Consider the following 1153433-nt stretch of genomic DNA (forward strand, 5'->3'; position numbering starts at 1 on the left):
GATGCTCGTGCCTGTATCAGAGCTGAGACCTGCACATCAGCCCGAGAGCAGAAAGAGAGTTTATGGAAAACTTTCTGCATCTGCGCTGTTAAAGCAAAGAGGAGGAGGTGGCACTCAAAGAATTTGGTACTTGGTAGGTGACAGACTGGCACAGGTGCAACTTACACTTCCATGGGAACCCTGCAGGAACTGCTTCCAACCCTATGGGAACCGCGCAGGAACTGCTTCTGTCCACATGGAAATCCTGAAGCCTTGGAGGGGGTTCCCGCAGATTCCATAGGACTCCTGCAAACCTCACTCCCCTGCAGGTCTCTATTCTATAAAGGGCTTCCACACTTTAAAAAATAACACCTAAGTGCCTAACCTGCGCCTAACTTAAGTCACCTGCATTTACATCTGCAGAGAGCAGGTTTAAATGCCAACACCTAAATTTGGTGCAGATCAAGCGTATTCTATAAGAATGCATGTAATTCATAGGAATGCCCCCAAAACACTCCCACGCATGCTCTCCCAAAAATACTCATCCTGGGATTTACACACAGATCGTTATAGAAAACGATCTGTACGTTAATCACAATTAAGGCCAATTAACACCAATATTTATTTATTTGTTACATATGTACCCCGCACTTTCCCACTCATGGCAGGTTCAATGTGGCTTACATAGTAGTAGTAGAATTACAAAGTATAATGCAGTAGTAGAATTACAAGGTATAATATAGAGAAAAACAGGCTAAGCTTAGCGGAGTAATGGGGATGTGTGGATAGGTAATACTATAAGGGAGAAGGGATAGAGGAAGTAGGAGGGGGTGTTAGTATTAGGTTGTAATTGGTTAATATTGGTTGTTAGCAGCCAATTATTGGCACTAATTGGCTCATTAATCAATTAAATTACATTCACAAATCTGCAATGCCCACTCATTTGCGTGTGCAACTTTAGTTGCCATATATAGAATCCGGGAGAAAGAGCCTTTGTAAAAATTACCTCCATACCATCTTCCCAATTTGAAAAATAGTTGGTCCGAAACAATTTACAACAATAAAAACATAACAAAAGTGGTATCCAAGAAAGAGAACTGGAATCGTGAGAGAAAATTCCCAGTCTGTGCTGCATTAAATTTCACAGCTTGCGATATTGGAAAGTGCCGAGTGATACCAGTGGCACACAAAAAAGGTCAGCTCCACAGAATATTGGCGTATGAAAAGGAAAACAAAAAGATGAAAGTGCTCAAAAAAACCTTTCACATATTGAAAATGTGACATTTCCAGAAGGCAGAGTTTCCCAAACTGTGGGTTGGGAGGGGTCAGACCGAGATGAGCTCTGCACGGGTGCATCATTATTCTGCATCTCCAGGAGGTCACACACTTTTATTTGGCCGCAATCATGGGGTCATGGCCACAGAAAGATTGGGAAGCACAGCCTTAAGGTCTTCAAAGTAAATTAATATTTCCTCAAACTGTATTTCATGTTGATCGCTAAAATTCATATAGGTAATGTTAAAGTTTTAACTCTTACTGCTGTGAGGTCAATAGCTTCTCAGGATCTCAAAATAAGATATGTCCCAATGGGATTATTTGTCTATAATCCAAGGCTATAATATTGTAGCTATAATATTTACTCTGCAGCTCCTCAGTACCTCTCCACTCTCATCTCTCCCTACATTCCTCCTCGGGAACTCCGTTCACTGGGTAAATCTCTCTTATCTGTACCTTTCTCCTCCACTGCTAACTCCAGACTCCGTTCCTTTTATCTTGTTGCACCATATGCCTAGAATAGACTTCCTGAGCCGGTACGTCAAGCTCCATCTCTGGCCGTCTTCAAATCTAAGCTAAAAGCCCACCTTTTTGATGCTGCTTTTAACTCCTAACCCTTATTCACTTGTTCAGAACCCTTATTTTATCATCCTCGCTTTAATATTCCCTTATCTCTTGTTTGTCCTGTTTGTCTGTCCTAATTAGATTGTAAGATCTGTCGAGCAGGGACTGTCTCTTCATGTTCAAGTGTACAGCGCTGCGTCCGTCTAGTAGCGCTTTAGAAATGATAAGTAGTAGTAGTAGAAATATTGTATATGTATAAAAAGAGACAACAGAGGCAGAACTGATATTGGTATCATAGAGTAAGAACAGATAATGATATGCATTATCTGTTCTTACTCTAAGATCTCAATATCAGTTCAGTACTGATGTAGGTATATAGTATTAACAATGATGTGCATTGTTAATACTATATACCTACATGTGTAGGGTACTGCCTAAGCTGAAGGAAGACTGTTGGCACCTGGAGGCAGTTGAAAAGATTACCAAGAGGGTGGGTGAAAGACAGGAGGGAATAAGAGGCTGGGGAATGGGAAAATGGGAGGGCTAGGGGAGATGGGGGCTGGGCAGGAGAAGGAAGAAAGAATGGAAAGTTGATAGGTAGGTAAAAAGCAAAAAAAAAAAAGAGTAGCAAAGGAGACTAACAAAATTGTAGGAAAGGATTGCCTGCCTGCCAGCTGGCAACACCTGATCGGTGAGGCTAAACTTAAATTGCAATTCTGAAAGCAATAGAAATACTAGTCCTCTGCCACGTATGTTGTATTAATTTTTTTTTCTTTTATTTTGTGACATTAAGAAATGCTTAAATAGTTCATCTAGGGCTGTCTATTCACAGAGAACAGCAACCGGGGTTTCTCTGGTATTTAATTAGCTTATAACATTACAAATCTTTTTATCTTATAATCCATTTAATGAAAAAAAAAAAGTTTTTTTTTAAAAAATGCCCCAATTTGTGTTTTGTTTTGAGTGCGAGTAATATTCACGTCTGCATGAGGATGGCATGTAATTAACATGTCATAATCAAAATGACTAAGTTTGACACATTATAATCACTGCATGGAGATTATAGCATAGCTGCAGGCAAGCTGCGCAGCCTATCTTAATATCATTTGCATAATGAAAGCACGGTGGCGGTAATAGCTTTTTTTTTTCTCTCTTGTTATCATAATTTCACCCAGGGCTGTGAAGGCCTTTGGTACTGTCAGATGCCTGCTTGCTAAAAGTCATTGAGACTTAAAGACTCCAGTCAAAGTGACGCATTCTGATCCAGTCGTGTGTGGAAAAATAGGTCTAAATGTCTATGTACAAAAACTGTTAACCGCATGCATTTACAAGTATAGGTACAATGCATTAAAAGTTTTGTGGGATATCTCCTCATGGCATTTTTTCCCACTGTTATCTTATGCATGCTTAAAATATTTCAATGCAGAAATGTTTACTCAGGGCCGGATTCTATATAAGGTGCAGCGAGTAGCACTTGTTAAATTTAACACGTGGCCAATTTGAGTAGCAAGCCAATTAGTCATGATAATTGGTCTATAACAACCAATCATCATCACTAATTGGCAATAATTGGAATTTATGCGCTCTTCTTTTTAGGCGTATTCTAAAAAGAGGCGTATGTAAATTTCAACATGCCTAGCTGAAAAGGGGATGGGGCCATGGGAGGAGTGTAGGCATGTCAGAGGTGACAATCATATTTATTTATTTAATGTTTCAATATATTTATTAATTTTCAAATTCAACAAGAATACACTTGTTTTGAAATACAGCCATAGTTAGATTAATTAGGAAATAATAACATATACGTAAGTAAACTTAAAAAGAAAAGTGATAACATACTTTTCAAAAATAATCTTTCTTGATTGCGTCATATTCTATTATGCTTTCTTAGACCTCGTTAGTTTGGGAGGGCGATTAGAGTTAGGAAGGAATTATTACAAAATCTTAATCAAAAGAAACAAGATGCCGTAAATATTCCCATTAATGCTTAATTACTACAGTTGTTTTGAATCCAGAAATGATTCCAGAAAAGGTGTATTTAATCTGACCCAGTCTAATAAGACACTTACACGGATAGGCAAGGAAAAACATCCCTCCTATCTCAACAGTTCTTGATTTCAACGCCAAAAAGGCTTTCCTTCTCTGTTGGGTCGATTTCGTAACGTCAGGGAAGATTTGCACTTTTATCCCTCCAAAACAGGTTTGTAAATTCTTAAAGTATAATTTCATAATATTATTCAAATCCTGTTCAAAAATTAAGGACACAATCAAAGTTGACCTGTCTGTAGTTTCGTCCACTGATTGCTCTAATATAGCTGAGATGTTTTCAAGATCTAGGTTAGCGTGTTGCACATCCTGTTTTTTCCCAATTTCTCCCTTAGAAGTTGAAATATAATATAATTTATTAACAGGCGACATTGCTTCCAGAGGCATTTTCAAAACTTCATTTAAATATCTTTTGAATAGATCATGTGGGTTAATCCCTGGGAGTTTGGGAAAGTTCAATAGACGTAAATTCAATCTTCTGCTAAAATTTTCGATTTGTTCCACTCTCCTTCGAATATCAACATTATCTTTCATCACACTACTCTTAAATTCTTGAAAGGAATCTACTTTCTTCTGAAGAACAGTTAATTTTTCAGCTATCTCCCCCTTTATCAGGTCTACCTTTGAATTCAATTCTTGAAATTTTTTATCAAAAGTACGAACTTCTCCTGAAGTTTGTTGTAAAGTCACATCCATTTTATTCAACATAATCCATATCATTGCTAGATTCACCTTCTTCCCTTTTTCTGAGGAGCCAGCCTCTGCTCTCAGCATCTTCTCTAACGCTTCCTGACCCTCACGGGGAGTCTCACCCACTACACTTCCGGCAGGGCGCCGCTCCTCTTTGGGATTCGTCATTGATGCCGGGCACGGAGGAATTGTAATTGATGGTGGAGAAAGAGATATTTCCTCTCCCAGCGGGGCCTCCGCTTCCTCAGAGAGCCTCGCTATGGGATCCGTATCTCGAATTGTATGGGAAGCCGGCGCAAAGAAGCACTCGAGACCCGCTTGGATCGACTAGGGAGTCGAGGTAGGTGGGGGAACTATCCGCGTCATCCCCTTTCTTTTGGTATGAGGCATTCTTTCGCAAGAAAATTCTTTTTCCAAATCGGGTTTCAGAGCTGCCTTCCGTGCGACCTGTTACGGCGCCATCTTGAATCGCCTATTTATTTATTTGTAGCATTTGTATCCAAACAAAAAAGCAACACTGGGCCTTCAAGACTGAGACAACAGGAGTGTTTATTAGTGAATGACCTGACACGGGCCGTGTTTCCTGCCTCAGGGGTCAGAGTTTGGGCATGAATTATGTGAATTGTATATGTATCCAATGCCTCCGAGATTGAACGGAGAGAATCTGTGCAGCCAAAAAGGCTGTCACAACGGACAGCAGTAATTTAACAGAAACCACCTGTTTCAGCCTCGTGTTCTGCAAAAACAAATGTTGAAAGGCATACATTTTAATACAATTTATGGCTGTGTCACTGTAAATCGTACAGTACAGATTTTAAGAAATATGATTATCAGATTTAGATAAGATTTCCTGTCCTCTTAAAAAAAGGCCTTTTTTGCAGTCAGAGACATTCACATTAACACAAAAGCATTTCCAAATGATATACATCATACATGTTTAACCACATGCCTATGCAGTTAAAGAAAGTCCATGGAGCAATGTAGTTTAACTTCATTGCTTAATGAAACCAAATTTTGATCAGTTGTGGGTTGTGGAGCAAATACATTGTAAATAAAGCTAGGGGAAGGGAAAAAAAAGATTTTATAGTGGTGCTGCTTTATTGGGCCTTTTACTAAGCCACAGTAGCGTTTTTGGTGCACACTAAAAATAAGCGTCTCTAGCATTTAGCAAACGCGAATCATTAGCGCACACTAAAAATGTTACCGCAGGCATATACAGTTTTTGTGAATAAGTCACTGCTAGTAACCTTAAACCCTATAGAATTTCAGGTGGCGGTTTATGTTTTAAATTTTAAACCCTCACATCATATTGCCACTTTAATGAGTGACATTTTAAAACTATAAGCGGTATTGATTGTTATATGTAAAGGAATTGAACTATTAAATGCTACCTATGAAAGAACATATGATATGATACATATGATACATATGATATGATACAGACATTCAAATATTTGAAAGGTATTAATCCGCAAACAAACCTTTTCCTGAGATGGGAAGGCGGTAGAACGAGAGGGCATGAAATGAGATTGAACGGGGGCAGACTCAAGAAGAATGTCAAGAAGTATTTTTTCACGGAGAGGGTGGTGGATGCTTGGAATGCCCTCCCGCGGGAGGTGGTGGAGATGAAAACGGTAACGGAATTCAAACATGCGTGGGATAAACATAAAGGAATCCTGTGCAGAAGGAAGGGATCCTCAGGAGCTTAGCCTAGAATGGGTGGCAGAGCTGGTGGTTGGGAGGCGGGGCTAGTGCTGGGCAGACTTATACGGTCTGTGTTGAGGCTGGTGGTTGGGAGACGGGACTAGTGCTGGGCAGACTTATACGGTCTGTGCCGGGGCTGGTGGTTGGGCGGTGGGGATAGTGCTGGGCAGACTTATACGGTCTGTGCCAGAGCCGATGGTGGGAGGCAGGGATAGTGCTGGGAAGACTTATAAGGTCTGTGCCAGAGCTGGTGGTGGAAGGCGGGACTGGTAGTTGGGAGGCGGGGATAGTGCTGGGCAGACTTATAGGGTCTGTGCCAGAGCTGGTGGTTGGGAGGCGGGGTTGGTGGTTGGGAGGCGGGGATAGGGCTGGCCAGACATATACGGTCTGTGCACTGAAGAGGACAGTACAAATAAAAAAGTAGCACATGTGAATTTATCTTGGGCAGACTGGATGGACCGTGCAGGTCTTTTTCTGCCGTCATCTACTATGTATGTATGTTTACTATGTTTACACAGTAATTCAAAGAATGTGTTGCTTTCAAAATCTGCACCCTGGTTCATAAGATTATCTACGGCGAGGCCCCGGGATACATGACAGACCTCATCGACCTCCCAATAAGAAATACATCCGGATCAACACAGACATATCTAAACCTCCACTACCCAAGCTGCAAAGGACTCAAATACAAATCAACTTATGCATCCAGCTTCTCCTACATTTATTTATTTTATTGCATTTGTATCCCACATTTTCCCACCTATTTGCGGGCTCAGTGTGGCTTACAATACATTGTGAATGATGGAAATACAATTTGTCGCAGTACGGTTATGGGTTACATTGTGAAGAGTTATGGGAAGACAAAGTCAAAGTCAAGATATCATTTGGGAATAGAACAATGGAAAGTAACAATGGGGAAATGATAGGGCGATAGAACAATAGCAAGAGAGCATTAGGGTATAACAATTTTATCTGTGGGTAGAGTTTTAAGTGTGGTGAAAGTATGGGGAAGAGAAATTCAGAAAAGAGTGTATTGATGCAATTCTATTAGTGTGTATGTGTTTCATGTGTTTTGATCCTTGCAGTAAATTTTCTCAAAGAGAGTCTTCAATAGTTTGCGGAAGTCGGTTAATTCGTAGATCGTTTTCAGGTTGCGTGGTAGTGTATTCCAGAATTGCGTGCTCATATAAGAGAAGGTTGATGCATGCAGTACTTTGTATTTTATGCCTTTGCACTTAGGGAAGTGGAGACATAAGCACACAACTATGGAATGCACTACCAAAAGCCGTGAAAACAACCTATAACCACCTAAACTTCCTGAAATCACTAAAAACATACCTGTGCAAAAAGGCATACCCTACCGACCCTACGTAAATAACTGAACTTTGCAACACTACGAAACTAAAGAACGTAATGGACATAACGTAACTCTTCCTCTATACGATTCCTAATATGTTGTTCTACTTGAAACTGATTCTACCATAGCATCACCGTGTAACTGTTTACACCGGAATTGGCAAACGCCTTTACGGTACTATGTAAGCCACATTGAGCCTGCAAATAGGTGGGAAAATGTGGGATACAGATGTAACAAACAAACAAATAAATAAATAATTCTAAAGGGTTTAAGGTTACCAGTGGTGACTGGTTCATAAAAACTGTATAAGCCTGTCAGTAGTGCTGTAAAGGATATGAGTTATTGGATGAATTGTTAAGAAGATATTGTTTTTCAGTTTCAGTAAATTGTTTTGAATATTGATATTTTTCTAAGTTATCAAAATGTTTGAGATTGTTCTGAATAAATAGTTTTAAAATTGTCAGTAAAGATTAATTTGAATGTACTTACTTAGAAGAGAGACCTCTTTGCCATAAGATATTGTACTATTTGATCTCTCCATTTTTCTCAAGTGAGAATTTGTACTTAAAATTACAAACACTTGGAAACTATAATGCAAGTAATCTGTTATATGTAAATAGGAGGAAAAACTTCAAGAAGCACCTTCCCCCTGAATGAACGGATGAAAGGGCTAGGGCTTCTTCATCATCGGAAAAAACCTCCAAAACTTTAATTTCAAACATTCATTAAACATTCGTTAAATTTTATAAATTTCAGGGCATCATTAAACTTGCAGATGTCAAAAAAACTGAAAACTCGAGAAGGTACTTAGCTTCTCTTAGGCTCCTCCATGTACTTAGACCCGTGGTTAACGTTGGCCTCCGTTTCGCCACAGCTGCTTCAGAACCTCCGGTCTAATAATTCTGCCAAGAGAGCAAACACGAGTCAATTAAACCTGATATCATTCCTCGACATCTCTTCATAAATCTTTTAAACAGCATACTTTCCATTCAGGCTGCCGACGGAAGCTTGAAGAGCAGCAAACATTAGCAACATGGCGATTTAAGAATACCACAATTAAAGCAAATTATGAAGGCAGTCCCCTCCAAATACTTCTGTCTGAACAACCATATACAATAATGGAGAAGAAAGATAAAGAATCGACTAGCAATAAATCTGACCATACAATAAATTTATAGATACAAGAGGTGACGCCTCAAGAAGCCCCCGGCTAAATAATTTAGAAGCTCGCAGGGGCTGGGCTGCTTCATCATCGGCAACCACCTCTACAAATTTTTCTCTTATTGCTTTTCCTTTACTTAGAAATTTCACTATACAAATCACTTAACTTTCATTCCATCTGAGCTCTCAAGACGCTGAATATGACCATGACCGATGGTGGCCAGCATTTCGTCACCTGCCTCAGGGTCAAATGGTCTGCGTCAATCTGTAAAGGAAAAATAATAATGAGAACAGTAAACTAAATAACATAACACTATCCTATCATTTTCCATTTGCTCACCATTGCGATGCAATGCAGCACTCCTTCTCTGAATTGAAATGCTTTGTTTTACAACAGATTGAGGTCTCTCCAGTAAGGATAGGAGTTAATAGGAAACGTATTTTGTTCCAGTATGAACAGAAATGGATACACCGCTTGAACTCACTGGTTCCAGTGGGTCTGAACGGTAAAATTGAATGGGGTCATTTTTTCTAGTTTGAGAGGCGGGGTCACTTTAATAAAACAGATCATGAGCTTTGTTCGGATGATGTAATGGACTGTCCACAAGCTGATTGGTCAGGTTGTATCCTGGCGTCTGACGTAACTCAGTATTTAAGCTAGAGAGGCCATTTTCTTTTGCTGGCCCGCTGAAGCTGAGTATTCTTCGAGCTAAGGTCTTTAAAAAAATTTTTAGGATGAGATTAGTGTTATGTTATTTAGTTTACTGTTCTCATTATTATTTTTCCTTTACAGATTGACGCAGACCATTTGACCCTGAGGCAGGTGACGAAACGCTGGCCACCGTCGGTCATGGTCATATTCAGCGTCTTGAGAGCTCAGATGGAATGAAAGCTAAGTGATTTGTATAGTGAAATTTCTAAGTAAAGGAAAAGCAATAAGAGAAAAATTTGTAGAGGTGGTTGCCGATGATGAAGCAGCCCAGCCCCTGCGAGCTTCTAAATTATTTAGCCGGGGGCTTCTTGAGGCGTCACCTCTTGTATCTATAAATTTATTGTATGGTCAGATTTATTGCTAGTCGATTCTTTATGTTTCTTCTCCATTATTGTATATGGTTGTTCAGATTTAAGAATACCCTCATGACGTCACACGCCACTACAGCCCCTCCAATGAAAACTTAGCATAGGTGGGGTCTATTCACAGACTGACTTGTCAAAACACTTGAACTGGCAAGAAATTACGTATTTAGATGTCAAAGTGGTGAAGAGAGCTAATCAGTTTCATACGTCAGTATTTAAACAGGCGACTGACAGGAACACACTTCTCCACTACTCAAGTTTCCAAGTGTTTGTAATTTTTGGATGTTCCTGTTTTTGGAAACTTCCCTTTGATTTTTCATTTAGTTGGATCTACAACCTATACTCCAGGAGGATGAATTACTGAAAGAGATATTCCCATCCCCACCAGTACTGGCCTTCCGACAACCACCCAACTTAAAACACAAGCTAATCAGAAGTAAACTTCCATCACAGACTGAAAAGGAACAGAAGGGCACACTTCCCTGTAATTTATCCAGTTGCAAACTATGCCAAAATATTTCACAGGACCCCAAAGTCATCCACAAAGGAAAGATATTCAACATAAAGGGATCTTTCACTTGCTCATCTTCCAATGTGGTATATATCATTCAGTGTAAAAAATGTAACGAAGGATGCTATATTGGAGAAACAGGCCAGATGCTTAAGACAAGATTCAATTTACATAGACATCACATGAACAATACAGCCAGTAGGGCCCCCACCCCGGTGGGACAGCACTTCACAGAACCAGGACACTGTACCAGTGATTTCACAGTGAGAATACTGAAAGGTAACTTTAAAACCATTCAAGAACGTAAGACCTTTGAAGTCAGAATGATTGAATATTTTAACACCCAACAGAAAGGACTTAACAAGGATCTGGGGTTCCTAGCCCATTATAAACCATAAAGCTGTATGTCTCTGTTGATCACCCCACCCCTCACCTATCCACACCCATCCTGTTAGAATATTAATGATATGCTTTGATGTCCCCATGCATACCTCCGACTCACCCCCATCCTCCCACCCTGTCAGACTGTCATAGTAATGCTTGAATGTTTTCACTTATATACACTGTCAGCTAGCACATTTGCTTATTTCCGATCTGACGAAGAAGGGCAACCTTCGAAAGCTAATCAAGAAATGTATTAAGTTATGTCCAATAAAAAAGGTATCATCTTATTTTCTTTTCCATGTTTTATTTTGTTTGATTTCTATTGATGATCATTTAGTTGGAGAATTTGTACTTAACCAGAGAGTACCTCAACAGTCTGTGTTGATATTCACTTGCACTCTCTGGTTAAATATTGCTGAATGTCAGTGCCAGACCTGGTCAGCATGATTTAACTCAGTAGGAGCCTCTTATCTGGTTAAATCGTGCTGAATATTGACCCAAAATGCCCAGACATGAAAGGTGAAAAGGAAATAAAATGTATTCAGGCCAGCTGTATTCAGAAGCCCTCATATAGGTAGCAGGGGTTGTTGTCTGGATAAATGTTGCTGACCGGAGCCGTAACCAGATTTTCAGTGGGGTGATCTAGATTACAAAGCTGTCCTTAGTTATTCAGATGGTTACTGCTGTTACTCAGGTAACTCCTGGCTCTACCCGTTGTTCCGAATATCCAGGTATAACTTAACCACAGAAGCTGGTTTTTAAACACTGGCTGCCACAGCTAAATATCAGGCTGTAAATTAATAATTTTAATCAGCTTTGGAAAATGTGGGACCCAATTTTCAAACAACTATCTGTGAGTCCTATATTTTGGATTTTTGGTGGAGCATTGGAAAACGTGTATCTCTACTAGTTTTGTATTTTGCACTGCACAGAAGGAAATGCCACTTGGTTTCTTTATTCCCACTATTACACTGTTCAGAGTCTAGGATTTTTTTTTTTTTTGGGGGGGGGGGGGGGGGGCAGTGCAGTTTTTGCCTGTATGTTTATTTCTAATTTGTAATCCATTGTTCTGTATTAGCTGAGGGTATCTCCAGACTTTATGTTTCTGACTGAGGAGAAAGTTTCTGCTAGAACTGTAACCCTGCTTGTTATATTTTACAAACAGGAGGTGTATTGGTGCTCTAGGACCTAGTGTAATATGTACAATATTGTCTTTTAAAAGGTAGAGTTGTTGCAGTTTGAGCTTTGGGACCTAGGGCTGTTACAATATTGGTGAGTTTGCTATATAGATGCTGAGTAATTTTGTAAGGTTTTATATTATTTTGAAAAGTGTCTGGTGGTGAAAGGACAGAGTTAATGTTCCTGCGGTGACACCACAATGTAGAGATAGACAAATTTATTGTATTTTATATTTGTTTATTTATTTTCCATGATTAGCTGTAAGGGGACATATCCTAGGTAGGTTAAGTGTGTATAGAATCCAGACTTCACTTTCATATAGTAGTTCAATGATGCTATCATTATATTGGTAGTTTTACTAGATGACTGATAGCAGCTGGGGGTTTTTTATGCAGATGACTGGACATGGACTGCACTTTGCAATTGGCACAATAACTTACTGCAAGTTAACTGTTAACTACAGCAGATCACTTGATGCCACCTCATTAGGATTCCCACTGCTGCTCCTTGTGATCTTGGGCAAGTCACTTAACTCTCCATTGCCTCAGGTACAAACTTAGATTGTGATTCCTCCTGGGACAGAGAAATATCCAGAGTACCTGAATGTAACTCACCTTGAGCTACTACTGAAAAAGGTGTGAGCAAAATCTAAATAAATATTTGAGATTCTACATGGAATGTTGGTACTATTTGAGATTCTGTTGCTACTATTTGAGATTCTACATGGAATGTTGCTACTATTGCATATCAGTTCAGTTGGAAGTAGCAGATAAATGGAACTAGATTTTTGGAACTACTAGTGTGTATGATATATTTACATACACTTTTGATAGTTTGTACCCCTGACGCAGCCTGAGGGCGAAACGTGGCCACGTCGGGTATTGTTCCAATAAATGAATTTGATTCCACTGCTTTGTTGTTTTTTATCTACTGTTTTGTAAGCAGTTGTGTGCCTTTTTGTTTTTTTTGTTTTACTATTTGAGATTCTACATGGAATGTTAATGTTGCTATTCCACTAGCAACATTCCATGTAGAAGCCTGCCCTTGCAGATCAGCAACACGGCTGCGCAGAAACAGGACGTCAGACTCACAGAAACAGAAGCCTGCGCGGCCGCATTGCTGATCTGCAAGGGCAGGCTTCTACATGGAATACTGCTAGTGGAGGAGTAGCCTAGTGGTTAGAGCACTGGTCTTGCAATCCAGAAGTGGCCAGTTCAAATCCCACTGCTGCTCCTTGTGATCTTGGGCAAGTCACTTAACTCTCCATTGCCTCAGGTACAAACTTAGATTGTGAGCCCTCCTGGGACAGAGAAATATCCAGAGTACCTTTATGTAACTCACCTTGAGCTACTACTGAAAAAGGTGTGAGCAAAATCTAAATAAATATTTGAGATTCTACATGGAATGTTGGTACTATTTGAGATTCTGTTGCTACTATTTGAAATTCTACATGGAATGTTGCTACTATTGGAGATTCTAGATGGAATGTTGCTTCTATTGAGATTCTGTTGCTACTATTTGAGATTCTACATGGAATGTTAATGTTGCTATTCCACTAGCAACATTCCATGTAGAAGCCTGCCCTTGCAGATCAGCAACACAGCTGCGCAGGCTTCTGTTTCTGTGAGTCTGACGTCCTGCACGTACGTGCAGGACGTCAGACTCACAGAAACAGAAGCCTGCGCGGCCGCTTTGCTGATCTGCAAGGGCAGGCTTCTACATGGAACACTGCTAGTGGAGGAGTAGCCTAGTGGTTAGAGCACTGGTCTTGCAATCCAGAAGTGGCCAGTTCAAATCCCACTGCTGTGATCTTGAGCAAGTCACTTAACTCTCCATTGCCTCAGGTACAAACTTAGATTGTCAGCCCTCCTGGGACAGAGAAATATCCAGAGTACCTGAATGTAACTCACCTTGAGCTACTACTGAAAAGGGTGTGAGCAAAATCTAAAGAAATAGGAGGTGTTAAGTGCATCTACATTATCTGTCATCACTGTAAACATTTTTTTAATCTGCATAAAGGGCTGGATTCAGTAAATGGTGCCCAAATTTGGGTGCTGGAAAATACCGGCACCCAACGCTATTCTAGAAAGGGCGCTCCAGGGTAAGTGTTCTTTTATAGGGTAGCGTTGAACTCTGGCAAACTTTGGTGTAAATTCTGGCATGCAAGTTGGGCATGCATTTGCAGTATTCTATAACACGGCCCCTCACCCACCCACGGTCATGTTCCCTTTGCAGTTACACATGAAAACACTTGGCTGCTATCCTATAACTGGATGCGTAAGTGAATATGAATGCCGATCTGCCATTTCAGACCCGTTTTGGCAGGGCTTCCGGGGGGGTGGGAGGGGGCAAAATTCCCTGGGTCTGGCCTCCAAGGTGGGGGGGGGGGGGGCTCGGTGCAGGCATCTTCTTGCTGCCTGCTTCCATGTCTGCCCTCCCCTGCTCCTGCATTCCACCGGATGATTGCATTAGCATGATATTGCATTAATGCAATCATCTGGGTCCTGACTCCCAGCACAGACAGGAGCAGGAAAGGACAGACCATGGGAGCAGGAAGTGACTTGCTGGCATCAGGCCTGGCCCCCACTTGGAGGCAAACACAAAAGGGTAAGGGGCAGGCATGAGTTGAGGGTTGGCTTGCAGCAGTCCAATTCTGCCCCTGGCCCAGCTGTTTTTCTCAGTGGCCCTGTATTTTGGCATCTTCCATCCATTAGAACACATTTCTGCACTGAAAGTTGGGTGCATCATTAGTTCCTAACTTTATTTATTTGTTACATTTGTACCCCGCATGTTCCCACCTATTTGCAGGCTCAATGTGGTACCATTTAAATGAGGTACCATTTATAGAATTCCCTAGTAAGGTAGGAAGGAAGGGAAGGGGATGGGACTTGATATACTGCCTTTCTGTGATTACAATCACGGCTGTGTGGAGGAGTGGCTTAGTGGTTAGGGTGGTGGACTTTCGTCCTGAGGAACTGAGTTTGATTCTCGGCACAGGCAGCTCCTTGTGACTCTGGGCAAGTCACTTAACCCTCTATTGCCCCATGTAAGCCGCATTGAGCCTGCCATGAGTGGGAAAGCACGGGGTAATGTAATAAAAATACTTATTTTGTACCCGGGATAATGGAGGGTTAGGTGACTTGCCCAGTCACAGGGGGCTGCAGTGGGAATCAAACCCAGTTCCCCAGGATCAAAGCCTGCTGCACTGACCACTAGGCTACTGCTGGGGATTGGGGATGCCCCTCCCCACCCAGCAGTTCATGCAGAGGCTTTGTAGTTACCATGCATTAATTTTGACAACTAACATTCAATAGCTACAAATTCTTGTCACACTGTAGTAAAAGGGGTTTTTTTTCCTCTCTCTCTTTGGTTGTATGGAATCATGTCCATTTTCTTACAAGATGTAATATCTTGCTATGAATGAGAAATGGCCTGTGTGATGCTGTGGGACGAAAGATAATCAACAAACACAGCAGAAGGAATCAGTAACAGATGAAAAGCCACTAAAAAGTGCCGTTGACCCCAGATGGAATAAAAGAGACAGTAAAAAAAAAACAATTTTCTTGAGCAGGGAAGCAATGTTATTCAGGAACCCCGTATTTTGGCAAATTGCCTGCATCAGGGGTCTAAAACATACAAATACCTCTTTCAAGTAGCTTTTGAATGCTAGTGGCAGGGGAGACTGAGCATAGAATACAGATTATTGTTTGACTGGTTGTGAGTTGTGGTGTTCTAATGACCAGGATTTTGTTGCCTGGTGTATGACTAGCTCTACTACTACTACTATTAGCATTTCTATAGCGCTACAAGGCATACGCAGCGCTGCACAAACACAGAAGAAAGACAGTCCCTGCTCAAAGAGCTTACAATCTAATAGACAAAAAATAAAGTAAGCAAATCAAATCAATTAATGTGTACAGGAAGGAGGAGAGGAGAGTAGGTGGAGGCGAGTGGTTACGAGTCAAAAGCTCTGTGTGATTATCTCTGTTTGGACTGCCTGAGCTCTCAGGGGTCTTTTGCTAAGACACACTAGCATTTTTAGCATGTGCTAATAATTAGAACACGCTAAATGCTAGGAACACCCATATATTCCTATGGGTGTCTCTAGCATTTAGCATGTCCTAATCATTTAGCGTCTGCTAAAAATGCTAGCGTACCTTAGTAAAAGACCTTCTACTACTACTACTAATAGCATTTATATAGCGCTACCAGACGCACGCAGCGCTGTACATTTGACATAGAGAGACAGTCCCTGCTCAAAGAGCTTACAATCTAGGTAAAAAAGGTGGACAAGACATTACGGGCAAGGGAATTAAATCTTTTCTATCAATTAATTGAGTTTTTTCCTTATTTCTTCTTATTGATGTAATATAAACCGCTTCGATATTTGGTAATTTAAAAGTGGTATATTAAATTAATAAATGATCAATATAGAGAAAAATTAAACATGGCAAAATCAAATTTAAGGGAAGGGAATTGATATACCACCTTTCTGTGTTTCTGGGAGCGCTATAGAAATGATTTGTAGTAGTAGTAGTAGTAACTATATTCAAAGCAATTTACATAATATATACAGGTACTTATTTGTACCTGGGGCAATAGAGGGTTAAATGACTTGCCCAGAGTCACAAGGAGCTGCAGTGGGAATGCAAACCCAGTTCCCCAGGATCAAAGTCTGTTACACTAACCACTAGGCTAGACTCACATGAATACTGTGAGGAATTAAAATGAAATCCTATAAATATCCATTCTACAATATATAAAAATATTCCATCCAAAAAATAAACAAATAATATTATGTTAAAAACAAATACCATGTAACAGTCTCACAAGCAGAATGCATTCTATGTTACATATGAGAGTCAATCAAACAAGATATAAACACAATTATTGTCAACAAAATAAGGATAATAAGTGAGACACAACCACTATTTACCAAGTTATTGGTCCATCTTAGCAAAATCAGTTAAAAAATATCAATTATGTCACCAATAGAAATTACCAACCTCCGGATGACAATACAATCATCTGCTGGCTCCCAAAATCAAACCTTGTTCTGATATTCACCCAGTTATGCCAGTGAAACCAGCCTCATAGAAAGTATAATTCTTTGTGTAAGACAGTGAACCCCAGTCGTGCTGCTCAGCGTATATGTTTTATCATTGACTCTTATGCACGCGTATAGTCATTGGTCCAACCTCTTCCACCTAAACACTGCAGCCAGACTCATATTTGGTAAAACAAAATACGAAAGTGCCAAACCCCTAAGAGAAAAGCTACACTGGCTTCCACTTAAAGAGCGTATTACGTTCAAGGTCTGCTCTCTGGTTCATAAAATCCACCCAGGAATGCTAAAAGATCAGCACGCACATTCCTGAATCTTCACTTCTCCAGCTGTAATTAAAATATAGATTAACACATGCGTCCAGCTTTTCCTACATGAGCACGCAGTTGTGGAATGCATTGCCACTTGACCTGAAAACAATCTACGACCTAATCAACTTTCGTAAATCACTGAAGACATCTCTTTAATAAGGCATACCACAACAATCCATTATAGGAACTCTAACGCATCACCACTTACCTGATGTTCTGAATGTCATCTCTCTATACCTGATTGTTTAATTCTACCATATTATCCATGTTCTTTATGAAATACCAATTGTTTCTTTTACTCTGGATTGGCGATTGCCATGACGGAACATTGTAAGCCACATTGAGCCTGCAAATAGGTGGGAAAATATGGGATACAAATGCAACAAATAAATAAATAAATATCTTCAATAATGTTACTTATGCGTTACTTATTTTATAACGATAGAATTTAACCAATATTCATCTTGAAATGAAAACTTGATCTACAGTCAGCCATAGAGGTATAGTACTCCCAATAGAAATTACAACATATATATGCAACATATAATAATATGTGCTGCAGTACATCCAAAATGAATTAAGAAAATGCACTTGGACCCCTCTACTGTTATTTGAACAATTTATTTTCTCATTTCCTTTGGTCCCGGTGTCTCTTTTCTGTTTTTCTCTGTTTCTTCTGCCTTTACAGGGTCTTTTGCCCATCTGACATTTCTTCTGTCTCCAAGTGCACCATCCTTCTTTCCTCTGCACCACTATTTGTTCTGTCCAGCATCTCCCTTCTGTGTCCCTTGTCCCTATCCTACCCCCAAGTTCAGCATCTGCCATTTCTGTGTCCCCAACTCCCCCCCCCCCTTTTCAGTAAAAGCCTACCTGGTCTCCTCATCTCCCCCTTTTCTAGCATCTGCCATCCAGATGTCCCCATCTCTCCCTTTTTCTAGCATTGCCCTGTGTCCCCATCGTCCCCCTTTTCCCAGCACTACCCCTGTGTTACTACCTTCTCCCTTTTCCAGCATTACCTCTTTCTCCCCATCTCACCCATTTTTCACCATTGTCCCCATATCTCCATTCCCCCTTCCAGTGGTGTCCCTCTGTGTCCCTATCTCCTCCTCCCCTTTTCAGTAGTGCCCCTCTGGTATCCCTATCACCCCCCCCCCCTTTCAGTAGTGCCCCTGTGTCCCCATTTCTTCATTTCCAGCACTGCCTCTTGCGTTCCAATGTCCCTCTCCTCTCCCTGTCCAGTATTGACTCTGTGCCCTTCTCCCTCCCTGTCCAGCATTTACCCTTCTCTCTCCCCGTGTTAACCTTCTTCCCCATCTCTTTCAGCGCTCCTCATCCTCCTTGGGGCCACATATCTCTGGCAGCTCCAAGGAGGTTTAATAGACAGGAGACCAAGTGACATCAAAATGTTGAAACCAATTAGGCCAATCTCACTTTCCCCTTCCCCATACAGCTGTCATTGCTGTACTCTCAAAACAAAGCAAGCAAACCTATGAGCCGCTGCATCCAGGTTGTCACTCTTTATTGTTAAAGAGGAGTAGCCTAGTGGTTAGTGCAGTGGGCTTTGATCCTGGGGAACTGAGTTCAATTCCCACTGCAGCTCCTTGTGACTCTGGGCAAGTCACTTAACCCTCCATTGCCCCTGGTACAAAATAAGTACCTGAATACATATAAACCACTTTGAATATAGTTGCAAAAACCTCAGAAAGGCAGTATATCAAGTCCCATTTCCCTTCCCTTTTAAGACACTGCCTATCCTGCTGGATAGTGATGGCACTAGGAAAGCAAGTTTGGTCCAGTGAAAGACTAACTCAAAATAACCTGTTTCTTAGCTGGGCCCTAGTATTACCATATTAAAAATGCAACCATACCATGCCTCTGTGGCTATGCTCCACTAATGTTAAACAATTAACTGGATTTCTTGAAAGGATTATATTAACGTAGGATGCATGACTAGGGGCACAAACATACACTTATTTATTCAATATCACAATTCCTCATGTACAGCCACAAAACAACTTTTTAGGGCAGGTGAGTGTTCCTTTTATTATCGACCAGAGAGAGATAAGAGTTTTCAGTTTTGGCACAATATAAGTCATCATCGCAAGAACAAAATATAAGAAAACCAGTGGACTGAAATTAGGGGCTTATATAGCCCATTTATGTTTAAACAAAAGAGATCTGCATGAAACAAAATATTTATTTTTATTTTGACTTATAAAACTACTTGCCCCTGAAACACGTTCTAAACAGAATAATCCCTTTGTGTATCTAAAAGGTAAACTTCTACAAAACAGATGAAGATGTGATTCCATGTGCCCCAATGAAAGGAGAGTTTAATTCTACTTCCATTTAATTTCAGTATATTCTATCATCTTTATAACACCAGGCTTCCGAAGACAGATTACAACAACAGTTAAGATGAACCCATCAGGAAACAGGGTAGCCTCACTGAAATCTGGACATTTTTTTTATTATTTTATTGCATTTGTATCCCACATTCCCCCACCTATTTGAAGGCTCAATGTGGCTTACATAGATTTGTTAACATTATTTCATGATATCAGATACAGTTAGTAATGTGTAGCAATCAAGGAAGGGAAGAGAGAAGAGGGAGGAGAGTGATTAGGGTAGTTATAGAAGGTGGGCATTCATAATTGAGTGGGTTGGTGAGGTGAGGCTATATGTTCTCAATACATCTATATATAAGAAGTGAAGAAAAATAAGCACAAACTATAGAGTTTATAATTGCAGTTTATACCAGCTACAATCATTTTTGAAGCTGTTTTAGTGATATTCAATTGTTATTTCTCTTCTCCTCCACCTTTTAAGATGGAGCAACAATAAAGAATGACAAGGTGGATGCAGTATCTCATAAGTTTGTTCGCTTTATTTTGAGTGAACTGAAATGACGGCTGTGAGGGGAGGAGGGGGTGGAAACAGATTAACCAAATTGGCTTCCTTGCTTACAGTAGAGTACTAGTAGATAGGTTCACTTCCAGTCTGGTCTTTGGCAGCACTTTCTCCCTTCTCCATTCCCCCCACCCCCCAACATTTACTTCCCTGATGCGTTCTCCCTCCGGCACCGGCGATTCACAGTCAGCCTTCTGCCAGCGTCGGGGCCTCTCCTCAGGCGCGTCCCGCCTACTCTAATGCAACTTCCTGTTTTGCGCAGAGGTGGGGCACGCCTGAGGAGAGTCCCCGACGCTGGCAGAAGACTGATTGCAAATTGTCAGTGCTGGAGGGTGAACGGCGCTTCAGGGCAGTAAAAGTGACTGACCACACAGGGAGAGCGGGCAGAGGAAAAGATTGGAGACTCGCTCGGGAGGGGGCAGAACAAAATATTGGCAAGAGGCGCATAGGTGCCATTTTTTATAGAAACCTGTTTGGGGGAGTGACCGCTCCCCCTGCACCCCCCTAGCTACGCCACTGGTCCACTGGACTACCCCGCCCTCACATCCTTGGGGAGTGGGGAGCCTGGAAGCATGTAAATGCATGCTGAACAGAGTCTCTCCATTCCTCCCCAATGCCCTGGCAAACCCTAACACCAGCTCTGAGCTTGCATAGGGTTTGTCATGGGAGCAGCACCCTTGTTTGGTGCTCTGCCTACTGAGTATTGGGGAGCAATATTAACGGTCCTGTTTAGCATGCATTTGCATGCTATTATCATTGAGAGCCAGCAAGCTTATGATTTGACACACTCACCAGCTCTGAACATTTTGCAGTAGCAAATGCAGGTGCCAGTCGGGTGCTAATAGCCTCTAGCACTCGCATTTGCTTCTGAGCATCTGGGCCTCGGTTTTGGTCACCATATCTCAAAAAAGAATATAGCAGAATTTGAAAAGGTTCAAGGAAGAGCAACCAAAATAATAAACATGATGGAACTCCTCTCATATTTTTTTTGTTACATTTGTACCCCGCGCTTTCCCACTCATGGCAGGCTGAGGAAAGGATAAAGAGGTTAGGATTCTTTAGCTTGGGAAAAAGACGACTGAGGAGAGAAATGATTGAGGTCTACAAAATCCTGAGTGGTGTAGAATGATTAGAGGTGAATCGTTTTTTTTTACTCTTTCAAAAAGTAACAAGACTAGGGGACACTCAATGAAGTTATATGGAAATACTTTTAAAACAAATAGGAAAAAATATTTTTTCACTCAACAAATAGTTAAGCTCTGGAACTCTTTGCCAGAGGATGTAGTAACAGCAGTTACCATTTCTGTATTAAAAAAAAAAGGTTTGGACACATTTCTGGAGGAAATGTCCACAGTCTGCTATTAAGACAGACATGGGGAAGCCACTGTTTGCCCTGGGATTGTTATCATGGAATGTCGCTACTTTTAGGGTTTCTGCCAGGTACTGGATTGGCCACTGTTGGAAGCAGGATACTGTGCTAGATGAACCACTGGTTTGACCCAGTACGGCTATTCTTATTCTTATGTTCTTCTATGAGGCTTCTGCTTGCCTGCTGCACTATTTTTGATGGGCAGGGGTCAAGGGAACAGATAGTTGGTCAAAGATCTGTCAGGATTTTGTCAAGGCCCTCCTCTGTTATTGGGTTGAAAGATTTTGATATGTCTGTGTGAGGAGGGGATGAGTTTGGTGGGACATCTGCATGTCCTGGAGAAGACTATATGCTGATACCTTACATGATTGGTCTATCCTTTATAATAATTCTCACCTCCAACGTTCTGAGGCTGCCTGGAACCGTGGTTTCCGGCCACAGCTGCTCAGGAAAGTGGAGTAGATAAAAGTGACGTCATTCCTGAAGTGCCACTGATTGGCTGCTATGACATGCTGCAGAATGTTCAATAGACAGGAGTGGAAGTGAACAAAGCAAGTCTATGGTAAGCAACGAAGCCCATTGGTTAATCTCTGATTCCACTCCCCAAAGCAGCCGTCATTCCTATACACTCAAAAAAAAAAAAGGAAACCTAGGAGCTGCTCCTCATTGCCGTTTTTACAGCTGTTTCCACTGGACAAAAGGAGGGGAGAGACACACAGACCCTGCAACTGGGAGCGGGGAGGGGGGACCCTGCAACTGGGAAAAAGGGAGGATGGGAGGAGGGGGGACCCTGCAACTGGGAGGAAGGAAGGGAGGGAGGGGGGGGACACCCCTGCAAATGGGAGACATACCGGGGATGACGACACTGGAACTGGGAGAGAGGGGGGACCCTGGCACATACTCTCATTCTCACACACATACTCGCACCCAGTCTCACTCTCTCTCACACATTCACACTCTCTCAAACATACACACTCCGAGGAAAACCTTGCTAGCGTCCGTTTCCTTTAAAACAGAAATGGGCCTTTTTTACTAGTATATATAGAAAGCTAGATATATGATATAGATATAGGAGCCCATTAGTAAAGTGTGGTAAATTTTCGCACTTACTATGTGTTAGATCAGAGAAGGGCAACCTATATACACAGAGGGCCACGTGAATGGCAGTACTATCTCTAGCGAGTTAAACACTACATCATGTCGGAATCCGAAACGCACAGACCTTCTGTGATAAATAAGTAAACGTTTAACTAAAAACCATGGAAACAAACCTCTAGAGTGGCTATTTTGAAAATATTTGCAAAATACAGCATTTAAAATCTCCATTAATCTGCTTAATGATATTTTCTGTATATACTTCCCATAGTCTCGCGGGCCACATAAAATTAAATAGCGGGCCGCAGGTTGCCCACCTCTGCGTTAGATGCTGTACCTCACTTTAATAATTAAACAAGTACCAAATGTGACTAACAAAAGGTAGCTTGGAGAAGGAGTGCTCTCTGATTCTATGTACTCGGCAGTAATATCGCTGATACCAACGTGCTTCCATGAGATGTCAATTCCTAAACGAGAGAGGGGAGCCTAAGGATGTCCACTGTTTCCATAATCCCTAATCCAGTGGTTCCCAAACCTGGTCCTGGAGGCACCCCAGCCAGTCAGGTTCTCAGGATACCCACAAGGAATATTCATGAGAGAGATTTGCATGCACTGTCTCTACTCAATGTGGAAACTAAAAAGAGTAAGACCTTTCTTCCCAAGTACCGTCTTTCGTAACCTGGTACTCAGCCATCTAGACTATTGCAACGCACTCTATGCTGGCTGCAAAGAGCAAATAATCAAGAAACTTCAGACAGCCCAGAACACTGCAGCTACGAGAAAAGCTACACTGGCTCCCACTTAAAGAACGCATCACGTTCAAAATGTGCACCCTGGTTCACAAAATCATTCACGGAGATGCCCCAGCCTACATGTCAGACCTGATAGACTTACCACCCAGGAACGCTAAAAAATCATCTCGCACATTCCTCAATCTTCACTTCCCCAACTGTAAAGGTCTAAAATACAAACTAACGCATGCGTCAGCCTTTTCCTACTTGAGCACACAATTCTGGAACGCACTGCCGTGCAACTTGAAAGCGATCTATGAACTAACTAACTTCCGCAAACTACAGAAGACCCATCTCTTTAACAAGGCATACCACAAAGATCAACAAAAGTGAACTCCTACACATATACCCAGAATTGCCTTACGATATTTGCTTGTTATACTACTAACATGCTTTATCATTATCATGTTACCCAAGATCCTTATACAATACTAAATGTCTATTTTCTTATATAGTTCCACTAATCATGATGTAATGTAAGCCACATTGAGCCTGCAAAGAGGTGGGAAAATGTGGGATATAAATGCAATAAATAAATAAATGCTATATGCAAATCTCTCTCATGAATATTCATTGTGAGTATCCTGAAAACCTGACTGGCTGGGGTGCCTGCAGGCCAGGTATGGGAGCCACTGCCCTAATCCCTTTTTTCCTTTTGTATACATTCACTTTATATTACACAGTGCATAGATGTGTGCGAGATACACTAAGAGACACGTAGTACAGAAAGGATACAGCCTTGGAGTTACAGAAGGCTATATTGTCTTTTAAGCAAATGGGCTTTAATGTACCATGCTGCTAATTAAGAAGTAACTTAAACTCCTATTACAATGACTACTTGTGTTGTCACTTTAATAAAATATGTGTTTGCAGAATTAGCTTCATTATCCATTTGCATACTCACGAACCTTGACTATTGTATTTTATCCACGGAGGACAATGATATTCGACTCCAAGGGATTTCAGATAATGATAATGATGATGAGCACCACAAAAGATTAACTAAGTAGCTAAGCCCCAGAATGACATGTTTTTAAACATAGGTTGTGATTATTTTTATTTGCAAAAGTCAGTAAATAACATTCAACTGTAAATTATTCTTAATCCTAAACTAGCCGAATCAAGTCAGTGAATTTTAGGGACGTATGTTTGTCAGGCTTGTACTGAAAATCACAGAATCTAAGATCAATGGTTTTTTTTTTCAGGGCTTTCTGCTACAAATTGTGTAATTTTCTAAGGCACGTGTGTGTCTTTATTATTTTTAAGTTTTCAATATTTTTTTCATATATTTTGCAATTTTACTGGATTTATCAACTGAGTGCTCATACCCCATTTTAAAGTTTCCAAGGCAAAACACCCATTTAGGTACAGCTGGCAACATGAAGGAGGGTTTTAATTGCAAAAAGATTCCTTCTACACAAATATACAAAAAAAACCAATCTATATAAAGCAAGATCCAAGCTTGAAATACTCCGTCTAATTAGTAGAAAGAAGCCCAGAAAAGAATTTATGCTTTTATGTTTAGATTATCAAACAGCTGGTTGTATTGCCAGGATGAGAAATCTCAGAAGACCATTACACTAAAAGCACGTATACACCATGAGCCCCATCACTTTTAGATATTGATCCAGTAACGCAACTACTCAAGTTCTCCTCCCTTCTCTGTCTTTCATTTCCACCCCAGGGGCAACTGTTCCGAGATGTAACCCTTCTGCCTGACACATCCAAATGGTCCATCATCCTTGGTCTGGCAAGTCATTGTAAGGAATCAAAGTGCAGGCTTGTGATCACAGCAAGCCACACCACAAATATTTCAGCCACCTGCCTCTTGGCATGATGGATTGATTTCGAAGTGTCCACATTTGAAATGATTTTGAAGACTAATAATGTCTATGCATGACTAAAAGAGATGTATCCTTTCCAATGGATTTATTTACATGAGCAGAGTCAGGAATACAATAACTATATTCTTCTTGAAAAGCAAACTGTATATTTATTTATTTAGAACATTTATACCCCACTTTTTGCCACTGAAAGCAGCCCCAAAGCGGTTTACAATGAACTGAGAAAACAATTACAATGACAGGAGAGGAGAGGAGGTAGAGGAACAGAGGAAGAAGCGAAGGGAAAAGAGTCTAAAATGGACTGTGGAAAGCCAGGTGTTGAGATGTATCAAAGTGGCTGGAACAGCTCCCAACAAGGCCCGACGAAGTGCCGAAGAAGCAGCATGCAACAAGGAGAGTGGAGGCAGCCACCAGAGGCAGATGACAGCAGCCAACAGGTCCGGCAATAACACTGCTGAGGAACAGAGGGCGCAGTCTACCGGAGCCAAAGGCAACATCTGGTGACTCAATAGGAGGCAAGTCTCCCTCAAGATGCAGCAATGCGCAGTATATCTCCCCAACGCGATGAAGGCCTCGATGCACAGCAGCCAGCCACAAGCAGCGCAGACGACCATCGCAGACCGGAGCATGCCGATTGAAAGGCTGAGGGAGAGCTGGGACGAACAAACACTGGGAAAGAGCCAACCAACAGCTTCCCGCGACGTAGTTAATATACTAAGGTGTGGGGTCTGTCTGCTGGTAACTGACAGGGTACACACTCCACCAACAAGTGTGTGCCTGATGGGCCTTGAGCCATTCCTCTTGATTCCAGCAGCACCCCGAAAAAAAGTATTCCCACTTGCTTCTCATTTATTCCACTGTAATTCCATTGTCCACACAAATGAAAGGCGATCCCACACAATGGGATCACAATGATCATGAAGAGTGTAGGAAGGTCTCGCATGGTCAGCATAGCTGTTGACAATACAAAGACTGCATAGGGAGACCTCACATGGTCAAATACAAGACAAAGCAGAGCACAAAGCACAAATGGACCTTCAGGAACAGGACAAAGGTAAATTGTTTATCGAAAAGACCCGACACGGGCCGTGTTTCGGCGACTATGTGCCTGCATCAGGGGTCGCAACAATTTGCAGAAATCTTTGTAAAGTTTTGGCGTTTTTTTTTCTGACAGGTTTTTGCATTCACAGGACTAAGGGAATTACTCTCATTATATGAGCGTACACTTTGCAATTAGTAGCAGGATTACATTGCTGTGCCCTGTTAGTGACAGATCTGCGAATTCCTTTACAAAGAATTCTGCAAATTGTTGAGACCCCTTATGGTGGCTTCTGGAGTGGGGAGTTCAGATCCTGGCGCTGGTACCTGTTCACCTCCTCCCAACCTGTAATTAAATTGGTGTTGCTTAAATACTTTAAAAAATGACAGATAGGAAGAAAAGACTCAGAGCTCAGTTTGGGACACAGGCATCCTCACAAACGTTGGAGTGGAGGAGTAGATTAATGGTTAGTGCAGCAGCTTTGATCATAGTGGCCTGGGTTCAATTTGTGACCCTGGGCACCTGCCATTGTCCCTCTAGGGACAGAGAAAAGTACCTGCATATAGGGCTCCTTTTACTAAGTGGCTGTAAGCCCAACGTGGGCTCACTGCTCACTATATAGGAAGTACCGCCAGGCCACCGCAGCAGCCTGGTGGTACTTCCCACCCCTAGCCAGATATGGCGCAGTATTGAATTTACAGATTCAGTACTGGCGGATTGTTTTTACCGCACTGCCCGTTGCTCGCTGAATTTCGGCCTCTTCAAATTTTAAGAATAACTTGTAAATATTCTTTTCCATCAGAGGTCCAGCTAAGCAAATTCGTTCTGTCTGCGAAACCAACTTTGTGGCACTTGCAGAGAGCTGAACATTGGACCATTGTGCCATTGAACGTACTTATGTGACTATAGATGTACCTGGACTTTCAGTCCTCCTCACTCTTCACATACAGGAGGAGCATAGGAGCATATGATTGTAATAGCTCATCGTATCCATAATGCCATGCTCTTAGAAACTGATCACCTTCGACTAAAACACAAAGCTCTAACGACCTTTCTTGCAGAGGTCATGGCTATCTTAAATGCCAGACCTGTAGTACCAATGTCTTCAGATCTAGAGTTGCCATCGATCTTAACTCCAGTTATCCTTCTGATACAAAAGACTAAGGGGCCCTTTTACAAAGGTGCGCTGAAAAATGGCCTGTGGTAGTGTAGGCGCGTGTTTTGGGCACATGCAGAATCATTTTTCAGCGCACCAGTAATAATGCCTTTTTTAAAAAAATTTCCGAAAATGGACAGGCGGCAAAATGAAAATTGTCGCGTGTCCATTTTGGGTCTGAGACCTTACCGCCAGCCATTGACCTAGCGGTAAAGTCTCACATGGTAACTGGGCGGTAATGACCTAAGTATGTCAAATGCCACTTGTCGCGTGTCCAATATGGGCGTCCGAAAATAAAATTATTTTTCAGGTACGCGTATCAGACGTGTGCCAAAAATGAAATTACCACAAGAGCCACATGGTAGCTGGGTGGTAACTCCATTTTTGTGCACGTTGGACGCACGTAGATGCTTATGCGGCTTAGTAAAAGGGCTCCTAAAACCATTCCTACTCCACCAGGAGAGTTCAAAGGTAGCAACATCTATAAGCAATAATGGAAGCAGGTTAAAAACCTCACAGTCATCTTTTGGAAATGTTGGAAGAGGGAATAACTTCCTACTCTGCAGTATCAAAATAAGTGGCAGAATAATCAGCCTAACCTACAAGAAGGCAACCTCATATTACAGTTGGCCTTTGGGGCTCATCAGTAAAACCTTTCCAAGTGAGGATGGGAAAGTTCACAAGCTAGAGATCACGACTATGAATCAAGGGATGGTGAAGACTTTAGTTCAACCAGTCACCAATGTGCTACTTCTCTTACCTCATGAAGAGACGTGAACTCTGTGAACAGTTATCAACCCCAGAGACCTTTCCTCTCTTTCATATTGTTTATTGTTTGTGTTGTTTGTCTCTAATTTCAACTCCTGTGAGACTGCAAGAGAAAAGTCACCTGAACTACAGAGAACTTGAGACAAGCAAAGAGTTGTCAACCTTCAAGATCCAGCTTTATTAATGGGCTTTGCATGCTTATAATGTTGATAGTTTGGAAAATTACATTATCTACCGATACTAGGTGGGGAGTGTTCTGCCTCCATGCATGGAGGCAGGTGGTGGGGTTGTGTAATAGGACTACAAGTCCCTGTAGTCTTGTAGTTCCCTGTAATAGGTTCTTCCAGAGCACATGTCCAGTTCCCTGTGTCTTATGGAACTCTTATGGGGCTTGCCTTGTTCTGTGTGTATGCTGGGCAAGTAGGTTGCCTTGCCCCCCCCCCCCCCCCCCCCCAGCTGTCTCTTCCCTCGGGACTGTAACAAGGTTGCAGCAAGGCAGCCTATTTGCCCAGCATGCACAGAGAACAAAGCAAGCCAATAGAAAGAGTCCCATAAGACACATGGAACTATATGAGTACAGGGACTTGTAGTCCTATTACACAACCCCACCACTTGCCTCAATGCAAATTGGGGCAGAACAGCTAGTATTTTATAAAGACACATGGGTACCTATGGTCAGTGGTATCCTGGTAAATTTTTAACAACAGGCTTAACAACAGACTCTGTCTCTGGGCATAGTCAGCCCTGCAATTTTGGGGGGACCCAGCGGTCGACTGAGCGGTGCAATGTATTCCTCCCCCCACCCCCATGCTAGGCATTCCTTTGCAGGCAAGGATACTGAGCCCTGCAACCTAATAAATGGATTGCCACCACTCCCTATTGCTTGTTTCTGGCTGTGAGCAGCATGCCAGGACTTTTCATGCATTCTCATAAAATGCACATGAAGTCCTAGCATGGTGCTCAGAGCCAGAAACAAACAGCAGGAAGTGGCAGAAGTCTATATATTTGGCTGGCGGGGCTTGGCAAAACCAAAAAACTGTATACATGTATGTAACTTTATTACACACTAGTAAAAAAGGCCCGTTTCTGGAGCAAATGAAACGGGCGCTAGCAAGGTTTTCCTCCCCAACACCCCCCCCTCCCCACCTACCCACCTGTTCGTCGTTCTGAAGCCACTGACGCCATTGCTCCGCACCTTGTGAACGCACCTTCATCACCTTCTTGGTTCTGAAGCCACTGACGCCATTGCTCCACCCTCGATGCGTGACGCCATTGCTCCGCCCTCGACGTCATCAGGTTTGACGCGAGGCCGGGGCCCAGTGACTTGGTTCTTTCGGTGGCTTCACCACCAAGAACCCTTCATGAAGGAAGTGACGTCAGTTGCTTGGCTTCAGTGGCGTCAGTGTCCTCAGAACGTTGAGGGTGAGTTTTATTATATAGGATTATATTGATACAAAGGATATGTGTAGCAACCAATTTACAAAAAATATTACATTTGTAAATTTAATATTACAATATTCTTTACTATAAATTCCATGTGGCCAATTGATTTTTGCAGAATGCTTTGGTTGATTTTTCCCACACTCATGTATCTGTAGCCAACCTATGTTTGCTATTCATCCAAGATTTAACAAGTGGAGTTGCATACCAATCTGCGAACTCTTTTCCCAATAAATGTATTGATATTAAATGTGATATATGATTTACTGTAGATTATTTCTCACCCTCATACAAACTACAAAAAATGAAGCCTCTTTCAGCTTCAGCACTACTGACTGCAATAGTGCTAATTATCTTTATAGCTTTCTGGATGGTTGAAGGAACTGGAACATTTTTTTGATTCTAGACTACTGTCTACAAAATCTCAAAAATCATTAATGCCTGTGTTTACAAAGGCATGCTATAGGCGCGTTAGTATTTTTAACGTGCGTTAAACACTAAAGCGCATCAAACGCTAACGTGCCTATAGGAATATATTGGTGAGTTAGCGTTTAACGCTCCTTAACTTTAAAGGCACATTAAAAACGCTAATGCACCTTAGTAAACATACCCCTAAAAGTCAATGACACAATTTAAATTTAAATGACACAATTTCTCTTCACCAGCTATCCATGGTGAAGTTATTTCTTCATAGGGCCAAGTAGATGGTTCTAGTACATCAAAACAATCAATATTAACAATGCTTTCATCATTGTTTCTGTATGGTAAAAGACGCAAGTTCATGTGTTGAATTACATTTTCTAATAACACATTCCTTGGAAGAACAATGAATTTACTACTTTTAGTAAATGGAATATCTTTAAACTTATCTGACTTAATCAAATCCTCAACTTGACATTCATGCTTTCCAGTACCAATCCTTAAATTTTCTAAAGTTCTTATGGTATGTTTGATCAATTTGTGTGCTTTCTGGATTTTAGTTGATCTTGACTGAAATGCCATTGAAAGTAATGAAAATTCCTCAAGAATGTCAATCATTAAAGCAAGGTCTTGCAAGAAATTAATGTTAGCCAATCTCGTTGCCAAACCAGAACAAACAGAATTGGAAAAATGCACATATAATGCAGGATATACATGCTACACAGCAGTAGCAGCTTGTAAACTACATGCTGCCTATCTTGGCCCTAGTACTCGTCCAATTTTAATAATTTCAATTTCAAGTTCTTTAATTTATAGCTCTGTTTGATTTTTATTAGATTGGTGATAAATAGAATATATTTTATCTAAAAATATTTGTAAATGATTTGCTTGCTTTATTTCAGATATTGAATCATCAAGTGATGGTTGCAATCGATTATTTAAACAATGCCAAATGATGATTTTAGGAAACTTTGCTAACAACATCGCAGCTACTCCAGACTTTCTTCCCATCAGAACAAAATGCAATTAAGGGCCCTGTTTATTAAGCCGCGTTATAGGCACGTTAGCGTCTTTAACCTGTGTTAACCATATATGCGCATTAACCGTGTACATGCCTACAATATCCCTATAGGTGCCTACACAGTTACTGCGTGCAATAATTGTAGGCATGTTAAAAACGCTAACACACTTTAGTAAACATGGCCCTTGCTTGCTTTCAAATATTTATTATCAAAGCCATAATCATTTAGGGGTCCTTTTACAAAGCTGCAGCGTCAGGCAAAGGGGCCTGATGCATGTTTTTGACGTACGCCGAGGCCTCCTTTTACCACAGCGGGTACAAGGCAGGTCTTTGGTTTTTGGCTGTGCGGGAAGTGAAGCACTTGCTGTGTGGTCATTTCTGTGGGGAGCACTTATTGCCAGCGACGAAGGTGAGATGTACTCAGATAGAAAGGAGATGGATGAATGGAAGGAAGGAAATGTTGAAGGTTGAGAGCTGAGAAAAAGGAAGAGGAAAAAAGAGATGGTGAGATGATAAATGCAGAGGGTGGATAATATGTTCCTGCAGTGTACAGTGATTTCAGATGGAGAAACAGATTAGGAAGGGACAGTACCAAGAAGAAAAAGCATACTAGAGCCATAAGTAGCAGCTGGGAGAAAAATACATGTAAAGAGAAAAATGACAGCGCAGGGCACCTAAAGCGAAGGCCCTGAGTGGATCGGAGTGGACCTGGGAGTCACCCCGGAGAAGGCTGTAAAGGATATGCAGATGAGCTGCAAGTCCTCCACAGCACCTGAAAGGCAGCCGGTGGTAGAGCTGGGCACCTCTCAGCTGAGGAAAGGCTTACCAGGGGTCAGGCTGAAGCCAGCATTCCGCCCCCTGAAGGTCACCTGGTCCTAGCCAAAAAGCACCTGGAAACCCTGGGCACCTGGAGCGGGGGCCCTGGGAAGATCGGGGTGAACCTGGGAGTCACCCGGATACAGCTATGAGGATATGCAGAAGGCCTGCAAGTCCTCCACAGCACCTGATGGGAGCTCTGGGCACCTAGAGCAGAGGCCCTGAGTGGATCAGAGTGGACCTGGGAGTCACCCCGGAGAAGGCTGTAAAGGATATGCAGATACCGGTGCCAGAAATGGTATTCGAAGCTGACGAGTTGGAGATACTGAATGAAATCTCCATAGACCTAGAGGATGTAATGGGGAAATTTGACAAATTCAAGAGTAGCAAATCTCCTGGACTGGATGGTATTCATCCCAGAGTACTGATAGAACTGAAAATGAACTTGCAGAACTATTGTTAGTAATATGTAGTTTATCCTTAAAATCGAGCGTGGTACCGGAAGATTGGAGGGTGGCCAATGTAATACCGATTTTTAAAAAAGGTTCCAGGGGAGATCTGGGAAATTATAGACCGGTGAGTGCCGGGCAAAATGGTAGAGACTATTATAAAAAACAAAATTACAGAGCATATTCAAAAGCATGGATTAATGAGACAAAGCCAACATGGATTTAGTGAAGAGAAATCTTGCCTCACCAATCTATTACATTCCTTTGAAGGGGTGAACAAATATGTGGATGAAGGTGAGCTAGTTGATTCTGAGGCTCATTTTCAAAGCACTTAGCCTCCCAAAGTTCCATAGAAACCTATGGAACTTAGCCTCCCAAAGTGCTTTGAAAATATGCCTCATTGTGTATCTGGATTTTCAGAAGGCGTTTGACAAAGTACCTCATGAAAGACACCAGAGGAAATTGGAAAGTCATGGGATAGGAAGTAGTGTCCTACTGTGGATTAAAAACTAGTTAAAAAAATAGAAAACAGAGAGAAGGGTTAAATGGTCAGTATTCTCAATGGAGAAGGGTAGTTAGTGGGGTTCCCCGGGGGTCTGTGCTGGGACCACTGCTTTTTAACATATTTATAAATGACCTGGAGATGGGGGTAACTAGTGAAGTAATTAAATTTGCTGACAACAAAAAAGTTATTCAAAGTAATTAAATCGTGGGAGGATTGTGAAAAATTACAAGAGGACTTTACGAGACTGGGAGACTGGGCATCTAAATGGCAGATGACGTTTAATGTGTGCAAGTGCAAAGTGATACATGTGGGAAAGAGGAACCCAAATTATAGTTATGTCATGCAAGGTTCTACGTTAGGAGTCACCGACCAAGAAAGGGATCTAGGTGTCGTCATTGATGATACATTGAAACCTTCTGCTCAGTGTGCTGCAGCGGCTAGGAAAGCAAATAGAATGTTAGGTATTATTAGGAAAGGAATGGAAAACAAAAATGAGGACGTTATAATGCCTTTGCATCGCAGAGTTTAAAAAAGGTTTGGACGGCTTCCTAAAGGAAAAGTCCATAGAGCATTATTAAATTGGACTTGGGGGAAAATCCACTATTTCTGGGATAAGCAGCATAAAATGTTTTGTACTTTTTGGGGAGGATCTTGCCGGGTATTTGTGACCTGAATTAGTCACTGTTGGAAACAGGATGCTGAGCTTGGTGGACCTTTGGTCTGTCCCAGTGTGGCAATACTTATGTACTTATGAGTGCACACCAGAGCTACAATAGCCCGGCAGTACTTCCTTTTAAGCGAGTGGTAAGCCTGTGTTGGGCTTATCGCTACTTTGTAAATGAGGCCCTATATGTCACAAACCCATACCAGATTTTTCAACCTAAGGAACGCCAACTAACAACCAGTAAAACAGTATGCAGGCAGCTTTAACAAAGCACTGCATCCTGTCTTAAAGCAGCTGAAAAATCCAGCCCATAAAAATCATGCAGCCTTAGAGGGGTGCTTCGAGTATACAACAGAAAAAGGACAAACAGGTGAAGGATCATGGATCCTTTCAACTTATTTGATGCATTACAGTATTTTCATGTTATGGCACATTTTTCTGAAGATGACACCTCAAGAACGTCACACAATAACACATAGCACTTGAACACATTAAATGCAGAGCTTCAAAACTAGAACTGCCCTTGAAAAATATATCAAAGGTTTACCAAAGGACTTTTAATCTCTTTTCTCTCCCCCCTCCTCCCCCCAATGGTGGTCTAGCACCATCTTTTTCTCTTCTCCTCCTCTGCTCCGGGATTCAGCACCATCTTTTTCTCTCCTCTCCCCCCGATGACCAGCACCATCTTCTCCTCCTCTCTCCACCCCTCCCCCTTTTTCTCTTCCCCTCCCCACAATGATGATCAGCAGCACTATCTTTCTCTCCTCCCCCCCCCGATGACCAGTGTCATCTTTTTCTCCCTTCTTCACCTCCCCCCTAGATGACTGGTACCGTCTTCCTCTCCTCTCCCCCCCCACCCCCCCCGCTATGACCAGCACTGTGACTTTCTCTCCCGCCCCTGCAGTAAACATGATTCTTACCAGTATGGAATGTATAGTATCCCTGTCGAGTCTGAAGCTACCGCTGACACATAAGTTAACTACAAGCTGGGCTGGCAGTGAGGAACCTTGAGCATCTGTACATACTCAAGGCCTGTCCGATCCTGCAGGCCTTGAGCATGTGCAGTTTCGCAAGGCCCCGCACCAGCATAGCTTGCAGTTACTATACTTCTGTGACAATCGTAGCTTCAAGTTCAGAGGCAGCTGAGAGCCGGTAAGAAAAATCGGGGTCACTGAAAGGGCCCTAACATAACTCCCTTTTAACACCAACAGCTGGGGTTCAGCATGTCCAACATGAATATTAATGGAAGGGATCAATGACCCCAATATAAGATATCCCTCCCTCCCACACACACAAAGAGTAAAAATGATGGCAGCCTTGATATGCGATTTTCCTCCCTTATAAACAAAAGGGCAATGATTGGAATTGGCAACTCCTTCCCTCCCCATACACAAAAGAGCTATCAAGGCTCAATTTTCCTAACATAACACTTTCCCACTGAGAACAATGATGGGGCTCAGTGTCCCTAACATAATACCCCCCCCCCCCCCCCACACACACACTACTTTTCTTTCTTCTCTCCCTCCACTTCTGCTCAACACTAATATCCCCACAAACCCCTCTCTCTCTCTCTCTCTCTCTTTCCTCAAGACCCATGATCTCTCATCTCTCCCCCCCACTTCCCTGCCCAGACAGCCATCTCCCCCGAGTTCTTCCCTCTCCTTCAGTGAGGACTCAGCTTGAGGGGACACTGTACAGGCTAGCACCATCCCTGTGGCACCCATTTACCGGGTTCTTCTATGATGTGAAGGATTCTCCTGCATTATGCTATAGGCTGGTACAGTTGGCTAGAGACCTGTATGTTCCCTTTCAGCACCATTGATTACCTGGTGGAGAGGATGCGTGGAGGGAGGGGGAGGTAGCATGCAGCTGCATGCTTAGAGACTGGCCGAACAATGTGAGCAGGTGGGAAAAGGGTACTGGAATTTAGGCCCCAATGCTCAAAGCTTCTCGTGCTTGCAACGTTTGATTTAGACTGGTTGTAGCCAGTCTAGCACATATGTTATCCAGCGTCTAATGCACAAAGGGATTCCGCGTCGCTTTTACTGTTCCCCTTAACAGCTACTGATAATCTAATGCAAATGTATTACAATGAGCTCATTAGTATTAAAATGAGCATTCTGTGCAGCACACAGAAAAGAGCGCCTACCTTCAAAATTTTCTAGCAGGTCCGGAGCTGTCTTTGCAAGAGGGTGATTTCTTGGTGGAGCAGTCTGTTTGCATTTTTTAGTAGCATGTGCACTTCAAGTTTCAAGTTTATTGAGTATTTGCTATCCTGTCTATCAGCAATGCTAATAACGGAGTGGAGGAGTGGCCTAGTGGTTAGAGCACCGGTCTTGAAATCCAGAGGTGGCCAGTTCAAATCCCACTGCTGCTCCTTGTGATCTTGGGCAAGTCACTTAACCCTCCATTGCCTTAGGTACAAACTTAGATTGTGAGCCCTCCAGGGACAGAGAAATACCCAGTGTACCCAAATGTAACTCACCTCACCTTCAGCTACTACTGAAAAAGATGTGAGCAAAATCCAAGTAAATAAATAAGCAGCTTACAGACTAAAATAAAATGAGAAAAAGAGAAAGAGGTAAGGGCAACACACCAAGCAGAGGGAAGGAGGGAGAACTACAATAATCATGATAGTAAACAGGGGAAAGGGAAACACATTAGGATTAGGGGTACTCTCAGAGCCTTAGCATGTGCACTGCTACTACTACTACTATTTAGCATTTCTAAAGTGCTACAAGGCGTACGCAGCGCTGCACAAACATAGAAGAAAGACAGTCCCTGCTCAAAAGAGCTTACAATCTAATAGACAAAAAAATAAAGTAAGCAAATCAAATCAATTAATGTGAATGGGAAGGAAGAGAGGAGGGTAGGTGGAGGCGAGTGGTTACGAGTCAAAAGCAATGTTAAAGAGGTGGGCTTTCAGTCTAGATTTAAAGGTGGCAAAGGATGGGGCAAGACGTAGGGGCTCAGGAAGTTTATTCCAGGCGTAGGGTGCAGCGTGACAGAAGGCTCGAAGACTGGGGTTGGCAGTAGTGGAGAAGCAAAAGTGTAAGCAAAACAGACTGACTGAAAAAATAGGTGCTGTCAGAAGTCTGTTTAGGGGAGCGGTTGCTCCCCTAGAGCCCCACCTAGCTATGCTTCTGGGTGAAATGTGCAGTATGCATGTATATCCTGTACATAACCATTCTGCAGGATATGCACACATACGGCACATTTCACACATATACACAATTAAAAACTTGTCGTGGAACAAAAAAAAAAAGGAAGATGTTTCCTGAGCATGCATAGAACATTGATGCTTACCAAGAAGCTGTTCTGCACATGAGCTAGGTGCTTTCCCTACCGTGCTGCTTGCAGAATTTCCATGCATCTCATTTACATACGATTTCTTTTGAGCTTCGATCGCTGTTTCAAAATCAGTAAATTCAACTGCAGTTATAAATACACATGGTATTTAATGTTAACTTTTGAGCATCGGGGCCTGAGTACTGGCACATACTGCCTTAAAAACCCTGGCTTTGGAAAAGCAATGACATCTTATGAGCAGTCACACTCTATGACTGGCAGCCAGCATATATCTTTAGCAGGAATAAGGAGTAAACAGGCAGAGTGGATGGGTCAGAATGTCTTTTTCTGCTGTCATCTACTCTGTTACTGTGTGATTTCTTTACCTTCACCGCCAAAATGACCAGTGAAGAAACCTCTAACATTTGGCCTTGATGAACTACAACAGCTATAGAGAAGCAGATAATAAACACCTCAACCGCAGTCGGACTTTGATATTGGCAGAAGAAAGCAAAATAAACCAATTAATACCGTCAGTTGCTAGTTGTTTCTGTAGAAGACTGTGTGGCTCAGGAATGTGTGTGGTACAAAAGATGTGTGACCAGTGAGCTATCGACAAAAGCATAGATTCACTGAAACTATGATAAATATTTAATTCCGACAAGTCTTCTGTGATGCTGTGCGGATGTAAATAAGTGAGGAGAATGTGATAGTTATCCCATTATAAAAGATTCATGAGTACTCAGCTATTTACCAAAGCTAAATACGACACTGTATTTACTATGGGTCACCTCCTAGGGATAGAGATGAATAGTTTCTTGTCTAATAGAAAGTAACATAATATACTGTAATAATGTAACCACTCTCTGATCTGCAAGAAATTGCTCTGGGGTCTGGCTTTCTGTTGCAGTTACAGGTGGGCAAAGGCAGCTGCTCTTGAATATACAAAAGAAAATAGGGGGACAGGCTGACTTAAGGAATGAGCCTTCTTTGCAAGGTTTCAGTGGAAACTTGTGCTGAGGCTCCTGGAAAGGAGAAACAGGGGTGATATGATACAGTGTTCAAATATTTGAAAGATATTAATCTGCAATCAAACCTTTTCCAGACACGGGAAGGTGGTAGAACCAGAGGGCATGAATTGTGTGCTGACTCAGGAATAATGTCAGGAAATATTTTTTCACTGAAAGGGTGGTAGTTACCTGGAATGCCCTCCCACGGGAGGTGGTAGAGATGAAAACGGTAACGAAATTAAAAAATGCATGGGACAAACACAAAGGAATCCTGTTTAGAAGGATCGAATCCAAAGAAGCTTAGCGGAAATTAGGTAGGAAAGCCAGTGCTTGGCAGGTGTCTATAGTCTGTGCCCTGATCAAGGCTGAATAGATTTGGATGGGCTGGAATGGAGCTATTCAGGGGTTCTGATAAGAACTTCAGAAATTTTAGAACAAGGCCAGTGCCGGGTAGACTTATATGGTCTATGCTGTAAGGATAAATCAAGATCAAGTATACATATGATGAACCACTTCATACCATATACAATGAGTTTATCTTATTGGGCAGACTGGATGGACCATACAGGTCTTTATCTGCCATCATCTACTATGTTACTATCAGGCTCATTTTCAAAAGAGATGGACACAGTGCCGTAGCCGGGGGGGGGGGGGGGGCTGCGACCCGGGGCGGGGCGGTTCGCCGTTGCACCCCCCCCCCGGGTGCAGCACGATGACACCCCTCTCCCCCCCCCCCCGGACCAGCTCCCGCACTCTACCTTTAAAAAGAATATCGGGAGGCGAGGCGCAGCGCCTCACACCTGCCCTGCATGTAAAAGAAATGTGGCCCATCGGGCCTTCTCTCGCTCTGTCTGTCCCGCCCTTGCGGAAATAGGAAGTTGCGTCAGAGGAGGGCGGGACAGATAGAGCAAGGGAAGACCCGATGGTCCACATTTCTTTTACGTGCAGGGCAGGCGCGAGGCACTGCGCCTCGCCTCCCAATATTCTTTTTAAAGGTAGGGTGCGGGAGCTGGTCGGGGGGGGTGTCGATTCGCCGAGGGGGGGAGCTGGCAGGGAGCACCCCCCCCCCCCGAGCTGACACCCGGGACGGACCGCCCCTCCCGCCCCCCCTTGCTATGCCACTGGATGGACGTCTATCTTCCGACATAAATCGGTACTTGGACGTCCATCTCTCAGAGACGTCCAAATCGGTATAATCAAAACGCGATTTTGGATGTCTCTAGCGAAAGTCCATCACAAGGATGTCCAAATCTCAAGGGGGCATATCAGAGGCGTGGTGAAGCAGGACTTGGGCGTTCCTAAGACTTGACCGTCTTTGAGCCATAATGGAAAAAAGCAGAAACATCCAAGACTAAAACTTGGACGTTTTCACCCAGACCTGTTTTTATTACGAATAAGGCACAAAAAGGTGCCCAAAATGACCAGATGACCACTGGATGGGATCAGGAATGACCTCCCGTTATTCCCCCAGTGGTCACTAACTCCCTCCCACCCTCAAAAAACATAATTAAAAATATTACGTGACAGCCTCTATGCTAGCCTCAGATGTCATACTCAGGTCCATGACAGCGCATGCAGGTCCCTGGAGCAGTTTTAGTGGGTGCAGTGCACTTCAGACAGGTGAACCCAGGCCCATACCCCCCCTACCTGTTATATTTGTGGAGGAAACAGCGAGCCCTCCAAAACCCACCAGAAACCCTTTGTACCCACATCTAGGTGCCCCCTTCACCTGTAAGGGCTATGGTAGAGGCGTACAGTAGGGGGTAGTGGGTTTTGCAGGGGGTTTGGGGGGGCTCAGCACACAAGGTAAGGGAGCTATGTTCCTAGGAACATTTTATGAAGTCCACTGCAGTGCCCCCTAAGGTGCCCGACTGCTGTCCTGGCATGTCAGGAGGACCAGTGTACTACAAATGCTGGCTCCTCCCACGTCCAAATGGCTTGCATTTGGACATCTTAGACTTGGATGTCTTTGGTTTAGAAAATCGCCAAAAATCAAAGACATCCAAATCCAAGGACATCCTTGGTATTTTCAAAACTAAAGATGGACGTCCTTCTTTTTTCAAAAATGACCTTTTCCCCGCCTCCAAATTTGGACGTTTTACAAAGACGTTCAAATTCCAACTTAGACGTTTCTTTTGAAAATGCCCCTCTATGTATGTTACTGTATATGTTTTGGGGGTAATTTCTCCATGACAAAAAATGAACCTCATGCCTTGGACGTCTAGGTAGGGGAGGTCATCCTTCCTCTGGAAAGAAAGAATTGTGTATGAAAGGCTTGAACAAATGTTGAGATTAGGTTTGTGCAAAATTGTGTGCAAAAGTGAAAAAGTATTTCAAATCAGATGGGGCCAAAACAGCAAAATCTGTTAAAAACACATCAATCATCTTCATTATTATTTGCAATGAGGGCCTCATACCTGTTCAGGCAATAGCCTTCACATAACTTCTAGCAAGCTTTTTATTAGTAATATTATTATATCTTTCCCAATCTGTGTAGTGTCCATCCTATCCTTGTCATGGGATTTTTTAACATAATCTATATAAATAAAAATGTAAATGTTCGTTTGTTCAAAATCTCAAATCTCCGAAAGTTCTTCACTGATTGCTTTTAAATTTGGACACAACGTTGCATTCGAATACGCGCATGTTTTTATATACCTACTATTATATAGATGTCACAGCTGTCGTACTCGAGGAGCGCAAGCAGTGCGACAAATAATTTCAAATCAAGCTGAGGAAGAACGGCCATCACCGAACGACCAAAACAGACAAAGAATGGCTGAAATACATGCCGAGGAAGCAGCAGAGCGACGTGCAGCCAGATTTGATGATGCACGGTTGCGAGCACGGCGATCGCGTTCTGCAGTTTCAGATCTACTTCGTTCTCAACAGAATCAACGCGACAGGCTGAGAGTGGCTTAAATCTCCGAAAGTTCTTCACCGATTGCTTTGAAATTACGCGCATGTTTTTATATACCTACTATTATATAGATGTCACAGCTGTCGTACTCGCGCAGCGGAAGCAGTGCAATGATTAATTGCAAATCAAACTGAGGAAGAACGGCCATCAGCGAACGAGCTAAACACACAAAGAATGGCTCAAATACGTGCCGAGGAAGCAGCAGAGCGATGTGCAGCCAGACTTGATGATGCACGGTTGCGAGCACGGTGATCACGTTCTGCAGCTTCAGATCTGCTTCGTTCTCAACAGAATCAACGCGACAGGCTGAGAGTGGCTTAAATCTCCGAAAGTTCTTCACCGATTGCTTTGACATTTCGACACAACGTTGCATTCGAATACACGCGTGTTTTTATATACCTACAATTGGAAATCAAACTGAGGAAGAACGGGCATCAGCGAACGAGCAAAACAGACAAACAATGGTTCAAATACGTGCCAAGGAAACATCGCTTGAGGCTCTTGATTGATCATTGCAAGATTTGCGTGGAAACATCAGACCATTTGGGAACACATTAATATTGCTTGCAGGACATTTCAGGCAAACATTACCTGTACTTCCTCGATCGACACCAGCGGACGAAATAAATGCTTGCCTAAAATACTCTACTTTGTGGCAACACGTAAAGACGTTAAACTTAACTACAAATATGCGTGTCCAGCTGCAAAATGATCAATCAGCTCAGATACTCTCACATCAATTGCTGAAAATTGGGAATGGAAAGGTGCCAGTTGATCTGACCTCAGGACGAATTTCATTGCCTCATAACTTCTGCAATTTACTGACCTCAAAACAACAATTGGTTGAAAAAGTATTTCCCAATATTCAAACCAATTATAAGAATCACAATTCGTTGAGTGAACGAGCTATTCTTGTGGCCAAGAACAAAGACGTCTACGAACTGAACAATATTATTCAGTCTAACATTCAAAGCGAGCCACTCACATACTCACATACAAGTCTGTCGACACTGTTCTGGAAGCAGATGAAGCGCTTCCAACAGACTTTTTCAACTCACTCAATCTGCCAGGGATGCCATCACACGTACTGCAATTGAAAATCGGCATGCCAATTATCATGTTGCGAAATATCAACCACCCAAAGCTTTGCAACCGCACGCGGCTTGCAGTAAAAAAATTAATGAGCAATGTCGTACAAGCAACAATCTTGACGGGACCTTTCAAAGGTGAACATGTCCTCATTCCTCGCATTCCTATGATTCCAACAGATATGCCATTTCAATTTAACAGATTGCAATTCCCAATTTGATTGGCGTTTGCTCGGGGCCAGTCTTTAGAATTCACCCGTTTACATCTACACACAGATTGCTTCTCACATGGACAATTATATGTTGCATGTTCTACAGTCAGCAAACCAGACAATCTGTATCTCTGCACACACAATGGAACAACTAAAAATATTGTATACCCACAAGCGTTGTGAAATTAAACATATTAGAAACGTGCGGCTTCCTCTTTTCTTTCTTCTCCATTTAACCAGACTGAGCCACAGTAACGCGTGGCCGGGTAGAGCTAGTGATAAATAAGTTTCTTATTACATTTTCTCATTTACTCAAACATCTCTTTAACCCTTAACCTTTCACATGCATGAATTTTACTTCGAAATCATTTATCCCCTTCATAGCTTTACTGCATACAACTCAAAATATAATTGTAACCCTCTGATATTGTGGTTTCCTGAATTAAGCAACTGTACATAGGAAGTATAACAAACAAGCAACACATTAGAGAACTTTTAAACAACAAAAATTTTAAAAAAGGCACTGAATCCAGAATCAGAATATAAAGATAACATCTTTTCTAGAGCCAAACACTTAAATCTTTAAATCACTTTTTTTTCCAAAAGACCTCCATCTTAAAGCAGGAAACTATAACCTTAAATTTAAACTAGCATATTGCACAAAAGTATTAGTATCATATCTATGCTATTTGAATATTCTAATGTGTGCTTATTAGATGTTTCATTGGTATTATTCTAACATCATATCATATCTGTTATTTGAATTTCAGTGCTGTTAAATGTGTATATTTCTTATCTTGTTTCATGGTAGTCAATTATTAGGTCTCAATTTGCTGTTTTCAAGTTTACTTCATTTATTGTATTTATGTTTATACTTGGTCATTTTACTATTAACAAAACTGAAAATGTTATATGAAACTGTACCTGCTGTACACCACTTTGGGTAAATCTCTGCATAAAAGTGGTTAATAAATCCCATATCCCAATAAATTCCTAAATACATTTAGGGAATAAACAAAAAGGTTTAATTTAAGATACACTGGCGTACCGGGGGGGGGGGGCGGTGGGGGTGGTCCGCCCCGGGTGCACGCCGCCGGGGGGGTGCCACGCGCCAGTCAGCTTCCTTCGTTTCTATGCTCCGTCTGCCCCGGAACAGGTTACTTCCTGTTCCGGGGCAGAGGGAGCATGGAAACGAAGGAAGCTGACCGGCGCGCGGCACCTCCCCAGCGGCGTGCACCCGGGGTTTTTTTTCGCCGGGGTGGGGGGTGTCGGGGGGGGGTCACGCTGCACCAGGGTGGGGGGGGCGCTGCACCCGGGGGGGAGGGGCACATCGGCGATCCGCCCCGGGTGTCAGCCCCCCCAGGAACGCCACTGTTAAGATACCATCTCATTTCTAGAACAGCAACATGAAACAAAACAACTTGCTGGTGTAGTACTATTCATCACTTACACATTTCACACACAGGACCTTTAAAAACAGTTCAGTGTGAGCCCCTCCCCCTTTCTTCCCCATTCCCTTACTGCAGTCAAGAGAAGAGGAAAAAAAAGGACTTGTTCAGATCTGCTCCAAGTAGTACATTCACTCAGTAAATAAATGCATAAGAAAAATACAATCACAGGATGCATAATCCCAATTATTGAAGTTTAGATGACAAGAGAGATAGAATACCTTTTTCTTTTCAAGCAATTCCCTGTTAAAGCAATCTCTGCAATTTTACAAATCTCTCTGGCTCTTAGCCCTAGAAACAAAACAAAGTTTCTATTTGTCAAATGCAAGCAGATTCAATGAACAATACACAATATTTGAAACTCAAATTACCATACACACCCACTCACATGCAAATACAATATTCTAAATTATGAGGTTCAGGGATGCAATCCTAATTTACTACAGTGGAAACAGGGGTTTCGTTAGACAGAATAATTTTACAGCACCCATAAATCAGATTTCTTTTTCTCATGTGCCATTACTGAATTTATCTGCAAAGCAAAGCATTCAACAACTGATTCATGTCTGCCAGTGTGGGATTGTATGTTGATTCAAATTCACTATCTTCTTTTCGTTTCGGTCCCACCATTGTAGCACCAGACAGAACAGCCTTGACTAGCTGGCCTTCCTCCTCATAAGTGGGATGAGCACTCGGTGTCAATTAGGGTGGCAGTGAAGTTTGCCTGGGGCTGACTTTCCCTTTTCATTCAATGACATAGTAAACTGTTGGATTTTATCTTCCAACTTTCTAACTTTGGTTCCTTCCTCAGACCAGAACTTAAACATTATCCTATACTTTTCCTGTGAGGTCTCTTGTAACCAGCGTAAAATCTGTCAGAGTCGCTAAATTACCCTCAGTAAGCCAATGCCATCTAGGGATGGGAACAACTGATAAGGTGGTCACCTTTACCCATGGCTTCCCCTATTGTCTTGTAACAATTCTTTATCATTATGTTCTTTTGAACAAGAACCCATGGTCCTACCTGAGTATAGAGGGGGAAGCAGCAATGGCTGGACTGATGGAAGAACAGAGAGTCAAGCAGCCAAAATACACAGCTTGTCCTTATAAACATGCAGAGTGGTAGGTACTGATGGCACCTCTGAATCAGACCGGGAAACCATATTCCCTTGATACATTTGTTTTTCAAGCTTATGGACAGTTTCTCTTAATGCCTGTATATTGTTCTGCTCTGTTTTTGCATTCTCTTTACAGGCCATATTGTTCCACCAAGATAATATGATCCTCTCATGACTAGTGTGTGGCTATCCTAAATCAGATAATGCCATCTGGAATGAATATCACTGCTAACTGGTTAAGTGCTTCCCCCCCACCCCCTCACTCCAACACCAGACTGCTCCTAACCTAGCCAATTAGTACTTTGGCAGCCAGAGGGGATATTTATTTTTTTTTATTTTATTTTAGTTACATTTGTACCCCGCGCTTTCCCACTCATGGCAGGCTCAATGCGGCTTAGGCTTACATGGGGCAATGGAGGGTTAAGTGACTTGCCCAGATTCACAAGGAGCTGCCTGTGCCTGAAGTGGGAATTGAACTCAGTTCCTCAGGACCAAAGTCCACCACCCTAACCACTAGGCCACTCCTCCACTGTTGCTACTATTTGAGATTCTACATGGAATGTTGTTATTCCACTAGCAACATTCCACGTAGAAGTCGGCCCTTGCAGATCACCAATGTAGCCACGCAGGCTTCTGCTTCTCCGAGTCTGACGTCCTGCCACAGAAACAGAAGCCTGTGCAGCCTTCTACATGGAATGTTGCTAGTGGAATAGCAACATTCCATGTAGAATCTCCAATAGTATCTATTTTATTTTTGTTACATTTGTACCCTGCGCTGTCTCACTCATGGCAGGCTCAATGCGGCTTACATGGGGCAATGGAGGGTTAAGTGACTTGCCCAGAGTCACAAGGAGCTGCCTGTGCCTGAAGTGGGAATTCAACTCAGTTCCTCAGGACCAAAGTCCACCACCCTAACCACTGGGCCACTCCTCCACTAACAGGATTAGTGCCGCTGAATATCTTGCCATGGCCAGCTCAGTGGGGTTTAACTGGGCAAGAGTATCTCCTGCCTGGTTAAGCCCTTTTGATTATCGACCCACCTGTGTTTTTAGGTTTAAGTACTAGTCAAAGTCTGATTAGTATTTCAGGTCAGGTCCATCTCATGCAGAGCCAACAGAGAACTGCATCAGAACATAGTACTTCTGAGGCAAGAAATGCATTAGAAACAGTTTGAAAAGCATAAAAACCATTTCATATGGGAGTCTCAGCTGGATCTGATATATAAACACACACACACAATTCCACTTTGCTTTATGAAGCAGCTAAATAATATATTGGGTTTTTTTTAGGAAATTCAGTTCATGCCTGATGCCAACTCATCATTCCTGGAAGGAGTTCTGGAATTCAAATACTAAAAATACACATGCACGTAAAATTTAAGCAATGTGAAGAGGGTCACGATTTGTGTCTCACATTTTCTGATACTGAAAAGCAGGCCAGCAGGTGATTTACAGCAGGGACGTAGCTATGTGAGGCCACGGGGGCCTGGCCCCCATAGATTTGGCCCTGGACCCCCCCTGCCAACGACCCTCTCGACCCCCCCTCCCGCCACCAACCCGCCGTCGCCATCTGCTACTTTTACTGACGGGGGACCCCAATCCCCGCCAGCCGAGATACTCTTCTTCCTTCGTTCTATTTCTGACGTCAGACTCAGAAATAGAATGAAGGAAGAAGAGGACCTCGGCTGGCAGGGGTTGGGGTCCCCAGTCAGTAAAGGTAGGCGATGGCGGGGAAGGGTTGGCGGCGGGAGGAGGGGTCCAGAGGGTTGTCAGCGGGAGGGGGGGGGGGTCAAAGTTGTTGTTGTTGGTGGTGGTGGTGGTGGTGGCAGCAGTAGTGGGGGGGGGGTCGACAATGGAGGGGGGATTGACAGCGCCAGAGGGGGGTTAAAATGTGCCCCCTCACCTCGGGCTCTGGACCCCCCTCCCGTCGAAGTCTGGCTATGCCCCTGATTCACAGAAGCATTGGTGAAGAGAATTACCTTCAATGTAAGCTTCTACCACCAAGCCATTGTGCCAGCTTTTTGCGCTTTCAATGTACCTAATTGAATTAATAATGGTCTTCTCCCTTCTACAATTTGAAGCTCTCAATCTATCTAGGAACCAGAAACGGGCTGTGAAGTCATTCACTCTCAATGTGTCTGCATGAACGTTTCCAAAATGACAATACCGAAATATGCTATCAACATTTATAAAGGTTTAAGTCTGGGCTATTGTTTTTTCAGTTTCGTTGAAAGATATTAGCTACATTTACAAGTGAAGCATGATTTTGGAGGTAATACAAGCTCTGATGAGCAAATCATATGAGTTTGCTGCTCTAAATGAATGAGCTTAGCATTTGTGAAGCAGAGCATGGACACAGTATCACGAAATATGTTTAGCACAATTGTATTTCTTTGATATGTGCTGTTTTGATGTTTGTTTTTGATTTATGCATTTTTATGTATGTTTTATTGTACTCCACTTAAGTTTTTTAGGCATAATATAAATCAAATAAATAAGTAAATAAATAAAATAATGGCAAATACACACATATGTATGCCAAACCCCTGCCTAAGTACTATTCCATAAACAAGTGCCTAAGCACAATAGCATATACTTGGAAAAAGGGGAAGGGCAGTGGGCAGACTTCTACTGTCTGTGCTTTGAGAATGGCAAGGACAAATCAAACTCAGGTATAAAGTATCACATACCATATAAAATGAGTTTATCTTATTGGGCAGACTGGATGGACCGTACAGGTCTTTATCTGCCGTCATTTACTAAATTGTAAAATACCATCATTTACACATTCATTTCAGCAATTTAGGTGGAAGCACTTCCATCGGCTCTATGGCTAGCATAAGTACTTAAGTATTGCCATACTGGGAAAGACCAAAGGTCCATCGAGCCCAGCATCCTGTTTCCAACAGTGGCCAATCCAGGTCACAAATACCCGGCAAGATCCCAAAAATTTACAAAACATTTTATACTGCTTATCCCAGAAATAGTGGATTTTCCCCAAGTCCATTTAATAACGGTCTATGGACTTGGCATTTGGAAAAAAAATTTTAACGGCCTTTTTTACAGGCATGCTGAAAAATGGATTGTCGCACACCCAAATCCTTGCCTACACTACCGCAAGTCATTTTTCAGCGCACCTTACTAAAAGGATCCCTATGTGAGCTGCAGGGGCGTAGCTACGTGGGGCCACGGGGGCATGGGCCCCCACAGATTAAGCCCTAGCCCCCTCTACATTTGACCCCCCCCCAGCCGCCGACCCCCCCCCCCCAGCTGGCCGCAGCCTGTCCCGCTGCCGCATCAGGTACCTTGTCTGCTTCTGTTCTGTTTCTGATGCCATACGTCCTGCACGGGGCTACATACAGGATGTGCACGGTGCAGGACGTCAGGAGTTTGAAACAGATCATCATACAGCGCAGGCGCCAGAGTCGACTGGCGCTGAAGAAGACTCTTTGGCTGGCAGAGGTTGGGGACCCCCGCCAGCAAACAAGGTACCTGGCGGCAGTGGCAACGGGGGAGGGTTTTTGTGGTGGAGGCAGGGGGGGGGTCGTCGTCAGCAGGGAGGGGGGTCCAAGGTGCTGGGGGGTAGGCGGTGGGGGGAGGTGGCTAAACAGTGCCCCCCACCTCGGGCTCTGGCCCCCCCCCCCCCTCCCGCCGAGGTCTGGCTACGCCCCTAGTGAGCTGACAGGTTTGTATACATGAAAATTCAGTAAAAGTGTTTGTGGTTTGCTTTCACCTCCTTTGTCTGGCTGCATTTCTGAGGGTTCCAAACTTGGCCACACAGGGCCACCCTACCACAGATTCCCATGGTAAACAAAGTGGTGGTAAAAAGCCATATTTTACTGCTGCTCAATAACTCTTCTCCCTAAAAAGTTCTACTGAGGGTTAAAAAATGTTAAGTAACTCAAACAGGTGGAACAGACAAACAAAAATCAGGGAAAAACAGCTAAACTTTCCAAACTAAAACATTTTTGGGGCTTATGTGCATCCTTAATTATTCACATGCATTGCATCATCCTGAAAGTACACCCAAATTCTGATTGAAACCTGGTTAGTCTTTATTATAACCTAGAGGCGAGTCTTTCAGTTGGGGGTTCACAAATTTAATACTGGTGAGGATTACGATTATATCAGTGAGATTGTGAAAGTGCTACGTAATTTTGCTTGCATAGCAGAGCAAGTTTAGGTTATCTATGTGTACGATGTTATTGTGAATCACTTCGAGTCTTGTGAAAGAAATGAATAAAGTGAGACCAGGGCCGGTCTTAGGCAGAGGCGACCAAGGCGGCCGCTTAGGTCCCCGCGCCTAAGGGGGCCCCGCTCAGCGTGCCTCAACTCTGCCTCGTGCCTCCGCTCCGACCCGGACCGGGACTACATCGAGTCACTCAACCTCTCTCCAGCCATAGGCAGATAAAGCATTCCTGGCATATCTTGTATACTGTGCTGGATCTTTTCTTAATATTTTTCCTTATTTTCTCCTTTGTTATGAGAATTGGAACTACTAATTGTAGTGGACTTGAACTGAATAATTTCTGGAGAGGGGAGGTTTCATGATGATAGCATTGTGCTTATTATTTCAATCAGTTTTTTTGTACAAGTTTAGCTTCATTTGTCTTTATTTGAAATTTCATAAATAAAAAATTTCTAAAAATGGAATAATCTTATCAATAGGGTGGAGCTAGGGTGGGGGCGGAGCTATGGTGGGGCGGGGCTAGGATGGGGCCCCACCAAATTGGTCTGCACAGGGCCCCGCACTTGCTAAGACCGGCCCTGAGTGAGACACTGGCAAACCGAAGGAAGGACATGTCATCCATTTATCCCTTGCAAGTTTATCAATGCTTTTTCCATGATCTGAACAGCTGCTACTACTACAAATCATTTCTACAGCGCTACCAGTCGTACGCAGCGCTTCACACACAAATGGTCAGTCTTAGGCTCCTCTGAAAATACCTGCCACAGCCTTAAATCTCACAGAACTGTAGCTCGCCATCTCCGTACTCCGTACATACTCTTTTCATACTGTACTTCTTTCATAGAGAAAAAGAACATGGAAAAATCAGCTGAAACTTCATTACCTTCCTCAAAGCTCCGAGAAAATAGAACAGATGTAACACCTGTTTTATATGTTTTTCCAATTTAAGCATAAACTCCACGGACCTGATTCAAGCATTTGAGTCTACCGGGAAAAGCCAGGAAATAAACATTTTTATTATTATTATTGCTATATAAGAGAATATACAGCACCTTGCAAAAAAGCGAAAGAAAACAAAAATGCTACAGAAAGTTATTAAAGGAATACAAAAAGCATATAGCTATGACGGACGTGTGATCCCTACCTTAAAGAGTTTATTAGCTAGACAACAATAAGTGTGATAGGCAAGAATACTATAGTCTGAAAAGTCAACAGTTTTAGATTTTTCTGCCCAAGTGCCTTGATTTGTATCTAGAGAGCAATTTCATTGCTACAAAGTCCACAGGTACTTGTGGATTTTGCATCAGTTTTCATAGTAAAAGAATACTGGCACACATACGTTCATTTTGAAAATTGTCTTAGGAAAATTGCATCCCCAGGCACTTTCTTACATGTGCTTCTTCTGCCGGTAATTTTTACAGCTAAAGCAATATGCTTATTTTGGAGATACACAAGTATGCATCTTGCAGTCTGTGCCCTAGTCCCATTTTGGGGAGCACCCCCACTCGATGAAGGAAATTTTTTAACTGGGCACCTAGCAGGAGTGGACTGACCATTCGAACAACCGGACTGTGCCCGAGGGTCCAGAGGCTCTGCCCGGATGCCCACCGCACACTACAGCCCTCCCCGGTCCTACCTTTAAAGGTGCCCCACTGGTGATCTAGTGACTTCTGCGGGAGGGGGGGGGAAACATGTTCTTTCCTGCCTGTTGTGCTACTATTCCCCCTGTCTGACACCATTCTACTTTAAAAATGGCAGCCGAGATTCCCTGCAGAAGTCTCACGAGACTGTCAAGACCTGCCGCGGGAAGTCTAGGCCGCCATTTTGAAAACACAGTGGCGCTGGCAGGCGGGGGAATAGTGGTAGCACAGCAGGCAAGAAATAACATGCTTCACCCCCCACAGAGACCACCAGACCACCAGGACCCTTCAGGTAGGAGCGGGGCAGCAGGGGCGTCGGCTATGGCAGCAGTAGGGGGTGTCAGGCAGTGGCCAGGCAGTGGCCAGGCAGGGAACCCAGACCACTCTCAGTGCCCGGGGGCTCAGACCACTCTCAGTCTGCCCCTGGCACCTAGGTTTAGCAGCACTGTTCCCTCTACGCTAAACGGGAGTCCTCCATCTACAGTCTTGACAGTGGGGGAGGGGTGCTGTTTCACTATCACATTTTCAATAGTGAGGGACAGACAAGCTCTTCAGGACTCCAGGGAACCTGCCTATCTCTAGTCATTGAAAACACAATATTGACCCCCCCCTCCCCCCCCCCCCCCCCCCCCCCCACTGGTAGCAATGCAATTGGAGGACTCCTGCTCAGCTTAAAGGGAACAGTGTTTAGCAGGCAAGAAAAAGCTTATTTTGGCATATTTTTTAAAGGCATATAGGTACTTCTGTGTCTTTATTCAGTATTCGTGTAACTCTAGCAGCAAAAGCAGCTATGTTGAAGGTACGGACATTACACTAGCTCAAGAATAGGCATACATATCTGAAGATAAAGGGGGCCCTTGTACTAAGCTGTGCAAAAAAGTAGCTGCACTATTACTAGCGCGCTGAGGTCACTTTTAATGCAGCTGTAAATTGGCCGCATTTTCCATTTGTTCAATTAATGGCCACACACTAGTTCCCTAATTAGCATGTGGTCATTAGCATGGAAGCCCTTACCAACTCCTATATACTAGACAGTAAGGGCTCCTGCGCTAACCACACACTAAGGTTAGCGATTAAGCACTGGGCATGCCTACTCTGCAGCCCTAAACACGCCCCAACACCGAAAAATATTTTCAATTTTTTAGCATGTGGGAAGTGCGTACCGATCCCCAAACTACCGTGGGATGCCTCTGCGCGCCCCAATGCTTACTACAACTTAGTAAAAGGATCCTAAACTATACAAATATACGTACTTTGTCTGCAGTCCTCCCAGAGCACTCCCTCAATCACGCCAACATTCATGCTAACAAGCCTACTTTTACACCTGACCTGTACATCAATATCACTCTCGCATATCACCAGGGCTTACCCATTTTTCCTTTTTTTCCTTTTCTAGACACTATTACTCACCTCCCCCACCTTTTTTGGGACATATCAGTCTATCTTTCTCTTTTTGAAATAATGATGTTTACACAGCCCCTTCAACAGGTCTCGTTTCATTCTGCTTCCATTATTCCACACACTTATATGCAATAGTATCCTTTCTTCTTTTCCATCCTCTCCCTTTCAGTAATCCATTTACATGTGTTTTCCTCATCAGCAATGTGACATTATTGTTTTAACTGGCTGTATAGTCATTTAATATTATCTTTTTATGCATCTGTGCCTTTATTGATAATTTTGAAACCTTGTATTTCATACCATTAAACAGACTCGATCCTGTTCATCTTTTATTTTCACCGTCTTTCCTCCAGTCAACACAACACATAGGTCAGTTCTTTTTCTGGATCTCCACTGACATGTCTGTCTGTAATATTGTTTCTACCACTGTGGACTCATTTATTGTCCCATGTTTGAGATTCATTGTTTATTGTATATAAATATACAGAAATGTGCATTCATGTATAATTTTTAATGTTTTTAGTTTCTTTTATTAGTTTTTTTTATATTTCACATATTAATTACATGTATTGCATTTTTTATTTGTGATGTTTTAGACTCCTGAAGCAGGCACTTTGCCAAAACAAGGTGCCATTTCGAGTCTCATTTTAGAACTGAATAAAGACCTCTTTTCTTTATTATGTCTCCTCGGATTATTGAAAGAGTCCTGTTGATCATGCTACTTCTTTCTTCTGAATTTATAAAAGCCATTTTATGTGGATGTGCTGCCACAAGCTAAAATGATTTTATAAAATTACCCTCGACGTGGGTAAAAGTATGCATGTTCTACCCACAGGGAGTGTGGACACTTTTCAAATAGAAACATAGGGGTCCTTTTACTAAGGCACGCTGAAAAATGGCTTGCGGTAGTGTAGGCGCGGGTTTGGGGCGCGCTCCGATCCATTTTTTAGCACGCCTGTAAAAAAAAGGCCTTTTTTTATTTTTGCCAAAAATGGACGTTTTCAAGTGTTTGTGGCAATGTGATGACATCTTGGCATGTACTCGGATAAATTTGATATTCACAATGTAATGTGCAAAACCTTAATACAAAACGTTTGGGTTGATAACATCAAGAACCTCAGCAGTGGTACTTGGCGCCCCAAACTTCTGTCATCAAGCTTTATCCACCAACCTCATCATCGACTCCTTAGAATGTATATTTATTTATTTATTTATTTATAAACTGTTCTCAATCAGTGTATTCAAAACTCGGATTATTTTTAAAAATGAATGTTTAACTTATAACTCTCCCCTGAACCGACATTCATTCAGATTTGAGTAAAAACTGAGAACAGTTTGAAAAAAAAATATATATATATGTATATATATATAAGCAAATTCTAACACAACTATTAATGCTTATAAATCTTTATTCCATTATTGCACTTTACATATTCACATTATTGTTCATTATTTGTTAAAATCCACAAATAACACCATTCATTCTTCATCCATTCATACAATACTTATGCATATATCCCCACATTTTAAACCTATTCAAATTACCCGTATAAGAACGTATATTTTCTCAAAACTTGCCAATCAAGTCCGACAGTGGTTAATCTGACCAGATAGCAACATACTCAATGCGATTATACACAAATATAGTACTAGAAAGTTCTTCCAGGTTCTTCCAAGAACCCAATCACTTCGAGGTTATCCAAAAACTGGTATCATTCTGTTGTAAACAAGTTTTTCAATTTACAAAAAATCCACTGTTACTTCACTTAATAGGCAAAATTGTCCTTAAAATATTTTACTCCAAGACCATATACATCCTGGAAAATTCATGTAATCTTCACCATCTTGATTCAGTCAGCTATTATCACATAACTGCTTGCACTGTTCCTCGTAACTGAAGACATGAAGACATCACTGGTCCTGGTCCTGGTGAAAAAGAGAATGTATCGCTAAAGATCTAAACCAGTGATGTCTTCATATATACATTCTATGAAGCCAATGACGAGGTTGGTGGATGAAGCTTGACGACAGAAGTTTGGGGCGCCAAGTACCACTGCTGAGGTTCTTGGTGTTATCAACCCAAACGTTTTGTATTAAGGTCTTGCAAATCACATTATGGTCTTTAAGTGAATGTTATTTGTATTTTTGACTTCAATATATATTTTTGCTACCAGTACTAAGTTTGCATATATTTGTATACTCCATAAGTGGTACAGAGGCTAATTTTTGTGAAAGCATTTTTTTATCTGACCATTTGTAGCGTGTTAAATCATAAATCATAGCTGTTACATGCATATTAATTTCTGGTTTGGAGCTTGCCTTTTCCTTTTAAAAGAGGATAAATATTTTAAGTAGAAATACAACCTGCAGTTTCCTCCAGGGCTACTAGAGCTAAGCAGTTTAGATCAATTATTTGCCTATAAACTATCAAACATATAAACAGCAAGTGACCGTACTCATTCGCAAATGCGCAGTAGAGACTTCCCTCTCTGCCCCGCCCCCGCTTCAATACGTGATGATGGGGGCGGGACAGAAAGGGAAGTCTCTACTGGCATGCTGCAGACGTCGGAACCGCTCCCCCTCCCCCTCCCCCGGAGTCGCCGCCGCCCCTCCATCTGGCCTGAGCACTGTGAACTTACATCACCACGCAGCAGCAGGCACATCAGCAAAGCTGCCATCGGGCTTCCTTCTCTGCCTTTGTCTCGCTCTTGCCGACGTTACGTCACACGAGGGCGGGACACAAGCAGAGAAGGAAGCCCACCCTGACGGCAGCTTTGCTGATGTGCCTGCTGCTGTGTGCTGATGTAAGTTTACAGTGCTGCTCGGGCCGGGTGGAGGGGCGGCGGCGGCGACTCTGGGGGGGGGGGCTCGGAAACCCCCCATTCCAAAAGTAGCCCGTTTTCACGGGCTCAACGGCTAGTAAAATATAATCTACAAACTACATTTTCACTAACAGTACTAGTAAATATAACAGTTTAGTATGAGTAATTTGTACAGTGATGAAATACAGCTTACTTTATCATCTCTTATATTAGAGTTTACATTGCTATTTGTGGATTGCTTGATCATCGTATTGTTTGCATGAGTGAGGTCAGCTGATTGCAGACTGTAAACTGTTTTTATGATGTTATTTTATTGTTCTGCTGTTGTAATGCACTTTGAACTCCTTTGCGGGTTAAGTGAAATAGAAATGATGAAATTAAATTAAATAATATTATTGACTGCAATTTGAAAAAAAGGATACAGTAGCTAGCTTGATCATCCTGTCCATAGAGCTCTAATGTTTAGAAGGAACTTTGACTCTTCTGAACGGAAGTAATGAGTTTGTCATTGCTAAAATAGATAGAAAATGAGAGAAACAAACATGAAAAAAGGACTTTGATAGCATTACATCTTGATCAAGGAATGACTGATAATATTGTAGCTCACCATCTTTCAGGCCCCTCGTTTGATGACAAAGCATGGCCACCATCCTACATCTATTATCTGCTTCTGTCCCTGAGGCAAGAGCATCAATAATGCTCCCTCTTCCTGTTGATGCCACCCCCTCCCCCCACTCCTCATATGTAGCAGAAAGGACACCGCATATAGCTGGTGGGCATTTCCACACAGCAAGCGTACATCATTACAGCCTAGCAATCTTTCACAATCCTCACTGCAGATCCTGCTGTTACTTAGAAGACCTCTCGTTAACTATTTTGTGGCATTAAAATTCCATTTTGGCATACTTTGGTGAGGCATGTTATTTACTCTGACATTGCTGCTGTCTGCGTTTTAAGCTCAAGAGCCATCTCTCTGCCTGAACAATTGTATTCAGTTGCACTCCACCACTGGTAGCAAAAGCACTCATGATTTGTCGCCATAGGTAATTTTCTCAATTAATAAGGAGAATGCACTTTATTCAGCCCAGCCCCACCCTGGAAAAGAAAGTCTAACAAATTGAATGTCAAATGTAAACATGTTCCACGTATCTGATGCCATAACTTGGTCGATTAATAGCCTTTCTTCCTTAATCTTCTGCTCTCCTGAGACATCCAGTCAGGTTAATCTTTTCTGTCTACACTTTAGGGGTAGATAGATTCAAGAAAGAGCTCTAAAAATTAGGAACAAAAATATGGGCCCCTAACGTCAATTCAATAACAGCAAGTGCACACCACATTGCTATTAGAGAAAAGAGTGTGTCGGCATGCACACACCTAACTCTGGGCTAAATGATTAGTGCTGAGGTGGCCTGGGTGTACAATTAGGGTGAGTTCTTAAGTTATCCAGGTACCAGTGATATTCAGAGCCAGTACCGGGATAACGAACCGCCTTTATGACTTGCTGCTGGCGACCTTAGGGACATATTTGAAGGTCTCCTTGCTTCTGCTTGTGTTTCTCTGAATGCTGTCCCCTCTCCTGAGCCGTCCTCCTCACGAACCCATCTGATCATGTGACCCCCGCAAGGCTTCTCAAACTCAGAACTAGAATTTACCTGAACTATATTAAGCCTTCCTGTCTCCCAGCTCAGGAGAGAGCGTGTGCCAATATTACACTCTCCTCTTCTTTGGGATTATTTTTTCTCACTCATCAGGCAGCATAATTCCTCCTGCGTGAGAACTACTACTGCTGGTGAGTTTTCTACTCCTATCTTGGTGTTCTCAAGTTAGCGTCTCATCTGCTATGAACTCACAATCCTTATATTTCCCTATTCCTGTGCTCTGGGGCAATTATCCTTCCCTACTACTACTACTTAACATTTCTAGAGCACTACTAGGGTTACACAGCGCTGTACAGTTTAACAAAGAAGGACAGTCCCTGCTCAAAGGAGCTTACAATCTAAAGGACGAAATGTCAAGTTGGGGCAGTCTAGATTTCCAGAATAGAGGTAAAGTGGTTAGGAGCTGAAGGCGACATTGAAGAGGTGGGCTTTGAGCAAGGATTTGAAGATGTGCAGGGAGGGAGCCTGGCGTATGGGCTCAGGGAGTTTATTCCAAGCATGGGGTGAGGCGAGGCAGAAAGGGCGGAGCCTGGAGTTGGTGGTGGTGGAGAAGGGTACTGAAAGGAGGGATTTGTCTTGAGAGCGGAGGTTACGGGTAGGAACATAAGGGGAGATGAGGGTAGAGAGGTAAGGAGGGGCTGCAGATCGAGTGCATTTGTAGGTTAGTAGGAGAAGCTTGAACTGTATGCGGTACCTGATTGGAAGCCAGTGAAGTGACTTGAGGAGGGGGGTGATATGAGTATATCGGTCCAGGCGGAAGATAAGACATGCAGCAGAGTTCTGAATGGACTGGAGGGGGGATAGATGGCTAAGTGGGAGGCCAGTGAGGAGTAGGTTGCAGTAGTCAAGACGAGAGGTGATGAGAGAGTGGATGAGAGTTTGGGTGGTGTGTTCAGAGAGGAAAGGGCGAATTTTGCTAATGTTATAGAGGAAGAAGTGACAGGTCTTGGCTATCTGCTGGATATGTGCAGAGAAGGAGAGGGAGGAGTTGAAGATGACACCGAGGTTGCAGGCAGATGAGATGGGGACGATGAGGGTGTTATCGACTGAGATAGAGAGTGGAGGGAGAGGAGAAGTGGGTTTGGGTGGGAAGGCATGGAAGTGCTGAGATAGTCACTGAGGTGAACCATGCTAAATGCCGTGAATAGGAGGATGCTACTTGTTTTCTCAACATAGGAGCCTGACCACATTAATGCTGGGTATAGTTATTTTATTTATTTATTGCATTTGTATCCCACATTTTCCCACCTTTTTGCGGGCTCAATGTGGCTTACAATACATCATGAATGGTGAAGATGTATAAGAAATAAACATTTAGTATTACATAGGATTTTGGATAACATGATAATGATACAGCATGGTATTAGTATAACAAGCAAATTTTTTATTTACTGTGGTTCTGCGTGATGGTGCAAGGGGGTGAGAGTTTGGAGTCGATGGAAGGCGAGAACAAGAGGGAGAGGGAGTACAGGGATCCAAAGCATGACAGGGCAAGGCCTTTATGCCTCCAAGGAGTTTTATCTGTTGGGGGGGGGGGAGCACTAGATGAGAGAAGGGAGGGTAATGATAGGAAGGGTCATGGGGGTAGGCGTGCTGAAAGGGGAAAGGATATTATATAAGAGAGGAAGATGAGTGAGTAATGAGAGAGATCTGAGAGGGCAGTGGGGATGTGGGTATTGATGGAAGTTGGGAAGGGGTAAAGGATAGAATCATAGTGGTGTGAGAGGATAGGTTTGGGCAGTGGGATTGGGGGGGGGGAGCGTTGGCAAATTAATATGGGTTCCGTGTACATTTACAACAATGAATATAAATGGCCTGAACTTGGGTAGTAGGCGGAATATGGTTGTCAGGTAATCAAAGAGATTAAGAGGAGACATTGTGAAGCTAATACATGAATTGGCAAGGATGTCTAGTCTTTGTAGACTGAATATAAATGGAGTTTAGAAATTTGGATTGTTATAGTAAGCCAACCTTTCGCGGGGGGGGGGAGGTTACTTCAGTTTATATTCAGATGGGTTTATAGTTTGCGTATATTTATTTTATATATACTTACAAACATATAGATATACATACATACATATACACACCCCTCCTTAGAAACTGCCTGATAGTAGACATATTTAAACTGATAAATACTAACACAAATATCAGAGAGAACATAAGCAAATAGAACTGTAGCTTGGAACACTTCTGGAACACAATTACTTTAGAGAAGTGGTTCGCAAACCTGGAGGTACCCCTGCCAGTCCGGTCCCCAGGATCACCACAATCAACGTCCATAAGAGAATCTCTCACATGAATATTCATTATGAAGATCCCGAAAACCCGACTGGCTTGGGCACCTCCTAGAACCCCCTTTGGCACAGGCTATGCTCTCCCCCACTGATTTTTCAACTTCTGACTCAAGCTCTAAGGCTGCCTTCTCTACCCTGTAATATCTCAACTGGCCTTTTAAATTGCAGATCTGTGCAAACTAAATCTTTTCTTATCTGTGACTTAATTAGGGAAAACAAACGCTCTCTTCCTTGCCTCACAGAAACCTGGATTAAAACAGGGGAAGAAGCTCATCTTTATGACTGCCTTCCACCAAATATTGATGTTCTTTTGGCCTCCAGTTCCTCCAAGCTTGGCAGTTGGCTAGCTATTATTCATGAGGACACATCAAGAGTACACCTTAAAAATAAATATTACTTTTAGAGAAATTTACAGGGAAATAGCACCCTTATAACTATGACTATATCACTATTAAGTCCTTAGGTCTTAAGATTTTCTCTGTTCCTTAACAAATTTTTCCAAGTGTGAAGGATCAAAAAATATATACTTTCTCCCATTATGGTGTACAAGGCATCTACATGGGAAGCAAAGAAAAGTGTGAAACTCTTTTAACCAAACAGGGTTTATCATGTCTTTTCCAAAATACTGGAAGAAAAAAGGTGTATTCATTCAATATAGATCATTTAGGGGCCCATTTACTAAGCTGCAGTAAAAAGGGTCCAGCGCTAGGGTTGGGAGTAATTTTTGCTGGGCGCTGAGGGCCTTTTTACTGCAGCAGGTAAAAAGGCCGAAAAAAGACATGGCCATGTGGTAAGATTGCTCTTCCCTTGTGGCCATGCGAGAGGAAGCAGTTACCGCCACCCATTGTGGTGGTGATAAGGGCTCCTGCGCTAACCCAGTGGTAACCGGGTAGTGTGCGGCGCTGCCCAATTACCTCTGGGTAACCCCCTGTGGAAATATTTTTTGAATATTTCCGCCAATGCCGGAAATGCCATGTGCTGGGGTGGAACTACCACCGGCGCCCGTGTTGGGCCGGCGGTAGCTCGGATTGGCATGCGGTAAGCTTGCATGGACTTACCACCACTTAGTAAAAGGGCCCCTTATTGCGTTTTTAAAACATAATCATCAAATACAAAAAAAAAAACCCAGGACATTAACCAACATTCATATGAAAGACATGTTATGTTGACTAATATGTTCATATATCCATTCGACAAATCAATTCAGTCCTTCAATCAATAACTTCAATGCACGAGTACTCGTCCATGAGGCTCAAACCTCAAAGAGGCCCACACCAGCGTCAAGGGAGAAGCTGAATTTCAACATTTTCAAAAAGACTGCAACAAAAGAGATGCAACCTGGGATTCGTATATGTTGCCTCGGAATTTGTGAAGCATATACCTGGAATAGTGGGAACCCAGTACATAAACAAAATTGTTTTCTTTTTAGGATCAGGGTTGGGACTGGTGAATACCAGGAGGCAGATAAGCAAGACTTTTAGGGGGAAATTTATCAAGCAGTGTTATGGCCTTAACGCACCTTAACACGCATTAAAGGAATAAGTGGGCCTAAATGCTAAAAGCCCATAAGTATAGAATGGCCTTTTATCATTTAGCGTGCACTAATTCCGTTAATGCATGTTTAGGTCAAAATGTCACTTGATGAATTCCCTCCTTAACCACATCCACTCAAGAGCTCAGCCAACTCCAGTTATGTTATTCTGACTCAACAATTTATTGAGGGGCATAGTTATCAATGTGAGCTACTTTTAAAACATGTTATTTCACCACTAACTTGTGCTATTTTAACACAGTTCCCACTTTATTCCATGAAACCTAGTTACTAATTACTGGGGTTAACAGGAAGATAATGTGTCTTAAAGTAGCCCAAATTGATAAAAGGAATTCATCATTCAGCGTTATGTCCTTAACGTGCATTCAAAGAATTAGCGCATGCTAAATGCTAAGAGGTCATTCTAAACCTATGGGCTTTTAGCATTTAGTGTGTGCTAATTCCCTTAATGCACTTGAAGGTACATTAAGGCCATAACGTTGCTTAATGAATTCCCCCCTCAGTCACTTAAAGGTATTCACAATGTCAACAGTAACAAACATATATACAAAGTCTCTGAGATTCTTTACTCTCAATTCCGTCCCAGAAAATGTCCAAATTTCCCTAACTACAAAGTGTAGCAGGAGATTAACCACAGTTCCCTTTACTATTTGCCTGCTGCAGTGGGCAGCAGAATATTGGAAATCACTTTAGGATTTCACTTATAGTTCAGAAGCTGGTTACCTTGAGACTCAGGGTCATCCGAGGCTCAGGTGAAGGGTCTTTAAGCTTGGGGTCCAACATACTATGCTGCAATCCTCAGGAACACTCTATTGTTATAGATGGTGCCAGTCCTTCAGTCTTCTGATGTTCCTAGATCAGTAGATATGATGGACTCCAAGTCACCTTCTGTAACAGATACACACAAAGACCAGTCTCCCCTTCTCCACAGAAGCTCAAGAGGATAGTGAGGGTTCCCCATTTTCTCTGCCATCCAATAGGGCAGCAGCTTAGTGGTTTTGTTTCCTATGTGCTCTTGACCTCTCCCTTGACTGTTACCATACTGAATTGGGTAGCCCAGCCCCAGTATATATAATGTCTGACTTATGAGGCTACAGCTTAAGCATGAAGGCTTTCCCCTAGTAACCAGGATCAATGGCCAGACATGGGAAAAGCCAAAGACAGGTTTTCAACGACGAATTCCTCCCTCTGAGTACACCGTGACACTCCCAGCTTCTTCTTCTTGCTAGAGAGGCCAGAAAGTCCAACTGGTCAAATATGGCTCTGCCTCTCTACTACTAAAGGTAAAGTAAGAAATATTATTCCATTGGTTCAGGCAGTGGCACTGTGAATCTGAGCAGGCATCCCTCACTGTTAGATTAACAGCTATTGCTACAGAAACAAAATACACTATAGAGCATCTTTAAAAAAAAAACAAACACATATACTCAAAACTATTTAAAATTTGTTAAAACAAAGGGACACACTTTCCCCTCTAATGTACCTGAACAGCTCAGCAGCAAACTCCAGAACTTCTTCAAGAGATCAAGAGGCCCTTTTACTAAGCCGCGTAGTCACCTATGCACGCCCAATGTGCGTCAATTTGGAGTTACGCCCGGCTACCGCGTGGCCCGTGCGGTAATTCATTTTTGACGTGCATCTGCTATGCATGCCTGAAAATAATTTTTCTTTTCGGGCACACAGCGAAAATCGGGCAGTAACACATGCAAAGGTGATTACAGCACGGTTAATGCGAGAGACCTTACCGCTAAGTCATTGGCTGGCGGTAAAGTCTCAGACCCAAAATGGATGCGTGCCAATTTTAATTTTGCCGCACGTCCATTTTTGGCAAAAATTTTAAAAAGGCATTTTTTTACAGGCTCGCTGAAAAATGGATCTGCACGTGTCCAAAACTCGTGCCTACACTAGCGTAGGCCATTTTCAGCGCACCTTAGTAAACGAACCCGTTAAACTTTGTGGTTTGTCTTAAGAACCAAGCAACAATTAGCCAAAAGGCTAATGTCATCCAAACCTATTCCTATGCCAATTAAAAGATGACAAGAAAGGCTTCACTTCAAATATCTTACAATCCTCTCCCTACAAAAATGCTATCCACACAATTTCTTGCAATATCTTGCTCCACCTCACCTAGCATGAATCTTCTCAGTAACAAAAGCAAAACAAAAAATAAATATCTGATTCTGAATTTTGAAATTCAGTCCATGTCTTCTGCACACCTATTTATTTGATGCCCCGTCTAGCTCAGATGGTCGAAAACGTGTGTTTTAATCATATGGGTACTTTTTTAAAGATCCATGGACAGGGACAGGTGAAGAGATACACTACCATTTCTGGCTAACAGAATGGAGGGGGGGGGGGGGGCAATAGATAAAATCATACAAATCTCATTTAATGTCATGCTTTGTACCAGAATTTCTTTGCACAATTTTTCCACACATCTGTACATGGTAGCTATATAATTTTCCAGATGAATCTGCATGCTATTGAGACAGAAATAACAAAAAGAAAATTGTAAGAAATTCAACTGAATTGAGCTTGTGGATCGCTTTTGCTTCTCTGTCTCAGTAAACACCGTCTATGTGCAAGGCTGGATATGACAGATGACCCGCTGAACACCTGTAGCTTATTCCCTTGCACTATAAGGAGAAAGGAAAATTCTTATCAAAGAAGTGAGCCAAGTAAGACAGTAATTGAGAACTTGTCTGTAATTGCTTGATGTATAATGTGCATACATTCAGCCACCTGAGACCACCAGAATCTCATTCAAAGCTCCACTCAGCTTCACGGCTTATACCCAATACAAACCTTTCATGTTTCAGTTTGGGCATTGTGCATATTGATTTCAATTATTACACATGGAAGAAAATGAATACCCCTTTTATTCTGCATAAGAAGGATATTTTACGATTTCTTGCTATATTCATACCTTCTCTATAAGACTAGTTACAAAAAAGAAAGAAAGATAGACAAGGTTTCTTTCTGTTTGCATGCCTGTTTTCTGTGATGAGAGACTTATGAAATTCTTTTGTGCCACAATTTCTTTTCTTTTCTTTCTGTTTATTTATTGCATTCTGTACTCCAAAATGTTTGTTGGGATTTTGGAACAGATACAGGAGATGCCACAATATAAAGTATTACTGGGCTATCTAATATCGTTAGCTTTATCATCTGCTTTCATCCTTGTGGATCATCACCTACTATTAAGTATAAATACAAGAAACAGATGTATTATGGTTTTCCTCTTACCTGTCAAACCATTTGAACATCGTCTTCCAAAATAATCACAACTCTGACACGTACTCTCTTGCCTGTGGTGTTCTTCAAGGAGCCATCTTAGCTGCAATGCTAATTCATATCTTCTTTGCTCTACTTGCCACTGTGATACAATCCCTAGGCATTACTGTATTCATATATTTTTCAGCCTACAATTTAACTTACTACACTGGTACCTCTCTGTTCCTTTCCGCTGCTATATTGATTATTTGCTGTAAGCCACACTGAACCCAAGATTTCTTGGGATAATGTAGGATATAAATGTCACAAATAAAATAAATAAAATAAATGTATGCTGATGACATACAACTCTTAGTTGTCAAAGACTGTGCTGACTGTACCACTATTTCTTCTCTTAATATCAAACTTAACATCATCCCCACCTGGCCAGAAAAAAACCATTAAATGAAACAATGCTAATAAAATGAAAGCTTTTGTTTTCCAGAACAACACCATCATCTCCCTCAATTCTTTTGATGATGTCCAAGAAAAAAAGTTGAGATAGTTTTAACAATAAAAATTCTAGGTATTATCCTTGACCATGACCTCAATTACCAAGGACATATCTCATCATTATCTCTAAAATGCTTCTTCAAATTAAGATACATTTGTTCTATTAAAAGTCTTCTTGACCAAAATGCCGTTAGGAAACTGCTTCATGCTTTTGTCTTAAATCATCTAGATTATTGTAATGCTCTTTTCACTGGTTTTAGACAAAAAGATATCAAACGACTTCAATTAATCTAAAATATGGCCGTAAAACTAACCCTGTGTTAAGCGAAATGATCACGTCACACCTCTTTTGAAGAGTGAACACTGGCTACCAATATCAGCCAGGATTCCTAACAAAATCATATTCCTGGTATATGGTACATATCAGGCTTTCCTCTATTTTTATTATGTCATTTAATCCCTTATCAACCTGCATGACTTTTGAGCTTGTCAACAAAAGTTACTAACAGGACCCTCTTATCGCCAACTTTGCTTTGAATCTATTCGTTCGACAATCTTTAGTGTGTTAGGGCCTACTCTATGGAACACTTTGCAACTGGATATAAGACTTGAATCTCCTCTTATCAAAAATTCAAGTCTAGGTTAAAAAGTCACTATTTTAGGAGAATTTATGAATGTAACTAAATATTTTAGGCAGAGTACTGTACGATGCTGTATTTTGAGACATGAAGTAAACTTAAACTAAAGGTCCATTCTTTTCTTTTTCATTATAACTTTACTGTACCTCTCTTTTACTAGTTGTTATAATCTTTCATGATGTAACTTCTTTTCTATAAACATATTTTTAATGCACATCATTCTGATGGCATTTACTGATAAGCAGTATATCAAATGTTAAATAAACTTGGAAGCTTGGGAAAGTATAGTAACATAGTAAATGACAGCAGATAAAGACCTGTACAGCCCATCCAGTCTGCCCAACAAGATAAACTCATTTTACATGGTATGTATACCCGAGTTTGATTTGTCCTTGCCACATGATCAGGGATTCAGTTATGATGTTTCAATGCGTCTTGAGCATTCAAACATTGTGGAGCAGAGAACATCTTCCACCAGGATAAGACCCTCGGCAGAGGACACAAGTGAGATTAAACCCTGGAATTTGTTGCCAGAGAATGTAGTAAAAAGCAACTAGCTTAGTGGGGTTTAAAAAAGGTTTGGATGGCTTCCTAAAGGAAAGGTCCATAGACCATTATTGAAATGGACTTGGGGAAAATCCACTGCTTATTTCTAGGATAAGCAGCATAAAATGTATTGTACTTTTTTGGGATCTTGCCAGGTACCTGTGACCTGGATTGGCCAATGTTGGAAACAGGATGCTGGGCTTGATGGACCTTCGGTCTGTCCCAATATGGCAATACTTATGTACTTATGAGTTGAAGACTTGGATGAGGGGTAAGCATGATGACCAACCCATTCACAGGCCCTGCCTCCTTAGGTAAATCAAGGACCAACATGAAACAGCTGATTGCACCAGCTGACACACAGTTGATGAGTGAGTAGCTCAGGAAGAAGTGTGGGGGCTGGGATATTTGTCCCACTCGTCACCCCCTTAAAGCCAGCCCTGCCCCCAGTTGGTGAATTTTGGCTTATGTAGCCATCTTCTGGCAGACTTGTGTTTACAGCTCCAGGGGCTATATGAAAGATATTTTGGTTTGCATTCTGGGGGGGGGGAGGGGGAAGAATTATCTTACAGGCTCTATTTTTTGGATGGCTCACTTATACCTACACAGTCTTCTGGCCTTTCACTTAGGCACTCAGTTAAAAAAAGGCACTTCCAGTAAACATTGATTATAACATTGCAGATCAATATTCAAAAGGATTTATGTGGTCGCCAGCACCCAGACACCCGGTGACCATATAAATCCTCTATCCGTATATCCTCAAAAACTTAAAATCAAAACTAAAAAAGTAAACACAAATACATGAACTAAATTTGATCACAAATTATCACAAAACCAATGAAATATCAAGCATCTGAAACCCTATAGAGACCCTTGGGTACCAGGGTAGCCAAAAAATGAATCCAACATCGTTCTCTGTATCGCAGGTGGACGTCTAAACCACCTCCCCGTGGTGATTGAATTACTTGTTCCAAAACCACATAACGCAGTTCTTCAAAACACAAAAAGGCTGCCATGAACATTCCTGAACCTCCACTACCCTAGCTGCAACGGACTAAAATATAAATCAACATATTCATCCAGCTTCTCATACATAAGTACGCAATTATGGAATGCATTACCAAACGCCATAAAATCAATGCATGACCTAACAAACTTCCAAAAAGTACTAAAAACCAACCTGTTCAAAAAGGCATACCACAATTGATCCATCCTAAATACCAGACAACGAAACCGATACTAGAAATGGACAAAAATGAACTCTCAATACTTGACTACTTCATCTACTCTGTCAATTACTGAACTTCAATGCAATACCACTTGATTTCTTATCCCGGAAAAGAATCTTTAACACTTGACTGCTTAATTTACTTTGTCATGTACGAACTTTACTACAATACCACTCTGTATTTCTTGATCCGGAATTGGCGATCGCCATTACAGTACAATGTAAGCCACATTGAGCCTGCAAATAGGTGGGAAAATGTGGGATACAAATGCAACAAATAAATAAATAAAGATATGATGATGTTGTATACAGTACTCAACAAGAGGAGCAGCTATTTCCTGATGTTTTAATCTGCTCTTGTGTTTCATCAACCTCACTTTGACAGCCCGCATTGTCTTGCCTACATAGACTAGGGCACATGGACACCATATGGCATACAACTACTTGTGTAGACTGGGAAGAGGTGTGTGCTCGAAGGCTGATGAAAAAAGCCATTCAGCACTACAGTGATGCCTGAAAAAGAAATGACATACACACTACATGAATTGCAAAGAAAATGACCTCACATAGCAGGTAAACCCAAACCAGCGTTATTTTCCAAAGATAAGAAGGAACTAGTAAATCTTTTAAATTCTTGCCTTTCCGAAAAGCAAAAGGGGGATGGGATACCAGACTGGGGTGAACACACCGACCAGTATTTGAGCACTGCCATGAGAACTCTATTTATACCTGGTGAGTAAGGGAGTACACAGGTGACACGATCAGTAGCTTCTGATGTGGCCCATCTTGCTCGTATGTAGGCTTTTTCACAACAGAGTAAGGATAACCTCGTTGGATAAATCTCTCAAATAAAAGTTTTGCTTGACATTTAAATTCCACTGTGGATGAACATATTCGTTTAAGTCTCAAAAATTGGCCAGTCGGGATACTTTCTCGCAACTTACGGGGGTGACCACATTGAAAATGAAGGAGAGTATTCCTGTCAGTTGGTTTCCAAAAAAATAGTATACTAAAACCAACACCCACCCTGGATACTGACAGATCTAAAAAAGAAATCTGATGAGCATCCCAGTGGTAAGTGAATTTAAGGGTCTGGGTAGGAATTTCTTCTCAAAAGCACAAACGTTACTGCTAGTTGTGCCAGTCCTGCCCCCTTTGTGTTGGAAGGGGGTGCAATTGGCAGATCTGGGAGTGGTGCGCACAGGAAAATGGTCCTGCACCTGCATCTTTTCTGTTACTATTACCATTGTCAGCATAGCACTAAAAAGACAGAGGTTGTAATGGTGGTAAAGGGAAGTTTAGATTAAAAACATAAGAATAGCCATACTGAGTCAGACCAATGCTCCATCTAGCCCAGTATCCTGCTTCTAACAGTGGCCAATCCAGGCCACAAGTACCTGGCAGAAACCCAGTTAGTAGTAACGTTCCATGCTACCAATCCCAGGGCAAGCAGTGGCTTCCCCCATGTCCATCTCAATAACAGACTAAGAACATTTCTCCAGGAACTTGTCCAAACTTTTTTAAACACAGATAAACTAACCACTGTTACCACATCCTCCAGCAGCAAGTTCCAGAGCTTAATTATATGTTGAATGAAAAAAATATTTCCTGCTATTTGTTTTAAAAGTATTTCCATGCAATTTCGTTGAATGTCCCCCTGGTCTTTGTACTTTTTGAAAGAGTGAAAAATCGATTCACTTCTACTTGATCTACACCACTCAGTCACAGAGTGGAGGAGTGGCCTAGTGGTTAGAGTGGTGGAATTTGATCCTGGGAAACTGAGTTTGATCCCCTTCAGGCATAGGCAGCTCCTTGTGACTCTGGGCAAGTCACTTAACTCTTCATTGCCCCATGTAAGCCGCATTGAGCTTGCCATGAGTGGGAAAGCGCAGGGTACAAATGTAACAAATAAATAAAATATCCGCCCTCAACCATCTCTTTTCCAAGCTGAAGAGCCCTAACCTCTTTAGCCTTTCCTCAGGTTGGGGCTGGGAAGGCTCAGTAGGAGACTTACCCACTTTGGTAGGAGTGTGAGAGATGGCACTCCAAAGTGGCCTACTTTGTAAATGGATAGTGTTGCTGTTTACGGGGGCATAGCCAGACTTCGTGGTGGGAGGAAGCCAGAGTCCGAGGTGGGGGGGCACTTTTTGGTCTGCCGCCCCGCCGCTGCCCCCCCCCCCCACTGCTCTGCTGTTCCCCACCCACTGCCGCAGCAAATACCTTGGCTGGCGGTGGTCCCCAACCAAGTGTTGTCTAGCGCTGGTCTCCAGCACCATCACATTGCCTGCCCTGCTCTGTCTTCCCATCACATCCTGCATGCTCCTTTTAGTGAAATTGAGCCAACCCTCCCTCACCGCTGCCATCAGGTACCTTTGCTGGCGGGGGTCCCCAACCCCCGCCAGCCGAAGTCCTCTTCTCCGGCGCGGCCGCATTGCTGATCTGCAAGGGCAGGCTTCTGTTTCTGTGAGTCGACGTCAGACTCACAGAAACAGAAGCCTATGCGGCCACGTTGCTGATCTGCAAGGGCAGGCTTCTGTTTCTGTGAGTCGACGTCAGACTCACAGAAACAGAAGCCTATGCGGCCACGTTGCTGATCTGCAAGGGCAGGCTTCTGTTTCTTTGAGTCGACGTCAGACTCACAGAAACAGAAGCCTGTGCGGCCACGTTGCTGATCTGCAAAGGCTCCCCTTCCAGATCAGCAACGCGGCCGCGCTGGAGAAGAGGGCTTCGGCTGGGGGGGGTTGGGGACCCTTGCCAGCAAAGGTGCCCAACAGCGGTGGGGGAGGGTTGGTGGTGAGGGGGGGGGTCGAAGGGGTTGGCGGCGGGGGGGGCCAGGGCTAAATCTACAGGGGCCCATGCCCCCGTGGCCCCACGTGGCTATGCCCCTGATGTAAATGCTTAGCACACTTTTGAAGCAACACTTCCTATGCCCTATTGAACTCTTTGTGGCATAAGTATTAGACATAGCTTTCTACTTATTACCAGGGCATTTTTTGAGGGGGTACTTGGGGGGTACTGAGTACCGGCACCTTTTCCATTGTCTGCTAAAACTGACCCATGGACCCCAGGTTTTAATGAAAGAGCTCAAGCTTTACACACCAATTCAGTCTTGTCATAGATTCTGTGACTGGTTGCAGGGGGCCTGGCTATTATGGGGTGGGTCCCACAGTGATCACCCCACTCCTGAAGGGTGGCCTAGCATTTGAGTACCGTCACCTTTTTTGCTAGAAAAAACACACTGCTTATTACAAATGTGTTTTTTTTTTATTAAAAGTGGGAATGCCAAAAATATATTTCTTTAGTAATAATTTTTTGTAAAAGATAGGGCATGAACTCACCCTGTGTCTGGTTGTTAGCTTGTACAGACTGTTACATGAAAAAGGAGAGAGAATGTAGAACACCGAGGGGTGGGAGGGAGGAGAGGTTGTAATAGCCTATTTTATTTTTGATTCAGGGTTGGTCTAATAGCTCGCAAGTGGGTTAGATAAGGTCATCAAGAACAAGTGAAAAAGAAATTACTATGAAAAGTTCATTTCCTTGTGTGTCGAAATGAACCCACCCAAAACAAAATGCTTATAACTGTATTCCACTGAGACCAACACTGATTTCCCATTTCTGATTTCTGACCCATCCTTTCAGGCATCCATGTTTGTGGTTTTCTCACAATATTTATGAGACTGCAGTTAAAGGAAAACTTGAAATGCACACAGAAACCTTTTGTTCTAGGAGTTGTGCTAAGCTCTTCACAGGACCATATATTAGTCTGGTATGAGGTAAATGGGAATCAACTCGTTCAAAGGTTGTTTTTTTTTACTGGTTGACACCAACATTGTGAAATCATCTTCAAAGAGAATTAAGAGCAGAAGCAAGGTTTTAAAAAGTTGAAGATATTATTAAACACTTTTTTAATAAAAAAAAAACCAAGCATTTAATTGTTACGGGGGAGTTTACTAAAATAAATCTGCAAAATATGATTTGGTTTAGATTCTGTAACATAGGATTTCAATTGATTGAGACCTGGATGTGTGTTATATATGTCCTATCTGAAGTAAATGGAGTTTTTTTTTTCAATCACTTTATTATTGATTATTTTGTAAACCGCTGTATACTGTGAAGATGTAGCAGAATATCAAGTTTTAATAAAATATAAAACACTCCTGGAGTAAACTAGATTTTTGTTAAGGTTGGCGCCAGTTATTGGAGTAGAATAATAACCAAAGTAGCCTAATGGTTAGTGCAGTGGGCTTCCATTCTGTGAATTGGGGTTCAATTCCCACTGCAAACCCTTTATGACCTTGGGCAAGTCCCTTAACCCTCCCTTGCCCCAGGAACAAAAACTTATATTGTGAGCCCTCTAGGGACAAAAAAAAGTACCTGCATATAACGTGTACAGTGCTGGGTAAGTAGTGCTATAAAAATATTAATGATAGCTGTGGTGCATGAACCTTTGAGACTGTACAGGCTGTTCCTTACATAAAAAGAAAGCCTACAAGCTGACACGAAATGGCATTACAATACAATTGCTTTTAGTACAATGTTCCAGTGGCGTACCAAGGGGGGGGCGGTGGGGGTGGTCTGCCCCGGGTGCATGCCGCTGGGGGGGTGCCGCGTGCCAGTCAGCTCCGCTCGTTCCGTGCTCCCTCTGCCCTGAAACAGGTTACTTCCTGTTCCGGGGCAGAGGGAGCATGGAATGAGCGAAGCCGACAGGCGCGCGGCACCCCCCCAGCAGGTAAAACTGCACCGGGGGGGTTGTCCTTTTGCCAGGGGGGAGGGGGTGTCCTTTCACCAGGGGTGGGGGGGTCGCGCTGTACCCGGGGGGGGGGGCACATCGGCGATCCGCCCTGGGTGTCAGCCACCCTAGGAACGTCACTGCAATGTTCTGAAGACTTTAATAACACTTTAATCTTCTGGGCACCACACAATCACAAAATCTAATGGTCAGACTCAGGGGGAGCATTTACCGCCTAATTCTGTAACCTTTAGAGGTCCTTTTTCCAAGCTGCGGGGAAAAAGGGCCCTGTGGTAGTGGCGGGCATTTTTCCCAAGTGCCAGGGCTCTTTTTACCACAGTAGGTGAGAAGCCCCAAAAACAAAATGGCCACACTGTAAGAAAGCTCTTACTGCGTGGCCATGCGGCAGGGAGCCCTTACTGCCACCCACTGAGCATGCAGCGATGCCCTGCCGGGTTACCACCATGCTAACCATTCTAATTAATGCCAATTAGTGCTGATAATTGGTTGTTAACATCTAATTATCAGCACTAATTAGCTTGTTAACCAAATATACGCATTGTTATGGAATATGCTTCAATTTCCATGCGAAAATCTCAGCACTATATATAGAATCCAGGGGATAATATGTAAATGCAAAGGGACACGCATAGGGGGAGGTGCATGGGTACAGCATGGGTGTGTCAAACATTTACACATAGGATATAGAATACTGTCATTTGTGCACTACAGTGCTAAATTTAAACACATGCATTTATGCATGCTATTGACATGGCGTAAGTGGGTAGGCCTAAATGTTGGCATGTAAATGTTGACATATGCTAGTATTCCATAATGGAATCTGAGCAGCCAGGTGCTGTTCCAGAATTTTCTCTCAGCATGCTGCATTTTGGCACCTATTTTGTGGCACTCTTTATAAATCTCATCCCTTATCTGGCAAGTTGCGGACCGTGTTTTCTCACTAAAGATTCTCACTGAGATGACGGGGATAGATGATGGGGGGGAAAGGAGGAGGGTTGCAATCCTGGGTACTTGTGAATGAAGGCTCATGGCGTGACAGCAAGTATGAGGAAACTGTTAGATTTGTTTTCTTCATATATTGTAAGCACCTAACCCTTACCGTTCAGTGAATCCAGACTGCCCCAATTTGACTGCCCCTATCGGACCGACCGTTCACTTGTCTATTAGATTGTAAGCTCTTTGAGCAGGGACTGTCTCTCTTTGTTAAATTGTACAGCGCTGCGTAACCCTGGTAGCGCTCTAGAAATGTTAAGTAGTAGTAGTATAGTGCTTAATGTCAAAAAATGCTAACAATCTACGGCTGTACTGTGGAAATGTGGCAAGCTACTTCAGTCACCCATTGCGGTTCCATGCAAATTAAAGATAACATAGTAGATGATGATAGATTTTTATTATTATTATTATTATTAATACATTTATATCCCACATTTTCCCACTCAAAGCAGGTTCAATGCGGCTTACATAGTAATAGGGAATACAGAATATTGTTAGAGAAAGTAAAAGTAGAATATATCAGAAAAATAGAATAGAAGAGATGAGTAGGGGGAGATAGGTAATGGAGAAGGGAGTAAGTTGGGAGATATAGATTGGGTCAATGTCTTTATCACATGGTTAAGTGTTAGATAGATGGGTTCATGAGATTAGTCTGGGTCATTTGGGTAGGCTTGCTTGAATAAATAGGTTTTTAGTGCTTTCCGGAAGGGTAGATAGTCACAGATTGATTGGATAGGTCTGGGGAGGGCATTCCAGAGTTGGCTGCCTAGGAAGGAGAAGTTGGTTTTGGTAGAACAAACATCTTTATAGCATGAATACATTCCCTAGATGATTTGCACCCTGAAAAACTACTACTACTAGTACTACTACTTAACATTTCTAAAGCGCTACTAGGGTTACGCAGCGCTGTACAATTTAACATGGAAGGACAGTCCCTGCTCGAAGAGCTTACAATCTAAAAGACAAATGTACAGTTAATCTGATAGGTCAGACAGATTGGAAATACTGTCAGCTGAACTCTTGCAAAGTTATTGTTGCTCTTTATTTTCATCTTTACATGCATGTTTGACCTCCGTTCACAGGATAAATCCCTCCTCTCAGTACCCTTCTCCACCACTGCCAACTCCAGGCTCCGCTCATTCTGCCTCGCCTCACCCTATGCTTGGAACAACCTTCCTGAACCCTTACGCCAAGCCCCCTCCCTGTCCGTCTTCAAGTCTGTGCTTAAAGCCCACCTCTTCAATGCTGCGTTCGGCACCTAACCCTTGCCGTTCACTGAATCCAGACTGCCCCAATTTGACTGCCCCTATCGGACCGACCGTTCACTTGTCTATTAGATTGCAAGCTCTTTGAGCAGGGACTGTCTCTCTTTGTTAAATTGTACAGCGCTGCGTAACCCTAGTAGCGCTCTAGAAATGTTAAGTAGTAGTAGTAGTGATCTCAGGCAAGGGGTTCCCAAACGTTTTCGTTTCACAGCACACACACACACACCCCCGGTCACATGGGTCTCCGCGGCACACCCCTGGCCACATGGGTCTCCGCACCCCTCCATATAGGTCTCCCTTTCCTTGCAGCCTCCTCCTCTCATCCTAGCATACCTCTGCCTCCCTACAGCCCCCTCCTCTCACACTAGCACACCGCTGCCTTCCTTCTTGCAGGTCCAAGATCACTGCCGCTTGCCTCTCCTTCCCCCACCGCCACTGCAGTGCTTGCAGCTTACATTTTCGGGCCGTCTGCAGTTCACACAGGCACTCCGGGGCCTTCCCAGTCTGCCACTTCCAGTGCTCTCTGATGCAACTTCCTGTTGCGAGGGCCGGACATGGCAGAGGGAAGTCCCTGCAGTGCCTGTGTGAATTGCGGATGGCCTGAAAATGTAAGCTGCAAGCACTTCAGCGGCAGCAGGGGAAGAACCAGGAAGCGGCAGATGCCAGACCTGCGGGAGGAGAATGTAGGTAACGATACGTTACGGCACCCCTGAGAGTTCACTGCGGCGCACAAGGATGCTGCGGAGCATAGTTTGGGAACCGCTGTCTTAGGCAAAACCAGGCAGATGTGTTGTGTATAAGACATGTAGGAGGAACTATTCCAATATAGAGAGTGCAATATACAAGCCAAAGACTCAAGGGCTGATGTACAAAGCTTACCATGTTTGGAACATTTGCTTTAGACCATTTGTAACCTATCTAAAGCAAACATAATTTACCGTGTACTGCACAAAGGGGTTCTGTGTCCTTTTCTGTGTTCCCCGTAGCAGCTACTGAAAACCCTACACACTTGCATTGCAATGAGCTCATTAGGATTAAAATGAGCATTCTGGCCAATACACAAATCTAAGCACCTACCTTTAGCGTGAAAACGTTTACAGCAAGTCTGTATAATGCAAGCAGACTGCTCCCCATGGTAGGTGCTCATGGACCCCCAACCTAACCTGATCCGATCCTGCCCAAGACCTCTAAAAACTTCCCTTGTGGTCCGGTAGATCCTAACCCCCCCCCCCCCCCCCCACCTGCACCCTATCCCATCCCCCCAAGCCAAAACTCCCTTGTGGTCCAGTGGACTCTGACACCCCCACGTACCTTCTCCCAGCTCCCCCAAGCAAAAATTGCCATTGTGGTCTAGTGACCCCCCCCCCCCCCCTCCTCCTGTCCACATATCTCTGTCCTCCCCTCCTGCCGATGGAACCGCCTTCTCCAAAAGGAAGCATTCAGCCCCTGCCCTCTGCATCCTGGGATACACTAGGAGAGACTAAGAACCATATAAGGAGTTTTTTCTTATATGGTGCTTAGTCTCTTGCAGTGCATTCCAGGATGCACCGGACAGAGGTAGGATGCTGTCATTTTGAGAAGGCAGGCCCAAAGGCAGGAGGGAGGAGGCAATGCTCCTGCCCTCCTGCCTCCAAAACAGATACGTTGATGGGACGGGAGGGGGGTCACTAGACCACCATGGAGATTTTTTCCTTAGTGAAGGCCGGGAGGATTGCAGGAGGGGGGTTGGGGTCTACTGGACCACCATGGATTATTTGCTTGGAGGGATCGGGATCCACTGGACCACCAGGGATTTCTGGAAGGGGAAGGGGCTCACTAGACTGCCACAGAGTTTTTTGAGTTGCACGGGTGGAGGCTCAAGAGGGGGTCCTCTTTCGAGCCCCCCCTCGTGCAACTCAAAAAGCTTTGTTGCATTTGACAGCAGTGTCAATTGCAATTGACAGCTTCGAGTCACAAATAGTGACTGATCCACAAAGGGGGATCCATGCATCTCATTTGCATGCAATCCCCTTAGTGCATCAGTTGCTGTTTGCAACTCGGTATTTTCTCCCGCGGTAGCCGTATTTTATGGCCACCTTTCTGCATCGGCCCCTCAAACTGAGCAGAGCCGCCGAGAGGTGGGGCATTGGGGGGGGGGCAAAATTCCAAGGGCCCGGCAAGCTTCTTCTTGCTGCCTTCTTCCGAGTCTGTCCTGCCCTGCTCCTGCATGCCGTCGAAGACCCGGATGATTGCATTATCAAGATTATTATTATTATTATTTATTGCATTTGTATCCCACATTCCCCCACCTATTTGCAGGCTCAATGTGGCTTACATAGATTTGATAACATTGTCGTAGCTGGATATCAGATACAGTTAGTTATGTGTAGCGATTAAGGAAGGGGAGAGGGAAGAAGGAAGAGAGTTGTTAAGGTAGTTTTAGAGGGTGTGCGTTCATAATTGAGTGGACTTAGTGAGGTTATAAGTTCTCATTGTAGGCATTGTTGAAGAAGAATGTTTTCAGAGATTTTCGAAACATAGTTGTTTCTTTGATTGCTTTCAGGTCTGTAGGTAATGCATTCCATATCTGCGTGCTCTTGTAAGAGAAGGTAGTGGCGTGCATCAGCTTGTATTTAAGTCCTCTGCAGCTGGGGTAGTGCAGGTTGAGAAATTTGCGGGATGATCTTGTGGCGTTTCTGGGAGGTAGGTCCACGAGGTTTAGCATATAGATTGGGGCGTCTGCATGAATGATTTTGTGTACAATTGTGCAGATCTTGAACGCAATGCGCTCCTTAAGTGGAAGCCAGTGAAGTTTCTCTCTTAGGGGTTTTGCGCTTTCATATTTGGTTTTTCCAAATATGAGTCTGGCGGCTGTATTCACATTAATGCAATCATCCGGGTCCTGACTCCTGGCACAGACAGGAGCAGGAGAGGACAGACCATGGAAGCAGGAACAAAGGAAGCGGCTTGCCAGTTCTAGGCCTGGGCCCCCTTTTGGAGGCAAAAACAGAAAGGGTGGGGGGGCGGCTTGCTGCGGTCCAGTTCTGCCCCGGGCTTGTCTATGCTTCTCAGCAGCCCTGAAGCTGAGATGAAGAATGGGGAATGCCATTCCCACCATTACCTGAATGAAAAATTCATCTGTAGTTCCACAAGTCCCATTAGTGCCTTTGCCTCCTTTCTTCCCTCGTGGGCCCTGCTGGCAGGTGCCCCAGATCATCCAGAGCCGTGAGAGGTGGTGAAAGACTCAGAGGCAGAGGTGGGCTGTAATGAGGAAAAAGAACCATGGGCTGGAAGGGCTCCCTGGACTTTCACAGCTAAAGAAGTGAGATGGGAGCCTGAAGCAGCAGTCACAGGCCTATGGGATTCAGCAGACCCCAGAATCAAAAGAACATAGTAACATAGTAGATGACGGCAGAAAAAGACCTGCACGATCCATCTAGTCTGCCCAACAAGATAAACTCATATGTGCTACTTCTTGTGTATACCTTACCTTGATTTGTATCTGCCATTTTCAGGACACAGACCGTAGAAGTCTTGCCCAGAACTAGCCCCACCACCCAAACACCAGCCCTGCCTCCCAGTCTCGGCTAAGCAGAGCAACTGGCACCTGGGGCTGCAGGGCCTGCCAGACTCTGTGTGCCAAAGAGGGCAGGAAGAAGCTGGCACTTGTATACAGCAGGGTAAGAGCCAGCAAGCAGAGGTGTAAGAGATGTGAACACTAAGACTGGGGGACTGGGGCTGAGGGTGAGAGACAGGGAAGATAGAAAGAGATGGGCTGCAGTTGAAGAGGGTGAGAGGCAGATGGCAAGAATCAGATGGCTAGATGAGGCAGACAGATGGGTGATAAAGCATAAGGGGAACATGGAAAAGAGAGAGACAGAAAAGCAGACTATGAAGGAAATTATTTGCAACTTAGTACTTATGTGACTGCCTATGAGAAGAAAACAAGAGCAGAACACTAAGCACTGCCAGGCAGGGTAAAGCACAGGTGGTAAGCTGCTCCTGTCTCTTCCTGCAGCCTAAAAATGTCAAGTTTTAATATAATTTGATATACTGCCCATAAGAAAGACTTTCAGAGCAGTTTACAATGTCAAAAATATAGTAAAAGAGGGAGAAGAAGAAAATAAAAGAAAAGGAACTATATTATGGGTTAACGTACAAATTTTACTACAATACCACTATGTATTTCTTGATCCGGAACTGGCGATTGCCATTACGGTACAATGTAAGCCACATAGGTGCAAATAGGTGGGAAATGTGGGATTTAAATGCAACAAATAAATAAATAAATTTGTCTGCATTGACAGCTTCATTCCTCGCTGGAGCCGTGTCATGGCAGGTATAAATATATTGTTATATAGGATAGGAAGGAGAGCTAGAAAGGCTGTAAAGCAGGCACCCACGCTGCACGTCAGAGATCAGTCTCAGGTTGTGGGTTCTGAAAGGGCCTCCTAAATTCAGCTTTTCATGGATGGAGTTTCTGCCTCACCTCACCCCATGCATGGAACGGACTCCCTGAACCCATACGCCAGGCCCCCTCCCTGCCCATCTTCAAACCATTGCTCAAAGCCCACCTCTTCAATGTCGCCTTCGGCACCTAACCACTACACCTCTACTCAAGAAATCTAGACTGCCCCAACTTGACATTTCGTCTTTTAGATTGTAAGCTCCTTTTAGCAGGGACCGTCCTTCTTTGTTAATTTGTACAGCGCTGCGTAACCCTAGTAGTGCTCTAGAAATGTTAAGTAGTAGTAGTAAGTCAATGACACTAGTAGGAAACGACATTTTAAGCCTCTGGCCCTGAAGGGCAGGGGTCCTGATTCCCTTCAGGCCATTTTTGGCCCTTATTTTTTCCATTGGTGGCCAGTGCTGTACTTTTCCCTGGGATCTGGGGTCCTGGAGCTGGAGCCACAGTGACTGCGACCTGCCATGACGCGGCTCCAGCAAGGAATGAAGCTGTTAATGCAAATTAACCCATAAGTTTCAGGAGGAGGGTGGACCAGGTGTGTGAGTGAGAACAGCTGCCGGGCTTGTTACTGGACTCTAGAAAGCCTGTGTCCATCTCTGCTAATAGTTGCTACACCCTAGACAAAGAGGAGTGTCCTAGATCAATGGTTCTTAATCCAGTCCTTAGAGAACACCTGGCCAGTCTAGTTTTCCTTATATCCACAATGAATATGCAAGAGATATCTTTACATGCAATGCCTCTAGTGGATCTCCTGAAAACCAGACTGGCTGGGTGGTCCTTACAGACAATGTTGAGATACACTGTTCTAGACCATGGGAGTAACTAGTGAGGTAATTAAATTTGCTGATGACATAAAGTTATTCAAAGTCGTTAAATCGCGGGAGGATTGTGAAAAATTACAAGCGGATCTTATGAGACTGGGAGACTGGGCGTCTAAATGGCAGATAACGTTTAATGTGAGCAAGTGCAAAGTGATGCATGTGGGAAAGAGGAACCCGAATTATAGCTATGTCATGCAAGGTTCCACGTTAGGAGTCACGGACCAAGAAAGGGATCTAGGTGTTGTCGTTGATGATACGTTGAAACCTTCTGCTCAGTGTGCTGCTGCGGCTAAGAAAGCAAATAGAATGTTAGGTATTATTAGGAAAGGAATGGAAACCAAAAATGAGGATGTTATAATGCCTTTGTATCGCTCCATGGTGCAACCGCACCTCGAATATTGTGTTCAATTCTGGTCGCCGCATCTCAAAAAAGATATAGTGGAATTAGAAAAGGTGCAGAGAAGGGCGACAAAAATGATAAAAGGGATGAGACGGCTTCCCTATGAGGAAAGGCTAAAGCGGCTAGGGCTCTTCAGCTTGGAGAAAAGGCATCTGGGGGAGATATGATAGAGGTCTATAAAATAATAAATGGAGTTGAACGGGTAGATGTGAAGCGTCTGTTCATGCTTTCCAAAAATACTAGGACTAGGGGGCATGCGATGAAGCTAAATTAAACTCTGGAATTCGTTGCCAGAGAATGTGGTAAAGGCGGTTAGCTTAGCAGAATTTTAAAAAGGTTTGGACGGCTTCCTAAAGGAAAAGTCCATAGACCGTTATTAAATGAACCTTGAGATTGAGCAGTAGCTGGTTCCAGAGTTCAGGAACTTGAATTCCCCATATGCGCCTTACATGATGCTTATTTCCAAGACAACCCACATAACAATGGACAACATGTTCGGACACGTCGAGAGGCTCCAGTCAGTGTCATCAACACTAAATACTGCATTAGCCTTATACCATTACCTAACTTCTTTGTTCTGTTATTTAAAATGTGTAACTAGGCCATGAGAAAAGGATATCATTTTGTTTTAATAATTAGCAATTACGATAGCTAAATTATTAATTGCATATTTCTTTTGCAGTCATTCCTCTAGGGGAGAAAGTGAATGGTGGTTAGAGACCGTTGAAGCCTGAAGCTGGAGTTCCTCAGAATGAAAAAAAAAATGAAAGAAAGAAAGAAAAGAAAATGAATTTCTTAAAGAAAAGAAAATGAATTTCTTGTATTCAAGTAAATGACTACATGGATTCCTATGAACCCTTTAATTAGTCCTGTTCTGCGGTAGCATTGATTGGCTTTGTTCAACTGAAAGATGCCGTTCTAACCCACTAGGGTGATTCTTTTTCTATGTAATAGGTAAAAGAGAAGAGAGACTCTATCACAGTTTGTTTGAATGGCAACAGATAGAGCTCTTAAGGGCCCATCCCTCTGGAACATGCAGTGTGTCTCGATGTACCTGACATTCACATCATTTAAACTTAATTTATTTATGGCAAAAAGAAAAAAAAAACCCTTGCCATTCAATTCATTGCTTTCTAAATCACACAACTAGACACATATCTTCCCAAGAGAAGAGAGGAGGAGGTCAATTACATTTGGAGTTGAGAAAAAAAAAAAGAAATTATCAAATTAAGAAGTTTCTCAGTGGAGGTGCATTTGATGTTACCTGTGCGTGTTTCTCCTCCAGTCCTTCACTTTCTAATTCAGGACTGTTATTCTCAATTTTTTTTATATAATTTACAGAGATTGCTGTTGGAATCTCCAGCTACTGATTTTACCTGCTGCACCCTAGCAGGCTCAATGTTTCCCCATATTCCAAGTCAAAGATTGCATGTTGGACTGTAGCTACCCCACTTGCTTTGCTGCTCACCTGCTGTTAGAGATGCCCGAATCATTGGAAAAGTGTCTTGCACGCAATTTAGATCATTTTGTTTTAAAGAAATATGAATATGTTTTCCTTGAATCCGTAGATTTGCTTTGGATTTCAGTAGATGGACTTCAGATTATCAGGACAAATCACTCCTATCTGTACCCTTCTCCACCACCGCTAACTCCAGACTCCGCCCCTTCTGCCTCGCCTCACCTTATGCCTGGAACAGACTTCCCGAGCCCATACGCCATGCACCCTCCCTGCCCATTTTCAAGTCCTTACTCAAAGCCCATCTCTTCTCCCTTGCTTTTGGCACCTAGCCACTCTACACTGACTACATAGCTTGTTACCTTTAGATTGTAAGCTCTCTTGAGCAGGGACCATCCTTCCCCATGTTTAAACTTGTACAGCGCTGCGTAACCCTGGCAGCGCTATAGAAATGCTAAGTAGTAGTAGAGGTAGTAGATTTTCACCAGATCTACTGGCAAAAATCGAAAGTTCATAGCAAATTTTAACCAGGCAGAAATCTACTTGGGTCAAGCTGAACTTCAAATCATTCACCCATCCGTAGTTATGGGGAGAGAAAATGCAAGGAAAGTAAGAGAAAGACGAAATAGAAAACAACTCAGCTACATATAATGAATGACAGAAGAAAAATAGCGGTGACATTCTAAATAAAGTATGATATGTGGAGAACATTATTTTAGGTTGTTGTTTTGAAACACGAAAAAATGGAGATGAGTGGGGGGAGAGAGAGAGTAGAGGTTGTTCTTTTACATTTAAGCCTGTTCTTTACCATATTAAACTGAGGGCCCTATTTAGTAAGCCGCACTGTAGATAATCTAGCGTTTTTAGCGTGTACTAAAACTTAGTGTGCACTAATGCTAGAAACACCCATAGGAATATATGTCTGTATCCTCATTTGCATTCAGGCAGAACTGTGGGACTCATCCCCATCCTGCAAAAGGAACAAAGTTCAGCACATTTCTGGGCAGCTCTACCAAAGCAAGCAAACAGACCATTCACCTTAGAAAGAATAAACCTGTTTGTGTTTTAAAAGTACTTTAACCAGATTTTCTCTCTCCCCTTTCTCTCTCCCCTTATTCTCATCAAAACCCAGCTATGGGGGGGGGGGGGGGGGGGGTTCACACACAAATCCATCAAATCCATGATCCTTTATCCTGTGAGGACAACTCCAGACTGACACGTGTTACAGAAGCATTCAAGAATAGGGAAAGAATGTCAGGCCGCATGGAAAAAGACATATGTAACATCCTGAGAGATTCAGCAGGTTAAATCTACCTGAATTTCTCACAGCTTTTCCCTAAAAGTCATGTTAGTGTCTTTGCCCTCACTTCTGGCTATAGTAGGAAGAAGCCAGCTAGCCAATGGAGAGAGATGCCCCTGTATTTTATTCCAACAGTGTTCCTGAGGTCCATTCTAATTGTGGCCTCTTGCTGAACTCTGTACATCCTACACTTGTCAGGAAAGACTCCAGCTAGTTTATAGAAAACTCCGGTTTAGAAAAGCTCTGGAACTTACATTTTAGAAGGTGCTGGCAGTTGGTAGAAACCTGGGAAGGCCCTATCATGTTAGAAGAGAAGGTTCTTGTGGCAGTGGGGCCATTCCCTCTGAGTATTTAAGCCCATTAAGCCTGTTCCCTACTATCCCACTTTGTCTTAGGCTCCCCTCCCGCCTCTGATCTTGCAACTACAGGGAAGTCCCTTCACATAAGCCTGAAGAAGCAGCCTAACTGAAAGAATCTGCCGGTTCATACCTTCACACATTGGCCATTAAAGGCACTTGCTAAAGGAGCAAGGATTCCAGAAGGATCAGGGATAAGAAACAGAGCTAAAACAGTTGCTGCCTTGTTTTTGTGGACAGCAATGGGGAACCTATCCAACCAGGGCTGGCCCAAAGTAAGATGCCACCTGAGCTAGGATGCTGTCCCCCTTCCTACCTCCAGCCCATTCGCAACGTTGCCCTGCTGCTGGCACCTGCCTCTTCCCTTTACTGCAGTTGCCTGAGCCTCTGATGAAACAGGAAGTTACATCAGAGGGGCGGCTGCAGTAAAGGGAAGAGGCGGGTGCCGGCGGCAGGGCAGCATATGGGAATCACTGCCGCTGCCGGGTAACACCATGAAGGGGAGATGCCGCTCCTGAAGAGTGCTGCCTGAGGCCCCCACCTCAGATGGCCTAATGGTCGGGCCACCCCTGTATTCACGGCTACACAATCCTACAAGAAAGGAGCAGGAGGTCAGTTTGTGTTTCTGCTACAACAACCAGGTACCCTTTTCCATCTATACAGGGCTGAAGGGTATACTAATCTGCTATTTATTACCATCTTATCTACTGGAGCCACCTGCCAACGTCTCGAGATTGGGGAAACTATAAGTGAATAATAAATGAGTAGTGATATATGTTTAACATCTGTCAATAAGAACAGCAGATAATCTAAACTGTGTGCTTGAAAGACCCTCACCAACCCAGTGAGTAGATTTACTCATCTAAGGGAATTAAAGTAACCATTAATTGTATTTTCATGTACGTCTGGAGAGAGGAGAAAAGAACTGTAAATAGTTACTCCTTGATCAGTGAAGATAAAAGTGTACTGTGCCTAAATCATTTAAACGACAGACAGCAAAGACTGTGTGTGGGGTGGATTTCTGACTCAAAGTCTGGTGCTACATGCTGCAGCCTCCCAGGATAAATCCTGGTCCCAAAGCAACAAATTTTATGTGTGCCCCTTCTACCCAGCTTCCAGGACTTACACCAAGCATCTGCCTAGGTGTGCATGCAGACAAGGAGGTTATACATGGCTGTATTCCAAGGAGGGAAGGAAATAGCAAAGGGCAGCAGAAGCTTACAGATGAGAAAGTAATTGATATGTTTTGTGTTTTTATATAATTAACTTTATATACATTTTAATATATTTTTATATTTAGTCATCGTTTTTATGAATAAGGTTTTCTTGGGGGTCCCAGCCATGCCTAACACTTATTCTTTCCATATCTAACACTAGTTATTGCAGAGGTACATTCCAAAAACTGACATAGCCTAATCAATAAATAGAAAATAAAATTCCTTTTTCTTTGTTTGTTATCTGGTCATTTTATTTTTCCAGCAGTGTTGGTCCCATTCTCTGCTTTCTACTGTCTTAAGTCTCTTACCAAGGACTCCTTGTACATTTGGTATTTCTTCTCTATGTTCATCATTCATCTTCCCTTTTCCTTTCTATCCCCCTATTCAGCTACTCTCCTTTGTGCCCCTGTCCCTACCCTCTGGCTGTGTTGAGCATATCCCCTCTCTATATCCATAGCCCTCCCCATCTTAGCCAATTTTGGACCACTGTGGGAGGAGCATGGGTGGGGCAAGGGGAGGAGTATGGGGCAGGGCAGGTGTCAGGCTTTTCTCTGTTAAAACAAGAGGTTGGCAATCCTAGTGTAGATCCCCTATGCAGTGGCGTACCAAGGGGGGGGGGCGGTGGGGGCGGTCCGCCCCGGGTGCATGCCGCTGGGGGGTGCCGCGGCGCGCGCCTGCTCTGAGTTTGCTGACTTCGCGCGTTCGCTGCAGCTCCCTCTGCCCTGGAACAGGAATAGGCACCATTTCACACTATTTTTATCTAATGGAATTTCCCCAAAATTTCCACATATGTGAGGCGACATGTGCGCTCCTAAACCCCATCGTCGGATTTTTTAAAAACGCAATTAGAGCAGCACCAAAAATACCCCCCAAAACCCTAGACCCCCCGGTAAGCCCCTTTAAGGGGGACACACATCTTTATTATTTTTTAATACCCCATTTACACTAGAAACCCCCAGAGTTTGAAAACAGCCCCTGGAGATTAACTCTGTCACTGGTGGGAGAGGCTGAGTGAATGAATCCAGAAACTTGCTGTGGGTTTCACTGCCCGGCCTTAATGGAATCCACTGCAGGATTTGTCCTGCAGGTTGTTGAGTCCCAAACAAGCAGCAGGGAAGGAAAACTCCAGAAATCTGGTAAGTTTTACACTTAGTTCATTGTAACCTTAAGGAAACAGGAACCTCTTATTATCGAAACTCCCCTTACACTTGTGTCAGGCAAATTCTCAGTTGATATATTCACTTCACAATCCTCTCCGTCCACTGGCGTAGTTTGGGGAGGCAATGGGACATTATCCCTCCCCCCCCCCCCCCAAATGAACTGCTCTTACCTGGGTTGAAGGCATGCAGCACAATTATGCAGGTAACATTGGAAGGAAAAGAAGCAGTGTGCTGCAGTGTTAAAAGGAGTAGCTGGAATCTGCAAGCTGCTACATCCAGGGTTGCCAGGTGGAAAATTTTTTTCCCACCCAAACGAGCCCAAATCCAGCCCAAAACCCGCCCAAACTCAAACCCCACCCCTGACACCCCCACCCCCGCGTCATCACCCCGCCCCCACCGTCATCAACCCCGCCCCCGCCGTCATCGGCCCCGCCTTCCCGTCATCGGCCCCGCCCAAAACGTCACTAAGCCCGCCCCCCGCGGCCGAAAAAAAACGCCCAAAAGACACAAAACAAGCCCAAAAAACCGCAACCCGCCGGGGGCAAAAATTTCCTGCGGCAGGTCGCGGAAAACCGCCCACCTGGCAACACTGGCTACAGCAGGAGAAAACAGGAAATGACTCATGCGGGGGGGGGGGTGCAAAGCAGAAGCTGAATGGGACTCAGGGGGAAGGGAGAAGAAGCTGGAGGGGTGTCAGGAGAGGGAAAGGGAGTAGAAGCTGGATGGGACTTGGGGGAGGAGAGCAGAAGCTGGATGGGTTTTGGAAGAACTTGGAGTTGGTGACTGAGTGGGAGGGTATTGGGGGGGCAGAGAAGGGAATTATGTATGGGAGAGACTGAGTAGAAATTTGGAGGGAGAGACGTTAGGAACTGTTGAAACTTATGTGAATTTAGAGGGGATATGAGGAATAAATGGGGGGATGGGGTAGTTCAATGGGCTGGCAGTATGAGTGTGGGTATGAAATGGGGTAAGTGAAGGGAAGAAGAGCAGGAAGAGGTTGCAGCATGGATGTGAATAACTTGAAGATCTAGAGTGGTGTACAGTGCTGCGTATGCCTTGTAGCGCTATAGAAATGATAAGTAGTAGTAGTAGAGAGCAAATAAAATGTATTGAAAAAGAATGGAGGTGCTGTGGAAGGGTATGAGAGAGGAAGGAGGTGGGTCTCTGAAGGGGATGAATGAGATGGATATGGGTTTAAAAAGATGGTGAAAGACAGGCAATAGGAGATGGGGTAGAGGGTAAAAGGTAGAATGGGCTAGAGATAAGGGAAGAAAGGAGAGACAGGAATGGAGCTGAGGCTGATGAGAGCAGTGGAGAGTAGATTCTATTCTATTGATATTTTATATACCACCGTTTTTCCAATTATGATTCATAGCAGTTAACAATCAAGATAATCTACAACATGATGAGAACAAAAGATGGAAATGGGGGACTGAGGAGGGAGATAGGAAACTGGGGAAGGAGAAAGACAGAGGGGGCAATGGGATTGCTGGAGAGGGAATGAGAGGGAAATGGGAAAAGCTGGTAGGTAGATGAGGGGTGAAATGGAAACTAGACTAGAGGATGAAAGAAAGGGAGAATGAGGGATAAAAATCATATATAGGAGGATATAGAGGCAGAGAAGAGAAAAGAAACATAAAAAAAAATAGAAAGAGAAGTGCGAGATGAATATAGAGAAAGAAGAGTAGAAGGGCAAGAGAAGAAAAGGAAAGGCAGATTGGGAAAAGAATTTAGGAGCAGACCAACACAAAAAGTGGAACATATTGGGAACAACCCAATTAGAAAAGAGCCCAGACAACAAAGATAGATGCAAAATATGTTTATTTAATACTTTTCAAGGATTGGAATGTGTCCATTTTGAAACATGTACATCTTATCTATTTTTGTATGTAACCCTGGTCCCACTCAAGACACTGCAGATCAAGATCACTGAGGATGATTCAAAACACCGTTGACAGAGAAATGTTGGTTGCTCAACTAATTTGACCAATGGACTTGTGAGGTATAGGCGCATCTTCAACTGTTGTGATGTTTTCTTCAGTGTGAACTGAACGGGCCCTGCCGCTTTCTGACCTGCAATCAGTTGAGCCCATTTCTTGATATTTCTTCAATACATATTCTAAACCTACCCTCTTACACCTCTTTTCTGGAAACTCTTGCCCTAGTCTATGAGGACCATAATCTTTCTCCAGATACAAATTTCTAAAAAGGATCAGATCCTCCTGACTGAAAATAATGGTAACTGTTTATGTTTAAAGCAAAATGGCATCTATGCGTATCATTTATTTAAAAACTTACCCCCCCCTCCCCCGATATTCCGCTAGCAGTGGTGAGCGTTTGGCTACCTGCCACCGGCGTTGTTCCTGGATATTCAATGCCAGGCCCTATCCGGGCTTCGACATTGAATAACTGGGTGTTTTTAAGCCGGCTGACATATAGCCAATCTTCAACCCTTGACTACATAAGCCAAAATGCTTAAAGATAATGTGGACAGAAAACCAAAACGTAGGGATGGTCCACCCTTACTTTTTGATTGTCTGTTCCTATTTCACGTAGAGGTTTTTGCCTTTACCTCTGGGTTTTGTTTTTCGTATTTGGACGGTTTAGACCATGTCTTTTCAGCCTTGGGATATTTTGTGGTCCACCCCTACTTTTTGGTCTTCTGTCTCTATTTTAGTAAGGGATTTTGCCTTTATCTTTGGGTTTTGTTGGTTTTTGCCTTGACCTTTGGGTTTTGTTTTCTGCATTTTAAAGATAATGTGGCCCAATTTACGTGGTTTACTTATGCAGTGAGGGGACGAATATTGGCACTTAACCCAGCTCCACCCCTAGAACACCCACAAGTTAGCCACTTTTGAATTCAACTCTAACCAGTCATTTTCAATGAAGATAACTGAATAAGTGCCACTGAAAATGATGGGATAGATCCTTGGAGTAACAATCGACCGCCACCTTACACTTGAGACTCACGTGAACAACACAACAAAAAAGATGTTCTTCTCCATGTGGAAGCTGAAAAGAATAAAACCATTCTTTCCAAGATCTGTCTTCCGCAACCTGGTACAATCACTCGTATTAAGCCATCTGGATTACTGCAACTCATTATACGCAGGCTGCAAAGAACAAATAATGAGAAAACTTCAGACAGCCCAGAATACAGCAGCCAGACTCATCTTCGGAAAACCAAAATACGAAAGCGCAGCACCATTACGCGAGAAACTATACTGGCTCCCACTCAGGGAACGTGTCACCTTTAAAATATGCACGTTAGTGCACAAAATCATTCACGATGAAGCCCCTGCATACATGTCTGACTTGGTAGACCTGCCACCCAGAAACGCCAAAAAATCATCCAGAACTTTTCTCAACCTCCACTTCCCTAAGTGCAAAGGCATAAAGTATAAAGTACTACATGCATCAACCTTCTCCTACAAGAGCACGCAACTCTGGAACGCACTGCCACGCGGCCTGAGAGCGGTCTATGAGTTGACAGACTTCCGCAAACGATTGAAGACCTATCTCTTTGACAAAACATACTGCAAGGATCAAAACATATAAATCCCATATACATCATAACAATGCCTCAAGATAGTACCCCACGTACTCCACTTCCCTGTACTCTCTCCCATTCAATAATTTACCCACAGATAAAAACTGTCTACCCCATCGCTCACTTGCTATTATTCGATCAGCGTAGTAATTCCCCTACGTCATATCCTTTAGTTTCTACGCCCCAAAGGCGATTGATCTGACTCTGTCTTCCTTAACTATTCACAATGTATTCCATAATCGTAATGTAACAAACTGTATTTCCATCATTTACAATGTATTGTAAGCCACACTGAGCCCGCAAATAGGTGGGAAAATGTGGGATACAAATGCAAATAAATAAATAAATATAACCAGACAGCAACAATGCCCAACTGGTTAAATCGTTTTGAATATCAGTCAGTTATAGTCCACCTACAACCTAGGTGGATTGCAAAAAGCATACTTAATAAAAGCAATCAACAATAAAACAACACAACATAATTTCAAATCTATCATCTTCCTGAACAACTGCCCATTCTTCAACTGTTCGCAAATAAAGACAATTAAACTTGAAAAAAAAAAAGCCTGCACACACAATGTGTTTTCAAAAGCTTCTTAAACTGATTTTACTGCCTATGTTGCCTCACATTCTGAGTGGGGATTAGTTTGGCTAGCCTCAGTAGTTCATATGTATGGGTGGTACAACACACTACCGAAGTCTTCCAGCCTTAGAGGGCAGAGCAGAGGTAATTTTAGAAATTCCTCGGGCTACATCCCATTTCATGAACTTAAAGACTCCGCCCCTTCTGCCTCGCATCACCTTATGCCTGGAACAGACTTCCAGAGCCCATATGCCATGCACCCTCCCTGCCCATTTTCAAGTCCTTACTCAAAGCCCATCTCTTCTCCCTTGCTTTTGGCACCTAACCACCTTCCCCAGTCATGATACCTACACTGACTACATAGTTTGTTACCTTTAGATTGTAAGCTCTTTCGAGCAGGGACTGTCCTTCCCCATGTTTAAACTTGTACAGCGCTGCGTAACCCTGCAGCGCTATAGAAATGCTAAGTAGTAGTAACTTGAGTTATCTGCAGCAAGGCCTATTTTATTCCTATGGGCCCTGCTGCAGATAACTGAAGCTCAGCTTTAGTAAAAGACCCCCCCCCCCCCCCCCCCTTAGTGTTTAAAAAGCTATAAGTCTAAGTGTAATCTGTCTTTTCAATTTACGTGTCTCTAAAGGACAAATTAACTGATATTTTCTTTCATGCATAATCCCCATTGGAGAAGGGTCAATGGAAAAATGAAACATGAGACACTAGTACCTATATCTATGTATGTTTATAGGCAACATATGTTATAGACTGCTTATCCTTCAGAATTTACTTTAAAATTGGCAACTATGGCATAATTCCTTGGATTTTATGTGTTGGTTAATGGTTTAAAATGTGTTCTACAGTCTCATTAAAATCAGCCAAAATATGCTTTTAAAAAACAGCATATGCTTGTTGACAGTTCATTAACCTACATTTTCCAGGATTCTGATGTTAGCTAAGCCTTTGTAACTGTTATGTTATGTTGGGTCTTGTAGTCTGTCACTACCTAAACAGTTCAGGGCAGATAGCAGTCAAGAAAGACCAGAACAAAAATATCTGTGAATTATAATACCAACAAGGAATACAAATTAATTCCAAACATATGCAATTCAGTACCAGTTAGAGTCTGGAAGTATAAAACCAGCTCGACCAAAAAGCAAAGATTTCCTGAATCTCACCTGATGTCTACAAGACAGTGGTGTAGCCACAGGTGGGCCTAGGTGGGCCAGGGCCCACCCAGTTTGGACTCAGGCCCACTCAAAATTGTGACAATCTTGCTGTGGCTGGTAGGGATCCCCAAACCTTGCCAGCTGAAGATTTTCTCTCCTTGGGCAGCCAGCACTCTTCCAAATATCAGCCAGAAGCATTTGCCTTAAGCTGACGCTGAGACCAGCCCTTCTGCACATGCTCAGTTTTCGCACATGCAAAAGCACTGAGCATGCACAGCCTGCTGGCAGCAGCCTCAGTTTCAGGCAAGTGCTACCAGCTGCCGTTTGGAAGAGTGCTGGTTGCTTGAGGAGGAGGAGGAAATCTTCAGTATTTAATATTTGGGGTTTGTAGGTAGAGAGGTAGAGAGGGGTGGAGAGAGGAGCAAACCAGAGAGGGACCGGGGGGGGGGGGAGCAAATTCCATGCCCACCTACCTTGAGGTCAGGCCCACCCAAAATTGGCCATCTGGCTATGCCCCTGCTACAAGATTTCAAAGGTATAGGCAAAGAATTCCAGAGTTTAACCAGTTGGTCGTGTATAGAAGAAGTACGCCTTGTAGCGCTATAGAAATGCTAAATAGTAACTGATTTTTATCTTAGTAGTATCTGGGAACCGTAAAAGAAACCGATTCCTGGTCTGATACCAAGAAACAACACCCTCTAAAAATACTGCTAAATTTGACATACAGCAAGGAGCATCCCAGATACAATTTTACTACTACTACTACTATTTAGCATTTCTATAGCGCTACAAGGCATACGCAGCGCTGCACAAACATAGAAGAAAGACAGTCCCTGCTCAAAGAGCTTACAATCTAATAGACAAAAAGTAAAGTAAGCAAATCAAATCAATTATTGTGTACAGGAAGGAGGAGGGTAGGTGGAGGCAGGTGGTTACAAAAACCATTATATTCAAATTAAAATGGATAAGAGCTAATATCGGTAGCCAACATGCACACAAGAAAATACTGGATGCAATGTACGTTGAGGGTGGGAGGAAGCTTGCGGGAGTTTTAGTTTTCTGGATAAAACTAGAATCCTACGGAACAGAAAAAAAAAAATGAAACTCATCCATAATGCATTAAGTGTAGTGTACTAACTACTGAAAATGTAGGCCACATGCAGTTACACAGTAGGCAATAGTGACATTATGGTCATGAAATATGATTAGACGTAGACCATAGACGGTCGGTAGCCCAACTTTTTGGGGAGGCTAAAGGGGGCGGAGCTTACCTCCATACGCTCCGTGGCAGCGACGTCAATGAAGAAAAAGACTACAGGCTCGCCGCCAGCTTCTCCCTTCTCTCTGCACACAGTGTCCCGCCTTCTGCGGTGATGCATTTCCTGTTTCCGCGAGAGCGGGACACTGTGTGCAGAGAGAAGGGAGAAGCTGGCGGTGAGCCTGTAGTCTTTTTCCTCATTGACGTCGCTGCCACGGAAATAAAAGATGAAAATGCGCGGGGCGGGAGGGCAGGCTGCACCACAAGCGGAAGTCGACGATTGGGCTGGGGAGGCTTAGCCTCCCCAAGCCTCTTATACGGGGCGCCTATGACGTAGACCAACTCCCAGGCTGAGAAGGACAGGCTTGGCCAGCCTTCATTTGCTTTATGAATAATGACTGTGACAGTATGGACTTAAGCGCTGGTCCTCATATCAGCAATCTGTGAATGTGTTTTCATAACGAGAGCACTGCATGCAGCCTCCTTTAGGGTAGTTAGGGCAGTAGATAGTAATGTAACGTCAATACCCTAATGAGAGGAAGTGACTCGCAGTGTTGTATAGTTAACTGAAAGTAAATGTTAACTAGTTACTGTACTTAAAAAAGTTTTGTCACTTGTAAAGAAATACAGGAAACATTTTGTTATTTTTACTAAAGTAATAATTTCACCCGTTTTTACTACTTTTGCTCCGTTACATCTGATGCTTGCAGTTAAAAATAAAAGCAGAAGTGAGACGTAAATAAGAATTCCTCAGTAAACCCAATAAAACGGCAAAACCTACTACTACTACTACTTAGCATTTCTATCGCGCTGCCAGGGTTACGCAGCGCTGTACAAGTTTAACATGGGGAAGGACAGTCCCTGCTCGAAAGAGCTTACAATCTAAAGGTTACAAACTATGTAGTCAGTGTAGGTATCATGACTGGGGAAGGTGGTTAGGTGCCAAAAGCAAGGGAGAAGAGATGGGCTTTGAGTGAGGACTTGAAAATGGGTAGGGAGGGCGCATGGCGTATGGACTCGGGAAGTCTGTTCCAGGCATAAGGTGATGCGAGGCAGAAGGGGCGGAGTCTGGAGTTAGCGGTGGTGGAGAAGGGTACAGATAGGAGTGATTTGTCCTGAGAGCGGAGGTTACGGGTGGGAACATACGGGGAGAGGGGGGTAGAGAGGTAATGGGGGCTGGAACATGCAAACAGTGAATGATCATATCTGAAATTTTGCTGTTCAGAGAATATAGCCCATGAGAACAGTGTGTCTGTTGAACTGGTTACTGGTCTCCAGCCAAACAGAACAGTGATGATTTGGGTTACTTTGAAACAGAGATGAAGCTGAAGCTGGTTGCAATTCTTGGTGAACAGATATATACTGTATCTCTACCACAACAGATTGCTGGTCATCCGATGGAAAAGTTTACAGTGGGGTGACTGTCCACTTGATTGTCTTTAGAGAGGAAGTCTGCTTGTCTGGCCTTAAGACTGAAGGGTTCCCGCAAATCTGACGTTCTTGCATCAGTCCTTGAAGATATTTAAACAAAGTTTGTCATCAGATGCAAAGTTGTTAGAACCACAGACAATGATTCCAACTTTGTGAAAGCCGTCTCTGTAATTGGACAGTATGACGATAATGAAGATGAAGATGCAAATGATGAATCAGACCACACTACTTCTAACCAGGAGCGTAGCCAGACAGCATATTTTGGGTGGGCCTAGGCAAGAAGTGGATGGGCACCAAGTGTTCTCTCCCACCCCCCCCCCCCCCACCCCCACCAAAAAATATCTCAGCTGGCGGGACAATGCTTCTCTCCACCTTGGCAGCCTGCAGCAAGCATGCGCTGAAAAATGAGAAAGCGCAGGTGCCAGTATCGTGGAGAGCAGCGTTTTTGTTACCATCAGGATGAAGTCTTCAGCTGGCGGAGCTTGGGATCCCCAACAGCTACCGCTAAACGTGTGCTACTGTTGGGTGGGCCTGAGCCCTAACTGGATGGGCCTTGGCCCACTCAGGCCCACCTGTGGCTACGGCCCTGCTTCTAACATAGATGATAATGGCAATGATGATGATAAAGTATTCTTTGCTATTTAGAAGTCAAGTGTTTCAGAAAGGGATTCTCTTGATCAATATCTGCAGACCCAGTCAGAAGACATCAGTAGTATTGCAGCCTGACCTGACTTGAAGGAACTTTTTATCAGACTGAACAATCCACTTCAAGCTAGTACAGTCGTTGAACACCTTTTTAGCTGTGGTGGTTTAAGGGGGAAAGGGAAATGGGACTTGATATACCGCCTTTCTGAGGTTTTTGCAACTACATTCAAAGCGGTTTACATATATTCAGGTACTTATTTTGTACCAGGGGCAATGGAGGGTTAAGTGACTTGCCCAGAGTCACAAGGAGCTGCAGTGGGAATCGAACTCAGTTCCCCAGGATCAAAGTCCACTGCACTAACCACTAGGCTACTCCTCCACTAGCAACATTCCATGTAGAAGCCTGCCCTTGTAGATCAGCAATGCGGCCGCGCAGGCTTCTGTTTCTGTGAGGAATGGTGAGGAATTTAGCACCTAAGATTTAATGCTAAAAAATACAGGGTCATGAATTTGGGCTACAAAAACCCAAGGAAACAGTACGATTTAGGGGGTAAAGAACTTTTGTGCACAAAAGAGGAGAGGGACTTGGGTGTGATCATATGTGATGATTAGGAAAGGGATGGTGAATGAGACTGAAAATACTATAATGCCTCTGTATCACTCCATGGTGCAACCGCACCTTGAATATCGCGTTCAGTTCTGGTTGTGTATCTCAAAAAAAGATATAGTGGAATTAGAAAAGAGCAACCAAAATGATAAAGGGGATGGAACTCCTCTCATATGAGGAAAGGCTAAAGAGGTTAGGGCTCTTCAGCTTGGAAAAAAAGATGGATGAGGGGAGATATGTTTGAGGACTACAAAATCCTGAGTGGCGTAGAACGAGTAGAAGTAAATCAATTTTTTACTCATTCCAAATGTACAAAGACTAGGGGACACTCAAGGAAGTTACATGGAAATACTTTAAAAAAATAGGAGGAAATATTTTTTTTTTCAATCAACGAATAGTTAAGCTCTGGAACTCTTTGATGGAGAAAGTGGTAACAGTGGTTAGCGTATCTGGGTTTTAAAACGGTTTGGACAAATTCCTGGAGGAAAAATCCACAGTCTGCTATTGAGACAGACATGGGATTTGGATTTCTGCCAGGTTGTTATGACCTGGCTTGGCCACTGTTGGAAACAGAATACTGGTCTGACCCAGTATGGCTACTCTTATGTTCCTATGATCCTAAGATGGCCAAACAGGTAAAAATGATGAAGGCAGAAGCTAGAAGGATGCTTGGATGCATAGGGAGAGGAATGGCCAGTAGAAAAAGGAAGCAATGATGCCCATGTATAAGACTCTGGTGACGTCTCATTTAGAATATTCTGTACAATTCTGGAGACTGCAACTTCAAAAGAGGAGCAGGACGTGGGTGTGATGATATGTCATGATTAGGAAAGGGATGATGAATAAGACCGAAAATATTATAATGCCTCGGTACCATTCCATGATGTGACCTTACCTTGAGCATTGCATTCAATTCTGATCGCCGTATCTCAACAGAGATATAGCAGAATTACAAAAGGTTCAAAGAAAACGACCAAAATGATAAAGGGGATGGAACTCCTCTCGTATGAGAAAAGGCTAAAGAGGTTAGGGCTCTTCAGCTTGGAAAAGAGACGGATGAGGGGAGATATAATTGAGGTCTACAAAATCCTGAGTGGTGTAGAATGAGTAGAAGTAAATCAATTTTTTAGTCATTACAAAAGTACAAAGACTAGAGGACACTCAAGGAAGTTACATGGAAATGCTTTTAAAAAAAAAGGAGGAAATATGTTTTTACTCAACGAATAGTTAAGCTCTGGAACTCTTTAATGGAGGATGTGGTAAAAGCAGTTAAAGTATCTGGGTTTTAAAAGGTTTGGACAAGTTCCTGGAGAAAAAGTCCATAGTCTGCTATTGAAATAGACATGGAATGGAGGAGTAGCCTAGTGGTTAGTGCAGTGAAATTTGATCCTGGTGAACTGGGTTTGATTCCCACTGTAGCTCCTTGTGACTCTGGGTACAAATGAGTACCTGTATATACTATATAAACCACTTTTAATGTAGTTGCAAAAATCACAGAAAGGCAGTATATCAAGTCCAATTTCACCAAAAAGATATAAAGAGGAGTTGGTCCAGAGGGCAGCTTCTAAAATGGTCAGTGGTCTTTGTTATAATTTTGTTACAAAGCATATGGGGCAGACTTAAAAATCTCAATATGTATACTATGTATGCACAAGAGGCGAGTCTCTTTCAATTGAAAGGAAGCTCTGGAACGAGGGAGCATAGCCTGAAGGTGAAAGGGGATACACTAAGAAGTAACCTGAAGAAATACTTCTTAAAGGAAAGGGTAGTGAGTTCATGGAACAGCTTCACAGTGGAAGTGATAGAGATGAAAGCAGTACCTGAAGAGAGCTGGGACAAGTATATAGGATCTCTAAGGGGGTGATAGGGAGAGTAGATGGCATGGATGGGCAGACTGGATAGGTCTACATTTCTCTCTTTTTTTATGTAAAAATATTTAAGTGATGTGTAGGGGCTCATTTTCAAAGCACTTAGACTTACAAAGTTCCATAGGTTACTATCGGGCTCATTGTCAAAAGAAAAGGACGTCCATCTTTCGACATAAATCGGAAGATGGACGTCCTTCTCACAGAGACTTCCAAATCGGTATAATCAAAACCCGATTTTGGGCATCTTCAACTGCAGTCCATCGCAAGGACGTCCAAATTTCAAGGGGGCGTGTTGGAGGTGTATCGAAGGCGGGACTTGGGCGTGCCTAACACTTGGACATCTTTGACCCATAATCGAAAAAAGCAAGGACATCCCTGACGAACACTTGGACTTTTTCACCCGGACCTGTTTTTATTACGAATAAGGCACAAAAAGGTGCCGGAAATGACCAGATGACCACCGGAGAGAATCAGAGATGACCTCCCGTTACTCCCCCAGTGGTCACTAACCCCCTCCCACCCTCAAAAAACATCTTTAAAAATATGTTGAGCCAACCTCTATGCCAGCCTCAGATGTCATACTCAGGTCCATGACAGCGCATGAAGGTCCCTGGAGCAGTTTTAGTGGGTACTGCAGTGCACTTCAGACAGGCGGACCCAGGCTTATACCCCCCTATCTGTTCCATTTGTGGAGGAAACAGCAAGCTCTCCAAAACCCACCACAAACCCACTGTACCCATATATAGGTGCCCCCCTTCACCCATAAGGGCTATGGTAGAGGTGTACAGTTGTGAATACCCAGCAGATCGATCTTGGACCAACTTTGACACGCTCTCATCAGACGAAATCTCTCACTGGCTCGGAAAATACGCCAAATCGCAATGCAAACTAGACATTTGCCCTACTAGTTTAATAAGATCTGCACCCAAACAATTCAAAACAGACCTCACGAACCACATAAACCACAGGCTTCAAAATGGGCTCTTTCCCACGGAAAAAGGAAACATCCTACTTACACCGCTGCCAAAAGACGCGAAGTAAAGCACATTGGACCTAACCAATTATCACCCAGTAGCATCCATTCCGCTCATAACCAAACTCATGGAAGGCATAGTGATGAAACAACTTACTGAATACCTAAACAAAGACTCAATTCTGCATGACTCTTAATCAGGATTTCGGTCAAATCACAGCTCTGAAACTGTTCTAGTGTCCACAATGAACTCACTCAGACAAGCAATTGCAACAGGTAACAACATACTCCTCCTACAATTCGACATGTCCAGTGCCTTCGACATGGTTAATCATAGAATACTATTACATATACTAGAATACTTAGGAGTAGGAGGCACAGTTCTCAAATGGTTCAAAGGATTCCTGACCACAAGATCATACCAAGTAATAACGCATGCAGACAGATCACCCCTATGGACACCTGAATGTGGAGTTCCTCAAGGATCCCCCCTCTCACCAACCTTATTCAGCCTAATGATGATATCTTTAGCCAAACTTCCAGCCAATCAAATCCTCAACCCCTACATATATGAAGACGATGTCACAATCTACATCCCCTTCAAACATGATCTAAATGAAATCACCAACGAGATCAACCAAAGCCTCCAAATCATGCACACCTGGGCAGACGCATTCCAACTAAAACTTAACACAGAAAAAACACAATGTCTTGTACTCACCTCCCAACATAACACAAAAAAACTTCTCCACCATAATCACACCAAACTGTTCTCTTCCTGTCTCACAAAACTTGAAAATTCTTAGGGTTACTATTGATCGAAACCTCACTCTTGACACCCACGTGAAGAACACGACGAAAAAGATGTTCCACACCATGTGGAAACTCAAAAGAGTAAAACCTTTCTTCCCGAGATACATCTTCCGTACCCTGGTATAGTCAATGGTAATAAGCCATCTGGACTACTGCAACACACTATATGCTGGCTGCAAAGAACAGACTATCAAAAAACTCCAAACAGCCCAGAATACTGCCACCAGACTCATATTTGGAAAAACTAAATATGAAAGTGGAAACCCCCTAAAGGAGAAACTACACTGGCTCCCACTTAAGGAACGCATTGCGTTCAAGATATGCACGATTGTACACAAAATCATCCACGCAGACGCCCCTATCTACATGCTAAATCTCGTGGACCTACCTCCCAGAAATGCTACAAGAACATCCCGCAAATTCCTCAATTTCCACTTCCCCAGCTGTAAAGGACTTAAATACAAGCTGATGCATGCCACCACCTTCTCTTACATGAGCACGCAGATATGGAATGCATTACCCAAAGACCTGAAATCAATTGTCGAAACAAATAACTTTCGCAAATCTCTGAAGACACACTTCTTCAACAAGGCTACTACTACTACTACTACTATTTAGCATTTCTATAGTGCTACAAGGCGTATGTAGCGCTGCACAAACATAGAAGAAAGACAGTCCCTGCTCAAAGAGCTTACAATCTAATAGACAAAAAATAAATAAAGTAAGCAAATCAAATCAATTAATGTGAACGGGAAGGAAGAGAGGAGGGTAGGTGGAGGCGAGTGGTTACAAGTGGTTACGAGTCAAAAGCAATGTTAAAGAGGCAGGCTTTCAGTCTAGATTTAAAGGTGGCCAAGGATGGGGCAAGACGTAGGGGCTCAGGAAGTTTATTCCAGGCGTAGGGTGCAGCGAGACAGAAGGCGCGAAGTCTGGAGTTGGCAGTAGTGGAGAAGGGAACAGATAAGAAGGATTTATCCATGGAGCGGAGTGCACGGGAAGGGGTGTAGGGAAGGATGAGTGTGGAGAGATACTGGGGAGCAGCAGAGTGAGTACATTTATAGGTTAGTAGAAGAAGTTTGAACAGGATGCGAAAATGGATAGGGAGCCAGTGAAGGCTCTTGAGGAGAGGGGTAGTATGAGTAAAGCGACCCTGGCGGAACACGAGACGGGCAGCAGAGTTTTGAACCGACTGGAGAGGGGAGAGGTGACTAAGTGGGAGGCCAGCAAGAAGCATATTGCAGTAGTCTAAACGAGAGGTGACAAGGGTGTGGATGAGGGTTTTGGTTGTCAGCCCTTGACCCTCAGAAAGTGAGCCCCTGTGCCGAACGGAGTTAGGCAGCCGGACAATCCTGATCTTACCTGGAGAGTGAGGCAACAACTCCTCAGGAAGTCAGGGGAGTGTAGACACAGGTGAGACTTCCAGGGCAGATGAGAAGCAGGAACAAAGTCCAAGACCAGGCAAGCCTCAGAGCAGGGGACGAACAAGAGCACAGTCCAGGTCCAGGCAAACACAAGGCAGGTGGCAACAGAAGCAAAGTCCAGGTCCAGGCAAGTTTCAGGGCAGGCTGCAAACAAAAGCAAAGTCCAGGTCCAGGCAAGTTTCAAGGCAGGCTGCAAACAAAAGCAAAGTCCAGGTCCAGGCAAGTTTCAGGGCAGGCTGCAAACAAAAGCAAAGTCCAGGTCCTGGCAAGTTTCAAGGCAGGCTGCAAACAAAAGCAAAGTCCAGGTCCAGGCAAGTTTCAAGGCAGGCTGCAAACAAAAGCAAAGTCCAGGTCCAGGCAAGTTTCAAGGCAGGAGCAGTCCGAGAAAAACCCAACGCCACAGAATCCACACAGGTAGAAGCCGAAGCAATGAGAGTTCTGCCTTGCTGCTCTTAAATAGCCCTCCCCATCAGGAGGACCGGTAACAGCTGAAAAGGGGGCGGAGCTCCCCACAACCGTGACTCAACAGCCCCGGATTGGCCAGCCAGAAGCAGGAGGCGGAGTCAGCCGTGATCGGCCAATCTGGGCGTTGTGGGGAGTGACATTGTTCCTCTGAGGCTCCGCGCCTGCAAGGGATCCCTTTCTCGGGGAACGCCGGCCCTGTCCACCTGGCCAGCGTCTCCCCGCCGCCACCGAAGCGGACCGGAGGGCCGGAGCAGCCCAGACCGCCGACAGCACTCCAGCGGTGCGACGCAGGAGCCCGGCGCCCGACCGTCTCTCTTGATCAACACTCCCTGCGGCACCCTGACAGCGCGGCCCTACCGACGGAGAAGCGGCACAGGTGAGGGACGCGACAGTACCCCCCCCGAAAGCCCCCCTCCTCCGTCTCGGCCTAGGTCTAGAAGGATAACGAGAGTGAAACTCTCGAACCAAGTCAGGTGCATGGACATTCTTCGCTGGTTCCCAAGAATTATCTTCAGGACCAAAATTCTTCCACGAAATCAAATAAAGAAGTCTTCCCCTTTGGAGCTTGGAATCCAGAATCTCCTGTACCTCAAACTCAGGATCCGGCTCAGAATCAGGAACAGTAATCCGCTTCGGTTCAGGATGCCACTGTGAGGTCCGGAAAGGTTTGAGTAACGAGACGTGGAAAGCATTGTGGATATGCAGGTTACTAGGTAAGTGAAGACGATAAACTACCGTCCCCACTCTGGTTTGAACAGCAAATGGACCAATAAATCGGGGAGCAAACTTCAAGGACGGCAGACGAAGCTTCAGATATTTGGTGCTGAGCCACACCCGTTGCCCAGGCTGGAAAACAGGAGCGGCCCGACGATGGCGATCAGCAAACCGTTTATACCGGACCGCCGCCCGCTGCAAGTGGCGTTGTACTGTTCTCCATGTGTCCTGGATAGTGGAGAGGGTAGGCTGAACTAGTGGAGGAGCGTGATCCAAAGGAAGCGGAGGAGGAAGACAAGGGTGACGTCCAAAAACAGCAAAAAAGGGTGAAGTCTGGGAGGCCGAGTGCACACTATTATTGTAGGCGAACTCAGCCCAAGGCAAAAGATCAGTCCAATTATCCTGACGGGCGTTAGTAAAAGCCCGGAGGAAAGCCTTAAGCGTCTGATTAGTCCGTTCAGCCATACCATTCGTCTGAGGATGATAGGCTGAAGAAAAAAGTGTGGCAACACCAAAAGCTGAGCACAAGGACCTCCAGAATCGAGACGTGAATTGCGAACCTCTATCACTGATGATCCGCTGCGGAAATCCATGTAATCGGAACACATGCTGGACAAAATGGGAGGCCAAAACAGCAGCAGACGGTAGAGTTCGCATAGGAACAAAATGTGCCATGCGGGAAAAACGATCCACCACCACCCAGATGACAGTGTTACCCTTGGAGGGAGGAAGATCCGTAATAAAGTCCATAGAAATGTCTTGCCACGGATGCTGAGGTATGGGCAAGGGTTGCAGAGGTCCATAGGACTTGCCCGGAGGAGACTTGGTATGAGCACAGGTGGGACAGGTAGAAACAAACTGTAGAATGTCCTGAGCCATATGAGGCCACCAAAAATAACGGGAGATGAGATGAAAAGTCTTCCGGAACCCAAAATGTCCCGAAAAAGCCGAAGAATGGCCCCACTGTAGTACCTTGCGTCTGGAGTGGGGAGGGACCGGGGTCCGCAGAGAAGCCGCAGCCACCACCGACGCAGGAAGACAAACCGGATTAGCATAGGAGAAACCTCATCGGGTTCTGCGGGCTCCTCAAAGGCTCGGGAGAGCGCATCAGCTTGGACGTTCTTCTCAGTAGGTCGGAAGATCAAGTGAAAGTCAAAACGGGCAAAAAAAAAGAGACCATCTGGCTTGCCGTGGATTGAGACGCTTGGCATCCTGTAAATAAAGAAGGTTCTTATGATCAGTGATCACAGTAAAAGGATGTGCGGCCCCCTCAAGAAGATAACGCCATTCCTGAAAGGCAAGCTTCATGGCTAGCAATTCTCTGTCCCCCACCGTATAATTGCGCTCTGCTGGGGAAAACTTCTTAGAAAAGAAAAAACAAGGATGCCGTTTACCAGAATCAGCCACTTGTGATAAGACAGCTCCAGCTCCAAGAGCAGATGCATCCACTTCCACCACAAAAGGTTTCGCAATATCCGGAGTACGGAGTACTGGCGCCGACACAAAAGCAGTCTTTAAAGTAGAGAACGCCTCCAGAGCTGTGGGGGACCAATTCCGCACATCGGCCCCTTTTCTGGTCAAGGCTGTCAAAGGAGCCGTAAGCAAAGAATAATGTGGAATAAACTGTCTGTAATAATTGGCGAAGCCAAGGAATCTCTGCAAGGCCCGGAGTCCTTGAGGCAGGGGCCAATCTTGGATAGCCTGAAGCTTAGCAGGGTCCATCTGAAGGCCATCGGCGGAGATAATATGTCCCAGAAAAGGAATAGTCGACTGGTGAAAAGCACATTTCTCCATCTTGGCAAACAGTCGATGAGCCCGAAGGCGTTGGAGCACCGTGCGCATGTGCCCTGGATGGTCCTGAGGAGAAGCAGAGAAGATAAGGATATCATCCAGATATACAATGACGGATGAATACAGTAAATCCCGGAAAATGAAATTAATAAAGTCCTGAAAAACAGCTGGAGCGTTACACAAGCCGAAAGACATGACTCGGTATTCAAAGTGGCCTTCGTGAGTATTAAATGCTGTTTTCCACTCATCCCCCTCACGAATGCGGATCAAATTGTAAGCACCTCGGAGATCCAACTTGGTGAAGATAACCGCTCCCTGAAGACGATCAAATAACTCAGGGATCAGAGGAAGAGGATAGCGGTTCTTAATCGTGATAGTATTCAGTCCTCGATAGTCAATACAAGGTCTCAACGACCCGTCCTTTTTGGACACAAAAAAAAAACCCCGCACCAGCCGGGGAGGAGGAGGGTCAAATAAATCCCTTGGTAAGATTCTCATGAATGTATTTCCGCATAGCAGCCGACTCAGCTCTGGACAGAGTATATAATCGTCCCCTAGGCGGCATCTTGCCCGGCAATAATTCAATAGAACAGTCAAAGGGGCGATGGGGAGGGAGGGAGTCTGCCTCCCGTGCATCAAAAACATCTTGAAAATCACTATATTCCTCAGGAAGACAAGCTTCACAAGGTCGAAGAATTCCAGGTAAGGCGGCAATGCTCCTAGGAGGAGGTTCCACAGGAGTCAGGCAGACCTCAAAACATCGTTTGCTCCATTGACTGATCTCCCCAGCCGGCCAGTTGATGCTGGGTGCATGAAGACGTAACCAGGGTAAACCCAGAATAACAGGATGGATAGCATGGGGCAAAATAAAAAATTGGATCTCTTCATGGTGCAAGAGACCCACTTGCATCCTCAGAGGTGGGGTGAGCTGGGTAACAAGATGAGGCAGAGCCGAGCCATGAATGGACGTTACCTGCAGCGCAGGTCTGCAAGGCACTGAAGGTTCTCCCAGCTTCTTAAGAAGAGATGCATCAATAAAATTACCTCCCGCCCCAGAGTCCAACAGAGCTAAAGTGTTCACCCTGAAGTCCTGCCAAAGGAGAATTATAGGCACAGAAATCAAGTTATCTGGAAGGGTATTCAAGTGACCCAACGCCACCCCTTCCTCAGGGCTTGGGTCTAGGCATTTCCCGGCTTATTGGGACACTCCTTCACAAAGTGACCAGGTTTACCACAATAAAGGCAAAGTCTATTGTTACGTCTATGGGCCCTTTCCACAGCTGAAAGACGATGTCTGCCAATCACCATAGGTTCTTCAGACCCCTCTGCGGTCGATCCTGCAGCACCCTGAGGAGACATGGGCCGCCGCCTAGGAGGAGAAGTTCTCCGAGGCGGACGTGAAGTTCCCTGTTCTCGTGCTCGCTCCTGGAATCGAACATCAATCCGGACACATAGGGAAATAAGAGCATCCAATGTACTAGGAACCTCCCGGCCGGCCAACTCGTCCTTGATACGCCCATTCAGGCCTTGCCAAAAGATCGCCGTGAGGGCCTCCTGATTCCATTTCAGCTCTGCCGCTAGAGTACGAAATTGGATAGCATAGGCTCCGACTGAACTGCTTCCTTGCTGAATCCGCAGCAATTCACTAGCTGCGGAAGAGGGGCGTCCCGGGACGTCAAACACCATGCGAAACCTTCGCAGGAACTCTCCCAGATCAGAAAGAAGAGGGTCTTGTTGTTCCCACAATGGCGAGGCCCATGCCAGGGCTGACCCGGACAGTAGCGAGATGATATATGTAATCTTGGATCTGTCTGTAGGAAACGAAGCAGATTGCATCTCAAAGAGCATTTGGCATTGGTTCAAAAACCCGCGGCAGGCGGCAGTAGTACCGTCAAACCGGGGAGGCTCAGGCAGGCGGAAAGCAAGCTGGGGAGGAGGTGCCCGGTTGGCTCCAGTAGGCGGACTCCGCTGGGTCGACATCTGAGAGCATACATCTTGAAGGACTCCTGAAAGTCTATTAAGCTGGGCCTGCTGTTGTTGAAGAGCTTGGGCCAGGTCGGTCAAATCAGGCTTATCCAGCGAGCTCATGGCTTCGGCTTACTGTCAGCCCTTGACCCTCAGAAAGTGAGCCCCTGTGCCGAACGGAGTTAGGCAGCCGGACAATCCTGATCTTACCTGGAGAGTGAGGCAACAACTCCTCAGGAAGTCAGGGGAGTGTAGACACAGGTGAGACTTCCAGGGCAGATGAGAAGCAGGAACAAAGTCCAAGACCAGGCAAGCCTCAGAGCAGGGGACGAACAAGAGCACAGTCCAGGTCCAGGCAAACACAAGGCAGGTGGCAACAGAAGCAAAGTCCAGGTCCAAGCAAGTTTCAGGGCAGGCTGCAAACAAAAGCAAAGTCCAGGTCCAGGCAAGTTTCAAGGCAGGCTGCAAACAAAAGCAAAGTCCAGGTCCAGGCAAGTTTCAGGGCAGGCTGCAAACAAAAGCAAAGTCCAGGTCCTGGCAAGTTTCAAGGCAGGCTGCAAACAAAAGCAAAGTCCAGGTCCAGGCAAGTTTCAAGGCAGGCTGCAAACAAAAGCAAAGTCCAGGTCCAGGCAAGTTTCAAGGCAGGCTGCAAACAAAAGCAAAGTCCAGGTCCAGGCAAGTTTCAAGGCAGGCTGCAAACAAAAGCAAAGTCCAGGTCCAGGCAAGTTTCAAGGCAGGAGCAGTCCGAGAAAAACCCAACGCCACAGAATCCACACAGGTAGAAGCCGAAGCAATGAGAGTTCTGCCTTGCTGCTCTTAAATAGCCCTCCCCATCAGGAGGACCGGTAACAGCTGAAAAGGGGGCGGAGCTCCCCACAACCGTGACTCAACAGCCCCGGATTGGCCAGCCAGAAGCAGGAGGCGGAGTCAGCCGCGATCGGCCAATCTGGGCGTTGTGGGGAGTGACATTGTTCCTCTGAGGCTCCGCGCCTGCAAGGGATCCCTTTCTCGGGGAACGCCGGCCCTGTCCACCTGGCCAGCGTCTCCCCGCCGCCACCGAAGCGGACCGGAGGGCCGGAGCAGCCCAGACCGCCGACAGCACTCCAGCGGTGCGACGCAGGAGCCCGGCGCCCGACCGCCTCTCTTGATCAACACTCCCTGCGGCACCCTGACAGCGCGGCCCTACCGACGGAGAAGCGGCACAGGTGAGGGACGCGACAGTACCCCCCCCCCCCCCCGAAAGCCCCCCTCCTCCGTCTCGGCCTAGGTCTAGAAGGATAACGAGAGTGAAACTCTCGAACCAAGTCAGGTGCATGGACATTCTTCGCTGGTTCCCAAGAATTATCTTCAGGACCAAAATTCTTCCACGAAATCAAATAAAGAAGTCTTCCCCTTTGGAGCTTGGAATCCAGAATCTCCTGTACCTCAAACTCAGGATCCGGCTCAGAATCAGGAACAGTAATCCGCTTCGGTTCAGGATGCCACTGTGAGGTCCGGAAAGGTTTGAGTAACGAGACGTGGAAAGCATTGTGGATATGCAGGTTACTAGGTAAGTGAAGACGATAAACTACCGTCCCCACTCTGGTTTGAACAGCAAATGGACCAATAAATCGGGGAGCAAACTTCAAGGACGGCAGACGAAGCTTCAGATATTTGGTGCTGAGCCACACCCGTTGCCCAGGCTGGAAAACAGGAGCGGCCCGACGATGGCGATCAGCAAACCGTTTATACCGGACCGCCGCCCGCTGCAAGTGGCGTTGTACTGTTCTCCATGTGTCCTGGATAGTGGAGAGGGTAGGCTGAACTAGTGGAGGAGCGTGATCCAAAGGAAGCGGAGGAGGAAGACAAGGGTGACGTCCAAAACAGCAAAAAAGGGTGAAGTCTGGGAGGCCGAGTGCACACTATTATTGTAGGCGAACTCAGCCCAAGGCAAAAGATCAGTCCAATTATCCTGACGGGCGTTAGTAAAAGCCCGGAGGAAAGCCTTAAGCGTCTGATTAGTCCGTTCAGCCATACCATTCGTCTGAGGATGATAGGCTGAAGAAAAAAGTGTGGCAACACCAAAAGCTGAGCACAAGGACCTCCAGAATCGAGACGTGAATTGCGAACCTCTATCACTGATGATCCGCTGCGGAAATCCATGTAATCGGAACACATGCTGGACAAAATGGGAGGCCAAAACAGCAGCAGACGGTAGAGTTCGCATAGGAACAAAATGTGCCATGCGGGAAAAACGATCCACCACCACCCAGATGACAGTGTTACCCTTGGAGGGAGGAAGATCCGTAATAAAGTCCATAGAAATGTCTTGCCACGGATGCTGAGGTATGGGCAAGGGTTGCAGAGGTCCATAGGACTTGCCCGGAGGAGACTTGGTATGAGCACAGGTGGGACAGGTAGAAACAAACTGTAAATGTCCTGAGCCATATGAGGCCACCAAAAATAACGGGAGATGAGATGAAAAGTCTTCCGGAACCCAAAATGTCCCGAAAAAGCCGAAGAATGGCCCCACTGTAGTACCTTGCGTCTGGAGTGGGGAGGGACCGGGGTCCGCAGAGAAGCCGCAGCCACCACCGACGCAGGAAGACAAGCCGGATTAGCATAGGAGAAACCTCATCGGGTTCTGCGGGCTCCTCAAAGGCTCGGGAGAGCGCATCAGCTTGGACGTTCTTCTCAGTAGGTCGGAAGATCAAGTGAAAGTCAAAACGGGCAAAAAAAAGAGACCATCTGGCTTGCCGTGGATTGAGACGCTTGGCATCCTGTAAATAAAGAAGGTTCTTATGATCAGTGATCACAGTAAAAGGATGTGCGGCCCCCTCAAGAAGATAACGCCATTCCTGAAAGGCAAGCTTCATGGCTAGCAATTCTCTGTCCCCCACCGTATAATTGCGCTCTGCTGGGGAAAACTTCTTAGAAAAGAAAAAACAAGGATGCCGTTTACCAGAATCAGCCACTTGTGATAAGACAGCTCCAGCTCCAAGAGCAGATGCATCCACTTCCACCACAAAAGGTTTCGCAATATCCGGAGTACGGAGTACTGGCGCCGACACAAAAGCAGTCTTTAAAGTAGAGAACGCCTCCAGAGCTGTGGGGGACCAATTCCGCACATCGGCCCCTTTTCTGGTCAAGGCTGTCAAAGGAGCCGTAAGCAAAGAATAATGTGGAATAAACTGTCTGTAATAATTGGCGAAGCCAAGGAATCTCTGCAAGGCCCGGAGTCCTTGAGGCAGGGGCCAATCTTGGATAGCCTGAAGCTTAGCAGGGTCCATCTGAAGGCCATCGGCGGAGATAATATGTCCCAGAAAAGGAATAGTCGACTGGTGAAAAGCACATTTCTCCATCTTGGCAAACAGTCGATGAGCCCGAAGGCATTGGAGCACCGTGCGCACGTGCCCTGGATGGTCCTGAGGAGAAGCAGAGAAGATAAGGATATCATCCAGATATACAATGACGGATGAATACAGTAAATCCCGGAAAATGAAATTAATAAAGTCCTGAAAAACAGCTGGAGCGTTACACAAGCCGAAAGACATGACTCGGTATTCAAAGTGGCCTTCGTGAGTATTAAATGCTGTTTTCCACTCATCCCCCTCACGAATGCGGATCAAATTGTAAGCACCTCGGAGATCCAACTTGGTGAAGATAACCGCTCCCTGAAGACGATCAAATAACTCAGGGATCAGAGGAAGAGGATAGCGGTTCTTAATCGTGATAGTATTCAGTCCTCGATAGTCAATACAAGGTCTCAACGACCCGTCCTTTTTGGACACAAAAAAAAACCCTGCACCAGCCGGGGAGGAGGAGGGTCAAATAAATCCCTTGGTAAGATTCTCATGAATGTATTTCCGCATAGCAGCCGACTCAGCTCTGGACAGAGTATATAATCGTCCCCTAGGCGGCATCTTGCCCGGCAATAATTCAATAGAACAGTCAAAGGGGCGATGGGGAGGGAGGGAGTCTGCCTCCCGTGCATCAAAAACATCTTGAAAATCACTATATTCCTCAGGAAGACAAGCTTCACAAGGTCGAAGAATTCCAGGTAAGGCGGCAATGCTCCTAGGAGGAGGTTCCACAGGAGTCAGGCAGACCTCAAAACATCGTTTGCTCCATTGACTGATCTCCCCAGCCGGCCAGTTGATGCTGGGTGCATGAAGACGTAACCAGGGTAAACCCAGAATAACAGGATGGATAGCATGGGGCAAAATAAAAAATTGGATCTCTTCATGGTGCAAGAGACCCACTTGCATCCTCAGAGGTGGGGTGAGCTGGGTAACAAGATGAGGCAGAGCCGAGCCATGAATGGACGTTACCTGCAGCGCAGGTCTGCAAGGCACTGAAGGTTCTCCCAGCTTCTTAAGAAGAGATGCATCAATAAAATTACCTCCCGCCCCAGAGTCCAACAGAGCTAAAGTGTTCACCCTGAAGTCCTGCCAAAGGAGAATTATAGGCACAGAAATCAAGTTATCTGGAAGGGTATTCAAGTGACCCAACGCCACCCCTTCCTCAGGGCTTGGGTCTAGGCATTTCCCGGCTTATTGGGACACTCCTTCACAAAGTGACCAGGTTTACCACAATAAAGGCAAAGTCTATTGTTACGTCTATGGGCCCTTTCCACAGCTGAAAGACGATGTCTGCCAATCACCATAGGTTCTTCAGACCCCTCTGCGGTCGATCCTGCAGCACCCTGAGGAGACATGGGCCGCCGCCTAGGAGGAGAAGTTCTCCGAGGCGGACGTGAAGTTCCCTGTTCTCGTGCTCGCTCCTGGAATCGAACATCAATCCGGACACATAGGGAAATAAGAGCATCCAACGTACTAGGAACCTCCCGGCCGGCCAACTCGTCCTTGATACGCCCATTCAGGCCTTGCCAAAAGATCGCCGTGAGGGCCTCCTGATTCCATTTCAGCTCTGCCGCTAGAGTACGAAATTGGATAGCATAGGCTCCGACTGAACTGCTTCCTTGCTGAATCCGCAGCAATTCACTAGCTGCGGAAGAGGGGCGTCCCGGGACGTCAAACACCATGCGAAACCTTCGCAGGAACTCTCCCAGATCAGAAAGAAGAGGGTCTTGTTGTTCCCACAATGGCGAGGCCCATGCCAGGGCTGACCCGGACAGTAGCGAGATGATATATGTAATCTTGGATCTGTCTGTAGGAAACGAAGCAGATTGCATCTCAAAGAGCATTTGGCATTGGTTCAAAAACCCGCGGCAGGCGGCAGTAGTACCGTCAAACCGGGGAGGCTCAGGCAGGCGGAAAGCAAGCTGGGGAGGAGGTGCCCGGTTGGCTCCAGTAGGTGGACTCCGCTGGGTCGACATCTGAGAGCATACATCTTGAAGGACTCCTGAAAGTCTATTAAGCTGGGCCTGCTGTTGTTGAAGAGCTTGGGCCAGGTCGGTCAAATCAGGCTTATCCGGCGAGCTCATGGCTTCGGCTTACTGTCAGCCCTTGACCCTCAGAAAGTGAGCCCCTGTGCCAAACGGAGTTAGGCAGCCGGACAATCCTGATCTTACCTGGAGAGTGAGGCAACAACTCCTCAGGAAGTCAGGGGAGTGTAGACACAGGTGAGACTTCCAGGGCAGATGAGAAGCAGGAACAAAGTCCAAGACCAGGCAAGCCTCAGAGCAGGGGACGAACAAGAGCACAGTCCAGGTCCAGGCAAACACAAGGCAGGTGGCAACAGAAGCAAAGTCCAGGTCCAGGCAAGTTTCAGGGCAGGCTGCAAACAAAAGCAAAGTCCAGGTCCAGGCAAGTTTCAAGGCAGGCTGCAAACAAAAGCAAAGTCCAGGTCCAGGCAAGTTTCAGGGCAGGCTGCAAACAAAAGCAAAGTCCAGGTCCTGGCAAGTTTCAAGGCAGGCTGCAAACAAAAGCAAAGTCCAGGTCCAGGCAAGTTTCAAGGCAGGCTGCAAACAAAAGCAAAGTCCAGGTCCAGGCAAGTTTCAAGGCAGGCTGCAAACAAAAGCAAAGTCCAGGTCCAGGCAAGTTTCAAGGCAGGCTGCAAACAAAAGCAAAGTCCAGGTCCAGGCAAGTTTCAAGGCAGGCTGCAAACAAAAGCAAAGTCCAGGTCCAGGCAAGTTTCAAGGCAGGAGCAGTCCGAGAAAAACCCAACGCCACAGAATCCACACAGGTAGAAGCCGAAGCAATGAGAGTTCTGCCTTGCTGCTCTTAAATAGCCCTCCCCATCAGGAGGACCGGTAACAGCTGAAAAGGGGGCGGAGCTCCCCACAACTGTGACTCAACAGCCCCGGATTGGCCAGCCAGAAGCAGGAGGCGGAGTCAGCCGCGATCGGCCAATCCGGGCGTTGTGGGGAGTGACATTGTTCCTCTGAGGCTCCGCGCCTGCAAGGGATCCCTTTCTCGGGGAACGCCGGCCCTGTCCACCTGGCCGGCGTCTCCCCGCCACCACCGAAGCGGACCGGAGGGCCGGAGCAGCCCAGACCGCCGACAGCACTCCAGCGGTGCGACGCAGGAGCCCGGCGCCCGACCGCCTCTCCTGATCAACACTCCCTGCGGCACCCTGACAGCGCGGCCCTACCGACGGAGAAGCGGCACAGGTGAGGGCGCAACATTGGTAGAGTGCTCGGAAAGAAAGGGGTGGATTTTACAGATGTTGTAAAGAAAGAAACGACAGGTCTTGGCAATCTGCTGGATATGAGCAGAGAAGGAGAGAGAAGAGTCAAAGATGACCCCAAGGTTTCGAGCTAAGGAGACAGGGAGAATGAGAGAGCCATCAACAGAAATAGAAAACGGGGGGAGCGGGGAGGTGTGTTTGGGGGGGGAAATGAGAATCTCGGTTTTGGTCATATTTAATTTCAGGTGGCGTTGAGACATCCAGACAGCAATGTCAGACAAGCACGCTGAAACTTTGGTTTGGATGCAAGGTGCAATATCAGGGGTAGAAAGGTAGATTTGGGAGTCATCAGCATAGAGATGGTAGGAAAAGCCATGGGATGAGATTAATGAACCAAGGGAAGAAGTGTAGATAGAAAAGAGGAGGGGACCAAGAACAGAACCCTGAGGTACGCCGACAGGCAGAGGGATAGAAGTAGAAGAGGATCCACAAGGCCTACAAAGAGAACCAATAGCTTCATTGATCCACTTTACTAACCCACCCTGCTATGAAAATCCACCTCTACAATGAACCGCCTAATCACTTCCTCTTTCTTCCCTTACTCAATCTCTGCACACTACTAATTGTATCTGATATTCTGGAATGACAATGTTATAACAAAACTATGTAAGCCACATTGAGCCTGCAAATAGGTGGGATAATGTGGGATACAAATGCAATAAATAAATAAATAAATAAATAAATAAGCTCTCCAAAACCCACCACAAACCCACTGTACCCATATATAGGTGCCCCCTTCACCCATAAGGGCTACGGTAGTGGTGTACAGTTGTGGGTAGTGGGTTTTTGGGGGGTTGGGGGGCTCAGCACACAAGGGAAGGGAGCTATGTTCCTGCTAGTATTTTATGAAGTCCACTGCAGTGCCCCCTAGGGTGCCCAGTTGGTGTCCTGGCAGGTCACGGGGAGCAGTGCATTACAAATGCTGGCTCTTCCCATGTCCAAATGGCTTGCATTTGGACATTTTTGACATGGACATCTTTGGATTTGAAACATCCATGTCTAGGTACGTCCAAATCTAGGGACATCCAAATTTAAGGATTTGGACATCTCTGATGGTATTTTTGAAACAAAAGATGAACATCCATATTTTTTTTCGAAAATACGGTTTTCCCCGCCCCTGGATTTGAACGTTTAGCAAAGACGTCCAAATCGCAACTTGGACGTTTCTTTCGAAAATGCCGCTCCACATAACTTTGTAAGTCTAAGTGCTTTGAAAATATGCCTCCACATGATCTTATATATGCTCTTCATGTCGCACTGCTCTTCATAGCTAATTGAACAATCACTTTGATTAAGCTCTGACAAGTAGCCATGCTGAAAATTCAGACTATCTCCAGGTGCCCCTTAAAGCTTTACAAATGCCCAACTACAGGTTTCATTATTCACAACTTTCTCAAGGACTCGGTGGCAACCTATGAGCTTGAGTGTCCTTCCACTGTGCATTTGGGAAACAGGCAGAGAGGGAGGACAGGCTGGCCACGTATAATGGGAAGGGCAGAGAAGAGGACAGTTTGGCTGTATTTGTGTGAGGTGGACAAAAAGACATTTTGCCTGTAGGCGCATATGGAAAGAGGGGCATAACATAGACAGGTGTGCATTGGGGGGGGGGAGCAGAGGGAGGAATGGGCTCACAGTATATGTGTGGGAAGTGGCGTACCAAGGGGGGGGGGGCGGTGGGTGCGGTCCGCCCCAGGTGCACGCCGCTAGGGGGGTGCCGCATGCCTGTCGGCAATGCTCGTTCCCTGCTCCCTCTGCCCCAGAACAGGTTACTTCCTGTTCCGGGGCAGAGGGAGCATGGAATGAGCGAAGCCGACAGGCGTGCGGCACCCCCCAGCAGGTAAAAATACACCCAGGGGCATCCGTCCTTTCGCAGGGGGAGGTGTCCTTTCACCGGGGGGGGTCGCGCTGCACCTGGGGGGTGGTGTCCTTTCGCCGGGGGGGAGGTGTCATGCTGCACCCGGGGGGGGGGGGGCGCATCGGCCACTGTGTGTGGGGAGGACAGAGAAGGAAATGCCGAAAACCGCCCACCTGGCAACACTGTGTGAATGTGTGGGGCAAAAAGAGGTGGCAGTGTGTATTGGGAGGGGAACAAGAGATAGAGGCAGTCTGGCCAGGTGATATTGAGGAGGGGACAAGAGAGAGGGATGGGTTGGCTGTATGTATGTGTGTGAGGAAAGAGCAGAAAGATGTGGCAGTGTACACTGGCAAGAGGTGGCGGATAGATGGATAGAGTGACTTTGTGTATTGGAGAGGGATAGAGAGAGGAACAGCCTGGACATGTGCACTGTGAGGACAGAGAGAGGAACAGTTTTGTTCTTCTCCTTTATGTAATAATTTCCGCTATGATCCTTATACTCTTCTGTATCTCTGCTTTTTTAATACTGTACATTTCAGTTTAACGTACATTTTCTGGTACTTCACAGTTATGTGGCCAGTAGCCAATGACTAGCAAATATGACAACTTTAAAATTTGGTTTGGTGTGCCATGAGGATCAGGCAAACTTATAAGTGTGTCCCAAAATAAAAAAGGTTGAGAACCACTGGGTCCTGTTTACTAAGCTGCATTATAGGAACGTTAGCGTTTTTAACGTGCATTAACCATGTACGCGTGTTAATTGTGTACACACCTACAATATCCCTTTAGGCGCTTACACAGTTAGCGCGTGCGCTACTTGTAGGTGCGTTAAAAATGCTAACACGCCTTAGTAAACAGAACCCTAAAAGCCCCTTTTACTAAACCACACTAGTGATTCCCAGCATGGCAATGCCAACAAAGCCCGGGCACTGCTGCAGAGGCATTGCTTGCACGGTTTTGTAAAAGAGATCCTAAGTCAGCACAATACAATGAAACTTTTAAAAACTTATTTATATGAATGTCAACAATTTTAGAAGTAGAATCTTGGTTAAAAATGCCTAAAGAAAGAATATTAAATGAAATAGCACCCTTACGAACAAGAACCTCGCATAAGCACAACTTGATACCATGGTTCAACGAAGAACTGAAAAAACTTATACAGGAAACTCGAACGAGCATGGAGAAAAACAAAGATGATCATACACACAACGCTTGGAAACAAATACAAAGAAAATACAAAAACGCAATAAGATGGACTAAAAGATCATACTATAAAACCAAAATAGGGACTGATTACAAAGACACAAAAAAACTATACCAACTCGTGAACAAACTCCTAGATACCAACTCGGTCACTACAACAAATATAGACATCACATCTGCAGATAAACTTGCCAAGTATTTTAATGAAAAAATTATAAACCTATGCAACAGGCTACCTCAAGACAACACTGACATCGAAAACTTCCTTAATGAGTTGGACCCAACCTCTGGTGAATACCCAGCTGACTGAACCTGGTCAAACTGCCCTTCTGACCGTCGAAACAGTCACTCAGGTGATCAGCAAGTTCTCCAACTCTCACTGCAAACTAGATACCTGTCCCAACTACCTACTGAAATCTGCCCCTGATTGCTTCATAGCAGACCTCACATCCCACCTAAACTACATGCTCCAAGGTCTCTTCCCCAAGGAAAATGGCAATATCCTACTCACCCCGATACCAAAAGATACCAAGAAAAAAAACAAATGAAATTACTTACTACCGACCAGTAGCGTCTATCTCGTTGGTAGTCAAACTGATGGAAAGCATGGTAACCAAACAGCTTACAGATTATTTAAGCAAATTCTCAATATTACACAAATCACAGACAGGATTTCACCCCCTCCATAGCACAGAAACAGTACTACTCACTCTCCTAGCCAAATTCAAACAAGAAATAGCAATAGGCAAAAACATCCTCCTCCTCCTACAATTCGACATGTTGAGCGCATTCGACATGGTAAACCACAATATATTAATAAGACTACTAGACAAGTTCAGGATCAGTGGAAACATACTCAGCTGGATCAAGGGTTTCCTAAACACAAGAACGTATCAAGTAAAATCAAACTCAAACATATCATCACTGTGGAAAGCAGACTGTGGAGTACCACAAGGATCACTGCTATCACCGACCCTCTTCAACTTAATGATGACCCCACTAGCCAAGTCCTTTTCCAACCAAGCCTTAACCCTTTCATCTACGCAGACAATGTCATAATATACATCCCTTACAAAACCAAATTGACAGAAATTACCAACGAAATCAAGCTAAGCTTGAACATCATAGACTCATGGGCAAATGCATTTCAACTAAAACTCAATAAAGAAAAAGCACATTATCTCATCCTCTCATCCCAACATAGAACGGACAACTCCACAAGTATCGACACCCCAGATTACACCCTCCCTATCTCAGACAGCCTGAAAATCCTCGGCGTTATAATGGACCGTAACCTAACACTGGAGAGCCAAGTAAAACCCACAACAAAGAAAATGTTCCACTCAATGTGGAAACTCAAACGCGTGAAACAATTCTTCCCGAGGGAAACATTTTGCAACTGATACAATCAATGGTAATAAGTCACTTAGATTACTGCAATGGAATCTATGCAGGATGCAAAGAACAAACCTTAAAGAAACTTCAGACCACTCAAAACACGGCAGCTAGGCTCATATTTGAAAAAACGCAATTTGAAAGTGCAAAACCCCTCCGCAAAAAACTACACTGGCTCCCAATCAAAGAACGCATTGCCTTCAAAATCTGCACCCTGGTTCACAAAATTATCTACGGCGAAGCCCCTGGATACATGACAGACTTAATTGACTTACCAACCAGAAACACATCCGATTTAACACGAACATATCTAAATCTACATTACCCAAGCTGTAAAGGACTTAAATACAAATCTACCTACGCATCCAGCTTTTCCTACATAAGCACACAACTGTGGAACGCACTACCAAAAGCCTTGAAAATGACGTACGAGCACCTAAACTTCCGGAAAATACTAAAAACCACCCTGTTTAAAAAGACATACCCTTCCGATCCAACTGAAATGTCTGATCTCGGCTACACAAGGAAACTAAAGCACATAATGAACATAACACAACTCTTCCGCTCTACGATTCCTAATGTGGCTCTGCCATATGAACTTTATCTTACCACAACATCACATTGTATTTGTTCACCCCGGAATCTGCAAACGCCTTCCGGTACTATGTAAGCCACATTGAGCCTACAAATAGATGGGAAAATGTGGGATACAAATGTAACAAATAAATAAATAAAGCCAATTTCAAGAAAACCAAAAGAGACACATCCTTCGGAAAGACCTCTGGAGGGGGAGAACCAAGAAAGAACTAGGTCTTTAAAAAGCTATGGAAAAACAGATTTACATGCCTGTCACCTCTATTATATGCAAACATCTCTCATGCATAGTAACTGTTCTAGACTTTTTTTCATCAATACAAAATGTTTTATTACATTTCCATAAACACATTAAAATCTCCTATCCTTAATATCTGTCACACTCTCCTCGTTCATCCCAATCTAACTTAAAATACTTTTTCATACTTATCCTCTACTGCTAGAGAATGCATGCCTGGAACTCAAATGGGTACATGGCGTAATACCAAACAGATCTAATACTTTTCTTAATTTGTTAACCATATGATAGAGTCTTTCATGTCAAATGCTTCAAAACATCATATATTTATTGCTCAAGGTGTAAGTTCTCTAGGCAGCCTTTTCACTTGCTTTATCAACTTTCTTAAGCAAATACTTGTCAGGGCTGGGTTCCACAAGGCGGCGGTGGAAGAGGAGGGAGTGTACTACTACACTCCCTCCTCCACCGTTAAGGTACTGGGGGTGGGCCGCTAGACCATCATGTTTGGGGGGTGCTTGAGTTTCTGACTACTGGGCCACTAGGGCCTTGTTGGGGGGGGGGGTGAAATTGTGTCAGGGGGGGTTGGGAGGGCCGGAGATCCGCCCCTGTGTCACCGGCTTATGTCAGGGGTTCAGAGGGACTGGAGGTCCACTGGACCTCGGGTCCCCATGTTGTCAGTTTGAGGTGGGGGCTCGGGGCTCATGCAGGAGAGAATGGGATGGGGGGTCTGCTAGTATGCGAATGCATACTGGAAAGGGCTCCCATTCCTCCCCAATTTTTCACAAACCTTAACGTCAGCTCCGCCTACAGCGTAGCTTAGTAAACAGTGATTCAGAAACGTATCCTCCCTCTAGGTACTATCCTACTAACAGTGGGTATTCCTGCTTAGGTGAGTTATAACTCTGAGAATACACCCTAAAAATTTCTAAATATTTTAAGAAATTTGATGAAATTTGAGCTCCCTATATATAGGAAGTTCTTTCTTATATATTTGAATTACTGATATTTCATTGTACATGACCTTCAAGGAATTTTTGAATTAAGTACCCTGGCTTATTACTAATGCATGTAGTTTGAGTACCTGTGGATTATATTGGGATTCATATATTTAAATATTTGCTGTGCAGTTGTAGCAGAATGAGAGTAATAACATTAGTATGAGTTCAGCCAGGAGAGAGAGCACACTGGGGTGGGGGTGGGGAGATGTGTGGAAGGGGGAGAAACCCGGAGTGCACGTAGCTGTGCAGCTAGGGGAGAGCATTAGGTGAGGGGGAAGATGGCGTGAACTGGGATAGAAAGACCTTGGTGTGGGTGAGTGCAGCCAGGAAGGAGCATGGGGGTATGCTGTGGGAGACAGCTTATAGAGTGGGTGAAAAAATTTGGTGGGAGAGAGCTTAGAAATGGACAAATCTGATAAGTCTGGGGTGAGTGCAGCCAGGAGAAAGAGGAAGGAGGGTTGTGGAAGGAATATGTGGGAGAGAGAATATGGTGAATGTGTGAGTAGGAGTAGAGAAAGCATATATAAGATGAATAATGGCATGGCGTAAATGAGGAGGAAGTATTTCATGAGGATGTGAGGATGATGTGGACAGAGCACAAGAGGGGTGGAGAAGTGGGATAGAGAGCCTGGGGAGTGTCATGGTGCAGAGTGAGTAGGTGACTGGGGATTGGGGGGGGGGGGGTGGAGCAGATGAGGAATCAGCAAGTGAGAAAAGGGTATAGAGTAGAAAGAAAGAGCCAGTGTGGATGTTCTTGGATTGACAATCTCTTGAAGAAGCTTTTTCATGAAAACGCAGATCCATGTCGTGAATTTGAATACACATTGGTCTTGCACATATTCAGGGAAGGCTCCCTTTTGAAATGCCTGCTGCGACACACAAGAATAAAGAAATAAGACATCAAAGAACATCCACACCTAAGTGGGAACTGATGCCCAATTCAGTTCCCACTTAGGTGTGGACATTTTTTGAATTGACAATCTCCTGAAGAAGCCTTTTACTCTGGGATCTAAGGTAAACATATTCTAAACTAGACTAAACTTACAATTTCTCTTTAAAACATTAGCTAGATGATACATATGAGAATTCAAAGATAAGGAGATTTAAAGAATCAAAGAAAGCTCCCTTGTTCTGGTGAGTGGTGTAGTTGGCAATCTTGGCGTAGATTATGGAAGAGAATATAATGAAAAGCAAATGCCATGCAGTAGAGGAGTAGGGGCAGTTCAGCAAACTGAAGAGTAGCAAATCTCCTGGACCAGAAGGTATTCATCCTAATAGAACTGAAAAATGAGCTTGCGGAGCTACTGTTAGTGATATGTAATTTATCCTTAAAATCGAGCGTGGTACCAGAAGATTGGAGGGTGGCCATTGTAACGCCGATTTTTTAAAAAGGTTTCAGGGGAGATCCAGGAAATTATAGACCGGTGAGTCTGTCGGTGCCGGGGAAAATGGTAGAGGCTATTATCAAGAACAAAATTACAGAGCACATCCAAGGACATGGATTACTGAGACCAAGTCAGCACGGCTTTTGTGTGGGGAAATCTTGCCTGACCAATTTACTTCAATTCTTTGAAGGAGTAAACAAACATGTGGACAAAGGGGAGCCGGTTGATATTGCGTATCTGGATTTTCAAACGGCGTTTAACAAGGTACCTCATGAAAGGCTGCAGAGGAAATTGGAGGGTCATGGGATAGGAGGAAATGTCCTATTGTGGATTAAAAACTGGTTGAAGGATAGGAAACAGAGAGTGGGGTTAAATAGGCAGTATTCACAATGGAGAAGGGTAGTTAGTGGGGTTCCTCAGGGGTCTGTGCTAGGACCGCTGCTTTTTAATATATTTATAAATGATTTAGAGATGGGAGTAACTAGCGAGGTAATTAAATTTGCTGATGACACAAAGTTATTCAAAGTCGTTAACTCACGACAGGATTGTGAAAAATTACAAAAGGACCTTACAAGACTGGGAGACTGGGCGGCTAAATGGTAGATGACGTTTAATGTGAGCAAGTGCAAGGTGATGCATGTGGGAATAAAGAACCCAAATTAGAACTATGTCATGCAAGGTTCCATGTCAGGAGTCACAGACCAAGAAAGGGATCTAGGTGTCATCGTTGATGATACACTGAAACCTTCCGCTCAGTGTGCTGCTGCGGCTAGGAAAGTGAGTAGAATGTTGGGTATTATTAGGAAAGGTATGGAAAACAGGTCTGAGGATGTTGTAATGCCGTTGTATCGCTCCATGGTGCGACTGCACCTTGAGTATTGTGTTCAATTCTGGTCGCCGCATCTGAAGAAACATATAGTAGAATTGGAAAAGGTGCAGCGAACGGTGACTAAAATGATAGCGGGGATGGGACGACTTCCCTATGAAGAAAGTCTAAGGAGGCTAGGGCTTTTCAGCTTGGAGAAGATACGGCTGAGGGGAGACATGATAGAGGTATATAAAATAATGAGTGGCGTGGAACAGGTGGATGTGAAGCGTCTGTTCACGCTTTCCAAAAATACTAGGACTAGGGGGCATGCGATGAAACTACAGTGTAGTAAATTTAAAACAAATCGGAGAAAATGTTTCCTCACCAACGCATAATTAAACTCTGGAATTTGTTGCCGGAGGACGAGGTGAAAGGTGGTTAGCTTGGCAGAGTTTAAAAAGGGGTTAGACGGTTTCCTAAAGAACAGTCCATAAACCACTACTAAATGGACTTGGGAAAAAATCCACAATTCCAGGAATAACATATATAGAATGTTTGCACGTTTGGGAAGCTTGCCAGGTGCCCTTGGCCTGGATTGACTGCTGTCGTGGACAGGATATTGGGCTCGATGGACCCTTGGTCTTTTCCCAGTGTGGCATTACTTATGTACTTATGTAAAGATAAATGTTAAATATTCCAAGACAAATTTTTTTTTAGATAAGGACTGTGTGCGATGATAGAAAAATGGATGCCTACCTGTTACCACTTTGGCCACATTCTAGTTTTTCTGAGCACACATCGTTTTTTTTTTTTCAAGATGGTAATATATAAATGTCATGATAGGAATCTGAACCAGTTATGTTTTTGTCTTGTTTAAATTTGGGTTCAGTGATATATGTGGATTACACTCCCAATTTAATTGTGTTTGTGAGTCTAGATGATTAGAAACAAAATAAGCCAAGCCTGATTTCAGCTATTACCACTCTGTTAATTCTGAATTTCTAAGAGAAATAAGAACTTCAGGTTCCTAGATAGCAATTGGGCAGAACTGAGATAGACTCGGCTTGTAACCAATGAGCTGCAGTCTACTAGCAACCCTACAATAACTGCAGTGTCGGTTTGTTATACTTATTTCAGATTGATTTCAACCATTCAGCAATCCTTTGGCCCCTCATATCAGGTGTCCAACAGAATTCTTTTTACACATACTTACTTACTTACTTATTTATTTATGGTTCACTTGTATCCCACATTTTCCCACTCATGCAGGCACAATGTGGCTTACAGAAAGTTAAGTAAATTTACAATGTAAGAATCATAGAAAAGTGTACAAAGAATAGGGGGAACAGTAGCTAACAATGTGAAACTAAGCAGGGTGATGGTCAGGGAGGGTGCATCAATCAGCAGTGTAAACAGGGGAGTAAGTCTTGGCAAAGAAGTGGGTCTTCAGCAACTTCTTAAAGAGGGTGTGGTCCATTTGAGTTTTAAGGTGTCGAGGGAGAGCATTCCAGTGTTTAGGGCACCAATAGCGGAAGGAAGAGGTGAAAATCTTCTTATACTTGACACCCTTACAGTCAGGGAAGTGTAGATGGAGATAAGACTGAGCAGCGTGATTGACATTCCTGGGTGGAAGGTCGATCAAGGGGAGCATATAGTCCGGGGCAATCCCATAGATGATTTTATGGGTTAAGGAGCAGAGCTTAAAGGTAATACGCTCCTGTACAGGCAGCCAATGGAGTTTGAAGCGCAGGGGCTCGGCATGTGCAAAACGTTGTTCCATCCATATGATGCATCCAGTGCTACTTCTATTGTTAGGTGGTCTTGGACTACAAGCAGCAAAATTCCTTGACTTGTGAATTTAAAATGAAAACTTCATTTTGATCTAGAGAACAATCCCTCAGTGCCTACTCTGTTTAGAATTCCTAAAGTTTTTCACCCATCCCAACTGAGCCACCTGTCCCTTATAGATGGAGTCATGTCAAACAGAGATCGTTATAGACTAAGGTAGACTTTTCCAGTGGCAAACGAGGGTTATTTATTGCACGCTCTCTTAAGCTGCAAGGGACTGTATTCTAACAACTTTTTTTTAATGTGTGTTTCAGGATGTACTAGATTTAACACACCAGCTTTCAAGGAAAACTTACAGCTGATGAAAATTTAATGCTATATGTAACAAAGCAAAATGAATATTTAATCAATGCTTTTATGAGAAACCACATAGCAAAACAGTCAGAAAAAAAAACTCAACTGTTAGACAAATTCTGGTAGTGAATCAGTTAAGTTATTGGCAACAAGCAGCTCCTAATAAACACTCAGCTAATTCTGCAGGAAAAGCACTAATTAGAAAAACAATAATAATCGGTGTAATTGCTCTAAATTACCCTACTAACAGCGAAGCTGCTTCTACACTGAAACGCAGCTGCTCCTGGTCTCACGACCTGCAAACCTACAAAGCAGTCCTTTGCATTGCTGCCATCTAGAGGTCACTAGGATGTACTTCGGTTCTGACCAAAAAAAAAAAAAACAGTCCAATCCAATCTAGCAACACCCCCATCTAAACAATTCTATTTAAAGGATAAGAAAGGCATTCAAGAGCTCCAAGCCATAGGAAAAACAATTTATTTACTTTGATGCTTTTTACTCGTCATATCACATTTCATACAATTACAATAAGTAAAATCAAATTATTAATGGAATAAATATTTCAAAGCAGCAAAATAGCCATTAACATTAATACACACAATTTAATTAAACAATATAAAATATCAGCAGAAATCCAGCAAAATAAGATAATATTATATTAATTAATAAGAAAATAAAGATTGGGTGAGCGCAATTCTCCATAACATAAAAACATAAGTGTTGCCATATTAGGGAAGGTCCTTCAAGCCCAATATCCTGTTTCCAACAGTGGCCAATCCAGGTCACAAATACCTGGCAAGATCCAAAACAGTAAAACAGATTTTATACTGTTTATCCTAGAAATAAGCAGTGGATTTTCCCAAGTCCAGCTTAAAATCTTATGGACTTTTCTTTTAAGAAATTATCCAAAACTTGTTTAAACCCTGCTAAGCTAACTGATTTTACCACATTCTCTGGCAATGAATTCTGGAGTTTAATTACACGTTGAGTGAAGAAATATTTTTGCCGGTTTGTTTTAAATTTACTACTTAGTAGCTTCATTGAGTACCCCCTAGACCTAGTATTTTTGCAAAGAGTAAACAAACAATTCACATCTACCCATTCCATTCCACTCATTCTTTTATAGACCTCTATCATAACTCCCCTCAGCTGTCTCTTCTCCAAGCTGAAGAGTCCTAGCCACTTTAGCCCTTCCTCATAGGGAAGTCGTCCCATCCCCTTTATCATTTTTACCACCATTCTCTGTACCTTTTTTTAATTCTGCTATATCTTTTTTGAGGTGAACTGAATTGCACACAGTATTCAAGGTGAAGTCACACCATGGAGTGATACAAAGGCGTTATAACATTCTCATTTTTGTTTTCCATTCCTGTCCTAATAATGTTATTTGCTTTCTTAGACCCACTGCACACTGAGCAGAGGGTTTCAACGTATCAACGATGACACCTAGATCCTTTTCCTGGACGGTGATTCCTAATGTTGAACAATGCATCACATAGCTATAGTTCGGGTTCCTCTTTCCCACATGCATCACCGATCTGGAGTTTTATGTGCCTTTAGATAAAGATCCAATACCAGATCTATAAGATGATATCAAGAAACTTATTGACATCTCCTCAATGATGGGTTTTTTGACAAAAAAGGAGAGAGATTTCTTCCAGGTAAAACACCCAGTCATTCCCACTATATACTTACTACCCAAAATACACAAATATATTATTTATTTATTGCACTTGTATCCCACATTTTCCCACCTATTTGCAGGCTCAATGTGGCTTACAAAGACCTGTTATGGCATCTCCATATCCAGGTTAGAGAAAACAATTTGTGTTACAAAGAAGTCAGGAAAAACAAGTGGTTTGGTCAAGCAGTAAAAGATACATTCTGAGTAGAGTCGGGTAGGTGATGTGTTATAGTTAGTTATGGGATTCCGTGGTAGGCTTTGTTAAAGAGGTAGGTCTTTAGGGATTTGCGGAAGTTAGTTAGATCGTTGATGGTTCTCAGGTGAATTGGAATTGAGTTCCAAAGTTGTGTGCTCAAGTAAGAAAAGCTGGTCGCATGTGTTGCTTTATATTTTAGACCTTTACAACTGGGGTGGTGTAGGTTAAGAAAGGTGCGGGAAGATCTCTTAGCTTTTCTTGGTGGCAGGTCAACGAGGTCCATCATGTAGGTCAGGGCCTCACCATGAATGATCTTATGAACATTCGTGCAGATTTTGAATGTGATACGTTCTTTGATTGGGAGCCAGTGAAGTTTCTTTCTTAGTGGTTTTGCACTTTCATATTTTGTTTTCCCAAATATGAGTCTGGCTGCGGTATTTTGGGCTGTTTGAAGTTTTTTGATGGTCTATTCTTTACAGCCAGCATATAGTGCATTGCAATAGTCCAGGTGGCTTAGTACCATTGATTGTACTGTTGGTGGAGGTGTACTTTGTACTTATGAAGGCCTGAACCAAGCAGTTTCAGTGCTGCTAAGTATCTAATATCTAAGAATTAATGTACAGACGATGAGAAGTGGAAATTTCTCTTTTTTCTGTAAATCACAATGATATTAAGCAGGCCAGGTGGAGCAAGTACCCCCACCTCTTCGCCCCACCTTCCTCTGACCAAGCAAGTGAAAGACAATCCATTTGCTGTTTACATGAGTGTGTTTATTAGCCTTTGAGATACTTTTAGGATGCAGATCAAAGGAAGTTCCAGGTGAAGGGGGCAGGGCTGACAGAGGAGAGAGAGATAGAAATCCTGTAGTCAGGACAGGATAAGAAAATATTATTACAGAGGGGGGGAAATCTCTCCCATTGAATATGGCCAGGAGACAGAATTCTTTCCCATGCCCTTGGAAGTAAGGCTACTATCCAGGAGAGAATTACCCTTTTTTTACAACCATGAGAGGAAGACCAGGTAACACCTTATTTCCTTCTCTGCCTAGAACAATTCAAACACTATCTCCCTGATCCCTGGAGTCAATAGCAATAGTTCTATTGACAAGAGAAACCTAACACCTCTATAACAACTCTATAAGGAAGCAGGCTGTAAAGATGAATAGAAGAGGTCCAAAACATTTGGACAACAGACCAAATGCATCTTCAAAAGGAAATATAAACAGATGCTATATATTTCTTTATTGTCAGGACATCCTGCCTGACTGTAAGATGCTAATTAAGGGGGTAAGAAGAAACCCTTCCCCCTTCTTGTGCTCCTCTGGTATTGAAAGGGAAAAGAAATCCTATATAATATCTCTCTGCCAGATAGGAAGGAGGTCAGTGTGCAGTGCTCCTGTCTCATGCCAGAGAACTGGGAGACTGCCCTGGCCAACTTTCCATTGTGATTTCTATTTCTATAATATGTTCTTATTTCTGCCATATTCTAGACTATTTTTATGACTATTTTTCTTAATTTTTTTATCCTAATCTTTGGATAATTAAATAAACCAGTGTTAACCCCGAGAAGTGCTTCTCTGGTCCTTTTTTCTTTGTTTCAGTCTAAATAAGTTTTATCCGCTGTCCAGCTCTTAAGATATCGGTTGAGAGGATTGTATTGTGTAAGTAGTGCTGACCGTGATTAGAGACTCTGGAGGTGCAGCACGAAAGGCACAAACAGTACCAAGTTCCAAAAGATGGCCCTTGGGAAGAATGGCTTTACTCTTTTGAGTTTCCACATGGCATGGAACATTTTCTTAATTGTGTTCTTCACGTGATTATCGAGTATGAGATTTCGATCGATGGTAACTCCCAGAATTTTCAAGTTGTTTGAGACTGGAAGGGAGAAGTTAGGGGTTGTTATGGTGGTAAATTTATTTGTATTGTATTGTGAGGTGATTATAAGGCATTGTGATTTTTCTGCGTTGAGTTTTAGTTGAAATGCGTCCGCCCAAGAGTGCATGATTTGGAAGCTTTGGTTAATTTTATTGGTGATTTCCTTTAGGTCATGTTTGAATGGGATGTAGATCGTTACAACGTCTGCATATATGTATGGGTTGAGATTTTGATTGTCTAGTAACTAAGCTAGGGGTGTCATCATTAGGTTAAAGAGGGTAGGTGAGAGGGGTGATCCTTGGGGAATACCGCATTCAGATGTCCATTGGACTGATGTTTCTGTTTTGATTGTTACTTGATATGTTCTTGTTGTGAGGAATCCTCTAAACCAGTTAAGAACGTTGCCTCCAACTCCGAAGTATTCCAGGATGTGTAATAATATTCCATGGTTGACCATGTCGAAGGCACTGGACATATCAAATTGAAGAAGAAGTATGTTATTGCCAGTTGTGATTGTTTGTTTGAATTTGTTCATTAAGGTTATTAGTACTGTTTCTGTGCTGTAATTTGAACGAAATCCTGATTGAGATTCATGTAGAATTGAGTGTTTATTTAGGTAGTTAGTGAGCTGTTCAGTCACTACTCCTTCCATAAGTTTGGTTATCAGTGGGATAGATGCTACTGGGCGGTAATTGGTCAAGTCATTTGTACTTTTCTTTGTGTCTGTAGGTAGAGGAGTGAGTAGTATATTTCCTTTGTCTTTTGGGAAAAGTTCATTTTGTAGCATATAGTTTAGCTGATTCGTGAGGTCTGTTACGAATTGTTGATGGGCAGATCTTATAAGATTGCTAGGACAGGTGTCTAGTTTACATTGTGATTTGGTGATTTTTTTTTGAGTAGTTGAGAAACTTTTTCAGGCAGTAGTGAATCAAAGTTGGTCCATGATCAGTCTGCTGGATAGGCCCTGTGTATTGGGTCTAAACAATCAAGGAGATTTGTGTATTCCATTGTGTTATTGGGTATCATAGATTGTAATTTTCTGATTTTCTCTTTGAAGTAATTCACAATATTATTCGCTGATGGGGTATCACTGTTGTTAGAGCTAACCGGCATAGTGTTCAGTAGGTTATTTACAAGTTGGAAGAGTTTGTGTGTATCATTGCATCCTGGTCCGATTTTAGTTTTATAATATGCTCTTTTGGTTTGTCTGATGGTGTATTTGTATTTTCTTTGTAGTTGTTTCCATTCGTTGTGAGCTAAGTTGTCTTTTTTCTTATTCCATGCTCGTTCTAATCTTAGATAACCCACCAGGTAGACCCATAGTGTCTGGAAATGGCTCCATTCTCGAGCCACTTTCCACATTTGTAGATTTCTTCCTTAGACCCTTTGTCCCACAGATTCCTTAATATGTATGTGACACAACAGACATGATAAATATTCTACAGGAATATGATGGCCCTCTGACAGATACAATAATGGTTACTCTTGGCATAGAATCTCTTTACATGAATATTCCCCAGTTCGAGGCTCTTAGGATAATAGAAAGCACACTCCAGAAAAGGACTACACATAGAAGAATTCCCAAACACCTCATATTAATCTGCGCCACCTTTTTTTTTTGTTACATTTGTACCCTGCACTTTCCCACTCATGGCAGGCTCAATGCGGCTTACATGGGGCAATGGAGGGTTAAGTGACTTGCCCAGAGTCACAATGAGCTACCTTAGCACTCACCAAGAATTATTTTCTGTTTCAAGACACTTTTTATCAACAGATCAAAGGCACTGCCATGGGGTCTACAATGGCCCCTGACGTCGCTAATTTATATGTAGGCAATTTTGAACACCAACATTTGGAATCTAGTATTTTTTTCAGACAAAATCAGGATCTATAGACGATATATAGATGTCATCTTTATCCTGTGGCAAGGTGATACCGAATCATTAGTTTCATTCCACACCTGGCTTAATTCCAGAGATCCAAACTTGAAATTCAAGATGGAATTCAGTGAAGATTCCGTACATATTTTAGATTGGAATATTTCGAAGGGCCCAAACTTTTTCAAAACTACAGTTTACCGGAAGCCAACCGACAGAAATGTTTTCTTACACTATTCAAGTCATCATAATCCATCTCTCAAAAGTAACTTACCGTTAAGCCAGTTTCTTTGGTTACACAGAATTTGCTCAGATTTTAATGTACAATCAGAGACTTTAAGTAAGAGATTCCTCAACAGAGGTTATCCAACTATATGCATTCAAGATGAATGCAAAAAAGCATTGTCAAAAGATAGATCTTCTTTATTACAACCAGCGGACCACCGTGAAATGCCAGATATTGTATGCACCCTCAGGTATTCCCATCTTGCGAAAGACATACAAAAAACAATCAGACACCATTGGCATATCTTGAATGGCCTTGAGTGCTTTAAAGAGAATAAACTAGTAGTGGCATACTCAAGGGATAGGAACCTGAAAGAACGTTTAGTACCCTCTACTACCAGAACTAGAAGCATGTCGAAATGACAATGGCCACCGCCACTGTGGAAATTGTAGTGTTTGTAGTCATTCCATTGTGAGAGAAAATCCGCTGGCAAGCGGAGAACTCAAACGCCCCACGGTAAAGACAACAGAGAACAGAAAGTGGGAGAGCGACCAAGGATATCAGAGACTGGAGGATGTTCTTAAAATGAAAGTTTATTAAGAGTTTCGAAGACTCGACACAACGTCATGTTTCGGCCGTCAGGCCTGCATCAGGAGTCTGCTGTGCAGGGTGGTTCAGAAAAATGACGATGGGAGATTCTTTGAAGATGTCACAACAGTCTCTTACACAAAAGATGACTGGATAATGATGTAATTGATTCTTCAACAGTGGTATAATAGTCTTGAAAAAGACTGTTTGGAAGATAATCGAGTGGTCTCGTCGAACCGCTGCACGCGCTGCTAGATAATTGAAAGGGGGCACCTACATGTGGGTACAGTGGGTTTTGTGGGGGTTTGGAGGGCTCAACACTTAGCACCACAAGTGTAACAGGTAGGGGGGGGATGGACCTGGGTCTGCCTATGTGAAGTGCACTGCGCCCACTAAAAACTGCTCCAGGGACCTGCATACTGCTGTCAGGGAGCTGGGTATAACATTTCAGGCTGGCATAGAGGCTGGCAAAAAAGTGTTTATTTTTATTTTTTTAGTGTGGGAGGGGGTTGGTGACCACTGGGGGAGTATGGGGAGGTCATCCCCCATTCCCTCCGGTGGTCATCTGGTCAATTAGGGCACCTTTTTGAGGCTTGGTCGTGAAAATTAAAGGACCAAGTAAACCCGGCGAAATACTGCTTAACGCCGCTTTTTTTTTTTCCATTATCCGCAAAAGCCAGCTATCTGGTAGCCACGCCCATGCCCACCCATGTCCAGCCTTCGCTTCGCCGCTGACACGCCCCCTTGCACTTTCGCCGGCACAGCGACGGGAAAGCGGTGATGGTGTAAAAAAAGCGGCTTTCGATTATACCAATTTCGCCGCTTTTGCGAAATCGCCGGCCATCTCCCAATTTATGTCAGAAGATGGCCAGCGATCACTTTCGAAAATAAGTGTGTTTAGCACCTAAGGGGCTCAATAATGACATAGATTTTACAGTATTTTTATGAGAGACTGGAGTTTTTTAGGTGCCTTATATCTACTGGGACCTGCATGCGCTGTCATGGACCTGAGTATGACATCTGAGGCTGCCATAGAGGCTGGCACGACATATTTTGAAAGATGTTTTTTGAGGGTGGTAAGGGGTTAGTGACCACTGGGAGAGTAACAGGAGGTCATCCCCGATTCTCTCCGGTGGTGATCTGGTCATTTCCGGCACCTTTTTGTGCCTTATTCATTTAAAAAACACGTCCGGGTGAAAATGTCCAAGTGTTCATCAGGGACGTCATTGTTTTTTTCGATTATAGGTCAAAGACGTCCAAGTGTTAGGTATGCCCAAGTCCCGCCTTCGCTACACTTCTGATACGCCTCCTTGAACTTTGGACATCCTTGCGACGGACTGCAGTTGGAGACATCCAAAATCGGGTTTCAATTATACCAATTTGGACGTCTCTTGGAGAAGGACGTCTATCTTCCATTTTATGTCAAAAGATGGACATCCAATAGTGTCCTCTCAAAGAGCTTGAGGGCACTGCAGGAATTACTGGAGTGGAGGTACCTTCATTTGCAGGTCTGATTAGCACTGAACAGCAAGACGAAGTAGCAAGGAGTAACAAAGGTGAGGTGGAGGCTGAGGTGAAACTCACAAGAGCCTGCACAATTGTCAAGCATAGTCCAATGATTAGAACAATGGGAACTGATTGACTTGCTATGTTGGCATTTTTTAACAATGGACAGGAAGACAAGCAATCTTTGGTTACAGAAGATTTTAACATGACTTTTGGGCTCATTTTCAAAAGAGAAAAATGTCTAAAAAGTGGCATAAAGCAGCATTTGGAATCTTTTCTCACAAAACGTCCAAATCAGTATTTTTGAAACCTATTTTTAGACATTTTTCTATGAAGCGTGTCAGAAGTGCATCCAAATCTCAAGGGGGCATGTGAGGGGCGTGTTCAGGGTGGGACTTGGGCGTTCCTAAGACTAAGACGTTTTTCAGCCATAATGGAACAAAACAAACATGTCCAGGACTAACGTTTTGTGCTAGACCTGTTTTTATAACAAACTAGTAAAAAAGGACCGTTTCAGAAACAAATGAAATGGGCACTAGCCAGGTTTTCCTCGTAGTGTGTACGTTAGAGTGAGTGTGTGTGAGAGAGAGAGACTGTGCGATTGTGAGAGAGAGATTGAATGCTTATGTATCTGTGAGTGAGTGTGTGTGTTTCAGAATGAGTGTGTGCGAATGCGTATGTTGGACACAGTGAGTGAGAGAGACAGAGTTTTCCGAGAGCTACAGTGTGTTTGACAGAGTGAGAGTCTGGTTTTCCCCTCCCCCCCCATCCTACTTTTGCCTTTTGTTGGCCCCCCTCCGTTTCGTCCCTCTTTCCCCCTCTCCTGCCTTCCCCCTCCCCCCTCTGTCTCTTCCCCACCTCTACTGAGTCAGTAAGTGAGTGAGTGAGTGTGAGCTCCTCCCCTCTCACAGGGCCCCCACCCCCACCTCTCTGGTGTGAGGAGCCCCTCCCCACCTGCTTTTCCCTCTGTTAAGCGGTTCTGTCTTCCTTCCCTAATGTACTCCTTCTCCATGCCAGCATACCCTCCCAGCCTGAGTTGACCCTGTTGCTGTGAGGATAGGTTTTGTGTGTTGATGTCGGTTACTGAGGGTGGCTCCGGGATCTCGGTGCAAGTTCTCTATGTGTGACGCTCTCTGTACCGCCCCGCCGTCATCGCTTACCGAGGGGGGCTCGTGGATCTCCGTCCAAGTTGTGTATGTGCGACGCTGTTTGTACCGCCCCGCCGTCGATGTAATCACGTGTTGACGTGAGGGCGGAGCTACACGTCCCTGCCCGCAAACAAAAATAACTCGGCGGCGCCTCCCTCAAGTCTTCTTCAAGCTGAGTGAAGTTCCTCTTTTTTTTTTGTTTGTTTACCCGATGGATTGACGCGAGGGCGGGACGGGTGAGCGATGCGATTGTGTGAGTGTCATTGCCCCGCCCTCGATGTCATCACGTGGTGACGCGAGGGTGGGGCAGACACTTAAATGATCTACACAACTTCAATTTAGAATGTTGGAAATTTAGAATGTTGGAAATTTCTGAGACTTCATTAGAATGTTGAAGGTGCGTTTTATATAGAGAGATAAGGCCCTAAATAACCAGAAGACCACTGGAGGGAATCAGGGATGACCTCCCCTTATTCCCCCAGTGGTCGATAACCCCCTCCCACCTCCAAAAAATGCGATTAAAAACATTACTTGCCAGCCTCTATGCCAACCTCAGGTGTTGTACTCAGGTCCATTAGAATAGCATTCAGGTCCCTGGAGTAGTCTAGTAGCGGTGCAGTGCACTGCAGACAAGTGGACCCAGGCTCCTACCTCCCCCTACCTGTTACACATGTGGAAGAAACTGTGAGCTCTCCAAAACTCACCACAAACCCACTATACCCACATATAGGTGCCCCCCTTCACCCATAAGGGCTATGGTAGTGGTTTACAGTTGGGGGTAGTGGATTTTGGGTGGGTTTTGGGGGGCTCAGCACACAAAGTAAGGGAGCAATGGTGAGATGTGTACCTGGGAGCTTTTTATGAAGTCCATTGCAGTGCCCCCTAGGGTGCCCTGTTGCTGTCTTGGGATGTCAGGGGGACCAGTCTACTAAAAATGCTGGCTTCTCCTACATACAATGGTTTGATTTTGTGCGTTTTGCACTTGGACGTTTTGTTTTCGATAATGGACCAAAAAAAACCCCATCCAAATCACAAAACGTCCACAGTATTTTCGAAAAAAAAAGATAGACATTTTTCTTTTTTGTAAATGACCTTTTTTCCTATTCGGATTTTGAATGTTTTGCAAAAAACATCCAAAGTCGGACTTAGAGGTCATCTCAAAAATGCCCCCCTTTGTCTAGAGATTTGGATAGCTCAGAAGGGCTCCCCAATATCTACTGTACCTGAATTTTCACTACTTTGATAGCTTTCAGGCTTACAGGTGGTATATAAGAAATTAAATTGTCAGAATACAAGACTGAGCTAAGGTTTTCAAAAAAACGTTATAGATACTCGAAGTGTTTTGGACATTTGGCGTATATTTCATCCTTTGTCAAGGAATTATGCTTTCTGCTCACTCCCATGCTCCCAATAATCAAGGAATGTTTTTTCCTAGTAGATATATCACTGATAGAGAGGATGCTGATATAAATGATATTTCCAGGTCTGATCAGGCACCAGTATGGGTGATGCTAACAATATGCCTGGAACAGAGGGGCATACAACTTTGGCACTTAACAATAATCTGCTAGGATGAGGTGATTAATTATTAAGGACCTGCAGGAATATTTTGAGAACAATGATGTAGGAAGAATGATTCCAAGAATACTATAGGATGCAATGAAAGAAGTCATTATGGGTAGGCTGATTATTTCTAAACCACTCTATCCAACAATGCTAGACAGGCAAAACTTGGTACTTATGAGACTTGATTTTTCTAACTCACTTTATGTAGGTTTGAACTCAATTAAAATACAAGCTTTACAGATTGTTCAGAATGCAGCAGCTCATTTGATTGGGGGAGTGAAGACGTTTGAGCATGTTTCTCCCACTCTGAAATGTTTACACTGGTTACAGGTGAGATTTTTTTATACCATATAAGATCTTGACTTTGATACATCAACATATATATGGTAAGATTCCACAATATTTTGTGGATTCTTTACTTATGTATGAACCACAACGAGAATTATGTTCTGTGGTAAAGAAACAGCTACAAACCTCTGTTTGTTGTTTATCTGAAACAAGAAATCATGATGGCACAGGGGTTCTTCTCTCAATTAATGCTATAAAAGTTTTTGATAGGGCGGAGTGGGGGTTTATATTTAAAATTCTGGGGCAGTATGGATTTGGGCCAAACTTCTTAAGCTGATCTAGCTACTGTGGGCCTGATATTCAAAACTATTTAACTAACCAGAAACGGCTCATAGCCGGTTAAAAGGCATTTTAGCACCTAACTGTGAATATTCAGAGGGAGATATCTGCAGGCTAGCTGCTAACCAGCTATATCTGAAAATCCAAGGTTGGATCAAGGAACGATCAGATGAGGTTGTTATAGGCCTGGAGGAGGGGACCAGGAGTCGTCCATGAAGAACAGAATTCCAGAGGGAAGCTTGTGTATCAAGGGAAATTTACAGTAAATATATGTTTTAAAAAACATTGAATCACTAGGTTCAATTATAGGCTGGGGAAGTAGCCCCACTACTTCTAATAGAGGTAAGCAATTTGAATATTATCTTCCATTCAAAACTTTCTATGAGATCACACATTAGGCCAGTGGCTCGGTCAGATTTTTATAAGTTTAAATCGGTTCACAGGCTGACATATTTTTTCCTGCAGAGCTGAAAATGGTAGCATAGACTACTGTAATTCAGAATACTTAGAACTTCCTACATCATTGATCCATGTTTTGCAGTCAATTTAAAATGCAACTGCCTGTATTATCACCAATTGAATTCATTGTGTCTGTATCACTGCAATATTGAAGGACCTCCAATGACTGTGTATATCAGCGGTTTCCAACCCAGTCCTTGGGGCACATCTAATGGGAATATCCTCAAAACCCCAGCTGGCTTACAACTTTTATTTTCAAGGCCTTAAGATGACATGCTCTGGTCTACATAAAAACAGTGGCGGAACACAAGAATTCCTCATGTACTAAGGTCTTCTGGAAGAATAATCTCAATATTATTTAGTCAGAGCAGTACTCCTGATGTAGACTCACAACTGAATATTTCATGTTACTAGTTCTCTTTTGTAGAATACTCTTTCTCATGATATTCTAAAGGACTTTCTTGTGATTCAGGTAATAAATAAAAATAAATGAAAACAAAGAAGATAATATGATACCATTTTTATTGGACTAATAATATGTTTTTTTGATCAGCTTTCAAAGACAATACCTTCTTCTTAGGGTCAGAAATAAGGACAAGATAGCAAATATCAGAATATATAAGTGAAACATAAAAGCATTCCAATGACAGTTTCAGGGGGGAAAGTGGGGATGAGGGGGTAAGAAACAACGAGATGGATTGATGATCAGAGCGTGACAAAGCAGTATAATTTTATGGTTTATAATATTATAGGAAACCAAGACATTTGTTAAGTCCTGTCTGGTGAGTGTCAAAATATTTCATCATTTTAACTTCAAAGGTCTTATGGTCCTGGATTATTTTAAAATTTCCTTTTTAGTATTCTAACGATAAAGTCATTGATTCAGTGCTCTGGTCTTGCAAAGGGCTCTACTGCAGAAGTGTCACTCTGGCTGGCTTTATGGTATTTATGGTGATGCCTGTATAAGTTGATTCTTGTCTTAAGCATTTGGGACTAGATTCTATATATTACACCTAAACATTTGGTACCAAAATGAAATTCGTCTAAGTGCATTCTACAAATACACCTCAATTTAGGCGTACTTCATAGAATAAGACTAAATTTCCATGTGGTTTATAGAACACGCTGAGCACCTATACGCACAACTAAATTTAATGGTGGTGGGCAGTTATGCCGAGTAAAAACTGGTGTAAATACTCCTAAAATTAGGCGCAGGCCGGGTGTATTCTATACAATGCACATAGATTTTAGAAACACCCAAGACCCGCCCATTCTATGCCCACACCCCATTTTCAACTATGCGACTTAGAATTAACATGCAGCACGTAAATTCTAATTAATGCCAAATAGTGTCAATAATTGCTTGTTAATTGGCAATTATCAACGCTGATTGACTTATTAACCAATTAGGTTATACGCATTGTTATGGAATTCACTTTGATTTCTGCGCAATATATAGAATCTGGGCGTTGACCTGTCTCTCTAGCATAGCATCCTTATCACATTTTTTTGCACTGAGTGATATATATACTACATTTGAAGAGGAGCATGAGAAAGATCCCCTTATGCTGAATGTTTTTCCCATGAGAGTAGTGGTTGTGGATCTTTTATGATTTTTCTCAGATTATCAAGTTCTGGATTATATGTCAGAAGAAGGACTCTCTCCTTGGTTTTCTTTCTACTGAAATAGGTTTTCCCTGGGTGTTTTAAGGGAAGAGGCAATCTTCTTGGAGATTATTTTGGGGTTGTAGCCTTTTTGTTTGAAGAATTCGGGAAAATAAGCAAATATTTTTGCACAAGTATTTCAAGTGGGCTAAATTTGTTTTTAATTTCTCTCAAGTGATTGCTAGTTACTTAAGTTTTAGTTTTGTTTGTCATCAGTGTTATGTTGAAAGTAATTTGTTTTTTTATTTTGTAAGTTGGTGAGAGCAAGCCCCTCAATTTTGAAAGCTATTTAACAGGCCAGACATGGCCGCTGACCAGTTAAATAGCATATCGGCACCTAACTGGCAATATTCTGCAGAGATAACCAGTTATTTCACACTGAATATTGCCAATTAATGCCTAGTACATAACTGGCTATATTGCTTGACTTATCTGTGAACAAAGCAGGAGATCCCTCTACGACAAAGAGTCACAGCAGACAAAAGTAGAGGCTGACCAAAGACGAATCACCACTGGAGATGTAGTCCATTGAAGCAAATAAGGAAAGGACCCAACACGGTCCATGTTTCGGCGCATGTAAGCACCTACATCAGGGGTCAAGTAATAAACTTTATGAGTCAAAAGATAAATAATTGAAACATATATAATACTGTTCAAAAATACAATATGATTAAAAACATTTGACAAAATAAAAATAAAAAACAACCAATTGGCAACATATACATAAATTAAAAGTATATTGAAAATGTATATAAATACGTACATACATTGTTAAAGAACAATAATAAAATCTATATTAGTAAAGCATAAAATAAAAACATAACATGATGTAAACCTTGATGAAAAATAATAATGAGTCATATTTATACAGAAACGATGTTGTAAAAAACTCAACACATATAAAATAATATAAAACAAGCATGTTTGCTAGTGTATTGCCAAATGTGTGAAAAATGTGTGCTAATAGTAGACAGTAGAGTAACAGAACGATTCAAAAAATTTAGTGTAATGTACTTAAGTACTTGCATATTTTTCTCACTATGTTTAAATACTATTTTATTTAATATATTATGAAAAAAATAAGCTATTACTTTTGCATCATTTTGAACATTTTTGGTTTATAATTCTCTGGGGTGAAAAGGATACTCCATGCATTTACCCTTTCCCTTCTGGGAAGAAATATTTTCTAATGTTTCTTAAGAGGTCATTGTTAAAGTCAGGCTTTTACAGCACCTTAATTTCTTGTGGGTGTGAATAACCTTCCATATCTCAGTGCCACAGGTTAGTCACACCCATAGTACAAGAATAACATTGCTTAAGATCAACTTTACAAGCAGCATTATTTTTCCATCTCAGAAGCTTTGGGCCACAAAGACACTACCCAATGCTCCTGAGCTGCTCCTTAAAGGGACCAGGCTGAAGAATTCTCCCCTCAAGCTCTCCCTTTACTAAAGCCACCCTCCCAATGGCCCTCAAATTCAGAACACCCTCCCCCTGTGGCCCTCTTAACTCTAATTAAGAAATCCTGGGATATGTATTGGAGTTGGGGCAGAAGCAATCCCCAATTACTCCTGCCCCTTCCAGTGCCGAGTTCAAAATGGTGTCAGTGATCCCTAGCAGTAGTTTTATGGTACTACTGCTAGAGGGTCAAGCTACCATATAAGGGTTCTTATACTGCATTTTGACCCCTGGGTAATATAATACACACTATTATCCATTAACATAAGGCCATAACATACCTTAATAATTAACTCCTAAGTCTCATACTTTAACCTTATACCATGACATTTTGTTCTGTTTAAGTACTGATTTGTTTTCTAGTTTTAGCACCCGTAGAGGAGCATTTTCGAAAGAACATCCAAGTGAAAAAAAAAAGGTCCAGCTTGATTTGTCCAAAAAAAAAAGTCCATCTCGTAGGCATTTTCAAACAGGAAAGACATCAATACACGCAAAGAACATTTTTTGCGCTGAGAATGTCCAAAGTGAGCACCCATTTTCCAAAATGAAATGTCCAATTTATGAACGGCAAGAAAACAGAGAAAAGAATGCCTGTCTGGCAACATTTGTACCAGACAGGCAGAGCAAAGGGGCAACTTAGTGGTCATTGCAGTGGACCTTAAAAAAAGGCACCCAGGTAAGAATCCCACCTTAACTCCTTTATTAGGTATTGTGAGCCCTCCAGGAACAGAGAAAAAAACCTAATGTACCTAACTACACCACTACAATAGACTTCAAGCTTGCAGGTGTCTCCTATATGTAGGTACAGTAGACGTTTGTTGTATTTGAAGGACTCACAATTTCCACCAAAACAGAACGAGTTAGAGTGGGATTTGGACTTTGGTTCCCTTCTTTATAGACCACTGCACTGACCACTAGGCTACTCCTGGTACCTGCTTGCGGCTTTGTTGGGTATGACCATAGGAGCTGGCTCTATGGGTGCTGTGGGTGCTTGAGCACCCCCAATATTGAGAAAATTCCTTGTATATGTTCAGGGATGAATTATTTCCACTGAGCTTAGCACCCCCAAAAAAATTGGGAAAGTTGGTTCCCATGGGTATGCCTGATGCTATCATAGTGCCTGGTATCCCCTTTCAGTTTCACTTCTTAAGGGGGTGGGAGAGCGATAGCATCCACTGGGGAATTAAGGAGGGGTCAAGCCTTAATCCCTACAGTGGTCCGCTGGTTATTCAGAGCTCCTTGTTGTTACTTGGATGTGACTGAAACAGGTCTAGAGTAACTTTTTCCCCTTTGGACATTTCTTCCTGTTCCATTATTGCTGTTGGACAGCCTAATTTTGTTCTGTCCTAGTCCTGCCCACAGCACGTTTTCAACCTGCCCCCTTACAGTTTGGATGCACTGCAGTGTAAAACGTCCTATTTCTGGCTTTTGAAAATTGCTATGTGGACGTTTTTGGTAGATAGGCATTTTTCCCCCCTTTTTAAAATGTCCATGTGCTTTGAAAACGAGTGCCATAAGGAAGTAAATTTGTAGCATACTTATCAGTCATGCTGTAGGTCAGTGATTCCCAAACCTGGTCCTGGAGGCACCCCAGCCACTCAGGCTTTCAGGATATCCACAATGAATATTCATGAGATATTTGCACGCACTGCCTCCACTGCATGCAAATGTCTCATGAATATTCATTGTGGATATCTTGAGAACCTGACTGGGCTGGGGTGCCTCCAGGACCAGGTTAGGGAATCACTGCTCTAGGTTATGAATATCCACAGTTAACGAGATGTAGGGTTTTGACTTGTGCGTATACTTGGTGTAGCTAAGTTATTTATTTAGCTATAAAGTTTCAAAACACAATGCCTTTCAAATACAAGAAGCCAATTTAGGATATTTTTGCTGCAAGCTGATAGCTATATCATATGCTTCTGTGTACTTCTTGTGACTAAGACAAAAATAAGATTGCATTATGTGCTTGGTGAATGGCACTTACAAAAAAATATCTCGTTTTTCCCATTATTATGAATATCTGGAAAGGGCACACTATTTTTTGTCCTTTCTTTCTTCAAAGACCTCTTGTCTCTTAAGATCTCCTTTATTGTGCTTGATCTGGTAGAGTGGAAAATTAATTTTAAACTAATTAGTTCGGAGTTGGTGAATATCCTCAAGTTACCAGTCTTCACCTTTACGAAAGGACAGAAGAACCTAACTCTCTGCATCCAACACTTGACACTGCAAGGATCAACAGAAGAGAAACAAAGGAGCCAGGATCAGTTATTGTGTTGATATTAAGGTCAAAATTAGTTTGTGAAACAGTCCTAGTTAATAGTTGATGATCTATAAATGGCCAGCAACTCACTTATTGGTCTTTATTGTTATCTAAAAGTCTTCTTTGTGTAGCTCTTTTGTCCAAAAGTACTTCTTGTACAGCCGACGTGCTTCTATTCACTACAGAAACCACAGAATAGAGCTGCAGCAGTGAGTGAATCAGAGGTCATGTGCTGTAGGATAATGTGGACCCAATTTTCAGAAATAATAATAAATTGTGAACCAACAATGTAGAATAGGAATACTGTCCCGCCGCTAGTAAAAGTGTTTTACTCCACAAACAAACCTTTTCCGGAGATAGGAAGGCGGTGGAACTAGAGGACATGAATTGAGGTTGAAGGGGGGCAGACTCAGGAGTAATGTCAGGAAGTATTTTTTCACAGAGAGGATGGTGGATACATGGAATGCCCTCCCGCGGGAGGTGGTGGAGATGAAAACAGTAATGGAATTCAAACATGCGTGGGATAAACACAAAGGAATCCTGTTTAGAAGGAATGGATCCACAGAATCTTAGTGGAGATTGGGTGGCAATGCCGGTAATGGGGAAGCAAAACCAGAGCTGGGCAGACTTCTACGGTCTACGCCCTGATTGTGACTGAATAGATAAGGGATGGGCTGGAGTGTAAATTTAAGGGGCTTCGACATTAGCTTCAGAACTTTTAGTACAAGAACAGTGCTGGGCAGACTTCTACGGTCTGTGCCCTGAGAATGGCAAGGACAAATCAAACTCGGGTATACATAGAAAGTATCAAATACCATGTAAAATGAGTTTATCTTGTTGGGAAGACTGGATGGACCGTTCAGGTCTTTATCTGCCGTCATTTACCATGTTACTATATTACTACGTTTTGTGGGAAAAGAAAAAAGTGAACGACTCAGTGTGCCCTAATATAGGTGCCTAGAGGGGACCTTGGAGAATATTCTATGAAGGAAAGCAGGTGCCTAATTACCTTTATAGAATACTAATGTATAAGGTTATATACATATACATTGGTTACCTATAGAACAAAGGATCTAGTTTAAAATTCTTTGGGCCCTGATTACAAAGGTGCGCTTGTGTTTTTAGCATGCGCTAACCTTGTAGATGCCCATAGGAATATTATGGGCACCTACACAGTTAGCACGTGCTAAAATCTCTAGCGTGCCTTTGCAAACGTGGCCCTTTGTGTTGTATTTAAATCTTAACTACCAGAGTGAAAACGTGGCCTAGTGGTTAGTGCAGTGGACTTTGATCCTGGGGAACTGAGTTCAATTCCCACTGCAGCTCCTTGTGACTCTGGGCAAGTCACTTAACCCTCCATTGCCCCTGGTACAAAATAAGTACCTGAATATACTATGTAAACTGCTTTGAATGTAGTTGCTAAAACCTCAGAAAGGCAGTATATCAAGTCCCATTTCCCTTTCCCTTAAAACAACAAGTATCAGAAATATTGGTAGCTAGCTTAGTTATTTACCAGCCAAATCGATCATTAAGATCAGGGACTAAAAATGTATTGGATATTCCAACTCATCAAATCATTTGATTAGATGAATTCAGAGACAGGATTTTTTTTTATATTGCTGGACCTACTTTATGGAATAAGTTACCCTTAAGAGTTAGGAACATCACAGATTTCAAAGAATTTAAAAGGGAACTTAAAACTTTGCTGTTTATGCAGGCTTACAGCTAGGGAAGTGTATAAAAATTTGGTTTCAGGTTTACAGCTGGGGGAGTATGTAAAAATCTGGGCTCAGTTCAGAGAGGGGCCCTTTTACTAAGGCGCCGGAGGGCTAATATACGGGTAACGCATTCCAAATCGACACCACTGTCAGGCTAGCATGTGCACCCAGCAGTAATTGAGTTTGGCGCGTGCCGAATCCCGCATTAGAAAATAATTTTCTATTTTCTACCGCAGGGAGCGTTCCCAGTGGTAATCAGCAGTTGGCGCGTGCTGCATAAGCCCTTACCAATAAGTCAATGGGTGATGGTAAGGGCTCAGACCATAAATAGGCGTGCATTAGTTTTAATTTCAGCCCACACCCATTTCCTGGCCCATTAAAAATAGCCCTTTTTCCCAGCCGTGGTAAAAAATTACCCAGCGTGCGTCCAAAACACGCACCCACACTACCACAGGCCACGTATTACTACGGCTTAGTAAAAGGACCCCTGAATATTTGATTGGTTATGTACATTGTTATTATGCTTTGTGATATCTGTCTTGCTTTATATTATGAATGTTTTTGTTATAGTCCGCTACGAACTGTAGATTAAGTGGAGTATACGTTTTATAATCCTATGGGCTGGGAGGAAATACGAGAAGTGGAAGGACAGTGGTCCAGGCTGAAGGAAGCTATAAATAGGACCACAAACCTTTATGTAAGGAAAGTAAATAAAAGCAAGAGAAAAAGGAAACCGATATGGTTCTCCAAGCAAGTGGCTGAGAAAATAAAGGCTAAAGAGTTGGCGTTCCAGAAATACAAAAAAACTCAAGAAAAGAAACATGAGGAGGAACACCGGATGAAAATGAAAGAAGCCAAGAGAGAGATACGTCTGGCGAAAGCGCAAGCAGAAGAACAAATGGCTAGAAATGTAAGAAGGGGTGACAAAAATTTCTTCAGGTATATTAGTGAAAGAAGAATGACTAAAAAGGGAATTGTGAGACTAAAAGATACTGCGAACCGCTATGTGGATAATGATGAAGAAAAAGCAAATTTGCTAAATAGATACTTTAGTTCTGTTTTCACAGAAGAAAATCCTGGAGAAGGACCACGATGGAGTGCAAAAAGTACAAATGAGATTGAACTGAATAGAGCACCGTTCACGGAAGAGAGTGTGTATGAACAACTTGAAAAGCTAAAGGTGGACAAAGCCATGGGACCGAATGGGATCCACCCCAGGATATTGAGGGAGCTCAGAGAGGTTCTGGCGGGTCCTCTTAAAGATTTGTTTAATATATCCTTGCAGACGGGAGAGGTTCCGAGGGATTGGAGAATGGCGGAGGTGGCCCCTCTTCACAAAAGTGGTGATATGGAAGAAGCTGGAAACTACAGGCCGGTAAGCATCACTTCAGTTATTGGAAAAGTAATGGAAGCGATGCTGAAGGAAAGGATAGTGAATTTCCTGGAAGCCAATAAGTTGCAAGATCCGAGACAACATGGTTTTACCAAAGGGAAATCGTGCCAAACGAATTTCATTGAATTCTTTGATTGGGTGACAGGAGAATTGAATCAGGGACGAGCTATGGACGTAATCTACTTAGATTTCAGCAAAGCTTTTGACACGGTTCCCCACAGGAGGCTCTTAAATAAACTGGATGGGCTGAAGATAGGACCCGAAGTGGTGAACTGGATTAGGAACTGGTTGACGGACAGAAGCCAGAGGGTGGTGGTGAATGGAATTCGCTCGGAGGAGGGAAAGGTGAGTAGTGGTGTGCCTCAAGGATCGGTGCTGGGACCGATTCTGTTCAATATATTTGTGAGTGGCATTGCCGAAGGGTTAGAAGGTAAAGTTTGCCTATTTGCGGATGATACTAAGATCTGTAATAAAGTGGACACCCGGGAGGGAGTGGAAAACATGAAAAAGGATCTGAGGAAGCTAGAAGAATGGTCTAAGGTTTGGCAATTAAAATTCAACGCAAAGAAATGCAAAGTGATGCACTTAGGTAATAGAAATCCTCGGGAGACGTATGTGTTAGGCGGAGAGAGTCTGATAGGAACGGACGGGGAGAGGGATCTTGGGGTGATAGTATCTGAGGATCTGAAGGCGACGAAACAGTGTGACAAGGCGGTGGCCGTAGCTAGAAGGTTGTTAGGCTGTATAGAGAGAGGTGTGACAAGCAGAAGAAAGGGGATGTTGATGCCCCTGTATAAGTCGTTGGTGAGGCCTCACCTGGAGTATTGTGTTCAGTTTTGGAGGCCGTACCTTGCGAAGGATGTAAAAAGAATTGAAGCAGTGCAAAGAAAAGCTACGATAATGGTAAGGGATTTGCGTTACAAGACGTATGAGGAGAGACTTGATGACCTGAACATGTATACTCTGGAAGAAAGAAGAAACAGGGGTGATATGATACAGACGTTCAAATATTTGAAAAGTATTAATCCGCAAACGAACCTTTTCCGGAGATGCGAAGGAGGTAGAACGAGAGGACATGAAATAAGATTAAAGGGGGGCAGACTCAAGAAAAATGTCAGGAAGTATTTTTTCACGGAGAGAGTAGTGGATGCTTGGAATGCCCTCCCGCGGGAGGTGGTGGAAATGAAAACGGTAACAGAATTCAAGCACGCGTGGGATAAACAAAGGAATCCTGTTCAGAAGGAATAGATCCTAAGGAGCTTAGCCGAGATTGGGTGGCACAGCCGGTGGCAGGAGGCGGGGACAGTGCTGGGCAGACTTATACAGTCAGTGCCAGAGCCAGTGGTGGGAGGCGGGGCTGGTGGTTGGGAGGCGGGGATAGTGCTGGGCAGATTTACACGGTCTGTGCCCTGAAAAGGACAGGTACAAATCAGGTAAGGTATACACAAAAAGTAGCACATATGAGTTTATCTTGTTGGGCAGACTGGATGGACCATGCAGGTCTTTTTCTGCCATTATCTACTATGTATGTTACTATGTATATAATAATTTGCACCTCCAACGTTCCATGTCCGGCTGCCTGGGTTTGTAACATCTCCTGATGTCAGCCAGCCTCCAGCGTTCCATTCCCCCTCACTGTCCCCCCCCTCACAGCAAGACGTAATGACGTCAGAAGGCAGAACAGTGAGAGGGAAGGGAACGCTGGAGGCGACCTGACATCAGGAGGGATGTTACGAACAGAATGGAAGCCAGTGCCAGCCAGCCAGAGAATGTTCAGGTACAAATTGAGGGGAGGAGAGAATCGCGGGACATCGAGGGTTGGGAGGGAGGAAGGGAAGGGGAGGGGAGAGCAGGGCAGGGCAGAGGAGAATTGATAGACATGGATGGGATGGGAGGACAGTAGAGGAGAGAATCGGGGGACACGGATGGGAGGGCAGGGAAGAGGAGAATCGCTGAACATGGAGTGGAAGGGAAGGGAAGAATTGCTGGACATGGAGGGGAGGGCAGGGGAGAGAGAAAAAAAAGCTTACATGACAGCCTTCCTAGGGCCCATTTCATTGTTGAGGAAACGGGCATGATTCCACTAGTAAATATACAAATAAATAAAATACACAAGCACATAAGTAATGCCACACTGGGAAAAGACCAAGGGTCCATCGAGCCCAGCATCCTGTCCACGACAGCGGCCAATCCAGGCCAAGAGCACCTGGTGAGCTTCCCAAACGTACAAACATTCTATACATGTTATTCCTGGAATTGTGGATTTTTCCCAAGTCCATTTAGTAGTGGTTTATGGATTTGTCCTTTAGGAAACCGTCTAACCCCTTTTTAAACTCTGCTAAGCTAACTGCGTTCACCACGTTCTCTGGCAACAAATTCCATAGTTTAATTATGCGTTGGGTGAAGAAACATTTTCTCCGATTTGTTTTAAATTTACTACACTGTAGTTTCATCGTATACCCCCTATTCCTAGTATTTTTGGAAAGCGTGAACAGACGCTTCACATCCACCTGTTCCACTCCACTCATTATTTTATATTCCTCTATCATGTCTCCCCTCAGCCATCTCTTCTCCAAGCTGAAAAGCCCTAGCCTCCTGATAGAACTGAAAAATGAGCTTGTGGAGCTACTGTTAGTGATATGCAATTTATCCTTAAAATCGAGGTGGTATCGGAAAATTGGAGGGTGGCCAATGTAATGCCGATTTTTTAAAAAGGCTCCAGGGGAGATCCGGGAAATTATAGACCGGTGAGTCTGACGTCGGTGCCAGGGAAAATGGTAGAGGCTATTATCAAAAACAAAATTACAGAGCACATCCAAGGACATGGATTACTGAGACCAAGTCAGCACGGCTTTTGTGTGGAGAAATCTTGCCTGACCAATTTACTTCAATTCTTTGAAGGAGTGAACAAACATGTGGACAAAGGGGAGCCGGTTGATATTGTGTATCTGGATTTTCAAAAGGCATTTGACAAGGTACCTCATGAAAGGCTACAGAGGAAATTGGAGGGTCATGGGATTGGAGGAAATGTCCTATTGTGGATTAGATCTGGTTGGAGGATAGGAAACAGAGAGTGGGGTTAAATGGGCAGTATTCACAATGGAGAAGGGTAGTTAGTGGGGTTCCTCAGGGGTCTGTGCTAGGACCACTGCTTTTTAATATATTTATAAATGATTTAGAGATGGGAGTAACTAGCGAGGTAATTAAATTTGCTGATGACACAAAGTTATTCAAAGTCGTTAACTCGCGACAGGATTGTGAAAATTTACAGAAGGACCTTACGAGACTGGGAGACTGGGCGGCTAGATGGCAGATGACGTTTAATGTGAGCAAGTGCAAGGTGATGCATGTGGGAAAAAAGAACCCGAATTATAGTTACGTCATGCAAGGAGTTACGCACCAAGAATGGGATCTGGGTGTCGTCGTCGATAATACACTGAAACCTTCTGCTCAGTGTGCTGCTGCGGCTAGGAAAGCGAATAGAATGTTGGGTATTATTAGGAAAGGTATGGAAAACAGGTGTGAGGATGTCACAATGCCTTTCCATTGCTCCATGGTGAGACCGCACCTTGAATATTGTGTGCAATTCTGGTCACCACATCTCAAAAAAGAGATATAGTGGAATTAGAAAAGGTACAGAGAAGGGCAACGAAAATGATGAAGGGGATGGGACGACTTCCCTATGAGGAAAGGCTAAAGCAACTAGGGCTCTTCAGCTTGGAGAAAAGGCTGAGGGGAGATATGATAGAGGCCTATAAAATAATGAGTGGAGTGGAACGTGTAGACGTGAATTGCTTGTTTACTCTTTCCAAAAATACTAGTACTAGGAAGCACACAATGAAGTTACAAAGTAGTAAATTTGAAATGAATCATAGAAAACGTTTCTTCACTCAACGTGTAATTAAACTCTGGAATCTGTTGCCAGAGAATGTAGTAAAAGCAGTTAGCTTAGTGGGCTTTAAAAAAAAAGTTTGGATAGCTTCCTAAAAGAAAAGTCCACAAGCCATTATTAAAATGGACTTGGGGAAAATCCATTGCTTATTTCTAGAATAAGCAGCATAAAATGTATTGTACTATTTTGGGATCTTGCCAGGTACTTGTAACCTGGATTGGCCACTCTTGGAAACAGGATGCTGGGCTTGGTGGACCTTTGGTCTGTCCCAGTATGCGATACTTATGTTTGTATGTGCTTACCACATTCTGGGGTGGAAGAATAGCCTAATAGCTAAAGCAGCAGGCTGAGATCCAGGGGAGCCTGGTTGAAATCCCACTGCAGCTCCTTGTAATCTTCGGCAAGTCACTTAACCTTCTATTGACTCAAATACAAATTTAGATTGTGATCACTCCAGGAACAAAAAAATACCTATACACCTGAATGAACGCGACTTTAATAGCCTTCTCGCTACTACTAAATGTATGCAGTGCTGTACACATTATATGCAGTTTTTGTACCCGGGGCAATGGAGGGTTAGGTGACTTGCCCAAGGTCACACGGAGCTGCAGTGGGAATCGAACCCAGATCACCAGGATCAAAGTCCACTGCACTAACCAGCCTGTTGTTAAGGACGCTAACCTGACTGGTAGGTAGCCATATTGAATGTTTTTTACCCTGTGAACATCAGTATTTGTGTGCATCAGTGATCACCCTAACTCATCCTGCTGCATTAAACCTAGGGGTCATTTTTGAAAGCAACATTGGGCATTTTGCTTGCCAAAATGTTCAAATCACTATTTCTGAAACCTATTTTGCAGATGTTTATATATGCAGTTCATCTGCAGTGCATTCAGATTACAAGGGGGCGTATTAGGGGGCGGGATTAGGGTCTTCCTAATACTTGAACATTTGTCTGTCATAATGGAACAAAACAAAAACTTCCAAGGCTAAAACTAAGATGTTTTGAGCTAGACCTGTTTTAATAACGATTAAGGCACAAAAAGTGCTCTACATGAACAGATGACCACTGGAGGAAGGAATGACCCCCCTCTTTTACTTCCCCAGTGGTCACTGACCTCCTTCCAACCCCCAACGATGTGAAAGGAACAGTAGATACCACGCGTCTGTGAGAGCCTCAGATGTTATAGCCAGTCCTCTTGGAGCAGCAAGCAGGCTGTTGGAATAGCCTAGAGATCGGTGCAGTGCACTGTGGAGAAGGGGACCCAGGCCCATATTCCACTCTAACGGATACACTCATGATGGAAAGTGTGAGCCAGGGGCGTATCTGCGTGGGGCCACAGGGGCCTGGGCCCCCACAGATTTCGCCCTGGACCCCCCTACCACCGACCCTCTCCACCTCCCCCGCCCGCCACCAACCCGTCGCCAATCTTTGCTGGCAGGGGACCCCAAGTTGCAACGCTTCCTGTTCTTCTGACGTCCTGCACGTTAGACTCAGAATTTGGAACTTAGTCTGACGTCCTGCGCGTTGTACGTGCAGGACGTCAGACTCAGAAGAACAAGAAGCATTGCAACTTGCAGCCTGCATGGAGGAGAGGACCTCGGCTGGCGGGGGGTTGGGGTCCCCCGCCAGCAAAGGTAAGTGACAGCAGCGGGGGAGGGTTGGCGGCGGCGGCGGGAGGGGGTGGAGAGTGTCATTGGTGGCGAGGGGGGGGTCTGGCAGTGGCGGGGGGGGTCCAGAAATGGCGGGGGGGATCGATGGCACCGGGGGGGGCTAAAATGTGCCCCCTCCCTCTGGCTCTGGCCTCCCCTACCGCCAGAGTCCAGATACGCCCCTGGTGTGAGCCCTGCAAAACGCACCAAAAACCTACTGTATCCACATATAGCTGACACCTGCGGCCATAAGGGCTATTGTACTTGTGTACAGTTGGGCATACTAGAGTTTTGGTGGATTTTGGAGGGCTCCCCATACAGTATAAGGGGGTAACAGTGAGATGTGTACGTGGGAGCTTTTATGTAAAGTCCACTGCAGTGCGCAACTGATCTGCTGGGATGTCTGTGTGGCCAGTCTACTAAGAATGCTGGCTCCTCCTACATCCCAATGGCTTGATTTTGTGCATTTTTTTACATAGATTTTTTTTTTTCAAAAATGAACCAAAAAAGATAAACGCACCGAGCACAAAAACATCTAGCAAGTGGCCATTTATTTTTTAAAAAAATAGATGTTTTGCTATTTGCCACTTAGATTCTGGACATTTTGAGCAAAACATTCAAAGTGGATTTAGACAGCATATCAAAAATACCCCTACTGGTGTTCTGAGGCCTTAGTTTGCCAGAGTTTATTTTCTAATTACATATTTTCAGTTACCTTTACTTCTTGTAACTTTATTGCATTTTGTGTAAAGAGAACCTGAATTCCTTATGCTACCCCCATCTGTTCTGTGTCAATAAAGTTATTGTCCATCAATGTTTATGTGGCCCTTAATTCCTACTGGGCATAATAGAATTTCCCAGGGGTATAGATTAGAGTGTTTCCATATTGGCCCCCTAATGAAAAACTGAATAATTTAGAGTTTGTGTTATCTTTTATTAGAGTATCCAAAAATATATTTGAATGCTTTTGTGTATTAACTCCTAGGTACTTTCTTCAGATATCTTTGCAGCACTTAAGAGGTCTTTTACTAAAAGTTAGAGCATGTTATCTGCCAAAGGATCCATTTTTTTCCTATGGGCCCTGCTGCAGATAAAAGACCCCTGTACCGAGAAGGTAGATTTTATGTTTGAAGTGCTGGGGGGTTTTTACTACATAATCTGTACTCTTCAGATGAGGTAGAGTTATGTTAATGAGTATATATAGAGAATGAGTATGAATAGTAAACAGAGCAAGAATAAGTGGTAAATAGGCAGAGAAGGGGAAAAGAAATTAGCGTAAGAAAGCAAGGTGTCTTTTATCTGTGTAGATAGCATACAATGAGTTAGTAGCCATGATAGGAGTTAGCAGAAAGTGTGTATGTGGTAAAATAGAATTGATTTTTATGGTTAGAGGTAAAGATAATAAACAGGATTCACAAGGCTTTATTAAAAACTAGTAGAAAAGGCCCGTTTCAGATATGATATGCAACTTATCCTTAAAATCGAGCGTGGTACCGGAAGATTGGAGGGTGGCCAATGTAACGCCCATTTTTAAAAAAGGCTCCAGGGGAGATCCGGGAAATTATAGACCGGTGAGTCTGACGTCAGTGCCTGGGAAAATGGTAGAGGCTATTATTAAAAACAAAATTACAGAGCACATCCGAGGACATGGATTACTGAGACCAAGTCAGCATGGCTTTTGTGTGGGGAAATCTTGCCTGACCAATTTACTTCAATTCTTTGAAGGAGTGAACAAACATGTGGACAAAGGGGAGTCGGTTGATATTGTGTATCTGGATTTTCAAAAGGCGTTTGACAAGGTACCTCATGAAAGGCTACAGAGGAAATTGGAGGGTCATGGGATAGGAGGAAAAGTCCTATTGTGGATTAAAAACTGGTTGAAGGATAGGAAACAGAGAGTGGGGTTAAATGGGCAGTATTCACAATGGAGAAGGGTAGTTAGTGGGGTTCCTCAGGGGTCCGTGCTAGGACCGCTGCTTTTTAATATATTTATAAATGATTTAGAGATGGGAGTAACTAGCGAGGTAATTAAATTTGCTGATGACACAAAGTTATTCAAAGTCGTTAAATCACAACAGGATTGTGAAAAATTACAAGAGGACCTTACGAGACTGGGAGACTGGGCGGCTAAATGGCAGATGATGTTTAATGTGAGCAAGTGCAAGGTGATGCATGTGGGAAAAAAGAACCCGAATTATAGCTACGTCATGCAAGGTTCCACGTTAGGAGTTACGGACCAAGAAAGGGATCTGGGTGTCGTCGTCGATAACACACTGAAACCTTCTGCTCAGTGTGCTGCTGCGGCTAAGAAAGCGAATAGAATTCTGGGTATTATTAGGAAAGGTATGGAAAACAGGTGTGAGGATGTTATAATGCCGTTGTATCGCTCCATGGTGCGACCGCACCTTGAGTATTGTGTTCAATTCTGGTCGCCGCATCTCAAGAAAGATATAGTAGAATTGGAAAAGGTGCAGCGAAGGGCGACTAAAATGATAGCGGGGATGGGACGACTTCCCTATGAAGAAAGACTAAGGAGGCTAGGGCTATACAGCTTGGAGAAGAGACGGCTGAGGGGAGACATGATAGAGGTATATAAAATAATGAGTGGAGTGGAACAAGTGGATGTGAAGCTTCTGTTCACGCTTTCCAAAAATACTAGGACTAGGGGGCATGCGATGAAACTACAGTGTAGTAAATTTAAAACAAATCGGAGAAAGTTTTTCTTCACCCAACGTGTAATTAAACTCTGGAATTCGTTGCCGGAGAAAGTGGTGAAGGCGGTTAGCTTAGCAGAGTTTAAAAAGGGGTTGGACGGTTTCCTAAAGGACAAGTCCATAAACTGCTACTAAACGGACTTGGAAAAATCCAAAATTCCAGGAATAACATGTATAGAATGTTTGTACGTTTGGGAAGCTTGCCAGGTGCCCTTGGCCTGGATTGGCCGCTGTCATGGACAGGATGCTGGGCTCGATGGACCCTTGGTCTTTTCCCAGTATGGCATTACTTATGTACTTATGTACTTATGAGCGCTAGCAAGGTTTTCCTCGGAGTGTGTATGTTTGAGAGAGTGTATGTGAAAGTGACTGTGTGTGAGAGAGAGAGAGAGAGAGAGTGAATTTGCGAGTGTGTGTGCCTGGGGCCCCTCTCTCCCACCCAGTTCCAGTGTCCCCCCTTCCTCCGAGTTCCAGGGTCGTCCTCCCATTTTTTTTTGTACAGGTGGTTCATTCCTCCCCTCTCGTCCCCTCCTCCGAATTCCAGACCCCCGTCCCCCCCAGTTCCAGACCTTCCTCTGAGTTCCAGACCCCCTCCCTCTGAATTCCAGACACCTCCTCCGAGTTCCAGACCCCACCTCCCTGCCTCCCTCCCTCCGATTTGCAGACCCCCTTCCCTCTCTCCGAGTTCCAGACCCCACCTCCCTGCCTTCCTCCAATTTGCAGACCCCCCTCCCTCCGATTTACAGACCTCCTTGGAGCTCCTGACCCCTGGACCCCCCTGACGTGACCCTCTTGAGCCCCCTTTCCCGCTGCCAACCCTCCTCCGCCGCCGCCATCGCGTACCTGTGCTGGCGGGGGACCCCAACCCCCACCAGCCAAAATCCTCTTCTTGGCCACGCGGCGTGGACGAATGATGTGATTACGTTTGAATCAGTTTGTGTTCGTGCATGTTTGGGGGGGAGGGGCTTGGGTGATGCGCCGAGGGGGGGGTTGATGCACCGAGGGGGGGGTTGTCTGCAGTGCCGCGCTTGTCATGTTGCAGGGAACGGCGCACTCACAGCTGATTCCCAGGCAGGGGGAGGAGTAGGGAAACACGCGTGTTTCCCTACTCCTCCCCCTGCCTGGGAATCAGCTGTGAGTGACGTCAGCCTGGCTACAGAGCCTAGCTCAGGAACCACAGACACAGGCAGCTACTTTAGAACGTTGATGGTGAGAATTATTATATAGGATGATTTTTTTTTTCTCATATGATTATGAAACAGCATTAAAAAAATCTTCATTGCATAAAACCCACAGAGTAGAAAGGGCTTACAAAAATCTTAAGAAGGTATGACTCAGTTCAGCTATGCCTAATCTGGAAGAAGTCATCAGGACCAGAATGGTGCCACAGAATACCAGCCTTTTCAAGGCACAGACATTTTCAAACGTTTGTCAGAGTAGACCTCTCAAATATTAATGGTATATTGGTGACATTATGATCCAGATAAAGGAAGAAAATATTCTCAAACAAGGGTTTGTTTTGGCTTGCATTTGATAGTAATCCAGCACTTTTTAAAAAAAATCTCTACCCCTATAAAATGATAGAAGGGGATGGGCTGGATTATGGAGCAGGATAAATCTCTGCTCACGTTTGTCCTCCCTTCCTAATCTGCTGCCAAATCTACTTCCACAGAAAGGTCCTCCACCTGTAAAGGAGGGAAGAGATGAACAGTTGCCCAGCAGAAGAGAAAAGGAAAGGGTGATGACAGAGTGAGGGGTGTGTGAAGAGGATTCAGGATAAAAGAGATGGTAGGGGAAGAGAAGGGAGTGGGAAATGAAAGGATGAGGAATGAGGAGGAGGCAAGAGCACAACAGGATAAGGGAGAAGACAGCGTAGGCTGAACAGATGGGAGACAAGTGGAAGGAGGCACAAAGGAGTTTGACACAGTGTACAGAGGGAAAAAAAGATTGAGAAAGAATATGGGTGGTGGTTTTATGGGAGTGGAAAGTATTATACTGGGATCAAAGGGTCCCTTCTGTTTCTGTGGGGGATAGAAACTGTCATAGAACCCCTCGCGTTGTTTTAGTTGGGGGAAGGTGTGACGTTGAGGCCGCCAAGCCCCTCTTTTGGTCTTCATTGCAGTGGGATGTGCTATATTTGGGCTGCCAGGCTCCTCTTGTTTTTGGCCCATTTACTGAATCCCTTACTGTAAATGTTACTACATGCCATTGTGCAAGAGGAAGCCCCTTACAGGGCTCTTTCCTATACAGACAAACCAAATAGGCACTGCCTTCCCTCAGAGCTATTGTACTGAACAATAATAACTCATGTATTACGTTCAAGATGTATGACTGCAATTCTAGATACCTTGTACCCTAGCCACAAAATTGCCCACTAAGGAATAAACTGGACATTTCTCAACAAGATGTTGAGCTTTCACACTGTTAATATCTCAAGGCTTTATTCCCCTCTCAGGTTTCCTTGGTTCCTCAGTCTTCTATCAGGATACCCCAGGCTCATCCTTCTGCTTCTTGTTGCAATTTCTCTTATTGGAATCCTTCAGGTAGATACTCAAAATTCATTGGCCAAGAACAATCTCAACTAAGACTCACTTCACAGAGCAAGTGCAAAATCTAATGATCAGAGTGAAGAGGAGAGGATGAATATGGCTTGGACATGTATCCAGTAAATGCCACCTGACATTAGAAATGTGCATTCATTTAAATCAACAGGAGAAATAAAGTCAACATTTCCCTTGTTATTTCAGATTGTTTCAACAGGAAATGACAGGAATAAATCCCAAAATGGCAGGTTCCCCTCCAGTGTTGTTAAATTTCAGCCTTTTTTTCCCCCAGTGTTAATAGCTATGAGGCACCTGCCAGCCTTGAACCTCTTGACCTTTGAGTTGGAAAGCAGCTGTTTTCTAGGAAGATATATTATGGCTCCTGAGAGCCTGCTGTCGCCAGCCCTTAGCCATTTTGTATTTTTTTCTTTCTTTCTCATGATTTGGCTCAAGTTGAGTTATATTCAACTAGTTCTGTATAGGTTCAGTAATCCATATGTGCCCTTTTGTACCGATGAACTTCTTGGAGTTATAATGACATTAAGACTTACCTTGACCATTTCTAGTTCTTGTCTTGTTCTAGTCTAGTATTCAGGACTCAAGTGTCAGTGCTGTTCATGTCCAGTTGTGCCCTAAAAAATGTATATAAGAAAAACGAAAAAAAATCTTATAAAAACAAAATGAAAAAGCCTACAAATGGATAGGAAACTACACAAAATGAAAACTTTACCTGCACATCCCTACCTTCCATGCTACCCAAAACAGTCCCATGCTGGGCCACAGAGGAAGACAGGAAGCATGAAAAATGTCACAATCAAAGAAAAATTGTTTTAAAGAGTAGAGAAAGAGGTGAAGGCTTGTGATGTAATATTTATTTTTTAAACATTTCTAAACTGCAATATCCAGTTATCCTAGGTGGTGTACATCTGGGACATACAAGACACAAAAAAAAACATAGCAGAATACACACAACTACAACAAAGGAGATAAGTACCTTTTTGCATCTCAAATAGAGAATTAGGTGCTGAATATTTCATATACATCAAAGAAAATCTTTACAAAACTCTATAAAAAATATCCATTCATGGAGAGGTTTTTCTGACTTATGAAGAACCTCGCCAGTTCGCATCTAGAAAAAATAAATTTTCAAAAGTGAACTCTGTGCAGCAAGGCATCCGCATAGAGACAGTTATATGTGAATACCGAGCATCTGAAGTCTTTTCCTCCCATATAAATACTTTCGTGAGAGAGATTTACTTGCTATACGTAGACATTGGAATTATGTTCTTTAGCGAGTACCAGGTGGTGTTTAATTTTATATTGAACAATCTGATGACCCCTGATGCAGGCAATTGCTGAAACTTGGCCAAGTCAGGTCCTTCTTTAATTAGGAGTCCTTTTACTAAGCAGTGGTCTGCGGTAATGTGGATGGATGTTTTAGGTGTGCGCTGAGCCATTTTTTACTGTGGTCGATTTTTCAATGGGGACAAATGTCTGTGCACTAGAATAAAAAGTAGCGTGTGGCTATTTACTGCCTGAGCCCTTCCTGCCACCCAGTGACCTTGCAGTAAGGGCTCATGTGTTACATGCGCTGAACTCATGCAGTACGCGCTAATGTAGCCGTGCTGCTGATTACCGCCGGGAATGCCCAGTGGTAGAAAATAGAAAAAAGTGTTCTACCACGGGAAACAGTGCACGCCAACTTCAACATTGCCGCCAGGTACTCATTCTAACTGGGTAGTAGTGTCGATTTGGCACGAGCTACATGCACGGTAGCTCTACTGCAGCTTTGTAAAAGGGCCCCTAAATTTGATGGCATGCTACTGGTTGTCCTCCTTCAGTGGACCACCTTTAATATTGGTGCTTCATCTGTCAATTTTGCGGAGGTTATTCTCCTGCTTTTTTCGTATGCATGCAGGCACTTAGGAGTGCATGGCAAGAACCATCTACACAGTGGACAAATTTAGTATTTTAGTATAATATGTTTTTATCTGATGGATAAATGAAACCATGGATATTTGGTATTATCTCATCTTGTTCTATATATCCTGGATGAAAGGGCAAGTAAAAAATCAATAAATCAAATTTATTTGTGAAGGAAAGGGTGACCAGGACAGAATAAATGGATGAGTCTATCACCTACTCTCTTTAAGAGAGAACTTTTTATCTACTTTGTATGTTGCCAATGTTGGCAATCTACAGGAAGTGTAGATTTGAGTCACCAATCTGTGAAAGGAATACAAGGTATCACCACCTGCAGTGGTCAAGAATATCTATCTCACAACTGGCCCTGCGGTGTAACTGTGGTAACGTTTAGTTTTACTGAACACGGTGGGAAAGTAAAATGTACATTCTATTCTGCAAACTCTTAGCAGGGTTGCTTCATAGATCAAGGCTCTGTTACAACACTACTATTTTCCTTCTTTACCTCTGCAAATTTGACCAAGGATAAGAAAACAAGCAAAATAAATAGGTTTTCTTCCAGTATATATGCTGCATTTGCAATTTATCCACTAGCTGGAGTTTAGCACCATCTAGTGGTACTGTTTAGAAATGAGTCCTCATGACATTCGAGAGTGAATGTTGGTGGAGACTGAGGGGGTCTTTTACTAAAGCTTAGCTCGAGTTATCCGCAGCCGGGCCCATAGGAATAAAATGGGCACTGCTGTAGATAACTCGAGTTAAGCTTTAGTAAAAGACCCCTTGAATTTAGCAAGGATTATTTTTCATTACCCCTGAGAAATATACATATTTTTTAGTAGTCTAAGGTATTCTTTTTATGTTGATTTAGTTTTTCACATATCAAAATAATATTTTAGGAACAGAAATTATAAGATAGCTGGCAGCAATTGATTTGTTCGTCAATAAAAACTGCTTTCTGCTGTAGCTGTCAAAATCTCAGTACCAGAAAATATGCAACATCTCATTTCAAAAGTACAAAGACTAGGGGACACTAGCGGATGCTACATGGAAATACTTTAAAAACAAATAGGAGGAAATATTTTCATTTTGCCGCACGTCCATTTTCAGCAAAAATTTTAAAAAGGCATTTTTTTACAGGTGTGCTGAAAAATGATTCTGCGCGCACCCAAAACACGTCTACACTACCGCAAGCCATTTTCCACCACGCCTTTGTAAAAGGGCCCCTTATTTTCTGGCATGCAGGTGGTATGCAGGTGGTATTCGCGCGGTAATCAGCATTTTACACGCGTATACCATTACCGCCCGGTTACTGCGTGAGACCTTACCACTAGTTCAATGGCTGTTGGTAAGGTCTCAGACCCTAAATGGATGCGTAGCAATTTTCATTTTGCTGCACGTTCATTTTCAGCAAAAATTTTAAAAAGGCATTTTTTTACAGGTGTGCTGAAAAATGATTCTGCGCGCACCCAAAACACGTCTACACTACCGCGAGCCATTTTCCACTACGCCTTTGTAAAAGGGCCCCTTATTTTCTGGCATGCAGGTGGTATTCGCGCGGTAATCAGCATTTTACACGCGTATACCATTACCGCCCGGTTACCACGCGAGACCTTACCACTAGTTCAATGGCTGTTGGTAAGGTCTCAGACCCTAAATGGATTGCGTAGCAATTTTCATTTTGCTGCACGTTCATTTTCATCAAAAATTTTAAATAGCCATTTTTTACAGGTGTGCTGAAAAATGATTCTGCGCGCACCCAAAACACGTCTACACTACCGCGAGCCATTTTCCACCATGCCTTTGTAAAAGGGCCCCTTATTTTCTGGCATGCAGGTGGTATTCGGGCGGTAATCAGCATTTTACACGCGTATACCATTACCGCCCGGTTACCGCGTGAGACCTTACCACTAGTTCAATGGCTGTTGGTAAGGTCTCGGACCCTAAATGGATTGCGTAGCAATTTTCATTTTGCTGCACGTTCATTTTCAGCAAAAATTTTAAATAGCCATTTTTTTTACAGGTGTGCTGAAAAATGATTCTTCATGTGCCCAAAGCATGCGTCTATACTACTGCAGGCCATTTTTTAGTCTGCCTTTGTGAAAGGGCCCCTAAGACTTCAAGTTCACTTATTCTTCTAGTTGGGGTTACTGCTATTAGAAAGAGAACTATCTAGGCAGTAGGCTTGAGTGAATCAGACTATATTGGCTCAAGTGATGACATTGAGAACCCATAGGACAAGAGGCTTCTGCAATTGTGATAAGAGGATGCTGGAAAACTGGAGGTGTATCAGCTGGAGTTTGATAGGCCGAGAACACTGAGATGTACTCTAATGGAGGATGTTTGGAGTCACAGATGATAGAGATGGCATAAGTAATGCAAGACGGTATGAAGATGTGTAGGTATGCCTGGTAGATAGGGTTGGGATTTATTTTTTTAAGCAATAAATAAATCCTGAATAGGCTCTGTGAGGCCTAGAGTGGAGGCTAAGCACTGCTTAATTTCTATGCTGTGAGGGCTAACCATTTCTGACTGGAATTAACACCACAGCTTTCATTCTTAGTGGAAATATTTGAAGCTTGCATGGGGACAAAATTGCAAGCTTGTTTAGCAGAAGAAACCAGTTCTGATGGACTGGTGGTGCAAGGAGAATCATGGTGCTGGGTCTATGTTGCATCTTGTGTAGTCTTTGCTATGAGCAAGATAGGGAAATACGTTAAGGCCCCAAATCCAGGGGATTGCTAGGGCATCCTTTATTTGAGAACTGGGTGATAGGAGTACCAAATAATATTAAAGGGAAGGGAAGAGAATTTGGATTTAGCTCATGCCTTTTTAGTAGTAGCTCAAACTGAGATGCATTCATGTACATAGGTATTTCCCCATCTCTGGAGGAACTACAGTCTGTTTGTATTTGAGACAATAGAGTGTCAGCTTTGCATTTTCCTTACTGGTGAAGAGATCTATTTATGGGATCCCTTCAAACATGAAAGATGTCATACAGTGTTCTTTGATCCATGAGCTACCAATTTGATAGAAGAACTATACAGAGCCTTACAGCTCTGGTTGTAAATGCCAGAGAGATCACTTTCTTGTATTTGGATGTGCTAGGCAATGACAAAGTCCCAAATCTTTGTTATTTCCCAGCATAACTGAAGGGATCCCATACATCATGATTAGGTGATATAAAACATGGCAACTTAGTTGTCTGTTTGAACTAACACTGAGCTGTCTTGGGGCAGATAGACAAAGACTCAAAAGGCCATATGCTCTGGGTAAGGTAAGAATCTATGAGCTTCCCACCCTGAGTTGGAAGCATCTGTTGTTATGACATACTGATACTCCATTAGAACAAAAGAGATACCTATAGTCAGACTGGATAAAGATGTCCACCACTGTAGCATATTTCGCAGATGAGCTAAAGGATGAAGAATAGCAGAAAGAGGCTGGGTATACAGGCTGCTTGGGAACTTGAAATCCCAAGACCTTCTCATTTTCAGGCCAGCAAAGGGAGCCATATCTATAGCAGTGGCGGGCATATTTTCAAAGCACTTTGGGAGGCTAAGTTCCATATGTTTCTATGGAACTTTGGGAGGCTAAGTGCTTTGAAAATAAGCCTCATGGCATGTGTCCCAGCATTTGTAAGTAGGCCCTGGCCATGACAATCATGGAAGTCTGAATGTTGCAAACATGTACGGTCAAGAATCATAATCTATTTGATTGCAGGAAAACTCTTGCCTATATGGTGTCCAAAATTGTATCTATAAATAAAATCCTATTTGTAGGGCACAAGACCAGTTTCTGAAAGTTGGCAGTAAAACCTAAACTTTGTAGCAAGCACTTTGAGGGCTAGAACTAGGTTTTCTAGAGAAGTTGCCAGGAATCAATTGTCCAGGTGGAGAAAACCTAGGTGGCCTCACTTGTGTGGATAGGTAGCTACCTCCACAAGGAATTTCAAGAAGTGGAGTGGAGGAGTGGCCTAATGATTAGTGCAGTGGGTTGTGGACCTGGGGAACCAGGTTCAATTCCCTCTGCAGCTCCTTGTGACCCTGGCCAAGTAACTTAGCCCTCCATTGCCCCAGGTACACTATATACTACTTAGATTGTGAGCCCATTAGGGACAGTAATAGTACCTTTATAGAAAATTGTACTTGTTACTGCTGTATGCCTATGTGAAGGCCTCAGTGGTATATCAAATGCACTAAATAAATGAGACTCTGGGAGCTAATGAGAGACTGAAAAGGAGGATGTTATAATGGTCAGCATGAAGTAGGAACCAGAGTTACCTTCTGCAATAAGGATGGATAAGGACATGTGTATAAGCATCTTTGAGATTCAGTGCATACAACCATTCCCTTTTTTTTTTTTTTTTCAAAAATTGTAGAATGGAAGGAAAAAGGTTGAGATCCCTGATGTCCAAGATGGAGAATAAGCTTCTTGGGAATGAGTAAGTACCTGGATTAGAAGCCTTGGATCCCTTTTTGTGTTGGGATTGGTTCAGAGATTGACCTCTTCTGATAGCAGACATGTGCAGATTTAGGTCAGCTGAGCCCAGAGGCATAGCTAGACAGCCAATTCTTGTGGGTCGGAGCCCAGAGGCGTAGCTAGGTGACTTGCCAGGAGAACGACCACTCCCCCAAATGAACTTCTGATGGCGCCGGTGCCTATTTTTGATGTGATCTGTCACATTTAAATTACGAACCAGTGGCAATCCGCTCTCCACTACCCCTGTGCCCTCAACCTGGCTATGCTTTTGCCTGAGCCCAAGCTGAATGGGCACATTTTCTCTGCCCCTGTCCTACTCCGGCATCACTCAATATAAATACTTTAGCTAATTAGGATCTCCAAGCTCCTACGGCTGAAGACTTCCTCCAAAGGTGACCAAAACTTCCTTGTACTAAGTTTGACAGCCAGAAGCAATGTCCCTGAGTCACTGATGCCGGCACGCCATGCATGCTTAGTTGTTGGTGAATTAAGGATATTGCCACTGATTGCAGAACTTGGTAGAAGGGAGTTCTGGCCACCTTTGGAGAAGATCCTCAGCTGATGATGCTTGGATATGCCCACCAGCTACAATAAGGGTCAGGGTTGGTGGTAGACATGCTAGGGGCCCTCACGATCCCCTCTCCTCCCTGCCTTCCCTCTGATCTCCCCATCTACCATTAATATCACACCGACATATTTATTTATTTATTGGTTGCATTTGTATCCCACATTTTCCCACCTATTTGCAGGCTCAATGTGGCTTACATTGTTCCGCCATGGCTAAAGCCATACCAGAGTAAAGGATACAATTAGTAATTACATAAGAATATGGGTAACGTGGAGGGGCATAATCGAATGGCGCCAAAGAGCAGTCCCAAACCATATTATCAAAAAAGATGGTTGTGGAAGTAGCCAACATTTGTAGTGCACTGGTCCCCCTGACATGCCAGGACACCAACCGGGCACCCTAGGGGGCACTGCAGTGGACTTCAAATATAGCTCCCAGGTGCATAGCTCCCTTACCTTGGGTGCTGAGCCCCCCAAATCCCCCCAAAATGCACTCCCCACAACTGTACACCATTACCATAGCCCTTAGGGATGAAGGGGGGGCACCTACTTGTGGGTACAGTGGGTTTTGGGGGGGTTGGGAGGGCTTAACATTTACCACCACAAGTGTAACAGGTAGGGGGAGATGGGCCTGGGTCCACCTGCCTGAAGTGCACTGCACTCAGTAAATACTGCTCCAGGGACCTGCATACTGCTGTCAGGGAGCTGGATATGACATTTGAAGCTGGCATAGAGGCTGGCAAAAAAAAAAAATATATATATATATATATATATATATATTTTTTTTTTTTTTTTTGTGGGAGGGGGTTGGTGACCACTGGGGGAGTAAGGGGAGGTCATCCCCGATTCCCTCTGGTGGTCATTTGGTCAGTTGGGGCACACCTTTTTGAAGCTTGGTCCTGAAAAAAAAGGGACCAAGTGAAGCCGGCAAAATGCTCATCAGGGCCGGCTTTCTTTTTTCCATTATCGGGTAAAGCTGGCCATCTCGTGACCACGCCCCTGTCCCACCCCGTCCCGCCTTCGCTACCCTACCGACACGCCCCCTTGAAGTTTGGCCGGCTCTGTGACAGAAAGCAGTTGGCGATGGCCAAAATTGGCTTTCGATTATACCGATTTGGCCGGGTTCAGGAGATCGCTGGCCATGTCCCGATTTGTGTCGGAAGATGGCCGGCAATCTTCTTTGAAAATAAGCAAGATAATGGAATAAAGCATCAGGTATAAAGAGATCAGAATCGAAATGACAGTTAAAGCAGTAATGCGCTAAAGTTCAGATGATGGATCGTTGTGGTATGGTCTGTTGAAGAGGTAGGTCTTCAGTGATTTCCGAAAGTTGATTAGGTCAGGCATTTTTTTCACATCAAATGGTAATGCATTCCAAAGCTGCATGCCTATGTAGGAAAAGCTGGATGCATGTGTTAATTTGTATTTTAGTCTTTTGCAGCTGGGGAAGTGAATATTCAGGAATATCCTCACCAAATTCAGAACAAGGGATCACAAAACTTGAACTGGGCAAGAAGCATTTACTACAATACTGGAGAAATAAAAGCAAAAATGCATTTCCTTTTCTACAAACACCCGTCTGATTTAAACAAGGTGTCTAGCAGTGGAAGGAATGTGTGTACTATTCCTGAGGTGATGGTCACAATTTGAATATTTTTACTTTGTAGTTAAGAAGACAAGTTACCTGCTCTGGCCAGTCCAGGGATCTCTTCTGTGCCCTGCCTCTTGATGTAACTTACTGTTTCCTTGTAGGCAGGACGCAACAGAGACAGCCTGTATTAATCAGTGCCCGCTACAGCCCCTGAGCAACAACACAGACACTGCTGTGTAACTGACACCAACCGGCGCCTATTTTATAAAAGTCTGCTCCCCCTGAGATCAAAACCTGGCTACACCTCTGCTCTAACTGTTACACTTATGGTGGAAAGTGTGTGCCCTCCATAACCTACCAAAAACCTACTGTACCCACACATAGGTGACACCTGCAGACATAAGGATTATTGCAGTAGCGTACAGTTGGGTACAGAAGGTTTTTGGCGGGTTTTGGAGGGCTCCTTATACAATATAAAGGGGTAACAGTGAGATGTATACCTGAGACCTTTTATGTGAAGCCCACTGCAGTACCCCCTAGGGTGCTCCACTGCACTGCTGGGATGTGATCTACTAAGAATGCTGACTTCCCAGATGTCCCAATGGCTTGTTTTTGTGTGTTCTCACATTGGACCTTTGTTTATTTTTTCCAAAAATGATCACAAAGGTAAAAGGCACTGAGCATAAGATATTGCCATTTTCGAAACAAAGTTGGATGTTTTCTGGTTCAAAAGCCACTTGCTTTTTGGACATTTTCAGCAAAACATCCAAAATTGGATTTGGACGTCATATCAAAAATACCCATTTTCATATTCTAATAACTAACCTCTGTATTTTGGCATTCCTTAAATATGATTTTACCTGTTTTGATTATATATTGTGAACCACTTTGTTCTGTTTTGATTATATATCGTGAACCGCTTTGTTATTAGTTTCAGGAAAAGCTATAATATTCAATTTATACAATCAAAATAAAATGCTCTTTTTCTACCTTTGTTGTCTGAACATTTTAATTTTCCCTCATGTTGGTTCCAGTTTCTCTTTTCTGTTTTCCTGTCTGTCTTCTGTTAATTATTCTTCAAGAGGCTGCTCTCCATTTGTACTTTTTCCTCTCGCCTGAACTCACTACACCTGTGTCTGACATATCGATCTTTCCCTTTTAGCTCTTTCTTCTGTTTTTTTTTACTCCCTCTCTGTTCACACAAGTTTCACCCTTTTCCTTCTTTTTACTTTTCAGCTACCTATCAAATTCCATCTCTTTCTCTCACCTGCATGCTCTCCCATTCTCCATCTCACTCCTTCTCCAGCCTTCCATTCCCTACTCCCCATTACCATATTTTTACCCCTTGCAATTATTAGCCTCTTCTCATTCATTTGCTTTCCACCTTCCCCTCTCTCCAACCTCTCTCACATGGTTCCACAATTCTCAGCATCTTCCTCCCTCCACCCTTCTAGCCCAGCACCTGTTCCCTCTTTCTCCCCTCCCCACCCTCATACCCTGACATCTCCCTGTCCCTTCCACTCCCTCCCCCCAACATATTTCCATCCCTTCTTTCTTCCCTCCTGCCCCTCCCTCATGGTCCAACATTTTTCCCTTTCTCTTCCCTCCATCCCAATGTCCAGCATCTCTTTCAATCCCTTATGCTGCTGGATCCAGCATCTCCTTTTTCTCCCTTCTCCCTCCTATGCATCTCTCCCTCACTTTCCTCCACCCCCATGTCCACCATCTCTACCTTTCTCCCTCTCTCTGCCCATTGTCCGCCATCTCTCTCCTTCTCTCCCTTCTTTGTGCCTCAGGTCTAACATCTCTTTTCTCCCCCCCCCCATGCAGCATTTCTCCCTCCCTCCCCTCCACTCCTATATCTAACATTTCTCCCTCTCTTGCCCCCTTCCTGTGCAGCATCTCTCCCTCCCAACCCCTCTCCCTTCTTGCAGTATTATCTCCCTCCCACCTTCTCCACCCCCCTGACCAACATTTCTCCCTCTTCCCCATGCAGTATCTCTCCCTCCTACCACCATGTCCAACATTTGTCCCTCTCCCCACCCCATGCAGCATCTCTGTCCTTCCCTCCCCTCCCTCTGTATCCAACATTTCTCACTTTCACCATGCAGCATTTCTTTTCTTCCCTCCCCAAATCCTATTCGCCTCTCGCCAGCCATACCAATTCACAACATACACTGCAGTCCAAGAGTGGCTACCCACCAATCTCCCCCCCCCCCCCCACACACACACATACACACAAACACCACACACACTTATAAACAAGCATACAAAGAGAACAGCACCCTACAACCAGTACTAGCAAAACCAGTCATACGCATCCAAAACACAAAAAGAAACAGACATTCTCAAACAGTCATAGTCATCACTCCCACAAACTGACAGCAACCAGAAGATAGCAACCCATACAGAATTTATAGTAATATAAAGGACAAAACTCTCAAGTAGTGCCAATCTGGCACATTCTAATAAAAGCTTTGAGTTCATTAGTGAAGATCGGGAGGCGGGGCTGGTGGTTGGGAAGCGGGGATAGTGCTGGGCAGACTTGTACGGTCTGTGCCAGAGCCGGTGGTTGGGAGGAGGGGCTGGTGGTTGGGAGGCGGGGATAGTGCTGGGCAGACTTATAGGGTCTGTGCCCTGAAGAGCACAGGTACAAATCAAAGTAGGGTATACACAAAAAGCAGCAAATATGAGTTATCTTGTTGGGCAGACTGGATGGACCGTGCAGGTCTTTTTCTGCCGTCATCTACTATGTTACTATTAGGATCCTCAAAATTCTAAGAGAAATTATGATATGCAACCTTCATCAACACAAGGTAAAAAAAAAGTCCATACTTTGCGCCCAATTGCTGAAGTTGTAAATGCATTGAGAGAAATTGCTTTCTTATTTGCGCAGTATGTCTTTCAAAGTCAGGTACACCATTCCACTGTAGGTTTTGCATTGCCCGTGCTTTCGCAAAAATCTCCAGAACTTGAGCATGTCGAAGAACTTTCAAAATGAAGGGATGCACACATGTATCATGCTCAGAACGGTGTATTGGAATCCGATGAGCATGCTCCCCTTCAAAAAGGTGGTTTATAAGGTGTCCCTTGAAGAGATATTAGCTGCAATAGCAGAAGACTGTTGCTTTGGTTGAGCAATAATAGCCAGCTTTGGTTGTCCTCTATCTCTCTGTCTGTCAGGACTTTACAGTCTGGACACTACACCAATTGAGGTTTATTCTAGAATGCCAAGAAGATTCTTTTACAGTAATATTAACTTCAGTGGTGCCAAGATGAACCTATATATCTGAAAGAAAAGATAATTGGTAGAATATTGGATAGATGTTGCAAAGTAAAGCAGTGGTCCTTAATGATATCTGATGTCTCTTTCAATTTTTCTCTATATAAGGAGAATTCAATGCATAGAGCATCTTCCAGCCTGGGGTGGAAATCCTCAGGGTAGAAGCATGTGACCAAGCCAATGGCTGATGCAGAAATTCTGGAGGAAGTGAAACATGTCATATGCTATATGTAGGAGTTCCACACTCATCTGCCTCTGAAATATTGCAGGAAAACCTTAGGAAATTGGAAGACTGGGCATCCAAATGGCAGATGAAATTTAATGTGGAGAAATGCAAGGTGATGCACATTGGAAAGAGTAATCCAAATCATTGTTACCTGAAGCTAGGGTCCACCTTGGGAGTCAGCACTCAAGAAAAAGATCTAGGTGTCATTGTAGATAATACACTGAAATTTTCTGCTGTGTGTGTGATGGTGGCGGCCAAAAAAGCAAACAGGATGCTAGCAATTATTAGGAAAGAGATCATGAATAAGACCGAAAATACTATAATGCCTCTGTATCGCTCCATGGTGCGACCACACTTTGAGTACTGCATTCAGTTCAGGTTGTCATATGTCAAAAAAGATATAGTGGAATTAGAAAAGGTTGAAAGAAGAGCGACCAAAATGATAAAGGGGATGGAACTCCTCTTGTATGAGGAAAGGCTAAAGAGGTTAGGGCTCTTCAGCTTGGAAAAGTGATGGATGAGGGGAGATATGATTGAGGTCTAACTTGTGACCTGGCTTGGCCACTGTTGGAAACGTGATACTGGGCTAGATGAACCATGGTATGACCCAGTATGGCTACTCTTATGTTCTTACCTCTCTGCACAGCAGTTATTCCAGTGGACTGAGATTGCATTGCACTGGTTTGTTGATACTGGACTTTTGTCAAGTCCTTGCAATATCTTTTAACAAACCCATTAAACATATTATTCAGGAATGAATGAGGTTATTCCAGAAGGACTAGCAAAAGAGACAAAGAGGATTCATCTGTTAACCATCACCAGGATGTGGAGCTGGTGACAGCGAATGCTGAACAGCCAAGTGCTGTGGAGATGAAGTCTAAAAAGTAGGTGTAGAAGAGTCCTGTGCTGGAACTGAACTGTCTGCACGGAACACATTTTGCACGGAGTTATTCTACTGTATCTAGTCTGTGCTGTGCTTCCACTGTAAGGGCTATGCCAAGTCAGGATCTTGACAGTGACGCTTTGATGCAGGACCTTGCAGTAGAGGCAACTATGCAGGTTTGTACTTGAGACATACCCACTGAGGATCTGTAACACTAATATGTCTCTGCTTTGGAAGGGATTGAAGATTATGCCTTTTCCTCAGTCCTTTGTGAATGCTCAGAAGGCAGCTGTGCTTGGGCCTGAGAACATTTGAAGAACCACAGACCAGTTGACTGGGTCCTTGTGGTGATCCTCTGTGGCTAGACTTTTGAAGTCGCTGCATAATGAGGTAGATGGAAGTTCTGCTGAAGAGGCTTCTGTTTATATGTGGAGTCATCTAACTGCTGCACAAAGGAGGCCCTCTTTTCTTTTTTCTATACCAGAGGAAACTTTCATAATGGTTCTGAAAATGGATTTGGCAATCCTTTCAAGCTTGTAGAGGTATGTGAGTACAATACTTGCATTCAGCTTGATTGTAGTTAGAACCAAAGTAAATTAGACGCTTATAGGTCAATACTCAGCCCACAGCAGTCAGTTTAAATGCTGACAGCTGTGGGCTAATTTATGCCAGGATTTTCAATGCTAGGCCCTGTTCAGTCAGTGACATCAAATAACAGAGACTACCACTAGAGGTCACAGCTGTCATTTTGAAACCCAGCACTGGCATGGACAGAGCAACTGGGCATTGCTCCTGCCCAGACTACTCACTAGAACACCAGGGAAGTTTTAAGGTATGCTGGGGGGGGGGGGGGGGGGATGATTTGGGGTAGGAGTGCAGGGAGTAGGGTGCTGCTCTTGTGGGGGAGCACAGGAGGTGGTATGCAAATCCTTGGAGACGGGAGAGGTCAGCGGATGTGGTCTCTTTTCACAAAAGTGGTGATAGGGAAGAAGCTGGAAACTACAGGCAGGTAAGCCTCACTTCGGTTATTGGAAAAGTAATGGAAGCGATGCTGAAGGAAAGGATAGTGAATTTCCTGGAAGCCAATAAGTTGCAAGATCAGAGACAGCATGGTTTTACCAAAGGTAAATTGTGCCAAACGAATCTCACTGAATTCTTTGACTGGGTAACCGGAGAATTGAATCATGGACGTGCTATAGATGTAATCTACTTAGATTTCTGCAAAGCTTTTGACACGGTTCCCCACAGGAGGCTCTTGAATCAGGGGCGTATCTGGAATCCGGCGGTAGGGGGGGCCAGAGCCAGAGAGGGGGGGCACATTTTTGCCTCCCCCCCCCCCCCCCCCCGCCGCCGCCGCCGCCGCCTCTCTCCACCCCCTCCCCGCCGTCAACCCTCCCCCGCTGCTTACTTTTGCTGGCGCCGAGGTCCCGACCCGCAGTCTCCGTTTTTCGTCTTCCTCCGTGGCCATGCTTCCAGGAAGTAACGCTGCAGTGCTGATTCGTTGACCCCAGTTCGACGTCTGACGTCAGACGCCGAACTGGATTCAACGAATCAGCACTGCAGCGTTACTTCCTGGAAGCATGGCCACGGAGGAAGACGAAAAACGGAGATTGCGGGTCGGACCTCGGCGCCAGCAAAAGTAAGCAGCGGGGGAGGGTTGACGGCGGGGAGGGGGGCCAGGGCGAAATCTGCGGGGGCCCAGGCCCCTGTGGCCCCACGCAGATACGCCCCTGTCTTGAATAAACTTGACAGGCTGAAAATAGGACCCGACGTGGTGAACTGGATTAGGAACTGGTTGACGGGCAGACTCCAGAGGGTGGTGGTTAATGGAATTTGCTCGGATAAGGGAAAGGTGAGTAGTGGAGTGCCTCAGGGATCGGTGCTGGGGCCGATTCTGTTCAATATATTTGTGAGTGACATTGCCGAAGGGTTAGAAGGTAAAGTTTACCTATTTGCGGATGATACTAAGATTTGTCACAGAGTGGACACCCCGGAGGGAGTGGAAAACATGAAAAAGGATCTGCAGAAGCTAGAAGAATGGTCTAAGGTTTGGCAATTAAAATTCAATGTGAAGAAATGCAAAGTGATGCACTTAGGGTGTAGAAATCCATGGGAGACGTATGTGTTAGGCGATGAGAGTCTGATATGTACAGATGGGGAGAGGGATCTTGGGGTGATAATATCTGAGGATCTGAAGGCGACGAAACAGTGTGACAAGGTGGTGGCCGTAGCTAGAAGGTTGCTAGGCTGTATAGAGAGAGGTGTGACCAGCAGAAGAAAAGAGGTTTTAATGCCCCTGTGTAAGTCATTGGTGAGGCCCCACCTGGAGTATTATGTTCAGTTTTGGAGGCCGTATCTTGCTAAGGATGTAAAAAGAATTGAAGCGGTGCAAAGAAAAGCTATGAGAATGGTATGGGATTTGCGTTACAAGACATATGAGGAGAGACTTGCTGACCTGAACATGTATACCCTGGAGGAAAGGAGAAACAGGGGTGATATGATACAGAAGTTCAAATATTTGAAAGGTATTAATCCATAGATGGGAAGGCGGTAGAACTAGAAGACATGAAATGAGATTGAAGGGGGGCAGACTCAAGAACAATGTCAGGAAGTATTTTTTCACGGAGAGAGTGATGGATACTTGGAATGCACTCCCGCAGGAGGTGGTGGAGATGAAAACGGTAACGGAATTCAAAACTGCGTGGGATAAACATAAAGGAATCCTGTTCAGAAGGAATGGATCCTCAGAAGCTTAGTGGAGATTGGGTGGCAGAGCTGGTGGTGGGAGGTGGGGCTAGTGGTTGGGAGGCGGGGCTAGTGCTGGGCAGACTTCTTCAGTCTGTGCCCTGAAAATGGCAGAAAAAAATCAAGGTCAGGTATACACAAAAAGTAGCACATATGAGTTTATCTTGTTGGGCAGACTGGATGGACCGTGCAGGTCTTTCTATGCCGTCATCTACTATGTTACTATGGAGGAGTTGAACAGGTGGGCTATCTTGGAGGGGGCTGATCTTAGGTGGGGGTTTGGTAGATGGTGGGTCTATTTTGACGTGCTGATCTTGGGTGGGAGGCCAGAAGGGGGGCACTACTCTTGTTAGAGAGGGTTTGGGAGGGGGCTGATAGAATTTTTTCTGGTCACTACCCAGAAGTTATCTAGGTACCAACCAATATTTTGTGCCTGTACTCAGATAATTAACTGGGCAAAACTAGGACTGCATTTTATGTGCTCCTTATCTGCCCAGTTAGCAATCTAAATACCAGCACTGAATATCGCCAGTGTCTGGATGAGTGCTGGCTTTGCCCAGACACCGGTCTTGGACTGCCCTGGCACTACCTGGATAATGCAGAGACAGTCAGTATTGATAATTCAGTGGATGATTTAATCAGGCAAGAGCTTCACCTGACCAATTAAATCTCTTTCAATGTCTATCCCTTAGAATGTATGTAAGAAATTCTAGATTTTTCTACCACATTTTAGAAAAAGGCTGGAAGCCTGACTTGAGTGACATGACAAAAAAAGTTTTTAATACAGACTTTTTTTTTTTACAATAAAGAAAGAAAAGAAAAGAAAAAAATGATGAAAATAATGTTGGCTGATGCACAGGTAAAAGGAACCTCTGACAAAAACATTCAAGAGAGTTATTTTTGTGTCCATTCCACAGAGAGGAGAAAAGAAAACTCAGGATCTGAGGAGACTGCATTGCACAGGAAGAGTCGCGCATGCTGTTCCATCCCACTGATGTGTAATGTTGTCATTCAACTGCGACTCAGTCCCTATCCAGATTCTCCACGTGTGATGCCATACTGTTACCCAAGAGGTCCTTTTGCTAAGCTGCGCCTAATGCAACTTAAAATGGCGAACCACGCAACATATTCAGGCATCTTGTGGTAACTCCAAAATGTATACGTGCTAACTGTACACTAAAAAAATATATATATATTTTTTTTTTAGAGGGGGCATGACAGGGAGGTAGAGAGTGGATGTTCTTGTACTAATCAGCGTGGCTATATTACCATGTGCTACCTGGTTACCGCAGGATTATCAAGTGAGCTCTTACTGCTTACAAAAGAGGTGTTGGTAAGTGCTCACGAAACAAATTTTTTTAATGTCCATGCGCAAGGGTGCGCTAGGGTCAGTTTTTGCCACAGCTTAGTAAAAGGACCTCTGAATTCACAGATGCATACAGGGGTGGAATGACCATTCAGACAACCGGGCAGTGCCTGAGGGCCTAGAGGCTCTAGGGGACCCAGAGGCTCTGCCCGGTTGCCCACCGATGCACATTACAGCCCTCCCTGGTCTTACCTTGAAGGACCCGGGTGGTCAAGTGGCCTCTGCAGGGACAGGAAAGAATCCCACTCTTTCCTGCCCACTGACGCTACTCTGCCTGCGGCGCCATGCCACTGTGTTTATAAAATGGCTGCTGAGACTGCCAAGACCCACAAGACTACCGCAGTAAGTCTCAGCAGCCATTTTGAAAACATGGCGGCATGGCATAAGGAAGGCACAGTAGCGATAGCGGGCAGGAAAGAGTGGGGTTCTTTCCTGCCCCCAAAGAAGCCACTAGACCACCAGGGAGGACCACTTTGGCTCAGAGTGTGTGGTTGGGGGGGTGGGAACTGCGGTGGTGGGGGCAGCTGTAGTGTGCGGGAGGGGGAGTGGCAATGCAGCGGAGAGGCAGCAGGCAGTGACCAGGGGGCCCCCAATGACCATTACTGCCCAGAGGCCCCAACCATTGTCAGTCCGCCCCTGGATGCATAGTTACCAAGGAAAGAATATAGAGAGATCAACTAAGTCCTAAGGCAATACAAAAGGAATTAAATTGGGAAACTATTGAGGGTCTTAGGTCCATATTTGTGATCATATTCTATGTTTCCAACCACGAATACAAGGCTCCCGAAGCAGTCACTGTGGCTGTCAGCCAAGAACTATCATTGTGATGACTGGGATACAGAAAGGGAGGGAATAGGAAAGTGAGAGGGGGAACAAAAATATTACTAATGTTTCAAAAAGTTATGTTTTGTCTAGAAATACTCTTGCTCGTCTGTTACTCTTTCCTTTATAACAGTCACAATGCAGTACTTTCAAGACTTTCAGAATTTATTGTTGGGTAAAGTATGCACAAAATAAAGTTTATAGTTTATGTCTGATTTAGGAACATTAAGATGCATTGTTTAACCGGCATCCAATCAGTGGAACAATTGTACAGATATAGAACATAAAAAAGAGAAACAAATTTATTTTATGTTTCTCGCAGCTTTCTACATCCAATCTTTTTTTTTAAATTGACTTTGCAAAGAACAGATTTTATGGAGGGAAAGAGGATGACTGCCTCAGATCACTACCAGTCAGGGAGACTCAGGAAAGAACTTTGCCCAAGCAAAGGTATTTTGCTACCAAGATTTGGGCAATTCAGAGTTCTTTTGACTCTTTTGTTTTATATCTTTACATATAAATGGAATGTTGAAATGTGGCCAACGGAGAAAGACACACACGCACACGAAAGAAAAGGAAAAACGTCCAGCAGCTTGAAGTTTGTCTTGGGTTCGGGGATAAAAGATAAATTAGCCCCATAATTCCCCGGCTATAGCAGGCATACAAATACCTCTGTGCTGGGAGATTAAGCTGTTAGGTTTCTATTTGGATTCTTATTTAACCATGGATACTCAAGTGCATTTTATGATAAAGAAAGTGCATGACTAGTTATGTCAATTAAGGCATATTAGCTCTTATTTAGATGCACAATATTTGTTGATTCAAGCAGTAATTTTATCCACATTTGATTACTGTAATAGTGTGTTAATCAGATAACCCGATTACCAGCTATCCTGCTTACAGGCTCTGCAAAATGTTGCAGTAAAGATGATCTTTGGGGGGATCGGAATGATCTATGACTCCATATATTATAGCACCTTCACTGGCTTCCAATTAGGGCCAAGTAAGAGTTTGTTGTTTATCTTTATGTTCAAATTTTTGCATGGTTTAACAGCTGAATACATGGGGAATTAGATTAATTGGTATGTTCCATCTCATATCTTGTGATCACAGGATCTGTATAAGGTGCAACTTACCTTCTGCCCAATCTTTTAGATTGGCGACCTGGAAAAGGAGATCTATACGAGGTATTGGGATGAAATGTTGGAAGTACCCTTTGCTCTATCTTTATGTAAACAGACAAATTACTTGCAATTTCATTGTTTAGTTAAAATTTGCCTTTTAGGAAGTATTATAACCTGAATGAATTATAATAACGTGGTTAGGGTGGTGGACATTGGTCCTGGGGAACTGAGGAACTGAGTTCAATTCCCACTTCAGGCACAGGCAGCTCCTTGTGACTCTGGGCAAGTCACTTAATCCTCCATTGCCCCATGTAAGCCGCATTGAGCCTGCCATGAGTGGGAAAGCGCGGGGTAGAAATGTAACAAAAAAAAAAACATATAGCTTATATATATATATATATATATATATATATATATATATATATATAAAAGCAGTACTTCTACAGTGGAATTTATGCTGATTGCCGTAATTTCATTCTGAAAAAGCTCCAGACCGCTCAAAACAGGCAAATCATGCTTTGATCATGCTCAGCCTCTTCGTTTTAACCTACACTGGCTCCCCATTTCAGACCGTATTACCTTCAAAATCTGCTGATTGACTCACAAGATCATCTATGGGGAAGCCCCTGCTTACATGCAAGATTTAATTGATCTACCAATCAGAAATTCTTCGGTGACCGCTCGATCCTACCTTAATCTACACTATCCAAACTGCAAGTCTGTTAAATATAACCTGCTCTTTTCATCATCTTTCTCCTATGCAGGGCTTTTTTTGAGGGGGTACTTGGGGGTACTAAGTACCGGCACCTTTTCCATTGTCTGCTAAAATTAACCCATGGTCCTCATATTTTAATGAAAGAGCTCAGGCTCTACACACCAATTCTGCCTTGTCATAGATTCTGTGACTGGTTGCAGGGGGCCTGGCTATTGTGGGGTGGGTCCCTCAGTGATCACTCCACCCTTGAAGGGTGGCCTGGCATTTGAGTATCGGTACCTTTTTTGCTGGAAAAAATGCACTGCTCCTATGTCAGCCCAAAGTCCTGGAACGTTCTACCAAGACATCTAAAGGAGATTGATGACCACCAGCTATTCAAGAAGACCTTAAAAACATTTTTATTCAAAAAACCTTATCCTACCAATTAATTCTTAATCCTCACCCTCCAAATATTGTCTTTACCATTTACTACTTCAACCCAGTCAAGCATCCTTGTATAATCCTCCTATTCTTTCCTGTCCTTCTGACTTTTCGTGTCATTACCCTCCTTGCATTATAAGTTTTTGTAACATTGTAAGCCACATTGTGCTCGCTCTAGTGGGAAAATGTGGGGTATAAATGTACTGCAAATAAATAAATAAATATACACTCTTATGTTTTAGGGATTGATTGACTGTAATCTGCCTTGAGTCAATGTTTTTGGTTAAAAGGACTATAAATGCGTAATTAAATGAAATGTTCATCTCTGCATTAATTCAGGAAGTCTCTGAAGTACATTTAAGTACTTGTGAATGGTGCCTGACTAACATCAGAGTATGTACAGCACTGCCATAGCACAAGTTGCTGCAGAGTCATTAGTCTTTCAGGGAGCAATGTATTCAAATGGGTTAGTTTTGTGCATATACACACCATGACGGTAACAACCCTCACTCCAAAGCAACAGTGATTTTCATTTCTTTGAAACATTTCCCCATTTCATGTCAGTTTCACCCAGAAATTCGGGGGTTCTCCATGTGTCAGAAACTGAGCGTTCTCCACAATGAGCGTGCACTATTTCCTAATAGCGCATGTGTGTACGCACTACCAGAAAACAGTGCACTATCTTTGCAAACCGAGCCCACTCTTTGCAAAGAGTCAGCACTCTTCCCAACTTGCCTCCAAAATGGAAGGGAAAAAAAAAAAGAAAAGCAAATGAACTTTCTTACGAATGACACGCAGAACTAAAGCAAACAAAAAATTGTGGGCTGTACACCACTAGTGTAGGGTATCATCTGAATCTCTCAAATTTATTGCTAATGCTCGGTGAAATAACACCAGCACTAACCCTTACTGTAGCTGGTGGGAATCTCCAAGCATCGTCAGTTGAGGATCTTCTCCAAAGGTGGCCAGAACTCCCCTCTATGAAGCTCTGCAGCATTACTGGCAGATTTAACAACTACGCATGCATGGCATCAGTGGCTCAGGGACGTTGCTGCTGCCTGCCACACTTAGTAAAAGGGAGTTTTGGCCATCTTTTGAGAAAGTCTTCAACTGACGGAACTTGGAAATCCTAATTAGCTAAAATATTAATATTGAGTTGCATGATGCTGGGGGGCAGGGCAGGGGCAGAGAAAATGTTGTGCCCACCCACTTTGGGCTCAGGCCCACCCAAAATTGCCTGTATGGCTATGCCACTAAGAGGGAGACACTGAACTTGACTGGGGGGGGGGGGGTCAGGAGAGACCCTTGATTGAGGATGGAGGTCAGGAGGGTTATGCTGAAATTGATCAGGGGAACTGGAGAGATCACTGATCAGGGGTGGGAGGTCAGGAGTGGGGGCGCTGAACTTGACCGGCCAATATTCAGAGCCGGCACTCAAATAGATAAGCAATCAAAGATAGAACAGCCTTCTCCGTGGTCCTATCTAATCACCTAGCTATGTGGGCACCAGCACTAAATATTGTTGGTACCAGCATACTTCCTGGCTCCAATCTGACTCCACACCCAGAATGCCTCTCCAGAGTCTCCACTATCCAACTTTGGTTCTGTGGTTAGAGCCAAAAGTTCAAATGTATTTGATATCTGCATGGCACTAAGCATAAGAACAAATACTGCCTTGGGTGAATCTCTTTATAAAGGCAGTTAATAAATCCTAGTAAATAAATAAAAAGGCGTTGCCATACTTGGACAGACCGAAGGTCCATCAAACCTAGTATCCTGTTTCCAACAGTGGCCAATCCAGGTTACAAGTACCTGGCAAGATCCCAAAACAGTAAAATAGATTTTATGCTGCTTATCCTAGAAATAAGCAGTGGATATTCCCCAAGTTCATCTTAATAGTGGCTTATGGACTTTTCTTTTAGGAAGTTATCCAAACCTTTTTTAAACCCTGCTAAGCTAACTGCTTTTACCACATTCTCTGGCAATTAATTCCAGAGTTTAATTACACATTGAGTGAAGAAATATTTTCTCTGATTTTTTTTTAATGTATTACTTTGTAGCTTCATTTTATGTCCCCCGGTCCTAGTATTTTTGGAAAGTTGGATAGTGGAGGAGTGGCCTAGTGGTTAGGGTGGTGGACTTTGGTCCTGAGGAACTGAGTTCAATTCCCACTTCAGGCACAGGCAGCTCCTTGTGACTCTGGGCAAGTCACTTAACCCTCCATTGCCCCAGGTACAAATAAGTACCTGTATATAATATGTAAGCTGCATTGAGCCTGCCATGAGTGGGAAAGTGCGGGGTACAAATGTAACAAAAAAAAAAAGAGTAAACAAGCAATTCTCGTCCACTCATTATTTTATAGACCTCTATCATATCTCCTCTTAGCCCTCTCTTCTCCAAGCTGAAGAGCCCTAGTCGCTTTAGCCTTTCCTCATAGGGAAGTCGTCCCATCTCATTTATCATTGTTCTTGCCCTTCTCTGTACCTTTTCTAATTCCACTGTAACTTTTTTGAGATGTGGTGACCAGAATTGAACACAATATTCGAGGTGCGGTCGCACCATGGAGCGATACAAAGGCATTATAACCTTCTCATTTTTGCTTTCCATTCCTTTCCTAATAATACCTAACATTCAGGCTGGTTAATTGCTGCTGAATATTGGTGGCAGACCTACTCAGCTCAGTTTATGTGGGAAGGAGCCTCTCCTTCCCACTAAAATTGCTTTGAATATTGACCCCCTTAGTTTTCATGCTATTACCTAGCAAAGACCAATTATATGCAAATATGCAAATATTCCTGAAAACCTGACTGGCTAGGTATGCCTCCAGGAGAGGGTTGAGATACAATGGTCTGTCTAGCCAAGTCCCAACAGGCTTTCTGTTTTGGACGTACACAAAATAGTTTTTAGTACAACCAGTTTCTTTTCAAAGTTTCGCACGGCCTGCTTTGTTATTGTTTTACATCAACTCAAACCGTTTTTGTGAATCAAACGAACATGGCCACATAAGTGCCATCGACAAGAGCCATACCTGGATTTTCATAACCATTATCCAGATAATACTGCTGAAAACATAATACAGACTGCCTTGACTGCTCCTTTTAAGTAAACACAGAATTTATCAGTACAATGCACAATCTCTCTTTCCCCTAAGTCTTAAGACAGTTTCCCAGTGGGAAAATATGCACAAGTGCAAATTGCTTATCCTTATTGGGAAAGCATTGCCTTATTTGGCAAACTTACCCCTAGCAGTGAGTGCTTCCTGATGTATCTCTAGGAGCCATTTTGAGGAAGACTCCACTGAATGCCTTCCTGGATCAAGTAAGAATAATTGGCGGGGGGGGGGGGGGGGGGGGGGGAGCGGCAGCAGTGTGGTGGCTTTCTGACTGAGGGCCTCCCTGACCCAGGGTGCCAAGTTAGGAGTATCCCATCTGGGGGGTGTCTTAGCCATATAGCCTTGAAGTGGGGTGGCTACTTAGCCTACTTGAGCCGTGAGTCTTCTCAGGTGAAATGTTGCACTTCACCTCAGATAAACTTGCTGTTTCTGCATAGGATCTTTGCTTCAGCCCCGAGCTGAAGTTAAGATTCTGCACTAAGGGCTAGATTCTGTATACGGCGCCTGAAAAATCCATGTGGAAAAAAAAATACGCCCAGGCGTATTCTGTAAAGTACGCCTGCATTTTGTAGAATAGGCTTAAATTTCTGCACGGTGTATAGAATACACAGAGTACCTCGCCATGCGACCAAATTTGGTCACGTCCATTTAGGTCATGTTTTACATGGCATAAATCCTGACACCTAATTTAAGCGCAGAGTGGGTGTATTCTAGAATAATGCCCATAGATTTTTAGAAACACCCATTCCATACCCATAACCACACCCCCTTTTCAACTATGAGACTTGGAATTTACATGCATCACGTTACAGTTGTGCCTATAAATCATATCCTTTTTACAACACGCTTTTCTATGCTTCCCCCCCCCCCCCCCCCCCCCCCCCCAATCTTTGAATGCTGAAAGCTCACAACACTCTCTTTCTCAAAGCTACTGTTAGGTCTCAGTTCAACACATGCTACCATTTGAATTCCTGTACAAAGCAGGCTGTGTACACAGATTAATATTATTTGTAGCATAGTAATTATCCCATTTATCTGTCCAGCGCCTGATTTGATAGCTTTACATTTTAAAGAGCGGTTTACTATCAGACCTTTCCCCTTCATTCTCTCCTACTCTTCAGACCAGACATGTTCTCTGTATAATTTTTTGGCATCGTCATTGCTTAACAAGGTCATGAAAATCCTAGACAAAACTATCTTCTGATACAAGCAGTCTTTTTTTGAGAATAAACTAAGCCTATCATGTTTGAATTTAACAATGCTGAATGGTTCCCATGTAGAGAGGAAACACTTGTATATTTAGACATCGCCATATTTCAAAGTGTCCACATTCTTACTGTACTGTATAGTGTCGTATTACAAGTGGGTTCCCAAAATTGTCCTGAAGAACCCCAGCCAGTCTAATTTTTAGGATATACTCAATGAATATGCATAAGAGAGATATCCACTGTGTACAAATTTATCTCATGCATATTCATTACAGGTATCCCAATCATCTGCCTGGCTGAAGGTCCAACAGGATAGGTTTGGGCTCTTCTGTTTGAAGCTATAATGCAGGCGTTCTCAACCCAATCCTCATAGTAACATAGTAAGATAGTAGATGACGGCAGAAAAAGACCTGCACGGTCCATCTAGTCTGCCCACGATAAACTCATATGTGTATACCTTACCTTGATTTGTACCTGTCTTTTTCAGGGCACAGACCATATAAGTCTGTCCAGCAGTATTTCCCGCCTCCCAACCACCAGTCCCGCCTCCCATCACCGGCTCTGGCACAGTCCCTGTAGAAGTCTGCCCTCCCCTATCCTAGCCTCTCAACCACCAACCCCTCTTCCCCCCGCCACCCAATTTCAGCTAAGCTTCTGTGGATCCATTCCTTCTGCACAGGATTCCTTTATGCCTATCCCACGCATGTTTGAATTCCGTTACTGTTTTCATTTCCACCACCTCCCGCGGGAGGGCATTCCAAGAGTTCACCACCCTCTCCGTGAAGAAATACTTCCTGACATCTTTCCTGAGTCTGCCCCCCTTCAATCTCATTTCATGTCCTCTCGTTCTACTGCCTTCCCATCTCCGGAAAAGATTAGTTTGCGGATTAATACCTTTCAAATATTTGAACGTCTGTATCATATCACCCCTGTTCCTCCTTTCCTCCAGAGTATACATGTTCAGGTCAGCAAGTCTCTCTTCATACGTCTTGGAACGCAACTCCCATACCATCCTCGTAGCTTTTCTTTGCACCGCTTCCATTTTTTTAACATCCTTCGCAAGGTACGGCCTCCAAAACTGAACACAATACTCCAGGTGGGGCCTCACCAACGTCTTATACAGGGGCATTAAAACCTCCTTTCTTCTGCTGGCCACACCTCTCTCTATACAGCCTAGCAACCTTCTCGCTACGGCCACCGCCTTGTCGCACTGTTTCATCGCCTTCAGGTCCTCAGATACTATCACCCCAAGATCCCTCAGGACATACCCATCCAGTCAGGTTTTCAGGATATCCACAATGAATATGCATAAGATAAATTTCTGTGCCTCTATTTTATGCAAATCAATCTCATGCATTATTATTGGCACCCTGAAAACCTGACTGGCTTTGGCTAGGTGTGTCCCGAGGACTGGGTTAAAAACCCCTACTATTAATGTCACAAACTGATTTTAGCATCTCTTCATTAAAACAGGAAGGAAAAAATATTTTAGCATGCATGCTAAAATAGTACTTAAGAGGCATTGCAAGGGTCTCTCTCTTTTCCTGAACATTTTCGGGACTTAGTGCAAATGGTTACTTTGTCTCATATCGATTATTGCAGTGTTCTACATGCAACAGTTCATAAAAGGTTGCTGAATAGATTGCAACTAATGCAGAATACTGCAGTGAAATTGATCCATAAAGGAAAAACATTCGATCAAGCAGCACCTTTATTAAATGTTTTGCACTGGTTGCCATTGGCCCAAATTGAGTTTAGAGTGGCATGTCTTGTTTGCAAGATTATTAATGTTTTTTTTGCACATTCTCTTGTCCAGTTGTTATCCATTCTTTCTTTTTGATCTTTGTCTCGTTTTTGTACCATACTACTACTACTACTATTTAGCATTTCTATAGCGCTACAAAGCATACGCAGCGCTGCACAAACATAGAAGAAAGACAGTCCCTGCTCAAAGAGCTATGTAATAAAAGTGAGCCAAGTATAGGACAATCAAGCCATTGTGACATCACTGATGAGGTTGGCTCTTATTGGTGGACTGAGGCATTATGACATCACAATATTAGCTCTGGTTACAAGAGACTACTACTACTACTATTTAGCATTTCTATAGCGCTACAAGGCGTACGCAGCGCTGCACAAACATAGAAGAAAGACAGTCCCTGCTCAAAGAGCTTACAATCTAATAGAATCTAATAGAAGAGCTTACAATTTCCATACTGAGACTAGGCTTTGCTATTGTTAGGGACATTTTGCTTTAGCGTTTCCATGCTAGTTCATTAAAGGGGTGTTTTACTAAGGTGCGCTAGCCTTTCTTGCTTGCTGTAAAAATTAGCTGGTGCTAAACGCTGGAGGAAGGAGTGGCCTAATGGTTAGTGCAGCAGGCTTTGATCCTGGCAACCTGGGTTCGATTCCCACTGCAGCTCCTTGTGACCTTAGGCAAGTCATTTAACCCTTCATTGCCCCAGGTACAAAAACTTACACTGTGAGCCCTCTAGGGACAGAGAAAGTACTGCATATAATGTGTACAGTGCTGCGTATGTCTACTAGCGCTATAGAAATGATAAGGGAAAAGTAAACCCTCAAAAAAAAAAAAAATGATTATTAGTAGTACACCCATCCTATATAATAATTCTCACCTCCAACGTTCTGACTTGCTAACTGGGACCGTGGCTGATTCCGAGTTGGTCTGCTAGGCTCCGTAGATCAGGCTGGCATCACTGTAGCCATTATAATGTCAACTTCAGAACCCCAAAACATGTCTCATAGCTGATCCATGTCCAGAGGAGGGTCGCTGGACATGGGTGGCTGGGGGGGGGTAGGGGAGAGAGGAGGGTCGCTGGACATGGGTGGCTGGAGGGGGGGGTAGGGGAGCGTGGAGGGTCGCTGGACATGGGTGGCTACAGGGGGGGCAGGGGGTCGCTGGACATGGATGGCTGCAGGGGGGCAGGGGAGAGAGGAGGGTCGCTGGACATGGGTGGCTGCAGTGGGTGCAGGGGAGAGGAGGGTCGCTGGACATGGGTGGCTGCAGAGGAGCCGAGGAAAACCTTGCTAGCACCCGTTTCATTTGTGTCAGAAACGGGCCTTTTTTACTAGTAGGAATATATGGACATCTTAGCGTTTAGCACTAGCTGATTATTAGCAGGAGCTAAAAATGCTAGCACACCTTAGTAAAAGACCCACTTAGTTATCAATCCAGTAGGATTTGGAAATTGATACCTATATACCAACATGGACTGTATTTAACTGTTTACCATTCAGAAAATTATCGAAGACCTATCTTTTCAGCAAATATTTCGGCACCGATTTATAAATAGTGTTTCAATTAGTACTTTATTAAATGTGAACTTAGGGAGTTCTTACTCTTTGTATCTAATGGATATGGGCGGGATATAAATACAGGAATGGAATGGAATTAGAAAGGAGGTATAGTGAGTGCACAAATTTTAGCCATATTGTTTGGAGGCATTTCCAAAGCCAGGATTAGGCCAGGCGAGAGAGACATCCATGCATGTGGTTATCAATTTTCAGAACTAGAGATATTCTTTTGGCTAGAAAAAGTACCTGCAGATATAGCATTCTCATGCATAAGTGCAAACTACCTGTGGAGTTTTGCTTTGATTGTTGATATAAATAGCATGCATAAAAGGTACCCACGAATTTTAATCATGCCTGTAATATGTAGCGACCATAATGCACATGCAAGAATCATGCATACCAGCACCCAAACATATACACCTGGATTCTATATAGTGTGACTTGAGTTGCGTGTGCAAATCCGGTTGTATTCTGGATTTGTGCACACAAATACAACTTAATTGACAAGCCAATCAGCGCCAACAGAACTTAACAAGCAATTATTGACGATAATTGTCCTAAATTAGCATTTATGCGCACAGGTGTCTCAGCGCATTCTATAAAATGATATATGTAAATCCTAAGGTGCAGATCCGAAAAGGGGGCATGGCCATGAGAAGGGTGAATTATGGGCTTTCCTAGAATCTACATGCACTGTTATAGAACAAGCCCATTCCGCATATAATTTAGGTGTCAGCATTTATACTAGGTTTTCATTGAAGTAAAATGGCTGCGACTGAATATAGTCGCAGAAGATGTGTGTTGGGTATATTCTATAAACTGCGCCTACATTTAAGCATGGTTTATAGGCGTATGGTTTATAGGCGTATTTTCTTTTGGCGCCAATTTTTTAGGCGTGATATAGAATCTAGCCCATAGGGGTCAATATTCAGTGGAACTCATTTGGGTAGAATCAGCTCCTACCTGAACACTCTACTAACTCTGGAGGCTGAAAAGTAGTAATAGAATTACGTTCCAGGCCAATCACCCAGAAATTAAGCCCTGGTTTTTAACCTTGCTACTACTTCAACATCTGCATTTGGATAGTTAGCATGAAGTCTGGAGGAATCCACAGACCAGATCAGTAAACTATAGTTTAATACAAGTATCTTGTATCAGGTCAATATGCAGCCAACACTAGTCAGCAATTTTTTAAATGCTGACCATCGATGGCCAAATTAACTTTAATGCTGGCCATGTTCGGGCACTGGCACTAAATATCCAGGGCTAATTGTATTGGTGCTGGTTGCTGGAGTTTATGCAGGTCCTGGGCCAATATTCAGCCAGGGTCCACATAAGACATATATGGATGCCCTGGCTGAATATCAGCCAGGACCCATGTTAAAAAAAAAAAGCCCTGTGCTCCTCCCTATCCTCCCTGCACAAGACAATCCCTCCGCACACAAGAGTAGCCTCCCTGACCCCCTAACCCCAAGACGGACAGCCCCTACAATGCATGATCTCCCCTCCCAACCCTCCACCATTCAGAATAGGCCCCACCTCAGCATACCTGGTGTCCATGGTGATCCAGTGGGGTGATGGAGGCAAAAGTGAAACCCACTTGCTCCTGCCCCTAGCGGCTGTGACTCCAAAATGCCTGCCACGACATCTCGCGGCAGCTTCGCAGTACTTCCAAAGTACCACAAGGCAGCTGCAAGAGGTCGTAGCAGCCATTTTAGAGTCACAGATGCTAGGGGCAGGAGCAAGTGGGTTTCACTTTTGCCTCCATCACCCCACTGGATCACCATGGACACTCCTCCCAATTAAGAGGGGAATTTTCCTTAATCTCCCTCCATTCTTTTCTCAAAATTAAAAAACTTTTGTGGGGAGATAGGGTGTGACAAGATGGCGGCATGAACTCTGCCAGCTGAATGGGTCTGTGTTTGTTGTTCTTGCTTGTTCTTTTCCTTGGAGAAATGCCTCATACCAAAAGAAAGGGGGTTATCAGGGTGGCACTGCTCATCGTGAGGACCTCCTCGCAGCACAGCAAACTATAGATTGTTATGCTGTACAGAATCCTGTTCATTCTGGAGTGTGGACTCAGTTTCACGGGGAGTAGGAGAGCTCTCCATGTTTGGGTCAGATGGTTCACTCTCCCTCTGGTTCCCGATCCTCCGCCACAGCTGACTGGTGAACAGGCAATCTCTGGAGTCTCTCAAGTGGAACTAACGTGAAAGTTGGCCCCAGGACGGGGTGAGATTGTCAAGTGAACTGGTGATGTTTCAGATCCTTCAAAGAGGACTGGTGCCTTTGGATCCAGCAAGAGCTCCCGCTGAGGTGTCTCTGGACAATTGAATGGAACTGCGGAGAAGTCTGCGGATGACGTTGCTGCTTTTGTGAGTAAAATAGACAATTTAGCTTTGTGTTTAGATTCTACTAAGAAGGAGTTTTCTATACATATTTCAACTCTTAAAGAAGTAGTTCTTGGACTTAAAAAAGTGACTATGGCTATCGTGAAATACAAAATGGTATTGCAGAAGAGCTATTGAGAACTTTAATGGAAGACTAAATCTGCATATTCTTAATTTTCCAAGGTCTTTTGGGACCTCTCCTATAGAAGCTTTCAAAAGATATTTGGTGGACATTTTGTGTTTTTCTTCAGCAGCTTTGCCTCCTATAAATAAAGTTTATTATATATTTTCCAAAAATCCACCTCATGAAATAAGTTTGGAGCCTTTGGATATGTCTGCAGTTTGGGAGGCCTCTATATCCGTGGATTCTGAGAGACATACTTCTTTTTGTTTCGTTTGTCTTTGAGCAAGACCTGAATTCAGTTCTGAAGTTTTATTTTCATAATTCCCAGAAACTTTTCTTTGGAAAAAAATAGATTTTGATGTATCCAGATATAATACGACAAACTCAAGAGAGAAGAGAAGCTTTTTTGGCTTTAGGGAAATATATTTTGTCACTTGGTGCATCTTTCTTTTTGGCTTACCTTGTAAAAATGCCTTGTTAAATATGTCTATTATAACCCAGAGCAGTTTCGTGCCTTTATAGACTTAAAGAAGATCGTGAAAGGAACCTAACTCAGTCAAGATTCAAGATATTTTGAAGTTAATGGGGACTTTTGTTTCATGTTATTTCCGATTTGGTAGCTAATGCTTTAATCTTTCCTTTGTATCTCCCTACTTTCTCCACTTCCCCCAAAATTTGTGGTCTAAGGAAGATGTTTAAGTAATTATTTTCTGCCATCTTACTTGCTTAATTTGTCTTCCACTTGATACTCCAGAGGTTGCCTATTCACTGGTCATCCATGGCAGAGGATCTGTGTTTCTAGGTCAAGTGTTTAACTTGTGATATGGTTTAAACATTTATAAATAAATAAATAAACTTTTGTGGTTTCACTGGTGAATTGGCAGCACTTAAATATTTTTGGAAATCAGGTTCCTAGACATACAAGAGCTAGCACTTATACAAGGAAGTGGCAAAATGCCCACGTCCACATTTAATTGCAAGCACTTGCACCAATGGAAGCTGCCCAAGTGATACCGCTCCTGTTTTCAACATGAATTTTTATAAAATTGCTGTGCCTCTTTATTTCACAGCATCTTTATACAGGTCTTCATTTATTTGAGAAGACTGAGAAGAGTCAGACACTATTTTACTCCTGCGCAGTTTAGACTGATTGTTCAAGCTATGATTTTAAGCCAGTTTAATTATTGCAACATTCTTTTTCTGGATTATAATCAAACACTTTTTAAAAGGTTGCAAACAAAATATGGAGATTAGAGTAGTTTGTTTGGTGGGTAAGTTCGATCGGGTGACCCCATTATTAGCCAAAGCACACTGGTTGGTGGTTCAAGTCAGAGTCTATTTTAAAGCCTGTATGATTAGTTTTAAAATAAGCATGGTTTGGCACCACAGTATATGCTTTCTTTGATAGTTTTCCCTAATTATGATAATACCATATGGCTAAGGGACACCCTGGTTTTATATTTGCCTTCCTTTCAGTTTATTAGATATAAGAAGATCTTTCAGTCTTCTTTATCTATTTTTTTTTTAGGTGTTAAATTGTGGAATGATCTTGCTTCTCTTGTTAGATATCTTAATAGCCTCACTCTATTTCGGAAGTCATTAAAAAAATGGCTAGTTTAGACATTTTTTGTATTAAGGAATAGGATGGATCATTTTATTTTAATGTTTTGTTAGATGTTTTTAATGTGTCTTCCCAGGTATGCCTGGCTTCTTTTATAACTAAACTGCATAGAACTTGCAAGGTATTTGCAGTATAAGAGTATTTTTTTTTAGATTAGATGCTTCACAAAAGGCTCTGAAATAAGCAGTGGATTTTCCCAAGTCCATCTTAATAATGGCTTATGGACTTTTCTTTTAGGAAATTAGCCAAACCTTTTTTAAACCCTGCTAAGCTAACTGCTTTTACCACATTCTCTGGCAACAAATTCCACAGTTTAATTACACATTGAATGAAGAAATATTTTCTCTGATTTGTTTTAAATTTACTACTTAGTAGCGTCATTGCTTTCCCCCTGCTCCTAGTATTTTGGAAATTGTAAACAAGCTATACACGTCTACCCGTTCCATTCCACTCAGTATTTTATAGATATCTGTCATATCTCCCCTCAGCCATCTCTTCTCCAAGCTGAACAGCCCTAACATCTTTAGACTTTCCTGATAGGGAAATCATCCCTTCCCCTTTATCATTTTCATCACCTTTCTCTGTACCTTTTCTAATTCCACTATATCTTTTTTGAGATATGGTGACCAGAATTGCACACAGTATTCAAGGTGCAATTGCACCATGGAGTGATACAAAGACATTATAACATTCACAACATGCATCAGAGCAGTGGCGTCGCGAGGGCAGCTGACACCCGGGGTGGGACGCCGCTGCGCACCCCCCCCCCGGGTGCAGCGCAACGCACCCTCCCCCCTCCGTAGCGCAACACCCCCCCCCCCCCCGCCCGCGAGAAAATACCTGGAAGGCGGTAGAGGGGCGGGTGGGCGGGCCAAACCGCCGAGAGCACGCCGCTGGGAGGGTGTCGGCGCCTCGCTGGTTCCTTGCTCTCTCTGCCCCGGAACAGGAAGTAACCTGTTCTGGGGCAGAGAAAGCAAGGAACCAGCGAGGCGCCGACACCCCCCAGCGGCGTGCACCCGGGGCGGACCGCCCCACCGCCCCCCCCCCTTCGTACGCTACTGCATCAGAGGTGCCAAAATTGTCAGATATGTGCTTAGCACACTAGATACTATTGTATAAGGTCACAACTGAGCAGGGTTGCCAGATGGGGAAAAAATTGCGAGCCCAACCCACACCCAAAGTAAGCCCAAACAGCCAAACCGGTATCTGATGAGTGGGGGAGGAGGGGCTCTGCCTCCTCTCCTCTCCTCTTTCCACGTGGCTGCTCTGCTCCAGCTGCTGTGCGCAGTGCTCTCTCCTCCTGATGTGCTGCTGCTCTGCTCCTCCTCCCCAGTCTACTCTGCTCCACCCTCGCTCCTCCTCCTCCAGAGAGTGATGAGTCATTATCAGCAGATAACCTCACCATGCACCTCACCCTCCTATCAGTCAAATTTGGAACCCTGCCTCATTCCGGCTCCAAATTTGGCCAATAGGGTCACAGTAGAGAGAGGCAGAAGGAGGAACCCCCCCCCCCCCCCAAAAGCAAAACTGGCTCAAAAAGTCGCAACCCACGACTGCCGGAAAGTGCCTACTACCAACAGAAAAAACCCCACCCAACTCCAAAGGAAAATCATGGAATTGGCAACCCTGCACCTGAGTGCCTTAGCACATAACTACAAGGGGGGCGCATACATGTGGTGGAGTATGGGAGGGGCATGGGTGTGTCCCTAACCTAGAAATGACGCACTTAGGTACCCCATTTAAGCATGCCATTAATATGGCAATTCAAGTTTTCATTAGCATTCTATAATTGCATCATGGTGCACAGATGCCGCTACAGAATTGGTGCACACAGTGCTTTTTTTGTAGAAAAAAAGGTGCCGGTACTCATTATGGGCGGGGCCATTACATATGGCCCCACCCCCTTTTATAGCCACACCCCTTATACCAGCCATGGCGCATATAAACAGGCATCCTTGAAAATATTATACTAGTATAGGAGAAAAAAATAACGTGATTTTTTTTCCATTATAAATAATTTCTGTAAGTTGTTACAGCTCCAGTATACCCAGTGCAAAATACAACAGCAGATGTAAATTCTCAAATTGGTCATATTCCAAACACTAAAATGAAAATAAAATGATTTTTTTTCTACCTTTGTTATCTGGTGACTTTGTTTTTCTATCCATATTGGTCCGAGTCTCTGATTCTGCTGCTCTCTATCTGTTCTCTTAACTCCGTTTCCAGGGCTTTCTTTCTATTTATTTCTTTACTTTTCTCCTTTCTTCTTCATTTCTTGCCCTACATCCACAAGTAAAAGCTGTGTCCTCCTCCTTGGAATTGACTGGAGGAGGTATAACGTGGATCCAGCTTTTGCCTATTTTCTCCATCCATGTGCAGTTTTTCTCCTCTCTTCCATTTCCCTCATCTCCATCCATGTGCAGTTTTTCTCCTCTCTTCCCTTTCCCTCATCTCCATCCATGTGCAACTTCTTCTTTTTTCTTTCCTCCCCTCCATCCATGTCCAGCACTTCTCCTCTCTCCTTCCCTCCATCCATGTCCAGCATTTCTCCTCTCTCTCTCTCTCTTCCCTCCCCTGTATCCACATAAAGCAATAATTCTCTCTCCCCTCTCCTCCATCCAAGACCAGCATTTCTCCTCTCTCCCCGCCAACTCCTCCATCCATCCATGTCCAGCAATTCTCCTCTATCTCCTGCTCTCCTCTCCATCCATTTCCAGCATTTTTCCTCTCTCCTCTGCCCTCCCATCCATGTGCATCTCCTTCCTGTCTTCCCTCCCCTCCATCCATGTCCAGCATGTCTCTTCTCTCCCCTGCCCTCCCCTCCCATGTCCAGTGATTCTCCTCTCTCCCCTTACCTCCCCTCTCATCCATGTCCAACAATTCTCCTCTCTCTCCTGCCCTCCCCTTCCATCCATGTCCAGCGAATCTCTCTTCGCTGACCTACCCTCACATCCATGTCCAGCATGTCTCCTCTCTCCCCTGCCCTCCCCTCTCATCCATGTGCAGCGATTCTCCTCTGCCCCGTCCTCCCCTGCCATCCATGTCCAGCGATTCTCCTCTCCCCTGCCCTGCCCTCCCCTCCCATCCATGTCCAGTGATTCTCCTCTCCCCTACCCTCCCATCCCATCCATGTCTAGCATGTCTCCCCTCTTCCCTGCCCTCTCCTCTCATCCATGTCCAGAGATTCTCCTCTGCTCCCTGTCCTCCCCTGCCATCCATGTCCAGTGATTCTCCTCTCCCCTGCCCTCCCCTACCCTCCATGTCCAGCAATTCTCTCTTCCCTGCCCTCCCCTCCCATCCATGTCCAGCATGTCTCCTCTCTCCCCTGCCCTCCCCTCCCAACCATGTCCAATGATTCTCCTCTCTCCCCTGCCCTTCATGTCCAGCGAATCTCTCTTCGCTGACCTCCCCTCCCCTCCATGTCCAGTATGTCTCCTCTGCCCCCTGCCCTCCCCTCTCATCCATGTCCAGCAATTCTCTCTTCCCTGCCCTCCTCTCCCTTCCCCTCCCCTCCATGTCAAGCATGTCTCCTCTCTCCCCTGCCCGCCCCTCCCAACCATGTCCAATGATTCTCCTCTCTCCCCTGCCCTTCATGTCCAGCGAATCTCTCTTCGCTGACCTCCCCTCCCCTCCATGTCCAGTATGTCTCCTCTGCCCCCTGCCCTCCCCTCTCATCCATGTCTAGCAATTCCCTCTTCCCTGCCATCCTCTCCCCTCCCCTCCATGTCCAGCATGTCTCCTCTCCCTCTGCCCTCCCCTCCATGTCCAGCAATTCTCTCGCCCCTGCCCTCCCCCCTCCATGTCCAGCATGTCTCCTCTCTCCCCTGCCCTCCCCTCATCCATGCCCAGCAATTCTCCTCTCTCCCCTGCCCTCCCCTGTCCATGTCCAGCATGTCTCCTCTCCTCTCCTCCCTGCCCTCCTCTCCATGTCCAGTGATTCTCCTCTTTCCCCTGCCCTCCCCTCCATGTCCAGCAATTCTCTCTCCCCTCCCCTGCCCTCCCCTCCCCTTCATGTCCAGCATGTCACCTCCCTCCCCTGCCCTCCCCTCTCCTCTCCAAGTCATGGTGAACCGGAAGTGAAGGCAGCACAGCAGTGCTCACTGAGGCAGGCACACAGGCAGGTTCGTCTCCTCTCAGTGCGTCCCGCCCTCGATAATATATATTTTTCAGTGTGGGATTAGCATGCGCTAAGTGGAAAACTACCACGGGATGCCTCAGCGTGTCCTATGGTAGTGCTGTTTTAGCACGCAGTAGGCCTACATGCTGTATTTCTCTTGCATGTTTTATATCCACCTCCAGCTTCTGGAAAAATAATGTATAAATTTGCAGAGAAACAAATTAAAAATAAATGTATGGTGTTGTCTCTTTAAGAACAGCTTAACAACATTACTCTCTGTATGGCTGAGTCACTAATATACTCCTGAAGTGGGCTCTTGTGTAGTAAAATTGCTTTATAAAGTATTTAGACTTTCAAATTAAATGGAAAATTGAAACCACACAATTATCCTTGTGAAATTCAATTTGTCGTAAAACATGCTTAAGAGTGATGGCTGCAATGCTTTGCATCAATGGCAGTAATAATGTGGTGGCATCATATGCTTTTAATCATCTCCAAGTTGTTTTTCTTCCATTTGCGTTTGTTTTGCAAAACCTGGAGACTTCAAGCCTTTTGGACAGGAAGATCACCGATCCATGCATTGAATACTAAAGCACAAGGCTGTTTTGAAAAAGCTGCTTTGCTTTGCTCTCAGATAACCACCTTGCAGTCTGTATCACACCTAAAGGTCCTTTTGTGTTTTTGGTGGTGAGGGTGAGGGGGGAATCAGCTTTGTGTAAGGGAAAGGGAAATGGGACTTATATACCGCCTTTCTGTGGGTTTTCCAACTACATTCAAAGCGGTTTACATATTATATACAGGTACTTATTTGTACCTGGGACAATGGAGGGTTGAGTGACTTGCCCAGAGTCACAAGGAGCTGCAGTGGGAATCAAACCCAGTTTCCCAGGATCAAAGTCTGCTGCACTAACCACTAGGCTACTCCTCCACAATTGAACACAATTGAACCAAAAGCTTCTGTAATATTTTTGACCAATGCCACTGCTACATATGAATATTAAAATAGCCATACTGGGTCAGACCAATAATCCATCTAGCTGGTATCTTATTTCCAGCAGTAGCCAGTCCAGGTCACAAGTACCTGGCAGAAACCCAAATAGTAGCAACATTCCATGCTACCAATCCCAGGGCAAGCAGTAGCTTCCCCTATGTCTGTCTCTTAGCAGACTATGGACTTTTCCTTCAGGACCTTGTCCACAGTGGCGTTCCTAGGTCGGCTACCGCCCGAGGAGGATCGCCGCTGTGCACCCCCCCCCCCCCCCCCGGGGTGCAGCAGCATCCGTTCCCCCAGGGTGCAGCATGACACACACACCCCCAAGTGCAATGATACCCTCCCCTCTGGCGCATCAAGCCCCCCCCCCCCCCCCCCCCCACCCGGGTGTATTCTTGGCTGCTGGAGGGTGCAGAGAGCAGCCGCGCGCCTGTCGGCTCCACTGGTTCCCTGCTCCCTCTGCCCCGGAACAGGAACTAACCTGTTCCGGGGCAGAGGGAGCAGGGAACCAATGGAGCCGACAGGCGCGCGGCTGCTCTCTGCACCCTCCAGCAGCATGCACCCGGGGCGCATCGCCCCCACCGCCCCGCCCTTGCTATGCCACTGCTTGTCCAAACCTTTTTTAAACCCAGATACTCTAACAACTGTTACTACATTCTCCAGCAAAGAGTTCCTAAGCTTAACTAGTCATTGAATGAAAAAAATATCTTCTCTATTTGTTTTAAAAGTATTTCAATGTAACTTCATTGAGTGTCTCCTAGTCTTTGTACTTTTTGAAAGTGCAGGAGTAGTCTAATAGTTAGTGCAGCAGGCTTTGATCCTGGCATCTTGGGTTCAATTTCCCACTGCAGCTCCTTGCGACTTTGGGCAAGTCACTTAGGGCCCCGTTTACTAAGCTGCGCTAGAGGCATGTTAGTGCTTTTAGCAAGCGCTAACCATTAGTGCGTGCTGTGTCGGCGCCCACAATATTCCTATGGGTGCCTACACAGTTAGTGTGTGCTAATTTTGTGCACGCGCTAAAATACTAGTGCACCTTAGTAAACTAAGCCCTTCACCATCCATTGCCCCAGGCACAAAATCTTTGATTGTGAGCCCTCTAGGGACAGAAACAGTACCTGCATATAATGTGTACATCACTGCATACGTCTGGTAGGGCTATAGAAATGATTAGTAGTAGTAGAAGTAGTAGTCTACACTACTCGGGATTTTGTAGACCTCAATCATATCTCCCCTCAGTTGTCTCTTTTCCAAGCTGAAGAGCCCTAACCTCTTTAGCCTTCCTTCACATGAGAGGAGTTCCATCCCCTTTATCATTTTGGTCGCTCTTCTTTGAACCTTTTCTAATTCCACTATATCTTTTCTGAGATATGGCAACCAGAACTGAACGCAATACTGAAGGTGAGGTCGCACAATGGAGCAATACACAGGCATTATAATATTCTCGGTCTTATTTACCATCCTTTTTCTAATAATTCCTAGCCTGTTTGCTTTTTTGGCCATCACCACACACTGGGCAGAAGATTTCAGTGTATTGTCTACAATGTCATCTAGATTTTTTTCTACAGTGCTGACCCTCAAGGTGGACCCTAGCATCAGGTAACTATGATTTGGATTGCTCTTCGCAATGTGCACCACTTTGCATTTGTCCACATTAAATTTCATCTGCCATCTGGATGCCCAGGCTTCCAATTTCCTAAGGTCTTCCTGCAATTTTTCAGTTTTGTGTCATCTGCAAATTTAGTCACCTCACTCATCGTTCCGATTTCCAGATAATTTTTGCTTATCTGTAACTTTTTTCTCTAGCTCTGAGGAAAAGTTCATCTGCTTTAAGGCTACTGCTTCTTGGAAGGGGCAGAGCTGAAATTCCCCTGTAAGTTTTGTTGCTAGCTAGAGTGAAGGGGTCACAGGTGGCAGCCACAGACCGTATTGATCTCACACAGTGTGAAAAAGCAAGCAGCAGGCTACAGACCCTGATCTTAGCAGACAGAGAATAGTTTGCTTTGCTGGACAAATAAGCAAACAGCTCTGTTGTTTTTGAAAAGCAGACGACCCAGCTTAAAAAGGTGTCCTTTTTGAAAGAAAATTAAAAAAGAAAAACAAATACCTATTTTTTCTGTGTCCTTTTTTGAAAGAAAAAAAAGATAAAACAAATGCCTATTTTTCTTTCCTGTGAGAAAAAAAAAAAAAGGTTAAGGTGTGCTTGCACAACTAAATTCCGTCAAGGCTGTAGGGGTGGGGGGGTTTTGACATCACTTCCTATAACATGACCCCATCCAAGACAGCGGCTAGTAGTGGAAACAGGAAGTGATATGATGAATGCAGTATTGCCTGCCATCTTGAAAAAGGGGTGTGGCTATGTCAATTTCTGTGATATCACCAAAAGGGGTGGGGTTTGGGGGGGCTGGGCTATACAAAAAAAGGAGTAGGAATTTGGGCAAAGTTGCCAGGTGGGCGGTTTTACCACCCAATTGGGCGGGTTTTCGCCAGCGGCGGCGGGAAAATTTCGCCGGCCGCGGAATGCGATTTTTTGGCCGGTTTTCCCGTCGCCACTGTGCGAGTTCGGCGGTTTTTTCCAGGGCTTCTATTGGTCCAATTTGGTCCAATAGAAGCTTTTCCGGGGCTTCTATTGGTCCAAATTGGACCAATAGAAGCCTTTCAGGGGCGGGGTTGACGTCAGGGATGACGTAAGAGGCGGAGCTAGTGACGTGGGGGGCGGGATTCGGTGACGCAGGATTTCCCAGCTGGCAACCCTGGATTTGGGGCACAGCTATGCAAATAAGGCGGGGCAAGGGGCATGGCTATGTAAAAGGGGTGGGGCTTGGGCAAGATCGACATCATATCCAGTGATGTTATCCAAAGGGGTGGGGGAATGAGCATGGCTTAGGCATGTCCTCGCTTCTGATTGGCTGAAAACACAGAAGTAGGCAAGTCACCTGTCAAAATCAATTAATTTTGACAAATGCAGGTGAGGGACACTACTGAGGGAGATGAAACGTGGTGGGGAGAAGGGTAAGAGATGGCCAGCCACAATGTAGGTGGGGAGATCGGGAGAGGGGGGAGGAGAGGGGATCAGGGACCCCCTCCTTAATTTCTGCCCTGGGCCCCACCATGTCTGGATACAATTACTATCATTGAGTGTTGTTAACCTAATATCTACTAGAAACAGGGAATTGATGAGTAAAGGGAAGTATTTATTTAACTCAAGGCACAGTAGAAGTCCAAAAATTCAGACTGCTCAGGAATCAGGTCAGTTTAGATTTAGATTTAGATTTTTGGATTTTCTGGATTCTCAGGCAGTACTTTTTTCTGGTGGAAAAAAATTCTCTTAGTGGAGGAAAAAAAGGGCATCTTTGCAGAGAATCCAGAAAAAGAACAGATCCCATTTTGGAATTCCATTTGTGGGGAGGTGGGCAGCTTATAGGTTTCAGTTTAGAATTAATCATTTGGCATCTTATCAATAACAACAATAAAGTTACGCCTTCACTCCTCAGGGAGATTTTTCACACATCATTTTATGTAATTCTTTCACACTTGCTGAAATCTTCCTCCTTTCTTCCCTCCCTGCACCATAGGCGTAGACTGGGGGGGGGGGCGAGGGGGGCAATGCCCCCCCAAACGACGACGAGGCACCGCCGCGCCATTAGTTTAAAAAAAAAACACATCCAGGCACGCGCTCCTCTCCATCCGCTTGGTTTCCCTGCCCTCTCTGTCTGCGTCCCGCCTTCCTCTGACGTCAGAGGAAGGCGGGACGCAGACAGGGAAGCCAAGCGGACGGAGAGGAGCGTGTCCGTCTACCCCTCTCTCTTCCTCCCTCCCTCCGGCGCAGGCAGCAGTCTTTTTCAGCGTTCCTGGCAGCGGTAGCGATGTACACACTGCCTTCGGCTCTGCCCCAAAGCCTTCTCTTCAAGTTCCTGTTCCCGCATAGGTGGGAACAGGAACTTGAAGAGAAGGCTTCCGGGGCAGACCGAAGGCAGCGTGTACATCGCTACCGCTGCCAGGAACGCTGAAAAAGCTGAAGACTGTTGCCTGCGCCGGAGGGAGGGAGGAAGAGAAGGGGTAAACGGAGTCACGATCTTGGACCTCGCGGGGGGGGGGGCAGTAGAAGGAAGATGGATGGAACTGGGAAGGGTGGGGAGCAGAGGGAAGATGGACAGAACTGGGAGGGGTGGGGAGCAGAGGGAAGATGGATGGAACTGGGAGGGGTGGAGAGCAGAGGGAAGATGGATGGTACTGGGAGGGGTGGGGAGCAGAGGGAAGGAGCAGAAGATGGATGGGACGGAGGGATGGTGAGCAGAGGGAAGGAGCAGAAGATGGATGGGACTGGGAGGGGTGGGGAGCAGAGGGAAGGAGCAAGAGATGGATGGGACTGGGAGGGTGGGGAGCAGAGGGAAGGAGCAAGAAGTGGATGGGACTGGGAGGGGTGGGGAGCAGAGGGAAGGAGCAAGAGATGGATGGGACTGGGAGGGGTGGGGAGCAGAGGGATGGACCAGGAGATGGATGGGATTGGGAGAGGTCAGGCACAACAGAGGGAAGGAGCAGAAGATGGATGGGATGGAAGGTTGGTGAGCAGAGGGAAGGAACAGAAGATGGATGGGACTGGGAGGGGTGGGGAGCAGAGGGAAGGAGCAAGAGATGGATGGGACTGGGAGGGTGGGGAGCAGAGGGAAGGACCAAGAAATGGATGGGACTGGGAGGGGTGGGGAGCAGAGGGAAGGAGCAAGAGATGGATGGGACTGGGAGGGTGGGGAGCAGAGGGAAGCCTACTGGAAAGAAGACACTGCATAAAACAGAAGACACTGGGACCAAAGCGAATAGAAAAACTAAATGATCAGACAACAAAGTTAGATAAAAGTATTTTATTCATAATTTATTAATTGAAATGTCACCTTTTTGAAATGTGCATCTGTGATATTTTGCCTGTAAATTTCAATTCCTTCCTCCATATTAGCATATTCATTTGCATATGTATATATGCAAATGATATGCTAATATGCTCCACCCATTCTTTGCCCCCCCCAAATGAAACAGTCAAACTACGCCTATGCCCTGCACAGTCTCGTATCTTATCCCCTGCACCCAGGTCTGCCTGTTTACTCTCACCTTTTCCCCCTTAGTTTTCATGCTGCAGCAACAGCCTTACTCACAGGCTGCCTCCAGTATTCACCGTGCCTTTCCTCTCTGACCTGTCTCACCCACTTCTGATGCAACTTCCTCTTGCTGGAAGGGCAGAACAGGTCAGAGGGAAACGGGATGGCGAATGCCGAAGGCAGCCTGTGAATAAGGCTGCGACTGGTGCTGCAGCATGAAGACTTCAGGAAAAGGTGAGAGTGCAGGCAGAGTTGGGTGTAGGAAAAAGACAAGAGACTGTGCAGGGAGAGAGGGAAGGAAGGAAGGAAGTAGGGAAGCATAGTCATGGGGGTGGGGGCTCAGAGAGGAAGCAGGGAAAAACAGAGATGCCGCGCGCTAGCGCTAAAGAAATGATAAGTAGTAGTAGTAGTATATTTGAGGGAGGGGCAGGAGGGAGTCCGGATTCTCGGTCAGTCTGGAGCCCGTAATTTCGAGAGGTCTGATTCTTAGGTGGTCTGGGTTTGCGGAATTCAGATTTTTAGAATTTTACTGTAATGATTAAGCATACATTTATTCTTGGATCAGTATTCATAAAACACCTAGACATATGCCCCCTGATTCTACAAACGTGCACACAATTTAATACTTAGTGGAGAATTCTATATATCAACTAAAGCTGCGTGTGCAAATTTGACAATGCAGCCAAATTATGCATGCAACTTAATTGATTAACAAGCCACAGCTTTTTAAGCATATTCTGTAAAGTGCTGCACGTAAATTCTAATACACAGATCTTAAAATGAGGTGTGGCTATAGGAAGGGCATGGGCGTTCCTAAAATTTACGTGCACTGTTATAGAATATGCCTGATCCATGCCTAAGTTACGCATGGGCATTTACACCTAAGTTAGATGTGGGCGTAAATGGCTGATATAAATTCTAGTCCCAGGAATAGAAGCTACGCATATTCCATAAACCGTGCCTAACTTTAGGCAAGGTTTATAGAATAGCGCTAAGCAAGGGTTTTTTTTTAGTGCTATATACAGATTTTCCCCCTTAGTGTGCAAAGTTGTGTGTGCAAGTTATAGAATACTGCCACTTATGCACTGAACTTGTTAAACTAGATGCTAATTGGCTTAAACTGCCAACAATTGGTTTTAATTGGTGCTAATTTACAGTTATGTGCATAACTGCCCTTAGTTGGGATTCTACAAACTGAGAGTGTGATATCCATAGAGCGCAATGACAAGGGGACATGGGCGGGTCAGGGGTGTGGCTAGCACTTATTCACATAGGTTATAGAATACTATCAGTTATGCGCCTGATAGCATTTAGACTTGAGAATTTACAGTTAGCGTTAGTGCTCTCGACTAAAAGCTAGGCACTTAACTGCAAATTTACGCTAGTATTCTGTAACTGCAATTACACGTGCAATTACCAATAAAGAATTCACACTAAGCGAGCATCATCCCAGTGCCAAACTTTTAGAGACCTGTAGAGAATTACCACCATAGATGGTAATTTTTTTAAAGGGGCACCTAGTAAAAGCACCATTTAAGGTGTCTACATGAAGCCCATTTTAGAACATAAGTGTTGCCATACTGGGTCAGACCAAGGGTCTGTCTAGCCAGTATTCTGTTTCCAAAAGTGGTCAGTCCAGGTCATAAGTACCTGGCAGAGTTCCAAAAGGTAGCAACATTTCATGCTTCTTAACCTCAGTGATAAGCAGTATCTTTCCCAAGGCCTATCGTAATAATGGTTTATGAGCATTTCCTCCAGGAATTTTACAAACCCCTTTTAAAACAGAACTACATTAACTGTTTTTAACACTTGCTCTGGCAATGAGTTCCAGAGTTTAATTATATGTTGAGTAAACAAATATTTTCACCTGTCTGTTTTAAATAGGCTATTATATAACTTCATGATTTGTCCACTTAGTCTTTCTACTTTTTAAAATATTTTTACTTTTATGCATTATACCAGTAATCTCTAATGTTTCTCATACTTCACACTAACACTATTTGCTTTTGTCTCACCTAGAACTGTAAACCGCACTGAACCCTGGAAAGGGAATATTAGCAGTATGAAACAATTGATGTGAATAGAATTAAAAGAATAAACAATCAATTTACACTTACCCATTCAACATTGTCTGGGATTTTATAGGCCTCTATCATATCTTCACTCAGCCACCTCTTCAGCCAACAGAAGTCTTGCCTCACCAATTTTTTCATTTCTTTCAAAGTATGAATAAACATGTGGATAAAGGTGAGCCGGATGATGTAGTGTATCTAGATTTTTAGAAAGCTTTTGTCAAAGTCCCTCATGATAGATTCCTGAGAAAATTCAAGAGTCATGGGAGAGGAAGCATTGTTCTGTTGTGGATTAGGAATTGGTTGATGGATAGAAAACATAGGGTAAGATTAAATGCACAAATGGGATCACATGCAAATGAGTTGCAGGAATCCCCTTTTATGCATCCTCACTGTTTGCAAATCCATTTGACAGCTCTGATGCACTGAACATCTCTGACCCCACACTTTTTTTTTTTAATTTACCCTGGTTGTCCAGTGGACACTGACCACACCAATCTTTTTTCTAGTGGGCCACAACCTCCCCCTGCAACCCTCCGTGACACAAAACTATTGCAGGAAGAACATAGGAAATTGGAAGACTGGGCGTCCAAATGGCAGATGAAATTTAATGTGGACAATTGCAAAGTGATGCACATTGGAAAGAATAATTCGAATCATAGTTACCTGATGCTAGGATCCACCATGGGAGTCAGCAACTAAGAAAAAGCTCAACAAACATAGTTTGAAATGTCTATATGTGAATACCAGAAGCCAAAGAAATAAGATGGTAGAGTTAGAATATATTGCACTAAATGAAAAATTAGATATAATAGGCATCTTTGAGACCTGGTGGAAGGAGGATAACCAGTGGGACACTGTCATACCGGGGTAGAAATTATATCGTAGTGATAGGGTGGATCGAATTGGTGGAGGGGTAGCATTGTATATTAAGGAGACCCTCGAATCAAATAGAATGAAAATTCTGTAGGAAATAAAGCACATCTTGGAATCACTATGGATTGAAATTCCATGTGTAAAGGGAAAAAGGATAGTGGTAGGAATGTACTACCCTCTGCCTGGCCAGGATGAATAGATGGATGCAGAAATGTTAAAGGAAATTAGAGACACAAACAAACTGGGCAACACAATAATAATGGATGATTTCAATTACCCCGATATTGACTGGGTAAATGTAACATCGGGGCATGCTAGGGAGGTAAAATTACTTGACGAAATCATTACTACTACTACTATTTAGCATTTCTATAGCGCTACATAGCGCTACATAGAAGAAAGACAGTCCCTGCTCAAAGAGCTTACAATCTAATAGACAAAAAATAAATAAACAGCTGGTACAGGAGCCAACGAAAGAAGAAAATTCTAGTCCTTAGTGGAGTGCATGATCTGCTGCAGGAGGTAATGGTGCTGGGACCACTTGATAACAGTGATCATAATATGATCAGATTTGATATTAGCTTTGAAGTGTACATAGGAAATCAAATACGTTAGTGTTCAACTTTAAAAAGGGAGACTATGATAAAATGAGAAGAAAGGTGAAAAAAAACTTACAGGAGCGACTGCGAGGGTCAAAAATTTACATCGTGTGGATGCTGTTCAAAAACACCATCCTGGAAGCCCAGGCCAAATATATTCTGCGTATTAAAAAAGGAGGACGGAAGACCAAATGACAGCCAGCATGGTTAAAAAGTGAGGTGAAGGAAGCTATTAGAGCTAAAAGAAAATCCTTCAGAAAATGGAAGAAGGAACCGACTGAAAATAACAAGAAACAGCATAAGGAATGTCAAGTCAAATGCAAAGCGCTGATAAGGAAGGCTAAGAGGGGCTTTGAAAAAAAGATTGCGTTGGAGGCAAAAACACATAGTAAATATTTTTTTAGGTATATTAAAAGCAGGAAAACGGCAAAAGATTCAGTTGGGTCGCTAGATGACCGAGGGGTAAAAGGGGCGATCAAGGAAGACAAAGCCATAGCTCATCTGCATATCCTTACAGCCTTCTCCGGGGTGACACCCAGGTCCACTCCGATGCTGTGGAGGACTTGCAGCCCTTCTGCATTTCCTCACAGCTGTATCCGGGGTGACTCCAGTTCCACCCCGATCTTCCCAGGGCCTTCGCTCCAAGTGCACAGAGTTTCCAGGTGCTTTTTGGCTAGGATCAGGCGACCCTCAAGGGGAGGAATGCTGGCTTCGGCCTAACCCCTGGTAAGCCTTTCCTCAGCCGAGAGGTGCCCAGCTCTACCACCAGCTGCCTTTCAGGTGCTGTGGAGGACTTGCAGCTCATCTGCATATCCTTACAGCCTTCTCCGGGGTGACACTCAGGTCCACTCCGATCCACTCAGGGCCTCCGCTCTAGGTGCCGCGCGCCTAACGGTGCGTGGGGCATTTTTCTCTTTCCATCTAATCTTCTTCCCAGTTGCTAAAGTACCTCAGTCATTTATGGCCCCTATTCACATTCTCTTCCTAGCCCTGTCCCTTCCTAATCTTTTCCCTCACCCCCTACCTCTCTCCGCTACAGGAACTCACTGCCCATCCATCGACTTCATCACCTCACCTTCTCTCCTACCCTCTTCCTCCCTCTTGGCTTTTAATCTCCGCCTCTTTCTTCCGTCCATTTTGCCTTCCCCATTCCACATAAATACCTCTCGCCTTCGACGCCTTCGTGGCCACACCTCTCCTACTCTCCTCCGCTCTCTTTTACTCCTCTTACTCTAAGCCGGTGACATCAATCCCAATCCTGGCCCCCCTCACCAACTATTATCCCAACTCTACAGATCTCACCGCGACCTCTCTAACCTCATCTCTATTTCTCTACTCCCCTCCTCTTCTCTGCCCTTCTCTTGCATCCTATGGAATGCCCGCTCTATCTGTAACAAACTCGCCTATATCCAGGACCTCTTTATCTCGCGTCACCTCCATCTGCTCGCCATAACAGAAACCTGGCTCTGCCCTGATGACTCTGCTTCAGTCGCAGCCCTGTGCCATGGCGGTTATCTATTTTCACATACTCCTCGCCCTGCTGGCCGTGGGGGCGGTGTTGGACTACTTCTCTCTCCCTCCTCCAGATTTCAACCCCTTCTTCCACCTCAATCTCACTGTTTTTCCTCCTTTGAAGTCCACTCTATCCGCCTTTTCTCTCCTCTGCCTCTTCGAATAGCGGTCATTTATCGTCCCCCTGATAAGTCCCTTTCATCCTTTCTCAGTGACTTTGACGCCTGGCTTGCCTTCTTCCATGATCCTTCCTCCCCCTCTCTCATCCTTGGTGACTTTAATATTCCTGCTAATGATCCTTCCAACTCTTATATTTCCAAGTTACTCGCTTTAACGTCCTCCTTTAATCTCCAACTATGCTCCACCTCCCCCACTCATCAAAATGGTCATTGTCTTGATCTCATCTTCTCCTCCAACTGTTCACCCTCTAGTTTCCTTGCCTCTGATCTTCCCTCCTCTGATCACCATCTTATAACTTTCACACTTAAATCTCCTCCCTCCCAGTCCCGTCCTATCTTATCTAATTTATCTAGGAATCTTCATGATATTGACCCTTCATCTCTATCCTCCCATGTTTCAAACCTCCTCTCTACTGTGGCACCATCCACGTCTGTCAACGAGGCTGTTTCTTCTTACAACAATACTCTATCCTCTGCCTTAGACACTCTTGCACCTTTGATGACCCGCCCTGTAAGGCGTACAAAACCCCAACCTTGGCTGACTTCTAATATCCGCTACCTACGTTCCTGTACCCGCTCCGCCGAATACCTCTGGTGGAAATCTCGGGCCCTTGCTGATTTCTTACACTTTAAGTTCATGCTGACCTCCTTCCAATCTGCTCTTTTACGTGCCAAACAGGATTATTATATCCAACTGACCAACTCTCTTGGCTCTAATCCTCGACTTCTCTTCACCACATTGAACTCTCTCCTCAAGATGCCCCCTCCCCCAACTCCCCCTTCATTATCTCCTCAGACCCTTGTTGAATTCTTTCACAACAAGGTTCAAAAGATAAACCTTGCTTTCTCTACCTCACCACCTCTCCCTCCACTAGTCCGTTCCCCTCTTTCTCCTTCCCCTCATTCCCTTTCCTCCTTTCCTGAAGTTACTATTGAGGAAACTACACTTCTCCTTTCTTCCTCAAAATGTACCACCTATTCCTCTGATCCCATTCCCACCCACCTTCTTAATGCCATCTCTCCTGCTCTTATTCCTTTTATCTGTCACATTCTCAACCTCTCACTTTCCACTGTGACTGTCCCTGCTGCCTTTAAACATGCTGTGGTCACACCTCTCCTTAAGAAGCCTTCACTCGACCCTACTTGTCCCTCTAATTACCGACCCATCTCCCTTCTTCCTTCTCTCTCCAAATTACTTGAGCGTGCTGTTCACCGCCGCTGCCTTGATTTTCTCTCCTCACATGCTATTCTGGACCCACTACAATCTGGTTTTCGCCCTCTCCACTCAACCAAAACTGCGCTTACTAAAGTCTCTAATGACCTATTACTGGCTAAATCCAGAGGTCAATATTCCATCCTCATTCTTCTTGATCTTTCCGCTGCTTTTGACACTGTCGATCACAGCATACTCCTCGATACCTGTCCTAACTTGGATTCCAGGGCTCTGTCCTTTCCTGGTTCTCTTCCTACCTCTCCCTCCGCACCTTTAGTGTTCACTCTGGTGGATCCTCTTCTACTTCTATCCCTCTGCCTGTCGGCGTACCTCAGGGTTCTGTTCTTGGTCTCCTCCTCGTTTCTATCTACACTTCTTCCCTTGGTTCATTAATCTCATCCCATGGCTTTTCCTACCATCTCTATGCTGATGACTCCCAAATCTACCTTTCTACCCCTGATATCTCACCTTGCATCCAAACCAAAGTTTCAGTGTGCTTGTCTGACATTGCTGTCTGGATGTCTCAACGCCACCTGAAATTAAATATGACCAAAACTGAGCTTCTCATTTTCCCCCCCAAACCCACCTCCCCACTCCCCCCATTTTCTATTTCTGTTGATGGTTCTCTCATTCTCCTTGTCTCCTCAGCTCGAAACCTTGGGGTCATCTTTGACTCTTCTCTCTCCTTCCCTGCTCATATCCAGCAGATTGCCAAGACCTGTCATTTCTTTCTTTACAACATCCGTAAAATCCGCCCTTTCTTTCCGAGCACTCTACCAAAACCCTCATCCACACCCTTGTCACCTCTCGTTTAGACTACTGCAATCTGCTTCTTGCTGGCCTCCCACTTAGTCACCTCTCCCCTCTCCAGTCGGTTCAAAACTCTGCTGCCCATCTCGTCTTCCGCCAGGGTCGCTTTACTCATACTACCCCTCTCCTCAAGACCCTTCACTGGCTCCCTATCCGTTTTCGCATCCTGTTCAAACTTCTTCTAATAACCTATAAATGTACTCACTCTGCTGCTCCCCAGTATCTCTCCACACTCATCCTTCCCTACACCCCTTCCCGTGCACTCCGCTCCATGGATAAATCCTTCTTATCTGTTCCCTTCTCCACTACTGCCAACTCCAGACTTCGCGCCTTCTGTCTCGTTGCACCCTACGCCTGGAATAAACTTCCTGAGCCCCTACGTCTTGCCCCATCCTTGGCCACCTTTAAATCTAGACTGAAAGCCCACCTCTTTAACATTGCTTTTGACTCGTAACCACTTGTAACCACTTGCCTCCACCCACCCTCCTCTCTTCCTTCCCGTTCACATTAATTGATTTGATTTGCTTACTTTATTTATTTTTTGTCTATTAGATTGTAAGCTCTTTGAGCAGGGACTGTATTTCTTCTATGTTTGTGCAGCGCTGCATATGCCTTGTAGCGCTATAGAAATGCTAAATAGTAGTAGTAGAGATTAAATGAATTCTTTGCTTCGGTCTTCACCGAGGAAGATTTGTGAGACATTCCAGTTCCAGAAATGAATGAATTCTCTATAAACCTGTAGGATGTAATGGGGCAGTTCTACAAATTGAAGAGTAGCAAATCTACTGGACCAGATGGTATTCATCCCAGAGTACTAATAGAATTGAAAAATGAATTTGCGGAGCTATTGTTAGTAATATGTAATTTATCCTTAAAATCAAGCATGGTATCTGAAGATTGGAGGGTGGCCAATGTAATGGCAACTTTTAAAGAAGGTTCCAGAGGAGATCTGGGAAATTATAGACTGGTGAGTCTCACATCGGTGCCGGGCAAAATGATAGAGACTATTATAAAGAACAAAATTACAGAGCATATTCAAAAGCATGGATTAATGAGACAAAGCCAACATGGATTTAGTGAAGGGAAATCTTGCCTCACCAATCTATTACATTTCTTTGAAGGGGTGAACAAACATGTGGATAAAGGTGAGCTGGTTGATATTGTATATCTGGATTTTCAGAAAGCATTTGACAAAGTACCTCATATGAAAGACTCCAGAGGAAATTGGAGAGTCATGGGATAGGAGGTAGTGTTCTATTGTAGATTAAAAACTGGTTAAAAGATAGAAAACAGAGAATAGGGTTAAACGGTCAGTATTCTCAATGGAGAAGGGTAGTTAGTGGGGTTCTCCAGGGGACTGTGCTGGGACCGCTGCTTTTTAACATATTTATAAATGATCTACAGATGGTAGCAACTAGTGAGGTAATTAAATTTGCTGATGACACAAAGTTATTCAAAGTCGTTAAATGGCAAGAGGATTATGAAAAATTATAAGAGGACCTTATGAGACTGGGAGACTGGGCATCTAAATGGCAGATGACGTTTAATGTGAGCAAGTACAAAGTGATGCATGTGGGAAAGAGGAACCCGAATTATAGCTACATCATATGCAAGGTTCCACGTTAGGAGTCACAGACCAAGAAAGGGATCTAGGTGTCGTCGTTGATGATATGTTGAAACCTTCTGCTCAGTGTGCTGCTGCGGCAAAGAAAGCAAATAGAATGTTAGGTATTATTAGGAAAGGAATGGAAAACAAAAATGAGGACATTATAATGCCTTCATATCTCTCCGTGTGCGACCGCACCTCAAATTCAATTCTGGTCACTGCATCTCAAAAACGATATAGTGGAACTAGAAAAGGTGCAGAGAAGGGCGACGAAAATGATAAAAGGGATGGGACGACTTCGCTATGAGAAAAGGCTAAAGCGGCTAGGGCTTTTCAGCTTGGAGAAAAGGTGGCTGAGGGGAGATATTATAGAGGTCTATAAAATAATGAGTGGAGTGGAAAGGGTAGACGTGAAGCGTCTGTTTACGCTTTCCAAACATACTAGGACTAGGGGGCATGCGATGAAGCTACAAAGTAGTAAATTTAAAATGAATCGGAGAAAATTTTCCTTCACTCAGTGTGGAATTCGTAGCCAGAGAATGTGGTAAAGGTGGTTAGCTTAGCAGAGTTTAAAAAGGTTTGGATGGCTTCCTAAAGGAAAAGTCCATAGACCATTATTAAATTGGATGGTGAAAATCCACTGTTTCTGGGATAAGCAGTATAAAATGTTTTGTACTTTTTTGGGATCTTGCCAGGTATTTGTGACCTGGATTGGCCACTGTTGGAAAGAGGATGCTGGGCTTGATGGACCTTAAGTCTGTCCCAGTATGGCAATACTTATATACTATGTACTTATGAAGAGAGGATTTCTGATGATTCTTTCTTTAAAATCTGCTGGGTTTTATATAATTTGAAAGCAGAAGGAAGCCTATGCAATACCCCTAAATGCTGGTAGTGATAAACAAATGTGCATGAGTCAGAGCAAGCCCAAAAGTGAAAGCACACATTGGCGCCCATTTCACGCATTTGAATAAAAGCCTTCCAAGTAAAAAAAAAAAAAATTGAAACGCTTATATTTAAAGGCACAGAAAACATAGTCACATGACACTATGGCCGCAGGAGGATGTTAGATCGAGCTCCTCCAGCCACCTAGCTGAATCCCCTAAGTTTTACAAGGTGTGGGGCCACAGGAATTTTACACTCTAGCTCAATAAAGTGAGCGGAACAGAACTGGAATACAACTGAGGTGAAATTGATCACATGGCAGCAAGAGCGACGCAGAAGGAGAAGACGAGAAGCAGAGTGGCGGAAGAAAAAATGGCGGCGCCCGTGAGCCCGGCTGGACTCACGATTTCTTCAGTGTGGGTCACAGAAATAACAGCAGAGATGAAGGTAGTACTGAAAGAGCTGCTGGAAAGGCGGTTGTCACCTATTGACTCCAAATTAGAAAGATTACACATGCAATTAGGCGATTTGTTGAAAGAGTGTGCGGCGTTCCAGTCAAGAACAAGTGCAGTGGAGGACCGGGTAACAGTCGTTGAGGAGGCCTGGAGGACTTTGCATAAAAAGATATCAATGCTGGAAGCCAAGGTAGAAGACCTAGAGAATAGATCTCACAGAAATAATCTGTGTCCGGTGGGTCTCCCTGAAGCTATTCTGGATAGAAACTTGGTGGGCTTCCTGGAGCAGTGGTTTGTGAAGGAGCTTCAACTACCTGATATTATGAGGCCGTTACGAATTGAGAGTGCGCACAGATTGGGGCCGAGGCAATCAGGATCACAGAGACCTAGAGTGGTCATTTTCCATGTACTGAACTTTGTTCATAAACAAGCTATATTACAAGGACTTCGTATGGGGGAAAGCATTGTACTATGAAAACCAAAAAGTTCGTTGTTTTCAGGACTATTCAGCTGGAGTGGCAGCACAGCAAAGAATGTTTGCCCCCATCCGCTCAAAGTAAAGTTCACGCTGATTTACCCTGCCATCCTAAGAGTTACACACGCCCGATTAGTTAGATCGTATACCACAGTGGAGGAGGCGAGGGAGTTCCTTACCCGACTGGAGGGAAACGAGGCAGAAGGCAGGGGGGAACAATGGATGAAGGTGACAATTTGGAGTGTGATTATTGGCTGATATGGATCAGGCTAGCAGTTGGAAGCTAGCAAGGCGTTAGAATCATTAAGTTTTTTTTTTCCATCTATCCTAGCCCTCCAGGCTGACAGTGACAAGGAATGGAGAAGGAGGGCGGAAATGATGGAGTGACTGTGTCAATTAAGACAGACAAGAGTGGTCTCTCTACCATTGTAGGATCTATTTGACACTGCAAAAGCAGGAGTGAGATCATTTACAAGCTAACAAGGGGGCACGCAAGAGTTGTGGATGATGTGAAATATCTTTTTTTGGGGGGGGGGACCTTCTCTGCATCAAGGAGCAGCAGAGACTCATGGGATGCTGATGGTGACATGGTTGAAAGAAGGAAGGTGGAGTTGAATTTGAGAATGTGAGGATTAAAGCTGGCAAGAGGGCCTTCCTACCACCACAGAACTGTGACCTGCAAGACAAACAGAATCAGGCGAGAGTTTGAAAATAAGCCGCTGCGGGGCTACCCGAGTAGCTGCTGAAGCTGTGGGTTTGTTTTTTTGCTGCTGCTGTCTGGTTGTTATTTAGCAAGATTGGGGTCTGATGCTGTTATGATTGTTAAAACATGTTCAATGCGGATGTTGGGGTGACGTTAAAATGTGACTGTTCCTTTGGAAGGAATGGTATCTGTGGGGAGGGGTGGGACAGGGAGGGGGAGGTGGGGAATGAGGGGGAGGGGAAGGGTTATGGGTGGGAGTGGGAGCTGGCTGTTGGGTTGTATAAGATAGTAAAGAAGCTGGAGCTAGAGGGAGAAGCAAAATGGGATGGGGAAATTTGGGAACATACTGTGATATGGATGGAGAGGGTGGGGGGAGACGATGGCTGCCCGATCTATGCTTGGATAATCTTTCATATGGAAGCCTTAATCGGAATAATATCATGATGAAACTGGTAACTTGGAATGTGGGAGGAATCAATTGACCAGTAAAGAGGTCCAAAATCTTACAGCATTTAAATAGACATAAAATTGATATTGCCTTGCTACAGGAGACGCATCTTAGTGCTTCGGAGCATGCCAAGCTGAGGACTTGGTGGGTGGGGGAGTGTGTGGCAGCGGCAGCCCAGGGTAAAAAAAGGGGGGAGTAGCCATTCTGTTTAGGAAAGGGGTGACAGAGAGTGTACAGACTCTGGTGGTGGATCCTGAGGGGAGATACATTCTGGTTAAAGCGCAGGTCAATTATAGGGCAGTGTTTATCTGCAATTTATATGCCCCAAATCAGTACGATAGGAAATTTTATCAAAAGGTGCTCAATCGGTGTCATGCCGGTCAGGAATAGTGAGCCCTTGGGCCACTGCTGAGGAGCGGCAGCGGCAGGCGAATCACCCAAACAGGAGGCAAGGCAGAACAGACTGGTACCACCAGAACTGGAACAGACGGACTGAAGCTGCTGGACTGGAACAGAAGCAATAAGCAATAAGCAGGAGAATAGTCCACAAGCCAAGCAGAGTCTTACGGGCAGGCAGCAAAGCAGAAGGGAAACCAGGAATCAAACAGAGTCTATAGGCTGGCGAAAATCAGTAGTAAACCAGGAATCAAACAGGGACTTGGGCAGGCAGCAAACCGGAGAATAAGCCAGGAAACCAGCAGGGTCAAGGCAGGCAGCAAGCAGTAGAATAATCCAGGAAAACAAGCAGGGTCAAGTTGACAAAGAAAGCTTTCAGAGCAGGAACCGCAACAGACCAACAGGGACAGGAACAGGAACACAACTCAAGACCTCTGTTGCCAAGGCAAAGCAGAAAGTTTCCAGGTAGTTAATAAAGGCAACATACAAGGGAGGTCACCAGGTAAGGGTGCTGCTTAGTTCCAAAAATCCCAAGACAGTCTGGAAGGCTGGAAAATCCAGACCGGACCGGCATGACTTCTGGAACATGGGAAAAAGCAAACAGACAGTCCATCGCAGCCACCAGGTCTAACCACCAGGTGGTGAGATGCATGAGAGCATGAAACATGGGCACAATCGTGACAATCGGCTGGTTTCCTTAGATTCTTCTTCTTTGGTGGTGGGGGGGGGGGGGGGGGGGAGGATTTTAACGCTGTATGGGACCCAGGGATAGATAAATCCATGCCGGCACCCTCCACTTCCTATCATACTAACAAAAGATTACTACAGATGAGTCATTTATTGGACCTTGTTGATATTTTGAGAGAGCTGCACCCTTCTGATAGGGATTACACTCACTTATCGAGGGTACACAGCACCTAAGCATGTATAGATTATTTGCTGGTATCTTGGAAAGAGTTTGGGCAGGTGCATAGAACGGAAATAGGGCCCTATGTCATATCAGATCACTCTTGGGTATGGATGGATTGGGTATGTGGGCCCATAGAACAGAGGCGAAAGCGGTGGATGTTTCCCTTAGATTTTTATAAAGACTGTGTGTTCCAGGAGCGGATTTTGGGCTGTTGGAGGGATTACAAGAGGGCTAATGCAGCACACAAAGACAAACCAGATATTATATTGGGAAACGGCAAAGGCAGTGCTTCGTGGGGAGATAATAAGCTATTCCCATTATGTTAAAAGAGCAAGGGATAGGGAAATCTTGAGACTGGGGGCCCTTCTTCACCAAGCCCGGCAAAGGTTTGGCATTTCTCACACAGATAAGCATCGGCAACAGCTGCTGGATTTACAGATGGCACTAAACACTCTTCTACATCAGCGGGCCCTTAAATCACAGACATATTTTAGATATATGCTATACAGACATGGTAATAAGGTGGGGAGACTTCTGGCATGGCTGGTCAGACCAAGGGGTGGTCAGCAAAAAATAACTACCATCAGAGATGAAACAGGCAGTAACGTTCACACAGATGACACCATTAATGAGGTATTCCATAAATACTACAGTAGGCTTTATGCAGCGCCCCCAGATGTGGGCTTGCTGGGAGAGCTATATTTAGACACAATAGCCATACCAACCATAAGTCCCTAGGCAAGAGCATCTTTAAATGCATTGATAACAGAGGACGAGATAGCACTTGCAATCAATGGTAGCTCTCTTACTTGTGGCACCTGGGGAGGATGGTTTCAGAGTGGAATTCTACAAGGTTATGGGCGTGGATATCATACCCTCTTTAACAAATTTTTCTAATAAGATTGTGGAGGAGCAAACATTGCCAGCTTCTATGGAAATGGTGCAAATAATTGTATTACCTAAGCCAGGAAGGGATCCCATACGTCCTGAGTCTTATCACCCTATCTCGCTGTTGAACTTTAAGGTCAAACTGTTAGCAAAAGTAATAGCCAATCGATTAGCTCGGGTTCTGCCTGACCTCCTTCATGATTCACAAGTGGGATGTGTGGGGGGGGGAGATCTGTGACCAAGAACCTTCAGAAGATCCTGACAACATTGGCATATAGGCGGCAGAAGGGTTTCAAGTCCTTACTAATTAGTTTCGATGCCGAAAAAGCTTTTGACAGGGTACACTGGGACTTCCTCTTTGCCTCATTGACAGCTTATGAGTTTACAGGTTGATTTATTTCTGTTATTAAAGCACTGTACTCAACACCATGAGCAAAGGTACTAATTAATGGCAGGGAATCTCAGTCATTTCCTGTACTTCGAGGGGCCCAGCAGGGTTGCCCCCTCTCACCTCTTCTTTTTGTCTTGTCTCTAGATCCTTTGCTGAGGGATATTATGGCAAACCCTGATATTCAAGGGATCTCACTGTTTTAAGGTGGCAGCATTTGCCAATGATTTGTTAGTACACACTGGAACACCGGAGAGGTCCCTGGGGGCGTTACTAGATAAATTTCGAGAGTATGGAGACTATGCGGGCTTTTGCCTTAATTTAGAGAAATCAGAGGCAATGCTATCTTCCCAGCAGGTACAATGAGACTGGGGATCCGGGTTCCCCTTACGTTGGGCAGATACTTCATTTCAGTACTTAGGGATTCGGTTGTCAATGGAGACTAGGGAACTCTACCGTCTTAATATATCAGTTCTCATGGAAGCCACGTGACAGCAGCTGGGAAGCTGGAGGGACCTACCTCTGTCGTTACTGGGTAGAGAGAGTCTGATACAGATGGTCCAGTTTCCGCGTTGGCTGTATGTGCTTCAGACGTTGCCTCTGATGATCTTACAGAAGGATTTGAAGACTCTGTATAGTTTGTTAAGTCATTTTTGTTGGGCAAATAAGAAACCAAAAATCAAAATAGCCAATTTGCTAGGGAGTTGGAGGCAAGGAGGTATAGGGCTGCCTAATTTAAAAAAATACAGTCACGCGTGTCTCATGTGCCACTTGGGCGATTGGTTTGGGCAGACTGAGGTATATACACCTGTGGAGATGAAGTGCTCGTTTTATGTTCCTTAGAACTTTTACTCCCTGTTACATCAGAATTGCCCGAAACTACCCAGTCATTTGAAGGAAAATGTATTGTTGGGGCTACTACAAGATCTGTGGAGAGTATTGGTGGGGAAATTGGGGGGAGATGCACGCAATTCGGATCAGATTTCCATCAGGGGCAACAGTGATTTTGGCCCGGGATTTGATAACCCTACATTTAGGTACTGGGAACAGCGGGGCCTAAGCAGACTAGAACATTTGATAATACTAGATGGAGAGCTTATCCCCCTAGAGGAGCTACAACCCCGGATAGAGCCCTCATGCACAAATAGTTTTGCATATAAACAAATCAAGCACTACGTCTCTACTTTGAACAGACCGGCTTTAGGGAATCAGTTGGGAGCTAGGATCAGAGACTTTTTCGGGAAGTGTCAGATCAGGGAATGTCTGTGTCGCAGCTTCGTAGGGCTTTGGATGGGGAAGAATCTGACTTCTCATTAGTGAGGAATAAATGGGAGGAGGATTCTGGGGTGCCTTTGGGGAATTGGGATGTCGCTGCCACACTTCGAAGCCTACCCCTGTTGGTCACAGATGTGAGACTAAGAGAGTGTGGGTATAAGGGTGGTGCTACGAGCATATATGACAAGGTCTCAGTTGGCTCATATGGGGGGTTCAGGGGATCCGGGGTGTCTTAAATGTGGCCATTCCCAACATACTCTATTTCATACCTTCTGGATGTGTCCCAGGATACCGTGCTTTTGGGAACAAGTGAGAGGGATTTTGTCTCACTTGTTAGATCATGAAATCAATGGGTCAATGAAACAATTTTTGCTGGATGTACAGGGAGCACATTTCCTATTGTCCAGATGGGTTAGCCTTTTGTGTCGTAAATTGAGCCTGGTGGCTAAGAACATCATATTACAATACTGGACTTCACCAGCACCCCTGAAGTACTGGCAGTGGAGGAATCAGGTACATCTTTTGGCCTCTTGGGAGGCTAGAGAAGTAAGGGGGTCTCCTAAGCGTAGGAAATTTTTTCTGCAGGTTTGGAATCCATATATACAAAATCTATGGCTTCGGGGACGCAGTCTTCTCGTGAACACTTTATAGGGGCGATGGGGGTATATCAGGTCGGGATACTTATATCATCTCAGTGCTGTAATATCAGGTCCAGCCAGCTTCCGGAGAGGGAGGGTGGGATAGTTAAGACAACAGGTCCAGGTGCTATAAGAGTCAAAGCCCTGGGCGAGATATTGTGTCAAGAGGGAGGAAGGGGGGGGGGGGAACAGGGGGAGGGTTTGGGTAGAGGGTTCGTTAGGTGATCACTTCAAAGGTGGGAGGAGGGAGGGGTGGGGGAACTTTTAAAAAATGTACTTGATGGTGTAGAATGATGTCAGTGTGTAATCTCGCTTGTTATAGTGTTTGGGTATTATCATTGCTGTTTCAACTTGATGTTTTTGTATCTACTCAGTTGCCATCAATAAAAAATTATTGAAACATAAAGGCACAGAAAACAGACGCCAATGTGTGCTTTGCATTCAGGTTTGCTAGGCACATGCGCACAAGAGCCAAGCTTACCGCAAAAGACTTCTGTGTGCGCGCCAAGGACGACCCCCTTGCTTTTGCTTTTTACAGAATGCATATAGTTTGAATATCATTTCCTTTGAGCATTGGTGAGCTAAGTTTCTGTGTTGTTCCGGCGGTATGGTTTCTGAGCTGTTGGCTCACTGCGGGAATTTTGAGCATCAGCCTGACAATGGACTTGTAAATTTTAGCACCTGTGTTATAGAATTGCCCCCTACAATATTTATGAAACCAAACAATCCTCCCTGCAAGCTCCATTTTCTTGCAAGAATTGTGTGCCAACATGTTCAAATACAGTGCAGAGGAATGATCTGCCAAGCAAGTCATGATTAGGTGAATATTCCAATGAATTTTTTTTTCTCCTAATAAACTAAACAAATTTATCAAATCTAAAATTAATAGCCATTTAGTTTTAATTTGCTTGAATTACCAAACAAATAGTGATAACGATTCAATCAGAATGTGCATAACCCCGGGGCTTGGCAAGTTAATTTGATTGGCGCACTCCAAAGGCATTTGCTAAAGCCACTTATCATCACAGCTTCTCTTTAATGTTTCAAAGGAGACCCTTCTGCTTGTGGTGAGAGTAGCATGCGAAATGTGCTAAAAATATCACTACAAAATCGGATGAAAAATTTATAAAAGCCTTTCAAGGTTTATTATGATTATTATTATTATTATTGCTACTACTTCGCAGTCTAAAATAAATCTAAACCTAAAAAATGTTCTAAAACAAAGATTTAGCAACATGGACTGTTTAACCTGGATTAATCAGGAAAATCCATATCTGTGCAGATTTTGCTCATAGCCACTCTGCAAAAGAAGCATAAGCCATTAAAATTCAGCATGCACAAACATTTTTGCAGAAAGGTTTTCGAGTATGGGTAGGAAAAATAATAGCACCTATGTTTAAAAACAGAGATAAAGGGGTCCCTTTACTAGGTACTCTAATGGATGTAGAGCACGCTAATAAGATGCCCATTATATTCCTATGGGTGTGATTTCATCACGTTAGTGGCTTTTCTTATTTCACTACATTTTTAGGGAACTCATTACCACAGGAATTAAAAGGTATAAATAACCTATAGGTTAGGGGTAGCACCTAAAAGCATGGCTGTATTACCAGAAGAAGACCTCTTAAATTTGTGTGGTCCAATAATATATTAAAAGTAGCAGCAGAAGCTTAAGAACTGTGGCAATACAAAGCAAACAGAAAAAAAGAAATATGAAAATAATCTGTTTAGAAAGAACCCATAAGATTTCTACAGGGAACTGGGAAAGGACTTCAGTACAGTGAAAATACCACAACTGAACCAAAATAGAAAGGTTTTACAGACATTTACACAAGGACCCTATAGAGCGAATGGCTACCTAGCAGATGAGAGAATTTAGAAAAGGCAAGACATCAAAGCTATGGAATTGCCTATCTGGGTTTAAAAAAGGTTTGGACAAATTCCTGGAGAAAAGTCCATAGTCTGCTGTTGAGACAGACATGGGGAAGCAACTGCTTGCCCTGGGATTGGTAGCATGGAATATTGCTGCTAATTGGATTTCTGCCAGGTACTTGTGACCTGGCTTGACCACTGGTTGGAAAACAGGATACTGGGCTAGATGGACCATTAGTCTGACCCAGTATGGTTACTATTATGTCCTTATGAACCCATCTAAAAGAGAACTGCAGGACCCTCCGATCATAAAAAGAAACATTTTTAAACAATTCTAGAAGGCCCAAAAAACAACCCTTCAAAAATGGCTAAAATAAAATTAAACCAATGCCCAAAGGCCTCCTACATTGCTCTTCAGATGTCCATCATGTAGTCCATCAAAAGGGAAAAACTGTGAACCTCACCAAAAAAAAAAAAAAGACAACTTGAAGAACTATGCTCTGATGCAAAACGTTGGGCACCAATTCTATAATGGCTTCTATGCACTAAGAATAATAGAATAAGTCAGAATGGGGACACAAGTTTAAATGTGACCATTATGTCATGCCCATGGAAGGTGTACATGGGCATACCTAGATGCACCAACTCATGTGCGTTAACATAGTATGTTATAAATTACATGCGTCAGTTGAACACATGCCCATGCTCCACCTGTGTATATTCCACCCCCCCCCCCCCCCCCCCCCCCCACCACACACACACACTGCTTATTGCAGTTGGCATTTCTTAATGAAAGGATTTCTGTGTGGATGCCTTTGTATTTTGTTCAGTACAGGAGAAAATGCATTTCTGTGTCTACTCCCAGTGTTGTACTGCATGCAGAATCTGACTTCTTGGGAATTCATTTCTATTTTTGTCTGCACATTTCTAATTATGGTCCCTGGTCCTCAGTTTGTTGAGGGTCTGTCTGTGTTTTGTATTTGTGACTAAGATGAGTGATTTTGGTAGGATGTCGTTTCGATGTAGAGATCTGGAGCAGTTTTGCTTTTTCTATTTTCCCAGTAAGAAATGTACTGATCTTCTAGGGCTTGGTGTAACACAATTTATGTTTATTGCGCATTTGATATACCACCTAATCTGAACAGGCAAACCAAGGTGGTTTACAAAACAAAATACATACAATCAGAAAGGAACTCAATTTAAAATAGAACAGATACAATCACACAAAATAAACCATGTCTTCCATGAACCAAAACCTGCAAGAACACAAATAATTATATAGCAACAGGTTGAAATCATTTGAAGAATGTGTTTTAAGCTCAGTTTAAAATGTTTTGAATGCCAGATTCCTACAAATGTGAGATGGGAAGTTGTTTCATAATTTAGGACTGAAGAAATAAAAAGCAAAGTGTCTGGTATACCGAAGTGAGCTTGTTTGGGAGCTGGAAGTACTAGCTGATGAGACTCTAATGATCTGAGGGATCTTGTGGGAGAGTAGGGAATAGTGAGAGAGGCCAGAAACAGGGGAAGGCCAATGTGATAGGCTTTATAAACAAGGCAAAGGACCTTGAAATAAATAGGATAGAAACCAGGGAGCCAATGAAGGCGAATGAATAGCGAAGAGATATAGTTCACTGTCTTTGCATGACAAAGAAACCACGTGGCAGAATTTTGTAAGGTTTGAAATGTTTTAAGTTGAGAACTTGAGATCCTGGCATAGATGGTATTACTGTAGTTGAATTGAGAGGTCAAGAAAGCATGAACTAGAGTATGCAGCATCAAAAAATCTATATATGTATGGACAGTGTGAAGTTTCTGCAGCATATGGAAGCCTTGTTTTAAAACACTGGAAATCTAGTGTTGAAACGATAGCTGAGAATCAATGATCCCTAGATAGCAAAAAGAAGTGACTGGAGAAATAGACAAATCAAACTGATGAGGAGAGAGGGTAAGCTGGGGGAGTGAACCAGTATTCTAGCAAGCTGTGGTCTTTTCAGGATTAAGGACTAATCTATGGTCTGTCAACCAATGAGCAATAACATCAAGACAGTTCTGAAGTGGATAGGGTCAATATGAAAGGGAGATGATGGAGATATCAATAGAAAGTTGTCTGCATAAAAATAGAAGCTAATGTTGAAATTTTGGGTTAGTATGGCCCAAGGACTTAAGAAGATGTTAAAAAGAAGTGGGGTTAGAATAGAACCTTGAGGGATCCCACAAGAAAGAGATTTATAGGAGGTAGATTCAGAGCAGATAGAAAACGTGTGCCCATGAAAGAAGGAAGAAAAACATTCTAGTGCTGGACCAGAGATCCCGATCTCTGTCAAATAATAAAGAAGAGAATGATCAACAGGATCAAAAGCAGTTGAAAGGTAATGTGAAATGACTAGGGCTATGTTGCCCTTATCTAGGACCGAGTAAGGTTCACTATGAAGTGATGACAGGCTCAGTGCTATGATGCTGGCATAGGTGAAGGATCAGTGTGTGTTCAGTAAATGTAAGAAGTTGTGAGCAAACCACCTTTTCTTCTAGTTTTAAAAAGAAAGCAGAGATTTGAAACAGGACAGTTGAATAGGGCAAACCATAGACTTCTTCCAAATAGAAGAAACAGATCCAGAAGAAAGACTGCGATTAATCAAAATAAGAACTAAATGTAGTAGACTGAGAACTGGAATATTCAGCAAAAAAAAAATGGAACTGGATCAAGAGGGCAGATTGTAAGTTTCATGGAGGCTAGTGTTGCCAAAAGAGAATCTAGTAAAGGGGGGGGGGGGGTGCTAGAACTGAGTTAAGAAACATTGGATATTAGAGAACCACTCGAGACATCAAGAGTTGGTGGTGAAGAGGTAGGATCAAGGGGTATAGTGTTATAAGGGAGAAGTCTGTGCAAATGAGTTGCAAAGATGCTCTCAACCTTTGATACAAACAAAAAGTATGATGTGCCTTCAGGGTGGGAAATGTCAATAAATTTATTAAAGGGCCAGACACGGGTCGTGTTTCGGCAGTTGTCTGCGTCGGGGGGATCTTTCAACAAGATATACAATACACAAATTAGTACAAAAATAAGTACAAAACTATATTAAAAATGTATCGACCAAAAAACCCCCCACCACTTCAAGTTCAAAACATGGCTGTGTCGAGTTGTCTTATTTCTTGTGCCACAGACCTTTGTTGACGAATACAGTGTTGATTACAGATTTTAGCTATTGGATTGGACTTCTCTTGGTTGGTTTTTCCTTACTTTCTCGCCTTCCTGAATGCTCATAAATTCCATCCATCACCTCTTTTCTCACCACCTTCTCAAACTCTTTCACACAATCCGGACAACAACAGAAGTTGAGAGGAGTCAGTGGTATGGCAAGCCGAGTGCTTCTCCATCTCCATTTTTCTGTCACTGGCATCTTTTCCAGGGTGTACTAGAAATCTGTGAAGTACTAGGCATGTCAGACAGATAATCTGAGCTGTGAACTGCATGGATAGGAGAGGCACCAATGGAAGGAAGAACAAGTTAGAAGGTCAGAGAAGATGTGGCCAGGGGGAGGGTGCAAATGGTAACATTGGCTCCTGGTCACTGGAGATTCACAGTATGCCACTGCCCCAAACAGCTCCTCTAACCACCTCCCAAAATTATCCTACCAAATTGCCTCAGTTCCAAAACTATACCCCCCAAAACTATTCCACCAACCCCAAACTGCCTCCACAATATCCCCTCTACCACTCCCATACTGTTCTCTCAAAACTATCCTTCCACACACCAAACAGCCCCCTGTATCACTACCCCTGCTATTACCCTAACACCCTACAAACTACTCCTTTCTTCCATATCTACACATCTGTCCCCAGCAATTCTATACTGTCCACAAAAACCTATCCCCACACCTACCCCCAAGCATCTCTATTCTGCCCCTATATGCATGGATAAAGAAAAAAAAAAATCCCACAAAAGACTAAAGTAAATAACTACAAAAAACCAAAACAGAGTAGAAGAATAACAAAGCTGAGGAAGAACTTGATATTTAGAAGGTAACCCTTTCTTTCTATATCCACTTATTAATCCGTTTATTTACTTGTTACTGTTGTTTTTGTACCCCGCACTTTCCCAGGCTCAATGTGGCTTATATGGGGCAATGGAGGGTTAAGTGACTTGCCCAAATCTTGTTGTACGAAAGTAGGACCATTGCAATATTTAAAAGAGGATATATAATACTAAAAAATGTTTTAAATGAAAGGAGCTTCTTAGAGAATATATGTCCTCTCCACCCCCTTTCTCACCCTGCCCCACCTCCTCAAGTTGTTCCCCTCATCCACACACATTTAAGTTAAAAAAAAACAACCCACACACTAGACTATAATTTCGTTTGATAAAGGCAAAATAAAAATTTAAGAGCTCGTAAGAAATGAGAAAAAAAAAAGGAAGAAGAATCCAGCAGTCAACTGCAGGAGAAAAAGGCTTCAACAACAGTTTTGATTGGCACTTCACTTACCCTGACCCAGAGAAGAAAAACAATTTTGGAATGTCCCCAACACTGGTACTCTGCTCATATGCAAAAACTGAACATGCACAGAGCACCGGTATCGGCGGCTCAGGAAGCAGTTGCTGACTGCTGAACTGTGCTTAAGAGCTTCTGGGGACATCTTCAGCTAGCTTGGGGATCCCTGCGGCATACCTGTAGACCATCCACAGCACATTGGTTGAAAATCGCTGTGCTATTCTATAAAGTGGTGCATAGATACTATGGCAGAGCATGTTCAGGCCATGGGCGTGATGCCATGCAACAAATCAAACTTATACCCTCCCCTCGACTAGATTAGCCCCCAATATTCAGTGCTGGGCCATGTCCAGGCACTGGCACGGAATACTGAGGGCTGAATTTGATAAGGATGGTCACTGGAGCTTATGTGGGTTCCGGCCGATAAGACAGATATGCGGCCTTGGTTGAATACTGGCTGGGACCTACATAACTATGTGTTACCTTTAAAGCTCCCCCCCCCCCCCCCCATCTGATCCCCTACCTGTCTTCCAAAATAACACCCTCCTCTATCCTACCACCGCTCCCCAGCCTATGGGAATCAAAACAGCTCCCCCCAAATTAGCCCTCCCAACCCCAACCCGATGTCCCTGGTGGTCCATGGGGGCAGGAGCAAAACCTCCTTGTTCCTATCTCTTGTGACTGGCATTTGCAAATGGCCTACATAGATCAGTGGGTAGGAGCTCATTCGGGAGAAAGAGGAGGGCCTTTGATTCCCATGGGCTTTAAAGGTAAAACATAGTTTGTTGGCTTTTAATATACCACCTTTCAGGTGAGCATCAAAACACTTTACAAAAACACTGGAAACATAGAAAAGGAAAAGGAACTACAATTAAACAACAGGAAAGAGAAAAGGAAAAGGAGAGAGAAAGTGGCAGGTGCTACTGAGAAACTGGACTCAGTCTGGGGTCTGAATCCCATGGAAAGTAAGTAGGGGTTTTAAACTGGTCTTCAAATTAGTACAGAAAGGCTCAGTCCACAGCATCAAGAGAAGGGCATTTGAAAGTGAGGGGGCTGTGTGAAGGAACATGGAATGATGGGTCAGTTCCAGCTAGGAGCAGTTATGAGGGTCCTGGCTGATATTCAGTGCTGGGACTAAATTAACCCCTTAGCTTTGTGTGTCCCAGCACCGAAAATTGCCAGCACCTGTATAACTCCTAGCTCCTCCATAACGCCACCCCTATACCTCCCCCGACCTGCCCACTTTTTCTGGGGCCAGTCAGAGGTGATATTCAGCGGCATTGTCTGCTTTAGTGCAGCTGAGTATCAGGGGTTAGGTGGTGGTAAGTAACACCCACCAAAAAACAAAGAAAAATCCCCTAATGAAGAAGAGCAACTGGAGTAGTAGGGAAAGGATATAGCCCAACCAATCAAATCTTCAGAGGTTGATTGCACTGAAAATGTATTGAGAAACCAGATACCTACTAACCTACAAATGCACTCGATCTGCAGCCCCTCACTACCTCTCTACCCTCATCTCCCCTTATGTTCCTACCCGTAACCTCCGCTCACAGGACAAATCCCACCTCTCAGTACCCTTCTCCACCACCGCCAACTCCAGGCTCCACCCTTTCTGTCTTGCCTCACCCTATGCTTGGAATAAACTCCCTGAGCCCATACGCCAAGCCCCTCCCTGCCCATCTTCAAATCCTTGCTCAAAGCCCACCTCTTCAATGTTGCTTTCGGCACCTAACCATTATACCTCCATTCAGGAAATAGAGACTGCTCCAATTTGATTGACTGCACTTTTTGTCCTTTAGATTGTAAGCTCCTTTGAGCAGGGACTGTCCTTCTTTGTTAAATTGTACAGCGCTGCGTAACCCTGGTAGCGCTTTAGAAACGTTAAGTAGTAGTAGTGTATTTCAGCAATACATATAATGCCTGCCTCATGAGTCAAGTATCTGTTATAAATATCTGTTTTTTTCAACATGGTAAGAGTAATCAAACTAAGAAACGCTTTTAGCCTTAGAATCGTGACAATCACTATGTTCATACCAGTCAGAGCGGGAAAGTCAGCTAGGTCACAGTACATCAAAAACAAGCACCACAGGGGTGCATTAGAAGCAAAAGTGTCCCATCATAGACCTCGTATTTGCTCACAACTCAGATCTCCACTGTGTATGAATATTTCACCTAAGCCACCTAATATTTTTGCACTTCCCTTAATGGTTCTGCTGTTTTACATAGCTTAATTACTTGCACATTGATATCATCCAAGTCTGATTTTAATTTAAATATTTGAAGATCGTGCTTAACTCAGTACAGTAAGTTTTTTTTTTGTTTTAAACACATTATTCACAAAATTGTATAAATGATACCCAAACTTAGGTGCGCGATTGGGTATGCAGTTGTAGGACCGGTTATGCGGGCAACTCAACACCAAGCAGGCAAAAAAATTAGTGATAACTTGCAGTAATTGATGTTATCAAGCACTAACTGGTGCTAATCTGCAGTTGCACATGTAACAGACTGACACCCCTATTCTATAAATAAACACATGTAGCTTCTCTCGTGTGCTAATGGAAAGGGGACATTAATGCAGGAGGTGCATGGACATGTCGGAGGCATTCTGATTATTCTTGTGCGCGCTTTATAGGATAGCTGTATTTATGCTCCCAACAGCCGCATTAAGGGGCCCTTTTACTAAGCTGAATAATCGTCTATCAAGCCCAATGCACGCCAAAATGGATTTACGGCACTGCTATTCTTGCTGTAATTTCATTTTTGGCGCACGTCTGATAGGCATGGCTGAAAATTTTTTTCTGTCATGCGCAAAGTGGCATTTGGCACGTGTAGGTCACCCCCACCCAGTTACCGTGCAAGACTTTACTGCTAGGTCAATGGCTGGCGGTAAAGTCTCAAACCCAAAATGGATGCGTGGCAAATTTGATTCTGCCGCACGTCCATTTTTGGCAAAAATTTTAAAAAGGCCTTTTTTTTTTTACAGGTGCGTTGAATAATGATTCTGCACGTGCCTACACTACCGCAGGCCATTTTTCAGTGCACCCTAGTAAAAAGACCCCACCATTTATACCAGCCATAGATATGGCATAAATGGTCTCACCTAAAGTTTGGCACATAACTGCAGACTTACATTTGTATTCTATAACAGATTTGGTACACAGCTCTGCTGTTGAAGAATGCTAGCTTAGTGCCCAGTTTATTTGCCCCCCCCCCCCCCCCCAAATTTTAGCTCTATTTATAGAATTGCCCCCTATACTCTTAAAAATCCAGGAAAACGTTCATTTTTAAAAAAGATTTTGCCATATGGTCTTAGACTCAACAAGACAAAGTACTTTCTTTATGTTGCCCCTTCTTTAGGGAACTCTCTTCCTCCTCCACTGCAACCTCAGCTGCCATATCCTAAATTCAAGTCTGCCTTGAAAACAAGTATTCTCCAAGGTCTTTCTGGAATCAGCAGGCCCACAGGTGCTCACATCAGCAGCAATTAGCCCTTGATTATGCCTGATTTTTTTTCCCCTCTCCCATCCTCTATTTCTCTTTCCTATCTGTGAGCTGTAGTTTCTTTCCCACTTTTTATATTTAGTCTGTAAACCGCTTTGATTGTCCCCACTGAAAAGTGCTATATAAAGAACCAATAAACATAACAATATGATGTTTCCAGCATTTGCAAATGAGTGTTTTTTGTTAACTATATTGCATTTATAAAACCTTTGTCCAAAACAATTTACAGAGGTTCTATATAATTATTACTAAATTACTGTTTGTACTCAATTTACACAGTACACTGTAAGAATAGAGTCTAAGTTGGGAGATGAATCTCTGAATCCAACAATGCAGAGATACACACAATTATCCCTAGGGCCAGTTATTTCCAAATACAGAATGACTGATGTAAGATCACTTTGTACTTTTATGTTTAAAAATAAGGGACATTTTGCATTCAAATGAAGACTGTTCATGTTTTAATCAGTAATAGTCTGCTTCCAGCGTAATTGTATTTGCATATTTGTTTTACAGCTTCATTACATCAGTTGTTCAAGTTAAAATTCTACGAAATGTTATTTCCTTTTCTTCACCCACACCAAGTACTTTTTGTACTTGATAGTCTTTGTACTGCCTCTTGACAACTTATTTTACATTGCTCTTTGGTCAACAAAACAAAGAAAGTAATTTTACAAAATGTATAGCCTTAAGACTCATTACCCCTTTAAAACTGATACCATTGTTTTCGTGTTAAGGTGGGTTTGACGGGCTATCCTGTTGTGGAGGAATTGTGATTGCTTTGAGCATTTTTATCAGTACATTTACTTCTGCTTGACAAAGCAAAAGAAGTAGCCCCCATGCTTTGGAATTTAGTCTCAGAGGAGCTACTTATAACTCAACACTACCTCTATTTCAGGAAGCAGGTAAAAGCCCATTCTACACCTGGACTAGCTTGCGTCACACACTTAACTTAGACCAGTTCCTTATATGCTGATTATTTTTTTTTCTTGTTACATTTTTACCCCTTGCTTTCCCACTCATGGCAGGCTCAATGCAGCTTACATAGGGCAATGGAGGGTTAACTGACTTGCCCTGAGTCACAAGGAGCTGCCTGTGCCTGAAGTGGGAATTGAACTCAGTTCCTCAGGACCAAAGTCCACCACCCTAACCACTAGGCCACTCCTCCACCCATTTATTTATCCCAACTGACTCTGTACCACACATCTTGCCCCAGTAATATGGTAAGCTGTATTGTAGAAAAGAATTAGTATCATAGAAATGTTATTTGAATGTTCTAATTGTGTACTTATTAGGTATTTCATTAGTATTATGCTTACATCATATGTTATTTGAATTTCAATACTGTTAAATATATATATTTTTGATCTAGTTTCATGGTAGTCCTATTAGGTTTCAGTTTGCTGTATTTATGTTTATACTTATATATATTACTATTGTAATTCTGTTAAAATTGTAAGGTTGATGTTAAACTGTACCTACTGTATACCACCTTAGGTGAACCTCTTCATAAAGGTGGTAATAAATCCAACTAAATAAATAAACAAGACACATCTTCCTCACTCATTTGACCAGCAGAGTACCAAGCAATTGTAGATTTGCAAAGGTTCTAGGCTTGATTTTGATAGTTTATGAGAACGCTAAAGTCTGTAGCATTTCAATGGTTCCTCAGAGAGCCTCTCATGCTTTTTACAGCCAGTTGTCAAAGTATGGTTCAAAGATAAGCAATTGGGCTGTACCATGGCACAAGGCAGGTTGGAGAATGCTTCTGGAGTATTAATATTTCTTTCCCTTCTTGTCTTATTCTGCTGGAATTACAGCAAGTGCAAGGACAAAGTCTTTGTGTATCCCCCACAGATGACTTTCAGGCTTATTTTTGAAAGAGAAGGGCGCCCATCTTTCAACACAGATCAGGAGATGGGCGTCCTTCTCCCAGGGTCCTCCCTTTCCTCTCCAAGATACTTGAACGTGCTGTTCACCACCGCTGCCTCGACTTCCTTTCATCTCAAGCTATTCTTGACCCGCTCCAATCTGGCTTTCACTCTCTTCACTCGACTGAAACGGCACTTGCCAAAGTCTCCAATGATCTGTTACTGGCCAAATCTAAAGGTCTCTACTCTATTCTCATCCTCTTCGACCTATCTGCTGCTTTTGATACTGTTGATCACACCTTACTCCTTGATACATTATCCTCTCTTGGATTCCGGGGCCCTGTTCTTTCCTGGTTCTCTTCCTATCTCTCCCAATGTACTCTTAGCGTATACTCTGGTGGTTCCACCTCCACATCTATCCCGCTAACAGTCGGTGTACCCCAAGGATCTGTCCTAGGACCTCTCTTCTCCATCTATACCTCTTCCCTTGGTGCTCTGATCTCATCCCATGGCTTTCAATACCACCTTTATGCTGATGATACCCAGATCTACCTCTCCGCACCGGCTATCTCAGCTGAAATCCATACCAAAGTAACGCCCTGCCTGTCTGACATCGCTGCCTGGATGTCTCGCAGTCACCTGAAACTAAACATGACCAAAACCGAGCTTCTCCTCTTTCCCCCTAAACCTGCCTCTCCTCTCCCCCCGTTCTCTATTTCGGTAGATAACACTCTCATCCTCCCTGTCCCATCTGCGCGCAACCTTGGAGTCATCTTTGAGTCCGCTCTCTCCTTCTCTGCTCATATTCAGCAGATTGCCAAAACCTGTCATTTCTTTCTCTATAATATTAACAAAATTTGCCCTTTCCTCTCCGAGGATGCTACCAAAACCCTTACCACCTCTCGCCTAGACTACTGCAATTTGCTTCTCGCTGGTCTCCCGCTCAGCCATCTATCTCCTCTTCAATCTGTCCAAAACTCTGCTGCACATCTTATATTCTGCCAGAGTCGCTATACTCACGTTAGCCCTCTCCTCAAGTTGCTTCACTGGCTCCCTATCTGCTTCCGCATACAGTTCAAACTTCTCCTTTTGACCTACAAGTGCATCCACTCCGCAGCTCCTCAGTACCTTTCCGCTCTCATCTTTCCCTACACTCCTCCCCGTGAACTCCGTTCGCTGGGTAAATGTCTCCTGTCATCCCCCTTCTCCCCCACTGCTAACTCCCGACTCCATTCCTTCTATCTCGCTGCTCCCTATGCCTGGAATGGACTCCCTGAGCCAGTACATCAGGCTCAGTCTCTGGCTGTCTTCAAGTCTAGGCTTAAAGCCCACCTCTTTGCTACTGCTTTCGACTCCTAACCATGACTCTCTTACTCAACACCCTCACTTATCACCCCTACCACTGCAATTTCCCCACCCCTAGCTGTCTGTTCATCTGTCCAATTTAGATTGTAAGCACTGTTGAGCAGGGACTGTCTTTTCATGTTAATTTGTACAGTGCTGCGTAAGTCTAGTAGCGCTATAGAAATGTTTAATAGTAGTAGTAGTAGTAGGGTCGCCCAAATCGGCATAATCGAAAGCCGATGTTGGGCGTCCCCAACTGCTTTCCATCGAGGGGACGAGCAAAGTTCACGTGGGCGTGTCGGAAGCACAGCGAAGGTGGGACTGGGACGTGCCTAATACATGGGCGTCTTCGACAGATAATGGAAAAAAGAAGGGCATCCCTGATAAGCACTTGGACGACTTTACTTGGTCCATTTTATGTTACGACCAAGCCTCAAAAAGGTGCCCGAACTGACCAAACAACAGCGGAGGGAATCGGCGATGACCTCCCCTTACTCCCCCAGTGGTCACCAACCCCCTCCCACCCTTACAAAAAAAAAAAAACCAAAACTTTTAAAATACTTTTTGTCAGCCTCAAATGTCATGCCCAGCTCCATGACAGCAGAATGCAGGTCCCTGAAGCAGTTTTAGTGGGTGCAGTGCACTTCAGGCAGGTGGACCCAGGCCCACCCCCCCCCCCCAACCTGTTACACTTGTGATGGTAAATGTGAGTTCTTCAAAATCCACTGTACCCACATGTACATGCCCCCCTTCACCCCTTAGGGCTATGGTAGTGGTGTACAGTTGTGGGGAGTGGATTTTGGGGGCTCAGCACACATGGTAAGGGAGCTATGTACCTGGGAGAAATTTATGAAGTCCACTGCAGTGCCCCCTAGGGTGCCCAGTTGGTGTCATGGCATGTCAGGGGGACCAGTGCACTACAAATGCTGGCTCCTCCCACGACCAAATGGTTTGCATTTGGACTTTTCTGAGATGGGCGTCCTTGGTTTCCATTGTCGCCAAAAATTGGGGATGACCATCTCTAAGGTCAACCTAAATTTTGTGATTTGGGCATTCCCGACCGTATTATCAAAACGAAAGATGGACACCCATCTTGTTTTGATAATATGGGTATCCCTGCCCCTTCGCCGGGATGTCCTGCGAGAACATCCTCAGGAAAACTTGGGCGCCCCTTTCGATTATGCCCCTCTATGTCCCCTACTTACCCATACTACAGTCAATGCTTTTCTATAGTCAGCAGAGGAAAAGAAAGTAGGGGTATCCAGTGGTGGAAGCCAAGCACTAGCAGTTGGAGGCACGGAGCTTTGCCTTAGCCCCAAAGATTGCCAAATTCCTGCTATTTCTTCACTTGAAAAAAAGTCTGTTGCTGGGGCAAATATGGAACTCACATTACTGCAAGGAGTAGAAATAGGAGCTGCTTGCAAAGGCTCACAGGATGGTCAGCTGATTGCCAGTGGTGTTACAAATTCTAGAGAAGAATCTGCAGTGAATAATAATCAGCAAGAGGAGAGAGGCTTAACCCTCAACAAGAGGTGCAGGTTTGGTGCTGAAGGTCAGGGACCATATGGCTGGGCTTGGAGTTCATCGCCTAGGACAGGCCTTCTCAACCCATTCCTCTGGGCACACCAAGTTCCACTGGGTTTTCAGAGTATCCACAATGAACATAGAATGCACTTCCTCCTTGGTATGCAACTATCTCATTCATACTCATTGTGGATATCCTGAAAAAATGATGGAACTTGTATACGACCTTGAGTGAATTCTTTCAAAAAGGCGGTAAATAAATCCTAATGCATAAATAAATAAACTTGGAGGAAAATAAGTTAATAAATATGTTGAAGATCATAGACTGACCTTAAATCTTAAGTATCACAGCAACAGCTGTGCTTAACCAAACAAGCATGAAACAATGGGCAGATAGAAGAATTAGGTTCTAACTTACTACTCTAGTTAAAGACCAGTCGGTTACAATGCTTGAGGCACTAGATAACCAGAGGAGGTTTAATGTGCATTTTCTCAATTTCCCAGACTCTCTAGTGCCCCAGGAAGATATGCTCCACAGGTATTTTAGGGAGGTTTTGAAAATACCAGCTGAATCCTTCCTATTTCAACAACTCTCTAACTGCTCCTACCTCTTGACAAGTAAGATCAGGAGTGGTGAGGTAAAGTGGATGGTAAGGGAGCACTATCACCTGACAGCATGAATGTGACCTAACTATTGTGGCATCTGGAAGGTGATTGGGATTTGCACCACCATCTTAGCCTCCTTTGCTTTGGAATATGGCTAGAACTGGGTTATGAATCTTTTATTGTCACAAGGATACTTTATTTCTTGGCAATAAAACCAAGGCTCTTGAAGGTCGTTCAGAATGTGGCAACATATTTGATTACTGGGGTGTCAGGATCAGAACACATTACTCCAGTATTAAAAAAAAAATTACAGCTGCTGCCTGTTACATTTAGTTATGTTTAAGGTTCTTGTGTTGAAACATCAGCACGTATATGGATTGCTCCTGATTATTTTTCTAATGTTTTAAAAATGTACAAAAATCCAAAGCTAAAGGAAAACCCCCCGCATGTAATCCAAAAGAAATCCAAAGAGTAGAGATTGACCAAGAAATCTTTGCAGCCAAATAAAAACGGCAGTAATCTTTATTCAGCACCACAAATATATAAGACCCGAAATGGGACCATGTTTCGACGGGACAAGCCCATCTGCTTCAGGGGTTATATACTCAACATTGAAACCTGAAAAGGATAAGTGGAGGAGGATACCACAGTATACTGAAACTGCTATATTGTAGCCAAATTTAACAGGATGCCATAAAGCTCTCCAAAGTAGGCTACAAAGCAGTTGAAATCCAGAACCTCTAGGGAAGAATTTTCAAAAGTGCTCCCCACGCAGGGCCCAAAAGACAGGCAAAGCTCTGGAGTCTCAATGCATGGAAAAGACAATGCTACAATAAGGAGGGTTTTAGATTTGTTAGAAACTGGGCAACATTCTGGGGAAGGAGGAGCCTATTCTGGAATGATGGGCTCTACCCTAACCAAGGTAGGACCAGGATGCTGGCATCAGCATAAAAAAAAAAAAAGAGATAGAGCAACTTTTAAACTAGAAACTGGGGAAAGGCAGGCAATCATTCAAAAGCCCATGATCTTTCAAAGATATCCCCAAAACAGACAAGATGGGTTCTCTCGATAGTGAGGTTGCAACAGGTGTCTTTAAATAAAAAGCAGAAACATTTTCAAGATTGCAAATTACTACTGGCAACTGCTCAGCAGGATGCAAATGGGAACAACAAACATAGTTTGAAATGTCTATATGCAAATGCTGGAAGCCTAAGAAATAAGACGGGAGAGTTAGAATATATTGCACTAAATGAAAAATTAGATATAATAGGCATCTCTGAGACCTGGTGGAAGGAGGACAACCAGTGGGACATCGTCATACCAGGTTACAAATTTTATTGTGGTGATCAGGTGGATTGAATTGCAGCTGCAAAGGTTAAAAAATTTACAGCAGGCGTGGATACTGTTCAAGAATACCATCCTGGAAACCTAGATCATTTCAGGTATTAAAAACGGAGGAAGGCCTGGCATGGTTAAAAAAAGTGAAGTGAAGGAAACTATTAGAGCTATAAGAAAATCCTTCAGAAAATGGAAGGATCTGACTGAAAATAATAAGAAACAGCATAAGGAATGGAAAGTCAAATGTAAAGCGCTGATAAGGAAGGCAAAGAGAGCCTTTGAAAAAAAAAATTGAATTGGAGGCAAAAACACATAGTAAAAACTTTTTTAGGTATATTAAACCCAAGAAGCCAGCAAGAGATAATCAGTTGGACAGATGGATGTCTGAGAGGTAAAAGGGGCACTTGGGGAAGACAAAGCCATAGCGGAGAGATTAAACAAATTCTTTGCTTCATTATTCACCGAGGGAGATTTGGGAGAAATAATGGCACTAGAAATGGTATTCAAAGCTGACAAGTCAGAGAAACTGAATCAAATCTCTGTAAACTTGGAAGATGTAATGGGGCTATTTGACAAATTGAAGAGTAGCAAATTTCCGGATCGGATTGTATTCATCCCAGAGTTGACAGAATTTAAAAAATGAACTGGCAGAACTATTGTTAGTAATATATCATTTATCTTTAAAAATCAAGCGCGGTACCAGATGAGGTTCCGGAAATGATCAGGTAAATTATAGACCTGTGAGCCTGATGTCTGTGCCGGGCAAAACGGTACAGACTATCATAAAGATCAAAATTACGGAGCATATTCAAAAGCATAAATTAATAAGAAAGCCAACATGGATTTAGTGAAGGGAAATCTTGTCTCACCAATCTATTACATTTCTTTGAAGAGGTGAACAAGCATGTGGATATAAAGGTGAGCCGGTTGATATTGTGTATCTGGATTTTAAAAAGGCATTTGACAAAATACTTCATGAAAGACTCAAGAGGAAATGGGACAGTCATGGCATAGGAGGTAATGTTCTATTGTGGATTAAAAACTGGTTAAAAGATAGAAAACAGAGTACGGTTAAGTGGTCGGTACTATCAATGGAGAAGAGTAGATACTGGGGTTCCGCAAAGGTCTGTGCTGAGATCGCTGCTTTTTAACATATTTATAAATGATCTAGAGATGAGAGTAACTAATGAGGTAATTAAATTTGCTAACGACACAAGGTTATTCAAAAGTTGTTAAATCACAAGAGGATTATGAAAAATTGCAAGAGGACATTGAGGCTCATTTTCAAAGCACTTAGCCTCCCAAAGTTCCATAGAAACCTATGGAACTTAGCCTCCCAAAGTGCTTTGAAAATATGCCTCATTGTGAGATTGGGCATCCAAATGGCAGTAGACGTTGAATGTGAGCAAGTGCAAAGTGATGCATGTGGGAAAGAGGAACCCATACTATAGCTGGGCGTCACCGACCAGAAAAAGGGATCTAGGTGTCATCATTGATGATACATTGAAACCCTCTGCTCAGTGTGAAGCGGCGGCTAAGAAAGCAAATAGAATGTTAGGTATTATTAGGAAACGAATGGAAAACAAAACTGAGAATGTTATAATGCCTTTGTATCACTCCATGGTGCAACCGAACCTCAAATACTGTGGGTAATTGTGGCCACAGCATCTCAAAAAAGATACAGTGGAATTAGAAAAAGTACAGAGAAGGGTGATGAAAATGATAAAACGGATGAGACGAATTCACTATGAGGAAAGGTTAAAGCGGCTAGGGCTCTTCAGCTTGGAGAAAAGGCGGCCATGGGGAGATATGATAGAGGTCTACAAAATAAATGAGTTAAGTGGAACGGGTAGATGTGAATCGCTTGTTTATTCTTTCCAAAAATACTAGGACTAGGGGGCACACAATGAAGCTACAAAGTAGTAAATTTAAAACAAATTGGAGAAAATATTTCTTCATTCAACATGTAATTAAACTCTGGAATACTTTGCCAGAGAATGTGGTAAAAACAGCTAGCTTAGTGAGGTTTAAAAAAAGGTTTCCATAACTTCCTAAAAGAAAAGTCCATAAGCCATTATTAAGATGGACTTGGGGAGAATCCACTGCTTATTTCTTGGATAAGCAGCATAAAATGTATTGTATGGCTTTGGGATCTTGCCAGGTACTTGTAACCTGGATTGGCCACTGTTGGAAACAGGATGCTGGACTTGATGGACCTTTGGTCTATCCCAGAATGGCAAAGCTGTTAATGATCTCTAACCTGTAGTTAACATTGGCCATAGCACCTGAAGATTGGAGGGTGGCCAATCTAATGACAATTTTTAGAAAGGGTTCCAGGGATGATCTGTGAAATTACAGACTGGTAAAGCCAGACATTAGTGCCAGCAAAATTGTAGAAACTATTAAAAGGAATAAAATTATGAAACACATAGATAAACATGGTTTAATGGGACAGAGTCAGCACGGATTCAGCCAGGAAAGTCCTGCAACGGGGAAGTAGACTTAGGAGTTACATCAGGAAATACTGAAATGTGTTCCCAGCAGAAAAAGTGGAAATAAACAGTAACAGAATTGAAAAATACATGGGATAAACCCATAGGATCCCTAAATAGAAAGTGGATGGAATCATAACATGGTAGTCAAGATTTTATGATAGCGAAGACTGGTACTTAACTCAGCAACTCCAGTAGCTGGGAACCAAGGTTAGTGCAGGACAGATTTCTATGGTCTGTGTCTCGTAAATGGCAAAGGCAGATCAGGATGGGCTGGAGTGGGCTTTGACAGCAACTCCAGTAGTTGGAAAATAAGGCCGGAACCGAGAAGAATTTAAGGTTTGTGTCCTGTAAATGGCAAGAGTAAGATTAAGACTAAGTCTGTATTTTATATCACATTAATAAGATAGTCTATGGGAGTATAAGCTGTAGGGAGGATTTGGAAGTAGTAACAGAGAGCTGTGAGGGCATGTGCTGGAGAAGGGGAGTCCAAGAGAGCCCTCTAGGTGTGTGTGTGTTTTTTTTTGGGGGGGGGGGGGAGAGGCAGAAAGTCATCAGGGATGTGTAGGTATGTCGGACAGGGATGGAGAAAGATGGGATGGGGGTGAAAGAGAACACTGTGCATGCAGGCCAGACTTCTACAGTCTCAGTCCTGTAAATGACCAAAACCGATCCGGATTAAGGTTGGAGTGGGCTTTGACGGAAACTCCAGTAGTTGGGAAGTAGGACTAATGCTGGGCAGACTTCTACAGTGTGCGCCCTGAAATTGGCAGGGAGAGACGGATTATGTATACCAGTGTTTAATCATGAAGTGGGACCTGTGAGAGTGCCAGATTCAACTACAGCCATCTTGTTGGGCAGACTGGATGGACAGTGCATGTCTTTATCTGCCAACACTTATTATGTTACTATGTTGTTGGGGGTCAGGGAGAGAGAGAGCGCAAAAAAAGAAATTTGGGCAGGAAATGTACACCCTGGAAAGGCAGCTCCTATGGAGACATCAGGAGGAGATTCAAAGCAGTAGAAGGGGCCCATAAGCACATTATTTAGCAGCCCTGCTTGATAGGATCAATTTAAAATTTTTAAATATTGATTTTTATTTTTTTCGGGGGAGGAGGGATGAGGAACAAGAGGGATTGACAGAAGTTACTATTTATGGGGATAGAGATAGGCTACTTCTACTTCTGGGGGAAGGGACATGACACAAAGGCTGTGCTGGGGTAACTAGGCAGGTGATGCAGAGACTTTAGTCTGTGGCTGCTAGGCGCAGGTGGATGAGCAGTGGGGAGGGGTTAAAACCTGCAGCTGCTGGAGGTAAGTGAGCAATGAAGGGAGGCTAAGGCTGCAGCTTCTGGGAGTAGGTGGGGCTGGCTGCAGCTTTAGCCTCTCTCATTATCTCTGCAAACACAGCCTAAAGCCTCTCTCCGCTGCCAGATATGCTCCAGGTGGGTGGGGCAATGGCGAAGAGCAGTAGCCTCTTATCCACTCCTTCCCTACTACTGTAATATATAGCGTGCTGTACATCACGTTGAGAACATTACACATGTGTGATTCATAAATGCCCATAAATATATAAATAAATCCAGTCATTTGAAGTAGATCCAAAGAAAATTTGTCAAGGCCTATTCTATTGTGTTATGAGTCAGTGTTTGTGAAACTCATTTTTCACCTAGAACTCTACCCATGTACTGCTACTAATCATTTCTATAAGAAGCATAATTCACCTAGTGCTTTAGTATAGCAATTTGGCTACCAAACTGGTCTGATAATAGCAAGTATAGCTATAGTTATGGAACTTTGAACTATCTTACCCACCAATTCTGCCTCAGGAATGAAATAAAATGCATAATGAAAGTAATCTTAATTTTGCATACTGAACTGTTAAAATACCGGAACTCCTATAAAAAATGTTTAATTCCCTATTTGTCACTTCACAAGACTACCACTGCATCCTGCACCTTTGGGCTCCCAGCTCAGTCAGAAGTGGAGCTGAGATCTAGCACCATGAGTCTTCATTCTCAACTTGCCATGAATTTTCCCCCTAATTTCATATTCCCATCTAGCTTACTTATCCCAGTGTCATCATGACAGCAGTCTTTAGCCAATAGCTTTGTATCAGGCTGCTCCTACAACCCTACAAATCACCAGCCCTAAAATCCAGCCACTAGGTATTGTTGCTGAATCAGTGTGATTCCTCCCCATCCACCCCATGAGGCTATTAATGCTGTCTCTGTAGCATCTGCAATAGCACATTAATAGGCCAAACTATCTTAGTGGTGGTGGAGTATATAGCAATCAGAAAAACCCTAACCCTCACACCCCTAACCCTACCTTTCACCCTCACCGGCATATTGTTCTCCACAACGACAGCACTAACTACAAACATTTTTCAGATAAGTTTCAATTTATTGATTTGCAATAAGAAAAAATGCACAATATTAAGTTTTAAAAGATTTTGATAATATAATTTTTAAAACTGGACTGATGAGGAAGCTTGACATGGAGTGTCTATTTAGGCACAGTTGAAGAAACAAGCTGCTACTGATGATCCCAAAAAGTATTTAAAAATTGTTAAAAGAACACTGGTGAATAGGTTATACTGAATGACATATGAAATTGTTTGGTGTGGGCTTTGATTGTTCTGTAGCATCTTCAGATAGAGTAACCTGAACAAAAGACCTGACCCAGGAACATAGCCCAGATCCTCCACATGGCACACTCTGGATAACCAGGAACAGATTGCTGGGAGGAGTGGCCTATTGCAATCCAGAGGTGGCCGGTTCAAACCCCACTGCTGCTCCTTGTGCATCTAAATTACCTACCTTAGCTTATTATCGACTGTATCTAAGATTATGTAATGACTGCATCATAACAACACTCTGTAAGCCACATTGAGCCTGCAAAAAGGTGGGATAACGTGGGGTACAAATGCAATAAATAATAATAATAATAATCTTGGGCAAGTCACTTAACCCTCCATTGCCTCAGGTACAAGCTAAGTTTGTGAGCTCTCCTGGGACAGAGAAATATCCAGTGTACCTGAATGTAACTGACCTTGAGCTACTACTGAAAAAAGGTGTGAACAAAATCTAAAATAATAAATAAATACATACAGGTGATGAGAAGACAAGGTTGACCCTGAGCTGCTTCAAGGTGTTTTCCAGGGTCTGGCATTACCCTATGACACTTTTTAATATAAACATATACAGTGGTGGAAATAAGTATTTGATCCCTTGCTGATTTTGTAAGTTTGCCCACTGACAAAGACATGAGCAGCCCATAATTGAAGGGTAGGTTATTGGTAACAGTGAGAGATAGCACATCACAAATTAAATCCGGAAAATCACATTGTGGAAAGTATATGAATTTATTTGCATTCTGCAGAGGGAAATAAGTATTTGATCCCCCACCAACCAGTAAGAGATCTGGCCCCTACAGACCAGGTAGATGCTCCAAATCAACTCGTTACCTGCATGACAGACAGCTGTCGGCAATGGTCACCTGTATGAAAGACACCTGTCCACAGACTCAGTGAATCAGTCAGACTCTAACCTCTACAAAATGGCCAAGAGCAAGGAGCTGTCTAAGGATGTCAGGGACAAGATCATACACCTGCACAAGGCTGGAATGGGCTACAAAACCATCAGTAAGACGCTGGGCGAGAAGGAGACAACTGTTGGTGCCATAGTAAGAAAATGGAAGAAGTACAAAATGACTGTCAATCGACAAAGATCTGGGGCTCCACGCAAAATCTCACCTCGTGGGGTATCCTTGATCATGAGGAAGGTTAGAAATCAGCCTACAACTACAAGGGGGGAACTTGTCAATGATCTCAAGGCAGCTGGGACCACTGTCACCACGAAAACCATTGGTAACACATTACGACATAACGGATTGCAATCCTGCAGTGCCCGCAAGGTCCCCCTGCTCCGGAAGGCACATGTGACGGCCCGTCTGAAGTTTGCCAGTGAACACCTGGATGATGCCGAGAGTGATTGGGAGAAGGTGCTGTGGTCAGATGAGACAAAAATTGAGCTCTTTGGCATGAACTCAACTCGCCGTGTTTGGAGGAAGAGAAATGCTGCCTATGACCCAAAGAACACCGTCCCCACTGTCAAGCATGGAGGTGGAAATGTTATGTTTTGGGGGTGTTTCTCTGCTAAGGGCACAGGACTACTTCACCGCATCAATGGGAGAATGGATGGGGCCATGTACCGTACAATTCTGAGTGACAACCTCCTTCCCTCTGCCAGGGCCTTAAAAATGGGTCGTGGCTGGGTCTTCCAGCACGACAATGACCCAAAACATACAGCCAAGGCAACAAAGGAGTGGCTCAGGAAGAAGCACATTAGGGTCATGGAGTGGCCTAGCCAGTCACCAGACCTTAATCCCATTGAAAACTTATGGAGGGAGCTGAAGCTGCGAGTTGCCAAGCGACAGCCCAGAACTCTTAATGATTTAGAGATGATCTGCAAAGAGGAGTGGACCAAAATTCCTCCTGACATGTGTGCAAACCTCATCATCAACTACAGAAGACGTCTGACCGCTGTGCTTGCCAACAAGGGTTTTGCCACCAAGTATTAGGTCTTGTTTGCCAGAGGGATTAAATACTTATTTCCCTCTGCAGAATGCAAATAAATTCATATACTTTCCACAATGTGATTTTCCGGATTTAATTTGTGATGTGCTATCTCTCACTGTTACCAATAACCTACCCTTCAATTATGGGCTGCTCATGTCTTTGTCAGTGGGCAAACTTACAAAATCAGCAAGGGATCAAATACTTATTTCCACCACTGTATGGGTATTAATACTGTTGACAGTATTACGAATAAAATGATTGCTTTTGCTTTGGAGAAGGGCATTGATCGGCTGACAAAGGTACATATGAAAATAGATCATCGTTCATGGAAGAAAGTATTTATGAACTTTAAAACCTGAAGGTGGACAAAAGCCATGGGACCGGATAGGATCCATCCCAGGATATTGAGGGAGCTCAGAGAAGTTTGTTGGGATTGGAGAAGAGTGGATGTGGTCCCTCTTCACAAAAGTGGTGAGACAGAAGAAGCAGGAAACCACAGACTGGTAAGTCTCACTTTGGTCATTGGAAAAGTAACGGAAGCACTGCTTAAGAAAAGGATAGTGAATTTTCTGGAATCCAATGAGTTACCAAAGGCAAATCATGACAAATAAATCTGATTGAATTCTTTGACTGGGTGACTAGAGAAATGGATCAAGGACATGCAATAGATGTAAACTACTTGAATTTCAGAAAAGCCTTTGACACAGTTCCTCATAGGAGGCTCTTGAATGAAGTGGCAATTAATGAAATTCACTGTCCGGCTGCCTCAGGGGAAAATATGTTAGTTCAACACCTCCAAGAACAATTGACTCGCCAGCATACTGTCCCCTGGCTTCTATAGAAGCCAGAGGACAGTATGCTGGCGAGTCAATTGTTCTTGGAGGTGTTGAACTAACATATTTTCCCCTGAGGCAGCCGGACAGTGGCGAAACAGGGTTTCCCTGTCGGGATTCATTAAAGGATAATATAAGTTAAAGAGAAATAGAAGAAAATACTTCGTGAAGTTGTATAGACGGAAACAACCACCGTCCAAGATAAGTAATTTTTATACAATTGGACTTTTTTTGATATGAAGCATTGCGTATCCGCCCTACATGAATGTTTATAAGGGTGAGATGGTATGATAAATATGAAAGTTAATAATGTGGAGTTTTTTTAAAAGACTAATGATTAAGAGGTTCCCTCTCTAATTAAAAGGTGTGTCCTTTACTAAGAGGTGTATCCGGTTTTCACTGAGGTCTTTTTTTTCTCCACCTTTTTTCAATTGATTTCCATCTACCCTTGAACACTCAATTAATTGTAGAATTATTTTTGGATTACTGTGGATTTAATATTCTACCTATTCCGATATTTTAGAGTGATTTCAATTATCCCAATATTGACTGGATAAATGTCACATCAGGGAGTGCCAGGGAGATAAAATTTCCAGATGTAATAAACAACTGCTTCTTGGAGCAACTGGTACAGGAACTGACACCAGGGGAAGCCAATTTGGATCTGCTGCTTGGTGGGGTGCACGATGTAGACACTGAAGGAGCAAAAGGGGCACTCAGGGAGGATAAGGCCATAGTGGAAAAACTGAATGAAGTTCTTTACTTCGGTCTTTACAGAAGATGATGTAAGGGATCTGCCTGTACCAGAAACGGTTTTCAGTGGTGATGATGCAGAGGAACTGAAAGAGATCTTGGTGAACCTGGAACAGCCAAATTGACAAATTACAGAGTGGCAAATCACCTGGACCGGATAGCATACATCCAAGGGTACTCAAAGAACTCAAGCATGAAATTGCTGATCTGCTGTTAGTAAAGTGTAGCCTGGTGTTAAAATCATCCGTAGTACCTGAAGATTGGAGGGTGGCCAATGTGACGTCGATTTTTAATTACAGACCGATAAGCCTGATGTCAGTGGTGGGCAAAATAGTGGAAACTATTATAAACAATAAAATTAAGGAACACATAGACAAACATGGTTTAATGGGATGGGTTCAGCCAAGGGAGGTATTGCCTTAGAAATCTGCTTCATTTCTTTGAAGGCATGAACAAACATATGGATAACAGTGAGCTGGTTGATGCAGTGCATCTAGATTTTCAGAAAGCTTTTGATAAAGTTCCTCATGAAAGACTCCTAAGAAAATTAGAGAGTCATGGGCTAGGAGGCAAGGTTCTAGTGTGGATTAGGAATTGGTAATTTGACAGAAAACAGAGGGTAGGGTTAAACGGTCATTTCTCTCAATGGAGGATGAACAGTGGAGTGCCGAAGTGATAAGTACTGGGACCAATACTATTTAATATATTTATAAATGATATGGAAATTGGAACAAGTGAAGTGATTAAATTTGCAGATGGAGGAGTGGCCTAGTGGTTAGGGTGGTGTACTTTGGTCCTGGGGAACTGAAGAACTGAGTTCGATTCCCACACAGGCAGCTCCTTGTGACTCTGGGCAAGTCACTTAACCCTCCATTGCCCCAGGTACAAATAAGTACCTGTATACAATATGTAAGCCGCATTGAGCCTGCCATGAGTGGGAAAGCGCGGGGTACAAATGTAACAAAAATAAAATAAATAAAACTACAAAACTATTCAAAGTTGTTAAAACACGTGCGGACTGTGTAATATTGCAGGAAGGCCTTAGGAAATTGGAAGACCAGGCATCCAAAAGGCAGATGAAATTTACTGTGGACAAATGCAAGGTGATGCACATTGGAAAGAATTTGAATCAGTTACCTGATGTTAGGGTCCACACCTTGGGGGTGGGGGGAGCACTCAAGAAAAATATCTAGGTGTCATTGTAGATAATATGCTGAAATCTTCTGCTTTGTGTGCGGCACCAGCCAAAAAAACAAACAGGATGCTAGAAATTATTAGGAAAGATCAATAAGATGGTGGACCACTGTGTAACTCAAGATGCCTGCCTTTTTTTTTTTTTTCTGTGGAGCAGAGTTTGCCCGACTCTGTAAAACAGCAAGGTAAGGTCAGACAGTATAATCTTATCTTAATATTCCACTTGCAAGCACAGCAACAGGGAAGGGTGAAGGAGGTTAAACAAGCTCTAGGACTATTCTGTGAAAAGATTTGTAGTTGGAGATTGTGAGACTGGTTTTGCTGGAACAAGTAAATCAAATGATGGTTTTAGATAAGGGGGCCATCAACTGAGACAGCAGGAGCTGAGACAGCAGACTGGGAATTGTCACATACACACAGAAAAAAAAAAGGTATAAAAGGAATGGTTTATTACAACAAAAACAGAAATCTTACTAGCACTGTGTTTTGCTCCAGGCTGGTAATTCCTCCACAGGAACATAGAAAGGAAAATGACTATTTGTATGTACTACTTATGAATTGTAATTGGCAAAGCAGCAATTAGATGTCTACTTTACTATCCTATATAATAATTTCCACCTCCAATGTTCCATCGCTGTCTGGCTGACTGGGTTTGTAACATCGCATTACATCACCCAGCCTCTAGCGTTTCCCCTCACTGCCTCTCCCTCGCGTCAAAACGTAATGACGTCAGAGGGTGGAACAGTGAGAGGGAAGGGAATACTGGAGGCGAGCTGACGTCAGGATGTTACCAACGGAAGGGAAGACAGCCAGGCCTGCCAGAAAACGATGAGGTACAAAGGAAGAGAGAATCGCGGCACATTGAGGGGAGGGCAGAGCAGAATCGATGGACATGGATGGGATGGGAGGAAAGAAGAGAATCACGGGACAGGGATGGGAGGGCAGGGAAGAGGAGAATCACTGGACATGGAGGGGAGGGGATGGGAAGGAAGAAATCGCTGGACATGGAGGGGAGGGGAGAGACAAAAAAATCGCTTACAAGAGCGCCTTTCTAGGGCCTGTTTCATTGTTGAGGAAACGGGTGGGTTCCACTAGTTTATAATAAATAAGCTTCTATGATAAATTTATGATTGGCTAATGGTGTATCTCTTCCTGTGATCTTTAATCCAAATTATTTTATCCAGGGAACAAATGTCTGAAAGTTTAGCCTTGCATCTTGCAGCCTGTCTGATAGGAAGAAGGTTAAATACAGTCTAGAAGTTTTTCTCCAAGAAAGGAGAACTTCTCTAAGGCTGGTGTAGTCCCCTCGCTGGGCAGAGGTCAGGATTACAGGATGGTGAATAAGACCGAAAACACTATAATGCCTCTGTATCACTCCACAGTGCAACCGCACTTTGAGTACTGCATTCAGTTCTGGTCACCAAATCTAAAAAAAGATATAGTGGAATTAGAAAAGGTTCAAAGAAGAGCAACCAAAATGATAAAGGGGATGGAACTCCTCTCGTATGAGGAAAGGCTAAAGAGGTTAGGGCTCTTCAGCTTGGAAAAGAGATGGATGAGGGGAGATATGATTGAGGTCTACAAAATCCTGAGTGGTGTACGAGTAGAAGGAAATTGATTTTTTATTTATTCTAAAAAGTACAAAGACTAGGGGACACTCGAGGGTAATTACATGGAAATACTGTTAAAACAAATAGGAGGAAACATTTTTCACTCAACGAATAGTTAAGCTCTGGAACTCTTTGTCGGAGGATGTGGTAACAGTGGAAAGGGCAAGCATACGCCACTAAAGACAAAACAATTTTAGCAATATCAAGTAGAGGGTAAAATGGATATAAAAAAGAAAAAGAAAAATTCATATTAACTAGGTTCAATACAATCATAACCTGCAGGCAATCATTAATTACCCATTCAATCTCTGCATCACTCTAACCAACACATTTTATATGAAGTAAAAGTCTTTCCAGGTGACTAGAATCATAAAATATTTAGTTGCCAGTCTGTTAGGTAATTATGCACTTGCAGGGAAACATTAGAATAAAGGTGTAGCTCCCACAGTATGGACCTTACTCTTTAAACCAAGAGCAGAGTTTCTACACATTTCGATAGCTCTAGCTACATCAGGAACACACTTGGACAAAATTGTTTTTAAAAGTAAGACTTCATCTATATAATCTATCCTTCTCAACTGCAAATGTGACTAGGAAAGCAGCTCTTTATGAAAAATTTCTTGAGAGGTTTCAAGAAAGATGTCAAATCCAAGTTACCAGGAACTAAAACATCAATAGCATCCCACGGCATGTTTGTCAGATGTAAATTCCTAGATAGGTAGTAACATTTTAGAAATAAAAATAGCAACATTTAGATATAAAAACAGGATTAGTGATGTTTATTGCCTCCTTAAAAACTTCAAGATTTCAGCTGCAAGTAATCTAATAACAGAGAAATTCCAAAAGTGAAGATTACTTATATTCAGCAAATTTTCCATGGTCTTAAATCTGCAATGGCAAACAAGGCTGTCCTTATGATGTCCCAGCAGCCTGGATAACCTGCACCTGGAGCTGCTGGGTTTTAAGTTTAGTATCCACAGAACTAACCTAGCTATAGAGATATTTTAAATTAAAGAATTTCTTAAATTTACACAATTGAGTTAAGGTCCCTTACATCACCACTTCAGTTCTCAAGACCAAATTCCAAAAAGACATGTCCCAACCATGGATTGTAATTCCCTCAGAGCCAGAAGTTCCAATGGGGTGGGTGAAGAGACTATCTTAGGCATTAAAGAAAAGTGAGACACATGAACCTCAGAAAGCATTTGAGGCAAAACCAAGGAATCTACTAGCTGGGAATCCGAAAAGGAGGTTGTAGGAGGCAGAGGTGGGGAGGCCCACTAACGGTTAAAGCACCACCTGGAATCTGAAGGTGAAAGTGGATTTTAACCCAAGGTATCCATTCAACCTCGAGCCACTGTAATAAGTTGGTCCATAGACACACTCACTTTGTGAACACTAACCTGTGGTTCTGAGCTTATTCTTCCCTTTTCTCCATATTCCTAATCACATGGACTCTGGCTAATTTCCAAGCAGTCCTCCACTGGGATGTTCCCTTTTGGTCATACCCCTTTGGGTGCATGCTTGTCACCCACTGGGTATTGATTTGGGATGGTTGACTAACCTCTTTTGCTCAACGATGATTCTGGAATGCTCCTCTAGTACACAGTGACAGTTCCACCTTCACAAGCTCCAACAGCAGTGTTCCCCTCTCTCCACCCCATTTGACTTTTAAATTTCAGGTTGTCCAAAACTGTGTATAAATCATTTAAAGTTCTCCAAAAGTTAAAGCCCCATTTAAGACAAAATGATTTTCAGAACTATTTTACAACAGTTAGTTTTGTCACTGATATGATATTGCAATTTGAGCAAAGAAGCAGATACATGAAAAATCAAAATCAAAGTTTATCTGATGGCAATAGAAAATGTTAGTTAATTTGTCAAAAAATGTATGCACATACATCATTGACATACCTATTACTAGCCGTTAAGCCCGTTAAAACGGCCAAGATTTCCAGCTACCCTCCTCACCGCCGCTCCGATACGGAGGTGGGCGGGAGCAGCGGCGGGGATGAGGGTGGAGGTTGGTGCGCGCGATGTTTGTTTCCAGGCTCCAGCGACAGCGTCCGACAGTCCGACTCAGTTTCCCTCTCTTTTCCGCCCTCTGATGTCATCATGTCTTGACGCGAGGGCGGGACAGAGAGGTAAGTCTCTACTGCGCATTTGCAGGTGAGTCGGTCACTTGCCATTTATATGTTTGATATTGGTTACTGTTTAAGTGGCATATCTGTTTTAAAGCTGTGTTGCTAATTTTTAAAGCTATAAGATCGTTTACCTTTAACTGCTCCTTTGTCTATTATTGTCCAGTTTGGGTGTGAAGGTCACAAAATCAAGAACCATTATTTGTCCCTTTACTTCAATATGCCTGTGGAATAAACATAATAGTAACACAAACAGAGAGAAAAATAACTGTGGTTCTAAAAAAATCAAATTAGACAAAAATGTTGAAGAGTCCATTTTTATTAAATTTTAGTCCTTAATTTAAAACATTTGTTTTTTGTATATTTGTTTCAGTTTCTTACTGCAAATAACTTTTATTCCAAAAACACTTATGTTAGTCTTATTTCTAAATGACTACGGGCAGAGTAGACATGCCCTGAACTAATCGGGTAGCATGGGCTCCACAAGCTGTTTGATTACTGCAAGGTTAGCGCAGGAGCCCTTAGCGCCAACAAAATAGGTGGCAGTAAGGGCTCCTATGGTAATAGCCATGCACTAATAGGGAAATTAATGTGTGGCCATTAAAGAAACATACAGAAATGCGGCCATTTTACCACCATGCTATGTGGCCACAGTGTTTAGAAAACCCAGGTGCTGACAACAGCACCACTCACTTTTTAGTTTGTCTTGGTAAAAGGGCCCTTAATACCTTACTCAGGTCTTGATTTTTTTAATTACTTTTTTTTTTTTTTTACTGAGATTAGGTTTACTGGTTTCAATGTATAATGGGACCTAAAGTATTTACTGTAGTATTTATACTGTATTTAATTGATCTTATTTATCTGCCTTCTGCCATTGTGCTTGCTTTTACTATCAAATGTGTGTTTTGATTCTGATTTATGTAATTGTATTCTCAAGTGTGTTTGGATTTTGTTTTTTTCTGGTACTACTGCTTAGAACCACCTTAGAACCACCAGTGATTAATGGGAAAAATATTAGGACTGCATTTTAACATTTTAATTGCACGATTAAAGGTATGTTATTTTTTTCTTACTGCAGGTCCTTGTGACATCATACCTTTTTAACTGCGCGATTAATTACAATGACAAATTTTAACAAAAATGCAGCCCTAAAAAAAAAAAAAAAAAAAAAAAGAATTAAAAGCAATGAAAAGATAAATACAAAATGAAAAATTATAAATTAAAGAATCTAAAACAGAATGCAGAATAGCTATAAACAATCATGTTCACAGCCAACTTCAGAAAAGCAAGCCTAGAAAAATATATTTAGAAACATTTTTATACCATTTGAAAACCCAGTTTGGTATTCTGCCTTTTCACACACTTAACACAATAACACTCTACAATCAAACCAAGAATTAGGCTTCACTCAGAAGCCAGGAATTTGCATAAAGAATATTTGAAGAAAAAAAAAAGTCAAACAAACCTGCTCAGAAAGCAGAAGTTATAATAAACCCCCTATTATATCTTGGCAGGGAATTGAATCATTTCAAATGGTTGAGAAAGCCAATATATTAGTTTCAGACACAGTTTGACCACATTCATACTGTAATTCAAAGAAAAAAAGCAACTCTGCAAACAAAACCCAACCATGAGAAAAAAACCCCTTTTATTAGTGTATTCACATATTAGGCAACTGCAACGCACATTAAGCTTATATCTTAGGTTTATTACAAGTCCTACCAATACACTGAACTCTACTGGTAAAACTAGCTCACAAACTGTTAAATGCTTTGCCAATATTTTTATACTCTAGCTCATTTTTATTCAGAACGGTTTTATTTTTGGTATTGCTTCTATGCTCTAATCTTTATGGCATATAAATCACTACTGTCCATCTCAGCCAACAGGTGAAGCAGCTTTAACACTGGCCATATTTTTGTTCTGAAAGCTTATCATTTTCACTAGCCTGTACTTACAAAGTACAGTACCAGTGCATAAATGAAAAATGGGAATAAAGAAAGATTGAGAAGACAATTTTGTTACTGCCACAATAAAATGACAGCTAGCTGAATAAAAAAAAAAAAAAAAAGTTACTAAATGCACAATTTGAAACCGGAAAAATAACCCTTTTCAGCAATCTTTCTGCAAACCTTTCCCATGCCCAGACACATTTAATATGGTTCAAAATAATGTAGTGTCCAAGGGTTCACAATAACATGCACTGAAAAAAAAGAGAGTGTCAAGTCCTTCCCTAACAGTCAGACTTCATAAAACATTATCTCACAAGGTTTGGCAGAAGCAACTACTCTTACACAAAGTCTGGCATTTAGCTAAGTCATATAAAGCCACTCAAATGAAAAGCTCTCAAGATTACAGAACATTGTGAAAGATTAAAAAGCTGTCTGATATATAGATTTCAAAGTCATACGTTCAAAACTAATTGTGAAATGGAATCAACCTCAAAAATTTAAGGAAATAACTAACAATATATGAAAATATAATTTAAAGTTGCAAACCCATGTTTGCAAGTGAATACATAATTATAGAATTCTGATCCCATCTTGGTACAACTATTACATATTCAACCTTCCATCAACAGAATGGGTCATCAATAAACTGAAAAGGAAAAGCACACTAGAATTTTATTTACAATAATGAGAATTCATATTTCAGGTATCACAGAAAGATATACTAGCTTTTGAAAGTTAAACCCTTGATGCCTGATCCACAACTACCTCTTCTGACCACAATATAACTTTGTATCTGTTATCAACCGAATTGGCTAACGCCTCTACGGTACTGTGTAAGCCTGCAAATAGGTGGGAAAATGTAGGGTACAAATGTAACAAATAAAAATATTTAATTGTAGCCACTGTTCCTTAAAATAAAACAAACCCAGGCAGCATAAAATGAGTTATGTGACAGTGAATGTATGTCTTTACCAGGACAACTTAAGTGTTGGAGAGAAATATCTAATCAAACGAAAGGAGTAAATTCATATTTGTAATGTTATGAAAAGACTTGCCTTATTTAAGCAGCAGTACATAGCTGTCAGAACCGTAAAACAGCACAATACAAAGATTCTGGAGAACACGATACACTTTTGAACATGGACATAAGAACTTCTCATGTTACTGATAAAGGACACTCAATTTATGCCCAGTAAAACAAAACAGCAAAAAGTCTTTAAAATAGTCCCTCTTCCTCTTTAGGAGGCAATCTTTTTGCGCTAAAAGGTAATCTAAAGATGTCAAGAGCACAGGAAAGAAAATCCAACAAGGTGCTTTAGTTCACAGGACCTCAAGTGCTGCTATTTTCTTCTGACTTTGAACAACAAACAGTTCATGGGAACCACACACAAAACACTGATGACAGATGAATTGTTAAACCAAGTCTGATGGGACATTATATTTAGTCCACTGGTAACATCTGAAGGAGGAGCTTAGGACATGCTTGAACAACGAACTGTAGGGGAGCCCATCTGAGTTAATACTTTGTCCAACCACTGCAGAGGCCCATTCAGATGAAGTTCAATCCAACATGGAGTACTTGTCACCGTTTGCCGTCTAGGTAAGTAAAATAAAAATAAAAAAGTTATTTTACACAGTTTAACAAAATTATATCACACCAAAAACAATACCTATTTTATCTAATGAATCGAGTCGTACTAATTCATCATAAATGTTAACCCCTTCCTCCCAAAATCCTGAATGTATTCTCTCTCTGTACCTATCCAACCCACTGCTTCTATCACCAATCAGTTCCTCATGTCCTAGGCTTTTTACTTTACTTGTAAGAATTGTTTCATCTGATTTTTCTGAAAGCCACATTGAATCCAATCACGTTGGGAAATGTGGGATCAAAAAAATCCACTGCTTCTATCACCAATCTGTTCCTCATGTCCTAGGCTTTTTACTTGTAAGAATTAGTTCATCTGCTTTTTCTGTAAGCCACATTGAATCCAATCACACTGGGGGCATGTGGGATAAAAATGGCAAAAAAACAAACAAAAACAGATAATGCCACCACAGGAGAGAGCACAGCTGAGTAGTCACTATGATTCTACAAAATACCGAGTGCTGGAAAGAGAAAGGCTTCCCAAACTTGTCCTATAAGCCAGTCTTGTTTTCAGGATCTATACAATGAATATGCATGAGAAATCTGTATGCATTGGAAACCCTGCATATGCAAATTTCTCTCATGTATTTTACTTGTGGACATTTAGTAAACACCCAACTAGCTGTGGGGATGCCCAGATCAGATCTAGGAAGTTCTGGGCTAGATCCTAAAAATTTTTATTACTTTCTACAGTTGAATGCACTGCTTATGTCATGCCAACTCACATGAGGATGAGTTGAAAAGGGGCTTACTAACTTTCCACGCTGCACATTTATAACTCAGCAATAAAAGCAAAATACATTCCTACAAAATAATGTACTGCACAAATGGTAACATAGTAAATGTTAGCAAATAAACACTGAAGTGGTCCAATCTGACTAGTTGAAATTTTTGCACTTGTGTAGATGAGTGGACAAAGAACTTGATAAAGACACAAAAAGTGTCCTTCCTCTCCGAGCACACCACCCGAACTCTCATCCACTCTCTCATTACCTCTCGCCTTGACTACTGCAACCTACTCCTGACCGGCTTCCCACTTAGCCATCTATCCCCCCTTCAGTCCATCCAGAACTCTGCCGCACGTCTTATCTTCCGCCTTAACCGATATACTCATATCACCCCTCTCCTCAAGTCACTTCACTGGCTCCCAATCAGATACCACATACAGTTCAAGCTTCTCTTACTCACCTACAAATGCACTCGATCTGCAGCCCCTCCTTACATCTCTACCCTCATCTCCCCTTACGTCCCTACCCGTAACCTCCGCTCTCAAGACAAATCCCTCCTGTCAGTACCCTTCTCCACCACCTCCAACTCCAGGCTCCGCCCTTTCTGTCTCACCTCACCCCATGCCTGGAACAAACTCCCTGAGTCCATACGCCAGGCCCCCTCCCTACCCATCTTCAAATCAATGCTCAAAGCCCACCTCTTCAATGTCGCCTTCGGCACCTAATCACTACACCTCTTCTCAGGAAATCTTAACTACCCCAACTTGACATTTCGTCCTTTAGATTGTAAGCTCTTCTGAGCAGGGACAGTCCTTAATTGTTAATTTGTACAGCGCTGCGTAACACTAGTAGCGCTCTAGAAATGTTAAGTAGTAGTAAAGTTGCAATTAAGAGGGATATGTTGCTCAGATGTGAACTGGAATACCCTGTTAGCAGACCAGGTTAGAAGTGGAGAGATCCTGGACTCCTTTCAGGTAGTCTCCTCAGATAAAAATGGTAATAGAGGCTATGAGAGAGTTCATATGTGTTAATTTCTTTTCCTTGAACTCTACTAGACCAGTCCAATCAGAATGTATCCCCCTACCAGCGATGGAGGCAGATATTCTAACTTGTTCCTGTGACATCAGCAATATAAACGCTGGTGCAGGCTGGAACCCTTCAGTATGCTATGACCCACGCAGAACAGGGTGTGTGTGTGTGTGTGTGTGTGTGTGTGTGTGTGAGAGAGAGAGACTAACAAGTTAGTTACTTCTTCCATTAAAGGCTTGGTTGAATAGCCAAGCTTTCACTTCCTTCCTGAAGTACAGATAGTCTTGTGTTAAGCGGAGCCTTTCAGGCAATGCATTCCAGAGTGTGGGGGCTACTTTGGAGAAGGCTCGCTTGCGGGTATCACATCGTGTAATGTCTTTTGGAGAGGGTGTAGTTAGTGAAAGTCCTTGGGAGGACCTTAGTGACATCGCTAAGTACCAACATAAGTTATTTGCCATTCTTGCAGAAAGAACTGCACCTGACCTTCTACAGGTAGGGCAGGCAGTGCCTTTTGAAAAAGACCAGTCAGAGAACATTTTCAATTGCAGGTTCGGTTTTATCGCATAAACTTCTAGGACAATAAATGACACCAGTCAATTAAAAAAAAAAAAAACTGTTAAAAACATATCTCTTTTGTGAATTGTTTTAGAGTTATAAGGTAGTAGGCTTATACAGTATATTTCAAAATTGAAGACAGGAGTACAAGGTAACATTTGATGAGCAGTTTATAGTTGTGTCTTTTTGATTTTGCTTTTTATTTTTTGTTCAAATATTTTTATAGAAATATCAAAGAAAGATGGTCAACAGTTTAGTGCGAATACAAGACACCAAGGAAAAAGGCACAAGGCCACAATACCAATAACAGTTCAGAAAATACAAAGAGACAACCCAACTCAACCCCACACTCCCAACCACTCTCTAGTGTCCTCACAATATGTGCTAGTGTGCTAGCCATTCAATATTCTACTATGAGCAAGTGAGGTCAAAGTGTCCCAAAATGGAGACCAGTCTGAGGTATCAGTCCCCTTTAACCAAAACAGATCACAAATATCCTTGCGCTCTAGTGTGCTCAGTATGATCATATAGGACCTCCAATGTCTTACTGTAGGGGAATCTGGCGTAAGCCATTTGCCAAGAATAGTCTTTTTCCTCATAAAGAGACGCATGCTTTAAAAAGTCTCTCACAGCAGCTGGGGCAGGGCCCCATAACTGACACACTTCAAATACATAGCATACATAGTAACATAGTAGATGACGGCAGAAAAAGACCTGCACGGTCCATCTTTGTCTGCCAAATAACAACAAAGGAGTAGGCTTCCAAGCTAATTGCCAAAATTGAGAAACATAAGTGCACAGCTGGCTCCAAAAGTGTAATACAGTATGGCAAGTCCAAACCATGTGACCTAGGTGTGGCTCCAGAGTCGGAACACTTGGGACAGTATTCCACACAGCAAATAGAAGCACGGAATGCTCTGTGTGGGGAAATATAAAGTCGCGTGACAAACTTGAATTGTAATTCCCAAAGAGTTGCACTCGCTGTAAATTTGTAGACAACGAGCAAACACGCTTGCACTTGGGCACCCTGTAAAGAAAAATCCAAATCCACAGACCACTTCTAAGCAAGCAAAAGTAGGTAGGATTTTCCACAGATGACCATGATAATACTTGAGTGGGAGTAAAAGTTGAGAACCTAAACCAAATATTTCCAACAAAGTCTCCCACACTTCTGAGAACAAAGAAACCCTTGGAAGAGTAGAAACAGTGATGTAGCTGGATGTACACATATTGATCAGTGAAAAGAAAATTATGGCCAACTCGCAGATCAGCAAAGGGTTTAAGAGTGCCTTCCTCAGTCAGCAAATGAAAGACAGAAAATTCCTTCGCCTTTCCAACGATGAAACAATGGTTAGGAACTCCCCGCTGTAAAAGCCTGATTACCCGACAGGGACAAGAAAGGAGATACCTGTGGATTTAAAATTGTAAAATTTCCATATCCAGCTTCATGCCCTGCGTAAAGGTAAAAAAAGGGGAGCAAAATACATTGGCGTCCGAACAGCATGTGGAGGGATCTGAAGCCAAAAACTGAAATGGAGTGGCAACAAAAGGCTGCACTTGTAAGTAGTGCCTGAAAACAAATGTGGTACCCCTGAACCAATCAGTCAAACGTCGTGAGCAGCTAGCTACCAAGAACAGTTTAACATTCAATATCCCCAAGCCCCCCTTAATACAAGGTAAATATGTGTGGGAGATGGAGAGACAAGAACAACCTCTCCATAAAAAGTATACGAGCAAATGATAAGGCCATTTCATCATGATGTAACAAAAACAAAGGGAGGACTTCTAAATGTAGATCCATTTAGTGATAATCATATTGTAAAGGGTGATCTTACCCTATAGAAATAGGCAGGGCCTGCACTTTTTATTGTTTTTTAATTATGAATGCGATTAAAAAAAAATTATATATGTGAATTTTTGGTATTCGCATAGGTAATCAGGCAGAATATAAATCAAACTAAACTAGTGTTTGGAAAATCCAATCAAAAGGAATAGGGCTATATGGATTAACAGTGGCAGCTTCTTACTTTAACTAAGATGTACATTTGTTGCATTTGTATCCCACATTTTCCCACCTATTTGCAGGCTCAATGTGGCTTAAATTGTTCCGTAATGGCGATCGCCATTATATACCGCAAAATCCCCCCTCCCCCCCCCCTCAAAAGGGTCCTAGGTGGTTTACAAAACTGAATTATAAAAGACAGACAAACATCCTATACAAAGTATAAACTTGCTTTATCTTCTCTGTCTAATGAGGCCCAGCATAAGTTTGATACGGGGCCTGTTGCAGTTGTCTGGAGAAGGGTAGAAATCTTTTTTTTTTTCCCCTATAGCTGAAACTTCCTTTATATTGGGTTGTGCCTATTCATCTAAAGGATAATGTAGACTCAAGCTAAAGCAGTGCAATATTGCAAAGAGGTACAAGTATCCTTAATTATCTAAATTTTCTAGCAATTTAGTATGCATGCCTTCCTAAAGCCCAGCGGCTCTCAGTCATGCAAGCCTTTCAGCAATGGCAGATGCTGAAATTCTAAATTGTGTGTCTAAGGCTTATATGTAGAATGGATAAGATAGGGACAAAGCTTGTCCTCATTCCTACAACAGTACAAAATCTCATTCCTACAAAAAGCAAGTGACTATCTTATCAAAAATGATGGAACTAGTGCAGTGGAGTTTGAGTTTGCTGGGAAGGGGTAGGGATGGGGGTCAAAGCTTGTGGAGACGGGGATAAATAAAACAGTTTTGCCATACTGGTGTTCTCCATTTCTGCTTGAGTCCATCTTTTTAAACACTCTTCACCTTTTTGAAAAGATTTTGAAATCCTTCACCACCTTTGGCTCAAAATGAAATTCCATATAAAACATGTTTTCTACCTGAGATTTTTTTTTAATGTGTGTTCCAGGATGTCTTTTTTTGTTCTACAGCAAGCAGCAGAACCTAGATCTGATCTAGGTTCTGCTGCTTGCTATAGAACAAAAAAAAAAAGTTAGAGGGAAGTGGACCAATGACTCCAGGGAGACGGGATACTGATGTATAAAGTACCACTTTATTCACAGACTCGACACAGTACCGTGTTTCGGCCACAGGCCTGCCTCAGGAGTCTTAAATGATTCTGGTACTCGAAATCGATCAGTCTGCAGGTTAAATGGTCTTTAGAAAGACCCTTTTAAGATATATAACCCGTTAATGATACGCCTCTCTGTAGTCTATGGAAAAAGAACAGCGTGTAAACTGCTGGTTAGTTGTAGACAAAAAAAAACCATCTGATGGCAAGCCATTTGAACCCTCCTCTTCAGAGAATACCTCTGGCTCACAAAGCACCCCAAGAGTGCTATAAGCTAGTCTCATTAATACCTCTACATCATCATTACTTTGGATAAACCATTGTTGGTTCAATTTTCTCTGAAAAGTTACATTTACCTATATAAATATTAAGAATGCTACAAAGTACAACTGAAGAGAACAAACTTTAAATGCCCCTCGGGACGAGTCAGATTTATCCTTAGAAAACAAGGGTGGAGAGATGAAACATGGTATTTAGATCTGCCTATAATACCTTAGCTCCAGTAGGTACATGTAGTATTGAAACAAGAGGGCTCCTTAGCATCATATAGGCTATGTATTAAAAGGAGTGAAAATGGAGCAAGTCTCAATCTGTATCTGATCTCAGACCATTTAAGACCCATATCACCTTTTACCATTAACGCCAAGAATTTTTTTTTTTAATGTTCTAGTTCCCCAAACCAAATCAAGGATCACAGAGACTGTTCAGACTTATCAGACAAGCTATAAGCCACCCAAATTACTACTTCCATGACATCTGATCAACCTTATCCTGAAAGAATTTAGTAAGGAGATTTCCAATATGTATAGATGTGCTTATTATATTGCTTCATCCAGCTATTTACTCTTGCCCTGATACTCAGAAGCTAACACCCACAGCTAGAGGCGATAAGCACCAGAATAGCGCCGGTGTTAAGCCACAAAACACACTTAGAGGGCTCCAGCGCCAGAAACAACCTACCTGCCAAAAATGAGCGATGATATTTAAATGCAAACGGATGTTTAAGGTGGTCATTAAGTACTCATTCTTATGCTCAGAGAACAGCGCAGGAAAGAAGGCTGCCCCTAACGCTGGAAACCTACCACCAGCTCGGAGCTGGCAGTAGGGTGTTTGAACGGTCCAGAGTCTAAGTGTTTTCACTAGACAAGGGTCTTAAAACAATGGTGGTGTTTTGTTTTATTATTTTTGTTTGTACACTCCTTTGATAATCCCATACCCTCACCGCTGATAAAATAAGTGATTTGGGCTGTTGCCTCTTGGCTTAATGTTGTGAATTCTTTACAGTTAGGTCAGATCCCTGGGAAGCTGATACAGGCCTATTTTACAGTCCTACCAAGACTTCAGCGTTGCCGTGCCCTGTGTGCCACTTCCAGGATCGCTCAATGCGTCACTCCTAGGACGTGTGAACATGCCTTGGCCACATGTGCGGGAGCATGGAGCAACCGTCAGCAACCGTCAGGAGACGCACTGGGCTGACGTCACGGCTCAAGTCACACTTACCACCACCTTGAGGCCCGTCTCCCTGCCTTCGCATCTGAACCTTGTTCCTGCGACGCTGAGCCTTGTTCCTGAGTCGCTGATCCCAAGTTGCACTTGCCTTGACCCTGAGAACGTTTGTCTTCTTCAAAGACTTTTCTCTGGCTGTTCCTGAGTGACTTCTTTGAGCAAGCACACTCTCCAGGCAGAGACTTGTCAACCACAGTCTACCTTCCCACTGTGGTCCAAGGTCTCACAGCTCCAGACATAACATGAAGATGATACACTAGCAACAAACTGTCATCTTATTACTAATGCCACGTTTTGAATACTTTGCTCTTCAGAGTAGAGCAGCTTTTCTTTCACAGGATCTAAACGTTGGAATGCTTAACCAATAGAATGTTGGAATGCTTAACCAATAGACTTGTGTAATATTTATCCATTATCTTGTTTTTTGCAGGGACCTAACAAGTATTGACTTAAATGTATCCTTTTAAGGTTTCGATTTTTTTAAAATATTGTTTATATGTTGTACAGTTGGTTTTGTTAAAGTTTTTTTAAAATATTTTATTGTATATTGCATCTCTCATAGTTATAAAAAGCGAGCTGTCAAATTTAACAAGTAACTAAGCTTGCATTGATACAATGCCTCTAGGCATTACCAGTTTCCAAGATTGGCTAAATCATCATCTACATCGCAACTGATGCAACCAATATATAGATATCTCTAAGATGGCAATTCAGTGATTCAGTGCTTCCTAGATTTTTTAGTCCATCTGCTCCTCTATTGCCAAGGCTAAAGATATAGGGGTGAGGGCAGGAGAGGCAGAGAAGCTCTGCCTATGTGAACCAGGAAGATGTCAAATTACCCAATTCCAAAAGGAAGATTTCAGGCCAGTCCTGGATTTCTTACAAGCCTATTATGATCTGTTATGGAACCTACATTACTGAATTCATCAAGCTAGAACAGGGGCTCCCTAGAAGTGTATCGGTGTCTGCGACCTGGACTCTCAAATGCTAGCATGATCCCCCAGACTCAAGGCGTCTTTCTCTATGGAGATGCAGATGATCACCAAATCTCCCTGATCTATCATTAACAAAATAATGCTTTTTCAACTTTGCTTGTCGCTCTGCATTGTTATCTCTCAGTGACCAAGGCAGAATGAAGATTATTTGATGCTAGCATCTACCACAACTTCAAGACCTTGGGAGGCCAAGGGACTTGTATCAGACTCAGGGAAGTCCAATTGCTTCTCCATATTCAAATATATGACAAAAAAAAAAAAAAAAAAAAGGCACAACTAGGGATACCAAACTTAGGCCCCAGACAGGGAAGACATAATCCATGGTTATCCAGCACTTCACTATACTGCTGGACTGAGTGCACTTCATGAAGCCACTAGCCTTTACTTATGTTTTTAAGACACAAGAAAAATAGCCATGATGAAACCAAGGTAGGTTAAAAAAATGTAACCAATGCTTTTTGATACACCAGTATCACTTCAAACCACGGCTATGCAAAGTAAAAAAGTTTAAAAACCAGGGCTTTTTTTGAGGGGGTACTTGGGGGTACTGAGTACCGGCACCTTTTTCATTGTCTGCTAAAATTGACCCATGGATTGCAAGTTTTAATGAAAGAGCTCAGGCTCTATACACCAATTCTTCCTTGTCACAGATTCTGTGACTGGTTGCAGGGGCCCTGGCTATTGTGTGGTGGGTCCTTCAGTGATCACCCCACCCCTGAAGGGTGGCCTAGCATTTGAGTACAGGCACCTTTTTTGCTAGATAAAATGCACTGAATGACAAACCTGACCAGTGTAAAAAAGGAGAGGGGGGGGGGGGGGACTCAAAGTGAAAAATAACAGTAAAGCAATGACAAACCTGACCAGTGTGAAGGGAGGGGGGGACTCAAGGTGAAAAATAAGGAGGCTTTTAAAACAATTTTAGAATACTCAAGACACCAAAACATTAGCTTGTATTGATGCTGCAGAAGAAAAAAGGAGGACCCTACACAAAGGTACTGGCATGGAAACTCTTGCACATGCTCAATTTCTGGAGTCCCAACATTGCTCTGGCCTTGGGCTCCACTGAATGACATCACTCCACGTAAGGACTGTATATATTGCTTGTCCTCACAAAATATGCATTTCGAAAGGAAGCTCTCACCTTTTATCATTCCTACTTTATCAATTTAGTGCCTCTCAATTTGAAAATTAAGCACCCTTTCTGATCTTTTACTATCATACCCCATATAACATTGTTACAGTCTTCATTCTTATGTATGCCTCTTTTCTGCTTAGAAATTATTTGCCTATATCTCAAGCATGTTTGAAGTTTATAGGCAGACACCTCCTCTGTGCTGTCTGGAAATGCACAAGATCTCCAGAGAAGTACCAGCTCAAGAATTTCATCATTGTTTTCATGACTACAGAGTTCCCTGTCAGAGGGATGATAGATGTGGTCATATGCTAGGGAGGGGAAAAAGCAAGGGATCCTATATTATTTCAATTCTGATAAATATAGAAATGTTGCTGAGATTCCTAGGAATACTGTCCCTATCCCAGCATCATAAAATCCACTCGCTCATTACCTCTCGTCTTGACTATTGCAACCTTCTCCTCGCTGGCCTCCCGCTTAGCCACCTATCCCCCCTTCAATCTGTCCAAAATTCCGCCGCACGTCTCATCTACCGCGTGAACCGATACTCTCATATCACCCCTCTCCTCAAGTCGCTTCACTGGCTCCCGATCCGCTACCGTATACAGTTCAAGCTTCTCCTATTGACCTTCAAGTGCACTCAATCTGCAGCCCCCCATTACCTCTCTACCCTCCTCTCCCCGTATGTTCCCACCCGTAACCTCCGCTCTCAGAACAAATCACTCCTATCTGTACCCTTCTCCACCACCGCTAACTCGACTCCGCCCCTTCTGCCTCGCATACCTTATGCCTGGAACAGACTTCCCGAGCCCATACGCCATGCGCCCTCCCTGACCATTTTCAAGTCCTTACTCAAAGCCCATCTCTTCTCCCTTGCTTTTGGCGCCTAACCACCTTCTCCATTCATGATACCTACACTTACTACATAGTTTGTTACCTTTAGATTGTAAGCTCTCTTGAGCAGGGACTGTCCTTCCCCATGTTTAAACTTGTACAGCGCTGCGTAACCCTGGCAGCGCTATAGAAATGCTAAGTAGTAGTAGTAATAGCCCACTGGGAAGGCTCACCCCCTCTCTCCACCACAAATGGGTCCTCTTAGCAATTTAAAATGTTTTTATGTAGCTCTTCTCATGAAAAGTTTGAGAACCCCTCCGCTGTAATGTATATGTTCTTTATGGTGAAAATCTGTTCTATTGTACTTGAATAGCTGAAATCAATTGCATGCAATAATGAATAAGCATTTGTAATCTATTAAAGGAGGAAGTACATAGAAAACATTATTATTATGATATGGCAGGAAAATTAATATAAATTACACTTGAAATTCTCATTTGAAAAGAGAACATTATACCTGTATTCAGCACCCCAGCCTTTAACAAAACTCATTCTTATGGTGCACATTCTAGTTAACTGGTAAACTGCTTCAAAGCCTTGATTCACAGACTGTGCCAGAAGTGCAGCAAATTCCTGGTTATTAAAGATCTTCAGGTTACAGCCTGCAGTAATGTAACAAAGAAACACGAATGAAAAATGATACTTTCAAATGCAAGTCTCACAGGACAGACTAAGACCAATCAGAAATGTCTAGAGCTGTAACAGTTTTTTCCCACTTTTTATTTATCCAAATTTTTATAAACATCAAGTTTACACTTGATTACAGAACACACCCTACTTCAAAAGAAATTTCACAAGGAAGAAAAAAAAAAAAAGAATAAAAAAAACCCAAAGACATCTATATTAGAATAAGAGTATGATAAACCATATTTCAAGGAAAAAGGAAAGAAAGGGGCAACAGGAAAAATAAAAAAGGTGGGGGAAACCTTCCATTATCAGGGAAAAAAAAAAGGGAAATCTCTCAAACAAGTATCGGCAGATAAACATACAAGAGACAGCTTACTTTACATCAATTACTGATATAGGTGAGGACATAACTATAGGCGCAGAGTCCTTGCTTCCAGAGAAAATTCTTTAGATGAATTGGGTCCATAAACACAATTCTTAGCTTCAATCTTTACAACACACTTACTCAGATATTGAAGGAAAAATGTTCCTCCCAGGGCCAAAACATATGGCTTGAAGGCCTTTATCCTCACTTGTGTGGCCCTGGCTAGGTCAGGAAATACAAGAATTTTATGTCCCAAAATCCTCCAAGCCTTATAGTAGAAATATATAAGTAGAACCCAAGCCCTGTCAGGTTCCACAGGAAAGGTGAGGTTGGGAGGGGGGGCACCCTCTTCTGAACTTCAGCTTTACACCTAAGCTATTCTGAAGTGTTGTTAGTAAAAGTGTTAGTAAAATTACATTTTTCGTCCCCTATCCATCTACTTCTGTTCTACTGACCACCTGCGATGCCCACCGCTAGCGAGACTCTGTTACAATCTTTGGCAGACACCGTGGTCCAGTACCTGAATCTTCTAATTCTTGGTGATTTTACTGTACATATGGATGACACTTCATCATCAAGGTGGCACTTTTTAGCATTATTAAATTCTTTAGATCTTAAGCAATTTGTACAGGTTCCAACATATATTGCGGGACACGCTCTGGATCTTGTACTAGCGCCCCGGATTTCTTCTCTCTTTCCAATTTTGCAACATTACCTGTTTCTTGGTCTGATTACTTGATTTCCTTCCAAATGACTCCGCCTTCCTCCTTTGTTCAAGGTGGCTCTACCTGTAATTTTCAGTCCCGTTTTCTACATAAGATTGATCATTAATCGTGTACGCCTTTATTTACTTTTTTCTCTTCCGATTTCCTTAATTTGCCAATAACTGAACAGATAGAGAGTTAGAATTCCACTCTTCAGCTGGCTTTAGATGAAATTGCACCAATGCACTCATCAACCCTTCTCATCGCGGAAGTGAACCTTGGTTCCATGCTGGTTTCTGTCTCCTAAATCGCCAGGTCAGAAGGGCAGAGAGGACTTGGCTCAAATATCCTTCACACCTTAATGAATGGGACTTCTGAAACCAAAACGCTGCTTCACTGCCCACAAATAGGACCAGGATACAGTGTCGAAAAGACGGTGTTTTAAACTAAACCTTTTGCTTGCTCTCTGTCAGTTTAGATTTAAGGTTATAATGTCCTGCTTTAGTGACAGAACATAAGAAAATTGTACCATTGACATGGAGGTCTTTTGGGGGAAAAAAGATTTAAATATTTAAGTGTTAGCTTTACAGTCTGATTCTAGATTCAGTGCCTTGTTTTATTTTTCTTGTTAAAAAAAAGTTCCCCAATGTATTTCTTGCTTGTTACACTTCCTGTGTACAGTTGCTTAATTCAGGAAGCCACAATATCAGAATTAAAGTTGTATTTTGAGCTGTATGCAGTAAAGCTATGAAGGGACTGAAGGATATGTTAAAAGTTAAGGGCTAAAGAAATGTCTAAGTAAATGAGAAAGTGTTCCTGTAATGAGAAACTTAATTCAGACATAATAATAAATAACACTGTGAACAGTCCAAGACAAGGATAAGATGGACACTATATAGACTGGGAAAGATGAGAGGGGTACTTAATCTCTCTATATAAAATGCACCTCCAACGTTCTAATGAAGCCTCCAAAAGTTCAAACGTTCTAAATGTGTAGTTGTGTAGATTGCTTTTTCGCCATGAGTGTCTGCCCCGCTCTTGCGTCACAACGTGATGACGTCGAGGGCGGAGCACTGACACTCAGCAAATCACATCGCTCAACCGTTGCTAAGTGACGAAACATGAGAGTCAAAATGGTACTGAGTGAGTCTATTGTCCGCTGCTGCTAGGGTGCCCAAGGCCCGCCATGCCATTGTCCCAGGATGCCATGGGGGACTCTCCTCTCAGTTGTACCCCAATCCTCGTGCCAGCCTTTTTCAAGGACGCACAGTGCAGCTTCTCAAGGAAACAGCAAGGGCGCCCTCTCTGCTATACCCTGCCTCCCCGCCCACCAGACAAGAGTGCCCCACCCATCAGTCGCATATTCCCACATCGCTGCCAGTCTTGGAGTCAGCCTCGACCACAGAGCGTATCCTTCCGTAGTCCAGAGCGACAGCCGCTATATAGCCGACTCTATGATGAGAGCAGGAGGGAGATGTTCTTTGAGCAGTTTCTCCAGAGAATCTGCAGGTTAGGATGAGGCTCCTTTGGGGAGGTTTACAAGGTAACAAGAAGGTGCTACAGTATCTGGCTTCTGTATTTAGAATCTTTTGTGCTCTGTCACACTCATCAAGGAGACCTTTTGTGCACCCCTTCTGTCTGTGTTCTCTTCCATTTGTCAGTTGTAATATCTATGGGGATGGGATTTGATAAGCTACCTTATGGAAGCGATGCTGAAGGAAAGGATAGTGAATTTCCAGATCCGAGACAACATGATTTTACCAAAGGTAAATCGTGCCAAACAAATCTCATTGAATTCTTTGACTGGGTGACTGGGGAACTGAATCAACATGCGATAGATGTAATCTACTTAGATTTCAGCAAAGCCTTTGACACGATTCCTCACAGGAGGCTCTTCAATAAACTTGACAGCTGAAGATAGGACCCAACGTGGTGAACTGGATTAGGAACTGGTTGAGGGACAGACGCCAGAGGGTGGTGGTTAATGGAATTCACTCGGAGAAGGGAAAGGTGAATACTGGAATGCCTCAAGGATCAGTGCTGGGGCAGATTCTGTTTAATATATGTCTGAGTGACATTGCCGAAGGGTTAGAAGGTAAAGTTTGCCTTTTTGCAGATGATACTAAGATTTGTAACAGAGTGGACACTTCGAAGGGAACAGAAAACAAGAAAAAGGATCTGCAGAAGCTAGAAGAATGATCTAATGTTTGGCAATTAAAATTCAATGCAAAGAAGTGAAAAGTGAAGCACTTAGGGAGTACAAATCCAAGGGAGACGTTATGTGTTAGGTGGTGAGAGTCAGATATGCATAGACAGGGAGAGGGATCTTGGGGTGATAGTATCTGAGGATCTGAAGGCAACGAAACAGTGTGACAAGGCGGTGGCCGTAGCCAGAAGGATGCTAGGCTGTATACAGAGGTGTAACCAGCAGAAGAAAGGAGGTGTTGATGCCCCTTGTACAAGCAGTTGGTGAGGCCCCACCTGGAATGTGTTCAGTTCTGGAGGCCGTATCTTGATAAGGATGTAAAAAGACTTGAAGCGGTGCAAAGAAAAGCTACAAAAACAGTATGAGATTTGCATTACAAGATGTACGGGGAGAGGCTTGCAGACCTTAACACATATGCCCTGGAGGAAAGTAGAAACAGGGGTGATATGATACTGACATTCAAATATTTAAAAGGTATTAATCCACAAACAAACCTTTTCCAGAGGCGGGAAGGCTTTAGAACTAGAAGACATGAATGTGAGGTTGAAGGGGGGCAGACTTAGGAAAAATATCAGGAAGTATTTTTTCATGGAGAGAGTGGTGGATACTTGGAATGCCCTCCCGAGGGAGGTGGTGGAGATGAAAACGGTAACAGAATTCAAAAATGTGTGGGGTATGTGTACATCTACCTGAGCACAAAGATGTGGAATGCACTACCAACAAATTTGAAAACAATTAATGAAATCTCCAACTTCCGCAAATCTCTGAAAACCTCTCTCTTCAACAAAGCCTATCACGAGAACCCATAGAGTCATCACAACACCTCACCACTTCACCTTACGCTGAACGACACCTTTCTATGACTGTTTGCTTATCTCTTCTATGTCATCCATGAACTCGCTGTAACACCAAATGTATCTTCTACCCTGAAATGGCGATGCCATTACAGGTCTCTGTAAGCCACATTGAGCCTGCAAATAGGTGGGAAAATGTGGGGTACAAGTGCAATAAATAAATAAATAAACAAACAAACACAAAAGAATCCTGTTCAGAAGGAATGGATCTACAGAAGCTTAGCAGAGACAAGGTGGCAACACCAGTAATTGGAAAGCAAAGCTAGTGCTGGGCAGACTTCTACAGTCTGTGTCCTGAAAATGGTAAAGGGGAAAGGGAAGGGAAATGGGACTTGATATACCGCCTTTCTGAGGTTTTTGCAACTACATTCAAGGCGGTTTACATATATTCAGGTACTTATTTTGTACCAGGGGCAATGGAGGGTTAAGTGACTTAACCCTCCATTGCCCCAGGTACAAAGACTCGTCTGTAAGCCCTCTAGGGACATAGAAAGTAGTGTGTACAGTGCTGCGTACACCTAGTAGCACTATATAAATGATTAGTAGTAGTAGTAAGAAAGGAGAAATCCTGAGGGTTGAGCACTGGTGGAGGCTGGGGATGGAGGAACACCGGAGTAAGAAAAGGAGACCTTGTAACCAATCATTAAAATCTGCATGAGAGAACCCCCCCCCCCCCCCCACACACACACATGTATAACAGAATACTTTCTTTCCAATTACTCATTTTGAATAAGAAAGCATAGGATAGGAATAAGGAATCCCTATATGCATAGGAAAGCCAGAGATCAACTACAGTTCATGAAACAGGAATGAAAACTGAAGTATTTGCCATAATTTTGTGTTTGTATTCTATCACAAAACTTATGAGATAGGGTGCAAATACTTAGCTTTAGGATGGATATCAGTAGAAAAGTTTTATGCATAGGCCTTAGCTAAAGTTTCCCTGTAGTCACACACATATTAGTGATAATCCCTCTAGTTTCTTAGGATAATAGAATTAAAAGTGTGCAGCTCTATTCTATCAAGATCTCTTCAAGATCAGAATTTCAGGACAGTCAAAAAGATATAATCAGTTTCTCTCTCTGATATTGTTTTTGAATAGGTTTGAACCTATACGCTTATCAAGGAAACACTTTCCCGTAAGACCTTGATTCCCTAAACAAAAGCTATATACTAGTACATGGAACATTTTGAGAAAAACAGAGAGAGCACTTAGTTACAGGAAAGCTTCAAAGCCATTAAACACATCCCTTCTTCAAGAAACCCAACAACACTAGACAGACATCAAGGAAAGTTAATATCAACCAATGGAAAACATTGAAAATAAATTACAAAAATTGAACAGAATCCAAAGAGGAGCACGAAGATCAAGAGAGGCACATGTCAAGAGAAAAATAAAACATGCATTTAACGCAAGACTTACCAGGTGGAATTTTACATACAGTTGCAGGATGCCAACCATATCTCTGGTTACAATTGGGGCTCTGGACAAAAATGGCACTGTCACTTAGGCATTCGGCAAAAACTTCTCCACCAATATAATACAGGCGCACTCCTCTCCCTAGAATATATAAAGGAATTCATTAAATTATCACATTTGTAAACAGCTTATCCCTACTGCTCAATGAATACATCTCAACATATATAGCAGGCTTATATAGAGTACTAAATTCTAAGGCTGCAGCTTACCTTAGACACACTCTCTCCCTGGTATTACCCCACTGTTTCTGGGTCACGTGATCGAGACCTCAACTCTCAGGCAACAGTTTGCCCTAGATGCACTTTCCCCTATCATCCTCCTGCTGTTTCTGGGTCGTATGATCAAGGCCTCAACTCTCAGGCCTCAGCTTACCCTAGATGCAAACTCTGTCTGGTATTACCCCGCTGTTTCTGGGTCACGTGAACAAGACACGTATGCATCTCCCCAAAGGATTCCTCATAAGGAACACATTGGTGTAGCCCTGCGCCACGGCGGTGTGCACCCAAGAAGCAGGTAATGCTTCTTGAGGCGAGCTCTTTAAACTAGTTATTCTATTTCTTTCTGTTTTGGTGCCTATTATGGTTACTTTATCTACACCACAGTGTATCCCTGTTATTTCTGGCCGCCGTACTGCCGATAATATTCCAGCGCAGTTTCCTTCCTACCACTACCTGATAGATTGTTCAGCTGTTAGCCTGCCCTCCTTCCAATCTTCTCCAATTTCATTTGGTCTTCTACATTACTGTGCCTTACGTACGAAGGCAACACTTATTTGAGATTCAATAGTGGATTATTCTTTGCAAGTTCAAGGTCTCACTGAGATGTGGTTAAAGCCCGGTGAGGAATGTTTTCTTCACCAGGCTCTTCAGTTTTTCATAGTGCTTACTCCTCTCGGAAAGCTCTCATCTTCCCACCTCTTTTGTAACCATCGAGCTGGATTCTTCTTTTGCCTATCCTGAACTTTTTACTGCACATCTCCTCTCCTGTCCCTTGTTATCTTTTTACTACTGAATCACCCTCCTTCTTCTGACTCATCCCTCTGGGATTTGCTGCTTCTGACTCTTACGGAAGTTTCTTTTCACTTCCCTAATATTCTCATACTGAGTGATTTTAAAGTCCATGTGGACAACCTACTCCCATCCTTTATTGAAGTTGTTTTCAACTTTTCTTAGGGATTTGAACTTACGCCAACTTGTTTCTTCCCCAACTCACGAAGGCGGTCACATTTTAGATCTAGTGATTGCCTCCCTTGCTCTGTTCTTTTCATGTAGCAATTTATTTTTCATACCTTTGCATTAGTAAGATCATTATTTGGTCTCGTTTCAAACCTGGTTTCCACTCAGTCACCTACAGCATTCATGCATGGCACCTATGGCTACCCAGAAATTTTCTCTCTCATCTCAACCAAGACCAATGTGTCCCCCCCCCTTGACTTCCTTTTACTGACTCCCAAGCCCAAACATGGAACAAGGCTATTGATAGCAGTCTAAATTCTTTTGCCCCATTCCAGTCATCACTCTGCCTCATGGTACCATTCTGGACTCCGCCTCCAGAAATGGCGTCTTCGTCCAGTGGAGCGAATTTGGTATAAATCCCATTCTAGCGATGCTCTTTCAATTCCCAACTTAGATTGGCAAAGAATTAATTCCTCTCAAAACAATCTGTTTCCTCCTCCAACCTGACAAACACACTTATCCACTTCAACAAAAATCCATTCACCCCACTCTACAAGCTCCGTCTACCACCCCCACAACCAGACATTCTAGCATCCTCGTTTCTATCTAAGACTGATTCTCAGTTACAAACTTTCACTCTTTCGACTCCACAGCAATCAACGGTTATACTCTTCGTCTTCTACTAAGACACTTTCCACTTCCTGGTCAGCCTTTTCTATATCTTCCATTACTACTCTTACTACTACCCTTGCCTCAATGTGCCTCACAACCTGCCCTCTTGGTCCTGTACCCTCTCTTTGGCTAAAATGTGCTTGGCAAGGTCTTCTTATTCTTGCTCTGGCTATCTTTACATTCTGGAATAGTTCCAGAGACATGGAAAATAGCTTGGATAGTCTCTGAACTAAAAAAAAAGCCCTCTTTAGACCCCTCAAATCCACTCAATTAACATCCGATCTTCAACCTTGGTTTCAAACTAATGGAAAAAGTAGTTTATTGCCAACTTTTAGATTACACCGAAAAAAACTTATCTTACAATCAAGGCTTTCGATCTAGGCATAGTACTGAAACTATCATTACTGTTTTTCTTAATGATCTCTACAGCTCCTTGGATAAGAGCTATATTACTCTGTTTCTTTGACTCTTTCTGTGGCTTTTGATCTCATAGATCACGCCCTTCTCCTGTCTCATCTTTCAGATATAGGTCTTTCAGCCACAGTTCTTGATTGGCTTTCTTCATTTTTGAGCAACCGTTCCTTCGTAGTCCAACTCAACATCTTCTATCCCCCCAAATGAGGTGTCTCCCAGGGTTCAGTGCTATCGCCACTACTTTTCAACATCTTTATCAGTCCACTAGCAATGTTAATTAAATCTTTCAGCAAAGTTTCTCATTTATCCAGGTGACAATCTTACTGATTTCCCAGTCTCTCTTCTTAACATCAATCTCCAACTACTCCAGGATTGTAACATCAGCAAATTGGCTTAATAGTAATAAATTGAAACTAAACCCTGAAAAAAACATGGCTTGTTGGATTTCTGGTTCACATTCTCAGCCTACTTCTCCCTTAACTCTCTTTAATCTTCCTATTCAACCAATATCTTGCTTTCACTACCTGGGTGTGTGGTTCGATTCTCAACCTTTTCTAAAAACACCTCTGAAATGATCAGACATGGTTTTATGACACTATATATGTTACGCTTGGTTTGCTAAACCTTAGACTTTAGTACTTTTCTTAGACTTCAACTATTTATACACTGCCATGCATGCTTTCCTCACTTCGACTGGACTACTGTACCATAATTTATGCTGGCCTTACTGACAACCCAATTAAACATATACAGACTGCAGAATTGCACCAGAGCAAAAAGATCTGATCATGCACCCCCATTACTTTCCCATTTACATTGGCTGCCCATCACATATTGTATCCTCTTTAACGTTGTCATGCTCACTCAAAGCCTACTTCACTGGGAACCCTGCCTATTTATCTACTCTGATTACTCCTTACATGCCCTCATGCAACCTTCGCTCCTTAGACATAAACAGACTTGTACTTCTGAACCCTAGGCAGACCCACTTCGAATGAACACAGCATTTTACCTTTTATTGCCTAGCTCCCATACTATGTAGCAGTTTACTAAAAACTATCCGTAGTGAAGAATTTAGTTCAAATCCCTGCTGAAAACCTATTTCCAGCAAGCTTTTGGTCATGACTTCTGATAGCCTGGGGCCAGCCCCCGACACATAGTGTGTTTGGTTATACTTATGTCTCTTTGTATGAATGCTTGCCTTCTGTCTTAATACTACTGATGTTCCTTTCTTAGTATTTTGTATTAATGATTTTAATTATACACTGCCTAGACCCATTATTTTGGAATAGGCAGTATAGCAAATTTTAACAAACAAATATTACTAAACCACCCTTTATCACTAGTAACCTGAAACAACAAATGTCGCCTGTACATGAAGAATCTTTTCAAAAACTACGTTTCAGAAATGGTGGCTTAGTTGTGTTACAGAAACAGAGAAAATCGAGCTACACAGATGAAGTTTTTATTGTATTAAAACACATTTGTGACTACTTCTAAGACCTGTACAACCTTTGTCAATGAACATGAAAGAGGAACAGCATTGCTGCTCACCTATAATAGCTGTTTTCTATAGATACCAAGATTGATTAGGTACACAATGTCTTTGCTAACAACAATGTTTTTTCTGTCAACAAACAGGACTGAGCGACACAGGTGGGTGGCTCCCTAGCTTATGACTGCTCAGTTTTATATACTGTCCTATAATTTGGAGCCACCTACACAGAAAAGAGCATGAGAGTTGTCACATAACACAGCTTGACTGAAGGTACAATCCTTATCATTTGGACCAAGCAGTTATACAACGTAAAGAGAAACGTAAAGTCTGAGGAGTAGCCTAGTGGTTAGTGCAGTGGGCCTTAAAGGGGCCCAAGTTCAAATCCTTTCAACTCTACCTTTTCTAGAGACGGGAAGGTGGTAGAACTAGAGGTCATGAATTGAGGTTGAAGGGGGGCAGACTCAGGAGTAATGTCAGGAAGTATTTTTTCACGGAAAGGTGGGTAGATACGTGGAATGCCCTCCAGCAGGAGGTGGTGGAGATGAAAACAGTAATGGAATTCAAACATGAGTGGGATAAACACAAAGGAATCCTGTTTAGAAGGAATGGATCCACAGAATCTTAGCGGACATTGGGTGGCAATGCCGGTAATTGGGAAGCAAAAACAATGCTGGGCAGACTTCTACAGTCTATGCCCTGATCGTAACTGAACAGATATGGATGGGCTGAAGTGTAAATTCAAGAGTCTTTGACATTAGCTTCAGAACTTTTAGTACAAGAGCAGTGCTAAGCAGACTTCTACAGTCTGTGCCCTGAGAATGGCAAGGACAAATCAAACTTAGGTATATATATATGAAGTATCACATACCATCTAAAATGAGTTTTCTTGTTGAGCAGACTGGCTGGACCGTTCTGGTACCATGTATGTATGCACCTTAACGCAATACCATTTGTAATTCTGTTACTCGGAAATGGCAACCGCCATTACGGCAAATGTAAGCCACATTGAGCATGCAAATTGGTGGGAAAATGTGGGATACAAATGCTACAAATAAATAAATATCTGCTGTCATTTACTATGTTACTATATGAAGAGAGGACTATGTTGTTGATGTACAGACTTAAGAAGACTTTAAGAGAGCTCGATGTAGAAGTGTAAAGGTATAGGGGTGAGTGTGTGTGTGTGTGTGTGGGGGGGGGGGGGGGGGGGTTCTTTTTAAATAGCACACCAACATAACTGATTGGGCTGACCCTGGATTTCTCATTTACCATTTCTCTCTCTGGCTGTCTTAATATATTGCACATATATTTTCTTTTGACCTTCTAGCTTCCTGTGGATTTGGGACATCTGTCAGGATGGAACTGTCCAATTAACCTTTTTACATATCTTTATAGCTTTTGCTGTTCTTTCCACAAACATTTAAAACATTTCACTTTTAGGCAATCCTAATGAAGTCTTCGTAGAAATTATGTGTTGCCTACATTTTTGCACATCTTGCCAATCGGGGGGGGGGATTAGTTTGATTTTACTTTGTGCATTAATGTGCTTTGTATACTGTGTGCTTGACTGAAGATGCTTTAAGGAGGAGCCTGTGGGCCTTTAATATCTTTGCATGATATTCTGTACATCAGTCGGCCTGCAGCAACATCACTGAATGCCCTCTTGCAATAGCAGCAACTCAATGAAGCAGTGATTTTCAACCTTTTTCATCCGTCACATGACAAGGTTAAAAAATTATCTAGGCACACCATCAGTTTTTAAACTATACTTATTTTATCATTTAACATGAGTATTAAGATTGTGTTTAAAGTTCAATGATTAAATTTGTAATCATTGTGTTATCTTTATAGTTGACTATTTTGATTGAAGACACAAGTTGGCAAAAGACCAACAATACACTTCAAACATAATGAAATTAGCCACAAAACATGCAATCAAAAACAACAATTTTAAAGCGAATACCCTCCTCCCACCCACTACAATGCTGTGGTGGTCACATCCCTTCACTGCATCTGATTTGTAGGACTAAATTCCTTTAAAATCAACTCCCGTCAGGCACACATTTATAGAACTACCCTCTCTAATGACAAAGTAATGAGATCAAACCAAATGGACACAAGCTGAATGTAACAATTTTCACTATATAATAAAGTGAACTAGAGCGCAAGCTGCGCTCCACCATGCTTGTGTGCCTTCCTGCCCGTCGTGCGAACAGTCTCCTCAGTATAATACTAAAGCAAAAAAAAAAAAAAAATCCCAAGGCGACTACTCCAAGGGGAGGTGGGCGAGATTGTGAGACTACGAAGCCCTTGGAGAATACCTGCTACAAGCTCACCCAAAACAACAAACAGTGGTTAATTGGGCCTCGCAATGGCGAGAACATAACACAGATTAACTTGAAACGATATACAAACTGAGTGAGAGTGCAGCCTGGAACTGAATAAAACGGGCCTACAACGGTGGAATTGGATTCTAGACCCCAAACAGATTCTGCAACACTGACTGCCCAAACTGACTGTCGCGTTGGGTATCCTGCTCAAGGCAGTAGTGTGATGTGAATGTGTGGACTGACCACATCGCAGTCTTGCAGATTTCTTCAATGGAGGCCGACCTCAAGTCGGTTACCGATGCAGCCATGGCTCTGACATTATGAGCCGTGACATGACCCTCCAAGGCTGGCCCAGCCTGGGCATAAGTGAAGGAAATGTAATTTGCCAGCAAAATTAGCCATGGAGGAACAACAATATTATTCTGTCTCTCTGTAATTTTGGCACAGTATACGTCATCACAAGGACAAAATACAAGAAAACCAATGGACTGCATTAGGGGCTTATAGCCCATTTAGTTATGTTTAAACAAGTGAGAGATCTGCATGAAAGAAAATATTTATTTTTATTATTTTGACTTATGAAAACCACTTGTCCCTGAAACATGCTCAAAACAGAATAATCCATTTGTACAAAAGAGATGAGGGGAAGATGAAATTCCACATGCCAAAATGAAAGGATAGTTTCATTTTAATTCAATTTAATTCCAGTATATTCCTTCTTTATAACACCAGGCTTCCCAAGGCAGATTACAACCACAGTTAAGATGAACCCAAAATCTCCAGCCTGGAACTGGGTAAACTTGGCATCTCTGTGGGCTGATGCCAGGCCACAGATCATCATCAAATTTTTGGTCCATTCTGATGAAGGTTGTCTGTGTTCTGCATGTGACCGAGGTTAGAGATTCTGCTGGCATGTGGTTTGTGCTGGAATCTATATCAGTCTGACTTTGTCTGGTTTTTCCAATGGGACCTGTATTGCTGTTGTGTATATTCACTGCTGCCTTTTTAAGGTACTGTTATTGGTATTTGTGTGTTCAGAATTGGTGTTAATGTTTGCTACAGAGGATCTAAGAAGAGTCTTTATAAGATTTAGTGTTAATTAATGAAGAATCTGGCAGTGAAGGGATTTTGTATTGCTGAGATTCTACCAGAATTTGAAAACATTTTTTTCTATGGGCAACTTAAAGAGGACACGTCTTAGCTGTGGACTATGACAGATCTGTCAATTAATTTTAGGCCACTGTCCAATTTGCCATTTTAGAAAAGGTGGTTTTTAATACTATTTAATCATGCACTTACGTTTCATATAAAGCAAAGTTTGAAGGATATGTGCCATTGCTGTTAATTGTTTTTGCAGGATACTGTGATGTGTGTTTAGATGTTAGCCATTATAGCAGACTTATGTCTGGTCAAGTTTAAGTGTTGCTTGTCTAGTAACTGACATGTAAAATTTTATGTATGTTCTATACACTATTAATCAGAGGGTAGAAGCCACCAATTTAAATCCCATGAGAAGAGACCTCTCTCCTGGGCGTGCCAGCTACAGCATACACTAATAAGACAACAGCACATTTAAAGCTGCCAAATTACACAGGTATGTGTATACTTACCTGTGAAAGTGATGCTTTTCTGTCCATTTACAGACAGAAAGTGGCACATACTCTGAAGTTTTGGGTGTGCAATTGGTTGGGTGGTGTGTGCTTTGGCTGGCACTTTTGGGAGAGGTTTCTTCTTCTTGTGAAATGTTATGTATATAACAGTTGTAACCTGCCTAGAACTGTGGGATAGTGCACGATTGACATTTTAAAATGTATTTAAAAAATCTCTGTTTTCCATAAAGTATGTATGTGGTTTATGCTGCTGTTTAATTTCTTTTATTGGATTTCAATACAATACAATAAAAGCAAGAGCTCACCACAGAACAAGCAGCAACATTTTACAAATCATGGCAAAACTGGAGCTCACATTTAAGAAGCAACTATCCACAACTACAATCACATTAAGAAAAAGGGGACGAAAGAGGAGAAGGAGAGGGGAAAAAAAAAAGGGGGGGGGGGTAAGGGCTGGAGGATACAAATCAAGGTATAAAGCATGCATAGGCCACAAAATACATCAAAACTCAGTGCTTATCTCTGTACCAAATCAAAATAAGATACCAGTGGTAGCCATTTTTCCCTATATGAAGCGAAGCGAGAAGATTTCTTCGCCAGATGTAATTCGAATTTGTACATTTGGAGCAATAGGTTCCACCATTCCAGATAAGTGGCCTGGTGTAAGAACTTCCAATGAGTGAAGATCACCTTCAATGCCAAAGAGACCATGGCACTAACAAGAGCCCCTTCACTAGGAGTTAGCCGACCCCCAAAGAACTGCTCCCGAAGAATCACAAACTGATAAGAGATGGAGTCAGGGAGGTGAAAAATGGCTACCAGCTGTGACCAGACTTCTTGCAAAGGCACGAACAATCAAATATAAGATGCCTGAGAGTACCCGTTTGGGAGTGGCAAGACCAACAGACATCTGGACTAGAGGAATCAATAACATGCAACTTATACGGCGTCCAAAGGGATCTATGCATAAAGAAATATATAGACTGTGTGGTGGTAGAAGAGTTAGAGCACCTGAAAAGGGACTTCCAAAGCAGTTCTCACAGCCTACCAGAAATAGGTTGCTGTAAATCTTCCTCCCAGAACAGTCGCAATCCAGTACATTTAGTGCTGGATTTATGAAGAAGATATTTGTAAATGTGGGAAGCAGCATGACCAATGTGCTGAAGCTTCAGACTAAAATCCAGAAGCTCTGGGGTTTGGAAGAGGAACTGGGCTTGTAAGCCACCCTTGTACTGCTTTTTACCATGGAGCCAAGCTGAAGCCACTGGTAAAATTGGGTGTCAGAAAGGGCAAAGTCTAGTTTCATTTCTGCAAAGGTTTTCCAAGTCTGCCTGTTTGCATGTATCAACTCCTCTAAGGTCCAAATGCCGATATGCTGCCACTGAGACCATGAAACCTGCTTATTGCCAATTTTAAATTTAGGGTTATTCCAGATAGGGGTGAGAGGCGTAGCAGACCACGGGATATCCATTAATTTATCAAGGAACACCAGTAAATTAAAGGTTGCACGAATGAGCGGATTAGACACGAGGCTCCTGGGAAGATGCATGCCCAGGAGATGGGAGCGCTGCAACGGGGCAATAAGGGCTTGCTCAAAGACCAACCACCTGGGCGGGGAAGAAACACTTACAGAAGCGAGTCATTCCCTGTCCAGCCGCATAATAAAGGCTTTATGGTAAAGCAGGAGATCAGGAAATTTCACACCTCCATGCCTTTTTGGAAGCTTAAGTTTGCTCAGGGAAATTCTGGGCAATCTAAGATTCTACAAGAAGTTGGAGAGCATCCTTTCCAGACGCCTTTCCAGGACATCTGTTGGGCAGATTGTTTACTTTGGAATCTGTCATCAAGTGCACTCTAAGGCATTATTTAGACTATTCCATGAAACACAACTCATACCTATATACATAGTGCCCACCCAAAATGTCAGGTCTGGCTATGCCACTGATTGAAAAGCCAGGGTCCATTGAGCTGATCTCATGTGAAGACATGCCATGGGCGAAACCGTACACTGTGGAAGCCACAATAATCTCAACATCTGCCGAGCTGTGACCTGCCGAGAGGCACACATCCTTGATGCTAGTGAGACAAGATTGTCTGTTCGCATCTCCAGGAGGTAGGCTCGAACCACCTGTGTGTTGAACAGGGCTCCTATCAACTCCAATCACCAAACAGGGTGGAGAAGGGACTTTGGGGTAGTTTAAAACGAACTCTGGTGCAACACGCAATACTGAAAAGTAATGTGTTCCCAGTTGAAATCGAAGATACTTTTGGTGGGCTGGAAGTATCAGGATGCGAGTATATGCATTCTTCAAGTCCAGAGAGCACAGCCAATCGTTTTTTGAATCACTTGGAGAAGGTGCCCAGGGAAATCATCCTGAATTTTTCTTGGACTAAAAATTTGTTCAGGGCTCTCAGGTCTAGGATGGGATGCAAGTACCTATCTGAGCTGAGAGCTGAATGAATGAGCTCTCTGTGGCAATTTGGAGGTTTGGAGAGCCAATTGAGGGTGTATCCGAGACGGACTATTTGAAGAACCCACCAGTCAGAGGTTATGAGAGGCCACCTTTGGTGAAAAAATTTAAGCCTCCCCCCTGACCGGCAAGTCATCTGGGATGGACACATTTACTGCAGCTATGCTCTGTTGGAGCCAGTCAAAAGTTTGTCCCCTGATTTGACTAGGGAGCAGCAGGGGCTTAGGCGCACGCTGCTGACATGAACGAGCGAGCTGGGGCTGAGTCTGAGTAGGCTGACAAGCTGAAGGAGTGTACCTACACCTAGAATAGTAGTAGAGACCACTCTGTGGCTTGCAAAAAAACCTCCTAGATGAGGAGGTGGATACAGAAGGTGCCCAGCGGGAGAGAGAAGAGATGGTATCAGTGTGTTTCTTGATTTGGTTAGTGATCTCCTAAACCTTCTCTCCAAAAAGGTTATCTCCCCCAGCCAAGGGGCATCCGCCAACCTCTGCTGAACAGAATGTTCCAAGTCAGAAACATGCAGCCATGAGAGACTGTGCATTGCTATACTTTGAGCAGATATCCTGGATGCCACATCAAAAGTGTCCTAGGTGTACCTGGCCAACAACTTTCAACACGCCTTCTGCTGCTTAACCAACCGGCGAAAAGGCTTGGACTGCTCCGGAGGGAGCGTATCAACCAAGTTAGACAGCTGTCTCACCGAGTTTCGCAAGTAAACGCTTGTGAGAGTGTATATGAGAGATCAGCATTAAAGTCTGGTACATCTTCCTACCAAAAGAATCCAGGGTTCTAGCTTCTCTGCATGGGGGTGCCAAGGCATAGTCCCTAGTACTCCTGGCTCTTTTTAAAGCAGATTCCATCACCAAGGAATCATGAGGCAACTGAGGCCTTACAAGTCCAGGTGCAATGTGGACCTGATACTGGATGCCAATCTTCTTGGGCACGACAGGGACTGACACAGGGGACACCCAGTTCCTGATGAGGACTTCCTTGAGTACCTTGTGGAAAGATGTGGTCACAGCCTCCTTAGGAGGAGATGTATAGTTCAGGATCTCAAACGCTCATCCTCCACTTCTAAAGGAAATGGAGTGGCCTCAGCTATTTCCTTGACAAAAGTTGGGAATGAAAGGCTCTCCGGCAGAGACGGTCTCTTTTCAGGTGGTGGAGAGGGTTCAGAGGGGGTCCCATAAGACTCATCTGAGGAAAAGTATCTGGGATCTTCCTCTAACTCCCAGGAGCGCTCCTCCTCGGTGTCAGACAGTATCTCCCTATGGGATGTCAGAGACTGAACCTGCCTCGATGCCAAGGAACCATGTCCTTGGAAGCAGCGTTGAGAAAACGGCTCCCAGCTTGTCACTGTTGAAGCTTCCTCAACCGACATCAAGGGAGTACCAGCTTGGGTGGCAGTCAATACGGGACCGCAAGCGGTGCCACAGGCCGCAGTGCAGGCTGAGGGCCGGGGGGGGGGGGGGGGGGGGGGGGGGGGAGGCCACAGCGGGAGGTATGGCAGACACAAGCACCCCAAATACCGATGCACATTGCTGCATAAGGCCATCCAGCAGCCGGATAAACTCATCGAGGGCAGATACCTGGAAAAGCTGAGGTGCCGCTTGAAGCGGAGATTGCAGAACCGCTGGGGCAGATACGGGAGCAGGATCTTGGCTGCTTGGAGACAGTCACATCAGCACCTCCTATATGGAGGGAGAGCAGTCCTCACGGCGCCAATGCTTCTCAGGTGCAGAATCTGACACTCCTGGCACCATGTATCGAGGGTGACCGATAGCGATGCTTCTTGACCTTCACCCGAAGCACGTCACACAAGCTCATCGATGCCGATAAGGATGACATTGAATCCTCACGTCGCCTCAGGGTTGGGGGGTTGGGTCCAACGACGGACGGTCCCGGGGGACCTGCACAGCAGGAGGCCTCAAGACAGGTGGAGACCCACTTGACACCTCACTGCTCCCAGTGTCTAAGGGTCTCGAAGCAGCCATGCTTATCAACGCTCCTGATGCGATGCTCGACGTTGAGGAACCGGACTTTGCTTCAAAAATCTTCTCAATGAGCCTCTCTGGAAACCTGGGTCCTCTTCTTCATACAAAGACAGAGAACATAGTTAGTAGGGCTATCTTCGGGCCCAAGACCTAAAGACACCGTGTCCTTTCCTGAGATCGTCCGATTGCACCGGGCACAGCGCTTGACGCTGGATGGGAAAACCTCATCAGCCAAATTAAAAGACTCGGTGGTGCCTAAAATGGAGCAAGGCACAGAGAAAAGAAGGGAAGAACCTAACCAGAATCAAGGCCTAAACAATGGCCCTATGATGTTGAAAAGAAAGGAAACAAACCCGGGCAAAAACTAAGAAAATAAAGGATGGATATAAAGGAAGAAAATAAGAAAATCACAATACAAATTGAAGGGGGGGGGGGGGGGAACAAATCGCCGAAAGGCACGCAAAGCTCTTTTGAACTGGGCAAGCGAGGAGAGGTTAAAAAAAAAATTAAAAAAATCGCACCTTCTCTTCATGTGGAAAAAAAGAGAACCGAGACCACGTTCGAACGACAGGCGAGAAGGCATTCGTGCATGTGCGGTGGAATGCAGCTCACGCTCCACAAAGCTCTACTTTCTTTTTTTTTTTTTAATTTGGCAAAATGCTGGACCGGGCGATGCAGATCGGTGTCACCCACTTGTGAGATTACAGCCTGATTGTCCTCGGAGAATCTAGTTAAAATTTGTGATGAAAACTAGCAAACTGCCATAGGAACACATACACACACATCAAACCCAAAGGGACTCACTACAACTGAGCCAGTTAAAGTATGGCCAAGTTAACAGATTTAGTATGAAGGTTCCATTAACTTCCTCATAATATCTGACCACACAAGTTTCTCCTTCACATTTTAGAGCTCGGCGGTGGCAGCAATTTAGACAGCCTGCTGGCATCAACCCAAGCCCCCTCTCTGATGCTTCCCACCTATGCAGAAGCAGGAAGTTATGTCAAAGAGAAGGCTCGGGGGTTGGTGCTAGTGCTAGCAGGCTGTCTGATTTGATGCCCTGCTGTGACCAAACGCCACAGAAGAAATCTTATAAAGCAGGTCCCTGGCTGGGGAAAAGACAGCAGTGACAGAAAATTCCCACAGCACACCTGGGGAGCAGCCACGGTACGATGGTTGAAAAACACTGCAATGGAGTCACACATTGGTTCCGTTCAACATGTGTGGCCAAATCATGAATTGAATTCAACATGACACTGAGGTTGCTTGTTATAAGAGAATGTGCTAGTGCAGTAAAGTTTTATGTTTTCATTATAATATCCATGGAGTATTTCAGTTACTGTTGCTTTCTGTAGGAACTTATTTATTTATAGGAAAGTGTCTATAATTTTTAGCTATAAGCTATACAGTTTCACTGCAGGTATACTGCGCTGTTTCCCATCCCCCATCATTCTTTTCCTATCAGCCACATGAAGGGATTTCTGGCTGGTCACATGCTCTGATGGGGTCTCATTGCTGCTAAGGCAACTCAGATACCTCGTATATCCTGTTATGAAAATAAGTTACTGAGAAGAGGAATGGCAAGGACCAATTGCAAGCTTCCAGCACATATGAAAGTCCCAATTACAAGTCTCCAGCCCATATGCAGCACCTATGATTGGTCCAGGGTAGAGGAGAGGTGGATGCTCACAACAGCCTATAAAACCACGCTGCAGACAAAGGAACTCTGAAAAACTAGGCTTGAAGAGAGAATTTCAGATCCATCCAATGGCCTATGCTTTTCCCGAAGGGGTCTGCTTCCCCCCCCCACCCCCCCCCCCCCCCACCACCTTCGTACCTGGTAAAATCTAATTCTTTATAGCTATGAATCTTTCTTTTATTCTTTCATTCTCTGCTTTCTCTCTGTTCTATGACCTTTGTATGAGGAACAAACTTTCTTCCTCAAAGGTACTAATGTAGAAGATGTATAAAGCTTGGCAATCAACTCAGTACAATTTATAAAGTGGTGTTGAGACCAATCCAACCATACCTTCCTTTACATATACTTCCCATAATGAAAATATTAAGACTAAAGAGGTCCTGAAGGATAAGCACACTGTACCTATATGTCGTCTTGTCATCTCCACAGTGGCATTTCTGTTGACATTGGAGAGCAAACCTAGACAAAATCGCTCTGAATTTGATGGATCAGTAAAGCCATCTACAGTAAGTGATGGTTGTGATGCATGGAAAGTTTCACCCACTCTCTGATTCAATTCATAATATGCTATTGAGCACCAAAATGCAGGTTCAGAGTAAGTAACAGGTTGTAGATCTAAAAATTAAAAAAAACAAGTTAAATAAGTCATCTTAATACATCGTACATGTAAAGTTCAAACCATGGAAACAAGAATATGTACTATCAAGTATGCCTTGAGAAATAGGTTGTGACCATTCACCAACAGGTGGAGAAAGAGAATTTATGAGCTGTGCCTCATAAGCTTAGCAACCAAGCCAGTATTCGATAAAGAAGTGAAATTGTGAAAGAGTAACTTCCAGAGAAAAAAATTCCAGCCTCTAGATACTATGAAATAAAGGGCAAAACTTGTGCCTTAGAAATAACGGAACCAGAATACATATACCCAAAATTACATAGAACACAGAAAAACCAAAACCATCACAGAAGGGCAGGCTCTGGACTGACCCTTTGTCCCAAGGATCAATCCAGACAAATGGGATGTACAAAACCTATCCTTAAGAGGGGAGGGACTGATATCCCTGCAGCGAAAACCATGGTCCCGAAGCAAGCATCTGCTCGAGCAGACACATTCAAACAGTAATGCTTAACAAAGGAATAAGACGACCATATCACTGACCGACAGATCTCTGCCAATGAAATTGCCCTAGACTCTGCCAAAGAAGTCGCCAAAGACCTAGTAGATTGAGCCTTGATGTGCACGGGAGCAGATCTACCCCTTAGAATTTAAGCCAAAGAAATAGTCTCCTTAAACCATCAAACCACTGTCACTTTGGAAGCCAGCAAACCCTTCAAGGGTTCCACAAAGAGGATAAAAAGATGATTAGATCGATTGACATCAATGGCAGCAGTAAGATAGCGAATAACAGTTTTAAAAACTCATTTATTTTTTCAGGCCTTTGGTTCCTTTGATGTATGATATTTTGTAAATTACATTTGAATTTAATATGAAGTATGCTTTATTTTAAGAGTAATATAGCAAATTATTGTATTGTTTTTTTGAGGAAAAAATTTATGTTTTATTGTATTTTGTATGTGGTTTGTTCCCCTCTTAGACTTTTATAGATATAGAGGGTTATAAATAAGGTTTTATTATATTATAAGGTCATGCTTCATATCCAACAGTTGCAGGGAAGTGTATTTTGCAGAATAGACCTCCCTAGAAAAATAAGGAAGAAACAGTCTGACAAGAGACACAGTTTTCGTCAAAAAGGATGGAACTGTCCCGTATGGAAACTCCCAAGTCAGAAAAGCGGAGAAAGGGATCCCTGCAAGAGAAGAGCTTGAAGCTCTGAAAACTCTCCATGCCAATGAAATGGCAACTAGAAATACTGCCTTTAAAGTAAGATCTTTGATAGTTGCCAAACAAAGGAGCTCAAAGGGAGCCTACTACTACTACTACGAATCATTTCTATAGCTCTACTAGACATATGCTGCACTGTACACTTGAACATGGACAGTCCCTGCTTGACAGAGCTTACAATCTAATTTGGACAAACAGGACCAACAAGGAATAAGGGAATTACTTAAGGTGGGAAAGATAAAACATGGGTACTGAGAAAGAGAGTAAGGGTTAGGAGTTAAAAGCAGCATCAAAAAGGTGGGTAGATTTGAAGTAGATTTGAAGATGGCCAGAGATGGAGCTTGACGTACTGGCTCAGGAAGTCTATTCCAGGATTATGGTGCAGCAAAATAAAAGGAACGGAGTCTGGAGTTAGCGGCAGAGGAGACGGATGAAGATGAGAGAGATTTACCCAGTGAATGGAGTTCCTGGGGAGGAGAGGAGAGAAGAGAAAAGAGTGAAAAGTACTGAGGATCTGCAGAGTGAATGCACTTGTAAGTCAATAAGAGGAGTCAGAACTGTATCTGGAAACAGATAGGGAGCTAATGAAGTGGCTTGAGAGGGCTAATACAAGCATAGTGACGCTGGTGGAATATAAATCGTGCAGCAGAATTTTGAACAGAGTGAAGGGGAGAGAGATGGCTTAGTGGGAAACCTGTGAGAAGCAAGTTGCAATAGTCTAAGTGAGAAGTGATGAGTTGACTGAAGAGCCTTAAGAACCACTTAAAGACTCCATTGAGGACAAATACTGAGGAGAGGGGGACGCTGATGAGCGAGTCCCTTGAAGGATTGCACTATCAGGGTAAGCAGCCTATTAGGTATTCTGTATCTTGTCTCTATGACACACCAATGCTGCCACCTGAACCTTGAGCAAATTGAGAGCCAGAACGTTTTTGAATCCCTACTGAAGGCAGGATAAAATTTGAGACGAAGCACGAAATGGAGAAACACCATTCTGTGCAGACCAGCTCTCAAAAGTTGTCCACACTCTAGCTGAAGTAGAAGTGGGCTGCTTTCGGGCTTGTAGAAAGGTAGTAATATCATCCGTGTAACTCTTCTTCCTCAATCATGCCCTCTCAAGAGCTGGGCCATAAGACCAAAGCTGGAGGGATCCTCCATAAGTAATAGACCTTGGTGCAATAAGCCCATCTGTGGAAGAAGAGTCAACAGAGATCGATTTGAAGCCTGAGCTTGAGGGTGTGAGAGAGCTTGGTGAGGATCGGAGCCTCTGAGTTACAATATTTGTTTTACCTTGAAGAATTCCAAATGCCACACACTAAGAGGAAAGGAGTGGTGAAGGCCGTGCTGCCGCCAGCAAGAACCTCTTCTCCTGTCCAGCAAACTCTTCTCGCTACGCTACTAGCTCCCCGACTACAACCGGTTTGGTGAGTCCCGCAGTGACGGTTGTCGGAGGAGTGACGGCGTAAATTGGGACTGAGACATCGCTATCACCACCGGAGTCCGTCGAACCTCCCTGTCCTGCGACCCTTCGAGATGCAGTGCAACAGCTATCGGAGCCGGAAGTTGACAACAGTATAGCAGAGAGCGGCAGCTCCTTATCCCAGGGCGCAGAAGGTATAAACATGGAAGCTGAGACTCCCGGGGAGGTAACATTAAAGTCTATTTGGTCTGCTTTACAAAATTTAACATCTATGGTTACAAAAGTTTCACAAGAAACAACTATTTTGGTGAACAAAGTAGACTCTCTAACCTTGGATCTCCAGGAAGTTAAACAAGATATGACAACACGAGTAACACAAATGCAATCTGATTATCAAGCATTGAAATCTACTACAGAATTGTTAATAAAAGATAAAATGGCGATTTCTCGCAAAGTAGAACAGATTGAGAATTTCAACAGATGCCTAAATCTTAGAATTTTCCTTTGGCCAAGGGGATATCAGCACTTGATTTCTTTAAAAGAATACCTAACTGAAATTCTTCAATATCCACAAGCTGTGATCCCACCGGTCAACAAAATATATTATCTACCTTTACCAAAAGCTTCAGATAATAGATTACCTACTACTACTAAACATTTCTAGAGCGCTACTAGGGTTACGCAGCACTGTACAAATTAATAACTAAGGATGGTCCCTGCTCAGAAGAGCTTACAATCTAAAGGACGAAATGTCAAGATGGGGTAGTCCAGATTTCCTGAGTGGAGGTGTTGTGATTAGGTGCCGAAAGTGACATTGAAGAGGTGGGCTTTGAGCAATGATTTGAAGATGGGTAGGGAATATCAAACTCCAGACAAAGATATATTCAATATTTCAGACTTGCTTGAAATATCTTTATTGGACGTCAAGGAAAGAAGAACTTTATTTATATCTTTTGTCTTCGAGCAAGATTTAAATTCCTTAATGAAGTTGTACTTTAAAAATTCATTGAAAGTTTTTTGTGGACAAAAGATCTGGATTTTTCCAGACGTTGTAAAGTCTACTCAGGAAAGACGTAAAGAATTCTTGGCTTTCAGAGAAGAGATCAAGACGATGGGAGCCTAATTTTTATTGACCTACCCTTGCAAATGTGAAATATCAGGGTAATAAATATGTTTTTTTCGAACCTACTCAATTACGGACATTTATAGAAGCTAAAAAGATCACCAAATAGACGCAGAGACGTAGAATTTGAGAATTAGTCGGATGAAGGCTAGGCTAGGCTATAAATATAATTTTCTTATTCTTTTTTACTCCTTTTTTGTTAATGCCCCCACTATGTCTTAGTTGTGGTCTAAGAAAGCATGCGACTTTAATGATTTTCTTTAATTAATTACTATGCAAAGTATTACTTGCTGTTTTTCTGGTTTATAAGTGAAGCTTGTAAATTTAAAAATAATTAAATAAATTAAAAAAAAAAAAAAAAAAAACACAGAGATCGATTGGAAGACAGATGAGCTCCACATACAAAGGATGTCCAGGCCAGTTTGTAGCTAAAAGAACGGCCTTCCCAGGATGATTCACAACCCTGTGCAATGTCCTTCCCACGAAAGGCCACAGACGAAACACGTAAAGGAGAATGTCCGACAGCCAAGACTGCACCAGTGCATTCATTCCTAGGGAGCCTCTCTCTCTCTCTGAAGCGGCTGTTGAATTTGTGTACTTGTGTATTGAGTCTGGATGCCATAAGGTCCAGAACCGAAGACCCCACTGGGTGGAAAATGAGGCTAAATGCAGTCTGACAGTTGCCATTCCCCCGGGTCCAGAGACACTCTGCTGAGGAAATCTGCTTGCAAGTTCTGTGAACCCACTGTGTGAGACAATGAAATCATTGGAATGTTCAATTCTGCTCACAGAAAAAATAAATAAATAAAAAGACGCACCTCCTGTACTAGAGATACACTCTATGTTCCTCCTTGTCTGTTAATGTAAGACACGGCTGTAACATTGTCAGAGAGCAAGCGTACCAGCCTCCCACGAAGAAGAGGCACAAACGCTTGTAGAGCTTTCTGGACAGCTTGAAGTTCCAATCTGTTACTGGATCAGGAAGCCTCCACTCTTGACAGCCCTGTGCAAAGTGGTGGATATAATAGGCTCCCCATCCGAGAGGCTGGAATCGGAGGTGAGAACACACCAACTGGGAGTGTATAAGGGCAACTCCGCCTGAGTGTGCACAGGGAGAAGCCACCAAGTCAGACTCAGTCTGGCTTGAGGCGTCCACGGCACCAGCTGGTCGTGTCCCAGAGACCACTGGCTCAACAGGGACGACTGTAGGGGCCACACGTGTAACTTCACCCAAGGCAGAACATCCAAAGTTGCCACCATAGGACCGAGAAAATGAGCCAACCATCCAGGTAAGGATGTACCTAGGTCCCTTGCTCGCGATGAAAGGCTGCCGCCGCCAGCATAACTTTTGAAAATGTGCGAGGTGCAGGGATGAGGCCAAAGGGCATGGCCTTGATTTGAAAATGATCTCCCAGTATCGCAAACAGGAGAACTTTCCTGTGAGGAGGCCAAACTGGGATATGAAAATAAGCTTACTTAAGGTTTAATGAGATAAGAAGCTCACCTGGCTGGACCAAGGCTTTGACAGAACAAAGAGTCTCCATGTGGAAGTGCAGCACTCACAGACTTGTTCAGAACCGTGCGAAAAAACAGATGGAATATTGGCCTGTGCCCCTCTCTGCCAGAGGAATGAGCTGAATGGTTCCCAGTCGCCTTAAAGAGGCTAAGGTAGTTAGCACTGCCCAACTCTTTGCAGAGCTGCCACAAGGGGACAGCATTAAAAGATCTGCAAGTGGCTTTGAAAATTCTAGCTTGTAGCCATGGAGAATGATAGAGGACCCACTGGGCTGCAGTAATGGTGGTCCACTCTTTGTGAAAGTAGGAAAGACGCCCAGCTAAGTCTACAAACAAGGAGTGAACCTTGACCCCGACATTGTGAGGGCTGCGAAGAGGGAGAGGTTCTTGAGGAAGCGGAAAAGGGCTTCTTGCTTCCTCAAAAGGAAGACCTAGTCTGAGGAAAGTGAAGCTTTTTAAGTGGAAGCACTAGCCTTCCCTGGTTTATACCTCCACACTTCTCAAAAACGAGACTTGGCTGCCCGGAGATAAGGCTTAGGCTTGCCCTCAGGTAGACGCTGGAAACTCCCAGGTCTAACCTTCTCCAAATCTGCACAAGAGAGTAGTTTCCTCCGAAAGGGCAACTTAACCAGACGAGATTTGGATGCCACATCAGTGGCACAATGCCTCAACCATAGCCAGTGTCGCGCCAAAATGGCCAAGGCCATACCCTTCTTAGCTGACACTCGAAGAATATGAACATCTGACAAATAGAACACCACCACTTGTAGTGGTAGGGAGAAAGTCTGGAGACGAGTCCAACATGGACAATTGTTGAATCCATGATAAAGAAGCCCTGGCTACAAAAAGAAAAAAACATTTCTGCCTGAAAACTTAATGGATCCTCAGGAGCTTAGCCGAGATTGGGTGGCAAGAGCCGGTAGTGGGAGGCGGGGATAGTGCTGGGCAGACTTATACAGTATGTGCCAGAGCCGGTGGTGGGATGCAGGATTGGTGGTTGGGAGGCGGAGATAGTGCTGGGCAGACTTATATAGTCTGTGACCTGAAAAAGACAGGTACAAATCAAGGTAAGGTATACACAAAATGTGGCACATACGAGCTATCTTGTTGGGTAGACTGGATGGACCGTGCAGGTCTTTTTCTGCCGTCATCTACTATGTTACTATGTAGTTGAAAGGCAAGTTTCAAGGAAGCCTCAAGCTTGCAGTCATACATATCCTATAATGCAGTGCTACCTTCCACAGGGATAGTAACCACTGTAGTAAGGGCATCCTTAGACAGAGCAAACTGCTCTAAATCAGATGGCAGAAGGGAATATAATTTGGACACAGCACAGGCCACCCAGAGATTAGACTCATGGGTCTCTCACTGAGCTGCAAAAAGCTCCTGCATATCCTCATGAATATGGAAAAATACAGGTCTCAGTACCTAATAGATGGAGCAGGACCAGAGGACTGAGAAGCAGAGGAAGAAATATTTAAAGCCTCCATAGATTTTGTGATCAACAGAGGCAACTCCGCTCTCAAAAACAGCCTAGATACAGTAGGATCATCAGCCCCATTTGCCTCTGAAATGTTCAAGTTAGGGCCATCAGCAGAACTAGGACAGTCAGAATACACAGATGAGTCCCAAGGAAGAACATTCTCCAAATCCTACAAAACTGAAAGTTGTTGTTTCTTAGGCAGCTGCTCTTCAAAAGCAGCATGAGGGGAAGGAGAGACAGCTTGAGCCAACTTTATTAAAAATGCGTGATGTAATAAAAGCACGTCAAATACTTCTACCTCCGCACAACCAACATCCTGGGACACAGCTGTAGGAGAGAAACCTGTTGACAAAATGGCCACCAAAGCCTTGTGGAGCGCACGAGCAGTTGCCGCTAAGCCTGCCAAAACCACCACAGGAGCAGGGCCAGATTGAACACTCGGAGGCAGAGCACTGACGGCCAAAGTAGGCAAAAGCAGAATGTCCACAAAAGTAAAGCAAAGCGTGCAGGAACTGGTTGATGAGAGCTTACCCCCACAGCATGCACAAGACTTGCTCAGACAGAGAATAATAAATATACTCACAGAAAACAGCCAGCCAGTCTGATGACCTGTAAGGTACAGAAGCCCCACAATCTTCACACAGCACAAGCGCTCTCAAAAAGAACTGCTTTCTTGGCTCTTCGGCCTAGATTAGCAGCTTTAGGAGCCTATTTTGTGTTACGATTTCCTTGTTTATGTTTTGAATGAGGGTAAACAATTTTCATTTTTTTTTTGTCCCAAAACAGTCAATTGATTTTCTAGAAGCTAAAGAGGAATTTAATGTCATAACTAAATCCTGAATGCATTCTATTGGAGTCATGCTACAGATAGTAGTCAGAGGGAGCTTCTACCTGTATTAGGAATCACAATTTTTTCTGGAAATAATATATTTCTTATAATCTTGGGTCTTTATTTTCATGACTTGTGGACAAAAGATCAATATTTATTTCCTTACAATATTTGACTGTTTCTTTTTCTCTGCTTTCTGATTATCTCTGATATTTTTGAGATGTGTATTTGAAAACTGGAACCCCCCCACCCCCCCGCGGTGGATGCCTTTTTTTTTTTTTTTTTTTAAGAGATGCAGGACAAAAAGAGAAGGGAAGACTGAGATAAAGAGGTAGAAAGTGACAACAGGGGAGAAAGGAGGGACCTAGCCCATTAAGGTTTACACCTGAAGCACAAGATATTCTCAATCCCAAACCCAACTGAATCTGCAAGCAAGACAGAAGGCCACATAGAAGTCACCAAAGCATACATGAGCTGGACATAGAGAATACTGGATTGGTTGCTAAGCGCAGGAGTTTAAGAGGCACAACTCAAGAGTTCTCCATCTCTACCTGAAGGCGGATGGTCACAACCCATTTGTCTGGACTGATCCTTGAAACGAAATGGAAGCATCCTATACTTACCATCATAGTCTTGATAAGCTAGCCAGCTAGATATGATACATTTGGCAGCTATAAATAACTTTTCTTCCCATCCCACTGGCTATAAGCATTTTACAGGAAGATGCCAAAAACCCATAGCGACAAATTAGATGTGCACTTTTTAACACTTTTCCCTCCATGTTCAACAGGACTTTCCCATTTACATACTGCATCTCTCTGCCCCCTCCCCAAACTTCACTACTTTAATATGTTCTCATGAACAACTTACCCAAGCTATGATTAACTGGAGAAAGGGTACTAGGAGAAAGCTCTGCTGGAGAACCTGTGCAAAATACAGATTTTTCACACAAAGGGAGAGATAAGGGGAAGTTATTTAGTTTTAATTCTTTTTACTAGTAATCAAAGCACAAAATTCATCAATTCTATTAAATGCTTCAAGAAATGCACCTTGAAAGATGCATCAACTTTTACTAAGAACTTTCATACTAGATCAGACCAACGTCCATAAAGTTCAGTACAGTAGGATACCAATAAGTAGACAGATTCCTTGCTTTCCTAAAATCTGCCTTGCTCGTAACTTGTTATAACCTCTCTTAAAAACAAAACAAGCAACTTTGTTATGCTGGTTTTTACCACATCTTCCAGCACTGAATTGCAGAGCTTAATTATAAAGCACTTTCCCAAAACTCAGTCTTTTTTTTTGTCAGTTTTGACCAATATGATTAATTTCATTCATCAAGGCAAGATTCATTTACTGAGTTTTGACACAGAATAAGCTACAGTAAATGAATCTTGCCTTGATGAATGAAATTAATCGCATAGGTTTAAACTGGAAAAGAAAAGAAAAAAAAAAAGGACCGAGTGAGTTTTGGAAAAGTGCTCTACAATTAAGCTCTGCAATTCAGTGCTGGAAGAGGTGGTAAAAACCAGCATAACAAAGTAGTGTTCAGGTTGATCCTATGATAAAAGGGGATCGGGTTTTGGATAGGCACTTATATTTTACTGGTTACCGAATCAGAAAATTTTGAAAGTAATGACTCAGTTGCGTTCCACGGGTAGTTCATTAGATCCTTGCCCAACTAGCTTGTTAAAATATGGTAAGGCTGATATTTGCTGATCGTTTTTATAGTTTGGTGAATCTGACTGAAGAGGACAAGGTTCCTACTGAGTTGAAATGTTCTACAGTGCAAACTGTGTTAAAGCGAGTGGCTGTGGACATGCCTTATTCACCAATCTTATTATTTTTAGTAAACTGAAGACTGTTTTACATCAGGATCATTTCGACAGGGGGTCATTTTTGCACCCTTACTAATTCAGCTTCCAAAAGGGACACAGTATGGAAATCTGGTTGGTTTCATTACTTGAATCAGTTACATTGTGTCCTGGATAATAGAGTTAGGTTTCTGATGAGGTCCTTAGATAGTAATTCCACTTTTGACACTATCATCATGTTTTGTTGAGCCGATTGTGGGCTAATAAGATGTAGAGGGAAGGTATTAGAATGGCTTGGGTAAGAGCCATCAAAAAATAAAAGTCCCACAAGAGAAAGAGGCAGCAACCAAAAAGTGGGAAACGAAGGAAAGCTGGATAAACCTCGAGATCAACTGAAAAAGTTTATTACTGCAATATATAAAAGACAATACACTATAACATGAAAGAAATAAAGACTTGACATTGCACTGTGTTTCGGCACAGATGTGCCTGCCTCAGGAGTCTGATAAAATAGGAGTAAAAATGAAATTGTGCAGTTGAGTGGGAATTATATTAGCATAAATGCCGATACCCCTTGGTGAAGGTCTGAGAATCTTAATTGTTATGTCTTCAAAAATGAAACTTTGTGGTCTTTACCGTTGAAAGGTGTTATGAATAATATCACTACAAAAAAACAGTCTCATTTTTACTCCTATTTTATCAGACTCCTGAGGCAGGCACATCTGTGCTGAAACACAGTGCCTTGTCAAGTCTTGAGTATTTCTTTCATTTTATTGTGCATTGTCTTTTATATATTGCAGTAATAAACTTTTTCTGTTGATTTTGAGGCTTGTCCAGCTTTCCTTCATTTCCCACTTTTTGATCACAGTCACTTGTACTATCCAGATTTGATTATTGTAATCTTGTTCTTTTTAGTTGATCTGTTACAAGTTGTGCAAAACATGGCTGTTAGATTAATTTTTGGCTTATCACGATATGATTCAGTCAGGAGATACTACTTAAAACTACATTGGTTGCCAAGTATGTAGCAACTTCGAGACACTATCAGAGGATATCATCTCCCAAACGCTCAAAAAGATTTGCCAAATCTCATTGCAAACTAGATATATGTCCAAACAACCTTATGACATCTGCTCCTCAACAATTTATAACAGACATAACAAAACACTTGAACTATATGCTACAAAATGGGCTCTTCACAAAGGAGAAAGGAAACATTCTACTCACCCCCATACCCAAAGATGCAAAAAAAAAAAAAAAAAAAAGTGCCAGTGAATTAACCAACTACAGGCCAGTAGCATCCATTCCCTTAATAACCAAACTAATGGAAGGGTTGGTGACCAAACAACCCACAAATTACTTAAACAATTTCTCAATACTCCACGACTCCCAGTCAGGATTTCGGTCTAACTACAGTACTGAAACAGTACTAGTTACCCTCATGACTAAATTCAAACAAATGATTGCAACTGGTAAGAACATACTACTTCTACAATTTGACATGTCAAGCGCTTTTGACATGGTCAATCATGGAATACTACTACATATCCTTGAGGTAACGTTCTCAATTGGTTCAAGTGATTCCTAACCACACGATCATACCAAGTGACATCCAACTCGACTACTTCAGCCACATGGATACCTGAATGCGGAGTACCACAGGGATCCCCCCTCTTGCCGACTCTATTCAACTTAATGATGACACCATTGGCCAAACTATTATCAAACCAAAACCTTAACCCATACATATACGCAGACAACGTAACGATCTACATCCCATTTAAACAAGATCTAAAGGAAATTTCCAGTGACATCAAGCAAAGTCTCCATATCATGCATTCATGGGCGGATGGTTTTCGGTTGAAGCTCAATGCAGAAAAAACCCAATGCCTAATACTCACCTCTCAGCATAACAAGAACAAATTCACAGCCATTAAACACACCAAATTTGAACATTCCAATCTCGGACACCCTAAAAATTTTTGGTTACCATTGATCGAAACCTAACACTCGAGAGCCATGCAAAAAACATAACCAAGAAGATGTTCCACCCAATGTGGAAATTAAAAAGAGTAAGACCTTTCTTCCCAAGGACTGTTTTCCGTAACCTGGTACAATCAATGGTGCTAAGTCATCTAGATTACTGCAACACACTCTACGCCGGCTGTAAAGAGCAAATAATCAAGAAACTTCACACAGCCCAGAATACTGCAGCTAGACTCATATTCGGCAAAACAAAATATGAAAGTGCTAAGCCCCTACGAGAAAAACTACACTGGCTCCCACTTAAAGAATGCATCACGTTCAAAATTTGCTCTCTTGTCCACAAAATCATTCACGGAGATGCACCAGCCTACATGTCAGACCTGACAGACTTACGACCCAGGAATGCCAAAAGATCATACCACTCATTCCTTGATCTGCACTTCCCTAACTGCAAAGGTCTAAAATACAAATTAATACATGCGTCAAACTTTACCTACTTAAGCACTCAGCTATGGAACTCACTGCTGCGCAAACCTAAAAACGATCTACGAACTAACAAACTTCCACAAACTACTGAAGACACATCTCTTTAACAAGGCTTACCACAAAGATCAACCAATGTGAATATACGTAACTCCTCCACACACAGTCAGAACTGTCTTACAGTATCTGCTTGTTATACTATCATGTTTTTTCATCATCATGTTGCCCAAGATCCTTCTGTAACACAAAATGTCTATTTTCTAATGTCTTTCCACCACTTATGATGTATTGTAAGCCACATTGAGCCTGCAAAGAGGTGGGAAAATGTGGGATACGAATGCAGTAAATAAATAAATAAATTTTAAGGGGACAGTAATGATACTTAAAGTTCTATCTAGTGATGCTCAACTGCCACTAAATTAAAATCAGTTAAGTATGTTTCTTTGTTGCTCCAATATCAAATAGCTATGATTTGGAATTCGTTATCCCTATTTTTGTGATGCTGTCAACACTATCTATTGTTTAGGAAAATTCTGAAAATATTTTTTTTTTCCCACAGCTAGGGATCTAAATTTGGCTTATATATGATTTTTTAGGTCATTTGCTTATGGTTATAGCAAATCCTAGACATATTGGATCTGGTCTCTTAATTAGTGTTATCCGCCTCGAACTGAACAGGTGTTTGGCGGCCTACAAGACATGATGTAAGATAACACATTGTTGAAGGATTAGCGACTGCAGATAAGGGGAGATCATGTTTCTGTTAGCTAAATAAAAGGTCTTACTGGCACCAAACTACACAACTATCTTTTTTAAACAAATTCTCTGAAAAGTTACAGTGTATTTTCCATCTACCTATATATGCAGATATTTAAAACTCTACTACTGCATAATGTTCTATTCATGAAACCAACACATTGAATACCTTCACTACCTAACAAAAACCTCAAGAAATGCTAGATTCTAATAATAAATGGTATCCTAGCATTTGAATAGTAAACAGCTCTTCAGATTTTTCAGCTTTGCACCTTGTATGAAAAGCAGTACTGCACTGCAAGGCAGAATGTTTTTCTCCCCCCCCCCCCCCAAAAAAAAAAAAAAAAAACCCATGAACTTGAAATAAGTTTGTTTTAATCTTCAGATGAGAACTTGTTTCACTTTTTTCCTGTAAAAGCAGATCATAAAGCTGCAATGTAACAGTGGTGTTGAGCTTTAATGGTCCTAATTTTGGACTGCAGCACTCAGCAGCACTAACGTCTGGTCACCATCACTGAACTTGCCTATTTCTATCAATTCAATCAATATTATAATATTTAAAGTCTAATAAATTAATTTCAAACAATCGTTAAAAAAAAAAAAAAAAAAAGATTTTAAGATCAAACAAGAATTTTGATAAAGTAAATTCATCTGCTGATTTATACCATAAACCAAGGTTATGCAGTACCTGTGTCCATGCTCTGGTTCAACTGCTGATCACTTGTTTCTCCATCTTCACTAATATAGCCAGGTGGTGGTGTTTCTAAAACATCAAAAATTTATCCATATGGTTAACAGTTGCATACTTAGCAGTAAAATCAACAAGCAGGCTATAATGTTAGCTCAAAATAGAGTAGTAGCATTCAGTTTCATCAACCAACCTTTTAACTGTCAGAATTCCCTGGCCCTTATGGGGGTGGGATAAGAGTTCAGACTTCATAAGCAAGTCCATATAGTGTATTATAGTGTGCCCACATTTCCTGAAAGTGCCCTTATTTGTTACATTTTTGTATTTCACACAATGTTAGACTTATATTGGTCAACAATTTCTCTGTACAAGCAGTGCCTCTACAAATTAATAGGAATTTGACAAAATCTTCTTTAAGATCATATTGCTGAATTGTTAAAGGACAGTAAGAATTCAAAAACTAAAGCTTAAATACACCTCTTCTCCTATGAAGGTCACTAAGAAAGCTCAAGATGTATACAACAGTTCCTAAGTACATAAGTATTGCCATACTGGAACAGACCCAAAGGTCAATCAAGCCCAGCATCCTGTTTCTAACAGTGACCAATCCAGGTCACAAGTACCTGGCAAGATCCCAAAAAAGTACAATACATATTATGCTGCTTATTCTAGAAATAAGCAGTGGATTTTCCCCAAGTCCATTTTAATAATGGTCTATGGACTTTTCCTTTAGGAAGCCATCCAAACCTTTTTTTAAACCCCACTAAGCTAACCACAGAAAGTGAGGGCATTAACTATTCCTATAGAAATATGCAGAAATTTAAAGACAATGTTTGAGGATATTATTTTAAAGTCCTTCCCTCCAATTGCCACTACACATGCCTCCAGTAGCTTATGTGGGACCTTTACTGGTCTGAGGCATGTCTCCACCAAGTTGCATCCTCAACGCTGCTAGCTGGCCTGCAGGGGCCACCACCATAATGGCTGCGTTTTGCTTGTTTGTTGTTTTTATTTTTTAACAACTCTCCCTAGCCTGAATTCATCATATCCATGCTGCATCTAGGCCTAACCAAGCCAGATTTAAATTAAACCAAACAGATTTAAATTACTACACAGGAAACAAAGTGACACTTAATTTACATTTATGTCATAATTTAAATCACTAGTTATGAAGAATCAGTAGAAATAAAAGTGACACTGTAAAAGGAGTATCTGCCTGTGTTGCATTAACTAAAATTAAATTAAAACTGAGTTTGTGGTACTAAATACTGCATTTTTGTGCAAACAAGAAAACAGCTTCAGAAGTTGATCCAAATATTATGGCACAGGAACACAGCAGTCCTTACAAATATAGTACTCGATATTTGTTGACCTGAAGTTCGTGAACGTACAGAGTCGCTCCTTTCAGAATCTTTAAAGCTGGATCAATTCTCATAATGCTGTTTCATTTGGGCAACTAGGCCCTGCATATCTGTTACTGTACATGAATTTTATATGCATGCTGTGTTACCCAAGGTACAAAACTCGTTACATTACCAAATTAGGTCTCTTAAGATCTGCAGCCATGATAAGATTTGCCCTTATATAATTTTCTTAGAAGATCTAAAGAACATTAAAATCGATGGAAGGTACGTTCACAAACTTATTCCTCAGGACTGCAGGGATATGTGCCACTTGCTCACATTTGGTTCCACTTTCTATTATTCTCTCTTTCTCTGGAATTTACAGACTCCCCCCTCCTTGCCAAAATCTACTCCATTCTCTAAAATTTCTCTTCTAATTCACTGATTTTCTTCATCTTTGTAATTTTAGACCATTGTAATTCTCTATATAATGGTCTCCCACAATCATCTCAAACATACTCACTTACTTCAAAATACAGCGGTTAAAACACTATATATGGAAATTGGGGTGATGGTTGTTAAATTTTTCAACACTTGAAAAATTTGACAAGCATCACCTCAATTTCCATATATAGTACTACCTGTGGTTTCCAATCCATTTTTGAATTACATTTAAAAATCTGATTCTCATGCATAGGATCTTACATATAAGTTTATTATGATACCTCCCAACAACCAGCTTCCATGACCTCAGCACCCTCTTTATGAAATGCCCTTTGCCTAGACCTCCACTTAGAGTACTCAGTTTCTAAATTTCAGACAGACCTTAAGATACAAGGTGGACCTTTGGAACCATGGGGCAGGGCGAGTGTGTGTGTGAGCTCCCTAGCTAATTTACCCCCCCCCCCTTTTCCCATTACAGTATAAAACAGAAAAAACAACCAGTAAATCAACTGAAAGCTGTATGCCAACTTGATGTCCACTGAGGTGAAGACAGTTTAGCAAATACTATTTAAATATTATAATTATGTACAAGAGCTGATTAGGTCCTGCACCCCCCCAGAAGTTGTGCTTATCTTCAAATACTCTGTTAACATGGAAGTTATAATTAAAAATTATGATTATTCAATCAACTGAACTATGTTACATTAAAAACCGAGACACCTAATTTTTAAAATAAAAATTCCAATTTAAATTTTTTTTAAAAATCTAATTTTTTTTCTTTTAATCAGATTTATCAATTATAGGTCTGACTTTAAACAGGCACGTGTCCTAAAGAATGGTTATTTTAAATAAATCCCATAAGCTATATTATAACTAGAGATTCTGATTTTAGGTTTTAGCCAAACACCAATAGAATATTTATTTTGCCCGATAAACCACATGAGCCAATGCACTTTGTTAACTCTCCCTTTGCCTGCCTTGCATCTACCACACTGATTGTTCTGTGCTATTGATTCCATGGAAAAGGTATTGTGCAACATCAGAACTGCAATCATCAATATACATTGATTTTTGTACTCTCAACCACCATCTAAGAACAGAAGTCGTAATTACAGCAAATCTGTTACATGATTTTAATCCAATTGGATTATTGCAACTCTTTATTAGTGGGACTGTCTCAGACAGTGATTAAGGCATCTTGATGGGTGACATGCCGTCATATTTTCTCTCATCAATGGCACTGGATACCTCTAAGATTGCTAAGAAGTGACAACACTAGGAAACAATTGCCTGCTAGTCAACATATCGGTTAGTTGAATCACAAAAAAAGTAATTTACTTTACATGGGCCATTTGAATGAAATGCTTTGCCACTTGTTGTGAGAATGGCAGACTCCATTGCTGCTTATAGGAAGCGACTGAAAACTATTTTCACAGGCCTTTGATATAAAGATGTTTGAAGTGCAACTATGATCTATCATGATGGAAGTGGTATCTGTGTATTGCTTTGATCAAAAGTCTTGTTTTTATTACAACAATTGCATATGTTTTTATTGTAACAATTGCATTTGATAATTTGTTCTTCGCACTGAGCTGTGGTAAGTGCAGCTTATAAATTTCTTAAATAAATGCTAAAGCGTTCTTGCACTATCAATCAGGCTCACAGTGGTATCACATTACAAAACTTACAACTATTGTGTAAACAAGACAGTCCTTATAGTTCCATATCAGACACAGGTCCATTAACAAATATTGAGCAAATCTGCACGATATCAGTACCTGGTATGTAATTGCTCTGTGGTTCAATTCCCGCAGGAAAATTAGTGTTTTCAGGAATGGAATGAGTATAATCATCAAGAGGAGGCAATTCTGTTAAGATCTCAGTATGCCGAGGCACCAACACAGGAGGCAAAACTATAGAGGAAAAAAAGGGTAGAGAATTAGACTACATTAAAATTTACCCCTTTGAAAAAAAAAAAAAATCAAACAGAATATTATGTTTTAGGATGGAACACTGTAGGAATACTCCTGAAATTCAAGATAATTCTAAAGCAAACCAGAGAAGAAACAGTACAGTATGACTCAGATTATCCAGACTATCCTCTGCAGGGGGTGGTCCGGATAATCATAAACTTGGATGATTGAACATACTTACTTTTCAAAAAGAGCACACAATCAGAGCATCGTTTGTTGAGAATTAGTTTTATTTTCAACAATAAATGTGAAAAAATTACAAACTACAAGTACTGTATTTGTAAATACTGTATTTCCATTTAAAAAGGAAAATACAAGAAAATGCGAGAGAGGCAAGATGGCGACTGGGAGGGAGGGAGTGTTGAGAAGACGCTCCAAACCCACTTACCTCAAAATTCCTCAGACAAAAATTTTCCTTCTTTTATACAATGCCCAAGAGGAGGGGCAAACAACGAGCAGGTCCCGCGGCTTCTGTTTCACCGTTAGTGGGCTCTTTGGAACGCTTCTTCGGTCCGGAAACAGTGTCAGGAGCTGGAACTCCGATGCCGGAGAGTACAGGGAGAGGTGAGCCGCCCCTCCACCTGGAGACAGAAACATCTCTAAGCCCTGAACAGCGGTCAGCTCCTCTCATGCTGGCAGACACGCTGAGAAGGGACTGGGAAACCCCTAGTTCCCAAGAGGCGACGGGCCTCCCGCCGCGGAACCCAACCCGGACGGAAATCCGCCGATGGTAGCCGCACATGAATTGCTGGATTCAAGGGAAGGGAAAGTCCTGACTGGGAACCGGCTGACGAAGGAAGCAGGGCTTATGGAGGAAATTACACGTGTAGATTTACCAAGTAAGTCTTTTCTGGGGGAAAAACCAGATAAAATTACTTTGGAAGCTATTTGGGAAGCTTTAAAGAACCTGGAAGCTTCATTCTCACAAAACGTTTCCTCACTAATTGATCAGTCTCAGACCTTATTAAGTAAAATACCAACGTTAGAAGGAAAGTTACAAACTTTGGATAAAACCATGGAGAATAATATGAGAGATATACAAAATTTCTAACAGGCACAAGCCAATTTAATTAAAGAAAATTTATATCTTCAGAACAAAACAGAAACTTTGCAGAATGCACAGAGGTCTAATACACTTAGATTGATAAATTTTCCAAAATAGGCTTTAATAGCCCCATTAATAACTTTTAAAAGATATATGAGTGACGTTCTGAAGATACCAGAGAAGGCATACCCCTCCAATATCAAAAATGTATTACCTGTTACCATATAAAAAAAAGGAGAAGGAACAAGTGAAGGATCAGGGGACTGAAATACCATTTGATACCTTGGATTTGAATTTAACACAGACTCTGGAAGACGACAATTTAGGCTTAATATCAATGACTAATAGTCTCCTTTGTATTACAACCGGACAGAAACTGGATCCTTGAACAATTTTTCCTTCGCAGAGAACAGCTTTTCATGAACTATAAAATAAGAATGTTGCCGGATGTTTCCAAAGCAACCCAAAAGCGGCGTAAAGAATTTCTTAAATTATGTCCAAAGATAAAATTGAGTGCTCTTTTCTGGTTAAAATTTCCGTGTAAATGTGTAGTAAAATTAAATTCTGTAAAATACGTGTTTTTTGACCCTAAACAATTTGATTCTTTTTGGAACTCTAATAAAGCCTTATTACCTTCTGTACAGTCAAGGCCAATTATTACATCTACTCCGTGAAATAGTTAGGAATTCCCAGAACATCCCCTCAGTCCTCAGTTTCCTAAAGGAAAGAATTTTTTTTTTTAATTCTTTGTAATTCTTCAGATATTGTGCTATGCCTCTCATTTTGTGGACTATAGATGAAAATATAATGGAAGTTTTGTAAAATTTTCATTTTATATTGTAAATTAGCTTTAATTAGCTTGTTTTTTCCTTTTTTTGATATGTTACCTGTCAATATAAAGATGGAAGTATAGAATTATATTATTCTTTTTTTCCTGTTAATCATCTTTGCTATATCAAGATGTATTCTTGAAATTAATGTAAAATGGTAAAAAAAAGGAAAATAGACTGTAATAAAGTATTTCTTGTATATTTACTACTGTATTTCTATATAAAAAATGAAGTACACTAACAGTATTTAAAAGTAAAGTACAGTTGTACAGACTACTGTATTTCTATTTAAAAAAGGAAGTATTTTTTAATTGCTTCAAGGCTGATTTTCGTTTCTCTGTTGCAAGATCACAAAGCCTTTTCAGACACAAAGGAGCTGGATTGCACAGCTTTCTTCCTGTTTAAATACATTCAAATGCTTCAGCATATGTCGGTTCCACATCAGCATTAACCTGGTGATCATCATCAGTTTACGATTCTTCGTGTCCTGTACCAATTCCATGATTTCATCATCTGTTATGATCCGGTACCCTGGATCATTCACATCACTGCTTATCCATTTGCTGACACTCTCAACATCACAATCAGAGCAACCAGGAATCTGTAGAAAACCTCTGGCAACGTTTTTAAGGGCATCATCTTCTTTTCCCTCTCCGTGTCTCTCTGATGTGTTTAGAATTATGTTCCACACATTTTTTCAGGGTTTGGTTTTTAACCCGATTCCAAGTGTCAGCAACCACGTAGGAACAATCTTATGTTCAATTCTCTTATAAACTAAATCGTGCCACATTTGTTTTCTATGTCAGCCAAAATAAGTTTTTGTAGCAGTTTCCTGTAAAGTCGTTTCAATGAAACGATAACACCTTGATCCATTGGCTGCAATACAGATGTCACATTTGGTGGCAAAAAAAGCACTTTGCATCTAGCTTCCTCTCACTCTAGACTTTCTGCTGTAAGATGGGAAGGTGCACTGTCCAACAATAAAATGACGTTTCCATCTTTCCCTGTACTACTACTACTATACACTTGAACATGAAGAGACAGTCCCTGCGCGACGAAGCTGAAATCTTTTCACCTCCAGTATGAAGTGTTTTACCAGTCAAGGAAAACCTTGCGCATCCAGGCTTTTTTTGGCTTCTGTACAACAGCGAAAGGTTAGGTATGTTTTTGAATGCACACGGAGTTTTAGATTTACCAATCAGCAATAACTCCAACCTACAACGAACAGTTGCATTTCCCTCAACCAACAGTGTGACAAGTTCTTTAGATGACTTAAATCCAGGAGCAGATTACTCTTTGCGACTAACCAGCAACGTACTGGTGAAAAGCACACCCGAAAAAGAAAGAAACGACCGCGCGGCCACAAGGCCACGACGACGCGCCCTCGCAACTGAGGACGAGGAAAACCTTTTTTTTTTTTTTAAACGAGAAAAAAAGATAAGGGCTAGGCCGCAATCCAGTTTCCGGGGCTGACTAAGAGAGGGACGAAGACACGTCTCTCTCCAGCGCGGAAAGGAAAAAACTGAGCGGGAACGGTCGCGCACGGGCGGGAAGACGCCCGCGCATGCGCGGTTGGCGTGCCCTGCATGCGGGACCTCCCGCGAAGTTTTTTTTCCGGTCGGAGGGGGCTGCCGTGGACGTCAACCCAGTCGTGAGAACAAGCAGCCTGCTTGTCCTTGGAGAAATTTCAAAACCATCCAGTGCTGGCTTTGAAGTCTGAATCCCCAGAAGTTGCTTATTGAAAAACATCTCCTTTTTGCCTAAGAGGCCCAGAAATTGGATGGCCCAACGATCTTTTTTACAGGAACCAAAGGGAGCTTTATCTACCTGTTCAATAGGTGACCGTATCATGGTTTTTCTGGAACTCCCTTCTTTTTTTTTTCAAGAACTGAGACGTAGTTTACAATAGCATTGCTTTATCTTTTTATGTCAGATATTGTTGATATTCCTACACCATATTTTTCTGCCAAATTCCCCCCCCCCCCCCCCGACATTCCCTTAATTCTCCACGATGTCAATTTTGTCTTTTAATGACAACAGTGTTTTTTGTATTTTTTTTAAACACTGCTATGTCCCCTCTCTCGTTGTGTGAATCTGAAAGGGCAAGGCTTTCCTCTGCCATGTCCTGCAAGCTGAAATGGCAAGGCTTCTCTGCTGCATCCCCACAAGCTGAAAAGGCAAGGCTTTTCTCTGCTGCAAGTCAGGAGGACAAGGAAAGGGCAGGGCATTTCTCTGCTGCTTCCCCGTTCCCGTTTACATCATTTCCTGCAGCAGACTGCTCGAACCGTGAGGATGATTAGCTGGGAAGGTTCTACATGGTAGACTTACAAGTGTGTGTGTGTGGGGTGGGGGGCAAATAATGGGCCACAGGCGAGAGAAATGAGACAGGGAGTGATGTGGGTGGACATGTTCCCACTCTGGCCGAACTGGTCCACATAATTAGACATGCAAATAATTCAAACTAATGCAGATGCAGTCTTATAAACTTAAGTAAAAAATCAGTAGTTCTGGGCTAGCTCAGAGGCAGTTGTATGTTATGTGGAATTTTAAATTTGATTTCTTGATCACGTATCATGTTCAGTGGGTGAGCCAGAGCTGGAGATGCTGCAAAAGCATACATAACCCCTGGACAGGGGAAGTATTTTCAACTAATTTTCAACAGTGAGAACAAGTGGCCCAGACTTGTGTAGCGCCTAAGAATAGTCACTAGAATGGTTGGGGCTAGTAGGCAGAGCTTGTCTAATTAGTGAGAAAATTCCCGGTGGTTATGCATGTAAGCTCATAATGCTTTAGTTCAATAAACCCATCTTCCATCTAAGATGAAAATCCTAACAGTGGGCATAAAGAAATAAAATATTAATTGGGCTAAGTTTACAAAAAGCTGCTTACTTATGAGCATTCTCAACATAGAAATTCATCAGTTACATAGATAGCTCATGATGCCAACGTGAAACATTTTTCAGATCTTTCTACTGAATAGTTAAGAACCCTCTAGGTCAACGCTTCTCAACTTGGTCCTTGGGGCACACCCAGCCAGCCAGTCGGGTTTTCAGTGTACCTATAATAAATATGCATGCAAAACTCTCACACAATCATTGTGGATATCTTTGAAACCCAACTAGCTGAGCGTGACCCAAGGACTGGATTGAGAAGCACTGTTCTAGATATGCTGTGTAGAACTACCAATGCCTAATTTCTGTAATTTAGGTGAGCTTCAACTCCACAAAAGGGAAGGAGGCTGAGCATATGTGTGATCAGTAAACTGTCTACATAAAATTTTGTACATATGTAAGCACACCTTTGTTTTAAGACCACAGTCACAAATAGGGACTTCCTATTGAAACGCTATCTTCAACCAGAGAATGTTGAAAGAAAGCACCCATCAACAACCATCCGACAGGATGGAACAAATGTTTGATGAATGGGCTAACTCCCTTTGAAAGTTTCACATCAATCTGTATGTTGTACTTCCCATTTCATTTCCTGAAGATTTTTCCTTGTATTACAAATATGCTCTACAGAACAGAGCTATCATCAAACTAAGCTTACATATCTCAATAGGCTGGAAGTTCCAGTTGCAAAGAGAACCTTATAAACTGGCTAACAGACTGAGCAGCATGCACTGCTGCAGTTAAGCAAGACTGCAAGTAACTGATGCTATAAAAGTGATATAGAGATAGCCATTGCCTCTTTCAGATCTCCTGCAGTCAAAGAGTTTGTAGGGTTTCAACATGGCCTTCCATTTTTGTCACGTCTCAATACTATCTGGACATGTCCTGAATAGTGCATTTAGATAAGCAGCTCTACAAAATGTCAGTTGAAAGTTTATATCCCCATACTGTCTTTTCTACATTGCTGCTCATAATCCAAAGCTAATTCACGCTTATGCAAACTCTCAGCCAAGGTAGACTCCCCCCCCCCCCACCTAAAGAGAGAAAGAAAATCATATTGTCTTTTCTACTAATATCTAATTTGCTCATCCAGACCAACAGAAAAGACTCTATAGTCCCTTCTCCCTCAAAGATCTCTGCCATTGTTTATTATGTTATGCTATATATGTTATGATACTGTCCTTGTTTTCAGCACCTGAACTGGGAGGCTGTTTTATACATCCACCATCACTCCTGAGTCTAACCCATTCTTTATCCTCTGACTCTCATTCCAAGGTCTCCTTTCCATTGAAAGATGACAGATTCCTCTCTATTTATACCTTGGACATATTTACATGTCTCTAATCTCCCCTTATATTTTATTTAAGGGCAAGGGCATTTGATATACTGCCTCTGTGGTACAACCTGGTTTACATATATACAGGTACTTTCTCTTTCCCTATTGGGCTGATAATCTAAATTATTTTGTTCCTGGGGCAATGGTGGGTTACGTTACCAGTTTCTGGAAATGTTCTCCTTCCTGAGATTCTAGGACAAGAGTGACAAACTGCAATTCTGAAGGGCCATAAACCAGTCAGGTTTTCAGGATCTCTCTAATGAATATGCACTGCATCCATGGTGTGCAAAACCCTCATACATATTCATTAGGCGTATCCTTAAAACAAGACTGGTTTGTGAACCTCCAGGATTGCAATTTGACACCCATGGTATAGCGCCCCTACGTTTAGGCCAATGCTTGTCAACCTCATGGCACACCCAGCATGTTGGCTTTTCAGGATATTCACAATGAATATACATGAGATAGATTTGCACAGTTGGTGTGCAAATCTCTCATGCATATTCATTATAGATATCCTGAAAACACAACCAGTGGGTGTATGCTGAGGACTGGGTTGAGAACCACTGTTCTAGATGATACTGCAGTAGAGGCGTACCTACCATTGAGTGATCCTGGCAAAATATCCAGGGCCACTCACTGGTAGAGGCCACCACTTGCTGCACCAAAGAGCCCTATTACCAGGCATAGGCACCCAGCTCTCCACTCTCTACCCTCATGAAATGGTACCTTATCTCCCCCCTTCTGCTCCACCCATCAGTCCAGCATCTCTCCCTGTGCCACACACCCCCATCCCTCCAAACCTATGGTAAGTTGCCAGTAGTAGAAGCGCTGAAGACAAGTCTCCTTTGGCCAACCAAAAGGTCTTCCCTCTGTTGCGTCTCACTCACATAAGGAGGTTGGATATGGCGAAGAAAGTCTTCCTCTGGCCGGCCCACAGGTCCTTCAGTGCTTCTGCTGCCAGTGACCAAGTTTGAAGGACTTTTAGGATGAAGGGAGATATGCTGGATCCATAGTAGGGAGTGGGTGAAAGGGAGAGATGCTGGACCAACGGAGTGAGGGAGGGAGACAGACCCCAGATCAAAGGGTGCCGAGACTGGAATAGGGGGGTGAGAGACTGGAGGGAGGGAGAAATGCAGGACTGCAAGAAGGAACAAGGGTGGCAATGGGGGGGGGGGGGGGGGGGGGAAGAGAGAGAGAGAGAGAGAGAGAGAGAGATGCTATTGTGGGGGTGTATAAGGAACAGGAAAAGAGAGGGATGAAGCTGGATGCAGAGCATGGAGAGAGCATTGGGACAGGGACACTGAAGGGAAAACCTGGACACAAGGGGAGACGCTAGACAGAGCAAGACACAATGTGGGGAAGGGAAGGGAGGAACAGAGAGGACAAACGTTGACCACTGAGGGAGAATAGGGGCACAGTGAGGGAAGATGGATGTCCTCTTTGTCTGTCCTAATTAGACTGTAAGCTCTGTCAAGCAGGGACTGTCTCTTCATGTTCAAATGTACAGCGCTGCGTACGTCTAGTAGCGCTTTAGAAATGATAAGTAGTAGTAGTAGTAGTCGACACAGTAAGAGAAGAAATGCCAAATGGACAGGAGGCCAATGGAACAGAGTTAGAAAACAGAGAAAAACAGAAGAGAGATAATGGGACCAAAACAAATAGAAAAATAAATGCTCAGAAAACAAAAGCTTAAAGAAGGTATTTTATTCAGGATTCATTAGTTCAGCATTGGGCCATGTGCATCTCTGATAGCTTGCATTTCAGTTTCTATTTTTCTCATTTTGCTGTACATAAAGAACTAATTCTTAAAGTTTCTAGTTCATTTTTGTATTACAGAGTTGTGGCCACTATCCCCCATCCCCCCCCCCCCCCCCCCCAATGTGGGAGAGACAGTGTTTTAGGGGCTCCTCAATTTTTATGCCTAGGGCTGATTCAATCCTAGCAACATAAATGCACTGCAGCCTAGATGTTCCAAATATCCAGTAGATTAAGATCACCTAGCAAGAGCACCTCCCCCTTTATGGCAATTTTGTGACAGTTTTCATCTACAAAGGAAAACTGTACTAATATAAATAGGCGTTTCATTCCTTGTTTACAGATTAACCTAAAGTTCTCCTTACCTCATAAGCACTGCAGCTATTGTTGCTTTAATAATTTTATATATAGCACCATTGTTCCTACCTGATCCTTTCTGAGTAGACCGAAGCTTGGTGTAACCATATCCCATTCATAAGCCAATACACCCAAGTTAGTCTCTTCCATGATGGCTTCCAGATATGGCAGTGTTGGGTCCCCTGGGAAACGGTGATCATAACATGATCTAGTTTGAGCTACTATCTGAGATGAACCCACAAAGGAAGTAGACTGTAGTTGCATTTAATTTTTGAAAGGGCAACTATAATAAAATGAGGAAAATGGTTAAAAAGAAACTAAAAGGATCAGCTGCAAAGGTTAGGACACTAAATCAGGCATGAACGTTATTCAAAATACCATCTTGGAAGCCCAGTCCAGATGCATTCCACATATTTGCAAAGGTGGAAAGAAGAGAAAACGCCAAACAGCGTGGTTAAAAGACTGCCCCTATTTGACTGACTGTACATTTGTCCTTTAGATTGTAAGCTCCTTTTAGCAGGGACTGTCCTTCTATGTTAAATTGTACAGCGCTGCGTAACCCTAGTAGCGCTTTAGAAATGTCAAGTAGTAGTAAGTAGTAGTAGTAGTAGTAAAGTAAAAGAGGCTATTACAACCAAAAGATTATACTTCAAAGAATAGAAAAAGGACCCAAATGAAGAAACATAAGCACTGGCAAGTCAGATGCAAAGCATTAATAAAGAAGGCTCAAAAAGAATATGAACAGAAACTTGCCGCAGAGGCTAAAACTCTCAGAGTGCTGGCGGTCCAGTGCCTGGCTTGGATTGGGGGTGGTGAGGAAGGAAAGAGAGGAGCTTTAACCCCAACGCCAGCTCTGAGTTGGCATAGGGTTATGGCAGTATTCTGCCCCATGATCAGAGCTGCAGTATTCCCTGGCTCGCTTATAATTTGCCATGCCAGGGCACCATGTTCATGCTGCGCTGCTAAATGTGGGAGCTAGTGGCCTCTAGAGCCCACATTTACCTTTGATCGGCGCCCTGAAGAAAATCCCAGCATGGCAACACGTTCCCACTCTTCTGTAGTAAGCTTCTCACAGAAACATGGAGCCAATAGTACTAAGGTTGACTCTATACTAAACTCCTTTGTGAAGATGCTGAAAAGAGGAATACTTGTACTGCCAATATAAAGAGAATTTTGGTAACAAAAGTTCCACAGATGAAGCGAGGGAAACAATCAGGGTGTTTTGGTTTGTTTTTTTTAAGTAATTACCCTGCGTCAAAAAACTGAGGTGACTCAAAAGCTCTCTAAATAAAAAGGTATATAAGAATATGAAATAGGCCTTTCCAGAGGACCTAACACACGTGCACTGCCCTGATGCTGTTCGCTGGATCCCAGCCTAGGAACAGCATTTAACCAACTCAGAAACTATAAGTAAAATCTTAACTCACCACAAGCAGAGTGGTCTTTTTTTTTTTTGATGACTGCTGCCATCACTGAATCCACTTTAGGCAAATGTAGCTTTTCTAGCTCAGGTGTGGAAATGGGGTAAAGATGCAACATAGTCTTCACCACCAGAAGGGCAGCATCCAGGGTGACCCATTGAGCAGTGATGATTTCCTGCATAGCCTCATGCACTGAAGAAGATTTAAGGGTCTTCTGGTGCTTGCCATTTTAGGATTAGCAGATACAGGTGTAGCAGGATCAGAAGAAGAAATATTAAGAACCTGGAGAGCTTTAGGTATTTATAGGAAGGCAATTCTTCCTTATGAAACACCTGCACCGCGGTGGGATAATCTAATTTGTCTGTAAACAGCTCTCCCTCCCTCCAATTCTTCCTGCATCTGTGCCGAAAGAGAGACAGGGGAGCAATAGACCCTACTTCTGAGTTGGAGTGCAAACATCTCTTCCTCGGGGCAGGGACTATCAGGGGAAAATGAGGGAGTAAGAAAACCAGAAATCTCCATAGGCTGAGCTAAAAACTGTCAGTTCCCCTAACAGACTTCAACATGTAGGCATTATGGAGCAGCAAAATGAACCCGGGGGTGGGGGTAGGGGGATAAGGTCAGAAGACCCCACACAGACATCTGTGTAAGGGCCTCCGAAGCAGTGCCGGGTAAAACAGGTCATCAGTAGCACTACTCCCAAATTGCATTGCTGTAAAATGGCTGCTAGATCAATTTTAGCCCCATAAGAATGAGCTTGCATCTCTCCCACGCAGGAAACTAACAAAGCCTCCCTCGAACACGGCCCCCTCTGCCAGAGGAGAGCCTGCACAGCCACCAAAACACTGACCTGATGCTGCTCTCTGCTTCCAGAGTGGGAGAGCGTTTAATAACTGTTTGCCAGTGTGCGAAAGTGGCAGAAGCTAAGAAAGCAAATAGAATGTTAGGTAGGAGGAAGACAGAAATATGGCAACTTATAGGAGCCAGCAGCTCTGCAAGTGAGAGGAAAGGATGTTTGTTTTTTTTTTCCTTCTGTATAGGATAGGAGGTAAAGTCTGCAGATTATCAAGGAAGATATTAGGAAAGAGGGACACACAGGTAAGAGCAATTTGGATTGATTCATATATTCTAAAGACAAAATCTGAAAATATATAAATTCGGAAAAGCTTAGCTTTTAGGTATACAGTACACCAAATCAAATCAAAATCCTTTTAGACTCTTCATTGTGGACGTGTCCTCACTCCTTAGATCAATTATTAAAACTGACCCCCCCCCCCCCCAAACTATGCCTTACTAGAAGACAGAGACTCTTACTCCTGAAAGCTTCAGCTTGGTAGTCCAAATTTTATATTGCCCCTCTGAATTAGTTCTTTATTTTTGGGCTGACCTGCTTTTGTTTTGCGTGTACAACAAGAAGCAGCAAGGTTGGTCTCAGGATGATCCAAATGAGCATATTATGTTTTTATTATCTAAATTACTGGCTTCCTGAAGTATGGTGTATGCAGATTCAAAGTTTGGTTGCTTATATACAAGGCTTTAACTAACAAAGCTCCTCTGATCATTGTTGCTACCTTAAGGATTTGTCCTTTGAGATATTTATGTTCAATGAACAAAATTTATTAGATGTTCTATCTTTCCATGTAATTAGTTTAAAAAAAATGAGGAATAGTACTTTCCAGGTTATGGAACTCTCTACCTGATGAGCTCTGTAAATTTGATCAGCTCTTATCTTCTTGAAAGAATTTAAAAGCACATCTGTTTAAACTGGCACTTAATGGCATGTAAACTACTGAACTGTTTGATAAAAGATGGAATTATGCATAATATTGATACACTGCTTGGTACATGGCTGGCAAAATCTTAAATGTATTATACATTAAAGGTTAGTCTTGTTTTCTAAATATTTTATATTACTTGACTATGTATGTTTATTTTGTTAACTCCCTAGAATTGTAGATAGAGTAGAATAGAAACTATTTAAATAAATTAATAAATATATTTCTAAATTTCCTGAAGGGTAGAAATGAGAATAGTCCGGCCGTTGACCAAAAAATAAGTGGGTAGATGATCAGTGGGGGAACCACATAAAAACCAATCTCTGTCTTTTGCGTGTTCAGACAGCTTCTTAGCAAACATCCAAGTTTCAACAGTTTTCAACTATAATGCTACAACCTATATGATAGGATTGTAGCACCAATGGGCAAGAAAAACTGTCATCTTTATAAATTCTGATTCTCCTAAGACTGTTAACTGACAAATTGGCTGCACATAAATGTTTAATGCAGATAATGATGAACCTTGGGGATCTCTGGTGTGCAATGTAGATCATGTAGAACTCTCACCACACACGCTCACTTGCTGCATATGGTGAAGAAAAGAATCAAACCAATATTACCAATGTAAATAGCAGCTAACTGATTAACAGGAAGACTAATGTTATGAAATGCGTCCAATATATCTAGCAGCACTAAGACATAAGTAGCACCCAACTCAAATCAGTGTTATACAGTATCAAAAATTCAAAAACTAAAATGAGACAAGCCCAAGACATTCTCAGAACCTACAAAGTCCTGTTGTGGAATACTAGTTTCTCACTACTTTAGACAGAAAAGGCAAGGATGAAATAAGTCTTCAGTTAAGGTCCAAAGGATCGATATCGTTCTTCAAAACAGGTTGGATAAAGGCTCAATTCAAGGAGGCAAGCATGCAGCCTGGACTTATTCACATTTATGATAATAGACTCTGCAAGAACCAACTAATGCTTTTAGCACAGAGATGGAGCAAACGCTCAAGAGGACTTGTAAGCTTGTAAGCTCTTTGAGCAGGGACTGTCTTTCTTCTATGTTTGTGCAGCGCTGCGTATGTCTTGTAGCGCTATAGAAATGCTAAATAGTAGTAGTAGGACTACATGAATTTAGGCCCAAAATAACCTCAACCTAAGGAGAAATTATCTATTTTACACTGAGAACAGGTTCAGAAGATATAACCTTAAGAACAGACCGAAGATCCATCAAGCCCATTATCCTGTTTCCAATAGTGGCCAATCCAGGTCACAAATACCTGACAAGATCCCAGAACAGTAAAACAGATTTTAATGCTGCTTATCCTAAATATAAGCAGTGGATTTTCCCAAGTCCATCTTAATAGTGGCTTATGGATTTTTCTTTTAGGAAATTATTCAAACCATTTTTAAACCCTGCTACGTTAACTGCTTTTACCACATTCTCTGACAAAGCATTCCAGAGTTTTATTTACATATTATAGGCACAAATTTGACCACAAATTTTTAAAACTTTATTTTGAAAGAGTATACCTGACATTTTCAGGCTTATTTTCGAAAGAGAAGGGCGCCCATCTTTCGACACAAATCGGGAGATGGGCGTCCTTCTCTCAGGGTTGCCCAAATCGGCATAATCGAAAGCCAATTTTGGGCGTCCCCAACTGCTTCCTGTCGCGGGGATGACCAAAGTTCCAGGGGGTGTGTTGAAGGCGTAGTGAAGGCGGGACTGGGGTGTGCCTAACAGATGGGCGTCCTCAAGCGATATGGAAAAAAGAAGGGTGTCCCCGACGAACACTTGGCCGACTTTACTTGGTCCTTTTTTGTTTTGTTTTTTTTAGACCAAGCCACAAAAATGTGCCCTAAATGACCAGATGACCACTGGAGGGAATCTGGGATGACCTCCCGACTCCCCCAGTGGTCACTAACCACCTCCCAACCTGAAAAAAGACAACATTTTTTTTTTTTTAAAAGAGTATGGGTGAAGGACCTCCTTCGCTATTGCCTCCGGTCCCTGCGACGGCAGTTGAGGACGTCCCTCGCTATTTATTTATTTAGATTTTGCTCACACCTTTTTCAGTAGTAGCTCAAGGTGAGTTACATTCAGGTACACTGGATATTTCTATGTCTCCGTCCCTGCAACTGCAGTTGAGGATGTCCTTCGATATGCCTCCTTCCCTGCGACAGCAGTTGAAGATGTCCAAAATGCGGATGTTTATTGGTTATTAGTTTCATAATAGTGTGTGTTTGAACCACTAAACAACAGTCATTTAACAGTTCCATTTCACTCAAAATTCTATAAACTTCTGTCATTCCCTCTCAATTGTATTTTTTAAACTTTATTTTTATTAACCCTCCATTGCCCCAGGTACAAAAAAGTACCTGTATACAATATGTAAGCCGCATTGAGCCTGCCATGAGTGGGAAAAGCGCGGGGTACAAATGTAACAAAAATAAAATAAAATAAAATATAAACAGTCTTACAAGTATTCACTTGATTCAGAAATGCAACCTACTTACAGGGTAAGAAAAGAAAAATACAACCTACTACAAAGAAATCAGGATCCCCCAAGCATATCCATCAGGCCACCAAAAACCCATTTTTGGGGGGGGGGGGGGGGGGGGGAGGGGTGGAAGAGAGAAACAAAAAGCTGGTGGAAGTAAATGTGGAAGTAAATAACATTCTATGAAAAGAAATCAGTCACTGGCATGATAAACTACCAGATTATGAATATCATGAACACTAAGTAAACAGTTAAACTAAGAGGCAGAACCTCTCATTAGGAACTTTATCAAAAGCTTTCTGAAAATCTATGATACACTACATCAACCGGATGACCTTTATCCACGTTTATTCACGCCTTCAAAGAAATAAAGCAAATTTGTGAGGCAAGATTTCCCTTGGTTGAACCCATGCTGACTAGTAAACTATTAAACCATGTTTATTTATTTATGTGGTCCGTAATTTTACTCTTTATAATAATTTCCATTATTTTACCTGGCACCAATGCCAGGCTTACCTGTCTGCTATTTCCTGAATTACCCTAGGAACCCGTTTAAAAAAAAAAATCGGCCTTACATTGGCAACCCTCCAATCTTCAGGTACTATGGATGATTTTAATGACAGGTTACATATTACTAATAGCAGATCAGAAATTTCATGTTTTAGTTCTTTGAGTACCATCCGGTCCAGACGATTTACTACTCTTTCATTTGTCGATTTGGCTCAGTACGTCTTCCAGGTTCACCAAGATTTCTTTCAGTTCTGCCGCAGCGCCACCCTTGAAAGCCATTTCTGGTACAGGTAGATCTCTTACATCTTCTTCCGTAAAGACCAAAGCAGAGAGTTCATTTAGTTTCTCCGCTATATCCTTTGTCCTCCCTGAGTGCCCCTTTTGCTCCTTCGTGATCTAAAGGTCTCATGGATTCCCTCACAGGCTGCTTCTGATGTACCTTAAAAGGCTGCTACTGTGAGTTTAAGCCTCTGCAGCAAGTTTCTCTTCATATTCTCTTTTATCCTTCTTTATCAATGCTTTGAATCTGACTTTCCAGTGCTTATGTTGCTTATTTCCTTCATTTAGATCCTTTTTCCATTCTTTGAAGGACATTCTTTGGCTGTAATAGCCTCTTTTCACCTTTAACCATGCTAGCTGCCGTTTTCTCTTCTTTCTACCTTCTTGGGGTACTTTTCCCATGTGGATAACTGACCATTTAGTCTTACTGACCATTTGCCTTTTGCCCAGCTTGCAATCCACAAAAGAATTCTGCCTCTTAATTTCCTAAGGAGTCTTTGTTGAATGCCTTCTGATAATCCAAGTACACCACATCAACTGGCTTATTATCTACTTGTCTGCTTACAACTTCAAAAATAAGTATTTATACAAATAGTAAGAAAACTTGCCTTAGATATGACTTAATGGGAATGAGTCAAAAGTTCATCAGTTTCCTGTCTTTAGTATCGAATCCACTGTTTTCCATTGCTAATTCATTACTTAGATTGGAATCCCGTAATATTGTTAAAAAGAAAGATTACTCTGCAGTAGATCAGTTACCTTTATATTTTCAAGGAAAGATCAAAAAGTTGAGATCTGTTTTTTTAACTCACACTAATACTCCTACTGAATTAGTTCAAACACAATTCCAATACAAGGCAGGGGATTTCTGTAGATAGATCATGGATGGAATTTAATAGTATCACATGGAGTGCATTTTCTAATTTATTTCAAAAATATTCTTCATCCTTTTGCATACTGGATACTTGACCTCCTTACATCATGAAAAACTCGTGTCCTTTCGTTTACAAGTCTTTTCATGAATAAGAAAAAAAGAAAAAAGCTGATGGAATTTTTTTTCCAAACAATATAGCTGAAATCACAATTACAACTATTCTAAAAGATTTGAAGGTGCCAAAGTTCAAAGTTGCCAACTATAGACTGGTGGCTTCTATTCCATTTCTTAAAAGCTTATGGAGGGACTAGTAACACTACAGTTGAATCACTATCTGTTCCGTATATCCTTTAGTAAAAAGACAGTACTAGCTTCATTGCTAGATCATGCAAGGTCACGCAAGGTCACTACTGAGCGAAAGAAAATGTGCTCTACTTCTTCAATTTGATTTATCCTTGGCCTTCAATCTGGTGGATCATGCTCTACTGCTGCAGAATCTGCAGGAGTTGGGAATTGCGGGCAAGGTTCTTGGGTGATATTTTGTGCTGTAGATCCTATAGAGTCAAGCTACATTCAGAATTGTCATTTAACTGGAGTAATCCCTGCGGAGTTCCTCAGGGCTTTCCATTGTTCCCAGTACTATTTAATATCTTTCTGTGATCCCTAAGCACATTGTTAGACAAAAACAAGTTTCACCATTACATCTATGCATATGACATTTCTGTAGTTATTCCTTTTCAATCCAATGGTGATATAAATATTTCTAAAGTCCAGAGTTGTTTCGAATTTTTAGAAGGATGGATGAATAGTTAAGAAGCTGAAATTAAACATGGAGAAAACTATATTTTTATGTTTTCACACTAGACTGGATCAAATCCTTCAGATACTGACTATCAACAGAGTAGCTTTAGAGATCTTTCATTTTTTAAGTTTTTGGAGGTTTACATTGATAGTTCAATTTCATTGGAACCACAGGTTAAATGTATAGTTAAAAAGTGCTTTTTTTTTCTAATGAAAACTGTACAATAAGGAAATATTTTGAACCTAACCAATTTGAACGGTTAGTTCATTCTTCGTTATCCACCTTGGACTATTGTAATCTGATCTATCTAGGTTGCATGAAGAGCACGTTGAGAAAATTACAGTTGGTGCAGAACATGGCTGTTAGATTAATTTTTGGTTTATCCAAGTACAATCATGTCTCCCCTTTCTATTTAAAACATCATTGGATGTCAATTGCTGCCAGAATTTTATTTAAAACTAGTAAAAAAGGCCCGTTTCTGACACAAATGAAACGGGCGCTAGCAAGGTTTTCCTCGGAGTGTGTATGTTTGGGAGAGTGTATGTGAGAGTGACTGTTTGAGAGTCAGAGTGAAAGTGTGAGTGTGTGTGAGAGAGAGTGAGTCTGGGTGTGAGTGTGTTTGTGAGAGTGTGTGTGTGAGAATGAGAGTGTGTGCAAGTGTGTATGTGAGACACAGTGTGAGAGAGAGTGTGTGTGTGTGGGCGAGAGAGAGAGTGTGTGTGAGACACAGATTCTCTGTTTGAGTGAGTGTATGAGACCAAGCGAGTGTGTGAGTGACTGTGTGGCACATAGAGAGTGAATGTGATACAGTGTGAGACAGAGTGTGTGAGAGTGAGAGTCAGAAAGACATTGTATATCAGAGAGAGAGTGTGAGCCGTGCCCTCCCAATCCATGGCCATCTGTCCCCTGGCCCCTCCATTCATCCTTTTCCAGCAATTCCCCTCTCTCCCTGAGCCCTGCCCTCCCAATCAATGCCCATCCATGCTCCTCTGTCCCCTGCCCCCTCCATTCATCCCTTTCCAGCAATTCCCCTCTCTCCCTGAGCCCTGCCCTCCCAATCCATGGCCATCCATGTTTCTCTGTCACCTGCCCCCTCCATTCATCCCTATCCAGCATTTTCCCTCTCTGCCTGAGGCCTGCCCTGCAATCCATATCCATCCATGCCCATCTGTTCCCTCCATTCATCCCTATCCAGCATTTCCCCTCTCCCTGAGTCCTGCCCTTCCAATCCATGCCCATCCATGCTCCTTTGTCACCTGGCCCCTCCATTCATCCCTATCCAGCAATTGCCCTCTCTCCCTGAGGCCTGCCCTGCAATCCATATCCACCCATGCCCATCTGTCCCCTCTATTCATCCCTATCCAGCAATTTCCCTCTCTCCCTGAGTCCTGCCCTCCCAATCCATGCCCATCCATGCTCCTCTGTCCCCTGCCCCCTCCATTCATCCATTTCCAGCAATTCCCCTCTCTCCCTGAGCCCTGCCCTCGCAATCCATGCCCATCCATGCTCCTCTGTCCCCTGCCGCCTCCATTCATCCTTTTCCAGCAAGTCCCCTCTCTCCCTTCCATGACCCCCCCCCCCCCTCGCATCCATGCTCCTCTCTATCCCATGTCCCCGCCTGGCCCGCCCTCTTCTCCTCCCCCCCCCCCCCCCTTCGCATCCATGCATCGTTTTGGTTTTTTTTTTCTTCTTTTTCAATTTACCTCCGTGGCGTTTCCGGCAGCGAAGCGTCAGAGAAGGAGGCGGCGCTCCCGACGTGTAGCTTTCCCTTCGCTGTGTTCCGCCTTATTTTGAAGGCGGAACACAGCGAAGGGAAGGCTAGACGTCGGGAGCGCCGCCTCCTTCCCTGACGTTTCGCTTCCGGATTTGTTTGTTTTGTCGCGAGGGCGGGGCAGAGACGGCTGGCTGGCTGGCTTGCTTGCTGGCTTGAAGGGAGGCTTCACACCACGAATCCACGAACCCTACAGCTTCAGTGACGTCAGATGGCTTCAGGGCTTCAGGGCTTCACAGAACGTTGTCCTCATTAGAACGTTCACGGTGCGTTTTATTATATTAGATGGTTCGTGTTCTCTACAAAGTACTACAATGGCAGGTTCCAAATTATATGATTACACGCTTTTGTTTTGTACCCTAAATAGAAGTTGGAAGCACATTGGTAACAATTTTTTCACATTCCCGAATGTGAAAGGAAGGAAAAGATTAGTTCTTTTTGATGGGTTACTTGTAGTTCAGGGTGTACGATTACAGAAATAGGCAGCAGGGCTGTTTTCATTATCACAGTCCTATATATCACATGGAGGGGCATTTTCACTATGACATCCAAGTCCAACTTTCGACGTTTTGCAAAAAAACATCTAAATCTAAACAGGAAAGAAGATCATTTTTGAAAAAGAAAAACATCTATATATTTTTTTTCGAAAATACTGTGGACGTTTTGTTTTTGGTCCATTTTCGGGAAAAAAAAAATGTCCAAGAGCAAAACGCACAAAATCAATCCATTGGGATGTAGGAGGAGCCAGCAGTTTTAGTAGACTGGTCCCCCTGACATCCCAAGACAGCAATAGGGCACTGCAGTGGACTTCATAAAAAGCTCCCAGGTACACATCTAACCATTGCTCCCTTATCTTGTCTGCTGAACCCCCCAAAACCCACTACCCCCAACTGTACACCACCACCACCATAGCCTTTACAGGTGAAGGGGCACCTATATGTGGTTACAGTGGTTTCTGGTGAGTTTTGGAGCGCTCACAGTGACCACTGGGGGAATTAAGGGGAGGTCACCCCTGATTCCCTCCAGTGGTCATCTGGTTGTTTAGGGCACCTTTTTGTGCCTTGTTATAAAAACAGGTCGTCTAAGTTTTAGACCTGGACATTTTTTTTTTTCTATTATGGCTGAAAAATGTCTAAGTCTTAGGAACGCCCAAGTGCCACCCTGAACACACCTCTCACACGCCTCCTTGAGATTTGGACGCATTTCTGATGGACTTCAAAGAAAAACGTCTAAAAATAAGTTTCGAAAATACTGGATTTGGACATTTTTGTGAGAAAAATGTCCAAATGCTGCTTTATGCCACTTTTTAGATGTTTTTGTTTTGAAAATGAGCCCGTTAGTAAACTTCTAAAAATTTCCTTTTTAGAAAAAAATTTTAACTTTTTAACTATTGTTCCCAGTATGTTCTGTCTTTTTTAGATTGGAACCCACTTAGAACTATTGAGGTATTAGCAGGCTATAAGCCTGACTGTAATGTAATTTCACTAGGGACTGGCACCAGGATCAATGGTCTATAGTTTTCCATATCATCCCCGGAGCCTTTTTAAAAATCAGTATTATATTGGCAACCCTCCAAATCCTCACGTAGTGTGATAATTTTGAATGATAGGGAAAATTCAGTTCTTACCTTGGTAATTTTCTTTCCTTTAGTCATGGCAGATGAATCCATTACGAGTGGGTTGTGTCCATCAACCAGCAGGGGGAGATAGAGAGCACTGAAAAATCCTATTGCCTCATGGCCAGCTAGCTCCTTCTGCCTCTTCAGTATTTGAAGCTTCCAAAGCAGTGTTACACCGCAAAGCATAATAACATGAACTTTCCTCACAGCGGACGAACGCCCCAAAACTGGAGCTATAATTCAAAGGAGGGGATGAACTCATCCTCCTGGAGGGAATGAACTCATCCTCCTATAACTGAACAGAAATCCTGAAGACTTTTTCCAACTTCTCCCAATGAGGGAACATATATCTACAGGAAAAACTGAACATAAAAGTAACATAAATCACATAATGAACCACTGAGAGAGGGATCATGGATTCATCTGCTATGACTAAAGGAAAGAAAATTACCAAGGTAAGAACCTAATTTTCCCTTCCTTGTCATCAAGCAGATGAATCCATTATGAGTGGGATGTATCAAAGCAATCCCTAGATAGGGTGGGAACAAGCCACACCACGCGCCAGCACTTGTGCTCCAAAATGCGCGTCTCTCCTGGCAGCCACATCCAGCCTGTAATGTCAGGCAAACGAGAGCTTAGAAGCCCAAGTAGCTGCACTACATATCTCTTGAAGAGAGAGTGTTCCAGTTTCAGCCCAAGAAGAGGAAATCGCTCTTGTGGAATGTGCCTTAAAGGCTTCAGGTGGAGGCCGGCCAGATAGCAGATATGCTGAAAAGATAGCTTCTTTGAGCCAACGGGCTATAGTGGCCTTAGACGCTGGAGACCCTCTGTGCGGACCTGACAAAAGAAAAAAAGATGGTCAGAGGTCCTGAATGCATTTGACATGCGTAGATATTGCAAGAAAGCCCTTTGCACATCCAGAAGATTCAACTGCCCATAGGCTTCTGGAAACTCCTCTTTAAAAAAGGAGGGCAGGAAAATAGGCTGGTTTAGGTGAAACGCTGAAACCACCTTACTCTGGAAACGTACCATTACTCCGGACTCTAAGAATTGCAGAAATGGGTCTCGACAGGACAGCGCCTGGAGCTCAGATACCCGTCTCGCCGATGTCATGGCCACCAAAAAGACCGTCTTTAAGGTCACATCCTTCTCCGAAGCTCGCCTAAGTGGCTCGAAGGGCGAACACTGAAGGGCCTTTAAAACTAACCCCAGGTTCCAGGCCGGACACGGAGCCCGCATGGGAGGACGGAGCCGAAGCACCCATCTAAGAAACCGTGTCACATCCGGGCAAGCAGCCAGAGAGAGGCCAGCGACCTTCCCTCGAAAATATGATAAGGCTGCCACTTGAACACGCAGGGAATTATAGACCAAGCCTTTTTGTAAACCATCCTGCAGAAAGTCAAATATCGGCAAGACAGAAGCCCGCATGGGTGTGATCGCTTTAGAAGCACACCAAGCCTCAAATTGGCGCCAAATCCTGGCATAAGCCACGGAAGTGGAACGCTTGCCGGCCTGTAGGAGCGTGGAAATGACTTTACTGGAATATCCCTTGTCTCTCAATTGCGCCCTCTCAATAGCCATGCCGTAAGACCAAAGCGGCAGGCGTCCTCCATGGTCACCGGGACAACAGGTTCGCTACCAGAGGTAATGGCAGGGGATCCTCTACCAGCATCCGCTGGAGGTCCGCATACCACGGCCTACTGGGCCAATCCGGGGCAATGAGAACCACCTCTCCTTGGTGGAGCCGAATCCGCAGGAGTACTCGCCCTATCAAGGGCCACAGAGGGAACACATACAGGAGGCCCTGAGGCCAGGGTTGAGCCAAGGCATCCAACCCTGCCGAGCGAGGATCTCTCCCGTCTGCTGTAGAAGCACGGGACTTTGGTATTTGTGCTTGACACCATAAGATCCATTACGGGCTTTCTCCATTTGGCACATATCTGCAGGAACACTTCATCTTCAAGTTCCCACTCCGCTGGGTCGATCTGATTTCTGCTCAGATAATCTACTTGCACGTTGCTCTGACCTGCAATATGAGCTGCCGACAGAAACTGCAGATGAAGCTCGGCCCAGTGGCAAATCTGCACAGCCTGCGCTGCTAGTGCTATGCACTGAGTGCCTCCTTGGTGATTTATGTAGGCCACTGCTCTCATGTTGTCCGACAGAACTCTGACAGTCAATCCTTCCAGGGTCACTTGAAAGGCCAGAAGCGCCTGGAAAATCGCTTTCAACTCCAAGCGATTGATGGACCACTTCGACTCCTCGGGTGTCCAAAGACCCTGGACATGCCTTCCCGGCAATGTGCACCCCAGCCCTTCAGGCTGGCATCTGTTACCACTAGGCACCAATCTGGGAGCACTAGCGGCATTCCTCGCTGCAGCATGCTGTCTGAGAGCCACCACTCCATACTAAGCCGGGCCGCAGGGAGTCTGCATTGATAATCCTGAGATATTGGAGACCACCGTTGAAGCAGGGAACACTGCAGAGGTCTCAGGTGCGCTCTCGCCCAAGGCACCACTTCCAAAGTGGCTGTCATCGACCCCAACAGCTGGACTATTTCCCAAGCTCGCGGGCGAGGCATCCTCAGGAGCAGATGGACCTGGTTCTGAAGCTTGCACCGCCTTTGCTCGGGTAGGAAGACCATCCCCGAGGCTGTGTCAAACCGGACCCCCAAATATTCTAGAGGGATTGAGAGGGGGTCAGGTGACTTTTGGCTATATTGACGACCCAGCCCAGAGATTGAAGTACTGAGACCACTCTGGCTGTAACCTGATGACTCTTCTACAGAGTCTGCTCTGATGAGCCAGTCGTCTAGGTACGGGTAAACCCGAATACCCTCTCACCTGAGAAAAACAGCTACCACCACCATTACCCTTGGAAAAGGTTCGGTGAGCTGTGGCGAGGCCAAAAGGCAAGGCCCGAAACTGGAAATGTTTTCCCATCACCGCAAAACGCAGAAATCTCTGGTGCGGGGGCCAAATTGGTATGTGCAAGTAAGGTTCTTTCAGGTCCAGAGACGTGAGAAACTCTCCCGGCTGTACCGCCGCTAAGACGGAGCGCAGGGTTTCCATGTGAAAATGCCGCACGTTCAGAGACTTGTTGACTTAAGTCTAGGATAGGCCGAAAAGACCCTCCTTTTCGCGGCACCACGAAGTAAATGGAGTAACGGCCAGAGCCGCATTCGGCGGGAGGCACGGGGGAAACCGCCCCTATATGAATCAAGCCTTGCAAGGTCTCCTCTGCCACTGCCCGTTTGGCAGCAGAACCGCATCGGGCCTCCACAAACACGCCTCTTATCGGGGCATTGAATTCTATACTGTAGCCTTCTCTGATCAGGTCCAAGACCCACTGATCTGAGGTAATCTTGGCCCACTCCTCGAGAAAGAGAGAAAGTCGTCCTCCTATCACAGGAATCGAGGAGGGGGCCGGCGCACCATTATTGAGAGGGTCGCCCTTTAACTCCAGGTCTTGAGCCTGCTGCTGCGGAACGTTTGTCCGAGCGAAAGGCGTTCCTCTGGTGAAAATGGGCACGCGAAGTGAACCCAGCAGAACGCCCCGGGCGGTACCTTCTAGCTTCACGGAAGCGAGGTTTGTAAGAGGAGGGAACCGCCTGACCCTTGGAAGAAGGCCTCGGCCTATCCTTGGGTAAGTGCTGGGGTTTGGCATCCCCCAGGCCTTTCACAATTTTCTCCAACTCCTCACCAAACAGGAAAAGGCCTTGAAAGGGCAACTTCATCAACTTTTGCTTAGAGGCTATGTCAGCTGCCCAATGCCGTAGCGACAGAAGATGGCGAGCCGCCACTGCTACAGCCATCTGTTTAGCCGTCGCTCTGACCAGATCATAAAGGGCGTCAGCCAAAAATGACAAGGCCGACTCCATCCGCGGTGCCACCTCCAAAAGGGGCTCTGCTCCATCTCCAGGCTGTTTCACTGCCTGTTGTAATCACACGAGGCAGGCTCGGGGCAGCGTAGCAGCTGCATGCAGACGCCCGTAAGGATAGGCCTGAAATTTCAAAGGACCGTTTCATAGCTGCCTCCAGGCAATGGTCCTGCATGTCCTTCAGGGCAACTCCTCCTTCCACTGAGAGGGTAGTTTTCTTTGTCACAACCGTGACTAGGGCATCCACTTTAGGCACTGCTAGGCGCGCCAAATGCTCCTCACTTAGAGGGTATAATTGCCCCATAGCCCTGGTGACTTTCAAAGGCCCCTCGGGGTCAGCCCATTGAGCCGTGATAAGCTCTTGGATGGAGTCATGCAAAGGAAAAGCTCAAGCAGGCTTCTTAGTACTTGCCATCCTCAGATTACCGGAGGAGGTCTCAGTACTCCCAGGATCTTCTATAGAGAGGACCTGCAAGGCATCAAGTAATAAGCGCGGGCAGCTCATCGCGGTGGAAAATCCTCACCGCGGAAGGATCATCTGGATCTGGTGACAATCCTGCACCTTCTTCTGGCTCTCCAGACCACGAAGGCCTGCCAGAACCCTCAGAGTCCTCACATCCCGACCATGGGGGGGGGGGGGGGGGGGTGCCACTCTTTGAAGGGGAATCCACCCTTCTGCGCTTGTCTTGCGGCCATCTGTCAGGGGAAAACGCGCCTGACGGTAATCCAAGGCCAGGCTCCACTGGAGGGGAGAAAGAAAGCAGGGCCATAGAGGACCCCTGCGGAAGAGCTCTTTTTAACATGTATGCATTATGCAGCAATAAAACACATTCAGGGGAAAATGGCTCACCCTGGCCTCCCGGTTCCAGTCTGGGGGAAACAGCTCTTTTATTACCCTCTACACGAGGTGCCCCTCCAGGCTCAAACCCCTCCGCCTCAGCGGGGGTTGCGCCATGCTGTTCCAAAATGGCGCCCGCTGCCAGCTCCACGGAGCGGGAAGGAACATTGCTCGCCATGCTCGGGCCGGCTCTACCATCTGAAAAGCACGCCTTACAGAGCCCCGCTGCAGATTTGCACTTGCCACAAACAGAACAGTGCTTTACTTTCTCAGCAGCCATCGCCGAAAGCGGCGGAAATTCAAAATGGCGGATTCGTGCCAAAATCGTCATGCTCGCGGGCCCTCCCCGGAGGAACTACAAGGTAAAATTAGGTTTCATACCTGATAATTTTCTTTCCATTAATCATAGCTGATCAATCCATAGACTGGTGGGTTGTGTCCATCTACCAGCAGGTGGAGATAGAGAGCAAACGTTTGCCTCCCTATATGTGGTCATGTGCTGCCGGAAACTCCTCAGTATGTCGATATCAAAGCTCCATCCGCAGGACTCAGCACTTAGAGAATTACACCCACGAAGGGACACTCTGCCCAGCTCACCACCGCCGAAACGGGGGAGGGGAATTAACCCAGCTCATCCCCACACAAGTGGGGGAGGGGAATCCGTCCAGCTCATCCCCGCGGAGCGGGGGAGGGACACCACACCCGCCGATGCGGGGGGATCTGGCTTATCCTGCAACCGCAACCGCGGGAGGAGCTGACTGACCCTACCACTGCCGAAGCGGGAGGGGTACAAAGCTGCCCTACAGCCGCACGAAGCGGGAGGGAGTGCCGGCAGAATTTAAGTCTCAATCCAGCCCCGTAAAACGGAGGGGAGAGGAATGCAGCAGCTCACTGTAACACAAACTCGTCTCAACTCTTGAAGAATCCAACTGAAAAAACTTGAACACGAAGTCTTCCTGAAGTAACTGAAGACTAAACTTGAATCTGAAATGCAACCAGAATATAAAGAGTACAGATATCTGGGAGGGGCTATGGATTGATCAGCTATGATTAATGGAAAGAAAATTATCAGGTATGAAACCTAATTTTACCTTCCATTTCATCATGCTGATCAATCCATAGACTGGTGGGATGTACCGAAGCAGTACTCACCCAGGGCGGGACATTGAAATCCCTGAACTCAACACTGAATCTCCAAACCGGGCCTCCGCCCGTGCCGCCACAGTCAAGCGGTAATGCTTGGAGAATGTATGGGCCGATGCCCAAGTTGCCGCCTTGCATATCTCTTCCAAGGAGACGGACCCGGCCTCTGCCATCGAGGCCGCCTGAGCTCTAGAGGAGTGAGCCTTCAGCTGTATAGGCGGCACCTTCCCCGCGGCCACATAAGCCGCTGCAATGGCTTCCTTGACCCATCTTGCCACTGTAGGCTTAGCAGCCTGCAGACCCTTACGAGGACCTGCAAACAGGACAAACAGATGATCCGATTTCCGGAAATCATTGGTCACTTCCAAGTATCTGATGATGACTCGTCTCACATCCAGATATTTAAGAGCAGAGTACTCCTCTGGGTAGTCCTCCCTACGAAAGGAAGGGAGACAGAGCTGCTGATTCACATGGAAGCGAGAAACAATCTTGGCCAGGAAGGAAGGCACTGTGCGAATAGACACTCCTGCCTCAGTGAACTGCAGAAAGGGCTCTCGACATGAGAGTGCCTGGAGCTCGGAAACTCTTCTGTCTGAAGTGATAGCTACCAAAAAGACTGCTTTCAATGTCAGGTCTTTCAGAGATGCCCTCAACAAGGGTTCAAAAGGCGGCTTCTGTAATGCTCTTAGCACCAGGTTGAAATTCCACGCAGGCACCACTGAGTGCATAGGAGGGCGCAGGTGCTTAACTCTCTTGAGAAAACGCACCACATCTGGCTGCGAAGCCAGGGAAGCACCCTTCAGGCGGCCCCTGAAGCAAACCAGGGCCGCTACCTGGACTTTAAGGGAACTGAGCGACAGGCCTTTCTCCAGACCTTCTTGCAGGAATGCCAACACTGAAGAAATTGGAGCAGTGAATGGAGAAAATGAGCCTGCTTCACCAATCTGCAAAGGTACGCCAAACCCTGGCGTAAGCAGTAAAAGTAGAGCGCTTCCTCGCTCTCAGCATAGCGGCGATGACCTTGTCTGAGAAGTCCTTCTTCCTCAGACGCTGCCGCTCAATAGCCAGGCCGTAAGACCAAAGGGGAGGGATCCTCCATCACCACGGGACCCTGATGTAACAGACCCTGCTCCACTGGCAGCCCCACCAGGATTATCCGGCCCGGATGCTTTGCCAATCGGTCTAGCACCCTGCCCAACATGGGCCAGGGCGGGAACACATAGAGAAGCTCTTGTGTTGGCCACTGTTAGAGGAGAGCATCTACTCCCAGAGATCAAGGGTCCCGTCCTCTGCTGAAAAAGCGCGGCACTTGGCAATTGGCCGATGACGCCATCAGATCTAGGCTCGGCTGGCCCCAGCGCTTCGTGATATCCAAGAACGCCTGAGCCGATAACTGCCACTCTCCGGGATCCAAGGTATGGCGACTGAGAAAGTCCGCCTTGACATTCATGACTCTGGCAATGTGGGCTGCTGACAGCTGCTCCAGGCTCGCTACCGCCCACTGGCATAGATTCATGGCTTCCTTGGCTAGAGGGGTGCTCTTGGTACCTCCCTGGCGGTTGACATAGACCACAGCCGTGGCATTGTCTGACAGGACCCGTACTGGCTTCAACGCCAGTACCGGGATGAACTCCAAAAGCGCCAACCGAATGGCTCTGAGTTCCAGGAGGTTGATAGACCACTTTGCCTCTGCAGGAGACCAGAGCCCCTGCGCTGTCCTTCCCAAGCAGTGGGCTCCCCAGCCCGACAAAGAGGCGTCCGTCGTGACGACAATCCACTCCGGGGTCACCAGAGGCATTCCTGCAGACAACTTGTCTGTCTGCGTCCACCAGCTCAGCGCCTTGCGCACTGCTGGGTCCAAGGGAAGGCGCACAGCATAATCCTCCGACATCGGAGTCCAGCGCTGCAGCAGAGATTGTTGTAGTGGTCTCATATGAGCCCTGGCCCAGGGCACTACATCCATCGTGGCCGGCATAGAGCCCAACAGCTGCACATAGTCCCAAGCCCGAATAGGAGAGGCTACTAGGAACTAGTCCACCTGAGCCTGAAGCTTGACAATCCGATTGTCTGGCAGGAACACTCTGCCCACTTGGGTGTCGAATCGAACTCCCAGATACTCCAGGGACTGAGTCGGGCGCAGCTGGCTTTTCTCCCAGTTGATGATCCACCTCAGGGAGCTCAAAAGAGCAACCACCCGGTTCACAGCTTTGCCGCACTCTGCATAAGAGGGGGCTTGGATCAACCAGTCGTCCAGATAAGGATGGACTTGAACTCCTTCCTTCCTCAGGAAGGCCGCGATGACCACCATTACTTTGGAGAAGGTCCGCGGAGCAGTAGCCAACCCGAACGGGAGGGCTCTGAACTGGAAGTGTCGGCCCAGTACTGCAAAACGCAGAAAGCGTTGAAGAGGAGGCCAAATGGGAATATGCAAGTACGCTTCCTTGATGTCCAAGGATGCCATGAACTCTCCTGCCTTCACTGCCGCTATAACAGAGCGGAGGGTCTCCATGTGAAAGTGCCGAACTTTCAAGGCCCGATTGACCCCTTTGAGGTCGAGTATAGGCCGTACAGAACCTCCTTTCTTTGGTACCACAAAGTAAATGGAGTAACGTCCCTTGCCAAGCTGATTTTCTGGCACCGGAACGACCGCACCCAGGCGGATCAAATTGTCCAAGGTCTGCTGCACTGCCACAGCTTGACCGGAGACTTGCAGGGAGAGAGTACAAACCCGTCTCTTAAGGGTCGGCAGAACTCTAGCTTGTAGCCGTCTCTGATGACTTCCAGCACCCAAGCGTCTGAAGTTATTGTGGTCCACTCGCCCAGAAACGAGGACAGCCGTCCTCCAACCTGCACTGGGGTGTGGACCAAGGCCCCGTCATTGGGTACGAGACCCTGGGGGAGGACCGGAGGGAGCACCTCCGGGACGGCGGTCTCTGCGAAAGAAATGCTGCTTGGGGGAGAAGTTCCTCTTGAAGGAAGAGGGGGCAGAGGAGCCCGACCTGCCCGGGCGGTCCCGACGGGCTTCCTGAAACCGTCCTCTGGAGGTACCAGGGCGAGTACTAGCCCAAGCCCTGACCTCTGGTAACTTCTTGCCCTTAGACGTGCCGAGATCGGTCACGATCTTGCCAGCTCGACCCCAAAGAGCAGCTTGCCTTTAAAAGGCAATCTAGCCAGGCGGGATTTAGAGGCGTGGTCAGCAGACCAATGCTTCAGCCAAAGCCACCGCCGCGCAGAGATTGTCTGAGCCATGCCTTTAGCTGAGGCTCTCAAGACATCATACAGCAAGTCTGCCAAATAGGCTAAGCCTGATTCCAGGGCCGGCCAATCAGCCCTCAAGGAATGATCCGAGGGGGAAGCCCGCTGCACCATAGTCAGGCACGCCCTGGCCACATAGGAGCCGCAAACTGAGGCCTGCAAACTTAAAGCAGCCGCCTCAAAGGACGACCTTAAGGCCGCCTCCAATCTTCTGTCTTGGGCGTCCTTTAGGGCCGTGCCACCTTCCACTGGTAACACCGATTTCTTAGTCACCGCAGTGATTAAAGAATCCACGGTAGGCCACAGAAAGGCCTCACGTTCACTTTCAGGCAAAGGATAGAGGCGGGACATAGCCCTAGCCACTTTAAGGCTCGCTTCCGGGACATCCCATTGAGCCGAAATTAAGGTGTGCATGGCATCATGCACGTGGAAGGTTCTAGGCGGGCGTTTCGTCCCCAGCATAATGGCAGAGCCAACAGGGGCTGAGGGAGAGACGTCCTCCGGAGAGGAAATCTTCAAAATGCCCATGGCCTGCACTAACAGGTTGGGCAAATCCTCTGAGCTAAAGAGCCGCGCTGCAGAGGGGTCATCCGCTCCATCCGAGCGGGGATCCGTCTCCTCCAAGGAATCCGCAAAGGACCGTTGGGAGAACTCAGATACGCTGCCCTCATCTACATCGGAGGAGACAAAGTCCTCCAAGGCCAGGGAATTAGCCCGAGGGCGTTTACCTCTGGGAACCTCAACCTCTTTACCAGACGAGGGAGCAGCGGCAGCGTTTTGCATAAGGAAGGCCTGATGCAGCAGCAAAACAAACTCGGGGGAGAAACCCCCCAGACTGTGCACTTCCGCAGCCTGGGCAACAGCCCTAGACGCACCCTCAACCGGCGCTCGCAAGAGCGGGGGAGAGACATGCTGCGCATCCAAAATGGCGTCCGGCGCGACACTCCGCAAAGGAGCCGCGCGGGAAGAGCGGCGCTTAACTTTAGCCGCTTTGGTGCCGTCGCCCAAACTAAGGGCGTTCATGGCATTGTCTCCAACCTCAAGGGCGGCCCAAGAAGAAGCCGTCCGAGCCGCGTGGCCGGCCAAGATGGCGGAGGCGAGGAGCGGGGGATGGGCGTTTATGGCGGGAAAAACCGCCACGCCGGATGAAGGACCGGGACATTCATCGGTCACGAAACTGTCACCCAACAAGGGCGAATCAGGCTTTAAGACCCCCGCATCCCCTCTAGAAGCGCTCAAGCGATCCGGGGAGCGACTCCTTACGTCCTCGCCCTCCGACGCCATACGCCACGTGGAGATAAATCGGGGAACCCCCTGCCCGCTATAAAAAGGTAAAAATTACCTGCTTTCCGCTCCGAGCTGTAACGACCTGGTGTCCCAGTGAGTAGCTGCAATGAACGTTTAAATAAACGTCGAAATAAACGCCTTTAAGGACGTTCAAAATTTTTTTTTTTTTTTTTAACGGAGCCAGCGGGAGGGGGGAGAAAAGGAGGGACCTGGCACCACCAGGTTTGCACTTGCTCAAAAGAGCCCTCAACCCCAGGCACTCAACAAAACCTAAGACTTAGGCTTGGAGGCCTAGCCAGAGCTGCTGCTGTGTGTGACCACCACCTGCTGAGATAGAGAACATACTGAGGAGTTTCCGGCAGCACATGACCACATATAGGGAGGCAAAAGTTTGCTCTCTATCTCCACCTGCTGGTAGATGGACACAACCCACCAGTCTATGGATTGATCAGCATGATGAAATGGAAAATGCTCTTACCTCACCAGACCGAAGTCTCCGAGCTCCGGTCACGCTGCACAATCAGAAGAAAACCTCTTTTCTGGGATTGCAGCACCAAAACGCGACTCACCCTTTTTTTTTTTTTTTTTAACGCTGTGAGGAAAGTTTGAAGCAACAGCGAAAGAGGCAAATTTCCAACTCCGGAGGATCAGTAGCGTGGGAAAGGCAGGAAAAGGGCGAACCTATGTGCCTGCATCCACAGCGTGGGCAAAGACAGGGACAGGACTAAACTATTTGCCTTTAAAGTGGGCACCATCAGCAACAACACCCCTGCTACAACTGACAAAAGCACAGGAGCCACCCCAGGCAGATTTTCTGAAGGAGCTTGAACAAGCTGCAACCACCCTGCTTGGGAGATAGAGAATACTGAAGAGGCAGATGGAGCTAGTTGGCCATGAGGCACTATGGTTTTTCAGTGCTATCTCCCCCTGCTGGTTGATGGACAACCCACTCGTAATGAATTCATCTGCTTGATGACAAGGAATTATTGATTTCCTTTTATTTTTTTTCTCCTATTTTGTTTCCATCTTGGATTAATTATTCTTGGCCAAGTGGATACTTGTAGGCTACATTTTAAATTTCAATAAATTTCAGCTTCCTCTATCAACAAGGGACATGCTTAAAATGCAGCCTACCCTCAAGCTGACAATTATGCTGATGTAGTATGAAGCATTTCTTCCTTTGTCCCTAGGAGAAGGATCCAGGGAGCAGGGAGACATGTAATAGGAAAAGCCACATGTTTCATTCTCTCTCCTCCCTACCAATAGGTTTTAACATTATGTACTATTTGCCTTCATTCTAAGGGGAACAGTCAATTTTGTGGCAAAGGCCAGATTTTGTAGTGGTTGTCATGGCAACATAGGAAACTAGAGTTCTCAATATGTGCTGTAATACATAAAGAAGAAATGCATAGGAATGTTCTTCTATTAATGCTGTTAATGTTGAATTTACCTAAGGTAAAGAGACTTAAGATTGAAGTTATGAGAAAGATCTTTTTCAAAAAATGCCTCAAAACATTTACAAATTTAATCACTCCAACTTTTGCATAATGCCACCAATGTGCCTTCCAATATGAAGGTAATGTGAGAAGCAGCTGCTAGAACAGGGGAACATAAACAACACATACCCATAAATGAAGTTCCTAGCATCTTAAAAAAAAAAAAAAAGTAAAATATAACTCATTGTCATGAAAGTTTATAAAGTTTAGACCTTTACAAATATTTAGCCTTTTAGAAAACAGAACTGTTAAGTAAACATTTCATACTGTTATCACCAGTGATCTTTCTTCTTACCTGGTGTTTCTACTCTCTGGTAGTGGTAAGGGTTGACACATACTTCATCTTTTTTAAGATTAAAAGCATATTCACAGTTTTCAATTGCTTTAAGTTCATGATGACTGTGAAGATCAGGCCAGCGCCACAAGCGGCAGTATATAACATGTGGTAGTCCTTTACGATGAGATACTTGAAGACGGCCATCAAGCGACCTATACAGCAGAAGAGGAAAAGTAAAAGGAATTTTCACATTGCTCAAATCTAACATAATTCAATACTTAAAAAAAAAAAAAAAAAAAAGGCTATCTTAAGCTTAGCAAAATGGAGGAATTACCATTAAAATAAGCATCTGAAGAGAAACAAGGACATTTTTTTCTATTACTTTGACAGACACAAAAATAGAATTAGCCCCTTTTATTCTGAAAGCATGGCTCCATTGCCAGCACCTATGTGTGTCCCAAAGTTTGATGCCAAGGATCCAATGCACTACTGTACAAGTAAAAAAGCTCAAAGTTTCTATTTCAATTTTTTAAATACATAGTGAACTTCTACAGCTATCATGCACAAAGCAATGAACGCACACATCAGAATATAACAAAGAAAACTTAGTTGAAACCAAAGATGTGAAAGGCAATTCTATAACTGGGTGCACAGTTATAAGAACCTTGCGCAGATAAGTGCACAGGAAAAGCAGCACTTACACACAAGTAAACTATGTGCTGTTTTATGAAAAAGCACATAACCAGTATAGTGTATAACTGCAAGGGGAAATACATAGGGGCAAAGCATGGGGAGGGCCTGGGCATTTCTCCAACTTATATACGCAACTTATAGAATACTGTAAGTTATGCACATTGCATTGAGCTGTTAGGCACATTCATTTTATGCCAGCCACAGACCTGGCATAAATGGTAATGCCTAAATTTAGTTTTCTGTAATGGAATTAGGGCATCCAGATGACGATATAGAATAGGTGTTCCCTGGAACCCTATAACAAACTTGCTCCATAGCAAATAAGAAAGTTAGACAAATTATTCACAGATATTCAAAAACATTTATTCATTTGTCAATGGTGCCAAAGACCCTTTTTAAAATAATAGATTTACAGTACTTAATACATATAACTTTAGATGTCTAAGTCACTATACATCCAAAGCTATACATCTGGAAAAGGGGAGGTTTTGGGGGGTATGAGAAGGCATGGAAAAAATATTCGACAGAAAAATTCAGTCACTGAACACCTAAGTTATACTTGTGCCGACGCTTAAATAGCAGGTATTACACACAGATAAGTGTATGAATTTTCAGCAGAGCACTTAAGACATCTTGCCCTGCTGAAAATTTATATGAAGCCACAAAGTAACCATCTCACTGAATATTGACCTGTATATCAGTAACATTTTACTGAGGGTTTTTTTTTTTTAAACCTCCAACACATCAAGTCATCAATTCAGCTATACAGATGTTTAATCTCAGTAGGGATACAACTCTCAAAGTCTTCTAAACAAGCCAATCAGCACTCAGCTGCCCAGGAGATTCAGATGTCAGAATTCTAAAGAAAGCATGTGAGCCCAAAAAGCACTGAGAAACAAAGTTCTACAAAAGGAAACAAATTACTGATTTGATCAACTGATTTGCCAAATGACTATAACTTATTGCCAGTTTCAGTCTTTGGGCCTCTTGAAAGAGACTGCATATGTAAATACACAAATGCAGATGTGTATGGTTAAGATGGGATGAGAACAAAAACTTATGATACCAAGAACTTAAGTGTACAAAAATGCCTAACAGCAGCAATTATTTTAAATGATGATATTTTATCATGAATTGCTCAGAGCAGATCTTTGCAAAATTCTAGCTAATCTAGAATACATTCATGTGTGTGTGTGTGGGGGGGGGGGGGGGGGGGGGGGGGGGGGGGATTGGTAACTTTTTAAAATGAATCTGCTCCCTAAATGTTAATCTAGAACTCAAAACACTAACTAGGGGTTCTGCATCTTCCTACCAAACTTCAACAATAATATTTTAAATGGTCTGGCATACCATTAAAGGGTGTGTGGGATATTCTATTTATATACTTGCCTGCCTTAGACATAGTTCAAACCAAAGAGCAACAGCCAGCTTCAACAAATGTCATGTATTAGTATTCATTTTCCTTCCAGCTCTGTTCCATCAATGCTGAAACATGGAATCAGTCATGTGATGCTTTGTAAAACTAAGGGAGAAGCCGCCGAAGTTACTGAAAACAAAGCCGAGTCTGATGCTGTCCTTCAGCTGCTGTGCACCAAACCAAGGGCCTAATTCAATAAGCTTTTATTATCCATAGACAAAACAGAAACCCAACATGAATCTTACTTAATAAAATTGGCCAGAAATTTGATTTCTAAATAATATTTTGCAGCACCTGGCCTTACATAAAAATGTTTCAAATCAGAACTAGCCTTTTAACTTACCCCTGAATAGAAAAATCTAAAAGTTTTAATGAAAAATATTAGTATACAATGTCAGCTTATCAAATTTCATTTTATAAATTTCAATAGCAAGAAAAAATAATCTCAGAAGCCAAATTCCATTGGTTAAAAACATGAACTTGAAATATTTAAAACAGTCTGAAAGGCAGGCAAGCAGTAGGGTTTAAAATGCTGTGCCATAGACTATTGATTTTATATTTCATAGTCTATACCGCATTCCACCAAGGGTTGCTATGAAAATTAGACACAAATTAATTTATGTTTAGGAAGCATCTTATTAGTTACTAATGCATCACACTATAGATCCTCCAAATCACCTCTTAGCCCATTAAGACCTCTATGATGTGACAGAGTGCAGAATATTCACCTGGTTTGTTCAGAGAAGCTGTAAAGGCCTGTTGTATCCCACTGATCTATCGTATTTGGTGTACTCAGTCCCCAAATTTCAGAGCAAGTGCTGTGCATAAATTGAAAAACAAAAATTGATGTGAACATGGAAGCATGGTTATTCAAAATACCATGATGTAAAACATGGAAAATGTACAAACTACTTCCTTCACATAGAAGCAATCATTTTGTAGGTCCTCTTTTTCAATATGTTCTATGTGAAGGCCAATAAAATGGAACATGTGATTTAAGTATGATCATGTACAGAAAGCTGAACACCAAGGAACTTATTCTGAAACATTGTTGCAGTGTTCCTTAAGAGAAACCAATGGCTTCAATAGTTAATACATTTCAAGCTGAAACAGGCCACATGCATTAATATCTTTCTTTAGCAAAGGATTTCATGAAATGGATATGGAGGTTTTTGTTTTGTTTTTAAGATGAACAGAAGCTACCAGTGTTGTGTCAGACTTTCATGGTATGGCCAGCTTATTCTGATGTTATATTGGACTGTTAAGTGGAAGATAATCATCAATGTATTGCAGGTTCCATAAATACATAAAAGGAAATACTTATAAAAATTGGCACTTTGCTTCTAAAATTACATAATTTTCTTAAACATTTTCAGCTCAGTTTTCCTAGAATTACTATGCAGTTTTTAGTATACATGGAGTGGTATTTTAGAAAGGATGCACAAATCAGAATTAAGAAGTCCAGTTAGGGACGTCAAATTCTGGTAGTAATTTAGAACAAGATCTGCTGATGTAATGCTGTTCTAAACTACATCAAAAAAACGGGCATTTACGTGCCAGTTAAATATGCAGCAAGAGCATCCATTTTAGATTCATAAACTTCTAAAATACCAATAAGTCACAACACAACAAATTTATTATGTGCCAGGATTTGAAAACACAGTTTGTGTACCAGCACATAAACATGTATGTTAACCATTTCAGGAACATACACCTTTACATTTTCAACACCATCACAGAGCCCAATATCCATAGCTGGTATTACTGGGGGAGGGGGCTGGAAGAGACAAATAACAGGGGATTAGGGAGCCAACCTCCCCTAATCCTTCCAATGAAGCAATATACAAGAAAGAACTCTTCTAAAACCTAGACATCTTGGGAAGCAGGTGGTACCATCCTCACTGATCCCTATGGACACAGATATGCAACCAGTAACTACATAACTTTCATACTACTACTAATCCTTCTGAATAATGAAGATCATACACGTTACAAACTTGAAGTCACTTATCCAAAATGCTCTAAAAGGTTCCTAATTCAAGCATCCTCAGTTGAAGAAAAATAAAACAAAACGTAACAATCCTCAAGCGCAGTCCTTAAGCACTGAACCAAATAAAGATTGGATAATCTCCTTTAACTAATCTCATACGCCACAGTTCTTTTGGTTGATAGTCCCAACCTTACATGGATAATCAGGCACATAAAAGTTGATGAGCTTCCCACCTGCAAACATTAAATACTGCCAGGTGTTGATTCATAAACTTTGCTCCTTAACTGTCAAGGATTTGTCAGCAGGGCTGGCATAACCTTTGGTAAAACTAGGGGGGCAGCAAGGAACAGCTTTGATTAAACCAAAACATTAGGTCCTGATAGTCACACAAATTCAAAGAATCAACACATACTTTACCTACTCAGTGGGTGGACAATTTCAAATAGCCCATTTCCCTGGACAAAATGGCTGTTGGAAACTGCCCTCATCACAGTAACATAGTGGTTGACTGCTAAAATGACCGTTTAGACTGCCTGTTAAGGTGGTTAGGATTTATATATATGTACACACAAAGCAAAAGTAAATTTATTTGTAAAGTTTCAGATTAAAAAGCCAAGAAAACATGCTTTGAGAAAAAAAAATGTAGACATGAAGAATACATTTTAACAAACATAACCACAAATATAACCCAATGAGTTTACATATCACATCCGCTCATTAGAGCACAATGAGAGAGGGGCTAAAATAAAAATACCATACCAATCCCAGCTGATAGCCTAACCTAGGCTTTAAAGAAAGGTGAGGTGAATGCAACAGCAATAAAAGAGATCCCAGTTTGCACCTATCACCCAGATGTTTTATTGAGTCTCCTAACTCTGAGCTAAATGCTCACCCAGGAACTTTATTAACTGAGAAGCCCCCCCCCCCCACCAAAAAAAAAAAAAAACCATATTCCCTGATATTTAACTATACATTTCACAGAAAATTTAAAGAAGTCTACAGCCCACTGAGAATTTTTTGCATAAAGTTTCCTCTTTTCCTGGTTCAACACAGTAAGTCCAAACACACCCAAATCTTGTGATTATAAAACAGAACACCCCTATTGAAGGTTGCACACTGGCTCCCCCCCTCTCACCGAATCTCCTACAAAATGCTTCTCCTAGAATTCAAAGAATTTCTTCAGAAGAACCCAGTTATCTCGTCTGCCATCTCATACAATACACTCATCGGGCTTTCAGATCCCGTAGAAAACATCAGTCGATTATTCCTAGTTACAAAGAAATCGTCCATGAGAACAATAGAGTTTCAATATTTTCGGTGAAGAGCCCCATTTATGGAATTCATTGCCCCCCCCCCCCCCCCAGATTACTAACCTCCCTGCCTCAGTTTAAATCAGCCCTTAAGACTTTTTTTGTTTAATGACGCCTACTGCTAAATTTCATTCTTTTCATCTGAAGACCTCCAGGGGCCTCTCTTGTGAAGACCTGCCTATTGTTCTTTCCCCTTCCCCACTGTCCTATTAATAATGGAGTTCTACCCAATTCCCTTACTTTGTCTGTTGTTTTTTTGTTTGATTTATTCTTCTCCCTCTAATTGATATTAGATTGTAAGCCGCCTAGATAGCTTGGCCATAAGGCAGGATAGAAAATAGGAATAAAACAAACATAAAGGGGATGGGACGACTTCCCTATGAGGAAAGGGTGAAGCGTCCAGGGCTCTGCAGCTTGGAGAAAAGATGGCTGAGAGGAGATATGATAGAGGTCTATAAAATGAGTGGAGTGGAACAGGTAGATGTGAATCATTTATTTACTCTCACCAAAACTACTAGGACTAGGAGGCATGCAATGAAACTACATATCAGAGAAAAGTTTTCGCCACTCAACAAGTAATTAAACTCTGGAATTCGTTGCCAGAGAATGTAGTAAAGGCAGTTAGCTTAGCGGGATTAAAGAAGGTTTGGACAGCTTCTTAAAGGAAAAGTCCATAGACCATTATTAAACTGACATGGGGAAAATCCACTGCTTATTTCTAGGATAAGCAGCATAAAATGTATTAAACTTTTTAGGGATCTTGCCAGGTATGTGTGTCCTGGATTGGCCACTGTTGGAAACAGGATGCTGGGCTCAATGGACCTTTGGTCTGTCCCAGTGTGGCAATACTTATGTACTTATGCATTCTGCTTCTGCAATGTGGAATGCACATTTGTTTTTTTCACCCACTGTCTTACTCCAAACATACCCAGATCACATCCCCTTGTCATATGCACATTGTTGAGTTTTAGATATGCAATATCCTGACTTTGTAAAACTGGGATTTAGATAGGTACCCAATATACATCTCAGGTTATGCATATCTAAAATGTGCATAGAGCTTCTAACATAACTACCTATGCTCTTACTCCCCAATATTCAGCGCTATTTAACCAGCCAAAAATGGCTCCTGGCCAGTTAAATAGCAATTAGTGGCTAACTGGCTATATCGCGGGATATAACCGAGAAGCCATGAATATTCAGTACTTCACTGGCTAAGTTTAGTGGTCAAATCAGACCACATATCGGCCTTATCTTTGGCTGCTACAAAACTTAACTGGCCAGTGCTGAATATTAACTTGATCGGTTAAATTTAAGCCAGACACAGACACACACACAAAAAAACACACACACAAAAAAAACGACATTCAAGGTTGGTCACCGAAAATGGCCCGGCACTGAATATCTAGGCTCTGCGCCAACTGTGGCACTAAGTCAACCTGCCACCTGCGGGCTGAATATCAGCCAGTTAATGTATAGTATTGAGTTTTACCACACTATCAAATGGGAGAAAATAAAGCTACTGAACAACCCTATGCATTCTCTATAGACAGAGAATGTTCTCTAGCAAAGTCACAAAACGATTGAATGGGGTTTTGAGTCAAACAGCTTATTCAGCAGGACCAGCTTTTGGGACGCACAGCCAAGAAGGGGTGGGGAATAAATCACAGGAAGAGGCTACATCAGAACACAGCTTATATTCAGACCCTGACATGAAATGATGGTGAAGAACTGTACCTGCTAGTGTCTTGCTTACAGCCTATGGTAGAGCTGTGGAGAACAGGCAGGCCAAGTCCCTTCCTACTTAGGAACTGCAGAGTCCATAGGCTAGAAATGGGGGGGAGAGGATGAGAGGACATCATCTAATCATGGATACATAAGTTGGAGGAGAGGCTTGTTGAAAGAGGAGTACCTCAAATAATTGACTTAAGAAATATATGAACATATTATGGCTGTAGATTTTGGAGAGCAGTATGGTTTAACTTACTCTCCCTCTGCCAATTTGTTTTGAGGTTCCATGAATTTTCAAGTGCTAAAACTACTAGGGTCATGTCAATTAAAAGTTTGGCAAGTACTGCTCTAGCACTTGCACCTGTCGGCCAACACTGCATTGGTAGTACAGAAAACAAACAAAACATACTTTGTTCAAAATTCATTTTAAAGAGAACTATTGTACTGGAGTGGAAGAGTAGCCTAATGGTTAGTGCAGTAGCCTTAAAACCAGGGGAACTGAGTTAGATTCCCACTGAAGCTCTTTGTGACTGGACAAGCCACTTAATACTCCATTGCCCCAGGTACAAAATAAGCACCCGTATATGTGAACTACTTTGATTGTAAGCACAGAAAGGCAGTATATCCATTCCCTTTCCCCCTAAAACATATGTTCTAAAATGTTTTTTTCAAGTATTCCATTCTGAAGAATGCTTTCACCAACTCCCTCCTGTAAGACTTATGATATTTACAATTTTTAAACAGGGGCCGCAGCATTTTAGAGGTGAAAAAAAGAAAAGTTTCTATAAATCAGTGTTTCCCAAACTAGGTTGGGACACCAAAATGGGGTCACACTTCAGTAGATGGAAATCACAAACATTATCTTCTCGTCTCTCTGAATCTCCTCTGTGACCCATGCCCAGTGGTGCCAGTCAGCATGGGGCCTGCGAGTCAGTAAATCTTCACAGGCCCTTCTCCCTCCTCTCAGCTAGGCTGTGAAACCATGCAGAGGACTGCTACTGCTTCTACTGTTACCATTCCTGCTGCTGCCTTCATGCTTTGGAGAGTATGAGGAGTGGATAAGAAAGGGAAAGGGAGGGGGGGGGACCATATTTTGTCTTCACATTTATAAGGTCATATGAATTTTCTGAGTATTAAAATGGAGTCATATTAAGTAAAAGTTTGAGTTACCAGTGCTCTAAAAACGGTGAGATGCCTCATTTACCTGCTGCTCTTAGGCTCTTTGAAAATGAGCCAACATTAAACAAGTTTATTGATAGTCTAAAACAAATCTGATTAAGTTACATACAAACTAGAAGTCTAAATAATGGCAATGTATAAAGTAAAACAGCTTACCTGTAATAGATAGCCTCCATAGACAACAGTATTAATGAGGCACATCAGTGTGTGACAAACAGTGCCATGAAGGAACAGCTCTCTCCCAGAGCTCAGAATTAGAGAAAAGTTCTGAACCTTTCCCAAACTGTCACCTCAGTTCCACTGCTCGAGTAATGCAGCTCTTGAGATAGTGGGATGGATGGCATGCCTGTTAAATCCAGTCTATAGAGAATACCTGTTACAGCTAAGCAACTTAGTTTCTCTATGGACAAGCAGAACTGAATCAGGCATACAAGTGGGTTCTCATGTTGTGTCACTCCAGTCTACAAATAACGTTCACAGTTCATGAGTGACCCAGTTAAATGACTAAGAGAGCGCTGAATAAATCAGTACTGCTTGCCAAAAGCACTCAATTAATTGCTGCTGCAAGCAATATTGTGAAGTTAAAGTATGCAATCAGAATCAAGTAGCTGCTACATACACACCTTCCAGAAAAGCCAATGGTTTGTAGCTCAGGAGGCTTAAATACACTGGTCGCTGAGGGTTACCAATTTGCTCATTAAGGAAACTAAACTCAGAATGCTAGGTAGTTTGCAAGTGTATGCATTGCTACTGAATTTCAAATTGGGATTGAAGGAAAAACAGCTGCACTGACTACTATTCTAAAACAGGCTTATCCGAAGTTCAGTCCTCGAGGGCTGCTTGTAGACCAGGTTGTAAAGATATCCCTAAGGAATATGCCTGAAAGAGCTGAATATAATGGATGTAGTGGGGATGCAAAGCTTTCTTGTATATATTCTTTAGGGAAGGGCTTCTTAGCCTGCCTAGGATACCAATATATAAATATATTTTTTTTTAATCCAGTCCTCAGAGCACACCAAGCCCAACTGAGTTTTCAGGATATGCACAATCAATATGCATGAGATAGATTTGAACACCAAGAAGGAAATGCTTACCAGTCTCTCTCATGCATATTCATTGTGGATATTCAGAAAACCCGATGGGATTTAGTGTGCCCGAGAACTGGGTTGAGAAGACCTGCATTAGGGATATCCTGAAAACCTGTCTGTAGAGCTCGAAGACTAAATTTGGACAAGCCTGCTCTAAGATAGCATTTTCTGAAGTGCTACCCATTCCATGCGCAAGGTCCAAAAGACAGGCAGAGCTCCGGAGTCTCAATGCGTGGATGAGACGATGGTGCAGGGAGGATGGTTTTAGATTTGTTAGGAACTGGGCAACATTCTAGGGAAGGGGGAGCCTATTCTGAAAGGATGGGCTCAACTTAACCAGGGTGGGACCAGGCTGCTGGCATCGGCATATAACAAGAAGATAGAGCAGCTTTTAAACTAGAAACTGGGGGAAGGCCGACAGTCGCTCAAAAGTGTATGGTTCAGAATAAGGTATCTTTCAAAGATATGACCAAAACAGGGAAGATAGGGTATCCTGATAGTGAGGTTGCAAAACAGAACGTAGTAATCAGGTGTCCTTAAATAAAAATCAGAAAAAAAAATTGCAAATTAATACTGTCAAATACTGAGCATGATGATGTAAATAGGAACAACAAACATCGCTTGAAATGTCTATATGCAATGCCAGAAGCCTAAGAAATACAATGGGAGAGTTAGAATATATTGCACTAAATAAAAACTTAGATATAATAAGCATCTCTGAGACATGGTGGAAAGAGGATAACCAGTGGGACATTGAGAACGGTGGGGGGGGGGGGGGGGGGGGGGGGAAAGAGGAGTAGCTGCGAGGGTCAAAAATTTACATCAGGAATGGATACTGTTCAAAAATACCATCCTGGAAGCCCAGACCAAATATATTCCGTGTATTAAAAGAGGAGGAAGGAAGACCAAACGACAGACGGTATGGTTAAAAAGTGAGGTGAAGGAAGCTATTAAAGCTAAAAGAAAATCCTTCAGAAAACGGAAGAAGCAACAGACTGAAAATAATAAAGAGCAAAGCGCTGATAATGAAGGCAGAGAGGAAAAAGGTTGAGCTGGAGGCAAAAACACATAGTAAAAAATGTTTTTTAGGTATATTAAAAGCAGAAAGCCGGCAAAAGAATCGGTTGTACCGCTAGATGACCGAGGGGTAAAAGGAGCAAATCAGGGAAGACAAAGCCATAGCGGAGAGATTAAATTAATGCTTTGCTTCAGTCTTCAATGAGGAAGATTTCGGAGAGATACTAGTGCCAGAAATGGTATTCAAAGCTGATGAGCTGGAGAAGCTGAATGAATTTTCTATAAACCTGGGAGGATGTAATGGGGCAATTTGACAAATTGAACTGTAGCAATTCACTACAACCGGATGGTAGCCATCCCAGAGTACTGACAGAATTAATAAATGAAATAGCGGAACTATTGTTAACAACTAGAAATATGTAATTTATCTTTAAAATCGAGCGTGATACTGGAAGATTGGAGGGTGGCCAACGTAATGCCGATTTTTTTTTTTTAAGTTTCCAGAGAGGATCCGGGAAATTATAGACTGGTGAGCCTGACGTCGGTGCCAGACAAAATGGTAGAGACTATTATAAAGAACAAAATTACACAGCATATTCAAAGGCATGGATTAATAAAGGAATGAAGTACAAACAGGCGTATGCTACCACCTTTGAGTACAAAAGTACACAGTTTTGGAACGCACTACCCAAGGCCCTAAAAACCATGACCAATCTAACCAGCTTTCGCAAAGCTTTGAAAATGCATCTCTTCAACAGAGCCTACATAAGTCACCCTCAATGAAACAAATCATTCCTTAAACCACCCAAGTACACCAAATCACCTGTCTCACAACCTTACCTAACACCTTCTACCTAAATTCCTCTTTCACCTCAGCTTATGATCGAACAACTGTTTTCTTAGATCACGTAATGACGTTCTCATTTCCACACTCTGTAAGCCACATTGAGCCTGCAAAAAGGTGGGATAATGTGGGGTACAAATACAATAAATAAATAAAGACAAAGCCACCTTGAGTGAATTCCTTCAAAAAGGTGGTAAATAAATCCTAATATATATAAATAATAACAATAATAATAAAAGCAAACATGGATTTAGTGAAGGGAAATCTTGCCTCACCAATCTATTACATTTCTTTGAAGAGGTGAACAAACATGTGGATAAAGGTGAGCCAGTTGATATTGCGTATCTGGATTTTCAAAAGGCGTTGAGAAAGTACCTCATGAAGGACTCCAGAGGAAATTGGAGAGTCATGAGATAGGAGGTAGTGTCCTATTGTGGATTAAAAACTGGTTAGAAGATAGAAAACAGAAAGTAGGGTTACATGGTCAGTATTCTCAATGGAGAAGGGTAGTCAGTGGTGTTCCCCAGGAGTCTGTGCTGGGACCGCTGCTTTTTAACATACTTATAAATGACCAAGAGATGGGAGTAATTAGTGAGGTAATTAAATTTGCTGATGACACAAAATTAAGCAAAGTTGTTAAGTTGCAAGAGGATTGTGAAAAAATACAAGAAGACCTTACGAGACTGGGAATCTAAATGGCAGATGACGTTTAATGTGAGCAAGTGCAAAGTGATGCATGTGGGAAAGAGGAACCCGAATTATAGCTACGTAATGCAAGGTTCCATGTTAGGAGCCACTGAGCAAGAAAGGGATCTAGGTATCGTCGTTGATGATACGTTGAAACCTTCCGCAGTGTGCTGCGGCACCTAAGAAAGCAAATAGAATGTTAAGTACTATTAGGAAAGGAATGGGAAAACAAAAATGAGGATGTCATTATGCCTTTGTATCGCTCCATGGTGTGACCACACCTCGAATAGTGTGTTCAATTCTGGTCAACACATCTGAAAAAAGATATAGTGGAATTAGAAACGGTGCAGAGAAGGGCAACAAAAATGATAAAGGGGATGGGATGACTTCCCTATGAAGAAAGTCTAAAGTGGTTAGGGTTCTTCAGCTTGCAGAAAAAACGGCTGAGGGGAGATATGATAGAGGTCTATAAAATAATGAGTGGAGTAGAAAGGGTAGATGTGAAGCATTTGTTTACTAGGACTAAGGGGAATTCAATGAAGCTACAAAGTAGTAAATTTAAAACGAATGGGAGAAAATTTTCTCTTCACTCAACGTGTAATTAAACTCGAATTCATTGCCAGATAATGTGGTAAAGGAGGTTAGCTTAGTGGGGTTTAAAACAGGTTTGGATGTCTTCCTAAAGGAAAAATCCACAGACCATTATTAAAATGGACTTGGGGGAAATCCACTGCTTATTTCTGGGATAAGCAGCATAAAATGTTTTGTACTTTTTTGGGATCTTGCCAGGTATTTGTGACCTGCATTGGCCACTTTTGGAAACAGGATGCTGGGCTTTATGGACCTTTGGTCTTTCTCACTATGGCAATACTTACGTACTTATGTAAGATAACAGTGGCTTGCTAGAGTCCAAAGCATGAAGACATTTGTGCAGTTTAAGATAAAATATACACCTGCAGGAAAATGGGTGACCACCCTTGACAAAACTTAGGATGACTGCATTGAACTACTTTATTATGATGAAACCGAGTGTATGTTCATACATTTTATGGACTGAGACTTTAATTTAACCTTCTAACACAGGTGGCCACTACCAAGACTTTCCAGGTCAGATTCTTGAAAGATAAGCATTCAATTGGGTTAAATAATGATTCCATGATAGATGCAAGGACGACATCCAAGTACCATTAAATAGGAGACTTCTGTATTGGTGGTTTAACATAAAAAAGCCCCTTCACAAATCACAAAATGATAGGACATAGAAGCCAGGGCTCAATCTACAAAGACATGATAGGCTGAAGGTGCATTGACAATGCATAGCAGCTCCCTCCATAAGCTTGCAAACATGGGCCCTGAACCTGGCCACTAGGTTTCGCCTTAAAACAAGGTCTTGCACACCCCGTGGGTGAGTACTGCTGCTACAGCATATCTCCAGCTGACCTGAGTAGAACCAGGGTCAGTTAATCTGAAAATATTAAAAGGGAAAATTAGATTCTTACCTTGGTAATTTTCTTTCCTTTAGTCATAGCAGATGAAGCCATTACGTATGGGTTGTGTCCATCAACCAGCAGGGGGAGATAGAGAGCACTCAACTTTTCACAGTGCCTCATGGCCAGCCAGCTCCACTGCCTCTTCAGTATTTGAAGCTTCCAAAGTAGTATGGCAAACCGCAATGGGAATAACATGAACTTTCCTCACAGCGAACGATGCCCCTTAACAAGGGCATGAACTCAAAAGGAGGAAATGAACACATCCTCCTGGAGGGAATAAACTCGTCCTCCAAAACAAACTGGAAGGAATGGACTCATCCTCCTGTAAGTGAACATGAATCCTGAAGACTGTTTTCCAACTTTCTCACAAGGTTGGAACTTCAGGAAACAAGAACAGAACCTGAAACAGATTCACAGCATACAGACAATCATACAGGGAGGGCTAATGGCTTCATCTGCTATGACTAAAGGAAAGAAAATTACCAAGGTAAGAACCTAATTTTCCCTTCCTTGTCATCAAGCAGATGAAGCCATTACGTATGGGATGTAACAAAGCAATCCCTATATAGGGTGGGAACAGGTCACACCACGCGCCAGCACTTGTGCTCCAAAACGCACATCCCTCCTAGCAGCCACATCCAGCCTGTAATGTCGGGCAAAAGAGAGCTTAGAAGCCCATGCTGCTGCACTGCATATCTCTTGACGAGAGAGTGCTCCAGTTTCAGCCCAAGAGGAAGAAATCGCTCTGGTAGAATGCACCTTAAAGGCTACAGGCGGAGACAGGCCGGCAAGCAGATAAGCTGAAAAGATAGTTTCTTTGAGCCAGCGGGCAATAGTGGCTTTAGACGCTGGAGACCCTCTGCGAGGACCTGATAGCAAAACAAACAGATGATCATAGATCCTGAAAGAGATAGTAACTCGCAGAAACTGCAGCAGAGTCCTGCACACATCCAACAGGTGCAACTGCCCAAAATATTCTGAAAACTCCTCCTTATCAAAGGAGGGCAAGAAAATAGGCTGGTATAGGTGAAACGCTGAAACCACCTTAGGTATGAAGGAAGGCACGGTCTGAACCGTGACTCCGGACTCTGAGAATTGCAGAAATGGGTCTCTACAGGACAGCGCCTGGAGCTCAGACACCAGTCTCGCCGAAGTAATGGCCACAAGAAAAACGGCCTTTAGTGTCAAATCTTTCTCCGATGCTCGCCGAAGCAGCTCAAAAGGAGAAGCCTGCAGGGCCTTCAAAACTAGCCCCAAGTTCCAAGCTGGACAGGGTGCTCGCACGGAAGGCCGGAGCCGAAGCACCCCACTAAGAAACCGTGCCACATCTGGATGAGCAGCTAAAGACACGCCTTCAACCTTACGACGAAGGGAGGCCAACGCTGCCACTTGCACCCGCAGGGAATTATAGGCCAAGCCTATTTGTACACCATCCTGCAAAAAGTCCAGAATCGGCGAGACAGGAGCCCGCATGGGTGTGATCGCTTTTGAAGCACACCAAGACTCAAACTGGCGCCAAATCCTGGCATAAGCCACGGAAGTGGAATGCTTGCGGGCCTACAGGAGAGTGGAAATGACTGTGTTTGAATAGCCTTTGTCCCTCAATTACGCCCTCTCAATCGCCATGCCATAAGACCAAAACGGCAGGTGTCCTCCATGGCTACCGGGCGCTGTGAGAACAGGTTCGGTACCAGAGGTAAAGGAAGGGGAGCCTCCACTAGCATCTGTCGGAGGTCCGCATACAAAGGCCTCCTTGGTCAATCCGGGGTGATGAGGACCACTTCTCCTGGGTGCAGCTGAATCCACAGGAGCACGCGCCCTATCAAGGGCCACGGAGGGAACACATATAGTAGGCCAGGAGGCCAGGGCTGAGTCAAGGCATCCAACCCTGCCAAGCGAGGATCTCTCCGTCTACTGAAGAAGCACGGGACTTTGGCATTTGAACTTGTCGCCATAAGATCCATCACGGGCTTGCCCCATTTGGCACATATCTGCAGGAATACTTCGTCTGCTAGTTCCCATTCTGCTGGATCGATCTGATGCCTGCTTAGATAATCGGCTTGCACGTTGCTCTGACCTGCAATATGAGCTGCCGACAGAAACTGAAGATGCAGCTCGGCCCAGTGGCAAATCTGTTAGGCCTGCACGGCCAGTGCTCTGCACTGAGTGCCGCCTTGTCGATTTATGTAGGCCACTGCTGTCGTATTGTCCGACATCACTCTGACAGCCAATCCTTCCAGGGTCACTTGAAAGGCCAGAAGCGCCTGAAACACCGCTTTCAACTCCAGGCGGTTGATGGACCACTCCGACTCCTCGGGTGTCCATAGACCCTGGGCATGCTCCCCCTTGCAATGTGCGCCCCAGTCCTTCAGGCTGGCATCTGTCACTAATAGACACCAACCGGGGAGCGCCAGCGGCATTCCTCGGCGCAGCATGCTGTCTGAGAGCCACCACTCCATGCTGAGCCAAGAAAGTCTGCATTGATAATCCTGAGAAACTGGAGACCATCTTTGAAGTAGGGAATACTGTAGAGGTCTCAGGTGTGCTCTCGCCCAGTGCACCACTTCCAATGTGGCTGTCATCGATCCCAGCAGCTGGACAATGTCCCAAGCTCGCGGGCGGGGAATCCTCAGGAGCAGACGGACCTGATTCTGAAGCTCGCACCGCCTTAGCTCAGGTAGGTATACATAGCCCGAGTCTGTGTCGAACCTGACCCCCAAATATTCTAGAGATTGCGAGGGGGTCAGGTGACTTTTGGCCATATTGACGACCCAGCCTAGAGATTGAAGTACTGAGACCACTCTGGCTGTAGCTTGATAGCTCTCTGTTACAGAGTCTGCTCTGATGAGCCAGTCGTCTAGGTACGGGTGAACCCTGATACCTTCTCGCCTGAGGAAAGCAGCTACTACCACCATTACCTTCGAAAAGGTTCGGGGAGCTGTGGCGAGGCCAAAAGGCAAGGCCCGGAACTGGAAATGTTTTCCCAACACCGCAAACCTCAGAAACTTCTGGTATGAGGGCCAAATTGGTATGTGCAAGTAAGCTTCTTTCAGGTCTAGAGACGTGACAAACTCTCCTGCCTGTACCGCAGCAATGACGGAGCACAGGGTTTCCTTGTGGAAATGCCGCACTCTCAGGGACTTGTTTAATTCTTTTAAGCCCAGAATAGGGCGAAAAGACCCACCTTTTCGTGGTACCACAAAGTAGATGGAGTATCGGCCGTAACCGTGTTCGGTGGGAGGTACCGGGGACACGGCCCCTAACTGAATCAGACCTTGCAAAGTCTCCTCTACCGCCGCCCATTTGGCGGCAGAACCGCATCGGGCTCCACAAACACGTCTCTTACAGGGGCGTTGAATTCTGTTCTGCAGCCATCTCTGATCAGGTCCAGAACCCACTGATCTGAGGAAATGTTGGCCCACTCCTCGGCAAAGAGGGAAAGACGTCCTCCGATGACAGGACTCGAGGAGAGGGCCGGCGCACCATCATTGAGAGGGTCGCCCCTGAACTCCAGGCCTTGAGCCAGTGGCTGTGGAACGTTTGTCCGAGCAAAAGGAGTTCCTCTACTGAAAACGGGCACGAGAAGTGAACCCAGCAGAACGCCCCGGGCGGTACCTTCGAGCTTCACGGAAGCGAGGTCTGTAAGAGGAGTGGACCGCCGCACCCTTAGAGGAAGGCCAAGGCCTATCTTCGGGCAAGCGCTGGGGTTTAGCCTCACCCAGGCCCTTCACAATTTTCTCCAACTTCTCACCAAACAGGAGAAGGCCTTGAAAGGGCAACTTCACCAACCTTTGCTTAGAGGCCATGTCCGCCGCCCAATGCCGTAGCCAAAGAAGACGGCAAGCCGCCACTGCTACTGCCATGTGTTTAGCCGAAGCTCTGACAATATCATAAAGGGCGTCAGCAAGAAAGGACAAGGCAGACTCCATCCGCGGAGCCACATCTGAAAAGGGCTCTGCTCCATCACCGGGCTGTTCCACTGCCTGTTGCAACCAAGCCAGGCAGGCTCTAGCAGCATAACAACTGCATGCAGATGCCCGAATAGCGAGACCTGCAATTTCAAATGACCGTTTAAGTGCTGATTCCAGTCTACGGTCTTGAATATCCTTCAGGGCAACACCTCCTTCAACAGGGAGGGTAGTTCTCTTTGTCATAGCTGTGACTAGGGCATCCACTTTAGGCATAGCAAAGCGAGCCATATGCTCCTCACTCAGAGGGTATAATTGCCGAATAGCTCTGGAAACTTTCAAAGGTCCCTCGGGGTCAGCCCGTTGAGCTGAAATAAGCTCTTGGATGGAGTCATGCAAAGGAAAGACTCGAGCAGGCTTTTTGGTACTAGCCATCCTAGGATTCACAGAGGAGGCTGTGCCACTGGCAGGGTCCTCAATAGAGAGAGCCTGCAGGGCATCAGAAATAAGCACTGGCAGCTCATCACGGTGGAAAATCCTCACCGCAGCGGGATCGTCCAGATCCTGAGTCACTTCTGCACCAGACTCTGACTCCTCAGACCATGAAGAACTGCCAGAGTCCTCCGAATCCTCGCAGCCCGACCACGGGGGGGGGGGGGGGGGGGGGGGGGGAGGTGCAGCACTCTCTGAAGGGGAATGAGCTCTTCTGCGCTTCATATTCTGCCAATTATCAGGGAATAACGCCTCAGAGGGCATACCGAGGCTAGAATCCACCGGGGGCATTAGAAGAGGCCCGTGCCGGGCTTTGTGGGAGAGCTCTTTTAAGCATGTATGCTTTATGCATTAATAAGACAAAATCAGGGGAGAAAAACTCACCCTAGGCACCCGGATCTCTGCCGGGGCTAGTAGCTCCCATATCAGCCTCACTCCGAGTCCTCCCCCCGGGCTCAGGACTCTCTGTCTCAGTGGAGGTCGCGCCATGTAGTAAATTCAAAATGGCGCCCGCTGCCAGCTCAGAGCGCGAAGAATCGTCGCTCGCCATGCTCGGGCCGGCTCTAACGTCTGTACAGCACGATTTACAGATCCCCGCTGCTGATCTGCGCTTGCCACACTTGGAACAGCGCTTTACTGTCTCCGCAGCCATCGCCGAAAACGGTGGTAAAATTCAAAATGGTGGTTTGCGCCAAAATTGCCCCGATCGCGGGCCCACCCCGGAGGAGTCAGAAAACACTCTTACCTCACTGGACCGAGTATCACAGCTCCGGTCCCACAGAAAAAGGCAAGGAAAAACCTCTGTTCCAGCGTCTAAGCACTTTTTTTTTTTTTTTTTAAACGCTGTGAGGAAAGCAGAGGTAAATAGAACTCCGGAGGCTCAGGTGAGTGGGAAAGGCAGGGAAAGGGCAAACCTATGTGCCTGCATCCACTGTTGGTGGGGAAGGACAGGGAAAGCTAAGCAATGTGTCCACATTCACGGAGGTATGGGTAAGGCAGGGAAAGGGCGAACCTATGTGCCTTTAAAGTGAAGCTGCTATAGCCTCCAACACCCCTGCTAACAACTGGCAAAAGCACAGGAGTAACCTCCAGGCAGATTTTAGATGGAGCTCGAAGAAGCTGCAGCCACTCTGCTAGGGGAGATAGAGAATACTGAAGAGAGGCAGTGGAGCAAGCTGGTATGAGGCACTGAAAAAAGTGTGCTCTCTATCTCCCTCTGCTGGTTGATGGACACAACCCATCTGTAATGGCTGCATCTGCTTGATGACAAGAAACCCCAGATATTACTCGTCTAATTCATTATGCCACATTGATCATCTGGTTGGCTTCTTCAAGGCCAATACGGTGTATAGTCAAATCATTTCATTGAAAACATACTTATTGTCCAATATTAGTTAGAAATAATACATCTGATTACATTCTCTCTCTTTTAAAAATCAGAAGTTATTTAACAATACATATACTCAAGTCTCTAATTCAAATCCCACTGATTAAAGTAACCCCAGTTTTCACAGGCTTCACTCCTTTTAAAGTAATAATTGAGAAAATATTTCTGAGGAAGACTTTAGGAGTCATACCCAGAACTCTAGGGAAAAACAATCTATACTAATGTTCATTTTATTATTCAAAGTTTCTGGTCTATTATCATTTTCAAGATCATAACCACTTCTTACTCGTGTAGAATCATTTGTTATATCAATTTTTCACTCTCAAAGGGTTCAGTTGAATTGTCCATGTAACTCTCTAATAAAATTATATCTGAAACAAAATTATTTACTGCCGTTAGGTCCCGTAGCGCCTTCCAGATGGTATTCAATGCAACCTCCACAGGAGCCAAAAACTCCAAGTTGATTTCTCTTAGGTGTTTAGGAGTGGTACCGCCGATTCGGGTTCTGCTGTAAACGTCCTCCGTTTCAGCATATGCCACTAACTCACTCCTCCACTCCTTTGGACATGGTGGTTGAATAATTTGGGAGTGATGGAGTTGTTTTTTTCCAGGTCCAAGAGCATCAACATTCCTTCGCCGGCGCTAATCAAAGGACTCGCCAACCCTCTTCACCTCACTTTTAACCATGCCAGCTTCGTTTGAACTTTCTTCCTCCTTTTTTAGTACATGGAATATATTTGGCCTGTGCTTCCAGGATGGTATTTTTGAACAGCATCCACACCTGATGAAAAGTTTTGACCTTTGCAGCTGCTCCTCTAAGTTTTTTTTTTTCACTGTTCTCATTTTATCAGTCACCTTTTTGAAAGTTAAATGCCAACGTATTGGATTTCCTATGTATACTTACTCCAGAATTTATATCAAATCTGATCATGTTAAGACCACTATTATTAAGCGGCCCCAACAACAACCTCCTGCACCAGATCATGCGCTCTAATAAGGACTAGGTCTAGAATTGTTTCTCCTCTTGTTGGGTCTTGAACCAGCTGCTCCATACAGCAGTCCTTGATTTCATCAAGGAGTTTTACCTCTATAGCATGTCCTAATGTTACATTAACCCAGTCAATATCAGGACAATATCAGGGTAATTGAAATCACCCATTGTGCTTCCCAGTTCATTAGCACTGCATTTCACTACCATTTAAAAAGGTAGCTCAGCCCAGCTGCCAATATAGAAGAAATCCATTTTCCTCAAGTGAGCTTTTTTAATAGGAGAACATGAAAGATCAGTATGCTCTTGTGAACTAGAGGAGCAAGACAAGAAAACAGTAGTCCATGTGGCCAGCAAGAGCTCACTTATCTCTGAAAACACAAAACATACATAAACTTTAGGAAACTGCTCAAGACCCACCTATATGATAAATAACCCCACGCTTATAACTCTACAAATTTTGCTGAAATCCTCCCCAATATGACATCTTCTTTATAGTAACTCTTCTCTCATATGATGAGGCCTCTTTATTCTAAACTGCCATGAATCTGCCCAGTAACAACTGGCAGTATATAAGAACCTGCTAAAATAGAATGGGAAAATTAGGTTCTTACCTTGGTAATTTTCTTTCCTTTAGTCATAGCAGATGAAGCCATTACGTATGGGTTATGTCCATCAACCACCAGGGGAGATAGAGAGCACTCAAACTTTCACAGTGCCCTCTTGGCCAGCTAGCTCCACTGCCTCTTCAGTATTTGAAGCTTCCAAAGCAGTATGGCAAACCGCAATGGGAATCACAAGAGCTTTCCTCACAGCGAACGATGGCCCATCACAAGGGCATGAACTCATAAAGGAGGGAATGCACATCCTCCTGGAGGGAATAAACTCATCCTCCTTATTGTATAAGTGGAGGGAAACACGCGCCTCCTGGAGGGAATCACACATCCTCCCAACACACTGGAGGGAATGAACTCATCCTCCTATTTATAGAACTGGAGGGGAACACACGCACCTCCTGGAGGGAACCACACATCCTCCCAACACACTGGAGGGAATGAACTCATCCTCCTATTTATAGAACTGGAGGGGAACACACGCGCCTTCTGGAGAGAATCAACACATCCTCCAAAAAAAACATGGTGGAGGGAATGAACACATCCTCCTAAATTTAAACTGAACATGAATCCTGAAGATTGTTTTCCAACTTTCTCCCAAGGAAGGAACTTCAGGAAATTAGAACAGAACCTGAAAAACAGATTCACAGCATACAGACAATCATAAAGGGAGGGCTCATGGCTTCATCTGCTATGACTAAAGGAAAGAAAATTACCAAGGTAAGAACCTAATTTTCCCTTCCTAGTCATCAAGCAGATGAAGCCATTACGTATGGGATGTAACAAAGCAATCCCTAGATAGGGTGGGAACAAGCCACACCACGCGCTAGCACTTGTGCACCAAAACGCGCATCCCTCCTGGCAGCCACATCCAGCCTGTAATGTCAGGCAAAGGAGAGCTTAGAAGCCCATGTTGCTGCACTGCATATCTCTTGAAGAGAGAGTGCTCCAGTTTCAGCCCAAGAGGAAGAAATCGCTCTAGTAGAATGTGCCTTAAAGGCTACAGGCGGAACCCTGCCGGCCAGCAGATAAGCTGAAAAGATAGTTTCTTTGAGCCAGCGGGCAATAGTGGCTTTAGACGCTGGAGACCCTCTGCGAGAACCAGATAGCAAAACAAACAGATGATCAGAAGTCCTGAAAGAGTTAGTAACTCGCTGCGCACATCCAAAAGGTGCAGCTGCCCAAAAGATTCTGGAAACTCTTCCTCTGAAAAAGAGGGCAAGAAAATAGGCTGGTTTAAGTGAAAGGCTGAAACCACCTTAGGCATAAAGGAAGGCACTGTCCGAACCGTGACTCCGGACTCTGAAAATTGCAGAAATGGGTCTCTACAGGACAGCGCCTGGAGCTCTGACACCCGTCTCGCCAAGGTAATGGCCACCAGAAAAACGGTCTTCAGTGTCAAATCTTTCTCCGATGCTCGCCGAAGCGGCTCAAAAGGAGATGCCTGCAGGGTTTTCAAAACTAGCCCCAGGTTCCAAGCTGGACAGGGTGCTCGCACTGGAGGTCGGAGCCGAAGCACCCCTCTAAGAAACCGTGCCACATCTGGGTGAGCAGCCAAAGACACGCCTTCCACCTTACCACGAAGGGAGGCCAACGCTGCCACCTGCACTCGCAGGGAATTATAGGCCAAGCCTTTTTGTACACCTTCCTGCAAAAAAGTCCAGAATCGGCGAGACAGGAGCCCGCATTGGAGCAATGGCTCTGGAAGCACACCAAGACTCAAACATGCACCAAATCCTGGCAAAAGCCACGGAAGTGGACCGCTTGCGGGCTTGCAGGAGAGTGGAAATAACTTTATTGGAATAACCTTTATCCCTCAATTGCGCCCTCTCAATAGCCATGCCGTAAGACCAAAGCGGCCGGCGTCCTCCATGGCTACCGGTCCCTGAGTCAACAGGTTCGGTACCAGAGGTAACGGCAGAGGAGCCTCCAGGAGCATCTGTCGGAGGTCTGCATACCAAGGTCTCCTTGGCCAATCCGGGGCGATGAGGACTACTTCTCCTGGGTGCAGCCGAATCCGCAAGAGCAGGTGCCCTATCAAGGGCCATGGGGGAAACACATAAAGTAGACCCGGAGGCCAGGGTTGAGCCAAGGCATCCAACCCCGCCGAGCGAGGATCTCTCAGTCTGCTGAAGAAGCACGGGACTTTGGTATTGGCACTTGTCGCCATTAGATCCATTACGGGCTTGCCCCATTTGGCACAGATCTGCAGGAATACTTCGGCTGCTAGATTGATCTGATGCCTGCTCAGATAATCGGCCTGCACATTGCTCTGACCTGCAATATGAGCTGCCGACAGACACTGAAGATGCAGCTCGGCCCAGTGGGAAATCAGTTCGGCCTGCGCGGCTAGTGCTCTGCACCTTGTTCCGCCTTGTCGATTTATATAGGCCACCGCTGTCGTGTTGTCCGACATCACTCTGACAGCCAATCCTTCCAGGGTCACTTGAAAGGCCAGAAGCGCCTGAAACACCGCTTTCAACTCTAGGCGGTTGATGGACCACTCCGACTCCTCGGGTGTCCATAGACCCTGAACATGCTTCCCCTTGCAATGTGCGCCCCAGCCCTTCAGGCTGGCATCTGTTACCACTAGGCACCAAACAGGGAGCGTCAGCGGCATTCCACGCCGCAGCATGCTGTCCGAGAGCCACCACTCCATGCTGAGTCGGGCCGCAGGGAGCCAAGTAAGTCTGCATTGGTAATCCTGAGAAATAGGAGACCATCTCTGGAGTAGGGAATACTGTAGAGGTCTCAGGTGCGCTCTCGCCCAGGGTACCACTTCCATCGTGGCTGTCATCGATCCCAGCAGCTGGACAATGTCCCAAGCTCGCGGGCGGGGCATCCTCAGGAGCAGACGGACCTGATTCTGAAGCTTGCACCGCCTTAGCTCGGGTAGGAACACATAGCCCGAGACTGTGTCGAACCTGGCCCCCAAAAACTCTAGAGATTGTGAAGGAGTCAGGTGACTTTTGGCCATATTGACGACCCAGCCTAGAGATTGCAGTACTGAGACCACTCTGGCTGTAGCTTGTAAGCTCTCTGTTGCAGAGTCTGCTCTGATGAGCCAGTCGTCTAGGTACGGGTGAACCCTGATACCTTCTCGCCTGAGAGAAGCAGCTACTACCACCATTACCTTCAAAAAGGTTCGGGGAGCTGTGGCGAGGCCAAAAGGCAAGGCCATGAACTGGAAAAGTTTTCCCAACACCGCAAACCTCAGAAACTTCTGGTGCGGGGGCCAAATCGGAATGTGCAAGTAAGCTTCTTTCAGGTCTAGAGACGTGAGAAACTCTCCTGGCTGAACCGCCACAATGACGGAGCGCAGGGATTCCATGTGGAAATGCCGCACTCTCAGGGACTTGTTCACTTCTTTTAAGTCCAGAATAGGGCGAAAGGACCCACCTTTTCGCGGCACCACAAAGTAGATAGAGTATCGACCGCAGCCTTGCTCGGCTGGAGGCACCGGGGTCACTGCCCCTAACTGAATCAGACCTTGTAAAGTCTCCTCCACCGCCGTCCGTTTGACGGCAGAACTGCATCGGGACTCCACAAACACGTCTCTTACTGGGGCGTTGAATTCTATTCTGTATCTATCTCTGATCAGGTCCAGAACCCACTGATCTGAGGAAATCTTGGCCCACTCCTCGACAAAGAGGGAAAGCCGTCCTCCGATGACAGGCATCGAGGAGAGGGCCGGCGCACCATCATTGAGAGGGTCGCCCATGAACTCCTGGTCTTGAGCCACCGGCTGCGGTATGCTTGTCCGAGCGAAAGGAGTTCCTCTGCTGACCACGGGCACGTGAAGTGAACCCAGCAGAACGCCCCGGGCGGTACCTTCTAGCTTCACGGAAGCGAGGTCTGTACGAGGAGTGGACCGCCTGGCCCTTAGAGGAAGGCCTCTGCCTATCTTCGGGCAAGCGCTGGGGTTTTGGATCACCCAGGCCTTTCACAATTTTCTCCAACTCCTCACCAAATAGGAGAAGTCCTTGAAAAGGCAACTTCACCAACCTTTGCTTAGAGGCCATGTCTGCTGCCCAGTGTCGTAGCCACAGACAACGGCGAGCCGCCACTGCTACTGCCATTTGTTTAGCCGAAGCTCTGACAAGGTCATAAAGGGCATCAGCCAGAAAGGACAAGGCCACCTCCATCCGCGGAGCCACATCCAAGAAGGGCTCCGCTCAATCTCCGGGCTGAGCCACTGCCTGTTGCAGCCAAGCTAGGCAGGCTCTAACAGCATAACAGCTGCATGCAGACGCCCGAACAGTGAGACCTGCAATTTCAAAGGACCGTTTCAATGCTGTTTCCAGCCTATGGTCTTGAACATCCTTCAGGGCAACACCTCCTTCAACAGGGAGGGTAGTTCTCTTTGTCACCGTAGTGACTAGGGCATCCACTGTAGGCATTTGAAAACGAGCCATATGTCCCTCACGCAGAGGGTATAACTGCCCCATAGCCCTGGAAACTCTCAAAGGTCCCTCGGGGTCAGCCCACTGAGCCGAAACAAGCTCTAGGATGGAGTCATGCAAAGGGAAGGCCTGAGCAGCTTTCTTGGTACTAGCCATCCTGGGATTACCCGAGGAGGCCATGCCACTGTCAGGATCTTCAAATCGAGAGGGCCTGCAGGGTATCTGAAATAAGCGCTGGCAGCTCATCACGGTGGAAAATTCTCACCGCAGAAGGATCATCCAGATCCTGTGGTAAATCCGCACCTGACTCTGGTTCCTCAGACCAAGAACGTCTGTCAGAGTTCTCCGAATCCTCACACCCCGACCACGGGGGGGGGGGGGGGGGGGGGGGGGGGGGGGGGGAAGGTGCACCACAATCTGAAGGGGAATTAACCCTTCTGCGCTTATCTTTAGGCCAAGCATCCGGGGGAAAAAAACCTCACTGGGCAGTCCCAGGCCAGAATCCATCGGGGGGGCAATCAGAGGGGCCTCAGGCGACCCTTGAGGAAGGGCTCTTTTCATCATGTATGCTTTATGCAGCAAAAGCACAAAATCCGGGGAGAAAATCTAACCCTGGGCACCCAAATCCTGTCCGGTGCTAGCCACTCCTGAAATAACCTCATCTCGAGGTGCCCCACCCGGCTCAGGTCTCTCCGTGTCCCCGGAGGCCGCGCCATGCGGTGTAAGCAAAATGGCGCCCGCTGCCAGCTCAGAGCGGGAAGAAACATCGCTCGCCATGCTCGGGCCGGCTCCTACGTCAGTACAGCACGATTTACAGAGCCCTGCTGCTGATTTGTGCTTGCCACAAGTGGAACAGCGCTTTACATTGTCCGCAGCCATCGCCGAAAAACGGCGGTAAAATCCAAAATGGCGGTTTCGCACCAAAATCGCCCCGATCGAAGGCCCACCCCGGAGGAGTTGGAAAACACTCTTACCTCAAAGGATCTAGTGTACAACTACGATCCTGCTGAAAATCAGGTCAAAAACCTCTGTTCCAGCGTCTCTGCGTTTAAAAACGCGACGCGACTTTTTTTTTTTTTTTAAGCTGTGAGGAAAGCAGAGGTATTGAAGACTCCGGAGGCTCAAATGAGTGGGAAAGGCAGGGAAAGGGCAAACCTTTATGCCTGCATCCACTGTTGGTGGGTAAGGACAGGGAAAGCAAGGCAATATGTCCACATCCACAGAGGTATGGGTAAGGCAGGGAAAGGGCTAACCTATGTTTCTTTAAAGTGAAGCTGCTATAGCCTCCAACACCCCGGTTAACAACTGGCAAGCCAGGAACCACCTCCCGGCAGATTTTTCTGGAGCTCGAACAAGGTGCAGCCACCCTGCTAGGGGAGATAGAGAATACTGGAGCTAGCTGGCCAAGAGGGCACTGTGAAAGTTTGAGTGCTCTCTATCTCCCCTGCTGGTTGATGGACATAACCCATACGTAATGGCTTCATCTGCTTGATGACAAGGAAATATGATTACACTGTATTGCGAAAATAGACTGGACTGTCCCAAATATACGTTGATGTGTCAATACGAGAGTCTTGAATTGAACTCTGTATGTTTCAGGAAGCCAGTGCAGGGGGGTTTTTTTGCTGTTTTTTTTTTTTTTTTAATGTTGGAGTGATGTGTTTGATATTTCAGTGATAACCGTGCAGCTGCGTTTTGGATGAACTATAGAGCTTGGATTCAGGATGATGGTATGCCCAGAACTGGGGAGTTACAGTAATCAAGTTTTGTCAGTACCAAGCTCTGTACAATCATCCAAAAGTCGCATGGTGTGACCATACCTTTCAAATCACAGTCAAATCACTTGGTCTATATGTTTATGCATTGTTAAATTGCTGTCTAGAAAAACTCCTAGACTGTAGACAAAGGACTTCACGATCACTTTTTCACCTTGATATTCAAACATTTTTAATAGAGATGAGTTAAGGGTCTTACCTACATACATTATTTCAGTCTTTGCAACATTTAGAGACATCTTTGCCTGTTTCATCCAATCAACAATTCTGTCAAAAGTATTTTTCATTTGTACAGATAAATCCTGATGATGGTTTTTAATAGTGATAATAAATTGTACATCATCTGTGTATATTTTATAAGATATGTGTAAATCTTGGTACACATCACCCAGAGACACCATAAGTTAAACAGTACTGCCGATAGTGTCAAACCTTGCGGTACACCACGCGTTATTGAAAAGCTTGTGGAGACAGTCCTGCACTTCCACATGAAATTTTCTTTTCTGTAGGTACGAAAGAAACCAGGATAAGACTTGACCCCTTATGCCGAAATCTAACAATGTGTTAATTAGGAGATGATGGATTGCTGCGCAATCTGTCCACCATCCGCTTGGAGACAGAGAAAATAGTGAGTAGTCTATGCTGTGTGATACCCTTAAGGGGCAAATCACTTGGAACTACTTTGTCTCTATACACTGGTAGATGGACACAACCCATTTGTCTGGAATGGTCTGGACATAATGGAGAAGGTCCCAAACCTGAGCTCTTACCAGAGCAACTGTGCTGTTCAGACAGTCTAGCTGATCTAGTTCCTCAGTTGAAGGCATCTAGCTTCAGTCCTTCATCCTGCATCAAACATTAGCACGAAGCTTTGCTCTGACAGGATCATCCTCCTTAGGGCCATGAGTAACGGGAATGCTTGTGGAGGCTACAAACCCCCCCCCCCCCCCTTGTCTAACTTTGCCACCAAACAGAAGATAGAGGAAAATGCCACTCTTTACCCCTTAAGGAAGGGATCCATCCCCTGGGGAAGGAGCTCCTTGATCATTAAGGCTTCCAATCTTCTGCCAATTAGGAGAATGCATAAAATGGGGCCTATCCATATCAGTAACCCTTAGGCCCCCCCTTGGGAGTTCAGGGCCCCTTACACTTGTAGGAATTGGTGGGCAACCCTGAGCTCCTGATCCCCTTGGCTGCCACTGTTTATCCTGCATAAGATATAGCAAAGCAAAGGCTCTATGTATGCAGCATAGTATCTTCTTGCACAAATGCTGAATCTGATACACCATCATCTTGCTTTGCGGCAAACGCTACAAAATCAAAATGGCTGTGTTCCGACTCACAGGCAAAAGGCCTGACTTATGGTAACATTGGCTCTCCACACCTCCCTGGAATTGAAAACTGGTGACTGTGGTAAAAGACACTGCCCCTACATGACAGGAACAGCCTTCAGGAGTCAACTATGCTGTCAATGTGGTGGCATCACCAGCCCCAATGACTGTCGAGAATAGCAAGACCAGCCAACAACCCCACTACTACTACTACTCTTTAGCATTTCTATAGCACTACAAAGCGTACGCAGTGCTGCACAAACATAGAAGAAAGACAGTCCCTGCTCAAAGAGCTTACAATCTAGTAGACAAAAAATAAATCAAACAAATCAATTAATGAGTAGAGGAAAGAAGAGAGGAGGGTAGGTGGAGGCGAGTAGATACAAGTGGTTATGAGTCAAAAGCAATGTTCAAGAGGTGGGCTTTCAATCTAGATTTAAAGATGGTCAAGGATGGGGTAAGATATAGCCGGGGGTTGCGTAACCTAATCAGCATTCACCATTGCCAACATGTGTACTCCACACATCTGCTGCTAGCACAGATAAATTTGCTCAGCAGCAACCTCACAGTAGCTTCTTTCTGCTTGCACTCTTTTTCTGTAAAAGTTTTATCAAAGCAAACAAAGCATATGCAGCTAAAATCAGTATTCTAAGGGTACAGAGCAGTGGTTCCCAAACCAGGTCCTGGAGGCAACTCAGCCAGTCAGGTTTTCAAGTATGCCCACAAAGAATATTCATGAGATTTGCATGCAGTGGAGGCAGTGCATGCAAATCTCTTCCATGAATATTCATTGTGGATATACTGAAAACCTGACTGGCTGGGGTGCCCCCAGGACCAGGTTTAGGAACCACTGGGGTAGAGGCTTTAAAAAAAAAAAAAAATCTATCGTATAAAATTCTAAGATCACAATTCATACACTTGAAGCAGGTCACATTAATGGCAACCAACCTGCTAATATCTGAACTTAGCAAACATATTGGGGGGATGCCAGCTGAGTTCCCAGACTTAATTCAAACTTGACAAGGGCCCCACAAGGCCACTACTGTCCTCCCTCCCCTCCCCCCCCCCCCCCCGTGACCTTCCATTCAGAGAGTCTTAGGAGAACAGCCACATGATCCACAAGAGTCAAGGCCCTTAAACCAATCTTTAAGACCCACGAGCCCACCGAACTCAAATCTAGAGGCCACAAACCATAACTCTGTACACAAGAGAGTCAGGCCTAAGAAGAAAGGGCAATTGTGCTACACTAGTCCAAGCTACAAAAATCTACTGAAGAAGACTGGTTCCAGAGCTGCACTACTCCTCATACTGAGATTACTGAAAGTCAGTGTCCTCTGTCTCTATCTGCTGGTTGAATGGAATAGCCCACTTATCTGGTCCAGCAGAATTCATAAGAATATATATACATATATATATATATATATATATATATATATATATATATATATATATATATATATATATACACCAGTCCCAGTACAGATCTGTAAGGTACTCTACTATTCAGGTCGGAATTTCAGTTTCATCAATCTTTGGAGACAAGCAGGATACCCTAGTATTCCCCCCCTGTATTCTCTAATATTGGAGTTCTTCCCTCACTGTCAAAGTATGTCTTTACATCACTCGTAATGATATTACTGAAATTGTAAGTGGCCCAGATGGTGCCTCAGACTGGCGGGTTAGTAAAATATAATAAACATGCAATTCAGGCTATAAGGGCCAACCACAGAGATGCAACAAGCAGCACAGCAGGAAGAAAGCCTGAGCAAACTAGCAAGAGGTGCAAAAACCAAAACAGAGAAGGCCAGTGCCATTGGTCATTTCAAAGGAAGGGAGCGTGGCAGTTTGAGAGGGAAAAACTGGAAACAAGATACAGGAAAAGACAGTATTCATTCTGTGTGTGGTAGGATAGAACAGGATGTTTCACTTGAGAGAGAGGGAGGAAGAGAAAATTTGGAGACCAGTGTTTTAATCACTGGCTGTCTAGGATTCTTGACTGTGTTAAACCACAGAGAACACACTAGGGAAAAATTTCAGGGTTGTGTTTTTTTCCCCTTTTCCAAATCTGTGGTGTCTGGGGTTTTAGGAGCCGTACTGGCTGGATCTGCAGGCAACAGGGAAATAAAACCAGACACTGGGTAGATTACAGAGGCTCTAGCTGTTTGTATACCAACAGTGTCTTGATATACAAGACTCACAAACTTAATTCAGTACTGGGCATCAGTGTGTGTGTGATGTTCCTGCCTTTTGTTTAATGGGTTAGTGGTATTCTAGGGGTGCTCTGACCCCCAACTGTCTCTGGTTTAAATTGCCAGACCCCATAAGCTCTAAATACAAGGTCCCTGAATCCTGGATTTCTAGGCAACGGGAAACAATCACACACTGGTACCCCTAGCCCTGTGTCCTCAGATCTACCTCCTGATCAGATTACCCTGTATCGGGGGCCTACAGGGAGGTAGGGGGTTATATCAGTTTCAAATTCAATCACTAAAGACGTAGGCTGTATTGCAAACCACTCGATGAAGGTACAATGGCAGACAAAGATAACACAGCAAAGAGATGTGTTTTTGATGTAGAAAGGAGCAAAACATACAGAGCAAGGCACAGTGCAAAAGTTGAAAACAGAATCAGGATGCAGAAACAAAGAGAGAAGGACAAAATTAGCATGTGCAAGTGATGCACGGCTGAAGAAAGAATTCAGTGTAAAGGAAATTGAAAGAAAAATGTATCGTGCCATACAAGCAGAAATAAAATCACTAGGGGCTGGTGAAATAGCACAGCAAGGACCTCATACGCGAGTCCCCAGTCCTTTAGAAAAGCTATTAAAAAGGTCAATTTTGCTTTGCCAAATCACCTAGCAAGAAACGAGCTGTAACTGAGAAACAAGTCACAGTCTGGCATTATGGTGCAGCATCTAGCATTGCAATCCAGTAAGGATGTAACAGATCAGCAGAAGACAATTGAATTTTTCACATGGGCTGATGTTGCGTATACATTCCCAGGACTGAAGGGCAAAGTAACTATCTGGAAAGATGGCAAAAAAGCAGAAACTTTGTAAAAAAACTTACCTTACTGTGTTTAGAATTCTCTACCAAGATCAATTAAATACACAGTTGATTACTTGTCTTTTAGACATCTATTGAACACTTCCTTTTTCAATTTAGCCTTGCAGATAAAGAATTCTGTTTGAATAGAATTCATTCATACAATTAATTCCACTTCTTTTCCCTCCCTAATCCTATCTAGACCTAATCAATTGTACCCATATCCTTTTACCTTCACTTATTTGTAAATGTCATTGTGGTTTAATCTTTTTCATCCATCTACTCTTATGAAAAGTTGCAGCTGGGTTAATTAACCACATATATTAACTCTGATTTATTAAGCTAATGCTGTAGTATTATATGTTGTACTTTTTACAATCTGTTTATGTATTCTTACAATGTATCTTTCATTTACTTGTTTACTATGTAATCCACAACTGAACCTGAGTCACTCTTGGGCTAATGTGGGGTAAACATGTCAAATACAAAATAAGCTACTGCATGAAATGCCTGATCAGTGCAAACGTTTGATATATGAAAATGTTTTCTTAAACCTGACAGCCTTGAACAGTTAAAATTCAGTATGTTGGCAAGGACTGTATTCAAGCTGTAGCAGTGGTCAGAAGATACAGGTACCAGATGACAAAACTGTGCGAGAGGTAACGTGGAAAACCTAGATTAAAGATGCAAGCAAATGACTTATGTGCACAGTCCACCAAGGTTCTATTGGTAAACTTGTTGGAAAGCTTCAGGAAGAGTTTGCTGCTACAGTGAAACATAATGTAAAATGGATTCAGGCTGAGAAATTTTCATCAGATAAAGCCGATGATGAAAATCGCATATTACAAATAGATTTTGCCATGAATTAAAGCTGTGAATATCAGGCTGAAGTTCAAAGTGCACCGAGGAGCTGTGGCAGCATGATGCTGTTTACAGCAGCTGCTATGCACAAGGGATAGAATAAAGTCTACCTGATCTGTTTAGATACCAATGGCCAGGAAAAGATCACAGTTGCAGTATTTGTACAACATCTATACGAAAAGGAACTCAAACCAAACTCTCCTGAAATGCGAAATATGTCCAAGGTTCTATGGACCGATAGGCCATCCTCAAAATTCAAAAATAGCTTCATGGCCCATATCTCCTTCATATCCTGAGTAAACAGTACAACAAAACATTTTCCTGGAAGTTAAGTGCAACATCTCATTGCAAGGGTGTTGTGTATGGCATTGGGGGCCGGGCAAAGTCATTAGTGAAGTCTGCTGTTATGAGCGGAGGTGAAACTGCTCCAACTGTAGAGTGCAAAGGACTTCTGCAAATTGGCTGCTTGACTCATGCCTAGCACAACTGTAATCTTTATCAGCGAACAGGATATTCCACGTGATGATTTGTTTTGGGAAAATGCGTCACCCCTTCCAGGTATCAAGAAGTTGCATGTCCTCAATGCATTTCCAAATGGTGAATTGCAGCTTTTCTACAACACAATGAATGTTTTACGTTCAGCAGATGAAACAGGCACTGTCCACAGTTCCAGTAAGACTAAAGTGATTGGAAACTGGGTTTTAGTACAATATGATGAGGAACTGTTTCCTGGAGAAATCATTAAGATCAATAGTGAGGAATATGAATGAAGGTCATGGATAAGTCAGCAGGAAATAAATAGAAGTAGCCAGCTAAAGAGGACAAGTTGTAGTACCTGCCAGAAAATGTTGTGAAAAGGATAACGTCTCCAGATGTAGCTGGTTCATGTGGACAGTTTGTATTCCACGATGAACTACGTTTGACGTTGCAGCTCTTGATGCATGGAACAAAATATTTCATGCAGCACAATGAAAAATTATGTCTCACCTGAAAATTTTACTTCCTTTAGTCGTAGCAGATGAATCCAGAGACTTGTGGGTTGTCACCATCTACCAGCAGGTGGAGATAGCTCAGTTCAGCGCTATCTAGCTTATAGGATGGAATGCTTCTTGGTCAGTCAATATTTCTCATAAGAAAGCAGAAGGAATCAATCATATTTCTCGTTCCCCACAGGGAAAAGTGATAAAAATTGCAAACACATAGTAAATCAATTACAAAAGTCCATCTAAAATGAAAAAATGTAGCAACATGGTCCAACAGACAGAACAGATAGGAACCGCCAGAAAAAAAAAAACAGGGTAGGCTTCTGAATTCATCTGCTGTGACTAAAGTACAGAAATTTATCAGATAAGAATTTTTCGTTTCTTAGCAACAGCAGCAGATGAATCTAGAGGCTTATGGGATGCAGCAAAGCAGTACTTAACCAGGGTGGGAACCTGGAGCTCCCACAGATACTCCAAATGATGCATCCGACCAAGCAGAGACATCCAAACAGTAGTATCTGGAGAAGGTGTGAAAGGAAGACCATGTTGCCGCCCTACATATTTCCTCCATATTTCCACCCAGGAAGACACAACAGCTCGGGTAGACTGCACCTGGAATCCAGCTGGGTTTACCCGCTAGTAAATGCGTGGATGTGATAGCCAGCGAGAAATCATGGCTTTGGAAGCTGCATTACCTTTTTGAGGTCCCGAGCAAAGTATGAACAAATGATCTGACCAACAGAACTCGTTGGTCAATTCCAAAAAGTGCAGGAGTACACAGTGAATGTCAGGCAAAAGGTTGATTGAGATGAAAGGCAAAAACCATCTTAGGAAGAAAAGACAGAACTGTGTGCATCACCCGCCCCCCCCCCCCCCCCTCCCCTTCAGGAGAAATCCAGAGGATCTCATCAGGACAAAGCCTGGAGTTTTGAAAACCCACTTGGGCTGATACCTGGATCTCAGATTAAAACTAGGCCACCTCGGATGATAGCACCTAGTATCTTTAAAACATGGACCAGCCTGATCCGACCGGAAAGAATATTTAGATTTGACCTCAGAAAGATGTTAAGTCTGAGTCACCCAGATCTTTTACCAACTTCGCAAAAATGCTCACCAAATACTTAAAAGGGAGCTTAACCAGCCACTATTTGAAGCTGCATCCGCTGCCCAGTGGCACAAACACAGCAAACGAAGGGCTGTGACTGCTAAAGACATCTGCTTGGCCAATGCCCAAATCAAGTCATACAAGGAATATGCCAAATATGCCTGTCTCCACATCTGTCAATTCAGTAGGAGGCTGACCATCGGACTCCTGGAAGGAATTCGAAATCTAGTACACCCACCTAAGGAATGCTCTAGCAGCATACAAGCGGCAGATAGCCGCCTACAGAGAAAGAGCACATCTGAATTGTCAGAGGAAGGCTGCACTAAATCCACCAGTTGAGGATGAGTTTGGCTTGGAGGGTCCAAGAGAGATGGAGATGAACAGCTGAGAAGGGACCTCTGATGTGGTCCGATGTGGAATCTGGCCCACGGAAGAACGTCCAAGATAGAGACCACTGAGCCCAGAACTTGAACATATTCCCAGACCCTAGGACATGGTGGAAAAGTAGAACCTGATGGGTGTGAATGTTTTGCTGATAGGCTTAAGGAAAACATTTCTTCCTGTCGCTCAGGTCGAATATTACCCAAGAAATAACTAACTCTAATCCTAAGGACAGAAGAAGAGTAGCTATCTTCGATGAAACTTTTAGACTCTCTTGATAGGAAGAGTCACAAGTCAGCCAATCGTCGAGATATGGATGAACCTGAAAACCATCCTTGCAAAGGAAGGCTACTACTAGTACCATGACCTTGAAAAAATGCCCTTGGCGACATGGAAAGGCTGAACGGAATAGTCATAAATTGATAATGTTCTCCAAGGATTGCAAATCACAGAAGTCTTCTGTGGGGAGATGAAATGGGAATATGAAAGTACGCCGCCTTGAGATCCAGGGAGGTTAGAAACTCTCCCTGCTGGACTGAAACTATTACAGACTAATGTTCCTATTGTGAAATGTTGAACCTTAGCACTCTTGTTGATTCTTCTAAAGCCCAAACCCAGGTGGAAGGAATCCTCATTCTTTGTAACTACTAAGTAAATGGAACAACTTCCCGTTCCTCAATCGCCAACTGGGAACTGCCTCTACTGTGCCTAAATGAAGAAGCATTTAGATATCTAGACCCCCCTAACCCCCCCCCCCCCCCCCCCCGCAAAAAAAAAAATCTCTGGTAGCCCAACTGGACTGCCACACCAAACCCTCACCCACCCAAGTGGTATAGTGGAGCCCTCCCTCCTGTACCTCCATGTAGGAAGAGGGAGTAGCACACTACCTCCTCTTTTCAGCACCATCATCAAAATGGCGACACCCAGCCCTACCCAGTGCATCTTGTCCAACAAGTAGGTACGGGGGATGGGTCAGCTACACCACTCAGGCAGCTGCGGGGTTAGTGTGGCAGCCAACTTAGGCCACTAGGGATTTTTGGGGGGTTGAGGGGCTAGAGATCCACTAACCCCTCCGTGTTGCTGTTCGGGGGGGGGGGGGGGGGGCGCAATTTAGGCTACCAGGGCCTCACTTTTGACAGGTCAGGTATTGACAGTGCAGACCTGTCAATCAAGTGTGGGAGGATTGTGCTCAAGTGCATGCCCAGGCACAATGCTCCCGCACTACAGACGGATAACGTACATAAATTTGCATGTTATTAGCGTTGATCATTGGGGAGTTAATTCCCTACACTATTGTTTGGGCACTGTTTGTGAACAATGCGGCAAATTGATCACTGGGGAACTGGAGAGGTGAAGTAGCGGACTTTGATCCTGGGGAATTGGGTTCGATTCCCATTGCAGCTCCTAGGCACTCTGAGCAAGTCAGTTAACTCACCATTGCCCCAGGTACAAATAAGTATCTGTATATACTATGTATACCGCTTTGAATGTAGTTGCACAAAGGTGGTATCTCAAGTCCCACTTCCCTTTCCTGCTATTATGAAACCTGAAGAGTGAACTGAAGCCCCATCATTGAGAAGTGCAGGAGGGTAGACCTGGCGCTTGAGCTGCACAGAATATGTCTATCCACCTGCTGAGATAGAGAGAATACTGAGGTTAAGATGGCTGCACAGAATATGTCTATCCACCTGCTGAGATAGAGAGAATACTGAGGTTAAGATGGCTGCACAGAATATGTCTATCCACCTGCTGAGATAGAGAGAATACTGAGGTTAAGATGGCTGCACAGAATATGTCTATCCACCTGCTGAGATAGAGAGAATACTGAGGTTAAGATGGCTGCACAGAATATGTCTATCCACCTGCTGAGATAGAGAGAATACTGAGGTTAAGATGGCTGCACAGAATATGTCTATCCACCTGCTGAGATAGAGAGAATACTGAGGTTAAGATGGCTGCACAGAATATATCTATCCACCTGCTGAGATAGAGAGAATACTGAGGTTAAGATGGCTGCACAGAATATATCTATCCACCTGCTGAGATAGAGAGAATACTGAGGTTAAGATGGCTGCACATGTCCACATATAGCAAACCTCTGACGTTCTCTCTATCTCCACCTGCTGGTAGAGGGACATAACCCACTCATCTCTGGATTGATCTGTGGGACGCTATGGAAAGAAGGCAGTTCTGGTGCATTCAAGGAAACGCTCTCGGAGGACGTCATCATGGCTTGGAATTTTACTGTGAGAATTTCAGTGAGAAACTGATCTGCTTGAATAAAATGAGAACTGTGGAGCTTGCATTCAAGTCTGTAAGCAATGGATATGTACAGATTTCAGAAGCCATGCTGACAGTGCGGTGCCGACTTTCCCTGCTAAGTCAGACAAATCTGTATAATTTAGTTGAAGCTGCCTGCTTTCCACCGAAGTTCACCCCCCCCCCCCCCCTCCCCACTGCCTGCAACTTACGAAGAAAAGGAATTTCCATATTAGGGCTTTCTAATAAAGCTGCTGTGTGCAACAGAATAGAGCTGCTTGCATCCTGACCCCCCCCCCCCCCCCCCCCCCCCCCCACACACACCTGTGGATTCTACCAGTCAACATTTGGCACAAAGCCATGGTTCACTCTGCAACAGTTTCTAAGAGAGCAAAAAAAAAAAAAAAAAAGTGAGAGCGAGAAATGTGATTTTATTTTATTAGTGCAAGGCTATGGAAGACTCTAAAGAAGTTGAGCAGCCTGGAACAGGGGGTACAGCACAAGCCAATATGGGCAGTGAGAAGGGGTCAGAAAGATCCAGAAGACCACATATACCTATGAAAGCAAGAGAGACGAATGAAATGAAAGGCACAGTTGCATATTGGTAATTAAAAACAATATGCAGCTCCTGCAGGGGAAAATCAGTCTCAACATTCAGGTAACTACAGACACAGCTCTAGAAGTTCAAGAGGTTCCAGGTTAGAGGTCCGCAGGGACGGAACGAGACATGCGGGAGTCCCGTGGGGATGGAGGGCATTCTTACGGGAATCCCATGGGGACGCTCGTCATGCACATACCTTTTTTTTTTTTTTTTTTTTTTTGAGCGTCCGAGCGAGCGTCCATTGGGAAACAGCAGTTTCTCTGTCTCCTAGCAATAGTCGCTACAAATACTGAAAGGATTGAGAACACACAGACCCTATCTCGGCAGCTAACTTCAAGGGTTATGAGCGAATACAAAAAGATTGGCTGCAGGCTATTAAAGACGTTAATTACCTGTCACGCTGACAATAGCAACAAACTGTCCCAGGTGGTCTGATTAAAGTATTCTGCAAACTTCCTGTGCAAGTTTGCATTCCCTCCAGCCACGCACTTGAAACTTTCATCTGCTGCGAGAAACTGTGAGCAACTACCGTATTTAAAGCTGTTCCTGTCAGAGAGCTCAGAACTTTTTTTTCCCTTTACCCCTCAGCGCCCCCACCCCCTGCATATCTGGGCAGTACATTTCATTCTGAATCACAGCTGGTTTGTGGTCACTCCTTGGTCAAAAAGAAAACACAGTACTCCTTTCTTTTACTCTCTTCATGTTGGCTCCTGCTGCCTTGCATTTTTGAGGTTTGCTGCTCAAGCTTAGCTCTTACTGATTAGAGGTGCAGTGCAGGGGAACATGTCTTCATTGCTGGTCAGATGTCACACAGCTCTCTCTACTGGTGTCTGTAGTTCCATGGAAAACAACTTCTTGCTCCAGCCCAGAAAGCCTGCCTTGACGAACCCCTGGAGCTCACCTCTGCTCAGGATCACGACCATGGCGCACACAGCTCGTTGCAAAATCGCAGCGGCGATCCATTTAAGCTACAGGGGCGGTCGCCCCTTCCTTGGCTGTCACTTCCACCTCCGAGTCCTGCGCTTTAGGCTCACACTCGCAGCGGCATGGCTAAAGAACACCACACACGCAAGCAAAGCTCGTCCGTACCTTCGCGAGCCGACTACTAGCACACTGTAACCCTGGTAATATCAGTAGAGCAGGAGCAGCAGCAGAAGATTCAAATTTCAAAGCATGGTTACACGAAGATTATTTCAAACAAAGCATGCCATGGTTACACTTTACTTTCTGTGCTGCTGGTTCGCCCCTTCTTCTTTTAGTGGGCGGAGACACCAAGCTCTCCTCCAATGAGGCGCCACTCAGAGTCAGAGAGCAGGAGAATGAAACTTTCTCGTCTTATTATTAGTTTTTTGCCAGCCAGTTGGACTTGTTAATGATGTCATACTGCTGAGAACAGCAGGCTCCAACCAGGTCCGTGCTACCAGTAAATAAAGGCAGACTCTGACCATGCTTTATCAGACTCGTCATTAATCATCTTAGAGGAGGAAGCACTTGGATCAAGCACATGGGCAGCACAGCAGCAGTGCCAGTGCTGTAGGAGGACAGCAGCAGCAGCACAAGGAGCACTGCAGGAGAAGGACTTCTCTCAGAGGCAGCAGGAGTTCAGCAGTTGTGGTACTGTGACCACCAGAGAGCCAGACCAGAAGAGAAGGGGCAGTGAGTACTACTAGTGACATCCACAGAAAAGAACTGCACAGAGGTAAGCTCAGCTGACTATTTATTTTTTTTATATGTATAGGCAGTTTATTTCTCTCATGGTGGGAACTGGCTGTTTGTGTGCTGTTTTACTGCAGCTAAAGCATTAGCATGCCCACTTGTTTCTTTTGTTGAGGGCATTGTGCTGTTTGGGTGACCAATAATTCTCTCTATCAGAGTGGAAAAAACTTCAGTTTCTTTTATGTATTTATTGCCCTTTTTCAAAGATTCAGTATATTAATGAGTGAAGAGCCCAAGCCATTTCAGCCTCTCTTCACAGGGAAGTTGCTTGTCCCATCCCCTTTATCATTTTCATCAACCTTCTCTGGACCTTTTCTAATTCCACTATATCTTTTTTGAGATTCGGTGACTAGAATTGCACACAGTATTCAAGTATTCATGGAGCAGTGCAAAGGTTTTTTTTTTTGTGTCAAAAATGTTGGGCTACTTTCTGGAATGAATTGGGCTAGAAAATGTTTCGCCATATGGCAACACTGGCCCTCAGATCATGGAAAGAGAAAAGGGTGGCCCAACCCCTCCACCATGGTCTTTCATGATGGCATTTTGTTTAGTACAGTAGTAAATACATTTTTCATTTTTATTTCTTCTGTGTTGTATCGTTTTATAGAGGCTGCCACTCGGTAGGTATGGTAACGGAAAAGAAAGCCGACATTCAAAAACTTATTGATTCAAACAGCGACCATGTTTCATATACAAAAAATAAGGGTAAGAGTGGAGTATGGAATCTCTTTCAATCGGTATTGATCGATGCCAAAGAAGTGCCTTTTGTGCTTTGTTCGAGATGCAAGACAGTTCTACCTTGGAGATCACGTGATGGCACCAATGGCTTATGGGCTCACAAGGACTACTGTGCAAACCGTATGCCAGCAACAAAGATTACATCTATACCAGGCTTTTTTCTATCAAGTAATACCAACAAAGTACCTGCAAGCATCAAATCTGAAGTGGCAGTGTGGTCACCATGTGTGCAACAGATGTGAGGCCTTTTTCTATTGTTGAAGGAGACGGAGTCAGGAATTTAGCATCAAAGCTCATCTCCATTGGTGCTAAATATGGGAACGTTGACCTGGACCAAGTCATGCCCTGTGGGTCAACTGTGTCTCGTCATCTTGATGGTGTTGTTGAGAAAGAGAAGATCACACTCATCGACAAGCTAACTTTGGTGCCACATTTTGGTGTGACAACTGACCTCTGGAGACACAAAGCAACCACAGCTACATAACTGTGACTGTACAGTATATTGATAACTGGCAAACTGAATCGTTTGTCTTGGCTACTTGATTACTGGATGAAAATCATACCTCAGAAAATATAAAACTGACAGTGAAGTCAATTCTGGACGAGTTTTGTGTTCAACGTCAAGACAATGTGTTCACTACAGACAATGCCAATAATATGAAGGCTGCCTTTCGAGAAAACATGTGGCTTGGATGTTCATGTCATAATCTAAATCTTGTTTTGTCACATGGACTACAACAGCAGACAAGTTCGTATGGCACTGGTTTGCCACCTGAGGTTGCCCAACTTATTGACACTTCGAAGAACTAGTGACATTGGCAAAAAGAACAAAAATTAACAATCAGCTAGTAACAACACTTAAACAATGTGTAGTAACACGATGGAACAGTATCCTGTTAACACTGAAATCAGTGGCAACAAATTTTTCAGATCTCCATACTCTGAGTGCCGAGCCAGGTTCTAATAGAAATTTGTTTCGTCTCCTGGCTCATATCAATGAAGACTTATTGGCTGATGTCATTCAAGTTTTGGAACCAGTTGAAGTGGCCACAAAATGCCTCTCTACTGACAAAAGCCCTTCATTGCATCTGGGTGTTACCTACCAAAATAAAGCTTCAAAAACATTTCACTGAAAAGTCTTCTGACAGTACCATCATCTCGCAACTAAAAAAACATCTACTTAACATGCTGAATAAATACTTCACAATTCATCATTTGCATTGTACCGCTGCTTTGCTGGATCCACGTTTTAAAAACAACTTTGCAACATTAGCACCAATTGAATATGCATAGGCACTGTCCAGCTTGAAAGAGATGGTAGATAGACTGCCAGCAGAAGACATTTCACTTCCAGATGACTCTGTCTTGCAGCAACCCAATAAAAAGATGAAACTAGAGGAACATTTCTTGGAAGACCTCTATTCTTCTTCAACTTCAAATATATCTGAGGTATGTATATATGTTCTTTTGTTAGCTATTTCAATACGTTCTATCTATTTGTAATGACAATACTACTGTCATTGCAAAATATGCCTTCACACAATCACATTCAAAACGATACCATCTGCTTTTTCACAGGTGGATGCATACATGACTACCACTGACGGAATTACTGATATCTTGTCTTACTGGAAGTCAAAAACAACTAAGTGGAGAAATCTTTCTAGAGTTGCCAGACGAGTCCTTGGAGTGCCTGCTGCCAGCACATCATCTGAACGGTCATTTTCATCAGCTGGGCGTGTTCTTGAGGATAGACGATCACAGCTAGGACCACACACTGTTTGATGGACTTCTGTTTCTGAATGGACTAAAAAAATAACTGCCAAATATTCCTGACTGGTTTGGGTCCTCTTACTTGGTGGATGTTTGCATTTTGTATTTTCATTAAAACTCAATAAAGACTAATTAAAATTCAGAAATACATACTTCCTTTTTTTTATGGGGACGGGCGGGGATGGAGGAGATCACTCACGGGGACGGAGGAGATTACTCAAGGGGACGGGTGGGGATGGGATAGATTCTGGCGGGGATGGGTCGCATTTCTGTCCCCGTGCAACTCTCTATTCCAGGTCCCAAAAATCACACAGGACAAGTCATTTCAGCAGGTCCACACGGGCTCTATTGCTCTTAAACTTCAAAAGGATGCAGTGGCTGCCAAATCAAAAGTTCTTTATAGTAAGAGAGAGTAGTGGCTGCCATAGCACACAGAAAGGCAGCATTAGTAAAAGAGGTGAAAGCCACTGCTGAAAGAAGGAAGGCAGAGTTAGATATCACCTTGAAGCTTATCTAAAAAGAAAAAGCAGCAGAAACAATGCAGCCTGAAACCAAGGCACAGGAAAACGGTATAAGGCAGGATGGCGGGGAGAGTCAGCTTAGCCATATTACTGCCAAAGATTCTGCCCAGCGTACCACAGAATATGTGAAGGCTCATACCCTGGCTGACAAAAGCACACAGTAACTCAGAAGAGTACTCAAGATTCTGAGCAAGCACATTCCTCTACACCAGAGTCTAATTCACCCGAAAAAAATAAGCCTAAGTATGCTACAGAGGTGAACCACCACCACAGTGATCTACATGCTCATACATATGCACTACCACTGGCTTTCGCTGCAGGAAAGTGAACTAAGGGAAACGTTTCATTTCAAGCACAAACTCTGGTGCTACCCAGGAACTGAGCTCAGACAAAAGTTGAGCAGTTACACCCAGCAAAACATCCTGTGATTAAGCAAAAGCCACACTTCTTGCCTCACTGCTGATAAACCCTAGCAAAGAGCCAGCCACAGGTATCTGCTACCAGTGTGCTAGAGACTTCAGCGAGAGAAGATCTAGCAACATACATAGCTCACAAGATGATGCTGAATATGGGGCTTACACAGTTCAACGACCGTCCGAATAGTATAGAAGATGAGTTTCTACCAGGTACTTGCGACCAATGGGCTAGATGGACCATTGGCCTGACCCAGTATGGCTTTTCTTATGTTCTTATGAAATCTAACTTTAATGATGCCTTGACAAATTATGACCACCCTGAATCAAGAAATATAACTGATAATAAAATGGCTGAGAACAGAGTCAGCTGAGCGTGTGCAGGGTTTACCAGATGCACATTTGCACGACACCTCCAGAGGATTGAAAGGAATGTGGGAAAGACTTTACCAGTGCTATGGCAGCCTGGAAACTATCCAACAGGCACTGATGAAGAGAATAAGGGGTTTCCCAAAGGTACAAATAAAGATACCAAGTTACAGGAACTGTGAGACTTCCTCCAGGGAAAGGAAGCACTCGAGGCTGATCTAAACCTTCCTGGCCTGTTGGATACAGCTTGGGCATAAATGAGACTATATGACATAAGAGAAAAATTGTCATCAGTAGGCGCAAAGTATAAAAAGACAACCATGAGGTTTCCCCCATTCACAGTCTTTGTGAAGTTCATCCAAGCTTTAGAAAAGAGGAAGAACGAACCCCAGCTTCATTTTGATGTACTTGAAGCAGTAAAAACAGGATACTTACCGAGTGAAAGGTCGGTCAAAAAGCACGACAACACGAAGAAACCTATAGCTGTACACGACAGATGTGTAACCACAGTCATCCTCCTACCACAGGGACAGCAGAGGATCACAACACAGTGTCCTATACATAAGAAACCTCATCCTCTCCAGAAACGCATAGAGTTTAGGTAGAAACCCTTAACAAAACGTAAAGATCTGTTGGAAAAATACAGAATCTGCTACAACTCTTGCTGTTCATCCAAGCACATGGCTAAAGCAGCCATCAAGTATACAGAGTGCAACAGTATACAGCATGTCAGCACCTTACACCCTGACAAGAGTAAGCCTACTTCCACAGGAACCCCAGCCTCAAAGTCAAGCCATGGCAGAAAGAGGTAGAGCAAGTGTCACTACCGAACATTACTCCAAACTGTACACAAGTGTGCGGAGAAGACCACAGTGGACAGTCATGCACAACATGTGTAGCTAATGTAAATCCAAAAGTGCAACCAGAAAAGGTAGTAAAAATTTATGTCATCACAGATGAGTATAGTAACCAGTCCGTGGCAAGATCGGAGTTCTTTGACCTATTTGACATCCAAGGAGCTCGCAATCCCTACCACCTAAACACCTGTATAGGGATGACAAACGGGGGGAGGGGGGAGATACGCAATAGAAGCGATGGATAATAGCAAACCGATCCATCTACTGAATCTTATTGAATGTAATCAGATACCTGATAACCGAGAAGAAATTTCCACACCAGAGGTTCAGCAACATCATCATCTCCAACCTACACAGCAGTATTTGCAGCCTTTGGATCCAAATACCAAGATCTTACTCTTCTTGGGAAGAAATGCACCAACACTGACCAGAATTCAAGGGTCAGGTGAAGGTCCTCTTGACACCCCATATGCCTGCCAACTTAACCTGAGATGGGTGATAGTAGGTGACATCGTCTGATTTAACAGACCAAGGAGACCAAGTGTACATGTCCACAAAGCGTGTGTCTTGGAAAATAGGTGCACCACCTTGTTCAAGCCTTGTCCTAACCATCTGCATGTGAAACAGGTTTACAGCTGAGAAGATCCAGACCCCAGCTCAACCATTTGTCCACCATATTTAGGAGAACATCTAAGGAACTCTGTGTTCCAAGTCACCAAGAGTGACAACAAACCAACTCTTTCAGTAGAAGGCAGTGTTCTTGAAAATTATGGATAACGAATTCTACAAAGACGAGTCCAATAGATGGGGGACTCCACTACCATTTTGTGACACCCAAAACATGGCTACCTAACAGAAACCAAGCCCTCTCTTGTCTCACTTCAATATAACAAACCCCAAGAAGGAAACCTGAGAGTACTGCACTTTACAATGTTCATGCAGAACATGCTGGATAATGGCCATGCAGAGCCAACTCCCTGTTAAAAGACAATGAAGAACGTTGGTACTTACCTACCTTTGGTGTGTATCATCCATAAAAACCAGGCCAGATCAGGATTGTGTTCGAGTCCAGTGCTCAATGTCAAGTTCTGTGGTTCCTGCTGCTTTCTGGGCCTGACACGATCAACAATCTATTAGGAGTCTTAGTCCAATTCAGAAAGGACCCTAATGCCATGAAAGCAAAAATGCAGCAAATGGTCTACCGTTTTGTTGTATACTAAGGCTGCAGAAACTACTTCAGATTCCCGTGGTACCATGGCAAACTATATCAACCAGGAAATAGTGGAATACAGAATGAGAGTTCATGCCTTTGGTAATAGTGCATCACCTGAAGTAGCAACCAACGGGCTTAGGACAGACCAAGAGAGAGAAAAAGAATATGGCACCAATGCTAGATGGTAAAATTATTCCTTATCTAATAAATTTTCTTCCCTTTAGTTGCAGCAGATGAATCCAGAGACTGGTGGGTTGTGTTCATCTACCAGCAGGTGGAGATACAGAATGCTGTACTGAAGACAGTGGTCCTGGACGGCCAGCCCCTTAGTCAGTCAGTTTGCATTGCATCACAAAGGAAAACCACGGAAAACCTTCCTCTCAAACACACAAATAGGCACGGAACCAAACTCCCAACACAGCTGCAAAGGATGAGATCATACCTCCCCCCCCCCCCCTCCCCATCCTAAGGGAATCAGCAGACAAGAAAGATCCCTGTCATCAATCATAAATGCAATGTGGCTAAATGGAGGAGTAGCCTAGTGGTTAGGGTGGTGGACTTTGGTCCTGGGGAACTAAGGAACGGAGTTCGATTCCCACTTCAGGCACAGGCAGCTCCTTGTGACTCTGGGCAAGTCACTTAACCCTACATTGCCCCATGTAAGCCGCATTGAGCCTGCCATGAGTGGGAAAGCGCAAGGTACAAATGTAACAAAAAAAATGTGCGGGATCCTGCTGTGACTAAAGGAAAGAAAATTATCAGGTAAGGCATAATTTTACCTTCCTTAAGCCTCAGCAGCAGATAAATCCAGGAACTAGTGGGATGTACCAAAACACTCCCTGAATAGGATGGGAAGCTACAGCTCCCCAAAACAGGTCCCGCTGCACCAAAACTGTCATCCGCCTGTGTGGCCACGTCCAATTTGTAATGCTTTGAAAAGGTATGCAAGGAAGCCCCCCAAATCGCCGCTCTACAAATCTCCTCGGAAAAAAAACCACCCGTCTCCACCCACGAAACCACTTGAGATCTCATAGAACAGGCACGCACCAAAGTCATGGCCAACAAACATCCCGCCTTTAAGATCAGATCTTTGTCAGAAGCCTTGTGCAGCAGTTCGAACAGCATCCACTGTAATGCCTTAAGCACCAAATTCAAATTCCAGGTCAGACAGGGATGACCAATTGGAGAACGCAAGTGAACAGCACCCCATAAAAAAACAAACCACATCAGAATGCGCTGCCAGAGCCAAACCGGAAATGCAGCCTTGGAAACAGGCAAGCGCCGCCACCTGAACCCAAAGTATTATACACCAAACCCTTCTGAAACCCTCCTGCAGAAAGGCCAACATTTGGGGCACCGCCACCTGCAAGGGGGACCAGGCGTGTTCCACGCACCACAACTCAAAAGGTATGCCACACTCTAGCATATGACGTAGTAGTAGAACGTTTCCTGGCGCAAAGCAGAGTAGCTATCACCGCGTCAAAATACCCCTTCTTCCTCAATCCCAATCTCTCAAAAGCCAGGCCCCTAAGACCAAAGTGGGAGAGATCCTCCATCAGCACCGAACCCTGATGAAACAGGTCATGTGAGGGAGGAAGTCGAAGAAGAGAATCGACCAAAACATGTACCAAGTCAGCATACCAAGAATGCCATAGCCAGCCCGGGGCCACTAGGATGACTGTTCCCCAATGTTGTCATATCCTGTGTAAGATCCGCCCTATTCGGGGCCAAGGGGGAACAATGAACAGGAACCCCGCCTCTGGCCAGGGTTGCAGGAGCGCGTCCAACCCTACGGAGCTGACGTCCCTTCGTCTGCTGAAGAACTGGGGTACTTTGGCATTCAGATGCATCACCATGAGATCGATCTCCAGCGTTTCCCACCTCTGCTGAATCAGGAGAAACGCTGCCACCAAGAGGCGTATTTTCAAAGCACTTAGACTTACAAAGTTACATTGTAATCTATGGAACTTTGTAAGGCTAAGTGCTTTGAAAATGAGCCCCCAAGAGCTCCAATTCTGCCTGATCCAGGAGATTGCGGCTGAGGAAATCAGCTTGCACATTGTGCTGACCCGCTATGTGTGCCGCTGACAAAGGGAGTGGTCCTCTGCCCATTCCAGAAGGCTCCGAGCCTCCGTGGCCAACTCAACACTGTGCATGCCGCCTTGCTGAGAGAACCCCAATCACCTCGCCCTCCAACAAATCTTGAAAAACCCGAAGGGCGTTGTTCACTGCTCACAGCTCCAGCCAATTGATCTGTCAGCTAGTCAGACTGGCATCCATCACAACAACCAACCATGATGGAGATGCTAAAAGGCATCCTCCTTCACAAGGTGGAGTGGTGAAGCCACCAGCTCATGCTGCGCCTCGACTGGGGCAACCACAGGAGCCGGCGCCAATACTCCTGGGATACAGGAGACCACCTGCTCAGCAATATTGCAGAGGGCGCATGTGAGCACTCGCCCACGGGACCTCATCCAGAGTAGCCACCATGGACCCAAGCACCTGAATATAATCCCAAGTATGGGCCATCGCTACTCTTAATAGGTGGCGCACCTGCCTCTGAAGCTTGTCCCGGCGTAGCTCCAGTAAGACGACTCTGTCCTGCATCATTTCGAAGTGCATCCCCAGATACTCCAATGACTGGTACAGAACCAGATGACTCTTGGCAAGGTTGATCACCCATCCAAGGGACTGCTACAGGGACAAGACTCACCAAGTGGCCTGACTACTCTCATGGACCAAAGTTGCACAAATCGACCAGTTGTTTAAATAGGGATATAGCCGAATACTTTCCTTCTGCAGAAAAGCCACCACCACCACAACCTTGGAGAAAGTCTGGGGGGGGGGGGGGGGGGGGGGGGGAATAGCCAGGCCAAAAAGCAGAGCCTGAAATTGGAAGTGGTAAGCGAGAACCACAAAGCAAAAAAAACTGCTGATGGGGAGGTCACATAGGAATGTGCAAATAAGCCTCCTTAAGAGTCAATGCAGTCAGGAACTCTCCGGGCTGTATCACAGCTACCAGTGACCAAAGGGTTTCCAAGCGGAAATGTCTGAACCTCAAAAACTGAATGACCTTTCTAAGGTCCAAAATGGGTCAAAAGGAACCACCTTTCCAAGGAACCACAAAGTAAATGCCCTGCTACTCTTCACCGAGTGGGCCTGGCACTACAGCTCCCAGGTCCCGAGACTGCAAGGTGACCTGTACTGCCAGCCACTTGGTTTCCATGCCACACTGCAATTATCTGCGATAGGAGTGGAAAATTCTAGTTGGTAACCATTTCAGATAATATTCAAGACCCACTGATTTGTGGCATTTCTGGCCCACTCATCCTAAAAGAGGGTCAACCATATCCCTACCTGAAGCAGTGACAAGTGGACCAGGGCCCCATCATTGGGAGGAGTGCTCTGTGGCTGAAATCGAAAACACACCTCGGGAGATACTCTCTCACATCCCGGAGCCGGGGTCTCGAAACTCCGGACCAAGGGCTGGGCTTAGGCTTATCCTCTGGGAGACGCTGAGATTTAGAGTCACCCAAATCCTTAACCAGCTTCTTGAGATCCTCCCCAAAGAGCAGTTTGTCCCAAAAGGGTACCTTAGTGAGACATTGTTTGGACGCTATGTCAGCCACCCAATGGCACAGCTACAATAGATGGCGCACCATGACTGCCAAAACTATTCCTTTGGCAGTGGCCCGGACTAAATCATACAAGGAATCCACCAAATATACCAAGCTCAACTAACTGGAAACAGACATGACCAAGGCAGAAGAAGAATCACCATCTTGCTCCAGCACCTGCTGAAACCAGCTAAGGCACAACCTGGCCGCGTAAGAAGTACAGAAGCTTGCAAGGCAAGAAAGGACACCTCAAAGGAGCACTTGAAAGAAGCCTCCAGTCACATATCCTTCAACGCCACAACACCCTCCACCAGTGGTTTTCTTAGTGACTGACACCGCCAGGGCGTACACTTTAGGAAGGGAAAACTGTTCTGCTCAATCTTGAGCCACCGGATAAACACGCAACATAGCCTTTACCATCTTCAGACCCGCATCAGGAACAGTTCACTGAGCCATAATATGCTCTTGTATGGCTTCATGCACCGGAAACACCCTAGAGGGTCTCCACATACTTGCCATCTTTAGGTTAACTGAAGTGGCGGCTTGAACTTCTGGATCAGCAATATTCAGTGCTTCCAAAGCCCCCAAGATAAGAAGACAATTCCTCTCTATGAAACATACAAACAGCCAGGAGGTGATCAGGCTCCTCCTGAACAATCTCCCCTTCCTCCAAATTATCTAAGCGCGAAGGGCGCAAAGACTACACAAAGAGCCGCCAAGGAAGAGGCAGGAGAAATAGAGTCCACTGATCCCACATCCGACAAGGGGTCACTACGACAGTGCTTAAGCGTTGGATCCCCCAAGGGGGAGGGTAAAGACTGCCCCAATACCCCCAGGGAGTCAGCCAGAAGAGAAACTGATTGGGGGGTGGGGGGGTGCTGAGATAAGGCCCCTTGCAGCAGATAGGCCGGTGCAATAAAAGAACAAACTCTGGGGAAAAATACTCCCCAGAGGACAATGTCCCAGGAAGCACAACAAACCCCAACCAGCCCAGCCAAAGAGACACTGGCAAGGGCTACAGAGTGCGAATTATCAATAGCAGGAAAACCAGCCACTGTCTGCTCAGCCTGCACCACGTCGTAGGACGAAACAAAGATAGCATGTGCACCCTGCACATCTGCTCAAGGCGGCACCACGTCCACTGAAACTAACCCGCTAGGACCCACGAGACTCTCAGCACAGCCCATGGGGCAGAGACCTGCCACCGAAGTCCGCTTTTCGTAGTGGGACCAACACTTGACAGTCTCAGCTGCCATGCTCCCCTGAACGGCCAAAAAGTCCAGCCGGTAAAAGGGAAAAAGTTGAGGCACTTACCACTTGCTAGACAGGACTTGGGTCTCCCCTGCCGTGGTCCCTCCAAGGCAGGGTTAGCAGCACACAACAGAGTGCACCAAAATCCTCCATAGCACGGTCAGAACTCTGCCCCAGCAGCCTGAATGTTTTTTCTTTTCTTTTTAAACTAGTAAAACATGCCCGTTTCTGGAGGAAATGAAATGGGCGCTAGCAAGGTTTTCCTCCCGAACCCCCCCCCCCCACCCACTCCTTCGGCGTTGTGAAGCCACTGACCGCCATTGCTCCGCACCTTGTCAACGCTTGCCACCTTCATCCACTGACGCCATTGCTCCGCCCTCGACGTCATCACGTTTGATGCGAGGGCGGGGCCCAGACACAGTGATTTCGGTGGCTTCACCACCACGAACCCTTCAAACCCGAAGGAAGTGCCCGCAGGAAGTGACACTGACGTTAGTGTCCTCAGAACGTTGAGGGTGAGTTTTATTATATAGGATAGGCTTTTTTTTTTTTTTGCTATGTGAGGAAGGCTATAGAATGAGAGACAAACACAAACCAGAAGGGAAAAAAGGGGAAAGAATGGGGATGAAGCAAGGACCCAGACAAACACGTATGCCCTCAAGGATGGTGCCTACTGGCCAAACATCCCCTTCCTCAACTGACCAACTTGGCCCATGAGGTCCCCACAGAAGAATCCAGGAGCTGGAGAGAACTCATCCACTGCCTGCTGGAGATAGAGATATACTGACTAACTAAGGGGCTGGCCAACTAGGACCACTATCTTCAGTACAGTATTCTCTATCTCCACCTACCAGTAGATGGACACAACCCACCGGTTTCTACATTCATCTGCTGCTAAGGCTAAGGAAGCTTCATTGAGAGAGAATTTTCTGTAGATGATGGTTTGACGTCCTTACCTACCAAAGGAGAAGTCACTGACTTGCTAAAGAGAACACAAGCAATGCTGGCAGAGGTCAATCTGAGACTTCATAAAATCAACTCCAACAGTAATGAGAGCATTTCTTGCAGAAGATGCCAAAGATTGAAAGGATCTAGATCTAAGAGTAGAGACCCCTCCACTTCAGAGAAGCCTTGGATTACACTGGAATCTGAAGAGAGACATTCTTCACCTTTCAACCTTTCAAGTCTCCACCCAAGAGAAACCATATACACTTAGAGGTGTCTTGTCTACAGTAAATAGTCTGTACGACAACTGGTCTCTGTGGCTCCAGTCACCATTCAAGGAAGATCCCTACTGAGAGAACTTTCCCAAAGTACTGATGAGTGGGATGTTCCATTACACTAAAAATGTGACAAGAATGGGAAAAATGGAAAGATTCTTTAAAGACTCTTGAACAACTGCACTTACATACCTGTAGCACTCAGTACTGCCTCTCACAAAGAAATCTGCATCTTCTCAGACGTATCTGAAAAGGCCATAGCAGCAGTGGTCTACTTGAAGGCTACAGATGCAAATAGGCTCTCTCATCTGGGATTCATCTTTGGCAAAGTCAAGTTAGCACTACATCCCAATCGTACCATTCCACGCTTAGAATTCTGTGGAGCAGTGCTAGCAACAGAAATAATCGAAGTCATCCTGGGCTACATTTACAACCAAACCAGGAGATTTTACATTTATGTTAGGAAACAAATGAAGTGTATTCTAAAGTTAACACAACAAGAGCAGTGGCATTACGCGTTAACTGACCAAAATTCAGCAGATTGTGCCATCAGAGCTGTCAGCATGTCGACTAATGGAAACCACGTGGCTATCAGGAGCAGACTTTCTTCTAAAACCTGACCACACATCTCCAGTAACAGAACTCCTTTGAACTTATAGTTCCTGACTGACACAGAGATATGTCCAGAGATTACTAGGCTTGCTACCAACATTGCATCTTCATCTCATCTACCAGCTGAGTCCAGACACTGACCAAAAAGCCATGAAAGAAACAGATCTGCAGATCATCAATTACAACTTAGCACCACCTGGGAACTTCGATACAAGACTTCCCTGGAAGACAAGGAACTTCTTCAGCAGAGCCATCACTCAACCAGTGATCCACACCACAAAGAGATGAGGACTCCATGGACCACTGTCCACTCCAGAGACTCAGACTTTTCTCTCTGTTTTGTGTTCGTTGTGTTGTCAGTCTCTCGTTTGAGTGCCTGCAAAACTCAGAGAAAATTCGCCTGAGCAACAGTGAACCGGAGACGAGCAAGAAGTTGCCAAGTTTGGCATCCAGAAATGAATGAATGGACTTTTGCCTGTTTATGATGTTTATTGTTTGATGAGTTAAATAGTGGTATCTACTGAAACCAGGCAGCGTGTATTCTTCCCCCATATTCATGGAGACAGGGTGTATTATGTATATTTAGTATGAGTATTTGTTTTTAACTGCACTGTGTTCAATAGATAGGTTTGGTGTAATAGATAGAACTGGGCTAGGGCTAGGGCTAGGGCTAGGGCTAGGGCTAGGGCTAGGGCTAGGGCTAGGGCTAGGGCTAGGGCTAGGGCTAGGGCTAGGGCTAGGGCTAGGGCTAGGGCTAGGGCTTCCCCCCCCCCCCCCCCCCCACCCCACTATAGTTTGTAGTATCCTGAAATTGACTCCTTGTGAGCTTTCCCTATTAGCTGAGCTAGGGCCAGCCCTCCCTCTCTGCCTCTGCAGGCTGTGTGAGACAGCCCAGTCTTGTTAGCATGCTTTGTGATCAGCAGCTGTTCTAGGGCTAATCCCTCCTTAATCTACTGTAATTCCATGAAGATTTGTAACCATTTATTTTCACAGAGTTTCTCCCCCTTATTCTCCTTTGAGCATTATAGCTTTCCCTCTCAGCTGGGCTGAGGTTCTGGTCATCTCCTTGCCTCTGGGGCTAGATAGAGAAGGCAACAATTCTCTTCTAAGCAACTGAAATGTAAATTGGATTTTCTTTATTATGACTACTACAATAAAGAAGATTTGCTTAAGAATTGAGAGTCTACTGGCAAAACTTCTACATGGGGATGGTTTAAGCTGGCTGTTCCGCTACACTATACTTTGCCTAGCACAGTACAGTACTGCCCCATGATGACCTTGAGTGTCGCCGTATCTCAGAAAAGATAGCGCGGAACTAGAAAAGGTTCAAAGAAGAGTGACCAAAATGATTAAGGGGATGGAACGACTCTCATATGAGGAAAGCCTAAAAGAGGTTAGAGCTCTTCAGCATGGAAAAGAGAAGGCTGAGAAGGGATATGATTGAAGTCTAAAAATCCTGATTGGTGTAGAATGGATAAAAGTAAATAGCCGTTTCACTCATTCAGAAAGTATAAAGACCAGGGGGAAACAATGAAATTGCAAGGAAATACTTTTAACACATCAACATTTTCATCAGTCACCTTGTGACATTACTACAAAACCACAATATTCAATTTTTCATTATGCAGATTGTATTTTATCGATTTACCCTGCTTCTCCATTTTCTCTAGACTTAGCAACACTTCTCGCTGCCTTGCTGGGTGTATCTCAATACAATTCATCACAAAGACTCGTTTTTCAATCCCACAAAAACTGTTGTGGGTTTGGATGGTAGTCCAACAAGCAAGTTCGCTTTCGCTCTTATTTTTTCTTTTACCCCAGTAGATTCATTAAGGTCTTGGCATCATCATTGATTCCAGGCTAGCATTCAACAAACAAATTTCACAGGTTGTGAAAAACGTTTTTTTCTGGCTCCATCAATTATGCTCCATTAGACAATTTCTGGATTTCTCTTAACTGAATGTGTTAATTCACAAGTTCATTATATCCCAGTTATATTACTTTAACACAGTTTATGCTGATCTCCCTCAGTCCCAATTTAGTCTTAAAATATTGCAAAATTCAGCTATTCGCTTATTAAGGCACAAAATTTTTTATCGGTTACCCCTTTCTTAGCATAAATACACTGACCCCTCTCTTTCATACCACATAAAATTTTAAGTTCTTCTTCTTGCCCATAAGACTCTCAAATGCAGTAGCTCTCCTTACCTACCAAAGATAATTAGCGCACTAAGATCTCTGGACGCTAACCGACTGGTATTACACTCTCCCAAACAGACCCACTATGAGTCTACCCATCACTCTGCCTTTTTTTTTTTTGAAACAGCATACCTACAGACATATCTGAACTTTCCTTCCCTAGATTTAAATGAAGCTGAAGTCCTAAAAGGAGAGCATCACCAAGTAGTACTCCTGTAGCCAGGACCTGTTTACCAGGGGAGCACTATCCTCTCACACTGAGGATATGCCTCCAAGAGCTTCTGCCCAGGCGGGAAGTGTTAGGATAGCTGTTGTAGTTGGTGATTAGTTCATTAGGCATATAGTTGGGTGGCTGGTGGACATATCACCTAGTTACTTGCCTGCCTGGTGCAAAGGTGGTGGACCTCATGCATCGTCTAGATAGGATTTTAGATAGTGCTGGGGAACAGCCAGCTGTCTTGGTACATGTGGGTATCAATGACATAGGAAAATGTGGGAGGAAAGTTCTGGAAGCCAAATTTAGGCTCTTAGATAGAAAGCTGAAGTCGAGTCTCCAGGGTAGCATTTTCAGAAATGCTCCCCATTCCACACGCAGGACCCAAGAGGCAGGCACAACTTCAAAGTCTCAATGCATGGTTGAGATGATGGTGCACGCATGAGGGATATAGATTTGTTAGGAACTGAGCAACATTCTAGGAAAGGGGGAGACTGTTCAGAAAAGACGGATTCCACCTTAACCAAGATGGAACCAGGCTGCTGGTGCTAACTTTAAAAAAAAAATAGGAGCAGCTTTTAAACTTGTATTTTTGGGGGGAGGGGGGAAGAGGGGGAAGCTGACAAGTTGCCCAGGAGCGAATGGTTCGGTGTGGAGTATCCTTGAAGGATACTATTGAAATAGGACATTCAGAGAATCCCAAGTAGAGAGGTTTCAACAATTCTGAAAGAAAGCCAGGTGTACTTAATGAGAGAGCAAGATAAAGGATGCACATTATCCTCTTCAACTTCTAAGCAGCTTGTACATGCAAAGAAATAAACAATTTGAAGTGCCTGTATATAAATGCTAGAAGCCTAAAAAATAAGATGGGAGGACGAAGGAAGTGATATCACTATACAAGATGGCAGCCTAGGTCTAGTACTCCTCACCCTGACATTCTATCAGTACGCTTTTCTCCAGTTTTAAGTGCTTTTACATGTGGATACAGCGCTGGGGCTCTGTATGAACAGTGGGCATGAGTAAGATGCCAGTGACTGCGGGGAAGAGAGTCGGTACAGCTCCCAGGACGCTCTTCTAGTAAGGCTAGGGTCAGCCACGTGGCGACGCCATCATCGCATTCGGACTCAGCTTTGTCTCTGGTCGAGTCGCGGATACCTCCATCCCAGAGAAAGGGTGTTTCCATTGAATTAAAGAAAATCCTCTCATTGATCCAAGCTGATATTAATACCTCCAGAGTTGAGATACTTGACCGTATTGAATCGCTCAGCTCGGATCTTCAAGAACTAGGAAGGAGAGTGGAGGACATCGAGCTTAAGATGGAGGAACACTCTGAATCCCTGTCTGCCCACGAAACAAAAATTATGGACTTGGGAGCTCATTATGAAGAGCTCCTGATAAAAGTGGATGACATGGAAAATAGAGGACGCAGACATAACCTTCGCTTTCGTGGTGTGCCGGAAGGGGATGCGATGCAAGATGTTCCTGCTATCGTACAATCTCTCTGTGCTAACTTGCTGGGTTCCGACGCTGGTGCTCCCAAGATGGACCTGGACCGTGTACTTTGGGTCAGCTTTCGGATGGGAGACAGAGGGATATTATAGCACGTTTCTCTCGCTACGTGGATAAGGAGCTGATTTCAACGCGTGCACGTCAGACTCAGGACCTGGAATTTAATGGTGCTCAGGTGTCAGTCTACCAAGATATCTCACAGCTCACGTTGCAGAAGCGGAGGGAGATGAGACCTGCATTGGAGATTTTGGCAAAAGAAAAATAGTCGATACTGATGGAGGTTTCCGTTTGCCTTAATTTTCACCTGTCAAGGAAAGAATCATCGGGTTCAATCGCTGACTGGTGCATGGAAAGTTTTACAGTCTGCAGGATTGTCAACTGCACCTATCCCTCAACCCGGTTTGGCTCCTACTACGAAGGCCAAGCTTCAGAGATGGCAAAGAGTCTCTGGGGCTTCTTAGAAGCATTAATATACTGATTTTGACTTGTTTTGAGGGGGTTTAGTATGACACCTCAGTTGGTTGGGAGGGGGGTTCTTAGAGATGCTTACTCTTTAATAGATGCCCTCAGGAAGTGCAAGTGTAGAGTTTAAGGTTTGAACTTTGTAAATGGCTATATTTGCACATGATGTGGAGGTGGGATGAGTTGTTAGTGGTTGAGTGGGATGATTAAAATGGAGGAGGGGTGCATATTTGTTAGGGGTTGTATGCATGTGAAAAATGTGGTGTGTGTTGGGACTTGTTAGTGTTTAGGGGAGGATATGATATATATGGGTCTGGAGAATTAAAAATTGAGATTTATATAGTAATGCTGTGGAGGGGGAAGAGTTGTTGGGCTGGGCTGTCGTCTGTGTAGGAGGTTAGTTTCTCCTTTATTTTTCTTTTCCCATATGGGGGTGGGAGGAGGTTCTATGAAATGAGGGGGGGTGGGAGGGGATGTGTGGGGTTTTTTTTTTTTCTTTTCTCATTTTCTCTCTTTTCCCTCTCCTCTTGTCCTCCAGCCTGTTTGGATTGTTTGGGTCCCAGGATCTTTTGCTGCAGACAGCTTTGAAGTTTGCTACGTGAATGAGTGTTGACTTAAAGTTCTTAACATATAATGTTAAAAGCCTAAATTCTCCTCAGAAGCGCCAAACGTTGTTTAAAGAACTGCAGTACCATAAACCACATGTGGTCTTTCTACAGGAGACTCTTTAAAAAAGGCTCACAAAAAAGTTTTGAATCATCATCATTATCCATATGTCTACCGTGCTTTTGCAGCTGCTGCACCGAGGAAACGGGGAATTGCTCTGTTTTACATTTCTTTACAGGTTCAAGTGCTGAAGATCAGGCGGGATCCGGCGGGAAGGTTTTTGATTATGCAGGTTTTATTGAATAATTTAGCCTTTACATTGACTACTGTTTATGCACCTAATGAATCGCAGGGTGAATTTTTTGCTAGGCTTGCTAAGGCTGTTCAATCTGACCCTTATGGTAAACTGGTACGGGGGGGGGGGGGGGGGGGGGGGGGGGGGGGAGAGAGACTAACGCCTACTTTGATACAATTTTGGATAGAACTGGGATGGCGTCCGGGACGGATGTTAAGCATTCTAATGCGCTGGCTGACATGGCTCGGAGTACGGCTATTTCTGACGTGTGGAGACTATACTATCCTAGAGTTAGGGATTATACTTTTTACTCTTACCCACACGATTCCTATTCTCGTATAGACCACTTGTTGTTCAGGGGGGGGGGGGGTCTCTTTCAGGTATTGGTCCTATCACCATATCGGACCACTCTCCAGTCTGGGTTCAACTTCCTTCTTTGTGTGAGGAGGATAAGGATAGTAAGTGGACTTTGAATGTATCCTTGTTGAAGGAAGATGAGACCATAGCCAAGTTTCGATCCCTTCTGAGAGTATTCTTGATTTTAGCTTGAATTCAGGGCCCTCTTTGGGTACTGTTTGGGACGCTTTAAAAGCAGTGACAAGGGGGTTTTTCTTAAAGATTGCGAGTACTCGGGCTAGGGCGAGGCAGCAGGAAGTTTCATAGTGTATTTCACAACTGTCTCAATTGGAGGCCCTTCATAAGTCTTCTCCCTCGACTACTGGTTTGCGACAGATCCATTCTCTCAGGTAGAGATTGGATAGCATTTATTCGGATCAACTGCATTTTGCCCAGAGGCAACAAAAGCAGCTTCATTATTATAATCATAAACCCAATTGTTCTTTGGCCCTTACACTGAAGCAACGAAGATTTGATCGTACTATCTTGAGGATTGGAGATGGTAAGAATGAAATGCTGACCAAGTCATCTCTGATTCGAAAGTGTTTTCAGTCCTTCTACCAGTCTTTATATTCTGCTGACTCTAAGATTAAGTCAGAGGCGATTGAGGCATTTTTGGCAGTTCAGAATCTTCCCTCTTTGTCAGAGGAACAAAGTAGTTTTTTAGATGGCGTTATTAAGCTGGAGGAAGTTAATAAAGTTATAAAGAAGTTACCTGTTGGGAAGGCCCCTGGTTTGGATGGTTTGCCAAATGACTTCTATAGGACTTTTAGAGGAGCGCTTGCTCCCATTTTGGTAGAAATTCTTAATGGTATTCGAAGTGGGGAGGTTTTGCCCTCCTCAATGATGGCGGCTTGGATAGCGGTGATTCCGAAGCCTGGGAAGGACATGAGCAAGTGTGCTTCATACCACCCCATCTCCATCCTTAACTCTGATGTAAAAATAATAGCTAAAGTTCTCGCAAATAGGTTAGCAAAGTTACTTCCGGATCTGATCAATCCTGACCAGGTAGGATTTGTTCCCCAGAGGCAGGCTAAGGATAACATACGTCGTATGGTCAACTTGCTTCACATTGCTAATAAAACGAAGGTCCTCTTGTGTCTCTTGGGGTTAGATGCCGAGAGGGCATTTGACCGGGTTCACTGGCCTTTTATGTTAAGTGTTATGAAACGCTTGAGTTTTGGGGTTGAGTTTCGGGGGTGGACTCAGGCTCTCTATAGCTTACCTAAAGCCTGCGTCCGAATTAATGGTGGTAACTCACCTATGTTTCCTCTGTCTCGGGGTACGCACCAGGGTTGTCCTCTTTCACCCATGCTCTTTGCCTTAGTTATGGAGCCTCTTGCTATTGCTATACGCTCTAATATAAACATCTCTGGGGTGGTGGTAGGTGATCAGGAGTATAAGTTGGCGTTGTTTGCGGACGATATTCTGCTTTCATTAACAAAGCCGCTACTTTCCTTGCCTAATCTAATTCAGCTGTTAAAGGAGTATTCTTCAGTTTCAGGGTTTAAGCTTAACATGACTAAATTGGAAGCCATAGCCATGGGAATTCCTAGCCCGATTTTAACCTCCTTACAACAGGCTTTTTCTTTTCGTTGGGTTACCAGGGGCATTAAGTATCTAGAGGTTCTCCTTACTAAAAACTTTTCTGAATTATTTTCAGCTAATTATCCTTCCCTTCTGCAGGAACTGTATAAAGACATGGAGGTTTGGGGTTCCATGGAGTTATGGTTTGGCAGGATTGCTACTCTAAAAATGAATGTGATGCCGTGCTTGCTGTCTTTTTCAGGTTCTCCCTCTTCGCCTATTTCGTGATTTTTTTCTCTGGCCTGCAGAATCGATTGTTTCGCTTTATTTGGTCTAACAAGCGGCCATGAATTTCTAGGAATGTGCTATATCGTGACCAGAAAAAGGGCGGCCTGGGTGTACCGAATGCATTTTGGTATTATAAAGCAGCTCAGGCTTTGGCCACTATTGAATGGTTTCATGCTAGCCCCCAGAAGAGGTGGATTGGGTAGGAACAGGTTTCCAAGGGAGCGTGTCCTTTGCGTTCTGCTATGTGGCTTCCTAGGAAATACCGCTCCTTAAATAGAGATATTTGTCCTTCGATACTTACAACTTTCTACTATTGGGATAGTTTATTTGCTAAGCCAGATATGGTTCTCTCCAAACTGATGCCGTTAAATAATCCTCTTTTTCCACCTGGTCTCGAACCGGGGCCTTTTTCCAAGTGGTTTTCTGTGGGTTTGGAGACCTGGGGTCAATTTTTTGACGAAGATGAGTTTATTCCATTTGCTACATTGGTGCCAATGGACATTTTTGCGTATACCCAGGTGAAGCACTTTCTTTCTGCAGTTGCAATAAAGGAAAAGGTGATCAGAGAGGATTCTTTTTTGGAAGATTTGTGTGCTGAGTCTAGGAGAATGAGGGGTCTTATTACTTGCCTATATACTTATCAGTGCTTGCAGGTGCGGCGCCCCACTGAGCATCGTTTGCTGTGGCATCGGGAGCTGGGTGTGACACTGGATGATGATGATTGGAACTTAATGGAGTTGGCCTTATTGAGAATATCTATTTCTGTTTCTTTTAAAGAAAATGCTGTAAAAGTCCTTTATAGGTGGTACTTAACTCCAGTACGCCTACATCATATGTTTCCAACGATATCCTCTCTGTGTTGGAGGAAGTGCGGGCAAAAGGGTACTATAGGTCATCTCTGGTGGTCCTGTGTTAAGGCCCGGGCTTACTGGAAAGCCATTCAATATAGACTCCAAAAGGTGGCTCTCCAAGCTAATAAAGTGGTCCCCAGAATTTTCTCTTTTCCCAAAAAAACCACCTGGCCTAACTACATTTCAGTCCCTGTTGGTTAGGCATGCCATGTCGGCAGCGAGGGTTACTCTGGCTGCTCACTGGAAGTCTCCTCAGGTCCCTTCTGTGGTTCAATGGTTAAATAAGTTGTACTACATCTGTGAAATGGAGAGGCTTTGGCCCATAAGTCGTAAAACTCTGTCTAAATGGGAACCAATCTGGAAACCCTTTACGTCACATTGTTCGTGCTGAGAACTGGTGGTTGGGGGGGGGGGGGTGGTCTTCTTTCTCGTCTATTTTCCATGGGGTGGGAGGGTGTATTGATTAACACTGTTATAAAACCTAGAAGTGTTTTCTTAGTGAGCTTACTACTTTGATTACCTGTTTTTGTTGTTTGCTAAAAAGATTTTTTTTTTTTTTTTTTTTTTACAGGGCTTGACCCTTGTAATGTACTAGCTAAAATTAATGGAGGTGATTTCTTTGCTTTTGTATTGTTTCTCAAAACCTAATAAAGACTTCTATAAATTAAAAAAAATAATAAGATGGGAGAGTTAGAGTATATAGCATTAAATGATGAGGTAGATTAATAGGAATCTCAGAGACTTGATGGAGAGAGGACAAAATCAATGAAACAGTTAACAGGGTACAAATTGTATCTCAAATACAGACAAGATCAAATTGGAGTGGGTGTTGCGCTATATGTTAAATGGAATTAAGTCAAATAAAATAAACATTCCAAATGAAACAGCGTGGAATCATTATGGATAGAAATTCCATGTGTAAAGGGAAGGGCTGTACTACCGTCCGCTGGGACAGAACGAGCAGACAGATGTTTAAAGAAATTAGGAAAGCTGCAAATTGGGCAACAGTATAATAATGAGTGATTTCAGTTACCTCAATATTGACTGGATAAATATTACATCAGGTAGTGCCAGGGAGATAAAATTCCTAAACGTAATAAATGACTGCTTCTTGGAACAACTGCTCCAGGAACAGACAAGAGTGGGAGTCATTTTAGATCTAGTCTTTGGTGGCATGAAGGGCATAGTACAAGAGGCCCTGGGAAACAGTGATAACAACATGATCAAGTTAGAGCAACTATCTGGAATGAAGCCACAAAAAAAATCTACTGTAGCTGCACTTAAATTTCAAAAGGGCAACTATAATAAAATAAGGAAAATGGTTAAAAAGAAACTAAAAGGATCAGCTGCAAAGGTTAGGTCACTAAATCAAACATGGAAGTTGTTCAAAATTACCATCTTAGAAGCCCAGACCAGATGCATTCCACATATTTAGACGTGAAAAAAAGAAAAAAAAAAAAAAAACAGCTTGTATGGTTATAGTGGATATCCTCAAAACCCGACTGGCCAGGTGGTCCCTGTAGCACCCTGTGGACTGAATCAAAAACTACTAGTCTAAACAACGACCCCACTCCTCAGAACGTGCCCCGACTCCTGTACTCAATCCTCAGGAAGGTGTTGGATCTTCAAATCAACTAAGTCTTTTGCTAGTTTTTCCAAATCTTTTCCCTCAAAATGGGAGTTTATAAAAACATGTCTTAGAGGACTTCTGGTGGAGCTGCCGGCCAAGATGGTCGCCGCAAGAAGAGCTCTGTAAGGTCCCGATCAGGAACTCCAGAAAATCCGATGATTTAAACCCCATCCAGCACAGTTAGATGACAAGCACCAGTTGAAGAACAGAGAAGGTTCCGCCCCCGGAAACATAGAAACGGAGAAGGCAGAGCAGAGTGAATCGGCAGCAGTGTACCACCCCTCCCCCACACCACGAGGCAAACGGCCATTACCAAAGAAAACCGGAGCAAAGAGCACTATCAGGTCAGAAGCCAGGCACAGTTCAGTACAGTTCCAGCATGCTGAACGAGTGAGTGCCAGACCGAGCAAGTGGGTATAGGTAATGAAGGGTAAATTCATGACTGGAGGAGTGGAGCTGGAGCCCTAGCAAGCAAGAATGTAAGAGGGGGTTGGAGAGAGGAACAGTAAGCACTGAAAGCAGCATGGACTTTATCATCGATTATCAGCAGAGATAAGAGTTGGAACAGCTGATCTAAATTGGCTCAGTAATAGCAAAAGAAGCCATCGAAAGCAGGGCAAACTGGTGTCAAATGAACAGCCCAGCAATTCAAAGAGACAGGGACACTTTTTTTTTTTCTTTTTCTCTCGACTGATCTGAGTTCAGCAAAGCAGGGCAAATTGGTGTCAAGTGAACAGCCCAGAAATTTAGAGAGACAGGGGCATTTTTTTTTCTCTGGACTGATCTGGGTTCAGCCGAGGAAGAGCTGCAAGAGAAGTAAAACAACTTAAGCCCCTCGCAGGCAGGCTACATTACAGGTGCAGACCTTGCCTTATACTTTCTGGGTAATAGTAAAAGAAGCCAGCGAAAGCAAGGCAAATTGGTGTCAAGTGAACAGCCCAGAAATTTAAAGAGATAGGGACACTTTTTTTTTTTTTTTTTTCGACTGATCTAGGTTCAGCCGAGGAAGAGCTGCAAGAGACGTAGAACAACTTAAGCCCCCGCAGGCAGGCTACATTACAGGTGCAGAACTTGCCTTATATTTTATTACAGAAACAGCAGTACTTGGGACGATCTCAGGCACAGAAACCAGATATCTCAACAGCGCTACTTTACTATACAGTGTATGGCGACCCAAGGGTCTAAAAAAGAGCTGGACAAATCCAAAGGAGGGGGCTCCAAGATGGCGGAGAAAAGCTCACCGCCATCGCCATCGGTGAGCTCAGTTTGCGCCTCAGAAATCGTGGCGGAGGTTAAAATGGCGGTGGACGAAACTATGAGTCACCAACTTCAACAAATAATAGACAAGCTGGACGGCATGGATCATCGATTTACAACCTTCACAAAAAAGACTTTCAAGAGGTTCAGCAGAGACTAGGAGAAGTGGAAACATCGACGCAGGAAGTCTCTACAGCTATAGTAGACCTTACAAAAAATGTAGCAGAATTAGAGGATAAAGTGGACGACTTAGAAAACCGCTCTCGACGGAATAATATCAGATTGGAAGGAATACCAGAATCCATAAAGGACGGTGATTTGAGAGAATTTCTGGAACCCTGGCTAGCTAAGATACTGCACACCGCAAACACAGCGGGCCCCCTCAAAATAGAGCGGGCACACCGTCTGGGGCCCAGGAAAGCGCCCAATGAACGGCCGAGGGTGGTCATAGCGCGGCTGCTCCATTATCAACATAAAATGGAGATCCTTACTGCTATCAGGAAAGGAGCAGCACTTGAGATAGAGGGACGCAAGATATTATGCTTTCAAGATTATTCCACTAAAGTTTCTCTTCAGCGCAAGCAATATTCACAGGTCTGTGGGAGACTGCATAAACTGCAAATCCGTTTTGGTCTGTTATATCCAGCGAAATTATGTGTCCAACACAATGGAGCTGTGAAGTTCTATGAGACTGTGGAGGCGGCTGAAGCGTTTGCAGACCAGATGGAGAGAGAAAGACAGAGTCCGTCTAAAAATAAATAGACTATGTTGGTGAGATGGGAATCATATGTAAATGCGAGAAAAAAGTTGAGATGAAACTATTTTAGGCTGATATTGAGCTAATTCTCTCTGAAATGGTTAAAGATGTTCATGCTGTTATAGATGTTATGTTGCACAAAAGGGGGGCAAATGGACACATATTTAGAAAAACATTTGTAACAAGGAGCTCCCGATCAGAGACACGGAGGTTGAGCACCTTAGGTGCTCAGGAGGTTTATGAGTAAGGGGAGGGGGGAACGAAGGAGGGTGGGAGGAGTAGGAGCGGGAATAGGGGGGTTTACACTGAGTAATAGGAACTTCAGGGTTCAGCTGGAGGAACTGCACATAGGTAGCAGCCTAAGGGCTGCAATGAGGGAACTAAAACACAGAGTGTCAAGTGAAGTCAAGCAGGGGGGGTACAGGCTGGGACGCCCTCACTGCTCCATAAGGGATGATACTAATTCTGCTTACCTTCTGCCGGATGATAACACGTAATGGCACTTAAGATAGTGACATGGAATGTGGGAGGTAATTCCTCACCGATCAAACGGCAAAAGATATTACAAGCACTTCACAAACAAAAGGTTTCTATAGCCTTATTGCAAGAAACACATTTGAACGCTAAGGAACATGAGAAACTTCGTAGGTGGTGGGTGGGATCATACTACGGACCTCCAGCGCAGGCTAAGAAAGCAGGCGTTATAATTTTAATCAAGAAAGGGATCCATGTTCTTACTCATAAAATTATAACAGATACAGCGGGTAGATATGTGATAGTACACTTAACAGTAGACAGTCAACCAGTAGTACTGTGTAATCTGTATGCCCCTAATGCACACAATAAGATCTTTTACAAGCACCTAACAGGGTTTGATGGGCTTCCAATATTGGTCGGTGGGGATTTTAATGCAGTGGATGATCCTAGTCTGGATAGGTCCCATGGGGAAAAGAGAGGATCGGATTCGCGGGGGATCAGGATACCGAGTGAGGTTTTGGACATGGTGGATGTGTGGCGAACTATGAACCCATTGGAAAGGGACTATACCCATCTGTCTCATGCACATGCCACCATGTCCCGTATTGATTACATCTTTATATCCACAGCCCTGCTCACAAGGATTCAAAAGACTGAAATAGGCCCCATAAAAATATCAGATCACGCAATGGTACTAGCAACTTTGGGGCCCCTAAGGTCTGATACGTGCCAGTTTCAATGGAAATTTCCAACCCGACTATACAAGGATACAACCTTTCTAGACTATATATCACAAAAATATAAGCAGTTCCAGGAAACCAATCAGGAGCATAAGGACACTCCAATATTATTCTGGGACACGGCTAAAGCCGTATTACGGGGGGGGGGGGGGGGGGGGGGGGAGATAATAGCATATACAAGCCAACAAAAAAGAACGAGGGAAAAGGAGATGCAGAGATTGGAAAAAGAAGTAACACGGTTGAGGAGAGCATATGGCCGCAGGCATAGTATACAGTTAAAAGCCCAACTTTTACAATTGCAACAGACTTTAAATGAAAAGATTCAGCAACAAGCCCAGAAAAATTATGCATATTACAGATATCAATTATATAAATATGCTAACAAAAATAGCAGGACGTTAGCAAGATTGTCAAAACCCAGACAAGGTCCGTCTAAAATAGCTGCCCTGTATTCCGCTGATGGGACACTAGTGAATGAGGATGCCCAAATTAATAAAATCATGCTCGAATTTTATAAACACCTATATTCAGAACCGAACCCGCCCCCGCTAGATAGTGAGATGTACTTCAGTGGCCAAGACGTAAGGCGAGTGGACCAGAGGAGCTTGGCTAAGTTAAATGCTCCCATTACATAAGGAGAAGTGTCATGGGCAATACTGCAGAGTCCCTTGGGAAAGGCCCCGGGCCCAGATGGTTACAGGGGGGAGTTTTATAAAATGATGAGGGAAGAAGTGGTGCCACCTTTGACAGAAATGTTTAATGTTCTAGCACGGGAGCAACAAATGCCGGCATCACTACGCCTGGCGCAGATCATAGTACTACCAAAGCCGGGAAGAGATGTAATTAAACCAGAATCATATAGACCAATTTCGTTGCTCAATTATGAAGCTAAGCTATGTGCCAAGGTTTTAGCGAATCGACTCTCTAGGATACTGCCAGATATAATAGAGGAATCTCAGGTAGGATTTGTACAGGGTAGAAATATTACAAAAAATGTACGAAGGATACTTACAACATTAGAGGCAGTGTCAAATCAAGACATCCCATCGGTGCTAGTCAGTTTTGATGCCGAGAAGGCTTTTGATAGAGAGTGGTCTGGGACGTTTTGTTTGGGACACTAGAAGCTTATGGGATAAGTAGGTTCTTTCAAGAGGCGATTCGGGCGCTTTACTAATCAACCACAAGCACAGATATGGGCCAATGGTATACTATCTCCCCCCTTCTCTATATTTCGTGGCACCAGGCAAGGATGTCCACTTTCGCCTTTATTATTCATTTTAACATTAGACCCCCTGATTAGAGATATTCAGCGGACACCAGACATACAGGGGGTAAAAATAGGCGATAATATTTTCAAAATTGCAGCTTTTGCCGATGACTTGCTAGTTCATGTGACCCAACCCAACACCTCACTGCCTGCTCTTTTGGAATGTATGGAAGAGTATGGAGATTTTTCTGGCTTCAAATTAAATTTAGAAAAAAGTCTGAAGCATTACAAAGACAGGAGTGGCAAGAGGAGAATTGGCTAGAAAGGGTGCCTTTAAAATGGGCAGGTGAGTCTTTTCGTTATTTAGGAGTGAGACTGTCCATGGATGTAGATAAATTATACCAACTAAATATAGAGAAGCTGTTACGGGATACAGGATCCTCCTTGGAGCAATGGAACCATCTGCCTTTGTCATTGATGGGCAGAAATCAACTTATTTAAAATGATAATATTCCCAAGATGGCTTTACATTTTACAAGTTATGCCAATACACTTATTACGAAGAGATGTACTACTACTACTACTAAGCAGCATTTCTATAGCGCTGCTAGGGTTACACAGCGCTGTACAATTTTAAACAAGGGGAAGGACAGTCCCTACTCAAGATAGCTTACAATCTAAAGGTAGTAAAACTATGTAGTCAGTGTAGGTATCATGAATGGGGAAGGTGATTAGGCGCCAAAAGCAAGGGAGAAGAGATGGGCTTGAAAATGGGCAGGGAGGGCGCATGGCGTATGGGTTCGGGAAGTCTGTTCCAGGCATAAGGTGATGCAAGGCAGAAGGGGCGGAGTCTGGAGTTAGTTGTACGGAAATTGAATAGCATATGTAGGAAATTCTTATTGGGGGGGGGGGGGGGGGAAATCAAAGATGCGATTAGAATATCTATATGATAACTGGGAACAGGGAGGATTGGGTCTCCCAAATCTTCGACGGTACAATCAAGCATGTCTACTGAGGCACCTTCGGGATTGGATACTTAATACAGAACAATTTACTCCAGTCATTTGGGAACAGGCACTATATCGCCCTTGGCATGTAAACTTTCTAATACAGGCCCAATCACAAAAGTTTACCGCCAACATGCAAGAAAAGTATTCTGTTACTACCTTTAAGACAGGTTGGAATCAAAACCCAAATATTAGCGATCAGCTTCCGCTCCGGGGGAATGGAGATTTTCCACCTGGACTGGAGGCTAGGTTAATTAAGAGATGGGCAGACATGGGAATCAGCCTAATGGAACACATAGTAAATGAGGAAGAAGGTTTGTATACATTTCAAGACCTAAGGCAGAGACTCTCTCTAACTAACAAAGATCACTTTACATACAGACAATTACATCACTATTGGTACAGCTTAGATCAAGAGGCATTGGGCACAAAATTAGGACAAAAACTCAGAATTCTTAAAAGGGGATGCACATGGTCACGTTTCCATATCTAGTTTGCACCGGGCCCTGCTGTCGCTCTGTCCGCCACGAAACTATGGCGCACTCAGAGGCTTGGCGCAAAGACCTGGGATATGAATTGAAGGGAGTAAATTTTGCAAAATTGATAAAAGACATCCCCAGGCAAGTTAGCGGGGCAGAGCTACAGGAGAGCCAGTATAGGATATTACATAGGGGATACATGGCACAAACAAAGGCAGCAAGAGCGGGCTGTGCACCGGATGCTCAGTGTGTAAAGTGTAGACAAGGGAGAAATACACTTCTGCATGCATTTTGGAGTTGTATCAAAGTGAAAATATTCTGGAAAAGGATCCATAATTACCTTGAGACTCTCATAGGCCACAGACTAATTCCCTCGTGGAGAGGGGTGTTATTAAACCAAAGGGGGGGGGGGGGCCTATGAGCTATCAGACAAGAACATGGATCTATTACTGGGTAAGGCATACACAGTGGGGAAAAAATGTATACTGAGGCATTGGTTGCAAGAGGAATCACCCACCATCTGGTTTTGGAGGAATAAATTTCATGAGTTGATGTTATGGGAGGCTAGAGCGGCACGCGGCATCCCAAAGAAAAGAAAAGCCTTTATTTCAATTTGGAACAGATATGTACACAGTATCTCACATAAAGCGAGAAGCGCAGTGCTCAATAATCTGCCCCTAATATAAGAGGAGCACAGTGCCAAAAGAAGCAAGACCAATATTTTACACTCTGGTAGGAATAGCATGTGCAGAGGTAGAGGTAACTAACCATGATGTTTAGAGAACATTTTAAGCGAGTAGAGGGGGAGGGGGGTATAGGAGTGGGAAGGGTAATGTTCAATGCATAATAGAGGGACATGTGTATTATTAGATAGGAGAACAATCCTTTGAAGGAGCACATTAAGAGGACCCACCAGTAAATATTGTTGGGATAATACACTGAGTAAAACACGAGTTATAAATATTGGAGTTTCATATAAAAGTTTATTGTTAATAGTTATGCAACTGCACAGTAATTATACATGTACACATTATAGATATAGGAGAAGACAAGAAGGAAGGGATAGGGGAGAAAAGTTTGGAAAACATTGATGGATATTTCAGGCTTAGTAACATGTACTAGACTTCGCTGTTATACGATTTATATTGACTGAGATGGACTTGTATACCATGTGACCTCATCAATAAAAAATTGTTGAAACATAAAAAAAAAAAAAAAAAACACATGTCTTAGAAGCCATGTCCACCAAATAATGGTGGAGCCTGAACGACATATGCACAGCCCTAGCATTTATGCACACCAAATCATGATGTGTATCTGAATAAAGCCACCACCACTGATTCCAGGCACAAAATTTCCTTTCACACTAAGAGCTGCTGAACCCACAGTAGTAGGCTCAAGCCACATAACCCCACAAATCACAGCTTGCACCCTAAGCAAGGATGAGGCAAATGTTTGGTTCAACAAATTCTCCACCTTCTGGCTGTGAGAGACTCCTTTAATGTTAAGCTGTCCTCCACTGCTATCAGAGCATCCATGCAAAGAAGCGGATTAAGGGCTGCCTCCTGCAGAATCCACTGCATTCAGTGAAGTGCTCTGTGAAGGGGATAAGACTTTGGGTCTTTTTGAAACAGCTGCAACAAATAAGGGTGCCATGATCTAATCATGGGCAGCTGACAGCTGACCCAAAAAGGAAGTCCTCACTGCTCCTCGGACTGCTGACATCTCCAAGGCTGAGTCTTCTGATGTGCCACATCCTTCCAAAAAAGAGCTACCTGCTAGTCCTATCAGCCAGATGCCTCCTTCAGCCAATATACCACTCTCTGAAGAACCAAAGCTGTCAAGGCCAAAAATGACGACACCCAGACAATTGCAAGTCAGGTAGAACAACCCTACTGCAGTGCTAATGCAGCAGGTACCACAATTGCCAAAGTACCAGTTCGTTAGGCATCATGATTTGGGGAAGCCAAGATCTCTCATCACAGCTCTCTCAGCCCAGTCAACTCAGGCGTCCAGGCCCTCCACCGCTGGAAAATCAGCCTTTTTTCTCTTTCGTGTGGGGTGAGGAGGAAGAAAAGAGGGAGAGAAAAGTGGTGCAAGGCAGAACATAAGGGAAAGAAACCACTACTCACCAAACTGGGCCTCCCCACTGCCATATTCTAGCCCCCTCAGAAGCAACCCTTAGACTAAACTCCTGGAACCTGTGTAATCCCCTAGCTTAACCACGAGTTGGCCCTTAGACTAACCTCAAAGAGCAGCAATGTATCCCCTGGACTCCGACCACAGCCCAAGTCCTGGAAGCCAGACCCAAAATATAAACTGGCCACAAGAACACAGACTGCAACCCATCTGCTGAAGGCAGAGAATACCTGCAAGGTTCAGTCTCCACCAATCCTTACAAGGGTAATAATGGAAGCAGAGCACACGGACTTCATGACATATGCTAGCTGAGGAGCACAATCCACTTATCTCAACTGGTATTTATCAGGCAAGGGTAACTTTTTGCTTCTTTTCCTGGAGTCCTGCTAGATCAGTCCAGACGAAAGCTGTATGGAATTGCATATTTTACTATTTGGCTAAATACGAATAATGGGCATTGACCTTTAACATAAATAATAATAGAAGCAACGTGAAATCGAAGATCAAGTGTTTATTTCAGTAGGATTTAGCCCAGTAGAGCCAAAAAAATTATTTGTAATAAATTTAAATCACTATTCGGCAAAATATGAATAATGTATTTGGGGCACTATTCGGAGCCGAAACGAATCCGAACATTAAGCACAGCCCTAGTCCAGACTGAAGAGTTATGTCTCCCTATCAAAAGATGAGTCAAAAACAAAGATTACCATGACATCGGTATAAAAGGTGGTGTAGCCAGTGTGCTACAGCAAAAGTTAAGAATTAAAAAAAAAAAAAAAAACACACACACACACACAGAACCCAATCAATAATCAGGAAACTTTGCAGAGATCAGAACATTAACTCTTCAGTGTCCAATGTTCCCGTAATAAGCCATATGGGAACAGATTGATGGGAACAATGGACACTAAAGGGAGAAAACTACATATTATGAACAGTAAAAGGCAGGTTGAAGCTAAGGACTACTAGGACTTAGCTATTTCCCTGGGTTAGTCCTAGGAGGGCTAACAGGAATTAAGGCAAGAAAATCATCAGGTAAGGGTCAATTTCTCCTTCCCTATCATCCTGCTAGACCAGTCCAGACTAACTGAGTGTACCGAAGCTTTAACCCACCAGGTTTGAAGACGGTAAGACACCCTGCAACACAGCTCTGCCAAAGGTCGCATTTCCTCTGGCCTGAACATCAATCTAGTAATGTTTCACAAAGGAATAAAATGAGGGTCAAGTGGCCGCTCTGCAGACAGCCACACAAAATCACCTGAGTTCTAGTTGAGTGAGCTCTGACATCTACTGATCCCTCCTCCCAATTGAGGTATGCTCCTCTCTTGGCCTCCTAAAGCCAACAGGCAATAGCAGATTTTGAGGCCACTTCACCTTTGTGTAACTCATAAAATGTTATGAATAGCTTATCTGGCTTATGAAAAGAATGTGTGATCTCCAAATAACAAGAGAACTCTGCAGAAGTCCAGCCTATGAAGGATTCAGGAACCAAACATGTTTGACCGAGAAAGTTAGAAACACGATCACCTGATTTTGAAAAAAAAAAAAAAAAAAAAAAAAGAGGGTAACATTTTAATGGAGATGGAGTCAGCTGTGAAGGACAGGTAAGAATCTCTGCAAGAAAGAGCCTGCAAGTCAGATACTCTCCTGGCTAAATAAATATAAATGGCGACTAAAAAGGGCTGCTATGACAAATACTTCAAGCAAAGGGGAAAAGTGTGTGTGTGGGGGGGGGGGGGGGGGATGGCCCTCGATATATTTCTGTGGTTACAATCAAAGCAGTTTACATATTATATACAGGTACTTATTTTGTATATGGGCAATGCAGGGTTTAGTGACTTGCCCAGAGACACAAGGAGCTGCAGTGGGACTGGTACCTGGTTCCCCTGGTCCTCAGGCCACTGCACTAACCATTAGGATACTCCTGCAAAGGCTTAAAAAAAGGGCAGACTGAAAACGGATGGCAAATTTCATGCAAAAAGCCTTCAGTATAGTGGCAATCACAGATGAAGTACATAAGTAATGCCATACTGGGAAAAGACCAAAGGCCCATCGAGCCCAGCATCCTGTCCCCGACAGCGGCCAATCCAGGTCAAGGGCAACTGACAAGCTTCCCAAACGTACAAACATTCCATACATGTTATTCCCGAAATTGTGGATTTTTCCCAAGTCCATTTAATAAGGGTGTATGTACTTATTTTTCAGGCACCATTTCTCAGGGGCCAAGTATGAACCAAGGGGATCCAGGTCCTCCATGAATGCTGGGCCCCAACTCAGACATCATCCTCATGACAGCTGGAGCACAGCGCATGCTAGGAAGCCAAATCAGATCTGCATACCAAGATCATGGTGGCCTGCCTGGTGCCACTAAGATTACCAGAAAAAGGATGAGCAGCCACTCTGGAGACCTCTGCTGATTAGTGACCAAGGAGGAAAAACATACAGGGCTGCAATTTGACCATCCCACAAAAGCACTCTAGTGGAGCCCAGTTCTCTTCTGCAGCTGAAGAAAAGGGAATATCTTGCATTCTTCCATGACACTATCAAGCTTCCTAACCATGGTTTGGAAGGCCACAGGACTCAGTTCTCACTCCCCTGAATCCAAGACATTTCAGCTAAAATATGCCTGTACATTGGCCTCTCCCACAATGTGAGCTGTCGAGAGATGGGAAAATTAGGTTCTTACCTTGGTAATTTTCTTTCCTTTAGTCATAGCAGATGAAGCCATTACGTATGGGTTATGTCCATCAACCAGCAGGAGAGATAGAGAGCACTCAAACTTTCACAGTGCCCTCTTGGCCAGCTAGCTACTACTACTACTTAGCATTTCTATAGCGCTGCTAGGGTTACGCAGCGCTGTACAATTTTAAACAAGGGGAAGGACAGTCCCTACTCAAGATAGCTTACAATCTAAAGGTAGTAAAACTATGTAGTCAGTGTAGGTATCATGAATGGGGAAGGTGATTAGGCGCCAAAAGCAAGGGAGAAGAGATGGGCTTTGAGTAAGGACTTGAAAATGGGCAGGGAGGGCGCATGGCGTATGGGTTCGGGAAGTCTCCACTGTCTCTTCAGTATTTGAAGCTTCCAAAGCAGTATGGCAAACCGCAATGGGAATCACAAGAGCTTTCCTCACAGCGAACGATGGCCCATCACAAGGGCATGAACTCATAAAGGAGGGAATGCACATCCTCCTGGAGGGAATGAACTCATCCTCCTATTTATAGAACTGGAGGGGAACACACGCGCCTTCTGGAGGGAATGAACACATCCTCCTAAATTTAAACTGAACATGAATCCTGAAGATTGTTTTCCAACTTTCTCCCAAGGAAGGAACTTCAGGAAATTAGAACAGAACCTGAAAAACAGATTCACAGCATACAGACAATCATACAGGGAGGGCTCATGGCTTCATCTGCTATGACTAAAGGAAAGAAAATTACCAAGGTAAGAACCTAATTTTCCCTTCCTTGTCATCAAGCAGATGAAGCCATTACGTATGGGATGCAACAAAGCAATCCCTAGATAGGGTGGGAACAAGCCACACCACGCGCTAGCACTTGTGCACCAAAACGCGCATCTCTCCTGGCAGCCACATCGAGCCTGTAATGTCGGGCAAAGGAGAGCTTAGAAGCCCATGTTGCTGCACTGCATATCTCTTGAAGAGAGAGTGCTCCAGTTTCAGCCCAAGAGGAAGAAATCACTCTAGTAGAATGTGCCTTAAAGGCTACAGGCGGAACCCTGCCGGCCAGCAGATAAGCTGAAAAGATAGTTTCTTTGAGCCAGCGGGCAATAGTGGCTTTAGACGCTGGAGACCCTCTGCGAGAACCGGATAGCAAAACAAACAGATGATCAGAAGTCCTGAAAGAGTTAGTAACTCGCAAATACTGCAGCAGAGTCCTGCGCACATCCAAAAGGTGCAGCTGCCCAAAAGATTCTGGAAACTCTTCCTCTGAAAAAGAGGGCAAGAAAATAGGCTGGTTTAAGTGAAAGGCTGAAACCACCTTAGGCATAAAGGAAGGCACGGTCCGAACCGTGACTCCGGACTCTGAAAATTGCAGAAATGGGTCTCTACAGGACACCGCCTGGAGCTCTGACACCCGTCTTGCCGAGGTAATGGCCACCACAAAAACGGCCTTCAGTGTCAAGTCTTTCTCCGATGCTCGCCGAAGCGGCTCAAAAGGAGATGCCTGCAGGGTTTTCAAAACTAGCCCCAGGTTCCAAGCTGGACAGGGTGCTCGCACTGGAGGTCGGAGCCGAAGCACCCCTCTAAGAAACCGTGCCACATCTGGGTGAGCAGCCAAAGACACGCCTTCCACCTTACCACGAAGGGAGGCCAACGCTGCCACCTGCACCCGCAGGGAATTATAGGCCAAGCCTTTTTGTACACCTTCCTGCAAAAAGTCCAGAATCGGCGAGACAGGAGCCCGCATTGGAACAATGGCTCTGGAAGCACACCAAGACTCAAACAGGCACCAAATCTTGGCATAAGCCACGGAAGTGGACCGCTTGCGGGCTTGCAGGAGAGTGGAAATAACTTTATTGGAATAACCTTTATCCCTCAATTGCGCCCTCTCAATAGCAATGCCGTAAGACCAAAGCGGCCGGCGTCCTCCATGGCTACCGGTCCCTGAGTCAACAGGTTCGGTACCAGAGGTAACGGCAGAGGAGCCTCCAGGAGCATCTGTCGGAGGTCTGCATACCAAGGTCTCCTTGGCCAATCCGGGGCGATGAGGACCACTTCTCCTGGGTGCAGCCGAATCCGCAAGAGCAGGCGCCCTATCAAGGGCCATGGGGGAAACATAAAGTAGACCCGGAGGCCAGGGTTGAGCCAAGGCATCCAACCCCGCCGAGCGAGGATCTCTCCGTCTGCTGAAGAAGCACGGGACTTTGGTATTGGCACTTGTCGCCATTAGATCCATCACGGGCTTGCCCCATTTGGCACAGATCTGCAGGAATACTTCATCTGCCAGATTCCATTCTGCTGGATCGATCTGATGCCTGCTCAGATAATCGGCCTGCACATTGCTCTGACCTGCAATATGAGCTGCCGACAGACACTGAAGATGCAGCTCGGCCCAGTGGCAAATCAGTTCGCCCTGCGCGGCTAGTGCTCTGCATCTTGTTCCGCCTTGTCGATTTATATAGGCCACCGTTGTCGTGTTGTCCGACATCACTCTGACAGCCAATCCTTCCAGGGTCACTTGAAAGGCCAGAAGCGCCTGAAACACCGCTTTCAACTCTAGGCGGTTGATGGACCACTCCGACTCCTCGGGTGTCCATAGACCCTGGGCATGCTTCCCCTTGCAGTGTGCGCCCCAGCCCTTCAGGCTGGCATCTGTTACCACTAGGCACCAAACGGGGAGCGTCAGCGGCATTCCTCGCCGCAGCATGCTGTCCGAGAGCCACCACTCCATGCTGAGACGGGCCGCAGGGAGTCAAGTAAGTCTGCATTGGTAATCCTGAGAAATAGGAGACCATCTCCGGAGTAGGGAATACTGTAGAGGTCTCAGGTGCGCTCTCGCCCAGGGTACCACTTCCATCGTGGCTGTCTTCGATCCCAGCAGCTGGACAATGTCCCAAGCTCGCGGGCGGGGCATCCTCAGGAGCAGACGGACCTGATTCTGAAGCTTGCACCGCCTTAGCTCGGGTAGGAACACATAGCCCGAGACTGTGTCGAACCTGGCCCCCAAAAACTCTAGAGATTGTGAAGGGGACAGGTGACTTTTGGCCATATTGACGACCCAGCCTAGAGATTGCAGTACTGAGACCACTCTGGCTGTAGCTTGTAAGCTCTCTGTTGCAGAGTCTGCTCTGATGAGCCAGTCGTCTAGGTACGGGTGAACCCTGATACCCTCTCGGCTGAGAAAAGCAGCTACTACCACCATTACCTTCGAAAAGGTTCGGGGAGCTGTGGCGAGGCCAAAAGGCAAGGCCCTGAACTGGAAAGGCAACTTCACCAACCTTTGCTTAGAGGCCATGTCCGCTGCCCAGTGTCGTAGCCACAGACGACGGCGAGCCGCCACCGCTACTGCCATTTGTTTAGCCGAAGCTCTGACAAGGTCATAAAGGGCATCAGCCAGAAAGGACAAGGCCACCTCCATCCGCGGAGCCACATCTAAGAAGGGCTCCGCTCCATCTCCGGGCTGAGCCACTGTCTGTTGCAGCCAAGCTAGGCAGGCTCTCACAGCATAACAGCTGCATGCAGACGCCCGAACATCGAGACCTGCAATTTCAAAGGACCGTTTCAACGCTGTTTCCAGTCTACTGTCTTGAACATCCTTCAGGGCAACACCTCCTTCAACAGGGAGGGTAGTTCTCTTTGTCACCGCAGTGACTAGGGCATCCACTGTAGGCATTTGAAAACGAGCCATATGTCCCTCACGCAGAGGGTATAACTGCCCCATAGCCCTGGAAACTCTCAAAGGTCCCTCGGGGTCAGCCCACTGAGCCGAAACAAGCTCTAGGATGGAGTCATGCAAAGGGAAGGCCTGAGCAGCTTTCTTGGTACTAGCCATCCTGGGATTACCCGAGGAGGCCATGCCACTGTCAGGATCTTCAATCGAGAGGGCCTGCAGGGTATCTGAAATAAGCGCTGGCAGCTCATCACGGTGGAAAATCCTCACCGCGGAGGGATCATCCAGATCCTGTGGTAAATCCGCACCTGACTCTGGTTCCTCAGACCAAGAACGTCTGTCAGAGTTCTCCGAATCCTCACACCCCGACCAGGGGGGGGATAAAGGTGCACCACAATCTGAAGGGGAATTAACCCTTCTGCGCTTATCTTTAGGCCAAGCATCCGTGGAAAAAACCTCACTGGGCAGTCCCAGGCCAGAATCCATCGGGGGGGGGGGGGCAATCAGAGGAGCCTCAGGCGACCCTTGAGGAAGGGCTCTTTTCATCATGTATGCTTTATGCAGCAAAAGCACAAAATCCGGGGAGAAAATCTCACCCTGGGCACCCAAATCCTGTCCGGTGCTAGCCACTCCTGAAATAACCTCATCTCGAGGTGCCCCACCCGGCTCAGGTCTCTCCGTGTCCACGGAGGCCGCGCCATGCGGTGTAAGCAAAATGGCGCCCGCTGCCAGCTCAGAGTGGGAAGAAACATCGCTCGGCATGCTCGGGCCGGCTCCTACGCCAATACAGCACGATTTACAGAGCCCTGCTGCTGATTTGCGCTTGCCACAAGTGGAACAGCGCTTTACATTGTCCGCAGCCATCGCCGAAAAATGGCTGTAAAATCCAAAATGGCAGTTTCGCGCCAAAATCGCCCCGATCACGGGCCCACCCCGGAGGAGTTGGAAAACACTCTTACCTCAAAGGATCTAGTGTACAACTATGATCCTGCTGAAAATCAGGTCAAAAACCTCTGTTCCAGCGTCTCTGCGTTTAAAAACGCGACGCAACTTTTTTTTTTTTTTTAGCTGTGAGGAAAGCAGAGGTATTGAAGACTCCGGAGGCTCAGATGAGTGGGAAAGGCAGGGAAAGGGCAAACCTATATGCCTGCATCCACTGTTGGTGGGTAAGGACAGGGAAAGCAAGGCAATATGTCCACATCCACAGAGGTATGGGTAAGGCAGGGAAAGGGCTAACCTATGTGCCTTTAAAGTGAAGCTGCTATAGCCTCCAACACCCCGGTTAACAACTGGCAAGCCAGGAACCACCTCCCGGCAGATTTTTCTGGAGCTCGAATAAGCTGCAGCCACCCTGCTAGGGGAGATAGAGAATACTGAAGAGGCAGTGGAGCTAGCTGGCCAAGAGGGCACTGTGAAAGTTTGAGTGCTCTCTATCTCCCCTGCTGGTTGATGGACATAACCCATACGTAATGGCTTCATCTGCTTGATGACAAGGAAGTGTTTTGACATCCTGCTGCACAGCAAGTTGCCTCCACGTGCCTGTTGATATAGGCCAATCTCATGGTTGTGTGGTTCATGCTGCAGTGCTAGGTGAACTGGTCTACAAACAGCCGAGAACAGGTTGGCCAAAATTGTGGGCTCCCAAGCCGAACGACTCGCATCTGTCATCACCATCAGTCAGTCAGCTGGGACCAAGAGAAGAGAACACTCAAAGCAGGTGGTCTGGCTTGTCCTACCATGCCAAGTTCATCTGAAGGGCCCCAGGAACAGGAAAGCCCACCTCCAAGGTTGCTGCCATGGATCCATGCAACTGGACGTAAGACAAAGCCTGAAGAACCCACTTCAAGCAGGACACCATTTTGCACTTGCAACTTAAGCATACATTCCTCTAGAGGAGATACCGCTTCAAGTCAAACCGTACTCTAGATATTCAATGCATGCATTTGGTTGTACCATCGAAAGGCAGTATATTACATGCAGGTACTTTCTCTGTCCATATTGGGTTCACAATCTAAGTTTTTAGTACTTGGAGAAAATGGGGGGGGGGGGGGGGGGTTACAAGAGCTGCAATAGGATCCAAACCCAGTACCCCTGGTTCTCAGCCCATTGCAATAACAATCAGGCTACTCCTCTACTACTACTACTACTAACTAGCATTTCTAAAGCGCTACTAGGGTTACGCAGCGCTGTACAATTTAGACATAGAAGGATGGTCCCTGCTCAAAGAGCTTACAATCTAAAAGACAAGAGAACAATCTAAAGACAAGTGAACAATCTAGAGGACGAGTGAACAGTTAATCTGTCCTCTCCAAACCCTGATTAGGCACTGAATAACTCTTGGCAAAAGTTCACCCATCCAAGCTGCTTCCAACAACTGGATTACTGTCTCCAATGCTGCCCTGGAGTTCGCTTCTGAACTGGCCCAAATGAGCCAGTCATCCAGGTACATGCACCCAGAGGCTCTGTTTGTGAATGTGCGCTGCCAGCACCACTATGATTTTGAAGAAGGTGCAGGGGGAGTCATAGTCAGCCCAAAGGACACTGCCCCGATTTGAAAATCCTTGGCCAGCACAAAACCAAAAGGAAGGCCAGCGAGCTTCCCAGATTACAATGTGCAGATAGACCTTCATCAAGTACAGGAAAGTTATATTCTCCTGACCTGACAGAAGTTATTTATCAAATTATCAAATGCAGGGTCTTCATGCAGAAGTGAGGACCCACAAGGAGGCACTGGCTCAAGCGTAGGATCAGACAGAAGGACCTGTCCATTTTGGAGATGACAATGTAAATGAAGACTTAATATATTAATAACAAATGGGGATTTTATCAAAAGCAAAATTTTAGAACACAGAGTGATCGACTAACAATGTTTCAATGGAACACCACATTTTCTCTCAAACTGCAACCAAAAAAACCATAACAGATTCAGAACAGACAGGCAACAGGTATATGAAATATTATAAAGTGTTTCCAACTTTGCTCATGAAAGCAGAAATAAGTACTCACTTTAGCCAAGCAGGTTAGCATATGTTGGAGGTTGCTGTAACAGAAGAAAGTACTTTGTCCTGATAGTTCCCTTGGCTACATTATGTACAAGGAAAATATCCTGCTCTTACATTACATAGACACTACAGAGGGGCTTTGGGTTTCTTAACAGTAACAAGTGTCTAAGCATTTAATCAAAGAATGTCATGAAAATCTGTACGTGTAACAGAACAGCACAACACACTAAAAATTTGCACATCTTTCAATGGTTATTTTGTTTTCATGGAAGCTTTCGGAAATGAACACAACTTGATTCAGAATGCAGCTTATTCAAATAAATCATGTTTATTCAGAGAACAGCATTACCTACCTTGGGATTGTAACACATTTTGTATTGCAATTCTGTGTCGTGATTGCTTTTTCCAGTTCATCCAGCTGTCCTGTTTTTTTGAGTTTCTTCACTAAACTTTTTACCGCTTTCTCACACCATTTTTCTTCTTGTCCATTCTGCTCCCCACCACCAGCTCCTCCAGAACCACCAGCGGATTTCTTCCAACCCAGGAGTCGTTTCACAACAGGTGGTGTGAATGGCAAAATAGATGACATGTTCTCTACAGCTGTAGTACCCCGTTGTGAAGATGCCTAGTCCTGATCCATAAAAAATAAAAATACCAGAATCATTTAGTGCTACTTTTACCAATTCATCAAATCATTAGAATACTATTTTCTTCTAAAACACTGCACTATGCTGTTTCCTCTTCGTGTTGTAGCCTGCACAACACAAACCAGCTGGCAAACATCACTACTCTCCAAAGCAACTAGGGAAGTAATTAAGACGAATAAATATTTAGCTACCGTTAAGAACAAATCAGAAAGAACTAGCATCCACTTATTATGCACCACTTTACTTCCCATCACATGGCAAATCTGGAGAAAATTTTGTTAGTTGCTTCAGAGAGCAAGAAGTAACTCAGTATCAAATAAAACTAAACTCTGGGTAGCTAAATTACTTTAAATACAAGAGTATTTGTTTTTCCCAAAAAACTGCAACATTTAAAGTATTTATAAACTGGATTATAATTTAGATATGCACTACTGTTACAGTTATATATAAACCATGATTCTTTTTCAAATGACTTGTAAATTATTATGTTGGATTTGTTTTACATTCCAAAACTACAAAAAGTAGTCATTCCTTTAATACAAGTGTTTTCCCTACTGCAAACAGTCCAGTTATCATATTCTTTCCAAATTCCTCTTTCAAATGCATTGTAAACGGGATCTGAATATGCATATTACAAAATCAACATTCATTTTTTTTTATGACTATGGTAAGCTTCAAATCAACACATGGATTTTCCTCAAAACTTTCTTTCATAAAAATTACAAGTCAGCACAGCAATAATGCTGATCACACCAGGAAATGTAACTGGCATCCAAGATAAAAACTCTTTGAATTTGCGTTTTAGTATTACGATTCCATACTTAATGAAAAGTAAGTAGATGGAGGAAGAAAACTAGTTTATCGACAGCATTTTATAATCATATTAGTGTACCACATTACATACGCTTGACTGAAGACAAAATAACAGTCATTTCATTACAAAAAAAAAAAAAAAATTTCTAACCACCAGGCTGCTTAAAAGTAAAGTACAGCAAGTTGAAGGGACACAAAGCGCCATATTTTCAAAGTACTTACAAAGACTTACAAAGTTACGTGGAGGGGCATTTTCAATATGATGTCTAAGTCTGACTTTGGACGTTTTGCAAAAAACATCCAAAATCTGAATAGGAAAGAAGATAATTTTCAAAAAAGAAAAAAAAATGTCTTATCTTTTGTTTTCAAAAATACTGTTTTGAACATAAGAACATAAGCACTGCCATACTGGGAAAAGACCAAGGGTCTATCAAGGCCGGCATCCTCTCTCCGACAGTGGCCAATCCAGGCCTCAAGAACCCGGCAAAAAACCCAAAAACAAAAGAAAAATTTAAATTAATAATGTTCAATGGACTTTTCCTTCAGGTTTTGTGATTTGGATGTTTTGTTTTTTTGGACCATTTTAGAAAAAAACAAACGAACATCCAACAAAATCAAGCCATTGGGATGTAGGAGGAACCAGCATTTTTAGTAGACTGATCTCCCAGACATCCCAGGAAAGCAATAGGCCACCCTAGAGGGCACTGCAGTGAACTTTATAAAATGCTCCCAAGTACATATCTCACCACTGCTCCTTTATCTTGGATGCTGAGCCCCCAAAACCCACCACCCCCAACTGTATACCACTACCATATCCCTTACAGGTGAAAGGGGCACCTATATGTGGGGAAGGAGAAATTCGATCTTACCTGCTAATTTGCTTTACTTTAGTTCCTCCGGACCGGTCCAGGGATTGACTGATGGGTTATGCACCTCCTCCAGCAGGTGGAGACTGAAAACTCCGAATCTAGAGAGCCCATAAAAGCCCTAGCCACGTAGCCCTAGAGCCAGTATACTAGTAAAAAAGCAGGAAAAGAGGAAATAAAGTCAAGCGTACCCTTCTGTGCCACCAAGCATCCGAGCAGCCACCCCATGATAATCACAATGGAAAAAGCAGGACTACAACACCTCCGTGTCGGTCCACTAGAAACCTTGGGGTTTTTTTGTTTGTTTTTTTTTCAAACAGAAGACAGCAAAGAACAAAGCAGCTCCAACTGACAACTCGAACTGAAAAACACTCAAAATGAACATACCTACCAAATTTCTACATTATTTAGCAAGAAAGGGTGGGACTTGGACCGGTCTGGAGGGACTAAAGGAAAGCAAATTAGCAGGTAAGCTCTAATTTCTCCTTCCTTAGCGTCCCTCCGGACCGGTCCAGGGATTGACTGATGGTAAGTAACAAAGCAGTGCTCTTAAGGGAGGGACCCCAGCAAACCAGCGGAGAGAACACTAGCTCCAAAAATAGCATCCTGGCGACACTGCACATCCAACCTGTAATACTTTGAAAAGGAATACAATGAAGACCACGTCGCCGCTTTACAAATCTCCAAAGGAGGAACCAAGGAGAGTTCCGCCCACGAGGCCACCTGTTCTCTAGTAGAGTGGGCCTTGATTCCCGTCAGAACTTGTTTGCCCGATAGAAGGTAAGCCGACACTAACATTTCTTTCAGCCACCGAGACAAGGTTGGTTTAGACGCTGCCAAGCTTTTACGAGATCCTCCAACGAGATCAGACTGTCCGACCGCCTGAACTCCTGCATAACCTTGAGATAGCGCTTCAAAACTCTTCCGACACCCAGAGTCCGAAGCCTGCATTGTTCCTCAGAACCCGAGGAGGAACTGAAAACCGGTAGGACGACAGATTAAGACACATGAAAACGGAAAACGACCTTAGGAAGAAAAGAAGGAACCGGCCGCAGCACTATCCGTTCCCTCGAGAACTCCAAAAACGGGGACTTACAGGAAAGAGCCTGCAACTCAGACACACTGGGCCGAAGTAATGGCAACCAAAAAGACCGTCTTAATGTTATGACCCGGTAGTAGTGAGCCCCTGTGCCCCAACTGAGCACGGCAGAGATGGAGTGACGCCACACTTGGTCAGGCAGCCAGACAACCCCTAGCTTCACCTGGGAAGCGACCACCGTTCACCAAGAGTTGAGCTCCCAGCTGCAGGTGGCCACCAGGACTTCTGGAACCGGCGGGGTTGCACAGCCGCTGACCAGGCTGACAGGAAAGCAGACACAGTCCAATAGCCAAGTAATCCGTAGGACAAAGAATAGTCAAACCAGTCCAAGGTCTAGGCAGGCAGCAAACATTCGTGGTCAGGAAAACAAGCAGGAGGTCTGGTACACAGGAAAACAGGAAATGAGGAAAGCCGGTGAACAGAACTCCAGTGTGGACCTCTGAGACAATTGAGGCCGAAGCAACGGACTGAAGGCAGGGCCTTAAGTAGTGGAGGAATTAGGCTCAAGCATGTGCAGCTGATTCAAGATGGCTGCCCCCATCAGCAGAGGTGACTACGTCCAAATATGGGCTTCCTTCCTGACCTCGTTACTCCAAGATGGCTGCCCCCTCCTGAGCTAGCCAAGATGGCTGCTGTCCTTGATCCAAGATGATGGCTGCCAGAAACAGGAAACAGAAACAGACCCATCCTGGAGAAACTACATCCAAAATAGCCGGCTATCTCAGCCGGACCGCACCTCGCCGGCGAATCGGCCACGCAGGCCTGGAACCAGGTGAGGAACGTTAACACTTAAGCGTCAAGTCCTTCAGAGAGCAAGCAGATAAGGGCTTAAAAGGAGCTCTAGTAAGGACCGAGGGGACCATATTAAGGTCCTAAGCCGGAAAAATGGATCAAGAAGGCGGATGCATTAGGTTTACCCCCCTTCTAAAACTAGATACATCCGGAAAACTAGCTAAGGACCTGCCCCGAATGAGACCGTGAAAGCAGGACAAAGCCGCAACCTGGACCTTAACAGAAGCACGAGCTAAGCCCTTATCAAAACCATGTTGCAAAAATTCCAACAACTGCGGGAGAGAAGACCGTAATGGAAAAATGATCCGGTCCGCAAAGTCCTGATGTAATTAAGAGAAGTTGACCGACGACGAAAATGAAGCATGGTGGAAATGACCTTTGCAGAGTAACCCCTCTTTTTTAACCATGCACTTTCAAGAGTCAGGCCATAAGACAAAACCAAGCCGGGTCTAGATGACAGATTGGTCCCTGAAAAAGACGACCGGGATTGACCGGAAGCCGGAGGGGAGGAGCCACAAGACAACGCATGAGATCCACATACCATGGTCTGTGAGGCCAATCCGGAGCCACCAGAATCACCGAGCCTCCGTGCTCCTCGATTCGCTGTAGGAGGCGACCCAGCAGCAGCCACGGCGGAAACGCATAAAGGAGACCCGCTGGCCACGGCTGAAGAACCGCATCCACTCCGTCCGCTCACGGGTTCTTTCTGCGACTGTAAAAACGAGGTACTTGGGCGTTCAGGTGAGTGGCTAAGAGATCCATGACTGGCAACCCCCACTGACCTACTATTGCTCGAAAGGCCTCCTGACCGAGAGCCCATTCCCCTGGATCTAGACTGTGACGACTTAGGAAATCTGCTTGCACATTCTGTCCCTGCTACATGAGACACAGAAAGAGCTACCAGGTGAGCCTCCGCCCAAGACAGGAGCTTTGATGCTTCCCGATGCAACAGCTGGCTCCTTGTGCCTCCCTGCCGATTGACATATGCCACCGCTGTCGCATTGCCCAAAAGAATGCGAAACGACTTGCCCTGAATCAGGACCGAAAAGGCCTCCAGTGATAGGCGAACTGCCCTAGTCTCCAATAGATTGATGGATAAGGACTTTCTCCAGGGGAGACCACCGGCCTTGCGTAAACTAACGCAGGCAGTGAGCACCCCAGCCTGAAAGACTGGCATCTGTCGTTATCAATGTCCATTGAGGCAGATGCAGCAGCATACCCTTGGTCAAGTTGGACAATCTTAGCCACCAAAACAGGCTGGCGCGGTCCGGCATCCGCAACGGTAATCATCTGTAAAGAGTCTGTCTGAGGAGACCACAGGGACAGCAAAGACACTTACAGACACTTCATGTGCACCCTGGCCCACGGTACCGCTTCTATCGCCGCGGCCATGGACTCTAACACTTGCAGATAGTCTCGGGCACAGGGAACGCGTCTGCTCAATAAGGTCTGAATTTGCGACTGCAGCTTGTGGATTCTGGTGTGGGGAAGGAAGACCTGACCCTCGGCAGTGTTGAACAGTACTCCCAAGTACTCGAGGGTCTGGGAAGGTACCAGATGGCTCTTGGCAGAGTTGACCACCCATCCTAGAGACTGCAGGAATTGAACCACTCGCTCTGTGACCTGTACGCTCTCCTGGTAACGCCCAGATAAGGGTGAACTAAAATTCCTTCTTTTCTGAGAGCTGCCGTTACCACTACCATGACTTTGGTGAACGTACATGGAGCAGTGGAAAGACCGAACAGAAGCGCTCGAAACTGATAGTGGTGGCCTAGCATGAGAAAGCGACGGAATCGCTGATGTGCCTGACGAATTGGAATGTGCAGGTAGGCCTCTGTCAAATCTAGAGCAGTTAAAAACTCTCCTGTATGCACCGCAACAATGACTGATCGAAGGGTTTCCATCCGAAAGCTGGGGTTTCTGAGCGAGCAATTTACCGCCTTCAGGTCCAAAATCGGACAAAAGGATCCCTCCTTCTTTGGGACCACAAAGTAAATGGAATAGCAGCCCTGCCTGATTTCTGCATGAGGGACCGGACAAATGGCCTGGAGCTGAATTAACCTGCATAGAGTGTCCCGTACCGCCCCCGCTTTGATATGAGAGCAGCAGGGAGACTCCAGAAAAGTGTCGGAGAGAGGTCGAGAAAATTCTAAGGCGTACCTGTCTCGAATAACCTCCAAGACCCACTGATCTGAGGTAATCTGGGCCCACCTCTGATAAACCTGAGCTAGGAGAGCACCTACCGGAATCAGAGGAGTGGCCCCGACACCTTCATTGAGCTGAGGATTGGAAGGACGAGCAGGCATCTCTACCCCCTCTCCGAGACCCTTGAAAGGACTGATTTCTCTGCCAATAACGAGACCGTTGCGTCTGAACCCCTCTGTCTGAATGAAACCTGCGGAAATCTCGGCCCCAACCACGACCCATAGCAAAGGATCATGGCGGACTCCTAGGGCAATCCTCCGGTAGGCGAGGAATTTTGGTATCACCCAGGCTACGAAGCAGCTCATCCAATTCGACTCCTAACAAGAGGGCACCTCTGAAAGGAAACTTTAACTTAGAATTAAACGCTGCATCTGTGAACCAACTTCACAACCAGAGAGAACGGCGAGCCACAACTCCTAGGGCCATGGATTTCGAAGAAGCCCTCAGTAAATCATACAGAGCATCCTCCAGAAAAACAGAGCCCATCTCAATCTTAGCTACTTCGACATCTACAGAACTCAAATCATCCGTAGACCTGTCTAGGACTTTCTCTGCCCACTGGAAACAGGCTCTAGCCACCAACGAGCCACAAATAGCTGCTTGTACAGCCAGAGATGAGACATCAAAACTACTCAAGGGCTTCAATCCTGTGGTCTTGACCATCCTGAAGGGCTGTACCTCCATCCACCGGGACTGTATTGCGCTTTGTAACCACCGACACTACTGTATCCATGACAGGTACTTTGAGCAGCGATTTGTCCTCATCTGGAACTGGATACAGTCGAACCATAGACCTGGCCAGCCTAAAGGAAGAGTCAGGAGCATCCCATTGAGCCTGGATGATATCTCTAATGTCTTGATGCATTGGAAAAGTCTTACCTGGACGCCTAATGCCTTTAACCAGCATATCAACTTTACATGACTCCATAGTAAAGTGGAGGAGTGGCCTAGTGGTTAGGGTGGTGGACTTTGGTCCTGGGGACGTCCAACTTCTGTTCAAAATCCTGATCCTCCTCCAACCTCCATCACTCACTTGGCCTCTTAGCAGGAACTTCCTGCCTAGATCAACTCTCAGCAGAAGTAACACACGAATGACCTGCTTGCTTCAAAAGAAATGCCTGATACATTTGTAATACAAATTCTGGAGGGAATCCTCCTTCCTGCACCCCCCCTGGAGCAGGAATTATTACTGCGGACTGCGCTTGCGCAGAAGCCACCGGTCTATCCTCCATGCTGGACGGAGCAAACAAAATGGCTGTCGTTCCAGCCCCAACCGAAGTGATCCCCATTTCAGGCCTCCGAGCAGCAAGCACTGGGACAGGCGGAGCCACCGGAGCAAACAATGGGGCCGCGATCGCAACTGACCCTGCCGGAGCCGGAACTGAAGGAGCCACCACCCCCACATCTTGGATCGCTGTGCAAAATTTACACGCGCTGGAGGATCCAAACACCCCCCCCCCCCCCCCCCCGCGCAGCTTTTCGCTCATGACTCCCGCTGGTCTTAACTTTCTGAAAACAAGCCTCTGCCCGATCGGGAAACCCAGGGAGAGAGAGACCCAAAATGACCATTTCCGAAGAGCTGCAGCTTTTTTTTTTTTTTTTTCACATGGCTGCCTTCTCCCTAGGCTGAACTACTCTCCCGCTGGAGAGAGTGAGCTCTCCCCAACCCACAGCACGAACCGCTGGCTGGAGGCAGTAGGAGGAAAGTTGAGGGAGGGACCCGGTACCTCAGTGTGTAGCACCTCTGGGCTGACTAGAGAGTGCACTGCACTCAGTCCTACCAAGCCAAAATACTCTGGGCACAGAAGGGAAAGCAGGAAACAACATAAAAATCTTCTCCTATTCTATTCTAACTATAACTAAAAGAGGAAAAAAAATTCCTGTAGAGACTAAGGGCTCTTATCTCCTTCCACCTGCTGGAGACTGAGAATACTCTTTTAGGGCTACATGGTTAGGGCTTTTATGGGCTCTTTAGATTCAGAGTTCTCAGTCTCCACCTGCTGGAGGAGGTGCATAACCCATCAGTTAATCCCTAGACCGGCCCGGAAGGACGCTAAGGAACAGTGGGTTTCTGGAAGGCTCACAGTTTCCTCCACAAGTGCAACAGGTAGGGGAGGTATGGGCCTGGGTCCACCTGTCTGCAGTACACTTCACGCACCACTAGACTACTCCAGGGGCCTGCATGCTGCTCTAATAGACCTGGCTCTAACATCTGAGGCTGACAAGTAATGTTTTAAATCACATTTTGGGGGGGTGGGTGGGGGTTAGTGACCACTGGGGGAGTAAGGAGAGGTCATCCCTCATTCCCTCCAGTGGCCAATCTGGTCATTTAGGGCACCTCTTTTGTGCCTTATTCATTATAAAAACAGGTCTAGCTCAAAACATCTTAGTTTTAGTCTTGGACGTTTTTGTTTTGTTCTGTTAGGGCTGAAAAACGTCCAAGTGTTAGGAATGCCCAGATCCTGCCCTTAACATGTCCCTGACATACCCCCTTGTGATTTGAATGCACTTCTCACACCTTCATAGAAAAATGACTAAAAATTGCTTTTGAAAATACCAATTTGGACATTTTTGTGAGAAAAATGTCCAAAACACAGATTTGTGCCAGTTTTTGGACGTTTTTATCTTTTGAAAATTAGCTCCGTAGTAACCTAGGGAACTTTGCAAGTCTAAATGCTTTCAAAATGAGCCACATAGTCTATGTAGAATGTGCTTTCCCTCAGATTTTGATGCAAAAAGCCCAGTCAGAATCAGAAAAATTCTGGACATCAAGTCACCCAAAATCTAACCCCTGCTTGGGTGAAGAACAGATGCTGCTGTAACTGAGTTGAGCAGTAAGAGCTGTTGAACCGAGGGCAGAGTCAAGTCAGAGAAAGGAGAAAAGAAAAAAAAAAAAGCTAAAGGAAGACCAAAACCAGGCAAAGGTAGCACAAAAATAGACAAGTGCATAATAGGTGGTCTGTAGGACGTAGGAACTGAGCCAAACCGTTGCTTCTCAGACGGCATGCAGTGCCCTTGGGCCAACGATGGCCAGCGTTTGGCTTTGCTGCGTCAGGGTCGCGAATGGGATGTGTGCAGAAAACTGTGATGAAGTCTAAGATTTCTTGCCATTTGGGACCCTGACGCAGCGGCCATCGTTGGCCCAAGGGCACTGCACGCTGTCTGAGAAGCAACGGTTGGGCTCAGTTCCTGCGTCCTACAGACCACCTAGCCTTTTAAGATAAGTGCTTGTGATTTGGACTGTTTTTTGTCTCTGGACATATTTTGTTTACCCACTGAAACAAATTTTGAATATAAAAAAAATGTCTGCAGTTTTACAGTATTTATATCAGAAACTGGAAAGTTTTATGCCAATGATGAAAAACTAAGAGATCATTTAGATCTTTTCAGCTCTGTCACTCTGCTCAGATTCGAGCTCTTTGAGGCTTTTTCCTTCCTTCCCATATAAGTTATTTTTCAGTTAGTGGATTTTGGTATATAATTTGCGCAGCAGTCCCTACTCATTCAGCAATTTCAAACAACATTTCACTAATATTAAAGATACCATCAGCAGGCCAGTAAAGGGTGGGGGCTCAGCTTTCTAACCTCTTGCACAGAATGCCACATGTAAGGATTATCTCCCAGATAGTGACAGATCATATCTGTGCCACTCTGTGCAGATTGACTGACTGGAGAGCAAGGAACTCTGGAAGCTACAGTACCAAACTTGGAGGAACTGAGGTAGACAGAAGTACACAAAGGGAACATCCATCATGGATATAATAGAGCAATCTCACTTCCAGTCCCCTATGCTTCCTTGGAACAAAAGCAACAACTGGAAGGAGATCACCACCTGAGTATGGCAGAAGAGATCCCATAGCCAAAATCTGTTCTCCAGGTGATTCAGTACACTCTTGTAAGAAGGATGCATCTCTGGGGCATGAGCCCAGCAGGGAGTGTTAGGAGGGTTATTGTAGTTGGCACTGCACATAGCTAAGTGGCTGATGAGTATCACTTGGCAACTTGACTGCCTGGTGTAACCATGGTAAAACTATATAGATAGCTTAGTTCTCCTTGGCATCGTCTGAAATCCTATCCTTGTATATGTGGATACTAGTGCTAATTCACTAAAAAAAAATTTACCATTCAAATCAATTCAATCTGCTCATATGAATTGTTTTGATTTGATTCTATTCAGCTTAACTGAAATATAGGGGGCTCATAGCCTCAGACCTATGCTAATATTGTGAGAGAGTAACACAAACAGGCAGCACCAATTGAACATTCCAAACATTCAAGCAAGCATTTGCACCAGTTGTTAAACTGCACCAGCCTCTACTTCTCTAAAATGTTTATACTATCTCCACAATTGTTCAGTATTAAAAATACACCACTACCACCAAAAAGGGCCCTCTGCACGAATATAACATGTGCTAGGGTGTCCCTGTAACCATCCCCTCCGAATGATACACCAATTACGATTTATAACAAATTATACTAGTCTACCCATAAAACGTTATTCCATTATTATACTTCCTCTATGTACATCCATATGCTACATATAAGTACATAAGTATTGCCATACTGGGAAAGACCAAAGGTCCATCAAGCCCAACATCCTGTTTCCAACTGTGGCCAATCCAGTTCACAAATACCTGGCAAGATCCCAAGATACACAAGCTGGCATGTTTGAAAATACAAGTGAGATGAAATAAAAATGCTACCAGCAATAAAAAATGACGACGTGGATGCAGCAGCTCATAGGTTGTTTGCTCCGAGTGTACAGGGATGACGGCTGCATAGGGGAGGGGAAACAGATTACAAGGACTCTCCATTGGCAGTTTGGCACAGCTGCCGGTCCCACACTTTTGTTGTCACTGCCTCCTGTTCTGGGGCAGAGCCGTCAGCCTGCGCCAATAGAGACCAGCACTGAGTTAATCTTCTTGTCGTCGCTGCTGCTGAAGGAAGAGGCGGTTGCGGCTTGGATGACAGCGAGCGAGCAGGAGGGAGGAGCAGGAGGTAGCAGCAGCTTGGTGACAGTGGGAGGGAGGTGGGGAAGTCCTGAATCGGGACTCTAAATTTTTTTCTGAATCGAATCACCCAAAACGAGTCGACAAATCGATTCAAATTGTGAATTGGACAGCACTAGTGGGAACCAATGACAAAAGAAAAGTGTGTGGGGGGGGGGGGGGGGGAGGAGAGAGATTTTGAATTTAAAATTTAAACATTTAAGTAGAAGTTGAAATACAGAAACTCCAGGACAAAGTTTCTCATGAGATACTTCTGAAAAAAATTAAAGAGTCATAGGACAGGAGGTAATGTTCTGTTGTGGATTAGGAATTGGTAATTGCACAGAAAACAGAGGGTGTAGTTAAATGGCCATTGTTCTCAATGGAGGAGGGTGAATAGTGGAGTGGCTGCAAGGATCAGTACTGTGACTAGTACTATGGGAAAATTCGGTTCTTACCTTGGTAATTTTCTTTCCTTTAGTCATAGCAGATGAATCCATTACGAGTGGGTTGTGTCCATCAACCAGCAGGGGGAGATATAAAGCACTGAAAAACCATAGTGCCTTCTTGGCCAGCTAGCTCCATCTGTCTCTTCAGTATTTGAAGCTTCCAAAGCAGTGTTACACCACAAAGCACAATAACATGAACTTTCCTCACAGCGGATGAACGCCCCAAAACTGGAGCTATAATTCAAAGGAGGGAATGAACTTATCCTCCTGGAGGGAATGAACTCATCCTCCTGTAACTGAACAGAAATCCTGAAGACTGTTTTCCAACTTCTCCCAATGAGGGAACATATCTACAGGAAAAACCGAACATAAAAGTAACATAAATCACATAATGAACCACTGAGGGAGGGCTCATGGATTCATCTGCTATGACTAAAGGAAAGAAAATTACCAAGAACCTAATTTTCCCTTCCTTGTCATCAAGCAGATGAATCCATTACGAGTGGGATGTATCAAAGCAATCCCTAGATAGGGTGGGAATAAGCCACACCACGCGCCAGCACTTGTGCTCCAAAATGCGCGTCTCTCCTGGCAGCCACATCCAGCCTGTAATGTCGGGCAAACGAGAGCTTAGAAACCCAAGTAGCTGCACTACATATCACTTGAAGAGAGAGTGCTCCAGTTTCAGCCAAAGAAGAGGAAACCGCTCTTGTGGAATGTGCCTTAAAGGCTTCAGGCAGAGGCCGGCCAGATAGCAGATATGCTTCTTTGAGCCAACGGGCTATAGTGGCCTTAGACGCTGGAGACCCTCTGCGCGGACCTGACAAAAGAACAAAAAGATGGTCAGAGGTCCTGAAGGCATTTGACATGCGCAGATACTGCAACAGAGCCCTTCGCACATCCAGATGATGCAACTGCCCATAGGCTTCTGGAAACTCCTCTTTAGAAAAGGAGGGCAGGAAAATAGGCTGGTTTAGGTGAAACGCTGAAACCACCTTAGGCATGAAGGAAGGCACCGTACGTACCATTACTCCGGACTCAGAATTGCTGAAATGGGTCTCGACAGGACAGCGCCTGGAGCTCAGATACCCATCTCGCCGATGTCATGGCCACTAAAAAGACCGTCTTTAAGGTCACATCCTTCTCCGAAGCTCGCCTAAGCGGCTCGAAGGGCAAACACTGAAGGGCCTTTAAAACTAATCCCAGGTTCCAGGCGGGACACGGAGCCCGCATGGGAGGACGGAGCCGAAGCACCCCTCTAAGAAACCGTGTCACATCCGGGCAAGCAGCCAGAGAGAGGCCAGCGACCTTCCCTCGAAAACATGCTAAGGCTGCCACTTGAACACGCAGGGAATTATAGGCCAAGCCTTTTTGTAAACCATCCTGCAAAAAGTCAAGTATCGGCGAGACGGAAACACACCAAGCCTCAAATTGGCGCCAAATCCTGGCATAAGCCACGAGAAGTGGAACGCTTGTAGGCCTGTAGGAGAGTGGAAATGACTTTACTGGAAAATCCCGTCTCTCAATTGCGCCCTCTCAATAGCCAAGCCGTAAGACCAAAGCAGCAGGCGTCCTCCATGGTCACCGGGCCCTGTGACAACAGGTTTGGTACCAGAGTTAAAGGCAGGGGATCCTCTACCAGCATCCGCCGGAGGTCCACATACCACGGCCTCCTGGGCCACCGAGAGCCACCTCTCCTTGGTAGAGCCGAATCCGCAGGAGTACTCGCCCTATCAAGGGCCACGGAGGGAACACAAACAGGAGGCCCTGAGGCCAGGGTTGAGCCAAGGCATCCAACCCTGCTGGGCGAGGATCTCTCCAGCTGCTGTAGAAGCACGGGACTTTGGTATTTGTGCTCGACGCCATAAGATCCATTACGGGCTTTCCCCATTTGGCACATATCTGCAAGAATACTTCGTCTGCAAGTTCCCACTCCGCTGGGTCGATCTGATTCCTGCTCAGATAATCGGCTTGCACGTTGCTCAGACCTGCAATATGAGCTGCTGACAGAAACTGCAGATGAAGCTCGACCCAGTGGCAAATCTGCACGGCCTGCACTGCTAGTGCTATGCACTGAGTGCCTCCTTGGTGATTTATGTAGGCCACTGCTGTCGTGTTGTCCGACAGAACTCTGACAGCCAATTGTTCCAGGGTCAATTGAAAGGTCAGAAGCGCCTGGAAAATCGCTTTCAACTCCAAGCGACTGATGGACCACTCCGACTCCTCAGGTGTCCAAAGACCCTGGGCATGCCTTCCCTGGCAATGTGCACCCCAGCCCTTCAGGTTGGCATCTGTTACCACCAGGCACCAATCGGGGAGCGCTAGCGGCATTCCTCGCCGTAGCATGCTGTCTAAGAGCCACCACTCCATACTGAGCCGGGCCGCAGGGAGCCACGTGAGTCTGCATTGATAATCCTGAGATATTGGAGACCATCGTTGAAGCAGGGAACACTGCAGAGGTCTCAGGTGTGCTCTCGCCTATGGCACCACTTCCAAAGTGGCCGTCATCGACCCCAACAGCTGGACAATGTCCCAATCTCGCAGGCGAGGCATCCTCAGGAGCAGAAGGACCTGGTTCTGAAGCTTGCACCGCCTTTGCTTGAGTAGGAAGACCATACCCGAGGCTGTGTCGAACCAGACCCCCAAATATTCCAGAGATTGAGAGGGGGTCAGGTGACCTTTGGCTATATTGACGACCCAGCCCAGAGATTGCAGTACTGGACCACTCTGGCTGTAACCTGATGACTCTCTTCTGCAGAGTCTGCTCTGATGAGCCAGTCGTCTAGGTACGGGTGAACCCGGATACCCTCTCGCCTGAGAAAAGCAGCTACTACCACCATTACCTTGGAAAAGGTTCGGGGAGCTGTGGCGAGGCCAAAAGGCAAGGCCCGAAACTGGAAATGTTTTCCCATCAACGCAAAAACCTCTGGTGCGGGGGCCAAATTGGTATGCGCAAGTAAGCTTCTTTCAGGTCCAGAGACATCCAGGTTCTCTATTCGAGACCAAATTTCGTCAATATCTTCCTCAGGAGAACCAAAACTCGCAATCCGTGGGATTGCTTTCCAAGCCTGTAATACCAGAAATGACGCTCAACCACAGATTGCGAGTTTTGGTTCTCCTGAGGAAGATGTTGACGAAATGCGGTCTCGCATAGAGAACCTGGATGTGTTAACAGCATTTAAATTGACGCAGTGGTGGCATCCCCAGCAGCCTATCTCTAGCCCCTCGCCACAATCTTGAAGACATCTGAAAGAGACATTAATGTGGCAGAGAAAAAGAAAGGGCTGTAACGATGGACTTGACGTTAGCCAATTGATCTATCATTGGTTTTTAAAGCGATCATATGCAAACTCAGAAGGAGTTGGACTTTGACACACAAGTGGTTCATTATATGTTCATATGTTGAGATTATATGGTAAAATATGTACTGATGTATTGAGACATATGTTTTGTAAAAATAGGGGGTTAAAACGGATAGTATATGGATGACTTGTGTGATTGTGAGTGAATAGGGGTCTAGTTGTGAAAGAATACTGGGGTTGCTTTGTGGTACATGGTACATGTGTAGGTTGGGTATATCCTCTGAACATAATTAAATAAAAATCTTGTAGACAGCTAATCTTGTGCATTCTGTCCTCCACTGAACAGGTATTCTCTGCTGTATTGGTTCTGGCACACTCCTCAACTGAAATCCAATCCACAAACAAATGTATTATTCATAATTATGTGAGAACAAACTGATCTTCTAAATCCTGGTTCCATTCCCAACTTACATAAGTATTGCCATACTGGGACAGACCGAAGATCCATCAAGCCCAGTATCCTGTTTCCAACAGTGGCTAATCCAGGTTACAAGTACATGGCAAGACCCCAAAACAGTAAAATACATTTTATGCTGCTTATCCTAGAAATAAGCAGAGGTTTTTCCCAAAGTCCAATTTAGCAGCAGCTTATGGACTTTTCTTTTAGGAAGCTATCCAATTTTTAAACCCTGCTAAGATAATTGCTTTTACCACATTCTCTGGCAACAAATTCCAGAGTTTAATTACACATTGAGTGAAGAAATATTTTCTCCAATTCATTTTAAATTTACTACTTTCTAGCTTCATTGCGTGCCCCCTAGTCCTACACCACTCGGCTCCAGCTGCTGCATGGGCCATATTTAAGTAACACACAAAGATTTCATTGAGGCAGAAGAGGTAAACAGAGCTGTGGGTACTACTCAACTGATGTACAGAACATTTACTGCATCAGAAGATGCAGCTTGAGCAGGAACTTTAAGTGTGGTCTGACTCAACTGAACAACAAAAATCTCTCCAAGTCAGTAGAAGTGTTCTGACTTGTTACATGTAGTGTGGCCCATACCCAACTGATATTCAAATATTTCACCGTGTCAAAAGTGTCTGAGCTGTAACATAAAATGCGGCTTGACTCAACTGACAGATGTGTGACTGAGTCAAGAGATGCATTCTGACTGTAATGTGGCCCAAACTCGACAGACATTTCCCTAAGTCATGAAAAGCATGACATCAAATAAAATAATTTGGTAAGCTGAAGGACATCCACACAAATTCAGAAGCTAAGCAAAAACCAAATAGAGAGGGTCTGGATGGTGTGTGTGTGGGTGGGTGGGAGGGAGGGAGTTGAAGCCAGTTAGGTCCTCTGTTTCACCTTCCTTGAGCAGCCATCACCACCGTACACTCAAAGCAAAAGCATACAAATCCACACTATTTATTTATTGTTGGTAGCATTTTTATTTAATCTCACTTATATTTTCAAACATGCCAGCTTGTGCAGCACACGGATGTACACAGAGGAAGTATAACAACAGAATAACTTTTCATAGTTATAAATCGTAATCAGTGTGTCATTTGGAGGGGTTGGTTACAGGGACACCCTAGCATGATATATTCGTGCAGAGATTTTTTGCTCCTGGTAATGGGCCACTAAAACAGACATGTTATGAGAATCAGGTGCTCAACATTCAGAGTTTCTATCTATTTACTTATTTATAACATTTATATCCCAAATTAAACATGAATTAGCTTTAAATTAGGAACATTTAAAATCTTTTTTTTTCCTGTGCCAATATCAAAAGAAAAAGATGACATGTGGGAATTTGCCCCTTTTGGTTTTTTGTTTTTTTTAAATTTTACTTATTTGACAGTTTTTGAATTTGTTTGAAAGCTTCCCATATGTAAATATAAATATCATGAAATAAAAACTGAATATCGCCAAAACAACTTCAAAAATTATTGCTGGTAGAAACAGCACTAATATACTGCAGGAACACATTGCCCACCTTCTGCTTTCATCATTTCACCATCTCTCAGCTCTCAACCTTCAACATTTCCTTCCTTCCATTCAACCATCTTCATTCTGACTACATCTCGCCTTTGTCGCTGTCGTCATGCCTCTCCTACTATTCTCCATACTGTCTTGCTCCTTCTCCTATTCCCTGCTGGGGATAGCAATCCCAATCTTGGTCCTCCACATCAGCTCTCATCCTATTCATGCAGGTCACACAGTGATGTCTGCAATCTAATTTCTGTTCCTCTCCTTCCCCCTTCTTCCCTGTCTCTCTCAAGTGCTCTGTGGAATGCCCACTCTAACTGCAACAAACGTTCCTACATCCATGACCTCTTTATCTCTTGTATTCTCCATTTGCTTGCCCTGAAGACTCTGCTTCAGCTGCAGCCCTAGTCCTGTGTCATGGAGGTTACCTTTTCTCCCATACTCCTCGCCTGGTAGGCCCATGGAGGTGATGTTGGGCTACTTTCACCCTCCTGTAGATTTCAACCTCTTCTTCCACCTCAGTCTCAATGTTTTCTTCCTTCGAAGTCCACGCCATCCATCTATTCACTCCTCTGCATCTCCAAGTAGCAGTCATTTATCGACCCCCCTGATAAGTCCCTTTTCTTCTTTTCTCACTGACTGACGCTTGGCTTTCCTTCTTTCTTGAACCTTCATCTCCTTCCCTCATTCTTGGAGATTTTAACATTCATGCTAATGATCCCCCTGACTCTTATGTTTCTCAGTTTAACATCCTCTTTTTTTTTTTGTTACATTTGTACCCCGCGCTTTCCCACTCATGGCAGGCTCAATGCGGCTTACATGGGGCAACGGAGGGTTAAGTGACTTGCCCAGAGTCACAAGGAGCTGCCTGTGCCTGAAGTGGGAATCGAACTCAGTTCCTCAGTTCCCCAGGACCAAAGTCCACCACCCTAACCACTAGGCCACTCCTCCACTTCTTTCAATCTTCAACTGTGCTCCACTACCCCCAATCACCAGAATGGCCACTGTCTTGATCTTTTCTTCTGCAACTGCTCACTCTCCAGTTTCTGCACCTCAGCTCTTCCCCTCTCGGACCATCATCTGATAACTTTCACACTTAAACTCCCCCCCCCCCCCCCCTAGTCCCGTCTAATCTCAACCAATACATTTAGGAATCTTCAGACTATTGACCCTTCTACTCTGTCCTCCAGTGTTTAAAATTTCTTCTCAACCACTATGTTATCCAAGTCTGCCAATGAGGCTGTCTCTTCCTATACTACTACCCTCTCCTCTGCTCTGGATTCTCTCAATCCTCCCACTCCCCGTTCTGTAAGGCACACCAAACTGCAGCCTTGGCTGACCTCTAGAATCCGCTACCTATGCTCCTGTGCCCACTCTGCTGAATGCCTTTGGCTGAAATCCCGTGCCATGCTGACCTCTAAAATCCGCTACCTACATTCCTGTGCCCGCTCTGCCGAATTACTTTGGCTGAAATCCCGTGCCCATGCTGACTGCATACATTTCAAATTCGAGCTGACATCCTTCCAGTCTGCGCTCTCTCTTGTCAAACAGGACTACTACGTCCAGTTGACAAATTCTCTTGGCTCAAACCTTGTCTCTTTGCCACACTGAACTCTCTGCTCAAAATGCCTTCACCTCCAACTCCCCCATCACTTTCTCACCAGACTCTGAGTACTTTCATGATAAGGTTCACAAGATTAAACTTGAATTCTCAACCAGGTCACCTCCACCTATCCTTCCCTTAGTTCATTCTCTCAACCCGCCTTCAACCCCTGCCTCCTTTCCTACCTTTTCTGAAATCACTGAAGAGGAAACTGAACATTTTCTTTCCTCCTCGAAACTACCCGTTCCTCTGATCCTATTCCCACCCATCTACATAGCACTCTCGCTCATACTGTCATCCCTTTTATATGTCATATCCTCAATCTTTCACTTTCCACTGTGCTCGATGCCTTCAAACATGCCATTGTCACAAAACCTCCACTGAACCTACCTGTCGTTCCAACTATCGCCCCATCTCCCTCTTCCCTTAACTATTCAAGATACTTGAACGTGCTGTTCACCGCCACTGACTTGACTTTCCTTCATCTCAAGGTATTCTTGATCTACTTCAATCTGGCTTTTGCCCGCTTCATTCAACTGAAACAGCGCTTGCTAAAGTCTCCAAGGGTAAATTAGGCCTTACCTGCTAATTTGCTTTCCTTTAGTCCCTCCGGACCCGCCCAGAATGCGACTGATGGGTTGTGCACACCTTCCAGCAGGTGGAGACTGAGAAAAAAAACTGACTAGCGAGCCAATAAGTGCCCTTGTCAGCTAGAGAAAGATCCAGTAATAAAGTACCAAAGCAGAAGTAAAGCCACAGAAGAAATATATAACCTGTGCATCCAAAAACCTGAGCAGCCACCGGCACATTGCCAACATAGGGTGAGTGCCTGCAAACGTAACATGCTCCTGCATTACAGGAAGTTCAGTAAACCAGAAAACATTTTTTTTTAATACATAAACAAACCAGCAACACTATCGCATACCGAGAAAATACTGATATCTGAAGGGAGGGATCTGGGCCGGTCCGGAAAGACTAAAGGAAAGCAAATTAGCAGGCAAGGCCTAAATTTACCCTTCCTTAGCGTCCCTCCGGACCGGCCCAGAATGTGACCGATGGGAAGTAACAAAGCAGTGAAATTATGGGAGGGACCCTAGCAGCCCCGCCGATAAGACGCGCACTCCGAAAGCAACCTGTCGACGACTGAGGACATCCAGACGATAGTGCTTAGAAAAAGAATGCAAAGACGAACAGGTCGCTGCCCTACAAATGTCTTCTGGAGGCACCAGACGTTCTGCCCAAGAGGCTGCCTGACCTCTTGTAGAGTGAGCCTTAACATGTTCTAAAACAGGCTTCCCTGAAAGAAGATAAGCCGAGGCATTTCTTTAAGCCAATGAGAAATAGTGGGCTTAGAGGCCATCAACCCTGTACGCGAACGTCCAAGCAGAACCAACCGATCAGATCACCAAAAGTCTTCCGTAGGACTTGAGATAATGTTTCAACACCCGTTTGACATCCAAACACTTCAAACGCCGCTGCTCTTCTGACCCAGAGAAAGAACCTAACACAGGCAATACCACCGGCTGAGAAACATAAAACCGCGACACAATCTTGGGGAGAAAGGAAGGAACAGGCCGCAAAACCACACGATCAGAGCAGAACTCTAAGGCCGTAAGACAATCGATCCGGATGAACAACCGGACCCTGCGACAACACATCTTGCATGACCGGTAGTCTGAATGGAACATCCACTTTAAGACGCCAAAGGTTGGTGTACCACGGCCTTCAAGGCCAATCCGGTGCCACCAAAATCAGACGTCCCTTGGGATCTTTGCGACGACTGAAGAACAGAGGAAGTTTTGCATTGACGGTGGAGGTAAACAGATCCATCCTAGTAAACCCCCAACGATTGACCAGTTGCCGAAATGCCACTTTGCTTAGCGACCACTCTCCGGGATCGAGCCAGTGAGGACAGAAAATCTGCCTGAACATTTAGTACCCCTGCCACGTGAGCCGCTGATAGAGCCACTAGATGGATCTCCGCCCACTGAAGTAACTGCGACGCCTCTCGCTCCAATGGCAGGCTCCTCGTCCCTCCTTGCCGATTGATATATGCTACCACTGTGGCATTGTCCAACATCACTCGCACTGAGCGTCCAGTCAGAAGATGCAGAAACCTCTGGAGTGCCAGACGAATCGCTCTGGTCTCTAACAGGTTGATTGAGAAAAACGTCCCCTGATGAGACCAGAGACCTTGAGCAAACTGCCCCCGACAGTGAGCTTCCCAGCCCTGGAGACTGGCATCTGTCATCACCACAATCCAGCTGGACTGATCTAGAGGCATACCTTTGGTCACACTGGCCTCTCGAAGCCACCATCGAAGACTGGACTTCACTTGGAGCGAAAGTGGCAATCGTTGATGAACAGAATCCGTCTGGGACGACCATCTCGATGGGAGAGACCGCTAGAGAGTCCTCATGTGAGCTCTGGCCCACAGAACCACCTCGATTGTTGCCGCCATGGCTACCAGAACCTGAAGATAGTCCCTTGCCGACGGACACGGCAACTGCACGAAATGACGAATCTGAGTCTGCAACTTGAGGACACAGGCAGGCGGAAGAAACACACGACCTTGCTTTGTGTTGAACAGGACTCCCAGATACTCCAACGACTGAGAAGGCTGAAGATGGCTCTTCTGCACATTGACCACCCAACCTAGGGACTGCAAAAATTCTACCACCCGAGCTGTCACCTGAACACTCTCGTGGAATGACTTTGCCCGGATCAACCAATCGTCTAAGTAGGATGGACTAAAATGCCTTCCGTTCTGAGAGCCACAGCTACAACTACCATGGCCTTGATAAACATGCGAGGAGCAGTCGCAAGCCCGAAGGGAAGAGCCCAAAACTGAAAATTGTGACCCAGCACTGCAAAACGAAGAAAACGCTGATGTGGAAATAGGCTTCCGTAAGATCGAGAGAAGTGAGGAACTCCCTGGACCGAACCGATGATGGATCACAAAGTCTCCATTCGAAACGAGGGCACCTTGAGCGCTTGATTGACCGCCTTGAGGTCCAAAATAGGTCAGAAGGCGGCCTCCTTCTTGGGTACCAGGAGGGCTGTGATTTTTGTTAAAAACGGGGCTGCTGAAAAGAAGTTGTGCAGACAGGGCGATACCTCTTTAACTCTCTGAATCGGGAAGCTCCAGACCATCCCCCAGATCAAGGGTTATCCTCGGGAAGATGCTGACCTTTGGTGTCACCAAGATCTTTAACTTTTTATCTCCAATTCATCACCAAATAATAGTCTGCCTTTAAAAGGCAATTTCGCTAGATGTGACTTTGAAGCAATATCAGCCGCCCAAAGGCGTAACCAAATCCAGCGTCGTGCCGTGACCGCTAAAGAAAGCTCTTTCGCTGAAGATCGAAATAGGTCATAAAGGAGATCCGCTTTAAAAAAGCCAAACCAGGCTCTAGGGCTGGTTAAGAAATTAGAAGCTCAACAGTTCAAGATACTTTCTGGACACAAGACAGACAAGCGTGGGCAGCGAAAGAACAGCAGACTGAAGCTTGTAAGCATAAAGCCGCAATCTCGAAAGACATTTTAAGAGAAGATTCCAATTTTCTATCCTGAGGATCCATCGGAAGGGTGGTCTTCTCTGTCACTGCTGTAATTAAGGAGTCTACAGTCGGAAGACGCAAATTCACTAGTCTTCCAACAGAAGCTGGTATAGACACCCCATAGCACAAGCTACCCTAAGGCCAGAATCAGAAGTATCCCATTGAGCTGAAATGAAAATCTTCATAGCCTCATGAATATGAAAAGTTTTAGGGGCCTCTTTGTGCCAGACATAATAGACTGAGTCGCAGAAGGACCTGCCACTGAATCAGGAGACGCAATGTCCAAAATTTCAAGAGAATGAATAAGCACCAGGAGCTCTTCCTTCCTAAATAATATGGCTGCTGTGGGGTTATTCCCTTCATCTGCTGGCAATTCTCCCTCAAGAGGGTCTGTGCGCGCAGCAATTGAGGCTGCAGCCTCTGAATCATCAGAAGCGCCAGACTCTTGGAGAAATTCCAAACGGTGTCTCTTAGGAAGTGTGCTGGTGGGGGAGAAAGAGATTTTTGAGAAGCGAAGTGGCCAGAAAAACCCTGCGGGTTTGCTGCTCCTTTGATTAAAAAAAGCCTTGTGCACAGGAATAACAAATTCTGGAGAAAAAGGTAGCTGGTCTGTTAATAAAGCCCCTGCAGAATCTCCCATAGGCTCTAAAGGTAAAGAGCACGGCAGGACAACTTATTTCTGTAAGTCTAATACTGGCTGGGGAGCTGTTTGCTGGTCCAGGGAAAAAAACCTTGGCCGCAGAAGCTCACATCCCTGAAGAGACTGATTTTCCCACTGAAAGGGCCTCCAACTCTGCAGATGTATGAAGAACGCTCAGCTAATTCTGTCGGACCCCGCACACAAAATTCTCATGTCCAGGAAGCTGTTCACCGGGTCCCACACCGGGAACAGCGTTTAACAGAATCAGATGGGTTAGACATTAGCCAAGGCGGAGTAAATAAAAAAAAAAAAAAAAAGGCAGACAAACCTAAAGCTAAAAATGGCGCCAAAGAAAAAACGGTCCCCACAGAGTCACTCCCCCCCCCCCCCCCCCCCAAAAAAAAAAACGTTGATTCTTACCTCTGGTGCTTACTTCCCATTCTTAGTTTTTTTTTTTTTTTTGACAGGAGAGGAAGACAAAAACAAAAGGCAAGTTCTTCAAAGGCAACAGTGGGACTGGTGGGGGGGGGGGGGGGGAGGAAAGGGAGGGATGCGGCACCACCGGGTGTACCCAATAAACCATCTCAATCCCAAAACCAGGCTGCTACAACTCCCTGGGGAAGGGAAAGGAGCTGGTCAATTCAGAGCTGCACCATTCTGCTAGATAGAAAGAATACTGCGGTTCTGGCAGCTGCACGTGACATATTCCAAATCACTGTAGTTTTCTCTATCTCCACCTGCTGGATTGATCTGCAGGATGCTATGGCATTTCCGTTTTCACTCTACTTTACTGTTGGGATTTCTATCTGTCAAAAAAATTTGCTATAAGATTTCACGATACATAAAGTATTGCCACACTGGGACAAACCAAAGGTCCATCAAGCCCAGCATCCTGTTTCCAACAGTGGCCAATCCAGGTCACAAGTACCTGGCAAGATCCCAAAAAAGCTCAATAGATTTTATGATGCTTATCCCAGAAATAAGCAGCAGATTATCCACAAGTCAATTTAACAATGATCTATAGACTTTTCCTTTAGGAAGCCGACCAGACCTTTTTTAAACCTCACTAAGATAACCGCCTTTACCCCATTCTTGAGTTTTTCAATAATTTAAAACTTGCTAAAGTATTAAGGATTCCAGACCACACATCTTCAAAAGGGGCATCGGCTCAGGGGCATGACAAGAAGTTACATGCATGGGTTAGAGAAAACAATCAAATCACAGGCCTATCTGCCTATATAGTTAGGCACAAGAATTAAGTGTTCACACCTAAAGTTATGTGTGTAACTGCAGACTTATGTTAGTTGACCACACAACTGCCATACAGAATATGAACTAAGCAGACCATCACCCCAGCACTTACATTTCAGCAATTTTTAAGAATTTATCCCACTGCATCTACAAAAGGCTCAGCCATAGAAACTGTCAAATTTTTTAATTTTTTTTTAAGCCTGCTGCCATGAAAATATAATCTTATATATGTTTTCTTATTTGTTCGGCCCATTGATAGGCTTACCCATTAATGAGGCAGCATGGTTTCTTACTATGGATATTGAACCTTTCTATACTAAAAATTTCTCAGAAAGAGGCATTAGATACCAGTAAATGAATGTTGCTTACAAATAGAATGTTACCTCTGATTCCAGTAGAATGTTTACTTTTAGTAGAATTGGTTTGTTCCAGATTTATTTTTATTTCTAGTGGAACTTTTATCATCAAACCCAGTCTCTCTCCAGTCTATCTGTGCCATGCTTGCAAAGTACTGAATATTGAAGACTCTTTGATGACACCATTTAACAAGTTCTATTTTCTTCCTGGGAACAAAGAAATCTTTTCAGAGAGAAGCTTTGGATAATAGCAGCAATCCTCAAATCTTTGGACTTGTAAGTCCAGGAAAGAGCAACTCTTTTTTTAAGCTGTTTCCTTTTAGGGACAAAAAATATGGATCTACTCCGATGTGGCCAGATCCATGCAAGAAAGGCGTAAGCTATTTTTAGCTATGCGCCAAGAAGTTTTGTGTTTGGAGGCTAACTGTTCTCTTAGATAACTCAATAAAACGTTTAGTTTTGTGGTGTTAGATATCAGTTCCTTGTCCCTGATCAGTTGTGGGGTTTTTTAGATTTTACTTACTATTCTCCTCCATTTTTTACCTTTTCCCTCCTTTTATGATTGTGGTCTAATGTAAGAGATAATTTTGCATTTATCCTGGTTTCATGTACAATATAGACTTCCTTTTTCATGTACCTGTAAAATGAAACTGTAAACTGCTTAGGTCTAAGCAGTATATAAATACTTGAATTGAAATGTGCTTGTTCTGGCTTACAAGCTTCTTTAATCAATAAGCCTTCCTATTTTATATTTTCAAAATATTTAACAAATGTATAGAAGTATCAACTTGTGCCAGAAACAAGAAAGTAAAACAAACATAATAAAGTCACAATCAAATTTTCCAGCATGAGAAAACACAGCTATATTATGAATAGTCTGCAAACATATATTAGGACTACTAAACACCAATATTAAAAAAAAAAACATTACAGTAATCTAGCTGAGATATAGCATACACTTAAATCAAAGAATGCTCACCTGTTGCATCAAGATTATAGTGTAATGAATGAAATTGCTATAAACTATAAAATCATTTCTTGACAACAAAGGAAATCTGGTGAGGGAAAGTAAGTTCTGAATCGAGGATCCCACCCAGATATTTAAAATACTCAAAGTTAGAGAATCCAATAGTAAAGGAGTCACAAATGGATATAACTACCTATTCTCAAACTCATACAGATGCTGTTCAGATGAAATAGTCCCTAAGGCAAGCTGTAACCAAATCAGTGTAAGTGAACAGCAAGATGTCATTTGCATAGATAAATGTACTTACTCCCTGATTCTGAATGGTGTTTGCTAAAAATATATTAAAAAGGAGGCGGCAACACAGATCCTTGCAGACCACCATAAGGCAAAGAAAAAGAACAGATAAACCAAATGCCACCTGATAAGAGGGGATGCAAAATGCCTGAACCTTCAACATGACTACAAAGTTGAGAAAGACCATCTTCTCTGTTAACCTTTGAAAAATAAGCCAAAATTATTAACCAGTCCATAATGAGACCACCAAGGTTTCCAAAGACTTCTTCAAAAATAGGATGAATAACGGCCTGCTTTAGCACCCCCCACAAAAAAATACAATGCTAAAGGTAGAGTGGAGGAGTGGCCTAGTGGTTAGGGTGGTGGACTTTGGTCCTGGGGAACTGAGGAACTGAGTTCGATTCCCGGCACAGGCAGCTCCTTGTGACTCTGGGCAAGTCACTTAACCCTCCATTGCCCCATGTAAGCCGCATTGAGCCTGCCATGAGTGGGAAAGCGCGGGGTACAAATGTAACAAAAATAAAAAAGAAACAAAACCAAGGGTTGATTCTTGAGACTGTCTAGATGAGACAGGGTCCATAATGCAAGCAGTAAGCCTTGTTATAGCTAAAAGTCAAGGCTCTACAATTATTATACAATAATTGAAAAAAAGTAGCTAGAAACAACAGATTTAATAGTCACCATCCGTATCATTTGAAAATTTGTTAACCCATTATCCAATATTTACAATTGGAAAGAATATGCTCATCCATGACTGATTAAGACACAAGCAAAGAAACTCACAGATAGGATTTTTACAATAATACTAATCAGCCAATATTCAAAGTGATTCAACCAGGCAGGAGCCTCTACCGCCAAGTCAAATCTCTTATCACCAACTAAGTTGCGATATTTAGTCGCTGAATATCACCACAGAACATCAAACAAAAAAAGTGGTCAGATCAGGGGCGACGTTGGGGAGGAGCTGTGGGTTATGCGGGTGCCAGCAATAAAACACAAAAAATAAAAGCAGGAAAGGAATTCCATTTAAGTAGGCAAGAATCCATTCACTTACAAGATATAAATTTCAGACAAAAGTCAATCATAGACAGAGGACAAACACTAGGGTTAAAAGTATAGAAGGGTTCAGTGCTCCCATGCTGTAAACAGGCATAAGATTGTGTGTAACCTAGTTAGGGGAAGTGTTAAAAGCTAATTGAAAAAATGTTTTTAGTAGAGTTTTAAACAAAACTAGTGAAAGATCTGACCTGATATTAGGAGGAAGATTATTCCAAAGATTTGGAGCCAGGAGACAGTACAACTAAATCAAGAGAATGAAGGAAACCAGACAGGGGCTATAAGGAATACCAACGAAGAGAGACAAGAGAATTTACCTATATGTGACCTCTTGTATGTAAGAAGGATTTTGAACTGCATACGAAACGTTATAGTGAGCCAGTGAAGATGCACAAGGGAGTGTGATGTGACCTGACGTTTGACTTTTTTTTGCATGAAAAAAGCAAATCGAGCAGCTGTTTTGTAAGGTTTGTTATCAGCAAGCAACACGCCAAACATTGGCACGCTGTCTGTGGTAAACCCTACACCAGCTCCGAGCTGGCGTTAGGGTTTACAGACCACTGGGGAGGAATGGTGAGCACTGTCCAGCATGCATTTGCATGCTAACAGACCTCCATTCTCCCCAATGCAACAGATCCCCCCCCCCCCCCGCAGGAGCAGGAACCCTGACTCGACCCCCTAGTGACATGGGGGTTGGAGGTCCGGCGAACCTCCAGTTCCCTTGACCCCCCTCCAACACAAGTTCAGGGGGGCTGGAAATCCGGTGGGTCTCCAACCCCCCCTTAGCATCCCCTCAAATAGTCTGGTGGCCCAATGGACCGCGAGTCAACCCCCCTCCCGACCTGGTGGTCTAGCGGCCCTCTTCCCCACCCCCTACAAGGGAGAAACTGAGAAGGGCTGGGCGTCGCCATTTTTGAGGCGGCACTGATGGAAGAAGAGGGAGGCCACCTCTCTCCTCCAACAAAGATAGGGGTAGGGAAGAAGACCGCTAGACCTCCAGGTCGAGAGGGTTGACTTGCGGCCCACTGGGCCACCAGGGCTCTATTTGAGGGGATGCTAGGGGGGCTGAACTTGTGTAGGAGGGACTGGAGGTCTGCTGGACCTCCAGCCCCCGTGTCACTTGGCTTGGGGTGGGGGTACTAGGTCACCAGGGCCATGGACCTCTAGCCCGTGTTTGACAGTGGAACGAGTAGACGTGAATCATTTGTTTACTCTTTCCAAAAATACTAGGATTAGGGGGCATGCAATGAAGCTACAAAGTAGTAAATTTAATATGGATTAGAAAAACATTTTCTTCACTCAACTTGTAATTAAACTCTGGAATTCATTGCCAGAGAATGTGAAAAAGGCGGTTAGCTTAGCAGGGTTTTTAAATAGGTCTGGACGGCTTCCCAAAGCAAAAGTCCATAGACCATTATTACATTGACTTGGGGAAAATCCACTACTTATTTCTGGGATAAGCAGCATAAAATGCACTGAACTTTTTTGGGATCTTGCCAGGTATTTGTGACCTGGATTGGCCACTGTTGGAAACAGGATGCTGGGCTTGATGGACCTTCGGTCTGTCCCAGTGTGGGAATACTTACGTAGGATAAGGCACAATCCTCCTGCACTTTACCATATGATCAGATATAATAGCGTGCTTAAATTTGGATGCTATTATCTCTGATCATAGGGGTGGTAAAGCCCCACTCTGTTCCAGCCCTATTTTTAGAGTGTTGTTTGGAACTGTGCAGGTCTTTGGCCCAAGGGGCCAAATTAAAAAAAAAAAGTATTAACGATGGTTTTTGAGTGTACTTTTGTAATCCAACAAGTAGGTTTTTTTTTTTTTTTTTAAAAGGATTAAAGTTTATGGGAAGATAACCATGCAGAGACTGAGATAAGAGCATTCTGAAGGGGAGTTTAAGTCTGGAAAAATTATACAAATGTCATCTGCATAGATTTAAAAAATTGAATGTTTAAGGTCTTACAATGAAAGCTGCTAATATGCTGATAAAGATATTAAGAGAGGTGATGAGATTGAGCCATGAGGGACCCCACACAGAGAGGGATTTCAGTTGATACAGAAGTAGGTGTGTGAAGTGTAACTAACAATTAGTGAGAAATGATGTGAATCATCCCAGCATGGTACTCGCTAAACCCACATCTTGTAGGCGCCTAAGGAGGAGCGAGTGATCTACAAGTTCAAAAGCTGCGGATTGATCTAATGATACTAAAAAAGTAATGCTGCCCCCATCAAGAATAGAATGGAGCTCACTAGAAAGAGCAGTGGTAGTAGTTTGGTGCTATGACTAGACCTGAAACTCATCTGCTGAGGGTGAAGTATTGATAATTGTTCAACTCTCAGTGCTAATTGATTGAAGACAACTTTCTCAGCCATTTTAGAGATAATGCTAAGGTTGAAGTGTGATGGATTTGAGGGATCAAGGGCACAATTTTTAAGTATTGGCTTGACTAGCATTTTTCTAGGCAGAAAGAACTGATGTTAGACTTAAGGAAAGCAAGCAAAAGAAGTGGAGTAAGTCTGTGGCGTGCTGCCTTTAACCAACTGGAAGGCATGAGGTTTAAGACGACACGTGGTTAGACACATATGAGATATAGTGGCTTCGAGAGCTAACAAAGGCGGTACAGTGAAAGAGCTCCAAGTCAAGGTACAAGTGTGCAACGGATCAGGGACGGCTGTCAGAGGCAACAATCTACAAAAGCTATTAATTTTGCTTTGAAAGTGGGAAGCTAATCAATCTGCCGATGGAATGAGTTCTTTATCGGATATGGGGTTTCGAGAAATAAGGCGCCCCACATCTAACTCTTCTCCAGCACACAAGACTGTAAACCCTACTCTCCCCAATCAACCGAGATGTAGGTAGGCCTCCCTCTATCCCTGGCAGTCTTAGTGGGGGAGGTAAGGACAGGAGCAAAACCCACTCACTCCTGACCCTTGCAGCTGCCTTGACCTCTCTCAGCATTATACAAGTACCTCAAACTTCAATGAGAGGTTGCAGAAGCCAACCACAAGGGACAGGAGCAAGTAGTCTTCAATACTGCCCCCTGCCCCATTAGGGCCACCAGGGATACTGGTAGCCGGGGGGGGGGGGGGGGGGAGGGGGGAGAAGAGGACCTTGAACTGTACAACACATCATACGGGCTCTGGCTGAATATCGACCAAGAATCGCATGACTGTCTTATGCAGGCCCCAGCTGAATATCAGCCAGAACCCACATAGGCTCCAGCAGCCATCCCCAACAAATTTAGCCTCTGATATTCAGTGCCGGTGTCCAGACATGGCCCAGCACCGAATATCTGGGGCTAATCTATCTGGCAACAATCAGCGTTTAAAAATAACTAAACAAATAAACAAACGCCGACTGCCACCAGTTGAATACCGGCCGCTACATGTCTATATTACAGCAGATGTACAAGAGAGTCAAGTATGTCCATCAAGATCTAGTAGTAAATTATAGACAAGATCCTATAAACACTTATTTGTATTCTACAACATGTCAGTTGTACATGCCGTGTAATCAGAACAATGCAAAAGTTTAGGATAATTCTGTCTAACCATACTGTTTTCAGGAAACCACTGATATTTCAGCATGGAAAAAATTTAAGAGAACTTTTATCTTCTAAATTTATGGCCATAAAAGATATGATAGTTGTACCTAGTATCACTCTGACTATAGTGAGCTTCCCCTTCAAATAATTACACCTTTAAGGGTACACACAGTCATCTTTAGGCATTGACATACTAGCACATGAATAACACAAATATATGTAGATGGAATAAATGCTCTATTCAGTTGCAGGTCAATGAACACAATACCTCTTTCTTAAGAGGCTTTTGCATCTGCATCACTAATGGTTCAATGGACTAAAACCTGTTGGTACTGAATATCTTAGTTGGGATATGATTGATGTTAACCCATTGAACACATTGGGAGATCACTGGGATCAACTTTTAAATCTGCACAAGCATTACTGGATTTTTGCTTTTAGCATCGGTCTACCCTGGTGGACTGAATGAAGAAATGCCTACTACACTTTGAGCTACCACTAAAAAAGGTGTGAACTGAATTACAAAAAAAAAAGTCTGAATGAATGACTGACTGAAAACTGATTGATAGTGAATGGGCAAGAAATCTGATTTGCTAGTAATGCTGTTTGAACAGCTGGATTCTGACTGAAGCTGTCATAAGAATCAATGATGCCAGTTTTTTCTTATAGAGTAATAAGGGACAATAATGGACTAAGATTTTTTTCTGAAGCTCTGTCAGAGGATAATTTATTAAGTTTTTCCATGGTAGGGCACGAGCTCAAAACATGTCCGTGATAAGGATGGTATGCATTATATTTTTTAAAAATGAGGTTCTCCTTTGACAATTCATTTGATGTTATACCAACAATTGCAAAAACTGCAAAGAAAGTTATTTAGAAGGTACTATAGAAAAAAAATATTTTTCCTGCAATTAATGACCAGATGATGTTAAATGAGCTAATTATTTTTAAGTCTTGATATGATAGTCCCTTAGGGCTAGATTAAGTAACTGATGTCAAAATAAAAAGGTGCTGAACTTTCTGAGATTGGCACCTTTTATAGAATAGCAAATAGCACTGGGATCCGTGCTGAACTCGGGTGCAAGGAGTTACAGCATCTGAAAACAGGTATAAGTCCCAGCGCACAGGCTGAGCACAGATCTGTACTATTCTATGACACTGACCTGGCCATGCCCCTCCCTTGACCATGCACCCTTTGCAGACCCATGCAGAAACACTTAGGCGCTATTCTATAAATGGGCGTGTAAAAGCGTTTTCACTCAGATCTGCCATTTCTGCCCCATTTTAGTACTTTGCATCTGTTAGGATGCTTTTCCACGCCAAAAACTGTGCAAGAAAGTAGCGCCTAACAGCACCATATATAGAATTCACCTGTTAGTCCTAAAAAGTAATTTTCTGTGGGGATACTTGTATATACCCTTACAAAATTAAGTCTTTTTATATGCAATTTACATACACTATTTATACCCAGAATTACATTCTAAAGGAACAACATGTCATGATTTTAAACCAGTTACCTGAAAACATCTGAGGAACTGCTCTCCTAACCCTGTACCTTATAAGTTATATAGTTCAGAAAAAAAATGTAATCCAGATATACAATCCAGTAACTATGTATCAACTCCTCATCCACACTGCAAAACTTCTCAAGAAGACATCAAAAGAAATCACGTTGGCCAAGGTGTAAACTAACCATTTTACCCTAGAGACAACCCAAGGAAAACCTTCCTTTGACGACATATCTCCCTTTCATTATTTTTCCCTCAATGAATTGGGAAAGGACATATTCAAAAAGAAAACCAAAATTCACACACTTCTTTACCTTCACTATCACCCCCCCCCCCACACACACACACACACAATGTTCAGCAATATTTCCTCACACAAAAGCTATGAACCACCGTCTCCCCAACCCAAAACATCTTCCAATTACTTTTGTTAAATACAAAGTTTTACCAGAATGAACCCCCCCCCCCCCTCTCATACTTCAACTGTCCCAAAGAGGTCAAGATGTTTCAAAAACACATTTTACATAAAAATGATCACAGACAAAAAAAAAAAAAAACACAGAAAACGTGATAAAATATTGTGCTACTAAAATACTCAGTGAACAGAGAGGTATCTTGATCCAGATCATCCCACAAACTACCAAAACAACCAACAACAAAAAAAAAATACATACATACAATACATAAACACAATCGATTTCAAAAAGATACATCCATCCAGTTACAAGCGATCATTAAATACCTAATCGTTTAAAAGAAATACAAGTCCCATTTTTTACAGAATTCAGCACTTAAAAGCCTTAATTAAATAAAGCAGCGCTTCTAAGGAACCGCTTTCTGCGGACGAAAGGGGGGGGAGGGGGAACAAAAATAAACCACATTATTGGAAAGCAAAAGGAGCAGCAGAAGCCCGTACACGAAGGGAAGGGTTGGTTTGGTTACCTGGAGAAGAGCGGGTCCACCAAACCCAGCAGCGATAGAGGAAAAAGGGAGGTTAGGACGTCACCTCCGAGCAGCCCCCGGTTCACTCAGAAGCACCTCCCTCCCTGCACACGGCGGGTACAGCCGGCCGCCACCAACCATAAAGAAAACCCGCGGTCCGCTCGCGAGCACACACAGAGAGGAAGAAAGGTAGTCGGCCGCCGCTAAACAATGGAAAGCGGCAGCGAGCAATAATAAATACCAGCTACACAGCAGAACCCGACGTGGGTATCCTGAAGCCGCAGCTGTTAATACTACTGTTGCCCCGAGGGCCTCCTCGGCCGAACAAACGGGGAGAAAGAAAAAAAAAGCACAGCGAAGCCCGAATCCAACAAATAAGGCCGAGTGTACTCAAGCCTAAACTGCTGGCTGATACCACTGAACTCCACTCTCTCTCTCTCTCTCTTCTTCGCAAGACGCAAATAATAAATAAATAAACTAAGAAAACAAAGAAAATTCCGTTTCCAGCTACCGAAGAAGCGCGAGATCCAAAAAAAAAAAAAAAAGAACTCCTCCGAGACACTCTCTCTCTCGACACAGACGGAAAGGCTGGCTTAGCGCCCCACACACACACACTCTTCTGGCCAATCCCTACCTTTCAAGCATCCTGCTGCCCGCCCCTCTTCAAAGCGTATTGGCTGCTTCAGCGTTCTCTCCTTTCCCCCTATGCCAAGTCTAAGCCAGTCACCGCTAGAAGGCGGGGGACGGCTTTGCGAGCACGTCGGTACGAGGGGTGGGGGATGAGGGAGACACAAATCGTACACGCTGAATAATTTACAATCCTGCCAGTGCGAAGTCGCTATTGCCTGTCAATCCTCAATTCCCCCCCCGCCCCCGCCCAATAGGCTTTGCGCCATCGTCCCTCCCCAGCGCGTGCCTCGAGAAGGTGGGATTTTTTTTTTTTTTTTTTAGGTGACTTTTTATGGTTGCATCTGATTGGCCAAGAAATTCGTCGGTCATTCGTGGTTTTTGTAATTGTGTGTTAGTGCTGCTGCGCTGCGGCAGTTAGGGAGAAAAGAGAGACAGTGATTGAATGTGGATGGGTTTTGTGGCATGTATGAAAGACTTATATGGTGGACCGGAATTGTATAGTCCTCATCAAGGAAAAAGAATTGCATTACACGCGTCGTTCTTAGTAGAAGCACAAACAGACTTACCCGACGTCTCCAATTTGCTTTTATAACACGATGGTTTAAATAAGAGAGTAGCTGTTATCGTGCTTTTTTTTTTTTTTTTGCATTGTTTAAAAACTGTAGGAAGGAGAAGTCGTGTTTAACTCTCTGGAAGTACAGTGAATATGGGCGTGGGTGTTTTTATTTTGTTTTAAGGGGTAATGGTTGAAAAGAGAAAAGACTTGGCTTTCTATTTTCAGAGTAACCAAAGCTTTACAGTTTTCAGAGCCTACTTCAGAAAAGCAAGCCTAATTTTTAATAATAAACCTGACAAATGAAAGTTTGGTATTGGACCCAAGACACTGGAGTTGACTTTTTAAAAATACTGTAATTTTCACCTTCGAATAGGTGGGTCTGATCTATTTTTTCATAACATAACATAGTAACATAGTAGATGATGGCAGAAAAAGACCTGCATGGTCCATCCAGTCTGCCCAACAAGATAAACTCTCACATGTGCCATTTTTTGTGTATACCTTACCTTGATTTGTACCTGTGTTTTTCAGTGCACAGACCGTATAAGTCTGCCCAGCACTATCCCCACCTCCCAACCACCAGCCCTGCATAGGCATACTGGGACAGACCGGTGGTCCTTCTAGTCCAGTATCCTGCTTCTAACAGTAGCCAATCCAGGTACCAAGTACCTAGCAGAATCCCAGATAGTAATATTCCATGCTGTTGATCCCAGGGACAGCAGTGGCTTTCCCCATGTCTATCTCAACAGCAGTCTGAAATAAACAGGGACAAATGGCATTGCTGTTGTAAAATCTTTATTTTTGATATGCAGCAAAGGAAATTGAGAAATAAATTTCAGGAACAAAGTATGAAAAACAAAACATAAAGGAAAACAGAAAAAAATGAGGAAGAAGGTCAGAATATGGGCAGTGTGTAGTGGGCTGGGTATATACAGCACTCAGATATTTTTATCTTTCACTTTGAACCCATGCTGCCAAATTAGAAAACTCTCCACATGAAGGGGTAGAATGGACAATTTAGGATATACAGTGGAATCAAGGGAATGGCTTGAAGAAAGAAAGCAGGGTTATGATTTTTTGTTATTTTATTCTTTGTAGAAAAGAGAGCATTTTCTTTTACAGAGTGAAAGTTAGTAGCTGACTTCAACCTGAAGGATCAACTCAAACCTACACTGTAACATTAAAGTGTCACATAGGCCTCAATTAGGCAAAAATTCCTCAGCTGCTTAAATGGTTACATCTGGAGATACTCAGGCTGTGGCAATTTTTTTCTCATGCTGCAAAAAAAAAAAAAAAGATGTTGGGCTGACTCAGGGAATATTCAGTGCTGTCCCACAGAGATGTTCTCCTGTGGGAAATTTTTTGCACCCCTCCAGATTAAAAGGGGGGAGGAGTAAGGATAAACTAAGCTCTCCAAAGTTTCATTCCCACTTTGTGCACTGCTAAGTGTGTTTTGCTCAGCTGCACAGTGGATCTAAATACATCAGGCTAAATTTAGTTACATTTACAGTCTATTATCCAAAGTTCAGGTTTTCACCAGGATTTTAATGCATAGAGAAACTTACAGGGTCTGGTTGATATTAGCATTACAATCCTGCGAATCTAATCTTATGCTTTAATTTCAGCTATATTCAAACAATTATAATGGATTTTCACCCCTGTTTTTTATTCAGATGTTTTATAATATTTTTACCAAAGGGATACAAAAAGATTGTACAAAAAAGAAAAATACGGACCTCTTCAATGCTTCCTTAGAAACTGGAGTGGTCCCGGTGGACTGGAGAAGGGCGGATGTGGTTCCTTTGCATAAGAGTGGAAGTAATGGAGGAGGTTGGGAATTACAGACCTGTCAGTCTGATCTTGGTGGTGAGTAAGCTAATGGAAACGCTTCTAAAGAGGAGGATTGTGACATTTCTTGAACTACATGGAATGCGTGACCCGAGGCAGCATGGCTTCACTAGTGGCAGGTCGTGTCAGACAAATCTGACTGTCTTTTTCGACTGGGTGACCAAACAGTTGGATGTGGGAGGGGCGCTTGATATGGTATACTTGGATTTCAGCAAAGCCTTTGACACGGTTCCGCACAGGCGACTGATAAATAAATTGAGTGCCCTCGGTGTGGGACCTAGAGTAACTGATTAGGTAAAAAATTGGTTGAATGGTAGGAGACAGAGGGTGGTGGTAAATGGAGCTTGCTCTGAAGAAAAGGATGTCGTCAGTGGAGTACCGCAGGGATCGGTCCTAGGGCCGGCTCTTTTTAACGTCTTTTTGAGCGATATTGCGGAAAGGCTATCTGCTAAGGTTTGTCTCTTTGCAGATGATACTAAACTCTGCAACAGGGTGGACACCCTGGAGGGTGTGAATGACATGAGGAAGGACCTAGCGAAGCTAGAGGAATGGACCGATATTTGGCAACTAAGGTTTAATCCCAAAAAATCCAGGGTCATGCACTTGGGTCGCAAAAATCCGAGGAAACAGTACAGTATAGGGGGTGTAGCGCTTCAGTGTGCGAAGGAAGAGCGGGACTTGGGGGGTGATTGTGTCTGACGACCTTAAAGCTTTCAAACAGGTAGAAAAAGCGACGGCCAAAGCCAGAAGGATGCTTGGGTGCATAAAGAGAGGCATGACCAGCAGGGAAAAGGAGGTGATAGTGCCATTGTATAAGTCTCTGGTGAGGCCCCATTTGGAGTACTGTGTGCAGTTCTGGAGACCCACCTACGGAAAGATATAAACAGGATGGAGTCAGTCCAGAGGGCAGCTACGAAATTAGTAAGCGGTCTTGAATGCAAAAATTATAGGGACAGGCTTATGAACCTCAACATGTATACGCTGGAAGAGAGGAGGGAGAGATGAGACATGATTGAAACATTTAAATATCTCAAAGGCATTTATGTACAGGAAGACAGCCTTTTCCATATGAAGGAGAGCTCTGGAATGAGGGGGCATATGACAAAGTTAAGAGGGGATAGGCTTAGGAGTAACCTAAGGAAGTATTATTTCACAGAAAGGGTGGTGGAGGCGTGGAATAGCCTCCCGGTAGAGGTGGTGGAGTCGAGTACTGTTCCAGAATTTAAAAAGGCATGGGATAAGCATGTGGGATCACTTAGGAACAGGAAGAATTAGGGGTTACAGAGGATGGGCAGACTGGATGGGTCATATGGCCTTTATCTGCCGTCATGTTTCTATGTTTCTATAAGTGGGGGGATGTGAGGAGTTACACCCTCCCTATCTCAGACGCCCCTGCTGTGAACCAACAATCCTCAGCAGCCCTTAAAAGGGCAGTACCCCTGGTAGACATGTATTGATGACATCATTAGCCTCCAGGTTATAAGGACACAGACATCTGAGGTGCTTATCATCATTCTGAAGCCACTACCCACCTGCTACTGTCAAGAACTGAGCTGTATCAATCTGAATTACAGCTTTTTTCATCTGTGTTTTCATCAGATCAAAGTGGGAGCAACCAACACCCGCTCCCGGTAGGCATGCCTTGATGACCTCTTTAACCTCCAGGTTAATTCTTTGTCTTATTTATTTTATTGGGTGGGTGGGAGCATATGATCAGGACAGTCTTTATAATGCTTTTGAATTTAATCAAATCAAAATCTTGTATTTTGTGAGCTAGTACAGCATACTTCCCCCTTCCCTAAACCTATTGAGACCATTATTGGTCATCGGCCATTTAACAGAAATAGGAGGATTACAGGGCCCAAACTACATTTTAGATCTCTTTACTTTCCGCCTAGAATAACTGAACAAAAGAAACCTCCAGTCCTCACAGCTCCGTGTATATATATTAATGCTAGGTCAGTATGTAATAAAATTATTTTAAGAGACCTAATTGAGGAACTTCAGGTAGGGTTTGTTTTTGTTACTGAAACATGGCTTACTTATTTAGATTCATTTACTTTAAATAAGCTTTGTGTAGGTTATAAGATTTTGAGGGGGTCCTTTTACTAAGGTGCGCTGAAAAATGGCTTGTGGTAGTGTAGGCGCAGGTTTTGGATGCGCGCCGATCCATTTTTCAGTGCGCCTGTAAAAAAGGCCTTTTTAAAAATTTTGGCCGAAAATGGACATGCAGCAAAATCAAAATTGTCACACGTCCATTTTGGTTCCGCGACCTTACCACCAGCCATTGACCTAGTGGTAAAGTCTCATGCGGTAACCGGGCGGTAATGACCTACGTGCGTCAAATGCCACTTGGCGCGCATCTGATACGCACATCCGAAAAGAAAAATTATTTTTCGGCTGCGCGTATTGGAAGCGTACCAAAAATGAAATTACCGCAAGAGCCACACAGTAACCAGGCGGTAACTCCATTTTGACGCACGTTGGGCGCACGTAGACACGCGGCTTAGTAAAAGGATCCCTATTAGTCCCTTGGGTGGGAAAAAAAGATGGAGACCTTGCTTTGGTTTTTAAGAGGTTTTTTTTTTGTTTGTTTGATTCTATTATTGATTCATTGCATATTAATGGCCTGGAAATGCTTTTCTCTAAATTCTCAGATTCACCTTTCTCTGGTTCAGTGTTCTATTCTAGTTTATAGATGTCCGAGTTCCTGGAATGAAGTGAAGCAGTCATTTATAGATTTTGTATCACAACACATTGTTTGAACTGATTCTTCAGTACTGTTAGGAGATGTAAATCTTCACTTAGAACATAGTAGTAACCAGAAGACTATTGATTTTCTCTCAATAATACACTCCTATTCACTTTCTCTATTTATTTTTCAAATCTGCACATAAAAAGGGGCATTCATTAGACTGTATATCAGCTTATACAGGTCCTCTAGTACAGTTGGGAATTAACATGAAAACAAGTTCCCTGGACAGATCACTTTATAGCAGAATTTATTCTTTCACTTTTTATACCTTCAATTCTACCCTGCCACTGTTTCCATTAAGGTCAGACAAAAAATTAATCTTTCTGTGTTTTGGGAATCAGTTCTTACCCAAGTGGATTTTAATAAAACTTCAAATCATCTAGATTAGGTGGCATAGTATTCAAATTGGCTCCTATGACTTCCCTCTGCGAGTCCCGCCTATGTGGAAACAGGAAGTTGAAACAAAGTAGGCGGGCCTTGCAGAGGGAAGGCCCCAATGCCGGCAGCTAGCCTCTCTTAATTGCTGCACTGGCTGATGCTGGGGTCCGGACTCGCAGGCAGGCAGCAGGAGAAGGAGGATGAGCGGGGGTAGGAAGAATCGCTGGATAGCAGGGGAGGACAGGGGGAGAAAAGAATTGCTGGACATGGATGGCAGGGGAGGATGGGGGAAGGAGAATCGCTGGACATGGATGAGAGGGGAGGGCAGGGGAGAGAGGAGAATTTCTAGACATGGATGGGAGTGGAGGAAAGAGAAGAGAAAATTGCTGGACAGGGATGGGAGGGCAGGGGAGAGAGGAGAATCGCTGGACTTGGATGGGAGGGGAGGGCAGGGGAGAGAGGAGAAATGCTGGAAATGGATGGAGAGGAGAGCAGGAGAGAGAGAGGAGAATTTCTGGACATGGGTGGATGGAGTGGAGAGCAGGGGAGAGAGGAGAATTGCTGGACATGGATGGATAAAGGAGTGGACAGGGGAGAGAGAGGAGAAATGCTGGACTTGGATGGAGGAGAGGGGAGAGAGAATTATTGCTGGTTATGGATGGAGGGGAGGAAAGAGAAAAAAAAGAAGATGCACATGGATGGAGATGAGGGAAAGGGAAGAGAGGACCAAAACTGCACATGGATGGAGAAAATAGGCAAAAGTTGAATCCTCATTATACCTCCTTCAGTCACCATGTTTTCTTTTCTCTGTTTATTGTTTAATTGATCTCCTTGTCTTATTTCACTCTCCCTATTTTTCTTCACTTTGTGGTCTAAGAAAGAGAAAGATTGTATATAATCCATATGTCTAGTTGGGATTGTTTTCTTCTTATATTGTATTAATGTGCAATCATCTCTGTATTTCTGTTTGCAAGTGACCCTTGTAAAATGAAAAATTATAAATAAATGATTTAAATACCTCCTTCAGTCAATTCCATGGAGGACCCAGCTTTTAGTTATGGATGTAGGGCAAGAAATGAAGAAGAAAGGAGGAAAGTAAAGAAATAAATGGAGGAAGCCCTGGAAACAGAGTTAAGAGAACAGATAGAGAGCAGCAGAATCAGAGACTGGGACCAACATGATCAGAAAAACAAAGTCACCAGACAACAAAGGTAGAAAAAAAACATTATTTTCATTTTAGTGTTTGGAATATGTCCAATTTGAGAATTTACATCTGCTATCTTATTTTGCACTCGGTATACTGGAGTTGTAAAAGCTTACAGAAATTATTTATATTGAAAAAAGTCACAAGTTATTTTTTTCTCCAGTTCTGGTATAATATTTTCAATGATGCCTGTTTATATGTGCCATGGCTGGTATAAGGGGTGTGGCTAATGTGGGTGTGGCTATCATAGGGGTAGAGCCATATGTGGTGACCCCGCCCATAATGAGTACCGGTACCTTTATCCTATTAAAAAAAGCACTGGATAACAGAGAGAAGGGTTAGGGGAAGATTCTATATATATGGCGCCTAAAAAAATCGGCGCTGAAATCAGTGCCGACTAAGCGCATCCATTTACACCAATGAAAATGTAGTGTAAATCTCGGTGCTTAGATTTAGGTGCAGTGGGCCATCCTATATAATAATTCCCACCTCCAACGTTCTATGGGTCTTGCTGCCTGTGTTCGTGACTTCTACGGAGTTGGTGTGCTAGGCTCCGTAGCACAGGCTGACGTCACCGTAGCCATTATGATGTAACCAACAAAAAAAGGAAAAAAAACACATGCATGCCTCGCAGCTGATCCACCCCCCCCCCCCAAAAAAAAATGGCTTGCGCATATTTGAACCACCATACAGCTTGACAGCAAAAGAAAAAAAAAGTGGCTTGAGCCTGCCTGATGCCACTGACGCGCTCAACAGCCTCCCTCCCGACTTCCCGCAGTGGCTCAAGCCTGCCTGCCTCGCGAATTAACCGCCCTCCTGGTTAATGAGTGACGAGACACGACCCGACGAGGTAAGTGAAGATGACTTTTAAAATTTGTAGGGAGGGGGCCTGGAACTGGAAGGGAGGGACGACGATCCTGGAACTGGGAGGGAGGGAGGGAGGGACGGGGGGATCCTGAAACTGGGAGGGAGGAAGGGAGGGGGGACCCTGAAACTCAGAGGGAGGGACCCTGAAACTCGGAGGGAGGAAGGGACCCTGAAACTCAGAGGGAGGGGGGACCCTGGAACTCAGAGGGAGGGGGGCCCCTGGCACACACTCTCATTCTCACACACACTCTCTCTCTCACAGACACACTCGGACCCAGTCTCACTCTCTCTCTGTCACACACACACACACACACACTCGACATTCACTCTCTCTCTCACACAGTCAGTCTCACACACACTCTCTCAAACATACACACTCCGAGGACAACCTTGCTAGCGCCCGTTTCATTTGTGTCAGAAACGGGCCTTTTTTACTAGTATTCTATAAGTAGGCACATAAATTTTGGAATGCCCAGAAAATGCCCATTTTCTCACCCTTAACCATGCCCCTTTTTGCCTGCATGCATTAGAAGTTCGGTGCATATCATTACTGAATATGCTTAACAAACTGTGCGCCTAAGTTCTAATCAGTGCCAATTAGTGCTCATTATTGCTTGTTAAGTGTTAACAGTGCTCATTAGCTTATTAAGCCAATTAAGTTGCGCACATTGTTATAAAATCACTCTACGCGCACTACATAGAATCCAGGAGTAAATGGCCAGCTCTCTAAGTGGAGGAAGGTGAATAGTGGAAAGCTGCAAGAATCTGTACTGGGACTGGTGCTTTTTAACATATTTATAAATGGTCTGGAAATGAGAATGATGAGTGAGGTGTTTAAATTTGCAATTTCCTAACTTTTACAAGTTGTTAAATTGCAGGTGATCTGAGGGAAATTTCAGGAAGACTTTAGGAAACTGAAAGACTGAGCATCAAAATGGTAGATTAACTATAGGACTAAATTCTATAAATAACATAACATAACCTACTGTATCTCATAGGAGCCAACGTTTCAAAATTATTGGGGGTACTAAGCCCAGTGGAAATAACCCCTCCATGGACACATTCAATGAATATTCTCTATATTGGGGGTGCTCAAGCACCCACAGCACCCACAGAGTCGGCTCCTATGCTGTATCTGTCATCTGAAGATGTTTTTGAGATCAGCATGTTCAGGTCAGAGGGTGAGTTTGCAAGTATCTAATCTGAAAAAAAACACACTGTAAGACATCTATCACATGCCAACAACACCAACTCCCTCTCCCTTTCACCCTCACACCTCGTATCCATACAAACACAGGACTTCAATATGGCACACCTAACCACAGATGGTTCTCTTGGAGACCTCTCACAGGACCTCTCCCACACCCAGGAGGCACAGTAAACAGTCTCGGATTTCCCAAACACACATTCTCCATGGGAAGACCTATCACTGAGACAATAGGGTAGCACCCGATGGTCTACAGCAGTGGGGGCCCTGGCTTTCATCTAGTTTCTTTCTTTTTGGTAGGTGGTGAGGGGCCCATGTCCCTTTGTGCCCTGGGGGTCCAGCTCAATGTCAGTCACCCCTGGATGAGTCTGTTCTCCAAAGCAACATCTCTCTCTCTCCATTACTGTAGCCAGCTGACTTGGGTAAGATGTGTATGCTAACCAGCTGCTACAGTGAAACAATTCTGTAAACAATTTAAAAAATAAAAGAAAAATAATAATACATCATGTAACAGTTCTGGGAAATAAAAATGTTTTTAGCCTCTTCCTATAGCTAAGATAGCTATTATCTAACCTAATAACAAGAGGTAAAGAATTCCATAAAGAAACTCCTAATACGGAAAATAGAGTTAAATAGCTTCTGAAACCAAATTCCCTTACAAAATGGAGTAGACAGAGTCAATTGTTCTCGCAGTCTTTCACATCGAACCATACATAATGATGTTATAGTGATCAATAATTCAGAAGTAAAAACCATATAAAATTTGAAAGACCAGACAAGCAGCTTTACACTTGATTCTTTCAACTATTGGAAGCCAATGTAATTTAGCAAGATATAATGAAATACTACTATATCTATTCAGTTTAAAAATCGATCGTACTGCTGTGTTCTGTATTAGCTGCAATTTTCTCTATTTCTTAATATCAAAAAATAAAACATTACAGTAGTCTAAATGTGGCAAGATTAACATTTGAGCCAACCATACAAAAGCCTTCTGGTCATAAAATGACCTAACTAATCATAACTGCCTAATTTTAAACAGGTTTTTTTCCCCTATAATTCATTAATATGGGAGGAAAAATTACAGAAGAATCAAGGAACACCCCTAACACTCTAGCTTCAGATTCTACTGCAAAAATTGTTATCATTATACAATGTTAATGAAGATGGAATATCAACCTCCTGATTCCTAAACCACAAAATCTTAGTTTTTTTGTGTGTTCAATTTTAATGTATTTATTAAAGCCCAGTTGTGAAGTGCATTCATCCCAGCTGTTATAGACTGAATCATATCTTTGCTGAGGAGTAAAGTTAATCTTGTACACTGTCAAGCCTCATCATAAAATACCTATTCATACCCATTCAACAAATCAAGATGACTTTTATTCTCTGTAATAATTGTGGAGCTTTAGTTTCAAGGCCAATCATCTGGAAACTTAAGGATTGTCCTATCTGTAATCAGCTCGCTAGTTTAAAACAAGAGGTCAGTAAATTAAAGCAGGAATTAGATGCACTTAAAGCAACTTCTAAGACTGCACAAAATCAAACCAAATTCACACCACTGCCTCAAAGGATAAAACCTCCTAAGAATAGTTGGTTCACAGTAGGCTCAGGCAGATTTCGTCATGTGACACAGAGGCATACACCCTCACAAGTGTTACCCCTACAGAATTCTTTTGCTCCATTAGAGCTCTGTGAGGTTCCTAAAAATAGAACTGAGCCAGAAGAAACAGCAAAAGAAATTAAGGTGGAACAAAAAGATATGGAGGGACCCAAAGACAGAAAACACACCAAAATATCAAATGTTGAAACACATACCAGGAAATGTAAATGGAAAGTGATGACCACAAATGCTCACAGTCTTGGCAACAAAGTTCATGACCTTCAAGCCCTGATGTTGGAGGCAGACTTGGACGTTGTTGCAATCACAGAGACATGGCTCAATGGTTCCCATGAATGGGATGCAAACATACCAGGCTATAATCTATTTAGGAAGGATAGAGAGGGTCGTAAAGGTGGAGGATTAGCTCTATATGTGAGAAATGATATCACAGCAACCAAAATGACAGGGACCTGGGGTAAGGAAGAAGCGATATGGATCACCTTAAAAAGAGATGATAGAACCTCTGTCCATGTGGGTGTTGTCTACAGACCTCCAACGCAATTGGAAGAATTAGATAAAGACCTGATCGCAGATATTCAAAAGTTGGGAAAGAAGAGAGAGGTGCTGTTGCTGGGAGATTTCAATCTGCCGGATGTAGATTGGAAGGTTCCGTCTGCGGAATCGGAAAGAAGTAGAGAGATTGTGGATGCTTTCCAAAGTGCTCTGCTCAGACAAATGGTCATGGAACCCATGAGGGAGGGAACGACGCTGGATCTGGTGCTCACAAATGCGGATAGCGTGTCAAATGTCCGAGTGGGTGCCCACCTGGGCAGCAGTGACCATCAAACGGTTTGGTTTGATATGACAGCTGAAGAGGAGGGTTGCCACTCAGAACTCAAAGTCCTGGATTTCAAGCGTGCTGACTTTAGTAAAATGGGGGAATACCTAAGGAGGGAGCTGATGGGCTGGGAGGACGTACGAGAAGTGGAAGGACAGTGGTCCAGGCTGAAAGAAGCTATAAATAGGGCCACAAACCTTTATGTAAGGAAAGTAAATAAAAGCAAGAGAAAAAGGAAACCACTATGGTTCTCCAAGCAAGTGGCTGAGAAAATAAAGGCTAAAGAGTTCGCATTCCAGAAATACAAAAAAACTCAAGACGAGGAACACGGGGAGGAATACCGGAGGAAACGGAAAGAAGCCAAGAGAGAGGTACGTCTGGCGAAAGCGCAAGCGGAAGAACAAATGGCTAGAAAGGTAAGGAGGGGTGACAAAAATTTCTTCAGGTATATTAGTGAAAGGAGAATGACTAAAAAGGGAATTGTGAGACTAAAAGATACTGCAAACCGCTATGTAGATAATGATGAAGAAAGGCAAATTTGCTAAATAGATACTTTTGTTCTGTTTTTACTGAAGAAAATCCGGGAGAAGGACCGCGATGGACTGGCAAAAGTTCATTTGAGAATGGAGTGGATATAGCACTGTTCACGGAAGAGAGTGTGTATCAACAACTAGAAAAACTAAAGGTGGACAAAGCCATGGGACCGGATGGGATCCACACCAGGATATTGAGGGAGCTCAGAGAGGTTCTGGTGGGTCCTCTTAAAGATTTGTGTAATAAATCCTTAGAAATGGGAGAGGTTCCGAGGGATTGGAGAACGGCGGAGGTGGTCCCTCTTCACAAAAGTGGTGATAGGGAAGAAGCTGGAAACTACAGGCCGGTAAGCCTCACTTCGATTATTGGAAAAGTAATGGAAGCAATGCTGAAGGAAAGGATAGTGAATTTCCTGGAAGAAAATGAGTTGCAAGATCCGAGACAACATGGTTTTACCAAAGGGAAATCGTGCCAAACGAATCTCATTGAATTCTTTGATTGGGTGACCGGAGAATTCAACCGTGGACGTGCTATAGACGTAATCTACTTAGATTTCAGCAAGGCTTTTGACACGGTTCCCCACAGGAGGCTCTTAAATAAACTGGATGGGCTGAAGATAGGACCCAAAGTGGTGAACTGAATTAGGAACTGGTTGACGGACAGGCGCCAGAGGGTGGTGGTGAATGGAGTTCGCTCGGAGGAGGGAAAGGTGAGTAGTGGAGTGCCTCAGGGATCGGTGCTGGGGCCGATTCTGTTCAATATATTTGTGAGTGACATTGCCGAAGGGTTAGAAGGTAAAGTTTGCCTATTTGCGGATGATACTAAGATTTGTAACACAGTGGACACCCCGGAGGGAGTGGAAAACATGAAAAAGGATCTGAAAAAGCTAGAAGAATGGTCTAAGGTTTGGCAATTAAAATTCAATGCGAAGAAATGCAAAGTGATGCACTTAGGGAGTAGAAATCCAAGAGAGGCGTATGTGTTAGGCGGTGAGAGTCTTCTAGGTACGGATGGGGAGAGGGATCTTGGGGTGATAGTATCTGAGGATCTGAAGGCGATGAAACAGTGTGACAAGGCGGTGGCCGTAGCTAGAAGGTTACTAGGCTGTATAGAGAGAGGTGTGACCAGCAGAAGAAAAGAGGTGTTGATGCCCCTGTACAAGTCGTTGGTGAGGCCCCACCTGGAGTATTGTGTTCAGTTTTGGAGGCCATATCTTGCTAAGGATGTAAAAAGAATTGAAGCGGTGCAAAGAAAAGCTACGAGGATGATATAGGATTTGCGTTACAAGACGTATGAGGAGAGACTTGCGGACCTGAACGTGTATACCCTGGAGGAAAGGAGGAACAGGGGTGATATGATACAGACGTTCAAATATTTGAAAGGTATTAATCCGCAAACGAACCTTTTCCGGAGATGGGAAGGCGGTAGAACGAGAGGGCATGAAATGAGATTGAAGGGGGGCAGACTCAAGAAGAATGTCAGGAAGTATTTTTTCACGGAGAGGGTGGTGGATGCTTGGAATGCCCTCCTGCGGGAGGTGGTGAAGATGAAAACGGTAACGGAATTCAAACATTCGTGGGATAAACATAAAGGAATCCTGTGCAGAAGAAAGGGATCCTCAGGAGCTTAGCCTAGAATGGGTGGCAGAGCTGGTGGTTGGGAGGCGGAGCTAGTGTGGGCAGACATATACGGTCTGTGCTGGGGCTGGTGGTTGGGAGGCGGGACTAGTGCTGGGCAGACTTATACGGTCTGTGCCGGGGCTGGTGGTTGGGCGGCGGGGATAGTGCTGGGCAGACTTATATGGTCTGTGCCAGAGCCGGTGGTGGGTGGCAGGGATAGTGCTGGGCAGACTTATACGGTCTGTGCCAGAGCTGGTGGTTGGGAGGCGGGGTTGGTGGTTGGGAGGCGGGGATAGGGCTGGCCAGACTTATACGGTCTGTGCACTGAAGAGGACAGTACAAATAAAAAAAGTAGCACATATGAATTTATCTTCTTGGGCAGACTGGATGGACCGTGCAGGTCTTTTTCTGCCGTCATCTACTATGTTACTATGTAAGAGGATATTGGTAGAAGAAGCATAATATCATCGGCATAAGATAATATAAGTTCACCTAACCCCAGTTGTACAGTACAAAGAGAAGATATAAAAAAAAATGTTAAACAGAATTGGAGAGACCTCATTTAGAATATTGTGTACAATTCTGGAGACCACACCTTCAAAAATATATAAACAGGATGGAGTTGGTCTAGAGGGTGGCTAATAAAATGGTTAGTGATTTTTCTCATAAAGTGTATGGGGACAGTCTTAAAGATCTCAATATGTAATTTGGAAGAAAGGCGGGAGAGAGGAGATATGACATTTAAATACTTATGCAGCATTAGTGCACAGGAGGAGAGTCTCTAATTAAAAAGAAGCTCTGGAATGAGGGGGCATAGGATGAAGGTGAAAGGGAATAGACTCAGAAGTAACCTGAGGAAATACTTCTTCATGGAAAGGGTGGTGAATTCGTGGAACAGCCTCCCGGTGGAAGTGGTGGAGATGAAAACAGTATCTGAATTCAAGAGAGCTCGGGACAAGTACATAGGATTTCTAAGGGAGTGATTGGGAGAATAGATGGCATGGAGGGGCAGACTGGATAGGCCATTTAGAGGGGCTTAATCGAACATCGCCGGTGAAATAGAACGCCGGTGATGTATTTTGGCGGCGGCGCAACAGCTGGCTGGAACCGTATTATCAAAAAAGATGACCAGCCATCTTTTTTTTCGATAATGTGGTTTAGTCCGGCCAAATGCCAGAGTTCGCCGGGTTTGAGATCACTGGTTTTGTTTTTCAGCAATAATGGAAAAAAAATGCCGGCCATCTCAAACCCGGCGAAATCCAAGGCATTTGGTCATGGGAGGAGCCAGCATTTGTAGTGCACTGGTCCCCCTCACATGCCAGGACACCAACCGGGCACCCTAGGGGGCATTTCTAAACATTTTTTAAAAATACCAAAAAAGCTCCCAGGTGCATAGCTCCCTTACCTTGGGTGCTGAGCCCCCCAAATCCCCCCAAACTCACTCCCCACAACTTTACACCATTACCATAGCCCTTATGGGTGAAGGAGGCACCTACATGTGGGTAGAGTGGGTTTTGGGGGGGTTTGGAGGACTCAATACTTACCACCACAAGTGTAACAGGTAGGGGGGGGATGGACCTGGGTCTGCCTGCCTGAAGTGCACTGCATCCATTAAAAACTGCTCCAGGGACCTGCATACTGCTGTTAGGGAGCTGGATATGACATTTGAGGCTGGTAAAATAAGGTTTTGATTCGTATATTTTTTAGTGTGGGAGGGGGTTGGTGACCACTGGGGGAGTACGAGGAGGTCATCCCCCATTCCCTCCGGTGGTTATCTGGTGAGTTGGGGCACCTTTTTGAGGCTTGGTCGTGAAAATAAAAGGACCAAGTAAACCCGGCGAAATACTGCTTAACACCGCTTTTTTTTTTCCATTATACGCGAAAGCCGGCCATCTGGTAGCCACGCCTATGCCCGCCCATGTCCTGCCTTCGTTACGCCGCTGACACGCCCCCTTGAACTTTCACCGGTGAGGCGACGAGAAAGCGGCGATGCTGTCAAAAAAGCCGCTTTCGATTATACCGATTTCGCCGCTTTTGAGAGATCGCCGGCTATCTCCAGCTAGTTCCAGCCGCCGATCCAGCCTTCCCCCTGCTGTCCATCAACTCCAGTGTGTTCCAGCCTGCCTGACCCAGCCTCTCCTTGCTTACTCCGATTCTTCTGCTCCAGCGTGTTCCAGCTCGTTCCAGTCTTCCTGATCCCAGCTTGTCCATCTGCTCATCCTGACACAGTTCATCTGTTCCTGCTTGTTCCAACCTGTACATCTGTTCCTGCCTGTTCCGGCTTGTTCCTGCTTGCCTCAGCTTGTTCCGGCTTGCTCCAATCCATCTGCCTGTTAACAAATCGAGTAACCTGCCTGCCTGCTTGCGAGCCTCTCAGCCATTGACTTACCTACCTGCCTGCTAGCCTATCAGCCATTGACTTACCTAATCGCCAACCCAAAACCTAGTGTCAAGCCCTATCTATCTGCTTAACATCTCAATCATTACATAGGCACCCATTAACACCTGTTAACTGCTTAACACCTCATTCACTATACAGTCACCTGTTACACCTCAGTCACCACCTATGGCCCCTGTCCATGTTCTCTTCCTTGCCCTGTCCCTTCCTAATCTTCTTTTCCCCCCACTCCCACTGTCTACCATTAGAACTACCTGCTGCCCTCCCACCCTGCCTGCCACCGCAATACCCTATTCACCTCCATCCCTCACCTCACCATCCCTCTTGTCCCCCTCCTCCTTCCTAGCTCTCAACCTTCGGCACTTCCTTCCTGCCATTAACCCATCCCCTTTCCTCCTAAGTACACCCCGTCTTCGTCGCCTCCGTCGCCCGACCTCCCCCACCCTCCTCCGCTCTCTCTTGCTCCTCCTCCTGCTATCCGCGGGAGATATTAACCCTAATCCAGGTCCCCCTCACCTGTCCCCGTCCTATCCCTGCGAACGATCCCGGGACGTCTCCAATCTCGTCTCTATTCCTCTCCTTCCCCCCTCCTCCCTCCCCTTCTCATGCGCTTTGTGGAATGCCCACTCAGTCTGCAACAAACTGTCTCTCACCCACGATCTCTTTATCTCTCGCTCCCTTCAACTGCTCGCCCTAACCGAAACCTGGATCTCCCTGGAAGACTCTGCCTCAGTTGCAGCCCTCTGCCATGGAGGCTATCTCTTCTCCCACACGCCCCGCCCAGTTGGCCGCGGCGGAGGCGTTGGGCTACTACTCTCACCCTCCTGTAGTTTCCAACCCCTTCACCTTCCGCAGTCTCACTGCTTCTCATCCTTTGAAGCCCATTCCATCCGGCTATTCTACCCATTACCACTCAGAGTGGCAGTCATTTACCGCCCCCCTGATAAATCCTTCCTTTCCTTCCTTACCGACTTTGATGCTTGGCTCTCTGTCTTTCTTGACCCCTCATCTCCGTCCCTCATTCTCGGAGACTTTAACGTACATGCTGATGACCTATCCGACCCCCATGCTTCTAAGTTCCTCACCCTAACATCCTCCTTCAACCTCCAGCTGTGCTCCACCACCCCTACTCACCGTGACGGCCATTGTCTTGATCTCGTCCTCTCCTCCTCCGGCTCACCCTCCAATTTCCACGTCTCAGCTCTTCCTCTCTCCGACCATCACCTGATCACATTCACACTTCTTCACCCCCCCCCCCTTCACCCCGTCCAACTTTAACCACCACCTCCAGGAACCTCCAGGCTATTGACCCCTCCACCTTATCATCTACTATCTCTAATCTCCTCCCCTCCATCACGTCTTCCACAACTGTCGACAAAGCGGTCTCCGCTTACAATACCGCTCTCTCCTCTGCATTGGATACCCTCGCACCATCAATCTCCCGTCCCACAAAACGCACCAATCCCCAGCCCTGGCTGACTCCTTGCATCCGTTACCTTCGCTCCTGCACCCGATCCGCTGAGCGCCTCTGGAGGAAATCTTGTACCCTTTCAGACTTCCTCCACTACAAATTCATGCTATGCTCCCTCCACTCCTCCCTATTCCGTGCAAAACAGGACTATTACACCCAATTGACCAATTCTCTCAGCTCCAACCCTCATCGTCTCTTCACCACCCTTAACTCCCTCCTAAAAGTGCCCCCCACTCCTACTCCCCCTTCTCTCTCTCCTCAATCACTGGACGACTATTTCCGCGACAAAGTGCAAAAGATCAACCTTGAGTTCACGACCAAGCCACCACCTCCTCTTCACCCTTTAACCCTCTCCCTCATCCAACCTACCCAGGTCTCTTTCTCCTCCTTCCCTGAGATCACCGAGGATGAAACTTCCCGCCTTCTTTCCTCCTTGAAATGCACCACCTGTTCCTCTGATCCCATCCCCACCAACCTACTCAACACCATCTCCCATACTGTCACCCCCGCCATCTGTCGCATCCTCAACCTCTTTCTCTCCACTGCAACTGTCCCTGACACCTTCAAGCACGCCGTTGTCACACCTCTCCTCAAAAAACCTTCACTTGACCCTACCTGCCCCTCCAACTACCGCCCCATTTCTCTTTTACCCTTCCTTTCCAAAATACTTGAGCGCGCCGTTCATAGCCGCTGCCTTGATTTTCTCTCCTCTCACGCCATCCTCGATCCACTTCAATCCGGTTTTCGCCCTCTGCACTCAACTGAAATGGCACTCTCTAAAGTCTGCAATGACCTGCTCCTGGCCAAATCCAGAGGTCACTACTCCATCCTCATCCTCCTCAATCTTTCCGCCGCGTTTGACACTATCAATCATGATTTACTTCTTGCCACACTGTCCTCTTTTGGGTTCCAAGGCCCTGTCCTCTCCTGGTTCTCCTCTTATCTCTCCCACTGCACCTTCAGGGTACACTCCCATGGATCTTCCTCCACTCCCATCCCACTATCTGTTGGAGTTCCCCAGGGATCTGTCCTTGGACCCCTTCTCTTCTCAATCTACACCTCTTCCCTGGGCTCGCTGATCTCGTCTCATGGTTTTCAGTATCATCTTTATGCTGATGACACCCAGCTATACCTCTCCACACCTGACATCACTGCGGAGACTCAAGCCAAGGTATCGGCCTGTTTATCCGACATTGCGGCATGGATGTCCAACCGCCACCTGAAGCTGAACATGTCCAAGACCGAGCTCCTTGTCTTTCCTCCTAAACCCACTTCTCCTCTTCCTCCACTCTCTATCTCTGTTGATAACACTCTCATCCTCCCCGTCCCATCTGCCCGCAACCTCGGAGTCATCTTCGACTCCTCCCTCTCCTTCTCTGCGCATATCCAACAGACTGCCAAGACCTGTCGCTTCTTCCTCCTCAACATCAGCAAAATTCGCCCTTTCCTCTCTGAGCATACCACCAGAACTCTCGTCCATGCTCTCATTACCTCTCGCCTTGATTACTGCAACCTACTCCTCACCGGCCTCCCACTCGGCCATCTATCCCCCTTTCAATCCATTCAGAACGCTGCTGCACGTCTTATATTCCGCCAAAACCGATATACTCATATCACCCCTCTCCTTAAATCACTTCATTGGCTTCCGATCAGATATCGCATACAATTCAAGCTCCTCCTTCTTACCTACAAATGCACTCAGTCTGCGGCTCCTCACTACCTCTCCACCCTCATCTCCCCCTATGTTCCCGCCCGCAACCTCCGCTCACAGGACAAAGCCCTTCTCTCAGTACCCTTCACCACCACTGCCAACTCCAGGCTCCGCTCATTCTGCCTTGCCTCACCTTATGCCTGGAATAATCTTCCTTTACCCATACGCCCTGCCCCCTCTCTACCCATCTTCAAATCTCTGCTTAAAACTCACCTCTTCAATGCTGCCTTCGGCGCCTAACTGCTCGAGAAATATAAAATACCCCAATCTATCCACCCTATCAGATTAACTGTTCACTCGTCCTCTAGATTGTTCACTTGTCTTTAGATTGTTCTCTTGTCTTTTAGATTGTAAGCTCTTTGAGCAGGGACTGTCCTTCTATGTTTGAATTGTACAGCGCTGCGTAACCCTAGTAGCGCTTTAGAAATGGTTGTTGTTGTTGTTGTTGTTGTTGATTTATGTCGGGAAATGGCCGGCGATCACTTTCGAAAATAAGCCTGATAGTCTTTATCATTTTTCTATGTTTCAATGTTTTACCCATGACCCTCCCATGTCCACTGCCCCTTTTTGGAACCACACCTAACTTTGTACACATAAATCCAAATGAATTACAATCAGCACCAATAATTGATTGCTATGGCCCGATTATCAGTGTTAATTGACTATTCAATTCAACTGTGTGTGCATATTGGGCACATACCCAAATTTGCGCATGCAATTCTTAGCGCTTTATATAGTGTTCTGCCCTTTCACTGGTTATGATTGGCATGCAGCTTAAACCAGAGTATAGGAACTATGATAAGACTCAGAACTCTTAAACCAAAATCTTCTTTAATGCAGTAATCAAACAAGGAAAAATAACTCACAGTTCAGATGTATTGGACAAGAGTTTTGCCTTGCAAACTGGGAGTCTGTTCTCCACCATCTTTCTGTCCATGAAAGAGAAAAACTGGGAGTAATTCAACAACACGCTGAGTAGCGATGCTGTTTATACTTTTACACTGGTGAAATCTTGATAGCATCACGGTAGCTTTAAGTTAGTCATACAGCAAAATACAGCATAGACATTTTCAGTTCACGGAGGAGATAAGCCGCAGACTAACTCTTCAGACCTGATGGAGAGAGAAATGGGGGGGGGGGGCATCTAGCCCAGTATGTACAGAGAACAATGCGATCCAATAGAAAGAGTCTCATAAGACACGGGGATCTGGGACATGTGCACTGGAAGAGCCTATTACAGAGACCTACACGATTACAGGGATTTCTAGTCGCCCTTCGCTGCACCTTTTCCAATTCTACTATATCTTTCTTGAGATGCGGCGACCAGAATTGAACACAATACTCAAGGTGTTGTCGCACCATGAAGCAATGCAATGGCATTATAACATCCTCACACCTGTTCTCCATACCTTTCCTAATAATACCCAACATTCTATTCGCTTTCCTAGCCACAGCAGCACACTGAGCAGAAGGTTTCAGTGTATTATCGACGACAACACCCAGATCCCTTTCTTGGTCCGTCACTCCTAACGTGGAACCTTGCATGACATAGCTATAATTTGGGTTCTTTTTTCCCACATGCATCACCTTGCACTTGATCACATTAAACGTCACCTGCCATTTAGCTGCCCAGTCTCCCAGTCTCGTAAGGTCCTTCTGTAATTTTTCACAATCCTGTCACGAGTTAACGACTTTGAATAACTTTGTGTCATCAGCAAATTTAATTACCTCGCTAGTTATTCCCATCTCTAAATCATTTATAAATATATTAAAAAGCAGCGGTCCTAGCACAGACCCCTGAGGAACCCCACTAACTACCCTTCTCCATTGTGAATACTGCCCATATAACCCCACTCTCTGTTTCCTATCCTTCAACCAATTTTTAATCCACAATAGGACATTTCCTCCTATCCCATGACCCTCCAATTTCCTCTGTAGCCTTTCATGAGGTACCTTTTCAAACGCCTTTTGAAAATCCAGATACATGATATCAACTGGCTCCCCTTTGTCCACATGTTTGTTTACTCCTTCAAAGAATTGAAATAAATTGGTCAGGCAAGATTTCCCCACACAAAAGCCGTGCTGACTTGGTCTCAGTAATCCATGTCCTTGGATGTGCTCTGTAATTTTGTTTTTGATAATAGCCTCTACCATTTTCCCCGGCACCGAAGACAGACTCACCGGTCTATAATTTCCCGGATCTCCCCTGGAAACTTTTTTAAAAATCGGCATTACATTAGCCACCCTCCAATCTTCCGGTACCATGCTCGATTTTAAGGATAAATTGCATATCACTAACAGTAGCTCCTCAAGCTCATTTTTCAGTTCTATCAGTACTCTAGGATGAATACCATCCGGTCCAGGAGATTTGCTACTCTTCAATTTAGTGAAGGGAAATCTTGCCTCACCAATCTATTATATTTCTTTCAAAGGGGTGAACAAACATTTGGATAAAGGTGAGCCAGTCGACATTGTATATCTTGATTTTCAAGAGGCATTTGATAAAGTATCTCATGAAAGACTCCAAAGGACATTGGAGCGTCATGGGATAGGAGATAGTGTTCCATTGTGGATTACAAACTGGTTAAAAGATAGAAAACAGAGTAGGGTTAAATGGTCAGTTTTCTCAATAGAGAAGGGTAGATAGTGGGGTTCCCCATGGGTCTGTGCTGGGACCACTGCTTTTTAGCATATTTATAAATGATCTAGAGATAGGAGTAATTACTGAGGCAATTAAAATTTGCTGTTGACACAATATTCAAAGTTGTTAAATTGCAAGAGGATTGTAAAAAATTACAAGAGGGTCTTACAATACTGGGCATTTAACTGGCAGATGATGTTTAATGTGAGCAAGTGCAAAGTGATGCACGTGGGAAAGAGAAACCCAAACTATAGCTACATGATGCAAGGTTCCATATTAGGAGTCACCGACCAGGAATGGGATCTAGATGTCATTATTGATGATACAATGAAACCCTTAGTTCATTGTGCGGCGGCAGCTAAGAAAGCAAATAGAATGTTAGGTATTATTAGGAAAGGAATGGAAAACAAAAATGAAGATGTTATAATGCCTTTGTATCGCTCCATGGTGTGACCCCACCTCAAATATTGTGTGCAATTCTAGTCACCGCATCTGGGGAAGGGGGAGCCTATTCCGAAAGGATGGGCTCCATCTTTACCAGAGTGGGACCAGGCTGCTGGCATCGGCGTTTAAGAAGGAGATAGAGCAGCTTTTAAACTAGAAATGGGGGGAAGGCCGACAGTCGCTCAAAAGAGCATGGTTCGGGATAAGGTATCTTTCAAAGATATCACCATAACAGGGAAGATAGAGTATCCTGATAGTGAGGTTGCAAAAGAGATTGTAGTAGATCGGGTATCTTTAAATAACAATAAAAATCAGACAAAAGATTGCCAATTAATACTGTCAAGTACTAAGCATGATGTACTTAGGAACAACAAACATAGTTTGAAATGTCTATATGCGAATGCCAGGAGCCTAAGAAATAAGATGGGGGAGTTGGAATATATTGCACTAAATGAAAAATTAGATATAATAGGCATCTCTGAGACCTGGTGGAAGGAGGATAACCAGTGGGACACTGTCATACCGGGGTACAAATTATATCGTAGTGATAGGGTGAATCGGATTGGTGGAGGGGTAGCATTGTATATTAACGAGAGCCTTGAATCAAATAGATTGAAAATTCTGCAGGAAACAAAACACTCCTTGGAATCACTGTGGATTGAAATTCCATGTGCAAAGGGGAAAAGGATAGTGATAGGAGTGTACTACCGTCCGCCTGGCCAGGACGAACAGACGGATGCGGAAATGTTAAAGGAAATCAGGGACGCAAACAAACTGGGCAACACAATAATAATGGGGGATTTCAATTACCCGCATATAGACTGGGTTAATGTAACATCTGTACATGCAAGGGACATAAGATTTCTTGATGAAATCAAGGACAGCTTCATGGAACAGCTAGTTCAGGAGCCGACAAGAGAAGGAAAAATACTAGACTTAGTCCTTAGTGGTGCTCATGATCTAGTGCAGGGGGTAACGATACGAGGGCCGCTTGATAACAGTGATCATAATATGATCGGTTTTGATATTGGCATTGAAGGAAGTGAAACTAGGAAATCAAGTACGCTAGCGTTTAACTATAGAAAAGGTGATTACGACAAAATGAGAAAAATGGTAAAAAAAAGACTGAAAGGAGCAGCTCGCAGAGTAAAAAACTTGCATCAGGCGTGGATGCTGTTTAAAAACACCATCCTGGAGGTTCAGGACAAATATATTCCACGTATTAGAAAAAAGGGAAAAAAGACTAAACGTCAGCCGGCGTGGCTAAACAGTAAGATAAAGGAAATCATTAGAGCCAAAAAACAATCCTTCAGAAAGTGGAGAAGAGAACCAACTGAAAGTAACAGGATAGATCATAAGGAATGCCAAGCCAAATGCAAAGCGGAGATAAGGAGGGCAAAAAAGGACTTTGAGAAGAAATTAGCGTTGGAAGCAAAAATACATAGTAAAAATTTTTTAGATACATTAAAAGCAGGAAACCGGCCAAAGAGTCGGTTGGGCCGCTGGACGAAAATGGTGTTAAAGGGGCGATCAAGGAGGACAAAGCCGTAGCAGAGAAATTAAATGAATTCTTTGCTTCGGTCTTCACCGAGGAGGATTTGGGGGGGACACCGGTGCCGGAAAGAATATTTGAAGCGGGGGAGTCGGAGAAACTAAACAAATTCTCTGTAACCTTGGAGGATGTAATGGGTCAGTTCAGCAAGCTGAAGAGTAGTAAATCACCGGGACCTGATGGTATTCATCCCAGAGTATTAATAGAACTAAAAAATGAACTTGCGGAGCTACTGTTAGAAATATGCAATCTGTCCCTAAAATCGAGTGTAGTACCGGAAGACTGGAGGGTAGCCAATGTTACTCCGATTTTTAAGAAGGGTTCCAGAGGAGATCCGGGAAATTATAGACCGGTGAGTCTGACGTCGGTGCCGGGCAAGATGGTGGAGGCTATTATTAAGAATAAAATTGCAGAGCATATACAAAAACATGGACTGATGAGACAAAGTCAGCACGGATTTAGTGAAGGGAAGTCTTGCCTCACCAATCTAATGCATTTTTTTGAGGGGGTAAGCAAACATGTGGACAATGGGGAGCCGGTTGATATTGTATATCTGGATTTTCAGAAGGCGTTTGACAAAGTGCCGCACGAAAGACTCCTGAAGAAATTGCAGAGTCATGGAATCGGAGGTAGGGTATTATTATGGATTAAGAACTGGTTGAAAGATAGGAAGCAGAGAGTAGGATTGCGTGGCCAGTATTCTCAGTGGAGGAGGGTAGTTAGTGGGGTCCCGCAGGGGTCTGTGCTGGGTCCGTTGCTTTTTAATGTATTTATAAATGACCTAGAGATGGGAATAACTAGTGAGGTAATTAAATTCGCCGATGACACAAAATTATTCAGGGTCGTCAAGTCGCAGGAGGAATGTGAACGATTACAGGAGGACCTTGCGAGACTGGGAGAATGGGCGTGCAAGTGGCAGATGAAGTTCAATGTTGACAAGTGCAAAGTGATGCATGTGGGTAAGAGGAACCCGAATTATAGCTACGTCTTGCAAGGTTCCGCGTTAGGAGTTACGGATCAAGAAAGGGATCTGGGTGTCGTCGTCGATGATACGCTGAAACCTTCTGCTCAGTGTGCTGCTGCGGCTAGGAAAGTGAATAGAATGTTGGGTGTTATTAGGAAGGGTATGGAGTCCAGGTGTGCGGATGTTATAATGCCGTTGTATCGCTCCATGGTGCGACCGCACCTGGAGTATTGTGTTCAGTACTGGTCTCCGTATCTCAAAAAAGATATAGTAGAATTGGAAAAGGTACAGCGAAGGGCGACGAAAATGATAGTGGGGATGGGACGACTTTCCTATGAAGAGAGGCTGAGAAGGCTAGGGCTTTTCAGCTTGGAGAAGAGACGGCTGAGGGGAGATATGATAGAAGTGTATAAAATAATGAGTGGAATGGATCGGGTGGATGTGAAGCGACTGTTCACGCTATCCAAAATACTAGGACTAGAGGGCATGAGTTGAAGCTACAGTGTGGTAAATTTAAAACGAATCGGAGAAAATGTTTCTTCACCCAACGTGTAATTAGACTCTGGAATTCGTTGCCGGAGAACGTGGTACGGGCGGTTAGCTTGACGGAGTTTAAAAAGGGGTTAGATAGATTCCTAAAGGACAAGTCCATAGACCGCTATTAAATGGACTTGGAAAAATTCCGCATTTTTAGGTATAACTTGTCTGGAATGTTTTTACGTTTGGGGAGCGTGCCAGGTGCCCTTGACCTGGATTGGCCACTGTCGGTGACAGGATGCTGGGCTAGATGGACCTTTGGTCTTTCCCAGTATGGCACTACTTATGTACTTATGTACTATAGTGGAATTAGAAAAGATACAGAGAAAGGTAACGAAAATGATAAAGGGGATGGGACGATTTCCCGATAAGGAAAGGCTAATGCAGCTAGGGCTCTTCAGTTTGGAGAAAAGAGTGCTGAGGGGAGATATGATAAATGTCTATAAAATAATGAGTGGAGTGGAACAGTTTAACCTTATTCGCTTGTTTACTCTTTCCAAAAATACTAGGACTAGGGGGCACACAATGAAGCTACAAAGTAGTTAATTTAAAATGAATCGGAGAAAATATTTCTCCACCCAATGTGTAATTTAACTCTGGAATTCATTGCCAGAGAACGTACATAAGTGTTGCCATACTGGGACAGACCGAAGTTCCATCAAGCCCAGTATCCTGTTTCCAATAGCGGCCAATCCAGGTCACAAGTACCTGGTAAGATCCCAGAACAGTGCGATGCATTTAATGCTGCTTATTCCAGAAATACTGGCCAACTGTTCACGGCCTCACTCAGTATTCAAATGATATCACAAAACTGCTAACAGAGTGTGTTTAACGAGTTGGCTGTATAGTTCTCAGTGAGGTAGAGTCTCATATAACTGACACGGCTGTTTTCATTTCACTCTAGGGTGAATCACGTGCTCGTGTTCTTTTATTAATCATAGACTCATCCCACACCTCCTAATCCATTCAATATTTAAACTCTTCTATCTGCTTCTGACATCTTCATATTTCAATTAACCATAGCCATTCTTATAACTATGCACCAATTTGCATAAGATAAGTGCTGTGTGCATAGATCCCACCTCTAGGTGTCTTCAGTGAGTAAAGAGGCCACCATACATGAAATTACTGCATTTTAACCTATCCTTGGCAGCTGCTGACTTTAAAGGACGACAACATGACCCTAGTTTTTCTAAAAGATCAAATGTTTCCTTTAGTCTGGGTGGAAGCATCTACTTTGAAGTGTGATGGTTTTATGGTATTATATCACAACATTGCCACTGCCATTGCAAACCTCTGTCACAGCCCAGAAAGTGCCTTAAGTTTTATATGGAAATGCTTATGGCTTGTTTCTCAATCCAGTCCTTGGGACACACCCAGCCAGTCAGCCTTTCAGGATATCTACAATGAATATGTATGAGATAGATTTATTGTACACTGCCTTCTTTTTTTTTAAATCTTTATTTATCATTTTAATATGAAATACACAAAGAATAATTCTTTGATAAGATAAACCAATCTGGGAAAAAATATTCTAACTTAATAGATAAATTTTAACAAACAGAAATATATATTCAGTTGGTTATTATAGTCCACAAATTGAGGGATTCAAGATATAATAATACCAAAGGAAGTTGGTGCTAAAAAAACTATCAAATTAAAAGAAAACAAGCAGTGGTTATCCATAATTATATAGGACACATTTATCTGGATTTAGACCTAGTCTCGCTTCATATCAAGGAATGACCTCAATTGATCTGGTTCGAAAAACACATATTTCTTCTCTTTAAGTATCAATATACATTTACATGGAAAACGTAATTGGAAGATTGCTCCAATATTTAATGATTCTTGTTTCATAAGCAGGAATTTTTTCCGTCTTTGTTGAGTCCATCGAGCAATGTCTGGAAATACAGAAACCTTGCTTCCTTTAAATTCAGGACACAAGTTTTTAAAATAAAGTCTCAATAAAGATTCTTTATCTTGTAGAAAAACAAAAGATACAATCAGGGTAGCTCTAGTCTCTGTATTATCCTTCGATTGTTCTAGAAAGTTTGTCAAGTCTAGCGTTTCAGATGGTATATCCTGTGCAGAATTTTCTTGTAATGGAGGAGTCTTCACATCCAAATAGTAGATTTTTTGAATTGGGGGAATTGTTTGTTCAGAATATTTATATATTTCCTTCAAGAATTTAGCAAACATGTCTTTAGGAGGCACAAATTGAGATCTTGGAAAATTTAATATTCGCAAGTTCAGATTTCTTGAGTAATTTTCCATATTTTCAATTTTTCTATAGATTAATAGATGATCCCCGGAGATCTGAGCTTGTTGCCGATTCAGTTTTTCAACTTGTGTTTCTAGACTGGTCTGCTTTAGTGTACACTGCCTTCTTGCTATAAAAATCTCTCTCCTGCAAATTCATTGTGCATATCCTTAAAACCTGACTGGCTGGTTGTGCCCCGAGGATTGGGTTGAGAACCCCTGTCCTAAGGCACTACAATTGTGCATCATCATCTGAAGAGTTGTTAGTTCAATAACACTGGTGCTATTCTAATTCCATGTGGTACGGGTCCCATTGGGTGAATATTCAGCTGAGGTGTCAGGGTTTTGTTTTGTTTTTTAAACTGGCCACTGCAGCTGAATTAAAAATCTGGATATTCACCATCAGCATCTGGATAATGGCTGGTGCTGCATAAGAGGTTAGGACCATTAGTGTTAGCACTGTCTAAGTAGCAGAGATAGTAACCAGATAAACTTAGGACAGTGTTTTTGCTGTCCTACCTTTCTCAGTATAGTTATCTGGTTTGCAGACTGAATATCACCACTAAATGGATAATTCCAGGGATTATTTATTTGTTACATTTGTATCCCACATTTTCCCACCTATTTGCAGGCTCAATGTGGCTTACATAGTACCGTAAAGGCGTTCGCCAATTCCGGTATGAACAAATACAATAATGTTGTGGTAGAATAAGGTTCGTGTGTACAGACACATTAGGGAATCATAGAGAGGAAGAGTTGTTATATGTCCATTACGAGCTTTGGTTTAGTTGTGTTGCAGGATAAAGGCATTTAAGTTGGGTCGGTAGGGTATGCCTTTTTGAACAGGTTAGTTTTTAATAATTTCTGGAAGTTTTGGTGATCATAAGTTGTTTTCACGGCTTTTGGTAATGCGTTCCATAGTTGTGTGCTTATGTACGAAAAGCTGGATGCATAGGTTGATTTGTATTTGAGTCCTTTGCAGCTTGTGTAGTGGAGATTTAGGTATGTTCGTGTTGATCCTTTTGTGTTTCTGGTTGGTAAGTCTATGAGGTCTGTCATGTATCCCAGGGCTTCGCCGTAGATAATTTTATGAACCAGGGTGCAGATTTTGAAAGCAATACATTCTTTCATTGGGAGCCAGTGCAGTTTTTCTCGGAGGGGTTTGGCGCTTTTGAATCACATTTTTCCAAATATAAGCCTGGCTGCCGTGTTTTGAGCGGTCTGAAGTTTCTTTATAATTTGTTCTTTGCATCCCGCATAAATTCCATTGCAGTAGTCTACATGGCTTAGTACCATTGATTGTATCAAGTTGCGAAATGTTTCCCTCGGGAAGAATGGTTTCATGCATTTGAGTTTCCACATTGAGTGGAACATTTTCTTTGTTGTAGATTTCACTTAGTTCTCTAGTGTGAGGTTACGGTCGATTGTAACACCGAGAATTTTCAGGCTGTCTGAGATAGGGAGGGTATAATCTGGGGTGTTTGTTTGTGGGTTTGTTCGTATTGTATTGGGATGAGAGGATGAGACAGTGTGTTTTTTCTCTGTTTTTAGTTGAAATGCGTTTGCCCATGAGTCCATGATATTCAAGCTGAGCTTGATTTCGTTGATGATTTCTGTCAGATCACATTTGTAAGGAATGTATATTGTACCCCCAAACTGCTCTGTCACTCTCTACATAATACTGGGGTGGTCTGTAATCATTTTATGTGGCATTAAGGGCAATTCTATATAACCTGGTTAGTCTAGGCACTCCAATGTCATATGCTTAGCATCAATTCTACTCCACAATTTTTGAAAGTTCATGAGAGTTTTTCTTGGCGGGCAATTTCTACAAATGGGTTAGTTTTGCGCAACCAGGACAACAATGAATCTCACTCCTATTTATTTATTTATTTTGTGTTACATTTGTACCCTGCGCTTTCCCACTCTTGGCAGGCTCAATGCGGCTTACATGGGGCAATGGAGGGTTAAGTGACTTGCCCAGAGTCACAAGGAGCTGCCTGTGCCTGAAGTGGGAATCAAACTCAGTTCCCCAGGACCAAAGTCCACCACCCTAACCACTAGGCCACTCCTCCACTCCTATGCCAAGGTATGTGGAGTATGATCTCAGTCTCTCAAATTTAATGCTAACACTCACCGTAGTACATGCATTGTGCCAAAAACAGGTTCTTTCTGGAGTTCATAAGATATAACATGTATAGGCAGCTTATCCAGGTGTGCTTGGAACTTTTTTTTTTGTTATCAAGACAGTGGCATCCAAAATGATGGGAAATATTTCTGTGTCTTTCTGCCACATTGTTTTTTGTTTTGGACTGCATTTTTTGGTACTTGAAGATCTTCTCTCTCTCCATGCGATTCACCGAGTAATCTCTTGGGACAGACACCTCTCACAACGCAACAATGATTTTGCTACTGAGAGAAAAACATGTGATTTATACTAAATTGAATCCACCTATTCCAAATATGAACTCCGAATTTGCCTGACACGTCTAGATTTTAAGTTATACATGCAAAGCCTATTCACTTATAATATTAATGCTTGGGATGCATTTGTGCTAGTAGTGCAGAACTTCCTTGGGAACAGACGAGCTGAAAACTACGCTGAACTAGTAGACAACATGCTTAAAGCATATGAACAACTTGGCTGCCGAATGTCATTGAAAATGCATTTCTTATTTATTTATTTATTTATTGTACTTGTATCCCACATTTTCCCACCTATTTGCAGGCTCAATGTGGCTTACAAAGATCTGATATGACAGCGCCATAACAGGGAAGAAATACAATTGGTGTTGCAAAGAGATAAAAGAAAACAAGAGTATCTGGTTATACAGCTGTACAGTGAGACATTCTGACTAGAGGAGTGTAAGGGTTGTGTTCAAGTAGTTATGGGTTATTGTGGTAGGCTTTGTTAAAGAGAGAGGTATTCAAAGCTTTGCGGAAGTTATTTAATTCGCTGATCGTTTTCAAGTGAGTTGGTAGTGCATTCCACATCTTCGTACATTCCCACCTTGACTTTTTCTCACCCAATTTGGGACACGTAAGTGACGAACATGGAGAGAGGTTCCATAAAGACATTTCTACAATGGAGAACAGATATCAAGGCCGCTGGAATCCCAACATGATGGGGGACTACTGCTGGTTTTTGCAACGGGAAAATTTGAGTGGTCACAAACGCAAAAGTAGATGCCTGAAACACTTTTAACAGTACTGGGCCTTGCTGAAGTAAGACTTTTAAACTGGAATACGAGACCTTTTTGAAATGTTGTTATTCCATTACATTTTCATATACTGCTTACTACGAAAACTTTGATGTACATCAGGTAATTGTTGGAGTAAAACTCATTCTGTAAAAAATTATTCAATGCTTTCCAAGTGCTTAATTCATTTGGGCAAACTTATGCATAACAAAATTTCCTGACGTGTTACAACAATTCTGACTTCGGATTTGGAATACGCACACTGAATTTAGTATAGGACAAATGGTTTTTGCCCATTAGCACACGAAAAGTTTTTTTGTTGTTGTGCTGTGCAATGCTTTTCTGGTGTTCTTCTCTTTCACCACTATGGGGAAGATGCACAATTTTACCATGCTGGGAACGTTTGCTTTAGACTGGTTCTAGCCAGTCTAAACAAACTTTTAGGTAGCTAGTAATGCACAAAGGGGTTTTCCACGACTCTAACGTGTGCTGTTAGCAGCCACCGAAACCCCCATGCAAATGTGTTACAATGAGCTCATTAGTTTTCTAATAAGTGTTCCAGGTGGGTGTACAGCTCCAGCGCACCTAGCTCTAATGAAAAAATTTTGTGGCTGCTCTGGAGCTGTCCCTACTTCTCCCTCCTGCTGCTGACCCCCTACAAGCAATTCCCTTGTTGTCCAGTGGACCTCGGATCTCCTCACATCCACGACAAAATTCCCTGATGCTCCAGTGGACCTGAACCTCTCCCCTTGACTCCCGACCCCCCGCCACACTCTTGACAAAATTCCCTGGTGGTCTGGTGAACTCCGAACCCCCCACGCCCCCCTGTAACAATCTATTGGTGGTCCAATGGACTGCACCTCCCCACACCCCAGCAAATGACCTTGGTGGTCTAGTGACCCCTTGCCCTCCCTCCTTGGTACCTTAAAAAAAATGGGCAGGAGCAACTCATCTTTCCTCTTGCCTTGGGCCCAGCCACTTTCAAAATGTCAGCATCCATTACAGAAAAATATGGAAATGTGTCCATTTTACCACCACACTAAAAGTGGTTGCAGTGCATAGAAAACCAATGCGCTGACAACAGTGCTGGCCACTTTGTAGTATAGCTCAGTAAGAGGGCCCTGTGGCAAAATGGTGAATTTTCCAGCCTATGAATTAAAAGAATATTTCATGAAGTGTATTTCTCTAATTTGGCCAGCAGGTGGTGTATGTTTTATGTTTAAAGCTGTTACAAAGAAGGTAGCCTGCAGTGATGTGGCCAGCTACTTTTAATTTGCAGTTCTGGGCTCTGATTTGCCCAGGAGCTCAAATTCAGCTGGATATATTGGCTTTTTCTCCAGTCTCAGCCAGGGAGAAGAGAGAGAAAGATCTCTTTGCTGAGGCCCTGTGAACAGTTATATTTGTTAACCTGTGAGCAGCTATATGTCCTGAACTCCCCAGGTACTATTTAGATAGAAAACAAATGTTTAGATAGTGTTATAATTAATCCATATTTTAGTTACCTGTTATTGTTTGCTGATTGCACCTTTTCTGTTAATTGTTCTAATTTTTCATGATAATAAAAATTGTCTGGCCTGACTATGAATCCTGGTGGTTTGTGTGTTGGGTCTATGAGTGCTTTCTAGAACTGTGGGACCACTGGGAGTGTGGCCCCACTAAAGTAGAAATCACTGGGAAACACCTTGAGAGCGGGAGATTCACCCAGAGGTGGTTGGGACCCAGTCGGTGGAAGGAGGGTGCTAGTGTAGAGCACAAGTGGCAGGTGCAGGTGGACCTGAGCTGTGCTGGTGGCCACAGGGTAGCCCCAGGTGGGTGGCTAGGCGTTCCATGACAATCCGTTAAGGCACTTGCAGGCAGATGATCAAAAGCAAACGCCGGTGCTAGAGGCTGTTAGCGCCATACTAGCACCAGCGTTTGCTACCGCCCCATGATCAGAGCCATTGAGCGCATGAAACAATGCGCTCGAGGGCTCTTAGCGCAAGTAGTATGCAAATGCATGCTAATCAGCGCTTAATGCATTCATCCCAAATGATCAGCGTCCAGCGCGCCAAAGACTGGGTCGCTGGCCACGACAAACCCTACGCCAGCTCCGAGCTGGCGTTAGGGTTTGCAGATCATTGGGGAGGAATGGTGAGCCCTGTCCAGCAGCCCCCATTCCCCCCTACAGCAAACCTGCCAGCGAGGGCAGTTGAGGACGTCCAAAATTTGGATGTTTCTGTGACGGGGCAGTTGAGGACGTCCAAAATTTGGACGTTTCTGCAATGGGCAGTTAAGGACATCCAAAATTGGATGTTTCTATGAGAAACGTCTTTCTCATAGAAACATCCACTTTTGGACGTCCTTAACTGCCCATTGCAGAAACGTCCAAATTTTGGACATTCTCAACTGCCCCGTCACTATACCTCCGACACTCCCCTTGAAATTTGGCCATCTCTGCAACAGGGCAGTTGAGGACGTCCATCTTCCGATTTAAAGATGGGCGTCCTTCTCTTTTCATTGGTGTCCAGCCCAGACCTGTCAAATAAGTGCGGGAGGATTGTGCTGAGCGCATGCTCAGGCACAATTCTCCCGCACTTCTACCCCATAATCAGAGATAATTGCGCTGCTTAAATTTGCATGCATTATCTCTGATCATAGGACTAATAGTGCCCTGCGCTGTTCCAGCGCTATTTCAGAGCGCTGTTTGGAACAGCGCGGGGCTTTAGATCATCTGCCTATTAGGCACTACCTTATTGAATAATGCCTGGAGCACATAGGCATCTGTCAACTTAATGGCACCTTTGATGCACATACTTGGTGTGTAGCACACAAATATCAAACCAGAGGGGTGAAGTAAATAGCCACAAAAATCTTTATATATCTTCACCAGGTCAGTGTAGTATGGTTTAATTAATATCCCCTTAAAGCTCTCAGATCTCATACTAAACGGAGAAAAAAAGCCTTAGAACTTGATGAGTGTTCTTGTTGTGTGCACCTCAATCTATCAATCACTGGTTTAAAAAAAAAAAAACCTCCAACCAATGTAATTCAAATCCATTAATTTTTATAATTTTTTGAAAAAAAAATTTTTTTTTTTAAAAAGGTCAGTTAACTTCTGTGTCAATTCAATTCAGCAAGATCTACCTGACACAGGCCACCGTTTCATGGTGCTTGATCCCGCTGCTTCAGGGGGTAATGACCTTCAGGATGTGTTCAAAGGTGGTGTGGAGGTCGAACCTTGAACACATTCTGAAGGAAAGTCACAGGATCAGGCACCGCAAAATGGTGGCCAGCGTCAGGTAGACATTGCTGAATTGAATTGACACAGCAGTTAAGTGACCTTTTAAAAAAAAAATTCAAAAAATTATAAAAAATTAATGGATTTGAATTAAAATGTTTGAAGAAAAGCAGATGATTGATAGATTGAGGTGCTCGCGAGCACTCATCAAGTTCTGAGACTTTTTGCCTTTGTTTAGTATAAGTTCTGAGAGCTTTATGGCGATATTAACTGAACCATACTACACTGGTCTGGTGAAGATGTATTAGAATTTTTGTGGCGTACCTGTAGGTGCCATTTTACAGAACTGTCCTGTATGGATAATGCCACTGAAAATCCTCAACTGGCCCCAGTCTGTGGCACTTACCTGGATAACAGATGCTGCTGCTGCAGGAATAATTGCTTTGAAGTCCTGGGCCACACGTTTCTAAGTTTTGCTTCTGACATACAAATTGTTGACATATGGCTAGTAAGAAATGTTTGATAAAGTTTAATGTGAACAATATGAAGTGTACATCGGTGAAGCTATATAGGGCCTGAAACAGCACCATTTTAAGGGTCCCTTTTACTAAGCTGCAGTAAAAAGGTCCGGATGCTAACAGTGGGGACTGTTTTGGCCACGCGCTACGGCCCTTTATACCACAGCGGGTAAAAAGGCCAAAAAATGATATGGTCACGTGGTAAGATTTCACCCGGCGTGGCCATGTGAGGGGGAGCACTTAATGCCACCAATTGAGGTGGCGCTAAGGGCTCCCATGTTATCCCTGCGGTAATCTGGTATCATGCGACGCTGCTCGATTACTACTGGATTAGCGTCTGCAGAAATATTGTTCAAATGTAGGAAATGGTGCGGGCTGGGGATGAACTACCACCAGTGCCCAAATTGGGCTAGTTGTAGTTCCAATAAGCCCCTAAATCAGGGGCGTAGCTATGTGGTGCCACGGGGACATGCCCCCCCCCCCGTAGATTTGGCCCTGGCCCCCCCGCGCCACCAACCCCTTTGACCCCCCTCTGCCGCCAACCCTCCCCCACTGCCGTCGGGTACCTTTGCTGGCGGGGGTCCCCAACCCCCACCAGCCGAGGTCCTCTTCTCCGGCGCAGCCGCGTTGCTGATCTGCAAGGCTTCTGTTTCTGTGAGTTTGATGGCGGCGGGGGGAAGGGGGGTCGAAAGGGTTGGTACCGGGGGGGGGTCAAAGGTGGTGGTGGCGGCAGTGGTGGCGGGGAGGTCGGCGGCGCCAGGGGGGCTAAAATGTGCCCCTTCACCTTGAGCTCTGGACCCGCCTCCCGCTGAAGTCTGGCTACGCCCCTGCCCTAAATGTTGTTCTACAGAACACAAATTAACTGAATTTTTTTCAATTGCATGAGATAGGGCAATATTCATACCAGCCATTGCTCCGAAATGCTTCCGTTATTACATTTGATAAAACGGACGTTTTGAACAGTTGCGAAACAAAGACAAAAACAGATATGTTTTCATATTTTACTTGCTTTTTCAAAGTTTTGCTCTTCAAGCCTAAACAGTAGCACATGTCAACTGTCTGAGGGTGTTTCATTGCAACAGAGGCACAGTCTTTAATATTAGATTCCAGCAGCTGTTAACCCATCCGTTTCATAATTCTAAAAGTCAACCCAACCAACATGTTATCCTTACTGCAAACAATAGAAATAATACCAGACATTCCGAAGGACAGTTCATGATAGAAAAAGACTTTTAGATACTTCCTTCTTAATAAATAACATGAAAATCCATATCTGCCTTCTGATGCTGTGACATTATGAGTACTGCATCAAGGGGGTGGAGGGTGGATATAGGTCAATGTGCCAGCGTGAACGCTGTACAATACTATTTCAGAAACCTGCTTACTGCTCCTTTGGACAGCTAGTGATGGGGATTCTCTATTATGAGGGGAGAGCTGAACCAAATATTTTCATAAAGCTACGTCTAGTGGTTAGCCGAGAAACAGTGGTGGAAGGAGTTTCTAAGAGAGCTGCATCCTTCACTCTCGGCCCCAAGAAATGACTGTGGTAAATGGAAACAATCATGGTTAAAAAAACATAGAAAATACTAGTGATCAACAAGTGCTGATTGGGGAGAAAGGCGTATAGGTAAAAAAAAAAAAAAAAAAGCCTTGTAGGGACTGAATAAAATAATAAGTCACCCGATATTGTCAGCGGTTTTTAAGCCTTCGACTGCTGCAGGCTGACTCTAACCTGGATCTAACCTGGATCTTCAATGCTGGGAAGGTAACAGAAAGAGGCAGGCCTTGTAGAAAACACAAAGGGGCTGATATTCAGACTGCGGGAGTTAGACCGGCTACCTCCCACGGGCTGTTTCCAGTGACCGGCATTGACTATCTGGCTTATTTTTGGTCGGTTTAAAGATAACGAGCTAAGTCAATATTCAGATTTAGCTGGTTATCTTTAAACCGGTCAAAAATATACCAGGTTTTCATGGCTGCTAGCCAGCTATATTGGCAGATATAACTGAGTATCCACTAGCCATTAACCAGGGATATTTAGTGGGGGATAACCAGTTATCCTCCGTTGAATATTGGCGGATAGCCAGTTAAGCACAATTTAGCCGGTCAGCAACCGTTCTGACTGGTTAAATAGCGCTGAATATCGGGGGGGGGGGGGGGGTCTATTTGTTAACTAAAGGCTCCCAGGGATTCAAACATTTGTGCCCGACTTGGCCATGTTTTGCCTGAAAAACTGGCTGCGTCAGGTGTAAGATGACCAGCTGGTATAAAACTACAGACTTCACCTCGGCTGGTCCAACCGATACAAATGAAGCAAGTAATGCTCCTGTTCCTGGGTGTGTTTGTGCTACTACAGCCGAAAGGAAGGGAACCTAGTAATAAAGTAGAATGCGCACTGCCATTTATACATTTATCATGAGACAGCATCATGATTTTACGTAAACACTGGCACATCATCCAGGGGATAGACCATTTTCAGAGCATTGTTAAAATGACTTGGGGGAAAAATCCGCTGCTTATTTCTGGGATAAGTAGCATAAAATGTATTGAACTTTTTGGGGATCTTGCCAGGTATTTGTGACCTGGATTGGCCACTGTTGGAAACAGGATGCTGGGCTTGATGGACCTTTGGTCTGTCCCAATGTGGCAATACTTATGTACTTCAAGGACATGCTGATTCATTCTGCCCTCCCTGGATCTAGTCATCAGCTCCATCAGAGACCTACAGGACACCGTAAGTGTAGTACGTGTTCCGAATGCATGGTTAATATTAACATTAAGACCTTGCTCATCCCACCACTGGAGAGAAGCACCCGAGCTTTACTAACTGCAAGAGCTTGGGTGTCATTTATATTGCAATGTGCCCATATGGATTGCTTTACATAGGAAAGTAACTCGAACCGTGGAAGGAAGTCCACTTCAAAAATGTTTTTACAGCACTGAAAAATGTTCACAGGCAATAAGGTGGGAGGAAAAGACCTCAGAAATTTCAGAGTTTTTTGACCACCGATTAAAACGGGAACCATGAATAACTGCTTTTAGTGATGACTCAATCACTGGTCTGAAAATCCTCCATTTTCACCAGCCAATGTAACTTTTATCATGATGGTCAACTTCAGAAGGCAGCTCGAGTGAACGTTAAGTGTTAACAGTGACAGCTGGATAGAATCCCCTAAAGAAGCCTTGGTGAAACGGGTGCCTGTTGGGATCCAGCACGTTATACATAAGTTAAGTGTCGCTGAAAATCAGTTGCTGCTTTCAATTGAAGCTTTTGCAATTTACAAAGTTTATGAAACATATGAAGGTTTAAAAAGATTTTGAAAAATGTAATATAAAAATCATTTTAAAAAACATGGTTAAGAATTTTTTTAGGTTAACCAACATGATTAAAGGTACATTGGCTCATGAAAATGGAGGTTTTTCAGACCAGTGACTGAGTCATCGCTAAAAGTAGTTATTCACGGTCCACGTTTTTAGTCCGTGGTCAAAAAACTCTTTGCGATTTCTGAGGTCTTTTCCTCCCACCTTACTGCCTGTGAACATTTTTCAGTGCTGTGAAAACATTTTGAAGTGGAATTCCTTCCACTGTTGGAGTTACAGTATTTGTTTTGATATTTGTGGAAAACTACTTTGCCAGTTTTTGGATTACTTTTACAAAGAAAAGACCTTACAACCTCTCAATAAAAGGATTCTGGAACATAAAAGTGCACTCAAGAGAAAGGTATTGGGAAAAAAAACACTTGTGCAGCATTCTATAGAAATGAACCATGTGTTTGAAGATTACTGTTTCTTTGTTCTCAGTATGCCACGTCCCTCATGGAGGGGGGATGACCTAGATAGACTACTTCTACAGCCAGAACAGTACAAACGCACCAAGGAACAGGAGCATTGCTTGCTTCATTTTTATCTGTTGGACCAGCTGAGGTGAATTCTGTAGTTTTACACCAGCTAGTCATCTTGCCCCTGACGCCTTGTTGCTTTCTCACTATTCAAGGCTGGGGCCTTGTCCGAGCTCTGCATTGACTATCCGGGTCTGTCGCCAATCTGAAAGTTATGCGGATGCTGATATTCAATGTTGGCATCCACTACAGGGGTGTAGTCAGACTTCCGTGGGAGGGGGGGTCCAAAGCCCGAGGGGAGGGGCACATTTTAGCCCTCCCCCTGGCGTCGCCCCCCCGCCACCATTGCCGCCCCCCCATGTCTTTTCCGACCCCCCTTCCACCGCAAACCCTCCCCCGCCGCCGTCTACCTTCACTTTTGCTGGCGGGGGACCCCACTCCCCGCCAGCCGATGTCCTCTCCATCCTGCTCCTGCTCTTGTTGCATGCTTTGCTGACGTCCTGCACGTTGTACGTGCAGGACGTCAGACTCAGAGAACAGAGTTCTGTTCTCTGAGTCTGACGTCACACGTACAACGTGCAGGACGTCAGCAATGCATGCAACAGCAGGAGCAGGATGGAGAGGACGTCGGCTGGTGGGGTCCCTCGCCAGCAAAAGTGAAGGTAGGCAGCGGCGGGTTTGCTGGGAGGGGGGTCCAGGCTGGAATCTATGGGGGCCCAGGCCCCCTCAGGCCCCACGTAGCTACGCCACTGCATCCACATAGATAAACTGGCAAAGATAAGACTGCCTTTTATGCTGTGCTATCTGCCCGGTTGGCTAGGTGGACGCTGGCACTGAATATGGCTTCCCACCGACTCTGCCCGTGGACCACCTCAGCACTAACCACACAGTGCTATGGAAGTCAGAAGGGATATTCAACAGTACTGTGTGGTTAAGTGCCACTGAATACCTGGGAACGGCCCACTGAGCGGGGTTTAAGTGGCAGGGCCTCTCCTGCCCACTTACACATTCACCCCAAGGAAAATACTATTCATATGAAAGTTAAAGTAACATTTTTATTTATTGAACATAAGAATAGCCATACTGGGTCAGCCCAATGGTCCATCTAGCCCAGTATCCTGTTTCCGACAGTGGCCAGTCAAGGTCACAAGTACCTGGCAGAAACCCAAACAGCAACATTCCGTGCTACCAATCCCAGGGTAAGAGCCAGCTACTGAAATATTTTATGACATGCAAAAACATGACCACGTTCCCCGCCTTTCCCCTTCACCTTTTTAGACTGAGCACTGGCTTCTGGTTGCCTACAGAAATTCCTTCATGATATTTACTATTACCCATCAGTTCTGTGTCGGCCTTCCGCTATTCTTGCCTAGCATGCTGATTCCATGTTCCCCACAGAGAATGCTCTGTTCCTCCCAACACAATCTTTTTACGATCCCTTCCAGTGGTCAGGATCAAACTTATGTGTTTTAAAATACTAGCTCCTACTTTGTGGAATGACCTCCCTTTTGATATCAGAACTGAATCCTCCTTTAAGAAATTCAGTTTCTCTAAGTGGAGGAGTGGCCTAGTGGTTAGCATGGTAGACTTTGGTCCTGGGGAACTGGGTTCAATTCCCATTGCAGGCACAGGCAGCTCCTTGTGACTCTGGGCAAGTCAGTTAACCCTCCACTGCCCCAGGTACAAATAAGTACCTGTATATAATATGTAAGCCGCATTGAACCTGCTATGAGTGGGAAAGCACGGGGTACAAATGTAACAAAAATAAAAAAAAAAAACCTTCCCCAGGCATTTTCTATAGTTCCTCCGCTCTCCTTTTTTTAATCTCGGCTTCGCATGACTTGGGTTCTACTCCCCTACTTTTATTCCTTTAGATTCTATGGCTTGTAACCTTAGGTCTTATGTTTTGTTTTCCCCTTCTGTGGCTTGTTTGTTCCGTGGCCTTGTACTCCTGCTCTTGTTTATGTGTACGTGTAACTCTGTGATCCCCGTTTTCTTTTTTTTTTTTACTTTGGAAACCACTTTGATGTCTCTTAATGATTTGCTGTATATCAACTAAAAAATAATCCTTCTGTCCAGCTATCATGTCAAGTGTTGTACTACAAAGTCATAGAAAAGAGCAGCTCTTCATAGGCTGGCAGAGATGCAAGCACATTTTAACCCTGATTTCCTGCAACCGACATCAACCTCAGTGAAAGCAACTTCTCCAGGGGGAAAGAAAAAGTGAACTGGCATGCATTGGTGCAATGAGAAACCTTAAGGCTGCTATAAGGTATGGTAACACAGACTAAAGAAGATATACATACATAAAAAAAGGTGACTTATTTTCTTTGGAGTAAGGATGACAGAGATACAGGATGTAAGAACTTTTTTTTTTTTTTTTTTTTTTAAACAAAAGGTCCAGAACCTACAAAGTTCATCACTGGGACACACAGTCTTCGTGCATGTGTTTCTTTCGAATGCAAGTTGGAACTTTCAGTTGCTTGCCTCTGAAATTGAGGCAGCATTGTTCAGTCCCATGTTCCAAGGGTCGGCAGCAGGAAAGTACTGCCTGGACGAGATGTTCTCACTGTGGGCTAGGGCAAAGGCAAAAATGCCCGCATTCCTTTCAGCCTCCAAATGCGTCCTCCCTACCAGCTTCATTTGGGATTCACCAAACTGATGCTCTAGATCTTGCAGACCAAATACATTTTTAGCTTCCTCCATAAAGTGCTTGTGACTGGGGCCTGGAAGGCACATAGCTCCACTGCTAGGTTGGCTGCCTCTGTCTTCAAAAGTTGGTGGCATCATCATGAAACCTTTCTCATCGGGCTCGTTGTTTTGTGCAAATAATAGGCTGGCTGCCCTCCAGGCTGCCGGCTTACGCCCCCTCCTTGGCCTGGAGATTCGACAACTCTGCCGCTTGATGTGTCTGTGGAGGTGGTCTGACCGTGTGAAGCTCTTGTAGCAGAACTCACACTGGTAAGGTCGAACCCCAGTGTGAATACGCAAGTGGTTCTTCAGGTCATAGTTATGAACAAATTTGGCATTGCAATGTACGCAAATGTATGGACGCTCCCCGGTGTGTTTCCTCATGTGGATCTTCAGCTTGTCCTGCCTGGAAAAGAAACAGTGAAAGACATTTTTTTATTTCTGTTTAAGCAATATACATGTACTATATGAATACTAGCAGTTGCTTAGAATGGCATCCGAGGATACTATTGATTTCAGATTTTCTGACTTTCTTTTGCTAGAGGAAGCAGCTTCAACTAAATGAATCAACCCCAATGAAACAACCCCCCCCCCCCCCCCAAAATATTCAACTAAAGTAAAAGCTGTTGAAAAATCAGGTAACAGAGGAGGCCCTCTAAAGTGACCCTAAACAGACTTAAAGAGTTAAGGTGTAAGTCTAGAAGAAAGGAGGAAAAGCAGAGATATGATGTAAGTGTTGAAATAGCAAACGTCTGTAAGTTCCAGAAGAAAGCATTTTCCACACAGTGAAAGACTCAAGAAGATGAGGTCTCCAAATGCAGCTGAAGAGAGGTTATTATATTTGCAACCGAGAGAGGGGGGTTTCCTCAGATTGGGGGGGGGGGGGTTAAAAAAGTACATACATATATATGTAAACCACTTTCATTTTACCACAAAAGGCAGTATATCAAATCCACACCCCTTTACCTTTTAAAAGTGTTAGCAAATAAATCCACCCCAAAGCACGGGAAAAATATATAGAGCCCATTATGTTGTCTCTCAGGAAGGAGGAAAAGACCTCAGCTACTCAACTTTTGCTATTGCAAGCTTGCAGTATCAAGCTTTTGACACATGTGATGAAGAAACTCAGCTAGGTGGATTTCAATATATTTTGCGTAAGTGGTAAGCCTGATTGGATATTAGTTGAGTACATAAATTCCTCCATAAAGGGAACATGAGAAATTGCTTTGGTTTATTGGTTTATTAAGAAGCTTACTATACTGCCTTGTTTTCAAAGCAAGTTAAGGTGGTTTACAAACCCAGATAGTAGCAGTAGACTTTCAGCAGAGGTGGTAGGAGCCAAGTTAGTAACAGTACTCAAGCATTTGTGAAACAGACAGAATGGGACCTTAATAGCAGGACATACCCTGGTTTAGGAGTGAGGTTCATTCTTGTCATGGTATGTGAAACACTAACCCATTTGGGAAAATTGCCCCAGGACAAGATAGTAAGAAGATCAGAGACTAGGAGGATCTGTGGTGGTACCATAAACAGGTACAACCGGTCAAACAGAGTGGATTAAATGGTTATTGTCTGCTAAAAGTCTACTGCTACTATTACCTGACACCTACGTCATAATGAAACCAAAGACATTAATGAACATTACCTGACTCTTCTTCCCCTCTCCCTCTCTAAGACCCCCAATCCAACTACCATACATGTACTTCACCCCACCACAATATCACTTTCTATTATTCACGCCATGTGTTTGTTCATACCGGAATCGGCTTTCGCTGGTAACCGTAATATGTAAGCCACATTGAGCCTGCAAATAGGTGGGAAAATGTGGGATACAAATGTAATAAATAAATAAATACAATCAATTAAGTCTTCAAAGCCATTGATATGGCCAGCGCTACTTAAGTGATGTATTAAAAACTTTTTGCCATGCAAAAAATATATACATTTTGGAGATATAAATCAATATATGCCAACATGTATTGGTATAAGTATAGGAGGGGCTGAGGTGTTCCAGGGCTGGGGTTTAGTTAGTTGGATAGTAGAGATATTCAGCTATCTGGCTAACAAGCAGGCCCTTGCGGTAATTTCATTTTTGGCGTGTGTCTGCTACGCCACGCCTGAAAAATATTTTTTTATTTTCTGGCCCACGTCAGCTATGCGCGCCAAGTGGCATTTGGCGTGCGTAGGTAATTACTGCCCAGTTACCGTGTGAGACTTTACCGTTAGGTCAATGGTTGGCGGTAAGGGCTCAGAAAGAAGGGCAAAACTCCATTAATCATGGGGGGAGGGGGTGGCGGCGAAAGAACAATAGGTAGGTAAGCTCAATATCTTCACAAGGGAGCTCCCAGGATGGTCCTCTAATATGTGGGAGGAAGTTAACAAGAAGTGTCATTGAAAAGAAAGAGCTTGAGGGCAATTTTGAATTGAGGAAATGATGTCGGCAACCCCTGTGGAGTGGGTAGAGAATTCCATAAGTGAGGCCCTTGCACAGAAAATATGGATGCCCTAAAGTGCTCATGGGTAATTTCTTTAGAGCTAGGAATAGTCAGCTGTTTTTTTTACTGGATGGGGGTGGGATTCTCATGCCTACCCATAAGACAAACCATACAAACATTATAAACAAGTGAAACAAAACACAATAAACAAAAACGTCTTTAAAAAAATTAGCAGTGTGAATTATTTTTCCCTATCATGCATGGGTTTGTTTGGCGTTTGGAGTATCTCAGGGCTCCACACTATGGGGTAATTCTCTACAGTGGGTACCAACATTTAGGCATCAAGCATGTACACAATTGACCAGCATGCTAGCATACATGAGCCCATGTACACACATTTATTTATTGGGATTCATTAACCGCCTTTATGAAGAGATTCACCCAACCAGGTACAGTTTAACATAAAACTTACAATTTTGCTACAGCATCAATATATATAAATGGCGAGTGTCGTACTCACTCGCAAATGTGCAGTAGAGACCCTCTCTGCCCCGCCCCCACGTCAATACGTGATGACGGGGGCGGAACAGAGAGGGTCTCTACTGCGCATTTGTGAGGGACACCGCCGTCGCTAACGCTCCCCCCACCCGGAGTTGCCGCCACCCACCTTCCACCCGGTCGGGCCCTCGCTCCGCTATTCAAACAGCGAGGGCACGCAGCACACAGCTCTGCTGAGCTGCCGTCGGCCTTCCTTCTTCTTCTCTGCCTGTGTCCCGCCCTCGACGACGTTACATCACACGAGGGCGGGACACAGGCAGAGAAGAAGAAGGAAGGCCACGGCAGCTCAGCAGTAGAGCTGTGTGCTGCGTGCCCTCGCTGTTTCAATAGCGGAGCGAGGGCCTGACTGGGTGGAAGGTGGGTGGCGACGGCTCCGGGGGGGGGGGGGCTTTCAACCCCTCTTCCTATACTAGCCCGTTTTATGGGCTGAAAGGCTAGTAACAATAATAAAATGACCAAATATAAACATAAATACAAATCAGGTGAACTTGGAAATTGTAACTTTAAACCTAATAATAGGACTAACATTGAACAGCATCAAAGCATCAAAAATATACATTTAGCAGCACTGCAGAACAATTTTCTGTAGCCCCCTGGGGAAACCGGTAATGGAGTGAAGACTGGGTGAGTTTCCCCCAGGGGATTTAAGGTTCACAGCTGGCTCCTGACCAGGGAGTTGGGAGGAGTGATGGAAGTGGTTATTGACTGGGGGGGGGGGGGTAGGGATATACCCAGTCAATTCATCTGTGGAGAATGTGTATGGGTACAGATCTGTTGAGGAGATATGAGAGAAAATGATACATTAATGACTGACAGGGAAATGTAATTGGGGGGGGGGGGGAGGGGTGATGGAGAGTGCCTGCTATTTTAAGTCTTCAGTTGCCCAAACTCCGGTTAAAACCCATAGTGAGAGGGCATCCTGCTTGGCATCAGAACCAGAAGCTTCAATTGGATATTGACTTCTGCCCTGAGGAGGCTCCAGGGAAGGGAGAGAAAGAAAATCCCCCCCCCCCCCCCCCCACAAGTGGAACAGGGAAGAGACCTGTTTGATCCAAAGGCAGATGAGAAGAACCATGCTTCAGAGGGAAGGACGGAAAGGGAGATCTGGTCTTGGAATCAGTCCAGCAGCTAGGGAAAAGCTCAATGAGACGCACTGAATTTCAAGGTATGCGGATCTGGCGAAAACATAGCCAGTTAAGTGCGATATTTGGCAGTAACCAGCTATGAAGAACTGCATAACAATAGGACTGTGTTTTATGCTGACTCTGCCCCTGGAGCACTCCCAAAATAGCCAGTTGAGGTTTGGGTGCAAATCGGGCATTTTCAGTGGCACTATCCGGTTTAGTGCTGCTGAAAATGCCCAGTTAGCCCAGGACAGGAGATTTGAATATCAGACCCATGGTACAGAAACAGAAAAGGTACACCGTATTAAAAACAATCCACATTAAACATTGTAACAGACACACCATGAATTATATGCACCCAATCCACATTAAATTTATAAAAGAAAATCAAAATCCAAGAGACTACTCGGGCATTCAGTTTGTCTTTTACCTATTGTGATGAAACAGTGGGTTTTCGGGCCTGTGAATTGTAAATAAATAATTTCATGAAAATGTATTTCTTCTAATTGACCAGCAGATGGCACTGATTTTCAGTTTTAAAGCTGTTACAGGAAGGATTAGTTTCTCTTTTTCAATTTAGCCTTGAGAAAAGGGGAACTTGGGCTCTGATTGGTTCTGGACTTCAAATCTAGCCTGGAGGCAGTGTTGCCAGGTGGGCGGTTTTACCGCCCAATTGGGCGGTTTTCCGCGACCCGCTGCGGGAAATTTTTGCCCGCGGCGGGTTGCGGTTTTTTGGGCTGTTTTTTGGGCTTCAGGGCGGTTTTTTGTGCGGCTTTTTCGGCCGCGGGGGGCGGGGTTAGTGACGTTTTTGGGCGGGGTTAGTGACGTAGGAGGCGGGGCCGATGACGTGGGAGGTGGGGCCGATGACGTGGGAGGCGGGGCCGGTGACGGGGAGGCGGGGCCGGTGACGGCGGGGGCGGGGTTAATGACGGCGGGGGTGATGACGCGGGGGTGGGGGGTGTCAGGGGCGGGGTTTGAGTTTGGGCGGGTTTTGGGCGGTTTTTGTGCTGGATTGGGTGGGAAAAAAATTTTCCACCTGGCAACACTGCCTGGAGGTACTGGATTTCTTTAATCTCAGTGTGTGGGGGTACAGAGGAGATCCTGTTCAAAGCTTGTGAACAGTTAAGTTCCTGAACTTCTCAGGTGCTACCCAGGTAGTAACAAATATTTAGATAGTATTATAGTTAATCTATATTCAGTTACCTGTTATTATTTGCTGGTTTCACCTTTTTCAGTTCACTGTTCAAGTTCTGTGATAATAAATCTATAGTTTATTAGTTCTGCTGTCCTGGACTGACTAAGAATCCTGGTTTGTGTTTTTTTGGGTCTGTGGGTGTTTTCTAGAAACTATGGGCCCCCTGGAGTGTGGTCCCAGTGTCCTAGAAATCAACAGGGAATAATAACCTGAGAGTGGGAGACTAGCCCGGAGGCAAGTAGGACCCAGTAAGTGGGAAGAGGGTGCTAGTATAGAGCATGTGTCCAGGTGCAGGCGGACCTGAGCAGTGCTGGGAACAGACCCTCCAGGTGGCCACAGGATTAACCCCCCAGGTGGGTGCTAGATGTTTTGTGACGCCTCTCATTCGCTAAAAACTCATAGTACTGCATGTCAATTCAAAATAAAAAGTTGTGAGATGCGATTTCAATCTAACAAATGAGAGTTCTGATCAAATATATGGTGGAAGATCATTCCATAGTTTTGGGTCTAAAAAGAAAACTGTAGACCCCCCCCCCCCCCCCCCCAAATATTCATCTGGCGACAGTCAGTGTTTTTTTAAACGCCGACTGTCACCAGCTAGGTTAGCCCCTGGATATTCAGTGCTGGGCCATGTGCGGCACTGGTACTGAATATCCAAGGCTAATTTGGGTGGCTCTGGCAGCTGGAGCTTATGTGGGTCCCGGCTGAATATCGGGCCAGCACCTACATAACTATTTTTAGCTTTTAAAACCTTCCTGATCCTCCTTCCAGCCTCTCAAATAGATCCCCCTCCCTCCTACCCCCCATCCCCAGGCCAAGCCCCTCCCTTCCTCCCTGAATGAGCCCCCCCCCTTGGGCCTACCTGTCTCCCTGGTGGTTCAGTGTGTGTGTGGGAGGGGGGTCATTAGGGGCAAGGGCACAGCACCCTCACTCCTGCTCCTTAAGGCTCCACATTAAAATGGCCGCTGCAGTCTCTCACGGCAGCTCGTGGTACTTCGTGGAGGCTGCTTAGCTATATGGGTGCTGGCACTGAATATTGCCAGCACCCACATAACCCTGCACTCCTCCCCAGTGCCGCCCCTGATCTGCCCAGTTTTTGGTTGAGCGGTCTGTGGAAATATTCAGTGGCATTCTCAAGTTAAGTGCCGCTGAATATCCCCACTTAGGCTGCAGAAATTGGGTATTATTCCTCCTCCACATTCACAGTCGGTATGGGGGGTAATTCTATAAAGTGGGCACTACTGATTATGCACGTGAATGATTAGAATGCCAGCATATACAAGCATATCTGCGCATATGCATGTCAATACTTACCGTATTTTTCGGACTATAAGACGCACTTTTATCTCCCCAAATTTGGGAGGAAAATGTGGGTGTGTCTTATAGTCCGAATGTAGCGTACCTGCTCGCTGTGGGGGGGGGGGGGGCGGCCAGGGCCAGTCTTAGGCCGAGGTGAGCGTTGCGACCGCATAGGGCCTCGCGCTCAAAGGTGCCACGCGTGGTGCGCCTAATCTCCGCCCAGTGCTTTTTTTGTGAGGTCCGGCTCACCTGCCCGCTCCCTTCCATTCGTGCACCCGTGCTCCCTGTTTTGAAATCTTTAATTTACCTGAAGTCGCAGCGAACCAGCAGTAAAAGCAGCAGGCAGGCTTGCCTTCTCTTCGCTTCCCTTCCCTCTCAGCGCGTCTTGCCTTCCTCTGATGTAACTTCCTTTCCGCGAGGGTGGGACGCGCTGAGAGGGAAGGGAAGCGACGAGGAGGCGAGCCTGCCTGCCTGCTGCTTTTACTTACTGCTGGTTCGCTGCAACCGGGTATGAAAATTAAAGATTTCAAGGCAGGGAGCACGGTTGCACGAATGGAAAGTCAGGGAGCTGAGGGCAGACAGGCAGGCGGGCGGGGGATTGAACGAATCGCTGGACATGGGGAGGAGAGGAGAATTGCTGGACATGGAGGGGAGGGGAGAGAGGAGAATCGTTGGACATGGATGGCAAGGGAGGACAAATTCCACTGCAGAGCCACACAGGTTGTGCAAAACCGTTGTCCCCATACAAGAGTGTTGCACAACCTGTGGTCTTCCAGCAGATCTCCGCCACACTTTTTGCTTCAAAACTTTTTTTTCCTATTTTCCTCCTCTAAAACCTAGGTGCGTCTTATGGTCCAAAAAATACGGTAAATTCCACCTAAGTGCTATTCTGTAAACACATACATCTTACATAACAAATATTTGACAGGTAGGTGTACCCATTGGCAGAGTTTGGGCAAAGCACAGACAGGACTGACACTCGTAACTTATAGAATGCTATGTGGTCGATATTCAAAGGGGGTGCCCAGGGGTGGACAACGTATTACTCTCTCATCCCTCTTCCCCCACCCCCATGCATGGGACAAACACAAAGGAATCCTGTTTAGAAAGATCGGATCCAAAGAAGCCACTGTTAGAAACAGGATGCTGGGCTTGATTGACCTTTGGTCTGTCCCAGTACGGCAATACTTATGTACTTATGAGATCAGTCTGCTGCCCCTCACTACCTCTCTACCCTCATCTCCCCTTATGTTCTCACCCGAAACTTCCGTTCACAGGACAAATCCCTCCTCTCAGTACCCTTCTCCACCACTGCCAACTCCAGGCTCTGCCTATTCTGCCTCGCCTCACCCTATGCCTGGAACAACCTTCCTGAGCCCTTACACCAAGCCCCTTCCCTGCCCATCTTCAAGTCTTTGCTTAAAGCCCACCTCTTCAATGCTGCCTTCGGCACCTAACTCTTACTTTCAGGATATCCAGACTGCCCCTATCGAACTGACTATTCACTTGTCCTTTAGATTGTAAGCTCTTTGAGCAGGGACTGTCCTTTTATGTTAAATTGTACAGCGCTGTGTAACCCTAGTAGCGCTTTAGAAATGTTAAGTAGAAGTAGTAGTAGTAGTAGTAGTATTAGGTAGGAAAACCGATGCTGGGCTGACTTCTACAGTGTGTGCCCTGATGGAGGCTGCGTAGATTTGGATGGGCTGGAGTGGAGCTTTTTGGGTGCTTTGACAACAACTTCAGAAATTTTAGAACAAGGCCAGTGCCGGGCAAACTTCTACAGTCTATGCCCTAAAAACAGCAAGGATAAATCAAGAACAGGTATACATATGATGTAACACTTCATACCATATGTAATGAGTTTATATTGTTGGGCAGACTGGAATAGACCATACAGGTTTTTATCTGCCGCCATCTACTATGTTACCATGAATTAACCGGGCAGAAATGGTTCCTGGCTGGTTAAATTGCCTGTTTGGAGCTGATTTTCAGCGGTATTTAACCAGTTAGTGCCACTGAAAATATCTGGTTAGTGCCACAATGAAAACCAGCTATTTTGGGGGAATTCCAGGGGCAGAGTCGGCACTTGGCAGGTTAAGTGGTCATCTTCAGAACTTAACAAGCCAGGTTAACTGCATAAATAGGACTTCATAAAAATCAGTCCTATCTTCGGGGCCCTTTTACTAAGCTGCGGGAGGGCTACCGAGCAGGTAGCGTGCGCCAAAATGACACGACAGCTGGAGTAGCGCAGGTGCCCGGCCATAATTCCAAAGTTGGTGCCTGCCGTTTCCTGTGGTAGAAAATAATGATCTATTTTCTACAGTGGTGTCCAACGGAAATGCCCCCCCCCCCCCCCCCCCCACTGTATGCAAATAGATCTCATGCATATTCTTTGTAGAAATCCTGAAAACCAGGCTGGGTTGTGGACCTTGAGGACTGGATTCGAGGACCCCTGTTCTGCCCTTTCAGTGAGGTGCGACAAGAATGCAGTTTAAACCAGAGTTGCACAAGCTAGGTATTTTACAGGCTGAACCAAGGAGTTTCATTTAGCCAGCCCCGATTTGCAACATGGTATAAGCATGACAAAAGCCACCAATTCAGTTTCCAGTCACAAGAAAGATAGTTCGTCTCTGGCTCTGAATTAATTCTTGGCTGTATCACCCACTCTTTTTATTTTTCTCGATTTTCATGTGCTTCCATTTTAATCATGACTTTCTACTTACGCAACCATTTATTGTTATTACTTTAATCTCTATCCAAACTCCCCATTAAGGGCTTGATTTCCTAATATAGGAGGATGCCAAAATGTGCTCTCAAGCAGTTACAAAAAGAACATGATGGACCCTGCTCGAAAAAGGTGTCAATCAAACTGGAATACTGCCCTAAAAAGCCAAAACACAGTAACCGTTGAGAATATAAATATGAGAAAAGTTCATAAAAACTGATTTTTAAAAAAATAAATCTCCATGATGTAATTTTTGACCAAACTTAACATAGTACTGTATTCTGGCTTATCATATCTCCCATTTGTGAGAAGATAATGTTTAAACTTTTACTACAAGCTGTTAAATAGAGTGGAGGAGTAGCCTAGTGGTTAGAGCACCGGTCTTGAAATCCAGAGGTGGCCAGTTCAAATCCCACTGCTGCTCCTTGTGATCTTGGGCAAGTCACTTAACCCTCCATTGCCTCAGGTACAAACTTCGATTGTGAGCCCTCCTGGGGACAGAGAAATATCCAGAGTACCTGAATGTAACTCACCTTGAGCTACTACTGAAAAAGGTGTGAGCAAAATCTAAATAAATATTTGAGATTCTACATGGAATGTTGGTACTATTTAAGATTCTGTTGCTACTATTGGAGATTCTAGATGGAATGTTGCTCCTATTGAGATTCTGTTGCTACTATTTGAGATTCTATATGGAATGTTAATGTTGCTATTCCACTAGCAACATTCCATATAGAAGCCTGCCCTTGCAGATCAGCAACACGGCTGTGCAGGCTTCTGTGTCTGTGAGTCTGACGTCCTGCACGTAAGTGCAGGACGTCAGACTCACAGAAACAGAAGCCTGCGCGGCCGCGTTGCTGATCTGCAAGGGCAGGCTTCTACATGGAACGCTGCTAGTGGAGGAGTAGCCTAGTGGTTAGAGCACTGGTCTTGAAATCCAGAGATGGCCAGTTCAAATCCCACTGCTGCTCCTTGTGATCTTGGGCAAATCACTTAACCCTCCATTGCTTCAGGTACAAACTTAGATTGTGAGCACTCTTGGGACAGAGAAATATCCAATATACCTGAATGTGACTCACCTTGAGCTACTACTGAAAAAGGTGTGAGCAAAATCTAAATAAATAAATATTTGAGATTCTACTTGGAATGTTAATGTTGCTATTCCACTAGCAACATTCCATGTAGAAGCCTGCCCTTGCAGATCAGCAACACGGCCTCGCAGGCTTCTTTTTCTGTGAGTCTGACATCCTGCACATACGTGTGGAGCAGTGGCCTAGTGGTTAGGGTGGTGGGCTCTGGTCCTGGGGAACTGAGTTCAATTCCTACTTCAGGCACAGGCAGCTCCTTGTGACTCTGGGCAAGTCACTTAACCCTCCGTTGCCCCAGGTACAAATAAGTACCTGTATACGTAAGCCGCATTGAGCCTGCCATGAGTGGGAAAGCACAGGGTACAAATGTAACAAAAATAAATAAATATTAAGAAATATACAGTAACTACAGGTCATCTGGCAAGGTAGCTTAGTTTTGTCAAAAATTTGAGTTACTGTGTTCTAGCTTTTCAGAGCAGAATAAAAGGACGGTCTGTTCCAGAAAAGTAGCCCAACAGAAATGAAGCTTTAACTTTTGGAAGGAAATATAAAACTGAGTTAAGGGAGGAGCTTTCTTTGTCCCTCCCTGCCAGGAGGTGATCCAGCAAGCAGCATACAGAACAGCCGTAGTTGAGCTACTCCACTCTGGGAGCTTTAGCTCCCTAAACTAGGAGTTAAAAGGAGAAAGAAAAAGCACAGGGATTGCAAGTCTGGTCTACACATGTCCCCTAGTATCTACTAAAAAGAGAGGCCTGTCCCTAATCAGGAGTAGCCATACTGGGTCAGACCAATGGTCCATCTAAGCCCAGTATTCTGTTTTCCAAACAGTGGCCAAGCCAGGTCACAAGTACCTGGCAGAAACCCACATCGTGGCAACATTTCATGTAGAACCCCAAAGAATAGCAACATTCCGGAATCCTAAAGAGTGACAAGATTCCATGCAGAATCTCAAAGAGTAGCTACGTTCCATGATACCAATCCCAGGGCAAGCGGTTGCTTCCCATGTCTGTCTCAATAGCAGACTATGGACTTTTCCTCCAGGAATTTGTCCAAACCTTTTTTAAACCCAGTAGCCAGCATACCCCACAGCTGTCTCCTGAGCAGTATTGCCAACCTTGCTTTTTTTTCCCCACAAGTTTGGGCTTTTTTTTCTTTTTTTTTAGAACTTTAGGGTTTGTTTTTTTTAATTCACGGGTAGCTTATTTTTGGGCTCGTTGGCACTGACAGCATATGTGAGAAGAACGACTCGCATACTCTGCCAGCAGCCTGAGCCACAATTCTGGCATCTTGCGATTGGCTGAGCTGTGGTGTCCTGGGGCGGGACACCAGGCGTTAACGGTGCAGAGCCAGCATGCAGAAGAGGGTCAGGGTAAGCACCGGTTCAGGTCCGGTTCCTCTAATGTCTGGCAGTTGGAAAGAAAGTAGCTGGGTAAGTGTTTTAGCATCAAACCTATAAATGGCAAGTGACCGACTCACCTGCAAATGCGCAGTAGAGACTTCCCTCTCTGTCCCGCCCCCGCGTCAAGACGTGATGACGGGGGAGGGGGGCGGGACAGAGAGAGAAACTGCGCGGAAGGGGAGGGAGGGAACCGCTGACGTCACTACCGCTCCCCCCCCCAAGGTAGCCGCTACCGCCCCCGCCTCCCGGAGTAGCCACCACCCCCCCTTCACCCGGCCCGGGCCCTCTCTTCGTTATTCAACTTACAGCAGCGCCGAAACAGCAGCAAGCAGCTCAGCTTCAGCTCCCGTTGGCCTTCCTTCCCTGCCTGTGCCCCGCCCTCGCCGACGTGACATCACATGAGGGCGAGGCACAGGCAGTGAAGGAAGGCCAACGGGAGCTGCTGTTTGCTGCTGTTTTGGCGCTGCTGTAAGTTGAATAACGAAGAGAGGGCCCGGGCCGGGTGAAGGGGGGGCGGGGGCGACTCCGGGGTGGGGGGGCGGTAGCGGCTACCTTGGGGGGGGGGAAGGGGACATGGGAGGTCTCAGAAGGAGGGGGGGCCTTGGAGCTGGGAGGGCTGGACTGAAGGGGTCTTCCAGCTGGCTGGGAAGAAGGCACGGGGGGGGCCCTTACAGTTGTGAGGGAGAGCAGGGGGCCTTGGAACTGGGAGGGAGGGAAGGGGGCCTTGGGAGCTGGGGGGGAGGGCCTGGGGCCTTGGAACTGGGAGGGAGGGAGGGCGGGCAGGGGGCCTTGCAGCTGGGAAGGGGGGAGGACTGGAGCCTTGGAGCTGGGAGGGAGGGACAGAAGGGGCCTTGGAGCTGGCAGGGAAGGAGGATGGCAGGGGGCCTTGCAGCTGCAACGGGAGGGGGGCCTTGGGAAAAAAAAACATTCCAATACGCGCCCGTTTTAACGGGCTTAACGGCTAGTATGATTAAATTTCACAGTATGTGTAAAAAAATGTGCTTATTTTTTTTAGGGAAAACACGATTGTTTTTCCATGACTAGAGATAATGTTGATCAAATCTGTCTGTTCGAAAGAGGAGCACTGGGGCACACAGTCATAAGGGGGCGAGAGAGTGGATAGAAGTGTGATTGGAACACTGAAGATCTGTTCGTCTACCAAGAGAATGTGGGGGAATAAAGAACAGGGCTTAACCCAAAATACTGATAGAGGCTACTACTCAGTTTAAAGGAGACTAAAGGCAGCATAGAGAGGAATGAGGGAGTTTTTTGTTGTTGTTTTTACAGTTGTCCATGTTGCAAAGAGGTGTGAATGATGTATGAGGCTGAAGCGGAGAGAGTTGCTCATAGGTGAATTGATCTTCACCTATGAGCAACTTTTGAAACCTTTTGATACCTTTTGTAACTATTCAGCTTTGTTCTTCTTTCTCTATAACATCAGCAAAATTCGCCCTTTCCTCTCTGAGCACACCACCCGAACTCTCGTCCACTCTCTCATTACCTTTCGCCTTGACTACTGCAACCTACTCCTCACTGGCCTCCCACTTAGCCATCTATCCCCCCCTTCAATCCGTTCAGAACTCTGCTGCTCGTCTTATCTTCCGCCTGGACCGATATGCTCATATCACCCCTCTCCTCAAGTCACTTCACTGGCTTCCGATTAGGCACCGCATATAGTTCAAGCTTCTCCTACAAACCTACAAATGCACTCGATCTGCAGCCCCTCCCTACCTCTCTACCCTCATCGCCCCCTAGGTTCCTACCCGTAACCTCCGCTCTCAAGACAAATCCCTCCTTTCAGTACCCTTCTCCACCACCGCCAACTCCAGGCTCCGCCCTTTCTGCCTCGCCTCTCCCTATGCTTGGAATAAACTTCCTGAGCCCATACGCCGAGCCCCCTCCCTGCCCATCTTCAAATCCTTGCTCAAAGCCCACCTCTTCAATGTCGCCTTCAGCACCTAACCACCATTATACCTCTATTCAGGAAATCTAGACTGCCCCAATTTGATTGACTGCACATTTTGTCCTTTAGATTGTAAGCTCCTTCGAGCAGGGACTGTCCTTCTTTGTTAAACTGTACAGCGCTGCATAACTCTAGTAGCGCTTAAGAAGTGTTAAGTAGTAAGTAGTAGTAGTTCTTATGGGCTATTTGACTAATTGTTTTTCTATCCCTTTTTTTTTTTTAATATACATTTGCATAGCTAACTAGCCAAAGCTAGAACTGCCTGGTTAACTACGCAGGTTCAGGCCCTTAATATTGCTGGTGTGCCCATAACTCCGGAGAGCTCAGAGGTGTTCCTCAGTCCTGCTAATATAAGAGGGTCCACTACACAAAAGCTTTTCTTTCATTCTTTGTCAATGAACAAAGACCTTCATAAACCTAGACTTACTCATTGCTTCTTTTGTTCAATCTCTTTCATGTTCTGTCTGCTCTCCTTCTTATCTCCTCTGTCGCACTTCTCTTAGTAGTACCAGTTTCCTACTTTGTCTCACTCCTGTCCGTCTCTAATAACGTAGGCAACCGAGACCTCTCGTGCCTGCCGAGGACTTCATGATGACATAAATGAAAATAGGACTCAAGGTATTTTATGAACGTGGCAACAACTTGGCCGCAGCTTTATTTAAGCAGAACAAAACTTGCACTGAGTATACCCAAGCCAACCAAAGCTGTCCAGTTTTAAAATGCCAACACAGTCCGTCGCCGTTAGCAAGACCGACACAAACAGTAGCCAAAGCTCCCTGCCGCGCAGCAAGGGGGCTCAACTGTAAGCGCAGCTGTCCCAGCTGCCTAGCTTATCTCCATCAGGCTTGGGTACACCCGCCCGAAACTGCGACATAATACCTGCATGCTCTATCCGACAATTAGGAAGGGAGGGAGGGGTGCAGGCTAATGGCGTTTGGGCTCTTCCTGGGGATTTTAAACCCCACGGCTTCACTGTTCCTCTCACAGCGGGGTGCCGATGCGCGGCAGGAAAACTTTTCCTACCGCCCAGCGCCCATCCCGCTGCATCCCTTGCGCAGGCTCATTGAGGCATGGCGCCATGTTATAGGCAGCTCCGTGCACCCGAGGGGCACTATGCCTTGTTTATATCCACTTTGTCTTGATGTCCCTTGTATCTCGCCTGTCTGACTTCCTATTTACCTTCTTTCCTTCATTCTCTCCCTTCTGCCCCTTTCCTGTACAACCACTCTTTCAATAATCGCTCTACCTTCTGTTTTTCTGCTGGACTTCTTTTGATGTGGTACCTACTCCTACCCTTTGAAGGTGCCCTAATGCTACTGCTCTCAATACCACGGGACCAACAATGGCCTCACTAGCTGGCACAGAAGGGGTGTGATTCATGTTTGGATTTTTCCTAATTTGCAATTTTTGGGCGGCGCTTTTTTGATTTGTTTTATTAATGAAAAGCCAACCAAAGTTGTACGATATCTACGCCAGAAGGCATATGAGAGGAGACTTGAAGATCTGAATATGTATACCCAAGAGCAGACGAGAGATGGAGGAGATATGACGCAGACTTTTAATTACTTGAAAGGCATTAATAAACAAATCTTTTTCAAAGATGGGGGAAGCTATAGAACTAGAGGACATTTATGTATTTACTAGCCGTTGAGCCCATAAAAACGGGCTGGTATTGGGGTTTTCCTTCCTTCCTTCCCCCTCCCTCCCTCCCTCCCCGCGAGGTCGCCACCGCTACCGTCCCCCCCCCCCGGAGTCGCCGCCATCCCTCCACCCGGCCCGGGCCCTCTCTCCGCTACTAAACTTACACATCCATTCGCCGGAACGCAGCACGCACATCAGCTGAGCTGCCATCGGCCCTTCCTTCTCTGCCTGTGTCCCGCCCTCCTGTGACGTAACGTCAGCGAGGGCGGGACATGGGCAGGGAAGGAAGGCCGACGGCAGCTCAGCTGATGTGCGTGCTGCGTTCCGGCGAATGGATGTGTAAGTTTAGTAGCGGACAGAGGGCCCGGGCCGGGTGTGTGTGTGTGTGTGTGTGTGGGGGGGGGGGGGTAATGGTAGCGGCGACCGCGGGTGGGGGGGAGCGGTATCAACCTCGGCGGCGCAGTTTCCCTCTCTGTCCCGCCCTCGTCATCACGTATTGACGCGGGGGCGGGACAGAGAGGGAAGTCTCTACTGCGCATTTGCGAGTGAGTCGGTCACTTGCCGTTTATATGTTTGATTGGAATCTGATATGAAATAAAGCTGCAAGGAGATCAACTTAAAGAACTATCAGGCAATACTTTTTAATTGATAGGGTGATGGATGCCTGGAATGCCTTCCCAATGGAGGTGGAGTTGGTGGTTGGAATTCAAGAAGGTGTGGAATAAACCCAGAGAGTTCTTGTGCAGCAAGAGGATGGAAACAAAACAAAAACAAATGACTTTCACAATTCAAAGAAGGCATAGGCGGGTATAATGTGCACAGAACAGCTGATACAACCCTAAATAAAGGCATAGAAGAGGCATGTTGTACACAGTGGCAGGTACACCTTTAGCCAATTTATTGGCCAGACTAGGTGGGCCATGCTGGTTTTGATTTGCATCTCTTACTATATTTACATACTAGCCGTTAAGCCTGTAAAAACGGGCGACTATTGCAGCCCTCCTCTCTCCCCTGGCCTCACCCCGTCCACCGATCCTCGAGGCGCTGTCAGGTCAGTGCAGGGGGCCCGATACGGGGGGGCGGGAGGGTGGAGGTTGGTTCGCGCGATGTTCGTTTCCAGGCGGAGTCCGACTCCGTTTCGCTCTCTGTACCGACCTCTGATGTCATGACGTCTTGACGCGAGGGCGGGACAGAGAGGGAAGTCTGTACTGCGCATCTGCAGGTGAGTCGATCAATTTCTACTACTACTACTTAACATTTCTAAAGCACTACAAGGGTTACGCAGCGCTGTACAATTTAAACATAGAGGGACGGTCCCTGCTGTTTATATGTTTGATGTGCATAAAAAATTAACATGTGCAAATCAATTGTACACATAGTAAAAAATTTTTTAGATACATTAAAAGCAGGAAACCGGCCAAAGAGTCGGTTGGGCCGCTGGACGAAAATGGTGTTAAAGGGGCGATCAAGGAGGACAAAGCCGTAGCGGAGAAATTAAATGAATTCTTTGCTTCGGTCTTCACCGAGGAGGATTTGGGGGGGACACCGGTGCCGGAAAGAATATTTGAAGCGGGGGAGTCGGAGAAACTAAACAAATTCTCTGTAACCTTGGAGGATGTAATGGGTCAGTTCAGCAAGCTGAAGAGTAGTAAATCACCGGGACCTGATGGTATTCATCCCAGAGTATTAATAGAACTAAAAAATGAACTTGCGGAGCTACTGTTAGAAATATGCAATCTGTCCCTAAAATCGAGTGTAGTACCGGAAGACTGGAGGGTAGCCAATGTTACTCCGATTTTTAAGAAGGGTTCCAGAGGAGATCCGGGAAATTATAGACCGGTGAGTCTGACGTCGGTGCCGGGCAAGATGGTGGAGGCTATTATTAAGAATAAAATTGCAGAGCATATACAAAAACATGGACTGATGAGACAAAGTCAGCACGGATTTAGTGAAGGGAAGTCTTGCCTCACCAATTTAATGCATTTTTTTGAGGGGGTAAGCAAACATGTGGACAATGGGAAGCCGGTTGATATTGTATATCTGGATTTTCAGAAGGCGTTTGACAAAGTGCCGCACGAAAGACTCCTGAAGAAATTGCAGAGTCATGGAATCGGAGGTAGGGTATTATTATGGATTAAGAACTGGTTGAAAGATAGGAAGCAGAGAGTAGGATTGCGTGGCCAGTATTCTCAGTGGAGGAGGGTAGTTAGTGGGGTCCCGCAGGGGTCTGTGCTGGGTCCGTTGCTTTTTAATGTATTTATAAATGACCTAGAGATGGGAATAACTAGTGAGGTAATTAAATTCGCCGATGACACAAAATTATTCAGGGTCGTCAAGTCGCAGGAGGAATGTGAACGATTACAGGAGGACCTTGCGAGACTGGGAGAATGGGCGTGCAAGTGGCAGATGAAGTTCAATGTTGACAAGTGCAAAGTGATGCATGTGGGTAAGAGGAACCCGAATTATAGCTACGTCTTGCAAGGTTCCGCGTTAGGAGTTACGGATCAAGAAAGGGATCTGGGTGTCGTCGTCGATGATACGCTGAAACCTTCTGCTCAGTGTGCTGCTGCGGCTAGGAAAGCGAATAGAATGTTGGGTGTTATTAGGAAGGGTATGGAGTCCAGGTGTGCGGATGTTATAATGCCGTTGTATCGCTCCATGGTGCGACCGCACCTGGAGTATTGTGTTCAGTACTGGTCTCCGTATCTCAAAAAAGATATAGTAGAATTGGAAAAGGTACAGCGAAGGGCGACGAAAATGATAGTGGGGATGGGACGACTTTCCTATGAAGAGAGGCTGAGAAGGCTAGGGCTTTTCAGCTTGGAGAAGAGACGGCTGAGGGGAGATATGATAGAAGTGTATAAAATGATGAGTGGAATGGATCGGGTGGATGTGAAGCGACTGTTCACGCTATCCAAAAATACTAGGACTAGAGGGCATGAGTTGAAGCTACAGTGTGGTAAATTTAAAACGAATCGGAGAAAATTTTTCTTCACCCAACGTGTAATTAGACTCTGGAATTCGTTGCCGGAGAACGTGGTACGGGCGGTTAGCTTGACGGAGTTTAAAAAGGGGTTAGATAGATTCCTAAAGGACAAGTCCATAGACCGCTATTAAATGGACTTGGAAAAATTCCGCATTTTTAGGTATAACTTGTCTGGAATGTTTTTACGTTTGGGGAGCGTGCCAGGTGCCCTTGACCTGGATTGGCCACTGTCGGTGACAGGATGCTGGGCTAGATGGACCTTTGGTCTTTCCCAGTATGGCACTACTTATGTACTTATGTACTTATGTACTTTTAATTAGCTGTATACACAAACAACTGAGTGTGTGTGCTAATGAATGCACATCCCTATATGCTGGCGCTGTCTCATAGTACCAGTGTGCCGTAGTACTGCAGTACTTTCTACCACAGTACCAACTCTAGCTCCTAGAGCAACAAGAACAATGAAGTGCTTTACATTGTGATACCCTCTGTTGTCTCCTCCTAGTAGGTTAAAACAATGACATAGCCGAGGGAGAGGGCCTCGGGGGCCTGGGTCCCCCTACTTTGTGCTCAGGCCCCTTTCAAACTTGTGGCACCAGATGTATGGTTGGCGGGGATGTTCAATCTCTGCCAGCCATAGAGATTTGCTGCCGGAGCCCCTGCCCATGCTGCCTGAGCAGCAGGAAGTTGGCAGGTACTCCAGCCACCGATGCTGGCACTTCCGCGCACGCTCAGTTCATGCGTTAAACTCGGCATGCATAGAAATGTCGACTTTGGAAGCTAGAGCGCCCGCCGGCTTCTTTGCTGCTCAGGCAGTACAGACGGGGACTCCAGCAGTGAATCTCATCAGCTGGTGGGGTTTGAACATCCCCACTAGCAAAGGTATGATGTGGCAGCAGCAGTTGGGGGGGGGGGGGGGGGGGGGAAGAAGATGCTTGGCCTCCGTAGTCCACCCTCCAAAATTAAGTATTATCTATGCCCCTAGGCTAAAACAGAAAGTAAAGCACCTTGACCCTTGGTGAACTCTCTCTCTAGGCTCAGGTCAAGGTTGGCTCCTTTGTCAGAAGATAAGAGTTGCCCTACTGGGTCAGATCAAGGGTCCATCTACCCCAGAATCCTGTAACCAACAGTAGCCAGTCCAGGTCACATGTACTTGGCAGAATCCTATAAAGTAGGAAGATAACATTCCACGCTACTTAAACCTCAGGGATAAGCAATAGCTTTTCCCAGGTCTACATTAATGTTTTATGGACTTTTCCTCCAGGAGTTTGTCCAAACCTTTTTTAAAAAATCCAGCTACATTAACGGTTTTTAGCACTTTCTCTGGCAGCGAGTTCCAGTGCTTAACTATGTTTTAAATCTACTAATTAGTAACTTCATGGTGTGTCCCCCTAGTCTTTGACTTTTTGAAAGAGTAAACGACTGATTGCATTTACTCATTCCAGTCCATTCAGGATTTTACAGGCCTCCATTATATCTCTCCTCAGTCTTCTTGTCTCCAGTTGAAGAGCCCTAACCTCTTTTCTTTCCTCATATCAGAGTTGCTCCATTCCCTTAATCATTTTGGAGTCAGATCAGAGCTAGACCCTCGGTACCTTAATTCTAACTAAGCTGAATAAGTTCTGAAAGTACCATTATATGGCACACACATAAAAAATGAGAGTTATTAATATTCTACTATATACTGTAGTACCCTTGCCTCTGCTAACAAGATATATTTCTGAACTAGCAAACTGGATTAACTTTCATTAGTAACATACATGGAGGCATATTTTCAAAGCACTTTGGGAGGCTAAGTTCCATAGGTTTCTATGGAACTTTGGGAGGCTAAGTGCTTTGAAAATGAGCCGTATAGTAACATAGTAGATGACGGCAGAAAAAGACCTGCACGGTCCATCCAGTCTGCCCAACAAGATAAACTCATATGTGCTACTTTTTGTGTATACCTTACCTTGATTTGTACCTGTCCTTTTCGGGGCACAGACCGTATAAGTCTGCCCAGCACTATCCCTGCCTCCCACCCAACAGCCCCACCTCCCACCACCGGTTCTGGCACAGACTGTATAAGTCTGCCCAGCACTATCCCCGCCTCCCGCCACCGGCTGGCTCTGCCACCCAATCTCGGCTAAGCTCCTTAGGATCCATTCCTTCTGAACAGGATTCCTTTATGTTTATCCCACGCGTGTTTGAATTCTGTTACCGTTTTCATTTCCACCACCTCCCGCGGGAGGGCATTCCAAGCATCCACTAGTCTCTCTGTGAAAAAATACTTCCTGACATTTTTCTTGAGTCTGCCCCCCTTCAATCTCATTTCATGTCCTCTCGTTCTACCGCCTTCGCATCTCTGGAAAAGGTTCATTTGCGGATTAATACCTTTCAAATATTTGAACGTCTGTATCATATCACCCCTGTTTCTTCTTTCCTCCAGGGTATACATGTTCAGGTCAGTAATAGGCTCATTTTCAAAGCACTTAGCCTCCCAAAGTTCCATAGAAACCTATGGAACTTAGCCTCCCAAAGTGCTTTGAAAATATGCCTCCAAGTCTCTCCTCATACGTCTTGTAACGCAAATCCCATACCATTCTCATAGCTTTTCTTTGCACCGCTTCAATTCTTTTTACATTCTTTGCAAGATACGGCCTCTAAAACTGAACACAATACTCCGGCCTTGCTAAAGGCATTTACTTCATTCAGCTTCCATAAATTGTGCCTAGTTTAGGATCCCAAATGCAAAGAATTGATGTATTCCATTGCCCTGTCTTAAATCGGTGCTCATTTTTCTCTTTTTATTTGTAACCTCCATCTTCCACTAGATGGCACAAGAGCTTTTATTTCAGGTTTGATTCTCAAAAAAGTTGCCTTCGAGTTCCTCAGAACAGTCACAATAAAGACTAAGAAAAATCACGTTATGGGTGACAAAAATGTAGTCTGCAAAGAAAGAAAAAAAAAAAATGAAGGTTCACACCCATGACTGAAAATATCATTTTTTTGCAATCGTACAAAATAAATTTGGGGCGAACCTCCTCCCAAGTGATTTTGATTCTAGCTTTGAATCTGCCTATATCTACTCAGATTTCAGATTTAAACAAATATTGGCAGATTTCAGAGACAGAGCAAGTTCTCAAATGCTTTAAATAGATATGCAGTCTATTGCCATCCACACCTGGTCAAAAAGATCCAACTGAATAAATATGAAGATTTATACCTATTCAGGAAATCTAGACTGCCCCTATTTGACTGACTGTACATTTGTCCTTTAGATTGTAAGCTCCTTGAGCAGGGACTGTCCTTCTATGTTAAACTGTACAGTGCTGCGTAACCCTAGTAGCGCTTTAGAAATGTTAAGTAGTAGTAGATTCCCATAAAGCCACAAAAGGCTCTGGTTTCTTGTTGATTTGTGGCCTGTCCCACTCCAGCTCTGATTATTCAAATCCCCTGTTTCGGGTGTGGTTTGGATTTTTTTTCCAGCCCAGTTTGCCTACCTGATCCTGCTATTAATTTATGCTTATTTCACAACAATTCAAGACCAAACATAGGGAAAGGGAAGGGATTTGGATTAGCTCACACCATTTTCAGCAGTACAGTGAGTTATATTCAGGTGCAGATGCCAAGTTTCCCAGTTCCAGGCTGAAGATTTTGGGCCAGTCCGGGTTGAAACTTACATTCCAAAGCCCTGTGTGGGATTTGTAGTGCCTGACTATGCCCTTTGAAACCAGTCCCGCAAGTTCCATAATGCACCAGGATGGGGTGGTTAGAAATCCAGAACTGGGCCAAAATCTCCAGCCTGGAACTGAGTAACTTGGTATCTGTGGGTACAGTAGGTATTTCCTTGCCAATGGAGGGAATTCAATCTAAGGGTCCCTTTTACTATGCTTAGGGTTACCATATTTTGTCCTCTTAAAATGAGGACACATGTCCCGCCCCTGTCCCCTCACACCCCACCCCTTTCGCATCATCGCCCCGCCCTATCACATATTCCCCTCCCCCCCGAGTCAGATATTCCCCTCCCCTCCCCCGGGTCACATATTCCTCTCCCCTGCCCCCCATCACCTCCCCTCCCCCCGTCACCTCCCTCCCCCCCCCTTGTCACATATTCCCCTCCCCTCCCCTTACTTACTATCTACTGCCCTGGTGGTCTAGTGACCTCTTCGGGGCAGTAAAGAGCCCCCCTCTTTCCTGCCCAGAGCGCTGCCTTGCCCTGCATCCTTCTCAGTCACGGCTCGGGATTCAAAATAGCCGCTGAGAGTTGAAGTCTCGCGAGGCCGCTTCAACTCTCGGCGGCCATTTCGAATCCTGAGCCGAGTCTGAGAAGGATGCAGGGCAAGGGCAGGCAGCGCTCTTTCCTGCCCCAAAAGAGGTCACTAGACCACCAGAGCAGATAGTAAGTAAGGGGAGGGGAGACCCACGGCGCTGCTCGCCTGCCCGCCCGTTTGTCCAGAAATCCGGACAAACAGGCGGGTGGGCAAAACCCACCCGGACGCCCTGGACATGTCCTCAAAAAGAGGACATGTCCGGGGAAATCCGGACATATGGTAACCCTAACTATGCTTTGCTAGGTGCTAATACAGGCCAAATGCACCAAAAAAAATGGCCTAATATATGATGCACTAATGCGTTCTGCATTCGTTTTGCCATCTAAAGGTCCCCTTTTACTAAGCTGTGGTAAAGGTGGCCTTTGCTAGCACCAGCGCATGTTTTTGACAGATGCTGAGACCACACTGTTCGGCCCCTTTCTTTTGTTTTTCCATTGCTTGTGGTTTGTTGTTAGGGGGGACACTTCTGCTTTTGTTTTGCTCGGTTACTGATGTCATCAGGAGACAGATGGATCCTTGGCGCATATGTTTTTTTTCTGCAAAAACGTTAGAGCATACTGGGGACTTTTTTGGGCGAAATTGTGTATTATTTTTCATCTGCCTGAGACCGCAGCAATCTCCTATGAGGTGCCTCTTCCCCTACTATTTCCCTTCTTGAGTCAGATAAGAAACTGTTTAATATTCTGTTAGCTGTCGCTTTGCATTTAATTGTTACACATTGGAAAAATAATGCGCATCTGAATTATAACGAATGGTGGAGTTACGTATGTGTGATCGGAAAATATGAAGCACTTCTTGCCCATAAGCATCACAGAGTGCAGTCTGTCTTGAAGACCTGGGCTCGCCTAGACTTATTTTGTCAGGCATCTCGTAGCACTACTTGATCTTGGCCTCTAGGTATTGTCCTGGAACGTATATGTATTTGCACTTGGAAGCCAATACCTAAGTTCTAACTCTAAGCACAGTTCTCAAGCACTATTCATGCTAACGTCATTCATCTTCGTGCCTTATCATCTTTTTAATGCAGTTCAGTTCAGAGACTATTCTCCGTTTCAGTGCCCCTGGTTTTGTGAGTATCCATTCTTCACTTCGTTTACTGTTAGTTAAAACCGGAATGCTTTAGTGCCCACAGGCTTTGGCAGAACAATTTGATATGCAAAATATCACACAATTGTTTAAGTGCAATGTATGTCACACGTGCTTTTCTATTTCTTTGTAAAGCACATTTATTTTTCATTCAATTGAGCTTTTCTATAAGCTGAGTCCAATACCTATCGTGGAAGCGCTTTAATGATTTTCTGCTATACATATTTACTCATTATGTATGTGAAGCTTTTTCACCTTTTTTCACCACTCTGGATTTGCGTTTATGGATATACACTGGTGTAGTACTTGATAAGTTTGTTCTTTTTTCCTTTTCTTTTTTTCCCTTCCATCTGACCCCATCCTTTCCCTCTTTCTCTTTTCATTCTCCTTTCCCTTTTTTCTCCCCACCCCATTCCACTCCCCTTTTTTCTCATTTTTTCTCCTTTTCTGGTTTTCCACCTTTTTTTCTCCCCTCTTTTAACCTTTTTTCTCTTCTTGTTTCTTTTTTTTTTTCCCCCTTCTGTGTTGATGGCATCATATGCTTTTTCTCAGTTTGATTCTTATCTGGATTTTTTTCAAACTGATGGCGTGTCTCAGTGACCAGCTACTGTTGAGCCTTAACTCGGCATTTGATAAAAAATCTAATTAAAATAATGATGTGTCCGACTTGTTCAATAACCTCAACAGACATCACACTTCATGTGTGTGTTTGTGTGTGTGGGGGGGGGGAGGGGGGATGACAGATTCTTGGCCAGCTTGTTAAAAAGCTATTAAACTTGAAATTTCATTTATTATGTTTCTGTTCCATTGTACCCTCAGAGATCTAGAAGATCACAAGTCGATATGTATATATTCACAATACAGTACTGCTGCTTGTAAACATACTAGATTCTGTGGGCCAACTTGTTAAGAATACTTTTTACTTTGTAGTAAAAAAGTAGTTTTAAGAGCTGTACTTTATTACTTTTACTTAAGTATTTTTTTTGGATAACACTTTCTACTTTTACTTCACTACTTTTATAACCAGTACTTTTATAAAATAATGAACCCATCTCTGCTCTGGGGTGTCCACTAACATTTATGTCATCTGCACAAAGGCATACCTTTCCTTTTAACTCTTCAGCAATGTTACAAATGTATTGAATAGAAGCGGTCCCAAAACTGATCCCTGAGGCACTGTGCTACTCATCTTTCTTCTGAGTGAATTCCATTCATCACGACTCTATACGGTCTATCAGTCAACCAATTTCTGATCCAGCTTACCACCTTGGGCCCAATCCCCAAGCCGCTCAGTTTATTTATGAGCCTCCTCTGAAGAACAGTCTCAAGACTTTGGTGAAATCTAAATAGTCTAGTGCTTGACCTTGATCCAGTTCTCTGGCTTCCCCGTCAAAGAATTCAATCAGATTGTTTTGAGAAGAATTGCATTTGGTAAAAGCCATGTTGCCTTAGATCTTGTAACTCATTGGATTGTAGAAATGTGGCTATCCTTTCCTTCAGCAGAATCTCATTACCATACTGACCACCGAGGTAAGGCTCGCTGGTCTGTAGTTTCCCATATCTTCCCTGGTACCACCTTTGTGAAGAGGGATCACATCTGCCTTTCTCCAATCTCATCCTTTAGTGGGCCCACCAATGCCTTTCTAAGTTTCTTTAGTATCCAGGGATGTATCTCATTGGGTCCCATAGTTTTGTTCACATTCAGTTATACAAGTTTTTGATTAACATTTTCTTCTGTGAATGGAGTGGTATTAATGCCGTCCCCATGAATAACATTGTCAAACATTTGCAGACCATTGCCTGGTTTTCTTCTGTGATTATTGAACTGAAGTAATGGCCCAGTAGTACCATTTTCTCTATCACACACTGATGATCAGTATCTTTGAATCTCGTAATTCCATCCTTGGCCTTCCTTCTTTCACCAGTATATTTGCTGGGGCTTTTACTCTGTGCTCTCTCTAATCATTTTTCCTTGTAAATTCAGGAGCAAGTAAATGTCACTCTCATGCAAAGAAAAGACCCCAGTCCAGGCTTTTATGCAATCAAACAAGTTTATAGCTTATTGATATTTACTATGCCACTCTGACAAGCAGAGCGGTGTACAATCATAAAACTACATAAACAGAAAATAGAAAGGAACTCCAATTAGTGATAAGACAGCACTACACTAACACCAAGAAAAAAGGAAACCAAAGGGAAAGGAACCAACAGGGGGGTGGGGTGGAGGGAATAGGTAGGGGAAAGAGACATGGAGGGGCATAATTGAACGAAAACGTCTATCTCCATGGGCGTTTATCTCCGAGAACGGGTCCATGAAGGGGCAGACCGAACCGTATTTTCGAAAAAAAATAGACCATGTTTGTCCATGTTTTATTCGACAATTTGTGAGCTGGGCGTTTTTGTTTTTCAGTGATAATGGAAAATGAAAGCGCCCAACTCAAAAACGAATAAATCCAAGGCATTTGTTCGTGGGAGGGGCCAGGATTCGTAGTGCACTGTCCCCCCTCACATGCCAGGACATCAACCGGGCACCCTAGGGGGCACTTTTACAAAAACAAAAAAAAAGGTAAAAGAGCTCCCAGGTGCATAGCACCCTTCCCTTGTGTGTTGAGCCCCCCAAATCCCAGTCAAAACCCACTGCCCACAAGTCTACGCCATTACTATAGCCCTAAGGGGTGAAGGGGGGCACCTACATGTGGGTACAGTGGGTTTGGGGGGTTGGATGACTAATAAGCATTAAGCAGCACAATTGTAACAGGTAGGGGAGGGATGGGCCTGGGTCCACCTGCCTGAAGACCACTGCACCCCCTAATAACTGCTCCAGTGACCTGCATACTGCTGCCAGGGAGGTGGGTATGACATCTGAGGGTGAAAATAAACAGTTGTGAAACGGCATATTTTGTGGTGGGAGGGGGTTTGTGACCACTGGGGGAGTCAGGGGAGGTCATCCCCGATTCCCTCCAGTGGTTATCTGGTCATTTAGGGCACTTTTTGGGGCCTTATTCGTGGACAAACAGGGTCCAGGAAAAGTGCCCTAAATTCTCGTTAAAAACGCATATTTTTTTTCCATTATCGGCGAAAGGCGCCCATCTCTGATCGGCCGATAACCACGCCCCAGTTCCGCCTTCACCACGCCTTCAACACACCCCCGTCAACTTTGTATGCTTCCGCGATGGAGTGCAGTTGAAAACGTCCAAGTTCGGCTTTCGATTATACCGCGTTATTCGTTTTTGGGAGATAAACGCCTATCTCCCGATTTAGGTCGCAATATAGGCGTTTTTGTCTTTCGATTATAAGCTGGATATTGTCTTCAACTAGTTCCAACCATCATAATGCTTCTCTATAAGCTCGTTTCAATATCCAGGTCTTCAAATTAGCTTTAAAGCTTTTAAGCTGTGAATTGCTATGAAGAGATGTAGGAAGATTATTCCAAGTGTGCGGTGATAGAAAGAAGAAGGCACTACACCTGGTAGACTCTAAGTGAGCATGCCTAGGGCCAGGTAAAAGAAGACAACGGTCATCTAATGACTAAAGAAACATGCTAGGTAAGGAACAGTAAGAGTATTGCATTCAATTTTTGTAACCTTAAAAAAAAAAAAAAGATGTAGTGCCCTCGAGGGCGGGACACTGAGAATGAACGAATCAGGAAGCTTCTGCTAGAGACGTTGGGACTCGGGAGGGGAGTGCTTTCAGTGACGCTGCTGCCCATGCGGTCGGACTCAGACAGAGGTTAGGTAAATTTAAAATAATTAAAAAAAAAGGATCCTTGGGGGGGGGGAGAAGAGGGCGCCAGGGCGGGCAGATAAGTGGCGGTAACGCAGGGCAAAAAAAAAAAGGTGCCGTACCGTTGCGTACCGGCACAAAAAAAAAAGCACTGGACTTAAATCAATTTGTAATCCAGCTTGATATCTTGTAACAGGAAATCTAGAGCCAATCTCAGGGATATGGTGTATCTTCCCAAGTTAAATTTATAAATCCTATATTACGTACATATTTACAACTCCTCCTGCCCATACTCATCCCTTCTGGGTGAAATAATCTAAGGCTGTGCCTGCAGCAAGCAGATCTTCCTTTGGATCAGGCCTCCCGGTCTGTCCACACTCCTCTCACAAAGGAGCACCTCTCCAGGCTACCACCGTTGGCTTCAAACAGGCTCTTTCCTACTCCTGCTCCCAGGCTGGGATCCCCTACTTCCTACCTGGAGCACTCCTCCACTTCACGATTAATGCTTTACCAGCATTAGTTTCCTTTGCCAGCCTTAGTTTCTTGAACCCATCCACCAGGACTCCCTCCCTCTTCACAAGGGTCCTAGCAGGGGTAAAGGCAACCAACCACCTTGTGCCCAGTATAACAGCAATTTTTATAACCTCGAAACTTCTCCCCTTCTGTCATTCAACAACTAGAAACATTTCCCTCTGCAACTTATTCCATAAACACTCCCCTTAGAGCCAGGGCTGCTGAGAGATTGGGCCGGGCCCGGGGCAAGGCCGCTCCCGGGGCCTCGCCGCTGCCCTTCGTCCACCACCGGACCTGGCCCCCCTGAATTCAAATCATAGCGCCTCACCTGGACCTTGCGTCGTATGAAGGAAGCGCAGCAGCGGCAGTCTGCAGATCGCCTCCTTTTGGGCCTTCCCTCCCTGTGTCCCACCGTCGCGCAAGTTATGTCAGACCAGGGCGGGACACAGGGAGGGAAGGCCTGAAGGAAGGCGATCTGCAGACTGCCGCTGCTGCGCTTCTTTCACACGGAGCGAGGTCAAGGTGAGGTGCTATGTTTTGAATTCAGGGGGGTCTGGCCCGGTGGTGGACGGAGGGGGGCAGGTGGAGGGGACTGCGGAGCCGCGCCCCCCTTGGAGGCTCGGGCCCGGGGAATTTTGTCCCCCCTGCCCCCCCCCCTCTTGGCAGCCCTGCTTAGGGCTGGATTCTTTTTCCACTCACTGTGCTGTTCTCCCTCCCCCCAGTAACTCTGGAGAGTTCTACAGCAGTCTAGTAATCCACTTATGTACTGGGGGATAACACTTATTTTAGACCATATAGCAGTGTGAGCAAGGGTGGGGCCTGGAGCCTTGAAAACCACAGCCACACAGAGGGTTGAATGTATAATAACACTATTTATTTATATACAGAAAAACAGGTGACCTGTTTCTTTCACAAGTCAGGAGACAATAAACACACCAAAAGTCAGTTCCTATGTTCAAAGGTTTCCTCCCCCGGCTTGCTCCTGCAGGGCCATGGTGTGTACTATAGTCTGTCTTTCAAAAGGCAGCACAACCAGCTTGTCCCTGACCTGGAGACCCAGAGTTAAAGTTCTGTCATTCAAAATTCAACACAAATGGGCCAGACTTGGCCCTGAGTTCCAAAGACATAGTTTCAACATGGTTCCAAGATAAACTTGGCATACCTGAGTAGAGCTTCTACAGCTTACACTTCTGTGGTAGAGGGCTTCTCTCTTCAGATCCTCCCAATTCTGTTCAACCCTAGGGCTTTTAACTTCCTCATTACATGAGCCCCACCTTCCTGACTCAGCAGACTATCTAAAGTCTTCCCTGCCTTCAAGTAGCTCAGTTCTTTAGCCTCAGTGAGAGAGTGTCCTTAAGGAAACCCTACCTAGTACCATCCATTCCCTCATAAAATAAATATCAAAGCAGTGCACATAATAGTAATAAATAACTGAAACATTAAATACCAAACAACAACACAGTGGCATAAAAGATAAGCCACAAAAGGGAGGGAACAACAATATCAAACCAGATGACTTATTAAATAGCAGAACACAAAGAGTCAGTTCCCATAAAATAAAGCTAATAATACCACAACTTATTCCAAAAAAATGAACAAAGAGACAAAGTACAATTGTCCCATCCCAAACATTATAACATAAACTTTGAGAGTAAAACATGAATGGAGTGTGGCTGGAATGTGGGCATGGCTTGCACTCACATAACCTATGTACCAGAAAAAAGTCTTGTCATCTCGCTTATAAAACAAAACAAAGAAAAAAGGCACAAAACTGCTTGCACAAAAGCATAAACAAACAGAAAAGCAGAATAAGGTCAAAAAGGTTTATTGGAACAATACCCGACGTGGCCACGTTTCACCCTCAGGCTGCGTCGGGGGTAAAACTATCAAAGGTGTAGATAAATATATTATATACTGTTGGAGTAAGAAGAAGGTATTGATTGGAACTTGGTTTTTGAACAATTTTTGGTTTTACCATAAGTGTGTATAATATATTTATCTACACCTTTGATAGTTTTACCCCCGACGCAGCCTGAGGGTGAAACGTGGCCACGTCGGGTATTGTTCCAATAAACCTTTTTGACCTTATTCTGCTTTTCTGTTTGTCATCTCGCTTGATATCTTTTGCTACCCTGATTTCTTTGTTCATCTCTCTCAGCTTTATGTGGTATTCTTTTTTGTATTCATCCTTTTACAATCTTCTGTATTTTCTCCTTTATTTTTTTCAGCCACCTCTTTGGAGAACTATATTGATTTTCCTATTCCTCTTGCTTTTACTTACTTACTTTCCTTATCTGTTGCTTTATTTATAGCCCCTTTCAATTTAGCCCATCATCTTTTCCACTTCCTTTATCTCTTCTCATCCTGCCAGCTGCTATTTCAAGTATGGCTCCATTTTGACAAAGTCTGTATGTTTGAAATCCAGGACTTTGAGTTTGAGGTGACCAGACTCAACATTACTTCTTAGATCAAACCATACTGTGCAGTGATCACTGCTGCCCCGGTAAGCCCCCACCTGAACATTAGACACACTATCTCCATTTGAGAGTATTAAATCTAGCAACGACCCTTCTCTGGTAGGTTTAAAAATGGTTTGGACAATTTCCTAAAAGCCATTATTAAGCTGGACTTGGGAAAATCCATTGTTTATTTCTAGGATGAGTAACATAACATTTGTTTTACTAGGGATCTTAGGCAAAGAAACCGGGAAACAAAGTCTTCCACAGATAATCAAAGACAGTTCACAAGAGTAGAGGAAGTCAACCACAATCTTCAAGATGATCAATAAAATGTTTATTGTGAAATAAACGTTTTATTGATCATCTTGAAGATTGTGAACTTACTTGGGATCTTACCAGCAACTTGGACTTGAATTTATCACTGTTGGAAACAGGATACTGGGCTTGATGGACCTTCGGTCTGTCCCAGAATGGCAATAATTTTGTTCCACATAAAGAGGAGTAATGTGACCAGCAAGGCTCTTCCAAAAACACCAGGAAGACGGATATATGGTTGAAAAAAAACTTTATTCTTGTAATACCCATCCTAACGGCGTAATGGCTATTACAAGAATAAACTTTTATTCAACCATATATCTGTCTTCCTGGTGTTTTTGGAAGAGCCTTGCTGGTCACACTACTCCTCTTTACGTGTTCCCTCATACGTAGTGGACCTCAGTCCTCCACTTCTGCAGCTTTCCAATACTTTTGTTCATTCACTATTTGTCTAGGAAAGTCCCTTGTGGGCATCCACTACTTTTATACTTCTTTCCAGATGGGATACTCTAATCCATGTCCAGTAAAGGGGAAAAGGATAGTGATAGCAGTGTAATATTGTCCACCTGGCCAGGACGAAGAGACAGGTGTAGAAATGTTATCAGAAATTAGGGAGGCTAACAAACTGGGTAACATGATAATAATGAGTGATTTCAATTACCCCAATATTGACTGGATAAATGTAACATCAGTGCATGCTAGCGAGGTGAGATTCCTTGATGAATCAAGAACTGCTTTATGGAGCAGCTGGTTCAGGAGCCAACAAGAGGAGCAACAATTGTAGACCTAGTCCTTAGTGCAGTGAATTATCTGGTGCAGGAAGTAATGGTGCTGGGGCCTCTTGATAACAGTGATCATAACATGATCAGATTTGATATAAGCTCTGGAGTAAGTACACACAGGAAATCCAATACTTCAGCATTTAAGTTTCAAAAAGGAGACAATGATAAAATGAGAAGAACAGTGAAAAAAAACCTGAGAGGAGCTGCTGCAAAGGTCAAAAAAGTACGTCAGGCTTGGATGCTGTTTGAAAACACCATCTTGGAAGCCCAGGCCAAATATATTCCATGTATTAAAAAAGTAGGAAGGAAGACCAAATGACAGCCAGCATGGTTAAAAAGTGAGGTGAAGGAAGCTATTAGAGCTAAAAGAAAATCCTTCAGAACATGGAAGAAGGATCCGACTGAAAATAATAGGAAACAGCATATAGAATGGCAAGAGAAATGCAAAGTGCTGATAAGGAAGGCAAAGGGCGACTTTGAAAAGAAGATTGCGTTGTAGATAAAACACATAGTAAAAACTTTTTTTTTAGGTATATTAAAAGCAAGATGCTGGCAAAAAAATCAGTTGTACCGCTAGATGACTGAGAGGTAATAGGGGAACTCAGGGAAGACAAGGCCATAGCGGAGAGGCTAAACAAATTCTTTGCTTCAGTCTTCACCGAGGAAGATGTGGAAGAGATACCAGTGCCAGAAACTGAATCAAATCTCTGTAAACCTGGAAGATGTAATGGGTCAATTCATAGGAGACAACTTTTGAAAATGATTGGGGGTGCTGAATTTTTCTTTTTTTTACAAGTGGTGCATTCCCCTGCCCCCCTCCCCCCTGTCCTTCCCTCCGAGTTCCAGCCCCCCCTCTCACTCTCCCAGTTCCAGACCCCCTCTTCCCCCCCTCCCAGTTCCAGATCCCCTGCCCCCCGAGTTCCAGGGTGGCCCCCCATCTCCCTCCCTCCTTCCAAATTTAAAAGCACTCATCTTACCTCCTCGTCGGAGGAGTTACATCTGTAGCAGCAGCCCAGGAAAAAGCGTGCAGGCAGGAGACTCAGAGCTGTTCCGTCTGCTCTCTCTGAGCTCTGGTCTCGCCCTTGCGTAAACAGGAAATGAGGGCGGGACCAAAGCTCAGAGAGACCAAACGGAACAGCTCTAAGTCTCCTGCCTGCACGCATTTTCCTGGGTTGCTGCTACAGATGTAACTCCACCGACGAGGAGGTAAGATGAGTGACTTTTAAATTTCGGCGGGAGGGGGGACGCCCTGCAGGGAACTTCCGGTGGGTGACTATTGGGGGTGCTCGAGCACCCACAGCACCCACGGAGTCGGCGCCTATGGGTCAATTTGACAAATTGAAGAGTAGCAAATCACCAGGATCGAGTGCTATACATTCCAGAGTATTGATAGAACTGAAAAATGAACTTGCAGAAATATTGTTAGTAATATGTAATTTATCTTTAAAATCAAGCATAGCACTGGAAGATTGGAGGGTGGCCAATGTAATGCCAATTTTTAAAAAAGGGTTCCAGAGGTGATCCAGGAAATTACAGACCTGTGAGCCTGACGTCGGTTCGGGGCAAAATGTAGAGACTATTATAAAGAACAAAATTACAGAGCATGTACATAAGCATGGATTACTGAGACAAAACCAACATGGATTTAGTGAAGGGAAATCTTGCCTCACCAATCTATTACATTTCTTTGAAGAGGTGAGCAAACATGGATAAAGGTGAGCCAGTCGATATTGTGTATTTGGATTTTCAAAAGGCATTTGACAAAGTACCTCATGAAAGACAGTCATGGGATAGGAAGCAATGTCCAAATGTGGATTAAAAACTGGTTAAAAGATAGAAAACAGAGAGTAAGGTTAAATGTTCAGTATTCTCAATGTAGAAGGGTTAATAATGGGGTTCCTCGGGGGTCTATGCCATGACCGCTGCTTTTTAACATTTATAAATGATCTAGAGATGGGAATAACTAGTGAGATAATTAAATTTGCTGAAAACACGAAGTTATTCAAAGTTGTTGAATTGCAAGAGGACCTTACGAGATTGCAAGACTTGGCATCCAAATGGCAGATGGCTTTTAATATGAGAAAGTGCAAAGTGATGCATGTGGGAAAGAGGAATCCAAACCATAGTTACATGATGCAAGCTTCCACATTAGGAGTCACCACCCAGGAAAAGGATCTAGGTGTTATCGTTGATGATAGGTTGAAACCCTTTGCTCAATGTGTAGCAGCAGCAGCTAAGAAAGCAAATAAAATCTTAGGACTTATTAGGATTAAAAACTGGTTAAAACATAGAAAACAGAGAGGGTTAAATGGTCAGTATTCTCAATGGAGAAGGGTAGATAGTGGGGGGAGGGGGGGGGGGTTCTCTCATCTGGGGTAAACCAGCTCAGAGAAGGTACAGCAATGAAAGATACAAAGAGTGAAAGTTTCATAGGAGTTAAGAGTCCTGAAGAAACAAATACGAGACTGTGATATTATTTTGTTTTCTACCTTCTGTAAGTATTGCCATACTGGAAAAGACCAAAGGTCCATCAAGCCCAGCATCCTGTTTCCTTCCAACAGTGGCCAATCCAGGTCACAAATACCTGGCAAGATCCCCAAAAAGTACTAAACATTTTATACTGCTTATCCCAGAAATAGTGGATTTCCCCAAGTCCATTTAATAATGATGTATGGACTTTTCCTTTAGGAAGCCGTCCAAACCTTTTTTTAAACTCCGCTAAGCTAACCGCCTTAATATCCGGGTCAGCAGCTGACCTGGAAGTTATGTGGATGCTAGCACCTGCATAGCTAACTGGTTAAAGCTTGCCCAGTTAGCTGTGTGGACACAGCACTGAATATCACTGATGCTCCCCCCTCTGCCTACCGCAGAGTCCTACTGTGGTCAGTGGAAAAATTCAGGGGTACTGTCCAGTTAAGTGCCGCTGAATATCCAGGGACAGATTACTGATCAGGGTTTAAGTGGACAGGAGCCCCCTCTTGCTTTGAAATTCTACACCTCTATTTTAAGTAAACCCTTTTGTTTGAGAACCCCAGCTCTGGTCTGGACTGATTTATCGAATGCAAGTGGAGTGAACAGAGTGTGGATTGTTTCTGCTCCCCCCTCTCCCCCCCCCCCCCCCCAGTGAATACTGGTTCCCGAGTTGGACCCACCAACAAAAAACAAATATATTTTAAGTAATTACTCTGTCTAATATTGATTTGGCCAAGAAGAGGGTTACACATCCTTATTGGACTTTCTTATACCATGGCATATAGATTCTGTTTCAATACTAGTATATTATAGATCACAATTACAGTGGTGGAAATAAGTATTTGATCCCTTGCTGATTTTGTAAGTTTGCCCACTGACAAAGACATGAGCAGCCCATAATTGAAGGGTAGGTTATTGGTAACAGTGAGAGATAGCACATCACAAATTAAATCCGGAAAATCACATTGTGGAAAGTATATGAATTTATTTGCATTCTGCAGAGGGAAATAAGTATTTAATCCCTCTGGCAAACAAGACCTAATACTTGGTGGCAAAACCCTTGTTGGCAAGCACAGCGGTCAGACGTCTTCTGTAGTTGATGATGAGGTTTGCACACATGTCAGGAGGAATTCTGGTCCACTCCTCTTTGCAGATCATCTCTAAATCATTAAGAGTTCTGGGCTGTCGCTTGGCAACTCGCAGCTTCAGCTCCCTCCATAAGTTTTCAATGGGATTAAGGTCTGGTGACTGGCTAGGCCACTCCATGACCCTAATGTGCTTCTTCCTGAGCCACTCCTTTGTTGCCTTGGCTGTATGTTTTGGGTCATTGTCGTGCTGGAAGACCCAGCCACGACCCATTTTTAAGGCCCTGGCGGAGGGAAGGAGGTTGTCACTCAGAATTGTACGGTACATGGCCCCATCCATTCTCCCATTGATGCGGTGAAGTAGTCCTGTGCCCTTAGCAGAGAAACACCCCCAAAACATAACATTTCCACCTCCATGCTTGACAGTGGGGACGGTGTTCTTTGGGTCATAGGCAGCATTTCTCTTCCTCCAAACACGGCGAGTTGAGTTCATGCCAAAGAGCTCAATTTTTGTCTCATCTGACCACAGCACCTTCTCCCAATCACTCTCGGCATCATCCAGGTGTTCACTGGCAAACTTCAGACGGGCCGTCACATGTGCCTTCCGGAGCAGGGGGACCTTGCAGGCACTGCAGGATTGCAATCCGTTATGTCGTAATGTGTTACCAATGGTTTTCGTGGTGACAGTGGTCCCAGCTGCCTTGAGATCATTGACAAGTTCCCCCCTTGTAGTTGTAGGCTGATTTCTAACCTTCCTCATGATCAAGGATACCCCACGAGGTGAGATTTTGCGTGGAGCCCCAGATCTTTGTCGATTGACAGTCATTTTGTACTTCTTCCATTTTCTTACTATGGCACCAACAGTTGTCTCCTTCTCGCCCAGCGTCTTACTGATGGTTTTGTAGCCCATTCCAGCCTTGTGCAGGTGTATGATCTTGTCCCTGACATCCTTAGACAGCTCCTTGCTCTTGGCCATTTTGTAGAGGTTAGAGTCTGACTGATTCACTGAGTCTGTGGACAGGTGTCTTTCATACAGGTGACCATTGCCGACAGCTGTCTGTCATGCAGGTAACGAGTTGATTTGGAGCATCTACCTGGTCTGTAGGGGCCAGATCTCTTACTGGTTGGTGGGGGATCAAATACTTATTTCCCTCTGCAGAATGCAAATAAATTCATATACTTTCCACAATGTGATTTTCCGGATTTAATTTGTGATGTGCTATCTCTCACTGTTACCAATAACCTACCCTTCAATTATGGGCTGCTCATGTCTTTGTCAGTGGGCAAACTTACAAAATCAGCAAGGGATCAAATACTTATTTCCACCACTGTATATTTCTATTTACTTTAGTACCTGTAAAATCTTCAGTATGAGCCAAGTTGGTATAAACAGCCACTCAAGATTTCAGAACCTTTCCCCACCTACTTTAAGAGCATCTTTTGGATAAAGTAAATTGGTTGGATTCTCAGATCACAGCCATTCAAATTGTAATAACTACAATTTCAGTTTGCCACACCTTTCTGCAGGCAAAGTCCATACCTAAAGCATGTTAGTATAGGCCTAATAATATCCATACACAATGTAACAATATAAATCTTCATAAAATATAACACAAACTTCATCAGTATAAACATCCCTACTATGGTCTGATTCCCAGGGCCGTGCCTAGGGTCTCTGGTGCCCCCCTGCAGACTATCAGTTGGCGCCCCCCTTCCCCCCATGTGGCACAAGATGCAAAGGAAATAGAAGCTGAAAGATGGAGTGCATCTTTGTGGGATTGCTGAACAAATAGAGGGTTTACAACTACTTAGCTTTTCGTACTTTCATGTTCACGAAATTAGTAATTAAATCTTTGATATCTAACTGGGCACATATATCATTCTCTATAGCAATCATGGCAAGGCTTACAAGCCTTTCTTGTGAAATACTTGATCGCAAATAATCCTATATAATAATTCTCACCTACTACTACTACTACTACTATTTAGCATTTCTATAGCGCTAGAAGGCATACGCAGCGCTGTACAAACAGGATGTGCCTGGGACCGTGCCTCCCTCGGAGGTGGTCTGCTAGGCAGGCACGCACTGACGTCAGTGACAGCTGATACCAACGCAAGGGAAGGCTACCCCTCCCCCTGTGTTACAGCCCACTGCATCCCCCTTCCACGACCCAGTAAACCCCCCCCCCCTTCTTGGCGAAAACCGTCCCCCGCCGCCGTCCAGTACCTGTGCTGATGGGGGACCCCAACCCCCGTCAGCCGAAGTCCTGTGCTGGCCTTCGCACCTTTGCTTCTCCAATGATCTTCGATTCAAGTTCCTCTGCGTGCGTCTGATGTCAGACGCACGCAGAGCAACTTGGACACAAAATCATTGAGGAAGCAATGCCTCGAAGGCCAGCACAGGACTTCTGCTGACGGAGGTTGGAGTCCCCCATCAGCACAGGTACTGGACGGTGGCGGGGGATGTTTTTCGCCGAGAAGGGGGGTTGACTGGGTCGCGGAAAGGGGGGTGAAAACGGAGGGACGGCAGTGTCTGGAACAGCGAGGGAGGGAGGGTGAGGGATGGCCTTGCTATCACCCGTTTCCTTCCCTTTTGAAATGGGCATTTTTTACTAGTTTTTTATGATTTTTAACTGTGAAAATGATCGCTCACCATTTGCCACACTGACAGGAATTGTCAGCGATATTCTTAGAAACAAATTGCTATACATTGCAAAATAAGATAGCAGATGTAAATCTCAAAGTGGACATATTCCAAACAGTAAAATGAAAATAAAATGATTTTTCTCTACCTTTGTTGTCTGGTGACTTTCTTTTTCTGATCATTGATAAGTCTCTTGACTCTAAAGTTTAGCAATTTCATTAAAGCAAAATATATTTTCACATATCACAGACTCTTCCTGTCCAAGGAGAATCTTTTATATAAAAACAAACACCAAAAAAACAAATCAGATTTTTCACTTACCAGCTATTATACACTACACGTTAGCTAAACTTCCTCTGGTACTGTTGGAACCACCAGCCAATGAAATGGCTTTCAGCTGTAGCTATCTGGTTACCTGATAATTATGCAGTCAAGCCCTCCTCTGGGTGTACAAGCTCAGAAAAACCCCCCCCAAAACTTTGAACCACTTACAGATTTTAACAATTACACTATTTAGTTTTTATTTCTCCCTAGTCTCAGTTGCACACCTCCCTCCAAACCTGGCTGTTCTCTTTAATTTGTATGTTGTTCAAGCTCACCCTGAATGAGGAGTTCTTTCTACACCAACGGCATATATAGCACTCGGTGTATCCTTTCAAACAAGTTCAGCAGAGCCTACCTGTCTCAGTGAGCACTGCTGTAGGAGAGGGGACAGCAGAGAAGAGAATCACAGCTTCAAGTCAAACATTTTGCAAGTGATCTGACCTCAGGAAAAAGGTGCCGGAGGGTAGGCGCCCTCCAGAGGTCAGCGCCCCCCTGCGCACACGCTTACTGCATTGGCACGCACGGCCCTGCTGATTCCTCATCTTCAAATACACAACTCTCATTAGGAATTGCAATAAACTGCAACACTGACAATGAGGTTACATAGTATCACAACTAGCTGACCCCTCCCTGATAGGCTTCTTAATTATATATATATATATATGTGTGTGTGTGTGTGTGTTTATATATTTATATATGTATGTGGTGGGTAGGTGTGATTTAAAAAAAATATGGAGACCTTTCTGGCTTGTATAACTTACCCTCCATGAGTATGGCTGCCTCATTCATTCATTGTTGCATGGGTGCATTGTACCTCAGACCACATGACTCCAATTGGAGTGCAGAAGGGGATTTGGCCAATGAGAAGATGGAAAGGACAATGCAATGACTTCTAAGAAGTGCTGCCGGATTCTGCCCTTATAGGCACTCTCTATTCTGTTTGTATAGTGCTTCTGAGAATAGCTGCCCACTCCTGTGATCCATGCCCCAGCCTATGAGAGGAATGCAAAGGCCCACAAAGTGGAGGGCAGGATACTATCTGAGAGAGATCTTTGGGAACATGAATAACACCTTTTCACCCACACATGGAGGAAGAGATTTGTGCTGGAATCTGGTGCTAATTAATGAGTCCTCAGATTTACTCCAGTGAAATCCTTCCCTAATCCAAAGTAAATTACAGTTAGTCCTCTGCTTCCTAGGGGGAGCTCGTGGTTAATAGTTTGACCCAAATTCTGGGCTGTTTCCTTCTTTATACCAGTGAATCCTTGATTCCACCACCACACCTTAGGGGCCGAAAGGGCCTCCTTTTTCATATCACAGTTGGACTCCGTGCATTTTATGAATTAAGCTGCTTTCAGGAGGACTGGGGTTAAGTGTATTATCTGTGCATGTATATTAATGAGTCCTGTCATTAGAGTATTTAATATATACCTTTGAGGGTTATAATGAGATCAGTGGTGATTTAAAGTATATTAGGCCTTGATAAATGTAAAGATAAAAACATTATTTTTATTATACTGTCATCTGGGCAGAGTATGACTGAAACAGATTTACAGTGTGTATTATGGTTATATTTGTCTGTGGTTAACCTTTCATATACAGCTCTCTTACTACAATCATGGTTCCAGAAATAATAAATATTTTGTTTTTGGTGTGGTCACTGGCTCATAGTTAAAAGGGTTGGGTGCACTGTTAGAATACTTCAGGGACAGTTCCCCTCAAAACTCTGTGCACAGAGGGGGGAACCCATCACCATATACAGGTCACACCCTCGTCTGGGGCTACTTTAAAAATAAAACTCAACATATACAAATATCATATTTTTCTGCAAATGATGTCTGGAAGCTAAATGTAAGTTAAATGGTGCTGATTAGGTTTATTTTCCCCCTGTGCCTTCACACTCTCAGTGGAAATGTTGTAGATGATATTAATTAAATATCATTAAAGTGCATTTGCAGTCTGAGAAAAAAAATGTGTGAAATTCAAAACCCAATGTCATCATTATCCAGGGAGTTTTTAAATAAAGAATGAGAATAAATTCATGTTCAAGTGTACATAAGTACATAAGTGTTGCCATACTGGGAAAGACCAAAGGTCCATCAAGCCCAGGATCCTGTTTCCAACAGTGGCCAATCCAGGTCACAAATACCTGGAAAGATCCCAAAAAGTACAAAACATTTTACACTGCTTATCCCAGAAATAGTGGATTTTCCCCAAGTCCATTTAATAACGGTCTATGGACTTTTCCTTTAGGAAGCTGTCCAAACCTTTTTAAAACTCTGCTAAGCTAACCGCCTTTACCACATTCTCTGGCAATGAATTCCAGAGTTTGATTACACGTTGAGTGAAGAAAAGTTTTCTCCAATTCGTTTTAAATTTACTACATTGTAGCTTCATCGCATGCCCCCTAGTCCTAGTATTTTTGGAAAGCTTCACATCTACCCATTCAACTCCACTCATTATTTTATAGACCTCTATCATATCTCCCCTCAGCCACCTTTTCTCCAAGCTGAAGAGCCCTACCGCTTTAGCCTTTCCTCATAGGGAAGTCGTCCCATCCCCTTTATCATTTTCGTCGCCCTTCTCTGCACCTTTTCTAATTCCACTATATCTTTTTTGAGATGCGGCAACCAGAATTGAACACAATATTCGAGGTGCGGTCACACCATGGAGCGATACAAAGGCATTATAAGATCCTCATTTTTGTTTTCCATTCCTTTCCTAATAATACCTAACATTCTATTTGCTTTCTTAGCCGCAGCAGCACACTGAGCAGAAGGTTTCAACGTATCATCAACGACGACACCTAGATCCCTTTCTTGGTACGTGATTCCTAACGTGGAACCTTGCATGACGTAGCTATAATTCCGGTTCCTCTTTCCCACATGCATCACTTTGCACTTGCTCACATTAAACGTCATCTGCCATTTAGACGCCCAGTCTTCTAGCCTTGTAAGGTCCTCTTGTAATTTTTCACAATCCTCCCGCGATTTAATGACTTTGAATAACTTTGTGTCATCAGCAAATTTAATTACCTCACTAGTTACTCCCATCTCTAGGTCATTTATGTTAAAAAGCAGCGATCCCAGCACAGACCCCTTGGGGAACCCCACTAACTACCCTTCTCCAGCGCTGCGTACGTCTAGTAGCGCTTTAGAAATGATAAGTAGTAGTAGTATTATCTGTTTTCTAACAATGAACTGATGATGCTTAATTCCTCTACACTGTATACTGAGACTGAGGTATTCAACTGTGTTGTCTGTTTACAATGTTCATTAAACTCCACTTATCAGAATTATTTCTTTACATATACAATTGTCTACTTTATCCTTGTTCATGGAGGCCATTTTATTTCTAACTTACCCAGGCAGCCCCTTCTGGTGCCTCAGATTTTATCCCAGCCAGAATTTACTTCAGCTCCATCATCAGAGTAACTAGGTATTTCTCTATTTAATCCTTAGTCCCCTCTACTTATTTACTATGATCATCTTCTAGTCATGGAATATCGATCATGTCTCCATCGGAACCTGGTACGAGTGTGCCCATTAGTCACCCTGCAGTTTAGCAATATTCAGGTCTCCTTCCTTCTCAGGAGATGATACATGGAGAACAAGTTGGGTCCATGAGTAATACCCAAGTTAGTTGTTATAATTTTAATTATAATGGTTTTGTTTATATTAGACTGTACACCCAAAAGTAGACATGCTCTAAATGCCAAATGCATATTCTTTGTGGTTACTTAATACCCTTCCCTTCCCAACCCTCTCACTAATCAGCCATGGCATTGAAGCAGTGCTATGCAAGTTTAGGCAACGCAACAAGCAGAAGAAGTAACAAGTCATAGCATGGCAGGAACTTTCCCAGTGACACTTCCCGAGACTACAGCCTGTTTGGAGTATAAAAAACCATGTATGGCTTAACAGGAATCAGCATTATTTTAAAGTGGCCTCACTTTGTACTGGTTTGTTTGTTGTTAGCAATATATCTCTTCATGTAGACATATTTTTGTCTTAGAGAGTAGTTTGAAGTCTCCAAACCAATCCTCAAGTTTCACATTGCAGGTCTGGTAGCTCTACCTACCTCCATTCCACGCAATATACCACCTTTTTGTAGATACAGTGCTCACAAACTAAGGTTATTTGTACCTGGGGCAATGGAGGGTTAAATGACTTGCCCAAGGTCACAAGGAGTGGTAGTGGGAATCAAACCCAGTTCCCCAGGATCTCAACCCACTGCACTAACCATTAAGCTATTCATCCACAAGTAGAACCTCATATTTTGGGGAGGGTGGGAAAATTTCAACAACCCCTCCCACCTTATAAAATTTTAGAAGTTACTTAGTACAACTAACACTTTGTTCTGTGATGGGGATATGTTTATCCTACTTTACATCCATCTCTTCTATCTCCTCTCCTTGTCTAGGGACAGAGAATGTACCGGCATATCCTATATAATAATTCTCACCTCCAACGTTCTGTGCTTGGGACCGTGGCTCCCTGGCTGGAGGTGGTCTGCGAGGCAGACACGCACGGACGTCACTGACGTCAAGACAGCTGATTCCAAGGCAAGGAGAGGAGCACCCCCCGCGCTACGGCCCCCTTGAACCCCCCCTTCCACGAACCTGTCGATCCCCCCCCCGGGACCACCAAAAAACGCCCCCCCCGCCGCCGTTGTGCAGTACCTGTGCTGACAGCCCAAGTGTTGTTCTGCCATTCGCATAGGTTACTCAATCATCTTCACTGAAAGTTTATCTGCCTGCGTCTGACGTCAGACGCACGCAACGCAGAGGAACTTCCAGACAAGATGATTGAGGAAACTACACGAAGGGCAGAACAACACTTTGGCTGTAAGCACAGGTAGCACAACAACGGCGGCGGGGGGGGGGGGGCGTTTTTTGCCGGCACGGGGGGGGGGATCGACAGGTTCGTGGAAGGGGGGTTCGAGGGGGCCGTAGCGTGGAGGGGGGGGGGGGAAATTTGCCTGCCTAAGGCCCGTTTCCTTGCCTACAGAAATGAGCCTTTTTTACTAGTAATAAATATAAAACCGCTTTGGTTGTACCTCAAATACATGACCCTGACCCCTTCTGGTGCCTCAGATTTTATCCCAGCCAGAATTTCTTTCAGCTCCATCATCAGAGTAACTAGGTATTTCTCTATTTAATCCTCAATCCCTTCCACTTCATATTTACTATGATCCTCTTCTAGTCATGGAATATCAATCATGTCTATACATAAGCCCTATCCCCCGGATTCTATATAGTGCCTTGCTTCTGTGTGTGACTCATTTGCCATCTGTCTGGGCCTCCTGGCTTTTAGGTTGGGAACCTGGCGGTGGTCCAAGGGCTCACCACCTGAACCACTGACAGATTGCAAAGGCCATGAGCTTGACTGAGTCACCAGCCCTGCAGCAACTTCAGTAGCCGGCTCTGCAGCTATCTGGGGCAGTTCAGGGTTTAACCCTCTGGATGTACCATCTTCAGAAGCCTGCAGCTCCCCAGACTGCGAATCCATCTTCCACGGCCACCAGTTCTGGAGCAGCCCAATTCATTACAGCAGCCGTATTGGGGACTGCTTGGCACCTTCCCCCAGTATGATGGGAATCTGAAGACCTTCAGGGGTTTCCTCTTTCAGTGCCAAATAATCTTTGAACTCCATGCACAGGACTTCATTTTTGATAGGGCTTGAGTAGTGTATATCATTTTACTCCTCTCGGGTCCAGCCCTTGCCTCAGCTTCTCCCATCTGGGAATGAACAACCTTATCGAGTTTCTGGAACACTTCCGAAGGATTTTGAGAAACCTGGGAAGACCTCGTCGGCAGTGTCTGAATTGCAGAACTTGTGACAAGGGTCGAAAACTTTGGGTGCCTATCTAGCTTATTTTCGAAAGGGAAGGACGCCCATCTTCCGACACAAATCGGGAGATGGGCGTCCTTCTCCCGAGGTTACCCAAATCGGCATAATCAAAAGCTGATTTTTTGCGTTCTCAACTGCTTTCAGTCGCAGGGACGACCAAAGTTCACGGGGGCGTGTCGGCAGTGTACCGAAGGCAGGACAGGGACGTGGTTAAGAGATGGGTGGCCTTGGCCGATAATGGAAAAAAGAAGGGCATCCCTCATGAGCATTTGGTCGACTTTACTTGGTCCCCTTTTTTTTCACAACCAAGCCTCAAAAAGGTGCCTGAACTGACCAGATGACCACCGGAGGGAATCGGGGATGACCTCCCCTTACTCCCCCAGTGGTCACCAACCCCCTCCCACCCTAAAATAAAAATTGAAAAACATTTTTTCCAGCCTCTATGCCAGCCTCAAATGTCATACCCAGCTCCATCACAGCAGTATGCAGGTTCCTGGAGCAGTTTTTAGTGGGTGCAGTGCACTTCAGGGAGGCGGACCCAGGCAATCCCCCTCCCCACCTGTTACACTTGTGGTGGTAAATGTGAGCCTTCCAAAACCCACCTGAAACCCACTGTACCCACATGTAGGTGCCCCCGTTCATCCCTAAGGGCTATGGTAGTGGTGTACAGTTGTGGGGCGTGGGTTTTAGGGGGGGTGTTGGGGGGCTCAGCACCCAAGGTAAGGGAGCTATGCACCTGGGAGCAATTTGTGAAGTCCACTGCAGTTCTCCCTAGGGTGCCCGGTTGGTGTCCTGGCATGTGAGGAGGACCGGTGCACTACGAATGCTGGCTCCTCCCACGACCAAAGGGCTTGGATTTGGTCGTTTTTGAGATGGGCATCCTCAGTTTCCATTATGGCCAAAAACCAGGGATGACCATCTCGAAGGTTGACCATCTCTAAGGTCGACCTAAATGTTGAGATTTGGGCATCCCCGATCGTATTAATGAAATGAAAGATGGAAGTCCATCATGTTTCAGTAATACGGGTTTCCCCGCCTCTTCGCCGGAACATCCTTAGAGATGGACGCCCTTTATAGACGGTCGTCCCCGTTCGATTATGCCCCTCCACGTCATTCAGTTCTGGACTATGGTCTCTGAGCTGGAGTGGAATAATGAGAGTCTGGTTGCTGTTTTTTGACAAGGTTTATCGCCCCAAATCAAAGATAAACTTGCCGGTCGAGATCCTTCCACAACATTGAATGATTTTATTCTTTTGTGTACCCGGGCAGACATCTGATTCCTGAAATGGGCTCAGGACAGGCAGTCCTTTTGGCAAAGAGTACACTTGGGACCCAGTTTTCTGCATGTTCCTTGCAAGTCAGCCAAGCCTCCTGCTCCTGCTGAAGCCATGGAACTCATGCAGGTGGACCAATTTACCCTTTCAGACCAAGAAAAACAGCAACACTGGTCTCAGGGCCTATGCCTGTATTGTGGGGAGAAGGGCCACTATGCTCATAAGTGCCCTAAGGAACCAGCAAACTATTGGGCCTAGCCCTAGTAGGAACACAGAGTTAGGCCTACATGTTAAGAATTCCTGTAAACAAATCCTGGTTCCTGCTACTCTAGAACTGGACCAGACATCACTCATACTGAGGCCTTCATCAATTTTGGAGCTGGAGGGAGTTTCATCGATGAGGCATTAGTCCAACACTATAATATTCCAAGCCTATACCAGTCTCGTCTGAATATGGGAACATTCAGGGACTTCCTGCAGCATTTCCGTGGAGCCATCTGAGTGCGCAGTGAGTCTGGGCTGTCCCCTGGTCCAGCATCCCATGAGTGGTGCTGAGAAGATGGGAGGTCAGCTTCCGTAGGTGTGCATGCATTATGAAGATCCCTCTTTTGATACCAGCCATGGGAGTATTTGTGGGGGTGCGCTATAGTTTGCTTCCGGTCTGAGGGGGGTATTTTAGGAGACTTTCGACACTCCTTCTGTATCTTTGCAATGGATCATCATTCCTGGTCCAGCCGAGGTCTCCTGCCTTGCTTCAAGTGTCTCCAGTTCCTGCCTTGCCTCCAGTGTCTCCATTTCCTGCCCTGCCTCAAATGTGTGCAGTTCCTGGTTTGCTTCAGCTTCTCCAGCTCCTGCCCTGCCTCAAGTGTCTTCAGTTCCTGCCTTGCCCCAGCATCTCCAGTTCCTTGCCTGGCCTCATCATCTTCAGTTCCTGCCTTGCCTCAGTGTCTCCAGCTCCTGCCTGGCTTCATCATCTTCAGCTCCTGTTCTGCCTCAGTGTCTCCAGTTCCTGCCTTGCCTCAGTATCTTCAGGTCCAGTCCACTGGGTCTCCAGTCCCTGTCTTTGTCTTCCACCCAGCGTTTCTGACTGCAGCCTTACTTCTGCATGTGACTCATCTGCCACCTGTCTAGGCCTCCTGGTCTTCAGGTTGGGAACCCAGCAGTAGACCATGGGCTCACCACCTGGACTATTTCTCTTAAATGTATTAAAGAATAGACTAATCATTAAGTTTGAAGTTGCTGATACCATCAGTAACAGCAATAGAGATTATAGTAATATCAGACTATGGTCGGATTTCATTTATACTGAGATGGGAATCCATGGTTATGAATAATCTAGTCTGGGGTTTCTACTTGTGCTTACTTGAAGATTAGAAAAAGCATGACGAGACCAATAAGTCCTTAAATAAAGGTTAACAAGTACAAACAAAAAAAACCATGATAAGGAGATATCTTTTATAAATGAACCATAGAGAGCATTCCATTGATAATCTGAAGGGGAAAGGTGTGTATGTGTGTGGTGAGGGTGGAACGAAAGATTTATGAAAAATCAGACAGCAATACAAGTGTAGGGCTCATAATATGTTAGAAAGCCCAGATTCTTGGCCAATTATTCTTTTGTCAGCTCCAAAGTGTCTCTTTTTTTTTTTTTTTAACTTCAAAAGTTTTGTATTCCTGGATCACTTATCCACTCCCTCCCTTTCCCTTTCAGACTATCATTGAAATGCATTTTATGACTCGCTTATATTTTCTGGTAAATGCCATCTTTTACTCTGTCTGTTCTGACCTGAGGAAGGGGCTGTTAGCTCCTGAAAGCTAGACTAGAAACAAATTAAGTCCAATAAAAATGTAATAAAGTATCACCTTATCTTTTGTTAACCTTTATTTCTGTGCATTCAAGTGGAGTTACATGGCAACTACATTACTTTATCCTGGATTAATAAGGCAATTGAGGAGTCTATTGAGTTTAATGGAGTATGTGAGGCATCTGCTACCTCTAGGTGAGATGTATTCAGGACTACATTAAGGAGAGTGAATTTAAATAAGAGTGCATGGAAGAATAAAGGGAAGAAGCAAGACCTATATAATTTGGAGAAGGGAATTAAACACATGAAGCTGAAAAACATTAAGAGGAAATACGATAGTTTATTGAAATGGTTGCATTGTCTGAAAAGCATAATACAGTTCTTAACCAATAGGCTAGAAAGATTGGGGGTAATATTAAACAGTGGCAGATACTGTTTTAATTTAAATGCCAGCTGTGGTGCTAAGTACTACTACTACTACTATTCAGCATTTCTATAGCGCTACAAGGCGTACGCAGCGCTGCACAAACATAGAAGAAAGACAGTCCCTGCTCAAAGAGCTTACAATCTAATAGACAAAAAATAAAGTAATCAAATCAATTAATGTGAACGGGAAGGAAGAGAGGAGGGTAGGTGGAAGCGAGTGGTTACGAGTCAAAAGCAATCTTAAAGAGGTGGGCTTTCAGTCTAGATTTAAAGGTGGCCAAGGATGGGGCAAGACGTAGGGGCTCAGGAAGTTTATTCCAGGCGTAGGGTGCAGCGAGACAGAAGGCGCGAAGTCTGGAGTTGGCAGTAGTGGAGAAGGGAACAGATAAGAAGGATTTATCCATGGAGCGGAGTGCACGGGAAGGGGTGTAGGGAAGGACGAGTGTGGAGAGATACTGGGGAGCAGCAGAGTGAGTACATTTATAGGTTAGTAGAAGAAGTTTGGACAGGATGCGAAAACGGATAGGGAGCCAGTGAAGGGTATTGAGGAGAGGGGTAGTATGAGTAAAGCGACCCTGGCGGAAGACGAGACGGGCAGCAGAGTTTTGAACCGACTGGAGAGGGGAGAGGTGACTAAGTGGGAGGCCAGCAAGAAGCAGATTGCAGTAGTCTAAACGAGAGGTGACAAGGGTGTGGATGAGGGTTTTGGTAGAGTGCTCGGAAAGAAAGGGGCGGATTTTACGGATGTTGTAAAGAAAGAAACGACAGGTCTTGGCAATCTGCTGGATATGAGTAGAGCTGCAAAGGTCTTAAATACAAATCAATCTACGCATCCAGTTTCTCCTACATAAGCACGCAATTATGGAATGCATTACCAAAAGCCTTGAAAACGACGTACAACTACCTAAACTTCCAGAAATTGCTAAAGACTAACCTGTTCCAAAAGGCACACCCTACCGACCCAACTAAATGCCTGAACTCTGCTACACAACAAAACTCAAGTAAGTAATGGACGTTACTCAACTCTTCCATTGCACGACTCCCTAACGTGACAGTGCTACATGAACTCTATCCTATCACAACATTACCTTGTATTTGTTCACCGGAGACTTCAAAGCCTCTCCGGTACTATGTAAGCCACATTGAGCCTGCAAATAGGTGGGAAAATGTGAGATACAAATGTAACAAATAAATACAAATAAATGAATATGTTTTTTCAGCAGCACTGAATGTATATATTGGCTGGTGACTGCTGCCGCCACTATCCATATTTAGCAGGCCTAAACTAAGGTCGTTATTTTAGAAACATCTCCTTTTCAAAATAGCAGGTCATAAGTACATAAGTATTGCCACACTGGGACAGACCAAAGGGCCATCAAGCCCAGCATTCTGTTTCCAACAGTGGCCAATCCAGGTCACAAGTACGTTCAACCAGTGGCGTAGCTAAGGGTGGGCCTGGGTGGGCACAGGCCCACCCATTCTTCCCTCTGGCCCACCCAGTCAGCAGCCCATGAGGCCCCCAAAACTCTTCAGTGGCAGCGCCTCACTACTCTCTCTCCCTCTTCTCCACTCGTGGCCTAGCATTTGCCCATCTCTTTCTAGAACCACCCCCTCCTGGTCTACCTCAGAGCTACTGCCGGCAGCAATTCCTATAGGCATCCTGTGCCAGCCCTGCAGGCTTCTCTCTATCATGTCCTGCCCTCAATGATGTCAATTTCTTGTTTCTTTGGTGGGGACGTGGTAGAGAGAAGCCTGTAGGGCACCGCAGGTTGCCTATAGGAATTGCAATGGCCAACGGCTCTGAAGCAGAACCGGGGAGGAGGTTCAGATAGAAATGGGCAGACGCTGGGTCATTAAAAAAAAACCAACTATATTATATGTATGTACATGGGTAGGGATGGGGGTTGGAAGGGCCCACCCAGGTTAACTCTGGGCCCACCCAAAATGGCAGGTCTGCCTACGCCCCTGCGTTCAACATATTTTATGCTGCTTATCTCAGAAATAAGCAGTGGGTTTTCCCCTATTTAATAATGGTCTATGGACTTTGGACATACAGGTGTAAATGCTATTTCAGAATGGAGACCATTTACCCATGGCGATGCTCACGTTGGCAGGAAGAACAATCTACTCGTACTTACTTTCCTTCTTTGCCAAAAATGTTCCCCTGAAAATATCTCCTCTGAATGCAGCCACAGTGAGGGAAGGCAATGTTCTGATGAACCATTTTTGTCCATATAAATAACTTTTCTCTGTCAATGTTCCTATGGAAGGTTGCCTACGTAAGCTTTAAAAAGCTGACAATGTCCGTGGATAAAGGAATGTTTTTCAGTTCCCATGTGTTAATACATATCGGCTACATATGATCAGGCATTCCTAGGCTTCAGGATCAGGGTATAATTGATATCCCTAGAAGGTCACTTTCCTGTCCTCTTGTATCATCTTCTGGGGCTGAGACTTCCAAGCAGAATGAAAACAAATCCAATATTATTGTCCAAATTTACAGCATTAAAAAGGATTCCTCATGATATTAGAGTTAAATGGAAAAGCTTGATTGGCCAGGGTGAGAGAAGAAGAAGGGTTATAGAAGACATACTGAAAGGAAAGGAATATATATATAATTTCAGAACCTATAAGAGATATATCATTTGTCCTCAACTCAAAATATTAAACAGACACAAATTACAAGTTGTGTTCTTAAGGTGAATATCATTCTTTTGCTTCGTGTAATGTATCAGAATGTAAACTAATCTGTGATAAAATAATGCCGTCATCCAGAACTGCAGGATTATATCAGTATTTGAGAAAGGCAAATACTGTTTGTTTCAAGGGTGTGGGAAAGGTATGGGAAAAAGATTTGAAGCATGTGTTTGCATATATGGATTGTTCCTATTTCTGGGATAGGTCATTAAGTTTGTTTTTGTTACATTTGTACCCCACGCTTTCCCACTCATGGCAGGCTCAATGCGGCTTACATATTGTATACAGGTACTTATTTGTACCTGGGGCAATGGAGGGTTAAGTGACTTGCCCAGAGTCACAAGGAGCTGCCTGTGGGTCCTTTTACTAACATGTGCTGAAAATTGGCCTCTGGTAGTGCAGGTGCGTGTTTTGGGCGCACGCAGATCCATTTTTCAGCGTGCCTGCAAAAAATGCCTTTTTAAAATTTTTGCCGAAAATGGATGTGCGGCAAAATCAAAATTGGTGCGTATCCATTTTGGGTCTGAGACCTGACCACCAGCCATTGACCTAGCAGTAAAGTCTCACGTGGTAACCGGGCGGTAATGACCTATGCTTGTCAAATGCCTCTTGGCACGCATCTGTTAGGCGCGCTGAAAATAAATAGTATTTCTTGGACGTGCATATTGGACATGCGCCAAAAATAAAATTACTGCAAGAGCCACGCGGTAGTCGGGCGGTAACTCCATTTTGGCGCGTTGGGCACGCGTAGACGCTTATGTAGTTTAGTAAAAGGGCCCCTAAGAGCATTATTGCCTGTTTTTCTTTCCTAGACATTGTATTTTAAACCATAAGGTGATTTGGATCCCAGACAGACTGTCATAGATAAATGCTCCAAAGGACAACAGATGTTGGTTCCGTTGGTTAGAATTGGGTTCTTTTGTCTTTTTTTATTGTCCCCAACAGGGCCAGTCTTAGGCAAGGGTGGTTGTACAGGGCCTCACTCTCCTAGGGGCCCCACATTTCTGGCACATCTGTTCTCCTGTCTCGGAACACCTCCCTGCTCCATACCTTAATGTGCATCCACATTTTAATAGAGAGCATCAGGCAGCGGCAGCGATGTTCATATCCTGTCAGCTGCCGAGCCCAGAGCCTCCTTGCTGCTGCCTCCCGCCTCCTTTTGATGTCACTTCCTGCTTCCACAAGGGTGGGATGCAGCAACAAGGAGGCTCTGGGCTCGGCAGCTGACGGGATATGAAAATTGCTGCCGCTGTCTGCTGCTCTCTACTGAAACTTGGTGGATGCACATCAAGGTATGGGGTGAGGTGGGGTTTCGAGAGATCTAAACCTCATTTTAAACTGATAAATTATGGCTTATGGTGGCGGGGGCAGGGGGGCGGGCACAGGCATGGGGGGCCTGCTGAACTGGTCTGCACAGGGCCCTGCAATTGCTAAGACTGGCCCTGGTTCCCAAATTGGTGGCAAGATATCAGGATAAGTATTAAGGATGTAGTAAGCCTTAAAGATGATATATTGCTCAGAGTAGTGATATGGAAATCTATAATGATTAAGATATATCGCTGTCTAAAAGGAATTTAAATGGATCTTTTGTTACTGTAGCACTGAAATTGATTCTAAATAATTAGAAAAGGAGTGATTTAATAAAGTTACACTCATTTTGGAACAAGTATGGAAAAGCTGTATCAGAAAAATATTTATAGACTAAAATATCTTAGACTTGTATTATTTCGACAGAGTGAAGATGTATGTCCCAGATGAGTTAAATCTTATTGATTTTATTTGATGTTATATCAAATTGAAAGTTCCTAAAAGGTAATTAATGGATCAAGGTTAATAAAAAGGGCTGAACTACAACTGGGTAAAGCATCTTGAAGCAAGTAGATGACATGAGTCATAACCGGGAGGTCTTATCTAAGGCATGTGACTGAGTCCTCTGAGGTGACAAACTTAATGGATCAGGCCAGAACAATGGATTAGGTAGGAACAATGGTTGTAACCTATATGGATTTTGATACAGCTTTGAACGACCCCCCCCCCCCCCCCCCCCGCGCCTGCTTGCTTGTGCCGGGACCACATTAACTTTGCTCTCTCGCACAGGTCCTTCTTCCTGCCGCATCCCCTTCCATACTTGGGGAAATAGGAAGTACTTCACACAGGAGGCGGGACGATACAGGAAGAAGGACCTGTGGCTGGCAGAGCACAGTTAAAGCGATAACGCAATAACCCGGCACTGCAGCACACAGGAGTTGGAGATCAGTCAGCCATGCCAGCACCGGGCAGGTACCTCTTGGAGAACGGGCCCTGGGGAATCTTGCCAACCCCTTCTCGGCAGCTCTGCATAGTTTTGCTTTAATTATTTACATTAAACCTTAGGTCCAAAGTACCCACAGTGTTAGTGCTAAGGTGAGCAGTTTAGTTATTGCCTTCTCAGTGTATAAATGTGTAAAGTCTCATATTTAGGATGCAGAAATCTATTCGCCACTTATCTTTTACAAGAACAAAAGCTAGAAACTTGCAAAACAGGAAAGAAATTTAGGTTTATTCATTTAGGCGCATGCTCAGAGGGGTAGATTCTGTAAAGAGCACCCCAAAACTGAGCATTCAGCGCTAATTCTATAATGGCAGCTATGTACGTATGTAATTGCTATTATAGGATAGCGACTAAGCCCGCATTTACATGCACACATTTAGTAATCCGCACTTACGCCAGCTGAAATGTGGCAGATGTATGCATAAATGCATGTATTCTATAAACTACACATGCTAATCGTGGGCACACCCTTGACCTGTCCATGCTTCTCCCACATTAATCCTAAATATGGTGATAATATTTCAGTAGAGGGGGTATATTAGAACATCATATACATATAACCCAGCTCATATAAATATCAATAAATTCCATTTTAATCAAAGATATTTAAAGATATCTATTCACAAATATAGGATCCTTCAGAATTCCCCCAGCATCACCACACAGGCTTATTAACGTGAGCCAGGCACTTTTATGGTGAGCTAGTATTCCTCATTTGATCCATAAATTTAATCAAAAAACTTTTTTCTTTTTTCTTTTTACTTTTCTTTCTATTCTCTCTCTTATATAGCTTAAAACATAGGCACTTAGCTTATATCCGTGGTATCACTCAAGAACTTTCTTTGTATGAAAGACTTTAAAGAAGTATATTATTCATTTGTTCATCTCGGAGATCCTCCTACCGACATGAATTCACGTTTCGCACATAAGTGCTGTATCAAGGCATATCTCCTCTGATTTTCACGGAGAAAATTCCCCATTCTTATGCCTGGCTCATGTTAATAAGCCTGTGTGGTGATGCTGGGGGAATTCTGAAGGATCCTATATTTGTGAATAGATATCTTTAAATATCTTTGATTAAAATGGAATTTATTGATATTTATATGAGCTGGGTTATATGTATATGATCTCCCACATTAATGCCACTTTTGTAAATGTGCACCCTAGAATTAGCGCATGCAATTTAGAGAACAGTGACAAAGCGAACTTGCACACACTACTGCAAACTGGTACCAATTACAGCCAGAGAAGTTCAATTAACAACCAATTATTGAATTAACTTGCATGTGCAACTGATCCTATTCTATAATAACTCCAGATTCTATATAAGGTGCCCACAATCGTGCATGCAAATTTAATTGAGTAACGAGCTGATAACTAGCAATAATTGGGCACTAACAACCAATCATTGCAGTTAATTGGCTCCAATTAGGATTTAGTGCGTGCGTGGGGAAGCCACTGCTTGCCCTGGGATTGGTAGCATGGAATGTTGCTACGATTTGGCATTCTAGAATCTTGCTACTCTTTGGGATTCCGGAATGTTGCTACTATTTGGGATTCTGCCAGGTACTTGTGACCTGGATTGGCCACTGTTGGAAACAGGATACTGGGCTAGATGGACCATTGGCTTGACCCAATATGGCTATTCTTATGTTCTTATCTTGCTAAGTGCTATTTTATAAAGATGCATGCATAAATCGTCTAGCATGCAGCAGAACAGGGGGAATGGCCATGGGAGGACTATGGGCAGGTTGGGGGCATTCACTAAAGATGTGCGCAGTATTATAGAATTTGGGGGATCCGTGCTTAACTCATGTGCAAGGATTTACCCCAGGTTTCAGTTAGTGTAAATCCTTGTGCCCAAAGTTGGGCACAGATCCTGGTGCTATGCACTATTCTATAAATGGTGCCCAACTCAGAGCACCGTTTATAGAGCAGCGCTCAGCATGCATTTTTTTGGTGTCCAGATTTGGGCGCCATTTACTGAATCTAGTCCCAAGAATTAATTTGCACACTCTATTTTATAAAATTTGGGGGAGAGCAGTGTGCATACTGGGCTGATTAATACTGCTCCAAGTTGAACTATCTCACCTCTCTGCAAGCATATCACCCTCTGCCCCAAATTCTTGTACATTACTTCTTTACAGATTTGAAAACCAACATCACCATGCCACCATTGTAATTGTATATCTGGGCAACTTCATGCATACCTCATTCTGCATTAACACCCTTCAAAAATGAATTAAAAGGCATCACCAATGGCTTATTTGTTGACCTTTTATTTCTACAGTATCACTTGCAGGAAAAGCAGACCCCTACCTCAGGTGCTATGTTCAGTTCTAGAGGCTATTAGGGATGTGCGTTTCCTAGCATACAACAGGTTCATTCACTTTAATAATTTTAGCACATGCAAACTCGATTGTGCACATGAATACTGGTGAATAAATGTGTTATACAGTTCTAACATGCATACAAAAAAGTTATTAAAACAAATGTGTGAAACCACAAAAATACCCTAAAACTGCGAAATAAAATGGGGAAAAAATGCAAACATGAACCTGAAACCTTTGGGCTGTGCGCATTCCTAGGCATTATCTCCAAATTCTCTAACAGAGGGTCCACATCAGCATGGAGATGTACAGAATACTTAAGTAGACAATAGTAAGAGGATTACCATACAGGACTCCAAGATGTAAGATCACCAAACATATAAAGAGGAATCCAATAAAATTTATATGGAAATATAATGTTTGATTTTAACAAAATATTTCTAAAAAGCAAGGAAAAGACCTCAAAACGCCCGACCGCTTACTTTCAGTTTTCAGCGGCTTTAACTGGGGGGCGTGGTGTTCATCACTGGTCATAAAAACCTTGCTTGGAAAGAATTATTTTAACTTTTAATTTATTTCCAAATAGATTTGAACAATTTTGCTCTTTTTACAAGAAAACATTTTTTTTAAATATATTGACAATATCAATGCTAACTTCAATTTTTCTTTGGTTCATAAAAACCTTCACTGATTCTCATGAAGTGCTCTAAAGCAGCTTTACAAAGGTAAAGTAAAGTCGAGCACTTATCTGTTGCCCGACGGTGGCCCCATCCGTTTCGCTTGTGGGTTTTTTCAAGGGCTTAAATATATTGACAATATCAATGCTAACTTCAAATTTTCTTTGGTTCATAAAAACCTTCACTGATTCTCATGAAGTGCTCTAAAGCAGCTTTACAAAGGTAAAGTAAAGTCGAGCACTTATCTGTTGCCCGACGGTGGCCCCATCCGTTTCGCTTGTGGGTTTTTTCAAGGGCTGTGCTTCGACAGAGAAAGCATTGAGAAAATTTTTTTCTGAAAAATATTTACCATATATTTTTCAGGATTCCTACAGTGAATATCCATGAAATAGATTTGCATACATTGCCTTCACTGCATGCAGATCCTTATCAAGTATATTCATTATGGATATCCTGAAAACTTGACTGGCTAGATGAGCTGTGGATTGAGAACCACTGCAGAAGTGGGTTCAAAATTTTTTTTTTCAGTTGGGGAGATAGTTGGAAAATGCCAAGATTTCTAAGTAATGGGTAGGCCTGGAACAAGACCAAGGGCTGTCCATGCGCTAGTGCCGACACAGCCTATTCAAAGTGTATGGACCGTATCGGCACTGGTGCATGGACAGCCGCTAGCGCTGCTTAGTAAATCGGAGTGCAAATTTTTGGACATGAATTGAGGTTGAAGGGGGGCAGACTCAGGAGTAATGTCAGGAAGTATTTTTTCATGGAAAGGGTGGTGGATACGTGGAACGCGGGAGGTGGTGGAGATGAAAACGGTAATGGAATTCAAATATGCGTGGGATAAACACAAAGGAATCCTGTTTAGAACGGATGGATCTACGGAATCTTAGCGGAGATTGGGTGGCAACGCTGGTAATTGGGAAGCAAAACCAGTGCTGGGCAGACTTCTATGGTCTGTGCCCTGATCGTGACTGAATAGATAGGGATGGGCTGGAGTGTAAATTTTAAGGGGCTTCTACGTTAGCTTCAGAACTTTTAGTACAAGAACAGTGCTGGGCAGACTTCTACGGTCTGTGCCCTGAAAATGACAAGGACAAATCAAACTTGGGTATACATATAAAGTATCGTATACCATGTAAAATGAGTTTATCTTGTTGGGCAGACTGGATGGACTGCTCAGGTCTTTATCTGCCATCATTTACTATGCTACTATGTTATATTAACTGCCTTTGAACACTACTGCCCATTGGTGGAAATGATGCAACATTGTTTTGTGGATCCATGTTTAACTTGGATGTCTACACGCAGCATTTTATCACAGAATACTTTGAGTTTTATTTATTGCTTTGAATGGTTATTGGATTATGAAAGTGGTACACAATAGGTTTAAATAAATAAAAATAAATATATAAATAAAATACTCTACAGATGATCAAGCTGTTTGGCTGATAAGGCAGTTTAGCTAGGGGATATCCTCAACTAGAGTAGGTTAGACAGAAGCATATTAGCAGACTGTGAATGGACCGAAAAATCTTTCTCTCTTGACATCTAGGGTGTGAAAAACCTGTAAATATTAATAGATTAGCCTTTTATATGTTATGTAAGGGTAATGCTCACTCAGTTGCCTAGCAGCAATGTACATTAATAGTTTGTGTCTGCATAACTTTTGCCAGGTGGTTTCTCTTTGAAAATTCACTAAATTTTAAACAACTATAAAGCTATTCGTGCACGTCCTATGAGGTAAATGTGCGGGTAAGGTTAGAGTAGGGAAAGTATCTGTGTATATTTGAAAATTCAATATGTGTGTGTAGTTTCTCCCTGACTCAGGCCTGCATCCTGAAACGTCTTTTATTTCTGATGGCTTTGATAATTTTCAAATCCTCTGATCTACTCAGCTAACTTTTATTGTCTTTTTTTGAAAACTGCACTCTGTGGGGATAATTTTATAAGTCATGGTGCACATAAAACAGAATTTTACACACAGAAATAGGCACTTACAGAACTGAACATAACACTATATGCTAGCAGAGGCATTATAATATTTTTGCTCTTATTTTGCATCCCTCTCCTAATAATTCTTAGCATTCTGTTTGCTTTTTTGGTCGCCACAGCACACTGAGCAAAAGATTTCAGCGTATTGTCTACAATGACTACTACTACTACTACTACTTAACATTTCTAGAGTGCTACTAGGGTTACGCAGCGCTGTACAGTTTAACAAAGAAGGACAGTCCCTGCTCGAAGGAGCTTACAATCTAAAGGACGAAATGTCAAGTTGGGGCAGTCTAGATTTCCTGAATAGAGGTATAGTGGTTAGGTGCCGAAGGTGACATTGAAGAGGTGGGCTTTGAGGAAGGATTTGAAGATGGGCAGGGAGGGGGCCTGGCGAATGGGCTCAGCGGAGCCTGGAGTTGGCGGTGGTGGAGAAGGGTACTGAAAGGAGGGATTTGTCCTGAGAGCGGAGATTACGGGTAGGAACGTAAGGGGAGATGAGGATAGAGAGGTAGGGAGGGACTGCAGATCGAGTGCATTTGTAGGTTAGTAGGAGAAGCTTGAACTGTATGCGGTAGCGGTACCTAATCGGAAGCCAGTGAAGTGACTTGAGGAGAGGGGTGATATGAGTATATCGGTCCAGGCGGAAGATAAGACGTGCAGCAGAGTTCTGAACGGACTGAAGGGGTGATAGATGACTAAGTGGGAGGCCAGTGAGCAGTAGGTTGCAGTAGTCAAGGCGAGAAGTAATGAGAGAGTGGATTAGAGTTCGGGTGGTGTGCTCAGAGAGGACAGGGCGAATTTTGCTAATATTATAGAGAAAGAAGCGACAGGTCTTGGCTATCTGCTGGATATGCGCAGAGAAGGGGAGGGAGGAGTTGAAGATGACTCCGAGGTTGCGGGCAGAGGAGACCTAGGTCTTTCTTGAGTGCTAAATCCTACTACTACTTAACATTTCTAAAGAGCTACTAGGGTTACGAGGCGCTGTACAGTTTAACAAAGAAGGATAGTCCCTGCTCAAAGTGGACCCAATGTGCATCACTTTGCATTTCTCTATATTAAATTTCATCTGCCCAGTCTTCCAGTTTCCAAGTCTTCTTGCAATTTTTCACAATCCGCATGCATTTTGATAGCTTTGAACTTGGAATGTCCTCGGTGGTGTACCTACCTAATTTATAGAAGGAAGCTGTGGAGGTGGACTTTAAATCTTAATAAACAAGTTTCTTTACTAGAGATTTGGACTACTATTACAAAGCTGGAGTTGACACTCCATGGCTCCATCTCACTAAGGTACAGGATCAAGTTAAGAGGTTATAGTCTTAGGAGTAATCTAAGGAAATACGTTTATATGGAAAGGGTGGTGAATAAGTGGAATAGCCTCCCAGCGGAGAATTTGGAGACAACGACCGTGTGTGAATTCAAAAAAGTGTGGGACAGGCATGTGGGATCTCTTAAGGAGAGGAGGAGATAATGGATGCTGTAGATGGGCAGACTGGATGGGCCATTTGGCCTTTATCTGCCATCATGTTTCAATGCAGAGGAGTGGCCTAGTGGTTAGAGCACCACTCTGGCAATCCAGAAGTGGCCGGTTCAAATCCCACTACTGCTCCTTGTGATCTTGGGCAAGTCACTTAACCCTCCATTGCCTCAGGTAGAAACTTAGATTGTGAGCCCTCCTGGGACAGAGAAATATCCAGAGTACCTGAATGTAACTCATCTTGAGCTACTACTGAAAAAGGTGTGAGCAAAATCCAAATAAATTATTTGAGATTCTGTTGCTACTATCTAAGATTCTACATGGAATGTTGGCTACTATTTGAGATTCTGTTGCTATTATTTGAGATTCTACATGGAATGTTGTTATTCCACTAGCAAACTTCCATGTAGAAGCCTGGAAAAGTATACATGTAATGATAACTGTAGGATTTTGGGTGGTATGATAATGATAGAACATAACGGTGTTTCAACAAGTTAAACATATTAAGAAATATATAAGAATTGTATAGGAAAGTATACATTAGTAGTAATTACAAGATCTTGGGTATCATAATTGTAAAAACATGGTGATGTTTTGGCAGTATGATATAGTAGAGGTAGTTTTGGATATGCGTATAGGAGTTTATATTTGTCGATCATTGTTGTATGCCTTATTGAAGAGATGATTCTTCAGTAGAATTCGGAAGTTAGCTAATTCATGGATCATTTTTAATTTGCGCGGTAACACATTCCAAATTTGTGTGCTCAGGTAGGAATTATTATTCTACTAGTGAAAAAGGCCCATTTCTGAGACCAATGAAACGGGCGCTAGCAAGGTTTTCATCGTAGTGTGTATGTTTGAGAGAGTGTGTGTGAGAGTGACTGTGTTAGAGAGAGAGACAGAGTGAATGTGCGAGTGTGTGTGTGTGACAGAGTGAGGCTGTCTGTGTGAGAGTGAGAATGAGAGTGTGTGTGTGAGAAAAAATGAGAGTGTGCGGCAGGGCCCCCCCCCTCTGTCTCCTGCCCCCGTCTTCCCTCTCCCCCTTCCTTCCCCTCCCCCTCCCAGCTTCAGGGTCGTGACCCCCCTCCCTCCGCCTTTCAGGGTCGTGGCCCTCTCTCCCTCTGCCTCATTCAAGCTGCCTCCCTCCCTCCCTCCCACGTTCTGGCTGGCTGGCTCCCTCCCTCCGACGTTCAGGCTGGCTGCCTGCCTTGTGACATAGAGTGAGGCTGTCTGTGTGAGTGTGTGTGTGAGAATGAATGAGAGTGTGCAGCAGGGCCCCCCCCCCCTCTTTCTCCCGCCCCCTGTCTTCCCTCTCCCCCTCCCTCCGTCTTTCAGGGTCGTGGCCCTCTCTCCCACTGCCTCATTCAAGCTGCCTCCCTCCCACGTTCTGGCTGGCTGGCTGGCTCCCTCCCTCCGACGTTCAGTCTGGCTGCCTGCCTGCCTCCCACGTTCAGGCAGGCTCGCTCCCTTCCTCCGAAGTGTCAGTGCTCCGCCCTCGTTGTCACCGCGTTGTGACGCGAGGGCGGGGCGATGGTAGTCCTCCCTTTCTTGCGTCTGACATCCCTTTTTTTCGCGTAGGAACGGGTGGGCGATGCTATTCGTTGAGTGTAAGTGCTCCGCCCTCGACGTCATCAAGTTGTGATGCGAGGGCGGGGCATACATTCATGGAGCAGCATCGATCTACACCGCCTCATTTTTAGAACATTTGGAAAAGTGAGGCTTCACTAGAACGTTGGAGGTGCATTTTATATAGAGAGATAAGTTATGAGCATAGGTTTGTGACCCACCTTCTTGCCCCGCCCATATGAACACCCACCTGCAAACTACTCACTATCAAAGATATGAGCATAGTTAAAGAATAGCCTTAGCTGGATTTCTGGTATTTACATGCGTGTGAAACAGTGCTGTAATACAATTTAATAGTAGTGTAAAAAATGGGAAGGAAAAGCCTCAAAGTAGCTCAAAACCAAGGTTTAAAGAGCTATACAGATCTATGTAGGTCTCTAGAAGGATCTGTGTGGATCTGTACTTCATCATAGGCAAAAACCTTCCCGAAGCTGCAGTGGCTTCCCCTTCTGGAGATCTACATAGATCCGTATAGCCCTTTAAAGCTTGGGTTTTGGTTTTGAGCTACTTTGAGGCTTTTCCTTCCTATTTTTTACACTGTTATTAAATTGTATTACAGCAGTGTTTCATATTGCTGCATTTTGCGGATGACTTTGTTTGTGTGGCTACTTGCGTTTGTAATTCCGCGCCCATTTTTGTTATTTACATGCGTGTGTGCATACATGCATATACGCCGGTATTCTAGTCTTTCATCTGCACATTTGCTGCACAAATGTTAGCATCTTCTTTATTTAAATCACCCCCTTATTATCTAAAAATGTTACATGCTCAGTGTAAGTGAATGATTAAATTCAAGTTTAGAATCTTTGAGTTGCTTCTGTCTTTCTATAGCTCGTTTTAATTCTGTTTCTCCAAATAGCAACTATCTGCATGCACCCCCCCCCCCTTTCCACCCTCAACAGTAAAGCTGACATGACACAGATGGGGCGGGGGGGGGGGGGGGGGGGGAGAGAGAGACATGTACTGTTTTGTAACATAAAGACTGGCTGAATATTTTGCCAACCCGAGCAGTGAATTTAAATTGGTTTTGTGATTACTGTGGTTTTGCTGACTGGGAACATGAGATAACTCCCAGTACCACGTTTCATGGTCTGTTCTGTTCTACATAGATTTTGCTGGCTGTTGGTCACTAAATTCCTGCAAATGCTTCCTGAAGATGTTACCACAGGGAAGGACTCCAGCAGCTGTAGGCATGGGGGCTGCCCTGACATATCCTTCGCATAACCACAAATTAAATACTGAAGATGAACATGCAAAATGTTCAGATCTCTGCATAAATATTATATTATGGACAATCACAGTGCATAGGTCTTATAAAGGGGTCCTTCTTTATATATTTTATTTCAGTATGGCTCATTTTATGCTTCGTACCTTGGATCACCTTTCACAGAGCTGTTCTTTTGGTTTACAGACAGCATACGCTGTGATGGGAATGGGACTGAAAGAGGGATTAGATCAATGGCATAGCCAAGGGTGGGTAGGGGCCCAACCACTTTGGGCTTAGGCCTGCCCAGCAGAGGCACACCCTTCCTGTAGCTGGCGGGGATCCCTAAGCCCTGTCAGTTGAAGACCTCCTCCAGTCCTGCCAGGTGCTCAGAACGGCATGTAGCCAAGCTCGGCAATCAGAGTTCCTGAGCCCGAGCCAGCACCTAGTGTTCGCTCACTTCCAACGCATGCGTGAAAACTGAGCATGCATGCATGAAGCGCTGAATGCACGGGAAGCGAGCCTGAGCTAGGTGTCACCTTTGGCTCAGGAACACCAACTGCTGAGCTTGGCAGCATGGTGTTCTTACACCTTCGGAGAACTGGAAGAGGTTTTCAGCTGGTAGGACTTGGGGATCCCCACAGCTCAGATATTTGTGGGTTGGGGGGGGGGGGGGAGGCAAAGGTCAGAGAATACATTTCATGCCCACCCTTTTTGTCCCTAGCCCTTTTCAGAATTTGCTGTTTGGCTACACTACTGAAATAGACACTAGACATAATTTTGAATCAGCAAAGGATGGCCGTAATTTCCCTTAGCAACATAGTAACATAGTAGATGACGGCAGAAAAAGACCTGCACGGTCCATCTAGTCTGCCCAACAAGATAAACTCATATGTGCTACTTCTTGTGTATACCTACCTTGATTTGTATCTGCCATTTTCAGGACACAGATCGTAGAAGTCTTGCCCAGAACTAGCCCCACCACCCAAACACCAGCCCCGCCTCCCAATCTCGGCTAAGCTTCTGAGGATCCATTCCTTCTGCACAGGATTCCTTTATGTTTATCCCACGCATGCTTGAATTCCGCTACCGTTTTCATCTCCACCACCTCACGCGGGAGGGCATTCCAAGTATCTACCACTCTCTCCGTGAAAAAATGCTTCCTGACATTTTTCTTGAGTCTGCCCCCTTCACTCTCATATCATGTCCTCTTCCATCTCCGGAAAAGGTTCGTTTGCGGATTAATACCTTTCAAATATTTGAACGTCTGTATCATATCACCCCTGTTTCTCCTTTCCTCCAGGGATACATGTTCAGGTCAGCAAGTCTCTCTTCATACGTCTTGTAACGCAAATCCCATACCATTCTCGTAGCTTTTCTTTGCATCGCTTCCATTTTTTTTACATCCTTAGCAAGGTACGGCCTCCAGAACTGAACACAATACTCCAGGTGGGGCCTCACCAACGACTTATACAGGGGCATCAACACCTCTTTTCTTCTGCTGGTCACACCTCTCTCTATACAGCTTAGCAACCTTCTGGCTACGGCCACCTCCTTGTCACACTGTTTCGTCGCCTTCAGATCCTCAGATACTATCACCCCAAGATCCCTCTCCCTGTCCGTAACTATCAGACTCTCCCCGCCTAACATATACTTCTCCCGTGGATTTCTACTCCCTAAGTGCATCACTTTACATTTCTTCGCATTGAATTTTAATTGCCAAACCTTAGACCATTCTTCTAGTTTCCGTAGATCCTTTTTCACTCCCTCCCCGGTGTCCACTCTGTTGCAAATCTTAGTATCGTCCGCAAAAAGGCAAACTTTACCTTCTAACCCTTCGACAATGTCTTTTACTAAAGTTTAGTTCAAGTTATCTGCAGCAGGGCCCATAGGATTAAAATGCGCTCTGCTGCAGATTACTTGAGCTACGCTTTAGTAAAAGACCCCCTTAATGTCCTGTAATATCAAATTACATGATGGCGGTGTGCAATCCATAACATCCAAGAATATCATGTTGCAGGGAAAAAAGCATTTTAGTTCTTTTATCATGGTGCAGCAGCAGAAATTTCTGCTTAAATAGTCAGAATTTGCATGTATGAACTTATAGTACAGGCAGAAGTAGATTGATATACTGCATGCCAGGTATCTGTACTCTCCCTGACATTGTAGTTTGCCAAATTACTGTCTAAAGGGGTCTTTTACAAAGTGGGCTTACCGCTCGCTAAACCAGAAGTACCGTCGGGCTACCGCAGCACTTGGCGGTAGCTCCCAACCCCCAGCGTGCACCATTTCCGGAGCTACAAAAAATGTCTATTCTCGTAGCACCAGTGTGTACCCTGAGGTAATCAGGCAGTGCTGCATGCTGCCCGGTTACCACCGGGTTAGCGCGGGAGCCGTTACCTAAGTGCTCCCCCCCCCCAAAATGGGCGCGCGGCAAGTGCTTCACTTGCCATATGTCCATTTCTTAAAAAAAAAAAAAGACCTGCATTTTACCCACTGTGGTAAAAGGGGGCCTCGGCATGCATCAACAACATGCGCCGATACCAGCGCAGGCCCTCTTCTGTCGCAGCTTTGTAAAAGGACCCCTAAATGTCTCCTTTTCCTGGGTATGCATGAATGTATACATCTATTTATCTACTATAATAAAACGCACCCTCAACGTTCTGAAGTCACTCCAGTTCGTGAAGGGTTTGACAGTTCATGGTGGTGAAGCCATCCCACTCACCATGTCTCTCTGCCCTGCCCTCGCGTCAAACGTAATGACGTCGAGGACGGAAAAATGACAGTGAAAGGATCGCTGAACGACCGGAATCCAACTCACCATGTCTCTCTGGCCTGCCCTCGCGTCAAACGTGATGATGTCGAAGGCGGACCAATGACAGTTAAGGGATCGCAGAACGCACTGAATGCAGAACCCAGGCAACAGAACCACACATAAGACGCATGACGGACCAATCAGACTACTGAACCGTTGCCAGGCAATGGTAAGGCACATAAGACGCATGACAAACCAATCAGACGAAACTATATGGCAAGAAGGGAGGAGCATTCAAAAGCAGAAGGGATCATTATCTGTGCAGCACGGAGCAGAGGACCACCGCAGAAACAAGAGAAGAACAATCCTGCTCTGGGTATGTCCCATAATAGACCTGGGGGGGGGGGGAACCTACTGTAGCTGGACGGATTTAAACTGCCTACTGCATGAACTGAAGAGTGCTGGAGGGGTAAAGCGCCGAGTACATTCATGTTCGCTTAACGAGTTTTCCCTGCCTGCTGCTGGTAATGAACACCGGAGCAGGGGGTATAGCTTACAACATATTGGTGTCGTTCACATTCTCAACAGGTTCCAATAAACATTTTTAAGCCATTACGAATTGCGCAGCCGAAACAGTGGGACCACAAAAAACAAAACAAAAACATAACCGGGGGGGGGGGGGGGGGTGGCTGGGGAACGAAAACAACAACGGCGCTTAATTCAGTGCTTTAGTACCTGCTCATTTCGTTACAAGGCTATGCCGTCATTCATTTCTTTTACTTTCTTTACTATTGTTGTTTACCCGACATCTACCCCCTACCTAACCCACTGTTCTTGCGGCCCATTTTCAGTGCACATAAGAGAAGGCTGCCTGCAGTTCAGCACAATGTGCTCTACAGAGTAGTACTGCTTTCAATACAACTTTAAAAAAAAAAAAAAAAAACCTTTGGCCCAACTTTGCCCCAACTTGACATTTCGTCCTTTAGATTGTAAGCTCCTTCGAGCAGGGACTGTCCTTCTTTGTTAAACTGTACAGCGCTGCGTAACCCTAGTAGCGCTCTAGAAATGTTAAGTAGTAGTAGTAGTTTTAAAAACATTTATAACCATTAAAATCAAACAGAAAAACAAACAAAAAAATGCTAGCGCCCGTTTCATTTGTTTCTGAAACGGGCCTTTTTTACTGGTTTATTTATAATAAAATTCTCCTGCACCTAGAAACCAAATGACAAACTCTGGTCAGTAAGACCTCTTGACCACCTCTTTACAATAAGATCTACTCATTGCAACTATTCGCTGTCCAGCAACAAACGCTAAGGTGATGAGTAACAATGAGGAGCCATCTCTGATATGACACTTTGCTCACGGGCTCCTCCCCCTTCCTCTGATATATCTCATTCCTGCTCAGCCCTTGGTTAGGAACTGTAGGGGGAAAGCCTAGTGAGAGAGGTAGGGGTAGGAGCAACCATAGCTAAGGGATGTGTGCAGGCAGATGAGTTTACCTGGAGAACAGTGGCTTTCACAGCATTCTAACCAAACCGACCTCCCAATAGCAACAGCAACAGCAGCGACACCTTGACGTGGTGGAAATCTTGCTCCTCAGCTGCCCATCCTATTCTTAAGCACAATGTAACCAGGGGCGTAGCTAGACCTTACGGTGGGAGGGGGCCAGAGCCCGAGGTTGGAGGCACATTTTGAGTGCCGTCCCCCTCCCCACCGCCATGCCTCGCCTCCTCGCCCCCCCCCCCCCACCTCGCCTCGCAAATGAATACCTTTGCTGGCGGGGGTCCCCAACCCCTGCCAGCCGAAGCCTTAATCAGCACCGGTCTCCGGTGCAGCCGCATTCCTGCCCTGCTCTTCTTTCTTCTTGCTCCTCCCGTTCTGTGCACGCTGACGCTCCTTCTCAGTTTCACGTAAAGGACAGTCAGCGTGCACAGGAGGAGCAAGAAGAAAGAAGAGCTGGGCAGGAACACAGCTGCGCCGAAGACTGGTGCCGAAGAAAGCTTTGGCTGGCTAGGGTTGGGGACCCCTGCTAGCCAAACCATGGGCCCATATGAAATTTGTTGTAGCTACGCCCCTAAATGCAACTACTGAAGCGCAGGGCTACACAGCTCACTTATACCCCGATGCTCAAAAGCAAACATGGGCGCTAGAAGCCATTAGCGCCGAACTAGCGCCCGCATTAGTGAGGACAGACTGCTCAGACACTCTCGCGCAGGAGACGACAAGCACGTCTGAGTAGCATGTTAATGTAGTCAAATTAATGTTAACAAGGTCATGTGCTACTCCCTCCCAATGCTCAGAGAACAGAGCACAAAACAAAGCTGCCTTACCGCTGTAAAAAATCACGCCAGCTCAGGGCAAGCATTAGGGTGTTTGAAGAGAGGATTTCTCATGGTTCTTTCTTTAAAAAGTCTGCTGCTTTTTATACAATTTGGATGCAGAATGAAGCCCGCGCAAGTCCCTAAGCACCAGTAGTGACAAATAAATGTGCGTGAGTCCGAGTAAACCTGAAAATGAAAGCACACATTGGTGCCTGTTTCCTGTGTTTAAGTATAAGCCTTGTAATAAAAAAAAAATTGAAAAGCTTATATTTAAAGGCGCAGACAACAGAAACCAATGTGTGTTTGTCATGTTTGGGTTTTGCCTGTTCACAAGTGCTGGGCTTACTGCACTGATTCTTCTGCACATGTGCCAGGCACGTCCCCCTCCTTGCTCTCGCTTTAACAGTGTGCATATAATTTGCATACCATTTCCTTTGAGCATCGGTGTGCTAATGTTTTGCGCTGTTTGGTGGTATTTTTTCTGTGCTGTTGGCTTACCACAGCATTTCTGAGCATCAGGCTGTGACAACTCACTTACAGCTGTGAACCTCCCCAACTGCCTTGAATGGGAAGCCAAGGAGTTCAGAGCCACGGCAACATTAGTGGCATGCAGAAAAGGATGTGGTTTGGGAAGAAATCAGCAGACCTGGAGGGCTGCTCTTACAGAATGGAGCCAACAGTTTCAGTAGAATTCCTGAGGAGTCATACAGTATCTCCTGTACACCTGTGACAAATGTTCCCTCTAAGGACTGGCGTGGGCGCGTGCAAATTTTTTTTCATGGGAGAGACAATTTTTAAAAATCAACAATTTTTGAGCGCCAGTATTAGCGTGATTTTTAAAAAAACGTGTTTAAATCAGGTCGTTTAAAGATGTACTCCCCTGTTTACTAAAGCTTAGCTCGAGTTATCTGCAGCAGGGTGCATTTTATTCCTATGGGCCCTGCTGCACATAACTCGAGCTAAGCTTTAGTAAACAACCCCTTAGTTTTATAATTTCATTTTGTTTGAAAGTGGGGTCTGTATTTTTCTGTTAGGTGAGTCTACGCCAACCATACTGCCACATCTGTTGCCCATCTTCCCACCTGTGAAATTATTCATACAAGGGCTGTCTCCTTCTAAAAAAATCCCATAAATTCACCCCCTCCAAATAGTCCTTAAATCCCCACCCCACCATCCCCCCCTTTTTCCCTTATTCCCACAACCCTCTACCCACTGTTGCCCCACAACTAGGGACTATCACGTAATAACACCCTCCCCTTGACCCCTCATCCAATCTTCCTATCATAAATAGAAAAGAAACTCTGATGTATCAGACAACAAGGCATTAAGGGGAAGGCAGGCAAGGCTGGCAGGGCTCAAGGCAGGAATCAAGAAGGCAATACTGAAGTCAGGCAAGGCAAGGCATTGAAGGGAAGGCAGAGTCCAGTGCTTCCTGCTGCCAGTCCATAATACAAGTTGGTAAGCTGACACTGAAGAATCTGCACAGACGAGGACCGCCACCCTAAGGAAGGTCGAAGGACCCGACAGAAAAGCTTGTCCAGGTTTAATGATGGATACAGATTCTGAAGTTTACTTTTCATCGTATTTTTTCTCATGCATTAGGTTTTGTGTCCTGACTTTCCAGGTGCTTCATGGCGTCGGGAGGGGTACATGGGGACGGACGTGACTGTGAGCAACCGTGTGAAAAAAGTGAGCAAAGCTTCTGGGATATATGAGCGATCACTCACGGGCTCACCTTAGAGGGAACACTGCTGTGACTTGCATAGTTGGGAAGGAAGGGAAGGGATTTTGGTTTTAACTCCTGCCTTTTCCAGTTTAAATACAGAAGAAATTTTCCTGTCCCTAGAGGGCTCTATGGTTCAACCACACCTTGAATACTGTGTGCAATTCTGGTCACTGCATCTCAAAAAAAGATATATCAGAATTAGAAAAGGTACAGAGAAGCTGATGAAAATGATCAAGGGGATGGGACAACTTCCCTATGAGAAAAGGCTAAAGCAGCCAGGGCTCTTCAGCTTGGAGAAGACATGGCTGAGGGAGGAGTGGCCTAGTGGTTAGGGTGGTGGACTTTGGTCCTGAGGAACTGAGTTGAATTCCCACTTCAACGCAGCTCCTTGTGACTCTGGGCAAGTCACTTAACCCTCCCTTGCCCTATGTAAGCTGCATTGAGCCTGCCATGAGTGGGAAAGCACGGGGTACAAATGTAACAAAAAAAAAAATATGAGAGAGGTCTATAAAATACTGAGTGGAGTGGAATGGGACTAGGGGGCACACAAGGAAGCTACTAAGTAGTAATTTTAAAACAAACCAGAGAAAATATCTCTTCACTCAACGTATAATTAAACTCTGGAATTCATTGCCAGAGAATGTGGTAAAAGCAGTTAGCTTAGCAGGGTTTAAAAAGGGTTTGGATAACTTCCTAAAAGAAAAGTCCATAAGCCATTATTAAGATGGACTTGGGAAAATCCACTGCTTATTTTTAGGATAAGCAGCATAAAATTTGTTTTACTCTTCTGAGATCTTGCCAGGTACTTATGACTTGGATTGGCCACTTTTGGAGAAACAGGATACTGAACTTGATGGACTTCAATCTGTCCCAGTATGGCAACGTTTATTAAAGGGTGGTCAGAGAAGATGTTCTGAACCACGGTCCAGTTAAGTGATGTTCAGTATTGGCTTCCTGGTCTGATCAGTGCGATTTAACTGGGCAGGACCTCATCTACTCGGTTAAATGTCTTTGAATTTCGACCTCTAAGTTTCTACATGAGGCAATGGAGGGTTAAGTGAGTTGCCCAAGATCACAAGGACCTACAGAGGGATTAGAACCTGGATTCCATGGTTCTCAGCCCACTGCTCTAACCACTAGGCCTAGTAGTAAGTGAGTGGGATGGGATGACAAAGGGCAAAGAGAGGTAGCAGAGTAGTCAGAGCCTTCTGGCCTGGATTAAATCCAGCATACAACAGGCTCCTAGAGGAAGAAGCAGGAGTCATGCTCAATTTAGATTAGCGTGGGGCAGTACGGCTCAACAGTGGGTCAGGAATCACACTGAGAAGGCCCAAACATCATCTTTGCCTGATCATTCTCTTAGTTTGGAAGCACAGGGCAGCAACAGTCTAGCAGACAGCCTAAGAGGCAGAAGCCACATCCTGAAATCACTGAAGCCATCTGGATGTTGTGAACTGTAGGTAGACAGGGTGATATATGCACAGCATAGCCTAGAAACACACGCTTGTTCACTTGACTTAGGTCAGGCAAAGCCAAATAGTTTCTCCAAATAACAACTATCCATGTGCCCTCCCCTCCTTCTCCACCCTCAACAGGAGCTTCTGACCAGCAGCTACCTGAAATTTCAATTTCAGATTATCAATAAAAGCTTGATGGCACTCTGTTGAAGGAAACTGGACTGCAGCAATGGAGGTCACAGATGTGTTACTAGGAAATAGGGCCTCCATCAGCCCGGGCAGGAACAATTTGGCTGCTCACACAAGTATGGACCTAGGAGCAAAGCCTCGGGGTCATACTTGTGAAAGTTAATTTTTTAATGGGCAATTTGGAGCTATATGCCTGCACATGGAGGGGGCCTATTTGAATGCCTACCCTAGATATGCCAGGTATGCATATTGGCTCCCCCGCCCCTGCCTTAGTTTGGTCTCTCTGGCCTCTACATGGGTTTTCTCAATGCTCCTGTCCTCCTTCCCTGGGTAAGCAATTTTAACTGTGGTGGTGGATGTGCAGAAAATCACTCAATAGGGCACAATGTGAAGTGATGGGATAATATCATAGTACACCATGTCGATATCTATCAGGAAACATGCAACTTAAACAAGTTGGAGAAGAGTAGGGAATATATAAAAACAGTCTATATGGGGAACTCAGAGTGGGGCATCTCAAGGGGTAAAAGTAAGGTCCATCAACCAGGATGTGCATCCCTAACTCATAGAGGTGTGCACTGATTTGGGTCATGGCCTAACTCAAACTGGACAGTTAGAAACTAAAAAGAATTATAGAAGGCATAAAAGTGAATGCAGGGCAAAATCTGACAGTAGTTTGAGTGACTCCTTGGATAAATTTGATTTGGACAGTAGTGAATCGGAAATGATCACCAAGTTGGGAAAGAAGACAACTAGGACGGTTCCAAGCCTGACAAATGTAATTCAGCTCTGGGAAGGGGTCTCTAAGTAGACATGCAGTTTTAAATTGTTGGATGAGAATTGCAAAAAGTGGAAGGGAAAGAAGAAGGATGAAATGACTGGAGAGGGCAAGGATATTCTCAGAACACCGTCAATTGAAACAGGGCATTCTTGTGTTTAGCAAGATCTTGGGGTATGAGGACCTAATGCACAATGAAACCATATTAAGTTGTGCTAACATCACTGTTGAGGTTTTTCTGAGTTAAAATGGTGAAGAACAGACTCATGTCTTGGAGCTCATTTTGTCAGGGCAGGACACCTAAATGTGACCTTCAGTGGTGATGCAGGTTATCTGCTAGTGCTTCAACAATTCTAATTGCATTTTTCAAGACTGTAATTCAGGTATATCTGCTCCCACTAGGCAACAAAATGTCCCCAGAAGGGAACTGATAATGGTAGACCACACACAATACAAAAGAGTAACATTCCAGAATGCCCTTTCTCCAGTGATAGGACTCACTACATATTTGAATACCATAAGTGATTCACAACCAGGTATCTTCTAGATGGTTTCATGCATGGATTTATATGTAGGCTCCCAAGCCAGTAGAACTAGTGTCCCCAATCACCCCCAGCCCTGATTCCCCCTGATGGAACACATCTGAACCCCTCCCTGACTCCTCCTGATAGTGAACCTCCAATGAGATCTGATCCCCCAAATCAACCTCCACAGCAACAATGAACTCTCCCGAGCCTCAGGTCGAAGTGGCTAAATTGTACCTGGGACTGTATGAGTAGGAGTCCCCCTTCTCCTCCACTGCTAACTCCAGACTTCGTTCCTTTTATCTTGCGGCACCTTATGCCTGGAACCGTCTTCCCGAACCCATACGTCTAGCTCCATCTCTACCTGTTTTTAAATCTATGCTGAAAGCTCACCTTTTCACTACTGCCTTTGGCTCCTAACCGCTACTCATTTGCCCTCCTCCTCCCCTGTTCCTCTTTACCCTGTATTTCCCTTGCCCGTAATGTCTTGTCTGTCTGTTTTATCTAGATTGTAAGCTCTTTGAGCAGGGACTGTCTCTCTGTGTCAGGTGTTCAGCGCTGTGTGCGTCTGGTAGCGCTATATAAATGCTATTAGTAGTAGTAGTAGTATAGCTCCCACTCACACTAGAAACCAGGGACCACATTAAGGCTGACGGTGGGGTTCAATGGGTGGGGGTGGGGGATCTGGTCAGAGAGTTCATTGTTGCTGGGGAATAGGTTTGGGTGAGGGGGGTCTTCATGTTGTGGGATGGATGGGATCAGATCTCATGAGAGGGGTTCAGCTGTCAGGAGGGTCAGAGAGGGGATCAGATGTGTTTTGTGGTCATCAGGGGAGGGGGATTGCAGTTGGGGGATGATAGTGGGTGGTTCTTGGCATGGCCTTTATAGCTGTTCCTTCCAGCAGGCACTTATGTGTGCTTCAGGGTAGCTGCAAATGTTGACGTCTACCTTTTTTCTAATTGACGTGGATTCCCTTGTAAAATAGGGAATCCATATCAATATTATACGCCCGTTCTAAGCACTCCCTCTCCTCGCCCTCTCTATGTCTCCAGGAAGTCTAAAGATGGTTGAGAGAAAGTCTAGGCTGTTGAAAGGTGTTGGCTGGTCAATCCTACTGTAGGAAAGGTAACAGAGTGAAGACACAGCCAAGCTGCTCCCAGAGTGAGCAGATGGAATTTTCTAGTTAAGGTACATGAAATAGGATATTACTGTTTTGTTAAACACATTTGAAGCCTTTATTACTCCATCAAAAATTGTTTGTGTTTTGCTGTGTCAGTCTTGGGAGTGGAACGGGAAGAGTTTCTGGGAATGTCACGGCTGCCTATGTTAATGATAAGGTGATGAATCAGAGTGCATTGCACCATCTTTAGCACGATACCATGCTCCTGGTTTCCTTTGCCTTGCCCTGATATGGTTCCCTCCTTTGGCCTTTTATGTAATCTGAGCCTTGAGCATCAAAACCTCTGCTTAGGGCTGGGGAATGCTGGAGTGGGTGGAATTATAGGTGAGGGGTATAAGCAAGGTAGGTGGGTTTACAAGGAGGTTGACTAGGTGACTTCTTTCTTCCTGCTCTGTAGCTTTCTCTCCACTCACCCTCACTGCAGAGGACAGAGAAAACATATGGCTGTTATTGTCTGTTGTCTTTATATTGCAACTTTGAGGGTGGGGGTGTGGGTAGGAGATGAGAGGGAAGAAGGAGAAACATTTGGGTACCTGAGTCATAGGCATTATGGCATGCTAGTGGCAGACAGGGGATAACTTTGAGATGTTGCTGTTCAAGGTGGAGTAAAAATGAGATCCTTTCCCTAGATGACCTGGTGAAGGCAGAATAGGGGCTGGGGTACTGCCATCGGCTACTTGCATGGCTGGTGTGTGCTATGGTGTGGTGCCAGGGACAGTCCAGCCTAGCTGGAAATATGTCAGGAACGAATTTGAAATGTAGCAGAGCATTTGAAGAGGGCAGCAAGACAGAGATTCCAGTGTAGCCAGTATTAAGCTGCCATCACTGCTAGGGCCTGGGGAAGCTATGATACCATTGCCACCATCAGTACAACAGTGGTGGAACCCAGCTCGTGCAGCCACTTTGGTGCAACCTGAAGGACAGTGCCAGTGACTATATCAACAGCAGAGGACTTCTCCCTTTTCATGCCATTGGAGGGAAGATGCCCTATCCCATCTAGCAGTATTGTCTCATCCTACTCTTTTGCAATGCAAAGCCCTGTAACACCCTTATGTATCAGCCTAGCTCTTTCTATGCTTGGCATGGAGGCAGAGAGCAGACACAGTCCAGCTGGTACTATGGTAAGCAAATGACTAGGGAAGTGGTTTTACAGATTGAAAACATGCAATAGGATATTGCTGTTTTGTTAAGTAAAGAATTGTTCATGTATTTCTGTGCCAATGTGTGATTCTTGGGACCAGGAGGGAAGTACTTGCTGGAAATATCACGGTGGCCTATCTTACTGATTATGTTGAGGTTTCTAGGAAAATACAACTATGGACACAAAGGGGTTCTTCCATGTTTTGTAGAAGGTTTGCAAATTTTCTATTTTGTATTCTTTCTATTGACTTCTGGTACCTGAATCTATTCCCAGAAAGCTCTCATTGCATTGTGAAAGCAGTCAAAGGAGCTGAGCAAAGAGCTGCAGCCATCACATAGGCTGGGGAACATTTCTCTCTGCTGGCTCTCTTGATAACTTAATCTCTACAAATTCACTTTCCTCCTATGCAAACAGAGACTAGTTTCACACTCACCTTTAATCATGGACAAAGGTGAGGCATTCTTTTACCTCCCCACCTTTTCTCATATTCTCTCCTATATCTCATAAGAAATGCATTAATTTTACCCATAACTAGTAGTGTGATCCATGACCTGATTGGCTTGTGTACATCCACACATTCAATATTAGATTACCAATTCTATGACACAATGATAACTCCTGTTTTCTTGATACTATTAAATGTAAATGCACACCTGGTAAAGCGGACTTCACAGATACTGCACATGTATGGCTTTTCTCCTGTATGGGTCCTCATATGTCGTGGCAGCTTCCCTGCTCCCATGATGACTTTATTACAGATAGGACACTGTTGAGAGGCTTTGGGCTTTATCCTTCTCTCTTCTTCCAAAGGCCATGGAGGAAATACTCCTCCCAAGTGGGTAGCACTTAAAAAGTTGAGATAAGCAGTATAGTCATTTTCTGCTTTAATATGGCCTAAATGACTTCTTGAGTTGTCGGCAAACATTTCCTTGAAGAAATCATGATGAAAAGCTACTGCAGGAAGCTCCTCATTTTCTTCTTCTTCCTTAATTTTTCTATCTTTGATCACCAAATCCAAAGGCGCATTGTCCGCTTGCTGTTCTTGCAGCTGAGGAAAGGTACCAAAATCTCCATTCCATATATGAGGAAAGAAACCTGGTGCAAATTGAGATAAAGCTGGCCTTACTTCCGGAATATTAGACTTAGGGTACAGGTTTTCTTTCAGTAATGATTCAATAGAAAAGTCTCGTATCACCCCCAAATGATTAGAAGAACTATTAACGGGGTAATGGTTGGGAAAGTCTCTAGGTGACTCTTGATATGTGTCTTCTGTAAGGTCAGACAATGAAGGGCTTTGGTGGCAGCTTTCGTCTTGAACATCTGTTTGGTTTTCCTGGTTAATAAAATCTTCAGCTTCTTCTTCATCATCATCATCGTCATCATCATCCTCCTCTTCCTCCTCATCCTCTTCCTCTTCTTTCTCATCATCTTCCTCGTCTGCTTCTCTGTTGGTCTCCATGATTTCAAGGCATACGCGGATGATGCACTGAATCTCTAGCATCTCAGCTGCACTGAGGATGTGCTTTACGTTTGAGGTGGTAATGGTGAGCGTTGAGGTGTAGGCAAACTCCAAAATGGCCGAAAGTGCTTCAGGTTTGACAAAGTCAATCTCGTAAACATGGGGCTGATCTGCTAAAGTGCTTGCAGTGAAGAGTTTTTTAAAGTACTTGCTGCACGCAGCAAGAACAGACCTGTGGGTCCTATATTCCTGATCCTGAACAATGAGGATGACATCACAGAAGAGACCATCTTGACGCTGCTCATTTAAACCACACAGGACCTCACTGCTATGGTTTGGGAATGGGATCCCAATAAGGTCATCAGCTCCACCAGCCATGTTCTCATTTAAAGCCCTGAAACAGAACAAAACAAAAACAAACAAAAAAAATGAACCATATGGTAGATGTTCCTCAGGCCCAACATAAACCTCAAACAATGATTTAACTATTCTGCTCCAGATCTTTCTCCGTCCTATTTGTGCTAATACAAATAGGTCAGCATTTAGTTACCCAGTTAACGTATACTGTAGGTATTCATTTTAAACCCATTACCCATGATATCTGTAAGGCACAGAGGAATGTGGCGTGTTTCAGTGAAAAAAAACTGCTGCACTGTATGAACACTGATGCACTGGTAATTTTAAGGAGAATGTTATTTGCCAGGAAAACTTCACCTTCATTCGACAGCCTAAGTCCCCAGGTAAAAGGAACTAAGCTCAAATGCAAGGTAAATGTGGTTAACATTTCTGAGCATTTTAAACATATCATATAGTATGGCTATAATATGGTTTTCATGTTTTTCAGATTCGGATTGATAATATGTTCTGTTGATTGAAAGGATACTCCTATAAGATGTTTTTTTCTGGGATAAAAAAGATCTCCACTGTAGTCAGTATTCAATTAAAATGATTAGGAAATAATTCACTTAGGACAGATGCTTAGTGAAAACTAACATGTTTCCTTAGTCACAGAAGGCAAAAGTAGAGACTAAACAAAGACGATTCACCACTGGAGACGTGAGTCCAACAGTCTTTATTATATCAATGATAACGACCAAACACAGGCTGTGTTTCGACGCTAAAAAGCATCTGCATCAGGGGTCAATAAATACACCAAGTAGTGAATGCAAAATGAGAAGTCCTACTTGTATGTGTGTTGTCAACTCACTGATCACGTAGCACTAATCAGAAAATGCTGGACGCAAACTATCGGACTTTTGCTCCGATAGTTTGCGTCCAGCATTTTCTGATTAGTGCTACGTGATCAGTGAGTTGACAACACACATTAGCGTCGAAACACGGCCTGTGTCGGGTCGTTATCATTGATATAATAAATACTGTTGGACTCACGTCTCCAGTGGTGAATCGTCTTTGTTTAGTCTGTACTTTTGCCTTCTGTGATTCGTCATCGTAGAGAACTTCTCCTGTTCTATATTTATGTTTCCTCAGTCACCTGATCGAGCCCTTCTGTAATACAGAAATATAAAGCAGAGGTATATGCAACTATTGCAGTGTCCTTTTGCTATTTTAGTCGCTGAGGCTGCTTCTGTAACTTTGTGGTTGATATTCAAAATACAGTGAAACCTCGGTTTTTGTCGATAATTCGTCCGAAAATAATCGACGAAAACCGAAAACGACGAAAACTGAGGCAATTTATTTTAAATTCTTTTAAATGAATAAAAAGACTAATCCTACTATATAAATGATGATGCGGCACGTCACACAGCGCTTCAGATATTATAACAGGCTGTAACAGCGCCAACAAGCTACTAAGGGCAAATCAGCGCCCCGATCAAGAGGACTCCGGATTCCCCTGCCCCGCTTACCTCCGCCTACCCTCCCTAGTGCACGTCCCCAACCAGCAACTACTTACAACGCACCACATCCACAAATCGCTATCCTGTTCTGCCCTCACAGATCTCCAACACACACCTCCTCCACCAGTTCCTCTCTAATGATCCCACACACTTAAACACACCCACCTCCTGCTCCCGCCCTTCAAAAACGCTAAACAAATGCAAACAGGAACAAGGGGAAGGGGGAGTGGCACTAGAAATATCCCACGCCTTCCACACCAACAGCCAGCCAATGCAATTAACGCACATGATGTAAAACACGCTCACCTCCTGCGCACGCCCTCAAATCACTAGCAATAAATGAACATTTAACATGGCATTTACCAACGAATTCTGAGGCGACCGACGAAAACCGAGACAAAAATTTCGCGAAAAAAATCGACGATAACCGAAAACGACGAAATCCGACGTCAATGAAAACCGAGGTTTCACTGTATGTTTCGAAATCTTCCTCCTGCCCCTTCCTATTCAGCTAAAATCACTCCAAACAAAATCACCTAAAAAAAGAGATCCCAGGTTGCAGTATGACCAGAAGAGCTGCCAAGGTCCAGAAGTAAGATTGAAGTCCAGTCCTGGATTTCTGACAATCCTATCCTGATGCATTATGGGTCCAGCAGCATTGGTTTCAGTGGGTAAATTCCAAGGACCACAAATACCCATACTGCTTTGGGATGTAAGTTCAAAACCAGGCCTGGCCAAAAAGCCTTCCTTCTGGAACTTGGCAGCTCTGGACCAGGGCAGGGTTTTCAAATTTAGGGGAGAAGTTATCGACGTGGGCTACCATTAACATGGGTTATTTTACCACTGGGTCCTAATTTATGCAATGAGACCCTGTGCAAAAATAGCACAACTTGTGGTAAACTAAGCCATCTTAATGGAGGCCCACAGGAATAACTTTCCCCCTTAGTTGGTTAGGTCAGTAGTCAGCATTAATTGGTACCATTTGTTGGTAGAAGTGCAGCTGTGCAAATGGCTGTATTAAATGTAACTGTACAACTCTAGCTGGTTACCTGTGGCTAAGTATCCATGCAGAGTTAACTGGTTAAAATTAATAGGTCAGCTTAGCCACTGAGGTCCTCTTTGCAAATCTACCTCTTAGGGCCCCTGTATAATAAGCTTTTCCCTCACATATATAAAATAAGAGAAATTGTGAATTAAGCTCTTTAGAGAAAAGAGATCCTAGTTTACAAATTCTGAGGTCCTCAGTTACATATGTAGCTTGTATTATTTCAGAGTGTGGGACCTTTGAACCCTTAGCACCCGACTAGGGGCTCCTTTTACGAAGCTGCGGCAAAAGGGGGCCTGCGCTGGCGTCGGCAAGTGCTTTTGACATGCCCCGAGCATAGCCGCCGAGGGGGGGGGCAGGAGGGACAAAATTCCATGGGCCTGGGCCTCCAGGGGGGGCCCGGAGGCACAGTGCTTTTGACATGCCCCGAGGCCCCCTTTTACTGCAGTGGGTAAAAGGGAGGTCTTTCTTTTTTAAAGAAATGGCCATGTGGCAAATGAACTACTTGCTGCGTGGCCATTTCGGTGGGGGGGGGGGGGAGTACTTACACTGAGGTGGTGGTAAGGGCGCCTGAGCTAACCCGGCAGTAATTGGGCAGCATGTGGCACTGCCTGATTACCGCCGGGTATATACCGGCGCTAGAAATTTCTGCAGTGCTGGAAAAGGCGTGTGCTGGGGGAAGGAACTACCACCGGGTTGCTGGGGTAGCTCAGCGGTACTTCTTTTTAAGCGAGCAGTAAGCCTGCGTTGGGCTTACCGCCGCTTCGTAAAAGGATCCCTAGGTGACTCTGAATGACGGGAAGGCTTGCTTTAGTCGTAGGAGATAAGACAAGCAGCCACAAACGGTCACATTTGAAGGCTTTCAAGGAAGAACTGTCATCAGTTTGGACTGTGCTCAGGTGTGTTGTCAAATAAATCAGGCACGTGATTATGGAACATACTATATGTAATCTTTATATATGATCCAGACAACATGAAAGGAGCCACTTTACATTTATTTATTTTTTTTTTAAATTTGTACCCCACCTAAAAACTAAGCAGATTCCAAAAAGAACACACATAAACTTTGTAAAAACTTAATAACAGACCAACATAAAATCAAATGACTGTCAAACACCACAGAATCATAAAATAAAAAACTGCAATCAGTTAAATCCTTGAAAAAGCTTTCAAAAATAATTATTTTTTATCAGTTTTTAAAAAATGCTTCATCGTGGGACAAAAATGGATAGAGCTCGGAAGTCTATTCCTTCCCATCTATCCTCTTGAATTATTCCTCTTCCAACCTTCATTATTCATTCTTCCTTAATTAACAGCACTTCCCAATATACACCTCTTCCCACTCCATACCTCGCCACCTTCCTCCCTTACCTGTTTTACTTTTCCAATTTTATTGTCCACCTCTTTATTCACTATATTACAGTTGTTATCCATTTTGTATTATCTTGTAAACTGTTATATTATGTAAGCCGCATTGAACCTGCTAATAAGTGGGAAAGCGCAGGGTATAAGTGTTACAAATAAATAAAGAAATAAATACAGGATTAGAGCTGCTGAAAAACACTCGCTGTTGTGCCTGCATAATGTTAAAAACTCGTGGGAGCATAACTGAACAAAGTTTTATAGAGCTGATCATCTCATCTTATTAAACATCCATTTCTTAATTCTCAAAATGCTCTCCCATTTAATGAGCCAAAAGTACTTCCAAAACTTCAAATAATACTTATGGAATACAAAAAAAAAAATCTTGAAAGGGAAAAAGCCTCAGTATCCTCACTTCCTCCATTGCAAATGCTTACAGGGTGAAAAGGACTTTACCAGGGTAAACTCTCATCACAGGCATAAAAAAACCCTTTCAAAACAATTGTTAAAACTCCATTTGTATACAATTTCTGGATCAACAAACTATAGGCGTTATAGGCGCATTAGCGTTTTTAACGCACGTTAGCCATGTACACGCGTTAACCGTGTACGTGCCTACAATATCCCTATAGGCGCCTACACAGTTAGCGTGTGCGCACTAATTGTAGATGCGTAAAAACCGCTAACGCGCCTTAGTAAACAGGGCTCAAATGTGGCAAAAATCAAGAAAGAGTCTGACAGCTTAACTTTCAAAAAAACAGAGTGCCCTTCCACTTCTGTAAATCACACCAACTGTGGACAAAGTTTCGCCATAAAGCTGTCTCAAGGCATGACCAAACTTCAGTGTTTCTCAAGCATGACTGTTTCCATGCCACTTGGATCCCTCCCTGAGGGAATATTCAGTGGCATCTACCGGATAATGAAGCTGAATATCTGCTCTCACCGCTAAAATCAAAACCAGCTATTGTGTGAGTGGTCTTGGGGAGGAGTCAGCACTTAACCAGAGAACTGCCATATTCATCCCTTAACCGGTTATATTAACCGGCCAAGAAGGACCTCATAAATACCAGGTCTATCTTTGGCCAGTTCAACTTAGGGGCTCTTTTAATAAGGCACGTAGGCGCCTACGCGCATGCAACTTGCGTCAATTTGGAACTACTGCCTGGCTACCGCGTGCCCGGGCGCTATTTCCATTTTTTAGTCGCGTCCGATATGCACCTCAGAAAATATTTTTTATTTTCTACCACACGGTGCTAACTGGGCAGTAATCATCAGTGTACGCGCACTGACGATTACCGCCCGGTTAACGCATTAGACCTTACCGCTAAGTAAATGGGTGGTGGTAAGGTCTCAGGCCCAAAATGGACGCGCGCCAATTTTAATTTTTCCACACATCCATTTTCGCCCCCCCTCAAAAAAAGACCTTTTTTTTTTGCAGACGCGCTGGAAAATGGACCACTGTGCGTCCGAAACACGCGCCTACTGAGGTGGTGATAAGGGCTCCTGTGCTAACCCAGCGGTAACCAGGCAGCACGCACCGATGCCCGATTACCGCCGGGTTATCGCCACACAAGCCATTTCCCGGGGTTTTCTTTTTCCCCACCAAAACAGCGCGTGCTTGGGGTGGGACTACCGCCGGTGGCCACGCTGGGTCAGCAGTAGTCCCAGAAGAGCAAGCGGTAAGCCCATATTAGGCTTACCGACGTTCTGTAAAAGGGCCCTATAAATATCAGGTGCTTAGTGCACACAGACAGCAAAACTAATGCTTTAACGTATCCTGCGTTAGGCCATTAATGCTGTGTTAGGCACACAGTCTTATGCCAGTGGCAGCCACAGTTGGGCCTGGGTGGGCCCAGGCCCACCCACTTAGGGCTCATGCCCACCCAACAGCAGCACACATTAGTGGCAGCTGGTGGGGATCCCAAACTCTGCCAGTTGAAGACCTCCTCTGGATGGTGCTGAAAATGTTGCTCTCCACTTCAGCAGCCTGAGCTTTTTAAGCTGCCTGATACCAGCACCTGCGCATGCTCAGTTTTCAGTACATGCCTGCTGCTGACTGCCAAGGTAGACAGCAGCATTTTCCCGCCAGGGAATTATTTTTTAAGTTGGTGAGGGAGGGGTAGAGAACACTTGGTGCCCACCCATTTCTTGTCAAGGCTCACCCAAAATCTGCTGTCTGGCTACGCCCCTGTCTCATGCAGCTTAGTAAAAGGGCCCCTTTATGTGGCGAATTAACAGTGCACCAGTCTGAATATCGGACAGTGCCTGGATAACTTCCAAGTCAGCAGACATACCCAGATAGTCAAAGCTGGGAGCCACGTATACCCCGGCATTGAATATCTGGGGTTAGGTCAGCCCGCGACTAGAAGTGGCTTGCAAGCTGCTTACTGCTACGGACTGAATATGTCCCCTCAGAACTACCAAAAAATAACTCAGAGAAGTAACAAACTCACAAAATTGTTAACACAACAAATTGAAAAATGAGGGGCCCTTTTACAAAGGTGTGCTGAAAAATGGCCTGTGATAGTGTATCTGATAGGGAGTGGGAAGTGGACCAATGACTCCAGGGAAACAGGCCTACGGTGGTAAAGGAAACAATTTTATTCACAGACTCGACACAGTACTGTGTGTTTGGCCACAAGCCTGCCTCAGGAGTCTAAAATGTGTAAACAGAAAATATGTAAACAGTGGTAGTGTAGACATGTGTTTTGGGCGTGTGCGGAATCATTTTCATCGCACCTGTAAAAAATGCCTTTTTAAAATTTTTGATGAAAATGGACGTGTGGCAAAATGAAAATTGCCGCACTTCCATTTTGGGTCTGAGACCTTACTACCAGCCATTGACCTAGCAGTAAGGTCTCACGCGGTAACTAGGCGGTAATGGTCTACATGCGTAAAATGCCTATTACCGCCCGCCCGCCAGAAAATAAAAATATTTTCTGGTGTGTGTAGCACACACGTGTCAAAATGAAATTACCGTAAGGGCCATGCAGTAGCCAGGCGGTAATGTAAAACTGACGTACGCTGGATGCACGTAGACGCCTACATGGCTTAGTAAAAGGGTCCCTCAGTCAAGAAAAACATATGTGCAGTTAATCACAGTGATAACTGCGAAGGAAAAGAACTCGGAAGCCTTAAGACACTTGTTGAAAACTTGTCTGTTTCTGACTATTGATTTTTTTCATTGATCAAAACCCTCCGTTTTTTAAATATTACACAGATTTTATATATTTTTCTATTTTCAAAAATGCAATCCTTTTTAAACCATACGATTAGAGCTTAATGATTAAATATCCTTGCTGGAACACTGATCAGGAAATAAACTCAACTGATCAAAAAATGATCAGGACCCTGATAAGAATTTTGAGCAGTTGAGATTATTTTGTGATCAGCATTACAGCAAGGTTAATTATAAATATGCCACATTTCCCTCCAAGCAGCCTAGAACTACCAAAAGCAAACTTTACATGAAAATAAAGGAACAGAAAAAGTAAATTCTCAAACAGCATTAAAAAAAATCATCTCATCAACCTTGAAACTGACAGGTTATTGTGTTTGTGAATCTTTTTTTACTATGGTTAGATATCTTGACAAGTTTTTAAGATGGAAGAAACTCTTCTCTCGTTGCATTTTGATCTCTGAATATTTTTTTCAAGGGAGAGTTAGTCTTGGTGTGTTTTTCACTTTGCTAAGCAGTGGGATTTCTCATGCTGTGCCAGCTTCCTCCTACCCACTGAAGATCAATAACTGGGTGGTGACCTTGCTGTTATCTCTCCCCACCTCATCCACCCACAGACCCACACCCAAACAGTTCCTATAAAAATGGTTAGCGTGTGGGAGCAGGAAGAGCCAAGGCCATGGGAAAAAGAGAAATTTCTAAAGAGAGCAGAACAGCTGTTTCAGGACCACCTATATCTGCATGTCACTTTTTGCAGAAGCCAGGCCTCTCAATGTCTCTATTTTTTTTTTTTTTTTTAACAGCAGACCTTTCTTCCTTTTTCTTTTCAAAACTGGACGGTTGATTTTCCCAGCATTCTACCGTCTGGATGACACTGTTCATATTTCACAATTCACATGGAAAACTGACAAGGACAGAGTAAATATGAACCAGGCGATTAATAAAACATCTCAGAGAAAAAATATGTCAGAATTACACTCTAGTACCTCAACACTACACAATTTCTGAACTGATATTTAGCCTAAAGCTCTTTATTTTTGTCATGCTGCATTAAGATATGTGAACTAGCTTATGGAATCCTTAGTTTTCCCCCTACAAAAACAGTGTACCTGACATCGTGTTCTGCACACCTCACAATTTTGCAGAGAATCGAGTTTTCTAACAGAGGGGTCGATGTACATAGGCTCGTGGTAGAGCCACATGAAAGATGTCTGACCGTGTGGCTTCTATCATAAGTGTAATACCACAGAATGCAGTTAGTCAATTATACACAGATTTTATATATGGAAACCCTATGGCAAATGTGAAGGGAGTATTTTGGACGCATGCCCACAAGGTTTTGCGGTAAGCGCAGCTTCTGGGTCGCATGCCCAAACCCAAACCGAAAGTGTCAGCACGCGTCGGCGATTGTTCTTCTGAGTCTAAATATGAGCCTTGCAAAAACTGTTTGCACTTGGAATACTTTAACAGTCCTTTTACTAAGCAGTGGTAGGGCTAATGCGCAGGTAGTGCGCGCCAAATCGATACTACCTCAGGGATAGTGCAGGTACCCTGCATTAGTTTCGAAGTCGGCACGCTCCCTTTCCAAAGGCAGAAAATATTTTTCTATTTTCTACCACGGGGCGTTACCGGTGGTAACTGGCAGCACAGGCACATTGGCACGTGCTGCCTGATTACCACACGAGTAGCACGTGAGCCGTTATCGCTAGGTCAATGGGTGGCGGTAAAGGCTCAGGCAGTAAATAGCCGCACGCTACTTTTTAATTTTAGTGCACGGACCATTTACTGCCCCATTAAAAAAAGCTCTTTTTCCCATCCATGTTAAAAGATGGCCCAGCGTGCACCAATTTCATGCGTCCACGCTACCACAGACCATGTTTTACTATTGCTTATGCTTTTGATTATACCAATTTGGACGATCCTGGGAGAAGGACGCCCATCTTCCGATTTGTGTCAAAAGATGGGCGTTCTTCTCTTTCGAAAATAAGCCTGCAAGGCACCGCACGTGTCTTTATAAAATAGCACCTATTTGCCCTCTAAAACCAGGCACCCTGTTATACAATTACCCTCGAAAAGCTAACATAGAAACATGATGGCAGATGAGGGCCAAAAGACCCATCCAGTCTACCCTTCCTCAGCAACCTCTAACTCAACAGGTTTGGCTCTAGTGGTTGTGGGTATGTGATCTGGTCAACAGTAAAATGTTTATTCGGAATAGAGTAAAAAGGGTTGGTTAAGATTAGAAATTTAGGGTCCTGTTTACTAAGCAGCGTTATAGGTGCGTTAACGTTTTCAACACGTTAACCATGTATGTGCCTACAATATCCTTTTAGACGCCTACATGGTTAGCGCACGCACTAAGTATAGGCGCGCTAGAAACACTAACGCATCTTGGTAAACTGGGCTCTTAGTTTTACCTCTGTTAAGTTCCAATTTGAAAGTTGTAGCCCATTTTTCCACCAAATCTAACCCAGATTTAATAGTACTCTGTATGTCATGAATGTTATTGTCAAAGGGGAGATGACTGCGTTGAAACCAGATAACTCCAATTTTCTTCCCAATGGAATAGTAGTTTATAGTTTATTTGGGTTTGTTATCTGCCATTAACTAACTTGCAGATCACAGTGGTGTACAATTCTAAAACCAAGGAAACACAAAAGAACAGTTAGCAAGGCGTGATGCAGTAGGTTCAAACACTAGTGTCTCAGGAGAAAGCTTGGAGGCAGTGTGGAAAGTAGTCCATTGCTGGAACTGCATGCCATTCCTAGGAAAGAAGTCAGCAGCAGGGAAGCTGCAGCAAAGGTTGGACCTATTTCTCGATTCCTACCCTCAAGGCTTTATTCAAGTTCCAGGGACTGGGACTAAGGTCCAAGGCAAAGAAGAGCCATGGGCCGGGGAAACTGTTCCTTCTCCTCCCTCTCCCAGTCAGGAGGAAGACAGAAACATGGCAACTTGTAGGAGCCAGCAGCTCTGCAAGTGAGAGGAAAGGAAGTTTTGTTTTTTTTTCCCCTCCTGTATAGGATAGATGGAGGAAAAGTGCAGATTATCAAGGAAGATATTAGGAAAGAGGGACTCACAGATAAGAGCACTTTGGATTGATTCATATATTCTAAACACAAAAATCTGAAAATATATAAATTCAGAAAAGCTTAGCTTTTAGGTATACAGTACACCAAATCAAATCAAAATCCTTTTAGACTCTTCATTGTTGACGTGTCCTCACCTTAGATCAATTATTAAAACTCTTCTTTTCCCCAAAACTGTGCCTTACTAAAAGATTGAGAGACTCTTACTCCTGAAAGCTTCGGGTTGGCAGTCCAAAGTTTTATATTGCCCCACTGAATAAGTTAGTTCTTTATTTTTGGGTTGGCCTACTTTTGTTTTGCGTGTACAAGAAGAAGCACAAAATACAGCAGCAAGGTTGGTCTCAGGATGCTCCAAATGAGTATATTATGCTTTTATTATCTAAATTGCTGGTAATACTGATGATTTTTGTGTATAGTATCTATCCTGCTTATTTTCAGAGGAGATAGCCGGCCATCTTCTGACACAAATTGGGAGATGGCCGGCCACCTCTTAAACCCGGCCAAATCGGTATAATCGAAAGCCGTCTTCAACTGCTTTCCATTGCAGAGCCGGCCAAAGTTAAAGGGGGCATGTTGGCAGGGTACGGAAGGTGGGGCGGAGGCGTGGTTATGAGATGGCCGGCTTCGGCCGATAATGGAAAAAAGAAGGCCGGCTCTGACGAGCACTTGGCCGACTTCACTTGGTCCATTTATTTTTAGGACCCAGCCTCAAAAAAGTGCCCCAATTGACCAGATGACCACCGGAGGGAATCAAGGATGACCTCCCCTTACTCCCCCAGTGGTCACCAACCCCCTCACACCCCCCAAAAATGTTTTAAATATTTTTGTGCCAGCCTCTATGCCAGCCTCAAATGTCATACCCAGCTCCCTGACAGTACTATGCAGGTCCCTGGAGCAGTTTTTAGTGGGTGCAGTGCACGTCAGGCAGGTGGACCCAGGCCCATCCCCCCTACCTGTTACACTTGTGGTGGTAAATGGCAGCCCTCCAAAACCCACCAGAAACCCACTGTACCCACATCTAGGTGCCCCCTTCACCCATAAGGGCTATGGCAGTGGTGCACAGTTGTGGGTAGTGGGTTTGGGGGGGGGGTTGAGGGGCTCAGCACACAAGGTAAGGGAGCTATGTACCTGGGAGCTTTTTCTGAAGTCCACTGCAGTGCCCCCTAAGGTGCCCGGTTGGTGTCCTGGCATGTGAGGGGGACCAGTGCACTACAAATGCTGGCTCCTCCCACGACCAAATGCATTGGATTTGGCCGGGTTTGAGATGGCCGCCATTAGTTTCCATTATCGCCGGAAACCGATGGTGGCCATCTCTAACGCGGTCGGGTATGCAATAATGCGGTCGGGTATGCCACTTTTCGGGGCCAGCCACCTAGATGGCCAGCCCCGTTCGATTATGCCCCTCCACATTACCTAGTCTCTGTGTACTTTGACCTAATATGGTTCTTTTAGCATAGGACGGATGTAGTCACAATGCTTACAAGCAAATAACAATCTGGCAACTATGTTCAGTATTAACTGGAGTTTCCACGTGGGTTTTTTTCGGTAGCCCCAATACAAACTGCTACATTAGTCTAATGTCATAATAAATGCCAGATTGAGAATCACCATCAGAATGCCTAACCAAGACAGGGGTTCACCTGTCAAATCATTCAAAAATGGTATTGCAACCATAACTAGAATCTGAGAATCCAGAAGTATTCCTAGGCTTTATACTTGGGCAGTTTACAGTTAATGGTATGCTATCAATAATCAAAAGAATACTAAGGAGGCAATTCTATAACTTGGCGCTTCGATTGAGGCACTACAATGGTGCATGCTTAGTGCCAATTCTATAACACGCTAAAATTGTTACCCTCGTTGATGTACCAAAACCTAGGCATGACCCTTTGCACCATGTCAATGGCAGGTGTGAATGGCCATGCATATGTGTGCCAAGTGATACGCATAACTGATAGTATTTATTTATTTATTTTAAGTTAGGGATTACAGTTTTTAGGATATTGTGGGGTGAGGCACCACCTTATATGGCAGCTGTAATGAATGTATTTTTAGGTGGCAAACCATATTGTTTGCATGGCCAGCTCTTATTGACTTTTCCTTCAATGAGGAAGGTTCGATATATTAGAATTTTGTCATCCTCTCTTTTTATCAAAGCGATGGTGCCTGATGGATACATTCAGGGTACTCAAGGAACTCGAAGTTCTGGGAGCTGCATTGTCTGACCTTTTCGTTGCTTTCTTAGAGACTAGAGTGGTCCAGGAGGACTAGAGGACAACTGCAGAAGTAAGGAGGAGGTTGAGAATTACAGGCCTGTTAGTCTGACCTCAGTGGTTTTAACATCTTTGTGAGTGATATTGCAGAAGGATTGTCTGGTAAGGTTTGTCTCTTTGTGGATGATGCCAAACTCTGTAATAGGGTAGACACCCCAGAAGGTGTGGATAGCATGAAGAGGGATCTAGTGAAGCTTGAAGAATGGTCCAGAAATTGACAACTAAGATTCAGTGCTAAAAAATGAAGGGTCAGGCACTTGGGTTGCAAAAATCCAAGGGAATTGTATAATATAAGGGTGAGGTACTTCTTTGTAGAGGTCTATAGCATAATGAGTGGAGTGGAACTGATAGTCATGAATCATTTGTTTACTCTTTCCAAAAATACTAGGATTAGGGGGCATGTGATGAAGCTACACAGTAGTAAATTTAATACAAATTGGAGAAAAGTTTTCTTCACTGAACGTGTAATTAAACTCTGGAATTCGTTGCCAGAGAATGTGGTAAAGGCGGTTAGCTTAGCGGGGTTTACAAAAGGTCTGGACGGCTTCCTAAAGGAAAAGTCCATAGAACATTATTAAATTGACTTGGGGAAAATCCACTGCTATTTCTGGGATAAGCAGCATAAAATGTATTGAACTTTTTGGGATCTTGTGATCTGGATTGGCCACTGTTAGAAACAGGATGCTGGGCTTGATGGACCTTTGGTCTGTTCCAGTGTGGCAATACTTATGTTCTTATGTAACCACTTTGAATGTGGTTGCAAAAACCACAGAAATGTGGTATATCAAGTCCCATTTCCCTTTCCCTTTCTAGCCACTCCATTATTAGTGTAGTGTCCACTCTCTGCCCTCCAGACATGCCCCCTTAAATAAAAAATATTTTTTAATGCACAGTTAGCGCATATTCGGAAGAACAAAATATGATAGTGCCAAGCCCTTACGAGAAAAACTACATTGGCTCCCAATCAAAGAGCGAATTGCGTTCAAGATCTGCACCCTAGTTCATAAAATTATTCATGGAGAGGCACCAGCCTACATGGCAGACATTGTAGACCTCCCAACCAGGAACACAGAAAAATCAGCATGCTCCTACCTAAATCTTCACTTCCCAAGCTGCAAAGGACTAAAATATAAAAAAACGTATGCAGCCAGCTTCTCTTACATAAGCACGCAATTATGGAATGCACTTCCAAACGTTACGAAAAGAATGCACAACCTAACAAACTTCTGGAAATCGTTAAAAACTTACCTGTTCACAAAGGCATACCAGAAAGAACCAACCTAAACTCCTGAACTCTACAAAACAATCGAAACACCTACAATGAACTGGACAAAATTGAACTCTCTCTCCTCTCTTTCCTGATTACTTAAAATACTCTATCATCTATGAAGATTAACACTAAACCACTCTGTATTTCTCCTACCGGAATTGGTGATCACTACCATGGTACTATGTAAGCCACATTGAGCCTGCAAATAGGTGGGAAAATGTGAGATACAAATGCAACAAATAAATACATACATTTGACACTTACCATAGTGTATCCTGCAGGTATGCCATTTTAAACTGTGTTAGGTGTATGTTATTTTATCATAGGCCCTAATTTGTGCAATGGGACCAGGCTACTAATAATACAGGTTAGTGAAACCTCTGGATAAAGTTCACTTCCCCAACTGTAAAGGTCTAAAATACAAATTAACACATGCGTCAACCTTTCCCTTCCTGAGCACACAATTCTGGAACGCGCTGCCGCGCAACTTAAGAACGATCTACGAACTAACTAACTTCCGCAAACTACTGAAGACCCATCTCTTTCACAAGGCATACCACAAACATCAACAAATGTGAACTCCTATACATATATCCAGAACTGTCTATAACACTTGCTTGCCAAACGACTATCATGTCTCATCATTATCAAGTTACCAAGATCCTTCTGTTACACTAAATGTATACTGTCTTGAATATTTCCACTATTCATGATGTATTGTAAGCCACGTTGAGCCTGCAAAAAGGTGGGAAAATGTGGGATACAAATGCATCAAATAAAAAAATAATAATTAATAATATAAAGTTCATTCAAGTATTTGTTCCAGCAATGCTGTCAGACACCTGATCACCATGTACACTCTTTTCTTAACTCTGAATTTATCGTTTCCACTTTCTATGTAACAAAGATTAGCCCTTAATTCAGTAAGCACTAGGAAATGCCACAAACCCATCAGCAAATCAGCTTTGCAAACAGTTTATGCAACAACAACAACAACAACAACCAAAAGAACTGCAGGAATTTTGCCAAAATGATTTAATTTGAGCCCTCAGATTAAATACAAAGACAATACATTTTTATCACCACGCCGGGGGGGGGGGGGGGGGTCTTCTACTAATGTGCGCTAGTGTTTTTAGCTCGCGCTAGAAATCAGCTGGCACTAAACTCTGAGATGCCCATTATAGCCAGACTGTGGAAAGACATTGCCGGATCGTTTTCTCCTTCACAATCTTCCCTCGTGTTTCGAAAAAGGAGAAAAGCTCTTTTATTCAGAAAATATGTGCTATAATCGTTTCCCCCCTCACAATCATACCTCAGGTGTCTCTTCAAACAAGCAAGCAAACAAAACCTGTCTTATCTAGGAAATAGGTACCACAACCACAATTCTGCCTCTCCCCAAGCAACCCCAGGGCAAGATGCACTAAACTAAACGAGCCTTTAACGAACAAGTTTTTAACCCTGACATGTATTAAAGCCCAAATTCTGACAACGGTAGCAACAAACGAAAACGGAATGCAGATGAGCAAATTGTGTAGAAACCCTATTGAAATGAGATGCACCAAAGTTTACCGCTTGCCCTAAGGCTGGAAAACTCCGGGAAAGCTAACGAGAGGTCTGTACCTCTCGTTAGGGCTGCCTGGCTTAAAAAAGTAAAATGTAAAAAAAAAAAAATCGCGGAGGGACAAAAACGCTCGTCAGGAGCGTCCTTTATGGACGGCCTTGCCCCACCAGAGGTCACCGCTGCTCCCCGCTCCCCCCTGCATTAAAAAATCATAACTTTAGGCAGCCCCGGCAAATGTAAAAAAAAAAAAAAAAGGATCGGGAGGGGGCAAAAACACTCGTCAGGAGCTTTACGGGCCGATTACCGACGGTTTTAACGAAGGGTTCGTGAATGCAAGTGAATTTGCATTCCCTTTTCTTCGTGCATAGCCATTCCGTACCGATTCGTTATGGAATTCGGTACGGAACGGCTCTAACGAGGACTTTTGTGCATCTTGTATCCAGTGACGCTCTCAGAGGAATGTCCTGATTTTCACACCCCCCCCCCCTTAAAATGTTTGTAAGCCGCTTAGGTGTTAGTGGGTCAAAAGCCGAAATGCAATGTAATGTAATTCCTGTGCTTGACTGCATTTTCAAAATGGCAAGAAACATTTTCTTGGGGGTTTTTTTTTTCTCCCTTATCATGTGCTGGTCACTACGTAAATTTAATTTGTGAATGAAATGCAAAATTACCAAAGAAATCTGAGGACGTGCATGCAGATATAATTCATATCTTGCCTTGTAGTGCTTTGCATTCCATAAATACACAGTGCTACAAGCTAACTGAAAGGTACCTGAGTATGTGTGTGTGTGTATCTGTCTGTCTGTCTGTCTGTCTCTCTTTCTCTTCATATATATTGCTCAATATTTTATGTACTTTGTCCTCTGAGTCTCTGTTGTTCTTCTTGTAGGTTAATATAAAGGTTTTTTATACATGTGTTGTTTCATGGATCACTTCTTAAGCTGTCTCTGTAGTTGCAATTAAAATCAGATTTCACATATTCTATAAGTAAATATAAAACATTTTTTTTTAAATATACCTTTCGGTAAAAGGTCTGCCTATGAGAGAATGACTTTCAAGACCATGAAACTAACATGTGGTAACATTTTTTCAAACCAATATAAGATATATTTAACATATCTTTTATTGTTATATTGGCCCTGAAAATATATCATAGCTCCTATAATGTCTTGATTTATATTAGGCTAGTAAATATCTTATAGCGTCTGTAATATTGTGTTTTGTAGGACCAGCACAAATGGAAAAAGAAATGGTCAGTGCTTGTAGGATAGAACTCTGACTTTTAGTATCTGTTTTCTTACACTATAAAACGTAAGTAAGGTATACATTTTCAAATGACATGTACCCATTTATGTGCACTGTTCAAAGATCAATACTGGCATTCTCACTGACAGTATTCTTTCAGATAGAAGAACCCTACCTTTACCACATCTTCCCTGCCAGTCCTGACAGGAGATGGCTGGATCAGGGCCTCCTTGCTCCCAGTGATTTCTGGAGGAGGAAACGAGGATGCTTTGTATTCTGAACCAAGGTAAGCCAAGCAGAAACCTGCACCCAAGCTGGCCCATAAAATAATGTACTGTAACTCCACAGCAGATAGAAAATGATCTTCCCAGCAGGTGAAATTGCTGTAGCTCCTTCCAGTCTGTGTTGAGGTCTGACTTTCTTTCCAGTCCACGTCTGAGATCTGAGAGCCAGGGAATGAATCCACTGAGACACCCAGTCCCCTAAGGTTTGACAGCATTCCAAAGGGGCGGATTTTTGGCTCACAGGCCTGCTGCACCACCTAGAAGCAATGGCAGTGCTAAATCTCCCCCCACCCAACAACATCAACACATCAGATCTGAAGGTAAAGACTGACTATTGTGTCTTCTTTCAGCAAGTAGGATCCTAGCCAAGACTCTGATTGTTAACCAACCTGCCCTGACCACACCCTAGACTATATTCATAAAACCACAGCCAAACCCAGGCCTTGCCCCTTATGATCACTGCTGTGCAAATTGTAGTTTAAAAAAAAAAATCTTTCTTTGCTTGCTTCCTGCTTCTGCTTACAGGTTTGCAAACTGCACAGTGAATTATGCCACAGACTTAAGAAAGGCATTTGACAAGGGACAAATACAAAAAAAAGGAATTCCAGTGAGGTTTCTATATTTTATTCAACAAGTCAACTTCATTTTCTGCTAGTGAGCATTTCGACAGCACTTACCAGATTTAAACAACAAAATTAAAGCATGCCATCAGGGTCTGGAAGATGGACAGCATGAGACTGTTCTCTTTTCTGAAATCTGCCATTCTGATGTCCCCATCTCCCCTCTTTTCCAGCATCAGCCCTCCTGATGTCCCCATCTCCCTTGTTTTCCAGCATTATCCCCCAGTGTCCCCAGCTTCTCCCTTTTCAGCATTATCCCCCAGTATCCTCATCGTCCCCCTTTTCTAGCATTTCCCCCAGTGTCTGCCATCTCCCCTCCCTTTCTAGCATTGTTCCTTTATATTCCTATCTCCGTCTTTTCCAGCATTGTTCCCTGTATCCCCATTTCCCCCCTTTTCCAGCATTGTCGTTATATCCCTATGGCCCCCCTTTTCAACACTGTGCCTATATATCTATCTCCCCTCCCCCTTTCCAATAGTGTCCCTCTGTGTCCTTATCTGACCCTTTTCCAGCTCTGCCTCTTTGCGTTTCACTGTCCCTACTTTACCCCAGTCTACTATTGATCCTCTGCGTCCCTGTCCCTCCCTGCCCAGAATTTCTTTTCTAGTTCCTATCTCTCCCCATGTTCATCTTCCCCCCGTCTCTTTCAATGCTCTCTACTCCACCTCAGGGCCACATATATCCCCGGCCTGCTCCCACGGTCTGGCATCTCTTCCCATTTCTTTCCCTCTTCCAGTCCAGTGTCTTACTCCTTTCTCTGCACTCCTCCCCCACACCATACGAGTCCTGTATCTCTCCCTCTTCCTTCCATCCTCTCTCTCCCATCTCCAGGGTCCTCCATAGTACTTCGGCACCAGCAATGTCAGACTCTTGCTGGCATCCTGGCTTCTCTTCAGGTGCATCCCGCCTACACTGAAAACAGGAAATTGCATTAGAGTAGGTGGGAAATGCCAGAAAAGAGGCCCCTGGTGACAGCAGAAGGTTGACTGTGTTAATAACCAGTGCTGAATTACTACGGAGGACCCTGGAGATGGGAGAGAGTGGAGGGCTGAGAAGGGAGAGAGAGATACCGGACTCAAGGATGAATTTACCAATGGGCAACTGGTTGGTTGGCTGGGCCCCCTTATATGCAGGGGCCCGGGGCAGCTGCTTCCTTTGCTCATTGGTAAAAGCGGCCCTGGCTCTAGTACAGAAATAAGGGTCAATAAAAGTTTTAGGTGATGTCTTTATACTGGATCAACTCAATATCCCTATTACTAGATCTGAATGACGGTGCTTGATCAGTTAAGTTCAGTTCAGATTGGATTACAGCACTGGGACTTGTTTTCAAAGTTGGAAATAGTTGCTAAGGAAAAAAGGATTGGGGGATGGTGGAGAGTAAGGAACAGGGGGTGGATCTGATTAGAGGAGAGGGATTGAGAAAATTTGGGGAAGGAAACAGAAGTATTACCCAACTCTGAAATGAGAAACACAGAGTGATATTGCATTTTCAGATTTCACTGTGCGACTCCTTCCAGCCTTCTCCAAAGATCAACCTCCCTACTCTCTTTAATATTTCCCAATTTAGATTTTAAACCAAAGGGCTCATAAGCTTTATGTAACTATATCGTGCTATGCATACTAATGATACATTATAAATAACACTGTAAAAGCATTTGAGGTAATTCTGGTCGGAGAGGACTCTAATACCAGTACAGGTGGCTGAAAAGCAGAGCTTTGCCAATACTACCCACTGATCAGCTGTTTGTATTAGCTGAGCCACACAAAATCATTTTTGTCATCCTCATGTATTTTCCCTATCTTCGTCTTCTTCAGGGCCAATATTCTAAAGGAAAAGTATAAAAAGGAAAGAGCTAGCTTAACACCCCCCCCCCCCTCGAATCAATTTTTTATAACTGGCCTTCTTCCCCCCCCCCCCCCCGGGTAATGCACGCTTGGTCTCCTTGCCACTAGCATGATGCTTCTCAATCCCTCTCTCGCAGGACACCTAGCCAGTCAGGTTTCCAGGATTTTCACAATGAATATGTGTGAAGTAGATTTGCATACAATACATATCCAATATGCAAATTTATTGTGGAAATCCTGAGAAGAATCCATGAGAAGAATGAGAAACACTATATTAGGATAGTAAGCATAAATACTCTCTGTACCTTGCACCCCAGAAGCTACTTGGTCTTCATCTCCAGAAACAATATAAATAGTGCTAAAAAACTGACCCTGGAAAAAGTTGGCGCTTAAGCGCTATTCCAGAAAGGATGCTCTGGGTTGAATGCTGAGGTCTACAAAATCCTGAGTGGTGTAGCATGAGTAGAAGTAAATCATTTTTTACTCATTCTAAAAGTACAAAGACTAGAGGACACTCAAGGAAGTTACATGGAAATACTTTTAAAACAAATAGGAGGACATTTTTTTTCACTCAACAAATAGCTAAGCTTTGGAACTCTTTTCCGGAGGTTGTGGTAACAGCGGTTAGCGTATCTAGGTTTAAAAAAGGTTTGGACAAGTTCCTGGAGGAAAAGTCCATAGTTTGCTATTGAGAAAGACATGTGAAGCAACTGCTTCCCTGGGATTGGTAGCATGGAATGTTGCTAGTAATTAGGTTTCTGCCAGATACTTGTGACTTGGCTTAGCCACTGTTTGGAAAAAGGATACTGGGCTAGATGGACCATTGGTCTGACCCAGTATGGCTACTCTTATGTTCTTATAGAACAATGCTTACAGCTGATTCACATACCCAAGGTTGGGCACCGGTATTTATGCCAGCTGAAACCTTGTATAAATGCCAGCGCTCAAGTAATTGCATTTGGGTGCGGAAATGGCGCTATTCTATAAAACCGTGTGCAACTTTTCAGAATGCCTCTGCCCCTTGCTTGACCACGCCCCCTTTTGAGTAGTGCACTAGGGGATTTAGGAGCGCGGTCTTATAGAATAGCATGCAGGCAGATGTGCATGCAAATCCCAATTATTGCCAGTTAACTGCAATAATGAATAAATTTCTAGTTAATGGCAACTGAAACAATTTATTTGTGCACGCATCTTCACTCTGTGCCCAGCTGTGATGGCACCCTCAGAAGTGGTTCATGTTCTACCTGTTAAGATACTTTTTCCACTGCTGCTTTATCTTCTGCATATATTACTCAGGAAGAGACATGGGGACAGAGACTCTCAGATTTCCTTTTCATACTGCACTAGGAGCTTTGCCACCTTACACAAATTTAGGATGTGTGAGAGATGCTGCTGCTCTGGGAAAAGGCACCAGAGACTCTTTTCAAGAGTAACCTCCCCACCTCCATACACCAGAAAATAAATACCAGTATTGTGTATCAGGAGTTTCAAAAGGAATTTGACAAAGTACCTCATGAAAGACTCCTGAGGAAATGAGAAAGTCATAGGATAGGAGGTAATGTCCTATCGTGCATTAAAAACTGGTTAAAAGATAGAAAACAACTTTGAATAACTTTGGGCCTCTTTTATAAAGCCGCACATATCTCACAGGTGCACAGTGGAGGATAGCACAGAGCACTCTTACCTGACCATCTTCATGCTGCGTCTTGGTCGCAGGTGGCCAGCCTTTCCCTTTATAGAATATATGTGTATATTCCCCTGATGAAGCTCTTGTTGGGATTTTGCTCTTTTTTTTAGGATGCCACCAGTGATGATCTACACAGTTGGATACCTCAAAAATGCAAGTGATTGGATACTTTATAAGCTAAGGGGCCCTTTTACCAAACTGTGAAAAAAAGTGGCCCTAGTGCATCCTTACTTGAGTCATTCCCACACACTAAGGCCATATTTTTACGCTTCGTTCTCTTTCTTGCGTCAAATACAACAGTCGAGAAAATCCCACGGACCCTGATGCAGGAGGCGAAACTTGGGCCGAAGTCGGGCCGTGGACAGGGTTAAGAAGACTGAACAGCATAAAACGGCAAAAAAGATAAGTGATCCTCACAATATCATTATATGAAATTGAATTAGTTGAGGGTCACATCAACAATTAGAGGAGGTTTTTTAGCCAGTGATGATTGGGTAGTGCTCCCTTAGGTTGGATTCAACAAAGGAAAGTCTATCTGTGTTTGAGGCTTTTCCTCCTAAAAATTAAGTTACACCACATTAAAAGTTTCCATAGTAGAGATCGTTATACATGATTTGTTATTGACTAACGAGGAAATACTCTACAAGCTCTAGATTGTTTATAGAAGTTATTCTCACACACTAATTTTCCCATTAGTGCATGAGCGCTTACCTGCCACCTGTTTTGTAGGCAATAAGGACTCATGTGCAGACCACATGAAAATCAATTATCACACAGTATTATAGCTACACTAACCAATTAGTGCAGAGCATGCCTACTCTCCATCCCAGACCCGCCCCAGCACTAAAAATGTTTTATTTTTTAACACGTGGGTAGCATGCTGATCCCAAAATTACCACTGGACGCCTGAGCACACCTTGCGGTAAGGCATTTTTAGCTGCGCTACACATGCATTAGTGCTTTCTGCAGCTTAGTAAAAGGGACTCTTTAGTACTGTTTTCATTTCTGTAGATTGGTAAGTATCATTGAAGATCGTTACATGAATTTGCTACTGAAATGGTCAGAAGTCTTCGTTGTAAAGCGTATCGGGACAGACTTAAAGATCTCAATGTGTATACTTTGGAAGAAAGGCAGAAGAGGGGAGATATGATTTAATTACCTATATGGCATAAATGCACAGGAGGCGAGTCTCTTTCAATGGAATGGAAGCTCTGGAACGAGGGGGCATCGGATGAAGGTGAAAGAGGATAGACTCAGAAGTAACCTGAGGAAATACTTCTTTATGGAAAGGGTGGCGAATTTGTGGAATGGCCTTCTGGTGGAAGTGGTGGGGACAAAAACAGTATCTGAAAAGAGAGCTCGAGACACGTACATAGGATCTCTAAAGGAGTTGTAGGGAGAGTAGATGGTAGACTGAATAGGCTATATGGTCTTTATCTGCCTACATTTTTCTATGTTTCTATGCGTTATCACCAATATATGCAGTTTTTTGACCAATGATGGTGATTTTTGTTGGAGGTTAATTGTCCATATTTCTGTAAGGTCACTGAAGTCTTTTTTTTTCCATATTTATTATATATATACCATAAGGTGCATGAGATACCTGACTTTAATATTCTTTATAGATTGGGTTTTGGTTGTTGATGATAGCTGACCTCATCTATCCCTTATTTTGCTATTTATTACATATAGATTTTGATGCTGTCATTTAGGCATGCTCCTATTGAAGTGAGCACCTTTTATTGACTTGTCCACATGCTTCAGCTAGCAATTTAAGTTCAGGTCACTGTTAAGAAAATGGAAGCTACATGGAACTTCTAAGGTCAAAGCAGATCTGGAAGACTAAGAAAAATCTCATACAGAACTGCCCGAAAACTGATCAGATTTGCAAAACAGAACCCATGGGTCCCTAAAAATGACCTGCTGATAAGTTTAGTTGACAGTGGAGTAATTGTCCTCAGGTCTACAGTACAGCATTGGTTATGTAACAGTGATCTCCATGGGAGAGTTGTCAGAAAGAAATCTTTTCTGCAACCTCACCATAAAAGTTATCATCTAAGTATGCTAAAGAAAATGTGATAAGCCTGAAATATTTTGGAATAAAGTGCATTGGATTGATGAAATCAAAACAGAACAGTTTGACCACAGTTGCTCACAGTAGCCTAGTGATTAGAGCAGTGGGCTAGGATCCAGGAAAGTCAACATTCAAAACTCTGCAGATGTTCCTTGTGACTTTGGGAAGTCACTTCACTCTTCATTGTCTCAAGAACAAGCAGATTTACACTTGGTTTCAGTTGGTGCAAATCCTTGCACCCAAAGTTGAGCACCGATCCCAGCGCTAAGCACTATTCTATAAAGGGTGCTCATCCCAGGAACACAGTTTATAGAATACCATTCAGAGCCGAATTTTTCAGCATCAAATTTTGAGCACCTTTTACAGCATCTTGAGGCTACCGGCCAGCTACAGTGAGCCCCGGGCGGTAATTCCATTTTTTACATGCGTCCAATACGCGCAGCAGAAAATACTTCTTATTTTCTACCATGTGGCGCTAACTGGGCAGTAATCAGCGGTGTATGCGTGCTGAGGATTACTGACCAGTTCATGCATGAGACCTTACCGCTAAGTCAATGGGTGGCGGTAAGGTCTCAGGCCCAAAATGAACACGTGCCAAATTTTTATTTTGCAGCAATGTTCATTTTCAGCCCCCAAAAAGGCCTTTTTTGCAGGTGCGCTGAAAAATGGACCTGCGCGCGTCCAATACATGAGCCTACAACAGTGCAGGCCATTTTTCAGCGCACCTTAGTAAAAGGACCCCCTAGTCCTCTTTCTTTACCCTTCCACCCCCGGCGCACGTTTTCCCTCCACCTTTCCTGGCACTTACTCTGTCTTTCACACTCCAACCTTTCCTGGCAAGCCCTTTCTACTCCTCCAGGCATGCTTCCCCTTTCTGTCTTTTCTTTTGCCTCTCAGCACCCTGGTTCCCTCCCCCTGCCCTTGGCATTCTCTCACCATTGGTGAAAGCATTGAAGACAGATGCAATTGTCTTTAGCTGTTTAGATCCATTAGTCTGTCCCTATGAACTATTGTGTAATCAGATGTACTATGCTGTTCTAATTTGATTGTCTCTGTTGTTATGTCCTTTAGATTGTAAGCTCTTTTGAGCAGGGACTGTCTCTCTTCATGTTTGATTGTACAGTGCTGCGTAAGTCTAGTAGCGCTTTAGAAATGTTGAGTAGTAGTAGTAGCAGTTTAGACAACTTCCTAGAAGTCCATAAATCATTATTAGCTGGAGTCAAGATGGCATGCTGTAGAGAGCTCCTGGTACTGCTGAAAACAGGGGGAAGAAAAAGGTTAAGCCCAGATCTTACCCTTTGGGTTCGGGCAGAACCTCCTGGCTGGTACAGGCTACTTTGGAGACTTGTGAAGTTACAGTAAGCAGCAGTTTCCACAACTTCAGGTGGCTCTGCATTTCTTACAGAGCTTAGTTTGGAAGCAGCGTCAATGAGTCCTAATGCCTGTGCTGTGCCCCCACAACCTGGGAATGCTTTGGATGGTGTTGCTGGCAGCTCCCTGATGCCAAAGAGCCCCCCATGGAGAAGTTACTAGTGCAGGGTCACCAGTGGCATGAATTAAAGACCTTTGCGCAGCTTAAAGAGAGGGTTTCTTTATTAAGAAGAATGGAATATCTGGAAAATTTGAGGAAGCGTAATAATTTAAGATTCTTGAACTTTCCAAAATCCCCACTTGTTTCTCCAGTGGAAAAGGTAAGGGAAGTGTTGGGCTTCCCAATTGATAATCTGTCACGAATAGTGTAAGCTATTGATTTAAATTTACCATCAGCTAACATTCAACTGACAGTGACTGGGCTCAAGGGGGGGGGGGGGGGGGGTGCTCAGATTTGAGTATTTCCTGACTTGTCACACTTTATTCAGGCTTGAAGACATGATTTTCTGGTCTTAGGGTTTTGGCACTAGGGGATAATTTCATTTTGAAATTTCCTTGCTATGCTTTATTATCTGTGGTGGCAAGAATTTTCTGTTCAGTGATACTAAGCAGCTCAGAGAGATTTAATTAGCGAGAGAAACTCTGGGGTCCTTTTACTAAGGTGCACTGAAAAATGGGCTGTGCTAATGTAGGCGCATGTTTTTTGGCACGCGCAGATCCATTTTTCAGCGCGCCTGTAAAAAAGGCCTTTTTAACATTTTTGCCGAAAATGGATGTGCGGCCAATTAAAAATTGGCACGCGTCCATTTTGGGTCTGAGAACTTACCATCACCCATTGACTTATCAGTAAAGTCTCACATGGTAATTGCAGGGCCAGCGAGAGGGAGGGACAAAGTTCCCCGGGCCCGGGTCTCCGGGGGGGGGGGGGCCCGGCGCCACCACCGCAGTCCGGCCCGCCGCCCTCCATCACTCCCTGGCATTGAACTTAAGTGCCTCACCTTCGAAAGCGCAGCAAGCAGCGGCAGACCACTCCTTCCTTCCGTGTCCCGCCCTTGCCTGACATAACTTCCGCGAGGGTGGGACACGGAAGGAAGGAGTGGTCTGCCGCTGCTTGTTACTGCGCTTTCGAAGGTGAGGCGCTTAAGGTCAGTGCAGAGGTCCCGGGGGTGGAGAGAGGGCCCGGTGGCGGGTTGAGGGGGGCCCGGCGACCTCGGGTGGTTGGGCCCCAGGGGCGGCCTTGTCCCGGGCCTGGCCCAGTCTCTCGGCGGCCCTGGGTAATCATGCGGTAATCATCTACGCGCATAGAATGACGATTACTGCCCGTATTCCAGCGCGCATAGCGGACACACGTAAAAAATGAAATTACCACCTGAGCCACACGGTAGCCAGGCGGTAATTCCAAACTGACGTGCATTGGGCACACACACGGCTTAGTAAAAAGGTCCCTCTCTTAGTAAGTGGCTTACCTACTGCAAGTTCTTTAGGGCCCCTTTTACTAAGCCGTTTAGGCGCCTACCCACGCCAAATTGGTTACCACGCGGCCCTTGATGTAATTTCAATTTTGGCACGCATCCGCTACGCGCGTCTGAAAAGTATTTTTTATTACATCTAACACACATAGGTCATTACCGCCCATATTCTTTACCGCTAGGTCTATGACTGGCAGTAAGGTCTCAGAACCAAAATGGATACGCGGCAATTTTGATTTTGCCGCACGTCCATTTTCGGCAAAAAAAGAGGCAATTTTTTGCAGGTAGGCTGAAAAATGGACTAGCGCGTGCCCAAAACCCGCGCCTACACTACCGCAAGCCATTTTTCAGTGCCCCTTTGTAAAAGGACCCCTTAATCAGCTAGTAAAGCATCTGTAATCCTTCTCAATATTTTTCTCTTTTTTCCTTGATTTATATTTCGTTTTATTGGCTCTTATATATTGTGGGCTAAAGTGTTAAATTGTTTGATTGTCATTATTTCTTTATTTCTGGGTCAATAATGTGTTTGACTGAAAATGTATGATAATTGCTAATGAAAAAACAAAATCATTATTAGCCATATAGATGTGGGAAGCCACTTCTTATCCCTGCATACGAGCAAGAAGGAAATAGTTCTATTTTTTGGGCTCCTGCCATGCACTTGTGACCAAGATTGGCCACTGTTACAGGCTCCTGGGTTTGATTGACAATTGGTTTGACACAGTATGGCATTTCTTATGTTCTTATGACCTTGGGGTCCTTTTACTAAGGTGCACTGAAAGGTGGCCTGCACTGGTGTAGACGCGTGCATTGGATGCACACAGGTTAATTTTTCAGCGCACCTGCAAAAAGGCCTTTTTTTGGGCAGAAAATGGACATGCAGCAAAGTAAAAATTGGTGCGCGTCCATTTTGGCCATGAGACCTTACCGTCACCCATTACTACTACTACTATTACTACTATTTAGCATTTCTATAGCGCTACAAAGCATACGCAGCGCTGCACAAACAGCGTTAACTGGGCAATAATGGTCTATGCGCGTACAATGACGATTACCGCCTGGTTAGTGCCACATGCCGGAAATTTTCCGGTTCACTTAGGGGACGCACGGAAAAATGAAATTACTGCCCAGGTCACGTGGTAGCCGGCTGGTAGTTCAAAATTGACACGCTTAGGATACGTGCACGCGCCTACTTGGCTTAGTAAAAGGGCCCCTTCATGTGCAATTCTACTATTGCCTACAGCTTTGATGGGGTCTAACGGTACTGTACAGATATATTTAAGTAAGTTTGTATATTTACTCCTAACTTGTCACTTGCTCATAACCTTTATCTTGTCTTCCTTTCTTCAATAGTCCCTTCCCTATGTGTCCTATCTGTCTGTCCTACCCTTATCCCTTATTTGTCCTGTCTGTCTGTCCTGATTTAGATTGTAAGCTCTTCTGAGCAGGGACTGTCTTCATGTTTAATTGTGAAGTGCTGCGTACAACTGGTAGCGCTATAGAAATGATTTATAGTAGTAGTACTTAGAATTGGCTCTATTATACCACAAAGGAAGATGATATTTTGCATACCTCCCTAAGTTCTATTCTTATTGTTCTTGGTTTCCTCTGCTCTTTTCCTCTCCTGTTCCTGATTTGAGCTCAAAGTTTTCTTCTTTGAGAGTTACTACTGAATGCCAAGAATGCAGGATTTCACAGTGGAGCTCTTCCTGGTTTTGAACGGGGGGGGGGGGGGGGGGGGGGGGGGGGGGGGGGGGGGGGAGGGGAGTTATCTATTTGTTTCAAGGGTGTTTTGGACTCTGTCACTTTCCGCAAAGAGCCTAGTACAAGAATCTCCTTAGCTGGGTTTCAGATTTCTGTTCACTGATAAATCTTATCAGTGCTTTGTTGAATTATGTATTTTTAAGCTTTGTGTGGCTTCTCCACCTCCTGTCTTCCACTTCTCTGGTAAGCAGCCTATTCTCCCAGCAGTAGCTGCCACATTACACAAGAATTTCGGCAGTGTTTCAGGTCCTGACAGATTCACAAAAAGCCACAGTTATTTATACCCACAACGTGTCAGCTGTGTGTTTAATAGAAACATAGACACAGAGAAAAATGAAGGCAGGTAAAGACCATGGGGCTCATTTTCAAAGCACTTAGACTTACAAAGTTCCATAGGTTGCTATGGAACTTTGTAAGTTTAAATTCCTTCAAAATGTGCCTCCATATGGCCTATCCAGTCTGCCCATCCATGTCATCTGTTATCCTTTCCTCTCCCTTAGAGACCCCATTTACTTGTCCCAAGCTTGCTTGAATTCAGATACAGTCTTTGTCTCCACCACTTCCACGGGGAGGCTTCCACGAATTCACCACCCTGAGTCTGTCCCCTTTCACCTTCATCCTATTTCCCCTCAGTCCAGAGCTTCCTTTCAACTGAAAGAGACTCACATTTTGTGCATTTATGCCATGTAGGTATTTAAGCGTTTCTATCATAGCTCCCCTCTTTCGTCTTTCTTCCAAAGTATATGTAACTGGGGTCTCACCCGTGTGCTAGCTCTGGTCCCGGGCTACAAAACGGATCTCAATTCAGTTTAATTTCACATTCAGGGCTAATCTCACCTCACTCATCCATCCCAGTTCTCCTGCAGTCGAGCTTGGGAGTGGGTAAATGGTCTGGAATAGAGATCTGGGGGGGGAGGGGGGTATGAGAGGCTATGCTTTATCCTCTAGAGCTGACCGGTTCCCTCAGCTCCCGCTCTCCCACAAACCAGGCAGTACTCAAAAAGTCTCAAACAAATTCAAACTCTTTATTTGAACTCTTGCAGCAGGCAAATGGCAACTGGCAAATTATCAATCCAAAGTGTTCCTTGTTATTCCCGAAAGGGAACTCCCTTTTCTACTTCTTCCCTGAATTATATTTACAGGAGACTTGGTATTATATTTACAGGTATTTACGGCTTCTCCTGTCCGTGCCTATCCTGTAAGGTAATGCTATTTTCAGTGGCTGTTTCTCCTCCTCTCAGCACAAAATCAATCTCTGTGAGCTCAGACCCTCCTCTGGTCTGACCCTCTTCCAGTGGTGATCCCTCTTTAGATCCACCCTGGTCTTGGGACCGAGCTCTCCCTGGCTCCAATCCCTTGCTCTCAGGCTGGGTCTCTCTTCTGCCCACCCGTAGCACACACAAATTCCCAGTTGCCGCTTTCAGGAGCCACAACCATCCTTTAAAGCCAAGGGTCACACTTCTCACTCAGGATTCCCCTTTTCCTCCTCCTCATCTCTTGGCAGGGACCATCAGACAACCAAAGACCCTTCTATGGGCATAATTCCAACCGTTATCCCCTTTGCAACTCCTCCCCCTTTGTCATTCTCTACAAGGACAACTCTTTCCCCCTGCATTCTATTTCAAAACCACTTTCCATGGGCTGGAACTCCTCCTACCCAGGGACATCCGACCACTCCAGCACTCTAGCAGGGACCCTTCCCCCCCCCCCCCCCCCCCCCCCCAGGGCTCTGAAATTTTTTTTTATCACTTTAGTAATACCCATTCCATGGGGTATTACATATACATATTGAGATCTTTGAAGCTGTTCCTATACGTTTTATGACGAATACCAGTGACTATTTCAGTAGTTGTCCTCTGAACTGACTCCATCCTGTTTATATCTTTTTGAAGGTGCAGTTTCCAGAATTGTACAAAGTACTCTGAAGTCTCACCAAAGACTTATACAGAGGCATTATCACCTCGTTTTCCTGCTGGCCATTCCTCTCCCTGTGCACCCAAGCATCCTTCTAGCTTTTGACATCACATTTTCTAGGTGTTTGGCCACCTTAAGATCATCACATACAATCACACCTAAGTTCCACCTCTCTGTCATGCAAAAATAAAACATAATAATGTATAAATGATTATTCACTACAATAAGCTCATCTAAGTTGCTATCGTTGGGGTGGGGACTAGAAGGGTATAAACTAAAAAAAAGTTAGAAGGAAGGGCAAAGGGGGCATATATATGTTTTTAAATGGTTTCATCTTGAAAGTTGTATTATGTTAAGGTTATGTAATCAAGTGTGTACGCTGACACATGTAGTCAATGTATTCAAAGTATTTACAGGTTATTACCGGCTGCTAGATATTGGAAATAGTTGGCTTCATTGAGCCGGAATCTGATGTTACATGTTAAATGTTGAATGTCTTTTCTTCTAATAATAAAGATATTTAAAAAAATAAATAAATAAAAAATAGATAAAAATATCATTCCAGATTTTAGTTCTTTGAGAAATAAGTGAACGATCCCAGACAAAGCTATATTTTACATTTTTCATGGACAGAAAATCAAGAGTTAACCTTTGAGCACTTCTTAGATGAAGCCTATTAATTGGAAATAATAACAATTGTGTAATGGTTTTTGGACCAAGACCAAGAAAGCATTTAAAAATCAGGGGTCCTGCTTACTAAGCCGTGCTGTAGGTGCGCTAATTTTTTAGCATGCGCTACAAATTAATGCGCGCTAATGCTAGAGACACCCATGTCTCTAACATTAGCGTGTGCTGATTTTTAGCGCGCACTAAAAGGTTAGCGCCCCTACAGAGTGGCTTAGTAAACAGGGCCCTAAACATTCTATTTTAAAATAAACCTGTGATTCTATCTTAACCCAATGCAACTCATTCAATAGGAGAGAAGCTTCACAAAATTTTCCCTTCCTAAAATTAATCTCGCAGTTGTATTCTGCAGCAACTGCAACTTCTTTTTTCACTTCTGACTAACAGAGCTATATAAGGAATTACAATAATCTAAATTGGGTATTAATATTGCTTGAGCTCTAGTCCTAAAACTTACAGGACTCAAAGAAGATCTTATTGATTTTAATTACTGAAGGGGAGGAGTAGCCTAGTGGTTAGGGTGGTGGACTTTGGTCCTGGGGAACTGGGTTCGATTCCCACTTCAGGCACAGGCAGCTCCTTGTGACTCTGGGCAAGTCACTTAACCCTCCATTGCCCCAGGTACAAATAAGTACCTGTATATACTATGTAAACCCCACAGAAAGGCAGCATATCAAGTCCCAGTTCCCTTTCCCTATTTCAGATTCTACATGGAATGTTGCTACCATTGGAGATTCTAGATGGAATGTTAATGTTGCTATTCCACTAGCAACATTCCATGTAGAAGGCTGCGCAGGCTTCTGTTTCTGTGAGTCTGATGTTGCACGTACGTGCAGGACGTCAGACTCACAGAAGCAGAAGCCTGCGTGGCCACATTGGTGATCTGCAAGGGCCGACTTCTAGTGGAATAGCAACATTCCATGTAGAATCTCAAATAGTAGCAACAGTGGAGGAGTGGCCTAGTGGTGGTGGACTTTGGTCCTGAGGAACTGAGTTTGATTCCCACTTCAGGCACAGGCAGCTCCTTGTGACTCTGGGCAAGTCACTTAACCCTCCGTTGCCCCAGGTAAGCCGCATTGAGCCTGCCATGAGTGGGAAAGCGCAGGGTACAAATGTAATAAAAAAAAAAAGATTAAAAAAGAATTTCTTCACAAGTTCATTAACCTGAAAGTCAGATGACAGATTGGAATCCAATATCACTCCTAAAACTTTAGATTTATTCTCCAATTTAAGCAGTTCTCCAGAAGGCAAAGAAATATCAGTGGAAGAGATTCTTGAATTATCCCCAAAGCAAACTAATTTGGCTTTTTGCTTATTTAACTTATGGTAATTAGATTTTGTCCAATTATCAACTATCGCAATATATTGCTTCACATAAAAAAGGGTCTCCTCCATTGTACTTCGCTCCAGACAAAGAAAAAAAATATCATCCACCTAAAGCAGAGAAAAAATATCTAAACTTGCCAAGTGTCTACCCCATGGGCTCATAACCACATTAAGGGCCCCTTTTACAAAGGCGCGCTAAATGCTAAGATGCCCATTATATTCCTATGGGCATCTTAGCATTTAGAGCATATGAATTTTTAGCATGCACTAAAAACACTAGCACACCTTTGTAAAAGACCCTCTAAATAATTGGGGAGACAGGGGTGAGCCTTGAGGGACTCCACAAACTGATGGCCAACAAGCAGGATCCTCCTTATTTTTTACTATAACACTATTATATCTTCGGTTTTTTCAAAAAAAAATCTAAAAAACAGTCAAACACCTTATCTCTAATTCCTGACTCACTAACTTATACAGTAATAGATGATGGTCTACAGCATCAAACGCTGCTAATTTCTGTAACCAATACAATCAGTAAAGTTTCTATGCTATGCATTGGGCAGAACCCATGTTGTGACTGATGTAGAAATGATGATGAGATAAGAAAATCTGAAAATAGATTATTTACAATAAATTCCAGAAGCTTAGCTATCCATAGGATACTAGCTACCAGTTAAAAATGGTCCCCACCACTGTTAAATCTGCTTCTGTACTCTTTGGAATTGGAATCAATACAATTCTGGCAACCTCCAGAGGATAAGAACCGGCAGACAGTATTTCATTAACGAAACCTGCTATCCAATACATTATTTCTAAGGGCACATCTTGAAGATAAAAAGCTGGACAAATGTCTAGGAAGCAACCCTTATTCATTAATGTTTCGAGAGTCTTTTATACCATATCTTTCCAAATTGGAGCAAATCTGTCCCAAATTCTATCAACTGGGACATCCATCAATTGAGCATTTCTATGCAAAGATAGCGTTACTATTATCTCATCTGATCTCACATTAAAGAAAGCTCTAATATTATTTACTTTAGATTGAAAAAACTGCGCTAGAGTTTCAGGAGATGGCTGAATTGATTCTGAAATTGCCATTACCTTATCTGTACTTATCAGAATCCGATAGATCTGAAACAATTTCCTAGATGAGGTTTCTGCATCTTTCACCAATTGATCATAGTACATCATTTTGGCTTACTTAATCACCATTTTATATTGTTTAATCTTATCTCTCCGATTATTATAAGAGCTGTCATCTCTATATTTCATCCAATGCCTTCCAAAGACCTAAAGGATCACTTTAATACTAATAACGCATCAGTATACCATCGGTTGTCAATTTTCTTCTGTTTTTTTTTGTTTGTTTGTTTGCCATGTTTTCTAAAACTGATATTGTAGTAGAATTCCAAACCTGAGTCAGTAGTTCATTAGTTAAGGATCTTGGACTGTAAAATCTAACTTAGATAAAACCTCCTGCCAAAAACTAGCAGCAGGTGGACATTTACACCCCAAATAATCTTGTGGATCCTCTCAAGTGATAAGAGGAATTTATAGATACTTTTAAATAAAAATTCAAGAGAAAATAATAAGACCAAATTAATGATTCCCATGAAATATTATCTACTAAAGGTTCCTGATTGTTTCTTGCAGTAAATGCTATAAAATCTGTTGTAGGACCCTTTTCTGTAGAATAAATTGGTCCTAATACCAAATTTAAAGAAAACAAAACTTGGTGAAATTTCAATACAGAAGGTTCCATGATGTTCTCTAAATTCAAATCTCCCAACAACACACAATCATCAAATATCATACAATAATGAGTTACTCCTCTAATCTAGTCTGAATCAGATTCCAGTTCCATGGTATAATTAAATAAGTACAAGAGCCCCCCCCCCCCCCCCCCCCCCCAATTATAATGATAAGAACACAAGAACATAAGCATTGCCATACTCGGACAGACCAAAGGTCAATCAAGCCCAGTATCCTGTTTTCAACAGTGGCCAATGCAAGTCACAAATACCTGGCAAGATCCCAGAACAGCAAAACAGACTTTATCCTAGAATATGCAATGGATTTTTCCAAGTCCATCTTAATAATGGCTTATGGACTTTTCTTTTAGGAAATTATCCAAACTTTTAAAAACCTTTCTAGCTATCTGCTTTTACCACATTCTCTGGCAACGAATTCCAGAGTTTAATTACACGTTGAGTGAAGAAATATTTTCTCTGATTCATTTTAAATTTGCTACTTAGTAACTTCTTTGCGTGTCCCCTAGTCCTAGTATTTTTGGAAAGGGTAAACAAGAGATTCACATCTACCTGTTTCACTCCACTCAGTATTTTATAAACCTCTGTCGTATCTCCCCTCAGCCATCTCTTCTCTAAGCTGAAGAGCCTTAGTCACTTTAGCCTTTCCTCATAGGGAAGTCGTTCCATCTCCTTTATCATTTTCATTGCCCTTCTCTGTACCTTTTCTAATTCCACTATATCTTTTTTGAGATGCGGTGACCAGAACTGTACTCAGTATTCGAGGCGCTGTCGCACCATGGAGCGATACAAAGTCATTACAACATTCTTAGTTTTGTTTTCCATTCATTTCCTAATAATTCCTAAGTAGAGGAGTGTGGTAGCCGTGTTAGTCCACTCTTAAGGTTATCAATAGAAATCAAACAAAATAAAACATGGAAAAGAAAATATGATGATACCTTTTTTATTGGACATAACTTAATACATTTCTTGATTAGCTTTCGAAGGTTGCTCTTCTTCGTCAGATCAGAAATAGGCAAATGTGCTAGCTGACAGTGTATATAAGTGAAAACATTCAAGCATTACTATGACAGTCTGACAGGGTGGGAAGATGGGGGTGGGTCGGAGGTATGCATGGGAACATCAAAGCATATCATTGATATTCTAACAGGATGGGTGTGGATATTTTGTTTGATTTCTAATAATTCCTAACATTCTATTTGCTTTCTTAGCTGCCACTACACATTGAGCAGAGGGTTTCAACTTATTATCAACGATGATAAGTGACTCCTAATGTGGAACGTTGCATCACATAACTATGGTTTGGATCACTTTGCACTTTATCACATTAAAAGTAATCTGCCATTTGGATGTCAAGTCTTACAGTCTTGTAAGGTCCTCTTGTGGTTTAACAACTTTGAAGAACTTTGTGTCATCAGCAAATTTAATTACCTCACTAGTTATTCCCATCTCTAGATCATTTATAAATATGTTAAAAAGCAGTGGTCATGACACAGACCCTTGGGGAACCCCATTATCAACCCTTCTCCATTAAGAATACTAAACATTTATCTTCACTCTCTGCTTTCTCTCTTTTAATCAGTTTTTAATCCACAATAGAACACTGCCTACTATCCCATGACTTTCTAATATCCTCAGGAGTCTTTCATGAGATACTTTGTCAAATGTCTTTTGAAAATCCAGATACACAATATTGACTGGCTCACCTTTACCCACATGCTTATTCACCCCTTCAAAGAAATATAGAAGATTGGTGAGGCAAGATTTCCCTTGACTAAATCCACGTTGGCTTTGTCTCATTAATCCATGCTTATGTATATGCCCTGTAATTTTGTTCTTTATAGTAGTCTCTACCATTTTGCCCGGCACTAATGTTAGGCTCACTGGTCTATAATTTCCCAGATCACCTCTGAAACCCTCCAACCTTCTAGTACCATGCATGATTTTAAAGATAAATTACATATTACTAACAATAGCTCTGCAAATTCATTTTTCAATTCTATCAGTACTCTGGGATGTATACCATCCAGTACAGGTGAGTTACTATTCTTCAATTTGTCAAATTGCTCCATTACATCTTCCATGCTTGTAGAAATTTGGTTCATTTTCTCTGACTCATGAGCATTGAATACCATTTCTGGCACCGGTATCTCTCCCACATCTTCCTTGGTGAAGACTGAAGCAAAGAATTCATTTAATCTCTCTGCTATGGCCTTGTCTTCCCTGATTGCCCCCTTTTATCCCCCGGTCATCTAGCGGTCCAACTGATTCTTTTGCCACCTTCCCGCTTCTAATATACATAAATAAGTTATTATTCTATGTTTTTGCCTTCAACACAATCTTTTCTTTGCCTTCAACACGTCTCTCTTTGACTTCCTTATCAGCGCTTTGTATTTGACTTGTCATTCCTTATGCTGTTTCCTATTACTTTCAGTCAGTCCTTCTTCCATTTCCTGAAGGATTTTCTTTTAGCTCTAATAGCTTCCTTCACCTCACTTTTTTACCATGTCAACTGTTGATTGCCCTTCCTTCCTTCCTTTTTAATACATGAATCTTTCTGGTCTGGGCTTCCAGGATGGTATTTTTGAACAGCATCCACATCTGATGTAAATTTTTGACCTTTGCAGCTGCTCCTCTAAATTGTTTTTTTTTTGAACGTACTTCTCATTTTATCACAGTCTCCTTTCTGAAAGTTAAATGCTAATGTATTGGATTTCCTGTATGTACTTACTCCAGAGCTGATATCAAATCTGATCATATTATGATCACTGTTATCAAGTGGCCCCAGCACCATATCTTGTGCTTCGCTAAGGGCTAGGTCTTGAATTGTTCCCCATCTTGTTGGTTCCCAAACTAGCTGCTCCATAAAGCAGTCATTGATTTCATCAAGGAATTTTACCTCCCTAGCATGCATTGATGTTAATTTACCCAGTCAATAACAGGGTAATTGAAATCACCCATTATTATTGTGTTGCCCAGTTTGTTAGCCTCCCTAATTTCTGATAATATTTCTACTTCAGTCTGTTCATCCTGGCCAGGTGGTCGGTAGTACACTCCTATCACTTTCCTTTTCCCTTTTACACATGGAATTTCTATCCATAGAGATTCTAAGATGTGTTTTGTGACTTGCAGAAATTTTAGTCTATTTGATTCAAGGCCCTCCTTAACATATAATGCTTCCCCGCCAACAATTCGATCTACCCTATCACTGCAATATAATTTGTACCCTGGTATGACAATGTCCCACTGGTTATCTTCCTTCCACCAGGTCTCAGAGATGCCTATTATATCTATCTTTTCATTTAGTGCAATATATTCTAACTCTCCCATCTTATTTCTTAGGCTTTTGGCATTTGCATATAAACATTTCAAACAATGTTGTTCCTACTTGCTCAGCAGTTGACTGCGTTAATTTGTAATCTTGAAAATTTGTCTGCTCTCTATTTAAAGACACCTGATCTACTACGGTTTCAATTGCAGCCTCTCTGTTTTACAACCTCCCCTACCTTCCCTGTTTTGCTAATATCTTTTAAAGATACCTTGTTCCAAACCATGCACTTTTGAGTGACTGTCGGCCTTCCCCCAATTTCCTTTTTAAAAGTTGCTCTCTCTACTTTTTAAAAGTTGATGCCAGCAGCCTGGTTCTTTCCCGGTTAGGATGGAGCCCATCCTTTTGGGACAGGTTCCCCCTGCCCCAGAATGTTGTCCAATTCCTAACAAATCTAAATCCCTCATTCCTGCACCATCGTCTCAATCATGCATTGAGACTTTGAAGCTCTGCCTGCCTCTTGGGTCCTGCGCTTGGAATGTGGAACATTTCTGAAAATGCTTCCCTGGAGGACCTGGATTTCAGTTTTCTACCCATGAGCCTAAATTTGGCTTCCAGAACCTCCATACCACATTTTCCTATGTCATTGGTACCCACATGTACCAAGACAGCTGACTCCTCTGTCTAAAGTCCTATGTAGGTGATGCATGAGGTCTGCCACCTTTGCACCAGGCAGGCAAGTGACCAGGTGATCCTCACGTCCACCAGCCACTCAGTTATCTACATGCCTAATAATCGCATCACCAACTACAACAGCTGTTCTTTCCTTTCCCTCCTGGGCACAAGCTCCTGGAGACACATCCTCAGTGTGAGAGGATATTGCATCCCTGGTGGGCTGGTCCTGGCTACAGGATTACTTCCAACTTCTCCAGGGTGATAATTATCTTTTTAGGAAACCTCCCTCCTCCAAGGAAGCACAGGGACTGCCAGACTGGAGGTGGGACTTCTCCACAACATCCCTGTAGGCCTCCTCTATGTACCTCTCTGTCTCCCTCAGCTCCTCCAAGTCTGCTAGTCTAGCTTCAAGAGAATGGACTCATTCTCTGAGAGCTAGGAGCTCTTTGCATCGAGCACACATATATAACCTCTCACTAACTGTGAGATAATCATACATGCAAAAGACTGGATAGCACCCCTCTCTCTGCCGGACTACTGTCTGCATCTTAGTATTAGAGAGTTATTTAATTAAAACTTCTTAAGGTACTAGGGATATTAGATGATTATAAAGAGCCTTAAGATTATATGGTATAATATGTAATTTATTTAGTGTTTGCTTCTCAGAACCAAATTAAATGTAATTAAAACTCAAATGACAACTCTCCTCTTGTAATCCTAATTAGAATAATTGACTATAAATGAAGAGATGTGCTAGGAGTGGGTGGGATTGGGTGTGGGAATGATGGCTGAACTAGGCCCTGCTGTGTCTTCTAGAGGCTGTCTGTTAATGCTTTATGACACAAAGATCTCTCTAAAACTATGGGGAAAAGAGTATAAAATTCTCTCACTTTATAAAACTTGGTCCTATATCCATCTGGACCAGGTGTCATATAGAGGGAGTTTCTGTGGATGGCCCAAAGCACCTCACCCTCCCCAACATACCTATCTAATTTAGCAGCTTGTGAGGAACACAGACAAGGTAATTCTAGAATCTGTATCTAACCCATTAGTCATTTCAGAGCTATAAAGACTCTTGTAATATTCTTGAAAAATCTGATTAGCCTCTTAGTCAGTATTAATCAAGGACCCTTTATGATCCTTCAAAGTCAATACTCTGGAGGAAAGAGTTCTAGGTTTAGCTAATTGAGCCAGCAATTTACCTGTAGTATGACCGTATTTGTATAATTGGTACTGATAATAAATTGCCATTTTTTTAGCTGCCTGTGTAGCTATCAATTGGGTCTTATTGTGAGGGGTAGGGGCAACGCCACAGCTGTGATGCAAGTGTGTTAATTGATGTTCCAAGTGAACTGTCACAGTCTTACCGTGACTCTGGGGCTGGTACCGTCCACTGGTGTTGGGCAGTGGGGAGAGCCCATCCTCTACTATCCCAGGGAGCATCATGGGGTCCACACAGGCGAGTCACTAGCGTATACCCTGCAGTGATGCCAGATGTTGGCCAGACTTTGTAGTGGTGGGGCATTTAACCCGCTGGACTTGGATCTTGGCACTTTTGCATCACCAGCTGCCCTAGATGCTGTCTTCCTTTCTGTGGATCCTGACACACATCTAACTTCTCACCTACACTGGATGGATCTCTGACACGCCTTTACGTTCCAGCTACTATGTGTGAGTGGATTCCTGTTACACTGCCTGCTCCATGTCTGTGTGTGGGTTCCTGAGAAGCTTCTAGCTACTGCATGTGAGTGGGTTTCTGTAAAACTGCCTACTCTGTGTCTGTCTGGGTTCCTGAGAAGTTTCCAGCTTCTGTGTGTGAGTAGGTGTTCACTACCTGCTCTGGGTCTGTGTGAGTTTCTGAGAAGCCACCAGCTTCTGTGTGTGAGCGGGTTCCTGAGAAGCCACCAGCTTCTGTGTGTGAGCGGGTTCCTGAGAAGCCACCAGCTTCTGTGTGTGAGTTGGTTCTGGATAAGCTTTCAGCCTCTGTGTACGCATGGCTTCTGGCTGCCCAGTTCCTGGGCTATTAGGGCACTGTTTCATTCCTGCCTAGGCTAGTCCCATTATTGTTACTGGACATAAGACCCTGCCTGGTTCTAGCCATGTTTTTCTGCTTGCCAGAGATGGGTCTATCGTAGTGTTCCACTACGAATGAAGGGCTCACAACCTAGAAATAAAACATGAAGTATCGCATGACCTCTATGTTTTTTCTTTATACTACCACAAGTTATGATGTTGCCCTTCAGAACAGCCTTGGCTGCATCCCTATATAACACTGCATCTGATACATGTTGTGAGTTGAAATACTTATAATCAACCCACTTAGGGCCGTATTCTATAAAGGTTATGCTTCTAAATTTAGACTCCTAAATTTAGAAGCATAATTTATGCTCCAAAAAGTATGCTAAATCTATGAGCGTAATAGGCCCTAAATAAAAATTAGGAGCATAAATTTAGGAGCATAGATTATGCTAGTAATTCAGTAGTGTAAAATTAGCATAAATGTAAGAGCGTAAATTTAAGAGCATAGCCTTTATAGAATAAGGCCCTTATTGTGAAAATATTCTAAAAACTTATATAAATCAAAGGGAACGCACCAAGACCTATCACGCTGCATTCTCCCGTCCCTGAAATAGGTGCATGATCGGATATTGCAATAGAATCAATAGTGGCTTCCATCACTGCAGAAAAACAACTCCTCTATCCGTTAGTATACATTCAATTCTGGAATGTGTCATGGGAGCCCTTGACAAACGGGTGAAATCTCTATCTCCAGGGTAGAGAACTCACCAGACATCAATTACACCCAAAGTTGTACAAAGCAAAAGAATCCCCTTGGTACAGTTCATTTCTTTCTGTATGATGATTAAATGTCTTGTCCATGTCTGGATCTGCCACTATATTAAAATCTCCCACTATAATATTAGCTGCATTAGCTTTTAGCTGTATCTGAGAGATAGGTTTATAGAATAACTGTTTATTATATACTAGTAAAAGAGGCCCGTTTCAGAGCAAATGAAACGGGTGCTAGCAAGGTATTCGTCGCCAACCCCTTCGTTATTCTTCCATTGCTCCGCCCCCAACTTCATGACGTTTGATGCGAGGGCGGGGCCCGGAGCGATTCCCCCCTGCCTCCCTGCCTCCCTCCCTGCCAACCCCTTCGTTGTTCTGCCATTGCACCACCCTCGAGGGCGGGGCCTGGAGCGATTTCCCACCCCCCACGCCTCCCTGCCTCCCTCCCTGCCAACCCCTTCGTTGTTCTGCCATAGCTCCGCCCTCGAGGGCGGGGCCCAGAGCGATTTTGGTGGCTTTACCACCACGAACCTTCGCACCTTTTTGAAGGAAGTCAGGGGCTTGGCTTCACTGACGTCAGTGTCCTCAGAACGTTGAGGGTGAGTTTTATTATAGTAGATGTTGGGAGCATAGGTATTCCACAAAAGCAAGGGGCATCCTATCCACTATAACCTGGGCAACTATATATCTACCCTCCAGATCAACACCTATGGAACGCTTATGAACTTGCAAGGATTTGTGAAACAAAATAATGACCCCTGCTTTTTCTCTATAGCTGGAGCATCAATATTGTCTCCCACCCATCAAGGTTTCAATTTTTTATGCTCCTCTGCCATCAAATGAGTTTCCTAGCTTGTTTTCTATGAAGGCTCTGTAAAATCTTTTTCCATTTAATAGCGGAGGAGATTCTCTCTACATTCCAAGAAAATAATTTTATGGTCATCAAGTTATTCCCATGGTAAAATAGCCCATGTAATAAATACCTGAAACTTTACTACTGAGATGTCCCTGCCTCTGACATCCCAAATATATCGCCTCTATTAGCAGATACCAAGCAAAACACAGACCAGTATAGTTAGGACTAACTTGCCAAGTATTTCATGGAAAATATCCCTCCCCACCAGCAACCAATACCCTTACCTCCCACACCCATCCCCCCCCCCCCCAACACTTTCCAAAACCCAATACCATGAATAAGAAACAGAAACCAAAAGTAAACCTCCCTTCCCCATCTTATACCCCCAGGACATCCCTTAAAGGGTGGAGGAGTGGCCTAGTGGTTAGGGTGGTGGACTTTGGTCCTGGGGAACTGAGTTTGATTCCCGGCACAGGCAGCTCCTTGTGACTCTGGGCAAGTCACTTAACCCTCCATTGCCCCATGTAAGCCGCATCAAGCCTGCCATGAGTGGGAAAAAGCATGGGGTACAAATGTAACAAAAAAAAACAAAAAAAATTAGTCTCTTAATGTCACCTCCTCCTCCCACCCGCGTGTACCATAACAAGATTCTGCATAGAGTACCATGACTCTCTTAAGTTTCAAAAATATGGTGTTTTAGCAGGGGTTCAATTCAAATCCAATTCCATGCCTAAATCATAAACATAAATAATATCTCCCCCAAGATGATCAAATATCTCTGTAGGCAAAAACACGGTATCGATACCTATTGGGGGAGAGTAGTACATCCACCACTATTAATCAAACCAGGAGCAAACTGATAAAGATATATAGAAAGGTAATAGATGGTCAAAATAGTCCCAGTAATGAATGTATGCCATGCCAGTACAGCAGTTCTTAGTGCGCTGATGCAAAATAATTCAAATGTCCAGGTTCACCTCGCAATAGTGGACCAATCAAACAACTAAAGAGAGGTTGGAAAAGATGCAGAAAGTCTTGACACAAAGTGATATCTTCCATGAGATAAGTTCTAGAATATTTATTTTGTAGTTTCCCCGGCAGATCCAAAGATGTATCTCCCGAAGTAACAGTTGACGTAAAAACAAGGGCTGGTTACACCCTCCAGGACCAAGGCCCTGCTGGGATTATCTGAATCCCAATAAAGATCCAGTAAAGTAACCAGCACCATTCAAGTGGTAGACGAATCTTGCTCCAAAGTCGTTAGAAAGGCTTGTGCGTCATTCGCATGTTCAAAAAGATGTTTGCATCCAGCGTGAATAACCTGCAGTTTTGCTGGGTAAAATAGCACAAAACGGATATACTTTTTAAACAGTAATGTACAAATTGGTGTAAAAGATTTGTGTAGTTGTTGCACATGAGGAGAGTAATCTTGAAAACACAATACAGTTTTGTTCTGATAAGTGAACGACTGACCACTACTGATTACAGAAAGGATTCATTGTTTATGTTTAAAGTTAAGCAATTTCAAAATCACTACCTGCGATGAATGCCCAATCAGTGGGCCCGCTCCACACAGAAGTGCAGCAGCAAACTATCTTCAAGATTAAAAGATTGAGTCATCCAAGATTCCAGAAATCTAGGTAAATCTTTGTCTGATATCAATACTGGCAGTCCAAACAGCCACAAATTATTACTCTTCTCTCTCTCCTCCAAGCCTACACTACTTGCTCACCCAGTTCTAATCGCCACTACGCTACTCGCCGCCACTCTCAAACCCACAAAATGGCATGTCCTGGGGGCACGCTATTTAACTGGGTGGTTTGCAGTGGCGGGCAGTGTAGCAGCAGAACAGGCCAATCATGGTCCTCCTCACATGATGATATCATGCATGGGGGCGGGGATGAGGAGCAGCAAGACCATCACTGGGAGATGGTGCATCAGGGAGGAGGGACATGCAGCAGAATGGGAGGTGGGTGGGTGGCTGGAACCCAGTGGTAAATCCTCAGTAAAGTGGTAGTTTTTACCAATGTTTACCACAGCACACTTGAGCATGGCTCAGCTGTTCATCGGAGCACATATATCGTGGCACACTTGAGGCGGACGTTCTTCATGGCACACTTGGGGACACCGGTTGAAAAATGCTGGTGTAGCCTTTCAGGTAAGGTGCTAAACCAAAATCCTCAGGATACAAAAGTTCACAACACTTTTGGCAACAGAAATAGCCAAATTTCATCACAAGTTTATACAATATGCTCTACTCCCTTTTCATTTATTGATTTATGTAGCAAAATACAGTACTTTGTATTAAGCTGCCATCGAAAAGTGTATATTGCCTTCTTCCTATTTCTGCCTTTTGTTCAGGTGGATAACTTTGAGATGAGCAAATACTTTATGGACTCTCCAGAACATATTTTTAGATGACAAGGCTTGTTTCTAAATGTAAATATATGAAAACTGATGGGTATTCACAGAAGGTCATCGTTGAAAGGAAAATAGATTGCTATTTACAGCCTAAGGGATTCTCCTACTAAGGGGGCCCTTTTACTAAGGTGCGTCTAAAAGTGGCCTGCACTGGTGTAAGCGCGTGCTTTGGACTCGTGCAGGTCCATTTGCTCAGTGCACCTGGAATAAAGGCATTTATAAATTCTGCAGCACGACTTATTTTCCGCCAGAATCGTCATACCCACACTAGCCCACTCCTGAAGTCACTTCACTGGCTCCCTGTCCGCTTCCGCATTCAGTTTAAACTTTTCGTACTGACCTTTAAATGCATCCACTCTGCAGCCCCCATTACCTCTCCACTCTCATCTCTCCCTACATTCCTCCCCGTGAACTCCGCTCACTGGACAAATCTCTCTTGTCGTCCCCCTTCTCCTCCACTGCTAACTCCAGGCTTCGCTCCTTTTCTCTTGCAGCACCTTATGCCTGGAATAGACTTCCTGGACCTATACGGCTAGCTCCATCTCTACCTGTTTTCAAATCTATGCTGAAAACCCACCTTTTCACTGCTGCTTTTTAGCTCCCATTACTTCCCTCACCCGTAACTGTCTTATTTAACTGTATTATTTAGATTGTAAGTTCTTTTGAGCAGGGACTGTCTCTTTGTATCAGGTGTTCAGCTCTGAGTGCGTCTGGTAGCGCTATACAAATGCTAATAATGCTAATAATAATAATTTCTTTGTGCCTGCAAATGGGCGTGCGGCAAAATTAAAAGTGGCGCGCACCCATTTTCGGGCTGAGACCTTACTGCCACCCGTTGTCTTAGCGGTAAGGTCCCATTGCACTAACTGGGCAGTCAGCGGCCAGCATGTGTAAACTGCCAATTACCGCCAGGTAAGCGCCACACGATAGAAAATAGAAAATATTTTCTACTGCGTGTTTTGGGCGTGTCATAAGTGGAATTACCGCCCGGGGCACGCGGTAGCTGGGTGGCAGTGTCAATTTGATGCACGTTGGACATGTGTAGGCACCTAAGGGCCCCAAAGTGTGTGAAACACTTAACATGTGGAAACAGGCTACCACACATCTGTGTTAAAAAGGTTTTGTGGAAGTTTGCCTGTTATTGCGTGCTAATTCTGGATGGACAGATTCTGGATGGAAGGGGGGCACGTGAGGGAGGGCAGACCCTGGACAGATGGGAGAGGGAGGGCAGACGGATTGAAGGGGCAGAGAGAAAGGGCAGATGGTGGGTGGACGGGGAGAGAGAAAGAGGGCAGACTGGGGCAAATGGTGGATGGAAGGGGCAGAGATAGAGGGCAGATGTTGATGGAAGGGGGAGAGAGAGATGGCAGACTGGGGCAGATGGTGCATGGAAGGGGCAGAAGTGGATGGAAGGGAGAGAGGGCAGACAGTGGATGGAAGAGGCAGAGAGAGAGGGCAGACACTGGATGGCAGAGAGAGAGAGAGAGCGAAGACAGATGCTGGATAGAAGGAAGACAGTGAAAAGATGAGGAAAGCAGAAACCAGAGACAACGAACTGTAAATATATATTTTTATTTTTTTGCTTTAGGATAAAGTAGTATTGTAGCTGTGTTAATAAATGTTTATAATAGAACATGTAAATAAGGTAATCTTTTTATTGGACTAATTTTAATACATTTTACTTTCGGAGAACAAACCCCCTTCCTCAGGTCAGGATAGGACACTGTAACAGTACTATACTGAATTGACCTGAGGAAGGAGGTTTTGGCCTCTGAAAGCTAAATGTATTAGTCCAATAAAATGATATTATTTGTTTTATTTCTATTTGTTAATTTGTAAAGTGGTGATTGGTATTTGTTAGTTTTTTCAAATTTACATCTGCTGTCTTTATATTTTGCACAGTACTAGAGGACATTTTCTGTTTCTGTGGTGTTGCATTGTATGCAGAGTCTGGCATCTTGGGGGTTCAGTTTAATTTTTGTCTAAATAGAAAGTTTATGATTACTTATTCTATAGTGGATTAGGGTGTATCTATTTGTGAAAAAGACATGGCTTTCGGTTGGCATTGACTGTGCAGGATCGACGGCCCCGGGTGTCAACTACCCTAGCTATGCCACTGGTACGTGCTTCTGCGTTATCAGGGAGTAGGTACTGCACATTAATCCGAATGTTAACTCATGATCTGCAATAAAAAATAAAAGGGAACACCCCTTTCCTGATGCAAAGTTAATTTCGGGTTTGCTGCACATTTAAATCCTGCATTATAATGCGTTAAGCCTAAAACTTAACATACTTTAGTGGAAGGTCCCCAATTCTCGGCGGCCATTTTGAATCTCGCCGAGACCGTCAGGCAGCAATGCATACAGGAGGATGGAGAGCAGCGCGCTGGGCAGGAAAGAGGGGGCTCTTTCCTGCCCCGATGTCACTAGACCACCAGGGAAGATCACGTGAGTAGGGAGAAGTGGTGACAGGGCCGGGGGGAGGGCGATCCCGAACTCGGAGGGAGGGATTCGGACAAGATGCACCGGAGCACCTAGGTTTTAGAGGAGGGAAAAAGCAAATTTTTTTTTCCTATTTCCCTCCTCTAAAACCTAGGTGCATCTTATGGTCCGGTGCGTCTTATAGTCCGAAAAATACGGTACTTCTTATCGCTTACAAGGACATTTACTCTGTAACTGAATGCTACCTGTCTCTCTTTTCTCCTTCTTGGGATCTCCTAATGACTTCTGTTTGGGATGGAAGTTGTTCCTCTCTGTGTTCTTCTCCTCCATTTCTAACTTCAGACCCCATGTTTTCTGTCATGTAGCATCATGTGCCTGGAATGACCTTCCTGGGTTGGTGTGTCTTGCTCCATCTCTGCTACATTCGAGTTGCCTTTAAAGACCCACTTTTTTCAGATTGCTTTTAAATTTACAAAAATCATGACTCTTCCTGAACTTTATCTATTTTAGAGTAAACTTATGTGGCTGATAGAAACTGTCTGTCTGCCTCATCAGGATTAAAATGTGTACAGTGCTGTGTATGCCTAATAGCCCTATAAGAATGTTAAACAGTAGCAGTAGACGGTAACCTAGTAAATATGAGTAACCTGCTAAATATCCATTAGACTATTAAAAAAAAATGTACATCCCTGTGTGCAAACCTCTTGATTCTAGCCACAACCGATATTTAGTTACAAAAGGGGTGACTTCAGTACCCTTAATGCTTGCGTTCTTTACAGTACCTCTACCTTGAGAACTTTACAGACGGAATGAACTAGTAACACAAATCAATAATAATGTCTACATTGTTATGCATTTTAACTACATCAGAAGGATGGAAGGCTGAGTTCAACCTGCCAAGATCTGTGCTTTGGAATTCTCATTTCTCTACAGCTGTTAGATGAAGGCAACGCCTTAGACAACAGACCTGTCCCAATGGGCTAAAACACAAATATGCAGTCCTTTATATTGCATATTGTATTTTTTTATGTGTACCTTTGAAATAAGCAAAAAAAATGAAAAAATAAAAAAAACAAATTCCCCTGGTTATTTTTACAATAGTCCACATACATACATATTTTTCCGGCTGATATATTTTAATAACTCAGAGACCAAAAAAAAAAAGTTTGAATTCAAATAGCTAAACATCCAAGTACTTCTTGGAGCACACCTATCTTTTGAACATCTTGTCTCAGGATAATGTGTTATTAAAACCACCCACCCTAATACCAGTGTTTTTCCTGAGGCAAGGAGGAGGTGCAGCAGAACCTGCTTATATCACTTAACCAATTTACGACTGAAGTGATGCAAACACCAGAGGAAAAACATCTTTCAAACCTCCTTTGTTGATGCACAGTAAAAACATCTGGATACACAGACCAGAGATGCACAAAATAGCACCATCTGGTTCACAGGCTCCAGGCCTGTGCTTGTGCATTACCACTCTTACAACAAGGTGGACAGATTAGTAGTAATAGTCCACTCTCAACTACAGGACACGCTTTCTGTGGTACATAGAATGTCAGGGCGCAACCAAACAGCTAGCTTCCTGTAGGTCAAACAAACTAAAGATTTCTGCATTAAGGCAACATGGCTACCAGTCAGGAAGATGTATTTATTTATTTAGATTTTTGCTCATTCCTTTTCCAGTGGTAGCTTAAGGTGAGTTGCATTCCAGGACACTGGGTAAGATAAATATTGATAATGATAAACTAACATTAACGAGCTCAGAGAGAAGGAAAGGCTAAATGAATGAATAACAGAAGGAAGAAAGAGTAGAATACCTTCCCCCTAATTTTATGAAAGTCACTGAAAATTGTGTGTGCAAATTTAGGCACAATCTAATCTAATCTATATCTATATTCTCTTCTCAATCTACACCTCTTCCCTGGGCTCGCTGATCTCGTCTCATGGTTTTCAGTATCATTTTTATGCTGATGACACCCAGCTATACCTCTCCACACCTGACATCACTGCGGAGACTCAGGCCAAGGTATCGGCCTGTTTATCCGACATCGCGGCATGGATGCCCAACCGCCACCTGAAGCTGAACATGTCCAAGACCGAGCTCCTTGTCTTTCCTCCTAAACCCACTTCTCCTCTTCCTCCACTCTCTATCTCTGTTGATAACACCCTCATCCTCCCCGTCCCATCTGCCCGCAACCTCGGAGTCACCTTCGACTCCTCCTTCTCCTTCTCTGCGCATATCCAACAGACTGCCAAGACCTGTCGCTTCTTCCTCCTCAATATCAGCAAAATTCGCCCTTTCCTCTCTGAGCATACCACCAGAACTCTCGTCCATGCTCTCATTACCTCTCGCCTCGATTACTGCAACTTAGTCCTCACCGGCCTCCCACTCGGCCATCTATCCCCCCTTCAATCCGTTCAGAACGCTGCTGCACGTCTTATATTCCGCCAAAACCGATATACTCATATCACCCCTCTCCTTAAATCACTTCATTGGCTTCCGATCAGATATCGCATACAATTCAAGCTCCTCCTCCTTACCTACAAATGCACTCAGTCTGCGGCTCCTCACTACCTCTCCACCCTCATCTCCCCCTATGTTCCCGCCCGCAACCTCCGCTCACAGGACAAAGCCCTTCTCTCAGTACCCTTCTCCACTACTGCCAACTCCAGGCTCCGCTCATTCTGCCTTGCCTCACCCTATGCCTGGAATAATCTTCCTTTACCCATACGCCATGCCCCCTCCCTACCCATCTTCAAATCTCTGCTTAAAACTCACCTCTTCAATGCTGCCTTCGGCGCCTAACCGCTCGAGAAATATAAAATACCCCAATCTATCCACCCTATCAGATTAACTGTTCACTCGTCCTCTAGATTGTTCACTTGTCTTTAGTTTGTTCTCTTGTCTTTTAGATTGTAAGCTCTTTGAGCAGGGACTGTCCTTCTATGTTTGAATTGTACAGCGCTGCGTAACCCTAGTAGCGCTTTAGAAATGGTTGTTGTTGTTGTTGTTGTTGTTGTTGTTGTTGTTGTTGTTGTATACTGCTCTAGGCCATCAGGATGTTCCAGGTGGTTTATAGTAAAACAGGCTCAGCCAAAATGAGGAATTATAAAATTTATAGAGTTAATTATACAATACAACAGAATATTAAACATCGTATTTATCAAATAAAAAACTTTTCAACCTCTCGCAAATGCATATAATTCTGATCCAGTTGTATCATATTTGGTAAGTTATTCTAGATAGCAACTGCTTCAGAAGAAAACATAGAGCCAAGCTGATGTTTAAACTGAATGTCTTTGGATATAGGATATCAAAAACTTGAAAAAACGTATAAAAACAGTGAGAAAGAAATGAATTATTAATATAGAAGTATTACCCTATAATATCTGAAAAACTAAACATGCAACTTTAAAAGTAATCCATGGACCTACACAAAGCCAATGAAGTTCTTTAAAATAAACAGATATCCTTTCCCACTTCCTCACCCGAAAAATCATCCGAACCGCTGTGCATAAGTATATAAGTATTGCCATACTGGGACAGACCAAAGGTCCATCAAGCCCAGCATCCTGTTTCCAACAGTGGCCAATCCAGGTCACAAGTACCTGGCAAGATCCCAAAACAGTACAATACATTTTATGTTTCTTATTCTAGAAATAAGCAGTGGCCTTTCCCAAGTCCATTATCTGTCTTTTAACCAGTTTTTAATCCACAATAGGACACTACCTTCTATCCCATGACTCTCCAATTTCCTCTGGAGTCTTTCATGAGGTACTTTGTCAAACACCTTTTGAAACTGAAAATCCAGATATACAATATCAACCAGTTCACCTTTATCCACATGTTTGTTCACCCCTTCAAAGAAATGTAGTAGATTGGTGAGGCAAGATTTCCCTTCACTAAATCCATGTTGGCTTTGTTTTATTAATCCATGCTTTTTAATATGCTCTGTAATTTTTTTCTTTATAATAGTCTCTACCATTTTGCCCGGCACCAATGTCAGGCTCACTGGTCTATAATTTCCCAGATCTCCTCTGGAACCTTTTAAAAAAATTGGCATTACATTGGCCACCCTCCAATCTTTCAGTACCATGTTCGATTTTAAGGATAAATTACATATTATTAACAATAGCTCCGCAAGTTCTCCAATTTGGCGTGCGTTGACCGCGTGTAGGCGCCTAGGCGGCTTAGTAAAAGGGGCCCTAAATTACTTAATCTAGTTAGTAGTAGAGCATGGTCCACTATGTCAAAAGCTGCCAAAATGTCATATTGAAGCAAAACAATCTGTTTGCGCTTACTATAGTTGCCAATAGCGGTTATAACTAATAAAAAGGATTCAGTACTATGTTGAGGTCTAAAACCAAATTGTGAAATCTGAAAACATGAAAAATTATCGATATAATTGGACAACTGATGACTAACCAATGTCTCTAGCATCTTAGTGAACAATGGAATTCCTGCTATTGGCCTAAAGCTAGATGGAAGTGATAGATCTAAATTCTGAGCTTTTGGTATAGGGGTAAGAGCAATACAGCCCATCTCTATTGGAAGTTTCCCAGATGTCAACAATACATTAAAAAGACACAATCCAAACTATTACAATACCAGGTGGATTTAACTGAATAACAAGCCAATTAGTGCCAATAATTGGCTTTTTAACAAACATTTATTGGCACTAATTAGATTTAACTGGGTGTTAAAATGACCCCTTACACTTGCAAAGCTTGTATGTTCCCTCTGTCCTTATGTTCTGCCACTTGTTAGGTATGTCTTAGACTTGCCTATCCCGGAAAGGCATAAGTACATAGAAAGCATGTTATACTTAATACCTTCCTCTTGGCTTAGTCTCTCAAATGACTGCATGTAAATATTAAATAGAACCCTCAATAAAATAAAACTGTGGGGGATAGTACAATTTAAAGACCAGCAAAATAACAAATGGTCGTGTTACAGGGGCGTAGCCAGACAGCCAATTTTGGGTGGGCCTGAGCCCAAAATGGATGGGCACAGAATTCAGCCCAACCTGCCCCTCCCCCCCCTACTGTGCTCGCCACATTCTGGCTCTCTCCCTACCCTCAAACGCAAAATATTAAATACCTGAGCTGGTGGGGATCCGTAAACTGCACCAGCTGATCATGTCCTCCTCCTCGGGTAGCCGGTGCTCTTCCAAACAGCAGCTGGCAGCACTTGACTTGAGCTGACGCCACTGACAGTAGTCCGTACATGCTCAGTGCTTCCGCCTGGTGAAAACTGAGCATGTGCAGAGGGGCCAGTGTGTGTGGTGTCAGCTCCTATTTGGAAAGGCATTGGCTGCCTGAGGAGGAAATCTTTAGCTGGTGGGGTTTGGGGATTCCCACCAACCACAGCAAGAGAGCCACAATACTGGGTGGGCCAGAGTACAAATTGGGTGGGCCACAGCCCACCCAGGCCCACCTGTGGCTACGCCACTGGTCGTGTATCATGATTATTTGTGATCTCTCTCATAGAAAAGGTGTACTTTGTATTGTGAAAGGCTTAGCATCAGCATCCAAGCAGAATTCTAGTGCTGAAGTTTGTTTTTCTAGCAGCAAAGATAAGCTGTGAGGAAAACTTTTGTTTTTCTTTGAGAATTTCATATTCTTCAGCTAATTTTTAAACCAGCAAAATGCTCAGAACAATTTATTTTAAAACACTTTCAAACTATACTAAGTCAATGAGTGTTTTTTATGATGCTTTATAGAAGCCAAATATAATGGAGGTTGAGGATCATAAGGCCCATCTCGTTAGCTGGTTTCATTCTGGGGGATCCTTTGGCTCCAGTGGATCTTTGACTTTCCTTTCACTTCACTTTGTTATAGACAAGGATTTTCTGTGTGTTTTTCATGTGCTCATGAATTCTGTTAGCATTACTGACTCCACCAGTGGCAGATTTAGGCTAAGGCCCTGCCTAGGCATTGATGTGGCAGCCTTATGACCTAGTGACTCTGTTTAGGTACACCGATGCTACACGTTGAGATCCTATTCTACTATGACATCTGAGCACCCAAATTCTGTTGTAAGACAACTGGAATAATGTGATGTCAGTGCACCTTGCATTTAGATCTATGAATTTACGCTAGTCCATCTTCCGACATAAATCGGTACTTGGACGTCCATCTCTCAGAGACGTCCAAATCGGTATAATCGAAACCAGATTTTGGACGTCTCTAGCAAAAGTCCATGGCAAGGACATCCAAATCACAAGGGGGCGTATCGGAGGCGTGGTGAAGGCGGGACTTGGGCATTCCTAAGACTTGGATGTCTTTGAGCTATAATGGAGACTGGTAGCGCTATAGAAGTGATTTAAAGTAGTAGTAGTAGTAGTAGTTTTCACCCGGACCTGTTTTTATTACAAATAAGGCACAAAAAGGTGCACGAAATGACAGATGACCACTGGAGGGAATCGGGGATGACATCCCGTTACTCCCCCAGTGGTCACTAACCTCTCCCACCCTCAAGAAACATTATTAAAAATATTACGTGCCAGCCTCAGATGTCATACTCAGGTCCATGACAGCACATGCAGGTCCCTGGAGCAATTTTAGTGGGTGCAGTGCACTTCAGACAGGCAGACCCAGGCCCATACCCCCCCCCCCCCCACTTGTTACACTTGTGGAGGAAACAGCGAGCCCTCCAAAACCCACCATAAACCCTCTGTACCCACATATAGGTGTCCCGTTTCACCCGTAAGGGCTATAGTAGTGGTGTACAGATGGAGGGCTCACTATCATAAATCCCAAACAAACCAAGGGTTACACCAGTGGTGTAGCCAGCACGGGGCCACGGGGGCCTGGGCCCCTGTAGATTGGCCCCTGGATCCCCCTGCCGATGACCCTCTCGACCCCCCCTCCCGCCGCCAACGCGCCGTCACCTACCTTTGCTGGCGGGGGACCCCAACCCCCGCCAGCCGAGCCGAGGTCCTCTTCTTCCCAATCCCACGCAAGGCTTTGTTCTAGTCTCCGCTCTCAAGACAAATCCCTCCTTTCAGTACCCTTCTCCACCACCGCCATCTCCAGGCTCCGCCCTTTCTGTCTCACATCACCCCATGCTTGGAATAAACTCCCTGAGCCCATACGCCAGGCCCCCTCCCTGCCCATCTTCAAATCCTCTTCAATGTCGCCTTCGGCACCTAACCACTATACCTCTATTCAAGAAATCTAGACTGCCCCAACTTGACATTTCGTCCTTTAGATTGTAAGGTCCTTTGAGCAGGGACTGTCCTTCTTTGTTAAACTGTACAGCGCTGCGTAACCCTAGTAGCGCTCTAGAAATGTAAAGTAGTAGTAGTAGTCTGACGTCCTGCATGCGGCAGCCCTTGGTTTATCGTGCTAGTGGTGGGAACTTCCATGGGCATGTCTGTGGTGATGTCATGGATCTGGGCATATTTCACTGAAGCCAAACCCTCTTCCCATGTCTTTGCAATTCGGCTTTCCTGACCTTGCCAAGTCCTGAGTTGCAGCCTCGCTAGTTCCTGAGTTCTAGTCTTGCTAGTTCCTGAATTCCAGCTTTACTACTGCCCAAGTACCAGCCTCGCTAGTTCCTGAGTTTCAGATTCATGAGTTCCTGAGTTTCAGCCTCACTAGTTCCTGTGTTCCAGCGTCACTAGTTCCTGAGTTCCAGTCTTGCTAGTTCCTGAGTTCCAGTTTCACTAGTTCCTGAGTTTCAGATTCATGAGTTCCTGAGTTTCAGATTCATGAGTTCCTGAGTTTCAGCCTCACTAGTTCCTGTGTTCCAGCGTCACTAGTTCCTGAGTTCCAGGCTCGCTAGTACCTGAGTTCCATTCTTGCTAGTTCTTGTGTTTCAGCTCCACTAGTGCCCGAGTACCAGCCTCGCTAGTTCCTGAGTTCCACCTTCATTAGTTCCAGAGTTCCAGCTTCACTAGTTCCTGAGTTCCAGTCTTGCTAGTTCCTGAGTTACACTTCATGAGTTCCTGAATTCCAGCCTCTCTAGTTCTTGTGTTTCAGCTCCACTAGTGCCCGAGTACCAGCCTCGCTAGTTCCTGAGTTCCAGCTTCTCTAGTTACAGATGGCACAAAATATTCAAGTTTGTTAAAACGTGTGGACTGTGAAATATTGCAGGAAGACCTTAGGAAATTGGAAGACTTGGAATTAAAATGGCAGATGAAATTTAATGTGGAGAAATGCAAGGTGATGCACATTAGAAAGAATCGTCCGAATCATAGTTATCTGATGCTAGGGTCCACCTTGGGGGTCAGCACTCAAGAAAAAGATGTAGGTGTCAGTGTACATAATATTCTGAAATATTTTGCTCAATGTGTGGCGGCGGCCAAAAAAGCAAACAGGATGCTAGAAATTATTAGGAAATGGATGGTGAATAAGACCAAAAATACTATAATGTCTCTGTATTGCTCTATGGTGCGACTGCATCTTGAGTATTGCATTCAGTTCTGGTTTCCATATCTCAAAAAAGATATAGCAGAATTAGAAAAGGTTCAAAGAAGAGCGACCAAAATGATAAAGGGGATGGAACTCCTCTTGTATGAGGAAAGACTAAAGTGGTTAGGGCTCTTCAGCTTGGAAAAGAGACGGATGAAGGGAGATATGATTGAGGTCTACAAAATCCTGAGTGGTGTAGAATGAGTAGAAGTAAATCAATTTTTTACTCATTTCAAAAGTATAAAGACTAGAGGACACTCAAGGAAGTTACATGGAAATACTTTTAAAATAAATAGGAGGAAATATTTTCTCACTCAACAAATAGTTAAGCTCTGGAACTCTTTGCCGGAGGATGTGGTAACAGCGGTTAGCGTATCAGGGTTTAAAAAAGGTTTGGACACAGTCCTGGAGGAAAAGTCCATAGGCTGCTATTAAGACAGACATGGGGAAGCAACTGCTTGCCCTCTGATTGGTAGCATGGAATGTTGCCACGATCTTGTTGGGCAGACTGGATGAACCAATCAGGCCTTTATCTGCCGTCATTTACTATGTTACTATGATTTGGGTTTCTACCAGGCACTTGTGACCTGGCTTGGCCACTATTGGAAACAGGATACTGGGTTAGATGGACCATTGGTTTGACCCAGTATCGCCACTTTTATGTTTCTCCAGGCCTACGTGTGTAGGTAGTAGCAAAAGTGTCTGTTGATGCTACCATGGGAAGTGGCCATGCATTAACAGGTAGGGTCTCTGTTAGGGAGAACTTAATGTGAAGGACTCGGTTGTGTCCCAGACATGAGGGTTACTGCCTATAAACTGTACAGATATAAACTTCAGAGACTGGAAGTAAAAGGGTATTAGTCTGCAGAACTAACCATGTTGAGGAAGCTTCACCAGTAGTGTAATTTCTTAAAGATGGCCCGTGTGAATGTTGGATAATACCTTACCAAAAAAACCCCAAAACAATCCCACACTTCTTACTGGTATATAAAATTTAAATATCTTAAATATGTGCTGAAAATCCATTGAGACTTTCATAGATTACGTCTCAAGTATTTTAATCATTGCACATAACACCAAACATATAGATAATAGTGTCCAAACTCTAAGTGAATTCAACCAAACAGTGGTGGCTATATATAAATACTTGATCTGTAAAACTTCGATGCTCTTCAAAATTTCCATTTTAAATCAAATTCTGCCTGCACCTTTTCCAGCAGCCATACCCCTATCCGTACAGAGCTGGTCTGTGATTTGAGGAGGGAAACCAGAGGTTCCAAGTCCAAGAACTCTCTGCATGAGCACAAAAACCTTGCCAAATACTGTCATCTCACCAAAGAAATTTACATGATAACACTAAAGAAGTCTTTTCTGATGTGTGCTTTAAATCTTTCTCTCTGAACCTTCAGATCATGACCCCTTTTCCTTGAAATTTCTTTTTCTACGGAAAATTTCACCTTTGTATACTTATTGAAGCCTGTCATATGTGTGAATGTTTCCATGGAAAACTTTCGTCGAAAGCAAATGTCATACATCATTGTGAAAAATGAAAGTTCCAAAAGCATCTCATCCCTTTCAGGAGGCCAAGGGTCCCAGAGAGTGACATAATCAGACCTGAATCAAGACAGATGTACTAAACATTTTCCCATAGATGCAAAACATTTTCCCATAGACTGTTTAGCCATGGAGAAAACCAGATTTATAAATTGCTTCTCTTCTCTGTGGGAAAAAGGAATGGAACTGGGGGTAGGTCAGCTGAACTGCGCACCGGAATTTATTTTGAAATCCTGCTATGTTCTTTATGCTGCATAGATTGCACCTGCAAAGTACAGTATGTAGGATAAATACATTTCTTCAGCACTGGTGGCCATGGGATGTGTAAAATTACCCTCATCATGGGGCAAACTTTGTGCACTGTGTGGATCTTATTGACTTAAAACTGGTACATTTTTGTGTCTATATATGTAAGGAATCACTTAGATCTAAATCTCAGATATATGTTACATTATAATACATGCATTCTTATATTCTGCAAATACCCAATAAGGTTTTGTGTGGATTACATAATAAGAGGTCCAGCAATACTTGGAGAATATTGTGTTCAATTCTGGTCACCGCATCTCAAAAAAGATATAGTGGAATTAGAAAAGGTACAGAGAAGGGCGACAAAAATGATAAAGGGGATGGGACGACTTCCCTATGAGGAAAGGCTAAAGCAGCTGAGGGGAGATATGACAGAGGTTTATAAAATACTGAGTGGAGTGAAACAGGTAGATGTGAATCACTTGTTTACTCTTTCCAAAATACTAGGACTAGGGGACACGCAAAGAAGCTACTAAGTAGTAAATTTAAAATGAAGCGGAGAAAATATTTCTTCACTCCACAAATACTTAAACTCTGGAATTCGTTGTCAGAGCCTGTGTCAGAGCTTAAGAAGGCGAGGGACAGACACATGGGACCTCTTAAGAAAAGGAGGAGTTAGTGGTTACTGAGGATGGGCAGACTGGATGGGCCATATGGTCCTTATCTGCTGTCATGTTTCTATGTTTCTGCTTCTAGGATGTCCCCTAGCAGTAGTCTGGACTGGGAATGTCTGGCAGGATTCAAGAAAATGACATTAGCAGGAGTACCCCACTAACACTGCATGATTATTGTCCTTTTTGATCTATTGAGATCTTGATGACCCTTGATGCAGGCTGTAGCCGAAACTTGGACAAGTCAGGTCCTTCTTCAATAAAATTGGATGTGTTATTACAATGGAGGCTCCTTCTTTCTTAGACTACCTCTAGCTGATGCTGGTTGTTCATTGAGAAAAGACTAATGCTCATACCAAAAACTAATTAAGTGAGGTCCTTCAGTAAACCAAGGTCAAGGGAGTCAAGCCTGGATTCTTAGTTTTACCACTACATCCACTGACCATAACAAAAAACAAGACCTGAGTTCATGCAAGGTGTGCTTCTTCCAATATTTGACATTCATGGCCTCTTATTATTGGCTCAGTAATTTTCTTTTGTACCTTTGGGCTTTCAGTTGAATCAGAACCAGATTCCACTGGGCTATGGCACCATAAGCCTTTGTTCACAGCCACATAGGGATTTCTCCCTCCATATTTTATTTCCCCTCAGAACTCAAGGGGGTCATTTGCTAACAGCTAGCATCCATTCATGCGCCCTGTGATCCTGACATTGGTGTGTGCTGTTAACAAGGAGGAACCCAAATTATAGATACATAATGCAAGGTTCCATGTTAGGAGTCCAAGTCAACGACTAAGAAAGGGATCTAGGTGTCATCGTCGATGACACGTTGAAACCTTCTGCTTAGTGTGCTGCGGCGGCTAAGAAAGCAAATAGAATGTTAGGTATTATTAGGAAAGGAATGGAAAACAAAAATGAAGACATTATAATGCCTTTGTATCGCTCCATGGTGCAACTGCACCTCAAATATTCTGTTCAATTCTGGTCACCGCATCTCAAAAAAGATATAGTGGAATTAGAAAAGGTGCAGAGAAGGGTAACGGAAATGATAAAGGGGATGGGATGAATTCCCTATGAGGAAAGGCTAAAGCAGCTAGGGCTCTTCAGCTTGGAGAAAAGATGGTTGAGGGGAGATATGATAGAGGTCTATAAAATAATGAGTGGAGTGGAAAGGGTAGACGTGAAGCATCTGTTTACTCTTTCCAAAAATATTAGGACTAGGGGGCATTCTATGAAGCTACAGATTAGTAATTTGAAAACGAATCAGAGAAAATTTTTCTTCACTCAACATGTAATTAAACTCTGGAATTTGTTGCCAGAGAATGTAGTAAAGGTGGTTAGCAAAGTGGGGTTTAAAAAAGGTTTGGACGGCTTCCTAGAGGAAAAGTCTATAGACCATTATTAAAATGGACTTGGGGAAAATCCACTGCTTATTTCTGGGATAAGCAGCATAAAATGTTTTGTACTTTTTTGGGATCTTGCCAGGTATTTGTGACCTGGATTGGCCACTGTTGGAAAGAGGATGCTGGGCTTGATGGACCTTTGGTCTGTCCCAGTATGGCAATACTTATGTACTTATGTACTCTTGTCCAGAATTTTACTTTCTCTACATTTTGTGGCACATTCAATGATACGTGATAAACTTCTACTGAAAATTATTTAACAAAAAAATGAATTTAGCACAATATAGCTGACTCCTCTTTGGACACATTGAAGGAGCTTGTTCAAAACTAGTTCCTGTGCAATAAACCTACTTAACTGGTTGTTCCTAACCTTTTCTACCTGTGCAACCAGTTTTTCCTACCTAAGCGCACAACTATGGAACGCATTGCCAAAAGCGGTAATAACTACGCTCGTCCACCTACATTTTCGGAAAGCACTAAAGACAGACCTGTTCAGAAGAGCATACCCCAATGACCCAACATAAAAATACCGGTCACTTGCGACACAACATAGCCAAAGACTGCAACGGACATTACCTGACTCTTCTTCCTCCTTTCCCTCTCTAAGTTCCCCCGACTGTTTCCTACCATACATATGCCTCACTATACCACAATATCACTTTGCATTCATTCTGTCGCGTCCACTGCTCCCTCCGGCACCTCCGCCGCGGGGGGGCGGGAACCGGCGTCCACCGCGGCGAGGGGCGGCGATTCGGGGGCCGCGGTGATGGCCGCTCGGCCCGGGGCCAAGGCCTGAGGCTGGCGATTGCGGCCGCCGGTCTCTCGGTCGCCGGTTGTGGGGGCAGTGTTTGCGCTGGAGGAGGAGGTGGTGCCCGGGCGCGTTGGCCGGCGTCCTCGTCTCTCCTGGGCGCGGGGGTTTGGAGCTCCGCCTCTGAGGTGCTGGATTGGGCAGACAGAGCCAATCAGAAGGGCTCTGTCAATAGCCAGGCTCGGGTTGGTTGGCTATACCTGCGGGGGCGGGGCGGCTGATGCTGGGCAGTACTTAAGGAAGAGACTGAGTTAGAACTTTGCTTCAGGTTCTGTTCCCGAGGCCTGTTTCCTGTGGTTCCTGTGTTTCTCTGCGTTCCTTGTTCTTCTGGTTTTGACCTTTGGACTGTTCCTGGTTTTCCCTGCTCGCTGCCTGCCTCGACCTCTTGCCGGATCTTGACTTCGTTGTCTGCTGCCTGCCCTGAACTTTGCCCGTTATCGGATGTTCTCTTTCTCCATCTGCCCTCTGCTCTCCTGGTCCCTGTCCGGGTCAGCTCGGCACCCCGCGGTTCCTGAAGTCCCGTTGACCGCCTGCAGCTGGGGGCTCAACCCTTGGTGAACGGCGGTCGCCGCGAGTGAAGACTTGGGGTTGCACGGCTGTTCCTTAAGGTCCCTCGGGGCCTTACGGGACCTAAGGGCTCACCGTCCTTGCACATAAGACACATTCATACTATGTATTTGTTCAAACTGTAATCGGCTAACACCGTTAACGGTTATATGTCAGCCACATTGAGCCTGCAAAAAGGTGGGAAAATGTGGGATACAAATGTAACAAATAATAATATGAGTTTGCTCCCAGACCTGGTTATAAAATGTTTAAGATTTTCACTGCTACCCAGTTCTCCACCCCATACAATCCAATGTGAAAGTCTGGTTTTGTGCTAGACATGGGGCTTTTTGGATCATTTCCAGAAAATAACTTTTGCAGAGTCTGCTCACTTTCTAGCTAAAGACTGAGAAGTCACAAGTTATTTGAAATCCTGGGGCCAATGGATCAGAGCCTTTTGTGGATTTTTATTAATTGCATTTGTATCCCTCATTTTCCCACCTATTTGCAGGCTCAATGTGGCTTACATAGTTTAGTAATGATATTGTCATTCCAGGATATCAGATACAATTAGTAATATGTAGAGATTAAGTAAGGGGAAGAAGAAGGAAGTGATTGGGCGGGGAAGTTTAGAAGGTGGACTTTCATAACTGGGTGGATTGGTGAGGTGGATTGTTGGGCTATAGGTTCTCTTTGTAGGCCTTGTTGAAGAAATATGTCTTCAGAGATTTGCGAAAGTTAGTTATTTCCTCAATTGTTTTCAGGTCTGTGGGTAATGCATTCCATAACTGCGTGCTCATGTAAGAGAAGGTACTGGCATACATCAGCTTGTATTTTAGACCTTTACAGCTGGGGAAGTGCAGATTGAGAAATTTGCGGGACGATTTTGTGGCGTTTCTGGGAGGTAGGTCCACAAGGTTTAGCATGTAGATTGGGGCGTCTGCGTGAATGATTTTGTGTACAATCGTGCAGGTCTTGAACGCAATGCGTTCCTTAAGTGGGAGCCAATGAAGTTTCTCTCTTAGGGGTTTTGCACTTTCATATTTCATTTTTGCTTTGGTACCTAACAAACTAGATCAGGATAATCTTCGTTTAATAGTAACAATAATCAAATCAGGTACTCGAGACTCAGCTCCACATTTACAATATTACAAGTACACAGGAGTCAATTTTTGATAGAAAGTGAAATTTTATTAAGGTCGCAGCCAGGAACACGGAACACTATGAAGCCCTTTTACTAAGACCTATAGGCGCCTACTTGTGTCCAACGCGTGTCAAATTGGAACTACCATGTGCCCTGGGTGGTGATTCCATTTTTGATGCGCATCCAAATACGGGGTCGAAATTTTCTACTGCGTGGCGCTTACCCGGCGGTAATCAGCAGTGTACATGCACTGACGATTACTGCTCGGTTAACGTGTGAGACCTTACCACTAAGTCAATGGGTGGTGGTAAGGTGTCAGGCTGAAAGTGGATGCGTGCTGCTTTTAATTTTGCCACATGTCCATTTTCAGCCACAAAAATAAAGGTCTTTTTTTGCAGGCTCACTGAAAAATTGACCTGTGCGCGTCCAAAACACGTGCCTACACCAGCAAAGGCTATTTTTCAGAATGCCTTAGTAAAAGGGTCCTATATTTGTAAACGCCTACCTGGGTACACAGCCTTCATTATCTGCAGTCTCCTATTGCCTCACAGGTATTGACGTGAGGCAATACCTGTGAGGCTAGATGGCAGATGACGTTTAAAGTGAGCAAGTGCAAGGTGATGCATGTGGGAAAAAAGAACCCAAATTATAGCTACGTCATGCAAAGTTCCACGTTAGGAGTTACGGACCAAGAAAGGGATCTGGGTGTCGTCGTCGATAATACACTGAAACCTTCTGCTCAGTGTGCTGCTGCGGCTAGGAAAGCGAATAGAATGTTGGGTATTATTAGGAAAGGTATGGAAAACAGGTGTGAGGATGTTTTAATGCCGTTGTATCGCTCCATGGTGCGACCGCACCTTGAGTATTGTGTTCAATTCTGGTCGCCGCATCTCAAGAAAGATATAGTGGAATTGGAAAAGGTGCAGCGAAGGGCGACTAAAATGATAACGGGGATGGGACGACTTCCCTATGAAGAAAGACTAAGGAGGCTAGGGCTTTTCAGCTTGGAGAAGAGAAGGCTAAGGGGAGACATGATAGAGGTATATAAAATAATGAGTGGAGTGGAACAGGTGGATGTGAAGCGTCTGTTCACGCTTTCCAAAAATACTAGGACTAGGGGGCATGCGATGAAACTACAGTGTAGTAAATTTAAAACAAATCGGAGAAAATATTTCTTCACCCAACGCGTAATTAAACTCTGGAATTTGTTGCCAGAGAACGTGATGAAGGCGGTTAGCTTGGCAAAGTTTAAAAAGGGGTTAGACGGTTTCCTAAAGGACAAGTCCATAAACCGCTACTAAATGGACTTGGGGAAAAATCCACAATTCCAGGAATAACATGTATAGAATGTTTGTACGTTTGGGAAGCTTGCCAGGTGCCCTTGGCCTGGATTGGCCGCTGTTGTGGACAGGATGCTGGGCTCGATGGACCCTTGGTCTTTTCCCAGTGTGGCATTAGTTATGTACTTAAGCACCCTGTCTCTACTCTCCATGTTGTCTCTCTGAGCACACGTTGTCTTTCGGCCTATCCCATTGAAGGATGTGCCTACACTGCTTTTTCAGCGTCCGATGTCTCAGGCCTCCTGACCGTCCAAGGCAGGAGACAAAAATGTCCAAAAGTTCTCTCTCTCAGGTATCCACTAACATGCGGAAATATCTTTCTTTCATCACATTTCAACTTAACCAGCATAGATGTAACACTTAACTTTCAACCATCAACTGTCAAGGTGCTGTGTACCCGGCACTGACTGACATCATATATCACCCCGATTATAGCCTTTTGCAGATTTGTACTTTTGTACCTGACAAACTAGATCAGGATAATCTTCATTTAATAGTAACAATAATATGCCTTTTTACTGCCTTGTCCATGACAATTTATTGGGCTTGCTATGTAGTGGAAGGGATGGAGCCCTGACCTAGGAAACTCTTTGGATTCCCTCATTCACTATTCACTGTGTGATTTAACCCCTGTATGCTTAAATTTAGATGACAAGCTCATTAGAGAGCAGGGTTTTATTAGCTATGTCAATTATCTTGCTCACTGATATATCACTGATGATGCTATCAAAACAACATTATTGCATACATAATTACAGGTGGTAGGGCTGAGGGCTGAAAGACTGAATTTCATCCATGCTGGAACTGACGTAACAGAATATATTCCTCTAACCAATGCATACCTAAAGGTAGGTCACAGTGACTGAGGGGTCCTATAACTAAGCTGCAGGACAAAGGGAAAGGGGACTTGAGATACTGCCTTTCTGTGGTTTTTGCAACTACATTCAAAGTGGTTTACATAGCATATTCAGGTACTTATTTGTACCAGGGGCAATGGAGGGTTAAGTGACTTGCCCAGAGTCACAAGGAGCTGCAGAGGGAATCAAACTCAGTTCCCCAGGATCAAAGTCCACTGCACTAACCACTAGGCTACTCCTCCACTAGTGACATTCCATGTAGAAGTCTGCCCTTGCAGGTCAGCAACACGGCCGCGCAGGCTTCTATTTCTGTGAGTCTGACGTCCAACTCACAGAAACAGAAGCCTGTGCAGCCGCGTTGCTGATCTGCAAGGGCAGGCTTCTAAATGGAATGTTGCTAGTGGAATAGCAACATTAACATTCCATGTAGAATCTCAAATAGTAGCAACAGAATCTCAATAGTAGCAACATTCCATCTAGAATCTCAAATAGTAGCAATGTTCCATGTAGAATCTCCAATAGTAGCAACAGAATCTCAACATTCCATTTAGAATCTCAAATAGGGAAAGGGAAATGGGACTTGAGATACTGCCTTTCTGAGGTTTTTGCAACTACATTCAAAGCGGTTTACATATATTCAGGTACTTATTTTGTACCAGGGGCAATGGAGGGTTAAGTGACTTACCCAGAGTCACAAGGAGCTGCAGTGGGAATTGAACTCAGTTCCCCAGGATCAAAGTCCACTGCACTAACCAGTAGGCTACTCCTCCACTCCAAAGGGCCTTGCGGTAGCAGCGGGGACAATTTTCCCGCACTTCAGGGCCCTTTTTACCACAGCAGGTAAAATGCCACCCCACCCCCCCCAAACAATGGCCACGCAGTAAGATAACTTTTACCGCGTGGTCATGCAGCAGGGTGCACTTACCGCCACCCACTGAGGTGGCGGAAACTGCTCCTGCAATAACCCGGCGGTAACCAGGCAGTGCGCAGTGATGCCTGATTACTGCCATGTTAGCGCTACACTACAAAAAAAATGTTCACTGCACGCCGGAAGTGGCACACATTCAAGACAGAACCGCAGGTGGCTGCGTTGGGCCAGCGGTTGTTCCAGGATAGCGTGCGGTAAGCCAACGTTGGGCTTTGTGAAAGGGGCCCCTTAAGGATCTCTGCTTTAGAGCTCACCCATGCATCAGCTCGTTGCAAATCACATCCTCTTTCAAGCATGGGATAGTTGAAAATCATCTTAAAGCAATCATTTTTTTTATGCAACACATGCAAGGCGCTATTCCTAATTGTGAACTTTGCAGAAAACGCACATAGAAAGGTCTGAATTAGTACAAGCTTGGCACTTGTGGTCAGTAGCAATCAATTAAATTGCAGCATGACGAGTTACTTTGTTATTTGCGTTTGGAAGGGTATGAACATAGGTCCAGTTTTTCTGACCTATTCACACGTTTTCAAGAAAACAGACCCTGAATCCCATTTTTGAAAAGGTTTTCTAATTCTAATGGAGAGATGAGACCTATCACCCACCTTTTCCTCAGATATAATTATAACATGCAAATATATGTAATGCCAATAGATCAATAATTAAGACCAGAGACTTGCTTGGGTCACAGCTTTGTTTATTGGTGACATACAGAACCCGAGCTACTTAAAGATCCAATAACATTATTTATTCATTAGCAACACTTGACTACCTGCCATTTAACAGCTAGGAGTCATAGCCAAAGCATTAAAACTACAATACCTTACCCTCCATATGACCAAGGCTTAATTCTCAAGATGTGGACCTCCACGTTTATATTGAATTGGGGGCCCAATGTGGAGGAGTGGCCTAGTGGTTAGGGTGGTGGACTTTGGTCCTGGGGAACTGAGGAACTGAGTTCAATTCCCACCTCAGGCACAGGCAGCTCCTTGTGACTCTGGGCAAGTCACCTAACCCTCCATTGCCCCATGTTAGCCATATTGAGCCTGCCATGAGTGGGAAAACGCGGGGTACAAATGTAACAAAAAATAAATAAAAATTAACGTACACCACCGGGTGAACCTTGAGGCCCTGCCTTGAAAGCAATGCCTTAACCCACCATGCCAACTAGGCTAAGTCTTCAAGACGTGGACCTTCACATCTGTATTGCACTGTGGCCCAATGTACACCACCGGATGAACTTTGAGGCCCTATCCAGAAGGACCTCCTTCAGCACAGGCTATAGCTCAGGTACTCCCCCCCACCCCCCTAAAGCTGCACACCCTTTATTCTTGCAGGCCCCAAGGAAAGCAAAGGGTGGGATGGCTTGCAAAGAAGCCACCTCCGAGGACCTGGAAGGATCCTGGTCCTTAGAGGGGCTGGCCTTATATTAGCACTGCTAAACCCATCCTCTCCCAGCCAGAGTCACCTCGCCATTGGTCGGTGATTCCCGTCAGCAACATGACTTTTTTACCTTTAGTTTTCATACACTTTCATTATATATATACAGGGTAACACCGGTACTTATCTGATAGAGAAGTGCTATCTGTGTAGGTCTGCTCAACAGAGCGCCTCCGTTTCGGTTGCTTCGTCAGGAGTCAAACCTTCAATTTTCCGTGCCCCCTTTAGCGTTATTTGGCGATTTTGTTTCCAAATGACAGATAGCAATTCTCTATCAGATAAGTACCGGTGTTACCCTGAGCCTGCAAAAAAGGTGGGAAAATGTGGGATACAAATGCAATAAATAAATAAATAAATAAAATAAATATATAATGAGAGTGTATGAAAACTAAAGGTAAAAAAAGAAAAATACTCTTAAAAGACTCTAACAAGGAAGAGCAAACAAAGACAATTTACTGTCCCAGGAGGTTTTTGGCTAATGTTTGTCCTGTTTGTCTGTCCTAATTAGATTGTAAGCTCTGTTGGTGTGCTGGAGCAGGCTCTCACAGGCTCTCGAGAGCCGTTTGTTAAGTTTTTAAGAATTTGGGGAGCCGGTTCTCCATGGCTACTTTAACAAATGGATCCCAAAATGTGGGCTTGGGCCCCTCCTGAATTCTCTTTTACTTTGCTGGCGAGAGAGAGCCCCCTGTTAACGATTTACCAGCACGACAGAGCAGGGACTATCTCTTCACGTTCAAGTGTACAGTGCTGCGTACGTCTAGTAGCGCTTTAGAAATGATAAGTAGTAGTAAGTAGTAATGAAGAAATCAGTTCGGTAGATGACAAAGCAATATGCTAAAGTCAGAAAAAAATACACCGAACAGCAGAAAACTTTTCCTCCTTAGAGTTTCCTAACTTAAGAAGGATTGTGGATTTTTTTTTCCATACAGCCTACCAGTGTAGGCAGTAAGCAATTCCCCACACAAATTAGCATTCAAGATAGCATGGAACAAACAGAGAGAAGCTTTAGTAGCTGGAAAGCATGTGCAGAGCCGCAAATCAGGAAGAGCAGATGACAGAGCAGTAGGCAGAGAGCGCACAAACTAAATGGCCTGGTGGTCTGTTTTCAAATTCTAGGTTTTTATGCCATTTTATGCAAAAGAAAAAACCTAAATCCAATCTCACGGGATATAAATGGAGCTATGCACAAGGACATGAAATGAGGAACAGATGTTTTGGAACAGTCTCTCCCACTGAGTCACATAGGGGAGGGAAGGGGAAGGGAGGATGGGGGACAACTTTATTCTTAGTCTTGGGTGTGGGGTGAAGGGTGTACCAGGCATTGCAAAGAAAAAAGCAGAGCAGTGTTTGAACAGGCTTATGCTGAAGACACAGCAGGTACAGACAGGCTCTGGACAGCCACTGGAGGCAAAAAAGATTTAGAACAGCTTCCAGCAAATAAAATAGAATTACAGAAACAGCACCTCTGCTACAAAGGGAACAGTGGTTACAGAGGATGACCTACTGTACAGAAATTATGTCTAATCATTGCTGCAGAACTGGTTTTGGAAACAGGATTGAAAATCCTGGCACTGGTCTATATGATACAGCTCCTCTGTGTTCATGAACATGTCACATATTGCATGCCTTAGCGATAGACTGAGAAGCAGTGTGCTCCGTACGCCCACTGAAGTGCTGAACCCTGCCTGGCTGTGTTATGGGCACGTACTGGGATGCTCCGATACACTCTGTCAGATGGCATGCTACATTATCACATATGCAGGGAAAAGCAGAGCAAAGAAATGTGCTCTGCCCAGGACAGATTTTAAGGTCCTCCTGACAATTTAGGCTCATTTCGTTAAGAATTTGTACAGATAAAGTCGCTTTCAAATCGCATAATTTTTTGGCTTTATAAATACACCCCCCCCCCCCCCCATTTGTCTGGGTAAATTTATCCACACAAAATTGTGTGGACAGTTACCCTGTCTAAAAAAGGGCCATCAGATGTATGCTGAGAGTAGGCTGACAAATTTATCTACTTCCAAGCAGTATTTACTTATTTAATTTAACTTATATACGGGGCCTGCTCAGTTAAGACAAGCGAAAAGGAGGAGCAAACCTCACATGACTGTGAGTGACGAACAAAATAGTGGGGTAGAACCAAGGAGGATATCAAGTAGTCTTCATTGGATGCATCTTTTGCGTCACAGACCCTTGCCAATCGGACAGCTACTGCAACTCAGCACTTTTGACCCATTGAGGATATCACAGGGGTTCTACAGCCAGAACTCTGACAACACTCTTCTTTGTTAAGTACATAAGTAATGCCACACTGGGAAAAGACCAAGGGTCCATCGAGCCCAGCATGTTGTCAAACATCTTCACCACAACATCAGAGATCTACTTGACCCCTGAGGCAGGTCTTAGTGCTGAAACACGGCCGTGTCGGGTCGTCTTTCAGCTGTTTTCAATAAAGACTACTTGACATCCTCCTTGGCTCTACTTCACTATTTTGTTCATCACCTGCTCCGTTAAACCTCACTGAGTGAGCTGGCAGCTACTGTTCCCTCTAAACTGAGCTGAGCGGAAGTCCTCCAAACTGCACTACTGCCACTGGGAGGCGATGTTTCAATATTGTGTTTTCAATAGCTACAGACAGACAGCAGGGCCAGCAGAATGCAGTAAGTAGGGTACGCATGACAGAGGGCACCAGAGACTGCCATGCTTACCCTTGCTTACCCTCCCCCCACCGCCACAGCAATGCTGTCATCCCCCTCCGGCGTATTATTCCCTTTCCGCCTGCCCTGGTGGAGTAGTGGTCTCTGCAGCTGCGGGGGCAGGAAAGAAACCCACTCTTTCCTGCCCACTGCCTCTACTCCGTCTCCGGCGCTCTCCACTTTTCTGTGCCACGGACAGCCCTGCTGTATTTTTAAAAAATGGCTGCCGAGGTTTCCAGTGGTAGTCCGAGACTGCCACCGAAGTCTCGGCAGCCATTTTGGGAAAACATGGTGGTGGCCATCCGCAGCACAGAAGAGAAAAGTGGAGAGTGCAGGAGACGGCGTAGCGGCAGTGGGCAGGTAAGAGTGGGTTTCTTTCCTGCCCCCGCAGCCGCAGAGGCCACTACACCACCAGGGCGGCAAGGGCAGGGCTGGAGGGGGATGGCGGCATTACTGTGGGGTGGGGGGGGCAGGTTTTGGCACAGTATAAGTCATCACAAGGACAAAATACAGTATAAGGAAACCAATGGATTGAATTAGGGGCAAGAATGAAAATATATATTTTTTGTTATTTTGACTTATGAAAACCACTTGTCCCTGAAACATGCTCAAAACAGAATAATCCATTTGTACAAAAGAGATGAGATGAAGATGTGATTCCATGTGCCCCAATGAAAGAAGAGTTTAATTTTACTTCCAATCTTTATAACACCAGGCTTCCCAAGGCAGATTACAACAGTTAAGATGAACCCATCAGTAAACAGGATATCCTCAATGAAATTTGGCCATATATTACTGTATTTATAGAACAGTGTAGAAAAAGGAGCACAAAATATAGCTTTTATTAGTGCTGTTTCCACCAGCTACAATAATGTTTTTTAAGCAGTTTTAGTGATATTCAGTTTTATTTCATGATATTTATATCTACACTAGTAAAAAAGCCCCGTTTCTGATGCAAATGAAACGGGGCTAGCAAGGTTTTCTTCTGTGTGCATGTGGGAGTGTGTGTGTCCCTGCCCTCTGCCCTCTCTCCCTTCCCCTGTGCTGTCTGTCTTCTCTGTCCCCTCCCCCCTCAGAGTCAGTCGAGTCCTTCAGTGTTACGTTTCCTGCTGTGCTGTGTTTATGTTACAGAGATAGTGAGGGCTTCTGCCCTCTCTCCCCTCCCCCCTCTGAGTCCTTCACTGTTACAGAGAGAGCGATTTGATTTCGTGCTTTGCTGTGTTTTCCTTCACTGTTTGTATTACAGAGAGAACGAGGGCGGGGCAGACACTCATAGGGAAACCGGATATCTCTCCCCCTTCACACTTCCGGCTGGAGGCTTCATTTAGAACGTTGGTGGTGCCTTTTATATATAGAGATATGGGAAGCTTTCAAATAAATTAAAAAGCTGTCAAGTGAAAAAAAACAAACAACTTTTGTTCTTCATCTTTTAAGGTACTGGGCTGAAAAAGGATGCAGGGTGGGAGAAGGGGGGAGGGAGAAGAGAGAAAGGAGATGCTGGACCGGGGAGGGGGTGCCAACTGCTGGGGGGGGGGGGGGTGCCAGAGATACAAACACCGGCCCTGACAGACAGGTTCCCTGAAGCCTGCAGTGCTTGCCTATCCCTCACTATCGAAAAGGCGATAGTGAAACAGTGGCTCCCACTGACAGGTCTATAGGTAGAGGAATCCCGCTCAGCTTAGATGGAACAGTGCTGGCAGCCAATATTCAGCTGCACTTAACTGGTTGGTACCACTGCATATGTCCACTAATTGTCCATCCCCTAAATGGATTGGTTAGGGCAGGCTGGGGGCGGAGTTAGGGCGGAGTTTAGTGTTTAGTGGAGGAGTAGCCTAGTGGTTAGTGCAGTGGACTTTGATCCTGGGGAACTAAGTTCCATTCCCACTGCAGTTGCTTGTGACTCTGGGCAAGTTACTTAACCCTCCATTGCCCCTGGTACAAAATAAGTATCTGAACATATGTAAACCGCTTTGAATGTAGTTGCAAAAACCTCAGAAAGGCGGTATATCAAGTCCCATTTCCCTTTCCCCTTTCCCTAAGTAACCACATAAAGTTAGGACAGTAAAACAGCTGTTCTAACTTTATGTGCCGAGTTAACCACACACTGGAATGAATATTGGCCAGTGCCTGGTTAACTTTTGGATCAGTGGACATGCTAGAGCTGTGCATGCCCCAGCATTGAATTTCTAGGGTTAGTTTAGCCCATTGCTAGAAGCAACTTACCAGCTATTTATTGCCACGGGCTGAAGATCAGGTCTCACCTCTATATCAGGTCTCACTCAGACATCATAAAAAATAGTCAGCTACATTTGTACAGAAAAGCGCATCCACCCGAATTTCATCAGCTCGGATCTGTCTGGATAGGCAGCCGTATTTCTACCCAGATAGATGTGGCTGAATACCTAGATTAAATGTTCCATTTAGCCTTGTCCAGTCTGTGCCATTTCTATGTTGGCCCCTAAACGTTTTTCCTCCTATTGACACAGAATGAGAGAAAAACCCTTTTGGAATCAGGTCCTTTGTGTATATGAACAACAAATACAAACAACGTTGCAATACTGGAAACCACTTTGCTTCACATGAGTGCACTTCTCTAATGCTTCTTTGAAACAAAAACAATGGGGCTGGCCCTCAGATCCATGAGTGGAAGAGAAGGATTGGAGGGCTTGAGATTTCTTTCCGAATTTACAAGATGTTTTTGCAGAAATTCTGGTACAGGTCTAATACTGTGGGATATTTAATCAAAATCACAATTTAAATAGTCCTATGAATTATTACTGTTCTTTGGCATAGGAAAGGCAACTTTAAAAGGCATTTCTAAATGTAGAAATGCGTTTATCAGTGGCGTAGCCAAAGGTGGGCCTGGGTGGGCCCAGGCCCATCCACTTTGGGTTCAGGCCCACCCAATAGCAGCACATCTCTAATGTGGCTGGCAGAGATTCCCAAGCCCCACCAGCCGAAAGCTCCCCACTGTCCCTCCTGCATACCTTTTAAATAGCAGATCTTTGCCTGCTGCAAGCAGCGACTGATACATACCGTTCGCACCGGCCCTGCAGCCTTCCTTCTGATGTATTCCTGCTTATGGAGAAACAGGAAGTTGCATCAGAGGGAAGGCTGTGGGGCCAACATGAGCACTGTGTATTAGTTGCTGCTCGTTGCCAGTGAAAATCTGCTATTTAAAAGGTATGCGGGGGAGGGGGATGTTTGATAGACCATATGGCATGCAGGCAAGAGAGAGAGAGACCAAATTACTTGTGGGACAAGGCAGAGTTCTTCTGCCCACCCATCTTGGGCCCAGGCCCACCCAAAATTGGGTGTCTGGCTACGCCCCTGGTGTTTATGTACAGAAATACACACTTACAAAGCTATCATATGTGAGCAAGTTTAATCAGACTAAGCAGAGGCATTCCCAGGCCAGGGTTAGGCAGGGTTTATGTTTATGGACATACTTCTGGATCTACGTGCATACACACGGAAAGTAACGCAAAATGTTTATGCACACCTCCAAAGAGCAGGTGTAAATGTAAGTGCAGAAATTTGTTTGGGGTAATCTTATATAATAAAACTCACCCTCAACGTTCTGAAGACACTGACGTCACTTCCATCACTTCCTTCAAGATGGGTTCGAAGGGTTCGTGGTGGTGAAGCCACCGAAATCACCAAGTCTCAGGGCCCCGCCCTCGTGTCAAGCGTGATGACGTCAAGGGCAGAGCAATGGCGTCACACACTGAGGGCGGAGCAATGGCGTACGGTGCATTCAGGAGGTGCGGAGCAATGGCATCAGAACGACGAAGGGGTCGGTAGGTAGGGAGGGAGGGAGAAGGAGGGGTGTTGGGGAGGAAAACCTTGCTAGCGCCCGTTTCATTTGCTCCAGAAATGGGCCTCTTTTACTAGTTTATAAATACAAGCAAATTCACATGCTTTAGTTTGGAAAACGTGCTGGTACCTCGCGAGGAAAGGAAACGTGTATTGTTTACTCATGTGCTGAGTTATAAGATTGCCCTCAAAAGCAGAAGTTAACATTTTCTAAAGCTAATCTCCCTAAGGAGAAATGTACAAAAGCATTTACCTAGGTAAAATGTCTTGATTAAAACAACCTTTCTCCTGCCAGCTAAAAGTGAGTACCTTGCTTTTACAGCACACATAATTCTAGCTTAGTTTAAAGAGAAACATAATTGCACAAACAGGAGGTGTGAAATTCACTAGCAAAATGCACTTGTCAAACAGAAACAAAACAGAGAGTTGCCCTTTGAAAATCTGCAACAATGTAGCTTTTGCTAATAGTTCAAAAATTTCCCCTGTAATGAATGGGTTCTATGTATGTACAATAGTTTCCCTGGCTTTCTCATTACAATTGAAAGTGCAGACAATTAGCTATTATTTGAAAGTGAATTTCTTGGGTGTTTGAAGGTACACTACTCAATAAAGCCTACACACTCTTCAGATTTTTTTTTCTCTTAAATAGCTCCTTCTGTTGAAACCGATGAGTTGTGACCAGGACTATCGGAAGGAGAAGCAAGATGGATTCCCTCCTGAGCTACGAGCCTAGAGGGGACCCCAGATCACGGACGCTGCTGCTACTACTGTCACGAAAGCTCCTGTGTGGCTGCATCATTGGAAAGGGATCGGCCAGGTGGCCATGTTATCAGAGGGGTGGGGGGGGGGGGGGCCTTGAGTCAGTTGCAATGTGGTGGAGATGAAAACGGTAAAGGAGTTCAAACATGCTTGGGATATGCATAGAGGAATCCTGTGCAGAAGGAATGGATCCTCAGAAGCTTAGCTGAAATTGGGTGGCGGAGCAGTTGGGGGGAAGAGGGGGTGGTGGTTGGGAGGCGAGAATAGGGGAGGGCAGACTTATACGGTCTGTGCCAGAGCCGGTGATGGGAGACGGGACTGGTGGTTGGGAGGCGGGAAATACTGCTGGGCAGACTTATATGGTCTGTGCCCTGAAAAGGACAGGTACAAATTCAAGGTAAGGTATACACATATGAGTTTGTCTTGGGCAGACTGGATGGACCATGCAGGTCTTTTTCTGCCTTCATCTACTATGTTACTATGTTACTATGTAATGTAGTGGGGGGGGGGGGGGGGAGATATACCCAGACTGTTAACCCAGTGAATGCCTTGGCTGTGACTGCAAATGCAAAAAAGTCTGATACATTTACCTTGATTTTAAATAGAGTGATTCAACAATAGATCTATGAATGATAGCAGCGCAATGGCCGATGTGTCAACTCAGGAATTCATGCACTAAAAACTGAAAAGTATATACCTCTTTTAGGAATGAAGGGTGCAGCATGTGTGTGTGTGTGTGTTGCAGGGGATCAAGGGAAACACAGTGTATATGTGTGCCGTTGTAGGAATGAGGCATGCCATGTGTATGTATAGTGTTGGAGAGATGCGGTGAACAGTATGTACATGTGTGTATATACTGCTTCAAGGGTGAGACATTACTACTATTAGTACTTATCATTTCTATAGCGCTACTAGACGTACGCAGCACTGTACACTTGAACATGAAGAGACAGTCCCTGCTTGACAGAGTTTACATCTAATTAGGACAGACAAACAGGACAAACAAGAGATAAGGGAATATTAACGTGAGGATGATAAAATATGGGTTCTGAACAAGTGAATAAGGGTTAGGAGTTAAAAGCAGCATCAAAAAGGTGGGCTTTTAGCTTAGATTTGAAGACGGCCAGAGATGGAGCTTGACGTACCGGCTCAGGAAGTCTATTCCAGGCATATGGTGCAGCAAGATAAAAGGAACGGAGTCTGCAGTTAGCGGTGGAGGAGAAAGGTGCAGATAAGAGAGATTTACCCAGTGAACAGAGTTCCCGGGGAGGAATGTAGGGAGAGATGAGAGTGAAGAGGTACTGAGGAGCTGCAGAGTGAATGCACTTATAGGTCAATAAGAGGAGTTTGAACTGTATGCGGAAACGGATAGGAAGCCAGTGAAGTGACTTGAGGAGAGGGCTAATATGAGCATAACGACACTGGTGGAATATTAGTCGTGTAGCAGAATTTTGAACAGATTGAAGAGGAGAGAGATGGCTAAGTGGGAGACCTGTGAGAAGCAAGTTGCAATAGTCTAAGCAAGAGGTGATAAGAGTGTGGTTGAGGGTTCTGGTAGTGTGCTCAGAAAGGAAAGGGTCTTAGCCTTTCTCAAGAACCCAGTACGCAGAGGTTCAGTCTGCCTAATTCTCCCACACCAGCCGCAGTCACAGACTTCTGTAGTAAATCTTCTCCCATGCCAGTAGCAATGTCATTCTTTTTCCAATTCTCCCACCCAAGCAGTCTTCCTTCCCAGTCAGCCACCAGTTGATCTTAAAAACACACACACACACACACACACACATTTCTTTTTCTTTCTTCCTCCCCCTCCCAACACACACACACACACACACACACACACACACACACACACACACATTTCTTTTTCTTTCTTCCTCCCCCTCCCAGTCAGCCACCACTTTTCCCACTGCCTTGCCGGACCTGTTTCCAGTTGGGACTATTCCTGAGGCCCGATCACTAGAATGGGTTAGTGTGAAACATGCTGGTACCCAGAGCAGAAATTTAGGATGGGGACCCAAACCCCACCAGCAGGCTGTATCACCTTCTGATTCTGTAGCATGGGAGCCCAGGGCAACTGCTCTGTTTACACCCCTTAAACGGCAGCCCTGGAGGGAAACAGCTGCAGCTGAGCGCTAGGAGCCAGCTGGAAACTGAATCGGGCAAGCTCCACTTTAAAACCATGTTGTGGTCCTGCCTCTTCTTGGCTTAGATATGAGAGACAGGGCCCGGGAGCTCAGTACACCCACAGGGCCTACCTTAGCAGTTGCTGGGGCCTGTGTGGACCAGTTTGCTTCCCCATCCTCACCCCGGCCCGGAGGTTTGAGGAGGTAAAGCCAAAAAGGCAATGAAATGGTGCTAGCCCTCTGAGAAGCAAGAAAACAAAAGGGTGAGGAGAGGGAGGAGATGTAAGGGCAGGCCAGCAGTGAAGTCGAAGGAGTATAGAGCACCACTACTGAGCAGCATGATTCCCAAGGGGGGAGGAGGAGGAGCGAGCGAGATGGAGAGGAAGATGGAAAAGGAAAAGAAGCTTTAACTTTTGGTCAGCTGCAAACCTGGCTCAGTTGAGGCGCAGGGCCCCTAGAAGTGCCAGGCCCTGTGCGGCCACCCCTGTCACCCAGGGGCATAGCTACGGGGGGGGGGGGGGGGCACGGGGGCCTGGGCCCCCCCGCAAATTTCATCAGGGCCCCTGGTTTGGCTAGCGGCGGTCCCCAACCCCCGCCAGCCGAAGCCTTCTTCAGTGCGGTCTCCGGCGTAGACACTTTCGCTGCCTGCCCCTGCTCTTCTTTCTTCCCCCCCCCCCCCCATTGCACACCGGAGACCGCACTGAAGAAGGCTTCGGCTGGCAGGGGTTAGGGACCCCCCACCAGCAAAGGTATTTGTTTGTGAGGGGCGATGCCAGATGGTGGGGGGGGGGGGGGGTGAGGTGGTAGGAGGGGACGAGTGTTGAGCTGTAGCAGGCCTTAGGAATGGCAGAACTGGGAGCAAAGATCCGCTGGAGTGGGAAAGCTAGGGGAAACAAGTAGTGGGACAAAAGTGATGCCACCTTTGACTGAAAGTCAAATTTCTTATTGCCGGTTCACAGACTAGAGCTTAAGAAACAATGGTCTACAGAAATTATGTCATCATAATTAATATGTAAAAAGTCTGCAGGTTCAGAATCGCATAATTCCCCAGGGTATATTGTAGGATTAGCATATTTTCTTGTCTGGTAACACAGTAAGGCAACTTTTTTCTTGCATTCTGTTTAAAAGGAAGCCTCCTATTAAATGAAATCACTTGTTCAATCTAGGCATTTAAATGGCACATCATGAGTTGCATTAATTTTGGGGGTCTACTCTACTGGCACTGAGGTGTCATTGCCTTCCCCCAACTTCATGGCTCAAACCAACCGAACTGGCAGGCATGTACTTTGTACTTTTACCTGGATTAACAACAACAACAACAACAACACAAAGCATTCCCATATGGGTTTCCAGATCATGGGAGAAAAATCGCACACGCATTTAACATTTTAAAAAGCAGGTACACTATTTTATCCCTCTTGGCCACTCATACAGAGAGCAGGTGTCTTGTATCAAACATATATTGAGGCTTCTGATTCTCAAAGTGGGACAATATGCATTGTTTCTCTTTTGAAAATGTAATATAAAAAGGTAAGGGAGCTATGGACTTGGGAGCAATTTAGGAAGTCCACTGCAGTGCCCCCTAGGGTGCCCGGTTGGTTTCCTGGCATGTGAGGGGGGGCCAGTGCACTACAAATGCTGGCTCCTTCCACGACAAATGGCTTGGATTTGGCCGGTTTTGAGATGGCCGGCCTCAGTTTCCATTATCGGCGAAAACCGAGATTGGCCATCTCTAAGGCCGGCAATCTCAACATTTAGGTCGACCATCTCTAAGGTTGACCTAAATGTTGAGATTTGGCCGACCCCGACCGTGTTATCGAAAGGAAAGATGGATGCCCATCTTGTTCGGTAATACGGTTGGCTCCGCCCCTTCCTGGGGCTGTCTCCGGAGATGGGCGCCTCCGTTCGATTATCACTAGCACCTGCTAAAAGCGCTAGCACACCGTTAGTGCTGCTTAGTAAACAGGACCCTTAATCACATAAGGTTTTGCTGGCCACACAAACTCAGATATTTAATGCCGTTGCTTGCAGCCAAAAAAAAAAGAAAACACTGACCGCCACTGGCTGAATATTTATCCCTAAGGGTTGATATTCAGTTGGACTTATTCGGGTAGGAACAGATCCTACCTGAATAAGTCCATATCCAGGTAATGTTGCTAAATATCTAGTGAGATCACATGGGTACTATCTGGGTAGATATTCAGTCCACTGACCAGGTGACTGCCACATAAAGCTAAGGACAGTAAAAAGGCTGCCTTAACACCCATACCTGGATGTCAGCCAGTATCCCAATACCGGCGCTGAGTATCTGGGTATAAAATATTATCTCCTGTGTTTTCTCTTTACTTATGTACTTTCAAGTTGGTAGTAAAACTCGAGTGTAAGACTGAAATCTGCAGGACAGCTCTGCACGGCTGCTTACCACCCGGTTACCGTGTGAGACTTTACCACTAGGTCAATGGCTGGCGGTAAGGTTTCAGACCCCAAAATGGACCTGCGGCAATTTTCATTTTGCCGCACGTCCATTTTCGGCAAAAAGAAGAAAAAGGCCTTTTTTTTTTTTTTACAGGTGCGCTGAAAATGATTTTGCAAGCGCCCAAAACCTGTGCCTACACTACCGTGGGCCGTTTTTTTTTTGTTACATTTGTACCCCGCGCTTTCCCACTCATGGCAGGCTCAATGCGGCTTACATGGGGCAATGGAGGGTTAAGTGACTTGCCCAGAGTCACAAGGAGCTGCCTGTGCCTGCAGTGGGAATCGAACCCAGTTCCCCAGGACCAAAGTCCACCACACTAACCACTAGGCCACTCCTCCACTAGCAACAAACCATGTAGAAGCACAGGCTTCTGTTTCTGTGAGTCTGACGTCCTGCACGTATGTGCAGGACGTCAGACTCACAGAAACAGAAGCCTGCGCGGCTGCAAGGGCAGGCTTCTACATGGAATGTTGCTAGTGGAATAGCAACATTAACATTCCATGTAGAATCTCCAGTAGTAGCAACATTCCATGTAGAATCTCCAATAGTATCTATTTTATTTTTGTTACATTTGTACCCCGCGCTTTCCCACTCATGGCAGGCTCAATGCAGCTTACATGGGGCAATGGAGAGTTAAGTGACTTGCCCAGAGTCACAAGGAGCTGCCTGTGCCTGAAGTGGGAATCGAACTCAGTTCCTCAGTTCCCGAGGACCAAAGTCCAACACCCTAACCACTAGGCCACTCCTCCACTCCATTCAGCACACCTTAGTAAAAGGACCCCCAAAGGTTTTTTGAAAGTATTTCTTCTACTGTGATCTGCTCCTTTGCACTGCCACTGCAGGTTTAAACAGGAGCACAGGTACTTTCTATTCGCATGTTGAACAACCAGGGGCAGTGCTGGTGGCCAACAGGGCCGCCGAGAGGGGGGCAGGGGGGACAAAATTCCCTGGGCCTGGGGTCAGGCCGCCAGCGCTGCAGTCCCCGGTCTCATCTGCCTGCCTCCAGGGTTCCAGGCCCCCTTCATTCAGAGCGGCAGTCGCAGATCGCCTCTCTTCTGGCCTTCCCTCCCTGTGTCCTGCCCTCGCGGAAACCAGAAGTTACATCAGACGAGGGCAGGACACAGGGAGGGAAGGCCAGAAGAAACGGAATCTGCGACTGCCGCTTTGAATGAAGGGGGTCCGGAGCCGTGGAGGCAGGCAGGTGAGACCGGGTACTGCAGCGGTGGGGGAAGCGACGTGGGGGGGGGGGGGTAGGCGTGGCAGTGGGGGGCGGAGGTGGGGCGAGCTTGCCCCGGGCCTGGCCTAGTCTCTCGGCGGCCCTGGTGGCCAAGCATAGAGGAAAGCAAAATAACCTGCTCTTGCCACTGAAATGGACAGGTAGAGAATATGATGGTATTGGGGGGGGGGGGGGGGGGGGGCGGGGTCACCACAGCAACATTTGGCTGAGGGCACCACACACCCTTGAGCCAGCACTGCTAGTCTATAATGGCTCCTGGGCGCTCAGAATCCATTATATTAACGTAACCCTGTATCAGGCTGCCTAAAATCTAGGCACCCACAGTTATACCAGCCACAGACCTGACATAACTGCAGGCATTAGGTAGTCCTTTTACTAAGCTGTAGTTAAAGGGGGGGGGGGGGCTACACTAGCATCAGTGCGTGTTTTTGACGTGCGCTGAGCCCCTTTTTTACCACAGCAGGTAGAAGGCTGTCTTTTTGTTGGAAAAGAAATGGCTGTGTGGTCCATGCGGCCATTTCGGGGAGGGAGGGGGAGCACTTACCATCACTTGCTGAGGTGGCGTTAAGGGCTTCCGCGCTAACCCAGCAATAACCGGGCAGCGCTTACCACCGGGTAAGCACCAGCTTAGAAATATTTTTGTAGTATCGGACATGGCGTGCACTGGGGGTGGGGGGTGGGGGAGGAACTACCGCCAGACTCCTGCAGTAATTCCGGAATGGTGCGTGCCAATCCTGCTGCCGCTCTCCGACCCTTTAGTAAAAGGGCCCCTGAGTGAGGTGTGCATAACTGGTAACAGTGCCCGTGTTCTACCCTCCTTGCACTTACGTGCAATGTCACTTACTATTGCCATTACCGAACAAGACTTGGCTGCTTTGCTGCTGCTTATGCATGTGAAACTGGAGGCATTCTGTGCATCACACGTACAACTAGTCTCAAATGTGGACACCCAGTAACAGAATTGCCCCTTATATGTTTGCATATTGGAGAATCTCAGCTTTTTAAAGAATTTTATATAACAATATCTCAATGAGAGCAGGGTCAGCACTTGCCTTTCTCCTGGTAAATAACCCGCAAAGTGCAGCAGCAGCAGCTCAGAGGGAAGAGACAGGGTGGAGAACAGAACAAGGGAAGACACTTTAGAAGACAAATTAGAGTCTTAAATCTTGAGGGAAAATCAAGGAATTTAGTTCTCCTCCTGTTTAAACCAGCAACCACCCACAAGGATGTTACATCCTCTTGGCCCCCTCTCCCTGTTATTTGGCTAAAGCACACATGGTGGAAAAGCAGGAACATACTCATTTACCCGGATGGTTGCATTTTATATCAAAATAAAGGTAGCAGTACAGTGCTAAAAATAAAGTAGCTTTTGAAAGGACCAAGGTGGTCCGCTGTTCCTTAGCCTGTTCTGGGTACATTTTCCTGATTTTTTAAATTCATGACTCAGAGCAGGGGCATCCAACTCATTTTCATAGAAAAAAAAATGTATTTTAGGCATGCCAATTGGAGAAAGGAGAACAATTTTCCAGATATTTTTATTTCACTTTCTAAAAATGTCCTGCGCAAGTTACAAAAAGAGCCCAGCACAGTGATTTTCATAGCTTCATTCTGGCCTCATCAGAGCTGGTTGCCTCTTCTCAAGACTTGCAGTTCTTTCTGCATGCAGGCTTCGTAAATTTCCGTCACTGATCATGCAGAATTGAGATTCTGTATCCAAATCTCAAATCAGTAGCTTGGACGGCATGGACGTTCAGAGGCATTTAGATTTGTCTACCAATGTCCGTCCATTTGAAACATGTAGGTTGCAGCAAAAAACAAAAAATCTTCTGGCTGTACTTAAACCTTTGAATAGAAGAAATATGTACCCTAGCTCACAAAATCATTCACGGAGATGCCCCAGCCTACCTGTCAGACCTGATAGACTTACCACCCAGGAATGCTAAAAAAAATCATCCCACACATTCCTCAATCTTCACTTCCCCAACTGTAAAGGTCTAAAATACAAACTAACGCATGCCTCAACCTTTTTCTACTTGAGCACGCAATTCTGGAACGCGCTGCCGCGCGACTTGAAAAAGACCTATGAACTAACTAACTTCTGCAAACTACTGAAGACACATCTCTTTAACAAGGCACACCACAAGGATCAACAAATGTGAACTCCTACAAATATATCCAGAATTGTCCTACAGTATTTGATTGTCACACTACTATCATGTTTCACCATTTTCTTGTTAAACAAGATCCTTATGTAATACTAAATGTATATTCTCTTAGACATTTCCAATATTCATGATGTATTGTTAGCCACATTGAGCCTGCAAAGAGGTGGGAAAATGTGGGATACAAATGCAATAAATAAATTAAATAAATAAATAAATAAATAAATAAATAAAGAGATTCTCCACTTGGAGTTTCACAAATGGCCATGACCCTATTTGGTGTCTCAAATACCATACTTCACTACGTCTACCATCTCTATTGTCCAGGTCTACAAACATCCTCCATCAGAGTTCACCTTAGAGCAGGAGTGTCAAACTGGCATCCTGAAGGGTCACAAACCAGTCAGACTTCTAGGATATCTCAAATCAATATGTATACAATATCAATATCAGGATAAAAGTTATTACAATATAGTTGTACCACCTGCATCAAACATCATTATTATAACAACTATGACTAATTGCAAATCTTTATTATATCATAAATACTCCTCAACAAAGTAAATAAAACCAATACATACACAACACATTGTTGCTCATAATTCAAACATATATCCATATAACATCACACACATACTATCATCAAAACAACAACACATCAGTCCACATCCTCAATGCGCAACCAATAATGGAGTGTAAAAGTCTTTGTACTTTTCTTAAGAATCATCCACCCCAATGTTCCACAACCAGATATATGTTCGTGTTTGCTTTATCACTAAGGTCTTCAATTCATACTCCTCAATATAGACAAAACCAGTCAGTGGAGCACCACAGAAGTCGATCCTCCAGAACTGTTGTTACATGCACACACTCTCCAAAGGCGTTCCGCTCATCACTTCCCACCACATGCACTGGAACGTTGTTATATTATAACCAATCTAACCAAAGTCACCAATATTAACAATCCACTTGAATTTTGACCGCTCACCAAAGCGTCATCAGGGGTCAATATATCGGCTTCAACGAGCCGCAGAGACCTCGATCATGCTGCCATGCCGCAGTGGGTAAGTCAAAAAGACGCCTGCGTATGCATATCAATATGTATAAGATACATATGCACTGAATGCACTGCTTCCGTTGTATGCAAATATATCTCATCCATATTCATTAAAGATATCCTGAAAACCTGACTGGTTTGATCCCTCCAATACTGAAATTTGACAACCCTGTCTTAGGGGTCCTTTTACTAAGCTGTGGTAAGCACTGACATGTACTTACCACAGCTTTAAAGGGCTTACCGTGGGGTGACCTGAGGCATCTCGTGGTAAGTTCCACTCAATGTGGAAACTTAAAAGAGTGAAACCGTTCTTCCCGAGGGCAATATTTTGCAATCTGGTACAATCAATGGTCCTTAGTCATGCCGACTACTGTAATGGAATTTATGCTGGATGCAAAGAAAATCTTATAAAGAAGCTTCAGACTGCTCAAAATACGGTAGCCAGGCTTGTATTTGGAAGACCGCGATTTGATAGGGCCAAATCCCTTCATGAAAAATTACACTGGCTACCAATTAGAGAACGTATTACTTTTAAAATTTGTACCCTGGTCCATAAAATTATATACGGTGATGCTCCAGGATATATGTCTGACCTCATAGACCTACCTTAGAGCCATTAGGATACGAAGCAATCAGGTTCAAGTTTGCCATGTAAGAGGTTTTTAGTCTATGATGAATGAAAGGCGGCTCCCTTAAGTTGGGCGACTAACATAGGAGCTTTTCTTAGCATTTGAGGCTTTTTCCTCATCTAGTTACAACGTAGTACGCACAGTAAGCAGATATCTTTATATGTTTTCTCATAGACCTACCAACCAGAAACTCAATCAGATCATCATGCTCTTATTTAAGTCTCCGCCACCCTAGTTGCAAAGGACTCAAATACAAATCAGTTCATGGATCCAGCTTCTCATATATAAGTACACAACTCTGGAATGCACTCCCAAAAACCGTGAAAACTACGTATGACCACCTCAACTTCCGGAAATCACTAAAGACTTACCTGTTCAAAAAGGCATATCCTAATGACCCAACTTAATTATCTGAATCCAGCAACTCAAAGAAACCCAAACTTGTTATGAACTTAATGAACTTTATATAATCTCCCTCTCTATGTTTCCCTAATGTGTCTGTACATATCTATTTCATTTAAAATAACATCACTCTATATTTGTTTCTTCACCGGAGGAGGCTTTCGCCCCACGGCGCTATGTAAGCCACATTGAGCCTGCAAATAGGTGGGAAAATGTGGGATACAAATGTAAGAAATAAATAAATAAGTTTCAAATGTGTGCGTGCTACCCATATGCTACAAGGTTTTTGGGCCGAGGAGCATGTCTGGGGGCAGAGAGCGAGCGTTTTGCGCTAATCAGTTAGTGCATCAGCATTGCCACGCGCTGATTAGTGCAGGCTTAGCGCGTGAGCCTACAGATGGTGGTAAGGGCTCATGCACTAATTTGTGCTTATGGCCATGCACTAATAACAACATTAGCACACGGTCATTAATTTGGAAAATGGAAAATCGGCCATTATCCGGCTGTGGTAGAAATAGCCTTAGTACATGGGAAAGACCCCTGTAAGGGCGTGCTAAGGCCACTTTCTACTGTAATGCTTGAAAAGGACCCCTTAGAGCACTATCAAATTATCACGTTCCCATTGACATACTTCCAGTTTCACAATATCCAATCATCTCTTGATTCATGAACGGGTTGCTTCATGCCAAGCCACCACTTCAAAAGCTTCCATAGGACATCAGTCTTACCTCGCTCATGAAACCACTTTTTGAGCCAATGGAATCCACTTCACTCAAGCACCTTTCCTGGAAAATGCTTTTACTATTATTTCAGCTAGAAGACGAAGGGAGCGTCAAGCCTTGATCACCTTTGAACCAAATATTTAGGTACTTCATAACAAAGCAGTTCTATGAACTCATCCTTCTCGCAAAGGTGGTCACAATTTTTCCTTGTCAATAAGGAAATAGTGTTTCCTACCTTCTGATCTGGTCACATAAAAATCCACACAAGAAGTCCCATCACACTTAAACTCCGGACTGTAAAAAAACTGAATCGATTAGCTTTTTTGTCTTTTTTGATGAAAAAAAATAGTAAACAGTTTACTACAACCCCCACAACAGAACTAGCCTTCCCAGTTACAACTGATTAGCCATGATTTTGACCTACAGGCAGTCCTTTCAAGTCTTCCACCAGGTAATAAGGAGAACACGTCCTCATTCTCCTCCTAGTGGTTAGTGCAGTGGATTTTGATCCTGTGGAACTGAGTTCCATTCCCACTGCAGCTCCTTGTGACTTTGGGCAAGTCACTTAACCCTCCATTGCCCCTGGTACAAAATAAGTACCTGAATATATGTAAACCGCTTTGAATGTAGTTGCAAAAACCTCAGAAAGGCGGTATATCAAGTCCCATTTCCCTTTCCCTATTTGAGATTCTAGATGGAATGTTGCTACTATTTCAGATTCTAGATGGAATGTTGCTACTATTGAGATTCTGTTGCTACTATTTGAGATTCTAGATGGAATGTTGCTACTATTGAGATTTTGTTGCTCCTATTGGAGATTCTAGATGGAATGTTGCTACTATTGAGATTCTGTTACTACTATTGGAGATTCTACATGGAATGTTGCTATTCCACTAGCATTCCACGTACTGTATGTGCAGGACGTCACACTCACAGAAACAGAAGCCTGCACGGCCGCATTGCTGATCTGCAAGGGCAGGCTTCTACATGGAATGTTGCTAGTGGAGGAGTAGCCTAGTGGTTACTGCAGCGGATTTTGATCCTGGGGAACTGAGTTCAATTCCCACTGCAGCTCCCTGTGACTCTGGGCAAGTCACTTAACCCTCCATTGCTCCTGGTACAAAATAAGTACCTGAATATATGTAAACCGCTTTGAATGTAGTTGCAAAAACCTCAGAAAGGCGGTATATCAAGTCCCATTTCCCTTTCCTTTTCCATACACATCCATCGGGCCTCATTCAACCAGGTAACAGAGGAGGATCTTGAAAAAAATCATAAAAGGCCTATTACTAACAACATGCCCCTTGATCTCTACACAACAAAGATAGTACAGCTAACAAGCAGATGCCTTGTTGAAGGGGCCACTAAAATTGTTAATGCTTCTCTTGTGGAAGGACAGTTGCCAACTGCAATAAAAGGGTAGAATAGGCTTGAAAACTACTTGCCAGTACTGGCTAAATGAAAGAAACTGGCTAGACCCATGTTAATTTGGCTTCAGATGAGGATATGGAACAGAGACAGTTCTTATATCCCTCCTCGATGATCTCCATAGAAACCGTGTCAGAGGATCTGTCTCGATACTACTACTTGTTGGATTTCTCAGCAGCTTTTTAAGCTGTGGACCACATCACACTTAACACGGTCGGCAGAAACAGGAATTAGTGGCACAGTATTGCATGGGTCAGACAAGACAACAATCAGCTCTGTTCAGCAACAACACATCATTACCTTGGACACCGAACTGTGAGATACCACAAGGATCCAGACTGTCACTATCAGTGGCGTTCCTAGGGGGGCTGACACCCGGGGCGGATCGCCGATGCGCCCCGCCCCCCGGATGCAGCACCTCCCCCAGATGCAGAGCGGCCCCCCCCAGCGAAAGGACACCCCCCCCCCGCGAAAGAACTCCCTGCCCGGGTGCACGCCGCTGGGGCGGGGTGCTGCGCGCGCCTGTCCATCGTTCGTTCCATGCTCCCTCTGCCCCAGAACAGGAACCTGTTCCGGGGCAGAGGGAGCATGGAACGAACGACAGACAGGCACGCGCAGCAGCCCGCCAGCGGCGTGCACCCAGGGCGGACCGCACCCACCGCCCGCCCCTAGGAACGCCACTGTTCACTATCTACCCCAAGTCTCTAGCTGAGCTGCTTTGATTGAAGTACACAAAATTCTATATCTATGCTAACAAAGTAAAACTACTCATATCCATTGAATGAGATCTACCCACACCTTTGAGTAAACTGACAGCTGGTCTAACAGCAACTCAAGAATGGGTAAATAAACAGCAAACTCTTCCTGAACTCATGCAAAACAAAGATTCTATGGATTCATAACACAAGCGGGCAGGTATCTGACTTCAAAATACCATTTGAGAAGTATGAACCATCTTGGGATACTTTGACCCAACATATTGAAACCTTTTAAAAACTGCTTCTATCACCTGAGACAACTATGAAATCTCTCTCTGTATATGAAAAAGACGACTCTGATCAAAGTAGCAATGCTGTGATAATGTCCAGTGGCGTTCCTAGGGGGGCTGACACCCGGGGCGGATCACCGATGCGCCCCGCCCCCCGGGTGCAGCGCCCCCCCGGAACAGCGCGACGCCCCCCCTGGCAAAAGAACCCCCGATCCCCCGGTGAAAGAACACCCCCCCCGGGTGCACGCCGCTGGGGGGGGGGGGGTGCCGCACGCCTGCCGGCTCTTCGTTTTCATGCTCCCTCTGCCCCGGACAGGAAGTAACCTGTTCTGGGGCAAAGGGAGTATGAAAACAAAGAGCCGACAGGCGCGTGGCACCCCCCCAACGGCGTGCACCCGGGGCGGACCACCCCCACCGCCCCCCCTTGGTACGCCACTGATAATGTCGCAGTTAGAGTACTGTAATGACCTGTATATTTGTCAAACAAAAGAGTTTTTTTAAAATCATTTATTTATAATTTTTCATTTTACAAGGGTCTCTTGCAAACAGTAATACAGAGAAGACTATACAATAATACAATATTAGAAGAAAACAATCTCAACTAGATAAATGGATTATATACAATCTTTCTCTTTCTTAGACCACAAAATAAATAGGGAGAGTGAAACAAGACAAGGAGATCAATTAAACAACAGTAAACAAAGAAAACGTGGTATTAACCTGATTATCCCCAGTTATTATTTATCTGAATCATTATTCCACATTGATCATCTGATTGGCTTCTTCAAACCCAAGACGGTGTATAGTCAATTAATTTCATTAGAAACATACTTATTGTCCAATATTAGTGGGAATAATACACCTGATTTCATTTTTTCTCTTTTAAAACCAGAAGTTATTTAACAATACAAACATTTGAATCTCTAATCCAATTCCCACTGATTAAGGTAATCCCAGTTTCACAGGCTTCACTCCTTTTGAATTAATATATTAAGAGGAATCATTTCAGAGGAAAAACAAACAAAAGAGTTTTGACCAGCTCCAACTAATTCATAATGTTGCAGTATGACTGATAGCGGATTTTAACTGACGTGACCACATTATACCCTTCCCGCAAAAACAGCACTGACTACTATTATCCTACAGGGCCAAATTTAAAATTCAATCTTTGATTTTCAAGGTCCTCAGACAAAATGAGCCATGGTACCTAAAGAATAAATTAGCTCTTTGGGGCCTTCCATGATTCTCTGATGGAGCATCACTATCTGTACCCTTGTCAAAGGAAACCAGTTGATGTGACACCTGCCAGTGAGCCTTCTCAAGAGCAGCCCCCCACTCCAGATTTCATTCTCAGAGGGGCTATGCCTAACTCAAAATCACCTTAGGAATGGATCCTAAGGAGCTTAGCCAAGATTGGGTGGCAGAGCCGGTGGTGGGAGGCGGGGATAGTGCTGGGCAGACTTATACGGTCTGTGCCAGAGCCGGTGGTGAGAGGCGGGACTGGTGGTTGGGAGGCGGGGATAGTGCTGAGCAGACTTATACGGTCTGTGCCAGAGCTGGTGGTGGGAGGAGGGGCTGGTGGTTGGGAGGCGGGGATAGTGCTGAGCAGACTTATACGGTCTGTGCCAGAACCGGTGGTGGGAAGCGGGGCTGGTGGTTGGGAGGCGGGGATAGTTCTGGGCAGACTTACACGGTCTGTGCCCTGAAAAGGACAGGTACAAATCAAGATATACACAAAAAGTAGCACATATGAGTTTATCTTGTTGGACAGACTGGATGGACCATGCAGGTCTTCTATCCCTCTGCCTGTCGGCGTACCTCAGGGTTCTGTTCTTGGTCCCCTCCTCTTTTCTATCTACACTTCTTCCCTTGGTTCATTAATCTCATCCCATGGCTTTTCCTACCATCTCTATGCTGATGACTCCCAAATCTACCTTTCTACCCCTGATATCTCACCTTGCATCCAAACCAAAGTTTCAGCATGCTTGTCTGACATTGCTGCCTGGATGTCTCAACGCCACCTGAAATTAAATATGACCAAAACCGAGCTTCTCATTTTCCCCCCAAACCCACCTCCCCGCTCCCCCGTTTTCTATTTCTGTTGATGGCTCTCTCATTCTCCCTGTCTCCTCAGCTTGAAACCTTGGGGTCATCTTTGACTCTTCTCTCTCCTTCTCTGCTCATATCCAGCAGATTGCCAAGACCTGTCGTTTCTTTCTTTACAACATCCGTAAAATCCGCCCCTTTCTTTCCGAGCACTCTACCAAAACCCTCATCCACACCCTTATCACCTCTCGTTTACATTACTGCAATCTGCTTCTTGCTGGCCTCCCACTTAGTCACCTCTCCCCTCTCCAGTTGGTTCAAAACTCTGCTGCCCGTCTCATCTTCCGCCAGGGTCGCTTTACTCACACTACCCCTCTCCTCAAGACCCTTCACTGGCTCCCTATCCGTTTTCGCATCCTGTTCAAACTTCTTCTACTAACCTATAAATGTATTCACTCTGCTGCTCCCCAGTATCTCTCCACACTCGTCCTTCCCTACACCCCTTCCCATGCACTCCGCTCCATGGATAAATCCTTCTTATCTGTTCCCTTCTCCACTACTGCCAACTCCAGACTTTGCGCCTTCTGTCTCGCTGCACCCTACGCCTGGAATAAACTTCCTGAGCCCCTACGTCTTGCCCCATCCTTGGCCACCTTTAAATCTAGACTGAAAGCCCACCTGTTTAACATTGCTTTTGACTCATAACCACTTGTAACCACTCGCCTCCACCTACCCTCCTCTCTTCCTTCCCGTTCACATTAATTGATTTGCTTACTTTATTTATTTTTTGTCTATTAGATTGTAAGCTCTTTGAGCAGGGACTGTCTTTCTTCTATGTTTGTGAAGCGCTGCGTATGCCTTGTAGCGCTATAGAAATGCTAAATAGTAGTAGTAGTAGTAGTTCTGCCATCATCTACTATGTTACTATGTTACCTCTACTTCAGGAAACAGGTGAACGCCCAGCTCTTCTCCCAAGCCTTTAATGCCTGTGGCAATTGATTATCCATCCACTCCGCATCTAGATAAGCTTGCCACACACCTTGTAATTAAGACCTGTTCCACATTCTTTATTGAACTGTACATATAATTTGCCTTCAATGTAGCTATCCCAATTCCTTTGTCCTACCCATCTTGTCTGTCTCTATTGAGTCTCAACTGCACTCTCCCCTTCAGCTGCCTATAAAGATGAGTCATTGTATTACACTGACATTATGAGCATCATATCTATTAATTGATTGTTCTAATGCTTACTTATTAAGGTGTTTCATTTGCATTGTGCTGACATTGTACCATGCCTATGTCATATGAATGTTCTTCAATGCTGATTATTATGGTGCATCATTTGTTTTCTTTTACAATATTCCTGTTATATGAATGTTCACTGAATCATATTATTGCAATTACTAAGACTTAATTTGCCTATCTCTAAGTTTACCTCACTGATTGCATTTTATGTTTATGTTTGGCCATTTTACAATTGTTATGCTGTTAACACAAGTCAGCAGGGCCGCCGAGAGGGGGGGACAAAATTCCCCTGGCCCGGGCCTCCGGGGGGGGGGGGGGGGGAGCCGGCGCCGCCACCGCAGTCCGGCCCGCCCGCCCTCCGTCGCTCCCTGGCATTGAATTTAAGCGCCTCACCTTTCGAAAGCGCAGCAAGCAGCAGCAGACCACCCCTTCCTTCCGTGTCCTGCCCTCGCCTGATGTAAATTCCGTGAGGGCGGGACACAGAAGGAAGGAGTGGTCTGCCGCTGCTTGCTTCGCTTTCGAAGGTGAGGCGCTTAAGGTCAGTGCAGAGGGCCCCGGGGGTGGAGAGAGGGCCCAGTGGCGGGTGGAGGGGGGCCCGGCGACCTCGGGTGGGGGGGCCCCCCGGGGGCGCCATTGTCCTGGGCCTGGCCCAGTCTCTCGGCGGCCCTGCAAGTCAGCCAATACAGCGTGAGTTAACTGGCTTGAAATGGCTGCCGGCTGGTTAACTCATGTCTCGGTGGATAACTGGTCGTTTTCAATAGCATTTAACCAGTTATCCTCACTGAAAATGCCCAGTTAGTGCCAAAAATAAAGCTGGTGATGTTGGGGGTGTTTTGGGGGCATGAGTGGTAAAAGTCCCGATATTCAGAACTTAACCAGCCAGGCTTAACGGGCAAATAAGACCACGAGAATGGTAGTCCTGTCTTCACCAGTTAAGCTACGGCCAGTTAAGTCTTTATATCGATTCAACTGGTCAGGCGCTAGCCGCCGTTGCAAGAAACAGATATTCAATGCTGGTCAATGGAAACAGCTCTGCATTGACCATCAAGGTAAAACGCTGTGCGCTGGTGACTGAATATCGGGGGGAACAGTGTTTATGTCAAGTTAAGTACATAAGTATTGCCATACTGGGAAAGACCAAAGGTCCATCGAGCCCAGCATCCTGTCTCCAACAGTGGCCAATCCAGGTCACAAATACCCGGCAAGATCCCAAAAATGTACAAAACATTTTATACTGCTTATCCCAGAAACAGTGGATTTTCCCCAAGTCCAATTAATAACGGTCTATGGACTTTTCCTTTAGGAAGCCGTCCAAACCTTTTTTTAAATTCCGCTAAGCTAACCGCCTTTACCACATTCTCTGGCAACGAATTCCAGAGTTTAATTGCACGTTGAGTGAAGAAACCTTTTCTTCAATTCGTTTTAAATTTACTACATTGTTGCTTCATCGCATGCCCCCTAGTCCTAGTATTTTTGGAAAGCGTGAACAGACGCTTCACATCTACCCGTTCAACTCCACTCATTATTTTATAGACCTCTATCATATCTCCCCTCAGCCGCCTTTTCTCCAAGCTGAAGAGCCCTAGCCGCTTTAGCCTTTCCTCTTAGGGAAGTCGTCCCATCCCCTTTATCATTTTCGTCGCCCTTCTCTGCACCTTTTCTAATTCCACTATAAGTACATAAGTATTGCCATACTGGGAAAGACCAAAGGTTATACCTGTTGTACAGTACCTTGGGTAAATCTCTTCATAAAGGAGGCCAATAAAGCCAAAAAAATAAATATATAAAACAGACAAAATGTTGGCAATTTGAATAGCATTGCAAAGTGATTGATGGCTTGTATCTTATTCTTTGAAGTTAGAACGCTTTTCAGAATCAGTATTAATCTCCTGTAATACTTTTTGCTTGCCTTTTCTCTCAGGCCCAGATGCATTAAAGACGTCGGTAATTCCCGTTCCCTACCGATTCCATAACGAATCGGTAGGGAACGGGAATGCATCAACGATAGGGAATGCAAATGAGCTACTCGTTGTAGCTCATTTGCATTCTCTATTCCTTCGGTACATGAGTCGGAGAATCGGGACGTCCCTTTAGATTAGGCTCCTCTTCCTGGTCTCTTCAGCCAATCAAAGTGGGCTTAGCTGGCTGTTGTCAGCGAAACGCGCTCTGATTGGCTGAAGAGACCAGGAAGAGGAGCCTAATCTAAAGGGACGTCCCGATTCTCCGGCAACCAGGAAAATATAAAAGTTTTGCTGTGGAGGGGCGTCGAAGACAAAACAGAAGGGGGGAAAAAACACCAGCGCCGGCAGAGCTTAAAAAAAATGCGAAAAAAAGACGTCTCTCAGAAGCGCAGGGAGAGTACATCCTTAAAGGACGCCCCTCACATGCGCTCCCTGCTTTTTTTTTTTTTTCTTTTTTACCTTTTTTGGGGGCCCTTTTCCTTTCCGATTCCCTCACAGGAGCCCTAACGAGAGGTCAGACATCTCGTTAGGGTTCCTACGGTAAGGGAATCGGAAAAACGGTAGTGCAGCTCATTATAATAGCTTTTCAATCATTTGCATTCCGTTTTCGTTGCCTGCTACCGTGGCAGGAAAAATGCCCTTAGTGCATGCCCGGGGTGAACTACTTGCGTTTTAAACTGGCTGGAACCAGTTTAAAACGCAAGTTGTGGGCTCGTTAGGTTTTGTGCATCTGGGCCTCAGTACTTTATGCTGGATTACTTCTCCTTCCTCTACTCTGAGATATCTACACATCCCTTCTTGTTCAAGTTCCTTGATGGCACAATGATCAGAGAGATGTCTTCAGTGTTACTCAATTTTCCGTCTAGAAAAGTTTCCGTAACACATTTATTCAGACCAAAAGTCATCCTGATGTCACCTGAAAAGCTTTTTTACTAAACAGAGTTGTTCTGCTAAATATGTCTTTTGCCAGCTCTAGGATTAAGGTTAAACCTATAACCCATAGAATTAAAAAAGTGTATTCAAAGGATTAAGGGGGTCTTTTACTAAGCCATGGCAGCGTTTTTAGCACACCCTAATGGTTTGCACATATATTCCTCTGGGTGTCTCTAGCATTTAGCTCGTGCTAATCATTAGCGCGTGCTAAAAACGGTACCACAGTTTACTACTGCTACTACAAATCATTTGTACAGCGCTACCAGTCGTACGCAGCGCTTCACAATTGAACATGAAGAAAGACAGTCCCTGCCCAAAAGAGCTTACAATCTAAATCAGGACAGACAGACAAGACAAATAAGGGAAAGGGTAGGACAGACAGAAAGGACACATAGGGAAAGGGGATTATTGAAGAGAGGAAGACAAGATAAGGTTACGAGCAAGTAACAAGTTAGGAATCCGAAGCAGTATCAAACAGGTAGGCCTTTAGCCCGGATTTGAAGGTGGCCAGGGATGGAGCTTGACATAATGGCTCAGGAAGTCTATTCCAGGCATAAGGTGCGGCGAGATAAAAGGAACGGAGTCTGGAGTTGGCGATGGAGGAGAAGGGAACAATTAGGAGAGATTTGCCTAGCGAACGGAGTTCCTGGGAAGGAGTGTAGGGAGAGATGATGGTGGAGAGGTAGTGAGGGGCTGCAGAGTGAACGCACTTATAGGTCAATAAGTGTTCAATCTGTTCAAAAACCATTGCTTGCTTAGTAAAAGACCCCCTAAGTGTTATACAAGAGTGGTGAAAAAGAGACTCCTTGAAATGTTTTTTTTTGCTGGATTTTGATATTAGAAATGACACACTGTCCATCTTCATACTGTGGATGGAGTGTAGTTTACCACATTTTCATAGTGAAATTAATGTACTCAATCATTTACCCCCCCCCCCCCCTGTTTACTAAGCTGTGCTAGCAGCTGCCGAGTGGCAATGCCCCATTCAAAGTGAATAGGCTATGTCGGCATTAGCGCATAGTTGGCTTAGAGGTCCTTCTACTAAGGTGCGCTGAAAAATGGCCTGTGCTAGTGTAAGCGCGTGTTTTGGACGCATGCAGATACATTTTTCAGTGCACCTGTAAAAAAATGCCTTTTAAAAATTTTGGCCAAATGGACCTGCGGCAAAATGAAAATTGGCACGCATCCATTTTGGGGTTTGAGACCTTACCGCCACCCCGTTGACTTAGCGGTAAGGTCTCACACGTTAACTAGGTGGTAATGGTCTACAAGTGTAGAATGCCTTTTAATGCCTGGTTAGCACCGCGTGCCGGAAAATAAAAAATTATTTTCTGGCGCGCATAGTGGATGTGCGTAAAAAATGAAATTATCGCCTGGGCCATGCGGTAGCCGGGCAGTAATTCCAAACTGACATGCACTGGGCGCATGTAGGGGCCTAAGCGGTTTAGTAAATAGGCCCCTTAAGTAAACAGGGGGGTTTAGAATTTATTTTGTATATTTTAAGGCAAATGTTATTTATTTATTTGTTGTAGTTGTATCCCACATTTTCCCACCTATTTGCAGGCTCAATGTGGCTTACAATTTTCCGTCATGGCTTTCGCCATACCAGAGTACAGATAACAATTGATATTATATAGAGAACATGGATGACATAATAAGAATCAGGTAAAAAGAGAAAACATTCAATTGGTATTACGTATAGAACATGGATAACATAATAACATTAGTCAATCAGGTAGAAGGAGAAAACATTACGAATATTAAGTAAGTGATGCGGCATTACAGTTCTTATTATGGGTCATTGTAGTATGCCTCGTTAAAAAGATGAGTCTTCAGTGCTTTACGGAAGTTAATTAGGTTGTGAACTATTTTCAAGCAAGTGGTAGAGCATTCCACAGCTGCGAACTCATGTATGAAAAGCTGGACGCATGTATTAATCTGTATTTTGGACCTTTACGACTCGGAAAGTGAAGTACATAAGTACATAAGTAGTGCCATACTGGGAAAGACCAAAGGTCCATCTAGCCCAGCATCCTGTCACCGACAGTGGCCAATCCAGGTCAAGGGCACCTGGCACGCTCCCCAAACGTAAAAACATTCCAGACAAGTTATACCTAAAAATGCGGAATTTTTCCAAGTCCATTTAATAGCGGTCTATGGACTTGTCCTTTAGGAAAGATTCAGGAATGTGCGTGCTGATGTTTTAGAATTCCTGGGTGGCAAGTCAATAAGGTCTAACATGTAGGCCGGGGCATCTCCGTGAATTCTTTTATGAACCTGGGTACATATTTATGTTTTTATTATCCAAGGTATGGAATGCTATCAAAGTCTTTCTTATAATAGTCCATGCTACATTGAGATTTCTGTTTTTCTTAGCACTAACCCTGATGGCTTTATTTACCACTTCTACTAATTATTTCTATAGCACTACTAGACATACACAGCGCTGTTCCCATTATATGCAGGTACTTTCTCTGTCCCTAGAGGGCTCACAATCTAAGTGACTTGCCCAAGGTCATAAGGAGCTGCAATGGGAATCAAACCCAGGCTGCCAGGCCACTCCACCACATAAACTGCTTTTTCATTCCATACGCATTTCTCTTATTGCCCTTGTGCTCTGTTGCCACGATGCTATTAGAGTGAACATGATCATATGTTTTGTCAGCATCTGTTGCAGGGAAGAACTTATAGGTTGTAGGTAGACAAATTATTAGTCTACAATTTTTGGGAAGGTTACGTAGATTTCTCTTTAGAAATAGAAGCATTCTTCCTATTATTAACTAACTAGCCGTTAAGCCCGTAACAACGGGCTAGTTTTTTGTTTTCCTATGGCCTCTCCCCTCACCCCCACCCACCCTGCTCTCTCCCCTGCCCTCCCCCCAGCGTCTGTTTCCCTCAGTTCCGCCCCCTCCTTCCCTCCCTGCTCCCTCCTCCTCCGATTCCCACGCCCATGTCCAAGCCCTCCTCCCTATTGGGCTGTACTGCTGGTGGAGGCGGGGCTTGGACTTCTACACTCTCAGCGTTCCGACTCTACTGCGCATTTGCAGGTGAGTCGGTCACTTGCCGTTTATATGTTTGATGTGGTGTCCATTCCGGCTGCCTGATCTATTGGTTTTTGCAGTTTGCTGTGTCTTAGTGAAGGAATGTTCACTGTTTGAGCCAAAGCTGGTCATTCCATTTTTGGCTAGGACTCTTCCAGTCTGGGGATTGTTTTCTAGCTCTTTTGTTGTTATTTCAGGCCATAACCATAAGAACATAAGCACTGCCACGCTGGGAAAAGACCAAAGGTCCATCAAGCCCAGCACTCTGTTCTCTGGGGCAGGGTTTAGAGTGAAGGTACCTAAACAGATAGATACCGGGCGGGGACTAAGCACCACATTTAGTTTGCCCACCCACCCTTGGGGCAGCTCTTCATTTACCCATTCCAGACTCAGATAGGAGCACTCTGTTATGCTATGTTATAAGAGGAACAGTACTATTAGAGGAACTGTTTTGGGTTTTCTCAGAAAAGAACTATAGCAAAATAAATTATTTAGAGAAAACCCAGAACAGTTCTAAGTTCTTCATATCTCTGCAATTTTTGTGCTCCAGCTGTTATTTTTATTTGCATTTTCATGCAGCATATGAGTTTAAGATTTTCCTTCGTTAATGCAGCGTGTTTCAGTTTGGTGTTTTGGATCTCCCTCATTATGGGGGTCTTTTACTAAGCTGCGGTAGCGTTTTTAGCTTGCAGTAGAAATCAGCTGGCGGTAAAACACCGAGACCCCCGTAGGAATATAATGGGCACCTCGGCCTTTACCACCAGCTGATTTCTACCGAGATCTATCAATATAAATCAAACAAAATAAAACATGGAAAAGAAAATAAGATGATACCTTTTTTATTGGACATAACTTAATACATTTCTTGATTAGCTTTCGAAGGTTGCCCTTCTTCGTCAGATCGGAAATGAGCAAATGTGCTAGCTGACAGTGTATATAAGTGAAAACATTCAAGCATTACTATGACAGTCTGACAGGGTGGGAGGATGGGGGTGGGTCGGAGGTATGCATGGGGACATCAAAGCATATCATTGATATTCTAACAGGATGGGTGTGGATAGGTGAGGGGTGGGGTGATCAACAGAGAAATACAGCTTTATGGTTTATAATGGGCTAGGAACCCCAGATCCTTGTTAAGTCCTTTCTGTTGGGTGTTAAAATATTCAATTATTCTGACTTCAAAGGTCTTACGTTCTTGTATGGTTTTAAAGTTACCTTTCAGGATTCTCACTGTGACGTCACTGGTACAGTGTCCTGGTCCTGTAAAATGTTGACCAACAGGCAGGGCCGGTCTTAGGCAGAGGCGACCGAGGCGGCCGCATAGGGCCCCGCACCTAAGGGGGCCCCGCGCGGCGTGCCTCGCCTCTGCCTCGCCGACCACGCTCGCCTGCCCTCCACCCATGTCCCGCGACGCGAGTCTCCTCGTTCCCCTACTGCTCCCCCTCCCTCCAGCCACCTGAGACATCTCCCGTGTGACCCCCCCGACCCGCCAAACGACCCTCTTCTGCTGCCCGCACCTCACCTGACCCGACCCAGCATTTAAAAAAAACCTCCAAGCGGCGGTGCCAGTGCCTCGCGTCTGAGAGAAGAAAACTCGCTTTGTCGTTGGCCGGCCTTCCCTCAAGTCCCGCCCTCTGATGTAACTTCCGCAAAGGTGGGACTTGAGGGAAGGCCGGCCAACAACGAAGCGAGTTTTCTTCTCTCAGACGCGAGGCACCGGCACCGCCGCTTGGAGGTTTTTTTTAAATGCTGGGTCGGGTCAGGTGAGGTGCAGGCGGAAGAAGAGGGTCATTTGGCGGGTCGGGGAGGGGGGGGTCAGACGGGAGATGTCTCAGGTGGCTGGAGGGAGGGGGAGCAGCAGGGGAACGAGGAGACTCACATCGCGGGACATGGGTGGAGGGCAGGGGGGCGGGGGGGTTACTGGACATAGGTGGATGGCAGTTGGCAAGGGGGGCAGGAGGGTCACTGGACATTGGGTGGATGGAGGGGAGGGGGGCTTCTGGACATAGGTGGATGGCAGGGGAGGGCATAGGGGACAGGGGGGTTGCTGGACATGGATGGCAGGGGGACAGGAGGGTCGCTGGACATGGGTGGATGGCAGGGGAGGGGGTTTCTGGACATAGGTGGATGGCAGGGGCGGGCAGGGAGGACAGGAGGGGCACTGGACATGGGTGGGTGGCAGGGGAGGGGGTTTCTGGACATAGGTGGATGGCAGGGGAGGGCAGGGGGCACAGGAGGGTCGCTGGACATGGGTAGATGGCAGGGGAGGGCATAGGGGACAGGGGGGTTGCTGGACATGGATGGCAGGGGGCAGGAGGGTCACTGGACATGGGTGGGTGGCAGGGGAGGGGGTTCTGGACATAGGTGGATGGCAGGGGAGGGCAGGGGGCACAGGAGGGTCGCTGGACATGGGTGGATGGCAGGGGAGGGCATAGGGGACAGGGGGGTTGCTGGACATGGATGGCAGGGGGGACAGGAGGGTCGCTGGACATGGGTGGATGGCAGGGGAGGGGGTTTCTGCACATAGGTGGATGGCAGGGGTGGGCAGGGAGGACAGGAGGGGCGCTGGACATGGGTGGGTGGCAGGGGAGAGGGGTTTCTGGACATAGGTGGATGGCAGGGGAGGGCAGGGGGCACAGGAGGGTTGCTGGACATGGGTGGATGGCAGGGGAGGACAGAGGGGACAGGGGGATTGCTGGACATGGATGGCAGGGGGGACAGGAGGGTCGCTGGACATGGGTGGATGGCAGGGGAGGGGGTTCTGGACATAGGTGGAGGGCAGGGGGCACAGGAGGGTCGCTGGGCATGGGTGGATGGCAGGGGAGGGGGTTTCTGGACATAGGTGGATGGCAGGGGAGGGCAGGGGGCACAGGAGGGTCGCTGGACATGGGTGGATGGCAGGGGAGGGCATAGGAGACAGGGGGGTTGCTGGACATGGATGGCAGGGGGACAGGAGGGTCGCTGGACATGAGTGGATGGCAGGGGAGGGGGTTCTGGACATAGGTGGAGGGCAGGGGGCAAAGGAGGGTCGCTGGACATGGGTGGATGGCAGGGGAGGGGGGTTCTGGACATAGGTGGATGAAAGGGGAGGGCAGGGGGCACAGGAGGGTCGCTGGACATGGGTGGATGGAGGGGAGGGGGTCTCTGGACATAGGTGGATGGCAGGGGAGGACAGAGGGGACGGGGGGGTTGCTGGACATAGTTGGATGGCAGGGGGGACAGGAGGGTCGCTGGACATGGGTGGATGGAGGAGAGAGAAGAAATGCTGGACATGGATGGAGGCGAGGGAAGAGTGAGGAAGGAGATGAGGTGAGGGAAAAGGAAGAGAGGAGAAAAAGTGCACATGGATATAGAAAATAGGCAGAAGCTGGATCCACTGGACAGTCAAGTCTGCGGAGGACCCAGCTTTTACTTACGGATGTAGGGCAAGAAATGAAGAAGAAAGGCGGAAAGTAAAGAAATAAATGGAAAGGAAGCCCTGGAAACGGAGTTAAGAGGACAGATAGCAGCACAATCGGATACTGAGCCAGCATGATCAGAAAAACAAAGTCAGCAGACAACAAAGGTAGAAAAATCTATTTTATTCAGGATTTATTAATTGGAATATGTTAGTTTTTGGAAATGTGCATCTGTGATATTTTTCATGTAAGTTTTAATTTTTGTAGTATTGCTACATACTGAGTCTGACTTCTTGAGGTAACTTTCCAGTTCAGTATTTTGCATTCATGTGTTTTTCAGGTGTGATCAAGGAAGGTGCAGTATTCTGCTAGCGTATAGTTTGCAGCCCTTTTTGTTTGTTTTTTTTCACTAGGTTGTGCACTGGTGTTTTAGAGCCCGGTGTAATTACAGTTGCCTTTCCACGCCACGCATAAGGTTGTGCTCGTCCTGTCCTTGGAATTAGTGCTGTTTATGGTTTGTTAAGGTTATGAGTGTGTTTTTGCACACGTTTGTGTATAGTGTTTTGCAGTGGAGAGATTGTGTGTTGGCCTTACTAAGGTGGCACCAAACATCGGAAAGGGTGTAGAGCCTAAATCATGACACACTATCTCTAAAAGGGTGTTTTGTGGCTCTACATGAGAATTGTGATATTATGATCCCTTGCTAGCTTCATATTGTTGATAATCTGCATTTTCCGTATGGCTGGTATATTGGTGTATAAGGTATTAATTGTGACTTTTTTTTTTACTTATTTTTTTTCTGTGTGTTGTCAGACAATTATGGATGACAGAGTCGGAGTCTTCTTGAGTCAGAGAGTTGTGGTATATATTTTAAAACAATTTTAATACCTTGGTGGTCTATATGTTTTTATATTGTACATTATATTTTACACATCACTTAATTTTATTGTATATCTTTTCATTTCATTTTTATTTTATTGCATATATGGGTTACAGAGTAATAGGGGAATTTGAAAGTACTGAATCTTTTCTTAATATTTTTCCTTTATTCTCCTTTGTTATGAGAATTGGAACTACTAATTGTAGTGGACTTGAACTGAATAATTTCTGGGGAGGGGAGGTTTCATGATAGCATTGTGCTTATTATTTCAATCAGTTTTTTGTACAAGTTTAGCTTCATTTGTCTTTATTTGAAATTTCATAAATAAAAAATGTTCTAAAAATGGAATAATTTTATCAATGGGGTGGAGCTAGGGTGGGGCGGGGCAATGGTGGGGGTGGGGCTAGGATGGGGCCCCACCAAATTGGTCTGCATAGGGCCCCGCACTTGCTAAGACCGGCCCTGCCAACAGGCATGGGAACCCTACTGGCACCAGTATTGTTCATGTGATGTCTATGTAAATTGAATCTTGTCTTAAGCATCTGGCCTGTTTCTCCAATATAGCATCCTTCGTTACATTTTTTACACTGAATGATATATACCACATTGGAAGATGAGCAAGTGAAAGATCCCTTTATGTTGAATATCTTATTTTCTTTTCCATGTTTTATTTTGTTTGATTTCTATTGATAACCTTAAGAGTGGACTAACACGGCTACCACACTCCTCTACCAAGAGCTAAAAACACTACCGTGGCTTAGTAAAAGACCCCCTATCTTTGCTGATCTTGATCCTTTTAGATACCTATCTATCAAGGACATCTCTGCTCACAATTATTTTATTTTTCTTCGAATGGATTTGTTATCTTTCTCCTTTTCTTCTGGCCCTGCATCCTCATTGGTAAAACTATCTTGGTAATAATTTTGACTGCATAGTACTGTGTTCTGTTAATTTCTGCAATATCCATAAATTGTTCCTTTATACAGGTAATGGCCTTATTCATCCTACTTATCATACTCTTTAGTCTAGAAATCCACAAAATCATTCATGGCGAAGCCCCGGCATACATGTCAGACCTCATAGACTTACCAGCCAGGAACACAAAAAGATCTGCACGTACATTCTTGAATCTCCACTACCCCAGTTGCAAAGGACTCAAATATAAATCAACATATGTATCCAGCTTCTCCTACATTAGCACGCAACTATGGAATGCACTACCAAATATCATAAGAACAATGCACGACCTAACAACCTTCCGAAAACTACTAAAAACCAACCTGTTCAAAAAGACACACCACAATGATCCACCCTAAAAACCAGACAACGAAACTCTACCAGAACCAGCCAAAACTGAACTCTCTATACCGGACTGCTTCAATCACTCTGTCACCAATTAACGTTAATGCACAGCCACCTTATTTCTCACGCCGGAAATGAACTGACTATCTAACGTACTCTATAATTTACTCTTCATTTATAAACTTTAATGTAATGCTACTTTGTATTTCTCATTCCGGAATAGTGATCGCCATTACAGCATTCTGTAAGCCACATTGAGCCTGCAAAGAGGTGGGAAAATGTAGGATACAAATGCAACAAATAAATAAATAAATTCAACTTGGGTAATCTTCCCTCGTCTGGAACCCAGCATATTTATCTTAAGTCCAAATAGGCTAGCAACTCAACTGCTAATTCTTCCTCCTCTGGATCCTTAGGGCCAGGGGTGTGCTGGTAAATTTTTAACAACAGGCTCTCTCTCCCGGCATAGCCGGCCCTGAATTTTTTTTTTTTTTTTTTGGGGGGGGGGGGGGGGGAATACATGCCTCTCTCTCCTCTCCCTTGTGCGGGCACACTAGGCATACCTTTGCCGAGCCCCACCAGCCAATAAATGGACTGCCACCATTCTCTGCTGCTTGTTTCTGGCTCTGAGCAGCATGATGGAACCTTCTTGCGCTTGCATGATAACATAGGCAACCGAGACCCCTCGGGCCTAAAGGTTTTCAGATATTTACAATAATCACACAATAATAACACGACACATAGTATTTTCTTAACATGGCACAATTTGGCCGCAGCTTTATTTAGATACAAAACATCTTAACACTAGGTATACCCAAGCCGATCCAGCCTCAGGCTCAATATCCAACCCAGTCCGCCGTCATAGCAAGACTGACCAATTGTAAACAGAGCTCCCCGCCGCACAGCAAGGGATCTCAACCGTAAGCACAGCTAACCCAGCTGCCTAGCTTACATCATCAGGCTTGGGTACCCCGCCAAAGCTGCGACAATATATATACAGGTACAATTCACAATAACTGGGGATGGGGGGGCCTGGTGCATGCTGGTGCCCGGACGCCTGAAGAGGTCATCCGGGCACCGCCCAGGGGTTTTTAACCCCTTTTCGTCGCCCGCCCCCCTTACCAGCGGGGTGCTCTTGGGAGGCAGGAACATGCCTGCCCCGCCTCGCTCACACGCCGCTGGTACCGGTGCACATGCCCATTGGGGCACGGCGCCATGTTATAGGCGGCTCCGTGCACCTGTTGGGGCACTGCGCCTAGCTTAAAGATCCAGCCTGATGCTCAGAGTCAGAAACAAGGAGCAGGGAGCAGCAGCAGTCTATTTACTTGGCTGGTGGGGCCAGCATCACTGCCAGCAAAGTAAAAGAGAATTCAGGATGGGGCCCAAGCCCACATTTTGGGAGTCAGTTGTTAAAGTAGCCACGGGGAGGCCTACTTTAACAACCGGCTCCCAAAATTCTTAAAAACTTGACAAACGGCTCTCGCGAGCCCGTGAGAGCCTGCTCCAGCACACCACTGCTTAGGGCCCTGTTTACTAAGCTGCACTGTAGGCGCGCTAACATTTTAGCTCACCCCAATGATAGACACCCATTATATTACTATGGGTTGATAGAGACACCCATTATATTACTATGGGTGTCTCTAGCATTAGCATGCACTAATTTTTAGGGCATGTGAAAAAGTTTGCACGCCTATAGTGCGGCTTAGTAAACAGGGCCCCAAATCTGTTAGCACACGTTAATAAAAGAACCCCTAAATTAGTAAACTTTTTTGTGGATTCTTCTTCTTCTTCATCATCAGTTGACCTCTGTTCCTGCTCTTCATTTACCCTGCCCTCTTGTGTTTCCAGAATTCATCAATCTATTGCAATCTCATTTATCAGATGCTTTCCCCATTGCCTCGTCCAAGTGTTGTGGCTGCTGTGGCACCTCTCGAACACTCCTTGTTGAGTCCCCTTTCTCTCTCTATTTGCCTTTCTGCAGCAACACTCAGCTGTTTTAAAAAGTCCTCACTCAGGTGCCATTCTTTAATTTGTCCACGTGGGGATTTTATGTTGGGTATCATTTGCCTTTCGTAGTTTTCCTTTGATTTTATTTCCTTTATCCTCCATTTTCTAGTGAACTTTCTTTGTGTACCCCTGTCAACAAATACTGGGTTCATAGCATAATAATAGCAGAACATTATCTCATTTTTATCTTCAGGAGTCCACCTAATAGTCTTTTGTCCTCTCAACATTTCATTAGTTTCTGTGGTTTATCTCCTGCTGTAGTGGGTTCACAATTTCACCACGACCTATGGCTGCATCAGGGCATCTTCTGAAAGTTTTCCCCTATCGTTACCACCACCATCAGCCCTAGTGCATAAGCCAGAGGTGGGCACCTTTTTACCCTGGGCAACACGCCGTCAGTATTTATCTTTCTTTATCCTTCCTACCATACCTTTACAGTGGTGTCTTCTTACTGAGATTTGGTATAGATGTTATACAACAGGGCCACCACATGAGGATACTCGGCAAGAATTTGGGAGAAAAAGTATTCCTTCCCCCTCAGAGATGCACAGCAGTTTCCTGTTGATTTTTTGTTGTGTCCCCCTTTGACCCCATCCCCATTCTCCCGGTACCTAAACGTCCATGCTGATGGTTCTTTGAGACAATGGAACTGTCCAAACTATTACTTTATTTTGCTCTTTGCTGCTCCCCTCAAAGCTGTTGCCCTAGGAGAGTGCCTACTTTTGCTTAATGGTTGGGCTGGTCCTGCACTGGGAGGGGTTCAGACCAGTAAAGTAGAGAGAAATAATAGATGAGAAGATTTATGCTATACTTAGAACCCGGGTTTTGAAAAATTTTCCTGTTATGGCACACCCAACACTCACATTTCTCCGAGAAAAGTCACCTTTTCTGCATAATCACTTTCCCTATCCCTCCTCACCCCCAATATTCAGCACCGGCACTCAGGTAACTATTGCAATCGGATGGGAACAATCAGGTTTTTCTTCAATTTTATTACAGAGGTAAAGGCATACTTAGCAAATTGTTGATGAGTCAAGAAGGGCTGAGAGAGAGAGTCTGCTTCATGGGATCAATTCTTCCTGGCATGGGCAGTCTTCAGGGAATTTCAACACACTTAATTTTAAGACACAGGAACAGCACCCTTGCTTAGGGCAGGATTAAGTCTGGGCAGCAAACCTTTTCCCACATGGCTCCCATTCTTTCCTGTGGGATGAAATATATATTTTTAATTTTCTGTACCTTCCGTGTGAAATCATGGAAGTCAATCTGTGCTACTTTCTTTTCTTGTACTCTATCCAATTCCGTTGGAATAAGAACAGGAAAAAAAGTCCTGTTCTTGAGCAGTTCTGGAATTGATTTTAATGCTTTTAAACAGATCGTCTCATGATCACCACAGCATCCATGCCAGTATTTGCTTTTTTTTTTCTCATTTAAATTGATTTTTTCATTTAAATGGATTTAAGTGGATTTTCCTCATTTCAAACAACAAGAAATACAAATTATCTTCATCACCACTGGCAAAATACATTTAATAATAAGAACAAAATAATAAAGAACCAAGCCATATCTCAGCCACCACAAACGGGAGAAAATGGCACAGAAAAAAAAGCAATTATATTAAAATGCATGAAAAAGCTCTAATTATCCTGATACAAGCCAACTAATCCTTTTAATTTGTTTCACCTCAAGTCTCTCTAATACCTGATCTTGTGACTTAATAAACTCTCCCAGAAGAACTGGTTTCACACAATCTCGCCCTTTAAACTTAACAAAACATATCCTTGGAAATTCATACTGAGGGCAAGAGCCCTAGGACGAAACTGAAGAAAGTTTTGCATGATCTGTTGTGTTCTAGATGAAACATCAGGATAATAAACATATATCTTATGACTAGAAATTCACAGATCTAGCTGAAAAAATAAAGCCCAAGAATTTTATCTTGCATCAAAGCTGTTGCTACCAAAGTAGCCTGATTGCTAGTTTCTTCGATCGAGGTTCCTAAGCGAGTGCTCAGATCTAAAAATTCCCAGAGAATGTGGTAAAGGCGGTTAGCTTAGCAGAGTTTTAAAAAGGTTTGGACAGCTTCCTAAAGGAAAAGTCCATAGACCATTATTAAATGGACTTGGGGAAAATCCACTATTTCTGGGATAAGCAGTATAAAATGTTTTGCACTTTTTTGGGATTTTGCCAAGTATTTGTGACCTGGATTGGCCACTGTTGGAAACAGAATGCTGGGCTCAATGGACCTTTGGTCTTTCCCAGTATGGCAATACTTATGTACTTGTACTGAATTTCTCTTACATAGGGTCCCAGCCTTTTAACAGAGAACACTATACAGAAGGCCCTAGAAAGAGCTGATTGTGTTGAGGGGTCTAAATGGAAAACATCAGGAAAATACTTTTTTAACACTTCAAGTGTTGAAATTAAGCCAGTGTTTGCCTTTGACGGGCTGGATGAAGGAAGCTGGACACTTGGCATAGTTGAAACATAACTCATGTTCATTTCTTATATGGGGCCCAAAGAGAAATGAGATTTTCTTCCCCTTGGTCTAAGACAGATATGCATTTGAGGTACAAGGGCTCTAAAACTACATATATTATGCAAGGGATGATGAACTTTACATAGCAAAATATGTCACTTCAGGATAGATTTAAAGGCACTGATAAGTCAGTCTGAGAGAACGAAAAAGTGCCTGAATAGATTTAGGCTGACCATCTCAAAGTTCTGTGCCAAATTGCATGGATACCAGGTCTTCCATGTAGCCCTTCACAGCTTGTGTGTTGAGGTGAAAGGAAGGATCATTTTGTGTTACTTGGTTTCTGGCTCCTTCTACAGGATGGCAGGAAAGATGACAAACAGTCCTCTGTTTCCAGCATGTATCATCTCTTCTCCAAAGGTAATGCTTGTTGACATGCTCAGTTATATCCAGTATCCTTGTACGAGCCAGCAGAACTTCATTGACATAGTTCAGTTCCTTCCTGTCAGTGGACTTATAGATTATATTCATGAGTGTTTGCTTCCTCCAAACAGCCATGAAGCCATATGCAAGAACCAATAATTTTACTACAGTCTGAACACTCAGGTCTGTTGTAACCATTATGCACTGGTGACAAATGTGGTAGCCAAGTGCTTTGGTCCTTACTATAATACTCCTATACCATATAATAAGTCAGGGACACCTCAGATCATAGTATAAGTGCTTCAGAAAGTATGCAGATACAGTCAGGTTCTTGATATTTGTTGCACTGATTTCATGGCTTACACATGGTCACTTTATTTTACCATTCCTTTCCAACATCACCAGAGCAACTCTCTATACAAAAATAAGTAGCCAGACTCATCCATATTGATCAGGGCATTAATGCATTCCATGGCTTGGAGTTTGGTTGGCTTCATTTCAATGGCCTCATGGAATAGCTATTTACCATAATCACCTTTCCAAATTGGATGAATCAACCCCCCTTTGGCCAATACTCAAAGCAAATTATTCATTCACTGTTTATCTGTAGATTTTTAAACGTTATTTGGATGGATAGATAGATAGATAGATAGATAGATAGATTTAATGCAAAAAAATGCAGGGTCACACATTTGGGCTGCAAATAATCCAAGGGACCGGTACAGTTTAGGGGATGAAGAACTTTTGTGCATGAAAGAGGAGTGGGACTTGGGTGTTGATCTTAACGTGGCCAAACAGGTAGAAACGGCAACGGCAAAAGCTAAAAGGATGCTTGGGTGCATAGGGAGAGGAATGGCCAGTAAGAAAAAGGAGGTGTTGATGCCTCTGTATAAGACTCTTGCCCTTCCTCCTCCTCCTCTTCAATGCTGGTACCATAAGCACATTCAAAACTGGATGGTTGTGAGGCCAGCAGTTCCTGATTTTGATCTCGTAATGAACACAAGCAGTATCAGGTAGTGCTGGCTCTGTGACCACAGGTTTTGAATGTGCTCATAGTGCCAGCCTTAAGGAGGAAAAGCAGTAAAGAGCAGCAGTATAGGCTCCTGCTACCCCACCTAAGTTGGCTAAGTTATCTCTTGAGCTGGCAGGGACTGGAATGTGCATCAGCCATACTGCTCCACCCAACTGGCTATTCTTGTTCTTTACTGTTCCACCAATTCTGGTGCCCTGGGTGGCTACCTAGTTCACCTATTTGTAGGGTCGCCCCTGTCATCAGGGCTCAGAGTGATTGAGTTGCAGGCTGTAGTAAACAAGCAACAAGGAATGCCGGTATACCTCTCCGATCTAGTTTTATCTCCACGGGATCCACCTCAGCCTTTACTTAAGTACTTTTGGATTTTAGGGTTGATGTTAAGTGACCCTGGGCTGATTGAGAGTGTAATTGTGTATTAGTGTTGGAACGGGGGATGTCCCTGCATTGAGTGATTCATTTGAATCGGGTACAGTCTGTAGCGGGCGTTTCCCGCTTTATTAGTTTGGTGTAAGGTGTCTCTCGTCAGGTGATAAGTCAGGAGGAAAAGAGTTTTTTAAATCATTCGTTTTTCTCATGTAAAGTGAGTTTTTGCGTCTGATTCTTTTTTTCTCTTTTTCTCCTTACTGGAACCAATGATATTAACTTACTCCTAAGTTGATAGTGGTTTTTTCAATACGTTTGTATTTTCCCTATCTGGAGCTTTGAGGTTCCCATTTGTGTAATTTGACATTACGGATTCCTTTATTGGAACCTTTAGCACATCACGTGGAGACACCCACCAACTAATTTTTCAAACTTCCTTTAATATAGGAATGATTTAATGCAATGGATTGGAAACAAACTGTAATCCTTCGTGGTCTATCAAATATAAAAATATATATAATGTTTCAAATTTATTTATAAAAATTCATGGGGCAGGAGATACACTTTTTTGATTTCACTATACAAACCATTATTTTGATTTGCATTTGTAACTGCGTTGAACTAATATTGGTGGAATTTGTGTTTTCATTATTTGTACGGTATGTTTCTCTGTCTAATAAAAATATTTTCAAAACACAAAATTCATATACTCTCTCCTTGGCATTGCAAAATGCCAGTCAAGATGATGTACAATCACAAAACATTACAACCTCCAGTTAATATAACATCAAGGAAGCAGCAGAACTTTCACTGCTTTCCTAAACCGCAAGACCGACTCCTCCCCCATAAGTTCATCAGACAACTTATTCCTCTACAACTGAGAACTAATCCTAAATGCCCTCTTTCTCCATACCTCCTTTCTCATAACAGCTGCATTGGGAAGCACCAAAAGACTTCTAGAGGAGGCCAGAAGAGAACATGTAGGCATCTACTACGTTACTTGAGATGCCAGCAACTGTAGCCCATCACCACAGTTATATATATTTAGAAAACCCTTTGAGTAAAGTAGAGCTGGTACTAATGTTTCAGGTTTTGAAAAAGCAGACACTGTAGTGCAGCTCTTAGAGGTTCCTCTCACAGCTAGCGTGGCTCATTAAAGACAAGACTACACACAAATACATTTTCAGTTTTCTATACCCGAGGTTGCTGTAATGGATCTCTGTTTTGCAAGTATTTTTCCCCCTTTGTTTGCTCTGTTTTTATCAGTTTTGGCTTTCGGTACCAACAACAGAGGCTATACAGGTCTGCAACAAACTGCAAGGAATAGAACATGGAGCAGACCAGGAGTCCAAAACATTCTTTATTGAAAGAGACCCGATGTGGCCATGTTTTGCCAAAATGGCTGCATCAGGGGTTGAACAATACAGTAATCAATAAAACAAACAGATACAAAATAAATATATCATAAAAATAATAAATCATAAATCTCAAGCATGCTCACATATAGCCATTTTGGTGAAAAGTGGCCACATTGGGTCTCTTTCAATAAAGAATTTTCTGGACTCATGGTTTGCTCTGTGTTTTATTCCTTGCTATTTTGGCTTTCTCCAGGATTATAATTGACTTCATTTCAGGGACAAACTCACAGTACATTAAACTTTTCCTCAAATGATTTTAAGCTCATTCTGCTTCTTCTTGTCCTATGTATACTTCCCACTCATGTGGGGTCTGCAGTCCGAACCAACCTCTGCTATGCTTCCTACTTAAACTTAGCTCCCTTGCTTCTGGTCCTAGCCACCTGCTATCATGCTATTTGATCTAGGGTAGGATCTAGGGCTGTTCCAGCGGTGCAGCTGCACCGGATGCAAGGGAGGCGGAGGTGTCAAAATTACTGCCCATCTATTGTGTCCTTTTCTTTGCCATGGCGTAGTAGGTGGGGTTGGGAGTGCCAGAGAGCACGTCACACATGTCGGTATGGTCCTGGTTCACTCAAACATGGTTCTTTTGCTTGAGTACCATGCTTTTTCAGGTAGCCAGAGGAAACAGAGTTGGTGAGGGCTCTGATTGTGAACTCCACATGAATGGGAAGCATGTGAAGGGGCATAATCGAACAGGACACCAAAGTTTTCCTGAGGACGTCCTCGCAGGACGTCCCCATGAAAGGGTGGGGAAACCCGTATTATCGAAACAAGATGGGCGGCCATTTTTTGTTTCAATAATACGGTTGGGGACGCCCAAATCTCAACCTTTAGGTCGACTTTAGAGATGGTCATCCTTAGAGATGGTCGTCCCTGATTTTCGGCGATAATGGAAACCGAGGACGCCCATCTCAGAAATGACCAAATCCAAGCCATTTGGTCGTGGGAGGAGCCAGCATTTGTAGTGCACTGGTCCCCCACACATGCCAGGACGCCAACTGGGCACCCTAGGGGGCACTGCAGTGGACTTCAGAAATTGCTCCCAGGTACATAGCTCCCTTACCTTGTGTGCTGATCCCCCCAACCACCCCCCCCCCACAAAAAAACCCACTCCCCACAACTGTACACCACTACCATAGCCCTTAGGGATGAAGGGGAGCACCTAGATGTGGGTCCAGTGGGTTTGTGGTAGGTTTTGGAGGGCTCACATTTACCACCACAAGTATAACAGGTAGGGGGGGAAGGGCCTGGGTCCGCCTGCCTGAAGTGCACTGCAATACCCACTAAAACTGCTCCAAGGACCTGCATACTGCTGTCATGGAGCTGGGTATGATATTTCAGGCTGGTAGAGGCTTGAAAAAATATTTAAAAAAAGTTTTTTGAGGGTGGGAGGGGGTTAGTGACCACTGTGGGAGTAAGGGGAGGTCATCCCCAATTCCCTCCGGTGGTCATCTGGTCATTTAGGGCACATTTTTGTGGCTTGGTTGTAAAAAAAAAGGACCAAGTAAATTCGACCAAGTGTTCATCAGGGACGCCCTTCTATTTTCCATTATCGTCCGAGGACGCCCCTGTGTTAAGCACGCCCCAGTCCTGCCTTCGCTGTGCTTCCGACCCCCCCCCCCCCCCCCATGAACTTTGGTCATCCCCGCGACGGAAAGCAGTTGAGGACGCCCAAAATCGGCTTTCAATTATGCCGATTTGGGCGACCCTGGGAGAAGGACGCCCATCTCCCGATTTGTGTCGAAAGATGGGCGTCCTTCTCTTTCGAAAATAAGCCTGATAGTAAGCAAAATTTAAACACATTTGCTTCAGCGCAACTAGAATATGAAATAAATTAATTTCAGATTCATTTGTGGGGGAGGTAATAGGGGCTGTACTGTATGTCCTGGAACACTGAAAGTAATTTGATCCCTTTGATGGTGCAGTAGGGCTGAAAAGGCATTTATTTTCATGTCAAACAGAAACAATCATTCCTTTCAGTGAAAGAAATGTGGAAAGAATCTTCTTACAATATTACTTCTTTTCTCAGCTTTGCAATGTGTTTTCTTACCAGGTGCCTCCATTTCTGAGGTTTCACTTTTTTTTTTTTCTATTTTAATTACCGCACCAAAACAGTTTGCATCTCCTATGTTCCTCCCTTCCTTTCCTAACACTTGGTTATTCCTCCTTCAGCATTATTTTCTGTGACATTTTCACCTGAAGAGCATCATGGGAGTAGGAAACTGGTTTGGCTACCAATTTATCAGAATGCCCAAAAGACTCAAAATAGAAAGTATCGATTTTTTTTGTGCTTTTCACTGTGTGAGACTCCCTTTGAAGAAGCATTTCATGTGTGTCTGTTTACCTTTCTACTAAACCATTACTTGGGATGTTCCAGTTATAACATTAAAAGCACTTCTGCCAGGGCTTCTACTGCAAACCTTTATAATTAAGCTCTAAGAGAGCCCTATTTTAAGCTACTGGCCCATAACAGCTAAAGAGCTCCCAAGAGGCTCAAGCAGCTGTCAATTTCCACCACAGATCCATCAAGCATTGCTGCACCATGCACTTGATTACTCTTCCTGCCAACACTCAACTCCTCATTGCCAGAGGGAAGAGGAAGAAACTGAACTATCCCACAAAGTCAGGCAGGTCATCAGCTGTGATTGACAAAGTGGAACTTCCACTGGACTCTAGAGTGGCATATGCCTGCTTTCATACAACAGGGCACTGTTTCTAAAAATTGATGGTGCAAGACCTCAAGCAGATGACTTAAAATGGCATCAAGGATTCAAGTAAGAAGCAGTAAGCAAGCATTACATACCTCTTTAAAGTGCTTTTGACCCATGCACTCATACCTTGGAACCTTTGGATTTCAAGGTACATAAGTACCAGGGCCGCCGAGAGCCGGAGCCGGGCCCAGGACAAGGCCCCCCCCCCCCCACCCGAGGTCGCCGCCCACCCGAGATCACTGGGCCCCGCCCACCCGAGGTCGCCGGGCCCCCATGCCGCCCACCCACCCGAGGTCGCCGGGCCCCCCTCCACCCACTATTGGGCCAGGCCCTCGGAACCAATCTTAAGCCTCCTTTTATTTCGCAGCAAGCAGCGGCAGGGCAGACCTCTTTCTCCTTCCTTCCATGCCCCGCCCTCGCGGACGTTACGTCAGGCGAGGGTGGGACATGGAAGAAAGAAGTGGCCTGACCTGCTGCTGCTTGCTGCGAAGTGAAAGGAGGCTTAAGGTTAGTTCCGGGAGTGACGGAGGGTGGGCCAGGCGGAGACGGAGGGTTGTGGTGTAGCAAAGGCGGGACATGGGCGGGCATGGGCGTGGCTACCAGATGGCTGGCTTTTGCGGATAATGGAAAAAAAAGCGGTGTTAATCAGTATTTCGCCGGGTTTACTTGGTCCTTTAATTTTCACGACCAAGTCTCAAAAAGGTGTCCCAACTCACCAGATGACCACCAGAGGGAATGGGGGATGACCTCCCCATACACCCCAGTGGTCAACAACCCCCTCCCACACTAAAAAAATAAAAATAAAAACCTTTTTTGCCAGCCTGTATGCCAGCCTCAAATGTCATACCCAGCTCCCTGACAGCAAGTCCCTGGAGCCGTTTTTAATGGGTGCAGTGCACTTCAGGCAGGCAGACCCAGGTCCACCCCCCCCCTACCTGTTACACTTGTGGTGCTAAGTGTTGAGCCCTCCAAAACCCACTGTACCCACATGTAGGTGCCCCCCTTCACCCATAAGGGCTATGGTAATGGTGTAGAGTTGTGGGGAGTGGGTTTGGGGGGCATTTGGGGGGCTCAGCACCCAAAGTAAGGGAGCTATGCACCTGGGAGCTATTTGTATATTAAAAAAAATTTAGAAGTGCCCCCTAGGGTGCCCAGTTGGTGTCCTGGCATGTCAGGGGGACCAGTGCACTACAAATGCTGGCTCCTCCCATGACCAAATGCCTTGGATTTCGCAGGGTTTGAGATCGCTGGCATTTTTTTTCCATTATCGCTGAAAAACAAAACCGGCCATCTCAATCCCAGCAAACTCTGGCATTTGGCTGGGCTAAACTGTATTATCAAAAAAAATGGCCGGCCATCTTTTTCGATAATACGGTTCTGGCCAGCTGTTGTGGCGCCGCCAAAATAGATCGCCGGCAATCTATTTCGCTGGCGCCATTCGATTATGCCCCTCTATATCTTTTTTGAGATGCGGCGACCAGAATTGAACACAATATTCAAGGTGTGGTCGCACCATGGAGCGATACAAGGGCATTATAATGACCTCATTTTTATTTTCCATTCCTTTCCTAATAATACCTAACATTCTATTTGCTTTATTAGCCGCAGCAGCACACTGAGCAGAAGGTTTCAACGTATCATCAACAACAACACCTAGATCCCTTTTTTGGTCAGTGACTCCTAACATGGAATCTTGCATGATGTAGCTATAATTCGGGTTCCTCTTTCCCACATGCATCACTTTGCCCTTGCTCACATTAAACGTCATCTGCCATTTAGATGCCCAGTCTCCCAGTCTCGTAAGGTCCTCTTGTAATTTTTAACAATCCTCCCACGATTTAACAACTTTGAATAACTTTGTGTCGTCAGCAAATTTAATTACCTCACTAGTTACTCCCGTCTTTAGGTCATTTATAAATATGTTAAAAAGCAGTGGTCCCAGCACAGACCCCTGGGGAACCCCACTAACTACCCTTCTCCATTGAGAACACTGACCATTTAACCCTACTCGCTGTTTTCTATCTTTTAACCAGTTTTTAATCCACAATAGGACACTACCTCCTATCCCATGACTCTCCAATTTCCTCTGGAGTCTTTCATGAGGTACTTTGTCAAACGCCTTCTGAAAATCCAGATATACAATATCAACTGGCTCACCTTTATCCAGGTAGGGAGGGGGATGGGCCTGGGTCCGCCTGGCTGAAGTGCACTGCACCCTCTAAAACTGCTCCACGGACCTGCATACTGCTGTCAGGGAGCTGGATATGACATTTGAGGCTGGCATAGAGGCTGGAAAAAATGTTTTTTAATTAGTTTTTTTGGGTGGGAGGGGGTTGGTGACCACTGGGGGAGTAAGGGGAGGTCATCCCCGATTCCCTCTGGTGGTCATCTGGTCAGTTCGGGCACATTTTCGAAGCTTGGTCGTGAACAAAAAGGGACCAAGTAAAGTCAGCCAAATGTTCATCAGGGACACCCTTCTTTTTTCCATTATCGGCCGAGGACGGCCATCTGTTAACCACGCCCCCATCCCACCTTCGGTACACTGCCGACACGCCCCCTTGAACTTTGGCCATCCCTGCGACGGAAAGCAGTTGAGACTGGCCAAAATCGGCTTTCGATTATGCCGATTTGGCCGGCCCTGATAGAAGGCCACCCATCTCCCGATTTGTGTCGGAAGATGGGCGCCCTTCTCTTTCGAAAATGAGCTGGATGGTAGCTCTTATAAAGGAAGAAGTTTATCTGGTGTCTTACTACTACTACTGCTACTACTACGACTACTTATCATTTCAATAGCGCTACTTGATATATGCAGTGCTGTACACTAAACACTAAATTCCTACTCGACAGAGCTTACAATCTATTCAGCACAGACAAACAGGACAAATAGGGGATTAGGGCAGTGGTTCCCAAACTTTCTTGGTTCTTGATGCCCTTAGAGGTCCTCTCACAAAGGCATGCTAAAAAATGGCTTGCAGTAGTGTAGGCAAAGGTTTGGGGCGCACGTTGATCCATTTTTTAGCGCGCCTATAAAAAGGCCTTTTTAAAAAACGTTTTGTCGAAAATGGACGTGCGGCAAAATGAAAATTGCCACGTGTCCATTTTGGGTCTGAGACCTTACCACCAGCCAATGACCTAGCGGTAAAGACTCATGCGGTAATCGGGAGGTGATGACCTACGCACACCAAATTCCACTTGGCGTGCATCCGTTATGCATGTCAGAAAATAAAAAAAATATTTCAGACGTGCGTAGTGGATGCATGCCAAAAATGAAATTACCACAAGAGCCACGCGATAGTCGTGCGGTAACTCCATTTTGGCACATGTTGGGCAAGCGTAGATGCTTACGCGGCTAAGTAAAAGGACCCCTTCGTGTTTAGGGTCAGTTTTTCATGATGCCCCTCTCTGGTCTTCACTTAACCCTCCGTTGCTTCAGGTACAAAATAAGTACCTCTATATAATATGTAAACTGCTTTGATTGTAACCACAGAAATGTGGTATATCAAATCCCATTCCCTTTCCCTTTCTTCCATCTACCCCCCCCCCCCCCCCCCCCCATGGCAACAACAATGATGGTGACGTACAGTCCTATCTTTGCTGCTGGGAATTCTATTCTATTCTATCTGGGTCTTGTACCCCGACCATTGTTCCTAACAGGATTCACAAAACAGAAATTCTAACAATAACGAGAAAATGTACAAAAAAAAAAACCTCACTAATAAAGGCCCAAACCTAACATTTGTATAATTAAGTCTTTAACATCTTCCTAAGCAACATACCGGTATAAGAAGATTGCATTTTCATATTCAAAGGTAACATGTTAAAATGACGTGTCCCCTGAAAAGGAAATTATTTTTCTATTATTGATTTTAATCTAATATTTTTGATTGTAGGATAGCCTAATGCTAAGATCTGATAATAACAAAGGTTTCTCCTAAAATGCATCTCTAACATATCCGCCAACCCTTCCGCATTTTCCCCAAAAAGTGCTTTGAAAATCAGATATATCATTTTGAATCTAATATGTTGTTCAATAGACAGCCAATGTAAGTAACTCTTATAGAATGGCTGAAACACTAGCAAACTGACCCAGGCCTGAAACTAGTATGGTTGACGTATTCTGTAATAACTGCAAACGATTTTTTTCAGTTTATAGTTGATCTTAGAGTATAGCGAACTACAATAATCCAGTTGAGGAGAAGATCTAATCTCATGCAGTTGTCTGAGCTTTAAAAATAAGTCTCTTACTCAAAGCTCTGACCTGCTTTTCAAATGAGAGAGTGGAATCTAAAATGACTTCTAATACTCTAGAAAAGCCCTCAATTTTCTAAATTTCACCTAAAGCTAAAACAGAACTATTTGAAACATTTTCTCCAAACCAAAGTAAGACTTTTGTTTATTCAAACATAAAAAAAATGTCTAGTTGCCCAGTTGTCAATATAAGACATGATAGCGCCCTGTTTACTAAGCTGTGCTGTAGGCACGCTATTATTTTTAGCGCACACTAAAAATTAGCATGCACTAATGCTAGAGACACCCATATATTCCTATGAGTGTCTCTAGCATTAGTGCGTGCTAATTTTTAGCGCGCATCAAAAACGCTAGTGCACCTTAGTATATAGGACCCATACTATTTAATAGAGCTCAGAATATAATCCAAACTCCCCATCACAGGGCAAAGAAGAAAAATATCATCAGCATATGATAACACGGTAATTCTTTCCTCAAAGAACCGAGATAAACACTGAATAGTGATGGAGAAAGTGGAGAGCCTTGAGGTACTCCACAACCAGGGTTCCAACTAGATGATCTCTCTATGTGTCCCTTAACACTATATGATCTATTCTTTAAAAAAAAATTTTCAAACCAAATTAGCACTGTCCCTGACACTCCTAATTCGGAAAGCTTAGAAAAAAAGTATGGAATGTTTATAGCATCAAAGGCAGTAGATATATCAAACTGAAGTAACACAGCCTGTTGTCCCAACTCAAAAAATATCTGACCTTAGTTGTAAGAACAAGAAGCATTGATTCCGTACTGTGTCTCGGTCTAAGTCCATGTTGTAACTTATGCAAAATGTTAAATGTTTCTATGAAATTCTGCAATTGCTCATTGACTGAAAAGTCTAGCAACTTTCATGCTTATTTTCGAAAGAGAAGGGCGCCCATCTTCCAACACAAATCGGGAGATGGGCGTCCTCTCAGGGTCGGCCAAATCGGCATAATTGAAAGCTGATTTTGGGCACCCTCAACTGCTTTCTGTCGTGGGGACAACCAAAGTTCATGGGGGTGTGTCGGCAGTGTACCGAAGGCAGGACTGGGGCGTGGTTAAGAGATGGGCGTCCTCGGCCGATAATGGAAAAAGGGCGTCCTTCACGAGCATTTGGCCAACTTTACTTTGTCCCTTTTTTTTCACGACCAAGCCTCAAAAAGGTGTCCCAACTGACCAGATGACCACTGGAGGGAATCGGGGATGACCTTCCTGTACACCCCCAGTGGTCACTAACCCCCTCCCACCATAAAAAAAACAAGTTTAAAAATACTTTGCCAGCCTCAAATGCCATACTCAGGTCCATCACAGCAGTATACAGGTCCCTGGAGCAGTTGTAGTGGGTGCAGTGTACTTCAGGCAGGCAGACCTGGGGGGTTGGGGGTTCAGCACACAAGGTAAGGGAGCTATGCACCTGGGAGCAATTTCTGAAGTCCACTGCAGTGCCCCCTAGGGTGCCCGGTTGGTGTCCTGGCATGTCAGGGGGACCAGTGCACTACAAATGCTGGCTCCTCCCACAACCAAAGGGCTTGGATTTGATCGTTTTTGAGATAGACGTCTTTGGTTTCCATTATGGCTGAAAACTTGGGCCGACCATCTCTAAGGGCGCCCATCTCTAAGTTCGACCTAAATGTTGAGATTCGGGTGTCCCCGACCGTATTATCGAAACGAAAGATGGACGCCCATCTTGTTTCGATAATATGGGTTTCCCCGCCCCTTCGCCAGGACATTAAGGATGGGCGCCCCCGTTCGATTATGCCCCTCTTTTTCATCCATGGAATACGCAAGCCCTGACCAAGGTCCATGCTGCCCGAAGAAGTCAATAGCATGCCTTAGCCACTGACACCAGCATTCCTGTGTGAGTGCCAGCATCGGTGACTGAAGCATGCCTCCGCCTCCCCCTTGTAGGATGGAGCTTGGGGCTTGGGCAATTGACCATTTCAGTTGGGCATTGCTGCCAGCCATTCTTTGGGTGCCATAATTTTGTAGGGGGTCTTAAAATATGCCATGGCTCTCCTTTGAGTTCACTGCAGCGCCCCAGGGCGCCTCTGTGCACAGTTTGGGAAACGCTGGATTAGGTAATTATTTATTGTGGCAATGATGAAAAGAAACATCGGTACTGAACAGGTAAATAGAAGTTAGGAGATAAAAGCAGCCTCAAAAGGTGGGCTTTTAGCCTAGATTTGAATACATTCATTCCTGCAACTGCTCTTTCACTCCCTGGCCTACAAGTCAGGAGTGCTCTTGGGGAGGTAGAGTCCCAATCATCACACAGTGGTGACACCTAGTGGCCAGGTTTAGGGCTTCTGACTGCAAGGTACCAGAAGATGCTCTGCATGCAGGAGAATTGTTTTTATAATGAGCTTGGTGAGTTTGGAGAAGATATTAAAACAGAAACAATCTCTGGCTATTTGTAATTGAAGGCTCCTGGTGTTGTATTTGGAAGCCCGAAGAAGCAGGTGGAAACTGCTGAGTCAAAAAATGCATATTTGGTTGATTTTAAGACTTATCCCTGAAAATGAAAAAATAAAATCATTGTATATAAAACAAATAGATGAGTGCTCATGTTAGTAAATGTCACGGCAACAAAATAGCATGTCAGTGTATTTGTAAATGTTGAGATTCACATGAAAAAAATGCAACCAAAATGCATCTCAAGAAAGATATAGCAGAATTTAAAAAAAAGGTACAGAGAAGTGTGACCAAAATGATTAAGGTGATGGAACAACTCTGATATGGGGAAAGGCTAGGGAGTTTGAGGCTCTTCAGTTTGCAGAAAAGATGTCTGTGCAGATAAGATAGAAGTCTAAAAAAATCTGAATGGCGTGGAATGGGTAAGTGCAAATAGAGGACCATGCTAAGAAGTTACTAAATAGATTTAAAACAAATTGGAGAAAATAGTTAACACATAGTTAAACTCTGGAATTTGTTGCCAGAAGGTGTGGTAAAAGCAGCTGAGTTTTAAAAAGATTTGGACAAATTCCTGGATGAAAAGTCCATAAACCATTAAAGTAGAACTTGGGAAAGCCATTGCTTATCTGTGGGGTTAAGCAGCACAGAATCTTGCTACTTTTAGAGATTCTGCCAGTTACCTGTGACCCAGATTATCCACTCTTGGAAATAGGATGGAGGGTTGCATGGACCTTTGGAGGGGCATAATCAAAAGGGGCGCCCAAGTTTTCCTGAGGACGTCCTCGCAAGATGTCCTGGCAAAGGGGCGGGGAAACCCGTATTATTGAAACAAGATGGGCGTCCATCTTTCGTTTCAATAATACGATAAGGGACGCCCAAATATGGAAATTTAGGTCGACCTTAGAGATTGTCATCCTTTGAGATGGTCGTCCCCGATTTTCGGCAATAATGGAAACCGAGGACGCCCATCTCAGAAACGACCAAATGCAAGCCATTTGGTCCTGGGAGGAGCCAGCATTCATAGTGCACTGGTCCCCCTGACATGCCAGGACACCAACCGGGCACCCTAGGAGGCCATGCAGTGGACTTCAGAAATTGCTCCCAGGTGCATAGCTCCCTTACCTTGTGTGCTGAGCCCCCCAAACCCCACTCCCCACAACTGTACACCACTACCATAGCCTTAAGGGGTGAAGGGGGCACCTACATTTGGGTACAGTGGGTTTCTAGTGGGTTTTGAAGGGCTCACATTTAGCACCACAAGTGTAACAGGTAGGGGGGGATGGGCCTGGGTCCGCCTGCCTGAACTGCACTGCACCCACTAAAACTGCACCAGGGCCATTAATACTGCTTCCATGGAGCTGGGTATGACACTTGAGGCTGGCATAGAGGCTGGCAAAAAATATTTAAAAAGTTTTTTTTGAGGGTGGGAGGGGGTTGACCACCACTGGGAGAGTAAGGGGAGGTCATCGCCAATTCCCTCTTGTGGTCATCTGGTCAGTTTGGGCATCTTTTTGAGGCTTGGTCGTAACAAAAAATGGACCAAGTAAAGTCGCCCAAGTGCTCATCAGGGATGCCCTTCTTTTTTCCATTATCGGTCGAGGACGCCCATTTGTTAGGCACACCCCAGTCCCGCCTTCGCTACGCTTCCAACATGCCCCTGTGAACTTTAATTGTCCCTGCGACGGAAAGCAGTTGAGGACGCCCAATTCAGCTTTCGATTATGTCAATTTGGGTGACCCTGGGAGAAGGATGTCCATCTCCCGATTTGTGTCGAAAGATGGGCGCCCTTCTCTTTCGAAAATAAGCCTGCAAGTCTCACCCAAAATGGCTAGACTTATGTTCTCATGCTCCTAAGGCAAAGAAATTGCCTGGTTCTCCCCCACAAAACAAGAAAATTCCAAAACTATTTTGGTGGCTGGTGGGTACTGATGGTTGAATAAAGAAATCCCTGGCTTATTCTAGCTTTGGAAGTGGAAAGGACTGCCTGGCTCCTTCCCTTGGAGCATCTCTTTGAGAAGGTGCATTGTGCCTCTAGAGATAAAGACTCTTTGCACTGCTGGCTGAGAAGATTGATGCACATTCAGTAATGCTAGAAATGTACTTGACCATGCCACAGAATTACTGCAGAATACTTCAAACACTTCCTGCAGAATCTAGTAATGAGCTGCTGCAGAAAAATGAGGGTGGAAAAATATGCACACAAATTTCCCCCAATCCTGACAAAAGAAAATCAAACACGTGATTGCCTTTTATGTATGTTCTGGATTGTTTTTTTTTGTTTTGTTTTGTTTTTACAGTTTTAAAATTCCAAACTACAGTTTCTGAACTGACAGGGCAAAACAAACAAAAGCTAGATTCTGATGACAGCATCCTCAATAGAAATGTTTTGTGTTTTTGTTCTTAGTCAAGTGCTGAAAAATTAATGCTGCACCCTTCTCGAGACTGGTACACATAATAGAAAGATATCTGGCCAGTTTATCTAATCTGTCAATATTCAGTAGGTAGTGGTCAGCGATTTTTTAAGCACTGACTGCTGCAGGCAAAATTAGGCCCCAATATTCAATACTGGACCAATTCCAGACACTGGCTTTGAATATCCGGGTCTGACCAGACTTTGTCAGGCTACCGGCTCCTACGTGAGTCCTGGCAGATATTCAGGTGGTACCTGCATAAGACAATTATGTGGGTCTTGGCTTAATATCATTTGGGATGTGTATAAGGGTATCGGGGCAGTTCACCCCCCCCCCTTAATCTGATTCCAATCCCCCTCCCACCCTCCCTAACCCCTCTCCCACAAGAGAATAAATAGACCCAACATAACCCTTTCCTCTCAATTCCGATTCTCCATCCCATCCATCCTAACCCATCCAAAAAGAAGAAATAGGCCCGACAAGAACTCCCCCCAACCACCCAATCTCTGTAGCCCCCCCTGGACTTACTATTTTTAGTGGCCTAGGGGGTCTTAAGTGCAGGTGTGATGTCCACTCGTTCCTGCCCACCATGGCATCACCATGGGATAGTAAAAGTAAGTGAGGAAGGGGGTTGAGGTTTTTGTCTGGCCTATTTCTTCTCTGGCTTAGGGAGGGAGCTGCCACCCAATTTCTGCTAAGCTTCTGAGGATCAATTTCTTCTGAACAGGATTCCTTTATGTTTATCCCACGCATTTTTGAATTCTGTTACCGTTTTCATCTCCACCACATTTCAAGTATCCACCACTCTCTCCATGTCCTCGCATTTTTCTTGAGTCTGCCCTCCTTCAACCTCATTTCATGTCCTCTAGTTCTGTGTGGGTACAGTGGGTTTCTGGTGAGTTTTGGAGGGCTCTCAGTTTCCTCCACAAGTGTAACAGGTAGGTGGAGGTAGGAGCCTGGGTCCACCTGTCTGCAGTGCACTGCACCCAACACTAGACTACTCCAGGGACCTGCATGCTATTCTATTGGACCTGAGTATAACATCTGAGACTGGCATAGAGGTCGGTAAGTAATGTTTTTCATCACATTTTTAGGGGGTGGGAAGGGGTTAGTGACCACTGGGGGAATATGGGGAGGTCACTCCTGATTCCCTCCAGTGGTCATCTGTTAGGGCACCTTTTTGTGCCTTATTCATAATAAAAACAGGTCTAGCTCAAAACGTCTAAGTTTTAGTCCTGGACGGTTTTGTTTTGTTCCATTATGGCTGAAAAACATCTAAGTCTTAGGAACGCCCAAGTTCCACCTTGAACATGCTCCTGGCACTCCCCCTTGAGATTTGGACGCACTTCTGGCGAACTTCAGAGGAAAAACATCTAAAAATAGGTTTTGAAAATGCTGATTTGGACGTTTTTGTGAGAAAAAATGTCCAAATGCAGACTTATGCCACTTTTTGGACATTTTTCTCTTTTGAAAATGAGGCCAAAAGCCTACCAAGAATGGCTTCCTCTTATTTGAGTAGTTTAGCCATCCCATATACTCCGGTGAGGATGGTAAGATCTTTGCAGCACCAAAGAACGGGAATCTACATGTTCCAGTGCAGTTTTTTTTGGCTCACTCTTATACATTGGAACAATTTTCCAAAAATAATTCATGAAGAAATGAATTTTAAAAAAAATTAAGAGTTTTCTAACGACCTATTTTTTTCACTTTAGCTTCTGATATTCATCCTGTAGAGGAGAGAAAGATACACTGATGAATGTGGAAAACACAATATAATTTTAAATAGGGTGAGTGTTGGACAAGGATATGAAGGGATAGGGAAAGGTGGGCGAGTGACAGGTATGCTACTACTACTTATCATTTCTATAGCACTACTAGACATACGCAGTGCTGTACACTTGAACAAGAAAAGACAGTCCCTGCTCAATAGAGCTTACAATCTAATTAAGACAGACAAACAGAACAAATATGAGAAAAGGGTATGCTAGTGAGGAATGGAGACAAAATGGATGAGGCTTCAGATTATATATATTAGGTCTGTCCTCTCATGATTTATGGAGTTCCTTCCTCCATTTTTTTTATTTTTAATGTAAACCGCCGTGATCCGATAATACTGGTGGTATATCAAATTTATCAAACCGTAAACTGTAATTTAGCCGGTCACGGTCTCTGCTTAAAAGAACACTGACCACCTCTAACTAAATATTGACCAGGTAATTTTTATTTCTGCGTAGGTTTGATTTGTAACTGGAAAGTGTCATCTTTTTTTTTCTGTTTTTAGGTTTTATGAGTTATGTTAGTTTTTAAGTTTTGTTATAATTTATGTATGTTAATTTAGAAACTGCCTAGATTCAAAGACAGAGTGGGATATAAAAAAATGTTTAAATAAAATACATAAATAAATATACAAACATCTTGGACACTGAAAATCCTCTGACTGCTGCACAAAGGTGCCACACAACGTAGCATATGTAGCCCATGGTGGCTACCAAGCAGATAATTACATCTTTCTTGGCATTTGCCATGCAAGAAGGACTCATCTTTAACGATGAATGCTAAGAATTAAACAGATATTGTAGGCTTACCAGAAACATAAATCTATTTTGTAATCAGCTTGTCCACCTTTCTTATTCAAATGATGGTAACTGGTGCAACGATGATACATTGGCAAGAAACATCCTGATTTACTAAGCTTTTCTTTCCCCATAGATAGAAATCAAACAAAATAAAACATGGAAAAGAAAATAAGATGATACCTTTTTTATTGGACATATCTTAATACATTTCTTGATTAGCTTTCAAAGGTTGCCCTTCTTCATCAGATCGGAAATAGATAGAGAATGGAGAAAAAATTATCAGTAAACCGGGGCCTTGGTCACGCTTAGATTGCACAATTGTTAAAGAAAATGTTCCAAAAGTGATTCCTCTTTGTATGAGCTGTTCAAAGTACTTAGCTAATTCAGTCTACACTTGAAGCAAATATAATTATTAAGAACTTGCATTTGCATTCAGACTTCTGCTTAATTCCTTTAGTGTTTAAGGTTTCTGAGAGCTCCTTGTTCCTCTCACCATGTGGAATCGGGAAGTGAAAGGAGGCACTGCTGTGTTTTCCTTATCTGAACCTCATGCAGCTCTCATATAGGCACGAACAAGGCAAACAATTGAAGACTAGCACCAGGAGTGGACATTTAACAACAACAGGGCATGGCTGTAATAAATAGTTTATACTTTTTATTCCAAAAAATGTAGGTACTAAAATGAGGGAAAAAATACAAAAGTTAAAAAAGAGAGAGAGAGAAAGGAAACCAAGAAATAAGATCAAACGACTGGCTTAAGAGCGTGCCCTTTCCTTCCACCTCTTGTTTTTTGTTTTATGCCTTTTCTATTGCATAATCATTCACCTTTCAAGTTTAGATAACTTTATTGGCATGACAGTTTTTACAAATGTATCCAAAGTAATACATAAAGAGTGAGCCACATCCTACTGAATTCTGTGGCAAACTCAAAGTCATCGTATTGTATCATGACTGGATCTCTTTTCTATTTGTAACCTTTCCCCTACATCTACTGCTTTCATGGGTTTCCGCATCCCCGAAGCAACGATGAGGGAGGCGCAACCAACACAGATGATGGTGTTGTGAAAGGCCTCCTGAAAAATGAAATTCTTTGTATTTCAAGTGGAATCTGAAAGTGGAGAAATGAGCTTGTGAACACTGGTGAAGGAAGTTTCAAAATTTGATTCTAGCACAAACAGAAGATAAGGAAATCTAAGAGAGTGTACCAGAGTCAGAGAGAAGAGAGTCCTGAACAGAGAACAGGGGGAGGGCAAGGACATCACTAAAGGGGAAACAATAGTGTTGGGTTAAGTACCAAAGAATCCAATACCTAAAAGGACTTATCCAGGTAGCAACACCTGCCAAGACAGATATTCAGTGGCAGTATTTGGATAGTGTTGTTGAACATCTTCTCAGACTGCCTTGACACTAGGGAATTCTGGGGAAAGAGCTGGGGCTGAGACCGGAGTTATCTGGTAATAGTAATTTTCTGTGCCAGATAACTATCTGGATAAACGAGGACAGCAAAAAAGCTGTCCTAAGTGTATCCAGATAAACTATCTAGATAGTGCCAGGTGCTCACAGCAGTACCTGGATATTCAATGCCAGTTACTATCCAGATACTGGGGCTGAATATATAGATACTAGTAAAAAATGCCCGTTTCAAAAGGGAAGGAAACGGGCGCTAGCAAGGCCATTCCCCACCCTCCCTCGCTCTTCCAGACTCTGCCATCTCTCTGTTTTCGCCTCCCCCCCTTCCGTGACCCAGTTGACCCCCCTTCTCTATGAAAACCGTCCCCCGCCGCCGTCCAGTACCTTTGCTGACAGGGGACCCCAACCCCCATCAGCCGAAGTCCTGTGCTGGCCTTCGCGGCGTTGCTTCTTCAGTGATTTTGTGTTCAAGTTCCTCTGCGTTAGTCTGACATGAGATGCACGCAGAGGAACTTGAACCGAAGATCATTGATGAAGGAACGCAGCGAAGACCAGCACAGGACTTCGACTGAGGGGGGTTGGGGTCCCCCATCAGCACAGGTAGTGGACGGCGGCGGGGGACGGTTTTTGTCGAGAAGGGGGGTCGACAGGGTCGTGGAAGGGGGTCTGTTGGTGTTTCATCGAGTGTCAGTGCTCCACCCTCGTCATCATCACGTAGTGACGCGAGGGCGGAGCAAACACTCATGGGCAAAGGGGATATCTCGATGCCTCAACTTCCAGTGGTGGCTTCATTTAGAACGTTGGGGTTGCGAATTATGTGCGGATGGGGCGTGGCTGAGGGCGGGTCTATGACTGACAGTGAGTGTGAGTGAGAGTGAGTGCTGCTGACAGCCTAGCCTACCAACACTGCAGGGCTTCAGTGTTTCCCTCCCACAGAGTTAGCTTCAGAATGTTCCAGGTGAGAATTTATATAGATTTTTACCTGCAGCATCAGGTGTTTAATTAAAAAAATGCCCACTATGGACTGAATATTAGACAGTAAAATTTGTAAGAATCAAAAAGGAATATGACCAAAAATAGCCTACCAGAGGAGGCAGTGAATGTCAGAAAAGTAATCAAAATCTCTTGCTTGGAAACGATAATAGAAAATAGTGGATGGAAAAGGGCTGAGTGGAGCATAAGAACAAAAGAATAGCCTTGGAGGTGTATTTTCAAAGCACTTAAGACTTACAAAGTTATATAGTAACCAAGGGGCAGATTGACAGTGTTTGGGGCCCCCACCGCCACTGCCTGCCGCCCCACCGCCACCCCTTCATGAATATTACAGCCCCTCTACTGACGCAATTGCCGTCACCCTCCCACACACTAAAGACACCTGCAAGTGGGTCCTACCTTGAAGATCCCTGGTAGTCTAGTGGCTTCTTTGGGGCAGCCGGACAGGAAAGAATCCCACACTTTCCTGCCCGCTGCCGTTAGTGTGCCCAGGGCCGGTGTGTTTTCAAAATGGCTGTCGAGACTTCCCGTGGCAGTCTCTCGCATCTCAGCAGTCTCATGAGACTGCCGCAGAAAGTCTCGACAGCCATTTTTAAAACATGCTGGCACCGGTCCCAGTGGGCAGGAAAGAGTGGGATTCTTTTCTATCTAGCTGCCCCCGAAGAAGCCACTAGACCACTAGGGACCTTCAAGGTAGGATGACAGCGGACAACAGGGCAGAGCCTCTGGGCCCTCTGGCACTGCCTGGTTGACTGAATAGTCAGTCCACTGCTGTAGTAACTTATGGAACTTTGGAAGTGTAAGTGTTTTGAAAATGAGCCTCATACTGGGTCAGACCAGTGGTCTGACCAGCCCAGGATCCTGTTTCCACCAGTGGCTAATCTAGGTCACAAGTACCTGGCAGAATCCCAAATAGTAGCAACATTCCATGTTACCAATTTCAGGGCAAGCAGTGGCTTCCCCATGTCTATCTCAATAGCAGACTATGGGGTTTTCCTCCAAGAACTTGTCCAAACTTTTTTAAAACCCAGACACACTGTTACCACACCCTTTGGCAATCAGTTCCAGAGCTTAACTATTGGTTGAGTGAAAAAATATTTTCTCCTATTTGTCTTAAAAGCATTTCCATATAACTTCTTTGAGTGCCCCTGGTCTTTCTACTTTTTGAAAAAGTAAAAAAAGAAAAAAAAACAATTCACTTTTACCCTTTCAACACCACTCAGGATTTTGTAGACCTCAATGATATTTCTCCCCAGCTAACTCTTTTCCAAGCTGAAGAGCCCTAATGTCTTTAGCCTTTCCTCATAAGAGAGGAGTTCCATCCCCTTTATCATTTTGGTGGTTCATCTTTGAACATTTTCTAATTTCGCTATATCTTTTTTGAGATATGGCGACCAGAAGAGGCACTACAAAATTCTCGGTCTTATTTACCATTCATTTCCTAATAATTCCTAGCATCCTGCTTGCATTTTGTCCACTGCCGCACACTGGGCAGAAGATTTCAGCGTATTGTGTACAATAACACCTAGATCTTTTTCATGGGTACTGAATCCTAAGGCAGACCCTAGCATCAAGTAACTATGATTTTGATTATTTTTCCCAATGTGCATCACTTTGCATTTGTCCACAATAAATTTCATCTGCCATTTGGATGCCCGGTCTTTCAATTTCCTAAAGTCTTCCTACAATTTTTCACAGTACGCATGTGTTTTAACAGCTTTGAATAGTTTTGTGTTATCTGTAAATTTAATCACCTCAAATGTCATTCTGATTTCCAGATCATTTATAAATATGTTAAATACTACCAGTCCCAGTACAGATCCCTATGGCACTCCACTATTCAACCTCCTCCATTGAAAAAAAATGGCCATTTTACCCTACCTTCTGCTTTCTGTCCAATAGCCAATTCCTAATCCACAACAGAACAATACCTCCTATACCATGACTCTTTAATTTTCTCAGCAGTCTCTCATAAGGAACTTTGTCAAAAGCTTTCTGAAAATCTAGATACACTTAATTAACTGGCTCACCTTTGATCATACCTTCAAAGAAATGAAGCAAATTGGTGAGGCAAGACTTCCTTTGGCTGAATACATGTTGACTCTGACCCATTGAACCATGTTTGTCTATATGTTCAGTAATTTTATTCTTTACAATAGTTTCCACTATTTTGCCTAGCACTGCAGTGAGGTTTACCGGTCTATAATTTTCTGGATCACCCCTGGAACCCTTTTTAAAAATCAGTGTTAGATTGTCCACCCTCCAGTCTTCAGGTACTATGGACAATTTGATGACAGGTTACAGATCACTAACAGTAGATCAGCAATTTCATGTTTGAGTTCTTTCAGTACCCTCGGGTGAATGCCATCCAGTCCAGGTGATTCACTGCTCTTTGTCAAATTAGCTCAGTACATCTTCCCTAGAGTTCTCTTCTTTGGGATCCTGCAGTGCACTCTAGTGGCTCTACCGGAGTATTACTTGATTGACCTTAATCCCACCTCTTAATTTCTAGAAGGAGGAGTTCTCCTTGATCAGTATTACAACTGGGGTTAGAGATTAGCTTTTGAGGGAACTAGCTAGAGGTATAAAACCCTGACCACTGTTGAAATCTTTGGCTCCTGCCTCTCTGACCATTTACCCTTTATGTGGGAAGAGAGCCCATCCAACCCTAAGGCCCTAGCCAACTAGGTGCAGCACAAGCATAGAAGAGAGCTCCGAATACCATATTCAGAACATCTAATTAAGAGAAACCTAGAAGCATTTAGCAATAACAGCACCGGCTTAAGCTGAAAATTAAAATAACTTTTTGTCCGAAACTGAACCTGGGCAGAAAAAGGATTTTGGATTGGCTTCAGTGCCGTAACAAACTAAAACTGAAATTCGGTCAGCCTCTATCAGCCATTTCTGCTCCAAGTTGAATCTCTGTCGCCCTTCTTCATAGGGAAGTCATTCAATCTCCTTTATCAATTTGATTACCCTTCGAAAGTACGTGAAAAATTTGTTATTATTAAAGAGGCCCTGAACAGAAATGAGATTTGCAATAAATAATGAATATTTTTGCATGTTAACATGGTAGTGTACCTTTGTAAATAGGGCTGTGTGTCAGGTAGGAAGGAAGGCCACACAAAGAATATGGGTGACTGGAGACATCAGGAAAGGAGAGTGTTGAGATTTAAATTGGGGTAGAGGGAATGCAAAAGGTTCGGGAGAGTTTAAGAAGATTGAATTTAGTACGGAAGGAAATGAGCTTTTAGGCAAAAATAAGCTTTCACGAAGAGGAGGGATAGGGTCAAAGAGTCAGGGTTAGAGAGTGATTCAGGCTGTAGCATTCAGTACTGACTGAAGTGGAGCTCTAAAGCACTTCTTTGATTCTCTGAATCTGGCTGTGAAGGCAACGGAAATAAATACACAGTGCTGTTAGATCAAGGACCCACAATTAAATCTTTCTTTAAAGTCCCAGTAAAGCACTTCGTAACAAGGGAAGGGATCCGCCCACCTCACCCACACCCTCAGTTAAAAAGAAAAAAAAATCTTGACTTTTGCAAACTTTCGGAAAAAGCTCTTTTCAGAGAAAAAGAAACACTGGTAGGGATTCTGCACTAAGGGAGTTTTCAATGCCTAGGGAAAAATCTCTCAAGCAGATTCTGCACAAAGAAAGGAAAATGAAACATAGAAATGCAAAACGGAATTGCAGATGAAGACTTCATGGTCCATTTGCTCTGCCTTTGTCTCTTCCTACTGCTGTGTTTATAGAATAAATTTCTGTAATTCTACCAGACAGGTTCTGTTTTCTCTGCATTTATTTATTTGACAAGTGTTTGTGTCTGGGTCATCATTGAACACTGTGTGCATGTTTTGGGTCCCCATCAAAGATCTATCTTAGGGAGGACACAGTCAAGCAGATGGTTCAATCATCAATGAGGTAATTCTACGAAGAAGGTGTTCACATTTATGCACCATTACGGCATGTAAATATTTTAGAATGCTAACATATACCTGTATTTGTGTGCACATATGTGTGGACATACTGAATATGTGCCTACACACTATTTTCTAACTATGCACTTACCCCTGGATTCCACATTTCTTTGAAGGGGTGAACAAACATGTGGATAAAGGGGAGCCAGTTGATATTGTGTATCTGGATTTTCAGAAGGCGTTTGACAAAGTACCTCATGAAAGACTCCAGCGGAAATTGGAGAGTCATGGGATAGGAGGTACAGTCCTATTGTGGATTGAAAACTGGTTAAAAGATAGAAAACAGAGAGTAGGGTTAAATGGTCAGAATTCTCAATGGAGAAGGGTAGTTTGAGGGGTTCCCCAGGGGTCTGTGCTGGGACTGCTGCTTTTTAACACAGTTATAAATGACCTAGAGATGGGAGTAACTAGTGAGGTAATTAAATTTGCTGATGACACAAAGTTATTCAAAGTCGTTAAATCGCTGGAGGATTGTGAAAAATTACAAGTGGACCTTACGAGACTGGGAGACTGGGCGTCTAAATGGCAGATGACGTTTAATGTGAGCAAGTGCAAAGTGATGCATGCATGCATGTGGGAAAGAGGAACCCAAATTATAGCTATGTCATGCAAGGTTCCAAGTTAGGAGTAACGGACCAAGAAAGGGATCTAGGTGTCATCGTTGATGATACGTTGAAACCTTCTGCTCAGTGTGCTGCTGCGGCTAAGAAAGCAAATAGAATGTTAGGTATTATTAGGAAAGGAATGAAAAACAAAAATGAGGATGTTATAATGCCCTTGTATCGCTCCATAGTGCGACCGCACCTCAAATATTGTGTTCAATTCTAGTCGTCGCATCTCAAAAAAGATATAGTGGAATTAGAAAAGGTGCAGAGAAGGGCGACGAAAATGATAAAGGGGATGGGACGAATTCCCTATGAGGAAAGGCTAAAGCGGCTAGGGCTCTTCAGCTTGGAGAAAAGGCGGCTGAAGGGAGATGTGATAGAGGTCTATAAAATAATGAGTGGATTTGAACAGATAGATGTGAAGCGTCTGTTCACGCTTTCCAAAAATACTAGGACTAGGGGGCATGCGATGAAGCTACAATGTAGTAAATTTAAAATGAATCAGAGAAACTTTTTCTTCACTCAATGTGTAATTAAACTCTGGAATTCGTTGCCAGAGAATGTGGTAAAGGCGGTTAGCTTAGAGGAGTTTAAAAAAGGTTTGGACAGCTTCCTAAAGGAAAAGTCCATAGACCTCTGTACAAAATCATGGAATAAACTACCGAATGCTATAAAAACAACGCATGACTTGACAATCTTCCGGAAGTTATTGAAGACGCACCTGTTCGAAGAGACTTACAATAATAATCCTCCTTAATGACTTGATTCCATTCTATATCTAAACCAACTAATACTGATCCCTTCTAATTTGATTATGTTAAGCACATTATCACTATTGGTCATTATATCTTACCTGTATTATTTTGTGTAAATAATTCTACTGACCTATCTACCTAATTTCTTACACAGTAATATGTTAAATTAGACCATACCTCTTACTCTGTTTATGATTATACTTTTTGCAACATAGTGTAAGCCACATTGAGCCTGCAAATAGGTGGAAAAATGTGGGGTACAAAAGCAGTATAAAATGTTTTGTACATTTTGGGGATCTTGCCGGGTATCTGTGACCTGGATTGGCCACTGTTGGAAACAGGATGCTGGGCTCGATTGATCTTTGGTCTTTCCCAGTATGGCAATACTTATGTACTTATGTATGTACTTATGTACTGATGTATTGATATTATGGTGCCCAGATTTGTGCACGTGGCCAAGATGCATGCACAAATTAATTAACGAGCCCACAACTATCAATAAGTGGGTGCTAACAATCAATTGATGTTAATAGGCACTCATTAAAATTTGTACATGCATCTGGCTTCATACTATTCTTTAAGGCATGGCGTATAACTCTACTGTCACGGAACTGAAAGAAGGTGTGACCATGGGTGTGTCAGGGGCATTCTGAAAAGTTGCATAAGTAATTATAGAATATGGCCTCAGTGCGCCTAACTCGGGTGCCAGCATTTACACCACATTTCAGCAGGCATAAGTCTAGCGCCTACAATTAGGTATGGGAATCGGCACTAAGCATGATTTGATAAATGACTGACTCAGAATATCACAAGGCATAACATCTTTATAGAAACATAGAAACATAACGGCAGATAAGGGCCAAAAGGCCCATCCACTCTGCCCTTCCTCAGCAGCCACTAACTCCTCCTTTTCCTAAGGAATCCCACATGTCTGTCCCACACTTTCTTAAATTCTGACATAGTCCTCGTCTCTATGACCTCCACCGGGAGGCCATTCCATGCTTCCACCAGCCTTCCTATGAAAGAGTATTTCCTTAGATTCCTCCTAAGCCTATTTATTTATTAGGATTTATTTACCGCCTTTTTGAACGAATTCACTCAAGGCAGTGTACAATAAGAATAGATCAAACATGAGCAACTGCTCTTATCTTCATCATATGCCCTCTCATTCCAGAGTTTTCCTTCATTTGAAAAAGGCTCACCTCCTGTACATTAACACCACTAAGGTATTAAACCATCTCATCATAACCCCTCTCTCCCACCTCTCTTCCAGTGTATACATGTTGAGATTTATAAGCCTGTCCCTATACGATTTATGGCAGAGACCTCTAACCAATTTTGTAGCTGCCCTCTGGACCGACTCCATCCTATTTATATCTTTCAGTAGGTGCGGTATCCAGAATTGCATGCAGAAACTTATACAAGGGCAATATTACCTCCTTTTTCCTGCTGGTCATCCTTCTCCTTATGCTCTCAAGCATCCTTCTGGCTTTGACCATCATCTTCTGTACTTGTTTGGCCACCTGTAGGATGGTATATCAGCTAAAACCCTGAAGCTGGGCTTATTGCGATTGGTATCTAACCTTTTTAAATGACCCCGACGCAAGTGCTGTGTGCTGAAACACTGCCCGTGTCAGGTTCATGAAACAAAGAGTCATTCATATTTTAAAGGCTCCTGGTAACATTTATAGAATTCATGCTTAGCGCTGATTTTTTTTTCCAGTGCCGAATTTTGAGCAGTATTTACTGAATCCAGCACATACTGCATCTCCAATAGTGTGCAATTTACAAGTGGATGTACACATGGGCAGAGTCTGGACGGGGTGCACAGTTGCACATGTAACTTGTAGAATACTATAAGTTACACAACTATCTCTGGCACTTAGCTGCAGACACTTTCAGCAGCTCTACAGCTAGCATAAGTACTTGAATCTAAGAACATATGCATGTACAGACCCAGTTAAGCTAATGTTCTACAAAGGAAAGTAGAGGCCTACTTTTGGGTGGAAGGGGTTTCAAATAATTTTATTATTTTCAATTGCAAATTACAAGGAAAACAAGAAATATAATAATCCAACGGAAAAGGAGAGGGGAAAAAAATTACAGGAAATCAGGATAATCTCAATCCGTTTACTGCTCTGATAATTATTTTGGCCTAAATTCCACTCTTTTTCTCTTTCTAACAGAGAATTTTCTAACTGAGGAGGATTAACAAATACATATTTTATATTTTTAGATGTAGTTAAACATCTACAGGAAAATCTGAGAAAGAACGATGCTCCTAGAGCTAATACATGAGATTTTACAATGAAAAACTGCTTTCTCATCAATTAGGTGGTTCTAGCAAAATAGGGAAACATTTGGCTAGTTTGCCCACAATACTTCTCGTCTTTCTTTACAACATGTTGGAAACAGGATACTAGGCTGGATGGACCATTGGTCTGACCCAGTATGGCTACTCTTATGTTCTTATGTTGACTTTTATCAAAGAAATGTAGTAGATTGGTAAGGCAAGATTTCCCTTCACTAAATCCATGTAGGCTTTGTCTCATTTATCCATGCTTTTGAATATGTGCTGTAATTTTGTTCTTTATAATAGTCTCTACCATTATGCTTGGCACCAACATCAGGCTCACTGGTCTATAATTTCCAGGATCACCTCAGGAACTTAAAAAAAAATCGATGTTACATTGGCTTCCAGTACCATGCTTGATTTTAAAGATAAATTGCATATTACTAATGATAGTTCTGCAAGTTCATTTCTCAATTCTATCAGTACTCTGGGATGAATACCATCTGGTCCAGGTGATTTGCTACTCTTCAATTTGTCAAATTGCACTATTACATCTTCCAGGTTTATTTTATTTATTTATTTATTTATTTATTGCATTTGTACCCCACATTTCCCACCTATTTGCAGGCTCAATGTGGCTTACATATAGAGTTTATAGAGTTTTTACATATAGAGTTTATAGAGTTTTTATTCAGTTCCTCTGACTCGTCAGCTTTGAATACCATTTCTGGCAGAGGTATCTCTTCCAAATCTTCTTTGGTGAAGACTGAAGCAAAGAATTCATTTAATCTCTCCGCTATGGCTTTGTCTTCCCTGAGTGCCCCTTTTACCCCTCGGTCATCTAGTGGTCCAAGCGATTCTATTGCCAGTTTCTTGCTTCTAATGTACATAAAACATTTTTACTATGTGTTTTTGACTCCAACGCAATCTTTTTTTCAAAATTCCTCTTTGCCTTCCTTATCAGCGCTTTGCATTTGACTTGCCATTCCTTATGCTGTTTCATATAATTTTCAGTTGGATCCTTCTTCCATTTTCTGAAGGATTTTCTTTTATCTCCTTCACCTTACTTTTTATCCATGCCGGCTGTCATTTGGCCTCCCTTCCTCCTTTTTTAATACACGTAATATATTTAGCCTGGGCTTCCAGGATGGTATTTTTAAACAACATCCATACCTGATGTAAAGTTTTGACCTTTGTAGCTGTTCCTCTAAGTTTTTTTTCACTATTCTTCTCATTTTATCATAGTCTCCTTTTTGAAAGTTAAATGCATATTGGATTTCCAGTGTGTACTTACTCCAGAGCCGATATCAATCTGATCAAATTATGATCACTGTTGTCAAGTGGCCCCAGCACCACTACCTCCTACACTAGATCATTCGCTCCACTAAGAACTATTTCTAGAATTTTTCATCCTCTTGTTGGTTCCTGTACCAACTGCTCTATAAAGCAGTTCTTGATTTCATCAAGGAAGTTTACCTCCCTAGCATGCCCTGATGTTACATTTACCCAGTCAATATCAGGGTAAATTAAATCACCCATTATTATTGTGCTCCCCAGTTTGTTAACCTCCCTAATTTCTGACATCATTTTTACATCCGTCTGTTCATCCTGGCCAGGTGGATGGTAGTACACTCCTATCATTATACTTTTCCTCTTTATACATGGAATTTCAATCCACAGGGATTCCAAGAAGTGTTTTGTTTCCTGCAGAATTTTTAATCTATTTGATTCAAGGCCCTCCTTAACATACAATGCTAACCTCCACCAATTTGATCCACCCTATCACTACAATATAATTTGTACCCTGGTAGGACAGTGTCCCACTGGTTATCCTCCTTCCACCAGGTCTCAGAGATGCCTATTATATCTCATTTTTCATTTAGTGCAACATATTCTAACTCTCACATCCTATTTCTTAGGTTTCTGGCATTCGCATATAGATATTGCAAACTATATTTGTTATTCCTATTTACAACTTGCTCAATAGTTGACAGTGTTAATTTGCAGTCTTTTGTCTGATTTTAATTTAAGGGCACCTGATCTATTATGGTCTCTTTTGAAACCTCACTATTGGGATACCTTATCTTCCCTGTTTTTGTGATATGCTTGAAATATACCTTGCTCTGAAGAATGCAGTTTTGAATGACTGTTGGCTTCCCCCCAGGTGCTATTTTAAAAGCAGTTCTATCTCCTTTTTCAATGCCGATACCAGCAGCCTGGTCCCACCCTGGTTAAGGTGGAACCCATCCTTCCAGAATAGGCTCCCCTTTTCCCCAGAATGTTGCCTAGTTCCTTACAAATTTTAAACCCTCCTCCCTGCACCATCACCTCATCCACACATTGAGACTCCAGAGCTCTGCCTGTCCATTGGGCCCTGCACATAGTATGGGTAGTACTTCAGAAAATGCTACCTTAGAGGTTTTGGATTTGAGCTGCCGAGGTGTTGATGCCCCTCTACAAGTTGTTGGTGAGGCCCCACTTGGACTATTGTGTTCAGTTTTGGAGGCCACATCTTGCTAAAGATATAAAAAGACTGGAAGCGGCGCAAAGAAAAGCTACAAAAATGGTATGGGATTTGCATTGCAAACCGTACGAGAAGAGACTTGCTGACCTGAACATGTATACCTTGGATGAAAGGAGAAACAGGGGAGATATGATACAGACGTTCAAATATTTGAAAGGTATTAATCCGCAAATGAACCTTTTCTGGAGACGGGAAGGCGGTAGAACTAGAGGATATGAATTAAGGTTGAAGGGGGCAAACTCAGGACTAATGTCAGGAAGTACTTTTTCACGGAGAGGGTGGTGGATATGTGGAATGCCCTCCCGCAGGAGGTGGTGGAGATGAAAACGGTAATGGAATTCAAACATGCGTGGGATAAACACAAAGGAATCCTGTTTAGAAGGAATGGTTCCGCGGAATCTTAGTGGAGATTGGGTGGCGACGCCGGTAATTGGGAAACAAAACGGGAGCTGGGCGGACTTCTACGTTCTATGCCTTAATCGTGACTGAATAGATAGGGATGGGCTGGAGTGTAAATTTTAAGGGGCTTCGACGTTAGCTTCAGAACTTAGTACAAGAAGAGTGCTGGGCAGACTTCTACGGTCTGTGCACTGAGAAAGACAAGGACAAATCAAACTCAGGTATACGTATAAAGTATCTTGTTGGGCAGACTGCATGGACCGTACATTTACTATGTTACTATGTATAAGTCATTTCCAAATCCATACTTTGCCAATCTATCCCAGCCGCACTCCAGACCTCTAGAATTTCTCACACGCAGCTGCAGGAAGAGAAGGTGCTCTAACCTCCTTCCCCGGTGCTGGAGAGTAAGTGGTTGTACAGCTTGGAGATGAATAGCCACTTAATATTTATTTATGCACTGCACTACTGCTCTAATTGGTCCCTTCACTTGAGTAAGCAGACCATTCCCTGTTCAGAAATCATTCTGAACATGGATTGGTCAGTGAATGTCACATATTTTAAGTTGTAAACTGTTCAGGATCTGGGGTCCTCAGAAGTTAATATCTTTGTATTTGATAGGTCACTACCTTCTGAAAAAATAACCCCCAACATATTCGATGAAGTAAATTTAGAAACCCAAATAACTCAGGATGACTGTGCTATACAAACCTGGCTGGTACACCTGCAAGCAAATCATTAGTAACATTTAATAACAATAATATATCTTGTTAGAAATTAAGAGTATCCAGGAACAACAATGTGTTAGATGAGCCTAGGGAGTAATTGATAAACATTTTCCCCAAGAGGAGGAGACAGGAGACCCTTGAACAAATAGCACTGGTTGACAAAAGGTCAGGGATTTCATAGATTACATTTGTTTAATGTCACAGAACATTATCTTAACAAAATGTAATAAAGCAGGAACAAGGCCAAAAATCAATTTGTGGAAAGGAAGTCAACTATTTCTGAAGAACTGTAAGTGGATAATGCGACCATATGTCTTTGTTTTAATATTGGTAAATAGTTTAGAGCTTATAAAAATGAGGGGGTCAGACACACTGAAGTGCTGGTAGGCATTGTGCAAGCTCTAGCAGCTAACATCTGTCCTGAGCTTCAATTGACCTTAGTACTTTGGTCCAGGCTATCTTCTGAGTAAGTCTGTCAACCAGCCTAGAATGAGCCAAATGGCATCTTGTTCCGATATGGACAAATATTGTGTAGGTCAGTGGTTCCCAAACTTTTTTAGTTCACGGCACCTTTCATGTCCGAGCAAGTTTTAGCGGCACCCCCCCCCCCCCCCCAGCCACACTGATCTTTGCACCCCGACCACATAGGTCTCCGCCCCTCCCCCCTCTGGAGACCTGTGGCCAGTAGATTTAGGGCACGGAAAAGAAATTAGGAGCTTAACACTGATTTTCAGTACTACTAGGCTCATAAATCTAGGCAAACAAATGGCAGACCTAAATTTATGAGCATGACTTTTAAGCTTTTAAATTAAAATGAATTTTTAGCTGAAAAATTATGCTCTTGAGTTTGGCCAAAGATAGGGCACAAATTTAGGAGCTCAGCATTTTTTTTGAATATTAAGCCCATAGGGCAATCTTCTTTGAAAAATGTATTATGCAAGTTAATTTAACAGGTATCATGCTCCTGTTCGCAAAGACAAAAAGCAAGAAAAAGAACTGATGCAAAACTCTTAGGCCGTTGTTTAATACACTCCACTAAATTTTTGCATCTGACATGCATTAATTGCAGAAGTTAAGCTACATTTTGGCTTCAAATCTCTGCGTAAAATGCTGCAGGTGTTCCCAGCACTTTAGGGGAAACAGAAGTACAATTAAGGCAGAGAAAAAGTCGCCACTGTATGTGAACGGCATGGTAGATAATGTTCCATGCAGTTAGCTATGCTTCTTGAGGTTAAAATACTCTCTTACCTGCTACGTTATCAGTTAACGTACGCTAATGACCTCTGCCATAACTGGAAGGTGCAGTCCCCTCCCTAGCCCATGCCTTCTAATAACTGCAAGAGAGACTGCCTGCTGTTTCAGAAAACTGACTACTCATTCTTCCAGGTTCTGCAAGCGCAAAGGTGGAGACCGGTGCAACAATCCCCAGGAAAATAAACAGAAAAGTTGCAAATGATAAACCCAGTATTTTATATTATTACTAGTAAAAAAGGCCTGTTTCTTAAGGCAAGGAAATGGGCGCTAGCAAGGCAATCCTCCACCCTCCCTCGCTGTGTCGCTGTGTCCCCTCCCAGCCTCCCTGGCCTGCCACCCACCCAGTTCAAGGCCCCTCACGCCCCTCCCACCGAGTTCAAGACTCCGCCCTCCCTCCGTTTTCAACACACACCCCTGCCCGCGTTACGGACCCCTGCACCCCCTTCCGCGACCCTATCGACCCCCCCCTTCTTGCCGAAAACCGTCCCCCCCGCCATCAAGTACGCCAACCCCCGTGAGCCGAAGGTCCTGTTCTGGCCTTTGCTGCGTTGCTTCCTCAATAATCTTCCGTTCAAGTTTCTGTGCGTGCGTCTGACGTCAGACGCACACAGAGGAACTTGAACAGAAGATCATTGCCTTGCCTTGGAATCAGCTGTCACTGACATCAGTGCCTTCTAGCCTGCCTAGCAGACCACCTCCGAGGGAGCCACGGTCCCAGGCACATTAGAACATTGGAGGTGAGAATTATTATATAGGATAGCAATTACGAACTTATTTCTCCGCCTGCAGAGAATCTATGAGCAACAGCGCTGACCGTGGTACTTATCGCACATCATTTGACTTACATCAGCCTTTACATAACCCTCATTTTCAGTGAACCATTCTTTAATGTCTTCACAGAATGAAAGGCTGATGTAAGTCAAATGATGTGCAATAAGTATCATGGTCAGCACTGTTGCTTATAGATGCCATGCAGTTACTGTATATCAAGGAGTAATTTAATAAAAATGTTTCCTTGAGCAAAGCAGGTTCAGCATGCAGAAAAGGGCTATTATACATGTATTAATTTTATTAGGATATGTATGTAAATATGTGTGTGCATTTCTGCAGAGATAACGTATGTCACATATTCTTTCTTTTAGGAATACTCATTTGTTACCAATGAGACACGATATGTGAATATACTATATTGTAGCTTGTGTTTTTTTTAAACATTTGCATGGTGGAACGGCATTTTCAAAAGGAAGTTCATATCAGAATAAGAATGTCCAAGTCAGAAAGTCACAAATAGATGTCCATCCAGCTCATTTTCGAAAGTGATCGCCGGCCATCTTCCGACACAAATCGGGAGATGGCCGGCGATCTCCTGAACCCGGCAAAATCGGTATAATCGAAAGCCAATTTTGGCCGGTTCAACTGCTTTCCGTCACGGAGCCGGCGAAATATCAAGGGGGCGTGTCAGTAGGGTAGTGAAGGCGGGATGGGGGCGTGTTCACGAGATGGCCGGCTTCGCCTGATAATGAAAAAAAAAAGCCAGGCTTGACGAGCATTTCGACGGCTTTACTTGGTCCCTTTTTTTTCATGACCAAGCTTCAAAAAGGGGCCCCACCTGACCAAATGACCACCAGAGGGAATCGGGGATGACCTCCCCTTACTCCCCCAGTGGTCACCAACCCTCTCCCATCCAAAAAAAAAAAACAAAAAATAAACTTTTTTGTCATCCTCTATGCCAGCCTCATATGTCATACCCAGCTCCCTGACAGCAGTTTGCAAGTCCCTGGAGCAGTTTTTAGTGGGTGCAGTGCACTTCAGACAGGTGGACCCAGGCCCACCCCCCCTACCTGTTCCACTTGTGGTGGTAAATGGGAACCCTCCAAAACCCACTGTACCCACATGTAGGTGCCCCCCTTCACCCCTTAGGGCTATGGTAATGGTGTAGAGTTGTGGGGAGTGGGTTTTGGGGGGCTAAACAACCAAGGGAAGGGAGCTATGCTCCTGTGAGCTATTTTTATTTTTATTCTTAATGTTTCGCAGTGCCCCCTAGGGTGCCCGGTTGGTGTCCTGGCATGTCAGGGGGGCCAGTGCACTACAAATGGTGGCTCCTCCCATGACCAAATGCCTTGGATTTCGCCGGGTTTGAGATCGCTGGCATTTTTTTCCATTATGGCCGAAAACCGAGGCCAGCCATCTCAACCCCGGCGAACTCTGACATTTGGCCAGGCCCAACCGTATTAGCGAAGAAAAAGATGGCCGGCCATCTTTTTCGAAAATACGGTTGGCTCCACCCGCTTGCAGCACCAGCACTGGAGATGGCCGGCCAGCTATTTGGCTGGCACCTTTCGATTATGCCCCTCCATATCACATATTTTCAAACAGGATACAGTCAATTTGAAAATAAGATTGACATCCAAGTGCTGGACATTTCCAGCATTAACATCCATTCTACAAACTAAAATGTCCAAATTATGAACGGGGCAAAACAAGAGACATGGACATCTCTATAGCAGTATAGGAACATTTATCCTATAAATATTAATCTGAATTTATTGCTTCTAGTCCACCCTTATCCAGGGTGGAGTACAAACACGTATTCATAAAATCAAACAACATAAAAACACAATAAGGCACAATAACAAAAAACAACAACAATAACAAAATATCCAACAGAATACAGTTCCAGCAAGGAGTCCAGTCAATTCCTTCAAGCAGAAGCCACACAGAGGTCCATGCAAAGCAGAGTGGTAGCCTAATGATTAGAGCAGTGGCCTGAGAATAAGGGAATCCAGGTTCAAATTCCACTCCAGTTGTTTATGAATTGTATTTTTATGAGCCCTCCAGGAAAAGAAAAGTATCTACTATACCTGAAAATAGCCTTCAGACTTGCAGGTATCATATATTTAGGTACAGTCGGTATTTTTTCTGTCCCTGGAGGGCTCACAATTTTAAAAAAATAATTTTGAAGTGGGATTTGAACCTGGGTCCCTTAACTTATATTCCACTGCACTAACCACTAGGCTGCTCCTCAGACCTGCTTGCTGGTCTGTTACAAATGTCTATAATATCTGAAGCTTCCACAGACCCTGGTATCCCTTTCAGGGGAGTGGGAGAGGGACAGCAGCCACTGAGGAATTAAGGAAGGGTCACGTCTTAATCCCTCAGTGGACAGCTGCTCAATTAGAGCACCTTTCTGGAATCTGGCTGTGCCTGCACCAGGTCTAAATAACAACTCCCTGAGATCCACATCTACGCTCTCTCTTCCTCTCAGACCCACACGGTAGCTGAAAGAGCCACCCTAGAATGGTGCCTAGGACTCCACCAATCCACCCAAATAACAGGGCAACAATATAAGGCTGACTACCTTCTTTAAGGCTATCTACTCCTTCTCCCAGGTTATTTATCCCCTTCCTGGGGAACCTGACCAGCTCGGTCCCAGTCCAATCTACTCCTCCTTGGTTGCTCTATTTGGCTGCCCTTCTCTCCCTCTCCTTCTGTCTCTCAGGCCTCACACAGGCTTCTTAATCAGGGTCAGCCCGGAAGCTGGGGCAGAGCATATCAGGGGCGTATCTGCGTGGGGCCACAGGGGCCTGGGCCCCCGCAGATTTCACCCTGCACCCCCCTACCAAAGTCAACCCTCCCCCGCCGTCGCCTACCCCCGCCGAGGTTCGCTTCCTCCTGCCGGTGCCTTTAAAAATATTACTTCAGCTGGCGGGGGACCCCAACCCCCGCCAGCCCAGCCGAGGTCTTGTTTAAGTTCTTCTTCCTCGTGCTGTTAAAAGCTGCAGCCTGCAGGAGGAAGCGGACCTCGGCGGGGGTAGGTGACGGCGCCGGCGTTAGGCGGGGAAGGGTTGACGGCGGTAGGCAGGGGAGGGTTGACGGCGGTAGGGGGACGGCGGTGGGGGGCAGCGGCCGGGGGGGGCTATAATGTGCCCCCTCACTCTAACCCCTGCCCCCCCTACCGCCAAACCTCAGATACACCCCTGGAGCATATAGTACTCATGCTCCCAGAGAAACTGACTGGGGCTTCCCTGCCACTGAGGCTCCTGGAGATCCAGCCCAGCTCTTTGGGACAATCTGCTCAGGGACTGGGCTCCTTTCCTTCCCCTCACCATGGTAACCAAAGTCCATCCCACGCTGAGTGAAATAAGGGAACAGTGCTCTGGAAAGCAGTTTTGTGCTGCAAGTAAGGTATATGTAAAGGAAGCTAAGGGTTTTCTCAGTGTGCCTGACACTTTCCCTGTCACACTTCCCAAACACTTAAACAGTGTTTTACAAGTGTAAGATGAGCTGGCTGATAACAAAATATTTTAACCTATTTTATAAAGCTACAGAATAAAAGTTCTAAAATTATGTTTCTGGGAAGCTAAAACCCCCAGTTTTTCCATTGGAATTACTTACAGTATCTAATTGATTTACTGAAGACCCATTTGGCCTATTTTCTTTTTCCAAGCATTTTCAGGCCTGTACTTAACTAAACCATTAGGACAGCAATTACAGCTCAAAGGACTTCGCTGTTCTAGGTGCCTTCGTCCTTCGGTGCAGCAGCTAGAATATAATTCCTAAGTTCAGTTAAGTTCACTGAATGTACTTGCATTAAGGGGAAGGCAGAATCATAACAACCCCTTGCTGAATGAGTAATAAACAGTGATTAGATCGGTACTCAAAACACACTTGTTTTATAAATACAGAACATGAAACAACATCATAGGGGGCTTACAAAACACTTGAAATCATGAAGAGAGAAAGAATACCTTGGTAACAGCAGAGTCTTAAGACAAGAATGCATGTAACATATATATATATATTAGCATAAATGCTAATATTCTGACTACGCGCTATTCTAATAAATGGCGTCCCAATGCTATGATGAGTGGTTTGAAGGTGGGCGGAGTCTGGCTGGAATATGGGCAGCGTGCACAGTTATGGATGCTATAATTTCTGTACATATTGTAGTAATCTAGGTGTCAGCATTTATACCAGTTCTATGGTTGATGTGATTGTGTCCAAAATAGAGGAACATTTTGACCTGATACAATAGTACAATACAGTCTCGATTATCCGACCTTCGCTAGTACAACCATTCAGCATATCCGACAGCCCCCTGGTGTCTCTTTCCATTTTCCGGTGTAGCACAGAGCGAAGTTTCGCACCCGAGACTTGGGTAAATCTCTCTTACCTGCACCCTTCTCCTCCACCGCTAACTCCAGACTCCGTTCCTTTTATCTTGCTACACCAAATGCCTGGAATAGACTTCCTGAGCCGGTACGTCAAGCTCCATCTTTGGCTGTCTTCAAATCTAGGCTAAAACCCCACCTTTGTGATGCTGCTTTTAACTCCTAACCCTTACTCACTTGTTCAGTACCTATGTTTTATCATTCCCACCTTAGCAATTCCCTCTTCTCTTATTTGTCCTATCTGTCTGTCCTAATTATATTGTAAGCTCTGTTGAGCAGGGACTGTCTCTTTATATCCAGTGTACAGCATTGTGTACGTCTAGTAGTTCTATAGAAATGTCCAATTTAGATTGTAAGCTCTGTCGAGCAGGGACTGTCTCTTTATATCCAGTGTACAGCATTGTGTACGTCTAGTAGTGCTATAGAAATGTCCAATTTAGATTGTAAGCTCTGTCGAGCAGGGACTGTCTCTTTATATCCAGTGTACAGCATTGTGTACGTCTAGTAGTGCTATAGAAATGTCCAATTTAGATTGTAAGCTCTGTCGAGCAGGGACTGTCTCTTTATATCCAGTGTACAGCATTGTGTACGTCTAGTAGTGCTATAGAAATGTCCAATTTAGATTGTAAGCTCTGTCGAGCAGGGACTGTCTTTTCATATCCAGTGTACAGCATTGTGTACGTCTAGTAGTGCTATAGAAATGTCCAATTTAGATTGTAAGCTCTGTTGAGCAGGGACTGTCTTTTCATGTTAATTTGTACAGCGCTGCGTAAGTCTAGGAGCACTATAGAAATGTTTAATAGTAGTAGTAGTAGTAGTAGTAGTAATAAGTAGTAGTAATAGTACCTGAGACAATTTGTTTCAGACCCGGAACCCTGCTTTTACACCAAAACGACACCATTGTGACCCAGGACCCTGCTTTTACAGCCTTTGTTTATACATTGTTTGAGGGGTTACCATTGTTTTCTGTATTATTGGACTTTGTACTTATCTGAGAACGGGTAGGTCCTGTTTACGTTGGAAAATCGAGACTTTACTGTATTCTATAAATGAAAGTAGATGCCTACTTTCATTTGTAGAATAGGTTCCTTTTTATTGCCCTCTGTGTGCATGAATCCTTCCACGTTAGCAAACTATGGAGCAGTGTATGTAGTTAGGTACACAGATTCGCATTGGTTTTTATTTTTTATTTATATCATTTTAATAATTTGCACTCAAAGAACAAACTTATGAATGATATTGGCAAAATCAGCAATCCAGACCAGGATAAGCTCATAAGAGCAAACAAAATAAGGAAAAATACCCTCAAACTTAGTTCACAATTCACCGAGCCAAGACACAAGGAACTATTTAAGGAAAATACTTACAATTAATCAAAGATGAATTATTGAAGCAGAGAAGAGTCAAATAGATGCAGCCAGTCTAAACTGCTGGTAAGCTGCTTCTGGCCGCGGGCTCAACTAACCTCCGATATTCAGTGCCAGGGCATGAGCAGCTCCTGGCATTGAATATCTGGGTATGACTACTGATTGCCGAAATGGACGTGCGGCAAAATCAAAATTGGCACACGTCCATTTTGGGTCTAAGACCTTACCTGCCACCCATTGACCCCATTATTCAAATCTATACTTAACATATATTTTCATACATAATCTTTCTACCTACATATGTGTATCTATAGTAAACCTTTCCAAACACTGAAATTTATCAGCAATATGCAGGGTTGAAGTAGTTGCCTATTTTTAATCTTGATGCTCATGAATGAGTTAAGGTGGCATTTTTGTACCAACTCAGATTTCGCTATGGAAATCTCTCTCCCCACGCAACATGACTGAGACAAAACCCTAAATCTTACTGTAGACCGCCTTGAATGAATTCCTTCAAAAAGGTGGTAAATAAATCCTAATAAATAAATAAATAAATCTAAAGGACACGTAGAGGGGCATAATTGAACGAAAACGTCTATCTCCATGGCCGTTTATCTCCGAGAACGGGTCCGTGAAGGGGCGGACCGAACCGTATTTTTGAAAAAAATAGACGTCCATGTTTTATTCGACAATTTGTGAGCTGGGCGTTTTTGTTTTTCAGTGATAATGGAAAATGAAAGCGCCCAGCTCAAAAACGAATAAATCCAAGGCATTTGTTCGTGGGAGGGGCCAGGATTCGTAGTGCACTGGTCCCCCTCACATGCCAGGACACCAACCGGGCACCCTAGGGGGCACTTTTACAAAAACCAAAAAAAAAAAGGTAAAAGAGCTCCCAGGTGCATAGCACCCTTCCCTTGTGTGTTGAGCCCCCCAAATCCCCCTCAAAACCCACTGCCCACAAGTCTACACCATTACTATAGCCCTAAGGGGTGAAGGGGGGCACCTACATGTGGGTACAGTGGGTTTGGGGGGGTTGGACGACTAAGCATTAAGCAGCACAATTGTAACAGGTAGGGGGGGATGGGCCTGGGTCCACCTGCCTGAAGTCCACTGCACCCCCTAACAACTGCCCCAGGGACCTGCATACTGCTGCCAGGGAGGTGGGTATGAAATTTGAGGGTGAAAATAAAAAGTTGTGAAACATCATGTTTTGTGGTGGGAGGGGGTTAGTGACCACTGGGGGAGTCAGGGGAGGTCATCCCCGATTCCCTCTGGTGGTAATCTGGTCATTTAGGGCACTTTTTGGGGCCTTATTCGTGAAAAAACAGGGTCCAGGAAAAGTGCCCTAAATTCCAGCTACAAACGCATACTTTTTTTCCATTATCGGCGAAAGGCGCCCATCTCTCCTCGGCCGATAACCACGCCCCAGTTCCACCTTCGCCACGCCTCCGACACGCCCCGTCATCTTTGTATGCTTCCGCGATGGAGTGCAGTTGAAAACGTCCAAAATCGGCTTTCCATTATACCGATTTATTCGTTTTTGTGAGATAAACGTCCATCTCCCGATTTGGGTCGAAATCTAGGCGTTTTTCTCTTTCAATTATAAGGTGGGTAGTGGCTTAGAAAGCAAGATAAAAAGCTAAAGAAAATAAATACAGAACCATAAACATCCATAGTGTGCACTGCCAAAATATTAGTAAATAGCAGAGGGGCTACCAGAAAACTTTGCAAACCATATGCAACCACGTATTTATTTATTATTTGTGACATTTATATCCCACATTATCCCAAACAAGTTTGAGTTCAATGCGGCTTACAATAAACAATACAGAATACATAACAAAGAATAATACATAAGAAAGTAATTTGTTGGAAGAATCCAATTTTACAATATAGTATCATAAACACACTGGGATAACTATTGATATTAACATTTAGAAAATCTATTATGAATGAGAAATTGTACATGAAGCAAAGAGAAAGTCAATGGTAAATAGAGTAATAGCCAATTCAGGTAATAATTAATTGTTTGAGATGTGGTCATTCTTTGTGAGGGTTTGCTTGAATAGGAACGATTTGAGGATTTTGCAGAATCTAGTACAGTGGGGGAAATAAGTATTTGATCCCTTGCTGATTTTGTAAGTTTGCCCACTGACAAAGACATGAGCAGCCCATAATTGAAGGGTAGGTTATTGGTAACAGTGAGAGATAGCACATCACAAATTAAATCCGGAAAATCACATTGTGGAAAGTATATGAATTTATTTGCATTCTGCAGAGGGAAATAAGTATTTAATCCCTCTGGCAAACAAGACCTAATACTTGGTGGCAAAACCCTTGTTGGCAAGCACAGCGGTCAGACGTCTTCTGTAGTTGATGATGAGGTTTGCACACATGTCAGGAGGAATTTTGGTCCACTCCTCTTTGCAGATCATCTCTAAATCATTAAGAGTTCTGGGCTGTCGCTTGGCAACTCGCAGCTTCAGCTCCCTCCATAAGTTTTCAATGGGATTAAGGTCTGGTGACTGGCTAGGCCACTCCATGACCCTAATGTGCTTCTTCCTGAGCCACTCCTTTGTTGCCTTGGCTGTATGTTTTGGGTCATTGTCGTGCTGGAAGACCCAGCCATGACCCATTTTTAAGGCCCCTGGCGGAGGGAAGGAGGTTGTCACTCAGAATTGTACGGTACATGGCCCCATCCATTCTCCCATTGATGCGGTGAAGTAGTCCTGTGCCCTTAGCAGAGAAACACCCCCAAAACATAACATTTCCACCTCCATGCTTGACAGTGGGGACGGTGTTCTTTGGGTCATAGGCAGCATTTCTCTTCCTCCAAACACGGCGAGTTGAGTTCATGCCAAAGAGCTCAATTTTTGTCTCATCTGACCACAGCACCTTCTCCCAATCACTCTCGGCATCATCCAGGTGTTCACTGGCAAACTTCAGACGGGCCGTCATATGTGCCTTCCGGAGCAGGGGGACCTTGCGGGCACTGCAGGATTGCAATCCGTTATGTCATAATGTGTTACCAATGGTTTTCGTGGTGACAGTGGTCCCAGCTGCCTTGAGATCATTGACAAGTTCCCCCCTTGTAGTTGTAGGCTGATTTCTAACCTTCCTCATGATCAAGGATACCCCACGAGGTGAGATTTTGCGTGGAGCCCCAGATCTTTGTCGATTGACAGTCATTTTGTACTTCTTCCATTTTCTTACTATGGCACCAACAGTTGTCTCCTTCTCGCCCAGCGTCTTACTGATGGTTTTGTAGCCCATTCCAGCCTTGTGCAGGTGTATGATCTTGTCCCTGACATCCTTAGACAGCTCCTTGCTCTTGGCCATTTTGTAGAGGTTAGAGTCTGACTGATTCACTGAGTCTGTGGACAGGTGTCTTTCATACAGGTGACCATTGCCGACAGCTGTCTGTCATGCAGGTAACGAGTTGATTTGGAGCATCTACCTGGTCTGTAGGGGCCAGATCTCTTACTGGTTGGTGGGGGATCAAATACTTATTTCCCTCTGCAGAATGCAAATAAATTCATATACTTTCCACAATGTGATTTTCCGGATTTAATTTGTGATGTGCTATCTCTCACTGTTACCAATAACCTACCCTTCAATTATGGGCTGCTCATGTCTTTGTCAGTGGGCAAACTTACAAAATCAGCAAGGGATCAAATACTTATTTCCCCCACTGTATATTCCTGTATATTTCTTATTTTGTGTGCTGAGTTCCACCATTTAGTTCCTAGGTAAGTGAAGTCTGCAGAGTGGGCAGTTTTGCAGATCACTTTTTTGCAATTTGGGAGGTGCAGTCTGAGATAGTTTCTTGCCTCATATTTAGTGTTTCTTTGAGTTAAGTTTTTATTAATGGTACCATATAGTCTGGAGCTGTGCCATTTAGTATTTGAAAGATAAAAGTACATAATTTGAAGGTGATTCTCGCTTTGATGGGAAGCCAGTGTAACTTGATTAATAAAGGGGAGGCACTTTCAAAACGAGAGATTTTATATATGAACCTGGCTGCAGTGTTTTGAACTGTTTGCAGTTACCACTTAACCACTGTTGCCTTCTCAGGGCCACTTCCTCTCTGACCACATATACCCTCAAGTGCAGCAAAAGTGTTATAGTCATATTTGATTTTTTTCCCCCTGTGCTCAATACGCTCAATATTGTGACAAAATTTATTTCTTGATTACCAGGTCTCTTTCTTACCATCAAAGTTCATAAATATACAGCAAAAGATATGTCACTCCCATTTATGCAAATACAACGAAAAAGGCCTTCATAGCACCTTTTTCATAATACCATTCTCCATCCCTCTATCGTCCCACTCTACAATGAATGTAATTACCAGTGAATCAGGGACTTGAATAGCAGCAAATTTTATCAGCGAAAAACTTCCAATACATTAGCCAACAACATGGCAGTATGCAGTGGTTCCCAAACCTGGTCCTGGAGGCACCCCAGCCAATCAGGTTTTCAGGATATCCACAATGAATATTCATGAGAGAAATTTGCATGCAGTGGCTGGGGTGCCTCCGGGATCGGGTTTGGGAATCACCACACTATGGCATCAACTGGATCTTTTAGACATACTTTTCAACTTCCTTTGATGGACCCTCTACTATTTATTAATATTTATGCACCACATACTATGAGCATTTCATACTGACCTGCTTTTTAGCTTTGTATTTTTCTGCTTGTTCTTGTATCTGGGAAATATCTGCTTTGGTTTTAAGGGAAATAAGCAGTATTAGTTTCTGTTATATCTATCTATCGAGATTGATCTATCTATCTATAATATTCAACTGAACGCAGTTGCTCTTCCTGGGATTCATTGATTCCTGCAAGCCTCTCTGTCTTTTGTTTATGCTGTTTGTGTCTAGGTTGTCATAGCTAGTTTTATATCTGTTATCTATGACACTAAGCCCTTTACTGTAGACAACGGTGTTCTTGTTGCTTTTTAATTGTAAAACTCTCTGGGACTCATTTTCAAAACTGAAAAACACCAAAAAGCGTCACAAAGTGGAAGATGGATGTTTTTTTTGTCCAAAATGGCCAAATCGCTACTTTCAAAACCCATTTTAAAGACATTTAAATGCAGTGTACCTGTGACCTTATATGCGAAGTCCACTGCAGTACCTCTAGGGTGCCCCAGTACTCTTCTGGAATGTCTGTGTGGCCAGTCTACTAAGAATGCTACCCCCCCCCCCCCCCCCCCCCCATTCATTTCATTGGCTTTTTTTTGTGCATCTTTCCCTTGGACATTTTTTTCCAAACATGGTCACAAAAGAAAAACGCACTGAGCACAAAATGTCAACGAAATAGACTTTTTTTGTAACACAATGATAGATTTTCTGGTTTGAAAATGGCCATGTTCACCACTTGATTTTTGGACGTTTTCAGCAAAACATCCAAAACTGGATTTAGACTTTATAAATGCCCCTTTCTGCTATCTCTTGAGGAAGAGTTGTATATAAAGTGAATACCAACTTATCTGATGCACAGGTCTGGACGGTCTACAAGCCAAAAGCAAAGGAGGTCTTTTACTAAAAATTAGCTCCAGTTATCTGCAGCAGGGCCCATAGGAATAAGATGGGCCCTGCTGCAGATAACTCGAGCTAACCTTTAGCAAAAGACCCACAAAATGCCATAGAAAAATAATAGAAAGGAACACCATAATTAAATGGGAAAGAGAAAACATACATTCAAGAAAGCACCTAGTTAAAATTAAATGTTGTCAAATCAAGAAAATGTTACATGCAGGTTGGCAAACCTCTCTCCAGTTGAGCCCTCAGATACTCCCATCAAAAGCTAAAGTGAAAAAATGAGTTTTTAATAACGTTTAAAGTTTTCTGTAAGAATGTTTGGAACAAAGTGACAATGGCAGGTGATTCTATAGAGCAAGGAAAAATAAAGGCACAGAGACATTAGATTCATAACACACAGTTGATGGGTTTGATCATTTAGTAGGCGCAAAAGGCAAGTGGGTGAATAAGGAAGGATGAAAGTAGACAAATAAGATGGAATGCTGTCATGCACAGCCTCTAAAAGTCAAAACGAGAATTTTAAAATGGATGCGATATTCAACCGGCAACCAGTGAGGTTGGAGAAGAAGTGGTGTGGCCTGATCCCGCTTTCTTGCTCAACACAGCAAATGAGCAGCTGTATTTTGCAGAGCTTGCAAATGCTTGAGATTTGTCTTAGATAGTCCAGTGTAGGAAATATTACATAGTAACATAGTAACATAGTAGATGACGGCAGAAAAAGACCTGCACGGTCCATCCAGTCTGCCCAACAAGACAACTCATGTGTGCTACTTTTGTGTATACCCTACTTTGATTTGTACCTGTGCTCTTCAGGGCACAGACCGTATAAGTCTGCCCAGCGCTATCCCTGCCTCCCAACCTCCAGTCCCGCCTCCCACCACTGGCTCTGGCACAGACTGTATAAGTCTGCCCCGCACTATCCCCGCCTCCCAACCTCCAGCCCCGCCTCCCACTACCGGCTCTGCTATCCAATCTCGGTTAAGCTCCTGAGGATCCTTTCCTTCTGAACAGGATTCCTTTATGTTTATCCCACGCATGTTTGAATTCCGTTACCGTTTTCCTCTCCACCACCTCCCGCGGGAGGGCATTCCAAGCATCCACCACTCTCTCCGTGAAGAAATACTTCCTGACATTTTTCTTGAGTCTGCCCCCCTTCAATCTCATTTCATGTCCTCTCGTTCTACCGCCTTCGTATCTCCGGAAAAGGTTCGTTTGCGGATTAATACCTTTCAAATATTTGAACGTCTGTATCATATCACCCCTGTTTCTCCTTTCCTCCAGGGTATACATGTTCAGGTCAGCAAGTCTCTCCTCATACGTCTTGTTACGCAAATCCCATACCATTCTCGTAGCTTTTCTTTGCACCACTTCGATTCTTTTTACATCCTTAGCAAGATACGGCCTCCAAAACTGAACACAATACTCTAGATGGGGCCTCACCAACGACTTATACAGAGGCATCAACACCCCCCTTTCTTCTGCTGGTCACACCTCTCTCTATACAGCCCAACAACCTTCTAGATACAGCCACCACCTTGTCACACTGTTTCGTCACCTTCAAATCCTCAGATACTATCACCCCAAGGTCCCTCTCTATTTAGGAAATAAGAAAAGCATGAAGAAAGGTACGCAAAGCAACAGCATCAAACTACTTCAAAATGGATCTCTGCGTAAAACCAGAAACCCTTGTTGGATGATATTTAAGACTTGCTGAGTAAAGGAAAGTTGGGAATCAATAATGATCCCTGATGAGAAATAGGTTGTGAACCCACTAATATGGTCTGTATTTTAGCATATTAAACTTAGAACATGATTAGATTCTAATTTAAATCCCTGCTATTATTGTGCTATTTATTAATTTAATAATTTAAATCCCTGCTATTATTGTGCTAATTAAATGATCCCAGCTGGTGATCATTTAATTAGCACGATTTAATTTAAATCCCTGCTACTGTGTATTTGACAGATGGATATACACATGGGCAGAGCATGGAGGAGACTCACATACACATAACTGAGGGCCCCTTTTACAAAGGCATGGTAGGCTGTACGCGCATGCATTGTGTGCCAAACGGAGACTACCGCCTCGCTAGCGCACTCCCTGGTGGTAATTTCAGATTTGGCACGCGCCTATAATGCCTGGACAAATTATGAATTTATTTCCTACCGCGCACGGCGTTTCCAGCATTAATCGGCAGTTGGCGCGCACTGACTGGTCACTGCGTGTGTAGCGCGTGAGCCCTTACCACTAGGTCATCAGGTGGTGGTAAGGTTTCAGGCCAAAAATGGACATGCGCTGGTTTCAATTTTAGCGCATGTCCATTTTCTGGACCCTTTAAAAAAAGGCCCTTTTTCCTAGACACAGTAAAAAATGGCCCAGTGCACGGCGAAAAGATGCGCTCGCACTACCACAGGCCACTTTTACTGTGGCTTAGTAAAAGGGCCCCTCATCCCCCGGATTCTATACTGCAGGACACATGCTGAGCGTGCAACTTAGTTAACAAGCCAATCAATGCCGATAATGGCCAATTAACAAGCAATTATTGACACTAATTGGCATTAATTAGAATTTAAATGCACAACTGTCTGAGCATATTCTGTAACGTGATGCGTGTGAATTCTAAGTCACATGGTTGGGGATGTAGTCATGGGCGTGGAATGGGCGGTTCATGGCGGGATGTTTCTAAAATCTATGCACGTTGTTATAGAATACACCCGGTCTAATTGCCCGCAACTAAATTTAGTCACGTGGATAGGTGCTCAGTATATTCTATAAACCATGTGGAAATTTAGGTGTATTCTATAAAGAGGGGCATAATCGAACGAAAACGTCTATCTCCATGGGCGTTTATCTCCGAGAACGGGTCCGTGAAGGGGCAGACCGAACCGTATTTTCGAAAAAAATAGACGTCCATGTTTTATTCGACAATTTGTGAGCTGGGCGTTTTTATCTTTCAGTGATAATGGAAAATGAAAGCGCCCAGCTCAAAAACGAATAAATCCAAGGCATTTGTTCGTGGGAGGGGCCAGGATTCGTAGTGCACTGGTCCCCCTCACATGCCAGGACATCAACCAGGCACCCTAGGGGGCACTTTTACAAAAAAAAAAAAAAAAAAAGGTAAAAGCTCCCAGGTGCATAGCACCCTTCCCTTGTGTGTTGAGCCCCCCCAAATCCCCCTCAAAATCCACTGCCCACAAGTTTACACCATTACTATAGCCCTAAGGGGTGAAGGGGGGCACCTACATATGGGTACAGTGGGTTTGGGGGGGTTGGACGACTAATAAGCATTAAGCAGCACAATTGTAACAGGTAGGGGGGATGGGCCTGGGTCCACCTGCCTGAAGTCCACTGCACCCCCTAACAACTGCTCCAGGGACCTGCATACTGCTGCCAGGGAGGTGGGTATGACATTTGATGGTGAAAATAAAAAGTTGTGAAACATCATTTTTTTTGTGGTGGGAGGGGGTTAGTGACCACTGGGGGAGTCAGGGGAGGTCATCCCCGATTCCCTTTGATGGTCATCTGGTCATTTAGAGCACTTTTTTGGGACCTGTTTGTGTGAAAAAAGGGTCCAACAAAAGTGTCCTAAATTTTTGCTAAAAACGCCTTTATTTTTTCGATTATCGCCCTAACGCGTACATCTCTCCTCGGCCGATAACCACGCCCCAGTTCCACCTTTGCCACACCTCTGACACGCCCCCATCAACTTTGTCCGCATCCGCGACGGAGTGCAGTTGAAAACGTCCAAAATCGGCTTTCGATTATACCGATTTATTCGTTTTTGTGAGATAAACGTCTATCTCCCGATTTGGGTCGAAATCTAGGTGTTTTTCTCTTTCGATTATAAGGTGGAAAGTATACCTAAAATTAAGCGGTCTTTATAGAATATGCCTAGACATATTTGTTTTTTGGGGGGGGAAGGCAATTTTTTTAGGAGTGACATATAGAATCTAGCCCCATGTGCGTATCTCCAACATTTATATATAAGTGCTTACACTAGAACTATGGTTGGGGTTAAGTTCTCATGCCTTTATAAAAATGTATTTTGCCAGTTACACTAGCATTTCGTGAAGGAAAAAAAGGTACCTACTTTCATTTATAGAATAGACCTCAAAATATAGACACAGTGTTCTAGAACTGCCATCTTGAAGACTTCTTTGCAGGAATACCTCACTTCAAGTCCTGCTACAAACACTTCAGTAGTTTAGCTCATGATTTTAATTTGTACTCCTAGATTTGCTTGTCTTGTCCTGCCTCATCACCCACTTGCAGCTCAGTCTCCACTAACAGAGAGATGGCCTGACAACATTCTTTTCTAGAATTTCCTAACAAAAAGCAGAACTCATCGTTTTACCAATGGCTGCAAGCCATCCAGGTCCTGATGCAGCGAAATAGCTCAAAACCATGATACCTCCACCACTATTCTTGACAGTCAGGATTAAGTTCTTACTTTAGAAGGTACTATTTATTTTTGCCAAACAATATGTTTGTTATTGTGACTGAAAAAATCAAATAGATATACATCTAATATAATAAAACGCACCCTCAACGTTCTGAGGACAACGTTCTGAAGCCATCTGACGTCACTCCCAGGCTGAAGGGTTCGTGGATTCGTGATGTGAAGCCTTCAAGCCAGCCAGCCGTCTCTGCCCCGCCCTCGCGTCAAACGTCATGACGTCGAGGGCGGAAAAAAAAAATTCCGGCAGCGCAGCGTCAGGGAAGGAGGCGGCGCTCCCGACGTCTCTAGCCTTCCCTTCGCTGTGTTCCGCCTTCTTCTGACATCAAGGATGACGTCAGAAGAAGGCGGAACACAGCGAAGGGAAGGCTAGAGACGTCGGGAGCGCCGCCTCCTTCCCTGACGCTGCCGGAACCGCCACGGAGGTAAATTTAAAAAGAAGAAAAAAAAAGAAGTTGGGGGAGAGAAGAGGGTGGCCAGTAAAGTTGAACAATGGGAGCGGGAGGGCAGGGGAGAAACAACAGCATGGATGCGAAGGGGGGGGGGGCATGGATGAGAAGGGGGGGGGAGAAGAGGGCGGGCCAGGCTGGGACATGGGAGAGAGAGGAGCATGGATGCGAGGGGGGTCATGGAAGGGAGAGAGGGGACTTGCTGGAAAAGGTTGAATGGAGGCGGCAGGGGACAGAGGAGCATGGATGGGCATGGATTGGGAGGGCAGGGCTCAGGGAGAGAGGGGAATTGCTGGAAAGAGATGAATGGAGGGGGCAGGGGACAGAGGAGCATGGATTGGGAGGGCAGGGCTCAGGGAGAGAGGGGAATTGCTGGATAGGGATGAATGGAGGGGACAGATGGGCATGGATGGATATGGATTGCAGGGCAGGGCTCAGGGAGAGAGGGGAATTGCTGGATAGGGATGAATGGAGGGGGCAGGTGACAGAGGAGCATGGATGGGCATGGATTGGGAGGGCAGGGCTCAGGGAGAGGGGAATTGCTGGATAGGGATGAATGGAGGGGACCGATGGGCATGGATGGATATGGATTGCAGGACAGGGCTCAGGGAGAGAGAGGAATTGCTGGATAGGGATGAATGGAGGGGACAGGTGACAGAGGAGCATGGATGGGCATGGATTGGGAGGGCAGGGCTCAGGGAGAGAGGGGAATTGCTGGAAAAGGATGAATGGAGGGGGCAGGGGACAGATGGGCATGGATTGGGAGGGCAGGGCTCACACTCTCTCTCTCTCATATACAATGTCTTTCTGACTCTCACTCTCACACACTCTATCTCACACTGTATCACATTCACTCTCTATGTGCCACACAGTCACTCACACACTCGCTTGGTCTCATACACTCACTCTCACAGAGAATCTGTGTCTCACACACACTCTCTCTCTCGCCCACACACACACACACTCTCTCTCACACTGTGTCTCACATACACACTTGCACACACTCTCATTCTCACACACACACTCTCTCACAAACACACTCACACCCAGACTCACTCTCTCTCTCACACACACACACTCACACTTTCACTCTGACTCTCAAACAGCCACTCTCACATACACTCTCCCAAACATACACACTCCGAGGAAAACCTTGCTAGCGCCCGTTTCATTTGTGTCAGAAACGGGCCTTTTTTACTAGTAAGTACATAAGTAATGCCATACTGGGAAAAGACCAAAGGTCCATCGAGCCCAGCATCCTGTCCCCGACAGCGGCCAATCCAGGTCAAGGACACCTGGCAGCTTCCCAAACGTACAAACATTCTATACATGTTATTCCTGGAATTGTGGATTTTTCCCAAGTCCATTTAGTAGCAGTCTATGGACTTGGCCTTTAGGAAACCGTCCAACCCCAAGCTAACCGCCTTCACTACGTTCTCCGGCAACAAATTGCAGAGTTTAATCATGCGTTGGGTGAAGAAACATTTTCTCCTATTTGTTTTAAATTTACTACCCTGTAGTTTCATCACATGCCCCCTAGTCCTAGTATTTTTAGAAAGCGTGAACAGACGTTTCACATCCACCTGTTCTACTCCACTCATTATTTTATAAACCTCTATCACGTCTCCCCTCAGCCGTCTCTTCTCCAAGCTGAAAAGCCCTAGCCTCCTTAGTCTTTCTTCATAGGGAAGTCGTCCCATCCCCGCTATAATTTTTGTCGCCCTTCGCTGCACCTTTTCCAGTTCTACTATATCTTTCTTGAGATATAATGTAGTTAAAAAAAAAACTTGAGCTGCATTTAGTGCTAAAGATGTTTTGGCCAGAGGAGCGCCTTTGTGATTTCAGACAATTGCCAATGCAGCTAACTTTGTGGCATCGCTTGCATCCAACTGTCCAGACATAACCTGTATCATCAATTTATATTCCATTCTAACTTGACAACACTATCTCAGCTTCTAAATAATGTACAGATATTGATGAAACTCTGTCAGGAAAATAATTTAATGCTTTCTACAAGTATATTAAAATATAGATTTTTATATGATGATGAATACTGCACCCATTTAGGTAGGATACACATTCTTATTTATGAAACTATAATTATTTAACAAGGAAGCTGAGTGCTTGTTTTCTTGTCAAGTAAATTAAAATAGATTCCCGTCCTTCTCTCTGGGTGATGTTAGCACAGTGGGCAATAGGAAGCACAAAGATAGGATTAAACTTAATTATTCTTTTTACATTTAGTTCAGGATGTGTTTTTAAGCAAATGGATAACCGTTTTCATTTTGCAGAACAGAGTCTGCACAATACTCAGTTCAACTGTCGACTGCGCATGAGTCTTATAATGAAAAATATTGCCCTCATGGGAGGCAGAAGAGACAGACATGGAATTATAATGTTCCTGGAGTTACTGTTAAATGCTGCAGAACCAACATATAGAAACCACAAAGACATAAAAGTCTCTGTTGGTCCCTTATCCTCCTCTGAGGGCAATATATTTCATTACAAGATTTGACTGTACTCAACAGTTGACCTCTCTTTTTGTAAATAGTCTCTAATCTACAAAATTTCTGAAACACAACACTAACCATAGATTCAGAGATTACTGACCTATAGCATGTTTCTCATGTGGGAGAAAAGATATCCAGGCCAACTTCAGAGGTATTTATGTATTTACTAGTAAAAAAAGGCCCGTTTCTGACACATATGAAACGGGTGCTAGCAAGGTTTTCGTCGGAGTGTTCTCCTCCGCGCGAGGCACCCACCGCCCCCCCCCCCCCCGCCGCCATCCCACCCTACCGTCTCGTAGGTTTGCTGGCGGGGGACCCGAAATCCCGCCAGCAGAAGTCCTCTGTTGTGTGCTATGCTGACTCCGACGTGATCTTCAGCATTGGTAGCAAGTGCAGGGCGGGGTTTGGTGCGTCTGACGTCCTGCACGTGCAGGACGTCAGACGCACAGAAGCCCTGCCTGCAGAGGCTAGTAATGCTGAAGATCACGCCAGAGTCAGAAGACAGGACTTGTTCTTGCGGGGTTTCAGGTTCCCCGGCGGCAAAGTTACACGTCGGTGGGTGGGTAGGGGTGGGGGTGGGTGTTGCTTTGCTTATTTTGTTGCCTTCTTTTTCGTGGGTGGGTTGGTGGAGGGGCGGCGCGGGGGTGAGTGTTGCACCTCCAGTAAGTTGGAGCATGGCTTCTTTTTTGTTGTTGTTTTTTGTGGTTGGCTTTGTGTGGGGGGCGGCGCGGGGGTGTGTGTGTGGGTGTTGGACATCCAGGGGGAGGTACTCCTCCCCCTGCTTGTTTGCGATTCGTTCGTTGTCACCCTTAACGTTCTGTGGGCAAAGGTTCTGAAGTCACAGCACAACGTTAAAGGGTTCGTTTGTCGTCATGACGTTTGACGTGAGGGCGGGGCACAAAGTCATAATGGGATGGCTTCACCACCATAAAGTTACAAACCCTTTATCGTTGTGCTCTGAGTTCAGAACCTTTGTCCTCAGAACGTTGAGGGTGCATTTTATTATAGTAGATGTATAGATACTGCAGACTTTTCTCTCAGTGAAATATTAGTGTGACCACTATTTATCTGCAAAATGTTTCCTTTATTTAATATAGTCATATATAGTATAAATACTTACTAATACCCTATTTCCACCTTTTGTTCTAACTCACCTCATTGTATGAATGAGGTGAGTTAGAACAAAAGGTGGAAAACAGGGTATTAGTAAGTATTTATACTATATATAACTATATTGAATAAGAGAAAAGATTTTGCAGATAAATAGTGGTCACATTGTGATTATATGGTAATATAATAGGAGTGACCACATTGAGAAAATTGAACCTAGAGGCATTGGTATAATAGTGAAATATTAATAAGAGAGTTTTTCTCTGTGGTGTCGGGTAGGTGGGGTAGCCTATGATGAGAGCTAGTCAGAGGTGTCCTAATAAAAAGGTACCCTGGGCTTATGAGGCTACTTATTATTAATGCTAAATTATGTGTTCAAATGCTCATTCAAATCTTTAGATTTGGAGCAATTATATATGATTCAAAAACACATTAGAAATTTAAACTGATCCAACAATAAAAGTAAAGTTACATCACTTTAATCCAACAAATAAAATTATTGCTTCCTTAGACCCCGTTAAATAGGGAGGCGGTAGGAATTAGAGAAGTTAAACTTAAATAATACAAATAATAAATAACATAGGGCGTATTATTCCCACAGATATCTTATATCATTTCAGCTGCTTCAACTCAAGAAATGATTTTAAATGTTCTGGTAAATAAAAAGTATATTTAACCTGGCCCAATTTAACAATACATTTACATGGAAATGCTAGAAAGAAAGTCCCTCCTATATCCAGTGTTTGTGATTTCAATGCCAGGAAGGCTTTCCTTCTATGTTGGGTTGATTTTGTTTCACTTAGTTTTAAAAACTCTGTACCACAGCATTAACAGAATCTAGCAGGTACTGCAGGATCTAGTTTAGTCTTCCCACCCACCCCTAGGACAACTCTTCATTTATAGTCAGTTATCGTAATTAGGGTAACAAGAAGGTGTGCTCTTACAGAGTTTTAAATACATTTCATTACCATGTAAGAAGGAAACACTAAATAAATAATACAATATCTCTATATATAAAAGGCAACACCAACGTTCTATGAAGCCTCCAACCGGAAGTGTGAAGAGGGAGAGATATCCGGTTTCCCCATGAGTGTCTGCCCCGCCCTTGCTCTCTCTCTAACACAAACAGTGAAGGAAAACAGCAAAGCAGGAAATCAAATCGCTCTCTCTGTAACAATGAAGGACTCAGAGGGGGGAGGGGAGAGAGGGCAGAGAGGGCAGGAACACACACACTTCCACATGCACACAGAAGAAAACCTTGCTAGCCCCCGTTTCATTTGCATCAGAAACGGGGCTTTTTTACTAGTACTATATAAACTAAAATACACTTTTATATTAGGCTAATATCCTTAATACTATAAGGATGGGAGGCGGGGCTGGTGGTTGGGAGGCGGGGATAGTACTGGGCAGACTTATACAGTCTGTGCCCTGAAAAAGACAGGTACAAATCAAAGTAAGGTATACACAAAAACTAACACATATGAGTTTATCTTGTTGGGCAGACTGGATGGACCGTGCAGGTCTTTTTCTGCCGTCATCTACTATGTTACTATGTTACTATGTGTTCAAAGGCTCATTCAAATCTTTAGATTTGGAGCAATTATATATGATTCAAGTTTCTAATTTCATTTGCTCTATGCAGTTTTGGAATTGTTTGTATTTATGTAATACATTTAGAAGACCTTCACTCAAAACAAGTAGGCAGTTTAAAAAATAACAGATAAACTAAAAGAAACCTACACAAAATTAAAACATTAAGGGGCATGGGGGGAATTCATTAAGCAGCATTATGGCCTTAACACACACTAATGGAATTGGGGTATGGTAAATGCTAAAAGCACCTCGGTATTTTTATTGCATTTACCCCGTGCTTTCCCACTCATGGCAGGCTCAATGCAGCTTACATGGGGCAATGGAGGGTTAAGTGACTTGCCCAGAGTCACAAGGAGCTGCCTGTGCCTGAAGTGGGAATCGAACCCAGTTCCCCAGGACCAAAGTCTACCACCCTAAACACTAGGCCACTCCTCCACTAGCAACATTCCATGTAGAAGTCGGCCCTTGCAGATCACCAATGTGGCCGCGCAGGCTTTTGCTTCTGTGAGTCTGACGTCCTGCACGTACGTGCAGGACGTCAGACTCACAGAAACAGAAGCCTGTGCAGGCTTCTACATGGAATGTTGCTAGTGGAATAGCAACATTCCATGTAGAATCTCCAATAGTAGCAACATTCCATGTAGAATCTCCAATAGTATCTATTTTTTTTTTTTGTTACATTTGTACCCCGCGCTTTCCCACTCATGGCAGGCTCAATGCGGCTTACATGGGGCAATGGAGGGTTAAGTGACTTGCCCAGAGTCACAAGGAGCTGCCTGTGCCTGAAGTGGGAATCAAACCCAGTTCCCCAGGACCAAAGTCCACCACCCTAACCACTAGGCCACTCCTCCACTAGCAATATTCAATGTAGAAGTCGGCCCTTGCAGATCACCAATGTGGCCGCGCAGGCTTTTGCTTCTGTGAGTCTGACGTCCTGCACGTACGTGCAGGACGTCAGACTCACAGAAACAGAAGCCTGCGCAGGCTTCTACATGGAATGTTGCTAGTGGAATAGCAACATTCCATGTAGAATCTCCAATAGTATCTATTTTTTTTTGTTACATTTGTACCCCGCGCTTTCCCACTCATGGCAGGCTCAATGCGGCTTACATGGGGCAATGGAGGGTTAAGTGACTTGCCCAGAGTCACAAGGAGCTGCCTGTGCCTGAAGTGGGAATTGAACTCAGTTCCTCAGGACAAAAGTCCACCACCCTAACCACTAGGCCACTCCTCTCCTCCACAAAGAATGGGCTTTGAGCATTCGGCATGTGCTATTGCCTTTAACGTGCGTTAAGGTCATAACGCTGCTTGATGAATTCTCCCCATAGTTATCAATGTGGGCTGAAATTAAGATGTTTTATTTTGCCACTAACTTGTGCTAGTGGTAAAATAACACATCTTAACATTAGCCCACACTGATTACTTTCCTCCTAACTGAATGTTCACGTGCACTGGATGGTGTCCTAAGAGCATGCAAAAACCTCTGTCACAGAGAAGGTCATAAGATGCTAGAGAACATATAGGGGCTGATATTCAGACCATGGGAGATAGCCTGGCTGCCTCCCGCAATCGGCTGTGAGCCCGGATATTGAATGCCGGGCCATTTCCGGTGACCGGCATTGAATATCCAGTTTATTTGGATGGTTTAAACTTTATTGGTCAAGCCAATATTCAGCGCTAGCCATTTACGTTTATGGCTGCCAAAGACAGGCCTGCTATTTGGCGTCCCGATTTGGCCGCTAAACCTTGCCAGCTATGTACTGAATATTCGAGGATAGCCAGTTAAGTACTACTACTACTACTACTATTTAGCATTTCTATAGCGCTACAAGGCATACGCAGCGCTGCACAAACATAGAAGAAAGACAGTCCCTGCTCAAAGAGCTTACAATCTAATAGACAAAAAATAAATAAAGTAAGCAAATCAAATCAATTAATGTGAAAGGGAAGGAAGAGAGGAGGGTAGGTGGAGGCGAGTGGTTACAAGTGGTTACGAGTCAAAAGCAATGTTAAAGAGGTGGGCTTTCAGTCTAGATTTAAAGGTGGCCAAGGATGGGGCAAGACGTAGGGGCTCAGGAAGTTTATTCCAGGCGTGGGGTGCAGCGAGACAGAAGGCGCGAAGTCTGGAGTTGGCAGTAGTGGAGAAGGGAACAGATAAGAAGGATTTATCCATGGAGCGGAGTGCATGGGAAAGGGTGTAGGGAAGGACGAGTGTGGAGAGATACTGGGGAGCAGCAGAGTGAGTACATTTATAGGTTAGTAGAAGAAGTTTGAACAGGATGCGAAAACGGATAGGGAGCCAGTGAAGGGTCTGGAGGAGAGGGGTAGTATGAGTAAAACGACCCTGGAGGAAGATGAGATGGGCAGCAGTTAAGTGCTATTTAATAGGCCAGGAGCCGTTCCTGGCCAGTTGAATAGCATTGAATATTGGGGGGGGGGGGGGGGGGGGGGGGAATTCTATATCTATATGCTACAGTTTAGGTGTTCAGTTTATGCAGGCTGTGAGCCTATTTTATAACAACAATTATGCATACAATTGCAGTTACAGAATACCAGTGAAAGTCAGTATCAATACGCCTACTTCGAGGCATGCCCACTTATGTCAGGTCTATGGCGCACCAATTCTTTGTTACTGCCCAGCTACCACATGGCCCGGGCGGTAATTTCATTTTTGCCACGCATCTGATACGCGCGTCAGAAAATATGTTTATTTTTCGGCGTGCGGGCGGTAATCGGCATTTGGGCACGTGTAGACCATTACCGCCCAGAAGTCTTTACCGCTAAGTCAATGGCCGGCGGTAAGGTCTAAGACCCAAAATGGTCACGCTCCAATTTTCATTTTCCTGTATGTCCATTTTCGCCCCCCCCCCCCCCAAAAGACATTTTTTTACAGGTGCGTTGAAAAATGATTCTGTGTGCGCTCAAAACATGCGCCCACACTACCGGTCCATTTTTCAGCACGCCTTTGTAAAAGGACCCCCTGAGTTTTGGGCTGAATTTGAGATTGCCTCTTCCCTGGACTATCTCTGTTCTGTTCTGTTTTGGCTGATTGTGGTGGTGTTTATGCAGAGTATTTTGCTTCTGCTTTTGTTGCCATAAGTGTCATGCCTAAATACAGCACTTACATGCATATCTTAGAGTATTTTATGTTATGTATGTAAATATTAGACCAACTTATTGGACTGAAAACAGAGGGTAGGGTTAAATGGCCATTTATCTCAATGGAGGAGGGTGAATAGTGGAGTGCCACAGGGATCAGTACTGGGATCGGTGCTATTTAACATATTTTTAAATGATCTGGAGATCAGAACGACGAGTGAGGTGAACAAATTTGCAGATGGCACAAAATTATTCAAGGTTGTTAAAAACACAATCATACTGAGAAAAATTGCAGGAAGACCTTAGGAAACTGTAAGATAGCATCCAAATAGCTGATGAAATTTAATGTAGACAAATGTAAAGTAATGCACATTGGGAAGAATAATACGAATCATAGTTACTTGATTCTAGGGTCCACCTTGGGAGTCTGCACCCAAGAATAAGATCTAGGTATCATTGTAGTTAACATGCTGACATTTTTTGCCCAGTGTGTGACGGTGGCCAAAAAAGCAAACAGTTTGCTAGGAATTATTAGGAAAGGAATGGTAAATAAGAATGAAAATACTATAATGCCTGTGTGTCGCTCCATGATGAGACCTCACCTTGAGTATTGCTTTCAGTTCTGGTCGCTGTATCTCAAAAAATATATAGCGGAATTAGAAAAGGTTCAAAGAAGAGCAACCAAAATGTTAAAGGGGATGGAACTTCTCTCATATGAGGAAAGGCTAAAGAGTTTAGGGCTCTTCAGCTTGGAAAAGAGATGAATAAGGGGAGATATGAATGTGGTCTACAAAATCCTGAATGGTATAGAACGAGTAGAAGTGAATCGATTTTTACTCGTTCCAAAAGTACAAAGACTAGGGAACACTCGATGAGGTTGCATGGAAATACTTTTAAAACAAATAGGAAGAAATATTTTTTCACTCAACAAATAGTTAAGCTGTGGAACTCTTTGCTGGAGGATGTAGTAACAGCAGTTAGCATATCTGTGTTTAAAAAGGGTTGGACAAGTTCCTGGAGGAAAAGTCCATAGTTTGCTATTGAGACAGACATGGAGAAGCTCTGTTTGTCCTGGGATTGGTAGCATGGAATGTTGCCACTATTTGAGTTTCTGCCAGGTACTTGTGACCTGGATTGGCCACCGTTAGAAACAGGATACTGGGCTAGATGGAGCATTGGTCTAACTCTGTATGGTTATTCTTATGTTCTTATGAATGTACCTTCTACTGTTATACTTTAGCACATTTTCTGGAGCAGGAGTAAAGAGTGTTCTTTCTGCACAGCAATGATAGAACATTTCGGGCATTCTGCTACTGAAGTAAGATTCCATGCTATTTATCTCCAGGGATAAACACAGCTTTCCCCCAGGTCCACCTTAATAATGGTTTAAGGACTTTTTTCCCAGCAATTTGTCCAAATCTTTTTAAAACTCAGCTATGCCAACTGCTTTTATCACATCTCTTCCAGTAATGAGTTCCAGAGCTTAACTATGCATTGAATGAAAAATATTTTATCTAATTTATTTTAAATGTACAACTTAGTAACTTCATGAAATGTCCCCTTTTTGAAAAAGCAAATAATCAATTTGCATATGCACATTTCATTCCACTTAGGATTTTATAGACCATTATCATATCGTCCATCATTTATCTTTTCTCTAAACTGAAGAGCCCCAGCCTCACTAGCCTTTGCTCATGTTATGCTCTGCTACACTTCTCCAGGATGGGTTGGTTTCTGTTTCCTAACCTAGCAGCCGTCATCCGGGTTGGATCATGGACAGCAGCCATCTTGGCTAGCTCAGGAGGGGGCAGCCATCTTGGAGTAACGAGGTCAGGAAGGAAGCCCATATTTGGATGTAGGCACCTCTGCTGATGGGGGCAGCCATCTTGGAACAGCTGCTCATGGTTGAGCCTAATTCCTGCTCTATTTAAAGCCCTGTTTCCAGTCCTTCCATGCTTTGGCTTCTATTCGCTTAGAGGTGGTGGTCTTCATCTGTTCCAGTGTTTTCCTGTGTTCCTGACCTTGGATTGTTTACTGACCACGCGTTGTGTTGCTGCCTGCCCAGACTTTCGGATTGCTCTCTGTTTTGCTGCTTCACTGACTCTTTGATCCTGGACTGTGTCTGCCTGCCTGCCAGCCTGGTCAGCGGTTGTGCAACCCCGCCGGTTCCAGAAGTCCTGGTGGCCGCCTGCACCTGGGGGCTCAACTCCCAGGGAACGGTGGTCGCTCCCCAGGTGAAGCTAGAGGTTGTCTGGCTGCCTGATCGAGTGCGGTGCCACTTCATCTTCGCTGTGCTCAGTCAGGGCACAAGGGCTCACATTCACCAGGTCATAACAGCTCATATGAGAATTGTTCTATCCCCTTAATCATTTTTATTGTCCTTTTCTATATCTTTCCAATTTCACTATGTTTTTTTTTATTTATAATATGGCAACTAGAATTGCACATAATACTCAAAGTGCAGTCGGAGCAAAAACAGAGGCATTATTATATTCTTGTTTTATTCTCTATTCTACTACTACCATTTAACATTTCTAAAGCGCTACCAGGGTTGCGCAGCGCTGTACAATTAACAAAGAAGGACAGTCCCTGCTCAAAGGAGCTTACAATCTAAAGGACAAAAAATGCAGTCAATCAAGATTGAGGCAGTCTAAATTTCCTGGATAGAGGTACAATGGTTAGGTGCCGAAAGCGACATTGAAGAGGTGGGCTTTAAGCAAGGATTTGAAGATGGTTAGGGAGGTAGCTTGGCGTATGGGCTCAGGGAGTTTATTCCATGCATAGGGTGAGGCGAGGCAGAAAGGGCGGAGTCTGGAGTTGGCAGTGGTATTCTGTTTGTTTTTATGACTGCTGACGCACACAGAGAGGAATATTTCAGTGTGATGTTCATACAGGGGCCCTTTTACTAAGCTGTGTAGGCACCTATGCGCGTCCTACATGCATCAATTTTGAACTACCGCCTGGCTACCGCATGGCCCAGGCGGTAATTTTATTTTTTACGTGCATCCACTAAGCGCACCGGAAATTTTCTGGTGCGCGGCACTAACCAGGCATTAGCATTGTACGCACTTAGACCATTACTGCTTGGTTAATGCGTGAGATGTTACCGCTAGGTCAGTGGATGACGGTAAGGTTTCAGGCCCAAAATGGACACCTGCCAATTTTCATTTTGCCACACATCCATTTTCGGCCAAACAAAGGCCTTTTTTTGCAGGTGCGTTGAAAAATGGACCTACGTGCAGCCAATACACACGTCTACCCCAGCGCAGGCCATTTTTCAGCGCACCTTAGTAAAAGGACCCCACAATGACACCTGCATTGTTTTCCTATGCGGTGACTTCTAATGTGAACCTAGCACTGTGTTGCTATGATTTGGCTTATTCTTTTCTAGGTGCATCACTTTGTGCTTCTCCAAACAGAAACAAATATACACAGATTAACAAAAACCAAATCAAAATAATGCAAAAATAATGCCAGACTGGTTTATTTCCAAGGTCCAAGAGGAAAGAAATCCAGGTAAGAGCTCCACATCTGTGCAACACAATTTACCAGTTAATTCTCAGATCGTAGTTTGGGTAGGACGAGATCTAGACTTTGCAATACGGTGGTAATGAATTTTTAATGGGATTTCAGTGAATAAAACAGGGGCTCACGTGCAAAAATCACCTCTGAAAATTGCCTCCCCCCTCCCCATTTGCATGCAAAATTATGTGGATAGCACAGGGGCAGAGGTAGAGCAAGGTTAGCATTTACTAATGTAGGTTTCCCTCTCAAAGATGTATGGTTAAGTTTATATGGGGAAAGTACTCACACAAATAGAAGATCATTTTCTCGTAGAAAAGTGGTGTAAAATCTATGGGTAAAAAGTACCCGCAAATGTTACCGTTCTATACACAGTCTGAAAATTGCTCCCCATAACTCCCATCCTCTAAAATAGCCTGTGTATGTCATTTGTTACAGCAATTAAACTCTATAATAACAAACCATTTTTTAGAACCATTTTAGGTATGGTATGGGATTTGCATTACAAGATATATGAGGAGAGACTTGCTGACCTGAACATGTATACTCTGGAGAAAAGGAGAAACAGGGGTGATATGATACAGACGTTCAAATATTTGAAAGGTATTAATCCGCAAACGAACCTTTTCCGGAGATGCGAAGGCGGTAGAACGAGAGGACATGAAATGAGATTGAAGGGGGACAGACTCAAGAAAAATGTCAGGAAGTATTTTTTCACGGAGAGAGTAGTGGGTGCTTGGAATGCCCTCCCACGGGAGGTGGTGGAAATGAAAACGGTAACGGAATTCAAACATGGGTGGGATAAACATAAAGGAATCCTGTTCAGAAGGAATGGATCCTAAGGAGCTTAGCCGAGATTGGGTGGCGGAGGCGGGGATGGTGCTGGGCAGACTTATACGGTTTGTGCCAGAGCCAGTGGTGGGAGGCGGGATAGTGCTGGGCAGACTTATACGGTCTGTGCCAGAACCGGTGGTGGGAGGTGGGGATAGTGCTGGGCAGACTTATACGGTCTGTGCCCTGAAGAGCACAGGTACAAATCAAAGTAGGGTATACACATAAAGTAGCACATATGAGTTTATCTTGTTGGGCAGACTGGATGGACCGTGCAGGTCTTTTTCTGCCGTCATCTACTATGTTACTATGTTACTATATGTTTTATATGCTCTTCCGCCCATGAGCTAAAAATAAAGAATGACTCTCAATATTTTCTTGATTTATTTCCATGACTTATTTGTAAATGATTTCCCTGTGGTTCATTGAAGCACAGGCTACTGCTATCCCTCTCCATGTCAGTTTTCAATAGTTTTTAGTTCTTTGTTCACTATTCCTTTTATTCTTATCCTCAACATACTTGGCAAGTACTGTATTGTCTTAGGAGGATGCAGCATCCCCAAAGAGCTGCTTATAATCCTGCCAATAAGTGTTGCTATTATGTGTATGGCTGCATTTCCAGCATATCCAGCAATTCAGCTATTATCAACCAGTAACACTTAGCTGTCAACCCTTACATCAGAAACCTTGGCCTCTCAAAGTCCATGATTCATTCCCTGCAGGTTGTGCAAAATTCTGCCACCAGGCTGTCTGATCTGTCAAACTTTGACCGTATTACTCTGACTTTGAGGGATTTGCATTGGCTTCCAGTGTACTGGCAGGTTAGGTTCAAGGTTCTGACTTTGATTTTTAAAGCCTTGAAGGCTGACTACTCCTCCTTCATTGTTTTGTTTTTTTTAGCTTTTATCAGCCCTCTCAAAATTTGCATTCTGTTGATAAGTGCTTATTAGAGATCCCTTCATTTAGGTGCGTCCGGCTTGAGGCTAATCAATCTGCAATGCTTCAAATTGCTGGCGCCTCGATTTGGAATACCTTGCCAGTGGAATTGTGAGTGATATCATCCATTGTGCAATTCAGGCAGCAGCTGAAGTCATTCTTTTTCACTCAGGTGTCGGAGTTGCGATGTAGATGTAGGGGGCTGCTCACTATACAGTGTTGCTGTATTTGTTTTTAAATATGTACTGTCTTGATGCTAATGATTATGTACATTCCTATGTTGTACACTGCCTAGAGTATTTACATAGAACTTGTTCTCAAGGTGTTTGCACAGATATCAAATGCTATGCCTAGAGGAGTAGCCTAGTGGTTAGAGCACTGGGCTGATGACCAGGGATGCTCATCCCACTACTGCTCCTAGTATCTTGGTCAAATCACAAATCTATAAATTGGCAGCTCAAATTGGATGCCCCAATGTTGTGTACTTAGTGCCAATTCTGTAACAGCACCTTGGTGCCAAGATCCCGTTATAGAATACTAGTGTATGTTGGTACCACCATGCCCACGTTTAAGTGTGCATTCTTATGCCATGTCAATGGCAAGCATAAGCTGGCACACCTAAATGACAAGCATAATTTACAGTATCTATAAACTCTGTGTGTAACTGGGAGACCTGCCAATGCTCTGCCCACATGCAGTTTGGTACTTAGGCACTACCTTACGGAATAGCGCCTAATGCACAAACAGTGGCATTTTCGATATGGTGTTGATGTTGGACTTTGGACATTTTGCGCTAAACTGTATTTATCAAAAATACCGTTTCAAACAAGGTTTTGTGGTGAAGGCGGTTAGCTTAGCAGAGTTTAAAAAGGGGTTAGACAGTTTCCTAAAGGACAAGTCCATAAACTACTACTAAATGGACTTGGGAAAAATCCACAATTCCGGGAATAACATGTATAGTATGTTTGGGAAGCTTGCCAGGTGCCCTTGGCCTGGATTGGCCGCTGTCGTGGACAGGATGCTGGGCTCGATGGACCCTTGGTTTTTTCCCAGTGTGGTATTACTTATGTGCTTTGTACAGGTTTTCTTTTTTTGGCCATTTTTTGAAAAACACCCGATAATCAAGCCATTGGGGTGTAGAAAGGGCCAGCATTCTTAGTAGACTGGTCCCCTAGACATCCCAGAAGAACAATGGGGCACCCTAAGGGGCACTTCAGTGGACTTCATATAAATGCTCCCAGGTGCACATCTCACCATTGCTCCCTTATCTTGTCTGCCGAGCCCTCCAGAACCCACCAACCCCAACTGTACACCACTATAATAGGGAGGGTCCAAGAAAACAGCAAGGCAAACGATCCGCAAACTCCGCCACTATAATAGCCCTCATGGGTGAAAGGGGCACCTTTAGTGAGTTTTGGAGGACTCACAGTTTCCACCACAAGTGTAACATGTAGGAGGAGGTATGGGCCTGGGTCCACCTGTCTACAGTGTACTGCACCCACCACTACACTACTCCAGGGACCTGCATGATGCTCTAATGGACTTGGCTATAACATCTGAGGCTGTTACATGTTTTGGGGGTGGGAGGGGGGCTCAATGACCACTGGGGGAGTAAGGGGTTCATCCCTGAATCCCTCCAGTGGTCATCCGGTCATGTAGCACCTTTTTGTGCCTTATTCGTTCTGAAAGCAGGTCTAGACCAAAACATTGAAGTTTTCGTTCTAGACATTTTCATTTTGTTCCATTATGGCTATATTAAGAACACCCTAATCCCACCTTCGAAACGCCCCCAATACACCCCCTTGTGATTTGGGACACACTGAAGACAAAATGCGTAGAGAAACATCTGCAAAACAGGTTTCGAAAATACCGATTTGGACGTTTTGAGAAGAAATCCATCCAAATGGTGCTTTGTGACACTTTTTGGACATTTTTCTCTTTCGAAAATGAGCCCTGGTGCCTAACTATCATTGCCAAAGTAGCACATACCTCGATGTCTCTGCTTATAGAAAGGTGTGAACTACATCCAAATAAATAAATAAATTCTTATCGTAGGTCAGTGCTTAGCAAATATGGGGACTTAGTGCCAGCAATATTTGAGCCATGGACTGGCGGGAGGAGAAGTGGTACAGAACAGCCAACTTATTAGGAATGTGCTTTTGTTTGAAATAACATGAGAAGTGTCAATGACATCTCCCATGTTCTTTTTGCCTGAAATGACAGGACCCACCCCCCTAAAAACGTAAGATTTTTTTTTTGATGTGTTAATAGTGCACACCATTCCAAAAGAATGCGCACTCTTGTGAGAGTAAACTCCTAACAAAATTGCGCCTGTAATAAAATGAACCAAGCAAAAATTCCTGTAAACGAAACAGAAAAAATACAGAACAAAAATTTGGGGGCTTCACATTCTTACAGCTTAGGCAAGCTGGTCAGGAAAGCTAGAAGGGAGAAGAAGAGAGCACCAAGTCCACAGCTGCCAGGCTTTTCCTCTCTCCTGTGGAGGAGTAGCCTAGTGGTTAGCGCAGTAGCCTGAGTCAGGGGAACTGGGTTTAATTCTCACTGCAGCTCCTTGTGACTCCGGGCAAGTCACTTAACACTCCATTGCCCCAGGTACAAAATAAGCACCTGTATATAGTATGTAAACTGCACTGATTATAACCACAGAAAGGCGGTATATCAAATCCCATCCTCTTTCCCTTTCCTCTCCCTCTGCTGACTCCTAGTACTCAGTACCTTTAGGGGAGGGTAAGAAGAACAGCGATCAAGCTGGGGAAGACCATAAGAAGGCCTGCTAGGCAGTGGCATAGGAAGGGGGGGGCGGTGGGGCGGTCCGCCCCGGGTGCACGCGCTGGGGGAGTGTCGGCGCCGCTGGTTACCTGCTCTCTTTGCCCAGGAACAGGTTACTTCCTGTTCCGGGGCAGAGAAAGCAGGGAACCAACGGAGCCGACGCAGCTCCCAGAGACGATGTGCACTCGGCGGGGCGGAGCGCCAGTGGTAAAGATGCACTCCGGGGGGGGTTGCGCCGTGCTGCACCCGGGGGGGGGGGGGTGCACAGCGGCGACCCGCCCTGGGTGTCAGCCGTCCTCGCTACGCCGCTGCTGCTAGGAGAGGGAGCAAAGACACACTTTCACAATACTGGACATCCCCTAGGTGAAAGCCACATCAAACACGATCACATTTAAATGCTGAATTTGCTCTGCATTCTACTACTACTACTACTACTATTTAGCATTTATATAGCACTACAAAGCGTACGCAGCGCTGCACAAACATAGAAGAAAGACAGTCCCTGCTCAAAGAGCTTGCAATCTAATCTCCTCTCTCGCATCTAAATCAGCAATAGCATCAGTCTGATCAGGCAACAACACAGAGGCCCAGTAAGCACACACTTCTACTGTCTGCAGAAGATCCTCTATCTTTTTCTCTACTTCCTGATTATACAGGAAAAAAATGCACCCAGGGAGAAAAGCAGTGGAGCTGAGAAGTACACTGACTGTATCTCTACCCTGCTGGGCTGCTACTACCTTTCCTATACTACTGTGCCTAAGAAACAGAAAAGAGCCTACAAAGGGGGTGAGAGAGAACTCAAGGAGGACCTGGGGAGATGATGGAGGAGAAGGACAGGCAAGAAGCTAAAGAAAAGGAAGGGGGAGAAAAAAAAAGAATCATTTCCCCCCTTAATTTCTTAGAAAAGGAAAATCTATATGGAAGGATGCCCTCTAGCAGTAGTACCACAGGATTACCACTAAGGCCATGGCATCCATTATACATTCCAGCATATTCCAAGACAGAAGCAGAGGGGTACCGCTCACACCCTGGCCCATTGAACTATCACTGTGTACCCCAGGGCAGGTCCTGGTGGGGGCTTAGGATGTGGTGGAGGGTCTGACTTTGGACCTTCAGGGTTGAAGTTTGAGCCAGAGGAGATTATAGATAGGGGTGATGGGGGGGAGGCTCAGAGTTTAGGGGATATGGGTAGTCTGCACCAAGATGGATCAGAGATCTAGGGGTGTTGGGAGGGGGGACTAGAGATTGGGGAGATTTTTCGGGGGGGGGGGATCGAAGATCAGAGATGTATTGGTGGTGGGGTGTGTGGGGGAGGGGTCCACCGCCACGGCAGTGCTGTGGTTGTATTATTCCTTATTTTTGAGAGGACCCTCACTCATTACTGCACATCAGTGAAAGAGCCCCATGTTTTTATTTTACAGGTTTATGATGTTTTAATGTTACTTTACTTTTGTTTTATGGTTTTAATAATTTTGCTCTTTTATAATATTTGCTTTATTGTTTTAGGGGCCCTTTTACTAAAGGGCATTAAGCCCTTATCATACAGTTAATGCATGGAAACAGGCTACAGCGTGACCGCATCAAGGGGCTTGGTGGTAGCTTGCCTGTTTCCATACTTTAAACTGTGCTTTACTGCATTTTTCAGATTTTTGTCCCTCGGGGGGGGAGGAGTGGCACGGATGCAATAGCAAACTAGTGTGTTACACTTACTGTACGCTAACTGGCAAAAGCAGAGTTAACAGGGGACCGCTTACCACCTCCAAACAAGGAGGCAGTAGCTGGTCCTGCGTTAACTCTCAGCAGGTACTGCGCACTAATGGAAAAGAGCCACCACAAAGGTGCAGGTACACTGAGTTCCTACGCAAAGAAATGCACAAAGCAGGGAGTAGGAAAAGTAGACTCTTCCAAGAAACCGGAGCAGACGTATGTAGAAAATCAAATCTTTGTTCCAAGGAAAACACGGACACACTTGACTCTGACTTGACACAGCTGTGTAGTATCAGATATGACTATCATCCAATATCTCTGCCAGGGAGAGTCTCTGTAGCGTGTAAGTTGCTCAGACATATCACTCCAATGATAGTCATATCTGATACTACATCACCCTATGGTTGACAATTGAATATACACCACCAACTACATTTCATAAGACTCCTGATGAAGGCACTTTGGCGCCGAAACACAGCTGTGTCGAGTCAGTCAAGTGTGTCCGTGTTTTCCTTGGAATAAAGATTTGATTTTCTACATACGTCTTCTCTGGTCTCTTGGAAGAGCCTACTTTTCCTACTCCCTGCTTTGTGTACTGCGCACTAACGGAAACATTAAGGCACAACCTGCAATAACATTCATGGAAACGCCCCCAAAAGGTGCCGTGTAAAATTTAATGCTACTGCGCAGTAAAATCTCATGTTACGCTGTGGTAACTGAAAATTTTAGCACATTAATGATGTAATGTGTTTTATCAGGATCAAGACTGGAGTGGGTTTTGATAGCAACTCCAGTAGTTGGGAAGTAAGACCGGTGCTGGGGAAGCCAGGAAGACTTCTACAATCTATCTGGGTATCCTAAAAGCCTGACTGGTTGGGGTTCCCCCAGGACAGGTTTGGGAACGACTGCCTTAGACACTTGAGTTATGCCTCTAGGACAGAGGTAGGCAACCTAGGTCCTCGAGGGCTGCAACCTAGTCAGGTTTTCAGGATTTCCCCAATGCATATGTATGTATAACTATAATCTTCTTCAAGGAAATCTACGATTCTTTACAGAATTCCCCAAACTCCAGATTTTTGCCACACCAGTGAAGGATTGGTCAATGAACCTCAGTAGTAATGCACTGTATTCGGTTTGCTCATATACACAGACTTAAATCTTCACTGGTTCCATGACCATCTCCTTCCTGTTACATAAATCTGTTCAATATATATACTTATATCTTTCAAGTAATATTTTCAATAATTCATACTCGTCTTTAAATTGCAAACTTTAATCCAGTCGGCATAGGGGCACACTTTTCCGACATGGCATGTGTTTCGCTTTATCACTTTTGCAAGGAAAACCCCTAAGATCTGTTTGTATGCACTGCCTCCATTGTATGCAAATAGATCTCATGTACATTCATTGGGGAAATCCTGAAAACCTGACTGAGTTGCAGCCCTCGAGGATCGAAGTTGCCCACCCCTGCTCTAGGATCTACTACAACAGCTAGTATTTATATATGGAGTGGAGTGGAGGAGTAGCCTAGTGGTGAGTGCAGTGGACTTTGATCCTGGGGAACTGAGTTCAATTCCCATTGCAGCTCCTTGTGACTCTGGGCAAGTCACTTAACCCTCCATTGTCCCTGGTACAAAATAAGTACCTGAATATATGTAAACCATTTTGAATGTAGTTGCAAAAACCTCAGAAAGGCGATATATCAAACCCCATTTCCCTTACAGATAAGAGATGTGCCTGCCCCGTGGAGCTTACATCAACTTTCTCAGTCAAGGAATGGGAGGGTACACCAAGACGTAAACTCAGTTACATCATCTCCTGCATAGTAGCAGTTCCTGGTTCAGAGTACTACCCTAGGGTGAGCAGCCATAACTTGGAGCGTCTGAATATAAGTAGGTCAGATCTTCAAAACTGTGTGCTAAATGTTAAAGAAAAAAAAGGCACTTGAGTGTTTCTAGTTGCAACATTCAATTAATACTCAGGCATGCAGCCTTAGGGAGGGGGGAAAAACAAACAAACCAAGGTCTGACTAATGTGTAGGAGTCTCCCAATTGCTCTTGGCAGAACCATCCCCAAAGCAGATCCCCTCCCTCCAGTCATCTTGACAAGTCTCAGCCAAAAGAAAATAAACTGAACTGCAATCTCCCTGCCCTGTCAGAGAACAGCAAGTGAACATGTTTTTCAATTATTCACCTCTGTGATTCCTTCAACATGCAAAATGAGGCAGTTCCTTGCTGCTCAACCTTATCTGTGCCTTAATCTTCCTATTAAAAGAAAACTCTCTCCGGTGCTCCCAAACATATAAGATGCCAAATCCAGCTCCCTTTATCACAGGAATTTATTTGCCTCCCCTGCTGTAAGGTAATGCTCAGATGTATTACCTACAAAAAAAAAAGGTATGACACTTAAGCATAAGATTTATGAGCCCCTGTTTTGACTGCTGCTACAAAGCTTCCCGGGACTGCAAAAAATGATATTTCAGCAGGGCAAATTCATGCACAGATATAAATAAATTACATAGGAAATTATTTTGGCATTTTAATGACTTTTTCTGATTACTTACTTGCTGGTAACCTTTATCTTGTCTTCCTCTCTTCAATAGTCCCTTTCCCTATATGTCCTTCTGTCTGTCCTGATTTAGATTAAGTAGAGAGGTGTGGTAGCCGTGTTAGTCCACTCTTAAAGGTTATCAATAGAAATCAAACAAAATAAAACATGGAAAAGAAACTAAGATGATACCTTTTTTATTGGACATAACTTAATACATTTCTTGATTAGCTTTCGAAGGTTGCCCTTCTTCCTCAGATCGGAAATAAGCAAATGTGGTAGCAGATAGTATATATAAGAGAAACATCAAAGCATTACTTTGACAGTCTGACAGAGTGGGAGGGTGGGGGTATGCATGGGGACATCAAAGCATTTCATTGATATTCTAACAGGATGGGTGTTGGTAGGTGAGAGGAGGGTAATAAACAGAGAAATACAGCTTTATGGTTTATAATGGGTTAGAAAACCCAGATCCTTATTAAGTCCTGTTTGTTGGGTGTCGAAATATTCAATCATTCTTAGTTCAAAGGTCTTACGTTCCTGTATTGTTTTAAAATTACCTTTCAGTATTCTTACTGTGAAATCACTGGTGCAGTCATTCACAAGGGAAAAATATTCAACATAAAGGACTATTTTACATGCTCATCTTCCAATGTGGTATATATCATTCAGTGTAAAAAATGTAACGAAGGATGCTATATTGGAGAAACAGGCCAGATGCTTAAGACAAGATTCAATCTGCACAGACATCACATGAAAATAGCCGGTGACAGTCAAGCCCCCACCCCTGTGGGCCAACACTTTACAAGACCAGAACACTGCACCAGTGATTTCACAGTAAGAATACTGAAAGGTAATTTTAAAACAATACAGGAACGTAAGACCTTTGAACTAAGAATGATTCAATATTTTGACACCCAACAAACAGGATTTAATAAGGATCTGGGTTTTCTAACCCATTATAAACCATAAAGCTGTATTTCTCTGTTTATTACCCTCCTCTCACCTACCAACACCCATCCTGTTAGAATATCAATGAAATGCTTTGATGTCCCCATGCATACCCCCACCCTCCCACTCTGTCAGACTGTCAAAGTAATGCTTTGATGTTTCTCTTATATATACTATCTGCTACCACATTTGCTTATTTCCGATCTGAGGAAGAAGGGCAACCTTCGAAAGCTAATCAAGAAATGTATTAAGTTATGTCCAATAAAAAAGGTATCATCTTATTTTCTTTTCCATGTTTTATTTTGTTTGATTTCTATTGATAACCTGATTTAGATTGTAAGCTCTTTTGAGCAGGGACTGTCTTTTCTTCATGTTCAATTGTGAAGCGCTGCGTACGACTGGTAGCGCTATAGAAATGATTTATAATAGTAGTAGTACTTACATTGAGCCATGCTTGCAACATGTATGAAAGCCTTGGTATGCTGGCTCAAACAGCAGGTGCATCTTTCAAACTTAGGGCCCTGTTTACTAAGCCGCGCTGTAGGTGCTAATGTTTTTAGTGGGCGCTAAAAATTAGCGCGTGCTAACACTAGAGACACCCATAGCAATATATGGGTGTCTCTAGCGTTAGCGCGTGCTAATTTTTACCGTGCACTAAAAACGGGCGTAGCCAGACCTCGACAGGAGGGGCCAGAGCCCAAGCTGGGGGGTACATTTTGACCCCACCGCTTCGCTCCCACCGCCACTTCCGCCCAAGCAGCTGCTACCGCTTCCCTGCTGCCGCCGCCCTCCTGTCACCACTTCCACCCCTCCCCTCCGATGCTCCCCCTCCCCACTTCCATTGCAAAGGTACCTTGGCGGGCGTGGGTCCCCAACCCCTACCAGCTAAAGTTTGTCCCATGCTGGTCTCACATTGCCTTGAGCCCTGTTCTGTTTTCAGTCGCTGTGCACACTCGTTTTAATGAAGTTTCATTAGAACGAGCGTGCACAGAGACTGAAAACAGAACGGGAGCGCCAGGCAATGTGAGACCAGCATGGGACAAACGCTTTAGCTGGCGGGGGTCGGGGACCCCCAACAACCAATCTGGGGGCCCCAGAGTCAATTTAGGGGGGCCCAGGCCCCTGTGGCCCCCCCATAACTATGCCACTGACTAAAAATGCTAGCGCGCCTGAGTAAACAGGGCCCTTAGAGCTAAGTACATAAGTACATAAGTAGTGCCATACTGGGAAAGACCAAAGGTCCATCTAGCCCAGCATCCTGTCACCGACAGTGGCCAATCCAGGTCAAGGGCACCTGGCACGCTCCCCAAACGTAAAAACATTCCAGACAAGTTATACCTAAAAATGAGGAATTTTTCCAGTCCATTTAATAGCGGTCTATGGACTTGTCCTTTAGGAATCTATCTAACCCCTTTTTAAACTCCGTCAAGCTAACCGCCCGTACCACGTTCTCCGGCAATGAATTCCAGAGTCTAATTACACGTTGGGTGAAGAAAAATTTTCTCCGATTCGTTTTAAATTTACCACACTGTAGCTTCAACTCATGCCCTCTAGTCCTAGTATTTTTGGATAGCGTGAACAGTCGCTTCACATCAACCCGATCCATTCCACTCATTATTTTATACACTTCTATCATATCTCCCCTCAGCCGTCTCTTCTCCAAGCTGAAAAGCCCTAGCCTTCTCAGCCTCTCTTCATAGGAAAGTCGTCCCATCCCCACTATCATTTTCGTCGCCCTTCGCTGTACCTTTTCCAATTCTACTATATCTTTTTTGAGATACGGAGACCAGTACTGAACACAATACTCCAGGTGCGGTCGCACCATGGAGCGATACAACGGCATTATAACATCCGCACACCTGGACTCCATACCCTTCTTAATAACACCCAACATTCTATTCGCTTTCCTAGCCGCAGCAGCACACTGAGCAGAAGGTTTCAGCGTATCATCGACGACGACACCCAGATCCCTTTCTTGATCTGTAACTCCTAACGCGGAACCTTGCAAGACGTAGCTATAATTCGGGTTCCTCTTACCCACATGCATCACTTTGCACTTGTCAACATTGAACTTCATCTGCCACTTGCACGCCCATTCTCCCAGTCTCGCAAGGTCCTCCTGTAATCGTTCACATTCCTCCTGCGACTTGACGACCCTGAATAATTTTGTGTCATCGGCGAATTTAATTACCTCACTAGTTATTCCCATCTCTAGGTCATTTATAAATACATTAAAAAGCAACGGACCCAGCACAGACCCCTGCGGGACCCCACTAACTACCCTCCTCCACTGAGAATACTGGCCACGCAATCCTACTCTCTGCTTCCTATCTTTCAACCAGTTCTTAATCCATAATAATACCCTACCTCCGATTCCATGACTCTGCAATTTCTTCAGGAGTCTTTCGTGCGGCACTTTGTCAAACGCCTTCTGAAAATCCAGATATACAATATCAACCGGCTCCCCATTGTCCACATGTTTGCTTACCCCCTCAAAAAAATGCATTAGATTGGTGAGGCAAGACTTACTAGATTTACTAACATGCATTAACACACATTATTTAATGGAAGCCCCACTATTTTCAATGGGACCAATTTACTAATATAACTTCTGTTTTTAATTGCATAAACGTATATTAAATGCAAATTAAATCACATTAATGCATTAACACAGGTTAGTCAAGCTATCGTCTAGATTGTAAAGCCCTTTAGGGACTGTACCTGCAAGTGAAAAAGTGTTAACTATATCCGACATACTCTATAAGAGCTACTGATGTAATATGATGAAATTGATCAGAATGAACAGCCCCCGAGGAAGCAGATGGTGCCCCTCAGGCTCAGAAAAGTTTTTTTGTATAAATCTAAGCTTCTTTTTTTTTTTTTTTTTTGAAGGATAGAAACTCTTTTTTTTTTAATTAGACACAGCAGCATAACTGTTTATGAGAACTGAAATAGAAGTAATTGAGCACTGCTCTGATTGTTTTTAAGTAAAACGGAAAAAGAAAAAAGCAGTAAAAACTGGAATTAAAAAATTGATATTATTTAAAAAATGGAGGGGTTTTTTTTTTGACTGATGAAAGACATTTTTATGCCACAAATTGAAACAGTTTAAAAGCGTCTTGAGGCATCTGAGGTGTTTTCCTCCTACATGTACAAACGATAGTACACAAGCTGGAATCGAAGGAAGTTCGGTAGCATTACATCTTAAGTAGAGAGGTGTGGTAGCCGTGTTAGTCCACTCTTAAAGGTTATCAATAGAAATAAAACAAAATAAAACATGGAAAAGAAAATAAGATGATACCTTTCTTATTGGACATAACTTAATACATTTTTTGATTAGCTTTCAAAGGTTGCCCTTCTTTGTATTGCTTATTTCCGATCTGACGAAGAAGGGCAACCTTCGAAAGCTAATCAAGAAATGTATTAAGTTATGTCCAATAAAAAAAGGTATCATCTTATTTTCTTTTCCATGTTTTATTTTGTTTGATGTCTATTGGTAGCATTACAGAAAGCACAAAAAATAATATCATAAGGGAGATCAGCCATAAAAGAGACATTTCAGGATTACTGCTGACTCTCTGCTTCCATCACCCTTGATGTTCCCTAAAATCAGGCTTTTTTTTTTTCAACAGTTCTCAGTAACAGTGAGAACCAGCACCTTTTCCATGCCATGGTCCCCAAGGATTAATGATAGAGCCCGGGCTCTGGACACCTCAAACACACATAGGGAATACTTCTATAAGGCACAATCTAGATTTAGGTGGCAGTTCTATGCGTCCGTGCTTGTATTTTCATCAGTTATGCACATAGATGACAATAATTCAGCTACATGTCATTCTTTAAGTACATGCCAGTCTTCAATGGTGTGTACTTTGCAGTGGGCGTTCACATGAGCAGTTTAAACAGAGTGTGGGTGGGGTGCACAGTTACATGCATAAATTATATAGTAGAAAATGATTTACATGCATATTTTCACAATTTAGGCAAGAGCATTTACTAACTACATAGCTGGCATTAGTACTCATATATATTTGACTGGTTACACTAGTATTCAATAAAGAAAAGTAGGTGCCTATTTTACTTAATAAAATTGACTGTACACAGAGATATTAGAGCATAAGAATAGCCATACTGGGTCAGACCAATGGTCCATGTAGACAAGTATCCTGATTCCGTGGCCAATCCAGGTCACAATTACCTGGCAGAAACCCAAATAGTAGCAACATTCCAGAATCCCAAAGAGTAGCAAGATTCTAGAATTCCAAATAGAAGCAACATTCCATGCTACCAATCCCAGGGCAAGCAGTGGCGTCCCCCATGTCCATCTCAATAACAGACTATGGATTTTTCCAAACCTTTTTTAAACCCAGATACACTAACCGCTGTTAGCACATCCTCCGGCATCGAGTTCCAGAGCTTAACTATTCTTTGAGTGAAAAAATATTTCCATGTAACTGCATGGAGTTCCTCTTCTAGAATGCCCAGCGTGGGAGAGGCACTGTTTTCAGCTAATCCCCATAGGACCATGGGAAAAAGCAGAGGTGCACGCTGAAAAAGAACGGCAACAACCCACTGCCTGCTATTGGAGGACAACATGACCCTGAAGGGCTGGACTTAAGGAAGTACGAGCATGAAGAATGCAATTCCTATTGTAATTTGATCATCACTGCTGTTTTCCAAGATTCTGGGATTTGATGACCCCTGATGCAGGCTGGAGCAGAAACTTGGCCAAGTCGGGTCTTCCTTCTTCGATAAAATTGGGTGTGTGCTCCCTTGGTGGCTCCTTCGTCCTTAGACTACCTCTGCTGGTATAAAGGGGGGGGGGGGGTGAGCCACACAGCCATTTCCACACATTGCATTCACCCCACACTTTTAAATTGGTTATAAAAGACATTACATGAAACCGTCTCAAGGGTCTTGCATGCAATAAAGATCCAACTGGTCAGTTGGAACCAACCAGTAAAAACTCACATTATGCAATTATATGACAGGCCTCATTCAAGGTATTCTGCCACATAGGATTGAAATGTGGAGTCTATACAAGATGTAACAGAATCTGGGGTTCTACAACACACATGACACATCCAGAGAAACTTCCTTAAAAACAGGAAAAAGCTAAAGTAGGATAGTCACTTTTACAGACAGCCATGCCAGAAAATATATGGGGTAGATATTTAGCCGGCGGAGGTCAGCATTTTTCTGATCGCTGGGCACTGGCATTGAATATTCAGGTGCACGCGGTCGGATAAAACCTAGCCGGTTATCTGCGATATTCAGTGCTTAACTGACTATGGTGACCTGCATATAGATAGGACTGTGTTTTATGAGGAACTATTTATGCAGCTATTCTAGCCAGTTACATGCTGAATATGGGAACTTAACCAGCTAAGGGGTCCTTTTACTAAGATGCGCTGAAAAATGGCTTGCGGTAGTGTAGGCGGGGGTTTGAGGCACGTGACGATCCTTTTTTCAGCGATACTGTGAAAAAGGCCTTTTTTTAATTTTTACCAGAAATGGATGTGAGACCTTACCACCTGCCATTGACCTAGTGGTAAAGACTCGCGGTAACCGGGGCGGTAATGACCTACGCGTATCAAACACCATTTGGCACGCATCCAAAAATTATTTTTCGGATGCGCGTATCGGACTCGCGCCAAACATGAAATTACCGCAAGAGCCACGCGGTAGCCGGGCAGTAACTCCATTCTGGCACGCGTTGGGCGCGTGTAGACGCTTATACGGCTTAGTAAAAGGGCCTCTAATTGCCAGCTCCACCACCAGACCTCTCACAAAGTAGCCAGTTTCAGCTAACCAGGCATTTTCAGCAGCACTATCCGGATAGTTCTGCTGAATATGCCCGGTTAGCCCTGGACATGCAATTTAAATGGCAAAGAGCCTTTTGGGCTGTTTAAATCACTTTAAATATTGTCCCCTTTGTATCTAAATCTCTCTCTCTTTATATATATATATATATATATAAAACGCACCTCCAATGTTCTATGAAGCCTCTTTTAGCCAAAAGTGAAGGGGGTGAGATCGCATTGTGTCTGCCCCGCCCACGCGTCAAACGTGATGACGTCGAGGGCGGAGCAATGACACTCAACCAATCGCATCGCTCGGCAGCGAAGCGTCAGGGAAGGAGGCGGCGCTCCCAACGTCTAGCCTTCCCTTCGCTGTGTTCCGCCTTCTTCTGACGTCAAGGATGACATCAAAAGAAGGCGGAACACAGCGAAGGGAAACCTAGACGTCGGGAGCGCCGCCTCCTTCCCTGACGCTTCGCTGCCGGAACCGCCACGAGGTAAATTTTAAAAGAAGAAAAAAAAAAAAAAAAAAAACGATGCATGGATGCGAAGGGGGGGGAGGAGAAGAGGGCGGGCCAGGCTGGGACATGGGAGAGAGAGGAGCATGGATGCGAGGGGGGGTCATGGAAGGGAGAGAAGGGACTTGCTGGAAAAGGATGAATGGAGGCGGCAGGGGACAGAGGAGCATGGATTGCAGGGCAGGCCTCAGGCAGAGAGGGGAAATGCTGGAAAGGGATGAATGGAGGGGGCAGGAGACAGAGTAACATGGATGGCCATGGATTGGGAGGGCAGGGCTCAGGGAAAGGGGAATTGCTGGATAGGGATGAATGAAGGGGACAGATGGGCATGGATGGATATGGATTGCAGAACAGGCCTCAGGCAGAGAGGGGAAATGCTGGAAAGGGATGAATGCAGGGGGCAGGGGACAGAGGAGCATGGATTGCAGGGCAGGCCTCAGGCAGAGAGGGGAAATGCTGCATAGGGATGAATTGAGGGGGCAGGTGACAGAGTAACATGGATGGCCATGGATTGGGACGGCAGAGCTCAGGGAAAGGGGAATTGCTGGATAGGGATCAATGGAGGGGACAGATGGGCATGGATGGATATGAATTGCAGGGCAGGCCTCAGGCAGAGAGGGGAAATGCTGGAAAGGGATGAATGGAGGGGGCAGGAGACAGAGTAACATGGATGGCCATGGATTGGGAGGGCAGGGCTCAGGGAAAGGGGAATTGCTGGATAGGGATGAATGAAGGGGACAGATGGGCATGGATGGATATGGATTGCAGAACAGGCCTCAGGCAGAGAGGGGAAATGCTGGAAAGGGATGAATGCAGGGGGCAGGGGACAGAGGAGCATGGATTGCAGGGCAGGCCTCAGGCAGAGAGGGGAAATGCTGCATAGGGATGAATTGAGGGGGCAGGTGACAGAGTAACATGGATGGCCATGGATTGGGACGGCAGAGCTCAGGGAAAGGGGAATTGCTGGATAGGGATCAATGGAGGGGACAGATGGGCATGGATGGATATGAATTGCAGGGCAGGCCTCAGGCAGAGAGGGGAAATGCTGGAAAGGGATGAATGGAGGGGGCAGGAGACAGAGTAACATGGATGGCCATGGATTGGGAGGGCAGGGCTCAGGGAAAGGGGAATTGCTGGATAGGGATGAATGAAGGGGACAGATGGGCATGGATGGATATGGATTGCAGGACAGGCCTCAGGCAGAGAGGGGAAATGCTGGAAAGGGATGAATGGAGGGGGCAGGGGACAGAGGAGCATGGATTGCAGGGCAGGCCTCAGGCAGAGAGGGGAAATGCTGGATAGGGATGAATGGAGGGGGCAGGTGACAGAGTAACATGGATGGCCATGGATTGGGACGGCAGGGCTCAGGGAAAGGGGAATTGCTGGATAGGGATGAATGGAGGGGACAGATGGGCATGGATGGATATGGATTGCAGGGCAGGCCTCAGGCAAAGAGGGGAAATGCTGGAAAGGGATGAATGGAGGGGGCAGGGGACAGAGGAGCATGGATGGCCACACACACACACTCTCTATCACACTGTGTCTCACATACACACTTGCACACACTCTCATTCTCACACACACACTCTCTCACAAACACACTCACACCCAGACTCACTCTCTCTCTCACACACTCACACTTTCACTCTGACTCTCAAACAGTCACTCTCACATACACTCTCCCAAACATACACACTCCAAGGAAAACCTTGCTAGCGCCCGTTTCATTTGTGTCAGAAACGGGCCTTTTTTACTAGTATATATATATACACAAGCAAAAAAGCCCGTTTCAGAAGAAATGAAACGGGCCCTAGGAAGGCTGTCGTCTAAGCGTTTTCTCGTCTCTCTCCCCTGCCCTCCCCTCCATGTCGAGCGATTCTCCCCTCTCCTCCCCTCCATGTCCAGTGATTCTCTCCTGCCCTGCCCTCCCCTCCCTGTCCAGCGATTCTCCCCTCCCCTCCATGTCCAGTGATTCTCCCCTCCCCTCCTCTCCTTTGCCCTCCCATCCCATCTCATCCATGTCTAGCAATCCTCCCCTCCACTCCACTCCATACCTGAGGTTGCAGCAGTGGCAGGCTCGGCTCGCATCGCCTCCAGCCTTCCCTTGCCTTCCCTCTCAGTGTCCCGCCCTCCCCTGATGTCATTTCGTCTTTTCACGAGGACGGGACACAGAGGGAAGGGAACGCTGGAGGCAAGCTGACGTAAGCTCATTAGCATACGGTTACGAACCCAGCGAGCCAGCCATTCAGGGACGCAGATTGACCAATTATTATATAGAGATATATCTACAGTATATATTTTGTAAAGTTAGACCAAAATTTTCCACCAGGACTAGCTGCACATAGGTTAGATAAACATATTCCCTTTTACACAGTGGTGGTAAGCTACTGCAGCAGCCCAGCAGTAGTTCCCACATCCAGCGAGCTGTCATATCCGGCACTACAAAAATATATTTATTTTTGTACTGCCGGTGTGTACCCGGCGGTAATCAGGCAATGCTGCGTGCTGCCCGGTTGCTGCCAGGTTAGCGTGGGAGCCCTTACCGCCACCTTAATGAGTAGTGGTAAGGGCTCCCCCCCCCCCCCCCGAAACGGCCACACGGCAAGTGCTTCAATTGCTGCCCAGACATTTCCTCAAAAAAAGGACTTACCTTTTAACTGCTGCGGTAAATGGGGGGCTCGGCGTGCATCAAAAACACGCACCGATGCCAACGCAGGCCCCTTTTGCTACAGCATATTTAACTGCGTATTGCCCAGGCTAAGATTATTTCAGCACTTAAAAACACTATTTAACTTGTAGAAACGTCTTTTACAATGAACAACTTTCTGAAGTAACAGAAAATCCAGCAACAAAAGCCACTGAAAACCTATGTGGCATGTCGGGGCGGAGAGCGGGCATTCCTGCACTAATCAGTTAGTGTATCTACATTACCATGCGCTGATACCGCACGGGTCTTGGTCTAGTTCTTTGTTATTTCTTATAAAAATGTAGGTGATCTTTTCACTTTATTCGTATGGGCCCTGCTGCAGATAACTCGAGCTAAGCTTTAGTAAAAGACCCCCTTAGTAAACAAATTTAAACTAAAACACAACAAATCAATGGCAGCAAGTGCTCATAATTTTCAAAAATGGCCACATGCTAATAGTGATGTTAGCACATGGCCATTCATACCAAAAAATGGAAAATAGGCCATTTTACGGCCATGGTAAAAATAGCATTAGCTCGCAGGAAAGACCCGTGTAATGGTGCACTATGGCCATTTTCTACCATACCTTTATAAACAGACCCCTTTGGGCAGCGGTTAGAGTATCTGGGTTTTAAAAAAAAAAAAAGGTTTAGACAAATTCCTGGAGGAAAAGTCCATAGTCTGCTATTGAGACAGACATGGGAAGCAACTGCTTGCCTTGGGACTTGTAGTATGGAATGTTGCTACTCTGAGATTCTGCATGGAATCTTGTCACTCTTTAGGATTCCAGAATCTTGCTGTTCTTTGAGGTTCTATATGGAATGTTGCCACGATTTGGGTTTCTGCCAGGTACTTCTGACCTGGTTTGGCCACTGTTTGAAAAAAAAAGGATACTGGGCTAGATGGACCATTGGTCTGACCCAGTATGGCTATTCTTATGTTATGTTCTTATATTTTCTAATTGGGGAGACACAGGCTTCAGAGGTAGAGCTGTGCAAACAATAAAGGTAGAAATATCAAGCAGCAAAATTTGAAACAGCTTGCCTAAACAATTAAAGCAAATTACTTCTTACTCTCTTTTTCACAGAACACTGAAAACGTATCTCTTTATTAGAGTAATTTAGGGGCCCTTTCACTAAGTAGTGCTAAAAATTGGCCTGCGATTGATTTAAAGTGGTAGTATCAGTTGTTCTCTCATAAGTACATAAATATATAAGTATTGCCTTACTGGGACAGACTGAAGGTCCATCAAGCCCAGAATCCTGTTTCTAAGAGTGGCCAATCCAGGTTACAAGTACCTGGCAAAATCCCCAAAAAGTACATTTTATGCTGTTTATCCTAGAAATAAGCAGTGGATTTACCCCAAGTCCATTTTAATAATGGTCTATGGGCTTTTCCATCCAAACCTTTTTAAAACCCTGATAAGCTAACGGCTTTTACTACAACCTCTGGCAACAAATTCCAGAGTTTAATTACATGTTGAGTGAAGAAAAAGTTTCTCTGATTCATTTTAAATGTACTACTTTGTAGCTTCATGGCATGCCCCCTAGTCCTAGTATTTTTGGAAAGAGTAAACAAGTGATTCACGTCTACCCGTTCCACTCAACATTATTTTATAAACCTCTATCATATCTCCCCTCAGTCATCTTTTCTCCAAGCTGAAGAGCTCTAGCCATTTCAGCCTTTCCTCGTAGGGAAATCTTCCCATCCCCTTTATCATTTTTGTTGCCCTTCTCTATACCTTTTCTAATTCCACTATATCTTTTTTGACATGCGGTGACCAGAATTGAACATAATATTTGAGGTATGGTTGCACCATGGAGCAATACAAAGGCATTATAACGTCCTCATTTTTTGTTTTCCATTCCTTTCTTAATAATACCTAACATTCTATTTGCTTTCTTAGCTGCCGCACACTGAGCAGAGGGTTTCAATATATCATGAACGATGACACCTAGATCTCTTTCCTGGTCAGTGACTCCTAACGTGGAACCTTGCATCTCCTTGATGTGGACTAGAATTTTTGTAATGTGATGGAAGATTTTTGTATTACTTCTTGATTCTTTTCTGATGTTCTTTCTTGTAATAGTTGATAAATTTCAATTTTAAAAAGTGGCCTGCGCTATCCGTAGCGAGGGTCTTTACTGTTCGCTAAGGCCACTTTTATCACTGGGGTAAAATGGCATCATTTTCCATCTTTTCTATCAATGGCCATGTGCTAATTTTCACATTAGCGCATGGCCATTACCGCAGGAGCACATACTGAGACCTATTTTGTAGGTGGTAAGGGCTCACACGCTAATCCTGCATTAATTAGCGCATGGCAATGCCCTCACACTAACTGATTAGCATAGCTGTGCCCACTGTCTGCCCACAAACATGCCCCCAGTGCTAAAAAATACAATTTATTTTTTAGCACCTGGGTTAGCACATGCTGATCACACAACTACCACAGGACACCTGAGCACACCCTGCGGTAAGCCATTTTACTGTGCGGTAAGCACGCGTGCTGCTTAGTAAAAGGGCCCCTTAATGAGCTTTACATTGGCTGATTTTATGAATGAAAGGAGGTTTAGCAAGACCCTAATACACCAAACTAAACTAAATTATCTTCCCTCTTTTGTTGAGGCCTTCTTTTAGGTAATCCGCCATGAATCCTCATTTGGAAATTGAGCGGACTATAAGACGTGGAATAGAACAGAATAAATATTCTTTCGTTTTTTGCTGTAGTGCAGTGATTTCCAAACCTGATCCCGGAGGCACCGCAGCCAGTCAGGTTTTTCAGGGTATCCACAATGAATATTCATGAGAGGGTTTTAGCATGCAGTTGAGGCAGTGCATGCAAATCTCTCTCATGAATATTCATTGCAGATATCCTGAAAACCTGACTGGCCGGGGTGCTTCCAGGACTAGTTTTGGGAATCACTGGCTTAGAGGTCCTTTCACAAAGTGTCAGTAAGCCCAATGCGGGCTTACTGCACGCTAACCCGGAACTACCACCGGCCCACCAGCGGGAGTTCTGCCTCGAGCGCGCGGTGAGAAGTTTTTAAAATGTTATAGTGCGGTGCTAACCTGGCCGTAATCGGGCATCGCTGCGCACTGCCCGGTTACTGTCGGGTTGCCTCAATAGGTGGTGGCAAGTGCTCCCCCCACATGGCCACGCGGTAACAGTAATCTTACCGCATGGCAATTTTTTTAGGGGCTTTTTACCTGCTGTGGTAAAAAGGGCCCTGGATCTGGGAAAAACTGCTCCCACCGCTACCACAGCTTAGTAAAAGGACTCCTTAGTGATTTAAATACGCCAGCTTTAAGAATCTGAAAATGCCACATTCCTGATATCTTTGGATTTTGCACAGTATAAGGGGAAATGCGCTTCTCTTTCTATTTGTCCAGTGTTGTACTGCAGATAGGATCCCACTTCTTTCTTGGAGTTCCCAACTTTTGGCTGAATATTCTGCATAGGGTAAGGCTCTATTTATATTTTGCATAAGTGAACAAGGTGAGGTACTAAATTGTGAGCAGCTGGTTTGTGTATCCGGGGAAATGTAGCAGCCCAACTTGTTCTCTTTTCTGAATAAGAGGTCTGCTCTAAGGATTAGAGTAATATTTGCAATGCTGCCTTTTTATAGACTGTGTTCCAATTGCATGGGGTACAGCTTTTGTGGGAATGGAGTCCTTAAGCACTTCCTAGCATGTGAGGAGGGGAATCTTTTTTTTTTTTTACTAGAAAAAAAAAGCACTGCCTTAAAACCAATTGGCTGCATAACCCTGCTGCCCTACCCTCACGGTCTCCGTTCACTTTCCATCAGAGTCTTGCCTCTCTACTCCCCCGCCCCACCTCCAAACAACCCTTGCACATTCAGGCACAACACTGGAGAGCAGAGTGAAGTCAGAGCCCCAGCTGCCTGTGAGCTTTCATTTAATTAAATGCTGTTTCTGATTTATTTCCTTAGTAATGCAACCCAACTTCAGATCAATTGAAAGTTTGGGGTAAAATAACTACCACTCAGCATTGGTTTAATATGTGAAAGAGCATCTGACTACTGACCCTGATCACCTTCACTCCATCTACAAGAGGCAGATGACACCCACATCCTCCCACATGCAAATATATTGCAAGATCCAGCCTCCAAAGCCTTCTGCTTACAAGAGAATCTTTCCAATGTCCCAGGTGTTCCTTCCTGTTGAAATTTGCCATCGGATTTAAAAATAAAGTGAGCGGTGTGGTAGCCGTGTTAGTCCACTCTTAAGGTTATCAATAGAAATCAAACAAAATAAAACATGGAAAAGAGAATAAGATGATACCTTTTTTATTGGACCTAACTTAATACATTTCTTGATTAGCTTTCGAAAGCTTTGAAACCTTCGAAAGCTAATCAAGAAATGTATTAAGTTATGTCCAATAAAAAAGGTATCATCTTATTTTCTTTTCCATGTTTTATTTTGTTTGATTTCTATAGATTCTACATGGAATGTTGCTATTCCACTAGCAACATTCCATGTAGAAGTCGGCCCTTGTAGATCACCAATGTGGCTGCGCAGGCTTCTGCTTCTGTGAGTCTGACGTCCTGCACGTACGTGCAGGACGTCAGACTCACAGAAACAGAAGCCTGCGCAGCCTTCTACATGGAATGTTGCTAGTGGAATAGCAACATTCCATGTAGAATCTCCAATAGTAGCAACATTCCATGTAGAATCTCCAATGGTATCTATTTTACTGTCATAGTAATGCTTGGATGTTTTCACTTATAAACACTGTCAGCTAGCACATTTGCTTATTTCCGATCTGAGGAAGAAGGGCAACCTTCGAAAGCTAATCAAGAAATGTATTAAGTTATGTCCAATAAAAAAGGTATCATCTTATTTTCTTTTCCATGTTTTATTTTGTTTGATTTCTATAGATTCTACATGGAATGTTGCTATTGCACTAGCAACATTCCATGTAGAAGTCGGCCCTTGCGGATCACCAATGTGGCCGCACAGGCTTCTGTGAGTCTGACGTCCTGCACGTACGTGCAGGACATCAGACTCACAGAAACAGAAGCCTGCGCAGCCTTCTACATGGAATGTTGCTAGTGGAATAGCAACATTCCATGTAGAATCTCCAATAGTAGCAACATTCCATGTAGAATCTCCAATGGTATCTATTTTACTGTCATAGTAATGCTTGAATGTTTTCACTTATAAACACTGTCAGCTAGCACATTTGCTTATTTCCGATCTGAGGAAGAAGGGCAACCTTCGAAAGCTAATCAAGAAATGTATTAAGTTATGTCCAATAAAAAAGGTATCATCTTATTTTCTTTTCCATGTTTTATTTTGTTTGATTTCTATAGATTCTACATGGAATGTTGCTATTGCACTACCAACATTCCATGTAGAAGTCGGCCCTTGCGGATCACCAATGTGGCCGCACAGGCTTCTGTGAGTCTGACGTCCTGCACGTACGTGCAGGACATCAGACTCACAGAAACAGAAGCCTGCGCAGCCTTCTACATGGAATGTTGCTAGTGGAATAGCAACATTCCATGTAGAATCTCCAATAGTAGCAACAGAATCTCAATAGTAGCAACATTCCATGTAGAATCTCCAATAGTAGCAACATTCCATGTAGAATCTCCAATGGTATCTATTTTACTGTCATAGTAATGCTTGAATGTTTTCACTTATATACACTGTCAGCTAGCACATTTGCTTATTTCCGATCTGAGGAAGAAGGGCAACCTTCGAAAGCTAATCAAGAAATGTATTAAGTTATGTCCAATAAAAAAGGTATCATCTTATTTTCTTTTCCATGTTTTATTTTGTTTGATTTCTATTGATAAAAAATAAAGTGAAAACTCCTGTTTAGTAGGTTGAATATTCCTCTAACAGGGCTTCCTGTGATATATTTCACTATACCATGTGTGCTCTTGACTTAAACCAAAGTGATGCACAAACCAAACATTTGTTTACTTTGAACATATCAGTCTTTTGTTCCTGCATTTCCTGTGCATATATCAGAAACTGAGATATTTCTGAGTTTAGTCTGATTGTCATTTTATGGAACAAATCCTAAATGGGGCTCCCCCGATGAACAAAGGCAGCCGTAAAATACGTCTTCCAAATTAAAATCTAGTGAATTGCAAACAGTGAGCTATGCACAAAGGGGATCACATGCAAATGAGCTGCATGGATACCCCTTTGTGTTTTGCTTGCTGTTTGCAAGTCCGAGCTGTCAAATGCATTTGACAGCTCTGAAGCACACTTTAAAAATTTTTTCCTGGTGGTCCAGTAGACCCTCACTTCTCCCGCAATTTTTTATTTTTAATTTCCCTGGTGATCCAGTGGGCCCTGACCCCCAAGGCCATCCCTGAATCATTTTTTTAAACCTGGTGATCTAGTGAACTGGACCCCTTCCCCCGTCGCATGCACACACACACACGCCCTCCCAATCCCGATCACCCGCATCCCTCCCTGTACCTTTAGAAGGTGGAGGCAGGAAGGCAAGAGCAACAGCTCCTCACTCCTGCCTCAGGTCCGCCCAGAACAAAATGGCAGCACCCAGGACCTTCACAGTACATTCTGGGATGCACTGGGCAGGGCTAAACACCATATAAGGAGTTTTTTCCTTTTATGGTACTTAGCCCTGCCCAGTATATCCCATAATGCTCTGGGCAGGGTCTGGGCACCGCCATTTTGTTCTGGGTGAGCCCGAGGCAGGAGGTAGGAACTGCTGCTCATGCCTTCCTGCCTCCACCTTCTAAAGGTACAGGAAGGGATTCGGGGATCAAGATCAGGGGGCGTGTATGCATGAGGGGGAAGGGGTTTGGTTCACTAGACCACCAGGTAAGAAAAAAATTATTCGGGGAGGGCTTAGGGGGCACTACCAAGGAAATAAAAAAAAGATTTTAAAACATTCACGGAAGGGGGGGGGGTCCATTGGACCACCAGGGAAATTTGTAAAAACTTTTTGAGGGGGGGGGGGGGGGGTAGCTCACGATGGGGCTCAGCTGGGGAGGGCGCCAGGAGGTGACAAGTAGGAAATTGAAGCTTGTGCTTCCCTCCTCTCTGACAGCTCCAGAGCAGCCATAAAATTTTCTCATTAAATTACGCTGCTCTGGAGCTGTGCATCCCACGAAATATACTAATGAACTCATTACAATACTAATGAGCTGATTGTAATGCATTTGCATGGGGTTCTCGGTGGCTGCTAACAGCAGTCATTAGAGCCATGGAAAACCCCTTTGTGCATTACTAGCTATCTGAGCACTTGCTTTAGACTGGCTAGAACCAGTTTAAAGCAAATGTTAATAGCATGGTAAGCTTTATGCATCTGGCCCAGAAGACAACTAATTTCAGGTTCAGTCCTGGGGGGTTGCTTGCTTTCATTTAAGAAACTTTTCACCACTAGTGTTGAAATGCAGTCACACTTTCATTGGCCATGACACTGAATTCTTTGTTAGCAGAAAGAAAGAGGAATGCAGGCATAAAGTACACCTTAACTTTGTTCGCTGAGCAGCCTGTGTTTCTCAGCACACCATCAACACTACATTGATATTTATTTATTTATTTGTTGTATTTGTATCCCACATTTTCCCACCTATTGATATAAACTTCAAGGTGAAGAGGCTGCATGATTTCAGACACCCAACGGAACCGCTAGCTTCCTCTATGGCCTTCATGCTTTCTCTACAAATACAGCAGCCGTAGCAGCTTCAGGACTGCACCTACCAAGACATATCCTTAATGAATGTCCTGCTCTTCCACTCCACCAGCTAAAACAGATCATGACTGCTTTGTAGTTACTGGGCCCACTGACCCGTACTGTAACATGATGTCTAGAAGACAATCCACCTTATAATTGAAAGAGAAAAACGCCTAGATTTTGACCCAAATCGGGAGATAGACGTTTATCTCACAAAAACGAATAAATCGGTATAATGGAAAGCCGATTTTGGACGTTTTCAACTGCACTCCATCGCGGAAGCGTACAAAGTTGACGGGGGCGTGTCAGGCGTGGCGAAGGTGGAACTGGGGCGTGGTTATCGGCCGAGGAGAGATGGGCGCCTTTCGCCGATAATGGAAAAAAAGTATGCGTTTGTAGCTAGAATTTAGGGCACTTTTCCTGGACCCTGTTTTTTCACGAATAAGGCCCCAAAAAGTGCTCTAAATGACCAGATTACCCCCAGAGGGAATCGGGGATGACCTCCCCTGACTCCCCCAGGGGTCACTAACCCCCTCCCACCACAAAAAATGATGTTTCACAACTTTTTATTTTCACCCTCAAATGTCATACCCACCTCCCTGGCAGCAGTATGCAGGTCCTTGGAGCAGTTGTTAGGGGGTGCAGTGGACTTCAGGCAGGTGGACCCAGGCCCATCCCCCCCTACCTGTTACAATTGTGCTGCTTAATGCTTAGTCGTCCAACCCCCCCAAACCCACTGTACCCACATGTAGGTGCCCCCCTTCACCCCTTAGGGCTATAGTAATGGTGTAGACTTGTGGGCAGTGGGTTTTGAGGGGGATTTGGGGGGCTCAACACACAAGGGAAGGGTGCTATGCACCTGGGAGCTCTTTTACCTTTTTTTTTGTTTTTGTAAAAGTGCCCCCTAGGGTGCCTGGTTGGTGTCCTGGCATGTGAGGGGGACCAGTGCACTACGAATCCTGGCCCCTCCCACGAACAAATGCCTTGGATTTATTCGTTTTTGAGCTGGGCGCTTTCATTTTCCATTATCACTGAAAAACAAAAACGCCCAGCTCACAAATTGTCGAATAAAACATGGACGTCTATTTTTTTTGAAAATACGGTTTGGTCCGCCCCTTCACGGACCCATTCTCGGAGATAAACGCCCATGGAGATAGACGTTTTCGTTCAATTATGCCCCTCAATGTGTTGGTTCTAAAATGAAAATCCATACTACCCCCATTCTATGCAAATCTCTCTCATGCATATTCATTGTAGATATCCTGAAACTCTGACTGGCTAGATGTGTCCTGAGGACTGGGTTGAGAACCCCCACTATAACACGATGTCTAGAAGACATTGTATTGGTACTAAAATAGAAACCTTTATGGAAGGAAGATTTCAATAGCTCAAATATGTTCATTTAGTCCCCCTCCTGCCCAATATGTAAAATATATTAAAAAAATATAATAAGTTGGAGGGCACAGAAAGAGCCAGATTTGCAAATTTTTTAAAAAAAGTACTACAATTCAAATACTGCAAACATCCTTTTTTTTCTGTCAAGAAGCAGCATCTTGCTACGATCAACGAAAGACATCAGTATTTATCAAACTGCATGGCATCTCCTCGCTCATGAAATCTCTGTATCCCTCCAGCCTAGGTTTATTATACACATTCTGCAAGAGATGGAGTCAAGATTCTTTACATGCCAGAAGAGGAAACCTTCCACTATTGTCTGCTTCAATCGATTTGGGAAACACCTGCAAAGCCCCTACATGACATCAGAGAATCACAAATGAAGCAGCCAGTGCCCCCCCCCCCCCCCCCCCCCCCCCCCCCCCCCCCCCCACTGCAAAATTAAATGTGGAGCTTTTAGTAGTCTTGAAATTCACCATGTTTCAGACACTACAGGCTCTGTGAGGCAGCTAAAGTGCCTCTCCCTGATCACAGCTTACTTTCCAGCATTCAGCAAAAAAGGAAAGAATGAAAACATACATACATAGGATAGCTCCAACCAACCTTTTTTTTTAAAGTTTCTGATTCCTGCTTTTTCCCTTTCCAGGACGGTTTGTGCAATGAAACTGTTCCACAGGAGACTACAACTAGAATAACACCAGCCACAGAAAAAAAAAAAAGTTGTAAAGTTGCTGACGGGTGTGTGAAGTGCACTGGAGATTGTCACTGATTTGTGTGAAGGAAGCAAATCCCTTCTAGTAGAGAGGATAGGAATTCACTCCCACCACTCCCTCTCTAAACCAAAAATATTTGGCTCTGATCCTCATTTGTCCACCTGTACTATTGAGCACCAAGCGCCAAGAGGGACAAGTACCAGTTTTACCAGTAGCATTTTAGAATCTAACAGAAGGAGTCTCTCAAAGGCTTTGAATGGATTGTAATAAGCAAATATAGCATTTTTTTTGAGACCTATGTTTGTACCATGCACCCAGTGTCTCCCACCCACAACTTTCTAGCAGCTGGAGTGGAGGAGTAGCCTAGTGGTTAATGCAGTGGATTTTGATCCTGGGGAACTAAGTTCAATTCCCACTGCAGCTTCTTCTGACTCTGAGCAAGTCACTTAACCCTCCATTGCCCCTCATACAAGAAAGGCAGTATATCAAGTCCCATTTCCCTTTCCCCTAAAGTAACTAGCATTTTTTTAAACAAAGAAAAATAAAATATGATATCGGATAAATGCAGTAAGATCTGTCCATTCTTCTGGAAACTTCTTTAGAGCTTTTTGTTCTAGTCGGTTATCAATAGAAATCAAACAAAATAAAACATGGAAAAGAAACTAAGATGATACCTTTTTTATTGGACATAACTTAATACATTTCTTGATTAGCTTTCGAAGGTTGCCCTTCTTCGTCAGATCGGAAATAAGCAAATGTGGTAGCAGATAGTATATATAAGAGAAACATCAAAGCATTACTTTGACGGTCTGACAGAGTGGGAGGGTGGGGGTATGCATGGGGACATCAAAGCATTTCATTGATATTCTAACAGGATGGGTGTTGGTAGGTGAGAGGAGGGTAATAAACAGAGAAATAAACAGAGAAATACAGCTTTATGGTTTATAATGGGTTAGAAAACCCAGATCCTTATTAAGTCCTGTTTGTTGTGTGTCAAAATATTCAATCATTCTTATTTCAAAGGTCTTACGTTCCTGTATTGTTTTAAAATTACCTTTCAGTATTCTTACTGTGAAATCACTGGTGCAGTGTTCTGGTCTTGTGAAGTGTTGGCCCACAGGGGTGGGGGCTTGACTGGCACCGGCTATTTTCATGTGATGTCTAATAGCCGGTGCCAGTCAAGGCACAGCAGGCCTCATAAGTACATAAGTATTGCCACACTGGGGCAGACCAAAGGTCCATCAAGCCCAACATCCTGTTTCCAACAGTGGCCAATCCACAAGATCCCAAAAAAGCTCAATACATTTTATGCTGCTTATCCCAGAAATAAGCAGTGGATTTTCCCCAAGTCAATTTAATAATGGTCTATGGACTTTTCCTTTAGGAAGACTTCCAGACCCTTTTAAAACTCCACTAAGCTAACCGCCTTTACCACCTTCTCTGGCAGTGAATTCCAGAGTTTAATTACACGTTGAGTGAAGAAACATTTTCTCCGATTCATATTAAATTTACTACTTTGTAGCTTCATTGCACGCCCCCTAGTCCTAGTATTTTTGGAAAGAGTAAACAAACGATTCATGTCTACCCATTACACTCCACTCATTATTTTATAGACCTCTATCATATCTCCCCTCAGCCGTCTCTTCTCCAATCTGAAGAGCCGTAGCCGCTTCAGCCTTTCCTCATAGGGAAGTAGTCCCATCCACTTTATCATTTTCGTCGTCCTTCTCTGTACCTTTTCTAATTCCACTCTATCTTTTCTGAGATGCGGCGACCAGAATTGAACACAATACTCGAGGCGCGGTTGCACCATAGACCGATACAAAGGCATTATAACATCTTCACTTTTGTTTTCCATTCCTTTCCTAATAATACTTAACATTCTATTTGCTTTCTTAGCTGCCGCAGCACACTGAACAAAGGATTTCAACGTATCACCAACAACGACGCCAAGATCCCTTTCTTGGTCGGTGACTCCTAACATGGAACCTTGCATTAGGTAGCCTCAGTTCTGCAAGTTTTGCTTACTCCGGTAGAGGTGGGAACTAGGGCGGTGGTACACTCAGCGAGGGGATGATCAGAGAGGCTTGTCAGGTGATACTAATGATGTTTTGCACCTGTTTTCTCAACAACAGAGTGAAGACTACCTTGGCAAGACCTGTTTCCTTTAATTTTGAAACACTTTAGGAAGGCTTTCGTCACTGGAGTGGTCTCTTTCTGTTCAACTTCAAGCATTTAATGAGAAATTCAATAAGATTCGGCAAAGTGTTTCTGTGCAGGCTCAAGATATCGGGTCACTGAAACTGTGTGTTTCTACCATTCAGGATGCTCCATAAATAGAAGATGTTTTTTTAAGGATTCTATTGATACTCGTAGGAAGATGGAGATTCTGCAAAATGCATTTAGGAGAAAAATGTGTGTGTGTGTTGACCTTTCCTAATGAACCGTATTTTTTTCCCCACTTGAACTGTTTAAGAAGTTTTTGACTTTGGTTCTTAAGATTCCACTGGAGAATATATTATCATTGTCTACGTTGTTCTACCTTCCAGTGGCAAAAGAGAGCTTTTGAGGAGCACTTCGAGTCTCCTCAGATATAATTAGATAGTTTAGATCTAATGGAGTTCTTGGAAAGGTCAGATTCCATAGGTAATTTTGCAACAGCAACAATTTTGTCCACTCTGGCATTAGAATCAGATAGAGACTGGCTGCTTTGAATACTGTTCAAGATTAAAGATTGTACAGTACCTATATGAATTCTCAAATGCAAATGTTTTCTGATGTTTCATAATCTACTCAAAAGAGGCAGAAATAATCTTTATTGCTCTGTCCTAGAATTCTTCAGGTAGGTGGTCTTCCCCCTCTCCTGTTTTCCTTGCAAATGTTAATAAAATGGGAGGTATAAAATTAGGTTTTCTTTGAGCTTCAACAACTGTCTATGTTCCTGGCAAATAAAGTTATTGTAAGTTCTCCTGCCTAGGTTATTATTATTAACATTTGTATAACGCTACCAGATGCACGCAGCGCTGAACACCTGACACAGAGAAATTTAGTTATAGCCAGTATTATATAATATGACCTTTTTATAAAATATATTATAAATAATTAAAATAAGCGTTTTAAACATATAATATTAATATATGAAAAAAAATTTTGTCCAAAAGTAAGGAATAATATATTGTAGAGGAATATATTCGAGTTATTCCCCAAGTTTTCCACGTCATCACTGTGGTGAGTTACCATTTTTGTTTTGATTAATTATCCATTTATTTTCAAATTACTATATAATAATATATGAGAATGTTAAAATATTAAATGCAATGTTAAAATATTAAATGCTTTAGGTGTTTATATAGGCTTATATATGTATGCTTGATGAGTCTAAATATTAATCTTTGGTTTTATTCATTATATGTTAAAAAAATTTTAAAAATATATTATTTCTATGTTTTGTATTCTATGTAGACCCCTGATGCAGGTGCTAGTCACCGAAACACGGCCCGTGTCGGGTCTTTTTGTCAAGGCTCATTCATTAAAGAACTGTGTTCCATTTTTAAAGGCCCGTGGTGCTGTTTTTTTTGTTAGGTTATTATTATTAACATTTGTATAACGCTACCAGATGCACGCAGCGCTGAACACCTGACACAGAGAGACAGTCCCTGCTCGATAGAGCTTACAATCTAAAAATACAGACAGACAAGACAATTAAGGGCGAGGAAAGTACTGGGTGAGAAGGAGCAAGGATAGGGGAATTGAGTAGTGGTTAGGAGCCAAAAGCAGTGGTGAAAAAGTGGGCTTTCAGCATAGATTTGAAAACAGGTAGAGATGGAGCTAGGCGTACAGGCTCAGGAAGTCCATTCCAGGCATAAGGTGCCGCGAGGGAAAAGGAACGAAGCCTGGAATTAGCAATGGAGGAGAAGGGGGACGACAAGAGAGATTTGTCCAGCGAGCGGAGATTACGGGGAGGAATGTAGGGAGAGATGAGAGAGGAGAGATAATGGGGGGCTGCAGAATGGATGCATTTAAAGGTCAGTAAGAGAAGTTTGAACTGTACGCGGAAGCGGACAGGGAGCCAGTAAAGTGACTTGAGGAGTGGGCTAGTGTGTGGGTTAAACGATTTTGGCGGAAAATAAGTCGTGCCACAGAATTTTGGACAGACTGGAGAGGAGAGAGATGGCTGAGCGGAAGACCAGTGAGAAGTAAATTGCAATAATCCAAGCGAGAGGTGACAAGGGTTTGGATAAGGGTTCTGGTAGCTGTCCCTAAGAATGGGGCCCTTTTACGAAGGTGTTTAGGCGCCTACGCTTGTCCAACGCGTGTCAATTTGGAACTACCGCCCAGGTACCGTGAGCCCCGGGCAGTAATTCCATTTTTTTACACGCGTCCGATACGCGCTGCAGAAAATATTTTTTTATTTTCTACTGCGTGGCGCTAACTGGGCGGTAATTGGCAGTGTACCTGTGTTAACAATTACCGCCCGGTTAACGCCTGAGACCTTACCGCTAAGTCAATGGGTGGCGGCGGTAAGGTCTCAAGCCCAAAATGGACGCACACCAATTTTTATTTTGCCGCACGTCCATTTTCGGCCTCCAAAAAAGGCCTTCTTTTTTTGCAGATGCACTGAAAAATGGACCTGTGCATATCCAATACAGGCGCCTAAAACAGCGCAGGCCATTTTTCAGCACACCTTAGTAAAAGGACCCCTAAGGGGGTCTTTTACAAAGGTGCGGTAGCGTTTTGTGCACCTGCTAATGATTAGTGTGCGCTAAATGCTACAGATGTCCATAGGAATATATAGATGTCTGTAGCATTTAGCGCACGCTTATTCTTAGCACATGCTAAAAGCTCTAGCGCACCTTTGTATAAGGCCCACTAAGACACTCGCGCATTAATTTATCCTTGTATTTCCTGAGTTTTATTTTAAAATTTCTTTGTTTTGTGGATTGGTCTCCCTTATACCATGGATTAGTAGGACAGTTGAAGTTCAAATCAGTGGCGTAGCTACATGGGGCCATGGGGGTCTGGGACCCCGTAGATTTGGCCCTGGACCCCCCTGCCGACGACCCTCTCGACTCCCCTCCCGCTGCCAACCTGCCGTTGCCTACCTAAGCTGGCGGGGGACCCCAACCCCCGCCAGCCAAGGTCCTTTTCTTCCAGCGCAAGGTTTCATTCAGTTTCTGAGTCTGCCAGCCACCTTTTATTTCGATAATACGGTCGGGGCCGGCCAAATGTCAGAGATGGCCGACATTGGTTTTCGCCGATAATGGTAACTAATGCCGGCGATCTCAAACCCGGCCAAATCCAAGGCATTTGGTCATGGGAGGAGCCAGTATTTGTAGTGCACTGGTCCCCCTCACATGCCAGGACACCAACCGGGCACCCTAGGGGGCACTGCAGTGGACTTCAAAAATAGCTCCCAGGTGCATAGCTCCCTTACCTTGGGTGCTGAGCCCCACAAATCCCCCCCAAAACCCACTCCCCACAACTGTACACCACTACCATAACCCTTAGGGATGAAGGGGAGGCAACTAAATGTGGGTACAGTAGGTATTGGGGGGGGGGGGGTTTGGAGGGCTTAACATTTACCACCACAAGTGTAACAAGTAGGGGGGGATGGGCCTGGGTCCACCTGCCTGAAGTGAACTGCACCCACTAAATACTGATCCAGGGACCTGCATACTGCTGTCAGGGAGCTGGGTATGACATTTGAGGCTGGCAAAAAAATACTTTTTATTTTTTGGGGGGGTGGGAGGGGGTTGGTGACCACTGGGGGAGTAAGGGGAGGTCATCCCCGATTCCCTCCAGTGGTCATCTGGTCAGTTGGGGCACCTTTTTGAAGCTTGGTCCTGAAATAAAAGGGACAAAGTGAAGCCGACGAAATGCTCGTCAGGGCCGGCTTTCTTTTTTCCATTATCGGGCGAAGCCGGCCATCTCGTGAGCACGCCCCCGTCCCGCCTTCGCTACCCTACCGACATGCCCCCTTGAAGTTTGGCTGGCTCCATGATGGAAAGCAGTTGGGGCCGGCCAAAATTGGCTTTCGATTATACTGATTTGGCCGGGTTTCGGAGATCGCCGGCCATCTCCCGATTTGTGTCAGAAGATGGCCGGCGATCTCCTTAGAAAATAAGCTGGTATATTGCCTTGGAGTAAATTGAGGAGAATGCAAGTGTGCTTTCTCTGAAAGAAAAATGTTTTTCTAAAACAAAAAAAGGAATTTTTATGATGCTTTGAAATTTTGCAACAACATAATACTATGTCCTGAGGAAGAACTCTGACATAAACCGTGATCGCGTCAGCTTTTTTGTGGAATTGTATGTGCTGCTCTCTATTTTCAAGGAACAGTGATTGCCAGATAAGTCCTATTTATATATATAGTTCTTTGAAAAGATCTGTTACACAAAATAATGCTGGTAGATAAATGACTAAAGACTGTTTTAAATATGCATTTGTAAAAAACTTGGGACTTAAGATTATAACAAGATTAAAGAAGTAAATGAGAGTTCTGTGTTCAATACCAAGGGCCCTATTTACTGAGGTGCACTAGTAATTTTAGTGTGTGCTAAATGCTAGACATACCCATATATTCCTATGTGTGTCCCTTGAATTTAGCACGTGCTAAAAACGCTAGCACACCTAGAGCGCGGCTCAGTAAACAGGGCCCCCCAAGTGAAATTTTTGCATTTGTTGGGCATGACTTACTGCCCTTTATATGATGATTTCACTGTACTATAAAAAGGTGCCGGGAGGGAGTGGAAAACATGAAAAAGGATCTGCAGAAGCTGGAAGAATGGTCTAAGGTTTTGGCAATTAAAATTCAATGCGAAGAAATGCAAAGTGATGCACTTAGGGAATAGAAATCCATGGGAGACGTATGTGTTAAGTGGTGAGAGTCTGATATGTACAGACGGGGAGAGGGATCTTGGGGTGATAGTATCTGAGGATCTGAAGGCGACAAAACAGTGTGACAAGGCGGTGGCCGTAGCTAGAAGGTTGCTAGGCTGTATAGAGAGAGGTGTGCCCAGCAGAAGAAAGGAGGTGTTGATGCCCCTGTATAAGTTGTTGGTGAGGCCCCACTTGGAGTATTGTGTTCAGTTTTGGAGGCCGTATCTTGCTAAGGATGTAAAAAGAATTGAAGCGGTGCAAAGAAAAGCTACGAGAATGGTATGGGATTTGCGTTACAAGACGTATGAGGAGAGACTTGCTGACCTGAACATGTATACCCTGGAGGAAAGGAGAAACAGGGGTGATATGATACAGACGTTCAAATATTTGAAAGGTATAAATCCGCAAATGAACCTTTTTCGGAGATGCGAAGGCGGTAGAACTAGAGGACATGAAATGAGATTGAACGGGGGCAGACTCAAGAAAAATGTCAGGAAGTATTTTTTCACAGAGAGAGTGGTGAATACTTGGAATGCCCTCCCGCGGGAGGTGGTGGAGATGAAAACGGTAACGGAATTCAAAAATGCGTGGGATAAACAACGGAATCCTGTTCAGAAGGAATGGATCCTCAGAAGCTTAGCGGAGATTGGGTGGCACAGCCGGTGGTGGGAGGTGGGGCTAGTGCTGGGCAGACTTCTACGGTCTGTGCCCGGAAAATGGCAGATACAAATCAAAGTCAGGTATACACAAAAAGTAGCACATATGAGTTTATCTTGTTGGGCAGACTGGATGGACCGTGCAGGTCTTTCTCTGCCATCATCTACTATGTTACTATGTATTATCATCATTATTGGGGAATTCTATATATGGCGCTGAATGTTAGACGGTAGTTCTGCTGCAAAGTTTCTGCATGAAAAGCGTTCTAATGGATGTAAGGCAGAAACAGCAGATCCGCATGAAGTTACACTTACGTGCCCATTTATAGAATGGCATATATTTCCAAGCGGATCTGCAAAGGGGACGTGGCCATGGGAGGGGCATTCCCTTAAAATGCGTGCAGTGTTCTAGAATTCAAGGGAGCCATGCCCAACTTGCATGCAGGGATTTATATATTAAAGGCGTCAATCTCGGAACGTCCGTTAGGGAATACCATTTAGCACCGATATTTTTTAGTGATGAATTTTGAGCGCCATTTATAGAATTTCCTCCTTATGAGTCCATTTGAATAGTACAAGATTTTTGGGAATTATTATATTGCATGTTTTAGCCTCTATAAAGTTGTCTGAATATTTCTATCACATCCCAACATGCTTGAGGCTGAATACTCTGCTTCATTTTTACACTACAGCAACGTATTCGTATGATAGTGAAATAATCCAACAAATGAAATCAAACTGCAGCATCTGCTTTCTTTCATCCAGCTGGATTCCATATCACATTGCACCATATTGCTTCAGAAGCCTGCAATCAGCCTCTCTCTGGAGGGTGTGTGGTAAAAGCCTTTCTCTGAAGGAATCCAGGCACCTAGGTTTCATTATAAATTGCTAAAGTAACTAGCCTTCAATGTGCTTAAAATCAAGTGCTCGCACTTACACATAACATTCGTATTTATTTACTGCTATGACCAGAGACGTTCTAAGAAGTTCACAAATCAAGACAAGAAATCCAGGACAAAACTCCCAGGAATTACAATATTAGATCCAGATGACAACGCATGCATCCCTAAATAATTCGACCAATAACAAATTTCTGAAAAAGCCAGGTTTTTAGATTCCTCCTACTTGAAAGGTAAGTGTGAGAGCTAGTAGAGCACATTTAAATTTCTTGCCAAAGTTTAGGAGCCTGGTATGCTAACAGCATTTCATGAATTTTCAACCTCCTCTAGCCTTTAACAGAAGGAAAGCAAAAAGGGGAATTATTAATAGTCCTTCTGTTCCTAGACAAAGCAGTAAACTGGAAATTACCGAGCATATACTTTGGACAGCTCCCTTCTAGAATTTCAAATAACAGACAAGCAAACTTAAATAAAACCCTAGCATCCAAAGGGAGCCAGTGCAATCTTACAAAATCTCTTCCTAAAGACCGAAAACGAGTGAGTCATTACCTAGAATTTTCTGAGCATCTGAAAGCTTTTCTCTTCAGGAAATTCTTCTCAGAGAACAGTACTCCATAGCCAAGATTAAACATTTTATTTATTTGGATTTTGCTCACACCTTTTTCTGTAGTACAGTGGCGTAGCCACAGGTGGGCCTGGGTGGGCCAGGCCCACCCACTTAGGGCACAGGCCCACCCAACAGTAGCACACGTTTAGTGGTAGCTGGTGCAGATCCCAAGTTCCACCAGCTGAAGAGTTCCCCATGATGCTAATGAGAACGCTATTCTTCACGATACCGGCACCTGCGCACGCTCAGTTTTCAGCGCATGCATGCTGCAGACTGCCAAGTTGGAAAGAGGCATTTTTCTGATAGCTAAGATATTTTTTTGGTGGTGGTGGGGGGGGGGGGGGGAGGGAGAACACTTGGTGCCCACCCACTTCTTGCCTAGGCCCACCCAAAATCTGTTGTCTGGCTACGCCCCTGCTGTAGTAGCTCAAGGTGAGTTACGTTCAGGTACACTGGGTATTTCCCTGTCCCTGGAGGGATCACAATCTAATTTTTGTACCCGAGGCAATGGAGGGTTAAGGGGTCCTTTTACTGAGGTGCGCTGAAAAATGGCCTGCGGTAGTGTAGGCATGGGTTTTGGGCGCTTCAAGAATAATTTTTCAGTGCGCCTGTAAAAAAGGCCTTTTAAAAAACCTTTGCCGAAAACGGACATGCGGTTAAATGAAAATTGCCGCACGTCCATTTTGGGTCTCAGACCTTACTGCCAGCCATTGACCTAGTGGTAAAGTCTCGCACGGTAACCGGGCGGTAATGATCTACTCACGCAAAATGCCAATTGGCACATGGCAGAAAATAAAAATTATTTTTCGGCAACAGCAAAAATGAATTTACCGCGAGATCCACATGGTAACTCCATTTTTGTGCATGTTTGAGGCATGTAGACTCTTACGCAGCTTAGTAAAAGGGCCCCTAACTGACTTGCCCAAGATCACAAGGACCAGCAGTGAGATTTGAACCAACCACCTATGGATGTTAAAACAGGTGCTTTAACCACTAGGCTACTCCTCACTCCAGTTACCAGTTCTTGCCCAGTCTCTGTACCCAACATTCCTTGATGTAACACAAATGCTGTTATCGATAATGTTATTACTTTAAAATTTGTTAGCCACATGGACCAATTTATTTTGGAAAAATGTGGGATATAAATGCTGCTATAAATGATAAAATAGCCCGAGATTCTGTTTGATTTCCTCAGTGAGAAAATCAGACGAATCGTAGTGTAAGTGTGAAGGCCTAAGTACAGCAGGGATGCATATAATTTAGGGGCCCTTGTGCTAAAGGGTTGGCGCATGGCCATAGGCTTGCTGTCCGCCAGTAAGGAAACCACCGCCAGGCTACCGCAACAGCCTGGTAGCAATTCCACCCCCAGCACATGTCATTTCCAGTGCTATGAAAATTTATTTCCGCATTTTTACCGCCAGGTAATCAGGCAGCGCAGGTTACCACCGGGTTAGCATGGGAGCCCTTACCGTCACCTCAATGGGTGGCGGTAGGTGCTCCTCCTGAAATGGCCGCTTGGCGATTGCAAACTTGGCCTTTATACCCTCTGCGGTAAAAGAGGCCTCAGCGTGTGGCAAAAACTCATGCTGCCATTAGCACAGGGCCCTTTTTACCGAAGCTTGGTAAAAGGACCCCTTACAGTCCTCTTTAAGTTCTGTACACAAGTGGAAGCCCTGCCTGTGTCCTGTCCCTGTGTACACCCTCTTACCCTGCAAATGTGCGCTATGTACATTAAGCGGGTGCATGCAGAATAGAACTTAGGCTGCACGGTAGCATATTTGCACGTATTGGCTAGTATTCTAAACATTTATACATTTAACATGAGTGAGTGGCTAATATATCATATCGCCCTTTTAACAGTGAGGAGATGCTTTTACTGAGCTGCAGCAGAAAGTGGGGTTCAGCGCACCCTTCTGCGGGTCTTTCCCGTGTGCTAAGGCCATTTTTACCACTGCTGGAAAACAGACGATTTTCCATTTTCCGAGTTAATGGCCACTCGATAATATTTTAAACCAGTGGTTTTCAAACCCGGTCCTGAAGGCACCCCAGCCAGTCAGGTTTTTAGGATATCCACAATGAATATTCATGAGAGAGATTTGCATGCACTGCCTCCACTGCATGCAAATCTCTCTCATGAATATTCTTTGTGGATATCCTGAAAATCTGACCGGCTGGGGTGTCTCCAGGACCAGGTTTGACGGGATCAATAATAACAACAATCAAAACCCAATCTATAACTTATATTAAATATCCAGGTACCTCATCACCCTCTACTGGAAATGTAGTAAATATGGAGAAAAAAAAGGTAAAAAAAATCAACATCATCGGTTAAAAAAACCTCCATATACTGACTATAGCTTAACTTTCCACAAAATAACGCCAATAAGCTTTAAACTGTCATCAAAAATCAGTGACTTTCACAAATAAAAGCAGTACATAGTTTTTAGAGTGTCTTCAAAGCTGCTTTCGTTTATGAGGTATCTGACTGAGGGACCTTTTTACTAAGCCGCATTGGCAACTAATCGAGCACAACGCGTGTCATTTTGGAGTTACCACCCGGCTGCCACGTGGCCTGGGTGGTAATTTCATTTTTTACACACGTCCACTACACATGTCTGAAAATATATTTTATTTTCCGGTGCACGGCAAAATCCAGGCGGTAATCGGCATTGTACGCGTGTTGGCGATTACCGCCCGGTTAACACGTGAGACCTTACCGCTAAGTGAATGGGGGGGCGGTAAGGTGCTTAGACCCAAACTGGACATGTGCCAATTTTCATTTTGCCGCACGTCTGTTTTCGGCAAAAAAAAAGAGGCCTTTTTTACAGGCGCTAAAAAATGGATCTGTGCGCATTCCTAAACACGCGCCTACACTAATGCTGCCTGTTTTTCAGCGTGCCTTAGTAAAAGGACCCTTGAGTGAAAAATCACGGAAAGGGCTCAAGTGCTAATTCTGAGCTAATCACTAAGCACGCAGCAATGGAGATGTGTTAACTGGTTAACGCAGAAATGCCCACTCTCTCTCCCCCCCCCCCCCCCCAGACATGCTCCCTCCTAGAAAATGAAAAAATATTTTTTAGTGCATGGTTTTCATGCACACATTTGGAACTTACCGAGGATGCCTCAGCGTGTCCTGTGGTAAGACCATTTAAACCGTGGTAATCACATGTTTCTTCTTACTGCAGCCTATTAAAAGGAGTCCAGAGTGTTTAGGGAAATGGAAAGTTGTGTGATATTGCTGGAAGATATCTTCTGTCTACTTTGTGCAAAAATGACTTGCAACAACACTGTCACAAAGAGTATGTACTGGCTGATCCGTGGCTCTTGGCTTAAGTCTCTAGCTGCATTTCTTCCTCAAACATCTGTTACAACGTATGTGAACTCAGTCAACAATAGACTACATCCTTCAAGGCCTGGCTGGATATTTATTCATCACTTAATTAGGGATTTGCTCAACCACTAGCATGATATGGAATTTGTTACACTGAAAATCTATTTCCATACTGGTTGGCGGGGCTTCTAGGAGTCTACATTTATGCATGCAGAATTTTTTTATGCCATCAATACAACACAGAAATGGATGTAATCTTTTGAGCCAAATCAAAACAGTCACCCAGGATGTGTAGCTATCTCAAAACAATTATTTTGTTTTATTTGTATCTTATTTGAGGCTATAGCCATGACATAGAAACATATCAACTGCTTATTCACCATTCGAGCCATTACTGTCTAGAACTCTCTTCCGACTACTGGGTGCGCTGATCAGAACTACCTATGGTTCCGGAAAAAACTAAAGACCTTACTAACCTGCAGTAATAGTCTTAATAATGCATTATTATTTTAAACCTGCCTGTCTTGCAGCTATTTTTGAAAGTAATCTTAATTGGGGAACAACAGAGCACACGATTGGGTTATCAGGGATTTTACTTTAGCGATGGGGGTCTGAGATGCAGACCTACCATGGAAAAAGGCAGGTTACAAATGAAAGAAACCATAAACCACCAAGCAACTGGACGTAGAGCAGGAACTGGGTTGGGAGCACAATGCATCTTCCTGGGGTCCTACTGGGAGATCTTGGTGGTACTTACAGCACGTACTAAGCACTTATTTAATTTGGGCAAGCTCATTAGTTAACCACAATTTTCTCAAGTTCCTCTTCACTCTTGTATTTATTAATTTAATGAGAAGAAATCTGCCAAAAAAGACAGAGAACTCAAAACGTCCCACAGTAAACAACAGTACAAGAATAAGAGTGGGAGGGCGACCAAGGATACCAAAGACTGGAAGATGCGTGTTGATAAAGAAATTTATTGAAAGATGAAGACTCGACACAACGTTGTGTTTCGGCCATTAGGCCTGCATCGGGAGTCTATAAAAACATATATATACGATAATAATTAAAAACAGATAAAATACAAAATGATACACAAATAAATAACACGCATATACACAGATATAAAACAACATAATAAAATATATATAAGTGTATATGGGAATAAAATATAACTATATTTTAATTCGCCCTCCCACTCTTATTTATTAATTTAAAACATTTCTAATCTGCACATTCTAAAATTCTAGGTGGAGTACAATTATGAGACATTCCCTATGCCTTTCACAGTTTCATATTAAATTGTACAGATCTCCTCTCAGTTGTCTCATTTTGACTTTGAAGAGTCCTTGTTTGTTGGAGCTGTTCCATACCTCTAAATACCTTTGTGTTCTCCTTTGCACCTTTTCCTGGAGCATTATGTCCTTTCTGAGGTGTGGTAACCAGAAGTGTGCATAGTATTTAAGATGCAGGCACACTGTGGTTTTGTTTCTAAATCCTTTCTTAACAATTTCTTACATTCTGTTGGCCCTTCTTGATCATCATTGCACAGTGTAATGATCTTTTAAAACAATAATTCACAATGACTCCATTATTTCTTTTCAGAGTGGAATATGTAGACATGAATCATTTGTTTATTCTTTCAAAAAATACTAGGCCTAGGGGACATGTGATGAAGCTATAAAGTAGTAAATTTATTATGAATTGGAGAAAATATTTCTTCACTCAACATGTAATTAAACTCTGGAATTCATTACCAGAGAATGTGGTAAAGGCGATCAGCTTAGCGGGCTTTAAAAAGGGTCTGAATGGCTTCCTAAAAGAAAAGTCCATAGACCATTATTAAATTGACTTGAGGAAAATCCACCACTTATTTCTGGGATAAGCAACATAAAATGTATTGAACTTTTTCAGGATCTTGCCAGGTATTTGTGAGCTGGATTGGCCACTGTTGGAAACAGGGTACTGGGCTTGATGGACCTTTGGTCTGTGCCAGTGTGGCAATACTTATGTACTTATGAGTGGTAACAACCAAACTGGAGCTCGGGGGGTCCAAAGTGGCGGGGAGGGGTCGGCGGCAGCGGCGAAGGGGGTCGGCGGCAGGGGGAAACAACTAAACAGTGCCCCCCACCTCGGGCTCTGCCCCCCTCCCGCTGAGGTCTGGCTAAGCCCCTGGCCTGCAGTAGTCTGGATGTGTGAATTTGGCACGCGCTGGGCCATTTTTTACCATGGCTGGGGAAAAAAAGGACTTTTTTTTAGTAGGAGGGTAAATGGCAGTGCACTAAAATTAAAAGTAGCACATGGTTATTTACTGCCTGAGCACTTATTTACCTGCTACCGATTGATCTAGCGGTATGGGCTCACACGCTACTGTGTAGTAATCAGTTAGCGTGTACTAATGTGGCTGTGCTGCCGATTACCGCCGGAAACGCCCCCTGCAGTAGAAAAAAAGAAAAATATTTTTTTACCACGGGAAATAGCGCACACCAACTTCGAACTTACCACTGGGCAGTCGAGCTAGCCCGGTGGTAGTGTCGATTCAGTGCACAGTGCCCGCATGTTAGCTCTACTGCAGCTTAGTAAAAGAGCCCCCCAGATATTTCGCACAACCTAATAAGCAAAAAATATTTGCAAGCGGTTACGGAAAATCCTAAAGTCAGACTTAAACGGTGGCAATGCAATCAGGGCTATCAATTCATGGGCAGTTTCAGTGATTTGATAGACTGTAGGAATAGTCAGTTGGAATCAGATAGACCTCGATAACTTTGACTGGCAAATCAGAAAATTGATGACTCTCCATAATGCCCTGCACTCACACAGTGACTATAACTTCCCAGAAAAATACGTGGACAAGCACTTCTACAGGTAAAACAAACTATGAAGGAGGAAATACAAGGGCTAAACAATTATGCGAAAAGCAGCACTGAAAAGCTACTGACTGAAATTCAAAAAGGAAGGAATATTTAAAGAAACGGAACATAAACAATAATATTTAAAAAAAAAAACAACAACTTGGAATGAGATTCGAAAACTGAAAAACCAGAGCATTCCTTGGGCATTATTTTTAAAAGATACTGAAAGACAACATCAGAGCATGGCAGTGGCTTAAAAATAGGACATTAAAGAAGGAAATGGGATTGATTTTTACCGCCCAAGAACAAGCCCTATGCACAAATGTCATCAAGACAAAAATAGAAGAGACCAGCAAAGATAGTTAATACCGATTGTGCAAAGCCAAAGATGAAACAGTGGATGAATGCAAAATTGTGCAGACTGAATACAAAACCAGACCAAATATTACATTTTTAATGCAAAACAAAATATGAATTCTCAGTCAGTAAGAACTACTAAGAGCATGAAACTGTGGATAAAATTATTAAAAACAATCAAGCAAACATTATATGGGACTTCTAAATCCAGACAGACTGACACCTACAGTGGAATGTAACACCCCAGACCATACTGTCATTGAAAAGAACCATGTTTGGTTTATTGATAAATCCCATTCCAAGAGTCATTAATGTAGATAAGGAATTTTAAAAAAAAATCATAGAATGCCAGATTTGCCAAGATTTGCAAATAGAAATTGCAAAAATGTGGAAAAAGAAATCAACAGTGGAACACTGTTGGGTATTATTAGGAAAGGAATGGAAAACAAAAGTGAGGACATTATAAAGCCTTTGTATCGGTCCATGGTGCGACCGCACCTCAAATATTGTGTTCAATTCTGGTCACCACATCACAAAAAAGATATAGTGGAATTAGAAAAGGTGCAGAGAAGGGCGACGAAAATGATAAAGGGGATGGGACGACTTCCCTATGAGGAAAGGCTGAAGCATCTAGGGCTCTTCAGCTTGGAGAAAAGATGGCTGAGGAGAGATATGATAGAGGTGTATAAAATAATGAGTGGAGTGAAACGGGTAGACGTGAATCGTTTGTTTGCTCTTTCCAAAAACACTAGGACTAGGGGGCTTGCGATGAAACTATAAAGTAGTAAATTTAATACGATTCGGAGAAAATCTTTCTTCATTCAACGTGTAATTAAACTCTGGAATTCGTTGCCGGAGAATGTGGTAAAGGCAGTTAGCTTAGCAGGGTTTAAAAAAAGGTCTGACTGGCTTCCTAAAAGAAAAGTCCATAGATCATTATTAAATTAACTTGGAGAAAATCCACCGCTTATTTCTGGGATAAGCAGCACAAAATGTATTGAGCTTTTTGGGGATCTTGTGGATTGGCCACTGTTGGAAACAGGATGCTGGGCTTGATGGACCTTTGGTCTGTCCCAGTGTGGCAATACTTATGTACTTATAACACTAGAAACAATACCACTGGGACTCCAAAGAAATTTGGACTGTCTAAAATGGGAAGTAATTACAACCACCCAACTACAGACAGCAGCACTGTTGGCACCTCATACATTATTAGACATTACTTTCATGATTCCCAAGCCCTTGGGTAGGGCTTGAATAATGATGAAGGAGAGCAGTCAAAATTGGCTGAGTCACACTGTGAACTGTAGATAATAGTAATAATGATAATAATTGGAGCCTCTAAGTAGCATCCAGGCTTTAGAACAAGATAACTGCCAAAGCTGCACAGAATACAAGTCCTCTTCTGGTTTCTCTAATGTGTAAGACACATTTTAGATAGAATGTCCAAGTCAGAGCTGAGATGCCCAGGTTGGGACATGTCAAGTTCCACTAGAATTCTATTCTATTCCGCGTCTTGTATACTGCTTTTAATGAAATTTCAAAGCGGTTCACAAGAATAATATCTATTTCAGATATGATACACAATTCAAGTTAAGCGATCCATTCCCTGAAGAAATATTACAATGAGAACAGACACAGGGTCCTTTTACTAAGCTGCGATAAAAGGGGGCTTGCGCTAGCGTCAGCATGTCTTTTTGGTACGCACTGAGACCCCCTTTTACTGCAGTGGTTAAAAGGGCTGTCTCTTTTTTTTTTTTTAAAGGAAATGGCCGTGCAGTAAGTGACCCACTTACCACAGAGTATAATACAGACAGAGAGGGTAATACAGTATATAGTCAAAGAAGCCAAAAGAAAAAAGCAACACTGGGCCTTCAAGACTAGGACAACAGGAGTACTTTATTAGCCAAAGACCCGACATGGGCCATGTTTCGGCGCCAGCAAGGCGCCTGCCTCAGGGGTCAAAATTGTGGATATAATAACGTACAGATGTCGAAGCGCAGATGCCTTAAGGACAGTCAAGGTAGCTTGCGTAGATTTCGCTATAGCGTGAAAAAAAACGCCAAAAGAACTGGCTCCAGCAAAGAGCCTTCTCCTGTGTAATCCACAAAAGTAATTACCGCCTGAGGCAGGCGCCTTGCTGGCGCCGAAACATGGCCCGTATCGGGTCTTTGGCTAATAAAGTACTCCTGTTGTCCTAGTCTTGAAGGCCCAGTGTTGCTTTTTTCTTTTGGCCACTTACCACAGAGCCATTTTTTGGGGGAAAGGGGGCTAACAATAAGGGCTTTTGTGCTAACCCACCAGTAACCAGGCAGCAAATGGCGCTGCCCGATTACAGTCCGGTAAGCACTGGTGTGCGCTGGGGATGGTAGCCTGGTGGTAGTTGCAGATTGGTGATTGGCAAGCCCATTGCTGCACACCAGTCCTTTCATGAAAGGTCCCCATAGAGCCTGTTCTAAAAAGCATCCAGGAACGGACATGCACGTGGCACTTACATTCAGCAAAAGTATCCATTTTGCAATTATCGATGTCTAAAATGTCGATGGGGTCAACATGACAACATAAACATGTATCTGCCAGCACATACATGTTTGTTTATTTAGATTTTGCTCATACTGTTTTTCAGTAGTAGCTCAAGGTGAGTTACATTCAGGTACACTGGATACTTCTGTGTCCCAGGAGGGCTCACAATCTAAGTGTGACAACATGGTGGCTGTAGCCAGAAGGACACTAGACTGCATAGAGATAGAGAGGCATAACCAGCAGAAGAAAGGAAGTGTGGATGCCCCTGTATAAGCCATTGGTGAGGCCCTACCTTGAGTAGGGGTGGAGGAGTAGCCTAACAGTTAGTGCAGTGGACTTTGATCCTGGCAACCTGCATTCAATTCCCATTGCAGCTCCCCATGACCCTGGGCAAGTCACCTAACCCTCCATTGTGCCAGGTGCAAAAAGCTTAGACTGTGAGCCCTCTAGAAACAGAGAAAGTACCTGCATATAATGTGTACAGCACTGCATATGTCTAGTAGCACTATAGAAATGATTAGTAGTAGCATTGTTTTCAGTTTTGGAGGCCATATCTTGCTAAAGATGTAAAATGACTTAAAGCAGTCCAGAAGAAAGTGACAAAATGGTATGAGGCTTGCACCAAAAGATGTATGCATACCCAAGAAGACAGAGGAGATATGATACAGATGTTTAAATACTTGAAAGGTATTTATATAGAAACAAATCTTTCTAGAGAAGGGGAAACGGTAAAACTAGAGGACATGAATTGAGGTTGCAGGGTGGTAGACTTAGAAGTAGTGTCAGGAAATTCTTTTTCATGGAGAGGGTGGTTAATGCCTCCAATGCCTTCCTGAGGGAGGTGATAGAGACAAAAACAGTGACAGAATTCAAAAAGGTGTGGGATGAACATACAGAGGGGCGTAATCGAACGCGAACGCCCATCTCCATGGGCGTCTTTCTCCGAGAATGGGTACGTGAAGGGGTGGGACAAACCATATTTTTGAAAAAAATGGGCGTCCATCTTTTTTCCGATAATACAGTTTGTGCCAGCCAAATGCATCGGATTTGTGCGGATTTGAGCTGGGCGGTATCGTTTTTCAGCGATAATGGAAACCAAAGGCGCCCATCTCAAAAACGACCAAATCCAAGGCATTGGGTCGTGGGAGGGGCCAGGATTCATAGTACACTGGTCCCCCTCACATGCCAGGACACCAACCGGGCACCCTAGGGAGCACTTGTAACAATTAAAAAATAAAAGTTAACTACCTCTGAAGTCCATAGCTCCCTTCCTTTGGGTGCTGAGCCCCCCAAATCCCCACAAAACCCACTCCCCACAACTCTACACCATTATCATAGCACTTAAGGCTGAAGGGGGGCACCTAGATGTGGGTACAGTGGGTTTTGGGGGCGGTTTGGAGCGCTCCCATTTACCACCACAAGTGTGACAGGTGGGGGGATGGGCCTGGGTCCACATGGTTGAAGTCCACTGCACCCACTAACAACTGCTCCAGGGATCTGCATACTGCTGTGATGGAGCTGGGTATGACATTTGAGGCTGGCATACAGGCTGGAAAAAAAAGGCTTTAAAGTTGTTTTTTTTGGGTGGGAGGGGGTTAGTAACCACTGGGGGAGTCAGGGGTGGTCATCCCCGATTCCCTCTGGTGGTCATCTGGTCATTTAGGGCACTTTTTTGGGACTTGTTCGTGAAAAAAAGGGTAAAAAAAAGTGACCCAAATTCACGCTAAAAACGCCTTTCTTTTTTCGATTATCTGCCGAGGATGCCCATCTTTCCTCGACCGATAAAGACGCCCCAGTCCCGCCTTCACCACGCCTCCGACACACCCCCATCAACTTTGGCCATTTCCGCGACAGATTGCAGTTGAAGACACCCAAAATCGGCTTTCGATTATACCGATTTAGACACTCACAGGAGAAAGACGCCCATCTCTCGATTTGGGTCGAAATATGGGCGTCTTTCTGTTTCGAAAATAAGCTGGAGAGTATCTGTAATTAGAAAACGGATGGTAAAAAAAATAAAACAAAACTTAAAAGACTGCATATGTGTGGATATGTTAAGTGACCCTTAGATGTCGACTCCGGATGTGAAGAACTAAGACTAGTGCTGGGCAAACTTTTACAGTCTATGTCCCGTATACGGCAATCTGGTTTAAGATGGGCAGGAGAGGGCTTCGACAGCAACTTCAGTAGCTTGAACATGAGGACAGTGCCAGGTAGACTTTTACGATCTGTGTCTCACAAATGATATGATGGATTTGGATAGGCTGGATTGGGCTTTGACCGCAACTCCAGTAGCTGGAATGTAAGGACAGAGCCGGTTGAACTTCTACAATCTATGTCCCAAAAATGCCAAAGAAATACCATGATCAAGTATTTTATCACATTCATTGTTGGTTTAATCATGAATTGATAATGACTTTGGGGCATACTGGATGGACCATTCAGGTCTTTATCTGCCGTCATTTGCTATTTTACTATATCTACAGTGGTGGAAATAAGTATTTGATCCCTTGCTGATTTTGTAAGTTTGCCCACTGACAAAGACATGAGCAGCCCATAATTGAAGGGTAGGTTATTGGTAACAGTGAGAGATAGCACATCACAAATTAAATCCGGAAAATCACATTGTGGAAAGTATATGAATTTATTTGCATTCTGCAGAGGGAAATACAGTACATGTGCTTCATTGACTACAGCAAGGCCTTTGATATGATACATTTGGGGTCATGTGAAGCAGCATGGGTATATACTAGAACCCCTGACATCTCTCATGCACAACCTTTATATTGATCAAGAAGCAACAGTTTGAATGGAAGAGGGGGAAACAGAGTGGTTTCAAATTGGCATGCTAGTCTTCCTTCAGGCTGTATTCCTGGTCACCAGAAGTAGGCAGTAATCCAGTCCTCAATGAGAAGCTTAGTTTGGATTCAACTACTGTTTCTCATATTTACGTGATTTCAAATACAGACTCTGCTACTGATTAGCCCCTATCCGCTAAGTCAATCACAGTTCCCACATCTTCGCAAACAGCTAAGTTGCTAAGCTCTCTCTACTACTACTACTACTTATCATTTCTATAGCGCTACTAGACGTACTGAAATAGACGTACATGTCATACTACTAATTTAAACACATACCTCACATATACCATGTCACTTTGCACACTGTGCCCTGACACATCCTCACACATCCCCTAGTGAGACACCAACCCATAGAAACATAGAAAAATGAAGGCAGATAAGGGCTATACGACCTATCCTGTCTGCCCATCCATGCCATCTACTGACTCTTCCTCTCCCTTAGATATCTTACGTACTTGTTCTTGAATTCAGATACACTCTTCATCTCCACCACCTCCACCATGAGGCCATTCCATTAATTTTCACCACCCTTTCTGTGAAGAAGTATTTCCTCAGGTTACTCCAGAGTCTGTCCCCTTTCATCTTCATCCTATGCCCCCTCAGTCCAGAGCTTCCTTTCAATTGAATGAGACTCACCTCCTGTGCATTTATGCCATGGAGGTATTTTAGTAACATAGTAGATGACGGCAGAAAAAGACCTGCACGGTCCATCCAGTCTGCCCAACAAGATAAACTCATATGTACTACTTTTTGTGTATACCTTACCTTGATTTGTACCTGTCCTTTTCAGGGCACCGACCGTATAAGTCTGCCCAGCACTATCCCCGCCTCCCACCACCGGTTCTGGCACAGAACGTATAAGTCTGCCCAGCACTATCCCCGCCTCCCAACCACCAGTCCCGCCTCCCACCACCGGCTCTGGCACAGACCGTATAAGTCTGCCCTGCACCATCCCTGCCTCCCGCTACCGGCTCTGCCACCCAATCTCGGCTAAGCTCCTGAGGATCCATTCCTTCTGAACAGGATTCCTTTATGATTATCCCACGCATGTTTGAATTCCGTTACCGTTTTCATTTCCACCACCTCCCGCTGGAGGGCATTCCAAGCATCCACTACTCTCTCCGTGAAAAAATACTTCCTGACATTTTTCTTGAGTCTGCCCCCCTTCAATCTCATTTCATGTCCTCTCGTTCTACCACCTTCGCATCTCCGGAAAAGGTTCGTTTGCGGATTAATACCTTTCAAATATTTGAACGTCTGTATCATATCACCCCTGTTTCTCCTTTCCTCCAGAGTATACATGTTCAGGTCAGCAAGTCTCTCCTCATACGTCTTGTAACGCAAATCCCATACCATTTTTGTAGCTTTTCTTTGCACCGCTTCAATTCTTTTTACATTCTTAGTAAGATACAGCCTCCAAAACTGAACACAATACTCTAGGTGGGACCTCACCAACGATTTATACAGGGGCATCAACACCTCCTTTCTTCTGCTGGTCACACCTCTCTCTAAACAGCCTAACAACGTTCTAGCTACGGCCACCGCCTTGTCACACTGTTTCGTAGCCTTCAAATCCTATCACCCCAAGATCCCTCTCCCTGTCCATACCTATCAGACTCTCGCCGCCTAACACATACGTCTCCCGTGGATTTCTATTCCCTAAGTCAGTGGCGTAGGAAGGGGGCGGGGGGGCGGTCCGCCCCGGGTGCACGCCGCTGGGGGGTGTCGGCTCTGCGCTGGTGCACTGCCCTTTCTGCCCGGAACAGGTTACTTCCTGTTCCGGGACAGAGAGAGCAGTGAACCAGCGCGGAGCCGACACACCCCAGCAACGTGCAGTCGGGGCGGATCGGCCCTCCCTCCCATCCCTCGCCGCAGGTATGCGCTCCGGGGGGGGGGGGGAGGTATGCGCTCTGGGGGGGGTGCGCTCCAGCAGGAGGAGGGTGCGCCGTGCTGCACCCGGGGGGGGGTGCGCAGCGGCGACCCGCCCCGGGTGTCAGCTCCCCTCGCTACGGCTCTGCCCTAAGTGCATCACTTTGCATTTCTTCGCATTGAATTTTAATTACCAAACGTTAGACCATTCTTCTAGCTTCCGTAGGTCCTATCATATCTCTATCATGTCTTTATCATATCTCCCCTCTCCTGCCTTTCTTCCCCCCACATAAGTAGAGAGGTGTGGTAGCCGTGTTAGTCCACTCTTAAAGGTTATCAATAGAAATCAAACAAAAGAAAACATGGAAAAGAAAATAAGATGAAACCTTTTTTATTGGACATAACTTAATACATTTCTTGATTAGCTTTCGAAGGTTGCCCTTCTTCGTCAGATCATAAATAAGAAAATGTGGTAGCAGATAGTATATATAAGAGAAACATCAAAGCATTACTTTGACAGTCTGACAGAGTAATAGTGACATACAACCCAGAGCTGGAGAAACTGAAGAAAATCATAAGAGAACTACAGCCACTACTTCAGGAAGATGAATTACTGAAAGAGATATTCCCATCCCCACCAGTGCTGGCCTTCCGACAGCCACCAAATTTAAAACACAAGCTGATCAGAAGTAAACTTCCAACACAGACGGAAAAAGAAAAGGGCACGTTTCCGTGTAACACAGCCAGCTGCAAACTATGCCAAAACATTTCACAAGACCCCACAGTCATTCACAAAGGAAAAATATTCAACATAAAGGACTATTTTACATGCTCATCTTCCAATGTGGTATATATCATTCAGTGTAAAAAATGTAACGAAGGATGCTATATTGGAGAAACAGGCCAGATGCTTAAGACAAGATTCAATCTGCACAGACATCACATGAAAATAGCCGGTGCCAGTCAAGCCCCCACCCCTGTGGGCCAACACTTTACAAGACCAGAACACTGCACCAGTGATTTCACAGTAAGAATACTGAAAGGTAATTTTAAAACAATACAGGAACATAAGACCTTTGAAATAAGAATGATTGAATATTTTGACACCCAACAAACAGGACTTAATAAGGATCTGAGTTTTCTAACTCATTATAAAACATAAAGCTGTATTTCTCTGTTTATTTCTCTGTTTATTACCCTCCTCTCACCTACCAACATCCATCCTGTTAGAATATCAATGAAATGCTTTGATGTCCCCATGCATACCCCCACCCTCCCACTCTGTCAGACTGTCAAAGTAATGCTTTGATGTTTCTCTCATATATATTATCTGCTACCACATTTGCTTATTTCTGATCTGAAGAAGGGCAACCTTCGAAAGCTAATCAAGAAATGTATTAAGTTATGTCCAATAAAAAAGGTATCATCTTATTTTCTTTTCCATGTTTTATTTTGTTTGATTCCCCCACATAGACGTGCCTAAGTCTGTGAGTGGAGGAAAGGGGAAACAGATCTGTGTCACACTGTCAGTGCAAAAACGTAACAACAAATATGTGGACTGCTGCAGTGTGTCAGTATTTTATTCCTTCCAAGCCCACTTCTCTTCCTGCTATTCAGATTAACAGGATGAAATATGTATAATGATGGTTCCTGCTCAGTTTCAGAGGACAGCAGAGGAAACAGTTATTATCACATATGCTGTCAATGCTTATTTTTGTCACTCATCCTCCTAAATCACAATTCATACTTTTGGACCTGGTTTCCAATGACTCTGGCTTCCTTAAGTTCCTGCTAGTCAACCTCAAAAGTTATACAACAGGCAAAATACACTGACACATTTTCGAGCACATATTAGGAAATGACAACCTTATCGTTCTTGGAAATAAAGCTGCTTTCTACCCACCCCACACCCAAAACACTGGAAAAGAATTTTGTTAAAAATGAGCTTCCCACAAAGAACTCTTGTGTTTTGTAAAACTCCTCAGTGATATTTTTGGTGAGAACCCTGGTTTATGGGCAACTTAGAAACTAAAGCAAACCGTATTTGAAATATCACTTTGCGATGAATTAAATTTTTCTTTGCTGTAGAAGAACAGTAAATCTTTCAATTCCGATCTGTTTCTGTATTTATTTTCACTGTAAAGCTTCAAAATGCTTCCACAGTATTCAAATGGAGTGGCCTAGTGGTTAGAGTGGTGGACTTTGGTCCTGGGGAACGGAGGAACTGAGTTCGATTCCCACTTCAGGCACAGGCAGCTCCTTGTGACTCTGGGCAAGTCACTTAACCCTCCATTGCCCCATGTAAGCCGCATTGAGTCTGCCATGAGTGGGAAAGCGCGGGGTACAAATGTAACAAAAATAAAAAAAAATAAGAATTGTCATGCTGGGTCAGGCCGAAAGTCCACGTTCAATATCCTGTTTCCAAGAGTGGCCAATCCAGGTAACAAGTATATAGCAGAATCTGAAAAAGGAGATAGATCCCTGCTGACTATTAGGGATGGGGGGGGGGGGGGGAGGAGGAGAACCTCTGCAGAAACACAGGCAGTACAGATAGCAAAGGTGATCCAGGGAATGAGGAACAGATGAAAGTTCATCAAAACAGATTTTATCGAAGAGCAGTGGCGTACCAAAGGGGGGGGGGCAGTGGGGGCAGTCCGTCAGGAGTGCACGCTGCTGGTGGGGTGCCGCAGCGCGCGCCTGCTCCGAGTTCGCTAAACCTCGTCGTTCACCGCAGCTCCCTCTGCCCCAGAACAGGTTACTTCCTGTTCCGGGGCAGAGGGAGCTGCAGCGAAGCGAAGTTTAGCGAACTCGGAGCAGGCACGCGCTGCCGCACCCCCCCCCAGCGGCGTGCACCCGGGGGGTGTCATTTCGCCGGAGGGGGGAGGTGTCATTTAGCGGGGGGGGCGCTGCACCCGGGGGCGCAACGGCGCTCCGCCCTGGGTGCCATCCAGGCCAGGAACGCCACTGTCGAAGACGACCCAACTTGTCCAAGTTTTGGCTTTCCCTTTATCAGGGGTCAAAACAAGAGTGGAAATGACCAGGATGACAAAGAAAAAAATATATTCACTAATAAAAAAGTTTTTTAGCAACAGACTGAGCTACGGTTTCTGTTGCTGAAACAAGGCATCTTATTTTGTGCAGTCACTGTTCTTATTGCAGAAACATTTTTTCATCTGCATTTTATTCTTTATATGGATCGGACTCCTGAGGAAGGCTAGATCACCGAAACAGAGCCCGTGTAGGGTCCATCTGTATAGCTTATGTTTATTATGCTGAGACTGCACATCTATTGGACTAATGTAAGTAGTGGCATATATGCCTTTTTACTGTTCTAGGCAAAGTTCAGAGTAACTTCGACAGCCAGCTTAAACCATCCCCAAGTCGAAGTTTTACCAGTAGACTCTCAACTCTTAGCAAATCTTCTTTATTGTAGTACTCAGATGAAACAAAGAAAATCCAATTTACAGTTCAGTTGCTTAGACAAAATTGTTGCCTTCTGCACATAAATGGCCAGAACCTCAGCCCAGCTGAGATGAAAAGCTGTAACACTCAAAAGAAATAAGGGGGAGTAACTCAGGAAAAATAAAAGGGGAATGACTTGGGGAGGTGCTGAAAAATCTTGATGGAATTACAGTAGATTGAGGAGGTATCAACCCTAGAATAGCTGCTGATCACAAGGCATGCAAGAAAGACTAGGCTCTTTCACGGAGCCCACAGGGGCAGAAAGGGAGGGCTAGCCCTAGCTCAGAGCTAACAGCCAAAAGGGGAAAGCTCACAAGGAGTCAATCACAGGATACTGCAAAGTACAGGAAAAGCAGTCCTAATGCACAGTGCTATCTACTAAACAGACAATGCAATTGAATACAGATAATACTCATATTTAAATATACATAATAATACACACTGCCTCCAGTGTGTTTTATTATGTATATTTATATGGGGGCAGAATAGCCTTTTTATTTGTGAATAAACTTTCTCATCCTGGAGTAACTTTATCATGGTCATTTCCACTCTTTTTTGATTTTGCTTGATCCACTTCTGGAAGTGTTGGTTTTCTTTGGGGGGTTTTTTGGACTTCGTCAGGGGTCACCAGATTCCTTCAAAACAAATGCTGAAATTTGACCCCTGACGAAGGCAAAGCCAAAACTTGGCTAAGTTGGGTCCTCTTCAATAAAATCTGTTTTGGTGAACTTTTGTCTGTTCCTCATTCATCTAGATCACCTTTACGATCTGTGCCGACTACTAAGGATGAGCATTTCTTTGAAATGACAAGGGAAATGCCAACATTTCTCATGTCCTTTTATGTCATTGGTAAATGGAACTGAGCAGAAAAACCATAATATTTCATGTTATTATATTTGCAAAGAGGATGCACTCTTTTAGAAAGAGTGTACATAAGTACATAAGTAATGCCATACTGGGAAAAGACCAAGGGTCCATCGAGCCCAGCATCCTGTCCACGACAGCGGCCAATCCAGGCCAAGGGCACCTGGCAAGCTTCCCAAACGTACAAACATTATATACATGTTATTCCCGGAATTGTGGATTTTTCCCAAGTCCATTTAGTAGCAGTTTATGGACTTGTCCTTTAGGAAACCGTCTAACCCTTTTTAAACTCTGCCAAGCTAACTGCCTTCACCACGTTCTCCGGCAACGAATTCCGGAGTTTAATTACGCGTTGGGTGAAGAAACATTTTCTCTGATTTGTTTTAAATTTACTACACTGTAGTTTCATCGCATGCCCCTTAGTCCTAGTATTTTTGCAAAGAGGGTGCATCCTTTGTGCATGTGCAAATGACCATGCATGTGTGAATAGTGCACAACTGCACACACTATTGGAAAAAGAGTACGCACTATTTCTGAAACAGAGCACCCTCTTTGCAAATAGTGTCATAGCCTTAGGAGCTCTTTGGTTGAGGGCCTCACTGTACTAGGTGCCCAGATCTGGGGTGCCCAGGCTAGAGGTTCAGTGGACCAATTTCTACTTTCTATCAGTGTATGGGCCAGTCCCCGTTTAGTGGTCCCTGTTCAGTGAATGGGCTAATGCACTGACAGGAAGGCAGAAAGAAACAAGACTTCCTAGTACAGAAAGCAGCAGCATGTTACCACTGAGGTGTGTGCTGTTTTTCCCATCAGTGCCCATTTTGGGGCATTAAGGTAGTTTGCATGACTACTACTACTACTACTATTAAACATTTCTATAGCGCTACTAGACTTACACAGCGCTGTACAAATTAACATGAAAAGACAGTCCCTGCTCAACAGAGCTTACAATCTAAATTGGACAGACGAACAGACAGCTAGGGGTGGGGAAATTGCAGTGGTAGGGGTGATAAGTGAGGGTGTTGAGTAAGAGAGTCATGGTTAGGAGTCGAAAGCAGTAGCAAAGAGGTGGGCATGACATTAGTTTAGTTCATCAGGCATAAAACTGTGTTCCTGGTCATGCATTTGAAACTGTATGCTGAAGTTCAGCGCGCAGTTTTAAGGCAGAGCTTACTGCATCAAAACCAGAGTGAAAGAAAGTTCAGGAGCGAGTTAGTAAGCTTGCTAAGTTTTATTGCTTTTGGGTTAGCACATTTTTTAATTGAGTGAGAGTTGTGACATAAGTGCCAGCACTCAGCAAAATTCATTAAGCTAACTGTCTGTGTCTGATACTGTGCCTGAACAGTAAAGCAGACACTGACAGTACAATACTCCTCCACTCCCAGTGATATCCTTCCTTCCTGAAAATAAAAATCATTACGCCATTTTCAAGTGGTAGCAGCGGACATGAGAGAGGCAGAAGGAAGAATCAAGGAAGCAGAGACACTCTGGGACTGGGGATAGGCAGAGGCAGCAGTGTCAGTAGCAGCAGCTTCCCCTGCCCCCACCAAGACTGGAATGCTCTGTTTGGTTTGTTTCATTTTTAAATATCTTTATTGAAATCCAAACCAACAACAAATACATGATATATGACAATGAAACAGATTTCTATAGCTGTTGAATTTCATAAACCACTGTACCATTTCAACCCCACAGAACGAAGCCTTTATATATAAGCCCAGCACCTAGCCATTTTCCATAACTCTCCCCTACTCCCAATCCCCTTCTTCTGATTAACCTACCCCTCCCCTCCCTCCCCCTAGTAGTCTGCTCCCACGTTACAAAGGATAGAATGTGTTCCAAAACTCCCATCTCCCATCCCCATGTTTGTTGTGTCCCTTGCAACACCAATAACAGTAGTTTCTGCAGTTTTATTTTCCACTTCTCGCTAGTAGAGGCATCTCTTCCGTCCAGGGATATAAATTATTTTTTCTTTTCTTTTCCCCAACAAAATTGCTACAAACACAAACCTACACTCCTCCCCTTATACCCCCCTGGACAACAACAAAGCTTCATCCCCGAATTTATATGGCTATTGCCATTCACACGAGGTTGCTCATTGAAGGACTTCCAAAACTCCAGTCCAATTATTGTCCAACACTGGGCATTCAACCAACATCCCCCGAATTCTATAAAAAGTGCTAAAATTTGCGCTCCCAAGTTTGGGCTCGTGCCCAATTTGCGCGTTCAATTTAATTGAATAACAAGCCTATTAGCACCGATAATTGAGATCTGGACAAGCAATTATTGGCGCTAATTGGATTTAATTACAATTTACACACGTAAATTTAGGTACGGGATCCGCACGGAAATTTTTCGTGCAGGTCCAAAAAGTGGGTACAGCCATGGACGGGTCATTGGTGGATCAGGGGCGTTCCTTTAATTTATACGCGTTGTTATAGAATAAAGAGGATCTGCACCTAATTTAGGCACGGGGATTTACACTGGTCACACCTAAATGTAGTCGCAGTTCCTGGTGCTAAGAGATATTTTTTTTTTCACTTTAAAATATTTTTATTTTGCATAACTCCGTAACAAGAGCACATCTCGCTCACATTTGCTCACGCAGGAGCTCATCAATACTTAATTACAACACTATTATAGCTAAAACCAGCTCATCACTATATCCACTACAACAAATAACAAAATCATCACAAAAAGCAAAAGAAAACCCCACAACAACCACTGCCCAACTAAACCGTGTACTCCTAAAATACAACATCCCCTTCCCTCTAACCATCTCCAGCCCCAACTCAACTTGCGAGCACCCCATGCACAGCGTCTCGACCTGGGTTGGACAATCGTGGGCAAAGTCTGCCTCAACCAATCGAGAAAGGCAAATGTCAACGTGCTCTTCACCAATGTCTTAGAAAACGGGCGCACTTCACTGTTTGAGTTATGTAACAACCACCTAACTACCAAAGAGGCTCCTGTTCACAAACAGTGGAGCATTGTCTCAACACTTTATAAAACCATCTCCGCAGCAGATTTAGGAGAACATCTAGGAAGCTCAGTGTTCCAGATCACCAAAGATGATGACAAACCTGCTTTCTCCATAGATGATAAAGAATTCTTGAACATTATGAACAAAGAGCTCAGAAAAGATGAGTCAAACAGCTGGGTAGCTATTTTATAAATGGTATCTAACGTTAAGCGCCGTTTATAGAATAGCGCTTAGTGCTATGTTTTTGGTACTGATATTTTAGGTGCCATTTGTAGAATTCAGTTCCACAAGTAGAAAGGTAGCGTTCAGTCTTTACACTTCAGGCTTTCCTCCCCATATACCATATCGAGCCCCCTATTGTCTCGTGATATAGGCTGTTTGTAGAATTTTTTCCCCCAAGTCTTCTGTAATCCTGCATTTTTTATATATTCTGAACAACTGCTCAAAATACCTTTGCATATCTTGCTCTGTTATGAGTTCCCCTACATTCAGAGACCAAACCTTCCCATCTAAGATGGACCTGTGTCATAGCCAAGGGTGGACTCGGGTGGGCCCAGACCCACCCACTTTGGGCTCAGGCCCACCCAGTAGCAGCACACCTATGATGTGGCTGGCAGGGATTCCCATGCCCCACCAGCTGAAAACTGCCAACAACTGTCCCTCCTGCACACCTTGTAAATAGCAGATCTTTGCCTGCAGGAAGCAGTGACTGATACATACTACTCGCACCGGCTCCACAGCCTTCCCTCTGACGTATTTCTGCCTGTGCGGAAACAGGAAGCTGCATCAGTGGGAAGGCTGTGGGGCCAACATGAGCAATGTGTATTAGTTGCTGCTCGCTGCCGGTGGAAATCTCCTATTTAAAAGATATGCGGGAGAGGGGGGATGTTTGAGAGACCACATGGCATGCAGGCAAGAGAAGGAGAGACCAAATCATTTGTGGAACGGGGTGGGGTTCTTCTGTCTACCCATCTTGGGCCTAGGCCCACCCAAAATTGGGTGTCTGGCTACGCTCCTGAGGACTGCCCCTCTCTCCTCCCTACCAAGTTCGTAATACATTGATAGCTGATAGAATATTCAACATGGTGGGAATCTGGAGAAACATTTGGCAAGCCTAGAACCCTACCCCTACCCGTAATGGTGATTGTTTTAATTTGTTCTGAGCATAATGTCTAGGTTCTAAATATAAAAAAAAAATCTGTGATGTTGGTATGTCTCATTTCTGTTGGATCTGCTCAAAGGAAAGAAACAGACCTTTATCCAACAAGTCAAACTGCTCCAAGTGTCTCCCCCCCCCCCCCCCAGACCATTGCTACAACTATGATTTACCTGCTCAAACTCTGAATTTTAATTTAATTTAATTTTTTGCAGGTATGAAAATGACTACAGTAAGTGAGGACCAGTTTAAAGTTCTTAATACTCCTACCTCAGGGATAGAAATAAAATGTGATATAAAGGAGCTAAAGATGGCAGAATCCCCAGGACCAGTTGGGCCGGGCCCTGAATTTTACAAAAAACTGAGGGATCAAGTGGGTCTGGCTATGGTATCATTGTGCAATGGTATCCTCCTGGTGAGGGGGAAGTTGGAACCTGCATAGAGTCAGGCTTATGTGGTAGTGCTACCGAAACCAGGGAGAGAGACAAAGTTAGAACATAAGAACATAAGAGTAGCCATACTGGGTCAGACCAGTGGTCCATCTAGCCCAGTATCCTGTTTCCAACAGTGGCCAATCCAGGTCACAAATATCTGGCAGAAACCCTTCATCTGGAACCTTCGCTTTTGAATAAACCCTCTCCACACCTATCTTAATATTAAACAATACCTTATGGTGATCACCTAGTATAATTTATTTATTTGTTACATTTGTACCCCGCGCTTTCCCACTCGAGGCAGGTTCAATGTGGCTTACATAGTAATAGAGGTTACAAGGTATAGCAGAGAGAACACAAGCTATGGTAGAACAGAATAATGATGGAGATATGCAGATAGGTGGGATGGGCAAGTAAGAAGCGGGTAGGAAAGGCAGGAGGGGGAAGGCTGAAATGAGCAAGGGACAAGGAGGTGGGGGTTCCGGAGGAGGGACTAGATTGAGGGATAACATAGGGGTAGTTGATAATAAAAACACAATCCCCATTAATAAGCACTAAGTTCAGTATGGCCCCATCCCAGGTGGATTCCATTGCCAAATCCTGGAATAATTCCCCCTGTAGAGAATCCAGGATCTCCCTGTTTCTTTTTTTTTTTATTATATTTTATTAAAGGTTTTGTCATACAGAGAATACAAAAGTAAACACAAAATCAAACAAAAACCCCCCGTAAATTAACCCCCTCCCCCCCAAAAAAATTATAAGCATAATCAAAGTCTAAGTTCCATGGCAATACCTGGAGACAAATTGCAGGGTTACACAAGGTCAAGGAGTGCTATGTGGCTCCTGACAAAAAAGGTCTAAACGAGCCCAGGTCCTCAAAACAGACCTAATGTTTCGACACCTATGGGCCAAAATTGTTTCATATTTTCTGATCACGCATACATAACTCCACCATTCATTATAATTCAGGTACACATTATTTTTCCAATTGGAGACAATTAAATGCAAGGCAACAGCTAGCAGTATGTTATACAATTTCTTATCAGACTCCAAAAGAGGGATAGTAGGACAAGAAGCTCGTAAGATCACGACCTCATAAGAGAGCGCAGTGGACTCAGGCAAGCGAAAGATTAAACACATTTTTTTCCATATAAGTTGCCAGTAAGCTCTGACGTTTTTACAAAAGAAAACCATGTGTGCCAGTGAACCATCTCTTTCCTGACAAGACCAGCAGTTGAAGTTGACACTCTTAGTGATTCTGGCCACTCGAGCAGGAGTCCAATAGGCTTTGTGGAAGATGAAATATGAGGATTGAGATATTGCTGCTGACTTCGTGGGACATATGGAGTTAACCCAGAAAGTAGACCAATCAAATTCAGACGCATCCAAACCAAATTCCACTTCCCAAGTCATCCTCAATGGAGCAACTGCATCGGCATATAGATCCTGAAGTGTTTTATATAGCAGAGAAGCCTTCTTACGACCTGATGTAATGGTGTGACAAAAGGAGATAAACTCTGAAGGATTCAAGATAAGTGAATTGGAGACCCCCGAGGAATCAACAATTTGCGAGATCCTATTCCTACTTTTTTTAGTTTTCAAGTACTGCGCAAGAAGGTGGCTTGCTTTATTATTCTCAGGATACAATGTGGATTTATGAGCATGAATGAGGTCCAACGCCTCCCTTGAGAGAGTGGTATTTAAATCATATTTTAATTTCTGCAAACTCAAAAGAGTAGCCGGTTCATTATCTACAATGAACTGATTTTCCAACAGCTTAAGTTTGGCAGTTTCTAAAACACCCCATAATAGGGATACCCCAATCAATATCTGGCATATTAAAATCACCTATCAGTAGTACTTCCCCTTTCACAGCTTTACTTTGAATGCCTTCAATTAAATCTCTGTCCACTGTCTGTGAAGGAGGCCTGTATATCACACGAATGTAAATACATTTGCCATTCTCTCTTTCCAATGTCTCTTCCTTACCCTGTAGATCTTGCAATTGTGTGGCTTTAATATTATCTTTAACATTATAATGCCACTCCCCCTCCCTTTTCTTTCCTACTCTGTCTTTTCTGACCAGATTATAGCCTGGTATAACTGTATCTCAATCTTGGTTCTCAACGAAGCATGTCAAATTTATGCTGGAATTGTGGGGTAGCAAAACCACATTGAAAACAATAATTAAAAAGTGCCAGAAAATGCTAAAAAAAAAAAAATTTCTAAAATCCTTGTGGATTCCACCGTGTGTTCCAGGGACCCCTCTATTAATGACAGCTATGCGTTCCAATAACGTCATTTACATCGAAAACAACACAGAAACCATTCTAAAGGCAACTATCGTCTGATATCCTTGCTCAACCAGGATATGAAAATTATAACCACTACTCTTGGCCTAGACAGCTGAGCACTCTGTTTTGGGGAGTTAGAAGACAGCAAAGAAACCCAAATCAGCAAAGATTAATTTGTGGCAGAACCGGAGCAAAAGAACTAGACCATTTCTTTTTCAAATCAATAACCTCGTTTGCTTTACACAGTTGGTGCTATGTGGAGACAGGATGAACCAGAGCTGCAGGCTAGCCAGGGTAGTTTAATAGTTTAAAACAGTTTGATATAACACCCTTTTTGCAAACAAGTCAGAGTAGTTTACAATAGTGGAAAAAGGGGTGGGGGGAGCGAGTACAGAATTAGCCCAAGTCGGAGAAGATCTCCCTATTGTTTCAGGTTGACCAGAACTCCTTGCTACAAAGCTGTCCGAATGTGAAGATGAAATTCCTGATGTTGATTAGGGGTTAGGGGTGTCAGCCCTAAACATTTTGTGGAATTGGCTTCTCGGTTTACTGCTCTTTTTGATTTTAAGTGGCGGTTGAGGACTTTTTTGTTCTGTCATCATTGCTAGGTCCCCTGAGACCTGGTCTGGGATTGCTGAGATTTAGTGCTGTTTATTAGGTTGGGAACTGCCGGGGCCTTTTAAGATGTTGAGTTATTTTTTTGTTGGATTGTTTGTTATGATGTTGTCTATGTATTAGTTGAAATATGAAGCACTGTTTGTTTGTTTTGTAACCTGCCTTGGGAGTCATGCATCGTTGGGATGTAAATCTAAGAAATATAAAAAATAGTCACCCACAGTTAAAGAGAAGTGAAAGAAGAATCGTGTTGCCATAGTTCAAGAGGAAAATGAGCAGAAAGGCAACAGGGCTGTAGAGGGAAAAAAGTGGATTTCTGTTACACAATTGTCAGCAACAATGACAGTCTCATGGGCAGATGATCAAAAGCCCCACGCTGTTCCAAACAGCGCTCTAAACATAGCGTGGGAACAGCATGGAGCTTTACCACACCTAGGATCAGAGATAATTGCGTGCAAATTTAAGCACGCACGTCTCTCTGATCATGGGGTAGAAGTGCGGGAGAATTGTGCCTGAGTGTAATCCTCGTGCATTTGTTTGACAGGTCTGGGCTGTCAAAAGTCCAGACCTGTCAAACACAGGGGCTGGAGGTCCATGGGATCACCAGACTGCAACTACCCCTACCCCCATTAAGGCAAAACAGGGGCTGGAGGTCCAGCGGACCTCCGGTCCCCCCAACCACACCGACAGTGGCGTTCCTAGGGGGGGAGGGTGCGGTCCGCCCCGGGTGCACGCCGCTGGGGGGGTGCCATGCGCCTGTTGGCACTGCTCGTTCTGTGCTCCCTCTGCCCTGGAACAGGTTACTTCCTGTTCCGGGGCAGAGGGAGCATGGAATGAGCGACCCCAACAGGCACGCGCACCCCCCCCCCCCCCGGCAGGTAAAAATGCACCTGGGGGGAGGTGTCATTTCGCCGGGGGGGGGGGGAGAAGGTGTTGTTTCACCAGGGGGGGGGCGCTGCACCCGGGGGGGGGTGCATTGATGATCCGCCCCGTGTATCAGCCGTCCTAGAAATGCCACTGCCCCTCGACACAGGTTCGGGGGAACTGGAGATCCGGCAGGTCTCCAGCCCCCTAACTCCCCCCCCCCCCCCAGCATTCCTGGGAAGTCCCTGGTGGCCCAGTGGGCCGCAGTCAATCCCCCCACCCCCTACCTTAAGTTGGAGGAAGGAGGTGGCCTCTCTCCTCTTCCATCAGAGCCGCAGTCAATCCCCCCACCCCCTACCTTAAGTTGGAGGAGGGAGGTGGCCTCTCTCCTCTTCCATCAGAGCCGCCTGCAAAATGGCGACTTCCAACCCTGACCAGTGTATCCTGGGATGCGCTCAGCGGGGCTTCACACCATATAAGGGAGAAACATTAATGGAAACATATATATGGGAAAAGTAAATAAAAGAAATGAGAAGTGAAATAAAGTGTTTTTTTTTCCACGCACATTGCTATTGCATGGGCCCTAGCCAAGGATCATCACAGCCATGGCATGACTCATGTAATTTGGGAGAGGATATAAAATAAGGGGAAAAAGAATCTCCAGTTAGTTGCAAATGAATATTCTCTCTGCCAGATCTCATCTCCGGTTCTGATCGAGGTAGAAGCCCAAAAGAGCAGGAGGAAAGTACTGCATCAAAAACAACAACAATGATAAAAACAAAAAACAAACAAAACAACCCCCCCCCCCCCCAGCACCACCACCACCATGACTAATACAATTTACACAAGTCTATTAGTTTAATTAGCTTACCACAGGGTACAGATACTCACATAGAAAAACTACACTGCTTCTTATCCAACTGTCCTTGTGACTGGTTGGCCAGATGGATAAACATTTGGCAAGATTATACATGTGTGACTTGGCAGTGAAGTGAACCCTTATTAAGGTTACTTGGCTTCATAAAGAGATTTCAGTGAGTAAAAGCAGGGGAATTTCATGGTCTTGTACTATGCACAATGAAAGAGGGGAAGATTCTAGAAGAATGAGATTTTCCTCTTTTCCTGTCTATTTATAACTAGACTTAATCCATAGTCTGTGCTATCATTCAGGGCCTTCTTTTGCTTGTAAGTAGGGTTTTGCTCAAGTTCTTCCTCTTCGGAAAGTGTAAGGCAGAACAGACCAGATATTAAATCAAAAGAAATCAAGTAAACTGTGATCATAAGGATAACGATGATTCAGAGAACCCCATCAAGATCTTACTGAAACTCATGGGATGTGCTGGTTTTCGACATACCCTGTGACAGCTGTAAATGTAAGTGTGAGGCAGCAGTAGAGGAGTAAAAACTGAAGGCACCTGTTATCTGATTCCGTCATTCTGATCTGTGTCAATGACTCTCAGCCCCTCACCTAGAAACACTAGCTGACCGATATGGTTTTTCAAGACATCAATCATGACTACACATGGCCATATTTGCATATAACGGTAACAATATATGCAAATCCATCTAATGCATGTTGATTGCAGTTCTGCTGGAAACTTGACCAACGAGGTCTGATCCAGAATGGCATCAGGAATCAATGATCTATGCTGTAAGCATATTTCTACAAACTGTGGAGGTCATTTAGAGACTTCTAGACAGGAATATGTTTAGATTGTGTACATCTGTAAATAGTGATTTTAGAAAGCTGATATTGCATGTGTAGACCATTCCACAGAGAATGAAAGGGAACTTGTCCCAAGGTCTCAATCAAGGGACAGGTACAAAATCTGACAAAGTCTTCACCCCTTCTTCCCTTGCCCTGACCATCTCTTCCCCAACATCAGTCATACCCCCCCCATCCACCTGGACCCCCTGAGCTGTTACTGGGGGGGGGGGGCTCTCTGGTGTCTAGTGAGGGGTAGGAGTGATCCCCAGTTGCTCCTGCCCCATTTGGCACCTGGCTCAAAATGGAACCTCTGACCTACCAGCAGCAGGTCCTACTAGGGGGTCAAGCTGCCAAATAGGAAGGTGAGGGTATTCCTGATGTTTGGGTGGTTCCAAGGCTAACTTGATCCCCCACCAGCCCTTTTCACAGATGGCCCCAGTTTGGTACTATCTGTGATGTTCCTGGCTGCAGTAACTGTCTTGTCTGTCTGTATTATTTAGATTATAAGCTCTTTTGAGCAGGGACTGTCTCTTTGTATCAGGTGTTCAGCGCTGCGTGCATCTGGTAGCGCTTTACAAATGCTAATAATAATGCTAATTTAAGAGCTCAGGATGCTTTTTTTCTATGTTGTTTTTTGAATCACTGCTCCTGCTGCACATGCTGGCAAAAATACATCTGCATGCCAGCAGCTCTTCATACATATTTTACAAAAGGCTGTTCCCTACAAGATACATGCAATTGGCAGGCTATTGCTCTAGATTTATGTTATTCCTATCTCCTACCGGGGGGGGGGGGGGGGGGGGATCAATTTGTTCCTAAAAATTTCATGATTCCCACTAACAAATATACCTTTCCATTGTTCAGGCAGTTAGATCAGCAGTTAGTCCGATTTCACAGGTGAACGGCAGCATGCCATGTTTCTCATTCCAGTCAGGCTTTCAGGATATCCACAATGCATATGCATGAGATAGATTTTCATAACCAGGAGGCATGCAGATCTCTCTCATGCGTATTCATTGTGAATATCCTGAAAACCTGACTGACTAGGTTGAGCAGCACTGGATTGGAGATGAGCAGCAGGCTGAAAAAAACCAAGGTTCATGTTCTCCCATTATGCTCCTTGTGAGATTTGAGCAACATAATCCTCTTTGCCTCAAGTTCAAGCTTCCAGATGTCCTCATGAGTCTGATTTCACTTCTGGTAACCAGGAAAGAGGTCCATCAAAAGACGGAGAACTCAAAACGCCCCACGGACAACAACACAATGAAATAAAGGTGGGAGGATGACCAAGGATTCCAAAGGCAGAGTAGGTGTGTAATAATTAAAGAATTTTATTAAGGTATAAGGACTCGACACACAACGTTGTGTCGAGTCCTTATACCTTAATAAAATTCTTTAATTATTATATATCTTCTCTGCCTTTGGAATCCTTGGTCATTCTCCCACTTTTATTTCATTGTACTTCTGGTAACCATACAGTGAGGGTTTCCCCCCCATCTCAAGGTTTTCTCAGCATGATATCAGAGTAGTTTGCCATTGCCTTCTCTTCAGAAAGAGAGGGTTAAGTGACATGCCTAAGAGCACATAGAGCCACCGTGGGAGTTGAACTTGGGCCCTTCGGTCTCCCAGCCCACTGCTGAAACCATTAGGTTACTCCTCCACTCCCACCTTGAAGCTTAGGGCATCATTTACTAATGTGCCAGCCTCGTTGAGAATAATTTAATGAATGTTAACTAGTTAACATGTGTCAATAAATAAGACCCTTACATTGTATGGCCAGAGCCACTGAGAGACAGAGCCGGGCCCCCCTCCCCCCCACCCGTTCTGCCTCACTGCACTGCACATTCCCCCCTCACACACACTTGGGCCGCTCCCCTTATCTTCCTGTGTTTCCTCCCTCGGTCTGTGGTCTCCTCCTGCTCCTGTGTGCCGGGACCCGGATGGCCACATTAACACAATAGCCCGGGTCACTCGGGTTATCGCGTTAATACAATCATCCTGGTCCTGGCACGTGGCCTCTGGAGACAGAGAAAATTTACAGATAGCTGAGTTATATATTCATTCCTGACAGGAAACATATAACTATTTGAATATTAGCCCCATAGATAGTGGTTGCTACCCTGTTTCCCCGAAAATAAGACATCCCCTGAAAATAAGACCTAGTAGAGGTTTTGCTGAATTGCTAAATATAAGGCCTCCCCTGAAAGTAAGACCTAGCAAAGTTTTTGTTTGGCCCCGATGGGACATGGACACAGAAACCTTAATTTTTTTCGCTGCAACCCAAAGACGAAATAACATTAAAGAAATGCAAGAAACAAGACTGAGGTGGAAAATCTATCGTCCAGCGGACTCCTACCATCCTCCTTCACGCTTTTGTGAAGATCAACTAAGTGAACCCGGAAAGAAAAGAAACATCCTCCTTGCAGAAATAATAAAAGAAAAGAAAATGAGTAACCGAGCCCTTTCGGCGCTGCTCCATCGCCCAAGGGCTAAGTCAGACTAGAAGGATGGAAAGTGTTGCGAATGTACAGGAGGAGCGCATAAAGCGCCACCAACGGGGAACGGAGCTACCGTAGAATTTTTTTAAAATGTTTGTAATACGGTAGGGATGATCCTGCGCCCTAAGCCCTCTCACAACCTCCCGAGACCCCCAGCCAGAGCAGCCCGGCCCCACATTCCATTACCTTCCCTAGTGCATACCCCTCCTCCATTCCCAGCCCGGCCAGGGCGGCTCTGCTCCGCTCGAGTCCTGCGGTCACTGTGGGCAGATAGGCGAGCCACGGCCTACTCCTGCAGGATACCGCCCCCCACTTCAATACTGTTCCCGACCGCCACAGTCCCTCAACTACTCCCGAATAAGACATCCCCTGAAAATAAGACCTAGTGCATATTTGGGAGCAAAAATTAATATAAGATACTGTCTTATTTTCGGGGAAACACGGTATGTATGGTGACAGCTACCAATTGCTATGCGTGCTGCTTTTTACTGCTAGAGAAGTACAACAATATTTGTTGCCTGTGGTTACACTGTGAAATCCATCCTTTTACATCTGTTGATAATGACTTCTAATGATTAGATATGTTATCACACTTTTTTTAAATTTTGCTATTCTTTCCAAATCAACAGAATGTTTGGGTACCACAGCCCCCCTCCTGGCTGCCCTTTTCCAGGTCAGAGACACACCCACAGATAACAGACACATGCACACAAGTGACACAGATGCAAACACATGTACACACAGAAGCAACAGAGATAAAAACGCATGTGTGCACACATAAACAGGCAGAGGAGTTAGAAAGAATTCCATTCCATGATGCTTCACATGCTTTACCCATTTGTTGCATATCACTCTGCAACACTGCATACTAAATTCTGTAAGCATGCATGATATGTGTCACTTTCTGTGACACTTGCAGAACTCTGTGATTCATAATCTAACGTGTATACTAACCCCCTACATAAGTACATATATACATAAGTATTGCCATACTGGGAAAGACCAAAGGTCCATCAAGCCCAGCATCCTGTTTCCAATGGTAGCCAATCCAGATCACAAATACCTGGCAACATCCCAAAAAAGTACAAAACGTTTTATACTGCTTATCCCAGAAATAGTGGATTTTACCCAGTTCATTTAATAACGGTCTATGAATTTTTCCTTTAGGTAGTTGGCCAAACCTTTTTAAACTCTGCTAAGCTAACTGCCTTTACCACATTCTCTAGCAACGAATTCCAGAGTTCAATTACACGTTGAGTGAAGAAACATTTTCTCTGATTCGTTTTAAATTTACTAGATTGTAATTTCATCACATGCCCCCTAGTTCTAGTATTTTTGGAAAGCATGAACAGATGCTAATTCTATAAAAGTCACCAAAAATTGAATGTGCAAATTTGGGCACATGCCCAAATTTGTACTTGCAATTTAACTGAATAGTGAGCCAATTAGTGCCAAAAATTGGCTTTTTAACAAGCAATTATTGGCACCAACTGAATTCAATTACCGTATTTTTCGGACTATAAGACGCACTTTTTTCCCCCAAATTTTGGGAGGAAAATGGGGGGGTGTGTCTTATAGTCCGAAGGTAGCGAGTTCGGGATCGCCCTCCCCTACTTACGTGACGCGACGTTCCCTGGTGGTCTAGTGACGTCGGGGCAGGAAAGAGCCCCCTCTTTCCTGCCCAGCGCGCTGCTCTCCGTCCTCCTGACTGGTTCCTGACGGTCTCGACGAGATTCAAAATGGCCGCGGAGATTCTCGGCAGCCATTTTGAATCTCGCCGAGACCGTCAGGAACCAGTCAGGAGGACGGAGAGCAGCGCGCTGGGCAGGAAAGAGGGGGCTCTTTCCTGCCCCGACGTCACTAGACCACCAGGGAACGTTGCGTCACGTAAGTAGGGGAGGGCGATCCCGAACTCGGACAAGACGCACTGGAGCACCTAGGTTTTAGAGGAGGGAAAAAGGAAAATTTTTTTTTTCCTATTTCCCTCCTCTAAAACCTAGGTGCGTCTTATGGTCCGGTGCGTCTTATGGTCCGAAAAATACGGTAACATGTATGCGCATAAATTTACATGTATCCTGGAACAAGGGGGTGCAGAAATGGGAGGGTCATGGGTGTTTCAGGGCGGAGCGTGGGCATGCATTCCAATTATGTGCTCAGTTATAGAATAAGGGGGTTCCATGCATAAATTGAGGCAGGGGCATTTGCACCACATTTTCATAGGTGCAAATAGATATGCCTACATTTACGCACAACCCCTGCGCTTAAGCGCTGTTAGGCGCAGCTTATAGAATAGCGCTTGAGCGAGATTTTTTCCATGCTGAATTTGTAGGTGTGATTTATAGAATTCACCCTAAATATTGGGAGTGTAGCAGATTTTGTGTGACTTGCTGCAAGCTCTTCTCTCCTGTGTTGCTTCAGTTTGCTCCCTCCCCCCTCCCTCTCCCCTGACTTGGGCGGGAGCTACAGAGTCCCACACCTGTGATTAAATAAAAGCAAACCTGAAAAGTAAAAATATAATTAAAAGATCAGCTTTGTCCCTTGAGAGGAACATTACACTCCGTCTCCTAGTACTTAAAGAAACTGAAGAAATGGGTCTCCGGGTTACTTGAGGCATGTAACTGGAATCATTTCACTTTGGATCTGCAGTTGTTCCATGCCACCATTTGCTAAAGCTACAGAAAAAAGAACCGTGGATACAAAATCTAGATAGTGACTCTATCAGTTATGCAAATAAAATTTATTTATAAATGAACAATGAAAGCAGAGTGTGCTTGCATTGCGTTTGAGGTTTGTTTCAGAAGACTAATAGTTAAATCATACTGTAAGGACACCTGTCTACTGGGTGAGGCCTGAACAGCATGAAACGGAATTAACCAAGCTTATCCTTTTAAAGGAACAGGCGAATAACTTTGATTATCCACCCACGGTAATCAAAACCCCCGAGTCAGCGTTTCTTGTCTGCAGCTATTTCAAAAGAACAATGCTTCTGAAAGCCAACATAATAGGGGTTGAACAATAGGAAACTTTTCATCTACCCAGTTTGCTCCTACTTAAGGAAATGCCATGATTACCTTCCCTTGCCCTTATTACCGCCCTCTGTACCTGTCTCAAGCATGCCTGAATTATGTCACTAATTTGGCTGGTACCTACTCAGTCTCTGAGTTATTCCAGTTATCAGTATCCTCCCAATAATGTGGTAATGCTTCATATTTAATTTTGAGGCCCTATTACTAAGTCATATCAATATTCTAAGAACTAGGGGCGTGTGCAGGCAAAAAAAGAAAAAAGGTTCATTTTCATTTTTTCCAGTATTTTTTTTTTCAATTTGTTTCAAGCACTTTTTTAAATAGCTCCACCTTAACACTCACTATAGCATTTCATGTGCATTAATCGACTTCATGTGCGTTAATTGTAGGTGTGTCCAGTGAATCAGTTTTGCGGGCAAAACATTTTTAAGGCACATCAATGAATGCGTATTCCTACTGAGAACCACCTCCCACTTATATATTTTACTAAACTATGGTGAAAAGTGGCCTTAGCGCACCCTTATGCAGGTTTTTGTCACATGTTAAGGCCATTCTTACTGCCAGAAAATGGCCAATTTTCCATTTTCTGACTTAAGGGCCCTGTTTACTAAGCTGCGTTATAGGCTCGTTAGCGTTTTTATTATCATTACTAGGAAAAAATGCCCGTTTCTGAGTGCAATGAAACGGGCGCTAGCAAGGGGCCCCCTCCCTCCCTCGGAGCTACTTGCGTTACTTGTTCGGGGTTCGCGTTCGCCTCGCGTTTCGGCCCTCGAGTGTTATAGCTCCGCCCTCGACATCATGACGTTTTGAGGCGAGGGCGGTGCAGACACTCCAGGGCACACCGGATATCTCGGGCGCCTCAACTTCCGTGGAGGCTTCAGAACGTTGGGGTTGCCTTTTATATAGAGAGATTGTTATTTTTATTTATTTATTCTTTTAACAAATATACCCGCAGACAAATGAGATAAAATAGAAATTGGAAATAAATAAAATGCAATTTACACATAATATTATGCAATACCATTTGTAATTCTCTATCCGGAAATGGCGATCGCCATTATGGCATAATGTAAGCCACATTGAGCCTGCAAATTGGTGGGAAAATGTGGGATACAAATGCTACAAATAAATAATAAATAAATAAAAGGAAAAAGAAAAGCACTTTCGTCCACAATATTGTAAGATCCAAGAATTTTAAAAAAATAAAGAAAAAAACAAGAAAAACTGTATCACTCGATTATCGCATAGCCATACAGTGTTCCCCAGCCTGTCTTTTCAGGGTTCGTTTGAGACTATACAATGACATTTATTCCTTCTTTAGCTACAAGAAAATCCTCCAGTTGCTTTGGTTCAAACAATTGAAACTGTTTACCTTGAAATAACATAAAACATAAGCAAGGAAATTTCAATACAAAATTGGCGCCTAAGGCCAAAATCCTTGGTTGAAAGGCCAAAAAGGACTTGCGCCTTTATTGTGTTTCTTTTGAGAGATCAAGAAATATCCTAACTTTAGAACCAAAAAACAACGTATCTAAATGTCTAAATAAAAGCTTCAAAACAGCATTGCGATCCATCTCCAATGCAAAAGATACCACCATAGTAGTTCTCTGTGTAATTACTTCCAATGATGAGTCCAAAAAGGCAGTGGAGTAGGAAGGGGTGGGGCGGGAGAGGCGGTCCGCCCCGGGTGCACGCCGTTGGGGGGGTGTCGGCTCCGCTGGTTCCCTGCTTCCTCTGCCCTGGAACAGGTTACTTCCTGTTCCGGGGCAGAGAGAGCAGAGAACCAGCGGAGCCGACGCAGCCCCCAGCGGCATGCACTCGGGGCAGACCGGCCCTCCTGCCCCCCCCCCCCTTCCTACACCACTAGGTAAGAATATGCACCAAGGGGGGGTGTCGATGCACCGAGGGGGGTCGTGCTGCACCCGGGGGGGTGCGCAGTGGCGAACTGCCCCGGGTGGCAGCCGCCCTTGCTACGGCACTGCAAAAAGGATGTGAGATTCATGCCATCTCCAGCTTGATCTGGAGGAATCTTATCAGGAAATTTCCCCAGCAAATACTGGGCTCGAGTTATGGGTGGTAAAGAATCACCTGATTTCAATCAAATATTTCTTAACCATGTCTACAGGTGAAATCAGAGGTGACCTGGGAATGTTGCGTTAGCGTTTTTAATGCGTATTAACCGTGTACGCGCATTAACCGTGTATGTGCCCACAATATTCCTATAGGTGTCTACACAGTTAGCACGCATGCTAATTGTAGGTGCGTTAAAAATGCTAACACACCTTAGTAAACAGGGCCCCAAGGGTCATACACTAATGTTGCCAATAGCATTCAGCCATTACCAAAAATCAGCACATGAACCCTTACCACCTCCTATTTTGTAGGCGGTAAGGGTTCACATGCTAATCAGTTAGCATGCAGTAATGTGGCTGCACTAACTAATTCACACTGAGGGGCATTTTCAATATGACGTCTAAGTCCCACTTTGGACGTTTTGCAAAAAACTTTTGAGTCTGTGGCTTAAAACAGCTAGCCCTCGTTCTATGATCTGAGTACTCAAATGAAAGCATCATTTCCATTTTCAGATTATAGAATACAAGCACAGTAACGCATAAGTGCTTCTTAAGTGATATTTTATAATCTTAGCGTGCAACCTGCAAAGTGCACAAATTCAAAAGAACATTCAAGTGAGCAGGGCATAGGTGGGGTGTGGGCATCTCCCATTATTTTGTGCAAGTGCACGTTTATGCCTGCAATATTCATGGCATAAGTGGTTGCGCCTAAACATTGTTCAGAGCCAAAAAAGCGCTATTCTATAAGCCACACTTAAAGTTAGGCACGGCTTATAGAATAGCGCTTATGCTCAGGAGTCACCCATAACTTTAGGTGTGTCCATTTGCACCAACCGAAATGTGGTTCAAGGGTACATGCCTACATTAGGCATGTGTCCCCCTTCATTCTATAGCAATGCACGTAAATATTAGGAACACCCCCATTCCACCCATGAACCTCCTATTGCCATGCCCACTTTTTGAACTTGCGTGTAAAATTTTGGCGCAGATCCTGCACCTAAATTTATGCATACATATTTCAATGAAATCTAATTACTGCTAATAATTGGTTGTTAGCAAGCCAATTATCTGCGCTAATTAGCTTGTTATTCAATTAAATTTGCATGTGCAATTTTTAGTGACTTTTATAGAATTAGTGGGTTAGTGCCCAGCATTTTGGCATGTAACTTTTGTTATCTATGTAAGTAAACTAAAGTCTTTTCATCAACATGCCTTTGCAAAATTTATTTTTTATGCATATCATCAGTTCAAATACCTCTGTCAGTTAGAGAACTTTTCTCTACAGTCTCTTGTCTTATCACCTGAGGCCCTATTTCTTCCAATTTGTCTATTCCTTCAGCATCCACCTTAGCTACTTACTTTCAGGATAAACTACGTGACCATGCTTCGCAGCTCTTTACCATGCCCTGTGCGAAGTCCATCTCTTCCTTCTGTAGGCAGTGCTTCCAGTCCCTTTGACTTTTTCCTTCCCCTCGTTGGTGTCCTTAGAAAACACCATTAAACATATTTGTTTAACCACCTACCTTCTTTGTTAAACTGTACGGCGCTGCGTAACCCTAGTAGCGCTTTAGAAGTGTTAAGTACTAGTAGTAGTCGTAGATCCTCTACCCTCCAGTTGGTTAAAAATGAATTGTCATGGTCTCACCCTATTGCTGCTTCATCTGTTTTCTTTAAGTTTAACTTCGGTTACTGTACCATCTTTCTGGGAAAAGGATGTAGTTAAGCCCTTAATTAAGGGTCCATCCTTAGATCCATCCGAGCCATCAAATTATAGACCGGTTTCTAACTTAAGAATAGTTTCTAAAATTACTGCAAAGGTAGTAACATAGTAACATAGTAGTAACATAGTAGATGACGGCAGAAAAAGACCTGCACGGTCCATCCAGTCTGCCCAACAAGACAACTCATGTGTGCTACTTTTGTGTATACCCTACTTTGATTTGTACCTGTGCTCTTCAGGGCACAGACCGTATAAGTCTGCCCAGCACTAGCCCCGCCTCCCAACCACCGGCTCTGGCATAGACCGTATAAGTCTGCCCAGCGCTATCCCTGCCTCTCCACCTCCAGTCCCGCCTCCCACCACTGGCTCTGGCACAGACCGTATAAGTCTGCCCCGCACTATCCCCGCCTCCCAACCTCCAGCCCCGCCTCCCACTACCGGCTCTGCTATCCAATCTCGGTTAAGCTCCTGAGGATCCTTTCCTTCTGAACAGGATTCCTTTATGTTTATCCCACGCATGTTTGAATTCCGTTACCGTTTTCCTCTCCACCACCTCCCGTGGGAGGGCATTCCAAGCATCCACCACTCTCTCCGTGAAGAAATACTTCCTGACATTTTTCTTGAGTCTGCCCCCCTTCAATCTCATTTCATGTCCTCTCGTTCTACCGCCTTCGTATCTCCGGAAAAGGTTCGTTTGCGGATTAATACCTTTCAAATATTTGAACGTCTGTATCATATCACCCCTGTTTCTCCTTTCCTCCAGGGTATACATGTTCAGGTCAGCAAGTCTCTCCTCATACGTCTTGTTACGCAAATCCCATACCATGAATGAAGATCACTAATGAGTGTCGTGATAGTAGTTTCAGTACTGTGGTGAGTTCTGAAGCCTGTTTGTCCAGGACGAAGAAAGGATAGTTGATCAAGTCTTTGAGAGAACTGATCAAAAACTATTTTAGGTAGGGGTAATATTGCTCTGTCTTCTAGTATCTTTAGATCTTTCTGAAGCCTTTGACCTTGTTGATCACACTGTTCTTCTTAGACATCTTCAAGATATTGGGACAGAAGTGATTCCCTTCGCATGGTTTACATCATTTCTCACTGATCGCACTTATACAGTCCACACTTCTATCTCCGTTTCACCCGTTACCCCCTTAATTGTGGAATTCCACAAGGCTCCATTTTATCACCACTGTTGTTCAATATCTTTATCAGCTCATTAGAAACCTTGCTGCAGGACTTTAATCTACGCTTCTATATTTATGATGATGACATTACCAATCTTTCCCACATCAAGTTCAGATCCGGACTGAATCCCGCTTCAAAGAGCACTCTTTCAGTTTCTGATGGCTTTTATCTCATAAGCTTGTCCTCAATCCTGCAAAGACCACTACTTGTTGGGTTACTGGCAGTCATTTAAAGCCTTCTTTATACCCTTCGTCTTTGGTTTATCCATTCCGCTGATTCTTTTAGGTACCTTGGTATCTTTATTGACACCAATCTCTCTTTCGACAAACAAATCTCACAGGTTATAAGGACTGGGGTTTTTTTGGTTACGTCATCTCCGCTCCATTTCCCATTATATTGACTCAATATCTCTTCAAACTTTGGTTCATGCATTCATTATATCACAACTCGATTACTGCAGAGTGGTTTACAATGGCCTTCCTCATTTCCAATTGTGCCTCTTACAAACCCTGCATAATACTGCTGCTTGGCTACTCTGTAAAGAAATTTGATCATATCACCCCTTTTTATTGAAATAACTTCACTGGCTTCCTGTGAAATATCGAACGCAGTTTAAAATCCTTCTCCTTACCCATAAAGTTTTTAAATATAGGAAAACCTTCTTACTTATCTTCCATGATCATCTCCTATACCACAAATCGAGCCCTCCGATCTTTGGATTCCAATCGTCTGGTCATTCCATCCCCCTAGGGTCATGCACCAAGAGCCTACTATGAAAGCAGCCTATTACTTTCTGGCACCATACTTAAGGAATAACTTCCCCTCAGAACTTAATCTGAGTTTTCACTCCCGCAGTTTAAACCCCAGTTGAAGATCTATTTTTTCCAACTGGCTTTTGATAGCCTTTCAGATTACGAGACTATTTCTTTGCTCCTCCTGTAACATAGTATAAGCAGTTCTTGCCTATTATTTTAACTATACGGTTTGAGTTGTATGACTGGATTTCTTGTTGAATGTGTCTTTCCTGTCTATAATTGCAGTCCTTTTCTTTTGTTGTAATTTTATTATTATTACTGTGATTTTACTTTTATTACTGTGATTGTAAACCACTTTGACCTCTTGGGTAGAAAAGGCAGTATATCAAGTGCCATTAAACATTAAACAGAGAAAAATAATTCAAACACTTTGAAGATATGCAGTCACTGGTTCAGTTTCTAAGACATTACTACAGGCACTAGTGCTGTTGTATGTCATGATGGATAAGTTCACACTGGATCTTACAATGTAAACATGCTAAACTATGTGTGTGTGTGTGTGTGTGTGTGTGTGTGTGTGTGTCATATTTAACTGAGTCATATTTATTATAAATGAATAAAGCCAAACAGTCCACTAGAGGATATGGCAAGAGTCAAGATTTTACAGCAAATCAGGTGACTATAAGCTTATTGAAAAAAAAAAAAACAGTCCCCCTTTCCGCTGAGTCTGCCTGTACAATGCAGTCCATCTTTATAATAAACTGCATATACTATACAACACAGCCGCCTCAAAGGCTTCGTGGTCTTTCAGGTGTACTATTCTCAAGATAACTTTCAAGTAAACTCCTTCCAGTGCAAAACATCCTGAAGAGGTGCAGTGAGAAGACTTCTAGAGATGGAGAGATCTTCATTGGTAAGAATTTGCTGAGAAATTGTTGTTAAACTTTGGGAAAGGTAGACTTAGAATTAAATAGGTAACCTCAGGAACTTTATTTTAAGTTACTCTGCTAACTTAACAAAGGAGTTAAAGGAATAGTTTTTCTTACATATAAAGTCTCTGTTACAGTTCCATAAGCTAGCATTTAAGGGAGCTAGTTTACAGTTACTATAGTATCAGTATAAAGCACAGCTGGGCTGATCTCTAATTTATAGGCCCTTGAACCAATTAGGAGGCTACAAATTGAATTAGGGCATCTCAGTAATTAGTTCTTAAAACTACAGTCTACTTAGATCCATAGAGGGGAACCTACTAATAACATTTAAAATAATAATAATGAAAATTATATATTATCATAGCCTAGAACAGTGGTTCTCAAACCTGGTCCTGGGGGCACCCTAGCCAGTCATGTTTTCAGGATATCCACAATGAATACTCATGAGAGAGATTTGCATGCACTCTGTAATCCCTCAGGGGTACTCTCATGTACTGAGGGCCCGCTTGTGGCTCCTGTCCAACATCACAAGCCCTCAGCCAGGGCTCACTAGCACTTTGCTTCTGAGAAAGGCTCAGAAACAAGTCTCCTCTATGGCAGCCTGTAATCCTAGTCTCAATGTTTGGGGCTCCTCTTTCACTCAGGGTGACTGTTCCTTATTTATCATCCCTTCTTAGAATCCATCTTGGATGTGTCCTCAGGTAACAGATCACCTTTCTGGTATATCTGATGTACCCCTTGACACCTTCCTTGGGAATAGAACCCTGGTTTCTCAGCTTTCACAAATATGCAAATTGGATACACCAGGTGCAAATCCACTTTATTAGCACCCTGCTCCAGTCTTCTGGGGAACAACTTCTTTCCAGCATATCATTCAACTTCCAATAATACCCAGTTCCATTACTACCATGTCCATAGCCAGGTAAATACCTTCTTGGTTTTTAGAGGGATCCTTCTCTCTCAACTTCTAGGGAATCTCCGCCAGCAGGCTTCATCTGTTTCATCCCCCCCCCCCCCAATTCCTCTCTTCGTAGCTCCTCTGGAGGTGCTCTTTATATAGGGCTGCTAATAGCCCACCACACCCTTTCTGGGCCCCTCCTCCTAGTTCTGGAAGAGTCCAGAGCATTCTCCTGTGTGCCTTTTCTCTTAAAGTGGAACCTTCTGCTGTGGGTCCTCCCTGGTCAGGCCTTGGCTGTAGCTCCCTCTAGTGGCCCCTTCAGGTCATTACGCTGGTGTCCCATTGGAGCTCCCTCTAGGGACCATATTATGGCATTTTTCAGTCTTTTCTCTAGGAGAGAGCCCTCTGGCGGCCTCCTCAGGGTAGGGCAGTCCTGTGTTTGTCACAACTGCCTCCACTGCATGCAAATCTATCTCATGAATATTCATTGTGCATATACTGAAAACCTGACTGGCTGGGGTGTCTCCAGGACCAGGCTTGGGAAGCACTGGCCTAGCATATAACTAGCAACCTTAGGGGACTTTAGTTTACATATTCCCAGTCCATTAGGAATTTAATTAAGAAATCACCAATAATAAGATGCAGGCAGTAGTCCAACAGCAAGATGGAGGCTATCCAGTCTCTGAGCGTCACATGTTTGATTATCTCCCAGTTGGTGAGTGTGTGAGTCATATGTGTGTACTCGGTGCAAAGAGCTCCTAGCATTCAGGGAACAAGTCCGAGCTCTGGAGACTAGAATAGCAGACATGGAGGAGCTGAGGCAGACAGAGAGGTTTATAGAGGATGCCTACAGGGACATAGTAGAGAAGTCCCATCTCCAGTCTGGCAACCTCTGTGCTGCCATGGAGAAGAAAGGTCTTCTGAAGGGAGAGCATCACTGTGGAGAGACAGGAAGTGATTCTGTTGCCAGGACCTGCCCTCTAGGGGATTCAATATCCTCTCACACTGAGGATATATCTCCAGGGCCTTCTGCCCAGGAAGGAAGGGTTAGGATGGCCATTGTGTTGGAGATTCAATCATTAGGCATGTAGATAGCTGGGTGACTGATGGACATGAGGATCACTTGGTCACTTGCCTGCCTGGTGCGAAGTTGACAGACCTCACTTGCCACCAAGATAAAATTGTAGACAGTGCTGGGGAGGAATCTGCAGTATTCAAACCAATGACATAGGAAAATGTGGGCGGGAGGTTCTGGAAGCTAAATTTAGTCTCTTAGGTAGAAAGCTCAAATCCAGAACCTCCAGGGTAGCATTTTCAGAAGTCCTTCCCTTTCTACGCGTAGGACCCAAGAGACAGGCAAAGCTCTGAAGTCTCAATGCATGGATCAGACGATGGTGCATATAGGAGGGTTTTAGATTTGTTAGGAACTGGGCAACATTCTTGGGGAGAGGGAGCCTATTCTGAAAAGATGTGCTCCACCTTAACAAGGGTGGAACTAGGCTGCTGGCATCCGCATTTAAAAAGGAGACACAGCAGCTTTTAAACTAAAAACTGAGAGAAGGCCGACAGTCCTTCAAAAGTGCATGGTTCAGAGCAAAGTATATTTAAATGATACCACCAAAATATGGAAGGTAGGGCATCCAGATAGTGAGGTTGCAATGGAGATCACAGTAAATTGAGGCTCATTTTCAAAGCACTTAGACTTACAAAGTTCCGTAGGTTACTATGCAACTTTGTAAGTCTAAGTGCTTTGATAATATGCCTCATGGCATCAGTGGCGTTCCTAGGGGGGGGGCGGTGGGTGCAGTCCACCCCGGGTGCACGCCGCTGGGGGGGGTGCCACGCGCGCCTGTCCTTCATTCGTTCCATGCTCCCTCTGCTCCGGAACAGGTTACTTCCTGTTCCGGGGCAGAGGGAGCATGGAACGAACGAAGGACAGGCGCGCGCGCGGCACCTCCCCAGCGGCGTGTTCTTTCGCGGGGGGGGTGTCCTTTTACCGGGGGGGTGCACTGCATCTGGGGGGGGGGCGCTGCACCCAGGGGGCGGGGCGCATCGGCGATCCGCCCCGGGTGTCAGCCCCCCTAGGAATGCCACTGCATGGCATGTAACTTTGTAAGTCTAAGTGCTTTGAAAATACGCCTCTAGGTGGTTTTAAATAAAAAGCAGACAGATTTTCAAGATTGCAAATTATCCCTCTCAGCTGCTGAGCAAGTTGTAAATAGGAACAACAAACATTGTTTGAAATGTCTGTATTCAAATGCCAGAAGCCTAAGAAACAAGATGGAAGAGTTTGAGTATATTGCATTAAATGAAAAGATAGATAAAACAGGCATCTCTGAGACCTGGTGCAAGGAAGATAATCAATGGGACGCTATCATACCAGGGAACAAATTATATCACGGTGATAGGGTGGATCGAATTGGTGAAGAGGTAGCATTATCCTTATCTGTTCCCTTCTCCACTACTGCCAACTCCAGACTTCGCGCCTTCTGTCTCGCTGCACCCTACGCCTGGAATAAACTTCCTGAGCCCCTATGTCTTGCCCCATCCTTGGCCACCTTTAAATCTAGACTGAAAGCCCACCTCCTTAATATTGCTTTTGACTCATAACCACTTGTAACCACTCGCCTCCATCTACTCTCCTCTCCTCCTTCCTGTACACATTAATTGATTTGATTTGCTTACTTTATTTTTTGTCTATTAGATTGTAAGCTCTTTGAGCAGGGACTGTCTTTCCTCTATGTTTGTGCAGCGCTGCGTATGCCTTGTAGCGCTATAGAAATGCTAAATAGTAGTAGTAGTAGTAGTAATTATACATTATGGAGGGCCTTGAATCAAATAGACTAAAAATTCTGCAGGATACAAAACACATCTTGGAATCCTTATGGCTAGAAATTCCATGTGTAAAGGGGGAAAGGGTAGTGATAGGAGGTACAACCATCCACCTGGCCAGGATGAATAGACAGACGCAGAAATTTTATCAGAAATTAGGGAGGCTAACAAACTGGGGAACACAATAATAATGGGTGATTTCAATTACCCCGATATTCACTGGGTAAATGAAACATTAGGGCATGCTAGGAAGGTAAAACTCCTTGATGAAATCAAGGACTGCATTATGGAGCGGTTGGTTCAGGAACCAACAAGAGGGGGGACAATTTGAGACCTAGTCCTTAGTGGAGCACATGATCTGGTGCAGGAGATAATGATGCTGGGGCCATTTGATAACAGTGATCATAACATGATCAAATTTGATATAATCTCTTTACAGGAAATCCAATATGTTAGCATTTAACTTTCAGAAAGGAGACTATGATAAAATGAGGAGAATGATAAAAAAGCTAAAACCTTAGAGGAGCAGCTGCAAAGGTCAAAAATTTACATCAAGCATGGATGCTAAGAACAGATCAGATACATTCCATATATTAAAAAAGGAGGAAGGAAGGCCATATCACAGCCAGCATGGTTAAGAAGTGAGGTGAAGGATGCTATTAGAGCCAAAAGAATATTCTTCAGAAAATGGAAGAAGGATCCAACTGAAAATAATAGGAAATGGCATAAGGAATGACAAGTTAAATACAAAATGCTGATAAGGACAGCAAAGAGAGACTTTGAAAAGAAGATTGTGTTGGAGGCAAAGACACATAGTAAAAACTGTTTTAGGTATATTAGAAGTTAGAAACCCGTAAAAGAATTGGTTGGACTGCTAGATGACTGAGGGGTATAAGGGACACTCAGGGAAGACAAGGCCTTAGTGGAGAGATTAAATGGATTATTTCCTTCAGTTTTCACCAAGGAAAATGTGGGAGAGATACCAGGGCCAGAAATGGTACTCAGTGCTGATGAGGCAGAGAAACGGAAACAAATCTCTGTAAATCCGGAAGATGTAATAGGGTAATTTGACAAACTAAAGAGTAGCAAATTGCCTGGACCAGATGGTATACATCTTAGAGTACTGATAGAATTGAAAAATAAACTTGCCGAGCTAGTGATAGTAATATGTAATTTTTCTTTAAAATCAAGCATTGTACCTGAAGATTGGAGGGTGACCAATGTAATGCCAATTTTAAAAGGATTCTAGAAGTGATCTGGGACATTATAGATGTTGGAGTCGGGCAAAATGCTAGAGCATATACATAAGAATGGATTCATGAGACAAAGCCAACATGGATTTAGTCAAGGGAAATCTTGCTTCACCAATTTATTACATTTCTTTGAAGGGGGTGTGAAGAAAGAGAGAGACAGGCAGACAGAGACAGAGAAGATCCTCAGCTACCAAGAAAGCAGTTAGAGACCAAGAAAATCATACTCCTTAATGAGTTTCCTATACAAATAGCATCCTATGAACTCCAGAAGGAAGCTCTCTGGCATGATGCAAGTAGTGTTAGCAGTAAATTTGAGAGACTGAGATCATACTCCACATCCTCTGGCTTAGGTGTGAGGTTCAGCATGATAGAGGAAGAACAGTCTAGTGGTTAAAGCATTAGGCTTCAAACCGGGGAAGCCAAGGTTCAAATTCTCCTGTCAGTCCTCATGATCTTGGGCAATTCCCAGAGGTGAGGAGGCTCTGGGCTCGGCAGCTGACAGGATATGAAAATCGCTGCCGCTGCCTGATGCTATCTACTGAAATGTGGACACACATTACGGTGCAGAACAGGGAGGTGTTCTGAGACAGGAGGACAGACGTGCCAGAGATGCGGGGCCCCTAGGAGCGCGGGGCCCTGTGCGACCGCTCCTGTCACCCACACCTAAGACCGGCCCTGCCCAGATATGCAATGCAATGCCAGGCCATGTCCAGCCACTGGCATTGAATATCTGGGGCTAATTCAGCATGTGCTGACTGCTGGAGTTTATGCAGGCCTTGACTGATATTCAGGCTGCTGCCCGGTTGACTTTACTGCATGAAAGGGTCCTTTTTACAAAGCTGCGGTAAAAGGAGGCCTCAGCACACGTCATAAATACCCGTTGATGCTAATGCAGGCTCCCTTTTATTGCAATGAGTAAAAGGCTGTCTTTTTTGGTCAAAAAGAAATGGTCGTGTGATAAATGAACCACTTGCCATGTGACCGTTTTGGAGGGAGCACTTACCCAGGTAAGCACCAGTGCTACAAAGATAGAACGTATTTTTGTAGTGCTGTAAATGGCTTGTGCAGGGGGTGGCAACTACCGCCGGGCTCCAGCAGTAGTTCCGGAATAGGAAGTGGTAAGCCTGCATTGGGCTTATGATGTTTAGTAAAAGGACCCCAAAGTTAGGACAGCCTTAACTCTATTCTAACTTTATGCAGATTCTTAGCCGCTTAGCAGACTGAAAATTTCTGTTTACCAGCTAGATTACCATACTACTTCCATGTGTAGCTGTCCCATGTTAACGTGCAGCTGGAATTTTAACATGGTTGTTTTTTGGAGGTGAACATAAAGTACAAGGGACATACGAGCGGCTGTTCCAGCCAAGTGAATTTCTGTTGCTGGTTATGCTCTTTTGATTTTTTGCAATGGACACTGAATGCAGCAAACCTTCTTGCTTTGTTCAAGCTTCAAGTATTATTAAGATTTATTTTTGGTTTGTGGATTTGCCTATACTTTAAAATTTGTTTGTGTGTTCACTCGCTTAGGTCTATGTAATTGAAAGAGGGGGGGGGGGGGGGGGGAGGTTTGAGTCAGTAGATTTTCTCTGAAATTTGGGAGTTTTTGATGCTGATTTTTTTCCCTCTTGCTTTCTTTTAAAATTGAGCGATGATAATAATGTGAGCAAGTGCAAAGTGATGCATATGGGAAAGAGGAACCCGAATTATAGCTACATCATGCAAGGTTCCACGTTAGGAGTCACGGACCAAGAAAGCAAATAGAATGTTAGGTATTATTAGGAAAGGAATGGAAAACAAAAATGAGGATGTTATAATGCCTTTGTATCGCTCCATGGTGCGACCGCACCTCGAATATTGTGTTCAATTCTGGTCGCCGCATCTCAAAAAAGATATAGTGGAATTAGAAAAGGTGCAGAGAAGGGCGACAAAAATGATAAAGGGGATGGGACGACTTCCCTATGAGGAAAGGCTAAAGCGGCTAGGGCTCTTCAGCTTGGAGAAAAGGTGGCTGAGGGGAGATATGATAGAGGTCTATAAAATAATGAGTGGAGTTGAACGGGTAGATGTGAAGCATCTGTTCACGCTTTCCAAAAATACTAGGACTAGGGGGCATGCGATGAAGCTACAATGTAGTAAATTTAAAACAAATCGGAGAAAATGTTTCTTCACTCAACATTTAATTAAACTCTGGAATTCGTTGCCAGAAAATGTGGTAAAGGTGGTTAGCTTATCGGAGTTTAAAAAAGGTTTGGTCGTCTTCCTACAGGAAAAGTCCATAGACCGTTATTAAATGGACTTGGGGAAAATCCACTATTTCTGGGATAAGCAGTATAAAATGTTTTGTACATTTTTGGGATCTTGCCGGGTATTTGTGACCTGGATTGGCCACTGTTGGAAACAGGATGCTGGGCTCGATGGACCTTTGGTCTTTTCCAGTATGGCAATACTTATGTACTTAACTTACTCCCATGTATGATAGTGGTTTTTGCAATACTTTGAGCATTATTCCCTATCGGGAGATTTGAGGTCTTTGTTATTTAACAATACATTTATTTAGAGCAAGTGAATGAGACACAAAGCTCAAACTATTTTTGCTTAGATTTGTCACCTACCTTTGAGCGCCATTTATAGAATAGTGCTAAGCGCTATTTTTTTAGTGCCGATTTTATAGGTGTCATTTATTAAATTTAGTCCTTAATACCTTTATAGAAATGGTAAAAAAATGGCAATATCTGGAGAGCTTTGTATACTAATGTCCGTAGTATGGAGAACAAGGTTCTGGATCTAGAAACTGTGATGGAAGAGGCTGACTTGGATTTAGTGGTGGTCACAGAGACACAGGTCAAGAAGAACCATGGCTGGGGTATTGCTCTACCAGGTTGAACTCTTCCACCTGTGTCGAGAGTATATGGTTTGCTTTCTAAGAAGTTGTCGGCTGGGTCTGATGGTGATGGAAATGGTAAAAATTCTGATGTTTTGGAAGACAGTTTGAAACTCACTCAAGTTGTGGAGGATTCTTGAGATGAAGGAAGACAGAGAATTGTAATTTGGGTGACATTAGGTTTGGAACCAGATAAGGCCTGGATAATGAGGCTTTATTTTCACAATAAGGACCAACTGTTTTGGGGCCAAAAAGTCTGGATTTTCCTTGACATTTGTGAGGTTACCCATAATAAGTGAATATAATTTATTTCCATGCATCCTGAGGTGGAAGCTCCGGGAGCTACATTTTTATTGCATTTTCCTTGTGGAAGTTTAATAAGACAGGCTTATAATTGTTATGTATTCTATAATCCAAAGCAAGTAAGGAGTTTTAGAAATGCCCTATGGTTATATTGAGATCTTTGCCTTTATTTGGGTTGGTCCCCCCCCCCCCCCCCCCCATACCTTGTGGGCGAATAGGGATCAGGCTTAATTGTAATATTGGTATTAGGATAGTTTTCTTTTTGCTTGGTCTATTGCATGATTTCAAGGGTTTGCTTTTCTGTTTCACAGATATATTCCGATATATGTCATCATTTGCTCTGTTTATTACCTTTAAAAGTGGACTTACACGGCTACCCTACCACTTTACCCTCTGGTACGCCACTGGCAAATGTGCTAGCTGGATAATGCTTCCACACCCATTCACCATCCATTGCACACCCCCTCATGAAAAAAAAATAATAGTGCACGATTAGCGTGTGCTGAAAGGCAACACTTTAAGGCTTTTTTCTGTGGTAAGTGTGCATTAGCACTTAACACCGTATAGTGAAAAGGCACCAAAATTTGGAGCAGAAATCCTTTGAAAATTGGGCCAATAATTTTTTTTTTAATTATCTTTAAAAATACTATTCCACGTACAAAAGTTTCCCCTGTAAAACTGTCAAGGCCTTTCCTAGAAAAACAAAATCATCAACTGGAAATAAAACATTTATGGCCCTGTTTGCTAAGGTGCGCTAGTGTTTTTAGCACATGCTAAAAATTAGCTTGCGCTAACCGTGTAGACGCCCATAGAAATGCTTAGTGCATGCTAAAAACGCTAGCGTTCCTCTAGTAAACAGGGCCCTTGTTTTTTTTCAATAGGAAAATCTCACATTTTCCCCTTTAATTTCCAACCTCAGACATAGTCCTTTAAAAGACTCCACAGGTACAAGCTTTTTCCAGGTGTTTCAAGCAAGCTGCGAGTTAGAATGCAACTAAGACATTATAGCTTTCCTTTGGGTAGTTGTGAGGGTTCACAGTGCCAGTGGATCACAGTGCATACTATGCCAAGAAAACGCCCCTCTAGCTGCCAGGCCGGTTTGGACTGGATCACCCCACCTCTCATTTTTCTGCCAAGCTCCATAAACCCAATTCATGAGAAGACAACATTAGGAATGTAATTTAACCACAAACACTCTCTTTCTCTAAAAGATATTACTTCAGTTCCCTTCCCTCCCTCCCTGTCCCACCCCCACCCCAATCTCTCTTCCTAGGCCGGAATGTTTTTCTTAGCCTCTCCTACACATTTTCACACAGCCCAGGCACCAATCTCCGAACCCACCCAAGTTACAGGGGAGCCAGCTGCTCCAGATTCCAATGCTACAGAGCTGCCATTAGCTCCATCTTATCTCTCATATACACAGAAACAGAAAAGGGACAGAGTTAACACTGAAGCGAAAAGGAAGTGGAACTCACTGTAGAGATATTCAGTGTAATCATTTTGCTAAGTCTGATGGAGTGAGGCAAACAGAACCAGCAGCTGGAAATGAAACATTTGATTTTTACAATAGGAAAATCTCACACTTTCCCCTTTAATTTCTTTTATTTTCAACTTCAGAAATGCTCAAGCTTTTTCCAAGTGTCTCAAGCAACCTGTGAGTTAAAATACAACTAAGACATATAACTTCACTGAGAGAGGCTGCAGCAGCTGTGTTGCATAGGACAGCGTAGAAATCAGACTGGCATCCGAGGGATTAGACCAAATACGTTTAACATAATAGGTACAGGATTCTGTACTGCTTATTTTCAAACTATGCCTATATTCAGCTATCTGTTTAGGTGACACTACTGAATACACTCATAAAACCTGAGCCATCTAAATGTTTCAAGTTCTGCCTGCTATGTCTGTAGCAAAAAAAAAAAAAAACTAGAGAAAGCCAAAAAGCACAAATGGACTTCCAGGAACAGGACAAAGGGAGACTTTATTGCAAAGACCTGACAAGGGCCGTGTTTCAGTGACCAAGCGCCTGAATCAGGGGTCGCAAAATAAGTCCTATAATAAAAATTCTTGACAACGACACCACTGTTGGAACTTCAAATTGAATCCTAGGTTCTCCGTTTGAAATGGAGTGGTGCTACCCTAAAAGTCACAAACACGAAAAGATCCTGCCAAAAATCTGAGATTAAAAATGGTCTTAAACACAATGCGAATATCTCAGTCCTGTGTGCCAAGAGCACTATCTAAAAAAAACCGTCAGAACTAGAGAAACTATATGTGTGGCTCACTTGCAGGCTCATTTTCGAAAGAGAAGGACGTCCATCTTTCGACATAAATCGGAAGATGGACGTCCTTCTCACAGACAGTGGCGTTCATGGGGGGGCTGGCACCCGGGGTGGATCGCCGATGCGCCCGCCCCCTCGGGTGCAGCGCCCCCCCCGGTGAAAGGACACCCCCATGAAGGAACCCCCACACGCCAGGTGCACGCCGCTGGGGGGGTGCCACGCGCACCTGTCCTCCGTTGTTCCATACTTCTTCTCTGCCCCGGAACAGGAAGTAACCTGTTCCGGGGGAGAGAAGAAGCATGGAACAACGGAGGACAGGCGTGCGTGGCACCCCCCCCAGCGGCGTGCACCCGGGACGGACCGCACCCACCGCCCCCCCCCCTTGGAACGCCACTGCTCACAGAGACGTCCAAATCGGTATAATCGAAACCCGATTTTGGACGTCTCCAACTGCAGTCCGTCACAAGGATGTCCAAATTTCAAGGAGGCGTAGTGAAGGCGGGACTTCGCCATGCCTAACACTTGAACGTCTTTGACCCATAATCGAAAAAAGCAAGGATGTCCCTGATGAACACTTGGATGTTTTTACCCGGACGTGTTGTTTTACGAATAAGGAACAAAAAGGTGCCCGAAATGACCAGATGACCATCGGAGGGAATTGGGGATGACCTCCGGTTACTCCCCCGTGGTCACTAACCCACTCCCACCCTCAAAAAACATCTTTAAAAACATTTCATGCCAGCCTCTATGCCAGCATCAGATGTCATAATCAGGTCCATGACAGCGCATTAAGGTCCCAGGAGCAGTTTTAGTGGGTACTGCAGTGCACCAGACTGGTGGACCCAGGCCCATACCTCCCCTACCTGTTACATTTGTGGAGGAAACAGCGAGCTCTCCAAAACCCACCACAAACCCACTGTAGCCATATATAGGTGTCCCCCTTCACCAGTAAGGGCTATGGTAGTGGTGTACAGTTGTGGGGAGTGGGTTTTGGGAGGCTCAGCACACAAGGTAAGGGAGCTATGTTCCTGGAAGCATTTTATGAAGTCCACTGCAGTGTCCTCTAGGGTGACCGGTTGGTGTCCTGGCATGTCAGGGGGACCAGTGCCCTCCAAATGCTGGCTCCTCCCACATCCAAATGGCTTGCATTTGGACGTTTTTGACATGGACGTCTTTGGTTTCGAAAATTGCCGAAAGTCAAAGACGTCCATGTCTAGGGACGTCCAAATTTAAGGACGTCTTTGGATTTGGATGTCTCTGACGGTATTTTTGAAATGAAAGATGGACGTCCATCTTTTTCCAAAAATACAGTTTTCCCTGTCCTTGGATTTGGATGTTTTACAAAGACATCCAAATCGCAACTTGGACGTTTCTTTCGAAAAGATATGGCTTTTGGTACAGAACCTACACTATTTTCATTGCATTTCTTTGGACAGCATCTATCTATCTATCTATCTATCTATCTATCTATCTATCTATCTATCTATCTATCTATCTATCTATCTATCTATATATTTTTGGAAGTACAGTATCCAGAACTGAATATGATATTCTAGATGAACTCTCACAAAGAGACTTGTACTGAAGCTTTACCATTCTTTTATAGGCAGGTTTCACAACAGCAATAGCACCTATTGTCAAGGGTACATCTGTCTTGTTTCACATGTAGGGCAACTGAACATCTTGCAGTATGGTGCCTGCACCGATTTCCAGAGCCTCCACTAAAAGCAATGTAATTTCCCCCTTGTCTCACATCAGTAGTTCCCAGGCAGAGTACTTCTCTACACATGGACATTCTGGTTTCTTCCAGAAAGAAGGAGTAGCCATGAGTGCAGTATAATAATCAGAAGGAGGAAACAGTTTTGAAACACCCCTATTACACTTGGGCTTATCTGTCTTTGGTTTTTCTACCTTCCCCTCTACTGACCATTCGCACTAGCAAAGAGCTCTGAAGCCTAAACCTTAGCCGTACACATCCCAGAGGTCTAGAAACCATATACTGTGCCACTCTAGCTGGTATAGGAAAGTCAAGGAATTATTCAGGAGGACACAGTTGACAAAAGCTACTTAAGCATTTGCCCCATTGGTTGCCTGAAGGAATGAAGAACCTTCTCCACCTCTTCTGAGAACTTAAGGGGAGACTAGATTTAAATGTATTTTTCCAGCAAGGTGACATGGATGTCACCACTACTACTGGTAGTCTGGGAACATCCACTGGGCTGAAGGAAGAATTACCATCTACAATCGACAGTATTTCTGAGGAGCCAACAACGTCCTAATGGAAGCTTCATTGAAATATCTGTATCAGAGACTCAGAGCCCCTGAGCCTCTTAGTAGCAATCATCTGAACTATAAGGGCCAGAGATTCAGCTGGCGGCGATCAGTGTTTTGCCAACTGCTGCCAGCACCAAACATAAAAATTCAGTGCTGGGTCATGTCCGTGCTCCAGCATTGAATTTCCAGGTTTGCAAAGATGGCTAACACATAACTGGTTAATTGCAATATTCAACACTTAACCAGCCATGGGTTACTGCATAAAGATAGAACTGACTTTTCGGCGGTCCTATTTATGCGGTTAACGTGGCTGGTTAAGTTCTGAATATCAGCAATGACTCCGCCCCAGAATGCCCCAAAAATAGTTGGTTTTGAGTTTGGTGATAACCGGTTATTTTCAATGATGCTAACAGGTTAAGTGCCACTGAAAATGATCAGCTGTTTCTGGCCGGTTAAATCACGTTGAATATCAACCCCTAAGTGGGCTACGCTCAATAACAGGAAAAAAAAAACATAAGAAGCTGGACATTATACTCCTAACTCAAAGTCCCAGATAAAGCCTCAGAGATATTGTAAATAATTCAGTTGCCACTTGTTGCTTTTGACTAGCACCTGCCTCTGTCACGTTGTTATTTGTTTGCTCAAGAAACTTGATTTTAGTAAATATGGGTGACTGCTTGGAAAAGAACTAAAATGCCCCATTACACATATATATGTTCATTTATGCACAGACAAAAATAAGTGTTCTGCCTACATATTCATGGAGGGAGGGTACATTGTTAAATATATTTAATATGAGTATTATCTGCATTCAATTGCATTGTCTGTATAATAGATAGCACTATGTATTAGGACTGCTTTTCCTATAGTTTTCAGTATCCTGTGATTGACTCCTTGTGGGCTTTCCCTATTGACTGTTAGCTCTGAGCTAGGACCAGCCCTCCCTCTCTGCCCCTGCGGGTTGTGTGAGAGAGCCCAGTCTTGCTTTAATGCCTTTGTGACCAGCAATTGTTCTAAGGCAGATCCCTCCTTAATCTACTTTAATTCCATCACGATTTTTCAGCATCTCCTCAAGTCATTCCCCTTTTAGTTGCCCTGAGTTACTCCCCCTTATTTCCGTTGAGAGCCATAGCTTTTCCTCTCAGCTGGGTTGAAGTTCTGGCCAACTCCTTGCCTCTAGGGTGGCTAGATTCAGATTCTGTGTGCAGAAGGCAACAATTCTGTCTAAGCAACTGAACTGTAAATTGGATTTTCTTTGTTTATTCTGAATACTACAATAAAGAAGATTTGCTAAGAGTTGAGAGTCTACTGGTAAAACTTCTACTTGGGGATGGTTTAAGCTGTCTGTTGAAGCTATACTATACTTTGGAACAGTACAAAGTATAGGCAACCAACGGGGTACACAAGGGCAGCCAACATTGAATGGCAAATAGACTTGCCACATTAGGTGCTATCAAGCCAGAGTTGGCAGTAGAAATGGTATTATGATGGATTGGCATGGTTGGAAGTGCTGGCAAAGGTTCCCAGGCCCTGATGGTGAAGACATGGCCAGATCCACAGTAGCACAGCAGAAGTCACAGATTTTCCCAGGCCCCATCAGCAGATATGAGGCGAGACACAGGGTACAGCTCAAAGTGCTGACAGAGGTTCCCAGCTCACATCAGCACAGATGTTGTCCAGGCTGAGGGGGTAAGAACAGACAGGAAGGAGGAGGGAGGTAAATGAGGGAGGTGGGAAGGAGGATGAGAGAAGTGATGCTGCAGAAGAGAAAGGAAGAAAAGAGAGGAAGAGATAGGAAGGCAAAGGGGTGAGTAGAGGAGGGGAAGAAGGGAAAGGGGTAAGAGTGAAAAGTAAAGGAAAGAAGGGACTGACACACACCCAGATTTCTCTTTCCCTACATTCATACTACTCCATATCTTTCATGCATTCATCCCTCCTTGCACTCACATTCCCCCTGCAATAACACCCCCCCCCCCCCCTGTGCTTACTGCCCCTTGTACTCACATTTGTTTGTTTGGAGTTTGCTTACATCTTTTTTTAGTAGTAGCTCAAGGTGAATTACATTCAAGTACTCTGGATATTTTTCTGTCCCAGGAGGGCTCACAATCTAAGTTTGTACCTGAGGCAATGGAGGATTAAGTGACTTGCCCAATATCACAAGGAGCAGCAGTGGGATTTGAACCAGCCACCTCTGGATTGCAAGACCGGTGCTCTAACAACTAGGCCACTCCTCCACTCCATGCTCCTATGCTCACAGTGTTAGCCATATATCCCCACGCCCTCACTTGCACTCATACCTCACACACTCTCCCAACACTCAGGCATACCCTGCACCACATCCCCTTACAATTCAGGCAGACATGTGCACTCACAGCCACACTCCATCAACTCAAACATCAACCATACCCCCACAAGCCAAATTCTCCTATATCCTCCATGTTTCCCTACTCCACTAACTATCCGCACAGTCCCACACACACACATATTCAGTAAGAGGCACTTTTGTGAAATGCTTATAGCAGTTGCTTTTCAACTTCTTTTCTGCCACCTCCCCTTATAAATCCCAGCATCATCATCATTCTTGCTCTGGCCGTTGCCTTCTCACACTGTTCGCTACCTTGAGAGCATCATAAACTATCAACCAGGGGTTGACTGTTGCTTCAATGCTCACATATCACTGATTAGTTCTCTCTTGTGCTAACACCTCTTGTCAAACATACACCGTGCTTTATTGTAGCTTTAATTGCACAGGAAAATGCATTATTATATAATTCGCACGCATGACAGCAGGCTCTAGCTGTGCTTCCCTGGTTACTTGTCTCTTCTCTTATGCTCTGTTCTCACACCCATCAGGCACAGCACCGACTCTCATTATGCAATGTTGACATCACTTTGAACATTTTGAAATGATGGTGCTTAGGGGAGATTAGTGCCACAGTTGATTATCAGTCAGGGGAGGCATGTTATGCCACATCAGATCTGACTCATTTTATGCAAATCACAATGGTCTGTGAACTTCTCTTAAAATCATTCCTTTTCTAGTTTTGCAAGCATTTTCCCTTAACTGTGTTGACTTTATTATGTAAGATGCAAGCATGATAAGACTGTATCAGGACGGTGTTTTGGTTATTGACCACTGTGATTGTGGACATAACTTGAATTGTTTTATGGGCAGTGGAGCTTGAGGACCAGCTACTTTTATGTTCCTCATGTTCTTCTTTCACTCTCCTTCTGGCAAGGCTATGATTTTTATTCTGTACACCACTGTCCTTCCCCTCTCCCGTTGTACTTCTCTCCTCCCTCCCCTATACACTTATATTTTTCTTCCTTTCCATTTGCACCTATTTGTACCTCTCTCCTCCCATTCTGTGCATGACAGGTGCAAGCTGGGAAGTGCGGTGTGCACATTAGGAAGGTGCCGATAGTTACTGCTGTGACCACTCTTACCTGTTGCTCTGGCCCTGAGGAGTGGTAGGAGGAGAACTGGATCACAGGGCCTGGGCTGATCCCCCCTCTATTCTGCTGCCATGCCTATGGCCTCTCTGCACTAAAGATAAACATCTGAGACTATGCACTCTTCAAGGCCCTATTGGTCCTGCCTTCTCTGATGCATGTCGTATGCTTCAGAGAGGATGGGACCAGCAGGGCCTTCACAAGACATGGTCTCAAAAGTCTCCCCAGCACTTATCGCTGGTGCTTTGTTCACTGCTATCACAGGCCTAGAGGCATGAGAGTGGCCGCAGAAGGGAGGGAGTAAGAATGGAAGGGAAATGTATCCACTCGCCTCCACCTACCCCTCTCTCCTCTTTCCTCTACACATTAATTGATTTGTCTGCTTTATTTTTTGTCTACTAGATTGTAAGCTCTTTGAGCAGGGACTGTCTTTCTTCTATGTTTGTGCAGCGCTGCGTACGCTTTGTAGCGCTATAGAAATGCTAAATAGTAGTAGTAATAGTAGAATGGGGTGGGGGGAGGAGAGAGAGTAGGGGTGATGTTGGACAGAGGGGTGCCTTCCCCATCTTCCTATTGTACCTTAGGGTTAAAGTTAGTTTACTTCTTTTTCAAAAAAGCTATAATTTGACTTTTAAATTGATTGTATTATAGGTATCCCTGTGTACTTCACTTTCCTCTCCAGCATTACTTTTATGTTGTAAACTGCTTAACTACATTTTTATTTGCGTATATCAAATAAAGCTGAAATGTGAAATGTGGGAGATAGAGAAGGGAGGATGCTGGATGGATGGGTGGGTGGGAAGGGAGGAAAAAGAAAAGACCCAATGATGAACGGGGGAGGAAGAGACAGGGGGTGATGCTGGACAGCTGGATGGGAGAGAAAGGGCAATGCTGGGTGGAGAGAAGTGAAGAGAAAAGGGAGCATCTGAACCCAGGGGAGGGGACAGGGCCACTGAGGAGGGGGGGGGGGGCAAAATCTCCCGGTCTAGCCTTCAAGGAAGGCTGGCCCTAAAATCAAGGACCCCTTGTACCTTTGAAAACAGCAGTTCTTCACCGGCAGCGAGCATGAGCAGCCAGCGACTAATACATACCAGCTGCACAGCCTTCCCTGTGATGTAACATCCTGTTTCCACATAGCTGGGAACCAGTGTTGCCAGGTGGGCGGTTTTACCGCCCAATTGGGCGGTTTTCCGCGACCCACCGCGGGAAATTTTTGCCCGCGGCGGGTTGCGGTTTTTTGGGCTTTTTTTTTTAAATTTTGGGCGGTTTTCCGGCGGTTTTTTCGGCTGTGGGGGGCGGGGTTAGTGACGTTTTGGGCGGGGTTACTGACGTTCTGGGCGGGGCCGATGACGAGAGAGGCGTGGCCGGTGACGGGAGAGGCGGGGCCGATGATACCGGGGCGGGGTTGATGACGGAGGGGGCGGGGTGATGACGCGGGGGTGGGGGTGTCAGGGGCGGGGTTTGAGTTTGGGCGGGTTTTGGGCTGTTTTAGGCTGGATTGGGTGGGAAAAAAATTTTCCACCTGGCAACCCTGCTGGGAACATGCCAGAGGGAAAGCTGTGGGGCCGCTCATTTATTTATTTATTTTAAAAACTTATACCCTGCCTAAAACCTAGGCTGTTTCCAATAATATATACATAATAAAGACATACAAACAAACATCATCAAAGACATTCAACTATTCTAGAAGTCCATGATCCACAAATTCAAAGGAATGCTGCAACAAACGATTATATCTTAAGCAGCTTTTTAAACTGCAATCTATTTGCACCAGTGGTGTAGCTACAGGTGGGCCTGGGTGGGCACAGGCCCACCCGTTCTTGATTCAGACCCACCCAGCGACAGCACCTCACATCAAAATCTCTCCTCCTCCATGGTGTCTCAGTATCTGCCCGCCCATCACTGAACCCCATCTATCCCCAGCGTACCTTACAGACATCCCCGGCGCTTGCAGTGATTCGTTATTGCTGCCTGTGCCAGCCCCCACAGGCTTCCATCGGCCAAGGCCCTCCCTTTCTGATGTCATTTCCTGTTTCCTTCTGGCAAGTCCCGGCCAATGGAAGCCTGTGGGTCCAGTGCAGGCAGCAATTACGAACAACTTCAGGCATCGGGGACACCTGTAGGGTACTCCGAAGAAGGATGGGGTTCAGTGACTTCAGGCAGATGCCAGGATGCTGCGGAGTAGGAGGGCTCACAATCTAAGTTTGTACCTGAAGCAATGGAGGGTTAAGTGACTTGGCCAAGATCACAAGGAGCAGCAGTGGGATTTGAACTGGTCACCTCTGGGTTGCAAGACTGGTGGTCTAACCACTCGGCCACTCCTCCATTCGATTTGACCACTAAACTTAGGTAGTTAAGTGCTGAATATTTGCACTTAACTGCATAAGTGTCGACTCTCCCCACGGACCACCCACATAATAGCCGGCTTTCAGTTTAGTGGTCTGTGGTGATATTTAGCGACACTAACCAGTGCCATCAAATATCAGTAGATAGCCCCAAATAAGTGATTTAACCAACTAGGAACCACTTCTGACTGGTTAAATTGCTTTGAGTATTGACCATTTAACTTTCAGCGTTCATACAACTCATTGTCCAGTCCTCCTGATAGTGGCCAGCGTTTCACAGTACAAATACCCCTACCTCAGGTGATTAATTGGACTTGGACACAATTTTTGTGTGCTATCTTAATGTGCTTCTCTGGTATTAATCTTCCATTGAAAATATAGGGGCTGTTTTACAAAGGCGTACATGGCCTGTGGCAGTGTGCGTGCATGTATCGGATGTGCACTGGATCATTTCTCCACCGCGTCTGGGAAAAAGGTTTTTTTGGGGGAAGGCAGGAAATGGACGTATGGCAAAATTAAAACCAGAACATGTCTATTTACGGCCTGAGCCCTTAACGCCACCCACTGACTTAACAATAAGGGCTCACATGTTACCCGTGCGGTAACCGTCCAGCGCACACCAACTGCCGATTACCGCTGGGAATGCCCCACGGTAGAAAATAGAAAATTATTTCTACCGCGTGTTTTGGCATGCGCCAAACTTGGAATTACCGCCAGGAGCACATGCTAGCCAGTCGGTAATACCGATTTGACACACACTGAACATGCATAGGCCCTTTCGCACCTCCTTTGTAAAAGGGCCCCATAGTGCAGTAAGGGAGCTTTCCAAGGGGAAAACAAAATATGCAACACCAGTTAGGCATCTCCCTTCAGGAGGGGAAAGTTCTAGCAGGTGTCTTGGTTTTGAAGAAAACTGATTTATTTGTATATGGAGAAACCTTTTACTGAAACAAAAAAAGAATTTCCGAAAGATAATTTAAATGAACTCATATATGTCCTCTATCTAAAAATGATGATAACTTGGACAACTCAGAATAAAACAAAATTCCTAATTTTAACAAATCATGTTCATCCTATTCCTTACAAGAACTTTACTATCAACCAAACGACATACCCTTTAGAACCAACCATAAAATTTTGGGGAGTAACTATAGATCAATACTTCACATTTGAACCACAGGTTACTAAGGTAGTATCGAACATCTTTAGGTCATTGTGGAAGTTGAAAAGAATAAGACCTCTTTCCCCAAACACTATCTTTCACAGCTTAGTGCAATCCTTAGTACTAACGAAATTCGACTACTGCAATGCCATATTATGCTGGTTGTAAAAATAGTCTTAAGGAAACTATAAACAGCCCAGAATACCACTGCTCGACTTGTCTGTAGGGTCCCATGATTTGAAAGGGCATCACCTTTACTGCTAAAATTACATTGGCTACCAATGAATGCCAGAATTACTTTTAACATATGCGTCTATGTATTTCAAATCTTATATTGCAGGTTTCCTGCATAAAAGCAACACCTGGTTGAATTACCTTCATGTAATGCTTTCATAAGGACAAGAGACTACTTAATTCTTCATTACTCCTGTTGCAGGAAAATAATCTACAAATCCATTCATACTGAGGGTTGTAAAGTTGCATTGGGTGGTCCTTTGCGGGACCAAAAACGTGGCATACAAATATTACATTAGATTAAATAATGTCATGTCATGACACAGAATTAGTCTATTTTATTGAATAAAGCAATTAAGAAATACTGCACATTCTCACTTCACATAATTATAGTGTAATCCACTTAGCTGAATATCCTATATCTTGATATCTGTTAACTGATGAACGACGCTCAGCATTAAGTTTTTCAAAGTCACCATTGCTGGATCTATAAAACCTAGAGAAAGCCATGTAGGTTTCAGCCTTACAACAGACCTACTCGCCAGTATTAATCTGGATGAAACAAAAACCCCATATTATAACACTTTTATGAACCTCCTAAACTCAGCCCTAAATTGAAATGGGTCAAATCTAGTAGTAGGGACCAGGGGTGTAGCTACTATGGGGCCATGGGGGCCTTGGCCCCCGTAGATTTGGCCCTGGACCCCCCTGCTGATGACCCTCTCAACCCCCCTCCTGCCGCCAACCCGCCGTCAACCCACCGTTGCCGTCTGCTACCTTTGCTTGCGGGGGACCCCAACCCCCGCCAGAACGAAGCCCTGCAAGGGGGTCGAGAGGGTCATCAGCAGGGGGGGAGGTCAAAGTTGGTGGTGGTGCTGGTGGCAGTAGGGGGTGTTGGCAATGGCGGCGGGGGGGTCGGTGGCGCTGGGGGGGCTAAAATGTGCCCCCTCACCTCGGGCTCTGGACCCCCCTCCCGCCAAAGTCTGGCTACGCCCCTGGTAGGGACAAACGAAAATCTATTGTTGAGTCTATCAGTAGGTACATATCTGCATATGTGGTCGGAGTGCCCGTTGGTACAGAACTTTTGGACTGGGCATTGAACAGAATCATGGTTATTACTCAGAGATCTACTTCCTCAAGCCCTAAACTGTGTTTGCTACGATTGCAGTCAGAAATGCAAAATACCAAGGGACAGCATGTGCAGATTTTGATGAATAATTTTCTCCTCGCTCCCAAGATAGTAATAGCCAGACACTGGAAAGCAGTAATAATGCCAGGGCTGCCAGAATGGGAAAGGGCTCGGGGCGAACTGATGAAATATGATAGATTGACACAGTCCCTGATGAGCAAGCTACACATCTTTTATAAGATATAGGCTCTACTGTGGACAGCAACTGAATCACAGACCTCAGCAAAATGCATCTTCATTTCATCACTGTATAGGAACCATGATGGAGAGATGTTCGGGGGGGGGGGGAAGAGGGGAGGGTTGACGGGGGGGGGAGGGTTGACGGGGGAGTGGGATTTTCATAGGGTGATTTGGTGGCTTAAACTGTTGATAATAAGCTCATAAATGAAGTTGCTGTTTAATTCTGTGTGCAATCGTGCTAACTGGGTTGTGCTCTGCACGTGAATTGTTGAATGTACTGTATTGTTTTTGTTAAGCTTTAATAAAAAATCATTGAACAAAAAAAATGCCTTTTTGGAACTTTGACATATGTATCCTGTTATAAAATTAGCCCTGTATGGGGCAATTCTATAACCGGGTGTCTCCAATTAGGTGCCCAGAGGACACACGGTAGGAGACAATTCTATAAAGCAACCCAAGCATCTAGGTTCCATTGTAGAACACTAGCATAATCAGTTTTCAAAATGTCTACAATTTCGGCACGTATGCCAGCCATACAGCAAGAGTAATTGTGCATGCTGTAGCCTATCTGCAGTAGGAATGCATGTAACCCTGTGTGTAACCATGTATGTAACCATGTAACATGTATAGGAGAAACAGGGGTGATATGATACAGACGTTCAAATATCTGAAAGGTATTAATCCGCAAACGAACCTTTTCCAGAGATGGGAAGGCTGTAGAACTAGAGGGCACGATACGAGACTGAAGGGGGGCAGACTCAAGAAAAATGTCAGGAAGTATTTTTTCACGGAGAGAGTTGTGGTTGCTTGGAATGCTCTCTCGCGGGAGGTGGTGGAGAGGAAAACGGTAACGGAATTCAAACATGCATGGGATAAACATAAAGGAATCCTATTCCAAGGGAATGGATCCTCAAAAGCTTAGCTGAGATTAGGTGGCAGAGCCGGTGGTGGTGGGAGGCGGGGCTGGTGGTTGGGAGGCGAGGATATTGCTGGGCAGACTTATACGGTCTGTCCCAGAGCCAGTGGTTGGGAGGCAGGGATAGTGCTCAGCAGACTTATACGGTCTGTGCCCTGGAAATGACAGATACAAATCAAGGTAAGGTATACACAAAAAGTAGTACATATGAGTTTATCTTGTTGGGCAGACTGGATGGACCATGCAGGTCTTTTTCTGCCATCATCTACTATGTTACTATGTTATGTATCTTACTATGTAACTGTGACATAGCCACAGGGGGTGTGGGGGCCTGGGTCCTCTCACCTTCAGCTCAGGCCCACTCTGTTTTAATGGCTAGCGGGGATGCCAAGCCCCACCAGCCAACGGGATCTCCTGCAGTGTCCTGCCTGTGCTGTCTAAGCAACACTTACTACTTATCATTTCTATAGCACTACTAGACGTATGCAGCGCTGTACACTGGACATAAAGAGACAGTCCCTGCTGGACAGAGCTTACAATCTAATTAGGACAGACAAACAGGACAAATAAGAGATAAGAGAATTACTAAGGTGGGAGTGATAAAACATGGGTACTGAACACGTGAGTAAGGGTTAGCATCAAAAAGGTGGGCTTTTAGCCTAGATTTGAAGATGGCCAGAGATGGAGCTTGACGTACTGGCTCAGGAAGTCTATTCAAGGCATATGGTGCAGAAAGATAAAAGGAACAGAGTCTGGAGTTAGCGGTGGAGGAGGAGAAGGGTGAAGATAAGAGAGATTTACCCAGTGAACGGACTTAGGAGTGTAGGGGGAGATAAGTGTGGAGAGGTACTGAGGAGCTGCAGAGTGAATGCACTTGTAAGTCAATAAGAGGAGTTTGAACTGTATGCAGAAACGGGTAGGGAGCCAATGAAGTGAGTTGAGGAGAGGGTTAATATGAACATAGCGACACTGGCGGAATATAAGTCGTGCAGCAGAAGTCTGAACAGATTGAAGAGGAGAGAGATGGCTAACAGTAACAGTAGTTTGAAAAAGTTGTCATGGAGCATTTGTTAATAGTATCTGTACGTGTGTTTGAAATGTGCTCTGTGCGTGTACTGTGTGTGAGTGTGTGTGTCCTGCACATAACAGCACTGCTACAGTTGTGGGACCCTATGATGCGGTTCTTGCCTTTTTTCCCTGAACATGCGTATAACATTGACGATTACTGTGAGACTGTTCTACTTGCAGAATTTCTGCGTATCTCATTTACATATTATTTCCTTTGAGCATCAATCTCTGTTTGAAAATCGGTTAAATTCAACCACTGATATACACGCACACGGTATTTAATGGTGACTTTGGAACATCGGGCCCTTAGCCTCTACAAAGCTGTAGCCACACCTTTTCCCCTTTCTAGTCACAAATTCTTTGTGTTCAGGCACCTCGAAAGTGCTTGCTCCGCCCTTTCTGCCTCGCCTCACCCCATGCTTGGAATAAACTCCCTGAGCCCATACGCCAGGCCCCCTCCCTGCCCATCTTCAAATCCTTGCTCAAAGCCCACCTCTTCAATGTCGCCTTCGGCACCTAACCACTACACCTCTATTCAGGAAATCTAGACTGCCCCAACTTGACATTTTGTCCTTTAGATTGTAAGCTCCTTCGAACATGGACTGTCCTTCTTTGTTAAACTGTACAGCGCTGCGTAACCCTAGTAGCGCTCTAGAAATGTTAAGTAGTAGTAGTAGTAGTAAGATAAGAATATAAGTGTTGCCATAGTGGGACAGACCGAAGGTCCATCAAGCCCTCTGCATATGCTCAAGTCCCTGCACCAGCCCAAAGAAGAGGTATGAAGAGAGATCTAGTTATCATGGGGGGGGGGGGGGAGAGTACAGAAGAGCAATGCTGGTTACTGCAAATTCTGGGGGGGGGGGGGCTATTATTGGAGGAATCTAAATTTGGCTTTAAGATGAATTTATAAGGGTTTAAGGACTAAAGCGTGTCTGGGGGGAGGGGAACCATTACTAGCAGTGGGCTATTATTAGAAACTATACTGTATTCCTCATGCATTTCCCCAGGACAGTATACTTTATTGCTTCAGCAGCTGCCCTTCATCTACAGGGAGTCAATGGCAATTCTCTTCTCATCGCTAATTCCAGGCAAGATCATTGAATCCAAACTCTGATTCATATCCTATCCTTGTTCTAGTTCTAAATAGACTAGAATATGGGGTTGGTCTGAGTACCTTCCCCTGCCTACTTACATCTTTTACAGATATACGATTACTATGTCGCTTAAATATAGCAATTTATCAGCATCTCCAATCCTGCAATTCTTCCTTTATGGACCTTTGCTTTAATTGTTTTATATTTCAGAATACTAGAGCCCTCTGCTGGCTAGCTAGCCATTGAACCAACAAACTCTACAACCTATTTGCATATTACATCAGGACATTGCAACCACTAGTACAACAGGCCACCTCATAAGGCTCAAAGGACAGAACAGAGACGGTGAACCTCATCCAGACTAGGTGAATGCTACACCTTTTTGAAGGTACCACCACATCTCTCAAACTACAGGCTCTGAAGAAGAATCCACTGTAACAGCCTATCCCATACTAAAAAGTATTATAAATACACATAATGCATTCAGTTACACTGTCAGCTTTTACTGACTTTCTGATGGTTCCCCACTTGTGGTAAAAAGTTAAATCCATTGACATGTTGGGTTTTTCACATATAAAGCCTGTTTTGTACGTCAGAAAGGCCTTTTATAAATTGAGTGGTGGTATACACATGTATGAAGTTCAGGAGCAGTACATTCAACACAACCCAGCTAGAATGACTGTACATAGAATTAAACAGCAACTCCATATGTGGGCTTATTATCAACAGTATTACCCAACCCATAACCCTCTGAAACCCTCCTGCTCCCCAGTGGCGTACCAAGGGGGGGGGGCGGTGGGGGTGGTCTGCCCCGGGTGCACGCCGCTGGGGGGGGGGGGGTGCCGCGCACCTGTTGGCCGAGTCTGCTCGTTCCCTCCCTGCTGCTCCCTCTGCGCGGAACAGGTTACTTCCTGTTCCGGGGCAGAGGGAGCAAAAGGGAACGAGCGGACTCGGAGCCGACAGGCGGGCAGCACCCCCCCAGCAGGTAAAAATGCACCCGGGGGGGGGGGTGTAATTTCGCCAGGGAGGGTCTAGGAATGCCACTGCTGCTCCCTCCTCAATTCTCCCCCTTAAAGTATATGCCTATAAAGACACATAACACATGATGGTGTGTACTTCTATGTACGCTGTATGTAGGTATTTCCTGGGACTGTAGTTTGGGTGAAGCAGGAGCATCATTGCAATGTGTGCATGTATTTTATTACATATCTGAGTACATGTGTAGAGTACACGCACATATTTACACTAACTTTGGACCAGGTATGAATTTGTGCAGTGGAATTTTCACACTATAGGGGCTAGGCCTAGAATGCGAAATCAGTGCTGAAAAAAATATGCCTAGGCGTATCCTATAAACTATGTCTAAAGTTAGGCGCGATTTATAGAATATGCCTAGTGGTCATCCACGCACCTAAATTTAGTCACAGGCATTTACGCCAAGAAACACTTGGCGTATATGACCACGCCTAAGTTAGTTATGGAGTAGGTGCATTCTATAACAGCACGTATAGATTTTAGAAATGCCCATGACCCGCCCATTCCACACCTATGGCTACGCCCATTTTTCCAATCTGTGTCTTAGAATTTATGTGCACCACTTTACAGAATACGCTTAGAAAGTTGTGCACGTAAATTCTAATTAATGCCGATTACTGCCAATGATTGCTTGCTAAGTGGCAATTATCAGCACTGATCGGTTTGTTTAGATAATTAAGTTCCACGCGCTAATCACAGTACAACCTGATTTGTGTGCAAACTCAAGTCGCACTATAAAGAATCTGGGGGAAAGTGGTTAACAAGTTAAAAACAAAATTCAAGAGCAGAAAGCTAACAAGGAGCAGGAAGGAGCAGGAGGGAAGAGTTAGGAGGTACTTGGGGAAAGAAGAGACGAACAGGTAGGTTTTCAGAGCTTGCTTAAAGATGCAGAGGGAAGGCCGATTTCAAAATATGTAGGAGGAGGTCGTTCCATAGCTTGGGACCTAGGTAGCTGAATGCAGTCTCACGGGTGGAGGAGAGCTGGATTCGTGAAGGTGGAGGTCTTTACTGATTTCCCATTAGTGCATTTGCTTTGTCTAATATCAAATCATATACAATTCTTACTTAGTATTAGGCAGTTCTTCAAAGGGCGAGGAGTAGTTGGTCTGCAGAACAGAAAAAACGGAGGGGGGGGGTATAAGGGATAATAAGGCATAAGTTACAGCAGGAGGGAGCAGAAAGGAATCTGGATTTGTAGACAAGTTGATAATACCGATAGATATCAACTTCCAACAATGGGTGAGAACAAAACAGTAAACCAAAAACATCTAATAGCCTCTAAATGGATTATATTAAAAACAATTGTGTAGATGGGGGCCATCAACATAGAGGCAAACCAATTTTAACTTGTATAGTAAGCAGTGCCATAGCGAGGGTGGCTGACACCTGGGGCGGGTCGCCGCTGTGCACCCCCCCAGGGTGCAGCACGGCGCCCCCCCCTCGGCGCGCACCCCCCTCCGGCGCGCACCCTCCCCCTGAGCGCGATCTTACTTAGTTTAGAAGCGAGGGGCGGGCGGGAGGGCCGATCCGCCCCCGAGTCCACGTCGCTGGGAGCTGCGTCGGCTATTGGTTCCTCGCTCTCTCTGCCCCGGAACAGGAAGTAACCTGTTCCGGGGCAGAGGGAGCAAGGAACCACTTCAGGCACAGGCAGCTCCTTGTGACTCTGGGCAAGTCACTTAACCCTCCACAGCCCCATGTAAGCCACATTGAACCTGCCATGAGTGGGAAAGCACAGGGTACAAATGTAAAAAATCTTTACTGATTTCCCATTAGTGCATTTGCTTTATCTAATATCAAATCATATGCAATTCTGAGTTGAGTCAGGCTTTCTCACTTAGTATTAGGCAGTACTTCAAAGCTAATTACACTGGTACAAGCCAGCTGATATTAAGCTGGTTCGATGTTTTTATGTCCACCACCAGCTGTATTCCTGGATATAAATTTTTGAATTTTACCCACACCCTTTTCTTAATCTTGTTTCCCATCTAGTCCTGCCTAATTATACCCTCACTTATCCACCCTTAATTATTTGTTTGTCCTTGAGATAGTCTAAATCCCTGGTTCCTTACTGCACACGTATTAATTTGCTTCTTGAACTTACTGTAATTGTAAGCTCTTTGAGCAGGGATTGTCTTTCTGTGTTAAATTGTACAGCACTACGTAACCCTAGCAGCGCTTTAGAAATGTTAAGTAGTAGTAGTAGTATATTCTGTACATTATTATGTTTTATTCACTTTATTGTTTGGTTGTAAGCCACATTGAGCTTGAGTCTATTTTGGGCTAATGTGGGGTATAAATGTCATGAATAAAATAAATAAATAAATATTCTATTTCGGCTATGTCAATATATGGTTTTAGGTTGGCTGCTGAAGCTTTATGCATTTAAATGTAATATTCAGCCCTTGATTGCAGAAGCTGAACCACTTAAAGATAGGATTGCTATTTACGCAGCTGAGTTTAAGCAGTTATCGTACGCAGTCAAGGGCTGAATATTGGCGCTTAACTGCATAAGTACCAACTGCTCCCCTGTAACACCCACAAGTTAGCCGGTTTCGGCACAGGCGCTATCCGCAAATATTTAGCAGCGCTAACCGGGTAAGTGCCGTTGAATATCGGCAGCTAGGCAGCCCTTCACGATTTTAGCGGGCAGGAGCCTCTCCTGTCATCTTAAATTGCTTTGAATATCGACCGGAAGGGGTTTATTGTGACAGAACAAAAAAGGAGGGAAAAAAAACCCTCACGTAAACGTGAGCAACAAAAGAAAAGAGTGAGGCGGATCCAAAGAAGATTAAAAAAATGAAAGTCTTTATTATAAAAGTCATTAAAATGACTCGACACGGCCGTGTTTCAGCACAAAGGCCTACCTCAGGGGTCAAACAAATCTGTCGGGTTGTAGCAAAGAAACTTGGCTTAAAAAAGACGTTAAGATCCTGGCTATATGAAACATTGTGTCTTCCCAAAGGAGAAACCGCAGCGACGTCTTTTCTGGGGCTTAGTGCTCGCCATTTCCAGCACTACAAAAATATGATATATTTTTCAAGTGCTGGAACTTAACCGGCGGTAATTGGCTAGTGCTGCACGCTGCCTGGTTACCACCATCTCAATGGGTGGCGGTAAGGGCTCCCCCTGAAATAGCTGTTTGGTCAGTGTTTCACTTACTGTGCGGTCATTTCTTTTCCTCAGAAAAAGACAGCCTTTTACCTGCTGCGGTAAAAAGGGGCCTCAGCGAGTGCCCAAAACACATGCTGACGCTAGCGCAGGCCCCCTTTTGCTCGTTCTCTGCTTTGCTCCTCCTGTGCATGCTGACGCTGAGCATCTGCATACACAGGAGGAGCAAGAAGAAAGAAGATCAGGGGGGCAGGCAGCGAACGCAGCTGCGCCGGAGACCAGCACTGAAGAAAGCTTCATCTGGTGGGGTTTGGGGCCCCCCGCCAGCAAAGGTATTTGTTTGTGAGGGGAAGCAGCAAGGAAGCGAGGAGGCGAGGCAGTGGGGGGGCGAGGAGGTGAGGCGAGGTGGTTGGGGGGCAAGGAGGTGAGACGTGGCGGTGGGGGGCAGCAGGGGGGCAGCACTCAAACTGTGCACCCAACCTCAGGCTGTAGCCCCCTCCCACCGTGAGGTCTGGCTACGCCCCTGGTCTAAATGCCAGTTTTCAGATATCCAAAAAACACATCGAGTTTCTACAATACAAGCCACTGTGCCTACATACTTTGCACTGAAAATGACCCATTGGCAAAATTAACAAAGCTGTTTTTTTTAAATATATCAATGAGTATCTAAAAAGTCATTTAACTTACCTACAGCTCCTCTCAGTCTCAGATAGACATTCTCCTCATCAATCTGAACATTTCCTGCAATAAAAGGAGATGGCAGGAAGTAAATGTTAACAGCTACACATTATTTAGTGGGTCAAGCAATGTATATATCCTGTGGGCTACACCCTAAGGGGCCCTTTTACTAAGCATCGGTAAGCACTAATGCGTGTTTACTGCACGCCAAAAGACAATACCGTGGAGGCGTTCAGGCATCCTCTGGTAGTTCTGGGATCAGCACGCACCAATCCAATTAGCACAGGAGACAGAGAGTAGGCAGGCCCTGCGCTGATTAGTGCACGTTTAGCACGGGAACCCTTACCGCCTAGTAAATAAGGTGATGGTAAGGACTCCTGCGCTAATTAGGAAATTAGCACATGGCCATTAATGGAAAAAAAAACCAAAATTGTTCCCATTTTACTGCCACACTAAAAGCGGCTTCAGCACGCAGGAAATCCACGCACTAAAAAATAGAACAGGCCACTTTTTAGTGCGGCTTAGTAAAAGTGCCCCTAGGTCTCTTTTTCTTCAGTTCTACAATCTCTGTCAGCACTCTTTATTAGGGCTCCTGACACTTGACTTTGAGCTACTCTCTGTCCATCCCCGAATTTCCTCCGCACTCACCAATGCATCGTAGTTGAGGTAGGCCAGCAGGCTGCTCCTTCACCCACTCTCTGCAGGCTTTCTTTCCATACCATACTCCAGAAGGAAGCAAGTAACAAGCTGCTGAATCACAGAGTTGCCTAGTTACTCGGTGCTACAGATTCCAAAAATGCTGTCTTGAAGTGAACAAGGCACAGGGCACTGCATGAACATGTAAATACCCAATGTGCTGTATCAATAATTGCCTACAGTGGGCCAAGGTCATCCGCATGCAGACTGTGCTTAGTTCAGACTAGGAGGGAGATGCATGAAACAGAAGCCAGGTTGTTGAGCAGCTGCTCCTTATAGGTCAGGGAAAATCATGCAACAAGGATGAGTGCTGTAGAGAGGCACAGAAGGGCCTATCTGTGATAAAGCTGTGCAATACTAGCCTGTACTGCCAGACAGCGCTGGCACCTGTAAAGCTCTTTATAGCAGACAGTGCTGGCACCTGAAAAACTCTGTAACCCTGCAAGGGCTCTCGTGGATAGTTGGAGACAACAGAATATGTATTTAGCCTTTTCTGTTGTTTTGTTTTTGCTATGCACGCTAAAGAAAAATTAATACTTGTATTGTCAATCACAGAACAATTTACGAAGACATTCGTGTGCATAAATAGTCATTTATGCATGCAAATTAGTTGTCTGAAAATTTCCCTCCTTCAATATAGCTAGAAGTACACATATTCCACCATGCACATCTCTGTTCAACATGTTTAGAAGAAATCCCAAGGATGTGTTTTAGGTTTGGAAAATAGGATGCATACATCATATTTATTTATTTAAGACATTTATATCACGCATTTTCCTGTACAGTTCGAGTTCAATATGGCTAACCGGTACAGAGGAATCAAAACAAATATAACTAATAATGTATACTCTGGAAGAAAGGAGAAACAGGGGTGATATGATACAGACGTTCAAATATTTGAAAAGTATTAATCCGCAAACGAACCTTTTCCGGAGGTGCGAAGGCGGTAGAACGAGAGGACATGAAATGAGATTGAAGGGGGGGGGGGGGGCAGACTCAAGAAAAATGTCAGGAAGTATTTTTTTCACGGAGAGAGTAGTGGATGCTTGGAATGCCCTCCCGCGGGAGGTGGTGGAAATGAAAACGGTAACAGAATTCAAACACGCGTGGGATAAACATAAAGGAATCCTGTTCAGAAGGAATGGATCCTAAGGAGCTTAGCCGAGATTGGGTGGCAGAGCCGGTGGCGGGAGGCGGGGACAGTCCTGGGCAGACTTACATGGTCTGTGCCCTGAAAAGGACAGGTACAAATCAAGGTAAGGTATACATATATGAGTATATCTTGTTGGGCAGACTGGATGGACCATGCAGGTCTTTTTCTGCCGTCATTTACTATGTTACTATGTAATTCATAAACATTGCTATTCAGGAAAAAGAAAGAAGATTGAGAACCACAGAGGCACAACCCCAGAAATAGTAGGACGGGCAATAGGGAAGGGATGAAGGGAGGACACAAAGTCATCAAGATGGAGAAAATTATGACTCATAATCTAATCTATTAACAGGACTTTTTTGAAGAGAAGGGGATTCGTAAGTTTGCGGAAAAAAAGGTAATTATGCTGAGATCATACCGTTTCCGGTAAGGAATTCCACCGCTTAACACCTTGATACGTAAAATTAGCAGAATGGATTGACTTGTACACTACTTTCAAACAGCTCAGGAAATGGAGCCATAAGTAGCCGCGTGATGAGAGATTAATAAGAGGCTGCATGTACTCTGGGGCAGTACCATAATATCTGAACTATAAGAACACAGAGCTTGAAATTAATCCTAGCCTTAATGAGAAGCCAGTGAAACTGAATGAGCAGTGGAGCGGCTCCGCCAAAACGTGGCACATGCAGAACAAATATGGCCGCAGTATTTTGGCCAGTTTGCAATTTCTTTAACAAACGTTCGCTGCAATCTGCATAAATGGACTTACAATAGTCAAACTGAGACAGGACAAGAGATTGCACAAGGAGCTGGAAAATGTCAACAGAGAAGAAAGACCGAATATGTTTCAAGGATCCTGTTACGAAAGGGTAGGCGCACGGCAACAGGCTTGCTGTGCGCCAATCCGGAACTACCACAGGACCCCAGCAATAGTTCCCACCCCCAGCGCGTGACATTTCTGGTGCTACAAAAATATTTTGCATTTTTGTAACGCCAGAACACAACCGGCGGTAATCGGGCAGTGCTGCTTGCTACCTGGTTACAGCCGGGTTAATACAGGAGCCCTTATCGTCATCTCAATGGGTGGCAGTAAGTGTTCCCCCCTGAAATGGCTGCATAGTAAGTGGTTCACTTAACACATGGCCATTTATTATTTTTTTTAAATGCAGCCTTTTACCCGCTGTGGTAAAAGGGACCTCAGTACGCATCAAAAATATGCGCTGATGCTAGCGCAGACCCCCTTTTACTGCAGCTTAGTAAAAGGACCCCCTCAGTTTCCAAAGAGAACTAAAACATTTGTGCGATAATAGAGGAAACCTAAGGTTCAAAGGTGAGGTGACGATCTATAATAACCCCTAGAAGGCGTAGCCAGAACTCAACGTTTGGAGGGCTGAGGAAGCTGTGAGATTGGGAATGGGATAGCTAGTAGATGAGAGAAGAGGGTGAAATTTGAATTGACAGGCAGAAAATAAAAAAAAGAGAGGAAAAAGCTAAAAAGGAATCATTAGTATATCAGAGGCAGATATAGTCAGGGAATAGACAGGAGAGAGGAGAAAAGACAAATGGACAGAAGCTGCTTGAAAGAGAATTAACAGATGACAGACAGGAAAGAAGAAAGGAAAAACTGGATCCAACATGATGGAAAAATAAAATGCCCAGACAACAAAGGTTGAAAAAAGAATTTTATTTTGAATATTGTAAATGGAATATGTTAGCTGTGGGAAGTAAGCATAGCAAATGTCTTTGTATTGTGCTCTGTAGAAAAGGAAATGCATTTCTGTTTTTTGTCTAAATATTTGTATTTCTAATTTATGATCCCTTGTTTATTTATTTATTGTTTGCATTTGTATCCCACATTTTCCCACCTCTTTGCGGGCTCAGTGTGGCTTACAATAAGATAAGAATAATGAAAATACATTTGTTACAACTTGGTTATGGGTTATATTGTACAAGTTATGCGAGATAATCGAATTATCATTAGGAATATCACAATGGGACGTCAACATGAAGCTTAAGGGCAGTGTTAAGACACAAAGAGGCTCATTTTCAAAGCACTTAGCCTCCCAAAGTTCCATAGAAACCTATGGAACTTAGCCTCCCAAAGTGCTTTGAAAATATGCCTCATTGGCATATGGTGTACATATTTCTGTGAGTAAGTGTATGAGTAGTGTTGAATTATGGGGGATGGGAGATCATAAGTGGATGTATGATGCATTGATGAACAGTGAGTGTTCTATATTTTGTGAGGGTCTGTAGGTGTGATAGTAATGGCAGGTGGGGAAATTGGAGGAGAAGCAGGGAGGAGAAGAGATCAGGAATGGGGGCCTTCTTATTTTTTATTTTTTGACCTGGGCTCTAGCATGTCTAACACCGGTCCTGACCCTTGCTATATAGCTGGTGGGGATCCCCAGCTGAGGACCTCCTCCAAAGATGACTAGAACTCTCTTCTACTAAGCTCTGCAGTCGGCGACAACATCCTTGAGCCACCGACAACTAAGCAAGCATGGGGTGCTGGCATTAGTGACTTAGGGATGTTGCTGCTGCCTGCCAAGCTTGGTAAAAGGGAGTTCTGGACACCTTCAGTGAAAGTCTTTAGCTGACAGAGATCCTCATAAGCTAAAGTATTTATATTTTGAGGTGGGGATAGGGTGGAGAAGATAAAAATTTGTGTCCATCCACTTTGGGCTCAGGCCCACCCAAAATTGTCTGTCTGGCTATGCCAATGCACCCACCTCATAATGCTCCTTGCTTCAGCGGGTCTCCAGCAGCGGCAACAATTCCGATACACTGCCCACTACTAAACTGGAAGCCTCTCCTCTGTCACATCCCACGCAGGCAGAGAAATAGGAAGGTGCACAGAGGAGAGGCTTCTCTGAGTTAGCAGCAGGCAGCATACAGGAATAGCTGCTGCTGCCGGGGACCCACTGAAGCAAGGAAAGTTGTGGGGTGGATGAGGTGAGTGATGAAAGGAATGAAGAAGAGTTGCTGAACGGGTCTCATTAGAAGAGAGTGGTTTAGGACAGCGGAAGTCCAGCTGCTGGGTGGGCCTGAGCTCAAACTGGGTGGACCCAGGCCCACCTGTTGGCTACGCCCCTGGGAGTGTGCCCCATGGGAGTAGATTTTAACCTGCAGTAAGCACATGTTAGTATTTGCCACAGCTTAGTAAAACGGACCCTAAGTGAGGAATAAAACACATAGGGCCACTTTAATCAAGCCATGGAAGTGGTTTCTGGCGGTAGTGTCTTCGGAACCCATTCAATGTGAATGAGCTTTGTCGGTAACATTGCACTGGGAGCTGCTAGCGAGGCTTGATAAAAGAGGTCCATAATTATTCTCCTCATAGATGTCAAGATATTTAAATGGGAACTTTAGAAAAAAAAAATCCACCTTTGAAGCCAAAAAAGCTTTCCTAGACCACTGAGTAGAGCAAACTTATATCAGAGAAACAGAAATTGCTTCTTCTTGAAATAAACTTTCAAAGTATCTTCTTTATCTATTTGAAGAGTAAAGGTCATCAAAAGGGTCACCCAAGTCAGAATCACAACCTGGGAGCTCTCTAAAAAGTCAGTTAAATCAGCATTAGACGACGATCCCAAGACCTCAGGTTCGTCATCTGGTTTCCTAATCCTAGCTAATATATTTTTATTTGAAAAATAATAACAAGAGCAATTCAACACATATCTTCAAACTTAAGCACACTCAATAAATATCTCCTTAAAATAGTGCCAAAGCAATATCTCAGGTGACAGTTTGAAAACTGAGAAACCTCAGGTTTCTTAACCTTAACACATTCTCCAAGTTTCAAACTTCTTTTCCTAACTTAAGCAGAACTGTCCAATCTGAAGATATGCTACTGTTTCTTTTTCCATCTGTGGCTGGCTTAGGTTCTAAGAAGATCTTAAGCATTTCAGGCTGTCTATATCTGGAATGATCTACCAAATGCAATCAGAATAAAGGACTCATCTTTTATTTCATCGCTATTCAGAAACATACAGAGGGGCATAATTGAACAAAAACGTCTATCTCCATGGGTGTTTATCTCCGAGAACGGGTCCGTGAAGGGGCGGACCGAACCGTATTTTCGAAAAAAAATAGAAGTCCATGTTTTATTCGACAATTTGTGAGCTGGGCATTTTTGTTTTTCAGTGATAATGGAAAATGAAAGCGCCCAGCTCAAAAACGAATAAATCCAAGGCATTTGTTCGTGGGAGGGGCCAGGAGTCGTAGTGCACTGGTCCCCCTCACATGCCAGGACACCAACCGAGCACCCTAGGGGGCACTTTTACAAAAACAAAAAAAAATGTAAGAGAGCTCCCAGGTGCATAGCACCCTTCCCTTAGGTGTTGAGCCCCCCAAATCCCCCTCAAAACCCACCGCCCACAAGTCTACACCAAATCAAAGTAGGGTATACACAAAAAGTAGCACATATGAGTTTATCTTATTGGGCAGACTGGATGGACCGTGCAGGTCTTTTTCTGCCATCATCTACTATGTTATGTTACTATTGCCCTAAGGGGTGAAGGGGGGCACCTACATGTGGGTACAGTGGGTTTGGGGGGCGGTTTGGAGGGCTCCCATTTACCAGCACAAGTGTAACAGGTGGGGGGGGGGATGGGCCTGGGTCCACCTGCCTGAAGTCCACTGCACCCCCTAATAACTGCTCCAGTGACCTGCATACTGCTGCCAGGGAGGTGGGTATGACATTTGAGGGTGAAAATAAAAAGTTGTGAAACGGCATATTTTGTGGTGGGAGGGGGTTTGTGACCACTGGGGGAGTCAGGGGAGGTCATCCCCGATTCCCTCCAGTGGTCATCTGGTCATTTAGGGCACTTTTTGGGGCCTTATTCGTGGAAAAACAGGGTCCAGGAAAAGTGCCCTAAATTCTCGCTAAAAACGCATATTTTTCTTCCATTATCGGCGAAAGGCGCCCATCTCTGATCGCCCGATAACCACGCCCCAGTTCCGCCTTCACCACGCCTTCAACACGCCCCCATCAACTTTGTCCGCATCCGCGACGGAGTGCAGTAGAAAACGTCCAAATTCGGCTTTCGATTATACCGCTTTATTCGTTTTTGTGAGATAAACGTCTATCTCCCGATTTGGGTCGCAATATAGGCGTTTTTCTTTTTCAATTATAAGCTGGACAGTATAACAAATAAGAACATAAGTGTTGCTATGCTGGGACAAACCGAAGGTCCATCAAGCCCATAACAGTAAAATAGATTTTATGCTGCTTATCCTAGAAATAAGCAGTGGATTTTCCTCAAGACCATCTTAATAGTGGCTTATGGACTTTCCAAACCTTTATTTAAACCCAGTTAAGCTAACTGCTTTTACCACATTCTCTGGCAATAAATTCCAGAGGTTCATTTCAAGTTGAGTGAAAAAATATTTTCTCTGATTCATTTAAAATTTACTACTTAATAGCTTCATTGTGTGTCCCCTAGTTCTAGTATTTTTGGATAGAGTAAACAAGCAATTCACGTCCACCCATTCCATTCTACTCATTATTTTACAGAACTCTATCATATCTCCCCTCAGCTATCTCTTCTCCAAGCTGAAGTTGTCCCATCCCTTTTATCATTGTTGTTGCCCTTCTCTGTACCTTTTCTAACTCTACTGTATCTTTTTTGAGATCCGATGACCAGAATAACAGCATTCAAGGTGCGGCCGCACCTCAGAGCGATACAAAGGCATTATAACACTCTCATTTTTGCTTTCCATTCCTTTCCAAATAATACCTAACATTCTATTTGCTTTTTTAGACTTCACTGCACACTGAGCAGAAGGTTTCAAAGTAACATCAACGATGACACCTAGATCATTTTTCCTGGGTAATGACTTCTAACGTGGAACCTTGCATCACCTAGCTATAGTTTGGGTTCCTCTTTCCCAAATGCATCACTTTGTACTTGCTCACATTAAAACACTGGACACTAAAGGGTTAAACATCATCTGCCATTTGGATGCCCAGTCTCGTAAGGTCCTCTTGCAATTTTTCATAATCCTCTTGCGATTCAACAACTTTGAATAACTTTGTGTCATCATATTACTCCAACATTGAAAACATTACATTAGCTTCCTGTAATGTATAGAGTTCAATTTAAGATTCTTGTATTGACTTGTCAATGTATATTTGGGATTATTCCAGTTTATTTTCAAAATGTTTTGTAATAAACCGAAACGAGTACTACGATTTGAAATATCTTATCAGCTCTGTTTACCCTCCCCTAAGTGATATCGTTATATAGAGACAAAGTTACAAGCTTTCTCTATTGCTGCTCCATCCTTGTGGAATGCTTTGCCTGGATACTTGAGATCATGCGACATCATTCAATAATTCAAACGTTCACTGAAGACACATTTACTACTACTACTACTTATCATTTCTATAGCGCTACTAGACGTACCCAGCGCTGTACACTTGAACATTAAGAGACAGTCCCTGCTCGACAGAGCTTACAATCTAATTAGGACAGACAAACAAGAGATAAGGGAATATTAAAGTGAGGATGATAAAATAAGGGTTCTGAACAAGTGAACGAGGGTTAGGAGTTAAAAGTTACATTTGTTTGTAAAGGCCTATTTGGATAAATGAAGACTACTGTAATATTGTTTTTTTTAGGAGAATTTTATTAATTACTGTTTTTATTGTGGATTGTTATATGTTTAATTAATATGTACAGGAAGTTTTTGTTACCCACCTTGGACAAAGGCAGGAAATAAATGTATTAAATAAATAAATAAAAATAAATCAGCAAATGTAATTACCTCACTAGTTATTCCCATCTCGAGATCATATATAAATATGTTAAAAAGCAGTGGTCCCAGCACAGACCCCTGGGGAACCCCACTATCTAATCATCTCCATTGAGCATAATGACCACTCTGTTTTTTTATCTTTTAACCAGTTTTTAATCCACAATAGAATACTACCTCCTATCCTATGGCTCTCTAATTTCCTCAGGAGTCTTTCATGAGGTACTTTGTCAAACCCCTTCTGAAAATCCAGATACACAATATCATCCGGCTCATATGTTTGTACACCCCTTCAAAGAAATGTAGTAGATTGGTGAGGCAAGATTTCTCTTGACTAAATCCATGTTGGCTTTGGTGCTCAGCCAGTGCTCCAAATGGGCTGCAAAGGGGCTTGGCTTGTCCCTTTGGGCACACCCCTTCAGCAGCACCCTTGTGACCACATGCTGCAGCTCCCTTGAGGTCCACAGGCCTCTCAGTGATGTCACCATGCAAAAAGATGTTACTGGCACACCTCCGCTAGAAATGCGGACAAACGGGCAGATTGGCAAAACCCGCCCGGTTGCCCGGACATGTCCTCATAAAGAGGACATGTCCGGGTAAATCCGGACATATGGTAACCCTAACCATTCCGCAATCAGGACCCTCCCCCACTTATATTATAAAACACTACAGTCTATGTGCGTACATTCACAATTAGGCACTAGTGTAGAAACTGTTAAGTTATGCTCCTTTAAAGACTTAAAGCTCCAGTACAGGCTGGGGCCTGATGTTTTAGTCAATGTTCCAGCAGTGCCAAACAAGTGCTAACCCATGGGACCCTGAACAGTTGGTGTAGAAATGTTTACTTTACTTTTTCACTTACCCAGTCTCTACAAAATATGAATGAAGGTCTGCTTACTATAATGTCAACTGGAAAAACACCAAAGGTCCACAGTTCTTACCAGACTCTTTGGTGCTCAGTTGGTGTTCCAAAGTGAGTCCAAAGGGGCTTGGATTGTCCCTTTGGGCACACTCCTTCAGCAGCACCACTGCAACCACGTGCTGCAGCTCCCTTGCGGTCTTCTAGGCTCCAGGGGCCTCTCAGTGATGTCACCAGGCAAAAAGATGTCTCCTTTAAAGACTTGGAGAGACGTCTACTGGCTCTACCAGAGAACTGCTTCTTGACCTTTTGACATTAGAATAATCCTACAACTTCTGGAACAAGAGGTTGTTTCTCTTAGCTATCACTGACACCTCTGGAGGAGGACACCTCTTGGAGGAAACAGCGCTGGTATAAATAATTAGTCCTGTTTAAAATCCCTTGTCTTTGGCTCTAGTTTCCTTGGCCACTGTATCATTACCACTAAGGGAAGAGAGCCTTGGGCTAACACAGCCCCTGTATCTGGAGAGAGGAATGAAAGCAGTAACAGAGCCTATAAAACTGCTGCACTTGCTACAGGTGACGACTGGAATGGGGAATCAGTCCACCACCACAACTTTTTCCAGGAAGAAAAAGGAATGAAGAATAAGCCTGAACGAGTAAGAGGGGGCTATAAATGAGTCCCAGAAGATCTCCAATAGAAAGAAGCCTAGTAGGAAGCCCTATTTGCTTAAAGAGATTCAGATAAATTTCCCTCTGGGTCCAGAGAGAGTAAAGCTGTAAAATGACTTTTACCAGGAATCTCCTGCAGCCCAGTGTTTCTAATGCAAACAGAGACGTGACTGAATTATATTTTCTTTTCCTTCTGCCTGAACATAGTTGATGCTGAACGTTGTCTCAAGTTTTGCCTGAAGAATCCAAATCTGAGTAATTTAAATTTAACTTATTTGTATTTTTATCATTTTTTTATTATCTGTGTATTAAATTTTATTTTAGACTCCTGATGCAGGCCTGAAGGCCGAAACACAACGTTGTGTCGAGTCTATATACTTCAATAAACATTTCTACTATTATACATCTTCTCAGACTTCGGTATCCTTGGTCGCTCTTCCACTTTTATTCTATTTTGTTGTTTTCCGTGGGGTGTTTTGAGTTCTTCGTCTTCTGGCGGATTCTTTTCCTAATTTAAATTCTGGCCAGGACTGATTTATTGGGAGTGAGTGGATTACCTTAATGATCGACCTCTCAGTGTAACTGGTCAGGGCTCTGACCTCCCTTTAAGCTATAAAATTTTGTTAAAAGTATCCTGAATGATGCTCACTCGGCCAAGAAAGGGTTGCGTTGGCAAAATATAGGTGCATATTTGACCTGTTCTAGTCGTTATAGATATGTACTTGTATCTATAGAATAGACTCTAAATACACCTAAAAGTAGGCGCTCCTTTATAAAATTACCCTCATTGGACTAGATTTTATATATTACGCCTAAAAAATTGATGCTGAAACAAAATATGCCTAGGCATATTCTATAAAGGATGCCTAAATTTAGGCTTACTTTATAGAATAAGCCTAAATTTCCATGCGGTTTATAGAATACGCTGAGCACCCATCCACACAATTAAATTTAGTCATGGGCAGTTACGCTAAGTAAAACTTGGTGTAAATGCCAACGCCTAAATTAGGCACAGAGTAGGTTTATTCTATAACAATGTGCATAGATTTTAGAAATGCCCACAACCCCTTTTCAACTCTGTGACTTGGAATTTACACGCATCACGTTACAGAATACGCTTAGACAACTGTGCTTGTAAATCCTAATTAATGTCAATGAGTGTCAATAATTATTATTATTATTAGCATTTGTTTAGCGCTACCAGACGCACGCAGCGCTGAACACCTGATACAAAGAGACAGTCCCTGCTCAAAAGAGCTTACCATCTAAATAATACAGACAGACAAGACAGTTACCGGTGAGGGAAGTAATGGGTGAGAAGGGAGGAAGGGACAAGGGGAGGGCAATTGTGGCTAGGAGCTAAAAGCAGCAGTGAAAAGGTGGGTTTTCAGCATAGATTTGAAAACAGGTAGAGATGGAGCTAGACGTATAGGTCCAGGAAGTCTATTCCAGGCATAAGGTGCCGCGAGAGAAAAGGAGCAAAGCCTGGAGTTAGCAGTGGAGGAGAAGGAGGACGACAAGAGAGACTTGTCCAGTGAGCGGAGTTCACGGGCAGGGCCGTGCCTAGGGTCTCTGGCGCCCCCCTGCAGACTATCAGTTGGCGCCCCTACCCCCCATGAAAATGATCACGCCCCCCCCCCCCCCGGTAAAAATGATCGCTCACCACTTGCCACACTGACAGGAATTGTCAGCAATATTCTTAGAAACAAATTGCTATACATTGCAAAATAAGATAGCAGATGTAAATTCTCAAAGTGGACATATTCCAAACGCTAGACAAAAATTAAACTGAACCCCCAAGATGCCAGACTCTGCATACAATGCAACACCACATAAACAGAAAATATCCCCTAGTACTGTGCAAAATATAAAGACTGCAGATGTAAATTTGAAAAAAACTAACAAGAACCAATCACCACTTTACAAATTAACAAATAGAAATAAAACAAATATAGAAAATAAAATAATACCATTTTATTGGACTAATACATTTAGCTTTCAGAGGCCAAAACATCCTTCCTCAGGTCAATACAGTATAGTGCTGTTACAGTATCCTATCCTGACCTGAGGAAGGGGGTTTTGTTCTCCGAAAGTTAGTCAAAATGTATTAAAATTAGTCCAATAAAAAGATTACCTATTATAAACATTTATTAACACAGCTACAATACTACTATATCCTAAAGCAAAAAAATAAAAGTAAATATTTTATTTACAGTTTGTTGTCTCTGGTTTCTGCTTTCCTCATCTTCTTTTCACTGTCTTCCTTCCTTCCTTCCATCCAGCATCTGTCTTTGTTCTCTCTCTGCCATCCAGTGTCTGCCCTCTCTGCTGTCCCCTTCATCCAATGTCTGCCCTCTCTCCCTGCCCCTTCCATCTACATCTGCCCTCTATCTCAGCACCTTCCATCCACCATCTGCCCCTGTCTGCCCTCTCTCTCCCCCTTCCATTCACTGTCTGCCCTTTCTATCGCTTCCATCCACTGTCTGCCTTCTCTCTGTCCGCTCAATCCACCATTTGCCCTCCCTCTCCCATCCATCTAAGGTCTGCCCTCCCTCTCACTCCCCCTTCCATCTAGGATCTGTCCCCTCTCTCTGCCCCTTTTTTTCAGCCCCCAGTTCCAGCCCCACTATCCCACCAGTCCCCAGTTTCAGCCCTAGCCCTTTTCTCCCACCAGTCTTGAGCTTCGGCCCCCAGCCACTTCTCCCTGTCCCCTTTTCAGCCCCCAGTTTCAAACCCAGCCCTTTTCTCTCACTAGTCCCAAGCTTCAGCCCCAGCCACTTCTCCCTGTCTTCTTTTCAGCCCCCAGTCCCCCCAGTTTCAGCTCTTGTCCCTTTTCAGCCCCCAGTCCCAGTACTAGCCCCCTTATCCCACCTACCCTCCTTTTCAGCCCCCAGTTCCAGCTCCCTTCATCCACATGCCTTGCATTAGGGCCTCCCCTTTCAGCCCCAGACCCCATCTGGGCTCCCCTTCCCATCCCCTTCTCCCATCTGGGCACCCCATCCCATTCCCTTCTGTCATCTGGGCTCCCCTCCCCATCCCCTTCTCCCATCTGGGCTCCCCACCCCATTCCCTTCTGTCATCTGGGCTCCCCTCCCCATCTGCCATCTGGGCACCCCTGATCCGACCCGACTACCAGCTCCGTCGAGATGATAGCGGGTGGGGGGGGGGGGGGTGCTCCGCTCCCGCTGCTCCCACCCTACCTTCTTTTAAAAAAGAAATCAGTAAAGCGGCGTGGCAGGCAGCGCAGCTTCGCGTCTGCCCTGCTTGTAAAACAAGTAGATCTCCTCGTCGGGCCTTCGCTCACTAGGTCCCGCCCTCGAGGAAATAGGAACCCAGTGAGCGAAGGCCCGACGAGGAGATCTACTTGTTTTACAAGCAGGGCAGACGCGAAGCTGCGCTGCCTGCCACGCCGCTTTACTGATTTCTTTTTTAAAAGAAGGTATGGTGGGAGCAGCGGGAGCAGCGGGAGCGGCGCACCCCCCCACCCGCTGACACCCGGGGCGCATCGCCCCCACCGCGCTCTTGGTTCCCTCAGTGTCCGCCTTCTTCTGACGTCAGAAGAAGGCGGGACAATGAGGGAACCAATGAGTGCAAGGGAAGGGAGACGTCGGCAGCGCTTTCACCGACGCTGCTGCAGCGGCTGCGACCGAGGTAATTTAAAGTCCTCGGGGGCGCGGGGCGAGGGTAAGCACCGCGGTGGCGCCCTCCAGAGGTGGGCGCCCCCCTGCGGCGCTTACCTCGCTTACCGCATCGGCACGGCCCTGTTCACGGGGAGGAATGTAGGGAGAGATGAGAGCGGAGAGGTAATGGGGGGTTGCAGAGTGGATGCATTTAAAGGTCAGTATGATAAGTTTAAACTGAATGCGGAAGCGGACAGGGAGCCAGTGAAGTGACTTGAGGAGCGGGCTAGTGTGGGTATAACGATTCTGGCGGAAAACAAGTCGTGCCGCAGAATTTTGGACAGATTGGAGAGGAGAGAGATGGCTGAGCGGAAGACCAGTGAGAAGTAAATTGCAATAATGGCTTGTTAATTGGCAATTATCGGTGCTGATTGGCTTAAGTAATTAAATTGCAGGTGCAAATCCAGAATACGACCGGATTTGCGCACACAATATAAGTCGCATTATATAGGATCCGGGGGATATTGCACAAAGGCAGGTTATGCAGCAGACAAAGAAATAAACTTAATCAAAGGCAGTAGCTCAAAACTCATACAGTGTTACTGACCGAAGATTCATCATCACTGAAGTCTAGTACAATGGGGCCGATATTCAGCCCGTGGGAGTTACCCAGGCTGCCTCCCATGGTCAGCAGTGAACCCAGAAATTCATTGCCAGGCCGTATCTGACGATCAGCATTGAATTTCCAGGTCTTTTTGGGCCTCTATGCATGTACCTGGTTACTACTACTACTACTAATTATTATTTCTATAGTGCTACTAGATATATGCAGTGCTGTACATGTTATATGCAGATACTTTTCACTGTCCCTAGAGGGCTCACAATCTAAGTTTTTGTATCTGGGGCAATGGAGGGTTAAGCGACTTGCCCAAGGTCACAAGGAGCTGCAGTGGGAATCAAACCCAGGTTGCCAGGTTCAAAGCCCGCTGCACTAAACATTAGGCCACTCCTCTGGTTAAGCTGATATTCATCGGCTGACTGGCTAAGTTGTAGCGGCCAAAGATAGACCTGCTATTTATACAGGTCTATCTGACCACTAAACTTAGCTGGTCAGCCAATAAATATTGGCACTAACCGGCTATCAGGCTCATTTTCGAAAGGGATCGCCGGCGATCTTCCTACACAAATCGGGAGATCGCCGGCAATCTCCTGATCCCGGCCAAATCAGTATTATCGAAAGCCGATTTTGGCCGGCCCCAACTGCTTTTTTGTCGCGGAGCCGGCCAACCTTCAAGGGGGCGTGTTGGTAGGGCAGCGAAGGTGGGATGGGGGGCGGGACTGGGGCGTGGGTACGGGATGGCCGGCTTCACCTTATAATGAAAAAAAATGGCTGGCTCGAACGAGCATTTCGCCAGCCGGACTTGGTCCATTTATTTTTAGGACCAAGTCTGAAAAAAGTGCCCCAACTGACCAGATGACCACCGAAGAGAAGTGGGGATCACCTCCCCTTACTCCACCAGTGGTCACCAACCCCCTCCCACCCCCCAAAAAAACCCTAAAACTTTTTTGGCCAGCCTGTATGCCAGCCTGAAATGTCATACCCAGCTCCTTGACAGCAGTATGCAGGTCCCTGGAGCAGTTTTTAGTGGGTGCAGTGCACTTCAGGCAGGTGGACCCAGGCCCATCCCCCCCTACCTGTTCCACTTGTGGTGGTTAATGTTGAGCCCTCCAAAACCCCCCAAAACCCACATGTAGGTGCCCCCTTCACCCCTTATGGCTATGGTAATGGTGTAGAGTTCTGCGGAGTGGGTTTTGGGGGGGATTTGGGGGGCTCAGCACCCAAGGTAAGGGTGCTATACACCTGGAAGCTATTTTTTAAAAACATTTTTTAAGTGACCCCTAGGGTGCCCGGTTGGTGTCCTGGCATGTGAGGGGGGCCAGTGCAGTACAAAAACTGGCTCCTTCCACACCCAACTGCCTTGCATTTCGCCGGGTTTCAGATGGCCGGGCCCGGTTTCCATTATGGCTGAAAAACGAAGCCAGCCATCTCATATAAACCCAGCGATACTGTTCTAAACCCAGCAAGTGATTTGGCCGGCGCCAAGCATATTTCGAAAATATCGATTTGGCCAGCGCCGTTCGATTATGCCCCTCTATGTCACGCAACATGGCCGGTGTCCAGGCTAGCCACTAAGCGCCATTCCTGGCCAGTTAAATAGTGCTGAATATTGGGCGAAATAAGTCCATGGGCCATAGAGGCTGCAATATAAGGGGTCCTTTTACTAAGGTGCGCTGAAAAATGGGCTGCGCTAGTCTAGGCGTGTGTTTTGGGCGCGCACAAATCCATTTTTCAGTGCCCCAGTAAAAAAGGCCTTTTTTAAAAAATGCCAAAAATGTACATGCGGCAAAATTAAAAATTGGTAAGATCTCTCGCATTAACCGTGCGGTAATCTCCTACGTGTGTCAAGTTGGAGTTACCACCTGATTTTTACCTCGTGCAAGAAAATAAAATGTATTTTCAGGCACGCATAGCGGACATGTATCAAAAATGAAATTACTACACGGGTCACGCGGTAGCTGGGCGGTAACTCCAAATCGATGTGCATTGGGCACACGTAGGCGCCCACATGGCTTAGTAAAAGGGCCCTGTAAGTGAGTACCTGAAGTGGGGAAAGATAAAATGACCTGCCTAGGGTCACAAGGAGAAGGTTAGGGCTCTTCAGCTGGGAGAAAAGGCGGCTGAGGGGGTGATATGATAGAAGTCTACAAGATAATGAGTGGAGTAGAGCGGACAGATGTGAAGCGTTTGTTTACACTTTCAAACAACAACAAAACCAGGGGACACAAGAGGAAGCTAGAATATGGTAGATTTAAAACAAATAGGAGAAAGTTTTCCTTTACTCAGCGTCTAGTTAGACTCTGGAACTCGTTGCCGGAGAATGTAGTGACAGCAGCTGGCCTTGCGGAATTTAAAGGGGGTTTGGACAGATTCCTGAGGAAAAAGTCCATTGAACATTATAAATTTTTTTTTTTTTTTTTTGGGGGGGGGGGGGGTTGCCGGGTTCTTGAAGCCTGGATTGGCTGCTGTCGGAGACAGGATGCTGGGCTTGATGGACCCTCGGTCTTTTCCCAGTATGGCGGTGCTTATGTCAGTAGGGCAAGTGAGATTTGAACTCTGGTTTTCATGGAGCTTCCCCCATCACGCTAACCACTAGGCTGCTTCTCCCAGGAATGGAAACAAAGGAAAACTCACTAATGCTTTATAAAGAACCAACATACAGTACACTTAGACACAGGCATCTCTGTAAGGAATCATTCTTTAAAATGTAGAATGCTTCTTGGCTGAGTTCTCAGGTTTTAAGTTACGTTTTCAGTATAAAAATGGTATATGGGGCCTTATAACATGTAACTACTCATTTTCTGCAAGCCTAAATCATCACCCATTCCCACTCTTTGGTTCTGATGAGCTGCTGCTGTAACTCTGATTTCCTTTCCAGCTAGTCTCTAATCAGAAAACACCATCCCCAACAGGGATCATGAGGTCAATGAGTAGCCACCGCAGTCTGAATGCTAAGGACTAATGACATGCTGAGAAACGGAAAAAAAATTTGATGTGTTCCAGATGGTGTATCAACCTGACTGCACGCCTGATGAACATCAAGTACAGCAAAAGGTCACTTTTTTTTTAAATTTCTTTAGAACATACTGAACAATTGTCACAAAATCTAGGTCTTCACAGTAATGAGCTCTCGTCTCAGTTTTTGATTATAGCAGGTAGAAACCTGTAAGAGCCATCTGGTCTGCCCTGTTTGCTTCCTTTTTCACTGTACCAGAGACCAGTGTTTCCCCAAGTCCAGTCCTGGAGTATACTTTGCCAGTCAGGTTTTCAGGATATCCACAATGAATATGCATGAACTTAATTTGCATACACTGTCTCCATTATATGCAAATCTCTTTCAGGTATACTCATTGTGGATATCCTGAAAACCTGACTGGCAAGGGGTACTCCAGGACCGGACTTGGGAAACACTGCCGTAGATCAATCTGTAGCTTTCAAGTAACTTCTTCTTCCATGCGTTTTTGAATTCTGTTCCTGGTTTTGCCTCTACCACCTCTCCAGGGAGACTGTCCAGGTAAACTGGGTTCTATTGCATTATAAGTGGAGGAGTGGCCTAGGGGTTAGGGTGGTGGACTCTGGTCCTGGGGAACTGGGTTCGATTCCCACTACAGGCACAGGCAGCTCCTTGTGACTCTGGGCAAGTCACTTAACCCTCCATTTCCCCAGGTACAAATAAGTACCTGTATGTGATATGTAAGCCACATTGAACCTGCTATGAGTGGGGAAAGCACAGGGTACAAATGTAAGAAAAAATAAACAGAACCAAAGTGAACAGACGAGTGGGGTAGCCAGACTTTGGCAGGAGGGGGGTCCAGAGCCACAAAATGCCCCCTCTAGGAACATCTTCTTTATAGCAGATTTGGGCGTTTTTTGTTTGTGTGTGTGTGTTTGATTATATGCTTTAGACGTTTTTTTGCAAGAAATACAATTATCTGCCAGTTATGCCATTTTTTGGACATTTTTCTGTTTCAAAAATGAGCCCTTAAATAACACAAGTGCAAATAACAGTAAATTTAAGCCTAGCATAAAATAATAAAAGGTTACTTAAAATAAAAAGAAAAATCATGAACTAAACTTCCAAAATCTTTGAAACAAAAAATAGTTTTAGCAGAACTTTGAAAAGAGGAGTAACAATTGCATCTCCTTATATCAGAAGGCAATTATTCCATTCTGACACTGCTTGATACAAGAAAAAATTAACATGCTTGTAGAATGTACTTTTATAACTGACTGGCCCAATTTAAAAACCTGCTGTGAGCTGAAACAAATCTTAAAAACCAACTACAGCAACTTGAAAATTAAAAGTAGTAATGGAGAATCTCTGTTGTAGGTTGTATCACTTAAATATAAGTTTAGCTGCTGTATTCTGCAATAACTGAAATCTAGAAAATAGCTTCACAGAAAGTCCTAAATACAAAATATTACAATAATCTAAATGTTGGAATATCAGTGCCTACATCAGAATCTGAAAGTGTTCCTCATGCAGGCACAGCCTAAGGAGCCCTTGTTACAAAGCGGTCATAAGCCCAACACGAGTTTACCACATGCTAATCTGGAACTACCACTGGCTCAACACAGGTGCCAGCAGTAGTTCCAGCCCCAGTGTGCGCCATTTGCCGCGCTGTGGAAAATTGTTCCGTATTTTTTAGCATGACACTAACCTGATGTTAACACTGATTCAGAACCTACCTGCAGCCACGTTTCTTCTACAAATACAGTTCTGAATCCCCAATTATATCCTCAGTGCCGTAGCGAGGGTGCCTGACACCCGGGGCGGGTTGCCGCTGCGCAACCCCCCCCCCCCCCGGGTGCAGGACACGGTACCCCCCCCCCTCTGGAGCGCACCCCCCCCCCCCGAAACGCACCCTACCTTTCAGTGGGGGGCAGGCGGGAGGGCCGATCCGCCCCAGTGCACGTCACTGGGAGCTGTGTCGGCTCTGCTGCTTCCCTGCTTTCTCTGCCCCGGAACAGGAAGTAACCTATTCCGGGGCAGAAAGAGCAGGGAATCAGTGAGCCGACACCTCCCCAGCGCGTGCACCCGGGGCGGACCGCCCCACCGCCCCCCCCCCTTCCTACGCCACTGTATATCCTGCTAAAGTACAGACTTATTGTAAACAGACCTAGCATTCATATAACAACAAGGAATAGGGTTAGGTAGCTCCATACATTCTGAATTCAGGTTAATCCAGGGACGTAGCCAGACAACAGATTTTGGGTGGGCCTAGGCAAGAAGTGGGTGGGCACCAAGTGTTCTCCCCTTCACCCACCACCAAAAAAAAATCTCAGTTGGCGGGAAAACGCTTCTTTCCACCTTAGCAGTCTGCAGCAGGCACGCGCTGAAAACTGAGCATTCGCAGATGCTGGTATCCTGGAGAATAGCGTTTTCATTACCATCAGGGGGAAGTCTTCTGCTGGCGGAGCTTGGGATCCCCACCTGCTACTGCTAATACGTGTGCTGCTGTTGGGTGGGCCTGAGCCCGGGGCCCACCCAGGCCCGCCTGTGGCTACGCCACTGGGTTAGTCTGTCTTATAAACAAATAATCAGGTCTTATTTAACCATTGAATATAGGGGATCTATATCGACTTTCAACCACCACAATATAATGGCCCATTTTCTCTCAACAATCTACTAGATATGATATCTATATTGAGGTAGTCATAACATAGTAACATAGTAGATGACGGCAGAAAAAGACCTGCACGGTCCATCCAGTCTGCCCAACAAGAAAAACTCATATGTGCTACTTTTTGTGTATACCCTACCTTGATTTGTACCTGTCCTCTTCAGGGCACAGACTGTATAAGTCTGCCCAGCACTATCCCCGCCTCCCAACCACCAGCCCCGCCTCCCACCACCGGCTCTGGCACAGACCGTATAAGTCTGCCCAGCACTATCCCCGCCTCCCAACCACCAGCCCCGCCTCCTACCACCAGTTCTGGCACAGACCGTATAAGTCTGCCCAGCACTATCCCCACCTCCCAACCACCAGCCCCGCCTCCTACCACCAGTTCTGGCACAGACCGTATAAGTCTGCCCAGCACTATCCCCGCCTCCCAACCACCAGTCCCACCTCCCACCACCGGCTCTGGCACAGACTGTATAAGTCTGCTCAGCACTATCCCCGCCTCCCAACCACCAGCCCCGCCTCCCACCACCGACTCTGGCACAGACTGTATAAGTCTGCTCAGCACTATCCCCGCCTCCCAGCCACCAGCCCCGCCAAAACAGATTACCCTTCCTAATCTCAGAGATAAGAACAGGAATAATTCTTTCCAGCCCTAAATTCAGTTCAAATACACCCCTCATGGCTAATAGCCAGAGAAAAACAACTATCCACTGCATTTCCAAACCACTGTAATACCACTCCAGAATTTCCAATCTCTGACAACCTACACAACAGTAGGTGATGGTTAACAGTGTCTAAGGCTGCAGAAACATTGAACTGCAATAGAAGTACCTGACCGCCTTTATTTAGTTCTGATCTTACATAAATGTCAATGCGATCAAGTCTTTCAGTACTAAAATAACTCCTAAACTCATGTTTAGAAGATGGCAGAGCATTTGAATCTAAAATAAACCTATTCAATTGGACAGCAACTAAAAACTCAATAAGTTTTTGGATTGGATAGCAGAGCCGGTAATGGGAGGCGAGGCTGGAGGATGGAAGGCGGGGATAGTGCTGGGCAGACTTATACGGTCTGTGCCAGAGTCGGTGGTGGGAGGCAGGGATAGTGCTGGGCAGACTTATACGGTCAGTGCCAGAGCCGGTGGTGGGAGGCAGGGATAGTGCTGGGCAGACTTATACGGTCTGTGCCAGAGCTGGTGGTGGGAGGCAGAGCTGATGGTTGGGAGGTGGGGATAGTGCTGGGCAGACTTATACGGTCTGTGCCAGAGCCGGTGGTGGGAGGCAGGGTGGGTGGTTGGGAGGCAGGGATAGTGCTGGGCAGACTTATATGGTCTGTGCCAGAGCTGGTGGTGGGAGGTGGGGCTGGTGGTTGGGAGGTGGGGATAGTGCTGGGCAGACTTATACAGTCTGTGCCAGAGCCGGTGATGGGAGACGGGGCTGGTGGTTGGGAGGCGGGGATAGTACTGGGCAGACTTATATGGTCTGTGCCCTGAAGAGCATAGGTACAAATCAAAGAAGGGTATACACAAAAAGTAGCACACATGAGTTGTCTTGTTGGGCAGACTGGATGGACCATGCAGATCTTTTTTCTGCTGTCATCTACTATGTTACTATGTTTTCTGACAAAAGGTATTCCAGCAACTGGTCTAAAATTAGAGAATGATCCATATTTCTACCTTTTGGTATTGGATATAGCATGATTTCTCCAAATGAAAGAGAAAGCCAACCTTGAACCAAGACGGAATTCACAAAGCAAACTAGCCAGTCCAAGACAGTTAAAGGAATATCAGCAAACAGGAAAGATGGACAAGCATCCAAAGGGCAGCATGTTCTGGATAGTCTTTTTTAATACATGTAACATTACCTTTTGGCTAGTAACAGTTTTTAGTTGCTGTCCAATTGTGTGTAGGTTATCAGAGATTGGAAATTCTGGAGTGGTATTACAGTGGTTTGAAGGTTTTTTGAAGACTAGACAATATAAGGGGGAAATGGGACTTGATATATCACCTTTCTGGGGTTTTTGCAACTACATTCAAAGTGGTTTACATATATTCAGGTACTTATTTTGTACCAGGGGCAATGGAGGGTTAAGTGACTTGCCCAGAGTCACAAGGAGCTGCAGTGGGAATTGAACTCAGTTCCCCAGGATCAAAGTCCACTGCACTAACCACTAGGCTACTCCTCAGTTTTGGAGGGTGGAATTTGCTCAGAGTGCTGGATACCCCCTTGTGGGCTACCAAAAGGATCCCCTATTTCTCCCTCATTTTACAATTTGTATATGAGAAAACTGAATAAGATCACTTTTATTTCCCAATGAATAGATTTTTTTTTCATATGCAGGTGACATTTGTTTTATTGATTCCTATTCATGTGGATATAAAATTGTTTATTTCTAGACTGTCAGAAATTATGGAACAGATTAAACAATGGTCTCAGATATATCACTTGAAACTTAATGCTGTGAAAACCAGGTTTTTGAGGTTAAGTTTAAAAAAGGATACTATTCCAACTTCTGTTCAGCAGCTTGATGCAATGGTTTTTTTTTTAAGACTGATACTGTGTCTAAAGTTTTAGGTGTCCTTTTGGACTCCTCTTTGGATTTTGAAGCACAGGTTGCTTCAGTAGTGTGAAAATCTTCTTTAAATTAAGACAATTGAGAGTAGTCCACTCTTATTTTCATCAGTATCATTTTAGGGTATTAGTTCAATCTGTGGTACTGTCATTATTGCACTATTGTAATTCATTATATGTTGGATTATCAGCAAAACGTATGAGGAAATTACATTTAGTCCAGAATAGAGCTGCTAGACTGATATATCAGAAGTCAAAATATGATCATGTGTCACTATTGTTTCTGGATTTGCACTGGCTTCCAGTAGAATTGTGAATTAAGTTTAAGCTGTGTTGTTTGTGTTGTTTGGTGTTTCCGGGGTCCTTTTTCTAAGGTGCACTGAAAAATGGCTTGCGGTAGTGTAGGCGCAGGTTTTCAATGCACGCCAATCCATTTTTCAGCGCGCCTGTAAAAAAGGCCTTTTTAAAATTTTTGACGAAAGTGGATGTGCGGCAAAATCAAAATTGCCGCATGTCCATTTTGGATCTGAGACCTGACCGCCAGCCATTGACCTAGCCGTAAAGTCTCACACGGTAACCGGGTGGTAATGACCTACGCGCCAAATGCCACTTGGGCGCCAGAAAATAGAAAACATTTTTCAGGTGCACATAGCAGGCGGACGGCAAAAATGAAATTACTGCAAGGGCCACGTGGTAGCCGTGCAGTAACTCTATTTTGGCGCACATGGGGCACGCATAGATGCTTACGCAGCATAGTAAAAAGGCTCCTAAAACCCTTGTAGGAGAAGTACCTGATAAATTTCCTTCTGTAATCCATCTGTTGGGTGGACAGGTTGGAATTCAAAATCGTGATAGATTTTTGCTTCATTTTCCATCATGCAAAGGTATCAGCTATAAAAGTGTGCTCCAAGGTTCTTCTTCTTATTGTACAATTGAAATCTGGAATTCTTTATTTTTAGATATCTACCAGAGTTTCTCGTATATTGTTTTTCATAATGCATCATTTTAATTAGATGAGATTATATAATTTGGGATAAGATATTATTATTCTATGTTATTTTTTATGATTTTTTAATGTAACCAGCACTGAATCTAGATAAGGGATTTGTTGCGATATAAAACTTAAGTAGCATAGTATAGTCTTCTCCAAACTGAAGAGCCCTAGCCACTTTAGCCTTTCCTTAAAGGAAAGTCATCCCATCCCCTTTATAATTTTTTTCACCCTTCTCTGTACCCTTTCTAATTCTGCTGTATCTGTCTTTGTGATGCAGTGACCAGAATTGCACACAGTATTTGAGGGTCAGTCACACCATGGAGCGACACAAAGGCATTATAACATTTTTGGTTTTGTTTTCCATTCCTTTCCTAATAATTCCTAACATTCTATTTGCTTTCTTACACATTGAGCAGAGGGTTTCAATGTATCATCAATGATGATGCCTAGATCCTTTTCCTGCACTATGACTCCTAATGTGGAACCTTGCATCATGTAACTATAGTTTGGGTTCCTCTTTCCCACATGCATCACTTTGAACAGGCTCATATTAAATGTCATCTGCCATTTAGATGCCCAGTCTTCCAATCCCGTGAGGTCCTCTTGCAATTTAACAACTTTGAATAACCACGTCATCAGCAAATTTAATTACCTCACTAGTTATTCTCATCTCTAGATCATTTATAAATATGTTAAAAAGCAGTGGTCCCAGCACAGATTCATGGGGAACCCCACTATCTACCTGTCAGGATTGCTGAGATGTCAGGATTGCTGGACATACTTAGATTAATATGAAACCAGCTTCTGATAACTCCCCCCTCCCTCAGGAATCTCTGAGGATGGCAGATGGACCAAATATTGCCCAGCTGCCTGCTAGCCCTTTGGTTCTCAAGTACCCCTACTTAACATACCTTTGTCCTCTTTGGGCATCTGGGACCAGGGCTCTCTGAGAATAATGAAAGCCAGACAGGCTCCAAAACTAGGGACTTCAAAGATTAAAACCTGTGAAAGTGCTCACCTTCCTTACATCAGGAATTTAAACTGGAGGTTGCAAAGGAAATAGCTGATAACAAAGGCTGGGAAGGAAAGAAGTTATTTGATCCCTCTCTGTTTCTGTTAGATATATAAGGCAGAGCACATGGTTCTGCGCGGGCTTCTCTTTCTTTCTCTGCACACCCCCATCTTTAGCCCCAGAGCACCTGGTTCTGCTCCCCCCTTCTTCTTCAGCCCTACCCCAAGGCTCTTTCTCTCTCTTTTCCTCTGAACACCCCTATCCTTACCTTTCTCTCATTGATTCCCATCTAAACACTCACACAGATACAGCATTGTAATATTTATCTTTACTAAGTGCTGGGAGCCTATATATGCAAATACAATATACTTTCTATATATATCCAAACCCGTGTGAATTGTATATTGTTGGGAACCCACTGCTTCTATGAACTGGACCCGGGACCATAACTGGACAACGAATGCTGACACTACTCTTCTGCATTGAGAATACTGACCATTTAACCCTACTATCTGTTTTCTATCTTTTTAAAAAAAAAACTTTTTATTTATCAGCATGTTAAATTTTTATCAACCATATAAATAACGTGTACAGAAAAGTGTAGGTATCTTAATAATCAAAAAATAAAATCAAACCTTTCAGGTAATCAAGTAAGGAAGTTATTTATTATTATTATTTATGACATTTATATCCTTCATTAGCCTGAGTAGAACTCAGGTTCAATGTGGCTTACATAACAATTAGAAAAGCACAAACATGTTCAAAATATATTAACAGGAAGTAAAATACATCATATAATGTTAGACCAGTAAAACGAGTTAGGAACAGATGTAATTAATTACTTACGTCCTCTTTTACCAAACTACACTAGTGATTCCCATGCAACAATGGTGACGAAGCCCATTCAAAGTGAATGGGCTTTGTTGGCATTGCCGCGCCGGGAATCACTAGCGCGGTTTAGTAAAAGGAGCCCTTAGTGATTTAAGCTAGATAATTGAAAAATGGAGGGAAAAGGTAAAGGGCTAGGATTAGCTGGGATAGACAGGAGTAGTGGGAAGTGGAATCAGGTAAAAATTAATGCTATGAGTTTGAGTTACACTCAAGTCCACATTACTGGATCCCAAACTACATAAAGTGGAACACTTTTACAGGAAAACTGTGTATATAGCAAAAATTATGTTTGACATGCTACCAAATTCCAATATTCAAATAGAACATAATCACAAGGGTAAAATTAAACCCCCGTGACTCATTTCCCTGTGAGAAAAACAGTGAGATGGGAAGGTTAAAAACATACATACTTAAAAGACTGGTACCTAACTACACATTTACAAGGATAACGCAAATAAAACTTAGCGCCAATCTGAAGTAACACCCAGCTTAAGCAATAAAAATTGGTGACAGCGCCTATGAGTATTTATTTATTTATGGGTTGCTTATATCCCACATTTTCCCACACAAGCAGGCGCAATGTGGCTTACAGTTCGGGAAGTGGAGGTGGAGATAGGACCGGGCAGCAGGGTTGGCATTTCTAGGCGGAAAGATCTGAATTCTGAAGCCCAAAAAACTCTTATCTTTATTTTTGAAAAACATTTTCATCAACCAATATTTATATGATGCAAGAGCAACAGTAGCAAGGAAAGTTGAAGCTATTGTACTTCAGTGTCTGAAGACTCTAAAACAGCCGACGCATCAAGAGATGGGCTATCTTGATCCAAATTTTGCTGATCCTCCACAGGTTTTGGTGGGAGATAATAAACTTGGGAAAATGGAGGAATACTGTCCTTAGAAGCACCCAGCACTTCTTTAAATAACTTTTAAGCAATTCCCTAGGGGTAATAGAAGAAACCCTGGGAAATTTTAAGAAATGCAAATTATTAGCTCTAACAGTGTTCTTAAAAGCTTCAGTCTTCCTAGGAAGACCACCTACATCCTTTATTATAGTGGCCTAGGTCTTCTGGACATTATCCAAGTCTTTCTCTTGTTTATCAGTCCATTCTTTCAATTTTTTTAAGCTCAGAGTCGAGAGACTCCAGACTTCCCTCTAAAGAATGTAATCCTTGCTTCAGTTTCTGAACCTGGGGGCAGGAAGCCTTACCCAGGTTCACAATCAGAGCCCACAAATTGTCAAGAGTCACTTCAGATGGTTTAGCAAAAAGAAAAGGACATTGTGGAGAAGATACCCGCTCCTGAGCAGAAGAAACCACTTCCTGCAGTACTTGGCTCTCCCACAGGTAGAGATGAACCTGCTACTGCAGGTTGGGGATCCAGAACAGCCAGTGTTCGCAGGACCAACATTGGTTGATTCAGAGCCTCCTGGCGAACTGACTCCACTACACTTCCTAAGAGTGGAGTCAGAGACGCCAACAATAGTAAGAGCTACTAGATTCTGTAATTGGTGGCCAAAGATAGGCACCATTATGATTTGTGCTAAGATAGTATTCTTCTAGGGGACTTTGTGCAGAATGTCCTTTATACAATATTAACTTGGCATGCTTCTTGCGTCTAACTTTGGTGCTAGCACTTATGCCTGCCACAAGCTGGTGTAAATGCTCATGCCCAACTGATGGCATTTACGCACAAAAATGCAAGTATTCCATAACATCGCATCTAATTTCTGGGAATGCCCCTGACCTGTCCATGCCCATCCCATGGCCATGTCCCCTTTTGAATTGCATACTATGAAATTTAGGCACCCATGTTATTAAATAGAGTGTAGGGAAGATCCATGCATAACTCCTAATTACTGCCAATTAAGTGCCTGTTAACTCCAATAATTGATTGTTAGCACCTAATTGACTAACTGGTTTGTGTCCAGATTTGGGATCTGCGCCCAAATTTGGGTAACCTATAGAGAATATGGGGGGGGGGGGGGGGGTAAACATTACTGGTAAAAGCAATGGCAAACAACCCTGCCAAGAAATTGTCAGGCAAGCGGCAGCCTCCATAACATGGTCATTGCATAGAGGGAACTAGCTCTACGTTTTTACCATATGGGTTATCTAAATTGTTACTGCAATAATAATTCCTGACATTTCAAAAAATTAAATTATGAGGATGTCAACTTTCTGCACTCTGGAGGTTTCTCAAGTATAGCTTAAATAACGCCTTAATTAGACTACATCTACTTCATTTAGACGACTAGTCAGGGAAGTATTTGGGCCACTACTTTGGGTAAACTGTGTATTTCTCTTTGTGCAAAGTAATTGGTTGGTTTTCAAAAACCTATTTGTGACTGATAAAGTAGTTTTAATGACTGTTATTTTATGTATTACAATGGACTCCCTCGCAGACATCTCTGATCCTATCTTTGGTACCTCTACTGATCTAGGGTATGCCTGCTATAGTGGGTTTATTAGATCTTTTGCTGTGAATCACTGTAGACTTTCTACTGCAATGATGTGTGGGTACTTGTGTTACCCAGTCTTCTCCTGCATGCAAATGTTTCCTCAATTATGGAATAGTCTGTCTTTGGTGCTTTGTCTAGAGAGGAATTATCTGTAGTTTAGAAGGTTGAAGACCTACTTTTTTAGATTGGCATATTCATGATGTTTAAATGTAGTTTTTATTTAGGGGCCTTTATACTAAGCCACAGTAAAAAGTGGTCTGTGCTAATTTTGGCGTGTGAAATTGATGCGCGCTGGGCCATTTTCTACCGCAGCGGGGAAAAGACCTTTTTTAAAATGGCCATGTGCTAATATTAAAATTAGCATGTGGCTATTTACTGCCTGTGCCCTTTCCACCACCTATTTAGAAGATGGTAAGGGCTCACACACTAGATGTGCGGTAATCAGGCAGCACGCGGCAATGTGGCTGCACTGCTGATTACCTCCGGGAACGCCCCCCCCCCCCATGGTAGAAAATTATTTTCTAATGTGAGAAACTGCACGCGCCAATTTCAGAATTACCGCCAGGCACCTGCACTACCCCAGTGGTAGGTGGTAGGGTTGATTTATTTATTTATTTTATTTATTTATTTATTTATTGCATTTGTATCCCACATTTTCCCACCTTTTTGCAGGCTCAATGTGGCTTACAATATATCATGAATAATGGAGATATGTAAGAAATAAACATTTAGTATTATAGAAGGATCTTGGGTAACATGATAATGTTAATGCATGATATTAATGTAACAAGCAGATAGTAAAGACAATTCTGAGTGTGTGTGAAGGAGTTCATATTTGTTGGTCTTTGTGGTATGTCTTGTTAAAGAGATGGGTCTTCAAAAGTTTGCGGAAGTTGGTTAGTTCATTTGGCACATGCTACCCACACACTGCTTATCCAATATAGCTAAATTAATATTCACATTTTCAAACTTATCAACTACTTGTTGGAAATAGTTTTTTTTTTAAAGAATTATCCCACAGTGTAAATGTTGAGTGGGCAATGTAATGTAGCACAGTGGTGCTACCTAAAGAATAAGTTTAGGGGTCTTTTACTAATGTTCTTGGGGATCTTTTACTAATGTTCTGCCCCCATATTCATGGAGGCAGGGCATTATTATGTATGAGTATTATTTGTACTCAATTGCATTGTCTGTGTAATAGATGGCACTGTGATTGACTCCTTGTGAATATTCTCTGTTGGCTGTTAGCTCTGAGCTAGGGCCAGCCTTCCCTCTCTGCCCCTGCAGGATGTAGGAGAGAGTCCAGTCTTGCTAGCATGCTTTATGATCAGCAGCTGTTCTAGGGTTGATCCCTCCTTAATCTACTGTAATTCAATCAAGATTTTTCACCATCTCCACAAGTAATTCCCCTTTTATTTACCCTGAGTTTCTCCCTCTTATTTCCTTTGAGAGTTACCGCTTTTCCTCTTAGCTCGGCTGAGGTTCTGGCCAACTCCTGGCCTCTGGAGTGTCTAGATGCAGACTCTGCGCAGAAGGCAACAATTCTGTCTAAGCAATTGAACAGTAAGTTGGATTTTCTTTGTTTATTCTGAGTACTACAATAAAGAAGATTTGCTTAAGAGCTGAGAGTCTACCGGTATATCATCTACTTGGGGATGGTTTAAGCTCATTATACTTTGCCTAAAACAGTACAGGTCAGGTGTGCTAGCAATTATAGCTTGTGCTAAAAATCAGCTGGTGCTAAATGCTGAGACATGCACCTTAGTAAGACCCACTTAGTAATTCATGATCTTTTCTATTCTATGCATTTATATCCTGCTTATATCAACATGGAATCAAAATGGGTTACAAAATCTTAAAGAAAGAACAGAAAATAACAAAAAGCAAGTAATAATATATGTATGAAACAGGCATGAAAAAGCAAGTAAATAGGTAAATCCCTTATCTGAATGCCATTCCAGATTTTACTAGATTGGAACATAAAAGAACCACCAAAGTCCATCAGAGATCCTTAAAATGAATAGCTTTAGTACTAGGAAAGCCTAGAATTAATGTAGAATGGAAGCGTGAAGAATTTCACAGTACTGGATAAGTTAAAAGCTGAATATGAGAAGACAGACAAACCATACAAAATTTTCAAAACTAAACAGGCTATTTTAACTCGATTTGAGCTCAAATGGGCAGCCAATATAACTCAATAAGCAGCGGAGTAGCCCAATCAAACTTCCGTAGCCCAAAAATCAATTTGGTGGTTGTATTCTGCAGCAGTTACAACCTATTATAGAGCTTAGAAGAAAGTCCCAAATATAAGGAGTTGCAGTAATCAAGTTGAGATACAACTAGAGCGTGAGCAATTAATCAAAAGTGCTCAGAATTTTAAAAAAGGGATGGAATCAATCTGTGTGAATTTTATTTTACTTAAATTGGCTATTTGAGGTTCTAAAGTCATCTAACAAGTACAAACCCAAGAACTTTAGATGAACTAAATCCCTTAATCTCCAACAAACATACAGTAAAGTCATTTGTTGTAACAATATTATTTTCCTTTTATAGTACTGTATACATTTTATAGCACTATATATGTATTACTATGAATAAGGCAGAGCCAAAAACAGTGATTCTAGAGCATGAAATATGTTTCTTCTTGTGCAACTGCACAATTTATACATCAACAAGGAATAAATTATTTTTTGAAACCATCTGAAAATTTATCATTCTAAATCCTTGAGGGAGTGGTTCATTGGATCACAGTCCTTGATCATAATAACTGTAATACAAATTGAGAAAATGGAGTGTTTCTTAGAGTTCTTACCAAGCACAGTCCTCGACTGTATTACTAATGCACTGTTATCACTCAGCCTCTCTCCTATGCCTCTCTTCCCTGCTAGTTTCCCTTCCCTCTCACACCATCTCCCTCCTCCCCCAGTCAGCCACCACCACCCCTACCATCTAGCTCTCCCCACCAGGAAGCCAGCCTCCCCACCCAAACCCCACCTTCCATATAACTAACCAGTAGCGTAGCCACAGGTGGACCTGGGTGGGCCGTGGCCCACCCATTTAGGGCTCAGGCCCACCCATCAGTAGCACATGTTTAGCAGTAGCTGGTAGGGATCCCAAGCTCCGCCAGCTGAAGACTTCCCCCTGATGGTAATGAAAACGCTACTCTCTATGATACTGGCACCTGCACATGCTCAGTTTTCAGCATATGCCTGCTGCAGACGGCCAAGATGGAAAGAAGTGTTTTCCCACCAGCTGAGATTTTTTCATGGTGGTGGGGGAGGGAGAACACTTGGTGCCCACCCACTTCTTGACCAGGCCCACCCAAAATCTGTTGTCTGGCTACGCCCCTGTACTAACTACATCCCAACAACTAACCTTCATCATCCTGAAAGCCAGAAGCCACTCAACTTCCCCCTCCTCCCCCAGTCTCTACCACTGCTTACTCACCCATGCAGCCAGTTAAATCCTTACCTATGCAGGCAGCACCCTAATTTGCTCCTCCCTCTCTGACCAGATCTGCTCAACTGTTGTCATTGAGCAGGAGATTCCAGTTCCTTGCATCTCATGGCTGGCTTTATGTTGGAACCATGCCTATAGGACCTTTGGCACTGGTCTTATGAGATTTAAGACCCCAAGACCAGTGCTTGAGTTCCTGCACACAAACAAATGCAGTACTGCAAGCTATTTGCTTTGAAAGAGTATAGTGAACTGTAGAATCCTAGCAGATCCATACCAATATGCTATCTAAGCCCTATTCTGTAACTACATGCATATCTTTGATAGTGTGTAGTTTGCTGATGGCCGTACACATGGGAGGCATTTGAGCGGAACACATTTATGCTTGTAACTTAAAGAATACTATAAGTTACATCTGTACCTCTGGAACTAGAACTCTAGTATTCTATAAAGGAAAGTAGGTGCCTACCTTCCTTTACAGCAGAGGTTCTCAACTCGGTCCTTGGGACATACCCAGTTAGTCAGGTTTTCAGGATAAAGGAGGCAGGGCATGCAGATCTCTCTCATACATGTTAATTGTGGATATCCTGAAAACCTGACGAGCTAGATGTGCCCCGAGAACTGGGCTGAAAACCATTGATTTCTAGAATATGTGCCAATTGGGCACTCTCTGAGCACCTATATGTTGACATACTATTATAGAATTATCCTCATAGGGATAGATTCAATAAATGGCACGCAAAAATCGGCACTGTAAAAAAATCGGTGCTCAATGGTAGTCTATAATGGGCACTCAAAGATGAAAGCTCATGATAAAATTGCGTTGAGTAACGATTTTGGCGGCCAAATTTGGGCACCAGGATTTACACCTGCTGAAACCAGGCGTAATTTCCAGTGCCCAATTTGGGCACACATCCCCAGTATTCTATAACAATGCATGCACATTTTCGGAATGCCCCTGCATCTCCCATGGCCACGCCCTCTTTTGGGTTGTACGCTATGGGATATGGATGCACGTTGTTATAGAATAGCGCATAGCAAGATGCGCATGCAAATTCAAATTGGTGCCAATTAGCATCTAGGATTGGCACCCACATATCGGCACCCAAGTTTGGGTGCCTTATATAGAATCCGGGGAATATAGTACAGTTTTCATTCAGTGAATATAACATAAGCATGTGGACACAGCTTCCATGCCCCTATGACCTTATAATCTAAAGGCTAAATTTGCTAACATGCATTAACATGTAAATATGCTTTAATACACATTAATCCATATTAATAAACATTATTTAACGCCCATTACTCTCAGTGTGGCTTATTTACTACCCTAAATTAATATGTTAATACATACTTAGAGGGAATAACATGTTAATACACATTTGTAAATCTATTCCTAATTCTGAGTGACAATTATTAAATAGACTAGTAAAACATGCCCGTTTCTAGCGCAAATGAAACGGACGCTAGCACGGTTTTCCTCCCGAACCCCCCTCCCTACTCACCCCTCGGTGTTGTGAAGACACTGACCGCCATTGTTGTGGACCTCGGCACGCCACCTTCAATCTGCTGAGTCGTTGGTTGTGAAGCCACTGACCCCATTGCTCCGCCCTCGACGTCATCACGTTTGATGCGAGGGCGGGGCCCCAACACAGTGTTTTCGGTGGCTTCACCACCACGAACCCTTCGAACCGGAAGGAAGTGCCCGGAGGACCTGACAGTGACGTCAGTGTCCTCAGAACGTTGAGGGTGAGTTTTATTATATAGGATTATATGCTAAACATACATTTATTTATTTGGATTTATTAACCGCCTTTATGAAGAGATTCGCCCAAGGCGGTGTACAACAGGTACAGTTGAACAAGTTTGTTAATAGCATAACAACAGCAAAATACATACATTTAACAGCATTAGATGTTTTATATGGTTAGAAATTCATAGTAAGTTTATTAGTTGCAGTGTGGAATAAATACAGTGCTGTCATTTCAGCTCAGGCATTAGTCAATATAAGTTCCTGCAAAAGGCATGGAGCAAGTAAATGAAGGAAGAAATACATCTATCCATTCTGAAAGGTGTTGTGATTAATGAATGGAGTTCAGAAGGTGCCAGCACGGGTGGACCACTTCAACCTGAGTCTATTATTCTGTCTCCCTGCCCCAATCTAGGAAACATTTCTCTGCCAAGTCTCTGCTCATCTGGAAACAGCCACCAAGTTCATGAGCAGATTTTGTGTGGGCTAGGCAGGAGCAGAAGTGGGGAACAGAGAAATATCAGAAAATTATAAGACCAGAGATTGAAAGACAAGTTTTTCCCCTCCCAGTCATAAAAACATAGACAGAGGAGCTAAAAAAAGGATACCATGAAAGTACTGCATTTTCATAGAAACTGTATTTAATGTACTTCACATTTGCAAAGTCACTAGGTCCGTTCCCGTGAGCAGACCCCAGCTACTACAGCGTGAGTGCCTTCGCAGCGATGAGGAATCGCAGCAGCAGGTACCATGTGGTACATAAAGAAAGAAGATGAAAAACAAACAATGACAGTACCGAATGAATTTTAGAAATGGTTGCTTCACTAGTGAAAGAAAACATTTGAAGCAACTCCCACATCCTGGAAACTCAGCCTCACTATTCTGTCTGCTCAGCAAGACACAGGTTCACTTATGAACAATAACAGTAATTAAAACTGACCAACCCACATCTTTCCCTCCCCCTTCCTTCCCCACTGGTAATGTTGGGCTACAGAAAAATGGGTTCCTCTGAAGCACAAATTTTAGTAGGGATGAAAATATATATATATATTTTTTTTTTAAATATTTTTTTCTATCTTTCATTTCACTAACTGCTTCCAGAAGTTGCTGGTCCTTAAAGAAAACTCAGAACCCTCACAACTACAGAGTGAGATATACAGCAGCAATTTTAACTACACACTCTGGGGGGAGGGGGGGCCAAGGAAGTTTACAATTTAGGCCCTGATGCTCAAAACCCCGGCGTCGTTCTAAATAGCACCATAAAAAAAGAGCCAGAACAGCACAGAAGAACAATGCCCTAATGTTCATTGCTTATGAGATGCAAATATAGGAGCGCTCATAGCATTGAGCATTAGAGAGTTTGACGGCAGGATTGTGTTTTGGTATGGGAGGATTGTGCTTGGTGCATGCACAGATAAGTTCTGCGGTAAGCTCGGCTCCTATGGGAATGCGCCCGGCAAAACCCGGACACTTATATTTAGATTTATTTATTTATTTATTGCATTTGTATCCCACATTTTCCCACCTTTTTGCGGGCTCAGTGTGGCTTACAATATGATATGAATAATGGGAATACAATATGTTACAACTTGGTTATGGATTACATTGTGAAGAGTTATGCGAGACAATCAAAGTATTGTTAAGGAATATAACAATGGAACAAAACCTTGAAACATTGGAAGGAGACAGCAGGAAGCTAAAAGGGCATTATGTATGGTATACATATTTCTGTGAGTAAAGGTATGAGTGAGGTGAGATTACGGGGGATGAGAGTTCAGAAGTGGATGTATTGATGCATTAGTGAACAGTGAGTGTGGACTTTATGTGTTTTGGTTCTTTCCGTAAATTTTTTCAAAAAGATGGGTCTTCAATAATTTGCGGAAGGAGGTTTGCTCGTAGATCGTTCTCAGGTTGCGCGGCAGTGCGTTCCAGAACTGCGTGCCCACGTGAGAAAAGGTTGACGCGTGTAGCGTCTTGTATTTTACGCCCTTGCAATTAGGGAAGTGGAGGTTGAGGAAAGTTCGGGATGATTGATGCAGGAAACAGAGGCCAATGTGTGCTTTCGCGTGGGTCTGCTGCATTTGTCCACATTAAATTTCATCTGCAATTTGGCTGCCCAGTTTTCCAGTTTCCTAAGGTCTTCCTGCAATTTTTCACAATCTACATGTTTTTCTACAACTTTGAATAGTTTTGTGTCATCTACAAATTTAATCACCTCACTCGTCGTTCCGATTTCCAGATCATTTATAAATATGTTAAACAGCACCGGTCCTAGTACAGATCTCTGTGGCACTCCACTATTCAGCCTCCTCCATTGAGAAAAATGACCATTTAACCCTATCCTCTGTTTTCTGTCCAATAACCAATTCCTAATCCACAGAAGGACATTGCCTCCCATCCCATGACTTTTTAATTTTCTCAGGAGTCTCTCATGAGGAACTTCATCAAAAGCTTCATGAAAATCTAGATACACTACTTCCATAGGCGTAGACTGGGGGGGGCGAGGGGGGGCAATGCCCTCCCAAACGACGATGACGTGGACTGGCGCTAGAAGTGAAAAAAAAAAAAACAAGCAGGCACGCGCTCGTCTCCGTCCGCTTCGCTGCTTCCCTGCCCTCTCTGTCTGCGTCCCGCCCGAAAGGAAATGACATCAGAGGAAGGCGGGACGCAGACAGAGAGGGCAGGGAAGCAGCGAAGCGGACGGAGACGAGCGTGTCTATCTACCCCCTCTCTTCCTACCCTCCGGCGCAGGCAGCACCAATCTTCTCTAAGTCTTTCTTGTTCCTGGCAGCGGTAGCGACGTACACGCTGCCTTCAGCTCTGCCCCAAAGCCTTCTCTTCAAGTTCCTGTTCCCGCATAGGTGGGAACAGGAACTTGAAGAGAAGGCTTCCGGGGCAGACCGAAGGCAGCGTGTACGTCGCTACCGCTGCCAGGAACACAGAAAGGCTGAAGAAGACTGCTGCCTGCACCGGAGGGAGGGAGGAAGAGAGGGGGTAAACGGAGTCACGATCCTGGACCTCGCGGGGGGGGGGGCAGCAGAGGGAAGATGAATGGGACTGGGAGGGTGGAGAGCAGAGGGAAGGAGTAAGAGATGGATGGGACTGGGAGGGGTGGGTGGGGAGCAGAGGGAAGGACCAGGAATTGGATTGGACTGGACTGGGAAAGGAGGTCAGAGGGAAGGAGCAGGAGATGGATGGGACTGGGAGGGGTGGGCAGCAGAGGGAAGGAGTAAGAGATGGATGGGACTGGGAGGGGTGGGTGGGGAGCAGAGGGAAGGACCAGGAATTGGATTGGACTGGACTGGACTGGGAAAGGAGGTCAGAGGGAAGGAGCAGGAGATGGATGGGACTGGGAGGGGTGGGAAGCAGAGGGAAGGACCAGGAATTGGATTGGACTGGGAAATGAGGTGAGCAGAGGGAAGGAGCAGGAGATGGATGGGACTGGGAGGGGTGGTGTGCAGAGGGAAGGAGCAGGAGATGGATGGGACTGGGAGGGTGGGAAGCAGAGGGAAGGAGCAGGAGATGGATGGGACTGGGAGGGTGGGAAGCAGTGGGAAGGAGCAGGAGATGGATGGGGCTGGGAGGGGTGGAAAGCAGAGGGAAGGAGCAAGAGATGGATGGGACTGGGAGGGGTGGGTGGGGAGCAGAGGGAAGGACCAGGAATTGGATGGGACTGGGAGGGTGGGAAGCAGTGGGAAGGAGCAGGAGATGGATGGGACTGGGAGGGTGGGAAGCAGAGGGAAGGAGCAAGAGATGGATGGGACTGGGAGGGGTGGGTGGGGAGCAGAGGGAAGGACCAGGAATTGGATTGGACTGGGAAATGAGGTGAGCAGAGGGAAGGAGCAGGAGATGGATGGGACTGGGAGGAGTGGGGAGCAGAGGGAAGCCTACTGGAAAGAAGACACTGCATAAAACAGAAGACACTGGGACCAAAGCGAATAGAAAAACTAAATGATCAACAAAGGTAAAAAAGTATTTTATTCAGAATATATTAATTGAAATATGTCAGCTTTTTGAAATGTGCATCTGTGATATTTTGCCTGTAAATTTCAATTCCTTCCTCCATATTAGCATATTCATTTGCATATGTATATATGCAAATGAATATGCTAATATGCTCCGCCCCATCCTTTGCCCCCCCAAATGAAACAGTCAAACTACGCCTATGACTACTTTAACCAGCTCACCTTTATCCACATGTCACATTCATTATCAATTCATGATTAAATCAGCAATGAACGTGATATTAAATACTTGATCATGGTCTTTCTTTGGTGTTTCTGGGACATAGACTGTAGAAGTCTGCCTGGCTCTGTCCTTATGTTCCAATAACTGGAGTTGCCATTAAAGCCCACTCCAGCCTATCCGAATCTGTCTTGTCATTTGTGAGACACAGCCCATAAAAGCCTGCCCGGCACTGTTCTCATGTTCCAAATTACTGGTGTTTCCTTCAAAGCCCTCTCCAGCCCATCCTAAACCGGATTGCCATATGCAGGACCCAGACCATACAAGTCTGCCCAGCATGGCCTTAATTTTTACAGCTAGAGATGCCATCTAAGCAACACTCGACATACAAACACATATTCATTTAAGTTTTGTTTTTTATACCATTCATTTTCTAATTATAGATCCTTTGTGTTCATCCCATGCCTTTTTTGAATTCCACCACCTCCCTCGGGAGGGCATTCCAGGCATCAACTACCCTCTCCATGAAAAACAATTTCCTGACCCGAACTCTCGTCCACGCTCTCATTACCTCTCACCTTGACTACTGCAACTTACTCCTCACCGGCCTCCCACTTAGCCACCTATCCCCTCTTCAATCTGTTCAGAACTCTGCTGCACGTCTTATATTCCGCCAGAACCGATATACTCATATCACCTCTCTCCTCAGGTCACTTCACTGGCTTCCAATCAGATACCGCATTCAGTTCAAGCTTCTCCTTCTTACCTACAAATGCACTCAGTCTGCTGCCCCTCACTACCTTTCTACCCTTATCTCCCCTTACGTTCCCGCCCGAAACCTCCGTTCACAGGACAAATCCCTCCTCTCATTACCCTTCTCCACCACCGCCAACTCCAGGCTTCGCTCATTCTGCCTCGCCTCACCCTATGCTTGGAACAACCTTCCCGAGTCCTTACACCAAGCCCCCTCCCTGCCCATCTTCAAGTCTTTGCTTAAAGCCCACCTCCTCAATGCTGCGTTCGGCACCTAACTCTTCCTCTCAGGAATTCCAGACTGCCCCAATTTGTCTGCCCCTATCGGTCTGACTGTTCACGTGTCCTTTAGATTGTAAGCTCTTTGAGCAGGGATTGTCCTTCTATGTTAAATTGTACAGCGCTGCGTAACCCTAGTAGTGCTTTAGAAATGTTAAGTAGTAGTAGTAGTAGTAGTGACACCACTCCTAAGTCTACCACCCTGGAATCTCAATTCACGACCACTAGTTTTACTGTTTTCCCTTCTCTGGAAAATATTTGTTTCTATATTAATACCTTTTAAGAAACAAATAGCTTCCCAGTGGAGGTGATGGAGACAAAGACTATCTGAATTCAAGAAAGTGTGGGGCAAGCACTTGGAACCTCTTTGGGAGAGGAGGAAATAGTGGATGGTGTGGAAGTGCAGCTTAACATAACATAAGAAAAAGATCAGCACGCTCATTCCTCAATGGAGGGTTAAATGACTTGCCCAAGATCACAAGGAGCAGCAGCAGGATTTGAAAAGGCCACCTCTGGATTGCAAGACTGGTGCTCTAATCACTAGGCTACTCCTCCACTAGCAATAGTCCATGTAGTAGCCTGCCCTTGCAGATCAGCAACACGGCCGCGCAGGCTTCTGTTTCTGTGAGTCTGACATCCTGTACATACGTGCAGGACGTCAGACTCACAGAAACAGAAGCCTGCGCGGCCTTGTTTCTGATCTGCAAGGGCAGGCTTCTACATGAAATGTTGCTAGTGGAATAGCATAAATAGAAAATCTTCCCAACCACTCCAAACTTAGTTTAGATGTTATGTTCAAAACCCCATATTCCTCAGATCTTCAACGCAATGCAGTAACTTTCAATATATCAATATAGCTTTCCCATAAACCTCAGTAATGTGCGATCACCAGCAATTATTGAAACTGACGATACTCACACATATCAACCTCTTCATCGGTTTAATCAAATAATTTTACAATTTTATAATTTCCTTTCAAATTATTAAAGCCCATAATTTAAATTGAACTTATCTTCTCTTTCTTTTATTTATCAGACCCGGGGGTTAGGCTGCCCGACATGCACGTTTCGCTCCGAAATGAGCTGATCAAGGACATCCCCCCATGATCTTATTAGCGCCAGCTCAGCAAAAGTGCCACTAAATATGACTGGTTAGGCCCTGAACAAGTGATTTAACCAGCCAGGGGCTTGGAATATTGACCCCATAAAATCTTGTAACTCAGGAAAGAACTGTTATGTGATTACTTTGAGTGAAGAAAAAGTTTCTCTGATTTGTTTTAAATTTACTACTTTGTAGCTTCATCGCATGCCCCCTAGTCCTAGTATTTTTGGAAAGAGTAAACAAACGATTCACGTCTACCCATGATCCATGAAATGTTAGTGTCAGTGGAGGGGAGGTGTAGCAGGTGACAAGATCAGAAAGGAACTACACAGGTGAGGTCACTAGAAAGGACACTGAAGACCAATAACGCCCTGAAAGCCACTGCTGTTTTCGAGAAGCAGAAATAAAAAGTCACTATAAACACACGATAAATGTGATAAAATAAATAGATACAGTGGTGGAAATAAGTATTTGATCCCTTGCTGATTTTGTAAGTTTGCCCACTGACAAAGACACGAGCAGCCCATAATTGAAGGGTAGGTTATTGGTAACAGTGAGAGATAGCACATCACAAATTAAATCCGGAAAATCACATTGTGGAAAGTATATGAATTTATTTGCATTCTGCAGAGGGAAATAAGTATTTAATCCCTCTGGCAAACAAGACCTAATACTTGGTGGCAAAACCCTTGTTGGCAAGCACAGCGGTCAGACGTCTTCTGTAATTGATGATGAGGTTTGCACACATGTCAGGAGGAATTTTGGTCCACTCCTCTTTGCAGATCATCTCTAAATCATTAAGAGTTCTGGGCTGTCGCTTGGCAACTCGCAGCTTCAGCTCCCTCCATAAGTTTTCAATGGGATTAAGGTCTGGTGACTGGCTAGGCCACTCCATGACCCTAATGTGCTTCTTCCTGAGCCACTCCTTTGTTGCCTTGGCTGTATGTTTTGGGTCATTGTCGTGCTGGAAGACCCAGCCACGACCCATTTTTAAGGCCCTGGCGGAGGGAAGGAGGTTGTCACTCAGAATTGTACGGTACATGGCCCCATCCATTCTCCCATTGATGCGGTGAAGTAGTCCTGTGCCCTTAGCAGAGAAACACCCCCAAAACATAACATTTCCACCTCCATGCTTGACAGTGGGGACGGTGTTCTTTGGGTCATAGGCAGCATTTCTCTTCCTCCAAACACGGCGAGTTGAGTTCATGCCAAAGAGCTCAATTTTTGTCTCATCTGACCACAGCACCTTCTCCCAATCACTCTCGGCATCATCCAGGTGTTCACTGGCAAACTTCAGACGGGCCGTCACATGTGCCTTCCGGAGCAGGGGGACCTTGCGGGCACTGCAGGATTGCAATCCGTTATGTCGTAATGTGTTACCAATGGTTTTCGTGGTGACAGTGGTCCCAGCTGCCTTGAGATCATTGACAAGTTCCCCCCTTGTAGTTGTAGGCTGATTTCTAACCTTCCTCATGATCAAGGATACCCCACGAGGTGAGATTTTGCGTGGAGCCCCAGATCTTTGTCGATTGACAGTCATTTTGTACTTCTTCCATTTTCTTACTATGGCACCAACAGTTGTCTCCTTCTCGCCCAGCGTCTTACTGATGGTTTTGTAGCCCATTCCAGCCTTGTGCAGGTGTATGATCTTGTCCCTGACATCCTTAGACAGCTCCTTGCTCTTGGCCATTTTGTAGAGGTTAGAGTCTGACTGATTCACTGAGTCTGTGGACAGGTGTCTTTCATACAGGTGACCATTGCCGACAGCTGTCTGTCATGCAGGTAACGAGTTGATTTGGAGCATCTACCTGGTCTGTAGGGGCCAGATCTCTTACTGGTTGGTGGGGGATCAAATACTTATTTCCCTCTGCAGAATGCAAATAAATTCATATACTTTCCACAATGTGATTTTCCGGATTTAATTTGTGATGTGCTATCTCTCACTGTTACTGTTGCAGGAATTGAGATAGGAATTTGTGATACTTCAGGAGTCAGACAGCACACACCAGTATGAGAGAGAAATCTTCTTTATTTGCCAGCAAACAAAGCAGGACATCAGTTCTAGCTCTCTTCTCTTCTCTTAGCTCTTTGTGTCTTTCTCTCAGCTCTCTGTGTCTTTGTCTCAGCTGCTTCTCTTCTTATGCTGTCTTCTCCTTCTTCTGTCTGTTCCTTCTGTCCTTCTCTTTCTTCTGAGCTCCTTCTGACGTAAACTGCTTCTGCTCCTACTTAAATAGGGTCCTAAGCCCTCCTCCTAGCCTAGCCCCCTTTACTCCCAATTGGTTAAGAAACTGATTGGCTACCTTGCCTCAACCAATCATTACTTTTGAAATATCAGTTACATAGGTTCCAGACATCCTAAACTGACCTGTGACCTGGGGCCCCTCATGCCAGACATTTGGTCTCCAGTCTCTTACATTTCTCATTATGATTGATGTCTCATCTATAGCTTAAACTGGATTCCCTTAGAGACTAAGAGGCCCCATCTAACATTGGTTATTCTCATATTCCTAATCAGCTTCATACTACCTACTAACTAAACTCTGGCATTCATTAAAGAGGTCAAAAGTCAGTCTTACTTAATAGCATACATATCAGGCTATTACTTTCAAGATCATTTCTACATTTTACCTATAATTAATCAAGGAGAAGAGAGCTGACTAGTCCTGACCTTTTTCACCTATCAGCTCCATACACAGAACTAGCTAAGACCATAGTTAATTCAAAACACATGTTGATCTCCTCACTGCAGCCTTAAACAGCAGACAAAGGATCATTTTAAAAGTAACACAGAGTTGAACAAACATCCTACACAGAATTATTAATTTACACAGAATACAACATATTCTAAAGTAAGCATTCTTATAAGACATATTCTAAATATCAGGAATATCTAGAATTATTTAGAATCTAACTAGCATTAAACTAATTCTTTTAAAACTACGGCATGTCTGGCTCATTCCTTTATTCATTCATAATAGTTTACAGCTGTGCCAGCTAGCATTGGCAATTCACAAGGGACAGAGTTTCATTTCTCACTGACCTTTCCTAACCTTAGCTCGGCCAAGCTAGACATTGAAATAATATGAACCATCTGGCATACCTTCACTTTAGTTGCAAAGTAAAAAGTTAGAATTCTAACTTCAAGCTTTTAACAGAATTAACCCTTCATATGATTTCTTATATATATAATTATTCTTTGCTCATGGCTGCCTCATTACCAATAACCTACCCTTCAATTATGGGCTGCTCATGTCTTTGTCAGTGGGCAAACTTACAAAATCAGCAAGGGATCAAATACTTATTTCCACCACTGTACATGATGAGTAATAAAGAAGCCCTCAGAACCGTATATCACCCACTGCACAGTCTTCTTACTTTCAGGTGAACCTATAGGCTGTCACTCATCAGGAGTTCTCCTTAGTGCACTCGACCAAGTTAAATCCAGTGCTACTACTGACGTGAACAATCAAACAGCAACAAATATATTTCAAATAATGGTCTATTCTTCAGTGTCTTATACAATATCACAATTTGAAAGCGCCAAACCCCTTCGTGAAAAACTACATTGGCTCCCAATCAAAGAACGTATTACTTTTAAAATCTGCACCCTGGTTCACAAAATTATCTATCGTGATGCCCCAGGATATATGACTGACCTCAGAGACCTGCCAGCCAGAAACTCAACCAGATCATCACGAACATACTTAAATCTTCGCCACCCTAGTTGCAAAGGACTCAAGTACAAATGAATTTATGGATCCAGCTTCTCCTATATAAGCACGCAACTGTGGAATGCACTCCCTAAAGCTGTAAAAACTACGTACGACCACCTCAACTTCCGGAAATCACTAAAGACCAACCTGTTCGAAAAGGCATACTCCACTGACCCCACATAAGTGCCTGAACCCAGCAACACGAAGAAATCTAAACTTGTAATGAACACTATGAACACTATATAACTTCCCTCTCTATGATTTCACATGTGTCTGTAATATATTCGTCTCATTGACAATAACATCACTCTGTATTTGTTTCTTCACCGGAGGTGGCTACTAAGTAAGCCACATTGAGCCTGCAAATAGGTGGGAAAATGTGGGGTACAAATGTAACAAATAATAAATAAAATAAATAAACTACATACCTACGTCGCAATTGTTTCCAGAATGCATGCTATTATTGTCTGAGAAGATGGAGGTTTAATGCTTGTAAATGCAATCTACAACACTTCCCTTGCATGAAGAAGATGGGCATGGTGGGAATTCTATCCTTGCCAACTCTACCATTTACTGCGGGTTTACAAAAGCTCTGTCTCAGGAATCACTTTCATAGTCATGACTAAATAAAGAAGCCATCAACTATTGCTATTATTTCCACATGTATAGGGTCAGATTCTATATATAATGCCTAAAAAATCCACGCCCCTCCAAAAATACGCTTAGGCATATTCTATAAAGTACACCTAAATTTTGGCGTACTTTATAGAAAATGCCTACATTTCAGCACGGTTTATAGAATACACTGAGAGGCCATCCAGGCAATTTAGTTGCGGGCATTTACACCACGTAAGACTCGGTGTAAATGCTGACACCTAAATTAGGCATGGAAAAGGTGTATTCTATAACAATGTGCAAAGTTTTTAGAAATGCCCATGACCCGTCCATTACACACCCATAGCCCTCCCCGTTTTCAGTTATGTGTATTAGAATTTACACGCAACCCTTTTACAGAATACACTTAGTTGTGTGCGTGAATTCTAATTAATGCCAATTAGTGTCAATAATTGCTTGTTAATTGGCAATTATCTGCTCTGATAGGCTTATGTTAACTAATTAAGTTGTGCACACAAATCCAGAATTTGCACACGCAACTCAAGTCGTGCTATATAAAATCTGGGGGATATTGCCTAAGTCTGCATTGGGAATAGTCCTCAAAAGGAGTTTTACCAGAATGTCTCAGATTGGAAACTGACATGTTTGTTGTCAGGAAATGACGGGTTTATTCTTTCAATAGGCTTTTATTGTATAGGCCTCTATTTACTAAGCTGGGTTCACTGTTAATTAATGGTTAACATGCATGCCACATTAACAACTAATGTGGCACCATAGTGCATGATAATTACTACTACTACTACTACTTATCATTTATATAGCGCTACAAGGCATACGCAGTGCTGTACACCATACACAAAGACAGTCCCTGCTCAAAGAGCTTACAATCTAGATAAGACAGTACACAGACAGAACAATTAAGGGAAAGGGAATAGAGAGGTAATTCTCATATTAACCATGTAATACATAAGAGACAATGAAATGCGCAGGGAATATGCCTTACAATTAACTCAGAGGGGAAGAAGCTGCTTTGTTGTGAGTGGAGGTCAACTCTACCAGACCAGATTGATCCAGTTGCTGGAATTAGAAAAAGGTCTGCCAAGTTCTGAGCCACTGTGAGAGAGCAACTTCCAGGTGGCACCATTAAACCTTGATGGGAGGAGTTTAAAAGTAGACTAGTACCACCTGTGTGTGGCCATAGGCATATGCCCAAAGGAGCATGCCCAAAGGGGAACTTTCCTTTGCAGCCAATTTGGAGCTACTGAGGAGCAGAGGAGCAGGGCATTTTTGACTGTTTGCCATGGAGATAAGGAAATCCAAAGGCTGATTCAAGGCCCAATGGATCAATATCCCAAAGTTTGAGTGTTCTGTCTACATCAGCTGACTCATTGAGTTTGAGTGCTAGTAACCCACTGTCTCCAACCAACAGTTATAAAAATGCAGAAGCTTTCAGCCTATCCTCTGATTCAGAATGTCAGGCTGTTGCTTCTCAATTAGGCCCATTGGTTATCATTTGTTATGGTTAGTTTTGGAATTGTTTTGGGCCTATAGGCTATAGGGAAGTTAGGTCAAATTAGGCTTTGCTTCCTAGCTGTTCAGACCAGGCCTGAACTGTATTTTAGGAGACTTAAGCTGTCAGCATTATTCATCCAAGCTGATATACCAAAGAGCATTGCAACATGCAGCTGGACTCTAGATGAGATCATGGGGCAGAAGAATCATGATACACTAGGTGACCTGGGAACATGACAATGCAAGCCCAATTATGCTTGCCCAAGAAGGTTGTCAGACAGTGGATCTGTGGAGGCTGCCCTTAGATGGGCCTATCAGAGAATGGGTTGTGTATGGTTAAGCTGACTAGGCATTGGCCTCATAGGAATAACGACCATGGCATAATCCTCATTAAGATGGAGCAATCATGAATTGCCAAGCTTCATTACTTCCATGTTAGCCTGTCAACAGTCAATAACAGAATATACCATGAATGGCTATAGAGACAAATCCTATATAACATGTGATTTCCTGGATATTAGCTAGAGTGAGTAAGAGTGAGTGGGTGAGAGGAGGGGAGTGTGAGAGGGGAAGTAAGTTGCAGTATATGAAAGAAGGTGGACTCCAGCCCTGCAGAACAACTGGAACGATGTGCCATGGAGAAAGATGTCTCACCAAAGAGGGGAGCAAGGATCTCTTCCTGGAAAGAGGTGAGAATTTTATATTCAAGCTAACATCAGAAATGCTGCTACAGTGAAATTCTGTTTTTTAAATCAGACTCTTTTTGGAACAGTACTAGCCTGAGATCAGATAGCACAATCTAAGTCCATTCACTCAAACAAGGGGTAAGCTAGAGTAAATATGTGGTATTGACTCTGTGTAGAAACATTAAACATACCATCTTATTGAAACACAGAGATTACATGTTTCTACATATTTCTTTAATCAGATCTTAATTTAAATTGTTAATTAATCTGTGTACCTATTAATCTGAGTCAAATAAAAGCCATACTTTAATTCCCAAGCAAAGTTGTATTCAGAGAGCACCTCATGCATTAAGAGGGTATTCAATTAATACCTAAAAGGTATAAACAGATCTTCTAACACCTTGAGCAAGGAATTAACCATGAGATTGTTATTTATGACAGGAATCTGATGCCCTGTGCTGAAACATTTCCCAGTGGTCTGTGAATCATCCCAAATAGCAGCTATTTCCAAAGGTCAGGAAATTTCTTTGAAAAATGTTTGTATGGTGGCCTCTTGTACTGAAGATTTACTGAAAGGGACTTTTACTCAATTATGTAATTTTTTGAAGAAAACTACATTTCTGTTTAAAGATCAAGATAAGAAGATGGGCCAGATGGATTTTAGTCTTCTTAAATTGGAAAATCAATTGTCTTTGCTGGATGTTGGGTTAGCTATTATTAAAGGTAGTTTGATGACCCATAATAAGATGGAGTCATTGGATAATCTGCTTAGAGTGAAGAACTTGAGATTCATGAACTTTCCTATGACTTATTTGCTCTCACCCTTAAAATATTTTTTTTGAAATAAGGGTAATGGATATCTTAAACAGATGTTGAGTTTCTCTATTGTGAGAGCTTAGTGGTACCTAATGTATATTATCTCCTAAAAGGTCAAGAACAGAGATAGACTAAGAAGAAGACTTAGATCATATTTCACCAGTGGATTTTCAGTGTCCTTTGTTCCATCCCAGGACAGGGTCCATTCACTCCTGCGATGCAAATCCTGCCAGAAGTGAGGCACTCCCGTTCCCACTTCTACCACCTAAGGTGGTTATCCCCAGGCACTCCACCTTTGTTCCCATGTTGGGAACTCTACTGCAGGCACCTTCTGCAGAGACTTCCAAAAACCACACTTAGGGACCCTTTTATTAAGCCGCGCAAACACCTATACGCACCCAAGATTGGAGTTACCACATAGCCCTTGCGGTAATTTCAATTTTGGCGCGCATCCGCTACACGTGTCTGAAAATTTTTTTTCTGACATGCATAACTTGATGCGCGTAGACCATTACTACCCGATTACTGCGTGAGACTTTACCGCTAGGTCAATGGCTTGCGGTAAGGTCTCAGACCCAAAATGGACGTGCGACAATTTTCATTTTGCCATACATCCATTTTTGGCAAAAAAAAAGGATTTTTTGTAGGTGCGCTAAAAAATAATTCTGCGCGCGACACTACCTCAGTCCATTTTTCAGTGCACCTTAGTAAAAGGACAGAGAGGTTCTGGCGGGTCCTCTTAAAGATTTGTTTAATAAATCCTTGGAGACGGGAGAGGTTCTGAGAGATTGGAGAATGGCGGAGGTGGTCCCTCTTCACAAAAGTGGTGATAGGGAAGTAGCTGGAAACTACAGGCCGGTAAGCCTCACTTCAGTTATTGGAAAAGTAATGGAAGTGATGCTGAAGGAAAGGATAGTGAATTTCCTGGAAGCCAATAAGTTGCAAGATCCCAGACAACATGGTTATACCAAAGGGAAATCATGCCAAAGGAATCTCATTGAGTTTTTTGATTGGGTGACAGGAGAATTGAATCAGGGACGAGCTATAGACGTAATCTACTTAGATTTCAGCAAAGCTTTTGACACGGTTCCCCACAGGAGGCTTTTAAATAAACTGGATGGGCTGAAGATAGGACCTAAAGTGGTGAACTGGATTAGAAACTGGTTGACGGACAGACGCCAGAGAGTAGTGGTGAATGGAGTTAGCTCGGAGGAGGGAAAGGTGAGTAGTGGAGTGCCTCAAGGATCGGTGCTGGGGCCGATTCTGTTCAATATATTTGTGAGTGACCTTGCCGAAGGGTTAGAAGGTAAAGTTTGCCTATTTGCAGATGATACTAAGATCTGTAACAGAATGGACACCCCGGAGGGAGTGGAAAACATGAAATAGGATCTGAAGAAGCTAGAAGAATGGTCTAAGTTCTGGCAATTAAAATTCAATTATTCAACAATAGGGAATTTATTCAAAACCAGAGTCAGTTTAAACATATGGCTACATAAGACTCCAGAACATATGAAAAACCTTTTTTTTTTAAATTGACAATAAATGTCAATCAACCATACAAAACAACATAAAATACACTCTTACTTCACTCAAACATATGCATACTCCAGCCACCCATCAATATTCATAATAATAGTGCACAACGCTATACACATCTCACAAGGTGTTACAACTTGTTATCAATAGAGACATTGTAAACATAGCAACTTAGAACTTGTCGACTTGATCAAAAAGTCCACCATTAACGCTGGTTCTATAAATTTGAACCTGCGTATGCTCTATATCAGTTGTCCTGTAGTTGACTAAAGCGAGCTTAATACAATGTTGCACCATATGCGTATGCTGTATGAATATTCTTCAGACTACAGTAATGTTCCAAATTGATGAAAAATATCGCTGAGAATATCCAAACCCCAATATTGGGTTGGCTGGGGACATGCGTCCGTGCTTGTAAACATCAAACCACCGGTTCCCCGATGCTGATCAGCATTTCGTTCTCCTTCCTCAGGAGGAACCAAAGCTGTAACAATATTATTGCACATCAACCACTACATATTCATCTTTAATTTAATCAAATATAATAAATCAGCATATTAAAGTATACTTACAAATAATCCTATATCAGGCTGCACGCCTACGTGGTAGTCGGCCGGGCTTCCGCCCGAGAATCGCACCACCGGAAACTGTTGTGCGCCGGCCCCATGATCTCATTAGTTAAATACTAAGGGACCCTTGCGTAAAAACACGCAATCACGGATAAGTCACACCCACTCAACCTCCAAATTGAGGCCGTGCGGTGTTACTGTACCCCATGTATAAATATATTGCTGCTCGAGTAAAAGCAAACGAGCACTGATGTCCCCGCTTCTATTGGTGGGTAAAATCTGAGACAATACAACACATTGAAGCTGGTCAATGGTATGGTTGTATCGCTGCCAATGGGACACCAGCAGATTCTCCCTTTTACCTAATCGTAAATTACTAACATGCTCTGCCAACCGGTTCTTTAGCTGTCTCTTTGTGTGGCCTATGTAATATAGTGCACATGGGCACCAAATACAGTAAACAACACACTCACTAATGCATGTAGTGTTATATCTTAAAAAGAGTTGTCTATCGCTATGTGGGATGTCAATCACACTGGTGTCCACAGAATGGCAGCAATACACACATTTACCACACGGGGAATGTCTACCCGTGTTACTCTGCTGTTTAGGACGTTTGAGCAGCTCCCCTATGTTGGCCTGCCGAGCGTACGCTACCTTCGGGCGTTCCCTGAACTCTGAATGAACAGACAGAACGTGCCAGTATCTGTGGATGATTGAAGAGATGCCCACTGCTCTATATGAGAAAGGAATGACACATGCCACTGTGTTACTGGAGGAGACCTGGCCTGAATGGAACAGCCAAGGATGATAGGCATATAGCGCCCTCTTATATGCGCTCCGTATGACCTGCTTCGGATATCCACGCTCTACAAATCTATCCATCATATCGTGAGCCTGAGTCTTGAACTCAATGACAGAAGAACATAAGCGACGTAACCTTAAAAATTGACCAACAGGAACACCCCTCTTCAGAGCCTTATGATGAAAGCTCTGATAATGGAGAAGGGTGTTCCTGTCAGTCAACTTACGATAAATGGTAGTGTCAAACCCGCCGTCCGATGTTCTAATAATCTTAATGTCCAAGAAATCAAGCTCGTGAGTGTCCACTCTAGAAGTGAATTTAATATTGACATCAGCATCATTGAGGGATTCAATAAAGGCATTAAGAGCACTGAGGGGGCCTCGCCAAAACAAAATAACGTCGTCAATGTACCTTTTCCACATGACGACGTAGCGGTACCAGCTCAAAGTATATACATGAATTTTCTCATATTGGGTCATGTACAAACAAGCCAAGGAAGGTGCGACAGTAGCACCCATCGCAACTCCCCGGGTCTGTACATAAAACTGATCACAAAATTGAAAATAATTATGACCAATCACCAAGGTTAGTAATGTTTTCAACACTTTGATTTTAGGCAGAGGCATTTGTAGGTCAATCAAATGATCACATGCTAACTTTATGGCCTGTGTCTGCGGAATGTTGGTATATAAGGCAGCAACATCCAGCCCCACCATATAGAAATCATCACCACAACAAGGTTCCAATTGTTCTAATATTTGAATAAAATGCATGGAGTCTCGAACATAAGATTTAGCTCTTTTAACTAAAGGATTAAGTAACCTGTCAATGTATTTAGATATGGGTTCTAATATCGAGTCTCTTGTCGAGACTATTGGGTGACCCAGCGGATCCACGAGAGACTTATGCCAAGAAATGCAAAGTGATGCACTTAGGGAATAGAAATCCACGGGAGATGTATGTGTTAGGTGACGAGAGTCTGATAGGTACGGACGGGGAGAGGGATCTTGGGGTGATAGTATCTGAGGATTTGAAGGCGACGAAACAGTGTGACAAGGCAGTGGCTGTATCTAGAAGGTTGTTGGGCTGTATAGACAGAGGTGTGACCAGCAGAAGAAAGGGAGTGTTGATGCCCCTGTATAAGTCGTTGGTGAGGCCCCATCTGGAGTATTGTGTTCAGTTTTGGAGGCCGTATCTTGCTAAGGATGTAAAAAGAATCGAAGCAGTGCAAAGAAAAGCTACGAGAATGGTTTGGGATTTGCGTAACAAGACGTATGAGGAGAGACTTGCTGACCTCAACATGTATACCCTGGAGGAAAGGAGAAACAGGGGTGATATGATACAGACGTTCAAATATTTGAAAGGTATTAATCTGCAAACGAACCTTTTCCGGAGATACGAAGGCGGTAGAACGAGAGGACATGAAATGAGATTGAAGGGGGGCAGACTCAAGAAAAATGTCAGGAAGTATTTCTTCACGGAGAGAGTGGTGGATGCTTGGAATGCCCTCCCGCGGGAGGTGGTGGAGATGAAAACGGTAACGGAATTCAAATATGCGTGGGATAAACATAAAGGAATCCTGTTCAGAAGGAATGGATCCTCAGGAGCTTAACCGAGATTGGATAGCAGAGCCTGTAGTGGGAGGCGGGGCTGGAGGTTGGAAGGCGGGGATAGTGCGGGGCAGACTTATACGGTCTGTGCCAGAGCCAGTGGTGGGAGGTGGGACTGGAGGTTGGGAGGCGGGGATAGTGCTGGGCAGACTTATACAGTCTGTGCCAGAGCCAGTGGTGGGAGGCGGGGATAGTGCTGAGCAGACTTATATGGTCTGTGCCAGAGCCAATGGTTGGGAGGCGGGGCTGGTGATTGGGAGGCGGGGATAGTGGGCAGACTTATACTGTCTGTGCCCTGAAGAGCACAGGTACAAATCAAAGTAGGGTACACACAAAAAGTAGCACACATGAGTTGTCTTGTTGGTCAGACTGGATGGACCGTGCAGGTCTTTTTCTGCCGTCATCTACTACGTTACTATGACCCCCTTAATTTTGTTACATTTTAACAGCCCACCCTGGACCTCAGAGCAGAAGCTGTCCCTATGTCAAATTTCGCTCTGCTCTGAAAACCCACCTTTTTTCCCTGGCCTTTCCCCATGGCTTCCTGGGGACATATGGTGAGCTGTAGTTGTACTCCCGCTTTTCCTCTTGCTCCTCTTTCTCTTCCTGTCCTGTTTGTTATGTAGTTCCTTTCTATGATTCTTTTATGAATTTTGTAAACCGCTTTAGTTGTCTGGCTGAAAGGCAGTATATCAAGCCTCAATAAACGAAACAAATTGGTACCCAGGACTTTCCCCTGGGTGCTTTGGGTTTCAGTGGGGGTGGGCTACCAAAGACCAGAATCTTCTCCAAAAAACTCTTTTATTATTTCTCATGTCCTGCCCCTTTGGGTTGGGCTTCACTTCAATTCCTTACCAGGCTGTCATCACCCTGAAAATCCTTCCTTCCACCCTCTAAGCATGGGCATTTGTTTGATGTTGTGGGTGTATGATAGTATTTAAGGGCGTCAAGATATAAATTTTGGCAATCTCTGGGTTCTGGGATCTTTCTTGTTTTCTTAAAATGGATTTCTTTTTACTCTTGAGGACTTTCTCTCCTCATGATGTGATCAGGAGAGATATAGATTTCTTAAATGTATAAGTATGGCTGGATCTCCATCTATATTAACTTTAGATTTATGATCATGTAAATTCCATTAAAAGATTTTAATAACAAAAAATTAACTCAGATGTCATTACCATACATTAACTGTTAACGTGGCAGATAATGCAGAGAAGTTAGCACCAACTCAAGAGGTACAGATAACTGCATCATGTTATCAACCATTCAGTTAACAAATGGTAAGGTTATATTTTTTGTGTGTTAAATAAATGGCAAATTGGTAAAACTCCCAACAGTTAATGCAGAGACTTTCCAGTTACTACATTTTGGGGCACTTTTTACCATGCTGCACTAAAATGTGGGCTTAGCGCACTCTTATGCAGGTTTTTTTCTTTTCGCTAAGGCAGTGGCGTAGCTACGGGTGAGCCTGAGTGGGCACAAGCCCATCCAATCTTGGCTCAGGCCCACCTAGCTGCAGCGCCACATTGATCTCTTCCCCCCTCTCTTCCATGGCATCCCAACATCTGCACTCTGGTCTGTGAACCCCTTCCCTCCTCGGTGTCAGTACAGGCTCCTCGGTGCCTGCAGTGATTCATGCTTGCTGCTTGCGCTGGCCCCGCAGGCTTCCATCTGCCGCAACAGGAAGCAGGCAATGACATCAGCGAGGGCGGGACATTTATTTATTTATTGCATTTGTATCCCACAATTTCCCACCTTTTTGCGGGTTCAGTGTGGCTTACATTACGTTATGAAAGATGGAAATACAGTTTGTTACAACTCGGTTATGGATTACATTGTGAGGAGTTATGCGAGACAAAGTCCAGTATCATTAAGGAATATAACAATGGAAAAGAACATTGAAACATTGGAAGGAAACAACGGGAAACTAAAAGGGGCAATATATAATGACAGGAAAGCATTTGGTATACATTTTCTGTGAGTAAAGGTATGAGTGTGGTGAGATTACGGGGGATGAGAAATTCAGAGTGGCTGTAATGATGCATTATTGAACAGTGAGTGTGGGCTTTATGTGTTTTGGTTCTTTCCGTAAATTTTCTCAAAAAGATGGGTCTTCAGTAGTTTGCGGAAGGTGGTTTGCTCGTAAATCGTTTTCAGGTTGCGCGGCAGTGAATTCCAGAACTGCGTGCTCATGTAAGAAAAGGTTGACGCGTGCAGCGCCTTGTATTTCAAGCCCTTGCAATTAGGGAAGTGGAGGTTGAGGAAAGTTCGGGATGATCTTTTAGCGTTTCTGGGTGGTAAGTCTATTAAATCAGACATGTAGGCTGGGGCTTCACCGTGAATGATTTTGTGGACTAATGTGCATACTTTAAAAGTAATGCGTTCCTTGAGTGGGAGCCAGTGTAGCTTCTCTCGTAATGGTTTTGCACTTTCATATTTTGGTTTTCCGAAGATGAGTCTGGCTGCTGTATTCTGGGCTGTTTGGAGTTTTCTCAGTATTTGCTCTTTGCAACCTGTGTATAGTGAGTTGCAGTAATCCAGATGGCTGAGTACGAGGGATTGCACTAGGCTGCGAAAGACGGATCTTGGGAAGAATGGTCTTATTCTTTTCAGTTTCCACATGGCAGATAGAACCCTGTGGGGCTGGCGCAAGCAGCGAGAATGAATCGGGGAGGACGGAGTTCAGAGCAGTGGCGAACCTAGGGTAGTTGACACCCGGGGCCGGTCATTTTTGAACACCCCCCCCCCCAAATCCAGTACTAGGCATGCCGAGAATACAAAACACTCAGGACCTATAGAGCAATTCTACCATACCATAAGCAGTCATTTCTACGAGTCACACAAGGAAAAGGAAAGCATCTTAAACACTACAGTGAGCACTAGAACATCAATTCACCTATTGTAAAACGAAACCAGACAGAATAGTACAGATCGTCGATCCTGCACAGTCAATGCCAACCGAAAGCCATGTCTTTTTCACAAACACAGATACACCCTAATCCACTATAGAATAAGTAATCATAAACTTTCTATTTAGACAAAAATTAAACTGAACCCCCAATGCCAGACTCTGCATACAATGCAACACCACAGAAACAGAAACTGTCCCCTAGTACTGTGCAAAATATAAAGACAGCAGATGTCAATTTGAAAAAAAAAACCTAACAAGTACCAATCACCACTTTACAAATTAACAAATAGAAATAAAATATAGAAAGTAAAATAATACCATTTTATTGGACTAATACATTTAGCTTTCAGAGGCCAAAACCTCCGTCCTCGGATCAGTACAGTATAGTGCTGTTACAGTATCCTATCCTGACCTGAGGAAGGGGGTTTTGTTCTCCGAAAGTTAGTCAAAATGTATTAAAATTAGTCCAATAAAAAGATTACCTTATTTACATGTTCTATTATAAACATTTAACACATCTACAATACTTTGTCCTAAAGCAAAAAAAATAAAAAAATATTTTTTATTTACAGTTTGTTGTCTCTGGTTTCTGCTTTCCTCATCTTCTTTTCACCGTCTTCCTTCCATCCAGCATGTGTCTTCACTCTCTCTCTCTCTCTGCCATCCAGTGTCTGCCCTCTCTGCCGTTCCTTCCATCCACTGCCTGCCCTTTCTCTCTGCCCCTTCAATCCACCATTTGCCCTCCCTCTCCCATCCATCCAGGGTCTGCCCTCCCTCTCGCTCCCCTTCCATCTAGGATCTGTCCCCTCTCTCTCTCTGCCCCTTTTTTCAGCCCCCAGATCCAGCCCCCTTCTCCCCTCTGAACACCCCCACCCCAGTCCCCTTCTCCCCCTCCCCTTCTCCTGTCTGAGACCCCCACCACAGTCCCCTTCTCTCCTCTGAACACCCCCATCCCAGTCCCCTTCTCCCCACCCCAGTCCCCTTCTCCCCTCTGAGATCCCCACCCCAGTCCCCTTCTCCCCCCTCCCCTGTCTGAGATCCCCACCCCAGTCCCCTTCTCCCCTCTGAGATCCCCACCCCAGTCCCCTTCTCCCCCCCTCCCCTGTCTGAGATCCCCACCCCAGTCCCCTTCTCCCCTCCCCTTTTCCCCTCTGAGACCCCCACCCCAGTCCTCTTCTCCCCTCCCCTTCCCTTCTCCCCTCTGAGATCCCCACCCCAGTCCCCTTCTCCCCTCCCCTGTCTGAGACCCCCACCCCAGTCCCCTTCTCCCCTCTGAACACCCCCACCCGAGTCCCTTTCGCCCCTCTCCTTCCCCACCTCAGTCCCGTTAAAACCGGCGAAGCAGCGTCGCAGGCAGCGCCTCGTGCCCTGCTTGTAAAAAAAAAAAAAATCAAATCTCCTTCCTTCTCCTCGTCTTGACGTCGACTCGGGCCTTCCAATCAAATTGATTGGAAGGCCCGAGTCGACGTCAAGACGTCAAGACGAGGAGGAAGGAGATTTGATTTTTTTTTACAAGCAGGGCACGAGGCGCTGCCTGCGACGCTGCTTCGCCGGTTTTTTAAATGTGCGGCGCCGCGGGAATGGCCACGGGAGGCGGCGGGAGCGGAGCACCCCCCACCCACTGGCACCCGGGGCGGACCGCCCCCACCTTGGTACGCCACTGGTTCAGAGACAGGAGCACAGATACTGGGACGCAGCAGAGGACTACTACTACTACTACTTATCATTTCTATAGCGCTACTAGACGTACACTTGAACATGAAGAGACATTCCCTGCTCGACAGAGCTTACAATCTAATTAGGACAGACAAACAGGATAAACAAGAGATAAGGGAATGTTAAAGAGGAAAGGTGGTAGGTGAAAAAAAATCTTCTTAAAAAATATCTCCGGGAAGATATTTGTGGTGGGTGGTTGAGAGGGGAGGGGGCACATGCGCATGGAAGGGCCCATCCAATTTACCTCTGGACCTATCCAAAATACCAAGTCTGGCTACGCCTTTGCGCTAAGGTCATTTTTACTACAGCCGTACAAATTACCCATTTGTGTTTTTTTGTACTAGTGGTCATGCGCTAATGTTGCCATTAAAAAAATTACTGCATGAGCACTTACCATCACCCATTTTATAGGCAGTAAGGGCTCATGCGATATCTGTATGTAACCAGTTACCCCCCGGATTCTATACAGCGCGCCTAGAGATCCATGCTGAAATCCAAGCATATTCTATAACAACTAAGGCTTTTTTTTGAGGGAGTACTTGGTGATACTGAGTACCAGCACCTTTTCCATTGTCTGCTAAAATTGACCCATGGTCTCCAAATTTTAATGAAAGAGCTCAGGCTCTACACACCAATTCTGCCTTGTCATAGATTCAGTGACTGGCTGTAAGGGGCCTGGCTATTGTGCGGTGGGTCCCTCAGTGATCACCCTACCCCTGAAGGGTGGCCTGGCGTGTGAGTACCAGCACCTTTTTTGCTAGAAAAGATGCACTGATAACAATACATGTAACTTAGTGGGCTTAACAAGCCAATCAGTGCTGTTAACAGCATTTAATAAGCAATAATGAGCACTAATAATTTACATCCACAACTCGCTAAGAGTATTCTGTAATGCAGTACGCCTAACTTCTAACGTGCGTAGGCAAAAAGGAGCGTGGTTATGGGCAGGGAAATTGGCGTTTCGTGGACATTCCAGAATATCCGTGCACAGTTATAGAACATGGTCCAGTGCGCCTAAATCTACGTGCCAGGATTTACACCATGTTTTCGTTATTGTAAACGGACGTGCATAGTTTTAGGCGCAGTGAAATCGACTAAGAGCATTCTATATACTGTGCCAAAATCTAGGCGCTGCTTATAGAATACGCTTAGGTGGAAATATTTTCCGCGCGGATTTTTTAGGCACCATATATAGAATCCCCCCCCCCCCCTTAGTATCCACTAATGTAGCTGTGCTAACTGGTTAGTGCATGAACACCCACTCTCTGCCCCCAGACATGTTTCCTCAAAAAAAAAATAATTAAAATATTTTTTAGCACACGGTTTTAGCGCTGATTTGGCAGTTACTGCAGGATGCCTGAACATATTCCACAGGATGTCATTTTAAGCTGCGTTAGGTGAGCATTAGTACCTACACAGCTTAGTAAATGTCCTGTTGCGGTTATTGGTGAGCCCTTAGGTTCCCTGAGGCCCGGTACGACCTCCGAGGACCGCCGCGCACCCCAAATCTTCACCCGTGGCGACCGCCGTTCACCGAGGGTTGAGCCCCCAGCTGCAGGCGGCCAGCAGGACTGCTGGAACCGCGGGGTGATGGTCGGCCTGGCTGGTAGTCAGCAACTTAGTCTCTAAAGGGCAGCTAGCAAGGACGGCTAGCGCAGAAAAGGAATGCAGTCACTGAGGATGGCTAGCAAGGACGGCTAGCTGGAAGAGGACACAGTCTCTGAAGGTGGCTAGCAAGGATGGCTAGCTTGAAGAGGAACACAGTCTCTGAAGGTGGCTAGCAAGGATGGCTAGCTGGAAGAGGAACACAGTCTCTGAAGGTGGCTAGCAAGGACGGCTAGCTGGAAGAGGACACAGTCTCCGAAGGTGGCTAGCAAGGACGGCTAGCTGAAGAGGACACAGTCTCTGAAGGTGGCTAGCAAGGACGGCTAGCTGAAGAGGACACAGTCTCCGAAGGTGGCTAGCAAGGACGGCTAGCTGAAGAGGACACAGTCTCTGAAGGTGGCTAGCAAGGACGGCTAGCTGAAGAGGACACAGTCTCTGAAGGTGGCTAGCAAGGACGGCTAGCTGAAGAGGACACAGTCTCCGAAGGTGGCTAGCAAGGACGGCTAGCTGAAGAGGACACAGTCTCTGAAGGTGGCTAGCAGGGACGGCTAGCTGAAGAGGACACAGTCTCTGAAGGTGGCTAGCAAGGACGGCTAGCTGAAGAGGACACAGTCTCCGAAGGTGGCTAGCAAGGACGGCTAGCTGAAGAGGACACAGTCTCTGAAGGTGACCCTTCCGATCCACTGTGTGGGCTTCTGACATACAAAACGGAAGCACTGGACTCTCCCCGTTCCGTTGTTTAAATCCCCCGCCAGTCCATCCCCTTCCAATCAGCTGGAGCCAATCCCCCCGGCCTAGGCAGGCAAGGGACGCCTGGATTGGCCAGCCTGCCAGGCAGGCGGGGTCTCCTCATCAATGCGCCAATCCGGCGTGAGTAGGCGGGGCTAGCTCGCTGGTCCACTCCAGCGCAGGGAGACGACGACGCCGGCGCCGCCATCTTGGCTGGCGTATCCCCTTCTCCGAGGCCGGCGCTCGCTCCAGCGGATCGCCGGCCTCGGAGCGGCCCGCGGCAGCGCCAGCCCCGTCGGTGGCTCGTCTTCGCCGCCCTGGATCCCGCGGCCTCCGTCGACCTTCGCTCCCCACTGCGGGAGCCCAGGTAAGGGCCCGGAACGGGACAGTAAAAGTGTCCCTTTGGCAGTTAACACCTGGTAAATACAGAACCTAACCATACCTTATTGAATAGAGGCCTCAATTAATTCTGATTACTTCATGAGTAGAAATCTTAACATTGTTTTCTTGTGTGTGTGTGTGTGTGTGTGTGTGTGTGTGTTATCTGCTACATTTTTTAGAATTGGTTATATTATTTTGATGAATGCGGTCATTGTAAAGTTGTCTTGATTTGTTTTACTAGGTGGATTATAAATACAGAAAAATAAATAAATATTTACTCCAGCTCTGAAGGTTAGGAATTATGTACTGAAAGGATTTCAGTAACAGCTGCCAACAAATCAAACTGAGACAATTAACGCACTGGGAGAGTGATTTTCAAAAGCCATTTACCCAGCCAAATAAGCTGTCTGAAAAAACTGTCCATCCTGTACGTGGTAAAAATGAATCACAGTGATATATTAACTCTGAATGACATATTCTGGTGAATTAGCATTTTTTTAAAGTAGGTTTTATGTTCAAGGAGATAAGAAAGCAAAAACAGGTCGTTTCCGGGCTCATGCTTGGAAAACAAAATCTCAAGATCTGAGGGGAAGCAGGGCTTGGATCCAGGAGAGGAGTTCAAATTTTTAGGAAATCAAATACTCCTTCTGCAATATATTGGTTAACACTTCTGGTAAACTGTTTTTTACATACTGGTTTCTTTTCTTCAAATATGGGCAGAATTATTTTATCTCCCTTTCTGAAATCTTCCTCTCTCGACTCTCAAATACCTTCTACCTATAGGCCAAAAGCAAATATCCTTCTTTTTACAAAACTCACTGAATCAATAGTAGTTAGGCTGTTTTAAAACTGATTAAAACTGATTTTATGGAGAAACATTCTATCTTCAGATCATTTCAATATGGGTTTTGCCCTTTACATAGTACAAGAACCCTATTACTTGAATTGACGACCAAGGCTAGAGAATTGATTAGCAAGGGGAAGCAAGCCATTCTGATACAATTTGACTTGGCAGCGGCCCTTGACATGGTGGCTCCGTTTTATAGATGTCATTTTTGGAGCATGGACGGGATCAAGGGAAAGTTTAAAAGATTTCCATGCTTGGTTAAATTCCTGTCATCCGTCTATTCAGTTTACAATGGAAAATGACCCTAATGAAATTTCTGTCCATGATGTTTTGATCAAAAGACAGGGTGCCAATTTTGTCACCACCGTTTAGGAAAATGACAGACCGTATTACATTTTTGGATTTTGGAAGCTGTCATCCCCCAGCTTTGAAACGAAGTCTCCCGTTTTCACAATACTTGCAATATCAGTGCATTTGGTCTGATGAGGCTGATTTTAGAAGACAAGCATGAGATCTAACCCAGAGACTCCTAGAAAGGGGTTATCCTTATAAGGTTTTGAAATGTGCTTACACAAGGGCCAAATATATTAATAGAGATCTATTGTTCCAAACACGACCTCAAATGAATAAGGATTGGACGTCAACTTGTGTATTACAATATGACCCCAGCATTGAGAAAGTGGTACGCATTTTAAAATCACACTGGCATTTAATGCTATTGCAACCACATTGTTTAAATAAATCTCTGAGGATTGCCTACTAGCATGACTGCAACTTAAAAGAGATTGTTAGTCCTTCTTATGCCAGTCATCGTTCTCTATTGAATAAGAGGGTGGGAAGCCATATTAAAAGTAATTGGTGGAAAATCTGTGATGCCACTTTTGAAGCCTTGGAATGTTTTAATGACCCTGTGTCAGCTACCTCACATCACTTGAGATACAGTACAATATGAACTACAGATCACATGGTGTATGTAATTTGGTGTCCATATCTTAAAGTCTATATGGGACAGACAACGCGCCAATTGAAATTGAGGATGGGTGAGCACAAGAGTTGTTTGAATCTAAAGAGAGTGGAAGAACCTGTAGTGCAACACTGTCTGGACAATGCTCATGTTTTTGATTCTTTACGATGTCTGGCCCTTGATCATGCTGTTGAGTCTGTTCCAAATCGCAAGGAAGTTTTACTCCAGGAAGAACAACAATGGATATACAGGTTCCACACTGAAGACCCATTTGGTTTGAACCATAAAATTGATTGGCATCATTTTTATTAATGATTTGTTTGCCAAGCAATTATTTTTCATCAGGAAGTGATGCCACTTAACCCATGGATTTACATTTTGGAGGTGTACCATTGCCATCTTTGGGAGCAGTCAGGCACAGTGAACGCATAATGCCACAATAAATTAAGGTTCTTTGTTTATTTTTGTTAATATTTTAATAGTGGTTTCAATACTGGAAGATTATGTATGTACCTATGGAGGTTTTTTTGCAGTTTGATCCTGAAATACCCTGATGCAGCACCAAAGTGAAACGCTGGCCACTGTTGGTGGACCATTCTTCGCTCCTACTCAACTGAAGAGATTTCAATAAGTTTTTTTAAGTTAAAATATAAGATAAAAATAGTGTATGATTGAAATTTAATCTATGTAGTGTCTTAACTGGTTTTTACACAAACACATATTTAGTTTTGATTTGGAAGTTTTTTTGCAAATGAGGTAAATGCCAATTTACATTGAGCTAAAAAAAACTGTGAATCACTGTGGCTCTGAGGCTTTTCCTTCCATTAATAATCTACTTAAGCTGTTTAAGTTGTTTAAGCTGTTACACTGAAGCACTGAATCCTACTTCTGTATTAGTTTGAAGCACGAGTTAATCTCTGTGTTCATCCCATGCCTTTTTGAATTCCGTCGCTGTTTTTGTCTCCACCACTTCCCTCAGGAGGCCATTCCCAGCACTGACCACCCTCTTCATGAAAAAGAATAAATGTACAGAGTGGGAGTCAAAGGAAGTTGGTTGAGTTTGTAGAGGTTAATAAGATTTTCAGCCACTAGTGGTTTTATGGAAGAACAATGGAGACAAAAGTTAGAATAGAATAGATTTACCACAAATATCCATAGAATCACTAGGGGGCTCTTTTACTAAACGGAAATAAATTTTGCACTTATCGCATTGTTAACACTATGATTGCCATGTAGTAAGTGCAAAGGCTGTGTGGTAAATGCAAGGGATGAGCCCTGTATCTGCCCTGCATTTACTGCACCTTCTTAGATGGCAGGGCCAATAGTGCAGGCTCACTGTGCTATCATCCCAGGCATGTAGTGGAGCCCTGGCACTAACTGGGTGGCTCAAAATGTTGATGGTCTACCCCTGTGTAGCGGAAGTGAATTTTAAAGATAGTTTTTCAACTCTGCCTTGACCGACCAGTGCACTCGGGGTCTGAGATATTTGTGATTAGAAGTAATTCTGTTTAAAAATGATTGTTTAACTTTAATTGTGTGAAAGTAAGTTGGAATGTAGAAGATAAGACACAGCTCTAATTAATTTGTAATGTGAAGGGAAAGCTGGGGCCTGTTTTCGAGTTCAGACTGGCCACCTGGACTAGGAAACATGTGACCACATTCCCACGGTATGGCTTGATTACCTAAACAGAGAAGCATCCTGTAATTTTCCTTAACTCTGAACATGAGTTCTAAGCCTAATAAAAAGGGGAATTTCTTTCAGTGAAATTGGGAGCTCATCTGTGAGTACCATACGAACTGCGCAGAGAACCATGTTTCCTGGTCAAAGAAACTCCTGGCTTTCGCTGTGAACAGGGCCTCTCCCAGCTGGTGATAAGAGCCTGGATGATATAAGGACCAGTGATGATTGTTTTATTGCTTATTTTCCTGGTCTAGGAACTCTTAGCATTGCTTAGATGTAGAGACCAGTGATGTAATGATTGTTTATAGATAGGTATTGTTTCTTTTTAGTTATATAGCTAATCATTGTGTGTATATAGCTAATTTTATTTTATTTGTAACACTTGTACCCCACATTTTGTATACGTCGTAATCATTGTATATATTTTAATCATTGTAGATTTTAGAACCTCTAATAAAGGTCTCATTTACCTAATATGAATCGAAAAGAATCCACAATAATTACTGAGTAGTCTGTGTCAGTGAAGCAGGCTATAAATCCATAGCAGTTCACCCTGCAGCTCCAGTCCCCCCCCCCCCCCCCCACACACACACATTTATTTGCCCACCCCATCTTTCTTCCAATTCAAATTCCAGACCCCCCAACCCCCTGACTGTATACCCTCCAATCCCTTTAACCTCCCCACCACCACAACACTGAACACTGCTCAACAGGCCCTTCCCCAACCCAAAGCCCACCCATATATAGCTTTGTGAACCTTCTTCCCATCCTCAACAACCCTCTCACAGGTCCTCCCATCACCCCCAGGTGTTACCTAGAGTTGATCATTGGTCTTCTTTTGCTCCTGGCTGTACCTCTCAAAATGCCCTCCATGACCCTCAATGTTAGTACTGCTAGTGGTCAGCCTTTCATATAATTAGGCTTATATGCTACAGCACCTTAGAATGGCTAAAATTCAACACCAAGAAGTGCAGAGTAATGCACTTGGGATGCAAAAATCCAAAGGAGATGTATCAGCTAGGAGAAGAGAGATTGACAAGTACAGCTCAGGAGAGGAACCTTGGGGTGATGGTGTCTGAGAACCTCAAGGTGACGAAACAATGAGACAAGGTGGTGGCCATGGCCAGAAGGATATTAGGCTGCATAGAGAGGGATATAACCATCAGAAGAAAGGAGGTGTTGATGCATCTGTACAAGTCGTTGATGAGGCCCTGCTTGGAGTATTGTGTTCAGTTTTGAAGGCCATATATTGCTAAGGACATAAAGACTTGAAGCGGTTCAGAGAAAAGTGATGAAAATGGTATGGGGTTTGCATCGCAAGATGTATGAGGAGAAATTGAGGACCTGAATATGTGTACCCTGAAAGAAAGGAGACAAGGTTGATATGATACAGACATTCAAATATTTGAAAGATATTAATTTACAAACAAACCTTTTCCAGAGACGGGAAGGTGGTAGAACTAGAGGATATGAATTGAGGTGGCAGGGGGGGGCCGACTGAGAAATAATATTGGGAAGTACGTTTTCACGGAGCTGTTGGTAGATACTTGGAGTATCTTCCTATGGAGGGTGGTGGAGATGAAAATGGTAATGGAATTCAAAAGTGTGTGGGATAAACACAAAGGAATCCGGTATAGAAGCATGGAACCATACAAGCTTAGTGGTAATTAGCTGGCAACACCAGTAATTGGGAAGCAAAGCCAGTTCTGGGCAGAGTTCTACAGTCTGTGCCCTGATTTTGGCTAGACAGATTCTGCTTTTGTAACTAGAGAACAAGGCCAATGCTGGGCGGACTTCTACAGCCTGTGCCCTGAAAATGGCAAGGACAAATCAAGATCAAGTATATGTATGTAGTATCACATCATACCTTATACTGATTTTATCTTGTTGGGCAGACTCGATGGACCGTACAGGTCTTTATCTGCAGTCATCTACTATGTTAATGTAAGTAGTAGTAGCAGCAAAAGGTAAAAGGTGAAAGTGATTTCAGCCATTGGGTTACTAGCTCTCCAGCTCTTTTGTATGTCTTGGGTCTCAGGGTCCCTTCAAAAGAAGAGCCAAATTTTCATAGAGTCCACTGAGGTCAGTTTCCAAAGCTTAGGTAAATTGGTCTACCTGAAAATTGTTCTCCTTGGTTATGCTAAGAATATGCATAAGCTTGAACGGTGCGTGTTCAGCTGATGTTTAAACAAAAGCATTTGGGGAGAGGAGGTGAGTCTGGAGAGTATTGGGGTTGTAAAAATGTGTACTTATCATTTTCAAAAGCTCATCTTCTATTTTACCCACCTTGGTAACCTGTACAAATGATAGGTGAAAGGAAGAAGGCATTTTCAGTGCACATAATTTAGGATCATTTTCCATAGTAAACTGACTAGATGGATGACAGGTATTTTAACCAAGCATGGAAATCTTTTAAACTTTCCTTTGATCCAATCTGTGCTCCATTTTATAGATATCATTTTTGGAGCACAGACGGGATCAAGGGAAAATTTAAAAGATTTCCATGCTTGGTTAAAATACCTGTCATCCATCTATTCAGTTTACTATCCTGCTTATTTTCGAAAGAGAAAAACGCCTATATTTCGACCCAAATCGGGAGATGGGTGTTTTTCTCGCAAAGGCGCCCAAATCGGTATAATCGAAAGCCGATTTTGGGTGTTTCCAACTGCACTCCGTTGCGGAAACGAATAAAGTTGACGGGGGCGTGTTGGAGGCGTGGTGAAGGCGGGACTGGGGCGTGGTTATCAGCCGAGGAGAGATGGGCGTCTTTAGCTGATAATCGAAAAAAAAAGGTATTTTTGCCGCAATTTTGGGTCACTTTTTTGGACCCTTTTTTTTCATGAACAAGTCCCAAAAAAGTGCCCCAACTGCCCAGATGACCACTGGAGGGAATCGGGGCTGTCCTCCCTGGACTCCCCCAGTGGTCAGTAAACCCCTCCCACCAAAAAAAACCCCCACTTTAAAAACTTTTTTTCCAGCCTCTATGCCAGCCTCAAATGCCGTACCCACCTCCATGACAGCAGAATGTGTTCTATCCTCTGACAGTCTTTCCATGGGTCAGATGTGGCTCTCAGGTGCACTACAGGGTCACATCAGCATTGCATTGTGGTGGGTGTAGGGTATTGGGCTCCGTGATTTCATTCGATTGTGTTACAGTCTCACGATGTTGGTAGTTGGTAGGCTCTTCTCCCATGGTGCTGTTCCCCCTGCCTACTGGGTCACAGTGTGTCCAGTTTTGTTTCCGGTAGTCCATGAGGTAGTGGCCATTTTTGTAAGCCAGTTTTAGATCCCTTCCATGTGTTAGCCACGTTAGAGAACTTAGTTCTTACCTTGAATGTGGCTGAAAGAGGGCATTGTACAGCATTCTGCCAGCTCTGACCTACTGCTCATCTCAGTACCAGGGAGACTCGTTGCCAGTGGGGCACAAGCTCTGATCTGCAGTTAACTGTGAGAAAACGTGCTTATTCCAACAAAGGACGTTTTCGGAGAGATTAGTCTTCAGGTGTAAACTGGTGTGCCAAGATTATACAGCAGCAACAAGTCCTAGAGGCCTGCGTGTATGCAGGTCCCTGGAGCACTTTTAGTGGGTACCGCAGTGCACTTCAGCCAAGTGGACCCAGGCCCATCCCCCCTACCTGTAACACTTGTGCTGGTAAATGGGAGGCCTCCAAAACCCACTGTACCCACATGTAGGTGCCCCTTTCAGCCCTAAGAGCTATGGTAGTGTTGTACATTTGTGGGTAGTGGGTTTTGGGGGACGGGGTTGGGAGCTCAGCACCCGTGGTAAGGGAGCTATGCATGTGGGAACTTTTTCTGAAGTCCACCGCACTGACCTAGGGTGCCCAGTTGGTATCCTGGCATATCAGGGGGGCCAGTGTACTACGAATCCTGGCCCCTCCTATGACCAAATGGCTCGGATTAGGACGTTTTTGAGCTGGGCGTTTTTAGTTTCCATTATTGCTAAAAAAACCAAACGCCCAGCTCAAAAACGTCCATTTTTCGAAAATACGCTTCGGCCCTCCCCTTCACGGACCCGTTCTCGGAGATAAACGCTCATGGAGATAGGCGTTTCCGTTCGATTGTGCCCCTCCACGGGAGATGACCCTAATGAAATTTCTGTCCATGATGTTTTGATCAAAAGATAGGGTGCCAATTTTGTCACCACAGTTTTTAGGAAAATGACAGATTGTATTACATTTTTGGATTTTGGAAGCTGTCATCCCCCAGCTTTGAAACGAAGTCTCATGTTTTCACAGTACTTGCAATATCAATGCATTTGTTCTGATGAGGCTGATTTCAGAAGACAAGCATGAGATCTAACCCAGAGACTCCTAGAAAGGGGTTATCCTTATAAGGTTTTGGAATGTGCTTACACACGGGTCAAATATATTAACAGAAATCTGTTGTTCCAAACACGACCTCAAATGAATAAGGATTGGACGTCAACTTGTGTATTACAATATGGCCCCAGCAGTTCTTAATTTCAAATAGAAACTACCTGTGTTGTTGCTGTTTGAAAATTAACTACAAAGTTTGTGCGGTGGAATAGCCATGCGCTTTGCAGCTAGGGAGGGGGAAAGCGCTCAGAACTGCCCCCCCCCCCCCCCATTCTTGTACGCACGTGGTTATCACTTTGTTCACTCACTTTGGTAATGGATTTATTTTTTTAAACTCTGCATCAAAAGTAGTATAAGAGCAATTATTTTTCATAGTTCATGAGCGCTTACCACTTGTTACTTCTTTTCTAGCTTTTTTTGTCCTTTCTGTACTGGTTGGTGGATTGGTTCAGGTGTTTGCAAGCGTGGGCTGCAGATACTTGTATCCTAAATAGAAGCCTAGGAACAGACATCTGCATGTTTGCAGACAAGAAAAACACTACTTACTGAAAGAACTTACGTCATGTGAGGCAAGGGGATTTCTAATACTGCTTAAAGTACAGCACTGTATTCTCTACTAGCTCAGAAACACAAAGAGAAGCGCCTCTAAATGAAAGCGTTTGCAGGATTCAACACATGAAAATCATTACCATCCACCCAAAGATGCCAGTGACACTGTATTTTATGCAGCACTAGAAATCCTAATAGAAACTGTCTGCTTTTCTTGCATTGGTTAACTCCCAGGGGTGTCTAAATATGGCCCTCTCTACTTTAGTCTGGCAGTACAGTGTTGATGACTTTCTATTGTCTATTCAGTACAGTACACCATAGACCTTAGGCAGTGTGATTACAACGATAGGCTGATTGCCTCTTATTTTCACTAGAGGCATATGAGGAAGTATTTTTTCATTTTGTTTCATTGGTAGGGGGTTTATTTTCAATTTCATCTTTTCTCTGTTGCTTGTTTCATTGTGTTTAACGACAAAAAAGATTGCACTGGATACCAGTCCTTTTCCAGGTAAAAACAGCCCCCATCAGACTTTCTTCCTGTCCTCCATAACTCACCTGTAATCATGGGGATCTTTACAGGGCTGGAGTCAGGGCTGGTCTTAGGCAGAAGCGACCAAGGCGGCCACATAGGGCCCCGCGCTTTAGGGGGCCCAGCACGGCGCACCTCAACTCTGCCTCTCCAAGCCCTGCTTGCTCAGACCTCATCATCATGATCGCTCTGGTCCCGCCACCGGTGCCCACCCCCCACCCCCCCGGCTGAGCCCGCTGTCAGCTCCATAATCTTTTGAATGGGGCGGAGCTAGGGTAGGGGCGGGGCTAGGATGGGGCCCCAACAAATTGGTCTGCACAGGGCCCCGCACTTGCTAAGACCGGCCCTGGCTGGAGTGATCCTCAATCCTATCCGACCTGCAGATTGTCACAATTCGAGAGGGGAGTGATCCCTTGGCCTGCAGCGGGGTTGATGCTACCCAGGTGGCGCAAGAACAGTGGAAGTCCCTACTGGCAGCAACTGACACCAGAAATAATCAAAGTCCCAAACTGGCAAGTACCTGGAGCCCAGGCTGAACAGGACTGGCCAGCAGAAGTGCTGGAACAAACCTGGTGGCAAATGTAGTGGAACAGGCTGGCAGTCAAGAGTATAGGAACAAGACAAATGGACAGGGATCCAAGAACCTAACAGGTGGGCAGGAACAAGGCAACACCACTGGAGTCAGAAGGACACCAAGGAGCCTGTTGCTGAGGCACAGGAAGTGATGTCATCAGTCAGCTCCTCCTCAAGAATAATAAAAGGAAGTGCCCGATTCCAGGCAATAAAACAGATTTTTTTCAGGCATGGAAGGCTGCTGGACCTAGAAGACTTCTGGAACAGGTGAGGTGTGTGACACAGGTGCTCTATTTTAGGGAAACAATGTCAGCCTTGAGTCATCTAGTGCCCCCAGTGAAGACTTCTTATGATTGTAGGTAAGCAGGGGATGACGTGGAAAAGACTTTGACAGAAGTTTGTTTAGTTTTTAATGGTGGGGGAGGAGCAGAAGGAAAACCTGCAAGGAGCAGCAATTACAACCCTTCACAAAAGCATTGGGATGAGGGTTGCCTGCATAGAATGGCAGTTACAATCCTTAACAAAGGTATGGGGAGGGGCAGTAACCTGCACATAACAGTAGTTACAATCCTAACCACTTTACAGGGCAGAACTGTGAAGTACTGCGAGCAGCAGCCATTTTCTTGTGGCTGCCGTAAGAGGCAGAAGTGAGTGAGCTTTACTCCTGCCCCCATTGCACCCAGTTGACCACCAGGCACAGGAGGTACATTAGCACATAAGCGTTGCCATACTGGGACAGACCGAAGGTCTATCAAGCCCAGTATCCTGTTTCCAACAGTTGCCAATTCAGGTCACATGTATCTGGCAAGATCCCAAAACAGTACAATACATTTTATGCTGCTTATCCTAAAAATAAGCAGTGGATTTTCCTAAGTCCATCTTAAAAATGGCTTATGGACTTTTCTTTTAGGAAGCTATCCAAACCTTTTTTTAAACCCCACTAAGCTAACTGCTTTTACCACATTCTCGGGCAACACATTCCAGAGTTTAATTACATTTAATTGTATGTTTATTTATTTGTTACATTTGTATCCCACATTTTCCCACCTATTTGTAGGCTCAGTGTGGCTTACATAGTACCGGAGAGGCGTTTGCAGACTCTGGTGAGAACAAATACAAAGTGATGTATTGGTCAGATAAAGTTCAAGTGGCATAGCCACATTAGGGAAACGTACAACGGAAGAGTTGAGTTTTGTCCATTACGTACTTTAGTTTTGTTGTGTTGCAGGGATTAGGCATCTAAGTTGGATCGGTGGGGTATGCCTTTTTGAAAAGGTTGGTTTTTAGTGATTTCCAGACGTTTAGGTGGTCGTACGTCATTTTCAAGGCTTTTGGTAATGCGTTCCACAGTTGTGTGCTTATATATAGGAAAAGCTGGATGCGTAAGTCAATTTGTATTTAAGTCCTTTACAGCTTGGGTAGTGCAGATTTAGATGTGATCGTGCTGATTCTGATGTGTTTCTAGTTGGTAGGTCAATCAAGTCTGTCATGTATCCCGGGGCTTCACCATAGATAATTTTGTGGACCAGAGTGCAGATTTTGAAGTCAATGCGTTCTTTGATTGGGAGCCAATGTAGTTTTTCGCAGAGGGGTTTTTGAGCTTTCAAATCGCACTTTTCCAAATATAAGCCTAGCTGCCGTGTTTTGAGCGGTCTGGAGTTTCTTTAAGGTTTGTTCTTTGCATCCTACATAAATTCCATTGCAGTAATCTACCTGGCTTAGCACCATTGATTGTATCAAGTTGTGAAATGTTTCCCTCAGGAACAATTGTTTCAAGCGTTTGAGTTTCCACATTGAGTGGAACATTTTCTTTGTTGTGGATGCCACTTGGTTGAGTGAAGAAGAGGGGGGGATAGAGGATGTTCTGGGGGGGGGGGGGGTTCTTACTGTTGCAGGCTGGGGGGAGGGTGTATGGGAGAAAATGGGCTGGTTCTGATGGACGGAATGGGGCTCGGAAGAGGAATAAAACAAAAATAGTTATGTGGTCCTGGCCGATATTCAGCCAGGACCTGCATAATTGTCCTATCTAGGCCCTGGCTGAATATCGGCCAGGATCCACATAAACTCCGGTGGCCCCAGACATGGCCTGGTACTGAATATCCAGAGCTAATCTAGCAGGAAGTGGCCAGAGTATTAAAAAAAAAGCTGACTGCTCCCAGCTGAATATCAGGTGGTATATTTCTAATTCTTTTAGATCATTTCTAATGTTGTCTACTCCTGCTGGCGTGTTCACTCTCCTGCAAATTTTTGTATCATCTGCAAAAGGCAAACTTTTCCTTCTAATCTGCTGGTAATATTGTTCACATATTGAACAAAATTGACCAGACCAATCCTTGAGGCACTCCCCACCTTTTCTTTTATCCAAGTGAATTTCATTTACCAACACTCTTTGTCGTCTGTCAGTCAACCAATTTCCAATACATTTCACTGCTTTGTCCTAATCTCAGGCTGCTCAGTTTATTTATCAGCCTCCTATGAGAAACAGCATGAAAGGCTTTACTCAAATCTAAGTAGAAAACAGTCAGCACAGCCTTTGATTTAGTTCTCTGGTTATCCAGTCAAAGAAATCAATCAGATTCATTTTGCACAATCTGCCTTTGGTAAAACTATGTTCTTACAACCCATTTGATTGTAGAATGTTCACTATCCTTTCCTTCAGTAGCAACTCCATTGCTTTTTTCCACTACTGACCTGCAGGTTCTCATCTTTTCTCTATTACCTCTTTTTTCAAGAAGAACCACCCTAGCCTTTCTCTGATCCCATAGAACCTCTCTCAACATATCCATTAGAGGACTCCAGAACTTCTCTGAGTTCCTTTACCATCCTAGGACTATCCTTATCTGGCCTCATGGCTTTGCCCAATTTCAGCTTTGCCATCTATATAGGTCTCTGATGCAGTGGCGTAGCTAGGGTAGTTGACACCCGGGGCCGGTCATTTTTTTAACACCCCCTCCCCCCCGAAATCCAGTACTAGGCATACTGAGAATACAAAACACTCAGGACCTATAGAGCAATTCTACCATACCATAAGCGGTAATTTGTACGAGTCACACAAGGAAAAGGAAAGCATCTTAAACACTACAGTGAGCACTAGAACATCAATTCACCTATTGTAAAACGAAGACAGACAGATTAGTACAGATCGTCGATCCTGCACAGTCAATGCCAACCGAAAGCCATGTCTTTTTCACAAATACAGATACACCCTAATCCACTATAGAATAAGTAATCATAAACTTTCTATTTAGACAAAAATTAAACTGAACACCCGATGCCAGACTCTGCATACAATGCAACACCACAGAAACAGAAAATGTCCTCTAGTACTGTGCAAAATATAAAGACAGCAGATGTAAATTTGAAAAAACTAACAAATACCAATCACTACTTTACAAATTAACAAATAGAAATAAAACAAATAATATCATTTTATTGGACTAATACATTTAGTTTTCAGAGGCCAAAACCTCCTTCCTCAGGTCAATTCAGTATAGTACTGTTACAGTGTCCTATCCTGACCTGAGGAAGGGGGTTTTGTTCTCCGAAAGTAAAATGTATTAAAATTAGTCCAATAAAAAGATTACCTTATTTACATGTTCTATTATAAACATTTATTAACAAAGCTACAATACTACTCTATCCTAAAGCAAAAAAATAAAAATATATATTTACAGTTCGTTGTCTCTGGTTTCTGCTTTCCTCATCTTTTCACTGTCTTCCTTCTACCAGCATCTGTCTTCGCTCTCTCTCTGCCATCCAGTGTCTGCCCTCTCTCTCTGCCCCTTCCATCCACTGTCTGCCCTCTCTCCCTTCCATCCACTCCTGCCCCTTCCATGCACCATCTGCCCCAGTCTGCCATCTCTCTCTCCCCCTTCCATCAACATCTGCCCTCTATCTCTGCCCCTTCCATCCACCATTTGCCCCAGTCTGCCCTCTTTCTCTCTCCCCTTCCACCCACCATCTGCCCTTTCTCTCTGCCCCTTCAATCCGTCTGCCCTCCCTCTACCATCCATCCAGGGTCTGCCCTCCCTCACGCTCCCCCTTCTATCCCCTCTCTCTCTGCCCCCTCTTTTCAGCCCCCAGTTCCAGCCCCCTTATTCCACCTGCCCCTAGTTCCAGCCCCAGCCCACATCTCCCACCTGCCCCCCTTTTCAGCCCCACTATCCCACCAGTCCCCAGCCCTTTTCTCCCATCAGTCCTGAACTTCAGCCCCCAGCCACATCTCCCTGTCCTCTTTTCAGCCCCTAGTTTCAACCCCAGCCCTTTTCTCTCACCAATCCCGAGCTTCAGCCCCAGCCAGTTCTCCCTGTCCCCTTTAAAGCCCCTAGTCCCCACAGCCCCCTTCATCCACCACATGCCTTGCATCCCCCCTTTTCAGCCCCAGACCTATTCTCCCACCTGCCCCAGGCATGGACCCATTTTCCCTCCTGCCCCCTTGTCAGACCCCAGTTCCAGCTTCAGACCCCTTCTCCCATCTGAGCACTCCCCTCCCCCCTCCCCTCTCTGAGCACCCATCTGAGCTCCCCCACCCTCCCTAATCCCCTTTAAGCACCCCTCTGAGCTTCCCCACCCCTCCCCAATCCCCTTCTCCCCTCCTTGATGCTCTCCCACCCTCCCTAATCCCCTTTAAGCACCCCTCTGAGCTCCCCCACCCTCCCCAATCCCCTTCTCCCCTCTCTGAGCTCCCCACCTCCCTAATCCCCATTAAGCACCCCTCTGAGCTCCCCCACCCTTCCTAATCCCCTTCTCCCCTCTCTGAACTCCCCCACCCTCCCTAATCCCCTTTAAGCACCCCTATGAGCTCCCCCACCCCTCCTCAATCCCCTTCTCCCTTCCTTGATGCTCTCCTACCCTCCGTAATCCCCTTCAGCACCCCTCTGAGCTCCCCCACCCCTCCCCAATCCCCTTCTCCCCTCTCTGAGCTCCCCCACCCTCCCTAATCCCCTTTAAGCACCACTCTGAGCTCCCCCACCCCTCCCCAATCCCCTTCTCCCCTCCTTGATGCTCTCCCACCCTCCCCAATCCCCTTCTCCCCTCTGAGTCCCCCCTCCCCCAACCCGACAGCTGAGATCCTACCCTGTCCTGCCTTAAAAAAAATGTTTTTGAATCGCTGGAGAGTGGCAGGCAGCGCACCTCGCGTCTGCCCTGCTAGTAAAGAAGATCTTGTCAACGTCGTCATCCTTCCCACACTGAGTCCCGCCCGCCCTCGCGGTAATAGGAAGTTGCCTCAGAGGGGGGCGGGACTCAATGTGGGAAGGGTGACGACGTCAGCGAGATCTTCTTTACTAGCAGGGCAGACGCGAGGCGCGCTGCCTGCCACTCTCTGGTGCTTCGGAAAAAAAAATTTTAAAGGCGGAGCAGCGGGAGCGGAGCACCCCCCCCCCCCCCACCCGATGACATCCGGGGTGGACCGCCCCCACCGCCCCGCCCTTGCTACGCCACTGCTCTGATGAGACCCCATTTAGAGTATTGTGTACAATATAGAAGACCACACTTTTAAAGAGATACAAACAGGATGAGTTGGTCTAGAGGGCAGCTACTAAAATGGTCAGTGGTCTTTATCACAAAGTTTATGGGGACATATTTAAAGATCTCAGTATACAAAAAAAGGTGGGAAAGGGTAGACATGATAGACATTTAAATAGCTCTATAGCATAAATGCACAAGAGATGAGTCTCTTTCAATTGAAAGGAAACTCTAGAATGAGATGGCATAGGATGAATGTGAAAGGGAATAGACTTGGGAGTTATCTATGGAAATACTTCTGTATGGAGAGGGTGGTAGAGAAGAAGAGAAACCAGCTTATTTTCAAAAGAGAAATGCCCTTATTTCGACCCAAATCGGGAGATGGGCGTCTTTCTCCCGTGGGCGAACAAATCGGTATAATCGAAAGCCGATTTTGGTCGTCTTCAACTGCTTTCCGTCGCAGGAACGAACAAAGTTGATGGGGGGGGTGTCGGAGGCGTGGTGAAGGCGGAACTGGGGCGTGGTTATCGGCCGAGGAGAGATGGGCGTCTTTAGCTGATAATCGAAACAAGAAGGGCGTTTTTAACGAGAATTTGGTCCGCTTTATTTGGACCCTTTTTTTTCAGGTCCAAGTCCAAAAAAAGTGCCCCAACTGACCAGATGTGACCACTGGAGGGAGTCGGGGATCACCTCCCCTGACTCCCCCAGTGGTCACTAACCCCCTCCCACCAAAAAAAAACCCACTTTACAAACTTTTTTCCCAGCCTGTATGCCAGCCTCAAATGCCGTACCCACCTCCATGACAGCAGAATGTGTTCTATCCTCTGACAGCCTTTCCCTGGTTCTGATGTGGGTCTCGAGTGAGTGTGACACCTTTTCTGTTAAGGGCACTGCAGAGTCACATCAGCAATGCATTGTGGTGGGTGTAGGGTATTGGGATTCGTGATTCCACTAGCTTGTGTTACATGCTCACGATGTTGGTAGTTGGTAGGCTCTACTCCCATGGTGCTTTTCCGTCTGCTTACTGGGTCAGAGTATGCCCTGTTTTGCTTCCGGTAGTCCATGAGGTAGTGGCCATTTTTGTAAGCCAGTTTTAGATCCCTTTCATGTGTTAGCCACGTTACAGAACTTAGTTCTTACCTTGAATGTTGCTAAAAGAGGGCATTGTACATCATTCTGCCAGCTCTGACATACTACTAATCTCAGTACCAGGGAGACTCTTTGCCAGTGGGGCACAACCTCTGATCTGCAGTTAACTGTGAGTAAACATGTTTATTTCAATAAAGGACGTTTTCGGAGACATTAGTCTTCAGGTGTCAACTGGTGTGCCAAGATTATACAGCAGCAACAAGTCCTAGAGGCCTGTGTGTATGCAGGTCCCTGGAGCACTTTTAGTGGGTACCGCAGTGCACTTCAGGCAGGCAGACCCAAGCCCATCCCACCTACCTGTAACACTTGTGCTGGTAAATGGGAAGCCTCCAAAACCCACTGTACCCACATGTAGGTGCCCCCTTCAACCCTATGAGCTATGGTAGTGTTGTACATTTGTGGGTAGTGGGTTTTGGGGGAGGGGGGTTGGGGGCTCAGCACCTGTGGTAAGGGACCTATGCATGTGGGAGCGTTGTCTGAAATCCACTGCACTAACCTCTAGGGTGTCCAGTTGGTGTCCTGGCATGTCAGGGGGGCGAGTGCACTGAATCCTGGCACCTCCCACGACCAAATGGCTTGGACTGGGACGTTTCCGAGCTGGGCGTTTTTAGTTTCCATTATCGCTAAAAAAAACAAACGCCCAGCTCGGAAATGACTAAATCCATAGCATTTTGGGCCGTACAAACCGCATTTTCGAAGCAGAAGATGGACGCCCATTTTTTTTCAAAAATACGGTCTGTCCCACCCCTTCACGTACCCGTTCTCGGACATAGACGGCCATGGAGATGGGCGTTCGCGTTCGATTATGGCCCTCCACATCTGAATTCAAGAAAGCTTGGAACAAGTACATAGGATCTCTAAGCGAGAGGAATGGATAATATGGAAGGGCAGACTGGATAGGCCATATGTTCATTATCTGCCTTCATTTTCACTGTTTCTTGTTTTTATGTTCATAAACTCTTTCTTCCATTAATGGTACGGTATTTACTCCATTCTCATACATACCTTTGTCAGTTATTTGGTGTTTTTCTCTAGGATTTTCTTCCGTAAGCATCAAACAGAAATATTTATCTATCATTTCCACTTTCAATTTGTCAACAACTTTCAATCTTGCAATTCCACCTCTGGCCTTCTTCCCCTCCCCAGCGTACCTTATGGCATAGCCACAGGTGGGTTTGTGTGGGCCATGGCCCACCCACTTTGGCCTCAGGTCTACCCAGAAGCAGCACACCTTTGTTGCAGCTGGTGAAGATCTCCAAGCCCCGCCAGCTGAAGACATCTGTGAAGACACCCAACTCTCTCTAGCATCTCAGTTGGCAGCATCTTTAATGAGTTGCCCCAAACACTGACACTCGGCACATGCTCAGTTTTCGCGTTGCCACCGAATGAGCTGAGATGGAGGGTGTTGGGGTATCTTCACAGACCTCTTCAGCTGGCGGGGCTTAGAGATACCCTACCAGCTCAGGTATTTAATATTTAAGTCAAGGTAGGGGAGTGGAATACGGGGGGGGGGGGGGGGGTGGCAGAGAGGACATTGTGCCCATTCATTTTGGCAGGAAGCCCACCCAAACTTTGGGGCCCGGCTACACCACCAGATATGTCCCCTCTCTTTTCAACGTCAGCCATCTTTTCTTTGTCTCTCAGATTTCTCTGGTATTCTTTTCAGAGTTCCTCTTGTGATTGTCTGCATTTTGTGAACGCAATCTTCCTTGCCTTTGTTTTTGTGGCCACTTCCTTGGAGCATCATGTCGATTTCTTTTTGAACTTGCTTATTATTTATTTTCTCGATATTCCAGACTAGTATCTGAATAGTGGCTAGTGCTGAATATCCAGATAGGGCAATCAGTGCAGGAACTGAACAGACAGTAGTGACAATCAATATTCTATCTTGTGAAAAAGTTTGTCATTTTGGCATTTATTCAAATTTTGGACAGTACTTGCAAGTTTTTCTACTTCAAAGGGCTATAGAGACTTTGTTGAGCTTGCTGCTGTTGATCTTTTCGATTCTGGCAATCTCTCTCAACTTTTTATGAGCACTAACATTTTATTAATGACTATGGGGCCCTTTTATTAAGCTGCATATGTGCCTACACGCACCCAACGTGTGTCAATTCAGAGTCACCGCCTGGCTACCGCATAACCAGTGCGGTAATTTCATTTAGAAAATATATTTTATTTTCTGGCATGCAGCAAAACTCGAGTGGTAACTCCAACTTGTTGCGCATAGGTGATTACTGCACGGTTAACGTGAGAGACCTTATCACCAAGTCTATGGCTGGCAGTAAGATTTCAGACCCAAAATGTACGCATGCCAATTTTTATTTTGCTGCACATCCATTTTCGGCAAAAAATGTTAAAAAGGCCTTTTTTATAGGCGCGCTGAAAAATCAATCTGCACACCCAAAACATGCGCCTACATTAGTGCAGCCCATTTTTCAGTGCACCTTAGCAAAAGGACCCCTATTTTTTGAGGTGTTTGGAGGTTACTGGACATAACCCAACTCATCCTCCTTAAGACCCCGAATGTGTCTACCACACTTGATCATTCGCTGCCATAACCTCACTATGTATTTGTTCATACCGGTATTGGCGATTGCCTCTGCTGTACTATGTAAGCCACATTGAGCCTGCAAATAGGTGGGAAAATGTGGGATACCAATGCAACAAATAAATAAATAATAAATAAATTATTTCATATTTTAGCTGCAAGGCTTTTTTTGTTGTTCTTAGATGAAAATCATGACGTAACAATGGCATTTGCATGTATCTCATGGGGATACCTGGATTCTTTTCAATTTAGCTTGCTGTTTTATTTATTTATCTTTTAAACTGCAGGTTCCCTTACCAAAATTCAGGGCCCCTTTTTACTAAACCATTTGTAATGGATTTTAAAGATTGTTTTTCAACTCTGCCTTGACCGACAGTGCACTCAGGGTCTGTATTTTTGATTAGAAGTAATTCTGTTTGTGTGAAAATGATTTGGAATGTGGAAAAAGATAAGATACAGCTCTAATTAATTTGGTATGTGAAGGGAGAGGTGGAGCTTGTTTCGAGTTCAGACTGGCCACCTGGACTGAGAAACATGTGACCACATTTCCACATCTCTCAAGCATTCTGTAATTTTCCTCAACTCTGAAAATGAGTTCTAAGCCTAATAAAAAGGGGAGCTCTGACCAGTGAAGTTGGAAGCTCATCTATGGATGGATGCATCGCATAGAAAGTCCGCTCCTGGTCAAGAGACTCTGGCTTCGCTGAAAAAGGGGCTTCTCTCAGTTGATGTAAAAAGCTTGGGTGATGCACGGAACAGTGATTTATGTATAGTTTATTATTGCTTCTTTTCCTGGTCTAGAAACTCCTAGCTTTGCTTGGATGTAGTGACCAGTGATATAATGATTGTTTCTTTTTAACTATAGATAGGTATTGTTCAGTTATGTAGCTTAATCATTGTGTATATGTCTTAATCATTGTGTATCGTAGACTCTCTGTTTGAAGTGAACCTCTAATAAAAGTCTCATTTACCTAATACGAATTCAAAAGAATCCACAGTAGTAGTCTGTGTTAGTACTGTGTCAGTAAGGCAGGCTGTAAAACCAGGTCGGAACACCGTGCTAGTGATTCTCGGCGTGGCAAATGCGATGCAGCCTAAATGGGCTTTGTTGCATTTACCACATGGAAATCACCAGCGCAGTTTAGTAAAAGGGGACCCCAATTTCTTATTGTCTCTTGGAATGGTATCAAAATGTGTCTCAGTGTGACAGATCTTGAAGCAGCCTGGAAGAAACATGACTATATAAAATAAGGTCAGGTGTTTTCTATGCATTTTTCTGACCATACGTCTACAGCAATTTGTAAAAGCTAGATGACTGATACTCTACCTTTTCTAGAAGCTATTTGCTACATCAATGATTCTCAGTCTGTTGTTCAAGAGGACCACTCAGCTGATCTAGTTTAAAACTGAACTTCTCATTTTCCCCCCTAAACCCACCTCCCCTCTTCCCCCATTCTCTATCTCTGTTAATGGCTCTCACATCCTCCCTGTCTCCTTGGCTCGTAATCTTGGTGTCATCTTTGATTCCTCTCTCTCCTTCTTTGCACATATTCAACAGATCGCCAAAACCTGTCGTTTCTTTATCTACAACATTAGCAAAATTTGCCCCTTCCTTTCTGAATACGCTGCCAAAACCCTTATCCACACCCTTGTCACCTCTTGCTTGGATTATTGCAATTTACTTCTCACTGGTCTTCCACTCAGTCATCTCTCTCCTCTCCAGTCTGTCCAAATTTCTGCAGCATGGCTTATTTTCCGCCAAAATCGTTATACCCACAATAGCCCGCTCCTCAAGTCACTTCACTGGCTCCCTGTCCGCTTCCGTATACAGTTCAAACTTCTCTTACTGACCTTTAAATGCATCCATTCTGCAGCCCCCCCCCATTACCTCTCCACTCTCATATCTCTCTATATTCCTCTCCGTGACCTCCGCTCGCTGGACAAATCTCTCTTGTCGTCCCCCTTCTCCTCCACTGCTAACTCCAGGCTTCGTTCCTTTTCTCTCGTGGCACCTTATGCCTGGAATAAACTTCCTGAGCCTGTACGTCTAGCTCCATCTCTACCTGTTTTCAAATCTATGCTGAAAACCCACCTTTTCATTGTCTGCTTTTGGCTCCTAGCCACTACTCATTTGCCTCCCCCCTTGTTCCTTCTCACCCAGTACTTCCCTCACCCTTAATTGTCTTGTCTGTCTGTATTATTTTAGATTGTAAGCTCTATAGAGCAGGGACTGTCTCTCTGTGTCAGGTATTCAGTGCTGAGTGTGTCTGGTAGCGCTATGCAAATGTTAATAATAATAACATTCCATGTAGAAGCCTGCCCTTGCAGATGAGCAACGCAGCCGCGCAGGCTTCTGTTTCTGTGAGTCTGACGTCCTGCATGTACGTGCAGGACGTCAGACTCACAGAAACAGAAGCCTGCGCGGCCACATTGCTGATCTGCAAGGGCAGGCTTCTACATGGAATGTTGCTAGTGGAGGAGTAGCCTAGTGGTTAGTGCAGTGGAACATGGAATGTTGCTACTATTGAGATTCCAGATGGCATGTTGCTACTATTGGAGATTCTAGATGGAATGTTTTGGCTCCTAACCACTACTCAATTCCCCTATCCTTGTTCCTTCTCACCCAGTACTTTCCTTGCCCTTAATTGTCTTGTCTGTCTGTATTTTTAGATTGTAAGTTCTATCGAGCAGGGACTGTCTCTTTGTGTCAGCTGTTCAGCGCTGCGTGCATCTGGTAGCGCTATACAAATGTTAATAATAATAATAATCTAGTTTAGAGCATCTAATATAATAGATATGTTTGAGATATACAGTGTTTGCATTCACTACCTCCATTGTATCTTGATAACCAGAGTTGGCTGTATGGTCCTTGAGAACTGGGTTGACAGTTCTTATATTACAGTGTATTTTTAAATTTATTGAAATCTGGTTTAATCATTTTCATTGTACATCCATTTAAGAAAGTCCTTATTCAATATCAACATTTATATCATCATTCTTTAATACATTTTGGGGAAAAGTAAAGAGTTTTCTAACATCAATGCATAAAGTAAATGGATTTAGAAAGGAAGGATAACAGTTTTAATCAGGGAAATGTCCAATTTGATTTTTTTTACTTTTGGCCTGAACTGGAAGGTGGACAGATGCCCACTGAACAAAAAATAACCAGTTAATCAAGATCCCATTTCACAATGGAATAAGAGAAAGTTAGCGGCCAATAATGAAGGGAAAATGGAAAGAAGAAGATGCTGTTAGATAAGGATGACTCGCTCTACTCTGCCCTTTCTTTTTCATTCACCTCACATCAAATGGTTTGTTTGTTTATTAAACATTTGTTCTATTACGTAGCTAAAAAATAAAAAGGCACAGTGGTTTACGGATGCAAATCAATTAAGAGCAAGAAAAGAACTTCCTAAATTAAGACAGTGAAGAATTTCAATCACCTCAGATACATACACTCCATCGTACAGAGCTATATCAGAAACCATCAAGTGGTAAAGGCAGTTAGCTTAGCGGGGTTTAAAAAAGGTCTGGACAGCTTGCTAAAGGAAAAGTCCATATACCATTATTAAATTGACTTGGGGAAAATCCGCTGCTATTTCTGGGATAAGCAGCATAAAATGTATTTAACTTTTTCGAGATCTTGCCAGGTATTTGTGACCTGGATTGGCCACTGTTGGAAACAGGATGCTGGGCTTGATGGACCTTTGGTCTGTCCCAGTGTGCCAATACTTATGTACTTATAACCATTCCTCTCGACCAGCAAGACTTGAGTTCCAAAAGCACATAGAAATAGGTTAGTTTCAGCATAGTTTTAAATTTCTTCAGTGAGAGTTTCACCTGAATGTCTATCAGCAATTTGTTCCGTAGAGTTGGAAGAAGCCAAAACAAATGCACTTACTCTCATTGACTCCAAACAAGCTCTAGAGAGAGCAGATAACACTAACCTGCACTCTGAAGAGGACCTACGAGCCCTTCCCGGAACATATAATATTATCAAAATGCCAAAGAGGAAGGATACCTTCATGCAATGCTCTACGAGTGAGTGTTAATACTTTAAACTCTGTTTTGTACTGAACTGGCAACCAGAGCCACTTTATCAATACTGGGATTATATGGTCATATTTTCTTGCCCTACTTAAAAAATTAAGGGGTCCTCTTACAAAGGCACACTGAAAAATGGGCTGTGCTAGTGTTATGGACGCGCGCAGATCCGTTTTTCAGCACACCTGTAAAAAAGGCCCTTTTAAAATTTCTGCCAAAAATGGACTTGTGGCAAAATGAAAATTGGGGTGCGTCCGTTTGGGATCTGAGGTCTTACCGCCAACCATTGGCTTAGTGGTAAGGTCTGTCGCGTTAACCGTGCGGTAATCGCCTACGCGTGTCAAGTCAGAGTTACCGCCCAATTTTCGGTGCATGTAGTGGACGCGCGTAAAAAATGAAATTACCGCACGGGCCACACGACAGCTGAGCAGTAACTCCGAATTGGTGCACGTTGGGCATGCACAGTCCCCTACGTGGCTTAGTAAAAGGGACCCTAACTGCTGTATTTTGAAGAGGTTGCAACTGTCTCAAAGTTGAAGCAGTTGCACCCACATACATAACATTACAACAATCCATTCTTGAAATAAGCAAAGCATGTACTAAGCAAACGCAATACCACACATCATCAAATAAATAGCTGATAGATTGTAGCTGATGCAACATGAAAAAAAAAACCCTTCTTCATTAAAAAGAGATCTGCTCTGTGAACGATTATTGATGAAATGTCCCAATGCTTGCTTATTAGGTGTTATGCTGTCATTGCATCATATTTCTGTTATTTGAATTTCAGTGCTGTTAAATGTGTATATTTTTGATACTGTTTCATGTTAGCCCTATTATGAAGTTTTAGGGCCCCTTTTACAAAGCGGTGGTAAGCCCTGTAAATTAGTGCACATGAATTAATATGTGGATCACAAAAGGGGGCGTGGCTATGGAGGGGCACCAGTGGGTCATGGGTGTTCCTAAAAATTATGCACAGTGTTAAAGAATACGCCTGATCTGCTCCTAAGCTAGGCACGGGTATTTACACCAGGTTCTAGTTGATGTAAATGGTTGCTCCTAAATTTTAGTCATGGGAACAGGTGCTACGTGGATTCTAAAAACCGTGCCTAAGCACATTTTTTTGTTGGCACTGATTCTTTTTAGGCAACGGTTATAGCATTTGGTTTATAAAGGGCATTTCTGTAACAAGTTGCTTATATTTCTGTTAAAGAGTACTAGTGTAATCTACTATCAGTGTGTCTAACATTTAGGCACCCACAGTTACACCAAAGGCTGAGATTCACCGCTTACTGCTGCTGCTCTGAGAGAGAAGTCACTTTTACTACAACAAAGAAAATGTTCCACGCAATGTGGAAACTCAAACGCGTGAAACCATTCTTCCCGAAGGAAACATTTCGCAACTTGAGACAATCAATGGTACTAAGCCCTGTAGACTACTGCAACGGAATTTATGCGGGATACAAAGAACAAATTATAAAGAAAATTCAGACCGCTCAAAACACGGCAGCCAGGGTTATATTTGGAAAAACGCGATTCGAAAGCGCCAAACCCCTCCAAGAAAAACTGCACTGGCTCCCAATCAAAGAACGGATTGCTTTCAAAATCTGCACCCTGGTTCATAAAATTATCTACGGCGAAGCCCCGGGAAACATGACAGACCTCATAGACCTACCAACCAGAAACACAACAGGATCAACACGAACATACCTAAATCTCCACTACCCAAGCTGCAAAGGACTCAAATACAAATCAACCTATGCATCCAGCTTTTCCTACATAAGCACACAACTATGGAACGCTTTACCAAAAGGCGTGAAAACAACGTATGATCACCTAAACTTCTAGAAATCATTCAAAACTAACCTGTTCAAAAAGGCATACCCTACCGACCCAACTTAAATGCCTGTACCCTGCAACACAACGAAACCAAAGCTCGTAATGGACATATAATAACTCTTCCTCTCTACGATTCCCTAATGTGTCTGTACACACGAACCTTATTCTACCACAACATTACTGTATTTGTTCATACCGGAATTGGCGAACGCCTTTACGATACTATGTAAGCCACATTGAGCCTGCAAATAGGTGGGAAAATGTGGGATACAAATGTAACAAATAAATAAATCTGAGATTCTACATGGAATGTTGCTACTATTTGAGGTTCTACATAGAATGTTGCTACTATCTGTATTTGTTTACACCGGAGTCTGCAAACGCCTCTCCGGTACTATGTAAGCCACATTGAGCCTGCAAATAGGTGGGAAAATGTGGGATACAAATGTAACAAATAAATAAATAAATCTGAGATTCTACATGGAATGTTGCTACTATTTGAGGTTCTACATAGAATGTTGCTACTATCTGTATTTGTTTACACCGGAGTCTGCAAACGCCTCTCCGGTACTATGTAAGCCACATTGAGCCTGCAAATAGGTGGGAAAATGTGGGATACAAATGTAACAAATAAATAAATAAATCTGAGATTCTACATGGAATGTTGCTACTATTTGAGGTTCTACATAGAATGTTGCTACTATCTGTATTTGTTTACACCGGAGTCTGCAAACGCCTCTCCGGTACTATGTAAGCCACATTGAGCCTGCAAATAGGTGGGGAAATGTGGGATACAAATGTAACAAATAAATAAATAAATGATACTGGGTAATCTTGCAAGCCCCTGATGCAGCCCTGAGAGGGCAAAACATGGGTGTCAGGCTGTTAGATCTTTATTTATTGTTTTAGTGGTGACTAAATTGGACTTTGTGAACTTTATCCTTGTGATCTGCTCTTTTTCACTGCTTCTCCATGCCTACAGATCCTGTGGGTGATCAGATGGCACTCGAAGGTCTCAGACACATCTCTCCTGTTGGGGAGACAGACCTCTTATACACAGAGAAACCTTGGCTAATACAGCATGTGAAAAACTAGTAGAGGGGAGGAGAAATGGCAACCTTCCTATACTATTGCATGAGTTCTTAGTTTGAAAATGATAAATAGAGTAATAAATATAAAGACAAGGATATTTGTATGTATGGCTGTGCAGTGCTTGGGCTAAAAGTCAGTACTGCCTCAGCACTAAAATCATCTTCTAAGAAGAGATTCAACCGCATAAATGGCTAAAAATATTGCTACTAAAACAATTAAGGGTTCTTGTCTGGTTGAAAAGTAATAAAAGTCAACTTACTCCTATTCTATTATTCATAAAATCCAACAGACAGAAGTACAAATAGGGAAAAAGACAATCAAATATATTATTTAAAAAATGCCAAGATTGCAAAGAAGTGAAATGCTAAAGCTATTATTATCAAACCTTTTAAATGCTTACAGGACAGGACATTGATAATTAGTATATCTCAACAGAGATTTTCAAACTGTATCAGCCATCTCAACATAAACATCCTCACAGAAGACTCACGTTTCCATTGGAAGGCAATAAAAACTAGGAGTGTGCAAACAATATTGTCATTTTGAATTTTTTTTTCTTTGTGATTTTTTTTCATTTTTTTAAAATTTTTATGCTTGTTTTTTCCCCTTTCTTTAGTGCATGCTATATACCAATTTCATGCACTAAGGGGCCCTTGTACAAAGGAGCGGTAGGGCTACTGTGTGGGTTGCACGTGCCAAATCAGCCCTACCATCGGGGTAGCGTGGGAGCTCAGCAGTAGTTCCAAAGTTAGCACCCACAGTTTCCCATGATATACTACTGCTACTTATCATTTCTAAAGCGCTACTAGACGTATGCAGCGCCTTACACTTGAACATGAAGAGACAGTCCCTGCTCGACAGAGCTTACAATCTAATTAGGACAGACAAACAGGACAAAGAAGAGATAAGGGAATATTAAAGGGTTCTGAACAAGTGAATAAGGGTTAGGAGTTAAAAGCAGCATCAAAAAGGTGGGCTTTTAGCCTAGATTTGAAGACAGCCAGAGATGGAGCTTGACGTACTGGCTCAGGAAGTCTATTCCAGGCATATGTGCAGCAAGATAAAAGGAACGGAGTCTGGAGTTAGCAGTGGAGGAGAAGGGTGCAGATAAGAGAGATTTACCCAGTGAACGGAGTTCCCAGGGAGGAATGTAGGGAGAGATGAGCGTGGAGAGGTACTGAGGAGCTGCAGAGTGAATGCACTTATAGGTCAATAAGAGGAGTTTGAACTGTATGCGTAAACGGATAGGAAGCCAGTGAAATGACTTGAGGAGAGGGCTAATATGAGCATAACGACACTGGCGGAATATTAGTTGTGCAGCAGAATTTTGAACAGATTGAAGAGGAGAGAGATGGTTAAGTGGGAGACCTGTGAGAAGCAAGTTGCAATAGTCTAAGCGAGAGGTGATAAGAGAGTGGATGAGGGTTCTGGTAGTGTGCTCAGAAAGGAAAGGACGAATTTTGCTGATATTATAGAGAAAGAAACGACAGGTTTTAGCAGTCTGTTGAATATGTGCAGAGAAGGAGAGGGAGGAGTCGAAGATGACTCCAAGGTTACGAGCTGATGAGACAGGAAGGATGAGAGTGTTATCCACAGAAATAGAGAATTTGGGAGGAGAGGTTGGTTTAGGGGGAAAGATGAGAAGCTCAGTCTTGGTCATAATTTTCTACTTTCTACCATGGGGGGGGGGGGCATTCCCGGCAGTAATTGGCAGTGTGGCCACATTGCTATGCTCTGCCCAATTACCGTTTGGTTAGCGCATGAGCCCTTACCACCTTCGAAATAGGTGGTGGTAAGGGCTCAGGCAGTAAATAGCTGCATGCTAATTTTAATATTAGTACACAGCCATTTGTTGCCCCATTTAAAAAAAGGCCTTTCTCCCGCCATGGTAAAAAGCGGCCTAGCGTGCGCCAGTTTTACGTGCCAAAATTAGCACAGGCCACTTTTTACCACAGCTTAGTAAAAAGGTCCCTTAACCAGTAGTTCCCAATCCTGGTCTTGAAGGCACCCCAGCCAATCAGGTTTTCAGGATATTCACTGTGGATATCTTGAAAACCTGATTAGCTGGGGTGCCTCCAGGACCAGGTTTGGAAATCACTACTACTACTACTTATCATTTCTATAGCGCTACTAGACATACGCAGCGCTGTACACTTGAACATGACGAGACAGTCCCTGCTCGACAGAGCTTACAATCTAATTAGGACAGACAAACAGGACAAACAAGAGATAAGGGAATATTAAAGTGAGGATGATAAAATAAGGGTTCTGAACAAGTGAATAAGGGTTAGGAGTTAAAAGCAGCATCAAAAAGGTGGGCTTTTAGCTTAGATTTGAAGACGGCCAAAGATGGAGCTTGACGTACCGGCTCAGGAAGTCTATTCCAGGCATATGATGCAGCAAGATAAGAGACTGCACTAAACCATTTTAGTGCATGCTATTTAAAAACAGAAGAAAAAAACAGAAGTAAGAACAAAACTCCACAGAAGAACAGCCAAATAGGAGCGGAGTAACATTGCTGAGAAGGATGTGCAAATCCAAACAGCCTTTATTAATGATGAGACCTGACACGGTCGTCCATGCACCAGAAGGGTACCCAAAGACAAAAGCAAAACCCCCTAGTAGAGGTGGGAAGGGGATTAGACAGTGCATTTTTAAACTCCAACAAAAGTTATTCTGTTTGGCAGAGGTCCCTTTTCAAAGGAAATTAAAAACCACAAAATAACTTTTTATATGCCCCAAAACACTGCAAACCCCTTGGGGGCAGAAAAATGACTGAAATGCAAGCATGGATTGACTCAGGAAGTGAAGCCAGGAAGAGTGGTACTCTCCCAATATCTTGCTTAGCAGAGGAGTGGACAGAAGAAGACTGGGGATCAGAGGGTAGTGGATGGAGGGATGGAGGGAGAGAAGCAAGGATCAGTGCGAGAGAAGAGGGGGCCACAGACAGAGTTGATGGTCCCCTGTAGTAAAATACCTGGGTGCTGACTTTTGCCTTTGATTTAGATAGGAACAATGTTTTGAAATTGTATTTCCGACATATGGCTGATAGTTTTTTTGGGTTCAAAGATAAATATATTTCCTGACATATCAAGGGAATTGCAGACTAGGAGGTGTGAACTCTTGGCTTTTAAGCCAAGAATCATTGCCCTAGGTGGGACCTTCCTAGAGCGATTCCCTTGTAAGTGTTTTATTTCCTGATTACTTATTTGTTGAACCCAGGAAATTACAAGAGTTTGTGGAGTTAAAAGAACAGATGAAGAACCCTCTGCAGCAACTTCCTTTAGTTACCACTGTACCGGCTGCAATTACCGATTAACCTTCCTCCCTCAGAAAATATGAATTGTAAGATTAACCATTCCGTGTTTTTCTTATTTTCTTTGAGATTGTTTTCCTGATCTTGGATCCCCTAATTGTGGACAATAATGTGGACTAACAAAGATGATATTTTTCCTTAATGTTTAAAAGAAAAAAAATACCTGGGTGTATTGAAAAGCTGCCACTGAGGGATATGTCTGGGAAGTGAAACCATTTGCAGGTCCTAGGGAATTTCTGATTGTTGTAAGTCACCTTAAACTTGTGTGGATAGATGGAGACAAACTGAAGGAAATTAATTTGTAAAAAGACAGGGACAATGGAAAATCTTTGATTTGTTTGGATCCCCACCCAACTATAATCTCCAACACTGCCCCCCCCCCCCAAGGTTTCTCACTGCTGATGTCATGTGGAGAAAATTTTGATTGCACCATGGCTCCAGTGGTTCATTCCATCTGCTACCTATGAAAAGACATTTATTATCTAAAATATAAATAAATAAAAGAACTCCTCTTACCTGCAAATTCTTGCTCTATTACTCTTTTGTCAGTCTACACCATGTAGGGCAAAGCACCATCTGCTGGTTTGGTAGCCCACCAGTCTTCTCAGGAAGGGTTCCCATGATGTCTCCTTCCTCCCAGAATCCCTTTGGCTTTTCTCTTCTCTCTTTCTCTCTCTAAGGGCTTCCCCGGAAGTTCTCTAGCATAAGAATCCTAAAATAGAAAAGAACCTGGGACAAATTAGAATATACTACCAATAATCATTTCTATAGCACTACTAGACGTACGCAGCAATGTACATATTATATGCAGGTACTTTCTCTGCCCCTAGAGTTTTCACAATCAGGTCACCAAGATCAAAGTCTGCTGCAGTAACCATTAGGCTACTCCTCCACACCCGTGTAACATAAGCAAAAACCCATATTCATTGATATCAAGTCCACACCTTGACACACAATTGCCTTCATCCCATTGGGCTTAGTTCAGACAAGCAAGAATCAGCTGGCCAGAAAAATTCCTCTCCTGCTACATCTCGGTACAGAAACTCAACTTCAGCAATAGGGTTACCACCAGACTTCACGTTATACACACCTTTGATATTACATGAAAGGCAACATGTAAATGCTATTAAATATATTAATGTGGTGTGGCACTTTAGATAGGACATACAAATCCGAATAGACATCCAAGTTCTGCTAGTATGATAGAACAGGATCTGCTGATGTAGAGCCTGCTCTAAAATACAGAACCAATAAGGTTATTGCAGTTTAAAAGCACTGTTTAGTTTAGATAGTTTAGTAGAAGAAGACCACCTTCCCTGTAGAGGGCGGTGTTGCTCTTTCGAATGTCCAAAACAAAAAACTGGAATCCGCCATACAGTCTCAAAGTCTCAGCTCTGTTGCCGCAAGCATCTATTTGTAGTTCTTATGTTATCAGGGCTTGCCTATCTTGGTTGCAGAAAGGAGCAGATTCTCTGGTGGAGTCTGCTAACCCCCCCCCCCCCCCCCCAGTGGTGGAATTTCTTGCTAGGAAAACAGGTTTATCCTATTTGGCAGATTCTCTGTATGACATCATTAGAGTCTCAGCTAAGCAAATAGTGTTAGTTACAGCAAGACTTTTATTGTGGCTCTGCCATTGGGTGGCCAATGCTGCTTCCAAGCAATACTTGACAAAGTTGCCTTTCGGAGGTAAGCTCCTTTTCAGAGATGATCTTGAAAAGTAGGTCAAGGACTTGGGAATCTAAGATGCAGTGTTTTCCACAGGACAAGTCTAAGGAGTCCTTTAGGTCAGTTCAACCCTGCTCCCAGTTTGAAGGATACGAAGCGGTATAGGCCTAGTCACTCTTCTACATACCAGAGGTCTTTCAGGCTGATAAAAGAAACTACACATGTTTACAGATACTCTTCCACCCCCCCATCCTTCACAATGAAGGGGTTGCAGCCACTCTTCATCTCAGCATATAGGAGAATGAACTGAAGGTCCATTCCTGTTTCCAACAGTAACCAATCCAGGTTACAAGTACCTGGCAAGATCCCAAAACAGTAAAATAGAATTTATTCTGCTTACCCTAGAAATAAGCAGTGGGTTTTCCTGTCAATCTTAATAATGGCTTATGGACTTTTCTTTTAGGAAGTTATCCAAACCTTTTAAAAGCCCTGCTAAGCTAACTGCTTTTACCACATTCTCTGGCAATGAACTCCGGAGTTTAATTACACGTTGAGTGAAGAAATATTTTCTCCGATTTTAAATTTAGTATTTTGTATCTTCATTGCATGTCTCCTAGTCCTAGTATTTTTGGAAAGAGTAAACAAGAGATTCAAGCCCACCCATACCATTACACTTATTATTTTATAGACCTCCTCAGCTGTATCTTCTCCAAGCTGAAGAGTCCTAGCCGCTTTAGCCTTTCCTCATAGGGAAGTTGTCCCATCCCCTTTATCATTTTTGTCGCCCTTCTCTGTAACTTTTCTAATTCCACTGTATCTACTTTGAGATGTAGGGCCCAGAATTGCACACAGTATTTAAGGTGTGATCACACCATGGAGCAATACAAAGGCATTATAACATTCTCATTTTTGCTTTCCATTCCTTTCCTAATAATACCTAAGTAGAGGAGTGTGGTAGCCATGTTAGTCCACTCTTAAGGTTATCAATAGAAATCAAACAAAAGAAAACATGGAAAAGAAAATAAGATGATACCTTTTTTATTGGACATAACTTAATACATTTCTTGATTAGCTTTCGAAGGTTGCCCTTCTTCCTCAGATCGGAAATAAGCAAATGTGCTAGCTGACAGTGTATATAAGTGAAAACATTCAAGCATTACTATGACAGTCTGACAGGGTGGGAGGAGGGGGGTGGGTAGGAAGTATGCATGGGGACATCAAAGCATATCATTGATATTCTAACAGGATGGGTGTGGATAGGTGAGGGTGGGGTGATCAACAGAGACATCCAGCTTTATGGTTTATAATGGGCTAGGAACCCCAGATCCTTGTTAAGTCCTTTCTGTTGGGTGTTAAAATATTCAATCATTCTGACTTCAAAGGTCTTACGTTCTTGTATGGTTTTAAAGTTACCTTTCAGGATTCTCACTGTGAAGTCACTGATACAGTGTCCTGGTCCTGTAAAATGTTGACCAACAGGTGTGGGAACCCTACTGGCACCAGCATTGTTCATGTGATGTAACAGGGTTCCACAAAGGAAAGATATTCAACATAAAGGGATCTTCCACTTGCTCATCTTCCAATGTGGTATATATCATTCAGTGTAAAAAATGTAACGAAGGATGCTACATTGGAGAAACAGGCCAGATGCTTAAGACAAGATTCAATTTACATAGACATCACATGAACAGAAGGAAAGAGAAAGAGAAGCACCACCCCGAAGTTTAATGACAGGAGGTGGAGGGAGTCTATGTGGAAGGGGATTCCAGTGAGAAGACACTATGAATTTTCAACAAAAAGGAATACATTTGCAAAGTACTCAGGGGAAATCCCTGACCTCATGGTAATTATTTGGAAGGGATCACAATAACAGATAGAGGAGATTAGGGCCACCGAGACTGAACCGGGCCCGGGGCACAGCCGCCGCCCCCCCCCCCCCCCCAATATCACTGCCGCCCGCCCCCCAGATTGCTGTCCCCCCCCCCCCACACACACACACACAATCCAATTACCTTCACTGGCGGGGATCTCGAGGCTCCCAAGCAGAAAATGTGTTCCTCCAGTGCTGCTCTTTGGCTGATTGCCTGCCCCTGTGGCTGTGCACCTGAGAGGAAAAGCAGCCGCTCAGCTGGGCGTAAGAGCAGCGCTGGAGGTTCTCCGGGTCCTCACAAGCCTCCAAGGGGGGGCCCGGCTACGGCGCCGGAGTTTTTCTCTCTCCTGCTCTTGTCGGGATGCGATCACTCGGGTCCCGTCAGGAGCAGGAGAGAGAGAGAGACCCCAGTGCCGGACCCCCTTAGGAGGGCCTGAAGAATTCCCCCCCTCAGCAGCTATGAAGGAGATGTGAGCCTATACAATGTTTGTCTAATGCTGTCCAACCTCAGTACAGAAAGACTACCTCAAAGCAGTATTTGTTTTGCAAAAATCAAGAGCTGATGCAACACAGCAAATATGGTAAGCACAGCAGGAGGCCAGTGGCATTTGTTGGGGTAAGGGGCAGGGGTGCCAAAACCTGCTAGAAGTACCACTCTTTTGCACTGTTATGGTATAAGCCAATTGTCAGAATTAAATATGTAGCAGAGTTTTTGATTTTTTTCAATATAAAAAAATGTAGCTTTTAAAAGATGTATTGAAACTGCATTTCAAGACCTTCTTTCCCCTCCCTTTTTCCTGGGACCCTCTGATAGCAGGGCTAGTCAATTACAAACACTTAACAGAGACAAAAGCTGGCTGGGAGGGTCACCAAGACATCTCTAGAGAACAAAAAACTGAAGCAGACAGAGAGTCTGGGAAGGTATAACTCCAGCTATTGACTCAGAATGAAAGAATAAACAGGAAGCCATAAACCACTTGCCACAGAGGACTCAGTGCTCTCCCCCCCCCCCCTTCAGATAAGACTTCAGCACATGTAAAGACAAAGGGCTGATGGCATGTGACCCCTTGCAAACTACAATACCCAAGATCCTCTGCAAGCTTCAATACCCAGGACACAGGGAACATTATAAAAGGCCTGGAAACAGCCCAGCTCTCTCTCTTGGGACCTGCCTCCTCTTGGGACCTGCTGCTCTCTTTGGGATCTGCTGATGCCTTGCTCCTGACCATGTGCTCATCAATCAGCTGGACCACAGCATGCTTGTAACAAGGACTGTAAGTTAACCTATAACCTTAAGATTTGGATCTGTTACTTTGTTCTATTTTATGCACAAATTCTCTGTTCTAAGATCCTTTTAAAAGCTATCTCTCGTTTGTAACCTTATTTATATGATTGCATTAATCATATTGTAAAATAATCAACCTTTTGAATCTAAATATATAGTGTTCTTGTCCTTTAGACCTGGTAATGCAGGTTAATGCAATCCAATAAGTACACTTAATTCCTTTTATTCTTGAATCGTTCTTACCTTGTGGGTAAGTGGTGGAGAAATTTTAGCGAGTGCTCTTAAAATATTGCCCTGCTCTTTGTTCTTAAATATCATATTAGGACTGTGACAATTTTGTAACATTTTTAATGGATATTAAGAACATTTAACAGCACCAGCCCTTTTCTGCATGCATGGCTCTGTTCTAGACTGCAAGACTTGCACTGCAGTTCCCTTCCTGCACAGGTGGCAGTGAAGTCAGGGTGCTGACTACAATGCCAAAGGGAGAGAAGCAGAAGTAAAAAAAAAGTGCCCACAGACTACACACATAGGCAGTTTGTTTGAAAGTTGCCCATAGCAGTTTAAACCCTTTATTTTTTTTCTTTTGCATACATTTTTTCAGTTACAAACAGCTTATATCTTTACATTTCCAAAGACATACCATTCATTTCTCACTGATTAGGTCCAATGGGTGATTTCAGGACCACCAACTTCTGCCTCATTTTCTTAAAGATTTTCCCAGAGATCCCTTTTATCCCCTGTGTTGTATCTTTTCAAGACTCTTAGGTATATTTTTGTTAATATCTACCTTAAGCCTTTAAGAGCCCTGTTTACTAAGACGCGTTACAGTTTTTAATGCGCCTACAATTAGTGTGCGCACTAACCGTGTAGACGCCTAAAGGGATATTGTAGGCGTGTACATGGTTAACGCACGTTAAAGACGCTAATGCGCCTATAACGCGGCTTAGTAAACAGGGCCCAAAATGACCTAATTTATTCAATGGATACTCAGAGGTCCTTTTTACTAAGCTGTGGCAAAAGAGGCCCTGCGCTGTTTTCAGTGCGTGTTTTTGACACTCTCTGAAGCCCCCTTTTACCACAGCAGGTAAAAGGTTGTTTTTTTTAAAAGAAACGGCTGCGCAGCAAGTGAAGTACTTGCCGCGCAGCCATTTGGGGAGAGCACGTATCACCACCCACTGAGGTGGAAGTAAGGGCTCCCGCACTAACCCAGCGCTAACCGTGCACTGCCCGATTACTGACAGGTAAACACCGGCACTACAAAAATTAAAATATTTTTGTAGCGCTGGTGGTGGGAGCTAACACCGGGCTGCTGCAGTAGCCCGGCAGTACTTCCGTTTTAGCAAGCGGTAAGCCCGCGTTGATCATACCGCCGCTTAGTAAAAGACCCCCTCAGTTCTTTATCCACGTGGATAATGTGCAGTTTCTCACACCTATTGAACCAGACTCACCCTCAGCCCTGAATAAACTGATTACCTGTTTAACAGCATTTCAACAATTCTATTCTAATCAGGGTTTTTTATATCCCACTAAAATCAATAGAGTCTAAGCAGGTTACATAAACTGGAAAGTTAGGAAAGCTTACAAAAATTAGTCATTCAAATATTTATCAAGAGAAGTTTTCAATCCCTTGCAGAATTGTAAATAACTTGAGATCATGCGAACTTGTACAGGAATAGAATTCCACAACTTAGTAGCCTGAAAAGAAAAAGAATTGTCATGGATTCTTTTATAACGACGTTTCCTAACAGATGGAAACACCAACAATAATAGAAACGAGAGCTGGAGAAGCTATCAACTGCGGAAGGAGAGAGGACCAGTTTGCCTGCAATATATTAACCACAATACAGGCAATCTTAAAAACTATCCGAGCAGAAACTAGCACCCAATGCAATCATCTGAGCAGCGGTGTCACATGGTCGTATCATAACCATAAATCAATTTAGCTGCGATGTTTTGCAATAATTGCAACTTATTAGTCGTGAATTTATTCCACCATATAAAGCAATACAATAATCTAAGTGTGGCAATATTATAACCTGAACCAGTATACGAAACTGTTCTGTAAAGGAAGCAGATCTTAATCGATGTAGTTTAAAAAATAAGGGGGTCTTTTACTAAAGGTTAGCTGAAGTTATCTGCAGCATGTGATGTTAAGCCTATCAATGAGCCTTCTCCAGAGTAACTGCACACTTTGGAACATTTTATTCCAATGGGCCCTGATAGAGATAACTCAGCTAATCTTTAGTAAAAGACCCTCTAACTTGTTAATCAGATAATTTACCTGTAGATTGATTTATTTATTTAATACATTTGTATCCCGCACTTTCCCACTAAAAGCAGTTCAATGCGGCTTACATAGTATTAGGTTATACAGAATTTTGTTAGATAAGGTAAGAAATTAACATAGGAATAGCATGGATGGGTCGGTAGAGATAGGCGATAGGGGGGTAGTGCTAGAATGGATGGGTTGGTAGGGATAGGTGATGGTGGGGGGGTGATGTGGGATATATGGTCTGGGTCATTGTCAACTGAGTATCCAGAATCATTCCCAAAACCTTGGAAGATTTTTGAAACTCCAACTGCTCTCCAGACCCTATAGTTACACTACTAGGAACTAAGGCTACAGAACTTTATCTTACCACAACATCACTTTGTATTTGTCCTCACCGGAGTCAGCGAACTTACCATGTATGCCACATTGAGCCTACAAATAGGTGGGAAAATGTGGGATACAAATGTAACAAATAAATACAAATAAATAAATCATTACAAAAATATAGCAACTTAGTCTTGGCTGCATTAAGTTTCAAAAGATGAGAATTAGCCCAAGAGTGAATCAAAGCAATACAGTCAGAAATAGAATTTTGTAATATTAAAATATCTTCCGTTACTGGGGTCAAAACAAATATCTGGATATGAACAACCACAATGACCAGATGCATCCAGAACTGAACCCAAAGAACTCATAAACACATTAAAAAGAATCAGATACAATGGTGAACCCTGTGGAACACCAAAATGTGGCTTCCGAGTAAATGAAAAAGTATTATTCTTCTTAACACAGTATGATCTATTTGGGGGGGGGGGAACCTTCAATCCATTTATAAAGAGCTCCAGATAACACAAGGGTACAACAGGGTATCATGATCTACTGTGTCAAGGCTCCTGAAATGTCAAACTGGAGCAAGACACAGTGAATTCCCTGACTGAGAAAATCTCAAACTTTAGAAACCATGAATATCAATAATGATTCTGTACTGTGCATAGTCATAAATCCAAATTGAAAATTATGTAGACAATGAAAAGACTCCAAATATGATGTAAATTGGCTAAAAAAACACAAAATTTGCCTGAAACCCAAGTAAAACTGGGCTCTTAAGGGTCCCTACAACAAGCAGTTACACAGCTGACATCAAAATCCCTATTAGGAGCAATGAACTCTCCCTTAAATCCCAGGTCAGGAACCTTGGAGTACAACGATGGTTGTTCTAGTGTGTGGTATCTGTAGTACGTGTTGTACCATGTTTTATTTTATGGGTGTATGTGTATACGTACTAGATATTATGTATTATACAAGATTATTATGTATGTTGATGGTGTAATCTGCATAGAAACTGATGATAGAGCAGAAAATACGTTTTTTTTTTTAATAAATAAATATAATAAGCTAGACTCAACACACTGATCCCCTAAATTCAAACAACCTTCCGGAGCTGTCCCTATCAGCAACAACTATGCTTTCTCTGTTGATACATTTAGAAGACAAGTGTTGTCACAGTGACTTACATTAAGATATCATCAAGGTTGGAATAATGGAATACACTCTACATTGGTATAATACAAAGGATTTGCATCAGCTCCAATTGATTGAAAATGCTGAAGTAGAAGGTCGTAAGTGACATGATAATACCACACCATTTCTGCAAAAACTTCACTGGCTACCAATACAATATGGAGCTCAATTTAAAATTAATTTTCAAGGCCATTAAAGTTAATGGGCCAGAATACTTGAAGAATAGAATCTTCCTCTACACATCTCCAAGGTTGCTGCCAAGGAATATCTGTAACCACGAAGACAGGAGGAGCCTCCACGGAGAGTCAAAGCAAAACAGCAAAAGTAGAGGCTGAAAAATGCGCAAACCAAATAGGGAGATAATATAAAAAAACAGTTTATTCAGAATATTCATATCAAGGACCCGACACGGTCCGAGTTTCAGCGCCAAAGCGCCTGCCTCAGGGGTCACAAACAACTTTCCCTGAGAAGAAGCTGATTGGCTTGAATAATTCCTTTATGTATGCACGTGGTTATAAAAACAAGTTAATCCACAGAGAGAACAAATGACCAGCCGACCGATCAGCAAACACCATGGTTTTTAAAAGAGAAAGAATGTAATCAGATGTATTTTTTCTAACTAATATTGGACAATAAGTATGTTTTCAATGAAATGATTTGACTATACACCGTATTGGCCTTGAAGAAGCCAACCAGATGATCAATGTGGAATAATGAATTAGATGAGTAATATCTGGGGATAATCAGGTTAATACCATGTTTTCTTTTTTCTGTTTACTGTTTAATTGATCTCCTTGTCTTGTTGTACTCTCCCTATTTAGTGGTCTAAGGAAGAGAATAGAATTACTTGACTGAAATAATTCCTATAAATTACTTTCTCTGTATTTCCAGCAAGTTGTTTTATCGCTTGTAAAAATTTAAATGGTTATAAATTTAAAAAAAAAAAATAACCACCTGCATACATAAAGGAATTATTCAAGCCAATCAGTTTCTTCCCAGAGAAAGTTGTTTGTGACCCCTGAGGCAGGTGCTTTTGCGCCGAAACACGGACAGTGTCGGGTCCTTGATATGAATATTCTGAATAAACTGTTTTTTTATATTATCTCCCTATTGGTTTGCGCATTTGTCAGCCTCTACTTTTGCTGTTTTGCTTTATATCTGTAACCACACCCCGTCCAAAGGAAATCATGTGATGTTACGCCTATCAATGAAGCCAGACAAACAAGAGTAGAGGCTGACCAAAAGACAAATTCAACTCAGGAGACAGTGCTTGAAAGATGCTTTATTTGCTGCTTGAACAAAGGACCTGACACGGTCCATGTTTTGGCGTCACAAAACACCTGCCTCGGGGTCAGAAAAAGGTGTTCACAGGTTATACTGAACAAACAGAGTTGCCAACAGGCATGTGCTCGAGGGAAGAAAATAAACACAAGTGCCATGCCTATCAATAAGCCTTCTCCAGAGTAAATGCACACTTTGGAACACACTTTCGAACAACCTCACTTAATGCAAGACTACCTCTTTTTCAGGAAGCAGGTGAAAGCTAGGCTCTTCTCCCAAGCCTTTGATGAAAGAAGCCACTAGCTAGCTAGCCACATACAAAAAGACTAACACCAGCTGCATGTACAGTAGCAAGGTTCACTTACTCACTCCTACTCTAGCTGAGATCATTTTCGTGCAGCTTTGTGGACTCCGTGTAGCTGTCCTTATACATAATATCAACAGCTATCGAAGAAATAAATGCTATGAACCTCTTCCCTGTTTAATAAACAAATCTGATCAATGGCTTGAGTCAGTAGTTTAATAGCCAAAAGAACAATCTCATTTATATTCAAAAGGAGTAGGCATCATAAAATAACCTATTCTTAGCAACCCAGTTACTCATTTAACGAGACTGAAGCATTTGATTATGACATTGAAAGACCTTTGGTGAAATATCTGTTCAGTTTTCTTATTTAATTGAAAAAAAATGAAAAAAGGAATAGGGTATAAGGCCAGCAAGGACAAAAAGGTAGAGGACAACTTGGAATTCAGATAACAACAATCAGAAACAAACTATACTAAAAGAAGGGCCCAAGATTTCGTAATGGTTAAAAACCCCGGATATTCAATACCGGTCAATGGAAACAGCCTGGCATTGAATAACTGGGCTCAGCACCGATTGCAGCACTTAGCCGGCCTGAATGCCACAGGCTGGATATCGGCCAGGTTATTTCTGGAGTCTAAAATAAGAGTGTTTCCAGATTTGGCAAGAGAGACACAGATGAGGTGCAAGGCTTTCTTGACCCTCCTTACAAAGCTGGGAGACCGGGCATCTAAATGGCAGATGACGTTTAATGTGAGCAAGTGCAAAGTGATGCATGTAGGAAAGAGGAACCCGAATTATAGTTACATAATGCAAGGTTCCACATTAGGAGTTACCAACCAGGAAAGGGATCTAGGTGTCATCGTTGATGATACATTGAAACCCTCTGCTCAGTGTGCTGCAGTGGCTAAGAAAGCAAATAGAATGTTAGGTATTATTAGGAAAGGAATGGAAAACAAAAATGAGGACATTATAATGCTTTTATATGGCTCCATCGTTCGACCACACCTCGAATATTGTGTTCAATTCTGGTCACCGCATCTGAAAAATGATATAGTGGAATTAGAAAATGTACAGAGAAGGGCAACGAAAATGATAAAGGGGGTGGGATGACTTCCCTATGATGAAAGGCTAAAGTGGCTAGGGCTCTTCAGCTTGGAGAAAAGACAGCTGAGGGGAGATATGATAGAGGTCTATAAAATAATGAGTGGAGTGGAGTGGAACAGATAGATGTGAATCACTTGTTTACTCTTTCCAAAAATACTAGGACTAGGGGGCACACAATGAAGCTACAAAGTAGTAAATTTAAAACAAATTGGAGAAAATGTTTCTTCACTCAACATGCAATTAAACACTGGAATTCATTGCCAGAGAATGTAGTAAAAGTAGTTAGCTTAGTGAGGTTCAAAAAAGGTTTGGATGGTTTCCTTACGGAAACATCCCTAGACCGTTACTAAAATGGTCTTGGGGAAAATCCTCTGCTTATTTCTAGGATAAGCAGTGTAAAATGTATTGTACTTTTTTGTGATCTTGTACTTTTTTGGGATCTTGCCAGGTACTTGTGACCTGGATTGGCCACTGTTGGAAACAGAATGCTGGGATTGATGGACCATTGAGGTGGTGATAAGGGTTCCCGCGCTAACCCGGCGGTAACCGGGCAGAGTGTGGCACTGCCTAATTACCGCTGGGTATTTTAATTTTGTTACATTTGTACCCCATGCTTTCCCACTCATGGCAGGCTCAATGCACACACCAGCACTACAAAATTGGAAATATTTTTGCAGTGTCAGAAATGGTGCAGACTGGGGGAGGGAACTATCGCCAGGCTGCTGCGATAGCCCGGTGGTACTTCCCTTTTAGCGAGCAGTAAGCCCTCGTTGGGCTTATCAATGCTTTGTAAAGGGCCCCTAAAGCAACTTTTATTGCAGCCAGAAAATGGGCAGTTTTCTGTTTTTCTCTACATAAGAAACCCGACCAAATCCAAGGCATTTGGCCGGCCCCAACCGTATTATCGAAACGAAAGATGGCCGGCCATCTCGTTCGAAAATACAGTTGGCCCCGCCCCTTCATGGCTTTGTCCTCGAGGGATGGGCGCCCTTAGAGATGTGTGTTCCCGGTCGAAAATGCCCCTCTATGTGTACTTCATTTTACTGTATTTAATTTTAAGTTATATATTACAGTCACATCTTAATTTTAAGACAAATTTTAGAGTCATGTTTTTCACTCATGTATGTATGTATATATATATATATATATATATATATATATATGTGTGTGTGTGTTTGATTCATAATTTTTATATTTTAGTATACTATTGGTGTATGTTTTTCTAGACTCCTGAGGCAGGCGCAAAGGCGCCGAAACACAGCTGCTGTGTCGAGTCATTTGATGCTTCATAATAAATACTTAATTTTTATACGTCTCCCTGGGTTATTGCAAAGGCCAGACCACCCTACTCCTTTTTGCTGCTTTCTCTATTTATTTATTTGTTTGTTTGTTTGTTACATTTGTATCCCACATTTCCCCACTTATTAGCAGGCTCAATGTGGCTTACATAATACTGTAAAGGCGTTCGCCAAGTCCGGTGGATAACAAATACAAGGTGATGTGGACGAATAAGGTTCATGAGTTTAGTACGCAGTGGGGATGGAAGAGAGGAAGGGTTGTGTGGTGTCCATTACGAGCTGTGGTTTTGCACTAATGTTCCCGTTAGCATGTGGCTATTAAAAAAAAAAGATCACAGCTGCACTTACCAATACCTATTTTGTTGGCAGTAAGGGTCATGTGGTAATCCTGTGCTAACCAGTTAACGTGTGATAATGTGGACACACTGACTGATTAGCGCCTTCTGATACAACCCCTCCACATAAATTTTATTTTTTTGCGTGCAGGTTGTGTGCACTGATTATGGAACTTAGGGGCCCTTTTTACTAAAAGGTTGGCACAGGGCAATAGGCTTGCTGTGCCCCAATCCGGAACTATCACCGGGATATGATAGTAGCCTGTCAGCAATTCTGTCCCCAGCAAGCGCCATTTCTGGTGCTACGGAAATTTATTTCCCTATTTTTTACTGCTGGGGTTAGCTGGTGGTAATCAGGCAGCGCCGTGTGCTGTCCAGTTACCGCCAGGTTAGCGCAGGAGCCCTTGAGGTGGTGGTAAGTGCTCCCCCACCCCAAAATGGCTGCACAGCAAGTGCGAACTTGCCGCATGGTCATTTCTTTTTTTTGCCTTCTTACCCTCTGCAGTAAAAGGGGCCTCGACGCACAACAAAAACATACGCTACCCCTAGCGCAGGTCCCCTTTTACCACAGCTTGGTAAAATGGTCCCTCGCTGCAGGATGCTGGCGTGCACCCCATGATAAGCACACTCTTGCCGCAGCTTAGTAAAAGGGCCCCTGAGTTTCTACCCCTGAGCAGGGGCGTAGCCACGGGTGGGCCTGGATGAGCCCAGGCCCAGCCACTTTTGCTCCAGGCCCGCCCAGCCTCTTCTGCCCGCTCTCCCCGTCCGCGTGGTCTGCTCACTTTTACTGCCCTGAAGCGCCGTTCTCCCTCCAGCACCGGCGATTCCCATAACCAGACTTCTGCCAGCGCGCGTCGTCGGGGCCTCTTCTCAGGCACGTCCCGCCTACTCTGCAACTTCCTGCGTCCCACCTTTGTGGAAAACAGGAAGTTGCAGAGTAGGCGGGACGCGCCTGTGAAGAGGCTCCGATGACGCGCGCTGGCAGAAGGCTGGCTATGGGAATCGCCGGTGCTGGAGGGAGAACGGCGCTTCAGGTCAGTAAAAATGACCAGAACTGACCATGTGCAGGGGGGGTAGCGGGTGGAGAGGAAATGCGGCGGCGGCGGGCGGGCGGGTGGAGAGGAAATGCGAGGCCTGTGCCCACCCAGTCCACCTCCAGGCCCATCTAAAAATTAAACTCTGGCTACACTACTGCCCCTGAGGCAATAGAGGGTGAAGTGATCTGCCCAAAATCTCAAGGCACTGCAGCAGGGATTTCAACCAGGCTCCCCTGCTTCTGAAACCACAGTAGACAGATAGGAGGCAGAATTTTTTTAAAAAACTTAATAGAAACGGGATACCAGCGACAGCTGTATTCAGAGCTACTGATGTCCTTTTGATGTGCTGTGAAATCGGTAACAAAAGGGAGAAAAGGAGCTGCTGAAAAAAAGGGCAAACCAAGTAAAACATTAGTCTGAACAAAAATACAGAACGTTGGCTTCACCCATAAATTCAAAGCACATCAGAAGCTAGGATGTCTATTGACAGGTTAGAATGGCCTATCATCTAACGGCAGAAATACTGCTTTTACATGAAGGTAGAGCAGCCCTGCCAACACCTAACCCTTCACAGGCTCTGAAATGAGTTCCATTAGTAACACATTAGTAGTCAACACAAATGCAATTAGACTATGCCCCATAGGTCGGGCTGGATCACAAATTATAGTGCTTTATTATAAGACCATCATAAAAGCCTTGAGGAACAACATATCACTGTATTAAAGCATCAGTTCATTCTATTTTCCATTTCTATGTCCAACAGTGTATCAGCACATAATACCATAAGTAATACAGCCTGTAAAATAACAATTGCTTCGATTTATCTAATGCCTTTCATCGAAAAAGAATTATAGTTTTCTTTACAATACCTTGCATTTCATAGGTAAACTGTATATGGTGTCACCTTGAGGTAGATGGTTTGGCAGAATCAATCAGTCAAGAATTTTGCATCTAATCTTCCACAGGATCAGGAAAAAGGGCTGCAGGTGATGAGAAATCTGCCTGTTAGATCTCCCAGGTAGGTCATGTCAGATGTCCCTCTTTCTGGGCTCATATTTGCCTCCAGTGCAGCTCAAAGAGCCAGGGATTTAGAAAGAAACGGGATGTAGAACAGACCTTATCATATATAAGCCAGTTCTTTTTTTCTCTCTCTCTCTCTCTTTCCCTCTCTTGTCCTGCTCACATTTTCTTCTAGGTCCTCCTGTATTTTCCCAGTGGAAGTTCTTGTCGAACTTGTTGTGTGCCCTCTTAAAACTAACTTTTTCTGTATCCTTTGCAACTGGTTGTGCATTGCTGAGTATAGTGAGGACCTGCATAGGGTTTTGGTGCTGAAGTGTCTTTGGAAGTATATCAGTGATAGTCTTGTCTTGTCTAGACAACCTTCTTCCAGAAGCAGATGCCAGCTTTGTGGGGACTTGAGCACCCCCAATATTCTCTTCTGTGCTTTTCTAGATTGGGAGCTGGAAACTCCAGCTGCAGGGCCACAAAGGAGGATAGGAAGGATGCCCTTCTGTCCTATAGCTACTGCTCCTCTCTCCCTCTGGCTATAGAATGCATTACCAATAGGCGGGGGGGGGGGAAGAGCTGCAGCAGCCTATTGGCTGGCTGTATCTAACCAATGGGCTGCAGGGGGAGGAGGATGGAAGCTGCAGCAACCTAGGATAGGCACACTTCCTGCTGCTGCCTTGCATTTTCCAATGGTGAGTGGAAGAGCAGCAGATAGAGACTGGGGAAGGGAAAGAGGACTAAGAGACATGCTGAGGGTCTTGAATGGAGTTATGGGAATTGAAAGAAATTGCTGTCTGGGAGAGACAGCAATGCATTCTTCAATGCCTGAAGGCCACATTGAGTCCTCGGGGTTGGGGGAAGTATAAGAGCTTGCATTCTTCATCCCCCATTGAGCCACAGTCCCCCAATACACAATACTTCCCCATATGGTATTAAAGCCAACCAAATTCTACATCCACATAGCCCCCCCCCCCCCCCCCCCCCCCCAGCCCTCTCCCAATAATGGGTACAGAGCAGTTAGGACATTTCCCTATAAACTCATGAAAGAATGTTTTAATTCTAGTGTAATTTCAATAACAGCAACATAAGCCCTCTCAGTATCAGGCATAAAGTTTAGCAGCAGATTAACTTTACATTGAACACCATTGCTCCATTTGAACTGAAGCAAGATGTAGATCTGTCTGTTTTGCTGTAAAGGATTTTACACTGCTTTTGAACACTAACCTCCTAATTCTAGGAAAGGGGGTGGGATTTCTGTGGTTACTATTAAAGCAGAATACATACTATAAACAGATGCTTATTTTCTACCTGGGGTAAATGGAGGGTTAAGTGATTTGCCCAGAGTCACAAGAAGCTGCAGTGGGTATTGAACCCAGTTCCTCTGGTTTTCAGGCCACTGCACTAACCATTAGGGTCCTCCTCCCAGTCTATAACTTGGCCTTACTATTAGGTACCAAGTGCACCTGTAGTTTACAGAATGCTTACACTTACTTGCATCAGAGGTGCCAATAACTGGCAATTATGCATGTAGGCGCACGATGCTATTCTATAAAGTACATGCCAGTGTCACTTAGAGTGTAACTGTGAAGGGGGTGTACCCATGGGTGGAGCATAGACTGGCCATCGGAATGAGATGAGTACACCTTGGCATGCCAACTTATGCCAGAGACGGGAAGGTGGTAGAACTAGAGGACATGAATTGAGGTTGCAGGAGGGCCAACTCAGGAATAATGTCGGGAAGAACTTTTTCACGGACAGGGTGGTAGATACCTGCAATGCCCTACCGCAGAAGGTGGTGGAGATAAAAACAGTAACAAAATTCAAAAATGTTTGGGATAAACACAAAGAAATCCTGTATAGAAGGCATGGAACCCAACAAGCTTAGCGGTGATTAGATGGCAACACCAGTAATTGGGAAGCAATGCCAGTGCTGGGCAGACTTCTACGGTCTGTGCCTTGATCGTGGCTGGACAGATTTGGATGGGCTGGGGTGGGGCTTGAAAGACAACTTCAGAAGTTGGAGAGAAAGGCCAGTGCTGAGCAGACTTCTATGGTCTGTGTCCTGGAAATCTAATCTAATCCATGTCTTGTATAATGCTCTTTCCCAACACGAGGCTCCAGACTGTTTACATGAAAAGAAACTTAGTCAAGAGTAAGGAATTTACATAATTAATAATAATAAAATAAAAACAAATTAACCATGATAATTATCATATAAAAAAGTTTTCAGCCTCTTATGTAAATGCTTATAATTTTGAACTGTTTGAATTGTACCCAGTAAATTATTCCAAATAGCAACTGCTTTAAAAGAGAACATAGAGCCTAGTTGATGCTTAAATTGAAGATTTTCAAAAGCAGGATATTTATTTATTTATTTGCATTTGTATCCCACATTTTCCCACCTATTTGCAGGCTCAATGTGGCCTACATAATAACCGTGGTGGCGATCGCCATTTCCGGTATAGCAGATACAGAGTGACAATGTTGAGGTTCATGTAGGATAAAGACATCAGGGAATAAGGAGGAAGGGTTGAGTTGTGATCAATTCGAGTCTTAGTTTCATTGAGTTGTGAGATCGAGTCATTTAAGTTGGGTCATCAGGGTATGCCTTTTTGAATAAGTAAGTTTTTAGTGATTTCCGAAAGTTATATGTCACAAACTCAGGCTGACATATAAAAACATTGAGAAAAATACTGAATTAATAATACTGAAGTATGTCCATATAAAATCTAGAAAACTATACAACATATAGCTTTAAAAGTAATCTGTGCATGAACACAAAGCCAATGAAGTTCTTTAATCAGATACACTTTCCCACTTCCTTAAACGGAAAATCATCCAAACTGCCATATTCTGTAATAATCGCAGTTTATAAAGCAACTTATTACTCAATCCAGGATAGAGTGAGTTTCAATAATCTATAAATTAGACAAAAACCCGCATCTGAACCAGAAGAGCTAAATGAGAACTATGAAAAAGACCTTTTAAAAAAGGTTCCAGAGGAGATCCGGGAAATTATAGACCGGTGAGTCTGACGTCGGTGCCCGGCAAAATGGTAGAGACTATTATTAAGATCAAAATTGCAGAGCATATTCAAAAGCATGGATTAATGAGACAAAGTCAACATGGATTTAGTGAAGGGAAATCTTGCCTCACCAATCTACTACATTTCTTTGAAGGGGTGAACAAACATGTGGATAAAGGTGAGCTGATTTTTTTTTTTTATTTGTACCCTGCACTTTTTCCCACTCATGGCAGGCTCAATGTGGCAGGCAATGGAGGGTTAAGTGACTTGCCCAAAGTCACAAGGAGCTACCTGGGCCAGGAATTGAACTTGGTTCCTCAGTTCTCCAGGACCAAAGTCCACCACCCTAACCACTAGGCCACTCCTCCACTCCGATTGATATTGTGTATCTAGATTTTCAGAAGGCGTTTGACAAAGTACCTCAAGAAAGACTCCAGAGGAAATTGGAGAGTCATGGGATAGGAGGTAGTGTTCTATTGTGGATTAAAAACTGGTTAAAAGATAGAAAACAGAGAGTAGGGTTAAATGGTCAGTATTCTCAATGGAGAAGGGTAGTTAGTGGGGTTCCCCAGAGGTCTGTGCTGGGATCGCTGCTTTTTAACATATTTATAAATGACCTAGAGATGGGAGTAACTAGTGAGGTAATTAAATTTGCTGATGACACAAAGTTATTCAAAGTCGTTAAATCGCGGGAGGATTGTGAAAAATTACAAGAGGACCTTACGAGACTGGGAGACTGGGCGTCTAAATGTTTAATGTGAGCAAGTGCAAAGTGATGCATTTGGGAAAGAGGAACCCAAATTATAGCTACGTCATGCAATGTTCCACGTTAACCTAGTTTGCAACAAAAATTAAAGTTAATACAAAGTGGGGGGGATTAACCGAAAAGGGAGGCATACAGAGTATGGCTCATGGAATTCTTTCCAATTTCTCTGAATGTGTATGTGATGCCTCTGTAGGGGGCCCTTTTACTAAGCTGTGGTAGGCTCAACGCACGTAGGGCACGTGCCAAAATGAGACTACTGCCAGGCCAGCGTGCTCTCTTGGCAGTAATTTCAGATTTGGCGCACGCCCATAACGCTGGTGAATTATTTGTTTATTTCCTCCTATGTGTGCCGGTACTGGCGGTAATCAGCACTTGGCACGCGCTAACCAGGCTCACTGCGCGTGTAGCGTGTGAGCCTTTACAGCTAGATCAATGGGTGGCATTAAGAGCTCAGGCCAGTTCTGGGTGCGCACTGGTTTCATTTTTACTGCAGGCCCTTTTCCTGTCCCATTAAAAAAAATAATTTTTTGTAGATGAGGTAAAAGTGGCCCAGTACACGCCCAATACACACGCCTACACTACCGCAGGCCACTTTTTACAGCGGCTTAGTAAAAGGACCTCCAGGTGACTTTTACCTGGAAGGGGATGGGAGGGGAGAGGCAGTATTAATGGAGTGGTACCTGTGTATATTATATTGGTTTGGAAAGAATAATAAAATGAAATCAAATGACCAAGTGTGATGATATATGAAAACAACAGAAGTCACTATCAACATATTTCAAAGACTGGATTTTGTAGGGTGCCACTGCCCCATGGCAACAGTGTTTTGTTTTGTTTGTAAGTTTATGTAATGTTATGTAATTTTGGCACTTATTTTGAAGGCATCCTCATAGGTAAATGGAGGCATTTCAACATCTTGAGAGTCCCAGATATTTAAATACCATTTCAGAAAAGGGGCCATTCACACATGGGGAAGCTAATTACATACAGGTTTCAAGGGGGCATAGGTAGGGCAGAGTGTCCTGGTTGTGCCTACAGTATAGATATGGGTACCACATTTCACACAGGGAATCCATGTCTGAATTGAAAGATAGATTTTGGTATTTATAGTTGCCCAGACGCACCTGCTGTAAAGGACAGCTGTAAATACAAAAGTCTAGTTCCCCCCCCCCCCCCCCACACACACACACACACACCCCTGATCACTATCATCAATGTCTACCCCTTGAGATCTTTTCCCCCTACCCCTCCAAGACATTTGTATCAATTTCACTAAATGGAGCGTGCCGGATGTGAGGGGAAGAGAGAGCAAGGCGGGCAATGCGGTGGTGCCAGAGACCAACACTGGACGAAGGCTTCAGCTGGCGGGAATTGGGGACCCCCGCCAGCCAAACCAGGGGCCCAGAGCAAATTTGGGGGCCCAGGCCCCCGTGGACCCATGTAGCTATGCCACTGGTCAAAAGCATCAGATAGATTGAGAAGGATGAGGATGGAATAGAGACCTTTGGATCTGGCCAGGAACAGGTCATTGGAGACTTTAGCAAGCACTGATTCAGTTGAATGAAGAGAGTGAAAGCCAGATTGAAGTGGATCAAGAATAGCTTGAGAAAGGAAAGGGATCCAGTATCTTGGATAGAAAAGGGAGGAGTGAGAGGGGGCGATAGTTGGAAAGACAGGTTGGGTGCAATGAAGATTTTTTGAGGAGTGGTGTAACTACGGCATGTTTGAAGGCATAAAAAATAGTTGCAATGGAAAGTGAAAGATTGAGGATATAACAGATAGAAGGGATGACAGTAGGAGAGATAGTGCTAAGTAAATGGGTGGGAACAGGAACAAGTAGTCAGTTTGGAGGAGGACAAAAAATGTGCAGTTTCTTCTTCAGTGATTTCAGAAAAGGAGGCAGGGGTTGAGAGGAGGGTTGAGAGAATGGACTGAGGGAAGGAGAAGTGGAGGTGACTTGGTTGAGAATTCAAGGTTAATCTTGTGAACCTTATCATGAAAGTTCTCAGCCAGAGTCTGGGGAGAAAGTGAAGCGGGAGTTGGAGGTGAAGGCACTTTGATGAGAGAGTTCAGTGTGGCAAAGAGACATCAAGGATTTGAGCCAGACCTAAAATCCCCAAAGGCTAAATGTTTGCAGATAGTACCCCAACCCTTGACCCACTCTCTGGGGTCCGTTAGGACAAGAGTGATACCCACTCACTCCTACCTCGATGATGGGTCTACCACAATGGTGGTTGGGGCCTGGGGTGTTACGATTTGGGGGAGCCTGGCATCAGGGGGGTGTTGCAGTTGGGAAAGGCAGCATTGAGAGAGAGTTGCAATCCTGGGGGCCAGCATTGGTGGGTGTTGTAATTAGGGGGACTGCATAATGGGGAGGCAGCAATTGGGGAGAGCACTGATGCTGGGATTGGGGCATTTTCCAGAGGGAGTAGTGGTTTTATAAAGCTTCTTCCACGTCTGTTTGGTGAGGTTGGGGGGAACGGATATCTACGTTGGTTTTCCCCACATGCAGCTTTCTAAAATTGCTGCTCCCTCTATACGTGGAGGGACATTGGCATTTAGTCCAGCACCTCCTTTACAATATGCTCTGTTTGGCAGAGCCTCACACAAAAACAGTGTGGGAATTCCCCATGTCCTGACTTGGATGTGTTAATTTATTTTATAAGAGGCAGAAACAGAATATAAATTCAATAAATACCATAAATAAATACACATAGCAAACATTAAGCAAGCCATACCATTAAGTCAATAAGATACACAGTAGAAACTGCAACAAACAAAATGAAATGGTCCCAATTCTGTTAGATTTTCAGAATTATTTTCCCTCCAGAAAAAGAGATTTCAGATCAATTCGGTATAATTTCTTTCCAACATTTGTTGGTTGGGAAAGTATATTTGTTGGTATTGAACTCTACTACCCTTTCTCTTTTCTTCCCCTCTGTAATTACTCACCAACCTCTTCAACTGAAATGTGTCTGAATGTTTGTTGCTAGATTGATGTAAGCCACATTGAGCCTGCCCATGGGTGGGAAAATGTGGGCTATAAATGCTGTAAATAAATAAATATAACGGCAACTGTACACCCCCCCCCCCCCCCAAAAAAAAGGGATCTTAATTGGACAAGTACAACAGCCTGCATCCCTTCCAAGTCTACAATAGGGTGGTCAACCTGATCCAGATTCACCTGACAGGGTTGATCCTGTCCTGGCCTTACCCCATTGCATGCAGGGACTTCTGGTTCTGATTGCCCACTGGATTCCCTAGGAAAAGCGAAGCTACAAGTCTCTGCATGCATTGAGGTAAGCCCAGGACCGGATCAACCCTGTCAGGCGAATCTGGATCTAGTTGGTAACCCCCCTAGTCTCACTATATTAAACTTGGGTTCAAAATAATTTATCTTTTTTTTATTTTTATGTATGCACTTTAAAAAAATACTATAAAGTGTTTTAAATTATTTTAAATGTGCTCAGACCATACCGTTTACACCCATTATATCCCCAAGAGGAATATGTGGTGGTGTCACAATGGAACCATCATTGCACATATGATGTTCCACCTCCTAATATTTGTGTACGTACATACAGCTGAGCTCAAGTAGATCTTAATCACCGGTGTATGCGTATATTTATAATACATATGTATAGGTCATAAACTACTCACATTAAATATTGCTAGACTTGAGCTCAAACCTCCACCCATAAATTATGGTGCTTTCCTTATTACCATCTAATACATGGATAATAAAACATACCATGCAACGTTTGTTTGAACCTAAAGGAGGTAAATGTTAATTCATGACACCCTGATCTCACTTCCCCCACATATCTTACATAAATCAACCCACAATGCGATATACACCCATATTCACATAATTATTTCACTTCCCTTGGGGTATATTGTGCTCGTGCTTGTGCTTCATTAAAATCACATATCATTCATCCATTCCAATCTTGCCATCAAAATAACTGCTCCCTTTAACCCCGCCTAGTCTACCAGGACTAATCCATTGTCTTTTAGTTGAGCTTAAGTAAAAAGGCTACCTATGAGGAGGCATTGTGCCGCCTACCATCTGGCTAGATAAAGTCTTGCCTTCTGCCACTAGAAAGTTTTACTTGTTAAATCAGGCTCTGACTCATGGCAGTGAAGACTGGTTTCCATGGAAATCCAAGTTAATAAATAAAAATATTTTAAAAAACCTAAAAGGAATTCATATATGATCTGTTCAGTAGGTTCATTCTCTTCTTCTCTAATAGGGGTAGTATCCATAGTGGTAGGCTTTTTGTGTCTGAATTCCTATTCTTAACCTCTATTGTGTGACCTTGCCAGCATTACTTGAAGATGCACAATTTGGGCTGCAGGCAATTACAGGTCATTAAAACTGCTGCTGGGGAAAACATATCAAGATGCTCATTTTCAAAGTACATACTGACAAAGTTACATAGGTTACATCGGGGCTCATTTTCAAAACAGAAAAACATCCAAAAAGCAGCACAAAGGGGCAGATGGGCGTTTTTTTTATTAGCCAAAACGTCCAAATCACTATTTTTGAAACCCATTTTAAGACCTTTTACTATGTAGTTTGTCTGCAGTGTGTCCAAATCAAAAGGAGGTGTAATGTTGTGTGTGGGATTTGGCTGTCATATTGAAAATGCCCCTTCACTTTGTAAGTCTGTGCTTTGAAAATAAACACCTAAGTGAATCATAACTAAGCAAGATCTATTCCCAAATGATATCCTGAATTTACTCTGTCTTCTATAACTCATCATAATGTAACCCATAATCGTACTGTAACCAATTGTACTTCCATCATTCTCAAAGTATTGTAAGCCACACTGAGCCCGCAAACAGGTGGGAAAATGTGGGATACAAATGCAAATAAATAAATAAAATAAATAAGATGCCAAACTCCATGTTGTCTAATGCTGCTCTACATTCAAAATCTAGTTTACCTTTACAGTGCTATCTACTAAAAGAATTTAAAAACCTACAGTCAGTTCTTGGAGTCGTCTCAAGAATGATGGGTAATCTACTATTCTTTCTAGCAATCTGCATGGAAGCACCTTCAGTTGTTCCCTACAGGAGTACATCTTCTAGAGGTCAAGATGCAAATTTCTATAAGTCTACTCTTCACAGAACAGGAGCAGAGTGCATTTCTGCATGCTCACAGCTCAAAGGAAGAAATTTGGGCAGGGCTAAGATATAGAATGTTGCTTTCACTGAAATGGTCAGATCCTTGTTGATTTCTCTATACCATTCTTTGAAATATGGGATGCTAAGACCTTTTGTCGAGCCTTTTCTGCCAAGCTCTGTAATTTGTGAGGGCTCTCGATAGAAATTCATGGCAGTTTTTGTTTGCTTATTTATTTATTGATATCTTTATTGGAGCCTCTGTGGTGATTAGGATTTGTGATAGTTTTTTTGGTTTGTTTGTTTGTTTGTTTGTTTAAGAGTTATTCTGTTTTCTTGCATTGTACTTTTTGATTAGCTTAGGGCTCACATTAGGACAGCGCAAACATAGCAATTGCCCTTGGGCCCCCATGCTATAGGGGGGCTATAGTGTCAGAAGTTCAAGGTGATACAGCAAGTTGTGGGCTTTGGAGCCCTCTCCCAAATTTCTGCCCTCAGCCTTAGGACATTTAACATTGGCCCTGAGTATAGATAAATTTATTTAGAACTTCTCTTTATTGATTAACTAGCCGTTGAGCCCATAAAAACGGGCTAGTAAAGGAAGGGGGGTTTGAAAGGCCTCCCCCCCCCCAGGATAGGAGCCGCCACCCCTCCCCCCACCCCCGGAGTCCCCTCCGCCACCCCTCCACCCGGGCCGGGTACCTGGCTTCACTATTCAAACCGCCGGAACGCAGCACACAGCTCATCTGAGCTGCCGTCGGCCTTCCTTCTTCTCTGCGTGTGTTCCGCCCTCGTGTGACGTAATGTCAGCGAGGGCGGGACACAGGCAGGTAAGGAAGGCCAACGGCAGCTCAGATGAGCTGTGTGCTGCATTCCGGCGGTTTGAATAGTGAAGCCAGGTACCCGGGCTGGGTGGAGGGTGGGTGGCGACGGTGACTCCGGGTGGGTGGGGGGAGCGGTAGCGGCAACCCTGGGGGGGGGAGCGGTGGCGACAGCGGTTCCCTCACTCGCAGGTGCGCAGGTTCCCTCTCTGTCACGCCCCCATCATCACGTATTGACGCGGGGGCGGGACAGAGAGGGTCTCTATTGTGCATTTGCGAGTGAGTACGCCTCTTGCCATTTATATGTTTGATGATCAAGGAAGGTAACCCATTAAGACATGGCAAACCAAATTAAAGCTTCGGATTGAGCACAAGTGCAATATCAACATCAAGAAGAGCTCTGCACCGCTCGCAGCGCATTGCGATACCTTTAATCATGCTTTTGAATCTCTGAAATGCGTAGCTTTACAACAGATGAAATGGAACACCCTGGGAGGTGACAAGAAACGAGTATTACAAGAAGAGCAGAAGTGGATCCACCGTCTCAAAATGATTCAGCCTAATGGATTGAACATTAGGATTGAATGGAATCAATTCTTCTAGTACAATGGAGGGTAGGCGTTTAGAGTTTAGACACGCCTTCTCAGGGGGAGGAGTTAAGACCAAGGCGTGTGACATCAGAAGTGTTTAAATCCGCGCCATTTTTACATGTCCTTTAAGATGTAAGGAATGTTTTCCGATTCTGAAAGTAAGATGTTAGTTATGTGGACTGAAGAATGTGCTGTATTTGGAAGACGATGGAACTGATTTGTTTTCTTTTTGCAGATCCCAGTTTTTTAACACCGCGGACCCCTGATGCAGGAGTCAAAACCTTGGCCAAAGTTGGGCCATGGTTAGTGGTTACTGGGTGACCTGCAAGATAAGTGTTTTCTTATAGTTGAACTAACAGCTTTTTCAAGAGTTAGTTAAAGTATAAATAGGAGGTTTTTACAGCCTATGATGAATGTGTTGACCTCCCTGAAGTTGATTATCATATTAACAACAGAGGGTTTCAACGTTTATATGAGGCTTTTCCTCCTTAAACCTATCCTATCCCATTGTCTTACGTAGATATCCAATGTTTTTGATGAAACCAAATTAAAGGTCATCTAAACAGGTATTGACCAAAGCCAGATTTTACAAAATATATAACTTATTGTCTACACTAGAAAAAAGCAGCCCAGTCCATCCCAGCCCAAACCCTACAACCTCCCCACCCCATCCCATCCTTGACTCCAAAAGAGCCCCAACCTAATTCAACAAGCAGCCACAAATAATGAAACAAACTAAACATGTGGCATCAAGCAGATGTTTAGTTTGTTTTAGTCCATTAAAGAGAGATATTGTATATGTCACTGATGATATCATTGCTAAATTCTATATAAATTGGGCTAGGTAATAATAATCCAATATTCAAACATTTACAAATTGAAAAATATTTAAATAGATTTCTCAGTTCAGTTCAAAAGAAAGGTCTCATGTTACTGGGGCATAAAATCTAAGTCTTAATCAGACGACTCCCATAGAGACAGGCAACAAAAATGATAAAGGGATTGGGACGACTTCCCTATGAGGAAAGGCTAAAGCGGCTAGGGCTCTTCAGTTTGGAGAAAAAGCGGCTGAGGGGAGATAAGATAGAGGTCTATAAAATAATGAGTGGAGTTGAACGGGTAGATGTGAAGCATCTGTTGACGCTTTCCAAAAATACTAGGGCTAGGGGGCATGCGATGAAGCTACAATATAGTAAATTTAAAACGAATCAGAGAAACTTTTTCTTCACTCAACGTGTAATTAAACTCTGGCATTCATTGCCAGAGAATGTGGTACAGGTGGTTAGCTTAGCGTAGTTTTAAAAAGATTTGGACGGCTTCCTAAAGGAAAAGTCCATAGAATATTGTTAAATGGACCTGGGGAGAATCCACTATTTCTGGTATTAGCAGTATAGAATATTTTGTACTTTTTTGGGATCTTGCCAGGTATTTGTGACCTGGATTGGCCACTGTTGGAAACAGGATGCTGGGCTTGATGGACCTATGGTCTTTCCCAGTATGGCAATATGTATAGCAGTTAAGTCGTTAATGTATGTATGTGGCAGATGCAGTTATCAACAAAGTCATGGGGTAAACTGCACAGAACACCAGTTACAACTCTCGAAAAAATCATGGTAATAATCTGCAGAGAGAGACAGTGACAACCTAACCACCTTACTAGTCAAACTAAATGGACCATTATAGCCTTTATCTGGCATCCTGTGATTACAATTGAGGGAGAGTTCATGCTGAGTTATTCAGGTATATCCAGATCTAGATGTGCCCTCAAGTCAGATTTCACTTCTGTCAACCACACAGCGAGGGAGCCCCCCCCCCCCCCCCCCCCCCCCCCAAGGCATGGAGACTTAAGTGATTTGCCCAAGCCTCAGGGAGCTGCTGTGGGATTTGAACTTGAGACCTTCTAGTTATTCATGTATATACTGGATTAGATATAAAGGATAAAAGAGACCATCTATGGATACATTACACTTACTGTGGACTGCTATAACCATTATGGAACAGGCCAAGTCTACTAAATTGGACCAAGTTCTTTCTGAAATCTCTAGGGTCAAAACACATGCAAATTCATATGAGCAGAAACGAAAGTTGATGGACTCCAAATATGAGAACCTGGAGAGAAAATCTGATCACCTGCAGAAGGTGCTGCAACCTTGATTACGGACAAGGCTGTAATAGACCACATACTTGGAGCTTTGAAGAAGTATACGAAGAGATTAAATGTGAGGTTTTGAAATTTCTGTAAGTCCTCAGTTATTTCCCCAACTGACATGCTCAAGGGATACTATAAGATGATGGTTCTGTAAAAGTCTATTCCTCCTAGAACTAGAGCATTTTGCTTAACTATCCTTGGCTCCTGTTGTTGCGGAGGGACCCCTGGAAGATCTTTGGTGTAAATATTGGTATTTTAATGCTCTACGTGCCAATGTCCTTTGTGAAATCGGGTATGCATGTCTATGACTCAGCACACACCCAAAACCCACGCCTACACTACCGCAAGCCATTTTTCAGGGCACCTTAGTAAAAGGGACCCCTTTACTGTGTGTTATTCTGCGTCTTGATTAGTTTGCAACTGGTGTGTTTTATTTAAACGGGCTCTTGTCCTTTTATTATAACTTCTGTTCTATTCTGTTGTGCTGATTCTCTGTCCTCTACTGTGTTTGAATGCTGTCCTGTCATTATGATGGAGTTCTTTTTATTGCATTATTGTAAACCGCTTTTCTATCTTCCACTTAATTTACTATTTTCCACTTGTTTTGAAAGGCAGTATGTTTAATCCAAATAAACCATATTGGACTACCTTAAATCTCTGTAAACCTATGGTATGTTATTTTTTATTTCAACTTCATTTTTATTAGTATATAAATATGAGACAAGAGCATTGGTTTTAAATATATTTTATTTATCTCTTCTCACTTACATCTTTATACCCCTGAGGCAGGCTTTGCTGAAACATGTAGAGAAGCAATTTTCTTCTACTATCAAAACAGAATCAAGAGCAGAAACCATTATATATATATATATATATATATATATATAAAAAGCCTATAACCAGGAGCAATTAACATAAATCAATTTAATAAGTTACATAAAACAACTACACAAAGCCCAGCATGCCAATCCCTCTGCTTCCGTGTGCATCAGGGACAAAACAAAGGCAGACTCTGAAAAAAATATACATACTCAATAAATCAGCCAAATCAATATACAAAACTGGCAAGACCATTCATTCAATGATATACCAATATATGCCAAACAATGTCAACACTTCTTTCCCAAGACACAACTGGCCCTTTGCCAAACAGTCGCTCCAAAAAATGGATAGTCCAATTCATCTCTTCTCCCTAGCTAAAAAGGAACTACCACAGAAACAAAATCATACACCAAGAGGCTCATTTTCAAAGCACTTAGCCTCCCAAAGTTCCATAGAAACCTATGGAACATAGCCTCCCAAAGTGCTTTGAAAATATGCCTCCAAATGGCTTGCAAGACACAGAAAAAGAAACTCGGTATTTTGGATGGGCCCAGAGGTAAATTGGATGGTCCCTTCCATGTGCATGTGCCCCACACCCACACACCACCACAACAAATATCTTCCTGGAGATATTTATAAAAATACAGATTTTGTTCATCTACCCCACATCTCCATCCTCTTCTCTGTGGCATCCCGGCATGTGCACTCATGTCTCTGAACCCCATCCCTCCCTGGTGTACCATACAGGTGTCCTCGGCCCTGCAGCGATTCATTCTTGCTGCTTGTGCCAGTCCCTCAGGCTTCCATCTGCCGTGTCCTGCCCTCACTGATGTCAATGCCGGTTTCCTGTCTGGTGGAATGTGGCAGATGGAAGTCTGCAGGGCCAGTGCAAGCAGTAAGAATGCCGGTGCTGAGGATGCCTGTACGGTACACCGGGGAGGGATGAGTTCAGAGACAGGAGCGCAGATGCTGGGATGCCGCAGAGGAGAAAGGGGAGAGAGCAGTGTGGTGCTGCTGCTGGGTGGGCCTGAGCCGAGAATGGGTGGGCCTGTGCTCACCCAGGCCTACCCGTAGCTACACCACTGCCCCAAAAGGGCCACCCTGCTCCCAAACCCAACAGGCATTTGTCTCTTAATCCAGAAAAAGATCATTAAAACCTGCCACAAATCCCACAAATTCACAATTCTTCTGTGTCATTGCAACCAACACAAGAATCTATTATATATAAATTAGCTCTTAGAAATAACCAAGATAATATTGTGCAGAATGCCACCCAAACCAGCAGACTCACAATTCCTTCATATCTATAAACACCTAGCTTCAAAAAAATTAATACAAATTCAAATATGTTCTGTGCATGGCACAACAATTAAGCATAGCAGATAAAAAATATATATAAACTATTAGAAGTCGATATGCAGCCAGTGGCAGTGAGCATTTTTATAGCCATTGTCAGCGTTATTGCCAGTTATTCAATACTGGCACCAGAACTGAATATCCGGATTTATGCATCCAGCTATCTCTTATGTGGTTAAGTACCATATTCAGCACTTAACCGCATAAGCGACACCGTATAAAGATAGGATCGACTTTTATGTGGCCCAATTTAACATTTAAACTTAGGCGGTTTAGGGGGTGTTGTAGTAAACCCCAGTAGCGTTTTTTAGCTCACGGTAAAAATCAGCTGACGGTAAATGCCGAATTGCCCATCATATTCCTATAGGCGTCTTGGCATTTACCACTTGCCGATTTCCACCGTGAGCTAAAAACGCTACCGTGGCTTAGTAAAAGACCCCCCTAAGTGCTGAATGTCAGCGCTTAACTGCTTAAATCCGTACTCTGCCCCCAGACTTCCCACGAAATAGCCAGCTTCGAGTTTAGCAGCCTGTGGTGATATTCAATGCCAATTACTGAATATGAGCGCATTGCCCCAATCGAGCAATTTAACCAGTCAGGAGTAATTGCTGGCTGGTTAAATCGCGTTGAATATCAACCCCTAAATCAATATATTAAAAAATATAAAATACAATGAAAACCAAACAATCAAACGTTTCGCAATAATAATCGTAACTGTATATGCAGAAACACACTCCCCCATACATTTATGATACATCCAAAACACCTAATCTATCTAGAAACATCTGTTTAAGTAGCTACATTTTTGAAAACCTCCAAAAAAAGGTGCATATTGATGTGCCACACATAATCCTCAAAAACATTCCAAAGTATAGCCATGGAGGGGCATTTTCAAAAGGAACGTCCAAATTGCGATTTGGACGTCTACTACTACTACTACTACTATTTAGCATTTCTATAGCGCTACAAGGCATACGCAGCGCTGCACAAACATAGAAGAAAGACAGTCCCTGCTCAAAGAGCTATGTAATAAAAGTGAGCCAAGTATAGGACAATCAAGCCATTGTGACATCACTGATGAGGTTGGCTCTTATTGGTGGACTGAGGCATTATGACATCACAATATTAGCTCTGGTTACAAGAGACTACTACTACTACTTATCACTTCTATAGCGCTACAAGGCATACGCAGCGCTGCACAAACATAGAAGAAAGACAGTCCCTGCTCAAAGAGCTTACAATCTAATAGACAAAAAAATAAATAAAGTAAGCAAATCAAATCAATTAATGTGAACGGGAAGGAAGAGAGGAGGGTAGGTGGAGGCGAGTGGTTACAAGTGGTTACGAGTCAAAAGCAATGTTAAAGAGGTGGGTTTTCAGTCTAGATTTAAAGGTGGCCAAGGATGGGGCAAGACGTTGCAAAACGACAAAATCCAGGGGTGGGGAAACCTGTATTTTCGAAACAAGATGGACGTCCATCTTTCATTTCGAAAATACCATCAGGGACGTCCAAATCCTTAAATTTTGACATCCCTAGATTTGGTCGTCCCTAGACACGAACGTTTCTGACTTTCGACAATTTTCTAAACCAAAGACAAGCCATTTGATCGTGGGAGGAGCCAGCATTTGTAGTGCACTGGTCCCCCTGACATGCCAGGACAACAACCGGGCACCCTAGGGGGCACTGCAGTGGACTTCATAAATTGCTCCCAGGTACATAGCTCCCTTACCTTGTGTGCTGAGCCTCCCAAAACCCACTACCCACAACTGTACACCACTACCATAGCCCTTACGGGTGAAGGAGGGCACCTAGATGTGGGTACAGTGGGTTTTTGGTGGGTTTTGGAGGGCTCGCTGTTTCCTCCACAAATGTAACAGGTAGGGGGGATGGGCCTGAGTCCGCCTGTCTGAAGTGCACTGCAGTACCCACTAAAACTGCCCCAAAGACCTGCATGCGCTGTTACGGACCTGAGTATGACATCTGAGGCTGGCATAGAGGCTGGCACAACATATTTTGAAAGATATTTTTTGAGGGTGGGAGGGGGTTAGTGACTACTGGGGGAGTAACGGGAGGTCATCCCTGATTCTCTCTGGTGGTCATCTGGTCATTTCAGGCACCTTTTTGTGCCTTAGTCATAAGAAAAACAGGTCCAGGTGAAAATGTCCAAGTGTTCGTCAGGGACGTCCTTGTTTTTTTCGATTATGGGTCAAGGATGTCCAAGTGTTAGGCATGCCCAAGTCCCGCCTTCGCTACGCCTCCGACACACTCCCTTGAACTTTGGCCGTCCTTGCAATGGAGTGCAGTTGGAGTCGTCCTAAATCGGGTTTCGATTATGCCAATCTAGAGGTCCCTGGGAGAAGGACGTCCATCTTCTGGGGGGGGGGGGGGTGGATAGAGGCCGAAGGGAAGGGAGAGAGGTTCTGGACCTACAAAAGTGGGGGTTGGCTGGAGAATAGAGAGAGAGAGGTTCTGGACCTGCAAGGGGGGTGTTTAGCTAGAGGCAAGGGAGAGAGGTGCTGGACTTGTGGGGTGGGGGCGGGAGGCAAGGGAGAAAGTTGCTGGACCTGCAAGGGGGGATGACGATGGAGGGAAGGAAGAGAGGTGCTGGACCTGTGGTGGGGAGGGGGGACTAGAGGCTCGAGGGAAGGGCTGCAGGTGAGGCTCGAGGGAAGGGAGAGAGGTGCTGTACCAGGGGGAGAAATTAGAGGGAAGGGAGAGAGATGCCAGATCAAGGGGATGAAGGAAGAGTGGAGACAAATGTTTAACCCACAGTGGGAGAAAGAGCCAAAAGCTGGAAGAGAGAAGGAGAGAAGCTGGATAGGTAGGATCGGAAAGGAGAGAAAGACATTGGTGCAGTGGCGTTCCTAGGGGGGCTGACACCCGGGGCGGATCGCTGATACACCCCCCCCCCCCGGCAAAAGAACCCCCCCCCCAGGTGCACGCCGCTGGGGGGGTGCCGTGCGCTGGTCAGCATCCTTCGTTTCCATGCTCCCCCTGCCCCGGAACAGGTTACTTCCTGTTCCGGGGCAGAGGGAGCATGGAAACGAAGGAAGCTGACCGGCGCATGGCACCCCCTCAGCGGCGTGCACCCGGGGTGGACTGCCCCCCCCCCCCTTGGTACGCCACTGCATTGGTGTGGGTGAAGGAGAAAGAGGAGATACAGAAACAGACGTGAGATGCTGTATGGGGATGGCATATGAACTTAGAGGGGCAATGCCTGACAGAGAGGGGATGAATATGGGAATAGAGAGGCTATGCTGGACACTGGGAGGGAGGGGTATATGGACACAGGGGAGAGATACTAGACATAGGGGAGAATAAAAACTCAGAAGAGAAATACAGAACATGGGAGGGCATAGGGACACAAGGGATAATGCTGGACACTGGGGTAGAAGATAGAAAGGTGATGATGGATGCAGAAATTTGAACATAGTGGAAGTACTGGACAAGGAACTATAGGGACACAGAGATGGGAGATGGATGGTGGACATGGAGAGAGAAGAAATGACAAATAGAGAAGAGACCCTGGTGTGTGAATTAAGAGAAGACAGAGGACAACAGAAACCAGAGACTAGAACCAAGCTGATTTGAAAATAAAATAGACAGACAAGAAAAGGTAGAAAAATAATTTTACTTTCTATTTTGTGATTAAATGTCAGATTTGGAATGCACATCTTGCCAGAGCTGGTGTTAGACATGGCTGGAGCCCAGTCCATAAATTTGGGAGGGAGCCCCAAAGCCCATCACCATGCTGCACTGCCTTCATCTTCCATCATGCTTGTGGCTCTCTCTGGCCAGGGGACCAAGAGCAATTGCTCTAGTTGCACTCCTCTAACACCATCCCTGGCACGTACTATCTTTATATTTTGCACAAGAGGAAATGCATTTCTTTCTGTTTCTCTGGTATTGTATTACATGCAATGTCTGGCTTCTTGGGGTTTTGGTTATATTTATGTTTATAATTTGTAGTCAATTATTCTATATTTGGCATTTTTGTTTTGTGTGTGTGACCGAGGTATTCTGTTAGCATGAATTTTCCATGTAGCCTTTTGTAGTAATTTTGGTTTATTCAGTTTTCCCAATAGATGTATTGATATTTTAGGGCCCTACTTTAATATGTCGGGCAATGCCTTTTTCATAGATAGGACAGGGGCGTATCTGCGTGGGGCCACAGGGGCCTGGGCCCCCACAGATTTCGCCATGGCCCCCCTCCCGCTGCCAACCCCGCTGACGTTGTTTACCTTTGCTGGCGAGGGACCCCAACCCCCGCCCGCCGAGGTCCGCTTCCGCCTGCTTTTAAGAATAATTCTTCAGCTGGCGGGGGACCCCAACCCCCGCCAGCCGCCGAGGTCTTCAAAGTTCTTGTTCGTCGTCCTCCTCCGTCCGTGGCCATGCTGTACGCAGACTCCGAATCAACAGCATACAGCATGGCCACGGACGGAGGAGGACGACGAACAAGAACTTTGAAGACCTCGGCGGCTGGCGGGGGTTGGGGTCCCCCGCCAGCTGAAGAATTATTTTTAAAAGCAGGCGGAAGGGGACCTCGGCTGGCGGGGGTTGGGGTCCCCTGCCAGCAAAGGTAAACAACGTCAGCGGGGGAGGGTTGGCGGCGGGAGAGGAGGTGGAGAGAGTCATTGGTGGCAGGGGGGGGGCTCTGGCAATGGCGGGGGGGGGGGTCAGTGGTGCCGGGGGGGGGCTAAAATGTGCCCCTCCCTCTGGCCCTGGCCCCCCCTACTGCCAGAGTCCAGATATGCCCCTGAGATAGGATCCTTGTTTTGGAAGTTAGTGCTGACGTAGATTTGCTCTGGGTTCTAAGTGACATTTTGTTTAAAGATTTTTTTATTTACTATATAGTGGCTGTTGAGATTTCGGTGAGTTTTATGGGGAAATGTCCTAACTCTGCTCTGCACCCATTGGGGGTGGGCCAGGGGGGTTCTTTGGATGCAGAATTTATTTGCCTTTAATACTAGACTATACTTTCTGGGATCATTTCTATAGCGTGTAACTGGAGAGATGTGTTGAAAAGTGTTTGGTGTTGCTATACAGGCTATGTATGTGTGTTAGAGGACCGAGGCTCGATGGAGGCTGGAGTGCAATCTCCCCTAGCCCTCAATGTGGCCTGCAGTCACTGAAGCCTGCACTGCTACCCTCATTGAAGTTATTGGGAGTGGGGTAGAGGTGGAGCATGGGGTGGGGCATCAGGTGGCAAGTTTTTCAATTTCAAAAAGTTGGCAACCCTGGTGCCCACCCATCTGACCCGTTGGCCCACCCAAAAATTGCCTTCTGGCTAGGCCACTGCCACAGTCATTCTACGAACCATATCATTCTGAAATTAGAATGAGCAACGAAAAATAGCACCTTCCCAGGCAGTCACTTTTTCCCCACTGTGGCATGTTTTATAGAAAGTATTCACAAAACAAACATCCTAGGTTTTCCCCATGCTTCTGAGCTCACAGTTAATCTATGTCACGTGTGCATGAGTGAATCCCGTTCCGCAATGCAAATGCTTACGTTGGAAATGGAGTTGTGATGAAGTCCTGTTACTATCTGTCAGGAGACGAGTGACCTCTTCTTTTTGTACAAGAACAGATAATGGCCATGGGGAGCTAGCTAGACAAAGAAAACAAAAAGCAATGACTCCTAGTACAAGGGAAGCAAACGCAGACAATGAAGCAGGTGCTACGCAGCACATCGCACATTAAAGCAGGAACCAGCAGCACTGATGAAATAGGTTGCCTCCTTAATACCGTTTATCATATTAGGTAGGTGTTTGATTTATCAGGTCTTGTCCAGATGTGTTGGGAGAGGGAGGCAGGGAGGAAGAGGAAATAAACTTATGCACATTAAAAAAAAAAAAACAGATATGTAGGAGGAAAATCTAGGAAGGAAGAACGAAACCATGCCTGGCTGGTATGAGAATAGAACAACAGCACATCTGTTCTGACTGAGGACCTGCAGGTGGTGCAGCTCCGTGTGCCCAGAACAGCTGCAGTGCAGGGACGCAGATAACAAGGACAGTAATGTTTCCTCTGACCAAAGGCAACAGTGCTCCTTGCCATGCAGGAACATGACTGTCTGCTTTCCATTCCATTCTACTGAAATTGTACAGAGGATAGCAGAACAAATACTCAAGGCCAGATGATTTAAGGAGCAGCTGTCAAAAAGAAAAAAGAAAAAAAAACACAGCCTCAGAAACGTTGCGGGTAATTGCAACACCAACTTTTTTTTTCCAGGGCAAGCAGACTTCCAGACACAATAAAGAAAAAGAAATTCATCAGTTCTGAAAAATTAGCAGTGCATATATTTACATTCTGGACTTTATAAAAGGAATCATTTTAGAACAACAATACATGGAGTATTAGCAGGGCCGGCGTTAAGGGGTGGTGCAAACAGGCAATTGCCCTGGGCCCTCATGCCATAGGAGGCCCCAAACTTGTCTGAAGTGAAAGAAAGTGCAGCATGCCAGCTGTCTTTGGGGTTCCATCCCAAATTTCTGCCCTGGTGCCCAGAATGCCTAACACCAGCCCTGAGTGTTAGTAACCATATTGGTCCTTGGGGAAAACTGAAAGTTTTGTAGATTGTGGACTAGCATGAGAGATGTCGGAGTATGTGAACTTCCAAGATCTAACAGGGCTCTTCTTCATCATCTGAAGAAGTCTCAAAAGCTCATGTACTCATAGCATCTTTTGTGCTGGTCCTTTAAAAAGTATAACGACCCACATACATTGGAGTGACACTTTCCCTCCAAAATATTAATTTCCTGCCAAGTTGGTGGGGAGAGGAGAGACGATATCAAGTTGAAGAAATACTCGCTGTCCTACTTTTTTTGACCCAGGTTGTCTATAAATTCACTTACACAGACCCCACTTTCCCTTCAGCTTTACTTGGTCCCTTTTTTTTCACGGCCAAGCTTCAAAAAGGAGCCCCAACTGACCAAATGACCACCGGAAGGAATCGGGGATCACCTCCCCTTACTCCCCCAGTGGTCACCAACCCCCTCCCACCCAAAAACAAAAAAAACTTTTTTGCCAGCCTCTATGCCAGCCTCAAATGTCACAGCCAGCTCCCTGACAGCAGTATGCAAGTCCCTGGAGCAGTTTTTAGTGGGTGCAGTGCACTTCAGACAGGTGAACCCAGGCCCACCCCCCCCCCCCCACCTGTTACACTTGTGGTGGTAAATGGGAGCCCTCCAAAACCCACCCAAAACCCACTGTACCCACACGTTGGTGCCCCCCTTCACCCCTTGGGGCTATGGTAATGGTGTACAGTTGTGGGGAGTGGGTTTTGGGGGGGGGGATTTGGGGGCTAAACAACCAAGGGAAGGGAGCTATGCACCTGGGAGCTATTTTTATTATTGTTTTTAATTTTTAGAAGTGCCCCCTAGGGTGCCCCGTTGGTTCCTGGCATGTGAGGGGGGCCAGTGCACTACAAATGCTGGCTCCTCCCACGACCAAATGCCTTGGATTTGGTCGGGTTTGAGATCGCCGGCATTATTTTCCATTATGGCCGAAAACCAATGCCGGCCATCTCAAACCCGGCGATCTCTGACATTTGGCCGGGCCCAACCGTATTTGCGAAGAAAAAGATGGCCGGCCATCTTCTTCAAAAATACGGTTGGCTCTGCCCACTTACGGCACTGGCTCCGGAGATGGCCGGAGCTGTTCAATTATGCCCCTCCATGGGTTAGATTCTATAAATTGCACCAAAAAATCGGTGCTGAAAAAAGTGCTATTCACTTAAAGTTAGGCATGGTTTATAGAATAGCGCTTATAAACTCCCCCCCCCCCCCCCGTTTTTCAGATCGCACATAAATTTTGTATGGATTCTGCACCTAAATTTACACACCTAAGTGCCAATTAAATCAAATTAGTGCCAATAATTCTTATTAAAAAGCCAATTATTGGCGCTAATTAGTTCATAATTCAATTAAATTGCACATGCAAATTGGGCATGAACCCAAATTTGCGTGCGCAATTTTTGGCAAGTTTTATAGAATTAGGTGGTACATGTGTTTTTCATGGCATGATAAGTGTTTATTACTGTATTGTTACTGATTTTTGTGTTGAGCTGGCTGGAGTGCCTAAGAAGGGTTCTGCAGTGTGTAGGAATGTAAGGGGCCCTTTTACTAAACCGCGTAGGCACCTATGCGCACCCAATGCAAGTGAATTTGGAATTACCACCAGGCTACCACATGGCCCAGGCGGTATTTTCATTTTTTTACGCTTATCCACTACGCACGCCAGAAAATAATTTTTACTTTCCAGCGTGCGGCACGAACTGGGCGGTGAAAGGCATTGTATCGCGTAGACCATTATCACCCAGTTTATGCGTGAGACCTTACTGCTAAGTGAATGAGTGGTGGTAAGGTCTCAGACCCAAAATGGACACGTGCCAATTTTCATTTTGCCACACATCCATTTTTGGCCAATAAAAAGGCATTTTTTACAGGTGCGCTGAAAAATGGATCTGTGCACGTCCGAAACATGTGCCTACACTAACGCTGGCCATTTTTCAGTGCACCTTAGTAAAAGGACCCCTAAGAGTGTGTTTATATATGTTGCATTGCGCAATCCTTGGGATTCTACATATTGCGCTGAGTTTAATGCATGGAAATCGAAGTGTATTCCATAACGATGTGCATAAGCTAATTGATTAAAAAGCTAATCAGCAATAATTGGCATAAACTAGAATTTATGCACACTACTTGCTAAGCATATTCTGTAACGTGGCGTACGTAAATTCTAAGTTGCATAGTTGAAAAGGGGGAGTGGCCTTGGGCATGAAACGGGTGGGTCATGGGCATATCTAAAATCTATGCGAATTGTTATAGAATACACCTGCATTGAGCCTAATTTAGGCAGTGGGATTTTCGCCAGGTTTTACTTGACATAATTGGCTGCAACTAAATTTAGTCACGTGGATCGGCGCTTGGCCTATTCTATAAACCGTGTGAAAATTTAGGATTATTCTATAAGGTATGCCTAAATGAAGGCATACTTTGTAGGTTAAGCTTAAGTGAATTTCAGTTCAGCGCCGATTTTTTAGGCATGATATATAAAATCGAGTCCTAAACATCCCAAATCCAAATAGGAAATATGGCCGTTTTCAAAATTGCAAAAATGTCTTTTTCTTTTTAAATACCATTTGTAACAAGGTTTTGTACTCTGTGCATTTATTTTTTTCAGGCCATTTTAAACAAAAACGTACAAGTGAAAAATGTAGAAAATCAAGCCATTGGTATGTAGGAGGGGCCAGCATTTTTAGCAAACTCCAGACATCCCAGGAGAGAAATGGGGCACCTTAGGGGGCACTGCTGTGGACTTATACAAATGCTCCCAGGTACACATCTCACCATTGCTCCCTTATCTTGTCTGCTGAGCCCTCCAAAGCCCACCCAAATCCCACTACCCCCAACTGTACACCACTTTAATAGCCCTTATGGTTGAAGGGGACACCTATATGTGGCTACATTGGGTTTCTGATGAGTTTTGGAGGGCTCACAGTTTCCACCACAAGCGTAACAGGTAGGGGAAGGTATAGGACTTAGTCCACCTGTCTACAGTGCACTGCACCCACCACTACATTACTCCAGGGACAGAGGAGGAAGACAGTGTGTAAGAAAGGAGTCTAAGTTTCATCTGGTGGTGCCAATCAGTCTGCACCTCCGTAAACCTGTTTGAAAAGCCAGGTGTTTAATTCAAATTTAATTTTTTTTTAATGAGACGTTGCTGCACATAGAGAGGGGGAGACGATGCCAGGTAAATGGTGAGAGAAAAAAGAAGGCTGTGCGCCTACTGGAATCCAACTGTGCAACCTTAGGAACAGGTAGGACAAGGCGATGGTCTTTTAAAGATCATAGAACCCTACCGGGTGAATATGGAATCGTAAGACGGGACAAATAGCTGGGAATGCCTAGTCTGAAAGCTTTAAAGGATAACGTTGCAATGGCACTTAGAGAATAATGATTTTCTTTAATATAGACTTTGTCCACAGTGAAATCATTGAAAACAAAATAAAGAGGAGAAGACAAAACATTCCTTCTGCATGTAGCTATTAGATGCAGCTCAAACTGTTCTCGTAAGCTCATAATTACCCAAGCGCAATGAAACCTAACTCTCTACTTATAACCTTGAGCCAGCTAAGGGTACAGTTTTTTTGTTTATCAGAATTCAGGCAGAAGTAGAAAGGGCTATGATTTCAAAATAACTCAAAACTCCTTTTTTTGTAGGTATTTTGGCCAACAGCATGCCAAAAACAGTCCTGCAAACAACTTATGGCCAGATGTTAAGTCTACGAATCAAACAGCCTCTTCTGATTATAACCACAGTATTTCAGTCTTTCTATAGCTCTGGACATTATCAGCCCAGTCTTCTCTCATCATTTTAAAACAGCTTCAGCAAGAAAGGTAGAAAGGTCGAGATGAGCAAGCCGTGTGTGCAGGCAGAGAGCTGGGAATTAGAAGCAGTGGGGGAAAAATGGCAGCGAAGAAAGCTCAAAAAGCAATTTGAAAGAAAATCAGCAGAAACAGGGGTGGAAGAAGGAAGCTCAAGACATCTAACAGTGCCTGCACCCTACAATGAGAAAATATCCAGTCCTGGATTCTGTAAATGGCACTCAATGGCGCAGAGTTATAGAATAGGATCAATTGTGTGCAGAACTTAATTTGCTAATTAGCACTAAATTGACACTTAATTGGTGATAAATATCAATAATTGGCCTTAACGATTGGCAACAATTTGTAGTTGCGCACATAACTGGCATGCCCCCGTTCTATAAACTAACCCTCGGATTCTATTTAGCGTGCCTATCAGTCTGCGCTGGAATCCAGGTGTATTCTATAACAATGTGTGTGTAACGTAATTGGCATAACAAGCTAATCAGCATGGATAACAGCACTTAACAAGCAATAATGAGCACTAATTGGCAATTAGAATTTTCACGCACAACTCCCTACGTGTATTCAGTAATGCACTGTGCCTAAATTTTGATGTGTTATGGGCGGGGAAATGGGCATTTTGTGGGTGTTCCAAAATTTACGTGCACTGTTATAGAATATGGCCCTTTGCACCTAAATCTACATGCCAGGATTTACTCCACATTTTCACTGGTGTAAGTGGATTCACATAGTTTTCAGCACTAGGATGTTGACTAAGCATATTCTATGCACCACACCTAAATCTAGGCACTGCTTATAGAATACGATTTAAGCGTCATATATGGAATCTGGCCCTAAGCGCCTAATTTCTATGGCCCCCCCACGCAAAGGGGGCATGGACCTGAGAAGGGCATGAGTAAGTCATAGGCATACCAAACAATTAAGCACGATGTTATAGAATACTGTCATTTACACACCCAACTGCCAGTACTTAGGGGCGATACTTGATAAATCCAATAAACAGGACAAAATATTTAATTGTGCAGGTACATAAATATTATAATAATCCTTATCCCAGGCAACTATTTAATTCAACACAATCCAGCAACAGAGTATAGATTAAATCAAGAGCCCTTCATAAATTTCTTACATTATACTCAGCATTTTTGCTATTTTCAAATGATTTCTATAAGGATCATCAGAATTCACAGCATCAACATTGCTATCAAAATCTTCAAAAGCTTTTTTCATTGAATTTTCATTAAATATAATTTTTGAATTTTGTACTTTTGTTGAATTTTCTTTTAAAATAGTCCAAAAGTTTTATCTCTAACATCAATATCACTTAACTTGCAGCTGTTTTCCAAATCGTGAGAACCTCCACCGACATGGCCAAGTTTCGTATCTTCCTCAAATGATTTCTATAAGGATCACCAGAATTCACAGCATCAACGGCCATTTTCTCTATATGTCAGAGGCTATGCAAGTTGCTGAAATTTGAGCCTCTTCCATGAGGAAGATATGAAACTTGGCCATGTTGGTGAAGGTTCTCACGATTTGGAAAACAGCTGAGATAAGGATTATTATAGTACTTAGGGGCAAGCATTTACACCAGCCTTTGAACTGGTGTAAATGCTCACATCTAAAGTTACACATAAAAATGCGGACTTACACTAGTATTCTATAAAAGTAGTTCCGTGTGAAACTGCTATTATATAACTCATGCTTAGCGCACATCATTCCGGTCTCTAAATTACTATGCCATTTCTTGAATTTAACCCTAACTGACAACAGCAGGAGTGCACAAATTCAGTCTTCAGGTTTTCAGCATAACACTAATGAATATACATGAGATAGATCTCCATGAATATCAAATCCACTGTATGTCTTACCCCGTAAATGTTTTCAGTATTCTATTACCCACTTGCATGTACTACCTGTTCCATGGTCTGATCACTTCCTGTTTCACTTCCTGTTACACCCTAATGCATGTCCTTCCTCCTCCTCCTCCTGGACAGCCAGGGGACATTTCATGATGATTTGTTGTGTGATGTTTTCAATGAGTTTGTATTATTTTTGATGTGCATTGTTTATATGTTTTATTATGAATGTTTGAGTTAATTCACCGCTCTGGATAAGGGCGGTATACAAATGGAAATAAATGAAATGGAAAATCTCTCTGTTCTAAGTGAGCGGCCCAGTCCCGATTTGATTATCACGATCCCCTAACTTCAACCCTGCTTTTTACCTATTTTCCTGACAATTTTTTCCTTCCTCAAGGTCTCTCAGCGGTGGGATAATGTTTTAGGTAATCAGTTGTCAAATGTTACTAGTTCAAGTACTCCACAAATTGATTGAATGCATTCAGCAACTCCTAAATTCAGGAAAGCCCCCTGGTTTCACCACGGCTTCAGTCTTTCTAGATGACAAATTCGGCAAGCAGAACACCACTGGCATAAGTACCACACATAAGAATCCCTGTAAGCTTTTAAATCAGCTTCTAGATATTATCATTTTGCTATGAAGTCAGCTAAACGAAAGTACTCCATAAATCATATTAAAAACTCCCCAAATCTGCCTATAACCTCACTAATCCACCTCACCAACCCACTCAGTTATGAAATCCCACCTTCTATACCTACCCTAATTACTCCCTTCCTTCTTTCTTCCTTTACTTAATCTCTGCACATTACTTAACTGTATCTGGATATCTTGGAACGACAATGTTAACAAAACTATGTAAGCCACATTGAGCCTGCAAATAGGTGGGAAAATGTGGGATACAAATGCAATAAATAAATAAATAAATCTTTGCAAATTTCAGTCATTTACCGAAGGAATTAGGGTAGAGCTAGTGGGAATGGGAGCCTGTATTAGAGTCACAAGGCTCTTAGGGGCCTTTTTACTAAGCCGCATAAGCGTCTATGCGTGCCCAATGTGCCAAAATGGAGTTACTGCACAGCTACCACGTGGCCCTTGTGGTAATTTCATTTTTGGCACGCAAGCAATACACACCCCCCGGCGATCTATTTTGGCGGCGCAACAGCCGGCCGGAACCGTATTTTCAAAAAAGATGGCCGGCCGGAACCGTATTTTCAAAAAAGATGGCCGGCCATCTTTTTTTTCGATAATACGGTGTGGGCCGGCGAAATGCCTTGGATTTTGCCGGGTTTGAGATTGCCACTCTTGTTTTTCCGCGATAATGGGAAAAACTGCCGGCGATCTCAAACCCGGCGAAATCCAAGGCATTTGGCCGTGGGAGGAGTCAGCATTTGTAGTGCAATGGTCCCCCTCACATGCCAGGACACCAACCGGGCACCCTAGGAGGCACTTCAAACATCTTTTATAAACAACCAAATTAGCTTCCAGGTGCATAGCACCCTTCCCTTGTGTGCTGAGTCCCCTAAATCCCCTCCAAAACCCACTGCTCACAAGTGTGCACCATTACCCTAGCCCTAAGGGCTGAAGGGGGGCACCTACATGTGGGTACAGTGGGTTTTGGGGGGTTTGGGAGGGCTCAACATTACCCACCACAAGTGGAACAGGTAGGGGGGGATGGGCCTGGCTCTGCCTTTCTGCAGTCCACTGCAACCAATAACAACTGTTCCAGGGACCTGCATACTGCTGTCTGGGTGCTGGGTATGCCATTTGAGGCTGGCATACAGTCTGGCAAAAAAGGTTTGTATTTTAATAATTTTAGTGTGGGAGGGGGTTGGCGACCACTGGGGGAGTAAGGGGAGGCAGTTGGGGCACCTTTTTTAGGCTTGGTCGTCAAAATAAAAGGACCAAGTAAACCCGGCGAAATACTGCTTATCGCCGGGATTTATTTTTCCATTATCCATGAAAGCTGGCCATCTGGTAGCCACGCCCAAGCCTGCCCATGTCCCGCCTTCGCTTCGCCGCCAACACGCCCCTTTAAACTTTCGCCGGCGCGACGAAGGGAAAGCGGCGAAGCTATCACAAATGTAGCTTTCGTTTATACACTTTTCGCCGCTTTTGCGAAATCGCCGGCCATATCCCGATTTGTGTCGGGAAATAGCCGGCGATTACTTTCGATTATAAGCTGGCTGGTCTCCAACATTAAGAATTTAATGAAAGCTAAGTACTATCTTGAAAATACGATATGAATGTAGCAGATATATTGATAATTGAAATATTTAAAATGAAAAAAAAAACCATATAAGCAAAAAAATACTGAAAAATATAAAGAGGTACATATAAGGATTGATGACGTTTGCGTTAATACCCTTTATAGACACAAGCTTGGCTTATTTAGACAAACTAGGGGAAAAGTACGCTGATCTGATAGATCCTACTATTTATTTATTTATTACATTTGTACCCCGCTCTTTCCCACATACAGCAGGTCCACTGCGGCTTACGTAGTAAAAGAAAGCATCTTACATGGTAAAGAATACAGTAAAAACAAGGAAATGTAGGAACAGTATTATAAATTGTGATGATCATAACTACTTACATTATGATCCTTTTACTCAAATTGACCTTGGAATAACTATGTGAATGTGAATGGATCGAAGTAGAGCGTCTGTTAAGTTCATAGGAACATCATGGGCATCTGAACGGTTAGCACGCGCTAATGCTTAGTGTGTGTTAAAAACGCTAACGCAACTGTAGCACAGCTTAGTAAACAGGACTCCTAATGTATGAGGGCTATTGCTAAGCTTCTTGCATATGTTGATAGCTCATTCACACTTCACTCATGTCAAACAGGTGTCAGATCTCACCATACAACCCATACATCTAGTCCAGAAATGTTATTTCATGTAGTCAACTTTAGGTTTCTACTCAGATTCAACGACTTGGATGGTGACCACACTGTCAGATGTTTTTTCCATAACATTCAGAGGTACAACTTCAAAATTTTCTATACAGGTTTTATTTATGCCTTTTCTTCATCCATACACCCATATGTATGACCACACAACATATCTATATACGTTTTTAATCTTTAATGTGATGTTTTTATAGCATTGTTTTTATGGAACTTTATTTAAGTGTACTTTTATTTAAGTGTCATTTAATATATTTGATATTGATTTATTTCATTAGTTAACTATTTATTTATCATGTTTGTATATCTCATTTGAATGTTTTCATGTCCATGTTTTATATAGATTTATCAGACCCCTGAGGCAGGCCTTTTGTGCCAAAACACGGCCGTATCGGGTCATTTTTCATCCCGTTTAGAATAAAAACTTTTTGATATCCTCTTTGGATTCTCTTCACTCTTGTACTTACTGCTCAAGATCTCACCATAGCACAGAAACCACAGTTACATCTATTATCAGTGAATTACACCCTAGCTTAGATAAAAGCAAAATAGTGTTCATAGTTTCCTTAGATCTCTCTGCAGCATTTAACGTAATTGACCATTGGTATCATAGGTTGTACATTAGCTTGGTTCACTTCCTTCATTTCTGGCAGTTTTTTCCAATTGTCTTCTCTAATGCTATTTCCAGAGAATTTCCAGTTACTTGCGGAGTCTTTCAGGGATCGATTCTGTCTCCCCTGCTAATTCACTTCTTTCTGAGTCCACTAGTGACATTCCTGCAAGATTATAATATCTGTTTCTTCTTTTATGCAGATGATATCCTCATCCTTTTTCCAACCTCTCCTGTTTTCCCCTGATTTGACTTGCCTACAGGTAGCTCTGTGGTTGTTGGCTGCCGGGCTAGCCGTACTGAATACGTCAAAAACTACAGTATCTTGGATCACTGGATTTTACAAAGGTCCATCACCAACTCCCATTCTTTTCGATATCCCATTACCCACAGTCCAGTCATTTCGATATCTAGGTGTTATCATAGTTTCTACTCTTTCCTTTGAACAGCAAATTTTGCAGGTTGCTCACAAAGGTTTTTTCTGGCTTTGGCATATCTGTTCATCTTGTAAGTAACTTGATTTTTTTCTCAGTTCACACCCTAATACATGCATTCGTCATTTCTACATTAGACTATTGTAACACTGCCTATGCCGGCCTTGGTCAGTCACAGTTCAAGCGCCTTTAAACCCTGCAAAATTCAGCAGTTCATCTATTATTTCAAACTAAAAAGTATGATCATTTCACTCCCTTTTATTTGCAAATACTTTGGCTTCCCGTAAAATACCAGATCTGGTTTAAGACTTTAATCATCACCCATTAGGCAATGCACACAAAATCCCCTCTTTATCTTTCCTCTGTGATTATTCCATATGCTCCTAGTCGTTCACTCTGTTCTCTTGACACCCACCAGTTGGTCTACCCTTCTTTAAGGTCTGCTATGAGACCACTAGGTCATTGGTGTTCTTTTACCTTGCCCCAAACTTGTGGAATAATCTTCCCCCTACTATTAGATCTGAGCTCTCCCTGTCCAAATTTAAGGTATTAATATAAACCCACTTCCTTCAGCAAGCATTTGACCTACCTGCTGTGTAGCCTCCTTATATGTAGCCTGCACGGATAATTGACCCACTAGATCATTTTCAATGACAGTAGCCTTTTAAACTTCCCTCCTTTCCCCCTCTCTCGCCTTCTTTCTGTCATTCTTTGCCCAACTTACCTGACTAATATTATGAAGGATTTTGTGCTCTGTCCTATCTTGATTTTGTAGTTCTTTTCCATGCTTTTATTTGATATGTACTTGTAAACCACCTTGACCGTTTGTTAGTAAAGGCAGTATATCAAATTGTACAATCTCCTATATAATAAAGCTCACCTTCAACGTTCTGAGGCTGCCTGGTGGCTTCCGGTGGTGGTGTCCTTCATGGAGTAGATCGTGACATCAGGGAGGGGGAGGAGCCATGAGTGTCCAATGTGGAGGTGGAGTAGGGAAACGTCAGGGAGAGGGGAGGAGCCGCGAGTGTCCAATGTGGAGGTGGAGGAGTAGGGAAATGTCAGGGGCAGGGGAGGAGCCGTGAGTGTCCAATGTGGAGGTGGAGGAGTAGGGAAACACGCTCCACTTGTTTCCCTACTCCTCCCCCTGCCCAGGAATCCGAACGGAGCATCTGCGAGGGCCAACGGTCTGCGTCCTCCTCTCCTGCAGCCGATACCATGGGACATTGTCAGGTAGGCGAGAAGCTCGTGTGCGCGCTGCAGCACGTGGGAGCGGGGAGCAGGACTCTGATACCGGCAATCGCGCTGATCACGGAAAACCTTGCTAGCGCCCGTTTCATTGCTTTCTGAAACGGACCTTTTTTACTAGTAAACAATAAAACTAGCTCATGAATATTTATTAAGGTTAGCCTAAAAACCTGGTCTGTTTGTGGACTTCAAGGACTGAACTTCTGAATCCTTGGACTATAGAAAGGGTGGTTGTTGTTGTTGTTGCTGTTATTGTAGTGACTATTAGAGAATATTTTTTTAAATGTTTGGATTCAGCCATTGGTATTTGTCTCAATATGTATGGACTCATTTACCCAATTTTTTTTCACATTGCTTCATATACTTTTCACTACTATATAACATTTGTTCATGGAAGAAATAGTTCCAGAGATATCATTATTTAAATGGATTGGAATCTTGTTTCCAAAAACTTGCAAGTTACAGCTCAATATATTGGAAAAAGGGAGGGGGTACTTCTCCAACCCATCCACATAGATGGCACTTCTAATACCTGGGCTAATCCACTGAGCCATCCAGTTCCCTGAAACCATGCGTGCCTCAATTTGTTTTTCCCTCCATATATTACAGAAGTCCTCTCATCTTCCTGCTATCCCCACAATTTTGATAGATGATGATACCTGTCTCCAGATGTCTCCACTCAAAGGATCTACAGTTCCACTCAAATGCTCAGCGCTCAGTCAATAAACCTTAATCCTTATCAATGACTTCAGCGGTGACTCTTTTCACATGAGCAAACTCACCTGCCTCTTCATCGGTCAAAGAAAAACTTTTATTGTGGCTATTTATTCGGTAAACAAGTTACTAACTCGCCAACATATTTTCAAAATAATTAAATCTGCTTAGCTACTTAACTTTTAAATCAGGTCTCCAGATCCGCTGCCTACACGGACCATGTTTCATGTTTGCGTGTAATTGTGATTTTGTGGTTCCCACTCTTGAAGACAGACATTTATGACCATTTTAATTGATCCATTCAAGGGAACGCCAGCTCCGTTGGAAAAGGATATTGCTGATTTGTGGAGTGGAGGGCCTGCAGTTCAGATGCCTACGTGCTTTTTCAAATTTTATGTCTACCTTTTCCCCTCCTTTTCTCAAGTCCTACCGTGATACAACTACTTGCTACGGATGAGCAGTCTGAAAATTTTTGTCATCTCTGGGAATGTTTGGTTTGTTTTCATGTGGCTATTTTGTCATCACAGGAGCAAAGTCATTAAGGGGTCCTTTTACTAAGCTGCGGTAAAAGGGGCCCTGCGCTAGCGGCGGCGGCCATTTTTGCAACACACTAAGGCCCTTTTTACCACAGCAAGTAAAAATCCTGAAAAAAGAAATGACCATGTGGGAAGTTTGCACTTACCATGTGGCCATTTCAGGGGGGGAACACTTACCGCTACTCATTGAGAAGGCGATAAGGGCTCCCATGCCAACCTGGCAGTAACCGTGCAATACGTGGTGCTGCCTGATTACCGCCGGGAAACCCCCTGTGGTATTATTTTTCTGGAATTTCTGGTAGTGCCAGAAATGCCATGCGCTGGAGGCCACATTAGGCCTGCGGTAATTCTGATTTACTGCATGGCAAGCCTCTTACTGTGCAGCAACCCTTTAGTAAAAGTGTCCCTAAGTGCACGCTCTTTTGAAAGACTGCACACTATTTGCAAAGAGGATAAACTGTTTCAAAAGGGCGTGCACTCTGTCAGTGGCATAGCAAGGTCAGCTGCCACCCAGGGTGGATCGCTGCTATGCACCCCCCCAGGTGCAGCGGCATCTGTTCCCCCCCCCCCCGGGTGCAGCACGACACACACCCCTGGCGCAATGACACCCCCTGGCGCATCAAGCCCCCCAGCGCAATGACACCCCCTCCCTGGCGCATCAAGTCCCCCCCCCCCCCCCCGGTGCAATGACACCCCCCTCCCCGGGTGCATTGTTGGCTGTTGGAGGGTGCAGAGAGCAGCCGCGCGCCTGTCGGCTCTGCTGGCTCCCTGCTCCCTCTGCCCCGGAACAGGAAGTAACCTGTTCTGGGGCCGAAAGGGAGCAGGGAACCAGCGGAGCCGACAGGCACGCGGCTGCTCTCTGCACCCTCCAGCAGCGTGCACCCGGGACGGACCGCCCCCACCGCCCCGCCCTTCCTATGCCACTGCACTCTGTTCACACCTCTGTGGAGGTTCATCCATGCACATGAGCCACAATCGGGGAAAAGAGTGCTCACTTTTTTAAAGGAGTGTGCCCTCTTTGCAAAGTCTTTTGGAAATATTATGTCTTTTCTGGCTGTTTTCATTTTTAATGAAATACAACAACATGGGATATATCATTGACATTTCTCTTGCCATTACAATCCCAACGAATGGTATAGTAAGTCATTACAATTGACTGCCCATTCCTACTACTTACTATACCATTCGTTAGGGATTGTGGATTGTTAGTCACCAGGTAGCTGGCGTGGAAAAGTAGATCTCCGTGTGAATGGAATGCACTTACAAGGACTTTGCATTATAAGAGAAGCCATATTGGACTAAATTCTATAAATGGCACTGAAAGAAATCAACACCAAAAAAAAGCACTTAGCACTATTCTATAAATGGCGCTTAAAGTTAGGCAGTGTTTACAGAATAGTGCTTAGCACCAGGAACTGCGACTACATTTAGGCCTGACCATTTACACCAATGAAACCTTGGTGTAAACCCCTGCACCTAATTTAGGTGCAGATCTCCTTTGTTCTATAACAGTGCACATAAATTAAAGGAATGCCCCTGATCTGCCCATGACCCTCCCCTGGCCACATACCCTTTTTGGACCCACACGTAATATTTACGTACGGCTATTGGCGCCAAATTTTATATTTGTAATTTCTAAATGAAGCCAGTTAGCATCGAAAATTGATTTTTATCAGTGCCAATTGGCTTGTTATTTAATTAAATTACACGCACAAATTGAGTGCACGCCCAAATTTGCACATGACATTTTTAGTGACTTATAGACTTTGGGGGATTATATTTAGGAAAAAAGTTAAAAAGACATGGGTTGTTTTTTTTTTGCACAACTACTCTCTTGATGTCATAATTATGGTTGATTTTGATGTTTTAAAGTGAAATAGATAGTTATCCACTTTGAATCATTTGATTGATAGAAATAGGCTGTAAGTTTATATTAAATTAAATTAATTTACAGTTGAGGGGACAAATCCATCTCGTCATCCTTAAAGTCCCTTCTTAAACAGAGAAGGGTACTCAAAAGCCTCCCACCCCCACCCCCACTCATAGCAATAAGCATTACTTCTATGGAACTCCTCACGTCAGCCAGCAAAAACAACGCATGACTTGACAACCTTCCGGAAGATATTGAAGACGCACCTGTTCGAAGAGACTTACAATAAAAATCCTCTTTAATGACTTGATTCCATTCTACATCTAAACCAACTAATACTGATCCCTTCTAATTTGAATATGTTAATCACATTATCACTATTGGTCATTATATCTTACCTGTGTTATTTTGTGTTATGTAAATAATTCTACTGACCTATCTACCTAATTTCTTACACAGTAATATGTTAAATTAGACCATACCTCTTACTCTGTTTATGATCATACCTTTTGCAACATAGTGTAAGCCACATTGAGCCTGCAAATAGGTGGGGAAATGTGGGGTACAATTGCAGCAAATAAATAAATAAATAAAGAGATCCAAAGTTAGTCCCTAGTAGGGTGTGGAAGCTCTAGCCCAGTGGATTCCAAACCTGTTTTCAGAAAACCCACAATGAATTTACATATACTGAGTCTACAACGTATGCCAATTCATCTCATGCGTATTTCTCTTGAATATTCTAAAAATCTGTTTGGCTGTAGGGTTATCAGAACAGGTTGGGGAAAATCTGCTCTAGCCACTGAGTTTTCTAGGCAAAGACAACAAGAATTTCTGACACTATTTTAAGTCTGCCAAGCTTCAAATTACACATCCTGTACGGTCATTTAGCCAATCTCACTACCCCCAAAATTTAAAATATCCCCCACTTTGCCCCTTTCTCCTCCCCCCCCCCCCCATAGGACTTATAAGAGTAAGACAGCAATGTAAAATATTTCTTGCTATTGGAGAAATGAGCAGAATTCCAGGTCATTTTTAATACCCCTACCCATGACTCAGAGCTGTCTAAGCTTAATGAGTAGAAGACGTATGAGAACAGAAACTAGTCCTCTTATGATGTAAAATGTTTTTTTAATACTGACTACTATAAAAAAATCATATTCATAGCTATAAAGTATTTACAGAACTCATAATTTGCTGAAACAAGGAGAAAAGACATCATTTTTCCCTAAAACAGTTTCTTTTTTCTTAATGAAGGAAATATTCAGTCCAAAGAGCATTCAGTGCTTAGAGAACAGACAGCTCTAATAAACAGGTGGAAAGACACAATCTCAAAGTTAGAAGGCAAGAGTTTATAAAAAAAAAAATACTTCTTAGCTTTACATGGAAATCAGAAACGAGTCCATTACAATTCCACAATTAAATTAAAAAGATGAAGTGCAAAACTTTCCATTTTGACTGACACGTTTCTCTGTTCAAAATGCTACTTCTGAATATACCCCTAACACCTCTGTAGAGGATGTGGGATTATTTTATTTAGGAATATCTAACGCCTTCTCTCCCACTATGACTTCATTTTATAAAAAAAAAAATATGTATATATGAAACAAAACAAATTGTCCCGTTCAGCCCAAACATACAACCCCTCCTTACAAAAAAAAAAAAGACCCAGAGACTTTGCAGGTTTATGTTGTCTGCGTGACCCATTTCCACAAACCTGGTTCTCTGCCCGGCGACATCTGAGACCCATTTCACAAAGTTAAAGGCCAAAATTGTCCCTAATTTTGCTTAGGGGATAGCCTTAATCCGTGAGAACACTTGACACAAAATAACAGCGTTTCCACCTTCACCCCCTTCCCCAACAAACAAATTAAAAAAATAAAAAGCCAGAAATGTAATTTTGAAATGCAATCTTGCTTTTTGTAAGAAAAGAAATGAGCCACGTCTGAATTACAGAATCTAGCTTGTAGATCCATTGTGCTCGTGGCTGTACACCTGCAGACTGCTAGCTTCCTACATCCGATTTGCTCAGCAGCACCAGTACACTTAAAGCACAGCACCAGACAGGGCACCGTCTTCCCTTGGCTCTCCTGAGAGATGCTGCATCCTTCAGCCACTTCATTTAAGCAGCTTCATAATCAGCAGACATGGGGAATACGCTACTTACAAGAAGGTGATGTTTGGCTTCTGTCAGATTCCCCCTCTGTCTTCAGCTGTCTGCTGCAGAAATGACACGTCGGCAAATAAGTCTGTCTCTACACGTTTAAGGGCCACTGCTTCAAAACTCAGTTATTTCATGGCCGAGAAGCAAGGGGAAAAAAAAAAAAGGAAAAAAAAAACTCATCCCTAACAAAGCAGCAGGGTGGAGCTAACATACTCTTACATTTAGCTGCAGGCAGATCCTTAAAGATGCAGCATTTAATTTCAATAAATTATGTCCAAAGTGTAGGTTTAAAAAAATAAACAAATAAAATAAACTACCATAGTTCACCTATTTCTGCCTTTTGAGCAGCAATGCAGTGAATCTGTGTAGGAGAGACAGAGAGGAACACAGATGCAGATCTGTGTGCTCTTTCAAACTTAAAATAAAGAGAGCAGCTTCCGGGTACTCCAGAATACCCACGCATTACAGCAAATTCCATAACATTAGACTTTCTTTTTAACAAAAATAGCAGAGTTGTCCCACCCTTCAGTTTTTTTTTATCCTGTCACTTTTGAGTTTGGAAAAAGATCTATGGGACTTTTTTTTCTGTTTGCTCGTTTTATGTTGTCAGGATTATTTTTCTTTTAAACCTCAAGTGATAAAAATACTGCAGTGGGTCAAATTATGTTGATCTATGATTTGCTAAGCATAACTGTCCAGCATACCATTAAAATTTTTTATTGTTTATGATCCAGCTACTATATAGTTATATAGTTTCCAGAGTATCCTTCCAAAAGCTGAAGCTGGTAACCTTATGTAATTACATTACTTTATCAGACAATAGGCATGCAATTAATGTTTGAAAGTCATCATCTACAAAGGAACACATCTCAAACTTCAGAGTTCATTTTCTCTCTGCAGTAGCAAAGAAATAGACTCAAGAGATTTTAGTGGGAAGTCACTCAGCATTCATGTACAGAGAATCCAAAGGTTTTGCCTAGATCTAAAATAAGAATTATCACTTTTAATTTAATTTGGGCATCTAGAATCCGCTTAATCGTTAAGTTATAGGCAGAATACAATCAACTGAGAATCTACAAAAATAGTCAAATTACAGAGAACTGAAGCATTTTTTTACAGAGAACTGAAAGAACATCAATAATAAGATTTAACATTACAAACGTCCATTACACAGTCATTTACAGATAATTGAAAAAAAAACACAGAAGACATGATTGGTTGCATGATTGGTGCCATGTACAGCAGAGGAATTAAGCTGGGTGCCATGTAAAGGGATATATGATTGGGTAGTGACACTTAAAAAAGGTAAGAGGTGGTTATAGCAATTAGGAGCAGAGGTGGAGTTGAATCTCAAAGTGCTGGAAGTGGTATGAGAAGGTCTTATGAGGACTGGTTAGACCTCCTAAGGGGCGGAAAGTTTGGCTCTGAAATATTTTTAGAAGAGCCGAGTTTTTCACATATTCTGAGATCTGTCTGATTTTTTTGCGGAAGAACATTCCAGAGTTTCGCTCCTTTACCTCCTATTGTTCTGTTGAATGTTTTCTGGCCCTGGTATTCCCACAGGTTCAGTAACGACAGTCTGATGTCCTGTATGGATCTGAGCGATCTAGTTTGGTAGGTGTGAGAGTTAGTCTTTGTAGGTGTGATGGTGTTAGTCTGTGAAGGTTTTTGAAAACGGTGGCATTTTGAAGTCTACTCTTGCCTTAAGGGGAAGCCACTTGCAGTTTTATTAAGAAAGGGCTGGCACGATCAATCCAACGTCCATTGCCTATTAGTATTCCGGCAGAGTTTATGACTATCTGCAATTCTGATTTTTAAAACATTGTAATATAAATCACCAAAGAGTAGATTTACTATTCCAGATTCCATATGGCCAATCCACTAAGGTGAAAAACAGAATCATTGTAAACACTTCCACATTTAAATACGTAGCCCTTCTGGTCTCACTCCTGCTAAAATCTGGTGTAAATGCTGGCACACAACTAATGATGGTTGGGCGAATAAATGACCCTATTGTATAACATTCCCCTCCCATGGCCACACACTCCATTTGCATTGCGCACTATAAAATTTAAGTGTGCATTTTAAGGAATAGGGCACAGGGCAGATCTGTGCATAAACCCAAACGAGTGCCAATTAACAGCAGTTATTGATTGTTAAGAACTCATTAACTAATTAGTTTATGTGCAATCTGGGATCTGCACTCACATTTGTGCGCACAGCTTTGGGAGTGGAGTAGTGGAGTGGCCTAGTGGTTAGAGGATCAGTCTTGACATCCTTGTGATCTTGGGCAAGTCACTTAACCCTCCATTGCCTCAGGTACAAAATTAGATTGTGAGCCCTCCAGGGACAGAGAAATGCCTGGTGTACCTGAATGTAATTCACCGTGAGCTATCCAAAACTATAGAATCTACAGATGAGTGATGTGCCCCAGTGATTAGAGGCTATTAGTGCCATGCTAGCACCTGTGTTTGCTCCCGCTCCGTGATGTGAAACAATGTGCTTGCGGTCTCTGACCGCAAGTAGAAAGCTAAACTGGTAATTTACTATTCGTCCCCAGTGCTCAGCGGGCAGCACACCAAACATTGTCACTGCTCCCACAGCAAACCCTATGCCAGCTCAGAGCTGAGATTGGGGAGGAATGGGGAGCCCTGTCTAGCATGCTTGCAGCCCCCCCCCCAAAACCCCATGCAGGCCCCCTAACCCCCCCAAGTAGTTTCCCCTGTGGCCTTCTCCCTCACCCCTACACACAGACACGGGGGGGGGGGGGGGGGGATAAAGATCTGGTTGATCTCCAGCCCCCCTAACCTTCCCACAACCCAAAATCCTTAGTGGCCCAGTGGGCTGCTAATCCTACCGCACACTCACCCTGGTGGTCTAGTGGTCCCCGACTCCCCCCCACCCCATAGGCCTGTTCCTCATCAGTGAGCAGAGAAGGGAGTAGCACTCCCTCCTCCTTCCAGCGCCTCCTTCAAAATGGCAGCGCCCTGCCCTGCCCAGTGTGTTCTGGGATGCGCTAGGTGGGGCTCCCTACCATATAAGGGGGAAATTCTGTATATGGCGCTGAATATTAGGCATTACTTGTGAACAGAATTTATGGCACAATAAAGTGTTCCAATGGATGCAAGGCACCGAAATGGGGCAAAAACAGCAGATATGTGTGAAAACACACACGCCAATTTATAGACAGAAGTTATTGGCCATACTTTAAACAACATATATCATCTGTATATGTCTATGAAAATCAAATCTCCATTGTCTAAAGACATCACAAAGCAGCTTCAAATACATATTAAACAAAATAGTAGTGCGGACTCTATGTACTAATTAAAGGTCTGGTTTCACACACTGTCCTGCTGTGCACATCCTGAGAGAGGTATGACCAAAACCAAGCCAGCACCATATAGAACTTAGGCTCACCAGGACTAAACTTTCAAGCGTAACAGGGTGCTCAGTGGTGTCAAACGCAAATGAAATGTTGAGAAAGAACATGAATTATGAGGTGTTCTCTTGGAACATAGTAACGTGGTAACACAGTAGGTGGTAGCAGATAAAGACCAATATGGTCCATCCAGTCTGCCTAACAAGATAAACTCTTTACATATGGTATAAAATGATACATCATATGTATACTTGATCTGATTTATCCTTGCCTTTTTTAGGGCATAGACCATAGAAGTCTGCCCGGCACTGCCCTTGTTCTAAAATTTCTGAAGTTGTTGTCATAGCCCCTGAAAAGCTCCACTCCAGCCTATCCAAATCTATTCAGCCTCAATCAGGGCACAGACCGTAGAAGTCTGCCCAGCATCGGCTTTCCTACCTTATCTCCCCTAAGCTTCTTTGGATCCGACCCTTCTAAACAGGATTCCTTTGTGTTTGTCCCACACATTTTTGAATTTCGTTACAGTTTTCATCTCTACCACCTCCCGTGGGAGGGCATTCCAGGTATCTCTACCACCCTCTCAGTGAGAAAATACTTCTTGACATTATTCCTGAGTCAGCCCCCTTTCAACTTCAAGTCATACCCTCTAGTTCTACCACCTTCCCGTCTCTGGAAAAGATTTGTTTGTGGATTAATACCTTTTAAATACTTCAATGTCTGTTTCATATTACCCCTGTTTCTTATGTCCTCCAGAATATACATGTTTAGGTCAGCAAGTCTCTCCATGTAGGTCTTGCTATGTAAACCCCCTACCATTTTAATCGCTTTTCTCTGAACCACTGGAGGCATCTTGATGGCTTCCGGAGGGGAGCCGCACTGTCTGTGACTTGCTGCAGCGCTGCAAGGCCAGATTGGGATGTTTCCTGGCAAGGCACGAAGAAGAAAATGGAAGGTTTCAACCTGTACAGGAGACTCTGAGCATACATGCCTTTTTGCGCGTGCGTGGCAGCGCCTCCGGGCTGGCACTAGGCCCTATGTGAAGCCGGGGCTTAGATTTTTAAGGCAACCTGGCTGGGTACTGTAGTAAATTGCAGTATTTTTAGTGAGGACCCTTCTGGGGACCAGGTATGGGGTCTGGTGGCCTGGAATAGGAGGGTTTTTTTTTTTTAATATATTTTTTGTGTCTGGTGTGCTGGCACATAAGAGGTTAACTTTTTTTTAGTTTTATTTGTAGTTATGGGCTCCTGAGAACCTCTTTAGGTGTATTAGTGATGTGTTTAAAAAAAAAAAAAAAAGTGAAGAAAACCTGAAGTTGGAGTTTGGGGTGATTTTAGGGTCTAGGATGGGTCTCTTTGGAAAATCCTTGATGGAGGACATGTAGGGGAATTATTTTTAATTTTATTGAGTGGTTTCAGTGGACTTTGTAAAATTTAAATTAATTTTATTAAGAAAATTTAGGAGATATCCTTAAATAAAGGGTCCTTCTAAAAACTAAAAGCATGGGTCAGTGAGTAAAGATGTGCTTGGGTGGCACAGTAAATCTGAACTTGTTTGACTTTGATTTACCTATAAAATTTTGTACAAATGTTATTTTCTCATTATGTCCTATGGGAAGTTTTAAAACCAAAATGGAGATTGGAAGGTTTAAGCAGGGTTCCAGGAGGAACAAGAGAAAAAAAAACTATAAGCTATCTGATTGGTTAATGTTGGTCAGGTAGTGCAGCCAAACCAGGGTTTCCATAGCAACATCATCTGTGAGTGACTCAGAAGAGCCCTGGAAACTGAGGGGTCCTTTTACTAAGGTGTGCTAAAAAAATGTCCTGCTCTGGTGTAGATGCATGTATTGGACGCGCGCAAGTCCATTTTTCAGCGCACCTGCAAAAAAAGGTCTTTTTTTTACCGAAAAGGATGTGCAGCAAAATAAAAATCAGTGGTCATCCATTTTGGGTCTGAGACATTACCGCCACCCATTGACTTAGCGGTAAGGTCTCACACGTTAACCGGGTGGTAATCATCAGCGCACGTACACTGCCGATTACCGCCCAGTTAGCACCACACGGTAGAAAATAAAAATTATTTTCTGCCACACATTTTGGACATGCATAGAAATTAGAATTACCACCAGGAGCACGGAGTAGCCAGGTGGTAGTTCTAATTTGGCGCGCATTGTATACGCATAGGTGCCTACGTGTCTTAGTAAAAGGGCCCCTGAAAGAAGCAGACGTGAAGGGTGCCTGATTCTTCAGTGTGTGTAAGGCCTTGAATTGGTGACTGTGGGGAAAGAAATTGGTCTTAAATAGTATGAAGTGACATGACATTAATGGTGGGAGAGTGCTTTTGCATGGTATTTGACATAGGTGGATGAGACTATTAGCTCTGTGTGGGAAAACTGAGTTACAGCCTTTACAAGAGTAACTGGGTTTTTTTTTATTATATATATATATATCTATCTATCTATACATATATATACACACATACATATATATATATACATTTATATATATACACACACACACACACATATATATATATATATATATATATATATATATATATATATATATATATATATATATATATATATATATATATAGTGTATGTTGTTATGTGCTGAGAGAAGTGATTGGTACAGGGTATATGGAGTCCAAGTATAGGTATGTTCAGTGTGTTTTTTTCTAGCAAAAAAGGTGCTGGTACTCAGATGCTAGGCCACCCTTCAGGAGTGGGGTGATCACTGAGGGATCCACCCAGGGGTGTAGCCAGACTTTGGTGGGAGGGAAGGGGAAGGGAAATGGGACTTGATATACTGCCTTTCTGTGGTATTTTGCAACTACATTCAAAGCAGTTTACATATATACAGGTACTTATTTTGTACCTGGGGCAATGGAGGGTTAAGTGACTTGCCCAGTGTCACAAAGAGCTGCAGTGGGAATTGAACCCAGTTCCCCACGATCAAAGTCTGCTGCACTAACCACTAGGCTACTCCTCCAGATCCTGAGGTGAGGGGCACATTTTACCCCCCTCCCCCCCGGTGCCGCCGCCGCCACCACCACCACCACCACCACTTTTGACCCTTCCCCCGGTGCCCCTCCCCTTTTGACCCCTTCCCCCCGCCGCCAACCCTCCCCTGCCGCCATGTTGAACGTGCAGAATGTCAGGACGACTCACACACAAACAGAATCCTAGGCTTCCACATCAGCTACAGCAACGCGCCGGCCCGGAGACCAGCTGAAGAGGACTTCGGCTGGCAGGGGTTGGGGACCCCCGCCAGCACAGGTACCCAATGGTGGCGGCGGGGGAGGGTTGGCAGCGGCGGGAAGGGGGAGTCGAAAGGGTTGGCGGTGGGGGGGCTGGGACCAGGGTTACGCCCCTGGATCCACCCCATAATAGCCAGGCCCCCTGAAACCAGTCATAGAATCTATGACAAGACAGAATTGATGTGTAGAGCCTGAGCTCTATCATTAAAACTTGGGGTCCATGGGTCAATTTTAGCAGACAATGGAAAAGGTGCCAGTACTCAGTACCCCAAGTACCCCCTCAAAAAAAGCCCTGGGTATGCCACTAATGTTGCTTTGGTGAAAGTGACTAGAGTTTGAAGTCTGTGTGGGTTCCATCCAGGAAAAGAACACACACAGCTCTTCATTAGTGATAGGCAAAAGTGTCAACAGGATAGGTACTGGAAGTGTAAAGCTATAAAAAATATTATTTTGTTTGCCTGTAGCTAAATGGGTCACAGTTATTTCAATTGTAAGTCCCTATGGACAGGTACAAATCAAGGTAAGGTATACACAAAAAAGTGGCACATTTCTTGGGCAGACTGGATGGACCATGCAGGTCTTTTTCTGCCGTCATCTACTATGTATGTTACTATGAGGTATTCTGCTTAAACAGGAGAGACAGGGTTTTGTTCCTTTTGAGTTGCTTGAGTCAGATGAGCTCTGCATCTGGCTGGGTGAAGGAATCATCAATGTTGTGCAAAGATCGTCACTGCTGATTCTGAGCTCTAATGTACAAGAAAGACCAAAGTGTTCCAGCCTAGAAAAATTACAGCTACATGAATCACACACCAGGACAAGCACTAGGAACCAGTTTTAAACAAGAGAAGGACAACAGAGTGATGCGACTTACCTGCTGCAGAGTGGGAAGTACAGGAACCTAAAAGACAATACATTACACAAGGATCAATTCTTATGACCAAGAGAGGGTTTGAATTCTAGTGCAAATTTGGTTAAAATTGAAAGTTATAGAGAACAACATAGCAATACTTATCTGATATTCTGCTGAGTTCAAAGGTTCAGAGGGTTTCTTTCTGTAAATGAAGACAAAAAAAAAACACATTTGTAAAGTTCAGCTTAGCCAGCACTGCATTTTTACATTTGTCAAAGTTTTGGGTATTTAAATTTGTAGAAACATTTGTCATATTCAAAAGAAATTGTTACATTCCAACTACAGCTATGAATAAAAATATTATTTATTGTCAGTTACAAATAAAAATATTATTTATTGACAACTTACCTTTTTTGTGGCTAACTTTCCAACCTAAAGGCAAATCCTAAAACCTTTCGGTTTTTTCCTCCTTGCAGCTTTGAGTTATGATTTTTCTAATGAAGGCAATATATTAAAATGTGGGATTGCTGGAAATCTGAGACACAGAAATAACAGGATTCGTTTCGCAGAGAGAAGTATAGTACTGGAGTACTGCTTGATTAATCCACAAGCTGCGAACACGGACTGAATCTGGTTCGGGATCACCCGACTACATATTGGTTTATAGTTGACTATTGTGAAAAGAAATGTTTATTGAATACAGAAACAACGCACTAATGCAATTATGAACATTTGAAAGAAGTACATCTTCAACTTTTGAAAATTGTGTGCATGAGGTTTGACGGAGCAAGTGATAGGATTGACCCAGAAGGTTTTACATTTTGAGTGAGGTGTAAAGTTTATTATCATTATTTATAATACAATTAGAGCACTGGTGCGTATTGGCTCATATAAAAATTCAAAACATTCATGGAGAAGTTCTATGATCGAGAAACTTGTCCACCCTTAGAGACGTAAATCACTTTGTGTAGCCTCGCTTGGTTGAGTTTATGATTTTATAGATTTCCTGGGCCAATCCTTCTATTGTTTTGTCTCCTCCATACTCTGGTTTTTTTGTAGACTATTATTGAGATCTTTACCAGAGATCTTATTGGGGATCTACATATTTTTTGACAAGCTGGTCCCACAGGTTAATGGCATCTTCTTTTTGTGAATATTCCAGCATCCTAACATCTGCTATATATGAGTTAATTTTATGGATAACAGCATTGGTGTTTGAGTAAGGAACTGAGGTACTTCTGGCATTTTTGAATGACTCCATTTTTTTCTGAAAGACATTTGAATTTCTTTAGTAGAGGGAGTGTATCTGATTATGGCTCCTGCACTACATTTTCACTTGTTGACAAAGTTTCCAATGCTGAGGTGTCATCAGAGATCAAGTGGCCTATCAACATTCAACATAAGAAGCATTGGTATTAAAAAATTCACAAATAAAATTTTGTTAATAACAAAGTACTCAGAGATTAATTATGCAATAATTTCTAACCTGCAGAATAATGTAGTTCTTTGCTGCATCCAGGAGAGGCATCGTATCCAGTTCAAAGAGGAATGGAGCAAAACATGGATGCAGAAAACAAGAGGCTGCTGGTAATGGGTTGAAATCTTCAATAGTATATTAAATCTTCTTTGAATGTGCTCCAACAAAGAGGCTGTGACAGACTTAGCATGTGGGAAGATTGGAAATGACATTCCAAATCCAGCAGTGAAGGCAAAACAGTATGAAGGGATAATGTATCTGTCTGAAACATAGAAACATGACGACAGATAAGACCCAAATTGCCCTTCCAGTCTGCCCATCCACGGCAACCACTTTCTCCTCCTCTCCCTAAGAGATCCTATGTTCCTCTCCCAGACACAGTCCTCATCGCCACCACCTCCACTGGGAGGCGATTCCATGCATCCACCACCCTTTCTATGAAAAAGTACTTCCTTAGATTACCCCTGAGCCTATATCCTCTTAACCTCATCCTATGCCCTCTCATTCCAGAGTTTTCCTTCATTTTAAAGGGGCTCACCTCCTGTACATTAACGCCACAGAGGTATTTAAATATCTCTATCATATCCCCTCTCTCCCGCCTTTCTTCTAATGTATACATATTGAGAGCCTTAAGTCTGCCCCCATACGCTTTATGACAGAGACCACTGACCAATTTAGTAGCCGCTCTCTGGACTGATTCCATCCTGTTTATATCTTTTCGTAGATGCGGTCTCTAGAATTGCATACAGTATTCTAAATGGGGTCTCACCAGAGACTTATATAAGGGCACTATCACATCTTTTCTTCTGCTGGTCATTCCTCTCCCTGTGCACCCAAGCATCCACCTGGCTTTGACCGTCACCTTTTCTACCTGTTTGTCTACCTTGAGATCATCCATCACAATCATCCCCAAGTCTTGCTCTTCTTTTGTACACAGAAGCACTTCACCCCCTACACTATACCCCAGTGGCGTAGCCAGAAGGCAAATTTTGGGTGGGCCAGTGGGTAGGTTGGGTGGGCATGCATGTCCTCTTCCCTTACCACCCCCCTCCCCAACTTTAACAATTAAATACCTTAGCTAGCAAAGAAGACATTCAGCTGAAGACATTCACAACAGCTGTCCTCCAGATCTTTCTGTCCCCTGCAACAGCTCCCTCCCCCCCACATTTTCAAACATTCATTTTCCTGTCAGTCGAGGAGGGGGATCTAACCAGCGGAATTTTCAGACCATCTAAAAAGATGAGCACAGGGACAGCGTTCACCTCCCATCGGAGGTGTGTGTAGGGGGAGGAGGGAAATGATCGGAGAAAAGTGCACTTGGACTGGGTAATGTGAAACCACCGTCACAACTTCTTCATTGGACAGGGCAACATAAGAGAAAGACAGGCTTGCATTTCAAACGAGGGAGGGGAGGGGGGGTTGGGTCTGAGCATTACTCCTCCAACCCAGGGAATGCGGCTCTCTCCAGCTTCACTGTTTCACACTACAGAAGTGTCAAAACAGCACACAATCAGCGCTAATATTTACACCGGAAAAGGTTAAAGAAACAACCCTACATTACAAAGTAGCTGTTGGAAGGGTCAGCACTGCAATCTAGCAAAGCCAAACATCGTTGCCGGGCACTGAACAGTGCAGGAATCAGAAGGACATCGTGCAGGATCCTGACCTTATTATGGAAACAGGATAGTTTGTGTTCTAAGGGGCGGGATGCTGCAGATTCGTCAGTGTGCATGTAGCTAGGAGGTCCCGTGCTACCTTCAGATGATGAAATCGCTACTGCTTGCAGGTCTTCATGATCCGGTGCAAACAGGCTCAAGCAGACTGCACAGCTGATTGGAGGGTCAGAAAGAATGGGTGGGCCTGAGCTGTGACTGGCAAATCCAGGCCCACCCGTAGCTACGCCCCTGCTATACCCCCCCCCCCCCATTTGATTCTAGAAACCTCACAAACCTCCTCTTTAGAAGCATTTCCATTAGTTTACTCACTACCGAGGTCAGACTAACAGGTCTAATTCCCAACCTCCTCCTTACTTCTACTGTTGTGCAGAGGGATCACATCTACCCTTCTCCAATCCTCCGAGACCACTCCAGGCTCTAAGGAAGCATTGAAGAGGTCAGACAATGGAGACGCCAAAACTTCCCTGAGTTCCCTGAATTCAAAAATGCGTGGAATAAACAAAGGAATCCTGTTCAGAAGGAATGGATCCTCAGAAGCTTAGCGGAGATTGGGTGGCAGAGCCGTTGGGGGGAGGCGGGGCTGGTGGTTGGGAGGTGGAGCTAGTGCTGGGCAGACTTCTACGGTCTGTGCCCTGATAATGGAAGATACAAATCAAGGTCAGGTATACACATAAAGTAGCACATATGAGTTTATCTTGTTGGGCAGACTGGATGGACCGTACAGGTCTTTCTCTGCCATCATCTACTATGTTATTCACGTTACTATGTTACTATGAGTTATTTGAGCACCCCTGGATGTATCCCATCAAGCCCTATCACTTTTTGTCTGTTCTTAGTTTAGCTAGCTCCTCGCAAAGAGTCTTCTGAAAATCGGACTTGGTCTACCAAACATCCATTACCATTAGCAATTGTTTTCTGTGGACCTTCTCCCAGCCTTTCATCTGTGAACACAGAACAGAAATAGTTGTTAAGCATTTCAGCTTTGTCCTCATCAGCTTCTGCATATTCCTCCCCTTCACTCTTGAACCTCACTATGCCATTTTGGCACTTCCTCCTATCATTTACATATCTAAAAAATGTCTTGACCCCCAGTTTTACCGTACTGGCTATGTTTTCTTCCATTTGTATCTTTGCTTTCCTGACAACATTACCAGGTTCTCTGAGCTTTTTTAGGTATTTTTGCCTGTCTTCCTCTTTCTGCGTCGTCTTGTAACTAATGAAGGCTAACCTTTTTTCCCTTACCTTTTCAGCTACTGCATTTGAGAACCAAAGCTGCCTTCTTTTCCTCTTACTTTTATGTGCTTTTCTAACTTGAAGGTTTGTCGCCTTTATAAGAGCTCCTTTCAGTTGTGCCCACTGCTGTTCTACTTCCTTCAGATGTTCCCAGCCAACTAACTACTCCTTGAGATATTCCCCCATCTTGGCAAAGTTAGTTCTTTTGAAGTCTAAAACCTTCAATCATGAATAAACTCTCTCCTCTTATGTCTTAACATTGAACCACACCATCTGGTGATCGCTAGATGCCAAATGATCACCCACCATAACATCAGAAACACTCTCCCCATTTGTATGCACTAGATCCAGAATAGCTTCATTCCACGTAGGTTCCATTATCAACTGCTGGAACAATTCTTCCTGTAGAGGATCCAAGATCCCCTTGCTTCTAGATGATCCCTAGATGACCCCGCAGCAGGGACACCCTAATCAACATCCGGCATTTTGAACTCACCTATCAGTAGTACATCCCCTTTTCTAGCTATCTTGTAAATGTCTTCAATTAAATCTCTATCCAATGCCTGTATATCACACCAATGTAAATGCTTTTTCCATTTCCTCTTTCCAGATTAACCCACAGTGCTTCTTCCTTGCCCCTTTTATCCTGTAATTCTGTCACTTTAATATTATTCCTAACATATAATGCCAGTCCTCCATCCTTTTTCCTACCCTATGTTTCCTGAATAGATTATAGCCAGGTATAACTATATCCCAGTCATGGCTGTCCATGAACCATGTCTCCGTGACCACCATTAAATCCAAGTCAACTTCTATTATTACTGCCTCCAGATCCATAAATTTGTTTCCCATATTATGGGCATTGGTGAACAAGGCACTCCAGATATTGCTCTTTTTTCCTATTTCTATAATAGATTTGGATATCTTACATTCCCAAGAGTTGTTAATGACTTTGGGGCTTTTCTCACACATCCCCACTGAATCTAGTTTAAAGCCCTCTTTGGTGCATTGGCCAGTCTGTTACTTTGTCCCTTCTTTGATAGATGGATGCCATCACTGCTCAGTAGGTCTTGGAAAAGCATCCCATGGTCAAGGAAACTGAAGCATACTTGCTGGCACCATCCATTCAGCTTCCCTTATTCAGCCTTTACCCTCAACAGGAAGGTTGGATGAGAACACCACCTGTGCACCTAACTGTTTCACCCTATGTCCTAGAACCCTATGTTTGATATGTTCAGCTGAATATCTAGCAGGATCATTTGTGCCAACATGGATGAGCAGCATAGGATGGTCAGTAGATTTCATGAATCTCGGTAAACTTTCTGCAACATCCTGAATCTTTGCAGCAGGCAGACAGCACATTTCCCTGGATATAATGTTTTGGCGGCAGATGGGCGCCTCTGTACCCTTCAGAAGAGAATCACCAACTACAACTACCTTTCGCTTTTTATAGACCTTCAATCTGGCAGCTTTGTAATTGTTGAGCTTTGTTCCCTCTTGTTCTTGAGATATTTTCAACTTTTCTACCTCCAGGGCTGAAAACCGGTTCTTCAGTTCAACAGAAGATGGAGTTGGGGGGGGGGGGGGGGGGGTTGATTTTGCAGGATCTGGTGATTTGTGTCCAGTTATCCTCTTTCTGTACAAGACCTCCCATCTCTTTATTGGAGATACCCAAGGCCTTGAGCTGCATTTCTAGGTTTGATTTTTGTTTGCCACAGATGCTTCTTAGTCTTTCCACCCCCTCTCTTAGTTCTTGTACTTCTTTCATGTGAGATTCAATGTTCACACATTTAGCACAAGAAATCAATCCTTTGCCTTGGATCCTGCATTCAGACTGGACAGAAGTAGAAACTGAAAGGAGAGCAGCAGCTTTGGGGGCTCAATGCTTAGCCATACTTCAACTGTAGATGCTTTTTGTACCAGAAAGAAGAGGTCCCAAAGTCTTGACCCTATTTTATCCTTTGCCTGTTCTATAAGTTTCAGTAGGGCTGGTTCTTTGAGTATATATACATAAATATAATAAGAATATAACTTGTTCCCTTTTTAAAGTGAGGAAAAGAAGCCTAGAGTAAACTGATGAATTTATTTTATAGGAAAGTGAAGGTAAACTAATATCCATCTCCTAGATTTATATAAGAAGGAACAGTAAACCTGGTTTTATATATAGTATATATTTTGTACTAGAAGAAAGAAAACCCCTGTTAATATCAAATCAGTAACTGCACCTGATAGAAAGCAGACAGCTAAAAGTAAATGCAATCAGAAATTGTATCAAAACTGGCTGTAATTGAGATAGACTTGTTTGAAGGGGATAGGCAGTGGATTTGGCAGGTTATATAGGAAGTGCCACCCTTAGGGTGGGTGGGCTGAGGGGCAGGGTGGGAGGCCCTAATGAACCAAGGATCTGTGGACTGTGCTAGCTGTGAAACCAACACTGTACCTCTGCTATTCTGCAAAGCAGCCTACAAGAACAGATACAGTTTAGAGAAACAAAACAGAAAAGTACAAATCAAAGCACAAGGGTAAGGATTATCCAGGTAGATAGAAGGAGTAGAGAATGCAGAAATGTGGCTTATCTCCAGATAGTGAGGTTCCAACGCAAAGGCAGATCTCAAAGGACCACGTTCTTAGACCTAGGCTTCCCTATTACAAGAGGCTAGCCCCTCTTCTGCTTCCAAACCTGCCTACAAGATACCAGGTGATTCAGCTATGGGTAGAGAAAGGGTGGGGGAAGGGCAGGGGTGTAATACAAATACTTTAATGAACAAGAGCAAGCATGAAAACTAAAGATAAATATCTTATTTCTATTAGACCTGCCAGAAGTCTATTAATACCCATTTCATTTGAGACTTCATTTATATAAATTTTCAGCAATAATAATCACTTAGGGGGTCTTTTACTAAGGTAAGCTAGTGTTTATAGCTCGTGCTAGAAATCAGCTAGCTCTAAACGCTGAGACTCCCATAGAAATATAATGGGTGTGATCTCCTTTTGAAGACCAAGGCTTCAGGGGTTTGCCTTTCTAATCTTTTTTTCCTTATTCAGAACAATGCTCCTGTAACGTGGAGATCACAAGCCAACAGCTTGAAAATATCAGGTCTACACTTCTATTACATTGGAAGGTGAGGCCAGGGGTCAGAACTATAATATTCCCCAGAGGCCATAGCTAGGCCAGCTTAGGTTGGCTGAATTGTGGGTAGACAGCAATGCTGACAACCTCCTTTTCAATCACTGAATATTTGAGTTTTGATCTGTCACATTCTCATCACGGAAGGGTCAAGGGAGTTTTATCTAGAATGTAAGCTCATTACAGATGTACATTACTTGGCATAGAATATTACAATGCAGTTGCTGTAGGGGTATGTGTGTCTCTATGTCTGAGTGTATGAGTATGAGTCCCACAACTTGTGTTTGAGTATATATGTGTGTGAGTCCCTCTGTGCATGTGTGTGAGTGTGAATGTGAGTGAGTGAGTGAGTGTGTGTGTGTATGTGTATGTACAGTGGTGGAAATAAGTATTTGATCCCTTGCTGATTTTGTAAGTTTGCCCACTGACAAAGACATGAGCAGCCCATAATTGAAGGGTAGGTTATTGGTAACAGTGAGAGATAGCACATCACAAATTAAATCCGGAAAATCACATTGTGGAAAGTATATGAATTTATTTGCATTCTGCAGAGGGAAATAAGTATTTGATCCCCCACCAACCAGTAAGAGATCTGGCCCCTACAGACCAGGTAGATGCTCCAAATCAACTCGTTACCTGCATGACAGACAGCTGTCGGCAATGGTCACCTGTATGAAAGACACCTGTCCACAGACTCAGTGAATCAGTCAGACTCTAACCTCTACAAAATGGCCAAGAGCAAGGAGCTGTCTAAGGATGTCAGGGACAAGATCATACACCTGCACAAGGCTGGAATGGGCTACAAAACCATCAGTAAGACGCTGGGCGAGAAGGAGACAACTGTTGGTGCCATAGTAAGAAAATGGAAGAAGTACAAAATGACTGTCAATCGACAAAGATCTGGGGCTCCACGCAAAATCTCACCTCGTGGGGTATCCTTGATCATGAGGAAGGTTAGAAATCAGCCTACAACTACAAGGGGGAACTTGTCAATGATCTCAAGGCAGCTGGGACCACTGTCACCACGAAAACCATTGGTAACACATTACGACATAACGGATTGCAATCCTGCAGTGCCCGCAAGGTCCCCCTGCTCCGGAAGGCACATGTGACGGCCCGTCTGAAGTTTGCCAGTGAACACCTGGATGATGCCGAGAGTGATTGGGAGAAGGTGCTGTGGTCAGATGAGACAAAAATTGAGCTCTTTGGCATGAACTCAACTCGCCGTGTTTGGAGGAAGAGAAATGCTGCCTATGACCCAAAGAACACCGTCCCCACTGTCAAGCATGGAGGTGGAAATGTTATGTTTTGGGGGTGTTTCTCTGCTAAGGGCACAGGACTACTTCACCGCATCAATGGGAGAATGGATGGGGCCATGTACCGTACAATTCTGAGTGACAACCTCCTTCCCTCCGCCAGGGCCTTAAAAATGGGTCGTGGCTGGGTCTTCCAGCATGACAATGACCCAAAACATACAGCCAAGGCAACAAAGGAGTGGCTCAGGAAGAAGCACATTAGGGTCATGGAGTGGCCTAGCCAGTCACCAGACCTTAATCCCATTGAAAACTTATGGAGGGAGCTGAAGATGCGAGTTGCCAAGCGACAGCCCAGAACTCTTAATGATTTAGAGATGATCTGCAAAGAGGAGTGGACCAAAATTCCTCCTGACATGTGTGCAAACCTCATCATCAACTACAGAAGACGTCTGACCGCTGTGCTTGCCAACAAGGGTTTTGCCACCAAGTATTAGGTCTTGTTTGCCAGAGGGATTAATACTTATTTCCCTCTGCAGAATGCAAATAAATTCATATACTTTCCACAATGTGATTTTCCGGATTTAATTTGTGATGTGCTATCTCTCACTGTTACCAATAACCTACCCTTCAATTATGGGCTGCTCATGTCTTTGTCAGTGGGCAAACTTACAAAATCAGCAAGGGATCAAATACTTATTTCCACCACTGTATGTGTCTGAGTGGGTATGTCACTATAAGCCCCTGTATTTTTATATAGGAAGGAATTGCAAATATTTTTCAGCATCTCCTTCTTTCCTAACATTTGGTCTGTATAGAACCTTTGGATCTGAAGACATCTCTTTGCAAGTTATTCAGAACAATGCTCCTGTAACGTGGAAATCACAAGCCAATGGCTTGGAGACATCAGGTCTATGCTTAATATTACTTTGGAAGGTGAGGCCAGGGTCAGAATGTAATACTCATTAGAGGTCCAGGCTAATGTAGATTAACTGAGTAGTGAAGAGTCAGTATTGTGCAATGCTGACAGCCTCTTTTTCAATCATTGAATATTTGATTGCGTTGGCTCAAGAGTGGGCAACCCCTATCCTCAAAGGCAGCTACCTAGTCGGGTTTTCAGGATTTCCCCAATGAGTAAGCATGAAATCTAGTTGCATAAAATTGAGGCAGTGCATAGTCATTGGGGAAATCCTGAAAACCCAACTGGGTTGTGGCCCTCGAGGACTGAGGTTGCCCACCGCTGTATTAGCTTGTGATTAGCATATCGTTGGATCTACCTTGTTTTTGTCCTGGCAACAGAATAGTCTATAACAGTACAGTATGTGTTAGTAAACTAAATAATATTTCTAAATGTGAACTAATTGGTACCACTCAGGGCCCGTCAGGAGCAGGAGAGAAAGAGAGAGAGAGAGAGAGAGAGACCCCGGCGCTGGGCTCCCCCTTGGAGGCCGGGCCCAGGAGAATTTTGCACCCCCCCCCCCCCCCCTTGGCGACTCTGATATAGACAAGAAAAGCACAGCAAAAACGAATTCCCACAGGGAACTATTTTCTGGCTTTCCTGCAAGACTCTTGAAATGTCTGGAAAAAACAGAAATTTGAGACCCCCAAAAACTAAGCTTAGGTGTCCAAGTCTTATCATGCTCCAATGCAAGAAGCATGCATCTCCCACATACTTCCACATTAGAGTCATCCAATAAACCTGAAACCTCCAAGCTATCCTCTGATATTCCACTTTCATCCCCTCTCCTCTCTTTCTTAACTTCAGGAGCACCAACAGGTATGTAAAACAACTAGGTTATAAGGGTGGACAGACTCAGTAGATATATCCATAATATATCCAGTGGAGTAACCAGTCCAGATCTTGGAAAATTGATAAATCTCAATTTCAAATTCTTGGACTAATTTTAAAAAGTTTTCTAATTGTCAATGAATACCCACTAGATCTTTAATAATAGTTGAGTCATAGTTCTTTAATTCTACCATCTGCTGAGAATTTATGCACACTCTGGCTAATATGTCAACATTCTGTTTTTCCACCTCCTCAACGTGTGCCTACAGCAGAACCATTAGGCCAAGGACACGATCCATTCTTTGTATCAGGGAGGCCTCCAAGCACACCATCACGTTCCACAAAGAATCCAGTTAATATCCCAGGCCTTTTAGAGAATACAGTCACATCATGAGCTGGCAAATTCAGAAAAGTTGCTTCTCTACCTCTCACTCCTTCACATGTTGACACCAAATGTTCCACATTATCCTCCATACTCAGTGTTTGAACCTCAATAGGGAGAGCTCCTTCATCTTCTAGAGCAGTATTTAAATTTCCTGCTAAATTATTGGCCTTCACAGCAAGCAGACCAGGAAGAGACTGCCCTGTTGTTAGTGTCTGTGCAGCTGTGCTAGGCCCCAGTCTCGGCGGGGGTGTTCGAAACTCTGGACTGAGCAAGACATTTATCCCCCTGCACATTGCCAAACCAGACAAATTCTTCTCCAACTGCACAGCTGAGCCTCCCAAAGAGTGGACAGTGGTAGTCTGTACAAGATATGCTGCCTGCAGGGTAGCAACTGACGACAAGTCTCCCTTCAGTTGGATGTTCCTCTTTCTCACAGCAGCACAACCAGGATCTCGGCACTCATGATGCAACCATCCAGAAGCCATGTTTGGGACCACCTCCAAGGTATATGAGGGTCAATATTTGGTCTACGCAAGCAGGAGAGGTTTAACCCTTTAGTGTCCAATGTTCCCATCAATCTGTTCCCATATGGCTTATTACGGGAACATTGGACACTAAACCAAGCTGAGTGGCACTTAACCAGGCAGTGCTACCGAATACCTGCTCTAACTGCCCATTCCAAATCTGGCCAGCAGAATCAGAACTGGAGAGGAACCAGCACTTACACAGGCACAGGTCATAGTCAATGCAGGTGCCAGCATAGCTAAATGGCCAGCTAAGACCTCACAGAAGGCTGTCTTGTCTTTAGCTGCTTAGCTATGCAGGTGCCAGCACTGAATGGGTTAATCGTTTATTTCATTTGAAATACCACCCTTCTAAAATCCAATGGTCAGAGTGGTTTACAATAAAATATTATAAAAACAGAAAGAACGCTAATAAAAAAAATATAGGAAAGACGTAATCATTCACTCAAAAGCAGCACACACATCATCACAGTCCTGCAGATTTTAAAGCAACCTCCGCTCAGGTCAGCAGCCCTGTCCAAATGCTTTCTGAAAGAATGATTTCAATTTCCCCTTAAACAATTTATGGGACCCTTCTCCCCTTCAATCTAGGGGGAGTGATTCCATAAAAAAGGGAGCTTGCCAAAAAAAGCATTCCACCAGGTCACCTGCAGGCGAGCCTGGCCTGCCTCAGGCAATGTTAACAGTTACCCTGTAGCTGACCACAAAGGGTGCCATGGAAAGTACAGGTGAATAAGTGATACTAAATAATTAGGGACTCCCTGATGTAACATAGTAACCTAGTAGATGACAGCAGAAAAAGACCTGCACGGTCCATCCAGTCTGCCCAACTTTTTGTGTATACCTTACCTTGATTTGTATCTGTCTTTTTCAGGGCACAGATCGTATAAGTCTGCCCAGCACTAACCCTGCCTCCCAACCACCAGCCCCGCCTCTGCCATTCAATCTTTGCTAAGCTCCTGAGGATCCCTTCTTTCCGATGTAATACTTTATGCTTTATAACTATACTTATAGTCCACCAGGAACCAATGATAGCAGATATACAAGGGGGTGACATGTTCCCCCCCCCCCCAAGCACATCGTCCAGCAGTCTAATGACCATATTTTGTGGGGTCCTCAGCCTCTTTAAAAGGTAGCATGGCATCCCCATGTAAACCACATTGGCATAATCTAATTTAGAGATTACTAATGCATGCAAAAAACAGATAAAGTATCCTTAACTGCCCGCAGCATTCGGAGTACCTGCATAACCTTTGGGTACTTGCTGTACTGTTCCCTCTAAGCTGAGAGGTAGTCCTCCAACCGTGTTGCTCCTAGTGGGGGGGGGGGGGGTGTTGCTTCAAAATTGTGTTTTCAATCACTATCGAAAACTGGATAGTGCAACAGCACTGGCAGGATTGTAGGCAGTGGCGTACCAAGAGGGGGTGGTGGGTGCGGTCTGCCCCGGGTGCACGCCGCTGGGGGGGGGTGCCGCGCGCCTGTCGGCTCCGCTCGTTCCTTGCTCCCTCTGCCCCGGATCAGGTTACTTCCTGTTCTGGGGCAGAGGGAGCATGGATCGAGCGAAGCCGACAGGCGCGCGGCACCCCCCCCCCCCCCCCCCCCCCCCCCCCAGCAGGTAAAATGCACCCGGGGGGTGTCCTTTCGCCGGGGGAGGTGTCCTTTCACGGGGGGGGGGGGGGGCGCATCGGCGATCTGCCCTGGGTGTCAGCCACCCTAGGAACGTCACTGACTGTAGGAAGGACTCCCTGTCAGCTTAGAGGGAATAGTGGTTGCCTGCTGGGTCACTGATCTGATCCTTCCTCTCCCCCCCCCCCCCCTCCCCAACCTCCCACTCCAATTCCTCAAACCAGTCCCAAGATCCAATCTCTCCTCCATAGCCCCCCTTTCCGATCACCCCAATTGGTGAACCACCACTCCCCCGTTTCTGACTCTCCCCATTCCAATCTCCCCCCCCCCCCCCCCCATACCTCCTCTGGTTTCATTTTGTTTAATATTTATATCCCACAAAAATCCAAGGGAGCTGGCTTCGATTCCCACTGCAGCTCCTTGTAACTCTGAGCAAGTCACTTAACTCTCCATTGCCCCAGATACAAATAAGTACCTGAATATGCTATGTAAACCACTTTGAATGTAGTTGCAAAAACCACAGAAAGGTGGTATATGAAGTCCCATTCCTTCCCTTTCTCTACAACCTCCCATACCCAGCCTCCAGTTCTCATACCCCCTATTCCGATCAAGGGGGTTGGAATGAGGGGTATGGGGGATCAGAACCAGGGGGGAGTATTGGGGGAGACCAGAACCAGGGGGTTGGAGAAACGGACATATCCCTTTATGCCTAGTCATAAGAACATAAGAATAGCCATTCTGAGTCAGACTTGTGGTCCACCTAGCCTAGTATCCTGCTTTCAATTATTCCATGATACCAATTCCAGGGATAAGTGGCTTTCCCCATGTCTATCTTCATAACAGATTATAGACTTTTCCTCAAGGAACTTGTCTAAACCTCCTTCTAAACTCTAATATGCTAACTGCTATTACCACTTCCTCCAGGATCAAGTTTCAGAGCTTAACTATTCATTGAGTGAAAAAAAAATAGTTTCTCCTATTTGTTTTAAAAGTATTACCATGTAATTTCATGCATCACTCATGCCCATTCCCCAGCTAGACCACCAGGGATTGAGCTCAGATAGGCCCAAAAGGATTTTGGGATGGGGGGATGTGTTTGTTTAGGGAGGGAAGGTAGTGGATCAGAAGGGGCTTGATATGTGCTCAGGAGGGTGGTGGGAAGGAGGGAAGGGGATTGAAATCATGGGGAGGGGGGGGGGGGTTTCAGGACCTGGACAGATATTCTTATACAGGTCCCAGCAGATATTCAACCAGGACCCACATAAGATCCGGCAGTTAGTACAGGATGATAAACCCTGGATATTCAATGCAGGGGCCCAGACATGACCCGACATTGACTATCCAGGACTAATTCTGCCCACAGTGGTCCACGATTTTAAAAAAGCTGACTGCCACAAGCTGAATATGACTGGCTGATATACCATGATCGTGGATGGGGTTTTTTTTATTTTTGTTCTTTAACCATTTTCCTATCATTTTCTTTGGCTTATGTCATAAGATACACTTCTGCACGGTTCTAATGGAAAAGAGTAGGCTAATGATTAGTGCAGTGGATTGTGAACCAAGGAAACTGGATTCAGTTCCCACTGCAGCTCTTCATGACCCTGGGCAAGTCACTTAACCGTCCACTGCCCCAGGTACAAAACTGATTGTTAGTCAACTAGGGACAGAGACAGTACCTGCATATAATATGTAAACTACTTTGGTGAAATACAAAATGCATTATGCTTACCCTTCTTTGTTTTAAATATTCATTCACTGCCTTTTTATACCCCAATGGCCAGCCAAAGCACTTTGCAGCCTAAAAAAAAAAACATATAACAAATTATTTAAAACAACACAAAATATGAAATGAAACGCATAGACGTGTATGCCTTTTAAAACCAATTATTAGGTTTTAATTTGCTGCTCTCAAGCTTACCTCAATAATTGTATCCGTGTTTATATTTGGCCATTTTTACTATTGTCATACTGTTACAATTATAAGTATTATGTTAAACTGCACCTGTTGTACACCACCTTGGCTGAGTCTTTTCATAAAGGTGGTTAATAAATCCAAATAAATAAAACCATAGGAGTGGCCTAGTGGTTAGGGTGGTGGACTTTAGTCCTGGGGAACTGAGGAACTGAGTTTAATTCCCACTTCAGGCACAGGCAGCTCCCTGTGCCTCTGGGCAAGTCACTTAACCCTCCATTGCCCCATGTAAGCCGCATTGAGCCTGCCATGAGTGGGAAAGCGCAGGGTACAAATGTAACAAAAATAAAATAGATACTGTTGGAGATTCTACATGGAATGTTGCTATTCCACTAGCAACATTCCATGTAGAAGGCTGCGCAGGCTTCTGTTTCTGTGAGTCTGACGTCCTGCAAGTACGTGCAGGACGTCAGACTCACAGAAGCAGAAGCCTGCGCGGCCACATTGGTGATCTGCAAGGGCCGACTTCTACATGGAATGTTGCTAGTGGAATAGCAACATTCCATGTAGATTCCCACCTCAGGCACAGGCAGCTCCTTGTGACTCTGGGCAAGTCACTTAACCCTCCATTGCCCCATGTAAGCCGCATTGAGCCTGCCATGAGTGGGAAAGCGCGGGGTACAAATGTAACAAAAAAAAATAGCAGAGAGCATTCTCTGGAACCTTCCCTACAGACAGCCTTCCATCACAAAGTTCTCTCTCCAAGAACAGCCTTGGTTTTAGGAAAGTGTTGCCTCTTTTATTCTGCTCATGATACCTCTGCTCATACAACCAGGCATATTATTAGCTTTCTCTATTACATTCATTTATGACATTGACTGCCTGCCTTCAGGTCATTTGAAATTATTAATGACCCCTAGATCTCGTTCCTGTTCTACACTTTCCATGTCTTGTATTTCTATTTGACATATGTCTAATGGATTTTTCTACCTATGAGGAATCATATATCCCCAAGGATTAAACAGGAACCGGCACCCACAGACAAAACAACAGGAGAAACTGCCTAGAAGGGGGAGTTGACTGACAAGCAGCAGAGATTCCCCCCCCCCCCCCCCCCCACTCCCGAGTCACCAGCTAAACACTAAAAGCTCAGATAAATAGGATGGAAAGAGAGGAGGATTTGAAGTAGCTACTTTTAAAACACAACTGGTGCAGAGTGTCAGAGACCAGAGACTGGGAGAATATCGTGACATTTGCTATAGGCTGTTCAGAAACAGCAAGAAATGGCCACTTTTTAATAAATAGGTCTTGGTTAGAGGGAAAGGGGGGTGGGGATTTGATGAATGTGGTTACAGTCAAAGTGGTTTATATATTATATGCAAGTACTTATTTTGTACCTGGGCCAATGAAGGGTTAACCGACTTGCCCAGAGTCACAAGGAGCTGCAGTGGGAATTGAACCCAGTTCCCCAGGCTACTAAGATGTCCCCAGTGAATCTCCTTTTTGAGAAGGTGAATTCTGAAGTACATGTAATGCTCCCTTACTGGGCGCTCCTGGATTTGAGGCCCGATCTGGCTGGAGCCTCCCAAAGCTAGTCTCTGTCGTCCAAATCCGGGGGCAGGGAAAAACCGTATTTTTGAAAAAAGATGGACGTCCATTTTTTGTTTCGAAAATACCAAGGACGTCCATGAATTTGTATGTCCTTAGACATGGACGTCTTTGACTTTCGTCAATTTTCAAAACCAAAGACCTTCAAGTCAAAAATGTCCAAATGCAAGCCATTTGAATGTGGGAGGAGCCAGCATTTCTAGTGCACTGGTCCCCCTGACATGCCAGGACACCAAGCAAGCACCCTAGGGGGCACTGCAGTGGACCATAAAATGATCTCCGGTACATAGTTCCCTTTCCTTGTGTGCTGAGTCCCCCAAGCCCCCCCCCCCAAAACCCACTACCCCCAACCACTACCATAGCCCTTACAAGTGAAGGGGGGCACCTAGATGTGGGTGCAGTGGGTTTGTGGTGGGTTTTGGAGGGCTTGCTGTTTCCTCCACAAGTGTAACAGGTAGGAGGGGTATGGACCTGGGTCCGCCTGTCTGAAGTGCACTGCAGTACCCACTAAAACTGCTCCAGGGACCTACATGTGCTGTCATGGACCTGAGTATGACATCTGAGGCTGGCACAAAATATCTTTAAAGATGTTTTTTGAGGGTACGAGGGGGTTAGTGACCACTGAGGAAGTAACAGGAGGCCATCCTCAATTCCCTTCGGTGGTCATCTGGTCATTTCGGGCACCTTTTTGTGCCTTATTCGTAAAAAAAACACGTCCGGGTAAAAATGTTCAAGTTTTACTTTAGGACGTCCTTGCTTTTTTCGATTATGGCTCAAAGACGTCCAAGTCTTAGGCACGCCCAAGTCCCGCCTTCACCACGCCTCCAGAACACCCCCTTGAAATTTGGACATCCTTGCGATGGACTGCAGTTGGAGACGTCCAAAATCGGGTTTTGATTATACCGATTTGGACGTCCCTGGGAGATGGACGTCCATGTTCCGATTTATGTCCATCTCTTTCAAAAATTAGCCCATCTCTCACTTTAAAACAAATCAATTTAAAAAAGAAATTCTTCCTGTCTAACATCAGGAACAGCCCTAGCTGGTACATAGAGATTGCTGGAGCTTTCTAGCTGAGAAAATAAATGTTAATTTTAGAACCCTAAATAATTATCCTATACTTTTCACTTTATACTCTAACTAAAGAAGGGCACTCTTCTTTGCACACTGCAGTTACACTGCCCCCAGCAACTCGGTCTCTCCACTAGCAAATCAAACATATAAATGGCAAGTGACCGAATCACCTACAAATGCGCAGTAGAGACTTCCCTCTCTGTCCTGCCCTCGCGTCAAGATGTGATGACGTCAGAGGGCGGAACAGAGAGGGAAATGGAGTGGACTGTCGGCCGCTGCCGCTGGAGTCTGGAAACAAACATCGTGCGCACCAACCTCCACCCTCCCCCCCATCCCTGCCGCCACCGCTACTGCCCCCCTCCGTATCGGGCCCCCTGCACTGTCCTGACAGCGCCTCTCAATACACGGAGGTGAGAGGCGCTGGCAGGTCAGTGCAGGGGGCCTGGCATGGAGGGGGGAGGGAGCGGCGGCGAGGAGGGTAGCTGGAAATCTCGCCCGTGTTAACGGGCTTAACGGCTAGTCATGAATAACACACAAGCTGTTTTGCTTCAGGACCAACCTTAAGCCTTATAGACCAGTTTTCCTTGGACCTTAACTGGGGATAATTCGCTTAAATAAACCTGTTTCGCACAGTCACACAACTGGTCTCTCTCCCTCAGTCTTAATAGCAAAACTTTCAAATAGTACACAGGTAATAAGAAATCGTTTTTAGATTTTTCAAAAAAAAAAAACCACCTCTTTCACTTCCAGCTCACTTTACCTTCACTCAGTACTTAAGCACTTGGAGAAAAACTAAGTTTCAAACACTTTTTGGCTCAGAAATCTATCCCACAGTCACAGCTCTCTCACACATGTCCTCACTCTTCAGCTCCTCTCCCCACTGCCAGGCAAGCAGTTGCTAAGGGAGATTGCATCAGCAGCCTTCGCTAGCCAATCAGGTCTCTGATCACAGAATGTTTTGAAGCATGGACCCTAATTGAACTTTACACAATCTCCATTTGAAAGAGAATGTCTCCATAGACAATAATAGAAAAGTACCAAAAAAAAAATACTATGAAATTTGTTCAAAATGTCCTATAACCATTAGTGTCATCAAATCACACAATGTTCTTTTTCTTACAATTCATAGCAGATTTAAGAACATTCATATATTTATGACATAAATTACTCTCAAAACCCCCATAAAACCAGAGATGTCCACTCTAATAAAATTCTGCATCACTCCACGCACATCCCCGAGTGATGCCCACTCAAAAAAACAAAAACATATTTAAAGCTCAGAACTTGCTCAAACCAAAACCTTCTCATTTGACTGTTAAAATCATTTTTTCCAAAAACTTCAAAGTACTAGCCCACCTAAAGAGGTTCTCAGGAACCCATAACGTTCATTAGATTTCATCAGAAATTAACCCTTTAAGCCCTGGCCCAATAGGGCCGAAAAACACCTTTTAAAAATAAACTAAACAATTTCTTGGGCAACCAAACCCCTTACCTGGTTCCCAGAAGGGTCCTCCCTCAATCCTCACCACTGGTCTGGGTTCCAGAGGACCCTCCACGTTAGCAGGAAAACAGTGTGATTTACTGTGATTAACGTGAAACTCCACCAGGGCACCTCTAAAATCTAGGCCCCAGCTTCACTTAGGGCCCAGTGCTGGCCTGGGAGCGAAACCGCGCATGCATGAGAAACCATGCATGCTCAGAGTCTCCTTACAGAGGCCAAAGCCGGCCATTTTTTTATTTTCTGCTGGCCAGGAAAGCTCACTTCTAGACTGGGCAGCATTTGATTTGGGGACAACACGGCTCCCCTCCAGAGACCCCAAACTGCCTCTGTAGCTACCATGGACCACTACACTGGCAACCAATAGGGAACCTGGAGACCCCCCAAAAAATCCCCAGACCCCAGGTAAATTATTTATAATTTAACCCACAGGGTTACATTAAGAACACAAGAATAGTAATACTGCATCAGACCAATGGTCCATCTAGCCCAGTATCCTGCTTCCAGCAGTGGCCAATCTAGGTCACAAGTACCTGGCAGAAACCCAATTAGTAGCACCATTCCATAATACCAATCCGAGGGCAAGCAATGGCTTACCCCGTGTCCATCTCAATAACAAGACTATGGACTTTTCCTCCGGGAAAATTCCAACCATTTTTAAACCCAGATATGCTAACCACCATTACCACATCCTCTGGCAACAAGTTCCAGAGCTTAACTATTCTTTGAGTGAAAAAAAAATTCCTCCTATTTATTTTAAATATGTGGAATGGCATCTTAGTCTTCCCACTCACATCCATTCTTCTTAAGTTAAGCAATATTCTGCTATCCTTCAATCAGACTGATATTGTCTGAAGACCCTCATTAAGTTTCTCAGAGTTCCCATCTATAGGGGTGATAAACTAGATATTGTCTGAGCAGGGGTGTACTGGTAAATTTTTAACAACAGGCTCTCTCTCCTGGCATAGCTGGCCCTGAAATTTTTTTTTTTTGGTGGGGGGGGGAAATACATGCCTCTCTCTCCCCTCCCTTGTGCGGGCACTTCTAGGCATACCTTTGCCGAGCCCCACCAGCCAATAAATGGACTGCCACCATTCTCTGCTGCTTGTTTCTGGCTCTGAGCAGCATGATGGAATCTTCTTGCGCTTGCATGAAAAGCCCCAGCCTGATGCTCAGAGTCAGAAACAAGGAGCAGGGAGCAGCAGCAGTCTATTTACTTGACTGGTGGGGCCGGCATCACTGCCAGCAAAGTAAAAGAGAATTCAGGAGGGGGCCCAAGCCCACATTTTGGAAGTCAGTTGTTTAAGTAGCCATGGGGAGGCCTACTTTAACAACCGGCTCCCAAAATTCTTAAAAACTTAACAAACGGCTCTCGCGAGCCCGCTCCAGCACACCACTGTGTCCGAGTAATTAACAGGCAGACAAACCTTGCGACTGAATGAGAAGACCCAAGGGTTGCATGTACCAATGAAAAGCAGCCAAATTATAAAAGATCCCACAAATTAAACCTGACCAGTCTTTTACCTGAACAGAAAACCAAGGAGCTACTAAAATACTTCAATCTCCTTAAGGGCCACACTTGCTGCTCCCACTTTTTGATGATGCTTCAGAAGAATGAACAGATGAACGAACCACCAGTAAATAAAAAGCACATAGTAAAACATCTATTCCCTTATCCAAGATGCTTGCTGCACTGAAGTGGTCTCTGTAGCGTGACCTGTTCTAAATCCAGTTTGATGATAACCAACATGGCAAACTGTTCCAAAATTTAGAACTATGAGAAACCACCGCTTTAAAAAGCTAAGATCTACAACTGCTACACACCACAGCATTCCCAAAGACAGTATCTTCAACAGGGGGTAGGGGATGTCACAAAGCATTTCAGTCTCCCAGGAAGATATCTGCTCTGCAAAGATCCACTTGCAGTCTGCACAATCCAATATACCTACACCACGGAAGAGGTCTTTAATAGATGGGCAGGGCAAGAATCCAATATGCATTATAATAAATAAATATGATGGGGACACAGAAGGGCAGTGCTGGAAAAGCGATGAAAAGTGGGAACACAGAGAGAACAGATGCTTAACATGGGGGGGATGATAGGATCAGAAAGACCAGAAGGGAGATGCTGGACAGGATGAAAAGGGATGTAGAGGAAAGACAGATGGTTGACATGGAGAAAGAAAAAAATGTCAAATGGACAGGAGGCCCTGCAAAGACAGGGAAAAAACCGAGAAAAGCAGAAATGAGACACTGGGATCAAAGCAAATGGACAAATCAATTATTAATTGGAATATGTCAGTTTTTGGAAATGCACATCTCTGATGTTTTGCATTTCAGTTTCTGTTTCTTTCTGTTTGTTGTATATGCCAAGTCTGATTTCTTGAAGTTGTAGTTCAGTTTTTATGCCTTCATATCTCTTATTACTGATCTGTGGTTCCTTGTTTCATATTTGTTGTATTTTGTATGGGTGACCAGTTTCTATGTAGTGATCTTGCAGTTCTTTTCATTCTGTTTTCTCACTAGGTGATGTATTGGAGGTTTTTTTTTAGTCCTTTTACAATACTACGGAACAAATTGGCCTTAGTGTGCCCTTACATGGGTCATTCCTGCACACTACGGCCATTTTTACCATGACTGTAAAACCCCTGATTTTCTATTTCTTTTCATTAATGGCCATGCGCTAATATTGCCATTAGTGTATTAGTGCATAGCCATTTTTAAAAATTACAGCAGGGCACTTACCATCACCAGGGCCAGTTTTAGACCTGGCAGGGCCCAGGGCAAAAATTAAGGAGGGGGGCTCCTAATCCCTGATTGACCCTCCCCCTGATCTCCCTATCTGCATTGCTACTACGCAGTCCAGGCATCTCTTCCCCTTTTCCCCACCAGTCCGTCTCCCTCCTTTCCCCTCGTCTTGTGGTCTTCTTTAACATTTTTATTTCCCTTCTCAGAGGGGCCCTGGTGCAGCGGCCATCTTCACAAGCTACCTCCAGCTGTCCCGAAACTTTCCTTTCTGCCGTGATCCACCCAGATGGAAACAAGAAATTGCGTCCAGAGGAGGGAATGGATCGCAGCAGACAGGGAAAGCTTCGGGGCAGCTGCAGGCAGCTTGTGAGAGTAGTTGCCACACTGGGGCCCCTATGGGAAGGGAAAGAAGATCGGGAAGGGAGGAGGAGACAGACTATAGAGGGCAGAAGGGAAGAGATGCCTGGACTGCGGGGCCTCCTGGAGCTGTGGGGCCCAGGGCAGCTGCCCTATTTGCCCCCCTCCCCAACGCTGGCCCCGATCACCACCATCTATTTTATAGGTGGTAAGTGCTCCTGTGTTATATGTGCACTAACCAGTCAGTGCAGTAAGGTAGGCGTGCTAATTGGTTACTGCAGGAACACCCATTCTCTTCTCCTGACCTGCTCCCTAAAAATACAAGTTTTAAAAAATATTTACTGCATGGTTACTACATGCATATCCCAAAGCTAATGCATGATGCTTTAGTGCATCCTGTGTTAGGCCATTTTTTTGCTGCTGTTAGGCTGCACATTAGCATCTAACGCAGCTTATTAAAACGACTCCTTAGAGCCAAGCCTAATATCTATAGCGCTGCCTTTACACAGATTAGTTTGTTCCTCTTTGAGTCCTAGGAGTTAGCGCTGTTAGGGTATAACAAGGCTCTGAGTGTCTCTTTGCACAAGTCTGTGCATAGTGTATTGCAGTGAAAGGATTGTGCAATGGCCTTGCTGAGATTACTTCGAAACATCTATATACGTTTAGTCTGTCCTGTTTGTCTGTCCTAATTAGATTGTAAGCTCTTTCGAGCAGGGACTGTCTCTTCATGTTCAAGTGTACAGCGCTGCGTACGTCTAGTAGCGCTATAGAAATGATAAGTAGTAGTAGTAGTAGTTTGTCATGTGACACCCCCCTTCCCCTCCAAAAAAATTGGCTCTGGCATTTCAGCGTTTAGCACCAGCAGATTTGTAGCACAAACTAAAAGTGCTAGTGTACCTTAGTAAAAGACCCCCTAAATAAATGAAATATATTATATGGCATATATGCCTCATGGAAAAAAATGCATTTGGACATGCACAAGACAAGAAAGAGTTAACAATAAAGATGAACTACAGAAGTTAAAAGGGGGAAAGAGTGGAAAATATTAAAGACTAGTAAAAGAGGCCCGTTTCTGAGCAAATGAAACGGGCACTAGCAAGGTTTTCGTCGCCAACACCCCCCCCCCCCCTCCCTGCCCAACCCCTTCGTTGTTCTGCCATTGCTCCACCCTCAACGTCATGACATTTGACGCAAGGGCGGGGCCCGGAGCGATTTCCCAACACCCCCCTCCCTGCCTCCCTCCCTGCCAACCCCTTCGTTATTCTGCCATTGCTCCGCCCTCGAGGGCGGGGCCCGGAGCGCTTTCGGTGGCTTCACCACCACGAACCTTCGAACCCTGTTTGAAGGAAGTCAGTGGCTTGGCTTCACTGACGTCACTGTCTTCAGAACGTTGAGGGTGAGTTTTATATATATAGATTAAAATCATTCATAGCTGATTGTGAGTATCCAGCCTCTTGTTCTTCTTTTCATGTATTGCTAACCCAATAAAAAGCTATCACCTTTTATTTCTTTGTTGTTATTAACTTTTATGTCTGTGTATTCAAGTGGATTAACATAGCAACAGCACTTCGTTATTACTAATATTAGAAATTCTGCTTGTGTAGGAGGGTCGTTTAGAGGTATGATTCTATACAGCTTGGAAGCGGACAGTGGCTTGGGAGTAACTTAAAAGGCACCTTTCAAACTTTGGGAGTAGTCTAGGCCCAACACAGATAATACAGGGATTTCCTAATGCCCTGGTGTTTCCTTCTGTATCTCCCCCACCCCTTTGCTGGCAGACCCAGGTTGATGGAACACTGTCAGCTTTGGAGGACGTCCAAACTAATATCTCACTATGAGCGTCAAAGAAAACATGGGTGGAGAATCTCTGCCCTAGCACTGAAGCAAACCTTGAGCCTATATGACAGAGCAGGCAGTAAAATACATCAATTCAGATATTCTATATCCATCAGCTTTTTGTGAGGAACAGACAATGCCACCGCCCAGCCGCCTAATGTATAACTCTTATATAGGACATCTTCACCTGCTTCCTGCAACTGAACCCTTATGATTTCTGTTGCAATGATCCCAACTGAACGGCACAGTACAATACCATTTATGTACATGAGCCTTACTTGCCAGGCAGGATAAGGTGCAGAAAATCTCATGTTTCCTGCCTTTGCATTTTGCAGCCTAAACCCAGCAAATCCAGGCATCCAATCTCGTATCAGTCTGCTTCTCAGATATTATGAGCTGAAAAGAGGGGAAGAAAACTGTGCTGTTGGTCGTTTTATTATGCAGTTTTAAAGAATATGAAAGCTTACCTGTTCTTTTGGAATGACATGTCTAGATCTCTTTATTTCAACCTAGTTCTCTCCGCCTTTGCTGTGCTGTCATCCAAAGATGCAGAAATAGCAGCTGTTTGTGGGCTGTTAAAATACACAGTCATGAGCCTTGTCTCTGCTATCCATTGTCCAACAGAACATGAGTGCAGTGTAAGGTCACACAGAGGGAAGAGAGGTCCTTCTCAGTCATAACATACCTCTCTCAAGGGCAGATGCTCAAAACTCCGGCGCTGTTCTGAGCAGCGCTGGAAATATACTGCTGGATCATCATAGCGAAGGAATCCCTAATGCTCAATGCTAATGAGATGCAAATTCGGCGCTCTCATATTATTGAAAATTAGGGAGTTCGGTGGGAGGGTTGTATCTGGGGCATGCGCTCAAGAGTTGTGCATCAAGCACAGCTCTTGAGCACATGCTCAGAGCACCAGAGGGGGGAGGAGGGAAGGAGGAAGAGGTGCCGTCCGAGCTCTTCTGACTTTGACCGCCGCCGCCTTCTTCATGTTCGAACAGCACAGACTACAAATCTGCTTCTCCACTGTGTGTATTTATTCCTTTTGGAAATCGGCTACTATAGGTGATATAACTACTTTATTTTAGTTTCTGTAAATGTATGGATCTTTCACGTGAAAACCTTTTATTTGCACTTGGGTCTGATTTTGAAGCCTTTGTCGCCTTTTGGACTGGCTAATCTGTTGACTAGTTTTAAGGCAATGCAAGTGTTTTGCCAGAGTTTGATTCTGTGGGTACCAACTAGCAGAGTAACGCAGGTGATGCTAGTTGAAGTTAGGGGTCTGTGAGCTTCTCCTGCCAACCTAATGCCAGCTCCGAACTGGCGAGGGTTTGCAGAGGGAGGAACACCATATTTTGGTGTGCTGTCCTCCGTACATTGGGGATGAATGGCAAATCACCCCACCAGCATGCACTTGCATGCTCATTGCACTCAGACCTGGCGAGCTTGTTGGTTCACACGCTCACCGGCTCTGAGGATTCGGTGCTAGTCTAGCGCTAATGGCCTCTAGCGCCCGCATTTGCTTCTGAGCTTCGGGGCCTCAGCATCTCAGATACACAACCACTCTGAAAATACACAGAGTGTCATACCATTCACAGCCTTTAAGGCTGGCATAATACAATATTAAGGGTCTGATTCCAATACCCCACCACCACCACAGTATGGAAGAAAGGCCTTAGGTGGGGATCTAGGTGTTACCTTGGTTTCCCTGTCTTCAGAAATGTTACAGAACTCAGCTGTGGGTTGGTAAATTTTGCATATTCGTAGCAGGCAGTGATAGTGTATATATTCCTGCATGAGTACAATGACCTTTGGCCCCATCCTCCAGAATTCCACCATACTGAGGGGGCGATGAAAGCAAGATCAGGACAGACCAGAGGGCAGTACTATGCTACTAGAGTGCCGATAGGAGCAACGATATTAATTTGTAAGCAATCTGGTGCTATACAATAAGACCACATTTACCCTCTTTTCCCTCCCTCGTCACTTTTCTTTCTCTGCCTCAGAAGGTATAGCACGTCTTGGAAATAACAATTTTCTGCACAGACAAATTAAAACATATAGGGGACACTTTTTTTTATTATTCTTTATTTATTCAATTTTTCAATTATATTCCAAAGATAAACTAAAGAAAATTAAAAAAGGAATTCCAAAGCAATATATATGGTCATTATGCTAATCCATATAACAACAAAATCAGTTCCTTTATATATAGTCCTCAAATAGAGAGGCTGATTGACGTAAATCTTATATAGAGGATTAAGATACATTTAAGAAACTTATATTAGAAAGGAAAGCGTCGAGCTATTTTATTGTTACATCTTCATAATTCAAAGTCCTAAATTAGATATCTATGGAGGTTTTGGAACCCATGCATTCAAAAAGGATCTTAGTTGTATAGGTTCAAAGAAATGGTATGTCTTATTTTCAAAAAATATCACACATTTACATGGGAATCTCAATTGGAATTTCGCCCCCCCCCCCCATCTGTATTGTCTCTTGTCTCAAGAGTAAGAATTTCTTTCTCCTTTCTTGCGTGGTTCTGGATACATCATATAGGGGACACTTTTATAAAGCATTTTCTGCATGTAACTGTAAACCATGTTTTACACTTGGACAATACCTCTTAGATAATTGTGTGGCTGAATACATGTGTACAAGTGTGCAATTCAACAAGATCAGGTGTACTTATACGTGCGCTTAGCATAAACATTCCCAGGGATGTAGTCTGGGCAAAGCAAGGGCACAGGTGCAATGTACACATGTATTTTATCAACTACACATGTACACACATAGAGTGCATGCACAAATTTAACACCTTCAAAGCAAGGGTAAATTTGTGCGCTACTGTGGTGAAGGTTCAGATATCTGTTTTATAAAAGCCATACATTGTCGAGCTATCCTCAATATTAAACTCAATTTATAATGCAGTGGGATCATCAGATGGCAAGCTCGGTAATTAACTCCATTACTGGCTACGCAGTCAGTTCTTCATAGATCCTTTACATAAGTACATAAGTAATGCCACACTGGGAAAAGACCAAGGGTCCATCGAGCCCAGCATCCTGTCCACGACAGCGGCCAATCCAGGCCAAGGGCACCTGGCAAGCTTCCCAAATGTACAGTCCAAACGTGCACATCCTTTTTAAATTTATGTATTTATGGATGCATTCTGTTTTGAATATTCACTGGCACATCTTGGATATAGTCAAGAGAGGATGGGAAGGTGGCAATTATGAAACACTATTTTAAACTGTAAGGAACCATGCTGGATTTTTACACAGATTTCTATTTATTTATTCCCTACAAGGGTTGAGTGAAGAAAGCTAGAGTGGATGATGCCGGTGTAATGGGATTGGGGGAAGTTGATCAGCTGATTTTTATTTAAATAGAACACCAATGCCGGCACTATTGAGATAGACACGGGGAAGCCACAGCTTGCCCTGGGAGTGGTAGTGTGGAACGTTGCTACTATTTGGGATTCCAGAATGTTGCCACTCTTAGGGATTCTGGAATGTTGCTGCTATTTGGGATTCTGCCAGATACATGTGACCTGGATTGACCACTGTTGAAAGCAGGATACTGGGCTAGATGGACCATTGGTCTGACCCTGTATGGCTATTCTTACCATTTTAAAGTTTGTGAACATTTTGAGCACAGTGCTGAGAGTGAATGGTAGGTATTAATATTGTGCCGAGAATTATTGGAAGTGATTTAGAAAATTTCTGGCTGTTATTCAAGACTATTTAACTGTCCAGGAACAGCTGCTGGCTAGTTAAATGAGTTTTAGTGCCTAACCACAAATATTCTATGAGAAATAACCAGATATCTCTGCTGAATATTCGGGGTTAGCGGCTAACCGGCTATATCGCACAACATAGCTGGTTAGGCGTAGATGTTCAATGCCAAACTGAGTACATTTATCAGTTAAAATAGGCTGCATAAATAGCAGGCCTATCTTTAACCTCTAAGCACTTAGGGGTCAGTTTACTAAGGTGCGCTGAAAAATGGCCTGGACTAGTATAAGCGTGTGTTTTGCATGCGCGCAGGTCCATTTTTCAGCGTGCCTGCAAAAAAGGCCTTTTTTTAGCCAAAAATGGATGTGCGGCAAAATAAAAATTGGTGCACATCCATTTTGGGTCTGAGACTTTACCGCCACTCATTGATTTAGAGGTAAGATTTCATGCGTTAACCAGGCGATAATCGTCAGCGCGCTTACATTGCCGATTACTGCCCGGTTAGCGCCGTGTGCCAGAAAATAAAAAATGTTTACCGGCGTGCATATCAGCTGCACATAAAAATAAGAATTACTGCCCGGGGCACGCAGTAGCTGGGCGGTAGTTCTAATTTGACATGCGTTGTACACACATAGTACATCTTAGTAAAAGAGCCCCTTAACTGGTTAATGCTGACTATCAGCTTAACTGCTTAGGCTGCCGAGGTCAAAAGTGAAACCAGATATGCAATGCTGGTTGCCAGATATGTGCCAGCACTGAATGTCTATACTAAGTGCTGGCGTCGCCACCTGAAGCTGGCTGAATGTCGAGGGGTTGGATTTTAACTTATTGTTTGTTGCAGGAACCTGTACCCTGACGCCGCTAAGCAAAACATGACGTCAAGTCAGGGAAGTTGCTTGAACATTGCACTCTTGAAGATGTGAAGATAAGTTTTTAAATTATGATAATTTAATGAAACATTTTTTTTAAATAAAAATACATAAATATAAGAAAGGATGTACAAAAGGATCTATGAGGAACTGTGTGTGTAGCCAGTAATGGAGTTAATTGCTGAGCTTTCCATCTGATGATCCGACCACATTATAAACTGTTTAATATTGGGGATAGCTCAGTGGCGTAGGAAGGGGGGGGGGCAGTAGGACGGTCCGCCTCGGGTGCACGCTGCTGGGGGGTGTCGGTGCCTTGCTGGTTCCTTGCTCTCTCTGCCCCGGGGCAGAGAGAGCAGGGAACCAGCGAGGCGCCGACACCCCCCAGCGGCGTGCACTCGGCGGATTGGCTCTCCCGCCCGCCCCTCACCGCCTTCCAGGTATGTTCTCGGGGGGGGGTTGCGCTCCGGAGGGGGGAGGGTGCGCCGCACTGCACCCGAGTGGGGGGGGTGCACAGCGGCGACCCGCCCCGGGTGTCAGCTGCCCTCGCGACGCCACTGGGATAGCTTCATGTATATGGGATATAGCTCCTCTATAAGTTGATTTTTATAAAACTACATATTAGTGAGTTATTTTATAAAGGCAACATAGATACCTATGTTGTATTTATAAAATAGCCTTAAATTAGTTACCTTTTTTGATTTCTCACATAGGTGCCCTTTTATAAAATTACCCTCCTGTCCAGTGGCTCATTGGTCTAGAGGTATGATTCTCACTTTGAGTGTGAGACATCCTGTAGAGGGGATACTCAATGAAGTAACATGGAAATTTTAAAGCAAATAGGAGGAAATACTTTTTTCACTCAATGAATAATTAAGCTCTGGAACTCATTGTCGGAGGATGTGGTATCAGTGGTTAACGTATGTGTGTTTAAAAAAGGTTTGTACAAGTTCCTGGAGGAAAAGTCCATAGTCTATTATTGAGATGGATATAGGGGAAGTCACTACTTGCCCTGGGATTGGTAGCATGGAATGTTGCTACTATTTGGGTTTCAGCCAGGCACTTGTAACAGATTGACTACAAAGAACAAAAATACATAAGAACATACTGGCACAGACCGAAGGTCCATCAAGCCCAGCATCCTCTTTCCAACAGTGGCCAATCCAGGTTAAAAGTATCAGGCAAGATCCCAAAACAGTACACTACATTTTATGCTGCTTATCCTAGAAATAAGCAGTGGATTTTCCCCCCCAAGTCCAATTTAATATTGGCTTATGGACTTTAGGAAGTTATCCAAACCTTTTTTAAACCATACTAAGCTAGCTGCTTTTACTACATTCTCTGGCAACGAATTCCAGAGTTTAATTACACATTGAATGAAGAAATATTTTCTCTGATTTGTTTTAAATGTACTAATTTGTAGCTTCATTACGTGCCCCCCCAGTCCTAGTATTTTTGGAAAGAATAAACAAGCGATTGATGTCTACCCATTCCATTCTACTCATTATTTTATAGAACTCTATCATATCTCACTTCAGCCGTCTTTTCTTCAAGCTGAAGAGCCCTAGCCACTTTAGCCTTTCCTCATAGGGAAATTGTCCCGTTCCCTTTATCATTTTCATTGTCCTTCTCTGTACCTTTTCTAATTCCACTATATCTTGTGTGAGATTCAGTGACCAGAATTGCACACAATATTCAAGGTGCGGTCGCACCCTGGAGCAATACAAAGGCATTATAATGTCCTAATTTTTGTTTTCCATTCCTTTCCTAATAATACCTAACATTCTATTTGCTTTCTTAGCCACTGCCGCACACTGAGCAGAGAGTTTCAATGTATCAAGGATGTCACCTAGATTCCTTTCCTGGTCAGTGACTCCTAATGTAGAACCTTGCACTACGTAGCTGTAGTTCGGATTTCTCTTTCCCACATGCATCATTTTGCACTTGCTTATATTAAACGTCATCTACATTTGGATGCCCAGTATCCCAATCTCATAAAGTCTTCTTACAATTTTTCACAATCGTTTTGCGATTTAGCAACTGTGAATAACTTTGTGTCATCAGCAAATTTAATTACCTCACTAGTTACTCCCATCTCTAGATCATTTATAAATGTTAAAAAGCAGCAGTCCCAGCACTGACCCCTGGGGATCCCCACTATCTACACTTCTCCAATGAGAATAATGACCATTTAACCCTACTCTCTGTTTTCTGTCTTTTAACCAGTTTTTAATCCACAATAGGACACTACCTCCTATCCCATGACTCTCTAGTTTCCTCTGGAGTCTTTCATGAGGTATTTTGTCAAATGCCTTTTGAAAATCTAGATATTCAATATTCACCGGCTCACCTTTATCCACATGTTTGTTCACCCCTTCAAAGAAATGTAATAGATTAGTGAGGCAAGATTTCCCTTCACTAAATCCATATTGGCTTTGTCTCATTAATTCATGCTTTTGAATATGCTCTGCAATTTTGTTCTTTATAATAGTCTCTACCATTTTGCCCGGCACTGAAGTCAGACTCACCTCTCTATAATTTCCCGGATTACCTCTGGAATCTTTTTAAAAAATCAGCGTTACATTAGCCACCCTCCAATCTTCCAGCACCATGGTTTATTTTAAAGAGAAATTGCATATTACTAACAATAGCTCCGCAAGTTCATTTTTCAGTACTATCAGTACTCTGGGATGAATACCATCTGGTCCAGGAGATTTGATAGTCTTCAATTTGTAGAACTGCCCCATTACATCCTCCAGGTTTATAGAGAATTCATTCAATTTCTCTGACTTGTCAGCTTCAAATACCATTTCTGGCACCGGTATCTCACCCAAATCTTCCTTGGGGAAGACTGAAGCAAAGAATTCATTTAATTTCTCCGCTATGGCTTTGTCTTCCCCGATCGCCCCTTTTACTCCTCGGTCATCTAGTGGTCCAATTGATTCTTTTGCCGGCTTCCTGCTTTTAATATACCTAAAAAAAATTTTACTATCAGACTTATTTTCGAAAGAGAAGGGCGCCCATGTTTCGACACAAATCGGGAGATAGGCGTCCTTCTCTCAGGGTCGCCCAAATCAGCATAATTGAAAGCCGATTTTGGGCGTCCCCAACTGCTTCCCGTTGCAGGGATGACCAAAGTTCCCGGGGGTGTGACAGAGGTGTAGCTAAAGCGGGACTTGGGCGTGCCTAACAGATGGGCGTCCTCAAGTGATAATGGAAAAAGAAGGGCGTTCCTGATGAGCACTTGGACAACTTTACTTGGTCCTCTTTTTTTTTACGACCAAGCCACAAAAATGTGCCCTAAATGACCAGATGACCACCGGAGGGAATTGGGGATGGCCTCCCCTGACTCCCCCAGTGGTCACTAACTACATCCCACCCTGAAAAAAACAACTTTAAAAACTTTTGTCTTTTTTTTTTTTAAAGAGTATGAACGAAGGTCATCCTTCGATATGCCTCCATCCCTGCGATGGCAGCTGAGGATGTCCTTTCCTGCAACGGCAGTTGAGGACGTCCTTCCTATGCCTCCTTCCCTTTGAGGACGTCCAAAATGTGGATGATTCTGTGAGAAGGATGTCCATGCCTCTGATACCTACTTTATTTATTTGGATTTTGGATCACAAGTAGCAGCAGTGGGATTTGAACTGATCAACTCTGGATTGCAGGACCAGTGCTCTAACCACTAGGCCACTCTGCAGGGATGGAGGCATAGGAAGGATGTCCCCAACTGCCGTCACAGGTATGAAGGCATAGGAAGGACATCCTCAACTGCCGTCACAGGGACAGAGGCACAGCGAAGGATGTCCTTTACCCATAACGCTTGGCTGCTCTGCACTGGCTTCTCCTCCTTAGGAAGATTCAATCTGCACAGGCATCACATGAAAATAGCCGGTGCCAGTCAGGCCCCCACCCCTGTGGGCCAACACTTCACAAGACCAGAACACTGCACCAGTGACTTCACAGTAAGAATACTGAAAGGTAGTTTTAAAACAATACAGGAACGTAAGACCTTTGAAATAAGAATGATTGAATATTTTGACACCCAACAAACAGGACTTAATAAGGATCTGGGTTTTCTAACTCATTATAAAACAAAGCTGTATTTCTCTGTTTATTACCCTCCTCTCACCTACCAACACCCATTCTGTTAGAATATCAATGAAATGCTTTGATGTCCCCATGCATACCCCCACCCTCCCACTCTGTCAGACAATCAAAGTAATGCTACCTCATTTGCTGATTTCCGATCTGAGGAAGAAGGGCAACCTTCGAAAGCTAATCAAGAAATGTAGTAAGTTATGTCCAATAAAAAAGGTATCATCTTATTTTCTTTTCCATGTTTTATTTTGTTTGATTTCTATTGATAACCTTTAAGAGTGGACTAACACGGCTACCACACCTCTCTCCTTAGGAAGGAAATCGTGTGCAAATGAGCTAACAGCGAGCAGCTCATTTGCATGTGATTTCCTTCATGCATGCCCATTCCTTTCCAAATCGCTAAGGGATCGGTAAGGGAATGGCTTTTTCCATTCAGTTACTGGGACCAGAGCACTACGAACATTGGCTCCTCCCACAACCAAATGGCATGGATTTGGTCATTTCTGAGATGGGCAGCCTTGCTTTCCATTATCGCCAAAAATCAGAAATGACCAAGTCCTGGGGACGACCATCTCTAAGGTCGACCTAAATTTGCTGATTTGGGCATCCCCTACTGTATTATCGAAAGGAAAGATGGACGTTTAATGTTAGCAAGTGCAAGGTGATGCATGTGGGAAAAAAGAACCCGAATTATAGCTACGTCATGCAAGGTTCCACGTTAGGAGTTATGGACCAAGAAAGGGATCTGGGTGTCTTCATCGATAATACACTAAAACCTTCTGCTCAGTGTGCTGCTGCGGCTAGGAAAGCGAATAGAATGTTGGGTATTATTAGGAAAGGTATGAAAAACACATAGGCGGTCGGTGGCCCAACTGTTTGGGGAGGCTAAAGGGGGTGGGGTTAGGGGGTGGGGCCAGGGGCGGAGCTTACATCCATAATTGTCTGACAACACACAGAAAAAAAATAAGTAAAAATTATAATAGTCACAATTAATACCTTTTATTAAATTTAGATATTAGATATACATCATATGTCGAATAAAGTGGTTGTTCAAGGCATATACAAACCATAATCACTCAACTGCAAAACACTATGCACAACTTTGTGCAAAAACACACTCAGAACCTTACTGTACCATAAATATTACACTGGGCAGAACCTAATACACCAATATACCACCCATACGGAAAATGCAGACCGTTAACAATATAAAACAAGGGATCATGTCACAATTCTCATGTCATGTACAGCCACAAAACATCCTTTTAGGGTGGAAATTGACAATGAGCTCCTTTTATTAACAACCAGATAGAGATAACAGTTTTCAAATTTCAAAAATAAACAAAATATAGGAAAACCAAAAGCATTAGGGGCTTATAGCCCATTTAGTTATGTTTAAACAAAAGAGTCAGAGTCAGCACCTACCTCTCTTGAAATCCAACGTGCTCTGCGTGCCACAATTTCCTCTTGAATTATTATGGTATGGGTTTTGGAGATGCCGACTGAATGGGGCCCTCTCGATGTGGTCAAGGTGCCAGGTTATCTTCGGGCCTGTTAAGGCCATTTCGGGAAGGTGATCCGAGGACCGGAGCGCGGGAGGAGCGCCAGAAGGAAGGAGCGCTGCAAGAGGGAATGCGGGAGGAAGCGGCATCGCTGTTTTGGGCTTTGGAGGGGTTCAGGTATGGACAAGATTGCTGGGCTGCTGGTGGTAAAGGAGTTGCGGGGAGCAGCGCTAATTTTTCCAGGGCCGGCGTTTGAAGCATCCGTGCGTCGTCGGTTCGGGCCATTTCTGTGGGGAAGTGGTGACCGGGACGAGGTGACGCTAGAAGGGAGGAGCGTTGAAAGAGAGCCGCTGCAGGGGGCAGCACCAAGTTTTTTGGGGCTTGGAAGCGCAGGTAATCGTTGGGCTGATTCATCCGGATGAGCCAGGAGATTTGGAGGCAGAGCGTGTCGGGCCGGCGTTGCGTCGGGGAATCAGACTGCTGCAGCGGCTAGCCTCTTATACCGGGCGCCTATGGGAAAACAGGTGTGAGGATGTTATAATGCCGTTGTATCGCTCCATGGTGCGACCTCACTTTGAATATTGTGTTCAATTCTGGTCGCCCCATCTCAAGAAAGATATAGTAGAATTGGAAAAAGTGCAGCGAAGGGCGACCAAAATGATAGCAGGGATGGGACGACTTCCCTATGAAGAAAGACTTGAAGCTAGGGCTTTTCAGCTTGGAGAAGAGACGGCTGAGGGGAGGCATGATAGAGATATATAAAATAATGAGTGGAGTGGAACAGGTGGATGTGAAGCGTCTGTTCACGCTTTCCAAAAATACTAGGACTAGGGGGCATGCAATGAAACTACAGTGTAGTAAATTTAAAACAAATCGGAGAAAATATTTCTTCACCCAACGTGTAATTAAACTCTGGAATTCGTTGCCGGAGAATGTGGTGAAGGCAGTTAGCTTGGCAGAGTTTAAGAAGGGATTAGACGGTTTCCTAAAGGACAAGTCCATAAACCACTAATAAATGGACTTGGGAAAAATCCACAAGTCCAGGAATAACATGTATAGAATGTTTGTATGTTTGGGAAGCTTGCCAGGTGCCCTTGGCCTGGATTGGCTGCAGTCGTGGACAGGATGCTGTGCTCGATGGACCCTTGGTCTTTTCCCAGTGTGGCATTACTTATGTACTTATGTACTAAGTGTTTTTTTAAGCTTCCGTGTTTGCATAAAACAACATAAGCATCCCAGATTAGCTTTTTAGGGGTGAAGCATTCATTTGAAATGACATGTCAACATTACCCATGTCATTATGTATGGTTTTTAACCCAAAACAACAGGAAAAATCCCCACATTTTGTTCACTTTTGCCCCAGGAGTGGCCTAGTGGTTAGAGCACCAGTCTTGCAATCCAGAGGTGGCCAGTTCAAATCCCACTGCTGCTCTTTGTAATCTTGGGCAAGTCACTTAACCCTCCATTGCCTCATGTACAAACTTAGATTGTGATCCCTCCTGGGAAAGAGAAATATCCAGAGTACCTGAATGTAACTCACATTGAGCTATTACTGAAAAAGGTGTGAGCAAATCTAAATAAATATTACTTATTATTGCACAATAGTGCACCTCTGAGTGACATTCTTAAAACGAACAAAAAAACAACAAATAAAATGAAAAATGACATACACAAGACATGGGAACAAAATAGAAATGACTTGGGAAAGTAAGCCAAACAAATGGTTTTTAGCTTGTATATCCCTATTCATTAAGGTGGTTATTTTAGAAACTTCTTGTTTTGGATGTCTGAAAATTGGCATTTAGATGTTCATATTGCACGGATGTCCTAACAAAGGTAGGATATGAATATCTAATGCTGCAGTATGTCCATATGGCAAGGGGACATGGTCTGGGTGTGGTTTGAGCAGGAGTAGGGAGGGGCCAAAATATAGATGTCCAACTTCGATCAGAGAAGAGGAAAGGATGTCCATGTCTAAAGAGATGGGTATTATTTAAACCTGGTACATCCAGGTTACTGAACATCTGTCCACTGGAGGGATTAAGGCATGTTGTCCCCCTCCTGTGAATGTGAAACCAGCAAGGGATAACAGGCTGTATGACAGCTTCAGGTACTATGGGCAGAGGAAAGGGGGAAGGGATAGGGACTTGATCTACCACCTTTCTGTGGTTTTTGCAACTACATTCAAAGCAGTTTACATATTATATACAGATACTTATTTGTACCTGGGGCAATGGAGGGTTAAGTGACTTGCCCAGAGAATCAAACTCAGTTCCCCAGGATCAAAGTCCATTGTACTAACACTAGACAAAAAATGGCACTGCAAAAGGTGGCTCAATGGCTGTGAAAAGTTTTGTAAGTGAAGAGAATCGCTCAGAAACCTGTCGGACCTCACGTCCCAGGTTCTCAATGGAAATATAAACGAGCCGTTGACTTGTTTCTATCATAGGAATTTTTAGACTTCGTTTTAATTTTTTTTAATGCTATTGTAGTGCTTAATGCGAAGTTTAATATTTCCGTTGAGAAACAGGTCAACGGCTCGTTTATATTTCCGTTGAGAACCTGGGACGTGAGGTCCGACAGGTTTCTGAGGGATTCTCTTCACTTACAAAAATTTTCACAGCCATTGAGCCACCTTTTCCAGTGTCATTTTTTGTCCATTGTACTAACCACTAGGCTGTTCCTCCACTCCATACTCTAATGGTTAAAGCTGTGAATTTTGAACCAAGAGACCCATGTCAGTGCTTTTTTGCTTGTTTGACTGTGAGCCCTCCAGAGACAGAAAAATACCTACTGTATCCAAATAAATTAGAAATCTGCAAGCCTGAAGCACAGTGAGAGCCAGTATAGTGAGCATCAAAATTTGATTGTGAATAAATCCCCTGAAGAAGTCTGTTCTGTAGTGAAATGGATTCTGTCTTCTCACCGCATGCTTGTTTCAAATGCAATATCAAACGCTTTGTGCATTAGTGGCAATTCCAGAAAAGCAATTTTGCAAACATAAGAATAAAAGAGAGGTTTTTTGGCCAATGATTGGTTTAAGTTAGAAGGTGCTGCAGTTGCTGAATGAATGGTGACGTGCACAAAGCTATAGTGCTTATCACTGCTGAGGCCTTGAACCCGTCAAGATGGTTGTGATTTAATGTATGAAGATTTCTGTGAGTGTATATTTCCCACCTTTTTTGTGATTAGCTGAGCTATTTTTGGTATTGATTCTTTGGGGGGGAGGGGTTATTAACAAATGTGCATCAACACTACGTTACTACTACTGTAAATGAAAGCCATTCAGTTTAAATATATTACCAAGTCATTTAGCACAATTTTTATTATTGCTTGCAGAAGAAATTGATGAATAGCTAGTTATTGCGTGGGCTAATGGTTAATTAAACTGAAGATATCACGGAAATGTATTAATCATGCTGGCACTTTCTGCTACATTTGTGGTGAGTTCTGTCTGAAGGCACAAAGAAGAATCATGACTGCACTGGTGAAAAAAATCCTATAAACTGTCATTTGGATGTAAAGTTGGCGAATAAGACAAAAGCTGGGATCCCCTTATTTGTTGTTTTCAGGATATAATTAATTAGTTATGCTTGAAAACATATTTATATACCCTTGGAATAAGAGCCAAGTTAAAAATGTAAGATTATAAGAAGTACAACTGTCGTTGGTGAGGCCCCACTTGGAGCATTGTGTTCAGTTTTGGAGGCCGTATCTTGCTAAAGATGTAAAAAGACTGGAAGCGGTGCAAAGAAAAGCTACAAAAATGGTATGGGATTTGCGTTGCAAACTGTACGAGGAGAGACTTGCTGACCTGAACATGTATACCTTGGAGGAAAGGAGAAACAGGGGTGACATGATACAGACGTTTAAATATTTGAAAGGTATTAATCCACAAATGAACCTTTTCCGGAGATGGGAAGGCGGTAGAACTAGAGGACATGAATTGAGGTTGAAGGGGGGCAGACTCAGGACTAATGTCAGGAAGTATTTTTTCACGGAGAGGGTGGTGGATATGTGGAATGCCCTCCCGCGGGAGGTGGTGGAGTTGAAATCGGTAATGGAATTCAAACATGCGTGGGATAAACACAAAGGAATCCTGTTTAGAAGGAATGGTTCTGTGGAATCTTAGCGGAGATTCGGTGGCGACGCCAGTAATTGGGAAACAAAACGGGAGCTGGGCAGACTTCTAGGGTCTATGCCCTAATCGTGACTGAATAGATAGGGATGTGCTGGAGTGTAAATTTTAAGGGACTTCGATGTTAGCTTCAGAACTTAGTACAAGAACAGTCCTGGGCAGACCTCTACAGTCTGTGCCCTGAGAAAAGCAGGAAAATCAAATTCGGGTATACATATAAACTACCACATACCATATAAAATGAATTTATCTTGTTGGGCAGACTGGATGGACCGTACAGGTCTTTATCTGCCGTCATTTACTATGCTACTATGTTAATTCACTGTGAATCATAAATTCATTCCAAACAATATTAATTTAATTAATGGAGGAAAAAGACCTCAAAAGTCTCGGCTCAGCAGCAAGTATCAAATTTTAGTGCCGGCACAAAGATATTTGCTGAAGTAATGTCTAAAACATTTTTGAAGAAATCATAAGAAGTGCCATACTGGGGCCATCTAGCCCATTATCCTGTTCCCAGCAGTGAACAATCCAGGTCACAAGTACCTAGCAGAGTCCCAGATAGTAGGAAGATTCATGCTACTGACCTCAGGGATAAGTATTGGCTTTCCCCATGTCTACTTTAATAGCAGTTTATGGACTTTTCCTCCAGAAGTTGTCCAATTTTTTAAAGTCCAGATACACTAATTGCTTTCACCACATCTTCCAGCAATGAGTTCCAGACCTTAATTACTTACTGTATAAAAACAGTGTGCAGCAGCAGCCAAAAAGCTAACAGGATGCTAGGAATTATTAGGAAAGGTACAGTAAATAAGACCAATACTAGAATGTGTCTGTATTGCTTCTTGGTGCGACCTCACCTTGAGTCTTGCATTCACTTCTGGTCGCCATATTTTTAAAAATATATAGCGGAATTAGAAAAGATTCAAAGAAGAGCAACCAAAATGATTAAGGGGGTGGAACTCCTCTTATATGAGGAAAGGCTAAAGAAGTTAGGGCTCTTCAGCTAGGAAAAGAGATGGCCGAGGAAGGATATGATTGAGGACTATAAAATCCTGAGTGGTGTAGAATGAGTAGAAGTGAATCGATTTTTTAACTCTTTCAAAAAGTACAAGACCAGGGGACATTCAATTACATTACATGGAAATACTTAAAAAAAAATTGGAGGAAATATTTTTTCATTCATCAAATAGTTAAGCTCTAGAACTTGTTGCTAGAGGATGTGGTAACAGCGGTTAGCGTATCTGGGTTTAAAAAAGGTTTGGACATGTTCCTGAAGGAAATGTCCATAATCTGCTATTGAAATAGACAGGAGGAAGCTACTGCTTGCCCTGGGATTCGTAGGGTGGAATGTTGCTACTATTTGGGTTTCTCACAGGTACTTGTGATCTGGATTGGCTATTTTAGAAACAGAATACTGGGCAAGATGAACCATTGGTGTGACTCAGTATGGCTATTCTGATAAGAATATAAGAGTAGCCATACTGGGTCAAACCGATGGCCCATCTAGTCCAGTATCCTGTTTCCAACAGTGACCAAGTCAGGTCAAAAGTACCTGGCAGAAACTCAAATCGTGGCAACTTCCATGCTACCAATCCCTGGGCAAGCAGTTGCTTCCCCATGTCTGTCTCAATAGCAGACTATGGACTTTTCCTCCAGGAACTTGTCCAAACCTTTTTTTTTATCCAGTATGCTAACCACTGTTACTACATCCTCAGGCAAAGAGTTCCAGAGTTTAACTATTCGTTGAGAGAAAAATTATTTCCTCCTATTTGTTTAAAAGCATTTCAATGTAACTTCCTTTCATATCTCCCCTCATCTGTCTCTTTTCAAAGCTGAAGAAACCTAATCTCTTTAGTCTTTCCTCTTATGAGAGGAAGTCCATCCCCTTTATCATTTTGGTCAGTCTTCTTAGAAGCTTTTCTAATTCCGCTATATCTTTTTTTTTTTTTTTTAGATATGGCAACCAGAACTGAACGAAAAATTTAAGGTGAGGTCACACCATGGAGTGCTACGGAGGCATTATATTATTTTTGACCTTATTTACCATCCCTTTCTTGTTTGCTTTTTGGCCACCGCCACACATTGAGCAGAAGATTTCAGTGTATTATCTACAATGACACCTAGATCTTTTTCTTGGGTACTGACACCCAAGGAGACCCCAGTATCAGGTAACTATGATTCAGATTATTCTTCCCAATGTGCATCACTTTGCATTTGTCCGCATTAAATGTCATCTGCCATTGAATGCCCAGTCTTCCAATTTTCCAAGGTCTTCTTTCAATATTTCATAGTCCCCACATGTTCTAACAACCTTGAATAGTTTTGTGTCATCTGCAAATTTAATCACCTCACTTGTCATTCTGATTTCCATATCATTAATAAATATGTTAAATAGCACTGGTCTTAGTACTGATACCTAGGGCACTCCACTATTCAGTCTCCTCCATTGAGAGAAATGACCATTTAACCCTACCCTCTGTTTTCTGTCCAATAACCAATTCCTAATCCACAACAGAACCTTGCATCCTATCTCAGGAGTCTCTAATGAGGAACTTTGTCAAAAGCTTTCTGAAAATCTAGATACACTATGAGGCTCATTTTCGAAAGAGAAGGGCATCCATCTTTCAACATACATCGGAAGATGGACGTCCATCTCCCAGAGACATCCAAATCGGTAAAATCAAAACCCGATTTTGGACGTCTCCAACTGCAGTCCATCGCAAGGACATCCAAATTTCAAGGGGGCGTGTCAAAGGTGTAGCGAAGGCGGGACTTTGGCGTGCCTAAGACTTGGACGTCTTTGACCCATAATCGAAAAAAGCAAGGACATCCCTAACGAACACTTGGACATTTTCACCCGGATGTGATTTTTTTAAGAATAAGACACAAAAAGGTGCCCGAAATGGCCAGATGACCACCAGATGGAATCGGGGATGACCTCCCATTACTCCCCCAGTGGTCACTAACCCCCTCCCACCCTCAAAAAAAAATCTTTAAAACTATTTCGTGCCAGCCTCTATGCTAGCCTCAGATGTCATACTTTGGACCATGATAGCGCATGAAGGTCCCAGGAACAGTTTTAGTGGGTACTGCAGTGCACTTCAGACAGGTGGACCCAGGCCCATACCCCCTACCTGTTACATTTTTGGAGGAAACAGCAAGCTCTCCAAAATCCACCACAAACCCACTGTACCCATATATAGGTGCCCCCCCTTCACCTGTAAGGGCTATGGTAGTGGTGTACAGTTGTGGGTAGTGGGGTTTTGGTAGGCTCAGCACACAAGGTAAGGGAGCTATGTTCCTGGGAGCATTTTATGAAGTTCACTGCAGTGCCCCCTAGGGTGCCCGGTTGGTGTCCTGGCATGTCTGGGGGACCAGTGCACTACAAATGGCTTGCATTTGTATGTTTTTGACATGAACGTCTTTGGTTTCAAAAATTGCCAAAAGTCAGAAACGTCCAAATGCAAGGACGTCCAAATCTAGGGACATCCAAATTTAAGGATTTGGACATCTCTGACAGTATTTTCAAAACGAAAGATGGACATCCAACTTTTTTCGAAAATATGGTTTTCCCTGCCCCTGGATTTCGACGTTTTGCAAAGACGTCCAAATCGCAACTTGGACGTTTCTTTCGAAAATGCCCCTCCACATGAACCGACTCACCTTTAGCCACATGTTTAGTCATGCCTTCAAAGAAATGAAGCAAATTGATGAGGCAAGACTTCCCATGCTAACTCTGTCCCATAAAACCATGTTTGTCTATGTGTTCCGTAATTTTATTCTTTATAATAGTTTCCACTATTTTGCCTGGCACTGACGTCAGGTTTACCAGTCTGTAATTTCCTGAATCACCAAGACACTCGTTTAAAAATCAGCATCACATTGGCCATCCTCCAATCTTCAGGTACAACAGACTATTTTAATGACAGGTTTCATATTACTAGCAGCAGATCAACAATTTCATGCTTGAGTTCTTTGAGTACCCTTGGATGTATGCCATCCGGTTCAGGTGATATACTGCTCTTTAATTTGTCAATTTGGCTCACTACATCTTCCAGGTTCTCCTATTTGTTTTAAAAGTATTAACATATAACTTCATTGAGTGTCCCCTAGTCTTTGTACTTTTTGAAGAGTAAACACTTGATTCATGTTTATCATTCTACACCACTCAGAATTTTATAGACCTCAGTCATAACCTCCCTCAGCCATCTCTTCTCCAAGAAGAAGAGCCCTAAGTTTGTAAACCTTTCCTCATATGATTTACATGTCTTGGTTATCCTGAAAACCTAACCTGATTTAAAAACCAAGAAGTTTAGAACTGGGAAATGATTGCATAATTCATTAATCATAAAGCTTGGAAAGTCTTAAAAACATAGAATAACTGTGTAGACAAATGGAAGGTAATCCTATAAAAGGCACCTATTCAAAAAGGTACCTATCTGGAGCCTATTCTATAAGGGAAAGAAAAATCCTACTTTTCTTAATAGAATACTTGTATAGTTAGGAAAACAGACAATCCTAATAAATAAATAAATATAAAACTTAGGCATGACTACTTACACCAACCATACAATTGGCACAAATATTCATGCCTAGTGTGTAACTCTGCTGTTGGCCCATGCTCTGACCTGACACCACACATATATACATCCACCTTCAAAATACACACCCTTAAGTTTAGATGTCATTTTATAGATTAGCTTGCAGCCACAACTATTTAGGACAATTCTGGTCGCCGCATCTCAAGAAAGATATAGTAGAATTGGAAAAGGTGCAGCAAAGGGCGACTAAAATGATAGCGGGGATGGGACGACTTCCTTATGAAGAAAGACTAAGGAGGCTAGGGCTTTTCAGCTTGGAGAAGAGACGGCTGAGGGGAGACATGATAGAGGTCTATCAAAAAATGAGTGGAGTGGAACAGGTGGATGTGAAGCGTCTGTTCACGCTTTTCAAAAATACTAGGACTAGGGGGCAAGCGATGAAACTACAGTGTAGTAAACTTAAAACAAATTGGAGAAAATGTTTCTTCACCCAATGCGTAATTAAACTCTAGAATTCATTGCCGGAGAACATGGTGAAGGCAGTTAGCTTAGCAGAGTTTTAAAAGGGGTTAGACGGTTTCCTAAGGGACAAGCCCATAAACCACTACTAAATGGTCTTGGGGAAAAATCCACAATTCCAGGAATAACATGTATAGAATGTTTGTACGTTTGGGAAGCTCGCCAGGAGCCCTTGGCCTGGATTGGCTGCTGTCGTGGACAGGATGCTGGGCTCGATGGACCTTTGGTCTTTTCCCAGTGTGGCATTACTTAAGCACATATGTACATTCTTGGCAAACCTTACACAATTGTATATCTATGCAAAGGTAAAGCACTGATTTGTCCATGGAAATGGGCTTTAGAAAATTGTTTGATTATAAGGGTAAACGTGCATGGCTATGTCTTATAATGTAAATTTACTCAGACTACAATATGGAATTCCTGGGGTGGGGTTAAGGAGGGTTTTGCACTCACATGCATCTTTCAATGTTCAAAAGTATGCACATGGATTTCCACAAAAAAAAATATGGGCCTTATTTTATATATGGCGGCTAAAAAAATCTGCGTGGAAAATATTTCCGCCTAAGCATATTCTATAAGCGGCGTCTAGATTTAGGCGCAGTATAGAGAATACAGTTGGTATTCTAGCACCTAAATCTATGTGCCTCCATTTATACCAATGAAAACGTGGTGTAAATTCTGGCACGTACATTTAGGCGCAGAGGGCCATATTCTATAATAGTGCCCGTAAATTTTGAAACACCCACAAAACGCCTATTTCCCCACACATAACCATGCTCCTTTTGTGTGCACGCATTAAAGGTTAGGCGCTCAGAATACGCTTAGTGATTTGTGCACGTAAATTCTAATTATTGTCAATTAGTGCTCATTATTGCTTGTTAAGTGTTAACAATGCTGCTTGGCTTGTTAAGCTAATTAGTTAAACATGCTGTTATAGAATCCACTTATATTTCCACACGGAACGCTAGGCGCACTATATAGAATGCGGGGGTATAAGTACTATTAAATGCTGGTGTAATTGTGTGGTACTTTCAAAACAGAAATCATACACACACACACACTTTTTCTTTGAAAATTGGCATAACTTGTGTGCTTATTTGCTAGCTGCCTTAAGCAGGCTAAAAATATATAACTTTAAGAAAGATTTGGCTTATTGCAGCTCAAAAATTGAACCACTGGGTCCTGCTCAGTGGTGGTTGCTGCAAACTGTAATATAGGAAACTCAGATTTAATTCTCTGACTCTCTTCCTATTCACTGCGACAGCAGGGGCCTGAGGAGTTTATGGATGCGGCATTTATAAGCCCCGGGATAGAAATGAGATCAACTGTTGCACAATGCGGCATACATCTACTGGCTTAAAAGAGTGTTATGTACCAGATTTCTAGAGGAATCTGTTGTCTGTGCCTTTCCGAAAAGCTACGAGAATGGTATGGGATTTGCGTTCCAAGACGTATGACCAAAGACTTGCTGACCTGAACATGTATACCCTGGAGGAAAGGAGGAACAGGGGTGATATGATACAGAAGTTCAAATACTTGAAAGGTATTAATCCGCAAAAAAATCTTTTCCGGAGATGGGAAGGCGGTAGAACGAGAGGACATGAAATGAGATTGAAGGGGGGCAGACTCAAAATAGATGTCAGGAAGTATTTTTTCACGGAGAGGGTGGTGGATGCTTGGAATGCCCTCCCGCGGGAGGTGGTGGAGATGAAAACGGTAACAGAATTCAAACATGCGTGGGATAGGCATAAAGGAATCCTGTGCAGCAGGAATGGATCCTTAGAAGCTTAGCTGAAATTGGGTGGCGGAGCAGGTGGGGGGAAGAGGGGTTGGTGGTTGGGAGGCTAGGATAGGGGAGGGCAGACTTATACGGTCTGTACCAGAGCTGGTGATGGGAGACGGGACTGGTGGTTGGGAGGCGGGAAATACTGCTGGGCAGACTTATATGGTCTGTGCCCTGAAAAAGACAGGTACAAATTCAAGATATGAGTTTATCTTGGGCAGACTAGATGGACCATGCAGGTCTTTTTCTGCTGTCATCTACTATGTTACTATGTTACTAGAGGACTGTGGTAACAGTAGTTGAACTAAATAGACAAGGAGAGAAAAGGCTTTGTTTCCAAGCTAAAGTGATTTTCTGGCTTTTCCAACAAGGGCTCACCATGCAATATTTTTTGAAATGGAGAATATGTTTCTTATATTCCTTTTAAATATTGCTGGGTTATTTTTGAAACTTTTCGCATAATCCAAATCCTGTATCACGCCCCCATGGAATCTGTAATGGTTGATAAGTCTCCACCTGATCCTTTCCCCTTGGCTAGAAGGTTGTCCTGTTTATCCTCTTTTGTTTGTGCTTTATTTAGAGCCCTTGTTGCAATATATTCAATAAACCAAACAGATTGTGGGTGTACGTATCAGTTTGGAATTAGTAACAATCTTGGCGTTTGATGATGAAATGCTTCTAATTTTGACATGGCCATGACTATCCCTGCCATTGGCACTGGAGACTATTGAGGCTTTTGGATGGACGGCTGGGCTTGTCCTGAATTTGACTAAATCTGAGGCTTTACCGATGTGTGGTCATTTTCCCGCCCAAAGCCATGCCCCTTTTGAACTGCCTAGATTTAAGGTGCAGTTCATTACAACATACGCTTACCAGCTTATAATTGAAAAAGAAAAACGCCTATATTGCGACCCAAATCGGGAGATAGACGTTTATCTCACAAAAACGAATAAAGCGGTATAATCGAAAGCCGAATTTGGACGTTTTCAGCTGCACTCCGTCGCGGATGCGGACAAAGTTGATGGGGGCGTGTCGAAGGCGTGGTGAAGGCGGAACTAGGGCGTGGTTATCGGGCGATCAGAGATGGGTGCCTTTCGCCGATAATGGAAGAAAAATATGCGTTTTTAGCGAGAATTTAGGGCACTTTTCCTGGACCCTGTTTTTCCACGAAAATGGCCTCAAAAAGTGCCCTAAATGACCAGATGACCACTGGAGGGAATCGGGGATGACCTCCCCTGACTCCCCCAGTGGTCACAAACCCCCTCCCACCACAGAAGGGAAATGTAAGGAATTGGAGGCTCTGCTTCTTGGCCGTGAGAGATCTATGCATGATCTATTTCTATACTATCAACTACAACATAACATTCATTCTGTACCGGTGGAAAAATTCAAGAAGTGTTCGGGAGGAGGTGTCAGAAATGTTTTTGATAAAAATGAATCCAAAACTAATATTACCTTTTTATATAGAGAAGCCCGCAGATTTTTTCCTCCCAAGGAATATGATGATTTAGAGCCCAATGGGCAACTGATCTGAGAGGGGAAGGGAAGATATCAGGAGAGACTATTTGATTGTTATTAGGCAATATCAAAAAACATCACGTATTTCTTCCCTTTGCAAGAACAATAATATAAGTTTTTATTGCGTCTTTATATTTCTCCAAAAAGGGTGTATCGAGCATGGATTGCAGAGCATGGGGAATGTGCAATCAAGACTTAGCCTCTTTGGGGCATCTGTTTTGGTCTTATGGACCAGTGTAGTCTTACTGGCAGAACCTGGTCACTGATCTGAGTACTTTGGTGGGTGTTGTACTGTCTCTTGCCCCTGCGTAAGTACATAAGTATTGCAACAATGGGTCAGTCCAAAGATCCATCTAGCCCAGCATCCTGTTTCCAACAGTGGCCTCTCCAGGTCACAAGTACCTGGCAAGACCCCAAAATAGTACAATACATTTTATGCTGCTTATTCTAGAAATAACTGTTAACTAATTGTAGACCGTCACTCTGTCCCATGTGATGAAATATCAAAAAAATTCACAGAGTGTATGAATGCAAATAAGATAGTCTCAAATAATTGTGGACTAAAGTGAAGGAGAGTCTCATATATGGTACTCAGTAATATTACTTTCACTCAATAGGTGAATACATTACATATATTAATGTCATAATCATTGACTCAACATCCACCACCCCAATTATAATAACAAAAAAAGACTTGCACTGCTTTTTTATATATATATATATGCTTATCAAAGAAATGCACACTGCACTTATCTTAGGCAGATTGGTGCGCTCTTAAAACCCCGACAGGTTCCCGTTTCGTGTTAACTTTGTCAAGGGAAAGTGACACCAGTTCTGTCAAAAGAAGAAAAAGAACAATAAAAAACAGAAATCCAGTCTCTTATATATAAATCTTAACCCTACTGTTGAACTTATCTAGATATTCGCATGAATTTTCTCGAAACAGCTGATGGCTTACCCGATTACTGCCCCAGGCATTTATATGTGCTGGCTTGTTCTGATTAAGCTTAACAAAATGGCGACGGCGTCTTTTTATTAGCACATATGCAACTAATGATGTCAAACGTTGGTACGTGAGAATCATTGCGAAACTCTTAAAGGTATAACCCTCCTTAAAAGGACAGCTTGAAACAACCTACTGTGGCAGACATTAGAAAACTTCGTGGAGAAAACTAGTCAAAACTAATCAACTAGAAATAAGCAGTGGATTTTCACCAAGTCCATTTTCATAATAGTCTATGGACTTTTCCTTTAGGAAGCTATCCAAACCTTTTTTAAATCCATGAGGTGCAACTTTTTGATCATTTGCATAAGGTGCGAAGATTGCATAAAAGAGAGAGATTGTTTCTAAGGAAGACATTTCTTCTGGGCAGAAAGTATATTTTGGTTAATTGGCGTCAGAAGGATGCACCTTTGTTTATTCAACAGCAAAATGAGATGTAGAGGTTGCTGAAATTTAAAAGGATAGGGGTGATGAACAAACCACCGCAGCAATGAACAATATTTACACAAGGCCGAGGAGTCTTATGCTGAACTAGTGTGGAGGCCTAAAAGATATGCTATGGGTCCTCGGCTATGTTGGTCCCCGGAGGTTTAGTAAATCTTATGAGTGCTGTGTAAAGGAAAGATATTTGCTGACTTACACTCATTCTGGTGAAGAGTAAACCCAGACCAAGGATTTTCTTTTTCTTTGCTGAAGGGGAAAGGGGAATAGGTGGATGGGGAAGTGAAGCTGGGAGAGGGAGAGGATGGGGGTGTAGAATATGTACGATATCATTAAAAAACAAAAGGAACTGTCTTAGTTGATTGATTGATATGGTTAACACTACGCATACGTTGTACTTCTAGGTTTTTGCATTCTGGCAAATGTTTTGTACTAAAACAAAAAGAAAAGCAATTTCTTTGCATTATTCTGCAGTTCTTATGTGTGTTTTATGGCTTCAATAAATAAATAAATAAATAAATAAATGTAAACAAATTAAAATAAACCCAAATAGACAACACAGTTTTAAGAAATTATTTTAAAAGGCCAAAAAGCCTTTATATATAATGGCAGCAGATATTGGTATATGTAGATAAAATGAAATCCTTATATTAAATTATAAGTTAAATTATAATTTAATTGTTAAATTGTAGAAGAGAAAAGGAAAGCTCCTACAGCAGATTGAGGAGGATCATGCTGCCAAAGCTGTCACCTCTGCAGTGGTGTAGCTACGTGGGGCCACGGGGGCCTGGGCCCCCGTAGATTTGGCCCTGGACCTCCCCTGCCGACCACCCTCTCGATCCCACCCTCCCGCCATCTTGCAAGGCTTCGTTCTGTTTCTGTGAGTCTGACGTCCGCACGTACAAACTGCAGGACGTCAGAAACAGAATGAAGCCTTCGCGGGAAGAAGAGGACCTCGGCTGGTGGGGATTGGGGTCCCCCACCAGCAAAGGTAGCCCACAGCGATGGCGGCGGCGGGGGGAGGGTTGGCGGCAGGAGGGGTTGAGAGGGTCGATGGGAGGGGGTCGAGAGGGTCGTCGGCAGGGGTCGTCAAAGTTGGTGGTGGCAGTGGCGGCGGGGGGCTAAAATGTGCCCCATCATCTCGGGCTCTGGACCCCCCTCCCGCCGAAGTCTGGCTACACCCCTGCCTCTGTGACCATTTCTGCTTCTTTACAGACAGACAGACAGCCTTAGAGAGCCCAGTTGGGCCATGCACAGCTACTAGAATATAGGAAAAGTCAACATATCTGAAGTCATTGCATGTTGTTGAGTTGTGGGTAGGTCTTGGTTGTGTATTCATGGGGTGGTTTGAAGTGAGTTTGCTGGATGTTGGCTGAGGGATGATGGGGAAAATTAGGGGGTTGGAAGCGAGTTACAGTACACCCCCTGGTGGTAGAGTTTGGTATAGCATCTGATAAGAAGGCCAGTGTTACTAAATCAAGGCCAATGGCAATGGGTTTCCCAGTACAACTTACACCAAATAGGGAATTTAACATAAAAATAAATTTATTCCAACTTTAACAATTAGATGTTCAGAGGTTTTAACTTTCCACCCAACAAATGTCAAGCAATCCTTTTCCAGGGTTTCAAAGGTATGGCACATATACAATTTCATATAAGCATAACTATATTTTATGGCTAGACTTTAAAATTCTTTCTTCCATACTAATTCAGTTAAATTAATTTTATTTAGAAGTAGATACTTTAAATTCTATTTCCCTTTTTGTCTTACAGTTCAGAAACAATTCTACCCCCATTACTGGAAAAAGAAAAGTTTTGACAAGCTTTCTTCTCTCTCTCTCTCTCTGTCTAATTTTTAAAAATAACAGATAACATCCTTCCATTCTCTCCCAGCTTTAAATATTGAATAACAGAGCACACATTCAAATCCAAATACACTGACCTCAAGCTCTATTACCATGCCCACACTACATCTGCTTTACCATGCCATTGAACGCAAACTTTCTTTCAGATTTCCTTCATAGTTTACCATAATATAACTCTATCCCTCCTATATAAGTTTCTTCCAACATTACTCAAAGGAATTAAATTGAACATTAAGCCTCAACCTAACTCAGCATCAGCACTAAGACTGGTTAATACATCACACTTATTTCCACTTTGTTTTTACCAGTTACCTAAAATATAATCAAATTTAACATTGTTTTTGGCGTAGCTATGTGGGGCCACAGGGGCCTGGGCCCCCATAGATTTGGCCCTAGACCCCCCTGCCGATGACCCTCTCGACCCCCCCCTTCCGCCGCAAACCCTCCCCCGCCACCGTCGCCTACCTTTCCTGGCAGGGGACCCCAACCCCGGCCAGCAGGACGTCAGACTCACAGAAACAGAACGAAGCCTTGCGCTGGAAGAAGATGACCTCGGCTGGTGGGGGTTGGGGTCCCCCGCTAGCAAAGGTAGGCGGCGGGTTGGTGGCGGGAGAAGGGGTCGAGAGGGTCGTCGGCAGGGGGGGCAAAGGTGGTGGTGGCGGTGGCGGGGGAGTCGGCAATGGCAGGGGAAGTTGGCAGCACCGGGGGGGGGGGGCTAAAATGTGCCTCCTCACTTTGGGCTCTGGACCCCCCTCCCGCCGAAGTCTGGCTATGCCCCCTGCTTTCCAGATTCCCTTCCAACTGCCTCTTCAGAGGCAACAGTATCACCAGCATTTGAATGTTTCCCCTGTATCCCAGCAACCGCAAATCATGTGACCCACACCACTCTCTCTGCTGTACAGCTCTTTTCTTATGCAACCTTCCAGTGCTGAACCCATCAAGCCTGGCAGCCCCAAAGGTAAAAAGTAGCATTTAACCCTTTGGGTTACTATTATAATATTGAGGTAGCAATGCAGCCGGGAGGTATGAGGAGAAGTTGTGTTAATAGTGGGTGGTAGGGCGATAGACTCTCAAGTGTTGGTGGATGTTTCCACAGTTAAAGAGTAGCAGTAACTAAAGCAGTTGATGGTTACAGATCTGTCTTTAGAATTGCTTAATGCCTGTTTCATTTGGAATAAAACTGAGATGATCACTGATCTGGTGCAGGATGAAAAGCTAAATATTCTGGGAATTTCTAAAACTGTTGTTGTTGGATTCCAACACTATCCTGTTGAATCAGTTGCTCACCGGGTTTTCTGTGTGTTTATCAGCCAATGGAGGAAAAGAGAAAGGTGACATCTTGTTGATGTATTGTGAGGGCTGGAAATTGGAAATTCATCCATCATGGGATGTGAAGGTCCTGGAGAGGATGATTGTTTCTCTACCATTTATAAAATCTGTGGTAGTTTGTACACTCTCTTTCAGACCAGGGGTGCTTAATTAAATTAGCGAAGGTCATGGTGTCACTATGCGGAAAACTCTGCCGTTATTGGTCATGAGTGTTTTAATGGGTGGATGAAATTGAGTGGGTGAGGAACAGTTTTTATTATCATTGGATATACTGAGGCTCTTCCAGTTAGTGGAAGCACTGACTCATAATAAAGGACATGTTTTGGACACGATATTTGTGAATGTGTGGCTAAAAGTCAGATTAAAGATGTGGAGGTGGTAGGAATTCAATGGTCAGATCATAAACTGGCGTTGTTTACCTTACAGAGTTTCACATTGCAGGAAACTGTTTGGGTTGATCAACTCATGGAAGCTTTGGAAAATCTGCACTGGGATTTTCACTGTAGAGAGGTTAATGGAGACTTGGCATACATCTCTGGAGTCTGTGATCGCCTACAATGAAGAGCCAGGTTTCTGTTCAAATGTTAAGCCTGTGGTGCTCACAAGGCTTGGTTAAAGCTAAAACGCCCTTAGGTGGGTAGAAAGGCATCATTGTAAAACAATAGCTCAGTGTTTCCCAAATCAGATCTGGAGTACCCCCTTGCCAGTCAAGGTTTTCAGGATATCCACAATGAATATGTATGAGATTAATTTGCATATATTGCCTCCATTATATGCAAATCTTTCATGCATATTCCTTGTGGATATCCTGAAAACCTGACTAGCAAGAAGGTACTCCAGGACCAACTTGGGAAACACTTTACTAGCTGACAGTACAAGAACTTTATATTATGCCTACTGGAGGACCTGCTATCACATATTAGTTGTTGCAAACAGAATGTTTGTAAAATAATAATAATAATAATAAGATTGCTAGGGCAGCTAGTCAGCCTAGGATGCTATTTTCCGTTGTTAGATCATTGATCGGGATAGCATATGTGAATGTTTTGGAACCAGTGGAATACCAGAAGTTTTGGGCAGACGAGTTGGCTCATTTGTCTGCTGTAGTGTTGGATACTGACTGTGAGTCAAGGTTGGGATAGGAAGGTACACCTTTGGGCAGGTAGAATGAATTTCGGCAAGTATCAGTTTAACAGTTGCAAGCAGTCCTTTGATCTGTAGCTCTTATAGGAGCTTAGATCCTTGCCTTAACTTCAGGTTGAGTACCACAGATACCAAAGAAGTCAGTTATTACTCCTTTATTGAAACACGTTTGTAAGGATTAAGTGGACATGGTGAGCTACAGGTTGATTTCAAACTTGCCAGTATTAGAAAAGGTATATAGGCAAGTAGTTTTGGGTTAACTAAAAGATTTTGTGGAAGAGAAACAGCTATTAGCACCTGAACAGTTGAATTGGAGAAGAACATAATATGGAAACTTTCTTGGTCTCTTTGTTGGAAGTGCTAACGTTTAGATGTGGATAAGGGAGATCAGTTCTTTTTAATCTCCTTGGAGGTATATGCAGCATTTAACATGCTCAGTCATAATCTTCTCCTTCAGTATATAAGAACATAAGAATATAAGCATTGCCACACTGGGACAGATCGACTGTCCATCAAGCCCAGTATCCTGTTTTCAACAATGGCCAATCCAGGTCACAAATACCTGGCAAAATCCCAAAAGAATAAAACAGATTTTATGCTGCTTTTTCTAGAAATATATCACAAGAATTATCACTGAGTGTATATAGATGAGTAACCATAAAACAAGAGCTGTTGAAATAACTAGGTGGATTAGAGTCTCATATATTGTGCACGATTATTCACATCTCACCCAATGGTGGATCACTTGTATGTGCCTGTTTGCTAATCATTGACTCAACCTCCACCGCCCTATGGCTACCAATTCATTCAGCCCCGTTAGTACAAAATTATTGAGGCTGGATGATACAAGAAACTTGTGACTTTTAAAGCACTCGATACAAAACATACTCAGCACTTAACTTGTGCCGGCTGGCGAACTCTTGCACCCCGACAGGTCCCCGTTTCGTTAATCTTTTTCAAGGGGGAGTATCGCCGCATCGGATGTCAGCATATCGTGGCTGTGTGTGCTCAACCGCTTCTCATCTATACTCATCTATATACACTCAGTGATAATTCTTGTGATATAAGTCTATAACTGAGTGAGGTCACTATCACATTGTCAATAATATTTTCTAGAAATAAGCAGTGGATTTTCCCAAGTCCATCTTAATAATGGCTTATGGACTTTTCTTTTAGGAAATTATCCAAACCTTTTTTAAACCCTGCTAAACTAACTGGTTGTTGGGTGTTGGTTGTGGAGGACAAGTGGCAGCCCGGTTTGTATCTTTTATTGGGATAGTGACAGCAGGAGGCAAAGTTAAGGGACAAGAAGTTTCATTAGGTTCCTGTTCATTGGAGTGTTCCACGGGGCTTGGCATTATTGGTTCCAAAGCTGAGGTCCTACTGCACCAAAGAATCATTTGCAGAGACCCATCTAACGCATAGAAGCATGCGAAGGCACTGTCAACAGATTAAATAGCAATGATCTTAACAGATGGCCAGGTTAATAGTAGGCTAGATATTGCGCAAGATATGTTGGTATACCAGTAGTTTGAACCTTAAAAACCAGTAAAGGTATCTTATAAACCAGTTGAGATGGTACTGGGAGCCAATGTTCTGATCAATAGCCAGGACTAATGTACCAGTGAGCAGACGAAGCACTGAATTTTGGACAAGACGAAGATGCTGAAGTTCCAATACATTTGACCCAATCAGCAGTACATTACCGTAGTTTAATCTAGATATAATCAGAGAATGTATAATGACCTGCAAAGCAGCTGTCATCAAAGAGCGATAAATTGGGTAAATTAAACGCAGTTTGTAAAAACAGGAATTTATCACAGAACTAATATGATCATGAAAAGAAAGTGAGGAATCAAAAATTACCCACAATACCTTAGTAGACTGCATAGAAAGAGAGTGGGAAATGGACCAATGACTCCAGGAGAACGGGAGATAAGATTTCAAAGAACCACTTTATTCAATGACTCGACACAGAAAACTGTGTTTCGGCCAAAAGGCCTGCCTCAGGAGTCTTGGTGATTCTTGTATTCCCAAATAAAAAACTTGAGGTCGAGTGGTCACAGGGAAAAGAGCAGCAGCTAGGCTCCAAATTCTGACCTGCTATTTCCCAAGAATATACTTTAGTTCTGTCTGGAATGAAGTGCTTTGTTCTCCTGGGCTAAGCTGGTTTTCAGGTTTATTCCTCTTTACCCTCTGCTCTCCTCAGCTGTCTCAAAGTAAAGAGGGTAAAGAGGAATAAACCTGAAAACCAGCTTAGCCCAGGAGAACAAAGCACTTCATTCCAGACAGAACTAAAGTATATTCTTGGGAAATAGCAGGTCAGAATTTGGAGCCTAGCTGCTGCTCTTTTCCCTGTGACCACTCGACCTCAAGTTTTTTATTTGGGAATACAAGAATCACCAAGACTCCTGAGGCAGGCCTTTTGGCCGAAACACAGTTTTCTGTGTCGAGTCATTGAATAAAGTGGTTCTTTGAAATCTTATCTCCCGTTCTCCTGGAGTCATTGGTCCATTTCCCACTCTCTTTCTGTGCTGTTATTTTTACGTGGGAGTTAGTGTTCATCCACTTAGGTGGATTACTCTCTCCTTAGTAGACTGCATAACAGGAAAAGTAGTACCTGCTATAGAAAGTGGAATTAAAGGGGATAATTGTCCTGAACAACCAAATATTAAAATTCTAGATTTTTCAAGATCCCAGCTTAAGTCAATGAGAATAAAGTCAATATGCTACGCTGGAAAGTCTATAATTTAGTGATTGCAATTCTGCCAATACATTATCAGAAATTAATGCCGGTATTTGGACATCAACCACATAACAATATGGAATAAGACCCAGGAACTTTATATGATTGAGAAAAGGCATCAGAAATATATTAAAAAGTGTGGGGACCAAGACCAATCCCTGAGGTGCCCCATATGGTACAGTATTAGATATCGAATCCCTACCTTGTCATTGGACAATGAAAGGCCTATCGTGTAGACAGGAGGCAAACCATGCAAGAGCAGATTAAGCAAGACCCAATGATGCAAGATGATGAAGAAGCAGGTCATGATCAATAAGATCAAATGCCACTGCTAGATATAGCGAGATCCTCCGGCAAAGAGTTGCAGAGCTTAACTGTTCATTGAGTGAAAAAATATTTCCTCCTATTTGTTTTAAAAGTATTTCCATGTAACTTCCTCCAGTATCCCCTAGTCTTTGTACTTTTGAAATAAGTAAAAATTCGATTTACTTCTATTCATTCTACACCACTCAGGATTTTGTAGACCTCAATCATATCTCCCCTCATTTGTCTCTTTTCCAAGCTGAAGAGGCCTAACCTCTAGGAGGCACTGCAGTGGATTTCATAAAATGCTCCCTGGAACATAGCTCCCTTACCTTGTGTGCTGAGCCCCCCAAAACCCACTACCCCCAACCACTACCATAGCCCTTACGGGTGAAGGGGGCACCTACATGTGGGTGCAGTGGGTTTGTGGTGGGTTTTGGAGAGCTCGTTGTTTCCTACAAAAATGTAACAGGTAGGGGAGTATGGGCCTGGGTCCACCTGTCTGAAGTGCACTGCAGTACCCACTAAAACTGTTCCTGGGACCTTCATGCACTGTCATGGACCTGAGTATGACATCTGAGGCTGGCATAGAGGCTGGCATGAAATATTTTTAAAGATGTTTTTTGAGGGTGGGAGGGAGTTAGTAACCACTGGGGGAGTAATGGGAGGTCATCCCCGATTCCCTCCGGTGGTCATATGGTCATTTCAGGCACCTTTTTGTGCCTTATTCTTAAAAAAAGCACGTCCAGGTGAAAACGTCCAAGTGTTCGTCATGGACGTCCTTGTTTTTTTTTCGATTATGGGTCAAAGACGTCCAAGTGTTAGGCACGACCAAATCCCGCCTTCACTGTGCTTCCGACATGTCCCCTTGAAATTTGGACATCCTTGCGACGGACTGCAGTTGGAGACGTCCAAAATCGGGTTTCGATTTATGTCGAAAGATGGATGTCCTTCTCTTTTGAAAATGAGCCTGATAGTCTTATAAGTGAAATGATCAACCAGATCTTCAGCTGTTAAAGAGAAATAAGGGAATTTAGCTATCGAATGATCAGTAGTAAGTGAATATAAGCTATCGTAAATCTTACCCGAATGAGGCACCTGTAGAAATCAAAGGTAAAGAAATGGAAAGGACCACCATTATAATAAAGGAAAGGAAATGGAAACTTAGAGGTTAGCAGAATACTGCAAGCAGATGATTAGGCATTTGCCCAGAAAAGTGGAAGAGGCTATTAGAGCCAAAAGAACATCTTTTAGAATATGGAAAAAAGATCTGAATGAAAAAAATTAGAAGCAATGTAAGCGCTGGCAAGTTAGGTGCAAAGCACTGATAAAGAAGGCCAAACGAGAATACAAACAGAAACTTTCCTCAAAGGCAAAAACCCATAGTAATAACTTTCAGGAATATCAGAAGCAGAAAGCCTGTGAGGGAATCCATGAAACTGTTAGATCATCAAGGAGTAACGGGGGCACTCAGGGAGGACAGGGCTATAGTGGAGAGGCTGAATGAATTCTTTCCCTCAGTCTTTACAGAAGAAGATGTAAGAGATCTACCTGTACCAAAGATGGTTTTCAAGAGTGACGATGCAGAGGAACTGAAAGAAATCTCAGTGAACCTGGAAGATGTACTGAGCCAAATCAAATCAGGAGTAAATCACCTGAGCTGGATGGTATACACCCTAGGGTACTGAAAGAGCTCAAATATGAAATAAAAATTCTGATGTTATTGATCTGTAATCTGTTGATAAAACCATCCTTAGCTTAGCCGGTGATGGGAGGCAGGGCTGGTGGTTGGGAGGTGGGGATAGTGCTGGGCAGACTTATACGGTCTGTGCCAGAGCCAGTGGTGGGAGGCGGGGCTGTTGGTTGGGAGGCGGGGATAGTGCTGGGCAGACTTATACGGTCTGTGCCAGTCGGTGGTGGGAGGCGGGGTGGGTGGTTGGGGGGCAGGGATAGTGCTGGGCAGACTTATACGGTCTGGGCCCTGAAAAAGACAGGTACAAATCAAGGTAAGGTATAAACAAAAAATGGCACATGTGAGTTTAGCTTGTTGGGCAGACTGGATGGACCGTGCAGGTCTTTTTCTGCCGTCATCTACTATGTTACTATCACGTTACTATGTTACCTGAAAATGGATGGCCAATGTCATGCCTATTTTTAAAAAGGGATCCAGGGGTGATCTGGGAAATTACAAACTGGTCAGACTTCACTGCCAGGCAAAATAGTGGAAACTATTAGAAAGAATAAAATCACTGAACACATAGATAGGCATGGTTTAATGGGACAGAGTCAACGTGGATTCAACCAAGTCTTGCTTCACCAATTTGCTTCATTTCTTTGAATGCATGAATAAACATGTGGATAAAGGTAAGCCGTCAATGTAGTGTACCTAGATTTTCAGAAAGCATTTGACAAAGTTCCTCATGAGAGACTCCTGAAAAAATTAAAGAGTTTCAAAAAAGATAGAGCATTATTAGAAAAGTTTCAAAGAAGAGTGACCAAAATAATAAAAGGGATGGAACTCCTCCCATATGAGGAAAGGCTAAAGAGGTTAGGGCTCTTCATCTTGGAAAAGAGCTGGCTGAGGGGAGATATGATTGAGGTCTATAAAATCCTGAATGGTGTAGAACAGATAAAAGTGAATCAATTTTTCACTCTTTCGAAAAGACTAGGGGACACTCAATAAAATTATATGGAAACACATTTAAAACAAATAGGAGGAATTATTTTTTCTCTCAAAAAAAAAGTTAAGCTCTGGAACTCGATGCCAGAGGATGTGGTAACAGAAGTTAGTGTATCTAGGTTTTTAAAAGGTTTGGACAAGTTCCTGGAGGAAATGTCCATAGTCTGTTATTCAGATGGACGTAGGGGTATCCACTGCTTGCCCCGGAACTGGTAGCATAGAAGTAGGATACTGGGCAAGATGGACCATTGGTCTGACCCAGTATGACTATTCTCATGTTCTATTGTGATTTAGGAAGTGGAGAAGGGAGAATAGTGGAGTGCCCAAAGATCTCTACTGGGACCGGTGCTATTTAACATATGAGTAACCTAGTTGTTAGTGTGGCGGACCTTGATCATGGGGAACTGAGTTTGATTCCCACTGCAGCTCCTTGTGATTTTGGGCAAGTCACTTAACCCTCCATTGCTCAAGGTACAAATAAATACCTATATATACGCTTTGAATGTAGTTGCAAAAACCTCAGAAAGGCGGTATTTCAAGCCCCATTCCCATCCCATCTGGAAATGGAAACAAGTGAGGTGATTAAATTTGCAGATGACACAAAATTATTCAGAGTTGTAAGAACACTTGCGGATTGTGGAAGACCTTAGGAAACTGGAAGACTGCGCATCCAAATGGCAGATGAAATTTAATGTGGACAAATGCAAAGTGATGCACATTGGGAAAAATAATCCAAATCAGAGCCTCTTGATGCTAAGATCCATCTTAGGAGTCAGCACCCAAGAAAAAAAACAAGGTGTCATCTTAGACAATACGATGAAATCTTCTGCCCAGTGTGTGGTGGCGGCCAAAAAAGCAAACAGAATGCCAGAAATTGTTAGGAAAGGGATAGAAAATAAGACAAAGAATATTATAATTCCTCTGTTTCACTCCAAGCTGCGACCACACCTTAAGTATTTTGTGCAATACCGGTCGCCATATCCTAAAAAAGATAGCAGAAATGGAAAAAGTTCAAAGAAGAGTGACCAAAATGATTAAGGAGATGGAAAGCCTCTCATATGCGGAAAGGCTTAAGAGGTTAGGACTCTTCAGCTTGGAAAAGAGACAGCTGAGGGGGGAGGGGATATGATAGAAATTTACAGAGTACTTAGTGGTATAGAACAGGTAAATGTAAATCAATATTTTACTTTTTTCAAAAAATACAAAGACTAGGGGACACTCAAAGAAGTTACATGGTACTACTTTTAAAATGAACAGGAGGAAATATTTTTCACTCAATTAATAGTTAAGCTCAGGAACTCATTGCTAGAGGATGCGGTATCAGAGGTTAGTATATTTGGCTTATAAAAAAGGTTTGGACAAGTTGATGGAGGAAATGTCCATAGACTGCTATTGAGATTTACGTAGGGAAAGCCACTGCTTGTGTCTGGAATCAGTAGCATGAATCTTGCTACTATGTGAGATTCTCTCAGGTACTTGTGACCTGAATTGGCCATTGCTGGAAGCAAGATAGTGGGCTAGATGGACCATGGATCTGACCCAGTATGCCTATTCTTATGTTCTGATGACAACAACCAATGGAGAGAGGGAAGAGGCTGTGAGTTTCAGCGAACCCCCAAAGTGATGCTGACATCTGCCCACACACCAAAGGCCTGCAGGAACATTTGAGGTTTTAAGAGAGATCTAAATTTGGGGTAGGAGGGTTCCAAATGTATAGCAGCTGCAAGTGAGTTCCAGAGGGAAGGAACAATGCAGTAAAAAGAATGATTACTAGTGTAGTCATACCATGCCTAGTGTAGAGTGGAAATGCACAGGCCCTGTTCAGTGAGAGTTCAGTATAGAAAGGGAAGCAGGGATACCAGTATGCAAAGCTGTATGGGTAAGAGTGAGTACCTTAAACTGAACACGGAAAGTGATAGAAAGCCAATAATGCTGGATAAGCAGTGAAATAATATGATCAAATCTGCTGTCATGGGAGAGGATCTGGCAGCTGTGTTTTGAGGGCACTGGGTGACATCATGTGGGAGACCAGTATAGATCATATTGTAGTAGTCTTTTAGAAAGAGTCATCTAGGTAGGAATGAACAATTCTAATATGCTGGAGAGCAATAAAATAGTCCCTAACTAAGGTAGTAATCGGTTGGTCAACAGAGGTGTTGATCGAGGATGATGTTGCCAAGGTATCTAAAATGAAGTACCATAGTAATAGGAGCACCAAGTAGTGTTGGTGCTAAGGCTGGATAGGAAGAGTTACCAGTAATCCAAAAAGCAGTAGTCTTTGTGGGGTTGAGAATAAGTGTGTTCTTTTGAAGCCATGTAGAGATTAAGGCAAGTGCAACATCCAGTTTGGAGACGTCAGGGCAAACAGCGTTGGTGTAACGAACAAGTAAAATGTCATCAGCACAGTAGGAACCATGAATTCCTAAAGTCTTGGATTAACATAGCTAAGGGGCTTATAAAAATGTTAAACAAGAGAGGGGCCAGAACTGAACTTTGGGGAACACTGTAGAAGATCTGGTGGTTCTTAGAGATAGATAATGAATGTGAAACTATGAAGGTGAACCAGGTAAACCAGGATAGTACAGTCCCAGAGAGGTCTGGATCTGACAGTTTGGATATCAAAAGATCATGATTGATGAGGTCAAGGCAGTGGGGAGGTCTAAGGAGATTAAGATAACAATGTTGCCGTTATCTAAGGAAGTGAAAAGCACTGAGTAAAGCAGCAAGTATTGTCTCACAACTGTGTCCTGGATGAAGAGTTGGACATTACCCAACGCTGACATATTTGAATTAATAAATTCAGAATAAAATATATATTTTTTACCTTTGTCTGAACATTTTATTTTTCATTTGCTTTGGTCCAAGTATCTCTTTTATGCTTCTGTTTTTTTCCCAATTCTCTTTCCAGGATCTCCTGCCCATTTGGCATGTCTTCTCTCATCATGTCCACCATTCATCTTTCCTCTGCATCCCTACCATCCCTTCCAGAATCTCCCCTCTGTGTCCCTGTCCTTATCCTCTTCCCATGCTCAGTATATGCCCTCTCAGTGTGTCTATCCCCCCCCCCCCCCCCCCCCCATATTCAGCATTGTCCCTCTGTGTCCCTATCTTGTCCTGTCTAGCATTTCCCCTTGGGGTCCCTATCCCTCCCCTTGCCAAGCTTCTGTCATTAGTTTCCCTAGCCCCCCCCCCCCTCTTCTATGTCCTGCATTGCCCCTCTGTAACTTCCTCCTCCCCCACATTCCCTAGGGGCTGTGAATACTATCTGGATATCATCCTTATCCCTGACTGAGCCCAGGAGCAGGGTCCTGGCCTAGTAACTGAGCCCAGGTCCTCTGCTGTCACTGAGGCACCATGCCAAAGCTGGACCATATTTTTTTTAGAGTGATTCATTCATGATTTCCTGTGGTCAAATGAATGGAAAGCAAGGAGCTAGGTTACTTCCAGCAGTGCAATCTCCAAACCTCTAAACTTTGTGTGTTTATATATGTTAACCACTTAGTTGATTCAATGGCATATAAGTTTTTAAAAGAAAATAAATGATAGATAGATAGATAGATAGATAGATAGATAGATAGATAGATAGATAGATAGATAGATAGATAGATAGATAGATAGATGTAACCCCAGGTTTTGAAATGAGCATCAGATGGGCTACAAACATATATTTATTTTGGACTGGTTTAAGGGCAAAGCTGCTGCTACCAAAGCTAGAAGGCCAGCTGGCACAAAATCCACTCACTCAGCAAGCTCCCAAAAAACTGTTAGGTATACTTCAAACTGTTTATTTAAACTTGGATATGTCAACAAGGGCAATGTTTTCAACAGCTATTTACATCTCCCAGGATATTCTACTCCTACTAATCATGTCTACAGTGCTACTAGACACATGCAGTGCTGTACACCTTACATGCAGGTACTTTTGCTGTCCCTAGTGGCAGGGGCGTAGCCAGACTTGCGTGGGAGGGGGGTCCACAGCTCGAGGGGAGGGGGCACATTTTAGCCCCCCCTGCCGCCGCCCCCCTCCCGCCACCATTGTCGCCCCCCGTCTCTGCCGACCCCCCTCCCGCCGCGAACCCTCCCCCGCCGCCGCCTACCTTCCATTTTGCTGGCGGGGGACCCCACTCCCCGCCAGCCGACGTCCTCTCCCGTAGAACGCAGTGGCATTGTCTGGCAGAGAAAAGTCTTCTTCCTTGCATGCTGACGTCCTGCACGTTGTACGTGCAGGACGTCAGACTCAGAGAACAGTTCTGCAGGACGTCAGCATGCAAGGAAGAAGACTTTTCTCTGCCAGTGCCGCTGCGTTCTACGGGAGAGGATGTCGGCTGGCAGGGAGTGGGGTCCCCCGCCAGCAAAATGGAAGGTAGGCGGCGATGGGGGCGGGTTCGCCGGGAGGGGGGGTCCCCACTGAAATCTACGGGGGCCCAGGCCCCCTCAGGCCCCACGTAGCTACGCCACTGCCTAGTGGGCTCACAATCTAAGTGGGGGTTTTTTCTTTTGCATCTAGGGTAGTGGAGGGTTACATGACTTGCCCAAGATCACAAGGAGCTTCACTGGGAATCAAACCCAGTTCACCAGGATCAAAGCCCACTACACTAACCATTAGGCTACTCCTCCTTCCAGTAAAGTTGTTCAAAATAGAAATAAACACTCATATTCACAATAGTGTCCTTCCTACTTCTCTTTTTGTATTTACAGCCTCAAGGTACAGCTGCTTCCTTTCAGATATAAATCTGGAGGATAGAGAGTCTTTAGCTTGGGTGTCTGTCTTCTTCAGCTAGGTTAAGTAGCACCTCTTGACTTCTCTTCCATCTGTTCTTCTCAGGCTGTGTTGAAGGACAGGATCTGTGCTCCATGGAAGCAGTCCAACAGTTTTGCTAGGCTCTGAGGCTGGTTCCCACTTCTGATTTCTCAAGATCAATGGTCACATTAGTCCCAGACTAGTTTTGCCCTATTAAAGAGGCCACTGCAGCTTGGGAGTTAATAGTGATGAATAGTCCTCTTACATGGTTCTGGTGTAGTGGCTAGGGACTGGAAGCCAAAGACAATGACCCTCCCCTGGGTTGGATATTTATTTGAGCTTAGTTTTCCCTCCAAGGGTTGTCTCTGTCTACCCTGTCAGACAGGAAGGGAAGCATATCCCCTGTTCTGGGCAAGGCAGGGCTAGTGAAAAGTACTGTTCTTCCTTCTGGTACAGTACTGAAGGTTCTGGTACTGTTGCACTGGGAGAACCTTAGCTGTCTTTACATATATTTTCAATTTTCTACTGTATTTAGTGAAAGTTGTTGTTTAGAAAATTCACCTCTTAATCATGATCTCTTGTTAATTTGATATCCTAGGAGAATGTACTAGCTCTCTTGTTATATGTAACATGCTTAGAACTTAGTGGTATTAGCGGTATATAAAACAGATTGTAATGTAATGAAAGTAGAAGGTGCCACATCGACATCCGTGGAAATCAAATTCAGAATAAGTACAACATGGGTAGAAACAGGACTGACTCCCCTATGCTGCCCTGCCAATGTACCTCAGTCTTATAAGCAGATAGCCTGGTTTCATCCTTTGTAATAAAGCAATTGAATGGAAAACCCACCAGAATAATCAATATGTGCACTACAAAATTAGGCCACCTGAATTTTTTTTTCTGTTTGACAGAATTCAAGCATCAACACATATTCCTACTTTTTAAAAAAAACCCAGTGAAGCGTTCCTGCACTTTCCAGAATGCAAAGAACCGTGTGACTCAGATATACCACATGGAAATGCTGAATGAAGAGAAGTTGAAAACTTACTGTTTTATGTAGAGATTTTTATTGCTTGGGTACACCACGTTGGGTCTGTTACAGAGACAGAGTGTGGCTTGGCTTAGAATGAAAGATCCGGCATAACTTACCAACTCCAAGAATCTACGAGTCCTCAAAGGGCATTGGTATAGAGCCAATGCAGACAGTCAATGTTTGTCCTCTGGATATGCCATCGAAGACAAAGCATCCACATTTAAACTTCTTGACACTGGAGCCATTGTCTAGAAAACCAAATCCATCACCAAATCAAAGGTTTCTCAGGTGGTCTACTACTTCAAGCCCATGTAGACGAGAATAATTCATGATTAACAGCATCAAGTAGTATGTCCGTCAAATGTGTTACTTAACTGTTCATATTTTAACAAGAAGAAAGCATAATAGGCATTTTCAAGGATGGATTTTCTTCAACATCACCCTATTGAAAATTAACTGAGCCCCATCAGAGTACAGCCATTTTCAGAAGTGTACCATAGAGGATCATAATGAACCTCCCCCCCCCCCCCCCCCCCCCCCAACTTCACCAAAGCAATCCTCTGCTAATCTCTCTCTTCAAGAGGTTTGTAGATCCCCTCCTACTTTTTCTTCACTCTGATTTACGAAAGGCTTGCTACTGGTGTTTTTCCGACTAACTGGAAGCAGGCTACTGTTCGTCCTCACATGAAGAACCCCCAAATCTAACACTGCCGATACATCTAACTACCATCCAATTTCAAATCTCCTCTTTGTGTCAGATAACAGGAATATGGATGGAAAAAAGCCTAAGCACTAGCACTATTGAATATTACAGTGACCTCTGGTATTTCTATATTTGACCAACAATCTATTGAATTTCTTATTAAAAGCAACCTGGCTGTCTATTCTAGCCAAATGGAAAAACTCAGACCCTCCCACTAGGTTAGAATGGATTGTGAAGGTTCATCACATTGTGGATGGTGAATGCTTTAGAGCGGTCTTACTTGTCTGGACAGGTGGAAAAAGAACTGGAAACCACTCCAAGATGCCTTGGATGTGAATACCTCTCATTAATGGATACAACTGGTTTTTCCTTCATGATAGATTCTGCCACCCAATTAGGGTCGTCATCCTTGGCTTAGAATTTACTTCACAAATCATGCACGTATCATTTTTCTTGATGATGACGTAGACTTTGCATGCAGTGCTCTGTTTATGTTTCTTATAATGGTTGCTGTGGTGCAGGAGAATCAAATTGTATATTAGTTTATTGTATCTGATTTCCTTTGTCTCTGTGCTGTGTTCTGTTTTGAATTTTTCAATAAAAAATTAAAGTTAAAAAATATTTACTAAAAAAAATGGTTGCTTCTCAGCTGGTTTCATACCTGGACCAAGTTAATACTCTCCATCCTCCATCAGGAGGTCATTTTACACCCTTAAGCAACTGTGTTCCTTACAGTCACTTCTGGATTAAATTTCTCATTACCTCTTATTGCATGTGCTTGTCCTCTCAAGGCTTGACTACTGTATTCCTTTATCAGGACTTCCCTCTATCTAAAAACAAAAGGCTTCAAGTTGTTCAAAATACAACTGTGAAACTTTTACTAGGTACAAAAAAATTTGACCATATCAGTCCTCTACTGCCTCTGAGCACTTGTTCCCTAACTCTTATCATTTGTCCTTCAAGATCCTCACAATAACCATCAAGCTTTCTACACCAACACATCCCAATTTCTTCACTGATCATTGATCCCTTATACCGCCTTCTTGTACACTGTGCTCTTCTCAACAGAATTTTCTGGTTGTCCCTACCTACCTGCAAATCCAACTGGACTGTACGAGTAATTCCTGTTTCAGTTTTGTGCCAATATTATGGAATAGTCTGCCCATTGTGAAAAGAAATCCGCTGGCAGGCGGAGAACTCAAAATGCCCCCCATTTTCACTGGATATTTTGCAGTGCGCGCAGAAGGTCTTTGCGATCCATGAGCCTACGCTTTTAACAGTCTTTTTAAAGACTATTGCGTTACTTTTGATGATTTTTCTTCATCATTCTTCCAAGTCACAGCTCATGCAAGAGATTGATGTACTACTTTGAAGACTGTCTTCAACATTGACCAGCAACATTTTACACAAGAGACTCCTGATGCAGGCCTAACGGCCGAAACACGACGTTGTGTCGAGTCCTCATACTTCAAATAAACTCTTTTATTAAGGAACATCTTCCTGTCTTTGGTATCCTTGGTCGCTCTCCCACTGTCTTTGTACTGTTATAGTCTGCCCATTGACATGTATACTAAAACCTCCTATAAGGCTTTTAGAAAAGCAATGAAAATCTATTACTTCACACTAGTGTTTCCACCAGACTAGATCCTGTTGTTGTTTCTTCCTTCTATATCACTGCCACTTCACTTGCAAACCCTGCTCTGGTTCTGTCCATGTGCCCTGTCTTGTTTATCATCCCTTCCCACCATTTGTCTCCTTATTCAAGTAAGTATAAATGTATTGTTTGTTTTAACTACTACAATGCAACCAAGGTGTTCTGCCCTTTCTCTGGGGTGATTGGCATGCAGCTTAAACAAGAGTAAAGAACATCACTATGAGAAAACTCAGAAATCTTGAACCAAAAATGAAGAAAGCCTTAAACAAGAGGAAGTCTCTGAGTTGCTTTTGGAATGCAGAACCACTGGTTTCACACTTATACATAGTAACATAGTAGATGACGGCAGAAAAAGACCTGCACGGTCCATCCAGTCTGCCCAACAAGATAAACTCACATGTGCTACTTTTTGTGTATACCTTACCTTGATTTGTATCTGCCATTTTCAGGGCACAGACCGTATAAGTCTGCCCAGCACGATCCCCGCCTCCCAACCACCAGCCCCGCCTCCCACCACCGGTTCTGGCACAGACCATATAAGTCAGCCCAGCACTATCCCCGCCTCCCAACCACCAGCTCTGGCACAGACCGTATAAGTCTGCCCAGCACCATCCCCGACTCCCGCTCTGCCACCCAATCTCGGCTAAGCTCCTTAGGATCCATTCCTTCTGAACAGGATTCCTTTATGTTCATCCCACGCATGTTTGAATTCCGTTACTGTTTTCGTTTCCACCACCTCCCGTGGGAGGGCATTCCAAGCATCCACTACTCTCTCCGTGAAAAAATACTTCCTGACATTTTTCTTGAGTCTGCCCCCCTTCAATCTCATTTCATGTCTTCTCGTTCTACCGCCTTCGCATCTCCGGAAAAGGTTCGTTTGCAGATTAATACCTTTCAAATATTTGAACGTCTGTATCATATCACCCGTTTCTCCTTTCCTCCAGAGTATACATGTTCAGGTCAGCAAGTCTCTCCTCATACGTCTTGGAACGCAAATCCCATACCATTCTCGTAGCTTTTCTTTGCACCGCTTCAATTCTTTTTACATCCTTAACAAGATACGGCCTCCAAAACTGAACACAATACTCCAGGTGGGGCCTCACCAACGACTTATACAGGGGCATCAACACCCCCTTTCTTCTGCTGGTCACACCTCTCTCTATACAGCCTAACAACCAGCTTTTACATATTCCTCCCCTTCACCCTTGAGCCTCACAATGCCATTTACATATCTAAAAAATGTCTTGTCCCCCGATTTTACTGTATTGGCTATCTATTTTCCATTTGCATCTTTGCTTTCCTGACAGCTTTTCCAGTTTCTCTTGGCTTTTCAAGATATTTGTGCCTGTCTTCTTCTTTCTGCGATCTCTGGTAGTTTATGAAGGCTAACCTTTATTCCCTTACCTTTTCAGCTACTATGTTTGAGAACCTAAGCAGACTTCTTTGCTATTGCTCAACGAGATAAGTTAGTTCTATGTATTGTAATTCCTGGAAATTTCCAATATTTTAAATCTATTTTTTAACGTTTTTAAAAGCTTGTTTATTTAGGAAATTTGTCATTTCAATGAGATAGTTTCTGTCTATTGTGAATTCTTGGGAATGCCCAGTTTCTTTGATGTAAGCCACATTAAACTCCAGAGGCTAGTGTGGGGTATAAATATCCATGTAATGTAATGTTCTGGAGACTTAATTCAAAGGCTTTTCTTGTGCATTATACGTTCTAAATTCTTGGACTTATAATCCTGAATCCTTGTTTGCCAGTTCTAGAAGGGATACTTTTGGGGATTTTGTAGTATTTGTAGATCCTGATTCATTCTATTGAAATCAGTGCTGCAATAATTACCATGCAACTTAAAAAACACCTTTTTCTAGTCAACTGCTAGGTAAAATCAAATGACAATATATCAGCTTGAATAGGTAGATGCAAAAACAAAAGAAAAGCAGGTTAAAGAAATGCAAATATGAAAGTATGTGATATCTCTCAGTAAATGACAAAAGTAAACCTCAAGAACTTTTAGTCTGTCCAGGATATTATTGGATTAACCCCACTATTTTACTATAGGTACATCACTAAAAAAAATGGAGGGAAAGGAAAAAAAACCTACTTGCAGCCAAATGGTTGAAATTAGAGACTGACCAAATTTCAGTTTCAGTTTTGCCTTTGGCCTCGAACGTGGCCCGAAATTCAAATTCATCCTTGTGGTTTTGGCCGAAAATGGCAGTACATTTTTAGCTGAAATCAAAATTCCTCCCCCCCCCCCCAACCAAAAGTGGGCCCCACTCTAGCCTCACTCCGATCCCCCCAGATAAAAATGGACCCCTACCATAGACCCCCCCCCCCTTCCCCGGCATACCTTACAAACCCTGGTGACCTAGTGGCCTCGTCGGGGCAGTAGTAATCCCCAGTCACTCCTGCCCATACCGGCTCCACAGTCAAAATGGCTGCCACGACTTCCCTCAGCAGCCTTAATAGACTGTTGCGGGACATTGCAGTAGCCATTTTGAGATTGGAGCCAGAATGGGCAGGAGTGACTTGGATCACTCCTGTCTATGCCATCTCCAATCTCAAAATGGCTGCAGCAACCTCCTGCGGGATGTTATGGCAGCAATTTTGACTGCAGAGTTGGCATGAGCAGGAGTGACTACTTACCTACAAATGCACTCGATCTGCAGCCCCTCCCTACCTCTCTACCCTCATCTCCCCCTATGTTCCTACCCGTAATCTCCGCTCTCAAGACAGATCCCTCCTTTCAGTACCCTTCTCCACCACCGCCAACTCCAGGCTCCGCCCTTTCTGCCTCGCCTAACCCCATGCTTGGAATAAACTCCTTGAGCCCATTCGCCAGGCCCCCTCCCTGCCCATCTGCAAATCCTTGCTCAAAGCCCACCTCTTCAATGTCGCTTTCAGCACCTATCCACCATACCTCTATTCAGGAAATCTAGACTGCCCCAACTTGACATTTCGTCCTTTAGATTGTAAGCTCCTTTGAGCAGGGACTGTCCTTCCTTGTTAAACTGTACAGCGCTGCGTAACCCTAGTAGCGCTCTAGAAATGTTAAGTAGTAGTAGTAGATTGCTCCTGCCCTGACAAGGCCACTAGACCCATAGAGTTTGTAAGGGAGGCCTATAGGTGGGGTCCATTTTTTCAGGGAGGGGCAGAGTGAGGCTGGAGTGGGGCCCACATGTGTTTGACGGGGGCACACTGTACCATTTTCAGTTTTGGCCAGAACCGCCCGGCAAATTTCGGTAGCAAATTCGGTTTCAGCCAACATCAAAAAAGAAAGTTTTAGCGCCCTCTAGTTGACACAGTCAGTTTCAATGCCCAAACAAAATGCTGGAGGTGGTTGTTCTAAATGGAGTTTATTCACTTCCTTTTAACCACCCAATGATTTTAGTCATTCAACATGGTTTTGTTTACAAAATGCATCTCCATTTCTGCCCAACAACGCAGTCTCTTGGTGTGAGCTCATAGTCTTTTTCTTTACTCCTCCTATTATGGGGAAACAGTTCTCTCCCCAACCCTCTCTCAGATGCTCTGCAAACACTATTGATAACCTTCACTTGAGACGAAAGTGTCCTTTCTCAGTCTGCTCCATTGTTTCTCCTTCCAGTACTCTCTGTTCAGATCAGGAGGGGTTGGCATCTCTCCATTGGTCATTTACCATATGGTCTATCTCTCTGGTTGGGAGAGTTGGCAGCAGTCTCTGGCAGTCAGAAGCTCTTTTATTTACTCAGCTTTTCTTCCTCTGAAAAGCTTGCACAAATAACCACAGGAGTGTTGCCTGTAACCCTTCCAATAACTATTTTCTCTCTCTCTCTCTCTCTATCTCTCTCTCTCCACTTCCTTGAGCAAAAAGAGAAAGCTAACTCACTCATTGATGGTCTGCATGGTGACATAATCAAGCTTTACTTTTTTACCATTACAGTCTTTTCTTATTTTTTCCATAACTGCAACCAGATGTCAGCAGAATTAATTTTAGTCTACACCCTGTCAAACACTGCCTCTGGCAAAGGCTTAACTTCCCATAGGACCAGACCATCAAAATCAGGTAGGTTTACTAAGGGGTCCTTTTACTAAGGTGCGTTAATGGATTTAGCACACGCTAATGATTATATTCCTGTGAGCATAAGGACCCCTAAGTTTATAAGCTGGTTGTCTTACAGGTTTGCACAGTTCACCTAGATAACTGCCAAGGTCAAGTGGAATACATAAGTATTGCCATACTGGGACAGACTTGAGGTCCATCAAGCCCACTATCCTGTTTCCAACAGTAGGCAATCCAGGTCACAAGTACCTGGCAAGATTCCAAAAACAGTAAAACAGATTTTTTTTTAAACCCTGCTAAGCTAACTGCTTTTATCACATTCTCTAGCAACAAATTCCAAAGTTTAATTACACATTGAGTGACGAACTATTTTATTTGTTTCAAATTTACTACTTAGTGTCTTCATTGGGAACCCCATAGTCCTTGTAGTTTTAGAAAGAGTAAACAACAGCTACCCGTTCCACTCTACTCAGTATTTTATAGACCTCTATCATATCTCCCCTCAGACGTCTCTTCTCCATGATGAAGACCAAGTCACCAGTGGCGTGCATCTTCAAAAGTTCACATTTGTTGCCTCAGCCTTTGAGAAAAATCAAGAGGAGCCAAGAGGGAGGAGATACCTTGAACTTTTGAACTAATGGTTATGATCAGTTCAAACACTAAAGATTAGATTTACCACAAGGTGTTACTGTGTTAACACAACATTAAGATGCATTAACTTGCCCTATTTTATGCAGACTGATTTATTTATGTGGATTGGCATTTTGTGGGAAAATGTGGGGTAGAAATGAACCGTAAATAAATAAATATACAGATCCAGGTTCAGATGTCTCAAGTTCCACTAGCATTTTAGAACAGGATCCACCGACATAGAGACTGTTCTATAATATACGGAAAAATGGATGTTTATGCACCAGTTATATGTGGCAGGTGCATTCCTTTTAGAGCCCTAAATATATACAATGAGGCCAGCATGACAACATTAAAATTTATAGTCTGAAATGGCAAAATATGTTTATGTACATAAGTATTGCCATACTGGGAAGGGAAAGGGAAATGGGACTTGATATTCTGCCTTTCTGAGGTTTTTTCAATTACATTCAAAGCGGTTTACATACATTCAGGTACTTATTTTGTACCAGGGGCAATGGAGGGTTAAGTGACTTGCCCAGAGTCACAGGGAGCTGCAGTGGGAATTGAACTCAGTTCCCCAGGATCAAAATCCGCTGCACTAACCACTACTCCTCCACTAGCAACATTCCATGTAGAAGCCTGCCCTTGCAGATCAGCAATGCAGCTGCGCAGGCTTCTGTTTCAGTGAGTGTGATGTCCTGCACAGACTCACAGAAACAGAAGCCTGCGCAGCCGCGTTGCTGATCTGCAAGGGCAGGCTTCTACATGGAATGTTGCTAGTGGAATAGCAACAGAATCTCAATAGTAGCAACATTCCATCTAGAATCTCCAATAGTAGCAACAGAATCTCAATAGTAGCAACATTCCATCTAGAATCTCCAATAGTAGCAACAGAATCTCAATAGTAGCAACATTCCATCTAGAATCTCCAATAGTAGCAACAGAATCTCAATAGTAGTAACATTCCATCTAGCATCTCCAATAGTAGCAACAGAATCTCAATAGTAGTAACATTCCATCTAGCATCTCCAATAGTAGCAACAGAATCTCAATAGTAGCAACATTCCATCTAGAATCTGAAATAGTAGCAACGTTCCAGCTTTCGCAAATCTTTGAAGACACACCTCTTCGACAAGGCCTACAAAAGACATCCTCAATGAAACAAACCACTCCTTATATCACCCATGTGCTGTAAAACACCTCTCACATGATCTTACCCAACACCTCCCATCCAAATCCTCTTCTACCTTCAGCTTATTATCGACTGTATCTAATTTCATGTAATGACTATATCATATTAACATCCTGTAAGCCACATTGAACCTGCAAAAAGGTGGGATAATGTGGGGTACAAATGCAATAAATAATAATAATCTAGAATCTTAAATAGGGAAAGGGAAATAGGACTTGATATACCGCCTTTCTGAAGTTTTTGCAACTACATTCAAAGTGGTTTACATATATTCAGGTACTTATTTTGTACCAGGGGCAATGGAGGGTTAAGTGACTTGCCCAGAGTCACAGGGAGCTGCAGTGGGAATTGAACTCAGCTCCTCAGGATTAAACTCCACTGCACTAACCACTAGGCTACTCCTCCAAAGGTCCATCAACCTCACTATCCTGTTTCCTACAGTGGCCAATCCAGCTCACAAATACCTGGCAAGATCCCAAAAAGTACAAAACATTTTATATTGCTTATCCCAGAAATAGTAATGGCTAAAAAACATTAGCCATTACAGAAATATAAACATTTTTTTTTGTCTAGAGGCTATCACAGAGTCTGATATCCCTTGCCAGTTTTGCTTTTCGGCAGGGACATCAACCACTGGGGGAGGCAAATGTCTCAGATAGCAGATGTAAATCCCTGGATAAAGATATGCATTCCTCTTCTGAAATGGGTAATATATATATATATTCATTTTTTAGGCCCAGTCTAGTCCTGCCCAACACACACCCAGACCTCACCCATTTTTCAGTTTTAGACATGTATATCCCAGTTTGTAAAATCAGGGTTTAGATACTTATCTTCTTCTACTATAATAAAACTCACCCTCAACGTTCTGAAGTCACTCAGTCACTCCCTGAAGGGTTCATGGATTCATGGTGGTGAAGCCACAACACTGACCATGTCTCTCTGCCCCACCCTCGCATGACGGACCAATGAGAAAAAACACCCTCAACATTCTGAAACACAAAGGACCATCACAACACCGTTCCCAGGCAACACTAGGCAACGTAAGATGGACCAATCAGAGGAAACTACCTGACAATAAGGGAGGAGCATTCCCCAGCCAAATGGCTCATTATCTGTGCAGCACGGAGAGCACAGAACCACCGCTGGAACGAGAGAAGAATATTCCTGCTGTGGGTATGTGCAAAAATAGACCGGGGGAGGGGGGGAGAATTTTTTAAATGCCTAATGCCAGTACTGAAGAGTGCCAGAGGGCCTATAGCACAGACTATATTTGGGATTGCTTGACATGGAGTCAGAGGAGCCGGAAAACAACGTGCCCGTCACCAACAGGGACGTGGGCGCACAGGACAAGCTGCGGCCCAGCTGGAAGGATTACCTGCGACCCAGCCAGCAGCAAACAGCGACCAAGGACAGCACAGCACATCCCCCAACCCCCAAGCAAAAAACAAAACAAAACAAAAAAAGACACACATCAACAACCTGCACACACACCGCACCCTCACACACTCACACACAAAATAACTCTGTGACACATACACACACACACACAAAAAAAGCCACATGCTAGCGCCCGTTTCATTGGTTTCGGAAACGGGCCTTTTTTACTAGTGAAATATAAACATCAACATGCCAATTTATGCACATCTAAAACCCGAAAATCACTTCTAAAATAAGCACTAATGTGTCTAGTAATAGTGGACTTTAGTCAATCTAGATCCAGGAAGGCTGCCAAAGGAGTATCTCAGCCTTAACTGCTTGCTTTTAATAGATTTGAACTTGTAGTGGTGAGCATTGCTGAAGCTGTTCATTCATAGTACCATAAACACAGCTGAAACTCCACAGAGCCCTTTTTTTTAGGATTTTCTGAATTTCATGGTCTTTATGTCAACTGAAACACAGCAGAAATTGCAATCTCACAGATGCAGTTTCCAGATGTTATTTTTTTGTTTTACATACATACTGTGGTGTGCTGGATATTCCAGCACTGTGTTTGCATTGGTTAAATGCTAGAAGGAGCTCCAGAGCAGAACAGAGCAACTGTGGCAGAGCACAATTCAGATAATCAAACACTTCTGCCCAACTGAGCAGGCTGCTGGTGAGCTTAAAAAGCCATTCTGTTTGCAGAGAGTCAATCAAGCCAGAAGAGACAGGGAGAAGGGTTCCAGCCAGCCAGCAAGCAATACAGTTTTAAAAAAACCTGTAAATTAGTAATGCTTCAGGCTTACGTGCCCTTTTATTAAGCCGTGTAGGCACCTATGCGTGCCAATTTGGAACTACCCGAGACCAGGGTGGTAGTTTCATTTTTTATGTGCGTCCACTATGCACGCAGGAAAATTTCCAGCATGCAGCGCTAACCAGGCAGTAATCGACAGTGTACGTGTGCTCAGTGGCGTAGGAAGGGGGGCGGGAGGGGCGGTCCGCTCCGGGTGCACGCCGCTGGGGGGGTGTCATCTCCGCTGGTTCCCTGCTCCCTCTGCCCCAGCCGGGGCAGAGAGAGCAGGGAGCCAGCAGAACCGACGCAGCTCTCAGCAGGTAAGAATGCACTCTGGGGGGGGGGTTGATGCGTCAAGGGGGGTGTCGTGCTGCACCCGGGGGGGTATCGATGCGCCGAGGGGGGGTGTTGGTGCGCCAAGGGGGGGGGTGTCGTGTTGCACCCAGGGGGGGAGGGTGCGCAGCGGCGAACCACCCCGGGTGGCAGCCGCCCTTGCTATGCCACTGCGTGTGCTGATGATTACTGCCCGGTTAACATGTGAGACTTTACTGCTAAGTCAATGAGTGGCGGTAAGGTGTCAGGCCCAAAATGGACGCACGCCAATTTTTATTTTGCCACACGTCCATTTTCGGCTTTCCCCCCCCCCCCCCCCCCCCCCAAAAAGGCCTTTTTTGCAGGTGCGCTGAAAAATGGACCTGTGCACGTTCAATGCACGCATCTACACCAGCGGAGGCCATTTTTCAGCGCACCTTAGTAAAAGGACCCCTTAGTTTTCAGAACCTGGGGAAAAGGTAAGAACTAGAATGCTGATTTTGGTTTATGTTTAAGGAACTGCCAGTGCTGGAGCAGAGACAGAGCAGCCATGTTCTGCAGATCTCTGAGCATGTTTCTGGTGAAGAGTCCTCCTGATTAGCATGGGCACTGTGGCAGCGCTGTGCTGTAGGTTTAGGGGCCGATATTCAGCCAGCGGGAGACAGCCCACATAAGTTCTGCGGTTGGGGCTGCCCCCAAATATTCAATGCCGGGCTGTTTCCAGTCGCCGGTATTGAATATCCACGTTTTTTCCGGCCTTCGCTAACTGAATATTCAGCGCTGGCCGGTTAAGTTAATAGCGGGCAAAGAAAGAACTGCTACTTATACGTTCTGATTTGCCCGTTAAACTTAGACAGTCAGCGCTGAATATTGCCAGTTTTCACATGATATAGGGATACTTTTACTAAGCCGTGGTAGGCTATACACATGCGCAGTGTGCACCCAAATGAGACTGCCACCAGGCCAGCGCACCCACTGGCGGTAATTTCAGATAGCGCCTGGATGAATTATTTATTTATTTATTACCTCCCACACGTGTCATTTCCAGAGGAAATCAGCAGTTGGCACGCGCCGACTGGTCACCGCACGCGTAGCGTGTGAGCCCTTACTGCTAGATCAATGGGTGGCATTAAGGGATCAGGCTGGTTCTAGACGCGTGCTGGTTTCAGTTTTACCGCATGCCCTTTTCCCGTCACATTAAAAAAAACCTTTTTTGCAGATGTGGTAAAAACTGGCCCGGTGCACGCTTATTACACGCGCCTGCACTGCTGCAGCCCACGTTTTACCGTGGCTTAGTAAAAAGGCCCCATAGCCGGTTAACTTTTCAGTGCCGACTGCAAATATTCTCGGTTAGGCCCCAAAATGCTATTTCATTTGTTGCATTTGTATCCCACATTTATTTAACTGGTCAGGGCCATTTCTAGCCGGTTAAATAGCTTTGAATATTAGGGGGGGGGGGGTAATACTTATGATGTTTAGAGACAAGTAAGCTTGGAGTAGCAACTGAGAACTCCACTGGGTGCTTAGGTATGCGTTTTGCATTGTTATTAAAGCTGTGCAGGTAAAAGGAATGTAAGCTAAGACAAGGTAAAAGAAGAATCCCATAATGGATTGTTTTGCTGGTCTCAACAAAAATCTACTTTAGAATAGATACTGTAAAGGGAACTAGAGAGTGAACTATGAAGCCACAAGCTGTGAGTCTTCTGGAGAAAGTCACTAGCTGGGAGTCTGGCTGAAGCCACAAGCTGTGAGTGTTATTTAAAGCTATAGGCTACAATTGAGACCAGAGATGGTTTAGTAAATGCTATGGTTTGAGGTAAGCTCTAAAGCTATGCAAGTGGATATATCAAGTACCATCAGATGGAAGACCAGCACTAAAGATGGAACATTTTATTTCTCTCTCTCTTTTTTTCTTTTTTTTTTAATTATTCAGCAACTTCTCCTTTGCTCTGCCCTGCAGGGCCGGTGCTAAGGTTTCTAGCTCCACCCTGCAAACTATCAGTTGGTGCCCCCCCCCCCCCCACTCCCGTCCAGTATCTCCGTTCTCTCTTCTTCCTCCCCCTTGCCCCCTTTTTCAGCCCAGGGCCTTAAAAGGTGAAGAACAAAAGATTTTTTTGTTTGTTTGTTTTTTTTTTACTCAACAGCTTTTTAATTTATTTGAAAGCTTCCCATATGTAGATATAAATATCATGAAATAAAATTGAGCATCACTAAAACTGCTAGCTGTCATTTTCTCTTCTTTCCACCTTTGCAAATACATGGAATGCATCTGGTCTGGGCTTCCAAGATGGTATTTTTGAATAATATACACGCCTGATTTAGTGTCCTAACCTTCGTAGCTGATCCATTTAACTTCTTTTTAACCATTTTCCTCATTTTATTGTGGTTGCCCTTTCGAAAATTAAATGCAGCTACAGTAGATTTCCTTTGCAGGTTCATCCCAGAAAGTAGCTCAAACTTGATCATGTTATAATCACTGTTTCCCAGGGGACCCAACACCGCCACTTCTCGCACTATGCTCTGCACATCACCAAGGACCAGATCCAAAATGGCTCCCACTCTTGTCGGTTCCTGGACCAGTTATCTCCATGATACTCCCTGATGTAACATTTATCCAGTCAATATTGGGGTAATTGAAATCAAAGAAAAAATCACCTCTCTTCTATTCAAGTTACCTCCTACTGCCTTGCAATCCCCCAAAAAATGTGGAGAAAAAAAAACCTCAGAAATAACAGGGCTTTAAAACAAACAGTAGTGAAAAGTTCCTCTTCAATCATTGGTCAAAAAAAACTCTACAATTATCATAATTACAAAAGATTGCAAACAACAGACAGAGCTACCACATGAATAGGCAAAAAAAAAGTTCCAATCATTGAAAGTGTTCAATAATACAACCCAGCCACAAGTTACCTTATAATTAAGAGCATTGAGAGGCTGAAAGGAAGTCAACATTAGGACGGAAGGAAGTCTGCAGCAGGAGGAAGGTGCTGCAAATTTATGCCTTTAACCCGAGTCCCTGAAGAAAAGACTTTGAAACCCGTGGTGTGGGGCGTTTTTTAGGGAAAGGCAATTGGATGTTTTCTTGTTGCGACCCAGCAAGCCGGAGTGCATATGAATCACAAGATAATGACACTATCTATAAATCTGAATACACTTATCAGCATTGGTTAAATGGTTACATATTGATATCACTTTATGAAGATGGCGAATTGAGAAATAATATTATATGGATACAAGCACAAAAAATATATAAAAAGAGTTAACCCAATCAGTGGCGTAGGAAGGGGGGCGGGAGGGGCGGTCCGCCCCGGGTGCATGCGCTCGGGGGGTGTCAGCCCCGCTGGTTCCCTGCTCCCTCTACCCCGGAACAGGTTACTTCCTGTTCCAGGGCAGAGAGAGCAAGGAACCAGCGGGGCCGACGCAGCTCCGAGTGACGTGCACTCGGGGCGGATCGGCCCTCCCGCAGGTAAGAATACGGTCCGGGGGGGTTGCGCAGCGGCAACCTGCCCAGGGTGCCATTAGCCCTCGCTACGGCACTGAACCCAATGAATGAAGTGCTGAACCACCAGGCAGTTATACCATTACTTGCCATATTGAGTGGGAATTCTGAGGGTATACTCAAAAAACTGAATTAAATTATGTAGCCTATGCTGTGTTGTTTTTATTTTTTTTGTTTTGGGTAACTTTTAGTCCTGGTTTGGATAGTAGTCAGTAATACAATCCAGCATATCAACAATAATGGCAATAATTCAGCTATAAAAATCAACTGAAAATACTCATCTGAAGGCTGAAAAAAAACATTAGAAATTCCCAACAGGAGATCCCTGTTTCACCGACACGGGTTCCTCAGGGGAAACTGGCAAATGCACATACTCAAAATGCTGGGTTAGACATTTTTTAAATAAATAAATATTAGGAGTCACCATCCAGGAAAAAGATCTTGGTACAGAATACAGCGCTTTGATTAATTAATAATATTGGTCAATCCGAACACATTACACCCTATTTTATTTATTATGTATTTATTTATTACATTTGTACCCCGCGCTTTCCCACATACAGCAGGCTTATAGTAAAAAAAAAACATTACAAAGGACATGTAAGAAGAATATTATAAAATGTGATAAACAAACACAGTGGCAACAATGCCCAAGAATATATGAATTGGAATAGGGAACGTAGACAAGGATAGGAAAGGTAAAATGGAAGGAGATTGGGAGGGATATGGTAAAAAGGATGGAGAGGAGAAGATTGGAGATTGAGTATAAGGGGATTTGAAAATAAGGTGAGAGGTATAATTGGTGTCAGAGTCAGTGTCATTGTCAGAGCAGGAGTATTGTAGGTGGGCTGGTAGAATTAAGTTGGTGCATTAGGATAAGCTTGCTTGAAAAAAATGGGACTTTAACATTTTCCTGAATGGTAAATAGTTGTTAATTGCTCGGATGGGTCTTGGTAGAGCATTCCAAAGTTGACTACCCAAAAAGGAGAAACTTGATGCATAGTAGGTTTTGTATTTTGATACCTTTGCAGTTGGGAAGGTGTAAATTGAGATACGTTCGTGAAATCTGAAATCAACCCTCTGGTTGCCTCTTACCCATCGAATAAAATATAAACTCCTTCTTCGAGTATTTAAAACACTGTCCACAGGGAAACCAACTTACCTCTCTTGCCATTTAATACACTATTGTCCAACTTGGCATCTTAGATCTCTTAATCAAAATAAATTGAATATACCCATCTAAGGAGACATCATTCATCAACATACTAGAGACTCCATATTTTCTGTGCAGGGCCCTCAACTCTGGAATTAATATGTGAAAAAAATCACTACAATGAAGTGATGTGAAATAATCTAAATTATGCACAAGTGCATGTGTTATTTCAATAAATATGACAATGGAGTAAGACCCTCTAATCCATAGGGTGTTAGTTATAACCCTATGGCTGAATAAATTGACAAAAAATGATGACGATAGAAATTATAAATTGTAAATTCAAAGCACTGGAAAATATGAAGCTGACAGGAGTGAACTTATCTGAATTCCCAGCTTAGTCGCTAATGCAATGCAAGTTTCCAACATCCTACAGGAGTTCCTGTTTCAAAATTTCTTCCTCAGGGATGCCATGCACTTTTGTATAATTTAGATTATTTCACGTCACTTTATTGTAGTGATTTTTTTTCATGTATTAATTTAGAGCCATATTTATAGAGAGTATCACATGATATATAGAGCTTTGTAGTGAGTCGATTCAGCGGCAAGTCTCACTGATTCTAACGCTCTGCTGTGGTCACAGCCTATACTGAACTCTCTTCACTAAAAACTATTATATTATATTACCATACTACTCTGTGCATGTGTTTTTCAGTAAATATCGATTATAAGGGATTGACGTTTTTGGTTTGACTCATTGTTAAGGCATTTTTTTACCCAAAAAAGGCATAAGAAATTACCTCCATAGTGTGACATAGGTGTGAATTTCTCCTTCCTTCATTGACATACTCAAGCATCTTTATATGAGGCTCAGTGAGGGGAGACATATTCAAATGTGTCTCAGTAGGGTGGCATGAGTTGTTTTGTCAGATATAGGAAAGTATATGGGGCCTATGTGTTGTGAATGACTGGCCATATGAATCTTATACTTCCATCAGTTGGACTGTTGAAGGAGAAGAGGGCGGGCACTGGGCAGGTCGGGCTGGCGAAGGGAACTTCCGGTTCCGACTTCCGGCAGGTGAAATATTGGGGGTGCTCGAGCACCCACAGCACCCACGGAGTCGGCGCCTATGATATACAGTTGTCTTTGATAAGAGCAGCAGCCATGACCTGGAAGGATAGTGTGACACTTCTCACAGTCTACCAATCTTAAGGGGGAAATTATTAATGTGGGCTACATTAGGGTAGGTTATTTTACCACTAACTAGCACTATTTTAGCATGGTTAGCAGTAAAATAACATGTCTTGATGGTAGCTCACATTGATAACTCTTCCCCCCACCACCACCATTAGTGGTGAAATAACACATCTTAATGGTAGCCCATGTTGATAACTGTGTCGTTCCCCCCCCCCCCCCCCCCCCCCCCTTAGTGGTAAAATAACATCTTATTTAGATTGTAAGCTCTTTTGAGCAGGGACTGTCTTTGTGTCAGGTGTTCAGCACTGCGTGCGTCTGGTAGCGCTATACAAATGCTAATAATAATAATAATAATATATGTGTAGCTATGTATCTGCCAGGATGTGTTGCAGATATGTGGGAAATACTGGAGAGAGTTAACCTACAGTTAACCCCTCAATCTGTCACATCCTCAACCTCTCTCTCTCCACTGCTATTGTCCCTGACACCTTCAAGCACGCTGTAGTCACACCACTTCTCAAAAAACCATCACTTGACCCCACCTGTCCCTCCAATTACCGCCCCATTTCCCTTCTACCCTTCCTCTCCAAATTACTTGAACGCGCTGTCCACAGCCGCTGCCTTGATTTCCTCTCCTCTCAGGCCGTCCTCGATCCGCTTCAATCCGGCTTTCGCCCACTACACTCGACAGAAACAGCACTCTAAAGTCTGCAATGACCTGTTCCTTGCCAAATCCAAAGGTCACTATTCCATCCTCAACCTCCTCGACCTATCTGCCACCTTTGACACCGTCAATCATAATTTACTTCTTGACACACTGTCTTCATTCGGGTTCCAGGGCTCCGTCCTCTCCTGGTTCTCCTCGTATCTCTCCCAACGCACCTTCAGAGTATTTTCTAATGGCTCTTCTTCCACCCCCATCCCGCTCTCTGTTGGGGTTCCTCAAGGATCTGTCCTTGGACCGCTTCTTTTCTCGATATACACCTCTTCCCTGGGCTCGCTGATCTCATCACATGGTTTCCAGTACCATCTCTATGCCAATGACACCCAGCTTTACCTCTCCACTTCCGATATCACAGTCGAAACCCAGGCCAAAGTCTCGGCCTGCCTTTCAGACATCGCTGCCTGGATGTCCAACCGGCATCTGAAACTGAACATGGCAAAGACTGAGCTCCTTGTCTTTCCACCCAAACCCTCTTCTCCTCTTCCCCCACTTTCCCTCTCTGTTGACAACGCCCTCATCCTCCCCGTCTCTTCAGCCCGCAATCTCGGAGTCATTTTTGACTCGTCCCTCTCCTTCTCTGCCTATATCCAGCAGACAGCTAAGACCTGTCGCTTCTTCCTCTATAATATTAGCAAAATTCGCCCATTCCTCTCTGAACAGACCACCCGAACCCTCGTCCACTCGCTCGTTACCTCTCGTCTTGATTATTGCAACCTTCTCCTCGCTGGTCTCCCGCTTAGCCACCTTCAATCCGTCCAAAATTCCGCCGCACGTCTTATCTACCGCGTGAACCGATACTCTCATATCACCCCTCTCCTCAAGTCGCTTCACTGGCTCCCGATCCACTACCGTATACAGTTCAAGCTTCTCCTATTGACCTTCAAGTGCACTCAATCTGCAGCCCCCCATTACCTCTCTACCCTCCTCTCCCCCTATGTTCCCACCCGTAACCTCCACTCTCAGGACAAATCACTCCTATCTGTACCCTTCTCCACCACCGCTAACTCCAGACTCCGCCCCTTCTGCCTCGCATCACCTTATGCCTGGAACAGACTTCCCGAGCCCATACGCCATGCGCCCTCCCTGCCCATTTTCAAGTCCTTACTCAAAGCCCATCTCTTCTCCCTAGCTTTTGGCGCCTAACCACCTCCCCGTTCATGTTACCTACACTGACTACATAGTTTGTTACCTTTAGATTGTTACCTACACTGACTACATAGTTTGTTACCTTTAGATTGTAAGCTCTCTTGAGCAGGGACTGTCCTTCCCCATGTTTAAACCTGTACAGCGCTGCGTAACCCTGGCAGCGCTATAGAAATGCTAAGTAGTAGTAGTAGTAGTAGTAGGGTGATGGTAGAGTTGGATGGTGTGGAGTTGGCAAGTGTACAATGATATGTGAAGATGTCTTAAGAGGTACAGAGTACAGGGAGGCATCAGGATGCTTGTGAGAGAGAGTGTGAGAGGCTTTCATGGTGTTTGGGGGATAGGGTGTGTGTATGTGTGGGTTCAGTGTCTGGATGTGTTAAGAGAGGTCACAGCCATTTTGGACTGCAGGAGCGAGTGGGCTTCGTTCCTGAACAATTTCCCCTTAGACCACCAGAGACTTCTTCAGGTAGGCCCGGGAGTGGGGCCTATAGGGGCGGGTGGTGGCTGAGGCAGCATTCTATTTTCTTTGGTGAGGGGAGGAGCAATCACAAAGAGGGCCTGCAAGACCCTATGTAAGTTTAACTGAGCACTGGCCAATATTCAGACCAATGCCCAATTAAACTTGGCACATAAAATTAGTACAGCCTTTTTGCTGTCCTAAGTTCATGCACTTCCCTAGCTGGTTAGTGATCTGAATATTGCCACTAACCGGTTAGGGTCATGCTCCCCCCCCCCCATGTCCTCTAGCCTTGTCAATTAGGGGTTGCTTGTTTAGTAGCAATACTCAATGGCATCAGTTAAGTACCACTGAATATTGCTGATTAGCCCCGACCAAGTAATTTACTGTAAAATGCCAGGAGCCTCTCCTGACCATTTTAATCACTTTGAATATCAACCCCTAAGAGTTTTAAATGTATGATATAAACCCTAAAATACACATCCTGAATAAGAGAAAGCCACTGGAGTTTATAGAGGGTAGGGAATGATACAGTAGATTCCAATGGACTAGTCTTCATCATAAGTCTAGCACCTTCCACTCTACACATACTGTAACCTACAAATGCTCTTTGACAGACTACCCAAATAAAGAAGGCTTGTAAATTCTATTATAGTCTTTTAGTGATATCATAAACCACAAGATCAAAAGTCAAGTGGTTTGCTAATACAAACAGAAATCCTAAATCATTTTGTCTCTTGGAGTCAGAATTGTCTGGCTTCCTAATTAATACTACTTGACCTGAGAACCTGTGGATGCCAAGGCTGTATATTGCCTAATATTTGTTAACCTCTAGGGGATGTTTATCAGTGATCTGAGTGCTTAAGACAGTAGCTAACTTTATAGCTCAAGAGCATATCTTGTAGAACAAAAAAAATTCTTATTATCAGGAGTGTTAACGGAGAATATTTTAAGTGTGCTTGTACACTGTGGAATGCATGGAGACTCACTGGGCTCTCTTGGTCATAGTTCTTGAGTAGTTGAAATGGCAAACTATCTGGAGATTATATAATACGGTATGTTGTCTCCGTATGTAAAATTATTAACTTAGGCTCTCTCAGGGGCCGATGCAGAAAGGTTCGTGTTAGAAACCGTGCAGTAACAAGAAAGTTTTGCTTTCCATTGCAGTAAACTAATGGCATTCAAAAAAGATATAGTAGAATTGGAAAAGGTACAGCGAAGGGCGACGAAAATGATAGTGGGGATGGGACGACTTTCCTATGAAGAGAGGCTGAGAAGGCTAGGGCTTTTCAGCTTGGAGAAGAGACGGCTGAGGGGAGATATGATAGAAGTGTATAAAATAATGAGTGGAATGGATCGGGTGGATGTGAAGCGACTGTTCACGCTATCCAAAAATACTAGGACTAGAGGGCATGAGTTGAAGCTACAGTGTGGTAAATTTAAAACGAATCGGAGAAAATTTTTCTTCACCCAACGTGTAATTAGACTCTGGAATTCATTGCCGGAGAACGTGGTACGGGCGGTTAGCTTGACGGAGTTTAAAAAGGGGTTAGATAGATTCCTAAAGGACAAGTCCATAGACCGCTATTAAATGGACTTGGAAAAATTCCGCATTTTTAGGTATAACTTGTCTGGAATGTTTTTACGTTTGGGGAGCGTGCCAGGTGCCCTTGACCTGGATTGGCCACTGTCGGTGACAGGATGCTGGGCTAGATGGACCTTTGGTCTTTCCCAGTATGGCACTACTTATGTACTTATGTACTAAATTACTACTGCATTAAAAAGTGTGTGCTATCAGAAAAAAAACCAGCACACACCTCAGAGGTAGAACGTAATCATTTGATGCAGAAGAGCATTTTAAAAAGTCTCCCTTCCTGTAAATGAATTAGCAATGACTGGCTCACACACTGGCAGTAAGGGAAACATTTTTTTTTTTTACTCTGCTGTCGCATGAGTCTCCCCCCCTCCCCCCCCCCCCCCCCCCCCCCCCCCCCCCCCACACACACATACTGCTAAAAAAAATCTGATCTCTCATCCCCCTAAGATGACTCCCCAATCCTTCAATCCCTTACTTACCCAAGATAAGCCCCCTGATTGTCTAATTTCCCTAAACCCCCTGCATTTGTCCTCAGTAAACAGTTGACCGTATCCTGTACAGATCTATCATTGTCCATAATCTTTTTTTTCTCATTTTCACATGTCATAGCCTGGAGGCAGGCCAATGACACTCATGCCTACTTCTGACAAACAAAACTCCAGATTCTCCTTCAGAAACACTCATTTTTTTTTTTTTTATTTAAAAATGTCTCTTTAGTATACAACACTTGTCCACAGATGTCTGTCAGGGCTTCCATCCTGAAGAAAAGAGGTGTGGTAGCCGTGTTAGTCCACTCTTAAAGGTTATCAATAGAAATCAAACAAAATAAAACATGGAAAAGTGTTTATAAGTGAAAACATTCAAGCATTACTATGACAGTAAAATAGATACCATTGGAGATTCTACATGGAATGTTGCTACTATTGGAGATTCTACATGGAATGTTGCTATTCCACTAGAAACATTCCATGTAGAAGGCTGCGCAGGCTTCTGTTTCTGTGAGTCTGACGTCCTGCACGTATGTGCAGGACGTCAGACTCACAGAAGCAGAAGCCTGCGCAGCCACATTGGTGATCTACAAGGGCCGACTTCTACATGGAATGTTGCTAGTGGAATAGCAACATTCCATGTAGAATCTATAGAAATCAAACAAAACAAAACAAAACATGGAAAAGAAAATAAGATGATACCTTTTTTATTGGACATAACTTAATACATTTCTTGATTAGCTTTCGAAGGTTGCCCTTCTTCCTCAGATTGGAAATAAGCAAATGTGTTAGCAGATAGTATATATGAGAGAAACATCAAAGCATTACTTTGACTGTCTGACAGAGTGGGAGGGTGGGGGTATGCATGGGGACATCAAAGCATTTCATTGATATTCTAACAGGATGAAATGCTTTGATGTCCCCATGCATACCCCCACCCTCCCACTCTGTCAGACTGTCAAAGTAATGCCTTGATGTTTCCCTTATATATACTATCTGCTAGCACATTTGCTTATTTCGGATCTGAGGAAGAAGGGCAACCTTCGAAAGCTAATCAAGAAATGTATTAAGTTATGTCCAATAAAAAAGGTATCATCTTATTTTCTTTTCCATGTTTTATTTTGTTTGATTTCTATTGATATCTTGAAGAAAGAAGCTAAACGATTCTGATCAAATGTAAAATAAACTACTCCAAAATTGTAGTCTGGATATAGTAAGTATTTTCCATTAAAACGGGAAAATATTTTAGTACACGTGGCCCTGTTTACATTAATAATTATAACAGTTATTATGGCATAGACACAATTGTGTTTGAGGTATATCCCTGTCTTGCCCTGCTAATATCTATCACATCTGCTTGGAAATAATAACAGCAGCACACAACACATTCCTTCCTCTTTAAAAATAATTTCATCTTTATTCGAAGAGATTGGTTTTTGAAAACATATAACCTCACAATTACCCCTCAGGAATAAACTACAAACATTTGCAAAAAAAAAAAAACCAAAACAAAACAGCAATTATGTGTCCTCAATTGTAATCAGAGTAATTGAAAGTATATATTTATTATCAGCTTTATAATCCACTTTGCACAGCCCAAAACAGAGAACAGTGTAATTTATCCAGTGCATTTTTTCTAACGGAAAAAGGTGCCGGTACTCAAATGCCAGGCCACCCTTCAGGGGTGGGGTGATCACTGAGTGACCCACCCCACAGTAGCCAGGCCCCCTGCAACCAGTCACAGAATCTATGACAAGGCAGAATTGGTGTGTAGAGCCTGAGCTCATTCATTAAAACTTGGGGACCACGGGCCAATTTTAGCAGACAATAGAAAAGGTACCGGTACTCAGTACCCCCAAGTACCCCCTCAAAAAAAGCCCTGAATTTATCACAACAATATACCAATCCAAATAAAAGAAATGCAGACTACATCCTCGTGATAAATGTAATAAAAGTCATAACAAAATTCCCACTTCAGGCACAGGCAGCTCCTTGTGACTCTGGGCAAGTCACTTAACCCTCCATTGCCCCAGGTACAAATAAGTACCTGTATATACTATGTAAACCCCACAGAAAGGCAGCATATCAAGTCCCAGTTCCCTTTCCCTATTTGAGATTCTACATGGAATGTTAATACTATTTGAGATTCTACATGGAATGGTAATGTTGCTATTCCACTAGCAACATTCCATGTAGAAGCCTGCCCTTGCAGCCGCGCAGGCTTCTGTTTCTGTGAGTCTGACGTCCTGCACGTACGTGCAGGACGTCAGACTCACAGAAACAGAAGCCTGCACGGCTGCAAGGGCAGGCCTCTACATGGAATGTTGTGGAGGAGTGGCCTAGTGGTTAGTGTGGTGGACTTTGATCCTGGGGAACTGGGTTCAATTCCCACTGCAGGCACAGGCAGCTCCTTGTGACTCTGGGCAAGTCACTTAACCCCCCATTGCCCCATGTAAGCCGCATTGAGCCTGCCATGAGTGGGAAAGCGCGGGGTACAAATGTAACAAAAAAAATAGCAGCAAACAAAAATCATTATTGCAGTATAATACATCAATTATATTCCTTACATATTAAGAGCAGAAATAAACAGATGAAAGATTTTAGCAGGTTTCTGAAATTAATATAATCAGTTGCTGACTGAAGATCCATTCCCGCGAGCAATGGCCATTTTTACGCCAGCGGTAAAATGGCTGAAATTCCTATTTTTGGTATTAATGGCCACATGCTACTTTTGCCATTATCCCATGACCATTAAAAGCGATTAGTGTGTGAGCCCTTCCCTCCACCCATTACGTAGGCGGTAAGGGTCATGCGCTAAGCACAAGCTAATCGGTTAACACACAGCAATTTAGCTGCACTAACCAATTAGCACAGAGCATGCCCACTCTCTGCCCCCAAACACGCCCCCGTGCCAAAATATACTGAAAAAAGAAAAAAAACCCAAATGGTTTGTTCACAATAAAATATTAAGGAAATATCACATAAATAACAATAAAACCCCAAGCCATTTCCCAAGTCCTCAATTGTAGGAGAGACAAGAGATCAAACTATATGCTACTACTACTACTACTACTTAGCATTTCTATAGTGCTGCCAGGGTTACGCAGTGCTGTACAAGTTTAAACATGGGGAAGGACAGTCCCTGCTCAAGAGAGCTTACAATCTAAAGGTAAAAACTATGTAGTCAGTGTAGGTATCAGGAATGGGAAGGTGGTTAGGCACCAAAAGCAAGGGAGAAGAGATGGGCCTTGAGTAAGGACTTGAAAATGGGCAGGGAGGGCGCATGGCGTATGGGCTCAGGAAGTCTGTTCCAGGCATAAGGTGATGCGAGGCAGAAGGGGCGGAGTCTGGAGTTAGCGGTGGTGGAGAAGGGTACAGAAAGGAGTGATTTGTCCTGAGAGCGGAGGTTACGGGTGGGAACATATGGGGAGAGGAGGGTAGAGAGGTAATGGGGGGCTGCAGAGTGAGTGCACTTGAAGGTCAATAGGAGAAGTTTGAACTGTATACGGTAGCGGATCGGGAGCCAGTGAAGCGACTTGAGGAGAGGGGTGATATGAGAGTATCGGTTCACGCAGTAGATAAGACGTGCGGCGGAATTTTGGACAGATTGAAGGAGGGATAGGTGGCTAAGCGGGAGGCCAGCGAGGAGAAGGTTGCAATAGTCACATATGAAGAAATATACAAATAAAAAAAGCAAGAATAATCCGTAAAGTGCAGACACAATCATAATCAAATAGAAAGAAAAGAACAAGCCTAGGGGCTCGGTTTCTCAACTGGATCAGGTCCTGGCTCTCGGCCCCTGGCTACAGTCTTATTACTCAGAAGCATCGCTAATTGTGAGGGATCAAAAAAGATATAATTCTCATAGTTAAACTTAATCATACATTTACAGAGAAATTTCAGAAGAAATAGAGCACCCAGGGACCTCCACTTTGATTTTCCTTATTGAAAGGTGGTATATCAAGCAGGGGCGTAGCCAGACACCTAAGTTTGGGTGGGCCTGGACCCAAGGTGGGTGGGCAGAACTCCGCCTTGTCCTACAAGTGATTTGGTTTCTCCCTCTCTCGCCTGCATGCCGTATGGTCTTTCAAACGGCCCCTCTCCCTGTATACCTTTTAAATAGCAGATTTTCACCGGCAGCAAACAGTTGTTGGGAGTTTTTGGCTGGTGGGGCTTGGGGTCCCTGCCAGTCACATTATAGGTGTGCTGCTACTTGGTGGGCCTGAACCTAAAGTGGGTGGGCCTGGGCCCACCCCAGCCCACCCTTGGCTACATCACTAATATCAAGCACTTAATATTAGCAAAGAAAAATAAAACATACTTTTTTATATACTAACAATTTGTGCAAAGAGTTTTTATCATTCACTAAAAACCAGTGGCGTAGCTATGTGGGGCCTGAGGGGGTCTGGGCCCCCGTAGATTGCAGCCTGGACCCCCCTCCCGGCAAACCCGCCCCCGCCGCCGCCTACCTTCACTTTTGCTGGCGGGGGACCCCATTCCCCTCCAGCCGACATCCTCTCCATCCTGCTCCTGCTGTTGCATGCATTGCTGACGTCAGAACTGTTCTCTGAGTCTGACGTCCTGCACGTACAACGTGCAGGACACCAGCAATGCATGCAACAGGAGCAGGAGCAGGACAGAGTGGGGTCCCCCGCCAGCAAAAGTGAAGGTAGGCAGCGGCGGGGGAGGGTTCGCGGCGGGAGGGGGGCGGCAAAGGGGGGGCGGCAAAGGGGGGAGAGCTAAAATGTGCCCCCTCCCCTCGGGCTCTGGACCCCCCTCCCATGGAAGTCTGGCTAAGGCCCTGCTAAAAACCATGTTAAATAGGGCCTTTAATGTTCTTAGACATGGGATGTTCTCCATGGGATGCTGCATTGTAACATAGTAACATACATAGTTACTATGTTACTATGTTACAATGCAGCATCCCATGGAGAGCATGCAGGTTTTGAATAAACATACCTTTTGCAGGTATTCTTTGAGGCAGAGTGGTCTAAGAACATTAAAGGCCCTGCTAGAAAACTCTAGATGTGGAAAATCATACACCAACCCAATAAATTTCTTTGATGAAAAAAAATCTTGTAATGTTTCATTCACTCCTCTTACAAGTTTCATTATATTTTTGACATATTGTTATGTGTTATTTTGATTTTAATTTTAAAAGGAGAAAAGAAAGGCCTCAGCAGCCAAAGGTTACCGCTGTGGAAAAAAGTCACACTTATCATGACTCACTTACCCCCTGTTTACTAAGCTGCACTAACGGCTGCCCTGCGCTAATACCGACACAGCCCATTCACTTTGGGCTGTAGCGGCATTGCCGCGCGGCAGCCACTTACGCATCTTAGTAAAGAAGGGGGTTTGTGTCATTTTCAGAAACCCACAGCACCTTATGACTAAGACCAATCATTGGCCAAAAAGCTCCAATTCATTTTAATTTTAACGTTCAACTCTCTTCAATATCACCATAATCTCTTCAATGCCACTGCAATGTCAAAATCAATACTCATAAGTCATTTCTGCCTTTAAACCTTCATCACACAGCAATAAAAAGCAGCACAATTTAAGCTCCACTTCATACAAGATCCCAACGGGGACCCGTTTTACCAAAACAGGCTTCTTCAGGGAAAACGTCACTTTCATTGCAGTGCTGCAAACCAGACACATGTCACGCTGACCGGTTTGAAGCACTGCAATGAAAGTTTGAAGTTTCCCCAGAAGAAGCCTGTTTTTGATGAAATGGGTCCCTGTTGGGATTTTGTACAAAGTGGAGCTTAAGTGCTTCCTTTTATGGCTATGTGATGAAGGTTTAAAGGCAGAAATGACTTAAGCGTATTGATTTTGAATAAGACATTGCAGTGGCATCAAAGAGAGTTGAACATTAAAATTAAAATGAATTGGAGGTTTTAGGCCAATGATTGGTCTTAGTCATAAGGTGATGTGGGTTTGTGAAAACGACACTGAGTCATAAGTGTGACCTTTGGTAACCTTTGGCTGCTGAGGCCTTTTTTCCTCCTTTTAAAATTAAAATCGAAATAAAAATAACACATAAGAATGTGTCAACTACATAATGAAACTTGTAAGAGGAGTGAATGAAACATTGCAAGATTTTTTCGTCAAAGAAATTTATTGGGTTGGTGTATGATTTTCCACATTTACAATTTTACAAAGATGAGGTAAGCACTAATTAATGTGTGCTTACTGAAGCAAAAAATGGCATACCACGGGGTGCCTGAGGAATCCTGCGGTAATTTTGCCATGTGTGTGCAGTACCCATGTGCTAAAAAGGAAAATTTGTGTGGAAACAAGATGGCGCCCTAGAGAGCAGACGTGTGTGAAGGCTCTCCTTACCTCTGAATAATGCCTAAGCGGAGACTGAGGAAAGTAGCACCCACAATTCCTGGGGTTGCGACCAGTACTCCTGTCTCGATTCAACATAGGATTGACGAGTTTGCTGTGCACATTCCATCTACTGGGTGTAGCCCACTTGGCGTGAGGCAGGACGAAGCTCCGCCCTCCTCTCCCTTAGGCAGTAGCATATCGCTCTCCCCGAAGTCAGAGTTCCCCAGTTAAATCCAGCTTTGCACTCCGGGGTGAGTGAGCAGTCGGAAGGCGAGAATTCCCTGGGGTTTCCCCAGGGGGCAGAAGCAACCAGCTTTGGTGGCATCAGAACGGCACGACGTGGGACCTGCAATGGCGGCTGGTGGGGTGGAACCCACGGATACCATCTCTGTGGGTGGACATGCGGTGGCTGCTGGCTCTCATGGGGTAGGGGACCTGCCCAGAGCTCTTCAGGCTGCAGTGTTTGAGCTGGTAAGGCCTGCATCTTTTACGTTAGAGGAAATTTGGAAGACAGTTGTCTCTCTGGGTCAGACTATTACTTCCCAGATGTCTAACCAGGCTGTTACAGTGGCTGCTTTAGAGCAGAAAGTGGATTCTCATGAATCACAATTGACCGTGCTACAAAATTCTTTTGACTTTTTATCAGCTTCAGTTCAGTGAACTGATAGCCTCTCCACTAACTTAGTCAAAGGTCAAGCGGATTTGGATCTTAAATGTGAGAGTTTGGAAAACCAGATATGCAGGAGGAACCTTTGGTTAATTAATTTTCCTAATATACCGGTACTGACTCCGTCTCTTTCATTGGTACCATGGCGCTTGACTATGATAGAAACTGGCTTTTGAAACTTTAATTTTTGACACAGAGGTACTTTGTTTTGATGCTTAAAAGTGCGTATGTTTCCAGATGTAGCTAAGGCTACTCCGAGACACTGCAAGCAATTCCTGGTCATGAGACCCAGTCCTGAATATTGGTCAAGACCCACATAATTTTGTTTTTGTTTTTCAAGTCTCTCAATCCTCCTCCTGCCTCCTCCCAATGCACCCCCCTCCTTCTCTTCCCCCTGCCCACAAGTCACAACCTCCCTCCTTCCCCCCCCCCCCCTTGGAACAGCCCCCCAAACCCCTAGGCACGAATGATATCCCTGATGGTCCAGTGAGGTCAAGGGAAGGCAGGAGTGAAGCCCACTCGCTCCTGCATCTTGTGGCTGTGAAAAGAAAATGGCTGCCACAGCTACCCAAGTACTGCAATTGCCGTGAAAGATTGCAGCAGCCATTTTCTTTTCGCACCCACAAGGGGCAGGAGTTAATGGGTTTTGCTGTTGCTCCCGTTGACTTTCTCCAAGGATATCAGGTAGGCCCCAGGGGGGGACCTATCTGGACAAGGAGGTTGGGGGGCCATTCTGGGAGAGAGGGGGTTGTGACTTGCAAGCTAGGAGGAGGGGAAAGGGAAGGAGGGGGCTGCATCAGGGAGCAGGAGAGCTTAAAAGAAAACAGAAAGAAGTTATGCGGGTCCCAGTCAGTATTCAGCCAGGAGTCAGGACCCACGTAACTGTCTTATGTGGGCCCCAGCTGAATATTGGCCAGGATCCACATAAGCTCCAGCAGCCAGGGTCCTTTCAATGAGCCTCAGATATTCAGTGCCTGTGCCCAGACACGGCCCAGCACTAAGTATCCAGAGCTAATCTCGCCGTTGATGGCCAGCGTGTAAAAAACCCACTGACCGCCGCTGCCTGAAGATCGACTGCTAAGATTTTACCCGAGGCAATGGTGGCTTACAGTACATGACCTGACCAAAGTCACAAGGAGCATCAAAGAGATTTGAACCCTATTGAGAAGTCCAGATCAGGGCTGTGCCTAGGGTCTCTGGTGCCCCCCTGCAGACTATCGGTTGGCGCCCCCCCCCCACCCCCGTCCAGCAGAGCAGGAACAGAAGGGAGCAGGCAAGTAAGCCGGACCTCAGGAAAAAATAGCACTGTATGTATCCCTCAGTGATAAGTCTCTGACTCTAAAGTTTAGCAATTTCATTAAAGCAAAATGTATTTTCACATATCACATCCTATCCAAAGAGAATGTTTTATATATGTCACCCGTCTGTGGTAAAACTTCACACAGTATCAAAATACCTCTAATACTGTATGTAGTCGTGCCAGCCAAGGAAACTAACTGTGCTCAGCTCACAAGAGACAGAGTGAACATAAAATAAAACTTCATCCTTAAAAGATAACATCGGATGAATGCATGAAGGTGAATATGAATTCCTGTGAATGGAATCAATTTGATTTACAATAAATCCAGATACTACTCCCTCATATACAGTGGGGGAAATAAGTATTTGATCCCTTGCTGATTTTGTAAGTTTGTCCACTGACAAAGACATGAGCAGCCCATAATTGAAGGGTAGGTTATTGGTAACAGTGAGAGATAGCACATCACAAATTAAATCCGGAAAATCACATTGTGGAAAGTATATGAATTTATTTGCATTCTGCAGAGGGAAATAAGTATTTGATCCCCCACCAACCAGTAAGAGATCTGGCCCCTACAGACCAGGTAGATGCTCCAAATCAACTCGTTACCTGCATGACAGACAGCTGTCGGCAATGGTCACCTGTATGAAAGACACCTGTCCACAGACTCAGTGAATCAGTCAGACTCTAACCTCTACAAAATGGCCGAGCAAGGAGCTGTCTAAGGATGTCAGGGACAAGATCATACACCTGCACAAGGCTGGAATGGGCTACAAAACCATCAGTAAGACGCTGGGCGAGAAGGAGACAACTGTTGGTGCCATAGTAAGAAAATGGAAGAAGTACAAAATGACTGTCAATCGACAAAGATCTGGGGCTCCACGCAAAATCTCACCTCGTGGGGTATCCTTGATCATGAGGAAGGTTAGAAATCAGCCTACAACTACAAGGGGGGAACTTGTCAATGATCTCAAGGCAGCTGGGACCACTGTCACCACGAAAACCATTGGTAACACATTACGACATAACGGATTGCAATCCTGCAGTGCCCGCAAGGTCCCCCTGCTCCGGAAGGCACATGTGACGGCCCGTCTGAAGTTTGCCAGTGAACACCTGGATGATGCCGAGAGTGATTGGGAGAAGGTGCTGTGGTCAGATGAGACAAAAATTGAGCTCTTTGGCATGAACTCAACTCGCCGTGTTTGGAGGAAGAGAAATGCTGCCTATGACCCAAAGAACACCGTCCCCACTGTCAAGCATGGAGGTGGAAATGTTATGTTTTGGGGGTGTTTCTCTGCTAAGGGCACAGGACTACTTCACCGCATCAATGGGAGAATGGATGGGGCCATGTACCGTACAATTCTGAGTGACAACCTCCTTCCCTCCGCCAGGGCCTTAAAAATGGGTCGTGGCTGGGTCTTCCAGCACGACAATGACCCAAAACATACAGCCAAGGCAACAAAGGAGTGGCTCAGGAAGAAGCACATTAGGGTCATGGAGTGGCCTAGCCAGTCACCAGACCTTAATCCCATTGAAAACTTATGGAGGGAGCTGAAGCTGCGAGTTGCCAAGCGACAGCCCAGAACTCTTAATGATTTAGAGATGATCTGCAAAGAGGAGTGGACCAAAATTCCTCCTGACATGTGTGCAAACCTCATCATCAACTACAGAAGACGTCTGACCGCTGTGCTTGCCAACAAGGGTTTTGCCACCAAGTATTAGGTCTTGTTTGCCAGAGGGATTAAATACTTATTTCCCTCTGCAGAATGCAAATAAATTCATATACTTTCCACAATGTGATTTTCCGGATTTAATTTGTGATGTGCTATCTCTCACTGTTACCAATAACCTACCCTTCAATTATGGGCTGCTCATGTCTTTGTCAGTGGGCAAACTTACAAAATCAGCAAGGGATCAAATACTTATTTCCCCCACTGTATATAACAAAAAATTATTTAAGTGGAATGGAATTATTTGACTGTACTGGTAAACAGAAAGAAATACTCTATTGCATTCTAATCTCCTTTGCACCAAAGGATATAATTCAGATCAAACATTTATCTCTGATCAACTATCTCAGATCAAATATTTATTTCAGATCAAATATTAAGGTTTCCTTGCTTACAGTCACTTAAATCTACCTAGCCTTTATACTGTATAGCTTATAGGATTTAAACACTCTTAAACTGAAATTCACCCTTTTCTATTCCTCATAAACTTCAAGTAATCCTGAAATATTCAGATCCTTTTCTCACTAGAGAAACTTCAATTGACACCAATCTCTTTTCACTTATATTTTCTCATTTACCACAATCAGGCACTCTTTTATAACTTCAGTCAACAAACACAGGAAGTCACAGCTGGATGTCTCTCTTGGCAAAGGACAGCTCTCACTCTGTTCACTTCCTGGGCAGATTTCTTAACAGAAGCTGATCATCCAATCAGAGAGCTCTATTTGAATGCATATTAACATACAGACACTCATGGGAATGTTTAGTGAAAAACACTGGACTAATTTGCATATGATTTAAACAAATCTGAGCATATGACAACCAAGTACAGACTCCCAGCACCTGAATTCTGCAATTAGATTTAAGGCAAATACTTTTAAAACTTATTTTTAGCACTTTTAAAATTTCAGGTTCTCTTTAATTTGAATGCTGTTTCAAGCTCTGAAACTCACCCTGACTGAGGAGCTAGCCCCAAACTGAAGCATAAATAGCAATCTTGAAGAGCGTGCCTGCCTCAATTAATACTGCTCCTTTGCATGAAAAGGGGAGGGCAGCAGAGATAGGAGAATCACAAGTTCAGGTGAAAGATTTTGCAAGTGAGCAGACGGACGGCAGGGCAGTGGCGCACGGCCCTGGTCCAGATATACCTCTTTGTACCTCCAGCATGGTCATCTCACTCCATTCTGGGTGGTAGGTTTGGAACAGTGCCACCTCACCCCTACCCCAAAACTGGAGGAAATAGCATCTTTTGGCCCTGACAATCATTCTCATCCCCCTTCCACCAGGACAAGCAGCAAGCCTCAGGATATATCTGATCATTGTTATGACCTGGTAGTGGCGAGCCCCTGTGCCCCAACTGAGCATGGCAGAGATGGAGTGACACCGCACTCGGTCAGGCAGCCAGACAACCCCTAGCTTCACCTGGGAAGCGACCACCGTTCACCGTGAGTTGAGCCCCCAGCTGCAGGCGGCCATCAGGACTTCAGGAACCGGCGGGGTTGCACAGCCGCTGACCAGGATAGCAGGAAACAGACACAGTCCAGAACCAGTACTCCAACAGGCAAAGAAATAGTCAAATCAGTCCAGAGTCAAGGCAGGCAGCAAACAAGCGAAATCCGAGATAACTAGCCAAGGTCTGGTACACAGGAAAAACAGGAACAGAAGGAAGTCGGTGAACAGCACTCCGACAGCAACTCCTCAGAACAAATGAGGCCAAAGAAATGAAGGCCTGGAGGCAGTGCTTTAAATAGTGAAGAAATCTGAGCAAACCAAACTCAGGTGAAGCCAACATGGCTGCCCCCTTAGGAGATCCTCCCAAGACCAAATATGGAGTTCCTTCCTGATCTCGTTTATACAAGATGGCCACCCCCTCCTGAGCTAGCCAAGATGGCCGCTGCCCGTGCTCTAAGCCGGATGACGGCTGCCAGACTTGGGAAACTGAAACCGACCCATCCTGGAGAAACATCAAAAAACCCGGCTAGCTCTGCCGGACCGCACTTCGCCGGCAAATCAGACGCGCAGGCCTGGAATCAGGTGAGAAACGTAACAATCATACTGAGTAGGTGGGTTTTGCTTCCAGGGATATTGGACACAGAAAAGCAAAAAAGGCAGAGTGAGCAGAAGATCAAGAGTAGCAGCCAGTGAGCACTTTTTCTCAGTTGACAGGCCCCCCTCAGAGAGATGGTATCAGGCTGGGGCATCATTTCCAGAGCAGCTAAGGCATGGGCGTAGTTTGACTGTTTCATTTGGGGGGGCAAAGGATGGGGCGGGGCATATTAGTATATTCATTTGCATATGTATATATTCAAATGAATATGTTAATATGGAGGAAGGAAGGGAAAAAACCTGGCTTTTTATTCTGTAAGAAACAAGGACCCCATTTTAGTAGTAGGGTTGCATACAGTTTCTCTCTTTCATGCACATGAGGTCTATAATAAGTAGCATGAAGACAACATATACAGACCAATGTGTAAACAGCAAACATATTAGCAAAAAAATAAAAGTGTAAAGGTCCAGCAACTCTCCATTCTCCAGCAAATTTCCTCTCTCCCCTGTCCCCTCCATCAATCCCCGTTGTCCAACAATTCTCCTCTCTCCCCTGCCCATCCTGTTTCTTTCCATCCCATTCTATCCAGCGTCCCCCTCCCCCCTCTCTCCCCCTTCGCAGCATCTACCAAGAACCACAATGTGGATGCAGCAGCTCACAGGTTTGCTTGCTGTGTTTTGAGTGAACAGCGACGGCTGCGCGGGGGAGTGGAAATCGAGATTAACCAAATGGCTCCTTACTTACAGTGGACGATAGGCTGGCTCACTCCACTCCTGAAGTTGCAGCGGCGAAAGGGCGGGCGTAAAAGCAGCAGCAAGCAGCCACGCTCGACTCCGTCCTTCGCTTCCTGCCCTCTCTGCGTCCCGCCTTCCTCTGATGTAATTTCCTTTCGGGCAGGCGGGATGCTGAGAGAGGGCAGAAAGCGAAGGACGGAGTCGAGCCTAGCTGCTTGCTGCTGCCTTTACGCCCACCCGTTCGCCACTGCGGGCAAGAAGATTAAGTTGTCGTCGTTTGGGGAGGGCATTGCCCCCCCTCCCCCCCCCCCCAGTCTACGCCCATGAGCTAAGGAAGGGGAGGGGAGAGAAGCCTGCTGTTATAATTCTCAGTGCTCTTACCTCTTCCTGCCGGACTTAAATAATAAGTGCTGGTAACTTAGTAACATAGTAGATGACAGCAGAAAAAGACCTGCATGGTCCATCCAGTCTAGCTGTCTTACCACTCAATATTGTGCCTTGGCTGACTGTATTGAACCAGGATTGCTTTCTTCCTGTCTCTGAGGGGTCCTTTTACTAAGGTGCACTAAAAAATGGCTTGCGGGTTTTGGGCACGCGCCGATCCATTTATCAGCACGCCTGTAAAAAAAAAAAGGCCTTTTTAAAATTTTTGCCGAAAATGGATGTGCGGCATCATCAAAATTGCCGTGCGTCCATTTTGGTTCTGGGACCTTACTGCCAGCCATTGGCCCAGTGGTAAAGTCTCACGCGGTAACCAGGCGGTAATGACCTACGCGTGTCAAATGCCACTTGGCGCGTGTCCGATACGCGCGTCCAAAAATGAAAATTATTTTTCAGAAGTGCGTATCTGATATGCACCAAAAATTAAATTACCTCAAGAGCCACTCGGTAGCCGGTTGGTAACTCCATTTTGGCACGCATTGGGCGTGTGTACACGTTTACGCAGCTTAATAAAAGGGCCCCTGAGTTCTGAACAGGGATTGGTCACCGTTGACAGTGAAGAGACCAATTAGGGCAAGGCAGAATTTAGCATTCAGCCTAGGAGGAGAAGATTTGTTTTCCTCTTGCACTTCCTGGATATGTCTGAGTGTCTGAGGGTGGGGATGTGAGGATATGGGAAAGGTACACCTTTTCAAAGTAGGAGATTTGAAGCTTGGCCCATAACAGTTTTTTTTTTTTTCTAATATCTTGTTAATTTTTATTTATGTATTTATTTACAAGATTAAAAAGCTGTGTAAGTGGGTATCCAGGTAACTTCAGCTGAGTATATTCATCACCATATACATTATTACTGCTGAATATTCAGCTAAAGTTATCCAGGTACTGTAATTTTATCCAGCTACCTTTGCTACTTGCTGGCTTACCACATATTGACTATCAATAGAAATCAAACAAAATAAAACATGGAAAAGAAAATAAGATGATACCTTTTTTATTGGATATGACTTAATACATTTTTCTTGATTAGCTTTCGAAGGTTGCCCTTCTTCCTCAGATCGGAAATAAGCAAATGTGTTAGCAGATAGTATATATAAGAGAAACATCAAAGCATTACTTTGACAGTCTGACAGAGTGGGAGGGTGGGGGTATGCATGGGGACATCAAAGCATTTCATTGATATTCTAACAGAATGGGTGTTGGTAGGTGAGAGGAGGGTAATAAACAGAGAAATAAACAGAGAAATACAGCTGTATGGTTTATAATGAGTTAGAAAACCCAGATCCTTATTAAGTCCTGTTTGTTGGGTGTCAAAATATTCAATCATTCTTATTTCAAAGGTCTTACATTCCTGTATTGTTTTAAAATTACAGGAACGTAAGACCTTTGAAATAAGAATGATTGAATATTTTGACACCCAACAAACAGGACTTAATAAGGATCTGGGTTTTCTAACTCATTATAAACCATAAAGCTGTATTTCTCTGTTTATTTCTCTGTTTATTACCCTCCTCTCACCTACCAACACCCATTCTGTTAGAATATCAATGAAATGCTTTGATGTCCCCATGCATACTCCCACCCTCCCACTCTGTCAGACTGTCAAAGTAATGCTTTGATGTTTCTCTTATATATACTATCTGCTACCACATTTGCTTATTTCCGATCTGACGAAGAAGGGCAACCTTCGAAAGCTAATCAAGAAATGTATTAAGTTATGTCCAATAAAAAAGGTATCATCTTATTTTCTTTTCCATGTTTTATTTTGTTTGATTTCTATTGATAACCTTTAAGAGTGGACTAACACGGCTACCACATCTCTCCACATATTGACTGAAATTTGTTTTTAGACTAAAGTTTTTAGACTAAACCCTGCAACACTTCACTATTAAAGATCGTATTGGACATTGATGAACTCTTTTACCTCAACCCAACTTGATTGAATCTTATCTTCCCTATCCCAATACAACATTTTGTACCTATCCCGTACCGGATTTGGCGAATGCCTGCACAATATTATGTAAGCCACATTGAGCCTGTAAATATGTGGGAAAATGTAGGATACAAATGTAACAAATAAATAAATAAAGTTTCACTACTTTGAAAATTTTTAAGGAAAATGACTTGTAAGGTTTACATATGTTTTTGCAGTACCGATACTTTCAGCTCAAAATGAAATCTCTCCATAAGTGAAGTGAGAGACTGGAGATGCAATAGGAAGCACTTAGAAACAGGAAATAGTATTGATTTGATCAGATCTCAGCACACAACACAAACGGGCTAAGTAGGGTTGCACATAAGGAAATCAATCTATGACTTGTGACCTCACTTTGAATATACTATTTCATTTTCTTACAAGATAACCACAAAGCTTATTGCTAATGTTCATGATATAGCAAATCATAACTGAAACAGGAAACTACAGGGCAAGGGGAAAAAGTATGCATTAAAAAAAATGCAAGCATTTTAAAATGTGAAGACCAGTACAAAAACTCAGTGAAAATGCGGTATTTTACCATACAGGTGAACAGGTTCCAGTTCCCTAGTCTGGCATCCACTCCTCAGGTCTGCTGGTGCTAAGCATAATGATTGATTGATTGATTGATTGATTGGGATTTATTAACCACCTTTACGAAGAGATTCACCCAAGACAGTGTACAGCAGGTACAATTTAACATGAAACTTACAATTTTGTCAACAGCATAACAATACTAAGATGATCAATACTAAAATGACCACCTAAATTTTCGGAAAGCATTAAAGACAGACCTGTTCAGAAGAGCATACCCCACTGACCCAACATAAAAGTACCGGTCACTTGTGACACAACATAACCAAAGACTGCAACGGACACTACCTGACTCTTCTTCCCCCTTTCCCCCAACTGTTTCCTAACATACATGTACCTCATTATACCACAATATCACTTTGTATTCATTTATACTATGTATTTGTTCAAACCGTAATCAGCTAACACCGTTAACGGTAAGCCACATTGCGCCTGCAAAAAGGTGTGAAATGTGGGATACAAATGTAGCAAATAATAATAATAAGCATAAGCATTAATACAATCAATGAGGAGTGGCCTAGTGGAGGAGTGGCCTAGTGGTTAGGGTGGTGGACTTTGGTCCTGGGGAACTGAGGAACTGAGTTCAATTCCCAGCACAGGCAGCTCCTTGTGACTGTGGGCAAGTCACTTAACCCTCCATTGCCCCATGTAAGCCGCACTGAGCCTGCCATGAGTGGGAAAGCGCGGGGTACAAATGTAACAAAAATAAAATAGATACTATTGGAGATTCTACATGGAATGTTGCTACTATTGGAGATTCTACATGGAATGTTGCTATTCCACTAGCAACATTCCATGTAGAAGGTTGCGCAGGCTTCTGTTTCTGTGAGTCTGACGTCCTGCACGTACGTGCAGGACGTCAGACTCACAGAAGCAGAAGCCTGCGCGGCCACATTGGTGATCTGCAAGGGCCGACTTCTACATGGAATGTTGCTAGTGGAGGAGTGGCCTAGTGGTTAGGGTGGTGGACTTTGGTCCTGGGGAACTGAGGAACTGAGTTCAATTCCCAGCACAGGCAGCTCCTTGTGACTGTGGGCAAGTCACTTAACTCCCCATTGCCCGCAGCATTGAGCCTGCCATGAGTGGGAAAGTGCAGGGTATAAATGTAACAAATAAAATAAAAATAAATGAATTGAAACCTAGTAATAGGACTAACATAAAACATTATCAAAAATATACACCAGGATGCTGTGCTCAAAACCCTGGGAAAAGATGGGGGGAGGGAGGTAAATACTAGCCATTGCTCATCACCGAGAACTAGTGATCAGACTCAGGGTGCAAATGTACCTAGTTCTGGAATGAACTGCAGTCTCCCTGGGCAAGTGCTATTGCTGTAGTAGCTGGATTACACGGGAGGGAGCTTAAAGATAGGAATGGAGAAACTCAGGTAGTCATGAATGAAGGCTCATGCCTCCTAATGATATAAAATTTGTGTGCATACATTTAGTACATAACTTGATTAAATAATTAGCTCCTACCCGGCATTAACAACCCATTATTGGTTATAATTTGTGCTAATTGGCATAACTGCCCTTAGTTTTCATGCATGCAAAGTCTACGACATGCAAATGCAAAGGGGCAAGAATGTGGGAGGGGCATCTGTGAGTCAGGGGTGTGTCCAGCACCTGCTTGCACAGGTTCTAGAATACTAGCATTTAGGTGTGAAAGTTTACACCAGCCATTGAGTAAGCATAAGAGCTCATGCCTAAAGTTAGGCATATAAATGTGGATTTACACTACTATTCTGTGCACAACTGCCATTATAGTGCACATTATCCTCATGCCTAACTTTAGGTGACCTTGTGAAAATTACTCCCCCCCCCCCCCCCCCTAATTCTATAAACCTGGGCACATAGTTTTGCTACTAGTATGCAAGTTATAGAATAGTACCTAACTGAATTGCTTAAGTAGGTGTTAATTGGCTTTAACTGCCAATAATAACCCTTGTGGCATTAATTGGCAAGAATTTGCACCTAGGTGTGTAACTGCACTTGGACACTGTTCTATAAACCTTGTGCCTAAGTTCTATAGTGTGGAACTGCAAAGGAAGCCTCTGTATAGCTCCATGGTGTGACCTCACCTTGAGTATTGCGTTCAATTCTGGTCTCAAAAAATATATAGCGGAATTAGAAAAGGTTCAAAGAAGAGCAACCAAAATGATAAAGGGGATGAAACTCCTCCCATTTGAGGAAAGGCTAAAGAGATTAGGGTTCTTCAGCTTGAAAAAGAGACGGCTGAGGGCAGATATGATTGAGATCTACAAAGAAAGTGAATCGATTTTTCACCTTTCAAAAAGTATAAAGTCCCCAAGACTTGGGGACACTCAAGGAAGTTACATGGAAATGCTTTTAAAACTAATAGAAGGAAATATATTTTTTTCACTCAAAGAATAGTTAAGCTCTAGCATATCTGGGTTTTAAAAAGGTTTGGATTAGTTCCTGGAGGAAAAGTCCATAGTCTGATATTGAGACAGACATGAGGAAGCCACTGCTTGCCTAGGATTGGTAGCATGGAATGTTGCTACTCTTTGGGTTTCTGCCAGGTACTTGTGACCTGGATTGGCCACTATTGGAAGCAAGATACTGGACTAGATATTGGTCTGACGCAGTATGACTATTCTTATGCTCTTAGGCACATGAAAAATGGCTTGCAGTAGTGTAGCTGCGGGTTTTTGGTGCACCTGTAAAAAAGGCCTCTTCCCCCCCCCCCCCCCCCAAAATGGATGTGCGGCAAAATCAAAATTGTTGTGTGTCCATTTTGGGTCTCAGACCTTACCGCCAGCCATAGACCTAGTGGTAAAGAATTTGGGCAGTAATGACCTACACATTTCAGATGCCATTTATTTTTTTTATTTTTGTTACATTTGTACCCCGCGCTTTCCCACTCATGGCAGGCTCAATGCGGCTTACATGGGGCAATGGAGGGTTAAGTGACTTGCCCAGAGTCACAAGGAGCTGCCTGTGCCTGAAGTGGGAATCGAACTCAGTTCCTCAGTTCCCCAGGACCAAAGTCCACCACCCTAACCACTAGGCCACTCCTCCACTCCAGGCCACCGTGCATCTGCTACGCGCGCCAGAAAATAAAAAATTATTTTTCAGACATGCATATCGGATGTGCACCAAAAATGAAATTACCGCAAGAGTCACATGGTAGTCGAGTGGTAAGTCCATTTTGGTGCGCGTTGGGCTTGCGTAGACGCTTACGCGGCTTAGTAAAAAGGGCTTTCAGTGCTCAACTTTGCCATTATGGAATGCTTGCGTAGCATTCTTTTTTTATATACTTTTATTTTCAGATTATCAAATAATAGTACAAGTGTAACAAAAGTGGAGACAGGGAAGAATTGGGAAACTACAGGCCGGTAAGCCTCACGTTAGCGGTAGGAAAAATAATGGAATCATTGCTAAAGGAAAGGATAGTTGACATTTTAGAAAACAATGGTTTACAAGATCTGAGGCAGCATGACTTTTCCAAAGGAAAATCCTGCCAAACGAATCTGATTGACTTCTTTGACTGAGTGACCAAAGAACTGGATGAAGGACATGTGCTAGATGTAATCTACTTTGATTTCAGCAAAGCCTTTGATACGGTCCCTCACAGAAGACATCATGAATAAGCTGAGAGGGCTGAACTTAGGACGCAGAATAGTGAACTGGTTTGGAAACTGGTTGACCAACAGGCGGCAGAGGATGGTGGTAAATGGAATCGGCTCTGATGCAAGGAAAGTGAGTAGTGGAGTGCCTCAGGGGTCTGTGCTTGCCCAATGGAGGTGTGAGCTCTTGTGCTCGATAGAGGAGGATTCCTCACCAAGCTGTCGGCCAACCCCGAGTTCTCCCTGTGCCCCCCTCCATTCCCCAGGGGTTGAGCCCCCAGGTGCAGGAAGCAAACAGCAGAGAAAACTGAGTCCAGAACAAAGTTCATGGGGCACGGCCAAGCAACGGCCAGAAGCAGGAGCAGAAGCCAACAGAGGTCAGTACCGGGCAGCAAGCAGTAGCAGATCCAGTAAAAGGCAAAGGTCAATACCATGTGGCGAACAGTAGCAGATCCAGGAACAGGCAAAGGTCAATACCAGGCAGCAAGCAGTAGCAGATCCAGGAACAGGCAAAGGTCAATATCAGGCAGCAAGCAGTAGCAGATCCAGGAACAGGCAAAGGTCAATATCAGGCAGCAAACAGAAGTAGATCCAGAAGCACTGCAACTACCCAGGAAACAGAGTAGAAGCCGAAGCGTGTAAGGACTGGTAGTTGGGCTTTAAATAGAACAGGAATTAGGCCCAAACATGTGCCGCTGTCAACAAGATGGCTGCCCCCACCGGAGACACCCTTACGCCCAAAAATGGCCTTCCTTCCTGAAACTGCCCAACTCCAAGATGACTGCCACAACTTAAGATGCCCACCTCTAAGATGGCTGCCCTATCCTGGAGATACCCAAATCCAAGATGGCCACCCCATCCTCAGATGCCCATATCCTGAACAGTCAGGGAACATGACACTGGGGCCAATTCTGTGTAATATATTTGTTTGAGACATTGTTTAAGGGTTAGAAGGAAAAGTTTGCCTTTTTGACACGAAGATAGCCAATAGAGTGGATACCCTAGAGGGAGTAGAAACCATGAGAAGGGATCAAGAGATGTACCAGATAGGAGGGGAGAGATTGGTAAGCTCAGCTCAGGAGAGGGACCTTGGGGTGATGGTGTCTGAAGATCTTAAGCAGTGGCAGCAACCAGAAGGATGCTAGGTTGTGTAGAGAGGGGTATAACCAGCAGAAGAATATTGATGCACCTGTGCAAGTTGTTGGTGAGGCCCCACTTGGAGTATTGTGTTCAGTTTTGAACCCTTATCTATGTAAAAAGATTTGAAGAAGTTCAGAGAAAAGTGATGAAAATGGTAGGGGATTTATGTAGCAAGACGTATTCGGAAAGACTTGCTGACCTAAACATGTATACCCTAGAGGAAAGGAGAAATAGGGGTGATGTTCAAACATATGAAAGGTATTGATTCGCAAACAAACCTTTTCCAGAAACGGGAAGGTGGTAGAACTAGAGGGGCATGAATTGAAGTTGAAAGGGGACAGACTCAGGAATGTCAGGAAGTATTTTTTCACTGAGAGGGAGGTAGATGCCTGGAATGTCCTGCCATGGGAGGTGATGGGGATGAAAACAGTAACAGAATTTAAAAATGTGTGGGACAAACACAAAGGAATCCTGTTTAGAAAGATTGGATCCAAGGAAGAGTAGGGGAGATTAGGAAGGAAAGCCAGTGCTGGGCTGACTTGTACGGTCTGTGCCCTGATAGAGGCTGAATTAGATTTAGATGGGCCGGAGTGGGGCTTTTTGGAGGCTTTTGACAACAACTTCAGAAATTTTAGAACAAGGCCAGTGCTGGGGAGATTTCTATGGTCTATGCCCTAAAAATGGCAAGGATAAATCAAAAACAGGTATATACATACCATGTGTAATGAGTTTATCTTGTTGGGCCGACTGGATGGATCATATAGGTCTTTATCTGACGACATCTACTATGTTATATTATGTTACTATGTTATGTTAACACTTGATACAGAAAAGTGGCAAGAAATAATTCAAGAACCATAAACGAGAAAATAACGATCCTTCTTAGGTCATAATACTTCAGAGACTTAGCAAAAAGACCAGGAGGTCAAAAAGAAACAAAATAAACAAATTAGGAAAAACCATTAACTCAATTTTTTTTGTGCTAACTTTTAGTGCCCTTTTTTGAATCTACCCCATGGTGCCTAATCCCAGTAGGGGGGGGGGGGAGTCATTCTAATTTAGGCAGAAGTGCAACAGAGCAGGAAGCTGCAGGAGTCCTCATAGAAGAGTTCTACACAAAATACATAGCACTTTACACAATAATACTAAGCACCAGCAGCTCGAAAATTCCGTGCCGCCCACGTTTTAGTTGGCTGCTGTAACCGTAGGCAACTTTGGTTTATTTTTGCAAGGAGTGGAAGGCCTAGAAAGTTAAACATTATGCATTCTCTCCGTCTCTCTCACTCTGCTTCCTGGCAAGCAGGCAGAGATACCCCGAATGTAAATTCAAACAGAAAAGAAAACGGATTTAATCATTGATAACGTTTCCTTTTTTTCCTTACACTCAGACAGAAGAAGAAAAAGAAAAAAAAAAAAAAATAAGAACATATCTTTGTGATCTAGCATAGACGGCTAAGCCAGTAAATCAAAAGCTGGCAGTTTGGAGTCTGGGGTTAAAGTGGAGGGTGGGGAGATGAATTGTGCACAATCACTGTGTTGCCATGCAAACAGATGGATGGGTTTTGGGAGGAGGATGTTGGAAAGAGGCAACACCCTCTTTGAGGCTTTGTTGTGTGACAGCCGACCAGCCCACCCTAGAATTCCATTCCCTATATTTGGCCCTGAACACAATTACAGGTTATGAACTCTGAACTAAAGTGGGGACGGGCGCAGAGACAGCAGTACTTACCAAGGAAAATGATAAGTAGGGCAACAAAGACGACCCTTCCTTTCGTACATGATCATATGCCTAAGGGACAGTTCTATAATTTTAGTGCTGAGTTGCCTGCCCTCCCTTTCCTCTAATTATATATATACACATTACACACAGACACACACTCCAAAGTACTGCCCTGTACACTGCATCGCAGTTAACCAGGTACTATCCCTAACTGCCCAATTTTTTTAAAAACTATTTGTTGCATTTGTACCCCACATTTCCCCACCTATTTGCAGGCTCAATGTGGCTTACACTGTACCGTAAAGGCGTTTGCCAATCCGGTAGAGCGCAGATACAAGGTTATGTTATGTTCGAATAAAGTAGGTGTTTTCCAGGCTCCAGTAGGGTCGAATGGAGGGGGGTTGTTTATTGTCCAGTTTGATCTTTGGTATAGATGTGTGGCCGGATGTGGGGAATTTACGTTGGATCTGTAGGGTAGGCCCTTTTGATGGACCAAAGGCTAAATGTGGCAATAATGAACCGAGGGGTCCTTTTACTAAGGTGCGCTGAAAAATGGCCTGTGGTAGTGTAGACGTGTGTGTTATGGGCGTGCGCAGAATTATTTTTTAGCGCACCTACAAAAAATGCCTTGGGGTGGTTGCCGAAAACGAACGTGCGGCAAAATGAAAATTGCCACGGGTCTATTTTGGGTCTGAGACCTTACCGCAAGCCATTGACCTAGCGGTAAGGTCTCCACGCGGTAAGAGGACAGTAATGGTCTACGCGCGTCAAATGCCACTTGACGCGCGCAGCTGCCGCGAGCCAGAAAATAAAAAAATATTTGTCAGACGCATGTCCTGGGCGCACGCCAAAATTGAAATTACCACAAAGGACACGCGGTCACCGGGCTTAGCAAAAAAGGCCCCCTAATATTTTGTCTCCATGTGTCAACAAAGGTTCTAAGGCATCGATTATCTTCAAAATGCACTCTTGCCCTGCAAGGCTTTTCACACATCTTAGAATAACACTGCCTTAACTTGCAGTAATAAGCTGAAAACAAAACGTCAACAATTTTCACAACGGCATCTGTAAGCAGAGCTGTGATAGTTTGCCACTGAGCTCCTCCACTTGCCCATTTCTAAACCTTGACTTTCAGAGAACTGGTAAGGAATGTTGAATTGCTCTTTCTTCAAAAATTAAAACTACGCACTCCTGTTTAGCAGGTCTCTTTTTCTTTTCTTCTTTTTTTTTTCAAATCTCTCAGCAAATGTTATTCCACCAAGTCAGTACTTCCAAAGCAAAAGCAGCTAATAGTAGTACTCACTATATATCAGTTAAAAATGTTATCATTAAGTTGTCCATTTGAAATATTTTATTTAGCTGCATTAACAAAGAGTGTCACAAATTATTTCACATTTGCTGGAAGCAGGATTGGTTTAGACTTGTGATTTGGATTTCATCACTTGCTTCTTCACATTCAATCTCAGAGTGAGTTACATCATAGGTACAGTATATAGGTCCCTGCCCAAGACCATATACAATCTAATTTTGTACATGAAGCAATAGAGGTCGAAGTCATTTGCCCAAGGTCATAAGAAATGCCAGTGAAAAACATGGGATTTGAATCTGAAATACAAAAACTATACAATGATCACTATAGCTAGCACATTAATGCAGTGGCGTTCCTACGGGGGCTGACACCCGGGGCGGATCACCGATGCGCCCTGCCCCCGGGTGCAGCGCCCCCCCCCCCCCGGAGCAGCGCGACGCCCCCCCCGGCGAAAACCCCCCCCGATCCCCTGGCGAAACCCCCCCCAGGTGCACGCCGCTGGGGGGGGGGGGGTGCCGCAAGCCTGCCGGCTCTTCGTTTTCATGCTCCCTCTGCCCCGGAACAGGAAGTAACCTGTTCCGGGGCAGAGGGAGCATGAAAAGGAAGAGCCGGCAGGCGCGCGGCACCCCCCCCAGCGGCGTGCACCCGGGGTGGACCGCCCCCACCGCCCCCCCCCCCCCTTGGTACGCCACTGCATTAATGTACTGGTTTAAACAAAAGGGAAGGAAATAACCTCATACGACTGCGGCACCTGCAGTTTTTAGACCAGACCACCAAATCCGACAAGCCAAGGCTCACACTGAAAAAGTAATCATAGGTTTAAAAAAAACCTCCCACAATTTTATGAATTGAAAAAGAATCTTCATTCAAAAATAATGACACTATCTTGTAAATATGGAATGAAAACAAAACCACTTAACTTGAATTGTGGAAATGTTCCTGCTTCAACGTTCCATGCTCAGGCGAAATCTGTTTGTGACAGCCTGAGGCGACCTGCCGCTTTCACACAGACACTAGGCGCAGCTCGGTGGCACTGCGCTGCCGATTTAGAGATTTTTTTAATGCAGGGGCCCAGTGGCAGATAGAAGGGGGCTGTTGAGGGAGCTGAAGGTAGGCAGATGGAGACTGGGGATTACGGTGCTGGCGGCCTGGGAGCAGGAGAGGGAGGCGACAGCAGTAGCGATTGGGGACGGGTGGCCTGGGCCCGGGGGGGGGGGGCCTTGCCCCGGGCCCATCTCAGTCTCTCAGTGGTCCTGGGGAGGAACAGAGATTAAGTATATCAGTGTTAAAGCGAAAAAAAGTCAAACCTGTGCAGAGTGCCAGATTCAACTCTGGCCACCTTGTTGGACAGATTTGATGGACCGTGCAAGCCTGCCGATCAGTGCGTGGATTTGCTGCGCTGAGGCCCCATTTTAGCACAGCGGGTAAAAGGCTTTTTTTTTTAATGAAGGAAATGGCCGTGTGCAGTGGCATTCTTAGTCTGTTCACCATCCGGGGCGGGTTGCCGCTGTATCCCCCAGTGCATAACCCCCCCCCCCCCCCAAAAAAAAAGTGCATCCCAATCCCTGGTGCATCACCCACCCCTGAAGCGCATTACCAGACCTTTCCTCCCAGCAAGGAGGTGCACGGAGCAGGCATGTGGCTGTCAGCTCTGCGGGTCCCCTGCCCCAGAACAGGAAGTAATGAGAGGGCAGAGGACAGGCACAGCTTACAGCCACGTGCCTGCTCCGTGCACCCCCTTGCTGCTTGCACCCAGGGTGGACCAGCCCCATTGCCTCGCCCTTGGTATACTACTGGCCGTGTGGTAAGTGAACCACTTGCCGTGTGGCCATTTTCCAGGGAGCCCTTACCACCAGCTATTTAGGGGGGCAGTAAGGGCTCCCACACTAACCCAGTGGTAAACGGGCAGCACACAGGGCTGCACAACTAGCACAAAAAAAAAAAAAGTAATTTTTAGTGCCGGAAATGACCCGTGTTGAGGGCAGGCACTACCGCCAGGTCACTGCGGCAGTCCGGCGGTAGTGCCAGAATGGCCCACGGTAAAGTGGCAGTATAGGTACCACCACTTTGCAAAAGGGGCCCCCTGTTATTATTTTCCTGCAATGAAATTTATTGTGCAAAACTATCATTACAGCTACACTTCTTACTTCCACTCACTTCCACACGTAGGTTTATACAACAGGGCAGCAACATGTGGAAGCAGACCACATACATATGGAAATTTCAAAAGCACCACTTTCATGTGGAAGTTCCAGCACTACCGAAACCCTTATCCACACTCTTCTCACCTCCCACTTAGATTACTGCAACTCGCTGCTCACAGGTCTCCCACTAAACCATCTCTCTCCCCTTCAATCTGTTCAAAATTCTGCTGCATGACTTTATCTTCTGCCAGGGTGGTATAAAATGTTTCGTTAAGTTTGCTGGTACATCCTATGTTTTTTTTAGATCCAGTACATTAACAGAATTGGAAGCAAGGAAAGCCTCCTACCCCTTTGGCAGTATCCATTCCTTCTGCTAGCCTGGACGCAGACAAGAAGAAAAGTCAAGCACAATGGAAACTCTTTATTACTATGTAGAAGAGTATTCTGTATACTTTTACGTGCTTCTAGGAGCCTTTCCTCCTGGTCTCCCTTCATTACCTCAACATTTGTCGTTATTGCTCTATTTTCTTTTATATACTGAGGGAGGAGGTTATCAAGCTGCGTTAAAGTTTTAGGTCACGTTACTCGTCCCTTAAAGGGCACTAGTGCAGCTTGTCTTGCCCTACCAGAGCAAAATGTTTTCACCGATGATAGCACACACTCTTCTTTAATAAGTACATAAGTACATAAGTAATGCCACACTGGGAAAAGACCAAGGGTCCATCGAGCCCAGCATCCTGTCCACGACAGCGGCTAATCCAGGCCAAGGGTACCTGGCAAGCTTCCCAAACGTACAAACATTCTATACATGTTATTCCTGGAATTTTGGAGTTTTCCAAGTCCGTTTAGTAGCGGTTTATGGACTTGTCCTTTAGGAAACCGTCCAACCCCTTTTTAAACTCTGCTAAGCTAACCGCCTTCACCACTTTCTCCGGCAACGAATTCCAGAGTTTAATTACACGTTGGGTGAAGACAGACTATAAACTTTTTAAGGAAATCAATAAAATATTATTTTGTTAAATATAGGGTCCCTAAACCAGGGGCGTAGCCAGACTTCGGCGGGAGGGGGGGCCAGAGCCTGAGGTGAGGGGGCACATTTTAGCCCCCCCCCCCGTGCCGCCAACCCCTCTCCCCTGCCGCCGATGCCACCACCACCACCAATAACAACTTTGACCCCCCCCTCCCTGCCGACGACCCTCTCGACTCCCTCACCCGCCGTCAACCCAACCCCTGCCAGCCGAGGTCCTCTTCTTCCGGCCGCTGGCCAATCTGCAAGGTTTCATTCTGTTTCTGTGAGTCTGACGTCCCGCACGTACAACGTGCGGGACGTCAGACTCACAGAAACAGAACGAAGCCTTGCACCGGAAGAAGAGGACCTCGGCTGGCGGGGGTTGGGGTCCCCCACCAGCAAAGGTAGGCAAATGCAACGGTGGCGGCGGGGGAGGGTTGGTGGTGGGAAGGGGGGTTGAGAGGATCATCGGCAGGGGGGGTCCAGGGCCAAATCTACGGGGCTCAGTCCCCCGTGGCTCCACGTAGCTATGCCACTGCCCCAAACTAGGCTTCCTAAAGTAACTCTTGTGATCAACCTCAAGCATGGAGCTAGAAAACTAAGGGGTCCTTTTACTAAGCCACGTCAGCGCCTATATGTGCCCAATGTGCATCAATTCCGAGTTACCGCATGGCCCAGGCGGTAATTTCATTTTTTATATGCATCCAATACACATGCCGGAAAATATTTTTATTTTGTGGCACGCGGGCAGTAATTGGCATTTGAACGTACATTGACCATTACCGCCTGGTTAACACGTGAGACCTTACCGCTAAGTCAATGGCTGGCAGTAAGGTCTCAGACCCAAAATGGATGCGTGCTAATTTTCATTTTGCCACACATCCATTTTCGGTCCCCCCCAAAAAAAGGCATTTTTTACAGGTGCGCTAAAAAATGATTCTGCACGTGGCCAAAACATGCACCTACACTACTGCAGGCCATGTTTCAGAGCACCTTAGTAAAAGGACCCCTAAAAGTGTTTGTTAGAGAGGGTGAAACAGATAAGTGTATAATGTGACCACTAGAGGCCGCCTTAGAGCTGATGAGCTAGTCCTGAAATCCCTGCCTGTCACTAACAGCCTGGATGGAGTCACCCTCTGCTAGGGTGCAGAAGCCCTACCAGCTATTCCAACTCCTGTGGAGACCAGACTACCCTGTCCCCCTCCAAGGTGACACTCCAATTAATAAACAAGCCTTCTGCAGACTGGATGGACCATTCAGGTCTTTATCTGCCATAATTTACTATGTTACTATAAAGCTTATTTTCGAACGAGAAGGACGCCCATCTTTTGACACAAATCGCAAGATGGGCGTCCTTCTCACAGGGTCACCCAAATCGGCATAATCGAAAGCCAATTTTGGGCGTCCCAAACTGCTTTCCGTCGCGGGGATGACCAAAGTTCACGGGAGCGTGTCAGAGGCGAAGCAAAGGCAGGACGTGGGCGTGCCTAACACATGGGCGTCCTCAACCCATAATGGGAAAAAAAAGGGCATCCCTGACGAACACTTGAACAACTTTACCTGATCTTTTTTTTTTCTTACGACCAAGCAACAAAGAGGTGCCCAAACTGACCAGATGACCTCCCCTTACTCCCCCAGTGGTCACTAACCCCCTCCCACCCTAAAAAAAAATTTAAAATATTTTTTGCCAGCCTCATATATCATACCCAGCTCCATGACAGCAGTATGCAGGTCCCTGGAGCAGTTTTAGAGGGTGCAGTGCACTTCAGGCAGGCAGACCCAGGCCCTTACCTGTTACACTTGTGGTGGTAAATGTGAGCCCTTCAAAACCCACCAGAAACCCACTCTACCCACATCTAGGTGCCCCCCTTCACCCATAAGGGCTATGGTAGTGGTGTACAGTTGTGGGGAGTGAGTTTTCGGGGGGCTCAGCACACAAGGTAAGGGAGCTACGTACCTGGGAGCTTTTTCTGAAGTCTACTGCAGTGCCCCCTAGGGTTTCAAATATACCAATTTGGACGTTTAGAGGATAAATCTGTCCGAGTGGTGCTTTATGACACTTTTTGGACATTTTTCTCTTTTGAAAATGAGCCCCGTAGTAGCCTATGGAACTTTGTAAGTCTAAGTGCTTTGAAAATGAGCCCCTGAATATGATGGAAGTTGCATCTGTCAGTTGGTTTCCTATGTACTGATGTTTGTTAGTGACTGGTGTCAAAAAAAATTAATACTTTCCATGAGACAGTCCAGATGAGTTTGATTGTGCAATGGGATGAATTGAAAGAGTTGTCGGAAATGTATAAAACCCCTCAGAAAAAAAACTACACTGGCTCCCACTTAAAGAACGTACCACGTTCAAGATCTGCACGATTGTTCATAAAATAATCTATGGAGATGCCCCGTCCTACATGCTAAACCTTGTAGACCTCCCCACCAGAAACGCTAAGAAATCAGCCCGTACATTTCTCAATCTACACTTCCTCAGTTGCAAATGAGTAAAATACAAACTAACACATGCAACTAGCTTCTCCTACATGAGCACGCAGCTATGGCATGCACTACCAACTAGCTTGAAAACAATTAATGAAATAACAAACTTTCGCAAATCTCTGAAAACATACCTCTTCAACAAAGCCTACCGGTCAACACTCCAACCATCCCTGTAACTCTTCTCTATATAATTGTTCGAGTGTAGTAAATTTAAAACAAATCGGAGAAAAGTTTTCTTCACCCAACGTATAATTAAACTCTGGAATTCGTTGCCAGAGAAAGTGGTGAAGGCGGTTAGCTTGGCAGAGTTTAAAAAGGGGTTGGACGGTTTCCTAAAGGACAAGTCCATAAACCGCTACTAAATGGACTTGGGAAAAATCCACAATTTCGGGAATAACATGTATAGAATGTTTGTACGTTTGGGAAGCTTGCCAGGTGCCCTTGGCCTGGATTGGTCGCTGTCGTGGACAGGATGCTGGGCTCGATGGACCCTTGGTCTTTTCCCAGTATGGCATTACTTATGTACTTATCCTTGATCCTCTGCAATACCAACTGTATCTGAAATTCTTCTCTATATAATTGTTCGAGTAACTCTTTTTGTTATCCTTGATCCTTTGCAATATCAACTGTATCTGTGTTATCCCTGATCGTTGTAACACCAAATGTAATTGCTACCCTGGAATGGAAATGCCATAACAGGTTTATGTAAGCCACATTGAGCCTGCAAATAGGTGGGAAAATGTGGGATACAAGTGCAATAAATAAATAAATAAATAAATAAGGTTCTCTCCTCTTTCAGTCCAAGTGATGAAGATATCATTTATGTACTGGTAACATCTGACAGGTTTAGTGTGGTAATCGTTGAGAAATGTCTCCTCCAATTCAGAAATTAAAAACAGTTGACGTGCTGTGGTACCATTGTGGTCATTTTCTCTACATAGAAGTCATTATGAAATTGAAGTAGGTTCGGGATGGGAAGAATTCAATTAGTTTTGCAACAGTTTCTACTGCGTATTCATGGCCCTAAGGAATTATTTGGCAACATGGCTGGCAGACAGACTGGGAGCCCCACAGACAGTTAGGGGGCAGTGTAAATCAAAAGACAAGGTTATTGTTCAACAGGCAATAAAATAGCAGTCTGGTTCTAGCACAGACTCAGAGCTTAACATGGCATCATATTAACAATGGTTTCTTCTCTCTTCAGCAGCCCTATCTTGTCAGGTTTCTACAGCATATTTCACGTCACTTATGCATAAATCCAGACCTGGCTCTAGTTATGACACTCAAGTCTGAGTCTTCACAAATATAGAAATGCACTCTTTGCCTTTGCAGTTTTCTATTCCTTCTCTTGGGATCTGCTGAGTGCTTGCGACCCAGGCTGACCACAGTTGGAGACAGGATGCTGGGCTTGATGGATCTCGGTCTAATTCAATATGGCTTTTGTTATGAAGTTGGTTCACAGGACAGCTACTAAAATGATCAGTGATCTTCATCACAAAGCATATAGGGACAGACTTAAATATCGGAACAGGTAGATAATGGAGGAATGGTGGTAAAAGGGAGATATGACAGCGACATCTAAATGCCTCCAAGGTGCAATTTCACAGGAGGCAGGCCTTTTTCTTTTTTTAATTTTGTTTTTATTGACATTTGAAATATTATAACAAAGCAAGTGTCCACTTATACAAAAAAAGTACATAAATAACAGAACAACAGAGAATCATACGATCCCTTATATAAACAAAAAAACTATTAACTACACGCCAGTCCTCAAATATAGTGGGAATCCATGAACAAATATCACTGGAAACTTATAACAAAATTTACAGTCCATTTAAATACCTGTCGCCCCCCTCTAACCACATAATTGAGGTCTAAGGAAGATATAAAGTGTTTCTTTGAATGGATAGTGATGTATATTACTGCTATGTAATTTTAGCATGGTTGGATCTGTTTTTCCTTTGCAAGTGGATGCTAACTTGTAAAATAAATTTAATAAACAAATTTAAAATAACAAAATTTACAAAGAAATAAGCAGCTGGCATCGGACTCACAGGGGACTAAACTCCTAGGTATTGGAGATGAGGACCTATCTTGTCCATCCAGTAACCCATTCGTTGATATAAAAGTGGAGATTTATAAGAGTCAAAGAAATGGACAAAAAAGTGAGGACCACTCAAAGAGGATATCAGGTTTACATTAATGACATCACAGACAAGTTTTGCCACCACAGCGATCTGCAGCCCAGAGCTTTTTCATTCTACGGAAGCTACATAGCTATACCCCTCTTGGTTAAGCTATCAGCCACAACACAAGAGATTCAATTGACCCCTGATGCAGGTTTGGTGCCGAAACACGGCCATGTTGGGTCATTTTTAAGCTGTTGATATTAAAGACTTCCTGATATCCTCCTTGAGCGGTCCGCACTTTTTTGTCCATTGCTTTTGTTGCACGTGAGGTTTTCCTCCTCCATTTTGTTTTTCCTAAGAGTCAAAGAGGACATATTTGTGTGATCTATAATTGATTACACACTTATATGGAAATTTCAAGAAAAATAAAGCTCCCATCTGTAATACTGTGGTGCAAAGTTATAGAAATTCCCTCTTTTTTTTTCTGTGTTTCATGGGAGACGTCTGGAAACATGCAAATCTTACAGTTGAGGAGAGTCTTATCCTGATGTGTAAAACAGAGATGCAATAACCACTCCTTGCCAGATAGTAAAGCTAAGTAACAAAGACAGTAGCAAGTCATGCCATCTCAGCCTATGAGGTATCCAAAATTCCTGATACGTCTAAAAGTTCCATTAACTGTGCATCTTTCAGTTGAGTCCCTCCACCAACTCTTCATTGGGAAGGTAGGATAATATATTTTCACAATCAGTGGTATTATATTTGTGGAACATTCAAAACCTCTCTCAAACAGGGTGAGACAAAAAAAAAAAAAAAAAAAAGTAACCCCCTGGAGTTTTTAGCTGTTTTCTCAGCAATCACTTGGAATTTCAACGTGAAATTTTACAGCTTTATTTGTTGTTACTATTTACGTTTATGTGCTAAGTGGAATGAGATTTCAGACATTTTAACTTGACCACCCAGCGATTTTTGCACATTCAAAATTATTTGCACTGTAAATCTACCATTATTTATTTAAAAATGTGATACCAGCTTACTGATAATGATGTCACCGTAATGTAGACTTTTATCTAGGAAGCAATGTTGGAGGCCTATCACTAGCTCCACCCAAAGCCGCAAACAATCGCCGAGCTCAAGGAAGCACTGCAAATGATCTGGGACAGGCTGCCACAGGGACCAATAGACAAGGCTGTTAAGAACTTCCCAAAATGACTGAAGGCATCTGTTAAAGCTGGGAGAGGATACTTTGAACATTCACAGTGACTACGAAATTCTGACACATTGTTAATTGTACCATTTGAATGGCGTTATTTTACTGTTTTAGCTTGAACATCTTTAACGCGCAAACATTTCTAGGTGGTAATACTAAAATGTCAGTAACATCAATATATTATGATAATTAAATGTTGTTTAATAGCAATATATAAGTATGGGACTAGATTCTATATATGGTGCATGAAAAATCAGCACTGAAAATATTTCCACCATTTAGATGCAGTTTATAGAATACACCTAGTGGGTTTATAAAATACGCCTAGCTTATATGCATAAGAACGTAAGAACATAAGCACAGCCATACTGGGAAAAGACCAAGGGTCCATCAAGCCCAGCATCCTGTCTCCGACAGCAGCCATCAAGCCCAGCATCCTGTCTCCGACAGCGGCCAATCCAGGCTTCACTACTACTACTACTACTACTACTACTATTTAGCTTCAAGAACCTGGCAAAACCCCAACAAAAAAAATGTAATAATGTTCAATGGACTTTTCCCTCAGGAATCTGTCCAAACCCCCTTTAAATTCCGTAAGGCCAGCTGCTGTCACTACATTCTCCGGCAACGAGTTCCAGAGTCCAACTACACACTGAGTAAAGAAAAACTCTCTCCTGTTTGTTTTAAATCTACCACATTCTAGCTTCATCTTGTGTCCCCTGGTTCTAACTTGACATAAATACTGGTACCTAAATTAGGCATGGAGCAGGAGTATTCTAAAACCCTATATATAGATTTTTGGAATGCTCACGGCCCGTCTATTCCATGCCTATAGCCATGCTCCTTTTTGGCAGTGCACAACAGAATTTACGCAAACCACTTTACAGAATATGCCTAGTAAGTTGTGAGTGTAAATTCAAATTAATGCCAATTAGTATCAATAATTGCTTGTTGTGGGAATTATCGGCGCTGATTGGCTTGTTAAGTAATTACATTGCACCCGCAAATCCAGAATACGACTGGATGTGCACGCACAATTTCAGTCGCATTATATAGAATCCGGGGGATAATGACTAAATAAGCACATAAAATTTCTCGTTGAAATTCAAAGCGGCTGCTGACAAAATGGCAAAAAATTCTAGGGGGTTATTTATTTATTTTTTTGCCTTACCTTGTATTTAGCACAATTACTTTAACAATCACTGCATTTCCCCAGTCAGAACTGAAAATCCTTTGGTAAACGCACAGCCAGTCTTCTGGCTAGTGTGATGAAATCAGTCGAGTCTCAAGATGCTGGCTTTTTTCACAGTTGGTTCGCCTGTCAGCAACCTGCTCATGGAGTTTCACACATTCTCACTCTGTAACTGTAACACATTTTTTTTCTATCTCCTTTCTTTTTATAGGGTTTTCTTCACTTCCACTTCTTATTATGGAAAATTAGTTATTGTAACAGAAACCCGGTCATCTTTATCTCCTGAATGATCTCATGACTCCTTCTGTGGGTGCTAGTGAGGTGTGCAACCACAGTCAAAAAGCTATGTCATCTCTATACAATTCAAGCAAAAAGGAAAGGTCAGCTGCGAAGGAGTTGTGCACAGTATTACATGCTGGTCCAGTGCTAACAAAGCTGCTGGTTCAAAATACGAAACAAGGCTTATTTGTCAACATTGCTATTTTTTTAGTTTGGTCTAATAGTTCATCATGTCTCCACCTTCTTTCAGCTCAATTGGAAACAGGGCTGGGATCCTGGAACCATAATGACCTGAGTATTTTGTCCCTGCTATGTTGGATTATCTTTCTTACTGTTCCTACAGCAATGATGGACTGGAAGTCATGCACTAGGGTTCCTTCTGGAATGCTACTGGCCTGTCCCTCAGCTCTGGTCCTGCCCTTGCGGAAACAGGAAATGAGGGCGGGACCAGAGCTGTGAGGCAGAGAAGGGAAGGCTGAAGCGCCAAGCCTGCACGCTTTTCACTGCGTGCTACTGCCGCCGTAACCCCGACAAGGTAAGAAGATGGCTTTTTAAATTCAGAGAGAGGGACCTTGGAACTGGGAGGGAGGATGAGTGGGCAGCAGCGCATGCGGCGCCCTTGAAGGCAGGCGCCCCCTGCGATGCTTACCCCGCTTACCGGGTTGGGCCGGCCCTGGCCTCAAGGACTGGATTGGGAATGGCAGATTGAACCAATGGGCTGAAACAAAGTTTATAGGCACTGGAGCCTGCAGAGGTGTATCCTTAGAAATTTTCTTTGGCAACACACAGTTCAGTCCAGAACTGCAACTCAGTCTAACACAGTCCTTTTTGATTTTAGTTTTTTGTCCCTCTAACTGGGCTGAATGTCAGATCTCCGTCTTTCAGTCAAGAGTATTAAAAGTAGCACCATCTGTCTGCTGCTCTCTGCAATGTAGAAGGAATTGACTCAGATAAAGAGGAATTGTATTTTCCAGGGTTATATCTTCCTTGCTTCTGTGATAATGATCCAAAATCCCAGTCACAGATTCGACTCTGATGCATTTTTCATTTAGATCTTTAAATAACAAATATCTGAAAGTTCATACCTACATCGAAGAGCTTGGATGTAGGTATTTGCTTTCTCCCCTTATCTCTGTGCCTGCTGCAAAAGCATGCAGGGTGATGCTTTTTGAGCACTTTTCATGCAAATGCATGGTAAGGGCCTGCATATGGAATTACTTCCAGTGCAGTAAAATATAACTCATTTTGCTGAAATAAAAGCTCACAGTGCTATAAAGTACCTCCCTTTTTAATGGCAGTTTTAATCCTGAAACTTTACTTAAACCCTGAGATGAAGTAAAATGTTAAATTCCATTTACTTCATGGAGAAGTTTTCCTTTTTAAGACAAAAAGCAAAGGATCGTGAGGTTTCTCAAATCGAATGGACTGCAAGACCTGAGACAGCATGGCTTCACTAGAGGCAGGTCGTGTCCGATGAATCTGATTGATTTTTTTTTTAACTGGGTGACCAAACAGTTGGACGTGGGAGGGGCGCTAAATGTGATGTAGTTGGATTTTAGCAAAGCATTTGACACGGTTCCGCACAGGCGACTGATAAATAAACTGAGTGCCCTTGGTATGGGACCTAAAGTGACTGACTGGGTCAAAAACTGGTTAAATGGGAAGAGACAGAGGGTAGTGGTAAATGGAGCTTGCTCTGAGGACAGGGATGTTATCAGTGGTGTGCCGCAGGTATCGGTCCTCGGGCCAGTTCTTTTTTAAAACAGCTTTGTGAGTCATATTGCAGAAGGGCTATCTGGCAAGGTTACTCTCTTAGTCGATCATACCAAATTCTGCAATAGGGTGCATACCCTGGAGGGTGTAGATGGCATGAGGAAGGATCTAGCGAAACTTGAAGACTGGTCTGAAAATTGTCAACTAAGATTTAAATCTAAGAAATGTAGGGTCATTTACTTGGATTACAATAATCCAAGGGAGCAGTACAGCATAGGTGTTGAAGTGCTTCTGTGTACTACTGTTTCTACTACGGTTGTCCAAAGACCTTAAGGTGGCCAAGCAGGTAGAAAAGGCGACAGTCAAAGCCAGAAGGATGCTTGGGTGCATTCCTACTCCCAGACCTCCAAGTTGTGGGAGTCTCACACTCAAACATCAAGGATGCAGAAGTCCAAGATTCAGGCTTCCCAGCTGCAAGAATTCCGGATTCAGGCTGCCAGAGCAGAGAAAGTCTAATTTTATTACAATTCAATAGTTAGAAAGGTAAGTTAAACATCATCACCTCTAAAACAGTATTAAGTAAGACATTACTGCATGTAAAGGGACAAATGGACTCTTTTCACTAAGGCATTCTCCTCCCAGCAAAGATATATTGAGGTTCTCAATACTGTGAGTGGACTAAACCATCTGCTATGGCACAAACCTCTAGAAGAGGCCATAATAGTGCTGTCTAGATGTTGGTCAGCAAAATCTGAGAATATTCTGGTGAGAGGATTTGGAGCTGAGAGAGAACAGTCAGTCTCTTGTCTCTTAGAAGGGATTGGGAGCTTGGTGAGGGAGGAACAAGGCCTCCGATCTCCATATTCCTTTGTATGGGGTACAAAAGGCCACAGAGTAATGTTTCTACATAAGAACAGCCATACTGGGTCAGACCAATGGTCCATCCAGGCCAGTATCCTGCTTCTAGCAGTGGCCAATCCAGGTCACAAGTACCAGGCAGAAACACAATTAGTAGCACCATTCCACGCTACCAATCCCAGGGCAAGCAGTCGTTTTCCCCATGTCCATCTCAATAGCAGGCTATGGACTTTTCCTCCAGGAACTTGTCCAAACTTTTTTTAAACCCAGATACACTAACCGCCATTACCACATCCTCCAGCAAAGAGTTCCAGAATTTAACTATTCTTTGAGTGAAAAAATATTTTCTCCTATTTGTTTTAAAAGTATTTTCTTGCAATTTAATTGAGTGTCCCCTGGTCTTTGTACTTTTGAATGACAGAAAAAAACAATTCACCTCCACCCATTCCACTCCACTCAGGATTTTGTAGACCTCAATCATATCCCCCCTCAGCCATCTCTTTTCCAAGCTGAAGAGCCCTAACCTCTTTAGCCTTTCCTCAGACGGGAGCAGTTCCATCCCCTCTATCATTTTGGTCTCTCTTCTTTGTTGTCTTACAGCACTGTGATGCTCACTGAGGCGGAAGAAAAAGTAATGAAGGTGGAACAAAAAGATATGAAGGTATACCCAAAGAGAAAAGACACCCCCAAATCACTAATGTTAAAACTCATACCAGGAAACTGTTGCTACTAGGGGATTCCATTATCAGAGGCATTAACTTTGAAACACAGTTCAAGGGGCCAAGCAAAGTGAAATGCCTTCCAGGCTCCTCAGCTACCAGGAGTACCAAGCAAATAATCTCTATTATCAGAGAAGAAACTAAGGAGTCAAACACTGATGTTGTTATCCACCTCACCTGGGAACAAATGACTTCTCCAGTTATACCCCACTTGCCACGCAGAGAGCAGGAGCTGGGAAAGGGGTTAAAACCTTTGAGACAAACAATAACTTTCTCTGAAGTACTACCTACCTTTGGGAAGGGAGAGAAAAGATTGCAAAGTACTGAGAATTTCAATAGCTGGCTCAAAGCCTGGTGTCACTAAGAAGGATTTAGGTAAATTTATTTATTTATTTATTTATTGCATTTGTATCCCACCTTATCCCACCTCTTTGCAGGCTCAAAGTGGCTTACAATACATCATGAATAGTGGAAGAATGTTAGGAGGCTCCGTGGGATTGGAGAACAGAAGATGTGGTCCCTCTTCACAAAAGTGGTGATAGGGAAGAAGCTGGAAACTACAGGCCGGTAAGCCTCACTTCGGTTATTGGAAAATTAATGGAAGTGATGCTGAAGGAAAGGATAGTGAATTTCCTGGAAGCCAATAAGGGGCAACACTTATGAGGGTGGATGCTTCTGTGTCACATAACGAAGTCTGCCTGAACCTACCGTGAACCATCTATTCTTAAGTGGTTTTATCCTTTGAGGCAGTGGTGAGAAGTTGGTATGATTCTGTGCAGTATGATTCTCTGCAGTCCTAGAAGTGCTTTAAGTGCATCCAATTCGTGCTTTACTGAGCTCCTGTTTTAAACTAGCCAAAGACACTGCTGGCCTAGTGGTTAGTACAGTGGACTTTGATCCTGGGGAACTGGCCAAATCCAAAGGTCTCTATTCTATCCTCATCCTTCTTGATCTATCCGCCGCTTTTGACACTGTTGATCATGGCCTACTCCTTGATATGCTGTCTTCATTTGGATTCCAGGGCTCTGTTCTTTCCTAGTTCTCCTCCTATCTCTCGCTTCGCACCTTTAGTGTACATTCTGGTGGATCCTCTTCCACTTCTATCCCTCTACCAATCGGTGTACCTCAGAGTTCTGTTCTCGGTCCTCTCCTGTTCTCCATCTACACTTCTTCCCTGGCTCTCTGATATCATCCCATGGCTTTCAATACCATCTCTATGCTGATGACTCCCAAATCTACCTCTCCACCCCTGAAATCTCAACCAGCATCCAGACCAAAGTTTCAGCCTGCCTATCTGATATCACTGCTTGGATGTCTCAGCGTCATCTGAAACTTAACATGGCCAAAACCGAGCTTCTCATCTTTCCCCCTAAACCTACCTCTCCTCTCCCCTCCCCCCTTTCTCTATTTCTGTGGATGGCACTCTCATTCTCCCTGTCTCATCTGCTTGTAACCTTGGGGTCATCTTTGACTCCTCTCTCTCCTTCTCTGCTCACATTCAGCAGATTGCCAAAACCTGTCGTTTCTTTCTCTATATCAGCAAAATCCGTCCCTTCATCTCTGAACACTCTACCAGAACCCTTATCCACACTCTTATCACCTCTCGTCTTGATTATTGTAACCTGCTTCTCACCGGCCTCCCTCTTAGCCATCTCTCTCCTCTTCAATCAGTCCAAAACTCTGCTGCATGACTCATTTTCCGTCAAAGTCGCTATACTCGCATTAGCCCTCTCCTTAAGTCACTTCACTGGCTCCCTATCCATTTCCACATTCAATTCAAACTTCTCTTATTGACCTATAAGTGCATTCACTCTGCCGCTCCCCAGTACCTCAACACTCTTGTCTCTCCCTACGCTCCCCCTCGGGTACTCCGTTCTGTTGATAAATCTCTCTTATCTGTCCCCTTCTCCTCTATTGCTAATTCCAGACTCTGTTCCTTTTATCTTGCTGCACCTCACGCCTGGAATAAACTTCCCAAGCCTGTACGTCTAGCCCCCTCTTTGGCTGTTTTCAAGTCCAAACTTAAAGCCCACCTCTTTACCACTGCTTTTAACTCCTAACCACTGCTCACTTGCCCTGTCCTTTTATTCTCACCTCTTTCCCTTACCCTTAATTGTTCTGTCTGTCTGCCTGTCTTATCTACATTGTAAGCTCTTTGAGCAGGGACTGTCTTTTTGTGTATGGTGTACAGCACTGCGTATGCCTTGTGGCACTATAGAAATGATAAGTAGTAGTAGTAGTAGTAGTAGTAGAGGAGAGGAGAATCGCTGGACATGGATGGGATGGGAGGGAAGGGGAGGGGAGAGGAGAATGGCTGGACATGGATGGGATGGGATGGGAGAAGAGAATGGCTGGACATGGAGGGGAGGGGAGAAAGGAGAAATCGCTTAGACGAGAGTCACTGGACATGGATTGGATTGGATGGGATGGGAGGAGAGAAATCACTGGACATGGAGGGGAGGGCAGGGGAGAGAGGAGAAATTGCTTAGATGATAGCCTTCCTAGGGCCTGTTTCATTTTTCGCAAAACAGGCTTTTCTTTTGCTTGTTAATTGAGAAAAACCAAACATTTTTGGTGTATATCCCTAAGCATCTTAGAGAGCTGAACCTATTAAAACACCAGCTCTTCCTTTTCCTCTCTTTGGGGTATGTTTACTAAGGCGCGTTAGCATTTTTAGCATGCATTTAAAGTTAAGGAGTATTAAAAGTTAATGTGCCAATACATTCCTATGGGTGCATTAGCGTTTAACATGTTTCAAGCATTAATGTGCGTTAAAAACCTAGAGTGCGCCTTACTAAATATACCCCTTTGTCTACAGATCTATATTTTAGTTATCTTTTTTTAAATTGTAGTTTCTTTTGTAAATTTTACAGTAGAGAGGTGTGGTAGCCGTGTTAGTCCACTCTTAAAGGTTATCAATAGAGATCAAACAAAATAAAACATGGAAAAGAAAATAAGATGATACCTTTTTTATTGGACATAACAATACATTTCTTGATTAGCTTTCGAAGGTTGCCCTTCTTCCTCAGATCGGAAATAAGCAAATGTGGTAGCAGATAGTATACAGTATATAAGAGAAACATCAAAGCATTACTTTGACAGTCTGACAGAGTGGGAGGGTGGGGGTATGCATGGGGACATCAAAGCATTTCATTGATATTCTAACAGGATGGGTGTTGGTAGGTGAGAGGAGGGTAATAAACAGAGAAATACAGGTATCATCTTATTTTCTTTTCCATGTTTTATTTTGTTTGATCTCTATTGGTAAATTTTACAAAAAGAGGAAGAGGACAGAAAATCAGTTTCTCTATAACACAGTTCCTTTCTATAAATAGCATAAAAGGTTTGCAATACACACACATGTGTACTACTTCTATAGATTCAGCAGTGCCTAATACTTTAAATGACTGAATAAATACTAGTTCTATTAACTCCTGTCCACAGTCATTGTCTTTCTAGAGAACAACAGTAATAAACCCCTGAAATTCCAAATTTTGGTGTAAATTCTTCAAATACCAAGATATTCATAGATATCAAGGTTGGACTATAAGTCTACTCGATGCTCAGTCTTCCTGGTTATAAACTACAGGATGAGGCAAAAAAAAAAGTAACCCTCTAGAATTGTTTTTGCTGTTTTCTCAACAAGCACTTAGAATTTCAAAATGAACATTTACAGCTTTATTTGTTGTTACTATCTATGTTTATGTGCCAAGTGAAGTAAGATTATCTTTAAACACAGCAAAGTTACAGACTGTAGCATGACCACCCAGCAATTTTCGCATTATCAAAAATGTTTGTACTATAAAATTAACTTGATTCTGTTTGATATATTTTTAGTCATAGGGGAGTGTTTGCTATTTTTTTTTCCTATATCCTGCACTGTAGAACTACCATTATATATATTTTTTAATGGGGTACCAGCTTACTGTTAATGACATCACAGTGATGTACACTTTTTGTCTGGGGAGCAATGCTGGAGGCCTATCATAATAAGCTTTACCCAAAATCACAATCGCTGAACTCAAGGAAATGCTGTAGATGATCTTGGACAGCCTGCCACAGGGACTGATCGACTGAAGGTCTGTGTTAAAGCTGGGAGAGGACACTTTCAGCGAAATTGTGACACTAGGAGGGGCATAATCTCCGGGGACGGTACCGGGAAGGGGCGGAGCCAACCGTATTATCGAACAAGATGGGCGGCCATCTTTTGTTTCGATAATACGGTCGGGGCCAGCCAAATCTCAACATTTAGGTCAACCTTAGAGATGGTCGACCTAAATGTTGAGATCGCTGGACTTAGAGATGGCCGACCTCGATTTTCACCGATAATGGAAACCGAAGCCGGCCATCTCAAAACTGGCCAAATCCAAGCTATTTGGTCATGGGAGGAGCCAGCATTTGTAGTGCACTGGTCCCCCTCACATGCCAGGACACCAACCGGGCACCCTAGAGGGCACTGCAGTGGACTTCAGAAAAAGGTCCCAGGTGCCTCCCTTAACTTGGGTGCTGAGCCCCCAACCCCCCTCCAAAAACCCACTACCCACAACTGTACAACAGTACCATAGCCCTTAAAGGTTAAAGGGGGCACCTACATCTGGGTACAGTGGGTTTCAGGTGGGTTTTGGAGGGCTCCCATTTACCACCACAAGTGTAACAGGTGGGGGGGGGGGCCTGGGTCCGCCTGCTTGAAGTGCACTGCAGTACCCACTAAAAACTGCTCCAGGGACCTGCATAGTGCTGTGATGGAGCTGGGTATGACATTTGAGGCTGGCATAGAGGCTGGCAAAAAATGTTTTAAATTTTTTTTTGGGGGGGGGGTGGGAGGGGTTGGTGACCACTGGGGGAGTAAGGGGAGATGATCTCCGATTCCCTCCGGTAGTCATCTGGTCAGTTCGGGCACCTTTTCAAGGCTTGGTCGTGAACAAAAAGGGACCAAGTAAAGTCGGCCAAATGCTCGTCAGGGCCGGCTTTCTTCTTTCCATTATCAGCCGATGACAGCCATCTGTTAACCACGCCTCCGTCCCGCCTTCGGTACACTGCCGACACGCCCCCTTGAACTTTGGCCGTCCCTGCGACGGAAAGCAGTTGAGGCTAGCCAAAATCGGCTTTCGATTATACCGATTTGGCCACCCTTAGAAGAACGCCCATCTCCCGATTTGTGTCGGACGATGGGCGCCCTTCTCCTTCGAAAATAAGCAGGATTGCTAATTGTATCATTTGAATGACATTATTTTACTGTGTTTTAGCTTGAACATTTTAAATGTGCAAAAATCTGTAGGTAGTATTTTATTTATTTATTTATTAGAATTTATTTACCACCTTTTCAAAGGAATTCACTCAAGGCAGTGTACAGTAAGAATAGATCAAACATGAACAACAGGCAAATTACTCAGTAAAAATATTCAAAAACAATACAAAGTATGGCATGGTATGTCACTTACATTGTCAACACTAAAATGTTAGTAAAGTCAATAATATGTAAGTATGATAACTAAATAAAGTACGTAAAATTTCTCGTTGAAATTCCATGCAGTTGCTGAAAAAACGCCTACAATCTCTAGGGGGTTTCTTTTTTTTTTTGCCTCACCCTTGTATGTCATAAAAAGGGTGGACAGGAACATTCTCACTTTTGTCAATGTTTATTTGCTACACAAATCTCGAGAGAGATATCAAGTTAGGTTGCATCAGTTGTACTGCAGAATTTTGGGGAATGGAATGACAGAGACAATCCGACCCAGGAGTCCGAGAGGTGGAAGAATGTTGCAGTAGCATGTAGGAAATTCAGGGTCACATCCCCAAAACCAGGCTCCTGCTCCTTTTGCCAGCTTAGATTATAAGTTCCCGTGGCAGGACCTTATAAAATGAGAAACTTAGCAACAGCTGCAGCCTTCTGCCATTAGGGTCGATTCAGGATTTCCCACTACTTTAATGAGAAAACCGCATCCAATGAACGTGACTGCATTGGTTTCACAGTTAAATCTCTGACATGCACCAGACTGTTCAATATCCAAGCTGCAAAAACAGCAAACCCCAAAACTATGAAGTAACATTTTCCCTAGTGGGACGCTGTGCAAGAAGACAGGGTTGCACTTTAAAAATAAGAGATGGGAACCAGACATCCTCGGGCAAAACCAGTCCAGGCACAAATGGGTAACAGTTGTAGTCCAGTGGTGGCTGTGTTCACTGTATCCAGCAGCAGATGCTGGAGCGTTACTCCCTCCCACACAAATGAATATAGCAGAAATAGAATTTAGTTCTAACATTTCCTGAGGGGTTTATTTTCTTTTCTTTGGAATAAGCATCCCTTTTAGGCAACTCCACCCTTCATTTTTGAACATTCAACTGAAAGCTGTGGAGAGTTACTCATCTGACCATTTTGGAACTAGCTCTGCTGAAAAGCAAAAAGTGTAGGCCCTTTGGACGTGAAACATAGGGGTCTTTTATCAAAGTGAATTATGTGTTTGCATTTACTGTACCACGCTTTAACAGCAGCCCTGGATTAACCATTCAGCAAAATAAGCACCTGCATAAAGCACCACAGAGTTTGTTTCCCCCCTTAGCTATCAATCCCTTAACTCTTTCACTGCTGCCTGCCATACCCATTATCCATCATTAATTTCAGTGTTTGATGGTGTTCTGTTTTGTACACTTATTGAGTCTTAATGTCTTGTCAGTTAAGCAATGGAAGGACTGAGGGCAGTGGTGTGCTGGAGCAGGGTCTCACAGGCTCGCAAGAGCCGGTTGTTAAGTTTTTAAGAATTTGGGGAGCCAGTTGTTAAAGGAGGGCCCTCCATGGCTACTTTAACAACTGGCTCCCAAAATGTGGGCTTGGGCCCCCTGCTGAATTATCTTTTACTTTGCTGGTGGGGATGGTGAGCCCTGCCAGCCAAGTAAATAGACTACTGCTGCTCCCTGCTTCCAGATCTGGGCAGCAGGCTGGGAGTTCTCGAGCATGTGAGAGAAGTTCCAGCATGCTGCTCTGAGCAAGACCTTGGGAGTGGTGGCAGTCCATTTATTGGCTGCCAGCAAAGGTATGCCTAGCGTGCCTGCAAGAAGGGAGGGAGGAGAGAGAGGCAAGTGTTGCTCCCCCCCCCCCCCCCCCCGGCCACCCCTGGCCCTTCCAACTGCAGAGCTGGCTATGTCCGGAGAAAGAGCCTGTTGTTAAAAATTTACCAGCACACCCCTGACTGAGGGGCACCATTGTTGGGCTCAGTGGCATAGCTAGGTAGGGCCACGGGGACCTATGCCCCCCCAAAATTTGCTCTGGCCCCTGGTTGGCTGGCAGGGGTCCCCAAGCCCCACCAGCTGAAGACTTTGTCCAGCGCTGGTCTGCGGCAGTGCCGCCGCATTGCCTGCCCTACTCTCTCGTCCCCTCATGTTGGGAACGCTCCTTTTAGTGAACTTGAGCATTTTCACTAAAAGGAGTATGCCAGATATGAGGGGAAGAGAAAGCAAGCAGGCAATGTGGCGGAACCAGAGACTAGCGCTGGATGAAGTCTTCAGCTGGTGGGGGTTGGGGACCCCCGCCAGCCAAGATGTTACAGCAGCAGCAGTGGGCGGCAGAGGGGGGGGGGTGGAGGGGGGCAGTGGCAGAGGGGGGCGGTGACCAAAATGTGCCCCTCACCTTGGGCTCTGGCCCCCTCCCACCTCGAGGTCTGGTTACGCCCCTGATTGAGCTGTGCTTAGGGCATCAGTTGGCCTTAATCTGGCCCTGTTTAATAGCAAAAATTAATGCGAAGAAAAAGCAAAGTCTATATGGTAATTGTTAAGGGTGTGCACAGCATGTCCTCTGCACTTACAGCACTGAAAAGTTCTTTTCCACCTTAAGACCGTTTGCAGTTATCATGGATACACTTCACGCCTCAAGGCACCAACACTAACTGCACAAGTGACAGCACACAGCAAGTACTATGCAGTCCACAGCCATTGTCTACCTGTAACCCACCCTGTTCCTGCCCCCTAACTGCATGCTGTAAATATTGTAAACGGAGGGTCCACTTCAGCCTCTTGGGTGGAGCCAGCAAGCCTGAAGGGCTCCCAGGGTTCCAGGACAGAATGCTGTTGATACTGGGACTCAGGGCCAAAGTATTTTATTATCAAGGCAATTTCATACCAAAAATCATCATATATTCCTCAAAACAAAAGATACAATCCTCATAAGATAAATCTTCAAAAGAAAAAAAGGTACAATCCAGGTCCCAAAATCCCTCAGCAAATGCTCAGCTCCTGAAGACCTCAGGTCTTCTATTAGGGCATTAGCTTTCCCTTCCCCCACCTTCAGAAGGGTTTAGTAAGAGTTCAGCACACTTCCAATATAGCACAACAGTTCAGAACAAATCTTCATGGACAGTCTTTGCACATCAAACCAATACCACAAATCACCTGCCTTTTCACAGCACAGAGGGAACCTTGTAAGGAGCAGGGTTGGCAGTTTCTCCCACCTCTCAGCACCACGCCCGGTGTGGCCTCCTCCACTGCCTTCATGTGCTGGGCAGGGCAACCTTTGAATTCTCCCACTCCATGGTAGCTGGCTCTTCTCCCTTAGGCAGCTCTAGTGGCAGGCTACTTCCTTCCTCCACATACTCCATGGAATCTCTCCATTCGTCTCCCCTCTCTCCTGGTGACTGAGAGCCTCCAGGAAATCTGCTCTCCCCTTCTCACAGCTGGGGGGGGGGGGGGGGGGAATTATATACTGATGGCAAAGCCAGGGAAACTGAGCTTCATCCTTCCCTCGCCCTCTCCTCACTCATTCTTGCAAGGACTTCTAGGACCCGTAGTTCTGGGCTCATCTGCTTCACTGGGGAATCTCTGGGGTTTGCCTTGTCACAATATGCAAATTAGTACATGCTGTCACCCTGTAGTAACAGTGTATGCTAATTCATGTGTTAACTGCTTAACACACTTCAGTAAAAGGGCCCTGTGGCAGGGGCGTATCTGCGTGGGGCCACGGGGGCCTGGGCCCCCATAGATTTGGCCCTAGACCCCCCCTGCCGATGACCCTCTCCACCCCCCCTCCCGCCACCAACCCGCCGTCGCCTATCTTTGCTGGCGGGGGAACCCCAACCCCCGCCAGCCGAGGTCCTCTCTTCCGTTGCAGCAAAGCTTCCTGTTCTGAGCCAGACTCAGAATTTGAAACTGCAGGAAGCTTTGCTGCAACGGAAGAGAGGACCTCGGCTGGCGGGGGTTGGGGTCCCCCGCCAGCAAAGGTAGGCGACGGCAGCGGGGGAGAGTTGGCAGCGGGAGGGGGGTGGAGAGGGTTGTCGGCAGGGGGAGTCAAAGTTGGCGGCGGGGGGGTCCGGCAATGCCGGGGGGGGGGGTTGGCAATGCCGGGGGGGCTGAAATGTGCACCTCACTCTGGCTCTGGCCCCCCCCCCCCTCCCGCCGAAGTCCAGATACGCCTCTGCCCTGTGGAAGAGCATTTTTGGACATTATGAGCAAGACGTCCCAAGTCAGAAATGGGAAGTCCTGCTCATAACCTCGAAAAGTCCATCTCACACCCATTTTTGAACAGGGAAAACGCCAGGGTTTCCTGTTCGAAAATATATAAGAACGTCCAAAATGAAACAGCCATTTTCCAAAATAAAAACTCTCAAATTATGAATGCCAAAAAAACCAGGGACAAGGATGTCTGTCTGGCAGCATTTGTACAAAAATGACCACACGGACATCTAGAGGCGAGTGCAGTGGACTTTAATCCAGGGCACCCAGCTTCATATTCCACTACAAAACTCTGTTATTTTAAATGGTGAGCCTTTCAGAGAAAGAGAAATACCTAATGCACCTGAATGTGGGACACTGTCATACCGGGGTACGATAGGGTGCATCGAATCGGTGAAGGGGTTGCATTGTATATTAAGGACAGCCTTGAATCAAAACAGGGGTGTAGCCAGACAGCCAAATTTGGGCGGGCCTGAGCCCAAAATGGATAGGCACAGAATTCAGTCCCTCCTGGCCCCCCCCCCCCCCACCACTCTGCTCTCTCCATTCTGCCTCTCCCCCTACCCTCAAACAGAAAATGTTAAATACCTGAGCTGATGGGGATCCCCAAACTGCACTAGCAAAGATTTCCTCCTCCTCAGGCAGCCAGGGCTCTTCTAAACAGCAGCTGGCAGCACTTGACTTGAGCTGGCACTGCTGCCAGTAGTCCGTACATGCTCAGTGCTTCTGCATGGGTGAAAACTTAGGGTTACCATTTTGTGTCCTCTGAAAAAGAGGACACATGTCACGCCCCCTACCCCACCCCGCCATGCCTCATGCCCTGCCCCCGCCACGCCCCCTTCGGGTCCTCGTTCCGCCCATATTCCCCGCCCCCCGTCACATAGTCCCCTCCCCCCGTCACATACCCCCCCCCCCCCCCTCACTTACTATCTAGCCCTGGTGGTCTAGTAGCGTCTTCTCTTCGGGGCAGGAAAGAGCCCCCTCTTTCCTGCCCGGAGCGCTGCCTGCCCTTGCCTGCTGCATCCTCCTCGGTCTGGCTGGGGATTCAAAATGGCCACCGAGAGTTGAAGCGGCCTCGCGAGAGTTCAACTCTCGGCGGCCATTTTGAATCCCCAGCCAGACCGAGAAGGATGATAGACAGGGGAGGCAGCGCTCCGGGCAGGAAAGAGGGGGCTCTTTCCTGCCCCGAAGACGTCACTAGACCACCAGGGAACATGGTAAGGAAGGGGAGGGGACGGGAGACCAGACCCACGGCGCCGATCGCCCGCCCACACGCCCACCGCACGCACGCGCCTGCCCGCACCCGCGCCCACGTTTGTCCAGAAATCCGGACAAACGTGGGTGCAGGCAAAATCCGCCGGACGCCCCGGACATGCCCTCAAAAAGAGGACATGTCCGGGGAAATCCGGACGAATGGTAACCCTATGAAAACTGGGCATGTGCAGAGGGGCCGATATGTGGTGCCAGCTGCTGTTTGGAAGAGCATTGGCTGCTTGAGGAGGAGGAAATCTTTAGGCTTTGGGGATTCCCACCAGCCACAGCAAGAGTGCCACAATTTTGGGTGGGTGGGCTGTGGCCCACCCAGGCCCACCTGTAGCTACGCCACTGGAATCAAATAGATTGAAAATTCTGCAGGAAACAAAACACATCTTGGAATCACCATGGATTGAAATTCCATGTGTAAAGGGGAAAGGGATATTGATAGGAGTGTACTACCGTCCGCCTGGCCAGGATGAACAGACGGTTGCAGAAATGTTAAAGGAAATTAGGGATGCAAACAAACTAAGAAACACAATAATAATGGGTGATCTCTATTGGAAAGAACAGCAAAATATGTGGATAAACGTCTACAGCCATGCTTGAAACACATTAAATCTTATGTTCAAGACAGTTCATTTCTTGAGACTGTTACATGCATTGGGGAATGTTGCTTGTTCATCGTTGATCACAGTAACTTTAGATGTTCATTCCTTGTACACCTGCATACCTCAGGAGGAAGCTTAACAGGTCCTGCAAGACATGTTAAATAACAGAGAACGTCCACATCAGGTACCTACCGAGTTTATATTGTCTTTAACTGAGGTGGTTTTGTCTCAAAATTATTTTACATTCAACCACCACTTTCACATTCAAAAATCGGGAGTTTCTAAGGGGGCAGAAATTTTTTTAACTAACTTTCAAGAGTGGATAAAGCCATGGCGCCTCAGGGGCGTAGCCAGACACCCAATTTTGGGTGGGCCTGGGCCCAAGATGGGTGGGCAGAACTCCGCCCTGTCCCACAAGTGATTTGGTCTCTCCCTCTCTCACCTGCATGCCATATGGTCTCTCAAACATCCCCCTCCCCCCACACCTTTTAAATAGCAGATTTTCACTGGCAGCAAGCAGCAAATAATACACACTGCTCATGTTGGATCCACAGCCTTCCCTCTGATGCAACTTCCTGTTTCCACATAGGCGGGAATACATCAGAGGGAAGGCTGGTATGCAGGAAGGACAGGAATTTTCGGCTGGTGGGGCTTGGGAATCCCTGCCAGACACTTCATAGATGTGCTGCTACTGGGTGGGCCTGAGCCCAAAGTAGGTGGGCCTGGGCCCACCCAGGCCCACCCTTGGCTACGCCACTGCGCCAGATAAGATCCATCCCACAATACAGAGGGAGCTCAGAAAGGTTCTGACAGGCCCTCTTTAAAGATTTATTTAATGGATCCTTGGAAACGGACGAGGTTCCACAGGATTGGAGAACAGCAGATCTGGTCCATGTTCACAGAAAGAGTAACAAAGAAGAGGTAGGAAACCACAGGTGGGTTAACCTTACCTTAGTGGTTAGAAAAGTAACGGAGGCGCTGCTGAAAAAAAGTTACTGAACTTTCTGGAATCGAACAGGTTGCAAGATAAGGCACCATAATTTTACCAAAAATGTAAATTGTTATTGTATGTATCAGCTTGCCGGGATTCTATTTAAACCCGGAAGTAGATTGTAAGGGCATATCCGTCTGGAGGTTAGGACGCTAATGGTACGATTTAGATGTCCCTCCGGTAAACAGCCGTATATGTGTTTTTTTCTATCATGTGAGCTTTAGTTGATTGATTTATTGTAGATATTGCATTAGTAGGTAGGTTTATTTTTTTGTTGTTTCGTTTGCAGTAATTTTATTTGCTTCTCTTCAGGAAGATACACAAAATGTGGTCTCGCATTGAGGAGCAGAGGAGCAATTGAATTTTATACCTAACAGCTGGCCTAATGGTTGTCTAATGGTTGTTGCTCCAGTATTGCAATATTTGCCCACTCTGGTGGATTTGAAGAAGCTGAGCCCAGTGGGAGGCTAAATTGCAAGTCAACAGCTTTGAAAGTTGACAGTATCAGCATTTACTTCGTGGGAGTGATAATTCGTTGGTTGACTGATGACATTCTATTTGGGAGCTTTCTGCTGTTCATGTGTGCTCCTGGGACATGATAGACAGAGTGGATTTGAAAACATATATCTTTTCTTTAAGAGTTATTACTTTTGCTAATAGTTCTATGTGTCTGTATTATCACCTTTAGCAAAAATGTTTTCAGCATTACCATTAAGCTAAGCAGTTAGCAGTATGATTGAGTGATATGAATGTGGTAGGAGTGATATTATGTGTATAAATAAATACTTTTGATATAGTTTGAATAGTAGTCTGGAGTATCTATATTTAAATATCTTTGAGTTGAAGTTTAATGCAAAGAAGCGCAGAGTGATGCACTTAGGGTATAGAAATCCAAAAAAGGTGTATGTGATAGGGAGTGAGAGGCTGACAAGCATGGACCAGGAGAGGAATCTTGAGGTGATAGTGTTTGAGGATCTCAAGATGGTGAAACAATGTAACAAAGTGGTAGTTTACTAAATTTTATTGATATTTACTGTCCCACCATACAGACATGCCATCTAGGTGGCTTACAATATTTATTGATGAGAATTAAAACTAAAAATAAGTCGAGTTTAAACACGAGACAGAGAGTGAGGGAAAGGGGATAGAACGCCATTAATTCAACGAAAAAAGATAAGTGGAGAACAAACATTAGGTGAATTCTCAGATCACTCCAAGCAGTGGCCCGGGTGGCTTGCACGAGAGTGGAGTAGGATTAGTGGAAAGCACCATTGAACAAAAAAGTCTTTGTCAGCTTGAAATTGAGATAAAGATGTTTGTAGTCTCAGGAGTAAGGGTAGTAAATTCCAGAGGTGTGGCCCTTCCATGAAGAAAATTGAAGCTCTGGTGTGTTCATGGACTCATTCCTTGTAGGTAGGTACTATAAGCTGGTTTTGATTAAAGGATCTAAGAGTACATGGGGGTCAGTAATGTATGAGGTGGTGAGAGAGATAAGTAGGTTTGCCTGAAGATACAGTTTTGCCAACTAAGAGGAACAGTTTATAGGTGATCCTGTAGGATACAGGAAGCCAATGGGCTGTTTTTTAGAGGGTTGTGATATGGTCAGATTCGCCGATTGTATTGATAATATGGAAAGCCAGAATGATGCCAATCTCCAATCCTTCTCCCCATGTTGGATAAGGAACGTGCTGCAAATAGTCTCCTTATTTCTCCCTTTCGACATGCTACTCCCCGAAGATGCCTCCTTTCTTGTCTTTTTGTGGTACGTTGTGACCCGGGGTTCAGTTGTAGATCAGACTTCCAACTACTCATTCTCACCACACTCCTTTCTTATGGAAATCAGGCCCCACTCCTGGCCCTTCCCTTCTTCTCTCCCCTTCCTTAGTTTTTGAGTTAGATGACAAAAGTCCTGATGGGCCTCAAAGTGAGAGACCCACCAGACTTTCCACTACATGGTTGCTCTGGTCGTACCCCCATGTGAAGAATGAAGGAAGCCCCCAAGCACCTCCCAACATCCAGTTTTTATACTTCCTTTCAATTTGCAAGGCACTCCGACTATGGGACATTCCACAAGTAGATCACCCCTTCATTACTTTGACTTGCTTTAATCTGGAGCAGGGACCCAGAATGTTCCTCCTGTTTCTGTACAGAAAGCACACTGTGATGTTTTGCTACACACACAAACTCAAAGAATCATCAGATCTTACTTTTGCTCACAGGGAGGGTGGTCAATTTTCAAATATCTAGTTTATCCAGGCAAATGACATTTGGAAGCTACCCTTAATATTAAACTTCATTTTACATATATAAACATATTTAAAATATGGGGGCTAATACTGAGCCAGCAGCGGTCAGTGATTTTTAAACGCTGACCATCACCATTGAAATTAGCTCCAGATATTCAGGGCCAGGCACTGAATATCGGGGGCTAAATCTGGTGGGGCTGGTCACTGGAGCTTATGCGGGTCCTGGCCGATATTCAGCAGGAGCCCACATAAGACAGTTAACTATTTAGACCCCAGCACTGAATATCAGCCAAGACCCGCATAACTAGTTTTGCAGCTTTAAGTTCTCCTTGATCCCCCTCCCAGCCCCCCCAAAGTGCCCCTCCTTCTTACCACCTACCCATGAGACTAAATCCCCTCCTCTTCCCACTGCAATGCCCCCCCCCAAACCACCCCAGCCTACCTAATGGCCCTGGTGAGGGCGATAGGGGCAGGAGTAAAGCCCACTTGCTCCTGCCCCTTGTGGCTGCCATTGGAAAATGGCTGCAGAGACTTTTTGCTGCAGGTACTTTTCCAATAGCACCAACAAGGAGTAGGAGCAAGTGGGCTTCGCTTCTGCCCCCTTCACCCCCAATAGAACCACCAGAGCTATCAGGTAGGCCTGAGGGGGATCTATCTAGACCGGGGGAGGGCTGATGCAGGGTGAGGAGAGGTTTGATCTCATGGTCTGGGAGTAGGAGGCAAAGGCGTAGCTGGTAGGGTGCAAGGGGAGCAGCCTCTCTCTCAAACAGATTTTGAATGAAATGGCACCTATGCAGTTTTGCCCTTCAGCCTCCCACCAGCGCCTGTTTTATAAAGTTCTGCTCTTCCTGACATCAAAACCTGGCTATGCTTCTGGTAGAGGGTAGGAAGGAGGGGGGCTGTTTTTAGGAGCCAGAAGAGGGGATTGAGGAACTTAGGACTGCAACACTAGTTATGTGGGTCCCGGCCGATATTCAGCGTTATGTGGGTCCCAGCACTGAACATTGACTGCACCTACATAACCCCCAGTTTCTCCCCTATGTCTCTCCCTGTACTGTCCACTTTTTCTGGGGCCAGTCAGAGCCAATATTCAGTAGCACTGCCCTGCTTAAATCACTTTGAATACTGGGGGGTTGATATCCAATTATGTATTTTTACAGGACTGTTCTGGGAAGGGTGCTGTTGGGATTATCTTGGGGTTATCAAAATCTCATGATGGTACCTTGGTGGCTGACAGTTATTGGTGGGGGGGGGGGGCACAAAGCTGAGAACTCACCTAGGGTGTGTAATACCGTTGCAACAAGTCAACTTAAAGGCTTTGGGAACCTTTTATTAAGCTGCAGTAAAAAGTGGCTATTGCGTGCCCTTAAACGGATCTTTCCCACGCACTAAGGCCAGTTTTACTGCAGCGGTAAAATAGCCGATTTTCTATTTTGGAATTAATGGCCATGTGCTAATGCTGCCACTTAGCATGCAGCCATTAATAGAAAGGACACACGTTTTGTAGGTGGTAAGGGCTCATGTGCTAATTCTGTGCTAATGAGTTAGCAAGCGGTAATGTAGTTGAGCTGATTAGCGCAGAAATGCCCACTCTCCCCCACAGACAAGGCTTCTCCACAAAAATATATATATATATTTTTTAGCACTCAGGTAGCATGTGCAGATTAGGAACATACTGCAGGCGTGTCCTGCGATAAGCCCTCTCAAGCTGCAGTAGGTGCGCACTAGCACTTTCCGCAGCTTAGTAAAAGGACCCCCTTCATTTCCTAAAAGGCTGCATCTTATCCAAAACATTGCAGTCAGTCCAGGAGGCAAGAGCATGCCATTGATCTATTAATCAATCAGCATTCACTTCCAATTGACTAGAGGGTCAAATTTAAAATTCAGATCCTAGTATGTTGAACGTACCATATCAGATTGACTATCTACCTAGCTGATCTCCTGTTTCCCTATCTTCCTCCATTCGTGCCCTTTCCATGCTCAGAAAACTTGTTTACTGATTCTTCTTCCACCCTCAAATATTTGGAAATTACAAGTCACACCTATTTTGCTTGTCTGGGTCTTTTCTTTTGGACATCTCTTCATTTTGATTTGAGCTGAAACATTCTTCTCCAAATTAAGCCTCAGGCGTTACCCCTGAATGGGCTGCCGCTGACCACGGATGGTCAGAGTCAGGCCCAATGACAACATCTGCTCTCTTTTCTGTAATTTTATATCTACTCACTAATTATTATTTATTATTATTTATTGCATTTGTATTCCACATTCCCCCACCTATTTGCAGGCTCAATGTGGCTTACATAGGTTTGTTAACATTTTCATTTCAGGATATTAGATACAGTTAGTGATGTGTAGCGATTAGGAAGGGAAGAAAGAAGAAGGAAGAAGGAGATTAGGGTAGTTTTAGAGTTGCGTGTTCATAATTGAGTGGGTTGGTGAGGTGACATGGAGGGGCATAATTGAACAAAAACGTCTATCTCCATGGGCGTTTATCTCCGAGAACGGGTCCGTGAAGGGGCGGACCGAACCATATTTTCGAAAAAAATAGACGTCCATGTTTTATTCAACAATTTGTGAGCTGGGCGTTTTTGTTTTTCAGCGATAATGGAAAATGAAAGCGCCCAGCTCAAAAACGAATAAATCCAAGGCATTTGTTCGTGGGAGGGGCCAGGATTCGTAGTGCACTGTCCCCCTCATATGCCAGGACATCAACCGGGCACCCTAGGGGGCACTTTTACAAAAACAAAAAAAAAGGTAAAAGAGCTCCCAGGTGCATAGCATCCTTCCCTTGTGTGTTGAGCCCCCCAAATCCCCCTCAAAACCCACTGCCCACAAGTCTACACCATTACAATAGCCATAAGGGTGAAGGGGGGCACCAGTGGGTACAGTGGGTTTGGGGGGGTTGGACGACTAAGCATTAAGCAGCACAATTGTAACAGGTAGGGGGGGATGGGCCTGGGTCCACCTGCCTGAAGTCCACTGCACCCCCTAACAACTGCCCCAGGGACCTGCATACTGCTGCCAGGGAGCTGGGTATGATATTTGAGGGTGAAAATAAACAGTTGTGAAACGGCATATTTTGTGGTGGGGGGGGGGGTTTGTGACCACTGGGGGAGTCAGGGGAGGTCATCCCCGATTCCCTCCAGTGGTTAGCTGGTCATTTAGGGCACTTTTTGGGGCCTTATTCGTGGAAAAACAGGGTCCAGGAAAAGTGCCCTAAATTCTCGCTAAAAACGCATATTTTTTTTCCATTATCGGTGAAAGGCGCCCATTTCTGATCGGCCGATAGCCACGCCCCAGTTCCGCCTTCACCACGCCTTCGACACGCCCCCGTCAACTTTGTACGCTTCCGCGATGGAGTGCAGTTGAAAACGTCCAAGTTCAGCTTTCGATTATACCGCGTTATTCGTTTTTGGGAGATAAACGCCTATCTCCCGATTTAGGTCGCAATATAGGCGTTTTTGTCTTTCGATTATAAGCTGGTTAGTGAGGCTATTGGTTCTCATTGTAGGCCTTGTTGAACACATATATGTGTTATATTTCTGTCATTATGCATTGCCTATCTTGGTTTTTTTTTTAACACTGTAAGTCACTTTATTGTATATTACTGCTGTGCCACTTTTTCAGTTGCAGAACTGATTGTGTGGAATTCCATTTCTGAGTATTTACAGGGGGAGCATGATTACTTGAAATTACTAAAAAGACATTTTTGAATAATGCAGGAACGTAAGAATGGTCTAAGGTTCTGGCAGTTAAAATGATGAAATATTTTTCAATTTGGAGAAGAGACGGCTGAGGGGAGACATGATAGAGGTATATAAAATAATGAGTGGCGTGGAACAGGTGGATGTGAAGCGTCTGTTCACGCTTTCCAAAAATACTAGGACTAGGGGGCATGCGATGAAACTACAGTGTAGTAAATTTAAAACAAATTGGAGAAAATGTTTCTTCACCCAACGCGTAATTAAACTCTGGAATTCGTTGCCGGAGAACGTGGTGAAGGCGGTTAGCTTGGCAGAGTTTAAAAAGGGGTTAGACGGTTTCCTAAAGGACAAGTCCATAAACCACTACTAAATGGACTTGAGAAAAATCCACAGTTCCGGGAATAACATGTATAGAATGTTTGTACGTTTGGGAAGCTCGCCAGGTGCCCTTGGCCTGGATTGGCCGCTGTCGTGGACAGGATGCTGGGCTCGATGGACCCTTGGTCTTTTCCCAGTGTGGCATTACTTATGTACTTATGACCCCTATCAAACAGGGCTTAACAAAGATCTGGGTTTCCTATCATACTATAAACCCTAAAATTATACTGCTTGTCACCCTTTAATCTCCCATCCATCTCTCCCTGTTTCTCACCTCCAACCCCCCACCCTTATCTTTCCCTGCGAGACCGTCAATGGAATCCTTTTAAGTTTCACTTATATATTCTGATCTTTGTCATTTGCTCATTTCTGACCTGAAGAAGGCATTGTCTTCGAAAGCTAATCAAAAAAATGTATTGTTTATCCAATGACATCTTATTTTCTTTTGTTTTATTTCTATTCATTATCTTTGAAATTTCACAAAAGGCTTAAAGCTGTGGTGTTTGAACAAGCATTTTGGAGGATCATGAAATGATGTTTTACATTTGCCAAAGGTTTTGTTTGCTCTGTACGTTTGTGTTCTATGTTTTATTCTTGTATAATGAGGTAACTTTTGTACGCTGCACTGATCAGCGGTTGCCAGATTTGCGGTATGTAAGCCTAAGGAATAAATTAAATTCCTTATAGGAAAACAGCACATAGCATCATAAGTAAAGCTGTGTGCCAAGGTTGGTGTACAGTTCTAGTGTGCAACCTGGTTGTATATTGGTCTGAAAGGCAGAACACAGATAGAATGACAGCAACAATACTTTACAAAAGAGCGCCCCCTCAGGCAAAAAATGTAATAGGCAGCAGCAACATAGATGCTCTGTTCTAGCCAAGTGAAGTTCAGGTTTACAGGAAATCTTGAAGGTTCCTGACAGCATTTTCAGTAGAGATTCCTTTTCTACCTAAGAGTGTTGGATGTCATGAACTAGAAGATGAATAGAAAATATCTCTATTCCAGGCAGTGATGGGAGCAGACAGTCTGGATGTGTACAGTGCTTTCACATTTATAGCAGAAAAACGTAGAAGCTTCCAGGCATATTGAAAAAAAAATTGAAGCTTACTATGTGCTATGAGAAAATGTGATGTGTGGACGGTATGTCTTCCAATCACAACTGCAGAAGGAATATGAGACAACTGATTTAAAACTAAAGATCAAATCATGTTAAATATAGTACTTAAATTACAACTCCACTGTTGAGCAAGATGAAATGTATGATCCATTGGTGAATGATAAGTAATGGAGGAAAAAGCCTCAAAGTACCAAGGTCTACAAATATCCATTGCTGTACCAAATCAATCCCATTTGCCGATTACTCGGTCGTTTCAAGGCTCTCATAGATCTCTTCCCTGATGACCCTGAAGAAGCTATAGTGGCCTAGTTGTTAGGGTGGTGGACTTTGGTCCTGAGGAAGTGAGTTTGATTCCCACCACAGGCAGCTCCTTGCGACTCTGGGCAAGTCACTTAACCCTCCATTGCCTGCCACATTGAGCCTGCCATGAGTGGGAAAGTGCGGGGTACAAATGTAACAAAAATAAATATAGTCTGATATACAGCACAGTGAAATGCTGGCCATAGTTGGTCAGGGGAGATCTTGATAAGGCAACTGTGGACTTCATGTGAAAGCATAACACGAGCTAAGTCCATTTTGGTGAACGAATATGATTGTGTATGCAAATGATGACAGGAGTGTGATCCAAGAGATTTAAATATTGAGCCCCCTATAAATCTGCTTTACATCATGTACACGCACACTTAAGGAGGTTTTTTAGCCGATGATAAATATCTAATCCCTTGAAACGACCGAGTAATCGGCAAATGGGATTGATTTGGTACCGCAAGGGATATTTGTAGACCTTGGTACTTTGAGGCTTTTTCCTCCATTACTTATCATTCACCAATGGATCATACATTTCATCTTGCTCAACAGTGGAGTTGTAATTTAAGTACTATATTTAATGTGATATCTCCACCACCACGTGATTGTGATTTAGAGGAGTTTTGACGTGTTCGCAGACTCACTGATTAAGAATTTTAGAAAATGCCCTGAGTATCTACTATAATAAAACTCACCCTCAACGTTCTGAAGACAACGTTCTGAAGTCACTCAGTCACTCACTGAAGGGTTCATGGATTCATGGTGGTGAAGCCAAAACACTGACCATGTCTCTCTGCCCCGCCCTCGCATGACGGACCAATCAGAAAAAACACCCTCAACATTCTGAAACACAAAGGACCATCACAACACCGTTCCCAGGCAACACTAGGCAATGTAAGACGGACCAATCAGAGGAAACTACGTGACAATAAGGGAGGAGCATTCCCCAGCAGAATGGCTCATTATCTGTGCAGCACGGAGAGCACAGAACTACCGCTGGAACGAGAGAAGAATATTCCTGCTGTGGGTATGTGCAAAAATAGACCAGAGGAGGGGGGGGGGGGGGAGAAATTTTTAAATGCCTAATGCCAGAACTGAAGAATGCCAGAGGGCCTATAGCACAGACTATATTTGGGATCGCTTGACATGGAGTCAGAGGAGCCGGAAAACAACATGCCCGTCACCATCTGGGACGTGGGCGAACAGGACAAGCTGCGGCCCAGCTGGAAGGATTACCTGCGACCCAGCCAGCAACAAACAGCGACCAAGGAAGGGGGAGGAGTACTCCTTCCCTGCCTAGGAATCGCTGGAGACTGGCTGCCAAACTAATGAAACAACCGCACACCGACGCACCACCTCCATCATCAACAACCTGCACACACACCGCACCCTCACACACACACACACACAAAAATAACTCTGTGACACATACACACACACAAAAAAAAAAACAACATGCTAGCGCCCGTTTCATTGGTTTCGGAAACGGGCCTTTTTTACTAGTATGAAATAAAAGTGCAAGACTGGTTAAGAAGAAAGGGAAAATTGGTGTTCTGTGTTAAAGAAAATATTAAAGCAAAAGAACTGCCTGATTTAGGGGGTAAAGGGAGGTACTTGGTTAATCTGGAAAGAGAGAATGGAACATCGGTTTACACTGGTATGATATACAGGCCTCCACAGGCAGAAGAAGTGGAAAGAGATTTAATTGAAGACATTCACAATATAGCTATGAAAGGAGAAGCAGTACTAACAGATGATTTTAATATGCTGGATGCTGACTGGGACATCATTGTTGCGGTGTTATCTAGCAGTAGGAAGGGCCTGGATTCTCTGCAGGAAGATCTGTTCCAGCAGCTGGTAATGGAAAATATGGGGGATCAGACCATACTGGCCCTGGTGCTTATGAATGGTGAGACTGTTTCTGTTTTTTTTTTATAATGGGTGATTATCTGGCATCAGGTGATCACCAGATGGTGTGGTTCATATATTAAAACATGTAGAAAGGTTTCATTCAAAATTGAAGCTTCTAGACTTCAAAAAAACAAAACTAACTTTGTGAAGATGGGGAAATACCTTAAGATTTGTTAACTGAATGGGAACAGCTGAGGGGAAAAAGTGGAACAGAGCTATTTTAAGGGCAACAAACCTCTTTGTTAGGAAACTAAATATAAATAAGAGGAAAAGGAAACCACTTTAGTTCTCAAAAGAAGTAGCTGAAAAGGTATTAAAAAAAACTACAAGAGATCACAGAAACATGAGGACAAGCAACAATATCTGGAAAAGCAAAAGGGAGCTGGTAAAATGGTCAGGAAAGCAAAGATGCAAATGGAAATAAAAAAAAATAGCCAGTATGATAGAATGGGGTGACATGATGTTTTTTTTTAGATATGTTAGTGATAGGAGGAAGTGCAAAACTGGCATTGTGAGGCTCAAGGGTGAAGGGGATGAATATGTAGAAACTGATAAGGATAAGGCGGAATTGCTTAACAGGTATTTCTGTTTACAGATGAAGGGCCGGCAGTATGACCAGAGAAAACAAATACAAATAGAAGTGAAGTAGACCTTGAATGATTTACAGAAGACTGTGTTTGTGAGGAGCTAACTACACTAAAGGCACACAAAATGATGGGACCAGACGGGATACATCCAAGAGTTCTGACAACTTAGAGAAGTCGGAAGTTCTGACCGCTCCACTGTCTTAGAATTTTTTTATTGAAGTTTTTTAAAAAGAAATCCATAAACAAAAATATAACAAAACATTTAGTCAAATAGAACACATAACAGAAATGAGTACAAGGGATACATATTAAAGAGGCAATACAGAGGCCAACAAATGTAATCTTCCAGTTACCATTACTTTTGTATATATTTTTCCACAGGATACCAAATGTCCATAAATTTTTTAAACTTCCTACATTTACACAGTAACATAGTAAGTGACGGCAGATAAAGACCTGAACATCCAATCTACCCAACAGTCACACTCATTATCAATTGATGATTAAATCAACGATGAATGTGATATTATATACTTTATCATGAGTTCCTTTGGTGTTTCTGGGATATAGACCATAGAAGTTTGCTCAACTCTGTTCTTATGTTTCTCATACCTGTAAATTAAGCAAAAAAATTCCACCAAAAATGAGAACTGACTAGCTTGAAATTTTTCCAATTAGTTATAGTTTGGTGCAAAGCAATAGCCAAAAATATATCAAATAAAGGTAAAGACTTAGGGGCCGTTATACAAAACAGCGGTATGCCCAACATGGGTTTACCACTTGCTAAAAGGGAAGTACCGCCGGGCTATCGCAGCAGCCTGAAAGTAGTTCCCACCCCTAGTGTGCGTCATAGCCAGCGCTACAAAAATATTTTTATTTTTGTAGTACCAGTGTGTACCCAGCAGTGACCGCCGGGTTAGCATGGGAGCCCTTACTGCCACCTCAATGGGTGGTGGTAAATGCCCTCCCCCCCCCAATGGCCTTGCCACATGGCCATTTCCTGAAAAACCTGCACTGCAGTGAAAGGGGGCCTTGGCGCATATCAAAAACACGCACTAATGCCAGCGAAGGCCCTCTTTTGCTGCAGCTTCATAGAAGGGGCCCTTAGTAAAATAATCATCCTGTAACAAAGCCACAGAGCAGAAGATAATTGGTGTATCCATAATTTATTTATTTATTTATTTATTTATTTTAGTGCATTTCTATCCCACATTTTCCCACTAGCGCAGGCACAATGTGGCGTACAGTAACTCAAGAAAAATTACAATGAAAGAAAGGTAGAGACATAGGATGACAGGGTGAGGTTGAATTCACAGGAAAGACATGGGAATGAAAAACAGTCCAACAAGTGCATTTGGGATAGAGTCCCACTTCAAACTACAACGGGAGAGTCAATGGAGGGGTTCGTTAAGGTATAGGCTTTCACAAATAGGAATGTCTTTAAGAACTTCTTAAATAATTGGTGGTCTAATATCCCTTTTAATTGGCTCGGCAGTTCATTCCAAGTCTTAGCACTGGTATATAGGAAAGACGAAGAAAAACATATGTTTGTATCTGACTTTTCTGCAGCTGGGATAGTGAAGACAGAGAAAGTTGCGCGATGTTGACAAAGCATTTCTTGGAGGCAGATCAATTAGGTCGAGCATGTATTCAGGGGCCTCTCCATATATGATTTTGTGCGTTAAAGAGCAGACTTTGAAGACGATGCTATCTTTGACTGGGAGCCAGTGCAGGTCGAAACGCAATGGTTGTGTATGGGCAAAGCGCGATTTGCCTAGTATTAATCGAGCAGCCGTGTTCTGGGCTGTCTGGAGTTTCCGAAGTAAATAGTCATGACAACCAGCATATATCCTGCTACAGTAGTCCAGGTGAGAAAGGACCAGCCAGTGAACGAGAGCGGGGAAGAGATCTCTAGGTAGGCAATTTCAGTAATCTTCTGCTATACGTCCTTCCAAAAGATATCTAAATATGGGCAACGGAATAATATGTGTTCATGAGTCCCAGATGCTTTTAAGCATGACCAGCATAAAGAGTTTGAACTTAAGTGTGCTTTATAATATAACCTATCCAGAATCCAGTACACTCTAAGGGGCATTTTTGATATGCCAGTCAAATGGCGAAAAAAGAAACGCTTATGGGAAAACGTTCAAAAAAAAGTAAGACCGTAATGGAAGAAGTAAATAAACCTTTTCCAATATTCAAAAATGCGATACAAATACATTTAGTAAAAAAAAAACGCACTGTAAACATCATAAATGTTTTGAAATAAATGTCTCCAGCAATTAGAAGTACATTACACAAAATGTGCAATAGCAGCACTGGTCCCTGTGTCGAGACAAAGTCCGCAGAAACGGCAGCACGTTCCCTCTACATGCAAAACATGCATATATACTGTACCTCTGCACGTGGAGGAACATTCCTCAGTGTGCACAGTTACATCTCTGCATAGGGAGCCAAACTTTCCAGTGCCAGAGTCAGAGCTCCGGGTCCAGGAGAGAGATCTTCAAGTGCTGCCAACACCTGCCACCCCACAACTATCTCCAAGAGGGCATGGAGATCCACAAGGAGCAGCCTGGAAAGGTGAATATGAAGCATTGCCCTCCATTATCACATCACCATTCGTGTGCAAGCAGAAAGCATCATACATAAGGTCACATACAGTGAGTTCCTGGCTGAAGGATGAAAGATACTTTTAGTGTTGCAGTCGTCAATCCCATAAGTACATAAGTAATGCCACACTGGGAAAAGACCAAAGGTCCTTCGAGCCCAGCATCCTGTCCACGACAGCGGCCAATCCAGGCCAAGGGCACCTGGCGAGCTTCCCAAACATACAAACATTCTATACACGTTATTCCTGGAATTGTGGATTTTTCCCAAGTCCATTTAGTAGTGGTCTATGGACTTGTCCTTTACGAAACAGTCTAACTCATTTTTAAACTCTGCTAAGCTAACCGCCTTCACTACGTTCTCTGGCAACGAATTCCAGAGTTTAATTATGGTTTGGGTGAAGAAACATTTTCTCCAAATTGTTTTAAATTTACTACACTGTAGTTTCATCGCATGCCCCCTAGTCCTAGTATTTTTGGAAAGCGTGAACAGACTCTTCACATCCACCTGTTCCACTCCACTCAATATTTTATGTACCTCTATCATGTCTCCCCTCAGCCGTCTCTTCTCCAAGCTGAAAAGCCCTAGCCTCCTTAGTCTTTCTTCATAGGGAAGTCGTCCCATCCCCGCTATCATTTTAGTCGCCCTTCGCTGCACCTTTTCCAATTCTACTATATCTTTCTTGAGATGCGGCGACCAGAACTGAACACAGTACTCAAGGTGCGGTCGAACCATGGAGCGATACAATGGCATTATAACATCCTCACACCTGTTTTCCATACCTTTCCTAATAATACCCAACATTCTATTTGCTTTCCTAGCCACAGCAGCACACTGAGCAGAAGGTTTCAGTGTATTATCGACGTTGACACCCAGATCCCTTTCTTGGTCCGTAACTCCTAACGTGGAACCTTGCATGACGTAGCTTTAATTTGGGTTCTTTTTTCCCACATGCATCACCTTGCAGTTGCTCACATTAAACGTCATCTGCCATTTAGCCGCCCAGTCTCCCAGTCTCGTAAGGTCCTTCTGTAATTTTTCACAATCCTCTCGCGAGTTAACGACTTTGAATAACTTTGTGTCATCAGCAAATTTAATTTTCATCTTCAAGAATTTGTGTTAGGTTCATATCTAAAGTTGGTACAGGTTCTTCAATTCTCCCTCCTAGTTGTGTTTCTTTCTTTACAAATGGCATAATGTAATAAATTTTAGATATAGGAGGATGTGATTGTTCCGGTATTTTCAAAACTCAAGTTAGATATTTTTTAAATGTTAACAAAGGTGAGATTGAAACTTGCTTCGGAAAAATTATTAACTGAGGGGTATTTCATCATTGATAATTTTCTAATATTTCAATTTTGTTTTGAAGAGAAAGGTTTTCTTTAATAAGGTTCACTTGAACTTGTTGGCAATTCTGAATTATCTTGGTATTTGTTTCAACTTCTTTACCCATGGTTATTATTTTACTTTCCATTATTGGTATCTTATTTGAATCAAATTTAATTTGTTGGCTTAAAGATTTAAATTTTTGAGTGAAAGAGGCTTCCAAGCCCACAAGGGCTTCCCATATGTTTTCTAACGTTATTGTTTCAGGTTTATTTGGCAAAAAAGGCTTACTTGATAAATCCGGTTCTAAATTGGACTCCTCCGCATACATTGAGTTCCTTTTTTTGTTGCAATACACGTTATTGATTTTTCGTAAGAAAGAATAACAGAACATTGCTGAAACCAGAATGTCCAGAATATCTAATGACAAGTAATTATGGGGCCTCCTCCACTAACCATTCAATGCTGAAATGAGGAGCTGCACATACCTGGACCCCCTCCCCCAGCATCCTGCCCCATGCCTACATACTGATGGGAACATTGGTAGCAGCTCACTAAAATACACTGAGCCACCCAAAGGCACACCTGCTTTACCCCACGGCCCATCCCCACCTCCCAGCAACACTGCACATGCTTCACAGAAAGGCCACCATGCCATCCTCTGTCCCCATGGCCACCTCAACTCACACAGCACCTGTGACTGTGTACTGCATACCCGCCCCCTCAGCCCTCCCCAATCTGGCTGTTGCTATCTGTCATAGGCTATGTGTAATTAAACTCTGGAATTCATTGCCAGAGAATGTAGTAAAAGCAGTTAGGGTAGCAGGGTTTAAAAAAGGTTTGGATGACTTCCTAAAGGAAAAATCCATAGACCATTATTAAAATGGACTTGGGGAAAACCCACTTCTTATTTCTAGGATAAGCAGCATAAAATGTATTGTACTTTTTTGGGATCTTGTCAGGTACTTGTGACCTGGATTGGCCACTGTTAGAAACAAGATGCCGGGCTTGATGGACCTTCAGTCTGTCCCAGTATGGCAGTACTTATGTACTTATGTAGGAGCATTGCACAACATGTCCAAAACAATATTATGTATGTGACACCAAGAAGGCCCACCACCTGAACCCTGGAGACATCGGATCTGTCCGCCGAAGGTACATAGGCACACAAGTATTGCCATACTGGGAAAGACCAAAGGTCCATCAAGCCCAGCATCCTGTTTCCAAGACTGGAGCTGACGCTCTGAGGGAAAGAGTCACACCTTCCCCTTCTTCTTCACCATTGTTGGAGCAGTCAGGAACCTTGCTGTGTTGCCACTGCCATCTTGACTCTTCCCCTGCTTTTTACTTTTTTTTAAAAAAATTTTTATTTATAACCATTTAAATTTTTACAAGCGATAAAACAACTTGCTGGAAATACAGAGAAAGTAATTGTAGGAATTATTTCAGTCAGGTAATTATATTCTCTTCCTTAGACCACTAAATAGGGAGAGTGAAACAAGATAAGGAGATCAATTAAACAGTAAGCAGAAAAAAAACCCCGTGGTATTAACCTGATTATCCCCCGATATTACTCGTCTAATTCATTATTCCACATTGACCATCTGGTTGGCTTCTTCAAGGCCAATACGGTGTATAGTCAAATTATTTCATTGAAAAACATACTTATTGTCCAATATTATTTAGAAATAATACATCTGATTACATTCTCTCTCTTTTAAAAACCAGAAATTATTTAACAATACATATACTTAAGTCTCTAATTCAAATCCCACTGATTAAAGTAATCCCAGTTTTCACAGGCTTCACTCCTTTTAAAGTAATAATTTGAGGAAATATTTCTGAGGAAAACTTTAGGAGTCATACCCGGAACTCTGGGAAAAACAATAATCTCAATATTAATCATCTATAATAATATTAATTTTATTATTCAAAGTTTTTGGTCTATTATCATTTTCAAAATCATAACCAAATCTTGCTCATGTAGAATCATTTGTTATATCAATTTTTTACTCTTAAAGGGTTCAGTTGAATTGTCCATATAACTCTCTAATAAAATTATATCTGAAACAAAATTATGTACTGCCACCGTTAGGTCCCGAAGCGCCTTCCAGATGGTATTCAATGTAACCTCCACGGGAGCCAAAAAACCCCTACTTTTTACTTTTAAATGCAAGCATCAGATGTAACTGAGTAAAAGTAGTCAAAATTGGTGAAATTATTCCTTCAATAAAAGTAACAAATGTTATCCTGTACTTTACAAGTAAAAGACAAAACTTTAACTACTTACATTTACTTCATTTCTATACAACGCTGTTGATCAGAAATATCCATTCTGACCTACAGCTGTCCCCTGAGTTATTGTAACAAATATTTAGAACCCTGCGCTCAGTGATTCAGTATACACTGCTATTATATATCACATGAATGATTCAATATTTAAAAAATAATTTATAAATTATTTATATGTGTATACATATTTGTAGTGATTTTTTTTTAAGGCCTCTGAGGTGACTTGCTTCACATAAGAGCACATCTCATGGCTGACCTGAATCTTCATCAGCCAAAAACACTTTAATTTAAACTTGAAATTTCATAGACAAAAACTTTGTACTTTGCTCATAAGCAGGTCCAAAATGCCTGAGGTTTTGTGAAAGAGAAAGATGCCTAGAATTCTGTTCACCACCTTGATACGGTCAGAGGCAAAGAGGGATCTTGGATTGTCAGACCTGAGGTGATATAGCATTGCCTATGCCATGAAGCACACACATGACTGGTTGAAAAGCACAGATCGCTGTTCTGCATGTGAGACTGAACAGCTGGCTTGGGAGGACTACACAGGGTATGGGTTACATGATGACTCCAAAAAATTACCTGAGGGAGTGAGGCCCAACATTCTAACATGATATTGAAGGTGGGCAGGTGAATAGGTGGGCTGGGGGGTCATTTTAGGGTGCTGCCCTTGTAAAGTAGTGGGCAATTGTGATTTACCTCCCAAAAAGAGATTATCCAGTGTTTCAAATATGGGAATGGAGGGGTGTATGCTATTTGGTGCAAGTGTAGATGAAGCAGCCAGTGTAAAGTCCTTCCAAGCAAAATGCTAAACACTAGTAGAATATGTCACATCAATCTGCATGTTTCCAACTCAAGCATTATATTCCAACAGTACAAAAACAGCTTGTGACAGATGAGAGGGGTCAGCCTATGGCTTCTGTCCTAGAAAACTCCATCTCTGGCCGTCTTCAAATCTAAGCTAAAAGCCCACCTTTTTGATGCTGCTTTTAACTCCTAACCCTTATTCACTTGTTCAGAACCCTTATTTTATCATCCTCACTTTAATAGTCCCTTATCTCTTGTTTGTCCTGTTTGTCTGTCCTAATTAGATTGTAAGCTCTGTCGAGCAGGGACTGTCTCTTCATGTTCAAGTGTACAGCGCTGCGTACATCTAGTAGCGCTATAGAAATGATAAGTAGTAGTAGTAGTAGAATGGGAGCATGAGAATAAGATATTTTTATAGGTCTATTAAAGTTCTGGCACCAGAGTGTAATTCTGGGAGCTTGACCGAGCAATGGGGGAAGGAATCTCCATTTGCAATAATCCCAGATAAATTGAAGAAGACAATTATCAAAGCCCAGTCCCTAATAGACAATATCCCTCATAGAGAGCTGCAATACAGTTATTTGCTGAGGGCTCATTTTGCTCCATGCATAGCATTTAAGGTATGTTTAAAATGTTTGAAATGTTCCCCCCCACCACCACACACACACACACACACACACACACTACATGAAGGCATCATTTTTGAGGATGTCCCAAGATACAGGAATTCTGAGTGAGTGTAGCATGTAGCATTAATATTGCAATTTAGGAGTGGAGGAGTAACCTAATGGTTAGTGCAGCAGCCTGAGAACCAGGGAACTGAGTTTGATCCTCCACTGCGGCTCCTTGTGACTCTGGGCAAATCACTTAACCTTCCATTTCCCCAGGTACAAAATAAGTACCTGTATATAAATATGTAAACCATAAATTGGAACTTCTGGAGAACCAATTAAGGAAAAATAACTTGAGAAAGATAAATTTTCCTAAAATACCCTGTATATAGAGTTGAGTTATTAGTGACTTTTGCCTTTGATTTAGATAGGAACAATGTTTTGAAATTGTATTTCCGACATATGGCTGATAGTTTTTTTGGGTTCAAAGATAAATATATTTCCTGACATATCAAGGGAATTGCAGACTAGGAGGTGTGAACTCTTGGCTTTTAAGCCAAGAATCATTGCCCTAGGTGGGACCTTCCTAGAGCGATTCCCTTGTAAGTGTTTTATTTCCTGATTACTTATTTGTTGAACCCAGGAAATTACAAGAGTTTGTGGAGTTAAAAGAACAGATGAAGAACCCTCTGCAGCTACTTCCTTTAAGTTACCACTGTACCGGCTGCAATTACCAATTAACCTTCCTCCCTCAGAAAATATGAACTGTAAGATTAACCATTCCGTGCTGTTCTTATTTTCTTTGAGATTGTTTTCCTGATCTTGGATCCCCCAATTGTGGACAATAATGTGGACTAACAAAGATGATATTTTTCCTTAATGTTTGTTTTAATTGATATTTTCTCTTTTCTTTCCCATTTATGTATTGGACATAAATGTAATATAAAATGAATAAATAAAATAATTTTAAAAAAATATGTAAACCACTTTGATCGTAATCATGGAAAGGCAGTATATCAAATCCCATCCCCTTTTCCCTTTCGTTTGGGTGGGGGGGGGGGGGGGCAGGGGAAGCAGTATTCTGTTCACTCGTCCTCTAGATTGTTCTCTTGTCTTTTAGATTGTAAGCTCTTTGAGCAGGGACTGTCTTTCTATGTTTAAATTGTACAGCGCTGCGTAACCCTAGTAGCGCTTTAGAAATGTTAGTTAGTTAGTTATTCAATCACTACCAGGATTTCCCTGACTTGAACAGTGGTTTCGGATTTTTCATTGGAAAGTCTTTGCTTTAACCAGGAGATGTTTATAGCTGTGTTGGAGGAGGAATTAGGCAAAGGAACTGCCGTAACAGTGAGCGGAATTGTTTCAGGTGATGATTGATGGAGAAGATAGCAAGTGACAATAACAACAATTGAGGAAGATGGAAGGCTTTTCAGAATGTGTGGGAGTCTTTTCAGAGTATGTTGCCAAACAAAGCTAGAAGTATGAGGTTGAATGGTTGACTGAGATAAACCTGGATTTCAGTATGCAGACAAATTTAGAATTAACAGTCTAGTATTTAGGACAGTAAAGCCTACAGAAAGAGTGATCTTCTATGGTGGTGTTGCAGTCAGGAAAAGGGAGAATGGGTGTCTGGCATTTCTCCCCTCACCTCCCTCTCCTGTAGTGACTGCCATTTCTCTCCTTACCCTCCCACTCCCGGCTGACAATGACAAAAAAAACATTGTGTTGGGGTGAGGCCTTGAGCATCTGCGCCTGCTCAAGGCCTGACAAATCCCACCCCCTCCAGATGTTCAAGGTCCCACACTAACCTAGTGCAATGATTCTTGTGTCAGGAGTTGGAGGTAAGGAGAGAAATATTGGTCACCATGGGATGGGGTGGTGGGGAGGAAAGAAATTTTGCCCTGGCTCAAATATAAACTGAGAGTGATTTGGGGGGGGGGGGGGGGTTGGAAAAAAATATCTCTGCTTATATTCAAGTATATTCGGTATCCTCAAGGGATAAGTGAGGAGTGGGCTAGTGGTTAGTGTGGTGGACTTTGGTCCTGTATCTTTTATGCTTTGTATGACGTTTGGAAAATAAATAATAATAAAAAAACATGGTGCAAATGTACACACCTAACCCCCATATTCTATAACAACGTGTGTAAACGCTAGGAATGCCCCCATTCTGCCCGTGGTTTCCCATTTCCGCACCCCTTTTTTTCTTTTTTACTCGCAAGTAAAATTTAGGCACGGATCCCATATCGAAATTAACGTGCATAATTTCCAATTAAATCTAATTAGTGCCAATAATTGTTATTGTTAAAAAGCCAATTCGTGGGGCTAATTAGCTTGTTATTCGATTAAATGGCGCACACAAATTGGGCATTCACCCAAATTTGCGGCGACGTTTAGGGGGGAAAATGAGTGGCCTAAAAGCAGCAATGTTCTTCAGAACATCATGCCTGGATTGTTAAATACAGAGGCAGCGCAAGGGCAAGCAGCCAGGTATATGCCACGAACAGGAGACAGATCTGCCTTACTGTTGTCTAATCTTTATGTCCTGTGCTCTACTCTTCCTGAATACTGATGAGGTGCCAGAGACCAGAGAGGACAGTTTCACAGAGAAGATCAGCACCTTGGCCCCGTTCCCTGCTATCACATCAGACAAGGATTCCACGCCAGTGCCCCTGGAGGTCTTTACCCAGTCACAGCACTCAAGCGTGTGTCATGATTCATTTCCCTAATGCACTGCAGGGCAGCACTCTGCCCAATGAAGGGGGCTGCTGTCTGAACTATAGCAGCTTACAGATCTGCTTAATAATTAAAGAACAGCCAGCCAGCTCAAGAGAAAGGGAGAGGAAACTTGACTTTTCATAGCATAGAACATAACAAATAATACAAGCTATGCAGTATAAATAATTAGCTCAAGCCACTGATCACTGTCTTTAATCTCACAACTGCTTAAATTGTACAGGGAAAAGCACTAAATTACCCTTTCACCCAGGGGTGTGCTGGTAAATTTTTAACAACGGGCTCTCTGTCCGGGCATAGCCGGCCCTGAAATTTTTGGGGTTTTTTTTGGGGGGGGGGGGGGGGGATACATGCCTCTCTCTCCCCTCCCTTGTGCGGGCACGCTAGGCATACCTTTGCCGAGCCCCACCAGCCAATAAATGGACTGCCACCATTCTCTGCTGCTTGTTTCTGGCTCTGAGCAGCATGATGGAACCTTCTTGCGCTTGCATGAAAAGTCCCAGCCTGATGCTCAGAGTCAGAAACAAGGAGCAGGGAGCAGCAGCAGTCTATTTACTTGGCTGGTGGGGCCAGCATTACTGCCAGCAAAGTAAAAGAGAATTCAGGAGGGGGCCCAAGCCCACATTTTGGGAGTCAGTTGTTAAAGTAGCCATGGGGAGGCCTACTTTAACAACCGGCTCCCAAAATTCTTAAAAACTTAACAAACGGCTCTCGCGAGCCCGTGAGAGCCCGCTTCAGCACACCACTGCTTTCACCCCAAGAAGACATCTCTACAGGGTAACATGGGAAAGAAAGCACTGCCACTGCCAGTGCTGTTCCCATTTTGTGGGTGAATGGAGGACTCTAGTTTCCGGTGTTGTCAATCTAGAATCTTTTATGTTATTTATTTGTTTGTTTGTTTATTTATTTGTTACATTTGTACCCCACATTTTCCCACCTACTTGCAGGCTCAATATGGCTTACATAGTACCGTAAAGGCGTTCACCAAGTTCGGTAGAGAAACAAATGCATGGTGATGTTGTGGTCGATTAAGGTTCAGGTACACGCTCTCATTACCTCTCGCCTGGACTACCGCAACTTACTCCTCACTGGTCTCCCACTTAGCCATCTATCCCCCCTTCAGTCTGTTCAGAACTCTGCTGCACGTCTCATATTCCGCCAGAACCGATATACTCAAATCACCCCTCTCCTCGGGTCACTTCACTGGCTTCCGATCAGATACCGCATTCAATTCAAGCTTCTCCTTCTTACCTACAAATGCACTCAGTCTGCTGCCCCTCACTATCTTTCTACCCTCATCTCCCCTTACGTTCCCGCCCGTAACCTCCGTTCACGGGACAAATCCCTCCTCTCAGTACCCTTCTCCACCACTGCCAACTCCAGGCTCCGCTCATTCTGCCTCGCCTCACCCTATGCCTGGAACAACCTTCCTGAGCCCTTACGCCAAGCCCCCTCCCTGCCCGTCTTCAAGTCTTTGCTTAAAGCCCACCTCTTCAATGCTGCATTCGGCACCTAACCCTTACCGTTCAGTGAATCCAGACTGCCCCAATTTGACTGCCCCTATCGGACCGACCGTTCACTTGTCTATTAGATTGTAAGCTCTTTGAGCAGGGACTGTCTCTCTTTGTTAAATTGTACAGCGCTGCGTAACCCTAGTAGCGCTCTAGAAATGTTAAGTAGTAGTAAGTAGTAGTAGTAGTACAATGGGGATCGAAAAGAGGAGAGGTTATGTAGTGTCCATTACAAGCTTTGGTTTTGCTGTGTTGCAGAGTGTAGGCATTTATGTTGGGTCGGTAGGGTATGCCTTTTTGAACAGGTTGGTTTTTAGCGATTTCCTGAAGTTTAGATGGTCGTAGGTTGTTTTCACAGCTTTTGGCAGTGTTATGTTATGTTAATGATTGATTATATACCATCTGTTTCCAAAATATTCAGTACAAATGAAGTGGTGCATAAAATATAATGTAATAAATGCAATAAATTAAATAATAGTACACAAAAATCCTAATACAAACTAATAGTGTCTCTACTTTCACTAGGTTGCGTTACAATAGCTGACGTATTTGGACATGTGAGATTTTGGCACAAACAATGTGCATAGGAAAAATCCCTCAGACCTTCACCAATGGTAATTCCTGTGGAGAGTTTGATGGCATCACTGGTTACCAAGTACAAGTGTGTTCTGATGAACTCAGAAATCCTGTCCATCCAAGGGAAATGAGAACATTTAATTGGTGGATATACCATAGGAATTGAAAGGGCTTTGTCACATTTGCCGCAACAGGAATTACTACTGTGGCTTTGTAAAAGGAGCCCTAAATCTGGAGAGAAGTTTTAGAAATATTAAAGGGAGAACACAGATTCACACCTTGTCTGTTGGCACTAGCCTCCTGCCATGAATTTCTAAGACACAGCATTTATTTATAGCAGTGTTTATTAAAAGACAAGAGAGGTGCCAAAAATGTCATCCAGAGCTCTGACCTGTACTGTGTGGGTGTGTGGAAGCAGGGTATCCACCTCACCCTTTTGCTAATGACTGAGGGAGCAGGGGTGAAGCCTGCAGCCTTTTTTGGAGGGGGACCTATTCCTCTCTGCTTTCCCCTACCCCCCCCCCCCCTGCTAAAAATGTTACCATTGCTGGTGGAGATGTCCAAGCCCCACCAGCTGAAAAGCTCTGTGGAAGGAAGTCAGTGATGTGTTTTCCAGTCACTGACGCTGGCACTTCTCGCACATGCTCAGTTCGCGTGCATGAGCTGAGCGTACACAAAAAGCGCCAGCATCAGTGGCTGGAAAGTACACTGCCAACTTCCTCACAACGGGGGAGGTTCAGGCCGCTGAGCTCTTTGGTTGGCAGAGCTTTGGCATCCTTGCCAGCGATTCAGGTACTGCAGTTTGCAGGGGGGAACCAAGCCCACCCCCCTCCTCTTCTACGGCTACACCATTGTGAGGAAGAAAGGGAAACTGTCTAATCTGTAATTTACCATCAGGGCATCATTTGTTAGGACCTACAGCTGCATAATTTGCCTGTGCCATTTTGAGACTTGGAGAAGAAATACCTGCAGCGTCCAAACCATCAAGTATCAGCTTCTGATCTGGCAGTTAACCTCCCACTTCCTTTCTGTGACCAGCCAACTGCCAGTCCCATACCACTGAGATCACCACAACTGTAAGTGTATCTTTACATTGCTACTAAGTACAACTGAAGCTTTACCATATATAGACCAGATGTGATTTTGTTTGAGAGAAGATATACAAATTTCAAGTGTATATGGTTTGAGAAACTCTACTGTAACACTGCCTATGCCCAAAACTAGATTAAGCTTTAAAAAAATCCTTTTCCTCTCTGGTAATCCAAATAATAACCTCCTATACTAACCAGGAGAATATACCTGCTACAATATACATGTCAAATATACTATATACATGTCAAATTCTGAAAGGGGAGCTCCCTCAGAGACTTTCACAATAGTGTGCATAAGTGTGTACTAGTTCACACTATTGTGCACTAGTACACACTTATGCATGCTATTGTACATTAAATCACAAGAGTGAGCTACCCTACGAATGATGTGCAATAATTCACCCGTTAGTGGTCTGAATAAGACTACCATGTGGGTGTGAAAGTCTCTGAGGGAGTTCCTCTTTCAGAATTTGACATGTATATTTGACATGTATATTGTAGCAGGTTAGTATAGGAGGTCAAAACTAGTTTAAGGCATTGGCAAACTAGACATGTGCCTTGGGCCCAAATGTTTTTGGGGGTCCATGTCAAATGTGCTCAGAATTCAAGAGGTTAGGACTGCCAACTGCCTAGATTTCTTCAGGATTCTAAAAATTTGTATACTATCTGTCTCAAAGCCAGAAGGATATTTTTCAGAGTTTAGCTCAAATCAGCTCTTCATACTCTCCCCTTTCAGTGCAGACACTGTGGTAGGATCCAGCCAATGGGAAGGCTTCTAGCCACAGGAAGAAGAGGCTGAGCCATGGAGGTTTAATGAGACAGGAGACAGCATGACATCAAAAAGTTGAAGCTGGTTTCACCCAGCAGCTACTATACTGATGTATCCAAAACAAACCTATTAGAAAACTACCCAAACTACCCTCCTAACAGAAAGAATGCATATCTAAGGAAGTTTAATAAAACAATATAAATCTCATAAGTTTGCTATTCTTTTTCAATAACATCTGTGAATGTTTTGGTTCATTCAATATGGCGGCAAGCTTCAGCCCACATAATGGGCCGGATAGGTTTATTATTTTTTATATATGAACTTATATGGTTTTGATGTTAAATTTATGTTTATTTATTTATAGACCCCTGACGCAGGCCTTTACGGCCGAAACACGATTCGTGTTGGGTTTGCTTTTATTGATTTGAAATAAAGACCTTGTTTAAGAAAACACCACTTGTGAGAGGACTCTTTTGGATCCACTGTCTGTGTGTTTTGTGTTCCGGATAGGTTTGTGCCATCTCCTGTCTTAATAAATCTCATTGGGCTGAACTTTAAAGGATGTAGGGGAAGCTGAGTTTTGGACACTTTTGGGCTCATTTTCGAAAGAGAAGGGCATCCAAAAAGTGACACAAAAGGCACATGGGCGTCCCTGTGAAAGAAGGTCGTCCAAATCCAATAATCGAAACAGGGCCATAAAGACGTCCTCAGCAAGAGGATGCCCATCTAAGGACGTCCCCACAGGGAGCGTGTTATGGGCGGCATTACGAGATGGTCGCCTCCAACGTATAACAGATAGCGAAATGGTTTTGCATGGGCGGGAACATGAGCGTCCTTAGTTAGACCTGAAATAAAAGCGACCAGAGTAAGGGGGAAGTCATCTTTAGACCCATTAGCGATTTTGTGGAGTTGGAGAGTGGTGAGATCATTGTTGGGAGAGAAAGTTGAGAGTTGTTCAGTGCCCTTTTACCTTTGTCTGTGTCCCTGGTTTGCTGCCCTTCAGTATGCTGGGGCTGGTGCCCACTAAGACCAGCTTCTGTGTCTGACTGGTGTCATCACCTGCTTAGCAAAAGGGGCGGAAGTGTGTTGGTCAAAATAACCCAGTTTTGTTTTGCAGCATTCCAGTGGCGTTCCTAGGGGGGGCAGTGGGTGCGGTCCACCCCGGGTGCACGCCGCCGGGGGGGATGCCGCGCGCCTGTCCGCTACATTCGTTCTGTGCTCCCTCTGCCCCGGAACAGGTTACTTCCTGTTCTAGGGCAGAGGGAGCATGGAAACGAACGAAGCAGACAGGCGCGCGGCACCCCCCCCCCCAGCGGCATGCACCCGGGGGGGGGGGTTCCTTCGCTGGGGGGGTGTCCTTTTACCGGGGGGGAGGGTCGTGTTGCACCCGGGGAGCAGGGCGCATCGGCGATCCACCCCGGGTGTCAGCCCCCCTAGGAACACCACTGCAGCATTCATATACATAGCCCCACAAGTGAAGACCCAGGAAACAGATGGTGAAGAATGGCATTAGCAGGCAATCACAGATCTGATTGTAGATGGTACAGAGCTGGAGATTGCCTAGAGTGGTAAATAGTGTGGAATACAAGTGTTTTAAATAAATAAAATCGAGAATAGTCCTCAAGAAAGAGGAATCAGGCTCTTCTTTAGCCCTGGTACTTGTTGCCTTCAAAATTTGGCACCCTAGGCTGTGGTCCATGTTGCCTATGCCTAAATGCAGGACAGTGGCTCCCACTGCTGGAAGCAGGACAAGTGAGAACAAACAGAATGGTAAGGAGTGAAGAAGCAAGCTTCCATCACCCTATGGATGAAAAATTTGGTCAGACCAGGGCTCTTGAAGCCTCTGTTCTCAAGCATTGTGCAATGGTGGCACATAATATTTGGACTTGTGGACCACAGTAGAACAAGCCATGATTTTTGACTGCAGCTCAGGACTGTTATTATAATGACTAGGCTGAGGTCGAGAGGATGTAAAATAGGGGAGAAACCCAAGGTAATTGTAAATGAAAACTTAAGGTTCCATAGTTCAGTAGTGTCCTGTTCCAACAAAGCTGGAATCCTAGTACATAAGTGTTGCCATACCGAGACAGACCGAAGGTCCATCAAGCCCAGTGTCCTGTTTCCAACAGTGGCCAATCCAGGTCACAAGTACCTGACAAGATCCCAAAACAGTACAATTCATTTTATGCTGCTTATTCCAGAAATAAGCAGTGGATTTTCCCAAGTCCATTTTAATAATGGCTTATGGACTTTTCTTTTAGGAAGCTATCCAAACCTTTTTAAACCCCGCTAAGCTAACTGCTTTCACCACTTTCTCTGGCAACGAATTCCAGAGTTTAATTACATGTTGAGTAAAGAAATATTTTCTCCGATTCATTTTAAATTACTACTTTGTAGCTTCATTGCGTGCCCCCCCCCCCCCCCCCCCCAGTCCTAGTACTTTTGGAAAGAGTAAACAAGCAATTCATGTCTACCCGTTCCACTCCACTCAATATTTTATATACCTCTATCGACATTTACTAGACCAAAAAAATGTTTTAAAATTTTCATGTGATCATTGTATAAACTGAATTCTCATGCTGCTTCTTCTTCCTAGTAAATATTGTGTTTTGCTACTTCATAAATAACATCTAGATTTCTGTATGCCTTCTTGACTATAAATTTTAGTATATTTTAGTTTCTGAAATTGTAACAATTAAATGTTATCTTTCCTGCTGATGTGTTGCTTCTGTCTTCTATAGCTCCTTCTTTCCCTAACTGAAGTTCTACTCAGTCCCCTGAGAGTTACTTTAAAAGCGTCCTATTTAATTGTGGGTGAGACCTCACATGAATCATTAAATTAAAAATATTGAACAAATCTTGTAAATCTAATCTACCAAAGCCTGATCCTCCAGAGGACTAGAGATAAAGTGGCAAATCAGACTGGAAAGATTTACACCCTCCCAGCTTGAACAGATATTATAATACTATAGAGTTCTTCCGAAAGTATTGAAGATATGCTTAGAATATTAAGAAATAGTCTATCCTAGTACACATTTGAGAAGAAAAGGAGAAAATATATATAATTTCTTCCCACAGGATGCAAGATTCTCTATGGATGGGGTCATGGGTGTAGACTGGGGGGGGGGGGGGCGAGGGGGGGCAATGCCCCCCAAACGATGATGACGTGACGACTGGCGCTAGTAGTAAAAAAAAAAAAAACAAGCAGGCACGCACTCGTCTCCGTCTGCTTCGCTTCCCTGCCCTCTCTGTCTGCGTCCCGCCTGAAAGGAAATGACATCAGAGGAAGGCGGGATGCAGACAGAGGGCAGGGAAGCGAAGCAGACGGAGACGAGTATGTCCGTCTACCCCCTCTCTTCCTTCCTCCCTCCGGTGCAGGCAGCAGTCTTCTTCAGCTTTTCTGTGTTCCTGGCAGCGGTAGCGACGAACAAGCTGCCTTCGGCTCTGCCCCGAAGCCTTCTCTTCAAGTTCCTGTTCCCGCATAGGTGGGAACAGGAACTTGAAGAGAAGGCTTCCGGGGCAGACCGAAGACAGCGTGTATACGTCGCTACTGCTGCCAGGAGCACAGAAAGGTTGAAGAAGACTGCTGCCTGCGCCGGAGGGAGGGAGGGAGGAAGAGAGGGGGTAAACAGAGTCACGATCCTGGACCTCGCGGGGGGGGGGGGCAGCAGAGGGAAGATGGATGGAACTGGGAGGGGTGGGGAGCAGAGGGAAGGAGCAGGAGATGGATGGGACTGGGAGGGGTGGGGACCAGAGGGAGGCCTACTGGAAAGAAGACACTGCATAAAACAGAAGACACTGGGACCAAAGCGAATAGAAAAACTAAATGATCAGACAACAAAGGTAGAAAAAAATATTTTCTTCAGAATTTATTAATTGAAATATGTCAGCTTTTTGAAATGTGCATCTGTGAGATTTTGCCTGTAAATTTCACTTCCTTCCTCCATATTAGCATATTCATTTGCATATGTATATATGCAAATGAATATGCTAATATGCTCCACCCCATCCTTTGCCCCCCCCCCCCCTAATGAAACAGTCAAACTACGCGGGGTCCTCAAATCCAGTCCTCGAAGTCCACAACCCAGCCTGGTTTTCAGGATTTCCACAATGAATATGTATGTATTTTTGTATGAGATCTCGTTGCATGCCCATCCTCTCATATGAGTTATTTTATGTAGTCTACATAATTAAAGCTCAGCTAGGACTAGTCTGTAGATGCTTTGCAGCCAATATCCAAAGCAATTTAAGCAGGTAAGAGAGGCTCCTGCCCACTTAATTCGCCTAGAGCCAATATTCAGCAGCATTTAACCAATTAGCATCGCTGAACATTCATGGTTAGCACCTGCTCCAAAACCAGGCATTCCAGGGGCAGGGTTGGCAATTATAGTTTATTTTTTATTGTTTTATTTAATATTTTTATTGGTTTTCAATACAGTACAAACCACTGTGCAACAAACAGTATACACGGTGTATAAGGCAATAGAAGAAAAGAAGAAAGGAAGAGGGAGGGGAAAAAAAACATGCACATGCCATTTATTTATTTATTGCATTTGTATCCCACATTTTCCCACCTTTTTGCGGGCTCAGTGTGGCTTACAATACATTATGAATGATGGAATTACAATGTGTTAGAATTCGGTTATGGATTACATTGTGAAGAGTTATACGAGACAAATCAAATGTCGTTAAGGAATATAGCAATGGAAAAGAACAGTGAAACATTGGAAGGAAACAAGGGAAGCTAAAGGGCAATATATAATAACAAGAAAACAAATGGTATACATTCCTCTGTGGGTAAAGGTATGAGTGTGGTGAGATCTCGGGGGATAAGAATTCAGAAGTGGATGTATTGATGCATTACTGAAACAGTGAGTGTGGACTTTATGTGTTTTGGTTCTTTCCGTAGATTTTAGCAAAAAGATGTGTCTTCAGTAATTTACGGAAGGTGGTTTGTTCATAGATCGTTTTCAGGTTGCGCAGCAGTGTGTTCCAGAACTGCGTGCTCATGTAAGAAAAGGTTGACGCGTGCAGCTCTTTGTATTTCAAACCCTTGCAGTTAGGGAAGTGGAGGTTGAGGAAAGTTCGGGATGATCTTTTAGCGTTTTTGGGTGGTAAGTCTATTAACTCAGACATGTAGGCTGGGGCTTCGCCGTGAATGATTTTGTGGACTAATGTGCATACTTTAAAAGTAATGCGTTCCTTGAGTGGGAGCCAGTGTAGTTTCTCTTGTCAGGGTTTTGCACTTTCATATTTTGGTTTTCCGAAGATGAGTCTGGCTGCTGTATTCTGGGCTGTTTGAAGTTTTCTCAGTATTTGCTCTTTGCAACCTGCGTATAGTGAGTTGCAGTAGTCCAGATGGCTGAGTACGAGGGATTGCACTAGGCTGCGAAAGACGGATCTTGGGAAGAATGGTCTTATTCTTTTCAGTTTCCACATGCAGTAGAACATCTTTTTGGTTGTGTTGTTTGCATGGGTTTCGAGTGTTAGGTGTCGGTCGATAGTGACTCCAAGGATTTTTAACGTTTCTGAGATTGGAAGGTTTAGTTTTGGTGTGTTTATAGCGGTAAATTCATTCGTGTTGTATTGGGAGGTAAGTATCAGGCATTGGGTTTTTTCTGCATTTAGTTTCAAACGGAATGCATCTGCCCAGGTGTTCATGATGTGCAGACTTTGGTTGATTTCATTGAAGATTTCTTTGATGTCTTGTTTGAAAGGGATGTATATTGTTACATCATCGGCGTATATATATGGGTTGAGGTTATGGTTTGATAGGAGTTTTGCCAAGGGAATCATCATTAGGTTGAAAATGGTTGGTGAGAGGGGTGATCCTTGTGGAACTCCACATTCAGGTGCCCATGCGGCAGACGTGGCTGAATTTGATGTGACTTGATATGAACGCTGGGTTAGGAACCCCTTGAATCAGTTTAGGACATTTCCTCCAATACCAAAATATTCAAGTATGTGTAGTAGGATTCCGTGGTCAACCATGTCGAAGGCACTTGACATGTCAAATTGTAGGAGGAGTATATTGTTGCCAGTTGCAATCATTTGTTTAAATTTAGTCATAAGGGTAATTAATACTGTTTCTGTGCTGTGATTCGATCGGAATCCTGATTGGGCATCATGCAGTATAGAGTATTTGTTTAGATAGTTTGTGAGTTGTTTAGTTACCATTCCTTCAGTTATTTTGGTTATTAGTGGTATGGATGGTACTGGTCTGTAATTGGTTATTTCCCTTGCGCTTTTCTTTGTATCTTTGGGTATTGGGGTGAGTAAAATTTTTCCTTTTTCTTTAGGGAAAAGTCCGTTTTGTAGCATGAAGTTTACGTGGTTCGTTAGGTCTATTATGAATTGTTGAGGAGCTGATTTCATGAGGTTGTTTGGGCATATGTCTAGTTTGCAGTGGGATTTGGCATATCTTTTAAGTGTTTCAGAGATGAGGTCTTCTGATAGGAGTTCAAATTCGGTCCAGGTTCTGTCTGCTGGGTATATTCCGTCTTCTGGGTCTAGACAATCTAGAAGTGTGGCGTATTCAATAGGGCTGGCAGGTATTTTGAGTCGTAATTGTATAATTTTCTCCTTGAAGTATTTTGCAAGGTTGTCAACGTTTGGTATGTCTTTGCTGTTGTTTGTAACTGGTGTGGTGTCTAACAGTTTGTTCACAAGGTAGAAGAGTAAAAGAACAGCAGCTAGTGATATTAAGCACAGCGTGGTACATTTTGAAAATAATATACAAGGGGAGACCATTTTTCCACATGCAAGGCAAACTTAAGTGATTTTTTTGCAAGATATGTTTCATACTTATAAGTTTGGAGCAACAAATTCCACCTGATATGTGACCTGGTTCAGGGATTTCCAATGTAAAAAAATTACCTTCAAAGCCAATGAAAGCATGGTGTTAAAAACCGCACATTCATTAGGCTTTAAACTGTCTTGTAAACAGCGGTCTTTAAGTCCCACACATTTAAAAGACAGCGAACCCGAAAGGTGGAAAACATCTGTCAACAGCGACCAAATGTCCTTCCAGTAGCTTTGAAGACACGCACAATCAAATACAAGATGTTTAAGAATAAGATGTTTAAGACTGCCTTGCTGAGAGTAACACGACCAACAAAGGCTAGACTTTGAGGGATCAATGACGTGGAGCCTAATAGGTGTCCACAATGCCCTGTGCAGAAAGAAATACATAGATTGCAGTGTCAACGAGAATGTGGAGTATTTAAACAAGGATCTCCAAGTCCGCTCCCATAAACTATCCGAAATAGGTTCCTGAATATCTTTTTCCCAACATTTACGAAGGCCTGCACATCGAAAGGAGGAGTAACCTAACAGCAGCTTGTACAGATGCGAGGCGACATGGCCGACGTGCTGAACCCTATGACTAATGGTGACAATTTCGGGTACTTGAGGCATTTGCTGAATGTGAGGTTTACTCTTTTTAAGCATAGAACAGAACTAAGCTGTAGCCATCTGTAGAACTGACAGCCTGTTAACGGGAATTCCGCACTCATATCAAAAAAGGATTTCCACACTTGTCGGTTAACATCAATAAAATCTTTAAGGGCCCTGCCATTATGGCGCTGCCATTGGGCCCAGGAAACTTGCTTATTATCAATTTTAAACTTGGGATTGTTCCAGATTGCCGTAAGAGAAGTTACGGACCATGGGGTATCCAAAGAGTTGTCAAAGGAGGAGAGCAACCTATGGGTAGTTCTAAGAATTGGGTTGGAAACAACATCTTTGGGGAGACGCATATCGATGAGGTATGTGTGTGATAAGGGATCTAGAGCTGAACACTCAAAAATAAACCACCTGGGCAAAGAGCTCGCGTTCAAAGGAACAATCCATTCCAATCCCTGACGTAGAATGAAAGCTTTGTAGTACAACAGGAGGTCAGGAAATTTAATGCCACCCTGCAATATTGGCAGTTTCAATTTTCGCAAGGCGATTCTGGGTACCTTAGAATTCCACAGAAAGTTGGACAGTAACTGGTCAAGCCGCCTATAAAAGGAGGAAGGAAAGAGAAGAGGTATCATGCTCAGAACATAGGTGATTTTAGGCACTATCATCATCTTAATGGTGTCCAGCCTACCCCACCAGCTAAGGTTTAAGGGAGACCATTTTGACATTGCAGAGCCAACTTTCGCAAATATGTTGTCAGAGTTAAGCTTAATAGTTGTTAGAAGATCTCTGTCAAAATAAACACCAAGGTATTTAAGAGAGGTAGGCCGTGAATGGAGAAGGGGACACAGAGAGCATTCAAGGGCATCAGCTCTGTTTTATCCCAATTTACTTTATAGCCAGAGATACTCGAGAAGTGGGAGATTAAACTAACAAGGGCCTCCAATGATGAGCGCGGGTTGGTAAGGTACGCAGAAAGCTTAAACTCTTCCTCACCCATAGAGATACCAATAATATCTGTGGATTGGCAAATAGCTACTAGAAGGGGCTCAAGGGCCAGGTTGAACAACAACAGAGAAACTGGGCAACCTTGCCTGGTGCCCCTATGCAAAGTAATCGGGCCAGAAAATTAATCGTTAGCAACAATATGAGCTGAGGGCGCTGAGTACAGGAGTTGCAACATGTGGGTGAAAGATTCCGGGAAACCAAACTGACGAAGGACCAGAATATTTCCACTCTACTCTGTCAAAGGCTTTCTCAGTGTCCAGTGAGACAGAAAGTACAGGGTAGCCTTGAGTCTGGGCATCCATTTGGATACAGAAAGTGAAAGTGCCTTGGTGCTTTGTAGCTTTTACTATATGAGACGTGGGGACCCCTGACGCAGGTGCTAGTCACTGAAACACGGCCCATGTCAGGTCTTTTTGTCAAGGCTCATTCATTAAAGAACTGTGTTCCATTTTTAAAGGCCCGTGGTGCTGTTTTTTTTGTTTGGACTTTAGTTTGTACTTCATTCCCTCTCTTTTGTTATATCATTTTCAAGTCTACAACATAGAAGCTTTGCATACATTTTATAGTCTGTGTTCAAAAGTGAGAGTGGTCTATAGTTCTCTACAAGAGTGCAGTCTCTGTTAGGCTTAGGCAATACTACAATATTAGCGTCCAGAAATTGACCTGGAGAGGACAACTCGAGGAGAGCCTGAAAGTCGGATAGCAATTGAGTGGATATGGAGGATGCAAAGGATTTTTAGAACTCTGCAGGTAGACCATCGTGGCTGGGCGCCTTAGCTGAGGGTAGCTTGTCGATTGCAGAACCAATCTCATCATGAGAAATAGGTTGAAGCAGTTGGTTAATGTGGGGCTCCAAAAGGCGTGGTAGATGTAATGCAGAAAGGAAAGCAGAGATCACGCCGTCCTGCGGAGTAGCCTCTGAAGAATACAACGACTGATAATAGGATTCAAAAGCCTCCAATATTGAGGTGAAGAGGTAAGCAGAGAGCCAGAAGGCGATCGGACAGCCACTATGCGCTGTTTTGTCCTCCGGCCTTTAAGATAGGATGCAAGTAGCTTACCAGCCTTGTTAGCTTCCGAATAGTACATTGCACTCTGCCTGAAGGTAACTGCAGTACAGATACTGGACAGCAGTGAGTTGTGCTGCATTTTCAGCGCCCTGAGTTTATGAAGTGCAGCTTTAGACGAGGAGGTATATAAACTTACTTCAAGTTGACGAATTTCTTGCTCCAGATTCAAAATTTTAGCATTAGTAGTCGCTTTGGTGTGACAAGTAGCTTATAATTTCACCTCTCAGCCAGGATTTATATGCCTCCCAACTTTGGCGAAGGAGGACAAAGAGTCTTTATTTACATCAAAAAATTCAGTGGATTTTCAAGAGATGAGCTGGATGAACGATGAATCCGATAGCAGAGAGGTGTTAAGTCTCCAATGGGCTGGCTTAGACCGGGAAAGGGACTAGGTAAGATCGCAGGATACTGCTGCATGGTCAGAGATCAATATTTCATGAACCTGAGCAGAGGACAACATGAGAATCAGATCCTTGGTTCCCAAGAGGTAGTCCAATCCGGAGTACGTGCAATGAGGAGCTGAGAAGAAAGAATAATCCCTGGACATTGGATGAAGTAATCTCCAAAAATCAATCCAACCATTGGAGCGCATGAGGTCATGCATTGTGGTGTCTTCTAGAAATTCAAGACGGGCACCAAACTGTGTAAGCCAGGTGGAGATGTCTGCAAGCTCCGCCTTGATTTCAACTGTGGAGGCGGTTTCATTAGTTCACGCAGCGCCTTAAGGTCCTCAGCAACCGTCTTTGCATTCTTGCTGGGCAATGGCATCTGGAGCGCGGCAACATCTGTCTTATTTCTTTTGGAGGCCGGGTGGGAAGCAGAGGGGCCATTGCTCCTGATTGTTTTAGCCGCCATGTGTGCGGTCCGTCAGGCAGGGTCAAGGAGAATAAAAACCCGAAGCTGGCTGTTGTGGGTTTATACAAAAAAAAACAGCACCACGGGCCTTTATGGAACACAGTTCTTTAATGAATGAGCCTTGACAAAAAGACCCGACATGGGCCGTGTTTCGGTAACTAGCACCTGCATTAGGGGTCACAGTGATACCGTGGAAAACTTGGGGAATAACTCGAATATATTCCTCTACAATATATTATTCCTTACCCCACGTCTCATATAGTAAAAGCTGCAAAGCAACAAGGCACTTTCACTTTCTGTATCCACTATTCACCCTCCTCCACTGAGAAAAATTGCCACTTAACCCTACCCTCTGTTTTCTATCCAATAACCAGTTCCTAATCCACAACAGAACATTGCTTCCTATCCCATGACTTTTTAACTTTCTCAGCAGTCTCTCCTGAGGAACTTTATCAAAAGCTTTCTGAAAATCTACATACACTAAATCAACCGATTCACCTTTATCCACATGTTTATTCATGCCTTCTAAGAAATTAAGTAATTTGGTGAGGCAAGACTTCCATTGGGTGAATCCATGCTGACTCTGTCCCATGAAACCATGTTTTTTCTATGTGTTCCATAATTGTATTCTTTATATTAGTTTCCACTATTTTGCCCGGCACTGACGTCAGGCTCACCGGTGTGTAATTTCCCAGATCACCCCTGGGACCCTTTTAAAATATCAGAATTGCACTGGTCACCCTCCAATCTTCAGGTACTGTGGATGATTTCAATGATCGGTTTCAGATCACTAACAGCAGATCAGCAATTTCATGGCGACTGCTATTAGGCACCAAGGGCCTCATTCTGAAAAGGTTATGCTCCTAAATTTACACTCTTAAAAGTTATGCTCCTAGAATTAAGCTCCTAAATGTATGCTCCTAAATTACAAGCGTAATCTATGCTTCAAAATAGATTAGTCTCAGAATTTAGGAGCATAAATTATCCATATATTTATCTGGTTAACAATCTGAACATTGCTGCTAACCAGATAACTGCTGGCTCGGCCCATTCTCCACCAACGCATTAACCTGGCACTATGTGCTTAGTGTTGGGGTGCTCAGTAATGATTTCCAGAAGCACTCTCCAGGAACTGTTGCTGAATATTGCTGGATAGCTTCAGCCAGTGACACTTACCCCTTTCAGTATGTGAGCAAAAAAGATACATTTCTTGACCCTTTCCCTTCCATCTTTAGATGCCTCTGACAAAGAAACATACTTCTTGTAGTAATACTATTTCAATGTTCTCCTTATTAATATTACCAAGATCCCCCAAATGTATCTTTCGCAAATCCTCTCCCCAACCAAGTCACAGCCCAATCAAGGCACCCTCGTTGCAGCCTCTCCCTATCCCCCTGTCCCCCCCCCCGAAAGTCATACAAAGCTTTCACATTCAACACCCATTCTGACATCCTAGATACCACTTATTTGAAGCATGAAATTTGATTTCTGAAGAACATTAATCCTACTTGACTATATGTAATCCTTAGCATGTAGATTGATCTGCTTTGTTGTATCACAGCATCCCATTGGTTGTCCTTTTTCCAGTCAGAGATGCCTCAGTCTGTTGTGAGGTGGGGAAGGGAGTGGGGGAGAAGAGTGATCCCTGCCTTCTCCCCCATAAGAATAGCCATATTGGATCAGACCAATGATCCATCTAGCCCAGTATTTGGTTTCTAACAGTGGCCAATCCAGGTCACAAGTACCTGGCAGAAACCCAAAAGCATTTCATGATCATAGTAACATAGTAGATGATGGCAGAAAAAGACCTGCACGGTCCACCCAGTCTGCCCAACAAGATAAAATCACATGTGCCATTTTTTGTGTATACCTTACCTTGATTTGTACCTGTCTTTTTCAGGGCACAGACCGTATAAGTCTGCCCAGCACTATCCCCGCCTCCCAACCACCCGCCCCGCCTCCCACCACCGGCTCTGGCACAGACCGTATAAGTCTGCCCAGCACTATCCCCACCTCCCAACCACCCGCCCCGCCTCCCACCACCGGCTCTGGCACAGACCGTATAAGTCTGCCCAGCACTATCCCCGCCTCCCAACCACCCGCCCCGCCTCCTACCACCGGCTCTGGCACAGACCGTATAAGTCTGCCCAGCACTATCCCCGCCTCCCAACCACCCGCCCCGCCTCCCACCACCGGCTCTGGCACAGACCGTATAAGTCTGCCCAGCACTATCCCCGCCTCCCAACCACCCGCCCCGCCTCCTACCACCGGCTCTGGCACAGACCGTATAAGTCTGCCCAGCACTATCCCCACTTCCCAACCACCAGCCCTGCCTCCCACCACCGGCTAAGCTTCTGGGGAGTGATAAGTGGGAAATAGTGTATCACTCCACAGATTACAGGCTGCCAAGTTGCTTTTTCCCTATTCAACTGATCCAAACATGTCAGAAGCAAGGCAGCATGTCATCCTGACCTAGACCAGTAGCAGTTCTACCTATAGGCAGTAAGAGCAGGATATTTGCCCCCAAGACATTGATTGCATTATTCCTGGGGAGCAGGGGAGGAAGACAATCCCTGCTCCTTTCAGCGCCCATTAGTTGTATCTTTCAGGGGGGAAAGGATAGAAGTTGTTTCCTGAGACAGGTAGAAGAGAACGTTGTTTGTTGTCCCTTAGGGAATCTGGGATGTAGCCAGGAAGATGCATCTGAATGTCTGAACAATCCCCTTAAATCAAGGCCACCTACAAAATGTAACAGTTTGTATCTTGGTGTCATACAGCAATATGTCAGGCCTCCATTTATAGTATGTTGTGCTTCTATAGAGTTTTTAACCTACAAACATGAATGAATAGAAAATGTCCAACCTGTAGTTTAATACAGATTACATACTTAACCATTGTTTTAAACAAAAGCATTCATGTATTTCAATGCTAGACTGAAAAAGTAAACTGCAAGACAATTAATACCACTACTATGCATCCACTCAATCACAATGATTGACTCCTAATACCTCAAGATTTGATTTATAAATGGATTTTCCCATAGGCACAAATTTTTATTATATCCAGAAACAAAGAAACAGTCTTGCTGACAATCAGTAATAGTAATAAATTTATTAGAAGAACAACTCTAAAAACAAGTAGGAACCTGAATGAGGAACTGAGTTTGATTCCCACTTCAAGCACAGGCAGCTCCTTGTGACTCTGGGCAAGTCACTTAACCCTCCATTGCCCCATGTAAGCCGCATTGAGCCTGCCATGAGTGGGAAAGCACAGGGTACAAATGTAACAAAAAAAATAGATACTATTGGAGATTCTACATGGAATGTTGCTACTATTGGAGATTCTACATGGATTCTACATGGGTTAGTGCTGGGCAGACCGTATAAGTCTGCCCAGCACTAACCCCGCCTCCCAACCACCAGCCCCACCTCTGCCATCCAATCTTCCTTATATCTTGATTAACTGTACAAAGAACTTGCTGTTAGTTTAGCTACCCATTTATTTATCCCAACTGACTCTGTACCACGCATCTTGTTCCCATCTATATATCTGAGTTTGGCCCTCTCAGCTATATGGTACGCTGTATTGTAGAAAAGCATTAGTATCATAGCAATGTTATTTGAATGTTCTAATTGTGTGTTCATTAGTATTATGCTTGCATCATATTATGTCTCTGTTATTTGAATTTCAGTGCTGTTACATATGTTTATTTTTTATTCTGTTTCATGGTAGTCCTGTTATTAAGTTTCAATTTGCTGTATTTACTGTTTTGTTTTGGTTTTTTTTGTTACATTTGTACATTTGAAGGGTTAAGTGACTTGCCCAGAGTCACAAGGAGCTGCCTGTGCCTGCAGTGGGAATCGAACCCAGTTCCCCAGGACCAAAGTCCACCACACTAACCACTAGGCCACTCCTCCACTAGCAACATTCCATGTAGAAGCCTGCCCTTGCAGCCGCAGGACGTCAGACTCACAGAAACAGAAGCCTGCGCGGATGCAAGGGCAGGCTTCTACATGGAATGTTGCTAGTGGAATGAATGTTGCTAGTAGAATAGCAACATTAACATTCCATGTAGAATCTCCAATAGTAGCAACATTCCATGTAGAATCTGAAATAAGGAAAGGAAACTGGGACTTGATATGCTGCCTTTCTGTGGGGTTTACATAGTATATACAGGTACTTATTTGTACCTGGGGCAATGGAGGGTTAAGTGACTTGCCCAGAGTCACAAGGAGCTGCCTGTGCCTGCAATGGGAATTGAACCTAATTCCCCAGGACCAAAGTCCACCACCCTAACCACTAGGCCACTCCTCCACTGTTAACAAAATTGTAAATTTGATGTTAAACTGTGCCTGCTGTACACCACCTTGGGCGAATCTCTTCATAAAGGAGGTTAATCAATTCAAATAAATAAATAAAGTGGGAACGAAAAAAAGCAAAAGAGAAAAAAAAAAGGAAAGAAAAAAAATGGAAACTGTAGCTACAGCCCTGCGCTTCAGAATATTGTCCATCCTCAGTTATGCCTTTCAGTGCAGGCAGTTCATTCTGTTCAGCAAAATTGAACAACCTTATTCAAAACAGATGGTACACTGTAAACACCTACACAAGCCTTTGACCGCAAGGAATAAGGTAGAAAAAAAAAATCTCTGACTTCAAAATCCCTTCCATAATCACAGCTCAGCAACACCAGATTCCTGAAACAGAAACAGGGCACAAGTTGCAAGACTTACCTAAAACAGAATTAGTCCAATAAAAACCACATTCTAAAATTATCTTATTTTACAACCTACAAAGTAGGCAGCTGTTAGACAACCCTACCAAAAAAAAAAAAAAAAGGAAAATGGCATATTTTAAGACATAAATAGCCCCATGAATTAAACCACAAGGCTCAGAGCTTAACCGGCATCTGCACTGGCAAGGTGTTTCTTGCTCAGTCTGCCCAGCTTTGTTAATAGTCTTGGCATTTCTTTCTGAAAGAAAAATATTGGTAAGGATAAAGCACATTTAGTAAAACTGCTTTAGGGAGTCTTTTTAGAAGGTTTGCACAGCATTTGCACATGCCAGTTTTGAGTTTATACATAAAGGTTATCAATAGAAATCAAACAAAATAAAACATGGAAAAGAAAATAAGATGATACCTTTTTTATTGGACATAACTTAATACATTTCTTGATTAGCTTTCGAAGGTTGCCCTTCTTCCTCAGATCGGAAATAAGCAAATGTGCTAGCTGACAGTGTATATAAGTGAAAACATTCAAGCATTACTATGACAGTAAAATAGATACCATTGGAGATTCTACATGGAATGTTGCTACTATTGGAGATTCTACATGGAATGTTGCTATTCCACTAGCAACATTCCATGGAGAAGGCTGCGCAGGCTTCTGTTTCTGTGAGTCTGACGTCCTGCACGTATGTGCAGGACGTCAGACTCGCAGAAGCAGAAGCCTGCGCGGCCACATTGGTGATCTGCAAGGGCCGACTTCTACATGGAATGTTGCTAGTGGAATAGCAACATTCCATGTAGAATCTATAGAAATCAAACAAAATAAAACATGGAAAAGAAAATAAGATGATACCTTTTTTATTGGACATAACTTAATACATTTCTTGATTAGCTTTCGAAGGTTGCCCTTCTTCCTCAGATCGGAAATAAGCAAATGTGCTAGCAGATAGTATATATAAGAGAAACATCAAAGCATTACTTTGACAGTCTGACAGAGTGGGAGGGTGGGAGTATGCATGGGGACATCAAAGCATTTCATTGATATTCTAACAGGATGGGTGTTGGTAGGTGAGAGGAGGGTAATAAACAGAGAAATAAACAGAGAAATACAGCTTTATGGTTTATAATGGGTTAGAAAACCCAGATCCTTATTAAGTCCTGTTTGTTGGGTGTCAAAATATCACTGAAATATCAACTAAGCATATTCCTATAATCGGCATCTAAATCTAGGTGCCAATTATAGAATACTCTTAGTCGATTTTTTAGGAGTCATATATAGAATCTCCTTCATAGCGCCGAATCCTGTGCCTACATTTTGGCACCAGGACTTAACACCTGCTGAAACCAGGTATAATTTCTAGTGCCCAATTTGGGCACACATCCGCAGTATTCTACAACACTGCATGCAAATTTCTGGAATGCCCATACCCCTTTCATGGCTATGCCCCCTTTTGGGTTGCATACCATGGGATTAGCACCCAATTATTGATGTCAATTGGCTCATTACCCAATTTAGTTGCCACACATCTCAGAATTGTGCTCATTATGGCACCTTTTTCTAGAGCTTTCATTCCTCTAAAAATGCTTAACCTTAACAAAAGCGGAAGTAAAGAAGAGGGTGGGAACTACGGGCCAGTAAGTCTGACTTCTGTGGTAAGTAAATTAGTGGAAATGCTTTTAAAACAGAGAATAGTTAAATGTTTGGAATCCAAAGGATTACAGGACCCAAGGCAACATGGTTTCACTAGAGGTAGGTCTTGTCAGACAAATCTGATTCATTTCTTTGACTGGATGACTAGAGAGTTGGATTGAGGGAGAACACTAGATGTGGTGTATTTAGATTTAGCAAAGCCTTTGACATGGTTCTGCATGGACGACAAATAAACTGAGTGCACTTGGTATTGGCCCTAAAGTGACTGACTGGGTTAGGAACTGGTTGAGTGGAAGACAGAGGGTAGTGGTAAATGGAGCTCATTCTGAGGAAAAGGAGGTTGCCAGTGGAGTGCCACAAGGTTCAATTCTTCAGCTAGTTCTTTTTAACATTTTTGTAAGTGATATTGCTGAAGGGCTGTTTGGTAAGGGTTGCCTCTTTGCAGATGATACCACAATCTGCAATAGGGTAGACACCCCTAATGGTGTGGATAGCATGAGAAAGGACCTAGTGAAGCTAGAGGAATGGTCTGGAATTTGACAGATTAGATTTAATGTGAAAAAATTAAGGGTCATATTTGAGCTGCAAAAACCCGAGGGAACGGTACAGTTTAGGGGATGAAGAACTTTTGTGTAAGAAAGAGGAGCGAGTGTGATCATATGTCATGATCTTAAAGTGGCCAAACAGGTAGAAAAGGCGACAGCAAATGTTAGAAGGATCCTTGGGTGCATAGGCAGAGGAATGGCCAATAGGAAAAAGGAGGTGATGATACCCCTGTATAAAACTCTGGTGAGACCTCATTTACAATATTGTGTATAATTTTGGAGACCTCACCTGCAAAAAGATATAAACAGGATGGAGTCAGTCCAGAGGGTGGCTACTAAAATAGTCAGTGGTCTTTGTTATAAAGCATATGAGGACAGACTTAAAGATGTCAATACGTATACTTTGGAAGAAAGGCAGGAGAAGGGAGATAAGATAGAGACATTTAAATACCTATGTGGCATAAATGCACAGGAGGCAAGTCTCTTTCAGTTGAAAGAAGCTCTGGAATGAGGGGCATAGGATGAAGGTGAAAGACTCAGAAGTAACCTGAGGAAATATTTCTTTATGGAAAGCGTGACGAATTTGTAGAATGGCCTCCCTGTCAAAGTGGTGGAGATGAAAACAGTATCTGAATTCAAGAGACCTTGGGACAAGTACATAGGATCTCTAAGTGAGTGATAGGGAGAGTAGATGGCATGGGTGGGCAGACTGGTAGGCCATATGGTCTTTATCTGCCTACATTTTTCTCTGTTTCTACATAGTAGATCACAGGAGATAAAGACCTGCACAGTCCAACCAATCTGCCCAACAGTCACATTCATTATCAATTCATGATTAAACCAAAATCCAACAATGTTACTAACTAACAATATTTTACTTGCTAAAATCACCTTTAAAGATGTGCTCAACTCCCTCCCATTGAGATATATGGCATCCATGCTCATAGTGTATGATATGAATGTAGTATAAAAACATGTATATTTAATCTGTCTTTTCCATTTTTGGAACACAGACTGTAGAAGTCCACCCAGTACTGGCTTTACTTCCCCAAGTACTGGAGTTGCCGTTGAAGACCACTCCAGCCCATCCTTATCTATTATGCCATAAACACGGATACGGACAGAAAAAGTCTGCCCAGCACTAACCTTATTTCTCCATTGCTGGAGTTGCCATCTAAGCACTACTCCTGTCCATTGTAATACATCAACAGTCATCATGAAGGCGTTTTAAATTTTGCTTTGATACCATCTCCTTCTATTTAGGGATCATCTGTGTTTATCCCATGCAGTTTTGAATTCCTTCACTGTTTTTGTCTCCACCACCTCCACTAGGAGAGTATTCCAGGCATCTACCACTCTCTCCATGAAAAAGTATTTCCTGATGTTACTCCTAAGTCTACCACTCTGAATCTCAATTCCTTTCCTCTAGTTTTACCACCTCCCTGTCTCCGGAAAAGATTTGTTTGTAGACTAATACCTTTCAAGTATTTAAACATCTCTATTATATTTCCCCTATCCCTCCCTGCCTCTAAGGTATACATAGTCGAGTTTACAAATCTCTTCTCATATGTCTTTTGGCATAAACCCCATTACCATTTTTGTCGCCTTCCTCTGAACCACTTCAAGTCTTTATGTCCTTAGAAAGATACAACCTCCAAAACAGAACACAATACTCCAAGTGGAGCTTCACCAATGACTAGGGGTATCAACACCTCCTTTCTTCTGCTAGCTATGCCTCTCTCTGGGCAGCCTAGCATCCTTCCGGCTAGGGCCACTACTTTGTTGCATTGTTTTGCCATCTTCGTATCCTCAGACACTATTACCCCAAAGTCCTTCTCCCAGTCCATGTGTATCAGCCTCTCGCTCTATAGCACATACAACTCTTTTGGATTTCTACTCTCCAAGTGCATGACACTGCACTTCTTTGCATTTAATTTAAACTGCCAAATGTTAGACCATTATTCTATGATTTTTTTGTAGATCACTTCTCATGTTCTCCACTCCCTCCTGGGAATCTTTATGTCATCTGCAAAAAAGCAGGTATTTGGCAAAACTTTGGCCTTAGTCGGTGTATGTTTGAAAAGGAAGCAAAGTTGCACACATTTTAAAGCTAATCCCTTGTTTTCTTACATTTAAAGTCATGGTTTTGTATCCATTAAGGAATGAAGGGAGTTTATGACGCATCAATTAACCACTCAACAACCAAACGGATTATCTCCCTATTTCGTAGGGAAGAAATTTGGCATTTGAACACAGTCGACCCCCTGACGCAGGTGCTGTGCGCCGAAACACGGCCCATGTCGTGTCCATATTGGAACATTGATTTTTCTCCAATAAAGAACTGTGTCCCGTCTCTGAAGGGTCCTGGTGTTTTTTGTTGTAAGAAGATAAGGTACCCAGGATTATAAACAAATGTTTTTATTTGCCAGAATACATAGATTGGTGTCAACAGTGATTGTATCTTGATTCCTAACCTTGAGGGCTCTGAACTATTTACTGTATTTTTCGGACTATAAGACGCACTTTTTTCCCCAAACATTTGGGAGGAAAATGGGGGGTGCATCTTATAGTCCGAAGGTAGATTTGGCTGGCTGGCTGGCTGACCGCCCGCCCTCCGAGTTTGGGATCGCCCTCCCCTGGCCCTGTCACCACTTCTCCCTACTCACGTCATGCAATCTTCCCTGGTGGTCTAGTGACGTCG

At 43.9% G+C, this 1153433-nt stretch overlaps 2 protein-coding genes across 8 annotated transcripts; both read right to left on the bottom strand.

The window, feature by feature from the left end:
• Positions 1-243466: 243466 nt before the first annotated feature.
• On the bottom strand, positions 243467-436772 carry SMAD2 (SMAD family member 2). Of its 4 annotated transcripts, none has more exons than XM_030192921.1 (11): positions 436707-436772; positions 403543-403820; positions 326755-326844; positions 323935-324128; positions 291773-291907; positions 288208-288282; positions 283351-283404; positions 274673-274885; positions 260348-260485; positions 254627-254771; positions 243467-244214 (listed from the first exon to the last, which is right to left on the bottom strand). In XM_030192921.1, the coding sequence occupies exons 2-11, from the start codon at positions 403776-403778 to the stop codon at positions 244091-244093; spliced, it is 1404 nt and encodes a 467-aa protein (XP_030048781.1). In that variant the 5' UTR covers positions 403779-403820; positions 436707-436772; the 3' UTR covers positions 243467-244090. The 4 variants fall into 4 exon arrangements, with proteins under 4 accessions (XP_030048781.1, XP_030048780.1, XP_030048779.1 ...); XM_030192920.1 differs by lacking the exon at positions 436707-436772 and adding an exon at positions 436078-436605 and having other exon boundaries at positions 403543-403823; XM_030192919.1 differs by lacking the exon at positions 436707-436772 and adding an exon at positions 436073-436605.
• Positions 436773-476575: 39803 nt separating this feature from the next.
• Positions 476576-966766, bottom strand: ZBTB7C (zinc finger and BTB domain containing 7C). Of its 4 annotated transcripts, none has more exons than XM_030192925.1 (5): positions 966670-966766; positions 914803-914998; positions 826703-826756; positions 552081-553280; positions 476576-477962 (listed from the first exon to the last, which is right to left on the bottom strand). In XM_030192925.1, exons 4-5 carry the CDS (start codon positions 553262-553264, stop codon positions 477341-477343), a joined length of 1806 nt encoding a protein of 601 aa, XP_030048785.1. In that variant the 5' UTR covers positions 553265-553280; positions 826703-826756; positions 914803-914998; positions 966670-966766; the 3' UTR covers positions 476576-477340. The 4 variants fall into 4 exon arrangements, with proteins under 4 accessions (XP_030048785.1, XP_030048786.1, XP_030048787.1 ...); XM_030192926.1 differs by having other exon boundaries at positions 914803-915015; positions 966670-966747; XM_030192927.1 differs by lacking the exons at positions 914803-914998; positions 966670-966766 and adding an exon at positions 827342-827391.
• Positions 966767-1153433: the final 186667 nt, after the last annotated feature.

This window comes from Microcaecilia unicolor, chromosome 2 (assembly GCF_901765095.1).
Source record: "Microcaecilia unicolor chromosome 2, aMicUni1.1, whole genome shotgun sequence".
NCBI lineage: Eukaryota > Metazoa > Chordata > Amphibia > Gymnophiona > Siphonopidae > Microcaecilia > Microcaecilia unicolor.

What these genes read in the sequence shown, in the direction of transcription:
- SMAD2 (XM_030192921.1), bottom strand. Translation starts at nt 403,778, where the DNA reads ATGTCATCTATTTTGCCATTCACACCACCTGTTGTGAAACGACTCCTG. An exon ending in AAATGTGTTACAATCCCAAG is followed by an intron (nt 326,845 to 403,542) that starts GTAGGTAATGCT and finishes ATTTATGCACAG; the next exon opens with CACTTGCTCTGAAATTTGGG. An exon ending in ACAGAGCAATTACATACCAG is followed by an intron (nt 288,283 to 291,772) that starts GTACTGATATCG and finishes TTGATGTTTTAG; the next exon opens with AAACACCACCACCTGGCTAT.
- ZBTB7C (XM_030192925.1), bottom strand. Translation starts at nt 553,264, where the DNA reads ATGGCTGGTGGAGCTGATGACCTTATTGGGATCCCATTCCCAAACCAT. An exon ending in TGTGAAGTCCGCTTTACCAG is followed by an intron (nt 477,963 to 552,080) that starts GTGTGCATTTAC and finishes TTTCTTTTCCAG; the next exon opens with GCAGGACAAGCTGAAGATCC.